The sequence below is a fragment of the Pteronotus mesoamericanus genome, unplaced genomic scaffold (assembly GCF_021234165.1).
Source record: "Pteronotus mesoamericanus isolate MK-2021 breed Mesoamerican mustached bat unplaced genomic scaffold, CSHL_Meso_final contig_25, whole genome shotgun sequence".
NCBI lineage: Eukaryota > Metazoa > Chordata > Mammalia > Chiroptera > Mormoopidae > Pteronotus > Pteronotus mesoamericanus.
Window position 1 is genome coordinate 11,859,445 of NW_026555105.1, and position 994,850 is coordinate 12,854,294.

The 994,850-nt window shown below is 44.9% G+C and overlaps 1 protein-coding gene, 1 long non-coding RNA gene and 1 pseudogene across 2 annotated transcripts; 1 reads left to right on the top strand and 2 right to left on the bottom strand.

Moving 5' to 3' along the window:
* The first annotated feature begins 19,929 nt into the window (after positions 1–19,929).
* Positions 19,930–688,598, top strand: PTPRT (protein tyrosine phosphatase receptor type T). The gene is made up of 33 exons (XM_054574063.1): positions 19,930–19,963; positions 31,185–31,310; positions 95,030–95,301; positions 107,476–107,557; positions 114,905–115,020; positions 129,392–129,566; positions 201,178–201,471; positions 355,599–355,895; positions 373,405–373,514; positions 456,454–456,655; positions 457,919–458,021; positions 494,358–494,631; positions 521,496–521,532; positions 534,922–534,978; positions 551,549–551,684; positions 558,960–558,989; positions 583,001–583,149; positions 615,495–615,685; positions 633,322–633,409; positions 645,718–645,794; positions 652,552–652,588; positions 653,907–654,004; positions 656,278–656,337; positions 657,041–657,157; positions 661,432–661,586; positions 665,264–665,399; positions 667,495–667,644; positions 669,109–669,282; positions 672,825–672,956; positions 683,461–683,586; positions 684,469–684,632; positions 687,441–687,576; positions 688,301–688,598. The coding sequence occupies exons 1-33, from the start codon at positions 19,930–19,932 to the stop codon at positions 688,352–688,354; spliced, it is 4,389 nt and encodes a 1,462-aa protein (XP_054430038.1). The 3' UTR covers positions 688,355–688,598.
* On the bottom strand, positions 399,753–400,149 carry LOC129070690 (60S ribosomal protein L31-like; annotated as a pseudogene).
* LOC129070691 (uncharacterized) lies at positions 674,788–677,927 on the bottom strand. Its single transcript, XR_008529146.1, has 3 exons — positions 677,694–677,927; positions 676,026–676,169; positions 674,788–675,739 (listed from the first exon to the last, which is right to left on the bottom strand). It is a non-coding gene; the product is annotated as an uncharacterized LOC129070691 (long non-coding RNA).
* Positions 688,599–994,850: the final 306,252 nt, after the last annotated feature.

Consider the following 994,850-nt stretch of genomic DNA (forward strand, 5'->3'; position numbering starts at 1 on the left):
GAGCCAGACTGTATGGGTTCAGATACTGGTTCTGTCCTTTATTGGCTGTGTGACCTTGAGCAGGTTACTTAACTTTCCTGTAGAAAGTGAGAATTGCTAGCTTTTGTCGTAGATGGTTTGAGGGTCAAGTGAAATAATGCACAGAGGCTAGAGCACCGAGTAAGTGCCTAATATTATTAGAATTTCATTTAAAGCCCCTGATATCTCGGTTCCCCCTGTCTTTCTCCGTGTACAGAAGAGGAAATGGAGCCTGTGGCCGTAAAGTTGTGTATGTGAGCATGTGGCGAGTGGGGCTGTGGGCTTTGAGCGCTGGCCTGCCTGACTGCAGGCATCTGTCCGTCACTGCTCGTGCCTGGCTGTCGCTCCCTCTTCTTCCTCGGCCATCTTTGCTCCTTTTGTTCCTTTTCTCAACTTGGGAGCAGTGGCCTCAGCTCTGGGAATTGCCATACCCTCTCCGATTCCTGGGGGCAAGGGGGAAGTCCTGGATGAACAGGGTTTCTTCATGCTTTGTTAGACCTCAGGTTTTCCAACTGTCTCTCATCGCAGACACTCAGACATTTCAACAGCAACTTTAGAAGCATCATGATGATCCATGTTTTACCTTCCAGGGCCAGTGGGACCTTGATAGAGTTGGTGTATGCTGCAGACAGACAGGTGCACACATGTGCATGCATCAGCAGGGAAACGTCCTTTCTCTGGCATTCACGGTCTCTGGCCTGGGGCAGGAGTTGAAATAACTGCCAATTAGAGTGGTTGTTCCGTCAATAGTAATAGTGGTAGTGTTGCCAGCCACTGTCCTCCTTTCCTAAGAACCACTCTAAGCCTGGCTTGCCACCCTGCTGGGGCTTCACATGCATTATTTAATTCCATTCCCACCATAATCCTGCAGGTAGGTATGATTTTCTCTGTATTGCATATGAAGAAATGAGACATGAAGGTGTTTGGAAACTGGCCCCAGGACACACTTACAGGACGTACGTGTGAGGCTGGAGTTGGAACCCTGCTGTGCAGACCCTGCAGGCCACGACCACTGCCTGGCTTCTGATGCACCTGGTGAATTCTCAGCTCAAGGATGTCAGCCCACTGAGTGCGTAGCCAGGGTCTGGACCCAAGGTTCCCTGGGAAGTGCTTCCATGGGGACATCTCTCTCCCCTGTGAAACGTGTGTTCTTTGAGCCCTTCTTTGATGCTATAAGCTCTTAGAGGGGTGTCTAACTCACCGCCTGTGGGCTGCATGCAGCCCAGGATGGCTATGAATGCAGCCCAATAAAAAATCATAAATTTTCTTAAAATCATGTTTTTGCTCATCAGTTTTCGTTAGTGTTCGTATATTTAATATGTGCCCCAAGACAACTCTTCTTCCAGTCTGGCTCAGAGACGCCAAAAGGTTGAACACCCCTGTAGGTACCAGGTGCAGTGGAATGAATTGCAGTAAGAGTGGCTTTAAAAAATGTTTGTTCTTGTGGTGGAAGACAAATACCATGTGATCTCACCTATAAGTGGAACCTAATCAACGAAACAAACAAGCAAGCAAAATATAAGTAGAGACATTGAAATAAAGAACAAGTTGACAGTAACCAGAGGGGAGGACGGAGCGGGTAATGGGGGGAAAAAGGGGAAGGGTTGTCAAAAAACACATATAAAGGACCCATGGATGAAGCCAAAGAGGGGTAGGATTAAGGGTGGGAGGTGGAGGTGGGTGGGGCAGGGAAACATAGTGGTGGGAAAATGGAGACAACTGTACTTAGCAACAATAAAGAGTGTTTTTATTCTTTGCTACCTGAACCTAATCATTACTGGAAAGGAGCCAGGAATGGGGACCAGCCTAACATAGTCCATTGCTGGGCTCTGTGACCTGGGAAAACAGTGTCAGGGTTCCAGCAGGTCCCGGAAGTGCGGAGACTCCCACGTGGGATCAGGGAGCTCTTCAATGTCTGGACACAGCTCCGGCTTGATTGGGGAGGGAGGGCAGGCTGGACATGGTGTGTCGGCAGGTGCAGAGGTTGTATCAGCCGTATCACAGAAACAGCAGGGTCTGAAGGAGGCGCCTGGCCCTCTGATGTCAAGCCCACAGGCTGGGCCAATCTACCGTGCAGCCCCAGAGGTCACTGGGCCATGTGGTAAGCCGTACGTCCCGACCCCTAACCCCCAACCCCTAGGAGTTCCCATGGGAGGAGATTGCCTGTTGAAAAGCCCCAGCTGGTGGGCTCGAACCCCTCTTAGAGGAGGCTTCTGGACGAATACTGGAGTTAAGTGATTGAAGGCCTTGCTGGAGCTGGTGGGGCTTTGGGTACTAGGCTGTCTGATGTGGGGAATCTACCCTAGAAATGATGAGCACCTGGTCCTCACATGCAGTTGACAACCCTTCATGGATCTTCGGATTGGCCTTCCTTTCCTCAACTGTTCTGTGTTCCTTGGGCCCGTGGTCCTCTGAGGGTGGTCCCTGGAGCAGTGGCAGCATCGGCCCCTGGGAACTTGTTGGAAATTCAGATTCTCAGGCCCTGCCCCAGACCTGCCGAATCAGAAACCCAAGCATCTGTATGATTCTCCAGTGATTCTGAAGCACCCTCAAATCAGAAAACCACTGCCTTAGGCCGATGGCCTAAGAAATATGGCAGGTGACCATTGGTGGTTCACGGCATTTTAGGAGGTGCGTGGACAGGGCATTGAAGAGCATTGAATTACATCGAGAAAACTCTTCTATTTTTCTTTCTTTTCCTATCCCTCCTCTGCAAGGAGAACCTCTGAGTTTTGGGGTGTCTCTAACACCCTGCCCTTGTCACACTTATTAATGCCCATTTTTATCTGGGAGAAAGCAGGGCTCAGGGTCAGAACCCGAGGTGAGCAAGAGCATCTAGCCGATATTTACTTACTTCTTTGTTATTAATTTTACTTTTAGCCTCATGATGTGTTTAGGGCAGATGAGAATGGGTTTCCTTTTTTGGAAGCGATATGGAGTTTCCTTTTAAAGCAAGTTAATAAAAAGCAAATCATTTAACAAAACAGTAACTTAATATTAGTGCAGGTGGTGCTAGGATTTGTCAGGGCTTGTGCTGGCAGCGTGGGAGCTTTTAGGAGGAATTCTCAGAAGTCGGCATTGCTGTGGGGACCGGGCTTAGAGACCCGGGAGCGCTCTTGGGGCTTGAGTCTAATCACTTGAGGTGTTCTGTCTATCTTGGAGGGTACTTATCTCTCCTGAAAGGCGGTGCCATATGGCCATGGTGACTCTCATATTATGGACAAGGAACCATCTGCGAGGCTCTTTAACAACATGAATGCTAGATCCCACCCCTGAACTATTGAATGAGAATCTTGGAGCACAGCCCATGAACCTGCATTTAACAAGCTCCCAGGAGATTCTTGTGACCAAGAGAGTTTAAGAACCCTAGGTGAGGTAGTGAGAACACATATTTGTAAATCCTGTGGTCTCTGTGTTCAAATCTCCACTCAGCCTCACTGACTCACCTAATCTCTGGGACCCCCTTTCTTTATCTGTAAAGTTGAGTTTAGTAGCAATTTTTTGGAGGGGAGGGGATTGACATGAAGCTCAGGCAGTTTACTACCTGCGATGTTCTTTGGTCATATTAGATGTTTTGCATGAGCTCAGCTTTCTTCACTTGGAAGATGTAATTGAAAGCTATTTTACTTACACCTCACCGTCATGGTGAAGAGGTTGAGATGGGGTTTAGAACCCGATCTAGGGCCGTAGTCCAGGTTGGTATGGAGTTTGGGACAAGTTTGGGCTCCTTCCGCCAATTTTGCTTCTTGTAAGTCTACTTTGGACAAGTATTTTTTCCCCTAAGTGTGGCCTCAGAGGCTCGTGAATGCTGCACAGCTGGTGCATTGGACTATGCCTTCTTCCACCTCCAGAAGGGAAGGCTGTTTTACACGCAAATGCCATGGCCTTCCTCAGTGAGCTGGGTGCTATTTTAACCCTAGAATTCTTTGCAACACAGGCTGTCACCGAAAAAAATGGAAAGGTTAAAGGCAGGATTACAGTGATGTTATTGGAAATTCTTGTGCGAGTCCATAGCATGAATCTGAACGCACCGTCTAGCTTGAAATGGGCTGGATTTTGATGACTTTGGACACTGGCAGCCCAAGGAAATCTGGATGCTCCTCAGTCTGTGAAGTGTCCCCTGGCCCAGCAACATGCAAGGGTACAGGGGATTGGTGCTAGGGCTTCTGGATCTTTGAAGTCCTTATTGTGTGACCTTGTTAAATAATCTACCTTCTCTAGGCTTCAGTTTTCACAGAGGCAAAATGGGGACAATAATGAACTTGCCCCTTGGGGCAATTATGAGGATGGACGGAGAAGAGACATGTGAAAAGTGTGTTGTCACCTAGATGGTGATGCGTTGTCTGTCACTTGGAAAGTTGTGTGCATGCATTTTCTGTCCACCAGGGAGCCTTAATTCAACTTTAATCCCCTTGGTAGTGCACATTTAGGGACTTCGTATATCATTTGGCTTAGAAATCTCAAATTCATGGACCGTGAGTCCAGCCCGATACACAGGCATGAATTCTCTTGAGTACACGGTGTTCTTTAAAAATCGCTTTGGGATGCCTTTAGATAGGATCTGTTTTCTTCGGTTTGTTGAACATCCTACTCCTCTGTATCACCCAGTCTTTAGCTTCGCTTGTTTATAGTACAATTGGACTGAGAAATTCCTGAAAGTGACCTCTAAGTTCTTGCTCTCCAGATGTGGTTCCCCAGGTATAATGGACGAATGTGCTGCATGTATGACTGGCCATCCTGCAGCCATGATTTGGCAGCAGTAGAGTGGTGATGGGGTGGAGGAGGAGTATTATTGAACGTGACCTGTCTGCCAACATCAGGTGTAGGGCCCTTCCCCAAATAACCATGTTGGGGACCATGGGGTGAGACACCAGCCCAGCCGTGGGTAGAAGGGGCAGTCAGGGAAGGCTTCCCTCAGAGCCTTGACGCGTGCAGGACGTTTCCAAGGGCGAGGAGGCAGCGAAGGAAGGGTGGCCTGGGCTTCATCTGTGTGCCGCGATGAAGGCATGAAGGCATGGAGTGCTACCACGTGTTTGAGTGACTCTCAGTGAAGCTGGGCTGAGACTGGGTCATGAGACTAGTGGTGGCAGGGGAGGGGCCTCCTCTCTCCACGGCTGTCTTCCTAGATGCGTGAGTCAGCATTGCTGCAGGAGAACGGAATTCTGCTCTGGAGAGTGTGACTGAGGAGCATTTCATGAAGCACTTCTGGAGGCGTAGGCAGGCCTGAGAGGAGCCTACTGGGGCTGCTGAGGCACCTGGGCGGGGCTCAGAAGAACAGGATTGGAAGGTGGTCCTGTAGACTTGACATGTCTTTTGGATATTCTTGTGGATATGTCAGTTAGGCACTTAGATACGGAAGTCTGTAAGTCCAGGGGATAGGTCTGGAATCAAGATGGAAACATTTTCATTGTATAGATGCCATTTAAAATCGTGGGCTTGGATCTAGATCTTCGAGGAAGTACAGAGAAGAGAAGAAATGCAAGGACTGAGCCCTGAGCATTCCAACATCTGCAGATCAAGAGGAGGGACAGTGGCCAGCCAGCAAATGAAAAGAAGGAGGTGGGATAGCGAGAGAGAACAGCATCTGGAATCCAGGTGACCCTCAGTCATAACCACACTCCTGACCAGGCCAGTGGGATGAGGTCTGAACAGTGACCTTTGGATTCAGCAACATGGAGGTCACAGGTGACCTGGGGGAGTGCAGTTTCACTGTCCTGGTGGCAGCAAAAGCCTTACTGGAGCGGGTGCCCAAAACAATGACTTGAGATCCACACAATGGCCTTAGAGAACTCTTTCAGAGACAGTGAGCATGTATGCCCTACATGCCTCCAAGAGTTGTTTTTGTTTTTTGGTTTTTTTTGGAAAGGAAGTAAGTAATAAATAAAATTTGGGAAATGGAGAAGAGGAAAATGATACCCTAGACCCACTTCTTCTGCACCATCACTCATAGTATATATTTTAATTTCATCTCCCAGTGCCCTCCATGCTTATATGTGTGTTTTTAACTATTTGTAATGTTAGTGTAGGGTCATTTTTAATCTTGCTTTTCTTAACATTTCATCAGGAGCCTTTTTTTTTTTTTTTTCCCCTCTCCTTGCTCTCTGCCACAGTAACCTCTGTAGTAAAATTTGCACTATCTCATTAGGGCCTCTCCCCAACCTCCATATTTCCTGCCGAGTCTGCAACTAATGAAGGGGATGAAGAAAATGTCTGTAAATATTTTGTTGTTTTGCAAACACAAGCACTCTTAAATCCAGTTTAATGATTGCTCAGTTTAATTAAACACTCTTGGTCTTATTCGTTACCCACTTCTCTGCACTGATTACTGCCCTGATATGAGAGCAAAGATTCACGTGTGTTTTCTTTCTTCTTTCTCTCTCTCCTTTCACAAATGGGAGAGGAGCAATCTGAAGGGAAGACGGATTCCGCTTTGTGGCTTCTACTGACCCACATTGCCTAAGAGTCTTTTGTTTGGGGTAAAGTTCTCTAATCTTTTCATGTGTGTGAGCAGGGCTTCCTTCCCTCTCTCTTGTTAAAAATGGATTAGGGTGTTACTTCCAGACTGTGAAGTTGAAGTCACAGTGCAGTCAGTTTTGGTCATTGTATGCGGTCATGTAGCTGCCATCCCATCAAGGCACAGAGTCATTCCTTCGCCCTAAATGTCCCCTCCCTTCCTTCCTCACTCTTTGCTTCCTGTCACCTCCCCTTAACTCCTTGCCCCAGACAACCAGTTACCTGCGTTTTGATACTAAACTTTTTTTTTCTGTTGTTTCTACAATTTTATGTAAAGGGATACGATGCCTTATAGTTGTTTGAAGCTGACTTTCTGCTGTTTGTGAGATTCATCTTGTTGCATACAGTAGTAACATTCCATGCTGAGTAGCCTTCCATCCTACGACCATTTGTTAATTCATTCGGTAACTTTTTGTTTCCTGTCTTGCCCAACTCACTCACTTTATTCATCCTAAAATTGCAAGTGACAGAAACAGCTGGAGAGCTTCTTTTAATGTTTTTGGTCACGTAGGACGATCAAAATGCTGAGTGATCCGCCTGTACCTGTGCTCCTCACACTCCCCTTACACGATGATCACAAATCCTAACCCAGGGACTGGGGTCCCAGGTGGGGTTGGATTCTGAAGTCAACAGTCAGTCACCCTTGGAACACCCCTTAAGGCACCCAGGGTGAAGTCTGTTTGCTTGAAACATGCACACTGCAGTTTCAGATCCTTTGAACTGGACTCAAGGAAAGAACAAAAAGAAAGTAACTATGCAGATGGGAGGAGACAGGAAGGCATTTCTGCATTTCTAAGGCCTTCCTGCCCTATTTTAGTGTTAAGCCTCTGTAACTTTAAATGGTTTTATTTATCTACTCATTTTTTTGATAGGGGAGATTTAATGAGATAGTATTAGCAAAGAACACTCAGCCCAGGGTTGGGCACAGAGTGAACTCCGCAAGTGTTTCAGGGTTTGAATCTACCTCTTGCCACATCAGAAGCTCATATAACTCTTGGTTTTTGAAAAGTTGTTCAGCACTTGGGCATCTGATCTTGGTCTTTCGCAGCCGCTGATCTCTGGTGCAGCCCCACCAACCAGCCATTAATTATTCTCGTGCCATTGAATATTGGTCTCTTAATCCCCTTGTCCTTTGTGTCAGTGTTCAGTCTTCAAAGGGATCGCAGATGGAGGGGTCCTGCCACCCTCAGTCACAGAAGGGGAGGGAGGCACATTTGCTCTGCTGCTGCCTAAAGCCCCTGGGCCACTGTTTCTTTAGACATGTGCTGTTTAAATTCCCAGCTGCTTGGCCAAATCAGAAGATGTCCTTTGATGTCGTCTTGGGGGGCTCTACTAGTGCCGAAGGGGCTGGAGAGATGGTGGGTGCCCTACGGCTTACAGAGAACAGTTCTCCAGAAGGGTTCTGTGTTTTACTTGTGGGAAAGGCTTCAGCTTTCATGTGTCTCCTTTGTCTCCTGGGGTCAGCCCTCTCTGCTGTGAGAAGTGGGAGCCAGCAGCTGCCATCCTTGGTCTTGTGAAATCTCTTTCACTGTGTAGGGAGTTACAGGAGTGGTGTGCTGTGAGCTGAGAGGGCTTCTCCTGGTGCTGAGCAGTGGGCAGAGGCTAGGAGAGGGAGACAGGTAGAGTTTGGGTGTGTAGGGAACCAAGATTGTCCTGGCCCACCTCCCTCTCAGAAGCCGCACTAAGGGAGCACATACACCCACCTGGAGGCAGGACCAGCCCTCCTATCCGGAGCAGGCACTCTCTAACCCCGACTGTGGCATGCCTGCCCGAGAAACGGGGTTCATGTCTCAAGTCAAAGTGAAATTTCAGCTCCCTTCCTCCAGAAGACAGTAAAAAGTGCAAGTTGGACAATAGTAAGGAAAGCTTTTATAATTGGGTTGATTGGAGCAGTGGCAGGAAGACTTGCAGTGGGGAGAGCAGGCTGTGCTGGGGGGCGGAGGCGGGTAGCAGGGGCCTGATCCAGGGACAGAGCGGGAAGTGTTTTCCTTTGTGTTCCGTTCAGTCCTTGGAAGGCAGCTCCTGTGGGGAGGACAGAAGCCTCACGTTGGTTAAGTCAAGTTAGATGGGTTAGCAAGAGAAAGCCATTTCAGCTAATCATTTCTGAGACAAAGAATGTGCATTTGGGAGGATATGCGTCTAGCTTCGTCATAGGTAAACAAATGGATACCCGAAGTCTTGTCCAAGCCAGGTGGGGAAGGGTGGCCACAGAAGGGCGGGCATTTCTTAACCCTCACTCTTTTCTGGGAACACAGGGCTCAGTGAGGTTCAACATCATCACCAGCAAGTTCTGTCCTGACTCACTTCTCACCCTATTACTCAGCAAGGACTCCCTGCCCAGTGCCCGTATAAGCCAATACTATGGCGCCGGCTTTGAGAAAAGAAAACGCTTTATTGCAAAGCTGGCCGGTAAGGAGACAGGAGGCAAAGCTCAAATCTGTCTCCCTGATGATGGAGGATTTGGGTGGAATTTAAGGGGTTTCTGCCAGAACTTCCTGGACAGCGACCCTTTGCTTCTGAAAGGGTTTCGGTGGCATTTAGGTTCTGGTCCTGTCCTGGATTGATAGGAAGGCAGGAATCAGTGTGATTTCACTGCCTATTTGTTCGAACTTTTTTGAGATCTCCTTTGAGTAATAAGTCAGCCCTAGTGAGAGAAATGGCCTTTAAAAACAATAGCAATTTATCTGTCTCGTGCAGTAAAGGCTACAGGCACATTGGGAGCAGTATTCTAAGACAGCCGCCTCCACTGCTAAAATATCATAGCGGTTCACTAACACATCAACACCTTGGCACTGCATGGAGCAGAGAGCATGGACGAACTTGGTCCCCACCCCGTGGATGTTCTGCATCACCTGGCTGGGCTGTGAAGCAGCAGTCAGCTCTTGGGCATGAAGCCTTCATGCAGACAGAAGGCAGCTTGCAGCTGGCTCTCCAGCTCAGAGGTGGGCTGACGGGAAAGAGACCTGCGAGCCTTGAACCTCCAGCCTGGCCAGGCCTGAGATGGTGTTCCGAGAGGCTGAGTGCATCCTGCTGTGGAGGCCTCCAGCTGGGCCATAAACTTTTTAATAGAAGCTCGGAATTCGAAGCACATTGTACATTGCAGTTGGACTCTCAGAGAGACCCTAAAATGGCATAGGCTGTAATCCAGGGAGCAATTTTCTCTTTGTTCTGACTACACAACATTAACAAAGACATTAGCGGGGCCATTTCCCTGGGATGGGCCAAAGTTTGGGCTGCCTCCGTTTCCTTAATTGCATCTCTCTTTTTTCCTCTTTATCTCTTGGTTTATTAAGTCGCTGGCTGGCACAGTCGCGAAAGAGGCCGTCTTGGGAGGAGTAAGGGTTTGGATAATTGGAGTCGGAAAGGTTGCCCTAAAGCCATGTTTTCCAGGCTCCTGCCTCACACAGATTTGCTGCTATGGATTTGTTTTTTAACTGTACATTTTTAAAGATCCCAAACACGTAGTAAAGAAGGACATAGGGTAGTGTAATGAGCCCTCATCACCCAGCCTCAATAATTATCACCTCATGGTCAATTTTGTCTTACCCCGTAGCCCCATCTACTTACCCCTATGTTACTATTAATCTATTTTTCTATTATTGCCCAAATTCTCTCATGCTGCCCCTTTGTTGTCAAATCCTTCCCTCATCCTCAACTTCTAGTAGCCACTGATCTGTTTGCGCTTCTTATAGTTCTGACTTCTCCAGAATGTGAGATAAATGCAATCATATATAACTGTGTGAATCTAGCCTCTTTCAGTTAACGTAAAGCATTTGATATTTGTTTATGTTATTGGTATATCCGTGCTTTGTTCCTTGAACTGGATTCAAACTATCCAAGGGCCCGTGGAGATGGCTGGCATTGCCTTTATAGGTGATTTATCCAAGGATGTGCAATGGGCCAGACTTCTGAGGGGATCTGAGCTCAGATAGCTGATCCCCCTGCCTTTCCTGAAATGAACTGATGTGACAAAGAGATGGGCTGGGAACTGGAAAAGGTGCTGTCCTTCAGCTTCACACTCGAGTAGCTTCTAGGAGACACAGTGATGGGATTAGATTGAAGAGGTTCACCAAGGGTTGATCCACAAATCCCTTTCCTGAGAAGGCAGAAACAATCCTGGCCAGGCTGTGAATTTGTCAAGGGAAAATATAGGATGTTTTCACAAATGAAGATGGATACAACTATCAAAACAAAACAACAAAACAAACACTCGCAAATCTCCCCCAGTAGTATGTTAAAGGAATAATGTAGCACTATACAACAAGATTTATCCTAGAAATGTAGGGAAAAGTCAACACTGGGAAATTAAATAACATGTCACATTGATATATTAAAATAGAACAATCATATGATTAGTTCAGTAGTCTTAAAAAGGCTTTTGATAAAATCCAACACCCATTCTGGTTTAAAAAATAAGAAGGAACCTAACACACCAAATGGTTCAGTCAACTAGAAATTGACAGAAGAGTCCTTGTGATCCTAAGAACAAAAACAAAACAAAACCTCCCCCCAGAAACCCAAAGCCCTATTCTAAATCTAAAACTAATGTCATCACACTTACTGTGAAAGATTAGAAACAGTGACATTGAAGCCAGTATTAAGACTGAGTTGTCTGACAGCATCATCATAATCAATAGTGGCTGCTATGGGTTGAATTGTGTTCTCAAAAAGAATGTTTGTTGAAGTTCTAACCCTCAGTACCTCAGAATTTACCTTATTTGAAAATAGGGTCTTTGGAGATTTAACTGATTGAACAGAATTTACCTTATTTCAAAATAGGGTCTTTGGAGATTTAACTGATTGAACATGAGGTCATTAGGGTGGGCCCTAATCCATTAGGACTGGTGTCCTTATAAAAAGGGGACGTTTCCATGCAGAGACAAACATGCACAGAGAGAAGACAATGTGAAGAGACAGGGAAGGCCATGTGAAGATGAGGCAGAGATTGGAGTAATGCATCTACAAGCCAAGGAACACCAAGGGTTCCCAGTGAACCACCAGAATTTGGAGAGAGGCATGGGGCAGATTCTTCCTCACAGCCCTTGGAAGGAACCAACCTGACCAACCCATCGATTTCTGACTACCAGCTGCCAGAACTGGGAGACAAACATTTCTGTTGTTTAAGCCACCAGTTTGTGGTACTCTGTTATAGCAGCTGCAGGGAACAGAGTACGTGCTCAGTGTGTGTCAGGCGTTGTTCTAAGCACTTTATAGCTATGAGCTCATTTTAATTTTTACAACAATTTTATGAGGAAGAGATGATGATTATTGATGTTTTATGAATGAAGAAACTAAGGCACAGAGGCATGAGCAAACTATCCCAAAGTCATCTAGTGAGTAAGAGATAGGACAATGATTTTAAACTCAGTCTATTTCCTGAACTAATCCCTAACATTACCACTAACAGTGGCATATTCAGATCCATAATAATTACAGCATGTTGGTTCTGACAAATTTAGGCACATAGGTCAATAGAAGAGATAGAAAGCTCAGAAATAGATGGTGTATATGTAAGTATTTAACATATGTAGTTGCCAAGGAGTAGATGGATTATTTAGTGATGCTATAACAATAATGAGAGTACTTTAAAATGTAAAATACACTTATATTTATATGTCACGTCATACATTAAAATTACTTCTACATGAATTAAAGATATAAATGTATTCATGATTTAACAAGAGAATCAAAAGCCACTACAGGTGAATATTTATTTCTTATGTAGCACCAAATACCAGAGTATCTGCTATTCTTGGTAGGCAAATTCTGCCAGACTGGGAAAGGATTCACAGATTTTACTTTATACTTAGCAATGTCCAAATGGCAAAAATAATTCAGAGGTTAAAGTAAACTAGAGAACTCTTTATAACGGAAAATATAGAAAACAGGCTAATGTCTTTAACGTCTTAAAGAGCACTTACGAGTTAGAAAGGATAAATAGCCCAATGACCAAGTGAGTGAAGGGCATGAACAGGCAGTTTACAAATGGAGAAATGCCAGTGGTCGGTGGAACTTGTGAAAAGCATTCAGCCTCAGCTAGTGTTCAAATAACTGAAAGTTAAAACAATGGGCCCCTGCATTTTACCAATTAAATTGAAAAAGATGAAAAACAGTGATACTTAGTACTGGTGAGGATGCAAAGGAAGTGAACAATCTTACACATTTCAGAAAGCAGTGTTAACTTGGGACAACTGTCCTGGAAGGCAGGGTGACTATATGTTGACATAAAATTATGCATGTCCTTTAATGCTGGAAATTTAACTTACAGAAAATTGTCCTAGGGAAATAAATGTAGATATGTCCTAAGGTTTATCTGCTTCCTTTATAAATAATAATTATGAAAATGACAAAAATAAGAAAAGGGTTTGGTTTAGTAAATTATGGGCATTTAGAGTAGTAATCATTACAATTAGGTTTTAGGAGAACGGTTACTGAAAAATTTACCTGATATAAGCAGTTAGAAGCATGTTGCAAAGCTTTATAGTTCACTCTGGTTCCAATTTATTTTTAGAAAATAAATTTATATATATATTAGTGGGAAAAAAGTCTCAGAAATCCATATGAACAGCAGTGACTCTTGGAGAGGTAAGATTAGAGGGGATTGTGTTCTTTTTCCCAAAATTATTTGCCGTAAAAGTGTATTATTTTTGCAATTAGAATAAACCTAATAAATCCGATTAGGTTTATATATAAATACAGATAGGGTGCTCCAGTATAGTGTACATGCCTGTTGTCAGATGTGTTGGTGCTAGTGAGAATTTTGAATATTGGGACTTTAGGTTAACCAGAATAGTCACTAGTTAATGTGTATCAGCATTGTAACTTCTTAAAATGTGTGTTGTTAATTTATGAATACACTGTATTGGCATTCTACTCCTATTAACAATCATAGCTAACAGATACTTTGCTCTTAAAAGGTGCCAGATTTTCTTTCTGGGTTCTACATGTTTATAGTCTCTTTTAATTCCCCTAAGAAATTTTGTGAGAAGAGTGTGTACACCACAAGTCACAGAGTACATAAGATAAACATGTTAGATTTTTTGGGAGGGAGCACCATGATTTAAGAAAGTGTTTTTTGTGAGTAATTTTAAAGAAGATTTTGTGTTCTGTTATTCCCCTCCACCTCAATTGCACTCTTACTTTGTGTGGCAGACTCTGTGATGCCCTTGTGGGTACCAGGGCTCACCTGAGTGATGGGAGTTCTCCCCAGGGTCAGAGCAGCGTGCAGACTCAGCACGTTGCCCTCAGTGATGTCTGGTTTCATCCTGCAGCAAGTTGTAGACTCCCTGGGAAGTAGATGGAATGAACTCCCTTTAAAGCTCCATTCTCCAGCAACATCATTTCTCCTACCTAAGTTTTCAGTAAGAACCAGACAACAGAGTTTCCCTGTCTTAGATAATCTTTGTTCTTTCCCAAATAACTAGGAAATGGTAAAGGAGAATGTGAAAACTGCCATTAATTCTACCATTGAACCAGGGTGCTGCTTCCCCACAAATTCCTGGTGCCCGGATGTTGCCAAGCAGGGGCATAGCTCTGTTTCTTAAGGCATGCCTGTCCCCGGGCTATTAGAAGCTGCTGAAAGAAATGTACGTGAAAGCTCAGAGGAGATCAGGGTAATTCTAGTGAGTCTGAATCAAAACAGTTTCAGACTCTCAAGTGATGCGGCAGTACCGGAGGCAATCCTTGGAGATGGAGATGGAGGGCTGGGGTGTGTCACGTGATGTGGCCTCGGGCTTCTTGTGAAAAATACCTTCTGCCAAACAACCTGCAGGCATCGGAGGGGATGAAGTAACAAGCTTTCTGGGATCAGCGTGAAGGTTCAGAGGTGTGGTTGAGGCAGGGAAGCAGCTGCAGGGGAGGAGAGGAGAGGAGAGGAATGGCAAAATTAACAGGGGTCTGAAATAACAATTGGCCTCAGCATGTTTTAGCAAAGCAGGCCAATGTGTGAATTACAGCATTTTGCTCTAGCTGGCGACAATAGTGGTTTTTTTTAGCACAGCCATTGAATGTTTTTCTCCCCACGGTAAAATCCGGAATGTTTTTATGGAAGTACCTGAGCGATGGTGAACGTTACCTTGCCCACCCCCTTCCCACGGCCTGTCCCATCTCCTGCCTGAGGTCTGGCGTTAAGTTAGAAGGTGAGGCGTGCAGCTGCCCAGGTGCAGCACAGGTTTGTCAGCGCCGGGCAGGGGGCAGAGGCCTCCATCGGAACCGGGACCCGGCCGGAGGGAAGGATACCCGCCACTCCTGGAGCCAGCGCCGTGCCACGCCCCCTTCCAGCATTCTGTGCCCCCTGTCCTGTCACCCTTCCCAGGCCCTGGGAGGGGCCTGGCAACATGTTCAGAGAGTCATGTATTTTATTAAGTTATCAAAAGTAAGACAGCTTAAATCACAGTTGGTTAAGACTGGTGTGTGATTCCCCCCCGCATTCCCTTTATCATACTTTCCTTTTGGTTGGGGTGGGGGTTCAGGTGGGGCTTTTGGAGTGGACAGGACATTTTAGGATCTAGATTAAGCGGAAGCGGACATTTAGCTTGGGTTAATGGGACATGTATATAGTATACACAGGGTCCGGCAGAAGTAACGCCTGCTTGAGTGTGGTTGGTAGGGTAAATAATATGTGTGTAATAATTTACACTTTTAATTTGAATATTTCATCTAAAATGTCATAGGGTGTGCTTGAGCATTATATTGTTTTGTTACAGAATTACTTATGATTTTGTAATAAAAGATTTTGTAATAAAAAGGGTATTATTTGTGGGTACCAGGGCTCAGCCCTTTATATACACATAGTGTATTTCACGTATAGTATATGTGGATATATTTATAGTGTGTATAATATAGGTAAATACTATATATACTCTGCATATACGTACTGTATATAGACATATATACTTTGCATACATGAATATATAGTATATATAATTTAGATCCCCCTATAAACGTATTTTATGTCTGTTCTTTCTCGAGTACAGTGAAACCATCATTAACTGCCCCGGCGTGTGTGCGAGTGACTTGTAGGAACACGAGCCATCAGAATCAAAGGTGATTTATGACACTGAGCACATGGAAACGTGTGCAGTGCCCTGAAGTATTGCAGGCTGTACCTAAAAGACATTCGATAGTGGTTTCCCCAAGTTTGACCACCATCCTAAAGTTTACATGACATTACAGAGATAATGACTGGTGAGCTTGCAGGAAACTTTAAAAAATTATTATTGATAATAAATACTTTTCAACCAACTTGCTAGAGGGATATTGGAATTTTTAGTGTGCCTATAAAGGACTCATAGATACGGACAACAGTGTGGTGATTGTGGGGGAGCGAGTGGTATAAGGGGTCAATGATAATGGAAAATAGACAATAAGAAATAAAAAAAATGACACTGCAAAAGTATTGGTACAAAGAGGTAATATAGAGAATGCAGCCAGAACGGGGAAAATATTGCCAGGAAGATAGTTAATACAAGTTATTTTTCTGGATTGCACAATGTTTGTGTTACTTGCAGGCTGTTAGAAATTTGTTATTTGTAGTTATTTTGTTTTCCACTTCAAATAAATAGTCTTTCTTCTCAGTTTGTATTCTTTTTCCCCGAAGAATGTTTAAGCTCGAGGCTCCACACCTCTCAGTCAGCCCTGTTTCTGGGAGGGTAATGTTATTATTACCTTCTTACTAACATTACTTACTAATATGGGTGCCCACTTCCCATCTGTGGTTGCCTCTGTCTTGGTGACATTTACCCACAGTGTCAAGACTTGAGGAAATTGAAACTCCAAGAGGTTAAGTGGCTTGTCCCAGGTCACATGGCCATGGTCTGGGCTCCAAGATGCTCATCACCCAAACCTTGTGCTGCCTTCCCAGTGGCTTGTGATTGGGGTGTGTTTTTGCTTCTCTCTGCATTAGTGGAGGCGAGGCTGCTGATGGTCAGAGCCCTGGAGGACATCAGAGGTTCTCTGTCCTCTGCTCTTCACAGTCTTTTAGGCTGTTGCTTCTTCTGGAAGCGTTCCTTTGCTTCCTGGTGGTACAGGAGAGCTCCTGCACCTGGCTTCAGGTGAGTCTGCTCCTGGGGAAAAGTTGTACAAGCCTGCCTGTGGCTGGTCCTCACCTGAAAAACCAGGTTGCCATTTGTCACTGCTTTCACTCTGCCCCACCCCCCAGCCCTTACCTAGCAGTTTGGGGCTCTCCCAGATGAGAGAAGGTCTCAGGGATTCTGGGGAGGGTGGATTAGAGAAGAAGAAACAGCAGCAAGCTGATATGACCTTACAATGCAGTTGATGGGAAAGAGGGCGCCCAAGTCACGCCTCCTTCATCTGTTCACAGCTTTTCCCTCCAACAGCCCCTGACATGCCAACTGGCAGTTACTGCCGGGGTTTCCAGAATTTCATCCACATCTTCTCACACTGTGAAGGCCTCTCAAGAATGAGTGGCGTGGTATATAAACTCCTGGCATTTGGGGGGGGTTCCCAAATTGTCTCACATCTATCCTCTAAGTTACTGAGAAAAGAATATGGCCGTGTAACCTCCATGCTTGCTACTTTTGCTTTGTTTTATTTCAGTCATTATTAAAGGGAGAAGGTTTGAAAAATCTACACTTATACACTATCCACTATCTTTGCTGGTTTTGATTCTGATTTTTGCATCTTTACTCTCTCTGAAATCCCTCATTAACCCACAGATCTGACATGCTAACTTGTTGTCTTTGCATCTTATATTAGTTTCTCTTTGTAGCTTTCTCTTCTTGTTTCACAGAGGGCTTTGTGTCCTTTTGAGGATGCTGAATGTTTTTTAAAGTGTTCTTCAGGTTCCTGTAGTAGATAGTTTTAGAGGTCTTCTGTTTAAGGTTACATGATTATTTCTTTTCTGTTCATTTTTTTAAACTTATAATAATTTTTATTTTTTTCCTGAATATTTCATTTTTGACTGCAAGCAGGAGATGGCAAGGATGAGATGCTCTCAGTGTCTAAAACAGGTCTTACTATTTTAGAAGCTAGTGACACAGTTTTCTACTCGTTAGACACTATTTCAGGCTTTGGGGGTTGACATTGTAGAAGGAACACACCTGGACGACCAATTTCAGGCAGTTCACCAACTCTTTTTCTCCAGGTTAGAAGGGCATACAAGGGCAGTCTGTCATTTGCATTTTTAAATCCGTTTCCGTTTTCTCCAGGTGCTAGCGATAGTTTTATTGTGAACACTTGTTTCCATTTCTGTTGGAAGTTTTCGCATTTTCCAGGGTTTTCACAGGCATGGCAGTGAGTTTCTGAGAGAGAAACTCAGGAGCTTCCGGCCACACGCGTTTCAGGGGGAACGGGAGTTGGCCAAGGTCACGTGGCCAGCTGGTGGCAGAGCCGAGTCTGATGCAGGATTCCTTTCTCCCAGGCAGATCCTCAATCTTCAAGACCACCTGCTGCTCTTGTCCTGTCAGGGCCTGAGCTGTGATGTGATTTAGCAAGTGGTGGCTCTGTTAGAAGTTCATTTCCGTTCCAAAAAGCTTTGGCCTGAGGTAGAGTCGGGCTGGCAGCGGCTGCCCTCCCAGGTTCCTATGCCGGGCCTTCGCACATTAAAAGAAATGTGCGTAGAGCTAAAAGTTGCAGAGCGCTTGCCCCATAGAAGAGAAACAAGCTTATGTGTCCTGGCCATGAATTCCCAGGCATCGGGGAGTAAGAGGGCGGTGAGGCCGCTTGGAGGTCCCACGTCTGTTTTTTGTGCTTAGGAATCTTTGTGACTATCCCACTCTCTCTTTTTGAAACGTTCGTCAAAGACTACTTCCTTATTTATCAGGATGGTGCCCACTTCCCATCTGTGTGTGCCTCTGTCTTGGTGACATTTACCCACAGTGTCAACACTTGAGGGAAAGAATGGAAAGACTTAATGACTGAACAGGGCGACTTGCTAGCAAGGCTCTAATTGCAGTTATTCAAGGCACCGCCACCATCCCCGTGACCTGAAAAACATGCCAATCCACCATTCCTTTTGCACGGACCCAATCCTGGCACCCTGGCCATTGGAGCTGTAGCTTAGTTGAGGCTCCTTTATGCTCTGTCCTTAAAAAGCCTTCATCCCCCATTTAATGCACGTATAACGGGCCATGGTAGATGAAGCCCGGCTGGCCACCACAGACAGATTTGCCAAAGCGTAACTGTTCTGAGGGAGCTTCTCACACCAGCTGTACTGAGGATATTACTCAGACCCCAGTAAATATTTTATCTACCCAATTACCACCTTGATGATTTATATAACGTCGGATGCTATTATGGAATTTAATTGACTCTTTGGAACCCTGGTTTTTACTTTATGTAATTAAGTGTTAATATACTTATCAGCACTGAGTCCATAAACCTGTATCTGTTAACCAGTCTTAAAAGTTTCTGAAGCTTCTGTCTGTACCGTATGCAGTGGAGAGGTGATGACCTTTGAAGAAAGGGGACAGATTCAAAGTCCAGACATCTAGGGAACTTGGACCGAAGTCTTCTCTCCTTGGAGTCTCAGTGTCTTCATCTTTAAAACCAGAATGAGTGATCCCTGGGCCCTGGTGGTGGTTATGGGTAAGTGAGATTACGTGGAGTGGTAGGATTTAAGGGGGGCGAGGAATAGCTGCTCAGTAAGATCGCTTTCTGTGTTCGCCTTACGGATTGGTTGATGGAGCCCCCAGCACATTGTGCTGAGCCAGGGCGGGTACCTAACCTGCTCTGCTTCTCTCCGTGTTCCCATTGTCGGGTCCCCACACTAGAACGTGAGTGCCAGGAAGGAAGAGGGCACAGCTGCTGTTAATCCCTGCTCCATCTCTGGTGCCTAGAAAACGTCTGGCTCACAGGAGATACTCAATGTTAGATTAATGAATGACATTCAAGCAGGGGTTGAATTAGTTCAGAGAGGATAATGAGGAGGGAGAATGGCCAAACTGGAGGAGTTTACTGGTTTTTCAGGCAACAGACATTCTGATACAGTTGAGAGGGCTTGTGCTTTGGGGTCAGACTGAAAGTGATTCTGTTCCCGTCTCTGCCCTTTATAAGCTGTGTCACCTTGAGGAAGTTATTTAACTCCTCTGAGGCTCAGGTTCCAACCTTGCAAAGTCGTACAGTGACCCCCAGAGGGCAGCAAACAGGGCTGCTCTAAGGGAAAACGAGGCAGTGCTTGCAAAGTGCTCGGACCGCTCAGAGTTAAGGAGTGGGCACTGATGGCTGATTTTTCCCTTGGTGGGACTCAAGGAAGCTTCAGTCACTCTGCTGATATTCTCTCCCAGGGGTTTCTGATGATTCAAAGTGATGATTACAGGGGTCCACTTCTCGCTGGGCCAGGGGGGAATACCTGGCTGTGGTCTCTCCCAAGGCTCCTGAAGCTGGGTCACTCATGGTGCTGAGGTTTGGGGTGGGGTCAGAGGAAGCCATCTATGGACCATGGTACCGCACCTGACCTTGAGCCACCAGGACAGTGAGTGGAGATGCAGGAAGCTGACCTTGTTGGCCTCAGTTGTCAACTGAGGCTCAGGACATGTGGCTACTTTTCTGCTGAAAAAAATATTTTATGTTAAAAATAAGTCACTTTCAGAAAAAGAGGATTTTGGAAAGCCAGGTATTCCTGTAGCAGTAGCAACATTACCGGTCGCTTAGACAGTATGTCCCAGGGATTAAGCGTGTGGTGTTTGGAGTAGGACAGCTTTGGTTCAAGTCCCAATCCTGCCAACTCCTAGCTGTGAGATTTGGGGCATGTCATTTAACCGGTTCTCAGGTTCATCTTGCATGAAGGGTGGATAGTAATAGTACCCACCTCAGGGGGCTCCTTGAGAGTTAAATGAGATAATCCATGGAAATGGCTGAGTGTAGGGCACAGCACGTTGTAAGCCCTCAGTAGTAAATGCTGGCTGCTGTTATTATTGTTCCCCCTGTACAGGCGAGGAAACAGAGCCTCAGAGGTTTCTCTGATCCACCTGAGACCCCAGAGAAAGTGCCAGAACTAGACCTGTGCGCTACCCCCTGATGCCAAGCCTGCCCCCCTGACACTGAACCACACTCCGTTCAGGAGGCATTTATTGAGCTTCGCTTTAGCTCTCAAGCATCAGAGTGCCAGGCTCTTCGTTAAGTCCTGAGGACTCAGTGGCAGAGAAAACAGACACATCCTTCCCGCTCCTGTGGTCGGAGTACCTAAGGGGTCTCCCCAACAGCGCCATGGGGCAGAAGCAGCGGGCGGGGTGACAGAATTGGAGAAGGGAAGAGGCTGATTCCCACGCAATGCTCAGAGGCTTCTTTGAGAAGGCGGCCCTTGGTTTCTGATGCGGCAGGTGGCCAAAGCCAGCCGCATGAAGCCACAGGAAACCTGGGTGCAAGACCACTCCAGGCACAGGGACTGGCGGTGCAGAGACCCTGAGGCCATCCAGGCCTGGCCTTGGACCTCGGGACCTTCCGAAGATGACAGCTCCTGCCAGAAATCAGGATAGACCCATTCCTGTGTGTAGAGGAAGCCTTTGCTCACCTTTTCCCAACAGATCTGAAGTTTCCCTGACACGGGGTATGACCCGTGGCCATCTCTTTCTTTCATTGCTCCCTCCAAAATAAAAATAAAAAAGCCATTGCTGTTGTCTGAGCAAAGATGAAAGATGCTATTCTGGGTTCTGAGTGGGCAGAGCTCTGGCCCGGGGCCAGGGGAGCTGGGTTCTGTCCCAGCGCTGCACCCCTTCTTTGCAGCCTTGTTCTTTTTATGCCTGTTTCCCCACCTGTACAGTTGGGAGCTGTGCCAGATGACCCCTTCCCTCTTCAAACGTGGGGCTGCAGCAGAGTCCCTGAATCTGCTCCTGGAATGTTTTTTGGGACAAAAGATTCTGTTGGGTGGGGCTGCTTTTCAGGCCGGTGGGCTCTCCAGCGAGACTCCAGATTGAGCCGTCTGCCCTTCTAACCAAAGGTGAATGCTCTCTCCTCTGTCCTGCATCCTCTCCTTGGCAAGATGAGGCTGACCCCCTCATGGCCTCCTCCTTTGCTCCCGTTCTGGTCACAGTGCGTGGCAGCTTCTGTGAGGCTGCCTGGGGCAGGGAAGCGTGCCCTCCTCCAAACCTCTGCTCTGGGGTCTGCACGCAAAGCAATGCCTGGGAGATATGGGACTGGCGAGAAGACAGAAACCTGCCTGCCACACCCTGCTGTGCTCTCTTCCTGCACGACGTCCAGATGTAACCTGGTGAAGGACACAGTCGCTGCCTCACAGGGTGTCAGAAATCAAAGTGCCCTTTGAGAGGTTTTAAGTGACTACCTTCTGTTAGTCATGTGGGGAAACCTCTGGCCTGAGTGGTTAGGTGACTTACCCAAGGTCACCTGGCAGTAAGTGGTGATTAGAGTTGGGATTTATAGTACAGATCGGTAGCTTGTCACAGTAGGCACCAGTGATCCACCTAGGAAGTGATGGATCAACTCAGAGTTTCTTTAAAATCTGTTGTTTTTGAAATCATGTAACCTGAACACATACAGCATAGCTGTCTTTTCCACTTATAATTTATACCTTGGGATTTAATATTAATTGAACAAAACTTATTTGGCACCTACTATGTGCCAGGAACTATTATTCTAAGGCTTTACAAATGTTAAATTTACCCAATCTTTATAACATCCCCAAAGGATGAGCACTATTATTATCCTCATTTTACATATGGGGAAACTGAGGCATGTAGAGGTTAAAGAACTTAACCAAGGTCACACAGTTAAAAAAAATAGTACAGCTGGAGTTGACTCTACAGAAAGTCCACACTTCAACCCCTACCAATACTGCATCTCTGGGCAAAAGTCTTCCACCATCCAAGGTGGCCATGTCCAAGGACAGTCCCTTGTTGAACTTTCTAGTTTGCACATGGGAAAGCTGGAGCCCGGAAAGAGCATGAGAACGTTGGATCAGATTCCAGAACGTTGCTATTTCTGTTAGTCCTGACTTTTCCCCGCTCCACGCACTGCCTTGGACATTGGGGACACGTCTCTGGTCTGGAAGACACCCAGTGGCAAGTTCATTATTCTCCCTTGAAGCCCTGCTGCTATCTTTCCCCTTTGTTGTTTTCATTCCTGGATGTGTTATCATGGGCTAAATTAACCGCGGTTGCCACCCAGAGTCTCTGGGAGAAAGAACAGACACTGTCTCTCTGGTCCTTCGGCAATGTCCAAGCCATCAGAGAGACATCACCTTATTTACAATAAATTCACTGTTCAAAGAGATTGAAAACATTTTTTTTTTCCTATTAGGGCTATTGTTTCTATCTGTTGAGTCCACGAGTGTTTGACATTGGATGACTTTATAAAACATTCTACTAATTGGATTTGTTAAAGCAAATAAATCAAACACTAATTGGAACGTGCCCTGCCATTCTTTTTGCTTACTGAATTAGATATAATGGCGTGAAGGCCTTCTTATCATATTTGTGCACTTATTTAAATACCCCCCTGGCATACACTTCTGCAAATTCAATTAGATATTCAAAAAAGGAATTCAATTTATGCAAGGCTGGTTTTCATTCATTCAGGGGGCAAGATGTGCCTACCCACGACAGGCTGCTCACAATTAATAAGCCCCACTTAGAGATGGCCCTGCCTTCCAAGTATTCATTGGCACGAGGGTGGAATCTCGATGATTTGGGGGTTGGAGGACTATATTGCGAGAATGTATGTGTCCACAGAGCAGGGCTGGCCCTACAGGTGTGTGGCTTGTACAGTCACACAGGGCCTGGCACCCAGAAAGGCCCCTTGCTTAGTTTTATACTCTGCTTGCTATAGACCATCTTAATTTTTTCATTTTTTTTTTTAAGCAAGAGGCTCTGCATTTTAGTGTTGCACTGGGCTCCACAAATTTTGTAATTGAGGTCCGCCCTGGTTTCTCTGACCTTCTGCATCTAGGAAGAAGTCCCTGATTTGACATGTGGTGTTGAGTATGTCCTTCACTGCAGCTTTGGTTTCCTCATCTGTTAAATGGGAAGACTACTGAAGAACAACTCCTCACTGAAAAGAACACACTCTATAATGTAGGTGATGTAGTTATTCAAATGCAGGGAGCCACTGTGCTTCTCTCACTCCTTTATCCTACCTGCCAGGAGTGTAGCTTCAGACGTCATCCCGGGGTGGCGGGGGCATGCTCCCTTCCACTTCCCAGAGGAAGGAAGAAACATTCTACAACTGAGAAACGCGAAGGAGCTGTCGAAAGTACAACACTCAAATGGTGAAACAAGATGCTTTTCTGTGACTGTGTTAAAGTTGGAAATTTTCACAGCATCAAAGCCAAGGTCAGCAAATTGCAACTTGCAGGTCAGTTCTGCATCTTCACTGGTTTTTACTCAGCACATAAAGGAAGAATGGTTTCTCCGTGTCTAAATGGTTAGACAAATCACAAGAAGAATGCTATTTTGTGACGTGAGCATCACATGCAATTCAAAGTGCAGTGTCAATAAATCGAGCTCTATTAAACACAACTCTGCCATTTCTTCTGTATTATTTATGGCTGCCTCTGTGCTTCACTGGCATTGCGGAGTAGTAGTGACAAAGACTGAGTGGCCTACTGAGGTGGGCAGAATTCTAAGTTGGCCCCCAGGATTCCCGGCCCTTGCGGTTTATGTCCTGTGTCATTCCCACCCCTCGGGTGAGACTGTGAATAGGGTAGAAGAGTTCACTCCTGTGATCAGGCTCCGTGAGTGACAAAGGTGAAGGAGTTTTGCAGATGTAATTAAGGTCCCTCATCAGTTGACTTTAGTTAATTCATGAGGAGATAAGCTTGGCTGGGCCTGACTGAATCAGATGAGCCCTTTAAAAGGACCACGTCCTGTCCAAAGGAATAGGTTTGAGACCCGAGAGGGCTCAGGTCAGGGACTGTGGGCAGCTGCTAGGTGCCGAGAGAGGCCTGTGAATGACAGCCAGCCAGAGAGCAGGGACCTCAAGCCTATAACTGCAAGGAATGAATTCTATCAAATACCACATGAACTTGAACGAGGACCTGTGCTCCAGAAAGGACTACAGTTCCCCCTATGCCCTTGGCTTCAGCCTTGGGAGGCCCTGCGGAGAGAACCCAGCCCAGCCTTGCCTGGAGTTCTGACCTGCAGAAACCACGAGATGAGAAGTCGGCATTGCTTTAAGCCCCGGAGTTTGTGATAATGTATTGGGTAACAATAGAAAACCAGTACAGCCACAAGGTGGAAATCTGTACTGTCTTCTTATGTAAAATGTTTGCCCACCTGTGCATAAAAACAATACAAGCCACTTCTACGACGTTTCCCTTTTTCAGGCACCTGAACCATTCAGTCCTGCTAGGTCTTGAATCTGTCTCACTAGTTCCCAAGCGTCAGCTCCCTACACATCGGGTCACCATGTGAGGACTGACCTCCCTGACATTGGTTAAAAACTTATATAAATTTCAAGTATACTGCTTTATAACAACCGCTTTTCTGTATATTGTGTGCTCACCGCCTGAAGCCTAGTCCCCTTCTGTCATCATAGATTTGACCCCCTTTACCCCCTTCATCCTCCCCCAGCTCCCTTCCCTCCTAGTAACTACTGTTCTGTTGTCTGTGTCTATAAGTTTGGGTTTTTTTTTTGTCTGCTTGTTTTGTTTGTATGTGTCAAATCATAAAGTTCTTGTCTTTTTTCATCTGACTTCTATCTCTTAGTGTAATGCTCTCAAGATACATCCATGTTGTTGCAGATAGCAACATTTCATCTTTTTTTATGGCTGAGAGGTGTCATTATTTTTATTGCTGAGGGTAATCTCTCTCTTTCCCTGAGATCTCTGGCTGGGCATGTCTCTTAGTAGCTCTGATGACAAGTTTCCATGTGTAAAATGGAGAGAGCAATGCTTGTCTCCTAGAGTAGGCGTTAGCAAACTGCAGCCCCTGTGTAAAATCTGGCCCACTGCCTGTTTTTATAAATAAAGTTTTATTAGCACACAGCCTCATCCATTTGTTTACCTATTGTCTCTGACTGCTTTTGTGCTATAATGGCAGAGTTGAGTAGCTGTGAGAGAGACTGTGTGGCTGCAAGGCCAAAAATATTTAGCATCTGGCTCTTTACACAAAAAATATGTTGACCCCTGTCTTCGAGAGTGGTGGTGGTTGGACTTACCTTAATTTATGTATACACACATATAAATATACACATACATAGCTCAAGTACAGTGCCTGGTAGACAGCAGAAGCCCAACACATCTTTAGTTCCTCTTTTGCACTCAGTCCTGTTCAAGAATACACAGGATCATATCAGAAATGCAAAGGCAGACACATTTATATTTTTATTGAATTCTATTCCTCCCTCATTTTCAAAAGAAGGGTTCATGTTTAAAAAAATTCCAATTGGCACTATAAACCTTATTTATACTTTAATGTATCCTAAAGTATGTATCCTGCACTATTTTTACTTCTCTTATAGATACCGATTTGCTATATATTACCAAATCCAAATGGATTTTCAAAATCCAATTTCCTTGCTATAATTTTCCATTTTTCTGTTGACTTTTTACGCTTGGCTCACATCAGAGCACCTGGGGCCTGTGGCACATTTTCACTTCAACCTGTCCAGATAAATAGCTCCTCTGCCCAGGCGCAAGGAGGCAGTGCTGGGTTCTTGGCCTGCGGCTACATTGCCATCTCCCCTCAATAAGGCGGGTCTTCCCCACACAAGGACCCGTGCTCTAGCGGCTGAGCCCAATTCCTGGGGTAGGGGGTAGGTTTAGGAGGGTTTTGATATCTCCCGAAATGATTGTGATGGGGTTGACATCAGTTCAGTGGGGCTGCTTACTCCTTAAGACTGAATGAGGTGAGCAACCGTACCAGTGTCTTTTGGGGAATCTCTCCCACCACAAGTCTTCTGCAAGTCGTCTGCCACAAACATCTGCGGCCACGGCCAGGTGTTCATGGCAGGCTACTTTCTGTCCGGTGTTTGGGCCCCAAGGAATTTCACTAAGACAGATAAACATAATTTTTGAAAGAGCAAGGAGAGCTGCAATGAGACTCAAGATCATGGGTTTGAATATTTCATGCTCTGGGTCTGGGGAGGCAGCTAGTCTTTTCTTTCTCTTGTTCCTGTGATTCTCAGTAGCTGGTCCTTGGGCTGGTGACATGGCTCTGCATCGCCGTGGCTACTGCAAGTTCCCAGTCCTTTTTAAGTCTCTGGAATCCTTCACCTTCACCAGCCCCTTGCCTTGTACACCAGAAAAATGAAGGCCCCAAAATGGGGAAAAGATGTCAGCAAATGGGGCTGTATGTACCCAGCTGGCAGGGTAGGTTGCTGTCAGGGTATAGGATCTGGAGCTCATAGACACTCTATTTCTCCATCTGTTGGTTGAGAAGAAGAAAATTCAAGGAGGATTACTTCAGATATACTTATTAAATATATTTTCTCTCCTGGACAATTTTTAAAACTTATCTCTGGGTCAAGCCAGACCAACAGGAAGCAGATTTCTAGACTGTATCGCATTCGTCCCCAGCAAGTTGATTTTCCTGAATTGTATGTTTGGGTGGCGCTATCAGTTTATACTGAGAACAATTATGAGAAATCATCTCATGAAATTGGCCATGTGCCCCTTGTTGGATGTTGTTTCTGATAGTGTTCATAATGGCATATGGGATTGCTGCTACCAGTGCTCCTGGGGAGAAGTTCTCGTGTTATCTAAACACCTGGAATGGTTGCAATGTTTCTGAGCAGTATGGCTTTTAGTGTATGAACACAGAGTGTCCAGTATCTGACCAGATTTTCCTCTTTCTCCTCCTTCTCCTTCTCCTCCCCCTCCCCTTCCTCCTCTTCCTCTTCCTTGTTCTTCTTGCCAACAGAAGCTCAGATCAAAATATGTAAATGCCTCTTAGGTGGACATTAAGAGAGTTGCAGAACATACTTGCAGCTCTTTCCTTCTGTCCTGCTTTGCTTTCTTTTCCTGGTCTCAGTTTGCTTTTTGCCATCATGCTGTGTTTCCTGCTTCTGTGTTTATCAGGCCACCTTGCCCGGACTGGCATTGCTAATGGGTAGACCAGTTCGACAGCATCTTTTGAATGGAGTCTATGTTCTTCCTGTACGTAAAGCATAGGGATACTTCCCCGATCATTTGGACCTATCTTGCTTTTCTGGGAGCCCTGGAATTCCATGGAAAAGTCATGAACCCTGAGTTACCCCTGGGTTTAGACATACATATGTGATAACTTGCAGGATGGGGGACTGTTTCTAGATATTCTTCTGTAGGGAGGGACACCGTGGTCCCCTAAGGGATAGAAAATTCTGAAAGAGTGGGGTAGAACCCACACGTGGACCTGACTGTTCACAAGAAAAAATAGCTCACAATACAGGCACAAATAACCACCCCTCCCACCCCGCTTTTTAAATAACAAAATCATAAGCATGTAATTCTGTATTGTAACTATCACACTCAAGCACAGGATATGACATTTTAGGTGAAATGTTCAAATCACTGTCCATCTCGTGCGAGACATTCACATACCTTCCAACCACACTCAATGGCATTGCTTCTGCTGGACCTGTGAGGGAGAGGCTGCTTTTGACTCCACTGTAAGCCAGCTCCTTGTAGGAGAAAAAAGAGGACTGTGGTCTGAAAATAAGAGCTGGGTCACTGGGTCCTATGCCCCCTTCTGTGGGACCCCAGTATCAAAGAGCAGATGGTTAGAAGGGAGAGGCATTTGCTCACTGGCTGAAGGTGGGCGTGACCATCAGAGCTCTGCAGGTGGCAGCATCAAGGTGCCCAGGGAGTGACTGTGAAAAGGGGCTGTGATAGGTCCCCTTAGAGTGCTGGGACCTATCAGCTCTCAGCTTGGGTAGCTGAGCAAGCCACCTGCCATTGGTGGAGAGTGGGAGGTAAGGAGTGGACAACTGATCTGGTAGACTAGGGACAAATTGTTAATGTGACCTTGTTTGGGATCCATGAGCTGGGAGGCCCAAAGGTATAACTGTGAGCCCTCCAAAATCTTGTCTAGAAGAAGGCAGAGAATTGGTTTAATTAGACCATTAATTAAAATTTATCAGTAACTTCTCTGAGCTTTGGCTCATCTCTGTGAAAGTGTTTTCTGCATTGTACCTTAAGTATATGCTGGTGTGGTTGTCTTTCCCAATACTTCATGAGGGTAAGGATCATATCTGTTCATTCTGTGCTCCTGTGGAGAACCCATAAAAAAGATCTTTATTAACTGTTTCTAGAATGAGCAAGGGAATGGATTCAAATGGGAGAGACTCAGCCATCTTGGAAGTTCTTTATCTTTCTGCTCTCCTCTCATCACCTTCTAAGTGAAAGGTTGTGTCCTTGGTTTGGGGGAGTACATTCTCTCTCCGGTCTATTAGAAAAAGCACAGATTCCGTGGTTAAGTTATGATGGACTTACACCTGGCTCTAACATTTCTTTTCTGTGTGACCTGAACAGGTCACTCAACCCTTCAATGCCTCAATTACTTATTTAAAGTAGGGATAATAATCTACTTCACAAGGTTGTGATAATTAAGTGAGAGCAAATGAGATGGCATAGGCAGTCAGTGCCTGGTGTATTCCTAGCATGGAGGAATTGCACGTTTCTTACATTAGTCAGGATGGGCAGGGCTCTACTGTGGTAACAGCTAACCCTAAGGTGTCAGTGGTGTAGGCCAAGAAAGGCTGGTGTTTTGCTCTTGAAATGTGGAATGCCAGTATTACTGCTTCCGTGACTTTCTGGGTGGCTGTCATCCATTGAGTGTCCCAGGGACCTAGATATCTTTCTTCCTTTGATGTCAGCACCTTCAGCAACAGCTTTGAAGCTCCTCACAGCTTGGACAGATGCTTGTAGGCCTCTATTTTTATGGGCTAGTCCTGCAAATGGTGGATACCACTTTTTTACGTATTTCCAGGGTTTATCACATGGTCTTCTCCAAACACAAGGTGGCCTGGACACATGGTGTTTTTGTGTGCACAAGAGAGAAGACCCGAACAGTGTGCTCTACACATAGCACTGTCTTGGCCATACTTTTCCTCTCTAGCCCTGGAGGCTGGTCTCGGCTGAGGATTGATTCTCAGTCAGCAGTTCCGAGGAACACTGGAGAGGCTGCAGGCGACCTTTGCTGATCTATTCCAGTGCATCAGGATCTCTTGTCAATGTTGTTGACCTGATTCATTTGTCTCCCACGGGCTGGCCTCCAGCGGGGTGATGGCAATTTAGGGAAAGGAGGTTGACCCTCTTAGAGCCTCTGCAGCTGCTGCTGCTAGGGTTTTAAAATTTTAAATGCAGTATGTTGCGTTTTCATATCTGGGGCATTTGCTCTGCTGTTCTGATCAGAGAAGGTTTACAGAAGTGATCTGGGAGAATCATTTAGAATTTGTCAGGCAGGCAATGTGGAGATGCAGCTTTCTGGGTACAGGTGGCAAATCGGAGTCTTGGAAGAGCAGGTTGCACTGGGGGACTGGTATGGGGTCGCAGTTCCTTGCATATAGCCGGCCTGTATCAGACATCCCATTAGCACTGACTAGCTCATTCATTCAATATTTATTTATTTATTTTAATGATTTTATTTATTTATTGTTAGAAAGGGGAAGGGACGGAGAAAGAGAGGGAGAGAAACATCAGTGTGTGGTTGCCTCTCACGCACTCCCTACTGGGGACCTGGCCCACAACCCAGGCATGTGCCCTGACTGGGAATTGAACCAGTGACCCTTTGGTTCGCAGGCTGGTGGTCAATCCACTGAGCCACAGCAGCCAGGGCCATGCAATATTTATTAAGCCCCTACTATGTTCCAGAACTGTTTCCACTTGACATCTAGTGGAAGCTGGTTGATTGCCTCCCCTCTTGGCTTTCAAAGATCATCCTTTTCTGGCCCTGACTGGTGTGGTTCAGTTGGTTGGTGTCAACGTGCAAGCAAAAAATTGCTTGTTTGATTCCCAGTTGGGGCACATGCCTGGGCTGCAGGGTTGGGGAGGCAGCCAATTGAGTTTTCTTTCCCTCTCTCCCTCCCTTTACCTCTCTCTAAAATAAAAAATCAAATTAACAAAATTTTTTTAAAAGGTCCTCCCTCCCCGCTGTATCCGGGGCCTCGTCTTCTCTGTCGCCTGCTCCTAACCTTTCCTCTGGTCTCCTGGAAGATCCTCGCCTGTTAACCCATGTTAATCCACATTGGTCATTGCCCTTCTCTCAGTTCCCCAAAGTACCAGTAACGTGTGCCTATTGTGTGCAGCCAGATAATCTTCATGGTATTTCTGTCAGGTGGATCTTTCACTCTCTATTACAGGAGAAGAAACTGAGACCCAGACTTTATAGATGGCTGAGCCTCTGGACCAAGCTGACCCAGCTTTGCGAAGCTGAGATTCGTGGCTAGTTTTGCTGGGCTCTGAAGCTGGTGCTCTCTGTTGCCTGGCGGCGCCTTTCCCTGTTGCAGGAAGCAGTCACAGAGGCATGCCCTGGCGTTCATTGCTTCCTACTTAGAATGAGTCGTTGCTGTTTACTTTCTCAGGAAGGAAGATTGAAATCAATGTAACTAGCCTTATTAACTTTTTAAAATGGGGGGACTTGCAGATGCCAGCGCCTTTCCTGCGAGCGCCAAAGCAAATATAAAAATCCAATTTGCTTGCTTTTTACAAAAATCTTCTCCAGAGTTTAAAATTCAAAGCTGTAAATGAAGAGCCGATGAGACAGGGGTAACGAACCCAGTCCCAGACACGAGGATGTATTTACCCATCTTTCTTCTGTTTGCAGGTGGCTGTTCCTTTGATGAGCACTACAGCAACTGTGGTTATAGTGTGGCCCTGGGGACCAATGGGTTTACCTGGGAGCAGATTAACACGTGGGAGAAACCAGTGCTGGATCCAGCTCTGCCCACAGGTAGGTGACCCACCGTGTTTGGAGCTGTGATGCGATGTTATATGACGTCTGAGAGGGTAATACACAACTTTGTTGGTAGTCAATTCCCCATCCCCAGAGGCATGTGAAGCAAGGCTGAGCGAATTCTTAAGAATGTGGTGAGAGTCACATGTTACTTGGATTCAGGAACCTTTGCGATTTCATTTAGCTTTGAGAGTCTAAGCTTTAGCTCCAAATAGGGCATCACTGGATTTTGCTTGGGAGCCTGGTAATAGTGGGATTTCTGGGGAAGGAGGGAGCTTCTGAAGAATTTGAGGTCATTTTTTTCCTTTTCAGGTCTTTATATATGTAGGGAAACTTGCACAGTGAGAACATTACTCATAAAGTAAATGTCCAGACATCCTGAAAACCAGGCTTATCTTTAACCCACGGGGCTGAAGCCATAATGTGCATTCCTGATGGCTACCTGCAAGAGGCAGGCCAATGAGGTGTGTGCGAGGCGAGGAGGTGTGCTCGGGCAGAACACATGCGGAGGGGGTGCGGTAGACCTGGGTGAGCTGACGCTGTAAGACAGGAAGAATTGGAACTCTGAGAACGTCAAGATCACATCTTTGTGAAAATGTGATCAGTTGTCAGGACAAGTGACCCTCTGTGGTTCCTCCCTGGCCTCCCAGGGGCTCTCTCTACCCCACGCACTGTCTTGGCTTTTTACCAACCCTCTTAGTACTCTCAGGCTCCTTTGTCCACTCACTCTGGCCATTAAATGTGGGAGTTCTTCAGGCTCCTTCTGTACTCTTTGCGTGTGTTGTAGGTTTTAGAGAGAAACAGAACCAACAGGCTATAGAGAGAGATACAGACGAGAAGAGATTTGTTACAGGAATTGGCTCACATGTTATGGAGAAGCCCTGGGAGAAGTCCTGTGACCTGCCCTCTGCAAGCCCGAGAGTCAGGAAGGCTGGTGCTGGCATTCAGTCTGGAGGCCAGAGAACTGGCGGGGGGCTGATGGTGTGAGCCCCAGTCTGAGTCTGAAAGCCCAAGAACCGAAAGCACCAGCATTCGAGGGCAGAAGAAGGTAGACATCTCAGCTCAAGCAGAGAAAGAGCGAATTCACCCTGCCTCAGCCTTTCTGTTCTGTTTGGGGCCCCCGGGGATTGGACGATGTCCTCCCACAGTGGGGAGGGTTATCTGCTTTGCTGAATTCACCTGTTCAATGCTAATCTCTTCTGGAAATACTGTCACAAACACACTCAGGAATAAGGTTCTACCAGCTGTTTGGGCATCATATAGTCAACCGTCACACCATGGAGGACCTCAGTCATGCCTGTGGCTTCAGATGCCATCAGACACCTGTTTTGAACTCTTGACCTACACGACTCACTGTGCCATGTCTTCTCAGCTGGTTCTGGGGAGAGGGATTTTCCAGATGTCACTAAACTAAAGACAGGGAAGATGCCGAGAGATGTCTAGGGGAGGTTATGGTCTTTGTGGCCTCATTGACTCTTAAGTTTGGCTCCAGAGCAACAAGCTATGGGATGGTGCTGTGTAGTTTCTATTAAGGGCATAAATTGTTTGGATAGGTTTCTCCTGAGTGCAGACATGAGCCGCAGATATAACAAAGATGTGCTTTGGTACAAAATTGAGTTTTTCAGATCTGGTAGGATCTTCCTTTGCATGAGCAGAGTCACCAGCAAAGACAGATTGCTCATTAGTAAGGTGACCATGGGACAACCTCTGTGCCTGTTGCCTCATTATAATTTGTTCTCTCAGAAGTGTCTTGGTTTAAACGACAGAATCAGTCAGCCCGTTAGGGACCCCAAGAATCCAGGGAACCTGTGCTGAGACACACCATATCTGCCCTGCTCTATGTGGCTGTCTTTGATGTTGGCAGATAAATCCAGGTGTTAGAGTGTGTATGTGCATGTGTGCGCACATGCACGCACACATGTGTTTACGTGTTTACATGCTCCTTCTGCTCCTGGGTAGCCCGCCTACAGCCCCATAGGCTCTTGCAGGCTTTCCATACTCAACATCTCCAAAATTAAACTCTTGCTTCATCCATTCTCCTTCTCTGTCTACTCACTCTCTAGTTCCTTGTCTCAGGAAAGGCCACTTTGTCCACTCTGGTGCTGATTCAGAAATCCAGGGGTCATACTCTTCTCTTCCCTCTCTTCCTATCGATTGTTTGGTTCTGCCACTTTGTCTCCTGAGCACCTCTCTTCCTCTCTGCCACCGCCGTCCTGGTGCACATTACCATCGGCTCTTGCCTGGGTAACTGGAAGGTTTTCTAACAGGCTTCTTGGCTTCTTCTTTTGACTTTTATCTTCTCCCCACACAGAAGCCAAAGAGATTGTTCTAGAATATGGACCTGTTCATATTACCTCTTCCCTTTACTGTCCCCACTTCGTTTTGCTTAGAATCTTTCTGAGGCTTCCTATGGCCCTGAGAAAACTCCAAAGCTCTGCTTGCGGCCTCCAAGATCCTGCAATGGCTGGTCCTGCCCATACCTCCAGCTGCACCATGTCCCAGTCCCCTCCTGTGCTCGTGCCACGCTGACTTCTGTCAGTTTCTAGAATACTCCACACCCCTTTCTCCCTCAGAAACTCACATAAGATCAGCACTCTTCTTGGAGCCTTTTTCCCCAACCCATTCTCTTGTACTTCCCTTCATGTCTTAGCTTAAATTTCACTTCCTCATGGCAGTTCTCCCTAAATACCCCGATCTGGGTCAGCTCTCCGTATGTTTCCATTGCACCCTGCACTTTTCCTTAGTAACATGCACCGCAGCTAATGCTATTTGTTCGATGTATGTTTTGCCTCCAGATGAGAAGTTCCATGTAAACAGGGTCCCTGACAATCTTGTTCCCAGCTTTATCTCCAATGCTTAATACAGTGCATCATATGTAGGATGTGCTACATAACATTTTTGTTGGATGGATGCATCTAGATGGGTAAATAGTCTTTGTCATATATTTTTAAATGAAGGAATGGATGATAAACAACATCCTAACCCTTTAGCTCTCTATTAGCCAATCACACATTTCTCGTCTTGGCCTCCATCCTTCCCTTTTACAGATTGGAAAGCCAAGGTTCTGAGAAGCTGGGTGACGTTGCTGCCTTTTCTGCCATGTCACTGTCTCTCCCCAAAGGAACAGCTGTGGCTTCTAATCTTAATTTTTTCATCTCCTCATTATGGCAGAGTGTCATTTCATAAATATTGGATTGTGCGAATACAATCTTCCGAGCTTTTCTAAATAGAGGCATTTGATAATGATCACTGAAATTATTGTCAGGACGCGCCTGTGGATTTCGGCGGCTCTGCGTGCTTCTTAGGCAGAGAGGCATGAAAGTGAATTTGGATTAGGCGAAATTGTTTGTTCTTCTCATGGGCAAAGGCTGAAATCTTACTTTTCCTTCTGTAAAGCCAGCAGTTCCCCTCCCTTTGAAAACTGAGTTGGAGTCTATTTATTCACATGTCCCACAACCTTTTACTGACCTGCTTGTGTGTGACAAGCTGTGTATTAGACTCTGGGTAAATCAGACCATATCATTTTGGCATGGACCCCTCTGGGGGCTTCCCTGGGCACATAGGATGAAGTCTGAACTCCATGCTGTGGCCTGCACGGTCCTGTGTGACCCATTGTCTTCTCTGAGTCCCCTTTCTTCTCTCTGAAAAGGCTCCAGACACACTGGTTGTTTTTCAGTTCCTTGAACATGTCTTTCTCTTTTGGCTCAGGTCCTTTGCATGTGCTCTTCCTTCTCACTGGGATTTTCCTCCACTCTTAACTTGGCTGACTTCTTGAGATCTCAGCTCCAGGGACTCCTCCTCGAGGAGGTCGTCCCTCACTGGTCTATTTAAAGAAAGACTAGCTCATTGATCTCACTCACAGCACCCTGTTCTTTGCTTTCAGAGTCCTCATTGTCGACACGTTTACAGGCCAGCCTGTTCCAGTCCTCTGCCGGAGCCCAGCGACTCTGGGGCCTTAATCCCTCTGCCTCAGTTTCCTCATCCTTGTGATGGGAACCAGTGTAAGAGTGAACAGGGACATTGCCTATGTGGGTGTCAAGCGTCCGCACATAATAGGGTATAATCAATGCTGGTTCGCCTACATTCTGTTCTGGTTCTTAAGTCCAAGTCTAACCCAGAACCTTGGCCCATCCTATTGCTTTGCCCAGGTGAACCTTCCAGCAGCAGATCCCTGAGGGGCCCAGAGAGACTTTTCCATCGCCAGGACACATGCACCCTACAGGCTTGAGCACCCCCCCAACCTTGGCTTTAGTTAATTCAGTGCTCCTCACATACCACTGTCATATTCTTCTCTGCATCTCTGTCTGCAGGCAAAGTCCTGGGCTAGCAGTCCAGGCCTCGGACCTAGTTCTCCCTGACACCTCGTCTTTATTGGGGCTGTCACAGAGGAATGGGGATTGTTACACCCCAGACCTTCTCTCCTGGCCCCTCCCTTTTCCACGGAGCCACCTGCAGCACCACTGGTGCCCAGCTCTGCCCTCCCCAGCCTCGGCGTGGGTTTCCGCACCTTCATCCCGAGGTACAGCCCAGGGCACTACCGGCAGGTCTCCGGGAGGCTGGACGGAGGGGCAAGTGCTGTAAGTGTCATTTTAAAAGGGCTGAAGTCAGAGGTAATGAAGCTTGGAGGTTTCCTTCTAATGCTTCTACTGTTTCTTTCTATTCCCTTCTAATGCTTGCAGGACATTATTTTAAGTGTTGGAATGAATTTGAATTGAACCTCAGGCTAGAAGCCAGGTGCACAAGAAATACTGCATTTACATCAACTGGAATCTGACCCTGAACCTCTGCGGAGTCAGATCTTTTCAGTCATTATGCCCCACCCCGCTTCTCCATGGGCCTTCCAATGTCCTGGGCACTTGAACAGGCCATTGCGGTTTCCTCTGAGAAGCTCACTGTCACACTCCCTGTGGTTCCTTTGGGTCTCATAATTCTGCTGCCTCTTTCCCAGGCTTGGAGCCCGTGTCCTAAGTCTAGCCAGCCCAGGTGCATCACCCAGCAGCCCTTCTGGCTCCTGTCTCCTCAAGTACGGTCACCAGGCAGTGGGGGGCCATTAGATCCGTCTCTTCCCCACTCTCCACGCTCTTTCTCAGGTCTTTAAGACACACCTGCCTTGGTCCAGCTTCTCTGGGCCCCGCAGCGTCATCTATTCAGTAAATTTAAACTTCGAAAATACCAGGCAGCTTCTTGTCTCCAGCAAAAATTTCTAGAGCAGAGAAATAGCATCTTAATTGGTTACTTGGTTGGAAGGAGCAGATATTGGGAAGAGTCCAGGGAAAACAAACACACAGGCAGGAATATTTCAATCCATCAGCCTGCCATGGAAGCAGACACAGGCTCCAGGAGGGTCCTGGGCTTTTCCTTCCTGCCACGCGCCCATGGCTGTGTGTTCTTGCTTTGCTCTAACTGCTGATATTTATAGCATGGGGTCTGTTATGGGTGGTATTGTGTTCCCCAAAGAGGTAAGTTGGAGTCTTAACCCTGGCACCTCTGCGTGTGACCTCATTTGGAAATAATTGTTTACAGATGTAATCAAGTTGTGATGAGGTCACGTTGGCCGTACTGGGCTCTCACTCAGTATGACAGGTGAAGGAGGAGAGATGCACATACACACAGGTAGGTCATGCACACCCAGAGGCAGAGATTGGGGCGATGCATCTTTATGCAAAGAATGCCAAGGATTGCCGACAGACACCAGAAGCCAGAAGGTGCAAGGAAGGATTCTTGCCAGAGCCTTTGGAAGGAGCATGTCCCTGCCAACACCCGGATTTCAGACTCCAAGACTCTAGAACTGTGAAAGAATGCGTTTCTGCTGCCTTAAGCCACCCAGTTGGTGGTAATCTGCTACGGCGGCCCTAGGAAGCTATTACTGACTCAGTCACACATCAGCACCCCGGCCACGCCACCTTTTCTACGTTAGCACTCACTCCAGAGCGCTGTGCGTATTGGGGCCTGTGCTTTCTTTTAAGAGATCGGGCATGCACCATGTGTTCACTCTCACCAAGAATTGGGTTTGGCATTTTCCTGTACATTTCATCTAATGTGCCACTGTCCTGGGAGTTCAGAGATGCTGTCTCCTCTTTTGAGATCAGGAGGAAGATTATTATCCCGCATGTCAAACGTGGAATCCTGGAGAGTTGCCCATGAGTTGATGTTGGGAAAATGCTTTGTGAATTCTCAACACAAGTCAGGAACCAGCGATGGCTGCGAGTGCGCTGCGCTGTAGCTCTTTCCACACTGGATGGAGACCTTCTGGAGATTAGCAGGAATCGTGTTAGAAATAGTAACCACCCAGAGCAGTCCAAGCACTGGCCAGTCAAGACGGACATCAAGTATAAAAAGCAGAATGGGCTTTCCAGTGCTTACTGGATGGATAACCAGCCTCTTCGTAATGTGTGTGCTGAACTAGGTTCTGTTTTTCTTATAGGCGGAGGCACCGTTTCATTTGTATCCATAGCCTCCAGTCCCTGGGACTTAAAGGTAGCAGTGAATGCGTGTTAAATGAATTGCCCTTATTAATAATTGAACTTCCTCATGATACAGTCTCAGCATCTGTCCCCAGCGTCAGCCCCCTTTTCTGCTCTGTCCCCCTCTCTTTCCCTTTCCACGTAATCAGTGAGAGAGGCCTTTGTGCTTTTGTTTTGGGACCCTAGCCTTCAACCCTGCTACCCGGTTTTGGGACTCTCCCATTGCGTCTGATGGTGGTGGAATGTGGAGCTCCGTGGAAGGGGAAGGGGCCAGAAATTCACCAGCCCCGACAGTCTGGGTGTGACTGCACTTGTTACCTGGGTGAAGCCAGTTGGACCCTCCTGCACGGCACCGCCCATCTGGACAGGATGAGCCAGCAGCCAGAGGCCAATGCAGCGGGGTGCGCAGCGGAGGGGTGGCGTCTGGGCCACACGACGTTGTACGAACAGAGGTTGCTCTCTGCTCCTTGGTTCCCCACACATGCCTTAGTTGCTGCTTGGGTTTGAAGCCTGATCCTCCGGCTTCCAGTTCATGATAGACCTCCCAATCTTCTTCCGGAACATTGCTATTTTTGACAAAGATAGTGCTGGTTGATTTCTCTTGTTTTTACCCTCAAAGCCTGCAGGTCATGCTGTCATGCTTTGCACTTGCTGACCCCCTTTTTCTTATGCCAGCACCCTGTCCAGATGCACCTACTCCAGCAGGACTTCCCTAGCTCTTCCCCGTGGCGCTTGCCTCTCCTCTGCGCTTCTGTGGCTGAGTTTACTACATGTTTTCTCTGATTCTCCACTGGGGCTAGGCTCTACTCAAGGGCATGGGCCCCCTCGTTGCTGAATTCCATGCACCCTGCATAGGGCTTAGAACAGGGCAGGCGGTCCATATATGGACTGCATTTTCATTAGGCTTATTCATGTTAGGTAGTCAAGAAGAAAATGATGTTAGTAAGTTGTGGGGAGAACCTTGGAGAGGCTGCCGCTTTCTTTGGGATTTTCACTCTACCTGGGGCACTTATGGCTTTCATGTGCCCAGCATCTTCTCTGAGCCTGACGGCTCTGTGCTCTGGAGGAGCCATGTGGTCCCAGGGCTGGCTGCTCAGGGCTCTTCTGCTCTGCAGTTGATCTCTGGGGCAAATAAAGGGACATTGAGGGTTACCCCTGACTTTTCTCTGCGGACTGGCACACTCTCACAAGTATAGATCTGCTCATGACCTATGCAAGAGGCTCCCCATAAGAAAAATGTGTCATATCCAAAATCTGACCTACTGTTTCTGCAATGTAATGCTTACACTAAATTGGTCTGGACATACGGGCCTTTAAGCACATTTAATCAGGACTTATATTATTATTAATTGGTTGAAAGCTATAAACTCTTAGGTTTTCATTGAACCACTGTTGAGTCAATACATTTTTTCTTCCCCTTTTAATGATAAAAATATGTATTTATTCTTAAGGGAATGCTGAGTTTGTACATGGAGGTCAACTTTCTCCAGCCCCATCTCAGTTTCCTCAAGTATTACTGTTAAGACACTGCTGTATATTGAGAGAGAGAGAGAGGGAGAGGGAGAAGGGGAAAGAGTAGGGGAGGGGGCGGAGGAAAGGGGGAAGAGAGGGTGGAGGGGGCGGAGACAAAGTATATATGTATGTGATAATAGTAGCAGTAATCTTAAGGAAGTGATGTTTATTTGGTGTCTGTTAGGTAGCAGGTACTCTCCTAAGCACTTTAAATAACATGAACTTATTTAATCCTTACAATAGTACTCTGATACATAGTTACCTGCATTTTACAAATTGGGGAAATGGAGGCACAAAAAGCTTGAATAACTTGCTCAAGGTCATAGTTAGCACATGAGGGAGCCAGGATTTGCCTGCAGGAAGCCTGGGTCCAGACCGCCACTGTGCAGTGCCTCCTAAGAATTCAGTCGATGACAGACTTGTGTCACTGGTCTCTCTTCATGCCACTGTGTCTGGATCTGGTGCTCACCTTCCTGGGCCGCATGGTTCTCCACTGGATGGATGCACCGTGGTTTATTTAACTAACATCCAACAAATGGCAGTGGGAGAAGAAACAATAAAAATCAAACCGTACCCCAGAGGTCCAAATAAAAAGCAAGATTTTTGTCTCTAAACAGCTATCGGCAATCTTCTTCCAAAACATCTCGTATAATGGGAAGGTCTCTTGTACACTTTGAACTACAAAATTAATTGAGGAAACTGCATTAGCCTGCAATGACCCCAGTCAATGTCAGTTTGGGATGTTTATGGCAAGAACAGAATTGACAGGAAACAAAAGGCAAGAAATTGAAGACATGTTTAGTAGTGTTCTGGAGGATATGTTCAGGTAGTGGTGAGTGATCGATATGGCTTGGAAAGGCAACAGAGGATCTTTGTGGTCAGATCAGAACATACCTGTCAGATAAGTGGGAAAATGTGTGTGTTCTGATACACACACTTATGCTTGCCTGGATGATCAGTTTTCTGTGACATCAAACCTGGATTCAAAAACTGTTATATAGTTATGTAGTTATATAGTTATATAGTTTTTTAACCTACCACGTGTGTGCTGCTTACTGGATGGTGTTGTAGGGGCTTTACATGTTTTTAGCTCATTTACTACTTCAGCAGCTCTCAGCAGTGTTAATGACCCCCATTTTACAGATGAGGAAACTGAGGCCCAGAATGTTAAGTAACTTACCAAAAATTAGTAATAAAAATTAGTAGCTAAGTCTTTAGATTTTGCAATATGGAAAGCAATAATAGAAAGGTGATTTTCTCAAATTGAAAGAGCATTTTTCTGCATTTGAAGTGAAACTTTAATAACCCCTGTCTTTGATTCTCTGCATGATTGAGTTTAGGAACGTCTATGTATGCAAACAAATTTATGCACATTTTGGCACAGAGGACCTTGAGCAAAGCTACGTAATTTCTCTATGGCTCAGGGTATTCTTTAACCTATAAAATGAAGGTAATATGACTGGAGAATGTGGGAATGAAATGAGGTTACGTATGAAAACATAGGACAAAATGCTTGGCATGCGGGCACATGGGCACATGGTGGGTCCTGTCTGCCCACGTGCCTCCTTACCACCCTGTCTCAGCTAGGACTCACCGTGGGGAGGCTGAGTTAACCTATCTTTGCTAAGTGAAAACCCAAGGAATTGTCAGGCCCAAACTAACTCTCAATCTCTCTCCACCCCCCTCATGTGTGTGTGTGTGGTATGGGGAAGACAAGATGGTATGACTGAGACCCTAGTCACCCCCCCACCCCCAACTGGCCTTCTTTGAAGCCCACAGTGGCTCTTAGAAGTCCCTTGTCCCAGCATGCTTGTGGAAGCTCCATCATAGGTCCCTAAGTGGCCAGTCCTGACCACTTTATCCCTGGCCTAGGGCAAGAGAGCCTGCATGAAGTATCTCACTTGCCAATGTCAGGATTTGGGAAGGGGTCCTGACTCTTCAGGGAAAGGACAGGAACAGGGGTGATAGGAGGTGTCTGCTGCAGACTTGAGCACCTTGGCCGCATGGTTGAGGAGACTTTCTGAATCCACTTTGGCTCCCAACTCTTCAGATTCCGCAGTGACTTTGAGCTCCTTCTCCACTGTAGAGAGAGCTGGAGAGATGGGGCTGGACACCAAGGGAGGCCACAGTACAACGAAGCCCCTGTGACTCAGATCTGAGGTTCACACGGCCTCCCGTACCCCACTCAGACCCTTGCAGGGGTGTCCAACCCAGGATGGCTATGAGTGTGGCCCAACACAAAAATCATAAATTTACTTAAAACGTTATGAGATTTTTTTGTGTGTGTGATTATGTGTCGCAATGTATTTAATGTGTGGCCCAAGACAACTCTTCTTCTTCCTGTGCGGCCCAGAGATGCCAAAAGGTTGGACACTCCTGCTTAGGGCAAAGCCTGCTCTTTGAGCCACTCTCTGCCCACAGCCCGTATATTATAATTAGAGGTGCGGGAGGAGGTGAGGGTCTCGCCACCACTGGCACATCCACTGCTTTCATCTTACTTAGGAAATACGTTTAACACACTTGCAAACATTTAGGGCTAGGTCCTGTTGATCAGTCATAAAGTTATTTGTTAACTCATGAATTTGTGACCTAAAGTCTGACATCACTGGGGGCTTGGCTTCTGTTTTCAAGGGGAAGTAAACATTGTGGAGAGGGACCCCCAAACACAAGGCTAGATCATGATTCCCCGCTCTCATTTCTAGATAATCACAAGCAGAACTGTACTTGGGTGTACCCGTCAGCAAGGGTGCGAACCCTGCAAGTCACCATGGGTCTGCAGGGTTGACTCAGGGAAGTAGGCCGCCCCAGGAGTCCTAGCTGCTGTAAGCCCTTTGGGTTTACAAACTTTTAAGATCCTGCCTGCTTCTTTTCTGACAATGCCATAGCAGGATCTCGGGCTTTGCCAGGGCTTAAGTACTGACACATGGCACTATGGGCAAAGCACAAGATTTCCTATCCCACGTATCCATGTTTGAGCCCTGGCTCTGATGTTCACCAGTCTGTCACCTTGTATGATTGAGAGCCTCTCTGAACCTCAGTCTCTTCTTCTGTGAAATGGGAATGGGAGTGCATGTCTACCTCACCCTATTGCTGTAAAAAGCAGTTTAGATCCTGGAGGTGAACCTGTTGAGGGGTCAGTGTCTCTGTATGGGTTAGTTGTTGCCACTATTATTGTGATCTTCATGAGTAGCTGGGCCCAAGCTTTCTGTTGCAAAGAAATGTATTGCTTTCAGCGAAAAAGACCAACCCCCTCTACTTCCCCACCCATTCCCTCTGAGGGCAGATTAGAAGTGTTGTGGCTGTAAACCCAGCCGATACAGGCTGTAATGTACTAAATTATTACTTGTTTTGCAGTCTTGACGAGAAAAATAAATGCAATTACACTCATGAATGTTGAAAAATGAAGCAAAGCGATGCAGATCGGCACATTTGAGGTGCTTTTCCAAATGTAAAGCTGTGCACAATGAATGCTAATGGCTTCCCTTCCTCCTGCTCCCTGGCATGTTGTGCAATGTGCTCTTCCTGAATTACGGGAGCAGCTGGTCCAACTGCCCCAGGCACGGGAGAGGCGGCTCTGAATGGCCCCCACAGTAGGAGACCCAGCAGGCAGACCCTGATTTCCTCTCTTGGCTGAGGACCCAGAACAGACTCAGTTTCCTAAAGCAGGTAACTGAGTGATCTCAATGACGCTTCTCTGCTGTGGACCCTGGCGTCTAGTCTGCAGGTCTTCTGTCATCCTGCCCAGCAAACATTCACTGAGCACCTACTGTGTGCCATGCATGGTGCTGGTAGCAGTAGAGATGAATCTCACATGTCCTGCGCCTCCCAGCCCATCTTCACCGTCCCTAAGGCCTGATGGGCATGATGCAGTCAGGTGCCTGCCCATATCATGGCCACCAACCTAAGAGGACTATTGCGCACTTAGAGTGTAGCCAGTCCACATTCCAAGTGCTCAACACAGAGATGTGCTTTAAATATAAAATACATACCACATCTCAAAAACTTTGTGTTTATATATATAATCTTATTATATATGTTATACATACATATATAATCTTATATACATTTTATATAAAATATCATGTTATTAAAATGTTGAAAAGATAAATTGGGTTAAATAAAATACATTCAAATAAATTTCACTTATTTCTTTTTACTTTTTAAAATATGGCTGCTAGAAAATATAAAACTACACAAGTGTGGCTTGTCCTATCTTTCTATTGGACATCATTGATCTAGCCGCTGCCTACCAGCTTCTTCCTGTCTTCCATCCACCACCACCACCACCCCTTGTTGGTGGCCCTTCTGTCGGTCTTTCAACCATACCAGGCTCTTTCATGCCTCAGGGCCTTTGCACGTGCTGTTCTCCTTTCCCAAAGGGCTCTTCCCCAGCGCTTTTTAACATAAATGTCATCTTCTGTGAGAACTCTTCTCTGACCTTTCTATCTAAATACACCTGTCCTGTCATTCTTCATCAAAACACTCTACTGTAACTATCATGATATTTAGGTATTTTATTTAGTTGCTTGTATGTCTGTTTCTTCTAAAAGAATATCAGGCAGGGAGCTTGTCTGGGTATTTCTTTTTTTCCTGTTCTAATCTCGTTGCCTACCACAGCAACTAGCACAAAATAGATGCCCAATTTTTTTTTCTTAAAGGAATGAATACATATTTAAATGTCGCAGAGGAGAAAACTGTTGTGATCATTTTGAGGTGTTTACAGGATATCTGAAAACACGGAAGTTCTGGGTGAGAGGCATGTGGTATGTGGAAGGCTTAAATGGAAAGAATTAGGTGAAATAGAGGTGGGACCAAGATGAAGGGATCTAACAATGGAGAGCTGTCCCCGCCCCTGAGACTAAAGGACCATGGGAGGGAATGGGTAACAGGGCTGCCTGCCATGCTCTTGAGGGTCCCAGCCACTGCCAAACCTCATCCCTCCCAGCCTCTGGCATTCTGGCAGGACCTGCCAGTGGTCAACCTCAGCCAGAGCAGAGGGTGAGGGAGGCTGGCAGATGCCAACCACAGAGGTCAGACCCTCAGAGGACAGAGCAGGGTGGGGACGGGTCTGGATTCGAGAGGCCATTCACCGAAAATGTCATTGTGGAAAAGGCCTGGAAAGCTATTTTCTCAATGTGCTAGAACACGTCTACTCCAAGCCACCATCCAATATTCTAAAAACATAAGGATGCTCATGATCACTAAAATTATTTGACATTCACTCAGGGATTTCTAGTAACAGAATTAGATGGATAATTATGGGAAAGGAAGAGATAAAGTTATTATTTGCAGAAAATGTTATCTACCAAAACTCCAAGAGAAATAAGTGAAAAACTATTAGAAGCCATTAAAAGAGTCCATAAGGTGATTAGTTGTGGAATGAACATACAAAATCAACAATTTCTAAATCTTAGCAATAACCAGTTAGAAATATAATATAAAAAGATTCATTTTATAAAAGCAAGGAAAATATAAAAGGCTGAGGAATCAACGCAAGAGGCAAGATGAAAGACTTTTAGAAGGAAGCTATAAAGCAAAACTGTGGAAACAAATAACGGGATGTATCTTTTTCCTGAATGGGAAGACTGTATTTTTAAAGCTTGTCAACTTAATTTAAAATATATAATGTGCATTATAATAGAAATTTGTAATCATTGTTCCAAAATGATTTTGAAGTTTATCTGGAAAAATAGGTGGTCACAAATTATGAAGCAAATGCTGAAAGGAAATAATGGGGGAAGACTTCTACTTGTAAACTTTAGATATATGTCCTGGAATTAAAAGAGTCCAAACAGCATATACCAATCCAATAAGAGACAGAGAGCTCGAAAGAACAAAGGATATCCCTGAAAGTGATATGTGTGTAGGTGTTAAACTTAACGTTTCCAATTGGTGAGATGAGTCAGGATGAAATTGTAATGATAACCCACCAAGAAGGGTGTGGGCCAGTGAAGTCCTTCATACTTACATCAAAATATATTTTAAATGAATGTAATACATTCTAGTTAAATGTAAAACTCTGAAAGCATGTAAAATATGTAATGCATGCATAAACATTTAAATTATCCTCAGGACTAGGGCCATTTTCTGATATTGCCGTTAAAGGTAGAAGCAATAGAGAAACAGAACTTGTATGTTTGTCTCTACCATCAGCAAGATGAAAAGATCCACTGTAAACTGAGCTCTCATATTTACAATACAAAACAAATGATTGATATCATTGACAGGAAAAGAGTTCTTACTGATGATAATAAGAGAAACACAAAGGATCCGTAGGACGCATGTTCGGTGTTGGTCAGACTTTTGAGAAACGGGCAGCCGCGTACTGCTGGCAGGTGTGCCAGTTGGTACAGTGTTTAGGGAGGACAACTTAATATCTGGCAGAGACATCAAGTGTGCATAGCTTTCATCAGAGATTTTATTTTTGGAACTGTATTTCGAGGAAATAATCAGAGATAAATGCAATGTGAAAAATTTGGGGGGTGTGGCCCACGCCATGCCACCTGACCTGCCAAAGTGCCCATTTCTCCATGCGTAGTGCAGGAAGATAAGGGAACGTGCCTTGCAGGGTGGCTCTGAGGGTTGGCCTGGGCAAGCACTGGAGCTGTGAAGTGCTGGGGAAGTGGTGTGTGCTCTCGGTTAACTGGTCTGTTGGTTTTCCCTGTACACCCAGCCCCTTGGACACCATTTACCAATCCTTCTCTTTTTCCTGCTATTTCAGGTCAAGAAGGAACAAAGAAGAGAGAGCTTTGGACCTTTGGTCCAGTTAAGCAGGGCCACTCTGAGGACAGAAGCTCAGTTGGGCTCAGCAAGCATTTAGTGAGCACCAAGTGCATACAGTGCCAGACCTTGGGGCAACTAAGACTCTGTCCTTGACCAAATGTCAGTTAGATCCCTCAGGTCCCTCTTCTCAGCTAGGCCTTAACCTTGCCCCCCTAAACCCCCATCCTGCCTGTGGCCTGCCTAACTCAGTTTTAGCAAGTACCCTGCCTAGTCAGAATAGCGAGAATCCCCTTACCCTTGATATCTGGCCACCCAGGCTTGCCTTTGGCAAGACTCTTACTAAGGCAGTTCAGCAAGATTGCCCCCATCCTTTTAGTAATTTTCCGTCCACTGACCCTCTTACTCTGCTCCTTGGCTGTAAATCCCCAGCTGTCTTTCCTGTGTTCACAATTGAGCCTGATCTCTCTTCCCATTGCAATACCTCTGTTGCAATAGTCTTGAGTAAATTTTTCCTCGCCATTGAAACAAGCATCAGAGTAATTTTTCTTTAACAGTGGTTACCATGGCAAGTAAATCTCAGCGTGCCCAAAGGGAGCTTTGGGTTTCATGGGTAGTCAGATAGGCAGATGCATGATCAGCTATATAAAAGCGGAGCTCATTCATTCATTAATTCAACAAGCATGTGTCAGGGACCTGTAATATATCAGGCATTAGGGGTGCAGCTGTGAACGAGATACTCCAGCTCCTGCCTTTATGAAGCCCACAGTCTGATGAGGCAGGTGATAAAAGCAAACATAAACAGGAAAAGCATAGAAGGGGCCTGTTCCTCATCCCTGGGGTTGGTGGGGAAAGTGGTGGTGGGGGCAGGGGTCCCAGGTGAATAAGAAAGCTTCCAGATAAAGGTGACATCTGAGCTGGGTCTCCTGTGAGTGTAACTGTTGTCTGTAGGTGGCAAGTGTCCCCAGGTTCTGAGCCTTATAGCCATATTTGTGAATCAGGACGATGTTGCGTGAATGAGGAGCTAGCCTATGACATACAGACTGTGGGAAAGAAGGTGGCTGAGGTTTCCGGAGGCAGCCCAGCTGAGAGGGGACACAGACAGGGAGATTATCCTAATAGGATTTCACAAAGACCACTTAACCATGGCTGAGCTCCAGGGAAAAGTAGTTATGAGCTGAGGGTGGAGAAATAGCCAAGAATCTAGCAACTCTGCAAAAGCTTGGTGAGAAAAGCTGACAGCCAACAGACCGAATGAGATGATGCTTGCAAAAAGGTTAAAAGAATAGACGAGGAAAAAAAGGACACTAAGAGATACAGATGGAAATGGAAGTGCATCAGTATAACTTGGGAACGCGCATTAAGATCATTTTAGCTCTAAGAAGAAGCGGGGCCAGGACTTATTTGTTACAGTACTTCACGCTGTCAGGGAACCCCTGGAATGAGGTGCGGGCAGTGGCTGGTCAGAATCAGCTGGAAAGAAAGCGCGTGCGGGAATGAAACGCCAGCGGCTGAAATGGGCTAACTAGTCCTAACCCCTCCTCTTTAGAGATGGGCCAAATGAGACCCAGAGAAATGACGTGACTTGATTCAAAGTCGCACACCGTAGAAAGTGCCGGAGCTAAGAAACTGGAATTGCTGGTGGGAATGCAAAGCGGTACCACTGCTGTGGAAGACAGTTCGGTGGTGCCTCAAAAAACAGCATACAGTTCCTACTACACGACCCAGCAATTCCACTCCTAGGCATGCTCCCAAAAGAACTGAAAACCAGTACCCAGATTTGATCATGCTGGGTCTTCTGGCTAGTAGTGCAGTGCTCTTTTTATTGCCCTCTTCTCCCCAGCTGCTGCTTCTCTTTTCCATTCTCTTCCTCTCTTCCGCTCTCCTTCTTCCCCTCCCTCCTCTTTCCCACTTAGATGTAATAAATATATGACCTTACTAAATGCGTGACCTTGGTCCCCCTGTCTGGTCATTCATGGGGACTAGATGAAGGCCCTTTCAGTCCTGACGGTGTGTACATTGGCACACACTTGGCCAGCATATGTTCAGCAAGTGTGGATCTGGCATGGATGAGGGGACAGTCCCCTCTGGAACATGCAGACTTGGGGGGCTGTCCAGAAGCTGCTGCAGTCCCAGTCTTGAAACAATCATCATGTCATCTCACGTGTCAGTTGCTTATTTCAGGAGTCCTTAGCCTCTTTAATTTCCCCAAGATTACAAAGCAGATGTCTGCTTATGTTTCCTGGAGCACCTCTTCTTCCAGAATGAGGTTGTTTTTTTTTTTTTTTTTTTTTTTTTTTTAAATAAACTGTCTTTGCGTGTCAAATCTACCTGAGGTCCAATACGATGTTCATTTAAGATTTAAGTCTTAGGCCGGTTTTAATTTTTTTTCCACTTAAATACATATATGGTGTCAGTTATGTGATGTTATTTGATCCGAATAGTGAATGCTGAATTTTCTTTTGCTACTCTTCCTGTTTATTTGGGCACAGTTTGACTCCTCCCCTGATGGGAGAGGAAATTACTAGAGACTTCCCAAAAGCCACTGGGAGCCTCGTCTCTAATCTCTAAATTTATCCAGAGTCCTACCCTAAGCCTATTTCTACTGAGTCCCCTAAAGTTTCTGTTTGTGAGCCAGTCACTTTTATGAGAGGTCATTCTGCTTCACGAGTTTTGTTTTTGTTTTTCTAGGCTCATCCTTTGTCTTTCTTTGCCCCTCTGAGCCCTTGTGTGATACCAACTGCCCAGTAGGCAGTTCTGGGGAGGGATTAGGGACGGATGTAAATCTGCAGTGAAGAAGACAAGCCCCCTTTGGGAGGGTGTATGGCTGTCGCATGCTTTGGCAGTGCTTTCTGATTCATTCCTTTCAGTTTGGAAGCTATCACCGAGCTCTCCTGTTTACCCAACATATTTTCCCTCCACCAGCACGGCCCCACTTAGAAATGGAAGATGGACATGGATAGTCTCCTTTCATTTTGGTCCAAGACGACACTTAAAATTTATAGCATGAAGTTAGAGTTTCTGTGTTTCAGCATTCATAGAAAAAGTACTTTTTCACTTCTTTTTTGTTCATTTTAGTCTACTTTGGAGATGGAGGTTCTGTGAAATGGTACTCAAACCACCATATTTTCTGGAAGACCTGGCATTCTCTCCACTCTACCATGCTGTGTGATTATAAATACACTCTTGCACAGCCAGTATGACATACTCTTATTGGAAAAGGTTTTCAATGACCATATTCACTGAAATGGCCTATTTATGTGTCAGGTACATTATTGGATATGTTTCTGAAAGAGTGGAACAAACAAGAGACCCGGGTCCAAGCTGCCAAAAAGTACCGCAGCACCTCCCCTGGTCCCTTCTGGGAGTGTTCGTGTGGAGTTGCCACAGAAGGTCTCAATGGTGAGCGCCCTGTAACTGGGCAGTGGGATTAGGTTTTCAGAAGATAATTTCCTTGTTTTCTTTGGAAGATCTTAATTTTATTGAAGGTGCTGCTGCTGTTGTTTGGACTGGAAAAGCTGATCTAATTTAATTTAATTTGCTTCTTTGTAAGGAAGGCGCTCTCCAGCCCAGCTGCTGCTCTGGGCAGAGAGGGAGCAAGCGGGCTTGGAGGTAAGCTCTGAACTTTATCAGCCCTCTCTGGGGTTTATGCTAATGAGCAGTGCTTAGAGATTTCAGAAACTTTCCCTGTGATTGCTTTAACTGCCATGCCACTTCCTCAGCATCAAGAGTCTCTGTCTGAGGCGCTACGAGGAAGGAGAAGGATGGAGCGGAGGTGGGATCGTTTCTTCTGGCTGGTCTGTGGCATGGCTCCCAGGTGTCATGCCTGTGATGCGTTGAGGCTCATGTTAGGTGGTAGTGTTAGGAAGGGTCTCCTCTGTCCCTTCTGCCACTGTGTGCCATGGTAAACTTTGTGGTGTGAATTCTGAGGGGTGGCAGGATTGGGAGGGTTAGGTGGTCCTGGGTGAAACCCTGGCTGTACTCGACTACTTTGCTTCCTTGGCCGAGTTGTCCGAGCTTACTGGGTCTTGATTTCTGTATGCCATGTGTGAAGAGGGTGCCTCGAGGATAGAGGGTGTCTCATTCTTGTCTGTATTCTTATTATCTAGCAGGGCACCTGCCAGAGAGGACGCTTGGTACGCATTTGCCAAGTGAATGAATAAATGAATGTATGAATGAATGAAAGGAAGCACGTGGAAGGGTAGATGGAATGTCGCCATTGTGTCCCAGACACGACTCACTCTCCTGACAAACACTATTCAGGTACAGAGGGTTCAAAATCATGATGTGACCAAGGGACTGTGAGCAGCGATGGAGCAGCAGGCCTGCCCAGTTCGATTCCCAATGCTTTGATTTGGCAGGTCAGAAAGGCTTTGCTGTCACTTACCTATCCATACATGTACATGATTGAGAAAAGGAGGTACAGAATAATCCCATTTTCCCACCTACTGCTGCCCAGAGGCCCTCAGCCACAGGTTCATTCTATTCAGGATCAGGACTCAGCTGTGTTTTAGGAGACTGTCCCTTGTGATGGTGGGAATTAAGTCAGCCTGCTGGCCAATCCTGGCTTGTACTCCTGGGCAAAGCCTGAACTGTAACCTCCCTTAATACAAAAGTGTTTCACCAGGTCCTTACATGAGAATTCTGCTTTGGTTTCCTCAACTAATAATAGGTCTGTGGTTTCTGGATAGGACCAAAGACTCATAGCCAAGCCACATGGATCAGGAGACACTGTTAATACTGAACTCATCTTGATATGTAAGACCAAAGCACACTTGAGATTTAAGTTCCCTTGTTCTTATACTGAAATGCAGCAAAGCTGTTGCTTTTCCTCTATCATCCAGGGTCTGGCTCTTAGCAACCCCTCTTCTCATGCCTTGACTTAAACACCTATGCTGTCCTGCTCTGCCACCAGCTTAGACTCTTCAAGTATCCCGGAAACCTGGGTGGAATCTGCACTTGTTATATTCTCTTGATGAGTCAGGTTAGACATGTGCCCATGGCCTGGGTAGATCCAGTCTTCCCAGGGGGCTTCCCCATGCCACCGACTTCCCAGTCTTTCTTCCTCACCCAGTTGTGTTGTACTAGGATGAATCTCATCCGAGCCTCACAAACTAGAAGACTGTAGATGCTGGGCCACATGTTGACAGGTCAGGTAAGAGGTTATGTGAAATAGGGGAGGCAGTTTGTGGTGGGAATGGAGTCCCTGGCTGAAGGATATACTTCCAGAATAAGTCAATGGAATAAAAAACACTTTAACAAGGGAAAACTGCTGTGGCTCTAAAAATCAAAGCACACAGCCCTCTGAACAAGTGTGATTAGTATTCTAAAAAATGGCAAGAGCATCAAAGAAAAAAAACCATTGGCATTAGCAAGAGGCTTCAGGGACAGATACAAAATGAATTTCAAAAAATTTTTAGCTTCTTTATAGGAGCAATTTTTGAGTTGTAATATATAGAACAAAGAAACCCCCAATCATAATAGGACAGAATATTTTTAAAAGCTTGGGACTCAGGATGATGATAAAAAAATGCAGGACCTCCATGAAGACATAAAACATGGAAGCACATCAAAGAAGGTATAATCGTTTGGAAAAGTACCATGTTTCTGAATGGAAAAGTTTAATTGTGTAAATATGTCAGTTCTCCCCCAAATTGATTACACATTTTTGTTATTTCAGTCAAAATCCTTAAGGAATTGCTGTTTAGAACTTGAAAAAAATTATTCTAAGGTAATAAAAGGGAGATTTACATGGTAAAAAGTTATAAAGGGTTATAAAAATAATTTAACAATACAAACAATTTAGTTTAGTGGCTGGTGAAATGAAATATAATTGGAACAGAACTGAAAGTAAAATAATAAGATTTGAGCATATGTAAATATTTATTATGTGATAATGGTGGATTTCAGATCAGTAGGGGAAAGAATAGATTATTTAATTAATGCTGCTAGGAAAATTGGCTGTTTAGGGGAAAGTTAGATCATTAACTCAGTTCATATGAAAAGAGATTGCTAGTGTGTTAATGTAGAAAAGAAAACATTGTGTTTGAATTTTGTATAATGTTTGAGAGAAAATATTTCAAAGGACAAAAATCAAAGATGGAAATTATAATGAATGGTTGGCATATATGTCAATATTATATTGATATTATATATGTGAAAATGAATGTTAAAGAGATCATAAATGAAAATAAAATACTCCACTTTTCTATTCCCATCTCATCAAAGCTGCCCCAGGGGACTCGTATCCTCACTGCCTCTGATTTTGCTCAGCTCAGTCTCTGCTGATCCTCTGCTGAAGCCACTCCCCTTCCGCTGCCACCCGTCTGTCAGAACCGCTGGTCCAAGTCTTCATTGACCTCCATATTGCTCAATACCGCGGTTTTCATGCTGCTCACTGTAGGCAGCGTTCAGCCCAGTCGCTCCCTTCTTAAAACTCATTTACCATCTGGCTTCTAAATCACCGTATTCTCTTAGTGGTCCACTATGGCATTACTTTTTCTTATTCTCCTTGGCTTGTTTCTGGTCCTTTTTGAGTGGAGTGATCCCCAGATGTCTTTTCTTGTCTTGTGACATAGACTCCTTCAGTGATCTCATCCAGGTCTCTGGCTTAAAGACCACCTGTAGGCTGATGACTCCTAATTTTTTATCTCCAGTTCAGGCGTTTCTCACTCTTGCTTGGTGTATCCAGCTGTCAACATGATATGCTCATTTGGTTGTCTGGTTGGCTTCTCCAAATTAGGCAAGTACCGCACCAACCTCATCATCTTCCTACATTCCTGCCCTCAGCCTGTGCCTCCCATGGTCTTCATAAAGCGAGGGAATATATCAATATCACTGCAAATAATACAAATACAAATTAAGTAGCATTTTCTTCTATCACAGGAGTCAGCACACGATGGCCTACAGCGCAAATCTGGTTCTTGGCCTGTTTGTGTAAATACAGTTTATTGAAACACAGCCACACCTATTTAATTGCCTATTGTCTGTGGCTGCTTTTACATCCTATTCATGTAAATAAAGTTCATTGAAATATAGCCACACCCATTTAAATACCTATTGTCTGGGCTGCTTTTGCAGAGTGATAGAGTTGAGTAGGTGGAGTGACAGTGGGATGTATAAAACCAAAAGTACGTCCCATTTGTCTCTGTATAGGAAATGTTTGCTGATTCCTGCTTTGTCCCATGGACAACAAGAACTTGAGATCAAGCAATGGCAGACAAACAGAAAGCATCTTGTTTTCTATGGTTGAGTGGCCATGCAGTTCATTGTTCCAACTGGGACACCTTGGAAAGGGATGCCCAAAGCAGGTGGTGAGATATTATAAGTATAGTGACTTATAATGGATCTTCGGAAATTAGATTGGAAAGGGATAAATGCAAGACAGTAATGATTTAGAGTTGGGTAAGATTAGTTAATAAAGTTAGGTAAGAATAATAGAAATTAGCACAAAGTCTTCTCACAGCAGGGTGGAGCTTTCTGACTCTTACTGTATTTGATATTTTTGATAGAAAATAGTCAAGCACTTATTATTCCCAGTCCCATACCAGACGGCATGCTATTTATTATGCAATGTAATGTCAGAGACAAAAACTCAAGTACTTCTTAAACTGTGCAGGGGACAGAATAGAAGATGTAAGACAGGAACAAAATGTTCATCTCTTAACGAGTGGATAAGAAGAATGTTAGAAGACTGGTAACTTAGATGTTTGAGATCGTGGAGAATAGCTGACAGGAAGGAACAGCTATAATTAAGGGCACATCTAAGGAAGTGGCATAAAACAGTGCTTTGCAAGTGTGACTTAGCAGCGAACCAGCTACCGAGTGCTCTAATGATGACCAGAGTGAAGGTGCTTATGGGAAATGAGATACAGTGATCAGCTTGTTTTTTCCCATTTGTGAGCTTTCCATGTGATGAAAAGAAAGGGTGTTGGAAGGGAGATTGGCCCCGGGGGTGCTCTGTGAGGACATATAGTTTCAGATTCCTTCTTCGCACTTGGGGTTGGGGGATGCTCCGAGGCGAGCTGGAGAACAGCTTTGCAGATGAGCACCTGTGATTCTGAGCATCCTCCCTGCCACATGGGGAGTAAGGACTAGGCCATGTGCTGCGGGTTAAATCCACAGCTGGTCTCATGAAGGAATGTGTAAGTGTAGGTCCTTCAGGGGTGACACCACAGGGCAGTGGGTGTCTAGCAATTGAACATAAAGGACTTTGGCTTCCTGCTGCCAGGGAGACACCAAAAGGTTTGCCAGGGGTAGATAAATTCACAACACTGGATGGTGGCACTCGGCTTCCTGACAGAAGCACAGTACCTCCATCCCTGTGGGTCCAGATCTTGCTAGATGAGCCACACAGTATCTGATGTTAGCAAATGCCTTCAGGTTGGACCTGATCATCCATAGTTATCCTAGCTAGGATCTTAGAATGATGGACTTGGTTGGGGGCTTCTTAGGAACCAACTGGTCCACTGTTTTTTAACTTGAGGACCTGTTAACTTGGGGATCTGGGAACAAATGGTAGCTCTTGAATCACTTTTTGTACCTCAAGATGCTTGTGTGACAATGTGCCTAAGCTACACAGGTTAAAGAAATCTCAAGTTCTTTGGGTTAGGGTTCAAGTAGATGCATCCCAGTGAATAAGGCTGGTGATTTCATGCTGCTCAGGAGCCCTGAGGGGGACAGTCATGTGCGGCTTTGATGAAGAGAAAATGGAGGAAGAAGTAATTTTTACTCTGGAAATTCCGTTTGTGTAGTTGACAAGTTTTATAAAACGTGGGGTTCAGGGAGAAGTATACTTATAGAGGAGGTTGAGAACCACTTGTCTAGTCCATTGTGTAGCCTGCATCCCTTTGTTCTGTTGATGATGAATCTTAGACCCAGAAAGAAATGGGACAGATGACACAGCCCAAGTTGCAGGAAACAGAAACAGCAGGACTTGCCAGCTCTGAGTCTTTGAAGACATGGGAACAGTAACCAAGACACCTGGGTACTTGGGTACCTGGAGCTGCCTGTAGGGCTGAAGTGCCAAGATTCATTGAGGACCTACTGTGTACTGTTCTTGGTGATTCACATACTTCATCTCATTTAATCCTCAGAGCCACCCTGTGAGTTAGGGATTATTCCCTGAAAGATTCAGGTGAGGAAAACAGGGCTCAGGGGCACTAAGTGATGTGCCCAAGTTTATATAATAAGTTACTAATTGAGCTAGTTTGGATGGAGGGGATTGTGGCCCCACAGCTGGTGTTCTGCCTACTGCTCTGTTTTACTTTGGACAATGTGCCTCCCCTGTTTGGGCTCACCTAGGGACATGCGATGGAAGGTTTACAAGAGGGTCTTCTTGGAGAAGAGGAACCAACTGACTACCTGCACCTGCACCCGACTCGCTATAAATGTTGGGCAAATTGATTTGATTTATGGGATTGTCATGCCAAGGAGCTCTTTTGTGGAAGAGAGAGTTTCATTGTTCTGTGGACCTCTGAACTCAAACTTAGAGCAAGTGGTGGAAACTTAGAAGGGGGCTGGCTGTGATTTAAGAGAAGGTGGGACTCTTAATTAGAAGGATGGACTTCTTCCATTTACTTAACAAGTTCTACTCACCCAGGAAAAGGCAAGAGTCATTTTGACTGTCAGAAGGACCTCTGTTTTCTAAGCGATGGAAACATCCCTTGCCTCTTGTCCCAAGCCATGAGTCCAAAGCCTACAAATTCTCAAGGTGAACTTGGTAGGTCAACTTGGTTGTCTAGGGAGGGGCTGGAGGAGCTGTACCAACTGGAGGTGGCCCTCCCATCACCCAGATGCAGCTATAGGCCTGCAAGAGACATTGATGGCTATGGCATCTGCCTCCAAATCCCCATCTAGTCTGGTGACCAGGGCTGGACCCATGTACCCTAGGAAATGGTAATGGGTAGAACAACATTTCATGTGTACTGATGCGTGCTCCCTGAGCACTTACGGGACCCTCTGATCCATTCTGCACCCTTTTCTGCCCTGATCTCTGCCCTGGAAGGCTGACCTGTAGGCACCATATGCTAGAGTTCATATGGCCAGAGACTGGAAGGAGGGACAGAGGAGAGTGTGGTCTGGGTACTTAGTCCCTGGACACTTCTTACACAGCCACCTGAGGCCCACTGTATCCCTTGGCTGAAGGTCACTGTTCTTTCCAAGGGGGCCTCTCACCACTGTTCTCTCTTGGTAGGTCCCAGTGACCACCCCCTCTCCTAACCCCTCCTACCCACAGGGGTGATGACAGTTCTCCAGCTCTTGCCCTGCCTGTACCCTCATAATAGTTTCTTTATCATCTCCTATATTCTCATGTGAACATGCCAAGTGTGACCCTGGTTGACACTGATGTAATATCTAATTTGGTCATTATAAAAAGTAGAAGATGTGCTGGCCAGGTGGCTAGGTTGGTGGGAGTGTCATCCCATACATACACCACAAGGCTGCAGGTTTGATCCCCGGGTGGGGCGCACACGGCAGCAACTGATGGATGTTTCTCACATTGATGTTTCTCGCTTTCTCTCCTTTCTCCTCTCTCTAGAATCAATCCAAATATATTGTCTGGTGAGAATTAATTAAAAAAAAAAACACATGGGGACTATTATTATCATCACCCTTCTTTTTAAGTGAGAAAACGGTAGCACAGAACGGTCTTGTCATTTTCTCCAACTGTTTGCATTGTTTGGAAGGGGTAGAGACAGTTTGCATCCTGCCTGTCCATATTTTTCACCACTGCGTGAAGATACCTAGTTCCACGGCCTCTTTTCTACGCAGACTTAAGACACAGGAGAAAAGGGAAACAAACAATAAAAGGAGAGGCAGGCTGTGTAGCCTTCTAGGAACCTGTCACCCAATCCACATCCTTATTTTCATTCTCAGGGCTCACAGAGGGTAGGAATGATCCAGCCACATGGGGGCTCAGAGGTCATTTCCCAGAGTCCTGAGTTTTTAACCCCTTTAGTTAAACTAAAACTTTATCCCTGTCGCATTTGAAGTTCAACAAATGTCTGTTGCTCTCACTTCCTGCTTCATGTCAAGCCAGAGTGGTGCCTCTTGCGCCCCCTGGAGGCCAAGAGATGTGAGGCGGTTGCTGGGCTTATGTTGACTGCGAAACAAGGAGAGGAGCCGCAGCACCACACAGACTTGGGGAACATCTGGAGAGGATGCGGCCAGCCCCAGTCCCTCCCTGCATGGCCTTGTGTTTTGGAAGCATTTGCCCCAAGCCTGACATCTGCTTCTGTGATGCATTTTGCTAAGCTCTCCTCGGAGGGGGTGGTCACCGCAAGGTGTTTCATTAGGTGCCTTAATAAGCCTTGTAACTGCTCCCTGGCCCCCTCTCCCCTGTGGAGCTGCGTTCTGCATGAGGCAGGGAAGGGTGGATGGTTCAGACATAATTATCATTGGCAGTAGAGTATTATTTTTGCATAATAACGCACGGTGGGTGACCTTATCAGGAATGGGAGAAGGGAGCAGGAGGCAAGCGAGTCCTGGTTCTGGGTGACATACAGAGGCTGGTGTGCCTGCAGGTGACGGGAAGGTGTTAACTTCAGGTGCGCACCTCCCTGTAGAACCCGAAAAGGTCTGTGTGTATAGAGAGGCACACCCTGGGCGCAGTAGGCACGGCTGTCGCATGTCTGAGGACGAGGGTTGAGTGTGCTATTTGGGGGCATCCCTGGCTTGAACCCTGAGCTCTGGCCCAGCTGGAGGTTTGATTCTTCTCCTGCCCTGTCCTTCCCTGTCCTTGTTACTCAGAGGTATGGGGCTGCCCCTGATTTCCAGAGATGTTCTGGGATAATCCGGCCTGCCCTTGAGCATGCACTACATTCTTGGCTGTTTCCCTGGACCAGGCTGCAGAGTTGTGTTCAGACTTGCCTTGGATTCCTGCTTTCAGATCATACCTTGGGAGCATCCTGACATGTCCTTCACCCAGGGTTTGGTCGATCCTCATGCAGCAAATGGCTTGTGTGGCCTGAAAAGGTGTCCCTGCCCCCAAAACCCACCACAGGGGCTGTTCGTTCCTGACAAGGAGAGTCTGGGATTATAGACTTTTAAAAGCAATCTAGCGGTGGTATTCAGCTGGAACCCCAGAGCTTTTACAGGACACACACACATGTACTTGCTCTTCAATTTATGACAGGATGGGAAATAGATTTATACAAAGTCATAAACCATCAGACATGGAAAGGACAACCTTGGACAACCAACTAGTACAATCCTTACGTCTTACGGAAGAAGCAGCGCAGATCCAGAGGGGAAGTGACTTGGCCGGTGCCGCATACCGTGTTAGCCTTTGCACTTTCCCCAGGCTGGACTTCTTTCCACTAAAGGGATCACAGGAGGCAGGGGGACAGATCAAACAGGAACAACATGTGACTTGGGTAAGGTACTAGTTCGACAGCTGTGATGATCCTGAGAACATTCACAGGCTCAGGTGAGGGAGGGGTTGGGCTTCTTGCTGAGCAGCCTCCAGGCCCTTTGTCCTTAGGCATTTTACCTCTCTCTGAGAGAGACATCTCCATCCTGTCCTGCATTTTAATAGGGGATAGGAACTTAATGGGATGGCCCAAGTTCAAGAAAAGCACCTATTTCCAGAGCGCTGGATCTCAGAAACCCCAAACTCAACACTTGATTGACACGCTAGGAGAAAATACTTGCAGGAAGTACCTGGACAGGAGGCTGAATAGAGAGCTGTGGATGGGCAGGCATGGACCATGAGATCATCTTCAGTGGAGAGCTTGCCAAGTCCCTGTACTCCTATCCCCTAGCGCGGGGTCTGACCCAAAGCAGGGGCTCATACTGATGGGAGGATGGATGAATGAATGACCGCCAGCGTGATATTACGCTGGCTCTGGACATGGTGGAGGTACCCAACGACAATTTATTTTGGCGGTTTGGGCAAGGGCAGAAGGGGGAGGAAGGGAAGTGTTAGCAGCCCCGCATGCCTGTTGTCAAATGATGGATGTCTTCCAGGGGTCCCAACCAGGGCGCCCTGTGCCAAGTTGGTGTTCTCACAGAGGATGTCTGGGCCACGAGGAAAAAGTAAGCCGGTGGCATTTCTGAACTCACTCGTCCTGGAAGCACTCTGTACACCCAGAAGTCATCTTGTAGAAAGGACCTTTTAATTCAAATGGTAGAGTGGGACCCTTGGTGGCAGGAACACCCCATCAGGCTTACCTGGGAAGATGAGTTTATAAGAGTTCTCATTTTCCCCTTGATGCTGTTTGAATTTTACAGACTTCCTATTAAGAACCTAAGTTAATTTTTTTCATCACAGAACTAAAAAAAAAACTGAGGGTGTTTCTCCTATTATTACTGCTGCATAACTGCCAATGCTACTCTTTGTGTTTCTTATGAGAGTAAAGTGGAATAATGAGTTCAGAGTGCTGAGCACAGAGCCCGGGACACAGCCAGCCTTCGGAAAAAGGCCGGCCCCTCTCGCTGGCTCCCTGGAGTACGTGTTGTCCCCAGCGTGTGTTTTGGACTTGATTGTTTTGATGTTCAGTGTTTTTCCTCATTATCGTCTCTCATTCTGACAAATTTTAGGAAGGTTATTGATATTGCAGTTGTCTTGGCCGAGTTTCTCAGATTTTTACACACCTACACTCACACACATTTTCTTCCCCTAACCAGCTACTGAATTCCCTTCCTAAGAAAGAAAATATACTCTATGATGTCACCATATACGATGATAGGGGGCGAAGTCTTTACCCCTTACTTGCCTCTGATAAGAATGGGACATCTATTAGAATTAAGCACAGAGATGACCTCAGTCCAATTCAGGAGCCCCCTAGCCCCCACCGTGCTTACTTCCCTGCTGAGAACCAGTTCTGCCACCACGGGCCCCCTTTCTCTGCACAGCTCAGCAAGCTCTCCGTCCCCGATCCGCCCCTCTCCCCTTCAAGTACTCATTACACCTGCCGCATCCTTTATATTTCTCGTCTTTGGATTCAGGCCACCAGAGGTTGTCACCCTTGCCAGCTTTCTTTGGAGAAATGACAACTTGAGATGCTACCATCTGCCACGTTTACCTGAAATACCTCCAATTCTGGAGCTTCTGCTTCCAAAAAGAAATAATTCCTTGGGTTGATTTCTGACAGGCCCCTGGTTGCGGCAGCTGCTCCAGCAGAGGCTATGATGGGAGCGGCCAGTCCGGGGGGGGGGGGTGGGGGGGGGGGGGGGCGTGACAAGCAGAGTCCCTGAGGTTGCTGTGGAGCTGTTACTGATCCCGTGATTCGTCAGCACACTAAGGCAGCACGTCAGGCGCAATGTGCACTCTGTAATTGCTTATTTACCTCCCGCCTGCGATTGTCTGTCGGAAGCTATCAATAGCTGCAGTTTATTTTCCAAATCTCCTTAGGGAACTAAAGTTTATCTCACACGGGAAAAGTCCTTTAATCTTGGAATTTTTAAGCCAGAAGCTCCTATGGGGAAAATGTAATCCACATGCCTAGCAGGTGGAGAATTTGAGATCCAGGAAGCGAATTCGCTTACCCAAAGTCACACTAGGTCAAACTAGATGGGGCTTCTGCCCTAACTCTGGCCCTCTGGGATTTAGCTCCTTAGCTGTCTTAGAGAGGCGATCTGTGTTTTGCAGACACTGGGCTCTTTTCCCATTTGAGTGTCTTCTGGAGTTTGGGGAATGTTCTCAGTGCAGCCTCTGTGGTACCCTCTTACGACACGAGTGGGGAGACCCGGGAACCCACGTCTGGCCACCTTTCGTGAGTCCAGGGTGCTGTCAGAGAATATGGGAGTTTTCTAATTCTGAGTATTTTTCTAAGAGTGGGCCTTGTTCTAACAGTGATTTGTGCCAAGTCTTAGGAGATGTGGAATTGAGCTAATTAAAAAAAAATCCGCTGTGATGATTAGCCTGAATGTGGCGTCTGTAACATGCTGAGACCTCGGCGTGGGGCTGATGATCAAATAGGGAGCAGGGGGGTGCTGGGACACGGAGCCACTTATCATGTGGAAGTCGAGGCCTTGAGGCCAAATGACAGTGTTTTGAGGAGGGTGGCAAACTTTGATTTGAGCTGGATTAAAGTTTTCTTTCCTTCCGAGTTTCCCGAGTATTTAATTACTCTGAAGTAACCATTCTGCAGGGAGCAGCACATATATTCACTTTCATAATAGTTACCACAAGCTCACAGGCTAGATTCAGGCCAAATTCTCTACACATACTCCAGAAATCCATGAAACTATGAAAGTGGAAAGCTATTTTTTTTAAGTTCAACCCTAAATTCATTTGGCTGCCAAATCTGACCCAAGCTGATGTGAAGCTATTTATAGTCTTTATTTATTTCACCTTGGATGAAGTTTCATTTGCTTCCTTGTGGAAATATTGACTATATTGCCCCAGATCTCACTGGGGAGGTTTTGTGTGGCTACATTGCGTTTCCAAAAATCTGAATCATTCTGAATTCTGAAGTAGCTCATGTCTTTGGGATCAGGGATGAGGGCATGGAGGACAATCTGCATTTTAAAGTTAGGGAAACAGAGCTTCAGAGAGGTTAAGTGATTTGCCCAGGGACACTCAGCTCGTGAATGGCCCGACTAGATCCAAAAGCCATGGCTTTCAGAGGGGCTTTCACTCATTACTGTGGGAGTTCCTGCTCTGAGCCTCGGTGCTACCCAGCAAGGGGCAGGAGCCGGGCTCGCAGCAGGTGGGATGTCTGCTTTGAGGTTAGGCCCCCGCTGGCAGTGCGATTTGCGGGGATGGGTACAGTATACTCTTATGGAGAGAGGGCTTGGGAGCATGCTCTCAGGTGTCAGGATAGGAGGGCAAACCTGTGGAGTGTGGCCGAGGGTGGCGGGGCCCAGACCGTTGCTTTTCCTATGGGAGACATTGCGCATGTAAGAACCAGGCAGGGAACTGCATCAACCGAGGTCATGAGCAGTCTGAGCCTGGGCACGCTCCTCGCGGCTCCTGGGGGCTCCTCTGGGTGTATCTTTGTGGGTTCCACTCTCTGGTGGCATGAGGAACGAATGGGAACGAATCCCAGTGCTCTCCCAGCCCCTGTGTGACTGTGGAGACAGCCACTTCTTGCTCGAGGCTTGGCCTCCCCATCTACAACTTGGGCAGGGGAGAGCAGGCTGGCGACCATCCACCCTCAAGAGGTGCATCTTTGTAGAAATTGCAAGGCACTATGGGTGGACTGGCCTCAGACTGCCTGGGTTCAAATCCCCACTTTAATACTTGTTGCATGGCATGGGACAAGTTGCTTTGTCTTTCTGTGCCTCATATTTTTAATATGAGGAAGTAATACTTCTTGATACTTAATTATTGAGGATTAACATAAATGGACACAAAAATGCCTGGCACAGTGCCACAGACATAGCAAGTGCTAAAGGAACATTAGCTATTGTCATGTAATCCTCTGCTAGTCATTTTACATATAAAGTGGGCCTTCTAAAATAAAAATTAAAAAATTAAATTGACAATAAAATTGTCCCAGTTTTAGAGGTGAGAAATCTGCCAACAGGTATCAAAATTAGTGCCAGGAAGTAAGTGGCTGATTAGGGAATCAAACCTGGGTTGTTTTGTTCCACAGTTGGCTCATCACTTTGTGTTTTGTTGCTTTTCCTGACTTGTGAGCCAGATGCTGGCCCAAGCCCAGGTCTTCCAGCTCAAGGACTTGAGTTCCCTAAAGGCTTGGTCTTTCTTTTCCTGCTTAAATGCTCTGCTTGGCTCTGAGTTGCCCAGCTTGCAAAGAGCCATGAGGGTTGGCCTCTGATCTGGGAGAGCTTTGCAGGAAAGGGGAATGTCCAGGGGTTGCCTTTTATTTAACAGCTGGGAGTGCACAGAGCAGGCAGGGACATGGAGGTCCCAGGGACCGTTTATAGTTGATTTGGGGCACCCGTGTCCCGGGAGGTGGGCCACCGAGAGGAGACGTAAAGCTTTAGGAACGGCTTGCTGTGGCTGCAGTGCCTGGCGTGGGGGCATGCACTGGCAGTGGGAAGAAGAGGGCTCCTTGCCTCCGGTCTGAGCAGAGCGAGGCTAGGCGGAAAGCTGCTTAGAGTCAAATTCTAGAGCTAGAGACAGCTGGCCGACCCCAAGCCTTCATCTTAGGGTACCGATGGGAGAACGAGCCCAGGCGCCACGTGGAGAGGTTCTTGCCATCCGAACCCTGTTGTGTGCAAGGCGCTGTGACCGCCCCTTCCCAGCGTGCTGGCTGGGAGACCTTTACCCTGCCCCCGCAATGCCCAGTTTCTAAAGTGCACAATTCCTTCTTAATAAGACATGGATTTTCATTATGTCTTGACTGAAGGAGAAGGAAGAACTATTTGCCGCTCTTGAACACACTTTCTTATATTCTCTGTCTGTGTCTCCCTGTCTGTCTGCCTATTTCTGTTTCTTTCTGTCTCTCTGTCTCTCTCTCGCTACCCTCTTCTGATTAAGATAGAAGATTTGGGAAATTCAGGAGATCATTAAGAAGAAAACGATAATTACCTATAAATCCAATAACCAGAGATAATTATTGTTAATAATTTTGGCATCATTCCTTCTAGTTATCTCTTTTCTTTTTTAATTAAAGACCATGCTCTTGTTTAGAACTGTTGTAAAAATCATATAGTCTACAAGGCTTACAGTAGAAAGCAGCAGCCTCCTCTGCCTTGATTCTTTCTCCCCCAAGGCAACCAGTTTCTCCTCTTTTAGCTGTTGTTTCCTCCTTGTGTTTCACAGGGCATTTCTAAGTAACAGATCAGTTTTGCTATTTCTTGTTTGTTTCATTGGCATGTTATCGATTGACTTGTCTGACAACTTCTTCAAACCTTCTCCCCACTATATTCCCGTGTGCTTCCCTTTTCAACCTTCCTAATACCATAACATCATCAGGTAGAGGGAACTCAGTTTTCAGGGTTGGCCTCATTTTAAGTTTATTGATATAATTTATTTTCCAGGTGATGTAACATATTGTGATTACATTCTTATTTCTCTTGTAAGAGTTAATAATTGCCTTTTACAGTTGATTATTTAGCTTACTTTTAATTGACCACTTCTCCCAGAAGAGCTAATCTTATCTTGTTATACTCAAACTCATCAGGTTATCTATTGGCCTGCTTGCAGGTCTGGAGCCTTCTAACTTCCTACTTTTATAGGACCTGCTTATGAACGTTGACACAGTGATTTTCCTGGGATTTTCTGCTCTCTCTCTCCTTTTTCCAGGTTCCATGAGTTCCTCATTTTTTTTAGAGCACAGTATCTAGGAGCTTCCTTAGAAAGGCTTCATGGAAAGTGAAATTAAAATAAATAAATATAGCTGGCTGGCAGTCATTTTATTCTATCTTTACATTTGATTTATAGTTTGGCTGCATATAGAATTCTAGTAGGGTATAATTTTCCCTCAGAATTAATATTTTTAAAATGATATACAGTAAAATCCAGTCTTTTTGAAATATAGTTCTATGGGTTTTGACAAATGCAGAGAATCATGTATCCATTCACCCTAGTACATAGAGAACTGACCCATCCCTCCCCAAAACTTATCTCATATTGACTTTTTGTTGTCAACCTCTTCCTTTCCTATTCCCTGCCCCTGGCGACCATTGGTATCTTTTCTGTTCCTGTGGTTGTCATATGTCACCTAGCTTTTTGAGCCTGACTTCTTTCACTTAGCATGATGTACGTGGGAGTCATCCATATTGTGGTGTGTATCACTAGTTCATTCTTTTACTGCTGAATAATATTCCATTGCTTGGACTTAACGACAATTTGTATATTTATCACTTGGAAAATATTTGCACTTTTTCTAGTTTTTGGTAATTTGAATAAAACTGTTACATTATCACACAAATATTAATGATCAATGTAAGTTTTTGTTTCTTTTAGGTGAATAGTAGGAATGGGATCGCGAGGTTGTATGATAAGTATTCATTTAACTTTATAGGAAATTGTCAGTCTGTTTTCCAATGACTGTAACATTTTGCATACTCACAAGCAATGAGTGAGGGTTTAGTTTGTACCACGTCCTCACCAGCATTTGGTATTACCTTTTTTAAAAAATTAATTTTAGCCATTCTCACTAGAATGAGTGAGTGTGTAGTAATATCCCATTGTGGTTTTAATTTGCACTCCCCTACTAAGTAATAATGTTGAGCACCTTTTTATATGCTTATTTGCTTTCCATATATCATCTTTTGTGATGTGTTTTTTTAAATCTTTTGCCCATTTAAAAAAAAGTGGGTTGTTTGGTATATTACTGATCTTTGAGAGTTTTATATATATTATGAACATAAGCATTTTGTCAGATATGTGATTTTTAAATATTTTCTTCTACCGTGGCTTCTCTTTTCATTCTCTTACTAATATCTATTTCAAAGCAAAAGATTTTTAGTTTTGATGAAGTCCAACTTTATCAAAATTTTTTCTTTATAGATGGTGTTTTGGTGTCACATTTAAGATTTCCTAGCCTAACTCAAGTTCATAAAGATTTTCTCCTCTTTTATGGTTTTACATTTTATGATTGAGTTTATGTTCCATTTTGAGTTAACTTTTTTATCTGATGAGATGTATGGATCAAGGTTCTTTTTTTTTTTTAGCTTATGAATGTCCAAATGTTCCATTATTGTTTGTTGAAAGGACTCCCCTTTCTCTATTGAACATTGGATTATCTTTGTACTTTGTCAATCTCTCAGAATTTTTTTCTCTCTGTAAACCTTCAGAGTCTTTGTTTAAACCCCAGTGTTTTGAGGATTTCATAATGCCTTGGAGTAGATATTTTTTTAGTCTGTAGCTCAGGGCTATTGGGTTTCAATTCCAATCTACAATCTTATTATCTTCATTTCTAGGAATTTTTTTTTGATAGCATTTCTTTGATATTATACTTTGAGTTTTCTTTTGTCTTTTTTTTTTTTTTTTTTTTTTGGACAAATCCTATTAGTCAGTTTTTGGACCTTGAAGGCTAATCCTCTAATTTCCTTATCTTTTTTTCTTCTCTTTTCTTTTGTTCTACTTCTTGACAATTTCCTCAACTCCATCTTCTAAGCCATCTTTTGTAATTTCTATTTCAGCTTTTATATTTTTAACATCTGAAAGCTCTCTTTTGGTTCTCTGCTCCTTTTCTTATGACTTTCTATTTTTGGATGAAATATCTGCTCTGTAAGTTTCTTAAAATGCTTTTTGAATTGTCTTTTGTTTTATATCTGTCCTTTTCCCTCCTCTGTTTTCCTTTTATTCTGCTCATGTCAGAGCTCTCCTGGTTTGCTGGTGAATATTCGCTGTCCTTGTATATTTAGGAGAGCGGGGCCTAAATTGTTGAGCATATATATTGGGTAGGAAAGGCAGTGAACTGGTTTATTCACTGGTTACTCTTGGAATGTTGACACATAAAATCTTTTCTTCTTCATCGGATTGGTTTTCCCAAAGATAAACCTTCTGCTCTTCTGAAGGGATGGGCAGTGCATATAAAGCTGACTGCTACTTTTCTCAGAGTTAAGTGGGAGATGCTTTCTCCTCTCAGTGCATTGGTTTTCCTGGAAACCCTGGTTTTGTATGGCACATTACCTGTCCTCAGCAGGTCATGAAATCCTTTGTGCTTGATCACTTACCATTAGTCCAACTGTTGTGCTTCCATATGTTGACGTCTCTCAATTACTGTCATTTCCTTTCCCATTCTTTTGGTACTTGTAGGTTTATGTCCTTTTAATTCCTACACTTTTTAGTGAGCACTGGGGAGAAAAGGGAGGTTAATGCTTGTGTTTAATCTATTATGTTAATCATAAATTCTCCTGAAGTCATTTTTTTTTCTGTAGATAGTGATTATCAAACAGACATACAAACACACATACACACGTTTGCTCAATATGTAAATTTTATTTTACAAAACCTGGACATAAGCCATTAGTACTATTAGCTTTTTTCCCTCACTTAAAATTATATCACTGATAATTTTTTGTGCTATCAAATAATCTTTAATGACAGAAATTATGCATTAATTAAATTCTATCATATTGTCATATTATTATTTATTTTATCACATCCTCACTCTTGGGCATTGAAGTTGCTTCTAATTTTTCACTACTTTAAATAGTACTGTTGTGACATTTGTCATATATATCTTAGGACTTCTAATTATTCTTCTAGATTGGGACTGTCCATTTAGTGACATGCACATTTGAATATGACATGTGATTTATATTTTGGTATGTGATTCATAAAGTGATAATTTGACTAATATTTTCAGATTGTCCTTCAGAAAAATCTTTGTGCCAACTTTAGTCCAAGCAGCAAGTGATTACTAACTAAACCTTTGGTTATATTTAGGAATTATGACTGTTTTTAAACCTCTGTTAATTTGATGAGAGGAAATGATGCTGCACTTATTAATTAGGACTTTCTTTCTAACGTCTGCAGCTGAACATGTTTTATGTTTTGCCCTCTGTGTGTTACCTGTTCATGAACATTTTTATATTTTTCACATATGTTTATAGGATCTTTTATGGAATAGGTTTACCTGCTACTTATATGAAAATATATATTCCCCACTTTTTATTTGCTTTCAGAATACTTGATGTCCGGAAGAGCAGTTTTACTTTTTATTTGTCAATTATAGAAAACTTTATATCTTCTTTTGCTTTGGGGCTTCAAAAGTTATTCTCCTATCCCAAAATTCAGTAAATACTCTCATATATTTTGTCTAGGTTAAATGATTTGATTTCTTCCTTTTTTAATATTCAACTCTTCTTTATATATTAATTAACTAATGAATGAATTATCTTTTGGTTCATTATATGTATAGGAGTCTAAGTCTGTTGTTTTCCTATTAGTTAACCCGTTTCCCAGGATTATGGATTTATGGTCTAGACTTTTTCCACTGATTTGAAATAGAAATTTTCTTTATCAAAGACAATTTTTTTATAGACTCTATTGTCGATGTTGTTAGTTTATCTGTTTTTATGTCAGGACAACACTCTTAATTATTGTAGCTTTATCAGGTACTTTATTTGATGGGACATCCCCTTGTCTTTACACTTTACTAAAAGAAATGGGGCCTTTTGTGTTTCCATTCATTCCATTCATTCATTTCCTCACACTGGGACATTTTTTTTTTTTTTTCATTGCTTTTAGAGAGAGAGGGAAACATCGATGTGAGAGAGAAACATTGATTGGTTGCCTCCTTCACATGCCTGGACTGAGGATTTTACACACCTGGACCAGAGATTGAATCTACAACCTAGGCATGTGCCCTGACCAGGAATTGAACCTGCAATCCTTGGGTTATAGGACAATGCTCCAAACAGCTGAGCCACACCAGGCAGGGCTTTGTGTTTTCTTTTAGATGATCTTCAGAATTACTTGATCAAATTCCAAAAAAACTCTTGGGTCTTATTAGAATTGCAAATATTGTACAAATTCTTTTTGTGAGAATTTTCACTTTGACTTTATTATTCAGATTTGGAATCATGACATGTATCTTCTCTTTTTCATGGTTCTTTTATATCCCTCAGTAAAGTTTTATGGGTTTCTTCATCTGGCCCTGCACATTTCTGTTTAAGTTGATTCTTAGGTTTTTGCTACTATTATGATTTAATTTATTTCCTGTTAGAGATTCCAAGTGATTTTGCTGCTGTATAAGAAACCTTTGTGTTTTATCTATTTTTTAACCACTCACTTTACTGAACTTTTAAACAGTCCTGAAGATTTTTTGAGTTGTTGCTTTGGGTTTTCCGGATATTCAGTCTTCTCATCCTGGAAAATAATGCTAACTTGATCTCCTACTTTTTATTATATATTCCTTTCTTCTCTCCTCACTTCCTCCTTCTTTCCTTTCCTTTTGAATTTCATTCCTTTGAACTTGCAAATTAATGTTGAATAATATTGGTATAATCTTGTTTCGTTCCTGAATTTAATGGAAATAACTTTAGTGTTTGACATTATGTGTGATGTTGTCTTTTAGTTTGAGATGGGCACTCTCTTATTATAAGGAAGTAGTTTTCCACATCTAGAATACTGACTTTTAAAAAGCCAAACCCAGTGAAAAGATTTTACTCAGAGCTCCTTTAGCAGCATTAGATAGATTGAAGATTGTTTTTCTCACCTTCATTCTGCTAAAATGATAACATATAAATGCATTTTCAATCTTTCCATTACTGTAATAAACTTATTAACCCTGAATATGCATATATTTCTTTTCTTTGTATAATGACTAAATATAGTTAATTCACAGAGCAATTTCTATGTACATATTTATAGGTGAGACTGCTCCATGGCTTTTACATTTTCAGAACATTTAGAAAGTTTTGTTAAACCAAAAAATATATAAATAAATAAACATGATTTAGGTACCAAGTCTCTGGGAAGGGCTCATATTGAAAAGCCACCATACGCTGTCCCGTGCCTTTTCTTCCCAGAACCCACTTCCACAGGCATCCGTTTCTACTTACATTTCTTCTGCTAGTTACGTCTGCATGTGTAAAGGCTCTAGTGGCTTCCTCTTAGAAGAAATCAGGATTTGCCATCTTAAATCACCCTCTGCTTTCTGTTTTAGTTAGACCTTACTTTTCATGGCTTTCACTGGTAATCTTTGCCAATTCGGCTAACATGCCGAAGCCTCGCTTCCTGTCCCAGCTCCATCCGCGGCAGGTCCTGGGTAAGGTGCGGAGGCCATCGGTGCTCTCCCCTTTCCTCACGCAGCTCCCTCTTTTCCATCTCTCAGCCTTGCCTTTACTCTTTTGTGGCCAAGGTGGGTAATTTTTAAACTTTTCTCTGTAACTGTTCTTGCCTTTCATGATTAAATAGTTGCATGATTATAAAAATTGAAAACCCATAAATAACACTTTTGCTATGAGCGTGCAAATTGTTTCCCTGCCAAGCCAGTGTGCTAGGATCTAGTTTGTTTTCTAGGAGCCTCAGGAACATCTCCTGCACCTCCTAAAGGAGAATGCTCCTAGCCGGAAGGTTGAATAGATTCTCTCTTGTGTTCACGTTCCACCATTTACTTTTACCATGCCATCCAAACTGTTAACCCCTCATCTTCTGTGAGAGACCTCACTCATTTCCCCAGCCCTCTGTCCTACTGTTCACAGATATTCTTCATTGCAGATACTCTTTATGGCTGTCATCTGAGTTGTCTTTTTGCAGTTTATATCCATGGCTTCAACCCAACATGGAAAGTTTATTTTCTCCCAGCCCTCAGCTTGGAAGTTTATTTGCTTCCAAACACACTTCAGGAGCCTCACAGAAGCCTGGTATTAAAATGAAATGAAAGAGAACACACAAACTAAATATTTTCAGTCCAAATAAGGCTACATTCTCACATAACTTCCAAAGAAAGAATATGTGGGAAGTGAAATTTTTGAGGCCTTATATGACTCAAATGTTTGGGTGAGATTCAATTGATAGTTTTGCTGGGTATGCAATTTTTGGCTGAAAACACTTTTTCCCTCAAAATGTAAAGCCATTGTGACATTTTTTTTTTTCTAGAATCCAAAGTGGTTGATAAGAAGTCCTCTTGACTAAGGCCCCCTCTTGTCATTGTGGTTTTTAAGCTTAAAGACTTGTTAAAAGATCCATTTATCATTTCAGAGAAGCTCTAGGATATAACTGTCAATGGTTAGTTTCCTAGTTGGGTCTGAAAATATTTATTAAATTTTATGCTCTCTTTCATTTGGTCTTAATAGCAAGTATATGTAAACCTCCTAGAAAATGCTGGACAACACCTTTTATATTTAGGACTGGCAGAAAAACTCTCTCTTGGTGCAAACTTAACTTGCTGCCTGATTTGCTCTGCCGCATATCAAAGTCTCTGGTTTCCATCATGGCTTGGGCTTTGCTTTCTCTCTTGGTCTTGGCAGTTCCTTTAGCTTTTGGTTAAAACTCATCTTTTCATTCAGTCACCTGACAAACCCTATCCCTCCAAGGCCAGTTCTCTACCCGATTCTGCCCTGTGCTCCAGCACTGTGTTTGGATAGAGGAAGACACAGCTGACCAACGTATATAATCAAGTGGGCTCCACATTCCTTAACATCTGTAAATGGATGTGGTGTGTCTGCTCCTTCTTTACTCAGATGAGTGGCAAGCCTTCCAAAGAATCTACTACATAAACATCAGTGAGTAGCATAGATTTTATCAGTATTCCTTATGTGAGAATGAGAGAGTGTACACTTCAGAGGAAATAACTGAAAATTAGTATCAAACTTTCATTTTTCTGTCTCCATTCTCATCTGTACTTTTACTGATTTTATTTAACGCTTCCTTTCTCTTACTCAACATTTGGCCTAGTTTGTGTGATTTCTTTTCTCTCTTCCATTATATTTCATCTGCCTTCCATTCTGGAAAGCCTTTGAGCTTTGTGTGCATCTCTTGTCCACAGGCTTGCATACCTAAACCCATCGTGGTGTTGAGCAAAACAAGGGAGCCTGGGAAGGAGAGGACCTTCCTCTTAAGAAAAAAGTAAAAATATTTCTTCTCGCTCATGGGGGTTATTCTCAAGAAAAATTCTCGTGAATAACACGTTTCCCATCAGATTATGGACAGTAGAATTCTTACACCACTCACCTCTTGATGAAACAGGGTCCTGAAGATGACAGCTTGGCTTTTGCTTCCATCTACATAAGATCATGGGCTACACGATTCCTAAGACTCCTTTACGTGCCAACATTTTATCATCCTGTGAATTAGATAACTAAAGTCATTTTCATAGAGTAGTAACAACAGCTCATTCATTCACAAATACATTTATTGAAAGCTTACTCTTCATATAAAATTTGAGAGCTTGCAAAGCAATTTACATATATTATCTAATTTAGTACTCCTAAAAAAAATCCATGAGTTCTCAACTTATATGTGGAAAACGTGACTCAGATGTTAAGATAATTGACGGAAATTGTATTACAGCATTCCTCTTGCCCAGTACCTAGTGAACTGAGCAAACCAAGGTAAAAGAAAATAAAAATAAAATTCGCCACAACATCTAAACAAAGTAAAGGGAATAATCAAATGCAATAAATTTTAAAAACTGGCAAACAAGGAAAGAAAGAGGTAATACTGTTGTGATGTAGAGAGCTAGAGCTGGACTTCTCTTTCCCACTTGTTAAAGAGCATACCCTGAGATTTCTCACTAAGGCCCAAACCTTTGGAGGAAAACAAATAGGATGGGTTACATGATCATTTCCCTGTTTGACTGAAGAGTAAGAAAAATAGCCTGGGATGGGGGTGGGGGAAGTAAAGGGAGAAAGGTTGAAAGGTTATGGATGTGGTTCACTGTCTGGTGGTAACAAAGGCTTCAGGGCCACTGTCTGGATTGGAGAAATAATGGAAAAGGAGAGAATACCTCATCCTAAGAAGAATAAATACCTACAAACAGATGGAGTGCATCTTATTATAGGATATTTCTCAAACTCTAGGTAGAAGGAATAGATCTCTAGTATTCTAACGATGACTGTCCCCTTAGCCGAGCTCTCTCCTTCCTGTCACTATTCGTTAGGTTACAGAAATCTGGCAAAAAAAACTAAAAAACAAAAAACCCCCTCAATCTTAAACTTCAGTTTCAAGGGGAAAACAAACTGTTCCCTTTCACGGTGGGAAAAGAGTCAGGTGTCACCTATGCTATATATCACAGCAAATGGAATGTCAGGACAGAGCCACCCAAGCAGAGCAGGGAGAGAAATGGCATGGCAACATCAGGGCATCAAAAAACAAAACCAAACCAAACCCCCAAAACAAGCAAGCAGGGGCTGTAGAATGCAAAAGCATTATTTTCCACCCAGAAAGAAGTATAAATTAAGGAGCAGAACTGAATTATTCACAATTACTTTGCAGAACAACTTGATATGAAGTCAATAAGGTAAGAAACAGCTCAAAGATGAGGTGGTAAATTTACAGAATGAGGTTAATAGGGACAAACAGAAACAAGCTGAGGCCCCAAATGGTATTCACAGGATTAAAGAGCCCTTCGGTAAATTAGGAGCGGCAGGAATGAAACAAACCAGAAGCCAAATGGAAAATATACTGCAGGAAATAAAGTCTTCATCAACACATGAATGCAGGTGAAAAATTGATGCAGGTAGTCAAGGTAAGATTAATAAAAAGAAAGCTAAAAGGGAAAAGAAGATTTATTCAACATAAATATAGATATGTAGGTATATGTATATATATGAAACATGATTCATTCAAATATTTAACATAATACAGCTTAACTTAATATAGCATACAAAGAACAAATGCTTTCAAATTGGCTATACATGAGGGTTTTTTTTTAAAAAAAGAGGTTTATATGTAATTAATTCTTTACAACAAGAGTATGATGTCAACACTTAGTTTCCAATTTATAGGTGAGGAAATGAAGACATAATTAGTAACTTGCCCAAGTTTACACCCTTAGTATCTATAGCAGAATTGTGATTCAAAAGAGCAGGATTATGCTATACTGCCTCTGAATAGAAAAAGTTCCTGAAGTGAATAAAGAATTAAATTTGCAGTTAAAAAGACAATGTGTTGCAAGTAGGGGCACCGCTTACCCTCCCACCAGCAATGTATGAGGGTTTCAGTTTCTCCACATCTTTCCAACACTTATTATTTTTTGGATTCCCCCCCTTTTTTTTGATTATAGGGTTCTACTTGTAAGATATGTATAATAGGCAAGTTTATAGAGACAGAAAGAAGATTAGAAATTACCAGATTAGAGGATGGGAGAATGGGGTATTGTTGCCTTAGTGGTTATGTTAATGGCAAACAGCACCAGATGTTAGACCTTGGTCCCTGAGTTTTGGCTAAGAAAGGATTTAGAGAGAAGACTCAAAGACAAGCAGAAGTTTATTTAGAGAGTCACAGAGGTGGAAGAGGTGAGCCAGCTAGGCTGTGTACACTCAAGAAACAAGTTACAGAAACAAAGATAAGGGCCCTTGGGACTTAGGGGAAAGAAAGCAAAGGTACACTGTGCCTCAAGGGAAGAGAGGGGGAGGAAGGGTGTGGGTGAGAGAGAGAGAGAGACCGAGAGAGTGCGTGAGTGAGCACGAGTGAGCACACGCTGGGTTCTCCATCATAAGGGCTTTTATCTGGAGGTCTCAAGGAAGGATATCAGTAGAATGTTCATCAGCTTTGCAGGTGTGTCCTTTCAGGGTTGTGATCTCTACTGATTGGTTGGTGCCAGAATAGGGAGTCATTAGTCATCGTAGCTTGTCCTGATGTCAGCCATTGTGTTGCCCCACTTGACCTTGGTTCTTTCCTGGGCCTGGAGCTGAAACACAACTGATGACTGTATGCTATCTCTGAGGCGTGATGCTTAAGGGAGTGCTCCTGCAAGGGCTTATATGGGAGTCATATGAGGCTATTCTCCGGCCCCCTTGTTATTCCTCTAAGGGGGTTACCACATGATGAGCCACATGCCAGGGGAGGAGAGGTCAGGGAAGGGTCCGAACTGCATGACCAGTGATATGAAGGGTTAGGGGATCTAAACTGTATGACCAGCAATATGCTTGGATAGGGGAGGTCATCCTGGGGTGACCTCACAGTTGTCCCTTGCTAGGTACCTGGGGCTTTCTGCCCTGGTGACCTTCCGTACCTGGCTTATTGTTCCTACTCTCCTCGTGTCTGTTTCACTGCCTACTGCAGTGACAGGATTTCCTTTTGGGGTGGTGACAAGTTTTGGAAATGGATGATGGTGATGGTTGTACAATATTGTGATTGTAATTAACAGCGCTGGATTGTATACTTAAAAGTAGATTAAAAATGGCAAATTTTATGTTTTATATTTTACCACAATAAAAATAATAAAAAGTGATACTATATTCCAGGAAAATTTGGTATAGAATGCAGAACACCAAAACATATTCTAGTTAAGCTTTTCAACCTTCAGATAAAAAAAAAAAAAAAAAACAAAAAACTAGGCAGTTTCCAGACACAGGAACATCCTCCACAAGGAGAAGAAAAAATACCAGGCTGGCTTCCAACTTCTGTACAGCAACATTTGGTTTGGGAAGACAATGGAATAATGTCTAATAGAGTTGATGGAAGGAAAGCATAGTCCAAGAATATCATGCATTTAGAGCTAACAAGCAATTGTCCTCAAGAATAAATGTACTCAGAATATATATAACTTCCATGAGCTCTTGAAAAAATACTAAATCACAAAACCCATCTAATTAAGAGTGAATAAAACTAAAAGATTTATGAATGCAGAATTCATGGTATAAGGATTGATGATGAGTAGTGACTCCATATAAATAGAGAACTAACAATAAACAACTTGGGCAATTACTGTTATAGATCAGGATGTGAAGGTTATTCACTAGGCAGCAACACAACAGTTCACACCAACAATTATAGCTGAGAAATTGGGGGATGGGGAGGTGGGGAGGTGAGAGGAAGTCTGAGAGTACAAATGCCATCTCTCACAGCATGGAGTCATTAAAGAGTGTTTACAATTCAAACAAATAGTTAAAAAACAACATAATGACTCCAGATTCTTTATGGATTTTTTCCCCCACAATCTATTCTTAACCTCAAAGGGATCTTTTGGCAAATATCTCATGGCATGTAAACATCTGAAGGTCTAGATCTCCTACAATTTTATTTTAATTTCCTTCTTCTGCTGAATGCAAGTAAGAATAAATATGACATGTAAAAATTTAAAGGAGCATATAATATTTTATCCCACATTTGCTAGTATTTATTTCTACCTATTACCCTGACCATCCAATCGTTCATTGCCCATCCTTTTGTCTTTGTATATATCAAGGTATACAACGATGTTGGTCCTGTGTTGATGACAGCTATTTCTGGGTGGTGAGACTTGGGATATTTTTAAAACTTGGGTCTTTGTACTTTTTTCATTTCTTGAATTCTTCAAAATGAATATGTATCATTTTCATGATAACAGTAAGGTGATCTTTCTTTAAAAATAAAAAGGCAAAGCAAATATGTCAAAATGTTAAAAATGCTTAATCCCAGATAACAGAGCTATGGATGTTTGTTCTTTGTAGGTTTCTCTTTTTTCTGATACTTTTATTAAAATATAAGTAACATTAAAAAATATATGTGCAAAGGGTGTGTCTTATGTTACATAGCTAGCACATAGCAGAGCCTCGAGTCAAGCTTAGATGCTGGAGCACAGGGAGAGTGGTGGACTGCGACATGAGCAAAAGCCGGAAGCAGCCTTGGAAAATCTCTGTGGGTAGGAGTGATCACTGTTGGATATGACTGTCCCCTGTGGGTGGCGGGTCCTATTTCAGCTGTTGAGTTAGTAATTTGGCAGGAATCTAATGCCCAAGCTTTTAGAGAGATCCTAACACCGTAGGCTGTGAGAGCTGGAAGGAATCTGGAAATCAGTCCCTCTACCTGCACGTTGAATGGGTGAGGGTCTGTGAGGACCAGATGCTATTTCATACAGCTAGAAACTTCAGAACCGGAAAATACTTTTGAGGTGATCTAGTGCAATCCTGAATGTGAACGGAGCTTCCTGCTTTGCGTCAGCCCCGCATGAGCTGAGTTGGCCCTGACCAGTGCAGGGAGAACACTCTGTGGCCACGGGGCCGGTGCCTGATTCAGATCTAACCGATATTGAATTCATCCTTTCCCTGTGCCTGGAAGTGTGTTAGTGAGAGATCTAGCGGGGCAGAGAGCTGGGAAGCCACAAGTCCCCAGCAGCTAGGAGCATGTGTAGGGATGTCCGCCCTCGGCAGACTGAGGGTTGTGCCTGTGTTTGTTGAGCACCGGACTGTGGGGCTATAGGAGCCAGAACTATAGGCACTAGGTTTCCTGTGATTCCTATACTTAGGAATTTCTTAAAGAGAATTTTCCTGATTTCCATTCCCCAGCCTTCTGATGGCTGTGCAAAGGTCTGAGTCATAAGAAAACTCTACCTCCTTGAAATATCCAGAGTGGATTTGGTTTTTCTCATGGAGCCTTGATAGGAACATGATCTTTGTGAAATGAATAGTTTATCATCTCTCAGTTTTTCTTAAACATATTCACCAGACCCCAGTGGATGGTCAACCCCATTATTTGAGCATCAAGGACTTGGCTTTGTCCTTGACCCTGGCTCACATGTCCCTCCATGCCAATCAGACGAGGATATCAAAGGATTCTAGAACTTGGCTGTGGGACACCTGCCAGGTCTTTTCTCATTCTGTTTCCTGGCCCAAAATGATTATTCCCTTCATCTACCTGGAAAGGCCCTACATGACATTTTAAGAACCATTGCAAATATCACCTCCAAACCTCCTAGATAGTGATTTGGTCCTCTTTTGTGTCCCAAGACCCACTGTGGAGTTCCCTGGGAGGCAGAATCCGAGATGGAGTTTGTTAGGATGTTTATTAGGAAGTGCTCCTGGGCCTAGAAGCTGTGGTAGGAGGGAGAGGCAGAGCGAGAAATTCAGTCAACCCCAAGAGAACTTGGGAGCTAGAGTGGCCCATCCTAGTCTGCAGGAGGCAGGACCAGTGGGGGCTCTACTCTCCTGCCTCCATTTGTCATTGGATGCATGGTGCCCTGGAAGGGCAGGCCTTGGGCTAGGCTCTTTCTGCAGCTGAAACAACCCATGGAGGGCTGATGGATGTAGGCTGTAAGCCCGTGTCCCAGCAGCTCAAGCAACAAGACCTTCCTTAAAGAGGGAGCTGGGCAGTGGACACCAGGCCCACACTACCTGTCTGCGCCATGAAGTCCTCAAGGGAACGCCGTGCTTCTTATTTAGCTCTGCATCCCTGGTACCATGTACATCATGCTCACTTAGTGTTAGTTTCTGATGGACACAGAAGGAGTGAGTCAATGAATGACTATAAGCGTATGGATGGGATTGAAGCCCAAACTGTAATAGAACCACTGGGGTCTATTGCTCTGGGTTCTATTTCCCGCTGCCAAGAAGAACTGTGACTCCCAATGCCAGAGTCTTGTGAAAAGGAAAGGCACTATTTATTCAAAAGTTATACAGATTTAGAATAATGGCAGAATTCCGCCCTTAAATCTCACTCCCTTTAGAAACAAATAAAACACCACATACGCACACACACAGTCCTGCCTCTCCTTGTCACATGAGGCCAGTCAAAGATACTGTCCTCAGGGAAAGAAATAGAAGTCTGTAGCTTAGCTGGGCAGATTCTCTTCTGTATTCTGGCTTCTTCCAGTTGTCCATGCTTGGCTAGCTAGGCTCCTGCTCTTAACCCAAAACTGCATCATCCTTATGATGGGCTGGTGCTTGGTCCTTCTGCATCCTTTCAAACCACGTGGCCAAGACCACATTGCTACCCTGCACCTGAGTTTAAATCCCGGCGCGGCTCTTCCTCTGTAACCCCATTTCTGACTCTTCCCACACTGGGTGCACAGCGCAGCAAGCCCCTCCGGCTACATTGCATCATGGGTTAGAGTCATGCCCATGGCCCTGGCCCCGAGCAGGCACAGCTATTTAATATTACTAAAACCCTGGCCAAGTACTTTCAAAATGCAAAGTAACTCTCAATGGCCCTGCTCCGCTTTCCCCTTCCCCCAAGTGATAGCTGTGGAGGTTTCTGTTTTGGGGGACCTCTAGCTCAGCACCCCATTACAAAACAAGTCAAAGTTCCTTAAAGGAGCTAAGAAGACTGGCCCATACCTGTCATCTGTGCTTTTGGCTCTCAGTCCTAATATATCACTTTTGGTGAAGATGGGAAAAGCAAGGCATAACTTACCCCTTGGTGTATGTGGTGAAGGACAAACTCCGAAACTACCGAGAAGTGGATAAAGAATGGGATCCCCATGTTTGGGGTGGGACAGTGGGCACCACAGGGAGGGCGGGGCTCAGGAACCTTGCCGTGGATGCTGAAGATCCAGGGTGGAAATAAACCTTCAGGTCCTTTGGGAATCCAGCCTCTTGGAACTTCCATAAGAATTCCCAGGAGGACAGCACCAAAGGCAAAGGCCATAGCAGTGAAATAGGCAACTCTGACAAAATCTGGGAGAAATGTCTCCCACCTCTAAAATGAATTGGGATGGTAAAAAAAAAAAGTTAAGTCAGCTACCTATGCTGTGCCCCCTTGCCTCTCAAAAGTGGGATGTGGCTTTAATTCTTTCCCATTCCTCTAGCAGAAGATCAAGGTATGTAACAACGTCTAAGATGGGACAGACATCCCTTTATAGGGTGAACAGGGTTTTCCGAAGCATTCACAGTTCTATTGTTTTCCTTCCACCCTTTCTTTTTACATCTTGCTGGAAGCCGAAACTCACAAACACACGGCAAAAATTAACGGGGAAATGGTGGCAGCACATTGCATCTTGGAAGGTGTAGTTTTCACAAGTAGAGTGTCATAGGTGGGCTGAGAGGAAGGTTTCTGTGGATGCTGGTTTTTCATGTACACCATCTGTTCATCATGTCAGAGAACCAGACCATAAGAATAGGAGACGATCCAGCCACCATCCTTCTGAGCCTCATCATAGTTAATAAGACAAGTTAACATTTATTGAAGGCCTAGTATTTGCTGGTACTCTTCCAAATCAGGGGTCTGCAAACTACAGCCCATGGGCCGTCCCTCCCTCCTGTTTCAGTCAAGTTTTATTGGAACACAGCCTCGTTCATTCGTTCATCTTGCGTCCATGGCTGCTGTCACGCTCCAACAGTATAGTCGAATAATCACAATGAAGGCAGTATGACCTACAAAGCCTGAAGTGTCATTAAATGACCCTTGATGGGAAAAGTTTGTCAGCCTCTGTTCTGAGCCATTACTTATTTTAACTCAGTTCATCTTCACAGCGATCCTGTGAGGCTGGTATTCTTATTATCCCAATTTTTCAGATTGGGAAACAAAGACATGGAGGATCTAAGTCGTTTGTCTGACGATGCTGTGGTGGGAGTGGAAGAACTGGAATGTGACTTTGAGCAGTCAGATTCCAGAGTCTGCGTCTTCATCGCTGCATTTACATTCTCACGTACAAACCCGCATGATAAAAGAATCGTCTGTATGTTCAGAATGAGCATGTGAGCTGTGCCTGTCTACCTGCTTGCCAGGTGTGATTCCAAGAAGACGACCTGCCAGGCAGGGGAGCAGACTGCTCTCCTTGTCCTACTGGCAAAGTGAGAAGCGTGGGCCTATGGTAGTTAGAAGGGCATAGGTTGACACTCAGGAGACTTGGTTGCAGTCTCATGGTTTACACTATAAAAATGATGCAGTGTCAGAAATGCATGGGCTCAGAAAATATATACCATTCACAGAATCTTCCTGGAGGAGGAATCACTGAGAAAGTACTTCAGAGCATCAAAAGATTAGCTGCAAAATCAAGAACTCAAAATGAGGAAACGATGGGATAAGAAGGCCCATGACCGCCCCCAGGGGCCATCTACAGAAACCTATTCAACTTGCTTCAAAGCTCTCGTGAAGAATTTTCATCTCAGCAAACTGTCTCTGATTAAGTAGCATGACTGTTTTGTTCCCAGCTGTCATTCCGGGGCCTCCAGCAGCGCCTGGCGCGTAACAGACACTCAGTGTACATTTGCTGTGGAACCAAGTGGCCACGTCAGTGGACCGGTAACCCTGCCCACAGGGAGGGACCTTCACATCTTGCCCACAGGCACCCTGTGTAGCTTCAAAGCAAACAAGTTCACTATAAATTGTAAACCCTCATTAAGCCTCCTCTTCAGGAGAAGTTTACCAACTGCATTTAAAGGCCCGATTAAATGCCACAACTTCGTAGAAAGCACCAACCCATGCCAGGACATGTGTCTCTAAGGAAATACCTCAAGATGTTCATGTGGTTGTCTTTCTATGGTGGGTGGTTTTCTCCCCTCCCTTCCACACTTCTGTTTTTCCCCAGGTATCACTTTGTAATGAAAACCAATGAATACTACACCTCATCGCCAAGTTTGATGTTTAGTCATCTCTACAGAAGTCCTCCTAAGCGACTGCCTAGGACACCTCTTTGGGTGAGCAGAGCAGTGCTCTAGGAAACTTGTTATGAGTTGAATAGTATCTGCCCCTCAAATTCATATGTTGGTGTCCTAACCCCCAGTACCTTAGAAGGTGACCTTCTTCGGAAATGGGGCCATTGTAGAGATGAATTGGATAAGATGAGTCATACTGTATGTAGTAGGTGGGCACCTAACCTAATATGGCTGGTGTCTCTATAAAAAGGGGAAATTTGGAGACAGATACACATGTAGGGAGAATGCCATGCGAATTTAAAAGCAGTGATCGGGGTGCTATACAAGCCAAGGAATGCCAAGAAGAGCCGGCAAACCACCAGAAGCTGGAGGACAGAACGGAACAGATCGTCCCTCACAGCCCTCGGAGGGAACCTGCCCTGCTCACACCGTGGTTTCAGACAATATGTGAGACAATACATTTCTGCTGTTTGAGCCACTCTGTTTGTAGCACTTTGTTCCAGCAGCCCTAGCAAATGGATACATAACTCATTGTCTACCTGACAGTTTCCAGTCCATAGCTCCCTTCATGTCATTGCTCCATCCCCTTCTGCTCTGTCTTTCCATCCATGTCCCGGTCTGCTGTGGAGCAGAGTGGAACAGACAGGGTCATTTTCTTGGACGGCGTGGAGTATAGAGTCCACGGCTGGATGGGGGTGGGCAGCTGCAGGGGGAAGGGTGGCAATCGGGGTGGAGGGTGGGGAGTTTGCCTTATGGTCAAGGAGACCAAAGTCCAAAGTGCATTTTGGTTGAAGAGGTGAGACAAGGGAAGGAGACTGGGGCTTCCATTGGGAGAAATGTAAGAAATTGGGAATCAGATCTTCAGTGGACAGGATTAGAAATGGGTGAAGTAAAGGACGAGAGGGGAAGGGTGAGCTGATTGGGATGAAGGCCATGAAGATGGTCAGGGGGTTCAGGGACTTGATTTCAAGAGGCCCCAGTTGAGGGCCATGAGGCATTCTGGTGGCTCAAAGGACTCCAGTAGGATGGGGAGGCTCTGCCTGTTTCTTGCCAAGCACCTTCCTCTTCCTGCCTGTGACAGGCAGAGGCAGCTGTGGTCACCTCCTCTGGTCACAAACGGCCCTCCCGTGTAGGCCCACAGGGTGGGTACTTGGAGGCCTTCCTGGTAGTGGAAGTGGGAAGGCCGTTTCATGGGAGATGGTGTAGGGCAGCGGTCAAGAGTGCAGGCTCCGGACTGGTGATGCGGTGTTGTGACCCCCGGTGACCTGCCCCTTCTGGAAAAGTGTGGGGGCCACCCAATGGACAGGAGCTGGCCTATGTCCCCTGGGCTTTCACGGTCCACCCAAATATCTGAGGCCCTGGGAACCTGTCTGCAAGGAAAGAGGTTTGCAAACCTGAGTGTGCGTCAGCGCCACCTGGAGGGCTTGTGGAGGCACGGGGTGGGGGGGCTGGGCCCCACACCGGAGTTTCTGATTCAGTAGAATTTGGTTTTCTACGAAGTTCCCAGGCGGTGCCGATGAAGCTGGTTTGGGGGACCATATTTGGAGGACCCCCCAAAAGAGGTGCCCCATGGCATTAATTGGGGGAGAGCCATGGCTTCCTGATACCTCCTGGGGTCATTGCAAGTGGAAGGTGACACCAGGATGTGCCTCATCCTGTTGATTTGTAGGGCCAACCATCTCCCTCTCACTGCTGTAGTCAGAGACCCACGAGAGGGCTCAGCGATGCTGCTGCCACTGATACTGAACCGTGACAGCTGCCACTTACATAGTTCTTGCGATGTGTCAGGCCCTATCCTAAGCATTTAACATATATAAACACATTTCATTGTCCCAACTAACCCATTAGGCAGGTTTTGTTACCATCATCTTACTTTACAGATGAAGAAACTGCTTCAGAGAGGTTAAGGAACTTGCCTAAGGCCACACAGCTGGTAGGTGACAGGGCTGGGATTTGATCTGGCGGCCCGAATCCAGAGTCTGTGTTCTTACCCCACGTTATTCCACTGACCCTGCAGTGGAAGGGAGGCAAGAGATGCCCCTGGTGATGTTGGCCAAGGTATCTGGCCTCCTTTCGCCTTCCTTCTCACCTCAAAAAGGAAATAGCTTTTCCCATCTTAGATGAAAGAAATGCCTTTATATTAAAAAAAAAAATGTTGCCAGGTTTAATTGGATAACAGCTGTCAAATTCTTGTAGTTCCTTAGAGGATGGTAAAGAGGAGGAATAATTATTGTGCTATTTTCTGTGCAGACCCTCGTACATTTGGGGGAGTCAATAAGTGTCTCATGATATGCCTGGTAATTGGCAGTGATTGAAGGAGGACTCATTCTGTCAGAGGGGCCTTGTGGAGAGAGTTCACGGCTGACGGTCACTGGCCGGAGCTCTACTGCCCCTGAGTGCGGTGTGCAGGGTGTGGCTCAGGGTGGGAGGGCGCCTCCTCAGGAGGTTAGTTGACATCCTTCCTGGCCCTGGAGGGAGAGGGACAGGGGCACCCCTTGTTCATTTCCTCCGGAGTTTATAGAACCCCCCTCCCGGGCCAGTCAGGGTTGGCAGGTAGACACCAGCTAGCCCCATGGATCTCAGAGTATGGCCCACAGACCGGCTGCATCAGCTTCACTTAGAAACTTGTTAGAGGGGCCAATTCTTAGGCCCCACCCCAAACCGACGGGGGAGGGGGTGGGGGAGACCCAGCAACCTGTCTGCAAGCCTTCCAAGTGACTATGAGGCATGCCACCATGGGGAAGCCTCTGTTTTAGACAGAGACAGCACTGACTCTGGAGTCAGACACCCTGCCGTGGACTCCTGGTGCTGCCACCGTCTGCTGTGTGACGTGGGGCCGCACTGCTCTGTATATCAAGTTCTCGTCTATAAAATGCGGGTGGTATGAATTGAGGGTGGGAGGTCAGAGGAGTGGTATTGGCTTCAGTCCCTCCTCATGATAGAGCCTGTTTTTCTTCTTGGCTTTGAAACAGGATATTTTATTGACTATCTGCCGGGAACATTCTTTCTGCTTCCTCTTTACCTGTCTGACCCCCAAATAGCCCTAGGCCCCAGTGTGGAGTTTATGTGCTCCAGTGTTGTTTTTTCTTTCTTTTTCTACCACCACCCGCCAGCCAGTCTGGGTTGGATTCCTCTCCCTGTATGCGGCCCACTCTAGAAATTCCCACATCCTCGTACCTGCCTTTTGCTTGTCTGCACCCTCCGCAAGGGCAAAACCTCTTGTGCTGACTGCTGCTTCTCCAGTGTCAGACACGCAGTAGGTGTGCAAGTAATCCTTGATGTTAGAACCAATTTCATTCAAGTTATGAAATGCTTGGTTCTAGTGGATTTGGGGAACAAACCAGTAGACGGCTTAGCCCTTCCTGCATGGAGCCACATGGGGAAACTGAGGCACAGAGGTGCTGGCTGACTTAGGGATGTAGTGGCTGGGAGAACAAGTAGAGAGCGTTAATTCCCAGGGGATGAGGATTTAAGGGGAGGGGGCTGTGGAATTGGAGTACGGACAACTTTTAGCACATTCCCATGATGCAGAGGGGCCCATCTGATTGATAGTGGCCGCTTTAGTGGGTGTGGGGTCAGGTTGCTTTCAGAGTTGGGCTCCATCATAATGGGGGAGATAAAGGTGTCAGGTGAGGGGAAGGTAGACTTCAATACTTTCTGTCGCTCCAAGCCCTGGTCTTTTAAAGCCTGGGATATAATAGCAGTGACCCAATTTGGTAATGCGAAGGCAAGACAGCGCCATTTTCACAGGCTTAGTCATCTCTTTGTTTTGCTTTTCTCCCCCCATTTCCAGTTGTGTCTTTTTCCATTGCAAATGTGCGAGGTAATAATCCAGCATTTTCCATGGAGCATGGCAAACACGCTATCTATAAGACACAGTTGAACATTCTGCGAGTGTAATTGGAGCATAAATGTAACTAATCAAAATATTATCATGCCAGCAGATGTGTGAAGTTTGCAGATTTAAAAAATATATATATTTTTTAGTTCCGTGTCATTTCAATTTAGAGATTTGGAGCTGCAGAAGCAAAGGGCTCAGCCCAATGACTGTCAAGAACAATTTGGGGTCTGAAAATGTTCCTGACAAGCCTGTTGGTCTCTTTGTTCTTAATATGGAAGCAGCTTGACAACTGATTTCATTTTTGTTCTTTCCTCCCCCTTTTTGCCCCTCTTCCTACCTGCACCGGTTCCCCAGGGCAAGGCCAGCCGACCCCAGGGAATGTGTGATCACTCCTTGCCATCAAATATAACACGTCCACTTGTGATGTGGAGCCTGGGAGCAAAATGATGATTAGACTTCCCCGGGTTTGAATTTTGGCTCTGCCGCCATTAGCTGTGTGGCCTTGGGAAAGTTACCTAACCTCTCTGTGTCTCAGGTTGTAAGAGAAGGATGACAACAGTGACTACGTTATAGGGTTACTATTAGAATTAAATGAATGACTATTAGTCAGATGTGATAGTATGTGTTTGCCATGGGTGCTGTTATTAATGTGCAAGTGAGACAAGCACAGGAAAGGCATTCTGTGGGAACACAAAAATTATGATGTTTCTCCAGGAACGAGACCCAGGGAAAAAGGTCTCTCCTCCCTCACCCCTTCTCCAGAAGGCATCTAGGTAGGAAATCAAGCCAACCCTGGCATCTGACGCACCACTAACGGGTAACGTGACTGCGGCCTTGGATCCGCAGACTTCTCTAGCTGGAAGGAACTTCAGAAACTCCACCTGCACAGCGATTTTACAGATGAAGAAATGGAGAGAGAATTCCTTGCTCTCAGAGGCACCATGTGAGTAACAGCAGGTGCCCAGGAGGGGGCCAGAGAGTAAAGGGAGAGTGGCATGATCCGCCCTTCAATTCTACCTTGACCTTGTCAACGTTGTTGGGATATTTCCCACCTCAAAGAGCAATGCAGACAAGGCCTTATGTTTCACCACTTAGGCAGCTGAGTTCTCAGTCTGACCTGTGTTGGGTTCCATTGTTTTTCCTTCAATAACATTTATTTTCCCTCCCGGGATGCTGAGAGATTACACAGCGAAGTTGGGAGAGTTGAGTTATGAAGTTATAAACAGGGAGAACTCCGGTCCTGCTGGGCCCCACAACATTTTACCTGGGTCTGTTTTCATCACAAGATTATTGTAAGTCCAAAAGGAGAATGTCATGTGAAAATGTTCGATTTTGATATTTTTTGGGGAGTGAAGGGGGTGAGAAGTAGTTCAGGGGTGGAACATGGTTTAGATTGTATTCTGTTTTGTCTCCATCTTTCTCCTCTCCGCTTCTTCCTCACCTGTAGTGTATTGCCCCAGCTTCACCACCTCCCTTTTCCCTTCTCCCTGCTTCTTCTCCTTCCGTTCTCTCTCCTTTCATCCCTCCTCTTCCTTTGTGTTTACTCTTGTTTTCTCCTCTCCTTCCTCCTCTTTCTCCTCCCTCCCTTTCTTCTCTTTTATCACTCCCTCTCTCCCTCTCTCTTTCGCTTTCACCTCTTCACGGATGGGGAGGAGTGTAGGTGCCCTAGCTTTCCCCGTCTTTAGGGGGAAATGCCCACGTTCATGGCCTTTTCCAGCAGTGCCTTCCCATCCAATCACCTGGGTCAATTCCATCTTTAAACTACATTATCGACACCCACACGGATTCTCAGATAGCTGTGTCTTGGAGAATTGCCTAACAGATTTGCATATGAAATGCTCAAACCCCAACTTTTGGTCTGAATGAGTGATTACAGAAATACTTCCTGCTTGTTCACATAAACTGACTCTGACACGATGTTCACAGTGTTTAGTTCCTTTGAAACTTCAGGATGTTTTCCTTGTTGTAAATAAATATTATGTATCCATTAAACTGTAATTAGTCCTTCCTTTCCTGCCTCCCTCACCATTTTCAAGTCTATGAGAAAAGAAACAAGTTTCTTTGCTTTTTTTTTGACACATGATAATTAGATTGCTTATATTGATAATATGGATAATGTGGAATGATATGTTTGTTACTCTGGCTGTTGGTGCATTATGTTTATGATTAGCTGAATAACTATTAGTTTTCATGATGCTAGTGGTAGAACTCTGTACTTCTCTTCCACGTCTTTTCTTACTTTATGGTGCATTGTATTTTTTGACATTTTTGTGTCCCTTGCTCCTTTCTGTGACCAGACAGTTAAACTTTATCATTCTGGGCTTTTAAATCAGGTCTTGTCCAGAATAGCTATAATAGAGGTATGTATGGGGTAAGCGATGGAGAAATAACTGTTCTGTGGGCATTACTGAAAATCACCTGGAGTAAGCGGTGAAGGACTGTGCCTGGGCGGGGCAGCGTGGATTTCGGGAACACCATCACCTGAGCAAAATACCTAAAGCAGGGAAGTCTGGAGAAGTTGTTAGTTTCCCATGGCTGCTATAACATAGTACCACAAATTTAGTGGCGGAAAGTAGCATATGTTGTTTAGTCTTATTCTGGAGGTCAGAAGTCCTAAATAGGCTGCCCTGGGCTAACTTCAAGGTGTTGGAAGCACTGTGTTCCTTTCTCCAAGCTCTATGGGAGAATCAGGTTTCCTGCCTTTTCTGGTTTCGAGACACCACTTGATTTCTTGGTTCATGGCTCCTGTGCCCATTTCCAAGGCCAGCACCTTAGCGTCATCACATCTCGCTCGGATTCTGCCTCTCCTGCCTCTCTCGATGAGAATCATCCCCCCATCTCAAGTCATCTGATTATCAACCTTAATTCCATCTGAAGCCCTAATTCCTCTTTGCCATGCAGGTGACATATTCACAGGTTCTGCAGATTAGGACGTGACATCTTTAAGCTACTATTCTGTCCACTGTGGAGTGTATGAGGGCTGTGTAGGCAAGAGGCTTTACCTCTCTCTTCTTCAGTGTTCCTTGCTTTAGAACAGGGGTAGCATGTGGTACCGTCTCACTGGGATGAGAAAAGGTACTTAGACCAATGCCTGGCATGTATTAAGTTTTCAATAAACATTAATAACATTAAACACATGGTAAATTGCATTGGGTCCACTGTTGTCTGCTGCTGCCTGTTTATTATGAAATTAACATTTATTGAGTCAAGCCCAGTGTTTCATTTAACAGTCACTGAAAACCGACAGACAAAACAGCTTTGACGTGTAGCTGTCATCATCCCATTTTGTAGATGAGGACATTGAGGTCCAGGAATTTTTACAGACTTGCTCCAAGTCAGACAATTAAGAAATGACAGGAAAGGGACGGAAACCCAGTTTTCTTGACTGCAGATTGAGGGCTTGCTCCATTCCGCCCCCGCTGCCTTGGCTTCGGGCAGCATTTGGGTCTCTGCCGCCACCCGCCCGCTGCTCTCTTCACGTAGGTGCTGGCACTGGGAGCTGGCGGGGCCACCTGTCTGCAGGGATGGCTCTGAGCCTCAGAGCGCCGGGCGCTCAGCTGCCAGTCGCCTGAGCACACTCGTGTAATCTTAATGAACAATGTGCAGAGCCATTAAAAACTCAATTTGGGCTTTCTCTTTACTGCCAATGTGAGGAAATGCAGTCTTGAGGTGCTCATGTGTAAACACAATAGCCGCCATCTGCTCTGGAGAAGCGTTTCTCCTCCAAAAAGGGGATCTAGGTTGCAGACGCATCAATATCGGGGTGCTTATCAAGGCGTGATTATGCACGAAGGGGGGAAAATGCAAAATTTATGGCCAGCCAGAGAGCACTTCCTGGTTTAATTTCACAATTTTCGGTGCTGTGTATAATAACTATGAGGGAACTAATGCTGTTTTATGTGCCTTATCACGTCAGTGGAGTTTTGAGAGAGGGGAAAAAAAAGAGAGAGAGAGAAGGAAAAAGAATGTATTTACAGTCTTCCTCTTTCTTGTTGCTGACTGATTTCTGCATAATGACCGGCTCATTTTTGATCTCCGGGAAACTGACCGCCCTAGGATGGTATTAATTAAGCCAACCTGTTGATGAGAGAGGGCCTCACTGAGCTGCTGATACGTGAGGACTTCACTCCGGAACGATCTCTAAACCAGCAGGCCTGTGCTCAACTCAAGAAATGCGGCTTCCTTCCTTTTGGGAGGATGTGGCCAGAGCTCTGTAAGCCAGGTCTGCTGTGGAGGAGGGCAGAGATAGCTGGATCCCAGCCTCCCCTTAGACTCTACGCTAACACTCCTGGATGCTATGACTTCCTGCCTCTGTGCCTTTGCACATGCTGTTCCCTCTATTTGAAATGCCCTCCCATGTTACCAGCAGGCACACTTCCATGGAAGGGATCCCGGGGCAGAGGACAGGGCCGCACATTCTGATGTGTGGGGTTTAGCTCTGTACCCCCTAGTATCTATTTATAATTGCTCGTTGTACTAACCTGACGTGGCTGAAGATGTTCCTGGGGCAGGAGCTTTAGGAGAGAAAAATTTGGGCCCTCTGCAGTTAGGGTATGAGATGCTCATGTGTCCGGCAGACTGGAGGGGGTCCGATGCAGGGCGTGGCTGCAGGGCTGTGGGTAGAGGGGAAAATCCATCCCAAGGTATGATGCCAAGTAGAAGTAAGAGCTGAACGGCAGGGGGCAGCAGTGCTGGGTGAGCCTGCATCCTGACGGAGGAGGGGAAAAAGCCATGGGAGTGTGCGGAAAGAAGTGTCTCTTGAACCTTGTTGACTTTGGTACCAAAGCAGTTCTGTTGTGTGTGCCCTGAGTGTGTTCCAGAGGAAAAGACACTAACAAGGTCCTGCCCAATCATGGAGACAACCGCGCATCATGTCCAGGGCCTGTGCTTTGAAGGGCAGTGGGGACAAGGGGATTGCCATCGTTACCTAAGGTGCCCTGGGGACTTTTGGGAATATATAGGGAGCGTGGCTAGGAGCTGGAGTCCCAACAGGGACAGGTGGGGGGCTCCAAGCTGGTAAGATGCCACTGTCAGCGTTCATAGCATGCTCCCTGGCTGGTGAGGTTTTACAGTTGTTCCTTCTTTGAATTCCAGCTCAGCTTAGCCCAGTCCTGGAAGATGTCGGCCCACCCGGCTGAGTTAGCCACCCCCGCCTCTCTGTCAGGGTTGGATTTCCAGCCCCGTCCACTGTGGTCGCTGCCTCTGCAACTGGGAGGCATCTTCCTCCCCTGCCGCTGTCCCCTCGACAGAGTCTGTGGTTCACTGAGCCCTGGGCTCACGTAGTTACTAGCTTCCGGTTCAGACACTGGGGTTGGGTGCACCTGCTTGGTGCAGCCCAACTCGTGTGCCCGAGTCTTAGCTCCAGTAGAGGCTGGGAAAGTGGGCGTCTGGCTGTTTTCTTTTAGATGGAGGAAGATAGGCCCTGTGTAAAAAGTTGGGGAGATTCCCCACACACAGGAAGGGAGTTCACATAGCGAGCGGTCAAACCACAGGGCACATTTCGACTTCAGAGCATCACTTTTGTTACCTTGGAGGGTGGCCTGAGAACAGCCACCTGTGATGGGTGGGGTCTGAGGAGCGATGGGGACCGCGGTGGCTACGCGGGGCGGCAGCCCGGATGAGCTTTCGCTATGGAAGGTGGACCTACTCTAGGCCTACCCCCAAACCTTTTCTTTCTGTCTAGATTGGGAGTGAAATGATCTGACACCACATTTGGCTTTTTATATCATGTTCTCCCACTAAGACTTTGGTGAGGACAGGTCTGATACTACAAGGAGCCTTCTATACTCACATAAGAACATTCAAATATTCTGAAATTCCTGCTGTGTAGACCGTGTATCTGCTGGCTACCGAATGGGTCTGTCTTCCTTTTACCTCTGGTTCACTAGTTTGGGATACCTATGTGGTCATATTATCAGAAATACCTGCGATGACAGAATGTCCATGGAACCTGTGCATATGTCACCTTATACGGCAAAAGGGACTTGGCAGATGTGATTGAATTAAGGGTATTGCAGTGGGGAGATTATGCTGGATTGTCTGGGTGGGCCCAAAGTATGGGATCCTTATAAGGGGGAGGCAGGAGGGTCAACGTCAGAAGGAGTTGTGCTGAAGGAAATGGAGGTTGGAGCCATGTCCTTTGGAGACGGAGGAAGGGGCCATGTGCCAAGGAATGCAGGCAGCCACCATAGGCCAGACAAGGCAGGGAAATGGTTTATCTCCTAAAGCCTCCAGAAGGAAAGCAGCCTTCCCAACATGGTAAGTGTGGACTTCTGACCTCCAGAACTGTAAGAGAATACATTTGCGTTGTATTAAGCCACTGGGTTTGTGGTAATTTGTTGTAACAGTCATAGGACACTAATCCAGGGTCTGAGTCTTGTGTCCCCAAAACATCCATGAACAGGATACTGTGAGCTGTAACCTTCTGGCTTGTACCCTTTTCTCCTTTGGGGATAGGCTGTGTGGGTAGCCATCATTTTCTTTTACTTTTCCTTTTCTCTGAGCCTAGCACCAAAACACATACCTTTCTGTCTAGTCTGAGGGCCAGTGCATGCATAACATGTTACACAAATGGACATCACAGGCCAAGGTGGTGGTGGCAGGGAACATGGTATGTGACCCTGACCCAACCCCGCTCTGGCCCGCCTAAGACACAGATGATCTTGAGGAAGGTCCAGGCTGTTCCTTTTCTTCTCCAGGATTCATTCTTGCAGTCCATGCATCCCATTCTCTTCGTTCTGCTTTGTACTCAGGCATGCTGCTCCTGACAGTGTGCCTATTGGGGGCGTCTTGCAGCTTTGCTTGGTTGCTGTCATTCCTCACCTTATCTCCCTAAATAAAGGGACTTGGAGGAAGTAGGGGTTCTGTGGGGGTGCCAAGACAATAATAAGAATGCTGGGTGTGGAAATAAACTACAGAATCTGAATGGCTTAATGACCCAATGATAGTTTATTTCTTGGATACAAAAGGTCTGAAATGAGAGTTTCTAATGGGTGGGTGGCCTTTCTCATGGCCATGGCCATTCAGGCAACCAGGCTCCTTTTGTTGTGGCTCTCCTGTCACTTAGGCTCTTGGAATCCTGTGCTTGCAGCTGGTGGGTGGGAAGGAAAAACGAATCAGCGATTCTCACACTTTACTGTGCTTCCTATTGTACAGACCAGCTGAGGGTCTCGAGAAGTGCAGATTTGGAATCCGTAGGTCTGGGGTGGGGCCTGAGGTTTTGCTTTCTTATATGCTCCCTGGAGATGCTGAGGCTGCTGGTCCAAGGACCATCCTTTGAGAGACAAGATTAGGGAGAATGGAGCAGGGGTAGGGGGTTGAGGTGTTTGGAGGTGGGCAGCTTTTAGGGACTAGGCCTAGAAATGGCACATGTCATATTTAAACCTCACTGGCTAGAACGCAGTTGCATGGCCCACCTCTGTATAAAGGGAGGCTGGGGAATGCAGTCCAACTATGTGCCCAGAATGAAGAGGACAGGTTTGCAAATCAACATGCAATTTCTGCTGCATGGAGAGTCCACGGAGGGCCAAGCCCTTTCACCAGCTCCATCTTCAGGGAAGGGCAGCACCTTCTCCCGCAACCCTAAGGCTGCACGATGGGCGTGGATGGACGTCACATGGCACCACCTCTCAGTGACGCACCTCAGCACTAGAGCTGGGATGAGAAGAAGTGGGAACCTGGGCTGGTGGGAGGGACACCTGCTCGACTCTCTTCGCTGTGGCCTGTAGGACAGAGCTTGGTGGAATCGGCAGGAGGATGGGAGCTGAGTTGTCCGTGGGGCGTCATGAGATTCCAGGTGGACAGAGCCAGACGCCCTTTGCTTCCCAGGCCTCATCCCCGACCTGTGGGTGTGCCGCTCCTTCGCAGCAGGGGCAGCCACCCCGCCTTGGGGGGCTTGTGGGCCATCACTCCTCCTTCCCAGGGAGACCTCCTGGAACCCTGTGGGGAGTCGGTCAGCAGACAGCTGTTGGCATGGATGCTAGCCTCAGTTTACCCCTGCAGCGGTTCCTTTCCTGCTGCCTCACTGGGAGGCTCTGATCATTAGCAATAACATCCGACAAGGGACATCTCTCCACTTACCCTGTTCTGCTTCGCAGCCATGAACGAGGAGACTTGGCTCTCTCAGAAACGCGGGGGAGATACAGCCTTCGCCCACTTTTAGTGGTTCCTTCCCCGGGAGGCGGGTGAGCTTTCTGATTGGTGGGATGGGGAAAGTCTGCTAGCCATGGGTTCAAGGTTCTATCCTTGCTGCCTTCCTCGTTGGTTTATTTTGGAGAGGAGCCCGCCCGGCAGCCCTCTGTGGTCAGCCCTTGAGCGTGGCACTGGCACTTGGGATCGGGGTGGACTTGGAAGGACGGAACCCTCGGTCCTCCTGGTGCTCTGTGTGTTCTTCATGAAAGAAAATGCAGGAAGCCTGCTTTAGCCTCAAGTCCAGGTTACTTTCTCGAATCCAGCTTTGGGAATAATGAAGTGGAGGTTTTGAACTTTACCTCTCTGCTCTGTCTATTTTTAAATTCATTCAGATCCCAGAGGAGGCGGGCTATGAATGACTGGTACCCTCTGGAACCCCAACAAGATATGGATTGCTGAGCACTTACTAGCTGGCAGCTGTTAGTATTTTTGGAATTAGGGTGAAAGAATGAGGCTACTTACAGCAATAGTGGCTCATTGAGGTTGAGGGTAAGTAGTCGTAAGGTTTCATTCTGCATTGAATATTATAGTGGTTAGAGTCGGTGGTTTTTCTAGGTGAGCATATTCATCCAGAATTGCCTGAGTTTATCTACTAGGTTTTATGGTGCAATTTATGTCACAGAATCATAGGGTTTGCAGCTACACAGTGCAGCCCTCAGAGTGATCAGGAAGTTTGCTCAGACATCTCAATTTTCCCAGGCCCTGTGTCACCGGCAGTGACGGGGAGCTCACTCTGTCTCCGGCAGTCTATCTACTTTGCATCAGTCCTAATTGTTAGACAGCGCTTTGCACTGAAATGTGCCTCTTGGTGGTTTCTCCCCTAGGTCTGCCCTGTCATATCCCTTTGTCAGTTAGTGGTTGCCATGGTAACGCCACCTAAGCTGCTGGGAGGGGACCCAGTGCCACACCGCACAGTGGTAAGCACCGACTCACACTCACAGTCCTAGCGTCGAGTGTGGTTCTGCTGCTACAGGTTGGGCTTGTGGGCCACGTGGCTGTGCTTCTCACTGTGTGGGTGGCATGCCTTGGCTCCTCACTCTCGGTTCTGCTCAGGACTCCTCCACGTCAGTCTGACCTCCATCCTGAACTGAAAGGGGCCACGGCTCCCTGGGGTGCATTCTTCTCATGAAACGTGACATCAGAGCAAGAGGACAAGCCCAGCGAGGCCCATGCTGTAGGCCGCTGCTTGAACTGTTTTGTTAGCATCCTGTTGGCCAAAGCAAGTGCAGTCCAAAGTCACAGGATGGGGACATGCCCACCACCCCTTCCGCAAAACCAGAGGCCAAGGACACAGATCCAGGGAGAGGAGGAGAACTAGAAACAACCCTTTAACCTGTCAGAGCAACTCCAGTGGGGCTCACATCCTTCTGAGGAAACAGCCTTTTAAATGCTGGAAAGGGGTAGTCATGTTTCCTGCAAACAGTAATAATAGCATCAGCTTTGAGGTTGGAGAGAATCTGGATCTCATCTCTCTCTGTCTGAGTGGTCCAGGGCAAGACACTCTGTCTTTAAATGCAATGAAAATCCTGTCTCCCAGGGTCATTCTGAAGGTTAAATTGAATAGTACATAAACAAGGCATCTAGCACCAGCCTGGTACTTCTTTAAGTGCTTAGTGTTACGTACCCTCCATTCCAGGCTGAACATCTTCCAGTTGGTTCTCATGTTTCTTGAGGCTCTTCCTTGCCGAGTTGAATATATTGTACATTAAAAAAAAAAATGCCCTCCTCTGATATATTCTCTGTACTGAATGCAAGGCTCCAGGTGGAATACATTGGAACAATGTCGCCTCCCTTATTGTCAAGGTTCTGTTTCCACTGAGACAGCCCAGACTTGTATGAGGTTATATTTCATTTCATTTTACCAGTGGAGGTTGCCATTAGCTGAATCCCAGGGTTTTTATTCCACGCCTCCTTCAGGAGCTGCTGAAAAAGTCTCTTCTATAAATGTTTACAAAGTGTCTACTTTGTAGAAACACAGTGTACATGTTACTCTCTCTTCAATCTTAAAACCAGCTTGTTGAATAGGGTTTTCCGTTCCCAGTTACAGAGGAGGATGCTCAGGTTGAGCAGGGTGATGTGGTTTCCTTGGGCTCACCCAGTCCCTCCCGGGGTGGTGACCTGATTTCTGGCCACTGTGCGGATGGGTGCAGCTGGTTTTCAGGAGGATTTTTCTTTCTCTCTCCTTGTCTACTTCCCGCCCCTCTGTGGGTCTCCAGGGTCCTTCATGATGGTGAATAGCTCCGGGAGGGCCTCTGGCCAGAAGGCCCACCTCCTCCTGCCAACGCTGAAGGAGAACGACACGCACTGCATCGATTTCCACTACTACTTCTCCAGCCGCGACCGGTCCAGCCCGGGCGCCTTGAATGTCTACGTGAAGGTGAACGGCGGGCCCCAGGGAAACCCCGTCTGGAACGTGTCCGGCGTCGTCACGGAGGGCTGGGTCAAGGCAGAGCTGGCCATCAGCACCTTCTGGCCACATTTCTACCAGGTATGGTGTTTTATCATGGTTTGACTTTTTAAAAAAGTAATCATTGACCTATATCCCTCTTGCCTGCCTAGAGTTGGTAAGTTGAGAAAGGACTGCATTTAATTGCTCTCATGTCTGTTCAACACCTGTTGACCAAGCCTCTCCTTCCAGCCAGGCCCTGCCTCCCTGGGGCTCAAGGTCTGGAGGAGGAGTCTAATGTATTAAGTAATGACAATGTAGCAGGTGCATTGGGCTCCCTAGCATGCTGGGGGAACGTAGGCATTGAAGCCTTTTGAAAAATAGTTGATGAGGGAGGGGCTATTATCTAATAGGAAGATGCCGTGATTCTCCTGTATAATAGGGGAGCAAGTGGGGGTTCAGATGGAGGGGCTAACTAATCAAAGTTCACCCCTGGAAACGAGGGGGTTTGGGGTGAAGGCAGTGAGGATGGCTTCTAAGAGGAGATGACAGCTAAGCTGAGTCTTGAAGGGCGAATAAGTAATTATGGGAAAAGGAAGAGAAAGGCATTTGAGTTGTCAGGGATCGGGCTGGCCACGGGCTTGTGGAGTGAGGGAAAGGTTTTGGCAGAGCTTGAAAACGCTAAGTCAGTAAAGGAGACATACAGGGAGCGGGGCCTACAGGGGCGACTCAGGCAGGAGGGCACTGGGTGCCAGGCTGCAGAGATTCAGTTTATTCTCCAGCCTGGAGCAGTGCTACTTAAACTATCTGTGGCGAAGGACCAGCTCCTTCCTCAACTCGTTGTGGGCTTACACTTTTTAGAGTCTTTTATTTATTGATTTTAGTTGAAAGAGAGAGAGAGGAAATGGGGGGAGAGAGAAAGAGACAGAGAGAGAGAGGGAGAGAAACGTCGATTCATTGTTCCACTTAGTGATACATTCATTGGTTACTTCTTGTATGTGCTCTGATAAGGGATCGAACCCACAATCTTGGTTTGTTGGGGTGACATTTATTGGTGTATTTGGTTAGACAGATGAACTAACTGGTCGGGGCTCAAAGACTTACACTTTTATAAATGGCAATAAAGATGTCACAGCAATGCCAAATTGCTGTGACGGTTTCTGAACAGCTCTCTCGCTTTTTCCTGCTCATCTCATTGTGGACTGGGGACAGTGCACAAGCTGCTGCCAGCCCATGAGCTCCAGGTCGTCTTGGCCTGGGACTGTTGAAAGATTGTTTTTCTTTTCCAAACAGCACTATCAAGGTACAATTTACATGTTATAGAATCCACTTATTTTAAGTGTGCAATCTAGCAGTTTTTAAATGAAGCTATTGAGTTGTGCAGTTATCACCGTAAACCAGTTTTAGAACATTTCATCACCCCCATACGTTCCCTTGTGCCTATTTCCAGTTAATCCCCATGCCCGCTGTTGAAAGTTTTAAAGTAAGAAGGTGACATAGTCAGATCTGCATTTGGGGGACATTTCTCTAGAGTCCGGAGCAGCAGATGGACCCGAGGGTGGTGGGATTAGTGGCCGGGAGCTTCTCAGACACTCCTCAGGTCACCACACGTGGTGTAATGCTTTCAGCTGTGTCATGAAAGCAGCCACAGACAATTTGTAAATGAGCGGATGCAGCTGTGTTCCAATAAAACTTTATGGACAAAAACAAATAGTGGGCCAGATTTGACCTCCAGGCTATAGTTTCCTGAACCTTGATGTAGGTGGTAGAGCCGAGGTTCACAGATGGACCACGAAGTCCAGGAGCCCCCAGTAAATCACTGGCGAAGCTGGTGTCTAGATGCCCCAGTTCCAAGACTCTCCCCCTAGACGGCTGAGTATAAATGCCAGGTCTTTCTGTGAGCCCATGGAGACCTTCAGGTCCCGATGAGAAGCCTGCTACCTAGGATCTGATGAAATGGGTACAGGTTGGGGCTGCAGGTGCAACTGTAATGAACAGGAAAAGCGACCCAGCAGAGGGACGGTCCCACTGTTGCCCATGCTCTTTGATGGGTGGGGAGGGCGTTTCTTGGACATCTCCACATCCCAGCTCCGTGGTGAGCATATTGCCTCTCACTTGTCCGTTAGGAAGTCCTGTGTTAGGTAGCAGCCCTCCCTGTGCTCCAGAATAGGGGATATTATCGGTAAACTGAGGTGCAGGCCCTGTGGCCCCAAGTTCCTTTTGCCACCTTGGGGGAAATAGCCTGCCCGTCCTGAGAACCTTCCCCTCCCCAGCGGTGCAGTGTTGGATGCATCTCACTGTCGCTCTGAATCACGGTGGTTTCGTGTGTCAGACGGCGAGGGTAACGGGCCCAAGGAGGGGTCTTCTGTGGGCCGCGCGGCAGGCCTGTACGTACCGCATGCCAGGCTGTCAGCCGCCTCGGCAGTTGTTGGAAGGCACAGGGAGGAAATGGAAGGGAGGGAAGGACAGAAAAGGAGGAAGAAGGCAGGAAGGAGACCCTTTTAAAAGAAATACTGCCTGTGGTTGAGCTGTCTCTTGGTAAACTCCAAGCCAGCCCTGTGTAAAGCAGCCTTATCTGGGAGAATTTTCTGATTTCTGACTTGTTGGACACTGTAGCAACATTACATTGCATTCATTTCCTCTGCTCCGAGCTTGGTGGGAAAAAGCCACTAATGCACTGAGAGCAGCAGTTTAGAAAAGACGTGTGTCAGACACACAAACACCTATACTACAGGCAGTAGCAGATAGTCCCCACGGGCGTACACACAGGGGCTCACACTCCTGCACACACACATGGGAGCACACGGGATCACACACCTGCACACACATGGGAGCACACGGGCTCGCACACCTGCACACACACGGGAGCACACGGGCTCACACACCTGCACACACACAGGAGCACATGGGCTCACACACCTGCACACACATGGGAGCACACAGGCTCACACACCTGCACACACACGGGAGCACACGGGCTCACACCTGCACACACACGGGAGCACACAGGGCTCACATGCTGGCACACACACACGGGAGCACATGGGCTTGCACACCTGCACACACACGGGAGCACACGGGCTCACACACCTGCACGCACACACGGGAGCACACAGGGCTCACATGCTGGCACACACACACACAGGAGCACACGGGGCTCACATGCTGGCACACACACGGGAGCACACGGGCTCGCACACCTGCACACGGGAGCACACGGGGCTCACATGCCGGCATGCTCCCAGCATCGCCACACACTGTGGCGCACCCACACTCTCATAGGTCTTGGGGATAGAAGATGGGCCCTATCAGGAGATTCAAAGACCCCTCAAAAATGGATGTTAAATTTCACTAGACCCCAAGCTCTGGCCCTGCATGGATGAATCTGTGGACTAAACGCAACTTTAGTTTGCAGCAGTGCTGGTCTTCACGTGCTAATGGCTTAGGCATTTACTTATTAAAGTTGCATTTCACAGTCCTAAAATAGACTCTTAGCTCCATAATAAAAAGGGAAACTTTATATTTCTTATTAGTGGCTTTCCGACACGAGGTTCAGCAGGGCCTGGGATGAGAATGTCCCTCTGCCATCCGCCCTCCCCCCACCTGCTGCCTCTCAGGTGGGCGGGGCTCATCCAATGCCACGGAAGCCCTGCTTCCAGAGCCTGCCCCGTTCCAGGTGATATTCATTCTGTTTCATGTTTTTAATGATTCTGAACTTTTCCATCTGAAGATTCTAAAAAATAAAAGAACTCTTCATTAATTTTGCCATCACTGGTTCCCGCTGGTCTCCGTCCCCGCCCAGGTGGAATTACCTTTCATTTGGCACGTGTGAGTGCTCCGTAGACCTCTGACATTTAGGACTCATCCTGACTTGAGTTCAGCTGGACTCGAAGCCCTTGCTCAGGAATCCCTCTGGCGCCTGGCACTCTGTAGGGTTAGTAACTTCATGCACAGTTCAGGAGGGCGCATGCCAGGGACAGAGCCACTGTCCCTGCTTGGGACTCCACCCCATCTCCTCTCATCCACCCACCCCTCTCCGCTAAGCAGCACACCCCGCTCCTTGTCTGTGCAGGCCTCCTGATTTCACCTGAAGCTATCCTTCCCCACGAAAATGCATGCGGGCCACTTCCTAGGAGGAGCCCTAGTTAGCCAGCAGTTTTCTCTTACCTTTGGAGAAAATATTTGCAGCCCCCTGTAATGTGTGCAGTATGAATTCTATGCTGGAGACTGCAACAGATGAGGATAAAACACCAAATCTTTTAAACTATGTCCTGACCTACCACACCCTCCCCCATGCATGCATACAGCCTGCTTTTTGGAAGGGTCGAGGGAGACTCATCCCTGAGCCTGCCTTACGGAGTTTCTTCCTGACTTTACCCAGCAACTCATGTCCAGGGAGAGGTTTGCCTCTTTCTGTGCAAGTCCCATTCCCCCACCATCAGGATGTCCCTGAGGTTCTAGGGGCTGGGGCATCTGCAGTCGGCAGTAGATCGACATGGCAGCCTTGGCATTGAAGAATGGCCCGCAGAGAAGCTGGGATCCCCAGCCTAGGCCTTCCGCCTCAGTCCCTGCCCCTCAGGGTCCCTGCCTCCGTATGCTGGCATGGAGCGTCACTGGGTGTTGGCAAGGCTCACTTCTGTCCCACTCCCTCCAGCCTGACCCCCCGGAAACAGACAGCACTATCCTTTACTTCCCTGATTCTTCTCCTACTCCTGGCTTTCATTCCTCAAGGAGTTTGGAGTTTCCTAGAGGGTCCTGGCATCCCATTGTCCCCTTGTGCGACCTGTCCCCAGCAAATGGACCTGGCCGGGTGTGGGATGGGGTCTTTCTGACCAGGGCCCCCACACCAGAAGCATGCTAATGGGGTGATCATCTCCATCTACGGCCTCAGCTGTCTTCTGACCTGAAGACAGGACTCTGATGATCCACAGGCCCAGACGTTTGTTGCCCAGGAGCCTGGCCTGAGGGGGGGGGGGTCATGCTGCAGCTATTTCTACCGCTTTGCCTGAACATACTAGAAGAAGCTCCCTTCTGCCATTCCTGTTTATTTGGGTGGTCTCCCGTCTTTGTCATCAACAGTGAGAATCCCGGGGGCCCCTCACATCTCCTGATGTCTGCACATCTCTGGCAGTGCTGCCTATGTGTGAGCTGCGCCTGCAGCGTCTTGCTGCAGCTAAACCTGATTTCTCCATTTGTGTTCCATAGCACTCTGCCCCATGGCCTCTTACAGAAGCTTCTCAAGGTCTAGCTCACATCTGGAGGTCTAATTGCATGGTCAGAAACTTGACCATGAACCTGGCAATGACTCATATTGCCAGATTCCCATTCAGAACTGTTAAGCATTCAATATGGCCAAGGTGATGTTTGGCGCTTTGAGGCTATGTGTGATTTCTAAAGGGTGACCCTGCCAGCTTTCTCCCAGCACCACGGCCTCTCCATGGCTGAGGGCTGCCATCCCATAAAACTTAGCGGCACATTCTGGCCACCATTTGAGGTCTCCCTCTCCATTGCCTGGAGCTGTGCTCGCCAGGGCTAGCCCTCACTTCTGGAAACAGGCAGCTGGCCCAGGAGCTTGGGTGCAAGCTGGCGGACTAGCCCCACTGCAGGAGTTCAGAGTTCAGGGCACTTGCCTCAGCAGCTGAGCCCAGGTGGGCCCTTGAGGGCCCAAGCCCATCCAGCGTGGACCTCCCTTCTTTTTTTTTTCTTTCCGGGGAAGAATGGTCCACTTCCACCACTGTCCCTGAGACACCGTCTTGTATCTGTGCCATTGACCCTCCACCCCCCAGGCATTGGGGAGTCTAACTCACGGCAGCTGGCATGATTTTTTTAGAAAAAAATCTAGTTCTGGAGTGGCCTGCTAAGGACAGGACCCTCCTGGCTCTGGCAGATTTTGTAAGTATGCTACTCTGAGCAGCCTGGCGGTGATGGGGAGGTGCTGCCCAGTTCTGTTCTGCGAGGTGCTTTATTCTCAGTTCCATTCAGGGCCTGCCTGTGGGTGTTAAAGTCCAGTAGATCCTAATGCTAATGTCTTGTGAGTCTTGAGCCTTCATCAAGGCTGTCGTGGGCTGTTGTGGTCCTCTCCTCCACGCTTCTGTACTCTCTTCCCCATTACCTTGCCCAGCTGCCTTGGCCACTGCAAGAATAGGTGCCTCTTTATTTCTACAGGCCTCCACGTGGGCCCAAAGTCCGGCCTCGACCAGTTTCTACAGTCATGACCCGCATCAGTGTCTGTTGCGTGTAGGAACTTTAGTGAAAGTTTGGGGTGGGGGTTCCAGGGGATGGTCATGTGGACAGTCCTTTACTTTCTCTCTCCCCCAAGATCTACCACCATTCCCTGCTTTTCCCTCTCATTTCCATTCCTGTCTTCAGCCAAGAGAAATGGTTTAAGTAACACTTATCAGTGTCTTACCATGTGTATTGTAAGCTCTGTAGAATTATGAACTTGTTTAATGGGAAACCAGGACTTTTTTCTTTGTTTCTTACAGAATATCATTTTTCCACATTTGAGAAACCTGAATCTTATCTACCCCAGTGCTTTACAGGAACTGTCCCAAGAGGAATTCTGATGAATAAAAGATCCTCTGTCTTGTTATAGAATTCTTATTCTTGCAAAGGGAAGGAGAGAGAACAGTGAACCAATGTATGTTTCACTATCACACATCCATTCTCCTGTGACAAGCCTTGTGTTCGTTCATGGAATATTTATTAATAATTATGATATAGGTTAAATACTGGGTGATAATATAAGAAACAGAGGGTTGGAAGAATTTAATTAAGTTCAACTTTGATTCACTGGGATAAAAGTCAGAATTCTGCTTAACCTGGTGTTTTGGTTAAATGAGAGTTGGCAAGCTTCTCACCGAAGTTTAGTAATGAGTATGGCCGTGTGCTGTGAACTGGGAGACCTGAACCTCCGTCCTCAGACCATCTCTGGCTTCCTTTCTGAGCTTGGTATTTCAACTGGTCTCACTTATTAGGGCTGTTGAGAGGCTAGATCAAGACCATGTAATAGTCAATATTGCAGACCTTTATTATTGTGATTATATTCTCTGATTTTATTATTTTTATTATCATTCAGCTTTAGTGGATGAGGTACCCTTTCTGGTCAATACCAATTCCTCCCCTGGTATCCTGACCCCATTTGACTCCTGTGCCTTCTAGAATCTTGTTTCCTCTGCCCTTCACGCCATTAAATTCTATGCTACCTCCATGATTCGTTTCTCTCTACTTAAAATCATGTTCCAATCTCTACCATCCTAAAAAATAAATTCCCTATTAGGCTTCTAGCCCTTGGCTTTGGGCCTGAGCCCTCTTCTTTGAACTATCTACTCTGACTTTCAAGGTGACCTCATCTAGTTCTATAACTTTAAATGACATTCAGATGCCAAAGCTACCACATTTGTAACTCTGGTTCCTAAATTACCCTTAAGCTTCAGAAATGTAACATCAGGTTCCTGCTCAACATATCCATTAAGATACTTAATTGCCATTGCAACTTAACATGGCCAAAAGGAAATCTGGACATAGCCGTGCCTGTGTGCCTGTGCACGCACGTTCATTGTGTCATTTTCCCTTTGTCAATGAATGACACGAGAATTAGCCTAGAAGCTCAAGCTCCAAATTGAAGAGTGCTCTTTGAGTCTTCTCTTCCCTTCACTCTTCTGCTATTTATCTAACAGCATTTTTTTTTGTCTCTACTTTCGAAATATCTCTCAAACCATCAGCTGTTATTCTCCATAGCCACCAGCCATCAAAGCTATCCTCATCTTTTGATTGGATGACTACAATAGCCAAGTGATAGGTCTATTTGTTTCATTCTTTCCCAGCTGCCCACCTCCTTGTCAGTCATTTTCCACAGATTGGTCAGAATGATCCTTCCAGAATGTAAATGAGAGCATGCCACTTCCCTGCTTTAAATCTTTCAGTGACTTAGAAGAAAATTCAAGCTCCCTAGTAAGCCTTATAAGACCCCATGTCATTAAAAAAATTCTTGCATTCGTAGATTATCATCATTCTGACTTCATCTTTTGTTAATTGCCTCCTGAGGTCATTTGCCAATTTTTCCTTTGGAGAGTTTATTCTGTTGAGTCTCAAGAATTCTTTACACAAAACAGGTTGTTAACCTTTTTGCTGGCACATATATTACAGATATTTTTTTTCAACTTGCCATTTAAGTTTTAATTTTGTTTCAGATTTTGTTAACATACAAAACATACTTTGACATCACAGTTTTAAAGAAGGTATTCTATATTTAAGAAATGCATAATATTTTGATGTTAAGAAATTGATTTTTAAGCATTTATCATCAATTTCTAAGTTTAGTGAAATTGGTTAGAAAATGTACAGACCCAAACCTATATGGTTTCTTCTTTAACAGATTGATTGAAGTTATACTTTAGCCTGTAAATAACCCATGAACATTTGAACAGAAATTTCATTCTCTGTATTCATTAACATTTGTTTAGCAAATGCATTATTATATTATATACATACTTGATAGATGTATTTTTTCCCCTAGTTGGGTGCCCAGGATCTAAAACATGGGTTAAGTAAATATAAATGGATTTTATTTAAAATATAACTATTTGTTTTTTTCATCATTTTCTCCTTTTAAATCTAATAACTCATGAATTCTTTCAAATGACCATTTCAATCCACTTAATGGTTTTTATTTTTCTTTTGGTTTAAATTCTACTTTGATGCTTTTACATTGTTTTTGCAACAGCTGTTTTCTGTTTATTTGTGTTTCCCTATTATTTTCCTTGTTCAACTTGTTATTCTTAAGGTTACTGAGTCATTCTGTTTAGGTGTTTATCTTAGAGCATACAATTAGACTTCATCTATTTAGACAGTCTGAGAGTTTGTCTCTATTTTAACCTATTTATATTTCTTGTCACAAATATCTTCTGTTAACTTTTGTCATTTTTTATTATACAGTTTGAATGCTCTTATACTATTTCTTTATAAATATATTTTCTGTATTTGCTCTTTTACTGTTTTCCCTTAGGACTTTCCTTTTGGTTTGCTTTGAATTATTAAAAATATAACTAGATATATGGTCATTGATGGAAAGGCCTTCTGCTGCCTTCCTCCTCCATGGGACAAGGCAGCTTTCCCACTTTGATTTCTGCAAACTCTTCCCCGTGCTTCCTGCACAATTTTCTTTGTTAACTCTCTCTGAAGGGCCCTGGCAGCTCTGCAGCGTGGTTGTCATGCTGGTGCCAGCTGCGTTATGTTTGGTGTGACTCTTATTTCCAAGTCACTTTACATAGGTTGACTTAGAGAAAGCCGCCTCTTCACAGCCGTCACCCCCTCTACCCCAGTCCCCTGCTCACCGGTTACACCCCACGGGGACCACTGACCTCTGAGTCCACGAACCTGGAGTTGACTGCGTGGACCACAGAACATTCTGCATGGAGGTGGCGTTCCTGTTGGTCTCATCACCCACCTTACATTCCACCTACAGGCTTGAACTGCGGAGTCAAAGACAGGAGGGAGAGGCTCCGTTCCGTAGGCAGGTGAGGTGCTAGAGATGAGAGGCAGTGAAGATTTGATCCAGAGCAGTGGCGCTGATGTCCGAATGGTGTGGCCTGCAAAATAGTTGCTCCATATGGTTCATCTTAGTAGCAGAGATGGAAAGATGTGGGCAGATTTTAGAAATACTGAGAAGACAGAATCAGAAGAGAAAATGAATGTGAGGAGCGAGGCTGAAGGAGAAGCCCAGGCAGGTTCCCAAATCCCAATCTTCAGTGACGTGGCGGGTCATAGTACAAGCCACCGAGGTCTGTATTCCAGGAAGGATGGCCCCCTCGGCAATGAGGGAGAGTTTGAAAAGAAGGCTCTTCAGATCAGTGGCGGTTTGAGTTTGAGAATCTAGGGGACCTCGAGGTGGAAATACAAATCTGTGAGTTGGATAAGTGAGACAGATGTTTAGGTTTTTAAAAGATCTGGAGCGGAGAGCTAGGCATGGATGGGTATTATCAGTGATTTGCAGCCATTGAAGGAAGAGTGTGTGCAGTAATAAAAAAAAGAAAAAGAAAGGAATGAAAAAAATGAGTAGAGGAGGCCCACATTTGAAGGCTGAATGTAGGAGAAGTACTTAAAAGAAAACTATGGTAGAATGGTCCTAGATTTATGAGAAAACTTATGAGAATGGAGTATCACCAGAGCCTAAATAGAGACAGACCCAGAAAGGGAGAAGCTGTGATCATTGACAGTTGTAGAAAAATGGTCAATTATTAATAATTACAGCAAATATTTATTGAGAACCTACCATGTGCACACATTGTTCTAAGTAGTGTATTAACTCCTTTCATCTGAAAACTTACCCAGTAAGGTAGACACTATAATTACAGATGAGGGAACTGAGGCACAGAGCAGTAAGGTAACTTGCCCAAGGTTACACACTACTCAGTGGTGTAGCCTGCACTGGAGCCCAGGCATTCTGATCTGGAGTCTGAGAACTACACTGTCTTCCTTCTTACAGTAAGATAAAGATTGAAATATATCTGTTGGCTTTAGCAATTAAGAGGTTATAAAACTGCTATGAGAGCAGTTTTAGGGGAGTGCTGGGCACAGAGTCCAGATGCCAGTAGGCTGAAGTTTTACGGTGGGAAGTAAGGAAGTGATGAGAGTCAATGAAGATAAAACTAAGGAGAATTTTAAATATGATTGATACACAACTGGATTAAACCAGAGAAGAACCCACTGTGAAACGGTAGCATTTAAAGAGTAAGAGAAACCCAAGCATTTACATAAGTCAAGGTCAAGGATAGGACAGGTTTGGCGATGTAGGATTAGAATAGAGAGCGCCAAGAAGAAGCAAGAAATGCCCAGAACACCTAGCACAGAGGAGGCAGTGGGTGGCGTTTAGGAACCTGACTTGTGTGTAATCTAAACTATGTTGATTAGACTGATGGGTAAGAAGTTAGGAGTCAGCCCCTCTCTTGTCCTCTTGCCTCTTGAAGATGTGGTGTGGGTACCTGCTGGGACTGATTGGGTGATATTGAAAGGGGAACGTCTGTGTGGGACACAGGAGTGGAGAAGGCAGTAAGGCAATAGGCTTGCCAAAGTCATAATGAGGGTACTAAGGAACTGGGGCTCTAGGTGAGACCGGTATGGGTGATTATCCAATATGGTGGGGGTGCCCTGTGCTTGCTGATAACAGAAGGAGGTCCAGGCAGGCCTATGGACTCTAGGAAAGTTGAGTTTCAGGGTACCATGTGAGCCTGAGGGGAGGGTTTGAGAGGAGTGAGCTGGGAGAGGGGCAGGGGGTAGGAGGCTGTGCCAAAATACAGGAAGTTGGAATTTCCAGTTTCTGGCTGGAGGACAAGTCTGAGCCTGTGGCTGATGCTGAGTGGAAGACAAGGCCATTGGAATGAGGGAGATCAGGAGTTGGGCAGGTGGTCCCCGCAGGTAGTCACAGCTCCTCGATGAAGGTAGAGGTCAGATGACAAAGAAAGCTGTTAACTGAGCCGTAAAACTGTTATTGAAATAAGCAGTTTGGGTGGGAGTCAGAATGGAGAATTAAAAAAAAAAAAATGTTTCCCCTTGGATTCCCAGATACCAGCAGTTGTGCATAGGGCTTATTTTTGAAAGGTGTTATTAAGAAATTCCAATGGGGCCCTGGCTGGTGTGGCTCAGTGGATTAAGCGCCGGCCTGCCAACCAAAGGGTAGCTGGTTTGATTCCTAGTCAGGGTACATGCCTGGGTTGTGGGCCAATTCCCCAGTAGGGGGCACTTGAGAGGCAACCACACATTGATATTTCCCTCTCTTTCTCCCTCCCTTCCCTGTTTCTAAAAATAAATAAATACAATCTTAAAAAACAAATTAAGATGTACTATGTTCCTTGGGGATATGGAATCAAATCAGGACAAGCCCTCTTTTCCTTATGGTAGCTTCCAAGGTAAGCTCCTCCCCTACCATTTGTAAGAAGATGGGGTATTGAAACAAGGAGAAAGCTGCAGATTGGGGTCTCCAGGCCATAGTTTGGTTGTTTTCCTGCATCCAAGCGTTATTTCTGAAATCCATTAAAAATGTTCCATGTGGCTGATTCTTCTTTTGCTAGTCATCAGAGTGTGGCCTTTCTACCTTGTTTTGAAGATCTAAGTCAGTTGCTGGGATAGCGTCGTAGGCCCCTTTCTAGCGTATAAGGCCTCTTTAGGTGGTTCTGATGGGAAGCAGAATCATAAAGGGATTTGGGGCTGAGAAGATTCCTGTGACCACTGCCTACAACCACCTCTGTGAAATTGACTCCCGCCCTGTGTGTGTTGCAGGTGATATTTGAATCCGTCTCTTTGAAAGGTCATCCTGGCTACATCGCTGTGGACGAGGTCCGGGTCCTCGCTCATCCATGCAGTAAGTCCGTTCCCCCACTCCGAGCACAGCTAGGCTGGGTAGCTTGGAGGCTGCACCCCCGACCCCATTCATTCAGCTCACAAACATCTCTCACTCCCTCTGTTTTTTAATTCTTCAGAAGTGCTTATGTACTCAATGCAATCAGTCCTGAATAAATCCGTAATTTTGCCAGCCTGTTCAACAGGCAGCACCTACAGGAATTTGCAGAGACTGGCAAAACATGTTCGTTTGAATCTTTCTCCATTATTAAGGCAGTCTACAGTTCTGATTGTTTATTAGTGGGATTCAGACCACTGAAGTGGAAGAATTAGAGGGCTTTGGATAGAATTGTGTGCAATTGTCTTAAAAAAAGAATACCACCAAAACACTGAGCAAATTAGCACACTGTTCACTCACAGGGAAAAGTACCCCAAAGCTATTAATTTTTTAAAAGTAATTTTAAATACACTCATCAGCTCTGTGTAGGCGTAGAGAAAGATTTCTCACAGTGTTTAGTACTTATGGTACAGTGTCAAGAGTCCTCAAGGGCAAACCACTCCTCCGTGCCCATCAAGTTTCCCCTTGAACTTCTCTCTCTTTGCTACATTATTGTAAGATATTTGAGTGTGTTTGAGCAAGGAGCTGTGGTTCCTGGATTCATTAAATCCCAGCGGGAACAAATCCTGGGTGTAGGAAGTTGAGATGACATCATATCGCATTTGGTGGGGGAAAGAGCTGTAATCAAAGGGTTGTGCGTGGGGATTAGGGCAGCCCCAGGAGGGCTGGTTGGGATGCCAGCCCCATTAGTTTGTTAGTGTTCTGCACGCTGGAGATTCTCATCAGTTTCTCAGCAGCCATCTGGTTCCAGGCAGCTCTTAGTAGGGCTCTTTACATGCCCTCCTTCTTGCCGTGAGTTATGCTGTTGGCTCCAGCAATTTGCTGTGCCCTTGAGAGACGTCACCGGCCCTGTCCCTATGTGACTTTCAGCCCTTCCGTGTTGGGGCTGTTCTCACTTCAGCCCCGTCCATGCTGCTTTACTCAAAATGACTCTTCCTACTTTGGCTGCAATGAATTTGTCAGAGCCTTGAACGTCCCTAGAATGCCACTGTTGGTCTCACTTTCTTCGAGCACCTTCTCTGGTGGAAATTGGGTCAAGTTCCAAGGGGCTGGAGTGAGACAGTATTTGAGTTTGGTGTCACGCAAGGCACCCTTCCTTCCCAGAAATCGGCTGCATCTCAGAAATGCTGAGGTCCTGCGCACTCTCCACTACTCTCTCTGGCTTACCGTCCCTCCTACCCTCGGAGTTACTTCCTGAGTGTTTGGAAGTTTCTCAGATGGGTCTGTCCATTCAGTCATGCCTGGCAAACGCCTCTGCTGAACCAGGCCTTCTTGTGAAAAGGGTCCCAGAAGTCCCCCAACCCTCACTATGCAGGGTTCACCTACTGGGTATGCAGATGAGTCCCCTTTACCAGGATTGGCCATCCCCTCCTCCAATCCCTGAATCAGCGTCAGCAGCCCCTTGGAGAATGAGCTTCGACCTCAGTCTAGGCAGCCGCATCGGGAGATGTCGCTCAGCCTGTTGTCCACCTCACCTGACACACGCAGCCCTGTACAGCCATCCGTTCTGAGGCCGTCTCTCTGTCATAAGGCTTGGTCTTCCCCAGCCCCGCCCACATCTCCCCCTCAGAGAGGACACCCACCTGTGGTGCACCCAGCTGCGCTCCTGCTGCTCACCCTGCGCCTGACGCGTGCCCTTGCTCGTCCTAGCAGGCGGTGTTAGCCTCTTCCCAGGAGAACCTGGCCTGGCGCTCTCTCCCCGCGCCCAGAGCTCTGTGCTCTGATGAGAACTTTTACCAGCCCCACAAGGCCCAGCCGTACACCTCTCTCTTGCCTCAGCCTCAGCTACCTTTTGGGGCAGATGGTAAAGCTCTGCCTTGACTCCAAGCACTGTTCATGGTTTGTGATTGCAGCCGAATGTTTCCTTCTCTTGGAGGAATCTCCCTGGGAGAGGGTTCCTGGGAGGGCACGCGGATGCCTTTCCAGCCCCGCAGTCTCCTGGCTCCTCTCGGAGCCCTCCTGTCGCCGGGGCTGCTCCTGAATTTAGGGTTCTCCTGGCAGCCTCACAGTCCTCCTGCCGAGGGGTGCGTATTGCATGGTTACGGAATGCCCGAGCGCCAGTTACCCAGCAAATGGGCTGTAACTCAGGAAGACGTGACCCTGGCTGTGTCCCTGCATGATGTGCTCCAGCTGAGTTCAACCTCGACGGCTTAAGCGGCTGAAACTTAAACTTCCCCGGAATTAAAATGATTTTTGAGGGCCCTGTGACAGTGGCTGGAATTGGGCAAATTCCATTGAACTATATGGACAGATGCTGGCAGTGCATGCAGTCCTCGGAGATCTGGTCCCTGCTCATGAGTCACGTGGAATCAAGCAGGGCCTAGCAAAGGCCCCTTCCCAAGGACCCATGCTCAGTCCGAGCCCAGTCCAGGTGTCTGCCCCTTCTTTCTTTCAGCAGGTGAAGTGTTGAGCATTAGCTATGTGTCAGGAACTTCGGCTGGACACAGGGGATACTTAAGTGATCAAGATAGATTAGGTCCTTGTTTCCACAGTGTGTACTTAGCAGAGGGAGGAAAGACACTAAATAAATAATACTTAATAAGTCACTAATGTAGTTTCATGTTGTGATAAGCGCTACGGCTATAATAAATGTGAGTGACTGGGATAGGGGAGGCTCTGGGTGGCTCAGGGGCCATGTGGCCAGGGGCCATGTCTTGGAAGATGTAATGTGGGCTGAGCCCCGAGTCTTAAGAAGGAATTCACTGCATAACGACTCAGGGAGGGGCCTTCTGGATGGAAAAAACAGTAAGTGCAGAGGCCTTGCTGTGGGGAGTCAGCTCGACGAGGTGAGTAAGCATCCTGGGCATTGTGAGCACAGGGACAGTGGTCGGAGCGAACACTGGGGGGCGACGCTGGGCCTGCCCAGGCAGAGCCCTGAGTCATCAGGACCAGTTTCCGTTCCAATCTAAGTGCAGGGAGTGTGACTGGGGAATAGGGTATAAGTTAGGAGATGCATTAGAAAGTTCTGGCGTCATGCAAGAGATCATGGCGGCCTGGGCCAGGGGAGTGGAGAGGCATCCAGCTTGTCATTCGACAAGTGTCTACGGAGCAGGAACTCTCGGCCCAACACTAGTCTGGGTTTATGGGAGGAAGGCAGAGTCATTCTCTGCCCTCAGGGTTTTCCCTTGAGTGAAAGGGACTGGAATATAAACAAATAATCAGGAAATTATATGACCTCTAACGGATGCTGTATGAGTTTGCTAAGGCTGCCATAACAAAATACATGCCATGGTCTGGGGGCTTAAACAGAAATCATGTCCCCCCAGTCCTGGAGGCCAGAAGTCCAAGATGAAGACGGCAGGCTTGGTTTCTCCCATGGGCGCTCGTATGCTGCCTCGTTTGCTTGTGGACAGCTGCTTTCTCACTCTGCCTTCACGTGTGTGTCTGTGCGCGTCCAGATTCCCTCCTCTTATGGGGACACCCATCGGGGGATCAGGGCCTACGTTAACAGCCTCATTTTGCTTTAATCAGTTCATTAAAGACTCTGTCACCAAATGTAGTCCCAGGATGCAGCATTGGGGCCTCAACAGGAATCTGGGGGTACACAAGTCAGCTCATAGCAGATGGTAAGCCATGCTATGAAGAAACATAAAACACAGAGACAGAGGGAGGTGGACCAGTGAGAGATACGTTTAAGAGGCAAAGCCAACTGGTTCTATGTGTCCGGTTAGATTGGGAGCTAGAGGCATCAGAACTGGTGCATCCCCCTTGTGGCTTAAGCTACTGGTGTGAATCGGGAGAACTGAGTTCTGCCTTCCGAAGCAGTGACCGTGCATGCATCCTAGGGCTGCTCACAGGGTGACACATCATGCGGCCTGCTAGTGGTTTCCCAGCTGTCCACTGGACGGATAATTCTTTTTCTCCAACTCCAGCCTTAATATTAATGCATTTATAACTTTAGTGAGATGGTGAAAAATTTCACTAGATTGAGAAGCGTGCATCCTCCTTATGTCAGGCTTTTAAAATCTCCACTTCCATCCTCCGAAACCCTATTTCTCTGACCATGTGGCCTGTGTTTATCAATAAGTATTCCAAAAGTTCCAGGGGGGTTAGTACCCAATTTGTAATTGTGTCCTTGATTGATTTAAGCTGAAGTTAGGGTTTTAAATGCTTGTCTCACAGCTTCCAAAACAGTGACTGATAGGCATAACACTCAAAGGAAATTATTTTCTCTTACAAACTGAAACCTCTTGTCTGTATTTTATAGCCCATTTAACATTTTTGTGTTATTTGAAAATTATTTCAGCCATTGTCGTTTCTCGGTGCTAGCCAGTGGCAAGGCCACTGTAGTTATAACTGCACGAGAAATGTCAGTCCAATTTTCCACTCAGTTTCCAAGTTTCTAGCTCCTAAGTTGACTTTTAGAATTTTTTAAACTTTTATTTTCCATACCAACCTTGCGGGACAATGTCACTGAACCCGTGGAGCGTCGGCACCACATTTCTAATGTATGTACTGAGCTTTCTCCTCAATTGTGTGGCTTCCTACTGAGCGCTGTCAGGTTTAAAGAGCGAGATAAAGGGCACAATAATATGTCTTCAGGTGCTGCAATGACATCTGTGGGAGTTTAAATGTCACCAACATCAAGGTATTTTGCCCCAAACGCATGGCTGTTTTCTGTTAACCCCATTCAGCGGGATTCCATTTTCAGGGTGCTGGTACTCAGTGGGGAGTGAGTGTGAAATGCTTAAAACCATAAGCTGGTGGCAGTCTGGGTCCTAAGGTCACCTGTATTTGGTCGAAGGTCGGTGAGTTGAAGCTGGCGGAATAATTTTTTCTCCCTGAGCTGTAGATGCTGGGCAAAATAACAGTTGAGAGAGAAGAGGGCTCGGGAGTGAACAGGAGGCTGGGGATCAGGATAGGAGGAGGATCGGAGAGACCAGGAGCTCAGAGAAGTGGACCAAACAGGTTCCCTATAGAAGGAGAATATCCAGAGAGAGAGAAATCTGTCATAACCTGGGGATGAGACCAGGGCTCAAAGATCGGAGATCATCATTGTTTCATAGTGATGAATATTAAGGGAGTGCCACTAAGCCTCTAAATTCTTTACCAGTGAACCTAGAAGTGGGAGAAGAAGACGGATGGAAAATGAAAGAATTAAGGCCAAAGGTCTGCTGCCTCAAAGGAGAAAGGGGAGTGAGAAGAAAGCAGGGGCACTGATCCAGAGAAGAGCCATTTCTAGTTGCACAAATCCCAGAGGCTGATCCATTTGCTCAATGTCCCCCACGAGTAAGGAGAGGCATCCCTTTATAAAACCCAACACGAAGCCTCCCAACATTATTGCGAAGACTCTGAGCTTCCTCCCTTAATGGATTAGATGTTCCCTTTCCTCTTTAGACCCCTGGCATAAACAGGCTTTGGGTTCACAGTATTTCCACACGAAGAATTGAGTTGAACTGATAATTCCAAAAATAACTTTACAAATTATATAGGTGAGTGGAAAGGAAACAATTTCAGACAATCAAAGCAGCATGACATTCGTCAGGTTGACTAGATGCAAGGAATCTTCAGCTCTGAGAAGCCCACAAGGAGAGGTCCTCCTTGGGCCTTAGAGTATTGACTCCACTTTAACTTGTCGGGTCCCAGAAGTACCAGGAGAGGTATCTAAGCTGTTGTTATTTGTTTAAAAACCTGAGCAGGAGGTAAATGCTTTTGCATCATGAGTCTGTCTGATCTCATCAAGGTTGTTGGTTTTGCTGAGCTCTACAGGCGGTGACAGAGTTTGGTAGACCAGACAGTTTAGAGGGTGAAGCCCATGGGTAGAAATGGCAAGGAAAGGATCGTTTGTGATAAAATATTTGGGTGCGATGACAGGAGCCTGGGGAGTCAGCACAGTCTTGCCTATGAGCCCTTTCTTTGGACTCTGGGGCCGAGGTGGCACCACTGACCTTCCGTTGCCCAGGAAGCAAGCAAATGTGCTCGTTAAGTGCTGATTTGGGCGCTAAAAATGGATCTGGTCTGAATTCTGTTTCTGTCATTAATGCTGTGTAGCCTTGGCATATTAAACTTAGCTTTGGTTTCTGCTTCTCTAAAAGGGAAATAATATTAGTGTTTGCTTTACAGGAATGTTATGAAGTTAAATTAGATAAAATATCTAAAGCATTTATCACAGTACCTGGTATTGTGGGAGCTTTGAGTAAATGCCATTATCATTATTATTTGTCTCTCTGGATATTTGACTCGCTGTGGAAAGATGGCCAAAGGCCCTTGTTGAACCTCCCCAATCCTCTTAACAACCCTCCATTGACTCTCGCTCTGAGGGTAGTTGATGTGATAGGGTCCATGGCATTTTTGCACCTCAATGAAGAAACTGATTCTTCTAGGTGTAGGTTATCCACCCACTCATCTATGAAGAACCCGCATAGGTGAGGACTTGTCTCCCCAAACAAGGAAAGAGGTGAACCCAAGTTACCCAACACAAAATATATGTTTAATTCTAGAACTCCTTGCTTGTGGACACCGAGTTTTGTTTGAACGTCACCACTTCTGCTATGCCAAGTCCCCGGAGTGAATGTCCTGCCTCCCTCCCGTCTTTAGGAGACACTATAGTTAGAGGGAAGAATGTAGGCTCTGAATGTTTCTTGAAGTTTCTGTGCCATAGTTCACGTACTGTGAAATAGAGATAATACCACCACCAGCTGCATTGGTTTAAATGAGTTACAGTGTAGATACACACAGGCCGCACTAAGTGAATGAAAGCTACTGGCAATCTCTTCCCTTCTCAGCATCTTCCTCATCAGCGTCTTCACCAAGGCCAGGTGTGGAGGTCTGTGGCCCAGAGGCGCTTTCTTCTTTCTGCTCACCCAGGCAGCAAGGAGGAATCTTCTGTGCTGAGCCCCTTCCCCGAACTTCTTCTTCCCCACATGATGGTATTGCCCAGCAGTTAATAATATGGATTTAACGTTCTCTGAGACCTGCATTCATGTCTCGGCTCCCCCACTACCTGACTGTCCGACTGTGCCAAACTAGGTAACTTCTCTGAGCCTTAATTTTCTGACCTGTGAAATGGAAATACTGCCCACCTTATGGCTTTTTGTGAGATTTTAGGCAAGAGGATGCATGTAGAGCTCTTAGGACATGCCTGGTTCATCGTAAGTGATCAGTCAACAGTGGCTCTTCACTGAGCCAGGCCACTGCCCAGGAACAAATTCCCCCCGGCCTGGTGTCTCTCCTGAGCTGCCGTGTGCTTGCAGAGAAGGCGGTTCAGGCTGTCGAATTCTGTCCTCACGTGTTCTTTGGTTTCTCTCTTAGGAAAAGCACCTCACTTTCTGCGGCTCCAAAATGTTGAGGTGAATGTGGGGCAGAACGCCACGTTTCAGTGCATTGCTGGCGGGAAGTGGTCTCAGCATGACAAACTGTGGCTCCAGGTAAGGATGGGAGAGGCCCCGCCTCACACCTGCTCACCTGTTTGCAAGGGACAGACGTGTGTGCTGTGATGAGGGGCTTGGTAGGGAAGAGGGTGGGATGTATTTTGAGTACCTTGGCTCCTTGGATGATATTTAGCATCCATGAGCCTGTTGAATATTAACTCCAGTTTTGTTGTGTAAGCATCAATATACCTCTTTTATAGGTGGAGAACCTGAGGCCACACACATAGGAGTGCCAGAAGTAGACCTTTCCAAATTGCCATCTAACAAACTTTGTCCCTTAAGCCCTGATTCCCAGGGCTAAGGCAAACTAATATTTTAGATTCTGGGTACATTTCCATTTCTATGTGACTTTTAGAATCACTTTGTCAATTTCTACAAAAAGGCTTATGGGATTTTGATGGGGACTGATTGCAGCAAATCTATTGCTCACTTAGGGGAAAACTGACATCTTAGCAGTAACAAGTATTCTGACCATGAACGTGGTATATATCTTCACTTATTTAAGATCTGTGATTTTACTTAGTAAGGCTTTGTAATTTTCGCTGTACACATCTTACGCATCTTTTGTCAAGACTTATCCCTAAGCACCTCATATTTTTGATGCTAGTGTAAAAGGCATTTAAAAAGTTTTAATTTCATATATTTTATTTCTAGTACATAGATATCCAGTTGACTGTCATGTATTGATCTTATATCCTGCAACCTGTTAGATTTACCGTGGCAATTTAAATTCAAATTTATAAAATAAACTTCAGATGTCAGGTGCCCAGCTGCACTAGCCACACTTCAGGCGCGCTGTAGCCACAATGTTGGTCAAGTGCAAGTTCAAGAGCATTTTTGACATTGTAGAAACGCCTTATTGGAGAGCATAGCTCTAGAAAGATACCACTTCTGATTCAAGGAAACAGGAGTATTGCTTGAAAGAAGCTGACTCCAGTTACCTCCAACTTCATGTATTAAGAGACCTCTATCATTTCCTCTGATGGGTACAGTTGGGATATCGGTCCCTAACTCATGCCCAGCACAGTTCGATGGGAATTTGTAGTGTCGCATCTCCTCTTGTATTTGAGCACATCTCCTGCGGTTGGAAAATCCCTGGGCACGGAGCACATCTAGGGGCTAGCAGTTCTTCCTTGCCCATGAAAATCACAGTAATGCATGCCCATCTTGCTTCCCCAGGCTGCCTACAGACCACAGGAGAGCAAAGCGCGCTTCCCTGTGCCGCTCAAGTGTTAAGTAGTGTTACTCTTTTCATTATAATTAGTACTAAAATGCATCAGACTCCCAAGCAGCTTTGTCATTTTAATGGCATTGCCTGAGTTGAGTCATCAGAATGAGATGGGACAATATTTGGGCACCTTTGTGTGGGTTTCCTAATTATTTGAGGATCGTTATTGCTGTGCTTGTGAGTTTCACGCCCCAAACCTTGAGTCTATCAGCGGAAGGATGTTAAATCAGGATGCAGTTAAAGTTTTGAAGGAAGTAGGTGGGAACACACAGTGTGGAGCTCTTGCACATCTTATTTATCTACTTTTCAGTGTAAACCAAATCCTGTTTCACAGAATACTTTTCAGGTGGCTTACAGTGAGACATAGAACATGACAAGATAGCAGAAATTAAAAGCGAGGCAGCACGAGATAGAAGGGAAAGAATACACCAGAGCTGGAAAGAATGCTGAAACGGTGTTTCTCCACGTCTGCTGCTTGCGTGGGCCACAGCAGCCCAGCTGCCAACGGAACCAAGGCAACTTGTCAGAAACACAGTTCACAATGTCGACGAGATAAACACAAACCAATTGCTTGGGAAAATTCTAACCGTTGTTCACATGGGCCAGACAGGAATTGTTCCCAGGAGTCCTCATAAGGAAACAGCCTGTGATGTAAGGAGCAACATTCCCCGCTGCAGTCTTATTGAGGGCACAAGAATGAGTTTCACGGGTCTGTGGTGCATAATGATGCTCGGTGTAAAAGCAATTTGGGGATGTGGCTGGAGAGGTGGGGGGGTGGGCAATACGATTTGACAGAGGTCCCTAGCTCTATGCCAATCCATCTGCACCCTGGGATACTTTAAGTGTATCTGGTGAGTGAACTGATTCAACATTTCCTCAAGGAAACCTCTGAAAATATTATCTCCCTCATCTTTATTTCGGGGACTGTTGGGAGGTAGACAGATTACATGTGGTCTCTGGCAAATGCCTGCTTGGCCAGTTAAGTCCAGACTGAGATCCAACAGTGTGGTTGGAAATAAGTTAGCATGTTTCTACAAAATACGAGGTGCCTGTCATGGCTTCTGCTACCCAAGAGATGGCTGCAGCCCGGATCAGAGACAGGCTAAGGCAGTGGTGGGTTTCTTACGCGCTGTTGCTTTGGGTCTGTTCCCACACCGAGAGGGGCAGCCTACGGACTCCCCAAGTTCTGTTCCATTTAACAGGGACGGGGTGACCCAACCTGCGAATTTCCAAAGGAATTGAAATAGACACATTGTGACTAAGAGGCTCCACAAGACAGCTTCAGCAGGTCTAACTTTCAACAATGCTATTTCCTGCTGTCATTAGGAAGATAAGCTGAGGAATCACTGAGTCAGCAAAGGGAGAAACTTTTTTGTCTACCAGTTTTAAGTCAGGGAAATGAAGACAGTGACTTTGTTTCCAGAATTGTACGTCAGTGGCTCTTTCTTTATGGCTATGGCTGGGGAGTAGCTGGTGAGCTCATAGTTTGAGAAAAATTCCATTGCCTGTGTTGTCGAGACTGCTTGCCTTCATTTCTACGGGGCGGGACTCTATAGCCTGCTCATCCTTAAATGGGTTCAGATCATAAATTACTACATTAAAAAGGAAGACCAGCCTGTATTCCTGCTTTACACCCTCCTGAAAACTCAGTGCGCTCTTTAACTTTTTTTTTTAAGATTTTATTTATTCGTAGGGAGAAGTTAAGGAAGGGAGGAAGCGAGGGAGAAAAACATTGAATGGTTGTCTCTTGTGCCCCAGCTGGGGACCCAGCCCGCAACCCAGACATGTGCCCTGACCTGGAATCAAACCAGGGACCTTATGCTTTGTGGGGCTAAGCTTAACCCAGTGAGCCACACTGGTCAGGGCCTGGACACTTAGTCTGCTCGTGGGAAGAGCCCATCTACTGGTGCCGGTTTTCGTAGAATGAGAGTCCTCCATAAGAATGAATGGACAGAACTGTGCACTTGAGCCTGGAACAATTCTAATCCTTCAGGGTAAAGGTTGGTAAAGGCCTAATACAAGTTACAGACAAGATCGTCTCCTTCTGGGATGACTTCTTCTCGAGGTGAAGCGCACATACGTTGTGGGGCAGAAGGTCTCTGGCCTCATGCCTAACTTGCTTCCTTCTTACATGATACATTGGCCTCAAGAACCCAACTTCGCAATTTTTCAAAGATGATTTTTTCAAATAAGTAGGCGGTGTGCATTCTGAGTAGAATGTCTAGTCTAAGGTTTGGGGAGCCTGGTACTGAAGGAAAAAAGAACGCCATGCAGGGTGCAGGTAGTTGTCAGTGCACTGGCAGGACCAGCCGCACAGCGCCGAGCTGTGCATGGGCGTGTCTCCTAGACGATAATGTGGCCAGAGAGAGGCCGTAAAGAGCTTCTGCTATTGAGAAGATATGTGTGTGTGAAAACCCGTGGGATATGCAGAGCTCAATACTGTTCACAGCTTCAGGCACCCTCTGGGGCCTTGGAACTCATCCCCCATGATCTGCAGGGGAACTACTGTTGTACACATACATACCCACACATTTATAAACACAAACATGCACATGCCTGTATATGTACACACATATAACACTATGAAACTCATATAAAGGCATTTATTAATTGTAAAGTTAGATTATATGTGCTTTTTATATTCATCTCTGTTCTGTTTCACCTAAATACACTAAAATGAAGGTAGGTATTTACTGTCAACAGAAAAAAAATGCTAGTAAAATGAGAAAATGGTCAGGAGTAATCTAAGGATGGTAGGAAGCCTTGGCAGGGCTTTGGGGCAGCTGATTCCTCAGTAGGGTCCACAGAGCCCCCTCCCCACCCATTGAGGCTACAGATAAATTACCCTTGGGCTTCCCCCACCCCCACATCATCATCATCAGCTAGTCTTCATCCATGAGGGGGTTTAGCAATATTCTACATGTCACCTGGTCTTTATGGAAGGCTGTGGCCCATGGGGGCCATGTGCAACTTCTCAGGGGCTCCAGAGCAGGTTCTGTCAGCCGAACTGCAGGGCTGACTTCTAGGCATCCCTGCAAAAGCTTTGCTGCACCAGGGGCTTCTGCGACAAGTAACACTTGAGGAATCTCAGAAATAAGGCCATGTGTCCAAATGCTCTGAGGCACAGATCTCAGCAGGGACAGCGTATGTGTTTAGACAAATCACAGGCATTGAGCAGCGAGCAGACCCTAATCTGGCAGGAAAAGGCGCCTGCCCCGTGAGCACATCAGCTCGACAGCAGCCACACCGGGGCTGAGCAGATAAGCAGACACATCAGTCCTTGCTGCAGCCGATTCTTCCAGTAAACCTGTTTTCTCGCTCCCCGCAGGGCTAGCGCTGGCTCCCGGGGCTGTGAGTGTTCTGGAAGCAGCTCCTCCTCTTGCACCTGCATCAGGCATCTCTTGCATGTGCAACTTCTGTTATCATTATTGTTTAGCCATGCCGTAGCTAAACAATAATGGTAAATTAGTAACACTCATTATAGCTGATGTTTATTGGGTGGCTACCCGTACGATGCATTTAATTCTCATAACGAGTCTTTCAGGTAGATCGTCTTTCCAGCTCATCTTATGGATGAGGGGGCTGAGCCTCAGGGGGTAAATGAGCGGCACAGGTCGGAGTCACACTGGTCGTGAGTGGTGCAGGCAGCATTTGAGCTTCAGTCTGTGTCATATTCTTAAGTCCTGGGCTTGTCCTTCCATGCCCACCTCTTGGGCCTGTCACCTTGGGTCACCGTCCAGTTTCTTTTTTCCATACAGATGGCTTTCTATTAAAAAAAATCATCCATTTAGCACATATTTACATGCCTCTAATTTGCATTGTACTAGATACTGAAATAGATCTGAGTTTCTGAAATTTACAAAGTCAATGAAATAAAAATACCCTCAGAATATTTTTCAAGTTCTCCCCTCTAGCGGCCTTTTTATCTCCCTTCTCCCCTCTTAGCCACACTTAAGATGAATTAAATGTGGCTGCACTTGCCGTGAGGCTTTCTGCAGTTCCCACCTCTTCCCAGAAGCGACCCCCACAAAGGTCACTAGTGTTTTTGTTGTTGCTGAAGCCAAGGATACTTATTATCATTATATCATTATTAGTCCTTGTATTTGAGTCTTTTAGAGTTTGGTGACGCTCCCCCCCCGCCCTCCTTGAAAATCTCCCTGCCCTCTTGGTTCAGTGAAATCATTTGTCAACAACTATGAAGGGGCCTGAGATTTTCCCTTATTTTCAAGCTAGTGAATTAGGCTACCAGCTTCATGGATGTTGGCAGGAGATGTGAGTCTCCTGGGTCAGAGACAATGCGCTTTATTGCTCACCACACTGCAGGCGGTGGGTGCTTCATGTTTGTGACAGTTTTTCTTGTCCCCGCCCAAGTTCTGTGGAGATGATGTGGGGGTGGATCTAAGTGGGGTCTGCATACCATAGGTCTGTGTCATAGCTGAGGGACCCCATGTTTAGGAAGCCCCAATCTTTTGTTAATATCTTTATTGCAATATAATTTACAAGCCATCAAGTTCAGGAAGTCTACAGCTTGCTATTTTTTCAGTGGACTTACAAAGCCATGGTGTCATCGTCCCATGCCTGTCTCTCCTCCGTTTCACCTGTAGGTTCCCCAGATGAACAAGCAGTTCCTGGAGAACAGCCCAGGGCAGGAGAGTCTGGCTAGGCTCTGGATGGGGGGATGTTGCGTTCTCGCAGACTCATCTGCTCCTGGGGCCTCCTCCTTCCCCACTCGATGCCCTCTCATCTTTGAGGACCCTGGCCAGCTCTGGCCTGGAAATTTCCCCTCTTCCACTCATTCTTTCCTCCTTTACTTTCTCATACCTTTTCATCAGGGTCTTCTGTCCGCCCATCCTCAGTGTACATGCTTCAGGTTTTGATTCTAGCTCTCCCTGGCCCCTGCACCCAGGAGCTTGGAGAAAGGGTGTTGGGCAAGGCTGATCTGCTTCTTGCTCTCAGAGAGTTTACCTTCCAGCAGGGGAGGCAAGCATTAAGCCACTAACCACAGAGTTAAATATTTCATTACAAACGTGGCCAGGCTACGAGGGGAAAAGGGGGCTGCCGAGGAGGGAGTAGGGAGAGTGGGGAGGATTATGGGTATCAGATAAGTGCTCTAGGAGGATGTGGCCCTTGAGCAGAATTCTGCGAGGTGCACGGGAAATAGTCAAAGGGAGACTGCCACACTGGGAGACGGCACATGAGCAGGCCCTTCGCCGCCTGCTTGTCCCCTTTCCTCAGGGCGGTGGCTCGGCTCCCTGCGGGGCTGACGCCAAACCCTTCTGACTCTGCTGGAGCTCTGAAGCCAGAAATCAAGCCCAAATGAGCAGTCCGCCAAGCACTCCAGCATGGCTAATCAAAAATGATTTATGTCCACTTATATTTCCTTTAACTTTTAATGAAGAATAATCAAAAGCTATTCTTTGGGGACTGCTAAAGAGGTGCAAATAGAACCTTAAGAGAATCAATGGGCCAGACTTGAGCAAGTTTCCAAATGTCATGCCATTGAAACAATATGACTGGAAGTGAAAAGAATATTCATTGCAAATGAATTATGGGAATTTCACCTAAATATTTTCCAGCCAGGAGATTTCTTGCGCCATTAGAACAATTTTCAGCCTCAAACGCTGGACCTTATTTTACTTTAACTGCCCACCCCCCCTTTTTTCCTTAAATGCCAGAAGTTCAAACCAGCACATGGAAGACTTCCAGGGCCCCGTATTAGAATATCTCCTGTCAAACAGGCCTAATGTCTGTTGCACACAGTTCCCTCTTATTAAAACCGTGATGCTTCCACTTCTGCCGATTGTAAATCAATTACAAGCCTGCATGCACTCTCTGAAATAATGACAGCCTTTCTTGCAGACAGTGTCTTATCTCCTTGTGAGGGGAGTAATGTCATGACACCAAAGAGCAGAGAGGATGGTGGATGGCAAAGTGGTGAGGCCACTGTAGATGCTTTGATAGCTCGTCAGATACCATGAAAACAGCGGGCTCTCCAAGGCCCCAGTTGCTCCTCTTGTTTTCCTCTCTAGGTGGTTCCTGAAGATAGAGAGGTCTGGCCAGTGGGGGTTGGCGGGAGAGGTGATGGGAACATGCGCAAGTGTGCTAGGGTCGGAAATACTTAAGTGTGGGAATTTGTGACCCCTGCTCTTGCTGAGAGTGTGAGCTTTCAAACCAAGACAATTGATTCCACATAAAACAGAACAAAGGGAAGGTGGAATCGAGTTGTTTTAAAAAGAGAGAAACAAACAGATTCAAGAGGAGAGAGGAAAAAAAGAGATTTCAAAGGGAACTGTTGAACTGATGAGAAATACGTGATAATAAAATGGATTCAGCAGGACCACTGATTCAGCTACAAAATGCCTTTTTTTGTGTGCCCCTCAGATGATGAATTGGGAGGAGGGTCACCTTCTGGGCAGATTCAGCCCCATGGGCATATAGCGCGACAAGCAGACAGCCATTGAGCAAAGAAAACGGATCGTCTTCCCTTGACCTCTCTGCCTCAGTTTCTTCACTTATAGGATCAGAGTATTAATAGGACCTATCTCAGGCTTTGTCATGCATCAGAATCACCAAGAGGCTCCACACCTTGAGTTCCTGATTTTTGAATCAGGGGATTGGGCCTGGGAACCTGCATGTCTACTGAGTTCCAGGGCTGCCAGTGCGGCGGGTCTGGGGACCACACTTTGAGGACCACTGCTCTAGATCATTCTAAGGGCATTGCTCTTTCCACGCCAACCTTGTTCTCGTCCATGAAGTCTGGTATTTCAATACTTGACTTTATGTTTATGTTTTACTCTTTACGTTCTTTTGTGGGAATCTTAACCCAGGCTGTAAATTCCTCTGGGAAGAAATTACACTTTCTACACTCCACGCTCTCTCATTTTCTGTTTTATAAAATGATGAGTACCTTTTTAGTGTGACCAACAATAGAATAAGGAAAGGGGAAGAAAACCTCAGACTGCTAATCCTAATAAACAACATCTACCAGTGGTTATCAGCCCAGGAATTCTCTTAAAAGTTTGCATTCCTAACACGTTCCCACATGATACTGGTGCTGCTGGCCCAGGAAGCACCCTTTGCAAAGCACGTTCAGAGGGATTTTTAAAGAGATAAAGTGAATTCTACCATGTAAGCCAGTGAACACAGTGCCTAGCACAGGCTAAGCACTCGAAATTGTTAGTTAATGTGACTTTTACTACATAAATGCCCAGACAAACCTCATTAAGTTAAACGAAACATTTATCAAGCTCACTTAGTTATGAGACTCCGTGTTCGTGGGAGACAGAGTGCCTTCTCAGAAGAAGCAGCGGGTTGTTTCCGGGGTGCTTGAGCTTTTGCGCATTGTCAGTGCTCTGTGGGGGTCAGGTCCAGCCCCACCCTTAAAACATGGATTTCGGAGCAGAATGCCAGCACATAAGGCAGTGGTTCATGGGATTTCGGGAGACCCCATTTATAATGTACTGTAGGAAGAGGCAGAGAGAGGGCAGTGCTGGGTAGGATGGATGCAATCAGGGTTTTTGATAGGATTCTTTGTTACTCAGTGCCCCTAAACCCTGGCCACTGTGCCTCTTGGCTGCTAAAGGCTCACAGCTTCTCTTTCCCCAGAGAGTGCCCTGGGTGCTCCCCCACTTGGTAGCCGTGACCAATGTCTGACTGACATGGGGTTCAAATGCTGGCTCCTCGCCCCAGGGAGGGACCAGCTCTTGGTTCACTTCATGCCTCAGGGCTCCCGGGGGATCAGGCTGGAGCCCGACTCTGGTTTCGACCACATCCTTCCTCAGCTCTTTGCCTCACCCTAAACCCCATGTCCTGTCTCCTGAGAGCACTCAGGAAGCTGCCACATCTCTGGCTCTGCCTCCGGGAGCCTGACCTAAGCCACTGTTATGGGTGCTGGCTGGGGAATTTATTCAGTTGGCTCATGGACTCAGAGGGCCTAGAAGATGATTGCAACTTAGAACAGCAGGCGTAGGTCTGAAAGACTTGCCACAAGGGAAAAGGAAGTGAGCCCCGAAATTTCAGACCTAAGGTATACGTGTGTCTGAAAAAGATTACAGGAGCCAGAAGGAAGTTTCCAACAAACCAGAGGAGAGCCTTCCTTTCGCTGTATCCGCATCACGCTTTTCTCTGGCTTTTCCCAGGACTTTGACCTTCCCTTCACAGCCCTGCCCCTCTTTCCCAGCGTCCCTGCATTCACATCTCTGTGCATTGATGTGACGCTTGACAGCCTCGTTGGGAAGGAGACAAGGTCCCCACCTTGCTTCTGGGCTGTGGTCCACTTCAGCTCCTGGAATAGCCCCTGCTCTCCCCCTCGCTCTGTCCTCTCAAACCTACGGGCCTTGATTTCTGAGTTCTTTGCTGCTTAATGATCTCTCCCCTTGCATTTTCCCCTCTGCTTCTATCTGGGGCTGAGACCGTGGCTGGGACCTGTGCCTCTTACCCGTTCACTCTGCCTAGATCCGCCTCCACGCTGCCACAGCATTCTGCATCTTAGCCTCTTGCCATCACTGATCTCCCAGAATCCCTCCTGAACTCTATCTCTTTCTGGGTTCCTGGGCTACTGTGCATCTGCCTTGACCTTCAGCACCGGCCTGCCCTTCAGGGCAGGCTCATCTTTCTGAACTTAACCTTCACTTCTCCTTACCCACTGTCCATCACAACGCTATTTCCTCTCGTGACTCTGGGCCCGCCTGCTCGTCCCTGTCCTGCTGCTGCCTGCTCCCAATATGACAAGTGTGATTATCAAAAGTCTTCTTTCCCAGAGGTTCTATAAGACAACCTGCAATTTCCTGTCCTTCTATGGGAGAAAGCCTGGTGGTTTGGGAGTTAAACAGAAAAATATGAATCGTTCAGGGGGGAGCGCCTGACCCCCTTCAGTTCTGCTGGGTCTGGCATCATTAAGAAGAAAAGTAAATAATACTGGAGGAGACATCAAAATAAAATTTAAACAAAATGTGGAAAGTGAATGTTTTGCGCTTAATCAGACCTTTTGCTCTTTGTGTTAGCTTCTTATTGCTGATGTAACAAATCACACAAACTTAGTGGCTGAAAACAATGTGAATCTGTTACCTTACAGTAGCAGAGGTCAGAAGTCTGAAATGGGTCTCACTGGGCTGAAGTCAAGGTGTTGGCTGAGCTGTGCTCCTTCTGGAGGCTCAGAGTGAGAACCCCTTCCCTTTCCTTTCCTACCTTCTGGCAATGGCCTGAATTCCTTGGCTCGTGGCTCCTTCCTCCATCTTCAAGCCATCAAGCATGTCACTCTGACCTCTGCTCTTGTCACCATATCTTTCTGACTGTCCCCTCTGCCTCCCTCTTTCACACATAAGGTCCCCTGTGATTACACTGGACCCGCCTGGATAACCCAGGCTAACCTTGAGATCCTTAACTTAATCACACCTTCGAAGTCCCTCTTGCCACGGAAGGTGACATATCCGCAGGTTCTAGGGATTAGGATGTGGACATCTTTGCGGGGCCGGGGGGCATCGTCCTGCTTATGTCACTTTTCATGGCTAATTTCATGGTTTGTTTAGAGAGCTCTGCTAACGCTAGGATACGCCTTCAGGTGCGAAGGGTTTCACGCGCTTTCTCATTTAGTCGTCATAATAGCTCGTAAAGTGGACACAGGATCAAATCCATTGTATATATGAGGCAGCCGAAGCTCCGCGAAATAAACCACCTGCTCAGGTTCGCACAAATTGAAGATTCGATTGCATATTTTACTGTTATTCCCTGTCCTCTCTTTCCCTAGTTCCATCCCTGTCTTCTTACAAGTATCTCTGTAACTATAGCCTCCCGGGAGCTCACCTGTGACCACTGGGGGCCAGCCACATCCTTGGCTTTGCAAACAATCGCAGATGAGGAGTTTTAACCCAGATTGGCTTGTGTATCAATTCTGGCACAGTCTTTCTTGGTCTGGATTTTTATATACTTTCTTATCCTTACGGGTATTTTTATGGACATATACCTCAGTTATAATGGTTTTCATAAGTTTTAATCAAGTAGACGGTGGGTCATTTCAAGCTGAAAGTTCAGATTCTATTTTAGTACAGGAAAGTGACCTATTATTTCTTGGGATATGATTTGTGTTCCTTTCATTCATCTCTCTTCCTTAGGATACCAATTACGTACATGGTAGTTGCCTGGTCTCCGTTTTCTTCATCTCTCCAGTTCCTTTCATCTTTGCTTTTTGGCTCTCTGGATTTTTGGTCCTTCTTTTCAAGCCTGTCCTTCAGGTCCCTGATATTCTGCAGTGTTACTCCTGGGATTAATCAACTTTTAATGCTGTTTTGAATTCTGCAGATGGCATTATTTGCTTCTTATAATTCTTCTCTTAGCGTCGCTAGGTTTATTTACTTATTTTTTTGTACATTTCCTTATCCACTCATCTCTTAGTGCCTGTTTCTTAGAGCCCTTGTGCTGGTATTACCCTTGGTCTGTCCTTGCTTATCCCCTGAATTTCTTGGCCGTTCAAGGCCTGGGATGTCTGAGCTGTCGGTTTGGTTGGGGCATATGTGTTTTTACCTATTACCTCCCACCTTCTACGTAACATCCTTCCCCTCCACCCCATCATTGTGCTTTGCTTTTGTTTTTTCTTTTTTGATCCTCAGCTGAGAAATTGGTAACAAAATGGGTGGATCCTGGTCACACCCATTACTCACACTCTCCCATGTTTGGGAATGAGGGTGCGTTGCAGCTACACAGGCGGTGTTTGCAGGACAGGCTCTGCGGCTGGATGCTCTGCATTCAAATCCCAGCTTCCTCATTCATATAGTACATATACTGTGTGCCCACTGTATGGATTTTTGGAGGAATCAATGAGAAGGCATGTGAAACACTTAGCCCATGTTAGGGAGTAGTCACTACTAGCTTAACAAAGGAAAGGAGTGTTTATGCTGCTCCAAGGAAAGCAGGTTAGAAGACACCCACCCATCTCTCATCAGTCGTCACTCACTCACTCCCTCATGTCCTCCACACCGGCCTTGCAGGACTTTGCTCAGCATTGGGGAAAATGGGCTTCTTTGGCAACTCCTTCTCTTCCCAGGCCCTCCGGTACATTCAGCCAGCTCTCCCTCAAATCGGGGCACTTTCCTGCAATTTTCCAGAATGTACTCTCCTTCTTCTTTGCACTGTTTTGGGAAGGTGAGATGTGTTTGGAGTCCGGTCGGTTCTCATGGTTTGATTCTAGCTGTACCCCGAGGCAGGTAGTTGGCAGTTCAAGCCCCAGTGACCTTTCTTCCTCCTTGCATTTCCTTGTGGTGGTGTTTTTTTTAACTGGTCATGTTGCTCACTTTCTGGTAGGAGAGGGGTTGTGACTACCTCTCATACTGCCATAGCTTGTTAAATGACCAATTATTTGATTATTTTCAAGTATGAAAGCAATACATGTTTGAGGCAGAAAGTCCAGAGAATGCCAGAAAAGTAAAAGGAAGAAGAAGCCTCCCTGACAGGTGTGGCTCAGTGGGTTGGGTGTCGTTCTGCAGACCAAAGGTCACTGGTTTGATTCCTGGTCAGGGCAGGTGCCTGGGTTGTGGGCCAGGTTCCCGTTTGGGGGCGTGCAAGAGGCAACCGATCAATGTTTCTCTCGCATGTCCATGTTTCTCTCCCTCTCTCTCTCTCTCTTTCTCTCTTCCCCTCTTTCTAAAAATAAATGAAAAAAATCTTTAAACAAATACAAGAGGAAGAAGGAGAAACTCATCATGTGCTATCTCCCTGTCCAAGCTAGAGCAGGTCCCATGGAGGCCTTGGCTCCCTACCCACTGCCGACCTCTGTTGTCCCACCTCATTTGCTTCATACAGTCCTGACATATCACCGATGGGGGTGATGGAAGATGATGTGGGTGACAGTAGGTCACCATGTGGTGGAATTATTTACTTGGTGCAGGAAATGATGAAGAGTGCATCTTGGGAGACTTGGGACATGAGGAAACTTATAAATCACAAGGCTTCCCTAAATCTAACCAGACAATGAAAACATTCAATTTTACTTTTGGAGAAAAAAATTTGAATTGAGGTAGGCAGTGATGAGAAGGTCTTAGTGAAAAGAATGCTTGGCTTGAAGTTGGAAAAGCTGGATAAGAGACTTATGTGCTCTACGTATTTATACAACCTCGCTGACAGGCGAGTTCTTCGGCTGTGAGGATTAAAAAGGAGATCCAGGATCTGGCACATGGTAGGTACTTAATAAATATCCATACAAACTGCATCCTTGTGCCTGCGCCTTACCAGGTGTCATAACCAGCTGCTGTGAAAGGGTCTTACTCAAACTCAAAATACCAGCCCTAAGGTTCAGGATGATAAAGACAAAAATGCTTGTGCACTCACTCACCTTGATTCTGGAAATGTTCATCATGCCACAAGGCGTCCGGGCACGGTGCTGGAGACCAAAAGAGCAAAGTCCTGCTCCTGGGGAGTCACAGTCTACAGTGGCAAACACTTGTAAGCAAAAGTGCATCAGAAGTTGGCACCGTCTGTGGAGAGTGAATAGCAGCTTCCAGAAGGAGGTGTGATGGTTGGGGGAGCTTATCGGCGATGGTGATGAGCTGAACTAGGTTTTAAGGAGAGGGAGTACCCCTAGGGACTCAGGAGATTCCAGGCAGAGGAAAGAGCATGTGCCAAGGAGGGGAGGTGCTGAAAAACCCCCATCCCCACTCTACCCTGGGGGCAGGTTGGTTGTTGGTGGGGTGGGACTCAGAGCCTGCGCTTGGGGCGCCAGGACACTAGCGTAGGATCAGAGGCTGGGCTGTTTGTGATCACTCCATGGATTGGGTTTTCACTAATGTGTATGAGTCTGTCTTTGAGGGAACTCTGTTGGTTCTGCTTAATAGATGAAGGAAAATGGGAGGAAGTCTAGGGGCAAAGTGCCACCCCCCAAATGCAGGCTGAGCAAGGAACCAAGGTGCTTCCAAGGGGCCAGGGCCCTCTCTTCTTACCACCAGGCATCTGCGCTCTTGAATCAGCTCACCAGCAAAGTTTATTATTAAATCAGATCACTCCCAAAAGCCAGCCGTGGAAACTCCGTACCCTGGAACGGCAGCCCCTCCGCCCCGCCTCCAGGTGGGGATGGGTGGGGCCTCCGTGCTCATGGTCACCAGGGAGCACAGGATGATTTGATTTCTCTTCTCCCTCCCTTCCTCTGTCCTGCAGCAATGGAATGGCAGGGACACAGCCCTCATGGTCACCCGCGTGGTCAACCACAGGCGCTTCTCGGCCACGGTCAGCGTGGCGGACACTGCCCAGCGGAGTGTGAGCAAATACCGCTGCGTCATCCGCTCTGATGGTGGCTCTGGAGTGTCCAACTACGCAGAGCTGATCGTGAAAGGTGAGTGCCGCCAAGCCTGCGTCTCCTCACCTGGTTGATATAAGGGGACTTCTTGACTCTACCCTTGCAAAGGGTGGGAGGGGTGAGAGGCGTTTGCTCATCTGCTGCTCCTCCCAGTCAGGAGTGTAAGACAACTTCCTATTCCCCATTCCACTCCAAAAAGAGAGACATTATTGTACAGTCATGCAGTATTGCACTGTTATTCAAAGTTGGGTCTTATGAGTAGGGTCCATATGTGAAAGCCTGTGGGATATACTCATATAACATAGGAGATATCTCCAAATTCATCTCTATTTTGCATTTAGAGTTAGAATCAACCCATGTCCTTGTGTTTCGGTGGTGGTCTGTTGAAGCATTCAAAGAGTGCAGTCATTTCTGAGGGATTTTTTAAAGTTAAAAACACAATATAATGATAATATTTTGGAAGGATGTTTGAAATAAATAACCCCTCCCTGCACTGGCCTTGATTTAATTCTTTTCATTTATCTTGTTCACCTTGAAGTATTGTTGATATGCCTTCCATTAAAATATACACCTTGTTTTCTTTCTGCTTCTTTCAAGGAGCTGGGTGCCCCCTCTATATAATCTTTGTTATAATGCTTAATGGATATATACTGTTTCGTCAAGTGAATCACCCAGTATTTTAAAATATCTGTGTTTGTAGTTGTTTCAGTAATTCTAGGGTTTTTTTGTTGTTGTTGTTTTATCTTTCCTTTGTGCATGCAACAATTAACACCTCAATGGCATTCTCCAAAGAGAACATTTTTATTCTATTGAACCAGATTATTCCCTTGGATGAATTCCCTAGGGGTAGAGTTGGAAGGCCAAAGAATACGAGCATCATTATGGATTTTTCTTTGTTTTGCAGTATTGCGTTTTTTTTAAAAAAACAAAACTAGTTTGACAGGTTACATTGGCAACAGCAGCATATGAATATACTCACTTTCCAGTGTTATGTTCACCGATTAAAATTTTAATGTAGCATAATTTAGTAGATGAAATAATGAAGCAGTTCCTCTTTCACTAGCTGCTGAACGGTACCCCTGGGCCAGTGTTGAAGGTAAAATTGATACCCACTCCCCACAGAAGGCTCCTGAGTGGGTTTCCTTGGTCCAAGTGTGGGTTGGTATGAAACCCCTGACCTCTATTTGCTGGCCCCCATGGAACTGGCAGCCTGGTCTGGACCAGGCTGGGGTTTGCAGTCTGGGCCTCTCTCTCCAGGGCTGTCCTGACTCTCGCCGGATATGTACGCGGCTGGCCATTGTCTCAGCTCCAGCATCGTCATGTCATCCTCTGGGAGATAATTTCCCTGACTCCCCCAGCCATTGATTGTCCTTTCTGGTGATTGCTTTCTCTCACAACACCCTGTCTCTTTTTCTGCACTACCACAGTTCAGAATTATAATTTTCCTTTGTTTACTTGGTAATTTCCTATCTCGCCCTTTGGGATATAAGCTCTGTGAAAAGAGGGGCATCTTCCCTTTGATTCATGGTTCGCAGTGAGTCCCTGGAGCTTAGCGGAGCGCCGGGCCCAAGTGCTGAGCACGCTGAACCTTGTGAAATCACATGTTCGACTGTTTAAACTTGCGCAATCCTTCACTTCATAAGGCTCAACCTTAAAATATTTGTAGAATGATGGATGAGTGAATGGATTATTGGCCTCAGCAGGAATCTATTTTATCACCATAGTGCCACAAACATTTAGGCTGAAGATCAACAAATTAGACAGTCGTGAACAAAACAACCAAGAGAAAAGAAGCCATCATGTTGATTGCATTAGGCTTTTCTTTCTTTTTTTTTTTTGGTGCCAATAGATTGTTTTGTATGACAAGTACCCCTTGCAGGCCTCTTAGGTACTCAGTGAATATGTAATTTCCTGAGCTGTCCCCTCTGGACCGCTCATTATACCTTTTGTGCGGTGGCCTCCCATGCTGGAAAAGAAGTCCCAAGGGACAATGGACTGTGTGGTCTCATGCTCTCCATGGTCTCACCAGCACCTTGCACGTTCCTGGCACAGGGTTGCTGATGAGAATAAGGCGAATGGCTCTGGGAGCTAGTGTAGCATTCTGGACTTCTCACATCAGACAAATGGAACCAGAAAACATGGTTTTCTTTCCTTATGTCCTCAGTTGTGGGGGAGGAGGCCTGAAGGCTACATGCAGAGGCCTTTGGGACAGGATCCAAGTTTCATGGTAAAGCATTGTCACCTTTCCCTGGAGGGGTGGCGGGGTTATGGGGACAGGGACTGACCCTTTGCTGGCTGTGCAGCCTGGCCAGAGTTCAGCCCAGAGGGGGCTGTGCACGGCCAGGTTTCTGAATGTGATCCAGCAGCTGCTGCCGCTCTGCATTCCCGCATGTTAGCCCTCTCTGCTATTTTAAGGGAAGTGCGGGGTGGCCTTGTTCAGTCTCCTTCCCAGTGGCTGATGGCAGGTTGGTGTTCCCTGCGACTGGGTCCTGTTTTAGTATATCTTGGGAATCCTTTATGGCAGGGGTCCCCAACCCACAGGCCGTGGACCTTTATTGTTCTGTGGCCTGTTAGGAACTGGCCCAAAGCAGGAGGTGCGAGGCAGGCTAGCGAGTGAAGCCTTGCTTGCAGGATGGCCTGAGCTCCACCTGCTGTGTTCCCCCTGCCCCCACCCAGTCCCCGGAAAAATGTCTTCCGTGAAACTGGTCCCTGGTGCCACTGCTGCTTTATGGGATATCACTTTTATTTAGTGACCATTTTTTTCCCCATTGCATTTTTTTTTCCTTTGCACATTCATTTGGTGGTAAGGCAGAAGCTAGGCCCTTGAGTGTAGAAGCTCCTTCGCATACTAGACCTCAGTGAGTCCTGAGTGTGTCTCTGCCCCTTGGTCTTATTTTAACTCATTTTATGGCTGGGAGAACAGCTGGTGGAGGAGCAGAGGGTGCCCTGAGGGGTGGTCCCATTTTGGCTGCAGCTGGAGGGCCTGAGGATTGTGGCCTTGTTGGCACCTAGTATCACGCCTTCCTGAGCCGTGTGGAAAGGGTGTGGGCTGGAGACAACAGGCCAGGAGGATAATGAAGGGTGCCCCTGGGCCAGTTGCTAACTTGCCTTTTTAAACTTTTGCTCCCCACCTCTCTAGAATAAAGTAGGAACTTGCAGGTTTCTGGGGAAATAAATACACACACAAACACATGCATGCACGCATGCTAGTAGTACCCAAACCAAACAAGAAACTGAAAGGCAGGGGACATCCAGAAGTGCCAGGAGCCCGTTCGAAGGCAGCAAACCAGAGCACCTCGGGCAAAGTGTCTCGTGAAGAATGACTCACTTGCTTCTCTGAGCCCCGAGCTGTGGCTGAGCCAGGATGCTTCTGTCCTTTAATAATGAAGTATTTGCATTTGTTTAAAAAACAAAACAAGAAAACAAATATAAATCTTCCTTCTGTCAAGAATGGGAGGAAATATGAGAAACAAAACAAAACAAAAATATTCTCAAGTGCACCTCCAGGGGAGGGGGCTGCTCCCTGAACTGAGTTTCCTTTTCCTGGTTTACACACCGCGCAGGCAACGGTGCGGGCTGAGGGGCAGGATGCTGGCGCTGGGGCGCCATCCCTGGGCAGCCGTTCCTCTGGAGTTGCTGCATTCAGTTCCCACTCAGAGACAGGAGAGAGCTCTGGAGCCCGGGTGCCCAGGTTTGAACCCTGGTCCCATCTGGTCCCAGCGCTGTGACCTTGACCATCCGCCTCTCCCCGCTCATCTGGGCATGAGGATATAGGGTCACCTCTGTCAGAGGGTGTGTGCGCTGAGGACTAATTGAGACAGTGGAGGTAGGAGTTCCTAGAATAGGGCCTGGCCTGCCGCCCTACAAGTGTTTGCTCAGTAAGATAACTTGCCTGGGTGGGTGCGTAGCGACAGGACACCTGACGCTGGTGCTGACTGAATTGCTATCTGTGTGGCCTTGATGAAATCATGTGAGGCCTCTCCTGCAAAGTGGGGACTGGAGTGTTCTCCCCACGCAGTCGTGTGCTGAGCATAAGGAAAGGGAGGGAAGAAACAGAAAAAGGGGGCTGACATGTGGGCTTGGGAACATATGGGCCATGGAGTCCATGCTAGGCCATACTCCCCGGGTCGGCTTCTGGATGTGCACTGATGAACCAGAAATCTGGGGACAAAGGACAAGTAGCTGGTCCTGCCTGTGCTCAGCCATCTGACCACATGGTCCCCACTCCACCTGGCATCATCCATTCATGACCTGGGCAACGTTGAAGTTGTCATTGTGCCCCTCAGTGCCCGAGACAGCCAGCAGCTGGAGATCCCTTCACGGTGCTCCCAGCAGGTTCTGGTGCCAGGTCAAGCAGCAGAGGCCCAGTGTGGGTCTCTGTCGTCACCCCCTAAACAGGAGGGTTAATAGCTGGCTCGCTCACAGCTAACGGGCTACCCTGGGACGGAGCATCAGCGCTTCAGAAGACGCCGCCTAATTTGAGTGCAGGTAATATCAAATTCTCGCGGCGACACACAGATCCAAATGAAAGCAAATTGGAATTACTTAGCTCTAAAGAGCTGTTTATTGAGTTGTGGTAACGTGCCTGGGTGTACATTAGATTACTCGGTAATTGAGGTTTTGCTCAATTGACAGTCTGGCGGCTTGACCTACCTGTTCCAGACCGGCGCTCATAAATGCCCTGATTCTCTCCCCGTTTCTGGGTTTCCAACCGTCTTTGATTTGAAGGTGTCTTAGCTCATCCCAAGGACGTAGGTCTCTTCATCCAAAGTTACACAGATGTGGTCCTGGTGAAAGTTCTCTAACGGAAAAAAGAACTTGTCATTGATAGTGATTTTTAAATCTGTCTTCCAGCTCCATGTAACAACCTACAATGGGCCCAGAACCCTCTTACCAGTAGGCGGATTCGTGCCTGGGAGAAACAGAATACCGGTGCGGGGAGAGGAAGATGTTCCGATTTAGGTGATGAGGAGACTTCCAGGGCAGCTTGGCCATTTCGAGAGTAGGGATTTTGGGTGTAACCTTACCAGACTTTCAGTTTCAGTCCTGGTCCTAGCCGTCTGTGTGACTTCAGGCAAATCATATATACGCTCCGGGCCTCAGTTTCCTCGTCTGTTCAATGGGGGCGAACATATCTCATTGGATCCTCATGAGACAGAGCATTGTGTGTGAAGATCCTAGCACCAAGCGGACACGCAGGCGGTTACACCTGTAACTATCAATAATCACATCTTACTCTCATGTTAAGCGGTGGACGTCGAGTGCACTGTCCATTCTTCCTTGTCCTGCTTAAAGGAATGAAAAGTGGCACTGCAGAGATTGAAACTTAGTCCTCTTCAGTCCTCCTCTTCTCCACTGAAATGGGGTTAATCTCATCAAATGCAGCCTATTGGTCAAAAGCAGTTTCAGAAATGCTTTATTTGTCACACTGTCACTTTTTAAAACCTTTTGTTCCAATATTTAAACCCCTCTTGAAATCCTGTCGGGTTTGGCCACGTGGAGCCTGCATTCTGGGACCGTGGCGGCAGGCAGGTGTGGCTGCTCCATCCTGGGGCGCCCGTTTCACACTTGATCACTGCCCCCACGTGGCTCTTTTTGCTCACCTAACTGGTCCAGTTGCTTCAGCCATTTGAGTTCATAGCCTCTGGTTTAGAGATTGCATAGCCTGGGTAGTTTACTGAGTTTAGTTACTGTAGTTTACTGAGCCCCAGCTATGTGTGCGGCAGTGGGATAAGCTCATTGTGTAGCAGAAAGAATTCTATAAACCTATAGTGCATGGCCAGCGGTCTGGTTCGTGTCAGGCGCCTGCTGCACTCTTTTACTAATCCTATCAACAACGCTTTGTGCTGTTAGCATCTCCCTCGTACAGATGGAGGCATGGTGGCTCAGAGAGGTTAGGTAACTTTCCTGAGGTCACACAGCTCATCTGTGGCAGAGGATTTTAGCCCAGACCTGCTTGGGCCTCAGGTCTTGCTCTTTCTTATCCCACATTTCTTGTAAAATCCAAGCTGGGAGGTCCTGTAATTGGGTGTGAGCTGAGGAGATCCCGAGGGTGGAACAACTAAGGCAGTTTGGGAAAGTCTCGGAAGGCTCGGAAGCAGTCCCATCCAAGCTGGACAGCCTGGGTCACAGTTTTGAGACATGAGTGTGTGACGTGTTAGAGGCTGGGAATGTAGGCAGGGGGACATTTGCAGAGTAGAATTGGACCTTTATTCTGTGGAAGTCAGGGGCTTTGAGGGACTCCCCCCATCCCTAGTCTATGGCTGTATTGTGCACACTCTCAGGCTGGACCTCTGCCTCCATGCCTTCTCTTCCCTGGCCCTTCCTGTGCCCGGAGAAAAGTCATTGTCAGGCCAGGGGTTGTGGCGGAAGGGTCCGCTCCTGGGGGCGTTCATTTCCTGGCCCTTCTGGCTGGCCTCGTGGGGCACAGAGGGGAACTCCTGGGCTTTGGAGGAAGCCCGCGGTCATTGAGGCTCTGACAGGACAGTTGAAAGTTGGCCTGTGCTCCCTGAAACAATGAGGCCTGAGAGATGGAAGTGGGGAACAACAGTGTCTGCTACCGGAACCCGGCAGCACCTGAAGCCTGGCCGGCTGGACCAAGGCTGCTGGCCGCTGCCTCCTCTGTGGGAGCAGCTGAGGAGGGCAATGCTCAGAGGAGAGGCAAAGCCAGCAGCCACTTTGAGCCTTTGCTTGGGCAGCCCTGGAGCGCTGCACAGCTGCCTGCAGAACTGGACGCGGCGCATCCCTCCGGTCCTGTTCTCTGCTGGCCCTCCCAGGGGAGAGAAGCTGATGGCTGTTTTGCTCAGCAGGCAGGAGCAGGCCCTGGGTGAAAGAGCCTGGGCTGGAATCTGGCCTCAGCCCCAGGAACCCCACTTCCTAAGTCCGTCTAGAACCCTGTCACCCTCCACCACTTCTGCTGGCCAGGGGTTGGCAAACCTCTCCTGTTCAGGGGGCAAGAGTCAATATTTTCAGCTTTGTGTTCCAATGGCTCAACTCTGCTGCTGTAGTCAACACAGCCATAGAAAATATATAAATGAATGAGTGTGAGGGCGTGCCAGTAAAACTTTATTTGCACAGCAGGCAGAGGGCTGTGTCTGGTTCTCTGGCCAGGCTGGTTTGCTGATCGCTACCTGGGAACTGCCACCACCCAATTCAGTGCCGTTTTCAACTGGACGACCTTCCCAGCTTCTTCCCCACTCCGCTCTTATGCCCCTGAGGTTAATTCTCCATGCAGCCGCCTGAGGGATAATTTGAAAGCAAGTCAAATAATGGTATTTCCTTGCTCAAAACCCTCCAATAGCTCCTATCACACTCAGAATAAAATACAAACTTCTTAACACGGCCTCTAGGTCTGGCTCCTCTCTGTCCCTTTAATTCCTATCACCCCACTCCCACATTTGCCCTTTCGTTCTCTTTCCTAGCTACGCTGGTCAATTTCTTCTTCCTTGAACCACATCAACATTGTTCTGACCTCAGGACCTTTGTACTTGCTGTTCTCTCTTGGCCTGCAATGCTTTTCTTTTAGATAATTATGTGGCTCATTTGTTGTGTTCACTGGGGTCCCGGCTCAGACATTAGCTTCTCAGAGAGTCTCCCCTGACCACGTTAACTAAAATAGCTCCTGTCCCTACCTCTTGTAACTCGGTACCCTGGTACTGTGCTGTGGTTTCCTTCCTAGCTCTCAGCATTGCCTGGCATTGTCATCTAGATCTGTATATGACACAGCCTCCTGCAGGAAGTCACTCTGGAGTCTGGCTTTCTCTGGGACCCACAAGAGCTGGGACAAGGTTGGCAGAGGGAAAGGGGCCTAGACGTTCGGTATAGCCAATGGAGAGTTCTCAAATGATCACTTCACAGCATGCAGTGGCATGTCAGCCTCCTCACTCACCGGGCCTTCATTTTTCTAAGCTCCTCGTTATTGTTTGAACTCAGGGTTCTCCTACCTTGAAGCAAGTTCCATCCCCTTTATGGGTGCCTCTCCATCTTTTCCTTTGTGTTTTTTCTTCATTATTTTCTTCCTAATGATGGAAGCTCTGAGCTCTTTAATTCCCTGTGTCCCTCTCTGGCTTTACATGTCCTGCTTTGGTTGCAGTTCTGGGGTCTCGTCTGACCTGCCGTCACTGTGCTACTTACCCAGCCTCCCATGTCGTGAGGCTGATGGTCGTACCCAAACCTCAGGGCTCTGTTTCATGCCTCAGGGGATGGCTGCCCTTGTGGTGAGCCCTCCCTGAGCCCGGCCGGCTGGAGTGCACCTGCCTCAGCCTGCGTCTAAAAGCCTAACACCTTTTTGTGTCAGACCCAGTCCCCCTCCTACCCCCACCCCCTGCCTGACCTTGGCTTTCCAGACAGACACTATTTCAGAGAAACCTCAGTGTCTTCATCTTCTCTTCAGGCTTCATTTTCTGTAGAAGAATATCCTGATGATCAGGGTCTTACTTTTTATCTTTCTTTAGTTATAACTATCATTAATAGATTGCATTTTTTTTTTTTTTAACCATGACTGCCCTTGGCAGGCCCACATAGATTGCGAATCAGAGGGCTCAGGTTCAAATCCCTGTCCTTCTCTGGATTAGCTATGTGAATTGGGAACATCATTTCATGACTGCCTTGTTATAGGATGGAATGACAATGCAGCTCTAGATTTGGAACGGGGGCCATGGCTATGTCCATCCTCTGTAAACAAAGTGCTGTCCATAGGTTGATGCTTGTCCTCAGCAGTCTCTGCCATCCCCCGATTTGCTAGCTGCCAGTCTTAACCCGTGACTCCTGACTCTTGGATAATGTCACTGTTAGCTTCTCATGGGAAGAGAAGAATGACAGATGGGAGGAAAGTGGGAAACTTAACTGGAACATATGTGTGTGGGGATGGGGGAGGCGAACCACGAGATGTGTATGTGTATTGTATTCTACATGGGCACAAAGACCAGCTTATTTTTGGAAAAGCGTAAATGTGGATAAATAAAACCTGACAAGTATTGGTTTCCTTGAATTATTTTGACTACTTCATCAGCTGCATGCTGACGTGTTGCATTAACACTTTTAACGCATTTGGAAATTAAATCAAGTGGCAATTGCACTAAATCCTCATTCACTTGGAACATTACCTTCCCACGTCCAAATGGAAGACTTAGCTGGGCTATGGGATGAGCTTTAAGATCTCTAGTTAGCTAACACTTGGGGGCCATTTGTTGCATGCCAGACACTGCCTGGGATATTTCATATGAGACTGTGTTTAATCCTCACATGCTCCCTTGTTTCTGATGAGGCCTGGTTACCCAGCTTCCTTAGAGTCTCATTGCCAAGGTCTGTTCTCTTCTGCATAATTGAGACTACTTTCTGGTCCTCCTAATGCTAATTTTCCATCATGTTCTATTCTGTAGCATATACACACTGAATATTGCTTCAGAAGACCTAAGTTTCGGGCTCGGTTAAACTCAGGGAAGCTGTGGGCCCCAGATTTGGAAGGATGCTCCAGGTCATTGCCTCCGTCCCCCCATGGGAACCTAATTCACTCTGAAATACTACAGCCTCTGCCTACCCCAGGGGTCCTTACATGAGGGTGATTTCTTCCCCCAGGGGTCATTGGGCAATGTCTGGAGGCATTTTTAATGGTCACAGCTAGAAGGGAAGTGCTGGCATCCTAGGAGCGGAGGGCAGAGATGCTGCTGACCTTCCTCCAAAGCACGGGACGGGCTCCACCGTAGATGATCGCCCAGCCCCTAAGGCCAGAGGTGGAGAAACCCTGACCCGGAGATCTTCCCATGGGAGGTGCCTTTATTTCTGATGCTCTGCTGTTCGTCTGCAGTCCTGTGGGCTTCTGGGCAGGTGGGTTGTGACATGTGGGAGAAAGAAGATAGAGCTAGTTATGTGGCTATGAAGAAATGACTCAGCTCTGAGCCCCAGTCTCTCTGGAAAATTGACATTTGACTTCTGATTTATGCTGACTTGCGGCTCTGGGCCTCCTCTCTCCTATTTTTTTACTCAATACCCATGGGGACTCAGTAAAAGGAAAGTGCAGCCCTGGGAAAGTGGGATGCTCCTGCTAACTCTCAGGCTGAAAAGCCGCTCTGTGTGTACCAGACACATGAGCCTCCTCTTCTACTAAGTGGAATTGTGATTCAGAAGCAGCGTTCTAACCAAGGACTACATATTTCAACCAGCCTTGTTCTCAGTGGAACCATGTGATTCCTTCCCGTTGAAGGAAGGTGAGCAGAAGTATTGCAAGTCTTTTCAGAGCCAAAGTGCTTAAAGAATAGGTAGGCATTCTCCACATTCTCTTTTCTCTCTTTGGTCAGATAGGTGTAGACAACTCTAAGCCCATAGAAGGTGAGAGAGTCAAAATATCAAACAGTTCTGGGTTCCTGAGTCACTTTGTGGAGAAAAGTTGCCTGGGAAGCGGGCCTATTATTTAAACAATAATAAACTATTATTCTCTTAAGCTACTATGCCTTGGGGTATGTTACAGCAGCTAGCTTTATACTAATTAATACAAGTTGATGAAGCAAATTCATTAGCAAGCTTTCCTGGCTTAGCCTCATTGAATGAAGGCTTTCTAACCTACCTTGAAAGAGATGAGAAAATATTGTACTTCTTCCCTCATCCACTGATATTGGGCTCAAAATCCCAAGTTGTGTACAACCCCCAAATTGGAAAACTACTGATTTTTGGCAGGCATTGCTTTTTTAAAAGATGAAAGTGTCTCTTCATAGCCATTATTAATTGATGTAGAATCTACAAATCCCAGAACAATATGTGAGGGCAGAAATTGTGTTTATGGTAAGGGAAGGGGCTGGGGTGGCCTTGGCCATGGTCTGTGAGGCTCAGTACCTGTGGGAGCTCAGGTAGAGTCTGTCCAGATGTGACAACTTGGAAGCCCAATCCAGAAGCATGGGTCTTACATTAGGAGCCCAAGGACAGGGGATACCTCTGTCAGGTGTATCAGGGTTCAGGACACCCGTCACATGGGAGGGAACGTGAGGGCAGAATATCTGGGCAGGGGCTGGTCTGGGGCCTGGTCCCAGGAGCGCCTGATCCATGAGGCGGACGGATGTCCAGGTGAACAGTCCGAGGCAGCCCGGCTGGCCTGGACCCGTCCTCATGCCCAGGCTCCTCCAACACTGCTTGAATTCAGGTCGTTATGCCTACCAGTGGAGCCCAGTGACTGCAACTGGGGATGGGTCGGATGGGGAGAGAGAGTAGAGTAACGCATTTTGCATTTCAAAAACAAGTACCACCAATCCTTCAGCTGTGACCCTCCTGAAGAAATCATGGCAACACATTTAAACAGAAAAGCTGGAGCAAATAGCAGGAGGCAGATGCTAAGAAAACATCATCTCAGTACTTGGGAGGTGGGCGCAGTGGGTTCCTGGGGCAATCAGCGGGGCTCATGTGGTCACGTTGTGCTGTGCTTAAACTCCGCACACGTGTTCCCTGCCCAGGATGTGCTTCCACCCTGATCCAGGGGACGCAGAGCCAGTGCTCAGGGGAGGTTTGGCTTAGAGTGGGGGTAGCCTCCACTTGGCTCCTAATGAACTATGGATGACCACTTCTCTGGGCCTCAACTCCCCCATTTGTCAAATGCGGGGGCTGTATTGTCCAAGTGGGTTCCAAACTTATCCCCCTTAGATGACAGAGTACCTTCCTAAAACAGGACAAGCAAATGACTCAGCTCTGCAGACTCACAGGGCTTTTAAAATAGTATAAAACCTCTGCTTCCCCGCCACCTGGGCAGGTGCGTTTCCTTGCTGCTTTAAAGGTTTGGTTTGGTTTTGTTTTTCCCTTAATGCATATGATCCTCCTTTTTCATTCTTCTCTGGGGCCTGGTAGAAAACGAGGCTGGGATTTGGTCTCTTTTATTTACTTAGCTCTTTATCTCTATTGAATTTATTGGTATCACATTGGTTTGCAAAACCATACAGGTTTCAAGTGTACAAGTCAATAAAACATCATCCGCACACTGTGTCTTGTGCCCATTGCCCTGAGCAAAGTCTCTTTCTGTCCCCAGTTTCTCCTCCTTTGCCCACCTCCACCTATCCTTCTCCCTTTCCCTCTGGCTATCACCACACTGTCGTCTGTGTCTATGCGTTATGAATATATGGGTCTCTTTTCTTTTAAATGAAGTATGCTTGCACCCACTTTTCATTAATAAAGGAGCAGTAGACGTGTATCCAGTAGGCAGACAGGACTCCTGACTCACTCCAGCCGAACGAATGGGACTCATACCTATGGTGGGGAGCAGGCAGCTACTGGCAGAGCCGCTGCTCGTATATTCTTACTGAGGGAGAGCCTCCTGTTCGAGGTGAGGCCTGTGATTTGCTGTGTCTTAGCAAGCAGCTGAAAATGCTCTTTCTTAGGGAAGGCCAGGAGGCTGCACTTGAGAAGCAGGTAGGGCTGGGTCTGGTTTCTGTCTCTGCCCACTTTTTGCTGTTGAATTAAACTCTACAGGTGACCAAGTCTCAGTTTCTCCATTGTAAAAGGTAGAGAATGATGTTACTTGCCTCTCATTTTCTGAATGAAATAACGTATGGAAATTATAGAGTGAGGGACCTACTTCGTACTAGTTGGGGAAGTTCAGAGATTCCTCTGACAAGGTTAGTTGGTCTCTGTACCACTTACTTTTACTCCTGGGTAGGCAGGATGTTCCATTTCCCAGACTCCTGCATCCAGGTGGGGCCAGAGGAATGTGTGCCAAAGTGTCCCATGCACAAGCCCCTTGTCTTTTCCCACCCCCATGTGTTGAGGCAGGCCGCCTCTCCAAATAGAAGTCCGAGCCCTTTGACTGATGCGTGGAGCCCAGCACCGCCCCAGCCCACCTGTAACCTCATTGGGCTGTGACATGAATGTGGACCCACCATGATTACTCCCGACTCCTGCGGGCGGGGCAGGCGGGACTGCGGGGGAGGCTGTGTCCATGACCGTGGCCCTTCCTGCCTTGGTGACTTGCAGACCTCATTCTAAGGTTTCCATCTGTGTGGTGGACAGACATACGTAGCATCAGGACAGTGTTACAGTTCCGACTTGGCATTTTGTGGGAACCCAACAGGGATCAGAAGGGGGTTTTTGAGCCTGGCAGCCTCATCACGTGGGGAGTTAGCAGAGTCCTTCTGACCGGTGCCATGGGGTGAATTCATCCGAAGGCAACTAACTGCTGCTTCTCCCCGGGCATCGCTACCACAGATGCATCTGCAGTTACCCCACCCCCATGACTTCTCCTTTGGGGGCGCTGCGCTGACCGCCTCTTCTGCCCTTCATCTTTTTTTCCTAATTAAACTAATGCAGTCCCCAAAGTGACCAAGCAAGCTTGTGGGCTTAGGGACAAGGGTGACTCTTCTAAGTATCTTTGCATGTCTGCTGAATCCGAGGCTCTGTTGAGCTTATTCCCGACTTCTGTGATAAGCAGAGAGGAAAGAGGCTGCAGGGTGCCCTTCTCCCAGGCCTTGACCCAGAAGTTTGCTGAGCATGGATTTGGTTCTATTGCCTATGCTTGGGGGGCCCACCTTCATGGCCCCAACCCCAAGCTAACAGTCTTCCCACCGCCCTTATCCAGCCATGACTACAGGGCTCCTGATTAGCTCCTGGTCCCTGATGCCATCGGGAACTGTCCTACCATTTCCAGAAGCAGCGCATAAATACGCCTGTTACTGTCTTTGAACACAAGGGCCCACGCCGGCGTTCCTGGGAGTGGATCAGAGAAGGGCTCCCTTCGTCCCAAATTTATCTGCAACCAGGACACCATCAGCCGTTATCCTGCCCTGGGAGATTTGGGTGGAATGAACTGCCTTTCAAGTTTCTGCACATTCCCAGGGCCTCATCTGATGGTCACTTCTGATTTTATCTGGTTTCCACTCCTGCTGGCTTTCGGTCTCAAGTTATCGCCCACTCATAGGTTCTCTCTGCTCTACACTGTCCAAATTTGGAACTTAGTCCCCTTTCCTTAGTTTTTTTTTATCCTTTCCCCAATGTGCACGCACACATGTGTACACACACACCACACTCTTTGTGGTATAGCAGACTTTTGAAGATTCAGGGCGAGGGAAGAATTTTGCAGCACAGCAACACAAATGCCCCCAAAGGGGATATGAGGTTATTATGAGGTGATGAGGTGCTCGCGCCCTGGCAAGCACTCACCACCCCCTCAGGAAGTTCTTGGTGGCTGCTGCCCCCTCTGAAGTCTCTGCCCTCCTGCCACATGCCCCCAGCTCCTCCCCTCTCTTGCTTCCTTAGAAGACCTGAGACAGCACAGCCTGGCCACAGCTAGTTGCCTTGGGACCTGTTTGCGCAGCTTTTTCTGCCTGCCCTGCTGGCTTTGGATCAATTCCCTCTGGCAATTGTATGACTCTCCCTCGCTTTCCTTTTGAATCCAGGAAGTGGGTTGCATTTCACGGCCAAGGTGGATCCCACCCTCGCCTCAGTCCTTGACTCTTAGCTGGGTCCGAAGATCTCTGCAGCCCACAGCCTGCCCGCACCTCGACTCTTGTCCTGCCGGGGCTGTGTGGTTACTGACACAGTCCAGGGCAGGAGGGCTCAGTGGGGGCTGCTGTGAGTGTGAGGATGACGGTCGGGAGCCTTCCCCGGCTGGCCACCTTCAGTCGTGAGTGGCAGCAAGCCAACTCTAACTGGGTACAGCTGCAGAGGGTGGTTGTTGGCACGTGCCCCTGGGAGGCCCAGACATGGAGCCCTGTGCCGCGTCCCGTCCCATCCCGAGGCTCAAGTGGTGGACCCAGGGCTCTGTCTCCTCCCCGCATTTGCTTTTATGCTGTTTCCTCTTGGCATTACTCTCATGCCTGCTCATGGGGAATGTTGGAGGCACGTCAGGGACTGAGAGCTCCAGGTGCACACCTTCCAGTTTGACAGCCTCAAAGGGAAGAGTTCACCTCTCTCTGTATCTGAATGTCGGTTCCAGGGAAGGCATCTGAGGATCCCTGCCTGAGTCGATAACCAATGCGAGACCAAGCCATCTGGCCAGACGCACGTGGAAGGCCCCGGTCAGACTCACGTGCCTGACTCTGTGGCCAGCAGGCAGGGGGAGAGGGCCCAGGCCGTCGGGGAGATGCAGGGTGGCGCGGCAGCCTTCTCCTCGCGGGGATTCTGGGCCGGCAGAAATTGGACAGGTGCAGGTGGGGTTTCCCTGGCTTATGCCCCCGCAGCCGGGGCCCTTAATAGTGGCAACCGGAGGGGGTCAACCACAGCAACATTAAGGATCCACTGGGAGGTTGTGGACGGCATCGGGGTCCCCTGGTTTCAGACTTAAATAACAATGGTGTCTTTTATTTATTTATTTGTTTGTTTATTTTAATGAATTTCACAAAGATGCAAGGCCATTTTAAAGTCAGCTGTGTTCAGTACTAAGTCATATATCTGTCTGTCCTGCTCAGAGTCTCTGTCTTGGTGTCATTCTCTGCTTCCTGGCTTCCTTTCTGTGTCCTCTGGGCAGACAGTTCCTCCTGAAAAATGTAGCTCCTGTTTTCCTTCCCCATCCCCTCTTCCCCCACTGCTGTTCTCCCTCCCTCTCACTCCATACTCTCTGTCTCTCCCTTTCCTTTCTTACTAATGCCTTGTGACACACCGGCGTTGGGGTGACAGCCCAGTGGAGTTGTGGACAGTGCTTCCCTGGTTCTGATACCAGGGTTCACTAGATGGGGCTGCCTATGCGCGTGGTATTAGCAACTTCCCGTGAGCCTCCTCTGATCAAGGACAACAAGCAGTTAACACCATTGTTAATTGCTTTGTTAAACCAGTATAAAAACATATACCTGGGCAGTGCTGTCTCACTCTGCCTGTTAATTGCCCCTATTAATTGATTCATCAATGAAACTACTGTTTATTACACACATTCTGTGTCCCAGGAATCTTCTACACATGAGGGATGCACCAGAGAGTCCTTTGGGGACAGGGCTTCTGCTGTCTTGAAGTGTACATTCTGGTGGAGGACAAAAGAAGGAAATGAGTTAACAAGTGAAATCATTTCAGGGATGATCAGATATGGTTCTCAGTTCTGTAAAAAGCAAGTGCTTTGTGGTCCGGGGCTGCTTGTCTATATCTCTGGGGCTCCACAGCAAGCCACAGGGTGACTTGTATCAAACCCCAGCTCTGGCTCTGTCAGCTCTGTGACTCGGATGTGGCCCTGGGATGCCGCAAGCCTGTTGTCCCAGCTGCAACGTGAGCACAAAGAGGTTGTGCCCAGGTTGGTTGTGAGGAGTGAATGGGGTGGCAGTTGGCCGCCCCTGCCCCAGGGCTGGCAGCAGCCGCCTCCCGGCCCCATCCCGCATGGCGGGCTGAATGAAGTTGTTGGCGTTCTGCCACTTGCCCCGGTGCCGCTACCCAGTCCCCATTCAATCTCCTACTGTATTAGTTTCTTAGGGTCGCTATAACAGAAAGTCACAGGTTGGGTGGCTTACAATAGCAGGAATGTATTCTCTCATAGTTCTGGAGGCCAGAAGTCCAAAATCAAAGTCTCAGCAGGGCCGGCCCCTCCTGAAGGCTGCGGTGGAGAATCTGTTCCATGCGTCTTCTCTGGTGGTTGCCAGAGAGGCTGGGTGTTCTTGGCTTTAGACGCACTCCAGTCTCTACCTCTGTCGTCCCACGGCCTCCTTCTCTCTGCATGTGTCTCTGTGCCTAAATGTCCCTCTTCTGCCTATCCAGCCCTTGGATGAGGATCCACCTTAAGCCAATATGACCTCCTCATAGCTTGATCACATCTGCAAAGACCCTATTTCCAACTAAGGCCACGTGCCTGTGTACCTGGGGGTTAGGACTTGAACATATTTTTCTGGAGGGCACAATGGAACTCACAACACCTCTGTATGTTTTATAGATGTGAAATCTCCCCTCCAGCTCCTCCTGAATTATTCATGTGTCTGCTTCTGCAGAATTCAGATACCGCCTTTGATGATGAAACAGAGGTGTGTGTCTTCCCGCGTGTGAGCAGTGGCTACAGCTGGGAGGTTGGAGCTGGTTCATTAATCTCCCTTCCTTCATCTCTCAGGGTTTGTCCCCTCCTCTTTCACATCCTTTCTGTGTCCTACCATCAGGTCCAAGCCGCCCCCGCCGCCTCCAGTGGCCCCACTGCCGACAGAAGGAGGGCCCCTTCATAAATTGGACCCTGTGCCTCTCCAGCCACAGCTTTTGTGAACCCTGGCTATGGGCCACCTTCCAGAACTACACCACAGATTTTAGTCCCCCTACGGGCTAGTCCCATCACTACTCATATGACCTGGCTTCTTGCCCCCTCATTTCCCTTTGCCCACCATGTCATCTGAGGTGATCTCTCCAAACTAATTGCACGTCTTTTAGCAAATATGTCAAGTTCATTAGACAATGGCCTCCTTGAGGCGCGGAGTCTGTGCTTTCTTTATCCTGTGACCCTAGTGCTTGGCACACTGTAGGCACTCAGTGGACGCTTGTCGTATAACCGCCCCAATTATATGACCTCAGCAGCTCTCTATTTCTTACAGCCTCTTTGGGAGGATGGGAAAGGCTCTTTGAAATCTCTTTTCTTCCAGACCTGTACAGTGCACCCAGCCCAAAGAGTTAGCTAGACTCTGTGCTTTTGCACATGCTGTTCCCTTTTCCTGAATATCCTTCCCTACTTTCTCAACTATTTCATTGCTCAGCCCAAGCATTTCCCCTCCCAGGAAGCCTTCCCACGTGACCTTCCACAGCACTGAAAGTTATTTTAGGTGCCCCCAAATCTCTAGCCACGTAGCAGAAACTCCTGTTAGACTGTAATGTCTTTGAAGGTAAGGGTTGTGTTCAGCTGATCTCTTTATTCCCAGGATCATTGTTTACAAGAGGAATTCTGTTAGTAGCTGCTAGCATGACATTAAGTAGATTTTTAAATGGATACAAAATGATGGAGATGTCCCAAATAGCTGATAATTCTTATGATTTCCTTTTTCTAGCTGAGGAATCCAAGACTCAGAGAGGCTCAGTGACCTGGCCAAGGACACACAGCTAGAGTGGAATTGGTGGGCTGAGCGGCCCCCAGTTCTGTTGGGGGAAGCTCAGACTCAGGAACACAGGAGAGCAATGCTAGGGTGTGGGGGCCCATGCAGAGACACAGGAAGCTCCGGGGGAGGCCTGGCTCCTGGTCGTGTCCTCGGGGAGACTGTGGACACCAGGAACTGCGGCCACTGTCCTCAGCACGATGCTCAGTTGCCTTCTATTCTCATTGCTCTTTTCAAGTGTCATTTTTGCAGTTCACTGTGTGGGGGGACATAGTGTTTGTCGCAACTGCTAATGACAGGGCTACTGAAAAAGACTGTCTATTTTTGGAGTTAAACTTCAGCCTAAAAGAAATAAAAATAAACATTGAGAGTGTTTTTATTTAAAAGAAAAATATGTAGAAAAAAATCAATTCCATCAGCCTACTCTCCCTCTAGTGAGGGTAGAATGGGAGTGTGTAATCTAGAACTGGAGGGCAGTGGCCTGGGCCTCAGCCCTGGCCCTGCCACGAGCCCACTTTTCCATGCAGTATCACCTTTTCCTATTCTGCGGGTACCAAGGAGAGCTGCGATGTCAGAGCCAGCCTGGCTGCAGCCTCCTTCCTCTCCTCTTGGCACCGCTGACCCCATCACAGCTCTTTGAGCCAGTCTGGCCTGGGCATGAGGGGTTCAGCTCCCCAGATTCTGCCTTATCAACCTTCTCTGGGCACCAGTGAATCATCAGCAAAATGCCACTACTAGTAATGGTAATTATATGCATGTTGGTCATACCTATCATATTTTGAGAGATTACTATGTGCTGAGCCCTTGTTAAGCACCTCTGGAAGATTGAGTTCTGCAAATGTTTGCTCTTCCTGATTTTGCCCCATGGGCAGAAGGTATTTCCTGATGGACTTTGGCAGACCGTATTGACTTTGAGCTTGGCCATTTGACTTGCTCTGATGGTAGAAGGTGGGCAGAAGGAACAGTGTACCAGTTCCAAGAAGAGGTAGCCTGTGTTTCTGCCTCGCTGCTTTCCCGTTGCCATCCATCATTAGAACCTACTTCAGGCAGCAGCTGCTCCTTCAGCCTTGTTCTTGGACTGAGAGGCACAGGGAACAGATTTAAATCCAACTGGGAGCCAAGCCACACTGACCCTAGACCTGAGAGTAAGAAATATGCATCTGCCCCCATCTTTAAGATTCAGGGATGTTTGTTACTGCAGCAAAATCGGACACATACCACACATTTAAAGGATGGTCTTAGATAACTCTCACAGCGAATCCTCTGACGTAGGTATAGTATCTCACTTCATGTGACATGGGGGGTTGGGCTAGATTCTTTTCTTCTAGGATCCTACCAAGCTCTGATTTTCTATAAACGTAAGTCTTGGGATCTGGCAGCATCAGCTCTCTGTTCAGGTGTGGTCAGTGGGCCTTGAAGAACAGAGTCACTTTATTTGGCCATGGATATTAAGAGTCTGCTGAGGGACAATCTGAAGCCAAGAAAGAGCTCCATCTCTTGGATTCTTACTGATGTTTGGGAGGGCTGAGAGCAGTCCTTTGCCCTCTGCAGAGGCTTCTGGGAGGCTGCCCTGCAGAATTGGAGCCAGTGGTGTTCCAGGACTTACTGTGCAGAGGTCCTTGAGGATCTCATTTCCATAGTCCTGAGCTGGAGTTACAGCCTGCCAGAGGCATGGGACTTGCTGGGCTGTATGTAGAGCTAAGATTCGCCTGGACTCTGGTGGTGATTTGCAGGACAGCAAAAAACTGGTTTTGGCAGCAAAGATTGTAATTAGATTTCAGATACATGTTCTTGAGCTTTACATATGAGTGGGAGACCTGGCTTCAGGGTCTGATTCCTTGTTGGGTCTGCTGAGCTACCTCTGGAGCTACTGCAGGACCTTCCCACGCAACACCTGTTGTCACTAGGGCCTTCTGCCCACATTTCCTCAGCACCTGGCTGAGGCCTGCATCCCCACTCCCAGCACACCCCTGCGGGTGCTTCTCCCAGATCGGGGCCTTGCTGAGTTTAGAGCTTAGAGGACCATCGTGCAAAGGGTAGAATGTCGTTTCCTGTGAAGTGAAGCTGTGTGTGTTGATAAGCCCAAACAGTCCTCTAGTGGCTGTGAGGGCAATGGATGGAGCGACTGCAAAAGCATTACGCTGATTGCAAGAACTAACTAAAGTGCGAGTTCAGAAGACCTTCTGGAAGGCAGGCAGCTCTCAGCTCCAGAGAGGTGCTAATGAGCTCCCCAGCCAGCTACACATCGACCTGCAACTTCCCAGCAAAAGACCCAGGGCTGTCATGGAAGAAGGCACCAACGAGAGTGGGTGATGAGGTGATTGATGCTGGGCAGCCTCGTGGGCTCGTGCCAGCTCCTCTCCCTAAGTCTGCTTCTTTTTCCTTTCATTTCCACAATGAAAGCAAAGCAAAGAACCAGGCATGCTTGGGGATTTCTCCTTCTATCACATTCTGATATTTATATTAATATTTGCTTGTATTAATGAGCCACTCTTTCAAAAGACAGTGAACCCTCCTCCTGTAAAGGGGCCGCGAGCCCAAGAATTTGCCTTGTTCCTGCCCCTGTGATCCTAGTCACCCTCCTGGCTGGCTTCCTTCCAGGCCAGGTTGAATCACCGTCTTCCCATGGGATGTCATGATGTGCATGTCCTCTGGACAGAAGGAGACTAAACCTTGTACCTGGGGGAAGGGAGTTGTTTGAAAGCAGATGTGTGCCATCATATTGAACGGGCAGCTTTCCTTCTGCATGGGGCTGCATCATTGTGTTGTCAAGCCCAGAAGGCTTCTCCAGAGGCCAGATTTCCTATTTGTCCACCCTAAGATCAGTTCCCTGTCTCCTGTGCCAGCTGAGTGTGCTGCCAGCTGCAGACCAGGAAAAGGATACGGGGGATATGAGGGATCTGTTACTGCTTATTAAAATGTGAGCGTCAGCATTCCTTTTTTTCACCTTGGATTTTAAAAAAATCACTCTATTTTTCTGGCTTTTCAATGATATGCTTCACTAGCATATGTTTCAGTTCTGGACCCTGAAGCAAATATCTCAGCTGTGAGCCCTCGAGCATCAATAAGATTTACAAGGAAAGGAAACCTGAGTTCTAATCTCAGTTCTCGCAACATCAAGAAACTTGCCAACTCCCTGAACATTTAACTGCACGATCTTCCATCCTTCAGTGCCTTTCCTTCTGCCATTCTCTCTGCCCCTTCACCTTCTTCTCACACGGTCATCTTTCAAAGCTCAGTTTAAATGTCACCTTCTCTATGAAGACTTCTTCAATCTCCCCAGTCAGATACACATATTTCCTCTTCTTAGCTCTTTTGAACTACCTCCATTTAAAATATTTGTTGTTGGTTCGGTAATTTATCTACTCAAATATTTGCCGAGGGGCACTATACGCCCAGGCACTGTTGTAGAACCAGGGATACTGGGGTTGATCAAACGGACAACGCATACGTCGTAGACTGACACTGCCCGGTACAACTTCCTGTGATGGTGGAAATCTAAATCTGTGTTGTCTGCTGTCTGTGACTCTATAGCCACGTGAGGCTGTCAAGTCCTTGAAATGTGGCTGTTGCCATACAGGAATTGAATTTTAAATTTTATCTGATTTTTAATTTAAATAGCCACACATAGCTAGTGGCCACCATATGGGAGAGCAGGATTCTCCAGAGATGAACGTTGAAAGAGTTAATAAAGCCATATATTATCACAAATGGTGATTAGAGGCGTGGTGGAGTCAAATAGAACCTACTGGAAGGAAATAAGTGGGGAGACCTATTTTGGTTAGAGAACAAGAAAGATTTCTTGGAAGAAGTGACATTTTGATCTGTGACCTGGAGGATGAGAAGATGTTACCATTTAAAGAGTAGGAAGACTTTTCCAGGGGCAGGCACCTGGAGTCGGACACACTAGAGGTAGGGATGAACGTGGCATGCTGAGGAACTGGGGGTGGTCAGTGTGGCTGGAGTGGGTTGGGCAAGTTGTGGCAGTGGAGGCTGGCGAGATAGCCAGAGGTCAGATCATTCAAGGTGTTTGAGGCAATGGGAGGGGACGGGGCTTGTTAGAAGTGTGAGGAAGAGCAAGGCATCAAGCCCACGCCTCCCCTGTTAGCGCAGCCCTTGTCCCGCACCATTCCGCCCAGGCAGTGCGGGCCCCCACCCTTCACGTGCCGTGCCTGCTGGTATTGAGCCTCATCTGCATTCTGTTTCCATCCCTGTCCCCAGCCTGAGTTATTTAGGCCTGTCTAATTTATGTGGCTGCTGTACATGGGTAGCGCATGTCGGGCTTGGGGGCCTGTCCGTTCTTGTCTCTGTGAGAGAGAAATACTACCGTCTCCACTGGAGCCATTTTTTCTGATCATGCCTGCTTGGTAGTTAAGATTCTGGGAGCATTTAGCACAAGGAGGAATTGCTGTAATGACAAGTGGATCCTTCTGTAACCTCTGCTTAATTGGATGAAGTGACAGCCCCAGCGAAGACTCAAATAAAATTTGGTGCAATTAGACTCTGCTGAACGTCTGGTGCCAGAACCACTGTGGAAATCTTGCAGCTTGTTCATGGAACCACGGAGGGATCTGGCCGGACAGGAGGAGCCTGTGCTCGGGGGCCAGGTGGAGGTGTCTACTGCACCTGCTCATCCTTCTACCCTCCCCCGGATTCTGCAAAACTTCCCTCTAGGGTCTAGGCGGGGATCCAACCTTTTGGCGTCTCTGGGCCAAAAGGTTGGATCCCTAGAAGAAGAGTTGTCTTGGGCCACACATTAAATACACAAACACTAATGAAAACTGATGAGCAAAAAAAAAAAAAGGTTTTAAGTAAATTTACAATTTTGCATTGGGCCGCGTTCATAGCCATCCTGCACCGCATGTGGCCCCCGGGCTGCAAGTTGGACACCCCCGGCAGAGGTTTACTTGAAGGAAGTGGTGGGAGGCACTGAGACAAAGGGAGTGCCTTAGGTCGGGTTTGCTAGAAATAAAATCTGAGACAAATAAAGTCGGGGAAGTTCTACTGGGGTGCACCTGTAGGGAAGGGAGGAAGGCAGGGCTACGATGTGGTCACAACTGAAGGTCTGGGCTTAGGCAGCGGGAGAGCCCTGTAGCTTGGATTGCCCTTCAGAGTTGTCCCAAATTGAGGCCAGAGGGCCAGGCCTTTGTATTCCCACATCACCCAGTCATTGGCCGTGTCCTCTTACCCCCAGCAAACATAACCTTGGGTAGGATGGTTCCCAGAAGGGATGGAGCTGTGAGCAATCAGCAGTGGACATTCCCAGGCCCTGGAAGGGCGCCCCTGCCTCCTTGTCGGCAGGTTACTACAGCATCCCCAGTGAGGTCAGCCAGAACCGACAGCCTGTGGCCCCTGGGAATTCCTGATCTGCCTCAGTGTGGACTTCAAGCAACTCCCACCTGCTCAACTGCCCTGCTCCTCCTCTCTCCCAGTTCTCTTTCCTTTTTTCTCCATCTGCCCTGGGTGACATGGAGCAAGTCCTCTGACTACCCGGCATCCAGTTTCCCCTCTTTGCTCTCTTCTCCTTGCATCTAACACCTTCACTGGCCTCCAGGGCCCCTATTTCCTGGCTTTCTGCTCTTGTTCCCTGTGACCAGTCAGCTGCGCCTGAAGGTAGCTGTGCCGAGCACTTCTCCCTCCCACCAGGGTTCTTCCCTTTGGGTGGTCTCATTGCCTGCAGGGAGCTTGGATGCTCAGCTGTCACTGTCATCAGAGCACCCGGGGCAGTGGTGAGGTGTGGGCTCCAGGTCACAGGGACCAGAACTAGGATCCCCGCCCCTTTCTAGATGAGTGATCCTGGGGAAGTCAGGTTCTCTCTTTGTTGACACTGGGGACACACACTTGGATTTATATGTTTTGTGTCATAGTTTTATCATTTTGAATCTTCTGCATCTGTAAAATTGGAATATATCTACCTGCATCGTAGAGCTGTTGTGAGGACGAGGTGTTGCAGAACAGGCCCACAGCACAGCACAGCACCTGCCACAGGTAGCGGTTGTCATTCTTGTTGCCTTCATCGAGCTAGCCTAGCCCAGAGAGGTCCAGGCCAAATTTCAGAGTCAAGGTAGAACCCAGACACTTGAATGAAGTCCCGAGGACGGGAGACGGTCCCGAGAGGAGGTGACTGTAGTGAAAGAGGTTGTCCATAGTTCGGTTGTAGGGCCTTCGGCCACACCTGAGCCCCCTCCCCAAGAGATCTGAGCGAATGGACACTGTGAGGGCTACGCCCGAGTGCAGCCTGCCATCTCACAGCCAAATGCCAAATGGCATTCACTCCCTGGTCACTCCCCTCCTCCGCCTGTACATCCTCCCACCCAGCTCCCTCCTCTTGTAGCCACAGCCTCTGTGCGTGGGTGAGGGAGCTGTGAGAGGCATGTCTCCCCAGTCCTGTAACTCTGGCTCCCTGTGGGCGTCTTTCTGCGTTGCCAGCAGTGGGAGCCGATGTGGAGTCCCTGTCTCTGTCCTACCCCCCTTCCACTGTCGGACACACAGCAGGGCTCCACAGGCAGACGGAAAAGAAGAGGCTTGATCACTGTTTATTTTCCTTAATTTTCATTGTGCCTCGTTTATTTTTACCCTTGATTACAAGCAACAGAAAAGTTCCTCTCTGTCCCCCACCTTGCAGCTGTTAGTTTGAATAGCAGCTGCTAGACCGACCCCCACCCCCCTCCCCCTCTCCCCAAGGCTCAGAAAGGAGAGAAATTAGCTAAGAGGGAGACAAGAGAAGCATTTTTAGTTCAGGGTGGGAACCTCACTTTGCCTGACCTATAGTCTTTCGCTTGGCTCTAGAGCCTTCTTTGAATGCCTGCCCACAGCTTCTGGAGACAGAGTGTTTTTTGTTGTGGTCATTGTTATTTGGCTTCATTGTTGTTGTTTCTTTTTAAGATTTTATTTATTTATTTTTAGAGAAAGAGAGGGAGAGAAACAGCAATGTGTGAAACATCAATGGGTTGCCTCTCACATGCCCCCAGCTGGGGACCTGGCCCACAACCCAGGCATGTGCCCTGACTGGGAATCAAACTGGCGACTTTTGGTTCACAGGCTGGCACTCAGTCCAGTGAGCCACGCCAGCCAGGGCCATTGTTTTTTACTTGAAGACTACTAACTGGCATCCTCGGAGCCCCTGTGTGGATAGGTCTGTGACCTGGTCATCCATTTACAGGGAGACGCAATCCACTTGTTAAATGGTTCAGATTTCAGTTGTTTTTATGTCCTTTATTTATTCCTTTAGTTTTGTATATTTATTCATTCATCAAATGCATTTATATACCTGCGGATTGTCTGCACTTTGCCAGTGTCTGGCAGGCAAAGTTGAATCAGACAGTTTCCCTGACCTCAAAGACTCTCACAGTCTGGCCAGGGAGACTTGCGTTAAAGGATCATTGCAACGTCACATTTAGAAAAGGGTCATTGTTAATGCACGGGTTTGCTGTCACTGACTCTTGGCCCAGGTGTCCATTTTAGCAAATACTGCCTGTGTCATCTAGGGTAGGTTACCCTCTCTGTGTCTGTTTCCTTGTCAGTTATAATGTGCGAATTGATAGACTTTACCTCAGGAGGTTATGAGGATTAAATGAGAGAATGTATAAGTCACGCTTGGCGAAGTACCCAGTGTGGGGTGAACTGTTAGTATCTGCTGGCTGCTGTCCCTGCTCAAAGCTCAGGCTGTGCCTCCAGATATTGGGGTTCAAAATTCAGCCTCATTGTTGCATCATTTAACCTGTGGCAAGTCACCTAACTTCCCTTCCCTTGCAAAATGATAATATAATTTTACTCACAAGTAAGGCAGTGCTGCTCGAAGTGGGGTCCTGGACCAGCAACGTCAGCATGACTGGAAGCTTATGAGAAACGTAAATTCTCAGGCCCCGCCCCAGATCTGTAGACTCAGAACCTGGTGTACAGTGTATGTTTTAGAAATCCTGCAGAGGCACTGGCAGGTGTGGCTCAGTTGATTGAGTGCCGGCCTGCAAACCAAAGTGTCACTGGTTCGATTCCCAGTCAGGGCATATGCCTCAGTTGTGGGCCAGGCTCCCAGCAGGCGGCATGTGAGAGGCAACCACACACTGACGTATCTCTCCTTCTCTTTCCCCCTCCATTCCCCTGTCTCTGAAAGTAAATAAATAAAATCTTAAAAAAAAAACAAGTCCTCCAGAGGATTGAGTGTGATGTGTGCTAAAATCTGAGAAGCACTGGGTTAGAGATAAAGTGTGAAAGTTGTCCAGCACACAACCTGCCCAGGTATCGGTGATTGATAAAGGCATTAATAGTTGTTATTGCAGTGAGAGCAAAAATTACAGGTGGTGAGAAAGGGCGCAGAATTCTTCTCCGGAAGGTTTAATTCGAACCAGCTCTAGGAAGATGATTGGAGATTTTTGAGAAGGAAGGTCATTTCTAGAAGGAGGCACAGTGTGAGCAAAGGCACAGTGGTATGTGGAGGATGGTGCAAAGTTTGGTGCTGCTCAGGCAGAAGATTCAAGGAGAGGGGTGACTGAAGACACGGCTTGCTAGAGCCAGAGTACAAGGGTGTGGCTTTACCAAGTCAAGGACGTTGAGCTTGATCCTAGGACAATCTGGCTATAAACACAGAAGAGCCAAGACAAAGTCTGTGTAAGATGAGCCCTGGAGCCTGCAGGATGGCAGCGGGAACACCCAGGGGTCCGAACAAGCAGTGGTCCCCAGAGTCTTCAGAAGAAATGTTCTACTGAAATTGAACATGGACTGGCAGACCAGTTGTCCTTTTTTCATTTGTTCTTCCATCTGGCTTCTGGTGAACATTCACTGAATGCCTGCAATGGGTCTAGGCATTCAGGGATACACACATAGACAAGTGATGTGACATCCTTACCCATAGCCCCCTGAGAAACACGATGAGGATGACTATTAGACACTGATGAGGAAAGGAAGGCAACCTTTATGGAACACCCAGCACACTGTAGATGCTCTTGTTGACATGATTCCTGCTAGTTACGAATCCCTGGCAACGTTCTTGGGTATCTCAAGCGTAGTCTCACTTAGTTCTCACAGTGACCCATTTTATAGCTGGAGACAACTCACTCAGAAGAGTCACATGTATCAGGACTTAAAAAGGAATAGATATCAAAGAGGACATCAGGTTTGGGGATGACTCCCCCCGCCACCCCCACCCCCGGAACACGAAGGTTGCAAGACAAAGCTGGAAGGGCACTTGGGTGCTCAAGAGACAAGCACAAGGCTTTCTGAGGTTCGAGACCAGGGAGGCCTCATTTGTCCTGTCAGCAGCAGAGCAGCTTTTAAAAGATGCTAAAAAGGTGGTTTGACATGATCAGAGCCATTCGGATAGATGCTTTGACATCTCAGAATATTTGCTGGCAAAAAATGAGGTCTTAGGAGGTGACACTTCGTGAGTGGCCTTTATTCATAGCATTTCTCCTTCATTGCCTAATTCTCCTAAGACCTGTGTCTGTGTCAAAATTTTAGCAGGATGAGTGAGGCGCTGAAGCTCTTCTATTCTCCACCCCCCACCCCTGGAAAAATCCCATTAGTAACAGCTCCTCAGTCCCCAAAGCGTAGTGAGGGACTGAACGTGGGCTGCACTTGCGTGTCCTGAGAAGGGAAGGCAGGAAGGGGCCAAGAGGGGACGTGGGGGTTGGGGAGCCCTACTCTGTGTGGGTTCTTGACATGCACCCGCTCATGTAGTCCTCTCAACATGCGGAACAGGCATCGCTCCTCTTTTACAAAAAGCAAAGTGAAGCTCAGTGAAGTGCAGTGCCTCGGTCAGGGTCACACAGCTGCCAGTTGGCTGGACCAGCCTCTTTTGGTGAAAGGGCCTTGGAATCCTGGTTTTGTGTGTTGCTCTGTATAGGTGACATTGTTTCTGGTAACAGCTTGGCGGTGAGTCAGTCTTTGCAATGGGCAAACTTCCAGCCACAGGAAGGCCTTTGGGCCCTGTGGTATGCAGAATAATGGCCACCCCCACCCCCAAGATGCCTATATTCTAATCCCTAGAACATGTGAATCTATTACCTAACAGGGCTAAACGGGCCTTGCAGATGTCATTAAATTAGGTGTTTTGAGATGGGGAGATTATGCTGAGTTTTCTGGGCCTGATATAATCATAAGGCTCCTTATAAGAACAAGGTAGGGTGAGGTCATAGAGAGTATATGACCATGAAACCAGAGCGGGGGGAGGGAGGGAGGGAGGAAAGAGAGGAGAGAGAGAGAGACAGGGGTAGGGGGTGGGATGGAGCGGGGAGAGAGAGGGAGAGGGGGAGAGAGAGACTGGAAAATGGTGTGCCAGTGGCTTGAAGATGGAGGATGGGGCCACAAGCCAAGGAATTAAGGTTGTCTCTAGAATAAAGAAAGCAAGGGAACAGCTTCTCCCCTGGAGCCCTCAGAAGAGATGCAGTCCTGCTGACACCTTGATTTTAGTACTGCTCACATCCGGAACTGTAGGGTAAGACACTCATTTTGTTTTAAGTCACTAGGTTTGTGGTCATTTGTTACAGCAGCGACAAGAGAGTAGCATAGGCTCCCATGACTTGTCAGGCAGGCATCACTGCACCCTACTTTGTGCATACATAGGCAAGACTGAATATGTATAACCTCAGCCACTCTTCTCTTCGCCTCAATTTTCTCATCTGTCAAAAGGAGGAGAGGTTCCTCTTCATTATGCAGGTTTGTGGTTACCTCCTACTCATTGGCAGCTGGAGGGCAAGGGAGCTGAGAGAGAGAGTGGGTAAGGGTAGGTCTTCAGGTGCATAGAACAGAGATTGGATTTGGGGGCAAATGGAATAATCACCGCAAACATCCACAAATATGCAGCTCATGTTAATTCATTTTAACTGCTGTGTAATATTCCATCTCAGTGGCTCCCTGGCTGGGTGGCTTGGTTGGTCGGAGTGCTGTCCCATGCAGCAAAAGGTTGCGGGTTCAGTACCTAGTCAGGGTACACACGTAGGTTGCAGGCTTGATCCCTGGTTGGGATGTGAACTGGAGACAGGTGATCAATATTTTTCTCTCATACTGATGTTTTTCTCTCTCTCTCCCTCCCTCTCTAAAATCAATAAGCATATCCTTGGGTGAGGATTAAAAAAATAAAAAAAAATTATCTCAGTGGTAACATTACACTTACTGTGAGATGATTAGATGAAAGTGAGCTTTCTTAAGGCAGGAATTTTATTGCTTTGTCTGTCATAGCCTCCTCAGGGACAGAAAACACAGTACGTGTCCCACAAATGTTTGTTGAATGAATAAATGAAGGTACATCTGTGAAATTACTTTGAAACTCCCCAATTGCTCTGTACATGTTTAATGATTGAGACCAGTTTAAGAGAGGCTGAGTGATTTTCCTAAGGTCAAACAGGTAATAAGTGCCAGATTTTAACCTCAAGTCTCCTGTGTCCATATCCAGTGCTTGTCTCACCCCAGCTCCTTGGGCAGCTGGCTCCCTGTGATGTTTCATGCCGTGAGATGCTTGCTACCTGGGCTGGGGTGCCTTCTGCAAGGAAGCCCAATCAGAACATGTCAAGAGGCAGGTGGCATCTTGCTGGGGGCCACTCTGGGTTTGGAAGCGCATAGCTTGGCTACATTGTGTGAAGAGGGAAGTGTGTCCCTGTATGGTAGAACCAAAGAAGGGGGTTACTCCATGCTCTGAGGACCTAGAAAGGTGGGGTACGAATCCTTGCCAGACCCCTGGGGGTAGAGCACAGGCCATAGCTACAGTGAAATGGCAGACACCCTATTGCAGCATCTGAACCACCAACTACCTCTCGAGATGTGGAAATAGTGACCTCTGAGAGAACTGTCCCCGCTGCCTCCCAGGTTCCTCAAACGCTACAGTCCCCAGGGAAGGCTGCCCAGGGGGTGGGCACTGCAGCCACTGACAGGGCATCCCGCCCCAGCTGGCCTGCAGTCTGCTCTGGAGCTGGGTGGGACCAGGTTCGAATCCCGGTTACCCCTTTTCTTCTCTGCACCGCAGTGTCCTCATGTAAAACAGAGACAGGAAGACAGTAATCTCTTCTTTGCAAAACTGCTGCAAGGATTTAATAATAAAAATAGTAACAGGAAGGTAGCATTGATTGAGCACTTATGTATAAGGCATTGACCGTAGTTCATTGTATGTTTTTATTCATTTAATGCTCATAGCAATTCTATGAGATAAGTGTTACTAGTCATCTTTGATGTACATATAAAGACACTGAGGCTCTGAGAAGCTGTGACTTGTGAAGGTCACTCATGGAGCAAGCATCAGAGGCAGGATTTGAACTCAGGCCATCTGAGTCTGACAGGCATGCTTTCCGTCCACTAATATTTACTGTTTTCTATGATAGCTTTGCAAAATTGTTAAAATTTTCCGTAGGCCCGAAGACCATCTGGCGTGTGTTGAGACTGTCTCTAATGTATTAGTTCCTAGATATCTGTGTTATCCAGCATGGCAACCACTGGCCCTATGTGGCTCTTCAAATTCAACTTTCAATTCATTAAAATTAAATAAAAATAAAAATTTCAGTTTGTTGGTCACATGAGCTGCATGTGCTTAGTGGCAACCCTATATAATACTGTGGATGTAGAACATCTCTGTCATTCCAGAAAGTTCTATTAGACAGCACTGCTGTGGATGATGGGACAGCTCTGAATTTGTCCAGAGGGCGGACAGGCTGACCCAGATTCTTAGTACCCTGAGATTCTTAGAACGGACAGTGAGAAGGATTCCAGCTCCAAGCTAGGATGAAGAAAATGGGCTTCACCAGTGTTTCTTTTGGGAGGGAGTTCCTTGAGCAGCTGACTTGGAGTAGAAGCAAAAGTCTCCAGGAGTCTTGATGTCATGTCAAAGACAATGCAAGAGGCCATGTAAGGGAGTGGAAGGGTCAAATGTTCGAGTCTGTAGCATTTAGCAATCTGGAGGCCACTGGTGAACTAAGCCAGTTGTCCTGGTGTGGTGACGGGTGGCGGAGGCTGTGCTGGAGTGGGATGTGTGGCCATGGAGACAGCCCCTTTAGATGGTGCTTGTTTGAGACCAGCCCTGTTGGCATCCTTTGGGAGTCTGTTCGCAATGCAGGATGTTGGGCTCCACTATCAGACCTACTGAGTTGGAATCTGTATTTTACAAGGCCATCAGGTGATTCATAGACACAATGACCATAGAGAAGCACCGGTCTAGTGGATGTTTGGGTGTTCCCAGGCAGGTGACAAAGACAAAGGGAATCACAGACTGGCGATGAGGTTGGACAGAGGACCATGGATTCTGAGTGGGAAAGGAGGAATGTGCATGGGGAAGGGTGACAACTTGCAGGAAGTAAAGAGGTGGGTAAGCAGGGCCCTGGTCCTAATGAGGCTGAGCCGTATCAGAGGCTGTAAGGATGGGAAAGGGCATAGATTAAAAGGAGACCTTTTGGCGGGTGACATGGGGACACTGGTGACCTTCTGAAAATCTGGACATCAAGACAGACACAAGACTGTGGGGCCCTCTGAGGGGAGTGGCAGCAACCACTGAAGAGACAGGCACCAGGTAGGTGCTCACCAAATGGCTCTTTATTGACTGACCAAAATAGTTTGGCCTGATGGATGGATGGTGGGAGGTGTCTGTGAAATTAGGGGATTGGAGGTGAGGGATGCATCTGTGTGTGTGAAGGTGGGTGTGTGTGTGTGTGTGTGTGTGTGTGTGTGTGTGTCTGTACATACATAGGTGTGTAGATAAGCAGGAGTCTCCTGGGAGCGCCAAATCCCCAACTATAATTGGCTCATGAAAGGAGTGAGATGGGAACCCCGCAGCTCCGGTGTCAGTCCCAGGATCCCATAGAGCCCGCAGATCCCATGGGCCTTCCACCCTCACATCCCTATCTGAACCACCTGACTGTTCTCCAGCCTTCTTCCTTGTCTGTGTCCCTCTCTGAGCATCCCTGTCCACCTGCTCATTCAGCCAGGAACCTGAGGGCCAGGCCAACTGCTCCCTCCGGCCACCCATGCCTGGTCAGTCACCTGATCGCACCAGCTCCCTTTCCCAAGCGTTTCTGCACCGACATCCACCACACTGCTGAGGCCCAAGTTATATCTACATACTCCTGCCATTCAAGTCACCTAAGTTACCCTCAATTCCACCTCTCACTGGTCTATCTCAGCTCCAGCCCACAGCACACACTTCTGTTGACATTTCCTGGGTCCCTGTGTTTATGGGGCTTCCTGTTGCCTTTAAAATAAATTTCAGACTCCCGAGTCAAACTTCAAACATCCATTTTTGACTCGTTTCCAAGCACCCTGTTGCTGCACAGGCCTGGATAACTTGTTCTTGAAATTGCTCTGAAGATGCAGACTTCCCACCTTTGTCCATGCTGCTCCTGCTCTGTTCATGTCTCTTTGGAGGAGTGCTGTCCATTTAGAGGTAACACTTAGTTCTGTCCCCACAGTCCTCTCTTTTGACATCTGCCACAATTTGTCAGCTGTGTGTTTACTTGGGTGTCCTCTCACTCAGACAGGCTGTGAGCTTAGAACAGCGAGGATAGGGCTTGACATCACAAAAGCCTCTCGAGCTTGCTCATTTCATCAGGGTTACCCAACCCCAGCTCTGGTAGGCAGGGACATAAGCAGTTAGTTAGAGACAGTGATTCTCAAAGTGGACTCTGGGCCACAGCATCAGCATCACTTGGGGACATGTTAGGAACTCACATTGTTGACCCTCACCCTGGTCTACTGAATCAGAGCGTTTGAGGATGGGCTTAGGAATCTAGAGCAGGTGTCCCCAACCTCTGGGCTTGGGACCGGTACCAGTCTGGGCCTGTTAGGAACTGGGCTGCACTGAAGGAGGTAAGCTTGAATATGTGCTTAAATCATCCCGAAATCATCCCTTGCATCCCAGTCCATGGAAAAATTGCCTTCCACAAAACTCATTCCGGGTGCCAACAAGGTTGGGGACTCCTGATCTAGTGTTAACCAGCCCTCCAGGAGATTCTAATGCACCCTACCCTGGAGACTCACTGACTTAAGGTAGCTGCCATACACATTCCAAAATAGCGTCTAATGATTAAAACGGGAGAGGTCTACACTTTATTCATGACATGTCTAAAACGGAGGCCCTCCTCTCCTCCAAGTGGTGACTCAGAGACCCAGGCTTTTTTTGTCTTTTGTCAGCTATATTTACCATGTGGCTTTTAAGGTCACCCTACTCTTCTGCCTCTGATGTTTGAAGAGAAAAGTTTATGTCTTATTGTTATGGGGTATTTGTTTTGATGGACCTGGTCTGAAGGTGCACATATTTGCAGTTACTTTCCATTGGCTGGAACTCAGCTGCATGGTCACAACTAGCTGCAAGGGAGGCCAGGCATGTCAGCCATCTTGTACCAAGGAAGAAAGGGACATAGGCTTGTGAATTGTGAGATGGTCTTTACCAAGTGAGGTAGTCCTCATTTATTTGCCAAAGGACAGCTGAGCCCCTATGTGGTACAAGGCCTAGGGCTCATCTGTGGCAGTGTGATAGTGGAGACCCCTTGTCACTGGGTTAAATCACATACTGCAGACATCACAGTTGAGAGAGATCCCTATAAAGTGTGAGTATAATCCAGACAGGTGAATAAAAACACATTACCCATTTGAACTCATTAGCAATTTATGGGTCAGTTGTAGTAGGATTAGGGTGAGGAAGAGTTCTCCTCCTTATGTATGGTTCTTTTGGAACAACACCATATTATGGTATTTTTAACATCACATAAGGACTTATGGATGAGGGAAGCATTGCTCAGGGAGGTTAAGTGTGTTGTCCAGGGTGTACAGCTTGTTAGCTGGAAGGAGAAGTTGTATAGAAGGCTTATTACCCTAAAGCACTTGGGTTTTCATCTGCATACCTTGATATCATTATCAGAGTGCATTCTTCTAAGAGGCTTCTCCTCCAGACCAGCCTGAGGACCACAGAACTCATAGCTGGAAGGAGGTCCTAAGGCCATTTTGCCCAAGCCTCCATCAAAAGATTTGCACATTCTACTTCAGAACTCTACTTTTACCTTCAGAAAGTCTGCCTTACAGAAGAAATCATGGACATCATTGCCTCGGCAGCATCCAGATGTCAGCCTCCCTCTGGGGTCTCTTCTTGCCCCGGGAGATGCTCTCAGCTCTCTCCAGGGTGCCAGGCATTCTGCATCTACCACTCCAGCTCCAAGGCCCCTTCTCCTGCTGTGCTTTGAATGCGTGCAGATTTAAGCGGCATGAGCTCAAGTCTGCACAAGGGCTCCTCCACCTCCAGATGCGGTTTTCAATGGTCAGTTGCAGTGGATCTGTGGAGGCCTCCGAGACACCAGACAAATCACCCACAGATGCTCTCCTTTCATTAACACATGCATCTGAGAGCTATGTAAGTGCTAAATCAATCCTGGTCCAAGTTGCATTGGGAAGAATACTTCATTTTGGTTAAAATTAGATTAAAGAGAATTTTTAAAAGTAAGGCTGTAGTGTGTGAAGATGCTCTTTTTCATGGAAAACAGTTTTCTCCTAAATGGAAAAAATAATAAATAAATGAAATCTTTTCTTGATCATTTTTGTTAAAAAAAAATAAGAGTTTAAAATATTTCTGCCATCTGTTCCCTATTATTTGTGTTCCCTGAAACTTTGTGTTGAGTATCTGGGGGGTGGGAGAGACTCAAATGGCCATCAGAATTGTTTTAAGTAATTAAAACTGATAAAATGTGTAACTTTTTACCTAATCTCTGGGTGATTTGAGTGGAGTCAACCAGATGTAAAAATGCCTGCAACAAATTATTCTGTGCTTATATGACATGCGATTTTGACAAAATATCTTGAAAACAGCTGCTAAGTATGCGATCTGGGGATTTGACAGTGCAGAAGGACAATTCTGTGTACTGAGAAAAGCTTGGAGAAAATCCAGCATAACTTCGGTCATAGGAATGAATTGTGCTTATTCGAGAAGGAACTATATTTTGATAATGAGGCAGATCTACAGATAAGTTCCCTTTCTCTGTGGGGAGTAGGCTATGGGCACATATGTTCTGGTAACATTTGTGCATTAGTCAACCTTTTCTCCCTTTTGATCTCTTTTCTTTTGTGAAAGCTCTTATTTCAAGACCTAACGCATTGAACTCTCTAATTTCTACAGCAGTTGGCATATTTGTGTACCCATCTCATCATACTGCACAATAATTACTTGCATATATATGTAAATTATTCTGTGCCTATATGACGTGCCATATATATGTAATGCAATATGGTGATAAAGATATCATAGATCTTTCTCTATTTACAACCATGTGACCTTGGATTAATCACCTAATTTTTCAAGCCTCAGTGTCCACAAATATAAAATGCAAATAGTGAATTTTTAGCTCCCAGTCCTGCTAAAAGATAAACACATTTATCATGCATGGAAAGCCCATAGCTTGGTACACAGGAAATGTCCAATACATGTGAACTCCCCTTTCCTTCCTTAGTGGGCATCCTTGATGAGTATAATCTCCTCAGGGGTAAGAACTATTTCTTATTCCCATAAGTCCCATAGTAGGCATTTGGTATGTGTTTATTAAATGTGAGCAAATGAAAGAATGGTAAGCGAAGCTTGTCATTTTCTGCCGTATCTCTAATACCTGCACAGATTGTCCCAAAGATGGGGGTCCTGCCCAAAGGCATTTAAATTTACTGCGGAAGCCTTGAAAGAGGTAGGAATGACCTCTTTCATTGCAGGGTTTACCACGTCTTCACCAGATGTGTCTTTCTCCACATCTGTTCCTACCTATGGCAGGGCACCAGGTGCATTCACCTGCGATGCTGGGGCCTCTTTTTTCAGCTTCTTCTCATGTATCCAGTGAATGTCTCTGTTGGGCTCCTTCTGCTGGGCTTATAAACCTGTCCCTATCTCCTCCATCCTGAAAAATAATACCTTGCTTGATTTGCACATGCAAGGATCATGGCAGTTACAGGCAATGGCGTCTCACCTTTGCTAACCACTTTATATGCAATCTCATTTATTTCTCACAACACCCTTAATGCAGGTACTATAATATTTCCCCCTTTAGAACTGAAGAAGCTGAGGCACAGGGAGGAGGCATCAATTGCCCAAGGACCACAGCTACAAAGCTAAAATCCTGCCTTCCAGCCAAGCTTTTCGAGAGAGCTAACTTCATTGGTTGCACTTTTTTGCATCCCTTTAGGACTGGGCTTCCAGGACTGATGTCTCTTGGTTTCCTTCCTATTTCTACAGCCGAGTCTCTTCTGTCATGGCCATGAGTCCTGGCTCCATGCCATTCCCTTAAATGTGTTTTATAGTGTGCTGCTCACCTACCTGCTCGCACCCCATGTTCTCCCCGTGAGTGATTTCATCCAGGCTCATTATTTTAATTATGACCAGGGCTGTTGATGACTCCCACACCCATATCTGTTGCTTGGACAGTTCTCCTGAACGTCCAATTAACAGGCTGCCGGAGATAGTCCTGTGGATCGCCACAGGCACCTTAAGTTCAAGATGTCCTTCCTAAAGTTTCGATTTTTGCTAATGGTCCCACTGTTCATTTCATCATTGATGCCAGAGAGAGACTTGAGACTCATGATAGAGCCTCACCTTTCCCTCAGTCCTTCCCCCTCCCCACCCACATATCTAATCAATCAAAAGGAGCCTTTTCAGTTTATCCCCTGAATATTTCTTGACTGTGTCTTTCCTACCATCATTATCACCACTGCATCAACTTTTACCAGTTCTCAACTAGACCCTGGCAGTGCCTTTCGCACGAGCAGGAGAGGTAAACCTCTTATTTTGGAGCGTAGCATAATACAGAAAAGGCACAGACAGTAACGGAATATACTAAGAACATATTGATCCAGATACAGAATGTATCAGCAGCGCAAAACCCCCCTTTGTAACCCCTCTGGGCCATCAGTTCTTTATCCTAACCCGTTCTAGCTACCAGAGAAGTTTTTCCTGCTTTTGAATTTTATATAAATAGAATTATAGTATTCTTTTGTCTCATTTCTTCCATTTGAAATTATACTTGTGAGTCTCATCTGTGTGTGTATAGCCAGAATTCATTTTTTCATTCTCAGATAGCATTTTCTCATATGAATTTACCCAAAGTGTATCTATGCTCTTGCTGAAAGACATCTGGGCCGTAATGAAGCATGGTACCGTGGCTGTTCTGTATGTGATTTTGGGAGTGTTGGGCTCCGTGTCCCTTGGAGGCACAAGTAGGAGAGGAGTTGTTTTCTTGCATTAAATCCATACTGCCAGACAGGATTCTAATGTGACAAATGGATGTAGTCAGTCTTTTAATATTAGCCATTCTGGCAGATACATGGTGATAGCTCATTGTGATTCTGCATTTTTCTGATGACTGATGAGAACCTTTACACAAAGGTGAGCACTAATGAAGCACCTTTATATATATATTTTTTGCCATTTAGATAACCTCTTTTAGAATTTGCCTGTTCAAGTATTTTCTCTTATTTTTCTTTTTTCTTTTAAATTGAGTTGTGTCTTATGGATTTGGAAAAGTTCTTTATATCTATTGGGTATGGGTCCTTGTCTCTCTCTCACACACACACACACACACACACACACACACACACACATACTCTCTCTGTCTCCCCCCCCCCCCCATTCTATGGTTTTCCTTTTTATGTAATTAACGGTGTGTGTTGATAAATAAAAAAGGTTTTAATTTTAATAAAATCCAATTATCAATCCTTTCATTGGTTTAATTCTTTCCATATTTAAGAAATACTTGTATTCCACATACAAAAATCACTCTCCTATGTTATCATTTAGAAGCTATATTAGTTATATGTGTGTCCATGTAAACTGATTTTTGTTTAAGGTATCATGTAGAGATTAGGGTTCATTATATCTGTATGGATGAATTGACCCAGCATTGTTATTAAAAAAATCATTTCCACCCAATTAACTGCATTTGAGCCTTTGTAATTTATCAGGTGTCTATAAATGTATGGCTTCATTTTTGGAATCTCTGTCCTTTTATGTTGATCTATTTGTTCATTCTTATTTAGATATCTCATTACCCTGATTGCTATAGCTTTATCATAAGTCTTGAAATTATTCCTACAACTCTGCTTTTTATATTAAAAAAAACCCAACAGCACATTTTTATTTTCTCACTTGTCTGTGGGCTAGATAGAGGTCAGGTGAGCCAGGCCAGGCTTATCAGAACAGCTCTATTAAGCCGTGAGTCTGAACAGCTCAGGTCTCTGCCCTGTTTTCATTCTGAGACCCAGAGTGGGAAGAGCATCTATCCAACTAGAAGGTTCTTAGGACAATGACAGAAAGGCAGAAGAAAAGCCCCATTGCACAAGCACTTAAAAAAGAAGTTATTTTTTAGAGCAGTTTTAGGTTCATAGCAAAATTGAATGGGAAGAACCAGGGTTCCCATGCACCCTCCTCCCACTCACGTGCTCCTGTCTGTCACGATTGTTTTAACTGTTCTGGGCTCTGTGCATTCCATATGGATCTTAGCATTGTACATGAATTAAAAAAAAAAGCCTTTTGGGGTTTTGACCAAAATTTACATTGACTCTCTATAGCAATTTGGGGAGAATTTACCGTTTAGTCAAGTTGAATCTTCCAATCTGTGAATATGGAATATCTCTTGATTCATTAAGGTTTTTTTTTTTTTTTAAATTACTCAGCAATGCTAAGATGCTTGCTTTATTTCTGGTTTTGACTTTGTGACATTATTACATTATTTCTTTAAGTACTTTTTATGCCCATTCTCTAAGTTCTATCTCTCTGAAATATCAAAGACACATGTTACACCACTTGATACTATCTGACAGGTTACCAAATTTCTTTATTTCTTAATCATTTTTTCTGTATTGTTCAGATTTCTGTTTATCCATTTTCATGTTCAATGATTCTTTCTTCCACAGTGTTGAACTGTTGCTAAGCCTAAAGTATACTTTTCATTTTAAATGTAGCACTTTTCAGACAGAGAATTTAAATAAATTTACTTTCTGTTCCTCTGTTATGATATCTTATTTCTTCTCCCATTCTACCCGTTTTTTAAAAAACCTTCAGTACATTTATAATAGTTACTTTAAAGTTCTCATCTGCAGATTTTAATATTCAAATCATCTCGTGGCCTGTTCTTTTGACTGTGTGTGTGTGTGTGTGTTTCCTCCTTCTTCACAGAAGAACTGTGGCTAATATGCTGTAGGTAGTCTGGATTGTGTCAGTTTGCTTGGAAAGATACTGAATTTTATCCTGTCAGGCAGTTATGTTCCTGGCACATCCCTCTGAAGCCGTCCAGATTGTTTATTCTTTGCAAGAGAGGATCTCTTTTGCCTTTGTCAGTCATCTTAGCATGAGCTCCTGACTTTAAGATGTGATACTCAACACTGTGACTGGTTCGTTCTGGGGTGGTAACTGAATCTCCACCACAGCCAGACCAGTCCCAATGTTCCCCAGCCTTGTACAACCTCTGGGGTTGCTGTTTAGCTCTCAGGCCTGTAGCTCCTACTCCCTTTTAGACCTTACAGAGGTCAGCCTTGCATATATGCAGGCCAGCAGTCATCCAAAGACTGGCAGCGGGTTCCCAGCTGTCCTCTCTGGAGCCCTGCCTTACAAATTCCAACCACTTTAGCAGCCTGCAGACTCTAGTTCTGCCTCTTCAATTCAGACAGACTATTGCACTCTGCTTGGACTTCACCTCCCTGTGCCGGGGTCTACGAACCACCCTCAGGACACTCATTGGTCTGTCTGGGATGCTGTCAGATGACAGTAATAAGATGATACATGTTAGGTAACAGATCCAAGACTCCCCCTCGGACATGGTCTTGCCTTTGCTCTATCCCATGTGATTCTTAGAGCTCTGGAACGATCAAGCTGGGAGGATGGTGACCTGGGGCATCACCTACCTCTCCCTTGACCCTTGTTGAACCAGTGGAGAAACTGAGGACTTGAGAAGGCAACTGGCTTGCCCAACAGCCTCATGGGGAATTAGATCTCTTTTCTAGAACCTTGTATTGCTTAATCCTTGCCATAGTTCCTTTCTCTTAAACTTAAATACATTTTTTTTTCAAAAGTGAAAAGAAAATGTTAAAGGAATCTAAGAGTTGCATTTTAGGTGTGTGGAGAAATTTCTCAGGAGTAGGGGGTGATAGCAAGGCAGATGGTACAATGTATATTGGGAAGAAAGAAGACAGATTTTTTTCCCGTGAGAAGCCTTTGGGTGCTGGGCTCAAGGAAGAAGGTACATGAGATCCTTCAGAATCCTCAGAATGTGCTCACAAGCATTTTCTCAATTCTCATTCAACCCTTGGCTGGCAGAGTTTTTGAAAAATTGTAATGTTATTTTTTATTTATTTTTTGGGAGTAATATATTTAAGGGGTTCAAAAATCAAAAGATGGAAAAGAATATACAGCTGACCCTTAAGCAGAGGGGTTTAAACTGTGCAGATCCACTTATACGTGGGCTTTTCTCAATAAATCCTGTAATGTATTTTCTCTTCCTTACGGTTTTCTTAATAACATTTTCTTTTCTCTTTGTTGTAAGAGTGGGGCAAAGGTAGGTTTACAGTTGTGAGTACATGAAACAGTTTATTATATTATTATATATTAATTATTGTATTGTTTTCCATATGAACAACTGTAAACCTCCTTTTGCCCCACCCTATATAATACATATGACATACAAAATAGTGTGTTAATTGACCCTGTGTTATTGGCAAGCCTTCCAATCAAAAGTAGGCTATTAGTAATAAAGGTTTTGGGGAGTCAAAAATTGTAAGCAGATTGACTTCATGAACATTGGCACCTCTAACCTCTGTGTTGTTCATGGGTTAACTGTACACTGAAAATTTGTCCTCTGCTCCTTAGTCCAGCCACACATTTCTCTTCCCTAGAGATTATCATTGTTACTGTTTTCTTGTGTATCCTCCAGAGGTGTTTTATGTGCTTTATGTGTAGATTTATCACATTCCCATTCAACTGTCTTCTTTCTTTTTTTCTATATAAGTTGTAATATAATACACAAATTCTTTTAAGTCTTACTTTTTCTTCCACTTAATGTATCTTGGATATCCTCTGTATTTGGACTGATTGAGCTTCATCTTCTTTCTAATAGCTTCAGGGTGTTCCACTGTGTGGATGAACCACCATTTATTTAACTGGTTCTATGGATGAGCATTTGGATTGCTTGCAATCTTTTGCCATCAAACAATACTGCAATGAATAACTTTGTGCAAAAGTCACTTCACTGTGCTAGCATATCTTTAGTACAATTTCCTAGGCCTGGGGTTGCTGAACATTTTTAACGTTGATAGATATTGCCAAAATATTCTACACAAGGATTGAACGAATTTACATGTCTACTAGCAAAGTGTGTGAGTTGGCATCAGTTCTGATTGTTTTGGCTTCAAGCTGGAGATCACCTTATGTGTCACCTTTTCCGTTTTCCTTGTGCTACGGACTCAGAGACAGAACCGAGATCATGCTGATTGTGAGCCGCACGATCCTGACTGCAAGGGTCTGCAGCACCTGGGACACTCGGACGTTCCCTGTCGCCGGCAGCACGTGTCCTCGCACCTTACATCCTTAGCTCATCAGAGAAGTACACAGAACCTGCCTCAGCATCCAAAACTCTCTGTAGGGGCCTTTTTTTCTGGGCTGCATTGTGATGTTTGCTTCTCTTAAAAATAAGAGTTAGTATCCCCACTGGTAAGCCAGCTGTGGCCTGAGAAAAACTAAGCTGCATCCAGGCTGGGCAGCGCCTCTCTATTAGATCCTGCAAGACTTAGTGAGAGGGATCACATTGGCACCTGGGAACAGAAGCTTCTTCAGGGGACAAAAGGAAGGTCAAATGAGATTCTTTACCTAATAACATCTCTATTTCAGTCAAAATGTCCTTGTACTTGGTGTCTTGCACATTGCCTCTGACTCATTAGTCCAGGAAAAGAGAGGCACATGATGCTCCTTGTTTTGAAGTGGGACTTGTCGAGGTCCCTGCTGCCACTTGAACACCGTATCACATCATTCAAGCACCAAGGAACAGAGGAAAGTCTTCCCAATGGATGAGTCATGGGTTCTAGGGTGAGGCCACCTGAACTTGAGGCTCAGTCCTTTCATTAGGACTTAGTCATTATGTGAATGTGAGCCAACTGTTTAATCCCTCAGCCTCCGTATCCCCACTTGTAAAGGGGGAGGAACGTTGAGCCTGCTGGCTAGGATGCACTAGGTAATGTTGTGTAACAGGCAAACAACAACTTGGTTCTCATTACTTGGCCATTAGCTGTTGGACAGGGCCTTATTCTATACTTGCCCTTTTTTTCTGAGCCCCAAGGTGGTAGAGCAGCTGCCATCTACAATTTTGTAGGTGACAATGACAAAGAGAAAAAGGGGATATGGAGATCCTGTCCACTGCCTCTTAATGTTTCTATCCAAAGGGCAGAAGAGCCATCTCACTCATTTTAACAATGAAAGCAAGCCCAACATTCTGCCGAATTTACATGGGCCCCATGGTCTTAGGCCTGATACCTACCTGGGGCAGCTGCCTGTCTCCACACCTCCTCCCAGTGGTCTGAACTGGCATTGCTGCCTGTTCTCTGCTTCTGTGAATGGAATTTGGTCTCCTCTCTGGGGCTCTGACCATGGACAGAGCCGTTCTTGTTAATGCCAATCCTGCCAACATCCCTATGGAGGTAGGTGTGGGTAATTCCAACCCACATGATTCAGGTTATAAAACTGAAACTCTGAGAGATTAAATGTCTTCCTCAAAGCACACAGAAAATACATAGGAAAGCAGAGAAGTATTATGTATTGCGCAATTATTTTCCTGATGTCTTCATTCTGATGGGAAACTGAGGCCACAGGACATTAAGCAACTGGTTCAAGGACACATAGGAGGGAAGCGATGGAGAGATATTAAGGTCAAACAGAGAGAAAGAGTGAGTCAGAACCCCAAAGGGAAAAGGAACTTGTAAATGTGGGAAGTGTAGCAGGACAGCCACCTTTGGCCCTTGGCACAGTGTGAAGTTTTAGCTACAAGGGCCCTAGGGCAGGGAAGGGGGTCGGCTGCAGGGGGTGGGTGGGCTTGTGTGGGCATTTCAGAGAAAATGGTCATTTGTGATGTGATGGCCTATTAATCTAAGAAATTACCTCCCTCTGATGGAATTTTATGAGTCCTTGGCTTGTATGTGGCCATCTTTTTCAAGTAGCCTGAAATCTTGGGAGACCGTGCTCACTCGAAGACTTTCTATTGGTCTGTTCAGCGTGGGCTGAAGGCACACACCAAAAAATCTTGTTATTTTACAATTTTTAAAATAAATGATACCAGAAGACTGAAACCACCTTTGAACCCACAGGCTTGTCACCCTAGCACATCCAAAGTCTCTTTGCTTTTTTTATTTGTCCACATACGTATGCGTTTGGCAAAGGTGCCATTGGAAGAAAGTATCATTTTTATTTCACATATTTTTAAGTTAATGTTCTGTTGCATGTATTTTGTATGTCATTTTTATGGCCTCTGCCATATTGATATTTAACAGTTTTAGACAGTGAATGAACCTGCCTGGATTGGTTTTCTGTTTCTGTATTCAGCAAAGCTAACGCGTGACTGTCTTCGAGTTCTGCAGGTCGGCAGCCCAGGCACGGTGTGGCTGGGCCTTCTGTTCAGGGGCTCACAAGGCTGAAATCCAGGTGCTAGCCAGGCTGAATTCTCATCTCTGGGCACCGGGGGAGAATCTGTTTTCACATTCATTCTTCTTCTTGGCCAAATTCTGTTCCCTGTGATGATTGGCCTGAAGTCCCCATCTTTGCTACTCTCAGATTCTAGAGGCCAGCCACATTCTCTGTCATGCAGACTCTTCCATCTTCAAAGACAACCATGGAGAATTGCCCTGGTGGCATTCAACCTCCTTCACTAGAAGAGTCCCATCTCTTTCATAGGTTTACCCGTTTAGGTCAGGTCTACTCATGATAATCTCCCCTTCTGAGTCAGATGTTCTATCTCACGTAACCTACTCACAGGATACACAGGGCAAGAGTGCGAGGAACTGTGAGTGCAGAGTGGTATTTTAGAGTCCTGCCTACCATACTACCTTTTGCTACAACATATTTGCGTCCTTGGGCCGCTGCAACTAAGTACCAGAGACTGGGTATGATAAAACCTGTGTTCTCTTACAGTTCTGGAGGGGTTGGTGAACACCTGTGTAGGAATAAATTCTCCATTGCCTCTTCCTGGCTTCTGGTGGTGTGCCAGCGATCTTTGCAATTCCTTGGCGTGTAGATGCATCTGCCTAGTCCTCCACCTTCACATGGTATTCTCCCTGTGGCAGTGCATGTGTCTTCACGTGGCTGTCTTCCGAGAGAGACACCAGTCCTGTGGGATTAGGGTCCACATCTTGTCTTAACTAGTTACACCTGAAAGGACCCTATTTCCAACATTCTGAGGTACTAGGGGTTAGTGCTTCAAAATATCCTTTTTCAGGGAACACAATTCAACCCGTAACAACAATATTCTTTAATCGTATTTTTAGCCTGTTTCAAGATTGTGTCTGGTAGATAATCTTATAATGATCATTGTTGACTGTAAAATAGTTTCATTCTTTATTGTTTCCTAAAGGTAGAGTTCTTGGAGCAAGATCTCTGCACAGAAATTCTTTCCAATAAAGGAAGAAGGAACCCAATTTCTTAAAATGACCACTCCGGTATCAGGTGCCGAGGTGGATTTCCCACATGTTTCTCTTTGTATCTTCAGAACAAACTTTCAAAATATCAGCAACATTTCATAGAGGAAGAAATTCTAGTGCAGAAAGAAAGCATTTGCTCAAATGTACATACCAGGCATACCTGTCCATCAGGACCCAGCAAGGAAGGCACAAACTCTAGATATTTCAAACAAAAGGAGTTTAATGTATAGGGAGCTGGTTACAAGGATGTGCCGCCTCAGAGATTAACAATGACCAGAAGCTACTGCCACCCCTAGGCTGGATGGCCCAAAGATGGAGACTGTGTTACTGAAGTCCAGGGTTCTGAGTCCTATTAGGAAGATGCTAAAACTGTGATGGAAATTTGAACAGGAGCCCCTGCCTGAATCAGAGACAGAAGTACACGCATATGTATCTCTCCCTCCCTTCTCCGCTTCTCTCAGTGCATCTAGCTGGTCACGTCAGAAGCCGGTTGACAGCAGGACCTTGGGAGACCTGTTTCTCCCTTTCCACCCCACCTACCCAACCTCTGCACCATTAAGCAGAGCAGAGCAAGGACAAGGAATCCATGGCCCTGATAGCAAACGGCATGGGATCAGCCTAGCTAATAATAGTAAGAGTAATGTTGATAACATAATCGTAGTAATAGCTCAAATTTTCTGCATGTTTATTATTACTGTGTGCCAGGCACCAGTCAGATTAGACCTCGTCTTAGCGCATTATGTCAGGAATTCCCCTAATTACACCTGAAATTCTCAACTTACAGTTTGTCATTTAGTCCTCAAACAGCTCCACAAAGCAGGTACTACCACAACTCCTGTTGTTCATTTGGGTAAGCTGAGGCTGAGAGAGGTTCAATATTTTGCTCAAAGTCGTACCGCTGATAAGTGGAGCCTGGACTCATGTCCAGTTCTATCTGGTTTCTCAACCATTGTTCAAACACTAGTGACATTGAATTAAAATATTTATATCTGTATTCTAATATGGAACTGGATAGACAGAAGACAAATAGAAGGTGAGATTGTAAGTACCAGACTTGATTTGCCGCAGATCTTTGGGCAATGACCCCCTGGGCTGCCTAGGCCTCCTGTGACACTGACACCACCACCTGTCACTAATTCACTGCAGCCCCGGTTTATTCCCTGGTTGTGTCCCAGCTCTGAGCCTTCTAAGTGTCTGAGCAGCTTGGGGGAGTGGGTAGACCTGCCAGAAGCCAGGGTTGCCATGAGGATTGCACTGAACGAGGTAAGATGATGAGGAAGTGCTTTGTAAGTCACAGAGCACCCTGCAGATGGCAAGTGGCACTTTTACAACAGACCAAAGCCTGCGTGTTCAGAGGGGCTTGGATCTGCACATTATTATTTTGACTTTCCTTTGGAATATGATTTGAAATATGGCAGTAATTGAACAGGAAAGACGTTTGGTTTGGTGCAGGAAAAATCTGAACAGCCAGCGTATGGCGCCTCTCTTTGGTGTCAGCGTTGCACGTCTCTTCCTTTCAAAGAGCTTTGTGATCTGGTAGGGAGGGTGACAGAGGGGCAAACACAATTACAGTTTGGTGGGACGTGTGCCACCGTAAGCAGTGTATGTGCGGCGTAGGGAAGTGAGGGAGCGGAGGGAGCCTGAAGACTTCCCAAACGCCTACTCCAGGCGGATCAGAGCCCAGTGGCTTTCCAAGTGATGGGATCTGCAAGCCGAAGGTACGAAGGTCTGCGATGGTGTGTAGGGCACCGTGGCACAAGGCAGGATGAAGGACGTGGAGGCGGACTCAGCCACAGGGCTGGGTCATGGAGGACATTCTGTATCCAGCTAAGGAAGGAGGATGTTTTTTGGAGGTATTGGTGCCCTCCAGCTGAAGACCACCAGGAACATACCTGTGGTTGAACAAGCCAGATTTATGACTCGTTGCTGTGAGAGAAGAAGGGTATTACTGCGCCAGGGCTTATTTGGAAGATTTGGGGAGGGGCCAAGGAAGTGGGGATTTGCTCTAGACTGAAAACTCTCAGGAAGTGGGGACAATTCTGTGATGGGCTATTTGAATAAATTGAATCCAGATGGAGGTAATGCTAGAGCAAGACTACAGCTGTAACTGGTGGAAGCATAACAGCCACTCCTGTGAGCCAGGAGAGGGGGCTGTATGGTGTTTCGTGGTTTGCACAGTGACCTGGTTTTTTTCTTCCTTGAAAAAATTACGGAGTGATCTTGTTCTGCCTTACTTCATCCTGGTCACTCAGAGACCTGGTTTGACCTTGGTGATCTGTGAGACATGAAGACTCTCAAGACAGCTCAAAAGATATCATTATCAGAGCAAGCCCTCAGTATCCAGTCACCAGTGTGAGGAGCAAAGAGGCTCTATTCAAAGTCGAGCAAGCCTCAGAGAGAGGGTGGGAGTGTCGTGGCGTGGGTGGAACTGGCTGTGATTGGCGGGTGCAGGCTGCGATGGACAGGTGTGGGAGAGCTGAGTCTAAGCACAGGTGACAGCTGTGAGGTGGTTAAACAGGAAGTTCCGGGATGAGAGGCAGGTTGGGGTTGGGGTTGGGGTTAACCTCAGTGAAGTGAGGCTGAGCACTCACTCATGTTCCCCCTTTGCCACTTGATGGTGGCCTTCGGCGTCTCTCTCAGAATCTCGTGCCCATACCTGTAAAATGCAGAGAAAATATAATTCTGGCTTTAGTTGTCTCACAGGGTCTTTGTGTGCTTAAATATGTCCAGAGATGGTCATCCACATGCCTCTGGCCTGGGCCCCTCAATTCCTCTCCTGTGGACATTCTTTGGTCTTGGCACATCTGGCCTCTGCAAGACCCTTCATGTATTACTGTGCCTTGATCTTTCTTTATTCAGCTTCAGAGCCTGAGTTCACCCTGGCCAGTCCCGGGGGTGGCTGTGGAACTTGAGATTCTATACCCAAAGCCCAGATCCACTCGTTCCCTCCGGGGAATCACTTCTGCCTGCTGGCTTTGTTTACTGAGCTCTGCGAGGGTCGGTGAGTCCTGAAGCACCGTGAAGGGGAGGCAGTCTCCATGCCTGTTCTCTGGACTGAAAGGGCCCCTCCAATTACATGCACCGTGACATTTTTTGAGTAACATCATTATACATCCCTCAGTAGCATCCATCATTACTGACTAATCCGACTTTGTGTGGGTTACTAACGCCTACTGTTACATCAGTACCCTCTCTCCGGTTCAGGTTTGGGTAATTTACCTGGTAACTCCAGGATTTTCTCCAGAATGAGCCGGGATGACTCACATTATTGCCCTAAAACCCCACGGAAAATGTATCGCCGCGCTCTTCCTTCCCAGTGTGATAAATCTGATTATAACTTGCGGACGGCCACTCATGGCTTTGAGCGGTTTAAAATGCACTGAAAGATTCGTTCAGCTCAACCGAAGTTGTCAGGTGGACTGCCGGAGGGAATTCCTGTCGCAGGCACAGGTTGTGTTCTGTCTGCTGTAGCCTTGTGGCGGCTTTCAGGTCGCTGCTGGGAGCCAGATCTATTAATCAGCGTGGACTGCCCTGCACTCACGGCTCAGCCCGGGCCCCTTGTGGGCACAGTGTGTGTCTCGGTCCCTCACCTGCCTCGCAGTGTCTGGCATACTATGCCCTTAATAATTGATTCCTTTTTTTTTATGTTTTTGTTTTAATACTGTTTTTTTAAAAAGAATCACAGATAGAAACGACCTCAGAGAGCACTCTGTCCGGCCCCTTGATGAGGGTCCTGAGGCCCAGAGAGGGACAGTGATACCCGCCAGGTCACCCAGCGAGAGTCGGCCAGAGATTTGGCCGTGAACACTGGCACCTGCCTCCCACTCAGGGCTCCCAGTCTCCTTTGTGCTTTCCTTGGCAGTTCCCGCCCATCAAGGATGGGACAAATTCCACTTGGGCTTCATGCTACTGTTTTACAGTCTCTTCTGAGTAATAAGGTTGGCTTGTTTAATAAGTTCAGCAGCGTCAAAGTAGGTCAGGGATTTTATTTCTGTGCACGGGCCATTAGCATTCTTAAGTGAGAACACATTTTTTTTTTTAACTGAGAAAATACCCGCTGTGTGGATGGGATCCTCCGCGTCTACCCATTTCCTCAGCTGTGTCAGATCCTTTGCCGCCACAAAGCCTCGGCGAGTGGGCCTCGCAGCCTGCAGGCCTCTCAGCGGGCTCTGGGGCGACACCGGGCAGGCCAGGCGCTCTGCAGGGACCCCAGGGGCTGCAGCACGCGTGCAGCCAGGGCCAGAAGGGCGCAGTGACTTCGGCGCCTTCGCAAGCTGGTGGTCACATTGAAACGAGGTTTGTGTTACATTTCGTCAAAGCTAATTCTATGAAAAACCCCAAATGCTAGTTTCAAGCGGGATGAACACTCTGTCAAGACATCTCTCAAATCTCTTGTGACTTAAGTGCCTTCCAGGATCTGTCATTCAGTGGCCAAGCTGGTGGGGACGGAGGCGGGGCCTGGCCCTGCTGTTGCTTGTCAGGGGGAGCGACCAGGACGTGGCAGGAGGAGCAGGGCGACATGACACCTCATCTATTTAGGGCTGCTCCTGACGATACTATCAATTTTATATTTTTAGCAACCACCTGAATTGTTTCATAGGCTCACTCCTTTTTCACTTGCCTTTAATCTAAATGGGGCTGGTAACGTAATAAAATAATGGCCTCTATTCAAAACTCCTGTGTAAGGCACCGTGCTTGGCTCAGTGAGGGGTGCAAGCATACTTGGCTTCTGTCCCCACCATGGCTGCGGCTGCGGTGGGGGAGGGGCACGCGGGTGTCAGTGAGCGCCACCATACAGACTCTAACAAGGCAGTCATGTGCTGCAGAGGCCTCTGGCAGAGTTTTTTGCTCATCAGTCTTTTCTGTGCCCCCTTCAGGGTCCCTTTTCCTTATCTATTCTCTTATTTGTTTAATACTTTTGCTTTTAAAAGGGCACACGCTTTCCTTGATCTTCCAGATGAGAATTCCTATTATTACATTCACTGTGATGAAAGGGAGTGTGATAGGCTTCCATTACAAGCTAAAGTGCATCTTCAGCTATTAGGAGACTTTGTAGGTAAGTGCCTGCTGGTGTGCACCCAACTGAACCCCGTGTGTCCCACAGCTGGTACTGTATTCGGGAGCCTGTCAGCAAGGCAGGGGAGGTGTTAGCAGGGCCTTGAAGGAAAGAACTGTTTGAGCAAGTGCAGGATGACTATGAATATTTCACACATAATTCGGTGCAAATATGTGCGGGTGTCGCAGTGCACAAGGACTTTGCGGGCGTGCAGAGTAGGAGGTGATGCTCTGACCCCTCGGGACTGTGCTTCGTACCGCTCTTTGGGTTGGTTGCCAAGAACACCTCATGAGACTGGATTTCTTCACCGTCGCTTGCCTTCACTGCCTGGCCTCCTGGGCAGCGCCACAAGTTAGCGTGACCATTCGTGGGTCATCTACACAGGGCTCTCTGCAAACACTAGAAGTCCTTCCCACATCCCTGAGCCAGGAGGAGACAGACAGATGAGGAAGGCCATTCATTCGTCCATTCCGCCGTTCATTCCTGCGCTCATCCACTGCGGCCTCAGTGCTGGGATGAGAGACAGACACATACAGCGTGACTAACAAAAGCGCCTGGTGGCTGGGAGTTACCCACAGGCCATACGTGTGGGAGGTTCTCAAACTTGGCTGCACATTGAGATTGAGAAAAAATGGGGTGTTTAAAAAAAGACTCACTTGAGGTCTCACCCCAGGGATGTTTATTAAGTTTGTAAGGGTTAAGAACTCAACATCAGGAGCTTTATCACCTCTCTGTGTGATCTCAACGAAGTTTGAGCCTCTGTGCAACCAGGAAGGATTGTTTTAACGAGTGGAATGGCTTCACACAGAGGGCCTTTAGTAGAAGCTGTGCTTGGCACGGCGTGGGGAACGGACCCCGGGTGGGAGTCCAGCTCAGCTCTCTCTCTCGAGGGGCTCCCGGGAGCGTCTAGCCCGCAGAGTTCCCACAGCAACCCTCCCATTTCTTACAGGACTCTGCTTTTGCTTCTTGTCTGCAAAGGCACTGCTTGCTTTTGAGTTGTCCCTGAGAGCCTGGCATGTTCCCACACAGCCTTCCGGGCAGAACAGGGATAATCTGGGGTCAGTCTTGAGTGCATCCCAACCTCATTGGGGATTCCTGTGAGGAACACATAGTCCAAGTAACATTTCCTTTCCTTTAGGGGAATCAAAGGTAGGAGAGGAAATTCATGGGGCTATTTGAAGAGGCCGTAAAGGCCTCCACGCTGTGAAGAGCTGGGTAGGAACGATGCCCTTAGAGATCAATTCCTTTAAAAAATGTTAATGCCTTGGGAAAATTGCTGCATTAAACCTGTTTGTCCTGTGGTATATGTGGCTTTAATCAGATTGCTTTCTGGATTAAGGTCTAGATGAGGTTTGAGGCAAGATTTTTTAAAACTTTGTTATTACTTATGTGTGTTTTTCCTCAATGAGGAATGATAGCAATTTCACTGAGACCATCCGTGCGCCTCTGAAGCAAGGCAAGCTTTCACATTCACTTCTCCTTTTATTGCATATATGACTACAAAGCAGAGTTTTAAACATTTTTCTCTATTTTATACCACCCTGTCAAGAAATAAAGAGGCAGATGGTAGGGCTCGCTTTTATTACTAAATAATACTCTACCCGCTAGGACGTTTGACTGCGTAGTACCTTGGTGTACGCCCCTCTGTTCTGCCCTGCAATTGTGTCTGTCTTACATTCAGTCCCATCCGTGCAAATGTCCATCCAGATCTTGCTGACAGTTTCTTCATCAGTTATTTTCATTTGAAGTATTTTGCAAAAGTAGTGCCTTCATACATATGGCTATTCATGTAATATACAGAAGAAATATATAAAATGGCCAGATGTTAATTCCCTTGTTTGCTTACCACTGCAAAATGAAACTCGGGGGTCACCAAGGTTCAAGTACAGTTTTAAGTGCATTAAAATGCCTCCTTTGAGGGTGTCCTTCAATGAGTAGAATGCTTCCTTTTATTTTTATCTCAAATAGATTCAGCCATACCTTCTGCGGTCTTTTGCCTTGTTGTGAGCTTCACCTTCAAAGGTGACTCTGAAACTGATCTGAAAGGAAACTTCAAGCATTGAGTGTGCGTGTGTGTATGTGTATGTGTGCATGTGCACATTTGCTTGGGCCTCTATACGTTAACTTTTAGCCAAGACTTTTCTCTTTTTAGTTACAAAAAAGTCTGGTGATACACCTTCAAAATTTCAGTTATATATGGAATGTGTGTAATGTATTAGTCATCTACGATGATGTAAAAATGATCCACAAATGTAGTGGCTTAAACCAGTGGCCCCCAACCTTTTTGGCACCAGGGACCGGTTTCGTGGAAGGCAGTTTTTCCATGGACTGGCTGTGGGGGGCGGGGGCAGGGAGGTTTCAGGATGATTCAAATGCGTTACATTCAGGCTCACTTCCTGCTGTTCAGCCTGTTCCCTAACAGGCCCTGACTGGTACTGGTCAGTGGCCTGGAGTTGGGGACCCCTGGCTTAAACCAACAGGCATTTATGATCTCCTAGGTGAGGGTTAGGAACCTGGTGCAGCATGACTAGAGGTTCTGGCTGGGGGTCTGTCACAGGCTGCTGTCATCTTGAAGCTTGACTGAGGGAGGATCTGCTCCTGAGTTCACTCACATGGCTATTGGCATCAAGGCCTCTTCTTAGCTGTTGGCTCAAGGTAGGACTTCGTTGCAATGTGTGCCTCTCCTTAAGACTCCTCACGACAAGGCAGAGAGAAAAGGAGCAGACGAAGAGAGGAGGGAGGGAGGGAGGGAGGGAAGAGAGAGAGAACAGGGAGGGGGGAGGGGGAGAGGAAGAGAGAGGGAGAAGGAGTGTCAGGAAGGGGGAGGGGGAAGGGAGGGGGAGAGCAGGAGAGAAGGGGGAGAAGGGGAGAAGGAATGGGGAAAAGAAGAGACGAAGAGGGATGGACAGAAAAACAGGCGAGAGGGAGAGGGAGACAAGGAAGATGGTCATCTTTTTGCAACTACCCTCAGAAGGCACATCACCACTCCACTTTTGCCGTACTGTGCTAGACGGGAGTCAGGCGCTCTAGCCCACTCTCAAAGGGCCAGGGTACACAAGAGTGTGGATACCAGGAGCCCCGAGTTACTGGGGGCCATTGTAGAGGCTGGCTGCCCCCAGCGGATGGTCATTTGTAGAGACTGTTCAGGATTTTCGTGTGCAAGAGATGTTGAGTTTTAGCTCTTTGGAGCTCTGCAGTGATAAAAGTCACATATCAAATACATATCTAAGTAGAGCTTATGCTTTCCAGACGGACCACCGCTTAATAATGACTCACTGACCGATGCTGGATAACTCGCTCATCGTCTCTGTCAAGTTCAGTGAGGGGACTCGGAAGGGCAGTGCTGTGCTGGATACAGGCTGTAGGTCATTCTGGATTTTACTATCTTAAGTCTTTTTAATAGTTTTGAGCATATACTTCCTATTTCCTATCTTAAAGCAACTGATTGAAAACATAATTTAAAAAATACTGTAGTTCTAAAAAATAAATGAAGAGTGCCACTAAAACCTGCAGAACAAAATGGATTTTTTGTTTCAGCTTTTCTGTGTTATTGAGAAACTATGGCTGGACACAAAATCAAGTATAGTTGTATGTTTGTCACCTTAATGTTTGATTGAACACACTTTTGTCAGGAGTCTAAACTGATTTGTGAGCACTGATGAATTTAAGCAGAGACAAAAGGAAAAAAATTAACACAGACTTGACGTCAAAAGCATGATTTATAACTGGAAAAATGGATAAATTGAACTAATTAAAACAAAACTTTTGCTCTGCGAAAGCTCATATGAAGAAATGGCAAGCCAGAGTGAGAGAAAATATTTGCAAACCACAGACATGACAAAGGACTAGTACATAGAATAAATAGAGAATTCTTAAAACTCCACGACAAAAATTAATACAAAAACAAGCAAACAGAGACTAACAATTCAATTAGAAAATGGGCAAAAGTTATGAGCAGACAGTTCACTGAAGAAGATACACAGATGGCAAATAAGCCCATGAGAAGACGTGCGGTATCATTAGTCATTAGGGCAGTAGGAATTAAAATCGCAATGATATATCACTACATACTTTTTAGAATGGCTAAAAAAATGATAGCACCAGATGCTGGCAAAGAGGCAGAGGACCTGGATTAGTCTCACATTGGTGGAGGGAATGTATCAATAAAATGGCATAGCAACTCTGGAAGGCAGTTCCAAATTCCTTATGCCCTAGCACTGTCAGTCCTGAATATTTATTCCAGAGCAAGAAAAGCATATTTTTACACAAAAGCCTGTACCATCATGATTGTTCTTAGTGGCTTTATTTGAAATAGCTGAAAGCTGGAAACAGCCTGGACGTCCTGCAGCAGGTGAACGGGCAAACAAACTGGAGGACACGGGTAGCCTGGAATGCCACTCAGCGGTGAAAAGGGACCTCTGCAGATGTGCTCCACAACCAGGTTTTATATTTAGGGATAATGCTGAGTGGAAAAAGTCAATCCCAGGAGATGATATATTGTCATTTTTTAAATGTCAAAATTTTTAAAATATGCTGTGCACCTTAAACTTACGCAGTGATGTATGTCAATTATTTCTCAATAAAACTGGAAAAATATAAAAAAATAGGAATAAGAGACTGGATTGGTGGTTCCCAGCTGTTCACGCTGGGGCGGAGGCATGAGGAGGTGGATGCGGTTCTACAGCAGCAGCACGAGGGGTCCATGTGGTGGTTGAGGTCCCGTGTCTTGACTGTCCCGAGGTCAGTATCCTGGTTGGGCTAATTGTATGAAAAAAGCTTTGCACAAAGTTATCATTGGGGAGGCTATGTGAAGGATGCACAGGATCCCTGTATTATTGTGTACAACTAGTGTAAATTTATAATTTATCTCAAAATAAAAGGTTTAATGAAAAAGAATGAGCACTGCTATTTAAAGTGATGCACTGAGTCCTCAGCCGCACCTAGTGGGCCATTTCTGCTTGACACCTCTCATACTGCGGGGTTTCCTAGTGACATCCCATTACCAGTTGTTGCAGCCCCTCTCTATTCATTACACTATCCATCACTCCAAAGCTTTAAGGAAAAAGTCAGATTGGCTGACAGCAGAACAGAATTCTTCCGACTTTGCTTTGACTTAATTCATTCAGCAAATATTTACGAAGCATTTTTATGTGCCAAGGACCAAGGCGGGTGCCATGAATAAGATGGTGAGGAGTGAAGTGGCCACTGCCCTCATGGAGTTTCAAGTCTAGTGGGGAAGACCAGCATGAACAGTCACACTAAACATAAGTGCTCTGAAGAAGAATGTCTGGGAACATGGGGGAAGTCTGGGTGGGCTTCCTTGAGGAAGTGAGGTTGGAGCTGAGATACGAAGAATGAACCAGGAGAAGAGGGAGAACGAAGAAACAGTTTGTGCAAAGGCCCATGGGTGCAAAGTAACACATTAGGGATATTTACAAAGAAACTTGCATGTCTGAAGCCTGAGCTGTGAGGGACAAATGCAGGAGACGACGCTGAACTGGTGGCCAGGGACCACATCGCTCATGGTGTCGGAGGCTGTAGGATGGAACAAAGTTGTTATTTTAGGAGGACTGGTTGGGGTATAGGGTAGAAAATGGATCTGAAGAAGGCAGAAGTAGAAGCAAGGTTAGAAAATTTATACATATGGTACAGATGGATGACTTAGAACTCTTTCTGTTAATTGAAATCTAACGTGTAATACAGTAAAGTACATCGGCTTTAATATATTCATTTTTTTAATTTTCATCATAATTTGAGATTCTGTGGGATTTTTCTCCATACACAACCAGGCAGTCCATGAATAATGAAAGCTTTCTTACTTTCTTACCAATCCTTGTATCTTTCCTTTCTTTTTCTTGCTATATTGCACTGGCTACGACACCCAGTAGAACTGGGGAAATCAAGGGAAATCATTCAGTATTTTGCCAGTAATTAGGATGTTAAACTCATGTGTTAGACACCTGTTACCAGACCAAAGAACTTGCCTTGTGTTTCTAGCTTGCTAATGGTTTTATCATGAATAGATACTGACTTTCATCAAGTGCTTCCTTGAAATCTCTTGAGACTATTACATGATTTTTATCTTTTAGTCTGTCAATATGATGAGTTATACTGATTAATTTTCTAAAAGTAAACTGATCTTGTAGTCCTGGAAGAAAGCCAAGTTGGCCATGATCAATTATTCATTTCATATTTCACCAGGTTTGGTTTGCTAATATAATGCGTAGGGTACTTATCTCCATGTTTATGAGAGAAATGGGCCCAGAAGTTTCTTTTCCTGTGTTACCTTTGTAAGGTCTTGGTGTGACTGCTACCTTGGGCTTGTAAAGGGAGTTTGGAAGTGTGTCTTCTCTTGTAGCCTATGAAATGATTTGTGTAAACGTGGTGTTTCCTCGAAATATTTTATGCACGTAAAAACTCAAGCTTATTTCACCTTATATTTTCTAGTAGCATTCTTTCCAAAGGAAGATGTTTTATCTAAAACTGTCATATTGTGGATTCTTTTGGAAGTCGCTATGTATTTCTTTGGGTTCCCCTCTGCCTAAAGTACAGGAGTAAGATTTTAGAAATAGCTAAGATAGTGCCTGAAATGGGATAACCCCTCAATAAATTTGCTTCCTCCTGTCTCTCCTATTCTCCACCTGCCACGGAAGTACCAGCTTCAGGGGTCTGTAGTGGGCACTGCCCCGAAGCCATCAATGCTAGTGCCAGAGCCCGGTGCACACCTGCCCCAGTCAGAGTTGTGGCCGTGGGGGGTGGGGAAAATGGTCTCGGCCTAGGAGACCTTGCAGCTTTCTGTGGTTTCAGACTCCTTTCCCAAAGAGCTGCTACCGGTTTCTTAACTCTTCGTGCTGAATGCCGCAGAGCCGGGAGGCAACCCCAGGGGAACCGGGGGCATGGGGAAGAGGCTCACTTCTTAGTGTCCTCACCTAAAGGGGGCAGTCATTTCTCACACTCTTCCCACAAACTGACCAGGCTCTTGTGGGCGAGCCCCTGAATTCACTGGACACCCTTTCTTGACACTTCAGAGCAGTAGATACTTCTTGTCACTTCCAGCCATTTCAGCAGCTTAGAGACTAATTATGCAGTTCCCCCCTGCACTAGGGATATGCCAGGAGAGAAATCTGCAAAATAACAATATCTCTAAAGCCCCAGCCCCCTTCATTCTCTCTTTCACTGGCTGGTAGCATAGCAACTGATGAAGCTGCCCGGACTCAGGTCAACCTGAATTGCATATTTCTTCCCTCCCTCCCACCAACCCTCCCCCTCCCCCCACCCCACTGTTTTTCCTCTACTCTTGCTTCTCTCAGACGTGCTCTGTTAAGATGGCTGCCATGTTTCCCCCCTCGTGCTTGTTGAGTGTGAGTTAACCATCCCACTGGGAGACTGGCGGCTTCCTAACGCATAACGCCGAAATTGATTTCATCACAGTTGCTACAGGAGCCCAAGGTGCTGAGAGTAGAGATCACAGGAGGCTTGAGAAGCTGGGTTGAGCGGCCCATTCATGGATAGGGCGATGGGGTGGGGAGAAGGGAGTAATACATTTATACAGGGCCTGTCAAGTCCCAGGCATTTACATTTGGGCTTCACAAGGACCCTGTGAGGTATGGTCCATCAGCCTGGCTTTATACATGGGGAAACTGAGGCTTAGAAATCATGTAACTTGCCCAAAGCCACGCAATTCAGTGATAGAGGTTACAAACCCAACTCTATCCATCGGGCCCAGTGATTGTGTACTTTCAAAACACCTCACAGCCCTTCGTGAGTGAAAATGAATGTGAACATGCAAGAGCTGGAGTGCAGAGGATCAGGCGTGGCATGGAGAAGCCAGTACAGTGTCCCGGGATGCGAGGCAAGGAAGTGGAAGTGGACACCCACTTATGTGGACTGGGTGAGCCCGGGGGGGGGGGTCAAAGGAAGACTGGGGCCCCGCAGGCATGCACATGTGGGGATTCACCCAGCCTGCTGAATCCTGGCTTCCTACTTATACTGGTCCCATGGCTCTGCTGCTTAAATCCCATCAAGGACCAAGTCCTGGCCAGTCTCCTAGTCCTGTGTCTAGTCCCTCTCCAGCCCCATGGTCATTACCCTGGTCCAGACCTCCGTCATCTCTCCCTTTCAGTAATGGATGTGTCTCCCCCTGACTCTAGTCTCTCTCCTTCCCACCCATTCTCCAGCCTGCACCCCGAGGAGGTGGCCGGAAAGGACATGTGCCACGTCTGCTTACAAAGCCTCACGGTGCCCCTCAGACAGACTCTGCTGATCTGGTCCCTGGTAACCTCTCTGTTGGCTCTTTTGCTGTTTTTCCCACTCCCATCTGTGTTTCAGCAGCGTGTGCCATTCCGGAATGAGCCAGTGTGTTCTCATCTCTGAAGGCTCCCTCCTCGCCAGGTGCCTGGTGGACTCTGCTCGCATTTCATCACTTTATATTTGATTTCCCCAGGAAACCCTTCCTCATCTCCTCCTTCTGATCACCTCCTTGTATTCGTTTCCGAAGGCTGCTGCAACGACCCCAAACAGGGGCTTAAAACAGCACAAATTTATTATCTTACAAATATGGAAGTCAGAGTCGAAAACGGGTTGGCAGGGCTGCGTCTCTTCTGGCCCTAGGGGACCATCTGTTCCCTTGCCCTTTACAGTTTTCTAGAGGCTGCCCGCATTTCTCGCTCATCGCCCGTTTGTCCATGTTCAAGGGCAGCAGCACCGCATCTCTCAACCCCCCTCTGACTGCAGTCTCTCTGCCTCCCTCCTGCGCTTACAGGGACCCTTGTGATTCCATCGGGCCCGCGTGGATACTCCAGGATCCTCTCACCACCCGAGATCACTGATCATATTTTCAAAGTGTCTTTTGCCACACAAAGTTCTGGAGAGTAGGACTTGGACATCTTTGGGGGCCATTAGTCTGTGGACCACACTCTGTGTGTCCGCAAGCTCCTGCTACTGCCACGGTCCAGCCTTTTTTAGTCTGGAGATTATTAATTTCTGCATCTATTTCATTCCCTGGTCTCGTAGGTTCCTCCAGGGTAAAGACAGTTGCTCACTTTGACTCACTATCCTCAGAACAAAGAATCAGCCCTCAGTACTGATTTGTTGAACAAAAGACCGTATCTCTCTGGCTGCCCTTTACCTGCCTCACTCTCTGGCTGGCTGGACACTCGGGAACATCAGGGCAGTTCAGAGCATCACTTAAAATCACAGACTAGGGCAAGACTGCTGGGTACCCAGCGTCACCCTGTCCTAGCTATGTGACCTTGGGCAAGTTACTCAACTTCTGTGCCTTAGTTTCCTCCCATGCAAAATGAAGATCATTATAATATTCTCCTGTATCAGTCAGGGTCCAGGAAGGAAACCCCAAAGAAACTTGCATACGAGGTATTTCAAGCAAAGAGCTTTTGTTGAAGGGAATTACACAAATGTCAACAGGTTGCCGGGGCAGACGTGGGGCACTAAAGTAGCAGGCACTGCAGGAAGCACCCGCTACACCTGGGGCCAGGGTAACACATGGGAAGAGGGGTCTGGAGGAAGGGCCTGTAGGGCTGATGCTGGGCGTCTGCAGTGGGAGGCCCTGCCTCCGTAAGGGGGCCTGGCCTAGCTGCTGTTAGTACCCCTGGGGAGATGCTGAGTGAAGGATCCTATGAGGACCAGGAGAAACTAGAGCCTGAAGCACAGCCCTCTCTGTTGCTGGAGTGATGCTGAAAGGACCTCACAGCAGGAAGAGGGCATCTTCTTCCATCCTCCAGCTTCCAGTCTCCATGTAGAGCCCCGCGTTGGCAGGACTGAACCGAAGCCGGCAAAGGGAGCCCAGGAGTTCCAGCCCAGAATCATACCAAACCTACAAGATGTGGAGGAAATAACTGGCACACTCTTTTAGTTTCCTTGACTGTAAAATGGAAACTTTAGTAGTATGAGATGAGGAATAAATGAGTTCACGTCTGTAAGTCGCAGAGGAGAGCCAGGCCCTTAGCTGGCCCTTGCCCCGTGGCAGTGCCAACAGCTCTCCCCATCATGTGGGTACACAGATTTGGGTGTCTCTGAACTCAGAGATCCAGCCTGGCTGAGTCACGGGCTCCTTCTACGCAATTCTTTGTAGCCAGACTGCTGGACCCAGGTGCCGCCAGGGAGGCTGGGGGTCCTGACCCTGGGCCTGTGCTGTTCTGGAGCAAGAAGCTCCCGCGTGGCCTCTGATTCTGAAGGTTTAGAATCCTGGCTCTCCAGGGCCCCTCTCTGGGGGAGATAAACTATCAACTCAGACTTTCTTAGGACTCTTGATTAGCCCGTAAGGAAAGAAAGGCTCTTCTAGAGTGATCACTCCTCTCTTAATTCTGCGAAGTGCCCTAAGTGAAGAGTGATCTTAAAAATGTTGAGGTGCAGGGGGAGAAAGAGGAACCAGGAGCCGACAGAGTGTTGCAGATCACATGATCTCGCCTGGTGCTCAGTCGTCATTGAATTGTGGTTGCAACGTGACTGTGCTAAGTAGACTCATGCTGAGCACTTAAACGTATTTGCTTGTGAGTCCACAAGCAAATGTGGAGCTGGCAGGAGTCCATACTGATATTGCTGTGGCCCCTTGTTATCCTGACACAGGAAGGGGGATGCTTCTAATGGGATCTTTGTGTCTCTCTGTGACGACCCAAAACGTGGGCCCTGCTAGGTATGCCACTGACTGCTGCATGGTCCAGCGGCTGCTGGTTGGAAGGAAGGGTGAAGGTAACAGTAGCTAGCATGGTGCACTTGTTTCATGGTAGGACTCTTCTTGGTTGTTGAGCATAATACCTTATTTAAGCTTCGTTGCCACCCCCATTTACAGATAAGGAAACTGAAACAACTTTCCCTGGCTTGCATGATATCTTGGTTTGGCTTTCTCCTAAACAGACCCTGAGACAAGGGTATGCAGGGACATTACTGGGAAATTGAAGGGAACACTGGTGGAGATACGAGGGCAGTAATGACCTGGCAGCCCTGGTGGTACCGGATGCTCAGTCCCCCTGGAGATCCTCCCAAAGACCGAACAAACCAAGCCCATTGCCTCACCGGCAGCCAAGAGAACTGAGTATACAATCACCAACCCTCAACCTTTATTGGGAAAGAATTGTTCCTGGGGGTGGTAACACCCTGGCGTGGCCAGCCTGCCCTACACTGGGGCCCTCACACTCTGATGGTGACAGAAAGCCACCAGGCAAGGATGTGTATGTGTTGAGGGTAGAAAGTCATCAGCACATGGAGATACCAACCACCAAAACTACCAGGTACCTCCAGGCTAGGTCAAGGGAGTATGGGCTGGTGGCGGCGGCCTCTGCAGCGTACGGCTAAAAGGTGGCTGAGCTGGAATTCACATTCGAACTTGAACTACTACTATTCTTTGTATGGGGAAGATTAAAATACGATGAGGATGGTAGAGGAACAGATGCCATGCTGCAGAATGAAATTACCTAGAATCCTATGAACTAGCAATATTTATGCCAGAAAAGAGAAGAATACAAGTGGTCACAGCCTTGTCCTTAAGGGTGCTAGCACTGGCACCGTGGGGAGGGAAGGCTTCCTGGAGTGCTGTGACTTCACCAGCAAAGCCCCCCATGCTAGGATCTGGGGCCACTGGCAAAAATGGCTTGTTTGTGTCCTTGGGACAAACCCACCTTAAGGTGACCTACGTATAAAGTGCAAGTTCTGTGATGAATGTGTGCTCAGGGTGCACCGAGGAGGGTGCTACCCACTACAGGGGACACTGTCGGTCCCTGGTCCAAGTCCCTTTTACCAGGCTGGTGTATGCAACCCCTCGTTGCCATGACTGTTGGCTGCTAAAGGCTCCTCATAGCTTCTGCTTGTACTGAGTTGAATACTCTTTCCCCCCAGCCATGCACATTCCTCCCGGACCCCCAGAACATGACTCTATTTGGAAACAGGCAGGGTCTCTGCAGACGTGATTTATGTTAAAATGGAATAAGATGGGCAATAATCCAGTGTGATCGGAGCCCTTCTAAGAAGAGGGAAATTTAAACAAAGAGACACAGACACACAGGGGAGAAGGCCATGTGAAGGCAGAGGCAGAGACTGGAGCGATGCATCTATAAGCCAGGAAAGACAGAGGACCCCCATGAACCCCAGAAGCCACAAGAGGCAAGGGAAGATTCTTCCCTAGAGCCTTTGGAGGGAACATGGTGCAGGTGACACCTTGGTTTCAGATTTCTTGCCTGTAGAACTGTGAGACAATAACTTTTGGTTGCTCTAAGCCATCCCATTCGTAGTGGTTAGCTACAGAAGTCCTAGGAAACGGAATAAGGGGCAATGTCTGTACCCCTAGAGCAGCCCACATCCAACTAATGACACAGAGATACAAATGGCCGACCTTTTACCCCAATGGGGGACCACAAGGTGGTGCATTTTGGGCTCCAGAACACCTGTGGGAACAGCCTGACCCTAGTCTACAGCCAAAACCACCCCCTTGTTTGGCTTCTTGACCCTCCCCCTATCCCGCCTCCTTCTACGAACTCTTCTTCAGTTGCCACTTGCACAGAATCCTTGTCTCATGCTCTGTTTCTCGGAACCCCGGGCGAGGACACTCACAGAGCACAGAGGCACGACCTTGAGGCGAGAGCACCCAGAGGAGAGCCAACTCTTGAAAGACAGGAAAGGGGAGTCCCCTGCAGGAGGGGGAGAAGGATCTGGCAGAGAGAACAGCACAAGCAGGCGTGCCTGCCCTACTTGTGCATCACTTGTGTGTCAAGTTGTGAGTGAGGAAAGCTTAGCAACCAGGGGGCCTGCACAGGTGGAGAGAGGCCAGCTCTTGGGGGTATGGTGACACCCTGGTGAACAGCAGGTGGAGGGAGACCTCTGGTCTACATCTCAAAGTACTTTATTGAAACCCTTCACCAATTGTGTGGACAACAGTGAGTGTGCCCCTTATCTTTGGAGGTCTTCTGGCTCAGTCACAGCTACATGTCGGGAATCTCTGCACTGGGCAGGTAGAGCTCAGTGACGTCCCTCTATCTGCCACATGTAATTCTATGACTGCTGGCTACTGTCACTGCTGCTGGGTTAACAAACTACAGTTTATCTGGTCTGGCTTCTCCTGCCGACCTAGACCACTCCTCTGTGACCTTGTATGAATCACTTGGTCTTCCTCAACCGTGGGAATATTATTAGCATGTGATAGTATGAGCTCGTGATTACGAGAACTGCTCTGGAATCTTCCTAAATCGAATCCTTGTTCCATCTCTTACTAGCTTTATAACTGTGAGCCATCAACTTCTTTAAGCTTCTGGGACTTTAAATTAACTTATGAAATGAGACTGATAATAGCACCTGCCTGGAAAGAGTTTGCCGGGATTAAATAAGCTAATGCCTGTGGAGCCCTTAGGTCAGTGCCTGGTGCTCTGCTAACCCCCTGGTGATCCTGCCATCTTCACAGGCCATGGAGCTGAAATGCAAGCCTTCTTTTCACGCTAATACCTGCAGCATAAAAAGGGTCAGTGTAGTACTGAGGAAACAGTGCCAACTTTGAGAATAACCTGGGTTTGAGCCTACCTACTGACTAGCGAGGTGAGATTAGGCAGGCTACCTGAAACAGCCGAGCCTTGGTGTCCTCGTCTGTGAAATGGGAATAATATCATCTGCTTTGTTGGGGTCCCTGCAGGGGAGATTGCTATAAAATATCAGTGGCTACGATGAGAGGGCTATTGGAAGTCAGGTCGCCACTTGTGGTGAATGGCTTGGAGCAGTGCCAGAGCAGCCAGGACCCCTCTGTCCTTGTTAGGGAGCCGTGGTAGGGTACTGGCTGGGCTCATGGACACCGGTGTGGTTCGTGGTTCCTGCTACCTGGTGCCAGAGACCTGGGCAGATGAGAGGGCGAGTGAGCTGTTAAACACTGCTGGTGACTGGGGTCACAGAACGCCCATAGAGGTCCCCCCAGTTGCAAAAGCTCAAAATACAGGCAACTCTTACTTATTTAAAATGCTTCCTGTCTAATGAACAAGGAATGTGGGCTTATTAGAGAACATTTGTAGAAAAACAGAGAAGAAAAGGAAGGAAAAAAAAGAAAATAGCACTCATTCACTCACAGCTCTAAGGAAAGCATGGACGTTTTGGTGCGTTTATGGCTAGGTGTTTTAACAGGCATGAGTAGGTGGGATTTTTGTCATTTATTTTGATTGAGTTAACATTGAACTTCTGTACCTATGGAGATTCTTATGTGAGGGAGAGACTCTTCCATGGAATGATTTCACGTCTATTTTCAAAATGATTGCCAAAGCAAGGGTTAAGCATTCGTAATGAAATTGCTTGTTATTAAGCATACTCTAAATTCCATTGGGAAGAGAGGCATGAAGTTCTGTTTTTACAGCTTGGGTTATGTCTCCAGTTCAGTCTGGCAGGAGGTGATGCTCTCTTGTCTAGACTCTCACCCAGGAAAGAGGGGTCTTGCGGTAGTAATCTTCCCACAGGGCCGACCCATTTAATATCTCAATTCCTCCGCCCTAGACAGAGGTTGCGATTTGGAGTCATGCCAGGGCAGACTGGGGTATATCTTAATGTAATTTTTCTGTAAAGGAAGGGTAAGTAGATGGTACGTCTTCTACATTCTTCAGAGTCTGAAAGTGCCTTTCATTGACATTGCAAATGCACCACAGCTTAGTGGCTGTAAAATCCAGGGGACGTGAGACACCCTCTTAAAACCTGGTGTGTGTGCTGTGACATTGTGCTTGGAAGTTCAGACCCCTGGGAAAGCCACCTTGGCCCCAATCCTGGCTCTGTGATTTCCTCATTGACACTGGGCAAGTTACTTAATCCATATCTTTCCTATTTTCAAAAACATGTGAGTCATAACAGCTTCTAGCCCCAGAGTTTCTGTGAAGATTAAATGAGTTAATATTTTAAGGCAGAAGAAGAGTGACAAGTATATAAAAAATGTGCAGTGTTTGTCAGTTTCCTTGTTGTCATTGTGTTATTACAGTTACCATCCTCACCCCCCTGTCCTGGGTTTCAGATTGCGACGATGGAATCCGAGGACTAATTTCTCAGTCTTTTTGTTTTGATGGAGAGCTGTTTTTGTCTAGATTCTCGTGGGATTTTTCCTTGAATCTTGTATTTCAAAATATTGCCAGTGTGTGCTTAAGTTGGAGTCTCCTCATTGATTTTGTCTGGAACTCTCTGTGCTCTTCGTCTACAAACTCAGAACTTCATTTACTTCAAAGACATTTTTTTAGCTGTGTCTGATTACTGTTCTGTTCCAGTTGTTTGAGATCTCCTCCCCAAACACTTCTAATTCTCAGCGTGGATGTCCATTTACTATTCTCTATAACATTATCCTTCTTTCTTTTGTTCATTTCTTTATTGCCAACCCAACATCTTATTTTGGGAAAACCTTTCAAATATTTTCTCTACCTATTTAATATAAAACATCAAATATTTATTGAACATTAACTGTGTGTTAGGCTAGGACACAAAGGCTAATTCTGGTAGGCACCTACTGGTCGGTTGGATGCTGTACCGCCAGTCCTCTGTATTTACAGGTTTCCTATCAGTGGGTTCAACCAACCAGTCAACCAACCAAAAAAGAAGTTACATTGTTGCTGTCATGTACCATGTAGTTAGGCCAACAATGGTTCTATGTGTACTAAATATGTCCAGGCTTTCTTGTCATTATTCTCTAAACAGTAGAGTGTAACATAGCATTCACTTCGTATTAGATATTATAAATAATCCAGGGATGATTTAAAGTATACGGGAGGGTGTGCAGAGGTTAAATGCAAATACCACACCATTTTACATGAGGTACTTGAACATCCAGAGACTTGGTGTCCATGGGGGTCCTGGAATCAACCCCTCGCAGACACCAAGGGACGAGCGTATCTACTCATTTTGTATTCTGCTCAGGGACCTCGTGGGCCCATGTCAGAGAGGAAAGAGAAGGTGGAGTCTACGGCCAATAGCTTGCATCAGGGTAGACAGTGAGAATATTCACATAGAATCCCTATGGTCTCTGGCAAAACATTTAGTCGCCTTTAAAATTTAAGTTATGAAACAATCTTTCATTCTAAAGATGAAAAAGTTGAGAACCACAAAGGTGGAGCGTTCTGTCCAGGGTCGCCCAGCTGGCTTGTGGGGAACTCAGACCCCAGCCCCAAGCCAGTGCCCTTCCTGCCTTTTGATCCTCAGTTTGTAACTTCATGAATCAGTGTCACATGCCAACCAGTAGAGTATCTAATCAGCACAATGCTTTTGAACAGCTACTGTGTGCTGTGTCCTCACACAAATGAGTAGTTATGAAATGAAATTGGTGGAGGGGGAGGTAGGAAAGGGCTTAGTTTGATTAAAAGTGAAAGGAAAGACATTCCAGTTGGGAGAAATGGCATGTGCAAGAGTCTGGCAGTGGGAATGATAAAATAGTGTGTGGGTATGTGTGTACGTTGGCATGGGGGTGGGGTGGGGGTCTTCCTGCAGACCCTTGTGGGTCATTAAATAGCAGTGCAGTTAGAAAGGTGATCAGGTAGGGCGAGGAGGCTGGTGGGCAGTATGGGAGGCCAGGTTATATCCTCCTTAAACATGTCAAGGCTCACTTTTCATCTTTGTAACATTCTGTTGTTCTCAAAATGTTTGATTTCTGTCTGGAGCAGACAATGCCTAGGCGCCAAGCTTGTTCTCTGGCTATTTGAAGCACTTTTGCTCTCTGTAGGAAATTCTGGGGAGTCAAACTGTTACAAGAGCTCACAGCAGGGAAAAGAGAGACAGAATTGGTCTGGAGATTGCTGCCCGAGGACAAGGCAGAATTACATTAAAGGGTCAACTCGCCACCTCCTTGTTGAAGGAGAGCCTTGGCGGGGGGTAGGGGGTGTTGCTCCCCAGGCCTCGTGGATGGCTCACGGAGCCTTGTCCTCGAACGTCTTTGATGGTGGGCTGGAGGGGGCCAGAGTCATCTCTCAACGTGCATCTCAGCACCCTGGAGGCCAGGCTTCCTGCCTCTTGATTTGGTTCCAAAATTTGTGAGCAGAGAGTGCCATCAAATGTCAAACAATTATTCCTGGCTTTGTACAGTTTAGAGGTATGATAGAGAATTAAAGGCTCATTTTCCCAAATACTCTGCAGTTTAGTTCCCAGTAAGGTGTAGTGGCATCTTTCCTACCTGCTAGGTCATCCTTTTGTGTGTTTCTTCTCCTTAGTCTTTTTTTAGGTGTCATTTACACAAAGCAAAATACCTCTATTTTAAATGTACGGTTTGAGAAGTCTTACACAACTCTAATCAAGATACAGAAATTTTTAACACCACAAACGCTTTTCGCACACCCCTGTCCAGGCAGTCACTCCACCAGAGGTAACACTTTTCTGATTATTATTAATATTTTATCACCCAAATCATTATGTAGTATATTCCAATACCCTAGAGAGTTCTCTCATGCCTCAACTTAGTACCTGTTCCCATAAGTAACTGTAATTACAACTTTTATCGCCATAGATCAACTTTGCTTGATCTTGAACTTTTCGTGTGAATGGAACCATCCATTCTTCTTTTTATATACTATAATTTTCTTTTGATCTCCACCCATGTCATGTATGAGTAGTTTGGTCCTTTTTCCTTGTTGCGTAATATTCTGTTGCATGGCTATGCATCAGTTGGTTGATTCATAGGTGCCCCCCCTAGGCCTGGCTTGTTCTCTGATTTCCTTATCTTCAGCAGCTTTGGAATCAACTTAGTTTCCCCCTTACACATCTGTCTCTCAGTGAAGTGAGAGACAGAGGTGCCCTCAAAGTGAAAGCTAGAATTTGAGTTCCTGGCAACCAACACTGTGTCTGTTTTGTTCACTGCTGTATCTGCAGTGCCTAGGGAAGAATGACATATAGCAGGTACTCCATGTTTGTATAATGAATGAATGAGCAAATGTTCAGACACTTAGTTTTCCTTGTTTCCTATTCTGGCCCTGTGCACTTTCCCAAGCAAATCAGAACTACAGGATCCTCAGGACAATCTCTTTGCCCACAGATGTAGATGAATTCCTGGGCCCACAGGTCATACTTAAGCATTCTCTAGAAGAGCTTTCCTAGCCTGTAGACTAGATCAGGTTCCTTTACAGGCCTCATACCTGGTCTCTGTCACCTCTGTCGTGACCCTCGTTGCACTTTATTGTCATTGCTGCTCTAATTGGCTGCCTTACCCTCTGATTCCATAGGTACAAACGGTCTATATATTTTTTCACCGCTAAGTTCCACACTCTGCACTCCAGCACATGAGCAGCACAGAGTACACACCAGATAGGATTTCCTTCACAGGGAGTTGCTCTCTGCCAGAATGCTCATCTCAAGGCCCCAGCAATTGGACAGAGTCCTTTATGAAGAGAGGCGTGGATTTGAAAACATGATCACTGCGAAGGATGGAATGTTGGTGTCCCTTCCTTCCCCCCAATTGATCTGTTGAAGTTCTAACCAACGCCCCCACCCCCAACAGCCCCGCCATGTGATTGTATTAGGAGCTGGTACCTTTGGAAGGTGAGTAGGTAATAGATGAATGTCCTCATACGAAGAGGAAGAGACTGGAGAGCTCTTTCTTTCCTCCAGAACTATGAGAAATGTCTATTATTTAGTCCGTCCAGCCTGTGGTGTTTTGTACTGTTGACCCAGGCTACTAAGACATCCTCTGCGGAAGATTTCTACTTAGATTGTAGCATTTCATGGGCAGGGTGTTGTCTGTATCCTTTAACTATTTTATCCCAAATATTAAATCTGTGAATGTATTTAGTGAGTCACGGTCATCGGAAGCTAGGCATTGACTTGGAGTTGTCCTATGGAAATCCTTTTATGTTCATTTTCACCCAAATGTTTGGGAACCTGGGAGCCGGGAAGTACCAGACCTGTGACCTCTACATCAAGTTCCATCTGCTTACCTGATTGTACTCCCGACCTCCCGCCCCTACAGCAAAGGGTGGATTCCAGAGAAGTGTAAGCTACTATGGGCATGTGGTCTGTCTTCCTTTATTTTCAACATAGACTCCTCAGGGCATCATGCATGGGCTTTACAAGGGTTTGTGGGTTCCTGAAATGCTGCACAAAACTCTAGGGAATGTGCTTATGTGCATTTTCCTGGGAAGAGAGTCTAGAATATGTCACCAGGTTTTCATAAGGACCCATGCATCCCCAAAAGCACTAAACTACTGGTGTCAAGCTCCTTTAATGATCCTTCCAGTTAATCCCTGGAATATCTCAAGTCCAAGTGTAGAAAGGGTGGGTAGCGATGCCGTCTGAGCCCTGAGTTCTAATGTCCCACCCCCACCTTCCTCTGGCTGTACAGGTCATGAGCCCTCCTCGGGCCTCAGTTTCCTTTCTAATGACTCTGGTGGTTGCATTTGATGGCTTCATAGGTTTCTTGCACTGTCTGGTTGGACAGTTCACCGCAGATAGAGAGGAGAGCTGACACAAATCGACATGGTCTCTCTGTGCATTTTATAAAAAGGTGGTGCCTACCGAAAAACAAAAACAAAAACAGAAAAACCCCAAAACTGTGTGTCTTACCCCAGCTTCTGTCTCTTTGAGCCACTAGTACATGTGCCTTCTAAAGAATGTCAATGATAATCAATGGAATACAGAAAAAAAAAAAAGAGAAGAAAAGCCAAAACAATAATCTCATAGCTTTTTGGTGCCAGGTACAGAAAATACTGATGTTCTCTTGATATATATTTTTGAGGGGTCAGAGGGAGAGATGGCTGCATTGGCTCATGTGCATGTGGACATGTGAACCAGTAAGTCATCTGAGATGGAGACATTTATATACTTGTGGGAACATTTGCAACTATATTTGTACCGACCATCAGAAATACCCAAAAAGAGACTCAACATTTGGAAAGACGAATACTTTATTTTCTTTCTGGTGGTCAGCAATTGACTGCTAATGCTTGAAACAGGAGAACAAAAACCGTGGTGGAAAGTTGATGGAAGAGAGTTTAATGTGGCCCCTTGCTCCAGCCCCAAAGCCTTGAAGTCAGCTGCTCTAAATTCTGTCCAGGGCCAGTCTGTGAATAATTAGATTAAGGAATCGGGCAGGGTCATCAGAGAGCTACAAATACCACCCTTGGGGCCTCATCGGAGACTGATGGGAACTCTGGAGAGTTGATAATGGTGATCAAAGGCTCTGTATATTTAAAATGCACAAAGGATGAGCCCAGAAATAATCTGCCTGCCAACTTAACTTCTCTACCTGGAACAAATTATCCAAAAATCAATTTGCAAACACCTTTGAGATAACAAGGCCTTGAGTAATAACCTCCATGGCTTTGTAAAGAAGAGCATCTAGCTTGACTAATCTGTTTAATTTCCTTCTCTGACCAAATGGCAGACTGTAATAGAGGCAATCTGAAGCTGTCCCTTAAGATTTGCTCTGAGTCACACTGAAAAAATATTGTCCACCTCTATTTCAGAGCAATTATTGTGTTTGTGGAGAATCTTTGTTGCTAGGTAATTAATTAGAAAGAAAACACTGAGTTTATCTACCCGGAAGCTCACACCTGAGTTCCAAACTGAAACTCGTACCTTTCTCAGCCACCTGAATAATGCAGAGGTTCTCCAAAAGTTCTGGACCACGTCTATATTGTACTCCATCTCTAGTACCTCCCCCACCCTACACTTCCTCATTCTGCTCACAGAATCATTAACTTGCTCGTGCCCCATTACACATAATCCCACTCCTGGAAGTTGATCCTAAGAAAATATGAGATGAGCAGGACTGGAGTCATTTGCACAAAGATGTTTATTGTAACAGTATTTACCCTAGTAGAACTTGGACCAATGCATGTGTGTAACAATTGGAAAGTAGTTAGTGTGATTACCTGATGGGTTATTCTGTAGCTATAAAAGACAGTGATGGTAAGATCCATGTAGTATATAAGCAAAGCTCTTAGAATATAATAACTAAAGGAAAAACAAATGTATCTTGTATCTGTGTGCTGCTGGAGCCCCATGGAAAAAGTTAGCGTATGTGAATAGGAATTGGAATGGAACACGGAGAAGTAAAAAAGGCTGTTATGTTAGGTGATAGGGAAAGGAACATATTTCCTCTTGCTTCTCACTTTCATTATTGTTGCTCCAGTATAGTTTTTTTTTTTTTTTTTTGCAACAAATAAACAATATATCCACTTTGGTTTTTACAAAACGGGCATTAGGAGGTAAACAGCCTCCCAAGGGGAGAGAGCTGGTCTCGGGAGGCGTGCAGCTGTGGGTTCTGTCCTGCCTGAATCCATGACCTGGGGAAGGTGTCCTCATCACCTGAGTTCTCAGGGTTTCTTCCCATCAAAACAGAGGTGATGATATCCTAAGAACTACATAAGTAATGAATGTATGTGAGATTTCGTGGCAAAAGAAGGTACAAAATACACATAGATTTCTGCAGCTTTGTCAGTGGGAGGTGACCATAAATGTTTGTTGAAAGCCTGGTCGATTTAGCTGAAGATAGAGAACTTAGTGGAAGAGGGGTTGCAACAGGTAACCAATGCAGTATAACTTGGCATGACTTGACCTTTGACCCTTGACTTCCACTGGGGGTGCTATGGCCAGTGACGCTGCCCCTGCTGGAGGAACCTGCTAGAGGATGAAGCGGAATTCTTCCTGGTGCCATCATCCTTTGGCTACTTTGGCTCCAGTCACTCTTTGGGAGAACTTCCGCTGGCAGTCTACCTATTCCTATCAAAGAACTGTTTGTAAACGTCGGGCTCCCCTGGCGTTTGAACCAAACTGCACTCCAGTAAAGACAGGTTCTCATTTGAGGACGGAAAGCAGAATATTAACTCAGACAGCTTTGCTGGGTTCTGGATAAACCATTTTCTCACAATTGCCTTCTCTCTTCCCTTTAAATGAAAGGGATACAGTAGTATTAAATATAGTTACTGAAGAAATCCTGATTTGGGCTCTTAATGTGCAAAAAGGTGAAAATTACAGTAAGACATGAACGGGGTTAAAATGGGATTCGGGCTGTTTTGTTATGGCTCTGTCTGGAATCCTGTCCCTTTTCCTCACGTGCTTAGATTCTGCTCTGTGAACCACGTGTGCCTTACATTTGTCTCTGTCTGTCTTTCAGAGCCTCCTACCCCCATCGCGCCCCCAGAGCTGCTGGCCGTGGGGGCCACATACCTGTGGATCAAGCCCAATGCCAACTCCATCATCGGGGACGGCCCCATCATCCTGAAGGAGGTGGAATACCGCACCACCACCGGCACCTGGGCCGAGACCCACATAGTTGACTCTCCCAACTATAAGCTGTGGCACTTGGACCCTGACGTGGAGTATGAGATACGGGTTCTACTCACAAGGCCAGGAGAGGGGGGCACAGGACCACCTGGGCCTCCGCTCACCACCAGGACCAAGTGCGCAGGTAAGAGCCTCCTTCCTGACCGTATTTGCAGAGTCTGGCCATCACCGTGAGTGATCCTCCTTTTGGCTTTCCGTGACAAGTGTTTCTCAAGGTTCTTGATATGAATGTGTGTCCTGTTGTGCAGGAAAACAACCAGGGATCTGGTCCTGGCCTGAGAGGACCTTCTGGCTTTGGTGGCATCTTTGCAGACCTCCTGGATCTGACTGTGTGCCCTGAAGGTCTCACTAGGACTTGACCTCTGAATGCTTCTGGTTTCTGTTCTGTATCTAAGGTTTCTGACTTTAGCTATGTCCTTGAGGATCCCTGCATTGGGCCGAGGGCCCTCATGAGTTCTTGGCTTTGACAGTTTCCCCCAAGGGTTCCTGGTTCCAGTTTTGTCTTTGAGGGGCTCCTGGCTCTGAAAGTGTCTCTCAGTGGATTCTGGAGCTGTTTCGTCACAAGAGCCTCCTGGGTCCCTGTCCCTTGGGGGCTCCTGGCTACTACCTAAGAGCCTGGGTTGGGACTGACCCTCTGAGGGTCCTCTGGATTCCCTGTCCCTACTACCTCCTGGATCAGTGTTCCCTGGGCATCCTTGGCTCCTGCTGTTTCTCTGTGGTTCTGCATGCTGCGTACGACTTTGCTGGCTGGGACTGGGGCTGGGAGGGCTATTTGGACCCAGCTATGTCCCTGAGGGCTCCAGGTCTCTCTGGAGTTGCTAATTAGGGGTGTTGGCTGAGAGTATGTCTCTAACTATGTCCCTGAGATGTTCCAGCTCTGAATGCAGCTCAAGAAATTAAAAGAACTCAGTGTTCTTTTTTTTTTCCAAATCACATTATTTGTTATCTCATGTTTCCCCTCTGTGTAACCTTTCAGTATAAGTATTTCGATCTCATATACATAAGTGAATGGAGACTCATTATTTTTAAATGTTTTGTCTAAAGTCGTAACGTTGGCCGATGGCACAGTCAGGACTTGTACCTGACTCGCATGTCCTTGCTCATTGGTCACACTGGGATGAGCAGACAGAGGGGTGTGTGCCCCCTGCAGCGGGGGGTGTCTCACTGGGGGATCAGGGAAGCCATGGCAGGGAAAGGGTGGGGACAGGAAGACCCATCAGCACAGTGACCACCGTGGAACAAAAAGCAAAGTAAAATAGAGTCAGTTCCACTATAATATGACAAATGTGTTCCGAAGAGTCACTGCACTAGGAAAAGTTATGCAATAAAACCCCTGGGCTCATGAGGCACAACACTCGTACTTCATCAGTGACACATAAGAGAAAAGAAAAAGAGAGAAACCTAGTAACAATGGTAGCACAGTCTTAACATATGTTAATGCCCAAGATGTGTATAAAAATGGCAATACATATGGTGTGTTACCTTAAAAAGTCCTGACGTTTGCCTGTGGACGTGGGCATCAGGAAGGTTGCAGCCTGTAAGGTGCTATGAAATAGTGAAGGGGGGCTGTCTGACAGTGGGGGAGAGTCACAGCACCGGGCGTGCAGGGGTGTGGCTCGTAACAGATGCGGTGAACAGAGGGAGCAGGTAGCTACTGGGGGTGGGTGCTCTGTGTGTCTTCAGTGTGGCTCAGTTCAACTGGGCGCAGTTTTCTGCCTCACTTGTACAAAACCACACTGCAAGTGTGAAATCTGTGTCATGCTCAGAGCGTTTCCTAATATGCCGATCATGATGGAATGCATTCATGTTGCCAAGACAAGAGTCTAGAGAAATTGACAATAACCATTCTAAAGTATCTCAGTAGTGTATCTTGGCACCATGTGACCCAAAGTTAGTATTTCCATTGCTCGGGAATATTCCTTTGAAAGTTATTGAAACACTATGATAGAGAGAGATGCCGTTTTCTTGATTATTTTCAAAACTGGGGCCTTTGGTAAAATTCCTCATTGAAACCTGATTATGAAACTTACCACTTTAAAAGGACATAAGATATGTTATTAAATCAAGTACTACCTTATCTCAGCTTTGCAATTCTATATCCATCCATAAAAATAATTGATTCGATCCTGCTGATGAGACTTTCCTCTTTCCACGGGGTAAATCTAAGAGTTTCCAGGGTTTTTGATCTTTATGAATGATATTCAGAGTACTGTATGAGCCCCCATGGACTTATTGCTGATGATCCTATAATGCATTTTGAAATTCAATCGCAAGATGATCATCTCAATAAAAATTTACGATCTATTGAAAATTGTTGCCATGACCGTGTAATGGATTTTACATGTTGAAAACACAATTGTCTGACTATCACTATAAAAATTATGAGTTGAAATGCTGTTTGTGGTTTTATATTTAAGAAAATGTTGATGTTTAAGTTTTGACTAAAATCTTCAATAACCCACATTTTATAAAATGTATCATCAAGAAGGTAATCTTTCCCACATTACCACTGATAATAGAATGTTCTTTGCCTTGTAATTAACTTCTAAGAGAATTCCAAAGTTGATAGTCATTTGTGGATGCTGTTTATTGGGGTTGGTAGTCGGAGTCCTCCCACCCTTTCCCTATTCATTATTAATTGCACTGAAAATGTACTCATTATTTTACAAAACAGAAAATGAGAGAGCGTGGAGTATGCAAGGTTTAATTTCTGCCCAGAGGAATTTACAGGCTGGGTTAAGATTCCCACAAAACAGCATGAAGAGTAACACATAAACATAAAGTCGAGTATTGAAGCACCAGACTTCATGGAGGAGAACAGGGCTGGTGTGGGAAGAGCAATGTTCTTAGAATGACCTAGAGCGGTGGTTCTCAAAATGTGGTCCCCAGACCCGCTGCACTGGCACCCCTGGGAACACATTAGAAATGCAGACTCTCAGGCCTCCCCCTGACCCAATGATTCAGAAGTTCTTGGATTGGGGCCCAGAGATCTATGGTTTAATAATCCCCTGGGGGATGCTGATGCACACCCATATTCCACAGCCACCAGTGACCCACCAACACGCCGCTCTGGGAATGCCCATTCTATTGTTTGGCCCTTGAGGCAACTCTGAGAGGTAGGTGGGAGGAAAACTAAGGTTCAGAATCATCAAACCAAGGTTACAAGACAATTAAATGCTTAGAGCTAAGCCTTTTGGCCTAAGGGACTCCCCAGTATATGGGCTAATGGAGTTTCCCCGGCAAGTATCCACCTGAGTGTGGGGTTGGGTGATAGGGAGATTGGTCACCGTGGAGACCAGCTGAGAATGAATGGCTGCCTTGCACTGCAACAACAGCCTTTTCCACCAGACACCCACTGAATCACTTCCATGAGCCAGACTCTCTGTTAGGCACAGGTGGCAGTGGCTGGCTGAGGAAGGACATGCTAAAAGTAGGCAGGGGCTTGCAGCAAAAAGCTACTAGTTCAGATTTAGCCCAGAAAGTTGCCAGAGGGAGGCCAGTTCAGGAAGGGCAGTTGGGGTTGGGGATGCGTTATGGCTTTTCCCGGTCACCATCAGGGCACTGGCAAGGTCCAACCCTTAAGGGTAGACGTCATCAATAAGAGTTTGGCAGCATCCCAGACCAACGATCTGGAGTTCAGAGCCAGACTTTGAGCCAAAGTCAGAGCCTGGACAGACTGTCAGGTGGGAATCTGGGAAGGTGCGGATGGGAGAAGAGAGGCAAAGCGGAGACTCCCAGGCTTCTGGTTGGGAATGACTGAGCGATGAGTGTAGAGCCATTTTCTGGGGTGGGAAACACAAAAGATGATCTAGGGGCAAGGGAGTGCATTTAGGTCTGCATCCGTTCTGCGTGAGGCGAAGCTGTGCGGCCGGCGATGGTACATGTGAACGTGGAGAGCAGGTGAGACCAACAGATTACCTGTCCCTCTGCTGTGAGAATTATCTGATTGCACCTGGATTTCAGAATCAGAGAGACTTCCTGGTGCTGATGAAAGCAATTTAATTCTCTTTATGATGTTCTCTCTAGATGCTCCATTCATTTACTTTTTCCATTCATCATTTTGTTCCTTTTGCTCCATTTAATCATTCACCATCCTTCCTGAGACACAGGCCCAGGGAGCAAATGCGATGATGTACATCAAAGTGCTTCGGAAAGCTCAAAATGCTCTTTAGATGCTTATAATGAAACAAATCATTATTATTTGTTGCTGCTGTTGTTACTCTTGTTACAATTATGAATCATCATATCAAAGCAGGAAGTCTATCTTGTCCGTTTCTCTGGGCTGACTGGCATCTGAAAAGGCGGGCCATATTCTTTAGTTGTTCTTCATCATCGAATGGGAAATCCCATTTCAGAACATGATGATCATGGGGCAGTACGGACTCTCAGCAGTTTTCTTGTCTAGGACAGTGGGTGGTTTCCTCTGGCACACCCCCCAGGGCAGATACCCAGTGATAGGAGTTGGGCCTAGGAGGGCTGTCTGGTGCCCCCCCACCCCAGCCTCACCTTGGATGCTGCTCCTGATGGGAAGCTCACTCTCCAGGCTATTTCACTGCTGGGGATCCTGGGAGTTTACTATTACTGTCTACCTAGCGTTGGCCTGATTATCATCCAACTCTTGATGGGGTCCTTTGTAGAAGCAGAGAGCATCCATTAGGTGTAAAAGAGTTGGGGCAGCAGACAGGCCGCTCGCATCAACTATGTGAAGTCCCCAAGGAGAACCAAGGGCAATGACATTGAGAATAGGCACCAAGGTCAGTAAGGAGGGAAGGCAGATAAAATAAGAGGGGCAGATACAGCACTGATTGACCCTGTATCTCTTCTGCAGGCACCACTTTGAATGTCCTGGGCACTTGCTTGTTGATGTCTTAAACTATCACCCAGCATCAGACAGAGAAACTCTCCTTCATTGTAACCTGAATCTGTCTCCATGCAACACTCACTTATGGATCCTGGTCTTACTCTCAGGGGATATATTCCTTCTTATCTCCAAAACAGGCCTTCAGCCATCTCAAGTTGTCTTTCTTAACTTCTGGAAAGTTCTTTCCTTCATTCCTGTAGAGCCCTACTTGAGCCAGACTCTGGACAGCAATCTTTCCATCACGGTATGGAATCACCAGTCAACAACCCAGCAATCAAGTGATCATACAATCCGCCCCCATGTGCTTGCTTGCTCCTGGGAATGACAGGCCCTCTGCTAGGCCACCCACTTCATTGTGATCTCCCAGAGCTCAGGCTCTCCATGTGAAAAGCGACTATGTGCAGCCAGAAACAGGGCAGATGCTGCAGATTTGGACGGCTCTCTTCCTGTTCCTTCCACCTGCAGGGCGATTGCACAGTATATGTTATTCATCCATTGGTGGACTTCCACTTGAACTGATGTGTCTACCGCTATCTTGTCTCCAGAGTGATGAAAAAGGTTCAATGAAGCGATAATAGGTCCTTAGAATGGAGTGAAAAGAATAGGAGCTTTAGAACCAAAATGAACCTGGTTTTCATTTGAAGCTGCAATTTGCTAGCTGGAGAAGAGTGCGCCTGTCTGTGCCTCAGTTTCTTTTTTCAGTTTATGGGATATTACAATACACTGTTTTGTTGTGAAGCTTCAGTGGGATGGGTTACATTGCCTATCAGAGAACCCAGCCCATGGAAGCCCCTTCATGAACTTTATTTAGAAATGAAGCTCAGGCCTGGAGAGAGGGCATCACAACCTAAGCTGACCTTCCTCACTGTGGCTTGATGGACACTGTGGTAAAGGATTTTTCTAGTTGCTTCTCCCCTTTCTCAGGCAGTGGTGGATTTGCTGAGTGCTGCAGCGAGGTTGGGAAAGGCGTGGTGGTCGTGTAGGTGGTGTGGAGTACTTGACATGGGGCTATGGGGCTCAGAGGTGGCTGCAATAGCACCTGACAAGGGAAGGAATGGGGATTGTCTTTCTTCGGATTTTTGTCTCCAGTCCCAAGTTAGAGAGACACCTACTTTCCAGACCCTTCTTTCTTATGGGAGGTCAAGGCGAGTGAGGATGAGGCCTTGCAGGCAGGGTGGAGAAGTGAGTCCTGACCCTCTGCAATGAGACCCTCAGGTAGGCGCTGAGTTTCCGGTCTAGCTTGCAGTTCTAGGGCAGAGTGGGGACATAGAAAGAGGGCACGAAGAACCGAGTGTCTAGAAAGTAGAAAAAAAGCCATGTAGGTAGCCTTGGGAGGCCTTTTTTCCCGTTTCCCTAAGCCTCAGCTTCACTCTCTGTACAATGGGGCTAGCGTAACCTGGATTAACTCTTAGGGCTCTGAATTAGGAGTAAACGCAACTCTCTTCTGGGCAGGATGGTGGTATGAGCACAGACGTCTAACTGCCCTGCCATAATCCTGGCGAGATCATCCACAAGTCTTGGGGAAACACATGAAGATTAGCCAACAGAAGTCTAATCACCATCCCACCCAGAATCAAAGCAAAATCTAAAGACCAAAGGAGAAATCTGCAACATTGTGGAAAAAAGGGAAGGGGGAGTGAGTCTTCCTTGCAGGCCACATCGTGCTCAAGGGACATAGTTTCCAGCATGGTGCCAGTGAGCCCAGATTGAAGGCTGCCGCTGAAGATGGAGTATGACCACCACTTACTCAAAAATGTGGATTCGGGATGACAGCCATTCTCGCACTTCCCTTCCATCTGGTTTTCTGTGTGGTCTCTGCCCTTCCTTCCTCCCCTGGTGGGCAGGCCCAGGAGGAGACATGAGGGATGAAAAAGGGGAAGAGTCTGCTCTCACCACACTCAGTTCTAGAGCTGCTGTGTGAGCCAAGAAGTGTCTGCAGAGGAGACAGCATCTTGCAAGGGCATGAGATGTCAGCTCCTCTTCTCACAGATTCCTCCCTGCCCCCTCCCACTGAACACAGTGTCTGGAAGTGGTACTTGGAGCCCCCCTCACCTGGCTTATGGAAGGGAAGGGGGAAAGATACAGCCTTTCCCCCTTACACCTCCAATACACAACCTCAGCATCTCAGCTCACACAGCCTCCTTATTGTATGGGCTGAGGGTGGTGTTGGAGTGATCCTTACTCTTCAGTAAATGTCCAGTTGGCACCTCTTGGCACTTGCTACAAGGGACATCTTGAAGTGCTTTATCTGTCTTCTGTATGACTGTATCTGTTGGCAGTATTTACTGCTTTACTCTTCTTGATTTTCTAGTCTTGGATGAAATCTCAAAGCAACAAGAAAAGCCCTGGTAAACATTTTGTTGCTCTTAGATTATTCTGCAACCCCATGATCCCTAGAGTACTAGGACCACCTGGAAGGCGAGGCGATTCAACAAACATGCCCTGGTAAACACTCCCACAAGCCCTCCTAACTCTGGAGGCTGAGGTGTGAAGAAAAAGTGAGCCACAGAGAGAGGTATTGGTAACGACGAAAGCTAACTGTGTTTGTTTATCAAGCTAGCTGGCTTTAAAAGAAATAGCTCCAAACTATACTAAAATTACAGGTCAATCATTGCTATAGCTTTGGAAATCTTGAGGCAACAACACAAGGAAAATGGATGATTGGAGTGATGGAAGCAGCGGCTACCCAATTTGAGCATCTATAGCCCCATAGTGTTGGGGTTGTTTGGAGTATTTTACTTGTAATTCCTGCAGCAACCTAGTGGGGTGAGTATAATTCTCTCCACTGACTGTGTGGATGGTAAATGATTTACCCAACACCATATAGCAGCCCAAGTGGCTCAGCTGGGAATTGAATCTTTAATTATACAGCAACAAAGCTAAAGCTTTTTCTAGCGTGACCCCAGAATCCAGCATCATTATGAAAGCATAAGGCTCCATGACCAAGTTGGGTTCATTCCAGAAATACACTGATGAAAAATGTTGAATATTAGAAAAACCATTGGTATAATGCCTCATCTCAGTAGGTCACAAGATAAAAACCATCTGATCCTCTCGAGAGAGGCTGAAAAGTAATTTGAAAAAACTCAGCCTTCATTACTGATCAGAATTCTTACTAAGCAAAGAATAGAAGGGCACTTTCTTATTTCTAGCAGAAAATGTTCTTATAGCTTCAAAGTCTTAAGAGAATAAACTAAAGCAAAAAAAAAAAAAAGCTTATTAGAACTACTAAGAGATTTCAGTATTATGGTCTGACTGAAAGCAAATAGACAGAAATCAATAGCCATATGCCAGTAATAACCATTAAAAATATAATAAAATGCATCCTATTCTCAAATGCAATTAAAATATAAATACTTAGGAGTAAACCAAGACATGTGCAGAATCCATATGAAAACACACACACCTACAAAACTTACACTGAGGATGATAAAACAAGACCTGAATACATAGAGAGATACAGTATGTAGTTGGGTTAGCGAATTTATATTGGGAAGATATTAGTTCTCCCCAAATTAATTTATGGGTTTAATACAATTGCAATTGAAATCCTAATGGGAGTCTTTTGCGGGGGGAGCTTAAAAAAGTGATTTCAAAATTGATGTGAAAGAATAGGCAGGAGAAGGTAGTGACGGACATTGTGAACAGCAATGGGGGCGGTGGCCGGGACTCCATTGTGAAATACCAGCCTTTGTCATGGCTATAATACTGAAGCACAGAGACAATCCGGTATGCAGTGAGACTGGCCTTTACAATTTATGTGAATGGGGAATTGCTTCACAAATTGTTTATTTGTAATTGGGGAGAAAATAGAATCCACTGCCTACCTGTCATGATACGCTAAATAAATATTGGACCTATTAAGAACTGAACTTTAAAAGCTGAAAAAAGCAAGAACCAACATAAAAGAAAATTTTGTTCTTGTAATAGGAGGGACTTTCAGGTATTTAAATGCAAACAAATATACCATAGAATCAGAGTTTGCAAATTTTACTATATAAAAAGGGAAAAAGAAGAAGAAAAATCTACCATATTAACAAATTTCAGACGGCAAGTGGGTCAATTGGGTGTAGGGAAATATTTGACAGAATTGAGAAAAAAGAAATAAACTTACGTATCAAAGAGCGCTAACAAGTCAAAAACAAATGTTACTGTTCTGATACCAGAAAAACAAAAAAAGGCTAAAAGGTATAAACATGCAATTGACAAACAAAATATGAATGGTAAAAAAATAATTTGGTGAAAAACAAAATATCCAGTGTCAAAGATAATCAAACAAATGCATTTCTAACGTATAACATTACCGAAATATATATATTTTTAATTGAAAATGATCAGCACTGGCAAGGAGCAATGAAGCAGGCTCGTACAGGCATTTCTGCATGTGGGTTAGCTGGCATAGCATGCATACTTAGAGGGCACTTTACTAATTATTTTTCTAATGAAATAATCAGAGCTGTTTAAAAAGAGTTGTATTCATAGAGGTCATCACTGCATTATTTATAAGGGCAAAAACTTGGAAATCACTTAAATGCACCAATACCAGGAGAGTAGTTAAATAAATTTTGTGCATGCACACAGTGGAAGTCTATGCTGGTATGGCAAACCACATTTTTATAGAATGTCTGGCGGCATGGATCAGTGTCTGTGCTACAATAAGTTTAAAAAAATCAGGTTACAAAGCTGCAAATGTCATTATGTCTCAAATTTTTGAAATATAAATATGCAGCCCATATATCGACTGGGGCCAACTTAGCTGCTAGAGTTGTAAAGATTGGACATGAGTCCCCCATTCCAGATCCTGCCTCATGACCTCTGGAGATTCCCAGGGGAGCGCATGTGGCCCCCGTTCACTGCCTGCCCTGCATTCTGGAACATCACTGTGGCTCTGTGCTGTCCGAACTGGACCAAATGTGGCCTTGCCCCTCCCGGCCACTCCCCAACGCTGCAGGGACACAAGGTGGTTTCTTCCCTTGGTGTTCCATGGGACACAGGCAAAGGGCTGCATTTTCAGGCTACTCAGCAAACAATTGAAAATCCTTCCGCAGACTTAAAAGTCCTTTCAGCGGACAGATTTTTCACTGTTCCCTTCCCCACGCTCCTCCCCGCAGATCATCCACAGGTGCTACAGAGTGTTTGCATTACCAGAGCAGTTCATCTTTTCCTGTGGCAGTTTTAAGCTTCAGGTGCAGGCCGCTCTTTGCACATCTTTTGCATTGAGGTGAAGAAAAAGGGGGGCCCGGGGAGGGTGGCTGATGCTGAGATCAAAGCTCTTATCTTAACGGGAACATGGCTCCCTTAAAAATATTTTTTTCAATTTATCTGCATCCATGTGCGTGCACAGCCCCCACGCCCTAAAGACGGTGCAGCTGCGTGTGCGTGTGTGTGATGAGAACGATGGGCCGCTGTCCGTGCTTGTGTTGTTTGGCTGTGCTGTGTAAAATCTATACAACTTAAAAGTCAGTTGGTTTCCCCCTTAGAATCAAATGTGACCATGAAAGATTGTTATAATTTTAAAGTGCTCTGTATAAATGTGTAAGTGTGGGCGGTTATTTTTGATCATAGTTAGTGAGTCACTGACATTCTTGCAAAGTACAGGAGTCGTTGCACATTTGCTGAGTCCTGGGCTGCAAACCAAGCATTAGACTGTGTTCACATGGAGCAAGGGTCGGTCAGATGAGGGGTTTGCCTTTAGCCCCATGAGAGCGTGAACCTGAGGTCAGTCATTAAGATGCTGGATAACTTTGGGAAATCTGCTGACCTTCTCTGAACCAGTTTTCTCGTCTGTCAAAGAAGGGTGATTAATATTAATGATGGCTATACTTTAATTAAAGAGCTTGACATTCCAGAATGTGGGGGAAAGAAAAAAGAATGCGCCGACTCTGCTTGCAATCCCACGAGGAAGGTATGTCCCGTCATTGCTGTCACTACCAGGGCTTAGAGAGGTTAAATGTTTTGTTCCAAGTCCCGAAGCCTAGGCAGTGGCTGAGCACAAAGCCTATGGAGTCTTTCTGATTCTGGTGTCTGCCTTCTGGTCCGCCCTGAACCCACCTGGTGGTGTAACTGAAGTTCCCTGCACAATGCCCGGAACTTTATAGGTGCTTAATAAATGGGAGCTTTTGGCGAGTTAACACCCTAGAGCCTCAATTTTCTCTCCCCCTACCCAGGTCCTCCTGACCAGGAAACCCTCAGGCCTGCACTGCAGTGGGTCAGGGGGGGAACGGGGAGCCAGTTACTGTGTTTCCAAAGGGATCCGGGAGGGCCCATAATTTCAGGAGCTTGGCGTGCAGCCTCAGCCAAAAGTATGTCAGAGCCAGAAGCATCCCAGGGTAGCTTGCCTGTCGCTGGCCATTTGGGGATGCAGGGGTCCCGCGGCACCGGGGAGAGTGGGAGAGTTGCACAAAGCAGCAAGCACAATCCTGGCATGAGGCAGAGAGGAGCTAACTGTGCAAGCCAGGCATCAGGGCAACCTGAGTGTTCGTTGCAGTTCTAAATCACACCCAGTGTTGGCTGGGCTCAAGGTCGCTCTAAGATTCTTGAGGGATGCTGTGGCAGAAGCAGGGGAGCCATAGAGATACAGCAGGGAGGGCATGTCCACTCATCATGGCGTTATAGACTTGCCGAGCTGGGGATGTCTTGAATCATTAGGAGCTTGTAACCCTTCCAACCAGCCCTCTTCCCAGCTGGGCCTAGGGCTGAAAGGAGGTGCAGCTGCTACAGCTACCATGGGGACTGGGCTATTGTCTCCTCCTTCTCCTCTTCATCCTCCTACTTGAGGAAAAGAGAGTGATCTCAACACCAAAGGAAAATTTTAAAAATAAAAAATATCTACATCCTGTATACCAATTGCTATTTTTTTTGCTAGTGCCTATTCCATTTCAATTATTGACCTCATTCTTATGTAATTACGTTTCATGTGTCATTTATAGTCCCCACCTGTCACTCAGTACCAAGAAGTATTTTGCAGATTATTATACAGTTTTCAACATTGTTTTAATGGCCCCTTAGTGTCCCCTTGGGTCTAATTACAATGATTTACTGAATGATTCCTGTATTGTTGGGTATTTGAGTGTTCTCCAGAATGTTGCCATCATCCTGCCTGTAGCCTTTTGTTTGAATTATTTTCTTAGACTAAATTTTAAGGAATGAGGTATTAAAAGGTCAAGGTAACCTTATGGCTTTTGCAACAATTCACAGATTGTTTCCAATGAAATAATTATGCTATTTTATAATGATATGCGCACTTTCAGTGTAACCTTGACAGAATGTTGTTCTATCATTTTCAGTTGAATTTATTGGGGTGACATTAGTTAATAAAATGATACAGGTTCCAGGTATACAATTCTGCAGTATGTCATCTCTATGTCATATTGTGTGTGTAGTGCTCCAAGTCAAGTCTCCTTCATATCATTTTTTAAATTTTCCCTTATCATAGGCATGATGGGCTATTTCGAGTCTACTTTAATTCATGCCTATCTCTGACCTCCACTTTTGCATTCTCCTCTGCCTTGCTCCCGTGTTCACATGTGCCAACCCTTCTAGTCTTTCTTCTGTTCCTCAAAACCACCATGGCCAGGATTTGTTCTCCCCAGGGCTCTCTTCCCGTTCATACCCTTCCCCAGTTAACTCATCATCATCCTTTACATGTCCCTTTAAAAGTCACGTGACAGAGAGACCGTGCTTGACACCCTGTTCTAAATTAGTCTCCTTCCCACTCCCTTTTTTGAGCACTTTTAACACTCTTGGTAGAACTTCCCTAATTTGTGATCAGCTAATTATTTGTGTGCTTGTTTGTTCACTGCATGTCTCTTCCACTAGACGTTGTACTCCCTGAGGACGGTGGCCTCCTCTGTCCCGGTCACTAGTGCCTGGTGTCATGCCTGGCACATAGCAGACATTGAATAAATAGGTGCTGATTGCATGTGTGTGGTGAAGATACATGTGTGCACCAAAGAAAATGTGGAAAGTCAGAAAAAATACAGTGACAAAAATTTAAATGACCCAGCGCAGCATCATTCGGTGATAACAACTGTCACCTAGTTGGTTTTTAAAAATAGTTTCATGTTTCATATTGAACTCATTAATTAATACGGGGTTCATTTTGGTCTTTGGCAAATGGTGAGGTTTCACACATTGAGACATTGGGGAGGAAGAGTGGGGATTCTTTATGGAGAGAGAAGGGAAGGAAGTTGGGAGCTGGACCCCAAGGAGCTTCACAAAAGAAAGGCTCTCAGAGCGAGGGTCCCAGGTGTGAATGCCCTGGCCTGTCATAGTGGCAGGCCAGACACCCAGGCCACAGCTAGGGAAACTCATCTCAGGAGGAGAGCTCCACCCCGTCCAAGTGGCCCGTGTCACCGGCATTCACCCATCCTTTACAGCACGGTCTTTCAAATGCCTTTTGTAAATATTATCTCTATTTAAACTCGCCTTGACTCTGCGGCTACTTTGATGAATCACCCCCATTTTCCACTGGAGGACCCTGAAACTCTCGGGAGTTAAGTGAACTTCCCTAATTTTCAGATTCTGCCATAGATGTGAAATAACACCTGACCTCAAGCTCTTCTGGTTCCTGCTCTCTGGCCACTGTAGGAGGTTTATAGGTGCTGTGAACCCTGGCCTTACCAGATGGTTCGGAGGAAGGAGGGCGGGGGACATGAGGCAAAGAAGCTAGGAGTTCTGATTAATTGTATGTTTCTTTTTATTTGAAGGTTAAGCAACAAATCCATTTAGACTTGGCCCAGACTATTTTATATAGGATGGTATGTGAACTAAACAGAGTAAAATTGAGCCCAGAGGAATATCTCCGAGAAGAAAGAAGTCAGTAGTAAGAACCTTAATTGCCTTTACACTCAGTACATGCACTTGACTACTGTACTCACTCCAAAGCCTTTGATCAAAGCCATGGCAGCTTAGATATTTAAAGGCCTCTCTTAGGCAGCAAAGGGCCATCCCACTGTGTTGAGCTGTACTAGGCTTTAAACTCTCTGAGTACAGACCCTTGGGCATCTCACCTGTGTCTGCCTGGCATATCCAAAGGACCAAAGAATGGGATGAGTTCGCATCCTCAATTAGGCATGGTTATCAAAGTGACAATATTCTGTATTATGAGGAGGTTAGGATTCAGAATGAGTGGGCAGTGTGACACCTCAGATATGCCACACAAAATATCCCAAGTCCATGACACTTAATTCTGGCCACACAGTCACCAAGACACAGAGTGAAAGATTTTACCTAGGAGAGTGCTGGCGTGATGGGAATGAGCTCTGAAACCTGTCATATGAGCAGGCTGGAGATGCTGACTGAGATGTTTGCTTGCAAATTAGAGACTGGTGCCCAGAGTACATGGTGAGAAAGATAATGCTGGTTTTCACATTTTAATTAAATTTTGTCGAGATGATAAAAGAAATATGTTTCTATTATTTATATGTTGGAAGATACAGGAAAACACTAAACAATGTAAAAATCACCGATAAATCACCATTCTAATTTTGGTATAACTAACTCTTCCTGTTGTGGTTTTATTTTTTTTAATTTTAATGCAGACATATACAGCCCCTTACACAAATTGGAGCCAACACGTACATGTTGTTCTGTAACCACTTTCCTTAATAGTGTATAAGGAATGTATTTCCATGTAGTTATACATTTTTTACTTTAATAAATACAAATATGTCTTGAGTAACTCCATATACCAGGTGTGGAACTTGATATTAAGTATGTAGCATGGTGAATTAAATAGGTGTGCCCTTGGTTTTTATGAATCCTGAAGACTGACAGGAGAGACATGCGTTACATTGAATGTGAATACAGAAATACAGTCCATCCTCATTATTTGCAGGATTCATATTGCAAAATCATCTACTCGCTAAAATGTATTTGTAACAGCAAAAATCACTGCTCACGAATGCCAGTCATTCACAGACATGCGCGGAAGGGTGGAAAATTGAAGTTGCCTAATACATGCATTCCCATATGAGGTCAGACAAGGTGATGCTCTACCTTTTTGTTTCAGGTCTTCTACCGTACACAAATGTCCTTTTCATGGTCTCTTTAGTGCCACATTTCCCCCATTTTGTGATTTTTCTTGGCAATTTTGCTGTTTAAAATGGTCCCCAAAGGTAGTGCTGAAAGGCTGCTTAGGGTTCCTAAGTGCAAGAAAGCTGTGATGTGCCTTTTGGAGAAAATGCATGTGTTAGGTGGACTTGGTTCAGGCTGAGCTGTAGTGCTTTTGGCTGTGAGTTCAGTGTTGCCCCACACAATTTATGCCTTTCTACAATAGGCCACTCTGCTAAGAAAGGGAGCCAAAGCAGCTCTACCTAATACACAGAAACAAACACGGAGAAGCTGCCAAGTTGAGGAGACAATGGCCCAAATGGAAGAAGAGAATAAAACCACAGAAAAAGAACTAAACAAAATGGAGATAACCAACCTATCAGGTGCAGAGTTCAAAACACTGGCGCTCAGGACGCTCAAAGGACTCATTGAATATGGCAACAACATAAAAAAGATCAGGAAGAAATGAAGGTTACACTAAGTGAAATAAAGAAAAATCTATAGGGAACCAAGAGTGGAGGGGAGGAAACTGGGATTCAAATCAACAATTTGGAACATAAGGAAGAAATAAGCATCTAACCAGAACAGCAAGAAGAAAAAAGAATTTAAAAAAAAAAGAAGATAGTGTTAGGAGCCTCTGGGACATCTCCAAATGTACCAATATCTGAACCATAGTGGTACCCGAAGGAGAAGAGGAAGAGCAAGAAATTAAAAACTTATTTGAAAAAATAATGAAAGAAAATGTCCATAATTTGATGAAGGGAATAGACCTGCAAGTCTAGGAAGCACAGAGAATCCCAAGCAAGTTGGACCCAAAGAGGACCACACCAAGACAAGTCATAATTAAACTGTCAAAGGTTAAAGATACAGAGAGAATTCTAAAAGCAACAAGAGAAAATTAGGGAGTTACCTAGAAAGGAGTTCCCCATAAGACTGTCAGCTGATTTCTCAAAAGAAACTTTGCAGGCTAGGAGGGACTGGCAAGAAGTATTCAAAGTGATGAAAAGCAAGGACCTACAGCCTAGATTACTCTATCTAGCAAAGCTACCATTTAGAATGGAAGGGCAGATAAAGTGCTTCCCAGATATGAGGTAAAGCTAAACGAGTTCATCATCACCAAGCCATTATTGTATGAAATATTAAAGGGACTTATTTATGAAAAGAAGAAGATCAAAAGCATGAACATTAAAATGACAACAAACTCACAACTATCAACAACTGAACCTAAAAAAACCCCCAAAAACTAAGCCAACAACTTGAACAAGAACAGAATCATAGATATGGAGATCATTTAGAGGGTTATCAGCTGGGAAAGGGAAGGGGGAGAAGGGGCAAAAGGTACAGGGATTAAGAAGCATAACAGGTAGGTACAAGATAGATGGGGGGCAGGGGAGTTAAGAATAGTATAAGAAGTGGAGAAGCCAAAGAACTTACATGCCTGGTCCATGGACATGAACTAAGAGGGGGATTGCTGGAGGGAATGGGGGTACTGGGTGGAGGGGGGCAAGGGAGAAAAATTGGGACAACTGTAATAGCATAATCAAATATATTTTTAGAAAAACAATGTAAGGTAATTGTCTTAAAACAAAAACACGTAAGACAAAGTTATGCATTGACTGATTGATAACAGTGTTTTATCAGAGCCTCCCAGGAACCTAAGCTCATACTTCCTCTAGGAGCTCTGGATTAGTATTTGCTAAATCCATGCAGCTTTGTAGAACGTAACTATCGCAAATAGTGAGGACCAGGTATACGAATATACAAATGAGTAAGATGGGAGGTGGTCAGGGATAAAGACATACATTTGGGTTCTTTGGCTTTAGATAACACTTAACACTCTTAAAAGATCATTTTCATGAAAAGGTAAAATCATGGTTTTCCAATAGATGTAAAAATGAACATGGTTTTACTTAATTCATTTATGAGGAAACTGCTGAGGTGTCACAACCAGTACAGAGGAAAATCCAAAAATCAAAGACATTTATAGATCAGGAATATTGACTTGAATATGGAAATGGAGGCAAAAAGGCTTTGTTTTCCTATGGGAGGGGGGAGATTGTCCCACCCTCAGACAGAACCATTTTCATGTCGGTAGACAAAAATTATTCTGCTTTGCTATCTGCTCTCTATAACTTGCCAAGTTGTAAAATAGCTCCCACAGAATCAGCATCAGATAAAGCAAATTTGTGCCATAGACAATGCATAGCTTCCCCGACAAAGGCACAGTAATAAATGTGATCAATCTAGAGAGAACGTGGAGAGAAGAGAATCAAGCCCCGGTGGAAGGCCACCGCCATGAAGTGAACTTGCAAAGGCAGAGCCTGCAAGGGAGAGCGTGAGGGAACAGCTGAGAGACACAGAATGAAAATGTGGTGGCCTCAGGCCAACAGCAAGACTGAGGGCAGAGAAAGTTGTTGCCTCTCTGAAGGCTGAGTAAGACATATTCTACCTAACAGGATCCTCTTGGTACGGATTGGCAGAAGCCAGAGTGGCATGGGATAGGTGAAGTGTGTGACAACGTGGGAATGTTGTTTTGATAAAAAGTCTTAATAGCTTTTATATGGGCGTACCATTGATTTCACCCTAACTTCGATTTCTGGATATTTAGGTCTTTTTAGATTTTTTAAAAATTGTAATTAATATCCTCATAGATATAAATCTGTGTGCACATATCTACCATTTTTCCTATGCAAGTTTCTGTATGTGTCATCGCTGGGTCAGTGAAGGATTTCAATGGAGTCAGTTTGTACCCTACCTTCCACAGTGGACGAGCAGCTTTGTTTATTTGGACGCACTCATCTGTAGCAATTATGAGTCTACATGCTCTCTTTATTCTTCTCCATTTCCCTGAGACAATAACTCTGCAAACAAGTGGTATGGTGTTTGGAGCTGATAATCAATGGCTTTTATTTCTCATTACTTCAAGTCGCAGCCCCCTCTCTGGAGCAGACTCATTCTCTCCCTTGTTGGCACTAACACATGTCAAATATTTGCAGGTTCCTATCTTTCTTTCTTTATGCTTGGCTTAGGCGGGCTCTGAGTTTTTAGCATCTGACGCTTTCCCTCCAGTAGCCATTCCTCTATTTTCCCCCAGGGCATTCCTGTCCGGCCTCAGCTTTCCACCCTGGCCAGGCCTCAGTATCCTAAAAAATCCCAATCTACCTGCACGGTAGCAGGAATTTCCACCTTTGCCTCCCCCAAGGGCGGTGTTGTCAGCTGTGTTTTTCACATAAAAACTCTCTTCTGCTCATGTGCACTGAGGACTCGCTTCTAGCCTCATACGCCCACTGTTTGTCACCTCTGACTTCCATACTCATCAGCATTTCTTTGGGCATGTCCTCGGCCTAATTCTCTGTCCATGACACATTACACTCCCCAGCTGTCTTACCAGTTCCATGGCTTCAACGAGATATAGACACATTTTCCTGTCTTCTGAACTGTAGGTCTACACACTGAACTGACTTTTCTACCTGTCTTATACCTGCCTCAACCAAAACCAGCCTGCATCTATTTGATAAACAGCAGCTGCCTACCAGGATCCTACCTGAAGTCAACTAGGATCCTTCCCGCTCTCGTGCTCTCTCATGCCCAAACAGACTCAAAACTATTTTCCCGGCTTAGCCCTGGGATCTTCCCCCTTCATCTGCGGTTCAACTCCCCACCCACATCCGTGACCTGAGGACTTTTTGCTGCCACAATTTATTGAAGTCTTACATTTGATTTTTACACCCATTACCAATCTTTGTTTTATTAGGTCTATGAGACCTTGTAAATTCTAAGGCTATTTCTAAGATTATTGTTTTCTTTTTCTTTTCTGGTAGACTATGTTCCATTTCAAAATGCAATTTCATTTTGCTATTTCTGTATCATTTGATGTTTGGTCTCTATCAGTGGCCCCTCTCAGGGTGAGAGGGGCATCTACAGACCTTGTAGCCACTAGGATAGATCAAATATAAGGTGACATGACTGGATCCATTCAGTTGTCTTTGGTGGAGCAATAGTCTCATGGTGACTAAACACGTAAATGAATTTAAATGTATAGGATATTGGTGCAATAAGAAGTTGTCTGTAAGTCTTTTTTTTAGTGCAAGTGATCGTGACTTTTTTGCCCTGATGTTGGGCTTTTGAAAGCGACAGTGTTGTGGGGAGAGTGTGACTTCCCAAATTTTAACTCCTATCTCACTACTTACTACCTGTATGTGACCTTAGGCAAGTTTACTAAACTTCTCTGCAACTTCATTTCTTCCTCTATAAATTCAGAATAGCAGTGTTCATCTTCCTGGGCTGTTGTGAATCTAGGATGAACAGATATGTGTAAAGAGTCACCAAGAGTGCCCAGAATATAATAGGCACCTGGGAGAAGATATTTGCAGGGCAGGGGCCAGGGAGCTGGCGTTGACTGGCTATGTGGAACCAGTGCAGTCTGTAAAGATATACTGTTTTGTGCCCAGACTCCGTCTCTGTAGAAACCCTCTGGTCTGAGTGACTTCAGGCCCTCAGTCGGCATGTTCCAGGCTGGAGAACAGTCCTGGGTGTCAGGTGTGGAGTGGTCTCACTTGTGGCCAGAGCCGCTTCCTTGTTCCAGCACGGCTTTCAGAGCTGCCTGCCCTGCCTCCCCTGCCTCCCCTGCCTCCCCACCTGCCTGGACCGTGTTCGTCTTCTCCGTCCTTCCACGCGCTGGGCTGGGAAGGGCCCCCTCACAGCTCTCCTGGACCTGTCTACCAGGCTTCTTCCTGAACAGCGCTGCTTACAGTCCTGCCTGCCCCCCCCCCACTAGCATCCCCACCACCACGCATCCCGTGGGTCAACCAGGCCACCATTTCAGCGCCAATCGGGCCCTGCCTCGTCCTGCTTTACATCACTCCTGGGGCCCCTACTGCGCTTACAGTGGTGGCCATCCCCTCCCCCTGGCCATTCAAGGCCCATCAGGAGCCTCTCTAGCCTCCCCTGTCCTGCCCTCCTCCCCACCCAGGCTCTTCATCACAAATACTGTGCTCAGAAGATGTCAGGCTTAAGAGAAATCTTTGGAGACCTGGAAAGGCAATTTACTGCTGCAAAAATATGAAAAGAGAACCATATTGAACCTCATCAGCATTTAATTCTATATCTAGGAAATATATCTGCATGCCTGTTTTATACATACATATTTTTCAAATTTCTGTTCAAAATTTCATTACATTTAACAATAAATTATAGGCTTGCTTTTCTCAATAGATCAAGAATTCCCAAAGGAACCAAGTGATTGGAGAAACCATGGGCAATGATAAATTATTAAGTTACTTGGAGCCAAACATTATTGAAAGCGAAATTATTTTTTAAACTGTTCAAACTAATTTTATGACAAAAATATTACACTTAATGTTAGAGGTAGACTGTAGATGCATCTTAATAGGCAGAGGGAAAACTTCAAGACCAGACTGGCCTGTGAAGATCATATATAGCTTGAGGTTTCCCTTTACCTTGACCTCTAGCCCATCACACCTTTACTGCCTCCTGCTATGTATTGCACCCGCTGATTCTAGGACCATCGTCCTTTATCTTTGTCCTGTCACTCAGTCCTCTGGTATAGGATGCCACCTCCAATAGGCTGAAAGCCCAGCGAGGCTGAGACTGTTTGCCTTGTTACCTGCTGGGTCCAAGCATGGAGTATAGGACTGTACACACAGTGCAGGCCGTCAGTGCTGTTAATTGGGGGAGCGCTGGAGGAACTGCTGGAGGAATTTGACTTTTATGGGGTGCTCAGGGCCCGGCCCGGGTGTTGCCAGACCTGTCCAGGCCATGCCGTCACAGGCACCCCATGCACACAGAAGGCCGCGCTGCTCAGAAACTCTGCACTAAGTGATGCCACACACAGATGAGGGAGGTGGCACACAGGTGGGTGACCACTGTGGGAAGAGAGCAGGCCCTTGACTGTGCCCGCTATCAGGGGCTGCACCGGCGTCAGAGCTCCTGCGGGCCCCCACCGCAGAGAGGAGGGCGTCTGGGGGCAGAGTTGGTGCTAAGGCCACAGAGGGTAGGTTCCTGGGGAGTTGTGTACGGAGGGGACAGTTAAGGTTCCAAGGGAGGAGCAGGAAATCCGCCCAAAGGCAGGTGGGGCACGGTGCTCATCACCAGACACAGGCTGTAAATCGCGCACCACACCCGTTCCCCGCACCGCCCTTCTGCAGAGTCCTCAAGGGCAGGCACCACAGTGCCTTCTAAGCTCTGGTCCCCTAGTGCCCAGCACAGCCTGGCACTGTGCTTAGGGGAGATCCCTCGGATTGATGAGGGGCGAAGGGGGCTCCCCGTGCAAAGGGCAGTGTGGATTCAGAGCAGATGACTCCCGTGAGGGAGCCTCTCCAAGGGTTCCGATTCCCACAGGAATATCTCATGGGCCATTTTTGTTGAGAAATAGAATTAGACGAGAAACAGACCATATGGTGGTCATTTTGCCTAATTCTCTAATTAAACCTCGTTAGCAATTGGAGAGGTAGTGTCGTGTTGTTAAAGGTGAGGCAGGAGCCCTGCAAAGAAAGTCACTTGCCCGTTCACGAGCTGTTGGGTGCTAGACCCAAACTCTGAACCCTGGGTGAAGCCCCTGCTTTGCAGTGTCCCCTCGCTTGAATGTCATCACTAATACCATGGGAAAGAGACTGCTCCTTGGAGCAGGGAAACCTCACTGGGCTTGCAGTCACAACAAGCGCTCCCAGACTTGTTTCTGCCTCTGTCCCTTAATGACCGTGGCTTGATCTCTTAGAGCCTCAACTTTCTCATCTGTAAAGTAGGAATAAAGCATGACTACCTCATAGGCTTGGAATAAGGACTAAATGGTTATCATTTGTGAAAATAAGTCACACAGTTGTTGGCACAAAGAAGATAAATAAGTGTCAATTGATTCTGGTGTTATAAATCAGTTTATAGTAGGCCCGTATTTCCTTAATCTCACTTGGGCAAACAGTGAGGTTTGAGTATGTTCTTTTTCCTGTTTGATCCAGTTGAATATTCCCCTGTTGTCACATGCAATGTCACCGCTCAGACCCCCTCTCTGTAAAGACATTAACCCCGATTCTCCCATAGCAATATACACCAAGCCCACTTCTCTTATTAAAATGCTTTTTGCTTGTAGAACCCTTTATATTCTAATATAAATGTTCAGATGTAAGAGCCATTTAGCTGCACACATGAAAGGACCCATTTGAAAAGTAAGAGAGTAAAATAGCCTTTATTTTTCTGGGGGCCTCTCTCGGGAGCTTCACCGGAGAAACAGAGGATGGCACACTTTCTCAAGAAAGCTGGTGTCACTGGGGTTTCTTAATGGTGTTTTCTCACTGCACGTGAGGCCCAATTTCATTTGCTTTGTAGCCTTGTCATTCGTTACCACCATGGCAGAGATGAATATTTTCTACACTGTCGTTGTTTTCCTAAGAAGCTAAAAATGTTGGGAGGAAATTGGTTTTTCTCTTCTGCCTTATCTTTGCTTAAGTATTCTCAGGGATCTCCAAGCAGCATGGGAGACGACCTCGGCTTTATTGCTGCTGCAGAGCCCAGACAGAAAGGCGGGCAGCGGAGAGTCGCAGTGGCCCCGGCCCTGCGGCTGCGTCCCCTACCGCTGTCCAGGTGACGGTTGGAATGAATCCACTGGTCAATTCCAATTGAGTCCCAACCCTGATGTGACACGGCTCCCCCTCTTGCCGCCGATTGACTGATTGTTTTTCATGATTGATGGGGGTGACAGATTTATTTTTGAAACTGAGACTGATTTTCATGATCTTGATGAGCATGGAGTGGGTGTGTGTGTCTGTGTGTGTGAGAGAGAGAGATGGGGAGAGAGAGAAGTGAGGGGAGGTTGGAGAAGGGAGGGAAAGCAGTACACTGATAATGGCTTCTGGCAGTGACTTCTGGCACACCTTCTGTGGAAGCCTCAGCTGCTCGGAAGGTGTGCTGCTGGGGAAGCAGTGAGCAGGGAATTGGGTGGGAAGATCTGGATTCCTCGTCCTGGTTTTACTGTTTGCTTTGGCAAATTTCTTTACCTCTTCTGTGCTTCTTTATCCCCTTTAAAAAAAATGAGCCAGGTGGAAGGGACTGCGGGTTGCCTAACCAATATTTATTTAACTTTCTTTCCTATTGAGATTGGATTTTATTCGGGCAGTGATATGACCAGGTAAAAGACTCCATTTCCCAGCCGCTCTTGCAGCTGGGGGTTGGGGGGGGGGAGGGGCGTGGGACCGCATTCTGACCGGTGAGACATAAGTGGAGTTGTGGGCCGGACTTATGGGAGAGCTCTTTTTAAGGTCAAAGGCTGGGGAGGGCTCTTGCCTGCCCTCTGTCTGTCCCCCCTGCCTGGGTAATGTAGACCTGAGGGATAGGCATTGCAGGTATCCAGCAGCTGGGACAAGGCTCCGATTAGCTCTGTTCTGTAGACTCTGGAGGGCTGTGCAAGTGCAAGGAGGTTCTCTAACTGCAGCTGGATTGCATCTCCCAACTTCAGAGAGAAGCGGGAGTCTACACTCAAGGAACAAGCACTTATTGCTGTAAATGAAGCTCAAACCCATGGACTCATCAAAGACCTTCGTATAATCCAAAGAGTCCAGGGAGTGTTTACCTCGACCAGTAATTGTACCTTTATATACCATGGGACTAGTGCTTCTTTAAAAGAGGCTCCAAGAGCTTGCTTGCCCCTTCTTCCACTGAGTGAGGACCCCAGAAGAAGTCAGCAGCCACAACCCAGAAGACTCGCACTAGAACCACGTCAGCACTGTGATCTTGGGCTGCCAGTCTCCAGGCTGTGAGAAATAAGCAGTGGCTGTTTATAAGCCACCCATCTATGGAATTTAGTTACAGAAGCCTAGGTAGATGAAGGCGGTAGGACATGGTGAACATATAAAGTGAGTTACAGGCAAACAAAGGGAGATGAGCGTTCCATTTGGCCAGCGAGGTATGTGTCCTCATGGAGGGCTGTGGCCTCGCCCCGTTCTAGGACTTCCCTGTGCATGGTGTGCCCTGGAGTCCCAGGACATGTGGCCCTAGACACTCAGGGGACCTCTGCACAGGTACAAGATTGGGGCTGCAGGGACCTTCCTAAGATGCCCGTTAGTCCCTTCAGGGGCACAGGGCAATGCTTCACATGGGCACGTTCTCACCTAGTGACAGAACCTGCCGTTTCTCCTCGCCTTAGCGGCTGCCTCCTGTCATAGCTATGGTGATTAAACAAATGTTTTGATGAGAGACAAAATAGGGCTGAGGCTGACGGCAGTCCTGCGAGGGCCTCTCTCTCGGCGAGGCTTGGCCAGCGGGGGGACTAAAGGGTCCTTGGAGGGGTGGAAGGGGATGTAGGACAAGGACACACTGCCCCAGCACCCCCTTTTCTATGAATGAAGGACCCATAGCTTAGCTCTTATTCTGCCATCTGTCCCTGGAAGCTTTGTTCTCAGTATGGCTGCAGACAGCCCAGCACAGTACGCAGCACGCCATAGGCCTGTGGGTCAAACGCAGGGGCTCTGGAGGAGCCCTGTAAAACCCCAGCAAACCTTAGGGTGGGCCCCTTGCACCGAGCATCGGGGAGAGTATTCTCAGCTAGACTCGGAGAAAAGCACTATTACAAGGTCACATCCAAGCTGCTGCCCCCAAGTGTCCTTGGATGCCACGTTGAGCGGGGCCAGCGAGCTCCTGCAAAGCTTGTCTCAGGGGAGAAATCCCTACCTTTGTTATTCCTTAAGGATTTATTTTTCCTCTGGCCACTTCAGATGTGATTTGCAGTGTCCTGTGATGAAACCAGGAGTCTAGATCGTCAGGCTTTTTTTTCCTGATCCTGAAATCAGAGAGGAACTGGCCACAAGAGCCTTAGTTTAATGAGCATTGACCAGTCTCACAGGCACCGTCCTTGTTAGCAGCTTCAGGAAGATGCAGACAGTCTCCATTCTCAGGTCTCCCGCTCCTGCCTCTCAGGGGTATCTTCAGAGGTGGGGTCCTGGGGTCGAGTGCTAAGATCTAGGTGTGGAGCATCCTGGAGGTCTGGCTTATTCCACAGCCCAGACCTAGGGGAACTTGAAAATTGAATAGTTTTGTCTATTAGCTGTCACAGCTGGACTCCTGGGCAAGGCTGAATGGCTGAGATACTGAGCCTGAATTCCACAGCAGGAACAGACTAAGAGGAACTATGAGCTATCGGCTGGGCGTCTGGTCTACAGCATGTGAGGAAGCCATTTATCTACCTCATTCATTCATTCATTCATTCATTCATTCATTCATTCATCTATCCATCCATCCATCCATATTTATTGAAAGACTTCTCTGTGACAGGCACTCTGCTGTGGACTGGAGATTTAGGGGGAAACCTGTCATTCTCCTCTGTGACTTAGTAGCTCATATTCTTTGACAGAAGAGGCAAAGATGAGGACCTGTGGATGCCCTACAAAAATATAAATAACCGTCTTAGGTTGGGCTCTCTAGAAGCAGTGTCTGAAATAGGGGAAGAGGTACAGGCGATTGCTTAAAGGAGGGGCCTGTGAAGGAGGAAGGGAAAAGGGCTCAGAAGGGAAAGGGGCAGAGTAAGGATGTGATCAGGGAGCGACCAGCCTCAACCTGATCCACGGGCTAAAGGTGCTGGAGCAGCACCATGCCGCTGAACTTCCGAGACAGTCAATGGGAACGTCCCGTGTCTGTGCTTTCCAACAACACAGCCACCAGCCACTGTGGCTGCTGAGCACTTGAAATGCAGTGGGTGTGGCTGAGGAACTGAATATTAATTGTATTTAATTTTGATTAATTTAAATGTCACTACTCACACATGACTCATGGCTGCCCTACTGGATGGCCATAGAGTGGCTTCTTCTGCAAAGGGCCAGTAAGTAAACACCTGAGATTTGGGGGACCATACAGCCTGCCTTGCAACTCCTCAGCTGCTGTTGCAGCAAAAACCAAGGGAATGGGTGTTAGCCATGTGCCAGTCACTATTTACAAAAGCAAGTGGCAAGCTGGATTTGGTCTGTGGACCATAAAGCAAATTGCAGAGTTGCCCCTTCCCTGACACCCAGAAGGGGCCAACGTGGCCTAGCCTGGGCCAGTCTGCCATGGGAGCAGGCCCCCAGGGGGAGGGTGGCACTTCCTGGGCAAGGCATCTCCATTGGCTCAGGGCATCTCCTGGAGCGGGGTAAGCGGGGGGGCTGTGACCCCTCAGACACCTGCCCTCCTGGCCATCAGGGATGGGGCGGCTACCAGGGAAGGAGAACTGAGGAGTCATGGTACAGTGTCTGCTATACTAATTAACAATTTTTATTGCGTGTTCACTATGCGCCAGGCGCAGTGTTAGGTATGTCACATGGAGTCTATTTAGTTCTCAAAAGAGCCGTATAGTGAATGTCATGCAAGTATCTTAGGGCATTCCTGTGAAATGCACTGATTTTAATCACTTATAATTTTGTTTGCTCAGTTACCAGTTACCTCCAAGATGTTCCCTCTCTTTCTCTCTCTGTTTCTCTCTTTCTCACACATACACTTCATCTGAAGTGTAGGTATGATGTCACCAGGTGTCAGTCATATACAGTTTTTCTGCCAGGTAGCCTTGCTCTGCTCCCAGAGACCCTGATGACCTGATATATTTTTCAGCCCAGATTTCCTATTTGATAGGAAGCCCATCCATTCCTGTCTCATGTAGGTTTCCCTTAAAAACAGATCCCGATGTGGGTGCAGGTAGTTTCTTCGGGAAGTGATCTCAGAAAACATGGGGGAATAGAAAAGGAGGGGGATAAATGCAATATATGGTGTTTAATGGGCGAGTTACTGGGTGAATTGTTACTGTGGCCAATTGAGGTTTATTCCCACGGGAGGCCCAGCTGGACACACACCTCAGGAAGAGAATATTTATTCACCCATTCCTCCCACAGTGGATCAGGGTAACTCCTGGAGGGGTAACTTCCCAACACTTTACACGGCCCAGAGTCCAGGGTATTTGTTCCCTCAGAGCGGAGCCCCTCCCTTCGGGCAGAGAAACCCAAGAAGCAGGCTGCCTGTAACCTCTGGGCTTCTGGCATCATTGTCTTGCTCACCTTTCTTGCTTTACTAGCAGTGCTCATTTTGTTGAGGGTTTCCTTTGATGCACAGAAGGTTTTCAGTTTGATGGAGTCCCCCTTGTTTATTTTACCTTTTGTTGCCTTTGCTTTTGGGGTCAGACTTGAAAATCATCACCAACACCGATGTCCAGGAGCTTTCTGCCTGTGTTTTCTTCTAGGAGTTTTATGGTTCTAAGTCTTATATTCAAATCTGTAATTAACTTTGAGTTAATTTTTGTGTATGGTATAAAATAGTGGTCTAGCTTCATTCATTTGCATGCAGCTGTTGAGTTTTTCCAACATCACTTATTAAAGAGACCTTTCCTTCCTCATTATATATTCTTTCCTCCTTTGTCATAAATACATTAACCATATATACATGGGTTTATTTCTGGGCTCTTTATTTCTGTTCCATTGATCTCCTTTTATGCCAATACCATGCTGTTTTGATTACTATTAGTGTACTCCAGTTTGGACTGTTTCAGTTTAAGGGATTTGTTGCCAGTTTCTACAGTGCAGTACATTCTGCTTGACAGTTTGCATGCGCGGGGGAGAAGTTACAGGCTTTCACTTGGGGTGAGACATGAAGAAAGCACTGCCGGAGCCTTGGGTCCTACTTCTGATTGAACCAGCAAGGCTCCGAACTCCCGTAGGTCTCAGGTGCCCACTCTGTGTAATGGGAGGGATGGCAAGGCTTTTGCTGTACTTCAAATGAGGTAATGGATGAGCTCATACTTAGTAATCTGGAAGCATATAGGGAGGTGAGTTATTGATTAAGAACTAAGTGTGTGATTAAGGCCGTGTCAATGAACTAGTCATCATTATTCTAGGTCTTTATTTTCATGGGCGTGCAGCTGGAGCTCCCCGTTTAGCCTGCCTCCCCGCCAGCTCTCAGGGCCAGACTTGGGGGGTACAATGAAGACCACCGTGATGAGTCTCTGAACTCAGGGGACTCATGGCCAGAGAGGATGCAGATCCGGGACCGTGCCTCTTCCTTCCTGCAAGACAGCTTCATTCACACAGTCCCACAGCCCCTGTGCCGGTACCTGTACCCAGATACACCCAGCATGGGTAAGGGTGTGGCCTGGTCTACAGCGACTGGTCTAAAGCGGAGAGGAGGGCAGGAACCATGACGCAGGGAGAACCTGTGCTGTCTTCTGAGAACAAGTGACCGGTGCCCTAAGTCTCAGAGGGTGTCCCGGCAAATGGGTAGGGGATCTGAGTGCTGTGTTCAGGAGTTTCACCTCAAGGACTCATTGCAGGGTTTAAGCAGAGCGTGACAAGTTCCCAAGTGCATTCAGGGAAGATTCCCTGGACTGAGGTGTGTAGGGGGCGGTGCGTGGATTAGAAAGGCTGCAGGACCCCAGGAGAGGCTGTCCCACGGTGACAGGTCTGGGTGCGCACAGGGCTGCCCGTCCTTTTAACGTGCTCATGCAGCTGCAGTCTTAGTCGTGGATTCCTGGAGCTTCCCTGGGCGGTGGCAGGAATAGCGTCAGGGCCCAGCTGGTTTCTGTGGGCCTCCTCAGACACCTCACACGGCCCAGGTTTTAAGAGCACTGCAGCGTGAAGGGCACTCGCCACTCTCCACTGCTCTGTCCTTTCATCTTTGGTGAAGGCCTTCCTTTCCTGGGCATGTTTCCCAGCCCCAGAGGACCTTGTAAAGAAGGAGGCGGAGCCTTCTGCTCAGAGAGGAGGGCAGGCAGCCCCTTGGCTGACAGTCCCCGTCCTGGCAAAGGGACCCACCCTTCTGTGTGTTCCGCAAAAGGCTTCATAAAATGCAGGGTTTTAGTTAGAGCCAAGGGCAGAAAATGCTCTGGGGAGTAGAGAGAGAGCCCAGTGGGGACGGGGACAGGGGCTGGCAGAGCATCTGAGGCCCAGGGCTCCTGATGCAGACTGCAAGTCCCCACTTTACCCCCTGGGAGACTGAATGACCAGGGGTCACACTTCAGCCCACACCGACACCGGTGCCAAAAGAAATCAGAGGCCTAAGCTTAGGCTCTAACCAGCGAATACCAGTGCCCTTCGTTTAATTACTTTGTGCTCGGTTTTAAAAAGTGTAAGTGCCATGGTCGGGCTGGTACAGAACCTTCTGAAAGAGGATGAGGTTGTAGTGTGACTGAACACCAGCTCTTTGTAGAAATAAAGCGAGAATTTGGGCATTTTTCTGAACTCATTGGAATTCAAAGGTCACCTTGTCGTCCCGTGGAAGACAGTAATGGCTAAAAGAAACAATTGGGAAGGTAATTTAACATTCCCACATTTGAGTCATAAAAAAATCTGTCTGAAGCCTTATAATTAAGGTGCTGTGGCAATTTTTGTTACAAGTGATTTATTTTTCTGGCCTTTCTTTAAATATCCGGTATTTAAATCAGCTCTGCCATTTTAATTTTTTAATAATTTGTGGGTATTTCTTATATATATCATTTCTAGTGTATGAGAAAACAATTTGTAAACAGAGTAGAAAACTTAAATCCAACTATGTATTATGGATTCCTTAATTGACAAGAAAATGTGACTGAAATTTAAGCAAATAAATGTTTAGACAAAAAACCCTTATAACCACCCACAGTAAAATAGGTTTAACTGATACTTATTCCATTCTGTCATGTGTGGCCTTGAGTGTGTATTTTATTTTTTTGCTCTCTGCTGGGGTTTGTATTATTTTGTAGCTTGCCTTTAAAAAAGTCACGTAGTTGTACATGAGAGGGAGATTTATTGACTTATGCAATTGAAAATCCACTGGTGGTCCTGCCTTTAGAGTTGATCAGCATGACCCTAACCCTTCTATTCCGCAGCTGGACCAGGAATGGGACCAGTTCCCCCGCAGCACACGTGGGGCAGGAGGAGGTGTGGATATCAGGCAAAAAAAGCACGTGTCCCCACATGCACTCATTTTAGGCGTGGGCCGCTCTGGCAGAGGAGATGTTTAGCTCTAATGGATGAACACCCCAGAGCAGGATTTGGACGAACTGTCCAAGTCTATGCCTATTTATTCCACCGATATGCCTCTTTTTCTCGTCCTTCAACTGGTAGCCAGCTCATCTGATGACAGGTCCGTGGGCTTGGCTATCAGGCTGAGCACTGGAATGTATTTCTCTATGGGCCAGTGGTGCGCTGATAAACAGGCTGTCTGGTGGAGGGAGTTGGGGGGGCCCTTGATTTGCAGTGTTTGCCAATTTCTGTGGTGTAAACCTTCCTACCAGAGCTGATTTTAAACTATTTCAGTGTAAAGTCACCAAACGTGGGTCTGCCAAGAGATGTGCACAATTGACTCTTGTGAGTGGATACAATTCAACCTACCTTCTGCCTCACAACTTCTATTATTAATAGATTGTTTTCCTAGACCCAGGGCTGGTTTTGAAACCTTATGCCTTTACCCCACTGTCTTTTTCACCATGGAGGCTGGCTTCTTTGTAGCTATTCTTTCTTCAGTCCACTTACTCAATCATTTGTCCTTTCGTTTAATAAATATGCATTCAGTGCCTGTTATATATCAGCCACTAGCCTGTGCACTGGGAACCTAGCAATGTACCAAACAGAGTCCATGTTCTTAGAGGAGACAGACTGTCACCAAGTATTGTTTATCCAGGTGGAAGTGATGTGAAAAAATTAAACCAAGGATGGGGTGGAAAGTGAGGAGGAGGGGACTGCAGATGGAGAAGGGGCGATTTTAAATAGGTTGTTTCTGGAAGGCCTCTCTGAATGCTGTGCGCTAGCAAGCCACTTAAAGATTTGGTAGGAAGAGCATTTGAGTTAAGGGGGGACAGCACTGCAAGGGGTGAGAGGGGAGAACCAGCCGGGCAGGTTTAAGGGACGGCTGGAGGCCTGCGAGCCTGGAGTGGGACCCGCAACAGGGAGAGTGGCAGGAGGTGATGCCAGGAAGGTCGCGGGATTCAGGTCCTGGAGAGCCTTGCAGGCCATTTTAGGACCTCTGAGTTTTAAGCCCGAAGAGAAGGGAACCGGAATAGATCACTCTGGCTTCTGAGTGGAGCAGCTAGACCAGGGATTCTCAAAGGGTAGCCCTCAGTCCAGCAGACCACCTGGAACTTGCTAAAAATGCAAATTCTTAGGCCCCACCCCAAACCTCCGCACTCAGAAGCCCGGGGGGTGGGATCCAGCCATCTGTGCTTACACCACCCCCTCCACGTGCTGCTGACGCATGCTGGAGTTTGGGGCCACCGTCTTCCCTGAAGGCTCCTGCGTTACTCTTCATCCATCCTGCATGTCTGTACTGTTCGGTTCCTGGAAGAATATGAGATAGGCCCCACAGTGACATTTTCACAGGCCGTCGGCGGTGCCTGGGCTGGGACCAACACTCCTCACCACAGTTCTCATCATGAATCTGCCTTACAAATTTGTTGTTACGAAATAGTCACAGGGATTTAAAGTATAGCATAGGGACTATAGTCAATAGTATTCTAATGACTGTGTATGGTGTGAGATGGGTACGAGATTTAGCAGGATGATATATATTTAACGTCTAATCACTGGGGTGTGTACCTGAAGCTAAAATAATAGTGGATATCAACTGTAATTGAAGAATAAAAAATGATTTTAAAAAATCCTACCTGTGCATTCTTAAAGCCAAAGGTAATTGCATCTTCTCTTCACCAAACATTTGCTTCTCCCTCAAACAGTTTTATGGAGTATACCCCCATGTTGGTCATTTTTTTTCTGTAAGACGTTTCTTTCCATCTGTTTGAAGTGTAGCAGAAAGCACAGTTTGCTACACAGCAGAAAGGTTATATAATTTATATGTAACTGGTATGAATCGTTTCATGATACTAAATCTAAATCGTCTTAACTAAGACTCCGTCCTTAGCCACCTGAGACTTTTGCCACCCTTTGAGATGATAAAAGAATTCCAGGGCGTGGGCAGCCTCCGTGTGGCCACAATGCGCCGAAGAGCCACAGCCCTTCCCCAGGGTTTCTGGATCTGGATCGTATCTAATGGTAACCAAATACGGGTTGATGTGGCCTAATGTTATTCAAATTGTCGCTCAACTCTGTTATTTTCACAAGTACCAATTTTTAGAGACATGTTCAACATTAACTCAAGGACTTCCCTTAAAAGGCGGAGGAGGAATCCTTGAAGACTGGTAGTTAATAATTAGTTTTTGTGAGTAATGGCATAGCTGAATTGTCTGAAAGTCCTTAAGAATTCAATGTGGACACTCAGCCTGCAGGATTCTTGGTGATGATCTTAGGCCGACAGTTCACAGGTATTATTCAGCAGGTGCTTGGAGCTCTTCTTGAATCTCGTTCTAGCAAGTAGGTCTGGAATTCAGTATCCATTGTCTGAAAGCTGGATTTTTACCTGGTCTTTAAACCAAGAAACAAAACCAAACCCAAGACTTCCAGATAGAGAGGTATTGAATTTGATGTGTAATTTCAAAATCCTGGCATTTCCAAAAATAAGAATTATTACTATGATGTTTGTTCAGACACAATCGACCAGGCACATTTCTAAACATATCTGTTATTCTTATTACAAGCAATTCTAGCAACAAAAATAATAACACTTTTTCAAGGATTATAAGTTTGTATAATTGCACATCAAAGGAAAATATGGATCTCGAGTCTCTTAAATGTTGAGATACAGCACAGTGTTGCCTATTTTATTTTTCAATTTCTTGTTCATGCATTTCAGCTTAAAATATATCCATTTTCTCATAACTTTGCCCTTTTATTCATAGATTTCAGGAATGAAACTAACCATGACATGGAATTTAAAGCATTTCTTGATACTTAAATTCTCTACACCATAAAGTGGTTATTTCAAATTTTATTTACATAGTTATCATCTCTCATCTGGGGACACACACATCCATCTATTTTTAACATATATAAAAGTGTAACTTTCTCAAGTTTATTATCATCCATTCATTCAGACTGAGGGATTTTCTTGTTCTGTAAAGGTTCCCTGGGTGATCTCCTCACTCCATCATGACTAAGTTAAGGAGGCCCAGGGGACAAGATCATTTCCATGGTATCAGTCACCATGGTAGCCCAAACTTCAGTCACTCAGAGAGGATCTGCGGTGTTGGGCTCCGCACCTGGTTGTTTCCATAGTCCTAAGGTCACTGACACTGATCCATGGACGCTTCTGAGAGCCACCACATTGTGAGCTCACTCAGGGCTGCACGGCAAATGCTTCTCAACCTCTAATACCTTTTGTTTCCCTGCCACATGCCCAACAGGTATTTCTGTTTCTTTCCCTGTATGTGGATGCTTACAAAAAGATTTGTGGGTAAATAATGTCGGATTTCAAAATAAAGTTCATGGGATGAATTAAGTTTTGAAAACGAAGGGGTTTTTCTGTCTTTACATGCTGAATCAAGCAACACCAGAGCTGAGATTTAGTGAACAGGTTACTAGCATGCTGGCCTGGAACCCATTCCGCTCCTTGCTGAGGACCTAAAGCCACACCTAGATGGTGTTTTGCTCTTTCCCCTCCACTCCCCCTGGTCTTGGGTGCTGTGTTAGTTTCTCAGTGCTGCTGTAATAAATCACCACCAATGAGTGGCTTTAAACAACATACATTTATTATCTTATGATTACAAATTGATCATCTTCTGACCTTCCAAATGTCAGAAGGCTGCAATAGAATTTATTGGGCTAATTGAGGCGTTGATCAGGCGGCCCTCCTTGTAGAGATTCTAGGGGAGAATTCATTGCCCTGCCTTCTCCAGTTTCTGGAGGTCATCTGCATTCCTTGGCTCATGGCCGCTTCCTCCATTGGCATAGCCAGCAGTGGGGCACCTTCAAGTCTCAGTGAGAAGAACCCTTACGATGATGCTGGGCCCACCCAGCTTATCGAGGGTAATATATTCATCTAAAGATCCTTATCACATATGCAAAGTTGTTTTTTCCCCCCATGTGAGGTGATATATTCACTGGTTCTGGGGATTAGGATGCAGACATCTTTGGAAGTGGCCTTTATTATGCATATCAACTGGGACTCTGTATGGGCTGTGAAAGCCAATGACAACCGCACCTTTCCCACCCACCCCAGGAGTGCAGGTGCTCGACAATGGCTGTTTTCAGTCATGCCTGGTTCCCTGTGTCCTTTAGATCCTTGGTCTATGGCCAGGCCGGTTACCTTACCACTTCTCCCTCCCCTAGCCTCTCCCTATTCTTTATGGCCAATGCACCAACTTTAAGTCGCTGCTTGCTTATTAAGCTGCTTGCTTGGTACAAAAGGTACGTTTGCATTCACAGCACAGAGCGTATTATCCCAGAGCCCTGGAAAAATCATGCTGTACCCGAGGAACACATAGAACATACACCTCACATCAGGCAACATTCAAAAACACTTTAAACTAAGCAATTATTAGGGCATCATGATAGCAAAAGTGGTTTGACAATAGATCCATTGTGTGGAAACGTCCATTTTTACTCAGCTGCATCTTCCCCTGTTTTCTTCTGGCTCACAAGGTTGGGTGTGCACCAGATTTTTTTGTAGTATCTCTCCTTCCAACATCACAATTGCTTTAATGTCTATCCTACCTAGCATACTATAAGTGCAGGCAACTGATCTATGCCTTCTTTGACAACTATAGTTTTATTTCCTTTATTTAGAAACAAATGTAATTAGTTAAACTGGAAAAGACAGAACTACTTTTGCAGCAAAGTCAAAACATGTATCAACATTCATCTCTTTAATTACTTCACCAGGGGGGAAAAAAAAAGTTTCATTGGCTTTTATCATTAAGGAAGAGGGTCCTCAACAGTGGTTGGCACTTACTAAGTTATGTAAGTCTGTTCTGCTCTCATGACTGTAAAACCGCCTGGCCAGCTCACCCTAGGTGGTCTTGGAGTCATGCAGACAAAGCTCAGACACCTCCTCCTGCATGGCCCAGGACTGAAGAATGCAGCAGATGGATCAGGGTTTAAATCTTTAACTCTGCTACTTCCCTGCTGAGTGTTACTGGGCAAGATCAGGGGCTAAGAAACTTTTTGTGTAAACAGCCAGATAGTAAGTATTTTAGGCTTTGTGGATCACACAGTCTCTGTTGTAACTACTCAACTCTGTTAAAGTTTTAGCATGAGTAAACAGTAGGCATGGTTGTGTTCCAGTTAAATTTTATTTACAAAAATATGTTGGATTTGGCTCATGGGCCATAGTTTGCTGACTCTTGGGCAAGATACTCACCTCTTAAACTTTTGATATTAATAATGAATATTGTAAGCTGGCATCTGGGCATTGTTAATTTTTAATGAGATAATGTATAACAAGTGCTTAGAATAATACCTGGGACAAAATAGATGGTCAATATATATCTGGATGGATGGATGGATAGATAGATGGATGGATGAGGATGGAGAGAGAGGGACAGGAAGGAAGAAATAACAAGAGGGGAGGAACAGCCACAATGAAACTAAATATATTGCACAATAATTTGCCAATTTCTGGGAGAGCGTTCTCCCTAACTGTAGGGATAATAGACTGAATGGAGCTAATTAAGCAGGTGACTCATGTCTTATCTCATGGAGCACAGCAACGGTGCTAGACAGGTAAGCTACAGAGGCTGGGCCACCATCGTTAAGAAAGTAGTAGTCTTTTTTCTACTGTCATCTTCCCTGTCCCACCTAGGAACTATTTTCTGTGAGAATTAGAGCCACCCACCTTCCCTCAGCTCCTACATAACTTCCCTCCATGAGTTCAGGAAGGGTATTAAAGTCCGGCCCCCTTGCGCTCGCATCTCCCTTCCTTCTCCGGGCTGGGCATCCTGCTGATATGCAGACAGTTTGGGGCTGTGTTAAAAGGCTGGGTCTTAGGGCTTTTAGGTCTCTCTGGAGATGGCTGACCCGCTCTCTCCTAGTCCCCTTGGGCAGCCCAGTGGATAGAACCTCACTTCTGTAGTGTGCACGTGCTCCAGAAAAGACAAACCTTTACAACATTTGAGCCAATGGCAAAGATGTCCCCCCTTAGTTACTAATCATCCCTGAAAACAGATCAAAGAAACTCAGGCTGGAACTTCTGACTTTAGTCTTTTGTCTTTGAAACAAAGTGCCCCGGCTTCCAACTAACGTGTTTGTGAAGACATTTACAAAAAGGCAAAAGACAGAAGAGTAAAAATACCTGAAAAGTGGAGCTTTCTTCCAACAATAGGGGGTGAGATTATTTTAGTGAAGTCTGAGTAACTGTAGATCCAGATATAAGTAAAATGATCCTTTGCCTTGTCCTACTGTCTAGTTATTAATTCAGAAACCCATGACCTATTCAAATGAGAAAATTGAGTCTGTCTACCATGAGTGCTGCTTTTTATGATAAACACACAATTGAACACTCTCACAATGGATCCAGAATGTCCTGAGAATTTGAGCATGAAAAAAACTATATTAAAATTTGAGGCTTAATCTTGCAAAATCTCCTAGATGTCTCAGGTCACCCCGGCCTTTGGTTCAAGCAGTAGGTTTATCTCTCAGACAAAAAAAAAGATGAAAAAGATACAGAGGATGGTGGTACTTGGATGGAGTGTGTGAATGTTCAGAAGGAACACAGAGCGGAGGCTTCTCACCCAAGCCCGAAGGTGAGGAGAATGGTTTGAAAAGTGAGGGCATCTCCCGCAAGATTTGTTAATGCAGTGACCATATGACCCAGAATGTCCCAGACAGCTCCAACTTTCCATAATTTTTTCTCTTAAAATAGGTGACTCCCAAAATGTGCTCAAATAATTTAATTTTAATTTTTAAACCATAGTGAATTTTTTTTAAATATTTGGCTTAGAAAACATAGTCAGTGGGAATAAGATGGTCCAGTAGTGGGACTCATGCAGTGAGCTGAAGTCCAGTAGTGTTTAGTGCCAAGAGAGCCAGTATTGCCCTTCCTACAAAACAGAACTTTTCATCAAGGTCAAAATAGATTAGGTAGTGAGTATTTGTGAGGGAGTGCTCAGGGTAGAGGTTATCTGACATAAGTTGACATGTGTTACTATAAGATGGTTCTTCCTCATAAACAATCAATGATTATCAGTCAATACTCAACTCGTTCCCAAATTGACTCTCCCTGTTCCCCACATTGTGGTAGTTGGTCATGTGCCCATTACTGCTCACTGCTTCTCATAATGCTCCGACAGCTGTAGACTGACCCTTCCTTGGGTTTCTGCGCTGCTTTTCACACTAGCATTCTGAAACTGAGATGCAGCTACAGCTGCCTGCGAGGGAGAAGGGAGAAGGGAGAAGGGAGAAGGGGAGGGGGAGAGGGTAGGAGAAGCAAGAGAGAGGCTGAGACAGCCACCAGATGAACAAGCTGCCCTACTCTCACGACCAGGTTTATTTGCAGGAAGGATGAAAGCCAAAAAAGAAAATGATCCTGGGAAAAGATCTAGCATGTTTCAAGTGCCAAGAACTCACCTACTTTATCATTCTTTATTCTCTCTCTGTCTTTCTCCCCCTCTAACACATGCCTTAGCAAATTAAAAAGTACATATTTTAAAATCTTTAGTTTGTGAATAGCAAGAATGTGCGTCAGAGAAAGAGTTAAGGATCTTCTCCAGAGCTGTTCAGAGTTCAGCTAGACCTCTGAACAGTAAGAACCTTCAGCTCCAGAACTTAAGTCCTTTTCCATGTAGCCTGGTCCCTTACATCTTCCCGCAATTTAATGGGCCTCCCATTTTTGTAGTTATCTCTGGGACCACTGTGTCAGTGGGACCATTTTACCCTCTTATGAAAGAAAAATGCATAACAGTCCTTGTTAAGGAGAATTCTGTAACTGACTCTCCTTTTCACTGGGGCTTGGCCAGGCAGCTTCCAGTGAAATTGGACTTTGACTGTATCACGTGTGGAGAACCTTATGGTCCGACAGGCCTGGCCTTCTTGCCATGGTAGTCATAGCAGTGTCCTTCGGCTGCTCCTGATTCTTCACTCTTATTTTACCTTTTGCCTTCCTACTTCCACGGTCTTTCTGTGGTCTGTCTCAAATCCTTTGTGGAATTTGGTGGTGAATGAATGAATGAGCAACTAACGGAGTACGAAGCATGTTCTGCACACGCCACTGATGATTATTAACTCACTCTGATTTGCGACTCTGGTCACATTTTTCTCCCCTCTGAAACCTGAGTTTCTGAACATCCGTGACTTTTCTCCTTTGTCTACTTTTCTCAGGACTGAGTGAGTTGGGGATGAAAATTTTGAATAGTTTGTGCTTTTTACACAGCTCTCTCAAAGTGCTGCTTGGTCCTAGCCTTTTTACTGGATATGGCTTTTTAAAATCATTAGTTTTTTTTCTCAAGAGTTTAAGCACCTTGATGAATGCATTGGGCTACTTGCAATATTAATAACTCATGTGTTCTGACCTTATGTTCCTGATAAAGGAATTCTCTGCTGTGTAAAGCTCTGGGATGAATAATGGCTGAGTGTTTCTATTGTCCTCTTAAAATGGAGATTACTATATGTTGAATCACAACAGAACTACTTTTTTATAGGCTGTGAATAGCATAGGGGCCCATCATGTTATTCCAGGCAGGGCCGAGTGAAAGGATAGTGGCAAGCCAATTATTATAAATAATGCCTTATTTCCTTTTGGCCCCTGTGCAAATTTCACAGAGCAGGATTCTATTAAAGGCTGGGGGATTAAATTAAAGGAGAAAGTGCTAATACTGGCACCAAACACAGTGCCTGGCACAAGTCACAGTGGAATCGACATCTGAGCTCTGCAGGCGTTTTGGGTTTTGCTTTGTTGGTTTTTTCCTTCACTCTTCCTTGACTGTGATAAGGGTTGCAGACAACCATGGTTTGTCATTTGTGTCCATCCATAGAGTGGGGACAAGCTGGGCAGGGGCCTGAGCTCCGGGCACTTTGCAGAGCTCCTGGGAGCCCAGCTGGGTGAGCACAACGCTGCTTGGTGAATCTGGTGGTGGCGGAAGCAAAGGAGGAAGGAGACAGACAGGAAGATTCTAGCAGAACGGGTGGGGCTCAGGTTGGTCTGAGAGAAGAGGCAAGGCTGGGTACAGGCATTCGGAATCCAGGAGTATCAGGGCCTGCTGCACTGTGGCTGTGCAGTTGGCTGGGAAGAGGGCTTCTGAAAGAACCACACGGGCGAGGTGAGTATGCCGGAGGTCCCGCCGGAGGCCCTAACAGAACGAAGCCATGTTTTCCAGGCCTCTCATGTGCTCATGGAAAAAGCGCTAAATTCTTTCCCTCCATCCTCCCATGCCATAGAGTTTAACTCTGAGAAAGTTAAACCATTCTCCTCTGTGCTCCTCAGTATCCATGTTTGTAAACTGAGAGTGCTGGACTACATGCTCTCTAAGATTTGTGGCTTTGTTCATATGTTTGTTTTATTAATAATGATATGAGGCAGTGTCATGTAAATGCAGTTTTTGCTTTCCCAGACTAACATATGTCTGGGAGCCATGGAGCTTTTATGTTGCTAGTCTTGTTTTTTATTTTGACATCTATTGTTCTATACTGACTTCTTTTAAATTCCCAGCTCCTAGTGATTGTAATTCCATCCAGCAATGGAGTCAAGGACCAAGCTGAGTTGGCAGTGGAAAGCATAATTTAATATGAATGGAATGCAACACTTAAAAATGTACATCTACAAAGAAAAAGGGATAATCATTCCAAAGCTAATATTATGCAATTTAATGAGATGTCCATGATTTTCAGTGGACAGTGTCCATATGCCAGAGTATGGAAAAAGAATATATTTTCTAGGGTAGAAGCATATTCAAATTTAACACATGTCAAGGAGGCTCCTTCCCTTTTAGATATAAGCATGCAGAAAGAATAGCAAGGAATTAAGGAAATTTGGAGAGTACTTTGCAAAGACATATCAAGTTATTTAGTTAACTGTCCGTTAGCCCACACTTCACCTCACTTTTCTTTTCTTTTTTTTATAATCCTCATCCAAGGATATATTTATTGATTTTAGAGAGAGAGGAAGGGAAAGAGGGAGAGAGTGAGAAATAGAGAAAGGGTGAGAAACATTGATGTGAGAGAGAAACATGGATTGGTTGTATGTGCCCTGACTGGGGATTGAATCTGCAACCTAGGTATTTGCCCTGACTGAGAATAGAACCCACAGACTTATGGTGTATGGGATGATGCTCCAACCAACTGAGCAACTTGGCCAGAGCATCCCCTCTGCTTCACTTTGCCAAGAGGATCTTTGCCTTCCTGAATCCATATCGACCCATTACTCTGTCTACCACCTGCTTACTATCCTCTTTCATAACCATCCTTGCATGTGGATCATCCAAGGCAGGATATCATAGGAGGGAGGAATATGGACATCTGAAATTCAGGAGAAGGAAGTAGCAGGAAGTGTAGACTTGAGAATCACCAGTATATACCTGTATTTTGCTGTATTTAATGTGTACTTTTTGCCCAAATTGTTGAGGTGGGGGAAGGATGTGTATTATATGTGGGTATAATGATTACATACCATGGGTATAACAATCCCTTGTATAATACACACAAAAACATGGGTGCACATTATACATGGCAAAATATGGTAGGTTATAATTTAGTTCATAGTAATAGATGAGATCAGAAGATGAGGCAAAAGATCTAGTACACAATGCCAATATAAAAATTGAACATATGTGCAGGGGATGAGGAGCCAGCAAAGTAAACCAAGAAAAAGACCCGGGCAGTTATAGGATAACTCAGAAGCCAGGGAATTGTGTATGGAAAGTAGAGAGTGGCTGATGGCTTTCTCAGTTGCTGAATGGTCCATGAGAAAATAACTAAATGAAATCCTTAGTTTACCCACAAGGGGTCCATGGCAGAAAACTTTCCAATATACAGGTGAGGGCAGAAGCCAGATGTTAACAAGTTGGAGACAAGAAAAGTGGAGATCACCTTACTTCATTCTTTCAATAAATGTGCCTAATGAGGTGGAGGGGAGTGTGTGGACCATACCCTGAGATACTGAGATAAGAGATACGGTGGTTATAGGAGATTTGGCTCTCAATGGCAGGAAAGATTTGGGCACGTTTCAGTGCTGATCAGCAGAAGCCAGTGGACAGAGGGAGGTTGAAGATAGCAGCAAGAGGATAGTAGGCATCATCAAGGACCTGGAGGAGGCTGGCGGGCAGGAGACCCAGTGCCCGGGAGTGGAATGCCCTTTGCTGTGTGGCAGAGCAGATGGAGAAGGAAAGAGGCAAGGGAGCGCTTCACAGCAGGGTGGTCAGAACATTCCTTTACAGTGGCCTCTTTTTGCTTCTATGAAGGAGGAAGTGAGATCATTCCTTAAAGTTGGGGCAATAAAGATTTAGGAGCATGATGGAAGTTTGTAAAAGCAGCAGTGGAAAACTGCGGGGAGGTGCCCAGGGAGATGGGTAAGGAGCCTTTCCGCTGACATCGGACGCCAGCCACCAGTCCGGGAGGTGTGTAGTTTTGTGGAGCAGAGGGGGCATGGTTGGTTGGCTGAAATAATGTGTCGTGGGCTGAATTGTGTATCAGATTCATATATTAAAATCTAACCCTCAGGATATCAGAATGTGACCTTATCTGGAAATACCGTCTTTGTGGATGTAGTTAAGCGGCGATCATTAGGGCTCTAATCTAATGTGACTAGTGTCCTTTTAAAAAAGGAACATTTAGACACATGCACACAAAGAGAATACCTTGTGAAGATAAAGGCAGTGATGAGGTGATGCTTCTTCAAGTCAAAGAATGCCCAAGAGTACCGGCAAAGCACCCGCAGCTCGGGGCGGGGTGTGGAACGGGTTTTCTTGCTCAGCACTCAGAAGGAACCAGCTCTGCAGATGCCTTGATGTTGGTCTTCTGACCTCCAGAACAGACAGTGCATTGCTGTTGTTTAAGGCAGTCTGTAGCTCTTTGTCATGGCAGCCCAACAAACTAATACATGAGGGATAGGGTCATTTATTTCTTTTCTTTTCTTTCTTCCCTCAAGGGGTTGTGAGGGACTTAAGGCCAACATTTTGGGAGCACATTCTAAAAATATTATTAAAGAGTTAGCTCAAGGAGTCCCAGGTGGTAGGGAAAGAGGATAAAAACAGAAGAGGACAAATAGAAAAAAGGGAAAGGCTAAGGGATCTGGTGTTGAAATGTTCTTTTCAGCTCCTACAGGTGCAATTTTGAGCAGCTCATAGGATCTCAGTTTCTTGGAAAATCTCAATCCTATTAAGAATTTCCCTGTAAAAGTTAATCTTAGCCTCTGGGTTCTCGCTCAAGTGAGCACTGTGTTACTCCTCAAATTAGAACTGCGACTTAGATCCTAGCCAAGGTATTTGCAAAGAATCATTTCTTGCCAGGCACTGGCTTACATTTACATATGATAACCACAGATCCAGTATGTTCTCAGATGGATTTTCCGGGCATCCAAGCTGTGTGAGTCTTCAAAGGACTGCATGACCAGCGTGGATTTAATGGGCTATTTGCCCCCGTGACTCAGCATTTCCTAGGTTCCAACGCTCAGAGAATTTGCTCATTAGCTTCGAGAGACAGCTTTTTAATGGATTAAAATAAGGGGGAATAAGGGTTGTGGTTTCCAAAGCTGCTGTGATTAAAATCGTATGGACAGCTGCTGTTCAGTCTGGTGTCACCCAGTGTGAATGAAAAAGTGCTCCCTGTCAGGAAGCCACTGGGCTGTAAATTCTGTTTACTGTACAACTGGCCGCTTTCTGCCAGGTTGGAAGTTTTAGGAAGAGCCTGTGAATAGACCACATTGAACAAAATCAATTTTTTTTTAAAAAAATCTTACTTTGAAAAATAAATTCTTCTTTCATTGCAGACAATTGGGAAACATATGAAAATAAATGTATTTGCAAAAAAGCAGATAATCTCTTCCATTTTAACATTTAGGGTGTCTATCCATCTGGCCTATTTTCCCCTATGCAAGTATATATATGCATGTATTTACTACCTGGGACTCATACTGTAATACAGTTTTGAACCTTGCTCTAGTTACCATTACCTCTTGACCACATTTCCATGCCCCAGAGACTTAGTTCAGTGACTCTCCAGGTTCCATGATCATAACTTATTTAACTAATCCCTTCTCTCGGGACATTTAGGTTGATTCCCGATGTTTACTGTTATGGACGATTCAGTGTCCATTTTTCAATAATGTACATGTTGTTTTAAAGCTCAAGGCTTCTAGGGATTGCATTAGAATCTGCTGAAGGTCAGCCAGGGCCACAGAGGCCTTTGGCCCCCAAGGCTCCCCAGCTGACTCCTTTGAGCTCTAAATTCAGGGTCCCTCGGGAGGAGGACCCAGTCTGATTTTCACTTGCACAGCACGGGGAGGGACTTGACACAGACAGCAAGGGACTCGGGGACGGCTGCGCGGAAAGTGGGCTTGTGTGCAAAGTACGAGGATGTCTGTAATCAAACGGGGGGCCCTGAAGCGGGCATGGCTGCCCCTCTGCGGAGTTCGGGCTGTGACTCACCGGAGAGGCAGGCTGTGCTGGGGCGGTTTTTCTCTTTATTTTTCCTCCGTCCTCTCGGATTCCTCACGATGGAAAATTCATAAACTGTTCTCGGTGACAGTTGTGCAAAATGAAAAGCTCTGTGAATGTGTTGAGAATAGATTACCCTGACTGCTGTTAAGCGTTTGACAAATTGGGAGTTTTGTCATACATCAGAAAACAATGGAGGGAGAATAAGGAGCGGTGGCATCGCATAAATACAGCACACCTGACGGCTCCTGGCCTCATTTGTCTTCCTGGGCGGTGGGGCGGGGGGCAGGCCACAGGCTTCCGGGAGGCCGTGTGCTGCATCCCACCCACAAGGTCCTGCTCGAGTGGGTGTTTTAAAGTCATGCTCACTATAATTTCTTGAACTAAAGAAAGATTCTCCGTGAGTTCGATGTGGGGGTCCCTGATGCCACCAATGTAATGGGCCACACAAGAGTCCCGTGTGCTCCAGTAGGTGGGTGACAAGGCTGCTGAGCTGCCGGCAGCCCAGGGGAGCTGGAGCTGGAAGTCCACCAAGTGTTAACACCTGGCAGGGCTGGGACAGAGAGGCACGTTGGTTTCTACCCACCGTCAACAGAAGGATGCGGACGGTCAGAAGGGGGTGGGCAGACTCAGGGCTCCCGTGAGGGAGGATGATGTGGAGAGAATGTTCAGTTGCTGGCGTTCCTGAATATCTTAGCAATGAGTCACAAAGAGCAACCTGCAGGGTGGGCTGGGCTCCAGGGCAGAGGAGAAGCATCAGGCAGACCTGGCAGCACTTAGCCTTCACTCCCCTTTACCACGGTGTGACCTTTGGCAGATATGTGGGTTGGCTTCTCTGAGCCCCGGGTTTGCAGTCTGTGAAATGGGATGGCGGTACCTGCTCCTGTGGTAAGGTCGTGAAGATTAAATGAGATAATCTAAGAAACGTGCCTGCGCAGCTACTAGGATGGCTCTGATCAAAGAGACAGATCGTAACAAGTGTTGGTGAGGATGTGGAGAGATGAGATCCATATATAGCGCTGGTGTGAATTTCATGGGGCAGCTACTTTGGAAAACAGTTTGGGGGTTCCTGAAAAACTTAAATGTAGAGTTACCACGAGACCCACCAATTCCACTCATAAATATATACCCAAGAGAAATGAAAACACATATCCAAGAAGAATTTGTACATGAATTTTCATAGCAGCATTATTCACACTAGGCCAGAAGTGGAAACAACCCGTATGTCCATCAGTTGATGGGCATATGAATAAAATATGGTATGTCTATACAAGGGACTATTATTTGACAAGAAGGAGTGAAATTCTGACACATGCTATAACATGGATGAACCCTGAAAACCTTGAAAACATGCTAAGTGAAAAGAGTAGGTCACAAAAGACCTTATTGTATGATTCCATTTATATGAAATATCCAGAATAGGCAAATCCATAGAGAGAGAAAGTTGATTAGTGTTTGCCTGGGGCTGGGGAAGTAGTGGGGGTTGGGAAGGTGATCGTTAATGTGTATGGAGTTTCTTTTCTGCATGAAGAAAATGTTTTAAAAGTGATAGAGAATATGCTCAAATTCATTGAATTGTACACTTCAGTGGTGAATTGTATGGTATGTTAATTACATCTCAGTAAATGTGTTATTCCTCCCCCACTCCCGCCCCCCGCAAAAAAAGAAGCAGAAGGAGCAAAGCGCCTGATGCCCAGCAGGTAACTTACTTAAACAACAGTAAGCTCCCTCCTGACTTGCAGATTAGTGTGTGAAAGGTTTGCAAGGCCTCTGTTCTCATGTTTTCAAGTTGAAGTCTTCATAGTCTACTCCCTGAACTGTCCGCTCTTCAAGAAACACTGAGCCTTCCAGTGAGTCAAAGTGCTCACCAGGGCCATGCCCTGTTGGGAATCTCTATGTTCTAGAAAATCGGAGGGTGTGAGCTAAAATCCCAGTTTTCTTCCACTGGATTCTTTTCTCACACCTCCAAAGAGCACTGTTGTTTATCGGCATCTCTATTGAGTCTGCAGTACCACGTTGCGGAAGAACCTATTGAAAAAAGCTGTTGTTCTGGAGAAAGAAAGAAGTTCTTCCCGCTGTCTGACTCGGGTCTTCCTGCTGTAATTGAAGTCAGCTGCCCACGGCCCGTCTGGATCCTGGCATCTGTTGCAGCTTGGATGCCTGGCATCAAATGGAATAAGTGCCTCTTTGGAGAGCAGCTCCTGGAGGCCACTGCACATTTGTCACATGTCAGTGGGATCTGCATATGGATGTGAAATGTATATTTAAAAATGTGCACACACTTGGCTGCACACACATCCTGCTCCCAATATGTTTATCCAATTGCCCATCACAGACCCGCCCTGGCGGGGCGCGCTGACCCGCTCACCTTTGCCTGCCAGCCCACAGCCCCCGCCAACCTGCATCATCCCCTGGCCACCCTCTTCTTTCCCATCTCCCCAGAGGGAGGGCACCTGGACGGTTCTGCTTCCAGTCTACAGACAGATTCCTTACCGCGACGGGAAGCAGTGGGCAGCTCTAGTTCCTGGAGCAGCCCGCAGCCAAGGAGCAGAGTGAGCACTGGACTGGGAGTCAGTTTTGGAACGCCAGCTGTGTCACTTAGCAGCCGTGTGACACGGGATATAGCAAGCGACCTCTCTTGGCCTCGGTTTCTTCATAGATAAAATAAAGGCATGCGTCTAGGTCCTTTAAGGACCCCTTTTTCGCCTCTTGGGAGTAAGAAAAGCATAATTCAGAGTGCCGGAGTATGCTGAATTGCCACCCCCATGTGGACTCGGGGACGGCGCCTGGGACCATGGTACACAAACCCAATGCTAAAGCCCCACAGCAAACTGACATCTTCTCCTGTTAAGGTTTGAAAACATGGCCTCAAATTCTTAGGCATTTCTCCCATTGAGAGGGAGCGCTTCCTCCCTTGGAATCTGAGCTGACCTGTTACTGTTCCTTCCCCTGGAAAAAAGCAGGCATGATGTGACCTCTGAGTGTGGTCTCTTGGGATACTGTTCTTCCAGCGATGCTGTTTCTTAGAACTGGCTTTCTCTGCAGCGAGAAGCCCAGATCACATAGAAAGGCCATGTATCGGCATTCCAACTGACAGTCATGGCCTGGCCAGCCCAGAGCAGCCTGGGCTTCAGACATGTGATTGAAGAAGTCTATTTGGAAATGCGTTCCTTCGGCTCCACCTGCTCCAGCCCATAGCCATCCAAGTCCCCCTGGATTGTTCCAGTCTTGCCAGGTGAGGTCCCAGACCTGGTAAAGCAGAGCAGGCCATCTCTGCTGGGCCCTGCCCAAATTTCTGATGCGCAGAATCCATGAGCATAACATTACATTGTTTGTTGTTTTTGGCCACCGTGTTTTGGAATGTTTGCTATTGTTAGGAACTGAAGATTTGTTTCTCCCCCAAATTCCTATGTTAAAGCTCTCCACCCCCCACCGCGTGTGTTGGTGTCTGGAAGCCTGGCCTTTGGGAAGTAATTAGGTTTAGATAAAGTCAGGAGGGTAGGACTCTCATGCTGGGATTAGTGCCCTTAGAAGAAGAGGAAGAGATACCAGAGCTTGTTAGTTCTCTCTCCCTCTCCTTCTCCCTCTCCCTCTCTCTCTTCCTGTCTCCCTCCCTCTCTTCCTCACTGTCCCTCTCTCTCCCTGAGAACCTGCCCTGAAGAAAGGCCATGTCTGAAAGCCAGGGACAGAGCCCTCACCAGAACCTCACATGCTGACACCCTGATCTTAGACTTCCAGCCTGCAAAACAATGAGAAAATAGACGTCTATCTTTTAAGCCACCCAGCCTGTGATCCTATGCTACAGCAGCCCGAGTTTACTCAGACAGCCATGCAGCAGTAGAAAACTGGAATATTCCTAGACTGAGCCCTGCATGTGCTTCCTGGTCCCTTGGTCACCACAAGTGTAACCTACAAAGTGCGAACTGGTCACTGCAAATACCCCCCTAGAGAGCAACCTTAGTTTCACACACACGTCTGCTTGTCAATGTGAGTTATCTTTGTTCTCTTCACAAGAGGTCACTATGAGGTGCCTTTTCTAGGACAAGAGTTGGACTAAGTAAATGAGTGTGTGTGCATGGGTGCACACGTGTGTGTATGCACATCACACGTGTGTGGCTGTGTCCAGCAGGGCTGGGGTGGGGAGGAGCTCGGGGGAAAGACACAGAGCTCCCTGGGGAGACCCAAGCCCCAGCCCCCTTCTCCCTTCCCCAGCCTGTGCTGCGGGAACAACCCAGCGTTGTTTACCCGCAGACAGTCTCCTTCCTCCTGTCCGGCACCAAATCGAAGCTATTATCCAAGGACAATGAGGGGACTATGGTCCTTTTCATTCTGCAACAGCAAGGCAAAGCTGACAACAAGGGTATTTATCTCACACTCTGGCTTTCCAGAGGCCTCATATTCATTAACGAATTCATCCTTCCTAACAACAGCCCCTTTATTAGGGTGGCATCTTAATGTGTGTTCATCAGAAAAAGGGACTGAGGCAGCAGCCAGGGCTGCTGGTGACGTATGGGACACTCCAGCTGGGGCCGTCGAGGGCTCGCTCATCCCAGGGGGCAGATGAGGGCATGAGGTGCCAAACACAGACTCCGGGACTTGGAGCTGGGGGTCTGGATGTGAGTCTACCCCACAGGCATGCCTTGGACAGGCAGCTCTACTGCTCCGAGTCTCAGTCTCTCCATCTGTCAAATGGGTGGAGATACTAATCCCACCAGGACATAGAGTTTTCACAATGAGAGGGTGGTATGTATAGATGCTCTCTATGCTGTGACGCATCACGCTCATGTTCATTGTCATTGCTTTTGGGTCTGAGTGAAGATGCTGCAATTACTTAAACTGGCCAGAAGGACCAGCAGTTGCACCAAGGAAGAGGGTCAGCAGAGCAGAGTGGGGACCCCTCAGATACCCAGGATTATAATGGCGATGAAGGCCCTGCAGCAAAAGCAGGCACCCACACAGATCCTGCCCCTCAGCTCGAGGTCCCCTCGCCCTGCACTCCCAGCCCTATGGAATCTACTCTCCCCCCAGTGCCCCCACCCCCAACCCCTCCTCATGCTCATCGCCCTCATGTGCTGGTGCTCTCAGTCATTCAGGTTTTATTTTATGTTTTCTTTTTGTGTGTTCAGGGAGTGTTTCATTGTAGCTCCAGGTGTTAGAGTTATCACTGGTGAGTGGGCGATAAAAAATCCACGCTTAAGGTGACCTCCCGCGTAGGAGCCCTGCTGAGCTCCTGTATCTTGGTTCCGGCAGACATAACAATATATTTCTGTCCAGCCTGGACAGTTGTCCCGCCCATGGCTGGTGGCTCAGTCATAACTTCCAATTTCAAGATCTGGCTTTTGTATAAATGTTGCTTGGAACTCCTTTATTTCCTTTCAATTTTTAAAAATTGTGATAAAATACACATAACATAAAATTTACTATATTAACCATTTTTAAATGTGCCGTTCAGTAGAGGTAAGTAAACTTACGTTGTTGTGCATCCACCTCCAAAACTCTTTTCATCTTGCAAAACGGAAGCTCTGTACCCGTCAAACACCACCTCCCTACTCCCTCCCCCCGCCGGCCCTGGCAACCACCATTCTACTTTCAGTCTCTGTGGACTTCTCTTTGCACCTCATATAAGTGGAATCATATAATATCTGTCGTTCTGTGACTGGTTATTTCACTTAAAAAATGTCCTCAAGGTTAACAAAATGTCCTCAAATGGATGAACCTTGAGACATTTTTGTTGAACCAGCCCAGACACCACAGGGGATCATCCTCTCCTGAGTTGCTTTAACTTTCTTTATAACAAAATCAACACCAATCTATAAGTGTTGCCATTCTCCCTTTAACTGCCTTCTGCTTCCCCATCACCGTATCGACCCAGGATCTCAGCATCTCAAACCGGACAGAGCTGGTGGGGATTCTGGAAGGAATGCTATTTCTTAACTTGGAAAAGTTATTTCCTTTCTTTTCACCTCAGTTTCTTCCCTTGTAAAATGGGCATTGTGCTTTCTGTATCACAGGCTTGTTGCTGCACGTGCAGATCAATGAGAAAGTGCACATATTTTGTCATTCAAAAGGCATTATGTGAATGGCATCCGTCATTCCCCCAGGGTCTGGCACAGAGCAGGTGGTTGAATTAGTGAATGTTGTTTTCTTTGCTGAAATCTGTAAGCAGGCAGCAAGCATGCAGCCTCTGGATTTTTTTTCAGTCCTGGATCTCTTGCCTTCCGATTGGTTGTGCTGAGATCCCCGCTTTGCAGGGGCCACATCCCTGCCACGTCAGCCCTGGTAGTTGGATGTGTGTGCACCTGTCTCCCTTGAAGGTCGGGTCCAGGACAGCAGTTGTATTTACCGTATCACTGGGTGGAAGAAGAGACTCAGGGAAAATCGGGCACCAAAGAAGGCCCCAGGGCCCTCGGTGCGGTCTACATCAGCGCTTCTCAAACTTCAGTGTGCACAGGAATCCCTGAGGAGCCTGTGAAATGCAGACTCTCATTCTGTAGGTCTGGGGTGGAGCCTGAAATTCTTCATGTCTAGTAAGTTCTCTGGTGATGCTGTAGGTGACAGTGTGCCAACCACACTTTGCACAGGAAGGGTCTCAGGACCCACCTCCATTAGGCTCATTGGAAATCTTGGTCACGTGGAGAGTCTGGAGTCTCGGATGACACCTACAGAATTCGAACCTGCCCGATGAACACATTTAGTGGATGATTCTGATGCACCCTAGAACCTGAGAACCACTGATCTGTGGACTGAGGTGGGAGGTTCTGAGCTCCTATGGGAGGGGAGACCTCTTCCCAGGTATTTATACACCTCTCCAGAGCAGCACCCCAGGGATACGTGTGCCAAGAAGCCAGTCTTTGCTCACACTGTCCTTTACGCCAGTTTCAGAAAGCCTCAACTCTTTAAATCAATCTTTCCCAAACTTTGCCAGGAACAACCTGAGCATATTTGGATAAGATAGCGAGACATTTGCAAAATTTGAGGTTGAGAATTGATGGCTGGGTTCGAGGTGTTAGCTCAGCCATGATTACTCATCTAGCCCTTGACCTTTCTGCGGAAATGTCTGAGGAATGAATAAAGTAACGGCAGCGGGGAGTGGCAAAGGCCTGTGGACACACAGCTTCCCTTCCGCAGATGCCGATGAGCAGCACTGGGCCTGGGGGGTCAATGGCACTGGCTTCCCCGTGGATTTTGAATCCCTTTGCCTGTCCCCAAGGAAAGTCAAAGAGCCCCCTACTGCGGGCTGTGTCTAGAGGGTCATTCCAGGCCTGAGACGGACAGTGGCCAGAGCCCATGAGGGAGACGGATTCAGCCCTTGGGCCTGTCTCCGACCGTGTAGCCTCTCTGCATAGGCTCTAGGGCAAGTGTTAATGGTTCTTTTTTCTTTTTTTTAAGGTTTATTGAGGCATAATTAACAAATAAAATTGTAATACATATAAAGTGAGGCAATGTAAAAAATATAAAATAAAATGTGCAATGTGATGATTTGATATGTATACATTGTGAAAGATTTCCTCCATTGACTTAATACATCTTAATAAATCAGATCATCACACTCCCCTACATAAAATCTCCTAGGAGCTTTCCTGTTGGACTCAGGATAAAATTCAAATTCCTTGCTTACTGTGGCCTGCAAGGCCCAGCGTGATCTAGCTGTGCCTACCTCTCAAAACTCGCCTCCTTCTCTATTCCCTGCTGTGCACTGTCTCCAGCCACGCTGGCCTTATTTCCTTTCCTGGAAATCGTCAAGGTTTTCCTGCTTTTATGCATTTGTTACTTTTCTCTGTCTGGAATCTTCTCCCTGCTCCAGGTCGTCACTTGGCTGGCTGATGCTTCTCACTTTGGTCTCAGCTCAAATACCATCTTCCAGACCCATCTAAACATTCTCTCCCTTCCCCCTTCCCCGTTACTATCTGTCTCGTATGTCCTGTTTAATTTCTTCCTTACCCTGATCTCTCCCTCTGAAATTGTGTGTCATTTGTGCATTTGCCTCTTAGCCTTCTGCCATCTGTCATGAGTCAGTCAGCACCATGAGAACAGGGACTTCTCCAGCACCCTGCGCAATGCAGGGCCCATGGTTGGTGCTCCGTAAAGAATTGTTGGGCAAGTGAATACTCAATGAACAACAAAGGAAGGGTCAGCTGTCCCCCAGCTCCACTTTGGGAACTTCCAAATTTAGAGCATGCAGGACAGTTATTGTCGTTGTGTCTTAAATATTTGCTAAGACACCAGGCATTGTGTATCATTCCCATTTTACACATTAAGAAGTTAAGGCTTGAAGAGGTTGGTTATTTGATCTACCCACAATTGCACATGTAATCTGGGGACAGCCAGGAATGGAGACAAGCCATAGCTGATTTCAAAGTTGCTTGCTCTGTCACCATCTAATATTTGGTGGTGTTTAGGGAGTGGCCAGGAAGGCTGCTTAGAAGAGGAGCATAAATAATTCTAGAAGAAAAGAAGAATAACAGAGTGGAAAAAATATGTACTCTCGGGCCACAGTGCCTGGGGTCCAAGCCTGGCTCTTTTTCAACTATGGGACCTGCCAAATTTCTTAACCTCTCTGTGCCTCCATCTGGAAAATGGACGTATTAGTATCACCATTCTCACAGAGTTCTAATGAGGGTTAAATGAAAGAACATATGTAAAGCCTTTGACCTATGCCTGGCACAGGTAAGCATTATATATTAAGTGTTTACCATTCTTATTACTATTATCATCCTACAGCTCACCTTGCATGGTGCTGAATCTTCCTGGGGATCCTGCTGGCACATCGGTCTCTTTGTAAACCCCTAGTTTGTCTGTCTGTCTGTCTCTCTCTCTCTTTCTGTCTATTTCTCTCTCTCTCTCTCTACCTGCAGAAGCTTTTAGAAGGATTTCTCTGTTGCATGTGACTTTGGAGAAAGTGTTAGGTGTAACCTGTTGTGCAGCAAAGAACAGAAACTTTAAAAGCAGAGAAGGAAAATGGATGTGTTAGTGACACGGAGTTGTGGGAAAAGCCACCCACTAAATTACATTTCTGAACAGAACTGCAGGCAAATTGGGAGTGAATGATGCAGGGATGGCAAAGACATCAAGAAGCGGAGCCAATACAAGGCATGGAGCCCCCTGTTATTTCTAGCATTGAGCAGGTGTGGTTTTTATTATTCTTTTCACAAATGGTCTCAGTTTACTTTCTTGTGTTGTTTCTTATTCACAACTGGTACAGCTGATGCTCTTGGACCCAGCATGCACCTTGGCCCAACAGCTGGTCTGGTGGCTGGAAATCTCTAGTTATAGAAAGGGAGTCCAGAGAGGTCCTTGGGAACCATTTCACCTAAACCTGCTCCTTTGCAGATGAGAACACTACAGCCATGATGGAAAGGGGCAGTTATTTATTCATTAATTCAGCGATGATTTATTGAGCAAGTTTGCAAGGACCCAAGTTAGGTACTGGAGAAAATCAAGAAGGTTCCCACTTTCAGCCTAAAACACACACAATTAACTCTTACAAAAGACTATTTGATGGAGGTAACATGCAAAGATCTCAGGCCTGAGAATTACAAGTCTTGAGTTCCAATCTAAATGGCTGCTTTGTATCTGAACTGGAGTGATGTACAGAGCTTCCATCCCTCCTCCGTACTATGGGGAAGTGGTATCTGGCCTGTGAATGGCACTAGGGTTTTATGAGCACCCAGATAATCGTAACACGTGCTGCTGCTCGATGGCCTATAAAGCAATTTGTAGATGATGCTTTTGTTACTGGTAGGATGATAATTTGCAGCCAGGGAATTGCAGCCACTAGAATAATTTGATGGAAAATGAAAGGGGCCATTAAGAGGGTTGAGGGCAGATTGTATGTTGGGGGTGGAGCAGAGAAGAACCAGAGGTGGCCCCAAGCTGTTATTTTAAGGGGTTGTCCTTTGTGCTGTTTGGAACAAATGGAAGAGGATTCCATTATGGAGAAGAGCTCATTCAACCAGGCGGCAGCAACTGCTCGCTAGTATCTAACTGCGTGATACATGTGCGGGTGGAAGGTCCTGCGCTCAGGCAAGGCCATGGACAAGCTCAGAGTTTGGCAGGAGGCACAGAGTCACAAAGAGAGAGCTAACAGTGTAGTGTCTTGACAGGGCCCGGGACAGAGGAACCCAAACCCACCTTGTGAGAGATGGGCTGAAGGATTCCCAGGAGAGCCGATAACTCACCAGAGTCTTGAAGACTGCAGAGGGCCTGACCAGCCAGGTCATGCTGGGAAGGGAGTCCAGGCCGAGACAACAGCACAAAGACAGAACGTGCTGTGGCCTGTTAAAGAAACTGGCTGTGTCGCCAAGGAGAGACCTGAAATGCAGGTGGGCATGGTGATAGGAACCATTTTGTAAGTAACTTGAGTATCAGGCAGGCAGAACCTGATCTGGGAGAGGGGATGGTGTCTGTGGGAGCCATCTCACTCTGAGAGCCTGCTGACATCTGATTAGGACCCTTCGGTTACAAATGTAATTCACAGTCAGAATGAGTCTTCTCCCATGACAGCTGGTCTTGGAAGTCACCCACGGTTTTGGGAAATGTGCACCCAATTCTGCATGAAAGGTTTTCAAAGTGGGGATGCAGGCAGCACCTACCATCATGGGAAGGCAGGTGGAAAACACACAGACACCAGAGGGGAGCCATGAATATGGGAACCTTCCCAGGGATTGGAATAGCAGGGCCTGGGATCCACAGGACGTCGCTGAGCTCATTCAGTTCCCAATGTTACACCCAACCCTTCCATCGCCCCACCATCTCTCCAAGCTCCAGGAAGTAATGGAAGCCTAAGGCAGTGAGCATTTCATTTCTAAGGAGGAAGGGAGGGATTTTACTCATAAGGCGTGCATCTGTTAAGCTCCTGTGGTTTGCAGTATCAGCCACGTGCATGTGACAGCTGGCAGAGTCCCAGAAGAGACCTAGTGGCACCTTGGGGATGTCTCCACCTGGCTGTCACTCATGGATCTCAGACCCAGTGTGCCGAAATTTGAACGTGTCATTTATTTCTCTCTCTCTCTCAAAAAACAAACAAAACAAAACAAAACAAAACAAAACAAAAAAAACAAGAAAAGAAAAAGCTTGCCCCTTATTGGGGTAAACATCAGCACCAGTTACTCAAGTCAGGCTGTGGGAGGTGCCCTCAACAGTTCCCTGCCTTGAAGCCCCAGCCCCACATTCCCCAAATTCTGCCCAATCTCCATCCCCTCTGCTGCCCTAGCTGGGCCCTTGATGCCCCACACCTGACACACGGCTGCGCCATCTGGTCTCCCTGCCTCCGTCCAGGTTTGCTCCCGCGACTCCATCCTCCACCACCTGGACCTGCTTCACAAGCTGGGGCAGCCCCTTTGCCTGCCAGGATTTTCCTCATTTATTAAAGCAGCAGCCGTGGAGGGCCTTCTGCCTGCAGGTCCTGTGCTGGGCACTGGGAGGAGAGCGGCAAACGAGACAGGGCACTGCCAGAGGTGCGCGCACAGCCTGATGGGGGAGGCAGCGTAGGGGGAGGCAGCGTAATACAGGGCTGCGTGGGCCCACTCGGGGAGGTCTGTGTCCTCTGCTGCAGAGCTCAGAAGGCAGAGGCAAGCCCTGGCCAGGGGACGGAGGAGAAGGGACGGGGCCTTTTGGCTTATTCTTTCCCCTGCCTGTAGTCTCTTTCCTACATTAAAAAAAAAAAAAAATGCCAGGGGCTTACTTGAAAATAATGTTTGTACTATATTGGAAATGCAGAAATCAGAGCCAAACAGAAGCTTGCGATTCCCCATCACCTCAGCCTCTGTCTGGCTAGTATTAAAATTTTCTGTCTTCCTGAACAAATTTTCTTATGCACATTTCTAGTTTACCAAACTGGAGGTGCCTTTGGGTATCCTGGTTTCTACATGGCTCTTTTTACTAACAGGCACCACAGCATTTAAAAAACAGCTCTGTTGTTCTTTCTTGTTATACAAGGTATATGCAGCTAACCTAGTTTTCTACTTACTATAGAGGGTGGGGCAAAAGTAGATTTACCGTTGTTCATATGGAAAACAAAACAATAATTAACAAATGATAATACAAGCACAAACTTTGTGTTTTGCATACTCACAACTGTAAACCTACTTTTGCCCCACTCTGTATTATAGCTTTTTTTAAATATAGTGATCACTTGTATTCTTTTTGTTAATATCTATAAGATATATGATATAACATCGATAGGACTTTAAGTTAATCAAAAGGGAGGTTACCTTGAGGGATATTCCATATCATAAATTATATAACTAATCTCATATTTATGGATAGTTAAGTTGACTCTATATTTTCATTTCAGATAGCAGAATGATGAAAAGGCTTGTATGAGCATACATTTAGTTCCTTGGGATAAAGTGTTAGAAGTGAAATTGCTGTGACAAAAATGATAAACATTTTGTTTGTGTCCATATATGTGGTTGGCAGAATTATCAGATGACCTTGGCTGATGACCTCTGTCTTTGTATAATTACCGTATTTTGCTGTGTATGATGTGCACCCACATTTTTGGCCCAAACTTTCAGGGGAAAAAATCTTTAATTTTTATTTTTTAATTCAATTTTTAAAATTTATATTTAGAAACAAAACTGATGACCATATTCTAGGGTATTGTTTTGCATACGTTTTGCTTCCTAGAGTTACACTTTTAAAAAAGATTTTATTTATTTACATTTAGAGAGAGAGGAAAGGAGGGAGAAAGAGAGGGAGAGAAACATCAATGTATGTGCCTCTTGCTGCCTCTCATGCGCCCCCAACTGGGGACCTGGCCTACATTCAGGAATGTGCCCCTCCTGGGAATCGAACCAGCAACCTTTTGGTTTGCAGGCCAATGCTCAATCCACAGAGCCACACCAGCCAGGGCTAGAGTTACACTGTTAACGAATAAGCATAAATAAAGGAATTAAAAACATTTATATAGATAAGGAATTAGTACTACCCATGTATAACGTGCATCCTTATTTTTCCCTTAAAAATTTGGGCAGAAGAGTGTGTAGTGTCCCCCTGAGTGTGGGCGGGACCTGTAATTGCTTCTAACCAATAGATTTTGGCAAAGCTGATGGGAATGTCACTCCCATGACTGTCACATTATATAGCAAAAGTGAGGGGATTTTGCAGAGGTAATTAAGATCTCTAATCAGTTGACTTTAAGTTAATCAAAAGGCAGATTTCTCTTACGGAGCCTGACCCAATCAGGTGAGCTCTTTAAAAAAGGTGTGGAAATCAGAGACTACCTGGCCACCATGAGGCTATAGTTGCAATGATATGAATTCTGCCAATCATCTCAGGAGCTTGGAAGAGGACCTCAAGCCTCAGAAGAGACCCCAGCCCTGGCTGATACCTTCACTGCAGCCTCAAGGAGACACTGGGCAGAGAACCTAGCTCAGCCCCACCAGGATTCCTGACCTGCAGACACTGTGAGATAATACACGAACGCTATTTTAAGCTGATGCATTTTTGGTGATTTATTATAGAGCAATAAAAAGCTGTTACACGGTAGGAAAACTGCCTCTGATAAATTAGACACAAAAGTACATGTCTAACCAATAAGAGAGCTCCCATCCTTATGAGTTTTTGCCAACATTGGCTGTTGCCAACCTTTTAAATCTTTGCCAGTCCAAGAGGCTATAAAAACCTAATTTCTGGCCCTCAGTTACAAGAAAGATTGCACATCTTTTATATTTTTATTTCCCTCTTAAAACTCATTTGGAGTCTATCCTATCCTCAGTGATATATTTTAGTAATTATAGCCTTTGTCTGCTTTTGAATTTTTTTATTAGTTTGTGAGAACTTTTTACATATGTGGAGGGCAGGAAAGTGGCAGAAATATAAAGATCCTTTTATCTGTTGCAAATGTTGCAGTTACGTTATATTTCTCCAGCTTGACAAATTTTTTTATTTCATATATTTATGGTATTTGGTGAGGATAGATATGGACTTTTTTCATTCTGTTGAGTTTTAGAAAGGACACTCTGGTAGGCCATGTGGAAGATGGGTCAACGGTAAGAGCAGTGAAGACACAGCTGCATGAGACCAGATGAAGCCTGAACTCCATGAGGTATTGCAGGGTTGGAAAATAAGGGTCTGAACCTAGAGACACCTTAGCAATGGAATTGGCAAAGCTCCGTATTCGTTACTAGATGGGAAATGAAGGCCATAGAGGCAAAGTACGTGGTACATAGTCCCGCCTGCATCAGCAGGTACTAAGTTCCCTGAGGAAGTTCCTCCCTCCTGGAGCTACACCACCAGAACAGCACCTCACAAATCCCCTGAGACCAGGAAGACCATGCTTCCTGCAATCACAGCCCTGCCTTTATTTTTAGCGGGTAAATGAACAAATCATTCCTGGAGGCTCTTCTCATATGTATAGCAAAGCACACATTAACTTCAGTGTTCATATTAGAAGTGTTTGGAGGTTTTTATTTAGAAGTTTGGTGGTTGTCGTGGTGACCAGAAATATGCTTATGGAACTTAACTCTTGTTTGTATCCATTAGCCTGTAGTCCAGTCGGGTTCTTTATATGTCATTTCATCGCTTTGCTTGAAGTCTCAGTTTCCAAGAACCTATCGACAACATTAAGTGAGGACTTACTAGGTACATCTATTAAGAATTTTTTGAAAGATTGGCTCCTGATAGAATAAGGTTTTCCTTTCTCCTTTTTCTTTTTTATTGAATTTATTGGGGTGACATTGGCTAATAAAATTATGTAGGTTTCAAGTGTATAATTCTATAAGACATCATCCGTACATCATGTCGTTTGTTTACCGCCCCAAGTCAAGCATCCTTCCTTCCTTTCTTTTTTTAATGTTTCTTGATATTTGCAGCCTTCCCTTCTGTCCCCAGAGATAGTGAGAGAACAAACAAACATTACAAAGAAGAATAATTGGCCCTAAATTGTCACTCATAAGGGATATAAATCAACGCCTGTGTTCTGCTTCCATGAACCAGGTTTAAGAAGGAAATGCGTGTCTCTCTCTCTCTCTCTCTCTCTCTGTCTCTGTCCGTCTCTCTCTCTCTCTCTCTCTTTCTCTCTCTCTCTCTCTCTCTCGACTGTTTCTCAGAAATAGTTTCTGGGGGACAGAATCTGGAGCAACTACATCAAGTGGGATTTGCATGGAAGTAGCAATCCTGAGAGGCTGCTCATCCTCACCACTCTTTGGTTTTCAATTGTAAATTGCCTTTTTAAATTTCATTTTAACTGAGTTTTGTGGGATGACATTGGTTAACCAAACCGTACACGTTTCAAGTGTGCAAGTCGACAAAACACCTGCACGCTGCATCGTGCGCCCGTCGCCCCCAGCAACGTCCCTTTCTGCCCCCGCTTACCCTCCCTACGCCCGCCTCCACCCACCCCAGCCCATTTCCTTCGGGCTAGCACCATACTGTTGTCTATGTCTGTGTGGTTTTTATATATAAATTATTTTGCTCATTCGATGCCACGTATAAGCGAGATCATATGGTATTTGTCTTTCTCTGACTGGCTTATTTCACTTTGCATAATATTCCCCAGGTCCATCTGTGCTGTTGTAAAAGGTAAGAGTGTCTTCTTTTTTTTACAGCTGAGAGGTATTTCCTTGTGTAAATGTACCCCAGTGCTTTTAGCCACTCGCCTACTGATGGGCACTTGGGCTGTTTCTAGATCTTAGCTATTGTAAATAATGCTGCAATGAACACAGCTGTACGCATAATAGTCTTAGTATTGAAATCACTGGGTCAAAAGACAGTTCTGTTTTTAATTTTTTGAGGAAACTTCATACTGTTTTCCACAACGACATCCTTGTCTTTCTGCATTCCACTTGGCAGGAGCTGCCTTTTGTCCCTCATGCCCCTCCACCTGCAGACACTCCTGCTGTGGTGGTTTTGAGAGCTCCTCTGTTGGCTTGTTCTCTGGGAGCCCCTCTCCCCTTCCACTGACCTCTTGTCTCTATTACGTCAATTTCATTAATTCCCAAGGTCTCGACCAGCTGACTCCACAGATAACTAAATCCACATCTCCAGCTTCAATCTCTCCTTGAGCCTAAGACCTGCAGGCCAGTGAGATGAAAGCGCATTTATAAGGCTTAACTTGTTTCCTGCCACTATTTTCTATTTCTAGCAAAGGAGCCATTCCCTATCCGCCAGTGTGAAAAATGCAAAGTGGTGCTTGACTTATCTTACCCCCCATGGATTAGGAAACTATCTCAGAATAGCTTACAATATGACCCTTCCTTGTACTGCTAAGGAGGTTACTGGAGCCATCATGCAATCAGTGTCACCATTATGAACAGGAGAGTTGTCATCTATCATCATTATTATCTTAACGTGATTCTGAGCAGCAACTTCCCACTGCTCTATGAAAGCTTAAGTGTGTCTGCAAACGTGGAAATGGCACCTTCCTCCAAATCTCGTTTTCACAGGTTAGATAAACAAGCTCTCCCGCTTTGCTTAAATGGCAGTAAGTGACATCACGGTTGTGTAACTCCAGTGTGTGGCACAGCACCTAACCCGGCTATTAAGAAGACGACGTGACATATTAGACAGTGACAGGGAGGGTGGACAGGGCAGGCTTCTCTGCAGAGGTGACATGGACATTGGTGTTTGAATGGTGATCATAAATAATCAGAGGAGAGTGTCACCTGGAAGTCATCAGCATCTGGGTGACCACCTGGTGAGGAAGGTGTGCAGGGGATTTTGCTCTCCAATAGGGACCAGGTCGGCAACTTTTTAGGACCTCATTTTGATGATTCTGACATCCCGTGATGTGCCTTCGCTGAGACCTGGGTTGGCAGAGATTCATGAACTATTAATAGAAGCCGCAGTGCCGTTTCTGCCTCCGCTTTGCATGCATTCACTGCTTTCAGACTTAGTCGAAGACTCCCCAGCTCGTTGGTATGACCCATTAATGACCTAATTGACCCCATAGTCTTCTAATGGCTGAGTTTTTCACATGCAGGAAATTCACCGACCATTGCCCTCCAGTGGAAATGGAGGAAACATTTGGGGTGTCCTTTGATGTCATTTTTATTCCCAAAGATCCAGAAAATGCCTCAAAGCTGCCTTTCAAATCCTTGATTTCAAGTGGCAAGTGCTGAAGGCGTGCTTAGGTGGAGCCCTCAGCGGCCTCCCGGTGGGAACCAGGGAGCCCGCGCCGACTGGCAGGCACCCCAGACAAGCCCTTTAAGGTCTGCGCAGAAGGCAGACTCCAGGGAGGCGCTTTCGAAGCGTGAGTCACCTGCACGTCTTTTTTTCTCCACCTTGTTCTGAAAATGCCCAATCCACTTAATGCCTCACCGGCTTTGCTGGATTAAGGGAGGAGTGAGACACTCATGCCCGGCTTTAATGGCTTCTTGTTTCTCGGCCTGAAATCATAGGAGTGTGGCCAGTGACCAGATATCTTGAGCTGCTCCGTGTGCCCTGGTGTGCACTTGCATGGTGTTCCCTTGCATCTTTGGTAACACCTTCTATTCATCTATGCGATGTGGCTTCCAGGCAGGAGACACAGAGCAGGGGGCAATGGCCTCTCCTATGGGCAGAAACAGGCAAGTGGAGCTCGCATAGGAGCCTGGTGAGGGCCTGGCCTGCATGCCCGCCCTGATGGAATCCTAGCAAGGCAACCACAACGGTAGCTGTGGTGGCTTCAGAGACTAAATTGGCAGCTTGTGCCGTGTCCTCTGTGCCCTGTCCTTGACTTTGTGTGGGCATTACTCTCATGGAAGCCCTCAGACCCTCTCGGGAAGCAGTCGTCATTGTCCCCATTTTGCTGATGAGAAAACGAAGGTTCAGCGAGATGTAGCCAGATTCTGAATGTTGGAGAAATGAGCCCAGGGTTAGTGGAGCAAGATGGAACCCATGAAACAGTCTCATATTTGAGCTGTTTTCCTGCTTCTTCGGCTGCTTTAATGCTGCGTCAGTGACTTTGCATGGCGATCTTGGTGACTTTGATGTCATTCCATTACCTTAAAAACAGTCATAGGGATTTTCCAGGGCTGAGGTAGGGGAGTGGGGAAGCAATGGACTGTCTGCTTCCTCCAATTCAAGGAGGGCGCATGACCGCGCACACCCTCCTCCGCCCCCCGCCCCCGCCCCGGTTTGTTTATGTCCTAGGTCACAAGCTGAGTCAGAACCAAATCAGAACCACTTTCTTAGTCCAGACCTCTATAAACTGCCTTATCCAGTGTGTCTTATCAAACAGCTGCTCTGTCCCGGGCCCTGTGACAGGTACAGGAGGCCACAAATACCTTAGGATCGCTAAGGAGAGGCTGCTGTTTTCAGGCTGACACTGTACTATCGTCAACCTTGATAGAAGTCCTTGTTTTTAAACTTACCTTCATACGCTCCCTCGCTCTCTGCTTTTCTCTCTCCCTCTCTTTCTCTTTTGACACCATATAACATTTTTTAAGCAGTTGGATTTATTGATCTTTTTCTTAGGGTTTCTGGATTTTGTGTAAAGAAACAGAAAGGCTTTAGGTATCCCAAAGTTTTAAAGAAACACGTGCGTATTTTCTAGGATTTTGGTGTATTCATTTTTGCACTTAAATTTTGATTGTTTCCATCTTAGTATGTGTACAGTATGAAATATGATGCATTTCTAGAAAGGTCCATCTTTGGAAGGCCCTCTATTAGTATATACTAAATCCCTGTGCATTTGGATGTTTCTAGACTTTCTGGTGTTCCATTGATTATTGCTCTGTTGATGTGACACTTTTTGAGGTATTAATTCTGAGGCTTTATAATGTATGTAAAAATTGGGAAGTATTTCCCATCATTTTATCCTATCTATTCTTGCTATTCTATTTCCCCTAAACCCTTTAGAATGAATTAAAAGCTCTGTCTCCTTTATCTAATTGATACTGACTCATTCTCAAGATTGTGCTAAAAATATCCTTTCCTCTGGGCAGCCTTCCCTGATGTCCTCAGACTTTATCATGTTGCCCAACCCTGGTTTGTGCCCAGAGCCCCCAGCAGGCCTCTCTGTCACCTGCTCACATGGAGCAAGCATGCTATTGGCTACTTTCCTATATCCCTCCCCCAGGCTATACTTTTCTTGAGGACAACACACAGACAGCTTCACTCTTGCATCTTTTAGCAGAGAGCACAGTGCCTAACACATAGTAGGGACTTGCGCCAATGACCTATTGCTGCATAACAAACTACCTGAAACTCAGGACATAAGACAATGCTTTATTTTCTCTCTCTCATGCGCTGAACTATGACTGGGTTTAGGTAGGTGGCTCCACCTTGGGGGGGGGGGTCCCTCCAGTTTTGGGTTCCTCATCTGATTGCTCCAGACAGTGGCTGGAGTTGGAGCCATGTGTAAAGCTTGTCCCCTTACGAGTCTGTTGGTTCGTGCTGGCTGGCCCCTGGGGGTCTCAGTTGGTGCTCTTGGCAAGAACACCTGACTATGGCCTCCTCGTATTGCCTGGGCTGCCTCACAGCATGGCAGCCGGGGCTCCCACAGCAGGAGAGCCTGGCGGAAGCTGCATTGTCTCTTATGGCTCAGCTTTAGAAATCACGGAGACGCACGTCCATCGAATTTTCCAGATTGAGGCAGTCTCAAATGTCCACATAGTTTCAAGAGGAGAGGATGTAAACCGTATTCCTTAATGGGCAGTGGCAAAGTCAAATTGTAGTTGTGCAATTAGTAGTATAGTGATGGCCATCCTTGGAAAATATAATCTGCTACAGTGCCCCATACATATTTGTCAAATATCTGTAAACACATGTTTCAAGATCACCAGGATGGTTACACTCTGGGGCCAGACTTGAACCAGGACTTCTGACCGATCAGCAGAACAGCAGGTGCCTGAGATGGATGTGCTCCCTGCCCACCCCAGTGTGGGTGGGAGGCCAAGTTGCTGGGCTCCTGGGAGAGTTCTCCCACTTAGGGGCGGTGCCAGCAACTGACGAGGGTTTGTGTAGCCATGTCGGCAAAGCATTTTGAGTTTTTGATCATAAACTTCCTCTCTCCCATTCAAACTACTGGGTTATTAGAGTTTGTTTTTCCCTTCTCCAGTTTCTGAAGTAGGTGCCTTGCACAAGATGGATGTAGCAGAAATGATGCATCAGTTTTTTTCTGCCAAAACACGGGGCTTCTGCTCAAATGCGAAGTGCTGGGTTTATGCCTGGCACACAAAGGGAAGAACTGAACTTGCTTTTTGAACAATCGAGTTTATCATTTTTGCTCTCAGATGGGCCTCTCTCTGGTGGAGAATGCTGAGAGGGTTTGAGGAATTGTCCTTTTGGGTTCTGCCAGGTAACCCAGGCAGTGTGTGAGAAATGCAGGAGATCAAGTGAGAGAGCTCCCACCCCTGCTGGGTGTTGATCCGTCTGTCGGACAGCGAGACACCTGCCACTGGGGCGGGGCGCAGGGGAGGGTACCCCTGCTGCTCATGCCTGAAGGACAGCATTTCACTGTCCAGTACAAGTTCCTGCCCTGTGAGGTGAACCATTTGTAGGAAGGCAGCCTACCTGAGGCTGAGACCACCTTTAATGAACGTGGCAGTTCTCACAGGATATAGGCTCTGGATCCACGTTCTGGGCTAACGTCCTCGTTCTGCATTTTCTGGTGCCATGGCCTGAAGCATGTTGTTTCACTCCCAGTGCCTCCCAGCTTAGTAACAGGGATAATAGCAGCACCAACTGTTAGATGTTGTTGTGAGGATTTAAGTGAAGGGTTGAGTACAGCGCCCAGTATATAATAAGTACTCAGTAAATGTGAACTCTTATTTTCACTGTTGCTGTTAATGTTTTTATTGTCACTGTTACTCATACACGGCCTCCCCCAAACCCCTAGACCCATAGCCCATATATATAACTCTAAAGTTTCTAGTAGCCACATTAAAAAAGGGAAATGAGTGAAGTTAGTTTCAGTAATATATTTAATTGAACCCAGTATTTCCAAATAGTGTCAATTCAAAATGATCCATATATTTTACATTTCTTTTTTTATACTAGGCCTTTGGTCCTTGAAATATGGCGTGTTCCTTAAGCACATCTTGGTCCGGGCCAGCCACATTTCAGGGGCTTGAGAGCCCTGCATGGCTGGCAACCTCTACAAGTTCAGCTATAGCTGACAAGATACCTGTGAGGGCAGAGATGAGTTTTATTGAGCAGCTACTATGCGCCAGGCACTTTGCATGTGCCCTGTCAGATAATCCTTACAACTGTCTTGCCAGCAGCTATTTCACCCCCTTTTTACAGGTGCATTTCTCAGGGGCAGAGGATTCGTTTAGCCAAAGTCATGCAGCTGGACACAGGCAGGGCTTGAAATCAAGTATGAGACTAAGGCTCCTTCCCCGGGGGGAGGCAGTAACTAGAGGCTGGATTTTACTGGTAACAGGGGCACGAGTGTTGTCCAGAGCATCGCAGAGCCAAGCGCACACGTGTCGCAAGACTTTTTTGTGACCACCCCTGAAGGGAGCTGGCTGGGCTCAGCCACAACCAGGCCGAAGGCTGAGTCTGAGCCCAAGGTCGGTGCTCAGGGTAAATTCGGGGCTCGGGGCTGTGTCTGTGACCTGGATCATGACTTGGTGTGAAGCTGGGATCCGGGTCCAGTCTATGCAGGGGTCTGATTTGAGTGTACATCCAGGGTCAGGATTCATTGTGTGGCTGGGTCCAAGTTGGGTATTAGATCTGAGGCAGAGGTCAGGGCTCTGCTTTGACTCAAGGTCTAGCGTCAAGGAGCAGAGGGGTGGCAACCTCAGAGTCCACACCTTGAAGGTTGACCCTGTGGAGCTGACCACATGCCTGGTAATGCCTTTGAAAATGCCAGGACATTGTTCTTCCTCTGCCTTTTTGTGGAAGCAAGTGATCAGGGCCACCTGGGAGCCATGTGCGTGCTGGTTCGGGGGCGCAGCTGCAGGGAGGGCGAGGGATTTGGTGGGAGTGGTATCTTCTCCGAGGAATGTTCGGAGCACACAGCAGCCCGGCTTCCCCACCATGCCCACCCTAGATGGAATCAGGATCTAGGAGACTGGGTTCCAGCCGCCTTGTCACACAGGCGGAGTGGTCACAGTGAGCCCCGGGCTGAAAGGGACTCAGCAGTGTGGCCGGACCATGGGGTGCGCAGGGACATTTGGGGAGCCCAGGACTGCGCATGCCTCTCACTCCTAAGGATGGAGTTGAGCTGGGGGGCACCACCAGCGGGAGTCTGGAAGGTTCTGTTTGTTAGAACAAGCCCTGTGTTAGGTAGTGGGCCAGAGGGGGTCACCTCTGGCACAGGTTAAATAAGCGATGGTACAGCCATCTAGTGAAATATTAGTCAGCTATAGAAATGAATGAAGAACAACTTTCAAGTAAATTTTTAGGACAAAAGCAAGGTAGGAACAGGATGGGTAGTGTGGTCTTTTTTGTATAAGAAAACGTGGAAATAAAACTATAAATGTGAATGCCAAAGTATGTATGGCATGCTAATAAAAGGAGTTTTCATTTTATAGAGGTTATCGTGGAGCAGACCGCTGTCCAGGGACCAAAGGATGGGGTCTTAGATAGCTTCTAGAACTCCAAGAATGGGGGGCAAGATGCTTCAATGCCACCAGCCACATCTCGAAGTCCACACCCTAGTCTGAGCCTGGCAGGGAGTGGGAAGCGGAGAGTCAAGTGGTAGAGCCGCACCTTTGGGAGACAAGCGACCTGCTAGAAGTAATTGCCTTGTGGTTTCTTCCCCACCCACGGCAGGATAGGAATGTGCTTTGTGAAACTGACCATAAACAGCTTGCTTATTAGTTTGAACTGAACTCAAAATGATTTTGCAAGAAAAGTAAAGCAGTGAAAAGCGATAGAACTAAACATCCCTGCATTGTCAATATTCCCTCTGGGCTAGAAGAGACTTGTTGGTGTTGTGGCTGCCAAAGGTCTGAAGCAAACTGTTTTGAAAACCGATTGTGCATTCATAATGCAGTTTAGGAGCGTTTATGTTTTTGTTTGACAGGTACATATTTCATGAGAACAACATTGAACGTGTATTTAATCAGGATTTGTAGGAAATCACTCGTAATCCTTTTATGTTTCTTCTTTATATTTCTAGATTATAAATTTGCTTCACTGCACATACTACAAAATGATTAAACAACTAAAAAGATTGGCAGTGCAATTGAACTGAGTATCAGCAAACACTATGTATGTGTGTGGTTGTGAGTGTTCAGGTGTATGGTGTATGTGTGTATTACAATATGTTGAAGATATGTCTTTTTAAATTTTTATTGATTTTTAGAGGGAGGAGAGGGGGAAGAGAGAGAGGGAGGGAGAGAGAAAGGGAGAGAGCAGGGAGAGAATCATCGATTTGTTGTTCTACTTATTTATGCATTCACTGGTGGCTTCTTGTATGTGCCCTGACTAGGGATTGAAACTGCATCTTGGCCTATCGGGACGACATTCTAACCAACTGAGCCACCTGGCCAGGAAAAGATATGTTAAAGATTCTAATTTTAATTCAGTGGAAGAGAGATAAATTATTCAATAAACACTTTTGGGGGACTTGGCAATTATTTGGGGAAAAATAATTATGTCCTCACTTATAACAAACTCCAAAAGAAACCCACACAACCCTCCACGCATTACTGTCACTTAATAGTAATCACAAATATTAAAACAAATCCTAAAGCAACCTGAACAATGTATAGGTAAATTTACGTAAATAGTCTTGTATAGGAAATTATTTCATACCTCCCTGTCTTAGTTTCTTTATCTGTACAATGAGATAATAATAGTGTCTATTTTATAGGGTTTCTGTGAGGATTAAATGAGTAATATATGTGAAATCTTTAGAAAAGTTCCTGGCATGTGGTTAAGTGCTACATAAGTGTTAACTATTATGACTGTTTCTAAATGTGGTATCAAATAGAGGAACTAAAATAAAATGATAGATGTGACTACATAAAATTTCAGAATTTCTGAACATCAAAAAATAGCATACACAAAACAGAATGCAAATGACACATTGAAATTCAACCTAGAAGACAAAAAAAGGGTAAATCTTCTGTATGTGTAGTTATTTCAAGTCAGTAAGAGAAAAGAGACTTCTTAAAGGAACCGTGGACCAAAACTTCAATAGGCCACTCATAAAAGAAGGCATTCGTAATGATGCATTCTTTCACCAAGTGTTCACCATGTGCCTGCCATACCCTGGACACCCCAGGACACTGGGGTACAGAACAGGGCAGAACGAAGCCCCTGCTTTCAAGGAACTTACATCACAGTGGCCATGAACCACATGAACAAGAGCGCAGTTCATAAGGAAGCAAAGAGAGGCACAGTCTAACAAAGAGCAACCTTATTTTCATGTACTGAAATAGCAAATATTTTTGAGTGATTTTATCCTTTATCAGCGCAAAGAAATTAGCATTCTTACAGCAAATATCGGTTCAGTGCAGTCTACAGGGAGTTTTGTCAGTAAGTGCTAGAAGATTGTAAATAGTGTGATCCCTGCAACTCAACAATTTAACTTACAAGAAGTCACTTTGAGGAATAATCAGAAAAGCCTAGAAAGATGTCTATACACGAAATGTATTCAGAGATGTTTACAAGAAATGAATGTATTCATTGGTTGATTCGTTCATTTATAAATATTTATTGATCATTACTACAAGCTGGGTGCAGTTCCAGATCTTGGGGAAACAGCAGTGATAAAAGCAGAGGAAGTTCCTCTTCTTGGGGGGTTTACATCCTAGTAGGTATATTTTTGTAGGAAGGAGATGGGGTGCAGACAGACAACCAACCCCCCCTGACACTGAGCCAGTTCAAAGCTATGTATATAAAGTCAAACTGTGAAATATATGCAGGGGTGAGCAAAAGTAAGTTTACAGTTATAATACAAATAAATAAAACAGTAATTAATAAATAATAACTTTTGCGTTCTCACAACTGGAAACCTGCTGTAGCCCACCCCTGTACGTCAGATTTTGATAGTGCGATGAAGAAAAACAAAGCGGTGAGGTATGTGTCCTAGTTTCCCAAGGATGCGAAAGTGGAGGGGAAAAATAAAATCCTATTTTAGATATGGTATCATAACAGTTCTCTCTGATTAATTGATATTTGTGCAAAGACCTATAGGAAACAAAGGGCCACCTCATGCCGACATCGGGGGAGGGGCATCCTCACAGAGAGGATGGTGAGTGCAAATGTCCTGAGGTGGAAGGAGCAAGTTCACCTCAGGTTTGGGGAGGAATGGGAGGCCAGTGTGGCTGGAGCAGGCTGAGCTGGGGAAGATCAAAGATTAGATCAGACAGGAAGATCCCAGAGCGATTCCTGGGTCATTGTGGCGATTGTGAGAGCATCAGAGAGACTGATCAGAGCTTAAAACAATAAGCATTTATTTCCTGTTTCATGATTTTGTGGGTCGGGAGTGTGGGCAGGGCGCTGCTGGGAGACCGCTCTGCACCAGGCAGCACTGACGGACAGAGGCGACTCAGGTCTCCAGCTGGAAGACAGGCTGGTCTTCAGGGTCCAAGGTGGTTTCACTTGCTTCGGTACCTTGGCAGGGATGGCTACAAGGCAGGGCTCAGCTGGACCAGTCAACCACGGCTCCTGCATATGAACGTCCAGCATGGTTGTCTCTGAATAGTTGGACTTGATAAATGCTAGCTGAGGGCTCCCAGAGAGTATTTCAAAAGGCAGAACATGGAAACGGAAGTCCCTTATAGAAGTTGGCACCGGCTCGCTTCTCCTGAGTTCTGATGACACATAGTCATAGAGCCAGACTGGATTGAGCCGATGAGGAACACACCTCACCTGTCAATGAGAGAAGCAGAATTAGAGCCACATTTAATCTACCGCATAAAAGAAGACAGAAAGGAGTCAAAGGGCCAGGTTTATTTTAGTGTTATTTAAAGCTGTGGCAATATGGGAATATCCAAATTTTCCAAGTGACAAAGGTGGCAAAATATATTTTACATATATTTACATTCACAGGATGGAGTATTTGTCAACCAATAAAATTGTATTTTCAGAGAATATCGACAGATGAGGGAAGGTGATGCAGGCTTGTGCCTGTATGTGGCGGGGGGAGAGTGCATGTGTGTGCTTGTGTGCCCACTTTTTGAAAAGTACGCACTCTTTGAAAAGCTCTCCGGCAGAGATGGGTCATCGTTCAGCCACGACAGGCCGGTCTTTCACCAGCCTGTCTCAGTTGTGATCGGAGAATCTCCAGGCCCTCTTGTATGGCTGTTTACTTTTTCTATTTTTAAGATTTTATTTATTTATTTTTAGAGAGAGGGGAAAGGAGGGAAAAAGAGAGGGAGAGAAACATCAATTATGCTTTATTATGCTTTATTATTATGGCTCCCGGGCTAATCTAATACCAGCTCACTGGCCCCCTTGACCTATGGCTTCGTGCATTTCACAGCCATGGGTGGCAGTCCAGGTGCCCTGGGTCCTTCTTGTCATTTTTTGTGACTTGTTCTGATACTGTTTCTGTTCATGCGAACTCTAGAGTCGTGGCCCAGCCTGTGATCCCACCTCTAGTCTGGAGGCTCCATCTGGCTGGCACTGGGTTTGACGCTATTCTCTGTTTTGACCATGGGAGTCTTCAGCCCCCCACACCCAGCCTGCAAGAGCCCCTCTGCACCCCAACAAGGGGGCCCTCTGCCTCACCTCTCTTCTCTCTACCAAACTGACTGCATTTTGATGCATCTTTGAGGCTGGAGCAGGAGGGCTGAGTGGACATTCTCCCAGCAAAGCCACTGTTATTATGATCACTTAGTTCTTCACAAGTAACCGGGAGCGCTGGGTTCACTTGGGAGAACCAAAGCCGGGATCCCAGTCCCTTTGTTGTGTTCCTGCACTGTCGTGCATTCATTTCAGTTATCCTTTTAGAGCAGAATTTAAGTCGTCTTGGGCTGTAAATAGCCCAGTAATGCTCCAGGCAGGAGCCCACATAGCAGAGAATTCGCCTGCCCCAGCAGTACCCCCACAACCTCTGAGTTACTTCCAGGTGCAGTGATGGTGTCTTAAATGTCATTGCTCTGAGACATCCTTTCTTTTTTCCATTTAGAGACAATACAATTTGCCCTTCCCCAGAGTTCCTTTCACATTCTCATTTCAAGTTGGATTTCCTTCTCTAGGCAAACTCCTTTGTTAAGGTCACGCATTCGGCCCCACCTATGGAGAATTGGGGCTGGGGTAGTGAGCAAATAGGGCTCTGTGATGTGGCAATATTGCCTGGCCTGCAACCTTAGGCCTTTTTCTTCTGCAGTCACCAATCAGAGAAACCATCCAATTCAATAAATATTTACCGATCTCCCACCCAATAGGTGTCAGCTGGTGACCTAGGTGATTGGGATAACATTGGTAAACGAAACAGACAAATCCCTGCCTTCACGGTGCTTAAGATCTCAAGAAATGGAAAATAAGTAATGAGTATAATAAGTGAGTGAAGTTTATGGTAGGCTAGAAGGTATAAGTACTTGAGGAAAACGTGCTGCAGAGTAAGAGATTGAGGATGCTTGCAGTAGAAGCGAGTGGCTCTCCTCAGCCTCATTGAGGGTCACATTGATATACTTAAAGGAGGTGAGAAAGGTTTAGACAAAAGGATCTTGAAGGGTATGGAAGAAGGGAAGACTTTCTAGCAGAGCAGACAGCCTGTGCAACATCCCTGAGGCAGGAGCCTGTGACCTCTTTTCAAAGGGTGGCAAGGGGGCCGGGAGCCTGGAGCTAAATGTGGGGGGGGGAGTTTAAGGGGAGGAAGGCAGGGAGGTACCTGGAGACTGGATCTCGCAGGACCTCAAAGACCACTGGAAGGATCTGGGCTTTTGCTGTGAGTGAAATGGAAGCTGTTGAAGGATTTTGAACAGAAGAGTAAGATGGTTTGCTTGCGTGGAAAAAGGATCGCTCAGGCCACAGAGCTGAGAATAGACTGGCGAAGACCATTGCAAATCCCGGATAGAGAAGATGGTAACATCTATAAGGGAAGAACTGGTGAAAATGATTGGATTTTGGACGTATTTTGAAAATCCAGCCAACAGATTTGCTGGTGGGTGAGTGGTGGAAGTGAGAGAAAGAAGAGAGAAAAACAAGAGGCGAGCTGAGGTGGGAGAGAATGTGGACGGAGCGCGTTCCGTGGGAGATCAAAAGTTCAGTTTTGGACATGTGAACTGTGGAATGTCCCCTGGGTATCTGTTAGGCAACTGAGGATGTGGAATTGATGGCTTTGAAGTCAAGTAGGCCTTCATTGACATCACATCTCCTCCACTGGTTTCTTCTGTGGTCTTGAGAAAAGTACAAATACCTATAGCCGAGGCTCCGGTTTTGTACTCCTAAAACGTAGGCAGCCCTCTCCCTGTACATTGCCTGGAGGTGGGGAGGAGCGTGGAAGGATAGAGCTGGTGTGTCATGGAAGCAAGGGGAGCTGTAGAGGCGAGTTCCTGCTTATGCTTCCAGAAAGGCCAGGGATCCAGTCCGGTCCTACCTCATGCACGTCTTCTCCAGTAAGTCCCTTCCTCCATTCGGGGCCTCAGTTTTCTCATCTCTAAAGTAAGAGTTGACATGAATAACTCTTCAGGTCTGTTTTGGCATTAAAGTTGCATGGGTGTGAGTACCTCAGGACGGGAGGGGCTCTGCCTTTCAGCTTGCTAGTGTCCCGCCTCTTCCTCTCCCTGGGAATTGATGCGTGTGTGCATGACTGTGTGCACACACACAGCCCAGCTCTGTGGGTTTTCTCGTGTTTGGGCAGATCCCATGTTCCTGCACCTCCAGCGGCTGCCTCTGGCCAATCCCCTTTTACATCTGAGCTGCGGCGCTCTGTGCTGTTGACCTCGTTCCTCTCTGGCCCATAGTCTGGCAGGCTGGCCCCGCCTGGTGGCCACACCAGACAGAAGGAGCAGTGTAGGCCTCTTCGCAGCAGTTCAATCAGAGGAGGTAAACATCACAAAACTGCAACACCATTTTGTTTACACCGAAAGGTGCCCAATCTGGAAAGAAACAACATATTTGCATTGCTTCCTGTGTCCTCAGACCTACTGTGCTTGACTCTCCCTCCCATCCCCTCCCCGCCAGGGCGCCTGCACCACCACCTGGGGGTCCCTCCGGGCTGCCTCCTTCTGGGAATCCCATTAGCCTTGTTCATTCACCTCCTCTTAGGAGGTGATCATGATTGGCACCCACATGGGCTTTTGTGGGACCGAATCACTAGAAAGTTATTTGATTTCCTTGCAAACCACACCATGCTTCTGTGGTCTCATTTTGCAGAGGGCCTGATGTTTCCTTTCAGTTCTGTTCTAACAGCCATTGGTGTTAAAGTGACTTATCTGCTTTATTGTTTTAACTGTCTCTATATTGGTTATTGGTGCTTTTTAAATTTTTTTTCTGTTTTTGGCCTTCCTTCCTGATGCTGACCTGTTTTTCTTCAGACTACTCTTTTCTAAAATACTACTTGACCCATGCATTCTTTATTGTCAATGTTATTCTTCCTTATTTTACTCCCTAGCATCGTTCCTGAGCATCCATTTATCACAGCATTTATTGCACTCTGTCAGAATGGCTGGTTTCCCCAACCAGGTGGTTAAGGAAGAACTGGGTTCGGCCCTGTCTGTGGGTCCAGTGGCCAGTCCAGGGGCAGAAATCCACAGAAGCTCGAGGAACATTTGTAGAATGAATGGATGAATGAATTAATAAATTAATCATCATACAGAGGAAAAGATCATGAATTCACTTACACTCCTACCCAGAAAAACATGTAAATATATTTGTGTCTCTCCAAACCTTAGTCCATCTTATAAAAGGACGGAAAGTCCTAGAAGCCAGGTTATTTTCCTGACTGGGATGCTCTTTGGCTCAGAAAAGCACACCAGATCACATCAGGAAGGCACAAAGCAATCCTGACCAGGGCATGCTGAGTGGCGGGAACCCATGCTGCCACGCCTTCATGTCCCTGGACAAGGATGGCTAATTGGATGTGCTCTGACTTCCATTCTCCTATCCTAAGAGAGCTCATTGATTGACTCACTGATGCACCGAGTCAGTCGGCAGATGCTTACTGAGCTCGGGTCAGGGATACAAGGCGCGGCTGCATCACTGCGCAGGAGCGGATCTCCCTTCCAGATGCTGACTTTGCAGACACACAGAGGGTCCAGAGGAGGCCCTCAGCACCGACTCAGGCCATGGGGAAGGCTGCCCAGAGGAAATGATATCTAAAGTGGGAGCAGTCAAAGTGAGGACAAAAAGAGGCACAGCATGGTGGAGAGACACGCGGTCCCTACCAGGCCCGAGGGGAGATCATCTAAGGCCCCAAAGGCTCGCACTGGCTGGGTCACAGCATGTGAGTGGGCGCTGACTTCTAGAGGGGCTGGTTGGACACTTAGGAGTGTAGATTTCACTGTGAAAGTAACAGGGGCCCTGCAGAGAATTAAGCAGAAAAGGGACGTGATCAGAACTGCATCTTAGGCTGCTCATTCTGCGGCTGTATCGGACAAATGCAAATCAGCGTTCATGGGGGTGGCCGTGTGGTTGTCCAGGCAAGAGAGGACGTGGCCGCACTCGCAGGGCTGGGAGGGGGATGGAAACAGTGGGCAGACTTGAGAGATTTTTGAAGGTAAAATGGACAGGCCTTGCAATTTTCTAGGGAAGGGTTGGCGAATAATAGCCTATGGACAAAAGTCTGGACCATCAGAACATGTTCACACAGTGGCAGAGTTAAGTAGTTGTGACCGAGACCCTCTGGCCTACAAAGCCTAAGAGGTTTACTCTCTGGTTCTTTACAGAAAATGTTTTTCAATGCCTGAATTCGATGCGAGGCACTGGGGGAGGTGGGGAGCGGAAGGGTCTGAGGGTGACGCCAGGTTTGGTGTGTTGGTGTCTGTGGTGCAGAGGGAAACCCAGGAAGTGGGAACGGGGCAGTTTAGTCTTTGCAGCCATGCTTCAGCCTTGCTTCTTAGCAGGGTCCTGACCTGGCCTGGCTCTTCCCAGCCTCCTCCCCAGGAAAACTGGGCTCTATCTTCCCTTCTCTTCTCTAGCTGGCCCTCAGCTGGGATTTGGCAGTTCTTCCAAAGCCATGACCTTGGTTTTACCTGACCACAGGATAACCTGCTGCCCCCATCCCCCTGGGCCAATGCCCGCATATCTGGGATTTTCACACACTTTTAACCCCCATCTGGGACCAGAACTGGATCCACCCCCACCTGTGCAGCCGAAGTCCCAGCAGCCTACCTCTCCCCCTGTGCCAGTGAGTCAGGAGTCACCTGGGGCGGCGCTATCCGTGTCCGCTCCCTTGGCTCCAGCAATGGCAACCTGCAAGGACATAGGCTGTGACTGTCTTTCTCTGAGGCAGATCATCTTTGGTGGGTGTGTAAATCCACTTTTCTACTTGCAGAGTGACATTTCCATGATGCCCCACGTTATTAAGTGGCATCTTTGTGGACACCCACTTTTGAACCAAAGAGGAATAGGCTGGAAAATGTCAGTAGTGATAATGCACAATTATGTGCCCAGTACCCTTTTGATTGAACACATGATGGAAATGGTGACCTGCAGAGCCCTTCACAAGGCATTGCTAGTTAAAGAATTTGTTCAGAAGAACCCGTTTTTCCCCATGAGCTCTCAGTGCCTTCAACAAAATACCGGCTGGCACAGACCCCCAACTGATGAGGTAATGTCAAAGGCTCGGCCTGGGAGGCTCGGATGGTCCCAGCGCCCCCAGCCCTCCGCAGGCTCAGGGATTCCCCACTGTGACACCCAGACGGCCCTCAGCCAGAGGAATGGAGGACTGTGTCCGTCTGCTCTGAGACCACCCCCACCCCATGCAGGAGGGTCTGCCCTGTTAACTGAGGAGACAGGTTTGAATGGAAGGACAGGACAGAAAGAAGGAAACAGGGTCTAGTGAAGTCAGAACTTGGATCATGGTGTCGTCATCTGGTAAATGCCCCCAGGTCTGCACTGGGCTACAGGCTAGAATTTCCCCCTGAGTCTGAGACAGACAGATTCTGACTGAATTCCTGCCACTGTGCTGTCACGTGCCCCCTCTTTATTGAGGTGCCTCGCTGGGGCCTGACCGCTCACAGAGAAGCCCCTTCCCGCCGGGGAAGGACATTGCATTCAGACCACCATGCGCAGGGCAGCTAGGGGCACTCAGCCCACCCGTGGAGAGAGCCCCTAGTGGCCCAGTGCTTGCCTGGCCCAGGACAGGCTGGGATTGCACGGCCAGGCCATCCCCCTCATCTTGCCACCGCTACACCCTCACTGAAGCCCTTCACTGTGTAGGGTGTACCTTCACGTCTCTCCCCCGCAGTGTAGACAGCCCAGTCAGCTCCAGTGTGGCCCGAGGCCCCTGTCTTCTCCTTTGAACGTGTTTCATCCAGCAGGATAGCACATTGTTTCTTATTTCTATTTTCTTGTGGACACCTTGCTCGAGGAGCCTCCTACACTCTGTTGCCCAGCTTCTACAATGTTCATTGGTTGTTAATTAAACAATTCATTCTTAACTTTGGCAAATATTTGTTGAGCAAAGATGCTGGGCGCTGGGGACATGCTGGCAAACAAGACACACGTGGGCCCTGCCCTCATAACGCTTATATTCTAATGAGAGAGAGGTGTTTAAAATGACTAAGTACAGATTTTGTTCACGTAAAAACTAATCTCTGTATTATAGGTAGACATTAGTTTTTGGTGGGTGAGGTTAGTGCTTACTGACTGGAAGGGAAATGGGCAGATGCCCTAGAATGCAGAGAATGTTCTGTTCCTGGACCTCGGTGCCATTGACACAGGAGTATTTAGTTTGTGAAAATTCATAGCAATTATATTATGTGTATGTTTTTGTATGGATATTAAACTTTGATCAAAAGTTAAATAACTAATTAAAAATTAGTTAAAATCATGGCAAGTGCTATGAAGGAAGAGAGCAGGGTGTGGGGAGTTGACCTTGTCTGGTTGTCAAGCCAGGGCTTTTCCGGAAAAGCAGCAATTTATGTGAACTCTGAAGGACAGGGAGGTGTTATTTAGGATCAAAGAGGAAAGTGGGGAGAACATTCCAGCAGAGGAGCCAGCCTGTGCCAAAACCCTGAGGTATGGGCAGGAGAAGGGCCCATTAACAGACCCTGGGGAAAGACCTGCTTGGACACAGCAGAGAAAGCAAGGGGTGAGGGCAGCCTGAAGAGGCAGGGCCAGGGAGCCAAGGCAGGGATTGTTGCCATTATGCTAAACACAATGGAAGTCATTGAAAGGGAGCAACTAGCACTCTAATTCATATTCTAATGAGATCCCTCCCATTCCTGTGGCTGCCAAAAAGAAAGGCATGCGAGCTGCAAAGGAACCGGGCTTTCTTCTTTAGAGGGGAGAGGAGAGAAGAACAGGGTGGCCTGGACAAGCATGTTGGCAGCTAAAATGGAAAGAAGTGGGCAACTTACACAGGGGTTAGGGGTCTCTTTCTGAAGCATCTACCCAGGATGCCTTGCAGTCACTAGGGAAGCAGTTTGGCAACATCCATGGAGAGTTTTCTAAGCAGTCATATTCTCTGACCCAGAAATTCTCACTTCTGGAAATCTGTCCTAAGAGAAATCTGAATTCTATGAACCATTTCATTTACAACGATGTTTCTAAAAGTTATCTATTGCTGCTGTAACAAATTACCACAAAGTTAGTGGCTTAAAATAACACAGATTTATTACCTTGTAGTTCTGGAGGTCAGAAGTTTTAAAAGTATTTTACTGGGATAAAATCAAGGTTTCTGCAGAGATGCATTCCTTTAGGTAGCTCTAGAGGAGAATCAGTTTCTTTGCCCTTTTCCAGCTCTTGCATTCCTTGGCTTGTGGCCCCATCCTCAAAGCCAACAGTGTAGCATCATTCTCTCCCTCTCCCTTTCCTCCTTCTCCTTTTCCTTTCCTCTCCCTCCCCTCCCCTTCTTCTCCCCCTCTTCCTCATTATTACTTTTTCCGTCTGCTCCTCCTTCTTTAGCTTCTCCCCCCTTCCCTCATGATTACATTTGGTCTACCTATAAGATCCAGACTAATCTCCCCATCTGAATGTCCTTAATCTAATCACTTAAATAACTTAATTAATTGGCTTAAATGCAAACTCCCTTTGGTAGTATAAGGTAACTAACTAGTATTTATAGGATTCTGGGGATTCAGACATGGGTGTGGACACTGTCGTGGGGTTGGGGAAACACTGTTTGCCACAATATTAATCACAGCATTGCTATAATTATATAATTCCTTCTATGGGACAACTTAAGTGTTCCATGAAGACAATTCAGTACTATCTTTCCCCTCATCCCTTCTGCCACTATTGAAATGTTTATGAAGAACTGCTTCTAACATGGACCCTGTTAATGCTGTAACATTCAGTAGAAATTGCAAAGTTGAATTAAAGTATTATGTGTTAGACAAAAAAAGAAAAAGAAAAAAATCGCTTCCATGGTTGAAAGTCTTTTTAAAAGAAAGGGTTCATTAGACTATGGCTAACAAAAACAAAAATAAAAACAAAAACAAAAAACAGCCTTGGGCATGGATCTAGTCTAAATTACCAGCCTGGCTAGGTAGCAAAGATAACGTGTTCATTGCCCTGGAGTTTTGCAAGCATTTTTATACATCAGATTGGGGCAGGGGAGAATGAAGCAGGCTGTCCTGAAAGGAGTTACATTAGCTGTAGACAAAAGGGGTGGAAATGTGTGAAACGGGCAGGTTCTGGGACAGGCGCCACAGAGTCTGCCTGCAACAAGTGTCTGCGCCTGTGGCTATTGGCTGCGGGCGGCTGATTGGAAAGTTCATGTGCACAGAAGAAGCTGAGGCTCCTGGCTCTTCTCTCTTTTGGATAGTCCTGGAAATTAATCTTAAATCTCAAAAGACACACAGGACTATTAGCAGTCTTTCGTCAGAAATGGTCCACAACAATTAACAGGCTATTTGTCCCTTTCTCTCACTCTCTGGCTGCTGGAATTTTAATTTCGAACATCTCAATTTTTTTTTTGTCATATGTTTTGCCTGATGTGTAAAAAAGTTGACGAATTATTAACAAATAGAATTGCCAGGAAATAATGGTTCGCATTCATTATACCTGGTGGTTGAATCATGTGCATTTGTTAGTTTCTAACTTTCTACCTGTCCTTTATTTTTTTATAAGAATCACACTGATTTAAAAAAAAAAAAACCCTGTCAGCCTTGGCTAAATAAACAAACAAACAAACAAATAAATAAAAAGAAAGCAAGCAAGTCATCCTGGAGTGGGCAGGGATTGGAAAGAATTTGGAAAGTTCCTCAAGACTCTGAAACCAAATCGATTGTTGACCCAATGCTCTAATGGGTTTTAATTGCCATTCCCCTGCTGCCGTCAGGGTGATAGGCATCCGTCACTGGGTGGGGGTGAGGATGAACGTAAAATAATAAACAAAGGACATTGTCTGGCATGCTCCCTACTGAAGATGACATTCCTTAGTTGTGTGATCAAATGTCTACCCAAAACTAACAGTGTTTGTCCAGGTGTGGTCTGAGACCTTCAGTAGGCTCCCTGGTGACAGGCTGTATACCCACCCAGCGCATACGACGTCCCTTAGTGGTTCCGAGCAACCGTGGCTGGGCAGTAGGTGCAAAGGGACATGCTTAGACCTGCGCGTCGTTAGTATACAGTAACTCAGTTCCATTAATGTTCATTTCTACATGCAATTAAAGCTACTTATTTAGTAACTCACATAGTCACTTGATTTGTAAGGGAAATGAAAATTTGTGTTCTTGAACTAAAATTAGTTCATTAGCAGAGTTTTCTGAGGCTCTGTTCATTATTGTGCTAAAACCGTTGGTTGCCTTGCTGACACCAGTGCTCACACATCCTTAAGAAAGTACAAGTGGACTTGCATAATTACAAGTTGTGGCACTCTCCCCCAATTTCTCTAAAGGACCTTTTGTTAAACATCCTAAGTGTGGCCTTGAATTAGTTGTAATTTTCCATAACTCTTTCTCTTGCATTAACATAACTTTATGGGTAGGTTTTATTTTTGTTCTTTGTCATTGCTGCATTGTTACAATTTTGATCATTCTGTCCACATCAGCTTTTAATACATCACCAAGTTCATTGCCAGTTAGAAAGTGAGGCAGGGAAGAATAGATAAGCTGTGAGGTCTTTTGCCTTGCCTGTTCAAGTGAGCTGCAGGCAGAAAAGTTTGGGAACCATCAAGATAGGTGACTGACGCAGGCAGTAGGAGGTGCAGAGTAAGATGACAATGTGAATAATGTGAAATTCCCTTGGAAAATCTTTGGTGACATTTCCTGGAAATATCTAAATGTCGGAATAAATGGTGTATTAATTACGAGGCTCTCACCTTGGTAATTAAGCAATAAAAGCCCATCAGGCAGTGAATTTGTGGGTGATTAGAGCTGTATTTGGTGGAGTCAGAGACTTGCAGCTGAAGATGAAGTGGTTTTCACCACCTGAGAGATGCATTAATCACCTGGAGCTTCCCTACCTGGTAGATTTGGTTGCTTATTTGGAATGGCATTTGCACATTAAAGTGAAGAATATCTGTACGTGCTGAGAGAGTCAAAGATAGTTCCTCAGCAAGGACAAGCGGGGTTTCTAGGTGTAATATTATGACTAAGTATAGCACCTGCCCAACTATCACCTTTGTGCTACTTTTGGGAGCTATAGATGGAAGAGATGCCCCAAACACAGATGACACCATGCTGGATGTCCTGCCAGGAGCACATGAGCCTTTCAAAGGATACAGGACACATCAGTTTAGAGACAGACAGCTCTGAATTTAAATATTAGCATCTGCCCTTACTGTGAAATGTTGGGCAAGTTGCTTAATCTTACTGATCTTCAGTTTTCTCTTCGGCAATATGGGCTTGTTAACTATTAGTCAACTATTCCTATGTGAGAAGTCAAGCACAAAATAGCAATGGCATATAACTATGAGCAATTGTTATTGGATTTTATTTTTCAATTACAGTTGACATACAATACTGTATTAGTTTCAAGTGTAAGCCTAGGGACTATAGTCAATAATATTATGATAACTATGTAAGGTGTCAGATGGGTACTAGACTTACTGGGGTAATCATTTCGGAAGGTGTATAAATGTCTAATCGCCATGAGCATTTATTTAGCTCATGTATGTGCAGGTTGGATGATCCCAGCAGAGCGTGTCTACAAATGTACAGGTTGACTGGGGGCCAGCTGGCCTAGATGGGTGGGCTGGCTGTTTTTATTTTATTTTTTTGAGGTTCTCTGTTGATCTGCATCTACTCTCCTGTCTTCCTTTCTCCTCTCTGGACCAGTGAGCTAGTCAGGGCTTATTTTCTCATGAAAGCAGATGCCTAGAGGGTGAGTGGAAACATCCAATGCCTCTGAAGACTAGTCAAAACTGACATGCCATCACTTCTGCCTTTTTCTATCAGTGAAGTCCAGTCCCAAGGCCCAGCCCAAAGGCCATGCCCTCCCTTGAATGGGAAGAGCTGGAAAGTCATTAGGCAAAGGGTCCCAATAAAGGGAGGGTGAAATCTTAAGCCAATAGTGTAGTCTATTACATACTTCTTTTTCATTTTCATGGAGAGGGGCATGCTTTATGTGTGCTGGACAGGGCACTTTTATGCAGTTTAGAGATTAGTGAGCATGTTAGACATTAAGCGGATAATCAGGTACATGCGCAACAATTAATGAATGGCAACTGTCATCAATATTACAAAGGGAGTGGAAGGGATGCTCATAGGGACTTACAATAAAGGGCTCTAAGGCAAAGTCCTGCGCAGAGTACCTGGCACATGGCAGCATTCAGGGAAGCCAGGCCCCTGAGGACAGCTGCACAGGATCTGTGTTGCAGAAAGACTCCCAGGCGCGGTGGGCATTGAGCGGATGCCCTGCTCATGGAGCTTGCTTGCTGGTGTGGGGCTGGGAGGCAGCCCTGCCATGAAGACTGGGGTTCTTCCTCCCCAGCCCCGGACATCTCACCAAGTTTGTGGTGCATCATTTATAGAAAGCTCACAGTGGGCAGATACTGTGTCTCATAATAGTCTAAACTAGAATTCAGAATCTGAATGGTCTGCTGAACTGGTCATCTTGTGCCGCGCTGTCCCAGGCATCTGATGTCAGGAGGTGATATACACAGGGGCAAGGGGTCCTGCAAGGGGAAGAAGAAGGGGGACCGTCTGTGAGGGACACAGAGTTGCTCTGGGTAATGGCATCTGTATCATGGTGACTGTCTTCAAAGGGGACCTGTGGGATCTTGAGTCAAGTCCCCCTTGGGGCCAAGTAATAAGGTGTGAAAGGACATTGGCAGGTCTAAAGAGAACCTACCACCATTTGGCATCACAGGGGTCTGTCTCCTGGGGGCTCTGCGAGAGCACAGCAGCCTGTGAGGCCCCGTGGAGGGGAGCAGGCAGAGGGGCTTGGTAGGTGGGATGCAAGCTTAGGCATTTTGCTGATATTCGTGTGACAGCCTAAATCAATAGGTGTTTCATTTAGGGCCTTTCTCAGATGTTATTGTTCCCCATATTTCCTGTGACCTTGATCATTTCATATGATCAACAACTGTTTATTCAACAACTGTTTATTGATCACTTATTGTATGCAGCAGTGTAATACAAAGATGACCAAGGCAGGGGCTCTCCCTGCCCTTAAGTGGCTTGTAATCTATTGGGAAAAAAAGGCATTGGATATGTAATTGCTGTGAATAAACAACTTATTTATTTATTCTCAGTAATCGTTACGTCGCATACCTGAGACTCACTTTTCTCATCTCCTCCCAAGGTTGTCGTAAAGGTTTGATGAGCCATGCACTGACATATTCCTATTCCCAGATCATTGCAGGACACTTGAAGGATCCTGGGTTTAGCAGCTCAGATACCGCTCTGTGAGCCAGGTGGAGCACCTTTCACCCTAAGACCCAGTTTCAACGACTGGACTTCAGTTTACAGCAATTTGTTTGAGTTCTGGCATTCGGCTTTATTTGAGGTCCAACCCAGAGGGGCATGGAAGAAATTGGATTTATTTTTATGACAGATCTTAGTGGAGACAGATGATCAATCTTATGTCAAGGAGCTATTTCTAAAAGAAGTGGATTTTAGGCGGGCTTTGGAGCCGAGCTCCACATAGAGTGAGCCGTGGTAAGCACATCACTTATTCTCTCTGCCCCTCAATTTCCTCACCTGTAAAGTGGAGGACAACACCAACCTCTGAGGGTTCTGCTGGGATTATGAAAAAACAGGAGTGAGGGCGCCCAACACGTGCTTGCCTGACTCCCAGCAGACACTCAGGGAACAGGAGCACCTACCTTACTGCCTTCGGGTGTTCCATGGAAGGTATCAAATTGACTGTTTAAGCCATTTTGCCACATAGATACTAATTAAGACAATCACAATAATGAGACCAAGTACCATGCATCAATGCAGACTCTGTAAGCCCCCAGAAAAATATATCACAACCGTAAAGCAGACTTGGTGTTCAGTAACTGCTATGAAACTAATTAATCATCCACTACATCTGTGCAGTACCTCGGAGTTAATGAAGCAGTTTCACTCTGGTTGGTGCAGTAAATGTTCACAGCAAATAGGCAAGGTTGGCATTAACTCTTTGGACAGCTATCCCTGAGCACCGTGAGGAATGTTGTAGCTATGACAGGGACAAGGTTCCCGGCTCAAAGAAGCCTCATGCTGGTTTGGGTGATGGGCAGGTCTCTTAGTTGCCTCTATTGAGTGTGATAGAAGAAGGGCGCATACAGTGGAGGGTGCCTCCCCCTAACCCCAGGGATCCCAGAAAGCTGCTTAGTGGAGAAAATGTCAAATCTAAGTCTTGAAATGTGGGTTAGCCGTTGTATAGGTAAAGAGGACTGAGTTGGGTAGTGCAGGCTAGACTGCAGTAAGAAATGTACTCAAACTTACAATGGCTTAATGCATTTGAAGGGGCTTTTAAAGTTACTTTTAATAAACTTTTAATTTTAAAACATTTTTGGTTTATAGAAAGTTGCAAAGACGGTGTAGACCAGCAGGTGTGTCCAACCTTTTGGCATCTCTGGGCCACACTGGAAGAAAAAGAGTTGTCTTGGGCCACACATTAAATACACAAACACTAATTAAAACAGATGAGCCAAAAAAAAAAAAGAAAAGGTTCTAAGTATATTTACAGTTTTGTGTTGGGCCACATTCATAGCCATCGTGGGCCACATGCAGCCCCCAGACCATGGGTTGGACTTCCCTGGCTGCGGAGAGTTCTCTCATCGACTGTCCACCCAATTTTCTCTAATGTTAGTATTTCACATTTTCATGATACATTTGCCAAAACTAAGACATTAACATTGGTAAGTTACTATTAACTGAACACCAGATTTTGTTTGGATTTCCCCAGTTGTTTCTTCTTATGTGCTTCTTTGGTTCCAGGATCCAATCCAGGATGCCACATTGCATTTGGTCATGTTTCTTTTTGCTCACTCTGGACGGGTAGACAGGATGCACAGTCCTCTGCTTGGTCACTCGGGGACCTAGGTAGACAGAGGCCCTGAGATCCGCAGCACATGGCTTCATAGGTTTGTCCTGGTCATCTCCACCCCAGCCGGGGGGGAAGAGAGTGCCTGTTAGGTGCTTGACAGCTTAGCAACTTCCTGTTCATATCTTTTGCTCACACCTCATTGGTGAAAATTAGTCTTGAGGTTCTGTACCTTCTGCTCAGTTTTGCTGTAACCCTGAAACTATTCTGAAACTTTTTCTTAAAAAAAAAAAAGGGACTAGTTTTGAGGTCACTCACAGCCAAAATGGAGGCTGGGAAATACTTTCTCTAGCTGAGTAGCGGGCTCCCAGCCACAGTTCTATGCCATGGCAGGGAGAATGAACGTGGTGGAGAGCCCACTGTCTGTGCCACAGGAGGGCACAGGGGAGTACCTGAAGTAGAAGCAATTGCATTCATGAAAGAGGGAAAGGGCAGGTGCTCTCATTGCCATTTTACAGGCGGGAAAGTCATAGGACTGAGCCCACTTGGCCTAGCAGTTAAGCAAGGCTGCCGGAACTCAGCCCTGGGTCTGCCTGGGCACCCCAGACCACCCTGTGCTCATTCCCTTTCCAAAAGGTTCATAGGCCAATGAGCACAGAGACACGTTTCTACCTCATGTGTTTCTGTAAGGACATTTTATCTGAAATTTTACAGCTGTTCCATGGAGGAGGGCGACTTCCCCCCAGATTCCTTCATTCTCCCTGAAAAGAGCAAGTGATGAGAGCGGATACGAGAGGCACTCAGTAGTCCCAAATAGATGCATTAGCGATGGTATGTCTGCCCGTCATCATGTGATGCCGGTGTCTGTTTATTTCTGGCTGGATGGAACATAATTGCTCCTAGGGCTGACAGTGACAAATGGTGGTGTGCGGGGGACACTCCTCTGAGTGATGGTTTGGGCTTGTGCACCTGACAAAAACAAGCACTGGCAGAAAGCAACAGGGGCTTCGCTTCTCAGCCTGAGGTCTCACAGGCGTGGGGACAGTTCCAGGAGGGTGGGCTCTGAGCCGCTTCAGGAGCCGATGTCTGTCTTGAGACTGAGGGACAGCCGAGGGATGTTCCAGGTACTGGCCACAGCCAGCCCTGACACGAGAGCCCCGGGACACACTCTGGAGCTCGATCCACATTGGAGGATTTTGCTTAATTCCGCTCTGTGGCATCAAAACGGAAATGGCTTTGTAGGACTTTTCCTCTCTTATTTTAAAAATAATCCACGTCCTTTGGGAAAATTCAGGCGCTGCAGAAGAGAAATCAGAAAGCGAAGTTGACCGTAGATGCCTCCAGCCAGGCCTAACCGCTTTGGAATTTTTTCCGTTTCCGTATGTGGAAGAGGCCGGCTAGGTGGTGGGCCACAGCCCAACCGCACTTTGCAGCCCACTTGCAGATGGGGGCGGGCATGTGCTTGAGTTTTAGCTTGTGGTGTGTGGGCAGAAATGAGCGCACCACCTCCAGACTCGGCCCTTAGAACGCTCTGCATCCATGTCTCTTCCCTCTTCTGATGGCCAGGTACAGAGGGCCCAATGGAGGGCTTCAGGGCTCTGGCGGACCGTGGAGCCAGCGACAGCAGCAGCTGCGGCTCTTCCATTGATCCAGTGAAGCAGGGCCTCCCTTCAGCCCTGAATTTGATTGTGATAGGAAAAATAAATAAATCTTCCTTATGTTCCTTCTTCAGGTTACAGATATCAGCACACCCTGGACAAAACACCTTCCTAACACTAGCTGTGGGCCCCTTCATGCGTATGCACACACACACGCATGGAATAATGAAGTTCTGTCTTTAAATATGTTTTTGCAACCGGTTTTGGTCTCTCAAATACAGTGTGAACACCTATGGCTGATAAAGACAGATTTACCCAATCACTTTAATGTCAGCCTATTATCCCACTATAGGTGTACAGCGTAATTGATTTAACTACTTCCCTGTTCCTCGACACTTAGGTTGTTCCCAACTTTTAAATTTTATAAGCACTTCTACTATGAACAGGCTGGTACATGTTTTTACTCATGTTTCCAACTATTTCCTTAGGACATATTCCTAGAAATTCTATTACTTGACTATATTTAAATGGTTTTTGCTCATCACAGAAATAGCTTCTTGGAAAAGAGGCATTGATTTATAACTCCATCAGGAGTATAGGAGATCTCATTTCCCCAAATTGTCAACTGCCTGAATACTAAGCTGATAAGTGAAAAATAATAGCTTGTTTTAACATGTTGTCCTTTATTGATAGTTTTGAGCAACTTTTTCATATTTATTAGACTTTTATTTTACCAATTGCTTCTTCTTTATGCATTTTTTTTTCCTGTTGTGGCTTTACACAATTCTTATTATTGTAAGAGCCCTTTGCCTATTAGGGATAACATATCATTATGTCTTTCAGTTGTAGTTAGTTTTAAACATATTTACGTTCTTTATATTCTTTCTACAGAGGCATTTTAAATTGTAATTTCACTTTTTCTTCCTTGTTTTTAGCGTTATCATACTTTTGGGGAACTAGCGTCAGCATACGAAAACAGTTCATAGATTTTCTAGCATTTTTATGATTTCCTTTTTGCCTCGCAATCTTGAATCTTCCTAGAATGCATTTCCATATAGAGGTGATGTAGCCACCTGGCTCCAGTCTACTCTGAAGGCCAGGCAGGGAGCTAGAACCAGGTCTGTGCAACGCACTGAAAGAAGTAGGGCTGCCTGGCCCGAACACTGAGGCTGCCGCATCATCAGGGCCAGGTTGTATGGGTGCTGGACCCAGTGTGCAGCATACTGGTCCCGGTACCCATGTGACACCCATCTGTGCTGGTGGGGAACAGGGGTGTGGGATGAAGTGAGTGGTCAAATCTCTGAGACTGAACCTTGGAACAGACTCAAGAGAAATGAGCGCATGAGAAAAGAGCACACAAACCCTCCTGCATAAGAATGTTCAGAATAGCTTTATTCACAATAGCCCCAAACTGGAAACAGCCCAGATGGCCATCAACAGGAGAATGGATACATAAATTGTGGTGTTATATCTAATGCTACTTAGCAATAGAAAGGGATAAATTATTGGACACTCAATAATGTGGATTAATCTCGAAGCCTTTATGTTGAACAAAGCTAGGCACAAAAGAGTGCATACTATAGGATTACAGGTATATGACTTCTAAGAATAGGCAAAACTACTTGAATGACGATAAAGGTCAGAATAGTTACCCATTGGGGTGTATTATTACCCAGAATGGAGAACAAGGGTACTTCTGGCATGATGGCAATAAATATTTTCTCTATCAGTTTGGGTGGCACTTATGTGGACGTAGACATATATAGAAATTCAAGAAGTTGCCCACTTAAGACTTGTATATTTTACTGAATATAAATTATTATAACTCAAGAGAAAAAAAATTCCCAGGAATGGATAAACACGTTCAACCTCACTTTAGACGCAAAGTACTACAGCTCAGAGAGGTGATGTGATTTGCTGTGAGCTGGTGCTTCATGATGGGGCTGCCTGATCTCAAGGCTGGAGCCACGTGGTGATAAAATTGTGATTTCCTTGAGCAGACACAGGATGGAGGGGCAGTCTCATGGGGGAGAGTGTCCCGAAGGGGACCACAGCCAATACCAGCACCTCAATCAATGAGGCTGCAGTCCCCGCAGAATCTGAAGTGATAAGTGGGGAAACTGAGGCATGAGGGCATGTTGGCATGAGCTGTAAGCACCCACACACTGGAATCATAGGCATATCCTAGGGGCAGAGTTTGCCTGACCCTCCTACTCCCGCGGCACGTGGAGCTTGGCAGAAGCGGCAGCACGATGAAGTGTGAAGACAGGCATTCCAGCTTCACCCCCTAAGGCCATGAGAAAACACACCTTGGCAGGAAGCAGGCAGCAGTGCACGCAGTTCCAGGACCTCAGCCATGTGAGTGTCTAAATATACTCCAGAGAAATTGACACCTGGCTTCCCTGCTACACACCTGTGGGATCATTCGTGGCAGTTTTTGTCTTCAGATGTCCCCGTGGCATGCATGGAACACTGACGGTGACACTAGGACAGCCTTGTTGAATCTAAATACCCACCGATGACACTTGCACTCCCAAAGCAAAGCGCACCAAACGCCCCTTCCTGCCGCCAGCTGGGGTTCCAGCCCAGCCTCCGGCCCTCAGCCCGAGCCCTTCGAAGGGACTCAGGCACGCCGGGCCGGCGGTGACTGCAGGCCAGTGCTCTCCTCTTGAGTTCGCAGGAAGGGGCCGGTACTGCGTCACAGAACTTGCCAAGGAAACTAGCACACGCGCTTACTGATGCAGGAGCAGTTCATCTCGAAGGTTATATTTCCGAGGAAGGAAAAGCAATTGTTGTAGCCCTTAAATGAAGGCAAAGGCAGACCTCATTTAGAAGTGATTGCTGCATCCTGGGGACCAGCAGCATTTGCTACCAGCTACAGGTTAACCACAGGGTACTTGTGCCAATTTGGAAGCCTGCTAGACCTTGGGCTGTCCAGGAGGAAATTGCCCACAATCGTGAAGAGTCGTTATGAAAACAAGCTGCAAGGCGGGTGGGGCAGTGTGCCTGTGTTCCGCAGAGGAGAAAGCTGCTTTCCCTAAGGCCCCTGGGATTCCAGTTAGACACCTAGAAGCACTCCTAGGTGGTGGTGTCCCAAATGGGAGCACTCCGGTCCCTGCCCTCTGGAAGCGCAGAGTCTGCTGGGAGACACAGCATATCCTCAGTTGCTCACAGGGAGTCCAGATTGAGGTGCACATACTCAGATATGCATGCATCCCGGGGGCCCAGGTACATGCAGATGGCATGCTCAGTGGGTCAGCAAAGGGAGTCCAATGAAGGGCTCTCTGCCAAGATGAAAGCAGTGATTCTCAACACAGAATCTCCTGATTCTCAGGTTTGCCTCCCAGGGGACCCTGGCAGTGTCTGTAGATGTTTTCAGTCACAACTTGGGGATGGTGCAACTGTCATCTAGTGAATAAAAACCAGGCATGCTGTGAAATATCCAGCCACGTACCAGGCAACCCTGCACTCCAAGAAATTATTCATCCCAAACGCCAGTGGAACTGAAGTCGAGGAAACCCTGCGGTAGGAAAAGGAAGTCACTGTCCAGACCTTGAAGAAGCAGGGAGAGAATGATTGCTCTACCCTCCCCTTTGCCCTGTCTCTCATCTCCTACTGGTGTCTCCTATTGGCTGGTCTCAGTGAAAACCTAGTGGGGAAATCTGTAGGAATTATGTTCCCTAACACTGGTTGTTGATGCCAATATCTATTATTAGGGCAAGAAGGCCAACATTATAAGGCAAGGGGATTGGACTCAACCCTTAGTTACAGCGGAGCCCTGGACCTCTTCAGATAGCAGGACAGGTTCTCAGCATCCCTGTGCTGTCTTTTTTTTTGGTCTTTGCTGATGCTCTTTTAATGTTTGCTTTCAAGAATGAGGACAGGCCTTGGGGGTGGGAGCTTTATCTGGATTTGGGGAAGAGAGAGCGCAGGATGGTGGGAATGAGCTCCGAAATGCTGCTCAGCGTCTCATGTGGATTTTCATACAGTTCAAAAACTTCTCACCTCCCACCCGGCTTGGATGAGAAAGTAAGAATTAAGGAGCTGCCACATTTTTCTAGCACAATGAACTTTAAAAATGGAATTGCTGTGTGAAGCAATGACTGATATTTCAGTAAACAGGCTAAGTACAATTGCATTATGGTTATTTCAGCGTTGACATTTCTTTGCATTTGGAATAGCATCAGCAGGGATGTTTAGAGACCAAGTTGTTCTCTGTCCTCAGCACCCAGTTTCTTCAAGTCAAGGGTCAAAGAACGTCCATAAAAGGGGCTGCGATGTCAGGCCATGCCCTCCAGCCCCCCCAGTACCATTCCATTCTCTTCCTGGTTACGTGCTGCATGCCTTTAGGTACCATGAGGCTGAAAATAAGGATATTGTGGCAATCTGTTAAATGAATGTATTTTTTTTTTTAAAAAGATTGACGTGGGGACAAGGAAAACACAGACTTGTTGCTCAGTTACTGGGTGCCAGGCACACCGCTGAGTGCTACACAGATTGTCTCCGTTGCCAGAATCAGAAGCTTCCTCCAAATACCGTCCCTTCCCTGTCTGTGGGGCCCGCAGGGTCACAAAAAAGAAAGGTGGTCAAGACAACATCCCAGGTGGCTTGCAGAGTCTCAGGGGACTTACAGAGCTTGGAATCCCTGCACCCATCACAAAGCCGGCAATGTGGCATGAAACGTGAAGTCCCCCTCAAAAGGCATACTTTTGCAAAGATTTTATGTAGATTAAGTTCTCTTCCCTACTCCAAAACTTTTCCCAACCCCTCTGACTTTCTGTCCCGAAACCGGCAACTTCTGCATCAGCCACAGAGTAGCACTGAAGAGCCATTAAGGAAAAGGGACCTGTCGGACTGTAGGTGGGGATATGAAGTCATAATTCCTGAGGAGAGCCTCTCCCATCAAGTAATCGGAAGGGAGCCAGCAAATCGAGGGCAGTGAGGTGGGTTTCACAGTAGTAGACCTCCAGCCCCCCTGCAGACTCACTGACCGTGTCAGCTGTCACTGCCTGCGGCTGGCCTTCTTCCCAGGAGCTGTGCAGTGGATCCTAGTCCCCCCGCCTCTGTGCCATAGGAGCCCCTGTCCCTCTTCATGGGTTTGTCAAACACCAACAGAGACAGTTTTCAATTAAAGTCATGATCCATTCAGCTGAAAGCATATCCTATCTGTAATTTCTGAATGTGCTGGCGGTGGGCAAGGCCTTGTGGGTCAGATGAAGGCCTGCCCCAGCCTTCGTGAGCACCTCTTGCTAGACATCCCAGGCTCTGAGCTGGTCCCTGGGGCTTATCCAGGGAGAGGAAAGGCAGTGAGGCTGACATTTCTAGTCCATTTTAGCAGTTCAGCCATTTTCTTTATATGACTTCTTTTTTAAAACAATTTTATACAGCCAAAAATGACTCCTCAGAATAACCCTCCTATGCCCTGGCAATTGATGGCCTGGATCCACTGGCTCTTCCATTCACAGACACCGAACGGTGAGATTGGCTAATGGTTTGACCTCCGGGAGCAGGGTTGCCTGAGGCTGGCTGTGTTATGGGAGCGGGGGTTATGCATTCCGGGCAGAGCGATGGAGGCTCTAGGGGAATAGTGCATCCCTACCACGTCTGTCGCTGTGATATCTCCCTGCACTCTGGTGGACTGTTTTGCTGGTTGCAGAGGTCCTCTTTCCAGAGCAAAAGATAAGGGCCATTTATTTTTCTTTCAAAATGAAACAGTTCTGAGGATTTGTGGGTATTTGTTGAGAGAGCAGGGGCTGACTGCTTGTTCATTGCTGTGTACCCACAGTCCAGCGTAATAGCTGATACATAGTGGGAACTCAGTATACAGTCGAAGACACAAATAATCAAAACAATGAATGAATTCTGGGGAGGATATTCCAACAAGCCTCTGAAGTCATTGTATACAACCGTACGGCTTCTCCATGGAGGAGCTGAGCTTCCAACCTTGTCTGTCACCCCGCGTTGCCACCTCTGTCTGCAGGATGCTTGTCTCTCCCAATTGGGAAAAGGTTCAGCAGAGCAGAAGTTCAGGGAAGAGAGACACACATTCATTGCCACATGACTTGCGGTGGTCTCAGGTCCTGGTGGGGATAGTTCTACATGAAGGAAGACACAATATGACATGTGGTTTCTTCGTACATATTCAGTCTATCCAGCCTTTGCCTGGGCATCAGCAGCTTCTTTCCCTGTCACCAAGTTAGGGACAAATTGATTAAGCAATAATGTTCGTTGAGCTTCTTTAAACTAATCACAATGAACAACACATTTGGTAGCCAACAGCCATTGGTCTGCGTCTTTTTAGAAGCCTATTTAGTGAGCAGGCTTCATGCTGCGCACAGGTTCTGGGGTGAGGATAATATTTGGGTCTAATCTTTTTCTTCTAACTTGTGAGCCCATCTGAGAGTTACTTCATATCTCTGAGCTTCAATTCCCTCATCTACATAATAGGAATAACAAACCAACTCATATCGTTGTAATGAGGCTTAAATAATCAAATGTATAAAAATTCTAGCAATGAGGTGATATTCCTAGATTTAGAAAAGCAGGGTTTACACCATCAACATTCACTTCCTGCATGATTTTAAGGAAATTACTAAGCTCTAAGCCTTAGCTTTCCCATCTGTAAATGGGAGGTGATGCTACTTATTCACTATCCTTTTGCATCTCTCAGGCTATTGCAAGGTTTGAGGGAGGTGGAAATGAGGAAGAGGAGATGGGAGAACTCAGCTGCAGACTCGGTGACACTTGCCACCTGTTGTAGGAGAGGCCCATGTGCCTCAAGTAACTTGAGGCTGTTTGGGTTGCTGTAGGCCTGTTGCTTTAGGATCCCAGAGAAAGAGAAAGGATATACAACTGTCTGGGATGGAGGAACAGTGTGACAATGTGACCTCTGTGATCTGAGCTAGGCAGGGCCCTACCTGAGAGGATAGTGGGAACAAACCAAGATGGAAGGGTTCCCAATACATGTTTTACCCCTTGCTAGATGTGTGACCTCAGGGAGTGATATCATTCCTCTGAGCTTGAGTTTTATCATCTTTTCTCCTTTTGGTCTTTGCTTCAATGGCACCTTTTCAAAGGGTTTTCTTTTTGTATATTAATCAGTTTTATTATGGTAACAAAAAATATTGGTGTATACCACAAATATTTTTTTTCTTGCTTACATTCCGCATTGATGTGACCCACTGGAGGCTGTGGCTCTGCCGTGCCTGTTTTCTCATTCTGGAATCCAGGTGGAAGGCCAGCCCTAACCTGGGACATTCCGTTTTTATGGCAGAAGTTAAGACGAAGAAACTGAGCTAAGCACGCAAGTGCATTTAGAGTTTCCTCTTGGGTGTGGTATATGTCAGACGTGCTCATTTTTCACTGGCCAAAGCAGGTCACATGACAGACCTCATGTCTTGTGCCAGAGAGGTATTGCCATCAGCAGGGAAGGAATACAGGTCACATGGCAGGAGCAGGACGTATAATCGCCTTGGGAGTTGGAGGGAAGAAGTAATAGATTCTGAACAACAGCACAACATACCTCAACCTCCTCAACTACCCTATTTAAAGGTGCAGTTGTCCCCAACACCAACATGCTTACCCTGATCCATTTGATTTTTATGTTTTATTATGCTCGATCATCATTTAATATAATTTATTTAGGTTTTTTAAAAGATTTTATTTGCTTACTTTTAGAGAGGGGAAGGGAGGGAGAGAAGGAGAGAAACATCAGTGTGTAGTTGCCTCTAGCATACCCCCTATCAGAGATCTGGCCGGCAACCCAGGCATGTGCCCTGACTGGGAATTGAACCGGTGACCCCTTGATTCACAGGCCTGAGCTCAGCCCACTGAGCCACACCAGCCAGGGGTATAATTTATTTAGTTTTCTGATTGCCTCTCTGTCTGTATCTGAGCACCCTAGAATGTCAGCTCCCTGAGGGCATGAGTTTTTATCTGTTTCCCCAGCTGTGTCCTCAGAGTCTGGGACAGTCACATACATACTTTGAACTGATTAATTAATCTGTTGTGTGAAGATGACAAAGGATGATTGTAGCAAGGGCCTCTTTGAGCATTAAGTCCTCCCTTCCAGGCATCTGTCCCCAGGTGCTCTAATAGCAGTACCCAGGCGAAGGTCACACCTGGGGGCTTGTCTGTCACTCAGCCCCCACAATCTTGTCTGCTGGCAAGTCCTTCCCTCCCTCTATAGATGAAATATCAGGGTAAGCAACTAGGACAGACAGTCCTCGCCTACCCATCCCCCACCCAGGAAACACTAGGAGCTTCAGAGGCAAATGTGCAGTTAAAATAGTGGGTATTTTTCTTTTTCTGGGAGGAAAGTGAAGAGGCCTGTTTCAATAAACCCAAAAATAATAATAATAATCCTCCAGCTACCCTCGCCTTTAACATAAAACCTTCCACGTTCTATTTCTTGCTTTTAATATATTTTTAATTTCATTCTTTTCATTGACAATTGTGTGCAAATTCGACCCGTTTAAGTCCCACACACATCCAGTTGAAGCTAAAAATTTACCACTTTTGATGCTGCTTAATGATTCTCGTCATTGCCTGGGGTTGAGGGAACCGCGCTTCTCATCACGAATAAAAGTCCTTCCATAATTTCATTCCAGTTTTCTCCCTTCACGGAATAATAATGAATGACAACATCGAAAAGAGATTTCAAATATTCATTTATTGCAAATCTATTTCCTGCATACCTACTAAGTGGTTTTCACTCTCCTTAGTCGTTGGGACCTGGCGGTGAACAGTGAGAACAACCTCCCTGTCCTGGTGGAGCCTGCAAGCCCTTTGGAGTCATACATGTTGCATCAATAATATTGTGCAAAGGAGTGATGCAGCCAGCGCTTAACTGGTAGATGGCAAACGTCATTATGTAATAGCTCTCTCTCTCTCTCTCTCTCTCTCTCTCTTTCATCTGTCAGTGCACAAAGCTTAAGTTTGCAGAAAAAAAGTTTCTGAAGGATGTCCCTGAAGAGTACACCAGAGGGAGAATTATTCAAAGTTGAACAAATAAAACTCAAGGACCTTCAGTGTGTAATTATGAATTCTTTTCTGTTCTTCCAAGAGCCTTTTATGTCTAAAAATGCCACAAGTCTTTTTTTACCCTAAGTGACCCCAGAATCAAGGAATGCCCACACCCAGTTCTTCTACCACTTCCTATGGCCCTTGGTGGCATTTTCTATTCTGTTGCCCCAGCCAGAAACCTTGACATTATGCTAAATTCTGCCCTCCACTCAGCTCATGTGAATATAGTTACTCAGGCCTGGTAATTCTATCCAAAAGATCTCCTATATCCACTCCAGTTTCCCCTCCAGCCCACGGCCACATATGCTTAGTGGAAAGAACTCAGCTCCATCCAGGAACATTGCAGCGACTTCTCTGCATGAGGTCTCAACCCAGTCCTAGCTTCCAGGCTGTTCTGCCAAACTCTGATCTATAGTCCCTTCCCTCTGCTTCAAATTCTGAGAGTCAGAGAGGGAGAGTGCGTGGATAGGGAGGGGAAAATGAAAAGTGTGTAGGAAAGTAAAAGTAAAAGTTTGTGACAGACAAAAGGAAAGCACGTGTGAGGGGAGAGAGAAAGGAAAAGATCGTTTGAGAGAGAGAGTGAAGTCACAGGAGAGAAAGCAAGAGGGTGAGAGAAAAAGAAACTAAAAGGGAGGGAGTGAAAGCAAAGTGCATGTGAGGAAGTGAAAGTAAGAGAAAGAAAACGTGCATGTGGGATAGAGAACAAGAAAGAAAAATCGAGTGTAAGAGAGAGAAGTGCTCAGGAGAAAGAAAATAAATTGGGTGGAGAGGCAGAAAAGGTGTGTGGGGGTGAGAGCGAAAGGAAAATTGAGTGGAGGGAGAGAGAAAAAGTAAAAGGGAGTGGGGGAGACGCAGAGAAAGCAAAAAGCTGGGAGACCTTGCAGCTAGAAAGACAAGAAAGAGTGAGGCAGAATGGCTGAAAAAGAGAGAAAATGAGAAAGACAGGCTCACATGACCTACCAGCACACATGTGCCTGGAGCTCTTCCCATGGGTTTGGCAAAGGCAGCAGGTCTCCTTTTCGGCTTAACCTGGTTTCTTTCCAGGTTTCTCTGTCTAGGAATTAGGAGACCTGATGCTCCAGGTATCGCAAAGAAAGAAGTCGTGTGAGCACCTGCAGTAATGTAATACGGAGGCTCTTGGCAGGTCAGATTTAAAGCCTGTACAGCTGAGCACTTGGGGACGGAGGTGAGGGGCATCGTTTAGAGATGAGTTATTTCTAGGAGCTTTTCCCACTGTCAGGACCCCAGTTCCTCTGTAAGGCAATGCAAGTTGTTGGAAGGTACCAAGATGGGTTATCCTAGGGGAAAGCAGGGGAAAGGGTCCCAGCCAAATCACCTTTGACTTTCAACCCTCCTCTTCCTAATCCGGAGACACCAGTTAGGTGTCTGTTTCACCCCGGCCCCTATTTAGCTTCACGGGCCCATAGAATTGATGGTTGGCGTCTGGGCATGAGCACAGGGGACCGTGGCATGAGCAGAAATGCTAAATAATCACATAAACAGCTTGCTTTTCGACAGGTGATTTTACTTTTGCTGGTCTTCCATTGCTATTGATTGGCTTAAGACAGAAGGCAGAATGGGAGGGAAAGTCATTCTTTAGAGACAAGTATAAATGTCAAAGCAAAAGTGCAGTACTTAAACGTATGCCACAGAAAGAAACCATGTTAAACTGCGTTTGCAAATGAATGCCCAAATAGAATGCATTACATAAATCTAATGCACAATTTTCTTTAAGAAAAATGTTGCGTTTTTCAAAATAGCTGGATTGCCTTGGCCAGGTGGCTCAGTTCGTTGGAGCATTGTCCCCTACACCAGAAAGTTGTAGGTTCGATCCCTGGTCAGGGCACATACATAGATTGTAGGTTCGATCCCCTGTCAGGGCGCATACAGGAGGGAACTGATCGATGTTTCTCTCTCTCTCTCTCTCTCATCAATAAACATATCCTCGGGTAAGGATTAACAGAATAATAGTAAAAATTTTAAAAAATAAAAAAGGCTAAATTGAATGCAAAAAAGTTTGTGGTCTTACATGGAGGAGTTCCTATAATTAGAATAGAATGGTTCTCTGTGATTTATCATTGGCTTGGGCATGGTAGTGTTTAACCAATTTCAAATTGTTTTCAAGTCAGGAGTTTTCCCAGTGTGTCATTTCTCCCTTTGACAAACACTTTCTAGGGACCTACTATCCAGCAGCTGAGTGCTGGGCACAGGGAAAACAGACATAATTAGTATACATGGTCCCTGCTCTTGTGCATGTACACGCCAGTGAGAGATTATGAAATATCACTGAGTATTCTGAAAGTACTTACACATCCCTTGACTGTCTCCACAAGCCAGGGATCATCCTACATTCTGGAGTTTAGGTCTTAATTCTAGTTCATTGAAACCGTGACAGGCAGAGACATCTTACTGGAGATGTGTCCAGTGAGTTGTCCCCTACATTCTTGGATTCCCCCTGAAATCTCTTGGGCTCCTCCCTCCATCGGCACGGACTCCATCCCTTCCACCCATTCCACCTGCCACTTCGTTGCCCACCCTTTAGATGCAGGCTCCTAACACACTTTACTCCTCTACTCTCAAAGCTTCTGACCCATCTTTTCTGTTCTGTAGACAGAATATAGTTCCCTCTTGATTTACAAAAGTAAGGCATTTTCTGTGGAACCTTGGGAAAGGTTCGAAGAAGCAAAACTAATAAGAAATTCCAGCATTCAGGGTTAATTATACTTCTAATATATGTTTTTTCTACAGTGTATATATTCCCCTCTAAAATTGATATCATGGTGTGTAAAGTTATCAGTGCACTGTTTTTATAGTTAAAATGGATAAAAATAGATCTTTATATTGTGACTCTTCTTCCGAACCATCATATTTAGTGGGGAGTGGAATAGTATTCTTTTTTTTTATGGATAAGCCTATAATTTACTTAATTAATTCCCAAATATTTTTTATGATTTCCCAACATTTTTACTCCTGTTAAATATATGATCAAAGGCACCTGTCTTACAGCATTAATATATTATTTAGAATAAAGTCCAAGACACCGGATTATTGAGTCAAATTATTTGGAATCAAGTTGCCACTGGATTTTATCTTTTTGTTCAGCTTGGCTAATAACAAGAACAATATGGATCCTTTGTTTATAGTTTTTCTTTCCTAGTTAATAGTCATACAGCTCATAAGCCATCAGTCATCTTAGTGTCTTTTCTAAATGTACACAATCTGTTTACATCCTTTTCCCATTTTTAAAGACTTCCCTGATTGTCTTTTTTTGGGTAGCTATTATTTTTATTGTTGTTTTTAGAGAATTTTTAATTAAAAAAATTTTTATTGTTATTGAATTACAGTTGTCCCCATTTCCCCCCATTGCTCTCCCCTGCCCCGCCCACCCCCACCTTCCATCTCGGTCCTCCCCTACCATTGTCCTCGTCCATGGGTCCTTTATACATGTTCCTTGACTTGACCTTTCTTCTTTCCCCTTCTTTCCCCTGTTGTCCCCCGTCCTCCTCCCTTCTGGTTACTGTCAGTTTGTTTTTTATTTCTATGTCTCTGGTTCTGTTTTGCTCACTTGTTTGTTTTGTTGATTAGGTTCCACTTGTAGGTAAGATCATATGGTATTTGTCTTTCACTGTTTGGCCTATTTCACTTAGCATAACACTTTCCAGTTCCATTAATGCTATCACAAAAAACAGGAATTCCTTCTTCATGCTGCATAGTATTCCATTGTGTAAATGTACCAGTTTTTTTTATCTACTCATTTACTGATGGGCACGTAAGCTGTTTCCAGTATTTGGCTATTATAAATAAAGCTGCTATGAATACTGGGGTGCATAGGTCCTTCTGAATTGGTGTTTCAAGATTCTTAGGATATAACCCCAGCAGTGGAATTGCTGGGTCAAAAGGCAGTTCCATTTTTAGTTTTTTGAGGAAATTCCATACTGTTTTCCACAGTGGCTGTACCATTCTGCATTCCCACCAACAGCATACTAGGGTTCCCTTTTCTCCACAACCTCGCCAGCACTTGTTGTTTGTTGATTTATGATGACCATTCTGACCAGGGAGAAGTGGTATCTCATTGTAGAGACCTTTACATATAAAATAGAAACATGTCGTGTCATATGTTGTAAATATTATTTCTACTTTTTATCTTTCTTTTACTTTTACTGCATTTTAGATATGCAGAGGAATTTAATCGTAATGTTTATTACTAAATATTCTAATTACAAAAGTAAATACATATTCAAGCCAGAAAATTTATAAAGAAATAGAAATGCAGAAAGGCAGAAAAACCAACCAGAACTAAGCAATTTTGTCTTTATATTCAATATTTTTTTTGTATTATGTAAGCATGGTATTATACTGTATGTTCATTTCTGTAGCTTTATGTGTATATTTCATAATAATCACAAATACTCTGATACAGTAATTTTTATAAGGATATTCTATATAGATCTTCATTTCACAAACATAATAGCTCACTAATTGGCAAGCACTGTGCTTGCTACTGGGGATGCAGCTTAGAACAAAATCAGCATATTCTCTGTGGTCTGACAAGGAGGTACAGAAAAGCTGGGTGTTACAAAGAATTACAGACTGAGGAGTAGATGTATAAAAAGGCCAACTGACATCATCTTGGGAGCCATGGAAAGCTATGAAGGAGATGTGTTCGTCAGTGTTCTCCAGAGAAACATAACCAGCAGTGGTTATATAGTTATAGATATAGACAGAGATACAGAGAGATACAGACATAGATCTAGAAAGAGGTAGCTATAGATAGATACAGAGACAGAGCTAAAGAAGAGATAGAGACTGATAAATATCAAGGTTTGCAGTCAGCAAGTTGGAACCAGAAAAGCTGATGATATAGTTCTAGTAGGAAGACCCACAGGTTTGAAGCCAAGGAAGAGCTGATGTTTCAGTTCCAGTCCAAAAGTAGGGTAAACCCAATGTTCTACCTTGAATCCAGTCATGCAGGAGAAATTCCTTTCGTTCAGAGCAAGATCAGCTTTTTATTCCTTTCAGAGCTTCAACTGGTTGGATAAGGCCCATCCACACTAAGGAGTGCAATCCGATTTACATAGTCTATCGATTTAAATGTTAATCTGTTCCCCAAACAACCTTACAGACACACCCAGTATGATGCTTCTAGAGTATTTTAAGCAGGGAAGTGACAGGACAAGACTTTCATGTTTGAAAAATCACTCTGACTGTTGTGGGGCGAATGGATTGGCAAAGATGAGCAGAGTCAAGGTGGGAGGCCGGCGAAGAGGCTTGTGCAGAGATGGCAGGGAATTGTCATTGGCGAGCTAGGACTGCAGGTGAACACGTCCTTGATGGATCCAGAGATTTTTAGGACTTGGGGTTCGGTTACCTGATGCAGGTAAGCTGGAAGACACAATCAGAGGAAGCCCTGGAGTTTGTGCCTTGAGAAACTGAGAACTTGAAGGTGGTCAGGGCTGAGATGGAAGCATTAGAGGTATACAATTTGGGAAGAAGCTGGGGAGTTCGTTTTGGGACATGTGCCTGTGGAACACCAAAGTAGAGATGGCCAACAGGCAATGAGGCCATAGGGGAGAAGCTCACAGGAAAGGTCTGGCCTAAAGACGTTTCCTTCTGAGTGACCATGGCTGTGTTAATGGTCACACAGTAACCCAGGACCTTAACAGGGATGCTCTCTCTTTTCCTCCCCACATCAAGCCTGGGAGGTAGGCATAGTTATTGCTTCATTTCATGGGTGAAGATGCTGCGGCACAGAGAGGTCCAGTCATCAGTGGAAGCCCCCAGTAAGTGTGGAGGAGGTTATTGAACCCAGGTAGCCTGTTTCCAGTGTCCTTGCATGCTGTCATTATGCTGACCTGACTCTTCTCACTAGCAAAGAATGACTGAATACAGTGGGTCTCAAACAGGAACGGGCATCATCGTCTTCTGGATGTCTTGTTAAAATACAGATTTCTGGGCTCAACCCCCGGAGTTTCTGATCCAGTCCATCTGAAGTGGGGCCCAAGAATTTGCATTTCTAACAAATTTCCAGGTAATGCTGATGATGCTGGACCAGGGACCTCACGTTTAGAAGTGCTGCTGTACAGAAAGAATAGGAAAAGGTCTGAGGAAGGCCAACATTAATGAGAAGTTAAAGGAGAAGTAACAAGGAAAGGGTACTGGCAGTAAGTGGCTTGGAAACCAGAATGCTTAAGGAGAGAAGGGGCCAAGTATATAGAATGTGGCTGGGGTTACGGGTGAGCTGGGGACCAAAGACTGAACCTTGGATTTAATGACAGGGGCCACTGGTGACTTGGTGAGTTCATTAGAATTTAGGGATTCAGTACAGATTGGTATGGGTGGGGGACAGAATGAGAGGTGGTGACGAAGTGGAAATAAGTTTAAGTAACTTCAGGGGGAAGAGATTTTGTTTGAGCTAGCCTGCCATTGAATTTTTATTTCCAATTTCCATGATTATACCATTTCAGAGAGCATTATTATACATGCGTCAATGCAGACACACATGATTTTCTCAGATAAATTCCTAGAAATAGAGTTTCTGGGTGAAAAATGATTCACATTTTTGAGGCTTTAGCTACAGCTACGGACAATAGAGGGGCAATCTGACCTCTAAAATCAACTGCACCATTGGGCAAGGGAGGTCTTTGTTACCCTGCCCCCTCACCATTACCTGGCATTATTTTTCGTTTTAATCTAGGAAAGTATCATATATCAAAAATATTATTGTTTTAATTTTTAATTCTTCGATACTTGGGGTGGAACAGTTTTTCATGTTTGGTGGCTGCCTGCATTTCTTCTGAGTTACAAACTCAACTCCGTCACACACATCTTTGGAAACATTCCCTTTTTTCTTATTGATTCATAAGAACACTTTATGTATTAACAGCATTAATCTTGGTCCTGTGTATGGCAAATATTTCCACATTTGAATATGTACTTTTGAATGTGCTAATGGTTTTTGATAATGAGAAAATATTACCTTTTATGTGATTAAATTTATCCATTTTTAATAGTTTTATCTTTGCAAGCTTCCTGCACAAATTTCATAAATACTTATCTAAATTGTGCTGCCTTTTTTTGTTTGCTTTCATATTACACTGAGAGTTTTATTCCATCTGGCATTTATTTGGGGGCAAAGTTGGATATTTTCATATATTTAACCAATTATGCCAATAGTATTGAATAATTCAGTGTTAGTCTGCTGCTTTGAAATGCCACCTTTAGATTCTGAATTTTTATCTATATTTGTGTTTGCTTCTAGAAGTTCTGTTCTACTTTATATGTGCTTCTTCTGTAGCTACAACCGTCACCCTCCCCATTAGGGTTAAGGAGGTACTGTTTTCCTCTGTCTGATTTCTAGGGTATCTAAAATTTCTCAAAAAGCTGGCTTGGAAGTTACCATTTTTTTCTCTCTTTTTTCATTATGGCCTCGTCTTCATTAGAAATCCAGCAAGAAACCTTGGTGTCTTTATGTCCTTGCGGGCTTCCCCATGTTTATTTCCTTAATCATTTCCATGAGGCAAAGAGACGCTATTGAAAAGAACATTATTAGAAAAGAGTTATGCACAGCAGTGCTGGGGCTATAGATTAACACTGATACATGAGGGGCAGGCCCTCATGAACAGGTGGTAATGAAGGTTTGAGACGAGTCGGATAACTCGGGAATGGCATACAGCCAAGCGATAGAAGAGGATTAAGGACGGGACCTTGGGAAACCCAACGAGTCCTTATTGGAAGGGCCAGAAAAACAAAAAGGGCTCGAAAATATGGGTATAGATGTCAGACCAATGTTCACCTCAGAAAGCCCAGGTAAGAGAGGGATTCCCGAAGGCAGACCTAAACAACCAGATTTCTGTTCTCCAAGAAAGGCAATGGAAGGTTTCCTCAGAGAGTTCCAGAAGCAGGCTGTAGGTCCATGTCAGAGAAGGCCAGTGCGCCGTGTGTCCTCAGAGGGATTCAACTTTCTTTATGTCACAGATGCAGAGCCCATCAAAAGTTAGTTTATTATACTGGATGAACATTGACTAACACATTTTGCATAAGGGGAAAATGCACTTAGTCAAACAAACAAACAAAAATCTCTGTTTAGCCATCCATTTCAAATTTTTATAGAAAATTGTGTAGGCAGCATCAATTATGCTTGGGCAAATTTAGACTAATTAATGGGTTGACTAAGATAATTATTGAAATTTGTCTGTGGATGAAAAGAGGAAAGATGAACCATTTAAATTGCTTTTTGTGTGTGCCTGATGACTATCTCTAAAAGAATGAGCCCGCTGGGAAGTGTATGGAATGGGAGTGGCTCAGCTCTTTGCACGGCGAGATGATAGAGTAACAAGGCAGATGTTTTAATCAACACACCAAGGCTAATGCCTTGAAATGTCTAATATGCATAAATACATATAACATATACCTTACACAGAGAGATGTATAATTTATTGGGGGTCAGCAATGTGCAAGAATTCCTCCAGGTGTTTTATGAATGTTATTACCTTTTTCATCCATAAAAAATAATCCCACGAAGAAAGTATCGCCATCCCCAATTTACAGACGAGGCTCCTGAAATCTGGAGACATGTTGAAAAGGTTACCCACTTACATACCCAGTAAGGGAGAAACGGAGTCCAATTCCAGCACACACACCCCGTGAGCACTGTCTCTTCAAAGAAGCCCCCCTGGGGGTAATTCACTTGCTGCATTGAGGAGGCCATCACTCAAACCAGCCTTGGACTCACTGAGAAACGCCTTCAAAACCCAGAGTTTGACTTAAACACTGTGTCATTCTTATTTCCTTCCAGGCACATCAACTTTTTGAAAACTATTTTCTGGCTTCTCTTTTTCATTCCACCGACCTAAACTTGGGGAATTTCTAAAAACTTGGTGAAGCTCAGTTCCATGTGAAAGCAGCTCCAAGGTGGATTGTCCAACATGCGGGTGTTGAGGTGGCCCCTTTGAGCCAGTCTGAGGTTGTACCTAGACAGGAGTGTTTTGGCTTTGTATCAGAAAGACACCTGGCTCTGCCGTTTCCTGGCTGTGTGATTGGGGACAGGCCATCTGTTCTTTTGATTTAGCTGATAGAAACCCAACTCAAAAAACTTGAGCCAAAGCCATCACTTTGTGGCTCACCTAATGAGAAAGTTTAGGGGTGTGACTTGCCTGAGCTCTCTCCTGTTTTTCTCCCTCCACCTTCTGCCCTTCCCATTCTCACTTACACTGTTACTTTTCTTTTTATCTTCATTTGTCAGGGCACTCCCTTCAAGAATTTGGAAGGATGGTCAGGAGATCCCTCCAGTCTTCCATGGCAGACTTTTGTTGCCCTTGCTGAGGTCACATACTGACCCCTGTGTCGAGAGAGTTGGGGAGGTGATTCAAACAGCCGATCAGGAGAACACAGAGAAGGAGAGTTACAATTCACAAAAGCAACGGGCTTACCAAAGACATAACAGTAGATAATTATTTACTGCGGAACCGTCACTTCATCATCTACACAATGGGCTTGAGATTTATCTTGTAAGCTGGGTTGTAAGTGTGCAGGATAATCAATGGGGAGGGCTTGTCACATAGTAATTATTTAGTAAATGGCTCCTGTGATTTCTGACGTTTGAGCCAGCCTACAGTACCCCCAGCGTTGCAGAATCTCAAAACATTCACAGTTTATGCCCATTTTTTAATCTGAAGCCATCTGGGCTTTGTTTAAGTTCTTTTGGCTAAGTCAAAGATTATTCATTTAATGAATTATTGAGGTGGGTCCTTGAGATAGAAACGAACAGGACCTCTGCCCTTGAGCAGTTCTAAACCTAAAACCACAACTTTTCCCAGGGGTGTTGAGGTAGCCCAGGTAGATCCGGTAAATGGCGGGAAGGCCGTGGGTCATGGCTAGCTATTGGAAATAGTGCGTAACATGAACTACAACCTTTCCACAGCTCTGGTGAGGGGCTGTTATGAGGAAAATGTCTTTACACAGGGTTCCAGGCAGATGAATAAGTGGGTGTCTTTTCACACGGATAGTTTTACAATGTTAGTTCAATATTTATTTTGTAGAGGTAAGATGAAACTGATGTCCCTTTTGACCTCTGGTGTAGGTATCGCGTTAATGGTTTACCTTCATTTATAACATCTTACCACATTGGTCTGCAAAAGTCCCCTCTCTCATTTCATTTATTTAGTCACTCTCCTATATCCCTGTTCTCCTCTTCCGTTCCCCCATCCCCACCTCTACTGTCTTTATAATGCATTTAATTTACATTTGTTTACGTTCTGGAAAAATGTGCTCTATTATTTTGAGTATTTTAAATTTACACAAGTGAATCATTTATAACTCACTCTTTTTCACTGTCTTTTTTCATTTAGCACCATCTTTTTTTAAGTTTCATCTAGGTTAGTAAATATTTCACCTCTTATTTCTAATCTTTGCATTATATTCTACACTTTTCTTATCTATTCCCCCAGAATGGGGGCCTCGATTGTCACCCAATCACCCTCGCCATTATGACAGCCTGACACACTTTCACTCATGAAACTCTGTGAGCAGTTCTTTGGACCATAAATCGGGATTTGGGGTTCTGGATCCTAGATTATACTATTGGACAAAGTAACTGAAGATCTGCTTTTCAAAATCGCTGTACCAGTCTCTACTTCCAGAGTTGAGGCTGAGTGTTCCTATATCCCCACAACTCTGCCTGTCTAACACTCTCTAGCTTTCTTATATGTTTTTTGTTAGCCTATTGATAAGTGCTTGGCAAGGACGCAGAAGAACTCTCAGGGTGGGACATTGGTGTGGTAAGAGCTCCCAAGGAAAGGACAATAAGATGGCAGACTCAAACACTGAAAGATCCAAGCAAACTCAGCTTACCTGGTTTCTTCCTATGGCCTTTACCATCACTGGCCTGAAGGGAGGGAATGCAGACCCCTGTCTGCCTACCGTCGGTTTCTCAGGTGGGTCTGGCCCACTTTCTTCCCTCCTGTGCGCCCGCCTCAGGGAACTGTGTCTTCCATTAGAGCTCTCTGCGGATCTCTCTGAGAACTGCGCACGTGGCCAGAGAGGCAGCCAGCTAGGAGCGTCCGCAGGGCCGGCAGCGTGCGTCAGAGGGCAGCCAAGCCCTCAGCGTTTGCTCAGAGGAGAGGAAGACAGCTGTGATCATGAGACATCTCAGTGCTATGGCCTGTGCACTTTCACTTTGTTCACCCGCTGCAAAGCCACTGTCCTCAGTTTACAGACAGAATTGAGGCTGACAGAGGAGGACATGTGCCTGCCCACATATAGGCAGGAAATCTGGGACAATGAAAGCAAACACATATAGAGCGGGGTCCATCACCCAGACAGTCTTCAGGCATCTGATACAGAGTAAGGCATTCATTCTTCATAATAACCCCTGGAGGTGGGTGCTGTTATAATCATCCCCATTTTATAGATGAGGTAACAGGCAGCTTGCCCAAGGTCACACAGTTAGGAACAATGGAGCCAGAATACCACCCAGACTTTGTTCTCTTAATTGTGATGCCTGCCTGTATACCAGGCAGTGCACACCCAAAGCCAGACACACTGCCTCACGCCCCAGCCCCGGGTGATGCCTGGTTCACAGGGAGGTAACTGACCAAAAGGCAGCAGGTGCTTCATCCACTCCGTACGTGGCTTTGACAAAGCAGATCCAAGGTTGAGAGCCGGCAGTACACCCGCGTTTGATTACCCAGTCCTGCAAAGGAACACTGAGTTTACGGAACAGGCCAGCCTGAATTCCTCTGCTTGATTTTCTGGAATCAAATTAGGCTGGTGAATAGGCCAGTGGCGTTTTCATCAATTTCTCAGCCTTCCCTTGGAACCAAGCCGATTTCCTTGGCCTCCCGCAAAGCTGCCTGCTGTTTACTGAGCAAACCAGCAGCCAGAACCAAGCCCACTTTAGTAATGCAGCAGGGCAATGTGGTGGAGGGAAGATTACAGGTATTAGAGGCCATTTAAGATCATTTAGAATCGAGCTGTTTTCTGAGCAGGCAATTAATCCAGTTGCATTAAAGAGAGCTTCTGGGCTCCCATGCCTCTCCTGGATTAAGAGGGGGGATTTGGGAGGCTTCTGGTAATGACTTTGTAGCTAGCCCTGGGGCTCAGTGGGGCTTCTTTTTATGTGGGGAGGGTGTTAGGGGCCTCTCCCCTGCCAGAGCTATAGATCTGCTTTCAGAAGGAGAAGTCTGTGTTGAAAGGCTTGGGTTTGTACCTGAAGACTATGGCTGGCACCTTCCATGGTCTCACGACAGAAGTGGGAGGCATGATATCAGGTCTGAGGAGATGGCCTGGGACCCAAAGCAGCAAATACACTTTCTCGAGGCCTTCTCCTTCGTTTAAGATGGAACTGGATGCAACTGGCCGTAGTCCTTTTCTAGAAGGATGTGACTGAGTCTTTGAAGGACTCAAGAGCTATGCTATTGACCGAAAGCCTACCGTGGGCTGAGCACTTGCGCACCATTGTATCAGTCTCCAAAGCGATCCTATCAGGTAGGGACTGCAGAAAGGAAGCTGAGGCTGAATGGACTTAATGAACTGGAGGCTCAAACCCATGAACCCATGGTGGTTGACCCTGTACCCCAAGCTATACTTAGATCCATGGGTCTATACCCAGAAGGTTTCATTCCCCTCCCAAGCATGAAGCAGGCAAAGAGTGGCACAGCATGGTCTCCTCTCTTTCCTGCAGCCTTGCCTGTCCCCAAACCTGTAGGACTGTTGGAAGATGGCCAACATCTATCCAAAGTGAAAACTGTCTCGTCCTAGAGTAAGTGTGTACTCTGCCCAGGGTGCTGGGAATCCTTACTTCTGCAGTTTCTCTCTTGCATGTGGCATTATTCTTGAGCACCTACCCATAGTCAGTTCCACTGGCAGCTGCTTGTTCTCATGGTTGGCTATCCTCCAGCATGAAAGTGCCAGGAGCAGGAATCAAGAGGGCCTGATAGCTGAGAGGCATGTGATGTGTATTTACTGAATTAGTGCCTGACAGTGGCTCTTAACATCCTTATTAATGCCCCCTACAGTGAGTCAGACACATCGACTATTCCAAAGTAAAAACAATCATCAGTAAGATGGTAATCAATTTATAGAGGCCTCCCTTCTTTCCCCATGTCTGGTGATGCCCTTTTGACTATTTATAATCCTTTTTATCAAAGTGGATAGACTGTCCTTTATTAACCCTCACCCATGGGTCAATTTTCAATTTTCTATTATCTTTGTGCACTAATTGCAAAATGCTAATAACATTTCAGAACATTGTAGCTTAGCTTAAACAGAGTAAGCTTAACCCCAGAAGACAACCACTGTGGGTTACTTCAGTATATATTAGTGCCTCCCTAACTTTCCGATTTTAAGTCACCAACTTTCTTCCTAGATTCCAAAATGGTACTTCCAAAACAAAGGCAGGTCAAATCTATGTGCCACCAACAGGTGGTGGTAGGAGCTTTACTTGGTCATTTTAGTCTTAGGGATTAAGTCCTTTGCTGCTCTGCCAAGTGTTTCCTGTGTTTTGTGTTAGGTTTGAAGGGGTGGGGCACTGTGCCGGGCACTGTGTCATAGGGAAGATTCTAGGGCCGAGTTTCTCCAGGTGTGTTCCAGGGATCATGGGTATCTAATTGACCTTGTGTTTTAGTTGAAAAAGCAAGAACTTGGGCCCCACCCCAGCCCTACCGAATGAGAAGTGATGTCTCTGGGTGCCAGACTTGTGTCACTGCGAATGTGAATGACGGAGTCCCGTCTTCCATTCCCCATCCAGTTGGCCTCCATTGATAGACTGGGGTGGCGACTGGAGAAGCCAGTGGGTCAGAAAGCAGCCTTGGTCCCCAGAGCACTGATCTGCTGGGAGAGCACAGGCTTCCTCGCAAACATGAAGGGGAAACTGAAAAGCACACTGTGCTCAGGGCTTCCCTTTCCCTGTAATTGGCCTGGTCAGCTCCTCTTCTCCCCATAAATCTGGTCCCAAAAGTCACCTTCTCTTCAAGCCTTCCTCGAGATCTCCAGACTAAGCTAACTGCTCCCTCTTCAATGCTCGCACAGCAGTTTATACCTCCCTCAACAGGACACTTAACATATTACATGTGATTGCCTGTGTCTGTCTCTCCCACCAACTCCACACTCCTTATGGATGGGAGCCATGTAGCATTAGTGTCTGGCTTGCAGCAAGCACGTGGCCTCTCAGGAATGGATGGGTGGCAGGCTGAGTGAGAGAGGGTCCTGGGGTGCTTGGTTGGCCCTCAGGTTCTGTTAAAGAAGGTAGTCCTAAAACATGTGCTCTTCCTCCAGAATTATTTATCTGAATTTGCTTTAGTGAACCATTTCTATTTTTTCATTGACTCTGTGAAAACTACATCAGCCCATGTGCAAGCCTGTTCTTTCCTCAAGATATATGGAATTAATTAATAGCTAGAAGGAGCAAACAGCAAGTCCACAGCCTTATAAACTCATCCAGTATCAACGTAGCTCAAATCGAACAAATAGCCTTGGTTTACTTGAGGACCATGAAGACTTCTAGCCAATATCAGGAGAAGAAATGGAGGGACCAAAATAGCCCAGAGCCAAGGTGGGGCAGGGAGGGCAAATCAGCCATTTCACAGTAGTTCAGGTACTAATATTTCAATAAAATCGTCCATTCCTTGCCCAAATGACAAACCCATTAAAATCAACTTTTGGCCCTAAAAAGTTGCTCAGGAGTGAAAGTGATTTTTTTCAAGATTTTAAATTTTACTTTGAGCTGGGCACCTAGAGGGTGTTTCCAAACTTCATGATACGCACTATCAACAACAGGCTCTACCTTCTGCCGCCCTTCCGCCACAGTTCTGGGCGTGCTTGTTTGACAGCCTCAGACGGCTCACCTGACACCGGCAATGTCAGGGCGCATGCTTCCATTTTATTGCTCAGGTGTTTTAGCCTCACGATGCCCTTTCTTACCTTGGCCAGACAGGCCCTTTCACTACCATTTTTGGGGGGAGTTCTTCTCTTCTTTTTTTCTTAAATCAGCAATTATAATCCATTAGCCTTTACTGAGGACCTACAAAGTGCCGTGCCCTATGCTAGACGCTGTCTAACTCCTCTGAGACGGAAGGAAAATGGATCAGAGTCATATGAGCTAACTGGAGCAAGCAAATTTAGAATAAAAAAGGTCAGTCTTTTCCACTGATTGGATTATAAACTTGTCTAACTTCTTTCTACAGGAGCTAGGCCTGGCAGGAAGCATACAAGATTTCAAAAAGACAGTTGTTACAAAATGATGAGTGACAGCACCATAAATGGATAGTAGCCAGGTTTTATTTTTTTAAAACAATTAGGGCACAAGGCCGACAGGTGAGATGTACTAAGTGTAAGAGCTCAATTGTTTACAAAATGAGATCATCCCAGAAAATCCCATAATATCTAGCTTCAGCTCTATAACATTGAAGTAGAGACATCTAAGACTATACAACCATAAAATGCAATTGATTTTTATATCTGTGTGTTTCTATTTTAGGAATTTTTGACTGTGGTCTTATGAGACATCAGATTGTAAACTGGTTTTAGCAACTATACAGAGTTTGCATGTAGTTGTAAGAAGGGCTGCTTATAGCATTGGTCATCATGAGGATTAAACTTGGAGTTACATGTAGCAGGCAAATGATTCATCTGAGATGCAGAGCCAAGATATCCAGGCCTGGGGCATCAGAAGTAGTAATGGATACATATGCATCCCTGGTTCCAAGAAAGTGGGTTTGAGGTTAAGAGCTCTTCCCTTTGACACAAAATATTTAGTCATCCATTTGTTGATTCGCCTAACACATACCTACTGAATGTCTGCTATGTGCCAGACATTGTGATGGTGTTGGGCATATAGCAGTAAACATTAATAAAGACAGCTTGATGCTTTTAGAATGTATACAGCAGAGTTACTTGGTCTATTTTGAGATCTATGAATGGTACCCAAACAAATGAAATTTGGGTTGAGTTCTGAGGGGGAGTAGGCATTAAAAGGCAAAATGTGGTGGAAAGATATTTTAGGGAAAAGGAACTAAATATGCATAGGCTCCAGGGCAGGAAGAAGCATGACGCATTCCAGAAACAATATAGCAAGACCAGTTTGAGTAATGGTTCCAAATCGGAGGGGCCAGCAGAGCCAGATCATGGACCTGCTCTATGAGGTTAAGAATTTTGTTTCTAACCTAAGAATGAAGGGAAATCACTGAATGATTTTAAGCAGGAGAGGGACATAGTTTTATATATCAAAATATGCTGTATTCTACTAGCTAGAACTTGCAATTCATTTTTCCATAGAAATAACTTAATACATTGTAGTTCTGTGAAGCCAGAATAATGCTATTAGCACAATATATCCAACTAAACAGTCTATTGAAAAGCTGGCCTTCACTTCCAACTACCATTTATAACTTAGTTTCTACAAGAAAATGCATTCCAGATTCCAGACAACCTAATTACAAATGACATTTTGGGGGACAGCCTATAATCTACTTTAGACTTGTGAAAAACCTCCAACGTTTTTCATATCAAAGGTTGTTCAGAAAGGTGAGTAACAGACTTTTGATTTTGAGATGGCAAAACAAAGATTCTCTGCCCTGTTCTGCTCTCAGAAATTAACCCTCCATAAAAAAAGAAATATCAGAAGAAAAGGAAATGCAAGTGCTATAGTAAAAACAAGGGCGAGTGTGTCATGCTGGGCAATAACTACGAGGAAGGAAGGACTGCAGTGTGCACATCAGGGGTGTGGTCACGTGCTGAGAGAAGACGTCTGTGGCTGCAGATCTCAAATGATGTCAGCAGAACAGCTTATGAAGTTGGTAGTAGTGTAACCTAAGAATTAAAACCGCTAATCCCTCTGGTGTCAGTGCTAGGAATTAGAGTACAGAGGGATGGGATAATCCCTGGATACAAGTTGGTGCCCCAGAGAAGCAATGAAAGAACCAAGAAGGCAGCCTGCTGGTGCATCAGGGTAGCAGAGACTGAACTTTGAGACATTGATCTTTGCTAGGTAAAATAATTAATGTATGTACCCAACACTTGGCACCATAAGGAATTTTACTGTGAATTAGGGAGAATTCCTACTAGTTTAGAACATGGCTCTACCTTACGTCCAAGAGAACCTTCTACAAATAGCTAATGCAAGTAAAACTCAACTCAAAGATTGGTAATAATAATTATTTTAAAAGGAACCAGTACAGATTCTGTACAAAGATAATACAATAAAACTGAGGAAAGGAATGGGGAGAATGCAAGTAAACACACACACACACACACACACACATACAGTTAGAAAGCATATTACTACAGATAACATGAAAATTAGGACCAAATGCACAGTAATTTAAAAAGAAAATTAAGCAATTACCTCTTTATACCAAAACTCAGTACAAAGGAAGATCAAGCAGGGGATAAAGCATGATCTTGCTTACATTGGGAATGAGATGGCAGAACAGAATAAAAGCATTACAGAAATGAAGGAGCCCTATTTGAAGCATTAAGAAGGAAAACGAGCAGTCCTAAAAATAGTAAAGAGCATGAATAACAGTGAAGGAAACAAAATGGAAATCAGTGAAACATTGAAAAGCATTAGAGGGAAAACAATAAACATGGAAGAGAAAGGAGATCCAATATACAGATAATCGGTGGCACCAAGGGAGCAAACTGAAGAAATAATAATAGAAAAAAAATTAAAGACAGAAAAGAAGAATATGGTCCAGGAATTACAGAAAACTCAAATCTAAAGAACGAAAGATCCCTCTATGTTCTAGGAAAACATTATCCAGACTATTCAAAACAAAAACATATCAAGGTAAAACCAATGGATTTAAATTCTGAACAAAGGGCCATTTGTTGGTACCGGCAAAGATTTCAAGTGGCCTCTTAAAAAAAAAGGGCTTTTCCATTGAATCATTAAATGCTAAATTACAATAAGATAACTTCTTTAAATGTTTCAGAGGAATATAGGTTGATCCTCAAAATCTATAACCAGCCAAACTTCCATTTACATATAAATGCAAGAGACAGGACAATATTGAACACACGATTCCAGGAGCACAGACTCCATTAACATTTCTTATTAAATTATTAGAAGATAAACTGCAGCAAACAACAGATAACTGGATTCCGTGTTCTCTGCCTAACCTTTTTGCTGTAACTTTTTCATGCAAAACAACAACAACAACAACAACCCTGAACTCATGCAATTAAAGTTATAGAAATGGAAATGTGGTAATTACCCTACTGACTTACACAATGGCCAATATTGAAAATAAGGTATTCTTAAAATGTCATCCCATAACAATTACCTATTTGCTAGAAAACCACAAGTGTGCTTTTAAGTGAATAATTATGCTATGTAATTAAAGGAAATATTCAGGGACAAAGTGAAGAGAGAGCCAAGAACAGAGTAATAAGTAAATGTAAAGCACTGCTTGCCCTATGGGAATTTCTCAGTTAAAAAAACAAAACAAACAAAAAAAAGGAACCAACCACCTAGAGCCTGAATTTTAATAGCCACAGGAAGAGTTAGAAATATGGCTCCACCTTCAAAAAAGCTAACATACTTGAAATGGTATACCCTCAGCAAACTGCCAAACAGAGGGGAAAAAATATTTAAAGCATTTAAAAAAAATAAAAGATGGGATAATGGATCAAGAAAGCACCAAATGTTGATGAGGCATAGCATGAAAAGAACCAAATATAATTTCGATATGAAATTACAAAATCAATGGACATGTAATGAAGGAAATGAGACATACATGAGAGGTGAATCAATGACTCAAAAGATAGAAATAAATAGACTACCCAAAATGTACCCAGGAAAACAAAAACGGCAAATGTGAAAGAGGGGCGAAGGCACGTGATGAGAGAGTCTCACATCTGTATTCTGTAACTGGATCTGGGGAAAGGCAGTGTTCAAAGAGAAATGGGAAGGGCTTTCTAGAACTGATGGAAGATGATGCTCAGTTTCAAGAAGCCCTGTTAATCCTAAGCAGGATAAATTTTAAAAACAGAATACAAAGACATCTAGCTTTATGACAGAAAATTTTAGAGAACGATTGAGTAAGATCTCCAAATGAAATGGGAAAAATAAAAAGGTCACTGTATTATAGAATGACCAATCAAAAGCAGCTGGCAGTGGACACCAAAACAGAGAAAAATCTGCGAAGTTCAGAGGGAGGGAGGAAAAAAAGAAACCTTTATTTGCATATATGAAAAAAACTCAGTATAGGGAAGTCAAAAGCTTTTTTAGGTCAGGAAAATCAATCTACCCTATAATAAAGGATTAATAGGTAAGAAAGAAAGGCGAGCAAAGACTTTGGTAACTAGAACAGAAAACCTAAATAAAAATGAAAATATAAATGAAAAGATAATAATGTTCAATTTTGTGTGTGCATGTGTTAAAAACATGATACAACTAAACTGTCAGATAATAATATGCAAACTGGGAGGAAGTTAATTGCTATAAGGTGTCTGACATCCTTGGATTATCTGGAACTGGGGTCTTGATACTGTTTAGATGTTATATAAAATAAGCATAACAAAAATTTTAACCAAATATAGAGATAAATATCCAAAACAGTAGAAAGATAAGTGAATTAAAGAGAGAGGATAAAAAAATTGCCTAGAAGTTTCAGGACAAAGTAAAATACAAAACATGATAAAGAATTGATAACATTTATCAGTAATCATAATAAATGTCTATGTTATTATACTAAACTCATCAATTAGGAGAGAAATTGTTGATTAAGTTGTTTAGAAAAGAAAAGAAAGGACAACATGCTAGAAAATGACACTGGTGACTTAGTTTTTGAATTTTCCCAAATCCCTCAAACAGACAAAGAAATTTAAACAAAATAAAAACCCGTGGATAATATTTACAAGATACCTAGGTGATGAGCGATTCTTATCCATTACAAATTATGAGTAAGGAGGATCAAACCACTGACAAACAGGATATAAGCAAATAAACCTTCTAGACTTTAAAAGCAAAAATAAATTCTTGTGCTTCCAGGCAAAAAGAAAACTAAATCACTTGTAAAGGAAAGGCGGTCAGATTATTATCAGACCAACAACTGCAAAACCTGCGTGGTATCAGGAGAGGAAGGAGAAGAAAGCAGTGAGGAATTTATGGATTTCAAAATCAAAAATAGCCAACAGGTACCCACTGGAAAGATTGAAAATCAAATTGAGAGTAGTAGCTGAACACAGAGAGCGATCTCACACACTCCAGTAGTGGATGAAAATAAAGGTCGACAGTAAAGTGTGAAGTGTCTGAAGCAGATTGGACCCATGAACTCTTGAAAGTAACCAGCCCAAGCTCCCTCCCCTAAATAGGTACTAGAATTAAGAATCTAAATGGAGCGGCACAGAGACAATAGTGACATGAAATTGAAGGTCTGGATAAAAGAATCTGAGAAAAGCAGAGCTGGAGAATCTCAGAAAGTAAGGCATCCAACTTGAACACAATAAAAACACAGCAAAAAGGAGAGCTCTGTGGAGTTAGGACTCAAACTGCACCCTTGTTTAAATGTTCAGGAAAACTAATTTCACATCAAAGAGAGGACTGAAAATGATTGCAGTTGGAACACATGTGAAGTAGTCTTGAGAAAAAGAATAGCAGCCACCAAAACAATAAAAGCGTGCCAGACAGTGTGGCTACAAGTCAAATGAAAACAATAATACACTGCTTCAGAAAGTGCTAAAGACACTAAGAAAATGACATGAGGCATGAAAGAACAGTAAAAATCTGAATTAGGAAAGCCAAGAATGAGGTCATAGGACTCAGGAAATAATTGGAAATGTAAGAAAACATATTTCAGAAGTGAGGACCGAACTAGAAGTGACCCAAGAGTAAATCAACACAACCAATAGTCCTGGAGAAAAATAAGTTAAAGGGGGACGCTTTTACAAAAGAAAGAAATAGTGGATTAGAGAGAAAATGAAAAAGTTAGAGCACAGAAGGAGATCATCATAGCTACAGTAGAGTCCCCAAAAAAGAAACCCAAATATCAAAAATTACAATTCAAAGGAAACTTTCTGAAATAACAGAACAACTAAAAACTACGTACTGGAATGCCCAGCACTGAGGTATATTTTGGTAATTATTTTTTTAATTTGAAATAAAAAATAATCTCACGTGCTTCCAGGCAAAATGACTAAGACATATATAAAGAAAAGAAAATCAGGATATTATCAGACTTTTTGATAGCAGCGTTTTGTACCAGAAAAAAATGGAATGATATATTTATGATATTCAAGTAAAGAAAATGTAAACGTGAGCCATGCACTTTATGTGCACCAGGGCTGACCTTCAAGCATAAAGACTACAGACAAATTGCTATCAACATGCAAGAATTAAGAAATACTGTTTTTTGGGGTTGTTCCTGAAGAATCGACTCAAGAACAAGTTTAAGTCAACCAGTATGATTAAAGAGACATCAACATAAGGGTTAATGGTGAACATTAAATAAACATTTACTTTAATGGAGAAAGTGAAATATCAAATGGTTATATGTTCTATGTACATTCAGTATAATTGTTTCAGATGCAGAGATATAAGAAGAGGATGGATAAGAAAATTGTAGTGCTTTCATAATAAAATTAGTGGAGTTAGCACTAGCATCATAATGTTATCCTGAGAGTGTTAAGTATACGATATGGAAAAAGGCACATGAGAAGTGATATGATATCCTAGTTCTATTTTACTTTTGTCTCCTTGAGAACAGGGATTCTTGGTGAAGAAGGCAATACAGGTGTAAGATAGGAGAGACAAAGTAAAAACCTTGTAGTCCTAAATTTGAATCATAAGTGTTATTGTGAGTTCAAGAGACAGTTTATCTCAACTTCATATGAAGTGGCCAGAATCGGTAAGGCAAGAATGAACACAGTAGGATTGGGATTGGAGGTCTCAAGATGAATTGATAGACTAGATAGATAGAGAGATACGTGTGTAGGCATGGGTTAGTATCACACATGTATTTCCAAGTTCTGTCTGCTGAGAAGACCTAGATGCAGTGACAACTAGTTGATTTCAAAACTGGAGGAGAGAAATTATAAGGTGAAATCAGAACAACGACCCCGGTGTTTTAACAGATGACGTGCACTGGAAAAAAAGGGTATGGTGGACATAGTTGGGGAACTCCGGATCAGAAGAGACTGAAGGTGTATCTTTTAATACAAGTAAACAAACAAAAACACACTGAACTGTGGTGCTTGGGGATGAATGAAATCAGAGATTGATGATCATAAAAGTCAGGATACTGGTTACATTTTTGAGAAAAGGAAGAGGGTTTGTGACTGGACAGGGCTTCTGGGGTGACTGGCAAGTTTTATTCGTTGACCCATGTGTTGATGTCAAGGATATTTGCTTTATAAGCATTTGTTTTGCTCAATATTTGTTTTATTCAGTTATTTATTTGTAATACATTTTATGAGAAAAACATTTGTTATTCTTTAAGCTACATTTTCTTTAAGAAACACCTGCCAAATATAAGGAAAATAGACTGGAAGTAGAGATGAGAAAATGGACACAGTTTTTTTTTTAATAAAATAAGATATCATAGACAAATATTAGCCAAAAGGAAGCCAATGTAGTTATAGTAAATCAGACAAAACAGACCTTAGGCAGAAAAAAAAAAGCAAAGCATCATTAAAAAAAGATGGCAACTATGTGATGACAAAAGAACAAATTCACCATTTACCAGGAAAATGATTCACCAAGTCAGTTTACATAAAACATATGAAACAAAATTTGACTATACTAGAAAGAAAATGTTTGAATGTACCACCAGAGTGGGAGGTTTTATACACATCTCAGTAATTGATAAATCAAGCATGTAAACCATTGCCGAAGATTTAAAAGCTTTAAATAACAAAATTAATAAGATCTAACAGAAATATAAAGAATCTGACATTCTTTGCAAGCACACATGGAAAATGTGTAAAACTGATCAAATAAGAATGTAACAAATTTTAAAACCTAATGCAAACCCACATATTTAGAGATGAGAGAGAAGTCAACAACATAGACTATAACCCTATATAAATGTAGACACATAAATATTTTTTGAAATTCCAAATAACCATTTGTGGTTTAACAATGAAACTGTATTAAAATATCCTCACCTGCTATAAATAAAAACTGCTGTAAACATTTGTATACAGATTTTTGAGTAAATAGTGTTCATGCAGAAACTTGCATAGGAATGTTATTACAGCTTTACTCTTAATAGCCAAACACTGGAAACGACCTTCAATGGGTAAACGGTTGAATAAATTGTGGTACCTGCATTCCGTGGAACACTATTCAGCGATAAGAGAGAATGAACTACTGATACATAGAACAACCTGGATGATCTCCAGAGAATCAGGCTAAGTGAAAAAAAAGTCCAATCCCCAAAGGTTACATATTCTATGATTCCATTTATATAACATGCTACAAAAGGTAAAATTTTTAAAACGGAGAACAGGTTAGTGGCTGCCAAGATTAAGAAGGGGTTGGGATGAGAGGGGAGTGAGTGTTGCTCTCAAAAAGCAGCCTGGGATGTCCTTTCTAGTGGTGATGGAGTTGTCCTGTATTGTGGCTGTATCCATGTCAAAAACCTGGTGTGGTTTTACATGAAAATTTTGCATGATGTTAAATGGGGACAGGGCTAGATAAAGGGTACCTGGTATCTGCCTGTATTATTTCTTAAATTGCATGTAAATCTACCATTATCTCAAAATTTAAACGTTGAATAGGAACTGCATTTAACAGTATCGATCAGCGATTTTTAACTGGTGTGCCACAAGGATTTTTAAAACATGGCAATACCTGACTATTTAGTCAGAGGCATTGACCTCTTTTCCTTACATTCTCAAATAAAAAATGACAGCAGCCAATACAACAATAGCCATCTGGTGTGAAGGAATCAAAATTATACCTTCTTTTTTTTTTTTTTTTTTGGTCAGATCATCAAAAAATATAAGATATTTTTGATATGCTACAGAATTTTAGTAATTAGTTTATATGTGCCATGAGATGGAAAAGGTTGAACATTGCTGCTGTAGATTAAAGCATGCAGGGTGCAGTGAAAGCAAGACTTTTAGTCTTTAATCCTTATTTTTAAAAGGGCTGAAAATTAGTAAGATGGACATTCAAACTAATGAGCAAGAAAAATAAACTATTAAACAAATTCAAAGGAAAAAAACAGAGATAATTAACATAACGATAGAAATTAATGAAACAGAAAAAGAATACCACAAAGAAGATGAACAAAGTCAAAAGAAAAAAAAAAGGAGGCTCACACAGAGAATATGTTAAAGGAAACAATGTTTAATCTACAGATTTGGGAGAATTTAAAATAATAGGATATTATGGATTACCTTATTCAAACAGATTTTAAGACTTAGATGAAACGGACAATTTCCAAGAGAAATAAAACACGAAGACTCACTCAAAAAAGAAGTACCTATACTGTACTGATCGTGATCATTAAAGAAATCCAGGCTTAGAAAACACAAACCAAAATAGTAGCAATATATCCAGAACAGGGTATAAAATTATCCAGGAGAAACCTACTTTTCCAATTAAATTTCTCTTTTTAATCCAGTTGTATACTGTTTAGAGGAATCGCAATTTAAAACAACGATTATGAAAAGAAAGAAGACAAATATGTGGAAGAGGGTGTATCAGGAAACACTACTTAAAAGAAAGCTTTATATTACCAGCGATAAATATAACCATTATATACTGACAAATATTTATTTTATCTTAAAGACATAGCCCATTCTAACTGAGTGTACCATTACCGATGTGGCTTTAGAAATGTAAAGCAAATGTTGGAGCTACAAGGAGGACATGACAAATACACCCCCATTGTGGGCAATGTCAGGAAGTGATATTTTAATCTGAATGAAAGTGCTAGTATGAGGATTTGAACAACACAATGACTAAGTACTATAAATAGAGTCTATATATTTTTTCAAGAATTCCTACAAATTTGTTTAAAAAATAACCATATATTGGGCATGAGTCAATTCTCAACACAATCTGTATCAAATAGACTGCATTCTTTAAGAATAAAGTAAGTAACATAAAATCAATAAAAAGAAACTTTATAATTGTCTATATAGGAACTTAAATTGCCAATAAATTACTCAGGAGTCAAAGAAGAAATCACAATGAAAATTGGAAAGTAGGACCGTATGATAATAAAAATACTATATATCATACTGCATGAAATGCAGTTAAAGCAGTATGCAGGGAAAGATTTAAGCAATAAAATGTTTATGTTAGCAAAAACTTAAAGGTGAAATTTAATAGGCTAAGCATCCCACTTCAAAGTTAGAATAATCAAAGTATATAGAAGGGAGGAAATGATTAGAAGAGTCAAAGCAGAAATTAGTTAAATGGAGTACAAATGTACAATAAAAAAGATTGACAGAGGGAAAGTTAATTTTTTAATAAAAGCTGAAGTAATTGATAAACCTCTGCCAAGATTAAGTGAGGAAAAAATAGGAGACACAAATAAGCCATATTACATGTGAAAAAGAAGACAATGTAAACACATCACTTACATAAAAGATAAACTTACAACCTTTAAGCCAGTTAATCTGAAATATTAGGTGAAATAGACACATTTTTTAAAAATATAAAAACTGAAGAAAACAGAATCTAGATAGTTCTGAAAATCTGAAATAAATAATTTACTCTACATTCAGTAGTTAACAATCTTCTCATAAAGCAAGTGGGTCCAAATGGTTTAATAGGCAAGTTTTACCAAACATTTACAGAATAGGAATTTCTGACCTTAAAGAAATAGCAGAAACTGTTCCCAATTGATTTTACATGGCAATTATAAACTTTATGCCTAAAGTAGATATAGACATGAGAAAAGAAATTACATCTTAATTAGTTTACATTTAGAAACCAAAAATGTATTAGCACAAATTTGTTAGAGCCAGTCATATACAAAAATAATATGATGGCCGAGGTACATTCATTTTCCTAATAGTAGCTTATTATGGAGAAAATGCTAAAGTAAATATAAGAATTTGCCAAAGTTGCTGTAAATAAATATTAAAATGCTAAGAATAGGTTGTATTCTGACCAGAACTCTTACATACTACAAATGGATTGTAAATTGCTACAAGCGCTTTGGAAAACCAAACTCATATGGCAGGCTCTTCTCAAGCTAGACATACACTTAACCAGCAAATCCACTCCTGGGAAGAAACTGACAGAAACGCGGGTATAAATACACAGAAAGCTATACTCAGAAATGTTCTTGGCAGCCATATTTCCCAAACTGGAAACTATTTAAAAACCTAGGAACATTAGGGTACACGAATTGTAGTCTATTTATATACTGTGCATCTATACATAAAAGAAAATTAGCAAACTCTAACCACACTCAATATGATGTATCTCACAAAAACATAATATTGAGAAAAACAATTGCTAGACATAAAAGACGTTCTGTGTGATCTCATGAGCATCAGAAAGATGTAGTACGGATTTATAGTAAAAGGGGTCAGCATGGTGGTGATCTTTATACAAAACAGTCGCTAGTTGGGGGGCAGGCCACATGTCATAGCAATGTTTTGATTCTTGATCTGGGTGCTAATTGCATGAGTGTCTGCTTTTTGAAAATTCATAAAGCTATATACCTATGACTTGTGTACTTTTTTGTACAATACACTTCAATAAAAGGCTTATAAAATCAGTTTCATTTCTATACCCCAGATTCAAACAGAAAAGGTATTTAAAATGATAATACAATACAATAAATTAATAACTGTCTAGGACTGAACAACATTTGTACATGATCCTTATGAAAAAAATCATAGCATTGTATTGAAAGACATTAAATATAACCTAAGTAAATAGAGATATGTAATTAGATAGAAAGACTCAATATGTTTAAGATGTCAGTTCTTCCCAAACTAGTCTATGGTTTCAGTGACAATTAAAATAAAAATCCCAATGCAACTTGAAAAGTGCATTCTCTAATATATACAAAAGAAGATATCCAAGAGAAGAAAGCTGTGGAGCTTGTTGCCCTGGCAGTAGTGAAGGTATACTACACATTATAGAAATTGGAGTGATATTGATACAAGGAAAGATAAATGGAAATGGATACAAAGTCCAGAAATAAGCCCATGTACATAGGGAACTCCTTTATAAAGTGGTAGTGAAAAATCCATTATCTAGCAGTGGGATAATTGATTATCCACATGGAAAAATTGATTTGAATATTATCTTTCACCATGCACAGAATCAATTCCTGATGAGGTAAGAATTCATACAGATAAAGGAAATCTTTATATTTTAAGAAAATTATAGAGAAAATACTTTATGACAGTGGGTTAGAGAAAGATTTATGAAAGATTATACAAATAGTAATGTTGAGAAATTCAAATCTATTAAAATGTTGAATTCTTGTTTCTCAAAAAGGCACCCCAAATGAATTAAAAAGCTGAGCTGCTCACTCAGAGAAAATGTTTGCAATGTACAAAGCCAACAAAAAATTAGTATATAGACTGTAATGGATCTCAATGAATCAATAAAATATAAAGGCATTTTAAAAAAAAGAATGAACAAAGAATAGACATATCATAACACAAGAATAACCACAAAGAATTGAAAAAGTGCTCAATTTTATTAAAATCATAGAAAAAGATATTAAAAGTACTGTGTGATGTGATGTCGCATCTGACATGTAAAAAACATGTTACAAAACCTGGTTCTGAACATGAGCAAGCATGTAGAGGGAGGGATGCACTTATAAAACCACCTGACCTGAGAATGGGCATTGTATTATAAAGCTAAAGGTGGATATGTCCTGCATCCTAGCCCTTCCATTCTGAACTGGCTAAATGAGACAAATTCTCATTCATGTACACCACGGATTATGCACATGTTATTTTTAGCAAATTAGATTGCAAAAGCCAAAAACTGGAAACAATCCAAATGGTCCGTCAGTAGTAAAATGAATAAATCATTTGTGATACTTACAACTCAATAGGATATTATACAGCAGTGAAATTGAACAAATGATGAAAGCTACAAATATCGACATGGGTGAGCTCCAAAGAGTGTTGAGAGGCAAATGCAGATCACAGTAGAATGCATTCATTGGGATTCCATTGACAAAAAGGTAAAAAACCATTGTGCATATGTATGCGTAAAGTAATTTTAAAGGATTAGTACAAAATTCAGAAGAGTGTTTGCCTCTAGTTTTAAAAATAAAGATATAAATCAGGGGAGGAAAACAAAAAAGAAGCCTTCTGAAGTGTTGATACTGTTCTGTTTCTCAAATTGATAATGGGTTTTCTTTCCATTATCACTATTTAAACTTTATATATACCAGATATGTCCGACTCTTGGAAATTTAAAAAGTAATAATAATGATGAGAGAATCCTCTCACATGCTTCTCAGGTAAAAGAAGAAATCAATACTAGAATTATGGAACACCTAGAAAATTACAATAAAAACAATATATTAACAGAACTGATGGGATATAGCTAGCAGGCACTCATGGATTTAATTTATATTCTTTCACACTTAATGTGTGTGAATTAAGGACCTAACTCAAGAAATCATGATTTTTCAACATAATAAACCAAAGGAAGTAAAACAAATATTCAGAAATTAATAAAATAAAAATAAATTGGCATCTTCAAGGGTCTAAGGAGTAATTGGCACAATGACTGATTTTATACCTAGGAAACACACCAAAAAATCAATAGAAAACAATAACAGCAACAACAAAACAGCATAATTAAAAGAATAAGATAGATCTGAGTGTATTGACACAGCAAAAAAATCAAAATGCAGAACAAAGTATAAAATCAGCTTCCATTTCTGTTAAAAAATGAAAATTTAAAAATACATAAATATAGTTTGTCAGTTTCTGAATAAATAAGGCATATTCCTCCATATGACCCAGTAGCCCAACTCCTCAGTATTTGTCCTAGAAAACACAAAAAGTTACATATACACAAATGTTTATAGCAACTCTTTTCATAATTACCCAAAACTGGTTGCATACAACAGGTCATTGGATGAACAAACTGTTGTACATCCACATATTGGAATAGTATTCATCAATAAAGAGGAATAAACTATTGGCACACTCAACAACTGGATGAATTTCCAAGGCATTATACTGAGTGAAAGAAGCCAGTGTCACAGGGTTATATATTGTATAATTTTATTTCTGAGTCTTTCTCGAAAAGACAAAGCTACAGTGACAATAAGTGAACAGTGGCTGCCAGAGGTTAAGGGTTTGGGGATAGGATTGACGGCAATATTATGACTATGAAGGGAGAGCACAGGAAATTTTGGGGGATGATGAATTTGTTCTGTATCCTGATAGTGGTAGTGGGTACATGAAATATATATATATAACATATACATATATATATTTATATATATGAGACATAACACACATATATTCATAGAATTGTAACCCACCAAAAGAAATATTTTTGTATGATAATTTTAAATATTATATGTGTAAAATCCATATATATGCCTAAGTACAGGCTATCTTTGGAAGGTTGCCTCCCCCCACCCGCCATGCCCCCACCAACAAAATGCTAAGAGTAGCTGCCCCCAGGGAGAGAAACATAGCTGCTAGCTCAGCTCAGGGAGAGAGGAGGGGTAGAGCCTTTTCCTGTTTACCCTTTGTACCTTCTGAATAGTGTGTCTCGTTCAGCATGCTCTGCACACTTTGAGTGGTGATGTACACACTGTATGAAATTATATTTTGTTCTAAGTTAGAGGATGGAGGTCACTGCGGAATGGAGGTGCTTTCCTGTCATTGGTAGGAACTTGGCCTTGGTTTTCAAAACCAGAGGCAGACCTGCAAAGTCAATGGATACAGAACTTCTAGACAGAAATATACCTCACTAAGACATTGGTCTCTAAAAAATAGGCTCTTTAGCAGTTTCTGACCATTTGTCACCCGAATCGTGGCAGTTATAGTCAAATTGGGAGTATCTAATCCTGATCTCCAGGTATATTTTAGCGGTCCCCAGTTAGGGGGCTGCTCCAGGAATTATGGTGGCAGATTATCAACTGAGAACTAATATAATTTTTACTCTCAACTTGTTGATCATCAGTATGTCATTAAAACTGTAAATGATAAGCTCTGTCTGAATAAGACATAAGTCTCTGTCGCAACACCATTTTAATTCCTCTTCCACTTGAATGTCACGTTCGGTTTCCTTCCGGGATGATTCTGTTGTGTAAAATCCTTTATAATTTGCAGAACAGGGAAGGTCTTTATTGATGCTTTTGCTCACGAATTATTTTAAAGTCTTTATTTTTACCAGTGCTCTAGCGAGGAACGGGGCTTTCCTCCGATTCATTCTGCAGACGGAATAGAAGAATACGGCAACCCCCACCGGTCTGCAGGGCCGGCAGCTCTGGTCCTTGCAGTCTCAGAGGTTTCTCTTTATTCTCTTGCTGGCTGCCTCTGCGTTCTGCCCTCCTGTCTTGATTTCTTGCCCAAGGTGATAATGGGAAAGGCTGTTTTACTCCATCCTTTTGGGCTCGAAAAATAAGTTTCCTTTGCGGCATCTGAGCTCCCACATGCTCAACATAGAACTCTTGCATGGCCAGTAAGTACCCCTCCTCCCTCTGTATGTCCCTGTCCTGGGAGTTCCTTTCTTTGTTACTGTTTTTTTGTTTTGTTTTGTTAACAGTTTTTAGGGTATAAATTCTTGCATGTGTAATGTAAAAATGCAGGTGAATTTTAACCCAACAATGTCTCAGGTATACATTTAAAAAAAAAATCCCAATTATTCAAGAAGAACATAGGTTACAAGCTCCATCCCTAGGAAGGAAGGGCCCAGGAAGCAGCCAGGTCAGGGAGCGGGTGTTGGAACTGGACAATGTGATCCTAGACTTTTGCACCCAGCACATGTGCCTTGAAGGTCCTTGTCTGTTGGACATGATAAAATCTAACTAGAAACAGACTACCTCCCTATTTTTCCCTGCTCCACGCCTAGCATGGCATTGTAATTTTCACATTCTCAAATTCTTGGTCTTTTAGGGCAACCCCGTTTTAGAGAGGGGGCTCAAAGGCGAGGCAACATGTCCTGCTGTAATAGGGAAGCTAGATTTCTTACTCCACAGCCTGTCTTCATCCTTTGCTCAGGGAGGTACCTGTAATGGGAGGGGCCTGGAGCCGCGGTGTCAGGATGGATTAAAACTACCAAGACCATCCGCACCCCCACCCCCGGGAAGGAGTACGGAAAGCCACAGGTGGACAATGCTGGGTGTCCTCAGAGAGACTTCTCTTAGTGGATGCTCAATATGTACTTGCTAAATAAACCAGAGCTGATCATGCTTTTCTATCCCTTCAGTTTATACAAAGGCAGGTACAGCCTCATTTTGCAAAGAAGGCTGTGAAGGTTCACAGTAATTTGCCTTCAACAATATAATTAGAAAAACTGGACTTATTTTTTTTTAATCCTGAACTGTTTGGCAGAGGAAGATAGAGTGAATATATATAAAGGTCAGTTCCTATATCAGACACTGAGAAATGAGTGTATGGAACAACTTACATACCACAAGGCAGTTCGACTAGAAATGTATGTTAAGGCAAAGAGAGTTTGGCTAACATGTGAGGAGCAGGTGTTAAACATGTAATGGCCCAAGTGTCCAGTCCAGAAGCCAAGTCTGATAAGTAAAAATGGGCATCCGGAACCTATAACAGCAGCAGTAACAGCTCGCTTGTTTAAAGCATGGACCCTAGAGGCAAACTGCCTGGGTTCTAATTCCAGCTCTGCTACTTCCTAGCTGTGGGCCTGACTTAGTTTACTCATCCATAAACGAGGCATAGTCAGAGTACCTATGTTGATATGGTGGCACTGAGAATTAAATTAATTAATATTTTAAATCATTTAGAATAGTTCCTGGTACATAGTAAGGGCTGTTTCAGTGCTTGTTAAATAAATTACTTTTTAAGCATCTTCCTGTTTCTTCCCAACATTTATGAGGGATTTCGTATGCCATTTTACAGATTTAGAATTTAGTGCGGGGGTGGGGGGTCATGTGGTTAGTCCCTGTCATATGGCTGGGACAAACCCGGTTGGAACCCAGGCCTGACTCTACCGCCTTCCCTCAGTCATTCCTACGTGACCCCTTAGAATCCACACCCTAGACTGTACCTTTCCTTCCAATACTCAGGTACTATGAAAACAAAACCAAACAAAAATGGTATTTTGAGTGTTCTACCTTAGTCTTTTTTTTTTATGTACCTAAAAGCCAAAATTAAAAGGGAAACAGAAAGATACAACACACACACACACACACACACACACACACACACACACACACACACACAAAGGGTAATTACTGATTTTATTAAAAACATCTATCACAGAACCACATAACCATGGTTATTTCAGGCCTGGGAATACAATGCACGCTATTAAGCCATTTGATGATTAAAGATAAAAAGCATGATTAAATATGTTAATGAAAGTGCCAGGCTGCATCCAGATGCACACCACGCACTGGCCTCTCAGAGGTCGGCCTACCTGTGTGACCCCTTTGTGAACTTTCTCTTCACTGGATTTTCTAGAAGGTAGTTATTTTGTGCTTAAAAAAAAAATCCTCTGGGTAATGAAATTCTGTCTGGTCCCGGGGGCCCGGCTGGCTACCCTGGCCTCCTGCCCTTGGGCTGCTGTCGCGGCCCATTTTCATTTGTTCCTGAGTGGAAAATTGGAAACCAGGCCCCCGGCATCCTCCTACCAATTTTCTCCATTCTCCCGTCTGGAGGGAAGAGGACAAAATGAAGGAAGGAGGAAAATAATATTTGTTAAGGCTCACTCTTGGCCAAACACTGCGCTGGGCACATCTTGGATTGAGACATTAGTTCTCATTTATCTGAGCTTTATCCTTATTGCTATCTCATTTTAACAGAGAAAACCAGGCTCAGAGACGTTAAATAAGTTGGTGGGGTGATCACTAGTGAGGTTCTCAGATATTTTTTGTTCTCCTCCTGGGCATCTGATAGGATTGTGCTTCTGTGCCATCTTGGGGGAGGTGTGTCCACATGAGCATAGGAGACATGTCTCATCTTGGTGGAGGCTTAAAGAGCTAGGTTATGAACCAACACACACTCTTCCTCCGGACCCTTCTTCAGTCTGGGCCCACATAAAATGAGGATGAGCACGGCCCACTGCTAATCTGCCCATACATAGATAATAGCATGAGTGAGAAATGAATGCTTGTGGTCCTAAACACACTAAGACAAGGGGCTTCTTTTTCCTAGAGCCTCGCCTGGCTTAATTAATATACACAGTCAAGGTCTCACAGCTTGGGTGGATCTGGGGCCGGGGATGTGAGTGTGCTTCTATCTTCTTTCAGAGACCTTGCTCCTTCTACTGCCCCAGTCGTCCCCTCGCATCCAGAGACCGGGATCCTCCTAAAATCATTTAATCTCAGTTTTTATGTATATATTAGAAATAATACCACCAATTATTCCAAGACCCTGGCCCCTAGGGAGTCCTGATACTCCCTGAAAAAGAGATTCTCCTTTTATCTTGAGTCAGGAAAGATATATTCAGGGATCATACAAGATAATGTGCAGCATTGTTCACTACCTTGTACAGCAAAGTATTCTGGAAATACCTGGAACTGAGTGGCAATAATCTGGGTCTTGGACAAAAAGAGTAGGGAGGAAAAGAAGGTAGGAAGAAAGGATTCAATTGAAGGCGTCAATAAATAAAGCCCCAGATATGAGCGGGGATGTATGGCTGCGAGGGTCCACAGGGCTGTGCTTGCAGAATGGTGTGGACAGGCAATTGACCTTCCAGATCTGTCCCGCAAACCAGTGGACTGATATTTTTAAATGGCAAATCTCATCAGCGAAATACTTCTGAGCTCACTCTCCCCGTAAGTGCATATACTTACAGATAAATGCACATATGTGTTACTAGAGTAATGTAATATGTGCCTTATGTATATACATTTATGTACAAAAAACATACACCAAAGGGAAATGTGAAAAGGAGGAGTCAGTAATAGAAAGGGGTGGTCTAATGTTTTTCCCACACTGTCCAACGGATCATTAAGCATCAGTTAGGCTGTAGATAACCTCTACTGAGTCAAAGGCTTTATATCTTCCTGGAAGTGACTTTGTTGCCACCAGTTATACCCTCCATAGGGAAGGAACACAGGGAAGCTTTTCAACTTCTTGTTTTGACTCAACCTTTCACTGAGCTGAATGTTTTCAGAAGGACAATGAACAAAGTAAAATATTCTTTAATCACATTCCAGTGAAAAACACAGACAGCGCAAATATAACTCGTATTTCCTCCTTCCAATGTCACAGAGGACTGTGGGCCAACTGTGCCCCTTGGAGACCACGCAGAGGGTGGGCGCCTCTTGTTGGTATGCAGACAAGTATTCTTTTACACATTTAGAACAGTAGTTCATGTTTCTTATGTCAAACTCACTCTCCACCTAGGACCTAAAAAAATCTGTCTTCTCAACAAATAACAGAAGAATCCAATTTGTCACATAGCCACTTAAAGGTAATGAAGTTATGAACTCTATCGAGCATATTTCTGAAGCTTAAGAACCCCTTGATATACAGAACAGTATGTTTGATGACTGAGCTGTTTGGTTGGAGGTACAATGGGGAGAGAAAAATGGAAGAGTCACCTTCAATAGGAAAGTGAAAGGGACTTCCTTGTTGGGGCAGTTGCTATTTGAATTCTGTGTGTGCTCCCTGCCCAGCTTCCAGAATGTAGGACATGTTAAATGGATGCTATGTGAATGTATAAATATCACAGATATGTCTAAAGCAAGGCAGCATAAGATGGTACAATAATTCTTAACAATATTCTCAACAAATGTAAATGAACTTACCTCTCTAGACATGAAATTGTTGCATTTGATTAGAAAATAAAATCCAAATTATACAGTTTTAAAAGAGACAGACTTAAAACATAAAGATACAGAGAAATTAAAAGTCAAATGTGGAAAAAATATATCAAAAAACAATAATAGAAAAAAGCTGGCAAAACTATATTTAGATCAGATAAAATAGACTGAAAGTAAAATAATTTTTTTTATGTTAAAAGAGGATTTGACTTTCTTCCCAGCTACAAAATCTTTGTTTATTCTGGGAGTTGCAATGACTCTAAATTTGCATGCACATCATAACATGGCCTCAAAATACGTAAAGTCACACTTTTAAAAATTGCAAAGAGAAAATTTCAGATCTGTCCGTAGGAGATTTTTAACAGCCATCTACTCATTAAACAAATGTTTGCTGAACGTCTATTTTACTTCAGGCTTCCTTTTAACTGCTGAGGAAATAACAATGAATACATCAGAATTTCAGCCAGTTTTCAAGCACACATTCTCCTGGATGGAAAAAATAATGAAAAAATGTATTTAATGTGTCAGCTCTTGATAAGTGCTCAGAAGGAAAGAATAAATGAGGGTAAGGGGATGGAATATGATGGGACAAGGGAATTTGTTGTTTCGATTGTGATGAAGGTAGTCCTCCCTTGTGAGGTAACCTGAATAAAGTGCAAGAGAAAGCCAGAGGCATAGACTGGTAAGAGCATTCCAAATGGCAGAATCCACAAGTGTCCTGGGCCCTAGGAGGCGGGGTCCTTGGCCTGACCTAAGAACAGCCAGGAGGCTGATGTGTAGAGCGCCTGGAGGTGATGTCAGGCTCACACCTCTCTGAAACTAACAGACCAAGCCGTCAAAGAGTAAAGACAGAAAATATTTGCGTGACACAGTAAGACCGGTCCCATTGGAAAATATAAAATGCTGCAACTAAAGAGAGGAGAGTATGCATTCTTCTCTAGAACACATGAAGTAGTCATAAAAATTGATAATCAGTCAATAAAACAGGTCTCAAAACCCTAGTCAGTTTCTCACAAATTACATCTCCTGACCACAGTGAAATTAAGTTAGGAGTGAAAAGCAAAGATATCACTTCATAAAACTCTATATAGTTGGAATATAAACCACTCTTACAAATTATATAGATCAATGAAGACAGAATAAAGGAAATTGTGTAAACTACTTAGAATTGAATGATTGTGAAAATAATACAAATAACATTCATGGGCTTTGGCTATATCCATGCCTTGAGGGAATTTTATATCTGTAAAGAATATTTCAATATTTAATGATTTCGGCATCCATTTCAAGAAGGTAAGAAAAGAGTAGATTAAACCTAGGGGTAATGGAAGGAAATTAATAATAAATATTAGAGTAGACATTAATTAAACAAGGAGGAAAAGCTACAACAGAGTATATCAACAAAGCCAAAACTCTAAAAACATGTAAAAAAAAGCAAAACAAAGTCCACTGTTTTCTCTCAAGAAAATAATTGGCATAAATACACAATATTATATAGAAAAATATTAGGAATAAAAGAGGATACCTAAAAAAGTACAGCTGATATTAAAATAAGAAGTACACTTATAAGATTGGCAATAATCAAATAGCCTGAATTACCAAGTATTAGAAACCATTTAGAGCAACAGCACCTTTTTAACACTTCTCATGAGAATATACTTCGCTGCAACCACTTTGATAAACAATTTGCCATTGTCTATTAAATTGAAGCTGTGCATAACATAATACCTAGTCATCTCACTCACAGACTATAGCCTAGACTAGAGCAACTCTTGCACGTGCACCCTTAGGAGATACATGAACATTCAGGGCAGCTTTGCCCACAAGAGCTGAAAGCTGTGGCAGCAACAAACATATCAATGTCCATGGCAGGAGACGTAATGAGTAAATTGTAGTTTATATCCACTTGTATAGTCTCATCTTATAGAACACTAAAAATGAGTGAACAAACACCAGAATGAATCACCCAATATGAATGTGGATGACTGTCACGAACGCAATGTTTGAGTGAAAATGTAAGGTAGAAAGGAATACATACACACACACACACAAAATATTTTTCTTGTTATATATATTTCAAAAACATGTTAAACTAAACATCTGGTTTGGGGATATATGTATGCATATATAACTAACTTACTTCCTCCCTCTCTTCCTTTTTTTCTCCTTTTCTTTTGGCAAACTGTCACAGAGAATGGAAAATATAGGACTATCACCTCATTCATTTCATAGGGGAAGGATACCTTTCTACCAAAGACACCCTGGAAAAAAAAAAGAAAAGAAAGAAAATCAAAGGGAAATTACAGCCTAATGTTCCTAAGTGGAAATAAAATTCAGCTACATGTGTTAAAAAATGGTTGTGTAAGTTGGTACAACCACTTTAAAAAACTTATAGTACAGTTGGCACTTGCTATCTGTGAATTCTGCACTGGAGTGTTTGACCAGTCACACATACTGTGTAGTAATTAGGCCTAAGATGGTTGCCTTTGCACTGAATGTGTACAGGTTTTTGTTTTTTTTTACTTGTCATTATTCTCTAAACAATACTATATAAAAACTATTTATATAACATTTATATTATATTAGGTATTATTAGTAATCTAGAAATTATAAGTAATCTAGGGATGTGCATAGGTGATATGCAAATACTAAACCATTCTATATAAAGGACTTGAACATCCACAGATTCTGGTATATAGCAATTAAAAGTTTAAATTAGAAAAGTAGAAAGAATGAAATAGATGAAAGCAAAGTTGGGTTCATTGAGAAAATGCAAGGGCTGTCTAACATTCAAAAATATGTTAATGTAATTACCACATTAATTATTCTAAGTAGAAGACTCAAAGCTGAATAGATGCATAAAATCATTTGGTAAAATTAAAAACCCATGGATAATAAACTTTTAAAAAGTCTCATAAATCTAGGAATAGAAAATAATTTTCTTAATTTGATAAGGAGCAGCTTTAAAAATCAGACAATAAGCATCATAATAAATGATGAGATTTCAAAACAATGCCTTTAAAACCAAGAGAAGCTAAGAAAGGAAGGCCCCAACACTATTTCCTCTTGACATGGTTTTAGAGGCTGCCAGTATGGTCAGAGAATGTGCTGTCTTAATTTTTAAAGAAATTAAAAGAAGCCAAAAACAAACAAAAAAAACCCACACTGACATATAACATGATTATAAAGAAAAAATATTACAATATAAAACAACAAATTCCTAACTATAGGAAATTATAAGTAACAAAATATTGTATCAAAGTTGTTAGATATGAGACCAATATAAAAGTTACTTACAGTTTCGATAACAATGAGAAAACTTAAAATATCATTTTGTAGGAGTCAGAACAGTGGTTGATAGTGCGCGGAAGGACACAGAGAGGCCTTCGTGATCCTGGTAATGTGTCCGGGTCTGACTGTATGAGTGCGCGTTTGGGAAAATTCAATGTACTTAAGTAGTTTATATTTAAAGTTTTAAAATACCTTTTACAGTGACAACAAAAAAACCCCAGAAAGGTACAACAAAACAACTAAGAAATGGGCAAGACTTAGAACATTATAAAATTTATGTTGACATTTTAAAAGGCACGCTGGTGGATGAAGACTCAAATCACAATCATAACTAAAAACCAATAAATTTAATAGAGTAATGAACAAATATTAATAGGGTAATGAAAAAACTGTAGTACAGTCATAAAGTGGAAAACTATGTAGCAGTGAAAATGAATAGACTCAGGCTCAATGCATTGACATGAATAAATCTAACTAAAATGATAGAAGCCAAAGGATACATATAGAATATCCATAATATTTAACCTGCAAACGAATACTTTGTAATTCTTGGATGCATGTATCTGGAAGGGGAGCATGAACACCCGCATTGAATACTAAACCCTAAGTTCAGTGTTTGTGATGTTAGGTTTTGGAGGGTTCATTATATTTCTTTTGTCCTTTCCCCTATTTCTTACGCATCACATATTAAAGTTCTTTGAGAGCTAACCTACCTCTTCCCAATGGCAAAGCCTAGCGAGGTTCTTCACTTACTTATCAGAAAAGCACTGTGGATGGTCTCGGTGCCTTTTGACAGTTTTCAGAAAATGGTTTCATTTTCCCTTCTTCTTGTTGATTCTTTGGCCCTAAAGGGTAGGACGCCACATGCAAGGACATGCAAAATAAGGAGAAAAGATCTCAGTGTAGCTTTTCAAATTGCCTTCTCTTTCTGCTCTTTCCAGAAGCTGAGCAGATGCCCAGAAGTAGGAAATGGAAGTGTGCAAATAAATGCAGAAGGCACTGCCCTATAACCCAGACGACAGCAGTGAGAGGTCTGGGTTCCTGGCAAAAAGTGCTGGACCTCCTGCAGACTTATCCAGTGACAAAGGATGATTTGAACAACAACAATAACAATAAAAGTGGCGTGGAGAATGTAGCATTCCAGGGTTATCTTTTGCTGTTGAGTTTGAATAGGTCATACCTCTGAGTGTCATTGCTCTCATCTATAACAGGAGAAGTTAGACCTGAGAAGTTAAGTTCTTTCCTGCTCTAGGAGTTTATGAGGCTGACACTCTGGGGCCTTAGATTCCAGTGGGGAAAGCAAGAGATGCACACAAATAATTAGACTATTTGAACGACAAAGCCCAGCATCCAATGAGAAGCACAAGCACTCTAGGGAGAGCAGAAAAAGAAGACCCACTTGTCCCTAAGGAAGTTTTCTAGGTAGAAATGATGCTAAATTCAATCTATTTTTTTTCCTAATTAAAGAGTGATTTTTTTTCTCATTACAAGAGATTTAGAAATCACAGAAGATTAAAGACAGAGAAAAACACTTATTCCGCATATCCATTCATCCATTTATCTGTCCACCCATCCATCTAGTCATCCAAATATTTGACCACCTATTATATGCCAAGTATTATTCTAGGTACAGGGGAAATAGCAGAAAAACAAAACATCTGAAGTTCTTGCCTTTTTGCATTTTTCAGGCTAGGGTAGAGGAAATCTGAGAAGCAAATTCTATAAGTAAATGAATGAGATAATTTCTGCACGTGACAAGTGCCAAGAAAATAAAGAGGATTGATGTGCTAGTGACATGGTGATGGGGAGGTAGTAGTTCTGGCTGAGGACAGGGAAGGCCTGTTGGATGCCACGTCACTCATGAGCCCGCCCCTCAGAGTGAACCTTGAGTACCTGGCAGGTTTCCCTCTCTATGTATTTCCTTTCTTTTTTTTAAGATTTTATTTATCTACTTTTTTTTTGGGGGGGGGAGGGAGGAAGAAAGAGGGAGAGAAACATCAATGTTGGAGAGACACATAGTTGCCTCTCACACATGCCCCCAACTGGGGACCCGGCCCCCAACCCAGGCATGTGCCCTGACTAGGAATCAAACTGGCGACCTTCAGCACTCAGTCTACTGAGCCACACCAGCCAGAGCAAATACATATTTTCTTTTGTAGGTACTTGCTCGCGCGCCACCATCCCTCCACCCCTGCCTTATGACAAGCCTTTTTGGGGGCCCCAGCTTCATTACTCTCTGTAACGAGGGCCTCCCTGTGCGCTGTCACAACATGTACAGTAAAACTTGTTTCCCTAATTTTGAAAGAGATCGATAAAAACAAATTAAAATAGAAGATTAGAGGTGCCTTTTTGCAACATTATTTTTTCTAAGAACAAAAGATGCAGTGATCTCATTGTTATTTCTCCAGAGGTCTCTCACCGTAATGTAAAGCCATTTAGTGAAGCTTAACATGGTAATAACTCACTGCTTCTCTCTCATTACTCCAGGGAACCACGGGGAAGGAGAAAAAGCAGGTAGATAAAAGGGTTGGGATGAGTGAGAAAAGCCCACATCTCTACCCAGGGAAGATACTGCGAGTTGTATCTGGTTTAGGGGTCTATTTTAGTGGGGGGTGCTTTTCAAGTAGAAAACGAGAGGATCAGTCGTATGAAGGAGTGCGTGAACCCCAGGAGGAGAGGGAGAGTTGAGATGACGGGTCGGTGAGGAGGCAGAAAGGAGGTAACAGTGTGAAAGCCCCAGGGACCAGGGCTCAGTGCTCAATTTCGAAGCCGGCTAGCACTTTTGGAGAATTACAGGGGGGTGGATGCTGTGCTTCGCATTCCATGCAGTTGGAAGAGACAATGACATCATGTAAGAGAAACAGAGGACTTCTTTCAGGAGCCCCCATGGACAGCCAGAGGACTCCCAGGTGGCTGTGTCCAGGAAGCACAAGACTTCCTCCCTCTAATGACTCTTGTGGGGCTACCTGAAATGCGTATGAAACCTCTAGATCAGTGTGGAAGACCAAGGTGTAGCATTTGGATCGGGAACATATTACCGCGGAGTTCATGTCCCAGCAGGGAACCCTCTCTGATGCTGTTTCCGGATTTAAGATCATACACATACATGCTTAGTGCAGAACCTAGAACTTCTATAGCAAGAGCTCAACAAATGTTAACTCAGATGACAATAATGGAGAATTTCTTAGCCTAAAAATGAAACTTCGAAGTCCTCCAAACCCCCTCCTTGTGCAAATGAATAAACTGAGTCCTAAAAGCATGAACTTAGTAGAAAAATCTGCATTTAAATGTCAGCTTTGCCATTTCCTCGGTACATGATGCGATCGCTTTACTTCTAGAGCCTTAGTTTCCTCATCTGTAAAATGGGGACATTGAGATGCATAATTATGAGGAGTAAATGTGATAAAAGCTAAGTGCTTAGCCAAGCACCTGACACGTGGAATATAAAACTTCACATGAAATGGATAAGTGTTCACAAATTATGGTTGTTGTTTTGATCGTTTGAGTAGAAGCAAGTTAATGACCAAATTAGGATATCAATCTATTTAAACAGAATATCAAGAAGACAAAAATAAACAGATATTAAAGATTTGAAAAATATAATTAAAAGACTCAAGCTTCTTAATATACTGAAAAATTAATATTAAATGATTTTAATTTATAGAACTCACCTAGAGAAAACACTTTTTTTGAGCAAACATACAAGTCCCAATAACAGAACAGGTGTTACACCTTAAAAGAAGCCCAATTAAATTCTAACGACTCCACATCACACAGACCATGCATCCCAACTGTTAGACAATAAAATGAGAATTTAATAACTAAAGGGCAGCCTTAAAAACCTCATGAATTTGACAAATAGTATATTACTAAATAACACTTGGATTAAAAAGGAAGTCTTAAAGAAATCATGAGGTGGGTGATAACAAAAAACAGAGCATGTATCTTGTAGAACAGAGCTGAGACAGTACTTAAAGGAAAATCTGGAACTTTAAATTCATTTACTAGGAAACCAAAGTAGAAAACAAATGAGCTGGATATACAGATGGCAAAAAGCACATGAAAAGATGTTCAACATCATTAGCCATTAGGGATATGCAAATTACAAACAGGAGACATCGCTACACACCTACCTGAATGGCAATATAAAAAATAGTGAATGCACCAAATGCTGGTGAGGAAGAAACTGGATCTCTCATACACCACTCGTGGGAATATAAAATGGTCCAGTCCCCCTGGGAAATAGTTGGTCAGTTACCTCAGAACCAAAGGTGAGCTGACGTATGACCAGCAATCACACTGTCAGACATGTATTTCAGAGAGAGGAAGACTTACGTTCACTCAGAAACTTGTACATGAATGATCATAGCAGATGTCTTCATAATAACTCTTGTGATGTTTGATTTATAATAAGGAATACGGATTTGGTTTTTGTCCCTGTTTCTGGCACAGAGCTCCTAAAATCCTTGGAATTTCTGAAGTAATACAAGTGATAAAGGTGTCTTCTGTTATGTGAATGAGGTAACCCCCCCCCGGGGTGGGGGCTTTTTGCCCTGTGATTAGAGTGTTCAAACTTCCAATCCCACCCCTCAATCACCTCTGGAGAGGGGATTGGGATGGAGATAGAGATCAATCACCAATGGACAGTGATTTAATCAATCCTCCATACAAACCCCCAAAGGAGAGGGTTTAGAGAGCTTCCACGTGGGCGAACGCATGGAGGAACCGGGAGAGGGGTGCCGCTGGACAGCGTGTGGGGGCTCCGAGCCCTTTCCCGTGCCACGCCCTGTGCCTCAGCTCCACCTGGCTCTTCCTGAGTTCTGTCCTCCTTGAAATAATTTACTATATTAATAAGCTAAGGAATAAAATCAAATGATTATCTCAATCAGTGAGACAAGGCATTTGATACAGTTTGCCATTAATTTTTGATGATTGGCAAATGTCTTACAGAAATAGAAGAAAATTTTCAAAAATGTATCGAGGTAACATTGGTTGATAACATCATGTAAGTCTGAGGTATACAGTCCTCATCTGTCTATTGTGTGCTCACCACCCAAAGTCTAGTCTCTGACCCTTATGATAAGCTGACCCCCTTCATCCTCTTTATCCCTTCCCTCCCCTCCTTCACCTTTGGTAACCCACATACTGGTTATATGTGTCTATGAGTTTGTTTTGCTTGTTTGTTGCTTTCTGTTTTATATCAAACATATGAGTGAAATCATATGTTTTTTGTTCTTTTCCAAAAGTTGACTTATTTCACTTAGCATGATACTCTCACAATTATCCATGTTGTCTCAAATGACACAATTTCATTTTTTATGGCTGAGTAGTATTCCATTGCATATGTCTACCACAGCTTCTTTATCCAGTCATTCACAGAGTGACACTTAGGTTGTTTCTATGTCTTGGAGACTATGAATGATGCTGCAATGAACATAGGGGTACATATATCTTTATGAATAAATGTTTTCAATTTGGGGGGATAGATACCTAGAAAAGGGAATGCAGGGTCACATGGTAGCTGTGTTCTTAATTTTTTGAGGAACCTCCATACTGTTTTCCATAGTGGCTAGCTACCTCAGTTTACATTCCCACCTGCAGTGTACAGGATTTCTTTTGAGAGAAACTTTTTTAAATTGCCAGAGATTATAAAACAAAATCCTACAGCAAACATTCGACTTAATCTAGAAAATGTCTGTGCATTCCCTTTCAAGTCAGGCAGCCCAGAATGTCCTCTGCCACAGTGGCTTATAACAATGCTGGAGTTTCGGGCCCACGCTTTAAGGAAAGAAAAAGAGAAGGACATGTACGGATTGGAAAGGAAGAAATAAAAGTCATTTTTTGTAGATGCTATGATTGTCCTCTTAGAAAAAATTGTAAAACTATGAGAAGTAATATGAAAGTTAAACAAGGTTACCAAAGATAAGATCAACTTACACAAATCAATGCCAGCAATAATGAACTAGAAAATCTCATTTAAAACCATTTTAATACAAATTTTAAAATATTTAGGATTTAACTAGCCTAATAATACGTGAAATCTCATTAGAGAAAACTTTGCAACTAATAAAAGACTTGAAAGAAGATGTGTATAAATGGAGATGTGTATAAAAAATAATATCATACTCGTGGACGGGATGATATTATTACACATATGAAATTCTCCCCAATTTGATCTATAAACTTTATGCAATATCAACAAAACTCCCATTGGATATTTAAGGAACTTGATAAACTTTCTCTAAAATGTACACAGAGGAATAAAAATCAATAGTTAGCAGTCAAGTTTGAGGGGGGATTTAAAAAAAGAGGAATTATCTTAACAGACATGCATATATTATATATCTTCTAAACTCAAGCCTAATTGTAAAAGAAGTTTGGTATTCATGTTATCATAGGCAAATGAACCAATAGAACCCCCGCCTATACAGGAGCCTCGGGTATGGTAAAGGAGGTTCTACAAATCAGCTGCCCCAACTATTTTGTAAATGTTTTTAAGGAGAGCTTTTTCACCATGTGGAAGAAAATAAAACTGAATTCTAATACCTCCTACCAAGGTAGTTGACTCCAGAAGATGTAGGATGTCAATGTGAAGGATGCATCAATAAAATCAGGAACAAATATTGAAGAGTAACTTTGTAAGCCAGTGTTGGGCAAGGACTTCCTAAACAAAAGTGTATGTGTGCCTGTCACTGGGAAAAGGCGAGGGAAATGATGGTGGCTCGCCCTTGAGTAGCGTACAGCAGTAAGCAGCAACGGAGCTCAGTGCATGGCGGGAAACATAGTAGTGAGTGAAGAAAGTGAAAAACAGAAAGACGTAATACCATTTATCTAAATAAAAATACACATATAACAGTATATATTTTCTAAGGACACGAAACAAACATTTTAGAATGGCTGCCTATGATAGAGAGTAGGGAATGGGAGAGAAAGGAATAAAGAAACGAATAAGTCAGGATGTAGGATAGGTTAGGTATGTTCATTCAACTGACAAACAGCCCCCAAACCTCTACTGCTTATGCACAACAGACGTTTCTCCCTCTCGTGCTATGGGACCACAAGGGTAGACAGGGTGACTCTGCTTCCTCAAAATTTCAGGGACCCAAACTTAGGCCTGCTTCAGTGCAGTAGATGCTTTGCAGGCTTTGGGGCAAGCCAGTCACACACAGGCTTGAAAACTATCCTGGAATTAATAGTCAACGATCTCTTCTTACATACTATTGGGCAAAGCAGGTCTCATGGCCATAGCTAATTTCAAAGGATCTAAAAAGTACAACCTGACCACGTGTCTGGAATGAGGAGGAATTTGCAAATGGATGTCATGCCTACTATTTAGGAGAAATTTTTTATCTCCTTAAACAATCACTTAAAAATGTGGTTGATTCCACTGAGCCAAAAACGAAGGATTATTTATCACCGATTACCATGAACAGAATTAACAGAAAAAAAAATCGAGACCATACCAAACATTCCTACAAATGAGTGGATAATTGAACAAAAAATATGAACTAGGAGTTTACAAAGATGAAAACCCAAAAGGGAAATGAATGTATGAAGAAATTATTGAATTCATTAGTATTAGAGAAATGTACGTTAAAATTCTAATGGGAAAAATACCTTGCAGGTTGACAAAAATTCTAAAAATTGGATAATGCTAATTGTTGCCATAGACTGAGTCCACAGCAACGTTCACACACAGCTAAGAGTTTGGGTGCAACTATTGTAGAAGCAACCTGGGCGTACTTTGTGGAATTAAGTTTACATACACCCGATAAGTCAGTTGGTTCTTCTGTCCCTAGGATTATACTCCCCAAAGAAAGTCACACAAATCTAGAAGGGGGCATCCCTGAGGAGGTCTGTTACAGCACCATTTCTGACTGTGATGAGTTGGAGATGGCTTATCCCTCAACGGGTCATATATGGGTACATCAGGGAGGACGTTCACCTTGGAACACTGTGCAATGATTGGGAGTAATGGACGCAGGTGCACAGCAGCATGGGTGGATGCCAAGAGCAGACTGCTGGGTGACGAAAAGGTGAAAGACATTCCCATCTCCATAATCATATGCATGCATACTAAACAATGCCATGCATTTTACAAGAATTCATTCAAGCAAAGGAACACATGTGACATACAATGTGTGTCTATTAAGGAAAGACAATGAGAGTGAAGAGTGTGGATAAAAAATAGAGAAATAAGCAGAACAATAATGGAGGGTTATATTAGTTTTCTATTGTTGCTGTAACAAATCAACACTAACACAGAGGGTTAAAGCAACACAAACTTATTACTCTGGAGGTCAGAAGTCTCAGATAGATCTACAGGGCTGTATTTCTTCCAGAGGCTCCAGGGGAGAATCTGTTCCCCTGCCTTTTCCAGCTTCTAGAGGCTGCCAGTATTCCTTGGCTCATGGCCCCTTCCTCCATCTTCAAAGCCAACAGTGTAGCATTATCCTTCCTTCTCTCTGACCTCCTGCTTCTCTCTTACAGGGACCCTGTGAGTTCCTCAAGCACTCCCAGATAATCCAGGATAGTCTTCCTTAAAATTTAATTTCAAGATCCTTAATTTAATCATGTCCATGGTGTTTCTTTTCCCTCATAAGGTAACATATTCACACGTTCTGGACAGTAAGACGTGGGCATCTTTGGGGAGCATTACTTTGCCTGTCACAGGAGTGTTGGTTTGAAGCAGAGGGTGCCAGCACATGGGCAAGGCTGTGGTCTGAGCCAGCATTTGAGAGGTGAGGGCAGGAGGGACTTACCTGACCAGTTGGACTGTGGATCAGAAAGTTCCTATTGAAATTGAGAAGGATTTCAAATGCCGTGGTGCTTTTTCCAGGTCTACTAGACTTCTGCCCCTCTGTCATAGGGTCCCATTACATAGTAGCCCAAATGGCAGCAGGTTGGGAAACTGCCTACACCTGGTGGTTACAGCTGATTCTTCTGCCTCCCCTGAGACCTGACTCAAAGTCAAATGTTCCTCCCTACAGGGGACCAAGTCTGTGCTATGTGAAAAAGTGCTGGCTTGTCCCGTTAACCATACCGGAAACTCATGTTGATCTGTGACGGTTGGGTTATCATGAATCACACAGTCACCGCCCCCACTCCTACTTCACCGCCAGGGGAGAGGTGGCCCCATTGAGGTTGGGTTTGCTCAGATGACTTGCTTTGACCGATAAGTTATTAGCAGACATGGCAGAGGGAGACCTTAAGAGCTCTTGCACTGGTTAGCTTAGCTCTGGTGACTCCTTGATAGGAAGAACATGGCCTTGCAGGTGGGCTCTGCAGCAAATACACATGGGGCAGACTGACCCATCCTCAGCCTGGAGCCCGGCCTGGCTGAGCTCATCCTTGATGAGACAGGTGCATGAGCTCAAGAACCAAAGCCTCTTCTTGTAAACTGCTGACTTTGGGGTGATGTGGTGCACAGCAGTATCCCACTAGTAAAGGAGCATACATATTGCATTCCCACCTCACGTGAATCATATGAGGTAGGTATCATTAACTCCACTTTCCATATCATGAACCTGGGGCTCAGAAAGTGTAAAATGATTCATTCAAGGTCACATAGTTCATCCATAAGTTTTGATGGTCAGGAGGGGAAGAACGTGTGAAAATATCAGGCATATGAGCAGCACTACTTGCAGATGAAGAGTAGGAGGGGCCTTGCAACTGGCAACACTGAAGGGAAAACCCACGTTTTTCAGGGGCAGCTTTAGAAGGGGAAGCCAAAAGTCAAAGTCATGGAGAAGGAGTCTGATTTCGTCACAATTCTGAAGGGTTATTTGGGGGCTTATATCCAGATCTGTGCTAGGATTGCGTCTCACAATGTCATGGCGAGGGGCTGCCACCCTTTATTTAACGGGTCAGCCAGGAAGCATGATGAGCTCTTTAGCCCATCACTTTGGCGGAGGGGTGCTCAGCAAGGCCAGAGGGCGCATCACTAGTGAGTAAGGCAGACGATCACAGGGTAGGTGGGTCCTCTGTCTGTTTCCCTGTCCCTCTGTTCCATTGGGGCCCTCTTCTTGTTCTTTTGCCCCTAGAGTGACCGAAATAGTTGGCTTTCACTTTGTCACATGTCCTTTCTCGTTGCCTAGCTAAATCCCCAATGAGAATCGACGGAGAATAAGCCTCCTTTAACAGACAGTGGTTTTTGTTTGAAATTTTCCCTTCAATTTAATGATACTCTTGTACATTTCAAAGAATAAAGCTTTGGACATTATTTAAAAAAAAAAAAAAAAAAAGCTTGGTCGGCATTTCTGGGGCTGCTGACGCAGCAGGGCTTGTCAAGGTCCAACAGTCCTGAACAGTGCTGGTAGATTAATGTGATTCCTTGGGAGATCAAGGATGTCCTGGGGTGCGGGGTTCTCGCTTGTGAGCAGCCTCAGCTTTGAAAGGCCGCAGATCTGAATAAAATGCCCAACTCTCCAACTGAAAGGGGAGGGCGTAGTTCTGAGAGAGGGGCTATCAGAGTCCAATCAGGAGATACTATTTCTGGTTTGTTGTTTGTTTTACATATTCTAGAAATAATTTGATTTACACATGGCTTCTCATCAGCCTCACAGTGATGGCAAATTAGCTACACCGAAGGCTGTTCTTAATTCCAGTGTCCATACTGTTCACAGCTGGTTTTTCCCAAGGAGAAGTGAAGTGCTTCGAAGGTTAAATACCTCACCTGGGCCTGGCATAGGTGGCTTTTGACCATCAGAGAGATTTCAGGTTTTATTCTTTCTCTAGTCCTTTTTTTTTTTTAATAGCTAGTAGACTTGCCTTGAATTGAAGCCCAGAAGATGTTATATGCTCACCTTCTCTTCCCCTCCCCATCCCCCACCCTAAAAGGCTTTTCCTTTAGCTAGAAACTGAAATCATGTAGTTTAGAAATTGCTTCTCTCATTCCAACCTGACTTCCTCTGCTGCAAAAGTAATTTTTAAACATTCTAAAGCTTTTATTTCCAGCTGCAGTCTTGTGCCTGGCCCATCTAATTCTTCCCGACATCTGCGCGCTGAGTGGTTGACATGGTAGGAGGTGGCCTAGCTCAGCTGCGGTCCGGGCGGATGCTTCTGGACAGGTGGAGAGGGAAGACCCACGTCTGAGTCAGAGCTGGGATGCAGAGTGTGGCCAGCGGGGCCACCAGATCTATGGGCAGGAGGTGCCAGGCGGCATGGTCATGCATCTCAGACCCTGGGGTCCTGCAGGAGTCAAGGTCTAGTTCGGAGACAAATCACACCACTTACTTTAACAGAGTGGAGTGCCTATGAAAAATTGTTAACAGTCATGGTTCTCAGACTGTCGAGGCAACATGATATGATGTTTCAAACATGATGAACTCACAAAGGCATCACGTGAGGGCGTTAAGATTTTTAACTTTAAATTATTGTGACACGCAGAGTGGCACCTGTCAGATGGTCCATGGTTTCAGCCTTAGGTTGGGCTACATTCCTTTCGGTGACATTCCATCTCTGCAGAGCTTGGCTCCTGGTGGTTGCTGTGATGAAAAGCCAGGATTGCACAAAGATCAATGTGGAACAGGCAGTGAGACGCTACGTCTAATCTGAGTCCAGTTTGAGAAGTTGTTCGGTGGTCAAAAGATACATGCGTCCCACTAGTAAGTGTGCTTATTTAAGAATGAGAGTAAACTGTTTTTCCTTTGATTGGTGTGTACTGTTTTCTCAAACATACAGTTGTTAAGCTATAAATATTTAAGTTGTCTGGTCTAACTAATAAGTGAAACTGTTGGTATTTCTTTGGTTAGGAACCTACAAAAAAAATTACCAAAATACCAAGGGCACCATGAACAGAGTGAGTCTGGAAACCTCTGGTGAACTGCCAACTTGTACTTTTTAATCACTTCACCTTTTTCACCCAGCCCTCCAGCCCCTTCCCATCTGGCAACCATCAGTTACAACTATATTTAACACTATATCCCTTATACCCTGCCTACCACGCCAGAGGTGCTCCATAAATATTTCAAACTAAACAGTGTTCCAGAAAAGAGTAAGAACTTTAATGCGAATAGAGAGGAGAGCTCAGGAAAGATCAAGGAGTTGGTAGCAGGACCTGAAATTAAAAGATGAAACACTTTAGGCACAAGCTCCTCTGAGCCCCACTTCTCTGTTTGACTTTTTCCTACATCGCTTACAGCCCTCTGACATGCTGAATAATCTTCTGAATTGTTTTATTGCCCCTCCCCACTAGGACATAGTCCCTGAAGGGCAGAGAGGGTTTTTGTCTGGTCTACTTCTACATCTCATATAGTCCTATAACATGGCAGGAACTCAAAAGTGTTTATTATAAAGATTGGGTTTTTCCAGTGCCTTACCTTTGGCAGAAAATGCTCATATCCCACCATTACCACTGCCTAAGCTGCTACCCTCACGTGCTCCTTAGGATCGGTGGGAGGATCGGTGAGGGACTGGCCTCACCCGGCACTGAGCAGGGGTGTTTGTGTGGTGGAAGGTGGGCATTGCTTCTCCAGTGGCCTGTCCACTCCTGCATCAGAATCTTGATGGGCATTTGCTCCTTGACTCTTGTCTCTTGGTCTTGAAATGTGCTGCCTTCTCTGTCCGGGGTTTAACCTTCCAACTGCCTACTGTCCCTGCTCCACTGCTCCATATGTTGTACCTTCACCTGGTTAAGTCCTATCCATCCTTCATCCTCCTCCAGGACAGCCTTCCTGGTCCCTATATGCCACGTCGCATTGCTGGTGATTTACTCCCAAATATTTAACAGTGGGATGTGATGGTCAATTTGTAGCGTAAGCTTTTATGACCCAGTGCTGCCAGCCTTCCATTGAAAGCACACTAATTAGGGAAGACCCTGGATGTTCCAGTCAAAGCCCACACTCCGCAGGCAACTCTACACTGTCTAGCTGCTTCCAACACTGTACCTTGGTCAACAACCTTTATTGTGCACTGGGAATGTCAGAAATTTGTTGTTGTGGTTGAAATCAGGCACCTGCTGCTCAGCATAATAAGCATCATATATGGACTCTAATCAATAGAGATTGAAGGTTTTTATAAAATTGATAAAACTGAAGGAACATGTTTTAAGACACTCTCCAGACATACACAAAGAAGAGGAACCCAGGAAGACTTCTGGCCTTTAACCTCAGCGATGGTGTCCAAGCCATGATTCCTAAACAGTCCTGTGTCATCCCTTGGGTGAGGGGGGGTTCCTGATTGTCTGATGTGACAATACAGTCATTGATTTTGTCCCTACAACAAACTAGGCAACCTACACTCTGTGGCCTGGGCTACCTGTTTTGCACATAAACTCTTACTGAAGAACTGCCTCACCGATTTGTGTACATATTGCCTACGTCTGCCTTTGTATCAACAGCCAAGATGAGTAGTTGCAACAGAGCCTGCCCAGCCCACAAAGCTTACACTATTTAGTACATGGCCTTTTACAAAAAATTATCCACTCCTACCTGAAAATACTGTCATAACTGCCGTAAATGACCTTTCCATGCAAGATAGTAACCAGATCACCTAACAGGACAGATTGCTGGAACTTCATTGATCTTTATGGAGTGAATTGTTTGATCTGTTTTCTATCTGCTTACCAATAAACGGCCGGCCGTGTAATAGATGCTCATTTGTGTAGGAGAATTTGCCCTGAGACTTGCTTTTATTATAACCTAATAATGCTGTTGTTGGAGGATCATTAACCTTAACTCACCTCAGATTTCTTTGGTGGCTTCTGGTTTCTGTGAAAAAGAACAGAGGGGCCGTGCACGAGTCATGATTAGATCAGTGCAGATGAGTTTCCAGAGTGAGGCTGCGTCTTTCTGTCATGGGCCGCCTGGAAGCCCAGCGCTTCCCCCGCAAGAGACTCATCGGGAGTCAGCAGGCCATCCTTCCCAGTTGCTGTGCTTGCATCCCGCCCTAGGGCATGAGTCTCAGGGAGGCAAGGAAGTGTCTGTCTCATCCACCTGTTGCCCAGTGCCTGTCCCATCTCGGAGATCCCGGACAGGTTTACAGAAAGGAAGGAATAGATACGGCAGTATCTGAACATGCATTCGCGGAAGCTTTGCCAACTCCCTGCTGCAGTTGGTTTAAAGAATACACCCAGCAGTCAGCTAGATGGAGAGCCAGGCCAGGGGGTCCCAGTAACCTACAGGACTCCTGTTCTTTCTCATTGGCTCCCCTGCCTCCCTCCCTTCTGGAGGTGGGAGCTGTATTTGAGGGAATATACGTGTAGCTGTGTCAAGGGACTTGGTGAACACTGTCTCTTTAATTCAACTCGTAGCCCTGAAAGGCAGAGAGTATTAGTCACGTGAAACATGAGGCACAGACAGAGATGGGATAAGTGCTTTAGGTCCAGGCGATGACAGGGCCGATGTTCTTTTCAGCAAGTCATGATGCCTCAGTGCTTAAGGGTCTGTTTTCATTAGTGAGTAAGCCAATGGACAGGTGAGGGAATTAGCATATTTTTGCCTTTTGCCGTGTATAATGTGCTCCTGTGTATACTGCGCACTCACGTTTTTGGGCCAAACTTTCAGGGAAAAAAATCTTTTGTTTTAGTTTCTTTAATGCAATTTTTTCATTTATTTATATTTAGAAACAAAACCAGTGATCGTATTCCAGGGTATTATTTTGCATACAGATATCGTTATTGCTTTCTAGAACTACACTTTTTAAGGCATAAGCATAAGTAAAAGAATTTAAAACATATATATATATATATATATGGAATTAGTACTACCCATGTATAATGCACATCCTTATTTTTCCCCTCAAAAATTTGGGCAAAAAAACGTGCAATATACATGGCAAAGTACAGTATCTTCTCTATGGCATTGCTACAAGAGGTCACCTTCCCACAAGGTAATATGTTCCGGCTTCAGGTGGTTCTAGTTGTCGGGGTTGGTAGGACCCAGGGACCCTGGACTGGGAAAGTCCCAGCATCCCCAGAGGAAGCCTGTGATTCCCTGTCCTTGCCTACCTTCCCTAGATGTTTGCAGCAATAGTCAACAAATTCCTGTCCACCCAACATCTGAAATAAATTAGAGGGGGTGTTGGCAAGTAAGCAAGTGAGTGGGTTTGGATGATGCTGAAAAGAAGATGGATTTTAATTTTGTTTCTTTTCCCTCTTTTTTCCCCTCCATGTATCATTTCCATGCCGAAATTGCAAATTAATGGTCACATTGAACTATCTGTCAATGTATTACCGCTCTTGGAGTATCAAATTATGTTGGCAATAATGTTTCCAGCTGCCTAGGACTCCATTGCAATTTAATTTGAAAGGAACTCAAATTGCATCTCCAAATGGATAAAAAAATTAATTTTACATACAAGCTATCCACCTCCACATTTTCAGCCCCATGCCCCAAATTATCTCAATTTAGGTTCAACTTTGAACAGTACATATGTTACAGCCAACTCCACATGCAAAGATGAATACATAGAAAATTCATGAATTGGAAATCTGCTTTGCTGTTCTTTTTAAATAAGATGTTCTGCCTTGATTAAGGTCATTAGGAAATTCTACAGCTATTGCCTTTGACAGCAGGGATGGAGACTGGGTCCACATGGAAAAAAAGCTTGAATTCTGACTTAACCGCATGGTTCCCCTTAACAACTAGAATGTAAAGAGAACCCTGATTATCACCACTCCCCCCCGACCCCTGCCCCGCCATTCACTTACTGCTTTTCCCCTGCGGCATATTAAGTCCTCAGTTCTGGTTTGGTCTCTAGTCACCCCCTACTTTGTATACTTACTTATTCTTAAATTTATTTATTAAGCAGCTGTATGTTCCAGTCATAAAAGTGAAGAGTTCCAGGGGCTCCCAAGTTAGCAGGGGAGGTGAATATCAACTAAACATATAAACCTGCGATTTGATTGGGAAGAGCAGTGGAAGAAGTGTCCTAATGTGTTAAAGGAAAGAGATGATAGACACATTGATTCTGCCTGGGCAAGGAAGTCTTTCGGAGAAAGTTACAAGGAAGGGGTGGCATTGGAGCTGGGTCTTGAATTCACTGAACAGGGATTCGCCCAGCAGCATCTCAAGCGCAGGGAAGGACATGGGCCCAGGTGTGGAGGTGAGAAAGGACTCAGGATGCAACTCTTGGCTTTAGGAATGTACGATTCAGAGTGAGCCGTGGAAATGAGCAAGGGGGTTGGGAGGTTGGAGGGGGCGAGTTGGGTTCAGGTATTAGGTTGAAAACTGTGCTTTAGGAGGAAGTGGTGCTTCAGCAAGATCTGACCTGGAAAGGGGGAACTTGATCAGAGGTTAGGGGGCCCACCTGCCTTCAGGGACAGCTGCACAAGTGAAGAAGCTTCTGAAAACATGAGTCATTCGATCAGACACAGACACAGACAAAGACACAGGCACACACACATTCCTGTCCCCAACAGGTGCAAGGAGCCAAGAATGCAAACACCGGCCCGTGGCCCCTTCCCTCTCCTTTCACCTGACCCCATCCCTCCCCCCCCCACACACAGGGCCTCATGTACATGCGTCTGGAGACCATAGTCCTCACATCCACGCTTTGTCTGTTCCCCCCAACAGCCGCCCTGTGGCCACCCAGTGGGCCTCAGGGCGCACACATATGGGGTACGGTCTGATCCTGGAAGGGCAGACCAAGGGAAGAGATTTGAACAAATCTTGGAGGTGAATTTGAAGCCACGGGGGCAGGGAATTCTAGGGGGTCAGGTACCTAAAGCCTGCCCAGAAAGGGAAGCACAGGGGCCAGATGGACACATTGGACCACCGATTCCTGTCCAGGGAGGGTCAGAGCCTTCTTCCTAACTCTCTGGGCTCAGGACAGGGCCCCTGTCACCAAGTGTAAGGGCACAGAGAGGGTGCACTCAGAGGGTGAGCCAATTTGATTTTCCATCAGAGGACAATTGTCTAGCTTCTCAGACAAGGCACCCTCTCTTCCCACCATCTGCCATCTCGGTGGCCTGCAGGGTCATATGGATGGGGCCTTATCTGGAGGCAGAAACCATGGGCTGCAGACTTGGACATATTTACACGGGGAAAGTAAATTCAATGAAACCAATCTCCACTGCCCGCACAGGCTTTGTCAGCAATTTCCAACTTGTTTGCACCAACCCCAACGTGAGCCTGAGCATCTCTGCTGCAGGCAATTACTGGAGCAGAAGCTGAGTTTGGCGGCTGAGGTTTTGGGGGGTCAGATTGAAAGCATGAATGCCTCCATCCCACTAGTTCTGAAAACTAGTTTTCATTGTCTAGGATTTCAGGACATTTCTCTTGCTTGGATGCAAAAATAGATATGTTCCCCTTAAAGACTCGCTGACATGCTGGAGGGGACGGAACAGGGACCGCAGAGTCAGGAGGTCGGAGCTCAGTGCCCAAGAACAGATCACCATCTGTTCCTCTTGTTTTTAGCAAACACGAGCTAGCCCCTCGACAGACCCTGCACCATGTGCTGGGGTTGCTGGACAAACAGAATATGGTCCCTTGCAACCTGCGAGGGGTGATGAATAAATAAACAAGCAGTTCCTAGAAAGCGTGACAAATGCTGAATGGGCTAGACAGCTGTGCAAAGGCCGTGGGAGGCTGGGCACTCGGCTCTGTGGCCCTAGGTAAATCACTGCCCTCAGTTCCCTGGGCCAGAGCCTGTCTGTGCCTGCAAGTGCTTCGCCCAGGGTTGCTGCTTCATAAATAACCACTATCTTTCCCTTTCTGAACGGGCATTCTTGAACTTACAAAACACCCTCTGATGCATGGGTCGAACCCACAGGTCCACCAGAGACCTTCTTGCCTCTTGCATGTAACCTTTTAATTTCCACAGTGAGGAGAACCCTCCAAATTGTCTCTCAGGGAGCTGATTACACGGGGACATCTTTTCCAAGTCCCCTTGCCTCTGGCCACTGTGTTCTCACGCGGTATCTTCTTGGGCCTGAGTGAGTCGGGCAAACCTCGGCCCTTTCTAGAAACCACAGGAAGTCTTAAGGCATTCCTCCAAGAAAGGCCATTGTCTCTAAGAGGAATGCCCCCGCTTAGGCGGAGGCGATTTCTCTCTCTGCAGTTCATTGGATACTCATTAACGGCGCTCCGAAATTAGTGCAATAATTTTTACTGGGTAGGTGAGGGAGTGGAGGCTCAGAGATGAAGTGTCCTTGCCCAAGGTCACACAGCTTGTGAGCGCCCGAGGCTGGCGGCAAGCCGTGCTCTGTCCGGCTCCACTGTCCCTTTGGCCTGACTGAGGACAGTCAGTCACAGGTGCTTCGGAGGGAACAAGTGACTTTTCCTTTGCCCCGACTTTCCAGCTCTGGGAGGAAGTCTCTGTACTCTGTGGCAGGCTTGCGGCATCTCTTGCCCTCTTTGAAAAGGTACCCCTGCCTAATCCTTCCTTTTAGAGAAGCGGAAAGGTGTTTGTGTGCACCCCTGCCCAGGTGAGCTATGGGAAGAATTCTGTAGTAGCCTGAGACCAGGTGGGAAGACAGGCCAGTGGTCATCTTACCAGTACATCTGATTAAGTTCCTGCATTGCCCACGGCAGTGACCTCAGGCTTCTGCATGTCAAGCCACTTTTGCCTGACTGTTCTGTGCCTTCTCTCAACATTCTGCCTGGGCCTTCCCAGGTCCTGATGACTGTGACATGCCTTATGTTTATGTCCTTTCCCTGGTCTCAGTCCCTCGTGGTGTCACGGTGCAGAGCAAACACAGAAGCCCGGGGCCCTCAGATATCAAATCTCACTGTGTGGCTCCGAGCCCCTTATTCATCCCACGGAACGTTGATTTCCTCTCCGCTGAGGCTAGGACAAGGCTTTCCCCACAGCTTAGCGTGAGTCTTACAATACAGGACGCCCATTCAGCTGACAGTTGCTAAGGTCCCCCTCTGCAGGTCTCACGGCTGGGCCTGGTTGTGGCGGGGTAGGGGAGGGGGAGATCACCCTGCTCTAGGAATTGCAGAGGCAATTTCTAGAAAGCTGTCACAGTATACAGCGATTAACACAGAAGGGAAGAGTTAATGATGGGAGAACGCAATGGCCACCGGTCTCTGCCCAGGGGCACAGAGGGGAGGTCTTCACAGCAGAGACAGAGTGAAGGGGTCTGAAAGCAGGAGAGGGACTGCGCAACACCAGCCAGAGGAGACAGGCAGCCAGCAGGGCTGGGGTGGGAGGCCGGGGGGGCGGGGGCGCGGCGAGGGTGCGGATCCCCATATGCAGGTGCGCACACAGCGCCCGCCCACTATCTTTTCAGGCCCCTCTGGTCAAGCACGTCTTCTTTGTATACTAGGTGTGGAGTCAGACAGTCACAAGTTCAAAACCCCACTTTGCCACTTGCTATTCTCACTACTGTACAAGTATCTGGATCTCTCTGGCCTCAGTTTACTCATCTGTAGAATGAAGTTGGCAGTCCCTCCCTTAGGAGGTCACAAGATGATGTGAGTGACAGAACCCAGCATAGTGGCTACTGGCCATCAGAGGCGTTGTTGTTTTGTTTTGTTTGTGCTTTAAGGACTCACCCAGAGGAGGAGTGTCCGATGAGGTCCTGAGCAGGGACAGGTGGCCTCCCCACCAGGACAGTCTGGCATCTGGGTGAACAGAAAGGCTCCAGCTGGGCAGGGCTGGGGGCCGTGCTCAGGACTTCCCAGGCAGGCAGCCTCCCGTTGTCCCTGTGCTTGCACATTTCTCCCCTTGTCATCGTGGTTGTCAAACCAAGCAGCAGCAGCCACCACCCCAGATCATAACCCCCCAGCTTTGGGGAAGATGCTTTTCACCTTCTGTTCCACGTGGACTCAGCACAACAGACGTTGAGCAATGCCTCATTCAATGTCAGTTTCAAAGTCACCCATTTGCTTTGGGGATGCCGGCTGTCCTTTACCCAGAGGACCTGTGAGCATGAATAATTGGGCTGTAAGAGTGACCGTGAACTCCTCAGTTGGTCTGGGGCCAGGCTGCCCCCTGTCCCCAGCAGAGCGCAAGCACGTCTGAACTGGCTGGCCGGGCTCCCTGCCATTTCTGGGCATCCTTCTCAAAAGGCGAGTGCTGTGAAGTGGTTTTGGGAAGGCTTTGATACAAGTTGCAGGGCTTTTAAGGACAGATTGGGATGTTTAAGGGAACTCAGAGGCATCAGAACCCACCCTCCCCCTTCCTGCTGCTGTGCTGGTGCAGAGGCAGGCTGACCCCTGCGCTCTCCGGGGGCCCAAGAGATGACAGAATCTATCATTTTGCATAAGGATGCTGCTACCCAGCACTGTGACTTATAAGACGTTCAGAAGAGATACAGCATTTGAAACCTTATTATTTTTATTACTATTCTTATTGCTGCAAAAGAAAAACTACTGTGTATGGAGGGCTTATTAAGTTCCAGGTGCAATTCTAACTGCTTTGCAAAGAGCGTCTCACTTAACTCCCCCTTTTTCCTCTGCATGAAATTGGCTGCTATTATTATCACCATTTTACAAATGGAATAAAATATGGGCCCAAAGAGGTGACCTGACTTGGTAAAGTCCTATAGGTAGCATAGAAGAACATATACTGATTTAATCTGTAGCCAGTGCTTAGCTACTCCCAAGTGAGAGAAACTGACACAGGAACTTATGAGGATGCTGATTACAAAAAAAGTTATGCTTCTACCATAACGAATGCCTAATCCGGGGTGTCCAACCCGCGGCCCAGGGTGGCTATGAATGCAGCCCAACACAAAATCATAAATTTACTTAAAACATTATGAGATTTTTATGGTACTACATTTTGCAATGTATTCAATGGTGTGGCCCAAGACAGCTCTTCTTCTTCCACTGTGGCCCAGAGATGCCAAACAGTTGGACACCTCTGGGCCCTAAACCTTTATAAAACGAGCTTTACATGTGGGGATTGAAAAAAAATACATTCATTTGTTATCATCTGTTTTGTATAAAAAAAAAATCCATTTTGTTTGTATAGATTAGAAACAGAATATTCACAATAAGATATAGCCAAGGGCATGGGAGCACGATCGGGGGAGGGGGGGAGGCAGACTTACGATACGAACGCGTGGTCAGATCTGCTCTCCGGACGATGTCCCTGGAGGAGCCTGTTTGGAAAAAAAGCAGAGAGGAGAGAAAGAAGGGTTGAAGGCTAGGGAATAGTGACTTGTGTTATGAATGAAAGGAGGGGACATTCCAGGGTGTTGTCACTGGACCACGTGACCATGTGGGTAGACGGGGGCTGTGTGTTTAGGATGATGCCCTGCCTCCAGCCCGTGTACCTCAGAGCGGTTAACTAAAGATGGGGGCTGATTTCCCGAGGGGAGAGGACGTGGCCTGGTTACAGCATGTCAGAGCTCTAGCAGCCTTCTCAGTTAGCATGTCCCCAAGGTATTGTGTGTGCTGCTGGTGCTACCCAAGGTGGGTTTCCATGGTACCCTGATGAACCCTTAAGAATTTAACAATTTTGCGCTGGTCAGGTGGCTCAGGTGGTTGGAGTGTTGTCCTATACACCAAAAGGTTGTGAGTTTGATTCCCAGTCAGAGCACATACCTAGGGTGTGGGTTCGATCCCCAGCTGGGATGTGCATGGGAGGGAGGCAACGTGTAGATGTTTCTCTCTCCACCCCCCACCCTTTCTCTCTTTTAAAAATCAATAGGAATATCCTTGGGTGAGGATTAAAGAAAAACAGTTTAATAATTTTGCATTTATTTTTATGGTTAACATTTATTTATGGTAGGTTTTTCAAGATTCCCCTTTTTATATAGTTACTTTTAGATGCATGCATTTAAGTAAGAAAAAGGAGCCTGATTTATAGAAACCTGTTAAGTTAGGCACCGTGTGGTGAAACCCACGGAGCAGTGGCTGAACAGCTGAGAGAGGTTGGAAGAGCTGCTCCCGCTGCTCTGCGGGACGCCCACTCCACCTCCCTGACAGTCTCCTCTGTGTCTTGTGCTTCCGTCTGCAGACCCCGTGCACGGCCCGCAGAATGTAGAGATTGTGGACATCCGAGCCCGGCAGCTGACCCTCCAGTGGGAGCCCTTCGGCTACACGGTGACCCGCTGCCACAGCTACAACCTCACGGTGCAGTACCAGTACGTGTTCAACCAGCAGCAGTACGAGGCCGAGGAGGTCATTCAGACCTCCTCCCACTACACCCTGCGAGGCCTGCGGCCCTTCATGACCATCCGGCTGCGGCTCCTGCTGTCCAACCCTGAGGGCCGGATGGAGAGCGAGGAGCTGGTGGTGCAAACAGAGGAGGATGGTGAGTCGAGGAAATGCGCTTACTTGGGAGCGGGGCATGTTGGACCTGCTACAGGGCCATGCCTGTCAGTTACAAGGTTTTTATTTTTCCTGCTTCTCTCATCTCCCCCTCTGCATGGGCCTTTTTCCAAGGTCTTCAGTGCAGACTGTGCATTGCACAACTCCAGGGGGCACTGTTCCCATAGACACAGCAGCTCTTCCACAGCCGTGCACTCAACTTTGACCGTTCTACACCCCCATCCTTCTTCTCACTTTATACCACATACTGTGCCCTATGCTTAACCACAGTGATGCTTCCTGAAGCACAGACTATGTGTCATATTGTTCAAGCATGTTGAGTTTGGGAGTCAGACAATTCTGGATTCTCTAAGAGTTAAAATCAGAAAATACTTGTAAAGAGGTTATTCGCACGCACATTGACAGCACCCCGAACTGAATACTCACCTGGATGTCCTACAGGCATCTCGGACCCAAAGTCCCCCCAAATGAACTACCCTTCTCTTCTGTACTTCTATGACGTCTCTCTCTGTGGGTCTCATCTCAATGGGCTGCATCCACTAAGCCCAAATGAAGACCTGAAGTCAGCCTGCGTGCCTCCATTTCTCCCCGCCCCTCGCCTCTCCACTCCCCCAAGGTTCTGATGAGTCTGCTTCCTGTCCCTTACCTTCTGACATGCCTCTTAACTAGAGACTCAAGGAACAGAGAGCCACGTGTCGTTCCTAGAGCTCCTCACTTCCCCACCCCTCTGACCTTGCCCATGCCATTTCTCCTGCATGAAACAACCTCTCTCTCCATGTTTGCAGGACAAGCTCTCTTAAACTTCCATGTCTTCATTCACATGCTCCTTCCTCCAGGAAGCTTTCCCTGACTGCCTGAGCTGACACGGGTGTTCCTTCCCATGCTGCCATTGCATTTTGCCGCTAACTATATCTCAGTACCTATTTTATTTATGGGAGGACAGAACTTCCTCATGCTATCACTTATCTAGAGAACATTCTCTATGGCCTTGTTCCAGTTTTCCCCCAGCCAGGCTGCCTCTGGCCTTGTGGGATATCTTCAGTTAGTTCCCTGGCATCAGACTCTAAGATGTAGCTTTTTAAATTTTTTAAATTTAATTTTTTATGGAATTTATTGAGGTGACATTGGTTAATAAAATTGTGTAGGTTTCAGGTGTCGTTTTGTGTGCAAGCGATGGATTAAGGAAGGCTTCCCAGGAGAGATTGGGAAGGGAGGGGGACGCAGGACAGCGAAGGGGAAGGAGGCTACGGTGCGGCTTCAGGCCAGCAAAGGGGGCTGTGGCCGGGCCTGCAGGATAACGCTGCCGTTCATGCATCGCTCTTCTTCGCATCCAGGATCAGAGCGGCCCGCCAGTGGTTAGGATGGGGGGGAGGGACTTTTGGCTTCCTGCCCGTGCAGGCAAAAGGATGAGGGGCACAAAGCAGGGGTGTCCAAACTTTTGGCACCTCTACTCCACACTGGAAGAAGCCTGGACCACACATTAAATACATTGTGACACGTAATCACACACACAAAATAATCGCATAATGTTTTAAGTAAATTTAGGATTTTGTGTTGAGCCACCTTCGCAGCCACGCTGGGCCGGGTGTGGCCCGCGAGCCACAGGTTGGATACCCCTGTAAGTTACCAGAAAGGGTCTGGGCAGAGAACGGTTACTGTCAGCCCCATGAGGCAAATGCCCGCCTTGGACTTCCATTCTCTTTAGGTTCTCAAGGCAGAACCTTTCTACGAAGGCAGCCCTGTCTAGCATTCTTGTTTCATAAAAGCAAGTCCCTGGGCCCCTGATGGTGGCCCACGATGGGATCCAGACCACATCCTCAGACACAAAGTCCCATAAGGAGATAGAGGGAAAAGTGCCATCCTCTTCTCACCCTGTCCCCTGCATCCGTTTCCTCCAAGTCCCATCCTAAAACTGGAAGTTGTAAACAACCCACCTTCATGACAGACCCTTCTTGACCCCCCCGGAAATTCCACCTTGCAGCCCCCGCAGACTGTACTTCGAGGTGGCAGGAGCAGCAGTGGGGACAAAAGCCTCCGTCACCTTGGCCCTCACCTTCCTTCCTGCTTGCAGTGAACCTCAGTCTCGTGGGTACAGCTCTCCCTGGATCAGCCATCCCAGGCGACCTGAGTGCCCTGCTTCCTGTAAACCCATTCCCACCCAGCCTCCAACACAGCGGGGTGGTCATATCATCTTAGCTTCATTCTACAGCCCAGGAGCTGTGCCGCTGCGTTTGGCTTCTGATGGAGCTTCCAGACCTTTCCCTGGACCTGCTTCCATTGTTTCAAAAATGTGCAACTTCTGCCCTGGCCGGCATGGCTCAGTTGGATGGAGCATTGTTCCATAACCGAAACACTGAGAGTTCGATTCCTGATCAGAGCACATGCTTGGGTTGCAGGTTCAATTCCCAGTCCAGGTGCATAATGGAGCCAACTGATCAATGATTCTCTCTCATATCAATGTTTTTTCCTCTCTCTTCCTTTCTCTCTAAAAGCAATGAAGAATATATCCTCAGATGAGGATTTAAAAAAAAAAAGTGCAGCCTCTCCCACCAGTAGGTAGAATAATGGAGTATTTGAGAAGGTGGACTCTGGAGGTAGATATACCTGGGACAAGTTGCTTAATCTCTTATTGCCTCGGTTTCTGCACCAACAAAATGGAGGTAAAAATACCTCCAGTGCCGTATAGGCTGATGTGCTCATTAAATGGGATGGTATATAAAGGAATTGCAATAATGCCCAGCAGAATGTATATTTTCACTAAACGCAGCTGCCACATTTATACTCAGTCACAGGGAAAAAAATATTTATTGACAAAGGATCTTCGAGCCCAAGCAACTTAGAAACCACACACCTGCCTAGGAAACCTCGCCAGAGTTCTAGACATCCATCCGTTCCAACGGTTGTGGAAAATATGGCACAGATGCCCAAGGAATGGCAGTGGGGTCAGTGCCTGAGCTGAGAGGCAGAGTCAGGGCACGAAGGATGGTGTAGCAACTAGTGGTCGGTTGTCAGACAGGGAAGAGCCCATGCTGAGGCCCAGCACAGCAACTCAGGACTCAGAAGGTGAACGGCAGCAGCGTTTGGCCCAGAAGCAGCCCAGGTGTTTGGTTTCCTTCCAGGTGCCCTGCCCGCCTTGGGCTGCTTTTTGAGGCTGCCCCACAGGTGCAGCAGCAAATCCCAAGTCCTATCTTTAAGCCATGCCTTGCCCTCTCCCCTTCTCCTTCTGGTCACCAGGGGGGGAAAATCACAAAGCCTTTATCAAAACAATGTGAGAACAGCAGTGCTTTTAAATTAAATTTTAATTAGGCAGCATTAATAAAACATTGATTCCTATGCTGCGGAGATGTGTGGACATCACCATATTAAAAGCACCAGCCCACAAGTCCCCAGTCCCCAGTCCCCAGTCCCCAGTCTTACCTCGGGAGCCGCTGGGCTGAAGGAGGGCCTTGGGCGTGCGCGCCCTCTGTGCGCCAGGACCAGGTTCCGTTCTGCCGGAGCAGGGGTGGCGCCATTTCTGTCTGCTGGGCACTCATTCATCTCAGGAGAAGCTGAGGCTGGAGCAGGGCTCTAGTCCCTCAACAGAAACCCCCTCAGGAAGCCAAAGAGCAGCCTCTCCAAAGGAGCTGACTGGGCACATGCTGCATTCATCTGCACGGCAAGTGGTCTTCTGGGCAACTCACAGGACTTGTCACTTCAGCACCCCAGTGACTCTGAGGGCCTGTGAAGGAACCCACCGCTGCCCAGAGAAGCTCGCGGTGCTGAGCCCCGTTGCTTCATCTGAGAAGCAGCTGTTGATAGGAGACTAAGCAGGTTCTTTACTTTTCCCTTTTCCACCAAAGTCTCAGACAAAACCATGGCCCACGTATTTAGTGGTTACTTCTCCACCTTTCACCAGACCACAGCTGAGACTGTGAAGTTAGAACACGTGAGTCCCTGAGCAACGTAAATAGTGTTGATGGTGGGTTCACCCAGCTGCCATTTCCTGAGCGCATGCACTGCACCAGGCTCTAATGAGCATGTTATGTACAATGACTCATACCCAGGATTTCATTTTGAAATGTTTCAAAGTGATAAAAAAAAAAAAATTGAAGCAATGGCACAAAGACCTGTAAACCCTTCACCTAGATTCAACGTTTGTTAACATGTTACTACATTTTCTTATTCATACACACACACACACACACACACACACACACACACACACACACACATAAATGATACATAAGATAGGGAAATCGCATTTACAAAAATACATATAATATTTTTAATTATTCAAAAAGAAATGGCAGAATTCATGACACCTGACCTCTAAACTCTTAAGGTACATGACTAAGGATGAGGACATTCTCTACATTCCCACAACATCGTACAACAGCAAAGAAATTTAGCACTAATTTAAAAATAATGGAATAGATCATCCAAGTTCACATTTCCAGTAATGTTAACCTGATTCTATGTGAAAAACCAGGATATGAGAAATTATTTGTTAAAAATGCCACACTGGTAATACATTTGGTCACTTAAATAAGATGGGGACCACCCAGCCCCCTCGCCTGTAAATGCAGTCCCCTGTCCCCTTGTAAATCAGCTAATCAGTGCAGTGATATTTGAGGTCCTGTGAATTCTCTTCCTCTAGAACTTTTCACCCAGTGATTTTAGCACTCCTTGATAATCCTCACCCGAACCGCTTATTGCATTGGTATTCACAAAAGGATGCATTTCAATCTATCTTTCCCTCTATGTGTATGAATTAACATTCTTCTTCACAGAGAGTTCTTCTCTCTTCATCCTCTTCCCCATATTTATCATCCATATTGACTCTTGGAACATGTTTTGACTCAATGTATTAAAATCCAGTGCTATTTATAATTCTCTTCAAATACCAAATTGTCTCATACATGGCTAGTGGGAGCCCCTTCGAGTTGGCTCCTAGGTCCTTCTGCCATGTTCTCATGAGCCTTCCTCACTTCTGGCACAACAAAGTATTCTAAACTGCCCTAGTAATATCTCGGCCCTAGACCTGAAGACTTACCTAAGGATTTCTGGTTGCTTTCAGTGCCGAGTGGTATTTTTGCACTAAAGTACACAAGCTAGGTGTGCTCTGCTCAGTGGGGTGTGATTGCCTCAAGACTCTTCACGTAGGTGGAGCTGGGGGATGTGATTTGTCTTTTTTAAATCACGAGCTCATACTGCTTCACATCCAACCTCAAGAGTCTTTTGCACTTGCCATCATTCCTTTCGTGCCCCCGCCCCCACAGGGAGAACCCTGAATCCCAGCTTCATGGATATTTTCCATTTGCTCCATCCTGCTGTATGTGGAAGTGTCAGAACTACGATACCAGTCCTTCTAACAAACAAGAAAGCTACTAAGTTAGGTTAAAGATTTTCTCTTCAGTTTTTCTCTTCTCCTTAGGCAGTCAAAACAGTGTGTTCAAAAGTTCGGTCTTTTCTCGATATGGTTGTATTATCAATGCGGTACTCAATTAGGTTTGTTTGTTTCAGTTTTGAGATTTACTCCCTCACCCCATACTTTGGTATTTAGTTTCATTATTTTAATGTCAAAACAACAGCATTGTTCAAAAGTCAAAACTGTAGCCCTGGCCAGGTACCTCAGTTGGTTAGAGCATTGCCCCTATATGCCACGGTTGTGCAGTATGTAAAATCTGGAGGAGAGAAAAGTGAGAGGTATAAAAGGCACCAACAAGACAATGTGTAATGCAGGGCAGTCATTCAGTGGAAGGGAAAAAGCTATACACGCGTTGGCAAGTCCTGAAGGCATCACTTGATTAGAGCTTAGTATGTTTTTGATGTTTATAAAGATGATCTTGAAATATTATAAACAGTAAGAAGAAATGCAGTTATGGTTTCTGAATGCTCACTGTGTGCTAAGCATCGTGCTGATATTCTTCATTTGTGCAGTTGCCAAACTTTGCGATGTGGGTGCTATTAATTGAGTTGTGTGGAAGAGGAATCTGAGGCCCAGAGAGTTTGAGAACCTTGTTCAAGGTTGCCAAGTAATAAATGGAAGGGCCCATAAGTAGATCCTCAAATCTTAATCACGATTTTTCCCCTATCTAATACACAATCCTTTGCCTGACCAAAACCTCCCTAACATCTCTCTACTTTATCTATGTGTATATGTTGTCTACATATGTGAGTGTGTGTGTTTAGTTTCTGCCTGACACATAGTAGGTGCTCATAAACTGTTTGTTGAGTGAGTGACTATCGGACATCAAATTCCATGCCTCTTCCATGATAGCACAGGGCCCTATTTACATGCACTGCTTAAGAAGGTGAGGCAATGTATAATATATTTTCTCTATTCATACTGGCTTGCTAGAGCTGATCAACTAGCCTCTCTTCCCACCTCAGTTCCATGATATCACATCCATTGCTTGAAATTGGCCATGATGGGGATATTTACACCATGTAAATCAGCAAACATATTGGTGTTTTGTTTTTCCCGGGAAGCTCATTGTAAGACATTTACTAACTCACCGCTGTATAGATCCATTAAGAAGATATATTTGAAAGTTTAAGATGTAAGAATTTATCCAGAAAATTATCTTCCCTTCAACAAGCCTGGAAAATACAAGTAGATTGAAATGGTCTAAATCTGTCTTGTCTCCAGAAGACTCACTCACAGTCTTCCGTAACAGTGGCCTCACAACCGTCTTCAAGTTATTTAGATTTTTCTTAAGTTAGTTCAGATTCTCTTTATAATGAACCAACAAACAGGGAACCTATAATAGCGAGGCAAAAAAAAAAAAAAGAGCTAAACAAGATAAGCAGGAAGGGAAACTTCTGTTGATCATGCAGGACTGTGCTTTTACATAAGCTGCTTTGTTATTTCCCACCACTGCCCTCAAGTTTGCCATCATTAGCACCAATTTTCAAAAATGAACATGGAAGAGGGGAGGGGAGGGGAGGGAGGAGTGTAGGAGGGGAGAGGCAGGGAGGGGAGGGGAGGGGAGGGGAGAGGAGAGGAGGAAACTTCCCTTGAGTACCCTCTGTCTTTCTTTATGTTGAAGTGAAAAATTCCCTTAAATTACCGCCTGACTTTTAGGTACAAGAAAACATCTGGTTTAATTGCAGTGAATTTACATGAACCTACTGACAAGAAGCACAGTTAAAATTAGCAATTTTAGCGTGTTTTTTTTTATAAAGAGAATGAAATTATAAAGTAATTAACCTTTGTTGTAGAACTGTGTCAAAAGGATGGAAAGTTCCATGCTGTTAGATAGAAGAAGAAATGAAATTGTGGAAAGAGGATATGTGGATTCATTAAAAAATTATAGAGGGAAAAAAAAGAGTAATGCAACACAGAATTTAGAAGATAAGGCAAAGAAAGAATTTTTCCCCAAGAAGTCATTTTTTTTTTCTTACAATGAGAAAGGGGGAGAGAGAGAGAGACCCAGTTGAATTAAAAGAAAATAAACCTTCCTACTTGAAAAGGACATCTTGACCTGTAGTGGGTGGGTGTGGCAAAGGAGCCTTGGCCTAGGGCTGGGACGTCCTGGCTTTGCTGCTGGCAGGTGGTGTGACTGCCTTTCTGCCTTTCTGAACCCACGTGTCTATCAGGTGATGGGAGAAAGGGGTGATTCAGAAAAATACTTTGGAAACAAAAGGATCTTAGCTACATCCAGGTTCCATTAACTACTTTGTTATGCAACCTTGTTTAAATCAGTTGCGTCTATATACTTTATTGCCTTCATTGGCAAATTGGGGATGGCAATACCAGCAGCCTCTGTAAGGTGTACTGCATGAAAGTACATGCGTAAACCACTTGACTTACTCTCTGTATTAAGTGGTGCATGATCAGTATCGGACATGGCGAGACAGCTTTTTAATCACAGATAAACACGTGTAACTAGGGAAAGCCAAACCAGTGGCCTTGGCAAAATTTGTGTTCATCATGGGCAAAGAACCATTTAAAAATAAACTATAATACCTCTGCAATCTCAATTTCAAATAGAAATGAATGGGTGTGGCCATGTTCCAATAGAATTTTATTTACCAAACAAGCAGCTGGTTGCCTTTGGCTGCAGGCATAGTTTGCTATCCCATGATCTACACTCATGCCCCCTAATTATTTCTTCCCATCCTGGGGCTTTAAAATACCCATATGCTAATGATTTCCTGAATTGATATCTCCAGGCTAGACCTCTCCCCTGCCCTCCAGAGTCATTTATTTAACTGGCTGTCCAACCGAACCACCTGGGTTGCTAATCGGCCTCTGGAGTTAAATCATGTCCAGAGATGGCTGCCACCTCCAAACTCACCCTTCCCCCAGTCTTCTGCATTTCACTTAATGGCTACTCCATTTTATTAGTGGCTCGAGTCAAAAACCTTGATTCCTCACTCTTATTACATCCGTGGCCCCATCTCACAGCCATCTCATGACTCCGGAGAGCACCCTTCACCCTGTATGCGCAATGATTGGCGCCCCCTTGCGGTGCGCGAAGCAGCAGCCACCATTACTCCCCACACCCCATCCACCAGCGCCTTCTCTTGGTTCATCCTTCGCTGTATAGCAAAGCCTTGAACATTTCTCACAGCCTCTGCTGCTAGCTTTTTGGTCCTAGCCCCTGTGATTTCCAACCTGGATTCTTGTCATTTCTCCGAACTGGGCTTTTGGCTTCAGGCCTGGCCCCTGTTCTCTTCTCAAATCAGCAGCCAGATGTTCTGGTTAAACGGTGAGGCAAATCACACCATTGCCCCTGGCAGTCGCAAATGGGGAAGAAAAGGACTGAGCTGTGACCCCTCCCTCCGCCCCCAGGGTACAAGAAGGAAATCCTTCCAAACCCGACTGTTTTAATGCCCCCTAACTCTGACCGAGCAGGGCTGGAGGTGAGGGGGCCATAGAACTGGTGGATGGGAGGACCTCTCAATGTGGGCACCTTTTAAACAATTTTAAGTTATATAGGTGCCATTCAGTATTTTAGTAGTTTCAGGTGTACTGCATAGTGATTAGACATTTGTATGACTTAAGAAGTGCTCCCGCCCTCTTCAGAAATCTAGTGCCCACCTAGCACCAAATGTAGCTGTTACAGTATTATTGACTGTTCTTCCTCTGCTGTACTCTTCATCCCTGTGACTGTTTCGTAACTGCCAATTTGTGCTTCTAATTTCCTTCATTGTTTTTACTCAGGCCTGTATCAAACTCTGTATCTGAGTTTGTTTCTATTGGTTTTTCATTTATTTTCTTTTTTAGATTCCACATATAAGTGAAATTATATGGTATTTGTTTTTCTCTGTCTGACTTATTTTACATAATATAATAACCTCTCGGTCCATCTATGCCATTGTGAATGGTTAAAATTTTATTCTTTTTTATGGTCAAGTAATATACACACACACACACACACACACACCACATTTTCTTTATTTAAACATAAATAAATGTTTATGTTTAAACATTTATGTCTGTCGATGGACACTTAGGTTGCTTCGATATCTTAGCTATTGTAAACAATGCTGTAGTGAACATAGGGATGCGTATGTCTTTTCAATTTAGTGTTTTGGATTTCTTTGGATATATACCCAGATACTGTGCTCATGGATAGGAAGAATTAACATTGTTAAAATTTCCATACTGCCCAAAGCATTCTATAGGCTCAATGCAATACTTATCAAAATGCCAATGGCATATTTCATAGAACTAAAACTAATAACCTTAAAATATATATGGACCCACAAAAGACACTGAATAACCAGTACAAGCTGTGGGCATCTTTATGAGCCTGTCCACAGAGCAGAGGGTGGCGGCTTTCACTCCAGTCCAAGCCTGCCTATGAACAAATAAGGAAGGAAAGAAAAGAGATTTAACAAAAGGTTTCCTTTGAGAAGAGACACTGCAGTTAAAGGCAGGAGCAGTGATCCAGGTACCTTCAGGCTGTCCCCCAAAATAAAAACAAACAAGCAAACAAATAAAAACACTCTCTCCAAAATGAGGCTGCCTGTTGCCTGTTTTCTTTCCTTCCCTAACCTCCTCCACCCCCTCCCGGCACCCCCAGGCATGCAGACCCCTCATCTGGCCCAGTAAGGGATGAGTATATCTAAAGTCTTTCTTTTCCCTTGGGATTAGAAATATTTAAATCAGGGTATCACATAAGCACTAGCAGAACACCTTGATCCACCAGACTAGACTGTCCACTACCACCTCTTTAAAAGGTTATGTAAAGAGAGTTTACTGGATGCTGGACAAATGAAAACATACTTTTACTCTTATTAAAGGGGATTTTAATCTGATAATGCACAGCAAATATCCCCTAATAATTACAGCAAGAAACACGTTTTAAAACAAAGCAAAACAGTACTCCACACTCTCAACAGAACAGATAAAGAAATGCTGGGAGAGAACATCTTCATGGAGTAGAAGTTAATGTAAAGAGGTTCATTCTCCCAGACAGATCTTTGCAAAAGAGTTTAGCACTATTTATTATATTTATTATGTTTATTTAATAACAAACCCTGCAGTGCTTAGGGATATATGTTTAAGGAATAAAAATTATAATGAAGAGCAAGGTAATGATTATTGGGAAGGTAAGAAAGTGGTTACCTTTTGAGGGTATGAAGTTGACTATTAATAAATTAATGAGGTGCGTATTTGTTTTATATACCTGTGGAGTGGTTATTTCACAATAAAAAGATAAAATGAGAATACTAAATATCCTTTAATACCAATAAATTTGACATTTATGGGGTATGGAAAAATACCTAGCAAACCATAAATTTAAAACCTTGACTACAGGAAAAATGTATATAGTTCTGCAACAAATAGAGAAAAAGAATCAGGAGTTTAAGCTCTTGCAACAAAGAAAACACCGGTCCCAGATGGCCTTACAAGTGTAGTCAGACAGCGCTCAGGGCGCCGGCAACCCCAGCCTCCCCTCTGCACACTCAGAGAGCAGGAGAGGAAAGAACCCCCCCCCCCCGCAGCTAGGGACAACAGTGTAACCTTGAAATGTAAATCAGACAAGTTTATTATGATAAAAAGAGCAGATAGATGCAAATGCCCCAAACAAAGTATTAGGGAACATTTCAGCCCTGTATACAACCAGGAAAAAATGGGTTTATTTCAGGAGACCCATATTAGTTCAACATTAATAAATCCATTAATGTAATCCACTACATTAACAAACTAAGAGAGGAACAGAAGTATATAATTACTACAGCAGACACAGAAAAAGTATTAGTTGAAACTCAGCATGATTGAGCAAGAAAATATTCTTGTACACTGGGAATATGAAGGACCTATATACTGTGATAAAGAATAACTATAAGAAACCTACAAACACCATACTTGAGGAGGAAATAATAAAATCACCTTCTTTAACATCAGAAAACCAGATTTTATTATTTATTTATTTATTTGCATTTCTTTGGATATATACACAGATACTGTGCTTATTGTATTTATTATCGTATCATACAAATACTGTATTGGTGGCTTTGGTTGGAGACAAGAAAATTAAAGAGTTAAAAGATTGGAAAAGAACAAAACTGTTATTAACCACAGATGCTTTGATTATTTACATAGATAGCCCAAAGTACTTTGGCCACAAATTATTAGAATTAACAAGAGAATATAACATGTTTGACACAGAAGTCACCGTTAAAAATGTCAATTGCATTTCCATTTAGCTAACAAGTATGTGGTATTTTTAAAGATACTATTTAGAATAGCAATAAAAACATATGGTATTTAGGAAAAAATCCAACAAAGGCTGTTATATGTATAGTACATATAAATGCAAAAAGCACTGAAAGACATTAAAGACCTAAATAAGGGTATACCATGTTTATGGATGGGAAAACTCAATCTTACAAAGACATAATATATAAAGAAATAAGTTATCTCGCAACTGATGTATAATTTCTGCAATTTCAATACAAAAACCAGATACTTTTGGAAATTTACAAACTCATTCTAAAATGCACATGCATGAAGAAAAGGCAAGAATAGCTAAGGCAGTCCTAAACGAGAAGTACCAAGTTACAGCCTTGCTTTACCAGCTATTGACTTACAAATCGTTCTTAATTGAGAAGATATGGTAACAACACAAGGATAGTCTAATAGAACAATTGAACAAAATAGAGAGAACCTAGAAATAGACCCATACATGGAAATGTGATGGAAGGCAAAGGCAGCGTGGCCGAATAATTAAGTAAATAACAATTTGTTTTCATTACGTGGTCGTAGGATAGGGAAGAAAAATTGAAATTGGATCCCTGTCTCACACTATACATGAAAACACCATTGCAGACAGGCTGGAGACACTTTATAAAATGCATAACTTTAAAAATGAAGAAAATGTAAGAAATTATCCTTGTGTCCTCAGCATAGAGAAAATATTTTTATGTAAGACTTGTTTAGGTTTATTATTTTTGTTTGGATTTAGCTGGCCCTGAGAGATGGGTTGTAATGCGGTTTACTTAGGAGCTGGTCTGGGGCACACCAGTAAGGAAGAAAGGGACTGAATCGGACGAGAGAAGTCAATACGAGGTGTGTTATCAGGAAAATTACCACGTGTGAACAACCGGGGTCCAGGACAGTGACAGTCCAAGTGTGGTCCAGGGACCGGCGCTGACTCATGAACTCTTTCTGGGCCACGGCAAGGTAGTTGCATAAATAGAGGTTAAGTTGTTTTTTTTTTAAAGAAAAGCAGAAGCTTGCATCTTCCATGCTTTTAAATTTCACTTTTACTCTTTAATTTCACTTTCCTATTCATTCTGTGTGTGTGTGTGTGTGTGTGTGTGTGTGTGTGTGTGTGTATTTTGTGATAGTATCAGTCCATAGAGGGTTGAATACAACAGAAATACGAACAAGCAGCACTGGGGTTTCAGTACTGAGAGAGTTTAAGGAGGATTCAGAGAACATGTCTCAGAGTTAACCCAGCTGAGATGTGAGAACACTGGGATACTCATCCATCAACTTCCTGTCTTTCATTGCTTAAAGGATGTTTTGGGGGCATTAATTCCCTGGCGCTTCTTGCTTGCCCTGTGTGGAGACCAAGTTTGCTTTCTCAGCCTTCGGGAAGAGAGCCAGGGTTTCTTAATACACATTAGCTTGTGGGCAGGGCACCAATGGCATCCCCTACTAAGGCGGCCTTTTGTCCTCCAGATTTCTTTAGGTATAATTGATACATAAAAGTGTATATATTTAAGATGTACAATGTGATGATTTAATATACCTATGCCCTGCAAAATAATTACCACAGTCAGGTTACAAAGTCTATCTTTCTCTTCCTTCTCCCATACCAAAAAGAAAAAGAAAAACTTTGGTGAATTGATCTTCCTCCAAAGGTGGTAACATAATGAGAAAGGGAAGACACAAACAAGAGAAGATTTTTATAACACGGATAGACTATGTAAAGACCCTCAAATCAGTAGAAAAGGGCTGTGCAGATTAATAGACAGAAACCTCATTTAAGTTGGAGTTGGGGGTCTTTTGGTGGAGCTGTCATGCTCTGGGAAGACGGTGGATCCCAACAGGAAGAACTCTTGGTTTATAATAGCTCTCCCAACTTCCTCTTCTCTACAAAAGAGTTTCCTCTCCTTTGTTTGTCAGGACTTGCCTATGGTTCGCCATTAGATTGCACGTCCTGAATTACGATTCTTCATTGTTTCCGGCTAAACCCAATGTGCTGGAGAAATATTTGGCTGGCTGTGTGCTTAGGGTCAACAGATTCCAGATAGATTACAGTTTAAGATTTAAAAAGAAAATGATAGGAATAAATCATAAAGTAAACAGAAGAAAATACAGATGACTTTTGATCTCGCCTGGGGTAAAAATGAGAATTGCTTTAAACTGGAATGAAAGGCGGGGTGGGGAAGGGGAGGACCCAGCGGCCTCAGGATACAGGTTGGTACCTGTAGTCACAAACTCTATCAGATAGGTTCTTCTTAATGGGTAGTATCTGCATCTCTCCATTCAGATCACTTTCCACCTCTCCAAGATTCTCCAAATTCCTAACGAAACTCTTTCTCCAATGCACTTCTCGTAGATGTTTTCACCCTCTCTTTTCAAGGAAATGGGGCCCTTAGAACACCTCCCCTCCCCCTCCTCAAAGTGTCTGCACATTCTCTTCCTTTTATCTCCCTGAGGGGAGGTGCTTTCTTTCCACCCACCCCTGCTCCTCCTGCCTTTTCAGGACCCTACCAATGCCAGCTCCTTCCTCTCTCTTTCCCACCCTCTCCTCTTTCTAACATTTTGGATTTTGGAGGGGTTGCCATTAATTATGCCATCACCTCGCCCGTCCTTGGAAGGGCCACTGTTTGGCTCCATCCCTGCCACTTCTCGCAGTCTCCTCCCGTTCACAGCTGAAGTAGTTTACGTGTCTCAGCACAGCCCTTCCCTTCCACTCTCCTCTCCACCCACTGCAGGGTGGCCTGGGACGCCCACTTTCTTCCTAAATTACTCATGTTTGGTCCCAAGGAACCTTGAAGACACCAAATTCAATGGGAAAACATGAGGTCACAGCCTACTTGACTACTCAGCCACATCTGTCATTCTTAACCAGTCCCTTCTGGACCCTCCCTTGGCTGCTGTGTGGCAGCTCACTCTCCTGGCTTCCCTCTTGCCTCCCTGAACACAGCCTTGGTTTCTCAGTTTCTCTTCTCTCCTCCTAGTTGTTCGTATTGCAGTTCTTCATGGCTTAGTCCTAGACCCACTTTTCTTCGTTCCCCTCTGCACTCTTGCTACATTATCTATTCTCTGCCCTTGGTTTTCATTTCTAAGCATTGTTCTCAGTCCCATATAGCCAACACTGCTACTCAACATTGCCACGTGGGTGTCCTACACCACCTCAAATGAAGCATAGCACAAGCTTCCTTTCCAAAACTAACTGTCCTCTAGGCTTTCTCTTGAGGAACAACACTCCGATCCACCCCAGCCGTATAAATGCGGCAGAGCTGGGGTCTTCCTTGACCCCTTTCTCCATTTCTCTGCCTTTACCCACCACCGCCAAATCACAGTACACAGTTTGCTTCTCTCCTGCATACCATCCCCCTGGTCCGAGCTACCATCCATTGCCCTTGGATGGTTTTTCTCTTTCTACTTTTGCCCTCCCAAAGGTTTCCACCATACTCGGCACCCACCCTCCCCACCTTTGCCCTAGTAACTTCTGTTTAACTGTTGACTTTAACTTATTTTCCACTTATTATCCTGACTTGCCAGACGGGTTTTTCTCTGCTTGTTATAATTCTCCCATCACCTGTGCTTTATTTCCTGATAACAACTTAAAAAATTTACTTAGGAGTATAATTATTTATTTAATGTCTGCCGCCCTTTCCGGAATACAAGCTTTATCAAGGGTTTGATTATATCCTTCTTTGCCACTGACGCTTCCTGAGTGACCACCGCCATCCCTCGGTCGTATTAAATAGTTAATTAATATTTGTGGAAAGGATGACTGGATAAGGAAAAGCAATAAGAGATCCAACTATTTAGAAGCTTCTACATTCCTAAAAGATTTAAAATGCAAATGAAAAACTGACAAAAAATATTTGTAACTTATGCAAAAAAAGTTTATGTTCTTAAAAACAGATTATAATTACAAGCTCATAAAACAATGATGAACAAAAATGAAGAACCATACAGGGAAATGAACGCAGGGTCTAGAGAGCATGTTCATAAACGAATCAATGCAAATGGCCAATTAAACTGAAAAACAAGCCTGCACTCTTCAGTGTTCTAAAAAAAGATACTTATTTAAAAAAAATAGTCAGTAGTGGCAAGGATTGGAAATAGGCATCTTCTTCTGTTGGGGGTCCCACAATGGTAGCAAACTATCAGGAAGGTGCTCTGGTGATGTGTGTCAAATGCTGTAAAAATAAAATAGTTCCACTCAATGAGTCGATTTCCAAAAATTTATCATAGGGACATCAGTAGAGGTTCATGCAGATACGTATCCATAAGAATGCTTATTAAAGTGTTACTTGTAATCATAAAAAACTTAAGCCAAATTTAATGCCCAATAATAAAGGATTGGTGTCTATAATGGGGCATATCCTTCTCTAAGCAACCATTAAAATACACGGCTCCAAAGGACATTTAAGAATTTTTTTTTAAATTTCTGACTTGTTTAGCTATCAAAGGAGACCACAACACAAAATGCACAGTAAGAATTTAATTTTTAAAAAGAAAAAATATATGTGCATGGACATAAAGAGATCTCCCATTATGGGGATTATGAGTGATGTTGTTCTTTTCTTTATTTTAATCTTTTCGTATATTCTTGATATTCAACAAACTCTGTGTATCATGTCCGTAATGAGAAAAACTAAATATATTTTAATTTAACAATAGGGAACTGATTGCAACATATGGCCGAGGCTCTGTCTAGAGAGGCATAGCATGACGATTGAGAGTATATGCTTTGAAGCTCACAGACAGGTGTTTAGTTCCCTCTTTACAACTTAAGAGCCATATGACCTTGGGCAAGTTATTTAATTCTCTTCACCTCAGTTCCCTTATCAACACAAGAGAGATAATACCTACTGGGCAGAGCTGTTTTGTGGCTTAAAAGAAAGAATGTATGTAAAAATTCTGATCAAAGAGTAAGCACTGAGTAAAAGTACCTGCTTTTATAAGGCCAAAATATAAATAGAGCTGGTATTGATTTACATGAATTCATGATTCTCTAGGGGGTTATAACTAGAAGTTTGGGGAATTGTTATGTTATGGTTCAGCATCTTCCAAACTGTCCTAATGATGGTGGAATCCAGCAGGAGGATGCTGGCAGGAAGACGGGCCTGCAACACAAGCAGCCCAAGACAGGTTTTGCTCATTAGGGCAATATGCTGGCATAGGTCATTTATTCACCTATTCATCCAACCAGCAAATGGTTATTAAGCATCTACTGTGTTCCAGACATTGGAGACTCAGCAGCGAGACAAACTAGCTGCCTTTTTGGAGTGAGGCAAGCTTCTTCTAATTGGACTGAGGCTTCAGGGCACACATTTCCCATTGGATTCAAGTGAGGAAGCACTTCCTATAGCTGGAGAAAATTTGGCAGGGTTTGGAAAGTGAAGTTTTCATTGCATCCTGCAAATACCAATCCTAAGGCAAGATTCTAATTCAAGAATCCCACATGTTGGCATGGCTAGGGGACCTACGGGGGTCCTCCCTCCCCTGGTCAGGCTTAGCTGAAGATGAGACTTGCTCAGGTTGTGGGTGAAGAGCCATCGGCCTTCCAGGAGAGGGATGAGCAAACTATGGGCCAAAGGTCAACTGCAGCCATTGCCTGTTTTTAGAAATAAAGTTGGATTGACATGCAGCCATGCCCATTCATTAATGGATTGTCCAAGGCTGTTTTATGCTACAAGTACAAAGTAGAGTAGTTGCCCCAAGGACTGTATGGCTCACAAATATTTATTATTTGACCCTTTACAAGGAAACTTTGCCAGCCTTCTGTTCAGCCGGGTCAGTGGGGTTGGGGACATGAAATGGAAGATGACATCAAGTTCCTAACTTTTTCTTTATATAGTTCCAGGAGCTGTTCCTCTAGAGTCCATCCAAGGAGGGCCCTTTGAAGAGAAGATCTACATCCAATGGAAACCTCCCAATGAGACCAACGGGGTCATCACGCTTTACGAGGTAAGGAAGCCCCTCTTGTCATATCACTTGTCATGGCGTCAGTCCGTTGACTTCAGCCAGAGGTTGGCGAACACCTACTGTGTGCAGAGCTCCACTGAGGGCGTGAAGGTGAGTGAGACACAACTTCCCAACATGGGGGAAGAAAACACAAGGACATACAGTTGAGCTGTCTCAGTGGCCCCAATAACAAAGATTAATGGACATCCTCTGCATCGAAGTGATCCTCGATCTCTTCAGCAAAGGCTTCGGGAGAGTCAGGTCATCCTGGTATAGCCCAGAAGGCCCAGGCCTGGCAAACAGTAGTTATGATTCATCTAGAAAACCACAATACAAACACACGCGCCATCCTACCCACAGCAGTCCCTGGCTTCCCGAAGAATCCCAATGTCATTCTCTCCCTGGGAGGGACATGATTCTTGAGCTTTACCATTGCTCTGTGGCCAAGGCATATTTTATTGTCATCCAGGTGATGGTGTCCCAGGCTTAGCAGGACCGTATCCTATCAGAGATGGAGCAGAAATGACTCATAAGCCAACACAATGTGGCTTCCTGATTACTTTCAAAATTAGAATGAACTGTATAGAAGTCCACTGCAAAACAAAAACAAACACCCAAAAACTTAGGCTGACATGGCTGAATTCTAGTGTAGGAGTATGGCCAAGATTGCCTCTGCCCCAGGCCTTGTGTTCCGAGGTAGCGGACTGTGATGCGGGGGGCAGTGGAAAAACCCAGCGATGCAGAGGGACTCCATGGCAGCCAGCCAGAGGGGAAGATGGAGCCCAGTATCCTGGTAGCTCAGCTCTGGTCTCAGGTGCCTTTTGGCAAGTTCTTCCTCTCTCCCAGCTTCCGTTCCTCATCTGTAAAACGGGGGTGGTAGCTCCCACCTCAGGGTTCCTCTAGGGAGTCTGAAGGGGAAGGAAGGCACAAGCATCCCCAGGCTGAAATGCATTGCAGGCCCATGGAGGGACTTAGGCACTCAGCAGTCATGCAGAAAGGGACATGTATTGAGACTGTGCTCGGGGAAGGGTATTCCCACCGCCAGGGACAGTGAGCTCTGGGGAGGGAAGCCAAGGAGTAGTCAATGAGGGAGACATACTCAGGATGAACCTGATGGACACATGCTGTCTAGAGAGACCATATGGGCCTTAGAGCTCATGGAAGCGAACACTATCCATTAGGTACAAGGTGCTCAAGAAAACACATTCAGAAAGCACTTTATCTCACATAATGCAGGGGTCCTCAGAAGGTGAGCTGTTTACATCCCAATCCTGGGCCACATGATCAAAAGCTTCCTTCCTGGGGATGCTGCTGGTAGGGGGTGGCTCAAATCGAAACACTTTGCCTAGGGTGGGTCCAATACCTCATCAGGGAAGAGTGGGGCTGGAAGCTCAGCTGAAACAAAGCCCAGTCATTCCATAGCTACATGCTGTTCTTTGTAAAGCAGAAGCCAAACTTACACACATGCGTGTGCGCACATGCGAACTAGAGAGCTATTGTGTATGGCAACCTGCTCTTTGTAAAGCAGGGGCAGAGGACCTGGGACGTGGAGAGCTGAGTTGCTTAGTACTGTTATATAAAAGACTGTCTGTGCCAGGTGCTCAAGATTTTTGGAATTCGCAGGCCGTTAACATTTCCAAAGGTTTGGGGGACCAACTTGGATTGCTTTACCATATTTTAGCATCATTTTGTAAAAGACATGATTTTAAAAATATAGAGAGGACATAATTTCAGAATAAAAGGCAGTCCTTCCCATTGAATAAGTTTAGATCATCATGAATAATGCCAATCTTCTTATTTTCTCTCATTTTGCTTTAAATTGAGGACAACTTCGCCATTAAAAGGCCCTGATCCTTGTATCTACCTTCACTTGGGAACCACTGGTCTAGGCAGGTGGAGTCGTATCTCGGCACAGCCCGCTGTCTGTGATAGGATTATGCACCAGGTGGGGCTAGGAAAACCCGTGATTGCTATTCCAGAATGAGCAGAAAGAAACAGATGGAGCGGGAACAAGAGTGCAAACCCAACTGTGAGTTAGACACCCTGTTTGAGCCATTGCTCCCCGAAGTTGAGGCTTCGTTAGATGGTACACCCTCTTGAGCTCTGGGCACAAAGGTGGGCAGACCTTGGGACAATGCACCCTGCCTCTCACTTTGATGTGAACCCAGTGCCTTGAGGATTTTCAAAGGCTGGTTGCTGGGGTTGGCACTCCTGCGATGTGCTCTACTGGACACAGCTATGGTGAGACACTGTCAAGTAGCCCTTTGGGTGCTACTGAGACCAGAGCTTGAAGGCTGCAGCTGTCTGACTTGTTTAAGAGCATGGGAGATTACCTGTGGGGAATATGCCTGAGTTCTTGGATGATGCTGTGAAGAGAGCTAAGGAAGTCGTGGGCTTGGGTCCCTGTATTTCGAGCATAAACATGGCTCTGACCATGTGTGTTACAAGTGAGTGAAGCCACAAGTGAGTGAAGCCTTAGAAAGCAAGAATGCTGACCCTTGAAACATAAATATATGCTTAGTACTGTGTTTGGCATTTAGAAGTATTCTTAGTAACTGTTAGCTCTTATTATTACATAAAAAGGAGAAAATTGAGACTCAGAGAGGTGAAAAGACAAGACCAAGGCCATACAGCTGAGATGGCAAATTCATAGGTCCTGAATTCAAGTGCAGGTGTCCTGCACCGTAGTCAGTGTGGTTCATGGACCAGTAGCATCAGCAACACATGAGAGCTGGTTAGAAACCCAGCATCTGAGGCTGCTTCGCCAGACCTTCTGAATCAGAGCTTCCATGTCAGCAGGCTGCCTGGGTAATTCACGTGGTACTAACATTTGAGAAGCACCACTCTAGACCACATAACTCTTGAGAAAGTTTTGACACCAGATAAAAGAGTGTGTCCTCTTCGGTAGGGAGGTGGGGAGTGCCCTCCCTGCAGGCCTCATCCCAGTCCTGCTCCAGAAAGTGAGCAGACCCTGCTTCTAAAGACATTTATAACAGAGTGTACGTTCATGAGGCAATTCCCAAATTTAATAAGATGAAACCAATTTGATTTTTAACATTAGCTGCTGGTTGTAATTCTAGAGAGAAATTCGTAAATTATAAATCATCCTCTCCGGCCTCAAAGAGTATATATTGTGACAAAGAAAAATAGACTCACACAAATGGAAGAGAAATTCGATTGTCTGTAGCTTCCTGTGTACAGCCTCGAACTAAGCAAAGTCAAAATCCAAAAGGGGAGAGGGGTGTAGGCAGGTTATAACTGTCTAGTATTGTGACTTAGTTAAGCAGTGCAGGTACAGGTAGTATATAATCTGTTAAGATTAAATTTTCTTCCCTGTGAGTCCAAATCATAGCCTGTGGGTTCGTCCTTGAACAGTTTTACCCCCAAAATCTGAGTGACTTTCATTATGTCTCATTCTGTCTCTGGGCTTTCATCCTCTTTTTGTAACCTGAACATGTCAGATTGTTCCAGGCTCCAGCTGGGTAAGAATCAAGAGAAAAAGAAATTTTTGTCAAACCTACAAAATCAGAGGTTTATACCTCATTTTGGAATTGCTCTGATGTTAAAACCTCACCTGTGGCCAGAGTCTTCGAAGGCAAAGCAGCGATGACACGTGAAGAAAAACAGCTAGTGCAAAGGCCCTGGGGTAGGAATGACTTCAATGTGTTTGACAGGTAGGAGGTGAGGGTGATTGAAACTTTGTGAGTGGGGAGGACCATGCTAAGACCATGGGTTGGCAGGGTCTGGGGGCTTATAGAGTTTGTGCTTTATCTTGAGAGGAATAGAGCACCCTAGGATTTTAAGCAGAAAAATGAAGGAGTCAAATTTTATATTCTTAAAAGATCACCTGGCTGTTGTGTGGCTAACAAAGCATCTCGGGGACATCTGAAAAATGTACCAGGAGGTAGGGACATTTCCATCATCTATGATATGGCATTGAGAGCTGCACTTTTTATTGAGGACCTTGTACCCATGTGTAGAGGGGAAATCTTGGTCCCATCTGCCTCCTTCTGTACTTTAGTGGGAGATGCAGAATGCTCTTCTGCAATGGCAGAGTGACAGGTAGTGCAGAGTTAGGTCATGTCGAAGGTCCACGAAGCAGTGGATCGACCTCAGACATGCAGTCTCAGGCCCTGGCCCACACACACTGAATCCAACTGTTTGAAGAAGATTTCCATATGATTCATGTGCACATTCAAATGTGAGAAGCACTGGTCTCGGAGACATTGTAAATAAAGCTTGGCCTGGTGAAAACATTGCAGTCCTTGGATGAATGATGTGGCCATTGAATGAACTGAGTGATGTCCCTGCTCAAATGAGGTCCAAAGAGCTGAGTATTTTCACTAGGAATGTGAAATCGGGCTGTTCTTAGAGACCCTTCCAGAGCCCTTCCTGGGCTGGAATGAGATAGCGGGGTTCCCCAGTCAGGGCTGGTGTGTGAAGAGGGTTGGTGTGGCCTTCCCCATTCTGAGTGTGCTCTTGTGAACAACACAGCTCACCAAAAATAGACTCTCAGCACTACAGACAGGCGCCGGCGGCCCAAATGAGGTCACAGGGAAAAAGTCCAGCCAAACGGTTGTTTGAAAACTCCTCGATAAAATCATTCGCAGGCAAGCTGTTCAGAGTTCATGAAAAACAGTAATCAATATGTGTCTCAATTCAATTCATTGTTCTCGTCTCTGTCCCAAAATAAAAATCACGCAGTGAGAAGGAATTGGGCCAGAAGATGTTACACCAGCAACGGGGTTAACGAAGTGTGAAAATATTTAAAATTCAGACATGTAAAGCTTCCCTGTAAGCTTTTCTGTTTAGCAGTCAAAATCACCAAGTTTCTAATTACAGTGTATAAATCTGAGGCGCTTAAAGGGAATGAGAGGGCCTTAATGAGTCAGGAATGGGTGTCTTGATTATGCTAGAGTTGATTGACATTTATCTCACAAGCTATTCTGGGCGCCTGGCGTTCAGAGTTGAATAAAACACGCACTTTGCCTCAGTAAAATAAGGCGGCATTCCTGTGTGGGGGTGCCTTTAAAAGGTACGATGGGGTCGGAGGGTTGTCAATGTTTTTCCAGCAAGCAGATGGTGTGTGAGTGTATCGGAAGTGCATTTCGGGAGCGCGGGGCGTGTGTGCTCAGACGGAATAGTTCTCTGCAGGACTGGAGCAGTCACTGGCTGCCTTCGGAGAGAGAGGCCAACCCTATGTTGAGCTCGAGAGCAAGCTCGCCGGGAGATAGGCCTGTAGGAGGTGCTGGCTCAGCTGGGATGTTCTGGCACACCTTCTTGTGGCTGTCCCTTGACTCAGCCACTACAGCCACTCAGAGCTCACTGACATCCCAGACACGCTGGCGGCTCTGGCCCACAGAGGAGCAGTGGGCGTGGTGGGGAGGAAGGGGCCCTGCTGGGCAGGAGGTGGTGGAGGCAGAAAACGACTAATACCTGCCAAAGTGAGAATTTGCATAAATAAAACTGGATCTACATTAATGAGAATACACAATTTGCATAATGCAGGCTGCTTTTGGGTGTAACTTGAGCCAGGCTGGTAACTAGGATAAAAGCTCTTGTTCCTTTTCAGTTGTTTAAGCCAGAAGTGGGGGAATCGTCCAATCCCTTTGCCACCTGCCACAGACCTAATGCTTTAGAAAGTTCGATTTTCTTCTCCTACCAAAATAGACAGAGGTTAGGCCACATGGCCCCATCTGAGCACTCATCTGATGCCTGGACATTTCAGGACCTCTCTGCCCTTCCCCCATTGACACCTCCCTCATTCTACTTCTCCCTGCTGCAGCCTGACCTAACATCCTAAGGGCAAAATCTAATGGCATCACTTCCCAGGCTTCAACCTGACCCCTGCCTGCCTCTTTCACTTCCTCTCCTGCCCTTCTTCCCATTGCTTTCTGTGTACCCACCCCCCTGGTCTTCTAGCATTTTCTCAAGCTCATCCAGTACTCATGTGACTTTGTGAATGTTGTTTCTTCTGCCTGTAAGAGTTTTCACTTTACACTTCTCATGGCTGGCTCTCTCCTACTCCGTACCTCCAGGACGCTTTATCTCCATACTCTCCACCTTATCCAGCACTTTCTTACCATTTTTACCCTCCGCACTTATTTGGTTGCTGTGCTTTGGTATTATCCAGTTTCCTACTGGACTTTTAGCCCATAAGGGCATGGGCCGTGTGACGATCATTTTATGTTGTCGACTTAGCTGGGCCATGGTACCCAGAAATGAGGCTAAACATCATTCTGAATGTTCCTGTAATGGCATTTTTGGATGAGATTAACATTTAAGTGGACTCTGAGTGAAGCAGATTAACCTTCATAATGTGAGTGGGCCTTATCCAATCAGTTGAAGGTCTGAACAGAACTGAAGACTGAGCTCTTCTGAGCAAGAGGGAAACCCTGCCTGCAGATGGGCTTCAGACCTAAACTGTGACCCTAGCTCTTCCCTGTTTCCCCAGTCTGATGACCTTTGAGCTTGAACTTCGTACTGGCCTCTGTGGTTTTTCCTTTTTAGTGGTATACCTGGGGATGTAAGAGAGTAGTTTACACATGTGCTCAGTAAATATTCCTCTGCTGACTCCGTGGATTCATGCTTTATCTGAACAAAAAGTGATGGTGAAAGTTGTGTTCCAACAAATTTAGTGGTCCTGAAGCCTGGCTGAAGATTGGAGTCATACCTTGAGAACTCCCAAAATATAGATAAATAAATGAGTACATACATATATGGATGGATGGATGGATGGATGGATGGACGGAAGGATGCCTGGGCCTCATGGCGTTCCAAATGACTCTGAATCGCTGGGGGAGAGCTTCTCTTCTGTGGGGTTTGTTAAGTTCCTTGGGGAATTGCAATGCACATCCAGAAGTAGGAAAGAAGTAGAGTGTCAACTGAATTCACTCAGTCTGTTTTGCTCTGCGATCCTACCCACACCCCCCTCATTAAACAGCCTTGACCCTGTCTTCCTTCTCACTCTGCCAGAATGCAACTCTGTCTGATGTTGCACTATAGACGTCTCACTGAGGCGCACGTGGGTGCTGGGTGCTGATTTTTTAAGGTCCAAATATAAAGAGCATTGGCCTTTCCCCCCTCAAAGCTGCTAAACAAAGTTTGTGGAATAACAGAAGACACACAGGGCCCTTTCCTTCTGTCAGTTTCCCGTTGCATTTTGCTAGGCATTTTGCAACTCCAGTGCTGAGCCCAGTACCAGCCTTACCTTATAAATCTTCTCCTCTGTCCTGTATAGGAGAAATTAGTTCTGTTGTTTATTGGTGAGATTAAAAACGGCATAGGCACACACAAAACTTCATGGATTTGCCCAGAGGCCGTCCCTAAATCTTACGAGTTCAGGCCCTGGGTTATCTGGGAGCCTTTTTTTCCTAACCCTCAGCCTATCCCTCTGCCCCTATAGGATGTTTCTTTTCAAGAGGCCTGAAAAATGCAGGCGTCCCCGGGTAGATGCACAGACAGGTCTGCTGGCTCTCCGGTCGGCTGACAGGTGTTTCAGTAGAAATGGCTCGAGGTTGAAAAGAATGATTTCTGGCACTCAGAGTCTAGACGGACGGGAAGTTGTCTTCCAAGGGGGTGAGTTGCATTTATGTAAGTGGGACCATAAGAGCTGCCTGTCACCCACTGGGGGCATTATCCTCAGTGCCTATTCATTGGCCTCCGGGTGTTTTTTTAATTGTTGTTGTTGTTTTTGGTTTTTTGCTATTATAACTTATTTGTGATGGAGCCAGGTAACGTGACAGGAGAAATCAACAGATGCCCAGCGCTTGTTGCCTCAACAGCAGCAAATCACGTTCTCCTGGCAATGGAAGTTTTTTGCACTAAGCATTAATCATTCGGTTCAGCTGTAGAAGAAAAGCAGCGGTTGCTGCATGGCAAATACTCCTGCAGAGTGCACATGTGGACAAGTAGGTTTGTCTTTATGTGTGTGGTATGTAAATATGTATGTTTGTGAGTTTAGGCAGCTGTACACTGGCTATGTACACTTCTATGCACAAGTGGATTTATGTGTTTGTCAGTGTGTGTGTGAAGCCTTCTCCCTTGGGCTGTACCCACTTTGTCATTGTGTCCTCAGAGCTGCTCTCTTTCTTTGAAGAGTTAACTATAGGAGATACCAGAGGCAGGGGGTTGTGTCTGTTTTCTCCCGGACTGGAGGGAACAGCTCACCTCATAGCCATAACATAGATCCAGACATCAACTCCCTGTTACTTCAACAGGCTCTCACCTTTTTCTTGTGAACTTCAGCCATGATTCCTCTCTAGAACTTTTGCAAAAGGAAGATTTCGCTTTAAAAACAATCTGCGGGCTAAATTTAATCCTGGGCATGTACATTTGTCCTCTCTGAGAAGAGGGAAGGGAATGATAAAGTAGTTGTGCATTCGGCACAGCATGGGCTCTGCTTCCCGTTCCTTACGCGGGAGGGAAGCTGGACGTGGATGCGCTGCGCACCCAGCGGACTTTGCAGAGGAACGGCTCCTCCACCAGAAGGAACCCTCTCTTTGACTGCGTGTGGGCCTTTCAATCAGCTGTGCCCAGAGGCCGTGTGTAAGCTGCCAAGTATCTCTTTAAACATCGTAAGTTGTTCCCCTTTCATCTCCAATGTTTTACCTGAGTAACATACTACTGGCGGAATTCCACCAGGACTGGGCAAGGCAGCACGGATCTGCCACCATTAGCTGGCTGGCTCCTCTGTGCGTGTTTTTGTCACAGCAGCTCTGGGTCTGAGACCCAAATGAAGGGTGAGTGTGAGTGTTCGTCTGTCATCAGGATGTGAGGAGCCTTCACTGTAAAGTCTCTGGAGACTGGAATTCAAATGTGTAATTCCGAGATTATGCTTTCACTGGACTCAGGAGATAGCAGGTGGCTTTCCTCCCTCACCCTCAGCCAACGATCCTTTCCTTTGCCTAAATTTACACCCAAGTACAGGGTGTTGACCTACATAATTATGGACTCAGTGCATATGTAAATACCTATGCATGCATAAACATACATACATACATACCCAGTCTTCTCCAGAGCCCTTGCTTCCTCAGTCTCCCTTTTATTTTATGCATATTTTTAGTACACATATGTCATTACAAGTCAAATAGCGAATTCTGCAATTAGGAAATTTATTACTGATTTTTAGCTTGCCATAGCCAAGTAATGTATTTGAGTGAATCCTTTTCCCACCTGGGCCTTGTTTTATACTTCTGTGACCTGAAAGAATTGGACCAGGCCAATTTAAAAGGTCCTTCCTGCTCTGACCTACCGCTTAGGTGCCCAGCATTGAATTAATCTTACTCCTAGTTTCATGAAACATTTTCGTCATTGATTTTTCCGTGACCCTCTTCTGTATTTATTTATTATTTCATATTTTTAAATAACACAGCAACTACCAGGACAACCGTGAGGACTTTGACAATATCGTATATCTGCTTACGAGCTCCTCCCATCCCAATGTCCTGATTCCTCCTGCTATCCAGAATCTTGTATGTAATTCTTTTTCATATAAAACATGTAGTTTTTTATATAAAACATGCACTTTTACTACCTACATGCATTCCTTAGGGGTGTATTACTTTGTTTTATTCATCTTTTAACTTTAATAAAAGATTTTGAGTTGTATATAATCTTTGGGAACATTCTAATTCCATATTATGTGCTAGCAGCCATTTCTATCAATGAGTGCAGGTATAGTACATTTATCTTGACTGCTGTATAATATGCTGGTGTGAAAATATTATAACACATTTGTCTATTAGTCTTTGATAGGCATTTGGGGTTGTTCTCAATATGTTGCCTTGGAACAGCGATGACATCGCACCCTTGGACATATCTTCTATTTCGTATGTACAAGATCTTTTCTTGAGTTTATATCCACAAACTAGGTCATAGGGTAAGTGAATGTTTAACTTTACCAAAAAAAAAAGAGCCGAGCTATGTTCCAAACTAGTCTCACCAATTTACTCTCACACCAGCAAAGCATAAGAGCTTCTATGGTTCCAAATCCTCTCTAGTATTCAGCATTGTGGGTGTTCTTAATTATGACTAACTTACATAAGTATGAAGTGGCATTTCACTGTCTTTGTATTCCCTCAGTCATTAACAAAGTTGACTATATTGTAATATATCGCTTCCTTATTTGTATTTCCTTTTCTGTGGTATGTCTATTCATGTCATTTGCCCATTTTTCTATGGGATTATCTGTCTTCCTCTTATTGGTATGTAGTAGTTCTTTATATATTTTTGATACTGTTTTGGCAGTTACAAATGTAACTTGCCATTTTTACTTCCTTTAAGATATCTTTTGATGACTAAAGCCCTCAGTTGTAATACGGTCAATTTTATCAGCCTTTGCTTATATAGTTAGCACAGTCTGTGTCCTTAAGAAGGTCTTCCCTAAACCAAGGTAAGAAAGATAATTTCCTATAGTTCTAAAAAGTGTGTAGTTTTGCTCTTCAGATTTAAGTCCTTGACTTATCGGCAGTTAATTTATGTGGATGGTATGAGACGGGGTGCAAAATTCCTATATGGATAAAAACCTTTCCCAGATACTTTTTAGAATAGCTCCTCATTTTCCTTGGCCCCCCAGGCCATATTTGACATGTTCCCGGATTCCGTATATGCGTTCATTTGTTTCTGAGCTCCACATCCCGCCATATGTCACAGCCACACACAGCCATAATTATTGTAGTTCCCACTTACTCCCGATCTCTAACAGAGCAGACCCCTCCTCCTCATCCTTCTTCAGAAACATCTCGGTGATTCTTGCCCTTGGCTCTTTCATTTTAGAATCCACTTATCAAATTTAATGAAAATCCCGGTTGTAGTTTTGATTAGAATTGTGTTGAATGCATAGAAGTATTGGGGGAGGTAGGTAAACTGTTTATACTGTTAAGTCTCACTCTATTTATTTAACTGTTTTTTAATGTTGCCCAAAGTTTTAGTACCTTGCTTACAGACTACTGCATTTCACATAAAATCGAAACTGCTCATTTAGGTCCAAAAGACCTTGTGGCTTGCATTCCCTTTTCCCCTCTAATCTCAATGACCTTCTTTTATATTCTTCAATATGCCAGCTTCCCTCCTGTCTCAGGCTTATTGCACATGGAGTTCTTAGGTCTCTGAAAGCTCTTCCACCTCCTCTCCCATGACCAACTCATTCCCATACTTCAGGTACCAGCAGGCATGCTCCCTCCTCAGAAAGGCCCTCCCTAACAGTCACAAAGCGTGACTCCACCCACCCGCCATTATTCTCTATCACTGCTTCCATTTCCTGAATAATATGCATCACAAATATGAATTTTATATGCAGGGTGGGCAAAAGTGGGTTTACACATGTGAGTAAGCAAAACACTGAGTTTACTCTTCTATTATTATTTATTAACTATTGTATTATCAATTATCATTATTATTAACCTACTTTTCCCTACCTTGTATTTATTTACAAGTGTGTCTCCCTATATTGTAGGTGCCCTGAGAGCAGGACCCACATATATATTACTCACCATTGGAGAATGCAGTGCCTTACCCAGTGTCTGGAAAATAGGCTCAATTTTTTTTTTTAATGAATGAAGATTGGAGGAGTTCTCTTTGATGGCTGAGGTACAATGATCATCAGGAATAACTCTTAGCTTCAGTTAGTCCACAGATATTGTCTGAATACAACCATATAAATTTGTATAATTATGTCCTAAATCCTAGGATAGACTACATGAGGTTCCAATGACCAATGATTTTACCTTTAATTCATAGAATCCAACTGCTAATCTGCCATCTCATACCATCCACATAAACTGATCAAGGTTAGGGATCTTTCTTTTCCAAGTACCTAAAACAGTACCTGGCATAAACGATGTGCTCAGTACAAATTTGCTTAATGAATAAGACTGGATTGCAAACTAGAATCAATGGTAAGGCAATAGCCAAAGTAGTTATTTAAATATCTACTTTCTTATGATCACCTGATTTTTAAAAAAAAATAATTTATTCTCTGTTACTGTTAGTGACATTACAACATAGATGGTGCCGGGAAGATGGGGCGTGGAAAGAAACCCCTGCCTCGCTCCCTCACACATCAGCCACTCCTTAGGGGTTTTTTTTCCCTAGTCCCTGTGCAGTGACAACATCTTTTGCATGGTTATGACCACATTGCACAATTTGAGTTTTCACTGTGTTGAACATTTTCCCATTTCTATGTGATCTACTTAACTATCCCATTTAATGGCTTTCTGGTCCCCAGGCACATAGGCCATAATTTACTTTCCAATCATTCTGTGTCGGAGCGTGTTGATTGATTTTCCTAGATGTGAGACAGAATTTTAGGGTATGATAATAGCGACCTGGATCTCTCTAAATAGCTAGTTAGCAAAGTTTGGATTTCTGCTTCCTCTTCCTTCTCAACAGATTTGTCAATAGCAAGCAAAGGCATTCGCATGCCTTTCATTGATCATAGAAAGGCACTCAGAATAATAGCTCTCTCTGTTCCACGGGAACTGATCCAAGGGAGGGGAGTAGGAAAACATGGCCAAATTTAGATGGAATCCTATAAACCCAAAACTAGGGGCGGTGGTCATATTTTCCTCCCTCGTTTTAAAGTTTAAGTCTCAGTATGCTTATTTGCTAATAAATGAAGATGAATATGGAGCATGTGTGTACTCCCACACCTCCAGAACACCAGTCCCATGGCAGATCAATAATCAATCAGGACACATTCTCCCATTGAACTCTGACATGGCCTCAGAATGCCTCGCGTAGCCTGTTGGGTGGTCATTTCCAGTTGAATGGAATGGGGATAACACTCGAGAGGAAGCCTAACTGCTTTCCCCCACAAGTTTCCAGAATGCTGAAATGGGGACAGGTGAAGCTCTATGCTCACTCTTCAGTTTGTCCTACAGAAGCTGTCTTTACAGTACTTCCTTGATATTTTTTTTGCTGTACTCTGAGCATGTTTCAGTTTCAGATCTTCCTTGCAATAGTTACAGTCTTGACAAATTCTGTTGCAATGCCCACAGGGACCTCAGCATGATGGGCCAATAAGAAGATAAAACAGCTGGTCTCAGATTCTGGGGCAGCTTCCTGCATACTCTAGTCCCTCTGGGCAGCTGAGCATCCAGTTGCCAGTAGATTAAAGCAGGCTTCAGACATGTCCGTGTCCCACTTGCTCCCATCTCATGGCTAGACTCAACATGGCAAGTCAAGGAGATTAGGGATGTTAGGAGTTAAGACAGTCAGCAGGCTTAGTTTCCTAAGGGTCAGCCTATTTCCAGCAACACCCTCAGCAGCATGTGCAGGTGCAGAGAAAATGTCACAGCCCTACGTAAGGAGGCTGGGTTCAGCAGCCTTCCAGGAAGGACTGTGGTAGACACACTGGTGGCTGTGACTTGCCCCAGGCTCCTGAGTATCGAGACCTCACTAGCTGAAGCAGTCGCTGCACCCTTGGCATTGGTGAAATTGGGACTGTGGAGGACCTGTGGAGATTGCATCAAGGCAGGTGTGGGGAAAGCGAGAACTGGGAATAGCCTTGGCAATTCGCTTCTCTTCAGTTGTTTTGTCTCTTAACAAAATGCACTTGTGCTCTCCCTGGAGTCCTCAGGAACTGGTCCCATGAGCCATAGTATGGGACTTTCGTCCTTCCATTCCCAACACCGGTGATGCTTAACTACTCTCTGTCTTTCCTCACTTTCTGTGGAAATGTGCTACCTGCAATTCTGGAAGGCAGTTTTTTTTGCTTGTTTTGTTTTGTTTTTAAATGTCTGCTGCTATTTGGAATAAGGGACCATTACTGTGGAGGCCTTCCTGTGGGAGGTGCCAGAGGTGAGAAAGTCTACTCTAGAGTCACTTGTTGAGAGAGTTATCATGATTGTGACTAAAACACAGAGCCACAGAACACAGAGCATGTGTAGAGATTCCAAGACAGTGTTGGAACGTCCCTTAGGGAGCTCGTACGTACCACCAGCTCTGTACACTTTCCACCAATACACGCGTTCTGTAACTTTAGACTTCCCCAGCCATTTCTTACAACAACAGTACAGAAACTCTGGATATAAGAGAACAGCATCACCTATAATCTCTTCCCCTAGTACAACAATTATTCTGCCTTGTATTTTATCTTTGTTAATATGCATACATCTTTTACCTAACTAATTACAATTACATAAAATTTGCTACTGTAATTTTTCATTAAGCATTTTATCACAATCATGAAGCTTTTATAGCACCATGGAAACAGCTTATCTTTTTTAATGATGGCATAATTTTTCATTGAGTGTATATATACTCTAATTTACTTATCCATGTCTCCATTGTTTTTCCATATTTCTGATAATACTGGAATGAACCTTATGCATGTGGTAGCATTACATCTTAGGCAAAGGAACATAGCCTTCAGGTCAGATTGGCCTGGATTCAAATCCCAGTTCTAACATTAACTGATGGAAAACTTTTGGGCAAGTTAACTACTCTAAAATTGAGTTAATCTTATATGCTTATATTTTTTAAAATTTATACAGGAGAATCAATATTCAAGCCTACAATTTAGGAATATTGTAAAAATTAGGTGTACAGTAAGTCTTCACTTAACATCATTGATAAATTCTACAACTTTAAGTGAAATGAATTTTACAAGACCAATTTTACCATGGGCTAATTGATATAAACAAGGGTTCAGTTCCTATAACATCTCACCAATATTATAACAACATGACATTGAGCAAAATGATGTTATGTGAAGACCTGCTATATGTTGCAGTCATAGCTATCTAGTAGCCATTCAATGTTGTGGTGGTTTTAGTTTCTCCTCTATTTGGTGCATTTGGTATATTCCTATTTTAGACATTCCCCAACATGAATTACAGGGTTGACTTGAGTGAACACTTTTGTGACTCTTGTTATCTATTGACAAATTGTTCTCCAAATGATTGCACCAGTGTGAGCTTGTGCTTTGAGTCCTGTGTTAAGTTTTTATGCCAATCACTATGTCTGGGAAGCAGGCCTTTGGCAGCCCACCAGAGATTTATGTCAGCTTTCATGATACCCTCAGAGTGGGTGGATGTGTGAAACGAAGAGCTCATCACACACTGGCAGATCTGTTTACACTCCCCAAGGACAGGCCAGAAACACACTTGCCTCGGCAACTTGTTGTTCAGTTCCTCTCCCCTTTGGCCGTAAGTAGCAAGTGGCATGCCTGGCCTGCAACACTCTCCCAGAAGGTCCTGGGGATCCCATGAGAACCCTGAACTGGAGGACTCAAAGCAAGGCTCCTAGAGGCTCTGCCACCAACTTACTCTGATACATCACCAGTCATCCCTCAGAGCTCACCTATAAAAGAGAAGGTTGAGGCAGTAGGTCTCTAAAGCCAAACTATTCAAAGTGTGTTCTTCTGGCATCAGCATCACCAGGGAGCTCCTTAGAAATGTGCCATTCCGGGTTCCACCCCAGATCTGCTGAGTCAGGCTCCGTGTTGTTACAAGATCCCCGGGTGATCCCTATGCACATTAAAGATTGACAGGTACAGCTCAAAATGATCTGCAGGCCAAGATTTTCTGTCGTGCTGGGATCGTGTGCTGGGAGCCCCGGTTTTAGAACCATGCTGTCCCTGTACCATGTCAGGATTTCCCTTCCCTGCAGTGAGGTTCATCCCCTTCCCTGTTACATCTGTGGACCTACATACCACTTCCTATGGGTCAGGGTCATAGCCAACACCTTCCTCCCAGAGGTTTTGCTGAAACACAAAAGATCTGAGTAGTCACTTTGCTCTTTAAGATCCAGCCCCAGATCCTGTGTCTACCAAGATAGAATCTAAATCCTCTGTAAGTTTACCAGCAGGTTCCTCAGTGAACGGTCCAGCCCTCGCTGGCCTCCCCAGCATCCTCTCCTTGTTTTGACAGCCACCTCCCCAAATTCACAGACTTTACTTGACATACACACCACACGTGCCTTGTTCTCGTCTTCCCTCTATCTAGGATGCTCTTTCCCAATGCCTCCTGTCTTACATTAAGGTCTGTGCATCCCTCAACGTCTGAAGGGCTCAAGGATCCTTTCAGGGACACTGTGTCTCTGAACCACCTGGAGTAGAGTTCCCTTCTTGTTATGTTACAACAACACTTACTGCCCTAGACTGTGATTGCTTATATTCTACAACCAAGCTCAGAATTCTTGGACTTCCAAGAACATATTCCATCCCCCCGGCCTGGGTCCTCCATGAACGGCAGTGGTGCAGGCCACCTCCTTCCATCCTTCAGGTCCTCCATCCCTCTCCCCCTGCTCTCTGGCTCAGGAGACTGAACCTCAGACATCACGGAGCTGCCTCTCAACTTCTCAACTGAAGGAGTTTGGAGCAGCAGATGGAACGTGGGGAGGAGACGGAAGGAAGGGTCATTACTACTCTGCTCCCTTGGGCAAGGTCCCAGCTCATCTCTAGAGGACCTTCCGACTTCTGGAACCTACTCCCTGCTCCACCCACCTCTCCTTTCCTCAGTCTCCACCCCTTCCAACTGCGCCTCCCTTCCCTCATCCTGCCTACAGGGTAAATAGTTCCTTTATTTAACTCTCCTTGAATTATCCATCTGTTTCCTGCTAGGACCCATTGAGGCCCCTGTGATCATAGCCACGTACTATTCAGAGTGCTTATCATCACGTAGTTTATCTCAAGCCTCGCAACCCTGCAAAGTGAGAATCATTATCCCCATTTAATACAGAGGCTTAGAGAGGGGATGTAACTTGCCTAAGATTACCCAGGTAATAAGTAAAATGTGGGTTTCTACCATGTTAGATTATAAAACCTATCCACTTAACCAGTCAGCCACAGTGCCTTCTCCACAGGCACTCAATACATGATCATGGAGTTGATCTGAATTTCCCAGCCACGATCAGTCCGCCTGCCCGGGATGGTCTTGAGCTCACAGATGGGGACTAAAGATACAGCCATGAGACAGCGAGGGAGATGAGGTCTGGAACCAGCCTCTTCCAGGCCATGTTATGTCTTCCCAGCTTGAACTGACAAATCCATCCGTGAGGAGTGCCATTGAGCCAGGACAAGGATTGGTGCAGGGAGAGAACAGGTGGGGACAGATGCGGGGGAGGAGGCTTCAAGATCCTCAGCAGAGGTGGCTCCGTCATTAAGGTTCTATTTGCCGGTCTCATTCAACCTGAGTATTTCCGCAGCTGAGCAGAGGCATCCAAAGTGCTGTCACTTCCCCTTCTGCAGCTGAAGGGCGTGCGTGACCTGATGGCTCTGGGAGGCTTCTGACAAGAATTTCTGACACAAGTATGCGCTGTCTGGCATGTCTGCATCAAAGGAAAATTGCAGAAGACACATTGGGACAATATTTCTCAATACCGGTAAAAAGTGTCCTATTTCAAATCAATATTTTTTTAAAAAGCCCTTCGCAAACATCTACACGGCCATGTCCAAATGGGCAGGGCTCCCTGTAAACAGCCATGGCAGTTTATGAAGTGTCATTTTTAAGTCAATTATTACCTTTGAATAAAAGAAACCTGTCCTGGGCCACCAAATGATGTGGCTTTTATCACCAAAATGCGGACAGGAACGCCCGGTGACTGTGTTCAGTGTGCCGCTGCAACCCCAGGAGAGCGAGTCCAGCCCTAAGGCGTCGTTCATTGCCCTCAAGGCACCGGTGTCTCCCGCCAGAGTTGCTGGAATCCTGCAGCCTGGGTGTCCACACAGTTATGCTTGGGGGTGTCCGCGTGTTTCAGCTGGAGAAACACTGCAAGGATGAAAAGCCTTTTCCTTTTTCTTTAGTCCTTGACTTCCATGGTACTTCCTTAACCTTAATGAATTCTTGCTACGTATCACGTGCTTAATAGATGGTTCTAGACAGACAGTGCGGGGAAGGGGAGGACAAGAGGGAGAGCACACTTGACTGTCCAAACCAGCTGCTTTTCCAACCTCGCTGAGCTCCCAAGCCGCGGGGTTCTGCGGAGAAGGGGAGGGCGGAGTCCTCGGGAACCGGAGCGTCAGGGCCTCGGCCAGGCAGCACTTACACTGCAGCCCAGAGGGGCCCCTCCTGCGGCCGGACTTAGGAGTCACTGTGGGGCTCTCCCTCTGAACTGCCCCCACCACCCTCGTTGGCCCTGATTGGGGTCTCAATTTCTCTAAGACTCCTGCTCCCAGCACCTGCTAGATCTGCCGGTGCTCAGTCATGTTTCTCCAAGGTCCACCCTCCACATCAACCGCGAGTGTTAACTTACTAAGCACCCAGGCCAGCCAGCAAATGCAGGCAGCCTTTCCCCAGCAGAGGATACTGTGAGCTCTTCGCTCAGTGGAGTGGGGCCCCGGGGTGCTCCCCGACCCCCACGGCCTCCTCAGTCTCCTTCCCGGGCATCTCTGGCTTCCATGTCTGTGTCTCAGCAGCACCGAACTGCTCATTGGAAACTCCTTGCAGAAGCTGCTCTTTACCTGTGTGTCTTGCCTGTGTTGACACTTCACCTTCGAGGCCTTCTCCCTCACCCACTTCCTGTTTGCTGGGCCAATGCCTGCCTCTCAGTCATCTCAGTTATTTCCTCTTCTCAGGAATTTTCTCTCTCCTCCTCCAGCTGGTGTATGGCCTCACCCATGCAATATTCCGTGATGTATTGTCACTGCAATATACTGATGGGTATATGTGTGTGCGCGTGTGTGACCACACCTCAAGGCAAGGACTTTGTCTTATTAACCAAAGCTTCCCCAGCATCTAAAACAGTGCCTGGCCCATGGTGAATGCTCAGTGGCTGACTTTATTTGGCCTTTCTCCCTGCCCATCAGCCCCAAATTGACCTGTCCAATTTTAGCTGGAGCATTAAGCTTCTTAATGTCAGAGAAACGTGGAAAGGGAAAACTTTCACATTTTCTTTTGCCAAGTTCTTTTCTAGTCCTTGGCTGTTCACCTAGATCCATCCTCTTTCTGTGTGTCTCACAGACATGTGCCTCTCTGTCACTTGGGATTCTTACTAGAACCATCTCTCCGTGTGGTATCTTGATGCCAGCCCAGATTTCCTCCTGCGTTCTTGTCTTGCGAATAAAGATGCTGCTACGGATTTTTTTATGTTTTTGTCTTCACTGGGAAAACATAACCCCTGGCTTCGCTGACCCAAGTCTATTTTGCCATGCTCACGAGCGCTGCATTTGCTATGATTGCGCTGTACCTGGTGTGGTCTGATGGCTGCCACATTGTCCCCATAGACATGAACCCAGTGACACTGGTTAATCATGCTAGAACGTCAATCACATACGTAAATGAGAATGTCACCCCCCATTCAGGCCCCGAGTAGGTGGTCTTGCTTGCTGGTTGAGGCTGTTGAGATGCAGAACTCCCCCTCTCCCACCCTGCAAATTCCATCAGACCGGGACCACTCAGGTGAAGAGTGAGGGGGCGGTGTCAGCTGTCCATCACTGACTCTGGTGTTTTCCGCCAGGAGCTGAGGAATCCATCAGTGGGGAATCACATATCCTGACCTGTAGGAGCCCTAGGGTGGCAATGCCCTTGGCATAACCTTGAAAGCTGCGGTTCTGGCTCTTAGTTTCTATCAAGTAAATTCAGAGTATTTGTTTGCACAGAGAAAGTGCACCTGTGACTTTGGATTCCAGCTGAGGAAAGCAAGGTTTTCTTTGTTGCGGTTGGGAAAAGCCTGAGTGTCCACAGTCACTGATATGGCAGGAACAAATACGTTTTCTGGGGAAAAAGCCACTTTAAGATTGGTCCCCTCTGCATTTCAATAACATTTGGGGAGTTCAGTCAATGCCAAATGAATAGAGGCCCATAGGGGGCTAAGTTGGAGTTTAGCACACACTTTATATTTGTTACGAAAAGTTAGTTGTTCATATTTATAAAACGTAATAATAGTCACAGAAAAAGAAAACAATTTTAATTACTCAGAATCTCACATTTTTCTTTTTCCATGTTTTCTTCTAGTTCCTGTCTCTATGCATGTGAAATTTTGATATAGCTGTAATTATTACATCTCTATAATTTTAAAGCTTTTCCCTTACTTAAAAAGTATTTCTTAGTTATAGCACTACTAGCATTTTAATGACTGCATAATGTCCCACCAAGTGACACTACCATGATATATTTAACCACCCCATGTGGCATTCACAGTCCCGAGTATTTCTCTGTTAAAAATGAGCCTTCAATGAACACCTTTATGCATTTGCTTTTTTTCAATCTTTACATTATTTCCTTTAGATAACTTTCCAGAATTATAATTAGGATGTCAAATAACAAAGCCGCTTGGCATTTTCTGGGTTTATACTGTCCCCTTAAGTGGTGCTTTGAATCAACCCACGCTCTGGTCAAAAGTGCTGTGAGCACAGAGGCTCAGCTTGGAGGCTGCGGCCAGCGCCAGGTTAGAACGGACTTGGTGGACTTGGGTCATGGCAGAAGGGACAGTGGACAATGAACCACATGAGAAAGGGATCCAGTCTGACTTTGCCACCAGTCCTGGGGTGGTGTTGCATGAGTCGTTCTTTGGGGCCCTATATCTTGTCTGTAAGTGGGGAGAATAAAGATGGCTCTGGCCAGTTAGTAACCAAGTCGTTGCCTGTGCTGGAGCGAGGAAGAACCTGATAACACTTGGCATGGACTGGGCTCATCTCTGATCCCCTTCACTCTCCGCTTCTCGCCCCCGAACATGCGCCATCAGCGGTCTTCAAAGTGCTGCCTCCAACATGTGCCTGAAATCTGCCTACTTCTCTGCCTCAGTCTTATTACCCTGGTTGTTAGCTCTAGCATCTCTTGTCCCAGCTCCATAATGTCCCAGCTGTTCTCCTTGATTCCATGCTTGGCCCATACTCACTACAGTCCATGCATCATGGAGTGATCAGAGTGGTGTTTTAAATGACAGTTTGCTGATGTCACTGCCCTTTCCTGAAACCCATCAAAGGAAATGACAGCAGTATCAGTAAGCCCTCCAACACCTCCCCACCAGCACACATGTAACTTATCTGTAGCCTTATTGAAAACACACCATCAGCAACTTGACCAAACCCGGGTGACCCTGGACAACACCCAAGGGCTTCTGCCCCTTCTTTGTGAACACAGTGGGGTAGAGCGCCCATGAACTTGAATCAAGTTCTTGTTTGCAAGGCACCTCCTGGACATGAGATGTGGGTTCCCCTTTGGGGACAACTGCCTTGCCCCCCGACCTCCCTTCCTGCCCACATACCCTGCAGTCAGCACACCTGCAGTGGCTGCCTCCCCGACAGTGACACACGGGCTGAGGAGAGCCCCGCCCATTGGGGAGATGGTTGTGATGACATTTTGTACAGCTACACACAGGTTTGCATGGCCAGCTACCCTTTAAACCTCACACTTTTCCTGTCTGCAGCCTGCAGGGAAGCAGCCAGTTTCCAGCTCCATCCTGAGCAAGCACCCCTTGGCATGCGACAAAGAAAATAGTAGGTCTTTGCCAACATGCCCACCTGTCGCATCTTAGATCCCACCCCACCTCTCACCCCTCTGCTCTGCTGGTTCTCAGCTGACCCTCCACTTCCGGAAGAGAAACCAGAGGGAGAGGCGGCTGGGTCTGTGGCTAGGGGGGCCTGGCGGAGGGGGAGATGAAGGAGAGAGACAAGCGTCCACAGAGTGCCGGGTTCTGAGATGGGGTAAGGCCAGGTTCTGTGAGGGGGGGGAGGGTCAAAAGCAGAGATGCTGAAGTAGCAGGAACTATTTTTTCTACCAAAAATTCTGGCCTTTCCTTCTGTCTTGTAGGAAAGGGAGCTCCTCCCTCATCCACTCATTGCTGAGTTTTTCAGGCACATTATGCCCATGTGTAGCTGGGCTCGGGCTTGATTGCGGCCCTGGCGAGCCAGGCTTGCCCTCTGGCTTTGTCCCACATCGGGCGGTTGTAATGCTGGAACATAGGAAGGAGTGGACCTATCCGCAATAGGCGCGCACACAACATCACACACACATGCAGTCACAGTGACGACCAGCCTCGCTGGGGCCATCATGGACTCTCCCTATAGGCACTGCCCCATGGGAAGCCGAGTTCATTCGTCATTCACTCCTTCACTTGTTCAGTATTCACTGAGCACTTACTATGTGCTGGGAGCTGTTCTAGACAGCTGGGATACATCAGTGGAAAATAGACACAACTCTCTCTCCTTCTGGAGCAGATGTTTTAGTTATAATAGGAAGCAGCCCTTATGAAGGCTTGGTAAGCCTTTGTCAAAGGCAAGAAGCACAGATTAGGATTTTTAATGGCTTCTGCCTCTGTCTACCCCAGGGCCACGTGGAATCTATCCTCCAGCCAGGACAGTGTCTCCTGTGGGCGGGGCTGTGTCACATGCTGCGGCAGGGACTTTCATGGCTTGGCCTGTCCCAGGCGTCCCTGGCTGGCAGACTCCCCACCCCATCTGATCATCAGGTTTGTTCTTTCCACGCGGAGCACTCCTGATACTCGGGTCCCTGTTCCCCATCCGGGCAGTTTACATCTGCTTTTCTTCTGATCCAGTTTGGATGGGTTCTGAGGGCACTCTGCTGGGCACATCCCCTTTCATTTATCAGCCGCACATCACACTAAGGGTTGCTGGCTAGGTGACCCGCCCCCACGCCCCTGTGTATCTGTTCACCATTTCCACATTACTTCTGAACCGCAGTGTTTTCTAACCTGTGGTCTTCACTGCAGAGGCAGGGACCTGAGAGGAAGCACTGGCCTCTTGGGGGGTCCTAGTCCTGGGTCTGGTCCAGCCTCTTGTACTTCTCAGCTGTCACTTTACAGCAACGCTTTTCAATTTACAAAGAAAAAAATGTGAGCCATGGGTGCGATGTACAATTTTCCAGTAGCTGCATTTTAAAAACTAAAAAGAAACAGTAAATGGAGTCAACCCTGTATACCCAAAATAGCATCATTTTAACATGTAAGTAATATAAAAATACTGAGATATTATACTTTTTTTTCGTTCTCAGACTTTGAGATACAGTGCGCCTTTCCCACTCACAGCACGTTTCACAATCCTTACTAACTGCGTTTCGAGTGCTCAGTAGCCAAATTTCAGTTTCCTCATTTGTGCAATGGGAACATAAGTGCCTGTTCCATATTGCCATGAGGACGAAATGAATGTGTGTGTGAGAACTCCTGGAACATAGCAGGGGATTAATAAATGTCAGGCTTTTCTCATCTTCATATAATGCACCCATTTCGAGTGTGGTCGGCAGGAGTTAATATTTGCCTCAAAATAGAAACGAGCTTTTAAAACATAATAGACATTCGCTTACCCATTATTTTATCCTATTTTGTTATTCTTCTCCAGTTGTGATTTTTTTTATTTTATCCCTAAAATATGTCCAGAAAGATTACTCTCTGTATTGGGTGAAAGTGCATCTCCCCACACCTCCCCCCCCCCAAAAAGAGAGAAACTCAAGCCCTAACCTTCAGTATTTATGAATGTGACTTTATTTGAAAATGGGGCCTTTGCAGGTGTAATTAAGCTAAGATGAGATCATACTGGATTAGGATGGACCTACCCCAATGACTTGTCCTTACAAGGAGAGGGAAATCTGGACACAGAGACAGACACGGGGAGAAGGCCGTATGACAATGGATTGAAGTATCTACAAGGCTGGTTGACAACCATCAGAAGGATCCTCCCCTAGAGCCTTCAGAGAAAGCATGGCCCTGCCCACATCTTGATTTCCGAGCTCTAGTGCCCAGAATTGTCAAAAAATATTTATTTTTTTTGTGGAAATAATACACTCTCAACTTTTTCCACTTCTCCTCCCTCCCATCCATTCTCAACCCATTGCATTTGGACTTTTACCTCCATCACTCATTAATACTGTTCTGCCAGAGTTCACCCTGACCTTGACATTCACAGCCTAGATCAATACTGGAGATGCACGACCAGGGAAGCTGGTCAGTCTTCAATATTCTGAGCTCCATGTGGCCTCCTAGGACAAGGTGCATCTCTAGAACTCAGTGTCCTCACCTGAGTAAGACAAAGCTTTCTTCTGGAAGCGCACCAGAGGGATCAGCCTTGCCAGGGAAATCCCCAAACACTTTAGGGATGAGTTTGCAGCCAAGCTGAGCCTCGAAGAATGACCAGGTGGTTTGTTTGTTCAGAAGCTGGAAAAGGGAGAAAGAGACAGCCCTGTTTTGTGTTTTGAAGGAAGAACACAGCAAGGGATGTACAGGAAATAAGGAGGAATCTTCACAAAGAGCAGCCAGGCATTTAGGAGGGGCATGGGGGAGTTAGATATGCGAAGGCAGATCCTAGAAGGCTTTGTGTCATATCTTGTGCTTGGTAATATTACTAGGAAATTGCTGAAAGAACTTGAACTTCATTCAAAAAACACAAGACTCCATACTGTAATGTGAGATCCCCAATTCCCCTTCAGGACGAAGTTCGGTAGAGCTTCTAGATGCGGCCCTTTGCTTGGTGATATTTTGCCACCATTTACTCCTCCTGGGCTAAACTGTAGGCTTCAGTGGCCTTTTTGTTTCCTGTTTTACTATAGCGCAAACACCATTACATCCCTAAGACTCTAAATGAAAGAAGGAAGAAACACACCCACAATCCCAGGGCCCCCAAAATCAAACTGCTTAAGTCCTTGCCCACATCTAGGAAGAATTTTTTTCATAGTTATTATATTGCAGATATGATCTGATAGCATACTTTCTTCCACTTAGTGTTATGTCAAAAACTTTTTTTTCCCCTTGTTGCCAGTCTTTATCATTATCTTATTCAGTGACTGTGTAATATTTCATCATGTTGATGGATCCTAATTTACTTACCCATTCCCCTATTATTGGACAGTATTGCTCTAATACAGATAACACTATTATCTCTATAACCAGCGCGTCAAAAGCTGACAAAGCAGATACAGCCAGACTCGGCCATGAATTATGCATAGGGTCAGGTTACAAGCAATTTCTTCTCTCTAACTTAGGGGCAGCAAATAGAAGGCAAGTGGATCCAGGGGTCAGGGTGGGGAGAGGGGCTGAAGGATGCAATGAGTGAGAGGGGATTTTTCCAAGATAAATACTGGGATTTGACCTGGTTGGGCAGTATATTGGTTTTCTATGCCTTCTGTGACAAAATACCCCAAATTTGATGAGTTAAAACCAGAAATTTATTCTCTCACAGTTCTGGAGCCCAGAATTTCAAAATCAATGTATTGACGATGCTAGTTCTTTCTGGAGGTTCTGAGGGAGAACCTGCCCCATGCCTTTCTCTAGCTTCCACCCGTGATCCTTGCCGTTCCTTCACCTGTTGCTGCGCGACTTCAATCCTGGACTCCACTCTCTCATGACCTTCTGTGTGTGTCTTCTACATTGCTCTTCTTCTGTAAGGATGCTTGTCATTGGGTTTGGAGCCCACTCTGATCTAGGATGACCTTGTCTTGAAATTCTTAACTTAGTAACATCCACGAAGACTCTATTTCTGAACAAGGGCACACACCTTCCACCTCCCTGGTGAAATGTTATCTTTTAGGGGCACCATTCAACCCGTTATAGGAAAAGAAGACATTTAAGTTCATGAACACAATTATTCATTGCAGGCTCATGTTACATACAGGTCAGACTCTAATTTCTTGTGTGACTCAGCAATACATTAGGAATATTTTTTTTTTCCCATTAGTGTATTTCATGGAGTTCTCCTAAGTTTATTTTCATTAGATGCTGAGTACTGCATAGCATACAGTTCACTATATGGACACTTAACACCTTTTTCTTAATCATGTGAATTAATAATGTTTTATCATTATAAATAATGGTGAAGATGAACATCCTCATGCGTACATCACAACCACTGGTGCAGTGTGCCCAAGATATCTCATTAGTTATCTTAACTCCATTAATCAAATATATACATGCCATTTATATATACATATAGTTATTTTAAGTTTGTAGAATTGTCTGTTGTTTTGTTCTGCACTATCATTGGATGGTTTTAACTTTGTACCTTTACGACACATTACTAATATCTGATGGACCTATTCCCCTTCTCTTTTTCAAAAACATCCTGGATATTTTTACCTATGTATTTTTCCAGATAAGTAGTAGAGAATTTTGTTAACTTGCAATATAAAACCTATTGGTTTTACCTTGTACCTCCTTCAAGTTATTCATTAATTTAGGGAGAATTGATACCCTTACACTATTGAATTTCTTTTTTCTTTTTTCTTTTTTTTTTAGCTTTCCAAACGATTCTTTAATTGGCAAGTACTTTCAGATATACAGACACATTACATTGCCACTAGAAACAGGAAACCAAACCTCAAATGCAGTTTTATAACTTTATTTGACAATCAGCAGTTAGTTCTCATCCACATTAACTGTTTGTAGATTTTTGAAAGTGGTGACAGGTACATAGCTGACCAACGTATAGAGCTTGTTTGGTGAATCTTCATCCTCATTTCATTTTCTGGACAACCTCACCCGGATACGGTATGGGACATTCCTTAGTCCTTTGGCCCAGACGGCTTTGTTGAGCCTGGTGTCAAGGCGCACATCTGGAGTTCCCTTCTCCTTCATGGCAAATTTCCGGATCTCTTTGAGTGCCCGGGGGGCACGCTCCTTGCAGCCCACTCCATGGATGCGCTTATGGATGTTGATGGTGTGCTCTCTGGTCACTACCTTGCTGATGGCAGAACGGCCCTTCTTCTTCTCTCCACCCTTCTTTGCAGGAGCCATTATGCCGGGCCCAAGCTGGAAACTGAATTTCTTATCTAACACCTAATTATGGCTCCATAAAATCTTCTCTATTTCTGAACAGAATTTCATAGCTCTATTCATGTAGGTATTTCATATTTCTAGTTAAGCTTGTTTCTAGATTCTTTCCCTGAGAACTTTTATGTTTGCGACTTTGCTAGCATTACATTTTCAAACTCATCATTCCTTCCCCTACCACTTTCGATTTGTGTACACTGTAAAGCTATCGGCTCTTTCACATTAATTTTGTAACCAGCCACCTTAGTACATTTTTCAATTTTTCCCTAATATGTTTTTCATTTGGTTTGCTGAGACTGACTTGCAAGTAATAATAATTTTTTCCTCCATTTTAACAACAGGCATACCTTTCAACCTGTTGTTTAATTACCTTGGCAATAGAGGACACCCTCATTTTGTTCTGAATCTAATGGAAAAGCTCAGATTATTTTCACATTAAACATGAAGCAGGATTTGGATTTGAAATACTTTCCTCTTTCAGCATGTTAAAATGTAGTGATGTATTTCCATTTTACCAAGCCTTTTATCGGGAATGTATGCTTAATTTCTTTAAAAGCCTTGCAGGTAGCTATTGACATTCATGCAACACGTATTTATTGAGTAGTGCCAGGCGCTGCTGGAGGCGATAAACATAGTCCTCTCGCCCTCACATGGACTGAGGGTGGCTGAAGGGGAAGTGGGATTTCAATGGATATAGTCCTGGAAAGCTACTCTGAAGAGGGGCCATTTCGGGGGTTCTGAATTCAGGGTGGGGTGAGCTGTGTGAGGTATGGGCAGAGAGATCAAACGGTGGTTTCAGAAGTGATGAGGCAATCTCCTCTCTGACCTTTTAATGTTATAATGAATGAAGGCACATGAGCCTAATATTGAATCATCTTGTGCAGCCAAAATCAATTTCATTTCATCACATGGTAAAGTTATTTCAATGGGCTGCTAAATTGACAGTATTGAATTTAGGATTTTTGCATCCATATTCATAAGTTTGGTCTGGAGAGTTTTTAAGCCTACCTTTGTAAAATTGTGTTTTGCCTGTTAGGCTGGTTTAAAAGCAGGAATTTATTTAAAGTTGCCTTCCTTTTATCTATGGCCTAGTACCATTTAATTGATGTAGGAATTATCTGTTTTTCTTAAAAGACTGAAAATATTCTCTCATAAAACTAGGTGTCCTGGTGCTTCGGGGAAGGAAAAGAAGGAGGACACAGGTCATTTGGACATTCTCATGTGACTTAGTTTAGTTTATGTTTATTGAGTTATTTAGAGTTTCCTTTGTTTTCAGTCAAATTTGTTAGTTTCTGATTACTTGGAAATCCATCTAGGCTTTCAAATCAGATAGTGGTAGGGTTGAGAAAAATATTGTGCCCTCTTATTTTAATATCGTCTTTGCCGATGATTATTTGATTATAGATAATTTTGTGTGTATTCGTTAAAGTTTTTTAAAAACATTATATATAATACAAGTTACCGTTTTTTAGCAGGAAATGTAATGACTTTTCACAAATACATATAGATGTCTAACCACTACAACTATTGACATGTAAAATGTATCCGTTACCCCAAGAGGTTTCCCCAAGTCCCATTTCCTCTCCCTTCCCAGGCCTAGAAAGCTTTGTTCCTATGGTTTTGCTATTTCCAGAATGTCTAATAAGTAGAATCACACTGGTTTTTAAAGTCTGATTTATTTCATTTTGCATAATACATTCAAGGTTTACCCACATTATTGTATGTATCAGTAGTTTGGTTTTTTTATCATTTTCAGTTTTATTAAGATATAATTGTATGACACTATTATTAGTTTTAGGTATCCCACATAATGATTTGATATATGTATATATCAAAAAATGATTACTACAGTAAGTTAACATCTATCACATTTGTTTCCTAGTTCCTGAGTGATACTCCTTTGTATGAATATACCGCAATTTATTCATTCAATGATAGCAATTTATGTTGTTTCCAATGTTGTCTACTATGAATAAAACTGCTATGAATATTTTTGTACAAGTCTTTCAGGAGACATATATTTTTATTTCTTTGGGTAAATATCCAGGATTGTGTGTAATGGGTCATATGTAAACTATATATATATATAACTTCAGCAGAAGCCACAACTATGTTTTCCAAAGGGGCTGTACCATTTTATATACCCAGAAGCTGTATGTAAGCGTCTCACCTGTCAGGACTTTGCATAGTCTTCTCTCCCCACTTCCTTGGCCATACAAGTAGGTGAAAGAGGACTCATTTCTCATCGTGGTTTTAATTTGGGTTTCCCTGACTAATGGTGTTGAATATTTCTCGTCTGTTATTGCTTTCCAGATACCTTCTTTGATTAAGTGTTCAAATAATTTCCCCATTTAAAAATTTGGATCACCTTTGTAATATTAAGTTTCAATAGCTCTTTATCGTATATTCTGGATACAAGTTCTCATCTAGTATGTGTTTTGCACAGTATTGTGTACCTCTCTCTGACACCTCTTTTAATTTCCTGGACAGTGCCCTTTGAAGAGCAGATGGTTTTGATGTTGATGAACTCCAACAAATTAAACATTTTTGGCTTTGTTTTGTCTTTATGTCATATCTAAAAAATATTCACCTAACCGAAGGTCACAAAATGTCTCTTCTGTTTGGTTTTGAGTTGATTATTATATATGGTGTGAGGTATGGGTCAAGGTTCATTATTTCCATATGGATGTCTATTCCAGCATCAGTTATTTAAAATACTACCTTTTCTCTTGTATTATATTTGTTTCTAACATTTTTGGTAGAATTCTCCATTGAAAACATTTGGGTCTGGATTTTTCTCAGTGAAAAGGTCTTTAAATTACATATTCAAGTTATTGAAGAGACATGAGGATAATTGGGTTATCTAAATTTTTTGAGTTTGGCAGTTTGTGTCTTTCAATCAATTTAATCTGTGTTATCAAATTTATTGGCATAGTATAATGCTCTCCAGTTCCATCATGCTAGGTGAAATAAGCCAGGTGATGAAAGACAAATACCATGTGATCTCACCTATAAGTGGAACCTAATCAACAAAACAAACAAGTAAGCAAAATATAACCAGAGACATTGAAATAAAGAACAAACTGACAGTAGCCAGAGGGGAGAGGGGAGAGTGATAACGGGGGAAAGAAGGGGAAGGGTCATCAGGGAACATGTGTAAATGACCCATGGACAAAGTCAAAGGAGAGCTAGGATTGAGGGTGGGAGATGGGAGTGGGTGGGGCGGGGAGAGTGGTGGGGAGAAAATGGAGACGACTGTACTTGAACAACAATAAAGAAAGAAAAAAAAGAAAAAAAATATTGGCATAGAGTTATTCATAATATTTCCCTTTTTCCTTTTAGTGTCTCAAAGACCTGTACTGATGTCTCCTCTCTCATTATTGACATTAATGATTTGTATTTTTTTTCTTTTCTCTTATGATTATGCTAGGTAGAGGTTTGTCAGTTTCATTGATTTTTTTTTTCCAAAAAAATTAATTTTTTATTTCATCACTTGATTGGTTTTCTGATTTCACTAATTTCTGGCCTTTATTATTTCCTCTCTTCTGTTCCTTTATATTTAATTTGCCCTTCCTCGTTTAGTTTCTTAATGTGCATCTTAAATTATTAACATGAGAACTTTTGTATTTTTTAGTACAGGCATTTTAATGCTGTAAATTTTTAAATACTGTTTTAGCTGTCTCCCTTAGTTCAACATACTATGTTTTCATTTTTAATCAATTTAATTAATTTCCCTCATGATGTATTATTTGACCTATGGATTATTTTAAAGTATTTTGTGTGATTTACAAATATAGAGAGACTTTCAGATACTTTTCTATTAATGATTTTTAGTTTAAACCTACAGAAAATGAACAGAAAACACATTTTCTATAATTGCAGGTCTTTTGTATTTGCTGAGTTTTGTTTTATAGCCCAATATATAGTTTATTGTAAATGTGTCAGGTGCGCATGAAAATAATATATATATTTTCTATTAGGTGTTGTATGTTACAAATGCTAATTACATCAGGTTGGTTTATAGTTTAACTCAGCTTCTATTCTCTAGTCTTAATAATTTTCTCTCTACCAAGTACTGGGAGAGGTGTATTGAAATTTTCAGCAATCGTTGTGGATTTGTATATTTCTCTTTCCAGCTCTACAAACTTGGTTTATGTATTTTTATGTTGGGTATATTGTGTTTTGTTTTATATAGCTCTGTTGTTAGGTGCCTTTTAATGTTCTTATTTTCCTTTTCTTACTGATTTTATTAGCTGTTGGTTTATCTATTTTATTATCGGTTTACTTTTAAATCTTAAATATATCTTTCAAATCTACTTTTTTCTTACTTTTTACTTTATTAATTCCTTCTTCTCCTTACCTCAGATATTCATGTTGTGGGTTTTTTTTTTAATTAAATGCCTTCAATAATTTACTCTCACTGTTTCTGCTTGTAATGAAACCATGAAATACGGAGTTTTGGCAGCATTCCCTAAAAGTCCATATGATGCATAATAGTTATTGCTCTTTTCTAAAGTTTCTGCAAAAACTGTGGTTTTGACTTTTTTAATTTGAATTAAATTTTGATTAGATTTTTTTTTGAAAATTTCCAAATGGTTTGGGGTTTTCTTTCTTTGTCCCTACTTTTGTAATGTCTTTCTAAATTTATTGAATTGCCAGAGACCACACATAGGCTCTGTTGTTAGAAAAACAAGTTGTTTTTCTTTTAATCCACGGAAGTGGCATGAAAACGATCAGAGACAACAGATAACAAACAAGTGTGGCTACGGTCCCATGGCACTTTATTTACAAAACAGAAGAAGGCTGGGTCTTGCCCGTGGACTGGGCCAGGCCTGTCCTGATGGGACTATCACAACACTAACTTGCATTATCTTAGTTTTCTTATATTTTCTTTAACATTTTCTTTTGAAACTAAGTCAGAAAACAGTACAGTCACAAATTATATGAGGCTGCTGCTTCTTTCAAATATTTTGCTTTCTAATAACTTATTGGTACTTTGATAACACAAGAAATCATTAATTCACCAACTTGTACAAATGCTACATTTCATTTGATATTGTTCCTGTTCCTGATTTTGTTTCAGACACTTTTTTGTAATATTGTAACTCCCACTTTAGGACAATAACAATTTATTTATCATGGATCTATCAGTTAATCATCTTTTTTCCTATACTTTCATTATTGTATTGGAAGATAAGTTATCTATGATCAGACTTAACTCTATGGTCACCCACGTATATGCATCATATAGTTTTCTCTTTAAAAATTCAGGCTGGGTATAACAAAAAGGGTCCAGTTTCTTAGCTAAGGGAGGAATTAATTCTTATGGAGCAGCAGTCATTCTTGATATGCATTGCTAAACCTATAATTGTATTTCCCAATTTTGTTGCCAGTAGAATAGTTAGTTTTTTCTTAAGTTTATCAAGAAAACATCATCTTGCATGATCACCAAACATCTCCAAGTAAAATACATTTATATGTTTCACTGAATTAAAAGTCAACCTTTCTCCCTTATTATGTATTCATGTAAAGTTTGATCCACTCTGGAAACCCTATTCTGTTCCACCGAATTATTCTTTCTTTCTGGGGCAATAATACACTATTTTATTTGTGGTGACTTTACTAAAAGCTTAAAAATGGAAATAGTGGTTTTTCCTTCTTTATATAGTTGTTGTTATTTTAAATTGATACCATGGAGTATTTTACTTTCTCTTTGGCTTATTTCACTTAGCATAATTTTTAATCAAGTTTTTTGTTGTTGTTGAGTTGTATGAGTTCTTTATATATTTTGGATAATAATCCCATGTCAGAAATATCATTCACAGATATCTTCTTCCATTCCAGTTGTTTGTTCTTGAAGTATGTAATAAATAACTTTTATTATTATTAAAATTTTATTTTTCACTTACAGTTTACATTTAATATTATTTTATATTAATTTCAGGTGTGCAGCGTAGTGGTTATTCCCTTTGTGGTGCTTTACATCCCTGTGACTATTTTGTAACTATTAATTTGTATTTCTTAATTCCTTCACCTTTTTCATCCAGCCCCCCAACCTCCCACCGCCTACCCCCTGGCAACCATATATCTGTTTTCCGTGTCTGAATCTGTTTCTATTTTGTTTGTCCATTTATTTTGTTCTTTAGATTCCACATGGAAGTGAAATTATATGGTGTTTGTCATTCTCTGACTTATTTAACTTAGTTAAAACTCTCTAGTTTCATCCATGCTGTCACAAATGATAAGATTTCTTATTTTTTTATGGCTGAATACTACATTGTATATATGTACCACAATTTTTTTTATCCACTCATCTATTGATGGGCACTTGGGTTGCTTCCATATTTTGGCTACTGTAAATAACACTGCAGTGCACATAGGGTGCATATATTCTTTTGAATTAGTGTTTTATGTCTCCAGATATGAGGGGGACTCAAAAAAAGGAATTTATTTTTAAAAACTTGTGTATTTATTCTTACATGTTTAAACTTCATTCACCTTCAAAGTGCTCTCCATTTGCTGTGATATACCTGTTGAGATGTTTTTTCCACTGCTTAGAACAGTTTTTGAACTTGTCAATTTTGATACCTTGTAGTGCTTCTGCCATTTTTTCTTCACCTCTTCCACATTCCCCTTTGAGGGCTTTTTTCATCTGGGGAAAGAAAAATAGTCGCTTGGGGCCAGATGATTAAGAAGGGTCGGGGGGGCTACCATTTTTGGTCAAAAACTGCTGAACATTCAGGGTAGTGTGGGCAGGTATCTTGTAAATCACCCATCGTGAAATGGGCAAAACTGTTCAGTCTTCAAAAAAATTCACTGACGCTGAATGCAGCCTCTCACAACAACACCTGCTGGTACATTGATACAGATGGGTTCCTAGAACACTCGCCTACCAGGGGAAGCCAATACTACAAGGGGCCCAACCTCCAGGAGATACTACGTTTTTTTAGGGGCGTCCCCCTATATACCCAGAAGTGGAATTGCTGAGTCATAAGGCAGTTCCATTGTTAATTTTTTGAGGACTCTTTATACCGTTTTTTTGTAGTGGCTGTATCAATCTACATTCCCACCAACAGTGCAAGAGGATTCTTTTTCTCCACATCCTCATCAACACTTGATGGCCTTTTGGTTTTGTTGGTGGAGTCCTTTGCTGAATAGAAGCTTTTTAGTTTAATGTAGACCCATTTGCTCATTTTTCTTTTTGTCTCTTTAGCCTTTGGAGTCAAATTTACAAAAACATCTCTAAGACCCATGTCAAGAAGCTTAGCGCCTGTATTTTCTTCCATGTATTTTATTATTTCAGGTCTTATAAGTCTCTTATCCATTTTGAGTTAATTTTTGTGTGTCATATATGACAGTGGCCTAGTTTCATTCTTTTGTACATGACTGTTTAGTTTTCCCAATATGATTTACTGAAGAGACTTTTCTTTCTCCATTGTATTTTTTTTTTGGCTTGGCTCTTTATAAATTGATTGTCCATATATATGTGGGTTTACTTCTGGGTTCTCAGTTTTGTTTCATTGGTCTGTGTGTGTTTTTCTGCCAGTGCCACACTGTTTTGATTACTATAGCTTTGTAGTATTGTTTGAAATCAGGGAGTATGATACCTCCAGTTTTGTTCCTCTTTCTCAGTATTGCTTTGGCTATTTGGGGTCTTTCTGGTTCCATACAAATCTGAGGGGGTTTTTTTGTTCTATTTCTGTGAAAAATGTCATTCGGATTTTGATAGGGATTGCAATGTCTCTAGATTATGTCAGGTGATATGGATGTTTTAACAATGTTAATTCTTCCACTACGTGAGCATGGACTATCTTTCTATTTCTTTATGTTTCCAATTTCTTTCAACAGTGTTTTGTAGTTTTCAGTGTACAGGTCCTTCACCTCCTTTGTTAAGTTTATTTGTAGGTATTTATTCTTTTTGTTGTTATTGTAAATGGATTGTATTCTTCATTTCTTTTTCTGGTAGTTTATTATTAGTGAATGGAAACAACATATTTTGTGTATTGATTTTATATCCTGCAACCTTACTATATTCACTTATTATTTCTAATACTTTTTTGGTAATATCTTAAGGGTGTTGTGTAATAAAACCTGCAGTAGTTTGTTTTACTTCCTTTCCAAGCTAGATGCCTTTTATTTATTTTTCTTACCTGTTCTAAGAATTCCAATATTTTCTTGAATAAAATTGTTCGGAGTGGAAATCCTTGTCTTGTTCCTGATCTTAGAGGAAAAGCTTTCAGTTTTTTACTGTTGAGTATGGTATTAGCTGCGGGTTTGTATGCTGAGGTACTTTCCTCCTATACTCATTTTATTGAGAGGTTTTTTAAATCATCAATGGGTGTTATCAGTTTAAGTATCTCTTTAATTTCTGATTTTATTTGAATCTTCCCTTTTTTTACTTTGTCTACTAAAAGCTTGTCAATTTTATCTTTTAAAAAAACATGTTTTAGTTTCATTGATTATTTTTCTAATATACTTTTCTGGTCTCTATTTTTTTATTTCTTAGATGTATAGTCTTCCAAATAAACTGTAATAATAATTTGGGAGTTAATTTTACAAATTAAAAAGTCAAAAAATTCCGAATGATACATTCCATTAACGTATTATTTTTGAAAGAACTGACACATTTAGTATATTGAGTTTGCTTGTTGATACATATGGTATTTCTATCTGTTCAGAACATTTTTGTCTGAGGGGGAGGATGCCTATGGATGTCATCACCTGCTATAATTTAGAGGTTTTAGACGGGACAAAACCATGGGCCTGCGAGAACAGTGCTTGGACAAGTGGTGGGAGCAGGAGTGGAGGCGCACCTTGGCCTGCCCGTGGGTGGCCAGTCCAGATGGCATTGCCAAGAGGAAATCATAGAATTCGGGATCCTCCCCGTAAGGGAGAGGTAACACTGGTAAAAAAAAAAAAAAAAAGATGTTTTTATGTCTTCAGTAAACAATTATAGTATGTAATTGCTTCTTTAAAAATAAAAGTCTAGAACTATTCCTGACAACTGTATTCTTACTTGTCTCATTAGTTTAGTCTATTATGAATAGGGTTTTTTCTAATTATTGCCATTGATATTTATTTAGATCAGTTCTAGCCCCAAATTAGCAATTTCTGTATGAATTCCAATAGTTTTCAAAATAGTCTCTGGAGTTTTCTAAGTTTACTGTCACAGCATCTACAGATAAATCAATTCTGTTCTTTTTTCTGTATTTTTCCTGAGTATTTCATTCTTTGACTAAGTGCATTGGATTAAACAACCAAAACAATATTAAATAGAAATGGAGATGGTGAGCATGCTTGTCATGTTCTTGATTTTAAGGGAAATGGCTTCAGTCTTTTACCCTTTAATATGAGGTTTACTGAGGTTTTAAAAAAAGCCTTTATTATATTTCAGTGGTACCCATCAGTTCCTATTTTAGTTAAAGTTTTCCTTAGTACGTCTACTGGATTTTATCAAATGTATCTTGACATATATATCAACAAGCATTCACTCTGTGTCAAAATGCCAGGAAATCTCAGCTCAACTTTGCTTAGTCAAGAAATGAATGCACTGGCTTATATAAGTGAAAATGCCTACGATAAAGCTGACTTGAAGCCAGCCTGATATCATGGCTCAAACGGTGCTACCGAGATCTGGTGTCTCTTACAGACTCTCCTCTGTGGCCACTTAGCGGCTATAGCAACGTAAAACCCATGTACTTAGTTGCAAATCCAGTGATAGAAGAAATGTAGGTATTCTTAGGATTTCAGAAAATATCTTGCTCTATCTCCCTCGCTTTGGGAGGGCCATAGACTTGTCCCTCAATCAGAGAACCATGATAACCAGGGAAATGCAATGTGCTGATTGGCTCAGATGTAGGGCGCAAGGTTCACCCTTGAACCGGAAGAGTCCCATCCAGTCCCCATTCGCTGAGAGGAGAGGAGCAGGTGCACGCCCTGGGGAAAGTTTGAGTTTGAGTTGTCAGAATAAGAGAAAACAAATACTGGGCGACACAGCAACAGATGTCACTTCAGCATTGATCGATTCATCCATATGGCTTTTCCCATTATATTTCTGGTTATAATACATGGTTTTGCCATAATAGTTGATATCAGCCATTCTTGGAATAATTCTTGCTTAGTCATGATTTTGAGGCACTGATTAATTCCATTTGTTTAAAACTTTCCGTCTGTCACTGGAATTATCTTTTTTAAAGGCTAGGATGAATAAGCTGGAAAAAGGATTGAGACTTGATAAGATTTTTATAACAGATGTTTAAGTAACTTTCTTAAACTCTCCTATAGTTTTCGACTCCTTGCCTGAGTTTAATTTTTTTTTCAAAAAATATCATCACTCTAGATTTTAAAATTTATTGCTTTAGAGTTATGCATAATAATTTAAGACTATAAATGCATTTAATCTCTCCTATTTATGATTATATCACCTTTCTTTTTTCTATTATTTTATATTATACTTTATTTCTTCCACCAAAATGTGCACGTTTTTCAAAGTGACAGCTTTGGGTTTTTCTTATATATATATTTTTCTTTTTTGTGTTATTTTTCAGCCCTCATATTCTTCTAATTTCATTTCACTTATTTTGTTACTGTTTTCTAGTTTGTCAAGTCAAAATTCTTGGATCACTTTACACTGTATATAAGTGTATTAGCTGCTGCTACACATTTTGACACGAAATATCTCCTATCCTTTTTTTGTATTCATTTTCTACAGAGTTCACAATATCTATATGGGTCTCCGATAGCTGAGCTCAAGGCTTCTCCTCCTGTTCTGCGGATCAGGATGAAGTTCCAAATGGACTTTGGAAATCTGAGATTTTTTTGGAACCTGGGCAAGATCCACAGGGATCTAGAAGGGTGAGAGGATGGACTCCCATGCAAAGGCGACAAAAGAGACCAGTATTTCCTTAGGTACCAACAGATCAGGATAAGCCTCTACACCGCCGATTGTGAGAGTAGGTCACCTGTCCCAAACAGGCCAATTTGCACAGGGCCTCGCCCGAGGTTAAAGGCGGTGGCCCTGTGAGGGAGTAGGGTGCGGGAGGGGCACTGTGAGTTTGCAGTGATGGAGGGAGGGCTGAGACAGATAGGCGCCTAGCTTCACACACTTTTCTGTAGGACTTTGCCAGTGGATCCAGTCACTGAATAGGGTAATCTTGTCCCAAGATACCACTTAAGATGTTTGCATATTAAAGGAAGCAATTGAAGATTGAAAGTCTTCAGGGCAAAAAGGAATTAATCTCTCTGAAATTAAAATTTAACTCCAGGTCAATTCTTTTTCATTCCACAGGCCCTACAAACCTTGTCACCTATCATTCACATGTTGTTAGTAAAAGTAACCATCTGTGAAGCACATGACATATTCACCACTACAAGTCCAGAATAGGCTTAAAAAAATAACTGTGCTAACAAAATTAATCATTGTGGTATCATTTGTAATTGTGAGAAACAGACTACTGAAAAATGAAATTCTAGAAATAGTTTTTTTAGGTAAATGATGGTACTTGCCATGATGGAATATTATAGAGTCATAAAAAATGTTTATTAGGAGGTTCAACAGTAAAGGATGCAGGGTTATATAATAAAAGTCACAAAAGCAGAATGCAAAGTTGCATATGCAGAATAACTGAAGCTATGTAAAAATGAATAGGAAAAAAGAAATATGTAGGGGGAGATGCATGAAAATTTTTAGAATGCTATTTTGGATAATAGGACCAAGGCCTTTTTTTTTTCTTCTTTTATGTATTTTCCGAATAGTACAAGTATTGCGTTTTGAATAACGAAACAGGCATTTTTAAAATTGTGTCATTGTTGAAGCTGCTGATTTTAGCTATTCATAGAGTCAAATGTTATTGCAATACCCAGATATTCATGCATGAGCACATGTAAACATGGGCACACATACCAGGCCACACACACGCTCACCACAATATACCACAGCCCTCCTGAGAGAATCAAGACCCAAGGCAGCATGAGTAGCAGCAGATACTCTTGCAAACTCTGCACGTTCCTCAAGATTAAATGCCTTCTAACCCACACTGGGCATTATTATCTCTTTTGCTTTGTTGAAAACTGGAGTGTAGAGTCTCCTTCCCTCTTGTGTTCTCTCTCTCTCCTCCTGCCCCTCTCTCCTTCTCTCCCTCTCTTCCCCCCTAATGGCTGGATATCATTGGATATAGGTCACTGGGTCATACGCAATCCCATTCAGAACTTGCGCAATACTGTTGCTGGCCTTTCCCTTTTCCACTGCTCTATCTTCCATAGGCAAATAGGGCATCTTTCTGAGAATGAGTATGTAAATTTCTTTGTATTTTTCATAAACATGTTGGTTGTGTGCTTGCCTCCAGCCTCTTGGGCCCAATTATCTGAATATAGACCCTCATCTGTTTTATCCTCGGCTTCGTTGGTTGCAAATAACAGAAACCTCCTCCACCTGGTTTAATCAAGAGAGGAAGATTGGCTGGGAAGGTGCAGGGATAACTCACAAATCTCAGGTCACTGAAGCTTTGGGGAATGGAAACCCTCAGCGGAAACTGAGGCAGCAGCTGGCTCTCTCTCCACCTTTCTCTCCTTCTCTTCATAGCCCCCCTGTTTTCCCTGCAAACCTGCCTCGTTCTGTTAATCACCTTCCTCTGTTTGCCCCCCACCACTGCTCCTTCACAAGGCAGAATGTGCCATTCTAGTCTCTTATTACAGTTCTTAGCTTGATTAGAACAACAGGGACCTCATTCCAAATTCTCAGGACACAGGATCTGATCGATAGGCCGGGTATCCGCGCACTGTGACCAGTGGCGTGGATAGCAGGCTCTGGATAGCAAAGACACCCCTGCTGCCCAGCCAGTCAAGAGCAACCATTCGGAAATATTTTTCACATGATCTTAAAAAGGAAGACGGAGATAGTTTCATGGGCTTTGGGCGTGGTCCAGTGATCTGCCTCCACTTTCAGGCTGACTGTGAGCGATGGTGCCTGGGATTTGAACATCCTTTGGTTAAGCCGGTGTGGGCACATCAATGAGGGCATGCGATCCTTATCATACTACCGACCCCATTCCACAGGGTCAGGCTGGGGCTTTGAGAGAATGATGATGCATCCAGGTTCACCCTTGTGCATCATCTGCAGAGATAGTGTTTGAATCCAGCTCTGACTCAGTCCAGTCTTCTTTCAGCACTTCATGGCTGCCTTTGTGCTCTTTCATGTGTGTGAGTATGTGTGTGTGTGTGTTTCCTCATCTGTAAGATAGTGGTTAAAAATAATACTTGCATTTTCCTTAAAAGCTTGTTATTATAGTGAGATGGATTGAGCAGAAACATTTGGAGAACTACAAAATACGATATAAATATTATTATGATCACTTTCATTGCTTGCCCAGCTCCTCCCTACCAGCCTGCTGAGGTTTACGTTGAGCACCAGCTTGATTTGGCAGGACTTTTCTTGAGTGTTGTTTTGTTAGGAGATATTCAAACAGATAGTAGGCAGACTGGGGGCAGTGGGGAATGGACTAAATCAATAAGCTTCTGAGACATTAAGACTATAAAACATTAAGGTGTCAACACTGATAGAGGTTTTTTTTAAGATTGTTATTTTTAAAAAACCATCTTCATATTTTTAGTTATTCCAAGTTGAAATCTGAGTTAACAAAACTGCTTCTGCTTGTGTATTTCCATCCTGGTAAAAAGTAGACTCACTATCCATAAGCCAAACACCTGGGGGCATCTTGACCTCCACCATCTTCCTCAAACCTCACATCCGACTGGCCACTGAATACCTCGTCCTTCAGTGTTGCCTCAGCAGTGAAAAACTGACCATCCCTTGTCTCACTTACAGACGTCGCCCTGCACAGTGGTGTTGCCTTCCTCAACTCATCCTCAAAGTTGCTACCATCACTCTCAGACACGCATTTATCCGTGTTGTTCCACAGCTTAAAACTCTCAGAAGTTACTGCTTGTAGAGCCGAGCAGGGTCCTTTCTTTCTCTTTGCGTCAGAGGTGCGTAGCATGCCCCACATGCGCTGTGAGCTTCCAGTCCTGGCCGTTACAAAAGCAACTCTTCCTGCAATGGTGCTCCTTCACCCGCTCTGCACCATTCAGATTTCCTTATCAAGCAAGTCCTGGCTCCCTGCAGGTATCTTTCCTGACCCACTTAGAGGGGGATTGTCCCATCCTCATCTGGGCTCCTCTGGGTTCCCCCAGTGTTGCAGATATCTTTATGTTGCCTTTTCTTACACCACACAACAGTGGTTTAAGTGTCATTTCCTTTCCAGACTGAGCTCCTAGAGGGCAGAAATTATAATAGCTATACTTGTATCCTCAGGACCTATCACAGGACCTGGCAAAAGATGAACTATCATACAAAAAAATTTGAATAAATCAATCAGTCAATCAACAGTGCCCATCTAGAGTCATTCTGTAGAGGAGAAGGCGCCATAGGGGAGCCCCCTATGATTCTAACAATGATGGTCCTGAATCAGACACTAAAAGGGTTTTGCCTTCAAAGTCAACAATCAGTTTTACTCCACATTGCTGTCTCTGTAATAAAGAGAAATACATAATCAACCCTTCCTTTCTTTTTTCATCAGAGTGCATAATCCAGCCTTAGTGATACTGTGAATGAGGTTAAAGACAACATGAGGTATCTTAGGACCATGTCAGATACTGATGTGGACAGTACTGACGGGTATATTACGGAGGGGGCTGAGGCTATTTCTTGTCTTCCTGGAATGACCATCTGGATTCACACATTAATGTTCAATCTAATTTGTTGCTAAGGCAACCAAGTTACAGGCCATCTTCCATTTACAAAAGGTGATACTGCCAAAGTCATTTTGTAAGTCAGATGTTTGAAAAATACATGACTTTTTCCACAGTGAAAGGTGGTGTCGATGGTGGCTAGGACCTACAGGATTGTATTTGACCCGTGTCGTTGCCATCCTTGTGCTTTCGTTCTGGGGGTGATGACCCCTGAGGCTACTGTGGTTTCTCTTGCCGACAGATAGCCTCGGGTATCCTTGGGTACCCTTGGAAGGCACTGACACTAAACTAATCACGGTGTCTGGACAAGCACTGCTGAGGCAACATTGTCAATAGCACAGGAATCCATTAAAAAAAAAAAACGAAACTAAAACAGCACTCTTTCTCCACTATCCTAGGACTCAGGGATGAGTCTGTGGGACAATGTAAATGGAAGACACTGTATCATACTCTGTACAACTCCACCCCAGGCACTAATCCATGTTCATGGATATCACATTATTGTTGTGACTATCTTGCTCCTATAGGGTACAACAATGAACCTGCTGTGCCTTGTGTGTATAACAAAGCCCTGGTGGACCCACCTCACCAGTCCCCAGAAAGACCCAGACAACTAAATTCAAAGGCAAGTCTAAATTGGGTTCAAGAGAGGGCCCTGAAAAGGCCTATTGATTTTGGAGGAAATTGGATAATTTGTTATAGTTCATCTCTTAAATTGCTTAATAATGATTCCCAATAAGTCACACCCCCCTGTGCCCCTTTGTAATGTGGCATTGCCACATCAGGAACAGCAAGAAGTAGACTCTAATTTTTCCACCTCCTGTAACCTGTGCTTTTGTGGATTGCTTAACCAACAACATATGGTACAAGTGAAAGCTAGGTCTTCAAAGGACTTGACTTGAAATGTCCCTTCTTACCCTCTTGGCCCCTGAGGTCACTGTTCTGTGAAGAACCCCAGTCTGGTCTTCTGGAAAATGATAAATGAAATGAGAACCAAAGTGTCCTAACCAGTAGTCAGCACAAACAAGTGTGGGGCTATCTTGGAACCTCCAGCCCCAACTGAGATTTCAGATGACTGACTGAGGACAACAACCACGTGAGTGATCCAAAGCTAGTCAGGCAGAAAAACAGCCCGGATTACTAACTCACAGCATTGTTACAAATAATAAGTCATTGCTGTTCTAAGCCACTAAACATTGGGGTACCAATAGATATCTAATTCAGTACTATGTATATGAAAATGCCAATAATCAACAAGCAATTTAATTTATAGTGTACTAGATGGTGATAAATTAAAAATTATCATTCATAATATCTCTTTGCAGAGGTAATTGTTATTAAAATTTACATCCTTCCAGAATTTTAATGTACAAAGTGTTTTTGTTCTTGTTGATGCATTATTGGAAGACCACTAAACGTGATATTTTGTAACTTTCATTTTTCATATAATAATGCACTCATCATTTTCATAACCCATAGCTAATCTTTTATATCATTTTAATGATTACATAATACTCCACCTTTAAGATGTGCAATAATATATTTAACCTGCTCTTGTTATTGGATATTTTTTTACTGTTATAATCAATTTTCTGATGGAAATACTTGCACATAAATCTTTCCATAGATAAACCTTCCCACACATAAATGATCATTTTGTTAGAAAATTGTATTGTTGCTTAATTATTTTTGCTAATATAATAAAAAAGAAAGCCTATCTCACTATTTTAATTTTCTTCCATTTTATTAACCATGATGTTAATCAGGTTGTATGTGTCTGCTGGCTGTTTCTGTTTATCTATTGTTATATGAAGCAATGGGCCTTTCATATTTGCAAACATTGTTTCACAATATCTTGTGTTACACACACACACACCTGGAGGCAGCAGAACATGGGCCTTCACACGAAAGCAGGGTGCTACTACTTTGGTTCTCTCTACTTACCTAACGCCCAGAGTAAGTTAACTGCATTTTCCAAGCCTCGGTTTCCTCATATATAAAATGGAGATACTAGTGATTTTGGTGAGGTATGAAAGTGCTCAACAACATGGCTGGTACAAAGTGTTTGGTCAGTATTAGCTTTCAAGTAGACTTGATTTACAATATCAGGACCATAGATTTAATTTTTTATGATCAATTTTGTGCTTAAATTAATACATTTTCATTCATTCCACTAATACTTAAGTATTTGCTGTGGGTCCAGCATTGTCCAAGTCGCTAAAATAACAGTGGAAAAAAACAGAGTTCCAGCACTTGTGGCACTTAATGTTCTCATGGAGAGAAGCCCATTATCAACAAGCAATTGTACTTCTAGAATACTGGGTGGGGATAGGCAATACAGCAGGTAAAGAGGATACAGTATACCAGGTTTGTATAGGAGGACCTTGTTATTCTAAATGTGGTCAGGGAAGGTCTGGTTGAAAGGTGGCATTTGAGCAGAGGCCAGTTGGAAGGCACATGCCTATCAGGAGAGTAGACTCTTCCAGGCAGAGGACCAGCAAGTGTAAAGGGTCCCTTGGGTGGGCATGGCTCTTACATTCCAAGAATAATGACTAGTACAGTTAGAACAAGTGAGTGAGGGAAAGGGGGGAAGAAGACTTTGTTTTTATGTTTTGTCTGCTTTGCTGAGAATAGACTAAAGAAGAACAAAGGTAGAAATCGGAATGCTGCTTGGGAGGCAATTGCAGTAATATAGGTGGAAGATGATGGCGTCTTGGCCACGATAGGATGGGAATTGGTTGAATTCCAGATCTATTTTGAAGGTAGAACTGGTAGAATTTGGTAACAAATTAGAGTTGGGATGTGGAAGAAAGAAAGGAAACAGATACGACTCCAGGTTTTTGGACTGAAGAAACACAAGGATGGAGTTGGCGTTAACTGAGATGAGACGGGCAGTGCAAGGAGCAGGTTTCAGGGAAAAGATTTGGATTTAGATTTTAGATATGTTAAGTTTCAGATCCGTGTTAGATGTTTTGGGTAATATGTCAAGTGAGTAGTTGGATATACTAGTCCGAAGTCCAGGGAAGTCCAGAAAATGTCAGACTATTGATGGAATTCACACCCGTGAAACTGGAGGAGATCATAGGGTATTTGTGTAGAGAGGCTGGAGAGATCTTGGGACCGAGCTTCGGGATTTTGGAGGTGTAGAATTCAAGGCAGAATGATTAGATGAGCTTGAGATGATCTGCTGATGAGGTAGGAGATCCAAGAGAGATCAGGGTCCAGGAAGTCAAGGGAAAAGTTATTTTAAGGAGAGAACGATGAACTGTGTGAAATGCTGTTGATAGTTCAGGTAAAATAAGGACTGAGAATCAGCCTTTGGATCCTGGAGGTCATTGGTGACATTTTATGAGTAGTTTCTACAGAATGGTAGGTACTGAGACGTGATTACAGGGAGTTCCCAGGAAAACAAAAGGAAATGAATAATGGGATGGAATGAATGCAGAGGGAGACAGAAATGTGAGGCCATAGCTAGAGATGCTCTCTGGTCAAAAGGGGAGAGTTCTGTGTATTTTTTAAAATGGAAGAAATATTAGAGCTGATGAGAATGATCCAATGGAATAGGGAATTAATCAGGAAGAGCTGGACACTGCTGTTGGAATTTCTTTTGGCAAGTGAGAGAGCATGGAATCTCACACATGTGGAGATGGCCTTAGATAGGGCATGAACTGTTCTCTAACGGGGGCAGGAGGAGAGTGTGTGGATGGAGGTGACGCAGTTGACATAGGCCACATTTATAGCCATGAAGATTCCATTGTCTCAGTGACATAGGAAGCAGAGTTATTAGCTAAGAGTGAGGAGTGAGTGGAGGTGCTGGAAGTTTGAAGAGACTCTATAAATTAGAAAATGGTTTGGGAATCTTAAGAAAGTGACTGGAATAGGGAAATGTCAAAGCATCACCAGGAAATACTAAAGGATCGCGAGATGTTAGTGGACAGGAATTATAATGACACTGGCTGGCATGCATCAGTGTTTTTCTTACAGCTGTTCAGCAGGCTCAGAGGAGGTGAGAAGTTGGACTTCATCAGAATTAATGTTTTGACAAGTGACCTTAAGGAAGGAAAAGGAGACAAGAACATTTTGAACATTTTCCACTCTCAGTACCTTTATATCAGCATAATTCTAATGGTTTCAGGGGATTCTATAAAATGGACTCAACCTATATTAGCCAATTGCCTAATCTTGGACATTAATTTTTTGTAGTTATTCATTATTCTAAATAATAGTTCAATGAAGACCCTTTTATATCAACATTTACTCATGTCTTTCCATTCTTTCTTTTGAAAATAGTATTGCTAAACAAACAGGATAATAATCAGGATACTTTTGTCTGTAAGTAGCAGAAGTCAACTCAAAGTATCTTAAATAGGATGGAAAATACATTGCATCCTATTATAAAACATCTATGATACCCTTTGGAATTGCTTGAGTCATCATTTTAAAGACATCATCATGGAGATTTCCACTCTGTTAGCTCTAGTGGGCCAGCTTTGACCCCTGGGTGGGCTGTCCTCGTGATCAGAAAACAGCTTCTGTGATCTCACGAATCCCATGTGGACATGATAACAGCCCTTCCTAATAGTCTCATTTTATAGGTGAGCAAGTGTTCCCAGAGGCTCAGTGTGAACTTCTCACATCTCATTGCCCAGAACTTGGTCATGAGCCCGCACATAAACCAATCACTGGCAAGGGAGTTAGAGTCATCAAGATTGGCTGAAATTGTTCAGTGTTTATCCCTGGATGGGCACCGTATCCCTTTTGCTGAGTTAATGGCCTTCATAGAGGAGGGCAGATAGCCAACCAAATCAGGCTTTGCAGGGCGGAAGAAGAGAGGGCAGAGAAGGAGATGGATGCTACACACACAAAAGTATGTCTTTTACTAAGAGATACGCATCTTTGCGGGCTTTGAAAGCATGTTACCAATTTTCTGCCAGCCTCATACCTACTTTTTTGGTGCTCATTCCAACTTTGACGAGTTTAATTTTTTAAAAATGGCTTGTAACATCTTCATAGATTTGGTGCATTTTTACACTCCTGTTTATTCATTTGGGGCTGTATTCACAGCTCTAGTCTTCCCCAACTCTTTGCTGGGTTTCTGTTGATATCTTCCTCCCTTTACTCACCTGGCACTTGGGAATACAGTCAGTTCTGATGTAATACAGGATGGGACAAAAGTAGGGTTACAGTTCTTTGTATGAAAAATAATACAATAATTACTAAATAATAATAGAATAAACTCTGTGTTTCGTGTACTCACAACTATGATCCTACTTTTGCCCACCCCTGTATAATGTGACTTATGCATTCCTAAAAATCACTACACAATGCAAAATGCACACTAAACAAAACATGGGCATTACAAGAAAATTGGAGTTAAGGACATAACACTCAAAAACTTCGTCAGTCACAGGAAAAATAGGAACTTTGTAAAAATGGTAACATCATGGTGAATGTTTATAAAATATACAAACCTTTCTTACAGAAGACGCTTAACCTTGTGAAAGTCTTGAAATTCACATGCAGAAGTGGCCATCAGGTTGCTGTTTGTGAGTTACTGGGAAGCAGTGAAAGGAAGGTTGTGTAAAATCGGGGGCGAGGGGAGCGGGGAGTTGGAATATGGGTGTGGCTGGTAACCTACAGGGAACTAGGAAGCAGACAGGTGTGGGAGGCCCGTGTGAGTGTTTTGTGTCTTCCCGTGTGATTGGACTCCATCGGACGCAGTTTTCTTCACCACCTCATGTTTCACTTTTACGAAATGACATGTAGTCAAAGACTCGGTTATGTTCAAGTTATTCCCTACTGTACGAGTCTGCAGTTTTAAAAGAAGCATGACTTCACTGAGTTTTCCATCTGTGTCCCTTTCAGTCAGGCTCCATCTGCATCCCACCTCGTGAAAGTCCTTCAAAGTTCTTGCATATGGACCCCCTCCAAGTTCCCAGGGCTTTTCCTGGAACTGTATCGTGAAGCCCCAAATCTCTGGGGAGATGGGGGAGAGCTAAGCAGCTGTGATTGTGTTTTCTAGAAACCAACCCCAGTTCTATCCAACTCTGCAGCCCCTCACTTCCTCCTATGCTAAGTAAGCCAAGTGAACTGTGGGTCACTGCAAGATAGCAGTTATTTTTTTGAAAGGCAAAGGCGTGGGTTAAGGTAAGAAAAATAAAGTGGATTTATTTTTGAGAAAGCATCAGAAAAAAAGGTTTGTAAACACCCGCCACCAGAAGAAAATGTCAGCCTTTATTTTCTTATGAAAAACATGGTTCTTGGTATATGCTAACAGCCCTCTTACCTTTCAGATCCCTAGTTGACTCACAGCTAGAACAGAGGGCAGGAATAAAGACATTTCAGGCAAGGTCTGAGAAAAGGTAGAGGAAAAAATGTTTGTGTCAGGGCTGAATGCATTTAAGTAAGATTGTCCCTGTTGGAATTAGCTGAAATGGAAGCAAGACATGGGGGAGTGTGTAGAGCCTGTTAACCATGAGGATGGAGAGGTGGTACCAGGTATAAGAGTGGGATAGAACCACACAGGAGCTACTGGGAAGCAAGACCAGGCATGGGGCAGGTGGGATGAGCAGGACAGTGTAGTGGCGAAGGCAGTGTGTCCTACCCTGGTCATCCCTCATCATGGCAGGAAGAGAAATCTCCCAGTGAAGTCCTTGGCACGTGTAGGACATCAGATAGTTAGAAGCTCTTCTGTTGAGGAGAGCCTAGACTATATGATCAGTGATTAGCGTACTTGGGCTCAGCATCTGAGAAGAAAAAGAAGTCCAATGATATTTCTGTGACAGGGCATTTAAATCTCTTTTTGACATGTATGATTTGTTCAGTGATACCCAGGAATGAGACATATTAATTTCCTTCTACTTTACCAAATTGAACAAAATGTCTCAACTCCCACCAGCGTGGTTGACAACACATCCATCCCCAATTACCGTTCCATTCCGCTCCTTCCATTATTTAGGATCTCATAAGAACCATAGGCTGACCTGCTTACTCCAGGGCCTCTGGTCTTTGGTCCCTCTGGGATGCCTTTGAGATGTGAGTTGTTTAGGCCCAAGCCGCCCTGGAACCTTTGCTCGTGGTGCCTACTCCCACCTCACCAAGCTCAGCAACCAGGACATTGACCAGGGCTTCAATTCCTGAGGCTGCGGAGCCTGGTACTCAACTGCCTCTTTCCTAACATTAGGAGATTATGTCTCTGTCTTTGCAACTCCGGTAATGCTGCCTCGACCTCCTAGGTATCTGCCCTTGTGCTCAGGGTCAAGGCACGGCCCTCTCCTGTTTCTGCTGTAGCACCCAAGTCTCCTCTCTGCAAAGTGCAGTTAAGGGCATTAAACAGAAACTTTTAATTTTTCCCTAGGTCGAGGGATCTTAGAACTAGTAACCCTCTTCTCTTTTCTCTCCAAAAAACCCCAAATACCTCTTAATCTATCCATAACATGCCCCATTACATATTCTATAATTTGTTTCTAATTGTGACCCTTAAAAGTGAGGTGTTATTTAAAAACAATGGCAAGAGCTAAGACCAATTGTAATGCAGCAGTAAATCTGAATGAGTTTTCAAACTCCAAGTTGACTCTGCAGCACAACTTTTTACCCCTACACGGCAATCTCCTGCTCAGTGTTTGAGACAGCCCCTACTCTCAGTTAATTGCTTTACTCCATGAAAAAACAGCAAGTATGTATCATCTCATAGTTTATGAGGTTCAGGAACCTGAAAGCACCTAAGCTGAGTAGGTCTGGCTCAGGGTCTCATGAGGTTGCAGTTAGAAGTGATTGGGGGCGGTATCATCTGAAGGCCTGGCTGAGGCTGGAAGGTCTTATTTGAAGATGGTGCGTTCACACAGCTGTTGGCAGGTGGCCTCAGCACCATGGCAGGTGGCTTCCACCAGAGTGAGTGATACGAGAGAGAGGGAGAAATCACGATATGTTTTATGCCCCAGCCTCGGAGGTGGGAAGTCACTAATCATGGGTGCGCAAACCAGGAGATAGGGATCGCTGGGGGCCAACTTGGAAGCTCGCTGTGGTGAAATTTAGTACCACATGTATCTGCAGCACCAGGGGGAAAAATGGGTCGTAGTTTATACTTTTTAAATTAATTAATCACTTAATCAACCCATTTATATTTTCCATTAATTTTTCCAGCTGAAGTGGTAAGAGAGATGTGGATGATTTCAGAGGCACAAGCCGCCAATTAATTGCATTCCATCTTTCATGATGCGTTGGTTCATTCATCAGCTCTTTATTGCTGGGCACTGTACTGGCTGCCGGAATAAAGTGAGAGGGAAAACAGGCTTTGTCCCCACCCTTGTAGAGTTGTTGGTTGAACAGTCACACAATTGATACATCACCACAGCAGGTGATGACTGCTGTGAAATAGGAGTTTAAGTTGCTATGAGAACGTGTATCATGTGGATCTAATTGACTTCGAAAATCAGGGAAAGCCCTATAGCAGGGTTTCTCAACCTCAGAACTACTGACATTTTGGGCTGATAATTGCTCGTTGTGAGGGAGGCCCTATGCATTGTAGGATGTTAGCAGCATCCCTGGCCTCACCTAGATGCCCTCCACCCCTCCTTAAATTGTGACAACCAAAATGTCTTTGGATGGTACCAAATGTTCCCTGGGGCAAAATCTCCCCCAGTTAAAAACTGCAGCCCTGCAAGAAGTTTTGAAATGGAAAGTATAGAAAGGAGGGGCATTTCAGGAAGAAAAGGAAAGAGGATGTTAGTGAGATTTTTGTTGACAGATAATTCCAAATAAAGTACCCTCCCCCCCAAAAAAAATCATAAAAAACAAACAAACAAAAACCCTGGTTCTCTAACTCTAGTTCTCGAGCTTAAATTCAAATCAAACTCTTGCCTACATGACTTGTTGGTGCCCTTTTAAGCAGAAATTCACACTCTGCAGCCAGTCTGCTTGTGCTGAATAAGGTGTCACCATATAATTGCCAAGGAAAAAACATGTCTGGCCCGAAGCTGTCTTCCAAAACGTATTTTAACTTATTGGATCTCTGGGCTGGCTAAAGTTATTTGGCCTCCAGCCTGCTGGTTTATATCACTGGCAAAAGCAGGGTCTTATCACTCAGAAATACATGGCCTCACTTTTATTGGAAAGATATTTATAGGTACTGCTTATATGCTATATGAATTATATGCTATATATGAATATATTTAATGTGGAAAGAGTATATAACCAGGCTGGGCATAAAGTTGGAGACCAAGACTTGCCCTATTTCAGTTTTGAACAGATAGGAATAAGGCAGTGTGCTTGGAATCCTGAACACTTAAGTGAAAAGGGAACTTAGAGGCTCTTATGGGGAAATCGTGGTTTTTGGAATGTAGATTCTTCTGGATCAAATTTGGCCTCAGTTTTATGATCTTGGACACATATAATAGTTTCAGTTTGCTCATGTGTAATGAAGATAATAATTCTTACCTTGCAGGGTTGTTAGGAAGATATGTAAGATCATAGCGATGTCTGGCGCCCAGTAGACGTCCAATAAATGAAATGTCCCTCTTGCCTTTAGGTTATCCAGTTAACTCCTCTCAAGCATCCCTAAGAGACGTTTTTCCAGGAAATCTGGGAGCTAGCCTATCCTCAGCTCTTCTCTCTCCCTCTGCGTCCAGGTCTTCAGATTCTCTCAACTTCACCTCCATGTTTTAGCTGGACCAGTACAATTTCTTTTGTGGACTCTTGCAATGCTTTTCTGATTAGACAACTGTAGCCACAGATAAAATCTAACCATGTCACCCCCTGACTACCACCTTTTATTAGCCCCACAGGTTCCAAAATGGGATCCTGGCTTATCTCTCCAGCCTCATTAAGCAATGCCAAACTTCTGACAGAGCCCTACATGCTGTTCCACATCCTTGTGCTGCTTTAGATGTTGTTTCCTTGGATAGAGATTCATTTATTTCTCTACTACGCTGATTTACCCATCAGACCTAAAGGAGTGACCCACCAGAGCATCTTCTGACTCCCTCCTTGCCTCCTCCTCACTCCGTCACCTCTTTGCTTTGACGCAACCTTGTACACATTTCTACTCTGATGAATGCCACTCCTCATTGATTTAGTATTTGTTTATGGGCCTGTCATCTCCACTGGAGAGTGGATTACTAGAAAGTAAGAACCATATCTTATTAATCATTGTGTTCTCAGCTATTATCACTGACCCTGTACCAGTCCACATCCCATAAGCATTTGATGAATGAATCCATGTTTATCCTGAATCCCCACAGGGATGGGAACCCACAGCATTGCAAGGCAGCAAGCTGACATGCCCCATGTCAACCCCAGATTGATAAATCTTCCATCTTTATTGTCATATCTACCTCTCCACCCCCTCCATACACTAATCCCTCTTACAAAGAATACATAAACTGCCCCCAACATGGCCACAATTGGATTGCTAGAATACAACCAACATCATGCATCAACCACATTTTCTCTTCTTGGAAAATTCTTCTAATCATTCCTAGAGTGACATGATATCCTGATCTCCCTGGTTATGATCGGTTGTGGGTCCAGTGCCATGTCTATAACTAAACCCAAGATGCATGATGGATCCCGACAGCACAGGGGGCTTTTGTCCTGAACACGACATTCATGTAAGAAGAAGATAAAATATGCTTGCATTTATTCCTATATTTTTTATAATAGGAATAATAATAGCTAATATTATTGAGTTCTTACCACATACCAGACACTGTAGGAACAATGGTCTGAGACTGGTTATTCTGTCCGTAGCCCGTGAACTCAACTATTTCACCATCCCTCTGACCTCCCAGATATACCAGAAGTTCCCTGTTAGGTGTGGCTCCAAGACGATCAGCCAGGGCGGTCCAAACAAAAGGGTTGGCTTTTGTCTGTCTTTGCTTAGCAAAGTCCGATGGCCAGCCTGGCAGGAAGAAAATCACATGATCCCAGGGTGCTCCCAGTCACTTGTGCTACAGATGATAGCATCTAGTCGAGGCACCAAGGAAGCCAGAATGTGCAGCCTGAAAATGTGCAGCTGAATGCATCATTCAAGGATCACTAGGATTGGCGACCGCATATTCCACTGGTCCGTGGGTGCTCCTTTGCTGTTCAGCATGGCTCCAGTTTCAGATGCCCGGCTCCCTCTGAATTGCTAGCATTCTCAACCCCCACTTACGTGATTGATTATACTTGTAATCGCCCACATGTATTGAGTACATTTTAGATACAGGAAATTGCATTCAGCTCTTCATATGTGTAACCTTGCCCAGTCCTCCCAACAGCCCAACAGATACATTTTTCAGTTGAGGAAACTGGTTCAGAAAGCTTAACTGACTAGGCCCAAAATGCAGAATGGTTATTTAGTGGAAGAGTTGGGATTTGAACCCAGGCATAACTCCAGTGCCCAAACTCTTACACCTCACCCCGTATTGACTGCTGACTCAGTTTATTCTTGTACTAAAGGGATAGGTGTCGGGGGGCGGGGACAGCCCATGAGCAGTGTGCACCTGGAAGCTAGGACCAAGGGAAACCTTCAAGAACACCTGTGGGTGGGACCATTTATGCACAGCGCGACTGCGGACAAGACAACTGGAATAGCAGGTATTGTCCTATAGGGTTTTTTCTGGCCATCATGCCAGCACCCTCTGGCACCTCTTATACCCACCCCGATATCCCAGTTGTCCCTGCAACCCATGTTGCTCTTTTTTTGCATAGTTGATTACTGTTATGTGTGGGCATTTTATTGTTGTTGTTGTTGTGGCTAATGCCCTTTTGGCAACTGCTTCCCAAGGTCTAGAAGCATCAGTTTGCCCAAGCACTTTGTCCTCTCACCTTTAATCCTAGACATACTCAAATCCCTTCTTTCCCTGGACAGACCTGGCACCCACCTCCGTGGCCCTCTTGCCCTAGCCCAGGAGATCTGTTCTTCTGAAGCCCGTTCCTTATATCCCAGTCCAAAGACTGCTCCATCTTGTCCACAAGGACTCACGAGATTGCCAAGTGTTGTGCAAGGACCCAGAAGTAGTCTGTGCCAGTGCTGTACCCAGACAGGGGACCCTGGAGTCAGAAACATTTGGATGCTTCAAAACAATCTCTAGTACAAGGAAACAGAAGAGCTGTTTCACCTAATCAGGAAGTCTCTCTGAACCCAGCCTCCAGCAAAGGCCAGCTCAGCTCCAAAGTCCATCAGAAGTTCAATTTTATCACAGTACCCTCTATAGATGCCATTTTATGTGCTATTAAACAGAACAATGCTGCTCACCAGAAAATCATCTGCAATAACAGCCCATTAAAAGCTCTCCTTAATATGGAACTTTCTAATTAATGTAAATGGGGTGCAAAGCTTGGAAAGCCAAGTTGATTCTAATGTTCAGAGAGTAGGTAAAATAGGAAAGGGTCTTATTTTTCATTAGCAATCTATTAGGGAAGCTAATGAAATCGTTATGGCTTGGATATATTACCAAAATGTTACAATTGCTTTGTTTCCTGCCTCATTTCTCTGCCACCTTTCTCTATAAATATTGCTATGCTATGCATTCTATTTGGGAAGATAGAACTGTGCATGGATCTTGTGTCAGAGCACTCCCAGGTTCTCCGGGGGTTGGCGATGAAGCGGGGCACAATAGACCATCCTTAGTTCTCAATTGTCTCAGTTGGAGACTGAGCTCCAAAGAGAGTCGAAGACTAGTGTAGGCATTTACTTCTTAATGCATCTACCTGGATACAACGGGTCATTTCTACTCACTTTTCATTGCCCCAACTACGTCATTTGGCCATGCCTAACTTTAAAGGGGTTACAGAAGTATTATCCTATATTGAATCCCAAAGGCCCCTCCCATGAGTCAACTAGTATAAAAATCTAGGATAGCACAGTGAATGAAAAACATACCCTGCTCTCATGGAGCTCAGGGTCTGAGGGAGAGCCAGAAAACTAAGAAACTCAGAACGTGGTACATTGCGTGTGGGCTATTTCAAGAGCCCTAGAGCTAAGTGGGCTCATTCTCTCTCCGCTTTGCCCTCCTGGGGCCTTGGAGCAGCCTGTTGTATAGCCACCTTCCTCTTTTCTGTTGGGGTCGGGGAGGGAAACCTTTGCACTGATCCAGTGCCCCTGGTACCTGCCTACAGTTTCACAGACACTCCACCCATGGGCTTATGAGACCAACCAGCCCAGGCGGGCCTGGGGCTCAGGTAAGCGGGGATCCCAAGGAGGGAAGGCCCAGGCTCCATGGCAGTGTGGCGAGTGTGAGCTAAACCTGACCGCTTCATAGCCTACTGGTCAGGGCCTGTCGCATCTCAGTACCAGGAAGTCAGTCCTTCCTGAGGACAGGACCCTGTCCCCTGGAGGAGGTGGCAGAGCTATTTATTCAGGGATCCAGAAACCACAGGGATCTAGAGAGTGGGATGAGGAAACTGAGGCAGAAGTCCATCAGAGGGCAACACTGAAGTCTACGGTTTTCCTCAACCAGGCTGCAGTAGCGGTATGGCCCCAAAACTATCTGCTGCAGCTGAACTCAATTTTCTAGAGAACCACCCACCATTCACACGCTCCCTACAGGCCCTGGGCAAGATTGGCTCTGGAACTCAGGGGAGCAGAGGATTAAAGCTCTGGAAGCGAAGTGAGTCCTTGCTTTGGTGGGCGTGCTGGGAAGAGCCAGATATCAGACAATTGACGTGCCGTGGCAACCGGCCTTTTTGGAGCCCAGATAGAGCACCGGCTGGCTTCGTGATTGTGTTCCCATCAGCTTTCCAGAATTGTGAAATTGATTATCCTGCTGGTCTCACACAGGCTCTGGAGCCAGGCAAAGGGGCACCTTCATTCTTTGTTGAGTTCTACGGCACTGATTTGAGGAGACTTCAGCTTTTCCATGCATCCCCAAGAGGAAGAGAGTTCAATTTACCTTGTAATTACAATTTCAGGGCTCCAAGCCTTGACCAGTGTGTTTCATTTTCCTGGTCATTCGGCCAGGGCCACGGCCGAGAGAGGAGGTACCTGGCATTTTAACGCCCCTTCAGGAACTTGAAGAAGAGATGGAGTGCAAGCGTGAGCTCCAGGTGCCCAGGCAGGCTCAGGCTGCCCTAGGAATGGCAGGGTGAGGGCCTGGGAAGCATGGCTGTGCGCACTTTGAACTTGGGCCTGGTAGTTCCAGACCTCCTTACAAGATGGTCATTGGGGTATCATCATAAGTTGAGTTATTATACCAAAGTACTCCCACCAGCTTTCCCTTGTTTTCATGTTCTGTCTTAATGAAATATTTGGGAATTTTATATTTCTGCAGGGATGTAAGTAGAACCTTGTCATGTGTTTCAGCAGCTAGGCAATAAGGGAAATTTTCCTGCAATGAAGGGGCTTGACTTGGGTCTTGAACAGTGACCAGGTGTTAGTCCGTTGGAGAAAACTGGGGATTCCATTACAGATAAATGGGGTATCGCATAGTGAGGCCCAGAGGCACTTTTCTAGCAAGTGGCATAAGGGAGGGAGCGGTAGCCCTGAGCCCAGGGAGGCCTGACATGCTAAAGAGATTAGAGTCTAAACGCAGAGGCAGAGGCAAGGACATAAAAAATGAAAGGTGGGATTCCAAGTGGAAAGACAGAGGTGTGGGTGGCACAGCGGAGGCACGAAGTGTGGAATGGTCACCGTGGAGACTTGCCAGAGCAGGTTCGTTTAATGTCACATCTATCAACTCACGTCTGGAATTCACAAGAAATTTATTTTTTTCTCTAAATTACTTAGGTAATTATTTAAGTGATGGCGGGCCTATTAGAGTGGCTGGTGAGTAGTGAATGCTTCTTATATGTCAGGACCGCTCTAATAGTTCTGCAGGAGTTACTTCATCTTTTCACAGTCTTATGAGGTGAATACCATTAGTATCCCCATCGGACAGATGAGGAAACTAAGCTTCAAGGAGTCTGTCAATCCCCAGAAGGTCACCGAGCCTGACCTCTTCCCCTGCACCTGGACCTCTCCTTTATATACGCTAATTCTTTTATCTTCACAACCAAACTAGAAGTTAGGTGCCCTTATACAGACAAAGGAACTGGGGCACAGAAGCATGAAACAACCTTCCCGAGGTGGCACAGCTAGTCAGGAGAAGGCTTGGTGTTTCCATGCAGAGAGCGAGGCGGAGTCTGGGCTCTTCAGCAGTGCGATGGCTGCATCTTCCCTTCTGCTGTCCTGCCCCCGTCGCGGTGGCTGACAGCATCAGTGCCTTCTGTCAGCGGGACCCCGAGGACTTGGGTGTCGTTAGTTCTGATGATGCTATTTTCATGGCCACTACAGTTCTGACGCTGCTGCAGGATTTGTAATAGGATCATTGCTGGGTCTGCCTGTATTGTTATTGCAAACAGTACGGCACCCACTTCACGCGGCTTTCCTCTTTCTCCTCTCCCATTTCGCCCTCCTTCTCCAAAGCCCCCAATATTTATTGCCCTCTTCCTAGACCTTCTGCCATGCCTTCCACAGGCATTCCTGACAGATGGGGAATTGAGGCTTGGAGCTAGGAAATGCCTCATCTATAGTCATGAGGCTGACAAGTGGCAGCACGGGATTTGGGGCCTGGGTTATTTATTCCAAGTCCAGTGGTGCTTCCAAAGTGATGGAAAGAACTGGCAACAGAGCCAAATAGTATTTAGAACTTCTCTGGGCCAGAGTCTGCTTTGGTTGCAAAGTGCTGTGACCTTTAATCCTTACAACCCTATAGGAAATAGAGTAGATGATGCTATTCCCACCTGGGTTGGCCACGTGGTTCAGAACCATGAGTGTGAACCCAGAACCATGAGTGTGAATGGCAAGTTAGCTCAGTGACTCCCTTTTTGTGGGGGTCAAAATACGTTATCAGAGGCAACGGTCCAAAGGGAGTCATGTGGAGTCGGCCAGACATGTCACAGGTGAATTTGGATTTGTAGCCTTTGCACTTGAACTTATGGAAGAATGTTTGTTGACATTATAAATAACTTGGTTGGGGGTAAGTGTGCATGTGTGACATACATTCATGTGTACAAGTGTATGTGTGCATGTAGATAGATAGATAGATATGTATAGATAGATAGATATGTATAGATAGATATGCGCGCATGTGTGTGTTGGGGAGCACAGTGCAAGACAGTAGACCAGCACCTGCCCAGAGGGACTGTGGCTTGTGCAGGTCTTCCCCTTAGGAACACTGGATTTTAATTCCATGGCGGGCCCCCCCCTCCGAGGATTTCTGGCATTAGCACACACTCCGAGCCCAGGTGCACCAGGAGCCCACCTGGACTCACACAGATCTTGGCTTTCGACTCCTCTGCATGCAACTCCGCCCTGCGCCTGACTGCCATCGCCTGTGAGTGTTTCTGGTGACACTGTTGAAGCACAGGCGGGGGATGTTCACTATTAGTGCCCTTGGGAGCTCTCTCCCCGGCCTCACGCACAGGGAGACGCGGGACTTTGCCAAGAAGGAAACAGTGGGAAGAATGGCATTCATCCAAGTTACCGAAGGAAGACGGTGATTACAAAAGGAACTCAGAGCCGAGCAGCTGACAGCCTTGCTCCTCTCTTGCTATGTATCTTCTCTTTGCATAAATTCAAACTATCACCATTGTGTTCTTTCTCTGAATAAGAAAATAAGATAATGTTCCTCTCTGGTTTAATTCCGGAGTTGGCTTCCTGCTGTTTCTGTCATCGAGCCTGAACCCTCCATCAAGTCCTGCAGGGCCCTGTGCTGTCAGCCGGCCCGGCGGCTCGTCTCCCTCACCGAGCACGCCGCCGCCCAGAGTCCGAGCATCCTCCGAACTCACCGGGCTTTGCGACTTGGGCTCTTCCCTCAGGCTGCTCTTCTGTCTGGAATTCTTTGCCTCCACCTGCCCAGAATCTTCTTCCTCCCATTTCATGTCATGAGCAATGCCCGTGTCTGTCCAACACAAAAGTCTGGGCTCTTACCTGCTGAAACTTTGCTTCCAGAAAGGGTGAGGGTAAGGGTTCGGTGTTAACATGGGGAGGCCACCAGGTTTGTGACCCGGAGCACTGGGTGTGTGTGTCCCCGACAGGCAGCTAGACTGTCACATGGATGTGGATGAAATGGAGCAAACAGCAAATCTGCCCGATGGAGCCATCGATCACTGTCACAACATGCAGCCAGCTGTGGCCTGGAAAGGACACATTTTGGAGAAGTCCTCCTGGGGAAAGAGTATTTGGTGATATGGGGCTCTTAAGAGTAAGATGAGAGTCAGTGTGAGGGAAATTCTTTCCTGATGACATTTTGGAAGCAGTTTTGCACTGAATCAACTTAAAATGTCTCTCCGTCTGCTCTTGGAACTGGGGATTGCTATTTCTCCCCTGCAGGGGGCGGGGAGCGGTTCCATCTTCCACACGGCAACCTCCTGCGTCTTCAGCCCCGTTCATCACCGCTCCCTCGGGTGGCTGGGGCGGGGGCCAGTTGTCCCTATCCATTGGGATCGCTTCTGTAGACACAATCCAGTCTTTGGGTGCCTGGAACTGTTTTAATTTGTAACTCTTTCACATTTTTTCTCCAAAGAATTTTGCAAAAATCTTTACACCCTCCTGTCCTGCTCTTTGTTTGCTTTTGTTTGTTTGTTTCTGTGTTTAATTCTAAGTGCCAGCATCTTGACAGCAATGCTAAAGGTAGTGGTTAGAGCAAGCCCCTCCCTCCTGGTGTCTGACTTCATGGGTCTGTCCTGGCTCTTTCTCCGTGAGATGTGAAGCTGACTGTTAACCACTCTCTAAGCCCTCATCCTGATTTTCTTTATAGCACCTATCATTTACTTCTTTTAAACATTTTTTGTTTATCTACTTACTTGGTTATCACCTGTCTACCCCCTACCCCACTAGAATGTAACTTTCATGTGTCAAAGACTCTGTCTTGCTCTCCATTATAACCCCTGACACATGGCAGGTACTCAGTAAATGTGGATACAAAATATGATGTTTCCTTCCCATTAAGAAAGGCTTCTTTTTTCTTGGATTACAAATACACTCCTTCTTCATTATAAATTGATATTGAATTTATGTCTAATACACTTCGACGTCTTTGGGGATGAACTTCAACCTATGGATAAGAATAATCATATTAGGGGACTCTTACCTATAATAATCTTTGAATTTCTGGAATAGACTCTTCTTGGTAGTATATTCGTCTTTAAAAATTGATACCCTGGCCTGCAGTTTTGGTTTTGGTTTTGGTTTTGGTTATTTGTTTTGCTGTGGTTCTGCTCTCCGTATCGGCCTCTAGTGGTGGTCACCTCCTGCAGGGGGGCTCCAGCTAGGAGAATAACCCCGCAAAGCGACTGGCAGTCCCACCAGCAATGCACTAAACTGCCACTTACTTTCGTGCTGGCCAAGTTTTGTATTATTATTTTAAATTATCTCTACTACTTAGAAAAGCAAACCTAGATATCTAATTTGACATTGATTTTTAGAGAGGTGAAATCTTCTCTCTCCCCACTGATGACATATATCTTTGTGAATTTCCTGTTAATTTCACTTATAATTTCTCCATTTACATGCTCATTCTTGTTATTCATTTGTAAGACCATTTTCTATATGAAGGACATGGACTTTTTCTCCTCTCTATATTTACATATTTCCTATTTTGTGGTTCTCCATTTAATAGCACTCAATAGCATTGTTGGTAGATTGTAATGTCTTTAAAACCTGATTTTAAACTCCATCACTCTGTTTCATAAGGTACATTTTCTCTCTCCATTTGCAGGATTTAAAAGTTTAGACCAGAGATCTAACTAGCCATCTTTATTTACCGTTAATGACTTCATGATTTCATGCATTTTACATTTGGCTACTCTGTTGAGCGAGGTTTCCTCTTGCCGCAGACCACGCCCAGACTTCTCCTTCAGCCTCCGAGGGCAGCCGCCCCTGCCTCTCTCTGTCAGGTTTGTGGGGGGAATAAACAGGTGCAGAGAGTGAGACAGAGGGGCAGTGCTATTGCCCGGATGCTCTCTACTCAGGGAAGCATCAGGAGTCCCTGGCGCCGGACAGGCATTTGAATCCCTCCCACCCTGAGGCGCTGCATTCCTGCTCAGGCGTGAGGGACTCGGTGAGGCTAGTGAGATGCCCGGGGCCCAGAACTTAAAGAGATGCTCACTCTTGGGTGCGGACTTACAAGACCCTTCAGTTTTACTCCTTGGGCTGCTGCTTGCCCCCCTGTACCTGCCTTAGGAGAGGGCAGCTCCTCAGACAGGGTCATCGGTCCCTGCCACCTACCCCTAAGGTACCCACCCCTCCAGTCTCAGCTCAGAGATCCTCCTGGGTCCTGCTCGACTCATGCTGGACCCCCCCGCCCCCGCAGTTTGTCCTCCCTGTTGTCCTTGCCCCGCAGTTCCCTCTGTCATGAGTTTCATGAAGGGTAGGGTGGTGCGCTGAGCGTTGGACTTGGAATCCCGTGGTGTGCCTGTGAGATCAGAGGGCTCACCTCCGGGCTGCGGCACACCCGTGGCTTCCTTCTCCTCTCCGCCCTCTGTAATATGACACCGCACCTGTCCTATGCACCAGCCGAGACTTCCAGTCAGGGGCAAGTTGGGTCTGTACTTTGCCAGTGGCAAAGCTCTCTCTGTTCCCATGGCTTCTGTTATTGCTGCTGCAAATTAATATTTGCATCACTGGGCTCCTTTAATGTCTGAGGCCGCTGCTGCTGGCCAATGTGGTTAGAAGCAATGACACAGCAGGGGGGTCACAAGGGATGTGACAGCCAAAAAGGAGTGAATTCTGTCTCTTCTGAGAGTTCCTGTCACTGGCAGGATCCCATCAGTTTATAAATGAAAATCTAAATACTTAGAAACCCTAAGCCCCTGCCTGATAGTAAGGGTTAACAATGAGCATTTATGGACTGATAGCTTTGCGATTCTGTCCTCAGATGCTTCATTTGGTGACATACACAAGACTGCTGTTGCCTGCGCTTTGGACAGGAGTCAGAGCCCAGCCTGGCAGTGTGCTGCTACCTCTGTGACCTACGGGAAGTCCCTCACCCTCTCTGAGCCTGTTTCCTTAACAGTAAATTGAAAGAGTAATACTGATCTCCCAGGGATACCACGTGAACTGAATAGAACAGTGCACACTGGGGAGACTAGCCGCGCACCAGGCACACAGTAAGGGCGCAAACCGTGGGAGTGTCCTTTGTCTCCATATGCCCTGCCTTGGCTGTGATCTCTTGTCATATTTTTCTTGCCAGAATGTGGCTAAAGTATGTGTTTGGGTTTTTTTCCCCCCAATGTTTTTTATTGTGATAAAATACACGTAACATTGAACCTGGTATCGTAACCGTTTTTAAATGAACAGTTCCGTGGTTAACACATTCATAATGTTGTGTAACCGTCAGCGCCATCCATCTCCAGACCTCTTTCCATCCTGTAAAACTGAAACTTCGTACCCGTGAGATGGTAACACCCCATTCCCCTACCCACTCGGTCCCTGGCACCCACCTGGCTGCTTTCTGTCTCGGTGCGTTTGACCACCATAGGCACCTTACACAAGTGGAGGAACACAGAATTTGTCGTTTTGTGACTGGCTGATTTTACCCAGCCTGATGTCTTCAAGGTTCATTCATGTTGTAGCACGTGTCAGAACTTCATTCCTTCTTAAGGCAGGATTATGTTCCACTGTATATATGCATCACATTTTGTTTATCCATTCAACCACTGATGGACACTTGGGTGTCTTCTACATAAGCCTCAATGTTTTCTATGCTCTATTTAGGTATCTTCTAAAACGAATTAAGGCCTCATTGCCAAAATTGAGCATACCTTGTCTTCTTTTTACAGTCTAGTATTCCTATGTCCCTCCAATCCAAAATCCTCATTTCCTGACTGTCTTGCTGATCTGTCTTTAATCGCCCTTCAATCGGGAGCCAAGGTCTAAAGGAGCATCTCATCTTTGGATGTTGCACTATTCCTTTATTACATCTTGAATTCATAGGGAAGCGAAGGACCTTTGGAGCCTCCTGGCTGGTATGGGGGTCTCTCAACTATCTTCCCCTCCCCCAACAACTTAAAGACTAACAAAATCCCAGGAGTAGGGGAGCCTTGCCAAAAATGCTCATGGCCTGGCCACATTCTGGACCACCTTACCCCGATCCCCGGCCTCCACCCATTTCTCCTCTGATCCTTCCAAGGTGACCCCAGGCTTGCCCCCCGGCTCAGGTAGGCAGGAGAAGGAAGGCCTCTACCCAGCAGCTTCCCTGGATACAGCTGTCAGTGCCTCCCTGGGTGAACGGACTGACTCCTGAACTTACCAGCCAGTGTGGCTGAGGCTCCTAACTCTCCTTCCTTTTTGAACCAGGAATTGGGCTGGAATTTCAGGCACTGGTCTTGGCATTCTGGGGCTGGGAGACAACCCAACCCTGAGCACTGAAACTGAAGGACACTGCCAGACACATGGCAGATGTGGCCCCTGTTTGCATATTACTTCGTCTGGTTGGAGTGGCAGGTATTCGTCACAGAGGCAAACAAATAAATTGCACATATGAGATGGGCTCTGCAGATCTGCTTCCAAGGCAGCTGAGGGGGAGAATTTGAAGGAGCAAATCAGTTGCTTTTTCTTTGTTTACTCTCTGCAAGTGGTACCTTAGCTACAGATATTAAGACTATAGTGGAGGAGTGGTAGAAGAAGCCATGTGAGGCATAAGACTAAGGCATCCGTGCTTAGACTCTGAGTCACAAAGAAAATACTGGCAAATGCTTGTTACTTATTTATTATCCAACGATGCAGACCCTGTTTTACACCCCCATCTGCCCTTCCCAACCTCTGACTCAACCCCCTGACCTCAGGGCTGCTACTCTGTACAAGTCTAGGGGGCAGCACCCATGTGGATACAACCTGAACAATGTTCCCTAGAGCTGTGCCAAACAGTCCTGGTCTTTCCAGGGCCAATCACGGCACATTGGACTTGGACTGGGAAGGCTTGCCTGAGGAAGTGACAGTAGAGTGGAGAGCTGAAGGAAGAGAAGACATTAACCGAACCAAGAAGGGTTGGAAGAGCATGCTGTGCAGAGGGAACAGCACGGCCACAAGCCCCGTGGTGGGAGATGCGGGGCCAGTACCAGGCACAGGTAGAAGGCTAGTGTGGTCTGAGTTCAAGATCAAGGGGACATGGGTCATGGGGATGACAACAGGGGTCAGACCATGCAGAATCTGCGAGCCAGAGTAGATAGTTGTTTTATTGTAAAAGCAAAGAAACGCCATTGAAGGACTTGAATGTTTTCACAGTAATAATGGCAGATACGTTTGTTGAGTGCTTCCTGTGTCCCAGGCACTGCTCTAAGGGCTCCGCAAGTATTATCTCAATCATTTCCTTGCTCGCACCTGTGAGATAGGGACTTCATTATCCCTATTTGACAGATGAGGAAATTGAGGTACTAACAATCTAAGCAACTTGTCCCTGGTCTCACAGCTAGTATGTGGCAGAGTACAGGGTCTTAACCACTGTAGAAAACTATCTCTTGGTTTTGAGAAGGGATGAGCAGGGGCTAGTATTGTTTTAGGTCCAGCAGGGAAAAACCAGCCCTTCTCCTGAGTGATGGCCGTGGTCCTGTCCAGGTGGGGTGGCATGGTGTCCTGTGTGTACATGTGGCTCAAGGGAGAGACTTGACACCTGACACTTGCTGGCTCTTATCTGGAGGTTGTGCCCAAGGACTCTGACAAGGCAGAGCAGCCCTTATCAGCCCACACAGCTGCTTCCTGGGCTGTTTCCCCCGGGGAGTTACATGGCAGTGAAATGAAGGCATCACCATTCAGCTCTGCTTCCTGGACAAGCTGTGCTGCCTTAGGGAGCGCCAGGTGCCTGTTTCAACGAATGTGGTTAGGAGCCTGCACTTTGGGTGAACCCATGGCTCTTAGCAGGCAGGGCGCCGGGCTTGGGATGGGGAGGAATGGACCATGGACACAGAATAAGGGGGGACACAGAGGCAGCTACTGAGCTAGGAAAGCCACTATCGTCTGTGTGTTTGCTGAGGAAGGAGCAAGGAATGGATTGAAGATCCAAGTGGGCTAATGATGTAGATGAGATGTTCTCAACAGGGAAATAGACTTTAAAGAAACAAAAGCCCCTCACAAAAGCACAGATTGGCTTGACAGGCAAACCTGGACAGTGGGTGAAAAATGATTTGGTGTCATGGACAGATAATCAGAAACTCGAATACCCAGATTTCTCTCGTTCTTGCTCTTGCTGTTGCTTCCTTTGGTTCATCTGCCCCATCCTCCTCTGTGCACACTGACTTTCCTCTTGGCGTGGCTCCTGGTTTCCCTGCCACCTGCTTCAAAGCGTGTGTGGAGAGCCTGCAGTGGGACTCACCCTGGCCTCCACCACCTCTGGGCCCTTGAGCTCCAGCCCACCCCTTCGGCTTAGCACAGTTTCTATCCTCTGAGCAATGGAAGGCATGTTGGCAGGTGTGTCGTTGGCACCATGGATTCCATTGATGCAGAAGTGGAAACTGTATTTCAGGGAATGGGGAAGGGAGCTTTCAACACACAGATTTCAGGATGGAGAGGATGTTGGACACCACTAAAGCTCTCCGGGGGTGCTCAGATTTGGGGACATGGGTGCACCCCTCCCCTAAGGGTCCCATTTGTCGTTGGAGCACTCTCATGGTTCCAGAATTCTTTCTCTTTTTTTCTTTGCACATGCTCACATTTATCGGAAAAAACTAAATTTGAAAAGGAATAAATTCACAAATCAAGACAAAAATAGTTATGTAGTTTTTGGGTCATGGTTGCATAAGATTTTTGAAGAGCACACATATCCTTTTTTATTGTATTTTTTTTACATTACCATTTCTCGCCTTTATACCCTTTCCACCTCCACCCACCCCTTTTCCCCTGCAGTCACCACACTGTTGTCCATGTCCTTGAGTCCTTTTCTTTTCAGCCCAGGCAGTGTGGTTGAGCCACTGCATCCCCCATCCCAGGCTTACCATGAATCCATAGCACAGTGATAAGACAAGAAGCCATTCTAGACAGGTCTCCATGTGAGAATGTCTATATTTATATTCAGAGCACTTCAAAGTGCATTTAAATTGCTACTACTTTAGCAAATGTCTTTCATGCAAATTTTGATATTTTTCAATGGAGAAGCCTTCATCTGAATCAATGGGATGATTCTTTCCACCTCCCACGTGAAACCCCCCGTGCCTTTTAGTAGCATGCCTTGTACATGCTAAAGAGAAGGTCTCTGGGTTGCTTTCTTCACCTTGGAGGGATTCTTGAGTTCTGCATCCTGATGGTAGGTTGGAATTCTAGGAGTGGATCTCATCAAGAGCTAGGGTTCTTTTACATAGTAGCCTAGCAGTATGTCTCGTCTCTGAGGCTCTGTTGGGCCCCCAGCGCAATTCCCTCTACTTGAAGAGCGATGGGTTGGAAAATCTTGGGCTTCAGGGAAGGGTAAAATGAAAGGCTACCCCTGCCAAAGCTTGGAGTCATCTCCTTCAGGAGCTTTTGATGTCTTCAAATCAGCTCCACACTCCTGAGGTTTGGCTTGGGGACAGCCATGCTGAGTAGGTCAAGGCCATCTTCCTAAACATTTCCTGAACATCCTGGATTTGTGTTCATTTTACCTGCCCAAGGTCTGGTCTCCTGTTCTCCCCCAATTCACCCAGCAGGGGCCCTCCAAGGAAGCCTGGTTGGGGGGTTGTTGCACTGGGCAGTTGACAAGGAAGCAGGATCCAAAGTCTGGGCCCTGCAGCACCCTGTGGACTCAGAGCACTTGGAGGTGGCCCCTATGTACCAACCTGTCCTGCCAGGTGCCCAGCGCCCAGAGCCTTGGCGGAGGGGTCCCAGGAGGTCATGGGCTGCTGCATCTGTGGCCTGAGCTGGAGCAGTCAGTCCTGTATCACCTTTAAGGACAAAGAGTTGAGTTCTCCCAGCCAGTCCTTACAACCAGGCCTGTCTCAGGCGCTGATTCCCAGTCTGATGCTGCTCATGACTTGAAGTTGCCCCCATTCCACCCAGGCCAGAAGCCTAAGTCTTCCAAGGACTCACATGGGTCAGACAAAACCCCTTCACCCATCTCATCCCTTCTCCCACTCTTCCATCCTTTGCTCACTGGCTTCCAGCCACACTGGCCTCCTTGCTATTCCTCAGATAAACCAGACATGACCCCAGCTGGGGGCCTGTTTGCCTGCAAAGCTCTTCTCTTAGATACCCCCTTAGCTCGCTCCCTCTCGTCTGTGTGTCCTTGCTCACATCTCACGTTCTCAGTCCGGCCTGCCCAGCCCGGCTAACATTGCAGCCTGCCTCTCTGTCCCCCAGCAATCCTGTACCCATCACTCTGCTCTGTTTTCTTTCTTTCTTTTCTGTGGCACTTACCGTCTCCTAATATCCTAAATAATTGACATTATGTTTTCTATAATTGCCCCCCCCCCCCGCCATTACCCTGGCAACTACAAGGCAAACTCCAAGAGGGCAGGGATTTCTGTTGTTTTTTTCCCCTGACATATCTCAAGCGCCTAAAATAATGGCTAGTTTATATTCATGCTCAATAAATAATCTGTTGACTCCAGTTGAATAAGTCTGTGGTTTACCCAGAATATTCTGAGACCCTTTCTAACAGTGCAAATTCAGGTCTGCTGACCTACTTGATAGCCTACTAATTTCTAGGCATTTCCAAGGGTTCTTATACACATGGACACATTTCAACCTCATAACAAGCCTCTTCTCTTGGTGGCGAGACTGACTCTTGTCAGTCTCCCAGCTGCTAAGGAGCCTGGCTGAAAACCAGCCCCCCTCCCCCGCCTCCCAAGATCATATCCCCACTGATAGCTCTTTTAGAATTCAAAGTTCATCCTTTTGTTCTTGTTGAATCTTTACTGATAACATTCAAAAACGTTTTCTTTCATTTTGAACCTTCTCCCAAGTCAAAGGTAGGGGAAGGTTATATCTATAAAGAAACACAAGAATCTGAGCAGTGCACTTTAACTGGGATGCCGAAAGGGAAAGGCAAGCAGGCAGGAAAGCAGGAAGGGAGGGAGGGAGGGAGGGAGGGCGGAGAGGGACAGAGAAGAAGGGCGAAATCCCAAAGCCAACTTCTTGCCACTTTGCAGCCGAGCTTCTCCCTGCATGGGCACCTAACAGGGCTGGGCTCTGGCAGACCAGGCAATCAAACTGTTCTTCACTGTGTCCTGGATTTTATGGTGCCATCCCCAGCCTAGGACACCAAGTCATTCCTTTGCGATAAGCCCCTCTCACATGCGCTATGTAGAGTAGATGGAATTGTGGGAAGAGCTGAGCATGGAAGCTGAGTATGAGTCCAGCATCCATGTGCTTGCAGCACTGCCCAGAGGCAGAATCCCAGAGGTCCCTGTCTCCAGAGAGGTTCTGGATGATTCCCCAGTGACCCCTGGCATTGACTATAGGAGCATGTCTCACTCGGGGACAGGAGGAGGAACTAGATAGAGATGGCAAAGTTGTCCATGACAAGTTAGGGCTGCTTGAGAGCTGCAGGTGCAGAGATGGATCCTACTGGCCACTATGAAGTGGGATGGGAAGGGAAGAAGGTACAAGGATCTCTGATGATCTGGGACAGCAAATCTGTATCTTTTTTAAAAACATTTTTTATTTTTTTATTGTTGTGCAATTACAGTTGTCCCCATTTTCCCGCATTACTCTCCCCTGCCTTACCCACCCCCCTACCTCCCACATTCAAGCCTCCCCCCCTCATTATCTTTGTCCATTGGTCCTTTATTCATGTTCCTTGATTTGACCTTTTCCCTTTTTTCCCTCGTTACCCCCTGCCCCCTTCCCCTCGGATCACTCTCAGTTTGTTCATTTCCATGTCTGTGGTTCTATTTTGCTTGCTTGTTTATTTTGTTTATTAGGTTCCACTTATAGGTGAGATCATATGGTATTGGTCTTCTACTGCCTGGCTTATTTCACTTATCATAATGCTCTCCAGTGCCATCCATGCTGCTGTGAGGAGGCTAGTAGCTCCTTCTTTCTTTCTGCTGTGTAATATTCCATTGTGTAAACGTACCACAGCTTTTTGATCCACTCACTTACTGATGGGCGCTTAGGTGGTTTCCAGTACTTGGCTATTGTAAATAACGCTGCTATGGACATTGGGGTCCCTAGGTTCTTTTGAATTGGTGTTTCGGGATTCTTAGGTTATAATCCCAGCAGTGGATTGCTGGATCAAAAGTCAATTCCATTTTTAGTTTTTTGAGGAAATTCCATAGTTTTCTGTAGTAGCCAGCAGTCTGCATTCTCACCCACAGTGTACTAGGGTTCCCTTTTCTCCACAACCTCACCAGCATTTATTTGTTGATTTGTTGATTTGATCTGACCAGTGTGAAGTGGTATCTCATTGTGATTTCAATTTGCATCTGTCTGGTGGCTAGTGATGCTGAGCATCCTTTCATATGTCTCTGGGCCCTGTATGTCTTCCTTGGAGAAGTGTCTGTTCAGGTCCTTTGCCCATTTTTTGATTGGATTGTGTGTCCTCCTGGAGTGGAGTCATGTGAGTTCTTTATATATTTTGGAGATCAAGCCCTTGTCGGAGGTATCATTGGGAAATATATTTTCCCATACAGTTGGTTCCCTTTTCATTTTGCTGATGTTTTCTTTAGCCTTGCAGAAGCTTTTTAATTTAATGTAGTCCCATTTGTTTATTCTTCCCTTTATGTGCCTTGCTCTAGGGGACATATCGGTGAAAATATTGCTTCTTGGAATATCTGAGATTTTTCTGCCTGTGTTCTCCTCTAGGACTTTTATGGTGTCATGACATATATTTAAGTCTTTTATCCATCTTGAATTTATTTTTCCGTATGGTGTAAGTCAGTGGTCAAGTTTCATTTTTTTGCATGTAGATGTCCAGATCTCCCTAATCTGTATCTTTATCCACAAAGAGTGTGGGATTTTAAAAAGGAGAGAAATTACCTTGGTCCACAGTGTGCAGTCTCAATTCTGGAGTACACTGTGTGGGGGGGTTGAGGGGTTGGGACATGTGACATTTAGCTCTGCACAGATAAGAAGCCTGGCACCACCCCTCTGCCAGAGAGCGTCCAGGGGTGGGAAGAAAAGCCTGGTCTGGGTGTCAGGAAACCTGGGCTGCCTTTCAAGGGTACCCCCTAGCTTCTCAGCCTCAATTCAGTGTCCAGTAGAGGAGGAAGGCATTGAAGCTGAGTCCAAATTATCCTGCTGCCGTTGGCCACGCTGTGGTCAGGCTGAAGCTCAGCACCCCTGGTCTCTCCCTGTAAGGGCTTGGTCAGGTCCTCTGAAGCAGGAGGGAGGACGTGGGCAAACAGCACATACCCCAGAACTACTCTCAGGCAGAGGAGGGAGCCCAACTGCAGGGCACTGCCCACAGTGTGGGGGGAACGTGTGTTGGAAGCACCAGCTCTACCCACTTACTAGCATCAGTGCCACACTCTGCAGCGCTAGATGCTGTTCCACTCACCAGTCCTCATTTAATAGATAAGAAGGGAGAGTTTGGGGCTGTTACTGCTTGTTCTGCTCCATGCATTGCTGGTGCTGTCGCCCACAAGAGGTGAAAATTGGTTCTTGAAGGGAGGGGATGGGTGAAAAAAATCATCCTCTCCTTATGCATATGCATGATAGTCATGAAAAGCACATAAACAGCTATGCAGGTGTGTGCAGAAGCCATATACAGCTATACAGCATACCTGTAGAATTAAAATTTCATGGGGGAAATTAAGGGAAAGAAACATCTTAACAAGTTTCTTAGGAAGTGATTAAAAAAAAAAAGGAAACCCTGATCTAGTTGACCACTTAAAACGTGGCTAGTGTGAATCAGAATGTGTAGGAAGCATACAGCACATACTGGATTGCAAACGCGTGGTAGGAAAAACAGTGTAAAATATCTCATTAATTATTTTGTGTTGATTATATGTTGAGATAATAGCATAGCAGGTGTCTTGAGTCAAATGAAATATATTGTTAAAATGAATTTCACCTGTTTCTCTTAGTTTTTTTTTTTTAATGTGGCTCCTAGAAAATTAGAAGGTACCCATGTGGCTCACATTTTATTTCTAGTGGGCAGGCCTGCTCCAGACAATTAATGATCTGCTAATCAAGATTCGGACCGGAGATTTCCAGCTCCTTCCCAGGCTGCTTTTCTCCTTAGAGAAGACCTGCCTGACCGCGTGACCTCAGGCATGCCTCTTGACCTCTCTGAGCCTTAGTTTCTCCCAGATTCCCTACCCAGCTGAGAGCCTGAGGTCACTGCAGACAGGAGGCTGTAGGCTTCCTGATGAACTGTTTCACCAGAAGTGACAATTCCCTAAATAGTACTGTCACCTGCTGCGTGTCTGCTTCTGGGGAAATGCCACATGTGCAAGGTTAGAAAAAAGAGACCTGCCTGAGACCAGCAGTAGAGAGTGTTAGGGGAAAAAATGCCCATTTTAACCAAGAAGGGAGAGAAACAAAAGCTTTCATGTATTGTGGGGAGGAGGAGATAGAATGAAAAAAACGGGCTTTCCCAGAATCTTTCCCTAATAACAGGGGCTAATACAACATCTTGCAAATGTGCTCTGCTGGTTTGAATTGATGCACGGATCTCCAATAGGCCCATCTTTTATTCCTTTCCTAATGCCTAATTTAAGCGGGGCAGGGGGTGGTGGAGAAAATCAATTCTATTTTAATTTCATGAGAAAAATGCTGAATGAAGAGAAAATAATGTAACAGTGGAACTTCAGGCTTCAGCTCTGGCTGACCCTGAGTGTGTGATTATGTGATCAATGGCTTTCTCCCTTGAAAGGTCTCCGGAATCTGCCCCCTGCCTCAGCCTTCTGAGAAGGAGGCAGAAACCCCAGGCCGGCAGGAGAGACCTTCGGGGGCTGGGCTGGGGAGCTTGGGGACCCCTCATCTCCCTCTACTCTCCAAATTTACTTCCACCCAGTTCTCCTTCCCTGCGGTTTGTGTAACCCCAAGCCTCTCACCAGCAGCTGTCCCCATTCCTCCCCACTCCAGGCATGTCCTCTCGCCCCAGCTATCTCTTTAACAAACGAGTTCTCACAGCAGAGTTTCTAGTCTCGCAGCCCCTGGAAACCACGCCGCAGGATGAGAGCAGAGCGCTGAGGCTGAGCAGGCGGGCTCTGGATTCACAACACCTGGGTGCCAAGCCGGCCTCTGCCTCTACTAGCTGTGAGGACCCTGGAAAGTTACTTCTTCTTGCTAAGCCTCAGTTTCCTCATCTGTAAAATGGGGATAAAATGTTAGTAACCCCATCAATGTGTGATGATGAAGTGAGTGATGCACAGACTGTGCTTGGCATGGCTCTCGCTTGGCAAACATTAAGTGGCAATCAGTATTAACTCATAATTGTAGTGAATCTCTACAAGGTGGTCGGATGGGGAGAGTCGAGACTTTGGCTTGGTTCCGCAATTCCAGGTTAGTCAGTCAGTGTGGGTTAGCACACATTTTTTTTTTTTTTGTCCTCCTTTAAAAAAATACTTAGTTGAAAAATATTTTTGACTTACACAGAGTTTTCATATACCTGTTACCCAGCTTCCCCTACATGACCATAGTAAAACGATTAAAACTAGGAGGTAGTCGTGATTAATATTATAAACTACAATATGATGACTACTATCATTTACAGGCCTTATTTCAGTTTCACTTGTTTTCCCACCGATGTCCTTTTCTCCATTCATAATTCAGTCCAGGTTTTTACAGCGCACTCATTTGTTCTTATTCCTCTGTCTCCCCTAATTTGGGTCACCTCCTCAGTCTGTCTTTGCCTTTTAAGTCCTTGGCACTGTTGAAGAGTACTGGTCTCTTCTCGTCTATTTTGTAGACTTTAATTTAGGTCATGCATTTTTTGGCAAAAATACCACACACAAGTGATAGGCCTTCCTCAGAGCATCTTACCAGGAGGTGCCTGATTGTCCGTATTCCTCACTACTGCATTAACTTCGATCACTTGATTAAGAAGGCATACTATGTATTTATTAAGCATCTACTGTGTTTCCTCTTTGGGATACGAAAGTGGATAAAATGGTATCCGTGCTCTCAAGAAGCTCTCAAGTGTCATGGACAAATGGTGCTCTCGTCATCATTGCTGTGTAACCCACCGCTCCAAAATTTAGTGGCACAAAGCATCCGTTTCACTACGCAGATTCTGGGGGCCAGGAATTCGAAAGGACATGGCCAGGATAGCTTGGTTCAGCCTCACGATGTCTAGGGACTCAGGCAAGGAATCTCAAATGGCCGGGAGTGACTCGACAGCTGAGAACCAGCATGGTCTGGAGGATTGTTCGCTTAGCTGCACAGGCATGACTCGGAGACTGGGCGCACCGGGGACTGTCACCCAGAGCGTCTCCGTGGCCTCTTCCTGTGCCCTGTGCTTCCTCACAGTGTGGCGGCCCAGCGGTCACACTTCTCATACTACCGCTTAGAGGCCGTCCTGCCGTGGACGGGTCGGAAGCTGCGTTGCTTTTCGTGGCCCAGTCTCAGCAGGCACACAGCATCATCTTCTCCACATTCTTTTCCTCAAAGCAGTCACAAGTCCTCCTAGACTCAGGTAGGGGACATAGCTTCATCCCTTGATAGGAGGAAAGTCAAAGGATTTGTGGCCATTTTTTAAAAACCACCAAAAATGGGAAAGCACTGAAGGGTCTTTCTACTTTTACAGGGTTGGAATCTCAGACCCGAGAGGACAAGAGCTTCACCAGCTGGGGCTTCATTAATTATTAAATACAGAATTTAATTGAGTGCCAACTGTGTACCAGACAGGCATGGATTCAGCTGCCAGAGATGCTTCCCAAGTCTGTTCTGGGGGTGGCAGGCCCAGACAGAGCCGCTGCAAACCTCGCGTTCTGACCGTTGCAGGCACCCGCCGCCAAGCCTCCCCGCCCCCCACCCTGGCAACTGGTCACACATGGACATGCACAAGGGGCAGGTGACAGGGCAGGGTAGAAACTGCTGGACTTTTGCATCAGAATGACTTCGTTGCAGACCCAGCTGTGTGACATTCTGAGTTTGTTACATTTTCATTCCTAATCCTCATTTGTTCAGTAAACCTCATTGACTTCTACTCTGTGCCAAGCTTGGAAGCTGGCAGTTATAGCGATGAATAAATAGAATCCAGGCCTTGCCCTCAGTGGAGGATTTCCCCCAGGCTCTCTCTGCCAGAAAGGCGACCGCCGGGGCTACAGGGTGCCAGGGAGCAGGGTCAAGGGATTATTCAGCTCCTCTCACATCCCCATGCCCAAAGCCAACTGGAGAGGAATTGGTCACGCAACTTAGCAATTTAACCAGGTTAAACTCAGCAGATCAGAAATCAGCTGAGTGTGAAGTTGGAAGGCGAGCCGCTTACATTTAAAAACCCAAGAAATATTGCAATGCAGACGAAAAGCAATTGGGAATATCACTAGACAGACTCATTAAGCAAGAAAGTTTCTGTGAAAATAACAAAATCATAGCACCCTGGACACCCCATCATGAGATTAAAAGCCAAAAGGAGGTTTAAGCTTCATATTATTGAACTGCATGATGACAGTTTAGCGAGAGGCAGCTTAGAGCCATCAGAGTTGATGGTGGCCCTGTTATGGGACTCTGACTGTGTCTTTGAAATTCAGAGCAGTTTGGAAGAGGGAAACTGTCTGTCGGAATATCCCTCCCCTGTGGCTCAGTGGAGGGGAGAGGAGGAGGCTGAGAAGCAGCCCAGTGGCAAGGACTGGAGGGGCTGAGATGCTGCTTGGGGAGCACATATTAAGAGGGGGACCCTCCCCTGCAGTCTGCAGGGCAGCTGGGGCGGGGTGGTGATTCAGGGAGCAGAGTGGGTGTGTGATAAGCCTTCAATATATGTTAATTCTTGTTATTATCACCTACTGGCCAACCTTGAAGTTTTGATTGCTAGATGGTGAATACTAATGACCCTAGGCCAGCTGCATTATGAGCCTGAGCGTTCTTTCTGCTAGTGTTTGATCCCAAAGCCACCAGGAAACCAGATGAAGTCAGAGAACAGGATAGTGACTGGAAATGAGCAAAAGCCACGGTGGGCAAAACAAGTCCGCTTCCCTTCTGTGATGCCTCTGATTCCTGGCCACCCAAGATCAGGATCAGCTCCCTGCAGGGAGGTAGCAGGGCTCTCATGCTGGATAAATGGCAGGCGTTGTCCCTCTTGCTGGCAGCCCTGGGAAGCAGCGCAGCTCAGGCAGCCCTAGCACAGCAAGCCACTGTCTGGGTCTGACCCTGGAGCTCAGCTTTGGAAACCAAGAAGCCTGGCAGGCCCTGCCCTGGGGTTTGTTGTTCCATCCAGTTGTTCGTAGAGCATGTTGGCTGGTGAAATTACCAAAATATTTCCTCATCACTCATCTCTTGGGAAAGCGGTGGATCTGGGGCTTCAACATGAGTTCTGCAAGGCTGAAATCCAGCGGTCTTCCCTCCCCAACCCTTCTCATTCCCAAATTCCAGCAGCATCAGAAGGACCAGGCTAGTGGACACTCGCAGATCTCCCCCAATAGTCTTCCGCCTGGAAGGCTCACCTGCCCTTATCCCTGGTGCCATGTGTTGGCTCTAGCTTATTCTCTCATTTCTAAGGACCTCATCCCTCACTAGCCAGGGCTCAATGGCTCTCAAATCCACTTCCTTCTCTCCATCCCCTCACCTGGTCCAAGCCAGGCCTTCTTTTTACCTGCCTCCTGGGTGAGAGCCTGGCCCTCCAAAGGGAACTGTTCCTTTGGGCAGTTCAATCCCTCGTCCTCTTGCCAGAGAACGTGCATATCCAAGTTTGACATGCCTGAGCATCACCTACAGAACTTGTTAAAACACTGATCCTGGCCCCCAGCCCCAGACATTTTGATCTGTTGGTCTGGGATGGGCCCTTGAATCTGCATCTCTAACAAGCCCCCAGGCAATGCTGATGCTCTGTTTCTACAGACCACAATTTCAGGAGCACTGCCCTTAAATTCAGGCATGACCCTGAGCCTGTCTGGGTAGCCCACCTTCTCCTTTAATGGTTCTGTATTACCCTGAAGATAAAATTTAAGCACTTGAGTACTCACAGAAGGCTTTCATGACCTGACCTCAAAGTAGGGCTGCCACGTGCCTAGGTTGTGCACTGCACAAAGACACAGCAGCAAAGGGGTGGCGCTCACTGAGCACTGGGCTGCCTCCAGCAGGAGGAATAGAATGCGGCATGAGACAGACATGCCTTTCTGTTCTCACAAAGGTGCTGGCAGCTCACTGAAGTGTAGGGACAGGCTTCAGCGGGGACTGTATGTGCCCGGAGAGGTGCCTTTTCTAATTTGTACAAAAGCATCACAGAAGCCAGAAGTCATCCTGCCCGAGAGCATCTCTCAGGCTTCCTCCTCCTTCCCCCTCCTCTGTCTCCCATCACTCCCTCCCACCTTTCTCCCACGTCCTTCCTCTGGTTAACACCTTTACCCTCCAGGGGAAGCCTTCTGGCCCCAGAAGACTTCTCTATTAGATGCTCCCGGGAACCACTCTCCCATCCTTCAAGGCAGTAGTCCTAGTGTGCCCTTACCACTCATGCCTGCGGTCCACCCCCTCCTGGTACTGGAAGTGTCCATAGGCTCTGCAGTGCTTAGCACAGGGCCAAGCCCGCAGCTCAGTGTTTGCTACAAATTTTATTCTCTAGCCACCATGACCTCACAAGTGCCAAAAGCCCAGCACTCCACTTCTTCTTGTTGTTTCTTAAATGTTTTATTTTGCAATAACTCCGAATTTACAGAACAGTTGCAAAGATAATACAGAGAGTTCTCTGCCCTTCACACAACTTTGCTGAGTGCTCACATCTTACATAGTTATGGTCTATTTGTCAAAATGGAGAAGTCAAGTCTGTGCAGTACAATGGGCTAAAACTCCAGAGGTTTTTTGTTTTTGTTTTTTCCTTCAGATTTTAAGTTTTCCTGCTGGTGTTCTATTCTCCTTTCTAGGGTCCTGCGTAGCATTTAGGTGTCATGTCTTCTAATTCTCTCACAGTCTATGACAGTTTCTCAGTCTTTCCTTGTTTTCACGGCCTTGACAATTTCTGAGTGGTTAGAGAGTTTATCTGATGTTTTCTTATTAATGGGATGAGATTCTGGAGAAAAAGACCACAGAGCATATATACCCTTGACCTCAATGTGACTTGTCATTGACAATGTTGACCTTGACCACTTGGTTAAGGTGGTATCTGCCAGGTCCCTCCACTCTAAAGCTACTACTTCTCCCTGTTCATTCAAAGTGAGTCACTAGGTCCAGCCCACGCTCAAGGAAAGAGGAATTAAGATGTATCCTTTGGGGGGCGGTGTCAAAGAATTTGTGGTTTTTACCGTGGAACCACAACAGTAGGTAGGAAATCTGTGGGAGGTAAGCTATGGGAATATTCTCTTTCACCCCCCAACTTGAGCATTCATCAGCAAATCCTGCCTACAGCCATTATGATTGAACGGTGAGTTTCTAGTTCCTTCCAGCATGCCGCTTTCAGGAGAGCGTTCCTTCGCACATGCCACATTTTGTAGTTCCGCTCACTCCCCTTCATGCCATGGGGCCCGGCTCCAGCATTCTCAGCCTTGGCTGCCCAATTGAATCTCCTGGAGAACTTTAAAAATGTACCAAGGCCCAGGCATCTGTATCCACAGTATTTGGTTCAATTCGTCTGCAGCGGGGTCAGGCATCAGTACCTTTTAAAAAGTCCCTGGGCATTCTGTGCTCCAGAGTCCAGTCTGAGGACATCTGGCCCAGCCCAGCCCTCTGGCAGTGTCTTTGGGAAGCTGTCCTTGCCCTCTCTGGCAGAACCAGTTACTCCCAAAAGACTTCATTCCCTGCGACATCCATCAGTCTTTTGTTTGTCCCCAAAGTGAAGAACTAGGATTTCTCCATCAGTGTTTCCTCAGAGCCCAATCTAACACAGCGTGGCTTCTCAGGGAGCATTTGTTGATTGAGAAAATGAGTCCATCTCAATAGAAGCAAAAGCATTAGCTGTCTGCACAGAGTGACAGGTCCCTGCACTCTCTGGCTGGCTCAGCAGCATTGAGAACACCAGGCACACAGTACACGTGTCAGTCATAGTCCTTTTTTCTGCTGCTAGTACAGTCCTCAGCTCTCTAGGGACAAGGGCCCAATGGCCAGGAAGTCACTGGCATGGTGGCCATCTGTGTGTTCTCACTGTTCTTCAAAAGGAATGTGTTGCCACGCTATCTTTAACTTGCTAGGAAACCAGAGTCAACACTATACCTCTAACAGGAGCAGATTACCTTGAACTGATCTCCTTGGAGGTCACCGAGATGACAAAGACCATGCCTGTACTGTGAGTCAAAAAAAGGTAGTAAATATTTTAACCAGCTGTTTTGAGTTTATGGAGAAGTAAAATGAATTGAACTCTTTATTTAATGAACTGGCCATGTTGGACTATTTTTACCTGTAGTCTTATTAACACTCTGCTATATCAAGACCTCCAGAATATGAGTTGGATGCCATTTGGAGAAAGTTGGGAGCAGATGGGGTGTATAACTTAGGGTGCTGACTCCCCTCTCCCCCAAAGAGTTTAGGATGAAGAAACCATGGGTATAGTAGAAGCTATAGAGGACACTTCTGGAATGTCAAGTTTGCCAGGGAGGGGGCAGGTTGTGACCCCGTTTCTGCTATCTCTACTGACAATTGATGTTGTTGTGGTTTTCCTCCATATGGGGCCAATCTATTTGGGAGTGGGCCCTTTGAACAGCCCCCTGGTCCTTGCAAGGCACCTCGGAGGATTCAAATAGACTGATCCAAGTTCTTGTCACACCATGGCAGCCCCCATGGTGACGCTGAGGCAGCAGAGAACACTTCATGAACTGTGGGTTTCCCTGCCCTTCCAGCACGCTGCCCGATCACACACATAGCCGCCCTCAGCCTTGCTCACACGTTGATCACATCTCCTTTGGCTCAGTTTGCTCAGCTGGGGAATGGGAATAATCATAAAGAACCCATAGCATTTTCTGAGGCTTAAGCAAGGTGATTTTTATGAGAATCCCCTCTCACAGTGCCTGGCACATAGCCAGTGCTCCTGATGGTGATTTTGTCTTGGTTGCATCTTCCAATGGAACCCAGCATGGCTCAATCTATGCATGTGCAAGAAACAAGTCCTTTCTGGTGGGGTTCTCCAAGGGAAATTATTTCCTTCTGTTTCTCTCTGCCTCTCTTGCTTCTTCCTCTTCCATTCAAGATAGAAAGGCTGTTGTTGTTTGCTCCATTGCAGTGGGAGCCTTGAAGCAAAGGCTGAAGTCATTCCTAGCCTCCCAGGATCCTTACTCCTGAACAAAAGGGCTGCCCTCCAGGAGTAAGGAAGCTGGAGGTCACTCTGCAACATAAATTGAAACAGAAACTGACATTAAAATTATTTCTGAGCTCTCAAAGAGCCCAAGGCTCAGAGAGGTTAAGCAAATTGCTCAAACCACACAGCTTATTTGATCGCTTCCTTATACATAAAGGGAAAATGTGGGGCAAACACCAGATAAGATCCTTGCCCTCTTGGAACTAGTAGTAGACGGGTCAGCCACCTCTTTCTCCACAGGGCTAGAGAGAAAGTACTTAAGATGGTGTGGGCCATCGAGTCTCTGTCACAACTACTTAACTCTGCCATTGCAGTGTATAAGTAACCCTAGACAATAAATACATCATTGAATGGTGTGGCTGTGCTCCAATACAGTTTAAAAGCAGATGAGGGGCTGAATTTGGCTTTAAGGCTTTACTTTTCCAACCCTTGGGATAGTGGAAAGGGGGCTCATAATGAAATAATTGCATGACTAAAGGTAAAATTTGTGGTTCCAAGAGGAGAGATGTGATGTGATTCTGGGAACATAAAGATGGAGGATGTGGGCGTCAGGGAAGGTGCTCATGAGAAGCATCATTTTAAGTGAGCAGAGTCATTAACTAGGTGAAACGGAGGCATGGGAAGGAAAAAAGGGTTTTGAGCTGACAGAATAGCTTGTGCAAAGGTCCTGTGGCAAAAAGGACCATGGCCCTTTCTAGATGCTGTCATGAGGTCTTGATTGCAAGAGGGAGCCCAAGAGAGGCCGAGTCATGGAGGAAGCTGGTGAAGACCTTAGGATGAGAGCTATGGGATTCTAAGAGGCAATGTGTTTGGATTCCCGTTTTGAAATCCTCACCCCGGCTCCCGGGTAGAGAGTCCACTGGAAGACCAAAGAGACTGGGTGGCCTCAATCACCTTGTTGCAGCCGGAGCCCAGGACCTGGAGCCAGGGCTGACGTGCACCTCAGGACCCTTACCCCCGCTGATTCAGCATTTTATATTCACTGTCCGCACAAAGCGTCCAAACCAAGATTCACGCTTCACTAAGCATTCGATGGCCGCAGCTCCCTCCCATTCCATTTTCTCACCTTCTTCCTTTCCCTCCCCAGCCTGACTCACCCCCCGCCCCCGCCAGGTTGCAGGTTCATAAAACTTGCAAGTTAAATATTTCAAAGACTGTTTCTGACAAAGCAGTGGGGATTAGACTTGGTGAAGCCCTTCATCAAAAATTGAAGACACACTATATTAACATACATTGATTTATTCATAGTGTTTCATTACAAGTAAGTGAGGATCCTGTAATACCAGGAAAGGTTAGAAGAGCAGGGGAACACGGTATATTATATTGACAGCTTGGTGGAAATTGAGTTGCTTCTGGAATTTGGAGCCCAGAAAAGGAATTGGCTAGTTTAAAAAAAAAAGGCATTCGTTTTACCTCCCAGCACCTGTATATCAATTCAAAAGGGTGCAAATGCACGCCCCCTCCACCGGAGGGCTGGGGTTAGCTGTCACGCCTCAGAACGTGTTCCTTGTCCTGCCACAGGGAGGCCTGGAATCCAGCTGCGCTCGCTCTCAGCTCCCCCGTCTGCTCACCACTCTCCAGTCTCACTGGGCGTTGCTCAGTTCCCAGGCGCCTTCTGCCACCCCAGGCCTTGGCACACGCAGCTCCCTCTACCTGGAACCTGGAATGCTCTCTCCTCTGCTCTGAATCCCTATCACCCTCGTGCATCAGTTCAGTTCCCCCCCTGAGACACCTCCTTGAGCACTTTGTTTTCGTTTGATGTTTCTCAGAAGCAGACCCCTGAGACAAAGATTGGAAGAGCAGCATTATCGGGAAGTTTAGGAAACACTAGGGAGTGGGGAAGAGGAAGGGAGGTAGCCAATGATGGGGATACTTTCGGGGCAGCTGCCTTTGGAGGCCAGCGGAGCAGCATCGCCCAGGGAAATGCCGTAGGGTACCGCAGGGTGAGAGGGGCCTGAGAAAGGCATGCACCAGCCCCCACCAGTCCAGTGGGTGTTAATTACCCAGCTCTTCGCCAGCGTTCAAGCAAAAAGCCCCCGAGCAAAGAGAGGCCGCTGTTTGTAGCTTAGCTGGAAAGGGCTGGAGTGGGCAGGGGTGACCAGAGAGAACACTGCGACCAGGCCTACCAGGGACCTGGCCGGGCTCTGCCTGTAACATGCCCAAGTCCTTCAGCTCTGGCCATTTCTCCCACTGGGCTCATGCTACTCCAGGAAAAGCCTGGCCTCTCTCCTAGACATGCGGCATCAGGGGAGAAAAGTTACCTTTCTCCAAAACCATGTGGTGTCCTTGCCAGAAACAACAGGCCGCTGATTTTTGAAGTCAAAGTCAGGGTGTCCCCCTTTCTGCTTGGGTTTGGCCTTCCTGTCAAGCATGGGACATTTGTGATGGAAGACAAAGGGATGTAAGGTGCCATGTAGTTGACTTACCTCTCTCTAGAAGAGAATGTAAGTTAACCCCGATGGTGTTTAACTTGTATGCATCTGGAGGCCCCAGAAGCACACAGCGCAGGCCCTAGAAAACGGGGGTGTGCAGGGGACATTTGTGAAGTGGCAGTAAGTGAATGAATGGCTGTGTTCAGTGTGTGCCCAGGCTGGCAAGGTGGGGAGAAGAAAGAGCTGAGGTTTTACAGCATAAGGGACCTGGACTCAGTCCTGCCTCGAGTGCATGGTCTGCAGCTACACGTGACAACCTGCGTGAGTCTCACAAGCATAATGTTGAGCGAAGAGCACACCTTGTATGACTTCATGTGTATACAGTTCAAAACCATGCAAAACTGCCCTCCTTTGTTAGAAGTCAGGATAGAAAGTATCCTTGCCACGGGAGGCGGGGAAGGATTGAAGGGGCGCAAGAGGAAAATCTTGGGTCTGGTAATGTTCTTTCTCTTAATTGGGTGCTGATTGGCATGGTGCCCAGTTAGTTAGTGAAAATTCATTGAGCTGCATAGTTTTCTGCTTGTGTTTTATACTCCCATAGTAAATTTTAGTAGAACAAACCAGATAAAACAAACAAAAAACATCCTGTTTGCCACTTGAGCAAACGTTTAATTTAGAAACGTGGTATTCAGAGTTGATCCACGGGGCCAGTGCCAGGAAGCCCCCGTTTTGTTTGTTTCACAGAAGGGTAAGTGCAGGAGTTGAGAGCGAGCACCTAGAAACGTCTATGGGGCCTTGACATTGCTGTGGCACCCAAGCCACACTCAGGCACTCAGGGTCCGTGGACACGTCCTCTTGCACAGAGTGTAGCCCAGTGTGGTTATTGCCAGACTCACGTGACAGGTCACGTGTGATGTTGTGTTCGGATTATTACAGATCTGCAGTGGATGAAGGAGCTCAAAACTGGGCCTTCGCCATAGATATTTTGAGTGCTGATTTAATGCAAGTCGTTTTCCATTTGAGCCTCAGTTTCTCCCTCATTTAAGTAAGAATAAATATCCGCATGCCCCAAGGTGGTGGGAAGACAAACAATATAATGCCTGAGAAGGCAGCAGGCAGCACCCTGTGGAGTAGAGGGCTGTGAGCTACAATTTTTTTCTTTATTTTATTGTTGACACAATTTATAGCAGACGTCCCCATTTTCTCCCCTTTGCCCGGTTCCGCCCAGTCCCGGCTGCTCTTTCCCTCTAGCCATCGCCAGTGTTGTCTGTGTCCATATATGTCCTTTGGTTAGTCCTTCCCCCTTCTTTCACCCAGTCCCCGCTCCCCTCTCCTCCCTGACAGCTGTCAGTTTCTTCCACGTGACCATGCCTCTGTTTCTATTTTGCGTTTTTAACTGGCTTCCCAAATAACTTATTAGGAAGACACTTCTTTTGAATACTGCTCTACAGCTGCACTGTCCAAGGCGGTGGCCCTTAGGCCACATGGGCCACTGCTAGACTTTGAAATGTGGCTAGTCCTGATGGAGACACGCCATAAGGGCAAACTGCATGCTAGATGTCTAAGACTTCCTGTGAATAAATATAAATGATGTTTATTTATGTTATAAAATATGAATATAGAATATCTCATTAACTGTCTATGTTGATTACAGGTTGAAATGATAATATTTTTGCATATATTAATTAGGTTTGACAAAATATATGATTTGATTTAATTTTACATTCTTTCTCTTTCAACATGACCACTAGGAAATGGCAAAGCGTGTCTGTGGCTTTCATTGTATTTCTGTTGGACAGTGACTCCCTTTGAGCGTCAGCAGTGGCGATTGCGGAGGCTGGGTGATCTGTAAGGTGGACAGCAGCATCGGAATGCGCTGACCAAGCTCATTCCTCCCCCCGCCACCCCGTGTCCCCCCATGTGCGCTCTGTCCAGCATCCCTAGTGAGGTGTTGATTGGTTTGTTTGCTGGCTTGTTGTGCAGATCAACTACAAGGCCGTGGGCTCCCTCGACCCGAGTGCTGACCTCTCCAGCCAGAGGGGGAAAGTGTTCAAGCTCCGGAATGAAACCCACCACCTGTTTGTGGGTCTGTATCCAGGGACCACCTACTCCTTCACCATCAAGGCCAGCACAGCAAAGGGCTTCGGGCCCCCCGTCACCACAAGGATCGCCACCAAAATTTCAGGTATCTCTCTCAGAACGCTGCTGTTGCTTTGTTTTTCCCCATTCCTGATTTTCCTGGGAGTGAAAAAGGCTAGGGCCAGAGTCACCATGTGGTATGAAAACCCAACCCACAAACTTCCTGAAGCGTAAGAAACGTATTGATTAGACCAGAGGGGGTGCTGAGTGACTCACCGAGAGATGTACCATGCAGTTGTATTAAATAATCCTTTTTTTCATACACAATGGCTTTTTTAAAATGTGATTTATTTTCAGGGATGTTTATTTTGGCAGAGCAGGGCACAGCAGAGAGTCTCATGAAATGTCTGATGAATGAATGAATGAATGTCACAAAGCCAGGGTGGTCCAAGATTTCACCTGCCGCCTCCAGCAGGGCCCCCCTCCATCATCAGACAGCATCAAGCAGAATTATCTCAGAGCCTTTTCTCCAATTTATATTTTCCTAGAATACCTGTGCCCTTCTGGTCCACATGCATACATGTTTTGCATATCGGACCCATGGTGTTTTTTGTAGCTTAATGTTTCCACTTATGTTTATACCATAAGCATTTTCAACGTTGCTACATTGCTTTCCTTATAATGTTCTGTCAAGTGTTTGGACATAATTTAATTAAACATTCCCCTGTGGTTGGATATATTTGGTGCTTCCATGATTTTATAAAATACCACTTCAATAAACAGTTACAGAATAAACTTCAATTCGTTGCTTTGGATTATAACTTTGGGATTAAATTCCAGAAATTGAAATACTGAATTAAAAGGGATGTAGACTTTAATAGCTCTTAATACAAATGGCTAAATTACCTTCCCAAGGGATTAGATTCAGTGGCACTCCTATGGGTTGGGGATGAGAGAGGGAGGGTCTCATGAAGAAAAAAAAAAAAGATAAGAAGAATTACTTCATTACTGCTGAAATGTGCATTTTAAATGCGCTGAACAAGGTTGACTACGTTCACATCTTTATCAAGTACTTATTTTTGCTGCATCAATCTGTGTATTTGGTGTGGGGCTTTTTGATTCATGAGGGTTCCTGGCCATGCTGCTGCCACCCTTCCCCAGACTCTTCTGCACCTTGAAGGAGCCCTCAGGCAGGTTGGAGGTCAGGACCGCCTTTGCTGAAAGCCTGGGATGCCACACGATTCTCGTCTCAGCCTTTCCCAAACGTCCGCCTGCCAGTCATCCTGAGCATCCTTAGGGAAGGAGGGCAGGTGGTGAGTGGGGTCTGGGACCTGTGCAGAGCTCTACACTCTCTCTTTTCTCCGCCCAGCTCCGTCCATGCCTGAGTATGACACAGACACGCCGCTGAACGAAACAGACACAACCATCACGGTGATGCTGAAGCCTGCTCAGTCCAGGGGAGCCCCTGTCAGGTGAGGAGGCTGCTACACCAAGCGTTCACGCTGTTCCTTCTCTGTACCATGTCCGCCTCCCACTGCATCATGTGCCCGCCAGCGCCCATGGGCAGGGCTGGCCAGGAGCAGGGCTTCCCGGAGGAAGAGGGTCAGCAGCCTGAGCCCAGGGGCCTCTCTGTGCACAGTGGGGTATTGGAACTGATTCAGAGGGTGCATGGTGACGGGGACCTGTGGAGGGCTGGGTCACCTCTACGGTAAATATATTTAGTGGGTGGGAAGCCTGGAAACGCAGTCGCCTTTCTGTGTCTGACTGATGTTAACAGACAAGTGGACAGACACACTCAATTCTAAAAACAGCCTGCTCGGAGACTGTGAATGGAGCCAGACCTCCAGGCTGGCCCAGGGTAGGGCCTTAGCGTGCTGGAGTCCCCCAGAGGGACTTGAAGTCAGAGCCGTATTGCTGATTTTCACAAGACGCCGCTGGAGCTCAGGAGCATACTTATGGCTCAGGCAATAAAAGCATCTCAGTAACTAAGCTGTTTCAGGGCAAGGTCATGGCTCATGGCTATCAGGAAGGTGAGCATCTCTTTTAAACCAGCTACACTTTGCACAAGGACAGCGGCTCCTATGTTGACTGCTGGTTTGCTCAGCGATCGAAGGACTACAGGCTCTTGAAATCAAGCAGAATATTGGGTCAAATGGCTTTCAACCTGGCTCAGTCCAGTTTAACAAGTGTACATTGCATCTCTTAGATGCCCAGAATGGGGAGGGGCACAAGGCACAAAAAATCATTCATTCATGTATTCATTCAACTATTTGTTGAGCATCACGCTGTGCCAGGGACTGTTTAACTGCTTAGGATACAGTAGTGAATTAGCCCTGAGTAATTATCGTCAACAGAAAGCCAAACTCAAGTTGGGGTGATGGAAACACAATTATAATACAGTGCATGCTTATGGAGATGTGCATAGATTGTTCTGAAAGTTCAGAGGATAGAATTCCCAGTGAAGGTGACGCTGAGCTGGATCTTAATTATTGTGAAAGCAGTAAGAGGGTCCAGCCCGAGCAAAGGCGCAGCGGAGAGAAGCAGCCTGCTGTCCTGGGAGCAGCCGGGAGTGGTTAAGTTTGCTTTAGCATAAAGGTTAAGGCAAGGGGGTGGAGTGATGATGGGAGCCATATCTGAGCTGCTCGGGCTGGTGTGAGGGCCCATGGGGAGCCACTGGATAGCCACATGCGGTGTCACTTCTGTGATACCCGGCGTCTGGGAGACCAGCCAGGAAGGAAGCTTTCGAGATGGCCTAGTTATCTGTTTTCCAACCTGGATCCAACTCTACCCAGAGATGATAGGCCTTGCAGCAGATAGAATCAATTGGCAGCAATTTGGAAGTTCCCCTCAGTTCCATGGACTTTGGACAATGTTCTCTCCACAGTCAGGTGAATCTTCAGACCTTGCATCAGGTTTGTGTAGCATGTATGCAGCACCTGAACTAAAAACTTTTGCCTTGTATTCTACAGATAGGTTGTTCCAGGTCTCTCCTGGCCATAACAAGCCAAAGCTCATGGTGACTCTTACATTGAATAATCACTGAGTTACTTGCTTCTTATCTCTGTTACTTTCATGCAACATTGTCATTTAATTATGCCTATACACTGAGATACCATTATCCTTTTCAGAGGAAGAAACTGAAGCTCAGAAATTCCCGCATGCACACAGGCAATAGGTAGGAAAGCTGAGATTGAATGCAGGTCCTCCAGGTGCCAGGTCACATGTTCCATTTTGGCCACCCATGCCCTCTACCCTTTCACAGCTCTTACCTCTTTCACAGCAGCATTGGTCATGTTTCAAAACCTTAGCAAGCTTTCCAGGTGGCCCACTAAGGCCTAGAAAAGAGAAACAGTGTATCTGATGTTGCTGGTAAGTTAGCCGCTGACCCCAAACCGTGACCTCTATGTAGTAGACCCAGGCAGCCCCTTTCATTCCACAAGCCCACAGACCTATCAGCGAAGGGACATCAGCTGGCACCATGGTGGCTCCTGATACATGCGGATTCAGGCCAGCTCCCCACAGTCTCCTGGCTGCTGCATGGGGTAGTTGAAAGGAGGTGAGCTTAGTGGCAGGGAACCTGGGTTCGGATCCTGCTCTAACACTGACACTGCTGTGTGACCTTGGACAAGAGAGTCAGTATGTCTGAACCTGCGTTTTCCTCATCTGGAAAGTAGCGAGGGTGGTTATTTCATGGAGGCTGGCTAAAATATAGAACCCAAAGCAAGGCTGGCTCTCAGAGAGTTAGTTCCTGTGTGAGCGTTGCTTCTTCTCTTTGGAACTTAGGAAGTTCTGTCCAAAATGGTTTTTGAAAAACCTATCCCATTACAAGGTCACAGCGTTGCCTGCTCCCTTTCTATTCAAATTTCCAAAGCTTTTTTGAGAACCTTATTCTGTGGTGGGGAGGGAAGGACTTTGCTTTTTCCTGAAGATCACCTAACTTTTTTCTAGCACAAAGTTTCTGAAACACTTTTTTTTTTTAAATTGTACTAAGAAATAAGCAATCTGGATTCTGCCCAGTGGCTGCATAAAGTTAAATTTCATACAGAAGATTAGGGTCTCATCCTCAGGGCAAATCAGATTAAATGTCTATGAGCCTCTGAAAACTGATCAAAGTAATTAGCACTGCGTTTTATTGGGCAACTACTGCAGTCCAAGACCTTGACTAGCCTATGAGTAGTACCTTTCTGTTAGAAATGAGGAAACTGAAGCTCAGTCTCAGAGCCTGTACGTGATGAAGCCAGGACTAATACCCAGGCCTGCCTGACTGCAGAGACCAGCAAAGGGGTCCTCTGAGCAGCCCAAACCAATGTTCCTGGGAAAGCTCTTCCAGTTCCCACCAAGAGGAGCCCCTTACACGGTCCCTCGGAGCCTATATCCTCTTAGAATGCCCATCTGTTGAATCTCATGCATCCTAAGACTACAGTAAAGTAGGAGGAGGGAATGGAAATGCCCTCGTAGCAGTGACAAGTGACAGTTGGCAGGGAGCAGAAAGTAGGAAAACTCTATAAAACTGACACAGAAACAAGGAGGTCTGCATGCTGCAGCTCCCCACAGCCACGATTGTTCACTCGTTGTTCCTGGCTCACCCCAAAATTGTAGCATTAGAGTCCATGTCTTCAAGTAAAAACAACCTGCTAGCTTTCATCTAACACGCAAGGACTTGCTGTGTGCCTGTCACTGTAAACTACCTGCACGCTCACAACATTGCAACAATAGTCTCCCCGTTTTGCAGATGCAGAAACTGAGACAGACAAACACTGAGTGAGTTGCCCCAGACCACAGAATAAGCACATGGTGTAGGAAAAACTGAAGCCCAGCCCAGCTGACCCTAAGCCAAAACTCATTCCGCTCTACAATACCACGTCCCTAGGAGAAAGTTGTGCATGATGTATTTTGGTGACATTTCCATGGGAAAAAAATTAAAATAAATGTCACTGCTCAAAGGGGCAATGCTTGGTGTCTGGAAATGTCTGGCTGATTTTCTTCCCAAGTTTCTGGATCATTGAGGGTGGGTACACTCCATTTCTGGAATTATTTTCAGACTATTGCTTGAGCATTTGCAAGGAAAGGATAAGAGACTAACCAATGCCACTTGGCAAGACTTTCAGGACAACTTGCAATATCAGCAATGGCAATATTACAATAGATTTCAGTTAACCCTTTTTCACCTTAAACTCAGGGCACTAGGATGCCCCTATGGGAAGCAGTTGACCCATAAGTTAGTCAACATTTATGGAGCACATGCTATGCCCCAGGAACAGGAGATAGGCAGGCAATGGCAGGAAACAAGATAGGCACACACCTGTCGTCTTCAGGCTTAGCATCCTGAAACTGCCTGTGAATGGGGCCAGGAGGTGGGGCATTACACAAAGAAGCAAATGAGTTCCTGAAACTGTCCCAGCACGAGAATATGAGGCCAGTGAGGACAGGGACTACATTGGCTGAGAGAAGACTGGCTGGAGAGATGAGCACCAGTGGCCAGTGTGGAGCCCTGCAGGTTGGGGGAAGCAGGAGCATTGAGAAAACATCAAAGGCTGCAACCATTGGGCACAAAGAGTTCACTGGATGCATTGGACCAAGGATGCCCGGAATCACATTTTGTAGTTGATAGGTCCTTTCATTCCCTTGTATCATGTGATGGCTATGTACACAGTAAGCTGGGTTGGAAATACCAACTCCATTTCAGAGAATGAAGCTGAGTTCTAAGATGTTAAATGATTGGTCCAAGGTCACCACGCTTGTTACATGTACAGCCAAAACCCAGACCTTGCTTCTTGCCTTTGAGTTCATTGCTCCCCCCAAAAGGTGGTGAGGTTCCCATGCCCAGGATCTCAAGTGATGTCTCGCTAGCCTTTCGGTGGGAATGCTGTGGAGTGAACCTCCATCAGCTAGGAAGTGAAGGGGAGGCAAGAGGACTTCTCAGGGGCCCTTCAGTGCTGGGTTGCGAGGACCTAGCCTGTAACTTGGGAACCTCAGCACGTCTCTCTGAGTTGAGGGTCTGCCTGTCCTCAAACAGATGCACAGCTTAGCCCCAGCCACCAAGCCTTGCCCAGGTCGGCTGTTCCTCCTCCTCTTGCCAGCAGTGCCCTGGCCCTGGCCCAGCCGCCCTCCAGCCCCTGCTCTGCCGCTGGCTTCCCGTTCGCAGCCCCCGGGGCCTGACTCCTTCTCACAGGACTGAGCGTGCTGGGAGGCAAGGAAGGGAGGAAGGGAAGATTGCGGTGTGGGGCTCCCACACCCTCATCTCTCCAGCCAAACCACGTCGGCTGCTTGGCCTATATTTCTAATACTCCGCAATAGAGATTTATTGCTTTTGCATTGCTTTCCCCAGGCCTTCAAAGATTTATTGGTTTTTAAGTGACAGAATCCCAGAATTGCTTAAAAGATCAATCAAATAGTGACTAGAATCTAATATTCAGCTCTGACTTAAACACGCTGAGCCTTCTTCCTCCGCACCCCGCCTGTCATGCTGATGTATCTGTAGTAACCTTCATAAGAAAGTAACTTGGCCATAAATTAATCACCCTTAATGCAGTCCCTGAAGCAAGGCCGGGGGCAGAGCCTGGATTCTGTAGCAGACCCTCCTCTGGGTCCCCAGCTGGCTTCCTCAGAGATGCCCTTTTCTCCCCTGCTCCCTCCTTCTCATCCAGTCAGGAAGGGGGGCCCGTCCACTTACCATCAGTCTCAGCCCTGGGATTAGCTCTGTCTTCTCTCCTCCGCCTTTCCCCCCCCACCGCCCCCCTCCTAACCTACCAGGGTGGCTGCCTGGTCTGCCTCCCATGCGTTTCTCTTCCTCATCCACCTCCCACTGAGATGCTGGAATAGTCCTTCAGAAGCACAAATTGGATCAAGTTAACTTTCCTGCTTAAAATTCGTCAATGGATCGCTGGCTTCCCACCACATTTATGTTCAGGCTTCTTAGCATGGAATTTAAGGCCCATCAGAATCTGGTCCTAACCCGTTTCTGGTTTTTTCTCCTTTCACTCTGCCCCCTCCCCAGATTTTACCCAAGTGCCCTGTGTGCTTTCTTCCTCATTCCTTCCTGAGCATTTCACTGTGGCATGCATTTGTTGGCTTTCCTCCTGTTTTGTTTCCTGCATGCTCTTTACTAGACTGTGAACTCCAAGAAATCGAGAGTATTGACACTAATAGGTTCCCCTTCCTGGGGACAGTGCCTGGCAATTAGTAAATACTAAAAAAAAAAAAAAAAAAAGTAAGTAAAAAGTAAATGGGAAGGTCTGTTTTGCACACCTGGTTGATGCCTGGAACTGTGGAGGTGCCCCCCACAGGCCCTGCCCTCAGCTGGCCCCTGGTCTATGAGAGTGCTGTCCTGCCAAGGTGAAAATGCCCTATCTCTGTGCTGTCCAGATAGCCACTACTAACTACATGTGGCTATTGAGCCCTTAAAATATGACGAGTGTTTTCAAGGAATTGATTTTTTAAAAGTTATGGATAGTAGCTCCCAATTTAGATGGTGCGGGTGTATAGGAAGAGCATTCAGAAAAAGAAAACAAAATGCTGATGATCCTGTGTACTTGGTCAGAGGTTGCTTTGAGAGCTCAGTTGTAAAGGCATCCATTGGTCACCTGGTGCAGGGAGAGCTTCTTGGATGAGGGGGAATTTGCTTAGCAGCAAAGGGATGGTGTGACCCAGGAGGAAGCAGTGTATGCAGGAGCCAAGGCAGAGAAGGTGGACAATATGCACAGGGAACCACAGAGGGCAGCGGCAGAGAGGCAAAGAAGCAGGCAGGTGCCAGGTAAAAAAGCCTTCACTTGGGGTTTGGACTTAGTCCTGATAGGTGCGGGGAACTTTTGGTAGGCACATGCAGGACCATTTCCCATCCTTCAGTGGGATGCATCAGCTCCTCCGCAGCTCCCACTCTGTCCTGGCCACTCCTCTGCCAGGGACTTGCGTTTCAATCCCTACCAGCCTGTGACGCCCTCGTGTGGCTCCTGCCTCAGACCTTTGATCTCTTATACTCTTCCTGCCACAGCTGACTCCCCACTTGGGTACCTTGGAACAGCAAAGGCTCCTGGAATCAGATCCAACCTTATGCATTTGTCTCACTGGATACCCTTGAGCCAGTTACCTCACTTCTCTGATCTTCAGGCTGCTTCTTGGTAAAATGGGAATACCCAGGCCACAGATTGTTTTGAAGGTCAAAGAAGCTAAAATGTGTAAAGTACAACTGGCTGTCATTCAACTTGCCCCGTGGCTTGGCTAAACCGTTGGGATGGGACTGGCTGCCTGCCCCGGCCGCTATGGGGTGGAGTCCTCTCCAAGCACCTGTTTGCTGGGTTTCCTCTAACACCATTGAAGGTGCTGGGAAGCATATGACATATCAGGGGATGTGCAGTTATTTCCAACGGTGTCCTCAAATCCTCGAAACGATCTTACCTTACAAATGGATCCCCAGGTTTGAGCACATTTCACAAACACCAGATCGAGCAGATAAGTCCCGGGTGTCTCAGCTGCTGAAGGGCCAGAGAGCTGAGGTCAGCAGTGCCCTCAGGCTGGAGGAGATGCACCTTTATGGTGTGAAATCAAAGCAAAGCAGATCCAAAGCCCCCTCAGGAAGGGGCATGGGGACCCACGTGGTCTCCCTTAACTGAGGCCTTATAAACACTGGGACCAGAGTGAGTAGACAGTCAAACCAAGCAGGAAAAGTGAGATCAGATCCTAGGAGATGAGTCACATTTATCTGTTCACTTGTTCACGTGTTTATCAATTCATTTACTAATTAAGTCAGTAAATACCTAATTTGAATTTAAGCAAACATCCATGTATATGCCAGACACTGCTGAGCACCGAAGATCCAGAAATAAGCAAAACAGGCTGCATGCAGCTGAAATACTAATGGCAGAGATGGCTCTGTACAAACAGTGCCACGGACACTAATGATGGACTTATTAGTTGCAACCAATTCTTAGTGGAACCATGTCACGTCACCATCTCCTCTCTGATTTCAGCAGTAGCCGTGCTGGACAGCTCCACGGGTAGTTGCAGATTCCCGCCTTTTTTCTGCTTTGCTTCAGTTCTTTCTCGAAAACCCCATGGATCTTGCTTAGGCTGAGCTGGCAGGTCAGAAACCTTTAACTCCGCAGAGGCAGCCTTCAGCCAGTGGGGATGGGGGTCTAGGCATCCTATACTGTTCCTCACACATCCCCACCAGAACTGAGCCTCTATGTCCCAAATGTGAGCCAGCTTGGCAGTGCACACTCTGCTGGGGTTTTCTCCTTCCTTCCATGTCTCACTCTCCTGTGAGAGAAGGCTCAGACACAGACTAGGGAGTCCAGAGATGAAGTTAGAAAAACTGAAAGGAGGCCAGTAGAACAGCAGCGAGAAGATGCAGGGAGAGAGGCGCATGGTGAGATTGGATGAGAGAGCCAGGTAACACAGGCTTTGTTATTATCAGAGTCAGGAGTTTTACTCTAAGATCAATGAGGAGTAAAAAATTAGAAAAAGGATTTTAAGCAAGTAAACAATATGGTCCATCTTTTTTATTTCTATTTTTTTAAAAAAGGACTTTCCAGCGTCGGTGTGGAGAACTGATGGGAGAGGACAAGAGTGGTTCAGAGAGACCAGCTGGAAGACAGTTACGGGTGTCTGGGTGAGGCAGGAAGGTGAACTGAGTGAGAGTAGCTGTGGCGATGGAGAGCAAACTTGGAGGAGGTAAAATGGACGAGCCTTGGTGATGACTCCTCTGCGGGGCCCATGGTGGGTGTAAAGGAAAAGCCATTGGCCAGGGCGACTCCCAGGTTTCTGGGTTAGTTAATGGGGTGGATAACGGTGCCATTCTCTGAGCTAAGGACACTGAGAGGGGGAGGGGAGGGTCCAGAAAGACCCTATATCCAGGAGAGGCCAACGATGGTGAAGGTGGTCTGGAAACCAAATGAAAGAGTTAGGAACCAACTGGACATGGACAGGCTGGCACTTGATGTGTGGTCCAGAGGAGCAATAGGGGCCTCTGAGGGACCTTCTCCAAGTCAGTCAGGATGTGTGGATTGCTTTCACGGACTTCCTGAGGCTTGGCACACAGAGGGTGCTGCTCCAGCTTGGAGGACAAGGCATATGACAGACCACATACTAGAAGACCAGGTTACATGGCAAATGGCTTCTAAGGTCATTGCCAGTTATCACTCCCTAATGAGAATCCACGAGCCCTTTGCCTTTGACAGGTGCAGCTAGTTAATACCATAGACACTTAAATACACAATGATTAGCTACAGTACAGATTCGTGATCCAGCCATGTTTTAAAGAAATAAGAAACATCATTGGGAAGACAAAGAAATGACTGCCAAATATCCTTCGGGGTTCCTTTAATAGCTGTGAAGCCCAGAGGGAGAGCGCATGAAACAACCACAGGAGGGTTTGCTGGTCAGTGAAGCTGCAGTAAGCAAAACTGGCATCATTACCATCTGATTCTCAGACACCAGCCTACGATGGTGTCCAATTAGGACAAGGACGTGAAAATCTAGAGGACTTACCAACATGGGGCAGCCTGAGGAGTACCTGAATCCCTGTCCATGAGGGCAGAGATGAGAAACTGAGATTTCATTTAGACGCTCTTTCTCTAAACATCACTGGTTTTGTTTAGTTCCCAGCTCTCTGGGCCACCTCTAGGTCTGAAGATGAGGAGTATAATGCATCCCACTTTGGGGTGGGGGGTGGACAAGAGGCATTCCCACATTAATCGCAAGGAGACTTAGCTCTGCAAGTCATAGCACTTGCAGCCAAGCCTAAAAGCACGCTGGGACTTCATCACACCAGGCTGAAAAAGAGGAGAAGCCAGATACACGAAGAAACAACCACAAATAAGGAATAAGGAGATAAATGCTGCTCCAGAGCTATTCCCTGTGGTGCTGTCTCACGGTGTGTATACAGTGACTGAGGGGACATGTACCTATGATTAATGAAACATGCAAGTACCACCAGTGGGATCAGCCAAGGAGATAGGGTCAGTCTGGTGAGGGGGACACCGAGCTGCAATCAGAAAGATCATCCAGGAAAACAAAGGGAAAGTAGGGTGATGCCCGCATAATTTAGGTGGGTTTGCATCTACTTCCATTCATCCTAATTGCATTACGGGTTTCCTTTGATCAGCACCCCAAACAACCCAGCTTACCAAGCATTAGCGCTGAAGTTAAAGGAGTCTGGATTACACTCCTTAGGCTCAAACCAAGGAAGAAAAACAGGTGTTTCAGGGAGAATATTTTAAAAGGCGCAGGAGCAGTTGCTGGAACATGAGGGAGGAAAGAGTGTTCTATTTTGGACCGCCTACCATCTGGAAGGATGAGCTGAGACGGTTACAGGCATGAGGGAAAGCAGAGAGTGGTCGTCATGTTCACCTCCTACCGCAGGCGCTATTTAAATTCCACAGGGCTGGAGTGGCAGAGGCATCGAGCAGGGGTTTTAGAGCCAGGCTTCACATTCAGGTGGTGTTTGAAGCCTGGGAGGAGTAAGTGACCTTGTCCAGGGAGAATGTGTACAAGGCGAGGTGAGGAGTAAGACAGAGCTCCATGAACTCCAAGGAATCACAGAGATCGAGAAGGATGGGCCAGAGAGGTAGAAGAAGAACCAGAGTTAAAGCAAGAGAGCCAAGGCAGAATTGTTTTAAAAAAGAAAGATGATCAACATTTTGCAGAATAATCTTCTCTAAGAACTCTGAGGAGGTCTTATAGTAGAAGACAGATGCGTGAGTTGATAGGGGACCGTAGGAAAACCAAGACGATGAGACCAACAGAAGTGCTTGAAAATGGACCATATAGTCCAGACTTGATTTAAAAGCTTGTGAAGGTAGATGTGCAGATAACAGAGATATTGAGAACCAGACAACCCCGGCGCTGTTTAAGACTCTTACAGAGGATACAAAGCAGGGAGAGGCTGGACAGACAGGAAGTGGTATTCAGGGAGTAAGATGATCAAAGGTAAGGCTTCAGTGATGGAACCCTGCCGTGGGATAATATGGCTCTGGGTGTGACTCTGTCGGCAGTATGGTGGATGGATGGTCATGGGTTCAAGGTGAAGGTCTCTGAAGCCCAGTATTTCAAGGAAAGCAGAGGCCAGCCTATGGATAGAAAGACAGTCTAAAAAGAGTTCTTGTAATGCTAATCCTCTCACCCTGGGGAACTGCTTGAGGTATAGCACACAGAGGGTGCTGTGTCAGCTTGGAGAACAAGGACTATGAGGGAATAAATGCTAGAAGACAGTGTAACACGGCAAATGGCTTCTAAGGTCATTGCAAGAGCAACAGTACCTTCTCCTGGGTCTCACTTTTTCTCCCAGTTGCTCCTGCTTTTACTTCTCACACTGTTCTCGGCCCTGTGACAGTTTGCTTCACTGCTTTGTCTCAGATCTTGCCTAGTGGATAGTGGATGACTCAGTCTCTGTGTTTGCAGCCACCCAAAGGTCAGACTTGCAAGTCGGCCTCCATCAAGTGCATTTCTATAGGCTGATCTGTTGATGTTCTTCTGAGCTAGTGCATGGATTTGTGCCATGTTAGAATCCAAGGAGGTTTGCTCTCATCCAGAGAACATTCTGCACAGGGCTGGCCCCCGTTCCTGCGGCTGCTCGGGGGGCTGCCTCCTCTTGGCAGCACTGAGAGAGGTGATCCTGAAAGCCCTGGCTTTTTAGTAGGAAATGAACAACTTAAAGTTTAAAGTCTCAACCACTAGGCAGAAGAAACAGGTGCTTAACCCACTTGTACCACACAACCTATTTTTTTCCCTAAGTACATTTCTACTTGGTTGTAGGCTCACTAAGCAATTTATAAAGATTATAAAGGTAAAAAAGAAATAAGTATTTATGGGGAGGGCAAGGGGTGGCAACCTAGTAACACAAGAAGTCTTCAAGGGGAAGACTTTAAATCTACACTGTCCAATACTGTAGCCAGAGCTACATGGGACACTTAAATTTAAATTAATTGAAACTGAATTAAATTAAAACTTGTTCATTGGTTGTATTGTCCACATTTCAAGTACTCAGTAGCCACATGTGGCCAGTGGCTACCATATTGAATAGCATTCCTACCCTCGCAGAAGATTCAATATTAGTATCCTGCTCGAGACCCCAGGAGCGCTGGTGAGAAAAGGTGAAGGCCCACGTTTGGTGTCAAAGAGACTACAACGTAGGCTTTTGAGGCCACAGGTAAAAAGCCAGGAATCCTGTCAGGAGAAATAAGAAATATAATGGAGGCTTAGAGAGAGGCATAAAATGTAAGTCCTCAAAGCCAGAGAGGGACCTGTGGCTGGGCTGACTTGCGGCAGAGATGCTCACCTCCTGAACCAGACTTCCCAAATTCCACTACACCACCCTCGCCGGGGATAAAATCTGGAAAATGGTTTAGCCCGAGTTTTCAAACCTTAGTGAACATCAGAATCACTTGGAGAGCTAGGAAATAGATTCCTACCCATCCTGGGGATAAAGGGAATAGGCCTGAGAATCTGCATTTTGCACACACTCCCAGATGTTGGTGACCCTTCTGGTCTTCAACCACAACGTGAGCACTACTGGTTTATTCTGTAGGTGGCCTCAGGGACTGAGAAGGGGACTGTCCAGGGGACAAAGTATTTCCTTCCATGGTGCCAGTATCTGGGCATTCTCGCAACATGGGGGAGCCATTGTTTTGCATTTTATTGTCAAGTCGCCCCTGTTGGTTTTACAGCATTTGATATGTCTTTTGTGGTGCATGTTTCAGCGGGAGGATAATCCGTTTTAACTCCTACAAGCTGAACTAGGATCTCTGCCAGCCTACTTCTCTACCCCTGTTCATGTGCGGGCTGAAAACACGCCCCTATTTTCTTATGGTGCTGACCGTGACTTGCATCTGAAGTAATCCGTGTTGTGTTCTTGCATGCCGATATCACTTCTATGCAGATACGGGGCTTAGGGAGATGATAGATGTTTGGGGAGGCTGATCATCAGGATCCAAAAGGGATCTGTATTCTTTTGTGGAAGGCCAGCACAGCATGGGAGAAATAATCCATTTCCAACTTTCACGCCATAAGAAGTCCCATATTTTCTTAGATCAGACAAAATACACTGAGTGCCAAATGCTGCTGCTATATGGGCATGTCACTCAGCTGGTTTGGAATCTGTATGCACTGTCCCCCCGGGCCAGTTTTGATTATGTTCTTTTTCCTTTTATTGCAGTCAGCAAATTTGAATTTGCTATTGTGGGTAGAGCAGGAAGACGAGGGGAAAAGAATGAAGGTTTTTAACCTTTAGAAAGTTCAGAGGTTCAGTCTGAATAAGCACAAAAACTTTCAGTGTGCCTCTGAATTCATTGAATTTGCAGAACTGCTCAGAATCCCAAGAGAACTACCTTGCTCGTAGGATTCAGGGTCTGCTTTGTAGCTAAAAAGCAGAGCAGAAATTATGAGAAAGGAGCAGAATTAGAGTAAGTGGGAAGAGGAATCAATGTAAAAAAAAAAGGGGGGAGTTTGGTTCCAATCCAGGCTAAGTTTCAGCCTATTGTTCACTTTCTTCACTTCAAAGCCATCTGCTCCCAGATAATGTCTCCCCTGCTAGGACACCCTGTTCCTGCCTAATTGAAATTAGTTTCCAAGAATAGTTGTCTAAAGCAGTTTCCAATGGTGGGAATGTTTTGAAAGTCACAATAGGAGTTGAAGCTCTGGGATGCAGATTCGACGCATGAGCCAGATGTTCAAAGGCATCACACGGTCTACAACAGCCTTCACGTTTCCAAAGCCAGGAGCCCTCTCATTGGCCTCTGCAACTCACAAATGGCTCCTTTGAAACCGGCACCATCTCTCCATCAGGGAACCGTGGTACCACAAGTGTGACAGGAAACAATCACTTCCATTCAGGCTTAGAGCAGTGTGTTTCCCAGGCTTAATTATACCACAGGTATATAAATTACAGAAACATGTTAATGCTCCCATGATTAAAATTATAGAGTGCCTAATTGAAAAAGCATAAACTGAATTGAAGAATTCCTAATTATAGTTTGCTTTGAGGTGTTAATTTCCTCCATAATGAATGCATAATTTCTTGGAACCTACAGAGGTGGCCTCTTGCATCGGCACGTAGGTTGCAGGAAGATTGGAGAAGGTTGTTACCTTTCAGTTCAGGAAGTTAACAAGAAAGCCTTGGTTCAGTGGGATAGCCCACTGGGGAAGGAAGCCTGGGGAGGAGGTGTCAGTGGTACAGATGCCAAACCAAGCTTCCGCCTAGTGGGCACTGGGACAGCGGACAGATGGGGGACCCTCAGAAGACTTTCCCCTTGCCTTTTTCTCCCCTCTTCAAAGTCTCAACTTTCATCCCAGTTGGTTTTGGTAAATTTTGTGCCTGTAACACAAGGGTTTCCAAAGTTTGGTCCTGAACCAATAGTATTACCTGGGACTTTGTTAGAAGTGTAAATGCTTAGGCCCCACCCCCGACCCTCAGAGTCCGGAACTCTGGGGCTTGGCAACCTGTGTTTTAACAAGGCCTCAGGGAGATCCAAAGAAAAGTGAGAAGTGGGTGATAGATACCCAGAGTCACAGCCAGAGATTCAAGAGGCTGCTTGCCCAACTCATATCGCCTTTGAGAGCTGTAGGTCTTGTCTGTAGGTTCTGATGAAGACTCAAACACATAAGCTTGCACATTTCTTTTATTGTTGTCGTATAGTTTTCATCCATGTCTTTGCCGGCAATGGGTTTTCTAAGCATTACAGAACAGGAAGCTGAGCCACCACTGAGAGCGCCTTCCGGGTGAGTCATGACTTTGCTAATGCTAAGTCTGGCTGTAGAGTGAGAGAGGGGACTCCTACATGTCTGAAATAATTACTGTTAATGACATAGATCGTTCGTCTGTATTCTCCTGAACAGTGACATGAATTCTAAGTATAAAAGGCCATAGCTCATAAAAAAAATAGCCTCCCCTTCCATAGTGACCCAAGCATCCATGAGCCCCTCATTAGGGACTCTGGGGGCGAGAGGAAGTTGCCCTAAGACACACTATATCTGCCTCTCTGTTCAGATGCCTTGGTTTTCTCAGGTTCCTGTTTCCTAGTCTGAACACATCAGAAACTGTGTGTGTGTGTGTGTGTGTGTGTGTGTGTGTGTGTGTGTGGTAGGTTATAGCCAATTCATAGCCGTCTGGAACAATAAACTTATGTTCTTGGTTTATAGCATTTCATCAAGTTTTTGCATAATTCTTAACCATTCCCATATGGCTGAAAATTTGGGTCATTTCCAGTTATTTGTTGTTATGAATAACCCAGCAATAAACATATTTATTCATGTTTTTCCTTTGGTATTGTATCTTTAAATAGGAAAAAATCCCCAGGAGTAGAATTACTGAAATGAATAAAATGGAACTAAAATGTATTGAGTGCCTACTCTTATATGCCAAGCACTGACAGCCAATTCATATATATTAACCTTTTTCATTCTTTAATTAAAAAATCTCAAAGTAACCAGTGCATGTAGTTGAGAAATCAAGTAGTCAAATCATTTCTTGCTTCACCTTCTTCAACGCCCCCCCCCCCACCGCCCAGTCCTGTGCCCCAGGGACAACTGCATTTTAATTCTTTCCCATTTCTTCTGGGAATTGGCAATGTCACTATATAATGTGTTTTTTTAAAGTTATTGATTACAGACATTATCTATTTACTTCCCGCTATTATAGATGAGAATTTGGTTGTCTTAAATCATCCAATTCCTCCCTTCCAGCTTCCTAATGTAGTTATACCCCTATTTTTAGTTAAATAAATACACAGTTGCTAATTTTGTAATGCTATAAAAGCAGGTCACTTCAGTACCAAGTGGTATGCTGCTTTTTTAACAGTATTGTATAATTAACTTAAAGCTTACTATGTACTAGACACTATTTTAAGTCCTTTACATATATTAACTCAGTTAATTCTTATCAAAACCCTGTAAGGTAAGCCTTGGCCAGGTGGCGCAATTACTTGGCGCGTCATCCCATACACCAGAAGGTCGCGGGTTTGATTCTCGGTCAGGGCACACACCTAGGTTGCAGGTTCAATCCCCAGTCAGAGTGTGTATGGGAGGCAACCGATCAGTGTTTCTCTGCCACATTGATTATTCTCCCTCTCACCCCCGCTCTAAAATCAAGAAACATATCCTCAGGTAAGGATTAAAAAAAAACCCTATAAAGTTAAAACAAGTCTTATCCCTATTTTAAGATGAAAAACCAAGTAACCAAAAGGATAAATATCGTATTTGGCCATGTATAATGTGCCCTCACATTTTTGGCCCAAACTTTCAGGAAAAAAAGTCTTTCGTTTTAATTTTTAATTCAATTTTTTATTTATTTATATTTAGAAACTTGTTTTTTGTATTATAAAGGAATTTTAGCATTTATTTTTGAACATATATGGTACAAGGAATTATATGTAACAAACAATTACAAAACACCAGATCAGATACAAGGTATTTCAGGTACTGCCCATGTATAATGCACATCCTTATTTTTCCACTCAAAAATTTGAGCAAAAAGTGCACATAATACACAGCAAAATACTGCAACTTACCTGAGGTCCTTCAGCTTGTAGCAGTTGATGTGGAGTTTGCACGTCGCAGCCTGCCTCCACAGTCTGAATTCTTAACCACAGTGCTATCCTCTCATCTTGTTGAGTTGTGTTTTCTTTAAATTCATCATTGAATTTAAAATTATTCTATTTTATTCAGGCAATATTTTTATTATACTATTCATACATTTTTCTACCTACAGAGTTCTCTCATTTCAGTTTTACTATTAAATTCTCTTTTTTCTTTCCATTTTCTTTCTGTTCTTTCGGTCTTTTCATCTTGTTTTCTAGACAAATACCAACCCTTGTCTAGCATTTGTTTAAAATTTTAGCAATCATAATTTTTCCTTTTCAAAGCTATTTACTGTTCTGTAAATGTTTTTTTATTTCCTCATGACATCACTTCTTGTTTATTGAAGCAATCATTTCTTAAACTTTTCTGAGGATACTGTTTTGATCTGGAGAGAGAGAAGAGGGAGGAAGGGAGAGGAGAAGAAAGAGAGAGACTTTTCTGACTCTCGTATTATCTCTATTTCCTCTGGAGTCATTTTATTGCATTTGAAGTGACTACTCTATTTCATGTTGGAGCATTTTTCACCTAACCAGGAATCCTCAGTAATCAATATTTAAAAGTAAGGTGTTGTAAAAGTTAACTAGAGGTGCTGTGTTTTGGAATATGAAGGCATCCCAGCTCTCCAAAGATGACTTCCTATCTCTTGCCTGAGGTATAGCAGATATGTAGAGTCCCATGTTTAAGACTTTGATTTTTCATGTACAGACTTTTGCTCAAAACTCCTGTTTGCAGCCCTACAGTTCACTTGTACACTCTCCACACTTTATTGCTCCAAGATCCATTGGGCAAATCAACTCCTATTACTCACATCACCTTGCAGTTGGGCTTTCTTTATCTTGCTAAGCCAGACCCTCTCCTCTGACCATTTTTAGTCGTCCAGAATTTTTTTTTGAATCCTCTCACCACTAATGGCCTAATGGCCTTTTTCATGTTCTCTTTTTTTCGTACGGATTTTTATGCTTTTTAAAAAATCTTTTACTGTCATTTTAGTAGGATCTCAGTAGAGACAGGAGATAAATGGAGTGCATTAAATCTTCCACTTTTAACTAGATGTTCAGACAGTAATCATTTATGGAGACATTATTATTGTCTTCAGATTTTCAAATGTCCTTTAAATATTTAAAGGAAGGTCCCACAGCTAGTAAGTTTCAGAGCCAAAATTCAAATTTAATGCAGATTTTAGAATCTGTGCTCTTTGTGTTCCTGGGTCATAAAGATGTTTATGAACCTTGAAGAGCCATTGCAAATTATTTCCCCAATTTGATGAATCCATTTACTGGGCTGCTGGAATTATATGATCCTACCAGTTTCACCACAACTTCACAGAGATGGCCTGTTATAATTTACATTTGCTTTGATAATTTAATGAGTTTTAAATGGAAGCATATTATCATTTTGGTTTGCATTTCTCGGCTTACTTTTGAAATTTCTTTTTTGCAAGTTGTCTTTTTAACATCCTTTTCCCATTTACCAATGGTACTTGTTCTCAACCATAATTCATTTTTCCCCAGAGGCACTGTTTGGAGGTCTTTTTGGTTATTACGAATTAGAAATGGGGCTACTACTGGCATCTAGTTAGTGAATAGAAGCCAGGGATCCTGCTAACATCCTACAATGTGTATAGGACCGCCTCCACAACAAAGAGTATCCAGCCAAAATGCCAGTAGTGCCAAGATTGAGAAGCCCTAGCTTCTCAATCCTGATAGCCTTTTCTATTCTTTAAATTTTTTTGTTTTTTTCCTATTGTTTATTTTTTCTTTTGATTTAATCTTTACTGTATTTTTCATTACTATTTAGTCCCCTTATACCTCCCTCCCCCCGGCAATCACCACACGGTTGTCCATGTGCATGAGTCCTTTTTCCTTTTTGCTCAATCCCTCCACCCCCACCACTAGCTGTCATCTGCTCTCCATCTATGAGTCTGTCTCTGTTTTGCCTGTTAGTTCAGTTTGTTCATTAGATTCCACATGTGTGTGAAATCATACGGTATTTGTCTTCCTCTAACTGGCTTATTTCACTTAGCAGAATGTTTTCTCCAGTCCATGCATACTGTTGCCAAGGGTAAAATTTTCTTCTTTTTTACAGCTGAGTAGAATTCCATTGTGTAATGAATGATTAAATTAAAAGTTCTTCATCTTTTTGGTCACAAGACCCCTTGAGAGTATAAAAAAATAATGAAGATCCCAAAGAGCTTTTTTTGTTCATGGGGGTTTTGTCCTATCAATATTTACAGTATTAGAAATACTGCAACTCATTTAAATATAATAGTAAATCCATTACATATTAATAGAAATAGCATGCTCTTGTCTTACAAAACAATAAAATTAGGGAGAACAGGTGCATTATTTCACATTTTTGCAAATATTTTTAATGTTTGGCTTAGTAGAAGATAATTGGATTTTCATATATTTTTGCATTTAATTTGTTGTCATGATCACACAGGTATGTAATTGGAAAAAAAAGAAATATTTTAATATAAGGCATTAAGGGTAATTGTAGCTATTCTCCTTTGATATTACACCAAAACTCAGAGAGTAGTAGTTTCCTAAAATTTAGTTACAATGAAACCATATTAGGGAACTTTTCACATTCTGTTACATTAAAATATATCAGTTTTGTGGCCCTTTGAATGGATATTTTATCCTTGATATTGATCCTTGATTTTGTATCATTATGCATTCCTTACTTCACTGAAAAAATTCACTGAATTACAAAAATCTTTGAAACGTTGACAGATTTTATGACATAATATCAAAATACCACATTTGCTAATTTCACCATCAGTATATCAATAAAGTTGTTAAATATTGGGAAACTGTCAAATTTACAGTGACAGATAAGTTTCTCAAATTTTAATTTTCTCTCGAAAGCTCTATTACAAACAAACACTTTCAGTTTCCATAGAGCAACAGATAAACTTTATTTACTTTAGAGGAAATGTTTACCAAATGTCCAATGTGAATAACTACAATGTGTCAGTCATTCTTTTTTTAAAAAATGGTCCTTCATTAAAAACGTGACTAGTTTAGCATGCAACTCAATCACAGGAAAGTTTTTCCTTAAGAAATCCTAGCACTTCAGTAACAGGAGATATGATTTATGCATGCTTCCCATTGTGTCACATGAATATTAAAAAGGCATGTACTCAAGTGTTGAAATTAACACTTTTTACTGCCTCATCAGGGACATTCTTAAGGTTTTTTTTATAGCAAGTTTTTATGTGCTGGTGAGGATACAATGACAAGTGCAGCCGGGTTGGGCACCACTGCCTTGATTCATGCTAAAGCACCAGCAGTTTTACCTGCTGTTGCATTTGCATTCAGTGCAAATATCAACACAGCGGAAAAAAAGAGAACTAAAGTCTTGGCACATTATTAAAATCGGTTTGATGTTCCAGAGTTACTAAAAGGGTCTTGGGGACCCCCAGGGGTTCATGGACCACACTTTGAGAACTGCTACATTAGGTGATGATACTGTATCCAGTGGTCTCACATTCACATCACAAATTCAGGGTGAAGCTTCCACAGGAGTGTCTCTGAAATGTGGTGGATGTACAGATACCTAGGTGAGCTTATTCAAATTCTTATTTCCAAGCCCCACATTCAGAGAGTCAGTGGGGCTCTGGAATTCACAGGTGATGCTGTTGTCACGTGGAGACCTGGCTCCTTCAGTTCTCTACACATAGGTGGTAAATTTCAGCTCAACACATTCCTACAGATAACCTCATCTTGAGTTACTGGTTCCCACAGGAAAAATGTTTTAATGAGTGTTATAACTCTTCTATTGCATTTATTTGCCCTATCTGGGACTATTATGCCAGTTATTGTGGTTAATTTAATGGTTAATTAATAATCGCTCCTTTTACCTTTTGAGAGCTTAGAAGGGCTTTTTGAGGATAATTGGTTTCAGATAGTCTTACAAAAAAGTGCTTGAGGATTTCACCTGGACACTTTCTTTTCCTTGTGCAAATGTCTTTGTGGCTTGTGGGGACATCCGAGGCACCCTATTGATTACTCTTTTAAAAACAGCCACTGTAGCATCTTCCTCTGTAGAAGCATCACTGTGAGTTTTCATTGTGAAGCTTGGAGCATGAATCCCTACTGAAGCTAGCCTTGTTCAACTTTATTTCTTTTTCTTTCCTTCCTTTCACAATATAAGGTGACTTTAGAAAACAACAATGACATTTCAGCGGAGAACTTGGCAGGAGGGTAAAGGAGTTGCTTCCCAGGACATCCGAGGAAGAAGGTAGCCATGGGAGGCCTGGGGTGAAGGAGACAGACTGGCTCTGCGCTGAGGGACATAGAGTGCTCCTGAACGTTTACTAAAAAACAGAACAGAACAAAACAAAAGGAAGATTTTCAGTTCCCTCAAGTGTTCTCTTTCACTTAATTCCTTTTCAAAATGTAATTCCTAAATGAATGAACCTGAGATCTTTTAAAATACAGGTTCAGCAGGAGATTTGGGATGGGGCCTGAGGGTCTGCATTAGCAGCACTTTCCTTGGTGATGAGGATGCTGCTGGCTCATGGACCACTGAGGAACAGGGTCCTGCAGCGTTCTGCTTCTCCCGGCTGGGGTCGATGGCCACTGCTGGCACCGAACACTCCTTATTACTTAAGTCTACATAATCTGTTTTAACGTTATTGTTTAAATGAGCTATCAACATTAGCTAATAAGAGCTGTTGGTCAGTGGTCACTGTAAACTGAGTCAACCCTCCTTCATATATTACTGGGTCCTGGATCGATGGAAGTGGCACTGCTGTTCAACATGAACCTAGAAAATCACCCTTCTGGAGTTAGGCCGGGAGGCGGTGTTCAGAAGTCAACATTACTCAATAAGCTAAAAGTGTATTAGGCATGAACTTTGACATGTCACCTATGTGCAGAAAGTCAGCCACCAATTAGAAATACGATACAACGGCTAGTTGTAACATATATTACACAATCATTTTTAACTCTTCACATTCCTGATTATCATTGATCCTCATTAAAATACTGAGGTGATTATAAGTATCACTTTATTTTATCATTTTATTTTAAATAAAATTGAATTTAGATTCATCATAAAAATAATATGTAGAATAATAATATAATAATAAAATAATAATAATAATAGAAATTATAGAATAAAAGAGGAAAATGTCATCTATAAAGCCACCACAAAATAGTAACACTTGGGGTAGGTTTTTATTTTATTTTTCACTAAATTAAAAAAACAGGCTGTACATCATATTTTGTCAAATACAGTTGACATTCAATATTACTTTAGATTAGTTTCAGGTATACAGCACAGTGAATAGACATATATACATACAATGTACGAAGTGATCGCCCCGATAAGTCTAGTACCCACCCGGCACCACACATAGTTACTATAACATTACTGACTGTATTTCCTGTGCTGTACTTTACATCCCTGTGCCTATTTTGTAACTGCCAGTTTGCACTTTTTAATCCTTTCCTCTTTTTTAGCCAGCCCCCCAACTCCCCTCCCCTCTGGCAACCACCAGTCTGTTCTCTGTATTTATGAGTGTGTTTCTGTTTTGTTTGTTTATTTCATTTTTAGATCCCACATATTAGTGAAATCACATGGTATTTGTCTTTGTCTGTCTGACTTATTCATATAGCATAACATCCTCTAAGTCCATCCATGCCACAAATGGTAAGATTTTATTCTTTTTATGGCTGAGTAATGTTCCATTTTATGTATGTACCACATCTTTGTCTAATCGTCTATTGATGGACACTTAGGTTGCTCCCAATATCTTGAGTGCTGGCAGGGATACGGAGAAAGGGTTGTACATAATTTTGATCCTCCCTTGCAAAGTTGCATTCTACAATACTTTTGCCACAGATCATATTAGCTATTATCATTTTAATGATGTTTATTGTGTACTTATTCTTTAAATAGCTAGATTTTTCTCCATACCATTTACTGGATACTCCTTGCAGTCTCACCGACAAGCGATGTTGCCTAAGCGTGTCTTTGCATGTATGCATTTCTGTGTATCCCTCTATATTCTCAGTTTACCTTTAATGTTCCATTAGATCTGCCTCTCTGTCAGTCACTGTGTCTACACCACCCATTTGTATTACAGGTTTACAAAACATTTTACTATCTAGTCCTCTTAATGATTCTTGTGTTCCAACAGTTCTTAGCTATTTTCACTCACTTGTGTTGCCCTGAGAATTTTAAAATCACTTTATCATGTTATCATAAATAATCCCCAATGGAGTTGGTTTAAATTGTATTAAAACTCTTAATCTCACATGGTTACTTTAATAAGAGCTTTCCCACAATGAAAGAAGCAAGCCTACTTGTTCATTTGAATCTACGATTTCTCAGAAAAACTGTGCAGATTTTTTCACATAGATGACAACCATAGCTACCTCGTTAAAATTGTATCTTGCTAGTATGAAGCTTGTGCTATCTTGTGCCGTCTTTTTCCCATTATGTTTGCTAACTGGATTTTGCTGGTATTTAGAGAAACTGTGTTGTCTGTGCGTATGCATGTGCGCGTGCATATTTTATCCATTTGATTTGCTGAAACCTCTTGTGAGTTTCTTTAATTAAATTTTAATAATCACATCATCTGTGAATAATGATAATTTTGTGTACTCCTTTCCAGTTGCAACAGCTCTTGTTTTGGTTTTATGTTCTGTTGCGTTTGGTAGAGCTTTCTGGGCAATGTTGCCAGATAAGGTTGACAGTTGACCAGTTTGTGATATTCCCAACGTCAAAGGCTAGGCCTCCATTAAATTTCTCCTATGTGCGATGTTAGTTATAGGTTTGAAATAGGTATTTTAAAACATGATAAGAAAAAATATCTCTAGTCTACCGTTTATCTTTGTGACTCTTAAAATCAGAAGCAGGTATTAAATTTTAGCAAATGCCTTTTCAGCATCTATTTATATGATCATACTGTTTTCTACTTGGACTTATTTATGTTTTGTCTCCCCAGGTTTTCTGTACCTAAATCTGTCTTGTGTACCTGAGGTAAATGGCCTGCTTATGGGGAAACAATCTAATAGTATATTAGAGGAACAAATTGCAACAATTTGAGATGCCTTTCCTCTTTTTCTCTTATCTAATTATTTATATAGCATGGGAATTATCAATTGTTGAAAGATTGAAAGAACTCATTGGAAAAGCCATCTGGCTCCAGTGTTGTTTATTCCAATTTTCTTTTTATTGAATGCTTAATTAATTTATTGTCATTCTTTTTTGTTTAATAACAAAGGCTTCTCATATTCTGAAAACAGGTTTGGTCCTATCCCATAAGCATTAAACATCGTCGTTCTTGTCAAAGTAGTTTCTAAAGAGAATGAAATTGTGGCTTTGATTTCCTATTTGATATGAGAGTTAATTGGGAAAATTCTTATCTTCCCCAGTTGGGAGTTTTTATTTGTTTAGAATTTTGGTTTAGTAATTTGTAGTTCTAACTCATTATGCAGAGATAATATAGAATATAGCTTTACTTATACAGAGGCATTATTGATTTTGGTGTAGGCCCCTTATAATTTTTATCCTCTATATCAAATGCGAGCCCTTACACATCAAAATATTGTTTCCTTCTTGTCATATTTTCTGGGAGTAGCTTTTCTAATTTGTTGTTTTGTATTTTCTATTCTTGCAGTCAGACATTTCAAATTTATACGTAGATACATCTGTTTTTTTTATCCCTTGTGAGTTGTTCTATTGTTGAAGCTTAAAATGATTATTTCCACTCAATATTTCTTTTTATTTCACACCTACAGGATGTTGCAAGAATGGTACAATAGACATCCACATCCTCTTCCCCTGGATTCACTAGTTGTAAACATTTTTGTCACGTTTGCTTTTTTTCTCTTATCTCTCAAATGGTTGCTAGGTTAGTTGTGGTCATCGTGTCTCTTTAAAACCTCTAGTCTTTATCGTGTATGATAAAGGTCAGTCTTCCAGGTAGCCACAGTGCAATCAGCACACTCAGGAAATTTAGAATTGGTATAATGCTAGTATCTAATATATAGCTCACATTCAAATTTCTACAGTTGCTCCAGTTAATTTGTCCTCGAAGGCTCTTTAAAATTCAATCCAGGATTATTTATTAATAAAACTTGTCTCTTTTCCATTGATTTGTGTTGTTTCTATTTCTATATGTAAAATCATAGACACACACACACACTTATCCCATAGTTTTTAAATCATACTACGGTCTCAATGGTATAATTATTCTAACTTCATAATATGCTTTAATATCGAGGAGTAGTTTTTAACCCTCATTCCTTTGTTTTAGAAAAAAGTTCTTAATCATATCTTCTTTTTTAAGCAAACAAATGAAAAAAAATCCCATTGAAATTATTGGAAATTTTAAATTAAAGTCATTCAAACCTTTAAGGCTCCCAAATGTCCCTTTACTGGCCTCATATTTTATACAATTTTCTTTTTCTTAAAGAAAACACATCATCTTTGGGAAGAATTGACATCTTTACAATATGTGATGCTCTCACCCAGGATGTCAGCATTTCTGTCCATTTATTCATCTTCAGTTCAACACATTATTTAACACCCACTCTGCCAAGCCCTGTACAAGAAGCTGGAGATATTCTTTTGTATGACTCAGTAGAGGATTTTTTCTTCCCATGTCAGTACTGTACATTTCTTATTTGTGTTTTCCTTAGCTATTTTTAAAGGACTCTGTTCTAACAGGATTTTCCCATTATATTCTCTAGCTTGTTTTTCATGGCATACAGTTTATTTATCTCTATCTTCTGTCAAACCGGTTTACTGAATTCTTTTACTAATTTTAAAAGTCCTTCAGTTGGTTCTCTACAATATATTAGGTCACAGTCATGTTATCTACAAATGGTGATAAATTGCTTTTCTTTCTAAAATGTATATCTCTTCTGTTTTGTGTCTTATTGCATCGGCCAGAATTATCCCATTTTAGAAGCAAGTCCTAGAGGTAAAGTGACTTGCTCAGCATGTCAGAGCTACTGAGTGGTAAAGCCAGAAATAAAACCTCAACCTTGTCTTTCATTTCAGAGCTGCGTTAGAAAAGGTCACCAAATCAGGGTCATCTATCCAAATATCAACCAACTGGCCTCATATCTGTCCATCTATCTAGTTGCTTTTTCCCGAAGAAAGGTTGACATTTGCAGTGTTTACTCTTTTAAAATGACTTAACCGCCCTGGCCAGTGTGGTTCAGTTGGTTAGAGCAATGTCCCATAACCAAAGGTCTGTGGTTCGATTCCCAGTCAGGGAACATACCTGGGTGACATGTTTGATCCCCAGTCCAGTCCAGTCACGTACGATCCCTGGTCTGGGTGCGTACAGGAGGCAAGATTTCTCTCTTGCATTGATGTTTCTCTCTCTAAAAAATAAAACAATGAGAAAATGTCCTCAAGTGAGGGTAAAAAAAAAATGACTTAAACTCTTAGGTGCATGTACGCGCGCACGTGCGCGCGCACACACACACACACACAGAGTGCAGGTGGTGATGATAAATGATGTGGAGAAAACTAAAGCAGGGACATGTAATAGGCTATGTTGGGGCTGGGGTTGCTATTTTAAACAGAGTGGTCAGGTAACACATTACTGGCAGATGTGAAGAAGCAAGCCTTTCAAAGGCTATATATGTATGAGGCAAAGCATCCCAGGCCTAGAGGATAACAAATGCAAAGGTCTTGAGATGGAAGCATGTCTACAGGGTTCAAGGAACAGCAATATGGAGAATTAGAAGAGGTGAGGTTGGATAGTTCATAAGAAAGGGCCTAGAAGACATTATAAAGATGTTGCCTTTTACTCCAAGTAAAGTGGGAGCGATAGGAAGGCTTTGAGCACAAGGCATTCAGGAACTGAGTCATGTTTTTGAAGTGTCACTCTAGCCACTGTTTTGAGAATAGAATGTTGAAAGTAAGAGTGGAAGCAGGGAGACCATCTATAGCAGGGAGGCTATTTGCAATAAACTAATTAAGAGATGATGAGGGCTTTGTGCCAGGGTGATAGTTATGGAGATGATCGTAGTCAGATTCTGGATATATATTGAAATTAGAACCACATGAAGACCCATCGTGGAAAGAAAACGTGTCAGGGCAAAAGCCAGGTCTTCTGTATTTTTATTTCAAATATATCTCAACTTCCAGTCAAGATGGTGGTGTTGGCAGATATGGCTTACCTATTTGCACAACCACATCAAAATTATAACTAAAAGATAGAACAACCATCACTCAGAGCCATCAGGAATCAAGCTGAATGGAAGTCTGACACCTATGGAATCAAAGAAACCACATCCATCTAGACTAGTAGGAGCAGTACGGACACGGAAGGCTGGTCTCATACCCATGTGTGGTGGATAAAATTCAGGAGGGGTATCTTAGGATCGAGGCATTCCAGTCCCACACCAGGGGTTCCAGTGCCAGGGAGATAAGTCCCCACAACTTCTGGTTGCAAAAACCAGTGGGGATTGAGTCAGTAGAAGAAACTCCTGGAGCCTCAAGCAGTTCCTCTTAAAGACCCACATATGGACTCACCTACTCGACTTACTTCCTCGGAGCTCCAGCATCAGGGTAGCAGCTTGAGAGACACCGGTGGCATATTGGGAAAAAACTGAAGTGTCTGCCATCACGGTGAGCAGAGGCCATTGTCCCTTTTCTAAACCCTCCCCCACAGAGCCAGCAAGCTGGTACCATATCTAAGACTCCATCAACCTGGCTAACACCATTTGACCTGCCTTGGAGATTCCCCAGAGACTTTGCCCCACCCACTTTACGGGCCCACCCAAGCTGCTTTTCCATATGAATGGCTAGTCGTGGCTCATACTGCACAACTTCCTAAGTCCTTTCAAAAAAGCTACAGCTGGCCTCAGTGAGCCCCCTGCCCAGCACTAGCAGTAGTCAGCCGAGATTCACACTTTGGCTTCATCTGGGAATTTCCAAGCCCAATGCAAGCAGCAGCCATCTCAGATTGCTTTACAGCTCAGGCAGGGTGGTCCTGGGCAAAACACAGGTGGGGAATTACCTTGGCCTACACCTCCCAAGAAACCTCAGGGCCAGTGCACCTAGTGGGCAGCTACAGACCACATCAGAGAACTACCACCCTGCCTCTCCATGGAGGGTAGAGATGGGCGGTAAGTGGTCATAGCCAGTCCTTGCAGCTGACTGGCCTGGATAAATCCCTTCCATGATCTGCTAACAACAACCAAGGCTCCACTGCAAGAGGAAGGTATACTCAGCCCACATGATGGGCACACCTTGAGTACCCAGCTTGGGTGATAGGGGAGGCTGTGCCACTGGACCCTATAGGACACCTACTACATTAAGCCATGCTACCAAAACATGAAGTTAAAGCAATTCTACCTAATACATAGAAACAAACACAGGGAAGCAGCCAAAATGAGGAAACAAAGAAATATGGCCCAAATGAAAGGACATGTCAAAACTCCAGAAAAAGAGCTAAATGATATGGAGATAAGCAATCTATCAGATGCAGAGTTTGAAACACTTGTTATGAGGATGCTCAAGGAACTTAGTGAGGACCTCAGCAGCATAACAGAGATCCAGTCAGAAACAAAGGATTCACTAATTGAAATAAAGGACAATTTATAAGTAAACAACAGTACAGTGGATGAACCCAAGAATCAAAGCAATGATCTGGAACATAAGGGAAAAAAAACAACCAATCAGAACAACAGGAAGAAAAAAGAATACAAAAAATAAAAAAATTAGGATAGTATAAGCAGACTCTGGGCCAACTTTAAGAGATCCAACCTTCACATCATAGGAATCCAGAAGGAAAAAAGAAAGAGCAAGCAATTGGAAATCTATTTGAAAAAATAATGAAAGAGAACTTCCCTAGTTTGGTGAAGGAAGTAGACCTGCATGTCCAGCAAGTGAAGCGGCCCAAACAAGATGGATTCCAAGAGGCCCACTACAAGACACATCATAATTAAAATGCCAAAGGTTAAAGATAAGAAGAGAATATTAAAAGCAGCAAAACCAAAGAAGTTAATTACCTACAAGGGAGTTCCCATAAGACCGTCAGCTGATTTCTCAAAAGAAACTTTGCAAGCTAGGGATTGGTAGAAATATCAGTCATTAAAAGCAGGGACCTACGGCCAGGATGGTTTTACCCAGCAAAGCTATCATTTAGAATCGAAGGGCAGATAAAGACCTTCCCAGACAAGAAAAAACTAAATGAATTCATCATCACCAAACGACTGTTATACAAAATGTTAAAGGGACTATTTAAGAAAAAGATCAAAACTATGAACAATAAAATGGCAAAAATACATACCTATCAGCAATTGAAACTGAAAAACCAACTAAACAAGAGGAACAGAGACAGAATCATGGACAGGGGAGTGCTTGGATGGTTGCCAAGTGGGAGGGAGTTGTGAGGGAGGGAATGGATAAAGGGCTGAAGGGATTAAGGAGTACAAATAGGTAGTTACAGAATAGCCTTGGGGATGTAAAGTACAGCCTAGGAAGTGGAGTAGCCAAAGAACTTCTCGAACCCTGGACACAAACACGGTGTGAAGATTGCCTGAGGGAGTGGGGGGTGCTGGGTGGAGGGGAACAGAGGGGGGAAAATCAGGACAACTGCAATGGCATAGTCAATAAAATATAATTAAAATAAATAAATAAAATATATCTCGACCCAAGGACAAGCTCAACTAAAGCTAGTTAAACTTCTTTGAAACATTGAAAAAGAGGAGCTAAAGCGCTAGCCATCATCACGTGGTTGTCTGGTTTCTCCTTACAAGGTTTCTTTAGCTCTCGTTTGAAAATAAGTAAGACTTAATTTGAACTCTTCCGTTGAATTGTTATGGTTCCTTTACACAATATATATTTCTTCCTCTAAATTTCTACTGAAAATCTACTTGTGTGAAATTTGTCAAGTGCAATTCGATAACAAGAGAAGCATCCAAATGGAAAACAAGACAGATCATTGTTGCCTAATTTGATAACACTGTAATAGCAATGCACGCAGCAGTTTTGTTGGCTCCAGCCAACTTTTATAGACGCTTTACTCTATAGAAAGCACTTAAACACACTATCTCCTTTAGTCCACACACTGTGCTGTAAGGACCCTCTTCTCACTGGCCAAATTCCTTGCCCTGCCCTCATCTCGCTGGATTGTGGAGAACAGTTAACATCTGTCTTCCCCATCTCAGTTCTGAGCCCCTGGTGCCAGAGGCCACGTTACATTCAAATTTGCACCTGCTACACTATAATCACTCAATAAATATCTGATGAATAAATGAATAAGTACATGAAAGACCAAGAGAGGGGGCAATAGGTCACACAGCTAGTCAGAGGCCAAGCAAAGAAATACATGTAGCCTCTGACTAAATTAAACTGCAAATGTGTACCTCTCCCCACTTCCTCACTCTTCTGAGGGCAATTGTGAGTAGGCAAATAGTGACTAAAAACAGGAATTCCCAGAGCCTTGGACTGAAGGTTGGCTAACTAAGACATACCATTGTAAATTTCAGCTCCATAGTTCCAGGTGACCTTTAGTGCAGGGAATGTAATTGCAAAGCTAGGTTCTGTTGGGGATTACAAAGCTCACACTTGATTCTTAGCCCTCTTGTACAGTAATGCCAAAGTTTTATCATAGCATTTTGTATTAAAATGTGTGCACGGTTGAACGCTAAAGCACAGACTTTTGAAGGGAGAAAGAACACCCGAGATTATTCAGTCCATTTCCTTCCCTTCTTTAACAGCTTTATTGAGATATAATTTACATACCATAAAGTTCACCTATTTTAAGTGTACAATTAAATAATATTTTTATGTTTTATAATGTTTATCTATTTTTTAAGAAACTTTCTTACAACTTTTATTTGGTAAAACAATGTTTTCATGTTTCTCAACACTAAAGATATATCAGCATTATTTGAGTTTTAGAATGTCCCTCCTCAGTGGTGTGTAAACACAGCCTCATATATCTCGAAGTCTGCCCAAACATAGTCGGATTTTATCCATGTTCTTAACTTTTTTATTGAGTATTCTATTGCAGTTGTCCCAATTTCAATTCAATAATTTTTAGTAAAATTGTAGGGTTGTGTTACTATCACCACCATGCCACATTTCCATTTTAGAACATTTCCATCACATCCTAAAACACCCTTGTCCGAGTGTGGTTGATTCCTGTTCCCACCTCCAGTCCTAGGCAATCACTAATCTGATTTTTGCTTCTATGAAATTGTGGGTTTTTTTTGACATTTCATCTGAATGAAATCATACAACAGGGAGTTTTGGCATCTAGATTCTCTCACTTAGCATAATTTTGTTGAGCTTCATCCATGTTGTAGACTGTATCAGTACTTTGTTTCTTTTATTGCTGAATAATATTTCATTATATGGATATAGAACATATTGTTTATTTGCTCACCGGTTGATGGACGTATAGATTGTTTTAATATTTTTGCTATTATGAATAATGCTGCTATTAACATGTGTATACAAGTTTTTAGGTAAACATACTTTTTCATTTCTCTTGGGTAGAAATCTAGGAATACAATGGCTGGGTGACAGGTAGATTTATGTTTACCTTTATAAGGAACTACTGGACTATTTTCCAGAGTGACTGAGCCATTTCATCTCCCCACAGCGTTTCAGTTTTCCCATGTCCTTGTCAACACTTGCTATTGTCTGTCTTTTTACTGATAGCCATTCTAGTGGTTGTGTGTGGTGGTTTCTCATTGTGGTTTTAATTTACATTTCCCTAATAACTAGTGAGGTTGACCATCTTTTCATGAGCTTATTAGTCACTTGTATTTTATCCTTAGAACTGCCCAGTCATATCTTTTGCCTATTTTTTAATTGGGTTGTTTGTCTTGTTATTATTGATTTGTAATTATATATATTGGGTGTGAATCTTATACATACATATGATTTGCAAATATTTTCTCTCAATGCATATCTTTTCTTTTTATTTGCTTAATAGTGTATTTTGAAGCCCAGTTTTTTAAAAAGTCTAATGACATCCAATTTATCTGTTTTTCTCGCATTAATGGCTCATGCTTTTGGTGTTGCATCTGCTTACCCTTTTTAAGATCAAAGGTCATGAAGATTTTCTCCTAGAAGTTTTATAGTTTTAGCTCTTACATTTAGGAATGCAATCCTAAATGTTTTCTTACGGTATGATATATTAGATCTGTTATTTCTTGTGTAGTGTAAATTTAAATATGTATTTTTTCATGTATTTAATTAACTCAGCATCATTTACTTAAAAGATTATTCTTTTACCATGAAATTGTCTTAGCATCTTGTCAAGAATCAATCAATCACAAATATAGTGGTTTATGTCTAGACTCTCGATTCTCTTTCATTGATCTATGAGTCTATTCTACACCTATCAACTGTATTGAATTCCATGAATTATCATATTAGGAACTGTAAGCCTTCCAACTTTGTGATTACTTTTAATTGTTTTTTTCTCTTACGGATCCTTGCATTTCCATATTCATTTTAGTATCATCTTGTTAGTTTTTTGAAAAAGTATCTTGGGATGCTGATAGAGATTGCCTTAAATATGTAGATAAATTTGTTGAAAATTTCCATCTTCATAACATTGACTGTTCCACACCATAAACAGAACATGTCTCCATTTACTTAGACCTTCTTCCACTTTTTTCAGCAATGTTTTGAACTTTGTAACATACATGTCCTTTAATTCTTTTGTTTAAATTTATTTCTAAGTATTTTTTGATACCATTGTGAATGAAATTGCTTACTTAATTTCATTTTCAGATTGCTCTTTGCTAATGATAAAAGTATAATTGAATTTCATACATTGATCTTCTGTCCTATGACCTTGCTGAAATTGAAAGTGCAGTATGTAGAAACAATAGATTATTATTAAGACTTAGAAAAGAAGGAAATCCTGCCATTTGTAACAACATGGATGGATGATGACTCTGAAGGATATTATAATTAGTGAAATAAGTCAGACACAGAAAAACGACTATCGCATGATCTCACTTATATGTGGAATCTAAAATAGTCAAATTCATAGGAGCAGAGAGCAGAGTGGTGTTTGTCAGAGGCCGGAGGGTAAAGGAAATGGGCAGGCGTTGGTCCAGGAGTTACACAGGATGAGTAAGTTCTGGTGGGCTATGTAACACTATATTTCATACTTGAAATTTGCTAAGAGAATAGATCTTGTGTTCTCACCATACACAGTGGTAACTGTGTGAGGTGATGAATGTGTTAATTAGCTCAGCTGCGGTCATCACTTGTACAATGTGTACATCTGTCAAAGCCTCACAGTGTATATCTTACATATGCATAATTTTTATTTGTTAAGTATACCTCAATTATACTGGAAAACCCAACTCATAGAAAATGGACTCATAGAAACAGAAAGCTGATTGGTCAATTGGTAGGTAGTCAAAGGGCACAAACAAACTTTTAAAGACCTTAAGTTTAATTTATGTGAGTTATATCTAATGTCATATATAAATTTGCCATAGTAGAAAATGCAACTGAGAAATATTTTACTCATCACTAATTTAACAAGACTTTAAATAAAAATCATCTTTTAAATTAATAGTAGTAAGCCCATTACATGTTAACATAAACAAAAAATGTTTATGAAGACAATTGTTTTCTAAAACAAAAGTGATTTAGTGAGAAGTGTAATATTGTTTAACATTTTTACTAATCTCTAACGTTGGGCGCACTAGACGGCTGCTAAATACCATATCTGCTTCTGCATTGAAACTGTTGCATTATGTCGCTTGATTGAAGTAAATGAAGAGAATTCAGTCTCATACGGTTATGAAGTCCTATGGTTATAGAGGAACTGCACAGTACACTTGTGAGACACTAATTTGCACAAGGCAAACAATATCTCACTGTTATTTTGAAACTAGTTTTGACCTTGCAGATCACCTGAATTGGTGCCGGGGACACTGGGTGGGTGTCTGCTCCTCACACTGGGCCATCCTGGCTTCCCCCACCCCACACAGATGCCTGCCTGGCGCTGCCCTGTCTCATGGCTTAGGACTGAATAGTTTAGGAAGGAACTGGAGCAGGGCAGGGCAGGAATCGTGAACTTCATTGATAAGTACTAGATGGGCTGTGGCATTGATGAGTTAATTCTGATGATTTTGTGTGTATTGTGTGAGAGTTTATGAGTAAAAATGTTGATGTTGAAAATGAGGGTTCTCAGTGGAGGAAAAAGGAAAAACCAATGAGGAATGGGGGAGGTGAGGAAGACTATTGTGTTTATGGATTTGAATTGGCGATATCAGTTGGAATAATCAGTATAAATGTTTGATGTCTAGACAGTTTAACTCTGGCCGGGTGGCTCAGTTAGTTGGAGCGTCATCCTGTATACAGAATGTCCACCCTGTTTGATCTCTGGTGAGGGCACATGCCTAGACTGCCGGTTTGGTCCCTGGTCAGGGAGTGTACGAGAGACAACTCATCAGTGTTTCTCTCTCACATCAGTGTTTCTCTCCCTCTTTCCCCCTCCCTTCCCTTTTCTAGAATCAATAAGCATGTCCTCAGGTGAGGATTAGAGAGTGTGTGTGTGTGTGTGTGTGTGTGTGTGTGTGTGTGTGTGTGTGTTTCTCCAGTCTCTCTAATACACGGACATAGAAACAACAGAATCACTGAGCAATGAGCTCACTGGGTACCCAGATCGTGCCTTCTAAATTTCTTCTTTGGAGAAATGCCTGATTGCAATCTTGGTAAGGAGGGCACAGGGAAGCCTCGAACACCTTCTGGTGCCAGCAAGCTAAGATCTCTTGATGACCAGTGGGAGCCCAAAAGTTGTGGATGCTGCCCAGAGGGACTCCTCCTGGACTGAAACTATTTTCTTTTCAAAATAACTTAAATATTTTATATTTGTGTATATTTATTAACTCCTTGTGTCTGGCCCCTATACAGCTATAACAGTAAAACAAATTTACAGATAAACAAATAGCATCATAAAGGAACATAATCAGTGGTAGAAAAGTCACTGGGACTGATGGGATGTCACCATGTGCTTCATCTGAGCGGGGCTGCAAACAAAGGTTGAAAAGCACCCTGTCCAGCTGGATCTCTGCTCCTGTGCCAGTCTCATGAGTGCCCTGTAGGGGACACTGTTGGGGTCAACCCAGGTCCCCTCATCGCCCTTTTTCTGCGGTGTGTCCATCCACCAGCTTCTATGTGCTTTGATGCAAACGGCTCTCCATCGTGTCCTTCTTCCAAAGTTTGCCGTTAGAGTGCCACAGCCACCTTATCTGCCCCACACACTGAGCTGGGGGTGCCTGGGACTGTATGTCTCTGCAGTGGGGCACACAACCAATAACTGATTATGTGGGAGGCTCCAAAGTGCTTGGCTTGAGATGAGATTAACTCTTGGGTACAGGTTATATTCTGGAGCTCCCCGTGAGGATCGGGCTGAGGCTGGAACTTTGCCAGAAGTTGCACTCTTGCTTGGTTCCCTCCCTTCTTCTCTCCCAGATTCCATTACTGGTTTCTCCTGGGTCCACTTCCCTAACGACATATCAATGGCATTGAAACCTTGGTGTAGGGTTCTGTTTCTGGAAGAACTTGAACTAAAACAAGCCTATTTCTGGGAGAACATGAGCCCAAATGTGCCCTTCTGGAGTCAGGGAGCCTTCAACTTTGAGCTGCAGTATATTCTCTATCCATCATTGGATGTCAGTGTTCTGAATGCATACAGCCTCTGGCTGGAGACATCTTCGCTAAATATAGAAAGGGGACACAAGATATGTTATTGGTGGATGGATGGCTCTAATGGGTCCCTGGCCTCTCTCAGAGAAGCAGGAGTCATCACCTAAACCACTAGTTCAAGACTAGAGGAAGCCTGCAGAGGAATTCCCGCAGGCTTTGCTCTCAAAGGTGTGTGAGGCAACTGCCCTCTAGGGGTTGGACAGCGGGAGGGTCTTGTGATTTGGGACGAGCGTAGAGTGTTCTTGCCTCAGAAGACACAGAAACTACAGGATGGAAGTTGCTGGTAAGCCTGGACCTGAAAAGCTGGGGAAAAGACGGATGGGGGTCACTGTAGCAAAGAGGATGAGCAATGGACATCGAAGGTGATCTGCAAGCAAGGACACCAAAGCCAGGGAGGTGACAGAAAGTACAAACTCTCCTTGAGCTTATGCATTGAGGTGGGACTGCAGGATAGCTTTCAGGGACCTGCAAGAAAAGATCCTCACATTAAGTTCTGCAGAAAATATAGTCATAAAGGCCTGTCTTATTGGGAGGAATAGAGAAGGTGTCACGGGAGGGGAAAATGTGTGAGTAAATGCTCTATGTTGTGAGGTGAGCATTTTAAGTTATTCTCTCATACTATCAGGACTTTCTTATTACAGAAAAAAGTCTTGTTATTTACAAATATCCCTAAATAGTTCATTGCAACCACTTCTTTTGTACTAGAGTAGGACTTTGGGGGGTTATTCTCATTTAGATGTGATTTTATGATTACCAGCAAGCTGAAAAGAGTTTAAATAAATGTATTTTCAAGACAATGATGATGAGATGAAGATACCACAATAAACAAAAACAGTATCCACTTTCTCTTTCTTTTTTCCCATACCCCATCCTAAAGTGTAAGCATCAGGGCAAGGAAACTTGCACAAGTTACATGTGGTGTTTCTTTTCTTCTCTTTAATCAGACTTCTGAACGGTGGACTGGAAGGCAGGCTCAAAGTGTCCCAAATGCCAGGATGGGAAATTTTGATTCTGTCATTCAAATAGTGAAGAGCCTATGAAAGTGTTTGAAGAGGGTCAGTTCTATATGATTAAGAAAATCAATGGATTGACTGGTTAGGTGATCAAATAAATTAAAAGCGAAGAGACCAGGTGTGTCCAGGTAAGAGGTAGGGAATTGCCTATCCTCAACATTATGAGTGGGAGGAGGAAAAGGTGGAAGAGCAGGTGCAGACTGATGATGTCAAGGCAATAGGGCTGATTGATTAGAGGTGCACAGTGAGATCCAAGGAAGTAGGAATTGAGAATGAGCCCCAAGTGCAAGATCTGGCTGCTCAATAGACAGCACTACCCTCACTAAGGAAGAAATGTAGAAGGAGCAGGCAGGTTTGCAAGGGTTGGGACCAAGTTGCATTTAGGACACATCCAACGTGAACTGGCTTTGGGAGGCAGATTTCTACAAAGCAGTGGTTTACAAGTCTGAAGCCCAGGAGGGAGGTTTAGCTGTAGACGGAGTGATGATAATGACTAACAAGTTCATCCCTCCAGGTAGCCTTCATTTGCTTCTTCTCTATCCTGTACAGTGTTTACCAGCTGGTTGTCAAGGAGGAGAGACTTCAGAAGTCACGGAGAGCAGCTGACATCATCGAGTGCTTTTCGGTGCCTGTGAGCTACAGGAACGCCTCCAGCCTTGATTCTCTGCACTACTTTGCTGCTGAATTGAAGCCCGCCAACCTGCCTGTCACTCAGCCCTTTACAGTGGGTGACAACAAGACATACAATGGCTACTGGAACCCCCCACTTTCCCCTCTGAAAAGCTACAGTATCTACTTCCAAGCACTCAGCAAAGCCAATGGCGTAAGTATGGCCACATGGAGGCTTTTGCTTGTCTTGTTTGTATTCCCCCCTTTCTCAAATGAGAAGGTAGAGCAGCTTTAGAGCAGAGGTTGACACATAATGTCCATGGACCAAATCTAGCCCCATACCTTTTTTATGGCAAATAAGGTGTTTAATTTTTGTTCTTTTATTGATTTGAGAGAGAGAGAGATTGAGATTGATTTGTTGTTCCACTTGTTTGTTTATTCCTTGGTTGCTTCCTGTATGTGCCCTGACCAGGAATCGAACCCACAACCTTGGTGTATTGAGCCAACACTCTAACCAACTGACCTACCTGGGCAGGGCTATTTTGTTTTTACTACAGCAATACCTTTTCGTTTATATAGTCTATGGCTGTTTTGATGCTGCAATAGTACAGCTGAGTAGTTGCCACAGACATTATGCCCCATGAAGCCTAAAATATTTACCATATGAACCTTTACAGAAAAATTCTGCAGATCTCTTCATTAGAAGATTTTAAAAAAGATGTTTCACTTGGGCACTTCACATGGCCTGAGTTTTAATTTCCTCATCTATAAAATACCTATTAATTTTATATCTATGAATATACTAAGCATATTGTAGTTAATCAGTAAATACTAGATTTTTTATGATTACCGTTAGTCACATTAGAAAATATTTTTTCTCCCAGAGACAAGGTAAGCTTTTTTTGTATCAAGTATTTTGTCGGTTAGGACATGTCTTTTATGTAGCTTCTATGCATTGCTCTTGGATTATACTCTTAGGGACCAGTAGAACCAATGCAAGCACCTTCTCAGGTGGTACTCTTTCTGTTACAGAAGATCTTTCTACCATCCACTTCCCCTCTTCACAAACACACCCATCTAGTCTCAGTTTCTGCAAGCTAAATATCTTTAGTTCCTCTTATGACACAGGTTTATCTTTCTCATCTTCTGTGTTTTTGTGGGCATGCTGCAAGTGAATATATTTCATTCAACAAATACATAACGAAAAACTGATGCACGGTAGGCCTCTACAGCTCACATTAAGATTAGTTGTATGCAGTCTTATGGAAACACAAGGGAGTGGAGAGTGTGCCATGCTCCACAGCATAGTTGGGAAGTGAGGAGGTCCCTGGAGAAGGAAAAGCTGAGACAAAAGCAAGATTCGGCGAAGTGTGCGGAGAATGTCCTCGCAGGCTCTGGTGGAAAACAGAGAGTTTAGTCTGTCAGTGCTAGTCATTACCTTGTGAGAAACCTGGTTTGAGGAACTCATTAACATTTAAAATGTCCACAGACCCATTTAAATTCCACACTGGTATTTCGGCTCTGCATTTATTACTGGTTCAAGCAGCACTCCTCACAGAGACCATAAAATTACAAAGAGAAGCAGCCAGACTGCCTTCCACCTGTCCATCTGGCCTTCCCTCTGCACGAACACTGACGTGTTGAGGAGGAAGACATAAAGATGGGCAGAAGCATCTCGGGGCCTCTCTTGTTCCTGATTCTCTGCATCCCATACCAGCCAGGTTCTTGGTTCATCACAACTCTGGCAAGGTATGGCTTTCCCTGCTCTTGGAAACACGTCAAGAGATGCTGTTGGATGTGCATGTTATGAAGAGGAGTAACAGCTGTACTCAGTTCACATTCTGTTACATTCCTACAAAGAGTCCCATAAAAACCCAGCCAGATGCCAAGTCTATAGAACCAAAAAAAAAAAAATGGCAAATGGAGTCCAGAAGGAGCATGGTTGGCCCTGAGCAGAAGAACTGATCAGGCAGAAGGACTTCTGGGGGCTTTATTCCCCAAACATCACACAACAGATCCCATTCTCAAGGCATGGGGTTTTTCCATGGCAAATACAGCCACGCACTCTGAAGCTACCTCATCGAGGAAACAATGTCTCCTGTTACTTCCAAGATGAGCAAGGCAAGGCCTTGCTCACTCATAAGCAGTAGTTACTTCTGCTTTCAGGCCCATGCCTTGTGCCCTCCCCGTTTGGATCTAAGATCTGCAGTAATGAAAACTCAAGCAGGAATGGAACTGGAAGGGTCCTTAGGCCAGTTGTCTTGAGGGTATAGTTGGCCTCACAAGAACAGAGAGGAAAAGCGGTGGGAGCTATTGTATTTTCAGAGTGTTGTATGTTTCTGGCCAGAGACAGACTAGACCCTGCTTCAAATTACTGTATTTAGTATTAAGTTTTACTGAACAGGGTTGGGTGAAAGGGTCGCAGGAGGAGAAAAGCTATTCTCAGTCTGAGACGTCTTGGCTTGGCCCTTCTCAGATTTCTTCACACCGAAAAGCAAGCAGACAATGCAGCTAAGCCTGGAGGATTTTTGAAGAGAAAATGTTATAACCCTCAAACTCCTTATCAGCCAAGTTGTTGTTCTTGTGCAAATACATCAGAAAGACATTTTCAGTATCCACAGGCTCCCACATGCCCTGCTTCTAATAAATCATTCAAAGAGCAATTGGCTGAGCAATGAATCAAAATGAAGAAATCAAGAATAGAGAAATATGGGATAAAATGACCAATAGTGAGTAGAGAAACTAATTATACATGGCGTTAATGCTAAATATTTGCTGTAAATATGTTACAAAAGAGGTTAATATAAAAACTATTTAAAGAGAGGATATATAGTGTAAAATATTAACAATTGTGATCTAGGTCTATAATTCACTATTATGTCAATAAAAACTGAGAAAGAGAGGATTTTATGAGGGTAAATAAGAATCTGCTAATTTTCTCACTTTAGACAGGATGGAATAAATACTACTATTTTGATACTGAGAATTTTTAAAAATATAGTTTTTAAACATAAAAGCAGCCTTCTAAACTATCATTTAAAAGCCTGAAAAAAAACCCTACAAAGAAAAGAGGGAGAAACAAAGGAAATTATAAGTAAACATAAAAATCAGCAACTATAAAGCAAGACAAAAGCACTAAATTTTTTAAGTGGTGTTTATCTTGCCTCGTAAAAGGGGAAAAAGATCTCTTGGATCAAGTAAAAACCAGAATTCAGCAAATGCATGTTACCAAGTGGTTAAAAACAAAGGATGAACCAAAATTATATTAAACTAAAACAAGTTGTAGGAAAGTATAATGGCCACCTGTCGCAGGCCAGTCAGGGGGCTGGTTTGATTAATTCTCTGTCCATCAGCCTCATTACTCCCAACTTTACTGCAAGTTTCAGTCAAAGCCGGGTAAGAGAATTTTACGGCCCAGTATCTTTATTCTATGGATATGATGGATTTGTTTTAGCTTAGCAGAGTGGCTAAACATTCAGCCTTTACAAATCACACTGCCTACACACAAAACCCTATTATCTGTGCCACTTTAAGAAAGCTGTTAAGAGAGTTAGATATTGTTGATTAATTAATTACATAAACATCTAGCAAGCACATAATATATGTAAAAATAAAATGTGTACTTCTTCTAAGTGCCAGGAATAAAGCAGCAAGCCAAACAAAGAACTCCCTGTCCTCAGAACGTTTACACTCTAGAAGAGGAGAAACCAAAAATAATTAATTAATTAATTAATTAATTAATTAATGGAATAGTATGCCAAATAATTGGTCCTTAGGTTTAGGAACATGTGAAGGTCACTCGTTAAATGTTGACAGTTATTAGGATGAGGATAAAAACCCTCTGTAGACTCTACAACGATCTGTATAAATGTGGAGTATTTTAAGTCCAGCTGTATAGACACTGATGGAGAATCCAAGTATGATGTGCCTTGTGAGGCATGGTGCTCAGAGTCCTTGCAGACATTTTCATAGTGTGAGCTGTTCACGGGCACTTGTGTTCGGAATTCGATTAGATCAGTGATACCACACTTATGCATGGATGCTTTCTTTTTTAAATTTTAAAAAAGTTGTTGTTATTCTGTTACAGTTGTTCCCATTTTCCCCCATTGCCCTCCTCTTTGTACCCCTCCCCCTTTCCCATGGGCAATTCCCACACCGTTGTCCATGTCAGTGGGTCATTCATACATGTTTTTGTGACTGATCTTTTCCCTTCTTCCCACCATTATTCCCCTCCCCCTTCCCTCTGGCAGCTGTCAGTCTGTTCCACGTTTCCATGTCTCTGATTCTATCTTGCGCATTAGTTTATTTTGTTCATTAAATTCCTCCTGTAAGTGAGGTCATATGGTGTTTGTTTTGGCTTCTTTCACTTAGCATAATAGTCTCCAGTTCCGACCATGCTGTTGTAAAAGAGAGGAGCTCCTTCTTTCTTTCTGCTGTGGAGTATTCCACTGTGTAAATGTACCACAGCTTTTTGATCCACTCCTCCTCTGATGGGCACTTAAGCTGTTTCCAGTACTTGGCTGTTATAAATAGCCCTGCTATGACCATAGGGTGCATAAGTTCTTTTGAATTGGTAATTTGGGATTCTTAGGGTATATGCCAAGCAGTGGAATTGCTGGGTCAAAAAGCAGTTCCATTTTGCATTTTTTTTTTAGGAAATTCCATACTCTTTCCCACAGTGGCTACACCAGTCTGCATTTCTACCAACAGTGCACTAGGGTTCCCTTTTCTCTACATCCTCACCAGCACTTATTATTTGTTGATTTATTAATATTGTTTGTTATTAATGATCACCATTCTGACAGATGTGAGGTCTTAATTTGTATCTCTCTGTTGGCTAGTGATGTTGGGAGAACATATTTGCCAATGATACATCAGACAAGTGTTTAATCTCCAAAATATATGAAGAACTTATACAACTAACACCAGGAAGACAAACAATCCAATTAAAAAATGGGTGAAGGACCTGAATAGACACTTCTCCAAGGAAGACATACAGATGGCCCATATGAAAAAATGCTCCACGCCATGGTGCTCTCTTAATAAATACAAGAGCAGTCCCAGCTTTTGAAGCACCTGTCTTTCTTGTGACTTGGGCCACATTGTAACCATTTGTTTTGAATAGCTCATACAAATATCTTACAAATTTACAGCATTTTAGAGGTGGATAGATTTTGAAGTGTCATCTAGACTAGACACTGAGCCAACAAGATATCTCTAATAAAGCATTCTTGGCAGGTCATTACATAGCCTCAACTTGACCACTGCAATTCTCTAGAAGGAAAGAGAGTTGGTTTTGAGGGGAGCAGGCAAAATTATCGATACTTTTCCTCCTTCTGTAAAGCCAAATTCTGTCTCTGTAACTCTCTCCTCTCAAGCACTTGTATTGATTTGAACAAATCAAATCTTCCTTCCCATGGAGAAAATATGGAAGTACCAACTACCATCCCCGGCTGCGCAGGCTATTTCTCATTGATATTTAACATGTAATTACTTCTGTTGCTCACATGGCATGATTTCTGTATCTCTTTCATCCTGTGTATTCTATCCTCTCATAGACAGACTGCTTTGTCTCCATGCCCTCCTTAAAAAGAAGTGCCCAAAACCTAGCATTGTGCTTCACATATAGTTACGACAGCTACATTTTAACTACCCTTCTTCTCTTGATCATTTTCTAAGACACTATTTCTCCAACACTCCAAGATACTTTTCTCTCACTTCAGGACTTTCACACAAGCTGTTATTTTACTTGAACCTCTCTTTTATTTATTCTTTGCAGAATTAATACCTTCTTATTTTTCAGACCTCATCATTTTTTACATGTCCTTTATTATGTTTTGTTATCCATGCTGTTACAGTTGTTTCAACTATCACCCCCTCCGCCCAGCCTGCCCCCCACTTCCATAGTCAATCCCCACCCCATTGTCCATGTCCGTGGGTCCTTCATATATGTTCCCTGTCTAATCCCTTCACCTTCTTTCAAACATATCACATCCTCTGTGAACTCCCCACCTACATTATATATCTAAGATTGTCCACACTAGCACTCACTTGCTTGTTAACCTATTCATTTTCTTTATATTACTGGGCATGTTTTTAATTGCATTTGTTTTTGTATAGTGCATGCCTTTCTCATTAGACTGAGCTCTGAAAAGTGGGAACTTTGTTTTGTTTGCTTCTGTATCTCCCATACTGAGTACAATATCTAACACATAGTAGATACTCAGTAATCATTTTATGAATGAATGGATGAGTTACAAACTGTTTCTTGTTGTCTCTGAGTCTCAGTTTTCTCACTTATAAAATTAAAATAGTAATACTTTACGTACTTATTTTGAGAGTTAATTGAGAAAAGATCTCAAATACTAAAAGACACCCAATAAGTGTAAGTAGAGTCTGAATTTCCATTCAGCATAGCATGAGAGATGTGGTCTAAAGACAGACAGATAGACAGATGAGGCCTAAAGGACTTTCTTTCAATCATAGTAGTAAAACTTTTCCCCAGCTGTCTCATTTCCAAAGCTCCAGGCTCCTGGGCAGCCTCGATTTCCTCCAAATCCTCCAAATGGTACCCTGAGTAGCTGTCTCAGTTGTAAACAGTGGGTGGGTGCAGTTTTGTATTGTTTCTTTCCCACTCTTCACAGAATGAGGTCTGCTGAATCTACTGTTCTCTGCTTCCTACCACCATTAGCCATGATTGTGAAGTTGAAAGGACCATAATTAACGGTTGAATGCGAAACGAGTGTGCCAAATTCATGCACATATCTATCAGAAGCCACCTCTTATGGGGTAATGTGGTTGTGCATGCTCTATTTATGCAGAGAGAAAACTCTTTCCTTGCCATATCCTTTCTATCATGTGGGGACACATTTCACCTGGTTGACGCCTCTGCCAAATGGTGAGCTAAATAAGTGAAGCAGGAAGGAGAAGGGGGATTGTTCTCTTTCTCTCGCTGCCTCTTCCAGATCCTGAATTCAATTGCCTCTTGAGAGCAGTTGGAAGCCAGATGCTATTTTGAATGGGTCATCATGTTTGTAGTGTAATCACATTATAATAGTTGGGATAATCTAGGTAGAGCTGGGTTAGGGAAAAAAAAATCTGTGTCTGTGAATGAATTGAAAGAAACTATATTTAGAGAAACTATATTTAGTTGTGTTGAAGAACTGTTAAAAGAATGTTTGCACATGGACAGTGAGATGGAAAGAATGGAGATTTGGCTGTCAAACACACTTGGCTTTGAATCACAGCTGTTATTAACTGTGTGAACTTAAGCTGGTTACTTAACATCTCAGGATGTATAATGGGATTAATGATCTACCTTCCCCAATTTGGGGGAGGTTAAATGAGACAATGTATATAAGGCATCTGTCACAGTTATTATAATATTTGTACTCTTCCCTTTTGCTGGGAAGGGGAGGGGAAATTGGAGCATCCTCATCTGGCATATCCCAGTTTGTCCAGTAGATTCTACATGATACCTTCCTAACTCTGGAGGACCTCCTGCACCACGTCAGCAGCTGTTGACTGTCTTGACTCACCCATGACTCAATTTGCTTAAAACCCCACCGCAGGCTTTCTTCTTCTAAGTTTACTTTTTGTACAGGGTTTAAAGCCTGACATCTGTTCCTGTTGAATCTACTAACATAACTGATGTTGTCTCTTGGGTATGATCTTGCCCCTCCCAACCCATTTCCTTATTCTCTTTTTAGTTTAGTGACTGTTCACATGTCACATGAGAAAAGCTCAGGTGAACCATGGAATGAGGAGATGTGGGAGACTCAAGGGCAAATGGGGTAGAGCTAAGACCACACAGGATGTCTCGTGGCTTCAGTCTTAGACATTTCACCAGGGAGTTTGTTAGAAAACTCCTATATCAGTTAGGATAAAGTCAGTTATGCTGTAGTAGCAAACAAGCATGATGTCTCAGTGTATTACCAGAAAAATATTTTTCACTACGTCTACCTGTCCAAAATGAGTCAGCAGAAGGTCTCTGTTTATCGCTGTCACTCAGGAACTCAGGCTAATGGAAAGTCCATTTTGACACATGCTTTTGTAATCATCAAGGCAGAGCAAGAGATACGTGACAAGTAGGTACTGGTGCTGAAAAATTCCTACATAAAATGATACACAGCGCTTTCACATCCTATTGGCCAAGGCTTCCCATGTGGCCATGCTTAACTTAAAAGAAAAATGAGGTAGTGCATTCCAGCTATGTGCCTACAGGGGGAGCAGGGATATGTGAGAACGCCCTAGTGACCGCCACACTCCCCCATTATGCCCTGAGCTTTCCTTTCAAGTTCTCCTAATACCCAGACTCCCTCTTGAAGTACCTATGTAGTTCCTATCACAGGTCCTGAGAACTTTCTGTTGTTGAGCACATGCTGAATCCCAGACACTATGCAAAGTGATTTCACCTACACTGCTTCCTGATTGGTCTCCCAGGCAAAGTGACTCCAATTAAATCAGTGGCTAGATGGACTATCAGCAGTGCCCTGGGATTGCATAGAGCCTCCGTTACACCATGCTGAAGGATGACTTTTAGTAACAGCTTTCTCTGTTTATGTCTATGGAGACATGGGAAAGGATTGTCTCATTCTCCCTGTGCTACTGTTCTACCTTGAAAGACAATGGTTGAGAGGCTTTAGAAAACCTCAGATCTCTCCCACCCATCAGTGGCTGAGCCAAGGTAACAGGAAACTGTAACCAAAGGCCCACACGTATCCTTTTTCTGACTGGCTACCATAGTCCTGTTAGGATCATATTCCTGCATTTTTTATTAGTTCTCTAGCAGCCTCAGGGATTGGAGAAGAGTATGGAGATGGACATTTGGAATCAAGGGTTATCATCACAACCTTTATATAACCACTTCTGAAAGCCTTGGCCTGGTATTAAATGCCCCCTCCCAGCTTTTGTCTGTCAATAGAGCCTACATGTTACGTCCCATTAGCTGCCTAGGCTGCTTTTTAGTCCTCAGTGGATTCTGTCTCCTGGGGACCACCTAGCCCCTCCAGGCCTCTGTTCTACCATTTGAGACTTATCACCTGCTCTTGAAAGCTCTGAACTTCTGTTGAAGCCCTGTTGGGTCTCAGACTTCTCTTTCCAGGTGAGCAAGAAATTCCCTCAGTGTTATCTTGTACAAATACCAAGATGAGCTCTCCCAGGTTGTTAATTTATTTTCCCATTCACATACAGTGCCTACAGATTTTATTATCACAGTATGAGACCTGAGAGGCCAAGAACATTTTCCTTTCAATGCAAATATACTTGAAACTCATTTGGAGTAGGAAATGAAGGTTACACAAATGTTGACAGCTGATTGTCTTGTCAGCCTGGGTCTTGAGGCATCAGTGCCCCAGACTCTGTCCCCAAAATGCTCACAGAAATGGCAGCCTACCTTTCCTTATGCAGGGTTCTGCCTCCATCCTGCCCCTTCCAAACTGAGGGTCTCTGTGAAGTTCAGCCCAATTGGTCTCTCTGATTTTGGAAACTGGATCCATGAGTTTAAGTACTGGCTCTGCCGTTTTTCTGCTACACAAACTGAATACTGGCCTAAAACTGCAGTTTCCACCTCATTCAAATGGCGATGAGATATCCTCCCAAGCTCTCTGGCGTCTTTGTGAGGAGTAAACACTAGGGGTGAATACTCTTTGCTTATTCCTAAGCACTTTTCAAATGAAGGTGTTCCAACCATAATTATGTGTGTGTGCAAATCCAGCATATGTGTACACACACACACACATATACATACACATAAATATTTCAGTGTGTGTATGCATATATATGTACATGTATATGTGAATGTGTATCTAGTCACACTCAAGTTCAAATAAAATTTTAAATTAGCTCAAGAACCTTAATGGAAGAAAGGTTATCATTGCGCCGAAGTCCTTGGGTAGTTAATGAAATAGAATGTTATCTAGTCCTCTTGAGCTTCCTGTAAGCCAAGGCAAAAAGAGGCATATAACAGGTTAGCATTGCTTCTCTGACTGGATAGAAAGAAGCTTACATATATTTCCTGAGAGATCTTCAAAGGGGAATTTATCCTATATATGATAAATATATAAACACACACACACACACACACACACACACAAGGGACCCTGAAGAGAAATCAGTATCATAATATCTTGTTTGCTCAAACACCCTATTAGCCTTTTCTACATCAGTATTGTAATACAATACTAAATTGGAATTGAAATGGAGCCCTTTGCACTAATCTGTTTCTTATGCTATATCATGGCCTTAATGCTATTAATTAATGCCACTTAATAAGATTAATGGATTTCCAGTTTCTTTCCCCTTTGCATTTTAATGAATACACTTAGTATGGGGTCTTTCCTGTTGCATAGGTTGGCACTGACTCTGTGTGACCTTCCGCAAGAGAATTTGACTCCATTGAGTCTCATTCTCATTTGGAAAATTTTGATGTCCATGGTGTCAACTTTATAAAAATGTTGGCAAATATGAAAGGGGAGGATGCATGAAGAAATGCTTATCACGATGCTTAGTAGGGAATAAATCATGTTAGCTATCATTATTAGAATATCACAGGTGGTATATATAAGACAGGGTGTGGAGGCAAATGAAGGAAAGAATAAGCAAAATCTATGGGTGCACAGAGATTTTTAACCCATCAATCAGATTTGGATAGACTGTGGACACGATGCAGGGGGAGGGAATTCAGGGAGGAGAAACAAAATCAGCGAAGTCCAGAGTACAGAGAGACACGAGTTGACACCCTAGGTCCATTTTGGAGAGAAAAGATTTCACAGGAAGGTTGGGAGTGTTGTACTTATAGAAAGATAAGTGGAGACGTAAGACAGTTCTTTCACAGGCCCTTTCCAGAGGCTGAATTTTGGTCAAGTTCCCAACTTTGTAGCCGCCAACTTTGCAAGCTCAACTCAATTTGTCAGGATACAGAGTTGAGAGGAGAGACCGAGGGAAATAGTAGGCGATGATCTTTTTCAATCAGTTCTTCCCTCCAGAAACATCCCTAAGCCTTTCCTATCTCAGAAGTATGGGTTGGTCAAGACACTTCACCTTCTATAGCCAATTGTCACCAAGTTCTACTGGTTCTACACTAAATTTCTCTCTATCCACGTATTTTTCTTATCTCCAGTGCTACCATCCTAGTTCTGAACATCAATTTCTTGCCTGGGAAACCCCAGCAGCCTCTTAATTGGTCTTAACAAATCCATTCTTACTGGTCTCAAACCCATTCTCCAACAAGGAGTGCAAATCAAAGTTATATGTATCTTCATGTAAAAGACGAACAAGCCACAACTTAGAGAGGCCATAATTTACTGGAACGTTTTCCAGAAGCAAGAGACTGAGCTGGGTTTGAACCTGTGCGTGTAAAAATGCTGCCAAGCAGTCCTGTGCACTCTGTGCCATGCTTCGTGCTGAGTCATAGGCCCCCATACTTGAATCTGGCTTAACTGAAACCAGTGGGAGTCCCTGGAAGACCCCCAACCCCCCATGCATCACATCTCTCTCTCTCTCTCTCACACACCAGACGTGGCCAGCCTCCATCCCCCTCTTAATCTTGGAACACCTGCTGGCCCCTCCATTAACATCAACAAATAATGAGGAGCTGTACTAATAACAATTATCATAATAAATTGGCCTTTGATTACATCTGTCACCTGAGAATTTCAAAAACTTTACAAACATCAATTAGTAATTACAGCGCAAAGGATCACTCACAGAGAGCAAGGATCATTAAGGTCGGAGGAGAGCTGTGCGGGGAGGCAGGAAGGGCCGCCCTGGCTGAGGCCGGTTTGGAGCGGGGAGTCGCCAGTCCCTGGTGCAAGGCCGAAGCTCCCACCTCCTGCACCGTGAGGTTCAGAAGAACCACACGTCTGACATCCCAATTAGGGGATAATTTGTACAGCAGTTCTAGCGCCTCAAAGTCCTGGTGCTGTGGAATGGGAAGCAGAAAATGTAGTTTTGAAAGGGAGCTTATAGATTGTGCAGTTTCCTTCTATTCGCAGAAAAAGAAACTCAAGTTCAGAGTGGGTAAGTGCCAAAGACGACAACGACGACGACGACGATGATGATGATGATGGTGGCGACAACGACGACAATGATGATAAAATCCAACAATCATTTATTAAAGTCTTGCTCTGAGTCAGTCGGGGGGATATACAGTCACATAAGATATAGTTCCTGCTCTCAGGGAACCCAGAGTCCAGTGGAAAAGACAGTATGAGAACAAATATGTACAATAAACCCTAAGGGGAATCACACTGGGGAAACGCCCAGTGTACGGCTGGAAGCCCCAGAGGTGGATGGGGTGAGGCGGGGCTTAGCAGAAGTCTCATAGAAACAGTAACATTCCAGCTGAACATTGAAAAATAAGTGGATGTTTCCCATGCAGACAGCAGGACAGAGGACATGGCATGTCCTGCAAAGGGAGCACCTGGGTAGAACCCAAAGGTTGGGGACCCCACAGTACCTTTGGGAAGAAGAGGTTTGGTTCCAGGATACAGAGAGAAGGCCAGACAGAGAGAGAGACCAGGCAGAGAAGGGAGGCCTGGTGTGCCATGCAGGAGAGCTGGGGATTTGTTCTGTTGAAGATAGAAAAGGATTTGTCAAAAATCCTAATATCTATTTATTACAATAATAAAACCATTCAGGTATAATCTTTGCATCTTTCAGGCACTTGTTTACTCAGAGTTTTGTTCAACCCAGCGAGATGTGCAGAAGGTATTGCTACTATTCTGTAAATGAGGACTCTAAATTTTAATTATTTTTTACAAAATTAACAGATGCATGAATATTCACCCTTCTTCTAATAGAAAAGATGACATACTATAGACACCTGGAAATCACCTTTAATTAGTTTGTAGAGGTCTTCCTTGCTTTTTATAGCTACATAGTATTCTATTATGTAAATATATCTTCATCACTCTCACATGTGGGTATGTAAATTGTTTAAAATGTTCTTCAATCGCAAACATTTCTGCAATAAGGGAATGTAGATATATGTATTTTCATATTGTTGGGGGTGTGAGAGAGTACATTCCAACAAGATGGAGGGCTGGATCAAAAGGTAGACAAATAGGCAGCTTTCAAAGATATTTCTAAATTCCCTTTCTTAGGGGTTGAGTTAATTTACATTTCCTTCAGTAATATTTCACACTGTTTCTCTACAACCTCACCAACAGTTTGTGTGGTCTAACTTTAGTTTCTAGCAAGGTTACACATAAGAAATTGTATCTCAATGTAATTTTAATTCCCTGTCTCTTAATAAAGTGAAGTCAATGTTTTTCCATATATTTAGTTTTTTATATAACTTGAGTTATTTTTGTATGTCTTTTGCTCGACTTTCTATCGGGATTTTTACCTCTTTCCCCTCAATTTTTAAAAGCTATTTATATATCAGGGATATTAATTCTTTATCTGTGAAATATGTTGCAATTATTTCAGACTTTGCTTGTAGTGTTTTTGCCACACCAAAAAAAAAAAAAAAAAGGAGTCAAATTCTTCCATTTTTTTCCTTTATTGCATTCAGACTTTGAGTCACAGTGGAAAAGCCTTTTTAAGGTTATAAAGGAATTTACCCATGTTCGTCTAGAACTTTAATTTTTTACATTTAGTGTTCTGATGTTTGGTATTTATTTTTGTATGTGATATAAAATATGCACCTTTTCCCAAATGTCCATTCAAGTTGCTAATATTTATTAGAAAGTTCACCTTTGCCCCCAAAATTTGAGATGCCACTTTTCTATGCCAAGTTTTTGTGTGCTCTTGGATCTTTTTCTAGATTTTGCATTCTATGCCAGCAGCCTATTTGCCTCTTTACTCACCAGCCACCCCACTGTTGTAATTACAGAGCCTCCATGCCTCAGCATCTGATGGGGCAAGTCCCCCACCTGGATTTTGTCTTTCATGATTCCATCGTTCTTGTGTGTTCATTTTTCATATAAGCTTTAGTGTCAACTTAGCCAGTCCCATACAAAGCCTGGGATTGTATTAAATTTATACATTAATTAGGGTGAACTGACATCTTTAAGATGCTGAATTACCTGGCGACAGAAGATGTCTCTTTACCATTTGTTCGAGCCTCCATCTGTGCCTTTCAGCGGGGTTGTAAAGTTTTCTTCTATAGGTTTCAAGTTTATTACCAAGCATTTAATCTTTGTGGCCATTGTAAATGAGATTTGCTGTCATGATGTCCTCTGACTGATTATATGGATACTAATCACTTTGTATATTAATTTTATATCCTGCTACCTTGCATTAGTGACTCTCCAAGGATTTTCAGATATACTGTTATACCATCTGCAAACAGAGGTAGTGTTAGTTTATTTTCCAATGTGTATGCCTCTGATTGATTTCTTTTATCCAATTGCACTGGCTTATCCTCCCAGTACAATATAAAGTAGTAGAGGACAAAAAGGACATCCTACTCCTTTTCTTGATCTTAGTGGCAATGCCTGTACTAGAGCCCCACTACATAAGATGCTGGTTTTAGGACTAAGATATATTTTTACCATGTTATGAAAGTGTTCATCAATTCCTATTTTCTTGACTTTTGTTGAAAACCAGGCATGAGTGTTAAATTGCGTCAAGTGCTTTTTCTGCATGAATAGTAATAACATAATTTTCACCTTTGATCTATTAATAGGGTATGAGTGGATTTCTTTTTTTTTTTCCACTTAGCAATTTTCCTGTATTTTTTCATTACTATTTAGCCCCTTTATGCCCCCCTCCCCCTGCACTCACCACACCGTTGTCCATGTCCATGAGTCCTTTTTCCTTTCTGCTCATTCCCTCCACCCCCGCCCTCTCCCCGACTTAGCTGTCATCCTTCACAAACTGAACTAACACACAAAATAGAGACAGACGCAGCAGTGGCAGTATAAAATGGATTTCATAACATCACACCAACCTTCCATTTCTATAACACAGTCCACTAAATTAAGACATTTTATTTTTCTTAATGCAGCATTGGATTCTGTTCACTAATATGTTATCAATATTTAACCATTTTACACATTCAGAAGTAAAATCGATTTATACTCCCCCCCCTCTTTCTCAAATTGTCTTTAGGTGTGTTTAGGTGTCGATGTTATGCTGGTTTCATTAAAAAATGAGAAAGTTTGTCTTCATTTTCCATGCTGCAGAACAATTTCTATTACTACTATCTTGTCTGTAAAGGTCTACTAGAAATTCCCTGTGAAGACATCTGGGCATGGTTTTGTTTGTTTGTTTGTTTGTTTGTTTGTTTAGGGGATAGTTCCTTAATATCCTTCTCTATTTCTTGTATGGAATTAGAACCGTTTAAGTTTATATTCCTAATAGAATCCATTTTTCTAAGATATATTGTCCTAGAAATTTATAAATTCCATTTACCTTTTAAAAATTATTTCCATAGATCTGAAAAGTAGTCTAATTTTTTTTAAAAAAATATTCCTTTTCAACAAATAGCTTTTCCCCCCTTGCTCCTTGTCATTTCTTAGTTTGTATACTGGTGCTTCCTCTCTTTTTCCTTTTTTCTACTGTTTTTATCTTATCCACTTCAGTAATTTCTGCTTTTGCCTCTATTATTTGCTGTAGTGTGTTTTGTGGGGGAATCATTTATTTCTGTTCCTTTTCTATATTTTCATGCTGGAAATTATGTTAATTTGTTTAATTTTTCATTTTACTAGTGTACTTTCATCTAGTCACTGCTTTAAATGTTTTTCATAGATGCTGATATGTAGTTTTTATTATATTTTATTTTAAAATATTAAAATTTTTGTTCAAAACTTCTCCTTTCACCTACAAATTGGTCAAACGTTATTTTATACATTTCTAAGTGGAAGGATCTGTTTGGTTTTTAAAATCTTAATAATTTCTCATTTTATTGCCTTATAATTATAGAATGTTACTTATAATATTTTTACTTTATGGGACATAACAATGCTTTCTTAATTAGCTAATCTATGGTCAATTTTTGTGAATGTTTCATAAGCTCATAAGAAAAAGGTTTTCCTCGGTTATCGGGCTATAGGGTTTGATGCATATCTACAAGATCTGCTTAATTCTTTTAGCTCTTCTACACCCTTGCCTATTTTTTGCCACTTAATGCAAATTATGCTGACAGTCATTTTCTTATTATCTTGCATCTCCTGTAGTTTCTACTTCATAAAGGGGATTATTGTGGGTTTTGGCTCATATATATTCATGGATGTTATATTTCTTAGTAATTGTGGGTTCCAGCATTAAAATGTGTCCTCTGTTGTGTTTAATGCTTTTTAAATGGTATTTTACTCTGTCTGATACCTGGATCACTACTGCTGCTTTTTTTTTTCCATTTGCCATTTTTTGTTTCTCTCATTCCCTTATTGTTGCCTTTCTGAATTACTTTGTTTTAGGTGTGACCTTTATAGATAGCAGAAAGTTACGTCTTGCTTTATGAGACAATTTGAAATCTTTTTCATTGAATTATATAAGTTAAACCCATTAACATTTGTTGATATGACTGATATATTTGGTCCTAATTCTGTCATATGTTCTTTATATCATAATTTACTATACTAATTTCATAATACATGCTGGGGTATCTTTCTTACTCTTTTTTTTTTTAAGATTTTATTTTATTTACTTATTTTTAGAGAGAGGGGAAGGGAGGAAGAAAGAGAGGGAGAGAAACATCAATGTGTGGTTGCCTCTCACACGCCCCCCACTGGGGACCTGGTCCACAACCCAGGCAAATGCCCTAGACTGGGATTCGAACCAGCGACCTTTTGCCTCTCAGTCAGGTACTCAATCCACTGAGCCACACTAGCCAGGGCTCTTTTATTTTAAAATTTCTTTTGATATTTAGGAAGTTTTGCATTTTTGTTCTAGCAGTCATCTTTCTGTTCATACTTTTTAATACTTTTAATCCTCTCTTATTTAATCTTATCCTATCTGGTTTGTCAGAATTTTCCCCAGCATTACTGAGGTATAATTAATTAATAAATAAAATTATATATATTGAAGGTGTACAATATGATGTTTTGATATACATGTACATTGTGAAAGGATTACCACAACCCAGTGAATTTACATTTGTCACTTCACATGGCTGGCAGAGTATGTGGCAAGAATACTTAAGATCTATTCTCTTAGCAACTTTCAAGAATAAAATACAAAATTATACAGGTCTCCAGAACTACTTCCTCCTGCGTAACTCTTGGACCAACATCTTCTTATCTTCTCAACCCTCCAACCTCTGACAACCACCGTAAAATGGAGTAAAACCACTTTTATGAGTTTGACTCTTTCAGATTCCACATAAAAGTGAGACTGTGCAGAATTTGTTTTTCTGTATCTGACCCACTTGATTTAGTATAGTGTTCTCCAAGTTCGCCCATGTTTTTGCACATAGCAAGGTATTCTTCACACTTTCTTTTCACTTCTCCTTGCTACCACCAGACTATTTAGCCCTGCTGATCCCACCAGTGTTCTGGTTGGGACAAGAAAAAACATGGTCCTCTCAGTCACCTCCCTGCAGAGCTGGGGAAGCGAGGCACTCACTATGTGCTCACATTCCCCCATGGAAGAAACCTTGGGCCGACGGGGTCTCTCTGGGCACTGAGCTGTGCCCCATGAGGGACAGGTGACATGGGTAAATTGAAACTGTCTTTCCTACCTTCTTCAATGTATCTAGTCTCAGATTTATTGCTCCAGTGGGGTGCTGGGACCTCTCTGCCAGAAGCTTCTACAGAGGTACTCTCACTCATGGGAGGTTGTCAAAATTATGTTTCTGGGGGAAGATGAGCACTGAAAACTCTCATTCTGCCACTTTGCTGACATCACTGGCTTGTCAGTTTTTGAGGATATCTATTGATTTTTACCTGTTGCCTACACAACAATTAATGGATTTATTCTGTTCACCTCTTTCCCTATTTCTTCTCCTTTCACTTTTTAACTTGCATTATTTCTACAGAATCAGAAAATATAACATTTATTTATTCTGCTTTCAACGGTGTCCCTACCTTAATTTAGTCTTAGATTTACAATTAAGTATATTAAATACTTATAGTTGGTCTTTTTTTATTTATTTCTTTATTTTTTTATTGCTGTTCAAGGACAGTTGTCCCTATGTTCCTGCCACCACTTTTCCCCGCCTCACCCACCCCCACCGCCCACACTCAATCCCGCCCCACTTGGGCTTTGTCCGTGGGTCCTTTATACACGTTCCTTGATGACCCTTCCCCTTCTTTTCCACATTATCCACCTACCCCCTGCATTCTGGTTGTCTCTTCACTGAAATTTCCTGTTATTTCTTTGTTGAATAAAGCTTACCTTTTGGGATGTTCCTCAAGAAAGGTTTGTAAGTGCAGTATCCTCTGAGTTATTGAATATTGATAGATATTTTTCCATAGCCTTGATATTTGAAAGACACTTGGCTAGCTATAAAATATTTGGTTCATAATTTCTTTCTTTGAGTTTCTTAGAAATGCTAACATATTACCAGGCCTTGTGTGTTGCTTTGGAGACATCTCATGACAGGCCAATTCTCTTACTCTTGTGAATTATTTGACCATTTTGCCTGGAGTCCTTGAGAACTTTATTTTTTCATTTAGTTTTGCCAGGATCTTGGAATTTATCTTTCAAGTCTTTGGGTCCTTTCAATATGTAGGCTGAGGTTGTCTTGTAACTCCAGAAAGTTTTCTTAAATTATTGTTATAAATCATTGCCTATCCAATTGTTTAATTTGTAGTCTCAGGGATTTAAATTATACTTATATTGGATCTTCTTCATCTTCATTGTAAGTCACTTTTTTATTGGCCCTTGTTAGATTTTGGGTTGATTTTCTTCAACTCCCCTTATTAAACTTTCCTTTGGATATCTTGTAATTTCATCTTCATTACTCAAGTGACTCTTTTTTCTTTCCTTCTTTTCATAGTTCAACCAACTCTATTCTTTTTACTGATTTTGCATATTGCAGTTATTAATCTTTGCATTTCTAATTCAAAGTTGTTTGAGAAAATTTAATTGAGTTTGGAGTGTTGTGTTACACTTTTCTTCTTTTTGTAATTTTTTTTCAGGCATGGATTTTATTAGTTGGGATGTTTTTGTTTTATTTTTTGTTTTCTTCATATAGTTCCTATTTGTCTTATTTAGCTTGTATAAATTTAGTATGACTTATAAGATTCCTGGGTCAAAAACACACTATTCTAATAGAGTAGAGAAGTATGATTTTTTAATGAAAGACGGAGATTTTTGTATCATGAGTGATGGGTTGTTGTGTGTCCTCTGATTGTTGCTGTAGTTGTTGTTTGAGTTTTTTTTACTTATAAGGTCTTAAAATCCCCCCTTTTGCCTCTTTTCCCTTTCACCATCTAATCTCCCAAGAGATACCTATTGAAGATTTACCATCTTGAATTATGTGGGCTTCCAGGTCCTTTCCACATACCCATCGACTTAATCACCAGAATTTTTTTCCCAGATTTTTCACCCATATGAACTTTGTCTTTCATCAACCTTACACCCTATCCTGGGTTATCTCTTTTTATGGTTTTATATATGTAGCCCTTGTTTTCCATCCACAAAGGCTTATGTTGAGAGCCTTAGAAATATTTCATTTGGCTACAGTAGTTTTGTTTTTGTTTTTTTTACTTACATGGACTGTACAGTTTTAAGGTTTCTCTGTATTTTAATTATGTTGACATTGTGGATTTTGGAAGAGACTCAAAGGGAACAGGCATACAAGGAGGCTAGCTTAGGGACCCAATAGGTGTCAATACCAGAAGTACAGACCCATCCGTAAGCATGAGGTGGGGTGGTGGGAAGTCTCTGGGGTCAAGCAAAGCCAAAATATGCTTTCCAAAGTAAGGGAGGTTGAGGCAAGATCTCTGCAGTCACTATCCTGATCCAGACCACCCCCATCTCTCAGCTACACTCTACCACCACACTCTTACCACCAGCTGGTTTCTCTGACATCATGTTTACTCTCTGTACAACAACCTCTACGTGTAAACATGTAAATCTGAAATTTTTATTCTTCTGACCCATAACTCTCTGATGGCTTCCTGTTCTTCTTAAAATACAGACCAATATCCTACAGTCTAAAGGGTATGTCTCTAGCCTCCTCTCACATCATTCTCCAGGTACTTCATTATGGTATAACCATACCAGACCTCTTTACATCTTTGACTGCACCATGCATTTTCCCACTTCCAGGCCTCTCCATACCCATTCCAATGTCTGCAACGCCCTCTCTTGATACTTTCTATATCTAACTCCTACTTACCTTCCAGGTCTCAGGTTAAATGGTTCTTGCTCAAGGCAGTTAACAATCTTCCTTCTCTCCACACTGTATGTCATCTCCTCTACACATTTATCACACCTATTACTTCTCCCTCATAGAGTTTATTGCAACTTGTAATTAGATATTTATTTATGAGATGTTTATCTACTCATTGTCACAAATATTAGAAAATAATATTTGCATGCTCCATGAGGATCATGTTTATATCACTCATTCTTGTAACACCAGTACCCAGCACAATAGCAGGCACATATTGATCATTCAGTCATAATTAATATGATCAATAAAGATTATATCAATAAATATCTATTGATTTCCTAATTAAATAAATACAGAGTTAAGTGTGGCGGTAGGGGGGAGGTTTCTAGCCCAGTCTTACAGGAAAATTAAAGCATAAGCCAAAGCAATTGGGAAGACTGTGGGATCAGGGCTAAATCCCCTATTTACTGGAGCAGCTCAGTCTTAGGGAAGACAAAGGCATGAATTAGGGTAACTGGAAACTATGAGATCAGGGATAAGTCCCCAACCTATTAAGTAGGGCAGTGAAGTAACCATTGTATGAATTACACAGGTACCTAGGAATTCTTGATCAGGTTGGCAACAAAACTTAACCTAAGTCCTATAGCTGCTGGATAATAAATAGCAGCTACTGTTAAGACTTACAATTAGAGAGACATCCTATAATTTCAGTAAATTCATTCAGCTATGGTAATAGTCAAAGGGTGGGTAGGTGGATGGATGGATGGATGGATGGATGGATGGATGGATCAGACTTGGCCTATTCTCAAAATGGGGGTATAAGTAGGTAAGGAGGTATAGGTTGCAAGACAGTATGAAAAAAAATAAAATAGCTTACTTAAAAAGAAAGCTATTTTTTGTGGGGTGGAGTGATATGTAGTGAGAATAGTTATCTAATGTTTGTCATAAATATTAGAAAAATAAGGCTTGCATGCTGCATGAGAACAGAGTACTGAAAAACCAGGTGTACTGATAGTAGCTGAAACGAGCAGCTGAACATTGTAGAACCTGAAGCAACCTCAACATTGGAAAATTTGAAGCAACCTTATTCTGCCTCTTCTGCCTAAGTGGTCTTCTCCATTCCTTTCCGTCACTTGATTGACTGGGAACTCGAGCCACAGAGAGGGGCAGTGACTTGCTCAGTATTTCCCAGCACTGACAAGGCCTTGAACAGAATCAGAGCTCAACAAAAGCACAATAACGAAGACATTATATTCTACCCCAAGGTGATATATACCTGTGTGCAGATTTCCAAGTCTAGAGTGAGAAGTGGGATATGAGAGAGGTTAAAATGATGGAGAGCTGAAATTGTATTGTACTGCAGAGATAGAACAGAAAATACAAAACAGTTCTCCTCTTTCCAAAGCCTTACACAATCTAAACACCAAAAAAAGTACTAATTTCTTATTCATTAAACTGATTGGGGACTTTCGGCATATGCACAGTGACCAGACTTTGCATACAATAGGATGAAAAATTTCCAGCGTGTTCCTGACTTGCTAGCTAACAATTTAGTCACCCAGAGGGTCAATAGAGTGACGCATGGCTTTGTTATTCTGTACCTGTTTCTAACAAACAAAGGTAAATTGGTTATGGAATTAAAGGTGTCAGGAACTTGGAAAAAAGAGTACATGCCAGTGTCATGTTTGTGAGAGCCAGGGAGAATTAAGCACAATCAGACATGCACTCTAGATTATAGAAAACAGACTTTAACAGATGTGGGGTAGAGGACGGGGTGATGGGAAATGCCCAAGTTCATGTATCAGCTGTAGAAGGGGAGATGATTCTAATGAGAATAAAAAAGTTCTTGCAAATGATCCAATGGGGAAGAGAAGGTAGTAAGAATAAACTATCGCAGCTACACAGGATTTCCTTTGCTATGACACATCTTAAAGAGGACATTCCCACAGAAAGCAGGTTAGTGTTCACCTTTGCAGTGATGAAGCTACCCAGACAGTATGAACTAGACTTCTGAGATGCTGGCAATGCTGCATGTTTAGATCTGGGTGCTGATCATCGATGGGTGTTTACTTGTGAAAATTTCAGCCAACCATGTTTAAGATCATTAGACTTGTCTACATACATGTTATACTTCAAGTTAATTGTGTAATGGTTTTTAAGATTTAGTATATTTCCTTTAGGACTTTTTTTTTAATTGTTGTTCATGTACAGTTGTCTCCATTATCCTGCCACCATTTCCCCCACCCTACCCCCCCTGACCTGCCACCCTCAATCCTAACCATGGGTCCTTTCTACAGGTTCCTTGATGAATCTTCCTCTTCTTTCCCCGTTACTCCCTTCCCTCCACCTCTCTGGCTACTGTCGGTTTGTTCTTTATTTCAGTGTCTCTGGTTCTGTTTTGTTTGCTTGTTTGTTTTGTTGATTAGGTTCCACTTATAGATGACATCATACACTATTGGTCTTCCACTGCCTGGCTTATTTCACTTATCATAATGCTCTCCAATTCCATCCATGCTGTCTTGAGGAGAGTAGAGTTCCTCCTTTCTTTCTGCTGCGTAGCATTCCATTGCGTAAATGTACCATCATTTTTTGACCCACTCATTTACTGATGGGCACTTAGGTTGCTTCCAGCACTTGGCTATTGTAAATTGTGTTGCTATGACCATTGGGGTGCATAGGTTCTTTTGAATTGGTGTTTCAGGATTCTCAGGGTAGTTCCATTTTTAGATTTTTGAAGAAATTCCATACTGTTTTCCACAGTGGCTGCACCAGTCTGCATTCCCACCAGCAGTTTACTAGGGTTCCCTTTTCTCCACATCCAGCAGTTTGTTGATTCTGACTGGTGTGAAGTGGTATCTCATTGTGGTTTTAATTTGCATCTCTCTGATGGCTAGTGATGCTGAGCGTCCTTTCATACGTCTCTGGGCCCTCTGTATGTCCTCCTTGGAGAAGGTCCTTTGCCCACTTTTTAAATGGATCGTTTGTCTTCCTGGAGTGGAGGCATGTGAGTTCTTTATATATTTCAGACCCTTTTCCGAGGTATCATTGGCAAATATATTTTCCCATATGGTTGGTTCGCTTTTTCATTTTGCTGATGTTTTCTTTAGCCATGCAGAAGCTTTTTATTTGGATGAAGTCCTATTTGTTTTTTTCTTTTCTTTATGTTCCTTGCTCTAGGGGACATATCAGTGAAAATATTGCTGTGGGGAATATCTGAGATTTTCCTGCCTATGTTCTCCTCTAGGACTTTTATGGTGTCACGACTTATATTTAAGTCTTTTATCCATCTTGAGTTTATTTTTGTGTATAGTGTAAGTTGGTGGTCAAGTTTAATTTTTTTGCATGTAGCTGTCCAGTCTCCCAACACCATTTGTTGAAGAGGCTATATTTACTCCATTTTATGCTTCTGCCCCTGTTGTCAAATATTAATTGACCATAGAGACATGGGTTTATTTCTGGGCTTTCTAGTCTATTTCATTGGTCTATGTGTCTGTTCTTATTTTTAAAATGCTTATATTTGCATGTTAGTTGTAATAGAAATTGTACTTTCTTTATTTTCTTATGCTTACTATTCCATGTAATTCCATAGTCCTGTAATCATTATTGTTAACAGCTTTGTAATATACAATTGTGTGGATAGACCATAACCCTTTTTTTAATCATGTCTGTAGGGCTAGGCGGACGTAGTGCTCTTCATTGTCACATTTATAAAAACACAAGGACCCACATCTTTGAATATAAAGATTCTTCTGCATTTAAGGTGATTCACTGAAAATAGATTCTTAGAGGTAAAGAAATTAGATTGATTATCTTTAAAACCTAGATACACAGTTACAAATTACCTCCAACAGTATTGGCCTCATCAAACCCTTGCCCACAGCTGTATTCGACAATCGTGCACAGAATTGGCAAGTTTTCTAATACAGCATTTGCAAAATCTTTTTCCTTTGTAGTAATATAAAGTGGGAGGTCCTTCTGCCCCTTTGTAGTCTCTTGGCACCTCGCCCACTTGACACAATTTCTCAGTGAATATCATTGTGACACTGCATGACCATTTGCAGGTTTTTATCAGTCCTCTCTTTAACTATCTTGGGCTTCAGTTCACTGTTCTTAAACCAAAGAACAAAAATGGAAGCCAAGAGGATTTGAAGAAATTTGCTCTTTCTCCAAACATGAAAACAAATGAACAAAAAAAACTGATTTGGTCACTTTTTTCATCTTTTTAAAGTTCTAATTCATTTATGACATAAGCTTTTTTGGCATTGCATTTAGAGAGTTCTACTTTATTTTTATATTTTTTCAGTCATTTTTCCTTCTTTCCACTTTCTGAATATTCTTTAAAAACACCTTTTTCTGAAAACATAGCATACTTCAAATATCATATGAATACCTCAAATGAATATTTTATCTATTTGAACTAATGTGTCATATTCTTTTCACAATTCTACATTTTCCATTGTATAAAATAAAACAGTTACTTATTTTATGAAGAAATACTTTCAGCATAAAAAAATAGAGAGGAAATGAAACACTTGTTCCAAAGAACAAATCATGTCAACTCAACCTTCTTCAGAGAGTTCTTGGGCTGATAGATTCCAGAAATGCAGTAGACAGAGTATCACGGTCTGGAGTAAATTTGATCCTATTCTCAAGCTATTTTGTGGAAAAATACAGCATCAGCATCTGAGTGAAATGAGAAGTTGGGGAGATGAGTAACTAGTTAGATAACTAACCAAAGTTTCTGGCAAAACAGATGAATGCCAGCCTGGAAGAAGGATTCTATTCTAGGTCATGCCACAGAGCTGTACCACTGCATTTTCCATGTTACTACTTGTATTAATAATCTGAAAGAAGTTTAAGAAAAATTATGTTCAGAAACTTGCAGATAATGGAGAATATGGTGATAGGTACTGTAATACTCAGATGAGTCAAAGAAGATGGAAGTCAATAGTATACATGACTCTGTACTTGAGTTTCAGAAATACAACCACATTTATATATGTAGAAATAGGCAGACTTTTTTTTTTTTTTTTTTTGGTTGGGGGCTTGAAGGTTGATGGTACATTCACTGAAATCAATTAAAAACTGGGATGTTGGCAATGCTAATAGAAGCCCAGTATAAGTAAGAAAGGTAGAAAATAGTTACTATCTTGGTAATTATGTATTGACAAGACCACATGTAGACTGTTGCTTCTAGTCCTTTCTCACTAAGAGGGACAAACTGAAGGATGTCCTAGGGTGAGTAGCTAGGATGATTCAAAAGCCTTGAACTCTTATTATATGAGAAGTTGTTGAAGAGTAAGAATGTTAATGAACTGAAAATTATCTTCAATATCCAGACATATTTTCTATGCAAGCAAAGGCAGACTTTCTGTGATTTGGGGAACAGAATCAAGACCATTGAGGAATCAAACTTGGGTTTAATAGAAGTGACAATTTCTAGCATTCAGAGCTATGTGTATATAACATAGAGTCTGCTGAGTCTGCTGCAGACATTACCATTTCTTCTCTACTTCCGGGCACATAGAGGACTCCACTAACCTCACTGAAGTTAGGCATGGCCACATGACTGTATCTAGCCAATGAAACCTGAGTCAAAGCAAAAGTGTTGCTTCTGATACAAGGTGTTGCATATAAATTAAGACTCTTCAGCATTCTCTTCTGCCTCAGTGAACACTGAAGTCTGTGTTAAAGTGGAGGTACCAGCCTTGGTCTCTGAGTGACTACAATGATGAGAATCTCCTACAACCATCATACTATGTTCCCCCAGACCCAGCCACACACCTACCTTGGACATGTAGTTTGAATGGAAAAGAAGCCTTTACTGTTTCTAGCCACTGAAGTCCATGGGTTTTATTATATTTGCATAAGCTTTTCTATCCTAACACAAGTACCTTCAAGAGGCAATGGTTTCTTATGAATGAGCATGAGCAAGACAAGCATTGTGTTCCTGAGGCTCACACACATTGCCTTCTTTGTCTTTGTCCTTGTCTTTGTTTTGTTTTTTTTTAATTGCTACACTACATTCAGACTATTGCTGGGGGCATAACTTAGCTGGAATTTTCAACTTGTTCCAGGACTTCCTGAAAGATGACCATAATGAAATAGGCTAATGTAATTATCTTCTGAAACTCCACTTCATGCCCAGCAACATCACAAATTCATGGATCCCATCCACAAGGGAAGAACCAACTATGACTAGACAGTTCATTCTGCAAAGATTCTATTGCCACACAAACACACACACACCACTATGAGGTCCACCAGAGATCTCAGGATCAAAGTGACTTTTTGAACATGACCTTCAGTTTGATTGTTACACATTCACATCAGTAGGGCTATTGCCAAGTGACTGTTTCAGTCTATGCATATAGATGCATTATTTACCCATAACAAAGTTTCCCAAGGGTGCCCTTGGTACCATCTACTAACCCATGAGTTAACCTATGCTCTTGGTACCATCTACTAACCCAGGGGTTCTCTCAGGAACCCGTGCAACCAAATGAAGCTCACTCCATGCCACAGCGTACCCACTTAGTGTTATTGTTAAAGCTATTCTCTGCTGGACAGACTCTGATATGTTTAAAAGGTGGTTTTGTCTGGGGAAGAAGCTTATGAGGTAATGGGAGCCAGGAAGTGAAAGGAGTAAAGATGTACCTAGCCTGAAAAGAAATGAAGAAACAGTATTAAAAGGTGATTCCAATGGGGCAGAATGGAAAGAACAAATTTAAAATTATAATTAAAAACATATTAATGCATATGTATGGAAGTATCTATGTATTTTTTTCTTTATATATCAAACCAAATTCACAACTAATTAATTAGAGTCTCACTTTTGTTGTTCACAGGAAACGAAAATCAACTGTGTTCGTCTGGCTACAAAAGGTATGTTGGCATGCTCTTGTCTGTCTTCAGCCAGTCTTCAGTCATTTCAGTAGTTCTCCCTCAAACCACACAGGGAGAGTCTAGGCAACAGTAACCAAAAATAACAAGAAAGAGTCCTTATTTTTATTGGAGTCATTTTCATGTAGGCATTAATATATACCTGATTGTGTATATATTAATAACACAGTGCCTGAAGCATAGTAAGAGCTCAAAACATATTTGTTGAATCCATGGATGGATGGATAGATGTATGGACTGGTACGTTAATCAGTGGTGACTATAAATTCACACAAATATTCTCCTGCTATATATTTTTTATATTTGTTTATGTTGGAATTTTTAAGCATGTTTATGCAACTTATCTTCTGGGTTTTGTACTTTATTCATTTACACATGGCTTTCAAAGATGAGGTGATTACTGTTGGTGCCTTTAATAACAAGAAAAGAAACGCTGCTTAGTTTTGTAGTTGGCATTTTCAACACTTACCCCCAAAACTAGGGCAACAGTGTTCAGGCTCATCACTTTTTGTTTTCCTAATTATAATTGAATTGTCTGGCTCTTTCAACTGGTATATGTTTCTGTTTATTACTCTTTTTTTAAAAAAATCAATGAATGGTTTGTTATTTAACCTATTACAAGGTTGAATAGTTAGAAATCAGGTTTATCTTTTTGTTATAGAATTGATATTTTTAATAGCTGTCCTTTCCATATAAACACACCAAAATTGGGCAATTCTGTTTTGCTCCCTGCATTTATTGATAGCATATATAGTTTTATAGATTGCTTCCATGGAGATGACAATTATAAACATGAGTATAAATATAGTCACAAATATAAAGTATAGATAAAAACAATGGCCCAAATATGTATCTATACATATGCATACACATATAGAGGAAAACGTACACATATATGGGGGGTGGGGAAGAGACAGTGACACAGATAAGGGGGTGGGGGGGGAGAGAGAATTATCTATGGTTATTTGGCAAAACACGCACCAAGACCTATCATGCACAGCCTTTACAACTTTGAAGAAAATCAAATCAATGTGGAGGCAGAACAGCGAAGATGCAGGAGGAAGGAGAAAACAGAAGCATTAAGGGCTCATTATGATAAGAACTCACCCTGATGTCACATTAAGTCCTGAGAGGTCGGCATGTCCCTAACTTCTTCCCTCTTGGGAGCTCAAGCTACTGGACAGAAAGAAATAAAATACCTTTCATGAGGAGGCCAGGAGAATTGATGGCCTGCAAACAAAAGTGACACAAATCACAGGAGCGGGCATAGAAAGCCTCTCGAGATGGTGCTCCATGGAGCTGCTCTCATCTTGGACCTCTAGACCAGGGAGGGGTTGATGTGCTTGTTCTGCCTTCCATGGGGTGTGTGGGATTCTAAGGACATCCTCTGAGATATAAGCCCCCTAACAGGTAGTTGGTTGGGTCCTGTCTTCTGAACTTAGAATAGGGAACATGTGATGGACAGGCAGTAGCTATATGTGGGGACTTGGAGAGAGTGTTTAACAGTGAACTTTCCTGGGACGTTCAGGAGCCACTGTGCTTGCATGCTTCTCTGGAGTTGCCTTGCTGACCTAGGAGAAGTGAGTGGGGTTTAGGGAACTACTCAGAAGAGCTAACTCTCCTTAGAAACCCTTAGGATTTCTCATCTAGTTTGACCTTTAAGTCTTTGTTATTGGAATGTGTGTATCTGTAAGGTGTGGAGGGATAGGAACTCATGAGCGAAATGATAGGATACAGGCTGGCCCAGCCCTGGGAGTTGGGAGTCAGGAGTGGCTCTGAGCAGCCACACCCTGGTTATCCAGTTCACTGAGGGCCCACACTGCAGCCCAGAGAAGCAGGGTTGTAGCAGCACTTGAGCATGGGGCAGGGAGCTGGTTGGGGCAGAATGCCCGTCCACAGCTCAGGGCATGATCCCTACTCAGTACCCATCAGATAAGAGGGCACGTGGAGACTGCAGAGCACAGGCAAGGGAAGGGAGCCTGGGTTTGGTTCATGTCTGCTCTATGTCTGGCCTGACGGTACGAGCATCCAGGGTCAACTAAAGGCAGATCCCATCTAAATCCATGCACCGCCTGTGGGGACTTTGTATCAGGATCTGAGGCCTGGAATCGATATTTGACCTATGCCTTTCCTGAATCAAATTTCCCCCTTAGTGGGCTTGCTGAAAACACTGTTCTTTTTAATGAAGGAAAATACAATACTGGGAACCCCGCAGGCATCGGGGGATGTAATGTCCCAGTGGCAGATTCCACAGGCTATCTGCTTCCTCCAAGCTCCTGCACCTCTCTGTCACTGTGGCACCTTCCTCCTGGGTCCTCCAGCAGGCATGCACCCCTGGAATGGGATCACGCCTGCAGGCTTGAGGCCAGTGCTCTGGTGATGAAGCAACTTGCTTATGTTCTGTCCTCGACCGTGGTGACACCAGACAGTGTCTGTAGTCAGCTGTGTGAGTCTCATAGAACTGGAGGACTGCCACTCAGGACGAAACAGCTCTGAACACTCATTTGGAGTCATTCTGACCTGACCCCCAGCCCAGTGCTTCTTCTGTTAGATACCACACCTGCCCCCAGGGTGGGGCTCTAGCCTGTGCCTGTCTGTAATGTCACTGTTGGTCACTCAAGCTCTAGTGTAGTGCTGCCCAGTTTGGGGGGTTGTGAAGGAAGGAACCTGTATAAATTTTCCGTGGCTGTTGTACCAAAGCAGCACAGATTGAGTGGCTCCAACAACAACATTTAATGTCTCACAGTTCTGGAGGCTAGAAGTCTGACAGGAAGGGCTCGCCCGGGTTAGTTCCTCTTTGGGGCTGGGATGGCAGGACCTGGTCTAGGTGTCTCCCTTGGCTTCCGGTGGTTTGTGGCATCTTTGGGTTCTTTGGCTAATAGAAGGATCACCCCGATCTGTGCTTTCATCTTCACTGTGCTTTCATCATCAGAGATGCCATCTCCCTCTGTGCGTCTCTGTGTCCAAAGTCTGCTGTTTATAAGGACACTCGTCATATTGGATTAGGGCCCACCCTACTCCAGTTTGTCCTCATCCTAACTAATTACATCTGCAAGGGTCCTGTTACCAAATAAGGTCACATTCTGAGGTCCTGGAGGTTCGGACTTCAACATATAAACCAGAGGTGGGGGCTTACTATTCAACCCATGGCAGGAACCATGGAACCAGGCAGGTAGGGGCAGTGTCCGTGTGGCTCCCATCAGAGCCTCTGACTGTTCCCCATTCACAGTGTCATCCCAGCATCTTCGAAGGCCCTGCCAGAGTGGGGCCCAAAGGTGGGCTGAGGTCCAGCTTTGGCTCCTGTTTCCTCCAGAAATGGGTGGGGCTGCCTCTGGCAGAGGAGCCGGGTCTGTGGCAGCCGGACCCTTCTCAGACCCCACCTGATGGTGGAGCGGCAGGTCCTGATCCAGGCAAGGTTCTGGGGCCGGAACAGGCTGGGCTTCCTGGGGAAGGAGCCCGCACTTCCCTGTGAGGGGAGCTCTGATGAAGGTGGCTCAGTCTAACCACTAATTTGCCAATCCCATGCTGCCATGGCAGGAGGTCCCTGGCACATAGTTGGCTGAAACGAGTAAATGCGTTGGAGTCAGCGTCTCACACAGCCGGGCTCAGGGACCTTGAGGGTCTCACTTGATCTTCCCGAAACTCAGAAGCATCATATTTAAAGTGATCCCCATCTACCCATTCAAAGAACCTTCTGAACATATCTACGGCCAGTGGTTTGCCGATAAACATGTTCTTTGTTTAAAAAAAAAAAAAAAATCCCTTACTTGTTTTCTTTGTTGACCTCCTGGTATAAATATCCCCACCAGGTCCAATTTCAAGTTACCAATGGTTTAACAACTGGCTGACAAAAGAAAGAGAGAGAAAAGGAAGGAAGGGAGAGAGGGAGGGAGGAAGAAGGAAGGAAGATCCTGAACGTGTAACGACCAGCTCTAGCCAGCTGGAGCAAGCCAGCCCCAGAACACCAAGACCTCTATTACCCAGTTCGTTATGAGGCTCAAATGATGGAAACATAAAAGTGTTTTACTTACTGCAAAGTGTTTGGGAAAATATTTTTATTATTATGCCTGTCTATTCTTGCCTACACATAGTCAGCTCACTGGTGGAGGGTACGTGAGCCAGGCTTCTTGAAGAAAACTGAGGATTTCCTGGTCCCTGTCCTCAAGGGGCTCACAGTCTAGGCTGGAAACAGACACCACACAGACCACTTTAACAGACAGGGGTGCAGTTATATTTGTGATCAGTGCTTCTGAAGAACCTGGGGACTGAAGGAGTCCTGTGTAGCCCTGCCCTATGTGTTCCGGGCCACCATGTAGAGCTCTGCTCTCCCGGAACTTTTGCCTCCCTGTCCCCTCAGCCCACCCTCCCACTGGCACTGGGGATTGGGTAGAACCCGGAGCAAGGGTGGGATCTGGGAGGCCAGCGGACTCAGAACCTCAAACTGCGGGAGGAGCCCTACTCGTGGCCTAAGTCCCAGAGGAAGGGCCAAGTGCCCTGTGTTTAGAGAGGATCTAGCTGGTAGACTCACACATCACCAGGTCACGAGGGCAGTATTTGTTTACAGAGGCAGATGAGAACATCACATGGAGACACAGCTAAGGGACTGTGGAGTGGGAGTTGGCATTTGTTAATAGAAGGGTCCACTCTAGGATGGGCCCAGGCTCGTCTTAAATGCCCCAGATTCACATTCTCTACCTGGTTCCTCAGCCAGGGGTCTGCTGTTATTATTATCTCTGACTGGAGATTTAGAGGAATCAGAATGTGAGATCAACCATAGTGGGGAAGTGGAGTTTATCAAAGAGCAGGTAAAGAGGGATGGAGCAGTTTCCAGACAGATTCCCTAGAAGCAGTGCCTGAGGCAGGGATTTGGTGCCTGTGATGTATTGAGGGAGGGCTCTTGGAAGAAATCTAAGTGAAAGAGGGAAGGGAGGTAGGGAATGAGAAAACACTGAGCAAGAATCTATTCTCAGATAAAGTGAAGTCTAGGGTGGAAAGAACATTTCTCCAAAGTTGTTTTGTTTTGAGACAAGAAGGCCATGATTTCTACCTCCTTCCCTGTAACAGCCGGTCCTTGGCACTCCCACCTTCCCCTACCCTTCTCCCTCCCCTGAATCTCTCAGGTGGCTCCGGGGATAAATGGCACCCTGAGGCCTTGCACAAGTCTCCAGAGAAAGTCTCAGGTGCAAGCCCATAGCCTCAGCACTCACAGCAGCTGGGAGATGGCACGCTGACCTGAAGAGCAGGTCTGGGTAGCACCGGGCTCCATTATACAGAGGATGAATTTCATCATTCGGTTGAGGAATAGCAACAAGCTAATGGCATGGCCTCAAATTCAAGAGCTAAAAAAGTATTTTAAAAGCCCTTCTCTTGGCATACTCTGGCTCTGGGCATCTGCCCAGAGCTGTAGAGCAAAAACTGCAGACTGTGGGTAACAAACATTGTTTTGGTTTGGAAACAGAAAACTATTATTCAGACTTTGAAGGGGGAGGGGGAATAGAAAGTCAGGGGGCAAAAAAAAAAAAGTCAATTTTAAAAGTAGGCTTTGTTCTTGTAGTTAAAACAGGAACTGTGAGAAAGGGCAAGGAAGAGGGAGAGAGATGCCCTTGGACCCATTCAGTAATGTTTACATTTGGAAGATGAGGCAGGGGCCAGTTTAGGAACCAGGCTGACCATGTAAGCTGAGCATGCTCAAAGGAGACCCTTGGAAGACAGATAGTCATGTGAAAATTTGGGGTGGGATACTTAGACTTCCGAGGTGCGAAGCTCTAGTGGGAGATAATTCACCCTTCCCCATGGCAGATGATGGTCCCATCTGGTGGAAGATGCTCCAGGCTGCAGCTGCTTAAGGGGGCACCCAGTTAACTCAGTTCATGCCCTCTGGCTCAGACAGAGCAGGATCGGGAAAATGGGTTCTGATCTAGTGCCTCAGCTCCAAAGCCGTACCTGTCAGTTCCTCTTCTGGAAACTGATATCTAGTTCCATCCAAGTCCCTTGACCCACTGATTCTCTATTTGTCCAATTCTTCCCCGTGCCTCCCTCCATACATGCACCCCTTCACTTTGCTACCTTCTATTCCCACGGGCCCTGCATGGTCTATCTGGCCACTTCCTACCCTTCAGCCTCATCCAGGCTCTGTGCTCTTATTTACTATGCTCCAGCACACTGGTCTTCTTTCAGTTCTTCAAAACACATCAAGCTCCTTCTGGCCACAGGACCTTTGCCCATCCTGCTCCCTCTTCCTGAAATTATCTGGCCACCGTATGTGTATCTGCTTAACAGACATATGTCTTTCTGACTGTGACTTAAACTTCACCTCCTCATAAAGGTATCCTGACCTCCAATTTAATACACATGCCCAGCATTGTCCACTCATTATACCCTGTTCTTTTTTTCTGTAGCATTCATCATGACTTGCAAAAAAAGAGAGCATATGTGCATGTGTGTGTGTGTGTCTGTATGTGTGTTACTTACATGTTTAATATCTGTCTCCCAGCTGGATTCTAAGTGTAGTGAAAGGATTGTGCCTATTTTCAGCACTGTTGTGTCCTCAGGTCCTAGCATAGATTGGTGCTCAGTAAACTATGCTGAATGAACAAATGGATAAATTAATTGATTGATCAGTTGATTAATCAGGCAGTCAGTCAATGTGTAGATGCATGGATGGATGGAATGCTAACATGTCATTCATTTTTTTTCAAATATATGCTATTTGTCAGAACCGTTCTCTTGGAAGGAGGGAGTAAAAGCAATAGAGGTAGGGATTAACTATGTGGATTGCCATCCCCAACAAAAAGACCATCCAGGCTCTGCGTGGCTACCTGCTGTGACAGACGCCTCTCTACTCCCCAGGGAGCTCCCTCCGCCACCGGACACTTCACTTTAGAGGGATCCTCAATGTCCTGAGTCCAAATCAGCTCCCTATTATTTCTGCCGTTCAGTCTTTGAGGCCACATAGGTCCTGCCTGCCTTTTCTGCTTCCAGAAAATAAAATTCACCTCCACAACCTGCTCCCCCAGCCCCGCTTAGAGCAAGCAGGTACTTGCTTGTCTGCTGCCTCCCCTATGGAACCCCTCTGGCCATGAGCAAGCAGCGGCAGCCCCATCTCCAGCGCCAGCCATCAAGGGAACACAGCTGGCTCTGCGGATTCCTGCTGGGTGCACCCAAGTGGCAGTTAGGAAAATCAGCTTTGATTTGATTTGCCAACTGAGCCAAGTCACTGAGACAAAATAAATCCGGAAACCCATAGAGCCATTTGCAGTTATTTTGCAGAAGACAGCCACAGTTTTAATCTAGTAAACACTCTCTAAAGATCCCATTAAAACAACCCCTCGGAGTAGGTGCTAAAAGCCGAACTCCAGAATAATGAAGCGTGAGGTAAGGGGCCGGTGTCAGCAGTAGTCCCGTGCTGCCCGGTGGCAGTGATGGGCTAAACCCATGGTCTCAGTTGCAACGGTCAGGAGGCATGGGTGATGGTCTATTGTAAAGGTGCCTTTTTTTATAATGGCTGAGCCTGAAGTAGAGCATTTCACCCAGAATTTTCCCTCTGCTCTCCGTGTGGACAGTCACCCCTGCAGGGACTGGCAGGGACAGTAGTGAATAGCCATTTTCCAGTGAGATGCCCTCATTTTGCAGATGCTAAGACTGGGGCAGAGAAGGGGAATGATGACGTGTGCATGGCTTCCTTATCCACAGGAATAACATGCACAGGTGGTGTGAGAAGCCAGAGATGTAGGCATGGCCTGCTGTAGGGTAGGAAATGCCTGCCCTTCCCTCCCGCATTGAGCCAGTGCTATATGGAAGGTTCCATGTTATATGTATAAAGCTCCCTTAAGTCATTGCATGGAATAATGGGGAATCAGAGACACCTGTATTGAAATCCTGTCTCTAAAACTTAACTATCTGATCTCGGACAAGTCACAGCCTATGAGTCTGTCACTTCACTTTTAAGCCTGAGATTGTTAGTTCTTTCTCCTGATTACTTGAGATAATGCACATGAAAGATCAAGAACATGATAGATGACAAACAACTTGAGTTCTATTCTTCCTTTTCTCCTTCAGACCTTCTCCGCTGTAAGACCTGGAGACCCAGGTTTACTAAGCACATGGCCTGTCTCTGCTGTTCTCTAAAGAAGAAAGGAAAAGACTAGACTCTTATCACTTCTCACACAGTTGTACAAATTGGGCTTTTATTAAATAGACTGAAGCTAGGCTCAAAGTGCAGAAACTGAAAGGCGGTAGCAATGGTGCTGGTCTCAGCTGTTAGCATTTAACCTTTTCATCTGTAGGTCACTGTATTTAGATGAGAGCCTATAGCAAGTATAGATAATTATTGACTGAATATAGGATCTTGCTCGTCCACTTGGTAACCTTTGACAATGACACTTTTCCTTTTCTCATCATCTGCCCAGAAATTTCGGGAGGGACTCAGGACCAGAGGATGCCCAAATCTTCCCATGGCAACTGGAATCATAATAAAGGACTATTTGTACGAGGCAAGACTATAGTGACCAGTCTATTGGAAAACTCTTGGTTGTTGTTCAGTCCTTAGAAATCCCAGACTTTCAGAGGGGAAAGCCCAGGATGTGAGTTTGGGGGCTAGGTAGGGTAGTGCTGTTCTTCCCTAGCCACAGCCAATGAGATGAATTTTGAATGCTGAGGCTCTCAGAATTACTTGAGTGTAACAATGCAATGATAGAAGTAAAGCCTGGCACATACTATGCACTAAATAAAGAGTGATCATCATTATTGCCCTTACTCGAAAACTGAAGCCATAGAGGCTCAAAAGGGTTAAATAAAGAATGATCTGAAGGTCCCTCAGAATTGTAGCTGAGATCTAATGCCAAAGCTCAGGGCATTTCTAGGCTACCACTTTCAATCTTGTCAATACCACGGTCTGGGTGAGATTCCGTGGACCCCTGTCAGGGTCCCCTGTGTCCTATTAGTTAACTCTTTGTCATGCTCCTTTTCCAGGAGTGGTTGATAATAGAATCTGGAGGGTATGATAGGCCATTGGCCTGTCTTCAGTGGTATCCATGCCAAGTCCTGGGCTCTGGAGCAGAAACCTCAAGGAGTCCTCAGCTGTCTTTACTTCTACAACATATTGAAGCTAATAAACCAAGAAATTAGTTTGTCTTCGAGGTTATCTGCTCCAGTACCTTCTTTGGCCTATCAGCATCTCTTTGCATTTAACATTCATTGCTTTAGAAGGGAAAAATATCAGAATGGAAGTCTGAGGTACTCAGCATTCTGACCTCCCTTTTTTCTGCGCGGTCTCAATGTTTTCATCAATGGCTGACATATATCTGTCAGAGCAGGGCCTGAAAACTGCAAAGGGAGAGGGGTCATGAATCCCCCAGTAAAAAGGCATGTGATGGGGGACCAGGTAAAAGCATAAGATCTCCACCTTTTCTCTCACTGGATTAGTCAGGAGAGGCTAGGTTTTGCTACAACAACAAAGTGATACCCAAATCCCAGTAGCTGAATACCACAGAGGTTTATTTGTTGTTATGTCACACAGAATAGATATGGCCTCAAAGGACCTTATAGCGGGGACAAGGGAAGTATAGAGTTGGTAACCTGGACCTTAAATACCTCTCATGGAAATGACGCATGTCACTTCTACTTCTGTGGCCTTGATGAAACGTGGATTCTTCCATACACCTGAAAAGGAGAGATGATGGATCAGTCACTGGTAAACACTAGTAACCCCTTGCACAATGTTTATGAGTCCTTTTCCTATTTCTCTTTCCCTTTGCATCCTGTGAGACCCATGATCCATCACGTATCTGCTGCTACTCTACCCACTAGGAAAACCTCTCCCCATCCCAGCACTTGTCCGGCTTCACCTCTGTTCCTATCCATCATAGCTGAGCACTCCCGCTAAGCGGAGCTGTAGCCTTAGATGGTAGGGTGGGGAAGCTGCTCTGGGCCTGCCAACTGAACTAAGGCTTTGACTGTTTTCCATTTAATCTGTTTTTTTTTTTTAACTTTTATTTATTGATTTGAGAGAGGGAGAGAGAGGGAAGGAGAGAGAAAGAGAGAGAAACATCATTTTGTTGTTCCACTTATTTATGCATTCATTGATTCCTGCATGTGCCCTGACTGGGGATCAAACTTGCAACCTCGGTGTATCAGGATGATGTTCTAAACAACTGACCTACCTGGCCAGGGCTCATTTAATCTTTTAAAAAACTTCATGAGATACTTGTTATCACTGTTCTGTAGGTAGAGAAATTGAAATTTAAATATACATAATTTTCCAAGGGACAAAGTAAGTGAAAAATACTAAACCAGAATTTCACTTCTTCATTTAGTTTTCAATAAACATTTATTGAGCGCAACTTCATATTGATTTGTCGTCCCTTATCCCCTAGAGGTTTAAGAACTTTGTCACTGGATTTGGACAGTCTTTGATTCTAGGCTGGGAAGATACTTAACTGCTCTGTGTCTCAGTTTCTCCAAATATAAAGCAATGACAATTACCACATATATTATGGGGCTAATGCATATAAAATGCTTAGTCTAATGGCTGGCTTATGATAAGCACTCAACAAGCAGTAGATAATGGGAAATCACCAAACAGATATATTGTATCAGTACATTCTGATAAGGGCTATGATGAAAGTAGATAAATTCAGGATGCCACGTGAGCACAGAGAAGGGAAACATAAATCTATTTAAGGTGTGCCTTCTCGGGTAAGGTGTGCAAAACTCGAGACAAGTTTTGAAAGAAAAGTAGCAATTATATAGAACGTAGTTGGAGGGCAAAGAGGACTTCCAAGCCGAGGAAACAGTAGGTGCAAATCACTGGAGGCAAGAGAGCAGGCCGCTGAACTTGAATGGGACAAGGCAAAGGAACAATGGCTGGAATGGCAGTGTAACCAGCGGAGGCTAGATCTGATGAGCGGCGAGGCTGAAGTGGCGAGTCAGACCAGGGCACCAAGGACTCTGTGTAGCCCCTTAGCATCCATATGAACATAATGGTCCTGAGACAGTGGAAGGCCTTGGAGGTGCTGAAGCAGACTGCCTTTGTCAACGAGGCCGCCCTCTTTACAGCTCAGAAAATGGATCAGAAACGGGGTTCTAAGGCCACGATAAGGCTGGAGCATGGGAGAGCAGAGGGGACGCTGCTGAAACGGGCCAGGTGGGAACACAATGAGCCATCTCCTCTCAAGGCTTCTGGTTCTTCTTCTGACAGGCAAGCCTAATGGTTCTTGTCTGCCTACCTCAAAAGGTTGGGAGGAAAATCAATAAAAATAGCGACTTAGAACAGGGGTTGCAAACTTTTCTGTAAAGGGCCAGACAGTGAATATTTTTCAGCTTTGCAGACCATATGGTCTCTGTCAAAACACTTCAATTTGGTCATTAAAGCACAAAAGCCGCCATAGATAATACATAGAAAGTAAGTATGGCTGTGTGCCAATAACATTCATTAGGGACATTGAATTTTGAATTTTATGTAAATTTTATCCGTCAAAAAATGTTTCTCTTCTTTTAATTTTTTCCCAACCATTTAAAAAAGTAGAAACCAGCTCATGGCCACACAGAAAAAAGCGGGTGGGAGGTCAGACCTGGCTCAGGAGCTGACAGGTGCTGACCCTCCAAGAATGAGCTTTCAAAGTGGCGACATTCCCCGCCTCTGACGAGGAGTATTGTGATTATGGTTGACCAAATTTTATTGCTGGATATGTTTTATAGATTTCATGGCTGTTAGTCAAGCTTGCCCTGTGTATGAATTTCTGCAATTATGTATTTCCTGTTTATCAGTTGGTCTGGAATGCCCTACCTCTCCCTCTGTTTTGCATAAGAATGTTCCATAATTTTGTTGATGAATCGCTAGAGAAACAAGCAGCCCTTGGACAGCACAGGACACCCATGTGTCTTTTGTATCATTTTCTTTGGAGAGGCAAGTGCTGGGTTTGAAGGGGCAGGAATATTGGTCAGACAAAACAGGGTTTGAGTCTGGCCCCTGCCCATTATTACTTCTGTGACATTGAGCGAGTTATATCAGTTCTCTAACTCATCATTTCTTCATTTGTTCATTCATTTATTCAAGAAATATTCAATTAGTACCTGCTAGGTACCAGGTACAGTGCAAGGCCACAGAAGTTCATGAGTTTATGAGGAACCATGGTTGCCTTCAAGGAGATTATGGAAATGAGGGGAAGGCAGCCACTTATAAAAGGTGAGACAACTAGCGTGTTGCTCTGGCTGGTGTGGCTCAGTGGATGGAGTGCTGGCCTGCAAACCAAAGGGTCGCTGGTTCAAATCCCAGTCAGGGGCACATGCCTGGGTTGCAGGCCAAGTCCCCAGTAGGGGCCACAAGAGGCAACCACACATTGATGTTTCTCTCCCTCTCTCCCTGCTTTCCCCTCTCTCTAAAAATAAATAAAATTAAAACAAAAGACTAAGGTGTTACGGGAAGATAGAGGACAGCATCTGTCCCACAGGTAGCCAGACACTAAAGATTCCCCAGAGAGAAAGAGCTGTAAACTGACACCTGAAGAATGAGCAGTTGTTGGCCAGGTGCAGAGGCAGGAAGCAGGTGTGTCCCACACAAAGTGACAAGCCTACCTAAGGCCTACAGACAAGAAGGGAGGGGGCTGGAGATGATGGAAAGGAGTTTGTGCTTAGGGCAGAACACAGAGTGTGGCAGTGGAGGCGGACAGAGGGGGAGGGGCGGGCAGAGGCCTCATTGAGGGCCTGTGAGCTGGGTGACGGGCTCTAAAGTTGACCTTGACAACAATAGGGCCATTGATGCATTTCATCTGAAGGGCGGAAGCGGATGGGAGGGAGGCAAGACTAGAGGCAGGAAGACCAGCTGGAGGCTGCTTCAGTAATGCAAGTGAAACATGAGGGTGGCTTGAACTAGGCTGGAAATGAAATTGGAAAGAAGGAAGCTTCAGGAGTTTTCCTGGGGTAGAAGTGATAAGGCATGCTGAGAAAAAAAGAGGGGGAAAGAATGACCCCCAGGTTTCTAGACTGAGCAGCTGCATGGATGGAGGCACCACTGACTGAGAAAGGGAGAATTGAGAGAGGAGACATTTGGGTGGAAAGGTGATGGGCTGATTTATAATAATACTGATTTCTCTGGGTCGTCCTAAGTCCTACAAACGTTGTATGTGAGGTACCTGGCAGAGTACCTGGCATGTTGTGGGTGCTTGATAAATGGTGACTCTTATTCGTGTTCCATTTTAAAAATTTATTTTAGGCCTTGTTTGGTTAGAGCATGATATTCTTTTGCTGTGTAGTGTGAGCTCTTCAGAGCCACAAGAACTGCAGTTTTGTTTGCTATACCGCACGTTTTCATGTGTGTTTCTTTCTCTCCTTCTCTTCTGCATGCTGCCTGGGGACTGGCTTCCTTGTGGTCAGCACCAATGGGCAGCGCCCAGGTGACCCCGGGGACTCCACTCTGCCTCCTCACCACAGGTGATCACCAGAGCCCTGGGCGGGTGGGAGGGGAGTGAGAGTGACCCACGCTCAGCAGGTCCTCCAGGCCAGGTGCACCATAGAGGAACTGGCAGCCCCTCCACTCCACCCACGCACCCATCCCTCCAGCCATTCGCCCACTCATCCCTCGGTCCACCCATCAGTCCATCCATCCACCTGTTCTTCCACCCACCCATCCATTCACCCACTCACCCCTCCATCTCTCCAGCCCTCCATCCATCCAGTCCATCTATCCATCCATCCAATCTACTGACACTTACAAAGTACCTACTATGTGCCAGGCACTGTTCTAGGCACCAAGGAATAAAACGATGACCAAAAGAAGACATGTTCCTATGCCTTTCTGGGAAGGGAAAGAGCCATTAGTCAAAAAACTACACAAGTAAGGGTACAACTCCAGCTGTGAGTGGCGCTACACAGGAGAGGTGTGTGGTGTTCAAAACAAACAAACATACTAGGGAGGTAACGGAGTGCTTCCCAGGCAAGTTGCAGCTGCGCTGCGGTCTAAGGTTAGAAAATTTGACCTAGCATGTCTGCCTATGTTTAGGAAATGATTAGACCTGTCTCTGACCCCAGGTCTACCATTTGTCCTAGACGAGTCCTTTAAATGTGATGATTCCCACTTCTCTCATCCGTTGTAGGAATAATAATACCTAACTCTTTACGAAGTGCTTACACATTCTGCACATGCAGAGTCTCCTGGAGTTGTATTCTGAGATGAAACAAGACAATGGATGTGCAAAAATGGCGGGGTGGGAGCGCCCAGCCTAGAATAGGTATTTGTTTGAAGGAACTACCCGGCCCTTCCCTTGAACACGTAGTTTGATCTCATTTCACATAAACATCTGCCACTCTTCAAGGTTGGAATGCGGAACCCGTCTGAGACCGATGCCCGTTGTGACCCTTGTAACAAACAGCCCCTGCTGACCTAGAATCTCCCCTGCAGAGATTCTGTTGACTGTTGCCTCTCTCAAAGTTGTTGCTCAGACAGTGGCTTCCTCCGTACTGGTCCCTACCTGGTCTGTTTCTCATGGTGGGAAAGGGGGTGCAGCAGGCAGGGGTGACACGAGTCCAGCCAATTAGTACCTTCACTGTCCACTTCTGTCCACCCCCTTTCCCAGGCTCAGAAACATTGCTGTTAGTGGGTGTCTTAGGTGGGGTTCCCTAGACACAGAGTCTGAGATGGGGATTCTTGCACAAATTATGCACTGAGGAGCATTCTCAGGAGAAAAAAGTAAGGGGGTCAGGATGGGGGAGGGGAGAAGCTGGGGGATGGGGAGCCCTGAGTCAGCCGAGCCCACAAGGGCCTCTGGAGGGTGAATTGTATTGCAGATTTGCTTCCACCTTGAGGCAAGGGGACGGGCATGAGTCCTAACAAGTACACAAACCAGTGTCAGCAGCCACTGACTGAGGGCTGCCATGGGAGTGCACAGCCTCCTGGGGAGGTGACACCCCTTGGTCTGATGGCACTTCTGCAGGGACAGAGGGGGTCTGTGAGCTGTTTGCAGCCAGCACAGCAGCTGGAGATTAGATGCAGCAGCCCAGGCAGGGAGATCTGGTCACTGCCCCAGCAGTGTTCACTGCAGCCACGTCGTGTCCCTGCATCGACTCCCATAGCCCAGCGTGTCACTACCGACACCCCAGGAATGTCATCTTAACCCCTTTCGAGTTCTGTGACCTTAAGCAAGTTGCATAGCCTTATTTCACCTGCACTTAATTGTCACACTTGCTCCAGAGTCGTATTAAAGGTCACATTAGGTACTCGGAGTTGAAGGTTACCAGCTTACTCTCAAAGAGTCAAAGAGAAAGAAAAAAAGATTGCATTAGGTGACCCTCAGGAGTGCCCTACTCAGGAGCAGCATATAGTAGGCCTTCACCAAATGCCAGTCCCCTGGCCTGTGCTATCACGGGCCCACCAGCATCACCCTCACCCTGAGGGAAGCAGGAGTTTCAGGTGGGTGCATGGGGACAGTGACAGGAAAGTGACTCTCACCCCTGGGCTCACACTGCATTTACAGAGAAAACCGGGCCGCTCCAGCGTGTGTGAGCTGCTCCGTCTTGCTAGGTCATTGTTCTCTGGACTCTATTCAAGTCGAGCAGTCTGATAATGTTTTCTTTAAATAGAGCCAATCCCATATCAGGCACATTTGTTCTCACCTCTTGCCTGCCGAGGCGTCTGAATGTTTCTCGTCTGACAGGTTTATTTCACTGGGTTCCATTTATTTCCCCGCGCTCCTCGGCGTTGCTTGATGGGTGAGGTGCCCGCGAGTGTTTCTCTTGGAGCTGGCCGTCCCTCCAAAGTGTGTTTTGTTAACACTCATCCCCTGGTAGCAGTAATGGCTGATTTAAATTATAACTGCCCACATCTGAGGGATGGCGATATCAGACTGTAAACACAATCAGCACCAACCCGGAGAACCACGAGGGACTGGCTGGCATTTGGTGTGAGCTGAGGCTGAGTTCAACTCTCAGCTCTGCCACTTTCTGCCTGGTGATCCTGGGCAAGTTATTCCTCTTCTCTGAGCTTCACCCCCCTCCATCTGGAGAAGTGGGAGCAAAATACCCATAGTCATAGTTAATCATGAGAACAAAGTATGATAACAACTTTGACTTCTTAGCTCGCTCCAACTAGCTCTTCAGGCCTCTCTGACCTGCAGCGTTTCTAATGACATTTGGGGACAGATAATTCTTTGTGTGGGGCTGTCCTGTACATTGTAGGATGTTTAGCAGCCTTGTTGGCCTCTACCCATTAGATGCCAGTAGCACTTTTTCACCCGACTGTCACAACCAAGTAGATCTCCAGACATGTCCAAATGTTCCTTGAGGGACAAAAGCGCCCCCTGTTGAAAACCTCCAGAGCTGCACTGTTCAACAGAAATAGGATCTCAGCCATGAATATAGTTTTAAGTTTTTTAGAGTCACATTAGAAAAGTAAAAAGCAACAGGTGAAATTAACCTAAACATGGTTTATTTAACCCAATGTATACAAAACACTATCATTTTAATATATACTCAGTATTTCCAAATTGCTAATGAGACATTTTACATTCTTTTTTTGCACTAAGTCTTTGAAATCTGGTGTTAATTTTACACATACAGCATTTCTCAATTCAGACGCTAAATTTTAAACAGTTAAAATGAGACATAATCCTCAAAAGATCAACACTGTGTTTACAATTAAGCATACTTTACACTGCTTCCGTTTTAAATTTAAACTAAATAAACATTAACATTTAGTTCCTCAGTCACAGTAGCCACATTTCAAGTGTTCAGAAACCACGTGTGGCATTATGGACAGTTCAGATCCAAAGGCATAAAAAAAAGTCTTGACCATCTTTGTGTCTAGTTGCTGAATGGAAGCGAATATGCATGGAGTAGAGGCTCAGTAAATGTTCAGTTCCCTTCATTCCATTCCACCTGCCAAGCCTCCTGGAGACTGAATCTTCAGAGCCTTGAATGAGGCTCCACCAGGTCTGCAGGTCCATCCTCGCCGAACCCAAGGCCCAGCCCGGGCATCACAGGGGAGACCTCTCCCAGAACTCTGAGTGAGCAAGAATCGATGCTACAGACTCTAGATCGTGGCTTCTGCCTCTTTCATCTCCTTCTCAGACAAGAGCTGCTTTTCCACCCACTCTTTGGGGCGGGGGATAGATCACTTGTTAGTACAGAACACAGGGATTTGGTTTTTCTGCTTCGAAAACCAAGGGGCAAAGGCTAGGACAAAGAAAACATGTTTGTGGTGGATTTGGCTGGAATCTCAACAATCAATGCGTTCCTGCTGCTGGTTTTATTACCCTCGCTCAGTTTCATTGCACTAATCTGAATTCCGTGCTGCGTGTTTACTGGCTGTTCTCTCTGATCCCACTCATGTTCCCCTAATCCTTCCTATAGATTTCTTGCTCCCTCCTGTGCACCTCTCTCCTTTTCAGGCACTCCAATGCCTGCTGCAAGCTGTGTGTTCCAGAGGCAAGATCTGGACAAAACTGCCCCAGCGGGGCAGATCTTTACCTCTGCTCCCCCTTCCTGTCCCATTGGGTCAAGCAATGCTGTCACATGTTGGGGCATCAGTTGGGCCAGAGTTGGCTGGAAAGAATTGAATTAGGTTTCTGAGTAAGAGCCTTAGGGACTCCTTAGCCCTGGTACACCCTGCTGCCCTGTGCAGACAAACAAAGCCAGGACATGTTGTCCTTCCACAAACCTCCTGTTCCACTGAGTCTGTAACCAGGCAGGAGTCTACATGCCCCTTCCCACTGTTTTCCATTTGGCCCTGACTCCTATGAGCGTCTGACTTGACTCAATGAAATGGGAAGACCTCCCTCCCATTTGCAGCCCGTTCCCAGGCTGCTTGGATCATGACCCAGCTGAACCTGGTATTGTGGGTGGAGTTGTGTCTCCCAGACGAGATATGTTGCATGTCTAACCCCTAGTTCCTGTGAATGCGATCTTATTAAAAAGAGGGTCTTTGCAGATGTAATTAGTGACGATGAAGCCATGAGGGTGGGCTTTAATCTAATATGGCCAGTGTCCTTATCAGAAGGGAAAAACATCACATAAAGACACAGACACACAAGGAGAACACTATGAGGTGACAGAGGCAGAGATTGGAATGAGCCATCAAGGAATGCCAAGGATACACCTGCAGCTAGGCAGAGGCGTGGAAGGCTTCCGCCCCGTCTCAGAGGGTGCCCTGCTGACACCTTGATTTCAAACCTTGAGTCTCCAAATTCAGTTGTTTTGGGCCACCCAGTTTGTGACCATTTGTTGCAATAGCCTAAGAAACTAATACACTTGGAAATGCAGCCGTCTTGAGCACTGGGCAATGGACGGCGTCCACTCTCAAGAGCTGTTCCTCGACAAACCTCCCGGAGGCTGAGGCCAAGGGCTGCCATCTCATGGATCTCTTCGGCCCACCTGTCTCCCTGTGGGGCTTCCATGGCTGTATTCTGCGTTTGGCTCTGCACTGGTTTCCACTCTGTGGCTCTGATGTCCCTCTTCCAGTTCTGCCTCCTGTCTTTGAATAGTCTTGGCATCCTTGTTGGTCACACGCTGGCCTTGACCTCTGCCTCACCAACCAGTCTGTCATAGCCCGTTCTCAGTGTCCTGGCATTGTTTGTTACTCCTAGACCATCCCTGGTTGGCTTTTGTGCTTCTGTCCACACTGCCTGCTCCTGAGAAGGCTTCCCCTGTTCCACAGCTGCCCCAGGGCTGCTCTGACTCCACCGGAAGAATGACAGTCTCTTCAGTGTGACCATGTGTTCTATCATGCTGGGAAAGTGTAAAGGGACTGCCACTTTGACGCAAGGTGTCCAAAAGAGTGTGTTTCTTCTCCTACATCTGCTCTTCAGACTGAATCCTTAATCCCCAGCGCAGGCCGTGGGTGCTCCTTCCAGTTGCAGTTAAGCACCTTTGACACCCTTGGGCTCCTGGCTCAACACACAGATTTCTTCAAGGAGGGAGCCAGGACTGCCGGGGCTGTGCTACCTCAGCCTCCTCATCCTCATCAGCAGGGTAGACCTCATCTGGACCCCAGGGAGCCTAGTAGGGACTGGTGGGAGGTGGCTGCTGGCTAGTCTCAGGGGTGGCCGTGGCCCCTCCCACACTACCAATGGCCTGTGGAAATACAGCATGTAGTCCAGTTCTGCCTAAGCAGCATCGTGCATGCCCTTCTCTGTACATACCTCTTTGTCAGCACCTATCACACTGAGGTTGCTGCTCAGCTTGCACATCTCTCTCTCCCAGTAGGTAGTGAGCTCCCAGACAGCAAGTTTGTCTCTTAGTTACCTCACCTGCAGTATCCACTACCATCATCATCATCCTAGCACCACTCTCATCAGGCAATGTCCAGGACTTTTCCTCTGTGGCCAAGGGCTGAGTTGGTGTTCATGTTGCCAGTCTATGGGCCTACTCCATTTGCAGGCCACTTAGTTTTGTCTGGTTTCATGGCCCTGGGCGTAAGTTGATCCTTACCATGGATACAGATTGACCAGCAGAACACTCCTGAACTCTAGCCACTGGCTGCCTCCTGATTCCTCCTTCAGGTTTGACCCCTATCCCAGCCACATCCTGGTCCTTAACTTTAACTGTGGCTTGATGCCTAAATCAGTCAACAAAGTGCACCCATCTCTGTCTGGTTTTTTAGCCAGTGTCTCACCCAGCTCTACCCATAGCTTGCAGCCCTCGTCTGGTCATGGACCAGGGTCCTGGCACACACACTGAAGGCCTTCACTGGGCACAAGAGGGAGCAGCTGAGACCATGGGGAAATAAAAGGATTCTCAACCCACAACTGATGCAGCCCTTGAAAGGATATACCTTTCAATATATGTCAGTAATGACAGTTCCTGGCATCAGTCGGTCATAATTGGCCTTAAATAAGTCTATTGTGCTGAATTCCAAATACATCTTTTTTTAAATTTAGAATCAAGGAGTTTTCTTGCACAGAGAAGCAATTCATCATCAGGGTCTTTTATAGCCATCTCTACTCTTGTATGTAATATGACTGAACTAGAATTTGACCTACACAGAGCATTTGCTGTGCAAAACAAGATCCACCTGGAAACACAGACTTGGAAGATACATGGGACCAAGCAGAATCAGCACTTGAGAAACAATTTATTTGTGTAGCCAGAGTGCTTTCAACCAATCAATTGAAGCTATTCCTATCTCATGGGGTGCTGACCTCCATTAAAAGTCTGGAAAAGAGGGCCACCTCTGTCAGCAATATTTAGCAGTTTTAGTTGTATAGTCTGGGATTCCCGCCTCTCAGGACTGGATGGGTAATATTGTGGGAGCCTGGGATAGTATAAATCTCTATCTTCTTTATACTTAACTCAGTATGTATTAAATGGCTTTCCACACCAAGGGTGGAGCTGTCTTTGCAAAACCTGTGTCTCTGTAGTGTTTTCCAGCTACTTGACATTGACTCCAAGTTAAATCTTGGCTAAAAGCAATTACTGTCATATGATGAATTGAGGCAATTTATTTATTACTTGAGAAGCATCCTAGGTGATGTCACTTAGAAGAATGATGGAATAATCCCTCTCATGCACTCTATTATCAACCCGATCTGGTGATGGAAGCACATTCCGAGATGTGGGGGAGGTAACCAGCAATTTGCAAAATTAGTCATCGTGCCATCAAAGAACAGGTATTGGATATAAAGCAGAAAATAGTTGCCTAAACTCAAGTAAGACTTGTGTCCCTATGAAATTATATGGGGTGCTTTGGTTGCTAAATATCAAGATGGGTATTATAGAGAAAGCCCAGAGATTAATAATAAAGCTAAATGCAATATATTAAGGGCTTGGAGAGGGTGGCTGATATACAAGGAAAGTGAAAAGGATGAGAGAATTTAAGTTTAAAAGGTCAAGTGTAAATATCATTTGAGCAAAGTCTGTATAATTTGGCCCATATAACAAGATTCATATGACATGTTCATCAATCCCTTAGATATTAGAATATGTTGGTGAGAGGGCATGAGAGGAGATGAGATAATTTTCAAGAAAAGCAGGTATAAATGAAACTGCATGATACAGCAGGTGGCACACTGAGCAGGGACAGGACCAAATACAAAGGTGTCTTAATCTGGCTGGTCAAAATCAGATTCTTGATTCCCTAAATGCCAGTCTGCTTCTTTCTTCCTGATATTTGAGGAAAGACAACCAGTTTCTTCGCTTTGAAATCTCTTCCCCCATTTATGGGAAAGGTGGTAGAATGGTAGAATGGTTTAAAGAGAATAAACACTACTGGACCACCAGGGTTCAAATCCCATCTCTACCACCTGCTACTGTTACTTAGTCTCATTTCAGGGATGGGAGCCTCAGTTTTCCCATCCCTGAAATGGGTATAATGAAAGGACCCACTCTATAGTGTTGTAGTGAGGATTAAAAGCGGTAGTATATGTGAAGGCCTTAAAACAGCATCTTGACTTGTAGTAAAAACTCCCAATGTATATTAACTCTTTATTATGAATAATATTACTGTTTCACCTCTGGTCAGGTATCCTGACTCTTCTAGATATGACCCAGTTTGACATCTGGCTGTCCTGAAAGCCAGTCACAATGTCTTTATCTTGGCCATGACTTGGCTCAAGTTAAGACTCCATACTTGACATTCATCCCAATCTACAAGTCCAGACACCTGTCAAAAGTGACATCGAGTCAAACCTAGCATCACTTGTTCATAAAAAGCCCGTGCTGGCCCTTGGCCCGTTTGGCCTCACATCTGTCCCTTGCTCCCTGCCTGCTGTGCTGGGACACGAAGGTGACCCCTGCAGGCTGTGTTTTCTGGGCTTGGTGTCAACTGGTGTCCGGGTTTGGCCAACAGGAGACGTGAATTGTGGAGCAAGAGGAAGGAGAAGGCTTCCCCCTTGGCCTCGAGCCCCTCCATGGCTCCCGTTCTCCAGGTGTCACTTCTGTCGGGTGACCCTGACCTCTGGGCTCTGAGGAGCCCCACCGCTGCCCTTTGTCTCTCCAGAATGGGCCACATGATAGCTCACTACGTTACCCTGTGGGTTGCCTCACCATCCCCTCCTGAATCCTGGGTGCCAGTTCTCTAGTAAATTTGCTCTAGTTTAAGTGTCTGGAGCAGTTTCCCTTTTCCTGGTTGGATGCTGACAGATGTGAAGCCTGTGCTGGTTTCCAGTGATTATTCCCTCCTTTAGTAAATGGTAATGAAAAAAAATTCTGATTGCACCATTCAGTCTATATATTTTTTCTGTATCAACATCACACTCATGTCAAATATTTGGAATCCACATTTTTCCATCAAAAAAAAAAAAGTCGGCAACGGCATTTGTTTCTCCCCAGGCTTCTCGCACCCCTCCTGCTCGCCTCCATCTCCATCCGCAAAGACTGCCAGAGTCGTTCACAATCACAATTACAGATGCGCTCGATGCCTTGGGATGCAATTTGTAAAGTCTGGAGCCTTTAATCTAATGAAGGGCCCAGATGCTTTCCTACCAACTCTTCTATCTGGACTTCAGTTTCATCTTAAAAATAGACGACCATTCTGAGAATTCACTTCCGGCAAGATCAAGAAGGGATTTGGTGTACACCTGACTTTACCAGGAAGTTGTCCAGCTTCCTCATCTTTTGCCAGTTGCCACCTCTTGGCAACCGTTTCCCCCCCCACCCCCATAACCGGAGAAGCCCATGATGCTTAAAGCTTTCACTGGCGCAGAGGCAGCAGCTCAGATACAGGCTTTCCAAGGTTCTCTCTGCTGCGGCTCAGATGCTTGCAGAGCCAGGGTAAAGGCAGAGAATCTCTCCAACAAAAGAAATAATTAAGTAGATGGGGTGAACTGCCAACGCGGTAAGATTTGGGGATAATATGCCCTTGGATAGCTAAAAGGCGACCGTGTGTTTTCAAGACTTCAGCTTTTAGGAGTTGTGTCCCCGAGAGCCCACTTGCTTTCCTTACCGTCAGCCAGGATCACCAGCGTGGGTTATGCTTCCACTGGGATTCCTTGGTTTTATCAATTGCAATTAGATGTTCTTTATCTGCAACTTCTATTTTTGCTCCATATCTTTACAGGGGAAATTCTCCAAAGTAAAGCTATAGAATTGGGCCTGGAGCCAGCGAGGGCACTTTGAGAATGAATCATTAATCCCTTGTTGCCGGATTATGTTATTGCTGCCATTAAGTCATCCAGATGTGAGCCTGATACAGCCTTGGCCTATGGGAGGAAAGTTAAATGAATCATTCTGGAGGCTCCACCTGCTTTCATGCTAAGGATTGGATGAACTCAGGCAGCAGCTTGCAAGGGAGCCTCGTCCCAGCACCCACTGTGCACCCACAGTTTATTGACACAAACACACATACAAAAAACCCCCGCTGTCCCTCTGGGACCAGTTCCAAGGTCATACTGTCATTAGGACACATGAGTGGGCAGTTCCTCAGAGTTCATCAAGCATTTCTACCTCCATTGTTACATTTGATCCTTAGCAAATCTCTGTGAACTTGGCATTTACTGCCTCTTTTACAAATGAGGGTATCAAATCACATTGTGGTTAACAGCTTTGATCAAGGTCACACAGTGAGTTAGTGATGGAGTCTAGATGCAGGCTCATGTATTTCTAATTTTAAACCCATTGCTTTTGACCAATCTCATAAAAACCATAGCATTGCAAACCTCAAAAAGGGTATAAGAAGCCAGGTAGTCTCTTCTGCTTGATGCAAAGCATGCTGAGTGCCGAGGCTGTGCCCTTCATTATTGGTGACACATTTTTCTGCCTTTGTGGGTGACTTGGGAGTCTGGGGGTAGATCTTATGGAAGTCTCATGGCTCTAAGGATGACAGGGAGATTGTCTCTCACCCGGAGTATGGGTGTCACTGGAGTCGAGGTTGAGATAGGAGATGGGGTCAGTAGCATCCAAGAAGCCTAGGAGGTGAGTCCAGGTAGAGACTGAGTAGGCAGGTAAAGGAAGGGCTAACTCTGAAACGGACTTGGGAACTATGACTGTTTTATGCTCCTCTCTATATCACAATACCATGGTGAAAGGGTCCAGGCTGGGCCACAGAGGATAGCACTTCCACACGAAATCCTTTACTTATGTTGGGCCCAAATCTATCCTTGTCGCTCCTACCCATTAGCATTAACTCTGACCTTTAAAATTAAAGGGACCAAATCGACTCCATCTTTCACAATGGTCCTTTGACTTTTTGAAGGCTAGAATTAAGACTCATGTGAATCTCCCCTTCTCCAGGCTGCAAAGTTTTGATTCTGTCTTCCATTCCTCCAAAGTCATTGATCTCTGGATTTTAATGTGCAAAAGAATCACCTAGAGACGTTGTTAAAGTAGACTCAATAGATGTGGGGTGGGGCCTGAGATTCTGTGTTTGTAGTAAGTTCCCGAGTGATGCTGATGCTTCTGGTCATTGCACCACACTTTGAGTGGCAAGACTCTTGGCCTGTCTTTACCCTGGAGGTCCTTCTCAGACACTGGGGTCCACAACTAGAGGAGCCTCATCACAGGGGTCCAACCAATGCAGAGCAGAGCTGAGCAACATTGCCCTTGTTGGGTCCCAGAAGTTTGGCGGGGAATATAAACCATCATGTTGTCTGGTAAAATGGAAGGAGGCAGTAGGGGAAGCAGAACATGGGGCCTGGGTCCTAGGTATGGTGTGAATATTGAAACAGGGGTACAGACTTCAAGGGACCAAGAGCCATGCCTTGAACACCAGGTTTCCGTGTGCAAGAATGGATAAGTAGCATGTTGAAAGACAGATGTAGACTCTGAGCTGGAGCTAGGAGGAGACTAGATTCTGTGCCACAATAGCTTTTGTGGAAAGGGTCAAGAACAGGGGACAGAAACTGCTCTTCTGAGAGGACTGGCTCAGCCTTTGGGGTGCTCAGAGCTCGGAGGGCCCAGTTGGCGGCGGGAGGAGGTCAGGCTTGCAGTCTCATGTTAGAGACAGGAGTCCTCTGCCAGTGCGGGCTGAATTCACAAAACTGTTTTTGATGACTACATCACACAAGGGACTCAAGTACAGCCTTGAAGCTACTCCGGTTGGATAAATCTACCACCTGGCACCTCGTTGCCAATTCTGATTTACTTGGACTATTCTCCGGTTGGTTCCCAGTGGACAGCAGAGATGAAGAGGACACATTCAGATGCCCCGCCTGCTCTCAGAGATGAGACTTCCCCTTCCTGCTTATTAGACAGAAGTCACCCAGGGCCAGGGATAGAACTTTTCAGGGACTGAGGCCTGGTGCTAAGTTTGTTATGAAAAGAATGGGCTTAGGGCAAAAGTAATGCAGCTTCCATATTCCTGAACAGGTTCTGATTTGCCTCTCTGGAGAGTTCCCTCAGATTTCAGGTCAGTGAGTCAGATGGCTGACCTTCTGTGTGAGCCCAGTGTTGCCGTTTCCTTAGCTACATTTCCATCGCTACATTTCCATCGAGGACAGTTCATTGTAATGATAAGGAGTTGAGTCCTGCACACAGAATCCCAGCTCCAAAACTCATTAGTTAGATGCCTGGGACAAGTCACTTTACCATATTGTGGACGCTTCTGATCTGTATAAAAGGGAAACTAACTCCAGCTCCTTCCGAGTCAAGTTTATAAAGATTAAATGACTTATTATATGAAAAGTGCTTAGCACATTGCTTGGCCCCCAGTAATGGATCAGTACTTTTAAGCTAAATTTTTAGGAAGTAGTGATTGAGCTTCTGTTTGATAAGGAGCTCAGTGCCTGCCTGAGACAGGCAATCACGTTACCCAGAGTCTCTGTCATTAGCCAACCTCATGTGCTTCCCTATGCCCTAGCACAGGTGCTCACCTGCTCATGGGGCATTTATGATGTGAGCCCCATGCACACATCCCGGACTGCAACAAGACCAGGACTGGCTTATCCTCTATCCCTGTCCCTCTTATTTTCTTCTCTAATATAGGAGCCACATGTGAATCCTCCTTGGCCTTTGCTCCCAGAGCCATTCCCTCTATACCTCTATCCCCTTGAACACTGTCGGCACGCTTCCTCTATGAACCGGGACACAAACCCCCTGCATCTAGAGAAAATGCCCTTAAGAGGGTGCTGAAGCAGAGGTTGGATGTGCCATGTCCCAGGGAATGTTCACAACCCTGTACCTGGAGTCTAGTTAGCCAGCCAAGCCCGGCTTCTCCTAATTACCTTGCTGTATAGAATCTGTGGTGTCAGCTCTGATGCCTGTTTGCTGAACTCATCAAATTTGTCTCAACCACTAGGCTGTCGACTTTGAGATGGCCTGTTGGAATGTCTTGGATGCTCCTCTGTGACCCTGAAGTACGTCCCATTGCTGGTTCACGATCACCGCTGAAGGTGCTTCTGTTTCGGGACATCTTAGGATTTAATTGCAAAAAGTTTTTCAAATACTCATCTATGATCTCCACTTTCCTCTCAGTGTGGAGCTTGGTTCTATCCTGGGAGTAGTGTTTGACACAGTCAATTTCTCCTTCCTTCTTGAAACATTTTTCTGTTGGCTCTGGGACACAATACTCTCCCGGTTGTTTTTCTTAACCACCTGGCCATTTCTTCTCTATCTCCTGTGCCACACACCCTCAAGTCTCTATCTAAGCCTGCTTCTCCTTTCACACTTTATTCTCCCAGGTGACGCCGCCAACCCCAAGCTACAAGTACCATCTACATCCATGTGATTCAGACATTTTTACCTCCAACTCTGACCTCTTTTTAGAGCTCGTACTTTTCTAGAATATCTCTCAAGCTCAAATTGCCCCAAACACACACATCTTTACTCTAAAGCTATTCTTTTTCAATTGTTTCTTGAACCCATAAACAGCACCATCATCCACTTTGTTAGGAAAACCGAAGACCTGTGATCCTCTTCGACAGTTCTCTCTCCCTTACTCCCATGTCCAGTCCTTCAGCAGGTTTTATTTATATCTATTTCAGGTCATTTGTCTGTCTTATTGCATCTTTCTGTCTCCATCGCCATTACCGGAGTCCAGCAGCTGTCATCTCCCACCCACATGCCTGCAAAATTCATCTCTCCAATCCTCTTCGGCTTCACAATGAAGCTGGAATGATGTGTTGGAAATACAGATCACACCACATCATTGCCTGATGGATAATACTCAGTGGCTTTCTGTGTTTCTCGGGGTAAAGAACAAAAACTCTCATCGCGACCTATCATGTCCTGTGTGCAGTGGCCTGTGCTGCCCTCTCCAGCGCCTCTCTCGCCCTCATCACACTACGTTTCTTTCATTTCCCGAGTGCACTGGGCTCCTTGGCTCATCACACAGCCTTGGCCAGTGCTGTTTCTTCTGCTGCTCCCCTGTGACTATCTCACTCTCTCCTCCTCCAGTCACAACCCATCCTCCCTTGGAGCTCATCCCACTGGCCACTTCCTCCTGGAAGTTACTCATTTCCCCATTACAACTTCCCAAGTGGCGTGCGCCTCTCAGTTCTGATCCTTGATAGAGTTGGAAACCTACTATTATTAATTCTTGGTTTATGAATCCTGTCTCCTGAGCCCCACCCAACACTCACTGTAGGCTCTTTGAGGGCAGGGGCTCTGTCTGTTTTGCTCACCAGTCTGTCACCAAATGCCTGGCAGGTAGTGGGTGCTGGTGATTATTCACTGAAGGAATGAAGTGTGAACCTCATTAAACCAAGCCAATAACAGTGTTCTTGAAGAATTAGGATCCTCTCCAGGGCTTTTTTGCCTTTGTACCCTTAGTCTCTAGAAGAGGATCTCAAAACAGGCATTAAGTTCAGCGACACCAATGAGTGAATGTTCCAGAGCCAATACTTAACCTCAATTCCAAATAAAAAGACTCTGGCAGCATGAAGGAAACCGGTCTGAGGTACTCAGCCTCCTTTGCGCTTGGTCACGTCCTATGTCTCAGGGTCTAGACAGATCGCAGAGATCTTGTCTCCACACTGGGAAGGCGGAGCTCAGTGGGGCTACTGGGAACCACCCCCCACTCTGGAATGTGAGCCCAGCCCTGCCAAAGGGGCTGGTGGCTAACTCCTCCAGGAATTATCTGGGCTCTAGATAAGTAGAGCCTGCCGGGGTGGTCTTGGGATTTGGTGCTCTGGTTTTGCCTTTCGTGGATGAATAAAATCCCTCATCCATAAGTCCTCCCAGAAGAAGCCTCTCTGACCCCACGGAGAGCGTGGGTTGGTGCTCAGCCCCTGGGTACTCAGGAGCCCATTGATGAATGAAGCAAATAACTGTGGTTCACTTGCCTTTATGTCATTCGATAATCATCTGTTAACCAACAATTACGAGGGCAGAGGCCTGGGCTAGAGACTGGCATTACAGAGCTGGCTAGGACTCACTCACTGTTCCTGAAGACTTGCTGTTCTCACCAGGGAGACTTGGCTTGACCAGGGAGACTTAGACAGCTTGTCTAAGTTACAAGAGAGTCTGGGGGAGGTGCTCTGATGAAATAAACACTGGATGCTCTTAAGGAAGAAGAGGGGATACATCATTGTTCCAGCGGGCTGTTCTTAACCATCAGTGAATTTGGGGGAATCAGAATCATAGCTTCTGGGCATTAATGTCCCTTCCCCTCAGCTGAGTTCTGTGAACATGTGGCTGAAAAAGGATAAACTCAGTTCGGTTCCATGAGAACAAATGTGTGTGTGGGCAGCGATGTCACCCCTTCAGCTCCACGTTGAACAGCACAAACATTAAGGGAACACCTATTATGAGCCAGGCTCTGGTCTAACATGAGGAAGCAAGGACAGAGGAGGCATAACCTTGCATTCCCCCCCAAGGAGCCTGGAGACCACTGGAGGAAACAGATGGGGAAAGAACGAATAATACATTAAGGCATGTGCAAAGTGAAACAGAGTTATCAGACTGAGAGAAAGGAGAGGGACTCCCCCAGGGGTCCAGGCAACCAGAGAAGATGTTGTCACTGATGAAGGATGACCTGGTGCTGAGGTAGCAGGAAAGTAGGGATGGGCCAGGAAGAAGGTTCTCTGGATTTAAGCAGACTCACACAACCACGGCGCCACTGGGAGCAGGAGGAGCAGCAGGAGGCACTGAGGCGGGGTGCGGGACTGCTCCCCAGCAGGGTCCACTCAGATATCTGGAGGGAGTAGTTGCTTCTGGTCCCTGGCACCATGCATGAAGAGGTGGCACTTAGGCATTTTTTTGTCTGCGTACAGTTGCTGTGGCATTAACAAATCATTGCTTTGGGATAGGGGATTGAGGGACCAGGGGACCTGAAAGTTGAATGCAAGGTTTCTGACTATTGAGGCCTAGACTGAGGGTCAGAAAGGCTATGGAATCCTGACTCTGACCTATAGCAGCCATGTGACCTTCAGCAAGTTCCTTTGGTTTTCTCATCTACAAAATGGGAAACTCATGTCTAGTTTTTGGAGTGTTTGTGAGGACTGACCAAGGTGGGCCCATGAAATGTTCCAGCACAGAGCAGAGGACAGAGTTGGTGCTCAGCTCCCTGGAATTGAGTCAGTGAGTTGCCAGCTAGCAGAGTGGCTCCAAAAATGGAGTCAGTCAGATGTGTTTTTCTGAACGTAAGGCAGTTCTCTTTAAAACACTGAATTTCTACGCCACCACATTTTTTTCATACAAGACACAAAACAGAACCTTTGTTTTTATCTTTGTAAATCCAGTGATTTTAATTGTGTTACCGTAACATAAAGCTGTTGTTTTCACCATTTACCTGAAAGGATGAAGTAGGGTTTGGAATAATTTCATGAACCCAAGAATCGAACTGTAATTCCATGGTCTGATCCTGGAGATAAAGCCGCATGAGGAATAAAATCCTCCAACTGAGGATAAGGGCGATCAGTAAGGATGCCCCAACACAGCAGTTGTGTAACCTTCAGAGACTCAATTTCCCGGAACCTCCCATTTTACATTTGCAAACCAGAAAAGGACATAAGAATAACCCCAACATCATAAAGGATTAATCCCTAGAAGGATAAAAACAGGACAATATGTGTGATACCTTCAGCAGAGTGCCTGGCACATAGTTAGCTCTCAGTAAAGATAAGCTGTTGTCATTACCATTATTGTCTAGCCACATGCAGGAGCCTTCTCAACATCTCCCTCACCTCCTTTCTTCTCCAAGGTGCCTCCACTCAGAATTCCAACACCGTGGAGCCAGAGAAGCAGGTGGACAACACCGTGAAGATGGCCGGCGTGATAGCGGGCCTCCTCATGTTCATCATCATTCTCTTGGGCGTGATGCTCACCATCAAAAGGAGGTGAGTCTGGGTTGCTGCCCTGCTGATTATGGCAACTCCCGCCCCCATTCCCCCCCCCCGCCCGCCACTGCTGCGTGGCCAGGTTGTTGCTGTGTTGATTGCTCTCGAGCAAGGACGTACTGCTGTGATTGTCAAGACCCTGGAATATTTGGACCAACTTGGTTAATTTTGTTGGTGACTGACGGGCACATGCTCCCTGTTTGGTGGGTGGCCCTGAGACAGTCAATTTCTTATGCGCTAATGATCCCTCTGGTTCGACCACCTGGATGTACCCTGGGATGCTTTGTATCATGAAATGAGCCTTCTCTGATTTAACTGCTCTGTGGTGATCGGTCATGTCATCAAGATAACCAGGCAGCCCCAGGGACACAGATGAGCCCAGAAATACAGATGCAGGAAAGTGATGCTTCAGCCTCCTCATCTCCTCTCAGGCCTGACTTCCCTTTGGTCCAGGAGCAGCCGTCCAGGCTGCCCTCTCCATGGCAGGGAGAAAGCTTCCAATGGAGCAGTCATCTCAAGGGAGAGTGTCCCACAACACCTTCCCAGCTGGATCGGTGCTGCCGGTCGCCTCTCAACAGGATGTCTTCCTGGGCACCTCTGATCAGCTAACCCAGTTTTCTCATATAGCGTGTTTCCTCTAGATCATGTGCTCATGAAAGCCAGGGTGCAGATTCCTCGCTTCTCCCCAGGATTCACTGCACAGCCGTCTTGTTTATCCGATGCTCACAAGGCTTGAGGATAACACAGGGGAGTTGCAGAGAGGGAAAGCTGATGAACATCAGCCATCACTGTCCCTACACTACACTGGTTTTTCCTCTAAACAGAGGGTCCTCCTACCCACCTCTGCTTAGCCCCTGGCCTGGCACCAGGTTTCCATGCCTACCACTCACCTCCATGACTTCTCAATTCCCACACCAGGGTCCCAACCTTGGCCTCCACCTTCCCACCTCCCCCAGTCTGCCAGAGCAAAAACACTTATTTATCTACATTGTAATAATATATAATATGTGCAGCATTGTGCCCTGCCCCCCATTTAAAGAGACTTTTACATTATTAAACAAACTGCTTAACCCATCCATCCGAAGCTCTGGGTTTGGTTACTTACAAAGTTCAAGGTAAGCCCAGTAACAAGGACCAGGGACTTGCTTCCATCTGTAGAATAAAAAAGTGCTCCTGAAATTTGTTCCCCATCAAACAAAGGGACGGAATGCCCCCAAAACTACGCCCAGTTTCTACCTAAGGGGTCATGTGAATATATAAATACAGAAAGTTAAACAAAGATAATAGTAAAATCCCCATTTTCAGCCATCAGTGAATCAGAAATACACTATTGTTCCCACTACACACACAGTGAGACTTCTCGTAGCCATTTTGGCATCAGAATGTCCCTGTGTTTCTGATGGTCTGTTCTGAGTCAACCAGTGCCCCCTATGGCCAGGGCATCTTATTGGTAGGACATTATCGTTTCTTGAAACCCTTTGTCTAACAGGACCATGGTCTTCCTCAGGCTCCCAAGCAGAGTGACTAAAGAGTTAAAGTTCTCATCCAGCTGCTGATTTTGAGGTCAGAGAGGTTTGGGGGAAGGGAAGGCATTATGTTAATATTGGGGAGCGAGAACCCCCAAAGGGTTAAGAACTATACTGCATTGTCATATTACTACCATCACCAATAAAATGTGGCCATATTGAATGTCTCAGTGATAAGTCAGCTGCTATTAGATGAGGCTGAACATGAGGTTTTGATTTCTCTAGGGGCAGTAAGCACATTGCACATATGAGATCATTCTCGTGTGTCTTAGAGTCACGGACACATTGGAGGCAGAGGTGAGTTTGCAATTGTCTACCTGGAAAGAGTACCCAGTTTGATAGAATTGCATCCCCAGTTGATGGACCTGTTCTCATTCTTTGCCACTGATTTGTAAATCAGATAGACTCTTCCAGTTTTGCTCTTTCTAAAACCCAGCTCAACCAATGTCACCATGGCTTGTGAGCCTGTGGAAAAACTTCACTTCCTTCTCAACAGCTATTTCTGAAATGTGTGACTTTTCAGGAGGGAGGAACAAGCTTTCTTTTCCAAGAGTGAGAACAAGTATAAAGGGAGTCCTTTGTGCAGTTTTAACCTCTTCTGCATATCTTCATCTCTCACCTCTATCAAAGTTATTCATCAGACCCCACCAACAGGTGTCACACGGTCACCATGTCTCCCTGAGAGGCAAATCTCAGGGGTTGCACAGTGGGCAGAGAGGTCAGGAGTTTGCCAGTCGGTTGTTGACATATACAGTATCTTTTGGAGAAAACACAACATTTTGCTGAATTATTTGAAAATAATGTACATATAGGTATGGGGGAAGGAAAAGGGAAGAGAGGAGAGGAGAGGGCAAAGCTAAAAGGGGGAAAACAGAGGAATTAAGCCTAGGCCTGTCCTCTGTACATTGACCACAATGTCTTCTCATGTCTGGAGATGACATTGAGATGACATCTGCTGCTCCCCCTGCGCTGGCCTGATCCGGGCCTTCTCCCCAACCTCCGTGCACATGGGCACGGTGCTGCCTGTTTTCTCCGCTCCTAGTGGAACCAACTGGTTCAAAGTCTTCACTAAAGGCAGGTGAAGTGCTTGGTGGCCTCCTTTACCTCTTAGGGGGAAAACTTCATTGTTCAGTTGAGTCTGTCACTAACTTACTGCTGGCCAGAACACTGTCTGCAGGTACCTAAAGGAAGTGTTATTAAAGGAAAAGAAACCCCCAAATAATAGGCAAATTATCACAACTCAGGATTCTGTATCAACACTTTTTCAATACCGTCTGACCCACAGTTAGTTCTGGGTCCGGGAGCTCTCAGAAGTCGAACTCCTGCTGCACCCCCTGCGCTGGCCTGATCAGGGCCTTCTCCCCAACCTCCATGCACATGGGCACAGTGCTGCCTGTTTTCTCTGCTCCTAATGGAACCAGCTTGTTCAAAGTCTTCACTAAAGCTGCAGCCAAATGTTTCCAGGACACATAAGACTCCCCTAGCTTCTTCCCATGAAACGTTCATCCTCATTGGCCTTAGGGCTTCATTGTCACTCTCCAAAGAGAGTTTTTCTCTTGCTAGTGTTTTGTTTTGTGATACTGAACTAGAAAACCAGCAGAGAGTGGGGTAGAGGTACAGAGGACTAAAGCAAGGACTCAGTGAAAGAAGCTAAATCAATTTATCTTCAAAGTATAAGGAGAAAAAGAGGAGAGAAACGAGAGGTATGTTCTGTTGTTGGCTGGTTGGTTTATAATGGGTGGAGGGGAACTTGAGAAATGAAAGGTTGCAGAAAGGGATATGAGATGGTGGGCGAATCAAACAGGATTCCCTTACAGTTTACAAAAGATGCAAGTTAACGTTTACAATTCTTTTTGTAGTACCTTTGGTTGTTTGGACCCTCTTTTCAAGAGGGACTATGCAGAATCAGGGCTACATGGAGATACACCGGATGAGTGTCTCTATGTGGATGAATGTGTGGATTTATGGGCTAGATGGATAGGCAGATGGATAAATTGTTTAGTGGGTGGATAAATAGATGTTTGGAGGGAGGAAGGGAGGGATGGACAGATGGGTGAATGGACAGACAGATGGGCGGACGGCTGGATGGCTTTATGTGCTAGATGGATTGGTGGATGGTCAACTGGATAGTTAAATAGACAACTTAGTCTTATTTAAATAGTATGGAACAAAAAAGAGAATCTGTGTCTCAAGTTGATCTTGCAAGCCAGCTGAAAATAAGATTGTGCAGTGTGTGATTTATTAAGTTTGGGGTTTTTTTGCTTTTGTTTTCTAAGCATAGCTGTCTTCCTGCTCAGGATTTTTAGTCTCAGGCTGTTACTCGCAATATCACTGTATCCTTATAAATTTAGACCTTCAGTAAATCTTCTTCAAGCCTTAGAGAAAACATATATGTATTCTGTGTATTGGCCACAGAATAAAGAACTATAATCCCTGACCCAGAAGGCCTTGCAATTTAATTGGGAAAATGTATTCAATTAATAAAAGCTTGTCAGTTGTTGTCCTTCTGGAGTTGCCTTAAAGCTAGGTCAGGACAGCACTGGCTTTTGGTAACAAACAGGATAACTCAGAAAAGCTACTTGGAAGTGGTGATTGGAAGGTTAAGTAAACATGCTTTCTCACCAGGAGGTAGCCCAGGCAGCAGTGGATCCTGAAGGCTGACAGCATAAAAGCCGTAGGGTCCAGAATGTTGGGTGCAGCTGGGGCTGCTGACAGTGTTGAGATCCTGGCTCAGGATAGAGGTCTTGCAGCTGATCCAAAAATCACAGAGCCATAGACCTGGTAAACAGTGATCTCTCAGAGTCTGAGATTCCTCCAATAAAGATGAGAGTAATGCTCCATGGGATTGTGTGTAGGATTAGAAGAGATAAATATGTGGCATCTCAATGCCTGACTCACTGTGTTGTTCAACACACATCTGTTTTCTTCCCTTCCCAAAGGCAGTACAGGCCAGTGGTCAAGAACTATCAAATCCAGTTACTGACTGAGTGGTCTTGGGCAAGATATTTTACCTTCTTTGCCTCAGTTTTCTCATCTGTACAGTGGGGCAGTAATAATACTTATATGTCAGGCTGGTTGTGAGGAATACATAAGTTGTTGTGTCATTAACAGCCAGGAGCAATTCCTAACTATGTACTAGTAGTACTACATAAGTACTTGTTCTTATCTTATTACTATTTTAATATTTCTAAAGAGGTGCACACTGTGTTCTAGGTCACCAGAATGAGCAACAGCAAACCGTATGTTTTGTGGATGAGGTAGGGGCATAAAATCCTCTTTACTGAACCCTGCTACTTTTTAGTTCAGATTAATATAACCTAATATTACTTTAGATTAATATAACCTGCTCATAATACTTTATATACCATACATAATTTGAATATTATTTAGAGTAATTTGACCTAACGTTAATGCCCACAATGACTCTTGGTAATAGGGAATTATTGCTCCTAACCTTGAGATGGAGAAACTAAGACTTAGTTCTTTAGTGGCTTGTTCATTGTCATCAGTTAGCAAGTGGTGGTACTGGGATGCTAAGGCCTACCACATTTCTGCTCCTCAAAGCAGCTTATGCTGGTAGTTATCCATGCCACTCGCCTGTACGTGGATCAGGAAACAGAGGTCCATGAGAAAGAATTGACTTGTCCCACATGTCACAGTGAGCAAGTTAAAGAGCTGGGATCAGAACCCTGGCCTCTCGATGTTCAGCCCAGTGTTTGACACTATGGAGAACACAGGTGTCCATTAGTCTTCATTAAGTGGGTCCTGAGTTTTCTGCCCTTGAAGAATCACATTTCCAGGTACTGGACCACAGAGCCAGCAATGAAGAAGAGGAATGGTCTTATAGTCCCAAACTGTATGGCTGGTGAGGGAGATTTGATGACTTGCAAGGACTCTTCCAATCCCTTCCCATCACAGTTAAGAATTCTTCACCCCTTTCATCATCATCCAGGGCCACTGTTTATTGACCAGTTTTATGAGTGACCAGATCTTGCTTCACTGTGGCTCATTCTCCCCAGCTCGGTGTCCCAAGGAGGCACAGGGCTTTCTTTCTGCCATGGCTTCTTGGCTCTGAGCCATTTTCCTTCTGAAGCTATAAAGCTGGGCTCTCTTGATAAGTGAGAGAAAGCCTAGAAGTGGCCTTGCCTTGGGATCTTTGGCCATCTCCTACTTGAGAGGGGGAAATATGAGGCTCTGAGGATGCATTTCCACTTTGCCGATAAAAACACTGTATCTTCCTGTGCCAAACAAACTGGAAGATGTTTGCAATTAACCAAATAACTCAAGAGGGAAGGAAACTGTTCTTGCCTACTCAGATGGATATTTGAGAGCCTGAATTATTCAGCAATTTTTCTCTATCCGCAAATTTAACAGTTATTGTCAGTGTAACTAAGTCTGCAAAATAAAAGCATGCTTACTTACTTCCCTATAAAATACAAAGTTTAACAAAGGGAATATTGTGGACTTATTTGAGTTCTTGTTCAGAAGTCAGGAGCTAGAAGGGTCATCAGAAGGAGATTACAAACATTGATTTTTTTAAAAATTCTTAGTCATGTGAATTCCTAAATGAAACTCTAATTTATAAAATAGGTAAAGTGGAGGATCTCTGGGCTTGGCAGAGAGTGGAGACCGGCAGCCCTACCTGCTCAGTATCCCCCTCCCCTATTACCATGAGACTTCCGCAGAACTGCTGGGTTCCTGGAAACGCAGTTTGGAAACCACTGATCTAGTTCAACTCACCTAAGGATCAGATGAGGGAATGAAGGCACAGAGAGTTTATTCAAGCTGTAGTCTCTTCAGACTAAAGACTGGAATTCCTCTCTGTTAGTGCAGTGCTCTTTCATGAAGTTTGAATTTTGCTCTGGTTATCTACTGATATGTAACAAACTACTCCCTGAAATGTAATGGCTTAAAAATAAGCTGGGGGCTAGCTGGATAGCTCTTTGTCTTCATGCAGTCTCAGCACCTTTTAATGTAGTCTCTCCACGTGACCTCTCCAGCATGACAACTTCAGGATACTTGGACTTCTTACAGGGAGACTCGGGGTTCAAAGTGAGATTTGCAAAGACCTGGGCAGAGCTGTAAGACTTCTTCTTGACCTATTCTAAAATGTCCCAAAGTGTAATGCCTATTCCATTCCATTGGTCGGATGGGGACAGTCCTGATTCAGTGTGGGAGTACTCTACACGTAGGCATAAGTACTGGGAAGTGTGGATCACTGTGGAGCCATGGTGGATGCTGGCTACACAATCCCCTTGTTCTGGTATGATCTACTCAATAGAGACTGATGTGATCTGACCTGAAACAGAGAAGACAGAAGTCATTATGGTTTTTCTAGATCATAAGAACACTGTCATGTGGAAGAGTGACAGACTCTCTCTGGAAGGCCACAGAAATCTGATCCAAGACCAAAAAAATCATAATTAATGATGCTAGTTTTAGTTGACTCTAAGAAAGAACCTTTACACAACTAACACAGTCAACTGCGATGTGCTTTCCTTTGTGTGAGTAGTGAGTTTCTCCATCATAGGAGAGGTCTCTCTCATTTTTTTCTACGAATGAAAGTATCTGATTCTCAGCAACAATGACTTAGTAGAGAAACATGCATCTCCTTGAGCTTTGGGATGCTGAAATACTATGTGCATTTCTAACAATCAAGATTTCATATAAATCTAATTCTTCTTTATTTGTCTTTTCTTTTTCCCCCTTTTTGGACATTTCCTTCATCTGACTGCCCACCAATATATAGAAGAAATGCTTATTCCTACTCCTATTACTTGTAAGTATCGACCCGGGGTTAACTTTGCTTCGTGCCCTGTAAGGGGACCTGTGGCATGCATTTCCTGCACCAGCCAAGTGTCTGTTGGTTTCTCATACTCCCGTCTAAGTCATCTGTAGTCTCAGCTTTTATTTTGTGCAGATGTTTTCCATTTGAAAATGCACTCTCATTGTTTGTGTCCGTTATGTTTCTGCCACCTTAGGTTTTTTTACCCTCTGTTTTCGGAGATGTGAAGGGCTGTTTCTCCTCTGTCATTGTAATTTTCTACTTAGAAATCCCCATATTCCAGCAGGAGGTCAACCAAATCCTCCTGCAAGACTTACACACATTGAACAGAACCTCAGATCTCAGCAACCTCAGAGTCCATATGTGTCTATTTAGGAAATGGGTAGCCCTAGGGGCTTAAAGGTTAGAAACAGATTCATCGACTGTTCCCATTATTTCAGGAAGTCTACAGGCCATCATGACTTTTTCTAGAAACAGCTTCACAGGTGACACCCAGGGTCGTTGCTTTGCGCTGGAAGTATCTCTGTTTGATGTTAGCATTAGTGATCTCATACCATCGATGCATTTTGTTGGCTAATTGCCTGTCAACTTTTTATTGAACTTTCTAAATAAATATGATGCTTCATCTCATAATTAAACCAGGCATTTTCAAAACATGAGAGTAAAGGAGAACAATTCCATAAATAGGTCCTTGGTAATGTAAAGTTGGAAAACCACTGAGTTGGTTTCAAACTCCTAATACGCATTTTCCATACTTTAAAATTGAGTTCAAGAGAGGCATGTGAAGTCACACATTCAGTCATCAAAAGCGTAGGATTAAAATTCAGAATGTCTGGCTCCTGGTAAAGTATAATATATTGCCTAACATTCCATGGTGTCCTCCAACCCACACTTGTGAGAGAGGCCATGTCTGGCAGCAATCACCTGCCGAAGCCTTCGCAGATGGAAACACAGCCAGTCAAAGACTCTTCCATCCACTCTGCTCAGATCTTATTCCACAGGTCAATAGACCTAGGCACAGAACAGATAAGATTCTGATACCATTACCCTTGTGTTATATAGAAATCAATGGAACACCACCAACAACACTGGAAGTACCAGAGAATTTGCTTCATTTGTTCATTCATTTGACCAGTAGACATTGAACATGCACATTCTGTTCCAGACACTGGTTGGAGAGATGACCAGGACTTAGAGCCTCACCCTAACAGTGCCTAAACCTATCTGAGAGACCAGCATAAAATCAAATACTTGAAATGTCAGCTCTGAGAGGTGTCTACATGGGCTGCGGTATAAGAGCACTTAATTGGGCAACTCCTTTTTTAATGCAGAGAGGGATACTTATCAGTGTTGTTAGAGACAGACTTACCAATACTGAAGAAATAAGAATTCTGAGCAGAGGGAACAGCGTCTGCAAAGGTGTAGAGGTATGAAACTGTACAGGGTGGTCTTGGTGTGGTGGAAAGAGAATGAGCTTTAGGAATCACAAAGCTCTGGGTTCAAGTCTATGTCTATCACTCCCCAGTTATGCAGCTTTGAACAAATTTTGTGAACTCTTTCAGCTTCCTTCCTCTTAGCTCTGAAGTAGGGTCAATAGGCCTACCTCACCATTACCTTGAAGAGGGAATGAGATGATTTAGTAAAGTGCTGATCACAAAGTTGCCACTCATGAAATGCTACTTCTCTTTCTTTCCTCTTCCAGAAACCATAGGAGTCAGGGCACTCATGTTGGCCCCTGGGAGCTCCTTGGTCTTTTAGGGGTTCTCATGGCCTCAACTTTCCAGAGTCTGTGTGGGCATGAAGTGACCCATCACAACCTCTGGGTACCTTACCCCTTCAGTCTTTCAGCCAGTGTACATGGGTTTTTTCTGGGTGCCCACTTTATATCATGCAATGATTGTACTGGGCACCCTGATGACATCAAAGGTGAACAGTGTGGGAATGTAGGAGACAGGTATACAGGTCCCTGTAGTTCACGGTACAGGGATTAAAAAAAGGCCTTTCCACTGGTGCAGACTTGAAGTCACAGAGCCTAGAATGTGAAACGCATACCAGCCCAAGAACTGACTGTGGTTAAATATCCAAAAGAAGGGAAGACCTAGAAAAGGAGACCAAAAAGCAGAAGGAGAGATCTAAGAACCCCCAAAGAGAAGGCCATTGCTGGGGAGAAACTGGCACTGGCAGAGTTGTTGCAGACAGATGGGAGTGGAAGGCATGGACATGGCCCTGACATTGGCCATCAGTAGTGACTTGTGCAGGTCAGGGGGTACAATTGGGAAAGGAAGCCAACCTGTCTGGGGCCCGTGAAGAAAAAAAGTTATTTTTAACCATTGGGCCCTAAAGTAGTGAAGAAACATGAGATTAGCCACTGAAAGGATCAGATAGTCCTGGGCACCTGTGTAGGTAAAGTCGAGGAGCCTGTGCAGAAGATGCTGGAAGTGGGGTGGCTATAGAAGGGATGGTCTGGGGGCACAGTGTTTGGGGACAGGGAGCAGCCTTGGAGGGGAGGAGTGACAGGCCTTTAAGAACATGGGATTTAGAGATGAATGGAGATGGAGAAGAGAGAACAGAAAGGAAATAATGACATCCGTGAGCTCCAAATTCAACACCCTACTCTGCCAAGTCTCAGGCATAGACCCTGAGCATGTGCTTTAATCCCTCTCCACTCAAAGTGTGGTCCATAGACCAGCAGCATTAACATCACGAAGGGGCTTCTTGGAGCACCTGGGGTCCCTCCTCGGACCTCCTGAGTCTGAATCCCCAGTTCAGAAGATTCCCAGTGACTCATGTGCATGTTCAAGTTTGGGAAGCACTGATTCAACCAGAGTCTTAGTTTTCTCATCTATTAAATAAAAAATAATAATAATACTCTTCTCCTAGGGACCAGGAGTCCACCTGGCCCCCTAGAAATCCCAAAGTCGTCCATGAAAGAGAAAGCCCTTAACACACTTTGGTTGAATAATTTTGTTCATAAAACCCATGTTTATTCATTCAACAAATACCTGTGGGGTGCCCATTTATGTGCCAGGACTGGTCAAGTTTCCAGGATATAAAAGCAAAACAAACAAAAATTCCTGCCCATGTCGAGCTTTCTAGTGGTGTTGATAGAAAATATAAAAGATATATAAGGAAAGTAAGTAACACAGACGTTATGTGATGGCCGGGAGAGCTAAGGATAAAATAGATAAATCAAAGAAGATATGAATTGTGGGTGGGAGAGAAGCCAGGAAAAAATTTATTCAAACAGAGAGACTCTCATAGGTTCCCCCATTGAAAGATCCCATACACAAGACTAGAGGACCCCAAACTTTTTCTGCAAGTAAGAGTTTTTTGGCTTTGTGGGCTCAAACTTTCTCCATTGCATTTACTCAACTCTGACATTGTAATGCAAAGTGGCCATAAACAATATGTAAATTAATTAGCATGGATTTATTCCAATAAAATTTATTTTTAAAAAATCAGTGGGCCATAGTTTGCCAATTCCAGTCCTAGACTTTAAGATACAGAGAAGATGAAATTCAAGGTTTCATTGAACTCTACTGTGAGCTGCACCCTGTGTTTGCTATGCAGATGAAAAGGTAAACAAAGCACACCTGAACCAGCCTGGAAAGGGGCAGAAATTGAAAAGAATTCCCCATTGGTAGCTACCATGTGCCATGTTCGTGTAACACTTACAAGCCCTTTGATATACATACTGTTGTGCTGAGTTTATTTAGACATCAAGATTGAGGTTTGAGGACTTGTCTACATCCCACAGCCGGGGTGTGACCAGGCTAGGGTCTGAACCCAGGACCACATACCCACAAGTCATACTCATCCTTTTCACCAACCCCTGTTCTTCAAAGGATGGGGGACTCCGCCTGGGCCATGTGCTTGGAGAGCCCTTGGCCAGGCTGCAGGAGAGCCAGGATTCAAATGCAAGTCTGTCTGCATGTAGAGCTTCAGTTCTGTGCATGGACATTGGCACCTTGCTAGGGGCCAGAAGTGGTGGGTGTTCCTGGCTAGGGGCAATCCTGTCTTTGCTTTCCTTGCAATTTGCCACATGGTCAGAACTGGAAACATCAGGCAGCCAGATCAGAGGTAGCCGAGAGGTTAGAGTGAGGGGTGACCACAAGAGCTCTAATGAACAGGATAAAAAGAGTTACAGTTAGAAGGATCTGGGGACTCAGTGACACAAAAGAGTCTAGAATGGGATTCTTCACTGTCCAGTGCATGCACAAGAAAATGAGAATAATGTGGGTTTTGGCATCAGCCCTCCATCACACTTGTAGATCAGCCTCTTCTGTCAATCTTGGAATAATCATGACCTTGAACAATGGGACCACTCTGAACCACAGTTTCTTCATTTACACAATGGTGGTGGCAGTAGTGACTTTCCAGCACTTTTGTGAGGGGTGGTAAGAGAGTATACATGTAGTGTGGCCAATATAGAGTAGGCATTTTATGAATAGCAGCTATTATTCCTCACATTCCAAGCTGACAGAAATACTTCTCTAGAAATTTTTTGCCTTTTTATAATAAAGCAGACCCAACAACTTCAGTGCCTGCGTTTTAAAAGGATATTAAGAGTTGATGCATGTTCACAGATTAATTTACTTCAAGATGTGTGATGGGCACAGTAATTGTTTTGAACAGAGACATTTTAGTGGAGTAGTTCTTGTAAAAGCACTAAGATGTTTACCAAACGTTCTGCTGGAGAGAGCATGCAACTGTCTCACTTAGCCTTGGACAAATGCCTTGTGCCAGTGCACAGAGACAGCGATCTGGGCTGGTCCCCGACTGCAGACACTGCAACTCTTCGGCTTTTCCCATACTCGTCCTACCCCTCCCCATTCAACATATTCAAATCTAACATCTGTTCTTCAAGGTCCAGATCAAACCCTGGCCCCTACAGGAAGTCTTCCCTGATTCTCTCCACCTGTGAGAATGGCCTTTTCTCCAAACTCTTGCTGTAGTTTCTTTGTTATCAAGGGCGGGTGTAAATAGGTCTTAAAAATATTCCCTGATCATTGGGGTGTTCCCCATGGTGGCCCTAACACACACAGTGAACTCCTGGTAAACGTGTAGGGGTGAATGGAAGAACAAGATGAAATTAAAATATATAACAGCTTCAGTCAATAGGAAGGTGATCTGTCTCACTTAGCCTTCTATGTTAAAAAGAAAACATAGCAACAATTTTTAGACCACTCCAGACATTGTACTTCCCTTGTAGAAGTGGCTTTCAGGAAACCTTTGCTCCTGTTCAGCATCTGTGACCTGGACAAGCCACTCAATCTATTTTAAGTCTCAGGTTCCTAATATATAAAGTGGAAATATAAATGCATAGCTCATAGAGAGCTTGCAAGGATTCAATGGAAAATGTCTAGCACATAGTAGGTCCTCAACCAAAGTAAGAAACTAGAAATCGCCTTCTTTTCTCAAATGCACACACGTTTGCACATCCTAGGCTGTTGCAAGTCAAATGTCATTACCTCAATACATTCAAAGAGGAATTTAAAATAATTATATCAAGAGCTTCTCAAAAAGCATTTTATGTAATTTATCAGTCACTTCAAATAAAAATGAAGAAAAAATAGAAACAAAAGGAAACCATTTAAAAAGTGATAAATATCAATTACCAGAGGCTCACAGCAAACATATTGACAAGTGAAAATCTAAGGCATTACCATGAAGGCAAGTCAGGAATGCCTGTCACGCTACCACTGTTCAGCTGAGGGGGAGACCTCGGTGAGAATTCTAATTCCTGGGCCCCACCCTTTTGGGTTTGTGGCCTAGGGATCCGCATTTTAACCCACATCTCAGATGATTACTTCGCACGCTGACATCCTCACGCCACCCTGATGTAACTATCCCCTCCTCAGTGTGGTGCCTTTGCGCATGCAGTGCCCTCTTTCTGGCACAGCTGTCCAACTTCTATGCCTGGAAAAATTTCAAGATCTTTAAAAAGGGAAAACGGTAATTCTCCTATTCAGGTGGCCACCCCCAACTCCCACAGACACAATCCGTAGTCCTGGGCTCACATTTCTGTTCCTTCGCCTTTCATTCATTTTCCCACTGACTGATTCATTCATGAACTGTCCTTGGTTTGTCACTGCCCTTGGTGTGTTTGCATGCCTATCTCCTTGCCGATGAGGGCTGTGTATTCCTCATCTTTCATTTCCCACCGCCTAGCTTGGTGCCCAGGACAAATCAGGCATCATAAGGTTGTATTGGTTACACAAACGAGTATACACACAGATGGGTGTACATGTGAGGTTTGCTGCCCCCCTATTTTGTTCTATCTCCCATGGAGTTATATTACTCCATTCTCTAGAAGTTAGTTTGTATCCATTTTCATTTATTTTGGCATAGGGTGGTGGCGGGGCTTTCAGATCACCTATTTGGTCATTTTAAGTTGTTTAGGTTTCAAAATGCTGTGCTCTTGTGCCACAATTATAAATGTGTAAAATTAATGAGTACTCCTGCACAAGATTGATACAAATGCACTGGGTACATCATGTATACAGATAGATTTGGAGGGGGGTTGTGACTGAACGGGTGCTTTATTGTTTACTCTATTGAATTAGAGTCTAAACACATCTGTCATGAATACCAAATAGAGCAGATCTATAAGTCAGAATCCGTCCCCTTAACCAGGGAAAATACAAATGAGTGTTTCCCCTCCAAAGGTGGTGAAAGATGTTTATACTTCCTTTAAGTCTATACTTTAAGTTTTAATATGAACCAGGTATTAAGGAGGTCTTGAGGCTTAGAAAGGTCTGTCTGTGATTCTAAATGCTCCTGTTCTGTAAACGTGTTCAAACCTTGTAAAGAAGGTGTGAAACAGAGCGTGGGGCGGGGGGCATCTCTGTTGACAGAGACAGGTGACCAACTGAGGTGTGTTTGGAAAGAGCAGTTCCTGGGGAGGACGCTGCGATGTGCTCCTCAGATCCCCCTTGAAGAACGAAGGTTACTCCCTGCCACCGTACCCGACCCACATTGCCAGAATCGGTGCTGGCAGACAAGTCTTGGCTAACAGCCCCCTTCTGGACCTCTTGCCCTTCAGAGCTGCCTCCCCCAAAGTCACCCATATAATCAGTCAACACAGAGGTGGAAATGTCACCCCAGCTTCAGAAGTTCCAATGGGTTTGGCTCGAATCACTGCAGCAACTACATCACCATTTAGTTTCCTTTTTTGCCCACTTTTTTTTCCCTTCCCTTCCCTTCCCTTCCCTTCCTTTCCCCTCCCCTCACCTTCCGTTTCCTTCCCTTCCATCAATGTTGACCCCAGAAGCTCCTCCTAATTGATCTCCTGGCTATCAGTCTTTGTCTCAGCATCTGATTCTCAGGGAACACACCTGTGATACTGCCTTTGGCTTTTGTTCACTTTGGCCCGGAGACAAGTGGAACTGAGCATGTGCTATGCCCCTCCCTGACCGTGCACACCTCATTTGCCTGTGGACACACTTGTATACCAGCTAATGGGAGTCACCACTTTGTGGCCCGCAGATGATACTCTGAAAAGCCCTCCCTTGGGCAGCTGTTCATTCACGGCCATTTGTTTCTCACCTGTGCCTGTGCACGCCTTCATGCATAGCTCCTGCCTGGGAGAGCTCCTGTAGTAAGATCTTTTCGCTGAACCATCCAGAGGAAAGAACCAGGTTTCCAAGGGCCCAGACACAGTATCCCTTGTCAGTGTGTCATCGGGGCAGGAATGGATTCAATTCTACAAGCACCTGCCTTCAGCAAGCACTCCCAAGTGGGAATGACTCTTGCAGCTAGGGCTGTGGCAAAGAGAGGATTCTGAGCTACACAAACTGGAAAACACCTAGGTGCTCAGCATAGTGCTTTCAATGGAAGGACGTGCTTTAGTTAAGCTCTACAATGATGATGATGATGATAATGATTACATCTTGTGTGTGTGCGTGCGCTGCTTTATCTCTTCCAAAGCGATTTCCCACCTATCGCCTAGTTGGGCCTGGAGGTACTTAGCAAGATATTATTACATAGATGAGTGCGCCGCATGGGAAGGAGCCCTGGGCATTCTGGCCCCACAGTTGTAGTTCAGTTGCTTAACTCCATTTCAGCGTCAGTTTCTTATATGTAAAATGGGGATAATAACACTGCATTCCAGAACAGCTGTGATGTTTCAATGATACAGCTTTTCATTCATAAGCGTTTACTGAGCAATTTCTTTGTGCTGCACACCGAGCCTGGTGTTAAGTATCTAGGAAGAAATACCCTTCTCTCAAGGAGCTCAGGGCTGAAAAGGCACCTTGGACATGTAAACAAATAGCTATAAAATAATGTTATAAATATGTGAAGGAGGCGCAGTGACATCCCACCATAGGGAGGAAGTCGCCGGTTCTGTGTCTAAGAAAGATCCCATGGCTAAAGATCCTGAGAGGTGCCTGGTGTAGGCCCAATGCAAGATGCTTCCCTAAAGAAATGACATATTCACCTCCTTTTCTTTCTGGCTTAGCTATCTGAATATACACACACATATACACACTTATGCATGCATACTCCCAGCGGGGATGGGGAGGCTGGGTTCTGATTCCCACTTGTCCTGCCTAACAGCTACGACTCCTAAGCTCTCCGAGTTTCCATATCCTACCTATAAAATGAGAATGGTAGTCATCGATGCATGGCCTTATCGAAAGAAGTTGAATAATACGATGCACGTGCCAGGGGAAATTGTTGTCGTTCACTCAACTGTGGAGCAGAACTAGAACATAGCTGTGGTTGGGTGTGTCAGAGGAGATGGGTGATAGAGGTTGTGGCAACCAAACTAAATGACGTGGAAGAATTTGCCAAATAGAATGAAGTAAGACAATTAAGACGGTGGTTCTTAAACTTCACGTATTTTCTTCTTTGAGCAATCGGATAGGACACCCTTCCTCCTGGCATCCATGCCTGCTGACATCAACGAGAGGGGTCAAGGGGAGTGAGTTAATGGTTCAGGCCAGAACCACAAGGGGAGTCAATGTCATTTTCACACAAGAAGACTTTGCAGACCAGTAAATAGAAAGGAAGGCGGGAGTTGAAGATAGAAGGGCTGCCATGGTTATTCCTAAATGCAGGGGATAGGAGACCAGCTTGTTTTTTGTAATGCCGCTGCCAAGAGCAGCGTTAAAAGAGACATGAACCTCAGGACGCAGAAGGGGCCCTGTGTTCTGCACAGGCCCAGGGGGAGTCATGCCTTCCCCCTTCCTGGGGGCGGAGCTCAGAGGAGATGCTGTATGTTTGCGGAGGGCAGCCAGGGAAAGAGGGAGTCACAAGCCACAGCCTGTGAAGAAAGACTGCAGGATGGATTGCATTGGGCTTAACGGAAGCCTAGACACGTTAAGTTTCCCCAGGTTATTCTGATCAGAAATGCTGATTGAGAATCACCCATCTGGGGCAGCTTGAGAGGCCAGAGTCACAGAATATAGGCATTTGGAAGATGAGCGCAAGGCCTCGGTCTGGCCACAGAACCCTCAGTTAAGAATTTGGTCTCATGGGGCCATCAGACAGCTACGGCTTTGGTTATGATAATGGAACCTGAGTTTGGAGGGCAGGGTCCGTAGAAGACAGAATGCCATCGGACGGCACTGTTTCCTTCCTTTAAATATTGAAGTGGACAATTCTTATGCTGTTCATAAATGTGTAGAGGCCATTTAATGAATAGCAAAAATGCCCAGGCTCATTTTTAAAGAGTAGTTAATTTCTCATACAATCACTCCCCACAGTGGGGTTGGTGCACTGCGAGAACCAAGACCGCTCAGCCACGGTCAGTCTTTTGAGAAAGAGCTGTTGACAAGCGTTATTATCGAGGAGCCCTCGAGGAGCCCAGTGCTTCTGTTTATGAGGTCTCCTTCTAAGCAGAATGAAAGAACAGTGGCTGAGCTTCTTCCTGGAGCACTTTTTCATTCCAGTGGCTTTGAACCACTGTGCTGGGTATCCTAAGAGGGTGGAAATTGGTGTATGTTACAACCACCCACGTTAAGCTGAAGGACTGAAAGATAAGCATGGTCATTTTCCTGTTTTTAATAGGAGACTTGATTTTTGTTAAGAGTGAAAATATGATTTCATTAATGTTATAAACAAAATTGAGCCTCAACACAAAGGAAGGCTTGTTTTTTTTTCTGAAAAATGGATGCTTTAAATTTATTGTTGACACTATTCCAAATGTCCCCATTCCCCAATCCTTGCCTGCCTCCACCCATCCCTCACTCCCCCTTCAAATAGCATAGCAACAATGCACTTTTTTGGAAAGGGAGAAAAGCTCAGGTAATCTGTATTTTACCTTATTCTTTCTTTCTTGTGTCATTTATAGTTTGGACATCTACCACCAAGGAGACAACCTCTGATGAAAAATCTAAGCTCAAATGTGGTTGATAAGGGATTTTACACTATGCTTTTGTCTTTGCTTTATTCAGCAACACTACCATGAAAATGTGGTGTCTAAGGTTTTTCCAGGGATCCGTGGCTGATTCCAAGTGTATGCTTCCATTATATCACTGTGCCAGGGGTTTTTCAGCCTTCTAGGCTGGGTGCAATTTGCTCAGTAAATTATACTTCAGTAATCTCACCTCCCACTCCTTAATGGCATTAAAGTGTGCTTTTGCCTTGGCTCTGAATGGTGAGGAAAACAATACTTAGTACCTAGAAGCAGTATTGGAGTAAACAAAAGTGCGGACAACTGAATTTGGGTTTGAATCCTGAACTCTGCTCTTTCTAACCTAGCTTCTCTGAGCTTCTGCTTCCTCTGTAAAGGAGGGACAGTCATACCAGATTTGGAGGGTTGCTGTGGGATTTGCCAGGGTTACGTAAGATAATGTGATGCATGTCTGATGTCTGGCTCTATGTCTGACATGCACACAGTAGGTGTACCATACATTGTAGTTATTATTGTGCTTTATGGTTTATAGTACTATGTCTACTTGTGTTTTGTGGTTTATCAAGTACTTTCTTATACATACTTCATGAAATCTGCAAGTCGATCCAATACGGAAGTATTTTAAATGGAAGGAAATAAAGGCTCATCAAATTGACCAGGGACATAGGCTATATGAAGAAAGATCCATGGAACAGGAAGTTGCCAGTTACTGGGGCTGTGTTCTTATCATGCACTGGGATGTGAGCGTGATAAGGATTCTGAAGGAGGTTACTTTACATGGTAGCAAAACTGATAATGATCACATCCTTTGAGACCAGGTAGGCCATGTGATGAATAGGCTCAAGGTTGGTCTCTACTAGAAAGTTTTAACCAAATTATAATAGGCCAGGGAAAAAAACCTGTACCAACCAGTTTATTCCTTTAGATAGACTCACTGCAGAATTAGAACAAGAATCAAACAAGAACAAAGATCATTTATCTTTTTACAATTTTATGAAATTTTATAATCTTTGTTAGAGAAACACAAACAAAGATTAAAGGGAGGTTCGGGTTGGGGTTGTTTTGTAAACAGGCCCCTTGAGTCACACTTTTAATTTTCTAAAGTAAACTTTGTCCCTTACCATGTTTTTGTTTGTAGTGTCTTGGAAATAATCATGTGCCATGAGGGCGACATTATTCAAATTCAGCCACAGCAGATACAAATAGCTATTAAAATGCACCCAGGTAATGATGATGATTAACATGACTACAGGTGTCAGCTTTCATTATCTGGACAGTTGAGGTTTGAAGCCTTGGCCCCACCGCCTCTCTTTCAAATAAATGTGCAATGGCATTTTAGAATCAGCTTGTTGGTATCTGCGAGAAACCCTGCTAGGCTTTGACTGGGCTTGCACGGAATTTGGTGAGAATCGATGCCTTTATGTTGAGTCTTCCAGCCTCGGAGCATGGTATGTCTGTTCTTTCGCATGAGTCTGCCTTGATTCCTTTCAGCATCCTCTTCTAGTTTCCTACATGCAGGTCCTGTCCATGTTTTGGTAGATTTATACCTGAATGATTCAGGTTTTTTCATGCTATTGTAAATGGTCCTTTTTTTCATATTCTGATGGTACATTGTTAATATACAGAAATGACACTGATTTTGTATATTAAAAAATAAATGTACATGAAACCAAAAAAATAACAATAAGGTGAGAAAAGAGAGGCCTCAGATGGAGGAAAAGGTCTGTTGCATGACAAGCGGATTAGGTTTGCTAACAACCTAAGTGCTTAGCCAGGTGCTTAGCAAAGTGTCCAATATGAGCTCAAAATGTTAATTCCCATGTCTTGTCTTCTTGTTTTTTGTGGCACTTTAAAAGCCACGCTCTGTTGCCTGAGTGGAGGTTATGGAACTTAGAACTGTGTGGTAGTTAAAATGTTAAGACTTGGTTTTAGGCAGGCCCACATTTGGATCTTAGCTCTGCCATAAGTATATGGTGGTCCTGAGCTGTGTGTTCCTGAGCATATCTCTCACTCTCTAGTCTTCAGTTTCCTGCACTGTAAAGTGGAGATGGTACCTGATAAGCCTATAGCTTGACCATGTCCCAGTGCCTGGCACCTAGCAAACACTCACTGAGCAGTAGCTATTCTTGTTGTTGCTGTTGTTGATAAGTTACAAGGAGGAAGGTTCAAGGGAAGCATAAAGAAGGACTTTATAACAATGCTCGTTTTACAATAGAACAAATTGAATGTGAGGTAGTGAGCCTCCCACCACAGGAGAATGGGCGACCCTTATCTAGGATGCCATGGGGGGGAGGGGGGTCAGGCTTCCCTAAGAGCTGCACCTTGCATTTAGGTACTATAATTTCCCCCCATGACATTAGAAGCAAGTGGCAGCCATCCCAGGTCTCCCTAGTCACCTAAGACACTTGACCTACAGACGCAAAGAGCTTGAAGCAGTAGACAGAAATGGTATCCATGAAAAAACAAACGCAGCCCCGACTCATCTTTCCATCAGCTGCAGTTTATGATTGCACATTAAATGCAATTGCTTTCTTTAGGAGGCTGGTGTTGAGACCCGTCATCTCTAGCCCAGTGCCATCCATTCTAGCTTTCCCCAGGAGTGCAGACAGACCAGCCGCCTTCCTAGTGTACACTAATTAATTTATCTCATGCTTGTGATTTTACGGCGCTTAAGTGCTGGAGCATTTCTGTTTATTCTTCTGCCTGCAAAGCACCTCACGTAGCATAAAGACCATGAATCTCCATTGCAGACGCCGTCTGTCTTGGGCTAGGGAACAGCCCGCCAGCTGCCTGTTGTCTTGCTGGCACGGCCTCTTCCAGCCAAAGTAACACATCCATTAATTTATCCTTAATGACATTTTGACATTCCAATCAGTTCATCAGATGTTCCTTATGCACGACTTCTCCCGCACGGCAGGGCCAGGGTGCCAGGCCACTCTTGATGCATAATGCATGAGACCAGTGCCCCACTCAGTACCCTGTGACAGACAGACGCATCTGCTAGTCACAGACTGTGTGTTCCTAACAGCCCTGCTCCCCAGTGATCCACACCGATGCCTTCAGAGACGTTTTCTTCTGTGCTTCCAGCCTGCTGTGCCTGGGGGAAGCTGGTCAGTGCTAGGGGAGATGGCCTAATTCAGAAACATACATGCAACCGTGTTATTTGGGGGTTAAAGTAAGAGTGTATTAAGCCTGTGCCACGCGCAAAGGATTTTAAAAAGCTTTAATTCCACTAATTCAGGTGGAAGAAGGACCTATGGCAAATCTAACATCTTGAATTTCATTACTCTGCTACTACTTAAAAATAATGATCACAAAAACATTCTGATAACAATGGATATCAAAGAAGAAAAGAAAATTATCCTTAATACCTTCAATCTAACGCATCAGCTCAGACATAGTTTCTCATAGTGGTAATCACATTTTAAACAGTTTTTATTTGCTCGGTTTTTTTTAACTTAATGTAATCCAGTTAGCATTTTTTCCATGTTGTTACATAGTTTTCATGTTTAATGGCACTCCATCATTTTAATAGCTGCATAATATTCCATCCAGGGGATGCACCATAATTTACTGAACCGGTCCCCTATTGTTAGACATTTATGAGGCTGTAAGTGATCGTTTGCTCTTCAGGAAAAGGAGCAAAGCAGACTGAGGGAGAGAGCAGGGCTCTGCAGGCTGAAGAACAGGAGCTCAAATCCCACCTTGTCCCTTCATCTGTTTTATGAGTTTCACATGAACCCTTCTAGGCCTCGATCTCTCACTTATAAAACAAAAGAAATTGTCACCACCTTAGAGTGTTGCTGTGAGGATTACAAATGTGTTCAAGGTACCAAACACATGCTAGAATCTGCTAAATGTTAATCATACATTCATATATATTTACCAGTGGTTCTCAGCCTGAGGCAATCTGCCCCCTACTCCCACCCAGGGACGTTTGGCAATGTCTGGGGATATTTTTCATTGTCACAACTAGGAGTGAGGGGAGCTACTGGCATCTGGGGGTAGAGGTCAGGGATGCTGCCAACCATCCTGCAATACACAAGACAGCCCCATACAATAAAGGATTATCCCATCTAAAGTGTCAACGTGCCAAGGTTGAGAAGGCCCTGGAATAAATGAAGCTGTGTTTTCCAGTGTTATCTACATAATATATGCATATTTCCCTTTTTAATAGTATTGCATTAGAATAAAGTCCCGAGAAATTGGAAATTCTGGATTAAAGGGCATATCATGCCCATTGGCATTTTTAGGGGTGGGGTGGGGTGGGAGATGGGAATAAGGTTTAAAGTGACTGATGGAGACAAGTCAGCAGGTAAATGGTACTGTTCCCCAAGGGGATGGGAGATGACATTCTCCCATAGACCAGCAGTTCTCAGAGTTTAGTCCCAGCATCTCCTGGGAACTTGGAAATGCAAATTTACAGGCCCTGCTTCAGATGCACTCAGTCAGGAACTCTGAGGGCAGAACCCAACAATCCCTGTTTTAACACTCTCTCCTGGGGATTCCGATGCCACCTCAAGTCTCAGACTCACTGCTGTGCACCACCTGCAGAAAAAGGCCACCTTTCAGGATGGGAGTTAGAACTCATTCAAGTATGGGCAGTACATGCAGAGATAAAGTGTCAGGTGTAAATCATGGGGATGCTAAAACCTGAGACAGAGCAACAGTAAAGGAATTATGTGTCAGTCTGTAAACATATTTGAAGTTTTTACAATATTGCGCCAAGCGTTAAACTAAATGCTAGAGAAAATACAAATAGATATATTATGTAAATAATTATAATGAAGGGTAGGGTGATAAGAGGGGCAGGCAAATCACTAGGATGCAGAAACAGGAGAAATTAACATTTATTATTTCTAGTCCTCATAGTAACTCTGTGAACCAGGGCTTACCAAACACCAGTCTACAGATGCGGAAACTGAGTCTTCGTCTCATAGAGATGGAGACACGATTGTAATTACACAGCTGATTAGAAGCAGGGGCCAAAGTCCGCGGTATGTCCACAAGGAACATAGGAACAGAGCACAAGGAACAGAGGGCCATTTGCCTAGCCCAGAGGTTCAGAGCTCAGTGGCCTGAGAGCATTCAGGGCAGTTCCCACTGTCTGAATCATAGACTCTGTCCTCCCCTTCCCAGAAGGCATGCGTTCCCTTCTCATTGCCTGTTATTCAACAAACACTTACATAGAGAGCTTATTGGGTAGGAGACAGGTTCTGTTGTAAGAACTTTAATATTTATAAATCCCTGTCTACTGCAAATGGCTGTGGGAATTCACTACAATTATTTCTATTTTACAGATGAGGACACTGAATTATAAAGAGGCTAAGTAATTAGCCACATAGCTAGTGAATGGTGGAGCCAAGATTTGAACCCAGGCAGTCTGGCCCCGGAGCCCATGCTGTTCCCACTGAGTTCTGCTTCATGATCTAAGGGGTAGTATGGACATAGGCCCAGAGGGAGGACAGCCTTGTGTCTGTCTGGGAGCATCTCCTGTGCTGGTTCCCCAACCAGCTCCCAAAATGGTCAGCCTGGGCCTGACTCAGCCCTTAGAGGAAGGAGCGTGATGTGTAGGAGAGCCCATTCTGGCAGGGAAGACAGAGAGGCAGGAACAGGCAAGAAGGCAGTGGCAGAGACAGACAGGTAGAGGCACAGACTCGGAGAGCAAGACAGCAGAGAGGTGGAGGTGACGGAGGCAGTGGCCGGGGTCCCTTGGCCTTTCAAGTCATAGTGAGATCTGCTGCTATTGCTTCTATAACTTCGCCCTCCTAGAGGAAACACAGAGAAACCTCAAGGGAGAGTGATGGGGGTAGGAAAGGAGGGACCACCAGTTATGTTCTGGAATTGGTGCCCAGTGGAGGTAATGGCAGACAGAATGTGCATCACCTGAGGGATGTGAATGGGAGGGAATGTGAACTTTCTGGCTCCCTGTGTCTGTACATGTGCATGCTTGTGTGTGTGAGTATGTGTTTGCCTAGAGAGGAAGGGAGCCAGCTGAGAAAGCCAGAGACAAGGATAGATAAGTATAGGTCCTTGGCTAAACATGACATAACAAGGCACCTTAGAGGACAGTCAGAAGCCTGGCTCCCTGAGTTGGAATCCGAGCTCCATCTCTTGAAGCTTCTGGTGGATTATTTCCACTCCCTCTGCCTCACTCTTTGACCTCATCGAGTTGGGATTTTGTTCCAACCTCATAAAGGTATTAGGAGAATTAAAGAAGGTAATACACTGCATTTGGAAAAGCCTTGAAGAGCACTTGGCATGGAATAAGTGCTGTATAAAAGTTTATTAGGTAAACGAAATAAATTTAGGATTTACTGTTTCGTGGTCATTGTAATCATTTCCTAAGGCTGCCATAACAAAGTACCGCAACCTGGATGGTGTAAAACAACAAAATTTCTCCTCCTACAGTGCTGGAGGGCAGATGTCTGAAACCGAGGTGTCAGCAGGGCCATGCCCCTCTGAGACTCTGGGCAGAACCCTTCTTTGCCTCTTCCTAGTTTCTGGTGGTGGCCAGCAGTCCTTCCTATTCCCTGTCTTGTGGCTGCATCACCCCAATCTCTGTCTCTGCCATCACACGTCACTGTCCCTGTGTGTGTCTGTCCAAATTACCCTCTTCCTGTAAAGACATCAGACATATTGGATTAGGGTCCCTCCTAATGACCTCAGTTTAACTTGGTTACATCTGTAAAGACTCTATTTCTAAATAATGTCACATTCACAGGTACCAGAGGTTAGGACATCAACATGTATTTTAGGGAGACACAATTAAGCCAACAACTGTCATTTAAAAAGCATCAGTTCTTTCCATGATTCTTGGATGCCAACTCACCTCTGTAGTAAGATCAACACCCAGAGAGGTAAAAGGGTGTGTCCATGGTAACCCACTGGGATCTCCAGCCTCCCGATCCTCCGTTCTCTGATGAAACAGGATAAGGATTCTTCGCTCATTCAGGCCTGCGGAAGGGCGGGTTCTCAGCATGAGGGTTCTCAAACTTCACATGCATAAGAGTCACCACCTGCAGTTTCAGATTCCATAGGTCAGGGGAGTGGGGCCAAGGCAATTGCATCTCTAATATGTTTATAGGTGAGGCCACTGCCGCTGGTGCCTAGAGCACGCCTGGGGAACCACTGTGCTCCATCGGTGGTGCTCAGGCCTGGTGGCCCAGTAGGACCCCCTGGAGAGCTTCTGCAAACCCAGAGGCCCAGGCCGCACCCAGACCAGTTACCTTTGTGTCTCTTCAGTAATTTTTAAAGCTTCCTATATGATTTGTACAGCTGAGGTTGAGAAACATGGCTCTGAAAGACATCAAAGATCGTTTTTAGAGAACAACCATTTTTCAGGGTCTCTGCTTCAGAGGATTCATGTTTAATACATAATGAAGTCATTTAAATTAACATGGCTGTTTCCTGTATTTAAAAGATTATCATGCCAGAGAGCACTTATTGAGTGCTTACTATGTACCACGGACCAGGGAAAATGCTTTGCTAGTCACTTACCATTTAATCTTCACGGCTGTCTCCCGGGGAGCGCTGCTGTTACCTGCGTTCTACAGACGGGGCAAGTGACATGCTGAGGGACGAGTCCCTTGTACGAGTGCTCAGAGCTAGTCTGAGACGGAGCCAGGTTTGGATGCCAGGCTGTCTGGCACCAAAGCCAGTGTGTTAACGGCTACATCACCCTGCTTCCCGACACAAGAGAGCAGTGGGCTCTCCTCTAAAGCCAGCATGCTGCCATACTGTCATCGTTTACCTATTGACTCTGATGAGGCACAGCCCAGCGGCTGCCTCAGTTGTAGTAATTCTAAATGGGGTTTGGTCTAATGAGATTTCTCTGCATTCATAAGGGAATAGGATCCTGTGTGCTGAATTTGCATTTACGACGTCATCCCGAAAGGGGAGGTGGAGGGAAGTTGGAACAGGTGTCCTGAGCTGGCAGGCAGAAAGCAGGGACGGGTCCTGATGTCTCCACCCAACTTGGTCTGGGCCTCAGTTTCTTTTGTCAGTGAGCAGATGGCCAAGCTTCCCTCCAGGTCTGAGGCGTAACTTTAACTGGAGATCCAGCCCTGTCAGCACAGCAGCATCCTGGCTTCAGAGAGCGTTGTGCCCACTTGTCACAGGCGTCGATTCTCCGTTGTGTGTTTTCTTGTCTGCCTCCTAGTGGCTGAGATAGCTCTCTGGGTTCCAGCCTTTGTGTTATCCTAGTCTGTCCAGAGATGCAACTGGAAGGGGACTCGGGGGGGAAGAGCCCCACAGGGCGGGGAAAGAGTGCCTGATCAGTGTCTCCCTGGGAGGCTTCACTGCTCTTCACGCCCAGGGAAGGACTGTGGCTTGATCCCCAAGACTCTTCCCCCAGGGTACCTGGGCCTCCTGTTTTCAGCCCAGGACAGATTCAGGGGTTTTGCAGAATCTGGTCGCTGGAATTCCCTAGTTCCTCTCGCCCAGGTGGTCTCTCAGTCTCTACTTGAACTCCCCCAGTGAGGGAGCGCTCATTTCCTCCGAAAGCCTCTACAGGGCCGGTGTTGTGTCTGGCTTTTCCCCTCCTGGTCATCTTCTGTCTAACAGCCACCAGTACAAAGTAGGTGCTCAGTAAATATTTTTTTCAACAACTTGCCTAAAGAGGAAGAAACTGATAATGTTGGGAAGCAGACAATGAAATCTCAAAATTGGAACCATTTGAGTTGGGCCTTAAAAAGGGGAGAGAAGGTTGCCAAAGGACAAAAATAAGGAAGGGCAATTTAGGCATTGGGCACTTCCAAAAGACACCCACATAGTTCCACTTTGCTAGAAGTGCCATCTTTTTGTCAAGCCAGTCTGGTTCTGATGCTGCACCCTGGGGCCACCCAGAGCCAGAAGTCAGATGTGTAAAGAGAGCATTTCTGAGAATTCCCCCTCCGTAAGACATATGCGTGTTTGTTTCAGCCCCTCCTCCTCTCATAGCAGGGTTTCAGAGCTCTTCACAGCCCTGCAGCCCCCGCCCGCAAGCCTTCCCCCCGCCACTGCCCCCTATACAGAGTGGGGCTCGGAATAAACGCAGGCCTCGTGGGCCATCACAGGCACCTCCCCGCCACCTGCCCTCACTCAGCTACCAAGCAAAGGTCAGAGAGACCTCAGAGTGATCTGTTAGAAGACAGACTATCAAGAGCTGCAGCCACATCATACTGTCCCCGCCTGTCAGGAGCAGTAAACTTCGGATTACTACGTCTTAAAGCATTCTTCAGCTCTGGAAATGAACCTGCAGAGGAATATACAGGCTTGTGCACGCTCTCTTTTTACAGCTTTTGGTACCCCCTGCTGGTGAAATTGTGCGACCCAACTGGCAAGAATCTCAGAACAAGGAGAAAAGGAAAATTCCAAGTTTGTGAAGTCAGAAGCACTTGAGTCTTCAAGGATCTGAGGATTCTAGAAGTTATATGACTATTGCATCCTGTTACTATTTTATGAGGGGTTTTTAAAAAATGTATAGCTATGGCTATTCTGTGGGCTCTGAGGGGGAAAACCTCTGACTTTTGTGAATATTCCATTACTTCTTCAATCATCCCAAGAGGCTTGAGACCACCATGGGGAGGAAATGCTAAGTTGTTACCCAAAAATATTATAAGTGTAAATATTACAGGTCAAAGAATAATTTCATGCAGGTTTTTCTTCCTCTTCCCTTGCATGTATCTTTTTTTTAAGTGGTTGTAATTTGCAGTCAGAGTAGGATGACAATCTTTCTGCACTTCAAATTGTAGAATTTTAAATATAAATTTGTACAACAAATTTATTGACACCGGCTATGTGCCAGACACTCAGCAAGAAATTGGAGTAGGTGCAAGAAGTCAAAAGCCCTTCATTCAAGAGGTTCTTGCCCCAGTGGGCGGGAGTGTTGTATCACTGCGTTTGGGCCAGTGAAGTGCTTAGCTAACATGGCAATGAGGCCTTCTCTGATCTCCTAACAGGACGCAAACCAGCTATTAGCTCTCTCACAGCTTCGTGTGTTTCTCCTCCTCAGCTGTTAAAACCTTTGTGATTTTGTATTTGTTCTGTGTTGTCTGTGTAGTGCTTGTCTTTGCCATTAGACTCCGTGTTTTATGCAGGTCAAGGTTACATTTAGTGATCTGTCACTATGACCTTCTTTCATCTCACAGAGATTGGCACGTGTAGGTGCTTGACAAATATTTGTTCAAAGCGGGAGTCAACCAAGCAGAGAAAACCGCAAATGTGTCTAGAGGAAACCCCAAGAAGATATGACCTTGGAGTTCCACTGAGCCTTGAAGGAGACGTGGCCAGTGGAGAAGAATGGGGACACATTAAAAAACAAGAATATTGAGGAATGGTTGCAGGAGGGAAAGGAGTAGTTGGTGTTTCCTAAAAGGAGCAAGGTGTGGAAGATGAGGCTGGATTGAAGCTTGGAGTCATAGTCTCAGGGTCTCATGTGCTCTGTGCACTGCTTTGGATGTTCCCCTCTCTAAAAAGGGACGAGAATCAATTAAACTCTATGGCAATATGTATAAGAATATTTTTCCTTATACTTAAATTTTGAATTCTGATAAGGACAGGTCCCCAAACTGCGGTTTTATGCTTTATTGCCTTCTATTCCCACCATTTCAACTTTGTAGCATATTAATCGGAAATACCTGTCTATATTTTTTAAAATTATTATATAGCATCATCGTCGGCAGGAACATGCAGCGCCAACCATGGGATAAGGTCTAGGGGTGTCACAGGTCAGTTTTTACAACTCAGCTAGTTGCCCAGTTTTTAAATACATCTTGGAAAGGATCAAATTTTTGTATTTTTATCCAGGTGTTCAGAGCTACCCCAACACGTCTGTAAAATTCCATTTTTCATAGACGCAGTGAGGCCATTTTTTATTAACATGATCCCTTTGGAAAGCAGTGATTTGTGCCAAAGACAACTCTCTCCATATTATTTTACCCTGAATGGAATGAGATTGGTTAGGAGTTCCGCCCCCAAGGAAATATCAAAGACTCCAATACATACTCATTTATAGTTTTAGAGTTTACTCTCTTATCAGATTTCCTTTTATTTCCTGCTGGGGCAATGTGAGCAAAGCTCCGAGAGAGGCAAAGGATCTGCCATATATCTTCAAATTTATGATTAAGAAGGTCACATATACATTTTTAAACATATTCCTTTTTGATCATAAATGAAGAATAAAACTTTGAAATGTCATCAATAGCGGAGTTTCTCATTTTCCCCTCCTTGTGCCCCCCCCATTCCCTGTCTGATTGCCTGTGGATGGTGAGAAAAGCCACAGCTGGTCCAATGCTTCATTTCTTGTTTTTCTCTCTGCCTGTAACAGGTTTACTCATGGAACTGTATACCTGGGGACATAGCCTCGCATCCCTCTGCCCAAGTGTCACCCTTTCCCAGGTCAATGGGGCAGATGCATAAATAAATGATGAAGAATTCCATTTTAGCCTGAGTTTGTATACAAATTGTGGCCAAAGGAGGGAGGTAATATCTCTTGTCTCCTTGGCATGGATTTCCAGAATCCGGATACACTCCGCATGCCCCGGCCCTGTGCTCTCTGCTTTCAGAGCTAGATCTATGCAGATCCCAGGCCACTGGCTCCCAGCAGGTCCAGCTAATGAGAGCCACTGTAGGAGGTCAGAGGGAGAGAGGAGCATGTAAGTTCCCCTCTCCCACTGATGCCTCTGGCTTCCTCCTTGGGAAGTCACCCAGGATTGGCTGGCTCCTTTCAGGAAAGGCCACTTTTATGCAGGTGGCCTCCCCTTCACAACTCTCTCCTTTTGGGTTTTGGTTACTGCTTTCTCTGCTTTCCTTCAGGACATGCAAGTGACCAACATCTCTCCGGTCACAGAGTCTTTTCTCACCTTTGTTGGTGGTCCTTCCATACATAAACTGTTCTCAAATTACCCTCATTTAAGAGTGTCGTCGGTCCTTCTTCTGTGCAATCTACACCCAGAACAAGGGACCCACACAAAGGAGGCTACTATCACACTGTCAGACTACAACTGATCCTGGATGAACTCCTCCAAAATACTTCTAAGTCCAGGTTTATCCTTTTGTTTAATACCTCTTCTGACAGGAAGATCATTACCTATTGAAACTGCCTATTTCATAATCAGGAGGGCTCAACTTTAGAAAAATATTCCTTTTATGGCACTGAATTTGACCTCCCTGGGGCATCTGTTCTTTTCATATTGAGAGAGAGAAGTGACTGAGATTGAATTTGAAAGCAAGTTCTGTGAAAAATGGAGGAAGAGACCTGGAAGAATTTACACTCAAGATATTTAATGTGTAACCCATTGCCTTTCGTATCATAGGAACATAGTAACCATGTTTAAATGCGTAAATGTTGGGAAAACTCAGAGGGACCAATGTTGTCTTTTCGAAATATTTGAAGAACTGTCATATGCAAGAGGGCTTAGTCATAGTTCTTTATCTCTGATGATAGATCTAAGACAAATCAGTTAAAAAGGGAAGTAGATTTCAAATCCATACGGATAAGAACTTTTTAACCCTTTAGCTGCCTGGTGAGGTATCAAAGTCTCCCTCACTTGATACAGCTCAGGGATTTCACAGTGGGGTTGTTGAAGGGGTGTTCAGACATTGGAATGTCTGATATAAAAACAAGAATAGCAGCTGCCACGTGTTGAATGTTCACTATGTGCTGCCACTGTACTGTATGTGTTTCACACATTGTCTCTCTTAATTCTCACAACCCTTGGACATTGGTCCTGTTATTTGCCATGGTATACAGAGGAAGAGTGCAGAGCTTAAGGAGGTTAAAGAACTTGCCCTGAGTCATGCAGCTGGCAGGTGGTAGAGGTAGGATATGAACCCAGGTCTGCCTGATGCCAAAACTGATGGCTTTAACCTTCACTGGACAGTGCCAGAATGGCCTGGGGAACTTGGTGGACATGCATAGGTCCAGGCACTGTCCTACCCCTGTGATCCAGGGCCTGTGTGTGTGTGTGTGTGTGTGTGTGTGTGTGTGTGTTTCAGCTCCCCAAATGATTCCAGTTTACATCCGAGTTTGAAAACACCGCTGTCAACTAGTATAATTAGATACTAATTGAGATGTCCATTATAGATGCCCACCTGGGTCTAAGACTCTATTATTCCTATGGAGGAAGCTATACATCAGGTTTGGCTTCTACTTTTCTCCTTTTGAGCTACAAGACTAAGTAAACTCCACCGTTACCCACTGCCAACCTTCAACCCCTACTTCAATCTACCATATTTTTCTGGGTTATTTCCTGAGCTCAGTCCCTGAGAAAGTCCAGGCTCCATTTAAATCTCATTCAGAGCCATTGGACTAGGAAGATCCATCTGGCCTCTCCCTCCTTTTAACAGGAGAGAAAGGGAAGCATCATGAAAGTCTCACTGAATTCTTGTTCTAAGCTCAGTCTAAAGAACACACCCATAGATGGGGATGAGGTAGGATGTATATTATATTTCTGAGCAAATAGAAGTCATTAATGGTTTTAGGAGGATTTAGGTTTATTCCACCTTGACATTGGAGGATCCACTTTGACTCTGTTTCTAGAGATGTAACCTGGTTTGGGGTTGAGGGTGATGGGCAGGGAAGGAGAGCAATCTGATCTTCTCGGTGCTGTCATGCAACTGGCATCATCTGACCGTGACTTTTCCCCTTGCACATGTCCCAAAGGAAGCTGGCCAAGAAGCAGAAGGAGACACAGAGTGGAGCCCAGAGGGAGATGGGGCCTGTGGCCTCGACCGACAAACCTACCACCAAGCTCACCACCAGCCGCAACGATGAAGGCTTCTCCTCCAGCTCTCAGGATGTTAATGGATTCAGTAAGTTGAGCCGACTTGGGGGAAGGGAACATCTATGGTCCGGCTCAACCCTGGCACCTCTGCTGTGGACCCCTTACTGTGGTCAGGTGCTGTTGGGCATGGGGTCGGGATGTTTCCCTGGGGTGGTCCAGGATGACAGTTCTCCCTGGAGAAAGTTGGGGCCACTCATCCTGTATGAAACTTGTGAAAAGAAGAATTTAAGAATGTGCCTTAAAATGGGGGCAACCAATTTAATGGCTTGTGGACACGAATACAGACAGCTTAAAACTAGTAATAGTAGAAAAGGAGGGGGAGGACATGGTTATACACTTAAGGAGAAAAAGGTGCCATATTGAATTGAGTATCTTAGGGTTTCCAAAACAGTGTTTCACATAAACCATGTAAAGTAGATGAGTCCTGGGTTATTACTGTCTCCGTGTTAGATGCCTAGGAATCTGAGGCTCAGAAAAGCTGACTTTGGTTCTTACCTTTCTGTCAGCCAGTTCTTTTCGTGGGTTTATAGGAAGGCTAGTTTCCCTAGCCTCTGCCCCACATTGGGGAAGGCAGGAAACCTAAAGTCATGTGAGCCCGGACAGATGACCTACACAAACTGGGCCAATGGCAAATGGAAGGACCATATTTTTAAAAAATCACTTTAGATATGATCAGTTCGGTATGATGTGGGGATCTATGAGAAGAGGGAGAAATAAAACAAGCAAAATATGTATTGACCTCCATTCTCCTCACCACAGCCAGTGTTATTGTTCCCACCTTATAGATAAGGTCCCCAAGGCTCAGTGTGTTTTGCCAACCCTCCAAGAGTTCCACAGCTAGTTCCTAATGGATCCAGGGTCTGCGAGTAACACAGACCCGCTGTCCTGAACCTCCTGCGCAGCACAGAACCAACCCAGTTTACAAAATACACATATCTGGGCCCCACACCTTTCCCACTGTGTTGAAATCTCCTGAAGGCAGAGGGGATGAGGGGCAGGGAGGAACTTGGGTTTTGTAAAAGCCACTCAAGGGGTTCTTATGGGCACCCTGGTTAAGAACACTAAACTTCAAGGGAGGAAATGGCTTTTTCAAATATCGATGTGTTGCCTTGGGAAAGAGAGATTAGTTTTAAACCTGTAAAATAGTTGGGGGGAAAACAGTAAAATGAATACTCTTATAGCTTTCATCTTGATCCACCAGTTGCTCTTATTTGTGATATTCTTGTGTGCTCTCTCTTCACCTATATATATGATATATATATATGTCATATATATATGATATACATATTATTTCTAAATGGTTCATAATTATATATATATGTGTGTGTGTGTATATATATATACACATATATATACACATATATATATACACATATATATACACATATATATACACATATATTCAACCATTTAGAAATAAGTTGCAGACACCATGGCGCTCTATTTCCAGAGAATTCAGCATGTGTTTCCTAAGAACTAGGACAGCTCTTCAACGTAACCACAATAAACTTATCTTAACCAAGATATGTAACCTTATTTCAACATGTAATATACCAGCCCATAGTTGAATTTCCTCGATGGCCCTCAAATATTTTTTATTATTTTAATCCAGGATCCAAGCAAAGTGTTCCCATTATATTTGGTCATCATGTCTCTTCATCCTCTTTCATCTAGAATAGCCCTCCCATCTTTATTTTATCTTTCAGGATGCTGACATTCTTTAAAACCATAGACCAGTTGTCCCACAGAGTGTTCCACGATCCAGATTTATCAAATTTTTTTATCATGATTACATTCAGGTTAAACATGTTGGCACAGATACGACATGGATGATGTTGTGTGCTTCCCTTTGCATCCTATCAATAGACAGATGCTGTCACTTTGGCCATTATTGATGAAGTCTGAGCCCTTCTTCTGGCTGAGTAATGGCTTTTAAAGACTAAGCCTAATGGCACATACTGATTATTTCATGAGCAAATACTTAACTTCCATTTCTCTCAGAGTACAAAGCAAGTTTGTAGTCTGTTACACCACTAAGCCAGTCCTTTCTCCATTCTCAACCAAGGTGAATTGCTGAGACTCACACATTCCTTAGGGACCAGGACAAGGGGATGTTGACATAGGCCAGGAGAGGCAGAAATGGAGGGAGCAAGGAAGCAGGCTTGATATGTACTTACTGAGCCCCCCAGCCTCTGGCTATATGAACTTGTCACCAACTCCCCTACTTTTGGCCGCGGGGCAAGTCTAACTGATGGAACATACTGACCAAATGTTACCCACTCACCCCAAACCCTTTCCTGTACAGGCCAGTCTCTTGTGCACACTTTTGTCCATCTGTAAGGATGTCATTGGAGGACTCCACGTGCCAAAAAGATAATGGTCAAAGATATATGATGTAGGTATATGATTGTAAGATTTCTGATCTGAAGTAAAATTCTGGGTAACACCAATGTCTTAGATTCCAAGGGGAAACATCACCACTATTTTCCCCATGGGCTAAAACTTAGACTCTTAAGAGGAAAGCACCTAGGACTGAAGTTGATTAGCCAGCCAGAGAGGACAGAAAGCATGCTGTATAGAATCTCTTAAAAGTCTTAAAGTCCAGAGACAGTATTTCCATGATTGATATATGTGTGTGTTATACATATATATGCAACACACATAGACATATGTGTATAAACATATTCATTCTAATGACATTGCTTTTTTAAAAGACAGAAAGAACAAATTTCAATTGACATTATATTCAATTATTAAGAAATTTTGCATTTGCTTAAATCAATCAACATTTTAGGATTCCATCTATGCATCTAGGTCCTCAGGCCACAGCCACAAACGTGCTCTGGGGATTCTTCTGAATGCTGTGGAATGCATCAGGTACCTTTTAAAATGCCTTGTGGGACCTCTGGAATAAGATTTGAGGGAGAAAAAAATGTAAGTAATGCTTACTCTGGAGATGTAGAAATTGCTTCTGAAATCAGCCTGATGTATGTAAAATTGAATCTATTTTTGAAGCATTAGGGAAGTGACTGTCTGGCTTCTGCATCAGTGTCATTAAGAGGCCCTGAGATTATTTGCAAATGTTGAGGAAGCATTGAGAGAGGCAGAGCACAAGAATAGATGTCACATTGGAAAAAATTACAGAAGAACATGCTGTGAGCAATTATTTTATTATTGAACAGGTGGGCCCTGGCCTAATTCAAACTGTTTTCCTGCATAGCTCTATTTTCTGGGGTTTTCTATTCCATTTCATCGCTATGTTTGGTTATTCAACATTCATTCAATCAAGCCTCCCAGTTTTGCATTAGGAACAACGATCTCCCCGTGGCAAGGGTGATGGGGCTTTGTCAGGTCTGGGCCATTGCTTTGACATTCTTGAAAAAAGGACTGCATGTCCCAATTCAAGGACAAACAATGTGCATTGTTTTCAGTTTAAAGAAATACTGGCTTTAAGTAATCTGATTTAGACTTTTTGCCCTGGGTACCTGACTTTTTTTTCTGAGATCTTTCACTCAGGAGGATCAGTTTCTAGGTCTTTCTTCCAGTGTTTTCTTCTTATATCCGTGCTTAAATCATCGTCTTTATATCTTCTATTCATGGTGTCATCTTCTTGTTTATTTTTGGTCCAAGTCAAAATGCTTCAAAACAAATCGCTGTTGAATTCCTATGTGATGGGCTTTGGTTGCCTGTCTTTCCCATGTGACAGGCTCACTTACCTATTGGGCACAGATAGTTCACTCTGTAAACTTATTACTCTCATTCTACAGATGAGGAAACTGAGGTTCAGAGAGACTCCATGCCCCAAATCACACAGGCATTTGCACAGTCAAGTTAAAGGACCCAGTTCTCCTGATATCAGTTAGGTTCTGTCCGCCTGGTTCCGCAAAGAACTTGAGAAAAATATCCATTTAAAGTACCTACAATAAATAGCTGTAAGAGAAATAAATAATCAGGATCGGGAAAACATAAGTGAAGACAGGAAGGTCAAGGACAGTTTATATTAAAGTGTCATTATATTATGTTAAAAGTTAATCTGAATATACAGGCTGATAACTCTCAAATTCTCATTTGGCTCTGAGCTTCCTAGTGGCAAAAGCCCAAAGAGGAAGATAACTTTTATTGGTACCTACTATGTGCTAGGTCTTATGCTTTATATAAATCCCACTTTTAAGCCTTTTAGAAACCCCATACAGTAGATAGTACTCCAGTTTTGTAAGGGAGGAAACTTAATGTCAGAGAACTAAAGTAAGTAAGCCCAGAGTTGCACAGTGAAGAGTAGGGATGGGACTGGATTAAGGTTCTCTGACTCCAGACCCCGAGTTTCTTCCCAGCACCATCAGTGGCAGCCCAGAGGCGGGGAGAGAGGCGAGCTCCACTCCGCTCTTGCTGGTCAGCCAGCTTTTCTTCCACGTGGACAGAAGCTGCTGGTACAGCTGTGTCCTACATGGAGGCCTGGGACTGGGCATTGGCATGGAGCCAATCAGCTTCTGACAAGGTGCCAGGCTCTGTGATAAGTATGTTCATATATGGCATCTTAGTCCATTTCACAGTGACCTTGTACTGTTGGTATGTTTATTATTAAACCCATTTTGCAGTTGAGGAAGTTGGTGCCCTGAGACATTAAAGTATCTTCCGTAAGTCACATGATGAATAGATAGTAAGGTCTGTACCCCAAAGCAGGTGTTTTACTTTCAAAACCAAGTGCCTTTGTCTTTCCTCTAACCTTTAGCTGTCTCTCCACCACAAAGGAGAGAAAGGAGACGAAGGTGAATAACCTTGCTGGCTGGGAGGACAGTGCCTCATCTCACATCCTCCATCCATTTCAGAGCCTGGAACTCCTGTGACAGTGGATACTCTCACAGGCAGAATCATTGTTGCACCAGCTTCTTAAGAAGCTGGGACTGTAGACCTATGGTCCCATCCTCAGACATTCCTGAGCATGAACAAGCCCTGGATAGATAGAGAGCTGAGCATGAGACGGCCCCTATCCACAGAGAGATCGCAGCCTAGTGGGGCAGGTAGATGGTCCGGCAATGAGCACCTTTACACGGCCCAACTGGGGCTGCAGTAGCAGGCTGCGAAAAGAGCCACCAGACCCTTCCCCTGACTTCGTACTTCCAATGTGCCCAAAAATATATCTGGTAGGCAGCACGCAGCAGCCTTAGGAGATAGTTGCTGCTGCTGAAGAGGGCGAGCCCTGAAGCCTGATGCCTCTATCCTTCAGCCCATAGACCACATAAAAGTGTGGCAGTGTTCACGTTTCATATCCCATGGGCTGGTTTAGCAAAGATGGAGCAGGCAGGGGGAAGCACCAGGCAGAATTTTAACCTGGTTATTTTAGTTACATGTTGTATAACTAAAGCCATTCTAATGGGGAAGACAGACCATGACTTTTACATTGTAGTAGGGATTGGCTGGGGTTATGGTAAACCCTGAGGAAGATTCCTCAGCCCTTTCAGGAGGAGGATGAATCAGCTGCAGAAATTGGTCTCTGGAAAAATTGCTCCGACCAGAGGGTAACTATCGACTTGATAACATGTGATGTTAAGGATTGCTAATGATACCTTCCTTCTGATCAGGAGCTTCTCTAAGGCAGTCATTTTGCTAGGTGCTGATCACATATTATCTGTAATTTTCAAAACATTACTACCAGGTAGGAATTACTATCCTGATGTCGTAAATAAGGAAACCGAAGCTCAGTGAAGTTAAATACATCTCTGCTATCCTATCTTTGTAATACCCTAACTTGACCTTCTCCTCTTTTGCTTAAAACCCTTCAGTGGCTCTTTGTTGCCCCTGAGGTAAATAAAGGCTAAAACCCTCAGAATGAATTGCTAGGCACTGCATGTTGCTGACCGGTACATTTGCTGACCGTTGCCCAACCATCTGGCCTATCTCCACCTCATTGGGATTTGTATGAATGTATGTATGTATGTATGTATGTATGTATGTATGAATGAATGAATGAGGGAACTGGAATTCAAACTAAGATTTTCTAGCTCCAAGCTCATAACTTGTTCCTACTCTTCTGGTGATAAATTCTGTCTTCTTTAAGCTGAAATCTGCTCTCGTGACTTCCATCCATTCATTCCTGGTTTTGCACACAAGTGTGTATTGGTCAACAACAACTTGCTGGCCCTGGTCTCCCCTCTGGTGTCACACAGGGAAATGAATGTCAATCTTTCTCTTCCTGCCTCTCCCAGCCCACCCCCAGCTGTTGGTCTGGGACACCTGTGTGCCCTCAGGCTAAGCTGTCCCCACATTAGCCATCAGCCTTCTTCAGGATACATTTCTCTTTTTCATTCTGCTCAAAATCTTGATTGGCACCTCTGTCTCCACTTAGTCCATGTCCATGTCCAAGACACGTATGACCCTCTACACGGGACTTCATTGCTGGAAGTTCACAGAGCTGCCATTACCCTCGTGCTGGAGTCCAAACCTTGGTTCAGAATGCAAGGCCCATGTTTGAATTAACCTCCAAATGTCTATCACATATCTCTGCCTACTGCAAAGCTCGTAGCTTCCAAATACAGCTGCCTCATTTAGCCCAAGTGAAGATGAATTTTGGTTCCCAAGTAAAGGACTTTATATTTCATCCAAGCAGTGTCTTTTTGCTAAATGTGACCCTGTTATCCCAGTGTACTGACATATTTTTGATTTCTGATTATTCCCGCCAGTGAGCTCACTAAATTCTCCCAGTTTGGGGCCTCAGAATGTAATAATTATTAATATTCATAATACCAATTGTCATCTATTGAGCATTAATTATGGGCTCATTTCCAGTGGAGAGTTTTATGTGTATTATCTTATCTCCTTGGTATGTTGGGAGGATTAAATAAGTGTTATGATTACCCCTGATGATTTATAGGTGAGGAAACTGAAGTTTTAAAAGAAACTTGCCCAAGGCTTCATAGCTTTAAATAGCTGAGCTGGAACTTACACCCAGATCTGTCTGACACCCCTAAGCTCTCAGCCAAGACCACTCCACTACACAGCCCTCTGTAAGGTAGATGCTATTATTCCCATTTTATAGAGAAGAAACGGGGTCCATAGACATTGAGTCATCTGCTCAAAGCCATCATTCTCAAAACGGGAGTCCCTGGATGAGCAGCATCAGCATCACCTGGGGACTTTTTGGTGGTAAATTTTTGGGCCTCACCCCAAACCCACGAAACCGAAAACTCACTGTTTCTAACAAGCCTTCCAGGTGATGCTGACACATGTTCAAGTTTGAGAATCGCTAGCATATCACATGGCAAGGCCCAGGGCTGTGAGGCTCCAAAGCCCTTGTTCTTCACGTGCAAAGTTGTCTCTCATGAAAGTACAGGTACAGGCTCACTGGGAGAGAAAAGCCCTAACCCCCCCTTTCTCAGGGTGGATTCACTGCGAAGACATTGCCACTTAGGGAGCCTGAAGGCTGCTAAAGCCAGTATATTGCTGTGAGGGTCCCGAAGCTCAGAGGCCCCCCTCCCAACCATCTCTGGAACTTTCTTTCCTTTTGGCTGAACAGCAAACATCCTAAGAATCAGAATGGAAGGAGTGGAAATTTACAAGGAAAAACAATCATGAGTCACGCAGTGAAACCAAGAGCTCAACATCATGAAGATGAATATTTTTGTAATGCACAAAATTCTGTTTGCAGGGACAATTATATTTTCTGGTTGCTCCAGGATTAAATTGAATCTAGAAAAAGAATTGAATGTTACAAGCTTGCTACCTCCAGTTTTATTGAATATTTTACAGGGATTATTGAATATTTTGCAAACATCCACTTGGCTTACAGATTAAAGGACACACTTATTAAGTTCCTGGCAACCCAAAGTTGAATGGAATTGTTTATTCCTTGGAAATGAAAAGTGGAACTTTAAGTGGCCTTAAGAAAGTAGACAAGATTGTCCATCACAAACACTAAGAGGTTAAAGAAAAGACAAGTTCCAGAGAAGGATATTAGACTCAAAATGGGATATAATAGGTCATCAAAACCAAGAAGCTTCATTAGACATCGTCTGATCCAAATTCTCACCTTAAAGATGAAGAACTGAGTCCCAGAGAGTTTTCCCAGGTCATCCATTGAGTCACTAGCCGAACCTGAGCTAGAATTGAGAGCTGTGACCACTCTAGTCCTTGCCCCATAGTCCTCTTCAGAGGAATAAACTTTGGTCAATAATTTGTCTTCTAATATTTTCTGTAGGCACCCTCCCCAATCTGATTTCTACATGAATAGATCCTTCTATGATTGAATAAATTCCCATCTCCTGGTTATGGGAGTAGCTGAAGTGTTCCTTTAAATATTCATTGAATGCCCAGTATATGCTGCTGTGGTATAGGGATTGTAAAGATAAATAAGTTGTGGTATCTGCCTTCAGGGACCTTACTATCTTCCAAGAGGAGATTTGGAAGTGGGTTGGCTTCAGTAAATGTGATAAGTGATAGAGAAAAGGCATGTATAGTGCCCAAGAAACGCTGATCAGAGGCTCAGCAAGTGATTCATCCTGCCTGAGTTAGACAATACTATGCAAGGAAATGGATTTTGATTTGAAGGATGTACAAGAAGAAGACCATCCTGGACAGAAGTGACAAAGGCTTAGAGCTGTAAGGAGCATAATGGGCTCAGAGAAGGGGATTTGGGGTACAAGGTGATCTATTTTGAACTCATATGGCCAGAGATGTGGAAACCTGCCTTTGGGACGTAACATTTGTAGCCTCATTAAATTCACTTTCCAGGAACGGCAACCTATTTGAAAATGAGAATGATCCTAGTGTGAGGTGCCTTTGCATGTTGTTGGAACCCGGCCTCATAGTCTCTTTGATTTGTACAAATTTCAGCTTTGCATAGTAGATACCTAGGTACAGCATTTTATCAGCTACAGACCTTTGCTTTGGGAGCTGGCCCAGGCATGCCTTCTCAATCCCCTTCCAAAGAGGCTTCAGTAAAGCTGCAAGGCTGAGGTTGCCTTTGACAATTTATGCCAGGCCACTATATCTTGAGAAGAAAATAGAATTGTTCTGTACACCTCACAGGTGGTCCTGAATTACAACAGGGTGCTTATAAAGTGCTTGCTCAAGTAATCAGGGATAAAGAAGTGATGTTGAAAATGTAAATACACAGTTGCTAGGAAGCAGAATAAACCGAGCTTAGAGACCATTTATTTCCCCTTAGCTCAAAGCTGCAGCCTTGATAAGTTGAAAACATAGATAATAATAACACTAGCTAACATTTTGTGAGTAATTACTGGACAAAGCACTTTACATGCATCATTTCACTTCATATTCTCAACAACTCTTTGAGGCAGGTCAGAAAAACTGAGACTCAGAGAACTTAAGTAAATTGCTCGAGAGCACACAGCTATCAAGAAACCCAACCCGGGTTTGCACCTGCGTTTTTATGGTTGGCTTACCAGCAGCCATCCTGCTCAAAACACTTTCTTTCCTTGGCTTCTACTCTCCTGGTGTTTTTCCTTCCTCCTCGGCCATTTCTTAAGCTCTTTCTATTAGTTTCTCCTCTGGTTTCCAATCTCTAGCTATTGAAGCATCTCAAGTTTTAGTCCAGAGTCTTCCCCTTTCTGCTTATACTCAGTCTAAGTGTGTGCTGATGACATTAATTTAGATAATGAGCACAGGAAAAGGCTGGTTGTGGAGTGGAAGAGGGGGTAATTTGAGGTGTTATTGAGTCATTGAAGAGGAAGTGAAGTAGACAGTTCAAGCTGTGGACCTGGAGCTCAGCAGAGGAGTCTGGCCTGGAGAAATAAATGTTTATTACATTGTGTATTCAAGATGATTGAAGACTTTGCTGTGAATAAGGAAACTGAGGCACGTGGAGAGAAAACACATTGTCTAGGGTCACTCAGCAAGTAAGTGAAAGAGCTAGAACATTGAACAGAATTTACATGTTAGGAGTACCTATAGAAAGCACCAACTGAAGCTGAAGGACCATAACAGGGGACCATAAAAGGTGCTGTGTGGATGTGGTCCAAGTGCAGAAACTCTGGTCCTCCATCTGGACCCTGGGCTGGAACTCAGTGTGTGAAGGAGTCAATAGATTAGGGGGCCTCATGGTGGTCTACTCAGCTTGGATTATGATAGGACCTCAGCATTTAAAGCAGCATTTCCTGGTTCAAAGTAGAAATTTCAAAGAGCCTGGAGTCTGATGTTTATGTTAGTCGTTGGGTGTGGATCTACCTTCCTTAGAAAATTAGTGAAAGAGCCCGAGGGTTGATTCCACCACACAGACTGAGGAGCCCTCCTAAAGCTCTCGCCCAGGAGGAAGTTTGTCCCATTGCCCACAGAGGGGGGAAGTAGGTAGAGGACAGAAATTAGAATTTTGGAAAAGGGATATCTTTAAAAAGTAGCATTTGAGGAAGTAGAAGAAAGGATCTCAGGGCCAAGGACAGGCATAATCCCTCTGTCCCCTGCCTTACCATCATCCTTTGGATGGTCTCCTGCACATTTCAAAAGGAGGGTGTCCTGAGATTTACTTACTCAGGCTGACTTTCAGTGGGATGCTCTTGACTATATTGTGAGAACTGCCCACATCCCTTCTAGTACATCTCTAACCCAAACCTACCTTTATAATGGGCTTATGTGAACTGAGGAGATCCTCCCACCAAAATACTGTTGATAACACAAACAAGAAAAAAGCAGTTCTACCCTCAAAAACCCATGATGTGATAGTGAACACAGACAACAGTGATATGACATAATATAGCAGAGAAATAGTAGTTTCTGGTGAGAGGAAGCTGTCCTGGCCCATTAACCATGTGATTCATCTCCCTTCAGGTGATTTACTTTTCACCTCGCTACCCATGTGAGTTGACTTCTTAATTTTATGGAGGCTGGAAATGAAAATAAAAATTCAACTTCATGGCACTAAAACCAGAGGAGATGTGTTAGACGCAATAGTAAAGACCCATTCAGCAGAGATACACTATAGATTAATCTTGACATGTTCCTTTGCCTTACCCTCTATATCCAACTCAACACCAAGTTTGATTATTCTACATCTTCAATATATCCAGAACCCATCCACATCCATAGCCTTCATCCTGTCAAAGTTGCCATTATCTCTTACCTCAATAACATCCATAGCCTCTAAGTCAGTGATTTTCAACCTTTTTCCTCTCTTGGCACACATAAACTAATTACTAAAATTCTGCAGTACACCATAAAATGTATTTTTCCTGGTATGACAAAATAATAGGTATAATTTTGATTCATTCTCACTAGATGACTATTGTTGTGTTAGCTATTATCATTTTTTATTTGACGATCTAAAGGAAAAGAGGTCAGTGCCCCTAACTAAATAGTCAGGTATTGCATTTTTAAAAAATTCTTGCAGCACACCAGTTGAAAATCACTGCTCTGAATAATCCTCATACTCATTCTTGCCATTCTCTCGTCCAGGTTGCTGTTAACATCTATGGAGATCTATCCAAAATGAATCTAAACACATTGCCTCATCCCTCCCTCCCTTAAAACAATCATGTGGCTTCTGGTTGTTCTTAAACAACAAACCAAAGTCCTCATCCTGGCCTTACTTATAAGCCTTGCCCTGCCATCCCTCCCAGGTTCTCACGTCTCACTGCCCCTTTCTCTGTGAGCTCCTGGAGTCACACCACCTTCTTGTCTCAGTGCTTCACCTTTTCCATACCCCACCTACCACAGGGCCTTTGTTCATGCTGTTGCTGTATCAGCAGGGTGGGAAAACTCCAGCCCATAGGCCAGACACAGCCCACTCTCTGTTTTTGTAAGTAAAGGTTTATTGGAACACAACATTCCCTATTTTGAAAAAGAATAGTCTACATATAGCTGCTTTTGTGCTATATCGGTAGATCTAATTCCTACAGGGACCCTCTAGCTCACAAAGCCTAAAGTATTTACTCTCTGATCCCTAACAAAAATGTTTTCCAGTTCCTCATCTAGAGCACTGGCTACACCCACACTCTTTCCCTAATTGACTTCATTAGATCTCAACTCATGGTTTTCTTCCATCCTTGACTCCTTTTCTCCCCAGGATGAGTGGTCAGAATTTGTCAAGGAAGAGAGAGAGAAACATGTTATTGGTCTTTGTTTTGTTATGACACACCATGTCAGCACTTAATGGTGTAAAACAACAACCCCTGTATTCTGCTCACACTTTTGTAGGCTAGGAGTTTGGGCAGAGAACACCAGGGATATCTTGTGTCTGTATGAAAATGAGGAGACTCGGCTGGAATGACTTGAATGGCTGGAAATAAATGGGACAGCTCTCCAAGGCTGTGTATCTGGGGCTTCAGTTCTTCCTCAAGTGGCATCTGCTGAGGGTAGAATGCCCAAATGGCTCTTTTATTTGCATGTCAGACCCCTGGTTTGAAATGACTAGAACATCTGGAGCTGGCTGGCATTGCCCTCTTCCTGTAGCATGGCAGGCTCATGGTAATCACACTTCTTGCATGATGGCTGGCTTTCCCTAGAATAAGTGTTCCAAGAAAACCAGAAGGAAAGCCTATCTTCCTAAAAACTTGGTCCAGAGCTGGCCAGCATCACTTCACCTGAACATAATTATTAAAAGCAGTCACAGCTCAGCCTCAGAGAGTGAAGAAACAACCTCTGCCTCTCAATGTGTGAAATGTTGTATGCCTACACAAGGAGGAGAAATCAGTCATATCATCTTGGAGAAACAACTACACTGCTCTAAAAGAAGAGGATACATGTACAAGGGCACAGAGGTGTGAGAAAATCTGCTTGGCTGATATAACCAAGAGCAGGACTATTTTTCAAATCTCCAGTTTCCATTTTGGTTAGAATGATAACATTTCTATTATTAGCACATGGTTCACCAGGGTCTCTGAAGATTTTCAGAATCTGGAAAGAGCTTTTGCTCACTTGTAAAATTTCCTGTGAGTGTAGATGTATTTTCTAAAATACTGAGTCTAAAAGGCATCAATAATGTTAACTTCTCCCTACTGCTTGAAGGAGACTATTAAGGGCAGATGGCCAGGTCTCTGTCCAAGGTTCTGATCCTCCTTGAGGTCAGACTGACCCCGACCCTTTTCTCAGGAAGTCCTTTCCTTTGGACTTGTAATTATGGGTGCTTTGATCTCCCTGGAATGTTTGGAGTATTACCTCCATTGGTTTAAGTGGTGGGAGGTGAACCTAGGAAGAAATTAATGACTGTGTCTTAAAAGGTCTCTAAAACTAGAGTTAGAAATATATTGTTTTCTGCAAAGGGCTAACACAGATTTTAAGTGGAGGGGCAGGATTGAGTCTAACTTGAGAAAGATCATTCTAGGAACAGTGAGGATTTACTGGAGTGGGAGTTAATAAGACTAATAAAAATTAAGCATTGTTTCATATTCAAAAAAAGTAACAGCACAAAATATTGGTGCACATGGAAATTTTATTTTATACACACATCCACATTCACACTCCCACTCACACATACACACATATCTGGTTGCAGAATTAACACTCACTGCAAACCAGTTGGTATGCCCAATTCTGTGATGAAGCAGGTGATAGAAAAAAAAAAGATACTCTACAGCATTCCATTTTGGGGGCTATTGTTAAGTTCCCAAGTATTGACTCAATCTCCCTGCTTTCTCCATAGTTCCTTGGTAAGTCAGTATCTCGATGGTTTTGTGTCCGAAAATATTTTGGACATGTTTGATTTTTGAAATGACTGTCCTTATTCAGTTAATGTCTCATTGGGCCAGTTCAGTTTTTCCAAGGTAAAACCCCTTTTCATCTTCAGGGACTTTGATCTAAGTGAGATGAAATTCCCTCTGATCTACAGATGTGGCAGAAGCTCAAAAAGTGAGAGAGTCATTCCAAACTAGCAATCACTCCTGCTTCTGCGGCATTGTAGACCCATATGGTCCTCCACTGAGTCTTCAGCCAGCTGTGCCCTAGCAAATATCTGCACTTGCAAAGCTGGCCCCTGGGCACTCTCTTATTAGTACCTCTTCTCATCCTGTCCCATCACTCTCCTTTCAAACTTATCCATCAGCAGAGGTTTACCTAATAATTCAATGTCATTTTCATGCTCTACTTATAAACACCTACTTGCCTAGTCTTCTCTGCAATTTTAAAATGCAAATCTCACTATGCCACTGCCCGACTAAAAGCCTGCCACTGGCTCACCGTTGCCCTCAGAGTGAAGTTAAACTTTGTTTCATGACCTCTACAGCTTAGAATTATGTGATTCCTAGCTACATCTTTGGTCTCATCTCTGGCCACTCTCTGGACTGCCCAATACAGTCATTCATATTGACTTTCTATTCTTTGAAAACACTAAGTATTTTCCAACATCATGGCTTCCGTAATTCTATTTCCTCTTCCTAGAACATTCTTCCTCTCTATCATTTATTGTTTATACTCTACCCTTCATATCTATGATTAACTGTCACTTTTGAGGGCTTCCCAATCTCCAATCTAAATAGTGACCATTTCTTTTCTAATAGCATTCTGTTTTAGTCCCTCCCAACCTGAGTCACAAGTGTCATGCGTGCAAATGTGTATTCACTTGAGTTTTTTGTTTAATGTCTGCCTTCTTCACTATACTGTAAGCTCCAATGTGCAGAGGTCACTTCTGTTGGCTACCACTGTATCCCTGGAGACTAATATGGTGCTCGGGATATAATAGATGTCTGATCAGTGTTTGTTGAATGAATCATTATGTTAATTGTGTGATCAGGATAGAGCACAATGATTCCCTTTTAATTATTCTATATCCAACCAACTGTTCTTGTGTATTGCTGGAAAAAGTGAAGACCTGTCACTATGGATTTGACTAAGGTTGCTCTCAGGGTCTGATCCCATAGTGGAGGTGAAGAGACCACTGTACTAGTCTTAGAGTGATATATGGGCTGTACTTTGTTACTCCGTGTCTTAGTAGGTCTTGATTTTGGTATCTTTGACCTAATCATTAATTCTAAAGGCCTCATAATCAAATACTGGCTTTCTTAGGCTCCATCATTCAGTGCAGACCTGGAAAAGAGAAGGAACACTCTTTAGAACCACTCTGTGGTCCCTGCTGCCCCTACACTCATGACCACACCTTTTCCTCCAGAGAGCTCTATGCTTCCAAATTCTTGATCCTTTCCACTCCCACCCCATTCATTGCTTTGCCTTCTCCAACTTTATTTCCTTGTGGATTTTCCCAAAGTCTTGGAAAATATGGAAAGTCAACTTACCCTGTATATTAAAGGATATGCCTCATTGTCTTTAAAGAGGAAAGCAGAATAAATTAACATTCATTGAGCCCTGACTATGTATCAGGGACTACATAGGATGTTGCACATATGTTACATCCTTTAATCCTCACAGCCTGTGAAGTAACAATTATTATTGGTACCAGGCTTCTTTCACAAGTACAAAGATTGAAGCTTAGACATATTAAGTAACTTTTCAAGGTCAAATAGCTAGTAAGTGATAGATCTTGGATCAATCCTAATCTTTTTCTTGCATATTATCCTACTACTATAACCTACCCCTTCCAAATAACATGAGATATGCAGACACTTCTAAGGGCTCCTGGAGGGTGGCATGATTTGATAGCGATGTCTTCAAAGCCCAGAATATAGGCTGTTTCTTAGTCCATGTATTTCCAATATTGCAGTACTCTCTGTAATGGTTAGAGAATAACAAGCTTCAGAACCCTGCTGCCAGTTACTCAATCAGTAATGTTTGTTCAGCACCAATATGTGCTAAATATGTAATAGGCTCTCATTCTACATCAGTGAATAGAGCAGCAAAAACTCCCTGTCTTCATAGAGCTTGCGTGATAGTGGTAGTAGGGAAGTGGAAAGAGAGATGGGAAATAAGCAATGGACAATAATAAAAGATTAAATATGTATATGTGGTATTATAGAAGGCAATACGTGCTGTGAAAAAGTGGAGCAAGATAAGTGAGACTGGGAGTCATCTGTGGGGGAGGATCCAATACATTTACCCCATGCAGACCTATGACTGGGTCTCTGCTTGGTCAGGAACCTGGTGTAACATTGTTAGGATGCTAGCTGACAAAGTCACTTCTGTTGTTTTTCCTAAAAGCAGTGTTGCTTTTTCAGCTGATCATAGACCTGGTGAGTGTTTAGTCACCATTACAAGCCATTTATTTAGCATGAAAATTTATTAGTTTGTCCATTGTCTAGCAAATGCACCACATTGCACTTTTTACTTAGCAGAATCACTTAATTAGTGTTTTATTACTGGAATTGACTGTCAATTATGTGGCTAATTCATTTACTTAGGGAATGAATTTTTTATCTGGGTAAAGTCATTCAAAGTGCATTGTTAACTCTTTAGTGATTAAAGATTATTGTCAATAGCGATTCATGTTATAAGGAAAATTAAACCATGTATTTCCATTGAAGTATCAGATGTTGGGGAAGTGTTTAGGGAAGTGTAGAGAGAGTACTTTAGAACCTTATATGAATTAGAGAATTTCCATTAACTGAATGGTTCAGAACACTTAGCAAAGCTAAGTAAAAGTACCTGGAGGGTTTTGATCAGACCACTTGGAATAAATTATCATAATATAATTTTATATGTGCATATTGCTATGTCTATACTTGCTCTTTTGTTGACATTATTTCTTTGGGTTCTCACAAAAAACATTGTAGAGTGGCATTGGGGTTTGTGGTTGGCAACCTCTAACACGGCCCAAATTATCCCTGCCTCCTATTCTACATCCTTGTGTAATCCTGTCCTTGAATGCAGGCTGGATCTAGTCGCTGACTTCCAATAAATAGGATGTCACCAAGTGTTGGGATGTAACTTTCAATACTCGTCTATAAAACGACCGTGGCTTTCATCTCCTCTCAGCTCCTCTGATGCTCTCAGTTACTTGCTCTGTGGGAAGCTCTTGGCAGAGGTTACTGATGGCGAGGTCCACTGGGCAAGGAACTGAGGGAGGTCTCCAGCCAACAGCCAGCAAGGAACTGAGGCCCTTGCTCCAATAACCCATGAGAAAATTAACCTGCCAACAACTGTGTGAGAGAACTTGGAATCAGTTTCTCCTCCAGTTGAATCTGCAGATTCAGACATAACCACAGCTGAGAGTTTGAAGGAAACCTCATGAAAGATCTTGAGCCATGAAAGCTACACTCTGATTTCTCCCCAGCAGAAACTGTGAGATAGGAGATGGTTGTTATTCTAAGTTGCTGAGTTTTGGGGTTTCTTATGTAGCAATTAATGTATTGTTTAACAAATGAGATGTTATAATAATTTGCCAAAAGCCTTTTGGTTAATAAATAGTAGAGCCAGAATTTAGCCTTGGTTCTTCTGATGCATTTCAATAGACAAACTTCGACGGGTCCTTAAAGCTTTGACATCTCACAAGTGCTACTACTATTCAGTGTCTATTTCTTTATGACAGCGATTCCCTTGTGACCTGCACCCCTTCATTATCATGAAAAAACAAGCCAATGGGATTCTGGGGAAGCTGGTGAACAGGTTTGTAGGTTCATCTTTACCATGTTTTTATCAGAAACTGAGTCAGCCCTGGCTAGCGTGGCTCATTTGGTTGGAGCATCATCCCATAAACTGAAAGGCTGCAGTTTCGATTCCCGATCAGAGCACATGCCTAAATTGCAGGTTCAGTCCTCAGTGAGGTGCCTGTGAGAGGCAACCAATCAATCTTTCTCTCTCACATTAATGCTTCCCTTCCTCTCTCTGTCCCTCCCTTGCTCTCTCTCTAAAATCAGTAAGCATGTCCTCAGGTGAGAATTTAAAAAAAAGAAGAAAAAGAAAATGAGTCAAAATTCCTTTTCCAGCCCCCAGTCCCTTCCCTATCCCCCATTTAAATGGTTATAACAATAGTTTCCAAAAATGACTGGCCTCAAACTAAAACTTCTAAATCCTGAGGTCGAGAGTGTGGAGCCAAGGAGTCTATATTTCAAATGCTCCCTGAGTTATTCTTCTATAAGACCAGGATTTAGGGGCCACTATAGTAAACAAAGCAGGTTGCCACTTCAACAGTCAGCTTCTATAGTTCAGTCTCTGAGGGTCTGCCAGACCGTATCTTGATGGGCACATGCTGCATTATTAGTTCTTATGAGAGTGTTAGGGATCTGTCCTTTGCAGAATAAAGGCCATCAGCTTTGGTTTCTTGCAATTTTTTGTTTGGCTGTTTTGGGACAGTGCTAAGCTTTACTACCTCATTCACCCAGTAAGAGCATAAAGGACAGTGTTTGCTTTTTCATGAGCAATGCTAGGACTGCTAATGAGCACATTGTATTTCTGAACTGGAAGTTCCCTTAGAGACCATGCACTGCTACTCAAAGTGCAGGTTCAATTGACCACCAGCACCAGCATCACCTGGGAGCTTGTCACAAATGCCAATTATCAGGCCACTTTCTAGACCCACTGAATTAGAATCTGTATTTTAAACTCTCCCTGGATGATGCATAGAAAAGTTTGAGAAGCCTTGGTCTAACCCAACTCCATAATTTCAAAGTTAAGTTCCACAAAAGTGAAAGTAATTGGGTCAGACAATTTCATGGCAAAAGCAGAATGAGAACTCAGGATGAAAACTCCAGAACTGGGTTATTTCCTGTCTGTTAAATTCTGTTGTTTTTGTGGTTTATTATATCCACAAACTCCACTTAAGTACATAGGGCATAATTTGAAATGGGGAAGTCAGGCTTCTGTCTGCCCAGTACAATAGCAAACTCCTTCAGACAGCTGTTGCATATTTAAATGTCCTCTCCCAGACAAGTTTAGTCATTCCATTTGTTCTTCCTTACACATCAATAAAAGAAAAAGTCACCTGTCAGGCTGAAGGTTGTATAACCTGTCAAAATGAAATTTTTCTAGTTTAGCTAAGTATTACTCTGCAGCTATCTTGTATACCTTTGCCTTACTGCAATTTTGATGAATGAGAGACAAGACAAGCCCATGTTTTCAGTGTGAGGCATTATTTTTTTTTCCTTCTATCATGCATCGCCCTGTAAAGATGTAGGCCTTGGAGTGCAGTGTTACACCCACCACGCAAGATGCTTGACTGGTTGTACAATATTTAGTGTGGGCATGGCCCCGAAGCCAGTGAGGAACTCTAAATCCTGTCCAGCCTAAGCTGGAATCGCAGGAAGCTCATTGGTTCTGGGCGTCACTGATATCACAAGAAGCCCATCTGGGGAAGAAATACATTTTCAGTAGATGTGGCTTCTTGATCCCTAAACCTGCCAAGGTTTATGGAACTGAAGCAAGAAATGAAGAGCTTGCTGCTGTCACCATAGAAACAAAAAGACATGAGAGATGAACCCTGAAAACAGACAGAAGTCATGCCTCTCAGCAAGTTGGAGGATGGGTTTTGGTGGGGCCAGGTTCCTGACCAAACAAGTATTTACCGAGCAGCCACTAAATCCTGGAAAGGCAGCAGTAAACCACAGAGACAGGACACCTGCCTTCATGGAGCTTACAGTCTAGTGAAGGATGCAGACATTAAATAAGTTCACTGTTGATTTTTCATTCACTGTTGTAATTATGGAGATTATATGCAGGTCCAGAAAGCTGCATTATGATTCCTGAAGGTGATATTGTTAGTATCTAACATGGTTCTCTCAGATGGGGCCACGGGCAGACAGGAATGTTTTCCTTGATATTCTCAAGCATTCAGAAAAATTAATAGATTTTTTTTTGGGGGGGGAACTCCCATCTACTCACCACCTAGATTCTACATTAACATTTTATGATGCTTAATTTATCACTTATTTCCCATCTATCCCTTCCTCAATCCATCTTGATTTTTTTTGTGCATTGCAAAGGAAATTTCAGACATCGGTACACTTCCCTCTCCCTCAGTGCTGCACTATGCATATCAATAATGCAGGCTCAATGTTGTATTTTTCCCTTTGAGGTAAAATTTACATACAAATAAATGCACAAATCTTAGCTTTCCATTCCATGAGTTCAACAATTGCATACACTTGTGTAACCCAAAGCTCTAATAATATACAGAAAGGCCAAGACAATCCCTCACGCCATTTCCAGACAAACCCTGCCCCCACTCCAACCAGTCAGTAAGTTCTGACTTTTTTTTTTCAGCCATAGATCAGTTTGTCTATTCTAGAAAAGGAAGTGACTTTTGAGCTGAGTTCTGAGGCATGATGAGTCGGAGTCCACTTGGAATTGGAAGGTCAGGGGAAAGCTACCCATTCCAGAGAAGAGCACACATAGGTAGGTCCTCAGGTGGCCAAGGACTACAGCGTAGTGAGCAAAGGACAGAGACACAAATTGAGACCAGCGAGTGAGGTGGGAGCCAGACCAGTCACAGCCTCGTAGTCCTATTAAAGATCAGGAACATAGCCAAAGGGCAGTGGCAGCTAATAAATGGCCTCAGTGAGGAGGTACCATGCTTAGCTTTGAACTTCTAAAAAAATCCTCATGCCTCTCTGTGGAGAACAGAACATGAAGAAGCAAGAGGCAATTCAGGGAGATATGAGAATGCTGTTTCAGCCATTGTGGGGAAAGAGAGGGGCAGCCACGTATGAGGGCCCCGGCCATGGAGATAAGGGACCACTTCTTCTTCCCTGTTGTATTGACCTCTGGTGTGTGGCACATCTGACAATTACATATCACAGTGTTCCATTTTCCCATTCTCTCTTCATCTTCCAGGGATACCGGTCATAAACCCTTTGTGGAAACTGTGATTCAGAGAAGTTAAGTAACTTGCCCAAAGTCACACAGCCAGTAAGTGGCAGTATCAGGAGTTTTTGTTCACGTCAATTTACTTTTCCTTATTATTTCTGCTTCAAATAACTTACTGGCCAGGGCACCTTCTCTTAAGTTCCTTTGAATATTCTATTTATATTAACATGTACAGCCATATAGAGAGAACTTTTACTAATAATATTTAACAACTTCAAATAATATTAATCTTTCCAACACTGAATAGCCTCACAGTTTCTTCTTACTTTAATATACTTCACTGTCATCTGATAAATAATGCACTCCCCAGGAATCCCTTTCTTCCTAGACAATATTTGTGCCATACTTTATCATTAGTTTACACAACTGTTTAGACACCTAGCTCATTGTCTACGTATGGAATATTTTTCTACTCATCAAAGCTCAGATGCATGCCTCTGAGAGTACACATGAATGGCAAATAAGCCATAATTAAACTTTAGACTTAGGTGTTACAAGAAAGGGCTGTGTTTCGGTGAGCTAAAACATGTTAAAAGTCCAGAACTATATCTCTTCTCCTTTGTGGTTCAACAACATATTTTGCGGACCTCATGCATAGCCCTCCGCTTTATACTCGCCCTTCCTCCTTCGATCGCTAAGTGGTTAAGACCGTAGAGCACCCTGTTGCTGCTACAGGCCTATTGCTTCTGACACACACAATGAGCTTCATTTCTGTTCAATTGAATGAGGGTTATAAAACCTATGCTGTGGAACACCGGTATCAGCACTTTTGCTGTCTTGTTTTCCCACTGATTTTCATAAAATTGGGGGCCCCCTCCAAAAAAAATAAAAATCAATGGTTTTTCAAAGGTGGTTTTTAATAGTAAAATTCTTTCTTCAAAAACAATCATACCTAAAAGTCTATTTTATAAAGCAGAGGTTAAGAAAACCACTTAGCTCTGCTTGGCGCAGAGGTGATGGAAAACCCACGTATTTCCCAGGCCATCCACACACACATGCACAGAACCCGTCATGGGAATCTAATTCTCAGCCACAGAAGAGACTTGGAACAGGGGTCTCCCTTCCCGACTCAGTCTTGGCTCTTAGGACAGTAAGTCCACAGACTAAGTGTTTGCTTATTCCTTCCCCTTTAGACTACACAGTGAGCCATTCACTTTATGATTTATGAAAAATGAAAATAATGACCCAACCACTAGTCTCTTAGGTAAAGACTGACGGCTTTTAACTAACAGGACGTGAGTCAAAGAGCAAGGCCATTACATGAATGGTACCCTCTAACACTGAGCAGTGTACAGTGCGCACAGCCACACACGGTGACTCTGTGGGACGCTGGAGCAGAGGAGCATCAGGGAGGACGGGGCCCCAGTTTGTGGGGCTATGGCAGGCTTCAGGGCTACACTGAGAGATGCTGTTTTTTTTCATTACTGCTACAGTCGCCCAGGGTCCAGTAACCAGCCCTCAGTCGAGAGACAAGAGAAAAACTCAAAAGCTAATGTCCTGCTGAGTGAAGAGTCCTTGTGCCAAAACTGCTTCTGCACTTTGGCTGTGGCAGAGGTCACAGGAATCTATATACATGATTAAATTCCATAAAACGAAACACACACATGCGCGCGCGCGCACACACACAAGTGCATGTAAAACTCTTGTGATTGGAATAAGGTCAGTGGGATGTATTGATGTCAGTTTCCTGATTGTGACGTCGTGCTTCAGTTATGCAAGATGGTCACACGGGGCGAAGAGTAGATGGGACCTCTCTTTGTTACTTATGACTGTCTGTGAACCTACAATTAATTCAGAAAAGGACTTCTTCGTTGGGGGGAAAACAAAAAGCTAGTGCACTACTGATGGGCCAATCAGATCTGTAACTTCTGCCCCTGCCACATTCAAGAATCTTCACGTGTTTCCTGGTTTTCTCGGTCATTTCCTCACTTGCCATTCTAAGCATGTGATAAACATGTTCTACCAATTTCCTATAATTGTGAAATGGTTTGTTTGTGTCTTTTTTTCCTTGTCACTTTTAGCAGAGGTTTGTCTAATTTATTGGTGTTTTCAAAGGAAAGAGCCAACTTTTACTTTTCTTCAGCTTCGTTATTATATCTTTAACTTCTATCATGTCCCATTAACATCTGTTCTTATATTTATTTACTTACTTTCTGCTTTCAATGACTATATTTTTCCTCTCTAGAAGTTAAATTTGTATTTTTCCAATCCACCCATCCTTTTTCCATGATGTGTTGCATTATTGCTATAGTTCTTGGGCCTTCCATTTTCTCTTCAATCAATCAAAATATATCTATTTTATAGTCTCTGTGATTGCTTTATTATTTTCAGTTCTTGGGAGGCATATTTCTCTGTGTAGTATGTCTCCCGACTCCCCTCTCACGGGGATAAGCGTCCTCCCATGGCTTGTCATTCTTTATATTTTATTTTTCTACTATGAGTTCATCTTTAGTGGAGGCAGTTTGGTTTTTTGGGGAATAATGTGTCTTGGATTTTGAAAATACCTCTCTGGGGTGGTTTTTCACTTACTTGTCAGAACATGAGGATTGTCAGTAGTGTTACACAGGTTTTGTACATTAGCGTCTATACTTGCGGTTTGTCTATCATACCTGTAGCATGAATGTGGACCCCAGACCCACATAGGATAAAGGTCCAGGGTTTCTCTGCCTCTTTTTGAAAGCTGTACACCCTGGTTTTTCTTACTAATTGATATCTTTCACTTAGATACACACACACACACACACACACACACACTTACAGACATGTGTACGTACATGCTGTAATTAGACCCTTTAATTAAGAACAAGATTAAGATATAGTGACTGTCTATTATGAAAAGTGAAGGTATACTTTTAAATTTTTTTAATTTTTCAATTACAGTTGACATTAGTTTCAGATGTACAGCATAATGATAAGAATGTACATAAATTATGAAGTGATCACATCCGTAAGTCTAGTACCCATTTGACATCATAGGTATTACAGTATTACTAACTATATTCCCTGTGCTTTACTTTACATCCCCATGACTGGTTTTTAACGGGCAATTTGCATATCTTCATCCTTCTTCCCTTTTCACTCATCGCCCCCATCCCCTCCCCTCTGGCCACCAGAGTTTGATGTACTTTTATATTTAGTGATGCATCAGCCACCCACTTCCTGGCTTTTGCAGGTAAAATTTCATAGGTTAGCCAAGAATTTTTATATTAGTTTTTCTATAGTTTCTCTATAAGAATTATTTTATAGTTTATTCTGTTTTTATTGATATTTGCTTTGATTTTTATACTCATATCTATGTTAAATTGATTTTAGGGTTTAACAAATCAGTTCTCTCATACAATGATTACCTCCAATCTTGTGGAGTTTTGGTTTTTTCTGTTTCTCCACCTCTCCAAACCTCTGGAAAAGAATCAGAGCCAGCCTCGATCTTTGTGTGTCAGAGAATGTCTTTCTGTAGCCCCACTAAGGAAAACCAACTTATATGAGTGGATCTTTTGGGGATCATTTTCCTCTCAAAAATTGTGTTCCATTGCCCTCTGGCATTTAAATTTGGGCAACAGAATATATGGTTAGCCTTGTTTCTTTTATAGATAATCATTTTTCTAGCCTAGTTGCTTATCTGAGTGTTTCAGCATCAATAATATTTAAATAATTATATCATGAGATCTGTTCTATTTTTAAGTTGTACATGGGGAACTCTTTATTGAAGACTTAGGTTTTTATTCTGCCAAAGAGCTGTTTTTACATTGTACTTCTTATTATTTCTTCTGTTCCATTTATTCAGTTCTCTTCTTTAGTAACACCAATTATCTGGCTTTTATGTCTGTTTTCTTTTCTCTGAGGCTGTCTTTTGGTGCCTTTGCACATGAACACACATGAGCAGATGATAGATACGGAGGAAATAGAAGTCTCATTGTTATACCCTTGCTTTTTTCATTATGAGGTTCTCAAACTAATTCTCTATGAGTTTCTGCCTGTTGCTTATTCTCACTACAGATTCCAACATCCATTTTAACTCGGCTGTCACATCTTGGTTTCCTCACCATCTTCCCTTGCCTCATTCAGTGAGGGTTTTTCTCATTGCTTCTTAACTTGATCCATATTTTGAAAAACTCTGTTGTCTTGTTATTTAATCTTTCACTACCTTTATTCTTCCATGTTTTCTAAAAACACATTTCTATTTTCTATCCTAGACGTTAAGATGCCAGTAACATAAAAAGAAAATCAAATTTGCCTAAACAACAAGTTAATGTATTATCTCATAGAATCGGAAGTCAAGAGTTAGATCAGTTTCCATAGTTGGTTGAATGAGATGCCCAAGAATGTTGTTAAGGACCCGTGTTCTTTCCAGCTCTGCACTTGGCCATTTCTGTATGCCTTGTCCTCCGCCTTGCCTCATGGATGCAGATGGCTTTAGCTGTTGCAGGCTTTCTACCCACATACAGCAATTCCCAGTGGGAGAGCAGGGGGCCAATGGAATATTCCTCCTAGAAGTAAGGACACCTTTCCTAGAAGCTTCTTGCTAGAGCTCCCCTCCAATCTCATTGAAAACTTTTGAAAACTTGGCAAAGGGGGTAGAAATGCCTGATAGGCTTCAGGAAGTCGGGGATTGCCCCTAGACCTAGAAATAGGGTCATTCCCCCCCCCCCCACCGAGCCACATGAGGGAAATGTGAGCACCCAAGCTAATTCGAGGGCCCTGCCAGCAAAGAAGGAGGTAGCAGATGGTGGCTGGGTGAACAGTCAATGCTGACTGCTTTGTTTCTTTTGACTATTGTAATTTTCTCAGCATCCATGAGTGTCCTTTTCCTTATTTTTTAGTGTGGTGGATTTTTCTAAGACCCACGTTGTTTTCTTTCTGTTTACATAACATTAGAGGAGGAGGAGATATCTCTCCACTACTGGTGTTTGCCTTAAACAGAGCAGGCAGATACTCATTGCTGCCCTCGCTGACTGACTGCATGGAATCCTCTTCCTGTGGCTTGTGCGATTTTCACAACCCCCTTCCTCCGTAGCATGTCTAACACCATCCTCCTATCTGATGTGGGTGCTGCGGAGGGGGGAGTCATGCTCTCTGCACAAAGAGGAGGGTTGATTCTTCACCAGAAGGAGTAAATGAATCCAGAAGTCACTTTCCCTGTGAATTGTTCCCATCACAAATTTTTCCTAATACTGAATCTGCATTCTGGACACAAAGGTCTTTATCCACTGCCCTTGTCTCTGCCACGGCAAAGACCAGTGAAAGGGAGGGAGAGGAAAGAACTTAGCAATAAAGGGGACAGAGCTTGGTCACTAGGGCCTTTGATTCTGAGCCCGGGAAAGGAAATAGGAAAAGAATAAACATTATGTTCTATCCTCCAAGCCACTGTTACATCAAATAACAAAGTATATCAGTGTCAACTGCCAATTATATAATGTCCATTTCAACTTCATAAAATGCGGCACAATGGGGTAGCATTGTACTTGCTATTAGTTTTACCAGTTCAACCCTCCGCACGTGTGCAGACTTGAGGGAAGGTAAATTCATCTGCCCTTGCACTGAGTGAGAGCACAACCCCTAGTGGATGTGAGGTGGGAGGTATGAATTTGGTGTTTCTCAGGGGTCACCAATCTACATACCTATCCTCGTTTAAGTCTAGAATTCAGAAATATAGAACAAATTTTTCTAACAACATGACACCTAAACATAAGCCAACTACTGCATCAGATGCTTCACCAGAGAAATTACAATCTCTTCCAACTCTAGAAGGGGAACTGCCATGCTCAATCAGGTGAAAAATGATGTTATACCCTTTCAGAAATTTTTAAGAAATCCTGGCAAAATGAAGTCTTTATCTTCATGCACATATCAAGTGTGATAATGATATAATTAATGGATATTCCTCTTAAATTCTGATACTAGGTTAGTTGACAGACTTACATTTCAATGCTATTACAAGTTTATTTTATTGAGGCTTTATTGGTATTTGCTGAGGGAGGCTGCTTCCAATGGAGTCCCATTTCATCCTTGCAGCAAACTCCTAATCATCCTCACCATCGTCATCATCATTGTCATCATCAACATCTCTATTGCCAATCACAAATAAAGGTTTTAGGTCCAAAGCAACTTACCTGACGTCCCATAGCTAGAAAGTCATGAAGTTCACATGTGAATCCAAGTTTTGTCTTCAGATTCTGCGCTTGGACCCTGAGCCTGCTGTCACCACGGCCCCCACTGTGTTTGTTCCAGTCACATCTCCATTCTGAGCAAGTGACCAGCCTCCTCCCACCTAAACCTCCTCTCATCTCTCAGGCTCTTCCCTAAGAGTAGGCAGCCTCTACATATTTACCCATCCACTCCTCATGCTCTTCTGCCCTAAAGGGTGCGTGGATTTGAGAGGAATTGTTATAGAGGAAATAAATAATACATACTGCTACCAGAAGCTACAGGAATTGGGTTGGCTAGTTAAGGAATTTTGTGTTGACTCTGTGAAGGCTTTTGCTCAGAACAACTTGATCCAAGCTGTATAAAAAGAACTGTGAAAATGGGCCAGCCGTTAGGAACCCGATGGAATAGTCCCGTCCTGGGGACCTGAACTCGGGCAACAGCAGCAGGAATGGAGTAAAATCGATGACTATGGAGTATCATGGAGGAAAGAAGAGAGGAGCCCTAAAAGACTCCCCAGGTGCCCTCGCCAGTCTGTGAATTCTCATGTGCCCAACAGCACACCTTGTACGACATCAGAATGACTGTTGTTTCTTCACTGCTTACCAGATACCAGGCATTGCATAACATGACCATGCGTTATCTCTTTTGAGTCCTCACGGTGCTCCTTTTCCTTGTATTAGAGGTGAAGAAACTGAGGCTGAGAAATAGTAGTCATTTGGCCAAGGTCACACAAGCTCATAACTGGTTGATTAAGGATACCCGCCCCATTCTGTCCAATTCTGGGACCCAGACTCAGAGCATTTCTCGGGGTGTGGATTGTGTTCCCTCTCATACATGGGCAGGCCTTTTCTTAAACAGTCAGGTAAACATTTCAGTGAGCAGTAAAATGAAACTAGCATATCACACCCATGACTTTGTTTCACTACCATTCATAATGAGATAAAGGAAAAAAATGATTGAAAGTCGATTTAAATCAACACTTTTTAAAAGATTTTATTTACTTTTTTTTTTTTTTAGAGAAAGTGAGGGAGAAAGAGAGGAAGAGAAACATCAGTGTGTGGGTGCTTCTCAAGTGCCCCCTACTGGGGACCTGGCCTGCAACCCAGGCATGTGCCCGGACTGCGAATTGAACAGAGGACCCTTTGATTCGCAGTCCAGTGCTCAATCCACTGAGCCACGCCACTTAAGGCTGAAAGTTGACTTAAAAAAAAAGAAATTGAAGGCATAATTGTGTAGACCTGCACATTTCAATCCACTAGCCACATGTGGCAATTTACACTTAAATTAATTGAAATTAAATTAAAGTAAAAATCTGGTTCCTCCATCCACATTTCGAACGCTCAGTAGCCACATGTGGGTAGTGGCTGCCATAGTGAACAGTGCAGATATAGAACTCTGTCAGCCGTACACAGTCCTTTCGGGCAGTGCTGTGCTAAAGCTGTCTTGCACTAGATCAATGTCTTTTTAGAGTCTGTGCTAGCTCTAAATCAGCTCTCTGTAGAACTTGATCTGGCTCTGGATAAGTCTGTGTACACCTGTGCTGTACAATATGGTAGTCACTAATCACCTGTGGTTAGTCTGAATTGAAATGCTCTATAAATATAAAATACACGTTGGATTTCAAAGCCTTAGTATGAATAAAGAATGTAAAATGCATCGTTAATAATTTTATACTGACTATGTTGAAATAGCATTTTGATGTATTGGGTTAAATAAAATGTATTCTTGAAATTTAATGTTGCCATGAGAAAATTTTCAGGGACGTAGGTGGCCTGCGGTGTATTTCTACCGACCTCTTTGCCCTGTGACGTAACTCCAGAGCACTCGCTTCCCTGGCTCTCTCTTTCTCTAGATCTGTGCTGCCCGATACAGTAACCATAAGCCACATGTGGGTATTTACATTTACATTAATTAAAATGAAACAGTTTAAAATTCAGTTCCTCAGTCCCATCAGTCACCGTCCACATGCTCAGGGGCCACGTGTGGTTAGCGCTACCCTATTGCACAGCACAGATACGGACCTTTTCTATCACTGTGGAAAGGTCAATTGGACAGAGGTGATATATTAGGTTACATATTGTTATGGTCAAACCCACGGACGTGGGGCATGAACGCCTAAAGCATGGGAGGCGTTTCCATGGTGCCTAACTCTGCAGGCCATCATCCTGCCATCCACCTTCCAGACACCGGTCCCTCCCCACCTTCCTTAGACGTGTTTCCCCGCACCTTATCTCTCCTTCCCTCCTGCGAGGGCTGTGGCCTGCTTATCTCCCTCTGAACACACTTCCCTCCACCCTCCGGTATATACACGGTATCTAACACCGTGCTTTGTACAATGTAGGTATTCAGTAAATATTTGTCCACCAGCTGTAGTGGCAAGTCCTAGCAAGGCGTTTGAAATACGGGGCTGACGCTAGAGGGGGATCCACAGTGGCTGGTAGCCGGGGGAAGAAAAAGAGAGACGGTCAGAGCCAGGTTCCTGAGGAAGAAGGAAGAGGACCTGGTAGAAAGAGAGAAAGGAGGACCATGGTGACCAGGGATCTTACTCACGTCACCAAAACCCCTGTGCCCACCCCAGCAGCCCCTCACGGGCAGCGACAAGAGTTATAACAAAGGAATTCCCAGGCTGAGGCAACAGCTGAGAAAAAGTGCAGACGAAACCCAAAATATTATGTGATAAATAAACACGCAAGACCCATAAACAAGAGGTTGAAATGGCACGAAAATTAAGGGTCTGGTGGGGAGAAAAATGAAAAACGTTGTCTCCCTGGGCCAGCTGGTTTGAGTTACATTTTATGAGCGGCATGTGAGTTACCAGCACCCTTGTTGAATTAGCAGCAGAATCACACATTAGTTTTAAGGCTCCCTCTCGCATAGGAACATCATAACGCTTTTTAATTGGGGCTGATAAAAACGTAGCATTACTTGTAGGTTCCTGAGAGAAGTGAGATGTGAAATTGGGTTTTCATTAAACCTAATGATGGAAAATTAAGTATAGTGCGTATGGTGAAATGGGGTGTGATAAAAGGCATCACTTCTGCATTATCAGAGGTTAATAAGGGAATAGGTGAGGTGAGATATGTCAGAAAAAAAGAGTCCAACTAGTTGAATTAATAAACCTTGAAAATCCCTTGGTTCCGAGTCTTCACAGCATCATTAGCACCAGCATTGACATTATTACAAATGTTACAGCAATACACGTCGCTTGGTTCCAAACGCATTTATTTTCCATTCCAGTGTTGGTTTTGCTGACACCGAGTTTACAGTCTGTCTAGCCATGTGTTTAGGGAAAATATCCATATTGGTAGCTCTTTGGTTGTGGAAACACTTGGCGTCTCACACAAATTGCCAGGTGCCCATTCCTAAGAGGCCTGTTTCTGCCAGACAGCTGGTCTCCCAGGCAGCCCATGCCTCAAGTCCTTGGGGAGACCATGGATCTTTGAAGACATCTGTCCCCATAGGTGATGGTGGCTTAGGTGGGAGACACTCACAGGGCTCTAGCTCCTCCTCTCCTGGAAGTCGTGCAGTGCAGAATCTAGAGGAGCGAACTCAAGTGCCCCTTTCTCCTCCACCCCTGACCCCACCGCACCCTCCATCACAGCAGTGACATTCACAGGAAGGACATCTCATGTCCATGGCAGCTGACAGAACAGCATGACACCTACAAGAAATAGGGAGTCTTTGAAGAAAGGGATTCTTCTTAAACCCTGCGATAGCTTCCCACTGGCTTGAAGACGCAGACTCACGGCCTTCCTAGACCAACCTCACACCATCTGTTACAGTCCTGCCCCCATCACATTTTTGCCGGCTCCTCAATCCCTGTGAACGTCCTTGTTTTCACCTAAAAGCACTTGGCCTTTCCAGCAGCTCCTCTTCTTGTCCGTTTTCCTACTAGACCACCAGGCTTGAGGGTGGAGTCTGCGTTGCTCTGTGCACCGCCAGTGCCTTCCAGAGTCCCTGGCACAGAGTGGGTTTTCGGTAAAGCTAACTCCTGACCACAGGGGTGCGACGGAGAAGGGAAACAGCCCCCACATTTGCCAAGGGCTATGTTTAAGCCATGCCGGTGACGACAATGTGTCCCCTATTACCGAAAATCCCAGGAGACAACGTAACCAGTGTTTTTATGGGCAGTCAGGAAGGTTGCGTCTCAACAGGGTCCTTCTTCCTAGTGCATAAAGCTCAGAACTCTAGATCTTTCTGTTGGCAGTTCTTTCCCTCCTGGGGACAGTGTTTCTCATGCTGTCACACAGGAGGGATGTTCACCTTCACATACAGCATCCACGTCTGATGCATTGTTGTGACTGAGAGACAATCAAGCTGAAGGAGATGTGGATTTTGAAAAGACAGGTTGCAGAAAATCAGGAATACATGGTTAAGCCTCCCAGGGGATGGGTGTGGCATAGGCCTAGAGGGGTCCTATAGGGGTGCCTGGCTGTGCCTGAATACATCTGGGTGAGACACATCAAATCTAACGTTCTCATTTCACACATGCCGCAGACAGAAGGTCCAGGGCAAGCATTATCCACATCTTTGGGAGGACGTTGGGCAGACCAACCCCAGAGGTTCTGGGGAAGACACCCCGGCCCTTAAAGACCAGCAGGGAAAGCCTAGCAGGGAGCGGATGGGACAAGGAAGAGGTTTTACTGGTTCAGGGGAAAAAGAGGAACTCAAATCCAACCTCAGCAGGTACTAGTTTCCAGGGTGGCCAAACTAAGAGGGCACAGTTAAAGCAACTCAGTAGTATAAAGCTTAGTATCAGGGGGAACATTGCTTTTGCATCCGGGAGGGATGTTATGAAAGAGATGAGGCGTAGGACCCAGGCCTGGGAGAAGTAACTGGCAGAACTGCAGGAGGAAGTTCAGGCTCCCCTACCTGCAAGGTGGGCTCAGTAAAGCTCCTGGATCAAGAGTGTTAAGTGGCGGGGAAGCTGGACAATGGGCAGAAGGTGGTCGCTGCTGTGGAGCCCCTAGCTGGAGAGAGCAACTGAGAGGTCAGGGTCCCTGCTATTGCTGGGACCTCAGTTCCTTCCGTCCAGCGTACAACCCAACAGGAACAGAGTAGTGCAGACACCGGGTTGCAGGGATGCAAGCAATTGGACCAGAAGCACACACACATCTACATGGCCCTGACCTCCAGGACCCTGAGGCTCTCCTCCTCTGCAGGCAGGCACCCAATTCTTCCAGGCACCCTACTTCCTAAACAGGAGAGCGCCCCCCACATCTAGCCTGTCTGGCTTCTCAGTGGTTCTGCTAATGGCGGCATTAGCCCAGACCACCCTGATGAGCCTCAAGGGAGGACTGAGATAGGGAGAGGGCGACAGCCAACCTGGACTTAGTCTTTGCTCCGTCCGTAGACACCCTCGCAATAGAGCTAAGCGAGGGTTATGTGTTCATGGACTTGTTTGTTGTTTCAGTGTTTAAATCTCCCACCACAGCCAGGCCAAGGAAGCGGCGTGTGTCTCTTCTTTCTGTGGCTTCCTTGGCAGTTGAATCCTGAGTTAGTGCCCTCTGCCCTGCTCAGGCCAAGCTGGGGAAGGCACGGGGGACAGAGGACAAACTCCCTTAGGTGATGGTCTGTTCTGCCTCCTTCTCTGTGAAGCAGATGGCAGCCGCGGAGAGCTGGCCCAGCCCACCCTCACGATCCAGACTCACCCCTACCGGGCCTGCGACCCGATGGAGATGAGCTATCCCCGGGACCAGTTCCAGCCCGCCATCCGGGTGGCCGACCTGCTGCAGCACATCACGCAGATGAAGAGAGGCCAGGGCTACGGCTTCAAGGAGGAATATGAGGTAAGGGACCAGCCTCCATAGAAACTTCCTGATGGGGGCAGGGGCTTCTGGGTGCTAAAGCTTTACTACTCAAAGTACAGTCCCCGGACCAGCAGCGTCAGCGTCACCTGTTGAAAATGCACCAGCCTCCAGCCCCACCCAGACCTACTGAATCAGTTACCCACATTGTAACCAGACTGAGGTGACTTGTATACCCTTTAAATTTGAGAAGCAGCATCTAAAAGATTCTGATACTTCCTTCTCCCTCTCCCTGCTTCCCTGCTGTCTCTCTCCCTTTCATCACTCCACTATCACTGAAGTTTCCACACTGTGGAGTCACAGCCTCCCTCCGCAGGAAGCTAGAATGGCTGAAGCCACCACCCCACAGGTTGTAGGAAAGCCAGCAAATCTCACCGGCCAGGGCTTCTGGGCAGCTTGCTTGCTCCTGGTCCCTCTTGCCTCATTACTGTATATCTGTTGTGTTCTCAGTCCCCTACAAATCAATACCACATCTCCAGTGACTGCTGTCCCCTCTCTCTGCACTGTCTCCCCACCTCTGCATTGGATGCCCCTTTCTTTATCCACACAGTATCTCTAACCCAAAGGATTTGTGAATAGCAGTTGCTCATGAGGCTTGTGGGATAATGGGAGGGAGGCTCGCAGCGCAGCGCAGTCCGAGCCTGAGTACAAGCGGCCCTCGCACGTCTCCATGCCCGCTGCCCTTCCCCGAGGTTCTTTTCAGTGTCCTCAAAACTTTTTAGTGTCCTTTTTTTTTTTTTTCCTTTATCCAGCAGCCAGGAAAAGGCCTCCCACACTCCCTTTCCCAGGCATAATAAATTCGCTTTCTTTGTTTCAAACCTTGCCTGATAGGGTCACCTTTTGCAAACGAAAAGTGAAATAAAATTGAAGGGAAAACTCATTAAGACATTTCCATGAACTAAAGAGCACCTTGCTTCCCTGCCACCCTCGCCTGCTGCTCGGAGTCCAGCTGCAGCCAGCTTTGAAAATGTTCTTTTATTCACTTTCCCTTTCCTCTCTCCCTCTCCTCCTTCCTTCCTAAAATATTTTTGGAGCATCTACTGTGTGCCAGGCTCTGAGTTTTATGAACTAGTTTTTTGGTGTCTTTTTTCCCCCCACACACGGCATGTGCCCCAAATATGCTAGATGCAGCTTCGTTGTGTGCAGTGCAAAGGCCTGGACTCAGACCCTACCCATCTGGGAGTCTCGATAATGCAGACTAAGTTCATCTCTCACACTATATTTGGAGGAGAAGCCTACGAAGCAATGATTTCAGAAGCTCTGTGAGGCCGTGAAATTGTACTACACTCGGCGTCCTGACAGCTGGGCTGCAAGACAGCGAACTGTGTGGTCTGAGCGTATCATTTTGTTACCTGAGTTTTAAAATTCTGTTTTCCATTGAATGGATAGTTTGGATAAGGTGATTTCTAAGGGCCTGTCTGGTCTTAAAACTTTATGAGGGTGTAAAACACGGTGGCAAGGGGCGTGTTTGACACATTTATGAGAGCAAAAGCGTTTATGTCAATGGATGTGAGTAATTACTTGCTCAGGAGAACCAGCAGTTAATTTCGAATAATGGTCTAAGTAAAAATAGCATTTTCATATGCTCAATCTACAGAGTTTTTGGAGGATGCTAGGAAAAGAGTTGAAGGAGAAGGTCTCGTTGCATCCCATGCCTGGGCCTTATTTCCTAGGGAGTCGGCTGAATGGTCCCAACCCTTGGAGTGTGGGAGATGGGGTGCGTGTGTGTGTGTGTGTGTGTGTGTGTCTGTGCGCGCGCGCTTAGCCCACCCACACAGATCTGTTTGTTGAGTGAATGTCAGGAGAGGGTATGTTGTTTGTAATATTCAATATCATGATGGTTTAACATGTCAGTCATGATACTTAGTCTGCTTTAAAGTTTCAAATAGCATTAAGGGAGACATGTGACTTATCAAAAAGGGTGACAAGTAGTCAAAGCCTGAGAAATACTGTTCTAAGAACTTGCAATCTAAAATTTGAAAACAAAAACACAAATACATTTGACTACTCTGGTGCATTTCCTTCCAGACTGATATCTCTTAAAAGTATCCATCCCTGTGTGGTTGATTAAAAAAATAAATAAATAAAAGTACCTTTTTGCATTCTCCAAACTTTTTTTTCCTAATACACAACAGAAAATATATTTCTCATAGTACTAGAGGCAGGGAGTTCCAAGGTCAAGGTGTCAGCAGATTCAGTGTCTGGTGAGAACCCCCTTTCCGGTTCATAGATGCCATAGGTCACTTACATAAAGGGCACTCTTCCCATTCATGAGGGCCCCACCCTCATGACCTATGCACCTTCCAAGGGCCCTACCAGCTAATACCATCAACATGAGGAATTAAGTTTCAACATACTAATTTTAGGGGGACGCAATCATATAGACAAATATTCGTACTATAGTACTCTTCCATAACCACAATTCAGTGATAAAGGTGAAGAAATTTAACATCGATGCAATGTTTGTTTGCTTTTCCCAAACTTTCTGGCGTGGAAATGAACTGCTTTTATAATGAGAAAGAAAACAATACGTGTTGTTTCATCATTTGGGAATATCACTAACTAGACTAGCCTTGACCTCAATTAGTTCAAATGATATTAATCAGTTAGCTGGAATGCTTAATTTCTAGTTACCAGCATTTTCTGATTAATGGGGGGTTAATTGGAAAGCATTACTCAAGGGGAGTCTTTCCACAATGGGCTCAGTTTCCTAGATCGTAGCGGGGCGTTGCTCCTGTGATGTCTGGAGCCCCCATTCTGAGCACAGAGACTGCCTGTCCTATCAGGCAGGGCACCTCTGGGGCAGGGTCTCCAGCCGTACTTCCAAACCAGCACACCGTGCGCTCTGTCTGTGGCCTGTCACTGCCCTACCCTGCTCAGTTTTTATTTTCTTTCATACAAATGAGTGGGTTGGACAAGTTGATATATAACAAGCTGTGTCTTCTAAAATTCAATTCAGCTGTACAGTCACGTACAGATTCATTCATTAAATTTTTACAGAATATTTCCTTCTCCCAAGGACTGTTCTAGATATTTTAGATATGACAGGGAACAAAACAAAGATCCATGCCCTCATGAAGCTTGTGTTCTATCAGGGGAAACAAGAAATAAACAATAGACTTAAAAATAAGTTATTTTACAATCATGTAATGTGATATGTTAGTAAATAATGTCAGTGTGCTAGTGAAAAATACTCTTTGCTGTGTTATAATCTACCCCAAATCTTAGTGACATAAAACAACCAATTTATTGTTCTTGCTGATTCTGAGTCAGGACTGTGGACAGGGCACAGCAGGAAGAGCTGGAAATGTTAACAAATGACATTTGTTAAGGGAGAGCTGCTTCATGACGTCTGAAGCCTTGACTTGGAAGGCTCTAAGGCTGAGGGTCGAAAGCCTCTGAATGTGTCTTCGCTCACGTATCTAGTGATGGATGCAAGCTGGCAGCTGGAGTCTCAGCTGGGATTGTCAGCTAGAGCAATGACACACAGCCCCTTCAAGGGCACTGGCTTCCTCAAGGCATGGTGGCCTCAGGAACGTTGGACTTACTACATAGTAGCTCATGGCTCCAAAGGTGAGGATAGAAAGTACATCACCCTATGTGACCTAGACTTGGACATCACAGCATCACTCCTACCACATGCTGTTGGTTATAAGCCAGTAATAACCACCTGTGTTCCGGGGAAGGGGAATTAGTCTTCCTCTTGATGGAGAGTGGAATCATTGCAAGATTCTAAGAGAGAGTGCAGGACTGGAGGTGTTGGAAAATACAATCTTTGGATGATGCAGTCTTATACAAGTATGTAGTGGGGGGCGGGGGGGAAGAGTACAGCAAGGAAGGGAGATGGTATATTCCAGGGGCATAGGGTGAAGGAGCAGCCTGCAATATCAAATAGGGGAGAAGCGTAGTTCTTAACTAGAAGATGACTTTAGAGCAGAGACCTGATGGAATATGTTTGATGGAAGAGAGTTCCAGATCAAGGCCAAGGTTGTCATGAGTAAATGAACAAAGAGTGAAACTAATAGAAGATGCTGTTGGAGAAATAAAGGGGAGCTGATGATAAAGAGGAGCCATCTAACCCATTATAAGGACTTTGGCTTTTACTCTGAATGAAATGGGCAGCCACTATAGAGTTTTGAGAAGACAGCTGATAATTATCTGACATTGGTTTGAAAGACTCATTTAGCTACTATGTTGAGAATAGATATAGGGAGACAAGAATAAAAGCAGGAGCACCAGCTGAGAGGCTACAGCCAAAACCCAGGTGAGATACAGCAGTGACACAAGCCAGGGTGTGACAGTGGAGGTGGTGAGAAGTGGTTGGATTCTAAATATATTTCCAACCTAGAGCCATTGCAATTTTCTAACACATTACATGCGGCATGTGAGAGGGAGAGGGGAATCAAGGGTGACTCTAAGGTTATTGTTACCTGAGCCCCTGGAAAGACGGAGTTTCCACCGATGGAGATGGGGAAGCTGCTGGTCGAGAAGACATGTGGGCAGTGGAGCAATTGTTAGTTTCATTTTGAACTGAGTTTAATCTACTAGGCATCTTCACAGAGGTAGAAAGTAAATATTTGGGCCTGTGAGTCTGGAATTTGGGAAAGAAGCCTGGGATGGGGAGAAAACTTCAGGGGTTTTTGACATAGAGGTTATAGTAAAGCCACAAGGCTGTTCAAGGCCACCAAGCAAGTGAGCAGAGAAAAAGGCAGGGACCAAGGGCTGAACTTTGAGGAATTTCAGCTTTCAGATGTCTGAGCACTTTCCATAGACCAGACATTGTACTAGGTGCTACGAACTGCAGAGGTGAGATAGAGCCCTTGCATTCTGAGGACCTGAGAGCCTGTTTTTACAGACAGGCCTATAAACTGATCATTTCTACATCTTGGCAGAATGTCACAATGGAAGTATGCCCTTGGGGGTGGGACGCCTTAAGCCTAGCCTGATGGTCAATGGCCATCGGCTTTCTGGGAGACAAAAAGCTGAAACCAAAGCTGGAGAAGGAGGAATAACTAAGTGAGAGCAGGGGAGGGACTAGAACAAACAAGCTATGGCATGGAGGTGTGCACAGCAGGTTGAGTTATTAGAACTGGAAGCAGCTTGATGCATATAATCTATGGGAGGAAACACGGAGGGAGATGGGGTGGAAGTTGTCAGGAGGGGTAGGCATGGGGTAGGGGCAAGGGGATATTTGTCAGGCCAAGGAGTTTGGATTTTATTCCAGGGACCATGGGGAGATGTTGAAGGGAGCAGCACTTTTAAGCTGGATTTGCATTTTGGATGTAACTTATCTGGCCTGGATCAGAGCAGGGAGAACAGAGGCAGGTAGGTGGCCGGGACAATAATTCAGGGAAAAGATGGAATTGCTTGAAGTAGGAGACTGGGCCCAGAGCCCAGACAAACCCACACACATTTCTCAAGTAGAGCCATAAAATCAGCTCGTTCGCTTTGGCCTAAAAACCTGAGTCTCTCGATATATATTTCAAGTCCAATGGCTTGAAGTAATGTATGAATCATCCCAAATTGATAGTCAAAATGCCTGGATTCAAGTCCTGTCTCATTAAGTATCTGGGTGACCTTGAGCAGGTCACCCCGCCTCTCTGAGCCTGCATTTACATATTTATGCAATGAGGGCGAGGGTGTTGGACTTCCGTCCATGATATTTTGAGAGTCTATGTAGGAACCAATTGCACAGGCCAGCTAGCTCTCCTCCTACTGATAGTCCCACTGGACCCCACTCTCTGGGACTACCACCCCCGTAGTTATGTCTCAAGTCCTAGCAACCATGAGTGACCAGGGGCCTTGGGTTCCTAAGAACTCAAGGAGGCCTGTGGCAAATTAACTGTACCTGCCCTACAGATTTGAGTCTTGGAGGTATTCAGTCTTGGCTGCCTATTCAGATTACCTGAGGAAATTTTAAAAACACCAACACCCAGGCTATCTTTCAACCAATTAAATCAGACGTCCTGGGGGTGGGACCCAGAAATCCCTATTTTCTAAGATCTCCAGATGACTATAAAATGCCTTTAGGCAACTTAAAGGTTGAGAGACACTGATCCTGAAAGATCCAGAGTCCCCAGTGCATGCCCTGCTCATGCCCAAGACCCGTCGCTTCGCCAGCTCTACTTGCTGCTGTCATATGTGAAGCCCACAGAGGTAGGCGATGACTGCACAAAGCTACCCTGCCTTTGGCACACAGCCACGTTACAGTCAAGGGGTTTCTGCATGTCGCTGTGGTTTTTCCAGGTTTCCCTCCTCCTCACCTTACTTCCCCAGCCCAAATTCTCCCACCTTCCCCAAAACAAACAAACAAAAAAACCCTACATGCGCAAGCAAATGCGAACAGAACCTGGCTAGAGGGTGAGGTTGTCTGTGAGCCCTGTACCCCCAGCCGCCGTGATGAGAAGAGCAGCGGTTTTGGGGAAGATGAGAGACAACAGGAACAGGTGACTTTGTGATGGAGAGAAGAGGAGGAAGCATGTCAGTGCAGGCAGTCTGTCATCCTAATGAACGGAACACGTCCAGTAGGGTGACCAGAAGGTATCGGGTTATTACAACTCCATTAAGACTATTTAAGCAGCAAGGAACAGCTGTGTGAAGTGTGATGCAGCCTAATCAAGAACAAACATTTGTTCAGTTTCCAGCTCAGGGCAGACATGCCATGTACGGACACACCATGTGCATGGCTTTGCAGGGAGAGGCCAGTGCTGCCGCCTCCCTTAGTCTGCAGCCTCCTGATGGGATGTAACCATAGAGATGGACCCTTCAGGTCACCCCAGGTGCCTCCTTCTCGGCTCAGAGACACCTAAACAGAGACAGAGCAGACCTTCTGCCTCTCCCACAACAGTCACAGAACAGCGCCCCCTGCAGGAGGACCCTGGGAAATTCTTGTCCAGCTTTTCTATCTGCATATGAGAGTGACTCCGGGTAGAGGCATGGGGACTTCACAGCAGATGCCCAAATCATAGGAGGGAAGACGTGGTTGTTCTACAACTCTGGGAACTCTTAATGACCCAAATAGGGACACTTGGACTCCACCTGCTCATTTCACTCCATTCCCCATGGATTAAAATAAGGAGAAAATGGGCCATTTCAGGAAGGTGGCCAAAAGACATCAGAACCCCATGTGGTTTCAGACTTGGAAGCTTTTCTAGCAGAAGGGATCTCATGGTAGAGACTGTTAACTCACTCTGTTCCTTTGGGCTTATTTTTATTTTGCCACTTAATTCTATTTGTAACCCAGCAAACAGTATTTTTCTGAGTCTAATATAGGAACCCTCCCCAACCAAGTGAGTGATTTTCGGGTGGTACCACAGAAAAGTCCCATGGCCAAGAGTCAAGTCCTGGTTCTTGGTCTACACCTACATGCTGGATGGCCTTGGACCTGACTCTTCCACCTCTGGGTCCCCATTTCATCTTCTGTGAAAGGTCTGACTACATAGCATGGATTCCTGAAGCCTGATCGTATGGGCGTCTACTTCATTTGGCCAGAAATATTTATTGAGTACCTACTGCGTACCTTGCACGGTTTGGGGCATTGGAGATAGTTACAAAGCTAAATAAAAATACTCTCCTTTAAAGGAAGTGCTTACCACACCATGTAATTACACAACAGAATCCTGGTTGAAAATGCATTGTAAACATATGAGTAAGGGCAGTCTAGGGTGAACACAGGGGTTGGTAGTGGTGTTTATTTTTGCTTTTTGTCCGTTGTCACTGCCATGATCAATCAGGAGCTTCACAAAAGACGAGACACTGAGTTGAAAAGAGGAGAAGCAGGCTGGGTCCAGGCCGAGCATGTGTGACAGAGGGAAGCACATGTTCAGAGGCTTGGAGACATGCAGGAATTGAGATGTTGCAAGCCAGCTCTTAGAAGGGAAGCCAAGATGCCTGCCTGTGGGAAGAGAAATGAAAATTAAACTAGTTGTGGGGATAAATAGGAACTTTACACATGGTTTTCCTAAACGAAACTAATAAGGTGATATTTATGGCCTTTTGACAGTCTACCTCTTAACTCTAGCTGACTTCAAGGTGAAGGAAGAGCTGTGGAACCAGAGATAGCCACCCAGAGACTCTTGCATGCAGATGGAGACAATGTGTGGAGGGGACCGGAGGTCTGTGGCCTGGAATTGCATGCAGGGCTTCCCCAGATCACAGCCTCAGGGCTGAGAGGAATAGAGGAACCCCAGTGTGAAATAGTAACTGAATTGCAAAGTGCCGGTGAAAGACTTTGTGATTAAGATAGTGCCATTTGAGGTGGAGGTGGGAGGGATGGTATTTCTTTTACAAAGGCACCAGCACAGAAAAACTCCCCCAACTGTGGGCAAGCTATTGAGGCACACCAAGGGTCTGCCTGTACATGTTAGGTGAGTCTTCCTCAGGACTTCGCTGTTTTTATCTACCTTACTGCCCAAGACAGTGCTTCTCAAACTATGATGCGCATCAGAATCAAACTGGAGAATTAGTAAAGAAAATTAAGTCATGAGCTTATTGACCTGGAACAGGACCCAGCCTCTGCATTTTACCAAATTTCCCTAGAAGTTCAGCTCCCTACCAAACTCTGGGATCCACTGGCCTAAAATTTGTCATTTAAAATTTTGCAGTTTTTGGCCCTAGCTAGGTAGTTCAGTCATCCCAATACACCAAAGTTGCAGGTTCGGGCCCAGTCCAGTCACATACAGGAACCACCAATGAAAGCAATAATGCAAAAATAAATGGAACAACAAATCAATCTCTCTCTCTCTCTCTCCTAAAATTAATACATTTTTTAAAAAACATTGTAGATTTTAATGGGGCCTTTTAAAGGGTGCTTAGTGACTACACGCAGACGCACACCCGCCTTGATCAAAGCTCCTGCCTCAGATAAATACCCCCGTCTTGCTGCAATCTGATTTTCTACTAAGCTTCCCCAGCAGAACTCATAAATTACCTTCTATTTAGTGACATGGTGCGCAATAATGTTTGCTCTCCTGATGCCACTCTGAGCAGGTGTCATTACTCATCCTTCGCTGTCTTCTCTGTCCACATTTATAATCCCTAGGACATGTGCTTTTCAGCACGGCAGGAGGCGTTTGTTGAAAGGTTGGCCTCTGCCAGGGCCACGACGAGCTCACACAGCACTTTAAAGGGAAAGAGCAAAAGGTACATCTGTCTCAAGATAATGGACTGTCGTCACCTTCCAGAACACGTTCATAATACATACAGAAATCTATCACATCTACCAGACCGTGGCTCTTGCTAAGATATGGTGCTCCTGTATTGTACACAACCTGCACAGCCATCATTGGTGGTCCTGGCCATCCACCAGCGAGCCATGGACGCCAGTAAACATGGGCATTTGCTAAACCCATGGACCACAGTGAAGACCAGACCTTAGGCTTCCAACAGTCTATGAAACTCTTTCTTGCTCCCTAAATACTATGTCTTACCTGAACTTAGAGTGAGCAACTTGTCCCAGTTTTCCCAGAATGGTACTGGTTTTATTTATTTATTTTAATTAAATTTATCGGTGTGGCATTGGTTTATAAGATTATATAGGTTTCAGGTGTCCAAGACTGTAATACATCATCTGTATATTGCATTGCGTGCCCACTACCCAAAGTCAGATCTTCTTTCATCACGATATATTTGACTTCCTTTACCCTTTACTACTCCATCTGCACTTGGGTAACCACCATTCTGTTGTCTGTGTCTATGAGTCTTTGTTTGTTTGTTTTTCTTTTTTGTTCATTTGTTGCTTTCAGTTTCATATCCCACATATGAGTCAAATCATATGGTCCTACATTCCAGGAACCCCTTGGGTCCAAGACAAAATAGGATGGATATTGCCAGGAGCCCCCATCTTTGTTCTTACGACAATAAACTGGATGTTTCTGGTCAAAGGAAGGCGGAGAGTGATTCTAGGGGTGGGCCAAGCGGGCCCAGTAGCATATTCTTGGGAAGTAGTGGAAAGGAAGAAACTCTAAACACTGTTGGCCAGGCATTGTGCTAGGTGCTTAAAGGTATTTTCTCTAGTAATCACTGATCATTACAAAATTCCATGGTGTATTTTTTTTTTCACTTACATAGTGTAAAATTCATTTGGGGGATGGAAGTGTACATATATGTAAGTTTTAACAAATTATAGAGTCATGCAAACACCAACTTGATCAGGATACACAAGAGTTCCATCAGCAAAAAAATCCCCCCATGCTGCCCCTTTGTAGTCAGATCCTTCCCCAACTCCTAAACTGAAGGGCCTATTACCGACTTCATTGTCAGAAAAGTTAATAGAGACTTGGAGCAGTTCAGTGATTTGCAGAAAAATGTTCAGCCTGCCTGCCTTTGGCAAAGCCCTGCCTTCTCCCTGACTCATACACACAGCTAGTGGGCAAGAGGTATTTCTTGACAAGATATATGAATGAAAGACATCTCCTTGGTGAAGACTGAAATCTTCCCTACTCCAGGAGAATGCAGTGGTGGGTGGGACCACAGGAAAATCCTGGCAGCCCGGACTGGTCATGGGGGAAGCAGGCCCTCTGCTGTGCCCTGAAGCATCAGCTGAGAACTGCCTGGTCATCATTCCCTGGGCCTGGGTCTGGTTTTGCTGTACCCCAGGGCATATCATATCCAATGATCTCCAGGGATACAGTCAAGCCAAAGAAGGCATCAAAGCTGATAGAATCTGCTGCGGATAGCTGGTGAGCAGGTAAATCAAATGGCCCAGAATGCTCTCAGCCTTGGATTGGAGGTGAGCTGCTCTTGGAGCTCTGGGTTCTGTCAAGACATCTCACTATTTGGAGCATAACTCAAAGAGGCTTACATTCAAAGAGAGCATCCAAAGAAGGATGGCAAGCTTCAGAAAGGACCTGTTGTATCTCAGCAGGGCCAAGTCAACAGGTAGGAGAAAGAACCGACCCAGCAGGCATCAGGGACAGTTCTCAGGTCTAGCAGGAAATTAAAGTATTAAGTGGGGAAACTGAGGTTGGTTGCACAGTCCTGTGGGCTGACTTGGCACAACAGGACATAAGCCAGTGATGGTGGTCCTGTGGTCTGAGCCCTCCCTGGCTCCAGGGGGCCCCAGCTCTCTGGTTGGATGGATGGATGAGTGGATGGGTCAATGGGTTGGTTGAAACCACAGGAAGAGTTAGTCTGGGGTAGGAACCAGATGACAGTTCTATCCTAATGAAGCCTGTCAACAAGGATGAAGGAAGGTTTCTAGAGACAGTTGCTCTTTGCCAATTGTCATGATGCTAGACTGGCTCAGTCTTCCCACTGAAACATGTTCAAAGCATCCCCATTGACTTAGACTAAAACTCATATTCTTGCCTGTGGTCCACAAGATCTCCATTGAACACCATTCCCTTCCCACTCATATTATGTCACTCTCCCACTCCTGTTCTTTCTGCTCTGGAGGACCTATCTTGAAGTTCTAGAACACGCCAGCTCATTCCAGTTCAGGGCCTCAGCACTCGCTGTCCCTCAGCCTAGAACATTCTTGCCCCAGCTCTTTCCATGGCTGGCTTCTGCTTACCATTTAGTTTGCAACTCAAATGTGTTGACGAGAGACCAGTGAGAACACACCTGGAGTTGAACCATCTGGGTTAGGACCTAAGGGGCTCAGGAAAAGGATGTTAGAAAAGGCCCACAGGGTGTAGGTGGGCAGTTTTAGGTGACTTAAGGCTTTGTTCTGGACTGGATAGTAGTAACAAGTGGTATGATTGGACACCCTAATAAATCCTACCTATATGGGGGGAACATGAGATCAAGGCTAAAGCTGTAAATATCAAAGCAGCAGCAGTCACCCATATTATCCAGGACAGGAGGATGTTTGCTCATTTATTTTTGGCTTGGACAATATTCCTGTTTTGCCTGTGTTTAGATATGATTGCAGGGTGGTCATGTTTTTGTCTAGCTCCATCCTGGTCTCAGAATAGCCTTGTCTGATGTTGGCGTTCTATGAAATTGCTTACGTTCAACCGGAAAACACCAAGATCCAGCTGTGAGTGCTATGCCAGCTCCCAGGAGCCAGGGGCTGCTTTTCTTCTCAAATGTCTTCCTTTCAAAGAGTCCTGCCCGATGGGCCCTAGCTACAGTAGTTCTTTGTCCCTAATCACTGTCTATTCCAGTGATTAATTGCCTTTATAGCATTTACTATAAACAATTATCTTGTGTGTTTGTTTATTGTCTGCACCTTCCCACAACTAAAATGGAAAATTCATGAGATCATCTCCCAGGCATATTGCTCTTATTTCAGGGATGCAGCACCCAGGGGGTCACTGTGGAAGGAAGGGAGGGAAGGAGAAGATGCAAACTCATTCAGTATATACTATTCAGCAAGTCATTTCTGGACCTCACTTTACTGATCTGTAAAATGAGGCAATCGTTGTTGTTTTTTTTCAACAGATCCTTCCAGATCTGACTTTCAAGGATTCTACGAATACTTCAACTTAGACCTCCAGGAATGAGGGCAACCCTACATGCCTCTTTGAGGACTAAAAGGAAAAATGATCACCTTAGAAAAGCAGCAGGGTTGAAGAGTAGGAAACATTTTCACACTCAGACAGGAGTGTGAAAATAGAGCTCAACACTCCAAAGGGAAGAGAATGAGAAAAGGGAAACGGAGATTGATAATGGATGGGTATAATGAGATGGCAATTTTGGTTTCAAAAGAATGTGATTAGCTCCTAATGACTGCCACAATTCCCTGGTCAATCTACTGTAACCAGCTGCTAATGTAAAAATAATGCCCCTCGCCTGGCTCACTTCGAAGATGGAGATGAGTCTCTCTTTCATACTTTTTTGCCCCCTCGTATTTTTTTCCTCCAAGAGATTATCCCCTGTTAGATTGCAGCTCCCTAAAAAGGAAAATGGATGTGTGATCAAAGTCTGCCGATTAGGGGGGTCATTCAGGGTCATTACGGCTCACTCCTGGGTGCGCGGCTCTGTTAGACCTTCCTCTCCTGCCTTTGTCACCATTGTCACAGCTCCCAGCCTCCAAACTGTCCCCCAGCCCCTGCTGGGGCTGTGACAGCATCCTGAATGTCTTCCCGTGGAGAAGGCCATTCATCACAGGTGTTTTGTTTAGGATTTTTCAAAAAGCTATCTGCATGCTGGGTGCATCCTGAAAAGCATGACCTGGATGCTGAGAGGACTTCCAATTCTGTCATTTAAGGACTCTGGGGGTGGACAGGGACCTTCAGCAAATCTCTGCAGTGTCGCTGGACAGAAAGTGCATGCTTATTCTGTGGGCCCCATGGAGGAGGGCAAAGGCAAATTATGTGGAGACAGAGTGAACAAATCAATGTCCAGTGGGTCTGTTTAAATGTGAGACAGGAAGCTTTATGAGGTAGTGAGCTCTCTGTCACTGAGGGTATCCAAGTGGCAGGTACTATAGATCAGCTTACCAGCTGCCTAGAAGGCAGTTGTAGATGGGAACACAACCAGATGATTTTCAAAGTCACTTATGCCTCTGAGATCCCAGGATCTTTGCCTTCTGAATGGACAGAAGCCACCTCACCCATTGATTTTTGCATCCATCCATCCATTTACTTATTCAAAAGCAGTGATTCAAGCACAGATGGAGTACAAAGCCAGAGTTGGGTTCTGGAGGTACAGACATGAATAAGGTGTCCTTTTCCTGGAGTAATCCATCACCAAGCTGGGAGACAAGACATTCACATTATTAGATGTTGAAGAGTCCATCTAACACTAGAGGAAGTGACTGACTAGCTGGGGGTGCACCGAGGTAGTAGGAGGGTGAATGGGGAAGCCTTCACAAAGAAGAAGATTCTTGAACTGGGTTTTGAAGGATATGCAGAAATTTACCAGGTAGGCTCAGGTGGAAGAGAATTTCAGGCAGAGAGAACAGCTGGTATAAAATTAGTCTCAGAAATCTGAAACACCTGAAATTGTCCATAGCATTGCATTTTGTTCCTTATCATTGGAACATTAATATAAAGGCAAAAAATGAGGCTGCAGAGGCATGTGGGGTGAAGCAATGAAGGATCTTACATTCAAGACTTTGGAATTTATCCTGAAGACAAAGGCAAGGGGAGTAACTGGGTCCTATTCACATTTTAGAAAGATCTCTCTGATAACAGTGGAGAATGGATTGGAGGGGAGAAATCCAAAGCAAGAGAAACCAGTGAGGAGACTCGTGGGAAAGTATTTCTCCAGGTAAATTCACTAGTTGCAAGAACCGTAGCTGCACATTAGAATCACCCACAGAGCTTTGAACACAACCAACACCTGTGTCTCATTGCCAGCGAGACTGATTAACTTGGTCGGAGGTAGTAGGGCCATGGCTTTGGGAGTTTTACAGCTTCCCCAGAGGATTCTAAAGTGCAGCCATAGCAAAACCTTAAGTGAACTCTGTAACCCCAACCCTGGCACATAGTAGGTACTCAACAGATTCTTTCCCCTAGAAAATTAGTATGAAAACATCCAGAGTGTCCTCTTCTTGTCTTCACACCACTTTGGGGTGGATATGATTGGATGAACAGTTGGCTTTTATCCCAGAGTGCTTCAGGCAGAAAATCCACCCCCCAGAATATCAACTTAAATGTTGAGAAGTCCAGTGCTGCCACTGAGACAGACATACCCGCCCTTGCAGAGACCCAGGAGTGGGTATGTCATCCTGGTTACTTGCCCAAAACAGCTGGCACTACCTGCCTGTGGCAGGAGAACGAGACCAAGCACTGGAATCCGACTTCTAAGAGTTACATGCAAAAGCAGGAACCACTTGCAGTCTTGAGATGACCTCTGCTGGTGGCGGGAGGGATGCAGGGTGATGGTCATTGATAGGAGCAAGAAGAGGAGGAGGGAAAGGAGAAGGAGAAGGGAGACAAGCCCTCCACTTGTAAAATAAGCATTTCTTATCTCCACAGCATTTGGTCACACTGAGATTTAAGGCAGGGATTGGTGCCCAGGGCCTAACTACTCTTTTGCTTCTCCTCCAGGATGCCTGTCTAAAGGGCTTCTGCCACACACAAAATTCTGACCTACTGATAGCTGGGAAGATACTCTATTACCCCAACCGAAAACCCTGGGGAAGCTAAGTCGGAGAACATGGGTTAGTCAGGAAACCCAGGCAAGGACCTCCCACCCTATCTCCATTCCACCTGGAATGGGCATTAATTCTACCTGCCCAACTACTGCATAGTTGAGGATCATGGTCATGCTTCTAGAACAAAGGCCAGCCAAGTACAGCCATAGGCTAAATCCAACACCTGGTTTTGTAAATTAAAGTTTTATTGGAACACAGCCATTCCCATTTGTTTGCATTTCATCTGCGACTGCTTTTACTCTGCAGCAGTGGAGTTGAGTAGAAGCAGTTACAACAGAGATTGTATGGCTTACAAAGCCCAAATCACCTACTATCTGGCCCATTATAGAAAAAGTTGGCCAACCTCTGCTCTAGAAAAGGACCCATCCAGGTTGGCTTAGCACATGGGAGACTGGAAGCAAGAAAGAGGGCATGGTGCATGGGCTGGGTTTTAATAGACAGTGGTCCTGCCTGCCTGTCAAATGTGACCTGCCGAATGGCTAAATTTCTGACCAATCGGGTTACAGATTCCTCCTTGCTTAGGATGGACCTAGCAAGGAATGGGCAAAGGCAAGGCTGGCATATTAAGATGAGTGGCCACTCTTTCCCCTGCACTGCTGACAGGGACCTGTGTAGACTGAAGATGTTGCAAATTCTGTCCCAGAAGCAGTGCAAGGGCCACAAGCAGGGCATTCAGCCTTTTCTACCAGACGCAGGGTGGGAACAGAAGTCAAAATGTGGCCTGACCTTCATACTTCTGAAGCTTCCCTAAAGCAGTCCCCGCTCTCTTGATTGCTCAGCACCCTTCTCTTTAAGATAACTCACTATACCCACCCGTGTGTTTCCATAACACTTGGATCATAACTCTAAATCATTCCATGTGTTTGCTCACTTGTCTGTCTCCTCTGAAACTAATGACTCCCCATCTTTTCCTTTCCCCAAACTCTGACTCTGAGCCTCTTTGTCCAACTTCCTACTCAACATCTCAGCTTGGATGTCAAATAGTCTCAAACATGCTGCTGCTGCTACTGATATTGTTTTGTATGTGTTAGGAAGCACATAGTACTCAACAAGTGCTAGGCACTGTTCTAAGTACTTGATGTACCCAAAACACAACACGTAATTCCTGCCTCCCCAATGCTGTTTCTCCCCATCCTGTTTCTTCTCCATCTCAGTAAATGACGTGACTCTTCACTCAGTCCTTCAAGCCAGCAATCTGGGTGTCAGCCTTCATCCCTCTCTTTCATTCATAGTCCATGTTTACAGTAGATGTGTTGTGACCTGCCCCTATGTCCCCTCTACACTCATTGTTCCCAGTGCATGCCTCCTGGAAGCACCTGTGGCTTTTTGCCTGAGCACTTCCTCAACACAAAAGAATGTGCACAGCTTGCCTACAGAGCATGACAGTGTTCAGAGTGTTCCTAAGAGTTGTCCTCAACTACTGATAGATGGAAATTGGTGGATAAACACCCCAGCTCCCTTCTCCCTCTGGTGGGGCATGAAATGGGCCATGGGATTGAGCCCCAGCTACACACATGGGTAACCTGCTTGCTGATTTACCCTATGTTGACTTTCTTCCCTTGATTGTCTCACTTCCCCAACTTTCAAACCCATACTTCTTAGGATTGTTGCCCAAATACAGTCTCATATTTAGATCCTTGTTTTTTTCTAAAGCAGTGAGCCTACTTTAGAGAGAACCAAAATCTACAATATTCAACTGAAAATAATCGTTTCTCACCACATCCACTGCCACCATCCTGGTACAAGGGTCCAAGGTACCATCCTCTCTTTCCTGGACTATTGATCTCCCCACCTCCTTTCTAGGCCTCCTAGAGCCTGTATTTTAAACATGAGCCAGAATGTACATTGTAAAACGTAAGTCAGATCAGGTGACTCCCCTGCTCACAATCCCCTGATGGTTTCCAGTCACCATTAGAATTAACACCCAACTGGTTACCAGGGGCCTCAATGCCCCCTCTAATCTGAACTCCCTCAGCCTCTCCAGGTGCTTGTCACTGCCCTCCCCTGCCTCACCCTTGACTGTGGTCATTTGGTTGCCACCATTGCATCTGCTGTTCCCTCTGTCTAGAAAGTGCCTCCTGCATTGCTTGGGATGAGTAGCTTATTCACACCATTAAGGAATTAGCTTAAATTTTACGTTCTCAGAGAAGGCCTCCCAGACTGTATAATCTGAAATAATCCTAGCCCTCCATCACTATCCCTTCATCCTCTCCCTGTTGATTCGAAGCTCAAGGGGCACTTTGTTTATTTCTCTGCGTCCTGAGTACATAGAATGGTGCCAAACACATATTAGGGACCCGATAAATGTCTGTTGAATGAATGAATGACTCCCCTACTGGACCAGATCTGGGCTCATGGCACACAGAAGACATCAATAGCATCTGAGTTAAGGAAGGACTGAATAAGGCCATGGAGGGGCCTGGTCTGTGTTCTCCCCAGGCCCCATCCAAGACCACGCTCCTCTATGCTGAGTAACCCATCACAGCGGGTGTCATTTCCCCTGCTGACTCACCTTTACCTGGCTAGAGCTCCTGTCTCGGGCCATTCTAACCACCCTGTCCTTTCTTTGTAGGCTTTACCGGAGGGGCAGACAGCTTCGTGGGACACAGCCAAAGAAGATGAAAATCGCAATAAGAATCGATACGGAAACATCATATCCTGTAAGTGCCCTTCTGAGAGGTTTTGAGGACACAGGGAAACCAAAACTATTACTATTATTTACCAAGAATGTATTATCCTATAATCCTTGATGTCTCTACCTTTGGGTCAACATGCTAGGCCAAGAGCTGTAGTTCAGCCTCCCTGTCGTACCTGGCCTGGGTGACAGAGCATGGCTGACCTCTGCCACAGGAGGCAGGTGGGAAGCTGGGTCCCAGCGGAGAAGATCTGGGACATTTCTGAAAGCTGGGCCTTTGCCTGGCCTTGCCCGCAGTACAAGAATTTTTCAGGTTGAGGAGGAAACCCGGCCAAAAGGAATTCTTTATGGTCCTAATAGTTCCTCTGAAATAGAGAACTTCTGGAGAAGTGACTCAGGATAGGGAGCAAGGTCCAGCCCATGAGGGAGAGGCCAAGAACACCCAGGCAAGAGCACACAGTGACTCTAAGAAGGCAGAGTCCGAGGCAAGGATGGATGCCCAGAAGGCATCCAGAAGGAGCCAGAACTCTGAGGGTTGGCAGCAGCCAGCTCAGGGCTCCAAGGAGCCCAAAGCTACTCCAGTCACAGCAGAGGCAGGGTCGAGGGCATCACAGCTTCTGTCAGACCCCACTGCTCATGGAGCAGGGGCTCTCAGGAGCGTGCCTGCCACTCAAGACTGCATGGGCACAGGCACTGGGTGGTCCTGAGCCTGCAGGAGGAAAGCCCATTGTGTGCGGAGCTAGGCGAGGTAGGGAGGGGCACTGCCTTTTGCTCAACAGTGAGCTTTAGGCCCCCCTGACGTGATGTGACAAAGGCAGTGGTGCAGAGTAGTTACAGCCCCCTGTAGTCAAACTGCCTGGGCATCTGTCCCACCTTGGGGACCCCTAGCAGGTTACCTGACCTCTCCAAGCCTCACTTCATCACCTTCAAAATGATGAAACTAATACAGATAGGTTCTTTGAAAGAAGGTACATAAAACCCAGTATCTGACATCATTGTACTCACAGCCATGGAGTCAACCTTCTTGAACAATTCTGATCATTCTATCATATTTCAACTGGAATTCACTCAATACCCATGTGGGGTCATGGAATAAGCCAGGTTGGGGGGCATGATCAGATGTCCATTTCGGAAAAACCTATAGGGTAACTGATTGGGAGGGTGGGTTAGATTGGGAGAGGCTGGAGGCAGCAGGACCAGTCAAGAGGTTACTGCCATGGTCCCAGCAGGAGACGATGAGGCCTGAACAAAGCCAGTGACAATACTTGTGTGTAACTGTATGTGATACTGAGTTCCCATGGAAGAGGAAGAGAGACAGACCGCCATAGAACTATATATCAGGTCCCATACAAGTATTGTCACTGCCAAATATTGGTGTGTACAGTCTTCAAAGCACCATGATATGGAGAGGACAAAGTTATCTCATACAAGATGCAGAGTACATATTCTCAAAATAACAGGAGTCTGCCATAGCCTTTGTCTGCCTCGGCGTAGCCAACCTGGACCTTCCGACATCTCACCAGTTGGGTGCCCAGCATTCCCTGGTCTTGGCTCTCAGAGTAAACCAATTGAACCTCCCCCCGCCCCCCGAAAAAAAGATCATGAATAACAAATTATTTCTAGCACAGCTCAGTGTTTTGTTTTGTTTCACTGTCTAGACGTTGCCTAAGAACAGTCTTGGAGGAAGAAGGCGTAAGATACCAGGCAGCTTGTAGAGGAACGAGGCAGAAGTTTTAGCTTAGCTGTTTCCTGTGCTGATTTAGGAATGGGCTATGAGTGGTAGAACTAATCAGGAAACATTTGTAATTTGTCTCGTGGAAGAGAGTAATGCAGACAGCAAGATTTCTTGTGAGGAAAGCGTTGGAAAGAGATGTCCAAACAATCGGAAACTGTGTGTTAAGACCTATGGCGTGTGGGTATCCTCTGAGCCAGACCCTGTGTTGGGCACTGGGACACTCATGTCTCTCCTCCCGGGAAGCTCCCATTCTGAGCACAGGTGGCCACTCACTCTGGTCATCCTCAGCTCGAGGACCGTGCCCTAAAATATCTAGTCAGTTGTCTCTTCCCCCTATCAGACTGTGAATCCAGATAGGGTCACTGAATTATAGGCTCTGAGACCTTGCGTGATCACTCTAAGCTTTAGTCTTCAGTCTATAAAATGGGTACAGTGATGTCTTCCTCACAGGGGTGTTGTGCAGAGAAGAAAAGAATAAATGACTCAAGCACAGTGAAGAGCCCTTCCTTCCAGAAAGACAGGGACAGCCAGGCTGGGTCAGGCATCAGGGCCAAAGCCTGTGGAGGCCAAGGGTGAGAAGCCAAGCCAAGCTGCACGTCTCTCCAGACCCCACTGGTCACCTTCTGCTCTCAGCACCTTTGCCCACTCCATCACCTGTGCTCACTGGTGTCTGCCAGGCTCCTTCCTGGTTGCTCGACATCCACCTCCCCCCCCGAACTTTCTACCTCTGATCTCTGACAGAAGCTGGAGAGACTTGAATTGGATCATGTCATCCTACTGGAAACCCTTCCAATGGTTGCCCTTTGCTCATGAATACTCCATATCCAAAGTCTCTTAGCCGCCTCTCCGTCTCATGTCCCACTGTGTTGTCTCTATAATGGTCTCCTCAAGGAAGCCGCACTGACTTTCCTTCAGGCCCTGGAGCTTTCCATGCTCACCTGCACCACAGGGCCTTTGCATGTTCTGTTCTTTCTATCAAAGTGTCCTTCCCTCCTGTCTTAGTTCTACTAATTCCACTTTTTTCTTTCAGTCTTAGCTCAGTCACCACTTCTTTAGGGAATTCTTCTGACCTTTTGAATTTGCTCATGGCCCCATTGTTCACTCCTAGAGCACAGGTGTGCCTTCTCCTTAGCCCTTATCATTGTTGCGACTTGGACGGCTACCTGTTGACTGCCTGACTCCCTCACAAAAACAGATGCTCTGTGACAACAGAACCATGACTGTCTTGCACTTCTGTGTCCCCAAACCTGCGATATGGTTGGTGCTCGGTGAATAGGAATTGGATATTGGAAAGTACAGATTCTCTGCAAGGCCCCAAAGGCCTTGAGCCATGAATCTCTCCCTTCTGGCTTCCCAAATAATATAAAGAACATCCAAAAAAGGATGGATGGAGGAAGGCCGGATCAAGATGACTTAGAACCATTCCAAGTACGTCTTCCAGTCAGGAAGAAGGTACTGAACCTGAATGAACAGAACAGAGGCCGGATCCCAGGCTGCAGGAAGAACAGTGAAGGGGGTTAGAGTTCCATCACTGGGGGAGCAGAAGGTGCTGCCAGCATCCCACCCACACCCCATGGCCTCACCGCCTCACTATGCAAGGACACCAGCTGGCGGTACCAGCACCCAGGGCCAGGATGAGGGTAAGGCGAGCGAGACACCTAGCCTGCAGCATGCAAGGAGGCGCCTCCCTGTCAGCTGTTGACGCTGCAGCTGCTCAACCCAGAGAGCAAGCTCCTCTGGAGAGTGACCAAGGTGACTCACTTGTTGCACCCTTGTCCTGGCCTGTCTGCGTCTCTTTGCCTGAGGACTTTCCCCAAAGCTGGGCAGGATGTCCCCTCCACGGACAAGGCGGTCTCTGCCTGGACCATGGAACAGCCCAGCTCCTGACCCTCCACCTAGGTGCTGTGTTTCACACCTTTTCCAGAATGGCCCGGGGAGTAGGTCACAGTTGCCCACAGTAGTAATGGCCTTGAAACTGGCCTTTCTGTGCTGCCTTCTCTTGGCTGTCTCCTTTGCCCTTTTTCCCCCTGGTGACCCTTCTCCTCCTATGTAAACTACTCACATTGGAATCCCTGTCTTACATTTTCTTCTGGGGAAACCCGGAGGGAGGCAGAGGGAATTCAAACACCTAAGGACACCACCTTGATGGGCTTAAATAAACCTGAATCTCCCTTCTAGTTTAAGAGTCAATAATTGTGCAATAAATCGGGGTGGAAGCAGGCCTATTCTGTGTATGGAGACACTGCCAAGGTAACCAGTGGATTCCAATGCTGCGCGGGACATACAGGGGAACCAAGAAAGAAAAACAAGAAGTCCTGGAACTGAAATGAGAAGGTGAAAGATAAACAACCCTGAGGAACAGGAAGTGTTCCTGCCCTTGTAGGTGTCTTTCCCAAAGGCAAGTCTGTCCTGGCTTGATAAATAGAAATATTCTTGGCACAAGAAGAAAACCGGATGTGATCAGCATCTTAAGGGACCCAGAGAGGCTAGAGTGGAGGACAAAGGCGCAGGCCAGGGAGAACCAAAAGATCAGAGGGAAGGAGGAGGCAGGGTACAGCCTGCAACTGAAACGTGAGAGAAAAACCTTGCCTACAGGAGCCCTTTCTTCCAAATGATTCTGTTTAGAATTTAGTAATAGAGACAGCGGGGTTTCCCTGGGACTGGAAATGGAAAGGAAGTGAAAGGGAAGGAAATGAATGGGGAAAACAGAACAAAGAGCTCTTTGCTTTTAAGTAGCCCTGGGCAGGGACTGTGGACAAGGGGACATTTCAAGAATACCAAAGCATTCCCCATGTGGAAGTTCTAGAGGGGGCTTCCTGGACCAGCCCCAGGAAATTACACCCAGGAGAGGAAGTGAACTCAGGGGCTGCAAATTTTACAAAATGAGGCTTCCCTTTGGAATCAGGCAGGGTCCCAGCAGGAAACAGATGGGTCCCTCAAATAGGGGCATCGAGGAGAATCCAATCATGTGAGTTTGTATCAAGGTGTGAGCCAGGTGTAGGGAGACCGCAGGGACAGTGCAGCACCCTGACGTGAAGTATACCAGCCCCAAGCCACAGAGGATTCGGTAGGGGGAGGTTGCCAGGACTTGGAGAAAGATGACCTGACCGGAGATGGGACATTTAGTGGTGTCCATGGGAGCAGAAGGAGGGAGAACTTTGATTGCACTCTCTTCTCTTCATCCAGTCTTCTGCCTGTGCTTTCTGTTGGCGAAACCCAGAGGAAGCCAGAGGACAAGGGAATGTGTAGACCCAGCCCAGTAGTTCTCAAAGTGTGGTCCCTGGGGCAGTGGCACCAGCATCACCTGGGAACTTGTTGGAAATGCCCACCTTTGGACCCCCTTCCTGGGCCCCATCCCCAACCTACTGAATCAAACTCTGGGTGAGCCCAGTCATCTGTGTTTTTCGGAGCTCTTCAGGCAACAGTGGTACACAGTGGTACAGGTACACGGTCTGAGAGCCTCCAATCTTGTCCACAGAGATCAGCCCCCAGGTTAAAGAACCAGGTGCAGAAGGCTGGAGGGTGGGTCTGAAGGGCAGACAGGAGATCTGGAACATTTCCTGTGGCTTCTTTTCCCCTAAGACAAGCCGCAGGGCTCGGGTGTACTGGAGTATTGGACATAGGTGAGGCAGACCCGAAGCTAGTCTCAGTTCTGCTCTTGACCTCATTTATGATCTTCAGCAAGGTCACGTCATCTCTTTGACCTTCAGTGTCTCACCTCTTAATGGAAAGAGGGCAAACTGAGATGAGTGAGCACTGAATCTGAATCTGGTGTGCAGACTTGGAAACCTACATGAAACTTAGTTGAGGTTCTTTGAGTTCACAGGCAAAGAGCAATGGCCCAGAGACCTAGAACCCTGCCCAAGGTCACACAGAGGGTCTGTAGGACAGCCATGGCCAGACCTCTGGGTTCTTGCTGCCTGGACACCACGTGCTGCCTTCCTAGGGGTCGCTCTGCATCAAGGCGCATCATGCTCTTGGGGTGAGGCAGGGACGTGAGAAGGGTTCCGACCTCAGAACAGACAGGAGACTGGGATGAGCTCTTCAGAGAGGTGGTTCTCACTTCCAGGGGGACACTCAGGTTCAAAACCAACCCAGAGGCTTTTTCTCACAGTAGATTTCTCTGCTGATTTCTGGGGAAATGGAGCTGGGGTGACAGAATGGATGCCTCATTCAATGCTCCCAGCTCTTGGCCTCCATTTTGGTGTGTATTCGGTTTTTGCGGTCTCTGAGGGTGGCCCGGGCCTGAACCCTACAGAACCTGGTGCAGACCTCTCCAGTGTCCTTGTCCATCAGAGGACATGCTCTGCCCTTGGAGTCCCCCCTGTCTGCTTGCAGGGCAGGCTGGAACTGCCGGGAAATTCAATGTCCCCAGGATCAGCCCCCAGACGGTTACTGACGGGAGAGGTGTACAGCCACCCCAGGTCCCTCTCCCCTGAGGCAGAGCACCCTGCAGGTTTGGGTTCTCCACTGTGTTCCAGGGTTCCCTAAAAGGATTAAACCCAGTTGTCCACAGTGGTAACTCGCTGGATGACACACCCGCATGGGACACCTTCCCCTCTCCATCCCCCGTCCCGTTCTCCCAATGATTCCTTGGCTAACCTCCCAAATCCACTCCTTGCACTCAAACCCTTGTCTCTGATTCTGCCTCTGAAGGAGTTCACATAAGAAGCCTCTTTCTTGAAAGTTCCCTTCGTGGGCTGTGGGCTAAGCAGCCTGCCTAGGAGGAAACAATACATCCATCCAGCGCCCCCCTCCCTCTGACTGCTGTCAGTGCTCAGTCCCAAGGCTTCAGCTGTTGGAGGGCCCCTTCTCAGGGCGCTGCAGAGGGGAGCCGCCCAGCCTCCGCCACCCACCGCAGAATTGCCGAACAGGGAGGCACGCAGGATGTCGGCTGCCTCCCGCTCCTGCCCGGACCGCCCTCTCTCTTGATGATGGTATTTCAATCAAGATTGAATGTGCAGACCTTTTGCTTCAATGAGGTACCCGGGCAGCCTCGGCAGAATCCCCTGCCTCCTCCCACTCCACTCATGCAAGACGATGGCATTAACATTTCCAATTCTTCTAGAAGATGGTTTTTCACCACCACAATTCATTGTAATGAGTCAAATCTCTTCTCTCTGAAAAATTGCACCTTTCCTTTACCCTCCTCAGTGCCCAGAAGACAGTAAGAGAGAGCATCACGTGTCCAAATCATCGTCTCTCCCAGCCCCACCTCTCTGAAGTGATCCTTTCTTTAAGTGGATGTGACTCGAGAAGAGCCACTCCTTGAGTTACCTTTGGTGATGGGGGAGGGAAGTAGAGTGTGACTTGTTTTGCGAGGTAGTACTGTGCCAGGGCCGAAACTGAGCCGTGTCCTCTGGGTGGCCATGGGAACACAATGGGATGGGACAGTGTTGGGGTGAGAACTGGCCTGGAAGAGGTGTGGAGGCAGTGGGTCTGGGGTTCTAGGAGAGGTAGGGACCCCCACTCTACAAGGAAGCTCTCAGCCTTCTACCTTCTACTGAGTCATCAAACTTCTTGGAGCCTTGAATTTCTCATCCGTAAAGCAGGGTGACAATATATACCTCACAGCACAGGCTTACTCTGACAACCTAATGGCGTAGCATCTGTAAGGCTTCTAGAATAGTACCTGGAGTACCTTACACACTCCACACAGGTAAATAAATTTCTGCGCCTCACCAACTAACACAAGGTAGTTCTTTAGTCTCATGGCCCCGTTCCAGTACAACCTTTCGGGTTTTCCCAAGATAAATGAAATAGCCAGAGCACCTCTGAACAATAACTGAACATTGGTCTAAACATTCAGACCTGAGTGTGATCAGAATCTCCTAGAGGGCTCCTGAAAATACCAATTGCTGAGCCCCACCTTGGAGTTTCTGATTCAGCGGGCCTGGGCTGGGACTCAAGAATGTGCATTTCTACCAGTTTCCAGATGTTGCCGATGCTATTGGTCAAAGGACTATATTTTGAAAACCACTGGTCTAGAGTAATAATAAAACTGAACTTTTACATTTATGTTGATGTCTTATAACACTCCAGGTGCTTTTATACCTTCCCTCTTTTAATCTTTGCAATAGCCTGCTAAGGTAGGTATGATTTTGATGTTATAGTTGGGTAAACTGAGGCTCAGAGAAGGTAAGTAACTTGCCCTGGGTGATACGGTTAGTGTGCGACAGACCTCAGATCTGCCTCCAGAGCCTGCCCAACCTATTACCTGTCCTACTGAATGTGAGAATTGGCTGCCACTTTGGGGGCAGGACAGGCTGGGTCTTAAAGTGGGGTGAGGAGTCCACCATGGGGAAAGGAAGAACGGAGGCACAGGATCCAGGCACACTCTGCCAGCTGTGTGTACAGGAAAGAGCCTAGGGTCCCAGGCCAGGTGACCGAAAATCAGCTGTATGTCTGCAAGCGGGGGTCTGCCCCTTTCTCATTCTCAGCCTTTCAGACACCAATACGACTTCCTTGACTGAGTAGGTACTTACTGAGCACCTGCTATGTGCCCCACGGTATAGAGGAGTTCAGTAAATAGGGCGCCCTTCCTTAAGTAGGGGGTAAAGAGGGGCCCCTGGTTAATCTGTCACAGAAATACAACGGCTCGAAGAGCAGGGAAGAAAAGTACAGGGAGCTGTTCGAGCCTGGGGTGCAGAAATCACAGGAGGCTTCCTGACGAAGGGACCCTGAGATGAGAGCAGAGGAATGAGATGTTGCCTGTCTTACGGGGTTGGGAGTGTCCTGACGTCAGAGCAGGCACCATGCATTCGAGCAGCTAAAAGAAGGGCACGGTTACCAGAGTTGTGCATAGGGAGCAGCGCGTGAGGCTGCCCAGGGAAGTAGGTCCCAAACCGTCAGATGAGGCAAGGCGTGTGGGGGCTAGTAGGGCTTTCTTCTCTCTCCGTGGCATCCTGGAGCTGATTCATGCCCGCTTGCAGCAACAGGTTGTTAAATATTCGGGAATTTTGTGAGCTAGTGGGCGCCGTGTTGTACCTTGAGGTCGGTCATGGTGGGAGTGTTCCTGTCACAGAAGTCAGCGGATGTGGGAGGTCAGGGCCTTTCCCCTGCCCCGGGAGATGTTTGATAAACATTTGCCAACACACCACTGACCTTTGTCCTTAAACTACAAGGAGCAGACTGACTCCAGAGGGATCCTGTTTCTGTCCCCCTGGGTTTGTGTTTGGGGCGGGGGCCCTTTGGATCTCCAAGTCTTAGCAGTTACATCTCCCCTTGATTAGCTGCCGGCAGCTGTCTCCTCCCCTCAAGCTGGTTCTTGCCCATCTTGCTCCTCAGCCGAGAGCGAGGTGGGTGCAGGCTGCCGCACCTTCCTCTCACCATTGAGGAGTTTGCTTCTCCTCTATGTGACTCTCCTTAATTCTTCTTGAATATCAAACAAGGAGCACCAACTTAAGCTGTTTTTCAAGCTTGCAAAATGTAGATAGAACATAACGAATGTCCGGGGCTGCTTGTAAATTACCTTGTATGAACTCCCCCACACTGCCCACTGCCCCACCTCTCTCCATGTGCGTGGGGAGAAACACAATTTTTTATCCTTCTAATTACATAAAGTGAGACGAGGAAGGGGACACAGAATAATATTAGCGTCCCCCAGAAGGAATACATAAACCATGAGGACACCGCTACTCCTCGCAATGCCTTTCTGCAGACTGGCGTCTGCATTCTAACCTTTAACAAGCACACACATAGCTCTCGGCCTCTGCACAGAGGCGGATTTACCTTTGGGACAAGGGGCAGACAGGAGCACCAAGTTACTAAGTTCTCTGTCATCAGTACATCACCTGCCTCACATCCAGTCAGCAACCACCATTTATTAAGCACCTGCTGTGTGCCCAGCACTGTCCTAACACTCTTTAGAGCAGTTTTAGATTTGCAGAAAAATTGAGCAGCATGCAGAGTCTCCCCGTATTCATCTTTAAGAATATCGAACTAAAAGAAAGGTTTGCTTCCTTTTGTTTGCTTTTTAATAATTTGTGCTTTCAGATTTTAAATTCCATTGTATGTTAAAGTAAATTACCTTTCAACATTTTACACCAGAGTCTCCGTCCCCAGTGCTATAGACCCCTGGAGCAGGCATAACTCAATAAACAAAGCAGCTTTTTGAATCGATAAGTCATTAGTGAGACCAATGAGTGAAAACACAATATGCATTTTCACTTGTTTAAGGCTTACAGTTTTTGTAACTTCTGGTGACAAGGTTTAACAGCCAGAGCTCAGAATAGGCTTCTGGGACTTCTGTGAGCTCCTGCTGGGAGGGTTGTCCCCCAGGAAACCCACTCGCTGGGGCTAGAACTTCCCGGAGCTGGAGACCAGCCATTTGCACAGGCTCCAGGAGTAGGACCTGTGAGATGCGAGACGCCCAGGGGCAGCCTGTGTGTGGACAGAACGGGGGTCCAGAGTCAGACAGGCTCGAGACAGGATCCTGGCCCTGCTACTTGCAGGCTGTGTAACGTGGGAAACTTGCTTAGCCTCCCTGAGCCCATTTCTTCATCTGTGAAATGGGAAGAAGAAGAAGTATACATCATCATGGTATTAATAATATAATAATCTATAGAGCGTTTGGGGGGAATAAATGATGGAGTAAGACCGTGTATGTAAACTCTCGGGCACCTGTTGTGAACTCTGTAAAGGTTAGTTTCAGACTTCTTCGCACCCCACTCCCCAACCCAGCGAAAGAGATGACTCAGACCTCCCACCTACTCCTTGAGTTGCTTCCACTGAAACTCTTCCCTATGATGAGTGAAAAAGGTGGCGTGCAGGGTATCTCAACGTCTAGCACAGCGTCAGGCACACGGCAGATGCTCCATGAATAATTTTTGAATTAATTCGTTGATCAATTCATAGACACGGGGAGGTGCGCTGCCAGTCCTGCACCTGTCTGTTCATCCTGGGACCCAGTCCTCCCCTTCCCCTGCTCACAGGGAACCAGCCCCTGCAGGTTGCATTTCTCAGTCTCTCGGCAGCTGGCTTCTGCCTGGTTTTGCTCAAAGACAGACACTGGTGGGATTTGGGAGGCGGGAGAAAAGAAGAGGCAGGGGTCTTTCTCCCCCTCTGTCCCAACCACAGGCCCCTCCTTTCCTCCAGTTTCCACCAAAGAAGCCCCCTGCAGCAGCTCCACTTCCCGCAGGTGGCCCCAGCTCCTCTCTCTGTCCCAGCGTCCCTGGGGAGGCCATGTCTAAGAAAACAGCATGCTCATCTCTGACTTACTTCATTCTCTTCTCTTTGGCTTCTCAGCTTGTCCATCACCCAGGTAACCACTTCTCTGTTGTCGGTTCCTTCCACTGTGGACACCTGAAGTGGTTTCTAATGTCCACTTAGGCCCCTCTTTGGAAGCAGGAGTATCTGGACCCAGAGTTAAGAGGAGCCCGCTCTTGAAGCTCCACCATCCATTGGCCATGGCCAGTCAGTCCCTGTGAGCCTCCATTTCCTCCTTTGTAACAAGCACCCATCCTGCTTCTTCCCCAGGGCCATTGTGTGAGTCAGTGAGGCAGTCCATTCCTCCATTCACCGAGTACCTCTGAGTACCTGCCACGTGCTGAGGTGCAGAGGGTGGAACAGGGAACAGAACAGCCAGCGTCCCTGTTCCCAGGGGCTTCCAGTTCGTAGTAGTAAATGTGCTGATAAACTGCAAAGTGCTATATAAGTCTAACAGAATAAGCAGACCTGACCTTGACCCCCAGGGACCCTTGGGGATGCTCAAAGCTCTCCAGCCCACTTGCTGGGAACCCCCACCATGCCCTAGAGTAGGGGGACTGGCCAGCGACATGCACAGTAACCTGGACAGCAAGTGGAGCCCCTCCTCCCAACCAGACCCAACTAGAGAGTCCTGATTGCATGTGTCTGTTTATGGATTGCAGCTCACTTTAATTAATCGTAAAGGATTAGCCTGATTCTTCTGCTGTACTAGTTTTGTTGTTGTTTTTTTTCTAATGGCTGTTATGTGGTGTTATTTGAAGGCAGCGTGCCATCGACCAAAGCCTGCAAATCTTGTTTATGCCTAGATTGTGTTTGAAATGGTATTCTCCGTAACACGATTTTTAGTTATTGATGACCTCTTTTATAATGATTTAGTCAGCTCCGCTTGAATGATAGTATTGATAACAATATGTGGCCGACAATCTATTTGCAGCAATACTCCAAGAGGCAAAAGAAAAGCAATTTGTGCCCATGTAGAAAATAGGTAAATTTGCCGTTTTTAAGCAAGCATGAAAATGGAGCTTATTAATCCTGATCCAACACCTCTTGCTTCTCCGGTGCTTTCATACAGTCTCTCTTGCATTGTCCTATGGAGAAGGTATTTCCATCCCCACTTTAATCACTAAGACTCACCCAGGCAGGCAAAGGCAAAGCCAGAATCAGAAGGGCCTGTGGGGAAAAGAGAAGATACAGGTCCTTTTGAAGGCATCGTATTCTCCCCGGGCCTCAGCTTCCTCATCTGTAAATGGGGATGTGAACAGCGGGCGGTGCTGGGGGTTCAATGGGAGGGCTCTGCGAAAGTCGCAAGTCGCCTGGTGCCGGGTGTGCAGTAATTGATAAATGGTGCCTCTAACGGAGGACAGGGCTGTTCTCTCTCTCTCTCTCTGCAGATGACCATTCCCGGGTGAGGCTGCTGGTGCTGGATGGCGACCCGCACTCTGACTACATCAACGCCAACTACATTGATGTGAGGGTCTTCACGGGGCTGGGCAGCTGGGGGCTGGGGTTGCTCACGGCAGGCTCAAAAATCTGTGGCTGTCCCCCTGACTCTCCCTGAGAAGGTGGCCTTCCCAGACCATGGCCAGATGGCTCCTCCCTGATTTGTGTAATTAGTGTGTCCCAAGATATTTATCCATCCCGAGCTGCCTACCCTTTCAGGCTGGCTGGAGGGGCCAGCTCTGTGGGGCACAGGACAACTGCCAGTCTTGCTTATTCACCCACAGGTTCTCTTGTATATGCGTCTGTTTATCCAGTCATTCATTCATTTGAAGGTATAGCCATTTAGACAATAAGAATTTAACAAGGCCTCCTGTATAGTGGATGCTCTGGGAACCATAAAGCTAAAAATGCCATGGTCCTACCTTCTAAAACCTTAGTGGGAAGATAAGCTATGCCCATCAATAATTGCAGGGCAAACTAGAAAGTGGTGAGAGTCTTAAGTTCAGACAAAATACTACAGGGGCTCAGAGATGGGAGAGAAAAAAAATTGCTTCTTCCATCAGGAATGCAAAGTGCTTTGCGAATCAAAGCTTCAAGCACAGGTAGACTTGAAAATCAAAGAGGGGGAAGGTGGGCCTCTGGTTAGAGAGAACAGCACAGCCAAGATGTAGCAGCTGGAAGCAAAGATAAGCAGCGGCTCAGTTTGAGAGGAGCAGAGACTACATCATGGGAATAGGGGAAAATAAGGTTGGAGGTAGATCGTAGGTGGTTTGTGATCAGGAAAGGAAGTCCGACTTTATCCAGTAAACAAGAAGAAGCTATTGAAAGACTTGATCAAGAAAGTGACCAATTCAGAGCTGAGCTTCGGGATGACTTACCCATCACCAGGGGCAAGAGAGACACTGCAGGGAGGACAGTCTGGGATTAGGACACTGGAATATTGACCTAGAAGGGACTCAAGTCTGATGAGGGAGCCAGATTAGAAAAGAAACCCTCACAGAGCAGGACCTGTGGAGGCATAAAGGAAAATCAAAGCCTAGAGGTTAAGGGGGTGGGTCATCAGGGAAGACTTCCTGGAGGAGGAGACACAGTACTGCCTTAGTCAGCAAGAGTCAGCCAGGCAGGAAGGGTTGATAGCAACCTAAGAATTATCACCTCTTATGTATCAGCATTACCTTAACTAGTACCACAACCTCACAAAATAAGTGCTGTTACTACCCATTTCCAGGTGAGTAGGCTGAGGCCTTCTAGCTCATGTAACTTCCCCAGGATCACACTGCTAGGAGCTGAGGGAGTAGGAGTCAGAATCAGGGGTGCCTCCCCCACCAGGCACTATGGGCTTTAATAACAACAAAGCAATGACAAGAGCCGGTGACTCCAAATGAGTCGCTCTTGAGCCCTATGATGGCAGTTTTAAATGAGCCAGTTTATAGGAACCTCTCAGTAGCCCTCCAAGGTAGCCATCGCCCCCATTCTCCAGATAGAGAATCTGAGATTGCCAAGCTTGTCTCAGGCAAGGTGGCTGGTCAGTGGCAGAGCCAGGCAAGGAAGCAGACTCGGATGCTCTCTGGACTAGATGCCCTCCTGCACGTGCTGAACCAGACTGAGTTCATTCCTTCCATTTCCCCTGGACCTTGTCTGTACTGGAATGTACATGGTAGCCTTGAGGGCCATCGCCCACCTGGGGTCTGCTGGCCCAAGTTGCAACATCTGGCATTTGTCATCTGAGTGGTAACCTGCAGAAGAAATCATTTTTCTAGGCAGACACTCAGTCCAAAGTTCAGTGAGCATCTGACTACAGTCAGAGCCCAGATGCGCTTTGGTACATTATGGGCAACAAATGAAATTGCTGTGAATGCGAGTGAATCTCTGTAGCATCCACAGTAGTAACACCTCCCACTTCTACCAGGTCCTATCATTACACTGCGTTCTGCAAGCCCACAGGAAAAGGGGTCAAGGGTGAGAGTCTTGCTCAAGGTCACACAGCTAAATCCAGTTCTCTGCTCCCCACAGCCTTCTCTCTCTCTCTCTCTAAGGAGTAGATTGTGCAGACCAACCAGACAACCTCTGCCAGGTGCTGCCTTAATATGCCGGGCTCTGTGCTGGTTCTCATGGTTAAAGTCAAGGGCTCACAAGACCCAAGTGATGAATTCAGTCCTTGTGGGGCCTCTTGAATCCAGGCAGTTCTGCTTACTAGCTTTATGATCTTGGGTAAATTATATACTTGTTCTGATATCTGTAAAATGGGATGGTAATGCCACCCCACAAGAATGTGCTACCTGATGTAAGGTGTCTTATCTATCAGGGTTCCACTGGAATACAAAGGCTCATTCAGAGGAATTAACCCAGGAGAGGTGAATATGGGTGGAACAGGATTGAGGGAAACCAACAGGGTGTGGTATAGTGTCCCCAGGGTGGAGAACAGCAGGGTGCTCCAGGCCTAGAGAGAGAAGAGAGAAGCTGCAAGGAGATGGCCCCCAATAGGAGCTGCAGCATTTGATAGAGAGGCAAAGCCAGCCCATGGTGACCTGGTAGGGAGAGCACTGAAAAAACATACATCCCCAAGCTCCCCGTGGCCTCTGAACTCCTCTCTGCTCTTCAGTGACCAAACCCAACCCAAACCAGAAGGCATGGAAGCTGATGGTCTGGTTTATGGAGGTCAACCTCACACAGCACAGAGCAGAGTGCAAGGGAAGAAAGAAATGGTTGAACAGAGAGAACACCAAGCACAAGTGCCTCCCAGCACAGTGTTACCAACATGGGCCACAGGGTGGGGGAATACCACTAATTGTCAACCTACTGTGGGCAGTCCAGCAAGAATACTCTAGACACCCATCTAGTACGCCTGGTCTTCACCCCGGCCAAAGGCTTCCTAGCTCTCCAAAGACCTTAATGCCTGCGCTAGAATCATTTATCCACAATCGGATCTTGATGATCCATTAAAACACCTCCATTTGGATAATGAGCTGAGTGGGGCCAGCTCACTCGGTGTCTCCGGAGGCTATGGTTCTGCCACTGCCTGAACCACCTGCTGGCGGGGTTGTTCATGCACCTGAGAATGTATTGGCCACTTGAATCTGTTATAAATTACCAGTCTGGAAATAAACACCGTATCTGGGTCCCCAGTAAGTAACAGATGCATGAGTGCAGAGTGAGATGAATGTATTTTGGACGCAAGCCTCCTTCCCATTGCTCACGGACAGATGCAGGCAGGCCCGCTGCTGGTTGGCAGCCCATCTGCGTGCTGCTTAGGTGGGACTCAAATGAACTCAGAGTTCTTTTAAGGTTAGAAAGTTTTCTGCACCAGCTCGTAGCAAGTCCCTGGAGGAACCCCAATTAAGCAGTTCATTTCCTATTACCAACGCTGCTGAGGAGTCTTGCTCGTGGTTAGAATATTTTCTCTTTGGGGACTGTATGGGTTCTTAGAGGCCAGGCAGCATCTCTTCACTCGGACGCAGCATCAGAACAGGCGCACAGCATGCATGAATGCATGTGTGTAAACAAAGACCATTATGCCCTTTGGTGATTAGTGCTCTGAAGAAAAATAAATAAATAACCCAGAGAAAGCAGAAAGAGTCTGACAGGATGGTCAGGGAAGGATTCTCTGGGGAGGTGACTAACACCCAGTTAGTCCCCTAAACTATGAAACCACCCAGTATTTGGGGACAGACTTAGCAGGCACTGGGAATGGCCATGGCTGAGGCCTCTAGACAGAAACGTGATTGTTTCTGAAGAACGGCAAGACAGCCAGTGCGCCATAGGGAGGGTGGCAGGAAAACTGAGACTCGTACCGAAGGGGCGAAAGGGGAATAACAGCAATGTCGAGATGCCCAAGCTCTGCTTACGGGGCCAGTCCAACTGCCACCACCTCAGAGAATACATTTCTGGCCCCGTTGGCTGAGTCAGCTCCCCGTGGGGACCCCACAGAGCCCGCATCCATCTGGCTCACTTTGGTATTTCCAGTGCCTTGTACATAGTAGTAGGTGCTGGACTAATTCCTCTTAATTGAATATTGAATGACTGAGAGAACAAACGAATGGACAAACTAGTGAGCCCAAACCGTCTAATCCCACAATTGAAATGTGAATTTCTTACTCAGAATTCAGTCCCATTGACTTTCAGGCACATTAAAATCTTCAAAATTAGTTTCCTCCAGAGGGTCTTTTGTCTTCTGTGCTTTAGGGAGTGGCCCAACCTCACCTTGAAGACATATTCATGCCCATATGCCACCAACCAGCCTTTGCTGAAAACTGCACCTGGACCTGGGTGACCTGTCTCGTGGCCTGGAGGGAGCAAAGCACAAAAAAACATAGTGCAGTGCATGTTGTAAATGTGCTGATACAAAGCCCTGCAGGACCACTCAGGAGAACGGAGGTCCCATTTGAAGTGCAGTATGGGAAGCTGGGACACAGGCACTTGGGGCTGTGGAAGGGGACAGAGAGGGACAACTGGAAATGAGGCTGGGGACAAGGATGGAGAGGGATTATTGGCCCCAGGTTAAGCATTCAGACATCACTATGCAGGCAGTGGGAAGCCATTGCAGTTTTTATGCGGGGAAGTAATGTAATCCGATGTGCGCTGGGAAGTTCCCTCTGGCTGGAAGCAGATGAGCTATGGGACCAGACTGGAGGCGGGGAGGCCAGCAAGAGGCTGGTGCCATGGCCCGCGTCAGGGAGGATGGGGACTGTAGGAAGTGAGGATGGGATGACACAAGAGTGGGCTTGAGAACCCACATCTTTCCCTGCTCGCAGGTACTATGTTTTGTTCCCAAACCCGCTCAGGAAAACTCCTAGAGTCTAGAGTTGAGCCTGGGAAACCCTGTCCATCTTGACTTGGAGGGGCAGATAGCTCTTCATGCCTCTCACCTGCCTCTCTACTTCTCATGTCTCAGAGAAGGGCTCAGTTACTGCAGTGTTAGAGCAGGAGAACAGGGAGGGAAGGGCCGCCACCATCTCAGGACCTTCCAGGTGGCCAGCACAGACTTCTGGTGGTGACAGGCACTCAATAAATGTTTGCCAGATATACAATAAAATGGCAGCAATAACAAAGACATATGTTAAATCATAGAATAGTGCCTGGCATATAGGAACTATTGTACATGAAGTCATTTAATGGGAACAGCAACATTATAATGTAAATAGTAGTATCCCATTTAACAGCAAAAAATCAACTGAGGCACAAGGAAGTTAAGTAATTTGCCTCAGACCACGCATCCTGTAAGGGACACAGGCAAGATTCAAACCCAGGCAGCCAGGTCCCACGTCGGTGCACATAACCATCATACTTTGCTGTCTTTCTAATTGGCCTGGCAATAGCTTGTTCATTGGCCGTTGCTCTGAGTTTCACACTGTACTGGGCTCCCTGTAAAACATTTTTAAAACTTAAGAGGCAGCAGTTGTCCTCAAGAAGCTGATAACTTCACTAAGAGGCTAGAATCATGCAGAGTTTGGATGGAGCTGTGGATTTCTAGTGGTTAGTCCAACATTTTGGGGCATGACATTGGTCTTGGGTCGGTACTGACAGTCAACCCAAACATGACCAGTAACTAGAAGGTATCAGGTAAATATTTATGGAACCAAGTGGAAGACAGTCAGAGAAATGCAGAGCACTCAGAAACTAGACTTTGAATCAGAAAGCAGATCCAGGACTTCAAAGATGCCATGTCTATTTTACCATAAACCATACAGATGGTGAGTCTGGCTCAGTTTCTAAAGAAGGGGGCCTTGAAGCCGCTCATCCACCTCAGTGGGAGAGAAAGGCTGATCACCAACAATTGAGACAGAAATAGGTGTTCATCAAACTGTAGGGCTTATTTTCTCCTGAGGTGGTGAATCATAAGGGTGAACCATCAACAACCTCTCCACCAACAGACTCCATAATCAGCATCTGTATTTTTTTTAATGTATTCATTCACTCATTTATTCATTCAGTGATTGCTAAGTAAGTTCAATGTTACATACTAAAGGCCCGTCTGGCTCCAGAACTTGAACTTCTACCCGATGTGATACACTTCCTCTCTGTAGTAAGAGAGGGGGCCCTCCATGTGTGCCATGTCCAGGCAGAAGAGAAAGTCATCTTCACCCTCTTCCCCAACTCTAAGGATTGTGGGGCACCAGGGAACCCCGCAGCAGAGCACAGCAGGGTCTGCTGAAACGCTCTGTGACGTACAGGGAAATCAGAACCTGGCTGATTCTCGGAATTAGAAAGTGGCTTTATCCATCTTGAGGTCACACCTATGCGGGGTCCACCCCAATGAACAGGTCATCAGTTCCAAGCCCAGCCATGTCGCACAGAGAGGCAGTGGAACGTCCATCCCAAAGTTCTTTTCCAAGCTGTCACTAATGCAAGAAGCCAACAACGCAATTATTTCCTTCTCTCAGGTGCCCCACAGGGCCTTTTACAGTGCTCTGCATATAATCATGGCTTAGGAATGAATTTTTGGTGGTTGATGCCCCACAGAAACCCAAAAATTTCTTTCCTACCTTTTTCTGGGTGCATGGATGCAAGTGATGCCCACTCAATTTTTGCTGCTTTTCCGCTGGCTCCAAGGCAAGCCCATGTGGGTACCTCTCAAATATAGTAATAGAGTGATAGCTAACATTTAGTGATTTACTAAGCACTTTGTATGCATTACCTTATTTAATCTTTGACACTTCTAGAAATGTCCCAGGTTATTCCCATTTTGCCTATGAGGAAGCCATGTCTTAGAAAGGATAATCATTGGTCTTATGCTGTTTGCATGCTTTGACAAGAGGCCTTTCACTGTGCTTTTCTCTGTTATCCAGGGATACCATCGACCTCGGCACTACATTGCAACTCAAGGTAAGTGCCCTCCTTTCCCTCTAAAGGGCCCTTGCCCTTCACTGGAGAAGAGAGATGAGCTTCTGCCCTCAAAAAAGTCATGTAGGAGTCTCGCTGGGGCACCTCCAGAGGTCTTGAGATTGCTCATTGTTTTTTGGGGGAAGTAAGGGGGTTAGAAGTTCAGCTACAATAGGGAGGGACATGAGTAAGAGAGGGAGGAGTTGTGACTAGGAAATGGTCAGGCAGGACAGACCTAAGCAGCAGCCTCAGGCGTGTGCCCCCAGAATCCACCGTCCCGAAGTGGAACTGATGGTGCCTTATCTCCCTGGCGCATGTGTGCCAAGACGAGAGCAGCAGCCAGGTGTCTTAGAGAGCAACCTGGCAGTATGTAATCAGAAGGCTGAAAAATGACCATTCCTCTCAAGCCCTTCTGGGAGGAAATCCTGTGGATAATTATATGTGTGGATAGTGACATATATAAATGACACTCTTCACAGTGTTATCTACAATAGGAAAAAGAAGTGAAAAATCTTAAGTGCCCAACAACTGGTAGATCGGTTAACATGTGATATTTCCCTATTATGGAAAATTATGCAGCTATGAAAAATATCATGCTTGGAAAGAATTTTTAAGGGCATACAATAGATACAATGCTCTTATAGTAAATACATATACAGATACATGTATATGTGTATATATAGAAAAATGACATTCAAATTTTTATATCAAATACACATATTACTCTTGTAATTTTAAAAATGATAAAGGTCCGAGATGTCGAAAGAGGGATTTCTAAGAAAATTGCTTTGAATTCTCAGGTCCCATCTCCCCTCATTTCTTGTCTACTTTGTTCCCCTGTCTGCCTGAGCTCTAGACAAATGCTCAAATTTGGGTGTCTTCTCTCTGTGCGCTCAGCGTTGGGCCCCTGGCAGCTCTCTGACCTCCCGCCCTCCATACCCCAATTTCCTTCCTGTCTCATTGAGGTTCTGGAGCCCCAAACTTATAAAATCTCCCCTAAGCTGTATTATTAACCCATACCACAGTCTAGATAAGGGGGGGGTTTGGGGGAAAGCGGCTGGTAGGAAGGGTTGAGCAGGAGGATGAGCGAGGGAAGAGGAGAGAAGCTGGCGAGTTTGGAATGTGACTCTTCTTACCCACACTCTGACCTCCCAGGCCTCAGGCCTCCGTCGCAGCTACTTGGATGTCCCAGCAAGGATCCCCCATCCTCGCTGTCACTCAGCTATGTGAAGCTGGGACGGAGCAGCCACACAGGATGGCCTCCTGGCTGCTTGCTGACACGTGCAGTCTTTGACCCTGCCGTCTCCATCTCTGTTGGCAGGTCCAATGCAGGAGACCGTAAAGGACTTTTGGAGAATGATCTGGCAGGAGAACTCGGCCAGCATCGTCATGGTCACCAACCTCGTGGAAGTGGGCAGGGTAAGCCCCTCCTGCGGTTACCTGGATAGAGGATGCAGGTGTCCCACACCTGAGCATGTCTCTGTTCACGTATTGTACCAAGGGCTTCCTGTCCAGTATTTCACCCTCACAGCCACCTATGAGGGAGAAATCCTCACTTCTGTTTCATATTCAAGGGATGTCCTCTCCTTTCAGACCCCCCCATTCCTTTCTCCACCCCCACTCTCTGTTGATGACGTCATCTCATATAGCTGGAGGAAATGTAAGCCATCAGACGTGAACTACCACATCTTCACGCCACAAAGCTTGTATCTACTTGTGTCTATAACCATCTCATTCTTCCCCTCTGTTATCAAGCTGAACCATAAAAATAACTGTTTCCATTGACCCAAGTGGTAGAATATTGGCTGATTCTTTGACTCAGCCTAATACGATAGAAGAAGTGACTCTTGTCCTTTCAAAGGCAACCTCAGAGCCTTGAATCATGGATTCTGCTCAAGAATTCTCTCATGTCCCCCTCGCTTGAAAAATAATTCTCTTTCTGATTGCTAGATGTTTGCAAGCAAACATCTTGAGTACCTTCCTCCTTAAAAATACAAGACAGGTGAACAAAAATGATTCTCTTGTCTCTACTTTTCTGCCAAACTCTAAAGACCTGCATGCAGGCTCTGTTTCTGGTTCTCTTCCGCCCACTACAGCGTAGCTCCTCCCACCATCCCACCACAGTGATGATGTCAATATCGCCAACATCCTCCATGTGGACAAATCCAGCAGCCACTTTCTCTTCTCATTGTACTCGACCACTCAGCAGCATTCAACCCTTTGTCCCCTGACCTCTAAAACCTCCGCCTTCTTCAGGGTTCAGACCGTGGTCTGCCATTCTGGTCTATCTCAAGTTTTTCTTGGGTGGTCCTCAGCTCCTCCTAGGGCTTAGAAATGGGAGTGCTATGCCCAGCTTGCTGTTGCCTACTTAGTAAACTGTGGCACGTGCGTGGGTGGGCTGCTGGGGTCACAGGCAGGGTGCGCGCACACTAGAATGAAGAGGGACTCTCTTCTTATGGGCTAACTAGAGTGGGCAGATAAGTTTTTGCTCTGGCTAGAACCAGATAATTCATTAAAATAGAATCCTGGCCTCTGAGATCATGGGAAAGGGAGATCTCGGCTGTGAGTCATAATCCAGTAAAGGGCTGTGGACATTTCATGTCCTCATAGGAATTCAGAGCCAGAAGAGACTTGACCCTTGAACCCACTCTTGTCCAGTCCATTCCCCAGTTTTACAGATGAAGAAACAGATCCAAAGAGGTAGAGTAACTACCCTGAAGTCACCCACCCAGAACCCGTTCAGGGCCTACAACTCTCAGGTCTCATTCGAGTGCCCGTGGGGTCTCCACCCAGGACTGCTCCCCAGGGACTGAGGCCCAGACTATGGTTACTGTGGACAAAAAGCCATCCCAGGATTTAAGAATCCAGAGGCAAATTCCAGCCTGTTCTGTAATGTATCCCACATCAAAGACCAGTTCCCTGGATGGGTAGACCATGAATCCAATTTGAATTTGGGAAGGGGACAGAAGAGCCATCTCTTAATGGGACTCCTGCTTGGAGCCAAGCACTGCACCAGGCCCTATCATGCATTAACTTTATTTCTTCTCACAATTGTACAAGACAGTGTTCCTGGTAATTATTCAGATGCCCTGGCTTTGCATCCTGGCTTCACCCCTTCCTGTTGACCTTAGGCCATTTTCTTAGCTTCCCGGTACTTCTGATTACTCATCTGTAAAATGGGGATAATAATATCTACATGGTTCTAGTAATAAGTAGTTAAAATAATACATGTAAAGTATTTGTAGGAGACAGTGTTAGACATAGTAAGCACTCCATAAGTATAGCGGTCATCATTAATAGGAGCTGAGGCTCAAAGAGGTTTCAGCACTTTCTGGAAGCTGCACAGCTGCTGAGTGTTTGAGTCATGCAGTCCACCCATGTGCCTCCAAAGCCTGTTGCACTCCACCAGCGTTTCCCTAAGTGGGTTCCACGGGATGCTAGTCTGCAGGATGCTTAGTGAGAAGAGGGTTCCATGGTTAAATACGTTTGGGAAATGCTGTGTACTCTTTGCCCCTTTTGGAAAGTCAAAAAGAAAACAAAACAAAACATTAGCAGTAGCACATTAAGCCAGCTGAGTAGTCCTGTAGTAAAACAACCTGTTTAACTTTGTTTAATCCAGCATTTCCCAAACTCATTTGACCACAAAGCCTTTTTTGTTTTTGTTTTCTTGTTCTTTACCTAACACCTATTAGCACCCAGCGGAACACACTGTGGGAAATGCCACTCTAGGCCGCGCGGCGTCCCCCGGAATGGTAATGCTTTTGTTCTTTTAAGGGGAAAACCATGATCTCTTGTTCCTCCTGTGGAGTGTGACTGAGAGTCAAATGGGGGAATGGCTTGTTTAGAGCGTCAGCACCTGCTGCCCGGTCAGAGAACAGCGGCAGAGTCTTCCCCTTGAGCCCGGCACTTTCCATACTTTCCCCAACTGAGAGCCTTCTCCTTCTCTCCTTCCAGCCCCCAATGACCAGATCTTAACACTAATGCCCCCCTCCCCACCACTTCCGCTTTCCCCTCCTCACCGTTTCCCACCTTTTATTCTCATCTCTGCACTGCTGATATCAGCTGCCCCAGCCTGATATACCACTCAGCCAAAGGTAGAAAACCGGCCACATGACCTTGGAGAAGCCACCAAACCCTCCAAACTTGAGCATTATTTTCATCTGTAATATGGGGAGACCACCACCCACCTATCTCACCTAGATCTATTATTTGATAATGGATTTGAAAATTTTAAGGAGCTCCGCAAAAGAAGGTACTACCATTACTCCTAATGGCTCCAACTCCTGGGAGTGAGCTGGGCCTGCGCACTTTCTGATCCCTGGCCAGCTGAGAACCCCTTGGACTGAAATGCCACCAAAGTCACCCTTGGGTTTATTTGAACGGGAAACCCAGATGATGCAGCTGCTCACACTCAGCCACCTGCTCATGTGTCCTTGTTTCTGTCCTTTCTTACAGGTGAAGTGTGTGCGATACTGGCCAGACGACACAGAGGTCTACGGAGACATTAAAGTCACCCTGATTGAAACAGAGCCCCTGGCAGAATACGTCATACGCACCTTCACAGTCCAGAAGGTAAGCGTCACTGTGGCTGTGGGCAGCCTCTCCACTCAGCAAGCCAGGCGGTCTGTCCATTCAGGACACACAGCGAGCAAGGTCCACTTTGTTGCCCGTCCTGTGACTGACAGATCAGCAATCAAGTTAGATGTGGCTCCTTCTCCAAAGGATCTCATCTCCAACAAAAGGGATGAACAGAATTCAACAAATACATGGAATAATACACATGGTGATAAAAGCCACGAAAGAAACATGCCCCTAGTGAAGACAGAGGTGGTCAGGGAGGGCATCCTGGAGGAGGAGGCATCTAGACAAACAATGAGGGGCAAATTTTTCAGCATGTTCTAGGCCTGTGGTTCTCAACTTGGGGTGATTTTGTCCCACAGGAGACCTTTGGCAATTTTTAGTTGTCAAAACGGATGAAGGAGAGGTGCTACTGGCATCTCTCTGGTAAAGGGCAGAGGTGCTGATAAACATCCTACAATGCATAGGACAGCCTGGCCCGAAACAACAGGAAACTATCCAGCCCAAAATGTCAGCAGTGTTGGGACTGAGAAATGCTGGTCCAAGCACGGAAAGGAGGCCAGGTGGCAGGAGCCTGAGATCAAGAAAGAGATTTGCAAATGATTATCCTCATATTTATAATTCAATTATTACAGAACCATTGTTATTATATCATTACTATTGTATTATAATGATAGCTAATATTTACTGAGCATTTACTAAACCAGGTGCTTTTCTAACTGCTTTACATAAATTAACTCATTTAATCCTCCTAACAACCCCCTGAGGTAGGTACAATTATTACTTTCATTCTATAGATGAAAAATTAGGCACAGAGCATTTAAGTTAGTTATCCAAAGCCGCCCAGCTGCAAGGTGGCTGGACCAGGATTCACATGTGGTGAGCCCCTGACTTGAAGTTCATTATCACATCCACTCCACCCTAGTTGCCACTTTCTACCAGCAGCAGTGTTCATGGACGGAGTGGCCACAGGCCTGAGGACGTAGAGCACTTAAGTGTTTTGAGAACTGTGACCTTGGGGTTTGGCAAGTCCTCGTGAGGCCCTAAGCGGGCCCTTGCACAGTGCCGGTCCTGTGTGCACAGTTGAGCGCTGGACATACCGTTTGCTCCCTGCAGCGCCCCCACCGGAGGGAGGACCTCAGCTACATCAATGTGGTCTTAGATCAGGTTCCTTAGAAGCAGAGCCGGAGACAAGGATTCAGATGCACATGGTTTATCAAGGGACCATTCTAGAGAGAAACTTGGAAAAGAGGAAGGGAAGCAGAAGAGAGAAAGGGAAGCCTGGCCTTGGCCTGATTCACAGGGGCCTCAGAACATAAACCACGCCATAGAGTTGGCCCCTTGCCTCAGTCATGCGCTGAGGGGTAACCTTCAGGGTGAGCCGGCTCCTGTCAGCTAAGGGTACTTCCCCAGAAAGGGGGGCACCTGTGAATCACTAGCCGCCAACATTCCTCAGCTGAGCCTGGAGCACAGCCCACAGAGAGGATCCAGGTGGCACGCCCATCTCGTCTACCGCACGGTAACTGGGATGTGATGGCCCATCTTGGCACCAGGCCCTAGTCAGGGGGACCTCAGGGAATTGCAGGCGCCCCAGCAGGTGGAGTCCTTCCTTGGGCTGTGTTTTGGTTTTTCTTTCAATCACAAGGGACGATATTATCCCTAGGAAGACCCAGGTCTCAGAGGAGTGAGTCAGCCAGGCCCTCCGCTGTACTCAGGCAGGCACTCAGCTCAGCGAGCACTGCCTGGGTGATTAGCTCAAAATCGGTTCCTGACCTGGGGACCCAGAAATCAAGAGGACATGGTGCCTGCCCTTAAAGAGTACACAGTCCCATCAAGGAGAGAGAAATAGTCACAGCACAGGTTGGCAAGGGCTCCAACAAGGGCTTCCCGGGGCTGAGCTGATTCAGAGGATGGAGCGGAAAACTCCAAGTGTTCCTGAAGCTGCTTCCTCTTCGCCTGCTTCAGCTCCGCCAGTGGTGCCGTAACTCTGGCCTTTGTTCGCTCCTGCCTGGGCCCTCCTGGGCCCCGCAGCAGCCTCCTGACAAGGCTCTCTGCCCCTAGCCTTGCCCCATCTCGGTTTGAGTTTCCAAGAAATGGAGCCTGAGACCAGGATTTGGGTCCTCTTGATGTGTCAAGGAAGAACTCGAGGAGAAGGGGACAGAAGGATGCAGAACAGGACAGAGCAGGGCAGGAGAAGGAGCTGAGCAAGGGTGTTGGTCTCAGCTGGGACCAGCCTCAGCCTGGTCCTATGGGGAGCTCCAGGGCACAAATTATACCATAGAGTTCATCCCACCTTGAGGCAAGAGGCCTTTTGTACCCCATTAGGGTAACCCATCATCCTGGTTTTCCCAGGACCCTCCTGAATTTAGCACTGAAAGTGCCACTTCCTGGGAAACCCCTCAGTCCTGGGCAGACTGACAAAGTCAACTGGTCACTCTAAGTCTCAGTTACTGACTGTCAGCTGCCCGCTCCCAGCCCAGGAAAGGGGGCTCCTTTGGGGCTGAGAGCAATTCTCTGAAAGAGGGGGAACTCTGAGCTGTCTGCCGCCAACAGTCAGAGTAGCTTGGGCCGGGAAGGCAAGGGACCCTGGCCCAGGAAAACGGACCTGGGTAGCCATGTACGCAGCCACCTAACACACTCAGCCAAATCCCTCCTCCACACAGTAGCCGGCGCGACCCTCCTAAAACGCAAACCTGATGCACTGCCCTTGCCGTGCAGCCATCTGGGCAACCTCCCTGTAGGCCCCCAGTCAGTGCCTCTGGGACAAAGTCCAAAGGCCTGACAGTGGAATTCCAGGCTTTCCAGGATCCAGCAACCGCCCAGCTGCCCACCCTCCAGTCCTGACATCTGCCCTTGCCTGTCTTCCACTTCATTCTGAAGTTGCCCTAGGCTATTTGTGATTCTGCGTATGTAGGGTACAAAGTCCTGTCCCCAAGCTCTGCCTGCACTGCCTCCCTGCCTAGGAAGCCCTCCCTCTCTTCAACTGGGGAACACTCGGGCAGCGGTGTATGATGATGCTTAGGAATTCAGGCTGTGGAGCCAGCAGCCAAGGTTCAGGTTGTAACTTCACAACTTGCTAGTTGTTTGACCTTGGGCCCGTAACTTAACATTGCTTAGTGTCAATTTCTTCATCCATAAAAAGGAGAGAACAGTACGAGGATTGGTATGACAATTCAATGAATTAATACATTGAAGTATTCAGAGAGTGGCGGACACATAGGCTATGATTAATAATATTAGCCATTATTTTCACTATTAATATGTTTCAAGACACTGGTCAGGCATCACCTCCTCCAGGAAGCCTTCTCTGATTTCTCCTTTCTCCAGAAGGGGTTAGCTCCTTTATGTACTTTATGTACTTTAATAGAATTATCCACTTAGGAGTCTACCTCCCCAACTAGACCATAAGCTGTTCCAGGGACAGAGGCTTTTATTTCAACCTTCCTAGTGCCTAACATGTAGCTGGGCACAGGTAACCCTTGGTGAATATTCTTTAATGGAAAGAATGAATAATCAAACATGCTTCCTATTCAGTGCCACCTAGTATCTCCAGAAGACCGCTAAGTGGAAAAAGTAGGAAGGGACATTGCATAGGCAAAGGCTCAGGGGGACCTGACCCTAGAATAGTCATAGAACTGTCACTTGGACTGGAGGGTGTCTGTGCGAGGCATGGTAAGAAGAGAAGGGAAACCAATCGGAGGTCTAGACCCCACTGTCCCATCAGTCAGAGAAGCTACACTATTATTTATTCCCTATCTTATAATGCTAAATAAGAATCTAATTAATAAAAGAGCCTGGTAATTTTTTAAAGCCAAGGAAACTATCAGAGACAGAACCCCAGACCTTAATCATTGGAAGACCTCATATTCCACTAGAAATGATTTGAAGGTAGTGTTTAAAGCCAACGTTTCTCTGAATCTGTTCTACTGAATATAAGTTTCGTGAAACGCTTGTCCCAAGAAGGTCCCTTGGGCAAACCTAGGGGTGTTAGAGCGTCCCCCGGGGGATCCAGATGTGACTTAGCACACTAAAGGCTCGGACAAGTCCCGCAGTCATACAATCACTTTCACTGTGTCTACTTCCCAAGTTCCCAGATGTAACAGATCACAGAATCCCTCTGTGCAGGAGCACCTATGAACCCTTTGAGGGCCTGTCCTCCCCGGCAGCAGGGAGACTGGGCCCTCAGCACAGCAGCCGTGGCTCCCCAGGGGTGCTGAGCAGGGGTGTGGGCCAGCAGCTGGAGGAACAGAGGCCTGTTCTCTCCTCAGAAAGGCTACCATGAGATCCGGGAGCTCCGCCTCTTCCACTTCACCAGCTGGCCCGACCACGGCGTCCCCTGCTATGCCACTGGCCTCCTGGGCTTTGTCCGCCAGGTCAAGTTCCTCAACCCTCCCGAAGCCGGGCCCATCGTGGTCCACTGCAGGTAAGTGAAAGCCCCCTCACCCCCCTGCCAGCTGAAAAAAGGGAGCCTCTGCAGCTGTGCTCTCTCAGGGAGAGAGATACTGTCTCATCCAGTGGCCTTTATTCTTTGCCCTAAAGATTTTCCGTCTGTGTGTGCTGTGCCCAGTGCTTTCCGATGAGGTCTAACAAGAACGATAGGAGTGGCCTTAGCTGCATTGTCGTCTCTGTTGTCCTGGAAGAGTAACCCTGCACCCGGCCCCCAGGGTGAGGGCTTGGCCCTGACAGCATCTGCTGCATGTGCCCCTTACGCACATTATTTCATTTACTTCTCACCAGCCCTGAGAAGTGGGCATCATCGTCATTCCCATTTCACAGATAAGAACACTGAGGTGCTCAGCAGATAGACACCTCACTCGCATCACACAGGTGTGCAGCGGCAGAGCGGGGATATCTAATGTGCTTCCCTCCGGATGCTCACCCTCAGCTCCTTGACATGGGAGCAGAGTGCCTCAGTGGAAGGCGCTTCTCTTCATTTCTATTATTTTAAAATCAGTTGCTGGTCCTGGCTGGTGTGGCTCAGTAGATTGAGTGCCAGCCTGCAAACCAAAGGTTCGCTGGTTCAATTCCCAGTCAGGGCACATGCCTGGGTTGCAGGCCAGGTCCCCAGTATGGGGCACATGAGAGGCAACCACACATTGATGTTTCTCTCCCTCTCCTTCTCCCTCCCTTCCCCTATCTCTAAAAATAAATAAATAAAATCTTTTTTAACAAATAAGTTGCTGGCCTGCAGGGTCCCTAGTAGAGAATAAATGGACAGCATCAGGTTTCACCTCACTGTGGAGAACAGATACTTTCAGTCCTGACCTGGAAAGTCACATTGGGAATGACAAGCACAGCTTTGAATTGTCCTAAATGGAGATGAAGTGCCATGTCAAGGGCAAGAAGAATTGGAGGACAGTGGACGTCCAGACCTGAAGGCCAGCCAGCCTGTGCCACTGCTCCCCGCCCCCCGCCACTGACTCTCTATTCCAATGTGACTGGGCAAGCCCATCTTTCAGACCCCGCATGCGGGCGCTCTCATCCCTGCCCTGGCAGAGCCACGTCAGTCAAGGTCTTGAGTCAAGTCAAGGAGGGGCCCCATAAACTGGTGCAGTCTCAGAGCCGCCCCTTTCTTTCACGGCCTCTACTTCCCCTCCCCACAATGCAGAGGCAAGAATTAGAAATCCCATTTCACAGACTGCGAGGAGACTGAGGATTAGGAGCCTATGCTCCTTGTACCCCCTGGGCTCTCTGAGAGTTTTCCATCTATTCTCTGCTTTCCATCTCTTTACAATCTGAGGACAACAGAATGTTAGCCTCTAAGTCATATGTCCCAAAGAGCAGCCAGAGAAGGGGGAAGGGGGACAGGAAGACCATGGTAAACAGTTGTCAGGCCCTCCTTGCACGATGCCTCCCTGTCTTATCCTTGTAGCGGGTCACCTCAGTGCATCTGAGCAGAGTGGCACCTGCTGCTGAGATGCTTCTAAAGATCAAATGGGTTGGCTAACGTATACTAGATGCCCAGGAGGATTCTGGGCATATAGTTAGCACTTCAAAATATCACAATACTCTGCCTCTTAACTCTGTCCCCCACTCCAGACCGCCCCCCCTTCAGGACAGGAACCGGGCCTCACTCGTCTTCATAGTCCCAGTCCCAGCCCCAGCATCCAGTGCCTAAGAGGAGCTCAATAAATATTTGTTGAATATCAGTAGCAACCGTTTATTGAGAAATTGCTATGTAGCCAGGCACAGGGCAAAGCAATTTACATGCATTATGCTTTTTGAACATAATTTCATGCAGTTTACATGTATTGTGCTATTAATGCTACATGGTGGGTCTACTTATGATTATCAGCCTCATTTTAGGGGGGAGGGTAATGAAACCCAGAGTGGCTGAGTCGTTTACCCAAGGAGGTCACGTAGCCAGTAAGTGGTAAGACGAGAATTTGATCCCAGATGGATGATCCCAGAGGGTACGAGGGAGGGTGCGAGAGGTCTGACCCCAAATAGCTTGAGCTTAATTGGTATGGAATGCTGAAATAAACAGCTCAGTCCTCACGAGAACCAGGAGGGAGGTGTGTTACATGTGGCAGAAAGCCAAGGCTCCTGAACACCAGGCGAGGGATCCAAGACTAAAACTTCCATCAAGTCCGTTCTTTTCCCTAACGCAGGTCAAGAATGAGACTTAGGAGAAGACACGAATGGGGCAGCTCTTAAGCCCGAGGCCCCAGCCTGCTGAGTCCCCTCTGGGGGGTGTGGATTGATGGGGATGAAGTAGTCTAGGGCAAATACCACTCAGACATCACTCGAATCACAAAACCTTGCCACACACGAAGGCTCTGCCTCCCACGGGTACTTTCCAGATCATCGGGGATGGGTTTGCTTCCCAGATCCTTGTCGGCGACGGTCCCCACTGGCCTGTCTTCCTTGGATTATGGTCAGCCAGTATGGCTTTCCCTATGATTCCATCACTCTTCCTCCTTGCATTCCCTTCATTTCCACGCTGTAAGTCAAAGACGCTCGTCTCTGTGAGGGAAACAAGACAAAAGCCGAGGCGGGCCTCCCTGACAGTCAGGCCTTCACTCCCAGAACTGCACTCATTTAAGGAAAACGTTGTAGTGTCCCCCAGCTATGGAGCCCAGCACTGATGTGGGGAGGTCCATGGGGTCTCCTTGAGGTGTTCGTTTGTTTATGTTTCTGCCATTTTGTACATGGTCTGAGGTTCTCCCAAAGGAAGCCCCTGGCCGTCAGAATCGAGTCTGGATCAGGAGATTTGATACCGGTCGAAGGCCCAGTTCATGGGTGCTCCTGCGTCACGATCCTGGGGAAGCTGGTGCAGGTGGAACCAAACCCAGGGTTGGGACTTGGGACTTGGGACTCCCGTTCTGCCTTTGGGACAGCTCAGAAGAGCTGGTTTCTGCCCTGTCACTCATCTGCTGCCTGATTTCTCGTCTCTCCTTCCTTGCTTCCATGCTTCCATTTGCTGAAAAAGACAAAAAAAAGAGCGATAGGGAGGGCGGGAAGTGAGGTGACATGTTTTTAGGCATCTCTGGTGGGCTAGGTACCTTTCAGACGAGCTACCTTTAGTCCTTAGATGATGGGACCGCATGCACGCATGTTGTATAAGCATGTGTGTGTGCAACAACGATTATTAAGACCAGGAGTGTAAGGGCACAGACTCCGGAGCCAGCCTACCTGGGGTAAAGGCCCAGCTGCACCATTTGCCAGCTGTGTGCCCTTGTGCAAGGGAAGTGCCCTGTGCCTCAGTCTTCTCACCTGTGAAATGGGCTGAGAAACTTCCTAACAACCTCATAAGAGAATTAATAGTGAACACTGGTGCAGCACTTAGAACAATGTCAGGCACTTTGTAAGTGCCAAGTGAGTGTTTGGTAAATGCATACAACAAAAATAAGCCAAACCTGATCAAAGAGCCCGAAAGGCAAATAGTACTGTCCCATTTTACAAAAGAGAGAACTGGGCTCTACGTTTAGCCATTTGCTCAGGAACTCCCGGTAACGTAGATGTTCAGATGGTTCTGTCTGACCTCTACAGTGTATAACCTCTCTGCACGGTCCCTGGGGGCAGGGCTGAGTGCCAGAGGCCTCTCCAGGGATGGTCCCACCCAGGGTCCCTAACTCAAACCACCATCCTTTCTTCCAGTGCTGGAGCCGGGAGGACCGGCTGCTTCATCGCCATCGACACCATGCTTGACATGGCCGAGAACGAAGGTGTGGTGGACATCTTCAACTGCGTGCGCGAGCTCCGGGCCCAGAGGGTCAACCTGGTGCAGACAGAGGTGGGTCCTGGGGGACAGAGCTGGCCAACCACCTGCAGTCCTGGCCTAGGAGAAGCCTGGTAGAGCAGAAAGACCCATGGGTGGTGGCATCCTCTAGAAAAGGATCTGGGTGTGGAAGAAATGGCAGCGAGCAAGACATCGTAGAAGCTAGGACGCCCCTACCAACTCCGCGGTGCCACAACTCAGGGACTTTCGCCAGTGAGGGAAGGTGGTGAGTTCCCCATCCCAGAGGGCATCCAAGCAGGGACTGAATGACCATGCTCAGGTGTGCTTTGAATGGTACCCCAGCCTTGGGTGAAGGAGAAGAGAGCTAGGGAAGGACTGGCATTTATTGAATGCCTGCTCCGTGCCCAGCATTGCTTCAGTCACTGCTTAATCAGGGAAGTTACTGAGTTCTAGAACTAGGTGCTGGAGATTCCAGGGAAGAGGACACACAGCCCCTGCCTGTGAGGGAGAAGTAGACCTTCAGCACCCCTCTGCCCAGCCAGAGAGCCCAGGACCTGAAGGAACGGGGAGGCTTTCACTGTTATTGCTGAGCACCTACTATGTGCAGGGCATCATGCTAGGTTCTTTGCATTCATGGGATTGTTTCTACTCCCTACAACAACCCTATGGGGTAAACCCTACTAGTACCCCACTTTACAGATGAAGAAACTGAGCACCTGTGTCCCCCGAGCCTCCCGTAGCCAGGTAATGGTAGCACTCAGATCCGCATGAGCTCAGGGGCCGGGCTCCTGCCCCTGAACCGTGCTCTCTCACCAGGCAGCCTCTCTGCCTGCCCTACCCTTGAGGCCAGGTGTGTCATTCCTGTAGCCAGCCCATCGTCTGGTTCCGGTGCAGGCTTTGGGTGCCGGGACAGCCAGGGCTGGGGCACGTCACCAACCCTGCCAAGGGAAACTGCCGTGGCTCTGGGCATGGCTGGTCACTCGCAGGCTTGGACGCATAGGACCCTGCTGCGGCCATGCACCAGCTCCCACAGGCTGCTCTGCAGGCTTCTTGGGAGCCGCTAACGCTGGGAGGCCGCTCCCTCTGTTCCCAGGGGTGTGCATGCGGGAGGCAGGCTCGCGGGCTCACGTTAGACACATTGCGGTCCTTGCTGTCTCATGGGAGAGACAGACATTCAAGCACATCATTGGTATGCGATGCGTCTAAATAAACATTTTATATAAAGAGATGGGCCAAGTTCTGCAGAAAACAGTCACTCAAGAAACCTTTGTTAAGGGCCTGGAAGTTACAGCACCAACTTCCTCGTGGTGAATTTAGAGAAGACTTTCCAGAGCAAATGAGACATTGAAGGCATGGAAAAGGGGGAATGGTGTCCAGGAGAAGAGAGCAGCGAGGTGCAAAGAACTGAGATGACCAAGAGGGTGCTGTCGCATGTTTTGGGAGCAGCCTGAGATAAGCAGTAGAGGGCAAGTGGTTTATACGGGAGGGGAATCCCAGGACACTGGCTGGTGGGAGCGAAGGGAAGGAGACCAAGCTTTCTTACCCTGTTAAAGTGTTTTACAAGCTGTTGGACACTGTGGACGCCTGGACCCCACCCTGGGAGCTCTGAGATAGTGTGGAACATGCTCTCCCAAGTGTCCCGCCTGGGAGGCAGGGTACTTAGGTCTGTGTCCTCCACCTCTTCACCTGGCGTTGCTGGTGGGTCCTATCTGGGGCACGAGCTCCTTGGCCCTGCTGGCTCGCCCTGCACACGGCTCAAGTGTGCCCTGGGACCACGGAAAAGCCCTCAGCGTGAATCCCAGGTATTTGCAATAAGCAGCCTTCAACCAGTCAAAGTGACAGCTGAGGGGACATGGGCAGGACACCTAGAGCACCTGCTGCAACAGGTCCACAAGTTGCTAATTTTTACCTGTGACTGTGCTGTTCAGTCTTACACAAGGGTCAAAACTCACCATAGCCCAGACCGTCACTAAAAAAAAAAAAAAAAAAAAAAAAAAAACTTGGAAACTTGGTCCTTCAGGTTATAGGATAGAAAGTAGTGATTGTGCAACATAAGTCACACCCATCCTTCATGGCCACAGGATGTGGACACCAAAGTCCAGGCCGCCATCCTAACCCGGTGCCCTGTTCCTCTGCCTTGGCACTGTAGGAGCAGTACGTGTTCGTGCACGATGCCATCCTGGAAGCGTGCCTCTGCGGCAACACGGCCATCCCCGTGTGCGAGTTCCGCTCTCTCTACTACAACATCAGCAGGCTGGACCCCCAGACCAACTCCAGCCAAATCAAAGACGAGTTTCAGGTAGGAACACATCCCAGGCTTGGTGACACAGCCAACTTCAGGGGCACGGAGCACCCTCGTGGGGTTTTCTTTGTGAGAACTGATATGTCCACGTGCTCCCGGAGTCTGCAGCCCTAGAGGCTGTAGAGCAAATTCCAGAACATAAAATGCACAACCACGAGCCACTCCGGACCCATCACTCAGGGATGCTGACGCTTGTGTTAACTATGACTGTGTTTCTGAACTGAGGGCATATTTAGTTCTTGGTCAGGCTGTCTGTGGAGACAAGCAAATATACACAGGTAGGTGTAAATTTCATGCTCCTCCGTCCCTGAAGAGAGTCAGCTTTTCTCACTATCCCTGTACAACTAGCGTGTACCCTCGATCCTCACTACTCAAAGTGGTGGAGTCTGGAGACCTGCAGCATCGGCTTCCCCTGGGAGCTTTAGGAATGCAGGATCTGGGGCCCCACCCACACCCACTGAACAGGCACCTGCAATTTAACAAGATCAGGGTGATTTATGTGCACGTTAAACTTTGAGAAGCACCCCCCTGGAGCGCAGCTCAGGCATGGCAACTCCGCACCTTGGAGCCCATGTGGTCAGAACGTTGGGAGCTTTGGCCCGGAGGCCTGCATGTGAATCACTGAGGTGCTTGACAGCCAGAGTCCAGCCCACTGTCCCCAGGTCAGTGCCAAGGTTAGAGCGGCCAACAGGGGCTGAGAGCAGGCAGGAGGAAGCAAGGAAGCTCCAGGACATGAGGGGCAAATACTGGGTCCATATGCTTCAGTGCCCTTTAAACCCGTAGATGTTGTTGATTCAGAGTAGAGACCGAATTTTGAAGTGAGGGGAGGGTGGAGGACACAGTCCCCTGGTGGTTGCACATAGCCTGTGGTGGAGTGTCTGGGCAGCTCAGTGCGGGCCCCCTAGTTGCAAGACTTACTCTGCAGAAGACATGCCCTAAAATTTTCCGACATATGAGAGCTTGGCCCCTGGGGTCTCTCTCCCATCCTAAGAAGCTCCTCCAAGCATCTTTCCATTCTCAGCTTTCTCTGAGAGGCACGCTGGTAAAACTCATTCCCCTCATTTGATCACAATTTAACACTCATCAGGGATTCCCTACCTCTGCCCCTGACCTTACTGCTTCCTGGCTAGGCCTCCCTTTAATGTAGGCTGGCTGAGATGAGCAGCTCAGCTCAAAGGGTTGGCAGGTGTTGGGAGCCTGTGTGGGCGCCTGCGTCCCCTGCAGCGTTGGCATCGGAGCGGTGTCACACAGGCCTTAGAAGAGGCTCTCAGCTCGCAGGGCCCAGAGAAGCGAGCAGATGATGACAGAACAGCACCGGAGAAGAGGAACAGCCCCGGTAAAGGCACCGGAGGGCCGGGCTTGGAGGATAGAGAAGTGGGATTAGGCTGAGTTTGAACATCACTGTCCTGTTCCGGGCAAGCATCCGAGCTGGGTCCATCTGTCCATCTTTGCGCCCCCCAGACCCTCAACATTGTGACACCCCACGTCCGACCTGAGGACTGCAGCATCGGGCTCCTGCCTCGGAACCACGATAAGAATCGGAGCATGGATGTCCTGCCTCTGGACCGCTGCCTGCCCTTCCTCATCTCAGTGGATGGAGAATCCAGCAACTACATCAATGCAGCGCTGATGGACGTAAGCTGAGCCCCGCCAGGGAACGCTCCTGCTGGCTTTGCATGGAGAAGCTTCCTTCCAGGGTGGAGGTGGCTAGACCCCAGGACCCTGACCACCTCCCCCAGGCAGTCTCTCCTCGCTTTCGATCTTGCTGCCCCCAAGGACCTTTGCTCCCCCTGAAGGCCTTTGTCCAAACCTATATATAAGGTGTGTTCTTGACTCATCTGCTCCCAAAAAGTCTTGAAAGAATTGACCAAAACCTTCAAGTAGCATCCACAACAGTTCAGCCTACCTAGTCCCTGCCCCTGCTGCCCACAGAGCTAACGCTCAGCCTTGAGTTCAGTGCAGGAAACATTCTACATACCAGGCCTTGGTTGGGCCCTGGGAACACAGGGTAGTGAAGATGTAGGTTCTGCCCTCCAGGAGCTCCCAGGCAGGTTCCCAGACAACTTCTGTGCAGAGGCAAGAATGAGGATGGCACCTAGGAGGTGCTCAGTAAATGCGGTGGGGGACAGCAAAGGGAGCGTGGAGGGAACGTGACTGTTCTGTTAGGGACACTTTCCCGGCATCGGGTACCCAACCCGACCTGGTTTGGGATTAGGGGTTTAGGTCCCTGCCCCAATGGGTTCACAACCCCGACTTGTATGGTTCTCCCCTGGGTCCCCCCGCTCCTTCCAGTTCTTGTCCCTGCACCTCTGGGATGTAGAGATGTTTGCATCAGGAAAGAACCAGAATTGTCTAGTTTCCTCCTTGTACTTTGCAGCACAGGAAATTGAGGCCATAGAAGGAAGGAGGCTTGCTGAAGGTCACCCAGAGACCTAGTAGAAACACCAGAACCCAGAACCCTGGCTCACACTCCGGAGTTCATTCACTGAGCCTCCCCATAGTTTACTCAGTCCTGTGGGGCTCAGGCATCTTGCCTCCCGATGCTCAGGATTGAGAACACTGTCGCTTGATTGAGGATGAGCCCTTCCAGGTCCCCTTCCCGACCACGTCTGAGGTCACCTCCATCCAGCCCATGAGAACCTCCAATCCCATCCAGAACAGGCAGAAACATGGGGTACTCTCTCCTGGGGTCAAGATCAACTATTTCTCTGACCTCTGAGCCTCCTGAAACTTTCTTTCCAAGAGTCTGAAGTGTTGGAGGCAGGGAGATGACAAGAGGCTTATCTCTGCTCTGTAGGGACCTGCCCTGACCTCTGCCCAGAGGGTACCCAAGTCTTCCATGGAAACCCTGGGTCCTCCAGCAGGGAGTCTGGTCAGAACAAATAGCTGGAAGTGGAGGGCAGACCTCTGGCTTTAGGTTAGAGTGTTCCAAGGTCAGGGCATGTAGATATGTATGTGTGCCTGTGTGCTTGTAGGTGTGTTTGTATGCATGTGTTTGTGTGTGTGTGGAGCCTGAGGGTGCACCCACACTTGCAGGTTCCTCCTAGCTTTGTCTTCCACTCCTCACAGCTCCCTCTCCCTGCCTCCCTCATCAGGGCAAGGATCAAACACGCTCCTGGCCTCCCACTTAGTAGGTTAGCTGCTGCCTGAAGTCAAATGCCTTCTGCCTAGCTCCGAGGCTGAGAGGACCCTTTTTGTCCACAGGGCATTTCTCCTGCGAGCCATCATTGGGGCCTTTGCCTTTCTTACAAACAACAAAAAAAAAATCCTTATCTGTATTCCAGCTCAGTCTGTGCATTATCTGGTAACCATGGCAGCTTTGCTCCCAGCAGAAAAATATGAAGTCCTCTGGGTTAATTTTTAATGTTTCCCTGGTAAAGGATGATGTTATCCATGAAATGGATTGCTAGCTGATCCCTGAAACCCGGCAGGAGCCACGGATCTCGAACATATTTTCAGATAAGGCTTTGTCAGGCATGCTGGCCTAATAGGGCATTTATCACAGGACAGGGAAACGGGAAGAAAACGAACACTATCTGAGTGCTGGGCACCATGGTGGGCCCAGGACTTATACTGCCTAGTTCCACATTTGGCTGTATTATTATCCCCATTTGGGGGATAACTACTGAGGGCCAGGGTATTTCCATCACTGCCTCTGTGTCAACTAGCTGAGAAACAATGGCATCAAGGGTCTGAACCCCAAGTTTTTGACTCTGAAAGCCTGGATTCTTTACCATAGAGGGATGTGGCCGAAAGACCTGCTGTTGGCAGCTAGAGTTTGGCTTTGGGGAAAGCTGTTTTGTCCTCCATTCCACTGGCCAGGGAAAGACCCTTAGAAGAAAGAAGGCCCTAGGGCATAGGTGGCATCCACAACTACTAGGCTTTCCCCACCTCCCCCACGACTGCACTGAGAGCCCACAGAACAGACGTGCTCTAGGTAATGTCTTTGGCAGGGTCTTTTCCAGGGTCTTCATCTGGTTTGGGTGGGTGAGCTCCTCTCCTCTCCCCATCTTCCTGCTGACTTGCGACTCCACCAGAAACAGCAGGGACCCCAACAGGAACCATCTCCCAAGAAAACGTGTTGCAAATACGGACTGTTTTCTCAGGTTTCACAAACCACCACTGAAGCAGAGAAGCTCCCCGGTCTTTCTAAACCTCCTCAGAGGGGACTGTGATACTTAGGTCCCCGTCGAAGCTTCAGATGTAGTCTGACATACATAGGCCATTTTCTCTGGACCTCAGTTTCCCCATCTAAGTACAGGACCGGATTTGTTTGTGTGCTAGACGTCTTCTGGGCGTCAAGGGTGCCAGCCACCATGCCTGCGCCAAGGATGAAGAACCAAGCCAGGGGTCCATCTGCCCTGACAGTGGACGCACAGCTTGGTTCCTGCTTGCAGATCTCATTCCATTGTCTCTTTGGAGTTACAGTTCCCATTTTCCAGATCAAGAACCTGAGATCTGGAGAAATCTAATAACTTGCTAGTGCTTAGCACCAGGAACAAAAAAAAATTCCCTTTTCAAATGGTGCTTGAACGAATGGATGGATGGGTGCATGAATGACTGGCTGGAGGATGGGCTTATGTAGAAGTGGGAAAGCTGGGTTTGAACCCAGGACTGCCTGACTCTAAAACCAGGGCACCTTTCATGGCCCCGCTGGCTCACAGGGCACATTGTCCTTCTTCCACTGGGTCAGCTCAGCCCTCACCCAGCCTTGGGGCAGGAGTGAGCCTCCTGCAACATAAGGCCCATCAGGAGGCGCTCCCTGCCTCGGGCTGAGCCGGCCCCTCCTGCAGCTTTGTGGGCAAAGGAACACAAGATACCCCTTTTTATCCCAGGAGGAACCTTGGCCAGCAGAGTGGCAAATCTGCATCCAGAATCTTTCATTTCATATTGTAATGATGATTATTTGCTGAGCTCCAAGACACAAATAATTTATTTGGATAATCCCTGTCTGAGTGACACTTTCCTAATGAAATGTCTTAGTTTGGAGGAGAATGAGTTCATTATGAGACGGTCCCCTTTGCTGCCAGGGCACCCAGAGATAACAGAACGGCCAGGTGCTTTGTGTAATCTATTTGGCAGGCTCGGGGGCCGCTGGCAGCCACCCGGGCTGCATCAGCATCAGAACCTCGCTGATGGATGTACATTTTACGAAGCCTGTGTCGTTCCTTTGTCAGAGCCACAAGCAGCCTGCCGCCTTCGTGGTCACGCAGCACCCGCTACCCAACACCGTGGCGGACTTCTGGAGGCTGGTGTTTGATTATAACTGCTCCTCCGTGGTGATGCTGAATGAGCTGGACACAGCCCAGGTAGGTGGAGGCCCGGCCGCTGCCCTTGGCGGTCAGGTGCGTTAGGGCAGCTGTGCCGACAGTTGGCGGGAGAGCCCTGAGACCCAGCAGAGCGCCGCCCCTGCCCAACCAAGTGGCTGTCTGATGGGCCCTGAGGCTGTGGGCCCCAAGCGGGCCCATGGAGCTTCTGGCAAAGGCCGGGCATCTCCCAGCAGGCCCCGCCCCTGCAGGGCCCTCCCTATCCCAGCGTGGACTCACCCTTGCGATGGGCTTTGCCTGCCCAGCTCCAGATTCGTGGTCAAAACCATGCAGAGCTCACAGATGAGACTGCGGCCCCAGCCCCACAGACCATCCTGGTGCCTGGCCACCCCCACCCACCTGGCTCCCTCCACGGTGCAACCTGTGCGGACAGAGCCGGGGGCTTGAACCTTGGACCCTCTGTCCACAGACCAGCAAACCGAGCCCTGGCTTCGTCACAGGTGACCCCCAAGTCCAGCAGGCTTCATGCCTTAGCCCCTCTAGGTCTGACAGCTCCAAGCACCATGTGCTTACAACACATTCCTGTGCTCACAACACAGGACACATGTCATGGGACAGCTCCTGGAACCCACGTCCCCATGGCAGGGCAGCCATGCCTGGGTAGAGGAGGTGAGAAGGGCCTTCCAGGTTTTTGAAAAGCAGTCCTTTCACTGCCTTGGAGGAAACTCAGATAGCGCAGCGCACTCCTGTGTGAGCGTGGGCCTTGCGTGGGGATAGCATAAAAGTGGATCTGAGCTCTAGTCTCAGCCCTCCAGGAGCTCCCAGTCTGGCTGCGGAGACAGATGAGCAAACTGTCTCCACCGTGGGCGGCACTGTAATAGAGGTCAGCCGCCAAGCGCTGTGCGGGCAGGGAACAGGGAGCAATTAATTCTGGCCACAGGGCGAGGGGAGGCTTCACAAAGAAGGTGACTTTGGCCTTGAAGAAGGCAGCAGGGATTTGGTGGGGGGTGTGGGGGGGGGGGGGGTGCAGTAGCTGGGAAAGGCCGTTCCAGGCAGAGGGAACAGCAGGGCAGACACAGGGCGGGCTGAGTGCGTGCAGCTTGTCTGCAGAACAGCTGGGTGCAGCGAGGCTGGGCCCGGCCTGTGTCGGCAGGAGGAGTGGTGACGAAGCCTGCGGAGGGCTGCCCGTGCCGGGCTAAGGAGCATGGTAAGTCAGTTGGTTTGTTTTTTAAGACGTTTATTTTGTACACAACAGAACCCTCTTTTCAAATAAAAGTTTTTACATAAGCCCAATATACGAAGGAGGTATGACTGAGACCTGCTAGCCTTGAAGTTGGGGGGACAGATCTAGCACTTCATTCACCTGGACTCTTGGGTCCTCCTGGTGCCTCTCGGAGAGTCACCTATGCTGGGTGCCTTGATGGAACCCCTCGGGTTCCTAGGAGCACAGCTCAAAAACACTACAGGGAGGAGAGATATTGAAGAGGTTGCTCAGGGGTGTGACAGAGTTCCTGTCAGAAAGCTGAGCTAGGGGCCCATGAGGAGAAAAAGCTGGACGAAGAACCTGGAAACTGGGGGACTGGGGTGGAGAGTGTTGCAAATGTGCAGAAAGTACAGGGATGATCTGACTGAGGAGCTGACCAGGACACAGGAGGTTCGGGGTTGGATGTGAAAATGCTGCCAGAGTTAAAGTCCCCGGGGTTAGGGACCTGCCGGATGTAGAAGGTGAATGAGAAAGGGAAGTCCTGGACGGTGGCAGGGGTTCCGTCGGGGGCAATCAGGCACATGGGGCCTCCGCCAGCCCAGATGGGGTAGCGGGGAGAAGGGGCCGCCCGGAGAGGGACCAGGAGGGCTGGGGAGGCCGGAAGAGGAGCAGGTTACAGAAGGCGAAACCAAGTGCAACATGGGTTGGGTATGCATGTGAGAGACGTTCCGGACAGATTCCGCCTGTTCAGCCTCGCTTGCTGAGTAGATGTTTTTCGCCAGAAACTGTTCTAGGTGCTGGAAGGTATCAGTCGACAAGCAGGGAAAGCAAACAGAAAACGCCCATCTCCCATGCAACTTCTATTCTAAGGCGGGGAGACAACAAACACCACACACTCTAGTGTCCTAAGTTGCATGTTAGCAGGTGACAAGTGCATGGGAGAAGAAAAATAAGGGGACGGCGTGATGAAGATCGGAAAGCCGGTCTGGGGAACGGGATGCAGCTGGTCAAGGCAGGTCCAATTGAGGTCGCATCTGAGCGCAGGCTTGGAGGACGCGAGAAAACCGGCCACGTGAGCATCTCAGGGAAGGCATCCCAGGCTGAGGGGCCAGCCCACACCAAGGCCTTGTGGTGGCACGGCCTGGCCCATTTGAGGGACAGCTTGGAGGCCACGGAGTGGAGCGGGGTGAGTGTGGCGACAGCAGCACCAGAACCAGGTCCTGGAGGGCCTTGGTGGGAGGTTAGGGGAGTTATAGGAGGAACTTCAGCTTTTGCTTGGAGAGAAACAAGGAGCCGTTGGCAGGTTTTGAAAAGAGGAGTAACTTGAAAAAGTAATTCAACTCTTTTTAAAAAGCACTCCTCTAGCTTCTGCGTTAAGAATAGACTGTTGGTGTGGGGAGGAGGAGGGTGGTTGCTAAGAGGGGAAGCAGAGAGGACAGAAGCAGGGCTTTGGCAGTAATGCAGGTGACAGAAGACGGTGGCCTGAACCCAGGCAGTAGCAACGGAGTGGATTCTGGGTCTATAAAGTGACCCAACAACATATCTTGGCTGGTTAAATATGGAAAGTGAGAAAAGAAAGGAAGACTTCAAGCGCTGGGCTCAAACAACAGATGGTCGAAATCTGAAATAAACATGAAATTAAGTGGCTTTCCATAAAACAAAGACCCTTGCAGAGCTGTCAGAAGGCATCGCTGCCCTGTTTCCCTGGCTGGGGAAGTAAAACAGTGAGCAAACGCTGCCCCGTGAGCCCTTGAGCAAAGCAGAGCCAATGAAAGCTGCTTTGCTGTTCCCTGCTTCCAACATCCCTCTTTTGCAAAACCAGAGCTCAGGCACAGAGGAGGCTTTTCAAAGAGTCTCCTCTTTGGGACACAGAAAAACAAAGGTCAAGGTCATTGTCTGTAGCTTACCCTTTCAGGGTGGGTCCTGGGAGAATGAAGATCTTTCAGCCCCAGATGTTGGTATAGCCTTTGAGAGTTGATTCTCTAAATGCAAAAACATCAGGCTCAGACGTTCCCCAAGGTTGGCTGTCATGTGCAGCTGGCAAGCATCCCCTGAAATCGGCAGATGAATAGAGCGCTTACTGATATAAATATCATCCCCACAACAGCTGGGCACCTTGTGAAAATAAACAATGGCACAGCGCAAGCATCCGAAAAGCCGCCCTCAGCACCTGGAGGGGTGGTTCTTTAAAGCGGCATCTGCATTTGTCTGCCAGGGTGCCCATGCCAAGGCAGCCACAGCTTCAGCCAGCGCGGCGACACCACGGGTCAGCCCCAGGTCCCAAGCTCATTCAGTTGCTCCCAAGAGGACCAATGCCACATCCTGAGGTTTGACTGGGGACTATAAGGGCTCATGTTGGTGGCGTGGCTGGGCTACCTATAAGGTGCAATAAATAAGGCTGTACTGCTGGCCATATCTGTCTGCCTCTGCATAGAATCCTATACTGTTTCATTCAATCAGCTGTCCCCAGCCACAGATATTCTTCCATTCTCCACAGTGGCTGCCATCCAAAATAATCATGAGCAGTGGGGGCTCAAAATAAAGACTCCCAAAGCAACCACATGCAGCCTTAGAGACTTTTCTAGCTCTATGCGAAACCAAAGGCCTGCAGCCAGATTAATGGGGCAAGCTCCTAGAACCACAGCATTCTGCCAACCACACTATGGTTTCTGATAGGCACACCAGAAGGAACCTTAGCTTTAGCAAGACCTTGCCCATCTTGGTGGGCTCTATGTTGAGACCAGAGTCTGGAGGTAGGAGGATAGAAAGTAAAAGGAAGCCCTCATCATGGTTGTGCCATACCCACCACGTTGTTTAGAAAGCTCAGGAGACCCTCGATGGCCCCCAAAGATGTCCACTTCCTAACCCCTAAACCTATGACTGTGTTACCTGATGTGGTAAAAGGGGCTCTGCAGATGTGACAAAGTCAAGCATCTTGAAGTGTGTAGATTGTCCTGGGTTATGCAGGTGAGCCCGTTATCTGGGTATTAGGGTCCTTCAAAGAGGAAGGGAGGAGACTCAGTGTCAGCGGGAGGCCATGTGACAACAGAAGCAAAAACTGGAGTGTTCTCCAAACACCGTCACTATTTCCCATCTTCCCTCCATGGGCCTGCTATTTTGAAAGTTTTGTTTTCCAAACTGTGTTCACCAATTAATATTAGTGTTCTCGAACGTTTTCCATATACATAACGGCCCCAGTGAACTTCTGATCTGCAGATTGTGTGCAGAGCTAATAAATACAATGAGATACTCTAGTTGTAGCCCAGAGCCAGACACTCGGTGTCCTCTGCTCCAGGAGCAGGATCCCCTTTTAAAGATTTTGGAGATAGCCCATTGGCTCCTCCTGCCAACTTTACAGACCCCACTTTGGAAACCACTGATCAGACCCCAGTCCACTTGCCCGGTTGGAGATCAGGAGGCTGAGGCCCAGGCAGCGGGAAGGATCTGTCCAAAGTCCCATGGCCCACCACTGACTGAGCCCGGGTCTCCTGCCAGGGATGGTGGGGACTTCTGCTGCCACTTAAACAGCAGGAACTCCGGAGTCCAGTGCCCAATAAACACTGACTTGCTGGTACCTGGGTATATGGAGCAGGGAGGACTGTTCCTTAGTTTACAAGCTGAGTTGCCCAGTTCTGAGGCTCCCGCCATGGGAAGTGGAAAAGTTCGGGGGATGCGAAGCCGGTAGAAAGGTGAGGGGCCGGGGGCAGAACCAAGAAAGATGCATTCCCACGTTGTTGCTGGAAGTGAGAGAAGCAAGCTCGTCATCCTCCTAGGAGAAAAGCGAGGGTGATATATCAGAGGTGCCTTTTCCTGTCATTGTGCCTGCAGGGCGAATAGTGACATCTATATCCCCATTTTTATCTCGCTTTGTGAAAGCACAGCCTACTGTGCTGGCAAGACACACAGACGCCTCAGGTCTGACTCTGCAGGGGCCTGCGTTTCTGTCTCTGCCCACCCTGAGACAGGAGACGTAATAGTGGCATAAAAAGTCTGGAGCTGAGAGATCTGGGTTCAGGTTCTAGCCTTGCCCCCTACTTGCTCTGTTGTCTTAGGCATTTCTTGTCCAATTCTCACTGTTATCATCTATAAATCCAAGTAACCATGATGCCAGCCAAGTTCACTCTGTCTCTGAAGATTTAAATAAAATGGACTCTTTCTCCTGTGTCCCACCCTGTGGGGACACTCATGGCCCACCCCCAAGATTTCCCAGGAGTCCTGTTTTCACATTCACTTCCGAGTTCCAGCTCAGGCTTTACTGGGGACAACGCAAAGTGCCACATCCCAGAAATGTTCTCAGACTTCACCGGAGGGTGACAGCATGTCCACCCGCCCTCCCGCCCAGACCACTTTCTTCCTCTCCCTCTACTTTTTCTGCCACCCCACCCTTCTTAGGTCTTTCTCCTCCTCCCCCCAATTGTTCCTTTCTTAAGTTGCATAATTCAGCCATCTCTTCCATACCTGCTTCTAAAACCCACTCTGAGCCTATGCCTTCCACCCACCCTACCTTCCCCTGTGGATATTCTCCTAAACTCCCAGCCGTCCTTCTGGGAAACGCACCGGGACGCAGCTGTCATAAGTCCGTCCCCGCCCCTTCATGGAGATGGCATTGCTCACCCTGTGAGGCTACGGAGAGCTGGGCGGAGGAGAGGCGCGCGAATTGCCTCTCTCTGTCCCTGGCTTTGTGCCCACGGCTTCACCTGCCATCTGTCTTCCTTAACTGGCCGCAGCAGTAAAGCCAATTATATGTTTTGTGCTCTTTATTGAATATATTTAAAGGAATCTTATAACCACTGACCTGAAATTTAAAACCAATTCAGGTGGCTCTTTCCTATTTTTCTCTTAAAAATACCAATTCACTTCATCTTTGGGTGGCTTGGGATTGCTCCTCCGCCCCACTCTGTGAGTCAGACCTTCACAAGTAGAGTCCTTCATTTCTGCAGCTGTACTGTTCCTTAGCTTTTCCGTTTATCAAAGGATTATTTACTTAACAAAAGGCATAACTAAGGTGCATGGAAATGCACTTTAAAATTGTTTACTCCCCAAACAGGCCATATGCTAGTCTTCATTCAGCACATCAGAGCATGTTTATTACAGCGACTAACAAGCTTTCTGATTCCATCAGGGGAAAAAAAATGGTTAACAACGGAGCTAAGGAACTTGCCCCTTTCACAGCAAAACAGCTATGGAGACCACTTGGTGTAACAATGTAAGACAGCTGTTCTGGACTGTCCGCATGGGCTTCACGACTTCCACTTGGTTTAACTTGTTCTAACAACAAATAACAAAGGCCACTATTCTTCTCTGGAAGAAGCATGGCCATTTCTAAGTGGGCAGCTGCAACTGGACCACCCCCGACCCTGCATGGCCCTCAGCACTGCCTCTGTGTATGTGCAGCCAGAGAGCCGCTGGGACAGGCGCCGCCCCTCCTCAGGCTGTGGGGTAGGAAGGTAGAGTGCTGGGCCGTGAGGTGGGAGAAGGCTGTTGGCTCAGGCTCGGGCTCAAGGATTTGCCTCAGTTCTTACAGAGAGCCGTCTCAACAGTTTCCCATCTAAGGCAGAAAATACCAAAGTTGTGTTGAGGGTATGTGTGGCCCCACATCAGCTGGGACCTCCTGGTCTTAGAGAGTCAAGTGGGCTTGTTTGAAAACCCCATTTTCAGGGTTTAAGAAACTAAGTCCCCAACCCCAAGATTTCTGTAAAGCGCGTGGCCCCGATCACGTGTCCCTGGTCTGGCCCCTCAGACTGCATATGTCACCTCTGCTCTGTTTCTATATCACCCAGGGAGCAAAGCGCAGTTCCTCGCTGGCTTCCACAAGAAATCCATGCAAACTGAGCACTGGGCACATTTTTATAAATTTACTGAATATTTAGTGGGGGGATCACATGATAGATTGATTCACTTCTGACCATTTTACTGGTTCTATCAACAGATTGATTTCACTTTTGACCATTTCACTGGTTCTGCCACATCCCAACCTCCCTCTCCCATCTCCTGGGTACCCCCAAAACAACCCACAGGTGTTTCTCCTTTGACATGCAGAACAGTGTCCCACTGATTCCCCAAGCCGGCTGATCAGGAATTTTCACAGCAAGGGCAGTCCTTTCAGTATTATCCTAAAGGGAAATTATCATAAGAGCTCCTAAGTGCAGAGGAAAAAAATACTTCATTTTATCCATCTTGCCTGAGTGACCCTATCCCACATTGCCTAATTATAGCTCACATTTACTGAGTGTTCATTACTTATGGATCCCTGTGCTAAGCAGACACATTAAGACTCACAGCCATTCATAACTCAGAGAAGCTAAAAGATTTGGCCAAGTCACTCAGCTAGAAAGTGACAGGGCTGGGATTTGAACCCAGAGCACTTCAAGTAGGAGCCCTTTTCCTACACTGCATACACAGGCAAAATGGTGGCGCCCATCAAGGCACAGCAGTGCCTGGACACCAGCGCACAGCCTTCAACTAAATTATAGAGGACATTTCCTATTGATGAGAATCCTTTCTAAGTGCCACAGGCTCACTGGGAACACTTGGCTCCCGCCTTCCTCTGCCTGTTCCCCATGACTTGGATTGTGTGTGATGTCCTGAGCTGTGGGGAAGACCCTGATGATCCTGAGGCAGCTCACACACCACATATGCCCACACGTCATCTGGCTGAATGTCGCCCACACTGTTGCTAATGTGAGCTCACAAATTAGGAAACTTGGTGAAAGGGTGGCTCTGACTTAGGATTGGAAGGGCACTGCAAACTTCCCCAACCCTCTGGGCATTACGGGAGAGTGAGCTGGAAAATCAAAGGCAGAGAAGTATCCCAAAGATGGGAGTCTTGTTTGAGGCATAGTGGAACCTGTTAGCTTGAGAAATTGGTCTGGAAATCTTATTAAAAGAGACAAGTCATCCCACATTCTCTCCAGGCTGAAAATACCAGGAGCGATAGACTTTCCTTGGTGCCTTGGACCTCTGTACCTGACATCAGGATCACATCCAACCTCTGGCAAAGCTAAATCCAATGCAAGTGATAAAGGCAATTTTTTTTTTTTAATGGGCAGTTCTGATAATTCCGATTTCTCTTGCCAGCGCAGACTTATCAGTCCCAGGCCCTCATTACTAGAAGGTGTATAAGGCAGAAGGGCCAATGGCAAAGAGAAATGAAGTTCAAATTGTGGATTTGTCATTACTGCACAGCTCAGCAGATGACTGCCCAGCCACAGCCCCTTTGACCAGCCAGCCAGCCAGCCCCCCCACCACACACACACTAGTATGCTCAATTAAGCCCCTAAGGAGGTGCCAAGAAAGCAAGCACCATTGCATTATGAAACTTAACCGTGCACATCTTTCCTATTTGAGGTGAGTGACAAAGAGAACCTTTCAACTTCAGATGTTAGGTATTATCATAATTGTTTTTATTTTGGTTGAGCTCTGAGAGGTTCAATAATACTATGAATCACTGGGATTTAGTGGCACTGTGCTAAGGACTTTGTTCACATGCATCATGCCCTTTATCCCCAGAACAAGCCAATAATGCAGGAGCCAGCCAATCTCCTCTGCGAAGGACAAGATAGGAAATATTTTAGGTTTTGCAGGTTACGTGGTCTCTGTCGCAACTACTCAGCTCTGTTGTTGTAGTTTGAAAGCAACCACAGACAATACATACATGGATTAGTACAGTGGTGTGTCGATAACACCTTACTTACAGAATCAGGTGCTGGCCAGGTTTGGCCTGTGGGCCATAGTGTGTGCAGTGTTATCCCTAAGCCAGAACATGGGTTCCACAGCTAGGAAGGCGGCAGATATGTGCTCTTCTCTCTCCTACAGCCTCTCTCCTGGATTTTCCACCCTGGCTCTAGTTCTAGAGGAAGGATAGAATAAAAGACACTTGCATGTGACTGCCTAGGGTGAGCTAGCTGCTCGCTCTCAACAAAAGGGACCCCGATCACTTTCATGAAAATCCTGTATCCATGGCGGCCATGAGGAGACCTCTGAATTTCCATGACTCACCTTTGACAATCTAACTCCTTGTCTCCAAGCTCAGTGTAGGCTGTGGCAGACCCCGCCAACGAAGGAATCGATCCCCAGCTGACCTCAGAGGCCTCAGTGGGTCTTGTGAATCTCATCTCCACCCTCTGGAGGGTCTTCCTACCTCGTGGCCTTTGCGTCCATGCTGGTGGTCCCCAACAAGCTTGCAGCCCCCATCTTACTTAGTTCTCTTCCGTGCCTCAGTGCTGAGGCCTGCAGACCTGGACAGGGTGCATCTCCATGCCCCTTGGGGACCAGGAATTCGAGGAAGCACGTTGGCCCTCCTTTGAGCCATAATCCCCGCCAACTGCCTCAATGGTCTTTCTCCAACTCAAGTCATCTAGTGGCTCAGCAAATACAGGAGAATAAAGTGTCTCTCTCTCTCTTTCTTGATGAGACTATAAACCTAAGGAACAATTCATGATATTAGGCCATGGTTTCTCAGTCTTTGCACTACTGATATTTGGGGCCAGATTACTGGGGTGGAGGCAAGGATGCTCGTGGTGGAGGATATTTAGCAGCATCCTGGCCTCTACTCACTAGATACCCATAGCAACCACCAGGTATGACAATCAAAGATGTCTCCAGACTGCGAAATGTCTCCAGATGACAAAAGAGCCTCTGGCTGAGACATTGTCTTAGGTTGAGGGGCAATCATTGCTTTTGCTCACAGCTGTAGGATCTAATTTGCAATTCCAGGAAAATAGGAAAGATTACAGGCAAGATCTCTCAATACCATGTTACAGCACCTTTTGGTGCAAGGTAAGCACAATGATCCCCATTGTACATGTGAGGAAATAGGGGCCCAGGTCACACACATAGTAAGGAGCTGGATTTGGACCCTAGCCTATCTGATGCCAAAGTGTATAAATGTTTACTCTAAAACTGTCTATGATCTGATCGTGAAATGAACATTGTGAAGGTTTTCCTGGAATGGGGAAGAGTTTGCCAGGATCCACATTAGTGAAAAAAAAATTGAGATTTTACCTGCCCTTCCCTCAGAGTGTTCTATCTAATCCTGTCAGCAGCGCTTCAAGATAAATAGTATTCTCCCCATTTTACAGATGAGGACAGAGAGGCTCAGCAAGGCTAACAAATGCTGTGAAGTCAGCATAGCCAAGTGTCTCTGTATTCAGAGTTTTGACTTTTCAACAACTCCCCCAAAATGGAGGGGCTGTTCCCCAGGAGGGAAGTGGAGTCTAATCCCCTACATGCTACCCTATATGTCTAACCAGTGTGTTCTGCAGACAATAGAAAAGGCTCACTGATAAGAGACTAATGCCCTTCCCACCCCGTCCTTGGCTCTCCCGGTGCCCTCCTTCCCAGCTCTGCATGCAGTACTGGCCTGAGAAGACCTCGGGGTGCTACGGGCCCATCCAGGTGGAGTTCGTCTCTGCAGACATCGACGAGGACATCATCCACAGGATATTCCGCATCTGCAACATGGCTCGGGTAAGTGGACGGCCGTCACTGCTTCCAATGCGCCAACTCCCTCCCCTCCCCCAAACAGATGGAGGCTGCCGGGAGAGGAGGCTTCCCGCCAGCCAGGAGCCTGTGCTGAGCTCTCCCGTCATCTCCTCCTCGGGATAGCGATGCTGCTGCCGATTACGGCTCCGGATCCAGCCACGGCTCCGACACGCAGACGCACGGGGCGACATCCCGCCTGCCATCTGCCTGTTTCCTGACACACTTGCTGCCGTGTAGACAAAACTTCTGAGAAATTAGCGCTTTCCCACTGTGTCACGCTGTTTTGGCATGAGTCGATGCAGCCTTTGATTGGCTTCAGCAAGCTTTGGGCTAGACCCTGGGAACCACACCAAAATGAAAAATTGTTGCTTCCAAGAGGAAATTCACTGGCTGGGTGGAGGAATATTGAGGGGGAAGGAGCAGATTAGTGAGCTATGAAATGATGGCTGTTTAAAGTGCCTTTGGTCTTGACTGTGGCCCAGGGTGAACAGAACTCAGTCCCTGATCTCAGAATTCACTATCTAATGAGAAGGTGACACACATTCTGGCACATGAACCTCAGGGAGAGAGATGAATTCTGCCTGGTAGAGTTAGGGAAAGCTTTTCCTAAAGAATGGGACATTTGAATTGGGTTTTGGAAACTAAGTAGGAGTTTTCCAGGTTGAGAGGGGGCACCGGACAGTTATGGCAGGAGAATCAGTGTGCCCAAAGGTATAGAGGTGAGTAAGGAGAGTGTCTGTGACTCGCCCGTGATAACATGGCTTAGACCTCATTTAATGTGCCTTCCACTGCAATATTGCCACCCCCAAGAGGGCTGGTGTGCCCAGATCCCCAGCAAAACAGCCCTAACGGACCCTCTGTTCTCAGCCACAGGATGGGTATCGTATAGTCCAGCACCTTCAGTACATTGGCTGGCCTGCCTACCGGGACACGCCCCCCTCCAAGCGCTCTCTGCTCAAGGTGGTCCGGCGGCTGGAGAAGTGGCAGGAGCAGTACGACGGGCGGGAGGGACGCACGGTGGTCCACTGCCTGTGAGTACTGCACCCTGGAGGGGTCTCCGGGGACACAGGGCGATGGGTGGCCTAGGCCTGCCTGGCTGTACCACATCTCAACATCTCTTACAGCCCGATGGGGGTGTATTCAAGGAATTACACTCCTTTAATGGACTGGGGATGCCAGTGTGTTGCCCTGAACTAATGTTATATGATATATTCATTGACGCAAAACCTGGTGGCCTTTCCACAAACAGGGTAGGCAGACCACACCGCGATGCTCCCAAGAAGGAGATAAGCCCCATCCTCCAACAGGAGACACGATGTTTCCTGCCAGCCACAAGAAAGCTCAGGAACATGAGGGCCACTAAGCAGATCCTCCTCTATTATTTCCTGAAGGAGAAAAAGAAAAAAGGGGAGAGGGTTAATGAAGGGAGCTTAATGCCAAGCAATTAAAACAAATCACCTCATTCCATCTATGAGGTAGATTTTATTGTGTTACTGTGAGGAAATTGGGGCACAGACAGGATAAGGCATCAAGCAGTTGAGAGAGGAGCTTTGACTAGAATCCGCTGGCCCCACAGTTAACGTACTGTCCATTAACCCACACTGCCTCTTGGCCACCCAAGGGGCTCGTCGCCCGAGTCCAGGACACTTCTTCCCAGGGCACAGTGGGCTCGGGTCAGCCGCGTTTATACTTCCATTACAGGGCGAAATGGAACCTTCACCTCCTGTCTTAGGACAGGCAGAACTGGGCACGGGGATTCCCAGCCAAACAGACCCTAATGTCATTACACAGGGTGACAGTCAGGACCCTCAGAGGACTGTGGCTGACAAGCTATCACCAAGGAAATCACTCAGTTTTGTGAGTCTCAGTTTCCTCAGCTGTCCAATGGGCATGTTGAATTAGGTCATCTTAAGACCCTGTGGTGCTTCGAAATATTTAGAAAATATACACAATTTATCTACCAACATACACATCTATGATATCATGGTAGCAAATATGCAAATGTTCTAAATGTAGTTGCTCCAAAGAGCTTCTGTCAGAGTCCCTCATAGGAGTATAAAGTGATCTCAGAGAAGGATCCTACAGAGACCTCAGAGCCATAACAGCTGGGTGTGGAACATTTGATTGGCTGTCATTCAATCTGCCTCTTGGACATTAAAATCTTTTGGGGAGACATGACTGAGAGGGCCTGCCTCTTTTAAAATGTTATGTTGAAGGCAGATTGGACCAGTGTCTTCCCTTCTCCAAAATAAGTATTTGTGGAGCTAGTGGAGGCATTACCACCACCTAGTAACCTCAGAACCGAGTTGTCTTTTCAAAACCAGCTTACTGTTCTCTTCTTTCAAAAAGGTGGTACACACACGTCAGAAAAATCAGAAAGCTTAAAGGGAAGTTAAACACACATGCATAAGAGCCAACATCTGTAGCGATACCTTTCCCAAAGGGTGCAGACTGCAGACTGGAACCCGGAAAGATGTCGTGATGGGTCTCATGTCACATTGGTGGGTGACATCAGCCAAGCTGAGCTGGCTCTGCCCCCATCCCGGAAACTGGCAGCTGGTTCACCTGCCACACACTCAGGTGGCCTCCCCTTTACCACAGAGCCACACTGGCCCTGTCAGGGTCTCGCTCCACTGGGCCTGATGCACCTGTGTCTACCTACCTCTTCCTTTTGGACTCTGCTCTTCTTGCTCCAGAAAATATTAGACTCCTTGCTGGGGGTCCCTTCCTACTCTTTGCCATGTGGTTGGTTTTCAGCCTGCTCTTTGGCAGGCATACCTTTTATCCATGTCTCCCACAGCCAAGGTGACCAGCAGTTTGAACCAAAGGAAAGCACAGGGACATCCTTCTATCAACAGGGACCTTGGCATCCCTGGGGGCCAGGGACACCAAAGCAGACACTGAAGTACAGGTGCTGGCCAGTGGCTGAAGGGCAACCATCTTTACTGGAAACATCTGGTTATTGGATGTCCTGTAGAGAAAACATCTGGGAGATTGACTGAATACCTTAGTTTCTGCCCAGATGTTCTTTCGACACAGACCATTACGTGAAATCATTAGTTTCTCTTGGCAACACACCCAGGAGTTCCAAATCCGGCAGACTCCAAAGGGGACTTTCTATACAGTTGGACGGTGCTTCCACAAAGATGACTGTGGGGCACCAGAAAGAAGGAGTGACGGGGAGGTGACCCTGCCAGGAGCCCTCCATCTCTCCTCCCCACATCTGCGGGGTCTTGCTGAAACCAGGGTATACAAATAGGGTCTTGTCATTTCAGGACACAATATCCCAGGCCCACCTAAGCCACGCCCCCCCAACAAAAAAAAGCCTAGGCCAGCTGACACTAGGCTAAGAGATATGTCTCTGGTATTACTTAGTGGGTGGGAAAAACTCAGAGGAAAATCACATGCAACCTTCCATTGTCTTCACTGGATGTGTAGGTGGACACAGAGCATCATTTTGGACAAGGATGCAGGCATGTATATAAAGACACTGTCTGGCCTGAAGGCTCGGGTCAGTGTGCCATGGGTGACTATAACATGCTCATAGGAGCAAGGAAGCATCAAACTCATTGAACTCTCAAAGGTCATCTAGTCCAACCCCTCCATTATATGAATGGGAAAACTTGGGGCTCAGACCCAGAGAGTGACTTACCCAAGGTCAAAGCAGGTGCGTGGCACAGATGGGACTCAAACCATGACACGTGGCTCAGGTGGAGGCTTTCGCCATTGCCTCGCCTTGCCAACTGCCAGACAGCCACTCCCCACCACTGCTGATGTGGCTTTAGGATCAGCTGGTGGGGTTCCCAGGACTCCAGCTCACCTCTTCGCTCTGTGTTTAGAAACGGGGGAGGCCGCAGCGGAACCTTCTGTGCCATCTGCAGTGTGTGTGAGATGATCCAGCAGCAAAACATCATCGACGTGTTCCATATCGTGAAAACACTGCGTAACAACAAGTCCAACATGGTGGAGACCCTGGTGAGTGTTCCGAGAACTATCTGCCAACAGTCTGGGAAAGACCCTCGTTCCCTTGACCTGAGGGGAATAGCATCAAATAGCAAAGACGCTCAATGACCGGACGCTGACTGAGCACCCATGATCCACATCCTTGGCACACACTGCGGTCTGCTGCTCCCCTCCCTCCCAGCCTCACCAACTCCTCTCGCCTGCAGGGCAGTCCAAATACTAACCCTGGTCCACCCTACTTTGTTTTCTGCACATTCTTTAGAAAAATATCACTAATTCGGGCTGAGCAGAAAGAGTTCTGGATTAGGAGAGTGTGGATTATGTTTTCAATTCAGTCCGATCCTACTCTAATGACCTTATGCTGATTTTTACAGTGTCGAGCATTGGGGTAGGACACTGGAGAAAGGGATGGAAAGAGGCTGGGCAGGCAGAGCCCCTGATGATAAGACCTGGTAGAGACCGTACCTAGGAACCTGAGTACGAGTCTCTGAACCTACCCTGAGGGCGGCCCTTCTCAGAGGCCGGCCTGCAGACCGGCAGCGTCGGCAGCCCGTGGGAGCTGGCTAGAAATGCAGCCCCGGGAGCCCCACCCAGATCTACTGAGCCAGAACCTGCATGGAGCATTCTGAGGTGACTGTTGGCACAGATATAGATGAAGTTTCCTCCAAAATCTGTGCCTCTAAACGCATTTTTCCCTCCCCCTCCCCTTCTCCCTGTCTGCCTGTTCTCCTCTCAGGAACAGTATAAGTTTGTATACGAGGTGGCACTGGAATATTTAAGCTCCTTTTAGCCTGATGCGACGGGGAACCTGCCGGAGTCCAGAGGCCGCTGCCTTCACGCTCCCTTTCCTGTGACAGCAGCACCTGGGCTCAGGGGCTGAGAGGCGGCGCCCCGCCCAACGCAAGGAGGAGACTGGCGGGCCCATGTTCCGTGGTGGGCTCTGCACCTTCGCGGGGGTCTCCTGCAGCTGTGGCAGATGCGGCTCTGAGAGGCCCGGGCTTCCCTTGCACACCCTACCAGCCACAGACACGGACCCACACAGCGGTGTCCCCATAACAAGGCCCCGGATTTCCTGGCTCCCTGACCTCCTGCTTTTGCTCTTTCCAAGTGTGTGAACCTCATGGCAAGCCGACCCGCAGGTGCTGGGAGAGGCAGGCTCGGCAGCACCTCCCCGGCCCTGCTTCTCCTTGGGAGGGGACGTAGCTCCTCCTCCACACTGTCATGGAGATGACTGGGCTCTGGGGGCCCCTGCCCTGCTGCCCTCTGCGGTCTCCTTCGGGGCCCGCCAGCATCAGACATGTGGATCATGCGACCTGGGGATGTCCCGAGACCACAGCGGAGGCCCCCAGCCTGCCACCTAACCTGCATGGAGCTTGGCCCACTAGCATTCTGTACCCCTCCCCCAGCCGGGGCCTTGACCGTCTGTCACTCACTGGCCAGCCTGCTGGGTCCGCAGCACTCTTGGATAAAGGTTTTCTTTGCTTTTCTGTGGTCGGTGGGAGGGGGTGGAACGGCAGGGAACTTGGCTACTCCTCCTTGTCTTCGTGCAAAGGGACCGCCGCTCTGGGGCAGGGCACTTATAGACCCTTGGGTGGCAGCTCCTTTGGGAGGGACGACAGGATAAGATTTGATTATTTTCCAAAGTGTATATTAAAAGAAACTTTCTTTGGGGGGATGTAAAATCTAAGTCTCTTATGTCAAAAAAAAAAAAAAAAAAGTGGGGAAGGAGGTTTGGATGTGTAGCTATAAGATCTCTCAGGCCTGTAATCAGGCAGTGTCCTTGAAAGGTCCCACACTGGGACAGCACAGCCACTGAGCAGAGGAGGACTGGGCTAGGCTGAAGAGAGCTCCTTTGGTTTCTGGGGCAGATCGAGTACCAGCTTTCAGCATGATCTTGGATAGCCAATTTGAGCTGCTTCCTAGGAAATCCAGGCCAAGAATAGCGACTTCTGCTTTGGTTTAAAATGGGCCAAGGGGATTACGCCTGGGAAACTAGGGTCTTGCCCAGAGCAATGGGTGGCAGGGAACCAACGTTTGCTAGACACCTACTGTATGCCGGGCATGACACCCTCCATGGCGTCTTACCCAACCTTAGAAGCCCCACAGGTGAGCCAGTGGCCTTCCAGTGTCCCCACGTTACAACTGAGGAAACAGAGGCGTCTTCCTTGCTGATGAGGTTCTGGGTTCCAAAAAGGCAGATAACGGCGATAAGACTCAATTTCCCTTGTTTCCTGCATCCTTTCTCAGCCAAGTAATCATTTTATGGAAGGAAAACAAGGCCAGAAACTTCTGAGCAGAGAACTCCACAAATGGAAATGTAATTCATTCTTTCTGATGCCAGGTCTTCTGGGAGGCCCAGAATTTCAGATAGATTTTAGTACCTCATTCCCGGCTCCCCAGGAAAACTAGTCTCATCTAATAATTTCTTAGCCAATGAAAACAATCCCTTGTCCCCTCAGGCAATGAAGTCTGCCAGCCAGAGACCACTCTTTCTACCTTGGCCTCTTACAGGCGCTTTAAGCTCTGCATCTGACAGCCTCGGATGGCCTGGGACGGGGACAGCTCCAACTTGGAGGCTGGTCTGACCCCAGACAGGGCACAAGGAGCACAGAACTCAACAGGCACAGTGTCCTCCCTCACTGTGTCCTGGGGAAATGGAACCACAGTGCAGCATGAGAGTCTTACAGGAGTGGAGGAGCAACGGAGACTCCGCCCAGGGCTTCCTGGAGCGTGTGACATCTCCCCCGCCTCCAAAAAAAGGAAGGAAAGGGATTTCAGACCAAGGAAGCAGCACAGGCAGTGGCGAGGAGGTATGACAATCCCAGGGGTGGGGGCAGTATGGTGGAGGTCTCAGCGCACCTGGAAGATGGGAGAGGCAACAGGGTCGGGGAGCCGAATGTTCCGCCAACAGTGCAGGCTTTGCCCCGTGGGCCCCTGGGAGCTTTGGAGGGATGCGCTCAGCTCAGTGCTGGAGAAGGCACCGGGGCCGCGGGGCTGCCTCTTTCCTCTTCACCAGACACTGTGAAAACATTCCCTCCAGCACGTACTCTTTAATATCACAGCTATTTGTCTGTCTGCTCATTATTTTGTTGCTGGAACAAAATACGCAGTGAATCGTGAGATTCTGCTTCTGTGAGAGACTCGGGGTCTCTGCTCTGCCACTGAGCAGAGTGACCCAGCCAGAGCCCATGAGAGGGGACATGAAAGGAGCCCACAGAAACTGCTCCCATCGGCACCGGCTCTGGGGCTGTCTGGAAGTCCAGGGACACCAGACTTGATCAAGGAAGCGCTGTCGCTTTGGAGGTTCAAAAGGAAGCATCTCAAAGCAAAAGAAGGCAAAAGAGCCCCGCGACAAACTCACTCCTCTCCTTTCGTGGGCCCCTTCCCTGGTGAGGCTGAGCAGGTCCCCGGGCTCGGCCCCCACTGGCTCCACCGGCTCCCCCTGGCTCCCGTCCCCTGCTCCAGCCGGCGTTCCCCGGCCTTCAAAGGGCCTGCGGCAGAGCGAGTCCTCCTGTTGTCTGCCCTGTTCTCAGATCCTGGCTCAACCATACGGAACCAGGCGGTGAGGCTACCTGACACAAATCCTGGGATGTATTCTGCTCAGGAAGGGGTAAAATAGCTTGCAGCTAAAAAAAAAAAAAAGATAACATTGGCTTCTATCCTTTCAAATGGTAGGAATTTAAAATGTGATGTCAGAGAGAAGGGACATTGTAGCAACTCGGGCCACGGCGGGGTAACCCAGGGGCCAGTGACGGTTCTTGCGGCTTGTCCCCTCATTTCCTCACAGCGCAACCACCTTCCAAGACAGCAGGGCGGTGAACAGGTCTCAGGCCAGTTTACAAGGAAGAAATCGAGGCTCCGGGGGTGGGGGTGGGGTGGGGGGGAATGCCTTCCCTGAGATCCCACAGGGCAAGTACGTGGCAGGGCTTGGATGAGATGGGACACTGGTACCCAAAAATCTGAATTTGATCAAGCGCCACCTCCCCCAGGGTCTCTCCCCACCCCATCCCCCACTCCCCCACACTTTCAGGGGAGGCTCACCTTTCTCGATGCAGAGGAAAATAAACCAAATGCTCTCTGGGTCTCACAGCTGGGACTAGCCCCTTGTTTCTAGAGGGGCAAAGAGCGTGCCGTCACCCAACAGAGAGCCTCATGGTTCTCACCTCCTAGTTAGGGACCCTCTTTGGAGAAGAGGTGAGGCATGAATGCGATGCCAGGACTCTCCCCACCTGCGTGTGTTTATGGCGTTGATAGCTTCAGGATGTACCTTCGCTGTGCCCGAACACTGTGTCCTCTCTTTCCGGGAAGATCCTGGGTCGCCCAGAGGCCTCAGGGCCCCTAGAGGCCACAGCGCGCCTCCCTTTGTGGAAACAGCAGGGATAAGCTGGCTTTAGGCCACCCCTCTCTCTCGGTGTGACCTGAGCAATGGCCTGCCAGATGTCAGCCGTCAAATGCAACCAGCAGACCCTGTGCTGGAGACTTCCGCACATGAGCTCAGTGAATTCTTTCCACGTTCCTAAGATGTGTTTGTGACTGTCACCAGAGGAGAGAAGTCACTTGGCCACAGTTCCACAGCTAGTAAAGGGAGAGCCAGGGTATAAACTGGTTCTTACTTTCCCGTCATTGGGTCTCAGATTTTCCCATAACCGGGAAGATTAGAATGAAACAGATAATCCAGTGGATCTTGGAAAGCCCAAACCAGGCAAGGGCAAACTTAAAGCTCTCTCATCGTTCCATGTTTTTACATTAACAATTCACACAATATTTGCATTCCACTCTAATTCAGCCTGACCTGTTTTAGTATGACTAAATATTTTTAACCACGCACCCTGTCCCTCATGTGGCTTTGGTCCCCTCAACTCGCTACAACGAACCCTGGGGGATTGTAACCCCCATGCGAGAGGCACAGTGTCTGGCCAGTCCACTCCCTTCTGAGGCTCATCCCAGGCCCACACTCAAGTCCAGCTCACCTTCCCCTCAGCGGATCCTTTGGGCGGGGGGCGGGGGGGGCGGTACCTGACCTCACTGTTCATGGGTTGGTCGCAGTTCCTAAGTCTCCTCTGGTTGGATGTTGGAAAGCGCTCATTGACATATACTAGCATGAGGAAGAACATGCCAGTTTGGTTTGGTGAAAGGAGCCCATAAAACCCCAAAAGGGAAAGGGGATGGACACAGCCGTACTCAGCAGATTCCTGAATGCTGGGCCTCCTGCAAGGCAGTGCCCTTTGTCCAGACAGAGCCAAGCATGGTTGCTAATGTGGGCAAATCAGGGCACTTCTGCACATGAGCATCTGCAGTCTGGGAGGTGCCTCACTGTGCTTCAACCACACATGTTTCTTGGGTTCCTGTGACACCCAGGGCCCTCGCTGGAGGGGGCGCTCTCAGGAAGCACAGGTTACTGTGGCACAGTTTGTCCACTGGTGAGGCGTGGGGCTGCAGTGCAAAGAGCTCAGTCTTCAGTGCTAATCCCAGCCCGGCCATTTCCTGGCTGTGGAATATTGGGCCAACCAGCTAATGGGAAAAGATGTGAAAAGAAGAGCCTTGGCCCAGTAGGAGAGAGAGGTTTGGAAAGCTTCAGACAGGAAAACGGGAAGGCAAGGCCAAGAAGCTGGAACCCAAAAGGAATTCTCAGAACCAAGGGTGCATAGGGACAACTGGGCGAAGTGGTCACTTCTCTGACACAACAGGACAGGGGATGGGGGAGGACTGGTCAGAAGCACCTAGAGCAAGGATGTTGCTCTATGATAAGTCTCGGTGTCTTAGAGCAAAGGCAATAATTTTTCCTTCTGTCCAATCATGTTCATGCATCATCTGTTCCCCGTTGCTAAGCTAGCTCGTGCTGCATGTCCTCACCAGCGTCCATATTCCACCAGCTCTGGGTGAGCGCCTGCTGTGTGCCTAGGGGTGTCAGCCCAACAAGGCTGCCGCAGGCAGCAGAAGTGAGGCCCGGGGTGGAGCAGCCGGCGCATCTCATGTCATCTCCAGCAGTAACTGCCCGGCCCCGATCGACAGACGCTGGAGGAGACTGAGAAGTCTACGCCTCACTGCCTTAGAACAGAGAGAGGAAAGCCACACCCCCCTTAGCTGCGCCTGGCCACTCCCGGGCTGGACACACAGGCCATCAGCACCAAGATGAGTCAGAAGTAATGGCATGGAAAACACGGGAGATTCCCAGGGTAAAATGAGCAGGGTGCTAATCCTCAGCCGTGAGGCTGACAGATTGTATTGGGCCAACATCCTTAGGAGCAAAGGGCAACCCAAGTGGCAAGGCAGTTCAGAAGATGAGACGTGATGGCCATTTCATCTCAAAGCCCTGGCTTGCCTTCCTCACCATCTAACTAGTCTGAGCTCCTCAGCCCATGATGCCAGCTCCGAATGGCAGCCAAGTAAAACGGGGAAACAGGCAAAGTGACTCCAACAAGAGGGGACCAGCTGAGATTCAGCCTTTTCCTGATTCCCGTTCAAGGGTTCCATGATGGAGGGGTTTTTCTGCGGGGGAGGGGGTCTATACTTACCTAAATGTGATAGAATTCAGGGCCTTGCCTTCACCTACCAGACATCTGCCTTTGAGGTCATAGACTGAGCAGAAGGGAAAGAGGTCAGTGGCAGAGAGTGGAGGGGGCTCCAGTTTCCTCTGACACAGATTTCAGGGTCATGGACACAACCCTCAGAAGCACAGCAGAGATGTCCAAGTCACAGTCATGCACACGAGCAGACTCCCTTGTGGTTTATCCGTACCCAGAGGTCTTTCGCAGGGCATTGGCTGACTGTATGGCTGTCTCGTAGAGACCAAGATCATCTCTTGCATTCCTCCTGCCCAGCTCCAGAAGAGGCATGAAGAGGTCATCAAAGGGACCACACTTACCTCCTGGAAGCTATTCCATGAATGTTAGGTCCCCAAGAAGAGCAGTCAGTACCCATAATGGTAGACCCCAGGCCTGGCATCCTGGTTATATAGCGGTCAGGGGTAGCCCATTGGGCCTGATACAAGGGATGTGGGGGACTCGGGGTGGCAGAGGGTCCATAGGGAAGAGGTATTGGGGCTGGATTACCATGGAAGGTCCCGCTGGATCTGAGAGCTGCTGTGGGGGGTGGGAATTGAACCCTGATCCTTGGTTGGAATGTTCAAAGAATGAGGATCTGGGAGCCTTACAGTGTTAGAAAGAAAAGTATTGGTATAAGAGGCTGGAGCTCAGGGTAATTAATATAATTCATGTCCCATTGGTGAGTGGGACTCAGATTTGAGGGAGGAGGAGGCTGTGAAGTAACCTGTCAAAACTACAACACTGAGTCCCTGTACACGCTCCTCAGTGCCTTTGGGCTTGTGAGTACAAATCAGTGGACCGCGCATGTGATGGTTCAACAAACTCTCAGTGCCTACCACACCCGCCTCTCCCATGCAAGATTAGTAATATAAAGTGTTCTTTGTGTCAAAGCCACCAGGGCAGGCTGGAGGTTCAGAGGGCAAGGTGGTGTCATCCCAGGTCAAATCAGTCTTCTGAAGGGTCAGACACAATACTAGTGCCCGTGTCCTCCCTCAGTCTGTAGGTCGTTGGAAAACTCAAGCACTGTTTGCTAGTCCCAGGCCACTCCCTTGAGTGGTGCTAGGATCAATGGGTGAAACTTAATAGCTACAAGGACGAACTCACTGTCTGCCAGGGAGGATGAACAGCCCGCCCCAGCAGCAGTCCAGCAGAAGCCTGACTCTCTTTAAAGGGAAGCAGGAGCATTGCTGAAATGGCCTTTAAGTTGCTTCCCCTGTACGTGGGTGAGAACTTATGGAGCTGGGATCATGTTTGAACTCTCTCATTCCTGCAGAGCACAAAGCCAAGCAGGTTGTGCTTGGTTTATGCAGGTGGAAGCTCCTTGCTCTCCTGCCCGAGTCTCCTCACCACACAGACCCAGATGCTGCTCCAGCTACATACCCAGGGCTCTTCTATGCTGGGTTCCACCAAACAGAGAGAATGGCCACTTTTGCCTAAAGCCAATGCCACCAAGATCTCTGATTAGACCAACCATAATTCAGACCCACTGGCCAACAAGGCCGTCAGTGATAGCAGAACCAACAAAGGTCCAAGAAGGACCCAGAGCAGGACTTTGCTTACCATATCCATTATCTCCAGAGGTTTGTTCTACCCCCACTCCCCACTCGAGACCTGTTGGAGGAAATTGCAAAGCAAAAGCACAGTGATGCTGTTGACACATAACTATAATCATCCCCACTATTATCCATTTCATTGCCAGGTGGATCCAGACTAACCCATATTGGCAATCAGACTCAAAAGCACTTTTCCCCCTTCTCTTTCCAACCTACATCCTACTCCCCAATGAAAAGCAAAGGGTCGGGGGTCATTTCTAATTGCCTTGACTGCTGGACACCATCATAGCCCTCGAGGGCCATCATGGGGTCCCACTCAGCTCCACGGAGACTGATATTTTCACGTCCACTAGGCATGTGCCACTGTGTGAGACTCAAGTCTCCACACTGTCTGCGGCCTCCTCCATGAACCCCAACGGCCTGCATTGTACAGTTTGGGTGTTGGATAGATAAAGCACGTTTGAGAAGAAAAAACAAAATAAATCAGCTTTTTAAAAAAGCCAGCACTGTGCTGTCAATGTTCTTCTTCTTTTTTGTTTTCCTTTTCCTTTCTAATTCTAGCTTAAAAAAGCAGAAGGTAAATAATGTCAGGTCAATGAATATCAGATATATTTTTTGACTGTACATTACAGTGAAGTGTAATGTTTTTACGCCCACAAGTCCATCTTATTTATTCTTGTAAATGTCCCCCTGACAATGTTTGTAATATGGCTGTGTTGAAAATCTATACAATAAAGCTGTGACCCTGAGATTCTTGTTTTCCTAAGATACCCGCACTGGTGTCTTCCTGAGGTTGGCTGGGCATGAGGTCGAGATAAGTTGAAGAAGAAAGAGGAGGAAAACATATTATCAACAAGGTGTCTTTACGTGTATGTTCATTTAATCCTCACATCTACGACACAGGAAATATCCTCTCTTTGCAGATGAGAGTTGAGATTCATACATCATAAGGGATTTTCCATGATTACACATTGCACTAGTAAAAGGGCTGGGTCTAAATCAGTTTGTTTCAAGTGTGGTCCATACAGCACTGGCCTCACAATACTCGGGAAGCTGGTTAAACACATATTTTTAAGCCCCGACAGAATCACAGTTTCAGGATCTGCATATTAACAAACTATATCAGTTTGCTACTGCTGCATAGCATACCGCCCCAAAACTCAGTGGCTTGAAACCATAGTCCTGTAGGGAGGCTTGCTGGGGCTTGACCAGCCTTGACTGAGCTCAGTTAATCTCGTCTGGCCCACTCATGTGTCAGCTACAGGCTCTGTCTGCTTCTGGGCCGGGCTTCCCTGGGATACCTGGGGGTTCATCTTCCGGGGCCAGCAACATAGCTTAGGCAAACGCTTCTCATGGTCACAGCGGGAGGAGCATGAGAGGGAATGTCCAATCATATAAACTATTTTGAGTCATGTCTGCAACACCCCATTGGACAAAGCTAGTTGCATGGCATACTCAGAATCACAGGGTAGGGAAATAAACCCCACCTCCTCACATAGAGACCCTGCTTCTCAACATTCTGATAAATGCTGAGATTAGGTACCAAACCAATGGTGGCAGATGTAGGCTTTGACCCTCTCATCTTAGAATGCGGTCCATAGATTACCTATATGAATTCATCGGGGAAACTTCTAAATATGCCAAGTCTGATTCAGTAAGTCTAGGATGGGTCCCAGGAACCTGCAAGCTTACCAAGTGCCCCAGATGATGGTAATACATGCTGAAGTTAGGCAAGCGTTGTTTGAAATGCTATTGCTGTTTGTTATAAAGAGGCAGATAGGGCCTGAGGTGACAACGAGACAAACCAGTTCCCAAACTAAGGTATGAGGCTGCCCATCTCTGAATTGGATGCACATGCTCTCTACTTTCCAAGTGAGCAGAACAAACAGCTGGAACCAGCTCCTTACTAAGCAGGGGTGTCCAACCTTTTGGTGTCTCTGGGCCACACTGGAAGAAGAAGAGTTGTCTTGGGCCACACATTAAATACACAAACACTAATGAAAACTGATGAGCAAAAAAAATGTTTTAAATAAATGTATGATTTTGTGTTGGGCCACATTCATAGCCATCCTGGGCCACACGCGGCCTGTGGGCTGCAGGTTGGACACCCCTGCCCCTGGTTCCTGAGCTCTAAATATGAGCTGGGAGCGTGAGCCAAAGGGCTGGAGCCCAGGGTTCACTTTGTTCTTCTACCTCAACCTTAGGAACATTGGCAGGGTTCTTCAATCTAACAGACCTAAATGTGTACCCACCAGACCCTCCCTACCCCCGTAAGCCACAGAGCCTAGGTACATGTGCTTACCAGCTTGGATCCTAAGTGGGGAGACTGGTGGCCAGCCAGCTAGTAATCCTTGTCCCTTTGTCCCTGGTTTTATTAATCTCACTTAATCTGCCTGCTATATTTATTCTTTTGCCACAAATGTAATAGTCGACATTGGGAAAATAGAAAAAAAGGGAAACATTTCACACATCTCCTAATAACAAATTTACTTTGGGACCTATCATTTTCCCCCAAAATGAAAATGTCTTTTAAAGAGTTATTATAAAAGCAGCATATGCTCACTTGAAAAAACTCAATTCAAAAGTGTTTGAAGCATAAGATGAAAGTAAATACTTCTCAAAGGTACTTGTCAATATTTTTATGCCATTCCAGACCTTTCTGTGACCATATATATGTGACCTGGCTTGGGTACATCAAGACTCAGGAGCGCTCACAGAGATGTCTTTGGGCCTGCGCTCACAGTGAGGGTCACCCCTCCTGTGTGCCCCACCACTGGAGGCTAATCAGAGTGGCACAATTCTCTTTACATGTCAGACCTGAGCCAGGTGAAGGTTTGCAGAATCTGGGATGTTTTTCAGCCTAAGCATTACATTGCTCTGTGCTCTGAATGCCTGCGAGCTACAGTCTGTTATCCCGGACCATTACTGGCTAAGCTGAAGGTTGAATTTGGAGCCTGGCTTTAAGAGGTACCTGAGCTAGGAAGATGATTACCATCTCCTTTTGAATGATGAGGACCCTGACAGCTCCCTGTGCCTAGAGAGGTGAAGTCATTTCTCTGTGGCGTGGACAGGGCAGGACCAAGAAGCCATCCGCATGATCATGACTGGATCAGGGATGCAGGCCCGCAAAGTCGGGAGCCTACAGCAACACTAACTCTCAGCTTGCCCTTGGCAGGACATGACTCCTGATGAACTGTGTAGGCAGCGGGCTCCTAAGGGAGAAATGAGCCGGGAGAGGATGGGGGAGCAGGGTTCCAGCCAACGCTAATGACAGATACAAACCTCTTCAAGGCTGACCTAGCTCCCTGTGCTGAGGGCCCCAGCGCTAGCCAAGCCCCCTACCCCCACAGGCTGTTGGATTTCTGAACTGGCAGAGAAAAATAACACTAAATCTCAGCTTCTTTCCCCTTCCCTCTTCTTCCCTCCACGGGGCTCTCTAGCAGCTCCCAACTCTGAGCAAGCTCAGAATGTCCCTTATAGGGAAGAACAAACAGGAAAACATCACCAGACACAGGAGAAGATGCAGGAATTCAAAGCAGAGGTTCCCTTTGAGGAGTCAGGGAAAGTGACTGCCTATGAAATCGAGTCCCTGCCAGGAAAAGGAAGACATGGTACAACAAACACACATGCAGAAAAACACTAGATTTGATAACTGAATCCAAGAACTGTTTGTTGCTGTTGTATTCAACAAAACAAATTACTGACAGCTCTCATCAAGATAAAACACAAATAACTCAAAATCAGGAAATGGAAAAGAGATATAATCGTGGTGGAGGAAATTGCACAGCATTCTAAAAGGATGTTATGAATAACTCTGGCTAGTACATTTTAAAATCTTGATAAAGTGGGTGATTTTGGAAATATAGGACTATTACCAAAATTGTCTAAAAAATAGAAAGCCTAAGTAGACCAATTTATCAGAGAAAGATTAAGTTGTTAATTCTCTCCTAAAAGATACAAGAATAGTTTTATGAGTGAATTTGATCAAAGTTCCAAAAAAACAAAAAAAAAGTTCTTATTCTGTATGTGCTATTCCAGAACAATGCAAATAAGGAAAAACTTCCCAATTCATATTATGAATAATATGATGCTAAAATAGCACAGATACCAAATCTGAAAGAGTGAACACGCATGCGCACACACGCACACCTCTAAATCCTCTAGGCCAGTCACATTTATAACTGCAACAAAAATTTTTACTAAATATTTGTTATTATTACCTTAAGCTGTTTTTTTAAAAACAATATACCATGTCCAAGGAGTCTACATGGCAGAATTCAATAATAATATCAGGCAGTCTAGAGGTAAAAGAATAAAGACTAACAATCATCTTAATAATAATTGGTGATGGAAAAAGCCTTGACTTGGGGTGGTAAACACACAGTACAATAAACAGATGATGTACTGTAGAATTGTATACCTGAAACCTATGTAATTTTATTAACCAATGTCACCCTAACAGAGTCAATTAAAAAAATTTTTTTAAAAATCATCTCAGTAAGTACTGAAAAAAGACTTGACAAAATTTAATATCAATTTCAGATTAAATATAATAGTACTGGCAAGCTAGTAATTGCAAAATACTGTATTAGCATAAGAGTTAAATAATGAGTAGTAGGCATTACCATCTATTTCTCTGTCCCATCCAGGCATAAAGGGGTTGTGTGACAAGTACTGGCTGATAAGCTAGAGCAGAAAAGGTATGTATAGCCCTATGCCAAGGTATTTAATTGCTGCATATTTAAATGCTGGAACCCTACAGCATTTTCTTTTCCATCTCATCAGTCAAGGAGGTCTGTGTTTCAGATGGTACAGCCACAGAATGGGGAAGCCTCCATCAGCCTGAAGCACTGAACACTGAGAACAGTTGCTCCTGGGAGTTACCTGGACCTACATAACTTTGTTGTACTTAGTCACTGAGCGTTTGACATTCTATATTACTAAAAAATGTCTACTATATCTAGCCAATGTATTAAATAATAAAGAAAAACTAGTGTATTTCCACTGATGTCATGAATGCCTACATCATTGCTATTATTTAATGTTTTGGGCTAATGCCAATCCAGCTAATGCAATTAGGCAAGAAAAAAAAAAGAGAGAGAGAGATTACTGTTATGGTTACCACTGCTGTGTAACAGATTAGCCCCAAATGACCATTTTAATTTTGTCCATGACTTTATGCATCAGGAATTCAAGGAGGGGTCACCTGGCCAGTTCTGGCTCAGGGTCTGTCCTGTGGTGACAAGCAGGTGGAGACTTAGGTCGCAGTCATCTTTAAGCCCTCCCTGGGTCAGATGTCCCTGATGCCTCACACATATGGCTGCTGTTGATGCTGGCTATTTGCTGGGAGGACAGCTGGGCTGTCATCAAAGGTGCCTACATGTGACCCCTCCACCATGGCGGTCTCAGGGGAGCCAGACTCATTACCTGGCCCCTGCGTTTGCCCAGGGTGAGCGTCCTAAGAGATTCAGATGGAAACTGAGTGGCCTTTTCTGACCTGGCCTTCTAAGTTCTAAGGGATCATTTCTGTTGGAGTCTACTGGTTGTAAGAGGTTCACTGAGATCACCCCTGATTCAAGGGAAGAGGACATAGACTCAACCTCAGTGAAAAGAGCATCAAAGAATCTGTAGACCTGTTTTTAAATTGCCACCACTACTTTGTAAATGAAGATTCGAAATCATCACAACCAATGATATATGCCTAGTACACACAAACTTATTAAGAGTAATAAGGATATCTAGTAATTGTAGAGGTTATAAAATAACTAAGCAAAATAAATGGTTTCCCTATTCATATTTGTAGAATGAACTAAATGAATTAATTCATTCATGAATATAGCACCAATTATATGTTAGAAAACATAATGAGAAAGAAAGATTGTATTCATAATAGCTGCACAAAATATTAAAAACCGAGGAATAAACTTAAGAAATGTTCAGGACCCACATAAAGGAAACCACAGACCTTTATCTTAGGACCCAAACAAGACAAGAATAAAGAAAGAGATGTGGCAAATGGGAAGAATAACCATAGTTAAAATGTCAATTCTAGCAAAATTTAAAGGATAAATTTAATTCCACTTCAATCCATATCAATTTTTTAGTAGGTAACTTAAAGAGACTCATATGAAAGTTCATCTGAAAAAAAAACCACTCAATAATAACCAAACAACTTTCAAATGAGCTACAGTAATTAAAAGTATGTGGTGCCAATTCAGGAACACAACCTGGTCAATTCCTTGGGATTTCTTATCACACTAGATATGAGGAAGACAAGTTTCACATCTGTCAAGATATAATTTGAATAAAACTGGTTTGATATTATCAAGTATCCACTGATCAAAGGCAAGAGAAAATGAGAGAGACAACTTCTTTCTTATAAGTCACCAAAGCAGAGGTTTAGTTCAATTCAATTCATTTTATTGTACCCAGTACGTTCATTTATGTTAGTGTCTAAGACCCAAAGTATTCATATTATTCCTTGGTTTAATTTTTAACTACACAAATAATACATAAATACATTCTCCTGGTAAAATGATCAGAATATTACTGATATTATTAGACCCTCTGACCGCCAACCCTAACCCCCAACCCTTCCCAAAAGAAATTGAAAAGTCTTTGGTCCAACTTATTACTCTGGCTCCTCTCACTTCTCTAGGCAACCGTGAGGGCAAATGGGCTCCAAGCCACTACTCCAAGGTTTAAAATATAGGAAAAGAAATGGCTTTACCTGGCTGAGAGCATCCCACCTGAAGAAGTAGGCAGAGAAGGACCAACTCGAACAGGTTGACCCCAGCCTGAAATGGTGGACAAAGCTGCTCCCCACCCCCTCACCCCCGGGATTTATGCCATATTCCACCTTTCAGCTCCAGTAGATTCTGTGCAAAAATAAGAAGCTAAGTGATGAATTTTCCTGGGAGGGAGGTGAGCCCATCTGTCTCTTTGAGAGTGGCCCAGGAGAGCAACCAGCCATCACTAATGGCTCCAAGTAGGGCCCCCAGGGACAGCCAGGTGGCTCTGGCATCCGGTTCCCCAGAGATGACGAACGCTGCCCAGGAGCTGCGGGATGAGTGCCAGCTAAAGACCCTCAGAGAGGCACCATATGTCCACCCAGACTGCGGGTGCCTTCACAGGGAAGACGTGCTGAGGCAGCTCATGTCCTGCTCGGCACAACCAGGAAGGCAAAGTGTCCTGGTCCCAAGAGCTAAAGACGGACGCATGATATATACATTAAAAAAAAAAAAAAATGGAGAAAAAAAGAGATCTGAAGCTATGAGGTGAGATAAGTGTTCTAAATTCCAGATCTCTTGAAAACAAAAATCTTGAAAACCTACATTTTAAGCCAATGAATCAGGATGTATAATCCCACCCAGATAAATCCAGGAAAAGTGCCTTGTCAGTGAGGAGAACACTCTAGGTTGCTCACAGGTTCCGAAGAAGCAGGCCTTGTTACTATAAAAGTCATGACTCGCAGAGAAGCAGTTCACCTTGACTCTCGTGAGCCCAGCTGAACCCATGCAACAAGACACACATGGCTTAGCAGGTCTGGAAGCAGCTTAAGGAGGTTGTAGATTTCTTAACGCTGGAGTCAGGATTGCTGCAGACTCAGACAAGCAGAGAAACTTCCCAGAAGCAGTGGTGTAGACCACAGGCAAGAGGGGGGCCTATGAGTCCAGGCACCCCTTCAAGAAAAGGATGCAGGGGAGAGACCCCTATCTGGGGCTCAGCAAGAGATCAGTGCAGTTGCAGGACCTGGGCGGAGACGTGTGTGTAAAAGAAATGTCATTCCTAGAGGTCACTGAGGACAGGGGGTGGATCGAATCGGCGTGATGCTATAGGCACCCTGTCATTACGGTTTCAACTCTGTAAGTTGATGAAATCTCTCTGCAGAGACACCCCCACACCCCTGAAGGCTGCATCTATCAGAGCAGAGACAGATCTGGAGTGGAGACTCCCAGCCCTGATCTTTCCTGACGCCCAAAATCTTCCCCAGGACCTGGACCCCTCCTCTGCAGGGGGAAAGCATCCATTCCTTTCAGATTTCAGAATTCTCAGCCAGCCCACATGGCTGTCTATGTTCTGACAGGCAGTTGAACTCCCAGCTGACTCTATTCAAAAACTCAGGGAGCATGCTCCTCTTTGCAGGCCTTGTGCTTAACGCTCCCCACGAAGGGCAAGGAGTAAAGGGCTCACCCCCAAGGAGCTCCCCCAGGCCCACCAGGTGGGAGTGACTGACTCAGGAGGAGGCTTGGGGGCTGGGCAGTGCCGCCCACCTTCGGGCACTAGCAGGAAAGGTGGGCCCCATCTGGCTCTTCCCTGGCCCTGGGCTGGGGTACCTCCCTGAGTAGGCCCTTTGTGAGCCCCCACCCCGCCCTGGCTTGTGGCTTGCTGTTGGCCTGATTTGTCTTCAGAAGGCAAAGTGACAAGTGTCAGAGAGGATAAATTTAAAAACTTACAGTGCCTTGCATCAGGCCTGGAGGAAATAGCAGGGGTAACACCTTTCCAACAACTCCAACATGCAGCTAGAGGCGGAGATCAAAGCCCTGGGGAGGCCAAACCATGGACCCCACATGCAACCCGGACGAGGTTTCTGAATGAGCCGGACGACTCGTCCAGGAAGTGGCTGTCTCTTCACTTCCTGGACATCGGTAGGGTTTCTCCCTCCTACGGTCTCTGCCAAACTCCTTCCTATGGGTAGTGATCAAGACAAAGTAAAATTAATAGAAAACATAAACAAATAAGTACTGATAACATTTTTAATTGAGAGTATAGTGAGAAACAATAAACAGGAATAAAATACAAGATTCCAGTAAAAAGATTAAACTATCGACATAAAAATAAGGCTTCTTGAAAAATAACATTGATTTTTAGATTTCACAAAACTTATATATCCTGGCAGAGATGGTGGCATTCACAAAATAATCCAGCATTTCAGGGGAGATGACACACGTTTTTGCCAGGATGGGCTGTTGAAGAGATTCCGGAAACCACATGTTAAGAGATTTCATAAGACCAAGGGAATCTGGACGTCTGGGTGTCACCGGGGCCTGGAGCGTTACCCAACCCCCATCAGACTGAGCATGAGTGAAACACAAATCTTTGTTGGGTTAAGCCAATGAGATTTGGTGTTTATTTCTTGCTACGGCGTATCTTGATAATACAAATGCTTATAATTATTTAATCTTCCCTATAATCTTATAATGTAAGCAACCACTATTATCCCTCCCCATTAAGAGGAAGAAGCAAAGAAAAGTTTAGTGATGTTTTTCAGGTCTCACATTTGGTAAGTGGCCTGCCTAGGATTCGAATCTAGGCCACTTGTATTCTTCACCACTCTGCCAGGCTGGCTCTCACAACTAGAGGCACCTTCAAGGAAAATGCAAGGAACTGCACAGCCTGTACCTTCCTCTACAAAAGATCTGGGACTTTGAAACAGGGCAGATTAGGGGAGTAAGAAAGCAGGGCAGCCCTAGAAAGGCAAGCTAGGTGTTAACTCCTCTCTTCCCATCCTCATGGGATAAACCCACTACACATCATCTGAAAAAATAGAGAGAGCTTGGACCCATAGAGATCACTTCTAAACTCCAGCCTTTCCAATGTGGGCCGTCCCTTTGTGAACTTGCAGCCCCATCTAGCAGAAAAACCCTCATGCTTTTGAGTCAAGAAATCTGAATTATGGTTCCAAATCTACTAGTAAAACATACTATGACTTGAACAATTGCCGAAGGTCTCCTTGGGCCTTGGTTGCTGCAGCTGAATAATTATTCCTGTCTCATCAGGTGGTGGAAAGTTCAAATCATTTAATGCATGCGATGATGCTTTGGGAAGCTGCAAATGCTTTGCAAATGTAAATTATTGCTGCTATTGGGCTGTCAGAATTAAGGAGGCAGGAAGGGCCCTCCAGGGGAAAGCTGACATCTCAGCGATTTGTCCAAGAATTAGAAGAATTACTGGAATTATGGATGTTATGTAATTAAATAACAACAATAATAGTAACAATGTGTAAGTGGAAAAAACAAGGACTAGGACCCCTTCAGCTATCCAGCTGTCACTTTCCTCCTGGTTATGGTTTGGAAGTGTCCAGGTCCTTTCTTCATGTGGCCCGGTTGCGGCTCTGAGGCCAGGGCAGCAGAGAGAAGAGGCAGCGCAGTGCAGCGGCAGAGAGACGCTGAATCAGACACACCCAAGTCCAGACCTGAACCTGTGGCAGCCAGCTGGTCGATGGGTCTCCCTTTTCTCGTCACCTCCCTACTGCTGCTGGAATGATGATGTCTGATCATATAGATTTGTCATTTCTGTAGGTCAGAAATGCCCAGGTACCACAACTTCATATGATTCAACCTCAAAAAAACATGGTGTTACATGTCAGGTACCCGCATGCTTCTCCCCATCCTTGGACCTGAGCCTGGTGCTTGGGCCATCTTCATACATCTCACACTCTTTTTCCCTTAGGGTGACCATTTCCCATGAGGCTTCTTGGTCTTCATGCAAAAAGCTCCTACTGGGAATTCTCCAGACCTGCTTAAACACACATCAGCAGCATCAGACCCCAGGCCCTTAGGCAGAACATCTTGATATCTTCCCTTCATCTTATTGCACCTGCTCACAGCCCTGTGAGGAAGTCAGAACAGGGAGCACTTGAGTAGAGGAAAGGCCCAGCACGTCAGGCATCCGGGGCTCTGCCATTGCCTTGCTACGGTATCTCCTTCTCTGGTCCTCAGCATCCTCCCCCAGAAACGAGGCTATTAAACAAGATCAGCAGCTCCTACTGCTCCCTGGGCAGCAGTCACCGGGGCAGCTTTTACAAAGTGCAGGTGCCCAGGCCCCCTGTGATGATTCATTTTTAGCAGGTCTACGCATCAGTACCCTTGAAATCCTCGCCAGGTGAGCATCATGTGTCGCTGGGTGAACACCACTTGACCGGATGATCCAAAGGCCTCCTGACAGCCCCAGGTCCTGACTCTCTGAAGAGGTATGTGAGTCCATGTGACGCTCCAGGACTAAGGAAGACAAAGGGACAGGATCTCTCAGAAATGGGTCCGAGGTCCCATTAGACATTGGGCGTGGGTCTGCCGAGCCCCAGCTTCCCGCCCCTCACTGGCAGATGGATGCCTGGGCTCTATCAGAACCCAGGTGGAAGGCCGTTTGGTTTGGAGAAAGATTTCCTCTGGGTGACTCTTGAAAGCCTCCTTCGCTGATCTGGGGAACGGAGGCTTTTCATTTTAATTAGCAAATGCTTGTCGCTGCTGCTAGAAACAAGCCTCTGTTCCCATTTCCTATACAGACTCTGCCAGGTGAGATGGTGAGGGAGGATGGTTGGAAGGTGACATGGGAGCTGTTACCTGTTGCAATTTCTGGACTGGTGCGGGGCTCAGAAGATGGGAGAGCGGCTGACATTGCCGCTCAAATCATACACTTAAGGAAATGGCTGCATGGCTCCAGGGCACGGGGTCTCAGGTCAGGGCTTCTTTGTGGGACTCACACGCACATGCTCTGGGGAAAATGAAGTGCTCTCAGGACCCAGGCTCCTGGATGGATATGTCACATCTTGAATTAAGAGAAGCTTATTAAGGAGAAAACATACATACATGCACTTTTAACAAAATACCTATAGATGGAAAGAAATGAAAGATGGCATTTGTCTGATATGTGTTTTTTAAGCCTGTGAACCCTCTGAGCTAGAAAGATGTTCATTGGTCAGTCATCCAGTTAGTTGGTACCCGATGCATTGGAGAGAGGTGGCCTTGCTGAGGTGCCCCAGACCATAGGAAGCCCCTGTCCCCAATGCTCAGCAGCAGGTAGAAGCTGTCTATATGGTATCTGGTGTAAGCAGCCTGTTTTCTAGAACTGACCCTCATGTCTCTTTCATGAGTTTCCCAAGTTGTTCAACTCATCCAAAACTGAGAGAAATCTTAACCAGATGAAGACTATTAAAAGGTAGGGGCAATTAGGAGAAGTGTCCTTAAACAATTAGCCAGATCAGGAAAAGGAAAGAGCATCTACAGATGTCTTAGAGGTCATTTAATCAAATCCGACTCAGGGACCGGAAGGTGAGGCAGCTGGTAGACCAGGGTCCACACTGTGGCTCGCAAACCCCACAAGATGTGGCCTCCCCTCTCCACAATCCCTGTCCCAACCCTGGGATCAGCCACATTAAGTTATGCGCATCTCCAACATGGACCATCCTGACACCACATCTCATGCCCACCCAGCTCTCCGCCAGGACCCTCTGATTGGAGGTGTCTCCCTGTCCTCTCCTTCTTCCTTCACGTGCCCTGTTGCCTGGCCAAGCAGGACAGTATTTCAAGGCTCCGCTCACTCACCCTTCCAGTATTTATTCAATACACATACATGGTAAACAAAATGGCCATGGATGGCCCCATCTTTGTGGTGTGAGGGAGGCAGACCTACAATGAAATGGTTGAACAGATGCATGTAAAACCTTCTCAGGACAAGGGTTTGGAAAGAGACACCTATGGGGCTAGGAGAGCATATGGAGAGGAGTGGGTCTGGTGGACAGGTCAAGGAAGACTTTCTAGAGGAAGGGATGGCAGACTGAGACCTTACTAACTGGAGGGAGCTGAGGAAGGATGGGGGAAGGTCATGTGGAGGATCCGGAAGGAACTTTATAACGGAGTCTCTTCCCTGTGCCAGGCATTATGTAGGGTGACCACATGTCTTCGTTTTGCCTAGGACAGTCCCAGCATATACATGTTGTCCAGGATTTAGCATGTATCTCAGGGGTATCCCAATCTGGATGATAAATTGTATGGTCACCCTATGAGCGATGCTCTTATCACACTTTGTCACTGCCTCCATGTCATCTGCCATACAAAGGCGCAAGAGGCGCACACACACACCACATACACTCACAGCACACGGGACGGTGCATCATTCTTGTGACACAGAATCTGGGCCTTAGTCATCCTTTCATGGCCCACGTGCAGCTCAGCGCCTGCGCACTGGGATTTGCATACGGTATTTGGTGAATGTTTCTAAATAAGTGAATAAACAATGTGGGCAGAAAAAAAACCTCCAAAGAACCTCAGACTCCTCAAGCCTCCCATCTCACCTCAATTGTCTGTTTTTTATGCCTCATGATGCTCCAAAGCACATTCGGTGCATATTTTGAGTTTGTCCAAGGGCCAAGGGATCTGAAATATATTTTTTCCAATGCCTAACTTGGCCTCAGAAGTTGACAAAAGCATCCTCTCATTAGAGGCTATTTGAATAGAAATTACAGACTTGTTCTCTGAGTGTGGACTCAAGAACACTTCATAAGACAATTACTGCTAAATATCTAAAGAGAAACACCCTCATTGGCTTCAAAAAACCCATCTCAGGTCAAAACAACCTAAATCCCTCTCAATACAATTAGAATTCCAATAAGGATGAGAACAACAAGCTTCCAAGAACACCAAGACCTCAAAGGGACAATAGATAGCACAGTTGGAGGACTGGCAGGGGAGGGGTTCCGGGGGACAGAATATTCTGGAAGCCAGCATAAAGCATATGGAGCACACACCCACCCACACTTTGACCAAGAACAGTGAGCTCCCCTCCCATACAGGAGAGTAAACATGGGCAAACGTGGATCAAAACTTACTCTCCCACTTCCCTGCACTTTCTGTTTCTACCAGGGACTGAGAAGAGATGTGCTCCGGTCCACTTTGAGCTTCCGGGCCTTTACAAACAGTTCCTGCAGCTTCAATTGCTCTTTTCTCCTTTCTGCACCTCTTTCTCTCTTATTCCTCTATGATGACTTCCCATTTCCCCCAGCCCCCAGGGGTCTTCCCTTTCTCTAAGCCCTGGCACTGTATCCAGGAGTCGTGCAAGGAACACACCCACGGTCAGGGTAACACAGGGGGCGCCACTCACATTGTGGTTTATGTAAATGGTGCGCTCAGGGATCAGACCTCAAAACTTGCTATTCAAACCACAAATACTCTGCTGCCCTGGCTGCCTGTGCTCTGGCAACTCTGTCCCTTCTCTCTCTTGCCCCCTCCCCTTGACTGAGAATCTTAAACAGGTCCCAGCCCTTGACACAGTGAAAGACTAAGTCATCAAAAGAATGAATAAATGTAAAATAAAAGTGGGAAAAGGTGATAAACCAAGTTCTTGATCCGACCTGAAGGAAGGAGTTAGCACAAAAATTAGGAGAACAATTTCCAAGGTTTTAAGTGCTATTTAGGTTTGTTGTTTTTTTTTTAATTTGTTTCACGGGAAAAAAAAATAATAAGAGGTGAGCAGAAGGTGGTAATGCTGGAGTCTTGCCTATACATCCACCTAAGCACAGCTTCTCCTTGAAATACTCAGAAAAAGCAATGGAACGCCTGTGGAGAAAATCTTTAAAACAAGTCCTCTTCCACAGTGTAGGTCTCTGGGAAATTGGAGAGGGAGAGACACCATTTCCCCAGGTGACAGGTCTCTGCCGTCCATGCCCCTCACTGCCCAGTGGTCCACAAGAAAGATGATAGGGCCACTGTCTCAAAGGGCACCTCTTCTGTGTATCTCTTACCCTCCTCTTCTCAGGTACATGCACCTGGACGTGGGTGAAGAGTCAAGTAGGTCTTCTCTGAATGGGCACAAACGCCTATTCCCCAGGGAGAGAGGGAATGTGGGTGGAAGTGGGAAGCTGGGGTGGAAGGTGGGGCACGGAAAGTGAAGTCCTGCACTCTTCTTCTAACTACCCAGTTGCCTTAGACCAGACAAGGGACTCCCTTACGCCCCGGCCCCAGCATCTCCACAGGTACCATCTGGGAAATGGAGGAGTCAGAGAGCACAGTTTAAAGACTACTTACCCAACAACCCCTGAGGCCCCTCCAGCTCTGGCATTCTGAGAGTTTAACAGGGAAAAATATTCTGCTACAACTGCTGCATGGTTAGGCAATGCATTAAAAATTCCCTTTTATGACATTACTGTCTCTCTAAAGTGCAAAACATCTTTCTGCTTTGGAACTCTGATTCATTCTTAAGATGGGCTGATTTTTAAATCTTCCAGTGGCTCTCACCCCAAAACCAGTCCCACAGAAAAATGTCTTTCTGACCAGACTCTGCACCCCTGCCATCACCCCAATAGTAGAGAATACTGTAATGAGAAGATAAGGGGATACTCTAAACTCCTACTAAGCCCCTTTCCCCACTTTGTTTGCGGTCATAGGGCCCTGGTACCTGGGAATGGATCTATCATGATTGAAATTAATGCTGCAGATCATGAGAAAGACCACCCAGGATGGCGACCCTTAGTCAAGGCCTCTTGTGGCAACAAATCTCAAGGAAATAGATCTGTGTGGGTTAGTGACCTTCACCGTGTTTCTCCACAAGAGACAGACCCCTGACCCCGGGCTCCAGACTGACCGCTGATGCAGCCCAGCATCCTGCCACACACTGAGGCCTAACTCTGATAAAAGACTGGCCCCTCTTTCTGTTGGGCACATGAATCACAGTAAAGTGAAGGCAAAGATACTATCTGACTCAGCTTTATATCCTGGATGCCAGAATGGGAGCTGGCTCCAAACAGGTACTCGAGAAACGCTAATTGAATACATGAAGGAAAAATTAAATGAATGAATGAGAGAGCGAGTGGGTTCAAGCTGAAAATGGCTCAGTCTAGTCTTCTAATAGATTGATTTTTCAAAGACATAGAGCCAAGGATATGGGTCTGTCTTCAAGGTATCCATCTCTAATGCCCACCGTGGGGAGCTCCAAGCTCTCCTTTATGTGACTTATTAATATCCCTGCCACTGGACTTAACTGTGCAGTGGGCAGTTCTTCCTGAGCTAAACGGCAGACAATTGAAAACTAATGATGTGAGAAATGCTCCCATTGTCTGAGCCCATTGATGCCCGAAGCTGAGCTCATCACACCTCTGGTATTCTAGGAAGGGTCCCAGAAGTCCTCAAATGAACAAGTAGAAACGAGGGACCCTGGTCTGGGAGGAAGACTCGACTTCTGCCCCCAGCTACGCCTCTGATCCATCTGTGTTACTGCCATTGTCCCGGCAGTAAGAGGAGAAGACTCATGCTGCACTTCCAGCTGCACTTCTTAAGTACCCATGAAGCTTTCGCAAATACACATGTAGGGGTCCCACCCCAGAGCCGCTGACGCAGACACCCTGGATATGGGACCTGGAATCTGGATTTTTGGCATAGGCACTCAGTAGAAGATTGCAACCAACATAATTATTCTCAGGGCCCAAGCTCTCATTTGGAGGTGAGCAAGCAGTGGTGGGCAAGCCAAATCCAGTCTACTGCTTATTTTGGTAAATAAAGTTTTATTGGAACATAGCCATGCCCTGTCAATTACACATTGTCTGTGGCTGCTTTCGAGCTACATGGCAGAGTTGAGCAGTTGCCACGGAATCCACGTGACCCACAAAGCTTAAAATATTTACTCTCTGACCCTTTCCAGAAAAAGTTCGCCAACTGCTGCTGTAATTCACAGGTGCTCCCAGCAAGGAACCAGGGTGAGGTTTCTGACACTGGCCCAGGTTCCTCAGTAGCGAAGAGCCTGTTATTCCTGGGCACTGTGTGAGAAGAAAGCAGGAAACGCCAGGCTGCAGGAGCCCTGGGGCTGCCTCGCATGGGGAGTGCCTTGGTGTGTGATGTGGTACTGCCGGGTGCGAGGGGGAACCAGAGGCCCAGATGAGTCTGCCGCCCATCTGAGAACCAAGCTTCAGGTCTCGTCGACCTGCGTCCTGGTGAGGTAGGTGCAGAGGGTGTACTCAGAGATGAGTGTCGCTCTTTGGTTTTAAGTTCTTACACCGCCTGCCTCTCTATTCAAGGCTCATCCAATGGACTGAAGAAGGAGTGGCAGGGGAGAGAGGAGACAGAGAAGCGGATGGGGGGGGCAGCTCTTCAGAACTCCAAATTCTCCAAACACAAAAATAAGCAGGGAGAGTAACTGAACTTGGGACCACGGCTGGGATCCACACGATGCCCACAGGGAAAGAGGCCACCTGGGCCCGCTGTGGCCCTGGCCGTCTGCCTCGACAATCACTCTCCGGAGTCTAGGAAAGCAGGTCTAACATGTGTCTGCCCTCTGCCCAGAAGCAGTTGGGGCCCAGCAGAGTCCACTGAGAGCACAGGGGTCCCCAGGCCTCATGGGTCCCGGAGCACCTGGCTGGGCATGCACAAGCCCAGAGCTGTGCCAGGTCTCAGGCTTCCCTGGTGAAACTGTGCCAGGCCTGGCCCCTGCTCGTCCTTTCATGCCCACCGGCCCGGGTATGCCACCCCAGATGTCAGGAAGCAAACTGCAGTCAGTGCTGGGAGTTTAAGCAGATTTGCGTTACTTTAAAAAGACTTGGAGCATGCACACACACACACATCAATTAGTGTAATCTGTTCAGCTGGCAAACAGAACAAGGAGTCAGCAAAATTCCTGATCAAACAGATCCAACAGGAGCCAAACAATCAGGAAGTTGTGTGTGGAAATAGCTGCTTGTGCCAGAAAGTTTGGAAAATGTGGTCTCCCACAAATGGAAGACACCAAGTCACTTAGACTAGAAAGCAACTCTGCAATTTTGCACTACTCCCAGGGAAAACTGTGACTTAATTTTGATGTGGCATCAAGATATATTTTATTTTTATTTGTACATAAGCACAAAGGACAAGCCTAGATGGAAATCCAGAATGCAATCTCAGTATTTAGTGCAACTTCACTTCTTGCTTACCTCTCCTCTGCTCCCCAAAATTAGAAAAAGATTTATCACCAGTCCCCATAAAGACCTGACACCCACTCTGACTGCGGGTCTCAGCCTGTCTCTTGGCCCTCAGCACTCGCCCTGGGGGGACCCTCTAATAGGGGTCTATTGTCACAATGACCCTCTGATGGAGGCTTGGGCCATGGTAGCTGAAGACCAGACAAAGCACGATAGGAGTAATCGCTCATAATTCTCTTCCTTCCCTGTCTTGCTTCCTTATTTCCCTATAGCTCTTTCTGGGAACACCATCCAAATAAACTACCGCACTCATTGCGTGTCTGATGCCCATTTCCAAGGACACCCGGCTGAGACAGTGGACCATGTCCTCCTCCCACTCCTGCCCCGGGTACAGACCACCAAAGTGAGCCTGCTGACACCATCTGCTGCTTTTAGGGCTTGGGGAAGAATTTGGCCCACTTTTTGGTACACTGGCCAGAGCGAGTGAGAGGCCAAGTTTCAGACCACGGGCCCAAGCCCCTCCCAGGCGGTGCTGAGGCAGGATGGATCAGAGCGCCTCTCATCACCCTAGAGCCTGCCCGTCTTAGAGCCTCTCCTGTGCAACGCTTTACAGCAGCTGCAGGAGCTACCTTTCCCCCACTTAGCTCTCAGCAGGTGGCCCTGGTGCAGCTTTTCCCTTTCTGGCTGAGCGGCTGTTTCTCCACAGGGAGTGCTATTTTCACACATTTGTGTTTTTGGATCACACACAGTTCTTGGCCCTATTTTTGACGTGTCAGCAATAGCCAGTGGGTCCCTCTTGGGGGCACAGTGGCTGGATCGGGGGCACAGCGGCCCTGCCTCCGCTCCTCTGGCTTTGCTCGGGGGGCAGCATCCTCCTCTGGGCTGCGCTCTCCTCCACGACTCAGAACGTGAGCAGCCCCCGCTCCAGACAGTGTTCCCGCGGCTGCACGTAGAAGGTCCCAGTGGAATTAAAGCTTCTCACACCGCGACCACTGGCTCCTGGGCTGTTGTGTGTGTGTGTGTGAGGCTCTGTGTGACGTGTTCAGGACACAGAAGAGTTTGCTGAGGCAAATGTCCCTGGGATCCCATGCTTTGATGGGAGAGGCGGCCCACACCGAAAGTGCAGGGCTCAGCACTCAGAGGGACAGGGTGCTTGAGAGCGGGCTCAGAGCCAGACTTACTGAGTTCAAAGCCAGGCTCTGCCTCTGACAACCTTGGCAACCCTGCACAAGATACTTAACTTCTCTGAGCCTCAGAGAATCTAAAAATTTCTGAGCCTTTGAATCTAAAAATGGGGGTATTCACGTAAAGTGCTTAAAACAGTGCTTGGCCAATAACAAACAGTCAATCGCAGACTTACGTGTCCTTTGGAGGAGGTCAAGTGCCCGAGACAAAGGGAATGATCTGAGGCTGCAGTTCTGCTTATATGCAAAAAAATCACATTCTCCAGAGACCAGCAAAGGGGAGACTGCCTTTGCTCAAAGGGCAGTTGCTAAATTCAGCAACTGCAAAGGCACCTCGCTGAGGTCCCCAAATTAGTAGTGAGGAGAAGGTATTCGGGCTGCATGTGCCAGCTCCCCTGGAGTTGTCAGAAGCATCTTGGGAGGGGCCCTGCGAGAATCTGGAATGCCCGCTCAGTGTGTGGATGGGGGTGGGGGGCGGGGGCAGTGGCTCAGAGCTGCTCCTCCTGGGAGGAGCTGTCAGGAGGCTGCCTGGCTGCAGGCTGGTGGAGGGGCGCTGAGGAGTCTCTGAGTTACAACGGTGAACCAGAGGAAGCACGATTTAATAAAAGGGGGATGGGAAGTTTCTAAATAGATATTTCGCTCAGTTTTTTGTTTTTTTTTAAATCTTGTATTTCTGGACCATGGGGGAAAAAAAAAAAGGCTTACTCCATGTTGAGGGTCTAGAAATCTGCATTTCCAGCAAGTTCCCCATGGAGCTCCATTGCAGTTTGAGAGCCGCTGCCTTAGGAACGGGGGACTTGGTCAGTTTTGCTTCTGAGGCTGCAGTTAGGCCCTGGTGGCTGTTTTGTTGTTTTTTAAGTTTTATTTCTCAGAAGTCGCTTCAGATTCCCTCTAAGAGGTCTGTGTATGAAACTTGCCATCGGAGTGGCAGAAGTTATAAAGGTGCTCACGGGTTTTTATGATTTTAATTAGAAGCAGGCAGCAGAGCCCACACTTGCCTTTTGACTTGGCAATAAAGGCCCAAACTCCCCAAAGGAGGCCAGGAGACAAGGGAAGGGCCTTCTAGAAGGGCCCGGAGCTATGCTTGCCGGGCGCCTACTGCATCCCAGCAGCTTCACGGTACATTGTCACATTCAGCCCCTGTGAGGTGGGTCTCATCATCTTGCACTTGGTTCAAATAAGTTAAGAACCTAATTCCCAGCCACAGAACTAGCAACAGCTCCAGCTATATTTTGCTGCATAAAAACTACCCTAAAACTTAATGGCTTAAGACAACTGTTTTATTTTGCTCATATACTCTGTGGGTCAGGCATGACGCAGGGCAGGGCAGGGCAGCTTGTCTGTGTTCTTCCATATCTGGCTGGGGCTTTAGCTAGAGACACTCAAAGGCTCGGGGTTTGGCGGGGGGTGACTCAGTGGCCAGTGGCTGTCATCATCTGAAGGCATCTTATTCACATGTCTGGCAGTTGGCACTAGCTCTTGGTTGGCATCCCAGAAGGGCAGTCAGCCAGCACACCTATATGTGGCCTCTCTGTGTGTCCTGTACTTTGTCACGATATGGTAGCTTTTGCATTCTTATGTGGTGACTGGGGGCACAAAACGTGAGTATCCCAAGAGAACCAGGAAGAAACTTATGACGAAACCTTAGAAGCCACAGAGCATCACTTGTGTCCTCCTCTATTGGTCATCAAGTCACTAATGGGAACCCAGATCCATGGGGAGGGGGCACACAACCCGCTCTCAGGGGCAGGACCAGCAGAGGATCTGCACGCAGAATCTGAGCCTTCCTCTAGCGCCCTCCCCAGATTCATGCCTCATGGTGTTTTGTTATGCTCTGTAGTAGGTGGGGGTTCATCCTGGGTCTTTTCTCACCTCCCTCAGGCTCTGGAAGAAAGGCTCTGAAGGCCCAGCCCAGCCTCTGAGCTGTTCCTTGGAGAGAGGAGCTAGGAATCAGACAGAACTCTGCACCTCAACCTGGGACACCCATGAGCAGACCAGAGAGCCCCGCTCCTGTGGTTTTCCTCCCTGTGCCAGGACGGGGGAGTCTTAAAGCCCTCACCCCCACCTCCAGCTCCACCGTGCCTTCTCCAGGGCAGAGCATGAGCTACTGAATGCCTGCACTGGGACACCAAGGCCAGAAAGGTGACCCTGGGGACCAGGGACAGCACTGGGTACAGAGTCCGCAAGTCCAGCTTCCCTCAATACCCCAAAGCTAACAGCCAGGGGTTTCTGGAGGGACTACAAGGACACAGTGTTACTCAGAAAGGTGGTTGGCAAATTTCCTAGGAGAATTCATGAAGTGTAGCTGTTTACTTTTTGTCTCAAATTTCAGGATCTTGTCCTTGTCCAGAACAAATGGGTGTGACCATCCCTTGGGATTAGGTTCACGCTCGAAGCTTACCAGAGCTGATGTACACACCGAATGCCAACATTTAAATTCACATGTGCCACACGATGGCACAATCAGCCATTATCTATCCATAGAGAATCTACACTGGAGGCCAATTATTACCCGACAGTTGTCATGTTGACCGTGGACTCAATGCAAGCGGAGCTAGTTATGTGATCAAGATGTGTGACAGGCTGGAGAGGGAGGGTCAGATGGTCTGTTTCCCAAGGAGGCGCTTATCTCAAGGGCAGGCAGGCTGTCTGGCAGCACAGGCAGCCATCCCTCTGGGGGTGGCTGGGGGGAGGAGCACGTCTTCAGCCAGCTTAGCCTCCAGGGCCCCCTGTTCACGAGGATGGGGGCTTATCCCAGCCCCCTCACCCACCCAATTAATGACAGTTTTCATTAGACATGGCAGTGTCATCCGTTGGACTATACCAAAGACCTTGTCCCACTTCTGGTCTGTATGACGTTACATATTTAAGACAACCTCACAAACAGTTGCGCGGCTGCCTGGACCAGGGCAGGTTACTTTTTCACAATCAGCCTCTCTTTTTCCACCAAAAAAATTTGGCAGGGCTGATGCAGGAATTAGGTCACATGCACAGCTCAGTGCCTGGTTCACAGAAGGTCACTCACGGTAAATGGCAGCTGGCAATGTTATGTGATCCTTGAGTGACAGTATCAGATATCCCAGCTCATCTCGGGGAAGGACGGGTCCCACCTGTCATGGTGACCCCAGAGGAAATCAGTTCCTTAGGCACGTTCTATGGCTGCAGGCAGAGCCAGGAATCCTGGGTGTTCTACCACCCCCAACACACCCACCCACTTTCAAGTGACAGACAACCTTTTCAATGTGTGCACATAACCAGCAGTGTTCCTCCTTGGCCTAACAAAACAAATTGATCAAGAGTCAATACAGGTCCTAATTACAGGCTCTGCCCTGGAAGATTGATGGTGGGAGATGAAAAGGGAAGAGCAGCCCCTTGATGGGTGCCTGTAATGAGGTGTCACTGGTCCCCACTGTAAGTCGTTTATAAACATGGCCTCATGTCTGCGGCTGTCAGCATCCCCGCCAGAGCTTAATGAGCTGCTCCTTCCTGCCCTGAGGTTAATGTCAGAAGATGATCATGTTTTCAGCGCGAGAGGCACTGTCTGATGGTTGGTGAGCTTCATCTGCAAATGTCTCCGTTCATTCAAGAATTGCACCTTTCCAAAACCCCTGGCAGGGCTATGCATTGATTTCCCCATCTGACCTCTTGACCTCCAGGGAGTGCCATGGCTAACATCCCTATGGCAGCCTCTTCTCTTGGCTTGGGTGGATACAGGTGACGGCCAGCCAGGCCGGGAGTTTGGGTCTTGGAATGAGTGGTTAAGAAGGGAGACTTGGCATCCGACTATTCAGGTTTGAATCCTGGATCTACTATTTGCAAGCTATGTGACTTCTCTAAGTTTCAGTTTCCTCATCTGTTAATTGGGAGCAATAATAAATAAAAGAGTGCCTTACACCTGGAGCAGTACTGAATGCTGTGTTTCACCATGCTGACTCTAATCAGCCAAAGCTGATAAACGGCTACAGACTTGGAATGGCCCAGGACAGGACACCCTCCATAGAGCTAAGTGAAGACTCATTCTTGACCAATATACAATGAGACTAACTTAACCAGCCATGTATGCACCAATGGATTCATTTCATGGACTCCAGGATGCCAGCTACAATTCTTAATTAGTATAATCACAATGAACCTTCCTTTCCTAACGCATAAAATTCCTTGACATTGTCCCTTCAGGGAGCCATTTGGTGGATTTACTCCCCAGCATGTCTTTCCTTGGCTAGTAAATAAGTAAACTCGGTGATCACTCTTTCAATCACCATGGTGGTCTTTGCCTTTCCTTTAATCATACCTCTTCTCCTAACAATGTTCTCTCTAGTAGGTGGAATAATGCTGGCCCACCCCAAAGATGTCTGTGTCCTATTCCTCAGGGTCTGTGAATATGTCAAGCTACCTAGCAAAGGGGAATTAAGGTTGCAGAAGGAGGTAAGCTTGCTCATCAGCTGACCTTGAGATAAACAGAGTATCCTGGATAATCCAGGTGGACCCAATGCAATCTGGACATCTTGAAAAGGATCAGAGGGAGGCAGGAGAGAACCAGAGCAATGGCAGCAGGAAGACTCAGCCAACACTGTTGGCTTTGAAGATGAAAGGGGCCATGAGTCTAGAAATGTAAGTGACTGTTAGAAGTTTAAAAAACAAGGACATGGATTCCCTCCTAGAGCTTCCAGAAAAGAGGACAGCCCTCCTGACACCTTGATTTAGTCCAGTGAGGTCCAGGCCTGACTTCTGGCCTCCAGAGTTGGAGAATAATACGTCGGTGTTCTTTTAACCTGCCATGTTTGAGGTAGTTTATCACAGCAGCCAGAGGAGAGGAGCACAAGTACCTCCCTCATTGGGTTTTTGGTGAGTTCTTGCAGGTCTGACCATGCCTGTCAGGTCATAAGTATTCAACTACTATTATTACAATTATTATAATGTCATCAATTTCTTCATTATAGAGCATCTTGCATCCTTTGTCTCTTTGACCATTCCCACAACTCAATGCCAGCTGACAGAGTCTGAGGAAGGAGAAAAATTTGACCTCTCCTAAGCACTTCCTATGACCAGGAATTGTGCTGGGCACTGTGCCCAGCACTTGGCACATGCCCTTTCAACAGCTGAGTGTCTGAAACTACCATCTCTAGAAAACAAGACCAAGTCTACGCTGAAAGGACTGCAAGATCCCAGTTACAAATCATCAGCCATTTGGGGCATTTGAACAATTGTCATCAGTCACCATCACCCAACCTTCTTCATGAGGCACCCCTCTGGCTGGCATTTTCACCTCACCATCTGCCAGGGGAGCTGAGCTGTCCTCAGAGCCAAGGTGAGCAGCCTCTGCCTCATTCAGGCTCCTGAGCTCTTGGCCTGTCCTCTGCTCTCAGAACCAACCACATTCTGTTGCCCTTACTGGCCTGCCTCCTCAAGAAATGGGACAGTGCCTAGTTCTCGCGTGTGGGTCTCAGAAAGTCTTTGTTGCACGAAGGAGGGGTGAGATGACGAATCATTCTTATTTGCTCCTTTAAAAAGCCAGGGCTTGCCACAACAATGCTTAGATTAATAGGTTGGGCCTCTTCCAATGCCAGGGTCAGGACAGGCTGATGCTAGAGAAGCACCTAGAGTGCAGAATTTAAGGAGGCACTTGCTCTCCGAGGCTGGCCCTGTATTTGCACAAACCGATGGTGAGCACCTCCTTAAATTTCACACTGTTGGTGTTCTAGCCCGGTCCAATCAAGTCAGATATTGTTTCAGCACCAACTCTTACTGGAGCTTAAAGCAAATCTCATTAAATTTCTTAATGTTAAATAAATCAATTGTTCAACATTCACTGAAAGATGATGAATTTAGCTTGTGTATTGGTGAGGGTAATGCTGGCTATGCGGTGATAACAAATTAATCCTGAAATTTCAGGGGCTTAACATAGCAGATGTTTATTTCTCACTCACATTCCTTGTCCGCAGTGGCTCAGCGAGGGGGCTCTGCTCCACATGGCCACTCAGGGAGCCAGGGTGACGGAGGCTCTGCCATCTTGTAGCTGCACCATCCTCATCTCAGGATGAGGAGGGAACACAGAAAGAGAAAGAGAACCACAGAAAGAGAAGGGAAGAACACAGAGAACTCACCCCTGCCCTTCTCTAGTTTTGCTTAGAAGTAAAACGATTTATTTCTACTTATCGCCCATTAGCTACACATCATTACATGTCTCACCTAACTGCAAGGAAATTGGGAGAGGGACTCTCCCCATGTGTTCAGCGGGAGGGAGAGGGGGACCAAGATTGTCTTCTTGAAAAATATAATTAAGATCCTTGCCTTAATGAAGCTTATGACCTAGGGCTGTGTTTCTCAAATTTTATGAAGCAAAAGCAGTCATGGGGCCTTTGACAAAAATTCAGATTCTTCATCCCTACCTCCCAAGGCTCTGATTTGGAAGGCCTTGGGAAAGCCCAGACATTTACATTTTCTGCACATTCCCCAGGTAATTTAGATGCAGCTGGTAAGTAGAGCACAGCCTGAGAAGCTGGATCCAACGAGGCAATCACTGGGCCCTGCCCGTGCCACTGATGGTCTGACCCCAGAGCACTTGCTGAGGTCACGTGCCTTCACAGGGATCGCCAAATGGCTGCAAGCTTTGCTAACCTTGCTGAAGGCACAGACTTGGATAGACTGGTCTTAAGAAGGGGAGCAGGCTGTCACTGCAGGATATTCTCAATGGGTAGGCATGGCCTGAGGCATGGAATATCTGTTACAGAGACAAAGGCAGCCATGGCGGTCGCCCAGCCCCAGGGGGGCGCCTGGTACCACACCTTGGGCATTCCTTTAAGTCAGAGGGCTGTGGCACTAGACAGGAAATTCTGCAGCTCAAGCTCATGTGCCTTGGAAAAGAATCCAGAATTGAGTAGAGCTGAGAACGCTGACTATAGAGCTGATCAGTGAAGGGAGCCGTATTGTGTGCAACATCTGGAGAGACGTTTAACTTCTCAGCAGCTGGTATGAGAATTCATTCACAGGGAGGGGTCTTCTATGCTGAAAAAGCAACTTGGGGGTTGGGTGAGGCAAGAGACCAGGTGTCAGGGATGGATGGATAGATAGATAGATAGATAGATAGATAGATAGATAGATAGATAGAAGATATGATTCTGAATAATAAAGAAAAAAAAGGAAGAGGAAGGCAGAGCGGGACTGAGGGATGCCTGAGGGAGGGGTGGATGGGACAAGAATCCTAGCAGCTGAAAAAAGCATGTATTAGGTTTTTTGCTGCCTGGTGTGCAGCGAAACCATATCCGCTGTCTCCTCTCCAGTAAAATCTCCATTGCTCACTAGCATGTGGCAGGGTGGGCTTTCTTCAGGGAGGGAGGTGAAATGGCAGGAGGGCTGAGTCCTATGTCAAGACTGCAAAGCTAAGGGCAGAGGGCCACCCTCCCTGCTTCACTCTGGGTCACTCTGTGGTGCAGAGGCTCTGCCCCACCCACTATGGTCTTGTGAGAACTGCTGCCCCTGCAGGAGCAGAGGAAGAGGCAGTAACGCCCAGAGAGGCCACGAGGCAGCTGAGTGCCTGGCAGGACGGAGAGCGAGGGCGATGACTGGCAGGAGACTGCGCCTGTGAAGACAGCGAGCTACCCAGGAAGTGGGCCTGACGCTAAATGCAGGTGAGACGGCAGCTGGGAGCTCTTCAAGTACTTGCAGCAGCAGCATGTACTTACAGAGCTTGGAGCTAGTACACATACAGGAAGGAGCTGGGAGCCAGGGCAACCTGGGTGATGTCACTAAGCGAAACAGCGGGCCATGAGAGGAAACATAGTAGTAGTAATCATAGCAATAACACTAAAAATAACAGTAGCTAACACTTATATAGACCTACTATGTGCAGGACTTATTTAGTAACTCATCTATCCCCACAACTCATAACTTAAGTATCTTGTTGCCCCCAGTTTATGAGAAAACTGTGTCCAGGAAGAGGGAGTGGGTCAAGGTTACAGAGCCTGCAATAACTGAGCCATGACTTGACTTTAGGCAACGTGGCTCCAAAGTATATTCTAAACCACTGCCCCCTAACATATGTAAAAGTGCTTTAATAAATAAATGTTAAGGTGCTGAACAATGCAATATATCACTAGATTCCTGGATGTCTAGACAAGCAACATGAAAACAGAAGAAAGCAAAACCAACGCAAGAACTAAGGACTTCCTGGGAAGTAAAGAAAATGGCATCGTAAAGGTACTCCCACTTAACCTGTGACCTTCCCCTGGAGGGCACGAATGTTGACCTTGCCCAACACCTCAGCCTTGTTCCATGATAATGACGGTTCACTTCTCTTTAGCATATCAAAAACAATCAAGACTTACGAACTGCTATGAACCAAATCAAACATCACCTGCACCCAGAAAGTCAGAGAGGTGGTCAGAGAAGACAAAACAGGAGCACAGGTCAGTGCTGGGCGGGGCTTCTTCAGCACCCAGATTCAGTGAACAAGCACATGGTCTCACTACAGGGGGAAACTCAGCACAGATCGACACAGAGGTCACCAGGAGATGCAAAAAGGTCTCAGGATTGAGTATTAGAGGCTGGGCACAGCCAGGGACATGCGAACCAGCCCCAGAGAGTCAGACCAAATCTGCAGAACCCCATCCCCTGGAAGCCCCTAACCCAGGCAGGAAGGCTTTGCCCAGCTGCTGGAACATGTCATTGAAAACACCTCCAGGTGGCTCCAGGCCCAAAGATCAGAGCAACTTAGGCTTTACAGGCACCACAGGGAAGAGAAGGCTCCTTGGAGGCCATAAAAAATGTGTCCCAACAACTCTGCCACTCACAATGGTGTGGGGACATCCCCCGCAGTGTGTGAAGGCTTTCCTGATTTCTGGGTCTGCATTTTGTCGTTTATTGATGAATATATGTCAGATCTTGATCATCACACCTTCCTACAATTTAGCCTGTTTTCCTTCCCAACATGCTAAATACATGTTATTGCTAAGAAACTGAGTTCTCAGTTTACCCTGTTTTGCACTCATTTCTTAAAATATCTTGCAGAGGTTTCAATGTGAACCACAACGGTAGCCCTGTGGTTCTGAGCTGTTCTGTGAGGGAAAGAAGCGGGGTTCCTAGGAGCATCCTCAAGAGATGCTTAGCTCCCTGCAGCTGTCTCCCGGACAGGGGCTGCTTTGTGGTCACTAAATGTGAGGAGCCCAGAGGGGTCTCTGTTCAACTTTACACAAATTCAGGCAAGCAGAAACGAGCCAGCCCACCCCAACTGGGAAAGACCCTGGCAGCCCCCGCACCCTCCGCATACCTGAGGTCCAGGACAAAGGCGTCCCGGGGACCTCCCAAGGCAGAGGCTGCACCAGCCCACAAACTTGTCTGTGACCTAGTTTGAAGAGGGCTCTTGTGTCATCTTCTCCTTTAAGAATGAAGTGCTTTGAATTTGACTGGGGCAGCAAGGAATCTCCCTGAGACTGTGCCCTGAGAAGCCAAGGAAACCACTAGGCAGACTGACCCCAGGTAAACTATGTCTCTGCAGTTTGACAACCCTCCAAGTCATCTTAGCACACCCCCAAACACACAGGACTTGTTATCGGGGTGAGGGAATGAGGATGAGGAGGACCAGGCAGGCGTCTGCTCTGGAAGAGCTAGCACACACCCAGAGAGCCATGGATGTGCTGCCCGAATGCCCTGCTGTGGCTCCCTCAGCCCTCCCCACCAAGCCCTCTACCCTTTCCACCACGGAGGGGGCTGCTGAGGCGCCCTCCCCAGCCCTGGAAGCTCTCCACTTGCTCAGCTTGCTGTCCCACTTGTCTAATTCACCTGCCTCCGTGCATTTGCCCTCACACAGATGCCCTTCCATGCCTGTTCCACTGTATCCACGCTTCCAGGCCCCACTCACATCCTATCTTCTCCACAGTTCCCTCCCATGTCCCCCAAGTTGGACTCGCTGTTGCCTTTCTACACCATACCTGGTACTCCTGTTGGGAGTCTTAAAAATCTGGGGTATAACTTGAACTCATTTCCTTTTCATATGCTTGTGAGAGCACCCTGTATCCCAATCCAGGTTCCCCCACCATGTGAGCTATGTGGCCTGGGGAAAGTCACTGCACTGCTGAGCCTGTCTCCCTATTTATAAAATGAAGACTAGACTGTCTACCTTCCAGACTGTAGGGGAGAAGAAAGCAGATCACACTTACTACTCACCTATCACAGGGCCTGGCACACAAAAGCCACTCACGGGGTGTCAGCAAAGTACTATCCTACAGGGTGTAAGAGGATGGGTTCGGGGTTAGATTTTCTTGTTCTGTAACTTTCGACTTGTGCGATCTTGGACAAGCTATGCATCCTTTCTGTGCCTGAGTTCTCTGCTCTTAAAATGAGAATAACAATAGCGCCAGTGGGCTAGAGCGCCAGTCCGCTTCCCCTCCCCGCCCCCCCCAAATAGCAACTTGTCCTGTTAGCCCTTCCCACTTAAGCTACTTGCACCCAAACCCTGGTCCCAAGGTCTATTTTGTGGGGAGGGGGACAAACTAAGACAGGAGGCAAATGAGTGCGCTGTCACCGAAGCCAGTGCGGTTAGTGGGTTAGTGCCGTGGTGGAGTGTGGAATGAAGGGCGGGCATCACTCCAACTGAAGGGCCGCGTAAATGCAACCAGTCCTGGGAGCTCCCACAGGGGAATGGCTGCAGCCATCACCCAGGCCTCATCAATTTTTACTGAGTGCCTGTTTGGTACCAGGCACGCTGCCAGGTGCTAACAATATCACTCAGCTCCTACCCTCCAGAACTCACCAACCTGGGGAAAGCGGTAAATACAACTGCAGGTGCTCAGTGCAGCCGCAGGGATCTGCTCCAGGGCTGAGGCACGAGGGCCGTGTCGGAGACAGGACTGGCAAGCTGAGGCCTGGGGGTGGGGAGCCCTGGCTGGGCTGTGGCAGGGGAGGGTGCTAGACTGGGCTCTCTGTGTTCTCATCTGATAGAGCTGTCCCCAGGGATGGCAAATGTCGATGCTACCACCCCGTAATGAGGATTGGTCAGTTCTGGCTTTGGGGCTTGTACTGAACTATCCTTTTGGAAACAGCCTAACATTTGGATTATAGCGGGCCTGAATCCCAGCCCTGGCTCAGCCTCTTGCTGCCTAAGTCACCGCATCTCTCTGGACCTCAGTTCCATCATACTTCGGAACCTGGAGTCAACAATATATACCTCTCCATAGACACAGACAACAGTATGGCTGTTACCAGAGGGGAAGGGGGTGGGAGAGAATGAAGAGGGTAAAGATTGTCAAATATATGGTGATAGAAGGAGACTAGACTGTGTGGTGAGCACACAATGCAATACACAGGTGATGCATTATAGAACTGTACACTTGATAGATACCTATATAATGTTATCAGCCAGTATAGACCTTTCCTGCTGTTATGCAGATGAGGTTAAATAAACCCTGTCAGTGCACCGGGACTGGGGTACAGTGGTTAGTTGAAGGGCACACCTGAGACAGTAGTGGGCTCTGGGGGGAAATGCTGAGTAAAAACTTGAATGTGGACCTAGCTGATCTCTCGTATCCCAGACAAAACACAGGCTTCCTGAGATATGAATTTGGATGGAATGAATGCCTGATGTGACCTCTGGACACTGCGGATGCCACTTGCTCTCTAAGCCCTGTCTTGGAATCCAAGGTCACTCCCTCTCAGTGAACCTCCACCCCGAGTCAGTTCCAGAAAACCCCCATCAGAGTCCTAAAGCTCTGGCTGGGCTGGGATCAGAAACCAACGATGGCTAAGTGGCATGTGGCCACAGATTCTGAATGGAGAGAAGGTTTGGGGTCAAGGCCCCAGAAGGTCTAAAACCTACCATGAGCCCCATTACATTCACGCCACAGTTCTGATATAAGTGGAAACCAACCAGAAGTAGCTTTATCAAATAAATTAAACTTCTCATAAAATTTTTTAACATAACAAAACCATCTAATTTATCTACAGTAATCTTCCCTATTACAACATACATCATTGGGCAGGGGTGAGGAGAAGTTGGGTGTTGGGGTAGAAGGTCATGGTGCTTAACCCCTGGATAGGTGCTGAGATAGTCTCCTTCCTTGGCAGCCCACTAAGCCATCACTGTGGAGAGACCCCTTCAAGAGGAGTCTTGTCACAATGAGGTCCAGAGCTTCTCACTCAAACTTCAAATATTAGGAGAGCAAGAGAGAGCATGGACTCTCACCGTAGGAGCAAGCGTCATTGAGCTGTGAGCTTTTCTCCTCAAAAACTCCTAGCATGTTGGTATTAGTGTGAATGCCAACTTTGCTCCTACCCATCTGGCTGTAGGATCTACATATGTGCAAAGTCCCCTTAGGCACTCTAGTGTGGTAGGCCACTTCTGACATAACCCCAGCGATCTCTGGTATTCATTCTCTGGTATTTATTTCCTTGGGGAATGTCTTCCCCTTGACTGTGGGCTGGATTTCATAGCTTGCTCTTAATGAATGAAATATGACAAAGTGGTGGAATGTCACTTCTGAGATCAGGTTACAAAAGACCCTGACTTCCTTCTCGTTGGCACTCTTATTCTGGTGCTTGTATGCTGGCTCTGACGAAATAAGCTAGAGGTGTCCACATGGCAAGGACTGGGAATGGACTCCAGCCAACAGCCAGCAAGGAATGGAGGCCATCAGCCCAATGGGATTCAAAGGAGTGAATGTGCCAACAACAATGTGAGCTGGGAAGCAGGCAGTGGTCATAACCCAGTCAATCCTTCAGATGAGACTTCAGCCTCAGCCAACACTTGGCTGCAGCCTGGGAGGGGCCCTAAAGCAAAGGACCCTGTCGGACTGTGCCCAGATTCCTCACCCACAGAAACTACAAGATAAGATGTGTTGTTTTAAGCTGCTAGGGTTGGGGGTAAATGGTTGTGCATCAATGGATAACTAGAACACTTAGTATATTGATTCTAATGCCTACGTAGACATAGATAGCTCTTTTGGTTGCTCCTGAAAATGTGCTGGGACTATAATTAGGACTTAGAGTCAGGATTAATATACATAATTATTCTACAGTCAGCAACGGGGGAAAGGCAAGACAAAGAAAATGAATCCAAATGGGAAATAACCTTCTGAGGCATCACAAATAACAGTAACCAACATTCCTGGTAAGTGCTTTCTGCGCATAGATGCTCCCCAGTCATGTTATCTTGTTTAATACCCACCACAACCTGTGATGTTGGCACTGCTTCAATTCCTGCTTTAGAAATGAATAAATTGAGACTCAGAAAGGTTAAGTCATTTATCTAAGACCACACAGTGCTGAAAACCATGATTTTAACCCAGGCCTCTTTGACTTCAGACCTTCCTTCCTAACCACTGCTTTATAGCCCTCGCTAGGGTAATTAGGGTAGGAGGTATTAGTCAAATACATGGTGATAGAAGGCTTTTACAGTCTGAGGGTGAGGACAAAGGTCCAGCCCAGACTGCATTTCCACATGTGTGACATGAAGCATGGCAGTCCCCAGGGAGCCCTCCAGCTCTTTGTCTGAGGGGGTGAGTGGAGCACAATGTCAGTGAGTCTTCAGCGAGCCCCATAACCATGCAATAGCGATATGTATTGCATTTTATTTTAACATTAATGACAATAAAGAATGATTATAGGAGGAATAAAATAAAATCCCCTGAGGCAAAGAGAACTGTAGCCTAGAAATCAATGGCAGTGAAGGCTGCTGAATTTATAGTCTTCCAAGGATTTTTTTCAGATTCTTGGCCTTCCTGTACTTCTTCACTCAGCTAACCCAACGATATCTCTGGAGAGTGATTCTATAGAGGGAATCTGATTTTGTAATCAAAATTCCTTATCCCATTTTATACACTTACCCACTTCTCTGGCTTCATCTCCCACTGAGGCCCCATCCACACCTACAGGTACCCTCTGTTTTCTAACCAGATCAAACTTTGACTACTTCCTCTGGCCCCTATGACTGTTGTACTGTCTGGAATACCCCTCTGCACTTGGCAAACATCCGTTATTTTAAATATCAGTTTCACTGTAACTTCCTCTCTAAAGCTATTCTGGAAAACCTTTTGTGCTATCATGTATTTGTTATCTATTGCTGTGTAACAAACTACACTAAATACAGCAGCTTAAAATAACAAGTTTTTATTATCTCACAGTCGCTGGGAGCAGCTTAACTGGGTGCTTCTGGCTAAAAGTCTTTCTGGAGGTTATAGTCAAGGTGTCAGTAAGGTCTGCTGTCATCTCAAGGCTCAACTAGGACAGAAAGATCCACTTCCAGGCTCACTCATGTGGCTGAGAAGAGGCTTCATTTCTTCATGGGCCACTAAAGGGTGGACCTCAGTTCCTCACTGCTCCTTGAGGGCACCAGACTGCTCATGATGTGGGAGCTCATCTCCCTCAATGCAAGATAGACAGACAGACAGACAGACAGATGCGGGGGGGGGGGGGTGTCACATGTCACAGCCCTTTTATAACCCTGCCTCAGAAGTGGCATCCTATCACTAACTACTGCTATATTCTATTCATTAGAAGCAAGTGTGTAAATCCAACCCATTCTTAGAAAGAGGGGGTCACACAAGGGTGTGAATACCAGGAGATGGGGAAATCACTGGAAGCAACCTTAGAGTTTGCCTAGGACATAATCAGTTCTCATAATTAAGACATTATACTTTATTTATCCATCTTCCTCCCCCTTTCCGCCCTACAGATCGTGAGTACCTTAATGGCAGGGTTATGTCTTTTTATATACTGTCCCAATTCTGACACCTGCTAGGAGCTGGACTGGAGTACATAGCCCTGTCCCTTTCCTGCATATTGAGCTGCTCTCCTGGGACCTGCACCAGCATGGGGCTCTACGACCTGTCAACCATCACAGGAACAATGGTCTCCCTAACGCTAAGTGTCTCTCCTTGGAGTAAGTTTGTTTGCCCAAGAACTCCCTCCTCTGCCTGTCCTCTTCCAGGTGACTGAATAGGGGACAGGTGGTCTTCCTGAAGAAAGCTCCACTTCCACATGTGTTTAGGGTCGCCTTCCTGGCCAGATTGCTTGCCCCCACCTATGAAGAATCTATCCCTCCTTGTACCTTTCTCTTAACTTCTCTCTCTCTCTCTCTCTCTCCCCCCACTTTTTCTCTCTCTCTCCTCAGATCTACTTTGCTGAGTCAAATGTGCAGTTTGAAGCCAGAACATCCTGTCCCTGAGTGTAGTGGTGATATATGTGGACGATGGAAGCAGATTGCTTGGGTTAGAATCCCAGATCTGCAGATGTGTGACCTTGGGCAAGTTATTTAATTTCCCTGTTTCTCATTTTCCTCGTCTGTAAAATCATGATAATAAGAGTGTTCATATCTCATAATGTTTTATAAAGATGCTTGCTAAATGAATAAATGATCCTGTCAAAGGACGTGCCCGAATAAAATTACTATTATTAATAATCACTATCTCTTATCCTCAAATAGTGCCAAATTATTTACAAAATGCTTTCATACAGAGACTCACCCTTCTTTGTGACAACAATGCATGAGGTGGTATTTATTATTATCCAATTTTGCAGATAACTGAAGCATAAAGAGGTTAAATGTCTTGCCCGATGCCACACAGAGCATTAGTGACAGTGGGGGGTAGACCCAGGCTCCCAGACCCCAATTACTCTCCGCCACGCAGGAAGGCCCACAGTCCTCCAAGCTCAGGCCTGGTGTCATTCTTAAGTCACTGACTTTCTCATTCCCTCGTGAGGGTAAATCAACAATGAAATGAGCCGCATGCGGTCCCTGTTGATAGAGTCGGCTCCCAGTTAATATCTGAAAACCAGCATGCTGATGAGTCCCAGGAACCTTGAGCAGCCGGGGAGAGCTGGGCGGGTGCGCAGGCGACTCTCAGCGTCCATGAATGGGCTCGGACGTGGAGCCCAGGAGGTGCTGCACAGGTTCAGACTGGATCCATATCTGCCTGTCCCAAAGAAATCCTTTGCTGTCGTTGTATATTAACTCCCTGTGTTTTCCTTTTCATGACAGCTCTCCTGGGAAATGTTGTCAAATCAGTTTGTCATCTGTAAAATGAGGAGTTGGACCTTGTTCCCACCTTGAGGGAAGTGATTTTTTTAATGGTTTTCTTAAATTCATTTTTTTACAAACATAACATGAGAAAGGTGTTAAAACTGGCATAATAGCTAATAGAATAAGTATTCCAGACCAGAGTCCCCCCTGCAACTTGATCCTAGTGGATTAATGAGGGGCTCTGTGGATATGGTTGGTCAATGACACCAGCCTGATGGATTTTTCTTCCTGCACCAAGTCCAATTGAGTTGTCTGGTCCCCTTGGCTGATGAAGAACCACTAGGCGACGAGCGCTGGCACCATCCAGGGTGATGTTCTTCAAGCGACTGACCAGCCTATCAGACTGTGGAGTTGCCACAGCCTTGGGCCCTTGCAGACTCGCCAAACATCACAGGCGCTGCCCTTGCCAAGGCGCTGATTAGGAATCGCTGAGAATCCCACCTCATCTCCTGCCTGTATCTCAATGCCAACCAAAATCGTTTCCTGTCTTACCCCGAATCCCCAACCCCTGACTAGTGCCTGGTGATGATGGGTTTTAAGGTCTCCTGATGAATGATCTTTGAAGTCTCACCCTGCTCCAGAATTTAAAAACACTGACAACAAAGACAGACAGAAAAATAAAACTATTTTTAAAGAAAACACAATAACTCAATGAGTACAGCTACCTGCGGCCACTCATACAAGGTTAAGCAGGCTTACGTATCTCAGCAGATTCTGAGGGTACAGGGAGTTCTGTACTTAGTCAGCCAACGTCCATGTGATGATCCTGAGTCACGGAGAGATGGTTCAGTCTTATTGAAGGAGGCATTGCTGGTGTTGCATGATTAACCACGTTAACTAGAGAACCCCTGTGCTGAAGAGATGATCTGTTGAAGACTATTATCTGGTAACAAATAAAATCACAATAAATTGAACTCCACTGACATTGTTTGCTATCTATTGTGAATCAGATACTGCGTGAGTTCTGATTCTCTGAGAAGCAGACACCAAGATGGGATTTGACTTGCAGAGCATTCCTGAGGAAAAAGGCCTATGAAAGATTCAGGGAGCAAGAGCAGTTGGGGAGAGCCCTCCTACAGAGATGCAAGTCTGACACCCATGGCACAGGGAAGGCAGGATTGGGAAGGAAGAGCTCAGATCACATGCACTTTTGAGACAGTGTCAGCCAGGACAATGGAAAGCACCCAGGCAAAGGTTGCCCCTTGGAGGAGCTCCCTGTTGAGCAAGAACGGCGTGGCTCTAGCACCCCTGGACTGTTTAATCTTGGGCTGGAAGCAGTGCAGGCGAAGCTTGGCCTCAGCCTGAGGGCCAGGAAGAATCTGAAGGCACAGTGAGGAGGCTGCCAGTCACCCTGCAACAGGTTCCCTTGAAGAGAGTAGCACGTGCCCATGGTGGCCACAGAGGAAGGACCTGCATAAGATCCAGTGCTTTCCTTTGAAGAACTTTCTTTCCCTTAAAAGAAGATCATGAAGAGGGAAAAATATATGAGAAGGGATACTCATAGCAGAAAAGAATGAGACATTCACTTATTTCAGCAAAGGATGGTGACTCAGAGAAGCTATGAGACAGGCCATGACCACGGCCAAAGTGTCGAGGCAGCATGGCTGGAAGGCGGTGGCAGGAGCCGGATGGCTGGGTGGGCTGTCCTAGGGGGAAGAACAGGTTTTAAGAGTCAAACTGCATCAATCTGGGATGAGAGAGCCTCAAAGGGGTCCTAAAGTCAAAGTGCACAGATTCATAAGGGGGGAACAGAAGGTGGAAATGCATTTCTTCCTCAAGTCCCTCAACCAAGGAACAAGGACAGAGTTATTACAGAGCAGATGGGAGGTGGGGGGGCTACTCTACACTGAGGGTTGTCACCTTTTATAGCCCCGGGCAGCTGTCCCTTCCAGGAGAGGAATTTTTCCAGGCATGTAACATTTCCATAGGACAGGGAAGGATATACTTTTAAGGAAAACTAAAAAAAAAAAAAAAGTTGGAGAAAACTTTCTAAAATGAATGGACTAATACCCTGCCTTCTTAAGCACCATTTAAATTCTTCCAGGTAAGTCGGATGAGCGTGCTATGAGCGTGAATGACTATGCTCAGATTCATCCAATAAAGTGCGAAGAACTATTTGCTCCTACACCAAATGGCTCCAAATATTTCATTTCTGAAATTGCCTTGTCACCTTTTCCCTCTGCTATCAAGTAATCGGCGAACTCCTGTGACTGCTTTCAAAGAATTTGCTTATAGGAAATTTAGACACACTATTCCTTACAACTCCTCTGGGGTGGAAAAGCGGACGGCCATTCTCACCGGAATTGTATTTAATATGAGAGTAAGAATGCTCCAAATGAAGAGCTGAGTTCTCTTCTATCAGCCAGTTGATTGAGCCATTAGGAGTCCATGAATTCAATGACATCAATTTGTTGCCACAAACATGAGTTTGTATGTGTGTTTTGAGGATGAGGGGAGGGGTGCTGTTTATTTTTTTTCCTTGGTTCTGAGATATATTCTAGGTAACTGAGGTTGCTGACCAAGTAACTGCTGGGTAAGTGAGGCCCTAGAGGGCCTCATCAGGATGGACAGTTAAGGGAAATTAGGATGCTCGGAACTTTGCTGTCCCACGAATATTCCTGGGCCCCCAATTTGCAACAGAATAACTGGCATATAGATTTGAGGGCAACTTTGCAATGCTTATACTCACGAGTTTTTCTCCCTTGAGCGAAGAGTGTGTATGTGTAACTAATATTATTTCTTATGTCTGTTCTAACCATGTTCAGAAAGTGAAAGGTAAAACCTGGCTTTGTTTCTACTCATAGTTTGTGTTCAGTCAACCCTTGCAGAAAAGAGTTCAGTGGAACGGGGAACACTGGTGGTGTGGGCCAGAATTCCTGCCGGGGGGCTCATTAGCAAGCTCACTGCTGCCACCCTGCCAGGGACATCAGCGTCTGGGAATGGGTGAACGAGCAAGGATTGCTCAAGGGCCACCAGCATGTCAGGCACCGGGTTAGGTGTTTCAACACCCATTACTTTCTTTTAAAGATGAGTATCCAGAAGCTCGGAGAAATCGGTGCAATTGCCCAAAGCCACGGGCTGAAGCTAGGATCCCCATTTCCTGTTTCAAGTCTGATGCCCTTTCCTTTACACGTAAGTCCCTGAGGAGCCTGGACATCCCATCCGCCCACGGAGGCAGGCCAGCTGGGGGAGGGTACAGCAGCTCCACTGCCACTGTCTCCCAGGCCAGACACTGGACTTCATCCGTCACTGCACCCCCAGTGGCCAGCTCTGGGTCCTGCTCCCCGCCAGCCTCCTGGCCCCAGCTCCCCACACTTGTTCTGTCAGAAGAGCATCTCGGGTCCCCCTATAATTTAACAACTCAAAACCAGACCCTCTCCACTTGGGCTTTCTCATTTTCCCCCATCATTCCCAGCTCACTCTTTCTGACCCATCCAAGAAAACTTCCTCCCAGCCCTTCCGAGGGCTTGGACTTCTGCTTCTTTCTACACGTTTCCTGTGGGCATGCATCTGAGAGGGAGAATACGTGTCTCCCTCTCCTCCGTCCATCTGGGCTCCTCTCCTCCCTCAAATCCCTCCTCAAACTCATCTTCTCTAGGAGTAACTGGTTAAACTCAACTAACTTCCTAGCTCCTTAGCACATAGAAAAAAATAGATGCCAAAGTCAGGAAGAACTGCGTTCTAGGCCAAACGTGACCAACAACTAGCTGTCTGAGAGGTGAGTCGCTTTTTTTAACCTTTTTTTCCTTTTCCCTTAGCTGTAAAGCCAAGGTTCAAACATCCGCACCTTGCCCAACCACGCCAGAGGCAACGCAGTGCGGTCTGGTTGAGTGCTTGCCCTTGGGGGCCACATGGCAAGAGCTGAACCCCGGAGATATCCCTTTGAGCCAACTATGGAGTCTCTCTGAAGCCTCAAACTGCTCGTCTGTGAAGTGGGCTGACAGTTGTACCTACAGAGTTGTGAGGATGGCAGACCCCTAGCAGAGCATCTACATGTTGTAATTGCTCAACAAACATTAGTTGTTAGCAGTATTATTGTCGCCTACCTTGCCAGGTGAACGTGAAAACAAAATAAGAAATGAGGAAGCTGAAGCTGGCTTCTATTGGCTTGTGAGACTCTGTCATTTAATGTTAGGAGCTTTGAAACAGTTTGATAGCAAGTTAGCAGCTTGACATCAACCATGATGTGAGTGTGTGTGTGTGTGTGTGTGTGTGTGTGTGTATTTCAAAACAGCAATCAACAAACGCCACGGATGGGGGTGGGTAGTTTTAGGGTTTTCTTGTTTTTTCTTTTTCTCGGAGGAAAAAATATTTACTGGTACACCATGGCCTTGACCTCTGCCTGAGACACTGTTGGGTGGGGGGAGGGGAGCAGGAAGAAATAGAGATAAAGTTAGAGACAGGGGAGGGGGATGAGGAGGGAGGGAAGAGGAAGGAGAAGGGGAAGGGGAAGAAGAAAGAAAGAGAGAGAAAGATAAAGAGGGGGAGAGTTGCTTTCTCTCACTTGAATTACACTAAGAATCTTAGTATATATTTCAGGTCCCAGCCTTCTGCACTGCAATTCCTGCCGTAATCTCTTCCTTCCCCAAGTTCCCACCTGGGGTGAAGCAGCCCAGCCTCCAGTGCACCTCTCTAATGGGGGGGTGCCATCTAGTGACAGAAATAGTAATACAGTTTCTTGCCTTCACTGCAGCAGGGACCATCAGTACCAACTCCCATCTGGAGGCCAAAGCTGGCCTTTTGCCTGATTTTGTAAATAAAGTTTTATTGGAACACAGCCACACCCATTCACTTACAAATTGTCTATGGCTATTTTCCCATTACAACAGCACAGTTGAGTAGCTGTGACAGAGGCCGTATTGGCCTGCAAAGTCTCGAATATTTACTATCCGGTCCTTTACAGAGAAAGTTTGCTGACCGTGACCTGCCCAGTGCAGGTGTGGCAGCCTCTTCCTCCACCTTCACCCCTGGGTTCAGAGACCTCCGTCCTCCGGTGCCTGGCCCCACGGCATCTTTTGGCCTACAGCTGTGCACAAGATCATTTTCAGCATCCCTATTCTAAACAGCACTGTGCTGAATCGGCTGTCATTTCATCATGAAAAATGTTGAGGTGTCCCTAAGCTGAAGAGCTCTCTCTGCCACCAGAAGGAAAACACTCACAGATTCTCTTCTGTCCCCTTCCTGTGGGATTGGAGGCCAAGCACTTAAGGCTTCCTGACCTCAGCTCCTTCGTCTCTTAAGTGGGACTAACAGTATTATTTGCCTCCTTGGTTTGTTGTGGGGAGCAAATGAGGTCACTTATTAGTTGGCCTTTCACAAACTACAAAAACAACTTCAGTTGGTTTTATTACCTATATAGCCAAGGGAGGAATATATGATATTTCTCATTAATCATCTAGGACTCTGTGGAGAACACACATTCTTATTTCGAGTGTGCTTCTGGAGGTATTTCCAACACCCCTGGTCTGATCGCTGGAACCCATATGTTCCGCTGAAATGTGAGCTCTCCCAGGCTCCGATCGTGGGTGAGAGGCAAAGGGTATGCCTGGGGGCGGTGGGGGTGGAGCAGGAAGGTGTACGCGGGCGGTTCGGGACAGCTATGGAACAGGAGGTCTTTGGCCCCACAGTGTATTTGGGGCTGGGGCTGAGCCTGAGAAGAGAGGTCTCACTGCTAGAAGGAAGCAGAACTGGGGGCTCCCTCCTCAGCCTTACAGAGGAGAGGCCTCCCAAGAATGCCCCCAGGAGGAGAGCTGAGAAGCAATGTCCACACCCATGAAGGTGGGAACAGCACACTTGGAATACGCCTGCTCTTCTGGCCCACAGAGAGCCCCCACCCACCAGCGGCTCCCTAGCGCCGCCTCCAGGGAGGGTGTCCCCCAAAGCGGGGATTCCTTCTCCTCTCTGCCACTGTCTTTGATGTCTCTGCCTTCCTTTGTCCTGCTACCCTCTTCCCAGTACCATACCTGGCTTACAGATGGGGTATCGAATGCCACTGCAGCAGACACCGTAAGTGCCGCCAATGCTCCCGTCGGTACTGCCCGCTGCAGGGCACGCAAACCCTGAAGACCGCCGGCTGAAACGCCTGAGACGCTGTCTGCCTGGCCCTTGGGGAGGGCTGGGTGTGAGAGCGCATGCTCCCACCCCCAGGGCCAGCCTTCACCCGTGACTGAAGGCACAAACACCCCAGCTCCTCTGCCCCTCTGTTACAATAACTGGGGAATGTCGGGCACGCCCTCCCAGAAGCTTCCTAAAGAAGAGAGCCCCCGCGGCTCACAGCAGTAGCCTGTTCCGTGTCCTGCCTTTACTGGCTCTTTTCTTCCCTTTCCCCAACTCATGAGTGGGTGCTTCCTGGGATCACCGCCCAAACTACTAGCACTCGCTTTCTTATCTCAACATCTTTTTCTAGGGCATCCAATCCAGGACACCCAGTTATAGCCACGTACTTCGTGCCAAACGCTGCCAAGCAACTAGGAATACAAAGAGGGAAGACCCCTTCCTGATGGTGGGCCAAGCCAGCATGGCCTGGCTCCTGCCTACCTTTCTCATGTCGCCTCCAGCCATTCCCCCACTCACTTGCTCACTTTTCCTCAGCCACATGAGCGCCTCTGTAGTTCCCCCAATGTGCTGGGCTCTTTCTAGCCACAGGCCCTTTGCACATGCTATTTTCTCTGCTTGGAACACCCTATCCTATCTCTTTGCCCCGATGACTTTTCAGCCTTTGGCTCTTATCTTATCTTTCAAATTTTTCAGAGAAGGCTTTTCTAATCACCTTACTCAGGCAACTAACCCTATTACTCCATCTTAATTTTTATTTACTTGCTGATTTAACCGAATTCATCAAAATTGATAATTATGAGCTTCATGGCCAATTTACTTCTCTAATAACTATCTTCCTTTCTAGATTGGGCAGGGAAGATACCTTCCTTATTCACTCTTATATCACTAGTGTCAATCAGAGGGCCTAGAACCTAGTAAGTATTTGATGTATGCTTGTTGGATCAATGAAGGGGTGAAGCTCGCAGACAATACTTTGTATCTTCCATCATCCCTGCCTGTGTCCTCCCCTACCTTGCCCTCACCAAATACTCACATGCATGACTGCCATCTTCTTAGGTGTATTACCAGGTGTTTTCCTCTCTGTGTCCCCAAAGAACTGTATATCAATTAATCAAAATCTATTTGTTGAGAGGACAAATGGAAGGAGGAAGATGAATAGTTCAGAAGTCCACAGCCCTGCATCTTCCTTTAGTCTCATTCTGTGACCACGGAATAGGAAATATCTCCTGATGTGCAGTTTCATCATCTGTACAATGAGCACAATAATTCTGCCTCGATACCACACAGCAAATAGTGTGCGTAAAAGGGGCTTAGAAACTGCAGCACCATACAAAAGTCTTACTGAATTCCCCTGTGAGGTGTTGTGAATTGCCACACTAATCCCTTGCTTTCAACGTGGCAAATAGCGAAATGTTTTAATTCCTGAGAGTTTGCTTACAGCAACTAACAGTTCCCCGTGTATTTCACATTCCCAAGTGCACTTGAGGCAGAAAGCCAGAACAGAAGCTTCCTGAACCAAAGGGGGCTTGCCAAACAGGAGTCTAATTGCCTACAGCTGGAGTCACTAAGCCAGGTTCGTGGCGGGTTGTTTCAGGACACTGGGCAGCTCCAGGCCCCACAGCAGAGCCTGGAAGGGGCCCCGGAGAGGCACCACCATCCACAGAGAGAGATCCAGGGGAGGCTTGCTAGATGGGATCTGTCAGTGGGAGGTATTTAGAGTGATGGCAGGGGTAGTAGAGACGGTAGTTGACCTTGGGTTTGTATGCAATGAGTCCAGGGAAGGTCAAGGTTTGAATTAAGTGGAAAGGGTGGTAGGTCTCAATAGGTACATGAATCTTAAGTTTTGTGAACTTCTCACTCATCTGAGAGACAAATTCTAAGATACAGGAGCACATGGGTTGGTTGGTGTCAGAGAGGGTTTAATGGCCTCCTGAAGGTAGGATTCAGAGAATTTTCTTTAACAATCAGAACCAAGAGGAAAAGCCTGCTGGGTTTGAATCTCACCTTCACATCTTACTAGCTGTGTGGCTGGGGAAATTGGTTTGACCTCTTTGAACTCAGATTCCCCAACTACACACTAAAGGTAGTAGTACTTGCATTATTGAATCACTGTCCTCAGTTCAACTCCTTTTCTTGCATTTATACCTTGACCATCACCTCATTATGGGTGGAGTGCACTTCCCTGCCCTTTACTTTTATATTGATCATGTGACTTTTTGGCCAATGATATATGGATGGAAGTGCCATCAACATGGGATGAACATGGTCTCTCTAGCTGACTTATAACAGCAGGAGAATAGGTGTATATGGACCAGAGCTACACCAGCCAACCCCACAGACTTGCAATGAGAAGCAAAGCTATCCAAGCCAAGTTCAGCTTCAACAAGTCAATTCACAGACATGTAAGGGGTAGCAAACTATTGTTTTAAGACATTGAGTTGTGGGGTGGTTTGTTACACAGTAATAGCTAATAGACAAAACAGCCAATAATACCTACCTTTCAAGTTTGTCATACAAATTGCATTAGACAATACCTGTAAGTTTCTAGTACAGTGTCTGAAACAAATGACAAGCCCAGTGAATGGAGGCTTTCTCTTCCTCTACTTTTAATGTGAAGTTTGTCTGGTGGATGCTGCTGGCATCTACATTATCCTGATGTTCCCAACTTCTGCTCCTGAGACATCCCCAATGACTTTAAGGAGAAGAATATTTTCCTTCCCTATTTCATTTGCCTGGTGCCAATTAAATCAAATGTATGGAATTGCCTCTGGTTGGTAGTTACCCTGGAAAATTTATTTCAGACTGCTTAAAAAGCCAACTTTACCCTCTGTCTTCACCTCCCCAAATTTGCTGGCTTTGGGGCAGAATTATGACTGTCAAATCTCAATTGCAAGGGAAATAAGCTACTGTATTATTTATTTCTTTGTATTTGTATTTATCAAGACAGGTAAGGGATTTCAGGATATGCAAGTCTCTTATTAGAGTGGAGGAAAGTGCCAAAGATTTGGTCTCTCAGGCTGTGATAACTTCACTATGACCAAGTTCAAACTGAAGTTAATTATATCACTAAGCCCTGAGTGATCCCTACAAGGCTACATGGCTCATTAGTTTATTTTTTATGTATTTATTCTTTCATTTTTCTCTGCTGTAGGAGATAGTGGTAACACACATGAGCTCTGGAGGAAGAATGCCTGGACTCAAAAACTGTCTCTGCCAATTGCCAGACGTATGATCTTGGGTAAGGTACTTAATCCCCATGAGACTCGGTTTCTTTGTCTATGAAATGAGAATAATAATAACAGTCACCTCACACAGTTATGAAGTCCAGATGAGATAGGGCACGTAAAGATGTAAAGTGTCCAACACAGCACCAGGCTTACTAAAGGCTTACTCCATGTTCCTGGAGGGCTTCCAGTGGGCTCTGCTCTGCCCTGGGGCTACAGGAACGAGCAAGATATTACCCATGCCTAGGAGAAGGCACAGCCATGTGACAAGCACAGAAAAGTGAATCAGGCTAAGGACAGAATGCTGTGGAGGCAAAGACAGCCCCCAACCCAGCTTGGGAAGTAAGAAGTCAGGACGGCTTCCTGGAAGAGATGACATTTAAACGGAGTTTTGCAGGATGGTCTGGTTTCAGTCTTTTTTATTTGTCCTGACCCCTTCCCAGGATCTCACGAGTCCCCAGAGCTCCCAAGTGCTTCCACATGTCCCAGATGGAATGAGAGAAGCAAAAAAGGGCCTAGAAAGACAAATTAACTCACCTTCATTAAGCCCCTAAGATGTGTCATACATTTTCATAGACCTTTCCTTACTTGATCCTCACAAACCTGGAAAGTAGTTTATCAATTTCATTCCACATATCAGAAAATTGAGCCTCAGAGAGGTTGACTTACCCAGAATCAGAAAATGATCCAGGGTTCAAGCCCAAATTCCTCAACTCTCCACTAAGTTCTGTCTTTGTTGTGTCCCGTAGAATATTCTAGAAGGAAAAGAGAACCAGTTTTTGGGTCACTAAAGAAGAAAAGAACAGATTCCCCCAATGCATTTCCTCTTGCTTATGTTTTCTGCAATGCAGTTAATATATAATCATTAAATTAATTGACATCTAAAATCAGAATTAAAACTTTAACATTCCCAGAGATTATAACAATTCCCTTTATCAAGAATCCCTGATTCCTCACCTCTGAAAAGAAAAAAGAAAAAAAGAACCTTCTGGAATCCCATATGGAATTTAGGGCTGTTATTGCTTGGGGTCTAATTTCTTTGAAACTCTGAGAGGATGAAATTATAAACTCTTCATTTCCTCTGCCTTTAAGTTCAGAACTGAAAACACAAAATACAGCAAAGAGGTAAATGTATCTAGATTTCAAATTATGAAGAGTTAAGGTAGAGGAGAGGAAAGGAAAGAAGCGAAACAGGAAGGAAAATGTGTGGAGCGAAAAAGAAAAAGTGAGGAAGAGGGTGAGAGAGAGGAGAAAACAAACAGGCAAGCAGGCTGGCCCTGGGTGAAAAAGAAGGGACCCAGAGAGATGGGAGAGAGAGAAATGTAAGAAAAAAAGTGGGAGGGTTACAGAAGGGAGGAAGGGTGGTGAGAAAGAAAGAAGGAGACAGAAAACTCCAGATGAGGAGAGAGAGGCTCAGCAAGTTGTGATCCAAGTTCAAGTATGAAGTTGCTCTTAGCTATGGTTTTCAAAATGTTTTCCTCTGTCCACTCCTCCTTTGACACATGGATCGCCAAGTAGCAGTATTTCAGGTCTTACCCCTCTGTTCTTTAAAGGACCTCTACATACCAGTACATCCTACAGGAAAGAAAATTATTCTTGGGACAAATGTAAACACATTCTGAAAACAGAGTGGCATAAAACATAGGGCCAGCGCTTCCCTTGTTTGATAATTTAGGGGATTATTAGAAAATCGTTTCACCACGTATTGGCGATACTTCCAGGAAGACCGAGTCAATGACCCATGACCCTGGAGGCCCTATTAAGCCTTATGACATTGAACAACTTCCACAATATCAGTTTTTAGGTCAAAAAAGAGAGAGAAGTGAAGCAGAGCAGACTTCAATTGATTTTTCTGAGATGCAGCAGGTTTTCCTGGTGAACAGAGAAAACCGGTCATACTGGCTGATAGGACTGCAGCTCGATTCTCAGTGCGTCTCTGTGATAGAAGCAGAAGCAACTGCTGGGGACCAGGGACAATAAACAAATCTGGCCTGACACCTCACACTGTGGTCTGCGTGGCTGCTGGGGCTCGATTGGCCAGAACCAGATCTGGATCTTTTGGACTTAAAGGGCCAGGGTGTGAGAGCTTGAGAGAAGTTTCCTTGTCCTTCCAAGCCCCTCTGAGCCCACCCCCAAAGCTGAGTCAGGCAATGAAGGCCAGTCTGGGTCACCAAGGAGAAAGGATCGGAAGTGGCAAAGGCTTGTGAACTTCCTTGCTGTGCGGAGACCCTCCCTGACCTGGGTAAGGCAAGTGTGCGTTCAGTTCCCACTTTGAACCCCATGACCACCAACAGCCGGGCTATGGTCAAAGCTGGGAGAATCCTTGGGTCATGTCCCTTCATTTTGTTACCGAAAGAAATAAACAAAATGAAGCAGCAATATATTAATACAGTATCATAAAAACAAACACCATGCCAAAATGCATAAAATAAAAAGTGAAAGTCCCCCTATTATCCACCACTCCCATCCATTTCTTCTCCCCAGAAGTCCTGACCTTTTTTATAGTGCATATGTCCATGAACATATGAAGAGTTTCAGGATAATTTTATGGAGGTAAAGGACTATGCTCTATATACAATCCTGTTGCTTGTTTTTGGCATTCAACATTGTATCTTTCCACATTTTCTCATATTTTCATGTTAGTACATAGAGTTCCCCTTCATTATCTTTATTTGCTATACTAGTTTGATAGATAATTAGATGCATTCCAATTTCTCGCTATTACGAGCAATGTTGCAATAAACACTCCTAGCACATACATCTCTGCACAAGCACGTCTGTATTTCTTCAGGATAAACAGATATCTTGAAGGGGAATTGCAGTGGCAATTTTCCATATGCAGAAACTGAGGCCCACGGAGGGGAAGAGGTTCTTGAGGTTACACAGAACATCAGTAGTCAGCGGAACCAAGAGGCGACATTAGGGCCCCAAGGGCCTGGCCAGGTTCCCCCGTGACACCGTCCTCATTGCAACTGTGAACTTGGACATAGCTAATCCACTCCCCAAGACTGTGGGATTTCAGAGTCCACACCAAGCAGACAGGAACACAAGTTCAAAGGCGAAGGACAGGGTGGCATCATTCCCTGTGGGGTGGCCAGAAGGCAGCCAGCATAGGGCGACGGAAGGAGCACCAAGCTCAGAATGTAAATCCTTCAGCTCCCATCCTGGCTCCACCTGGGGCATTTCATATGACTGAGCCTCGGTTTCCTCCCCCACAAAATAGACTTTATTTCCACCTTCCCAGTCTCCTGGAAGGGTGGAGTGAGGTGCTCTCCTGGTACAATGTTAACGGTTCCTATCACTTGAGCTCTCGCCATGTGCTGGGGATTCCAAGTCCTTGGCCTGAATCATGTTATTTGACCTTCATAACAAACTCTATAGGTTGGCCCCATTTAACAAATGGGGAAACTGAAGCACAAACAGTAATTCCTTGCCCAAGGTCCCCAGCTACCAAATGACAGTTCCGTGAGCTGATGCCAGGCAGCCTGGCTCCACACCTTAAATTCATGGCCCTGAGAAAGGCACACGAAGTGTCTGGGAGCCCCAACATGGACATGAAGTCCCCCAGACCAGGCAGGACGTGGCTCTGAAGTCACAAGGCCTCAGTAGGGACCAAGCCAAACAAGCCCCAGCTGGAATGTGCTAGGCCAGGACCACTGCCGAGTGCTGATGCTCTGAGGTTCTGCAGCCCAGGCCCGCTGCCACGGGCCTCTCCTCGTTGCTGGTCCACACCATAATTAAGCTGCCCCACTGGGGCCTGCAGTACCTGAGGCTGGCAGGACCCTGATGGAAACGCGCGGACCGTAATTGCCTCCATCCATCACCCCGGCCCATGGAAGGGGACAGAGTCTGGCTGGAGACCTAAACAAGCTGTTTCTCTGCAGAAACAAGGGCCAGGGACATAGACTGCTTGCTAGGCATTTGAACAGGCCATGAGGACCAAAGGGCCAGGCAAGCTTTCCAGTCACAGAAGAAGGAGAGCGACAAGGATAGAGTGGAGGAGGGAGAGAAGCAAAGGGGGGAGAGAGAGAAAGACAAGGAGAACAGAGAAACAGAAAGATGGTGAGCTTGGTGGAGAAGAGAGACAGGCGATGTGCCAGGATAGTGTTTCTCAAAATGAACTTCCTGCACCCCATTGAGGATACAGAGAGAGAAAGAGAGAGAGAGAAGAGAAAGAGAGAAGAGAGAGATCAGAGAGAGAGAGACAAAGCTAGGGATTGAGACGGAGACAGAGATAAAGATGTGTGTGTGTTATGCATATTTGTATATATAAAGATACATTATATATGTATTTATATATTTTGATTTTGATGATACCTTTAAAAATAAATATGATCAAATTCAGGATTTTTCAGCCAACGTTTGAGCAAAGTACTGCCACCCAATTTAACTGCCCCACCTCCCCCAACCCCCCACCGTGTGGAATAAGGATTACAACACTTTCTCTTCCAGGTTAATATGAAAACCAAGACAGGTAATGTTGATAAAGTACAGAGCACATGCTCATTAAATAGTACCCATTATTACTATTCCTATTTGCCAAATACTCATACAGAGTGGTTACCAGTGCAGGTTTGGGAAAGTGCATTTAGAGAAAGTGACATCTGGGCTGGGCTTTGAAGAACAAGGAGAAGTCCCCAGGTCAACAAGGAAGGGAGTCAGCTTCCCAAGAAGAAGGGGGGGAGGTCCTTGGAACAGGAGCAGCCCACGGGGCTCAGAAAGGGCTGGCATATTGCGAGTAAGAGGAGACCGGTGGGAAGTGAGGCCAAGGAGGTCAGCTAGGGCCAGAACCAGGAGCTCCAGCTTTGTTCCCAGGCCCAGAAAGCTCTCCGAGCAAGCAGGGGGATTTCCATGGCGGACCAGAAGAAAGGCATTGAGGGGTCGCAGTGTTTCTTTTGGAAGTTTCTGTCAATGTAGGGAGGAGCCAAGTTGTACAATCTTTATTTTATCCAGAACACATGGGCATCCTCCCGCCCTAGCGCCACACACAGCCTGCCCCACACCTGTGCGCAGCCACGGACATCGGATGAGCAAGTCACTTAAGCTGTATTTACTGTATTTACAGACAAAAGGTGTTTGGCTGAGCATCGCGCAGAAACAAAAGTGAGGAAGGCACCACTGCATTTCACCAAGACCCATGTTTCCCTCTTCTTCCTGGGGCTACAACTAGACTGCATTTCTCAGCTCCCCTTGTAGCTAAGCACGGCCACGTGTAGTAGACAGGATCCGCACTTGGCCCAATCCCCTTGGCTTCCATGTATGATTTCTGCATGTCCGCCCGCTTGTTCTAGAGAACTCTGATTCCAAGAGCTGCCCTGCAGCTTTCTTTCAAGCCTGTCCTCGGCTAAAGGGGCCCTGTACTTGCAGAGAGCCAGAAATGGCTGGGCGTTCATGTGCCCCTGGGCAGCCCTTTGCCTGACTTTGAAAGCCAAGAGTGCTTGGCTGAGGTGAGACCTACTCTAAGGTGTAATTTATGCCCCAGAGCTCCCTACAGGAGCTCTGCCAACCATGGGGACTCTGTCTAAAATTACCCCAGCACTGGCCCTCTTTCCTTTCCCAGCCCTGCCTGCTTCTTTACCGCTTTCTCCTGGGAGCACCTCCTAAATAAATCACCGGCACAACAGTCCTTGCCTTTGCCCCAGCTTCTGCGGGGCCCAGCCCAAGACACCACGTGACTGAGTTCGAGCCGGCCAAACGTGAAAAGTGCCGCTTCCTGGCCTCGCAGGGCAGCCCGCCGGGGCCCTCCACGCTCTTGTCCCTCCATGCTAATCAGAACAGAAATGACCCAGAGGGTCACCTTGGAGGACATTTATTGATGATGGCAGAGCCTCCAACAGCCTGGATCCTGAATGACTGCAGGGAAGAAAAATACATGCCAACCGGGAACATGACACTGGACGGCGCGGGGAGGCGGAAGGTTTGACTGCGCTGAGCCACCGAAATATTTGTGTTTATCTGTAATGGCAGCTAGTGTTTCCACACTAAGAGAGAAAGTGACTGCCCTCTGGCCCTCTTTGAAGTCTAGGCTGCACGAAAGAAGGAAACGGTTTATACCCCCCAGGTTCTGTCCTCAGGGAGCCCCTGCAAGCTGGGCGTGGGGCGCAGGGGCACCTGCTGCAAAATGACAGGACTTAAGGCCTCTTCCATCAGGACCAGAAATCCCAGAAGTCGGCTCTGCGTTAATTCCCAAGGACCTGAGATTCTGTTTGAAAACGGCCCTTCACAGAGCCATGCGCACGGTGCCCCTATAACACGGACAAAATGTAGTATGAATATGTAATTATTCACAAGTGTCCATTCCTCCTGTGGATGCCAGGGAAAAACGAGCCTTGCTTTAGAGGAAAGTCTCTAGGATCACGTTTGTTGAAGAGACTCTGGATAACTGACCACCAAGAAAAAATATTAATAGAAGTCAGAGAGGGTAAAATAATACACATTAAAACACACACACACACACACAAGACCGTTTGGCTAGAATGTCAGGAAGACAAACAGAAAAGCCACGTGAGCTGGGTAAGAGTGAGAAATTAAGAGTCGAATATAAGGGTAAGAGAGAAGGCTTAGCAGGAGCAGTGGCCCTCCAGGTAGCAGATGATGGTAAAGGCAATGATCAGGAGAAAGGAATATTTATGATGTTTTTCTCTGCAATAAGGATGAACTCCATCTTTGGCATTTCCTTCAGAGACTAACTAGAGACTTAAATTCTCACAAATTTTGGTTCCTCGGCTGTTCCTGAACATGGGGATGGAGAGTAAACATTACTAGAGATGATCTATGTGAACTCCCTACCCTATGTAGGGAAGTAGCATAGAGTGGGAGCGACAAGAATCCTTGTCCCCTTCCTGGCTGATGGCACATGCATACATAGAGACAGAAAACAGAAAAACCTTCTAACATTTTCTGGATGATGCACAAAGGAAACAGCTATAGGTCTTTCGTGTCAAGCTCATATACAAAAAGCACAGGCCTGTACACAAACTCAAGGACCAAACCTAAGTGTCCTTGGTAGCTCACTCCTTCACGAGTTAATGTCAAGACATAGTGTTGACAAGGAGAGAGGGTAGGAGATCAATTCTTTTATGCTGTAACCCTGATTATCTCTTCAGACAAGGATGAAATGATAGTTTGTCCATTTATCTTAATTGGACACTTTACAATTGCAACTCAATCTATAAGAGAACAGAAACACACCATTTCTATTTTTCTAAGGGACTGGCGGAAGGTATTTACATAGTGGGTGAAGGCCAATGGTGGAATCCCTTTTATGAGAACAGGCAAAGGACCAGACTTCATTTTTGGAAATTTCTTTCCAACTGAGGTGTTGCTCGCAATGCTGAAAAACTTCCAGATTTAAAATGACCTGCTCCCTGGGTGCTACCTAATCACATTGTCCAAACACTATGGCAACCATACTCAGGTGCTCTTAAGCCGGAATCAAGAATATAATTGTTACTCTAAAAAATATTTGGTGTATTAAAATTATGTGGTATGTCAAACTATATTATTCTCTCGATATTTAAAATTTCATGGGTTTTTACTCTTTCTGAATAATTAAATAGTTTAACTATGAGACCAAACTGCTTAAAAAGGCAAGTTTACACAGAGTGTTTATAGCCTTTCTGTAGACGCACATTTAAAGGTCTGAATTTTCTTTCAGAAACTCCTTGTTTATATTTTTTTAAAAAGAGAAGAACCTGCATCAATAATGTAGATGGTTTTAATTCAAAATTACTCTTTAATTAAATTTTTTGGATATTTCTGAGGGAAAATAATCCTGGGAAATCATGATCTGGATAATTATCTTCAGTGTGTAAGTTATTCTGCTACCCCTGGCTCAAATTACTGGTCTTTGAGAACTTTTGAAGGAGACATTTCAGAAAATCAGAACACTCAAAATATTTAACAATATTTTTCCTACTGGAATCACAGGCCCACATGATGGAAAAGGTCAATGACTTATTTAGATAACCAAAAATATCTTAGGCCTGGAAGAAACTTCATGCTCACCATTTCTACGGAACCTTACAACTTACAACAAAATATGCACAAAAACATTTTATCTTTTTAAACATTTTATTATTTATTTTTAGAGAGAGGAAGGGAGGGAGAAAGAGAGGGAGAGAAACATCACTGTGTGGCTGCCTCTAATGCACCCCCTACTGAGGACACGGACTGCAACCCAGGCATGTGCCCTAGACTGGTAATGAACCGACGACCCTTTGATTCGCAGACCAGCACTCAATCCACTGAACCAAACCAGCCAGGGCAAACGTTTTATCTTTTGATCCGAACAATCCCTGTGTGAAGCACGGACCATAATCTCCATGTTTACAGAAGAGAAAAAAGATACTCAGAGAGGGAAACGTTTTGTTCATGATCACACCACAAATAAGGGACAAACTGGGGCTGGACCACACATGTTCCGACTCCATGCCCACAGCTATTCTCACCACACCATGGCTAACTCTAGGTGTGGCTAAGGTTTGGGGTAAGGACCAATGGGCACAGGGGGCACAAGCAATCCTCTCGTTGGTGTGGTTTTTTCATTTTGTCTTGGCATTTAGTGTCCGGGCATTGCCAAGAGTCAAGAACCCTGGACAAGACATGAGTTTAGCATGTAGTCATGTCTCTAACGTGGGCAAAATCTGTATAAGCCTGGACTTCAGTTTCCTTATTTTACACACTTAGTCACTTATTTCTCTCCTTCTCTCTTTAACTTAATGGTTTCTAAGTTCTAACTTTTACAGTTTGAGCACCTACGATGTGTTGTGGGTGATGCAGGGGAACAAAGAGATACTTATATGACCTAACAGCCTGTGACATAAAATGAAGCAAAGGCTAAATAGATGGTGGCGAGCATGACAATGGAAAAGGAAGGCAGCTCTCTAAGGGCTGGAGGAGAAAGATGAGCAGGACTCAGTGAGCAGTGGGTATTCCAGGCGAAGGAAATGATATTAGCAGTCATCTTAGCAACACACCCTGGATGAGTAGGGGTCCCAAGAACGCAACTCAAACCAGCTCCAAGAAAAAAAATAAATAAGGGGTGGGCGGGGCTTTACTGTAAGGATAGCTGCTGAGACACAGGCTTGAAGACACAGGACAGAGCCGGAAATGGGAACCTGGCTATCAGAATGTTTTGCCTCTGCTTCCTTTTTTTGGATGTGCTTCATTCAGAAATGCTTTCCCCATGGAATAGGTAGGACATCTTCTGGAAGGGCCTGCATCAGAGTCTCAAGACCTGCGATCTAAGGAAAAGAGAATGAAATTGCTCTCCAACTTGAAAAAATACGGAGCGAAGTCCTGAAGGCGGGATCATCTGAGTCTAGGTAACGCATCCACCACTGTAGGCATGGGGATGGGGGCCTGGGGGGCTGCTGCAATTCCCGTCAGAGCCTCATGGATTAAGACAGGCACAGTTCTCCATGGCAAGCAGGAGATGCCCCATCAAGAAATCTAGGCAGATAAATAGTATCTAAGAGAATGCTTCCATCTCTGAAGCCCATTTTACTGATGAGAAGGCTGAGGCTCATGCTAAGTAGCCTGCCCAAGGTCACAGGTTAGAGTGGCAAGGCCAAACCTGAACCCAGATCCATGTGGCCAAGTCACCTGCCCAGAACTGTTGTCATTCTCTTCTGTGATTCAAAAAGCAATGCATGCACATTTTTTTTTTTCAGAAAGTGGACAGCATTTTAAAGAATAAGAACAAAATAAAAATTACCATCACTTAGAAATAATCACTGTCAAAATGTTGGGGCATTTTGTTCCAGGCTCTGTTTCTATGTTACCTGTGGTAGATATTTGGCATGTGCCATTTTATCATTCATGGTCTTGACCAATCCACAAAATCTGTCCCAGGGCCCTGAATGCAGTAAGATCTGCCCAGAGCCTCTTTACAGACCAGGCTGCCCAGCCCCTAGCTGCTGCTAAGGGCTCACAGTCACCCCCAGCTGAGATGCTTGGGAGATTTTACCCACTCTCGGAACCCCAAGAGCCAAAGATAGACTACAACAGAGCTATAAAAGCTCAGCTCCCCTCCCAGGGAAGAAAATAGAGTCCCACTTATGCTCAAGCTTCCTGTGAAATCAGGTAGAACCTATACTTCAGTTGAAAGGTCATCTTTGACTTCTCTCTCCTGTCCTGCTTTTATCACATCCTTAGAAATGTCCTTCAACTTATCATTTGCACAAAAATTCTCATCTCAGGCTCTGCTTGTAAAGAGCCCAAGGTAATGGCTGGGAAAGTCTCAACTGTGCTAAGGCGTTGGTTCTAATCACCTGCTCCTTAAAGATGGATGAGCCATTTAACTGCTGGCCACGCCCAGCTGACCACCAGCATTCACATATCAACACGCTTTTTTCAATTTTTCTTTTCCTTTCTATCCTTGCAATAACTCTTAATGAAGTGCTAAGAGCTGTGTTTCCTGGTTTTAAAAGCCAATTACTCTATGCATTTCTATAGTCATGTATTTATAGAATCATTAAGGCTCTGAAGAAAAACATGCATTATTCAGTTAAATTTTAATGCACTTTATGGGAGGAAAGTATATGCTAGAGTAGGAGTCTTAATTTAAGGATTCATGGAGATTTGGGAGTTATTGATTACCATATTCCCTCCATTCTAAGATATAAAATTTAATGTGTGTAAAAGTCTTAGAATCAATGAATACATTTAGTGCATGTTTTTTTCTCCCATCCCATTCCCCTGAATACTTATTAAATGTTTCCTTTTGTTTATTTCCATGAATTCCAGCATCACCTTATTGAATTTTGAGACATTACCCCCAAATGAAATTTATAACAACGTTAGCCCAAACCTATAGATTAATATGAGAAAAAAATGACATCTTTGTAACACTGTGTGTTCTCAACCAGTAATATGATATCCCTCCCCGTTTAGATCAAGTCTTCATTATTTCTCTCAGTTGATCACTGTTGTTTTCTCCATGTATATCCTGTACAATTTTTTAAGTTAGTATTTTATATTTGCATTGCTAATAGAAATCCGAGTTGTTTTCCATTATATTTCCTAAATGGCAGTGTTAGTATATGTAAAAGCTATTTTTAATATTTCTTAAACATTTGATTACCTTTTAGATCTGTCTTATTAGTACTATTAGCATTTCAATTGATCATTTGGGATAAGCTGTTCAGATAAATGTATCCCTTGCAAATAAAGATGCCTCTTTTTCCCATTGTAATACATTTTATTTCTGATGTATGTCTTACAACACTGACTAGAACTTATATAAAAATTTTAAATGGAGATAAAAAGGAAATAATTGGAAATGACTGTATTTCATCACTAAGCATGAAATTGAGTGCTTAATATAGATATTTTTCAACATGTTATATAAAATGTGCCTACCCTAAGTAATTAAAGAATTTTCCTCAATAATGAGATTGAATATTATCAAATAAAACATTAGGTATTTATTAAATCAGACTCAGGATAATGTGCAGATGCTACTTTCACACTTCAGAGTAAGTTGTGCTTAGAGCTGAATGTCAGCTCTAGTGCTGATCCTGATTTGACCAATTTATCTAACCTCTCTCTGCTTCAGTTTCTTTAGCTATAAAATGATAATAATCATAACTCATAATGTTCTGTGATCACTAATTAATCTAGTTCGAATGGAGTGTCTAACACACTGATGATCCCATGATAGATGTTCAATTATCTGGCATTTCCAAAGTCAGTCCTACTTGGTCATGGCATATCATTCACTTAATACACGAATAGATTCAATTTGCCGTCATTTTATTTAGAACTGTTACATCCATCTTTGTCACTGTGTGCCAAATGGAAACATTATATTTTCTCTTTGTAGCACTTGGAAGATAGCTATGCCTTGAAAGTTAGAAGGGACACACTTAAATTATTTTTATATTGACATGTAACATGCATGCAGAAAATTGCATGAAGGAGTGCATTCATAAATCCATTAAGACCCAAAGTGTATGATGGCTTATTTCCAATTTCTGCACAATGCCATTGGCCATTATGTTTTAGACATTTGCAATGGGCCAACACTGTGCTAAACATTTCATATGTACCATTTAATGGGAGGGTCGCAAAATCACAAGGAGGGGAAATTAGTCTCATTTTATGGATGAGGAGAAGGAGGCTGAAAGTGATGAGTATGGTGTCCAGGGTTACATAGTAACTGTTAAAACAAGATAAGGTTGAATCTAAAATAAATCCCCTTACACACTAAGCAGTGGTACCTTCACTGAAATGAAGAAATCTCAGTTGGTCTAATTCTTTGTTCATTTTTGGTAATTCATATTTGCTCTCAAATTCATGCAATTCTTAGAAAATTTCAAATATATTAGAGTCAAGTTGTTCACAATATTTTCTTAGGCTAGATCATCTCTCCACTATCTACTGAATTCCTTTTATAGTTCAGTCCTAGTTTTGCACATTTGGGCTCTTTTTCTAATTTATGATTGCCAGAAGTGTATTTATTCCATTGTCATTTTTAAAAGCCAACTGTCGGGTTTATTTATCGATTTTTTTCCTGTTCTCTAATTAATTTATGACTTTATCATTGCTATTTCTTCCTCCATAAATTGAATTAGTTTTGCATTTCTTTATTTTAACACTTTATTCCTTTTAAATTCTATCTGGTTTAAACAGAAACTATTGATATATAACGTTCCTTTAAACATATATTTTGTCATTTTCCATAAGTTTTTAAATACAGGGTTCTCATTTTCCTAATTTTCAAATAATATACAATTATAGTTTTGATGTTTTCTTGGACTTAAAAGATATGGAAGGTACTTTTTCAAGGGTTTGCAATTTTTCATTGACATTTTATACTATTTTAATTTTATTTCATTCTTATCTAAGAATATAATCAAAACCATTTCTGATATTCCGATTGTCGCGCACGCATATGGGTTTTTCCTATCCATTTTCAGAATGCAAAATTTATTCCAAATCCATGAAATCAAAAATAATATTATTAATCATCTTTTTTTTTTTTTTTTTTTTTTTTTTTTGCCAAAGACCATGTGATGGGTTTTTTTTTTTTAATTGTGGTTTTGAGTTTTGGGTTTGGGTTTTGGTTTGTTGTGTTTGTTTGTTAGTTTGTTGGTTGGTTGATCTGTTTGTTCATTGCCCCAACATCTGAAGGATACAATATATGCCCATCAACAGTGATTCTGAATCATGTAGAAACAAGCCTACCCGGCAGTCTCTGAATATCAGGGTTGTGTATGCGTGTGAGGTATAAAAAGCCATCTTAAAGTCTCTGGTGTGATCTTTTGGACATTTTATACCATTCTTGTTGAGAATCCCTGACATAAATTTAGTGTGATAGCATTCTTGTGGATTTTACTTTTTATCAATTTAAAATGACTTACTGTATCTTAATTGCATTTGTCTTGTACTATATGTTTCCTGACATTAATACTATCACTCCTAGTCTCTGTTTTATTTTTAACATTTTTTTCTCTCTCTTCTAGGTGAAGCTTTGACAAATAGTTCTAACTGGCTTCTGGTGCATTTTGAACCAAATCTGAGATGCATCGTCTTTTACTAGGGAAACTTACCCTTGTCCCAATCATTGTCCTCGCTCGCGGTTGGCCTTCAGCTGTTGATGCTTGGACACCTACACTAATCAGCATGCAACCGTCTCATGCGTCTGTCCCTATTCCTTCGTCCTCTTGGCTTCACAGTCTGGCACACAAAGACCCACTCCTGGTCTCTTCTACCATGACCCCTTCCCTTTTTTTAATTTCTGGGAAACTAGTATCATGGTGGGGAAATACATAAAGGTGATAATAGAGAGTGTCGGAGGTTAAATGGCCTCAGAACCAAGTTCTATTAAGCGGGGGTTTCCCGCCTTTTGTTCAGAGAATACCCTGCATCTTTAAGGTATGAAGTACACAGAAGCACAAATTGAAAAATCTCCTCTCATATGCCTCCTACTCTTCTACCCAAGAGTGTTTAATCCTTGCTCTACTAAGCAAAAATTCCCCCAAAGTCTAGATTCCATGTTATTGAAAAGTGACCGCATTTTCTAAGTTCTCATGCATATTTTCATGGAAGGCGGTGGAGGGAAAAGGCAAAGCAAGCACCAGGGCTAGAAGCGGTCTGGATCTGGAAGTCCCATCCATGTTCCTTGAAAAACCATTTCCTTCTCCTTCTCCAGGTTTTTTGTTTGACCCAAAGAAAGTGTCAAGACGTTATCCAGTGTACCGCTTCCCTCCTCCAAGGTGAGTCCTGAACTGCCCAGGTCTGCAGGTCTCATGCCACCTTTTTGCCCACTCCCCAGTGTGCCAGCCTCGCCCTTTATTCACTTAAAAGTGCAGGAGGCCGCCCAAGCCCACTACCCACAGCAATAAACTACTGTTCCCACCACGCGTCACTTGTACTTATGAAGTTGTTTGCTCAATTCAGCATTCTATGATGCTGATGCAGATCTGGATAAACATTAAAGAAAAACATTAAAACAACATTCCCATTTCAGCTAATTCACTTGTCAGGAACTAAGATTCCATGCGCTAACAGAAATAGAGGAATTGCATGTGAGGAGAAAACTTGCAATTTAGTATGACCTAAGGAACAGCACATTATTTTTTTTATTCCTTTACCCCACAATCTCCTATAACTGCTATACATACTTTACTCCAGAACAGAGTTAATTATGGCCTATTTTTCAGTTACCTGGTGTGTATCCCTCTTCTATCTACGCTCCATGTTTATGCAAGACAACAATGGTGTCTTTGTTGTCTTTATATCTATAGTATTGACCATTCAATACTGAAGGAAAAACTAGGAGCAAAACTGATTAGATGGGTGGAGTCAGGATTAGCAGGTGTATCTCTAAACTGGAGAGTGGGTGTCCCTAAATAGTATGGGGTGGGGGTAGGGCAAAAGAAGAATTGGATTGGGCAGGACCAGGGGTAATAGGAGAAGGGAGGCTAAGTATAGTTGTCAAAGCCAGAATGAGGATCTTAGAGCAGATATTATGGACTAGAATGTAAACCAAGACACCTAAGAACGAAGAAGAAAAAGCAGCAGAAACCGGAGAACAGAACTATTGTTTCTGTGTATCACAAAATGTGAACGGACAGCTATATTTTAAGAACAGAGCCAGGTGGATGTGATCCTTGACAAATGTTTGTTAAATTTACAGAACCAGAATAAATTATGGAAAGTAACATAAACTTTAATCCTCTCATCCCTCTGACAGAAAGCTCTCACGCCAAAAAAAGAAAAAAAAAGTTACATAAAAGTTATTCTCTACACAACTGCAAAACAGAAAAAAAAAACACATACACAAATAAAACTTGATGTGTAGGATTTAAAATTGCAGAGATATGTCACTTCAAGACCCAGCCAGCACCTGTCTATGATCTTGGACCACTCCCCTGTCTGGGCTCAGCTTCCTTAGCTGTAAGATGAGAAGAATAACACCTATGTCATGGGGCCTTATGCGGGACTGAATCACATATTAACTATCTGGCACACCAGAATCATTCGGTAAATGTTTGTCTTCCTCCTGCACCTGGCAGCCTCGTGAGCTTAATGAGAGTGAAGGAGCGACGCTTACTTAACAATCTGGAGGAAAGCAGCTCTGGTGAGCTGACGTGCATTCTTGATTTCATTATGTGCCAGAAGATGAAAATGAACAGTCCTGCGGATTGCGCCCCGGCCCCCGCAGCTGCCTCCCTGCTGAGGGATTCGCGTTCTGTGTGATTAGGCCTGAAATGGACAGGAAGCTTTATTGTGCTAGGCTGGCAGGATGTGGAGGAGCAAATTGATAAAGACACCTGGGTCAGTGGCAAGCTGGGTGGTTCCTGATTTATAGAAACATATCGAGTTCCATTACTCAGCCCCTTTCTTCCTGCTTCCATCACCACTCCACTCCTACTAGGCCCTTCTCGGCCCCTTCTTGCCAACCGGTGACTTATTTATGGGGGATTTACTGATAAAGATGAGGCATCAGCCAAGCCCACAGCAAGTAAATTCCCAGAGAAGCAACATCTGGTCATTTGACTCAATACAGCAAACACCTGCTGAACTCTCTGCCAGCTGCTGGGATGTTAGTGCCGTGGGGGCTACATAGGTTTGATCCAGTGCCAGCAACTTGGGCACTAACCCCTCGGAGCCTCAGTGACCTCCTTGGAGAACAATGGGGATAATACTAGTTCTTGTCTCACAGATAGTAAATGCTTAATGAAAAGTAGCAATTATTATCAGTGTTATTCACCCAGGTTCCCAGACTCCAAATTTTGGCATGTTCCTTGAGAAACCTGACCCCGCTAAGGCTCAGCATGCCAGATTTGCAGAAAATATCCAGCCCCTCTCGGGACAACTGTGCTAGTTCGGGTCTTCTCGAGACTTATGCTTAGGGAAGGAAGGGGAGGTGGGAGGGAGAGGAAGGACTCTCACCTTCATGAGAAACTCCTCTGGGTCAGGCAGGAGGGTAGTCATTTCAGATGACTCCACTGAGCAGCCTCCTAGTTGGCCCCTGCCTTCAGTCTCACCCTTCCCTTCAGTCCTCCACATGGGCCAACATGTATTTCTCAAACGCAAGTCTGATCTTATTGGGGCCGGAATTAAAATCTTCAAGAGCTTCTTATGAGATGCCATATGAAGATCATAATCCTTGGTCCGGCAGCTAAGAGTCTCTGTGATCTGGCCCCAGGTGAAGGTCTAGCCTCTCCTACTACCAACTCCACAGTCCACCTGGACTTGCCAAGCAACAACTTTCACATCCTCCACGCTTCTGTTCATGCGGATTTTCCGGGCTATTGCCATGAGTGTACATGTTAATTTGGCAAGGATGGACATCTTTAAGCTATTGACTCTCCCCATCCAGGACTGCAAAATGTTTTTCCATTGACTCTGGCCATTCTTCATGGCCTTCAGTAAAGCTTCATAATTGCCTTCATATAAATCTGGCATATTTCTAGCTAATCCCAGAGAGTTTCTCTCTTTTGTCACCACTGGTATTATGAATGGGGTCCTTTTATACATTACATTTTCTAATTATGTGCTTCTGATCAATGCGCTATTTTCCCCTCATGTTCATCTTGTGTCCAGTTACCTTATTGAACTCCCCTTTTAGCATCAACTGCTTTTAGCTGAATCTCTTGAACATTCTTTAAAAACCCAGCCATGTCATCTAAAATCATGACTTTTTTTAGTTTAAACAATTACTGTAAATTTATCATAAGGATATTGAGGCATTAACAAAACCCAGGGGCTCATGAACAAGTAGATTCAGAGTCTCGCATGCCATGCGAATTCTGTCTCTCCATCTGTTCCTATGAACCTAAATCCAGCACTTTTATGTTAATTAATGTTTGTATGGATTAAAGTACGGAATCCTTTCCTTGTTTGTTTATGTCAAGTAGTTTATACATCAGTTCAAAAGATCTTTATGTTATAAAAACAAATATATGCATATTTAGCTAAGGATTACTTTTTAAATACGCTTTTCAAATGAGTCTGAAAGTTCAAGCAATACAAAACAAATTTGTTTTTTCACTCAAAACTATGAGATGGATAGATGATGATATATGTAACTGTAGTCTATTTATTCTTTCATTTTTAAAAGTAACAGACAGAAAAATTGGATCTTTCTTTTGTGTACACTTCCAGGAGATCCAACACGTGTAGATTTGCATAAACACCACCGCAGTTAGGCTACAGAGCAATTTCAAACGACTTTTTTGTGTTGCCCCTTTTTAGTCAATGCCTCCTCCCACCCCCAACCCCTGGTAACCCCTGACCTGTTCTCAGTCGCTATAATTTTACCTTTTCCAAAATGTCATACAAATGGATTCATACAAATCATGTCATTTTGGATCTTCCTGTCCAGTATCTGTGGTTTGTTTTGTTTTGTTTTGTTTTGTCTTACTGCTTTGGCTAGGATGCCATAGGATTCTGTCAGCTTATTTGCACCTCTTCACCTAGACTTTGAGGTTCTAAAGGGTGGCAATGGGAGCCTCCTTCAGCACCCAACCCAATTCTTGGTCAACGCGGGTGATCACTTCGAGTATGTGGAATAATTAAAAGCATTACTGTCAATGCACGGGCTTCCTATGGGGCTGCCATGCCAGCTTCCCACACACTGAAAATACTTGCCCAAGAAAGGGGTAACTTCTGGAGCCTAACTCATAGGCCTGGAGAGAAGTCCCCAGTTCCATTTTCATTCATGAACTTGTCAAGACACAAAGGGAAAATTCCACCTATTACATGCTCACTGTTCCACACAGAACTGTCAGACTCTAATTAGAATTAATTAGCTAACGTGGGTTTCAAATTTGGAAGACAAGCTCTTCCTGTGTCCTCATTTGGTGTTAATTATCATGGAAACCTGTTTCAACCCAGAGACTAGCTCAAAGCACTGAGGGTCCTTCCCACGTGGGCTCCGGGAGGTAACCAGTATGATGCTGGCTGACAATCAATAGGGCTCTCTTGTTACATCAAGATTGGGGGGGAAGAGAAGTCATGGCTCTCCAAGGAGTTTTATTAAGGGTTCCCTCAGAAGAAGACTTCTGTGAAGAATTTAGGATATCCTGGCTATCCCAGAACAGAGGTTCCAAGTTCAAGAAGCGAATGGAAATAAAATTAGAAGGCGCTGGGTCTGGAACCTGATGCCCCCATTAAGTGGGGCAACAGGAAGGACACCCCAACCACTGCCCAATGGAGGGCTCTCTACCTAAGACACAGGCCCCTCTCTTAGGCTGTGTGAAATGACTGCTTCTTGTACTTGCCACAAAATTTAAAAAAAAAAAAAAAGCCAACCTTCTTGTCTTGAGAGAGATTTTTTACATTTCACATGGGAGGATGTACTATGAGAGCATGTTACTCGGACTTCATCTCCTGCTCCGCATGCTCATCTGATGCTGACCTCCCATCCTGTGTGTTTCTTCCCCATTGCATAGCCATGAATGAACCTGGATCTGCCCCCCTGCGCAGGCCATGGTCTGGTGCTGGTGGGGGGAGGCAGCACACAGATCTAATTTCTACAGCTGTGACAAGTCCCACTTCATCATTCCTGTGAAATGCCCCCTGCCTCTTGCTCATCAGTTAGTCAGGGCCGGTAATGCAGCTATGTTTATATAATTAACGAATATGGTGAGGGCCAATGATTGATGGCCACAATTTCAAAATTAGGGATTCACTTCTACCCTAAACTCAGCACCACAGAAAAATAATAGGATGTTAAAAAGATAAATACATTTTTTAAAATAATTTTTAGAAGTCAGGTCCTCTATTGATCAGACTTAGATAAAAGTGAACTGATCAATTAAACGGTTTGGGGAGGGGGGCTCATTGTTTTTCTTCTCCCTCACAGCAAATCTATTTTTTTCCCCTGGTCTGGGCCCTTCCTAAGATGGATTGATTCAAATTGGAGCTAAACCAAAGATACAGGGCCCTGGGGAAGAGTAAAGCATCCAGATTAACATGCATTGAAATCACCTGGATGTGGTGTGCGTCTGCGGATCCAGATCTGGTAGGTCTGGGGTGCAGTCTGAACTTGTTTCTATAGAGCTCTGAGGGGACCGCAATGCCATAAACCACACTTTGAGTAGTTTTCTCTTGGTGCTGTAATAAATTACCACAAATTTAGTGACTTAAACAATATGAATTTATTCTCCTACATTTATTGGAGGTCGGAAGTCTGTAAATGGGTCTTACGGGTCTAAAAGCAAGGTGTTAGCCAGGCTCTGTTCCTTGTTGAGGCTCCAGGAAGAGAATCTGTCCTGGCCTTTCCCATCACCTAGAGGCTGCCCCCCACCTCGCCGCATTCCTCGGGCAGCACACCAACATCAGCTTCCATCATCAGACCGCCTTCTCTGAGTCTGATCCTCTTCCCTCCCTCTTACAAGATGCCTGTGATTACATTGGCCGCATGTGGACAATCCAGGGTAATTTTCTCATTGATAGATCTTTAACCTAATCACATCTGCACAGATTCTGGGGATTAGACAGACCACAGACATCTTGGTGAGGGGGTGTCATTATTCTGTCCTCCACACAAGGGATTAGTCACCCTGGAGAAAATGGGAAAGGATATGGGTGGTGATCCAGACAGATAGATAGCGTTTGGAGTTGGGTTGGGTTCACATATGACTAGGAGCCGCAAAAAGGCAATACAACGGGTACCTCGGTACTCATCGGCTTCAGAACTCATCAAACCTGGAACTCATCACATTTCGACAAGAAAAAATGCTTCATCACTTATCGCTTGCTCACCACTCATTGGAACAAATTGATGAGTACTGAGGTAGGCTGTATTTGGAGTTTCTATTATTTGGGCACATGGTGATGCAGGCTACCATAGCTGTCGGGGAGTCTAGCAGGAGGCACTGGGGTTCTGGGCTGAAATTAGGGCACGACTGCAGGGACAGTAAGAGCCCTCAGGCAGGGGCCCAGAACGGACCAACTCTAGAAGTCATGGGAGGCTCAACTTGTCTGCTCCAAGTCTCATTTGACTGAGGACAGAGAATCAAAAAAATTCTTGGCTTCCCTCCCTCCCTAACTCCCAGAGAGACCTGCCTCTCTGGACCTAATTATGACCAGCAAAGATGAACTGGCTGGCAAAGCATAAGTGACAGGAGCCTTGGGGGAAAGTGACCGTATCAGCTCAGAGTTCCTAATGACCAAGAAAAGATTGGACACACACCCTGAAACTTTAAAAAGTTTTCAAAAAGTCCGGATAAAGATTGGCATGGGCTGTGACAGAGAAGATGGGCAACTCCCAAAGCCCCAATTCTGACCTTGTGTGGCCCCGGGGAGAAAGGTCGAGCCATGCATAGGGATCTCTCCGGGGGACTTGAGTTTTTCAAGGTCAGGCAAAGATGGAAACTTGACATATCACCAAGGGGTGCTGGCTATGAGCTAGATGCTGACTGCTAAAAATGGATGGGGAAGCTAAAGTCCCAAAGAGCTGGGGCCTCAAAAAACTGTTTAAAACAAGAAAGGATCTCATGGTTTGGCTTCGAAGACCAAGGAGCTCAAGCAAGTTGGGAGGTCTGAATTTGGGTCTTGTGCTAAATGTGTCCCCCTAATCATCCCTGCCCCCAACCCTCTCCCCTTCTGCAATGAATCCCCAGAGAATGACTCCTGTGGACTCTATCACAAACCTCTTGGGCTCTCTGGTTTTGGGCTGGGCCTGGCCAATGGGAGACACAGGGAGGATATAGAGGGGTGCGAGTAGAGAAAAGTCAGGTGTTTACTTTCCAGCTCCTCCCTGCTGGACCAGAGTGGGCTAGGCTACAGCTCCTGTTCTCTCCTAAAATCACAGCTCTCTCTTGGGTACCAGTAACCACGCCCACTCCCTACCCTTCTAATCTAGGAATAATAACAGCTTCCCACTGTGGCTAAAGACTTTTGCTGCTTCACCATCTCCTGTTACTTTATGCTAACTTGGCCTATCCCTTCCTTAAACTCTCCTCAATGACCTCTCTGAGGGTGCCCCTCCCTCCGCACCCCAGCACAACACTTCTAACTGGTCTTGTTTCCCACCCATTAGTCTGTGCTCTCCTCACCCTATGACCACCTCACATTCTCCTCCTCCTCAGGGTTCGCCCCCTCTGCTTGATGCCCACCCCCACCGTTCATGCAGCCACTTCTCCAGATGCCATATTCCTGCATTACTATGTCTACAAACTAGGACTCACTAAAAAGGAAACAGGTTCTAGTCAAAGCTTGAAAAATTCCCCCAACTGGACAAGTTAGCAAAGACTAACTTCTTTTGGAAACTATTTGGCTTGAGAAAGATTCAATCCTTATCATCTTGGGTGGGGGGGGTGAAGAAGCTCTGGTCTGGGGTGGGGGATGAAAGGGAGGCTCAGATACCTGACCTATGTCCTCGATAAGGTATCTACATGGCCTTCCCTAAGTCACCTCCCCTCTCTGTGCCTCAGTGTCCTCAACTATGGAATGAAGGGGATGGATTAAGAGATCACCCAAAGTTCTGCCGATTTTATCATTCCATCTTGCTTTTTTTATGTTCTGTTTGGGTCTCTGGTGCACAATTAACTCCAATTATCTACAAAGGGGATTATCTTAAGAAAGTGCTGGAACCCAACAGTCATGTCAATTCCCGGAATGAAGGCTCTGTCTCCACATATCTACCCCATCGTTTTTGCCCCCAAACCAGCTCTCCCTTCTGTATCCATCTAGATCGCCTCTATCCACCCAGGTGCCTGAATCAGAAACCTGGGGGTCACCTAGATGCTCAGAGTCCTCACTCTACCTTAGCCCCCACAGCTGATGAATCACCAAGTCCTGTTCAGCCTTAAAATCTCTCATGTCTTAACCTTCTTCTCTAGCCCACTGCCTCTGCCCACTTCAGGCCCTGATTAGAGCTTCTCTTAGATTTTTGGAACTGCCTCCTGCCTAATTTCTTGACCCTGATTGCTATACATACTCCCTCCACTACCAGCTACCACAGTTAAAATCTCCAAAACACAAAACTTTATCTCAACACCCTCAACCTTCTCAAAAACCTTCACTGGCTACCTGCTGTCCAGAAAAAAAGATCCAAACTTGAAACTGCCCTGCAAGGCTCTTTTGATCTGAAACCCTGCCTATGTATCTGTCAGAGATTCAGCATTGATTAATGATGGTAATACTACATCAAACCGCTGGCTTAGGAGCTAGGCTCTGGGCCAGAACATCACAAGGAATATCTCAGGTCTCAGCTCAGTGACCTCATCCTGGCTGCCGGTGTGTCCACCCACCCCTTGAGTTCCAGAAAGTTGGGCATCTTGAATTTTGCTGTCTCCTCTCAATTCCATCATCCATGCATCCCCAAACTCAAATTAAAGATGTTACTTAATTAGCAGAGAAAATCCAGGCCCCTTTCAAAAGGATCAAGAGAATGCAGAATAATGTGGGGGGAGCTATCCTAAGGCAATTAGCTAAGAACACACAATCATTTAGCCTCACGCAGATTGCAGTCAAGATACCCAGAACTAGGAGTGGGAATTGAATGAAATTTTTTTTTTCTGCCTCGTCTCCCAGTTCATTCTAATTGTCTTCAAAAATTAGGCTTCCATATGGTTAATATTAGGTCTCTGCAGCATGAAGAATCTGCAGCCTTAGCCCGTCAATACTCACGAACAGGAAAGACTTATAAGAATAACCCTTTACAGGTGTGGCCCTCTATGGTTTTAAAGTGATGTCCTAGGCATTATCTCATGTAATTGCCTTTAATCTGTGGGACACAGGATCCAGCTAGAGGAGCTCGTTGATGAGGAGAGGAAAATCCCCAGTCAGAGATCGTGGGACACAACGAGAAGATCAAGGGGTGCCTGAGATGTAATGAGCAGATGAGGGGGCTGAATCACTTAAGTGGAAGCCTCTGAGTTATAAAATACCTTTAAAAAGAAATGCTGATACTCCTTGTAAGAAAAAGGAACAGAACAGATTTGAGAGAGGGCTGCCTACACAGATCTGGCTTTAAGGAGCAGATAAGAGTTCATTTACAATGAGCACATTAGAGTGTGACCCATCAAAGACTGGACTTGGTTTCATTTGTAGTAATGAATGTGCTTGAAAAACCATGCATTCACTGGATAGATAATATCACTCTGGCCCTTCGTTGGCCTTTATTTTACCCATAAGCCAAGAGTGATGTTCCCACTTGTGCAGCTTGGACACCCACACTCACACACGTGTGGTAGGATATAATGAGGAGGTTAAATGTATTAGCTCTGGAATCGCAATGACATGCTCAGCAACTTTGAAACCCCTTCTGTTTGCAAGTCACACTGGCTCTCTAAGCTTGAGCTGCCTCATTGGTAAAAATACTCCTCCTCCTCCTTACTTCATAATGTAGCTGTGAAAAATTAAGTCAAATAATCCAAATGGTGATCTGACAGACAGTTTTACTGTTATTACTTAAATCCCCAGAGATTCCTGTGTGCTTGCTGGGGCCCCCTGAGGCACAGGGACCAGAGCTGATCACTGTATCTGTCTGGTAGTCCATGTGGGACACCCCCCACAACACTGCCGCCAGGGGTTGGGTGGGTCCATCGCAGTCCCCTCACATAGCAGGTAAGCAATCATACTGTTGGCTCTTATTCTTGTGCTCAGTTAAGTTAGTGTGTGGCCCTGAGTATTTTTCTAAACTCATGAGAAATGCTCCTTCATGTATATTTGGGGAGGTCCACAGACGTTCCTGCACTAGACAACAGCCGGTCTGGAGAGGGGGCTCCCCAGCTGGCCCTGCCTCCGCCCTGCTGTGTAACCCCAGGCAGCTCACTGGGCTCTTCTTGGGTCTTGAGCCTGCCAGCTTTCAGCTGGGTAGTCAGGGACTTGTTATGTTGCGTATGTGTTTATGATGTGCTTCTTGGCACCCAGTAGGTATTGAGGGAATGTGAGCTCCCTTCTCCCTGCCAATCCCATTGCTGCCCCAAGGCCAAGAATTAAATGGTTCTTGATGATGACACTCTTGGGCAGTGGCCTTTCAAACCTGTCACATCTGATCTGTACTCCCTGGGGCCCAAGATGCTTGACATTCCTAAAGCAGAGGTTCCTTTCACCATCTTTCTGTGTCTCCCCAAGGGACAGAGTCCATGTACCTCTCGCCTTCGCTGTCACCATCCCCCGCCTGGCCCTTAAAACTATAGCTGCGCATATCTCTCAATGCTATATCTCATCTTAAACATCTTTTGGACAAATACATTGACATATGAAAAATCCCAGGCTCAGAGAGGTCAAGATGCCCCAGATCTCACCACTACCTTAAATCCAAGGCCACACAGTTGAGTACAAGACTCTTGCAATTTTCAGGTTTCCATGATATCTGAACTTGTTTTTAACTTGAGTAAGACATCTGATTTATTTGTATTAATTCTGCTTCTCTCAAGCAAAAATCTACCATCTGCAAATTGACTCAAACGGCTTCTGCATTTGTCAAGGTCATTCCCTATCTGTTCAAGGCGGGAGCTCTGCCCAGGCGCCATTGTGTGTGGATGCTACTGTGGGGGAAGTGTCTCCTGGGGCACAATGGACTTCAGGGGTCAAGGCTGCTCTTCCTGGTTTTGCAGTGCCTCTTGTTAATGCACTAACTGATGCTGAAAGAGAAAGCTCCCGTCAAAGTGGTTGATATTACATTATGCTCTTGAGAACTAGAAAGCAATTCACAATGGCAGAGGGGGAAAAAAACCAAAGAGATGATGTTAGGAAACCAGTGGAGCAGCTCCATCCCTCATGTTTTCAATTGAGTTTCCTAGGCAGGGGTAAACAATACGGCCTTTCTCCCTTCCCACCCCTCTGGTGTCTCCACCCACTCTGAAGCTGATCTGGGCCATCAGATACACAGCACCATTAAAGCCAGCACCACCCTCCTAAGACTTGTTGGGCTCTCCTGATTCCAGAAATAATTGCGTGTCCCTGGTAACAGGTCTCTATTTCCTAAAACCTTTCATTAAACAAGAAGACAACGCCTCCTATTCAGGTCTCAGGGTTCAATCTTAACAGCATTCAGCCAAAGCTGCAGTTCATAACTGGGAGACAGGGACGGAGTGCTTGCTTATTAATAATGCCCCCGCTGTAATTACCGGCTGCCACAAGATCAGCACGCTCACCTCGCCACTTTGCTCTCTACCATACACTGCTTTTCATCCTGAAGCTGCACAGATGAATTTGCAAAGGTCTAGGCAGTCTTCCTGAAACATTAAGCAAGCCATCTACAGAGTCACACACTAACTTAATGCAGTGATTACATATGTGTGTGGTTATTTGATTAAAGTTCATCTTCCCCACTAGGCTGTGAACTGCATGAGAACAGGGCTGGTACCTGTTTTGTTTGCATTTGCTTCATGGGAGACACTCAATATTTATAGCATGAAAAGTGAATGAAAGATGCACAGGTTAAGAGCAGAACTTCCTTCCAACCTGCCTCTCGTTTTCTGCCATTCGGCCACAGGCACGCGGGAAGCCAGTGGGGAGGAAGGGGGAAGACTGAGTCTTGGGGAGCTCAAACAACCATAATGATCTGACCCCTGTGAAGGCTGGCAGCCTGAATCATATATGGTCTGAACGGGGCAGTGAATCTTCTCTTGCTCAGGGTCTGAGTTGACGGTCACAGAGTAAGTAGATCTGTTTCATGGCGACAATGGCTGGGATCAAGTAGTTCAATAGTCAAGGAGGGAGGCTGTGTGGATATTGACCACATAGTCTCTTGAGTTATCATTGTCCATTGCCACAAGTACAACCTGCCTTTGCCCAAGTGAATGAATCCCATCCATTTCCTGGGTCCAGCAAGTAGAGTTCCATCCATGTGAATCATCCTAAACCTCATTTGACCCAGAGCAGGAGCCAGTCAATGCTTGACTTGTAACACCTTTTTGTACCAGGGACTCTCCATTCCCAGACAGCAACCTGCGCAACTGCAAAGAGGAATTGAAATCAGAACAGAAGGAGGGCTTGGGAGTTCCAGGCAGAAGGAAGGTCTAGCCTGTGTTGCTGGGTGCCTTCCTCACACCCCCTCACCCCACACCACACCAGTGCTGGACTTCCTACTGCTATCAATCTACAGTTCTTTGCCTGGGGGCTTTCTCCTGCTGCCAGCGCTCACTTTTGCCCCTCTAAGTGGGAGGCCATGAGGTGCAAGGAAATTAACACCTCCTCACCCTCCTGTCCCATGCTGCCCCCAAAATAGCTCTCAACTAACAACTGATGGGGGTCGATGTGTAAACACCCCAGCGCTCTCATCCTTCAGGGGCTCTCTACTGACTCTGGAAACTGTCAGGAGTTCAAGGCCTTCACCACAGGTTTGACAACATACCTGTTGGCTGCCTTCCCTCCCAGCCTCACTTTCCAACACTCCCTCCAGGGCTTCATGGGGTCCCTGGTTGAAGCTTGCCCAGAATTGAACCTGCAACTTTGCAGTTACAGGATGACACTCCAACCAACTGAGCCAAATGGCCAGGGCCATGCCCATTTGTTTGTTTATGAGTGGTCTGTCTGTTTTCACACTATAACAGTGAAGTCAAGTGGTTATGACTGAGACTGCATGGCCCATAAAACTGGAAATGCTGACTATCTGTTCCTCAACAGAAAACATTTCCTGACCCCCATCCTAGAGTGCCTACTAGGATGCCAAACACTGAAGATACAGCAACAAAGAGGCAAAGTCCCTGCTCTCAGACCTTGTGTTCTAGAAGCCCAACTATGCACCAGGTAACGTCTGAGACAGGGAGGATGCTGCAGCGAGCAGTCACAGAATTGTCCCTCATGCAGGACTCTAGAGAGCCTGCCCTGTGCCCAAATCTCTTCTTGGCACTGGTACCAAGGAAAACCAGACTTAACTTCTTGCCCCAAGCTCTTGCCAATCTAGTTGGGATAAGGTAGTACACATATAGGGACACAGTTTCCGATGATAACATGCCATGGAAACAGTAAACAGGAGCTGGGATTCCCTGGCGTAGACCAGCCACGGTGCATTCCCCTATCTTCTCCTTGTGCGGTTGTTTTGGGTACAGATGGAGACCCTAATATAGAGGTAATCCAGTTGAATTCCATCTAGCTGGGCTGGCCCTTTAGTCTCAAGCTGTTGCGATGTGAAGGGGGACAAAGCCAAAGCGGTGGTCTCATCAACCACTTGGGCAATGGCCACCCAGGGACCAGCCTGACCCCAAGCCCCAGGGAGGTGGTGCCCCCAGAGGCACGACACTCCCTGTGCATCGCCTCCTCTCCTCCTTTCAAAAGGGGAAAGGCGAGATGGGTGTGTGCGTCTAACACTTTAAAGCAATCTTCATTGCTTCATTTAACCAAAGTCTTTTTCCACACAAGTTCTCCTGCTCAAGCATTCCTTCTAATTACCATTTTCCTTTTACAGTGTGTGGTGTAGAGCTCACAGGAGTAAGCTCATGGTGAGCAAGAGCCCCAGGGTGGCAGGGAAAATAAGGCCTGGCTATTAGGGGGCTCAGTGAAGCGGCAGGTTCTATATCTTCCCAGTAGGGGGGAGAAACGGCCTAGAAACTGCTCGCACCAGGCCAGACGCAGCGCCTGTAGGACCTGGCTCCAAGACAGTTTCATAAGGTTAGAAAAACCATCAACTTTCAAGGGGGATGTGGAAGCTCTATCCAGAAGTCTGGAAGTTACCAGAAAGTTTCAGTTACTCAGTGGATGGAGGCACATGCCGCTGCTCTGCCAGGACCTGGTTTTCTCACGCACATTTTCAGTTCCTTCTACAAATATGCAGTGAGTGCCAACTATGGGAACTGGAGGAGCTGATCTATGTCAAGCAGTCAGAAAGGTGTCTGGAACATAGTATGTACTGAACCAGTGCTTTGTTGCTATGATTATTATGATATTGAGAAACAAGCCTTCCTTTATTTATTCAGGCAGAGTAGTTACTGGAAGCCTTTAGTGTACCCAGGAATGCTCTGCAGGGAACCTTCAGGGCTACATGATGGAATGTGTGTGGGGTGTCCATGGCATCTCCGGCAGTGACTGTGTGCAATACTTGGGGACTAGAACAAAGCATCCTTCTGGAAGATCTCCTTGTGTGACTCAAATCTACAAAATTAACAGGAACTGGATCAAAAGAACTGAGCAGAGGCATGTGAGAAGAACGAGCCTGCTCCTCGACCGGTGGTGGTGGGGGTGGGGGGTCAGGGCTGTAATCCGATCAGGCGTGTTAAGGTCGCTAAAGAAGCAGGTGTGGAGTGGAAGCGGGGTGGTCCACTGCAGGAGCTCAGACCAAGTTGTCCCAGAAGCAGGTGGGATGGGCTCTGTCGCTCCCTATCCAGGGAAAGGGGTCCGTGATCAGTGGATTGTGAGGACCTCCAGGTGCACTGGCCAGACCAGCCTTGCTTTAAGGTGAGCATATTTCAGCATGGTGACCTTAAACATCAAGGATGGTCTCCCTGGTCTGAGAGCAGACTCTTCCAGTACCTTCCTACATGAATCTGGTCCCAGAGAAGAAACACCTATGATGGTGGTTTTTAAATACCAGGGTCACAGCTCAGAATCCTAATCTTGGTTAAGGTCAGTCTGCCCACGCCATGGCCCCGCTCTTCACCCTGAAGTAAACAGGTGTCCAGCCCTGCATGACCCAACTCCCAATCCCGAACTAGTGCTTATTCTGAATGGCCTCACAGAGCCCAGCCCTCCAGCTGTCCCTAGGCAACACCCCAGATTCAAACAAGCCTGGTCATGTCTTTATTCTATTTCCATTTCTGCAGTAAGCAGTGTGAGGCACTTCCAAGAGTAGGTGGCCAGGGACCAGGCGATTGTTCTCAGTAACAGTCATAAGCCCCAGCCACTCTTTTTTTGCTGAACATTCTCCATGACTGTGTATGCATATCTGAATGTTTATGCATGTACCTATCTTTATGCATATGTGTTTGTGTGAATATGTGTGTAGAAACAGCAAATATGAGCTCTGCAGTCACATACCAGGCACTGCCATTTACTAGTTCTGGGCTCTTGAGCAAGTCATTAGTAGCCCGCCCAAGACCAGTTTCCTCATTTGTAAGATGGGTATACCAGTAGTACCAATCTCACCAAATGGTTTAGGGGGATAAAATGAGATAGTGCTGGTAAGGAGTTTGGCATAAGCCTGAGTGAGGTTCAGTCAATGCTAGCACCTGACACTTCAGGTTATCATTTAAGGTGATTGTGTGCGTATGCGTGTATACTGAGGCCCTTCAAGATTCCAATGAAAATGACCTTTTTATGACTTTCGCTCTGTATCATGTTGTGGCCGCCAATGAGGTGGGTCAAGGGGAAGTCTAGCAAATGACCACAAAACCAGCAGGATGTAATCTGCGGGAATGGTTACCAGACACCAGTAGAAGGAAAACCCAAGAGGATCCAGAATGTCCAGAATGGTGGATGGAGGAATGACCAAGTCAGGGAAAGGGGTGCCCCCTGGCTTCAGTGCACGGAACAACATGAATCAGCCTATGATGCCAAATCCTCTTTCACACAGTATCGCCAGACAGACCAGGAGCTTTGGGCCAGCGATGTTCATGGGCACAAAATCTCAGCCTCTGAGGGAACATAGATTAATTCTTTATACTGGACTACAGCTGAAAGGTAACAAGCCACCCACCCACCCCCATCCAAACACATCTAGAAAAAGAGATTTCAGAAAGACATCCCTGCCTTTTACCACACAGGGGGCTCTGCATTTGGCTGCTTATCTCCAGCCTCAGGGCCTAAGATGATTATTCTGATAAACTGAAATGAATCTTGCAGCAGAAGGGGAGCTAGCAATAGCCCTGCTGATTTATCACCCTTTTCAACCCAGTTGGGTTCCAAGAGAATAAATCTTGCTTGCCTCTGGCTAGGTACCCGCCATCATGCCACGGACCATGACTTTCATATCCCATTAACTCTGAATTACTCAGTCTGGGGCAGAGCTGAGAGGTAATTTAAAATGGCAAAAGGGGAAAAATGTTCTGATTTAGATCTGATAGAGACTGGATTAAGTCCTCCCATTTTTCAGGGTTTAAATGTGAGCTTTGTGGAGGGGAGCACCTGCGGGTTGGATTGGATTCCTGCAAAGGACTTGAGCCTCAGATTAAGTGAAAGAACTTAAGTCAAAAACCATGTTCCAAAGGTCTGGAGGCTCCACCTTGTACCTGACCACAAAGCAGGTGCTGAGTTTCTCAGGGGAACCAGTCCATTAAAAATCCTCCTTCTCCGGAGTGTAAATTATCACATGCCTTTAGGATAACAACTTGGCAGCCCCTATAAGTTGAAAAAAAGACTCATACCCTCTGACTCAAACATTTCACTACAAAACACTTGGCTGTTCAAGAAGGTGTGTACAAGGGTATTCATCAATGCTTTATTTGTAATGCTTAGAAATCAGAGACAAACAATATGGTCCACCAGGAGTGAGATACCTTAAGCTTGCTTAAGGATGGTACACGGTTCTATGAGAGAAGCATCCATGAAAGAGACTGAGGTGGAAAGGGGCTCATGACATATTATAAAGTAAAAAAATTAAAAATAAAAAAGCAAAGTGAAAAATAGTTTCACATAAAGTGTGTTCCTGTTTAAAAAAAAAAAAAACAACTATTGAAGACTAAATCAAAAACACTGTTTTGTTGGGGGGGGGGGGTTTCTTCCTGGTCTAGAATCAGTTGTTTGGTTTTTCTTAATAAATTGAATTTATTGGGATTACAGTAGTTCATAAAATTATATAGGTTTAAGTTGTTCGGTTCTATAATACATCATCTGTATATTATATAGTGTGTTCATTACCCCAAGTCGTGTCTCTTTCCATCACCATTTATCGCCCCCTTTACCGTCTCCCGCCTTCTTCAATCCTCATTGTTTTGATACATAAGTCATGCTCCTTTATCAGCAATCATATAGTGTTTGCTGTCTGAGGCATTTTCAACATCCCACAATAAAATTCACATCCAGCCCGATCTGATATTTTAGCCTCTGATCAGGCTTTTTCTCCTGGACCGCTTCTGGTGTCCAGCTAACATGCTTGCACTGCCGCCAAGACCACTGGGTCTGGGAAAAGGAGAGAAGGCACTTCTCAGCAGGAATCTCTCTGATTCTCATCTTTCAAGTGGACATACGGAGCCAAACTCCCGTGACATTAAATCACCTGCCACAGTTGCCTGGTATAAGCTCTGAGGCTTTCTTATACCCATAGACCTACACTAGATGAGTATGTGGGAGTGAAGAGACATGGGACAAAACTTCCTGGTGGTTTTTATTGCTCTTTAAGGGCAGAAAGCCCTTAACCTGACATTCAAGGCCCCTGACACTCTGGTCCTGTATTACTCAAAATAGAACAAGATAATAACATAAAAACACCAAAATCTCAGTGGCTTAATATAACAGTTGTCACCCACAAAAAGTCTGGTGCTGATTAGGTGGCCCTCTTCCATGCAGTGACTCAGAGATCCAGGCTGTTATACCCTGTGGCTCTCACACGCCACCATGTAGCTTTCAGTGTGACTGCATCAGGAGAAAGGAGAACTGGGGGAGGCATATGTGTTCCCAACTGTCCATTGGTCAGAACTGTCTCATGGCCCCAAGCTAATCCTAAGGGAAGCTGGAAAATAGAGCCCTCTTGTGTCACAGGAAAAAGACACTGTGTACTTATCACCTTGTCTCCACTCCAGGTCCCAACATACCCTCCCAACACACACCTCCCTTTGTGCTTTTGCTAGTTGTGCTATTCATTTGCTCATCCATTCATTAAAAACAAAAACATTTATTGTCCATTGATATTATCCAAGCACTATGCTAAGTCCTGAGTTAACAGCAGTGAGCAAGAAAGATACACAGTCTCAACTCTCATGAAACTTAAGCCCAGGGGCCCATTCCTACCACCTCTGCCTCCTAAACCCCACTGGGCCCTGCACAGCTACCATCCTCCCTCTCCTCCTCTCTAGCACGCGGGGAGGATTAGCAGAGCTAACGCATGGAAAGGTCATGACCCAGCCTGGCACAAGGCCAATAATCAACAAGTATGAGTTGTCAGTAATGGCAGCCACCTTTTTTCAACGGGAACCCTGAGAGGTTGCTCTGTACACTCCAGAGCCTATTAGTCCCATTGTACCCCTCCCCTTGGGCTGAACTGCCAACCTCTTCCGCACTTACTAGTAGTAGAGGATCCAGTCAGTAAACTTAGCATAAGGCGGCTAACAGATATAACAGGGGTTAAAGTTGCTCACGCAGTTCTTGAAATTTCTTCCTTTGGGCCTTGGGAGAAAACTGGTCTTTTTTCATATTAGGAGAGCTGAGGTTCCTTGAGGGGGTTCAGGGACCTTATACCAAATACATTGACACAACACATCAGGAATGAAGAATAAGTGTTACAAAACCTTGCGGACTCACTTCCTGTAGGTCCCTGCTCAGATGCCACTCCCTAGAAGGACCTTCCCAGACCACCCTGTATAAAAACACATCTCCCTCATTCTCTGTTCCCTCACCCTGTGTTATCACTCCGTAAGTCATTTATCACAGTAATAAACAAGGTCTCAGAGCCCCTCAGCCTGGTGAATGGCACATTGTCCTATCACAGAGGGCACCGATTGGCTCCAAATCTGTGCAGTACATTTCTGGAAGACAGACCATCGGTGGGGTTAGCCTTTGCATCCTCTCTGGAGCCTTGCCCAGAGTCTGGGAATATACAGGCTCCCTAAAAAAATGCTGATTGATTGAATGGATTTTTACAAAGCAGGACGAGAGGGAGTTCATTTAGAAGTATGCCTCTGTACCTTAAGTTTTAAAATCATATCCAATTCCAGGGTTTCTCCAGTCACTCGTTTATAAATAAAATTTTTTATTACTCATGCCTTTATTTTTTGCCTTTTTTTCATCTTTACTGTGTATTTTTTACATTACCTCTTAGTCCCCTTACACCTCAATACCCACCCCCGCACTCACCACACGGTTGTCCGTGTCCTTGAGTCCTTTTTCCTTTTTGCTCAATCCCTCCACCCTCTAACATCTCCCCCCCACTAGCTATCAGCCTGCCCTCCATCCATGAGTCTGTCCCCATTTTCCTTGTTAGTTCAATTTGTTCATTAGATTCCACATATGAGTGAAATCATACGATAGTTGTCTTTCTCTGACTGGCTTATTTCACTTAATATAATTTTCTCCAGGTCCATCTATACTGTTGCGAAGGGTAAAATTTTCTCCTTTTCTTTTCTTTTCTTTTTTTTTTGGCCGAGTAGTATTTCATTGTGTAAATGTCCCATAGTTGTTTTATCCACTCATCTATTGATGGACACTTCCTTATCTTGGCAATTGTTAAGTAACACTGCAATGAACATAGGGTGCTTATGTTCTTTCAAATTAGTATTTTGGGTTTCTTCAGATACATTCCCAGAAGTGGAATTGCTGCGTCAAAATGCAGATCCAGCTTTAATTTTTGAGGTAACTCCACACTCCTTTCCGCAGTGGCTACACCAGTCTGCATTCCCACCAACAGTGTAAAAGGGTTCCCCTTTCTTCACATCCTTGTCAGCACTTGTTATTTGCTGATTTATTGATGGCAGCCATTCTGACAGCTGTGGGATTGTATCTCATTGTGGTTTTAATTTCCTTTTCTCTGATGATTAGTAACATTGAACATCTTTTCATTTGTCTATTGGCCATCTCTATGTTCTCTTTGGAGACCCATTTTGCTCATTTGCCCATTTTTTTCCATTGGGTTGTTTTGTTTTTTTGGTGTTGAGTTTTGTAAGTACTTTATAAATTTTGGATATTAACCCCTTGTCAGATGTATCAGCGAATATGTTTTCCCATTCTGTGGGTTGTCTTTTTATTTTGTTGATGATTTCCTTTGCTTTGGAAAAACTTTTTAGTTTGATGTAGTCCCATTTGTTTATTTTTCTTTTGTTTCCCTTGCCTCAAGAGATATAGCTGATAAAAAATTCCTATGAGTAATGTCCTAGATTTTGCTACTTATGTTTTCTTCTAGGATTTTTATGGTTTCAGGTCTAACTTTTAAGTCTTTGATCCATTTTGAATTTATTCTCTTGTGTGATATAAGAAGGTGACCTAGTTTCATTTTTCTGCACGTATCTGTCCAATTTCCTCAACACTATTTATTGAAAAAACTGTCTTTAGCCCATTATATGTGCTTGCTTCCTCTGTCAAATATTAATTGACTATAAAGTTGTGGGTTTATTTCTGGGTTCTCTAATTTCTGTCTCATTGATCTATGTGTCTGTTTGTTTTTTAACCAGTACCATGCTGTCTTTATTACCTACAGTTTGGCTTGATATTAGGTAGTGTGATTCCTCCAACTTTGTTGTTCTTTCTCAGGATCGCTGTTGCTATGTGGGGCCTTTTGTGGTTCCATATAAATTTTTGAAATATTTGTTCTAGTTCTGTGACATAAGTCATTGGAATCTTGATAGAACTGTGTTGAATCTATAGACTGCTTTGGGTAGTACGGATGTTTTAAAGATGTTAATTCTTCCTATCTATGAACACAGTATGTGTTTCCACTTATTTGTATCTTCTTCAATTTCTTTCTTCAGTGTCTTATAATTTTCTGAGTACAGGCCTTTTACATCCTTGGTTAGGTTTATTCCTAGGTATTTTATTCTTTTTAAAGCAATTGTGAATGGGATTTCTTCCTTAATTTCCCTTTCTGTTAGTTTGTTATTGGCATATAAAAATGCAACTGACTTCTGGATATTAATTTTGTATTCTGTTATTTTGTTGAATTCTTTTATCAGTTCTTATAGTTTCTTGGTGGAATCTTTGGGGCTCTCTATGAACAATATCATGTCATCTGTGAGTAAACAGTTTTACTACTTCCTTTCCAAATTGGATGCCTTTTATTTCTCCTTCTTCTCTGACTGCTGTGGCTAGGGCTTCCAGTACTATGTTGAATAAGAAAGGTGAAAGTAGACATCCCTGTCTTGTTCCCCATCTTAAGGGGAATGCTTGTAGTTTTTTCCCATTGAGTGGATTGTTGGCAGTGGGTTTGTCATATATGGCCTTTATTATGTTTTAGTATGTTCCCTCTATCCCCACTTTGCTGAGAGTTTTTATCATAAATGGGTGCTGTTGTTACCAAACACTTTTACTGCATTGATTGATATGATCACGTGGTTTTTATCTTTCATTTTGTTTATGTGGAGAATTACATTTATTGATTTGCAAATGTTGTACCAGCCTTGCATTCCTGGAATGAATCCTATGTGATCATGGTACATGATCTTCTTGATGCATTGCTGTATTCAGTTCGCTAATATTTTGTTGAGGATTTCAGCATCTATGGGTATTAGAGATAGTGGCCTATAATTTCCTTTTTTTGTAGTGTCTTTATCTGGTATTGGAATTAGGGTAATGTCAGCCTCATAAAATGAGTTTGGGAGCCCTCCCTCCTCTTGAATTTTATGAAATAGTTGAGAAGCAAAGATGTTAGTTCTCCTCGGAATGTTTGGTAAATTTCCCCTGTGAAGGATCTGATCCAGGGCTTTTGTTTTTGGGAATTTTTTTTATTACTGCTCCAATTTCACTAGGTATAATCTGTTAATTCAGATTCTGTGATTTAGTTTTGGAAGATTGTTGCTAGGAATTTATCCATTTCATCCAGTTTTTTCTGGCATATAATTGTTCATAATATTTTCCTACAATCCTTTATATTTCTTTGGTTCTCCTCTTTCATTTTTTATTTATTTACTTGGGTTCTTTCTCTTTTTTTCTTGATGAGTCTGGTTAAAATTTCTCAATCTTGTTTATCTTTTCAAAGAAGCAGCTCTTGGATCCATCGATCTTTTATATTGCTCTTTTAGACTTTATTTCATTTATTTCTGCTCTGATCTTTATGATTTCCTTCCTTCTACTTACTTTGGGCTTTGTTTGTTCTTTTTCAAGTTCCTTTAAGTGTAAAGTTAGTATTTATTTAATCATTTTCTTGTTTTTTGAGATAGACCTGGAACGCTATGAATTTCCCTTTTAGGACTACTTTCCCAGTGTCCCACAGATTTTGGATATTTGTGTCCTCATTTATGTTTGTTTCAAGGTATCTTTTTATTTCTTCCTTAATCTTGTTGTTGACCTAAACTTTTTGTTTAATAACATGTTATTTAGCTTCCATGTCTTTGTATGTTTTTCAGTGCTCTTCTTGTGATTGATTTCTAGTTTCATAGCATTGTGATCAGAGAAGATGCTTGACATGATTTCAATCTTCTTAAATTTATTGAGACCTATTTTGTGTTCTAACATGTGGTCTATCCTAGAAAATGTTCCGTTTGCACTTGAAAAGTATGTAAATCTTGCATTTGTGAAATGCTCTGAAGATATCAATTAAATCCATTTGATCTACTGAGTCATTTAAGGCCTCTGTCTCCTTGTTGATCTTCTGCCTGGAAGAATTATCCATTGAAGTCAATGGTGTGTTAAAATCCCTGACTATGGCTGTATCTCTGTCAGTCTCTCCCCTTTATGTCCATCAAGATTTGCTTTACATATTTAGGTGCTCCTATGTTGGGTGTGTAAATGTTATCTTCCTGTTGGATTGTTCCCTTTATCATTATGTAGTGTCCTTCTCTGTCTCTTAATATAGCCTTGGTTTTAAAGTCTATTTTGTCAAATATAAGTACTGCTACCCCAGCTTTTCTTTTTCTATCCATTTGCATAAAATATATTTTTTGTCCCTTTACTTTTAGTCTGTGTGTATCTTTTGATCTGAGATGGGTACCTTGGAGGCAGTGTATATATGGGTCTTGTTTGCTTATCCATTCAGCCACCCTATGTCTTTTGGTTGGACCAGTTAAGCCATTCACATTTAAGATGATTGTTTAGAACTATGTATGTAGTGCCATTTTATTGTTAGACTGTTTTCCTCTGGGGTTTTTTTGTTTGTTTGTTTTGTTTTGTTTTGTTTTCTTTCTCTTTTCCTTCTTCTTCTTCTAAAAGCAAGACCTTTAACATGTGTTGTAGTACTGGTTTGGTGTTAACAAATTCCTTTAGCTTTTTCTTGTCTGGGAAGCTCCTTATTTCTCCTCTGATTTTAAATTATAGCCTTGCTGGGTAAAGTAGCCTCAGTTGTAAGTCCTTGCTTATCATCACCTTGAATATTTCACACCACTCCCTTCTGGCCTGAAATGTTTCTGTTGAGCAATCAGATGACAGTCTAACTGGTGCTCCCTTGTAGGCAACTACCTGCTTTTCTCCTGTGGCTTTTGGGATTCTCTTCTTGTCCTTAACCCTTGTCATCTTAAATATGATGTGTCTCAGTATATGTTTCTTTGGGTCCAACTTGTTTGGGACTCTCTGAGCTTCCTGCACTTGTGTGTCTTTTTTTCTTCACCAGATTAGGGAGATCTTTAGTCATTATTTCTTCAAATACATCCTCAATCCCTTGTTCCCTCTATTCTCTTTCTGCTATTCCCATAATGCGGATATTTTTCTACTTCATGTTGTCCAAAATGTTTCTTAAGCTCTCCTCATTTTTTTCAATTCTTTTTTCTCTTTGTTGCTCTGCCTGGGTGTTTTTTTCTACCTTGTCTTCAAAATCACTGATTTGATCCTATTTCACCTAACCTACTGTTTATTCTTTCCAGTGTATTATTTATTTCAGATATTGCATTCTTTATTTCTGAATGGTCCTCTTTTATGGTTTCTGTCTTTTTTCATACTTTCAAGTATCCTCATGATCATTACTCTAAATTCTCTATCTGATAAATTGCTTGCCTCCATTTCATCTAGTTCTTCTGGACAATTCTCTTGTTCTTTCATTTGGGGTCTGTTCCTTTGTCTTTCCATTTTGGCTGCTGCTTTCTATTTTCTACCTTAGTTGTTAAACTAATCAGCTGTTTAGCTGATCAGCGGTTAAACTAATCAGGCTGTAATCAGTAGCCCATCTTATATACCCAGAGGGTGGGGCAGAGTAATTCCTGCAGGCAGGGCCCTTGTTTCCCCTCGGGCTGATGCCCTTTGGAGAGGAGTGTTCAGCCTGAGAAAGATGACTTCTGCAGTCTGGGGAATAACTCAGCACAGGGATCCTGGTGGCTGCTCCTTTAGTTCTCTACCTAGAGCCACCAACCCCAGATTCTCCTCAAGTGTCTTAAGTCTACTTTGCCTTCCCTCAACTAGAGCTCAGGGTAAGTGGCTACAAACGAAATATTGTGCATTGGCCCTTTAAGCAACTCTCCAGCCATCTCTTCCTGGGAAACAGAAACCCTGCTGCTTTTCACAGCTGGATGTTATCTGGGTTCCTTTCCAGCTCTGGTGCTATAGGCTGGGGAGCCCAGCTTGGGGTTTAAACCTCACACTTCTCAGGGTGAGCCCCCCAACTACTGAAATATCCCCCCAGATCTTCATCTGCCACCTAGAGGAGCCCAGCCAGCCCTCTTGCATCTCTGCACTCCCTACCAGTCACATTGTGGTAAAGTGGTTTCTTCTGTCTGTGGTTATAAGGCTTCTCTCCAGCTCATTATAAATAAAATTAGATTCAACAAAAACTGAGTTATTCTTCATGGTCATTTAGCTATTACAGGGAATTTAAAAAGCCCTTATTTGGATAATATCCAGGTCATTTGGAGTCAGCATCTTCTAAAAGTTGGACCCATTAGAGATAAACACCCATGCTGGGCTCCAGGCACAAAAAAAGGAAGAATATGCTTCATTGCCTAGAACATCTGATGAAAAGACAACTCTTTCCCCCACCCCCTAAATATAGCCTTTCTCTAAACAAAATATTCAGTACATAGCGTGAGATTACATTTGTGTCCCAACATGGGTTTCTGTTAACATACCTCATGCTGCTTTTAAAAATCAGATAGATTGGTTAAATGCTTTTAAGAAAATTAGGCAAGCAAATGCCATTAGTTCTAGAAACCCATCACATACACAATAAAAGCATAGTAGTTATTTTTAAGGCCACTTTTTTTTTTTTCCAAATGCTTGTTATTTCTGGGTATTAGCTTAAAAAGCCAGAACTTGGACCCTATTTAGGAGCTGCCCTGAGAATCAAAGATAATATAACTTATCACAAAATTTGTTGGTCTTTTTTTTAATCTTCCATTCAATTCACTTGTCAGTTATATATAGGGTGACCATATAATTTCCTGCCCAGAGAAGACACTTTAAAGAGTGAAAAGGACTCGATTACTATGAATAATGATGCCAGCCCAACAGTGTGGGCATGCAGTCGTCCTAGGCTTATATTTGATGAGCTTCACTTATGAGCGAGGTACTGAGCCAGATTCTACAGGGAAAGCGTGCTGAGGTCCTGGGAGTTAATCATGGAAACAAAGTTGGCACTAGCTCAGGGGTTGGTAAACTTTTTCTTAAAGGGCCAGATAGTAAATATTTAAGCTTTACAAACAAGAGGCCAAAATGAGGCTATAATGTTAATGGTTATATAACTATTTACAATGTAACAATTTAAAAATGTAAAAACTACTCTTGGCTGTTGGCTGGATTTGGCCGTGGACTGAAGTTTGCCAACTTTTGAGCTGGAGCATTAGAGACATTAAGTACTGAGCTAAGTAGTTTGTATTTAATTCTGTGCCCAGGAGTTTCCAGAAGTATTTTTATTTTAGGAGCAGAAACATGTCCTCAAATGAAAGCATATAGGGAAGCCCAATATATATGCAAAATAGATAAAAATGACTCTGCTGTGTTTGAAATGGGGATGAGAAGCAGCAAGACAACCTCTCTCAGCCTCAGCAGCAAGCCCGGAGCCCAGAGGGGTCCTGCTGATCACGATTTAAAAACCACAGCCCCAGTCAGTGGGGTGCTATTAGAGACTTCTGGGCTAGGGGGAAAGGATCTCAGCTGTGTTTCTCAATAATCCCTCTGGGCGCAGGATGATTGGGGGGCGGAGATCCCAGGACAGAGACCAGCGAGGAGGGCCTAGCCTAGGAAAGCTCGGGTGAAGGGGTGTTTCTGAAGCAGACATTAGGGACACGGATGTGGGTCTGAGGGGGACCAAAGCACCCAGGCAGGGCCAGCTCCGTGAGCGTGCAGCCGGTGCAGTCTCATAGGCTCCTGCGCTCAGAAGAGACCCACACCTGCTTTAATGTTCTGCTGTCACTGTCTTGAAACTCTTAATGTTTTTTAAACCAAGGTCTGCATTTTCGTTTGCACAAATGATGTAGCAGACTGCACAGTGAGGGATGACTCGTGGGAGCCCGAGCACACACACCTGCACCTGTGCCCCACTGCCCTGGCCAGGGGCACTCTGCATAATCCCTGGTGTCAGAAGCTTCCCGAGCACTCAGGTGTGCCCACCCATCTTCCCTGCGCATCCCGGAAACACCAAGCACAGCCGATTAGCCTCCACTCCAAATCTCTCAGGTAACAACTGCAGTCAAGCATGCCGCCTGGGGCACTGGAGGAACGCCCTTGACCCGCTGCTGCCCCCTGCTAACCTGCAGGGCTGTCCGTAGACACGAAATCCTCAGGTCACCTAGGGGGAAGGGCTCCATCAGGAGCAGACACTCGCACAAGGACTCGGGTATGGGCAGTTTATTTGGGGTATGATCGCAGGAAGCCCCAGGAGGCAGTGGGGAGATGAGACGGAGATGAGACAGAGATGAGGAGAAGCCAATAACGGGTGAGGGTTACTGCTCGGGGCAACTGGGCGACCCTCTGGAGACTATGCCTGCACCCCAGGAGTTTCCCCGTGGCTGGTGAGCAGGCTGGAGTATTTATCACCAATACCCACCCCTCATTGGCTGAGTTGCCCCTGGGGTCCCCAGGAATTCTGGCTGGTCTACATGCAGGCCAAACACCCTCTGAGGCCAGAGATCACTCTTAGGCAGAGACGACGCTGTCACCATCTGTCAGACCTGTCTGAGGTGGCATCCGGGGTGGGCTGGCAGGATCTGAGTGTGCTATCAATGAAGCTTGGTCCACCCTCGGAGCTGCTGGAAAGGAGCACCACAGATCCGGGAAGACAGACTTTGGGGAGCTCCAAGTATGAGAGCTTATCTGCCATGACTATTTTAGCAGGTCATTCAGAAATTATTCCCTGAACCCCTGGCCAAAGTTCTACATGTATGTACAGTGCTGTTTCCATGTTATAGGAAAAGGTCACAGACAGGACCTACCACCAGGTGTTGTGTAGAAGGAACAGAGAGCAGACAAAAAACAGAAGTGCTCATCCATCAGAGCCCAGGACCCCTCGCCCTCGTGTCTTAACACACCCAAGTCGCAGCTTTCCTTTTACACCTGAGCATGCCCAAGACTCCTCCCAAGGCTTTAGGGGTCAGCAGGGGGTGGGGCCTGAGACACACAGAGAAGAGAAAAGAGGGCTGTGAGCCAGAACCTTCGAAAAGGCTTTAGGAGTAACAGTAATAACGGTGTAAGGGTAATAGCAGGGGCCGTGAGACCACAGAGGCCCTGTGACAGCAACAATGAAAGGTGCCAGTGGCCTGGAGAGTCAGTTGTAGAAATGAAGAAAATCAGACGGATTTGAAATGGAATTTAAAAGTAAAGTTAACAAGAAAAAAAAAAAAGGTTTTTAAGGAGGCACAGAAGATATGCGTTAAACAACATTAGGATCTCTTTTGTTACTTGAGGTTTTTAACGTTACAATTTGAGAGCAAAATGCAATTGGAAATGTAGACATTCTCATTTTTCAATTTTCCTTTCTAATGAGTTCACCCTTCTTTAACCAAATAAGAAAATAATGTTTAAAAATAGGGTGCTGTATTGAAAAAAGGAAATGGAAATCAAACAAAAAATTCTGGAAAAAATAAATAAAACATGATCTTCATATACTGGCGGAGGAATTATAAAATAGTGCAACCATTTTTGTAAACAATGTGGAAAAGATTAAACATAGAGTTACCATATGAGCCAGCAATTCCACTCCTTGTAGTACATTCCAGAGAATGGAGAACACATGTCCACACAAAAACATAATTTATAATTTATAATAGCTAAAAAGTGGAAACAACACAAATGTTTATCTAATACTGATTGAATAAATCAAGCATGGTATTTCCATACAATGCACTATTTGGCAATAAAAAAGAATGAAGTGCTGACACATGCTACAATATACATGAACCTCGAACACATGCTAAGCAAAAGAAGCCAATCACAAAAAAACACATCCTGTACGATTCCGCTGATGTGAAGGGCCCAAATAGGCTGACCTATAAAGTGGTTGCCTCAAGCCGGGGAGCAACAGTCAGGGGAAATGGGGAGCAACTGATAAACAAGGCAGGGTTTCGTTTTGGGGTGGTGCAATGCCCTCAAATTTATTGTGATGATGGATCCACAACTTTAAAAACCTCCTAAAAAACAGTAAATTGTATTCTCTTGTTTATTTATTTTTGAATTTATTGGGTTACATTGGTCGATAAAATTATATAGGCTTCAAGTGTACAGCTCTACAACACATCGTCAGCACAACGCAGCGTGCGCTCACCATCCAAAGTCGTCTCCTTCCGTCACCATTTAGCCCTTGTTTACCCTCTTCCACCTGCCCCCTCTCCCCCTTCTCTCTGGTAATCACCATGCTGTTGTCTGCATCTATGAGGGTTTGTTTTTTATTTTGTTTGTTTGGGTTGGGTTTTTTTTCTTAATCACCTATTTTACCAAGGGAACAAGTTCAAAGGAAGGGTGACAAGGCCAGCCCTTCAGGGGTGAGTGAGAGTGGAGCCTCTGGCTGCTCAGATCACATGCGCAGCTCCAAAGAGAAGCATTGTGATTTGGTGAGATAAATAAGAGCTTATTTCTCCTCCCTTTAGTTTCTCATCCAGCTGGAGAGCAGGGCTCTCGTCACTTTCCCCTGAGCAGAAGGGACCAGGTGGCCCAAGCCCACTCAGCGAAAGGAGGGGGGTCCACCAGGGGGATTTGCAGCCTCCAGCCCCAAAACAAGAATGAGAAGTTGGGAAGCAGCAGACGGATGGGAAACTGCAACTTCACCATCGAATAACCCAGCATGTTTGTGATTTTCAGGTTCCAATTTTTGTATCGCCATCGTCAATTACAGGTCACAACTGATTTCCAACGGGGGCTGCCCAGGGATGCAGTTGTGCATATCCGCTTCCACAGCCTTCGGACTCCTGACTGCTCAGAGCACACGGAGCTGGAGTGAGGGGGAGGGGACCCCCAGGTGGGGGAATGAAATGGAACCAGCCTGGGGCCCACCCGGTGTTTCCGCGCCAACTCTGCTGTGTACCTACTGTGTGTTCTTGGCCCCGTCACCTCACCTCTCTGAGCCTTTTCCTTATGGACAGCACTGGACTCGACTTACCCGCCTCACAGGGATGCTGCGCGGCTCCCCATCCAAAGGGGCGGTGGACACACCGTATATAATAAAACTCAACCACGAACTTGTCCCGAGCAAGCCCTTCATGCCTTTCAACAGCTTTACTGAGCTATAATTTACATATCATAAAACGCACTCGTTCTAAGTGTACAATTTAATGATTTTTAGTGAATTTATGGAGTTGTACAACCATCTCCACCATCAAAGATATCTCCAGAACAATGCTTTGAGGTTAGTGTTCCATACATAACAACATTAATGCCATATAAAACCCAAAGAGAAAAATAGTAATTTATTAGGTTGAATAACATGAAGTCATTTTTATAGGTTAAAAATGTCCAAATATAGACAATCACACCCAGTTATACCTTGTTTCACAAAAAGAATATTTACAAACAGTACTATAAACTACAGTTTGCATATTAACTCATGTATTCCATGTGACTGCCTATGAATCACCTGTTATGAATTTATATACTATGTTATACAGAAAACTATATATATTAGACTTTGTGGGTAACATAAGAGATTTAGGATTTTTCAAGGGAGAAATTTTGACTATACTCAGTTTTGACCTTTGGCACTGCATTTAGAAATGAATCTTCACAGGGATTGCCAACTCTTGAACCAGCTCAAGCTAGAATCTTCCATTTTAAGTTGAGAAAAATGAAGCTTAGAAAGCTTAAGTAACCTATCCATACACTCTCAACGGCACCATACTGTTTCAAGAAATGTGGATAAAACTTTGTTAATGGAAACACCTTGTATCTCTAGCACAATAGAACTACGGTTTGTACTTTATTTTTTATTATTTTGCATGCTTACACTTTCAGGGGTGGGGATAGGGATCCTCCATATCCTGTTTCACATCTATCTCCCCAGGACTTAGCTGTACAGCTCGCAATATAGTACATGCTCAATAAATAGTAAATAAACGAAATAAACTTGATGCGGAGGAAAGACCCTGATTTATATATGTAAGTACTCCAAGCGAGGGAGAGGTAGAGAGAGAGAGAGAGAGAGAGGAGAGAGAGAGAAAGAGAGAGAGAGAGAGAGAGCACACCTTGGCTCACTGTAGCCACTAAAAGATACTTTGCAAGGAATAACTGCATGAACAAGTCCAAAAGCTTTTACGTCAACACATGCAGACCCAGTCTGAGCCAGCTCAAGCAGGCCCTCCCAAATGGCTGAGGTGCTTTCTCTCTTGAGGAGACCGCAGGACAGTCTGCCTTCCAGCACCAGAGTCCAAAGCATCCAATCCCAAACCTGAGAAGGAAAATGAAGGCCAAGAGAAGAGGCAGTGCAAAAAGGACTGCACCTCGCTCGGCATCTGCAGCCTTTAAGGGGTGAGGGGCCAGACCCTGGCCGCGAGGAAAACTGCCCAGAGAAGCAGGGGATTGGGTGCTGGAGCTGGTGCAAATGCTCCCTGCTGGGCTCCCTTGGGTTTGCAGGCAAGAGCGCGCTTCCTGCGGATGCAGGAAGGGGAGCTGGGTGCGGGAGTAGGGGCAGGGCTGCTCCTCATGGATCCGGCTTGGTTTTACAATCCCACAGGGAGATGCTACAAGCCCCTCCAACCTCTTCCCTAACTGCCCTAAAGGGTAGAGGTGCCAGCAGTCTAACTGTTCAAAATCTAAGACACTGATTGAACAAGGATGCTAGTGGACAGGGCCACTGTGGTAAAACGTGTGTGGTGTGGGGCTCTTTGCTTCTTGCTTCCAAGTGGGGGTCAGGCACAGCGGCAGCTGGACGTCTGCATTAGTAGGTGCTAGTCACTGTCTCCACTAATAAAGCAGTTTTGCCTCTCCCATTGGGTGTCTGCTTCTAGCATGTAACCCCCCCAGGAAGCCCATCAGGCAGGAGAAGAGATTGGCGTTCCTAGGTTCATCATTCTATACGATGGTTTCAAAATCCTGGCAGACTCTCTAGCCTGGCTAAAACGTCCAACTGTTTGTTCCCAGAAAAATGTAAAAAGAAACTTAGAAATCCCTCTTGAGTCTAGAGGAAGATCTGGAATAATGCACTCTGTGGCGAAGTGTAATCACCTCTGGAAGGTGGGATGTGTGAGAGGAATTGGTGAAGGGGCTTCCACTCTTCACATGAACTTTTGTACTGATTCAATTTTTTTTACAATGAGCATAAGACACTTTATAGTTAAAAATAGTAATAAGAGGTTGGAATTGGCATACAATAATATAAATCCAACTTACAAGTCAGCGACACATCTTCTGAAGGGAACCTTAAAGTAAACTGTGGACTTTGGGTGATAATGATGCATTAATATAGATTGAAAATTGTAAGAAAAGTACCACTCAAGTGGCAGGTGTTAATCATACAGAAGTCTATGCATGTGGGGACAGGGTATAAGGGAAGTCTCCATTCCTTCCTCCCAATTAAAGTTGCTTTTTAAAAATATCTTTTTTTAAAAATATAATCATGAAAAAAATTGGTAACCAGCACTGTGTCTGAAATAACTGCATCATAATTATGAAAATAATATGCATCCACCTATTTGAAAAAACAAGTTTATGAAGTTCCTACTTGCTGCTGTTATATATATCCTATATATAATATCAAGTTACATATATCCCATATAATTTGGATTTACTGGCAATTAACTGCCCCAGGCCTCAGTCTTCTCATCTGTCAAATGGACGTAATGTCTGCCTCACAGATTTGCGACCCTCCATGTGACAATGTATAGCACAGTGTCCCTAAGACTTAGAATCATACAAGGATGTCTTCATGGTGAGCATTTCTAGGAAAGGGGCTGGTTTAAATCAGCTGGTCTGTTTTTAAAAACAATATAGCCATTAGCAAGGACTATTTATTAAACAAATGAAGGGCTTCCATGCCCTTCCTACAGTGACAATGGAAGATACCCGTCGTGTTATGCTTGGTGTCCAGCCCACAGTACAGCTTTGCAGAGATAGTGCTCAGTACATATTTGTTGAATAAGCAACCCTACTAGAGAGGGGACATCTTTTCACAGATAAGAAAACTGAGGCTCAAAGAGAAAATAGGAAAACAGCCTTGCTGATGTCAAAGCCATGTTCCACCACTCTGCCCTGTTTCTACTGGTTAAAGGAGAAATAGGACGGAGGGAAGACAGGAGGACAGATGGGGAAGAGGGGGTAAAGGAAAGCAGCGGCTACAGAATCCAAGTGATGAGCTCGCACTTGGATAAAGCTGAAGAAGGAAATGCCGTTTTGATGAATACATACATGTGCTGCCCATTGTCAAGAAGTGGACACCACGTCCTTTTTTGTTTCTATATCTGCCATGGCAACCAGAAAGCTCAGAATTCAATTTATTGCTTGAGTAACAACCAGCCAATCAGCCCCAGAGCAGCACCTACTTCTCCTTCCCTCCCAGGGAAGCTGTGTCCTCATTTATGTTTCTCTTTGCAACCCCGGGAAACGCCCAACCCTGCCCTAAACCTGAAGCAGCCTAGAGGAGCTTTCACACAGTGTGTTAATTGTCCTGTTCTTTGATTCCTTATATTTCACTAGCCCTACACTGATCATGGGAATAATATCAACTGTAATTAGGTATCGTAAGGATAATGATTTCATTAAAGCTCTTTTAATGGGTTTGGACATGTATAAGGAAAGGTGTTATACAACACAGTCGAACACTTTATCACCTTGTGATAATTGGAGTTGCTGAATTATAGCAACAGAGCAACCGAAGGTAATTTCCTATTTGGCCAAAGCCGTCTGGCCTCCCCCAGGCCTCCAATTATCATATTTCTTCTTGGAATCAGGTCTCCCTTCCACTCAGAAGCTGCTGCGAGCTCCAAGCTATTACAGTGGACTCTGAGCCTGCACAGGAGCTGTGAAGTTCTAATTTTCTCATTACACAACCTCATCTGTCAGCTATTTACTGGCGAGCCAGCCCTGTTCTTTAGTTCAGGTGATAAATAGGCATGAACAGCTTAGCGAGCAGAGAAGCAAATAAACATTTGAAAATGATCAGGCCCTGAGAATCTTCTATCAGACGGTGTTATGGGTCATAGAAAACTTGAGCAAGCCACGGAATGAAACATGAAGAAAAGGCTAAACCAATCTTGCTCCCTTTCACTCAGAATCGCAATGATGGCAACGGGTAATTTCTTCTGCTATGCTGAGAGTCTCAGCTGGTTCTTTACACAGGACTGGCAAACCCAGGTAAGTGGATCACGTAACAAGGGCTACCATTACTGAGCTCCTAGTAGGTATGCCAGAGTGTGGGCAGGCCTTGAAATGCACTGACCCATCTGAAATCAGGAAAACAATTTATACTATGCACATTCACTCCTTCATTCTTTCTCATCATTGAAATTATAATGTGCCTGGCAGGTTACAAGCCCCAAAGAAGTATTAGCTATCAGCTTCTACTCATTCATAGGAATGGCTCAATGCCTACTTTGAGCCAAAGCCGCCAACATATAAACATCAAAGGTGCTACTGTGATGAGGTAGACACAATCATTACCCTCAAGTTGCTTACTGTTAGGGACTGAATGTTTGTGTCCCCTCCCCCAAATTCATATGTTGAAGCCTATTTTCCCATGTGATGGTATTTGAAAGTGGAGCCTTGGGGTGATTAGGTCATGAGGGTGGAGCTTTCATGAAAGGGATTAGTGCCCTTATCAAAGAGACTCCTGAGAGATTACCCCCACCCTTCCACCTTGTGAGGACACAATGAGAAAATGGCCATCTATGAATCAGGAAGTGGGCCTTCATCAGACACCAAATCTTCCAGCACCTTGATCTTGGACTTCCCAGCCTCCAGAACTGGAAAAATAACTGTCTGTTGTTTCAGCCATCCAGTCGACGATTATTTTTATTTTAGTGACCTGAATGGACTAAGATTCTTCCAGTCTAGTACAGATACTATATAGATCATCCCACAAACATTGTCGTTATTGCCACTGCAATGAATGTAATGAAGAAAAAGTACAGGTGCCATAAGAAGATAGAACTAGGGACCTGACCTAGGCTGTTGTAGGAGGAGGGGTCAGCAAAGGTCTCCCCAAGGAAGTGGCCTTTAGATTAAGAATTAGAAGTTACCTCGGTGAAGGGGTAAGAGAAAGAATATTTCAGAAACAGGGGAGGGGTTGTATGGAGGATCTTGTGCAGGTAGGAGCTTGCTGTAATAAACAATAAAGACATGGTTTGGCTAGATCTTAGTGAGCTCTGCTGGGGAGGTGATGAACACGAGATCATATGGCACCTTGCAGAGCCAGGGAAGGCTGTGAATTTTATCCTCTCAGTGACAGGGAACCATTGAAGAACTTAAAGTGGGACTGGCTCTGACCGTGTGACTTGTATGATTTCTGGATGATTGACCAATAGCCAATTCACCCAGAAATGTTTATTTAGAAACTACTACATGAAAATACTTATGTTATAATGGGGAAAGCATAAGAAATCTCTCAGCATTTTCTGAATTATTTTAAGAGAAGAGTTTGGCCGGAGCATAAGGTTCAGCAGAGAACTGGAGGAGGAGGTTGGAAGGTTTGCAACTTAAAATGCTAAGACGAAGGACCTAGGCTTTTTTTTTTCTTTTTTTCTTTTTTCTTTTTTTTCTGTTAGGAGAAAAGAGAGGCAGCAGACAGGGAGAAACTGACCTTCATTGATCGTCTCTCATCTGCCCCGCATTGGGCTGGGAATTTTATCCACAGATGATCTCATTTGATAATCAAAACTGTCAGAAATGAATTTAATTTAAACTTCTCTGCTCAATCACCCTCCCGTAATCAAACTTTTCCATTTGGACCACTGAGGCTTAGAAATATTCAAGAAATTGTCCAAACTGAGCTCAAGATGCTAAGCTTTGCCTTCTTCTAAGACATTCTGGCCCTGCCTACATCCTTGCTACCACATAGACATCCCCGCCCACACACCTCTCCAGCCACAACTGCTCACCCCTAGGCCCCTGGCTAGGGGATCGAGTGCCACAGGTAGAATAGGTGATCAGGCCCCCCTATTGAGAATCTGAACTAGATGAACCAGAGTATGGGTCAGTTAAGAAATGATAGGAGTTCAAAACCCAAACCTGGGCCACATAGGTCAAAGCTGAAGTTGAGGGGGCAGAAGAACACTATGCGACAGAAAGCCCACCTGCAGAGAAGTGCAGGCAGGCAGGGCCCAGATGTGCAGAGACAAAAGGGAGTGCAGCCTCATCAGAGACACAGAGGGTGCACTCAGATTTTTAACTGGTTTACAGGCTAAATTTTATGCTATGTATATTTTACCACTTTTAAACATAAAATATTTTTAAAGAGTAGATCCTACTCACCTATTCATATATTCATTCTTTGCTAGGTCACAAATGCCTAAAACACTGCCTGGAACATAACAGGCATTCAATGAATGCCCATTTGTTAAATGAATATGTGCCAGAAACTTCCATGGCATTTTCAGAGGTACCAACTGGGTAAAACCAGATTGAAGGCAAAGAGTTTGAAATGATCTCCCCAAGCAAAGAGCAGTCCATCTGGGGAGAGAGTGGATGAGGCTCTGAAAACATATTAGGACCCCAAAGCCAAAGGAAGTAAAAGCAAAAATAAATGAATAGGATTATATCAAACTAAAAAGCTCCTGCACATCAATTACACAAAAAAGCAACTAACCAAATGGGAAAGGATATTCACAAATACCTCCAATAAGGGGCTAATATCAAAAATATATTTTTAAATTACAACCAAAAAAATCCTATCAAAAAAATGGGCAGAGGACCTGAATAGACACTTTTCCCAAGAAGACAAACAAATGGCCAACAGACATATAAAGAGGCTCAACTTCATTAGCTATAAGCAAATGTAAATCAAAACCACCATGAGATACCACCCCACACTTGTTAGAATGGCTATTATCAATAAGACAAGAAATAATGAGTGTTAGAGAGGATGTGGAAAAAAAGGAACCCTCGTACACAGCTGGTAGAAATGTAACTGGTACAGCCACTATGGAAAACTGTATGGAAATTCTTCAAAAACATTAAGAATAGAGCTACCATATGACCCTGCAATGCCTCTTCTTGGTATCTACCCCCAAAATTTGAAAACATTTATTTGTAAAGATATAGGTGCCCCTATGTTCATTGCAGCTTTATTCGTGGTAGCCAAGACATGAAAACAAGCCGATGATGGATGATTAGCTGAAGAAGGTGCGGTATACAATAGAACACTACTCAGCTGTTAAGTAAGGATGAAATACTGCCACTTGCTACATGAATAGATCTTGAGAATATCATACTAACTGAAATAAGTCAGGTGGAAAAGGACAAGAACCATATGATTTCACTCACATGTGGGATGTAAAACAGAAAGCAACAAACTCATAGACACAGACAACAGTATGGTGGTTACCAGAGAAGGGGGAAGAGAAGGATGCAGAGGGGAAAGGGAGTCAATTGAAGGGTGACAGAGAAGACTAGACTTTGGATGGTGAGTGAACAATGCAATTTTCAAATGATGCATTTTAGAAATGTACACTGGAAACTTACATAATGCTATTAACCAATGTTATCCCAATAAATTTAATAAACATATATTTATTAAAACATTTTTTGAAAGACTTTAGGAGGCACCCTACTCCTGGCTCATTTTAAACAATGTAGCTTTTTCCTGGCACAGGCAAGCAAAAAAATATTACAAATATGAGCAAAGAAAACATAAAAATGCAATAAAATTTTTAATTCTTGGAGGAAAAAAGACAAAATCTCTAGTGAAAAAAATACACTCACAAACAGATTATTAAAAATACTAGAAACTTTCCCAAGATTCAGGGGGGAAAAGACAATAATAAAAATTATAAAAAAGAAGATAATAAAAATGGAGGACAGAAAACGGCAATGTAATATAGAGATAATTTATTTCCAACAGAGACCGTAACAGAACCAAAGCAATAATAATAATTTTTTTTAAAAAAGGTGAATGCTTTCCCAAACTAGGTAAATCAGAAGATTATAAAGATACATACATTTCAGATATCTGACTTCAAACATCAGTTGAGATGAATACCTAGACACAATTACAAAAGGTTTGTGACCCAGGAATTTTAGATCCAGAAAAGCTGTCCTTTTTCAGTACAGAGACAATAAAAGAACATTCTGGACAAAGGACTTAGAAAACCCTTCTGGAATTAAAAAACAACTTGAAATGAACATGAACTAGTCAAAATATGGGTACAAAGTTAACAGCTCATCTTTGAGGAAATCAAAGTACAAAAGGACAATGGTGAGTTTTGCAACCAGTTAAAAAGGGAAACCTCGAAATGATACTTGCATATCTATTTATCAAATAATATATATGTCACAAATTATTCTTTTAAAAGAGTGACCTGATGCAAGATACTAGATTGTGTTCATAAAAGCCAAGAAGTTGAGGATAAGAGAATAAAAACATGTTCACACTGTGTATGAAGTAGAAAACACTCAAAAAAATTATTAAAAATACAATTAGAAAATCATCAGTTAAAAAATGCTTTTGAAAACTTAATAAAAAATACAACTCTAATTAAAATACATCTTCCAAAATAACATTTTAAATATGTAAAGTAAATATAGTTCTGCAGTAAATGATAATATAAAGAGAAACAGCAATGGGGCATAAAAATTAAAAACATAAAACAAAGCTAAAGAAGTAATGTCAAATGGTTTGAACAATAAATGCCAATGTGTTAAATTCCACTATTAAAAGAAAAAAATCCCAAATTAAGTCAAAGACAAAATCCAATTATAGAGTTTTCAAGAGACACAAATGAAGTGTCTTTTTATATTAAACATTAAAAAAAGGCAAATGTGTATTAGGCAAATGCAAATTTTAAAAGCGTAAGTACAACATTCATATCAGATAAAGTAAATTAAAGGCACAAAAACATATTAAGCGGGACAGTAAAGATTGTCACATATTGATGAAGTCTAGGCTTCCTAATGAGATCCCACTGTCATGTCTTAGCCTGTGTTCTCCCAAAAGAACGAGACAAAGTCTTAATACAAGGGCACGGAGAATGTTCTTTACAAAAATTGACCACATCCTAGACTAAGCAGGAATTAGCAAATTTCGAAGGATTTTAATATGCAAAATAGGGTCTCTGACTATAGTGGAATTAAAGTTAAAATCAGTAATAAATAATAGCAAGGAAATTCCCATACATTTAAAAATTTAAAAATAGAAATACACTTCTAAACAACCCTAGAGTCATAGAAGGCATCACTAAGAAGATGAGAAAACATTTTTATTTAAACCATAATAAAAATACAGCCAAATCTGAGGGATATAACTAAAGCCATGCAGATATTAGGAAAAAATACAAGCTAAAAATCAATGAGCAAAGAATTCAACCTCAAAAATTTGGAAAAGGAGTAGCAAATTAAACCTGATAAAAAGTGCAAGGAAAAAACAAAGTTGTGAGCAAAAATTAGTGAAACTGAAAAGTAGAATGGAATCATGTCTCAATGTAGAGAAAGTTCTCTTAAGCCATACACAGAAACTATGAATGAAATAGGAAAAGGAATAGTTAGTTGGACTACACTCTAATTAAGAATTATATGTATTAAAAAGTACCATTAAGATCATGAAAAAGGGAAGTCCAAAGAAGTTATAAACATAAAACCAACAAAGAGCTCCAGCCCAGAATATTTAAAGAAATCCTATAAGTTAATAAAGAGAGTCAACCCAACAGAAAAATGTACAGGAGGCTTGAATGGGTACTATCCAAAAAAAGAAAATCAAAATGCCCCTCCCTGCAAAAAAAAAAAAAAAAAGGAAAATGATAATCTTATTCATCATCATAGAATGCATATTCAAACAAGATACTACTATAAACTTTTGAAATCAAAAGTTTGGCCAAGCCAAGGTACTAGCAAGCATGCTGCCCTGGAAACCTTCCTTCTCTTTTGTCCGAAGTGTGTATGGGTATGGCCTCTATGAAAATTTGGCAGTAAAGTTAAAGTCAGACACTCTTACCCAGCAATGTCACTGCTAGCAATTCACGGTGACATGCAGCAAGAAACATATATAATAATGTGTACAACAGCACTATTCACAAAAGACAAAAATGGGAAACAAACCATTTAACACCATTTCATCACTTATCCATTATCAGCTTATTAACTGGAAAGCTGGAGAGACCCATTAACCAAAACAACCCATTAGTAGTCAAATGAACAAATAAATGATGGTATATTCATGTAATAGAAAAAACAAATAAATTGCAGTATATTCATACAATGAAATAAACAGAAATTGGAATGAGTGAACTATAGCTACACATCATAAATAAATATCACAAAGATAATAGGAAGCCAAATAAGCCAGACAAATAGGAATAAATTTCATTATTCTATTTATATAAAGTTCGAACAACAGGAAAAATCAAACTATACTGTTTAGGTACATATGTGTAGGTAGGAATATTAAAAGAAAAAGCAAGAAAGTAATTGTCATGAAAATCAGGATAGCAGTTATTGTTAGGAGACAAAAAGATGTAGCAATTGGACAGAGGTACAAAGGAAATTCTGGAGTGCCCTGTGCAGTTCTGAGCCTAGGCTTCAGGATACCTTACACACTTCCTGTTATTCTCTCAAAGCCTTTCCACCATCATGTGAGCAAGCCAAAGCCAGCCTTCTAGGAAATAAGAGAGCATATGGAGCAGAGATAAATCATCCTAGCTGAGGTCACCCCTTGATTAACCAGTCCACCCAGATGGCCTGGCAGCTGACCACTCATCCAAGACCAGAAGAACCTCTCAGCTGAACCTAGGCCCAATTGTCAAACCAAAAAATCACGATGATTTTTTAAATGCACTACAGTTTTTTAATCCTCATCCTAGGATATTTTTTCTTTGCTTTTAGAGAGAGAGGGAGAGGGGAGGGAGAACCGGGATGGGGTGGGGGACATCAATCGGTTGCCTCCCATATGTTCCAGGACCAGGAATCGAACTTGCAACCTACATACATGGTCTAACTAGGAATCACACCTGCAACCTATTGGTGTACAGGATGGTGCTCAAACTGACCAAGCCGCACTGGCCAGGGCTTTAAGGCATTACATTTTGAAGTGGTTTGTTATGCGGCAAAAACTAACAAATCCACATTATGAGAACAAATATTGGTTCAAAATTAGACAAGCTGTAGCCTGAAAATAGGAAACCCCAGTAGCCCTGTTTGAGTGGTTGAATATTATCATAGAAATGTATGGGTTGAGTTGATGTTTCTCCCATAAACATCAAGAAAATTAAGCAGTATATTTTCAAAGCAATGCTGGGGGATAGATTTCACCTTAGTAGTTGTTACTCTCATCTTTTTGGTGATGAAAATGTAACCTCCAGTAGTGAAATAGGGTCTATAATAAATGCAAAAATTATTAGATTGAATCTACCAGAAACTGATCACTCCCAAATCTTGTCTAATTTATATATCAGTTCAGGTGTGGCATGAAACCGTTTGCTACAACCAGCTTTTGCTATATCACATGTATGACCAAACCTGTTTGAAATAAAACTTTTCTCATTTTCATAATTAAAAAAAAAATTTAGTGCTTAATTGTCTTGAACTTCATTCAAAACAGTTTTGTTAGATGGTATTGTGACAGCTGTCATATCAGCATGCACTTAAAAATTATCAAAATTGGTGAATTTCTGTGTAGCCATTTTAATATTGAAGATGGAAGAAAATACACAACTTTTAGGCATGTTATGCTTTATTATTTCAAGAAAGGTAAAAATGAAACACAAAAAAAGATTTGTGCAGTATATGGAGAAGGTGCTATGACTGATTGAATATGTCAAAAGTGGTTTGCAAAGTTTCATGCTGGAGATTTCTCACTGGACGATGCTCCATGGTCAGGTAGACCAGTTGGAAGTTGATAGCGATCAAATCAAGACATTGAGAACAATCAACATTATAGCATGCAGGAGATAGCTTACATACTCAAAATATCCAAATCAATACAGCTCTTGGTGAAAATTAAAAATGTATCTTTTATTTTATAGAAAAAAAACATATGGACTTTTTGACCAACCCAATATATGTTCATTTGTCTTCATATCCTATGGTTTTATTGTTGGCTCTTGCAAGCTGTGCAGCAAGCTAAAGTGTGAGGTCAAGTCCAAAGGTGACTCAAGGAGAATGGGAGGCTCCTACTTGTACAAATTTAAGGTGAAAATAAGGAGACATTAGCTTTGTTTCCGTAAGTATTGATAAATCAATTTTTCATTTTTAGTTTGCAATAAAATATACCTGCAGAAATAAAAATAAGTGAACCTCTATTATTGACATTTCTGTAAGAAAAATTGCTTATTGTGGGTCTGAAACCAACTCCTTCTTTTATCACATTGAAACCATTTTTTTCATAACACAATCTTTGAAATGCAGTGTTTCTAATACTATGATGGTTTTATACCAGAAAAAATTATTTAAAAAAATAGGGGAAAATATATGTGATCTTTCACAATAACGGGTACATTCTTTTTTTATAATCCTTACCCATGGATATGTTTATTGATGTTTTTACAGAGGGGCAGGGGGGTGGAGGAGAAACATCAATGTGAAAGAGAAACATCAATGGGTTACCCCACACATACGTCCAGACTAGGGACTGAACCTTTAACCCAGGTGTGTGCCCTGACTGGGGACTGAACCTGCAACCTTCTGATGTACATGATCATACTCCAACTAATGGAGCTACAGGGCCAGGGCAGGTACAATCTTTTTTACTTAATTTAAAAAAAAGTATTATGTATCATTCTATGCTAATACATTTGAAATCCTGAACAAAGTAAATTTGGGTAATTTATATTTTCCTAAAGAATATTTGAGAAGTTGGAAAACCCCAGCAAACCATTAATTACGTAAAAAATATTTTGAAGACAGAGTACCTATAGTCTTATGCATAAAAGTATAATAAATCCCACTCAAACTCACCTTGACAAAAAGGGATGTATTGAGAGGATAATAGGGCATCCCTTGTAACTATAGGAATGAGAAACACTCCCTAGAGCTGAGTGTCAGGAACAGCTGGAACCAGATACTGAGTCATCAGAACTCTCTGGGTCATTTTCATTGTTTTTTTTTTTTCAGAGTATTCAGTTCATTCTGTCCTTTACGTGGCAAAGATCCAGGTTAGCTGTAATTCCTGATTCCTCATCCCAGGCCCCCTCAATCAAAAAGGGATTTCCCCTGGACTACGTCAAAATAAAAATCTTCTGAACAGCAAAGGATACCATCTACAAGACAAAAAGGCAATCTACTTAATGGGGGAAGATACTTGCAAATAATGTATCTGATAAAGTGTCAATATCCAAAATACATAAAGAACTCATCAACTCAACGTCAAAAAAACAAGCAATCCAATTAAAAGTGGGCAGAGGATCTAAACAGACAGTTCTCCAAAGAGGGCCTACAGATGGCCAACAGACACATGAAAAAATGCTCAATATCACTAATTATCAAGGAAATACAAACCAAAACTGCAATAAAAATATTTCCTCACACCTCTCAGAATGGCTATTTTCAAAAAGGCAACAAATAACAAATGTTGGCAAGAATACTGATAAAAGGAAATCTTCAGGCACTGTTGGTGGGATTGTAAACTGGTACAGCCACTACGGAAATTCCTCAAAAAATTAAAAATAGAATTACTGTATAATCCAGCACTTCCACTTCTGGTATTTATTTTAAGAAAATTAAAATAATAATTCAAAAAGATACATGCACCCCTATGATCACTGCAGCATTATTTATAATAACCAGGATACAGAAGCAATCCAGATGTCCATCAATAGATGAGTGGATGAAGAAGATGTGGGGCCTATATACAACAGACTATTACTCAGGCATAAAAAAGAATAAAATCTTGCCATTTCCAACAACACAGATGGACCTAGAGGGTTTTATGCTAAGTGAAATAAGTTAGACAGCGAAAGACAAATACTGTATGATTTCACTTATAAGTGGAATCTAAAAAGCAAAACTATGAACAAAGAAAACAGGAAGAGATTCATAGATGCAGAGAACAAACTGATGGCTGCCACAGAGGAGGGGAAGGGGAGATGTGTGGAAAAAGAGAAAGGGATTAAGAAGTACAAACTTCCAGTTATAAAATAAGTCACAGGGATGTAATGTACAGCATAGGGAATATAGTCAATAATACAGGGATAAACGATTACTAAACTTATTTTGGTGATCAGTTCATAAGGTATATAAATATTGAATCGCTATGTTGTACATCTGAAACTAATATATCATATGTCCACTATAATTAAAAATGTTTTTAAAAATATGAAAAAAATAAAATTAGAAGCAATCACAGAAAAAAAGAAGAGGGGAAGAGGAACCTGACTTCCAAAAGTCCTAGACAAGACTCAGTCAGCTATAACCAGAGGAGCAGACTCCCATAAACACGGGCAGACACTGGGAACCCACCAGTGCATACTGGAATCACTCCAGGAAAAGGAGAAGGTACTATACAGTTAAGGTGAATTATGATGAATGTTAACTAAACTTACCGTGGTAATCATTTCACAACATATGAAAGTCAAGTCATTACTCTGTGCACCTCAAATGTATACAGTGCTATATGTCCATTATATCTCAGTAAAACTGGGGAGGAAAAGAATGAAATACCCTCATGAAATGAGCAAAATCCAAGCAGTTTTACAGATAGGTCTTCTAAATTTTCTAGTATCAGCTGTTTATCATAATAAATAAACTCTTCCAGAGTTCAGAAAAAAAATAAAGCAAAAGACCACCTCCTATATTGTATCAGGTTAGCAGAACTGAATACCAAGAAGAGAAGGAAAAATGAAAGCCTTGGGTCAATTTCACATATTAATATAGTTGCAAAATAACTAATGAAATATTATCAAATATAATTTAAATTAAAATAGGTGAGAAACATGAGAGACATTTGTATTCAGGAACAATAAAGGTGCCCATTATTATTTAACACTGGCCTAGAAGTGCCAGTAATGGAAGGGAAAAAAGAAAGAAAAGGTAAGGGGAGAAACAAGAGGAGGCAGGAGAAATGAAAAAAGAAAGAATAATATAAAAAATACGCAAAATTATAGTTATTGCAGACAATGCCAGTTTCTACTTAGAAAACCGAAGAGAATCAACTTTCAATTATCAGAACTAATAAAACAGTTCATTAAATTTGGTAGTTACAAAACAAATACAAAAAAACTGGTAGTTTCCCATAAATAAGCAATAACTCATAAGAAAATAGAGAGAAAGTAATCACATTCACAACTGCAACAAAATCATGAAATATCTAAGAATAAATTTAATTAGCAACACATAAGACTTTCGTGAAGAAAATGTCAAAACTTTTCTGAAGCCACGGTGGGAAGTGGGAAACCCTCCCCACAACAGAAGAGAGAATGATAGAATGTTCCTGATGTAAAATTCAGTCACATAAAAATATAAATGATCTCAAATCAATTATAAATTTCAAGCAATTGATAAAATTCTAAGAAGTATTCTAAAGACTAACTGCTGGATGACACATCTGAAAAAAGCCCAAATATTTTGGAAAAAGAGAAAATACTGGTTGGAAGACTGGGAGACAGGAGAAATTGCCAAAAGGTAAAACAGTATAGAGAGTTTCAATTATAAAACCATTTTGGTGGAGTACAAGATTAAACAGACAGATGAATGAACCAAATAAAAAGCCTTAGATATAAATATTTAGTGTACGAAAATGGCAGTATTTTAAATCAATAGGAAAAACTGTATTTAATATATAAAAGTTGCTCGAATTATTTAACTACTTAAAAAGGAAAAAAAAAAAGTACTATCTGTACCATCCACATGCCAAAATAAATCCCAGATGTATTGAAGACTTTAAATGTACATATGAAACTACTTAGGTGTTAAATAATATATATGTAGAGATTTATATAAGCTTGAGTTCTAAGTAAGCAACCTTAGGAAGGAAAAACATCAGTGAAAACTTGATTGATCTAACTATATAAAAATGTCATATTTCAATATGTCAAGAAACTGCATGAAGAAAATTGGAAGCCAAATGACAAATGAGAAAAATAACTGCAATGTGCATGCCAGACAAAGGGTTAATATGCTTAATATTTAAAGACCTTTTATAAATTAGCATGAAGAAGAAGAATGGGGCAGTATAAAATTGAATGCAGTATGTGACTAGAAAATGCATGAAACAAGACAAATTACCACTAAATATATGGGAAAAAAGTTTGACTTCCCTAGGATTCAAATCAATAAAAATTAAAACAACAATTTGACATTGGTACAGACTTCCCGTCAAGATGGAGGTTTAGGTAAACGCAGCTTGCCTCCTCACACAACCACAGCAAAAAATTACAACTAAACTGCAAAACTTCTATCACCCGGAATCATAGAAAATCAAGCTATATGGAAGTCTGACAACCAAGGAATTAAAAGAGTCACACTCATTCAGATGCGTAGGAGGGCAGAGACACAGAGATGAAGAGATGTGGAGATGCAGACGTGGCAGTCTCACACCTATGAGTGATGGATAAAAATCAAGAGGGATTTCTCGAGTGAAGGATCCCAGCCCAGGGTTCCAGTGCCAGGACGATAAATCCCCATAACTTCTGGCTGTAAAAACCAGTAGGGGTTGGGGTAGTGGAAGAAACTGTGGGATTCTCAGGTGTCTCCTCTTCAAGGGTCTGTAACAGACTTACAACTTATGCAAACTTACTCCTTCTAGGCTCCAGCACCAAGGTAGAAGCTTGAAGGGCACCAGTGGCAAACAGAGAGAAACTGAAGTGTCTGGCATTAGGGCAAGTAGCAGGGGGACAGCTTCCTCCAAGACAAAACTCGATAGGCCAGGCAGCAGCCATTGTCCATTTTCTGAGCCCTCCTCCACACAGAGCCAGAGTGGCAACACCATACTGGAGACTCCATCAACCTGGTTCACACAGGTTGCCCCACCCAGGCGATTACCTAAGGCTTCACCCCATCCAACTTACAGGTATACTTTTCTATATTAGGTGACTCCACTAAGACAGGGATCAAAGCATGACACTAATGACACAGAAACAAACACAGGGAGGCTACCAAAATAAGGAGACAAAGAAACATGGCCCAAATAAAAAAAAAACAGAACAAAATTCCAGAAAAAGAACTAAACAAAATGGAGATAAGCAATCTATGAGGTGCAGAGTTCAAAACACTGGTTATTAGGATGCTCAAGGAACTCACTGGGTACTTCAGCAGCAATAAAAAGACCCAGGCAGAAATGAAGGTTACGCTAAGTGAAATAAAGAAAAATCTACAGGGAACCAACAGTGGAGTGGATGAAACTAGAATCAAATCAATTATTTGGAAGACAAGGAAGAAAAAAACTCAATCAGAACAGCAAGAAGAGAAAAGAATCCACAAAAATGAGGAGAGGGTAAGAGCCTCCGGGGCAACTTCAAATGTACTAACATTCAAATCATAGCGGGGCCAAGAAGGAGAAGGGAAAGAGCAAGATATTGAAAACTTATTTGAAAAAATAGTGAAAGAAAACTTCCCTAATTTGGTGAAGGAAAGAGAGATATAAGTTCAGGAAGCACAAAGAGTCCCAAACAAGTTGGACCCAAAGAGGACCACACCAAGACACATCATAATTAAAATGCCCAAGTTTAAAGATAAGGAGAGAATCTTAAAAGCTGCAAGAGAAAAGCAGAGAGGTAACTACAAAGGAGTTACGTAAGACTTTCAGCTGATTTCTCAAAAGAAATTTTACAGGCAAGAAGGGACTGGCAAAAAGTATCCAAAGTGGTAAAAGCAAGGACCTACAACCTATATTACTCTATCCAGCAAAGCTACGATTTAGAATTGAAAGGCAGATAAAATGCTTCCCTGACAAGATAAATCTAAAGGAGTTTATCATCACCAAGTCATTATTATATGAAATGTTAAAAGGGCTTATTTAAGAAAAAGAAGAAAATCAAAACTACGAACATAAAAATGGCAATAAGTTCACAACTATCAACAACTAAATCTAAATTCACAACTATCAACAGTCTAGAAAAACAAACTAAGCAAACAAGCAGAACAGAAACAGAATCATAGATACGGAGATCATTAGGATGGTTACCAGTTGGGAGGAGGAAGGGTGAGAATGGGAGAAAAGGCGCAGGGATTAAGAAGTACAAACTGGCAGGTACACAATGAGCAGGGGGATGTTAAGCACCATATCAGAACTGGAGCAGCCAAAGAACGTGGACACATGACCCATGGGCATGAACTAAGGGGGGGATTGCCAGGGGGCAAAATTGGGACAACTGTAATACGATAATGGTTAAAATATTTTAAAAAATAAAGTCATACACCTGACATTTAAAATAATAATAATAATAATCTGACACCATTCCTCATTCAGCAAATTAACAAAAAAAAAAATTAATGTCCGGCATTACACGCAGAATGTCGGGAGAGGGACATTCTCACACACGGCTGATGGGGTGCGAACTGATACTCTCCAGAAGGCACTTTACGGTAGTGCACTTTAGAAGCTTTTAAAATCTTCATACGCTAGTCTCTCAGCTTTTGTACTATCTTTGAAACGTCATGAAAAATATTTTTTAAAGTTTATATTTTACCTCTCGAAATTATCCAACAAACACAATGAAGGACGCACAGAAAGATTTACGAGAAGATTATAGGCGGTGATGGCGATGGTGGTGGGTGGTAACGATGATAAAGATTTGAGATGAGATGCACATTTTTGTTTCAAATGAAAGGAATTTCTTTGGCTTCTTATACACACACAATCTGTGACCCCAGATGACAGATGGAAAATGAAAAGTCCTCTCCAATCAGCAGAGGCCCCTAACGTTTCCAACGCTAACAGAGTTCCAGGTTCCATTTGCATACTAAAATCAGTATTTCAAGTATTCATTCTCCTTTAACCTCTTGGAAATTTCTTCTAAACTTTAGCATCACAGAAAAATGAGATTTTTTTCCTTTGGGATGATGGTAATGATCGAGGGAAGCCTTCCTCGCCTCCATCCTTCTCCCAGTACATGTGTCTTGCCTTTTTACAGTCCCAGGGAGTGAGGGGTGGGGAAACAGAAGAAAAAGAAAACTATCACATGGGATAGATCTTTCTGTCTTACCGACGAGCTGGAGCCGAATGCCAGACTCTGTGGTTCTGGTTTAATGTAACAGATACTTAAGCTGTAGACATTCACCTTATTTACATTTATCCACATTTCTTACTGAGAAAAACACTGGAGATTAACTAATAGCCCTGAGCATATGGGCTCATACACAGCAAAGAAAATTTGCTTATTCAAAATGGCAAAGGAGGCCTCTGAAACAGAATGAAGGTTCACCAACCATAAAATAAAACATGGTCAGTTCAGCCACACTGAGGCACAGTTGGTCTTAGCCAAGTGGAAACTTAGAAGTATTAAACATCATGTGCTATCTGGAGAAGGCTTTGTTCTTTTAGAAACAGGTCAGAATTAGAGGAAATCCTTATCTTCTGAGAATCCTTTATCTGAGAAAACCTGTCCTGAAAGAACCCTGTCTTTCCTTTTCTGGGCTCTCTCTACCTTGGCTCTCCTCCAGGAGCTTGGAAAGACGGTTCTGGCATAGCCTTTATGAACCCAGGTCTAGCCACTGTGCAGAGAGTTCTGGGGGCAGACTCTGGGTATTCAGGTGCAGCCACCTTGCACCTTTAAACCAGCTAGCTGACTTGCTTCCATTATGAACAACCAGACCTGGCCTTCTGCAGGGGCGAAGGGAAAATGTGGGTTTTAAGCAGCCCTGGGAGGGGTGTCGTACTGGGGTCATTTCAGAATTCTCCCAACAATGCCTGGAGCGGGGATGAGACCCCAACAAAAGGGGTGGAATACCAGATGGCCGGCCAGCCAGAAGGAAGAAAGATTCAGTCAATGAGAGCAAGATTCAGCTTTGAACACCAAGCCTGCCCCATAGGCTGAGATCGCCAACAGTGACCCGCAGGGAGCAGTAACACCAGGTGATGAGAGTACCACCCAAGTAAGGCCTTGCCTGTTCTACACCATCTACCTCCCCTCTCCCTCAATGATGGCCCTGGAAAAGCGAGGGGTAGCTTTGGGGGCATGGGAGGAAAACGGAAGAAGCCAGCCATGGACAACCTCCTTGTCTGAGGCAGGTTTCTAGCCTGAAACAGGAATAAGCAGGGAGAGGAGAGGAGCTTGAAATTCTCCCCTGCCTTCCTGCAACTAGGATGCTGTATGTGCCCTAGTATCAGCCTGAAGATGCTCTTCCCTGGGATTCTGCACCCTGAGGGGGTGAGGCAAAGATGCAGACCAGCTGAAAATGCATCCACAGCACCAGGGGCTCATGAGGAGCCCAGCGCAGCAGGAACCAGCAGCCAAGTCCTAACCAGAATGTTCCTGGGGGCCGCTCTGCCTGGCTGCCTGCCTGCTCCTCAGCCTTCCAAATTCTGTCTGTGAAGGTACCCGCTATCCCTCCAATAAATTTCTTTCCTGCTTAAATTAGCCACCATTGTTTCTTATTTCTTGCAGATGAAACCACCTCCCTCACATACCAACTACACTATTTTTCTCTTACCAACCCCTGCCTCCCAGGTACCACAGTCTTCCTTGCAGACGCAGACCAACTTGAGACTGTAGAGCCAGGCTCCAGCACAGCAATAGACACACTCGTGCTGGATAATTAAGAGGAGGGTTGAATAAAGGGAGCATTTACCTAGGTGTGGGCAGGTTGTAGGAAAGCTACAAAGGACAGTGCACTATCCCCAAATTATTAACAGTGTGGTTGTTACCCTTTCTAGGCTCAAAATGATGACAGAACAGGTATCAGAAGTGGATGGAGAGTCCTGGGAGAAGAGGCCACCTAGAGAGGAACACTGACCTTCAGCTGAGAGGCACAGTCAGCCTGAGGCAAGTCTCCGGGAGGGACCTTATCCTGACCTGTCTCCTCCCTCCCTATTGATGGGAGACACCTGGCTGAAGCCGGGCAGGCAGAGGAACCTGCTGATCAGACCCTTTGGAGCCAGCCTCCAGGGCAAAGAGCCAGAGGAAGAATGAAGAGGAAATCTGAGGGGCAGGGCGGCACTTGGAAGGCATTTAGCATAAACACCTAAGATAAGAGCTGCAGGAGACCCCCATATGCCCACATATTTACCCAAACTGGGTTCCATTACCCAGGTGCTCTCTCCCAGTCAACTCCAAGTCCAAACTGTATCAAGACACAAGCACACACTTCCAAGGCGCTCAGGTGCTCTGCCTCCGCTTCCGCTTGCTTCCTCTATCCCAGCACTGGTTCGCAAAGTACCTGCTTCTGCTTTGTCATCTCTGTGACTTCTATCTTTCCCAACTATTGCATTTCCATTATTTCTACTACAGCTTGAAGACACCTGCCCTGAGAGTAGAGAATTCTTTAGCTGAGGACAAATCTCGCAGTTATTGTTTCTGCCCAAAATCCAGGGGCTGTCAAACCTCAGTGGGACTTGGAGACAGCCAAGAGACATAACGCTCAGATCACAGGACACCTAGATCCAAGAAACAAAACAGCAATAAACCACAGGAGCCAAGTGCCATTTCTGCCAGCAACTGTCAGTAGGCATTTTGCTAAGAATATTAGAGGAATGCACGATCCCTTTAAAACGTATTTCAAAGAAAATCTGTACTTGAAAATATGAAGACTGGAAGCAACTGCAGATGGAGAATTCTTTGAAACTACTGCAGTGTGAAAGGCATTGATACAAGGACACAACGCTTATCACATAGGGCATCGTGACATGCACAAGCAGAGCTATGACACCCAATGACCCAAGATTTATTTATTCAACTTTCCACCAATATTTTTCAAGCACTTGCTGTGTTCTCGGCACTGGGCTAGGATCACGAGGCCAAAAGAGCCAAAACAGAACGTTTGCCCTTAGCTATATCTAAGTAAGCCTTTTACAATTTCCCTGGAGAAGGGGGATTGGAGAAACAACAATAGCTACCATTTAACGAGAATCTACAAATGCCAGTAATATACAGAGCAATTCTTTTTATACCTCTCTGCAGCTCTATTAGGTAGACGAATACTATTCTTATCCCCACTTTACAGATTGGGCACAGAAGTCCAGTAACGTGCAACAAGTCACACAGAAAGAGATGAGGCAGAAAAATAATACCAGGACCACAAGGTATAGCATTTCACTGGATGTATAACACTTTACATAAGAAGTATGTATGGGTTGCTATGGGGACGTGGCTTGGGAGGAAAATTGGGGAAGGAGACACCTGCTTCCCATGGATACTCTTTCAAGGGGTTCAGCTAAAATCTGTCTCACTGATTCCCCCTCTGCAGTTATTCTCCGCATTAACGGGTCCTCTGCCATGAGACAGTACATAGGCAACGTTTTGTCAGGGAATATTGATGTGTGGACATCTGAATCCATTAATGCGTCCTTTTCAATCACTTCATCATCTGTCAGGAACACCAAGTTCTCTTGCCAAAGTAAGTCCTGATGCAGGGAGAGTGTAGGAAGAAGAGTGTGTTTGGAGAAGTATGTATGAGGAAAGGAGAGGGGTATTTATAACTTGTCAAGATAAAATGATGGATTATACAATTTTTTTACCAAAAAAAGAGAGCCAATCAGGGAAACACCATAGGGGCTCAGAATTCATTCAGCCCGCCTGGGCCTTCATCGCAGCTCCCAGCAGTGCAACATTGAGAACAGACCTTAAGCTTTCTAAATCTCACAGAGAGAAAATAACATGGGGTTAAGAGCTCAACTCTTTGCCATTGTACCGTCATTCTGTTTCCTATATAAAACATGCTGATAGGGACCCACAGCATAGGATCTTCAGGGCTAGTATGCTACTCGGTGACAGTGGGTCTGGGTGTGGCCTGAGAGGTTGCCTTGGTAACAGTCTCCCAGTGGCTGCTAATGCTGCTGCCCTTGGGTCCACACTTTGAGCATTCAAGAACCTGGAATGTACCTAATTCTCAAACTTGACCTTGCATCAGAATCACCTGGAGGGCCTGTTCAAACAAATTCCTGGATTAAAATCTCAAGGGTTTCTGATTCAATAGGCCTGGTTGGGACCTAAGAATTTGTAGGTCTAACAAGTTCTCAGGTGATTCTACTGATGTTGGTCCAGAGACCACACTTTGAGAATTAATGTCTGATGCCTAAGCACTCTTACAACGTGAGGCAAAGACTAGAAATAGTACTTGACCATTTCAAGCCAAGCAAAGTGCTGTTGTCGGGTTATAGAATGAGGAGACCATCTCTAAGGCAAGCTCTCAACTTTCCTGCTCACCAGGAGTCGCATCTGGAGTCAGAAGGAGAGGGTTACAAATCCTCGCTCTCACCATCCCTATGAACTCACTTCATCTCTGGACTGCACTGTCCCCCTCAGTCAATGGGACTCTTTTTCTGCTTCCTTTTCCCTTCTTACCCTTTCCTTCCCTTACTCATCAAGAAGTCCATGTGCCCTGACCGGGATGGCTCCATTGGCTTGGCATTGTCCCACAGACTGAAAGGTCACCAGCTTCAATCCCGGTCAGGGCACATGCCTGGGTTGCAGGTTCGGTCCCCCCTACAGCATGCATACAAGAAGCAACCGATTAATGTGTCTCTCTCACATCAATGTTTCTTTCCCTCTCTTTCTTCATCCCTATCCCCTCTCTAAAAACAAATAAATAAAATCTTTAAAAAGAAGAAGAAGCCCATCAGAAAATCTTGGCTGTGGGTGAGAACAGAACTTCAACTCTCATCCTAGTGCCTTGACAAGCTCAAATGCAAACATCACTTAACGTGACAGGCGACTCATGGGTGCAGTGCAAAACACTGCTAGTCAGGTAAGGAGATAATGTGCACAGAACATGCTGAGCAAATAACAGCCCTTCATGAATCAGCATTAGCATAATCACTGAACATCAGTAATTGCTGAAATTATGTTCACTAGGATCGTTTTTTTAATTCTAAGTAAGAGACCTCTTCCACCTATTCCCTCAGCAGGGAGGTGGAGGTGGCCTACCAGCTAGTGTTGAGCACACAGAGAAACACTAGCCACCTCCCAAAGGACGTCCCAAGCATAGACTTTGGATGAACTGTCAGCATCAGAGGGGCGCCCAAACTCTGCCTGAAACTTCCTGCCTCCACCCCTTTATTCCTGCTGTGCCTCTCCTGTAGAACTTCATCTCCTCTTGGTTGGATGCATCCAGCATTGCCCTGGTCAGCAAGACATGGCCATCTAGTAAAATGTAGAAGTAAGTGTTTTGATTATGCCATATGGGAAGTGCAGTGGAAGCTGGATCACCTGTTCAGGTGGGACCTTTTGAAGGCCAGATGCAACCAGGAAGCTGCTGCAGGCTACTAATGCAGGGAAGGAGATGAGGCACCTCCCCTCCCGCCATGGCCTCAAAGGAGCATGCAGGTGAATTGATCATAAGCAGCCCCTGAAGAGTCCACCACCACCACAGGACCTGCGTCATGGATGGAGCTGTACAAGCTGAGTGGAGAGACTCTGGAAGAGTAGCCTTGCAGCACTGGGAACACAGACATTGAGAAGCCTCTCCCTTCAGTCCCATTCAACCCTGGTACTAGGATGTAGATGGTGGATGATAACAGTGGGATAGAGAATGCATGAGCCAGCCAGAAAAGGCTCCGGACCCTCATGAAGGCGAAGAGGAACTGAAGTAGTCAGGACAAGCCAAACACCTTAGCAGCTTCTGAGACTAAGGGCCTGCAAACCCCGTCACGGAGCAAATAGCTGCACACCATCCCCTCGGGCAGAAAACCATCCTCCTGACTCCTCTCCTTCCCCTGCATTCACCCCCCACCAGCACTGATGCCAGACAAGCACATTTTTGCCCATTCTGTGTGCTGCTATATCCACAGAGCCTAAAACAGTTGAATTAATGAACTGAATGAAAAAACCAGCATCCGGACAGCCCTGCCACCGCAGAAGACCTCGCAGCTGTCCCCATTTCTCCATGGCCACAGCCGTCATCCTCGCTCGAGTCCTTGCCATTTTGGACCAACTGTATAAGCCCCTGCCTTGTGTTCTGGCCTCAGCCATTTCTTAAAAGACTTTCTTTATTTTTAGAGAAAGGAAACAGGAGGGAGAAAGAAAGGGGGAGAAAGATTGATGTGAGAGAGAAACATCGTTTGGTTGCTTCTCATACATGCCCCAACTGGGGAACAAACCCACAACCCAGGCATGTGCCCTGACAGGGGATCAAACCGGCGACCTTTCACATTGCAGGATAATGCCCAACCATTTGAACCAACTGATCCACACCGGTCAGGACTGGCCTCAACCTTTGCCCCTTTGAAGCCATGCTCTTTGCAGAAGCCAAGGAGTTACTAACCCCCAGATCAGGAGACACGCCTGACTGTAAGAGTCCATATGCTTGCCCTCTGTTTGCTGCGAGTCAGGCCCCGTATGCGCAGGGGTCCTCTTTGGAATTTCCAAAGCCTACTCCCTCACAAAGCCGGTCCAATCTCATCCTTTCTGGTGGGTCTTTTATGACAGGCCCTGCCAAAAATGTCTCTTGACATGGAACCTTTCTCTGTCCCACACATTTAGCATTTCGCATTTACTACTCGTACCACAGAATGACCTTATCATGGGTATCATAAAATGATTAACCCATGCCCTGTGCATTTCTAGTCTCAAAGTGGATGTGTAACTAGGAACACCTAACAAGCTTGCTTTTCAATCACTGGGATTTAGCTCCATGTTACAGATGAAACCAAGTTCCGGGGAAATTGATCAAAGTCAGGGCCTAATGAGTGAGCACAGAGATTCAAACCCAGGACTTCAAACTCCAGCCTCTGCCATCTTTCCATGTATCAATTGCGCCCCTTGCCTTGTGTACGCCTTGTCTCCTCTAGGTAGCCTTATTTATAGCCTTCAATTCCTAGTCAAATGGCATATGAATAACAAATAGTGATTAATGTTTATCATGATCTCATAATGTTCTCCACATTTTATAAGTGGCTTACATGGGTTATTACTTAATTCTCACAACTCTTTGACATATATCCTCTTATTATAATCCTAAGGTACAATATGAGACCTTTGCAGCTCAGAGAAGTTAAATAACTTTCCCAAGGTGACATAGCCATTAAATAATAGGGCCAGGATTTAAACCCAGGCAGTCTGGTCCTGAGCCTACACATCTCGCCCCCAGGTCCCCTTCCTAATAGGCCCCCCGAGGATGGATATTTGTGGGTTGACTGGTGACACGACATTGCCAGAGCCAGGAGTAGGGCCTTGGTGGGATCAAACATTTACACTATCCATAAAATATCTGTCTTGGAGTGACAGCTGGCAGTTGATAAGGTTTGACATTTTCAAATCAATTTCTATCGATTTCTTTCTCCTAAAGAAAGGACTCGAGTTTGACGGATAAAGCTAGAGCTCGGTGAGCTTGGGCACAGCGGGGAAAGGAGGCCAGGAGCGAGCTGTGCAGAGGATGGCGGGGCAGCGGTGGCAGCTGCGTGCTGTTGGTGAGAAAAACCCTTTCTTGGCAGCATCCTGCTCCAGGGCGTCCCAACACGGTGTCAAGTAAATAACACAGGCTCCATTTTGTTGTCATGTGATGTTTTCTGCTGACAGAGGGGCAGGGAAGCAGAAGAAAATGTTACGTGCTTGGGCATGGCCATGGAGTTATGAATATTTATGTGATCAACACATAAAATCCCATTTTAACAGATACCATTTTGATGGATTTAACAAGTTAATCTCAGCCATTTCCACATCCTGGTGGATGCCTGCAAGAGATGAACGGGTGGTATTTCTGTAAAGTCTGTTGCGTGAGGAAACCTCTGAAACAGATGGGTGCATAAGCCCTTGCTCGTTTGGTGAGCATACCAATTTGTGGTTCGGCGCTGTCGACGTGCACTGAGCCTGCGCTGCGTGTCCAGCCCACGTGGTGCTGGGGCCTCCAAATGCTACTCCTCACAACTGTGCTGTGAGGTCTTCTCCCCGCTGAACATGTGGGTCTGGGTGACAGCAGGACCTGAAACAGGGAAAGGGACCTGAAAGGGGCTGAGCCCAGAGGAGTGTGTGCAGACATGGAACCCGGGGCTGAGCCCCAGCCTGGCTGGGGAAGGAGAGCTTGACACCCGGGCAGGCCAGCTGGAGTTCGAGGCGAGGCTCCTCCATCCTGTAGCCAGGTCCTCTCTCACCTTCTCCACCTGCTGACCACCAAGGACAGCTGCTCACTTTAGCTCCTTCCCCAACTTGGGCTCTTGACACACGTCTCCCACTGTAACCTGCTCGATCACTATTGATCCTCTCAATAAGTAATCATACTTTTGTCTCCATTTCAAAGCTGAGGCAAATGAAGCTCTGAGAGTTTTAGGGGGGTTAATCACAACCACATGGTTAAAAAGTTCCAGTCTGGTCGAGGATATGAATACAGGTCTTTTCATTCCAAACCATGTGCTATTGCTCCTACTGTGCGGAGTGTTTTATTCCCCGACGTGGAGGTAGACTGCACTGCTATCTCCCACCCTGCCCTCCCTCCCTGTAGTAGAATCGCACCCCCAAGCCTTCTGCCATTCCTGCCATGTGGAAGCAGAGTGTATTTCCTCATTCCATTGACGATGGGCGCTCCTCCCAAAGGCTCTAGGGGAGAATTCTTCTTGCCTCTTCTAGTTTCTTGGCTTACAGATGCTTCACTCCAATCTTGGCTTCCATCTTCGCATTGTCTTCTCCTCTGTGTCTCTGTGTATCCTTCTCTGTCTCTTACAAGGACACTTTCATTGGACCTAGGGCCCAGTATGATCTCTTCTTGATCCTTATCTTAATTGCATCTAAAAAGACCCTATTTTCAAATAAGGTCGCATTCTGAGGTTCTAGGCGGACATGCATTTGGGGAACACTTTTCAGTCCCACCACAGTTTGCCTTGTATTTCCCAAAATTCACATTCATCCCACAAGCAAAATACCTTCATCCCAACCCAACATTCCCAAAAGTCTTAACTCATTCCAGCAAACAACTCTAAATCCAAAATCTCATCTAAATATCATCAACTCAAGAAGTTGAGACAAAAAGTCCCAAATGTCACCATCTAAATCAGGTATCAGTGGGAGTCTGGATACGGTCCATCGTGGGGCAAAACTCCTCTCCATCTGTGGGCCTGTGAAACTAAATCCACGTGTTATCTTCTTTCAAAGTACAATGTGGAGACAAGCATGGGCTAGACATTCCCACAGGGAAAAAATGAAAGGCGGAAAAGAGTCACTGGTAATGCTCCATCTTCTGCTTCCACGGCAATGGCCCTATGCTGTTCAATTCACCGTGCCGATCCATTCTTCTGGAGCCAAGCCTATCTGACCTGCAGACCTACACATGATAAAATAAATTGTTGTTACCAGCCACTGAGATTTTTGAGGTTAGTTGTTATGCAGCAAAAACTCATGGATACACCACAAAACAGTGACAGAAAGGCCTTCAGATGATGTGCCCAGATATCCTCTACCGAAGAAATCCCCATCTCTTCTCCATAAAGACAACAGTTTTTTGCAAAGACGGACTCTGCACCAAACTTCTGTAACATTAATTTTGCCTCATCGGGTAGTATATTTTGCAATTACTTTACTCTAACAAATCTCAACACATCACCTTGATTGAATATATGTTAAACATGAAAGAGAACAGACAGAGGAAGAAATCTGATGCTGTCCTCACAAGTTCACAGTCTAATGATGGAGATGGACATAAACATGAGTAAGAGTAACCACAGGCCTCGAGAAATAAATCCTGTAATGGGGAACAAAGCAGCATCTGGCAGCAGGCCTTACAAACTCAGCATGGTACAGATGATGCTTGCCGTGGGCCTTAAATGTCAGGTGGGATGTTCCAAAGGCCACGATGGGAGAATAGGAGGAAAAGACCAGAAAGCCATGTTTTGAAATACCTCTTTGCACAACTGGTCAACGGTATCCAAACGGAGTGCCGGGAGATGCAATGCTATCATGGAGAGCCTTTGATGCCGGACGGCGGGATGTGCACAAGACTTGATGGGCAATGGGGAGCCTTGGAAGGGATGAGCGTGAGGGAGCGCTGCGAGGGGGTTGTGCCTTAGGAAATCATTATGGCTGAATGCTGGATGGAAGGATTGAGAGGGCTTTAGGCTGGAGCTGAGGATACCACGTAGCCTGTTGCAACTGTCAAGTAACAGGAATTAAGACCACCAGGCACATTAGCAAAGACTTGGTGTCTGACTCAGCACCGCGGGCAGGGCTGCAGCAGGAATGTCCTGGTCACTCTGACATATGCCCACGCCATTTCACCTCTCAGTTCCTCCAGGTCCCTGAGCTATCCCTGTTCCTATTTTTCTGGGGATCCTGCGGGGCTATTCCTGCCACACATGCTGTCACTCTAGCAAAGCATTAGCAAAAGCCATCCATCCATCTGCTGACTCCACAGAAATCAGTGAGCACCAGATCCAGGGACACAGGAGGAGGGAGGAAGGGAGGGGACACTCTCCTGATTACAATATTTTATCCTCAAGCGTTTGCCACCATTCATCACTTCCGCTAACACAGCAAAAATTCAGGCTCTTGTCTCCCAAATGACCTGCTAAAGCTCCCCCAGAAGTCTGGGATTTGATGGTGGGCTGAATATCAGGATTACAGGGGCTGGAGGAACTGGATTTAGCGGCCAGGTCTCTGGGGCGCAGTGGGGAAGAGGGGTGGGAAGGAGGTTGGGAAGCTAGCAGAACCAGGAGGGAGTTCCAGCTTCACTTTCTCTAACAACCACACAAATATACACTATGTTTTTTAAAGCAGGAGAGTTAGCAGAAACCACAGGCAGCCTTGTCCTTCTAGCTAGCCCACGTCCTCACTCCAGGCAGAGGGCAGCCTCTGCTCAGTGTGCCCCACCCCAGTCCCAGGAGCACCTACTTCTCCCTCGCGCCTTTCCCCTCCGGTGCTCGTTCCTCCTTGCCTTTCCCCATCCCTCTGCCACCCTAGCATCTCAGTCCTCATATTTGTTTTCTGTGAGCCAGGAACCACATCTGATATGTCTAAGCATCTTCAGCACCTTAAGCAGGGCATGCCACTGGGTGAATGCTAATAACTTTGTCCCTGACAACCACAGGAGGCACGCACCACCTCATTCCCTTCCCAGAGGCTGCCCAGCAAGCAGCGGACCCAGCCTGCACAGCTACGAGAAGGCAGGTGCCAGCACCCACTACCCGCTCTGTTGCCTGGCCATGTCTCAACAGCCTCTTGCTCTCTTGCCTGACCTCGCACTATGGCTTTGCCTGGAGTTTCAGGCTCCATGCAGCTCCTCGACCACAGGTCTTGACTCACATGCGTCCTTCAGGCCATTTCCTGCTCAAGCCACTCTGAGCAGCCCCTGAGGACTCTGGGGTCCTCCCTGGACCTCAGGCCCCCACACACACCACACACATGTATATGTACCATGTGTTCCCCTCAGACACACCCCACACAACTATATGCATACCATGTATACTTACACACACCATAAATGTGCACACACACAAACTATACATGCCACATACATATATATATAATATACATACCATATACACATACATCAGTTTACACACATATACATACCATGGTTGCTTCGCATAGATATATCACATGTGTGTATGAACACACAGGTGCATGTCATGAATGTGTATATTTATGCACCGTATACACCACACACATACCACACATATATACACCTCATTACACTCTATACATCCATGTCACACATATGTATGTGTGGAAGGCCTCTTCCTTGGAAGGCCTCTAGAAATCTAGTTTCTAACTACTGTGGCTCTTTTTAAAAATTTTTTAACTAAATTTATTGAGGTAACATTGGTTAATAGGATCATACAGGTTTTGAGTGCACACTTCCATGACACAAGATCTGTACACTGCACCACGCACCCACCACCCAAAGTCAAACCATCTTTTTAAAATAAAACCCAAGGTTTTTCTTTCAGTTCTATTGATATATAATTGACAAGTAAAATAATAATATTTAAATATATAGCATGATGATTTGACATGCATATACACTGTGAAATAATTACCACAATCAAGTTAATTAATATATCCATCCCCTCACATAGATACCTTTTGTGTGTGTGTGAGAACATTCTCCCAGCAAACTTCGGGAACACAATGCGGTATTAACTCTAGTCACCATGCTGTACACTAGATCCTCAGAACTTACTCGTCTTGTAGCTGAAAGTTTATGTCCTTGGACTAACATCTCCCCATCCCCCACCCCAGCCCCTGGCAACAACCACCAGTCTCCTCTCTGTTTCTATGACTTTGACTTTTCTTATTCCACATAGAAGTGATAGATACTACACTGTATTTACCTTTCTCTCTGCAGCTGGCTTCACTTAGTATGATGTCCTCCTGGTTTATCCACGTTGCCTCAAATGGAAAGATTCCCTTTTTATGACTGAATAATATTCCATATATATATATATATATATATATATATATATACACACACACATATATATATATATCTCACATCTTCTTTATTCATTTGTCAACAGACACACAGGTTGTTTTTTCCATGTCTTGGCTACTGTAAACAATAATTCAATGACCATGGGAGTACAGCTACCTCTTCAAGACAGTGATTTCTTCTTCTTCCTTTGGATATGTACCCAGAGGTACAATATCTGCATAATAAGGCAGTTCTATTTTAAAGGGTTTTTTTTTAATTTATTTTACATTTGAGGAACCTCTGTACTGTTTTTCATAGCAGCTACACCAATTTACATTCCCACTAACAGTGCACAAGAGTTCCTCTTTCTTTACATTCTTGCCAACACTTGTTATCTCTTGCCCTTTTGATGATAAACAGGATTCTAACAGATGTGAGATGGTATCTTGTTGTAGTTCTGATTTGCATTTCCCTGATGATTAACGATATGGAACATTTTTCCACATACCTATTGGACATTTGCATGACTTCTTTGGAAAAATGTTGTTTTTATGTCTTTTGCACATAAGTAGGTTATTTGGTTTGCTGATACTGAGTTGTAAGATAACTCCTTACCAAGTAGTTAAATTGTGTCAAACATGGTTTGAAAATTTTTTGCCATTCCACAGGTTGCCTTTATACTTTGTTAATGATCACATTTGATGTGCATACATTTTTTATTTGCTATCATCCAACTTACTCATTTTTGCTTTTTTTGCCTTTACTTTTGGCATCAGATCCAAAAATCAAATTTTTTCCCGTGTTTTCTTCTAGCAATTTTACAGTTTTATATCTTATGTTAAGGTCTTTAATCTATTTTAAGTTGATTTTTTTTTTTAATGTTGTAAGATAGGATCCAATTTCATTCTTTTGCATGTGGATATCCACTTTTCCCAGCACCATTTATTGAAGAGACTGCCACTGCGTATTCTTGGCACCTTTATCAAAAATTGTATACATGGGTTTATTGTTCTAAGTGTCTGTTGTTAATGCGAAAATCATACCGCAAAACCCAAGACTTGTATAAATGTGGGGCTTTTCAACTCTCAAATAAAGACAAGCATCCTGGCCAGGCAGCCCAGTTCATTGGAGCATCATCCCAATGCACCAAGGTTGTGGGTTCCTTCCTCTGTCAGTGCACATAAAAGAATCAACCATAAGCCCTGACCAGTGTGGCTCAATGGGTTGGGTGTCATCCCACAAAGGCAAAGGTCGCCGGTTCGATTCCTGGTAAGGGCATATGCCCGGGCTGTGGGCCTAGTCCCTGGTTGGGGCAAGAGGCTCGCTCTCTCTCTCTCTCTCTCTCTCCCTCCCTTACCCTTTTTCTACAGATACATAAATAAAATCTTTTTTTTTTAAGTCCTCCAATGAATGCTTGGGTAAGTGGAACAATAAATCAATGTTTCTCTCTCTCTGTCTCTCTCTCTCTCAAAACAATAAATTCTTTGGGAAAAAAAGAGGAGGCCAACTCTGACATCTAAGGTGGTGGTGGGTACGGCAGGAGCAGCAGCCTGAGCTGGACGGCGTGCTGAGGAGAGGCCCTGGGCCACCAGCCACTACAAATGTGCATGGTCCCCTTCTCACGAAGGCTGGGGCTGAGCTGTCCGGGGACCTCCCAAGAAGCCCAAACAGGTGACAGCTTCCACAGTGCTAATGCCAGAACTGGACTCAAGATAATGGTGAGCACTGGGACCAGAGGGCAGACCAAGCCCATGGACACCGTAATCCAAGGTCTAAATGCCAAGCAATATAGAAAGTCCAGGATCAGGGCCCAAGGCAGGCCACAGGTCCTTGTCCCAGAGATGGACCAGAGCCCAACAAGTTCTGCGCCAAATAAAGAGAGGGACACTGGGGTGGCCAGAGACTGGGGCTCACTTCCCTGGACCAGCAAGGATATGGGATGGAGAACAAACTGATTGAAAGGATTAGGGAGTGGTAGACGGAAAGCAGCTGTGAAAAAGAGGCACTTAGCAGTTTTTAGAGTGGTCATTCATTCATTCAACAAATACTTCTTGAGCTGCTACTACATTCCAGGCACGAATGAGACAATGGCAATAGACAAGTTATTGTCTATAGACAAATTCCATTATGGAATTTACCAATTTATTATACTTAAAAACTGAGAGAAGAGCTATAAAGGAGAGTTTAATTCTATCAAGTGGCCTCCCTGGCAAGAGTTAATTCCTGAACCTGAGGGCCCTCTGACTTTAACTTCCCATGGCACTCCCCGCGTTCCCCCTCACATACACGCCCTCTCAGACTCCTGCCTCCTCTCACAGCATGCCAATCTTGTTCCTAATTTAGCCCTTAGAGTAAGCCAGGTTGTCAGTTTGCGATTCCCTAATCCCATCTCAGCACAGCAATTGAAACTGATGATTGCAATATTGCTGAGTTCCTTGTTCCACAATCTATTGTGCTCAGAGTGGGGGTAATCACTGTCACAGGCGGCTTGTGGGAGCTCACAGCGCCGGCGCCAAGTAAACAACAGCCCCCTGTCGCTGCCCTGCGCTAGGCCGTCTCAACAGCACCTTTGGCGTCCTTGCGGTAGAATAGAATCGGCTTCTGACCCCCAGGGACTCCGAGTTCATTGGAAAGACAGACCTGGTGGGGGGGTTTAAATAGTACTGAAGAAGGCCATCTAAAGTGGGTGGGACATAGGGGGCAAGCGAGGGGGATCTTCCTGGAGGAGAGGCTGCCTGAATTTAATCTTGAAGAAAGAGCAGGAGGAAGTGAGTGCCTACAGATGTGGGACGAGGAATCCCGTGAGCACTGGTAGGGGAGTGGAGAGGGAGGGACGGGGCGGGGGCGCGGGCAACAGCACTGGGAGCCTAGAGACTCCACACAGGTGGGAGCTGCTGGAATTCAGGCCAAGTCAGGCCGGGGGTGAGACTGGGACAGACCCTGGGGCCAGCCTCGGAGGACCTTGTCAGCCAAGCTGAAAAGCCTGAGTCGAATGAGGAGCCGATGGAAAGTCGCTGAGGAATGTTTTGCAGAGAAGGAGGTCCAGCCACCGCTGAGGGAGGGCGGGCCTTAACCGGGCCACCAGATGCAAGAGTTGGGCTCCTCCTAGGACACGCCCAATCAGGACAGCATGCCCCGCAAACACCCTTTACTTTAAGCTGCGCCTGCTCTTAAGATCCACTGAACAGGAATTAACAACCACTTTAAAGATGCCAGTCAATGTACCACTTGGCTTATGATGCAGGACTTTATTCATGCCTCTATCCAGCTTATGTACACTCTTAAGAAAACCCTTAAAAGAGAACCATCCAAGACTGAAATCTCAGGCAGTGTGGCCAAGCACGTACCTTTATAGCAAAGGCTTGTTTCCTGTTCAGCCTCAGCACAGGGATTACTGCTGCTCTGTGATATGCAGTCCCACCAAATGGGAGGTAGTGCCTTAATTTGCAATCTCGGGGATGGAGCCTGAGTGACAGAGAGGAAAAAACCAGGGAATTGGCATTTTGGGGAGCACTATGTTTCTGATACTGCAGGAGAGTCTACAAAACTTCCTCCCATTCTCACAGCATCCCCGTTGGCAGGCATTAATGCTCCTATTTTACAAATGGGGGGTGGGGGGCCCTTCAGCTCACCAGGCACTTCCTCGGATGTGAGTTCATGTGGTTCTCACAACAACCTTGCATGGGAAATCGGGTAGAAATTTTGTGCCCACTGATAGATGGGGAAACGGAATGTCACACAAGTTAAACAGCACAGTGGGGAACATCCGTTTCTACAACCCTTCATGTTTCTGCCCAGGCCCTAAAAAAGGAAACTGCTACCTACACTCCAGCTCCCAAGGGAGGAGCACTGGCTTGTGGGATGGATGGTGGGGGGTGTGACTTGGACTGGGCCACGTCTCACTGGTGGCTGATGCGACATGTGCCCTCCCTGGGCCAAGGTGTTCGTTCTCTCAGTAGAGTTATAGGTTGGTTTGGTGAAAACGAACTCAGGTTTTAAGGAAAAGTGACGAAGAAACCCAGGGAAGCCCAGTGCCTGAGGAACCTTCTCCATCTGCATTTCTCCCCGAGGACTTCCAATTAAAATTCCAAGCATTTGTTCAATCTTCTTTAAAACTGGGACTTTGTTTCTCATCTAGCGACTGATCCTTGGCCAGAGGACCCAGGACCAGGGCAAGAGGGACGAGTGGTGACAGGCAGGCCTAACCGTGGGACCCCGCCAAGCCACTAACAGCCTGGATGACTCAGCTGCCAAGTAGGACTTGAACCCGTGGAAACCACTTTTCTCTGCTCCTCAGAACTGCACTCGGCAACCACACCCGGTAGGAACTCAATCAATTCTTGTTCACGCTCCCACCCCAGACAAGCAGCTTTGAAAAAAGCTGTTTTAGGCAACACGATCAGCCTTTTGCTGTTGTTCATTAAGGGTTTAGCAGCTCAGTATTGATTTTTCTCACAGCTGCCTCTGAACTTTAATTCCTGCAGCAGAAAAAACAAGGCTTTGTCTGCGACATTTCCTGTCCAAGTGGCGGGTAACAACCATTCCTAGGTTGCTGATTTCCCCAGCCTGTGCTGGGAACCGCAGGGTGTCTGCAACATGTCTTTTGTCTATTCCAAAGAGTGATTTCTGTAGCCGCAGGAGGTCCCTTCAAATGTGAGCTGCAATTCCACCCCCACCCTAAGCCAGCACTGCCTTCAAACTCCTACCTGGGGACATCCAGCAACTGCCCCCTTTTCCTCGCACTGACTTGCAGCCGCAGGCTTTAAGAAGGTGCTGTCTTGTATTTATATCATGTTTGTTGCATCCAGGTTTCTCTTATATGTTAATTCCTAGCAATCGGAAAGGACCTTAATCTTCCCTTGCAAGAACCTCACTGATATTTTTATCTCCTCTACAACATCCCCACCAAGTGGCCATTCTGGCTTTGCTTGAACACCTCTGAGGATAGGAAACTCACCCTCCGTAGGAAAGCTGCTGCCTCTCAGGAAAGCTCTGAGAGGAGCGAAACTTCATCGTGTGAAGTTAAAACTGGCCCTCCTGAAATGTCTTCCTTTCAACTAGACCCTCAGCACCTAAACTACTCCAGCACCTACGAAGGGCAGTGATCTCTTTACCCACCACGGAACATCGCCACGTTATCTGGCACATAGTAGGTGCTCAATGTTCTTTAAATGCATGAACAAATTCAGTCAACAGTTACTGAGTACCTAGCCAGGGCCATGCATCGGCACCCTCAGATAGGAACAAGTCCTTCCTTCGATACAGAATCTGGCAAGACAACAGCCTGCGTGGTTGTGCTCAGTCTGAGTTCAGACTCAATGCTACGATTCTACATAATATTTGATTCTACGTAACAAATGACCCACCTTGTCCTGGAAGGCCCAGAGGGGCTGTTTGATGCTGTAAAGACAACAGAGGTCATACTGAGCATCCACCCCTCAAGGTGGGATAAGCGCGGAACAGAGGTCGTGTCGTTGATCTGTAGTGGTGCAGCAGCTAACGCAGACTCTGGCATCACTTAGGAGCCGAGCGACGGTAAGTTCCTCAACACCTCTGGATTTTTGGTTCCCCATGTGTAATGCAGGGTGAGAACGATGATTCCTACCTCCCAGTGTTGCTGTGAGGAATGAGTTAAGAACGGTCCTTGGAATATCAGCTGTTATTACCTTCACACATGAAGACACCTGTCGCTCCTGAGACACCTGTGAAGAAGAGCCCGTGGCTTTCCCTGCCAGATTCTGCTCCCATCCCTGAACACCTGGACCAGACCCACAACACCAGTGTGGGCGACCAAACCACCCCCACGATGGGCACCTCCGGAGGCCCCCATGTGCTCTCTGTACTTCTCATCCCACACAACTTGGTTCAAGTTCCTACCATGGGACAGACAGGCATTATGCTGTAAGTGTCTGGATATTTTCTCGTATGTATTTCATATTTATTACGTAAGCCTTGCTATCCCCATTTTACACACCAAGAAACTGAGGCTCAGAGAGGCTAAGACTATGCAACTAATCTGTAACAGAACGGAGATCCTGTCTTGGAGTTACCTGCTCCAGAGCCTGCATTTCCTCCACTTTTCTGTGCTTCCTAAGAAATGGGGCAGGCCTTTACATTGGGAAGGGAGAGTTGGATCTGGCAGGACGTGTCCCACCAAAAAAGCAAATTTCTCATAGCTGTGAAGGAGGCCACGGGGCAGAAGGCACATACTTTCTGTCTCTGCATTTAGGAAATACGGAGATCGAAGCCAAGAGCTCATGAGGCTGGAAGGAATTAAGTGGTCACTCAGTGGCCCCTGACATCCTGCCTGGACGTAGGACCAAGGTGACAACTGGTACCCAGTCCTGGTTCCAGGCCACAGTCCCATGAATGGGATTCTGAGCCTGGAACTTGGGGACCCACTGTCACCGGCTTAAATCCCTCACCTGTCCCCAAGCAGCCACACACCACCATCGCCATTTCTTGCTTCATCCACAAGGTCAAAACCAGGACATGGATGGGAGAAGAAAGAGGCAGGAAAGCCAGCTGGGGGACTTTTGCAAGTGTCCAGGGGAAAGATGAGATGACCCAGAAAAGGGGCCATGGAGCTGGAAAGGCGGGAAGAGCAAAGAGAGTATGACTGTGGGAATAGCATGCAGTGACCAACAGCTTGTAGGTCACAGCAGTTGTTGCGACATTGCTGCAGGCAGCTTCTTAAAGATGCTCACAATGATCCTAGCAGCCTGGTGACCATGCGTTTTGTATTCATGCAATACCCCCACCTGAATGTGGGCTGGACCTACGACTCGTTTCTAACAAGTAAAATACAGCACAAGTTTTGGGCTATCATTTTCAAGACTAGGTGATAGAACCCCTCCTCCATCTTCCTTGACTTCTCTTTGTTTCTCACACACCCTGAAGGAAAACAACGTATTAGCTGCCCTGATAGGGAGGCCCACATGGCAAGGAATGGGGAAAGGCCTTTGGTCAGTACTCAGCAAGGAACTGAATCCTAGCAACAACCACGTGAGCGAACTTGGAAGTGGATTTTCCTCCAGTTGAGTCTAGAGCTACCTGCAGCTGCCGCTGACACTTTGAAGTATTGTCAGAGATACTGAGCCAGGGGACCCAGCTAATCTGCTCCTGGAACCGCCTCCCAAAGAAACTGAGCTAATAAATGTTTGTTGTTTTAAGCGGCTAAGTTTTATTATATAGCCATAGAGAACTGATACAGAGAAATGAACAAGCTATGGCTTTTCAATACACCAGGAGATTGAGTGACCAATCAATTAGAGGCCCCAGGTGAAGGAGAGAGGGGACTCCATGGCGGTGCCCACGTTCTTATCACAAGAAATTACATCGATGTCCCTCCCACTTACTGAGTCTGGGAGCCCAAATGGTGGAACGAGTGTTGCAGAAAAGAAACTAAAATGAGCTTTGGCCATGTTAAGTGTGAAATGCCTCTGGGACATGCAAATGGATGAGTCCATAACATAGTTAAATTTACGACACTGGAGCGCAGAAGGAAAATCTTGGCAGGAGATAACCATTTGAGAGTCATCAAGCTCCTCCCTCTGGAGCCATTTGGAATAAGTTTATTTCCTCACTCACGTGACAGTTTCTGAAATATTTCAGAAGAATCCTCTTGTCTCCTGTGAGTCTAACTTCTCTCACTTTTTCTCAGGTAAGTTGGTTCTGAGTGCCCGGCCTGCTCTGAACATCTCAGATGTGAATTTTATTTCATCTGCTCTATGTATCATTGAATGACTCCAGGCAAGTTCCTTAATTTCTGGTTTCCTGTAAACTTCCTTAATTTTCTGTAGAAAGGAGCCCCTGGGGAGGGCGGCCTTACTACGTACACACTCGTGGACAGGATGGAGCACTGGAACCTCCAGTCACGGGCGCAACCCGACAGAGGAGATCTGGAAGGTACGTTTGCATGGCCAACCACTGTCTTCTGTTTTTTTTTAAATTAACAAAAGATAATAATCATAACCCCTTCCTTTTGCAGCTCCTGAAGAAAGCTGCAGAAATGTATTGATAAAAGAAAACCCTTACAAAGCTGGTAGAAGTGAATGAGGAAATCCTGCCTGACTCTGAAATGGCTAGGACACCTCGCTGTGTCTGAGCAGCTGTGGCAGATGACCTTTGACACAGGCAATCACAGGTAAACGAAGCCACCCCCCCCCCAAAAAAAAGGGCAGGAATTGAAAGATTTCAGAGATCAATAAAGCACACATCAAATGCTGGAGTTGTTCCCCAATCACACGCTGGTATTGACATTGGACATCACACCAGCCAGACATTAGCAGTTTCCAGGCAAGGGGGGGCCAGCTGGCAGTGGTCCCCTGAGTGCCAGATCTTGGTGATCCCAGGAGCTAACATGGTATCAGAGAGACACACAGAACATTTGCCAAGAAGGTCCCCTGGTGCAGTAGAAAGGACAAAATCCTGCGGTCACAGTCTTGAGTGTGAATCTCCACCCTGATGCCAGGTTGCCATGTGATCTTTTAGCGACTTACACTCCCTCCCTCTCTCCCCGCCCCCCCCCCACAAGATGGAACAGTGATACGTACCTCACACTGGTTGTCATGAGGGTAGAATGGATCTGTGAAAGCAAGGGACATATAGTGGGTACCTAAATGTCTGACTGTCAGGAAGCAGGTACAAAACTGGGCAGAATGTGACTAAGACATAAAAGGGGAGAGAGAGACAAAGAAGACATAGCCGTGATCCGACAGTCCACTCCTGTGGTAGCCAGCTCCCCAGAGCTCCCCCACCCCCGCACTGATCCCCCGCCCTCGCACACTTACCAGGGTTGAGAAGAACAGCTGGAATGAGGGTGTGCTACTTCTGAGATGGGGCTGTGAAAAGCTGTGTTTTGTGCTTTGGGTTCTCTCTCCCCCTTGGATCACTTGCTCTGGGGGAAGCCAGCTGCTCTGTATGAAGATGATCAGGCAGCCTATGGACAACTCTGCATGGTGAGGAACTAACGCCCCTGCCAGGAACCACCATGTGAGTATGTTTAGAAGACGGGTCTCCAGCCCTAACCCAGGCTCAGCCCTAGTCCAGCCTCAAGATAATTGCAGACTCTTGGGAGACTCTGAGCCAAAACCACTAAGCCACTCCCCGATTCCTGCCCCACAGAACTGTGAATGGGGCAAAGGCCCAGTCAGGAAGAGAGGGGAACAACAATGAAAGGCCGCAAAATATAGTACACGCTGAGTACCAACCTTGATTCTAACGCCCACCACCAGCCAAGTGACCTGAAGGCCCAGAATTACTCTCTGCAAAAACATAAGTAACCCATCTTGCATACATAACAAGAGCCACGAAAATATTTTTATAGTTTTACTCAAAAATACTGATTGTGAAATTCTAAGATAAGAAACTGAAATGTGTGAAAACCATTATGCACAAAGATGTTCATCACATCATTGTCTAATTGTTTAAAAAATGAAATAACCTGCCCTGACCAAGTGGCTCAGTTGGAGCATCATTTCTTACACCAAAAGGTTGCGGGTTCGATCCCTAGTTGGGGTTTGTACAGGAGATAATTGATAATGTTTCTTTCTCTCTCCCCTCCCCTCCCCTTCCCTCTCTCTAAAGTCAATGAACACATCCTCAGGTGAGGATTTTTAATGAAATAACCTGATTGTCCTACAATAGATAAATAATTAATATAGCATCTTGAATTGCAGACATATTAGACACTATATTTTACTTAATCACAACAATAGCCACTGTATCCCCATGGTAGAGATGAGGAATTGGGACTAAAAGAAGTCATTTGCCCTAGACTGCATAACTCTTGACAGTAAATCAAATTATAATTATTACTATTAGACTTCACACTTACATAGTGTGTGCTAGACACTGTTCCAAGTGCTTTGCATGTAATAAGTCCCTTAAATCCTGATTTGCCTGACTCCCCAGTGCTCAAAATTGCATTAAAAACAACTCTGTGGGTCAAGTACTGTGAACGTGGACTTTTGCTGCAATGCCTTATTTATTTCTGACAACCCTATAAGGTGTGTACTATTATATCAGATCTATTTTATGGGTGAGGCAACTGCAGTTCAGAGAGTAAGGTGGGCATTATATTATTTTACTTCATTGAAGAAAAGCTCTGAATACAATATACTCTCATGTCATAGGAAGAGGAGAGCACAGAGCTAGTGAACAGAAAAAAACGCATATTTATTAAACATGAACTAATGAGCTAGGTACCACTCTACTAATTGCTGTGGGCACTTAGACAAAACTCTTGGTCTAATGACATAGGATTCAGAGTCTAGCAAAAGCATGAGTAATAAACAAACATACGTATACATATAAGCACCACACACACCCCCCCCCACACCCTGTCCAGAAAGTATCAAGCCACGTACTATGAAAAATAGAGGCATTTACTGAAGAAGATACAAGGTACAACTGGGTCTTTGTTTCCGGATCATAGCCATAGACTCACCATTCACCTCTGGTTATGACCTTCTTGAGGAAACTTGGTCCACTGACAGTGGTTTGAACCAAGTCATTAGCAACTGCAACACCATGTTCCTTCTGCTCTGGTAGCAGAAACCACGGAATGAATTTTGCCACAACACGTCTCATGACACGATCCTTGGTCAAAATCTTGGACACAGTAGTTTTTGGAATCCCCAGATCAGCTTCTAGTTCTCTCACTGTCAGTTGCTGATCTTTGTTGACAGCAGCCTGTACACATTGAACTTTCTCAGGTGTTCTGCCTGTTGCAGGCCTTCCAGAATGTGGGTCACTTTCAACAGATTTTCGATCATCTTTGAAGCATTTGTGCCACACTTTTATTTGTGCTGCACTCATTGTATTGTCCCCAAAAGCCTTCTGAATCATCTAATAGTTTCCACAGAGGAATGTTCAAGCTTAACACAAAATCTGATGCAGATTCATTGTTCTACTCGCTCAGTCATTTTGAATGTGATGGCCACACAGTACACATGCTCACTCAATGGCATCTACCGCCCCCAACTGACTAGTACAGTGAAGTCATCATTACTCACATGCTTGTTCCAATCCACTCTCCTTGGCTGCCAGGTTACATCAATGTCACGCAATACATTCTCATTATATTAACAATGGCTGGACTTTTTCCAGACAGACCTCATATATATTTATAGTCAGCAGGTGGTCAGTACAATAAGAGAAAGACAAACAGAAAGGAAAGCACCTGCTAGACATGGGACAGACTTGCCATAGTACACAGGGTGATCAGGGATGGCTTCTTTGATTGGCTGACATTGGAGCAAAGATCCAAAGGAAGTGAGGGAGTGAGCCTTGCAAACCAAAACAAGAGCACTCCAGGCAGAGGGAAACAGCAAATGCTGAGGCCCTCAGTTAGGAGTGTGCAAGTGTATTTGAGGAACAACAAGAATGCTAGTAGCACTAAAATGAAGTGACCTAGAAGGAGAACAACAGGGGATGAGGTCAGTGGCCCAAACTGCATAGGCTCTTTTAGGCCACAGTAAGGTTTTGGCTTTTACTGTGAATGATATGAGAGCCAAATGGAAAGTTTGGGGGAGAGAAGTGACCTGACTGTGACTTGAATTGTTTAAAAAGAAAAAAAAAATCACTCTGGCTGCCATGTTAAGACTAGACTGAAAGGGAACAAGGGCTGATGCAGGGAGATCAGTGAAGAGACTATTTCAGTAATCCAGTGACAGATGCTAGTGGCTTAGATTGGGATAACAACAGTAGAAGTAGTGAGAAGCGGTAGGATTCAGGACATAGTTTGAAAGGGAGACAACAGGATCTGTTGATTAGACGCAGAATAAAGAAGAAAGACAGTCCAGGTAACTCCAAGGTTTTTAGCCAAAGCAATTGAGAGAATAGACTGAAATGAGGAAAACTGTGGGAGGAGCAGAGTGGGGAGGAAGAAAAAATGAGTTGGGTTTTGATCCAAGTAATGTTTAAGATGCCTATTAGACGTCTATATGGGTCATGGCAGAGACAGGGATCCTGTGTGGCCCTTCGTAGGAAAGGTCCCAGGAATTCACAAGGAACCAGCAGAGTGGGGTTTGGGCTGTGCCGGAGCGGAAATGTGTCAACTCTAACTATGGCAACTCCCCCGACTCATGGATTTGACCCAAGAAATGGGTGTACACATGGGAAAATGTGGCTAATTTAACTTATAGAAGAAAAGTCAGTATCATGGTACATGTGGCATTATATAAATAAAATAAAATTTCAGGAATAAAGACACCAATGAAACATAGCAGAATGTAAAACAATGCCAGCATTAAAGCAGCTGAATCACAAGTGAGTTCTTATTTTCTCTAGTTTGAAATTTGTAGTAAAGTACTTAGATAGCTTTTATAATACAAAAAAAAAATTAAGGGGATAATAATCCAAGCCTTTCTCTAAGAGTTGTTTTTGAAGATTATAATAATGACTAATATTTGAATAGCTCACAAAGTGCTTTTCACACATGTAATCTCTTTTAATCTTAATAACCAACATGCCTTCTCTTGGCACTTTGCAAAAGCTTTTATTATTGCACTTAGCAAACTGTGTTGCAATGATCTGTTTATATATCTTTTTCCTACCCTAGACTAAATTACCCCAAAGATAAAAATCGTATCTTTTCATCCTTCTCTCTGACAACACAGGACAGGGTATATGATAGAAATTCAATAAATGTTTGGAAATGTGTGGATAATGGCTGGAAGAAAGGATGGATGGATGGATGGTTAGATGAGTGGATAGATAGGTATCAAGGGATCAATAGATCACTACTTTAGACGTGAGCACTTGACTGTCCCCAAATCGCATAGGTACCCTTAATGCCTACAGACTGAGCCAGCCACCACTCTTTCCCCCAAAATAAATACTTTTGAAGCCTCATGTCTAGTTAGCCCTCTCCCTATCTCACATTTCTGGCAATCTTGGTCAGTCTTTCCCCTTAGCTGTCTTCTCCCATTCATATATTCCTCCACTGCTCTGTGCTTCCACTTCCCCGCCCTGATCCCACATTGTTCTCACCCTACCCAAACCTTCCCACCCAACAACTCAGAGCCCTCTGAATCATGAGAAACGCAGCCACATCCTCAAACTCTACTGTTCTGTGCTAAAGTGAGCCTAACCCTCACCTGCGGCCCCGCTTTCCCTTCTCTGGGGAGCTTCCACTTCCCCCCCATCTCTAGGGCATCTCTGCAGGACACCTCTGGGTTAGGTATTCCTCTATGCGCCGTCATCATCTTGTGGACTGGATTTGCCAGTGTATCTATTTTAGCAGTTACCTTCACGTTATACAGAAGCCGTACACACAAAGCCAGATTTTCTATGTAGATGCTTCAGTCTCAGTCACAGATCTGGGAAGATTTTTACATTTAAATGTTTGCAAGAAACATGACACACTCAGCATATGCATCAGGACAATTTAAATTGCAAGTGACAGAAAGCCAGCTCAAACTGGCTTAAGTTGAAAGAAAGGGAATACATGTATGGGCTCATGAAACTCCGGAAGCCCAGCAGTGGTTCGGGGATGAGGTCGTCCGGGCTTTGCCTTCTTCCTCAGGCAGGCTCTTCCTTCCTGGTGGTAAAGATGGCCACTGACAACCGCAACTTATTTACCCCTTTGGTCTACAGCCTAAAAGGAAGAGGTTCTCTTCTCCCAGTGTTCATCTCTCGGTCATACAGAAAAGCTCTCACTGACACGGGATTGCATCACATTTCTGAGGTCAAGAGGAACGTGGTATTGTGACTGACGGCACCAAAGGGGGCGTATAAGTTTGGAACAGCGGTGGTAGGAATATGGATCCCCCAAGATAAAACAGTATGCACACGACATTTAATCTGGGTCTACATTACCTCAAAAACAAGTCAACCGTGGACTGGCTACCCACACACCAAAGAGCTGATCCTTCGACATTTATATCTGCATCAATTTCCAGCTTGCCAAGAATTCACAGCATCTAAATGGAACCTGACAAGAAAGGGAGATTTGTCCTGTGACCGGAAATTTACATATAAAATTATTGGCCATGGTTTCCTACAGGGAGAAAAGTGGGAGTTGGAGGGGTAGCGTTAGAAAGGAATTGGATTTTTCTTTTGTTCTTGTGTATATTTGTATGAACTGCTTGATGCTTTTACAAGGGGTGTGAAGGAACTGAAAATCTTCCCATACAGGGTAGAGAATGAGGATGCAGGAGCTTGGTTCTAAGAGAGGCCGGAAAAAGCAGAGGAAGACATGAAGTTTCCTGGGAGACCCGCTCGGAGCTGCAGGGCCTCGCCCCACGCCCCTTGTTCTTGGGGAGGCAAACTCAGCAGGGGGCAGAGAGTGGCGACATCTGCAGAGCCTTCCCAGAGCTGAAGAGCTGGCATGGAGCTGAGGGAAATTGTTGTTTTTATTAGTGCTGTGTTTGCCTACTGTTTAAATCCATACTCTGGCGTTATCAAGAATTAATTCAAACGTGGAAATTATATTCATTTCCTTGGAACAGTATGCTGATAAATTGAACGTTAAATTGGGTCTAAAATCTGTTCTATCTTTAAAAAAACAAAAAACAAAAAACAGACACAGACAGATTTCAGAAAAACAGGCCAGCATTAAAACAGGAAAACACCAAGCTGGGAATTAATTTTCCCTCCAAATTTAATAATTATTGAATTACCATGATGTAAGTTCCAGTGAAATGACCAACCTTGTCTAGACAGAATGAGATGATAAAAAACAAAAAAATGGGCTACAAGTCAAGATGGGTGAGTGATGGTATATAATGTTGGTATATTTTGGAAGGGGGGACATTAATTGATATATTTGAGTGTCATTAAAGCTGTCATGGGTGAGAAATGAAGTCACTAAATCTGAGAGTGTGCTCATGACTTGGGAGCCGAATCGCCACAGAATGTAAAATGGAGAGGCACAGCACACCTCATCTGCATGTGGGATCAAGTCAGTTTCACCCAGAGAACACAGTGGCATTTGCTGAGAATGGCTATGTTTAAAGATCATCAATATTGTATATTTGAGGATCACATTTAGTTGGAAGAGTATAGATAAATTGAGGGAACAGAGTTTTGAGACCACCTGACGTTGAAGAATTTTACACTTATCTGAGTGGATTTGATTTCCTAAAGCAGAGTATTTGTTCTTGTCTCAATCCCCCGTGGATATGGGAACAGAAAGACAGATAAACAAGTGTTTAACATTCCTGACTAGACCAAACCTTTGTGCATTATTCAGGATGCAGCTGCTCCGAGGGAAAATTACAGACAACATCTTTCCACCCAAAGAGCAGGGACATGTGATCTTCTAGGGCAGATACACTCAGCGCGCCTCCCCTTTTTTATTTTGTTAACAATAAGTCTATCCAAAGAGTTTTTACACTGGATTTGTCCGAGGAACCAAGAACAGGCAACATCTCAGAATTAAAGGCAAAGAACAATGACATTAAATTGGTGACTGCAAACCAATTTAAGGTGTTTAAAATGAGCACTACTCTGACAGAGAAAGACAAATAGCATATGATTTCACTTACATGTGGAATCTAATGAACAAAATAAACAAACAAAATAGAAACAGGATCATAGATAACAGAGAACAAACAGCTGTCAGAGAGGAGGGGGATTGGGGGCTGGGTAAACAAAGGTGAAGGGATTAAGCAGTACAAATTGGCAGTTACAGAAGAGCCACGGGGATGTCGATGACAGCGTCAGGAATAGAGTCGATAATGTCAAGATAAATAGGTAGGGGGCCAGGCAGGCGCTTGAAGCAGCAGGGTGGGGTGGCGGGGAAGACCACTCTGTAAAGTACATGATTTTCTAACCACTTCACGGTATATCTGAAGCTAATACAAAATAATAGTGAATGTAAACTATAATTGAAAAATGTTTTTGTTATTGCTGTTGTTCGATGTTGTATCAACAGCCGTCTCCATTTTCCCCCACCACTCTCCCCCGCCCCTCCCCACCCCCACCTCCCACCCTCAATCTTAACCCCCTTAGGCTTTGTCCGTGGGCCTTTTATATGTGTTCCTTGACAACCCTTCCCCTTCTTTCCCCCACCACTTCCCCTCCCCCACCTGGTTACTGTCAGTTTGTTCTTTATTTCAATGTCTCTGGTTATATCTTGCTTGTTTGTTTTGTTGATTAAGTTCCACTTTATAGGTGAGAGCAATAAAAAAATTAAAACGAACCACTATTGGGCAGGACAAAAGTGCCATTTTTCCCAGCCCCCCCATCCCATTTCCAAATAACCTCAAACAGAATTTTGCATCATTATCTCCAACTGATTGGTTATATATCCATTCACAAAGCAAATGGACAAATGCGGATCATACGGTTTAGCCTTTTGTCTCATTACCAGGCCTCACCACCTGCAATGCACCACGAGTTAATCCTGTAATTAATTAGGTTGTGAAGAACATAATTATGTTTTATTCTTTGGGTGCTAACGTGTTAATATATTTAATATAATCCTCTTTTAAGATCTATAAATTCGTACCCTGTTTTAGCAGGTAGGCTTTTTGTTTGTTCACTTTTGTTTTGAGCCTTAAAATACAGAGAAAGTTAAAACAGAGTTCTGTTCTCTTTCCGTCTCTGAAAAGCCATGGTCAACAACTGAGATAACAGCTCAGACAGTTGATACAATAGAAAGAAGTGGGATGGATGAGAACAGGGAGCCGTGGGAACTGTAGCAGGTAAGCGCCTAGGCGGACACCCCACTGAGAAGGAACAGCGGCTGTTCGGCGCATGCTCAGTGCTGCCGTGTGGAAACGCAGGCCCAGGGCTACTAGACCTTCCAATATTTTCGAGAGAAACCACAAATCCAAATAGTCAATAAAATATCCCAGTATTTAAAGACTGGCTGAATTTTTTTATTACTGCACTCTTTATGCCAAACAAAACATATCTATCATCCGGAGTTAGCCTATGAATCGTTCGTACCCATGACACAGCTCAAAGTAAAAGTTCTAGTCGTGTGAGGCATTTAAAGGGCCAGGTGGTCACCCTGCAGAGACACATCAGGACACAGTCTGTGGGGCCCCGTGCAAGCGTGAGTAAGGCCCAGGCCCAGGGCGGGTGAGCTGGCCCCAGGCCTTCTTCTTCAGTGCAGATGTGCAGCTGCTGTTACTGGGATGCGTATGCTCTGCGCTAACTGTGGCTCATGCTATTTTAAACGTGTGAATGTTCCTGTTATAGGCCCCTCACAAACCATAGGACTTTGCCTTTTGGAAATCATAAACTTTTAATAAACTAATGTTATCCAAAGAAAGTAACAAGTATATTGTATATCATTTAACTATAGAAATTGTTCTTTATAAATTGAGATAAGTGGCGATATTGAACTCAAGAACCACAAAAAAACAAAATGCAAAACTGGCGCCTCAGAGGAATAATAACAGATAAAACTGTTGGGTATATCAATTTATTTATTTAACAAAATAAATAAAGGGCGAGAGGCAGAGACAAATGTATTTGAAAAAATAAATTAAAATAAAATTTTAAAAAAATTTTTAAAAAATATTTACTGGGCGACTAATATGTACACACACTGTGCTAAGAGGTACACATGCGTATGTTGTTTAATCTTTGCCACAACCATGTGTCTCAGTTTGGATTCTTGCAGAACCATAATCTGAGACAAAAATTTGAGTGCAAGTGTTTATGTGAGACGTGATTGCAAGAAACACTGGTAGGGGAAGCGACACAGAGAAAGGAAGGAAATCAGGACAGGTGTCTTATCAGAAGCAGTTGCCACCATGGGCAACTGGATCTCAATACCACCAGGGAGCTCTGAGATACTGTGTAGATTATGCACTTCCATTACCCATTCAAGGAGGGAAGGAGCGGGGACATTTCTACAACTCCCTTTAGTCCCTGCTCTCATTTCCAGCTGCCATGCTTGTGAGCAGTACAGTCTTTGGCAACATGAAGAGCCCCCAGGAAGAGAAATGCAGGTGCTGGCAATAAAAAGTTAAGTCAACACGCACAGAAATAGTAAGAGCCAAAGAGATATGGGGGGAGCAGAAAAAAGTATCTACTGCAGCTCTTACGGTAGATCCTACCCCGCTTTACAAATGAGGAGACGTGGGGTTCACTCTTCAAGTAGAAAACACGGCCTGGTATTGCCCCGTCGGAAGCATGCTGGTCAAGAACACGCAGACAAAACTCCTTCAAGAAACAGGGACATGGAGGACACAAATTGTCAGCCCCTTTGAAGCCAGAGGAGGGGGCACCGGGTTTAAGCATCAGTAATGCACCAGCAGGCATCAGCATCCAGAGCTTTGTTGCAGTGAGGTCTATGCAGTTTGGGCATCACTGGAGACGAGAGGCAGCACAATGAGCTGAGATGGGAAAGGATGAAAATGGCAAATACCAGTGCTAACCAAAAGGGCCACTGCGAAGGACAAGCCAAGCGAGCTAGCCCTGGAGACTTCCGGCACCACTTTGTGAAAAAGTTTATCTCCTGAGAGTGTAGCAACTTAGAGTAACTCAATTCTTATCTGTAAGTGACAGGAATTAAAACACTGAAGGTACACTGGGCTTCGGATATACTTTCCCTTCCTCCGTTGAAGGTTGCACCAACAATTTGAGATGACATTAGATCAATTACCAAACTATTAAATGTCAGTTAACATCTTTGGAAACTGAATACAAAATGAACCAACTAACGCTGTCTTGTTATAACCCCATTGTGTATAAGAATTAGGTTTAAATGCTTAATGAATGTATGAAAATATAATTACCACATTATTGCTCTCGTAAAGGTGATTAATAACCATATCATTGACTTTTCCACTGTGCCCTTAAGTTATTGAACCAGACTATTTCTGATGGGTTCTCTTCTCCATAGCTTTTTTTTATACTTTATAGTATTTGTGATTATTATCTATCTGCCTCCTTGTTAGGAACTGAATGTTTTTGTCCCCTGATTTTCATATATCAAAGCTGTAACCCCGAATATGATGGTATTTGGAGGTGGAGCCTTTGGAGGTGGTGGGTTTAGATAAGGTCATAGGGTAGCACCTGCCCCTCATGATGGATTTAGTGCCCTTATAAGAGGAGGAAGGGACAGGAGAGCTAGCCCTCCCTCCTCATCTGTCTGTCTGCCTATCTATGTATCTATCTATCTATTCACCTCTGTAAGCAGGCAGGCACCGAGGAAAATCCATGTGAGCACACAGGGAGAAGACAGCCATCCACAAGCCAGAGAGATCCCTCAAAAGGAACTAAATCTGCCAGCACCTTGATCTTGGACTTCCTGCCTCCAGAACCATGAAAAATAAATGTCTGTTGTTTAAGCTATGCAGACTACGGTACTTTGTTATAGCAACCTGAATGAATAAGACACTCCCTTGCTAGACTCTAAAATCCTTGGGAATTAGACCCTGCCATTATTCACTCTTTATTTCTAGCACTTAGCGAAGAGCCTGGCATGTACTAGGTGCTTACAAATGAATAAAGGAACCTACCTCTGTGGTTGAACACAATTTTTGTCTTTATTTTGGGATACAAAAATAGAACTGAATGATCATAATTCAGGAAAGATAAATGAGTTCAAATCTTGGACCTACCACTTATTAACTGAGCAACCAGGATCAAGTCGCTTGACCTCTCTGACTACCCCTGTTCTTAATTGTAAAATGATGGTTATCTTAGTTTGGGTTTTTCAAAGTGACCCTTGAGATAAGGACTTGAATGCAGGTGGTTCTCTGTGGCAGATGAGGAAATAGAGAAAGTGGCACAGACGAGTGTGTGTTGATGAGCAGGTGACTGCTGCGGGCCACCAGAGCACAACCCCACAAGGGGAGCTCTGAGAAATGGCATAAAATGCACCCACAGACCCTTCCCACAGGTCAGAGGCTGGGACAGTTACCTGCTGACTCCATTCTCTCAGCGGTTAAGGGCTACCCCTGAGGTCTTTAATTCTACTCTTAGATTCTATATAGATGGGGTAGAGCAAGTTTCCATGGTGCCAGGTAAAGCCCTCAGGCAGCTGAGCTAGGGCACTGTTATATGGGTAGGAATCACAACTGCAGGCAAATTCAGGTGGCTCAGGGTGAGACTAGGAGCGGCATCACCAGCATCTGCTGCCAGTGTAACACCTACACCATAGGACAACCTCACAGAGAAGTCGGGAGCATTAAATGAGAAAATGTACTTGTAGATAGAGCACCACTGACTGTGCCTGGTCCATGAAAAATCCCCTGTAAATTTTCGTGGTGGTGATTGCAGTGATTTTTCTTGTTAAGTATGGTGGTGAAAATTGCAACTCGTAGGGAGAAACTTGAATTTACAAGTCAGTGCTACAGTGCTGCTGTCTTTTCTGAATCAAGGTCTTTGGTAGGTCCCTGAATTACAGCAGTGAAGAAAATATGACCACTGTCCCCACAGAGCTTGCATCCTATGTGGGGCAGCCAGACACCAAAGCAAATTTGATACCCTACTCTGCCTCACTCCATCTCTTTGGCTGGACTTGATTTTTCTTATGGTATCCAGGTAAAAGGAAAGCTATCAACGCACACACAGTTTTTACTAACTCAACTAATATACAAACTACATCATCACCTCTACAAAATCTTGTACCACGTACAGGCCTTCTATGCAATAATCACTGTCCTTGCCTAGCTGTTTATTCTAACATGTTGCTTTTTCCTCATAAGCACTATCATCCATCAACAGTATCTCCATTCATGTCCCCACCGAAGCAGACACAGAGAGAATTCAAGGGCAAGGAGCTCATTGGGAAGGTGAACTCAGGAAACTCCAACAGGGAAGTCAAAAAATGAGACAAGGAAAAGATCATCAATGTAGGGTGTATTATCCACCAATTATCACTTAATCATACTGGAACTCTGAGTCGGTGGAGAACAGACACCTTAGAATTATCCCACCTGAGAGATGAGGAATCCTGAGTATTTAATACACAATTCCCATTAGGCACTGGTTGAGGGTTGCTTCCAAAGGGTGCTAGTTCTCCAGCTCTTCCGGCCTGCTGACCTGCACCAGCAGAGTGGGCCCTGGTTGCCAGGGAAAGCCTCAGGCATTTAGAAGTGGGGGCAAAAAGGAGGCTCAACTGGGAGGTCTTGAGGAAGCTCCTGCCACGAAGCCACAGAGGGAAGATTCACTCCACAATGTGAGGCCAGGGACTGTGCCTGTCTTTTTTTATCAGAGATTCCAGTTCCTAACACATTCCCTGGCATGTAGTAAGCATTCAATAAATACTTTGGGATGTATGGATGGATGCGTGCATGCATACATGGATGCATGTGTGGATGGATGGATGCATGTGTGGATGGATGATGTGTGCATGCATGTATTGATGCATGCATGCATGCATGGAAGTAAGGGTGGATGGGTGGCATTTGCACTGAGCCTTAAAGAATGAGTAGGAGTTCACTGGGCACTCCAGGATAAAGAAAGAGCTGGCTCAAAAGTATAACATTATGCAAAAACATGCTTCTGTGTTGGGAAAGCTCTCAGGGCAACCCACTACTTTGTATAAAATCTACAGCTACTAAGATCCACAGCTCCTTCTCTGGAGGCATAGCCTACCTTCCTGTAACTTGCCCTCTCTCATCCTACTTTTGCCCTTTAAAACAAAAAAAAATTCTAACTTCTCTTTCATATCACAATCCTTCAGGTACTTGATAACACGTCCCCTTTTCCCAAACGCACACAACTCTGGTTTCTTGTGAATGCCCCAGACTGAAGAGTTTCATCCAGGTCTTATTTGACCATGTGACATGAGATTTGGGGTCCTCAGATCAAGGGTATAGGATACAATATTCTGTAGACCCCAGGGTCCTCCAGGTCTGGGTTCAAACTTTGACACTACCAGTTGTGTGATCTGAGGTATGTAATTTCTTTTGCCTGAACCATACTATCTTCGGCTGTAAAATGAAAATCATAATGCTTATCTCACTAGAAGCTGCAGAGGGCATTTAATAAAGTTTATTCTCTTTCGTTGAACTTACTGACCTTTTCTCCACCATGGGGCTGCTGAGTCACATTCCTCTGCCCCACCCATCGCCCCAGCTCACCCCACCCCCAGAATTGTGAGCTTCAGTCTAGAACAAGGATGAGACCAGAAAGATACCCATAACACCCAGGCCACTGCACAGAGAATTTAGACCACTCTGGGCCTTCCTCCTTACCCTCCAGCAGCTCGGAGTTAAGCAGCCATGCTTGCTCCTACCAAACAGGAATAAGTACTGCTCACTTGTTCACCTGCTGAGCAAAGGGACTGATTACCCAAGAAAGGGAAGTGTCGCCCACAGAAATCAATACGGATGCGGCTTTGAAGAGGTTGGCTGGCTGCACAGGATTAGATATTGATCTCACTTGTTTTCCCGGTTATTGCTCTGTTCACCACCTGTGGAGGCCACTTCTAATCTCCCCCTAATACCAAACAAGACAAGGGAGCTCAGCCCGGAGCAGACTCAGGGCACGAAGACTGCAGAACATGACAGAGTTCCTGGTACTCGAGTCCAGAAAAACCATGAACACAGCGGAGAGCGATCCCCCAACACCGCAGGACAACACAGGGTTGAGTGGAAGATTAAGACCAAACCAGACACACAGACTGAAACTGGTGTAAAGCCCAATCTTCATACTTGCCCTACGGAATTCTGGGATGTCCAGAAAAAAAATCAGGAAGAGAAAAGGCATTTCCATAAATGTCTGTTGATCCTCTAGGAATCCTATGAATGGGAGTTTAGGGCATAAAAATAAGGGAAGGGCCTTGATTAAAACCTATACGGATATAGTAAGAAAGCAGTGAGAGAACATTGTTTTGCCTCACAAATTGGAAAAGGCTTCTTTAATGACAATATTTGGAATGATGGCAAGTGTTCAAGGAACTGAAAGGAGTGAATAACTTTTCTGGAGGGCAACTGACAATACATTTCAAAAGCTGTACAATTCATCATACTCTTTGCACCAGCTATTCTACTTCTAGAAATTGATCTGGAAAATGTAATTGAGAGTGTGCCACAAGGCTTGGCTACAAGTTAAAAGGCACATGCCCCATCCTGTCCCGACACAAACTGCGACAGAAGGAAGGCTGACTGTGAAGCTCAATGGGGTGGGGCATGGCAATGAACTGTCCCAGGACGCTGTGTCATGGAGGGTCCAGACCTGCTGCAGAGAAAACCATACCAGCGCCAAGAGATCGCAGGCTAGTCAATAGACACTGGTCACCACTGTATTAGGACTGCGGAGAAGACTGCATCCTGGCCCTGGAGATGTCACTTAATAAAAGGGGACACGGCAATGAAACAGAAGAGCGTGTAATTGGTTATAAGAGCAACACTATAAAATCAAGGTTGGTGGATGCAAAGAACAAGGGGATTAATTCCACATAGTAAGTCAGGAAGTCTCCATCAGGGTGCAACTCGTGAACTGAGTCTCGACCTTGAGCAGGATTTAGCAAAGAAGGCAAATAGGATAAGAACACTCAAAGGTATAAGAAAACATTCATGGAAGTGCATGCGGATAGCAATTGATTAGAGGCACCTCTGCAAAGCAGAATATCGTAAGATCATGAGGGTCCTTATGAGCCACAGTGAAGAGTAGATCACAATGACCCAGGGCGGGGATTCCAACATGAGGAGACATGAAAGCTGAAATAGTGGCTCATGTTTTCCTTTAAAAGCAAAGTCAAGTGCCTTGAACTTTTGACCCAGGTATTCTTTCTGCCTGTCCCCTCATGACATTCCTTCATAAAATAAACCTTCTTTAAAAGCTCAAACTCTGAAAAATACATGTGGGATATTTCTTGCTTCCAGAACCATTTGAGATTGCTCTAATTAGAAAATGCTAACTCTTACCAATCTTATTGACTCTTATTATCCTTATAGACCCTTCTCAGACAAATATTCCATATGAGCCCACTTATTCTATTGACTATTGTTATATACTCTAACATATTGTACAGAAATCTGATAAGATAACCTTTTAAAGAAACCTGGTAATATGACATATGACTGTTTGCAGTTTTCACTGCCCTTTCCTCTGTGGAAAGAATCAGTGATGGGCCCTGTAAGGGATTAGTATTCATTTCTGGTTATTTATGCTCATTTAGAATCAGTCCCTAATACCAATATGAGAGTCAGGGTCAATGGGAAGTATCTTGACAGGTTAAGATTACAATTTTCATTGTGGGACACAACAGGGTATGTTCTAGCCATCTTTCTTTTTAACTTGTATTTCAGTAATTCAAACCTGCCTTCAGTTGAGATAGAAATATCTACCAGCTACAGAGAGAAAAAAAGATAACATTCTCTTTTAAATTGATAACATGGTTTTGTTGTCACAAAAGAGTCTTTATTGTACAACTGTCCCTGTTAGGAAGTCACTGACAGAAGAAATAACTTAAGATCAGCTATTCCCAAGCCAAAGCATTTCTTTTGGTAGCTGCTTCACAATATTATCTACTAATAGGCATCCTCACTAAAGCAAGTGACCACAATTATCTCCCTCCCTGGGTCTATCCAAAAAAGAATAGCTAAAGGAAGTTCTACAAATAGAAATGAAATGATAGAAGAGGAAATCTTGAAACATCAGCAAAGGAGAAGTAATGTGGGCAGTTACAATGGACTCTCCTCCTCTTGGGTTCTCTAATTATGTTTGGTGGCTGATGGAACAATTATAACAAAACAAGAACAGGGTTTCAATGGCAAAAACTACAAACCCTTGATGAAGGGAATCAAAGGAGACCTAAATAAATGGAAATACATACCACGTTGGGTTGGAGGACTCTACACAGTAAAGATGTTAATCTCTCCAAATTGATATACAGGTTTAATGCAATTTCTATCAAAATCCCAGCAAGAATTTTTCATATATATAGACAAGATTATTCTAAAATGTATATGACAACACAGTGGCTTAATAACTAAAACAATTTGAAAAAGAAGACTCAAGTGGGATGAATCAGTGTACCCAATTATAAGACTTACAATGTAGTTATCAAGACTGTGGTATTGGCAAAGGGGCAGACAATATAGATCAAAGGACTGAACCAAGAACCCAAAGACATACCCCCATCAATATGACCAAATGATGTTTGATAAAGTGCAAAAGCAACTGAATGGAAGAATAATAGCCTTTCAACAAATTATTCTGGAGCAATTGGACATCCATAAATGAAAGAAAACTTAATCTTGACCTCATTCTCACAAGAAGAAAATTAACTTATGTGAAAATTAACTCTAACAGTTTTAAATATAAAACACATCACTATAAAACTTTTAGGAAAAAATAGAAGAAAATCTTCAGGATCCACAGCTAGGCAGTATTTAGACTTGACATCAAAAGCATAATCCATAAAAGCAAAAATTAATATGTTGGACTTCATTAAAATTAAAACCTTTTTCTCTGTGAAAGACCATGTGAAAAGGAAACACAGCAATAGGGTGAGAGAAAATATTTGCAAACCACATACCTGACAGAGGACTAGTCTCTAAAATATGTAAATTATTATTTAAAAAAACAGTAAAAAAATGCTATTAGAAAATGGGCAAAGGACATGGAGAGACAGTTCACTTACAGGATATATTATGATTATAAACCCGTAAGAATATGCTCAACATCAGTAGCCATTAGGAAAACACAAATTAAAATCGCAATAAGATCTTCTACACAGCTATTGGAATGGCTCAAAAAAAAAAAAAATGGAAATGATATCACCAAATTCTGGAAGGATGAAAAGAACCTGGATCACTCAAATACTGCTGGTGGCAGTGTAAAGTGATCCAGCCATTCTGGGAAACAATTTGACAGTCTCTTTAAAAAAAAGAAAACTAAATATGCAGTTGCTAAACAACCCAGCAATTATATTCTTGTGCAATTATTCAAGAGAAATGAAAACTTACATTCACATAAATATCAATATGCAAATATTTATAGAGGTTTTAGTCATAATAGCCAAAAATTAGAATCAACACAGATGTCCTTCAATGGGTCAATACTTATACAAATTGCAATATATCCATAGCCTAGAATACTGCTCAGCAATAACAAAGAACAAAATTTAATTCATGCAAAAACCTAGATGAATCTTCAGGGAATTATGCTGAGTGGAGAAAGAAAAAAAAAGCCAGTCCCAAAGGTTACATAATTTACAGTTGCATTCTTAAACTGGCAGAAACTATAGAAATGAAGAACAGATGAGTGGTTATCAGTGATTAAGATGGGGGTAAGGAAAAGAGAAAAGTGGATGCAGTTATAAAATAGATGGATCTTTGCAGTGATGCACATGTTCTATATGTTGGCTATATCAACATCAGTATCCCGGTTGCAGTATTAAATCACAGTTTTGTAAGAAGATATTACCATTGGAGGAAATTGGTACACAGGATCTCTGTATTATTCCTTGCAAATGTATATGAATCTACAATGATCTCAAGTAAAATTTTTAATAATTAAAGTAAAATAAAAGAAGGTGGTAGAAGTGATGTTGTACCAATATCAAGCCAAGATCTCAAGAAATCTTCATAGCTCCTTATTTGGAATCCTACCTGGGACACCAGGCGAACAAGCCTCCCTTAGCCTGCTGGAGCGTGAGGGGCCATGTAAAACACGACAACCCATCCCAGCTGAAGCAATCCTAGACCACCCAGCTCCCAAACAACCTGGCAGTGAAATGCAGACACACGACTGAGCCCAGCAGAGACTAGAAGAAATGCCCAATTGGGCCCTGCACACCTGCAAACTGTGAGCTAAGGAAAAGGTGGATGGTTTTAGACACCTGAAGTGTTAGGTTTGTTGCTCAGTAAAAGCTAACTGATACAAGCCAATATGTTTACATAGTTTGAAACAAATTTATCTTAGAAGCTTTCCCAAGCAGTTATTTTGCTTAAAGTTAGATGTTTTGCAGTCTTTTAGGTTTGAGTTTGACATTTGATACAGATCATTATTTAAATCATCTAGGCTAAAATTCTAAGGGCAGCCTAAGACCTTTGGTCCTGCTCATAGGTACGTGCTAGGCTCTCCTTATTAGGGAGGTGGGACAGCCTTGCATTCGGGCACAGGTCCTCGATAAGATCCTCCACATTCATCAGAGGTCATGTGTGTAGCCCAGGCCCAGCAGACACTCAAAAGAACACAGCTCTGCCTTTAATGAGCTTCATAGAAGAGCTGCTTCCTGGATAATTGACCTCTAGCTCACTGCCACTCTGTCCTTTTCAAGAGCTCAATATTTGCAGAGGAGTGTCTGAAAGCCACAGCACCCTTCTGTCCCTCCAGGTTCTCTAAGTGCTGTCCTTGAGGTAGGCCACATCATCAGAGAACAAAAGGACTACATGATTTTGGCCCTCTTGGAATTGCTTTTATTGAACCGCGCTTTGGCATTCAGCCACTCCCCTGTATTATGGGACTTAAGAAAAAGCTCCATGAAACCCAATATTGTCTTTACTCTGATGATAGGGCTAAGATTCTTATCCACCATGATGCCTGTAGGAGAACTCTGAGTGTGCGTGTGTGTGTGTGTGTTTTGATTATCAGAACAAGCGGTGTAACTCTCCTAAGCAGCCAGTTGATATATCCAACATGGCCCCTGTAAATCATGTCACTGACAGGCCTACCCACTCATCGGGGCAGCTCGGAGCCAAACTGAGCAGTTGCGGCTCTTGTAGAACAGTCTGTGGCTCAGATCTAGGCATCGTCAGACTCCGGGAGGGGCCCTTCTCTCCTGCAGCTTTGCTGCCTGCCCCGCATCCCAGGTCTGAGCTGATAGCCTGGACCAGGGGATCTTCCCATTTGCCCTGGGGCCTGGTCGAGTTATGAGTTATCGCATGGGTATAAGTTTATAAATTCAGCCTCGTTCAACAGGCAAGTTCACCACCAAGCAACTCCGCCACGACCTTCCAGGCAAGGAGGACAGGGAGAGGGGAAGAGAAACAGGCATGCGTCTAGCCCTCCATGTGACAGGATCTATGTATATGCTATTTATCCTCAAGACAACTGAGAGGTGGAAATTATTATGTGCATTATCCAGATGAGGAAAAAGAGGGTTAGAGACACAGCAACTCATCTAGAACTCATGCCACTGAGCAGCAGCCCAGCCAGGAGGCAAACTTGAGTCTAACTCTGAAGTCCATGTTCCTTCCTGTAGACAAGAGTGGATGAACTGTTATGACCCATGGACCCAATCCGGCCTGCCACCTCTTTTTAAATAAAGTTTTATTGGATCTCAGCCATCGTGTTGGTTTACATATTGTCTGTGGCCCCTTTCACACTACAACAGCAGACTTGAGAAGTGGAAACAGAGACCACATGGCCCACAAAGCTTAAATCTTTACTCTCTGCTCCTTTACAGAGAACATTTGCCAACCCTGCTCTAGCCAAAGAGGAAAAAAGCTCTAGAGAAATAAGCCCTCTGTCTTAAAGAGGGGCCATCAGAATCACCTGCAGGAGAAGGCGAGGGCTTCTCAGAAAGGCAGATTTCCAGGCAGCCGTTTGCCTACCAAGTTAGTCTTCTGAGTTGGAGGCCTGAATCTGCACTTTTACACACTCTGCATTACCATCAAGTGCTCCTGACAGTCACTGAGGTTTATAAACACAGCCCAGCCCAGGGATTTAATGTCCCCAACAGCCCTCAGCCTGACTGTTGGTTTGCAATCTGGGGAGGCAGAGGCAGGCCACTCCAAACTGGTAGGCGGCAAGTTTCATAAGCAAGGGAACTCACATATGAGGCTTGTCTTGGGTAGTCACAAGGCAAGTAGATCTCCGCACCCACCTACCAGGACCTTAAATGTTCATACAGAGGGCTTTACTGGGTTCAGTCATGTACACTGTCCAGATGGCCTCCACAGCGCCTTACTCACTCAAGGCCACATCCTTAAAGCAGCTCTGGCTACAGGAATGGGGGGCAGGGGGTGGGGAAGAGGGCAGAGCATATATTCCAAGGGCAGGGGAACAGGGAGGGGCCTCCAATTGCCTGGGGCCACCTCACAGGTCAACCAGCAGTCGCATCTTCTCCCTGACCTCCTCCAACAACACAGAATCTTCACCTGCCCACAACTGTTCTGTCAGCAAAAAAAGTAAGAGAAACATCTAATAGTACCAGAAATGGGGCCTGGGGTCAGGGTGAGTGCTCGCTTGACCTGCACAACCACGGAGATATTGGGGTCTGGGCCCACAGTGCCTGTGAAACTGCGGGGGGCAGGGGCGGAGGAGCTTGTCTGGCAAGGCCAGAGTGAAATGGGGAGGATCGGCCCCCCATGCATAACAAGAGGCTGACACGCGTGCAGGGGACAAGGCAAAGGAGCCAGGCTGCATGATCAGGAGGTTGGTTACATACAGAACTGAGGAAGGAAGTACTGGATTGTGCCCAGCGGAAGCCAGCTCTCTCGCCATCGGAGAGGGAGATGTAATATGGAAGGAGGGAGGCTGGAGCTGGAGACATCGGTGTGAACATACACTCTTTAATATACACAAATGAATGTATAACCAGAGTTTCATCATTGAGAAACATCAGAGAAATGAGAAGATCTGAGAAACATTCCAAATGTATCAGGCATGCACTCCTCAAAAATGCCCAAGTTGTGAAAGAATGGAAAACCTAAGGGACCATTCCAGATGGGCGAGGATTAAAGCGATAATGACAACCAAATGCAGTGCAGAATACTGGAGAAATCCTGGCCCAGAAAAAGAAGGGTGCTTATAAAGAATGTTTACTGAGGTAATTGGCAAAATTTGAATGATCCGTGGATTGAATAGTATTACTGTACCAATGTTAATGTCTTTACTTTTATGGTCGTACTGATGTTACATAAGAGTCTCTGTTTGGGAAAATACACACTGAACTATTTAGAAGCAATTAGCCATGCTGCAGCTTACTCTCAAATGATTCAGAAAAAAGAGAGAAAAAAAATAAGGCAAATATGATTTAGAATGTTAACAGTTGGAGAATCTGAGCTAAGAGTATGTGGGAATCCTTCTTTCAATTCTTACAATTTTTCTATAAATTTAAAATTATATAAAAATTTTTAATGGCATTCTATTGTGTTTCATTGCATATTTGATTCTCTTTGTAACTGCAGCCTAGTCTACCCTAATATAGTATGTAACTATTTTTTGCCAAGTTAGAGCTAGAATGTATCGTGAATATAACAAATATTTATTGCGAGCAGGTGTGTGTGCCAGGCACCATGCTAGGGATCTAAGACTAAAGAAGAGAGGCATGATCCCTGCTCTTGTGGAGCTTCCAGTGAGATATGATAGCTATTAAACAAATTATATAAATTTTTATTACAATTATGGTAAGTGCTAGAGGGGGAGTCTTTATAGCAAGGTAATCTAATCTCACCTCCTCTGGGAGGACTAGGGAGGGTTTCTCCAGAGAAACGGTATTTAACAGTTAAAGTTATCCCAGGTAAAAGACAGAGATCGCAACCAAAATGGAAGTGCTGAAGTGGTCAATGTCCTATCGTGATATTTTCAAGGTCCCGGACCTCCCCTAAGTAAACGATTATCTTTTTGTGAAGATGTTAAGGAATTATCAGTGTGTGGATGAGTCCACCCAAGGATTGCTATTGATTTTTGACTAATTTTAAATTCCCTGATTCTATCCTTAATACATTATAACATTATTTCTATAGAACAGAGAATTCTTTTAAAAACATTGGCAAGATCATACCGCTCTCTGCTTAAACCCCTCCCATCTGTATCTGTTAGTTATTGCCTCACTAATGCTGGATAGCAAACAGCCACACAACCCCAGTGGCATATAAACACCAGTACGTGGGCTTCTGCTGATTGGCCTGGCTCCGCTGATCTTGGTTGGGCTCTCTCCATGTACCGGGGGCCAGTCTCACACTGTATGACCTAGGATGGCCTCCACTGCAATGACCGGATGGCCTCAGCCCTTCGCCATACTCTCCCTGCAGCAGGCTAGCCCAGGCAAGTTGCCACAGCCAAGTCGGGGGAGCAAGAGTGAGTAAGCCCAACTATGCAAGGGTTTCGTGAGCATCCATTTGAATCCTGTTTGCTGGCATCCTGTTGGTCAAAGCAAGTAACATGGCCAAGCCCAGAATGGGATACAAAGGCAGTGCTGCATTACATGGCAAAGGTCATGTGTATAAGGAGTGAAGAATTGGAGTAACTAATACAATCAACCAACCACAACATCCGACACAGAATAAAATCCAAACGCCTCACCACAGCTTACACAGTCTGGCCCTGCTGACCTCTGAATGCCATCTCACTGTGTAGGTCGCTCACTGTCAGGGCTTAGCATGGGGCCTAGCACAGAGGAAGTGCTCAACAAATATTTCTTCACTCAATTAGTAAATGAATGTAACATTGTCTTCTTCCTTTGGTATGTACTTAATAATTGGGAGGTAATTTGTCTCTAAAAAATTCAACATGGTTGTTGTTTAACTTCTTTTCCGTTTCCGTATATGTTAGAGATGCCTCCATACCTCCCCCATGCCGTCTAGAAACTTTAAAAATGTTTAAGCCACAGTAGCAGCAAATATCATTAGGAATTAGGCTTTATCTTAAGATATTAATTCGACATCTGCCCCATGAAGCTCCTGGAAAGGAAAGAGCAAGGTGGTGTCTGCTTGAAATAAATACCGAGGGTCCGAGAGGAAAGGAGACTCGGGCTGCAGCCAAACAGGGAAAGGAGAGGTCCAAGCCCCTACACAGCGACCTCTGGCGGGAGAGTGGGTAGCTTCCCTTTTGGGGTGTTCCGGGCCTATGGCGTGAATGAGGGGTCCTTGCACGGCTGGGCGGGCTAGGGGATCCCTGTACTGCAGCGTGTCGCTCCCGGGAGCACGTTAAAGAGTTACTGCGGATCTGAAAGGGCCAGGCTGTTACTTCCACACCGGTGTTTATTAACTCACAGGCCCTAAACCTCTGCAGAGTGAACGCGTACAGGTACATCCAGGTACAGTGACTAAGGACAATGAGAGTGGAGAGAATAGGAAAACTGACAGAAGCGCAATGCCAGAACTTGAGAACCGACTTCAGTCTGGGACAGAGGTGGGCAATGAAGAAGCCACGGGGCTTCCAGGTTCTCTGGAGTCTGAGGGGCCCCACAGCCACATGGGCGGCCTTCTTCAGGGGGCAGGGAGGGGCCGCCAAGTCCCATCAATGCTCTGGCCATAACTCCCAGATCCCCTGACCATTTCCGTCCCCCCAGCGCCACTTCCAGGGGCCACCTCTGTACCTCCGTCAGAGGCCTGCCTGCAGGCTTGGCCGCTGTACCTGTACCCACCTGGTGCCTGAAAGTGAACGTCCCCTCCTATAGGGTATAACTATCCCAGCTCCCTCACCCTTCCAGATAAATCTGAGGGGTGTGTTTGGGGGGGGGGGTCTCTCAAAGTTTCCCCCCATGGGATAAACCAGCAGTTGCCCACTGTGGTCGTCAGATTAATGATTCGTTCTTTATTTGCTGCCTTTCCTTCCTTAAAGTGCCTCCCTCCTCATTCACTCACATTCCTTGAGTCTCCCAATAAAATGCTTGCACTTGAACCCTTGGCTCAGAGTCGATGCTGGGGGTGGGCGGGGCGGGGGCGGGGGAGTGGTCCTCACACTAAGACAGGTGGGTTGTAAGCAAAGCCGCCCTGAGACAAGAACTATGCTCCAGCAAGACCCATCTCGCAACCCACACCGAGTGGAGGGCCCCCCGCAGCCCTCTTCCCAGAGTAACCGGTGTCTCCCTTTCCCGCTCACCCGGGCCTCCGCTCTCGAGGTTCCAAAGTGCCCCAAATGCGCAGTTTCGCTATTTTTTTCACAGGATGCAGAATCCGTTTTTGTTTTATCTCTTTGTAGACAGTCGGCTTGTTTTAATGGACTGCTCTTCCGTCTGTGCATAATTCTTCTCTAAATTAAAATCTCTTCTCAACCCCGCATAATACACACTGGGCTATCAGCTCATTACTTTTACATCCTCCCTTGTTCTGTTTATGCAAAGGTTTAATTAACTATGAATTGCTGCGTATGCAACAGAAAAGTCCCCCCCCACCACCACCACCACCACGTGGCTGTATCAACCCTGTGAAGAAAGAGAAGCGACAGAGCACTGTGGGGAAGGGCAGGAGGTGAGGCGAGAGCACAGCGGTCTCGATCCTCTCACCTCCACTTCCCACGCGATCCATTTATTCACGAAACATTTACTAAGTTGCTGCCGGGTGCTTGGCATTGTTCTAGGTGTGGGAAGGAGAGCCATGAGCTCTGCCCTCGCAGACCAGCAGCATCTCAGCTACCTCTTGCTGAATGACAAATGACCCAACCTTGGCTTCAAACAACAATAGACATTCTCTCTCATGATTTGTAACTCCAGTTTCTCAAACGGGATCAAAAGGGACGCAGGAGTGGCTGGACCAGGCAGTTCTGTCAAGAGGTCTCTTGCGTGACTGCAGCTAGTCACGCAGGCTGCTGTCACCTGAAGACTCGGTCGGGCCAATGGACCCACTTCCAAGGTGTCTCATGCGCAGAACTGGCCAGGAGGAGTTCGTGTGGGCCTCTCGGGGGGAGGCTGGAGTGTCCTATGGCAAAATAGCTGGCTTTCCTAAAGAGGGTGGAGCTGGACCTCTTATGAGCTGGCCTTGAAAGTGATATATCATCATTTCTGCTATACTCAGACCAGCATGATTCAAAATTTTAAGAGATTACCCAAAGATGTGAACACTGGAAGGTAAGGATCATTGGGTGCCATCTTAGAGACTGTCTAACACAATAAGCAAACAAATAAAGAAGGCAATAATTATGCACTTTGACCAGTAATGTTAAGAAAAAGTAAATGTTGCCCTGGCTCGTGTGGCTCAGTGAACTGAGGGCACCTGCAAACAGAAAGGCCGCCAGTTCTATTCCCAGTCAGGGCACATGCCCGGGTTACAGGCCAGGTCCCCAGTTGGGAGGCTGTGAGAGGCAACCTATCACCATATATCTCACACATAGATATTTCTCTCCTTCTCTTTCTCCCTCCCTTCCCCTCTCTCTCAAAATAAATAAATAAAATCGTTAAAAAAAGAAAAAGAAAAAGGAAAGAGTAAATGTTGATAGCAACTGGCAGGGGACAGCAGGTTACGCAGTGAAGGTGATCATGGAAGGCCTCTTTCTAATTGTGTGAGCCAGAGGAGTCAGCCTGCCTTTTCTAACCCTCATCTATAAAAGGGCAAGCAATCATCGTTCTCACCTCACAGGCTGGTGCAAGCCTCAGACAGATCAGGCGTATAAAAGTTCCATTGTTATTTTGGTTTCTGCATTCAAATGGCTACATCTGTTTGCTTCCAAGGGACCCATAACCCTAACAGAGATAGGTGGGAGGCCCCAGTGCTCCAGCTTCTGAAGGGAAGTCCTAAAAACATGCAGGCAGAGACCAGAGCTACCAGGACCCAGCTGAGCTCCACAGGAATGTGATTGTTCTCCAGCTTCCAGCTAAGAGAATGCCCTTGGCTGAAGGAACATCAAGCTCTGTGTCCTGGATAAGGCACAAGTACTGGCAGGCCTGACCTGTCCCTTAGGAGAAGGACATCTCCTTCACACAATTTCAGCCCAGTTGGTGAGTGGGCAGAGTAAAAGAATTCTCGATTTCACAGCTGGATTTTGTCATTCTTCCCACCTCTCTCCTGGGCAGGACCCATGCCTGGAGCACCCTCTGCCTTGTTTTGAAAACTGCTGTACGTCTCTGAGCTTCTCACTCCTCATCAGCAAAGGGAAGCAGCTGGACCATCGGCAAAGATAAAAATACTATATACAATGCTCAGAAAGGGACAGAAATGGGCTATGTTCTATGGGACTGAAGAGAACAAACTGGCAAATGCACAAAATCATGGCTATAATTTATAAGCCTTTTTAAAAATCATATCCTTTGAAGGACCAATCCCACACAAGGAATTTATCCTGATAAAACTAGTTAAGGATGTGTATCATCATATGTATTTACATAGAAATATTTCCATAATACACTGTTATATTTTTAAAAACATTTACCAGATAATATATATAATATAATCCTACTTTTTTTGGAAAATGACATAGACTTTTGGTCAACACGGTGGTGAGAGTTCATATTTTTTAAACTTGCATCAGACAATAGAGACTATATTCTTTTTGGCACACATCAAAAACTTACAAAAATTGATCATTTCATGGGTCACAAAGACGATCTTAATTTCAAAGAATTATATGTCTATATTATGTAAGAGTAATAGAATTAAACTGGAAATCAACAAACTGCCTACTGAAAAGGAAAACATTTTGTGATTTAAAGAACACTCTTACATGACCCATGAGATAGAGAGAAAATCACAAGGGAAATTCCACAATATTTAGAACTGAGAAGCAATGAAAATACTGCATACCAACTCTAAGGATAGAGCTAAAACAGGACATCAAAAAAATGTACAGCCTTAATAAATTATCAAAGAAAGAGGTGCCGCTTAGACTAGCAACTCCACCTCATTATTTCCTCTCCCTCTTCTCTGTAGTAATAAAACCTGTGATTTCTGGGCAGGCACATGGCTGCTAAGAATGAAGACCACATTTCCCAGCCTCTCGTACAGTGGAAATGGCCAGTATTGAAGTTCTGGCCAATGGTCTGTGAACAGAAGTATTACGTGCAGTTTTCTGATCATGTTCTCAAAGTGACTTCTTGTCACTTTTCACCTTCGGGCTGACAGAAATATAGATGTGGTGGCAGTGGTTGACTGTAGTATAATAAATAATTTGTCTGGTCTTCTTCCCAGGTCCCTGGCACAGAGCTTCAAAAACCCTAGGAATGTCCTGAGCGATAAGAGCGCCTCTATTAGGCTAACAAAGTGACTCGTGGCGGGACCCTAGATAACTTCAGGATGGGGGCTGGTCACCAGAAAGACCATGTGTGTGATTAGAGGGCTAAGACTTTCAATTGCCCAACCTCCGGGGAGAAAAGGGAGAGTTGATATGGAGTTTTTTTCATGGGGCCATGATTTAACCCATCATGCCTATTTAATGCCTATTTAAACAGCAGAAAAACACTGGACACCGAAGTTTAGAGGAGCTTCCCCATTGGCGCCCACACTGATGAACTGAGTGGGTGACGCACTCTGACTCCACAGCCAGAGGGCATGGAAGCGCTGCATCGGGAACCCTCCGAGGTCCCTCTCTGCATGTGCGCTTTATTATAAAACAGGAGCACTATCAGCTGAGTTTTGTGGATCATTTTAGTGAAGTATCAAACCTAAAGGTGATGTGGGAACCTCCTAGATTGGGAGCCAATTGGTCAGAAATTCAAGTGGCCTGGGGACCCCACTTGCAACTGGTGTCTGAAGTGGGGACAGGCAGTCATGAGAAAGAATGAGCCCTTAACTTTGTGGGATCTGATGCTCATTCTGGGCGGTTAGCATCAGAATTGTTTAGCAGGGCACACAACCAGGGTGGAAGGAAAGTAGTGAACACCCAGATTGCCCAGACATGGGACTTCCAGTGCTAAAACCAGACCAAATCACCCTGTGGGGACATAGAGTCATAGGGAAACCCCTTAAGGACTGGCGGAGCAAAAAGACAGGAAGGTCCTCAGTCTCTAAGGATTTCAGGGGGCAGAACCTCCTCCTCACAGGCCTGGACTCCCTACCTCCACTATTTTGTATTAAAAAAAAATAACATTTATGGTGTTAAAGCCACTGTTTCCATTAAACACAAAGATGCCTAATTTGGGCATCTGCAAGTGGAGTGACAGACAAGCATTTAAATAGCATTTGAATATTTGGCTGGGTCATGGGCAGTGCTGACTCAGACATTGCAGGTTGGAAAGTTAGTAATCTTTGTTACGCAGAGACTAAATATTTGGCAAGATAGTAATTCTCTGCTTTGGAAGAGAGATTACATGTTCACCAAGGCTGGGGTAATATATATACATACAGTGACCCTCAATGCTGGAGCCAGTGGCACCGACTCACGTACAGTAAAAAGATCTGCATATAACTTTTGACTCCCCAAAAAACTACAGTAGTCCCTCGGTATCCATGGAGAATTGGTTCCAGGACCCCCACTCACTTGGGTACCAAAATCTGTGGATGCTCAAGTCCGTGATATACAATGGCATGGAACAATATATACAGCCGGCCTTCCACCTCCATGGATCAAAAATATGTTTTCAATCTGCGATTGGTTGAATCCATAGATCCAAAACATGGAGATATGAAGGGCTAACCATATATTTATTGAAAAAAAAGATCTGTGTATGAGTAGACCCACTTGGTTTAAATCCATGTTGCTCAGAAGTCAACTATATAATATACAAAGAATGTTGGTCTGAGTTACGGCTTCTGTGGTTTTCAACAAAATCCTAAAGAAGAGATATAAATCCAAAATAGAGCCAGCCAGTGTGCTAACAGAAATGGAAGAAAAGAGCAATGAAGCACTCTCTGCCTGTCGTTTGCAGTCTAAGTTGAACAGGAGTCTGGGCATTCAGGGCTCTTCAGAGCTGAAAATTTCTCCTATACCCCCAAGATGCAGCTATTAAGAGTGATAGCTCTGGAGCCCTGGCTGGTGTGGTTCAGTGGATTGAGCACCAGCCTGCAATCTGAAATGTCCCCAGTTCAATTCCCAGTCAGGGCACATGCCTGGGTTGCGGGCCCTAGTTGGGGGCGTGTGGGAGGCAACTAAACTGATTAATGTATCTCTCAACATTGATGTTTCTCTCCCTCTCTTTCTCTCTCCTTTCCCCTTTCTCTAAAAATCAATAAATATTTAAAAAAAAAAAAAAGCGATAGCTCTGTAGTGCCAGACTTAGCAGGAGATAATACCAGAACCCCAAAGGTTTATCAACACCTTCTTTTAAAAAATATTTTTTGCCAGAAAACTTCTGGCAGCTTGGAGGAAACAGATTAATAGAGTTGTCTTTCCCACCCAAATTTTCACATGCAATTAGTCAGCTGCCACCCAGTTGAGAGACAAAGCAATGAGCAAGGCACAGAAGCAAATTTTTAAAAGTAACACAAGAGTCCTCAGGCTTAAAAATCTATTTCTGAACAAGAGAGCTGGCTATGGATGTTTGACAAGAACTGGCTTGGCATGGACCAGCAAGAAGTGGGCTCCAAAAACATTTTAGTCCACAAAAAGAACCTGCTGTGTCAGGCCCACCTCAGATGTGGCCAGGAAGAAGGATAACAGACCAGAAAAAAAAATCTAAAAAAGTGCTGCTAGGAGATATAAAGAATGATGAAATAGAGAGAATCAGAGATGCTAGACAGGCAGTGGGGAGCATTTTCTGTTGTGTGTTTCACCTTCTCTGTGCACATGAGATTTTTTATTGTTTTCCAGCTCCTACTTCATCATTGCATATTGACTACATGCAGGCAGATAATTTATCTTGTAGTTTTTAAGTTACTGCACCATGAGGAACCACATTTAGGCCTGATGGATAGGACTGGGCATTACCCAGAGACCCTAGATTTTGAGTTGAATTCAATAACAAGGAGCTTTGGCGTGGTCTCTTTTGGTATGGGGAGGGTTGGGTAACAAAGGGAAGGCCTGGGGCAGAGATGGCTTTGTTCCCAGTATTGATTATCCTTTCTTCCCATAGTAATTGATCCCTTGATTTTTAGCTGGACATGTGGCTTCTCAGAATAAAAACCAAATTTGCAAGCCTTTCTTGTGCAGCCATAAGGCTGAGTTTTAGCCAGGTCTTATCTTTGAAGGAGGAAATCCTTTCTTACTGCCTTCCCCCCTCATGCTAGTTAGAACAGGGGCACAGAGATAAATTATCTTGCATAAGGTAGATAAGAGCAAGGCTCTGCAAACAGCAAAACAGGAGGATCCTGCGTCCCAAAGGCTTTGGCAAAGCACAATTACCGTGCCAGCCCTGGATTTTCTACCTTCTAAATTTTCATGTGTCAGAAAATATACTTTCATCCTATTCAAGCTACTGTTATTTTCAGTCTCTGCTATGCACAGCCAACTCTTATAATGCTAAATAATATAAGAAATATTGGGAATAAATAAATTATGCATTCACTTTTAAAGCTAGAACAAAAACTCAGGAAAATAGAAGGAAGTAAAAATAACAGCAGAAATAACTGAAATAGGAAAAAGTAGAAATTCTGACAAGAAGTTTTTGAGAAAACTTAAGAAGTTTTGACAAAGAACAGGCTGGTACTTTGAAAATGCTAATTATATAGATAAACTTACTATAAATTTGATCATTAGATCATAATTAAAATACAGCAAAAGTTTGTTTTTTCATAAGAAATTGTTATAAACAGCTTCAGGTTGGTATAAAGCATAGATACAGATTTTGCCAGGTAGCTCTCAGTTGGTTGGAGCATTGTCTCCTACACCAAATTGCTGGTGGTTCAATTCCCTGTCAGGATGTATACCTGGTTTGCAGGTTCAATCCCCCGTCAGGGTGAGTATATGAGGCAACCAATCGATGTTTCTCTCTCACATCAATGTTTCTCTCTCCCTTCCTCTCTCTCTAAAATCAATAAACATGTTTTTTAAAACACAGATACAAAAAAGAATTTTTTATAAAATTAGAAATTACCACAATTAACACAGGAAAAAGATATAAATCCTGAATAAAGAAAAAAAATATTTTTTAAATTGAATCATTTGTCAAAATTCTTCTACACCAAAAAATATATACCAGACCCAAACAGCTTTATATTCAAATTTTGCCAAACACTTAAAGAACATAACATTTCTGTTATGTCATTTCTTTCATGGAAGAGAAAAAAAAGGTACCAGCCCATTCTGTGGGGCTAGATTAACCTTGATTCAAAAATCAGATGTAGTTTGAATTCATTAGTCAGCTTTACTGTGGTGGCAACCCAACAAATCTCTGTGGCTTACAAAAACAAAGATTCACTCCTCACGTATATTACACGGGGCTGCAGGTCAGTGGAGGCCATGCCCCAGGCTGCGTCTCTGCTCCGCCGCAGCCCTGCCACGTTTTTGCATGCAGGAGCCCAGGCGACAGAAACAGCCTGTATGTGGAACAGGTCCATTTTGGGGGTGAGCGGCAGAAAGAGCCAGAGAGGTAGTGGAACAGTCGTAATGCCTCTTAAAATCTCTTAGCCTGGGACTGACCCAGAGACACTTCTACACACATTGGTCCAGGCCTGTCACATGATCAAAGTTGACAAGGCGATGGGAGCGCACTGCAGCTGCAGGGATGCAATGCCTGTCATTCTCGTACTGACAACATATAAATCTCTTACAGGCAAAGTTAAAATCAACAGTTGTTAACAATAGTCCTCCACAGATAATATAAGAAAAGCGTAGGCCAATTTCACTTGTAAATATTAATGTGAATATCCTAAGCAAAATAGTCAACTGAATCCAATTTTTTAAAAATTATAAAATACGGTCACAAAGAATTTATGCCATGAATTTATACAAGGATGGTTAGAAGTCAGAAAATTTGGCAATGTGATGCGCCACACTGGCATATTAAAAGATAAAATCATTTTATCTCAATAGTCGCAGGAAAAAGTATTCAATAAAACTCAAAATCATTTCTTTTTTAATTTAAATACTTTATTTTTTATTTCATTCTTTGGTCTAATCTTTATTGTATTTTTTCCATTACCATTTAGTCCTCTTGTACTCCCTCCCCCGCCAACTCACCACACTTGTCCATGTCGGTAAGTGCTTTTCCTTTTTGTTCAGTCCCTCCACCCTTCACCTCTCCCACCCCCAGCTGCCGTCTGCCCTCCATCTGAGTGTGTCCCCATTTCCTTGTTAGTTCAGTTTGTTCATTAGATTCTACGCATGAGTGAAATTATATGATATTTGTCTTTCTCTGACTGGCTTATTTTACTTAGGATAATGTTCTCCAGATCCATCCATACTGTTGCAAATGGTAAAATTTTTATCTTTTTTACGGCCAACTAGTATTCCATCATGTAACTGTGCCATAATTGTTTTATCGACTCATCTACTTATAGACACTTGGGCTGCTTCCATATCTGGGTGATTGTAAATAACGCCACAAAGAACATAGGGGTGCTTATGTTCTTTCAAATTAGTGTTTTAGATTCCTTCAGATATAGTCCCAGAAGTGGGATCACTGGGTCAAAAGGCAGATCCATTTTTAATTTTTTGAGGAACCTCCATACTGCTTTCCACAGTCGCTGTACCAATCTGCATTCCCACCAACAGTACAAAAGCCTTCTCCTTTCTCCACATCCTCACTAGCACTTGTTTGTTGATTTATTGATGATAGCCATTCTGACAGGTGTGAGATGGTATCTCATTGTGGTTTTAATTTGCATTTCTCTGATGATTAATGACTTGAGCATCTTTTCATATGTCTATTAGCCATCTGTATGTCCTCTTTGGAGAAGTGTCTGTTCAGGTCCTTTGCCCATTTTTTAATTGACTTGTTTGTTCCAAGTAATTTCTGAAATTTTAGCAATGAGAAATAGGTTTTTTAACCTAAAAAAAAGTATCTAAAATAATAATAATAAACATAATACTTCTGGTTAAATTTCAAGAGAATGTTCATTAAAATTTAAAACAACACACAAACACCTGTTATTTCCCCTTCTGTTCTTCTGAAGGTCTTAGTCAATTCAATCAGCATAAAAGAAGAAGAATAAATACAAGGATTAGCATGAGGCACAGAAAAGCAAAAGGCAAAATTGTCATTATTTGCCTACAATTTGATTGCTACCCTGAAAATCCAAGAATCTAAAAACAACTAGAACAAGTGAGATATTTTGGTTCACATCCTTAATTTAAGTTCAAAATTTTTTAAATCCAACAGTTATTTTATATACCAAATACAGCCAATTAAAAATATAGAGAGAACTTGAAAGGGAACAGTATTCACATTAGTCAAAAATAAGTGGGAATAACTCTAACTCTAAAAAGTGTGAGACTTTATGGAGAAAATTACAAAACATATTAAAACAGTTTTTGAAGGCCTGAATAAATGGCAAGTTTTATGTATAGGAAGAAAAACATAAGGATGCCAATTTCCTACAAATTAATTAAAAATCCCATATGATTCTAATCAAAATCCAAATAGAGCTTTTCATGGGACTTGTGCGAATGCCAAAATCCATATGTAAAAGTGGAAATCCAAGTACAGCCAAGGCAATTCAGAAAAAGAACAAGTGATAGGATTGGTTTACCTTAAAAGAAAGGAAAGGTAGGATTAAGCTGTAGTCACTGGGACAGTAAGGCATTGGTGCAAGAATGCAACCACCGTGTCCTGGGATGGAAGAGAGAGCGTGAAAGATCTACCTGTATGAATGAAGGACGTATATGAGAGCATTGTATATCTCTATAGCCATTCCATAGTTTGGCAATTTGACTTCTGTGTGAAGTGCTTTATGCTACATCTAATTTTTAAAATTGCAGAGGGATAAAGACCTACATGTAAAAATAATTTTTAGAAGAAAATGTACACTTCCTTTGTAAACTCATGGTTGGGAAATGGTCTTAAAAAAGAGAGAAAAAGCACAAATCATAAAGATTGACAAATTAAAACCTTCTCTATAAAAAAGGATACTATAAAGAAAGTGAAAAGACTGGACAAATTGGGTACAGCTGTTTATAATGCATATCGACAACCAAGAATTAATTCCCAGAGCATGTAAAGAACACATACAAATCAATAAGAAAATATAGAGGCTTCAAATTTGATCCCTAACTCAAAAGTTACAATAGCAGGTGTCCAAAATTGCCAGTGCTAATTTTTGACCAAGCTATTTCTTACTCCCGCACCTTTATACTCTAGCACAATGAAGCTCAATTTGCTGGAAGGTGATAAATGCCCACATCAATCAGAAGTGGACAGAGGTTTGTGATAAGATTTGAAATGGAGTAATTTGGTATTGCTGGAGGACAGAGTGAGATAGAACAAGCAGATATGTGAAACAAGAAAGTAGTAAGGAAGGCCCGGTTAAAATAAACAAACAAACAAGGAAACCCAGACTCCAGGGAAAGACGAGAGTGGCCTTATTGACAGAGGCACCTGAGAATCAATAAGTTCATTAGGGGCATCTCTAGCCAAAGCCAGGATGGGGAAACTGGCTTAGCAGCAGTGCCATAAGAAGAAATTCCAGAGTTTGAGTTCGCGGTGAAGTCAACATGAACCAGAAGTGGGATATTACTCTCAAACAGGCTAAAACCACTTTGAACCACATTATTAGGAGACGCATATCCATAGGAAAGAAGTCAGAGCTATTACCTCTCCTCACTAATCTGACTACACTTGGAAATATGTTCTCTTCCAGGACTCCCACCATGGGGAGGGTACACAGGAAAATTGACTTTCCCATCAACAAAAGATTAAAAGCCATTCCCACTGAATGAATATGTATTATAAACCTACTGTTTGTTTATCAAACAATGATGATCAAGACACGTGCAGTTTCCACCCCTACAGGCTGGGGTGTAGTAAAAGAGGGCAAATGGGGAGATAGTTAACGCTTCATTGGAATGTGTGCCTTTTTATGACAGAAGAATTTATAAGGGGCTGTGGGAGCAGAAGGAGAGGCATTGTATCAGTCAGATTAGACTAAATTTTGCTATAGTAACAAAAATCCCTAGATTCCATTTGCTTATAATCACAACTGTTTACTCCTCGCTCTTATTAATGTTCATTATGGGTCACCTGCGGCTCTGCTCCACCTGCTCTCTATTCTAGGACCCAGAATGGAGGACGAGGCTCTATGCCAATCTCATGTCAGAGTGAAAAGCACAGCAGCAGAACCGTGCAATGGTTCTTAAAGCTTCTGATCAGAAGTGACATACTCTGTTCCTATCACATTTCATTGGACAAAGCAGGTCAAGAGGGCAGCTCTTGCAGGAATTGGGTGGAAAGTAAAGTCTTCTTGCAAGGATGGGCCCAACAGGGAAAAGCTCAGGAAAAAAAGAGGCAGCAAATAATTTGGAAAAGAAATCCATCAGTACATATATTCTTATATGCAGTATAAGAAAAAATAAATGCACATGTTCAGCAAAAGACTCTAATGTTCATGGCAGCATCGTACATAATAGACGAAAACTGGAAACAGCTGAAATGCCCATCGGGAGTAGAATGATAAAAAATAATGACATATTCATTCATGCAACGGGCCATACAATGGAATCACACACAGGAAATAAAAAACAGTGAGCTATGCCACCTGGGACAACGCAGATGAGTGCAAGGAGCCAAATACAAGATGAGAGTACAGCCTTTATATGAAGTTTAGAAGAAGGCAACATTAATTAGTCTATAGTGATAGGGATCAGAATAGCAGTTACTTCTGAGAAGTATCTACTAAAGGAAATCTGAGGGAGCCTTTGGGGTGCTGGAGATGTTTTGTATCTTTGCTTGAGTGGCTGTGTACTTAAAATGGGTCTGCTTAAGTGTATATAAATTATTTTCACTTAAAAGGAAAAAACCCATACCACCCAGAGAGCCCTAAGCAGGAGAGGTGGATGCTCTCAGCCATGGCTTGCCAGAGGGAGTTGCTTAAAAACTCCAACCTGAAAAATGAGCAGAAGTGTTCCAGAGAATCAGAGGGACACACTGCAGGATGAGGGACACACCTCTGTGAATACTGGGGAACCGCAGGTGTCATGGCACAATCGAGATGTTAAAGCACTTTCTGGAAGGCACGTCCCCTGCCAAGGAAAGTGCGAGAGCTGTCATTGGACCAGACGTTGCAAATCTTAAGGGGCGTATTTAGAATTTCTGTCCTTTAGGTGAAGACCATGGGGAATCCATGGGATGGCTTCAGAGAAAGGCATAGTCATGTTTTCATTTTAGAAGAATCGCTCTGCCTACAGTAAAACTGAAGTTGAAAAGGCAAACTGGAAGACAGATGGCCAGCGAGCAGATTGCTGCATTCATCTAAACCAGAGACACAGGAGGTCCACAACCGAGTGAATTATATTAATGACCACATCGCTTTCTGTCTCATTTTCTATGCTAATTAATTATGGAGGTAAAGAGAAGGAACCAGATTCAAGAGATATTTAGGAGGAAGAATTGCTAGAACTGCAGGATGTTATTTGAGGCACAGCTAAAGAAACCAGGCTTCATTCTTTCTGGAGGGGAATATGTGAGGCCAACCCAGAGCAGAAATGATTGGGTAAAACCAGAGTCGATGGGCAAAGTCGCAGAGAAGTACTTTCTCCTGTTTGTTCTTCCCAGTCAGGAGACAGACCGTCACCAGAAGCAGCACTAGGATGTGCCAAACTGACATTGGATGATTATCTTGCAAGGATCCTGTGAAGAGGAGCGAGTAAAGGCTGGACCAGCTGACATTCAAGGTCCTACCCTGCTAACAGTTCTATGAACAACAGGCAATTCATTTGTCTCCTCTGAGACTAACTCTTGCAACACTTTAAGTCTGGCCGCTAACTCTGCCTGCCGTAACTTGGTATCATGACCTGGGCTCTGCGCCTAAAATAGGTCCATCACCCCAACCTGTCTTAATCCCTATATTTCCATGAACTAGTCAGGGTATATTTTAAGTATCTTTTTCTGTGTTCATCAACCCCTTTGAGGCTGTGAATGACTACACTATATCAGGGATCATGCCTGACTCATTTTTATTTCCAAGAACCTATCACTTGACCAGGTGCTATTGAGTGAATGAGCCAACTAACCCATTTGGTTAAGTTGCATAATGTTCTATTTTATGAATGTACCAACATGGAGCCATATATCCCAGCAGTTCTGAAATCAGGTAGGCTGAGGGGATGTAGCAGAGAGCATAGCAAGAGCCCCTTTGTTTACCATTTCTTTCTCTCTTTTTTTTTTTTTTTTTTTTTGGTGAAAGATTTCTATCAAAAAAGACCATAATATGTCTTTTAAATGACTCCTAGAAATTAATATACATTTATAAACATAAACTGAGAACGTCCTTCCTCAAAAAAAAAAAAAAAAAAAACAAATCTGAAGCAGGACTGAGCTCTTGGTAGATAATGTACGTTTTTAATATTCAACACCTCAGTGGGAGATGCAGGTTTCAGTCCCTCTGACTGACAGCTCCTAATAACAGTAATAAACCAAGGTGCCCCCATAGGCCAAACAGATGTTCTAAGTTGAAAAAGCGGGACCAAACTCTGTCCTCGTTGTTATCACTTCTGGGTTTTCTAATTGCTAAACCCTGTTTAAAGGCATGAGCTATAATACACACGTGCTTCATCATCAAAGAAATGAATGTACAGACAACAGGAACATGGAGCCCAATAAAATCCAGAAGAGAATATTATCAACGCACAGATGAAGGCAGCTAGGAGTTCTGACTGCTTGACTAAAATACTTCAAAGCAAGTTCAGAATGAGCTGGAGTGAAGGGAAGTAGTGAGCAAAAAGAGAGAGGGATGTAGTAATTAAAGTTAATTACTCTTGTTACTATGGTAGCAACCCAGAACAAGCCAAGTTAGACAGACATTCAAGATGAATCCCAAACAGGGTCATGGGCTTTCCTTTGCCAAGTAGCTGGGAGAAGACAACTATTTAACAGAATTAAATTCCATTGTTAACCCACTTACCCCAAAGACAACTTTCCTCTTTAATCAGTTCTGGACTGTAACAGAACAAATGTTATCCGAATCCTAAAATTGGTTACCCGTGTATGCACTGGACATTCGTCCAGGAAGGCTGATTAGGTGGGATGTTGGTTGGGGACCCCCAGAAGCTGACCCTGAGGTAAGGATTCAAGTGCAAGTAGCTTATTCAGAGAGGGCGGAGGGAGGGACCCCAGGAAGTATCAACAGGGGAGTGAAGAAGTAAAGCAGAAAAGGGAGCTAATAAAGGGTATGTCTTGAAGCAAGTTTTCACTCTAATGCACAGTCCCACTGGGAAACCCTGGGAGCTGGTTTAGAACATGTGCTTCGGAGTTATTCTGCCCAAGGTGAGAGGGAACTGGGTATTTATCTACCAAATATCAGTCATGGCTGAAGGCTGCCGCTGGGAGGCGTTCATTCCCCGGCACTTCGACACGCGCATTCCAGCCAATGAAATGGGAGCAGGAGCGCTACGCTTCGCTTCCGTCCGCGGCGCTTGGGACCCTCGCATGCCCCGCTCTCCACGCACGTTTCTCTTTCTGGATGACTGCAGTGGGGGTGACTCTGGGTGGCCACAGAAGCCGGGAGCTGAAGAAGGGGCCAAGATGAACCATCTTTGGGAGAACTCCGCATCATTCGGGAAGGCCCCTGCGGGACTTTGTGAAAGAGAACTCAAAGTAGTTTCTGAGCCAGTGTAAATTTTCAGTGTGTTTGTTATAGTGAGTAGAATCCTTTAATTAATACATGATTCTTTTAATATTTGCCAGTCAGAATGCAAACATCGCACTCTTGCTTCAACTTGAATCTCGCTGATGATTATATACAGTTATATATAATAATTTTATAATAAAATAATAATTTTATTATATATAATTATATATATAAAAATAATCCTAGGGCCCTATCTGGCCCTCCCCTATGACTCTGAGCTAGGTGGCTGACCTGGACATCCCTCAGGTCACATAGGACCTGCTGCTGATGCTACTCTGGACTTTCTTGATATCTGGGGGCTCATGTGTGTGCCTCATTCTCCTGCCAACAGGGAAGCCCCTTCCCTTCCTTTCTTCCCTCTTCGAGCAGAGGTATCTCACAGCAGAGTAGGCTGAGCTCCGAAGGTTTACGTTCTTAAACAACACACAAAGCCCCCTCCTCTTCTAGAAAACATACATGGTCATAGAATGATTGGATGAGGAGAGGGGACAGCTTATGTTGTACCTGGACCCCTGCTCCCCAGTCCTATGGCAGAAACTAACAAATTGGTTACGCCTTCTTTTCCTGTGAGGAATCCTCTCCCAGCCATCCAGATGCTCTTGTGCTAAAACCTCTAGCTTCACCTGAGTCTGCCTAGGGATCATTGTATGTATTTAACCCTCAATGTGAACCATGTTCAATTTCTTTCGCAGGAGACTAACACCTATGAAATCAGTGGATGGGAATACAAAGAAGTTGAGGGGAGCAATAGTCTTATTTGCCTGTGTCTGCAAGCCAAGTATGTTTCAGCCCCAGTTCAGACCCAGCTGAGACCACAGTCACCCAAAGTGTATGGATCCCATGAGGTTGTTTTTCTATAAATAGCTGTCTATCAAACAGAGCATTTTTCTCCAGGCTAGAGTCCTCCTGACCTTCATCTTGCCACCCCAGCTTCCTTCTGGTCTCTGGGAAATGAGGGTCTTTCCTCTCTGGGTTTCAAGTCCAGCCCTTGGTCAAATGGCTGGCTTGGGCTTAGGTTTCTGAGTCCCGAACATGAGCTACTGTATTTTGCAGTGTATAACGAGCACTTTTTTGCCCAAATGTTTTGGGGAGAATAAGGATGCACATTTTACATGGTTATAGTGATTACATACTATGGGTATAATAATGGGTATAATAATCCCATGTAAAATGTGAACAAAAACCTGGGTGCACATTATACACAGAAAAATACAGTAATCAGGGCACTGCCCACCACTTACTACATGGAAGTGCCAGTCCTGGGCAAGCACTTGCCCCTAGGCTTCCCTGAGTACACCAGGCAGGAAGGGAAATCCAGGTAACTCATCTCCATTTCTAAGGCTGAGACTTTAGGATGTCCCCTGCTCAGGATGTTCCCAGGACAAAACGCCTAAGAAACAACAATGTCAGTGACCCCGGCTGGGGCAGTAGGGTGTACCAACTGGGGTCTCAACAGGAAATGAATCACTCCAGATGGTTCAAATGAAGGGACCTTGATAGACTCCTGACATCAGTACTCCATTCATCGTTATGGCTGAATAATATTCTATTGTACGGATATATCATAATCCCCTTAGTTCTTTGCTTTGTCAGCAGGTGGTTCTCACAATGTGGTCTCCAACCAGCAGCTGCAGCAATCCTGGGAACTTGGAAATGCAAGTTCCCAGGCCCACACTCCCCATCAGGAACGCCCAGCAAGCTCGTGTTTAACTAGTCCTCTGGGTGATTCTGATATTGCTTAAGTTTAAGGCGCCTTAGATGAACCCTGAAAACACTATGCTAAAGGAAAGACATTAGCTACAAAAGGATACATATTGTATAATTCCTTTTATATGAACTATCCAGAATAGGAAAATCCACAGAAATAGAAAGCAGATTAGTGGTTGCCAGAAGATGGGGAAAGGCTAAATGGGCAGTGAATACTTCATAGGCAAAAGGTGTTCTTCTGGGGTGATGAAAAATTTAGAAACTAGAAAGAGGTGATGTTTGTCCAACATTCTGAATGCACTCAACGTCCGTGAACTCTACACTTTAAAATGGTTAATTGTATCTTGTATAGATTTTGCCTCGATTAAAAAAGAAAAAGTTTAGGAGGGGCAAAAAGACTGGAAAGACACTCAGGAACTAGCAATAAGAGGACCTGTGGCTGCCCTGGGCCTGGAGAACAAGGGGAGGGGACAGGTGTAGTAACAGTCACGCCCAGAATAAAATGGAACCATGGAGGTGGAAGACCTAGCCAGCAGCAGACATGGACGGGCTCAGGCCAGAACATGGCACCCACGCATGGAGGGACAGAGTGGGGAACAAAGCCCCCAGTCCCTCCCTTCCTTCCTCTGATCTCCTCTCATTAGCCAAACCCAAGCAGAAGCCACAGGGTAAGGGAACCCGGTAGTACAATTTACAGACGTCCACCTGACGTGGCCCAAAGCAAAATGGAAATGCGTGCAAAATGGATCTGGGGGGAGAGGGGAGCCGCACTCAGGATAACCAGAGCACCCAGCCTGGCTGCTAGGGCTGGGACAGTCTAACTGAATTTTAGCCAGCTTCCTTCAAAGGCTGCCTAAATCCCCCTTTCAAAGTGTGTGAAGGAAGACGTGCTTCCAAGGAAGCATTTCTCAAATGCAGCCGAGACTGAGACTCCTAAGAAGTTAGAGGACAGAATTCTCAGAAGCTGACCTCTTAGGCACAGCAACCAAGCAGAGGGCGCTTTAATTAAGAGCCGACCCCCACGCTGCTGCCCCGCTTCAGTCCTTTGGTCTCTGGCTGCCTCCCTGCACCACAGGATACTTTCCAACCACAGAGAAACAAAGCACAGCCGCTGCCACCTGGTCCATCACCCCTTAATAATCCCAGGTGCATTTATCATTTTCCCCTGACCTTGACCTTCTAATTTCACCCTGGAGACCTCTTTAAAATAGGACCCTGTCCACACATGTTTGCAAAAGCAGCCCCAGTTTGATACAGGGCAATCTTGGCCTGTCTGTTCCACAACCCTGAGGCCACACAGCCTCCCATGATGTAGGAAGGCACAGGTGGAGGTGATAGCAGGCTGCCGTGGCTGCTGCCACTGCTGCTGTTTAAAAGCCACCTCCCTGGGTGCCAACAATAATGAGTTGTTCTGTTCCACTGAGGACCTATCAAAAGGCACTGCAGGGGGTGGCTTCCCAGATCACCACTTCTCATTGGTTCTGCATTACCAGGAAAACACAGAAAATCACATTAATCAAGGAAAGGGAACTTTGGACTGAAATCTTGAGGAGTCACTGCAAAGCAGACCCCAGGGAAAAGCCTCCCCCACCCCAGCAAATGAAATGGAACCATGTGTAGCCCAAAGCTAAATGCCATCCCTTTCACTGTGTTTTCAATCCCAGGTTTAAGAGATTTGATTTATTAAAGTTTTTAAACTTTAACCTCATAGATGAATTTCTCCACCAACACTGATGAATTTCACCCATCCATCATTTTGCTTTAATGTGACGTGGTGCTTACAAAGCACTCATGTTCCAACTTGGTTCAGAAATAAGTTGAAAGAAATGAAGAGGAAATCCTCAGAATTTTGTTATCTCAGAGCCTAAACACAAAACACACACACACAACTAACATCCTGTAAGTCCAGGCCAACTGTTATGAGGGGTCAAGGGGAGGGGGACTATAACAAAATTATAGAAATGCCTTTGTATTTCCCTTGTTTCCCTTGAAAAACTCTTATTTACCCTTCAAAACCCAATTCATTAACCACCTTTTCTTTGCGCTCTTCCCTAACCATTGTGATCCCAAGTCTGTTGTAACTTTTATTCACATCTCTGTCTTCTAAACTCTGTAGTCTCTGAGTTTGTCACCCTGCACCCCCAGAACCTAGCTTGATACCTGGCAGATAGTAGGTGCTAAATAAAAGCTTGTTGAATCAAATTGAATCAGGTGGCTTGGATTCTAATTCCAGCTCTTTAGCCTAATATAGCTTCACCTCCTGACATCTCAGCTTCCTTGGGTATAAGACAAGAGCAACCATTTTCTGCCCTGCTGTCTTAGCTCAAGCTAGCCCTGCCATAGACTTCATGCCTTAAACACACTTATTTCTCACAGCTCTGCAGGCTGGGAAGTCCAAGGTTAAAGGAGCCAGCACGTTCGGTTCCCGGTGAGAGGTCTCTTCTGAGCCTGCAGTTGGCCATCTTCTCGCCGTGGGCTCACATCTCCTTTCCCTAGAGCATGCGCACGGAGAAGGCAAGATCTGCCTCCCTTTTCCTATAAGGGCACCAATCCCACGATGAGGGCACCATCCTGATGCCCTCCTCTCAATCCAATCACTTGCCAAAGGCCCCACTTCCAAATACCATGACCCTCGGAGTTAAGGCTTCACAATATGGATTTTGAGAGCACACAAGCATTCAGCCCTTAACATCTGCTTACTTCCTAAGGCTGTTGTTAAGATCAAAGAAGGTGAGTTGGAGTAAATGGGACTGTGAACTTTGGCTCTCTGGTCAGGCATGAGGAATGATGTAAGAATAATTGCCAAGCAACGTCAACACCAATGTGTAACCTGGTCTCCCACCACCTTGCCTCCCCCTTGACCTCCAAGGCTGGCAATTAGTAGCATCAGTCAAGTCATACTATGCCACTTCATCTGTCCTGCTACCCGCAAAGTCAAGTGACCTTTATTTGTTTGGTGAGGAAGAGAGAACTTAATTTTTCTCCTAAAAAGTTTTCAGTGACTCATTCCCTAGAATTCCGTAGTTTGATGGGCTGCTGATCATGACATTGTCATTTTGGAGTAGGGTGTCCCATGGAAAAAATAATAGGGTGGCCCATGAAAAAAATAGTCACAGTAGATTGATTTGCAGTACAAAAGGATTGGAAAACAGTGGGTGAAACAAAAGCCAATGAGTTTCTTTCCTGCAGGACTTCTCAGAACCTTTATTATTCAGATATTCATTGCTAATCTTCAACAGCAGAACTAGATTATACTTTCTTAGAAAACTGGCCAAGAATGTCCAATCTGGGATCCTGGTTATGTCTACTTCCATCAATAAGAGATGAGAGTAAATACTGAATTGGGCAATGAAGTGAGCAATGGATCTTGAAAAATTCATTCTAATCCTAGGTATCATTTCCTGAGCCACTACTATGCACAATGTTAGACATCTCACAAGCATCACCTATTTAATCTTCCCACCAGCCCTGTGGGGTAGGGAGTATTCACTCTTCCACGCCCCCTACCCCTACCTCCTTTCTGCCGAGCTGCAAACACATGGTCTTGTCAATCATTTCTACAGTAAGTGAAATGTACCTTTTCCTGCCTGTGACTAACAAAAACTCTCTTGAAGAGCCACAGTGGTGGTGTCAGAACAAACTGATTTCGTTATAAATTACACTGAAATTACTGGAGCATTTGCTTGCAGCCATGGCTGAAGAATCACACGACTGTAGCTCCTCAGCCTCCATGAGCCTCTTGAAGGTAGGATGAATGCAGTGTACCTACTGACATGTATCATCCATTATAAAACCAAGATGAACATTGTGATTTTGATGGATTGTCTATTGATTTAACTTCATATGATTATTTTTCTTACTCTTTGGTACAGACAAGTGAATTTTCCTTAATCTCATATGCACTGTGATTAAACACACCTTTAGAAAACTTTGGTGCTTTTCTTTGAGCTATACATATAAGGAAACTGAAAACGGAGAGTTTGCAGTGTAAACACGACTCCAAGAAGAGCCCACTAACCAGTCCCCCACCCCCGCTCCAGCCATTATTCCCACAGAATTCACCCCTATGCAAATTTTACATAGCAGTTCTACAGCTATGGCTATCCTTTAGCCCGTGAAAACTGAGACTGTCTAGTTGAACAACTCACCCAGGGTCACGCAGTCAGCAAATGGCTGCACTTGAGCTCTTCTCCTTCCTCTATGCAGCTCTGCTTCTCAGGAACGAGGCAGATGCACCATTATCAGAACTCAAATGTAAAAGCGAGGCCAGCGAGGCCAGCGAGGCCATGATAGGCTTTGGAGCTGATACCCTGAGGATGGGGCTCAAGTTGCCTCTCTCTGCCCCCGTCCACCTCAGTGGGACCTTGCTGAAGGACCCCAATGTGAAAAATGTCATTGACATTTTTATTCAGGATGCTATAATCACTTTAATTTTATGAAGGTAAAATGTATTCACAGGAGCTTTCATAAGCAAGCACCTACTGGACTCTTAATTGGGCATTTGGCCACCAAAATAAATATCATGGTTCCTAGCCTCCTTGGTAGCTTGATGTAGTCATACAATTCAGATTGTTAAATTCTGGGCAATAATATGTGAGCAGAAGTGATGTGTGCACCTCCAGTTCCTGTCCTTTAAAGGAAGAGGCAAGCTATGCTCCTTCCTTTCTCTCTCTCTTCCTACAGCACAGGTTTGTGGGGGTGGAGGGGCAGAGCTGTCGGATCACATGGGGAGACATAACGTCCTAGGCATGCAGGAGCAGCAAGTACTGAAGCAGGCTGAGTCCCTGAGTGCCAGCAAAGGACAGAGCGGCCACACCATCTTTGGACTTTTATGTGAGAATGAAATAGGCTTTGTCTTTATTAAGTCACCTCTATTAAGTCACCTCTTAGAGCCACTGAAACTCTATCCCAACTAATACAATTTCAAATACATTTTCATTTAGCTTTTGACTCCACAGCCCCACCACTACGGGGAACAAAGAGGGTCCTTTCTACCCCATTCACCTCTTCCAATAGAATACCAGCGAGTACCCAGGCGAGGTAAGCCCTGGCTTTCAATCAGTGAAGCTAAAAATTATAAAAATGCCTGTAGAACTATATGCCAAAGACCTCTATTATTACCGTATCGCTATGTCAAAATTGAAAGGCATGGGAGATTTCTCTAGAGATGCCATCCATAATGCATTGCAGAGCTGTGTAGGTGTTATATGAAATGTGTGTTTTATTCAAGCTAGGATATACAACACTAACATTATTGAAAGAAATTGAGGATCTGTTTGTCTCATTTTAATATGTTCATTATTCATGTTACAGTCCTTTAACAAAAAAACGTAAAGCCATATACATATTCAATGTAATTTAAAATTTTATTTTACCTGCTATTCATCTTGGGTGTCCAATGAAGAAGAAATATTCCCTTATTATTCTTATATTAGTTCCTGACAGTTCAATTTCTCTGACTGCTACGCCTCAGACAACCTCCACTGAAAAAGCATATAGGTAATTGCTTTGATCAAAATTTCATGCCAAATATTTTAGATTCCATGTAGACCAAAGTCTCTGAAAAGAACCACATGGAATTCTGATTTCACAAGCCCATGGAACCAAGCTTGAGAAAAGTTTCTCCATCCAAAATATGGCTGCACATTGGGAATCACCTGGGAGCTTTAAAATCTACTGATGCCCAGGTCCCGCTCCAGAGCTTCCAATGTAACTGATCAGGGATGCTGGGCCTGGGATGGGAGCCACTAACCTAACAGCTTGATGGAGAGTGGTAAAAGGGGTGCAGGACCTAGACAGGGGGTCCCTTGTTTGGACCATTCTCTGCCACATAGTTAGTTCTTTTTCTATTGTTGTTGTTATGTTCACAGTTTTGTTGAGAGGAGTTGGGAAAACTTGATCAAGACATGAAAGATATAGCAATGATGAGGAAAATTTCTTCAAACTTTAAGGTCACTATACCCCTTCAGAGATGGAAACCTGGGCTTAGTGGCATATGGATCCATCCCAAGGAGGGAATTTTTCACCTTTATATTCCCTGGGCTCAGTGAGGGGAGAGAGGTCTGACAGAGGTTAGTGGTGATCATGGTCTCCTGACTCTATGACCCACCTCATAGCTAGTCAGAGCTCCTTGTGGCAAGGAGGTGTTCAGAAATTCAGATAGACCTCTATAGAGAAGCCCAAGGGAAGAATGTCTCTGGCATAGAAGATGGTCCAACAATCTGTTACACCAGAACTTCTCAAACTTTAAAGTGCATATGCATCAAATGGGAGCTATTACAATGCAAATTCTGATTCATTAGGGCTGGGTGGAGCTCAAGATCTTCCTTTTTTAACAAGCTCCCCAGTGATACTCATGCTACTAATTCAAAAACCTTGCTTTTGAGGATTAAGATATTAGACCCTCCTTGTTTTTTGTTTTTTTATTCTACTCAAAGAAGAAAAGACTCAGCTGTGGAAGTTCTAGGACGAGAAAAGGTAGGGACAGATTTAAAGAGAAACAGAAGTTGGCTGGGGCCCTGATATTTGCTCTGGAACCAATAATGTTATTAACCATAGTAGTGAAAGGCATACCCCTCCCTTCATATCCAAAACCATGAAATCTTAAATATTTGGCTAAATATGTAAAATGCACTAAGATGTACCAATTTCAATATATTTGTTATGATACTGTACTATAGTTTTACAAGATGATACCACAGTATTACTCTTATAACTTTCTCTCTCTGTATTATTTCTTATATCTGAATGTGAATCTATAATTATCTCAAAATTAAAAGTTTAAATTTAAAAATCTACAATAAAAAAGTAAATGATTATAATGAGACAGTAACCAATCCTTTGGTAAGTCACAGTTTCCAATTCTGTGCTTTCAACAAAATTGAAAGAGCACTTAATGGAGTTGTTGATTAGCAGATTATTAAAAGTAGTTTTGGGTGATTAAAAATATACTGGGAATAAAAATTTATTTAAATTTAAACAAGTAAAAATCAACCTTAGGCATAGGGGGAAGGAATAGGTTTGCTGTTTAAATATTTAGACTTAAAAATATGTCCATCTCACTTTACAATCAGAAACACAAAATCTGGTGTATCACCATAACAAATACATTTGTTTCTAAATTTCATAACATGATCATTGAAAAAATGAGCTGAAGAGAAGGGAAAAGGTCAGAAAGGAAGGATTAAAGAAAGTGGAGAAGGAAATGGTATGACAAACACCCACAGAAACATAAAAAGATAAAATGAATGAGAGGGGCTTAGGGTGTCTGAGGTGAGGTCTCACTGCCCTTTGAAACTTTGGTTCACAGAAATGAAATGATAGTTTCAGAGTCTTTTAACACTGAAAGGCCTCTCAAACAGTGTTAAATGCTTAACAACCTGCCTGGGGAGGAGGTGAGTGGGAAGGCCTGATTCATAGCATTTGCCAGTTTCCATGGTGTAAATATTCCCCCTGAGGCCAATTTCAGGCTAATAACATGATATCTGAACACAGAGTTAAGAAGACACAATCATTTCTCATGAGTCAGTACAAACCAGTTCCAGGACACCATTACCATCAGAAATCATTTTCACTAACCTCATTGAGGTGATACAATTAAAGCCAAAGAGGAAAGGTGTCTTATTCACATTTGAAAAGCCTGCAAGTGGCAGAGCTGAAATCAAAATCCAGGAAATAAAAACTTCAAGTCCTTAGGCTAAGGCTTTTCCAACAATTCACCCTTTTTGTCCTTACTAATAACCTTGATTTTAAAATACATTTCACATTTCCAGACTCCCTTGCAGCTAGGGGGTGGCCATGTAGACCCTGTTTTAGGCAATAAGAGGGAATCATTATTTTTCTAATCAAAAGAACTATAATTAGCTTGCACACAGCATTAGCTTTTCCCCATCTTTTTGACATCTTGTGACCCAGAGGATAAAAATTTTGTAACGGAGATGGTGGACAAAGCAGTTAGATTGGTGTTTGGATTCCTGGTAATCTCTTCAAAGAGCTGCACCAGCTCTGAGCTTATTATTATGTGAAAGAAATCAACTCTGGCTTGGTTAAACCACTGTAGACAGGTTTCTGCTACATGCAACCAACTGCAATCCCAGCTGCTATACAACCCATAAATTGTCAGGTGGACAACAATTTACAAACATCTGAGTTTTATGGCTAAGACAAATATTTGTTTCCCCATGGAATTCTATAGTTTTGTTTGTGTGTAAGGAAGTGATTTACATTTCAGCAACTCACATTGGGATTTTAGAAGCATCAGTTCCTTTGGCAGTCAGCAGCTGTCTGATTGCCTTATATTCATTCTTTGAGAGCTTGGACCTACTATATTTAGTTGAAATCAGTGTTATTCTGTATCTTTTGCAAAAATAATAAAAGAATCAGATTCTAGTCTAGAGAATCCAGTCTTAAGAATTCAAAAACTTTCCAAGCTTATTCTATTACAAATACAAAAAGTGATACCTGTTTTGAGTAAAATTGACCAGATATTTTAGAGTATCTTAGACAAGATGCATCTTTCAAGTTACTTCCTCAAAACCCCTAGGATCTAGGGCATAAGTTTGAAATACATATCATTGCAAATTGCATACATAATTTAAGTGTTCGTTTTCTGAAGCTCCCACGGCCTTTTTTTCCTTTAAAGAAATAAATTTTATTAAAATAGAAGCCTCAAATAATAAAAATATTGTATAATGATTAAAGTGGAAAAACCAAATACATATTTAAAGCAATAATTTTAAACTAGGCATTTAGCCTCTGCTTTTTGAAATATATAAGTTGTACACTTAAAATGGCACAATTTTTCTGAAGTGCTATTTGGAAACAAATATCAAAAGTTTCACCTACCCATTGCCCTCAGCAATTGTTTTTAGGACTTTCTCATGAATGAGCACAGTTACAAGAGAGAAAGCAACCTAAATGCCCAACAATAGGGGATTAATTAAATTGTAGTACACTCATATGATGGGGGTATTAAAAATAGTCTTGTAGGTGATTGCTTAACAATATGGGAAGTATTCATACTAAGTGAAAAAGCAAAAGATAATATGTGAACTCATTGGATAAATGTGTTATGAAAGGACATGCACAAAAATGACTTTTTATATAAAATTATGTTCTTTGTTTTAAATTAGTATATATGACTTCTGAAAGAAGGAGCTTTTTTTAATAGCTGTTGCTACTGCTGCCACCTCTTGCTATGAGGAAATTATTTTTAATGGCCTTTCCTATTTCATCAGAGAGGCTGGTGGGAAGGAAACTCAGCAAATGAGAGGATGGAAAGTTGCTGGGAGGGACAGCAGACACGTAGGATGGCAGAGAATGATGACCAGAACAGACAAAATCAAATTTAACAGGTCTAAGGACGAAGGCTGGGACAGGCTCAGCTTCAAAGCTTCATGGATAAGAGAAAATCTCCCCCCAACCCAGGCTGCATTTAGAGAAATTACATCAATGGCATTTTAAGAGGGACACAAACAAGCTGGAGTATGTCCTTAAAAAAGGGGCGGGGCAGCCAGGAGCCAGAGACAGCTTGAAGGCAAGTCATGAGAGAGACAGCAGAAGGAAGCGGAAGTGTTTAACCCAGAGAGGAGATGACTGACAAGTGGGGGGTGACGTAGGGAACACGGGAGTTACCCTCAAGCACAGGGAGGGCTGTCATTCAGAAGACATTTTATCAGAGTGCAGAACGAGATCCAATAGGTAGAACTTTCAGGCGAGGTGACCAATTTTCGTTGAAAATAAGGTGGATTTCTGTTTAAATTAAAACTACCCACCAACAGGACAGGATGCCTTATAATGCAGTGAGTGCTTCATCACTGAAGACACTTGAGCAAAGAATGAGTAACTAGTAAAGTATTTCATTAGGAATTTCTGGATTCTAGGGAAATTAAACTAGAAAACCTGTTTCCTCCCAGCTTAAAAACGTTATAATTCTAGGGTTGGCAGCCCCCCAAGGGACGGCAGCAAGTCCCCACTCACCAGTGCTTGCCAAAAACTGCCTAATTCCTTTGGCTTCATCTTCTTTTTGATATTAAAATACCATCTGAGATTTTTTTTTTTAACTCTACTTTAAACTGTGACCAGTTATGTTGACCACCATGTGAATAACTCTATAAGGTCCTTTCCCAAAAATAGGTTGCCATGTTGGTTGACAAGAGTGATAATGTGGTCCTGACCTAGAAACACAGCCATATTTGGGAGTCACTAAGAAGGAGTTAAAAAAGGATGTCCCAAGGACCAAGTTCACAGTCTTGTATATCAGCACTCCAACGCAGGTCTTGAAACTCCTTTTTAATTTCCACCCCATGGTCCAGCGCATGTGCCAATTACTCTCACTGTTTCTTTAGTCCCAGGGTGGTTAATGAGCACCAGACCAGGCTCCCTTCAACTACACATGAGAGTGCCCACTCCACAATTGCCAGCCAGCTGTGCCGTTGAAATTAACTTGCTCAGCTGGCCCTCCAAATAAAGCCATTTAAAGAGCGCAATGTACCATAGAAAGCAATTTGTTTCCTTAAGATTTAGTACCCCACGTGAAGATTGATTTTGATTTGAAAGACAGAAGCTACTGCAAGGTGAATAATTTTAAGTTTAACATATTCCTCCTCTTAGGAGCCAAGTGCATTAAAATTAGGTGCGAAGTGCTTCTAATTTGTCAATCACTCCTTGGATAATTCTGTTGTTGCATTGTCAGGAAAATTGCCCAAGAGACCTGATTTTCAGTTCCTTTTATCTCCACTATTCTTTTCACTTGATCAGGGCTGCAGTATGCAAATGTGGCTCTGCTAGGGGTTGGGTGGGGAGGGATCTAGGATAAAGACAGCCTCAAACCTACTTTAAATTCGTTAGGTCAGAGGGGTGGCAGGCCTCCTAAGCTTTGTCACACGTCAAGTTGTAGGACAGGGCACTCAATGAAACAGCTGACACAGAGGGGGCTCCTCCTCCATCCAGGGACCTCACTGGAAAGTGGGCACCAGGGGTCTGTTCTCTACAAGACCTGTGCTCAGCCCCTGGGCACACAGATGACCAAGGAAAGATCCTGCCCTTGAGGAATTCAACATCAGAGATACAAGACAACCGCAACTACTCCAACAAGAGAGGTGCTGGGTTGGAAGTAAGAATAGAACACTCTGAGACCAGTGTGGAAGGAACCTCTCCCAGCCTGAGAGGGTCATGCAAGGCCTCTGGGGTGGGCGGCAATGATCTTGAAGAAACAGCAGTGAGCCAGACTATCCAGTTGGCGTAGGACACTTCCAGAGGAAGGTCATGTATAAACAGCATGTGGAGTCACACCAGTCATTTCTTGGGCACTCCTAGCATTCCACCCACTATGCTGAGCACTTCACAAGTACTACCTCATTCAAAACTCACAATGACACCGTGCTCTATTACAAGGTAGGGACTATCATACCCCCTACCACACAGATGAGGAGACGAGGTTAAAGAACATGCCTGAGGTAACCCAGCTTCTACGTGGAAAAGTTAGTATTCAAACCCACTAAGTTGATTACAAAGTCTGTGTAAATGTGTTGTTTTCCTAAACCATGGGTTGCTGGCAGGACTTAAGGCTGGAGAGGAGGTAAGTGGTTCCATGAGGTCGTCAAAGCAGAGGCAGACCTGTAGGTGGTATAGCTGAGATAATGTATGTAGAGCTCCCAGCACAGGACTCAACACGTAATAAGTGCTCAATAAATTTTAGCAATGATGTGGAGGAGGAGGGCATATGGGAAAGTGCAGGGAGATAGAGCCAAATACATCGGCAACTCACGGTGGGTCTCATGAGTCTGGCAATGTCTGGACAGGACCCTGAAGGTAGCGAGGATTCATTCTTGGTGAGGAAGTGACCTCTTCAGGTTTGAGCATAGAAAGGTGACTGCAGGGGAGGTAGATTTGCAAGAGAAAAGCAGAAGCCGGATCTTGGAGGCAGGGCCCCAGGGAAGAAACACTAGAGCCAAGAAGGCAGGAGATGGCTTTCAAAAGATATTTAGGAGAGAAACAGAGAGATCACAAGAAGTAAGGAAGGGATTAGGTGAATGGTCATGCCATTCCCAGAACTGGAAATGTGAGGAAGGAAATAATGGATTCTATGGGATTTGGGGATATAAGATTGAAGTGCAACGGGATATGCATATGGGTATATCCAGCAGATCTTTGGAAACATACAGAATGGAACCCAACTGGTTGGCATGGAATTGAATGCGAGTGCCCATCCCTACATGGCTCCAATAACCCAGACTCCTGCCCAGAGTGTGAAGGGAAGCCTCCAACACACCTTGGCCCCCTTCACTGCATCAGTACTGACTACTTGTCCTGACCGCACGTGCACATCACAGCACAACCTGCTCTCAATTCTGCCAACTTCCAACCACCTTCTCTGCACCCCGTCTCCCAGACACAGGCTCTGCTTACTCTCTGGGTAACCTTCAAATACCTCCTCTGGCCCCCCCACCTTAGGAATCTCCTGAAAAAGCCCCACAGCCTTCCAGCCCAGCACCAGTGCCTCTAAGAGTCCTGACCTGGTACTTGCAAAAGAGCATGAACAGGGATAGAGTGAGATGGAGTGGAGCTGGGTGGGAGGCCATCAGACTCCTTACTTGGGATCAACAAGCCCCAAAATGGTACACCCATGCCCAGAGCACGGTCCAGTGCCACGTATTCCATAAAGCCAATCTCTTCAATCTCTTGGGATGATCCTGGCCCAAGCTTGAGCATCATTCTTGCTGGACACAGATTTGGAAATTGTCATGGTTTCTGGAGAAAGTAAACTGATCTTTGCCAATTGTTCCACTTGTAGCCTTTGCTGGGAACAAGGAAAGCTGGAGCTACCAAGAGTGTGAGCCCACCCCCTCCTCAGGCTGCTCTAGTCTCATACCCGCCTCTTGTTCTCAGGCATCCTTCCACCCTTCATCCTGTCCATATCCTAGCACCTTGAATATCTCACAGTGGATCTGGCACATGGGACTAAGGCTACCATGCTGGCTATGACTTATTGAGTGCCTACTATGTTAAGCACTATAGTAGTACCCTACTTAGTACCACAGTGTCCAGTCCAAGCCAGGGCTGGCACTCGATTGCTTCTTGTGAGTTAGGCTCAGACAGTATTCCATCCTGTCCAAGACTCTACTTGACCAAGTTCCTTGCATAGTGGCTTTGTTTTGACTGAAGGGAAGAGTTCTGTTTAGTTGGGGCAAAGGAAGAGATGGGCAAAGGTGGGTCGGTGATGGGCCAGAAGCCCTGTGGAGAGAAGGATCAAGGCCAGAAGACAAAAGAGATGCTCCTGTCAAAGACATTGTGAGACTGGGCGTGGGCGGTACATTTCTGAGACCCAGACAACAGAGCACAGCACAGCTGTGGGAAGAGGGTTATTTTCCTTACTTCCTACACACAACACAGCACTTCAAGGCCATTATGGGGAGGGCAGGGTAGAGATCCTACTTCACCTGCTCCAATGCACAGAGACAAAGTTCCAGCTTTGCTGGCCCTGATTGGGTATAATCTGTGGACATTTTACAATCCCAGGAGGATTCTACAAGGAACTGTGTTCCTGCAATGGACAAGATGAAACTGGAGATGTGGTTGCAAATACAGTCAATATCCAAAGGATAAAGGAAAGAATGAATTCCATTTTATGTTTGATATTCAGACTTTTTGACTATTGATATAGGTTCCTCTCAAAAGGTCATGAGTGTTCCTGTCTTGGAGACATGCAATCAGACATAGGATGGGCAAACAAAGCTGATACAGAGCCGATGGGTGACAGCAGATGGGCTGCCCCCTCTCTATGAATGTGTCCTTCTCTGACTTGTCCAAGGTTGAAAGGCTAGAAAATGGCAGAGCAGGGTCTGGAACCCAGGTGTCCTCCAGCCAGCCCAGCGCCCTGGTATCTTCATGACCGGGAATAGATTACTGCCTAGATAGAGTTATTCATTGACATCAGCCCCAAGAAGGAACAGCTATGCACAGCCAGCACCCTGCAGCACATAAGGTTTAACTCCTATCCTGTATAACCGATAACCATTCTATCTTGGGCACCTGATCCACCAATATTAACTCCAGGGGAGCCCTCTACTGTTTTTGTTCCAGAAATACTGCAAATTATTGTAGGTTGGTGAAGAAGTGGAAACTGGTCAAAGGGAACAGGCTAATCAGCCACTCCTTACTCTCCATATGAAAGAAAAAGCTATTAAGAACAAGGAACGTGGGCCCATCAGCCCTGTGAGTGCTAGGCGAGCCTACAAATGGATCCAGCTAGCACTTTGTCAGAGACAGTTGGCACATGGGCACCCCTGTTTCAGGAACAAAGCACCTGCCAGCAACCAAGGCTCTCATCCTGCCCCACAGCCAAGGCTGTGAATGCTTTGTACCCACATGGAGCTCTTGTCTCCAAACTGCTGAATCATTCTTGAATTTGTATAGTAATAGGCTGTCAGTGGGTCATCCTCCCAGCTTTCTGTTCCAAGTGGTGGCTTTGTAAGAAAAGATTTGATCATTTCTCGCAGCAAAGTCGGTGCTCCAAGCAAAGTGTGAAATGACAAACAGGAACATTTGCAGCAAAAACTCCTGGGTGGATTCACTGGCACCAGTCATGCTCAAGCACATCCCCTGATAAAAATCTTATCTTCCTTGTACCACCCATAAAACAGCACCTTTAAAATCAGGGAGGCTCATTAGAGAGGTAGTTGGAGGGGACATGAGAGGGACTGTCTCAGCTCTCAGCTGTACTTGAGCTGAAGCCTGTGACTGAGGCAGCGGCTCTGCAAAGTGTCATAAAGAGGTGTTTATAATCACCCTGCCCTGGTTTATAAAGAGACTAGGCTGGGAAGGTCCGGAAGCAGAGATGAAGAACAGAGAGGGTAGGAAGAGTAGGCCAGATTGGGGTCTGTTCCCAAAGAGGTCAAGTCCTCCAGATAGTGTGTGCAAGCTAGTGGTTGCTAAGGTACCCCCTTCCAGGGCTGGAATTGGTGGCTGGCATCTCTAACAGAAAAAAAGACTCGTGGTCAAATAGGAACAAGCAGGATATCCATGAAGCACTGACCAGGAATGAAGCCCAGCAAATGACTGGACGGAGAGACACAAAGACCCTCCCCAGGAAGGGGCACTTGCAGGGGTTGAGTATCTGAGCCCAACCATGTAGACACCCAGATCCAGCAAAGAACTACAATGCAGAAGGGAAACTGAGGCAGGCACCCAATGCTATAGATGAGGGAAGACTGCAGTTCAGGAGATACCAGTGTCTGGCATAAAACAAGTCATTAACAATGTTGCTGAAGTGGTAATCTGTCATGTGTTTTTTTTTACATTTTTATTAAGATATAACACACATGAAGGGCACAAATCTTAAGGGCCAATGAATTTTTACCTGTGTGTACACCCACATAATCACCACTCAGATCAAAATATAGTACATTTCTAGATACAGTATCATACTCCAGAAGGTTTCTTGTGCCTATTCCCAATCACAAAGGAACCACTCTACTGACTTCTACACCACAGACTAATTTTCCCTCCTTGTTTTTGAACCTCACATAAACAGCCTCATTTAGTATGTGCACTTCAGCACTAGATTTTTTCATTCAACACAGCATCTGATATCCATCCATGTCATTGCATATAACAGTAGTTCATTCGTTTTCCTTGCTCTGCAGATTCCAAAGCATGAGTACTCTATAGTCTATATATCCACTCTCGCTTGGGTTGTTTTCTAGTTTCTGGCTATTGAGAATAATACTGAAATGAACATACTCATACTTGACTTTGCCATTGGTGTGTGGTGGATCTATGCACTTCTTTCTCTCAGGTAGGTACCCCGGACTTTGTTGGCTCGTAGGGTAGGCACATGGTTAGCCTTAGTAAATACAGTTTTGCTGTTGTGCTTTCTGTCTTTACAGCCATGCAGATAGAATGTGACTGTGCCCTCTGCTACGTGTTCTCAGTGTGTTCTTTTATCATTCTCTAATGTCTCCCTCTGTCTCAGGTAATTTTCTGTATCCTGAAGTCTAATTTATCTGATATTAATATAGCATTTATCAACCTGGAAAAAAAAATCAAATTGTCATTGATAACAATTATGAGGAAAGGGCTCTCTCACACACTGTGGTGAAGATATATGATAATAAAACTTTTTAGATGACAACCTGATAGTATCTGCTGAAAAATGTATATACTGGCCCATTGATCCAGTGATTTTAATTATAGGAATCTATCCGTCAAAAAAAAAATAATAATCATACACATGCAAAAAAATACTGAATACGCAAGGATGCTGATTGCAGCACTGTTCATAACAATGAAAAGTTAGAAACAACCTAAATGGCCATCAAGAGGGAAACGACTCAATAGTCTATGTTGTATTCATACTAAGGAGGAGCAATGCCCCAGCAAGAAACATGAGGCCAGGCTTTGTACATGACCATGACAGATATCCAAGCCCTTAGAGAGGAAAACACTGTCAAGGGATGAGAAGCATGGTAACACTATTTATATTTTTAAACCACGAAACAGTATTACACTTTCAATATAACATGTGTGTTTGTGTACGTAGTGGCTGCGAGTACATGTAGAAAATCCGTGAAGGGTGGATACCAGAGTAAAGAGCTTGAGTAAGGGCCCTGAGATTAGGATCGAAGGTCAAAGAGAACTTTAACCTCATCTATGCTGTTTTATTTTTATACGAAGGTTTTTTAATGCATTACTGGTATAATGAAAAATTAATTAATATACCAATGTTGATGTCTCATGTACCATGGTAACAGTAAGATGTTAACATTAGGGAAAACTGGGTGACAAGTATACAGGAACTCCCCATACTTGCCTTGTAACTCCTCTGTAAACATAAAATTATGCCAAAATAAAGTTTATTTAGAAAAAATAATGGAGGTAATTGACTGGAATACAGGGGAAAAAAGAAAGCATATGTAAATTACAAGATATTTTTATTGTAGATTACTATGTAGACACAAAATATAAATAAAATAATATTCCTGTGGAATAATCCCCAAGACATGTAATCAAGAAGAAAAAAGTCAAGTCTCAGAATAATGCACATAGTACAATCTCAGTTAGGTGCAAAATTAAATAGAGTCTATGAACATGCCTAATATAAAGATGGACAGAGGAATGAAGAGTCCATATTCTAAACCAGGGGTCAGCAAAGTTCTGTAAGGGTCAGATAGCAACTATTTTCAGCTTTATGGACATCCAGTCTTTGTTACAACTCTGCCATGTAGCAGAATAGCTGTCATAGACAATATGTAACTGAAAGGGCATAGCTGTGTTTCACTAAAATTTTATTTGCAAAAACAATCTGCAGGATAGATTTGGCCCACAGGTCACAGTTTGCCAACTCTTCTTCTAAACTGTTAGCATAGTAGTGAACTGTTTATTGTTAAAATAGTCTACAAAAAAAAACCCTTAATATTATTTTTATTAAAAATTAGTATTTTTGTATTAAAAATAATAGTAGTGGATACAGTGCCCTAATCCAGCGTCCAGCGTAAAGAACAGTTCGATAAACATTGTGTCCTACCCTCTTCTCTGTCCCCCACCACATGCAGCTGAAATCACTCCCTGCCTCCGGGTCTAACCTGCCAGGCTGTTACAATGACTTGACCCATGCCATCCTGGGCACCATGCAGTTTTGAGATTATGAACCAGCCACCCATGTAGGGAAACAAGAATACAGCAGGTACCACAGCTTGGCATCAAAATGAGCTCTGACTCCCTATTTGCTTCCTTTCCCACAGAGGCTTCTTGGGAGGCCCAACCAGGTACAGGAATCTTCCAGAAATCTCCAGGCTCTCTCAGGGAGAACGGCTGAGTGACAGTTATGTTCAGGAATGATTTGCAAATTGCATTCTCCTGGAGATTATTAGGGGACTCATTAACAATACAACAGTACATTACTTTCTGAAATTCTGATCTAAGCAGAAAATTAAAATTATTTGCCAAATGACCTAATAAAATTGAATAAAATGTGCTGAGAAAAATGAAAACTGCCATAGATCATCTTGCAGAATTTGGCTAAAAATAGTATCTATATTCCGTCTCTGAGAAGAAGCGCTGTGCCCTTGTGCAGACCTGGATGGACCTAGCGCATGAGCCTCAATGATCCCACCTGCAAAAAGACCCACTAGGCAAAGGGGACTACGCTGGCTGCCAGCAGGAGGCTGGTGACTCGCAGCCCATAGTCCAAGCTGAAAGCCCAGCACGGACTGCTGCCTCCCACTTGCCCACCCCCCGACACCCACCTAGTTCAGGCCTCACCTGTCGTCTGCTTACCTACTTCCGCTACCATCTTACTGACCTCATTGTCCCCTGACTCCAACACAGTCCCCGTGATTTCTGTCAGCATGCTCCTTCCAACGGGCAAGTCTGATTTTGTCACACTCCTTAGAATCTTTGCATACAATCTCTGTTGCTCAAAGGTCCAAACTCTGTAGCAGTGACTCTCAAAATGTGGCCCCCAGACCAGTAGCATCCCCAGGGCACTTGTTAGAAATGTAATTTGCGGGGCTCCACCGAGACCTCCTGAATCAGAAACTCAAGGAGGGGTGGGGGCAGGGCAGCCCTCTGCATTTTAACAGCATTCTAGGTGATTCTCGTCCATGCTCAAGTGTGCAAACCGCGGCAACAAAAATAATGTTGCGGTCCAGCCTTAATCTTCCTGATTTCCTACCCCCAACTCCGACCCACCTCACCTTCCCTCTGCCCCCAACCACACAGCCTTTTCATCCATCCAAAGAAACTGCGGGTTTGCTCCTGCTGCTCCCTCTGCTGGGAAGGCTCATCCTTTTGCTTGGTGAGCACCACACCCTTCAAAGATCCATCATTAAAACCTCAATTTACACAGCGCCCTCGGTGGTCCCCCAGATCTGTCTCCTGCTTCAATGGTGTTTGGACAGAATTCGGCTCTGTCCCTCCAGGGACACCCCTTCCTCCAGCCACTGACCACACTCCAACCTCTTTCCCGGTCTCCACCTTCAGAACCACCTCGGCCATCCTCAGCCTCCAAGACCAGCCAACACCTTTTTTTTTTTTACTTTAATTCCTTATTGCTGAGCAACCGTGAGCTCCCAAATTCATCAGAATTATTCCACCCAGGTGGAGGCCCCGTCGACCGCCTGGCCACCCTGCACCTGCGGGCCTCCTGCACCTACCTCTCTCTGGGCTCCTACTTCTACCACGACGCTGTGGCTCTGGAAGGTGTGGGCCGCTCCCGAGTTGGCCAAGAAAAAGTGGGAGGGCACCAAATGTCTCTTAAAGATGCAAAACCAGGGCGGTGGCCACATTCTCTTCCAGAATGTGCTGAAGCCTTCCCAAGGTGAGTTGGGTGACACTCAGGACGCCATGGAGACTGCCATGGCCTTAGAGAAGGATCTGAACCGGCCCTTGTGAATCCGCATGACCTGGATTCTACCTGCACAGGCCCTCAGCTCTGTGACTTCCTGAACAACCACTTCCTGGGAGAGCGAGGGAAACAAATCAAGAAGATGGTTGACACCTGACTAACCTGTGCAGGCTGGACGGCCCCCAGGCTGGGCGAGTTACCTCTTCAGGAGGCTCACCCTCAAGCATGACTAGAAGCGTTTGGAGCCCAGAGGCCTTTGAGGGGCCCCTCCACACCCCCCTGGTATCTGGCTTTTGCCCGAGCCTTCCCTTGAAACCACTAGACATCCTTTTAACCACCTGGGGCCCTCCTCCGTGATTGGACCAAACGCAAACAATAAAGCTTTTTGCAGGGTGGAAAAAAAAAAGTAACCATTTTTTCCATTTGAAAGGCCTACCCTAGACCTTGTTTGAGTTGTTCTCCAAGTTAGCCATTCAGCTGATCTCAAAAGCAGCCCTTCCTGAAAGCCCGAGAGGTCATTTTCTTCCTTATCTGTCCCTACTTAGCTCTCTGTGCTTCCTTTAATGTCCGTCTAGAGACTAGAAGCCCTGCTCAATTGTGAGGAACTGGGGGCCAAAAGGATCTTCTCAGGACCTCACATGGGGCCTGGGAGGGCATTAGTGCTTAGAAAACACTTGCACAGAAAAGAATCGTATCATCTTGAGCATAAGGGGAAAGCCTCTAAAAATAAGTCCAATTCACAAACACATTTGATTTTACCTGTCCCCAAAGAGACAAAGTTATTCAAAACGGCAATGCCCCCTCCCCAACAACAAAGGGGAGCAGTTCTGTTCCAGGCGTTGTATGCAAATGATCGAGCTCACACGTGTTTTAGCATAAGTTAACAGTTCACTCAGCTGGAAAAGACCTGGGTATAGAGGTGCCAGCAAGCCGTAGAGGTGTCGCAGCTGCTTGCAGGAGCCCAAATGTTCAGCAGCCGTCCCTTCGGGGCACGTGAGGCACAGGTGATACATTACTTGATAACCTAAGAGCACATCTGCACTCTGTCAGCTTAGTGATTGTCAAAATCAAGTAACCAGAAACATCTAAGCCCACTTAGTTCATTAACCTCTTGAAAACCAACGGCTCTGCTAGAGAACATGCCTGGGCCATGAACCCTAAAATCCAAGAATCAGAACCGGCCCCAAACTCTCAATTGTGGGCCCCCTGAGATGACTTGTGAGAGGCCATGGGGACCTGAAACCGCAGTCTGAGAACCGAGGAAGAGGCTTTGGAAGCCATCCACTCAAGCTTCCCATTGGTGCCTGAAAACTCCCTGGTTGTATCCACAGCCGTGGGCCAACCAGAGGCGCCCAGGCTCAGCACCTTCCCAAAAGGTAACTGGAGGTTCGGCATTGTGTCCCGAATATCCGAGAATGTCACATCTTTGAGCTATGAGGAGAAACCCTAAATATCACTTAATTCAGTGGCTATGGACCTAAAGATCCCTGAGCTACTCTCCAAGAATTGTCGTCTTTGGTCAAAAAGACTGAAGAAAGTCAGATATTTGCCCAAAATGAGGCTAACCAGGCTGTTGTTTAATTACACATTATATTTCTAAGTGGAAAATAATCTCTCAAAACATGGCGACCACAAAAAAAGGAAAGCTGACTGAAAAGATGAAGGCCAACGGCCTAGTTTAACTTGTCTCTTTTTAGGGATAAGGAAGCAAGGCCCAGAGAGAGTAAGTTGCTTGCCCAAAGAGTCACAGCTAGATGGAGCAGCAAGTGGAAAGAACTCAGGCCTCCTATCTCGTAGCCTGATATTTTTTCAACAATACACCAGTTATTCATAAAGTTACTGAACCCATACAGAGCAGTTCTCAAAGTGTGGTTTCTGGACCAGCAGGATCAGCAGCCCCTGGGTACTTGGACCCATCCCAGACTTGCTGAATCCGAAACAGTGAGCACGTGGCCCAATCATTTGTTTTAGCAAACCCTCCAGGTGATTCTGACACACCTAACAGCTTGAGAACCACGGCCATAAGGAAACAATACCTTTACTACCTGATGTTCTTCTCCATCCAACTTAAAAAAACTTAAAAGAAAGTTCTATCCTGAGACTTGGACATTATTGATGAGTTTGCAAAAGGCCTCTGTGTTGTGATTTTGTGATATAAGAATGTAAGCAGCTCAGGGAGCTCAGGGTTCCCTGTGGGCATAGTTTGAGAACAACCGGCACAGTGTGGCTGTGCCAGGCCAGTGTTGCAGGTTGAGCTCTGTAGGACATAGGACCTTGGCAGGTCCTTCCCTGTCGCTGGTCCACAGTTCATATCCACTGCCAGTTCCTGTCCCCACCGCTCACTCTACCCACAGGCTGTGGTAATCACTCCCTCTCTCCCTTCTCTCCCAGCTCCCCTACCCGCCTCCCCATTACTAACCCCAGAATATTGCCTTTTCCTTGTGATTTCTCTATACCCTGCCCACACCTTTGGAAAGGATTCTTTTCCTAGACTCTCTTCAAATTATCCAGTTTGAGAGTGTCCTTGGTTTCTCACTAGGACCTGACGAATATGTAACAGAGACATTCCCAAACTTTTTGATTACAGAATTCTTAGTGACTCCATAAGGTTTTCATGGAAGTACCAGGCCAACAGAAATACCTAACAATTACGTTTACTGAGCAGTTAAGTCCAAATAATTTAGTAACCACTTAGGACCATAGCGGCTGGTTTTTAAAATAATGCACATAAATTGAAAGAAAAAAATAACATTTTTATTTCACTCTCAAATAACCATAATTACTTAGTAATGGGGTACATGTGCCCGTTGGGCACTGCACAACTTCTCAAACCATGGAACCAGATTGGACACCAGCACCGTCACTGCCTGCTCCTCACTGAGTTACAGACCCTACCTGACTTCTATCACAGCGATGACTGAAAGCCAGCTTTGCAAAGTATGACATCATCACAAGGAATGTACCATGATCTAATGCTGAAACTGTGAATGACCTTGAGCTAGTAATTAGCACCACGTCCAAAGGATATCGAGTTCCCTCCAAAGATTTAAAATATCCCAAGGGGTCCTGACCAGTATAGCTGAGTTGGTTGGGCGTTCCACAAAGCAGGAAGTCACCGGTTTGATTCCAGGTCAGGCACACGTCTGGCCTGCGTGTTTGGGCCCCATTTGGGCACTAATGAGAAACAACTGATTGATGTTTCTCACTCACATCCATGTTTCTCTCCCTCTCTTTCTCCCTTCCTTCTTCTTGCTCTAAAAATAAATATAAATAAAATCTTTTTAAAATAAATAAATTAATAAAATACCCTAAGGGGTTCCCTCTGAGTTAGCTGTGGTGCTCTGTGGCATCTTGACATATAGTTTGGGAACCATGGACATAGTATCATTCTCACTCTATTGGGTTCAGGTATGCATTTTTGAGCAGAAAAAAAAGAGGAAGAGTTGTGGCTGGCTTCCCAAGAACTGAATCAGGGAATGCATCTCAGCAAGGGGAAGGAAAAAAGGCCGCAAAGGGTCATCAGTAGAAAGGAGCTATCCCACGGCTGCTTGACCTCTTGCATTGAATTCAGCTTTAGGTAAGGCTCCTGCATCTGACCTTGGCTCCCAGTCCTGGGAGTAACCCCTCCTTCATATCTGGGACCAGTAAAGCCCTCTCCTCTCTCTGCAGAGAAGCCTGAAATGGCTGCATCACGTCCTTCCTCAGTATGTCTCTTGTACAAGAAATGCCAAGCAACAATTTGGCTCTCATATTCACTGTTCCAAACCTTATTTTTTTCTTTGTCTCTTATCGCCTCTGTTCAAAGCCAGTGTCTATTGCCACTTTGCAAGCAACATGGCCAAAGATGAAAGATTCTGTCATTATTTTCCCTATATAACAAATCACAAAGCTGCTTTATCCCATTCCTTGATTGCCTCTGTTTCAAGACATGTTGTTTCTAACTATTGGAGGCACATATGAATTTCCTCTTTATGCCTTTTCTCTTCCATTCCCTGCAAACACTTAGCCATTTATTCATTTTTATCAACACAAACATTGGTAACACTTCGGAATAATCGGCTCCACTATGATAGCTCATTTATTATTCATTGCAATAACCTTCAACTCACTCGACATCAATAAAGCAGAGTGGGAACCAGCTCAGCCCTCCCACGAGTGAGCTGGGTGTGGGCTCAGGGCTGCCACGGGAGGCCTCTGCCCCCAGCCCCGGCAGGGCCTGCACCCTGCCTTGGATCGCACACCAAAGCAGCTGAAGTCAATCAAGCGATCTGGGGTCATGCCAAACCTCCCCATGGGTTCCCCACTGTTTCCAACAACATGAGGCTGAAAGAGAGGGGCCCTCTGTGTCGGACAGGCTGAGTTTGAATCCCAACTCTGCTGCTGTTCACTATCCAGTGACTATGAGCAAGCGGCAAGCTCTCTGAGTCTTAGTTTTTTCACCTGCAACGCAAGGCTATTTCTACCTTGCTCTGAGCCTGGGAGTAATGATTAAACGAACTATGTGAACTGCATGATGATGGCACATAGTAGGTGCATTGCTTTCATTAGAGCCCATGGGTCCATCACACGCTGAATCCAGCTCACAGGTTTCATAGCAACAGGTAGAGGCAGCCAAGCAGCTGCACACGTGGACTTTCGAGCCCGATTCTGGGTTTACTGGGACAGTTCCTCACTCCCTGGGTCAGTGGCCTTGTACAAGTTGCTTAAGCCTCTCTAAGCCTCCGTAAAAGAGGCTGATAACAACCCTCCCCGTAGACTTGTTATGAGGATTAGAAGTCTTAGTGCATGAGAAACAGTAACACATTGCCTGGGGCATGCTAAGTACACAGCAAATGTTCAGTGAGCTGTTTTTACAACCATTATTCACATTTGCTTCAATTCCAGGCCACACCAGTCTGGGAGTAAAAATGGGAAACAATCTCACCACCTGGGATATTTCTCTTGCTCTGACTCTACGCACCGCTGAAGGATGTTTCAACCCTCCCAGTTGCCTCTGTGCTGGAGGTATCCCTGGAAATCACACCAAGTCGTTCAGCTACCTCCTCCCTCCCCTCTGTCTCTAGCTGCAGGATGGGGTCTGCCGTACAGGCTTCCAGGGCTGGCAGAGGCCCTGACACTGACGGCTGCCTTTGGCTCAGAAGCCACGCTGTGTCAGAGCCTGGGTATGGAAGGTGCTCCTCAGGACTAAAGTCACCAGCATAGCACTTCCCACAGATGGGGAGACTCCTGTACCCTAACCACTGGACCACATGCCAACACACAGACCCTCGAGGCCCCGTCTCTTACTCCCCATGTCTCCCAGGGCTGAGGGGGCGCGGCCTTTGGGCCATTGACCCAAGATCTGTTTACTCCTCCATGCCAGCCTCTGGTAGGTTCTCCTCACTCCCTGCCAGTGTGGCGCCCCATGGAGATATGGGTCTCCGTGTCAGCAGCACCACCCGCCAGGGGGCGGTGCTGTGAAGCGTGAAGGAGAGGAGAGCTGGAGGCGGGACTAACGCGGATCACCACCAAAGGTCAAGTATTGACTCCCTCCCCAGGTGCCCTCCACCCCGGCTCTGGCCGGACTTGAGGGGCAAGGCAGAAGACCCCCCAAAGCCTCACAGGCTGCTCCCACGATCAGGTTGCCCAAACCTAAAAGGTGTTTAGAAAAAAACACACTTCAGCTTCCTCAGTCCCATTAGGAGGTTTAAAAGAAAGCATGTATATTCATTATCTATTACTGCATAACAAATTACCCTAACACCTAGCATCTCAAAATAACAAAACCTTATTATCAGACAGGCCTTGTGAGTCAGGAATATAGACCAGGCTTAGCAGGGTGCCCTTCTCCCATCCCCTCACAAGGCTGCCATCACACAATCCACCGGTCATGGTCTCATCCGAAGACTCAAGCGGAGGAGGGCCCACCTCCAAGCTTGCTCACGTGGACAATGGCAGGATTCAGCTCCTTTCTGGCTGCCGGCTGAAGGCCTTCCTCAGTTCCTTGAACCTGGACTTCTCCATAAGCCAGGACATGGTAACTGGCTTTTCTCAGAGCACGCAGGAGAGAGCGAGCACCCAAGACAAGCCGCAGTCTTTTTATTTTTAACATGTACAATTTAATGGACTTTTTCTTTTACTGTCCACACATGCAATAGATGGTAATACTACCTAGTCCACAGAGTTGGGTGTGAGAAATAAACAAGGTAACTTAAATGAAGGGCTTAGCATTTCATAGGTGCTTAATAAGTGTTAACGCAATTCCCTCTTTCCTAGGCACAAGAGGTATGGCCAGGAAGTGCCACTCTAGGAAAAATAGCTGGACACTGTCAACCCTAAAGCCATCAATTTCCCTACAGCACAGTCTTCTTATAACCTAATATCAGAAGATACAATCATTGCTTTAGCCATATTCTATTTGTTAGAAGCAAGTCAGTAGGTCAGTAAGTCCAGCCCACCCTCAAAGGGAGAGCATTATCTGGGCTTGAATAGCAGGAGGCAAAGATCCTCAGGGTCCATTTTAAAGGCTGTACCCCCCCCCCCCCCACACACACACAAGGGTGGTCTACAAAGAGACCAGAAAATTAGAGCCAATAGGAGGCTTTCTCTAGGTAGCCTCCTGAAAGAAAAGCAAAGTCACACACACAGGACATGGGAGTTTAGTGGGGGGCAGGGCAAACCTCTCAGACTTCTAAAGTTTGGGTTGCATAGCTCCTGATCGGCCAGGGCCCTAGCCTCAGACAAGGCTGGGTTCTAACACCAGCCCTTCCACTCCCTAACTGTGTGCTCTCGGGCATGTTACTTAACCTGTCGAAGCTTTAACTTCCTCTTTCACAAAACGGGGCTCTAAACAGAGCCTACCTTGTTGGACTACTATTAAGATGAAATAGACAATGCTCATGAAGGGCTGGCACAGCGGCTCACACAGAGAAAAAAACACTTGATGAACAATTACTAACTGGCAACACAAGCAAGAAATTGATCATTTTGCCTCCCAGATACACTCTGCCACAAGAGGGCATCGTGAATGAAGTATCTGGGGGTCCTGGCTGCTGGAAACAATTTTCATCAACCAAAATTTAATCCGGTGGCCCCTGGCACTGAAATGAGCCTTTTAGGAGACTGACTCACCTGCCCACAGGGAGATAAACAAAGGTGGGTGTATTAGTCTGCCAGGGCTGCCGTAAGGAAGTGCCAAAGACTGAAAGGCTTAAACAAAAAAAGTTATTTTCGACCAGCTGTGGATACCAGAAGTCTGGGATCGAGGTGTTGGCAGGTTTGATTTCTTCTGAGGTCTCTCTCCCTGGCTTGTGGGCACATCTTCCCATGGTCTTCCCTCTGTGCGAGTCTGTGTCTTAATCTTTTCTTATAAAGACACACCAGGCACTGGATTGGGGCCCATCCTCATGAACCCCATTTTAACTTCATCTCCTCTTTAAAGGCCCTGTCTCCAAATACAGGCACATCCTGAGGTCCTGGGGGTCAAGACTTCAGCAAAGGAACTTGGAGGAGACACAATCCGGCCCCAAACAATGGGCGAAGCGCTTCAAGGTACAGGGCCCTGGAGATCACAGCACTGGCTGCCAAACACTGTGAAATGCTGGCAGGCTGGCTTCTGTCACATGAGCGCAGAACATGCTCACCCTGCCACAGGGATCTCACCTCCACGCCGCCTCTGAGGGAGCTCCCCCCCCCACCCCCGTCAACAGCCCTGTCTCGGCTCCTACTGTCACAGTCAGCACTCGCATCGGAAGCAGCAGGAGAAGCGCCTAAAGAGAACCACAGAAGGATGCAGAGAAAACTGTCACCCCCTGACTGATGTGACACGTGTCTACATTCCTTGGCGCAGGCTCACCTGGGCCAAGAGGGCGCTCCAGGGCCCGGCAGGTTTAGGACAGAGGTGGTTTGCACAGAGGAGGCATCCCTGAGGGGGCGGGGCAAGCACGCGCCATGACCACCGCCACCCCTAGGGGGTGCAGCCGCACTGTCCCCAGGGTGGAGAGGTGGGACAGACAGGCCTCACAGATCTGAGCCTCTTAGGCCAGTGACAAGGCTCTCACACTCCTCAGCAGGGGGCTAAGAAGTTGGACATGATTGCAGAAGTGATTATAATTATAATGACCTTTGGAGAGAGAGCTGGAAAAGGACTTTATAATAAAGCGTTGATGAGGCTGAATAAGGAGTGAAGGGCAGGGAGAGAGGCTCGGAGAGGGTGGGCAGGAGAGTACGCGTCTGGGAGGTGGCATTCGTGGATCTGCTTCTTGCCCAAGGACAGTGCTCCTGCAGAGCCAGCCCTTCAAACAACAGGGGTAGGAGCTCGGAGGGAGATGTAGCAGCCTGGAGCCATGTGGCACTCCCTGACAAGAAATAGGATGCTCAGCCTGGTGAGAGATCCTGGGACTGTCAGCCTCGCCTCGGGGCCAGACTGAAGGGTAAGAAAAACACGGACATCATTCTTACCATGTAGCAGGTGCTATTGTGCTGTAACACACTCCACTCATTTTGATCCTCGTAACAACCCATGTTGTAGGTATGAGCCCACTGTACAGGTAGGACACTGAAGCACAGAGAGGTTGGGTTACTTGCCCAAAGCTATACCATTAGTAAGAGGCAGTGTAGCTTTGACAGTCCACTGTCCTCGCCTATACTGTCTTCCCTGAGAAACAAGAATGAGTTAGGTATCATGGCATGTGGAGGTCAGGAAACCAGGTACTGGGTCCCATGCTCAGTGAGAGGCCCACAAGGCCACCAGGGCCACAGGTGGGACCTAGAGCAGGACTGCGTATTGCCAGAGGTGGCAGCTGCTAGAGAAGAGAGGCTGAGGAGGCTTGAAGGGTGAGCTTGAGTAAGGACCCCACGGAGGCCCCCCAATATCTCCCCTTGGCCCATGTACAGTGCTTCTGTCTTCAAGTATATCCCCCTTCACCCACTCTGCCTTGGCCCTGGCTTAGCCAGACTTACCTCCGCTACTGTCAGGGCAGGGCTACTGTTGACAGCCCCGTAGCCTATGCTCCGCTCAACTCCAGGGGGCACCACTCACAGTCATGATTTATATTGTGCCGGTCGGCCCTCCTCAGAAGAAAAAAGGAGAGGATGCACAATTGGAGGGGACCCTGGGAGAGGCCTATTAGCTTTTGCATCAGGGATTCATTTTACCAGTTCTACCGCTGGATAAAAAACAGACAAATCATGGGACTCAGTTGACACTCTCAAATGTTGTATAAAAATAGCATTCATTCATGTATTCATTCAGCCAACACATTTATCAAGCACCTACTTTGTGCCAAGATACAACAGAGAAAGAAACAGGACAGTTCTTGCCCTCGTGGAGCTTGCTGTCTAGCAAGTGAGACTGACATCCAACAATCACATGAATAAATGCAGAATCATCACTGGAGTTAGGGGCAAAGATGGAGGGTTACACAATAAAATGAGAACCTGTTAGAGGGAGCTCTAATCTAGTCAGAGGAGTAAGGGAAGACCTCTCAAAAGCAGTGACACTTATGTCAAGGTGTAAAGAAAAAAAGGGGGGCCAGAGGAAAAAAATCTCACCAGGCAGAAGGAAAGCATGCTCAGAAGCTCTGTGGCCAGAAGGAGTGTATTAGTCAGCTACTACTGTGTAACAAACCACCCCAAAACACAAAAGAAAGCATAAGCATTGATATGCTCACAGGTCTATGGGTCAGTTGGACTTGCACAAGTGTCTGCTGTCGGCTGTGAGTCTTGTAGGTGGTTCTTCTGATCTTGATTGGACCCTCCAACAAGTGCGGGGTCAGCTGGCTGTAGACTGGTTTAGGGTGACCTCAGCTGGGACAATGAGGGTCTCTTCTGGATGGGCCTCACATCCTGCAGCAAGCCAGCCCAGATCCAGCAGGACCAGAATTAGAGTGAGGCAAGTGGGTAAGACAAGTGCAGGGTTAGATTCCATTTTTGTTTTAAAATTTGATGTTCTGTTCAACATAAATTTATTATATTCATTCTGAGTCTTTCAAATATTCAAATATTCTCTACCTGGACTACTGAATTTTTGACACCCCCTTAAATTTTACCCCTGAAGCAAGTGCCTCACACCCCCTACCCTAGTGCCAGCCCTGAAATAGGAGCACTGCCCAGTCTCCCCAAGGAGGAAGGCAACTATCTCTACCTGATTAGGCCCAGGAACTTGATAGGGACAGCAAAGCTCGAGGTGGTCCCTGAGAGGTCAGTAGGAAATGGGCAAGTGGACAAGGCAAGGCTCAGCACACTGGGCAGAGGGAACAGCATGGGCGCAGGCTCACAGATATGGAACAGCTGAGTCATAAAACGTGGCCTGGAAAGTCACTGAGAGACTGATTTTGAAAAGAAAGGCAGAGCCAGTTACCCAGGGTCCCTGGTGCCAGACTGGCCAGCTCAGACTCTTCCCTGGAGGTGGTTGGGAGGGATAAAGTCTTTGAAGTAAAGAAGATATACCATTTTCAGATTCAGTTTATTTAACAAATCCCGTAAGCAGTCTGTGCCAGGCGGTGCTCTAAGCACACGACAGGTGCTAACTCATTTAATCATTGTAGCAACCCTATGAGGTAGGTCCATCTAGCAGATGAGGAAACGGAGGCACAGAGGCAGTAAGTAGCTTGCCCAAGTTCCCATCGTTAATAGTGGCAGATACAGGATTTAAACCCAGACAGCCGGTCTCTAGAGTCCCCATTCTTAATCACTATGCTTTGCTATTTCTCTGCCCACTCATATATGAAAGAGGCTGCTTTGGCCAAAGTATATACGAACAGGAAGGCATAAATCGGGTTGGGGCAGGGTGGGTAATGGAGGAGACTGTTAAAGAGTCTGTTGTAGTTGTCCTGGAGGGAGATGTGGGTGGCCTGAACTAGACCAGGGCATCAGTACAAGAACTTTAGGTGCAGAATACATGATGGCTCAGGGAGGGAAGTCAGGCAGGGAGACAGCCTTAGGTGGATGGAGCTCGGAGACGGCCGGTTGCGGGGAGGGAGGATGGTTAAAGGAGGATGAGGAAAGGGGGTGGCAGAGTGCTGTGGACAGGGTTTCAAAGCAACGAGGGCATTTTGTGTAGGATGGGAGAGCCTGGTTTGCAGGTGGCAGTGGAAAACAAACAAATCATCGATGCTGCCTCCTTGTGACCATTCTAAGCACGGTCTACTGGAGAAAGAGCACCCTCCGCTCAGGCAGCCAGCAAGAGCTGCAGCACGGGGCGGTTGGGGGCGGGGGCAGAGCCAGGGTTGTAAAGGGCAAGGGACAGGCAGAGCCTCCTGCAAAGTGAAGAGGGGAGAGATGGGTCATGACGCTTCATAGGAGGGTGCGGGGGAAATGCAAGTGCTTATTAGTCCCACTCTCAGCCAGATTATGGACATGTAGGTCCACTGCCAAGCAGCACTGTTGGCATGGGTGATAAAAAGCAGAAGAGTCCTTAAAGCTTTTCTAGTCAAGCTTTACTAGTCAAACTCCCGGATAGACCGGGACCCCAGCTTGCCAAGGATGCTTGTTGCAAACTCTGCCAGGGGCTTTTTTCTGGCTGCCGGTGACTCAACGTCCCCAGAAATAGCCCTCGCCCAATGATGGCCTGGGAGCTGGGGCACAGATACCCCAGCTTCCTCAGCCCTCAGGTGAGATAACTCAGGGGCGTATCCCCCAGAGTTTCTCAGCAGAAGTGTGCCCCAGTGGCTCTGAGTGTGGCCAGTTTGAGAACATACATTTTATCGACTTCCTTCCTTTCCCTGTCTTACTTGCCCAGTCCTTACAGGAAAGTTCCTGGACACACATCCCACATAAACTACTTTCATTCAAATCTTTGTCTCGGGGTCTGCTTCTAGGGGTATCACTACCTAAGATGGGGACACTGGGGCCCAGAGACAGGAAGGAATTTGCCCTTAGTCACACAGCTTCTCAGCGCAGAAACACAACCCAAACTCAGGTCTTCCAACTCCAAATCCATGACGGCAGAGAGTAAAAGCACAAAATAAATAGTCACAAAGATCTGGATTCAAATATCTGCATGGATTTTACGGTTGATCCTTGAACAACATGGTTTTAAACTGTGCAGGTCCACTTATACACAAATATTTTTTCAATAAATATTGTAAATGTATTGTTTTCTTTATGATTTTCTTAATAAAATTTTGTTTTCTCTAGCTTACTTTATTGTAAGAATACTGCATATAATGCATATAGCATACAAAGTATGTGTTCATCAACGGCTTATGTTATCGGTAAGGCTTCCAGTCAACAATGGGTTATTAGTAATTTGGAGGGAGTCAAAAGTCACACACAGATTTTCACTGTGCAGGGGATGAGTGCCCCTGTGTCGTTCAAGGGTCAACTGTATTATTACTTTCCATTTTTTGCCCTCCCTATAAGAAAATTAAATAACTTTTCCTATTGTTATTAATTACAGTTATTCCCTGTGGGAAGAGTACACTGCCTCACCCCGTTGAAAGAAGGCTTGGCCATGTGACCTCCTTTGGCCAATGAAATGTGAGCAGAAGTGATAACTGACAATACTGAGCAGAAACCTTAACAGCCGCAGGGGCTTTACCAGTCTTCTCTCTTCGCTTTTCTTCCACCATGATAATAGCATGTCCCAATAAGGGTACCCTTGCAGCCTAGATGCCAGAATAAAGACAGATAGTGTAGGACCGCGAAGTCATGAGTGGCCTAAGGCAGGAGTGAAAAAAACCTTAATTATTTTAAACCACTGCAATTTCAGACTCATTTGTTACTACAACATAACAAAAGGTAACTAATACACTCACCACGTATTGGCTATATTACCTAAAGCAAGGAACTAAGCCTCTGTGAGCCTTGGTTTCTTTCCCTATAAAAATAGGACTAATAATAATAGTATCTACTTAATGGGATTTTTATGGGAAGTACCTAAGCTAATGCGTGAGAAGACTTAGTACAGTGTCTGGCACAGAGTAAGTACCCAATAAATGTTAGCTGTTATTATTATTATGGTTTTCTCTACCCCACGAAGAGACTTCCTCAAAGAAAGAGTTCTCCAGAGAAAATATATTGCTCCTGCAGGGCTCACCGCGTCTTGTTTGCTAAAGGTACTTACTCTCCCCTCCTAATGGCCCCCCTCGGAAGTGCCCCAGTGCCGAGAGAAGTGCCAAGTGAGGTGCCCACGTCCCAGCAGGCCTGCGTGCGGGAAACTCATAGCAGTTAATGAATCCCCACGGAGAGGTCCAGATTAGCCCTGGTTTAATACCCCGAAATGGCAGGGAGTCATTTATCCATGAGCTATGGCCTCTCCCTGGTGCCTGGGCATTACGAGTTATTTATGAGGCAATTTGCACAGTTTCACACTGGCTGGCCATTATGCTGCTGTCTGCTAACCACTGCTGAACCCAGAGACAAAACGGTCCTCTCCCTCCCTCGGCTTTGCCAGCAACAATGAGCCGGTGATGCTCCCCCAGTGCAACACGTTTGCTCCTCGGGAAAGAGAGCAGGGCCCGAGGCAGGGGAACAGAACTCCATCTCCAGCCCAGCAACTCAGAATGCTCCTGGGGGCTGGTGATGAAAGTCCAGGCCCTGGCACTAACTGCTGGGAAAACCACTGGTTGAAAGGGAGCTTATTTTTATGCGCACTGTGGAAGGAGGGTAGGCAGGCTGCTGTGGCCGAGACACCGCCTTTGACTATTGCGACAGGGCAATGTGAAGTGTTTTGCACATGGCTTGGCACAGAGAAAAATCTCTATAAAGGTTCCCTATGGTTATCACGGTTCTGACCTGCATCCTAGCTGGTTCCCATCATCTTGGACATCCTGCTCGAGTACACTGGTCAGTTTGCTACTCACGCATCAGCAACTGTACAGATTCTTCTACAAACAAGCTGGGAGCTGAAAGACAGCTTGAGAGGCCACGTGTTCATACCGGCACAAAGCGACGCTGCACACACAAGGCTGTCTGCTGCTGACAAACTGTTATCTTTGAAGTTCAGCTTCATATCCTTGAAGTTCTTGAGTAGTTTCCATGCTCCAATCACTAGTGCAAAGTCTGTCCCTAATTTCCATGGTGGCTCCATGCAACACAGAAGATCCTAGAGATGAGAGGGTGTTCTGTAAGGGGACTACACTCCCTGTCAGCAGAAGGATGTTTCCAGATCTCCATGTCTTAGGTGGAAAAAAGAATATATTTGCATTGGATATGGCCTGACTCCAATGTGCTTTCTTCCATGGCTACTTCCTGTCTGCCATTCTCAAAACACCCCCCTTTCTGCCAGGACTGGCCCCAAAGGCTTTTTTTATTAATTATTTTATTTTATATCCCATAGCTCCTAAATGCCACCTTGGGTCACTTTTTCTTGTCCCTTTCCCCCCATATCATCTTCTATGTCTGAATGTTCCCCATTCCATTTCAGCGGAATAAGTATACTAGTTATTAGTAAAAAATAGCTAAAATCTATTGAATGTCTGCCTCGTGCCAGGTAGCCTGTAAGTGTCCTGCATGCCTTATCTCTTTAATCTTCACAGTCACCTGGTAAGTTTTGTACTATCGTATTTCTTACCCAACAGCTAAGACTTGAGAGATTCAGTAACTTGCCCAAGATCACAAAGCAAATAGGAAGGAGAATCTGAGCTCTGCATCCAGGTAGTATGATCCCAGAGCCGGAACCTGTAGCTGATTGCATAGATACCCAACCCATGTCTCCTCGTGCCTCCCCCTTACAGGGCGCACCAGCAAGCTTCTATCTGTACGGTCTGCCAGCAGAGCAAACTACAAGTGCCAAGCCTCTACTAGTGGCTGCTGGCAGTTGGTGCATAAGTGCCCCAGCTCCCTCATCCTTTGAGGGACATAATTCAGAAGTTTGTGTACTGTTCTGACTCCCCGAGTTTCCCAATGGAATTAATCCCCAGTTGCCTACCATGGTAATCCTCTTGAGAACACATCCCGTACAGCTTCCCTTCCCTTCTCTGTCTCACTTTCCAGTGTTCCCTGGGATCCAATCCCAGATAGAGCACTTGCTTTCCAATCTGTTCCTCGGTGATGGCTTCCAGGAAAACACAGACCAAGACGATGACTTTTCCCCCAATCAATTCAATTCATTTCCCTTCTGGAACCAAAATTCTTTCCTCATTGAAGCTATAAAACTCCTGAGTAGTTTTCAGGAATTCTGTTCATTCTGTCAATAACTGTCCACATAGGTAAGGGGCAGCTGACAGGTTGAAGTGGCTTCGTCTGCCCAGAGCAAGCAGAGTGGCCATTCCACATCTTCTTGCATGACAGAATACCGAGTGCCATAGGTAGGAAAGTTTTCAAACATGCTGCCTGTCTTGTGTGTAGCTCAGACTCACTCAAATGGGCCCAAACTACAAGTGATTCCCATAATTATGACTCCCAAGTGTTCGCCTTTCTGAGGCAGCTCATCTTTGTTTTACTGATGCACAGCAACAAGATGGTGATGGGTTTGCTGACAATTCCAGTCACTAGGTAATGCAGGGGGAACCGAAAAGAATAGAATGGGATCTGATTCAGCCACGGAATTTCCACCAAGGCGGAGAAGCTGAGAGGAAGCCATCATCACTACCTTGAGTGGAAAACCAGACCCAAAGACCACAGATCTTCCCAGCGGGACAGCATTGCCCTCCACAGCCCTTGGCCCCTCGTGCCTGTCCGGAGCCCAAGAGTGGCTACTGTCATAGGCAGCCAAGCCCTGACTAAGTTACTTTACTTCTCTGAGGTTCAGTTTCCTCACCTGAGAAATGGGAATAACAATACCTACTTCTTTCCTTCAACTGACTTCTGAACGTCTGCCATGTGCGGGACACAGGTTAGGATCAAAAGAGATAATGTCTGTCCACACATACTTGGCACATAGTAAGCACTCAATAACCTTCAACTAAAAGCATTCATTTTCATTGTTACTTTATTTGATCTTCAAAACAAAACTATACTGTGGATGTTCTTGTCTCCATTTTACGGATGAATAAACCAAAGCTAGGAGAGGATGGATGTCTTCACTAGGGTTTAACGGCCAGAATTTGTTCCCAAATCTTCTGATTTTAAGAGCGGGTATATTTCCATTCCTCAGTGTCTTGGGGTTCCTAGACCATAAAACAGAACACTCCCTAAGGGGGTAGAGTGCAGTCCGGGGGTCAGCAAATGTTTGTTGTAGAAGTCCAGGTAGCAAATAGTTTAGGCTTTGCAAGCCCAACGGTCTCAGACCCACTCAGCTGGGTCACTGCGGCACACAAACAGCCATAATGTAAATTAAATGATGAACACGGCTGTGATCTCATAAAACTTTATTGAAAAAACAGGCAGTGAGCAGTATTTCACCTGTAGTTTGCCTACCTCTGGTGTGGATGAAAAAGGCTGACCTGCGGAGCCAGACAATCCAAGGTCCAAATCCCAGCTCAGACAATACTGTGTCCTCGGGCCATGTAAACTTCCTAAGTCTACGAATTTCCCTCATAACAAAGTTCCTTGTTAATCAAATGAGAATCATTACATTTACTGTGTGGGATTTGCCAGGGGTTCAGGGTGGGGCTTTGGTGTTGAAACCTACCACTTGTTCCTCTTTACCCCTTGGGTTTCTGCTGAGGAACCAGTCACTTGTGGATCCACAGACAGATTAGAAACAGAGCCCTGGCTTTATTCATGGCCAGCACATGTACGATATCTAAATGCAAAGGCTCCTAGGAAAAGGGACATTGGAGTGCACCCACAAGTCTAGAGGTCTAAGTGCGGCCTACTGCCCGCACCCCAAAATCTAAATGTTGAGATGGGCATGCTCACCTATGGGAAGAAAGCCATGGAACCAGGTCTTCCGAGCAAACTCGGAGCCCACGGACCCCACCAGCCACGTGGACCATGATGGCCAGTCCCTGCCTCCCAGAGGCAGGCACAGTAGAGCCTGGCTCACTGACATGCAGTGACTTTGCTCACTGGCAAGACGTGGCCCAGTTAACATTAAGCTCTGGCCGATTGGGCTGTCAGCCATCAAGGGGTTCAGAGAAGTCTTGACGTCTCTCCTGTGACCAGGGAAGCAGGGTGGGGTGTTCCCTCCTCGGGGCTTGGTCGTGAGGACCTGCCATGGCACGTGGCAGAGAGAATGTGTCTCAGGGTGAGTTCCCTGGAAGAAGAGCCTAAAACAAAGACTCAGATGCACATATATGATGCACTGAGGGAATGCTCTCAGGAGGAACCTGCAAGGGAGGGAGGGAAGAAGACGGAAGGAAAAGAGCCCAGCAAGGATGAGGTTTGGGAGGAAGCCTAGCCCTGATCTGAGCCACAGGGGGTTCTGGAGTACAAACTACACCGCAGCATTGACCTGCCTTAGGGCAAAGGGCTGACATTTTGTATACCTGGGACCTTTAACAGACAGGTGTTCTCACCAAATGGGAGATCTCTTCTCTTGCTCCCCACCTTCCTGCAACAGGTTCCCCAGGGAATGATAACAAAATGACCTTTATCATAAACAGAAGAGATTTCTCAAATATGGTCAAATCTTCACCCATGCATCACTGGCTGCCAGCCTGACAACAGTGTGACAAAGGGAGATCAATGTCTGGGCCTTCAGGGATGCAAACTCGTCTCATCCTACCCTTACCCCAAACCCTCATGGTCCCCCTTAGAGAGGACCTGATCGTCAACCTGAGGGGGTCCTGGCAGGCTCACCAGGAGCTAGAGAGGATGTGTTTTGCCAACAGGTCAGGGGGTGGGGAGTATGAAAGAAGGAGGGAAAGGAAAGCGAAGGCAGGGGAGGGGAGGGGAGGGATTCAGCCTCTGTCTGAGAAAGGTACATATTTATGTAACACTAACTGAAATTGGTTCAGTCACCACATGCCCATGGTTAAAGGGGCTGGTGTTCTAGACACTGAGACGAAACAAAAGCCATTTGCAAAACATGATTCATTATGCAGGCTCCTGACGGGACCAAATAATAATTTCTGGTGGTTTTATATTCAAATTAAGTCCACAAATATTTGGTGTGCCCAGCACTGTGCATGTCTAGAATACAAAAACAAGTGAATGAGGTCGCAGGCTGCTGGGGGAAATTGATGCATAAAAAAGCAAACAGAGTACAGCACAGCTGGCTGTCGCTGAGACGGGCACACAGGTCGAAGGGAGCAGTGCTTTCTGCCTGAGGAGTCCGTCCCCCTGGGGCTGCCGATGAGGAGCTGGGTCTACAAGGAGGCAGGTACTCCAGTAACATCCGGCAGCAAAGCGCATGGTCTAGAAGGGCGAGTAGTTTGCTGTGGCTGAAGCATCCCCAATATAGGAAGATAGGAAGGTGATGATTTTCATCAGCCGGGCCCAGCTCGAATGCCACACCTCCTCAAATAGGCCTTTTCTGACCATCTTACCAAAATATTGTCATTTCCTATCACCTCACCCTGTTTTGCTTTCTTCGTAGTAGTACTTAACATTCTCTGAGGTTACCTTAATTATCAGTTTTTTTGTTTCCATTCTCTCCAACTAAAATATAAATTCCTTATAAGAGCAGGGCCCTTGACATGTATCTGCAGCTCTTAGAACAGGTACTCAATAAATATTTGTTTTTAAAATTGAACAGATGAAGGAAGCAAGGAATGGAAGATTTGCAGCCTAGATTTGAAATCAGCACACCATTTCACATATGATGGCTTTATTAGTTAGAACAACACCAGCTGCTGTAACAAAAAAAAACCCCAGCCTTTTCTCTACCTTTACCCAATAGAAATGTATTGCTCACTCACTTAAATGACCAACTCAAGTGTTTCTAGTTGACAGTGGTTTTCTTCTGTGTGTTGATTAGGGACCCAGTACCTTCCATTTTGTGGTCCCACCATCCCCCTGGGCCTTTGTTTCCAGCCAAAGGAAACAGAAGGAGAGCCTGGGGAAACCCCACCAGCTTCTTGACTGCCTCAGCTCAGAAGTGACACATATCACTGCCACTCACATCCCTTTGGAGAGAACTAGTCCTATGGCCCCATTTCAATGCCCAGGCAGCTAGATAAGAAATGTCTGGCCACACAGGCACCTCTCAATGACAACACCACACTGGGGCTGGGGGGAGGAGGATGAGTTCGTGGTGGACAAACAGCTGTCTCAGCCACAACAGCCCCGGGCTCAGAAAGGTTAAGCCATTTACCCAAGAACATGCCACTCACAAATGTTGCAACTGTCCCTTCACTTTAAGAAGTGGTCAAGTACTTCCCCTCCCCTTCTCTCATTTATTCTCATTTTCCAAGCACTACGGTCAGAAGGTGATGTTTTCTAACCTTGTCCAAGATTCTAAAGAACTTTACTATCGGAATCCTGTAGCCCCTATAAGCAGAGGTTCACTTGCTCTGCTCTTAGAGGGAATGCAAGCTAAGTTTTGGAACTGAGGGGCTAAGAGAAGATGTGCTAGAATTTTACCATGAATGGAGAGAGGGAGCCAGCAAACGCAGAAGACAGGATGCCAGAGGACAATGGGGCAGAGCAACACAACCAGCGAGGGCCTAATGAGTTGCTTCCTCCCACAGTGACCCTCCAATAATAATAGCAAGAATGAGAACTAACATTTATTTAGCATTTACCGTCGGTCAGGCACTGAGCCAATGCATTGTAACCATTCTCTCACCTAATCTCAGACAACCTGGTACCATAGTTTCTGTTAGCCCTGTTGCTACAAATAAAGAAACAGACTCAGAGAGGCTAACGCAGCTAAGGCGGGGTGACCCAGCCAGTCCATGGAAGAGATGGGACTTGAGGAGTTTGGTGCCGGAGCCAAAACTTTTCAGCATCATAGTTGGTGGTCTCTGCATGGAGCAGGGCTGGTGGCCAGGCTTGAAGGTAGACGATGTAAGGGCTGTGGTCCAGCAGAGGTTGTCATGATCACTGATGGCCTAGGGTCTTGTCTGCAGAAGGCCACCAACTGGGGACGGGGCACTCTGTCAGCTCTAAGGAGTCAGCGGGCCTTCTTTGTTCTACCAGGAGAACAGGTATCTTCAAGACTTGGGGTGCCTTCTGGACCACAGAACGGTTTGCCCACGTGCCTTAATGTTTACACCTTGCATGGACACATGAGCATTTTTTTCTTTGTCCTTCTTGCAACAAACTGCTGTACTTCTAAACCAAATAGTGTGACGTACAGTCAAATTACAGTCCTCACTTATGATTATTCAGGCCTCTTAAGTAACCAATCATCACGACTTTGAAGGAGTTTAATTGTCAGGGTACTTCAGTGCATAAATAACCATGTGCACCCTGTTAGCCAGGCTGACAGCTCTAATTGAATCCAGCAGTCTGGTCTCATCTGGTAGAAACCACTGGAACTTGGTCCTGGCACTTCATACTGGGTTTGTCAGGGTGATTGGAAGGGTCAGCTCAATGGAGCTGCAAACCCCCATGGCTGTATCCTTTTTGCAAAGACTCAAGTCTCTTCTCTTCAAAAGGCAACTTGACTCAGGAGCATAAAAAGATGGATAAATTTTTTTTAAAAAATTGTTTGAATGACAGCACCCATTTTCAGAGCACTTTCAGACACAGCATCTCATTTAATCCACTTAAAGACTGTAGCAGTATTATTCTCCTGCTCAGCATTTGGACCTTAATCAATAGTGGTTGCATATTCAGAGATGAGGAAACAGCGGCTCAGAAGTTCCACAGCTGGTCCAAGCTGATGCAGTTCGTCCAAGGCAAAGCCTGGCTCTCGATCTCAGATCTGCCAACCTAATTACCAGATAGAGAATCTGGGGCCAATGAGGGAGCCAGCATCCCTGCCTTAGATCATCCTCCCAGACCCAGGTTTACCACCCTGGAACAACAGCTCCTGGGGCTCAGGGCCTTCCAGGTCCATCTTTTGCCCTGGGGGCCAGGGCAAACCTAAGGACCACCCAGGAACAGACTGCAGCAGCACTGGCTGGGCAAGAGTCCAGACACATGGGTCCTAGCACCTCCCAGAATACCCTCTAGTTTTCTCTTTGACCAAACCCTTCCCCTAGGCTCACAGGGTGAGAGTCTTCCCAGCGATCTCTCCCCTCCCACACCATCTCACCCAGAGTTTCTTGACTTTTTTGCCCAAAGGCTCCTTTGGCAATTTGTTGAAGCCTATAAATTGCTTCTCAGAAGATTTTTAAATGCATAAAATAAAACACAATGGACTACAAAGGAGACCAAAGATAATAAAACAGTTATCAAAATTCTTTCAGTGTGATATAGAAATATATGTGCTTCTTTATGAATGCATAAAACAATGAGACCTATCAAAGGGTTTAATAACTTCCACAATTTCATAGTAGTGATGAGCAGGGGTGCTGTCTGAGATATCTGTAATGCTGCAATAGGAAAGAAAATGAAAGTAATGGTGATTTTTATTGGCAACAAAGTCACAGGTACTGCAAACACTACTACAGTCTGTTGCCTACGTTCAATAATGGAAGGGAATGGCAAATTTCAATTAGATGTTAATGAAACTAAAAATATAATATTTTCCCATTTAAGTTCATAGACTCCCAGAATTCTACCTAAGCCCCTCAGTGGACCCTAAGTTAAGAACCTGCTCTGATCCTTGATTGAACCTGAACCCAATCCCTTCTGGGCTTGAAGAAGAGAGAAACGCAGAGCTTCCTGCCTTGATTGGTGTGGCTCAGTTGGTTGGGTGTTGTCCCACAAAGCAAAATGTCACCAGTTTGATTCCCAGTCAGGACACAGGTCTGGGTTGCTGGTCCTTGCCCCATCATAAGGGCCCTTATGAGAGTCAACCGCTTAATGTTTCTCTCTTGCATTGATGTTTCTCTCCCTCTCTTTCTCTATCTCTCCCCATCTCTGTAAAAATAAATAAATAAAATCTTAAAAAAAAAAAAAAAGAGCTTCCTAAGTCAGCATCCTTGACCCAGGCTGCCTCTGAGCTCATCATCCGAGTACCCCGACCCCACTTGAAAATAGCCCCCTAGCCTAGTTTCTAGAACCTTGGCTTCCTACTTGCCATGGGTTTTACTCTTTCTTGTGTCATTTCCCTTTTACCAACTTTTCTATTTATTTGTGCACAAACTGCATCCCACATGCCTTTCCAGCCTCCAGCTCACACCACACCTCTTCACAGCATCTTCACTTAGGGACTCGTAGTATGTATTAGACTTTACACAATCACAACACACTGGCAAGAGAATGCCAGCCCCCATCATTTACAAGAGGCACCTCCAGGTCCAGGCTGGGGCAGGCTCTCCTGCACAATCCCCACCGGCTCCTGCCAGGCTGGGGGACGCCCGCTTCCTGCCTTGGAATTGCCCTGTAACTACCACGAGGCCCCGCGCCTTCTCCCTGAGATGCCTTACTCTACAGTGAGAAGCATGGACTCTGTATCACTGTCAGTGTGACATTAATATGGACTGTGACAGATTCAGCTCTTTAAGGTAGAAATTATATATTCACGCACTGATTTAGGAACACTTACAAATGAAAGGAAGCCAATAGGAAGTGTTGGAGAATTGATTATTAAACAGTCAAGAAGTCAAGTGTGTGCAAAAGAGAACACAGAGACACCTCTAATCCGTAAAGACATACCTTCCCCCAAACCATCCCTGGAAAGGTACTTACTCTCCTGCCCAAACTCTGTTATCTAGAATTGAGACTGCAAACCAATTTGGGAGATTATCTGAGTACGTGCTTGAGGGCTTTCAACCCATTTCCGTTCTCAGCATTCAGGATTGAGCAAGGAGTGGTGTTGACTGGATCTGTTCCTGAGTTCTCCTGGCCTTTGCAATTTGTAGTCAAAGAAACAGCGCTGATCCACATCTCTTGTTCCCAGTATTTCCAGATGGGCATGAGGAATAGCCAGAGTCTGTTGTTGTTGCTGTTTGTTTGTTTGTTTGTTTGTTTGTTTTGTGGGTATTCAAAGTTGTACAACTGTTGATTTTTAATTAGGGAACTCTGAACCATCAAAACTTCATAGCAACGGGCAGGAGGAAGACAGGAGCTCACAGTGCTGTGTGCATTATGTCCAGAACCACATAATAAAATCAGCTAACACGTCATGGGCAGGCAGTGTTCTAGGGCCTCACACATAGTTTCTGCCATCTTCCTCAGTCAACACTGTGAGATGACGCTCTTTTGTCCTGATTTGACAGATAAGGAAATGAAGCTCAGGAAAGAGAAGTAATGTAAGTTCAATGCAGCTGGTGAGCAGCAGTACTTGGCTATGAACCCAGCCGCTCTTGTTCTAGGATGTGTGCTCATGACCACAAAGATGTATAACATGGTAGAAGAAACCCTTGATTTAGGATTTAAGGCACCCATCTGTTTGTCCCGGCTCTGACAGGGGTTTAAACACCTAAACTGTATTCCTGGCTCTGCCACACACTTCCATGTGGCCGTGGGTAAGTCACTTCCCCTCTTGGGCGTCACCCAACTGACTGTATTGAAGAGTATAATGCCCCTGTGGTCTGAGGCAGGGAGGTGGTGCCATCAGGCTGTGTGAGCCTTGCTGGAGGTCAGGAAGGATGCGGGGGGAAGAAGAGGATCCTGGGATCTGCAGCATTGCAAGAGGCACGAAAAAAAAAAACTGATATGAAAAGGAAATTGAAAGCAGGGTGCTGACAACTCTCTGAAAATTACCCAATGAAATACAAGTGACCCCTAGCCTCACCTCATCTTGATGCAAATGGAGAGGAAGCAGGATGCTGATGGCCGCCTTGGCACTTGCTCAATGAACCCCAAGTGCGCTAGAGGGTTCACAGAGTCTTCTACCCAAGCAGGGAGCTGGGGGAGGGACAGCTTCTAGAGCATGTCAGTCTGCACCTGGGTGGGTCCTCAGGTCCCAGGATGCAGGAAGGAGCACCCAGAAATGAGCTGAAGCCGCAGCCATCACATGACCAAGATGCAGGAAAAGGTGAAGGAAACCATCCTCCCTGGATCTCTCCAACTAACTAGTCCTTCGGGGAGGGGGGGCGGGGGAGAAGATAGAGCTGGATGCCTATCTCACTCCTTACACCAAAACAGAATCCAGGCCAATCACAGGTGGAAACATAAAAAGGGTATGCAGAAGAATACCATGAGGACATCTAAGTGAACAATTTTATAATTTCAGGATGCTGAAGGTATTTTTTCAAACATCAAGTCAAGAAGAGAAGCCAAACAGGAAAGACTGGCAGATTGTACTATAGAAAAAAAGGAAGTCTTCTGTGTGACCCATAAATAAACCTAGAAAAACATTTTCAACATGTGTTAGAGACGAAAGATTACCATTATTCATACAAACAGAAGACTGTTAACAAAGAAGTAAAAAAAAAAAAAAAATTGAACTCCATCAAAAGAAAAAGAAGTTACCCTATGACCTAGCAATTCCATTCTTAGGTATGCATCCAAGAGAAATGAAAACATATGTCCATGTAAAAACTTGCACATGGATGTTCTAGCGCAGGGGTCCCTAGCCCCCGGGCCATGGACAGTTAGGAACCAGGTCTCACAGCAGGAGGTAAGCGATGGACAGGCTAGTGAGGCTTCATCTGAACTTTCAGCCGCTCCCCAGCACTCACATCATCGCCTGAGCTCTGCCTCCTGTCAGATCAGTGGCGGCAGCAGATTCTCATAGGAACGTGAATCCTACTGTGAACTGCACATGCGAGGGATCTAGGCTGCGTGCTCCCAAAGAGAACCTAATGCCTGAGGGTCTGAGGTGGAGCTGAGGCGGTGATGCTACCACTGGCGAGCAGCTACAAGTACACACTATCATTAGCAGAGAAGTTTGACTGCATCATAAATCAACTGCTTACAAACTCATATCAAAACTCAATCAGTGAGTGGCAAGTGGCAATTAAGCTGCATCTGGTGGCAGGCTTTATAGTGGCAAGTGAGTTGATGTACTTCAACTGTTCAGCTGCATCTGGTGGCCGGCTTTAAGTCAGAATCCAACACTTATTTTAGTCTGTGTGTGGCCCGCCCATTATTTTATTTACCACTTCCATCCACACCTCTTTCCTGCACGATGCACTTGTCTCAGTCACGGTTCTGGTAAGCCCACATGCTAACCCTAGCCAAAATGAGTAAAAAACAAATGTTGCTGGACAGCTTCTTTGAAAATGTGGAAAAAGACCCAATGATGAGACAGCAGAAGACACTAACACTGCCAACAAAAAGAAAGCTGCATTTAAAAAAAAAATACCAAGAGTCCTACTTAAATTGCGGGTGCATTGCAAGAGGTGATTCACATTCTCCAAGCCCACTTTGTATAATATGTGGCAACCAGGTATGCAAAGAAGCCACGAAACCTTCAAAACCTCTCCGCCTCATGGAGACCAAGCACCCTACATTGAAAGACAAGCCTTTGGAGTTATTAAAACAAAAAACAAAAAATGCAAACACGAAGAACAGAAGCAATTATTGAAGGCCATCACTTCTTCAAATGTGTCTGCACTGAGAGCATCATTCTTAGTGGCGAGCCGCATTGCTAAACCTAAGAAGTCCTTTACTATGAGTGAAGAGTTGATCTTGCCTGATGCTAAGGACATTTGTCAAAAGGTGGCACATACTCCTCTTTCAGCTAGCACCAGAGCTAGACGAACTGATAAAATAGCAGAGGATATTAAGGCACAGTTGTTAGGATTAACAAGTCACCGTGGTACGCAATCCAGGTTGAGAAGTCTACCAATGTTGACAACAAGGCCACAATGCTTGTTTTTGCGCTGTATTTTTCAGGAAGCTGTGCATGAGGATATATTATGTGCACTTTCGTTGCCAACCAACACCACAGTTGCAGAACTATTCAAGTCTTTGAATGGTTACATATCAGGAAAACTGAATCAGTTATTTGGTGTCAGTATATGCAACAGGCCAGAGCAGCTGCCATAACTGGAGGGCTTTTTGGTTTCACCATCCGGGTCAAAGAGATCACTTACGAATATGAGTCTACACAATACGTCATCCATAGAGAAATGCTGACGAGCCAAAAAATGTCACCTAAACTTAACAACATTTGCAGGATGCGATTAAAATTATCAACCACATCAAAGTACATGCCCTTAACTCAACGTCTATTCATGCAGCTCTGCAAGGAGATGGATGTGGAACGCACACATTATACACAGAAGTGAGAAGGCTTTCTAAAGGCAGATCACTGGCCAGACTTTTTAAGTTACGAGAACCGCTGCAGGGATTTCTTTTAGAAAAACAGTCACCACTGGCAGTACATGTCAGCGACACAGAATGGGTCACAAAATTTCCTTACTTGTGGGACATATTCAACCTGCTAAACGAACTCAATCTGTCACTTCAGGGGAGTATGACAACTGTGTTCAAGTTGGCAGATAAAGTGGCTGCATTCACAGCCAAACTGGAATTATGGGGGTGACAGATAAACATTGGGACTTTTGACATGTTTCAAGCATTAGCAGAGATTTTGAAAGAGGCTGAGCCAGGGCCTTCTTTCTCCCAGCTGGTGCATGATCCTCTATGTCAGCTTTCAAAAGAGTTGGAGCATTACTTCCCCACCACAGAAGATCCCCAAAACCGGGAAGGAACGGATCCGCGTCCCATTTGAGAACAAGCCAGGTGAATCAGCTTTGTCCTTGCTAGAAGAGGACCAACTGCCTGAGATCGCAAATGATGGCAGCCTTAAAAGTATTAATCAGGTATATACGTTTGTCTCTAGAATGTTCTTTAGATTTCATTGATCTACTTGATTATTTCTGTGCTGCTGTCATGTTGAATTGCTGAGACTTTATAATGGTTTTAAATTTTTTTTAAATATTTTATAATTAACTTTGATTAAAAAAATAAATAAAATCAATCTGCATTTAAGAAAGAAAGAAAGAGAGAGAGATGGAACTCCTACCTTTTGCGATAACATGGGTGGAAGTAGAGGATATTAAACTAAGTGAAATAAGCCAGTTGATGAAAAACATTTACCATATGATCTCACCTATAAGTGGACTCTATTCAACAAAATAAACTAATGAACAAAATAAACCATAGGCATGGAAACATGGAGCAGATTGAAGGTGACCAGAGGGGAGGGGGAAAGAGGACAATGGTGGAAAGAAGGGGGAGGGATTAGACAAAGAACATGTATGAATGACCCATGGACATGGACAACAGAGAGAGAATTGATTGTGGGAGTGGGGGGTGGGATGGGTGGAGGGGGGGAAAGGGGAAAAAATTGAGACAACTGTAATAGAATAAACATGATTTATAAATTTTAAAAAATAAATGAAAAAAACATATTAAAAAGTACGCTTGAGACCACTTCGTACCTCCAGACATTCGGGATTAAAGTCAAGAAGGAATACCCTGAGGCTGCGACAAAAGCACCGAAAAGCCTGCTTCCATTTCCAACATCCCATATTTGTGAATCTGGGTTTTCTGCAGTGACAGCAACGAAAACGAGATTACAGAGTAGGCTGGGCGTAAGCCACACACTTCGGCTGTCACTGTCTCCCGTCACCCCCCGATGGGACATCTAGTTGAAGGTAAACAATCTCGGGGCTACCGCTGATTCTGCATTATGGTGAGTTGTATAATTATTTCATTATGTATTACAATGTAATAATTACAGAAATAAAGTGCACAGTAAATGTAATGGGCTTGAATCATCCTGAAAAGATCCCCTACCCTGGTCTGTGGAAAAACTGTCGTTCACAGAACTGGCCCCTGGAACCAAAAAGGTTGGGGACCGCTACTCTAGCAGGAGTATTTATAATAGTCCAAAAGTGGAAATAAACCAAACTAAAGGGCAATGAAATATTGTTTGGCAGTAAAATGGAATAAAGTACTGTTCCTTATTGGGACAACATGAATGAACCTTGAAAACATACTAAGTAGAAGAAGCCAATCACAAAAGACCACATCTGTATCATTCCATTTATATAAAATTCCCAGAATCAGCAAATCTACAGAGACAAAGTAGATTAGTGATAGCATAAGGCTCAGAAAACAAAGAGTGACTCCTAATTAGGGTACAGGGTTTGTTTGGAGAGTAATGAAAACATTCTAAAATTGAATGTGGTGATGGTTACACAATCCAAATATACCAAAACCCATCAAACCGTATACTCTAATTTGGTGGATCGTATGGTACATGAATTAAATCTCAATAAAGCTGTTATATGAAAACCCAATGTTCTTGATAAGATCAAAATTTTATTCAAAGTAAAAGAATATTAAACTGGAAGAATGGAACTAATTATAATGAGAGTTTTATTCCACAGTGAAAATGCAGACACCTTGAACCTTTAAGGACTAAGGAGCATGTGTCATTAAAATATGTAATACAAAAACTATTGTAAATACAAGGAAAACCTCTTAGAGAGAGTGTTTAGCCTATAACAAGTTAAGGGAACTAAAAATAAGCAGGACTATAGAGAACCCGATTAATAAAATTGATAATATAAATCAAATAGATAAGTTTGAAACTCTACTCCCTCCAAAAAAAAGTATATTCTTTTAGGTAGCCATGGAGCATTTATAGAAGTTAACTCTAAAGAAAACCTTAGTAAATTCACAAAAATAGAAACACAGAACATTTTTCAAACACAATACAATGGAATCTAATAATAAAAACCTAACAGAAAATTTGACACAGACAAAAAAAAAAAAAAGACAGCCAAAATTACCAAGAAACAAACTACACTTGAAGAAATCAAAACTAAATTTGTGCTAGACAATGTGCTCCATAAATTCTAAGACCTGATTGCTGCTTTCAAGTGTTTTGCAAACAATACTTTTCCACAGAAGCATAAAACTAGATATAGATGCCAGATTTCTTTACCATTTTATGTTGCTGGCTCCAGTTGCTGTTAAAACTAACCTGTGTCCTTTTAATTTGTCCTTGTACATCTAATTCTGCTCTTTTATTACTTCTTATTTATTCACATTTATTCCTAAACTAGTGTGGAAACCTACTTGTTATATTTTATTTATGTATCTAGAAGTTGTTTTCATTCTTTCTGTTTAGTAATTTTAGTATTAGAGGTAATGAATTTTCCACCAATAATAGCTCTGGCTACATCCCAAAAGACAAACATCTAAAACTTTTTTTCTGATTATAAAAGTAGCATATTATTTTTGTGAATGAAAAAGTAAACATTCACTAATGTGCGACTTAGATGAGAAAGTCCTCTGTTTTCTGTAAATCAACCCCCTACCACACCTCCACCTCCCTTAACTAATGTTGCAGTTTGCGTATTCCTTCAAAATATTTCTAGGCTGCAAGCAAGAGTATACAAGGGGCACCCCAAAAAAACTGGAATTAGCTTCCAGAGGGCGAGTCCCTTTTAGTACAAGCTTCCCTCATCAGGTGGGTGCTCTAGGAACCCATCTGTATCAGTGCACCAGCAGGAGTTGTTGTGAGAGGCTGCGTTAGCTTCAATGAATTTTTTTTTTTTTTGAAAACTCTTTCAACACATTTGCCCAGTCCCTGATGCATGATTTATGAGCGTACCTGCCCACACCACACTGAGTGTTCAGCAGTTTTTGACCAAAACTGGCATGACCCCCATGCCCCGCCCTCCCTATTCACCTGATCTCGCCCTTACTGACTTTTTTTTTGTTTCCTGGGATGACAAAAGCCCTCAGAGGGAAACATTTTACTGATGTGGAAGAGGTGAAACAAAAACTGGCAGAAGCACTAAAAGACATCAAAATTGACGAGTTCAAAAACTGTTTTGAGCAGTGGAAAAAAACATCTCAATAGGTGTATTGCTCAAATAGTGCTTTGAAGGTGGCTTAATTTTAAACATGTAAGAATACATGCACAATTTTTTATAATAAATGCTAGGGTTTTTTGGGTTCCCCCTATATATGTATATAATAATCTTTTTTTAACTGAAATAGAATCATATTTTCATACTTTACATAAAATTTATGATTTTCACTTAACCATAAATGGTAACTTTCCACATTAGTATATATAGGCTTCTCTCAATGATTACGTCATGTTCATTTTTGCTGGTATAATCATATGTATTTAACAAGTCCGCTGTTGATTGACGTTTCTGTTGTTTGGATATTACAGATATTGCTACAAGGAACATTCTTCCTCATGCTTCCCTGCACATTTGTACAAGTATTACTGCTGTAGGATTTGTAGTTTTCTCATTATTATCTATCCCGCAGGTACCAAACAAGGTTGCCTAGGACCACAGATCCCATTTTAAAACAGCATGATTGGAGAAACCACAAGAGGTGGCTGCCTAACACGATTCCAGGCTAGAAACCTTCCCTATGGGAGATACAAAAAGGGATCTGCACGGAGGGAGGAAATTAGAGGATTTCAGATTTTGTAAATGTATGAAACCCAGTTCATAGGTTTCAAAACTTTGGGGGCATTACAGGCTGACTTCTTCCCACAGACCCTCGGCAGTCAACGCAGATAAACATTCACAGGCACACTGACCGCCCTGGCTGCTCTGCCATTGATGTGGCGGATGTGACCGTGCACCGAAGATGCGAATGCTAAGATAAAACACGCAAAGAAGACTCCTGCTCAGAAGTTCTTCCCACGCTCACTGTTGCCAACGGAGACCGAGCCCACCTGGAGTGGGGGGCAGAACAGGGAGCCAACACAGCCAAGAAATCCCAGCAAGAGAGGACAAGAGGAATAACTATGGATAACAGGAATCAATTCATTTGAAAACAGAAAGGAGCCCTGGCTGGCGTGGCTCAGTGGATTGAGTGCAGGCCTGTGAACCAAAGGGTCACTGGTCCAGTTCCCAGTCAGAGCACATGCCTGGGTTGCGGGGCCAGGTCCCTGGCAGGGAGGGGGGTGCACGAGATGCAACCACACATTGATGTTTCTTCCCTCTCTTTCTCCCTCCCTTCCCCTCTCTTTTTTTCTTAATTAATTTATTTATTTTTTTCAAATGCATTTGTCTCTGCCTTCTCCCCACCACTTTCCCTTCCTCTAAAAATAAATAAATAAAACCTTTAAAAAAAGAAAACAGAAAGGAGCTGAACTTAGTTTCTTGTTTAACAGCTCATTTCTCAAAAAAACATTTATAGCCCTGACCAGTGTGGCTCTCAGTTGGTTGGCGACCTACAAAGGTCACCAGTTTGATTCCTGGTCTGGGCACATGCCTGGATTGCAGGCCGGGTCCCGGCTTGGGACACTTACAAGAGGAAACTGCTCAATGGTTCTCTCACAGCAGTGTTTCTCTCCCTCTCTCCCTTCCTTCCTCTGTCTCTTAATAATAATAATAATAATAATAATAATGAAATAGATAAGCCAGGATCCCATCAGGCCACGCAGAGTCTACCCTGGCAGAGAAGAAATGCGAGCAGGGTGCGAGGCCAGATGGATGAAACTAACGCTGGAAAGGCAGGCGGGGGCCAGGCCGCAGAGAGGCTGGGTATCACCCGAAAGGAAATGGACTGTTCCCAGGGGGCATCGGGCCAAGAGGAATATTCAAACTGCAACATTGGTTGCGGGAGTTGGAGGTGTGGGAAGGGGTGCAACCCCAGAGAAGAGAGGACTTTCTCACCTACGTCTTACATTCCTTTCTCTGCAGTGGCTCAGCATGATACACTTTCCTCTTAGAGTAATTGCTGGGGACATCAGGACCGACGGAGGGGACTAGGAGGCCCAGGAAACCGAGACTGTGCCGCTGCTGCAAATGGCAGGCAGGGACAGACAGCAGCAGTGGGGTGGGGGTCTGATTCTTAGAGAAGAAGAGGGAGGAGTACACGATCACACCCACTTTTACAGCTGGGAAAATGTTTCTCATCAAGAGGATAATAACGAATCAGCTTATTGTAAAGATGCTACAAGTGGGTTGGCTTTAAAGTTAACTTATACTCCATCTTTGTTCCAGAAAAGACTTAATGCTGCTTAAATTAAGGCAACAGATGTGGAAACGCTGTGAAAAGCCCCACAAATGTGAGACATTACCATTTATTACTGGCACTGACACCTTCAGGAACACCTGTGCGTTCGGAGACTGAGTTCGCGGAGAGGCACAGGGCGGGCAGAGGGACAGCTGGCCTAGCAGGTGACTGCAAGTGTGACCTTGAATCCTGAAAGGAAGGCCAAGGTTTATGAAACAAACACAGGAGTTGTGAGCACAGTAGGTCTGAAATTAAGGCGCTCACTGTGAGCCAGACACTGTGCCAGGCCTGTTTATCTCATGTAATCCCCTGAGCAAACTTGCAAGGAAATTGTTTTGGTTTTTTTTTTAAGACTTTGCAGATGAGAAAACGTGAGGCTTTCAGAGGTTAATTAGCCACCTCGGTGGGAATCCGAGGGACCCCCGCTGACTTTCTGTCCTTCCCAGTGATGCATAACACTCTGTGTCTGCAAGGGCAGAGCTGTGGTTCAACGGAAATGTGTCTGCAGCGGCTCACCCAGGCGGCCTGGCTGGCTGGTGGCACTTCTGGGTAAAGAGCAAGCCCTGCCTCCGCTCTTTGCGGTTCTTCATTCTCTTTCCTTCAACAGCAAGCGGCCCCTGGATCCCCCCATCCCCCTGGCAGAACCCTGATGGCATTTCTCATGCTGTCTGTCCTTGGTGACTGCCCCTGATCTCGCGCCAAGGCAATGCTGCCCCTGCTATCCCTGCCAGGGCCTCACTCAGCTGCCGCACCATAGCTGTGTAGCCGCAGTGGGACCGCTCCTCGCTGAGGCCACAGCCCTCCCGTCGGCCGCAGAGGAAGGGCTCAGGCACGTCTTCAGAGTCCGCACCATCACGGGGCCTCCAGCAGCACGGCCAAAGAAAAGGATACTGTTGGACCAATAAAACATTTGACAAAATTCCCCAGTATCACGTTTAATAAGTCTCGCTTTTGACAGACAGTCCCCTCTCTGATTCCCAACTTGGCTTCACCCCAAACTTGGGGTTCATGGCTGCCCCGGGAGGGCTCCATCCCCCAACCCCCGCTCCCGGCTCACCCTGCGCTGACTCATCGGTCAGGAAGAGCTGGGCTCCACACCACAACCCCTCATACCAACCTGGCCCAGCCTTGGTTCCGTTTCTAGCGACTCTTGCAGTGGCCCCCTCAGCCCCCCCACTCCCTACACATACACACACCCCACACATGAGACTAGCTGTCCTGGAGACCACCAGCCATTTCAGGATCCAGCCATTTCTCTTCCTCTGACGGGAGGCCCAGGCAAACATAGGAAGCCTTTCCCTGAGGCCTCCTCCAAAAGTCTTCATTGTGAGGTAGTCTCCATCATTAGCCAAAATTCAAGGCCGGTCAAGAAGGGTTTTCGTTAGGCAATCACTTCTAATTTGCAGAGCAGTTTTTACAGTAATGATTGCAGCCGCTGTTTGCCGAGTCCCTGCGGTCAGGCCTGGGAAGCAGCAGCAGCGCCATCTTGTGGCGTCATTGAGAACATCATGGGGCAGTTTCAACCCCTTCACCTGTCTGGGTGTGAACAACATACACTTGCTGAGAAGTCACAGCTTTGGATATCTTAACAAGGACATTTGCCCTGCTATTTAACAACCTGATCCACTGATAACCCTTTATAAGCATTTAAAAGCATAAAATCGGTCCCCAAATCAGTCTGGATTCAAGAGCATGGAACCTTTGTATTTTCAGAAAACTCAGTGCTTCCCTACAATAAATCCCCATTTGCTGAGCTAACTGGTATGCGATACCTGAGTGCAAATTAGAGGAAGACTACACTTCCCAAGTCGTCCACTGTCTACCTGTGGATACAACACCTTTCTTGCTCACAGAAGGAAACATGGTAGTTGTCCGCACGGTGCTAGGATGTCAGGCATCGAGTCAAAGAATCACTGAAACCACAGCGTCCTGGGGAGAGTCTCAGGAGGGACGGCACAGAGGCCGTGAGCCAGTGTGATGGGGCCGGCAGTGGGATGAAGTCCAGGAGGTCAAATAAGGCTTTGCCTGCGACACCAAAGAGTAAAAAGTCTGAACTGTCTTCCAGGAAATTCAGAGAGGACATGAGCTTTCAGCGCCTTTAAGCTACAGCCTAATGGGAGATGGTTGCTGGGAACGCTGGGATTTAAATAGACCCCCAGTGGTGGGGTGTTTTGTCTGGCTCCAATTCGCTACCCCCAACACCTCCACACAACACACTCACATATGCATGCACCTGCACTCATGTGCACACATATTCACGCATACACACGCACGATTGATTTCTCACCTCTTAATGATGAGCAGGAATTAAATTACCTGTGGATGAGAAGTGCAGTCAGATGGAGTCATGCTCAGGTGGGAAAGGGCCGAAAGGGTCTTTACAAGAAAACCTGATCTCCAAGGTTCAGGGTGAGCCTGTAGAACAGCGGCTGAGGCTGCCCCGGGGCCAGCAGTCCCCAGCCTGAGTGCCCCACGGAAGAGAAGATGAGGTTCCTCTTAACACAGTTGGGAGGCTTCATGGGCACAGAAACTCAGGGACCTTCAAGCTTACCTCCTTCTGATGTTTGAAGGAGGATGGTGGGATGCGTGAGAGTCTTGGAATCAGGCAGACGTGGACTCTAACCCCAGCCCCACAGGATTTATCGAATTAACCTCTCTGAGCCATTTTGTCATCTATGAAAGGAAACTTGGGATCCCTGTGCTGCAGGAGGCTCAGGCTGTGCTCTGGCCCCCAAGGCTGGACTCCTACCCCCGAAAGCCCCTGCTCTCTCTTGCCCGGTGTGATTGGGAATTGTTTTGCCAAATAGTTTTGGTTCTTTCTTTCTGAAAAAAAAAATCAAAATTCAAAATTTTTAATTTGTACTGACATTGTAAAGAATCTATTTTTAAACATCTTTATTGTCCATGCTGGCATAAATAAATCATTGAATAGGTCAGAGGAAAGAGACAGCTCTTCCTTACAAAAGAATACCAGTTAATAAGTGTAGAAGAAAGGATGGACATAGAAAGCACCAGGAGACCAACTCCATGGTAATCACTGTCACAAGCAAATACCAGTGAAAGTGCAGTGAGAAACGGGATATTTGCATAACCTCCAACTATCTCCCCTGTAAGATACTTGTTAAATCCAAACAGAAAAATCATACATTTACAGTGAAGAAACGTAACAGGCACATGTTAGTGTCACAAGTGGTAAGACAGGTCAACATGGGTGATATGACGCCCCAAGAAGGGCAGCAAGTCACTTCTCTGCTATTCTTGCCAAAAATGCATCACCTCTCTTGAATCACCCGACAAACTCAAATTAAGGGTCTTTCTACAAAATAATTGGCCAGTGCTCTTTAAAAGTATCAAGGTTATGAAAGACAAAAAGGAAAAAGAAACACTGAGAAACTTTTATAGATGAGATTTTAAGAAAACATGACAACTAAATGCAATGTGGAATCCTAGATTGGATCCTGGACATCCCGCCCCCCCCCCAAAAAAAAGGAAAAACTGATGAAATTCAAATAAGGACTATAGAGTATTGAGCTCTTTAGTTATGAAAGAAAGTAGAAATAATTTAAACACAGGAGAGCATAGGGTTGAAATGCCTCTCCCTAAGTCCTACCCCTGACAAGATAACCACTGTTAAAAGTTTGGTGGGGGGAGAGGGGAGGGCAGGTTGTTTAGATAAAACAACAAAAATAAATACATATATTTACATGTTTTATGTACATATACATAAAATAGAATCAAATTTCTACAGCATGCTATATTCATTCAACAATAGATCTTGGACTATATATCTATTATTTTTAATGGATTTTTAATGGCTGTATAATATTCCATTATAATGATAAATATTTATTTAACTAATCTCAGATTTTTCTCCTATTTTTTCTATTATAAATGATACTACTAAAACAACTTGTTTCTGAGTGTATGTGAATACAGAATACAGATAATATAACATTCAGTAGAGCCTCAGAAGGAGGATGATTGAGTCAAAATGTAAGGAAAATTTAAATTTTGACCATACTTTCACCAACAGCAAATGAAAGTGACCATTTCCCCATAACCTGAAAAATAATAATTGTCAGCATTTTTCCATTTTTTTCCAATACATGAGGAAAACCTGAAATCACGGAATCATTAGCCCATCAGAACGTCCCTCCCAGGTTCCTACCCGTCCTCCAAAGGAGCTGTGGGTGCCTTGCGTGGAGTCCAGTCTCTGTTTGATGGCCCAGTGACTTGAACTCTCTGTGACAGCCAGGCTCCAGGGCGACCCCCAACGCTCCCTGTCTATTGGCATGCATGTCCTTGTGGAGTCCCCTTCCTTATTATATCCTAGTTTTCCTGTGTGGTCAATAGAACATGGCAGAAGTAAGGACACTGGTTTCTGAGTCCAGTTCATAAGAAGGCGTGTGGCTTCCCCTCTCTCCCTTTGTTTCCTAGCCCTGGTGGAGACCAGCTGCGGTACTCAACTGACACTCAGGCCCCCTACGGACACCCCCTCAGCGCCGTGTGATGAGGAACTTGGGCCTCCCAACAACAGCCACGGGAGCATCCGGAAAGCACAATACCCAGCGCTCGTCGAGCATTCAGATGATGGCAGCCCAGCCAACATCCTGACTGCAACCTTATGAGGGACCCTAAGTCAGAACCACCCAACTAAGCCCCGCAGAAATTGCACGAGGAAACAAATGCTTGTTATTTTAAGCCACGAAGTTCTGGAGTACTTTGTTTTGCAGCAATAGATAACTAATACACTCTTTGGGCCTCACTTTCCTCATCTGGGAGATAGGAATGCTCATCACAATGCCCACTTCACAGAGAGGTACTAGACGAAGCGCCCGCCAGCCGCCTGGCCCAGGGGCGCTGGTGTCTGTCTCCTCTCTCACTGGGAGGCCCCTGTCACGGCTGTCAGGCCTGACTCCACAGAGAGGAGTGTTTTGAGTTGCAATGCTTTTGACCTTTTCACTGAGGATCCTTGTCAAATCAGCTTCTAATTCATTTCTAGACACCTCATTCTGAAAATAAAGCAGGGTGTGAACTTTGTTGCAATATATTCCTTACCCTTTTATTTGATGAAATTACAAAAGCAAACAGTCAAGTTTGCTTTGGTCTTCGGAGAGCTGCAGAGAGGGATCGGAGAGCGGCTGCTTGGGCCTCCGCCAATGACAACCCTGGGCAGCAGGCTGAGGAGGCACTGCCAGGCCTGCAGGTGTCAGCCAGTGCAGAAGGCGCACCTTTGTGTCCAGGGAGTGTGGACACACATACACAGATGGTAAATTGCTCCTCCATTCTCATCTGATGGAAGTTCCCAGTCAGCGGGGGACGGAGCAGGGGGAGATGGTTGCAGAGGAATGTCAAAAACCATGAAATCCCCCAGTCCAGTGAACTGAGGCCATTGCCTGAGCTAGCGCCGTAGGAACCAATGACTGCTCCTCTCCCCTTGAGCAGGTCACGCTCTGCCAGGCCTGGCCAGCTTGGTGCTTCGGAGGAGCATCCTTGGAAACCCTGGAAACCCAAGTACCTGCTGCTTCCCTCCCGCAGATCAAGTTCCACCCAAGCTGTGATTAGCGCTGCTGTCCACTCTGCCACCTGGTGGCTACAGTCAGCAATTGCCGCTTTCCCACGACAAGTTACCTTCAGGGGGATGGGGACGTCATCTTCGACCTACGTTAGCAACTATTCATCCCTGCCCGAAGGAGTGATCAGGCTCTCCCTGTTTAGTCCTCTATGCCAAAGGACTTGGGTGGGTTGCCAGGAAAGAAGTGAGAATGTGTTAAATAGACACCATTCTGAGTCCTTCACAAAACTATTCCTCAGCCCAGCTGCCAACCAGAGCCCAGGTTGGAACCTTTGTCTTGCCTCCAGCCAAGCCCCCTACACGCCCAGGATACTTTGCCTGGAGTGAACGCTGTCCTTGTTTGTGTCCCTTTGTTAAGGCCAGTGTCCCCCAACAGCCTCTCCATCCCCGGGAGACCCCCAGCTCAAATTCTCCAGGTGAACATGAAGACTCAGCTGACCACATACCTCGCCAATGCGGTGCCCAGGTAGAGCCTGGTGGGAGACAGAATCATGGTCCCCACAGAGATGCCCACATCCTGATCCCCAACAGCTGTGAAAGTGCCCCACGGGGCATGAGGCAGATCCCAGTGTATCGCTCATTTTATAGAAAATGAAACTGAAATAGAGAGCAAGTGACTTGCCCAAGGTCATGCAGCTGGAAACTCCATCATTTGCTGAAAGCCAGCCCTGGAAATGGCCTATCCTTATATCAGGAAGGAGGAGGAGGAGGCAGGGCCCCAGGGGGGAGGGGCAGGGGGATGAGAGGAGAAGAGAGACACTCCAGTTTGAGATGGAAGAAGCATTCTCATTAAGGAATCTGGAGCCCATGCTGTCTTTAGGGTCTGGGGTCTGGGATTCTGGCTGTCACTCAACTGTATCCCATGTGTGACCGCGGGTGATGGACCTCCCCTTCTGAGACCCTTTCACTGAAGATCAGGAAGACAAAGTAACAAGCCTGAGCACCTCCAAGTAGTCAGTGCTGGAATCAGGGCTTAAATCCAGATCAACCAGCTCAGCTCGCTGGCGAAGACCTGGCCCCTGAATCCCAGGGCCTGGGGAGGAGGTTGTTAGAATGCACTGAGACATGGACCTAAGCCACCACCTACACTGGAACAAAGAAGGTAGTCACCGGCTGAATACCTGACCACGAGCTTCCCCACATCAGAAACCACTGAGGCTTAGCCGCTGGCATCCTGCCGGAAACCCGTTGAATCCTCACTGCCCACAGCCCTCTCCCTCCAGCTTTCTACAGTCAGCCCTCCCAGATCAGATACCCAGGGCACCGGGGAGAGATGAGCAGGGTGACTCCCCTCCCCTAGGGTCTGCCGCACACTGTGAAAGCCCTTCCACACTTGCCTTCGGGGCTGCTGTCATTCAGACCCGGCTGCCTGATCGCAGCCGTGTCCCGCCTCGAATAAAAGCCCTTAATTGGACTTTTCTGGCTCCAGGTCCTTTCTTAGCCACCTCAGCTACCTAACAGAGGTGGGGGGTGGGGAGCCACTGGGGGAAGCTGTGTACATGGCCTGCGCAGAGGCCAAGAAGGCACGTCCTGGAGAGGACCTGGGGAGGCCAAGCCCAGCATCAGATAACCAGCTGAAATTTGGGATGGGCGTGGAACTAAAATGAGAATGTAGAGACTGAGGGTGCCTAAAACTGAGGACCAGGGAGAGCATCGGGCAAATGAGTGCATCCTGGAGGAATCTGGAGGCATCTGCAGGCAGCGTGAATTGGGAGCAGCTGTTGTTTACACAGCCTAGCTAAGAGGAGCCGCCCTTTCTACCCCACAGGGAACACGTCAACCCTCAGCAAACGCTGCCTGTCCCGCACACAGGAAGCCACAGAAAGACAGGAAACTGTCCCGTGGCTCCAAGACCCGGGAACCCCTCATTCCTCCCTTCCTTCATTCCTTGGGTCACTTTATTTTTTAGGACAGCTACGCAGAGGCCTTGCGTTGGACACTGGGGCGCCGAAAAGGCTGCAGAAAGCTCAGATGTCATGCCCCAAGGCAGGCAAGGAGGAAAGTGCCCTGGGGCCCGCAGGGGGCGCAGCGACGCCCAGCTGGGGCTCTCCTGAGCTCCTCAGCCACTGTTGTCCTGGGATTAGCCCAGCGGATGCGGGTCTGTGATGTGGAATGGAACAGCAGGCACTGCGCTCGCCCTGCTGGGGCTTTTGGAACCACACAATATGCTACACTGAAAAGCTCTTCTAGAAGCTTAATTTTTTAACATTAAAGAATTAAATCAATAATGTCCCCATTTTAGCTTCTCTGTGTGATTATGTGCTTTGTGTCCTGTGTGCTATTTAGTAACAAGCTTTCCAAAAATTACAATCCATGCCATCTGTACCAAAAGAAATCAGGCAACGTGGCAAGAGGAAGACAAAAGAAATTAACATAAGATGAACCCCTACTATGTGCCAGACAGTGTTCTAGGGGCAGTCCATCTATTATCCTAGGTCACCCTCACGATGACCCCAAAAGAATTTGTGGCTATAATTCTCCTTTTATGAATTAGGAATCTGAAACTCGGCAAGGTAAAGAGACTTGTCCAGGATCACACAAAAGAGCAGGGCCTGGATTGGAACCCTCGGGCTGTTAGGTTCCAAACCCACCCTCCCCATGGCCTTGCTTGTTGGTTTTTTCCACCCAGAGCCCCCACCCAATAACAGGACCACCTGTGCCACGGACCCTCCTGTGGCAGGCAGCGCCCCTGTTTTCAGGCAAGTTCACGGAGCCCAGGGGAGGCCCTTCTGGGCCCCCTGCCGGGCCCCTCAAGTGGTGCGGGGCCTGCTGAATGGCCCCGGTGACAGGAGGCGGAGCCCCCAACATGCTGTCCACAGAGGTCAGGGCGTTAGCCTAAGAAGCAGAATTTTCTTAAGGAGCAGGGTCCCCAATTTGGGACCAGGAGTGGGGTGTCTGTGAGAGTTTCAGTCCTGGCTTCCGGGTGCACCTTTGCTGCCCTCCTGCAGGAGGCTTTAGATGAGCCTCTTTCCTTTTCTGAGCCGGTTTCCTCATCAATGAGAGGAGGCCGGCATTACCTTCCAGGTGGGTTGCAGTGATTTTATAAGAGGTTGTACAGAAAGGTTTCTGTAGTTTTTTCTGCATGGTGTCCACAGAAGGGACCCATGTTGTCATGCCCTCTGATGGGGTACTGGCCGGCGCAGGGGGAGCACAGAGGAGCTCGTCAGTATCCTGGGTGAGGTGTTGCTGTGTCCCGTATCAAGATATGTGCTTGAATCATAGCTCGATCACTGTGGGGCTCAGGGCCAGAAAGCACCCTCACCGTGTGCTGATGACTCTCTCCGGTCGGAGTCAGGCTTCTGTTCCATCATCTTCCCATGGACCATTCATCAGTGTCAGCCCATGAGGATCAGCCTCAAGGCTGTTTGAGTGTCAGGTCACACACACACACACACACACACACACCCCCTGATCACACCCAAGGCACCTGCAGGCGCTGTGGCCCTTGTAGACACTGAAGGGATGATGCTGTTCTCAAGTTCTGTGCGTGGAGGGCGGTGCTCAGGCTTACAGACCCCACTGGGCAACCTCAGGCGAATCCTTCACTCCTCTTTTATTCAACCACTCACTCAAGGGATAAACTTCTACGGAGACCACCCTGTCCGGCCCCTGGAGACATGCAGGAAGCAGGTAGGCCTGGTCCCTTCCTACCTTGTGTGCCAGCCTCATCTCACTTTTGTTCCCCCATCCCTAATCTGAGAATCGGGCTGCCTGCCTTGCAGTGTTGTGGTGAGAATTGGGAGATAATGTGTGTAGAGGTGGCTTATAAACTTAAAATGTCCACAAATGTTCATGGCAGTTTTAACCGCGAGAGCCCAAAACTGGAAACAACCCAAATGTCCATCCACAAGTGAATGGATAAAAAGTGTTAGCAACTATTTCTCTACATCCCTTTAAGGAATACTGCTCAGCAATAAAAAGAAACAAATGATTAATACCCACAGCATGGATGAATCTTGTAATAATTATGCTGAGTGAAAGAACTTAGGAAAAAAAAGACATGTGTGATTCCATTTATATAAAATTCTAGGGAAGATGCAAACTAATCTAATGTGACAGAAAATAAATCAGAGGTTGTCTGGGGATGGGGGAGAATGGGAAGGGAAGGCAGGATTGCAGAGTCAACAGGAAAATTTCGGAAGCGATAGACTGTTATGAGCTCAATTGTATCACCCCCAAAAGTTCACACGCTGAAGTCCTAACCCCAGCACCTCAGCATGCGGCTGTGTTTAAACCCTGTTGTTGAAGCCCCCCAGCCTGTGGCACTTACGTACACAGACACCCTCTTTATCTGGAAGGTGGTGACGGTTTCGCAGGTGTGTGCATGTGTCAAAACTCATCAAATTATATGTTTTAAATATATACAGTTGATTGTCAATATGCCTCAGTAAAGCTGTTTTTAAAACCCAGTATTAAGGTATTGTTTTAGTTTTTTTGGTTTGGTTTCTTTGTTTCTTTGTTTGTTTAGAGAAAGGGGAAGGGAGGGAGAAAGAGAGGAAGAGAAATATCAGTGTGTGGTTGTCTCTTACATGGTCCCAGCTAGGGACCTGGCCTGCAACCCAGGCATGTGCCCTGACTGGGAATCAAACCAGTGACCTCTTGGTTCACAGGCTGGCACTCAGTCCACTGAGCCACACCAGCCACGACGATACTGTTTAGGTTTAATTAATTAAGCATCCGCGCAGGTTCCAGGCCAACTGCTGTCTCTGGCTGTGCCTCAGCAGGAAGGACCCGCGGCTAGAGGCCCAAAGAGGGGAAGGGACTCACCCACCCCCATGCAGTGAACCACCAGCAGAGACATAACCATACGGAGGCCTGGCACCTCCAGCCCAGGCCCGAGCCTCTCGACCTTGCCTGCATCTCTGAATCTCCTGGGAAGTTTGTAAATGCCCCCTGCCCACCCTGCCCCTTAGCAAGGAGATGGGAATACTTGGGCAGGACCCAGGCATGAGCATTTTTTAAAGCTCCCCAGGCGATTGCAAAGTGTGTCCTAAGCTAAGCAGTGGCTGCTTCACACCCTCCCCAAGAAGCCTTCCTCAGAGAAACAGGCTCCTTCCAGCACCTAGCTGGGCCCAGTCAGGCACAAGAATGCGCTCGCCTACACTGATTGGGAAACCTAATTAATTGCCTTAAGGTTCTGTGCAGAGCCAGCCTGGGCTTAATCATTCCACTCACATCAAAATATTTATTCCACATAGTCATTTCCACCTGGAAGGGGCTTGCAAGTAGCTAGGGAAGAGGGGGTGGGGGAGGCCCAGAGTTCAGTGCACCCCGTACAGGAGGCAGGCTGCTGTGGGCAGAGGCGGCTGTCCTCATCATCCAATGCTCAGCTATCCCTCCCCACCCCTGCAAGAGATTTCATAAGTGTTTGCACTTTAATGCTCCAAGGCCTGAATCATCTGATTCTGCCTGGTGCAGGTGCTGGGGCTCAGGAACAGACGGTCGATGATTTGCATAAAGTGAGTGGTTTGCATGGAATGGAAAATTTGCGTGCAGTATATAACTAAGGGGAGGATAAAACAATGGCCCAGAAATGGCCTAAATAATGTGTTAATGTGTAGCCCCGTGTGATCTGAATGCTTCTCTGGAAAGTAAGCATGTGCCGAGAGAGAGAGAGAGAGAGAGAGAGAGAGAGAGACAGAGAGAGAACCAGCTACCCAGTTCCGGGCAATCACTACCCAAAGGGGAGAGGACTGGAGCTGGGCACACTGCCGCCTAAACAAAACCAAGATTCTGTTAGCCGAGAAGAATCGGAGGAAGTGTGTCGGTGGAAAACCAACAATATCAACCAGTGGCAATAAATGTCTGTTCATGGAGAGATGGAGCAGCTATTTATAGGACCTAAGTGGGATCTTCTCTCTCCCCCTAAGCCCAAATCCAAATATCAAGATCTTATCGCTACATGATTCAGGTACGCAACTCAGTACGAAGGATGACAAAGCAAGCACGAGGAAGGAAAGCTTGGAGGGCTGAGTTCCATTACTTACCCATCAGGAGCATGGGAGTCAGGAAATAGAGAAATTCAATCAGGAGACAGTGCAAATCCATTCGAGCATGAAGAGCATTGACATTAGCCAAGATAAGCGTGATAACGTTGACAATTAACATTTACAGAGCATTTACCATGCGGCAAGCACTTCTTCTAGACCATCAATTTTCTATTTTAGTTTTTCGAGTTGTCTTTAATTCTTTTTCTAGACTTTAGTAGATTCCCTTTCAAACTACCAAAGCAATTCTGGTCATTATGTCAAGGCAATTCCTATAGAGGTGTATAAATAAATAACCAACAATATCCCTCTCCCCATCAAAATAACCAATGTGAACAGTTTAGCGGATAAGTGAAAATGTCCTCTCTGCTTTTGAGGGCTATGTCTCTATAGTCAGGTTATCTGTAGTCATCTACCAGAACCTTGGGAGAACTCAACATTCTTGCAGAAGACCCACCCAACACTCCAGGTACTTCTTGATTTCAACATTGGCCCATGTGCCTCTTTGTCACTGCATTCCTTGTTCCCATGATAGCATTTCTTTGACCTCATTGAAACTCCTTGGCCTCTGGCCACATCCTACCTTTCTTCAAGTCATTACGACCAAATTACCACTTCACCTTCTTCCCTATTCAGTCAGGACCCAATGGAGTATCTCTTCCTCCATTCTTGCCAACGCTTCAACAACCCTCACTTTGTTCTTCTACCCAACCTGTCCCCAACCTTTGATTAATTCAGCTCTCATCTTTCTCCACTCATTCCCTCAGGCAGCCAAGTGCAAATGAAAGAAATGATATATCCTTCAGCTTGGTGCCACCAAGAACCAGATTCCCAACATCCCTGGGGCCCTTGGCATCACCCTCGCTACCATAACAGGTAAGGCTGGAGACATGCGCACTGCCAACACACTGCCAAGGCTGGGCCCTGACTTACATAACAACAAAAGTTATTTTCAGATAACTAAGACATTAAAGTAATTGGTAATTTGCATACCTACTGATTAAGTGACCATTAGTAACTCCTCATTTACTATGCGGCAAAAATAAGATGTAAGTGAATTATGCACAAAAAAAGTCAGAATTCCTATAGGAACTCCACCTGTTTCCTGTCCCTCTTATAAAAACAGGATAGGATCAAGTGAGCAAGACATAGAAATAATCATGAGTCTGCTCTAATTTAAGTAAATCATCTAATACATTGATATTGTTAATATGCTTCATCAAGCCAGTGTCACATCAAAAGACATCCCAAGGCATCAAAAGACAAATGAATCTTTCCTGAAGGTTTCTTAGAGAAATGTAGGTGGGAGTTTTACTCACATTGCACAGAAAAGCTTCTTTAAATTCCCTGTTTTGCTGTTGAAGGTGGGTGGCATATTTGCATATGTGACAAATTTAATACTCACCACACCATTTCCTCTTCCTGGACATGAGGCGAGGCTATTTCTCAGTCCCTCCTTTGCAGTTAGGTTAAGACCATATGACTGGTTTTAGTCAATGAAATGTGAGCAGCTGTGACCTGTGTCATTTCCAAGCCCATACAAGTAAGAGTTGGGGTGCCTCCTACACACCTCTCAGCTTCTTTCCCTGCTACAGGGCATTGAAAATCACATATTTTGAGAGGGGAGGAACTCAGACAGGATCCCCGAATCTCCAGAAGGAGGCATGCACCCACAGGCTCCACCAGACTATGTAAGAGCAAGAAATAAAAAACTTTCATCTTGTTATACCACTCAGATTTGAGGATTGATTTGTTACAGCAGCATGACCTAGCCTATCCTGATTAATACAGTTGTAGATGCAGCTTCTCATATGATCCTGAGCCAAGAAGCTAGAACCCTTTCCAATATCAAGAAGTCTAGAGTCCTTAGAAGACTCAGGTTCTCTATACCCTCTGCATCTCCACAGTGCTCAGCAGAGCTAATTGTAATCCAGTCTCCACCATAATTTGTCAGACCGGTTACATAGCCTCCCCGTATTTCTGTTTCCCTGTATATGAAATGGAAATAATAACAGCGCCAGCTTCATAGGATTGCTGTGAGGACTAAAGAGATAAGACCTAGCAATTTTACTTTTAGCAGTGTATTCCACAGATAAACTCATGCCAGTATGCAAAGAAATACGAGTACATAGAAGGATTTTCACTGCCCTGTTTGTTATAAGAGCAAGGGACTGGGAACAACCTAAAGGTCCCTCAATAGGAAAATGGTTTAGTAAGTTATGACACATCTGTAAAATGGAATAGAATAAATACCATGTAGATGTAAAAATAAATACATAAAATAGATCTTCTTGTGCTAAAATGGGAAAAGTGCCAAGATATATTGTTACATGTAAAAATAAAGGAGCAGTACAGATGTATTAAATGCAACCATTCGGCTTTTTTTAAAGAACATGCCCATATGTGGTGGCTCGTGGATTTAAAAATTTTTAGAAGGATATGAAATAAACAATATTTGCTTCTAAAGAGGGAAACTGGGAGCCTGGGGTAGGAAAGGGGCATATTTTACAGCATTATCTTCTTAAACTCTTTCAATTTTACACCTATTATTTTTAAGACAATAATAATGTAAATAGCCCTGGCTGGGTAGCTCAGTTGGGTGGAGTGTCATCCCGTGTACCAAAAGGTCGCGGGTTCAATCCCAGGTCAGGCGTATACCTAGGTTTCAGGTTCGATCCCCAACTGGGGTGCATACATGAGGCAACCAATTGATGTTTCTCTCACATCAACGTTTCTCTCTCTCTCTCTCCTCCACCCCCCACTTCCTCTCTCTAAAATCAATAAACATATCCTCAGGTAAGGATTTAAAAAAAAATGATAATGTAAATAAAGCGCTCAGCAGTCCATGCCAATGAGTGTTCAATAGTGTATTGTTGACAATGTTACTGTAATGGATTGACACCAGTTTCTTTTGGCTGACATGGCATTTCAGGGGCCCCTGCCTCTAGCTCCCTTACAAGGCCTGTCTCCTGCCTCCTTGCCATCTCCCCTTTTCTTGAAGGAAAATGAGACACAGAAGACCATGGAGAGTGAATTACTATTTTTGGTCTTCTCTGGAAGGAACAATTCCATCCGGGCACATCCGCACGCCAGCACAGTCCTGGCTGCTTCTCCTGAGGTGTGCGAGGTTTGGCTGGAGGCGCTACAACAGGACGAGACTGTCCCCGCGGACAGACCCCTGCTGCCGCACCCCGGAAGAGGGCTCTCCGCGAAAGGCCATCCTTGAACAGGAGCCCTGACTTCAAAGTTTACAGTCGAAGGCGACAGCCATCGCTGCAACTGTATGTTCTGCCGCCTGGGACTGGCACAAAGCGGAGCAGTTGGGTAAGAATATTTCCTCCCCAGTGGGGCCACCTGGCCAGGATCCAGTGTTCTGGGTGTGTCCTCGAGGGCAGGCGGCCCTCCCCAGTGCCGGTGGGCCTCATCCAATCAGCGGAAGGCCTGGCCAGAACAAAAGCCTGACCCTCCGCCAAGAGAGAATTGTTCCTGCCTGACTGCCTTCCATGGAGACTCTGTGTTTGTCCTGCCTTCAGGCTCCCAGGGAAACATCAGCTCTTCATGAGTCTCCAGCCTTCTGGCCTGCAGGCTGGAACTCTTTCATCAGCTGTCCTGAGTCTCTCTTGCTGATACACCCTGCCGGTCTTGGAACTTCTCAGCCTCCATAATCATGGGATCCAATTCCTTATAATTTATTGATTAATACATTAATCAACCTCCCCTATTGGATCTGTTTCTCTGGGGAACCTGGTCCAATACAGTGCCCTATAAATGTCTGTGGAATGAATGAATGTACAAGCCACTGCCAGGTCCTCTGTCTGAGGCTAAGTCTATGGTAAACAACCAAGCTCAAAAACCACAATGTGGGCCCCAAGAGGGTTTCCTGAGTCACTGCCGGGAGCCTGCATGTGGTCTTCAGGTTTCTGGGTAAAGGACAAAGGGTGGTCCCTCCTGTGAAAGAAGGACTAGCTACTAGTCATAACTTAAGCCTGAACTCCTCTGTCTAACTTCTCTCCACTCTGCTCTATCAGGAATAGTTCTCCTCAGCAGCCCAGCACTTCCCACCATGACTGGACTATGATGGGCCTCCTCTGAGTCATCCTTGTGCGAGATGACAATTGCTCCCTGGCCCCGGAGTCGGCCGGACCTGGATCTGAGAGCCCACTCAGCCAGGATACTGATAAAACGTCAAAAGCTGGCTTGTAAAGGCTGTCCCTTTCATATTTTTCTTTGAACATTATTTACAAGATTGCAAAAGCACAACCCTGACCCACCTTGTTTTTTTCTTTTAAGGTTTTATTTTTTAGAGAAGGGAGAAAAAAACGTCGATGTTCAATCTATTGCCCACTGTACGCCCCCAACTGGGACCTGGCCCGCAACACAGGCATGTGCCCTGACTGACTGGGACTCAAACCAGTGACCTTTTGGATCATAGGCCGGCACCCAGCCCACTGAGCCACACCAGCCAGGGCCCGACCCACCTTCTTGAGCTACCGTCTCCATGAAGCCGATTGTCACAACATATTCCCTAAGCAACAATCCCCACATGGCATCCTCATCAGTGTCCCCTCACAACGTCCTATGTATTGTCCTGACCCCGTGTCGCCATGCAGTGTCCCCAGGCAGTGTCCTCCCAGGGACATGCAGTGACTCATGCAGCATCCCCACCCAACATCTCTATGTCTTGTCCCCACTCAGTGTTCCCATAAACAGCCCCTGTTCTAACTTACTTAAAAGTTAATAATAACTCCCTTTTCTTGTTACTGCTACAGGCCAGTGACCAAGACTCTCTCCTTGACCAAGCTCTAGACCAAGCTCCTCTGTGCCCTCTGGACTATGCCCCAAACTTGGCCTAGAAATACTTGAACCAACACAAACACGGTTTTTAACAGCTCGAGGCCACATCCCTAGGATGACCGTAGCCCCTTTAAAGTGCCCGCCTGAGAAAACGCAAGGCTGCTAAAAGAACTGTGTGTTCCAGCCAACCCCTGAGGACGGAGCCCAGCTTCTGGTGGGGCTGGGGGGTGGGAGGGGATGGAGAGGAGCTCAGCTTTGATATGTGCCAGTCAGCAGGCCTGATGTGTTTCACGTGGACCAACACCCTCTTCCTGCTTTTGTAATTTTTCACTTTTCTGACTCTACTGAACACCCCCACTCCCCTCTCTATCCCTCCATTCTCCCCTTAAAACACCCAGTCACCTCTGTACAAATCACATTTGAGTTCCATTCACTCCAGACTCTTTTCCCGATTGCAGTAGTATGTTACTGATTAAACTCCGTCCTTTCCACTTTAACGGGTGTCCGGCTTTGTATACCTCTGATACCAGGCACCAAGCTAAGTGTTTCCCATTGCAGTACCTCATTTGATCCTTACAAGACCCCTCTGAGAGGGGTCCTATTATCAGAGATGGGGAAACTGAGCGTTAGAGAGGTCACTTCCTCAAGACCACGGAGCTGGTGCGCACTGGAGCCTGCAGTCCTACCCCCGCATACTTCCTACCATGGATGGTCCTGTTACAGAGAAGAAAGGGATCATCCGAATCAGAGAACCAACATTCTAATCCCAAAGACTACGTGCCACTGGTTCAAAGCAGAGATCGGAGCTGTCCACAGGCGTGGGAGCCACTGGCCCACATCCATCAGCAGCAGTAGGAGAGGCATTGGCCACCAGGGCCAAGGCTTGCAGGGAGCAGGGCTCTGGGCTTCAGCAGTCACATCCCATTTTCCTGAGGCCATCACAGAAGCTCCACTACTCCCGAGTCATCCATGCTGACCCTGGCATCCAGCCCCACCCCCACCCCCAAGTGATTTTAGGGCAGCTTGGAGCTTTTGTGTGAAACCAGGTTTAGTGGCGGGACAAAGGGCTCCCCACCCTCTTGCTGGAAATCGAGCTGCTCTGCCTCTTTTCTGTAAGATTAGAGATCCATTCCAAAGCTCCTGTGAAATCTGGTAGGCAAAGGGTAGGCATGAGCGGTGTTGGCAGCTCTAGCCTCTACTCCAAAAGGCACCACAACCCTTTGGAGGGTGTGACGGGGTAAGAACACCCTCCAAAGAAGAAGCGTTGAGAAAGGACCCCTGCCCTTGAAAACTGAAGACCTGGGCTTGGATCTTGAATATACCACATGATTGCTCTGGGTCTCATTGAGTTTTCATAACTCAAACATGGTAGCAATATCTCCAGCAGCACCTACCTTAACTGCTTGCCACAAGGAAACTACATGTCTCAAGGAAACCAGTGGTCAGTCCCAGGTCAAGAGTGCCCAGCCTTAACAACCCAGATAACCTAATTGTTGAAGGACAGCTAGCGCTCTTCCCAAAAAATAGTAACATGTTATATTGAAAGGGTTTTTTTTTTTTAAGTAATAGCAGTTTAATTTCTATGCATTTTAGCTTTGGACAATAATTTCAAGTTTGGGAGATTGTTCTTTTTAATGCAAATTGGCTTTGATTTGTAAAGAATTGTGACAGAGTTCTGGGGTGGGGCTTCCAATCTTAATGGCCACATTTGCATATCAATGGCCTCTCACGTCATTTGCTGCCTTGGCCACCCTCCGAGCTTAGTTGGCTCAAGACTGAATGGAAAGAGGGGGGAAATGCTGGTTGTTCTTCCTTTTTAAAAAGTTTAAATATAGGAACTGCTTTGAAATAAGTTTCCCCATGGACTTTTGAAGTTAGACTGAGAAGATAAAATAGATAATATTTTATCAAACTTACCAAGACAGTAAGAACTTTGAGATGAAAATAAGGACCAGGTTCAGGGAGAAGGCCTGGGCTGGAGGTGGACAGTGAGAGCCTCTAAGCCTTGGGTGGGGCTTGTATGGGATGATGCCAAAGAGCACGAAGACAAGGGGCTGTGGGCAACGCTGGCACCCTACTCTGTCAAATTCCCTCCACCACACTCTTTGGCCATTGGTCCCAGCAGTTCATTGACATGCCATGTACCTTCATGCCACCTCGCTGTCGATGTACTTTTTCCCCTTTTCCAATCCAACCCTTTCATGAACACATCATCTACATACTTTGTATTCTTGCCAAGGATATATAATCTGAATCTAATCATGAGGGACCAACCAGACAAATCCAGATCATGGGACAATATACAAGACAAGTAGCCTGGCCCCTTCAAAGGTGTCACACCATAAATGACAAAAAAATAAAATAAACCGTTCAAGGGAACGGTTCCAGAATCTAGATTAAAGGAGATGAGAAAACATGACAATGAAAGGCAATGAGCAACCCTGGATTAGAGTGTAGAGGATATTTTGAGAACAATAGGGAAAACTTAAATATGGCACATTAGAGAATACTTATTGAATCAGTGCTAAATGTCGTAAGTGTGATCAAGATATTGGAGTTATATAGGAGAACGTCCTGTTTCTCAGGAAGTAAATGCTGATGTGTTTAAAGATAATATGTCTGCAAAGTTCAACTGGTTCAGGAAAAAAAAAAATTTTTTAATGCATAAAAACAGGGAGGAATAAAGCAAATACTGAAATATGTTAACAAACTGTAGACTCTAAGTGAATATGAGTATTCATTGTGCTACTTTTGTAAATTTTCTTTAAGTTTAAAATTTCTCAAAATAAATAGTAAAATTGCAATGAGACCAACCTTTTTTTTCTTTTCTTTTTTTTTTTTTTTGAGAACTAATTTCTGTGAACAACTACCCAGAGTTGGACCAAACTTCACAAGTTAAGGGTACAACCCTCCATAAGACTGCCTTTACTTCAACCACTAGCCACAACTTTGGGGGTCTTCAGGCCACCCCCATGTCTTACCAGCTGACTACAAATTCAAGAATTTCCACTACCCCCTCAGGTTCCATAATTCACTAGAATGACTTGCAGAACTCAGGAAAACACTGTACTTACGATTACAGTTTTATATAACAGAAGAACACAAATCAGAACCAGCCGAAGAGACAAACACTCCAAGCCAAGTCTGAGGAGGTCCCAAAGGCAAAACTTTCACTTTTCTCTCCACATCTAGTCAGAACGTGTTACCCTCTCATCATGCTGACGTGTGACAATACGGAGTACTGAAACCAGAGAGGTTCATCCAAGCTTGGGGTCTATAGCTTTTACTGGGGACTCGGTACATAGGTAGTTGGTTGAGCTATTGGCCATGCCCATACTATTTTCCCCAGAGGTCAAGTTGGTATCATGTGACTCGCAGCCCCAACCCTCCCACCATACCGTGGGTCTTTCTCAGAGTGGCCAGTCTCCATCCTGAGCCAGCTCAGTAGCATAAACTCTCAAGGTCCACCATGAATAACAAAGACACTCATGTCACTCAGAATATGGCAAGGATTTACAAGTTACCTCCCAGGAACCAGGGACCAAAGCCAGCCACATTCTTTATGACACAGGAATAAGATAAAATACATTTTCAAACAGAAATTTTTTTTAAAACACTTTCATCAAGAACCATAGTAGGTAGACCTACAGCAATTGAGTCAAAAACTAGCAGACTCCAGCGACACTGTCTCAACTCCATGCAGCCTCCATCAGTACAGTCTGTTTGCATCCTGAGTACAAAGAGGCCACTTAGATCCCTCAACAGTTCCCATTTCAAAGGCATTAGGATAAGTCATTGCACTTTTCTGCAGCAGGTCACCAGCAACCAGTAAATATGCAGTTGTGGAGGAGTGAATAGAAGAAAATAACTTACATCTGTTGTCCAATACTTCCCAATTCAACTTAATATGCCAAATTCTTACGATAATCACAGCCTACATTACTTCAATCAAATCAGATCCTTCTAAGTCTCCAACTCAAACAGGGAGGAAGCCAGGCTTCCACGAGCAGTGCGAAAAATCACTGAATAATTATACATTAGAACCGTAATCTACGCTCTGGCCCCTGGGCCTTCTCCCTCACTAGGCTGTGAACCAAGATGACTTACTGTGAACTTATCTACAGAAGAGCTCCAGGCACAGGACAGAGAGACGCCTCGTTCACAGACCTACCTGAGAGAATAGGGGGAAGAAATGTTCACGAAAAATAAAAAGCATGAGGCTTGTTAGGCAGTATTGTTATGCAGTATCTGGAAGCATCAGTATTCTCTCAGCAACTAGTTTGTTTTTAAATATGAAAGTAATACATGCAAGTAGTAAAAAAAATATGTTCAACAGTAAAAATGTATAACAGGAGTTATACTTCACATAGTAAACAACTCTGTCAAGAAGGGCACAGACCAGCCAGAACAGACTCCAGACTGCGCTGGGGAGGACCCACTCTAGATACTCAACAGAAAAAAAGAGGATTCTCACCCCAAACTTCCTGCTGCACACCCCAGAGGTAACCACTTCGAATTTCTTAGGACTTGGTCTAGAAATATTTTATGCATCTACCAGCCTATCTGTGTATTTATGTATCCTTTTTATATAGACCTGTTTTTGAAAACATCATACCGTTATAGGACATACTTTTTAAACAATGTATCTTAGACATCTTTCTGCATCAGCACATGCAGAGTTACCTCATTTTCGTGAAGCTGGAGCTCTGTTACTCAAAAATGTGATCTGTGTACCAGTGCTAGTCCAGGAACTGACTCAAGCTCCTTATCTATTCCTAGCACACTGATAACAACTTGCAGTCTACTTTGAGCAGCACCGCAGTGGCGTATGCACAACCTAAGTTATTTAACCAATCCCCTCTTGATGTGCACTGAGGTTCCTACAGGTGAGCATTCTGGTAGGCATCCATTTTTACGGGCTTGGGAGAGTATTTCTATAGGAGAGATTCCCAGGAGTGGAACCAAGAGCTGTGCAGTTGATGGGAAAGCTGATCGTGACAGTGATACCGGAGAGAACCAGTCCAACTCTTGCAGTTCCTTTTTGAGAAAAGTGAACCTGGGAAGGGAAGGGCAAGGACCAAAGTCAAACAGGTCCATGACAGAAGTAGGAATGGCCCCACGTCCCCGAAAAGGCACTGGGTGTCAGTGAAACAACAACCTGACAAGAGGCCTTAGAGTCTAAGCCAAGGGGATGGATGCATACACTCACCACACAGAATGGCTTTATCAGTATCAGGATAACTTAGAACAATTAAGGGTAGCCCAGGGTCACCTTGGGGCCTGAGCTGCAGGAAATCCAGTCCTGTTTTCACGGTATTGTTCCGCCTCCTGGAAAGGCAGTGAAGGAGGCTGAGGAGCCCCCTGCCGGGGCCTGATCTAAGCCATCCCATGGAGGGAGGGAGGAAAAGGTTGCCTTAGATCAGGATATCCTGAGAAGGTGGATCACTCACCTCGAACTTGGAAGAGTTAAATGATAGTGAGCTCTGATCAGAGTAAGAAAAGGAAAGTGAAAAGGAATCAGAGGCAAATGAAGGGTTAAAAGGGCAAAGAACAGAACTGAGTAAAACAAGGACAGAGGCAGAGTTTTAGCAGAAACTACAGGAAGTGATCAGAGTTAGGAGACACAGAGCAGCGGAGGCTCGGAAGCCGACAGAAGAAAGATCCAAGAAGGAAGGAGTAGACCGCAGGATCAAATGCTGCAGAGGGCTCAAACGAGAAGAGCATTCTAAAGTATCCTTTCGATGTAGCAACATGGAAGCCACTGGTGACCTCACTGAGTCACTTCGGTAAAACAGCAAGAGCAGAGTCCAGATTGCAGCGAGCTGAGAAAGGAATAGGGAGTGAGAAAATGGAGCCACTGAGTGATTGCTAGGCCGACTGGTTGAGAAGGAGAGAGAGAGGGGAGGTGGCATATGGGGCGGGACGGTGGGGGGTAGGGAGGACACACAAAGAAGCAGGTCCTAAACTGTTACTCTAATTCAGCACAGGCAGTTCACTCACTCTCAAGGTCAGAAGTAGCTGGCGAAAGGAAAGGAGAGTCCCAGCTTCCAGGACCAGCCTTTGCTGAATCATGGTTCCTGGGGATTTGTATAAATTATCCATAGTAACGGAACTCTGTGCCCATACTCTTTGCAAGATGTATGCACGGGGTATGATAATAACAATAGCCACCATTTACCGAGAGCTTACTTATGCAAAGCTAAGAGCTTTACATAAATTATCTCATTTAATCCTCACAACAATTCTGTAAGGTAGGCCTTATTATTTTCTTCAATTGGAAAATGATGAAACCCAAAACACAGGGAGCTTAATTAGCCTGTTACAGGTCATCCAGCCAATAAATGGCAACATCAGGATTCAAACTCAGCCTCACCCCCCCTCCAACACTGGTCCTCCTGCTAAGCCAGAGTCGCTCAAGCTGGACTTTATGAATCACAGGCCTCAGGATCATCTGGACAGCATTTGAAAAATGCAAATCGCCAGGTTCCTCAAAAGATCTACTGATGCTGAATCTATGAAAGTAGATCCCAGCATCCGTACTTACCAAGCAAGCCCCTCAAATGATTCCTAAGTTCACAGAAGTCTTCTGTGAAATATTTACCTCCTGACCTGTCCGCATCCGCACTGGGAGCCTGGACTGCTTGTTGGAGACAAAGTAGCATCTCAGTCCTTCACATGGGCCCCTTCAAGGAGGATTTCCAGGGGCAGGTTTGGCAATCTGCACACTGAGCAAGCCCCTCCGGCAATTCCTGTCTTCAGACAGTGTTCGGTGATTCACAGCTGCAAGTGTCCTTAGCCCTACCTTGGGCTCGAGTGTAGGTTCTAACTCTTAACCATTCCTCATCTATAAAACGGGTATAAATATGCCTGCCTGCTAGGGCCAACTTCAAGATCAGTACCATACCAATTAGGATTAGATTTACCTGCTTATCACAAAAACAAAGTAACAATGGCTTAAACAAAAGGGTTTACTTTTCTCTCTGATTAAAGTATGGAACTAGGTAATCAGAGCTGGTATGAAGTCCCCAATCATTAGTGCTAAGACTCTTGCTCTCTGCCTGTCTGAGGCTGCAGCCATTTTGCCTATAAGCCCGTCATAGGAAAGGGAGTCTTATGAACCTCGCAGCAGAGTTGGAAACCCTTCCTGGGCATATCTGGTAGGTCCTCATTACACTGCATGACCAGAACTCAGTCACAGAGCCATACCTAGTTACAAGGAAGGCTGAGAACTGAAATCTTTCAGTTCGGCATCAGGCCTTTGCCACTCCAAATAAATGAGACTTCTGTTACTCAACAAGAAAGGGTTGAGTATTGAAGCCACAAAAAAAAAAAAAAAATGTGCTTCTGCAGCCTCCCTACTGCAGGGAGGTGAGGCCCCCAGCTGCTGTGCTTTGAAGTCCATTGCTCAGGCCTCCCATGGGAGGCACCCCACCAATGATTGAGTGTGGTGGGGTACAAAGTCAGACCCAGTCCTGAGAGGCAAGGCACTCCTTTGTTGACTAACTTTGTCTCAAGGACTCCCTGACAAGGCCAAACCTTTGTTGGACTGAATCTTCTTCAACTGCAGAGCCCTATGGGACACACGCACCCAACCTCTCCCTCTCTCCTTCACTGGGGATCTGATGGCCCTCTAGCTTCTTCCCTCCTTCCCTAGCTCCCTCCCTATTTCCTTTCCCACTGGTATTTCCCTCCATAAAATCCTTGCACCTCCCACCTTGGTGTCTGCTTCTCAAAGGACCTGGATTGACAAAATGGGCTAGAGAGTTCAGTCCCTGGCACAGATTTAATAATCTATGTAACACTTGCATGACTCAGGGGCAGGCATGTCGTAAGCACTCAATAAACTAGTTGTATGGTGGTGAGGATGGTGGAGGAGGAGCCGGAGGAGGAGCAGAAGGAGGGGGAGGAAGGCGTGCAGAGCCAGCCACAGAGAGAGGAGGGCTCAGAGATTGAGGGGACACAGGGTCCGAGGCAGATCACTCTGTTTGATTCTCCTTCACCCCCAGAATATTTCTATGACAGTAAAGCCTGGTTAAAACCAGCACCAAAGTCACTGTGATAGGGGGGAAATAGACTCTGGTCATCATCACAAGGAAATTGAACAGTTATTATTTAGCTCTAGCCATTTCAAGTCATTTTCAACAAAAAGAAAGAAAAAAAATAAAAAGAAATAGGGCAGGCCTGGGACAAAATTGCACAAAATCAACCCAATGTCCTGAACAACTCTGGTTCTCATATTGTAAAAAACAGCCACCAGGGATTACTTCTCACTATGACCTAAGAACACTATTCCCATGAGAAAGTGTTCAGTACGGATGTTAAAGCACATGCAAATCTCTAGAAAAATAATAAAAACAAGTTCCAAGGAGAAAACACAGTGAGGGAAGGCTCTATGACCGTAAAAGGTAGATATAATCGGTATGACACAGAAGTTCCGTGGAACTTCAACATCGTGTGTTTGGCACATGTTTGGGGCTTAATGAATAATGGTCACCCAGGTGACTGAATGGCTCTCTCAAGGCTGTACCTCACCATTCATTCATTCATTCATCCATCCAAGAAAGATTTGCAGAAAGCCTACGATGCGCCAGGCCCTGCGCTAGGCACTGAGGGTAACAAGACAGCTGAGGTTCTTGCCCTCACCACCCTCCACTGCAGACATTTTATGTGGGCCTAACTCCATTTTTCCACAGACACAACCTGTGAACATCAACTTTAAAGCCCCAACACTGCTTCTGAAATATTTCACTGGTGTCTAATACCAAGTTGATTCACTCAAGTAAACTTATCCTTGATGTAACCTTGCATTTCCGTTCGCCTCTGTATTCATTATCTACTGCAGCACAGCGAACTCAGCAGTTTAAGACAGCAAACGTTTACTGTCTCACAGAGCTAAGGAGTGGCCTGGCTGGATGGCCTAGCTCAGGGTCCCTCACCAGGTGTCAGTTGGGGTGACAGTTATCTGAAGGCTTGACTGGGCTGGCGGATCTGCTCCCAAGCTGGCTCACGTGCATGACTAGCAAGCTGACGCTGGCTGTTGCCAGGAGGCCTCAGTCCTTTGCTACGAGGGTCTCTCCATCATTGCCCCTCATGACTTGACAGCTTGCTTTCCCCAGAGCAAATGACCTGACAGAAGGAGAGAGACAGACAGACGGAGAGAGAAGCTGCGGTGTCCTTTATAACCTAATCTTGGAAGGGGCGCACCATCTCTTCCTCTGTATTCTGGTGGTCACACAGACCACCTCCTGGGACAGTGTGGGAGGCTCTCCACCGTGTGTGAAAACCAGGAGGCGGGGTTCACTGGGGCCATCTTGGAGGTCAGCCACCACAGCCTTCAAGGAGAGTTTACCTTCCCCAAACTCCACCCAAACCCCAAGGGGGGAAAGGAGACATGTACAAATTCCTCTATTTGAGAATACGGTAGTCCCTCTTATCTGCAGTTTTATGGTCTGCAATTTCAGTTACCCATGGCGAACAGTGGCCCAACAATACCACGTGGAAAATTCCAGAAATAAACAATTCATAGATTTTCAATTGTCCACCATTGTGAGCGACATGATGCAATCTTGCACCGCCCCGCCTGGGACATCAATCATCCCTTTGTCCAGCGCATCCCGCTGTGTGCGCCATCCAACTAGGTATTTTGAGAGACTGTTATAACTGTTCTTCTTTATTATTGTTGTTACTCTCTTGTCCTCCCTAATTTATAACTTAAACATTATCCCAGCTATGTAGGTATAGGACAAAACATAGCATATGTAGGATTTGGTACTATCTGCAGTTTCAGGCACCCACTGTGGGGGGTCTCGGGACGTACCTTCCGTGGATAAGAGGGAACAACTGTACAAAGACACATGGTCGTGAATTTAGTGTCCTAGAAACCCAGTGTTTGAGCCCCATGGAGCTACTTTCCCTCCATTGTACTTCAGCATCATGCCACAGGCCTGCATAGAAGGACATCAAAGAAACAGCTCCACTTAAGTCACCGGTATTTGTTTCACTGCTCACTGTCCTTTCCCCGAAGACCCACAAGAACAATCTCTCTCTGGTCTCAGGGTCAGGAGAAGTTGTGTTTCTCCTGAACAACTACTTTGTTTTTCTCATGTAAAACTTGGGATTTTATTACTGCTCATGTTTCCTTCTTTACTGAAGCTGTTTTTTTTTATTGATTTTTAGAGAGGAAGGGAAAGTGAAAAACATCAGTGTGTTTTTCTACTTGTTTACGCATTCACTGGCTGTTTCTTGTGTGTGCCCCGACCAGGGGTCAAACCCACAACCTTGGGGTATTGGAACAACATTGTAACCAACTGAGCTACTCAGCCAGGGCTACTAAGGCTGGTTAGGAGCTCAGAGCCAACCAATGCTGGCATCCATCTCCTTGAGCTAACGTCATCCTGGAATTCCTTCTTCCACTTGTTCCCTATTTTTTCCAATTTCCCCAACTTTTAATTTTCTCCATTTGTGTATCTTGTGCTTTTATAATTCTTCTCAAAGCTTTTGTGTATCGGAGTACAAATACATAATAAAATTAAAGTTTTTGTCCCAAGATTGATGACTTGCACACATGTGCCATCTAGTGGTGAGAGTGGTACCTACCAGAATAGAAACCCTTGATTTTTCAGATTTGTTTTTGCAGGGAAGTGGAGAGTGGGGATAGAAGAGGGAGACCAGGACCTCTCTCTGTGTTTTGTCAGGGAGCGGAGACTTCTGGGAGTTAAGGAGACTCCAGGCAGGGCATATGAACAGGTGATTTGATTGCTAGACTCTAGCATGATTTATTGGAATATGAAGAAGGAGCCCAAAAATCCTAAAGAACTTGCAAAGGAGGGAGACACTGGCAGTGGAAGAGTTAAGGGAAAGGTGTTAGAAAAACCAGTGAAAATAGACCAGATCCAAACAAATGATCACTTGAAAGGTACTTACTGTGTTTTGATTGCAGATGTGACCAGCCTTTTTTTAAGCATTTACATTACCTTAGGTAGAAGCTTAGAGTCTAATGTTTCTGTTTTTCTCATGAGAAAACAGAGGCCCAAAGGCATTGCGCACCTTGTCCAAGGTCACATAGCCTGTTAGTCACAGGTTCAGGGTAACTCTGAGACCAGTCCTCTTTCCCAGAACCACACTGCCTCTAATCATATGTAGCAGATGCTCATTTTGGGCTCTCATTTTGCACACAGGGTTTCAAAATAAAAATCCGATTATCACATAAAAGTGCTGGATCCAGCATGTTTCCAAGGAGTTATTGCTCACTGGTTTTGCAGCTGTCCCTTGGCACACCCCCAAAGGGTCAGGATGGAGGAGGTGGTTATGAAGCATTAGTTTCATTACTCTCCATTGGATGACATAACCCATTAGTCCACAATGAAAAGGAGGAATTCCAGAAGCCAATCACAGTAGCCGAGGAAGTCAACGCCTGGGGAACAGAAGGTAAGTTCGTTCATCCACAGTGATAACCTAGCACCTGCTCTGGGCCAGGCTCCAGGCAGGATACTGGGCCAGCAAGCCCCAGAATGCACTAGTCACATCCAGGAGTCATACACATTCCATCTGTCTGCACCCTGATGTGTTTTGGGGCACAGCCTGCACTACAGCTTGGATCTGCAGGACCCAAAGACCTAGCCCAGGAACCTGTAGTCACAGGGTGAGCTGTCCCGGAAACAGCCTGTAACCAGGGACTCCTGGAGTGGATTGTGTGAGGCTACTGTCTAAGCAGAACTTGAGCTATTACCATATTGAACAGCACAGACATACAGGAACCATTTAATCACCTCAGAGAATTCTTGGACGGCTCTAACCAAGAGTACCCTTAGATTTTCTGCTTCTCTGAGTCTTCCAGGCCCTTCAAATGCTGATAAAAGCAGAGAGTGATGTGAGTCACTGGTTTCTGGAAGGAGCAGAGCTCCAGTATAATGGCTGGTCCAGCTCTGACGTACAGAGGTACAAATGACCTGTCTGAAATAGACAGCGTCTGGAGTTGAGTTTCTTAAACTTTTCAGGATTCTACACTTATAAAAGGTGCCAGGTTCAGTGCAAGGGGGGGCTGAGGAAGTGTTGGAGGCCTCAACATTTGAGGTGAGAAAGACCTAGGTTCCTATCCCAAGTTCCCCATTACTAGGGGGGTGATCTTTGCACGAGCTTCTGAGCAGCAGCTTTCTTGCCAGCAGAAAGAAGCTGAGGCCAACTGTTACGAGGATTAGGCGAGACAGTGCCTGGCTCATTGTACATGCAGATTCCTTATTCGTTTCTTCTTGCCTTTCTGGATGATGATCCCTACTCTGCTGTGGATAGAAGCCACAAGCCACCTCCTCATTGGATACAAGAGGAGGCTAGAGATGGCTAGGTGTTCCACTCATTTTCTCTATGGATATTTGTTATGAAAAGACCAACTGCCTGGCCTCACGTTCTGCAGTTCTGCATCATACAGAGCTGGAAAACAAAGCCCTGAGAGGAGGAGGAACTCACTGTCCAGTGGGAGAGATTAGTAGGCAAACCAATAATGATATAGCCAGGGAACCAGACGTTGAGAGTAATTGGGGGAAGAGCACAGAGGAGGAGGTAGTAAGGCCAAGGCAGGGCCCTGGCTGGTGTGGCTCAGTGGGTTGAGTGCAGGCCTGCAAACTAAAGGGTCGTTGGTTCACTTCCCAGGCAGAGCACATGCCTGAGTTGAGGACCAGGTCAGGTTCCCAGAAGGGGGCACAAAAGGCAACCACACATTGATGTTTCTCTTTCTCCTCCCTTCCCCTCTCTACAAATAAATAAAATCTTAAAAAAAAAAGAAAGAAAAAGAAAAAGAAGGCAGAGAGGGTGAATAAAATTTTGACTGCTTAGCAAGAACATGGGAGAGGGCAAACCAAGCAGGGGTAACAGCACATGGGAAAGGCGCACTGAGGGGTACTGGAAAGCAAGGGAAACCCAACTAACCCAACTAACCCAACTATGAAGGTCCTTGAGCACTGGGCCAAGGAGTTTGGCTTGTAGGCGACACAAAGCCTCCCAGAGGGAGTCAAGTCATTGTATTTGAGTTTTGAAAGTATTTCTCTATTGCCAATGTGGGATGGTTTAGAAGAGGCAAGACTAGAGAAAGGAAAGCCATTCTCAATTTGTTCCACCCCCTCCCAACCTCACTATGCTCCAGTCCCAAGGGACCTCTCAGTTCTCTGCAGGACATAGTACTCAGTTCTTACCAGCTGTCAGGCCTCTGCACTTGATGTTCCCTCTGCCTGGGTCACTCTGCTCTTTGCTGTTACAGAGCTTCCTTATTTTCAGCTTTCAGGTCAAGCATTTCTTCCTTTTCTTAATCTCCCAATCTAATGTATAACTACCTCCATTATTTCCTCTTGTAGCAGCGCCCTGACTTTTTCAGCTATTTACCACTGCTTAAATTTTTATTCTTGTGTGTATTATGGAATCGGTGTCCGTCCTCCCTATTAGATTATAAACTCCGGGAGGGTCCGGTCGTGTCTACCCCGTTCGACACCGCGTCCCCAGCACCCAGCACAACACCTGGCACTCGGCACGCTCTCAGTAAATACTGGACGGATGAAGCTGTTAGAATAGCCAAGATGTTCATGGCTTAAATTAGAGAAGTAGCAGCAAAACTGAGAAAAGGAAACTAACACCACAAGAAGTGGACAGGGCAGGTTTCAGACCATCAGAATTCGGTCCGATTGTGGAGTTCTGACGACACCCTTGTCGGTAGAACCCGAGCAGGTCAACACTCTTTATCCACCACACCCTCAGCGCCCACCCATCCCCGCCCTGTGACATGAGAACCACGCCAGTGCAACTGGGCAGAACAAATGTGCTCCAAGGCAGAAATAAGCCTTGGGCTGGGGCGTTGGGGCGTGCTGGCTCACTTGAGGCCAGTTACCCGACTGAGAACACCCGCAAAAACCCCTGGCGCAGCCTGGGGGAGGAAGTAACTGCCCGATGAAAGTCCTGACAGAAAATGGATCCCTCATACGCGCAGGGCTCCAGTTCTTTGTATCCGCAGAAAGCGTCCGACGAGCAGCAGAGCAGTGGGCTAATTTAGGGCCATTATCTTTTGTTTCTTTTAAAATGTTTCCCCTTTCTCAGCAGATCTCTCTAAAAAGTGGCTTAATCGAAATCTAAAGAATTCTCAGGAGTGTAGGATAGAAGGGAGATTCAAGCACAGGTTAAGCAGGAGGTAGACTGGTAGATGCTCACACGCAGCGCCACCTGGTGGGAAGGAGAAGCCAATGCCCTCCTCTTCGCCACTGGTCCCGCCCCACCCGCGACCCCCAGAACCGGGAGAACTGCGAGCGCCAGCTGGACCGGGAGACCCCCACGTTACTACAGTTCCCACAGGTCTCTGCGCAAAGGCAGGAGGTGAGCTGCGGCTCGCTTTCCCCGCCTCAGCAGTGCGGGACGCTTTACTCCTCACCAGCTGGTCAAATTCCCCACGGATGTGGGGCAACCTGACACCACCCCTATCTAATCAACCAGGAGGAAATAAGTGCCGCAAGACCCTCTGGGAAATGTAGTTTCCAAGAGGACTTCTGGGAAACAGAGGAAGGCAGGGAGCTTTTGCAGCCCACTAGAGGCGGGTTCGGAGACGGTCGTGGGGTTGGCCTTTGCCTGCGCTGCGGTGAGGAGGGGTTCCAATCTATGGGTAGTAGCTGCTGCCACCGCCTGGACTAGACTTCTGGACTGAGCTGCTTAGTCCCTGAATTGTCCCTGTTGGCCAGCGCTGACCATTTAGTTTGCATATACTGAAACTTAACGGCTTTTATGACCTCGAGTAAACTCTCGTAGGACCTCAACAATGTTCTTCCACTACCTTGGCCTGTGGAGCAGCCAAACCACTCGAATTGCTTCGAAGCTTTACTAAATAAGCCATTAATTAATTATTGAGACGCCTAATTTGGGGGAACCTTTCCATCTTCTGTTCACACTCCGCCACCTTCCTTACTAAGGAGGAGACCCAACTCTGTGTGTCCTCAGAAACTTAAGTCCCGGGACCTCTTTCCTTTCTATCAGCCACCTCCTGGTTTCATTTCTTCCCCGATCTAGCCTGGTTCCTAAGAATCCTGTCCTGCCTCACGTTCTTCTGTAACAACCCCAAAGCGTAGGTAAATACAGTTACCTGCTTTGGGTTTGCTAGGTGCTCCTGGAGGGGGAAAATACACCACCTAACTACACAAGTTGGTGCCGCTAGAATCAAAGTCTCAGAAGGGTAATAAATAGAGCCAGGGAGTCCGCTGCCGAGGCCTCTGGAAGGAATACAAGGCTTGGAAAGGGCTATCTTTGTTGCCTTGCACCCCATGTTTGTGCTTCTGTAAGGGCATGAGAATGAAATGTAGAGCAAAGCAAAATATTAGTTACGAGAATATCTTTGAACGGCATGTTGGTAAGAAGTAGAGAATCCTGTAAAGACTCAAGCTGAAATGTTAAGTGACATGTAAACAATGAAATGAGAAATAGCAAAAAAGCATAGCAAAGATGCTAAAGTGGTTTAAGTTAAAAGAGTTAAATGAACCTCGAGAGCAAATGATAAAGTCCTTTGAAAAGCGTTATGCTGGAAATAGATTGGGTGTTTCTGATGAAAAGCCGGGCATAGACAATGTTTTGTTAGCTTTCCAGAAAGATTAAAAGATTACACACACACACACACACACACACACAAATCCCTTGACAAGTGACAGGTGTAAGGGGACCCTGGAAATCAGTAACTAATCTAGCTTCAAAAAATATTTTTTTTTAGATTTTTTTGGCTCAAATAAACTTATAAAAATTTAAAAAATAATAATAATTTTTTAAAAATGGTCTTTCCTTGAGGAAAAAAAGAGATCTAAAACAGATAGTTTGGAGATGTTAAGAGTCACGAGGCAGACTCACATGTAGACTGGGCTCCTGCGGTCACACAGGCTGTCAAGCAAGCTCTGGGTCCCCAGGCGGAGGCCACACATGGCCTGGGACTTCTCAGGAACAGTGCTACTAAGCACTGGAGAAGAGGTTGGGTTCGATTTCGTCTTCTTCATAAAGATAATGCTTTATTAATTTATACATCTCATTCCTGTATAGCTTGAGGTCCATTTGTCATGCGAAATAAGTCCATGAAATACCTTGAAGCCTATCTTTATTGTTTTCTATCTGCAGTATTTTCATATACCATCTCATATTTTGTATAATTAAGAAAAGAAAAGAAAAGCACATTGTAATGGACAATGGTGTGGTGATTGCAGTGAGTAAGGGGGTATAAGAAGACTAAATAATAATGGAAAAAATACAATAAAAATTAATAAAAAGAAAAGAAATGATAAGAAGGAACCTGGAAAATGTATTTCTTTGAAAGCAATCCAATTTATTACACTTCTACATATCAACCTTACTACCTGATTCTAAATTTAAAGACTTGCTGTTTACTACCAAACAGGAAGTTATAGATACATTGACCTGTGTCTCTGGGGAAAATGAATGCAGAGAATAGCCACATCTTTGTATGCGAGGCAAATATCTGACACCAAATAAAACATTTCTGGAATCCCATCAAGGACATTAATATTTTAGGAGTAGAACACAAGATCCCCAATGAACAAGAATCATGAAGATACCAGTTTTCTTTAAGGAAGAGCAATGCATCTCAAACTATTTGTGCACAGTTTGTTTATCTGTTTGTTTTTAATTCACTGCACACCAGTACTTTTGTAAAATAAAAGTTTATTTCTAGGAAGAAATGAAATGACTGTATTTTGCCATGTATAATTGTGCACTTTTTGCCCAAATTTTTGAGAGAAAAATAAGGATGCCCATTATACATGGGTAGTGTCTGAAATACCTTGTATTTGTTCTTGTGTTTTGTAATTATTTGTTACATAAAATTTCTTGTACCATAATATGTTCAAAAATAAATGCTAAAATTCCTTTGTAATACAGAAACCAAGTATCTAAATCTAAATAAATAAATAATCAAATTAAAAAATTAAAACCAAAGACTTTTTGTCCTGAAAGTCTGGGCCAGTAATGTGGGTGTGCATTATACACAGCAAAGTATGGTATAATAAATTATAAAAATATACAAGATCATATTTTTTAAATTATTAGACTCAGCATATTATATAAAATCACTCTAAAATTTCTCTAAAAGTTCCCAAATACTTAGGTTCAATTCTTTATTTAGTTCATGGTGGACCAGACTGCCATATCCAAAGACCATATTTTGAGTAGCACTGAGATAAAATATCTAAAAATGGAGATCTCCCAGAAGCATGTCACATATTACTTCTTGGCTCAATCTTGCATTATTTTTATAACACTGACTTTTATTTAAGTTGTAATTTTGTATAATTTAAGGTCAGCCAGAAGAGCAAGGGTTTTGTTTGGCTAGTTGGTTGGTTTCTTTAATTTTTATTTATTGATTTTAGAAAGAGAGACAGAGAGAGAGAAATATCAATTTGTTGTTCCATTCTTGTACCAATTATTTATGCATTCATTGGTTACTTCTTGTATGTGTCCTAACTGGGGATCAAACCCTCAACCTTGGTGTATTAGGACGGTGCTCTAATCAACTAAGTTTCTTGGCCAGGTCCAGAAGTGCAAGGTTTTAAAAAAACAGGAGGTCTCTGCACCTTCCTTTACCACCCCACTCACTTTTTCCGTTCTTTCCTTTCAGTGTTTCTAAACAACAAGCATATAATGCTAAGTGACATATTTCATTCTAGAGTAAGGTAATAATAAATATCCACCACCCATCTTAAAAAATAAAGAGTTGCATGTATAGCTGAATCTCTATTAACCTCCCTAATTTCATTTCCCCTGCCAAAAATAAACCACATTTGGTAGTTATTGGTGTTTATTATTTCCATATATGTCTTTTTGTACTTTTACTAGACATGCCTGTATTCCCAAACCAAGTATGTATTGTTTTCCTGTTAAGTTTTAGAAAAATAGTATAATACTTTCTGAAACGCTTTTTTCCCTTAACATGATGTTTTTGAGAATTATCCACGATAATATCTGTAGTTGTGTTTCATTAATTTCCTCTGTTGTGCAGTATCTCATTATATGAATATATCACAATTTATTTACCCATTCTCTCTTGATGGACATTTGTATTGCTTCCCACTTTTTATTATTGCAACATTGTTTGTTATAATAAACAACATGTCCTCATGCACAACCGCAATAACCTAGGTCATATATACTTTTGTGATTCTGTGTGATTCATATATCCACGAGTGAAATTGCTGGGTTGAAAGGCATATGCACCTCATGCATCCTTACCTTGAGATATTGTCTACTTGGTCTCCAAAAGGCTTGAACCAATTTACACTTCAGCAGGGTAGAGAAGTGCCCATTTCTCCATAGAAGAAACAATTGTGAAATTTTCAAATTCTTTAATGTTCCCAAGCTGATGGATATAAAATGGTACCTCATTATGGTTTAGTTTGCATTTCCCTGATTAATAATGAGGTCAAGCATCTTTTCATACATTTATTATCCTTTCTGGCTTCTTATGCTGTGATTTACCTCTTTATTTTTTACTCATTTTTCTATTGTGCTTTTTTAAGTATTGATTTATGAATTATTTATGTATTCTGGATTTGAGTCCTTTGCCAATTCTGTATGTTGCAAATAGTTTCCCAGTCTGTAGTTTATCTTTTCACCTTTTTAATGATGTCTTTAGGATACTCGGGCATTTTTTATTTTAATGATGTTAACTTTATCAGCTTTTTCCCTTCTGGGTTGTGCTTTTTGTATTTTATTAAATCTTTGCTCTAACAAAAGATCATAAGACATGCTCTCATATTTTCTTCTAAAAGCTGTTTTTTCTTACTAGGTTCTTGAATTCCACTTAGATTTTTCTGTTTAGTCTGAGTAAGAGTTTCTATTTTATTTTATTTTTTTCCTAAAGAATAACAAGCTACTCATCATTTTTTAAAAAATCTATGCTTTCCCCACTGATCCACAATGCTTCTCTCTTACCTATATCAAATGCCCATGTATGGGTGTTTCTGGGCTCTGTATCCTGTTCTGGGGATCCAGTTATCCATCCTGGTTCCAATGCCACACTGCCTTAACTGGCATATGTTCTAATAAGCCTTGTTGTATGCTAGGGTGAAACTACCATCCTTTTCTTCTTCACGTATGTCTTACCTACTCTTGTACCTTTTCATGAACATTTTTGCATCAGCTTGTCCAGTTCCTAAACAAACACATCAGGATTTTCTGGAGGAAATGTATATATTCCTACAGAAAATTGACTCATTTATCATGTTAAGTTTTTCTGTCCATGTTCATAATGTGCTTTTCTCTTTATTTAGGTCATCTTTAAGATTCTTGTATCATTTTTTATGATTTTCTTTATAAAGTTTTTAAGTATCTTTTGTTAAATTTATTGTAAGTCACTTTATAATTTCTTCCTTAATGTTGCAAATGACATTTTTTTAACTTTATTTTTCAACTCTGTGTCTGAACTACAGGAAAGCAATGGAACTGCCTTGCTAAACTCTCTTAATGCCTGCTAAATTCTAGTGACCTGTTTGTAAATCATCTTAGCTCTTTCTGTGTAAATAATCATATAACCTATGAATGATTACATGGAAATGATAGGTAACAGGTTGAATAATGCCTCCCCTCAAAGGTGTACACATCCCAACCTCCAAAACCTGTGACTATGTTAACTTATACGACAAAATGAACTTTGTAGATATGACTTAGTTAAGGGTTTTGAGATGGGGAGATTTTCCTGGATTATCCAGATGGGCCCAACACAATCATTCACAAGGGTCCTTCTAAGAGAGAGGCAAAAGGGTCAGAGACAGTGAAAGTTATATGTTGGCAGTAGCACAGAGAGACGATGTGACCATGGAAGCAAAGATTTGAGTGCTGAGCTTTGATTACAGAAAAAGGGGCCATCAGCCAAGGATGGGGGCAGCCTCTAGAAGATGAAAAAGATGAAGCCTTCTCTCCCAGAGCCTCCGGGAGGAACACAGCTCTGCTGATACCTAGATTTTAGACCAACGGGCCAGCCTAATTTCAGACCTCCAGAATCATAGGAGAATAAATTTGTGGGATTTTTTGAGACACTAAATTTATGGTAATTTGTTATAGCAGCAATGAGAAACTAATACAGAGCACATGTAAGATAAACTTTTTGAGACCTATCTTATCTGAGCTTGACCTAATTCTGCTCTCTCACTTGCAAGTTTGGTGGTTCTAGAATTCCAGGTTGGAATCTTGTTCTCAGAACAAAGCAGGTATATATTTTTTTCCTTTCTTTACAATTTTTATATCATTTATTTATTTATTTTTCTTGTCTTACTATGCTGGCCAGACTCTCCACGTACAATGTTGAGAAGAAAAGTATTAAAGGATAGATACCCATGTCATCTTCCTGATTTTAAAGGGAATGTTGCTAACACTTCACCATTTGAGTGTTCTACTTGCTATAAATTGTTAGTAAAGAGTTTTCCTCAAGTTAAAGAAATTCCCTTATTCTCCTAGTCAGCTAAGCTTTTCTTTTTAACATAAATGAGCACTGATTTTTTTAATCAAATGTTTTTTTCTGTGCCTCTCAAGATAATCATGTAGATTTTTCCATTAATCTATTGTGATGATTTATATTAATACTTTTTTTAAATTGGTCAAATTTTACTGCAATATGACCAGCTTGGTTCCATTTCATTCCCCTTGCTAACATTTTAATCAAAACCTTCACAGAAATGCTTACAAGTGAAACTGACTCTAAGTCCCTGTCCTCTGCTGTCCTCATCTAGTTTTGATTCAGGTTCATATAGCCTCACAAACTGAGATGGGGACTGTTCCCTATCCTCCTATTTTGGCTGGTGCTTTTCATTTGAGAAATTAATCATTTACTTGGAGCTACAGAAGATGCAGATTCAAGTCTCTTAACTTCCCACACTGTGACTCACAAACACACTTCCACTGCCTTCATTCCCTTTATATAGCTATCTCATACTTTTTGGTTCAGTCAATATTCTGCATTATCAAGATTAAGTAAATATTATATACCAATGAGCTGTATAGTATATTACTCTACATATCCTTTTCTGTACAACTTTGGTTTTTCCCTGGAGTAAATGAGTGGCCTCTTTTTGTTGGGTTGATTGTTTTGACTTAGTTTTCTATGTGACAATCAGTAAATCTTCCCAATACTCTTGCACAGAACTGTAAGTCAATTCACTTAAATATTAGGCAACTGATATTGTGTTTTTTATGGAGAAATCTCTCCTGGAGTTCTCTTATTCTTTTGCTCCAGACTGGATTCTGCTGAGCCTGCTTCCTGCTATTTTGGGGTTATTTCTCTCAACACCTTTTATATTCCTTTTGTTTCTTTTCTGTATTGGAATCTGTGTCTTTGTTTCCAAGGTTGTCTCTTTCTTGATTTACTGGTTTACTTTGGTGGAGCACATTCTCTCATTTTGAGAAGAGGTGGTTGGAAGATAATATTTTTGAGGCCTAACTGCTTGGAGTTTGCCTTTATTCTGTCTTCTCGTTTGCTACTTTGATATGTCAGGAATTCTAGATAGCAATCCTGTTTTTTTCAGAATCTAAAGGTATGTTGTCTTCTCTTCCAGTATTGCCAGTGAGAGAGACCAATGTTGTTCTGATTCTGTTTTTTCCATGTGAGATAATTTTCCTCTCTTCTTCTTGTATAATATTCTTTTTATCTTTCATCTGTGATGTTCTGAAATTTCATAATGATGTATTTTGGAGTAGATTTTTTAACCCCTCATTGCACTGGACTTTTGATCCGGAAATGTATATCCCCAATTCATAGAAACTTTCTTATATTATTTCTGTGAGTTGTGTGTGTGTGTGTGTGTGTGTTTATAAGAGGGAGAGGGAGAGAGAAAGAGAGAGAGAGAGAGAGAGAGAGACATCTCATGTATATAAAAGAAATGAGTAATACAGGGTCCAGCAGAAGTAACGCCATTGAGTGTGGCTGGTAGGGTATGTGAATGTCTCCCATGAGACAGACAGCAATTTGAACATTTCACCTAAAATGTCGTATGGTGTGCTTGACCATGATATTGTTATATTACAGAATTACATGCTTATGATTTTGTAATAAAGGATTTGGTATAGATTACCAGCGCATAAAAATGTGGCATTATTTGTGCCAGACTCTGTATAAGTCATGAAACATAGTAGTAAAACAAACACCTATGAACCCACCACCCAACTTAGGAAATAGGATATTACCAGTACCTTGACCTTCCCTATATGCTCTCTCTGACCTCATTCCCTGCCTTCCCATGTTGACCCTCATACTTTTCCCCTCCACCACCCACGAGACCACTCTTCTGGCTTTTTTCCCAATTTTCTTGCTTTTTAAAAAAAAATTGTTTTATGACACATGCATGTGTTGCTAAATACACCTTGTTTACTTGTGCTTGATTTGAACATCATAAAAATAGCCTCAGATGAAGAAATGACATTCTTCTGTAGCTTGCATTTCATTTAACATTGTTCAGAAGAGTCATCTATGCACATAGCTGTAGTTCATTAACTTTTCATTGCAATATAGAATTCTGTTGTGTGAAGATGGTACAATTTCTTTATTCTCCCAGTAATAAGCATTAAGTTATTTCCTTTTCTTTTATCACGTCTACTAGTATGACCATTTCTTTCACTCATTTTCTCTCTTCTCTCTGAAACATATTAGTTGTTGGATCTTCTGGACTGGGCCTTTAATTTTCTTTCCTCTTCTCTCCTGCTTCCTGTTTCTTTGTACTTTTCTTCTACTGTCTCAGAGAATTCCTCAAATTATACTCTAATGCATATATTGAATTTTTATTTCTGCTATCATATTTTGAATTTTTAAAAGCTCTTAACCTGTTTGTTGCTTATTCTAACTGACTATTCTGTTTGCATTCTGTTTGTTTGTCAACAAAGTTGAGGATTTTCTTGCAACTTTATTTTGCTTTCTGCATTCTCTGCTTTCCCCTTGGATGGTTGGGTGGGTAGGTGGTGGATTTATGTCTCTGTCTTTCATGTTAGAAGCTCCCTTCTGATGTCAAGGGATGCTTAGCCACCTGCTCAGGTGTAATAACAAAGGCACCAAAATGCTGATTTTGAGCCCTGGGTGCGTGAGTGGGGCATGTCTGCCCGTGGGCTTCACAACAGGCTGACCGAGTGGAGACCAGCTCTTTCACTGGGGGAACCCCACATGCCAGTAGGCTTTCCTCTTGGCCTAGTCAGTTTCTCCAGAGAGGAGTCCTCCATTCTTCCTCCCAGAGGATATAAACTTGCCTACCCTCATCCTGACTGCTCTGAAGGAGGAGTGAGTGTGTGCAGCGGGGCGGGGGGAAGGTGTAGACTTTCACTTAACACCCTTCTTCAGTATAGTTCTCTCTGTTCTTACCTGGCTATGCAGGGTGGGAGTGGAGATCTGGGTGCCTCACTGCTGCTCAAACCCACAGCCAAGATGCACCTCCTCTTTTCAGCCCCACCCCCCCTCCCCTTCTCTAGCGGATATTTCAGTTAGAGTCCCTACAGGAAAGAATCCGCTTGCTCCTTATTGTACACCACCTTCCTTTTCAGGTTTCCACTTCAACGATCTCTGCTCTTCTAAATCAGTTACCCCTGGCTTTCTGGCTCCCAAAATTTCCCTGGACATCTGTCATCTGTTCCTGTATTCTCTCCAATTCACTCTGCCCTTGCCTTTTGTTGTTGTTGTTGTTGTTACCATTTCTCTCCTGTCACTGTGAGGCTATGGGAAGGAGATGGAAATAAATGCGTGTTTCCAAGGTCATTATCCCACAATGCAGAAACCTCAGAACGTGGACCAGCATCTGAGGGAGGAGCACTGGAAACTGCAGGAAGCGGCAGGGCCCTGCTTGGATGTCTGTGGCAGCTTCTGGTTTTCAGAGGCCTCTGTATGTTGGCCACTTCCTGGCACGGTATTCAGTTACGCAGCAAATAGAGAGGGATCCTCTGGGTATGTGTGGAGACCAGTGGTGCTTTTGCAAAGAGCAGCGGAGGAAAATGCTTTTGAACTGAGGAAAGAGAACCAGGCTCAGGTGTCACTGGGAAGGGCCCGGGCCCGGCGTGGGTCTCCTTCAGGCCGGCCTGTAGTATCTGGGTTCTTGACTTCGTGCAGGAAAGACTTCACAAGTCCAGGTGATTCTGAGATTGTATTGATTAAACCTGGGGACAGTGAAACAAGGGCTCAGGACAGAAGAAGCCACAGGAGAGAGCCTGGGCGGGGCTGCTTTGGCCCACTGGCAAGTCAGAGAAAAGGGGGCCTTGCAGGCAGGTTCAGGGGGTTAGCCTGGGACGAGCTGCCGTTGTCCATTGCTCCCCTGGTTGCAAGCCTTGTGGTGACCCTCAGAGTTTAGGAGAGGCGGGTCTATGGGGGAGGAAGGGGAAGGGAGAGACATAGGCCTGCTCTGGGGAGGGAGAGCATCACTAGGTCCTTTGTCTTGAGGGTTGTAGAGGCTGGAAGTTTAGGGGAGGTTTTAGGGAAGGATCACTATAGAATATTAATGAGCTTTTCTAGTTGGAGCTTCTTAGGGTCATGGTCTTTACTGATTGGCCGGCACCAGGGCAGGGGGTCGTTTGTCAGCGAAGCTGACCCTGGTGCTGCCCACTAGGTTTTGCTGCTTTTCTGGGCCTGGAGCTGAAATACACCTGAGACCTAGATGTTATCTCTAGAGAGGAAAGGTGGGAGAGGAACATCTAAGCCCACGATCAGCGATATGAAAGGTCAGAGGATCTAAACTGCATGACCAGCGAGTGATATGCTAGGGGAGGAAAGGCCACCCAGGGGTGAGGTCTGGCACCAGTTTTGCCCATTGCTACGCACCCAGGACTCCCCACCCTGGTGACCTTGTATGTCTGGCTGTAAATGGCTCTGCCCGTTTCTTCACCTGTCTGTTTCCCCATCCCCTTTGTCAAGGAATTTTCCTAGCTTCTTACTATCCTGCCTCAGTTGGAGCAAATGGAAGTCTGAGGAAGAGCATTGGTGGCCAAGATCTGGATGAATCTCACCCACCGCATCCTCCCTATTAGAAGGCCAGGCCTTCGTTCAGGGGGGAAGCAATATCGGGTGCTCTTACGGAGCAGCCCGGAGTGGCAGAGTTCACTAGCAGCCCCTGCTCAGATTCCAGGAATCCATATACATATGGGAAAAACAGATTTCTCACCCTCAGTCAGAAGCCCCTCTGCCCCTGCCCCACCTTCCCTAAAAAGACTAGGACTTGGATAACACCAGCTACCTTGCTTGCATTGTGGGCCAGATAACCACAAATAGGAGAGCCTGGTCTCACTCAGGATGCTAACCTCCCCCTCCCACGTAGCAAACCAAAGTCAGATGGGGAGTTTTGAAAGAGGTCAGTGCAGTCGCCACCTGTGCCTCCCGGGCTCTGGGACCTGGAGTGGGGCGGTGTCTCCCCGCAGCCTGAAACAAGCCCTGTTTGATTTCTGAGAGGCAGATGCAAGTATTGTAGATATAAGAAACATAAAAACTTGTAGATAATTTTTATGAGGTTATTTAAGCCAAAGCTGATGACAGTTGCTGGAAAGCAAGATCTAAAATGCTCCATAAAATAACAGTGTTGCAGTTTATTCTATGCATTTAAGATTAAGAAGGGAAAGTAAAGATTACCTAAAAGGGGGAGAAAGCAAAGCAGGGATTGGATTACACAATTCTGTGCTTTTCTAAGGGTGGTTACACAGTGGTGGGGTATTGCTTCTGGCATTTTTAAGGTGTGTTAACCTAGATGCGTAAGAACAATGGACAGGGCTGGCTTAAAAACATTTCACTAAAGAAGTTATAGGCCTGGGGCATGACTACCCACCATGACCTACCCTGTTAGGTATTTATGACTTATTGCAGCAACCCTTTTCCCGTCCACAGTGGTTAACCCCTTTCTCCTGATTGTGAGCACCCTGCAGTCATTCTAAGAAGCTAAGACAGGCCTGAGAGGAAGGGGGAAATGGGAGAAGGAAAGCTTCTCTGCCTTGGTGAGTAAGCAGGCTCTGGATTGTTTTCAACATCATCAAGCCATTCCCAGCAGACACTCTGACTGGAACAGGCTGCTCTGATACAATTTAACTCCAATCTGACACTATCTACCTCAAGACAGCAGCAGATCCCACAGGTTAAGGGCTCAGTCCCACAAAACTGTCCCATCCTAAATCTAGGTAGTCACCTGTGTTTCTCATCGATAGGCTGTAAATCGGAGGTTCCCAACAACTCCCCCCACCACACACACAAACACAAACACCAGATTCGATCATTTGTTAGAACAACTCACAAAGCAAAGGGAAATATTTACTTTTACCAGTTTGTTGTAAAGTTTATTATTATAAATGATCCATGAGGACAGCCAAATGAAGAGATACAAAGGGCAAGGTCAGGAAGGGTTCCTGAGCTCAGGATTTCTGAGCCCTGTGGATCTGGGGTGTGCCTCGCCCTCCTGGTACATGGATAACTTTTTTGTCCCAGAAGCTTATCAAATCTCCTTATTCAACAGGGGTTTGGGTTTTTTTCCCCTTTAAGGTTTTATTTATTTACTTTTAGAGAGAGGGGAAGGGAGGGAGAAAGAGAGGGAGAGAAACATCAGTGTGGGAGAGATACATGGATCGGTTGCCTCTCTCACACCCTCAACCGGGGACCTGGCTTGCAATCCAGGCATGTGCCCTGACTGGGAATCGAACCAGCAACCTTTTGGTTTGCAGGCCAGCACTTAATCCACTAAGCCACACCAGCTAGGGCTATTCAAGAGTTTTTTTAGAACTTAAGCTGCAGCACCCAAGCACCCACCCTCACTTTTCTTGGATCAGTGGATGGGGCTGAAAATTCCAATCCTATAATCACTTGGTCTTTCTGGGGTGACCAGACCCATCCTGAGACTATGTAGGGACATGACCCTGAGTCATCTCATGAGCATAAACTCAGGGGTGACTGAAAGGTCTTGTTATGAATAACAAAAGATACTCCTATCATTTAGGAAATTACATGGGTTTTAGAAGCTTGGTGCCAGGAACCAAATATATTTCTTATTATGCCACAGGTGCCAACAGCTGTCCTCAGTGACCGCTGCTCTTGCTTTCTCCGGGATGGCGATACTCACTCCGGTGAGGAAACTATCCTCCACACAGCTCCCTGCCCCTCACAGAGGGAGGACCGGGAATGGGGAAGGGAAGGCTGCAGTAGATGCTGCTGGTAGTTTGCCCATAGCCCCTAGCATCTCTGGACTGGTTTGTGTGCGCACTCACTCTCTGTGTGATTTCACTCCAAACAGCCTGTGCCTGCATCTCTTGAAAGAGTGTCTGGGAACGTATGTCTCCTTAGGGCCAGCCTTTGACCAAATAACTGACAAACATGAGGGTACAGCCCCCCAGCTCTCTTGCTCCCTGTTGGCGGCAATTGTAAGGGGTCTGCCGAGTTCCCACGAGGGATTGAGCCAGAGCTGCCCTCTTCAGGACTCCACTGGCCGTCATATCTTTGCTTGGCCCCTTTTTCCCCAGGCCCCACTTCCCTACCCAACCCCCAGCCATTTTTTTTTTTTTCTGGAAACACTCCATCAAAAAAGAAAATTTTTTTTTTTTTACATGATTCTCTTTTCCAAATCTGCTTCTGGAAACTCAGCCTAAGTCAGCCTCGTATTTCAGAGTCTTTGCTGGTTCTTTGCTCCTAAAGATGGAAAGACTGAATAGTCCTTTGTGTATAAGGCACAGCAAGGAAGCTGCAGGTGTGAAAAGAGTGACCCTGAGATGAGGAAAGAGTGGAGACTTAAATTGTTTCTTCAGATTAAAGGGAGAGAATTGGGCTTCTGGAGGAACCTGGAGTGGGAGGAAGAGGAGGAAGCTGGGGTTTTGGGGGGCAGGAGAGGCTAAGCAGCCTGGCAGGATGAAACCTCTCTAGGGCACCAAGCCTTCAGTAAAGGCTGCTACTCACACAAACATGTGTGGGTGTGATGTTTGGGGCGAGGGGGATCCAATGAAAAGGCTGCTTGGGATGCGATGCTGCAGTGCGGACGGGAAGACAAGGCGATCCTGGAGCTGAGCTCATGCAGTGGAAGCAGGAACTCTGAGCCAGGGAAGAGTAAGGAAAACATAATCCAGCATGCGTGCGCCACACACACAGACTCACACGCAAACCCACCCGGAGGCAGAAAAGGACACCATACCTCTTCTGAGATCTGAGTTGTACACAAAATGACAAACTAGAAACAATTGAAGGATAAATTCTAAAATCATCCCAAAGGAACCCAAAGGCATCTACAACATCAGAACAGCATTTCTCAATTAAAATCTGTAAGTTGACTCTCACAGTAAACAGGAGTTTGCTGGAAGGTGGGGGGGTACAATTAGAAAGGACACACTAAGGCTGTATCATCCAAACCCACAACGGGGGTCTTAGAACATGGCATTCCTCTCCCTGCCCTGCAGTGACCTCGGCCCTTGCCCTGCTCCTCCCAGCCCATGGCAGAGCCAGGGCAGCCCTGGGATTCCTTTGCCTGCCCAGTTCTGCCAAGGCTCTCGGCACAGGCTTTCTCCTACCCTTTCTTCCCTCCACCCTGCTGCCAGCCTCCTTCCCGTGTCCTTGGGTGCCAGGGTCCCCCCTGTGTGTGCCCCAGGGTGAGTGAGGTCTACTGCAGTCAGGGAGCGGGGGACCTGCCTCTGGATGCACCCCTCCCTCTGACTCTTTCTCCTTTCAAGTCTTTATTCCACAAACATTTATTCACCACATGCTACTCACCAGGAACTGATAGCTTTGTTCTGCCTCCATTCCTGTTTCTGTTTCTTTTTCTCTCCCTGACACCATTCCTGCCTCTTTCCTTCTCCTTTTCCCTCTTTCTCTCTCTTGACCCATCATCCTCTTCCTCTGTCTATCCCTTTTCCCAGCCCGGGTCTCTGAGTTGAATTGGCCTATATCTCTGAGGACAGATGACACAGCAAATTTGACAGTGCCCACAGAAACTGACACGTCACAAAGCAGTCTGTGCTACCAAGTTCATTATTTGTTGCTATTAAGAATAACCAGGTAATGAACACAATTTTTGATCTTTTTCTACCTCTGTGATTAATTACTTCAGAAGAGCTCCCTATGTAGAGTATTTTTAGGTCAAAGTGTATAGACATTTCTAAGGCTTGTGATATACTTGGAAAATTATTTTCACAGCAATGTTGTACATGTAACTAGACTCCTTTAGGTTCATACCAACCTCATATGTAAGGTGGGGTCATACATGATTTCCCAGGGCTCCTGAAGACACTCATGTCCTGGAATATCTCTGCAGATGGGTAGGTTTGTAGAGAACACCCCTAATCCCCTTTCTGAACACTTGTTTCTTGATTTGTCCAATACACACCTCTATCAAGCATGTGCCCAGTGCTAGTAATGACCCTGGACCAGACTCTGGTGATTTAGAGCCTTGCTAAAAATCACAGGTAACTCCTTCTTTCAGATTAGGGTCAATTTTGGCATTTGGTATTTTAAACATCAACAATAAGATGGGCATTCTCTCACAACAAGAGACAGAGTGCTATCAAAGGTCATTCTATTGCCCCTGCGTTCCCTATCCAGATAAGGGTCAACATCTTTCAGCTCCCACCACACTGCCTTCAGTCTCTGTTGACCGAGACACCTTTTTTCAAACATCTGAACAGCTTTGACGGCCTATAATTTTTAGTCACAGCTTGCTCTCCGGGGGTGTCTACCTGCGGCCCATGGGCTGCATGCGACCCAGGGTGGCTATGAATGCGGCCCAACACAAAAGTGTAAATTTACTTAAAACGTTGTGAGGTTTTTTTTGTGATTACATGTTGTAGCATATTTAATGTATGGCCCAAGACAACTCTTCTTCTTCCAGTGTAGCCCACAGACACCAAAATGTTGGGCACCCTTCCCTAGACTTAGTGCTTGTGTTCCTTCAAAATTCATATGCTGAAACCTAATCCCCAATGTGATAGTATTCGGAGGTGAGGTCTTTGGGATGTGATTAGGTCATGAAGGTGGAACCCTCATGAGTGTGATTAGTGATAAAAACACCCTAAAGTCCCCTCACCCCTTCTACCATGTGAGGATGCAGTGAAAAGAAGGTTGCCTATGAACCAAGAACCAGGTCCTCACCAGGCACCAAATCTGCCAGCACCTTGATCTTGGATTTCCCAGCGTCTATAAGTATGAGAAATAAACGTATGTTGTTTATAAGCTACCCAGTATATGGTAATTTGTTATGTCAGAGCAAACGGATTAAGACACTTCTTCAAAGGAGGGAGGTGTTTTAACCCCTTTTATTTCCTCCCCTATGGCAGAATTCCTGGGCCACTATGTATGCACATATTCTTTTCCCCGCTTTGAGGGTCCAATGGTCTTGTCTTTCTCTCTGTTACCCATCAGGTACATGAAAATACCAAACATTATATTTTCCACTTCTTATAATATATGCTCACAGATGTTGGTATAACATGTTCACTAATCACAATTTTTAACTGTTAGGTGAGTTTCAAGGGGTGATTTCAGGTCTTCAAAGAGGAATTTGACTAAAGGTCACCCAGAACTTTTAGGTAAACTTAAAAGCTCATGGTACATTTAATCAGATAATCACAATACAATATGATAAAGGCTTCTCTGAAGTTGTACTGTAGGGGAAGCAGGATTTGAGGGGATCCCAGAGGAAAAGCCATAATACAACAAACAAGGGCAAGAGATCTTATTAACTATGTATCAGTCAGCTATTGCTGCATAACAAACACTGAAATAATCTTAGTGTCAAACAACAATACATATTTGCAATTTTTTTACTCAGACGACTAGAAGTTTGCTGGGTGTTAACCTTGATTTTCTCTGGGCTTAGAGGGGCTTGGCTTCAGGCCATGAATTTGGTTCAAGTCCATTCCATGCATTTTGGACCTCCTTGCACCAGTGGCTACCTGGTTATCATGACAAGTCAGGCAAGCAAGAGACTAAGCCCAACATGCAAGCACATTTTAAGCCTCTGCTCATATCATGTGTATTAATATCTCATTGACCAAAGTACGTCATATGGCAAAGCCCAAAATCAAGGTGCAAGGAGGTATAGTAAGAATGAGTGAATATTTGTTGAATAATCATCTAATCCATCACAAGCTGGATCCTGGAGAACCAGACGATGTTGTTCTAGGGAGCAGTGGGAGGAATGACTGTTCCATAGAAGAACCACAGCAGGAAAGGCGGGGAGACACAGAATGTCTGGCATATATAGCAATTGTGGGTGGTTTGAAGTACAGAACCCCAGGACACTTGTGATAGGTGTTGAGTATATATAGGAAACTGAGTCAGCAGAGGGAGACAGGAGCCAGAATCTCAGAGTTGGAGGAAATCCAAAAGTCTGGATAGATTGGGGCAAGGCAAGAGGCCTGCCCTCCCTTTTGGATTTTCAGGGGACTCCTGCCCTGTTCTTGAAGTCTCTACTTCTTGGGGTGGGGGGGCTTCCATCAAACCCTCTGTGCTCTCTAGGCAATGAATATTACTCTTGCTTCACCATCCAAAGAAAGAACTGCAATTATATTTTCCTAATCAGGCTTACTTATTGAAAGAATGGCACAAAATGGTGACCATGAAAGATCCTCTGCCTGTGGGCAGAAATAACCAACCTTCACACTTTGATCAATAGCCTTCTAGATTATATGCAATGTAATTACGTAATGAGAACCATATTCTATTATATTGAACCGGCTTTTTGTATATCAACTCAACACATAAACCCATCACATCGTTTTTAATGGCTGCATTGTATTGTATTGTATGGCTATGTCATCATTTATTCATTCTCTTAATTTTCATCACTAGAAACAATACTCTGAAGAATAGCCTTTTAAATATATGTTTGCCTACTGGTCTAGTTATTTGTCTAAGAGTAAATTGATGGGAGTAGAACAGTTTTTTCCAATGCATACCCATTTAACCTTTCATACATATTATCAAATAGCCTGCCAGAATACTCCCGCTAGTGGTGTCTGAACATGACTTTTCCTCACACATTTGATGATACCAGGTATTTTACACGTTGCTAATATGAGCAATTTTATCTCATTGTTATAATGGAGCAATTATTTTTTTATATGTGAAAAAAATGTTTTAAACTAGAATTCTCACAGCAGAACTATCAACCAATGTGAAGAAAGAACACAGATATTATAGGAAAGGGCAGTTATTAAAGACAGAAGCAGAAATTAATAATTAGAAAATAAAAAATAAGTAGACCTGATAAATAAAACTGAGAGATTTTTCTTTTAAAAAGAAGGGGGGTGGGGGAGAAAGAAAAGAAAAAACTACTGTCAAGCACAAGCCAAAAAGTGGGGGAGGGGGTGGTTAAAACAAAAAACACAGTACCAGGTATAAGGAATATAATCTATACTCCAAATATAAAGAACTAAAAATTATTACAAAATTCTATGGTAATGTTTATGTTAATACACCTAAAATTTTATTTGAAATGGCTGGTTTCCCTTGAAAAATATAAGTTCCTAAAACTGACTCTCATAACCTATATACCAGAATATACCAAAATCCATTGGTAAAATGGAAAAGGTTGTAAATAATTTATACCCCCAAGTGACAGTGCCCCAGATGGTTTTATGAATGAGTTCTAGGAAATTTCATTTTAAAATACCACTTCTGTGTGTTATTTAAACTAGATATTTAAACTAGCATGGGAAAAGATGTAATTTATAATACAAAAATGCAATGCATTTTATAATACAAAAGTCTAACTAGGCATTTACAGATATGAAAGTCTTAAATAAAATATTAGTAAGTTATACCCAGCAGTATATTAAAAGAATTGTGCACCATGATCAAGTAGTGTTTATTCCGGGAAGAATGATTGGTTCAACATTAAGAAATCTGGGTTGAATCTAGCATTCAGTAATACATCAGATGGTAAAAGAAAAAAGCATACGATCATCTCAGTATATGCCAGAAATGAATTAATTAAAGCATAACATTTATTTCAGATAATGATGCTAGTGACAGTGATGACAACAAGGGTGATAAAAACATAAGGAAGTAAATAACAGAAAAGCCAAATATACTTTTTGTTTTTTTAAATCAGAAGCCACTAGCAGCAAATTTGGTGTTAAAACATTAAACATTGGGAGTGTTTCCACTAAATAAGATGCTCACTATTATTCTTATCAATCAAAATGTTTCTGAAGTCTCAGAACAATGCCATTAGTTAAGAAAAGGAAATAAAAAGGGAATGATGTGAAAAGAAGTAGCAAGTTATCTTTATTACCTGACTATATTATTTTCTTCCTAGAAAATCCATGAAAACCAACGGAAAATATTATTGAAACTATTAAGAGAGGTCAATGAAGTGGTTCAATATAAGAAATACATAAACAAATCTATGACTTTCTTATATACTAGCAATAAGCAGTTAGTAAATGTAATGAAAAAGAGGAGAGTTCATTCATAATTGCAACAACTCTAGAATACCTGTATATGACTGACCAAAAATATATGACTTATATGAAGATAACTATAAAATATTTCTAAAGAAAATTTTAAAAAGTTGGAGATACCATATTTCATGGTATAAAGATATTTGTTTTCCCTGAATTATTTTATGAATTCAATACAGTTCTAATCGAAATCCCTATGGGATTATTTTTGGAACTTGAAAGATTGGTTCTAAAGTGGTCCAGAAGAAAGTACACACAAAGCCAAGAAATTTTGGATGGACTCATAGTCTCACAGAACGAAGGCTACATTTCCCATGCTTTCTTGCAGCTAGACGTGTTCATGTGACTAAGTTTTGACCATTGTAAGTGTTTTGTTGCTGTAACTAGAAATCTTTTTTAAGAAACAACTTAAATGCATCATTCCTCCTTCTCTCACCCCTTTATCCTGCTGTGTGGAACATGAACTCTGAGAATAAGGATGTGTAGGCTGGACTTGAAGGAAGAAGGTGACATTCTAGCTCTGGCAGAGCGAAAAGCTGGAAGAAGCCTGATTTCCAATTAATCAATATCTGGTTTCATGAAAGAGAGAAACCACATCAGCTCCAGATTGCCTACACCTGGACCGCAACAGGAGGCAGAACAGAACTATCGTATTTAAGCCACAGATATTTTAGGTTTTCCTCATCCGTAGGTGAATGTAATCCTATTATAATAACCTTTCTTATTTTCCCAGTGCTTATATAGATATATTCAGACCTCCGTGCACGCACGGGCGCGCACACGTTTTACATAGGTTTCGGTCACTGAGAGAGAAAAAAAAAACTATCATCTTGTTTTCCTCAGTGCATACAACCTTGTGAAATGTTACCCATGTCAATTGGGATAGCTCTACCTCATTTTGCTATTCAAATTATAAGAGAAAATTCATTTAGAAAGTTACAGAGGTGGTAGAAGTGAGCCAGCTGGGCGCTCAGGTTTCAGGAAAAAAAGTTACAGAAGCAAAAGAAGGCCCCTCGGAACTTAGGAGAGAGAAAGGCAAAGGTCTCACCGGAGGGAAGGAGAAGAGGGGAAGGAAAGGGGCCGGCAGGCTCCCAAGAGAGTGAGCGTACTACTTCATGTTTTTTGACAGCTTTAAAAAAAGGACCAAAATTTACTCCTCCATCTTCCCATTATTGGGCATTTGCTTTGTTCCCAATTTTTCTCTCACAATTAGCAGTGAAGTAATAAACATATGTCCTTGTGTACTGGTGCTCTTGTTTCTAAGGGACAGAATCCTAGGAATAAGCTAGCTGGGTGAAGAGTGTATGTGTTTTAAATTGCAGTAGTTACTAGATTGCTTCCCAGAGAGCCTGCAACACTCACATTTCCAGCAGCAGTGTATGAGAGCATCATTTCTCCATCCCCACCGGCAACAGCTCCTCTTTATTTTTTCAGCTGTCTACTGGATGCAAAGTGTTACCTCAAGTTGCTTTTCCCAGACTGTTAATCAATACCTGGTAATATAAGACTCCTATCTCTTCTTTTCATAGTTAGTTTTCAGGCATTTGTTCTTTCATACAAGATCACTTTATTCAATTCAAACGACACCTGATGGGATTCTAAATGGAATTACAATAAATTCATACATAAATTTTGAGGAAATTAAAATTTTTATATTAAGCCTTCCCACCCAAGAACATGGTAAACTTTTTATTGGTTCAGTTCTTTTATGCCTTTCAATAAACTTTATTTTTTATATAGTTTTTTTATGCCTTTCTTGTTAAATTTACTCTTAAATATTCTGTAGTTTTTGAAGCTATTATAAATAAATATTTTCCCATTTCCATTTCTAGGTATTTATTAGTAATATAGAGAAACTATGGATTTTTGTATATTTATTTTATAACAAAACACCTTATCGAATTATCTTATAAATATAATCTTTTTTTACGGGAACTATTTGCATTTTCTTGTTTAATAATACCATCAGAAAAAAAGAGATAGTTTTAGCTCTTTATTTCCTGTGCTTTGGGGGGGTTTTGGTGGTGGAGGGTGGGAGAATTTATGAGCACCTCCAAGACTATGATTAATAATAGCAGGCCAAATTTCTTCATTTTTAAATTCCTCTTCTTCAATTGCTAGTGTTCCTCCACTTCTAACCTTGGTTGTACCCCTTAACATCTTACGTGAGGGTAAGAATAATGTCTGATTTTTCCCAACACTCTATCCCCTAGTACCCAGAATAAGGCCAAACACATACTATACTAATGAAAATACACACACACACACACATTTATTTATTTCAAAAAGGAGGAAGTTGAGATCCTCCTTTTTGAATGTTGAGCTCACTAAGATCAAATAAGAATTCAAAATGTACTTTAGATTTAACAGCAGGAAGGTTATTGATAAATTTAGTGACAGTATTTTAATGTTGAGAACAGTTGCCACAGGAGAGACATTTTGGAAATAAGGCAAGAAGGAACTCCGTACACACACTGGGGGTCTGAGCTCCCCCAGTGCTTATGGGACACTGAAAACATCTCAGGAAAGCAGAGCTGTGGTGCACATGGAGACCTAAGAGATGAGCAAGAGGAATGCTGAGGACTTCGAAGGCTGTGCTTCAGCTCGGGGGCTGTGGGTAGCTGTGGAAGAACTTTAAAGAGTCGTAACATCAGACTTGCTTTTTAGAAAGATCACTCTTTCAAAAGAAAATGGAGTACTATTTTTTTTTAAGTCACCCATTTCTCTTCTTTACTTGCATAGCCTTTTCTGGGATCACCCTCCCCACCCCTCCCCACATGTGGATTGCTGCCACAACTACCTGGTCTCTTTCCACTTATTCTTGCTCCTCATCAATTCATTCTTCACACCAGCTTCCAAGGGAACCCTTTTGTTTTGGTTTTCAGGGTAATCTTTTCTAGATTACAAATTTAATCATCCCATACTTCTACTTAAAATACATCATTAGGAATTGTAAAGCACCGCCTTGGTTTCTGTGGGATCCAGCCTTCCCAGGTGAGCTCCTGAGAGCATCAACATCCATCCTTTGGTTGGTAGAATCTTTATCTGGGGAATGACCTATTCTTGGGGCTCCTACAGAGAAAGTCAGTTAGTTTCCACTCTAGGGAAACAAAACTCAGTGTGGATCTAATGACCACCCTTTGAGGTATGGAGTTGCAGATTTCTTCAAATCTTTTTATTCTACCACCGTAGAGCCAGTTCAAATTGTGCTTAAAGCTCAGATTATCCCATTCTTCTGCTGACTATTGCCTGCAGGAAATCCTGATTCTCTTTTGTCTGCTGAGATGGGAGACTGAGTTCTCTAGAAACAGTCTGCTCTGTAGATCTGTGCAGGAGGGGAGAACCGCGAGGATTAGGATGGGATCTGGGGAAAAGTTCTTCTTGGAAGACTTCACAAGGATGGGATCTGGGGAAAAGTTCTTGGAAGACTTCACATTCAAACCAATTCAACACTGGGATTCAGTAATAATAATGGTGATGATAATGTGGCATCTCCTGAGGCCAGATAGTAGGATAATGAGACTTGGTCAATTCTCAATGTATCATGAAGATAGAGCTGATGGGATTTGCTGATAAACTGAATATAAGTGCAAGAAAAAGAGACAGATCAAAGACGAAAATCTTTTTTTAAAAAAATGACTCCAAGGTTTTTTGCCTGGGCAATTGGAAACATGGAGTTGCTACCTATTGACATGGAGGAAATTGTAAGATTAAAAAGTTTTGAAGAGGTCTGGAATTTAAGTCTCGACATGTTATATTTGAGATGCTATTAGATAACTAAAGGAGGCTATCAAGCAGGTAATTGAATATACGAGCCAAGAGTTTTAGGAGAAGCCTAGATTGGAGATATAAATTTGGGAGTGTTTAAAGCCATCAGACTGCATGAGGTCACCAAGAAGCAAGTGGAAATAGAGAGGATTAAGGACTGAGACTGGGGAAATCCAACATTTAGATGGGGGAAGGAGGAAGAACCAACGAAAAGACTAAGAAAGAGCAGTCACTGAAGTAGAAGGAAAACTAGGAGAATGTAATGTCATGGAAGCTAAGCACTGAAAGTGTTTCCAGGAGCACAGAATCATCAACTGTGCCAAATGCTGCAGATAGATTCTATTAGTCCCGGTAGAACTAGCTGCTGCAAGAAACATCCCAGTATATCAGTGGCATAGGCAATATAAGTTCATTTCTCACTCACGTAAAGTATATTCGGCAGCAGAGAGAAAGGATGAAAGGAGGCAAGAAACAGTTCACTACTTCATGGTGATAATCAGGGTCTCACACTGACAGAAGCTGAGTCATTTCCAACGTGTGGCTTCCAAGGTTGCTCAGGGTATCACTTTCCCCTCCAGTAAATGGGAGTGGGGATGTAAGGATGATTCACAGGAAATGTACTGGTAAGAGCCTGGCAAGAAATAGCACAGTCAAGCTGGGCAATTTGAGAAAGATTAACAAAGAGATTATCTATATAAATATGGGCAGGGGCAGGAAAACTATCAAGGGAGTTCAATACCCTTGAGATTGTTGATAGTAAAAGCTGTTACCATCCCGGATCTGAAGGGACAAGAGAAAGAAATGGTTAGTAGAATTGGGAGAGAGAAAGAACTGTGTGGGGAGGCATGCCTGGGTGAGTCTTTGGACAAGGAAAACACCCCACTCAAAGCAACCTCACAGGAGGGAGCCAGGGAAATACATACCCTGACCTGACTCTTATCCCTCCCTCCAGTCTCTTGCAGGTGTCTCCCATGGACTCAACCCAACCAGAATCCGGAAGTTTCACTGATGAGGTTCCTAATAGTTAGGCTCCCAAGGCACAGAGCAGGGTAGAGAAAGGTGAGGAGTGGGTCTGAAGAAGCAGATATCTAGCACAACACATTTCTGTGAATCAGGCTGGGAAGTTGCGTACATCCCTTACGCTCACATTCCATTGGCCAGACCTCAGTTATATGGTCACATCTAAGTACAGATAAATTTGGGGAACATGGTCCAGCTGGTGCCCAGGTGGGAGAAGAAGTGAACAGCCAATATCCCTCTCTACCTCATGGTCAAGCAAGATGATAACTGAGAATTGACATTGGATTTAGCAATACAGAAGCCAATGACAATCGTGATAATCCAGTCTTGGTAGAGTGGTGGATATGAAAGCCTTATTGGAGTGAATTCAAGAGAAAATGGGAGGAGGATAATTGGAGCAATTGTTAACAATAAGAACTTTCCATAAAGCTGCTGTAAAGGGAAGACAAGCTAAAAAGCAGGAGCTGGAAGTTTGTGAGATCCAATGGGTTTTGCTCTGTGTTTTTTACAATGAAGAACTACAAGCATGTTTTTATGCTGATGGGAATGTTCCAGTGGAAAGGAAAAACTGATGATGCAGGAAAGAGTGGGAATGTTGCTGGAGCAATGTCCTTGAGTAAGCGACAAAGGGTGGAATCTAGCAATAAGCAAAAGGGTTGGCCTTGGAAAAGAATACAGGCAGTTCATCTATATAGTAACAGTGAGGAAAGCAGAATCTATGGGCAGGGTCCTAGTAGGGAATAAATTTAGTGGAGGGAGCTTTTTGAAGCTGTTTTCAATTGCCTGTAGTTTCTCAGTGAAACGAGAAGCAAGATTATCAGCTCACAGTGAGTCTGGAGGAGGAACTAGGGGTTTCAGCAGACATGAGACAGTATGATATAGTTACCTAAGAGAACTTGAGAAATTATACCGAGAAGATAGCCATCCCAATGGAGATGGTCCAATCGTCTCTTGAGATGTTCTACTCTGCGTTCACACGCAGGTGAAATCCTCTGGCCCTACCTTCCTCCACTCTACCTGCAGACCTCTCCTTGTCCTAATCCAGTATTGGAACGGGTTAACAGGAATAGACAGCACTTTTTGAGCACTTACAAGGTCCAAGCACTGCTCCAAACACATGTATTTAGTCATAATAACTCTAAGTAGATACTACTTTATTTTATTTATTTTTATTAAATTTATTGGGATATTGGGCTAATATCAGTCAAATTTCATAGGTTTCGAGTGTACAATTCTACAATCCGTCATCTGTATATTGCATTGTGTGCCCACCACCCAAATTCAAACCACCTTCTGTCATCACAAGTAGGTACCACTATCATCAACCCCATTTTATAATGAGGAAACCGAAGCACAAGGTAGTTAATGTAGCAGATATATGAACTGAATTCAAACTCAGGCAGTTTGGCTCCAAGACGGTTGCTCTTGACTTCTCCGTATCTATCTGTACATATTAGAAGTGTCAGAGTGAGAAATACTAGCAGGGTCTGGGCTTGGGGAAGTAAAGGAACTTGTAAAAGATCAAGGGGCTGTGGCTGTATAGGTGAGAATGACGTGCTGCGCTTTAGGGGAGGGTCGGTAGGAACTTCCTGCTGAGAGATGGGTAGCCGCGTGGTAACTCCGAGAACCTAGGACCCAAAGGCAGAGCCAGTGGCAGGAGCCCAGGGCCAAGCTGAGTAGGCTGGAGTAGACTCTGGGGTCCTCCTGTCCTAGGAAGGCTCTGCATCAATCACCATATAATGCTTGATTTAATCTTGATTTAACATGCCGCTGGCTCCCGTGCGTGTTTCACTGGCTGACAGAATCGCTTCTGTTTCCTCGATAGGGATGTGGTGCTGCGAGGGTAGCAGCAATAATGATGACATGGTAAAATAGCTCCCATCAATGACCACTTCATCAGGGAACAGTGAACTTCATGAAGAACTTTATCAATGAAAAATCCATCAACAAGCAAAGAAGCAAGCATTTATTGACATGTTATCATTCAACGCCTTTAATACCCCTGGGACAGACATACCATTACTTCCAATTTCAGATGAGGAGGCTCTCAGAGAGGTTGTATCACATGTTCAAGGTCACTAGGTAGCAGGTTGTGGAGCCAGGGCCTGAGCCCCAGCCTGTGAGAGTCGTCACAAGCCTGCACTCCCTACGCCATACCAGCTGCCTTGGTTTTAGGATGAAGCACCAGGAACACTAAGGAACCCTGCAGGGCCCCTGGGTGAGAGGGACTCCCTTTAATGAAGGCAATTGAGAAACAATCCTCCTCTTTATTTGCTTATAACAGGGGCTCAGAAAAGCTAATTATCTTCCTGCAAACCAGTTGACTATTCAATTTTCTCCATTTGGGTAATTAATTATCAGAGTCAAATGCAGGATCCAGCTAATTTTAGAAAGATGCAGCTGTAGGGTCATCTGGGGAACAAGCTCAGCTGAGAAAGCGGAAGCACAGGCACTGGTCTCTGTGGTGGCCTGGAGGGAGTGGGGAGAGTTGAGGGGCCTCTCAGGCTGGCTGGAGTGGAGGGCAGGGGGTGGGGGGCAGCAGAAGGCAGGTTGGGTGGGATTCCCTCAGCGCCCCAGGGCAGGGTGTCAGAATCCTGGGCCCCGGAGGGCAAAGCTGCCATTGTGGTTGCCAGCACCACTTGAAGGTAGAGACAGGGACATTTCAACCACCAGCTGCTTTAGCTGCCTGTTCCCACCCTCTAAGGAATCAGTGGGAATCTGCCATCTCCTTGGTCCTGACTCTGGCTATCAACACATATTAACATCGCTAACATTTATCAAAAGCCAGGCATATCGCATATCAAGGCAGTTAAGTACTGTCACTTTTCTGTGCTACAGGTGAGAAAAATTGAGGCTCAGGGAGGTGATGTAACTGATTCAAAATCTCATTAATTGGATGTGGAGGAAGCTGCGATTTGAACTCAGCTCCTGAATCCATGTTCTCGCTGCCTCTTAAAGTGACACGCTGCCTGTGCAATTATCTGGGTGGCACCAAGGTGAAGCATTGGACTATTTGGGGCAACAAAGGTTGGAAGAGAACTTGACTGGTCAAGGATATTCAAACTCTCAACAAGCTCCTCAGGGGAAGGGAACGTGTTCCTTCCATCTGCAAACACAGAAGGTCTCGGAAGGATTCTTGGCCGCTGTCTGCTCCCATGTGCTCTCAGGACATCAAGACAGCTTGGAGAAGACCTGAGCATACAGTCTGTCTTCTGGGCCAGTTGCTGGGGTTAAGGACTGGGCAGAGGTTGTGATGAAGATGGTTTTGCTGAGCGCTTACTATATGCCAGGAAGTATGACAATCACTTTCACATGGGTTAACTCATTTAATCCTTACAATGACCTATGAGGTAGTCATTCACATCATTCTTACTGAACAGGTAAACAGAAACACAAATTTTAGTCCCTTGCCCTTGGGTAAGGAAACTGAATTCAAATCCCAGTAATTTGACCCCGATGCTTACCTCCCTGTCACCTGGGCCCTGGCAGAGGTTCAGAGAGAGCTGGTGGGGAAGCCACCCAAAATCATGGACAGCAGTTTCCAGAGGCTGGTTTGTTGTATCTCCTGACCACTACCAATGTCCACCTATTGTGAAGAGCTTGGCTCTCTTGCAGAGAGGAATTCTCCTTGGATGGACTCCCAGAGACCAGATGCTCTGACTTGATTCAAGTCCTGAGAGTTCCTGTGGAGCTGGGTCCTACGCCAGGACCCTTCTCTGAAGACCCTCCTCCGGAGACCCATCTCTCTGAACTCTAGTACAGCCCTGCTCTTCCTCCATCGGCCGTTACTTCTTACATCCCATTACTTTGGGCCCTGCAAAAGCCTGGGGCCCTAATTGGACATGCCCAAATTAGGCCTTCCTCTTTTTGCCAGCCCTGTTGGGGGTTTCCAAGTTCAAAGCCAGGCTTCCTGGCCCAAGCAGCGGGCCCAGAGCCCCAGCAGGTGCAGCATAGTTGCTAAGCAACATCTCCAGATCTCTGTGTGTTCCTGTCACATGATTATTGTTGCTAAGGAAACAAGTCCCCTGGCATCCCAGGACACAGCAACGCCTAGGCAGTGGTGTGTTACCTGAGACCTAACAAAAACCTTCCTGTCCCATGCTCCTGATGAGTTGTGAGTCCTTAGCTGCTAAAAGGGATCATCAAGTTTGTCCTTGTCTTTTACCCCGGCACTGGCTCTTAGCAGGGCGTGCCTATCCTGGCATCTTGGTCACTCACTGGGCATTCCTGGAGACTAGTTCTTTTGGGGCAGTCAGTAGTAAGAGTGGCTACGGAAGGATCTTTTAATATGCCAGCGTTCAGAAGATAACCTTACGTTCCCCAGTTCCTCCACTCTTTATCCATAGACTCAGCTGTAGAGTCAGGATGGAAAATATTTGGATTGGAGGGTAGAAAAACTGATGAGGGGCTGTGGACAAGGGGCTTGTAGCAGAGTCCCAGTATTATACCAGCAAGAGAGCCAAACAGGGATTTGCCCCCAATACCACCTCTTTCACCTCGAGCTCAAATATTGCAGGAGGAGGGATGCTACCTCAGGGGATGGTCGCCTCCCCGGAGGGCTGGCCTCCTTGGATTTTCCAGGGCTCCCTACACAAGACTGGCCAGAAATGAGGTAAAGGGCAAAATGATAAAGAGATGGACAACAGGAGAAGAAATATGAGAGAATGTGAGCAGTAATTAGATGGAATGATTGAATAATATGAATTCCAAAAATAAAGAATGGAGAGAACAGATGGAAGTAAATTATCAAACAAATGACAAAAATACAATAAAAATAACTGAAATATCCCAGGAAAGATAAGCATGAGTTTCCAGCTTCAAAGATTCCAAAGAGTGGCCTAAACAAATACTGAAAAAATTTCTACCCTAAGTCATATCTTTGGGAAGTATCAGATCTTTGAGGATAATGAGGAGACCCCAAAAGCTTCCAGAGACTGGAAAGTTTTTTCAAAAATCATGTTGGCATTAGACTTTTCAAGAAGAAGATGGAAGTCCATGCAGCAATACCCTCTAAATATCCAAGGAAAATAACTTCATCCTGTCTATTATAGCTGCTTTCATTTCCAAGACTTTTTATTGATTTGATTGATCCCATTTTTATAACACTGTTATTTTTTGATGGGTGCATTATCTAATCTTCTCTCTATGTCATCTCAAATTCCTTCAAATTAGACCTGTTTGTGTCTCTATTTTTCACCACAGAGGCTTTCCTCAAATGTTTGAGGATGTTTAGTGGTAGTTTGGATATTTAGATTAGGTTTAGGGTTAGCAATTTTTTAAAAACGTATTTTATTGATTATGCTATTACAGTTGTCCCACTTTTTCCCCCTTTGCCACCCTCTGCCAGGTACCCCCTTTTCCTCCAGCAATCCTCCCCTTAGTTGATGTGCACGGATCATGCATCGAACTTCTTTGGCTCCTCCATTTCCACCTTGACATGCCCTGGTCTATTTTGAACCTACCAATTACGCTTCTTAATCCCTGAACCTTTTCCCCCATTCTCCCCTTTTCCTCTCTCAGCTGCTAACCCTCCAATGATCTCCATATCTATGATTCTGTTCCTGTTGTGGTGGTTTGCTTAGTTTGTTTTTTTTAGATTCATGTTGATAGTTGTGAATTTTTTGCTCTTTTAATGTTCATAGTTTTAATCCTCTCCTTTTTTTTTACAAAGAGTCTCTTTAACAATTCATGTAATAATGGCTTGGTGATGATAAACTCCTTTAGTTTTACCTTGTCTGGGAAGCGCTTTATCTGCCCTTCCATTCTAAATGATAGCTTTGCTGGATAGAGTAATATAGGTTGTAGGTCCTTGCTTTTCATCACTTTGAAAACTTCTTGCCAGTCCCTTCTTGCCTGCAAAGTTTCTTTTGAAAAATCAGCTGACAGTCTTATGGGTACTCTTCTGTGGGTAACTCTCTGCTTTTCTCTTGCTGCTTTTAAGATTCTCTCTTTATCTTTAACCTTTGGCATTTTAATTATCATGTGTCTTGGTGTGGTCCTCTTTTGGTTCAACTTGTTTGGGACTCTGTGCTTCCTGGACTTATATGTCTATTTCCTTTGCCAATTTACGGAAGTTTCCTTTCATTATTTTTGCAAATAAGTTTTCAATTTCTTTCTCTTCTTCTTCTCCTTCTGGCACTCCTATGATGTGGATGTTGGGACGTTTAAAGTTGTCCCAGAGGTTCCTAAGCCTATCCTCGTTTTTTTAAATTCTTTTTTTCTTCCTGGTGTTCTGATTGAATGCTTTGTTCTTCTTTGTGTTCCAAATCTTTGATTTGATTATCAGCTTCATCCTCTCTACCGTTGGTTCCCTGTAGATTTTTCTTTATTTCACTTAATGTAACCTTCATTTCTTCCCTTATGTTTTTGTTGTACTCGGTGAGTTCTTTAAGCATTCTGATTACCAGTGTTTTGAGCTCTGCATCTGATAGGTTGATATCTCCCTTTTGTTTAGTTCTTTTTCTGGGGTTTTGTTCTGTTCTGGGGTTGGGCCATATTTCTTTGTCTTCTCAATATGACAGCCTCCCTGTGTTTATTTCTGTGTGTTAAGTAGAGCTGCTTTGACTCCCTCTAAAAGGCACCTATCTGGATGAATGTGGCTTCTTTAAATCCTTAGTTGTTGGACTTCCATGCATATTGATTTTCTGATGGTTCTGTTTGTTATTTGTTTTGAGAGATAGCTGTAAGTCTCTCTGCAGTTGTGCAAGGAGTGAAATGTATCTGCCTATGCCTCCATCTTGACCAGAAGTCTAGGTTTAGAAATTTAGATTACCTGATCATACCTCAGAGCAAAACACCAAAAACTGATCAGAAGCTCTTTGCACGTGGGCATGGAGTTTGTGAATTTCACTATAAGGCGATCCCCCAGGATCCATTTGTCAGATTCTTCTTCTTTGGCTGCTTAGGTTCCCAGAGAAAAGTGTTGCCCATTTCCCCTGACTAGAGGAAATGATCTTGGCTACCAGCATTCTAGCAATGGTGAGAGAAGAAAATGGTTGGGGTTTCAACTTTCAGTATGCAAATTGACACCCAATTCCCCTATTTTCATCAGCTGTACCTGGCATCCTCCAATTCAGAAAGCCTTCTTTTACTTCCTCTGGAAAATAAGCCTGCAATCTTCTGCTGGTGTTGTGGAGAATTGGGGGGTAGGGGGTCTGCATCTTAGATTTGTGGACCCTGAGAAAGAAGATATCTACTATAAAAAGCTACCTGTGGCTAACTGGGGTCAAATAAACACACACACACACAGCCGAGCAGCTATTTCTACACAGGTGCCTCTCATGCAAACTGCACTTCAGGGAGAAGACTGCACTGAACTGCCTACCTGCACTATGTTTCTGCCATCTGATTCCTTATAAAGGATTTCCTGGAATCCTATTCAACCAATAGGACTGAGACTTTCCTCATCCAATCCGAGTGGGATAGCTATATCCTTATCAGCTTCTTCACCAACCAATCAAAGCAGCTCCACTCTGGGCAATCAGGACAGTGCCTTTTGGACCACTCAAACTTCAAGAATTTGGAGGCCTCATTTGCATGAGGATGGATCAATCAGGGACCAAGGGTGGGGACTTCTGTCTATGTAAGTCATCTTGCATCTGGCTCTGGGAGCATACTCTCTCTTTCCACCAAAGACTGCAAAACATGCTGGATTGGATCAGAGTTGTCTAGCCAGGGATGGAGCAGGGAAGCCTCACAAGCCATGCTGTTTTCACATCTATGACAATTGAGCCAGTTTGTACTGAATAAAGTTTCATTTTTAGCCACACCCCAATTTGGGGATTCCTGTCGGTATTAAATTGGCATCAACAACCGTACGTTGACAACTTTAAACCAATCTTCCTGTTTTAGCCGCATCCAAAGGTGCTACCAAACCCCGAGCTTTGAGGAGTTTCTGTTGTGAAAACAGGTTGCTGTTCTTGCCTTTTTCCACAGCCAGTCTAGGATTCAGCTTTCTGGATCTCCTAAGTCTGTCACCATTCATTCATCTGTCTTTCAGCTTCTGCTATTTTATTGCTGCTAGAGGATATTGTCTCCTCTTCCACCTTCGTCTTCACAGATTAAAACTTTTTAAAAATTACTATGCTATTATTTTCGTAGAACTTTGGGAAAAAAAGGTTGGTAATCGATTACACTTATTCTATCTTCCTTCTAGAGCTGGAAGTCTTCATGCTGATTAACAACCAGGACTGAAACGTGCAGCCAGACTGCCTGGTTTCCAATGCTGGCTTTAGCATCCTGGCCCGAACACATAGTAACTGCTTAACCATGGGTAAGAAACTCCTAATGCTTCAGTTTCCTCATCTTAAGTGGGGATAGTAGTACATACTTCACTTGACTACTGTGAGCTCTAAGAATAGTGCCTACCACATAATAAACCACTCTATCCAAGTTATTGTTATTATTATCATTATTATAATGTGTTTACTATATGTCAGCACCTGTGGCAAGAACAGTGGGGTCTGGTGAAAGCAAGAAGAACATTCCATGTGAATGTCTCCTCTTTCAGCCCCAAACTGGTATGACCAGTTTTCCTACTCTGGTCTATACCATGTAAATACAGTATGTGCCCTAAGTAAATTACAAGCAGATGAAAGTTCTAGTTGTGCAAATATAGCTGGTAACAATGTAAATAGAGTATTCAAATGAATTGGAGGCCAGCGACACAGAGCAGTTGTTTTCAAATACGGTTGAATTTCTTCTATTTAAGTATAATATTACAGGCATCATTTTCCAAATGACTGACTCACACATTTATTTCTGAGCATTCAAAGCATGTTGTCTGGTACTTGTTTTGCAGGGCAAATGACACCATCTGGACAATGGAAACAGCACATGCTTAGGGCAGTGTCCCCCTCCCACCCCAGTGGCTTCAGCAAAGTCTCCTCCCCTCTTTCAATGAGCTCCCCCTGCGTTTCCTTTCTTTGGGTCGGCCTGGCTTTTCATCTTCCTCCCTCCTTTCTCTGTCCCGCTGAGCAGGCAGCAAACCTGCAGGTTCTGTAATCCTGCTGCTCAGCTTTATAAACAAAAGAAAAGAAAAGAAAAAAAAAAAAAAAACTGTTGCCATTTGTGAACTTCCCCTCCTGGAAGGGATAAGCCATCAGCTTTTGTGAAAGTAGCTGCTTCAAGGTCTTGAAATTGGGGAGGAAAAGGTTGAACAAGGAAAGAGAGGCAGACGGACGGAGAGAAGCATAGAGAGAGGGAATGAGGGAGAGACACAAAGAGAGGGGAAGGCCAGCTAGCCCCCAGGTGGAACCCTGGACTCAGCCTTTAAGAAACAGGGCTTCTCTAACTTGAATTCATATACTAGCCAAAGAATTTCCACTGCAGATTCAGTACCAAGCTGAAGATGACTAGACATTTTTAAAGTGACAGCAGCTGGGCCAGTCCTTGAAGATGCAGTGATTCAGGTTATTATTGTCTCCATGCCTCCCACTCCCTCTGCTTGCAATGGCCTCCCAGCTTCATATACACAATTTCCACTTCCAAGGAAGGATCTCATTCCAGATCATTCAGGTGCCCAGGGGAGTCTTACATGAATCGACAAGCCTGGGAGGTTATCCTGAGAAATCCGCAGGCGTAGCCTTCTTTCGCTCCTGCCCCCCGCTGGACTGTTGGGCAACGCTCTCCTCTTGCAGACACTGCCACTGGTGCTGAGATGCACTCTCATGTGTGGGAACCGACAGAAGACCAACAGCTATACGGTGCTTGAGGACAGGGCTTTTCAAAGCCTCTAGTGTAGCAGCTAGGAAACATTTGCAGTGTGATTTCACTTTGCAGAGTTCAGTATTTCCCTCTCTCTTTCTCAGCCAGTGTCCCCAGCCAGTATCTCCAGCTATGGTCATCCTCAGGTTGACCTCCATATTGGTTCTGGTCAGTTTCTTGGCTGGTGAAGAAGATTCTCCTGTTTCCTTTTGGGACCACTTCTTTATGCCTTACTCATTATATTTACTGTGGACCCAGGGTGCAAATAACACAGCTTTCTACCTGCTCTCTCTTTAAGGGGAAGACTTCTCTGCCTGCATTGCATTTGGCCTTGGGGTCCTGTTGAGCACTTACGTCACACAGAGCCAATTGGATCCTTTCCCTCCCTCCCTGGATTTTGAATCTCGAACATGATGATTCAAAGACAAAGCTACTACATCCAAGTTTTTTAAAGGAATGGTTAATTTCTGCTCCCTAGACCCTGGAGCTACCCTTGTTCCTGATCTTTCCAAACGCGGGCTCTTCTGCTTCCTTTACAATTCTCTGACCTTTCCTAGTCTCCCACTAAACCCCTCTCTTCCTTACGTTAGCCCAAGTCTACATCTGTTGCTTGATTCCACAGGGATGGCCTTCTCTCCGTCACCCACTGTCGCTTGGGTGTCCTTGCCCTGAACCCATTCAATTGCAGGGTGGGGGAAGCCCAGGCTCATCCCCCAGCCACATGCCCACAACTGCCAGGCAAACCTCAGCTTCTGGTTCTTTGTTATCTTCTTTCAGGAAGGGGCCATGCTCAGTGTAAAAAACAAACAAACAAAAATGTTCCATCCATGATTCCTCTCCGTTAACATTACATTTATCAGGAAGTGCTCAACCAGGAAAACAGAACCATGCTAAGGATTTAAAGGAGAAGGGAGTCAACTCAGAGAGTTGGTTCTATATGAGGGAAGAACTGAGTAGCCAAATAGAGGATGAAGCAGCAACATAGAGCTTAGCAACTACAGGAAGGCACTACCACGCCTAAGCTGGACGGACTAAAGAAGGAGGTGGTCATGCTGGAGTGTGGTTTAGGGTCCATAGGGGAAACTGGGACCATGACTGGCATGTCTGATGAAAGCTGGAGTCGCAGAAAAGACAGCTGCTGCTGAAAATGCCGCCATGGCAGAGAGGGACAGAAACACCCTGGGTTCTCCTTTCCTCCTGCTCTCCAATCTCATGTCAGTGCGTCCCATGCTCAACCAGCTGCAGCCCAGCTGGCAGAGGAGCCTGAGAAAAGCACCTGCAGGGTCAGCCCCACCGTGACACACAGCAAAGCAGGGGAAGGACCGGGAAGGGGTCTGAGAGCAAACAGACCTTGGACAGCACGTGCTTCCATATTTGAATTACATTTGTTAGAGTATTATTTAATTTTTAGGAGTAAATTAATTTAGCATTTAAATAGCACTTAATAACTACATATCAATGTTCAAAATGTATGTACTATTTTAATTCCTTATTAAGTACAGTTATTATCACACAGAACAAGGAAGTCTTTTTTTTTTTAAAGGAAGACTTGGTATCGTTAGATGATAGCTCTCTCCAAATCGGTCTACAGATTCAATGCAATCCCAATCAAAATTTCAGCCTGAATTTTCGCATACATTGACAACCAAACTCTGAAATTTATACAGAAACACAAATGATCATACAAGGAAAGAGGAAAGTTTTTTCTACTAGAAAAAGCTCTGTATCTTGATTATGCTCCTGACACAATGGACAAACCTGTTCCTTTCTTTACTGTTCGTATTGACACTCTCTCTGACTCATTAGTCTATAGGGTAAAGGGGTGCAGTAAGCCCTCAGCAGCAGTGTCACTGGCAGAAGCAGCATCCCCGAGTCCCCACACCTCCAGGCCCTGGAGAAGCAGAGAACAGGGCAGTTACCTTTTGGCAACTTAATAACACAAATCACTGGGTTGCCCGCCACCCTCCCCTGCCTTCTCCACACTTATTTCTGGCCCCCAATGACTGCAAGACAGGTTGGCCTCCACATCGGAGCCCGCAGACATGGGAGTGGCACAATGACAAGACGGGATTTTATTTTTCCTATATACATAAGGAGTTGGTAAACTATGCATACATACACATTTTGATGGGTGATTTGTTTTAATTTAGTTTTCAATTTTAACTAGAAAAGCAATACAAACACTGTGTGATTTGAGCACTCTGTTTTCTCGGCCTGTGCTGGCCGGAATCGAGGCTCTGGCCTCCTGTAACAGCTTACATAACTCTGAGACAGAGGTTCCGGTGCAGTGTTTAGACTCAGTCTCCCTAAAAGCAGCACTGGCCTGCCTTCCTGCAGTTGTAACCAAACAGTGAACATGAGGCTGGGAGAGAGAAGGGAAGACATCAAGACAGGGCGCAAAGTAGGCCCTTAATGTTTATTACATACGTGTTTAATGGCAGAGACGGGGTCAGAGTCTAGGCCATGGGACTTTCCAGAGTCCCAGCAATCCAAGGCTCCGGTTTCCCAGCTGGCACAGACCCTAGCACTGCTCTCCAGAGGAAGTGCTAAATCTCCACCTGTAATCCATCTGGGTGGGGGTGGGTATCCGCAGAGACCTCTCTTGGAATGAACTTCCCAGTGGAAGTCTCCACCTGAATGTTCCTTAGGTGCCTAAGACAGTGTGTCGACACAAGAATGTGTTCATCTCTACCCCAGACCTATTCCTCTGGTGTTTCCTTTCTTAGGTGCTGGTACCCCTAGCCATTCATTTGTCTATGAAAGGAACCAGGACATTGTCCTTGATACGGTGTTCCCCCTGCCAGCTTCTCTACACCCCAAGCAGCATCTAATTTATTCTGTCACTCAAACATCCCATGAATCTGGCCACTTCTCTGCATCCCTACCGCTATCACTACAGTTGCGGTCACCTATCATTTAATATTTAGACTCTCTAGTCACCTGCTAACTGATGATTTTCCGCAGAGTGGTCATTCATTCATTCATGCATTTTATAATTGTTTACCAAGCACCTACTACGTGTTAGGTGTTGGTCATGTAGCGGTAAGCAAAACAAAGTCCTTGTCCTCATGTAGCTAACATTCTTGCAGCAGTCAGTTGTCCTTCCTAAAGGACAAATACTGTTGTGTCTGTCCTCGACTTAAAAATCTGTCAATGGCATCCCACTGCCCTCAGCATAAAATCCAGACCCTCTTCTCTATTCCTTCTTCCATAGCTCATCTCACCCTACCATCCCCTTTGCTTATCTTCTCAGCCATGTGGGATCAATTTCAGTTACTTAAACGCACCAGGGCATTGCACATCCTGGAATCAGCCTTTGTGCATTCCTCCCCCACCCCCTACTCACCCTTCAGGTCTCAGCTGACAGATCTCTTGGCCCGAATTGCCAACTGTAACGAGTTAAGTCATGCGGGGGATACCAGAATTTGGAGGAGGACCACGGTTTCCCAGTTTCCTGAGACCTGAGGCCATCCTGCCACAACCGCTGCTGCCCACCCCTTCTCCCCAAGTCTTTAAAAGAGAACAAGGCCAGGAATTCTTTCTCTGAGGTTGTGGCCTTTTGTTGTGCTGGAAGAACAATGTGAGGAATTCTTTCACCTGGGCTGGAGGGAGAACAGACTGACCTGAGAAGAGGACGTTTACCATTTTTGGCTGCTCAGCATCTGAGCGCCCATTCTGTGTGGAGAAAACCAGGGCCCAGCACAATGAAGGTATTTTTCCAGTGGCAGCAGCGCTGGCAGAAATGACCTAACTAGACTGTCCCTGTAGTAGGACCTTAGCTGGCTTTCCTGAGGCCAGTTTTCCAGCTTTGCTATCAGTTCCATGAGCTACTTATGATTCTTCCAATAAATCCTTTTCTCTTTAGGGTCACTGGCTATGGCTCTGTTGTTGGAAACCAGAGACCCCAAATGGTTCAATATCACTTTTTTCCTATTCCCACCATGGGCTCCATCCTCACTTGCCACTCCACTGGCGCAAAGTGGAAAGCGGAAGGACAAATATACTGAGCAGGATCGACATTTTAAGTTCCATAGCAGACCTTGACTTATCCGCCCGCCCCAAGCTTTCCTTGATAGGCTGGAAACACAGATCCTAAGTGGGAACAGACCCAGGCCATTTCCCTACTCAGCCACAGGAGAGGAAGAAAGGGCAAGTTTCAAAAATGAGCTCATCATAAAAGAGGGAGATTAATCCCTAGCCATGTGGCCCCTGTAGATCCTGGCCCTGGGCCCATCGTTTTTGGCACGCCCCCTGCTTGGAGGCGGAGTCAGGGGGGGCGGCGGTGCTGCACCCCTCCCTGGAGTCCCGCAGCTGTGGACAGATAGAAAATGTTTGTTTTCCAGGCATCCTGTAGCTCCCTGAGAAATGGGCACCATTTCTCTCTGCCTTTGCACTTTACCATGTACATGATTTCATGCCTTTCTCTATCTCCTTCTAGCTCACGGCTTCTCCTTCTGGTGGATGTATTGATTTCTCTTCCCTCTCTCAACCATTTCCTCTCACAGGGTCATAGCTTCTGGCAGGCTCCTGTCTGCCTCGTGGTCTCTTCAGCCTGGTGACTTTGCTGCCCCAGCTCTTCTGCTCTCTGCCTTTTCTCTGTGGTTCTCAAAACTTGAAGCAGCCCTGCCGTTTAAGTCACTCTCCTAGATCCCAACTTCTCAAAAGACGGTGAGATTAGATCTGTTGATCATGACTCCTGTAGAGAATGCTTCACGAGGCATAGGGTCTATGGCCACTTTGTTCAGAGAGGCTAAAGATGTGGCAAGCACACAGAGCTCAAGGATTCCACTCTAATCCAGCACTTTAGACTCCACTCAGACAAACCTAGCACATCATCTCCACTCCTAGGTGTGTTCCTGTACTCAGTGAATGTTCTGCTGTTTTGCTATAGAGATCGGGTCTTCAGAATGAAGCCCTCTCTGTAACCTACCTTTCCAGCTTCATCTCCCTTCACTACCTCTGTACCACAGCCTCCTGAACTTCTCAACAGGTTATTCTTAAAGTGAAGTCTGCATCGACCCTCTGGCTAATTCTCTCTCCTTTCAACCATACTCCGCACAAAGGACGTTTGTTTGGATTTCTTTGTCTCTACTTGTATTTTCTTTGCTCTACAGGAGCCTAATCTGGGATGCTTTAACATCCTCCTCTGCTGGACCATGAACCCTGCGGGGTGAGAATGATGTGGGGGGGGTCAGTGAGTATTTAAAGAGGAACTCAGTGATGATCCTCAAACATCCTTCCCATAGAGCTCAGAACACACATCTCTTATCTGGTCCAGCAGCTCATCTTGATAAGGTGTACAAAAATGAGTGTCCAGGAGACAGCCCGGGGTGGGGGTATCTTCTGGTCCTCCCCCTGTGCCAGAGACTGCCTGCGTGTGAATGAGCCTGTGGGATTGGGGCTGAGAGCACTTCTCTCCAAAGAGTGGCAACAGCTAAGAGGACACGGTTGTGATCTAGGTGGTCCTTTGCCTGGCCTTCCTGGGTCTTTAGGCTGCCTGGCTGCTCCAAGTGCCTCTTGGGGGAATGAGCTAATTTCCTCTTGCTCTGTTGATTTTGCTTATGATGCGATGCCACAGGAATCCCGGCCCAGGAGTGACTCAGCTGATTTGCCTTCTGACATGCTTGAAGTGGTGTAGGACAGGGGCAGAATGGCAGGGGGTCAAGTTGGAACCAAAGTTTGAGTCTCATGGTCATGAGGAGGCCTGGCCTTATTATGTTCATGGGACCAGGCAGATGGCCAGTGGGTTAGGACCTGGCCTTGGACTTACCCTGGACGTATGGCCGGGTTGGGGAAACTCCGCCAACCCAGGTGAGGTTTAAGTTGTGGCAGGGTTCTCAGTAAAGTCCAAGCTCTGAGACTCTCCCACCAAGCAGCCAGAATTGGCGGTGGGGATCCAGCTGGCAGGCAATGCAAAGCAAGAGTTTTGTATCAGGCCCTCTTAGCAAGATAGAGAAGGGAACCGATGTTCATAGAAAGTTGGAGAAGGAAACAAATTACTCAAGGAAATGAATCCAAGTGAGATCTAAAGCAGAACCCTGTGCTGGGCATTGGAGATGCAGAGGTGACTGAGTATGATTTCTGCCCTGGAGGGAACCCCTGTTTGAGTTTAGTGGGGAACCCAGGCATACAATTTAAGTGATCAAAAGCACTAAGGAGTGTTTCCCTTTATCACTTGGCAAAGAGGATAAAGTTTCATAATATACAGCATGGAAAAGGCTATCCGTAATATGAAATTGCTGGCTTGGGGTAGCATGGGCTGAAACAACTTTACATTTAGATCTTCTGAGTCTCACTGCTCTGACCCTAAGTTTTTTTATGTATCTTCCTGTGAAGACTTGGCTTCCCACATATGGGTGAACCCAGGAAGAAAAATGTGCTGATCACACAGATCAGAGAGAATTCTAATCCTTTCCAAAGCCCTATTTCTTATTGAAAATTAATTGCGATCTGATGTATACATTCTTCTAATGAGTTTGGTTAGTGTGAATCTGCCCTAGAGGTGAATCTGTTCTCAGTACTAACAAAATCAGGTTTCTGAGCTGTAAGTTTGAGAGCTGGACCCTGGGCTGTGTTCATTCATCCAGACCTATTTGAGAAATATCAATCTTATCCTCTTTTCTTAGAGAGAATCCCCAACATTTCCATGGCTGTGCAAGAAGTATCCTTCTCAATAGTGAGTAGTGGTGGTGACTATGCCAGAAAGCCCGTAACTAAAACTACTTAATAATTATACCTACCCCCTAATGAAGTATTTTTGGGAGGCAGAAACTGTTCTTAGCACATTTAATGGATTATTTAATAGACAATTTATATAATACAAACAATATTAGTTTCTAACTTACAGATGCAGAAAAGGAGGCCCAGAGAGATGGAATGACTCGGCCAAAGTTACGAAATCAAAATGTGTTGCTGCCAGTATTTGAACCCTGGACCATCTGCTTTCCTTTGTGTTTGTGTTTGTAATAGCTGATGATGACCCCATCTTGACATCTCTCTATAGTTTACAGATCTTCACTGTTAACTGACTGTTCCACCAACTATTCCAAAAATAAGTTGAAAGCCTCTTTCCCACTAATTTCTTCATTTCTTTCTCAACTTTCAGATCTTCAGCATGAAATTATGCACATGAGTATCCTGCGGGTAACTCACAGGGACCTCCAGCCAAATCTCTCTTCCCAGGAAATGTAGGCCTCCATTCTTCCACTAGCTTCAAGACTTCTGTGTGCAATTTAAAATATAAAGGGTTTCTTGTGCATTGTCCTATAGCCAGAGGCAGCAGCAATAGGCTGACACATCCACATAAGGCCTTCGGCCTCAAGGAAAATGTCTTTCCCTTACCTTTTTTCCAATGTGTTGATTTAGCTCTTTGTTTTCTAACTGTGAATGTAGGACTTTATTTACCAGTTTCAGATGGTTTAGTAATGCTCAAATAACTAAAATTGACCAGTCTATAATTGAACGGAGTTATTTGGAGGATATAAAAATACTGTGCAATCTTGTTTTAGGTAGTGCTATTTTTATGAGGGCTAGGGAGTGTTCTGTAGACAGAAAAGTGGAAAATATAAAGGGAGACTGCATTGTGTCTCAGGAAGAAACAAGAGAGAGAAACCTGGAAAGAAAGAAGGGAAATTAATAATTGATCATCATTTGCTGTTGCCAGTCATCATGCTAGATGCTTCATTTCTGTCGTCATGCTTAATTGCCACAACCACCCTGGGACATATACTTATTGCATCCGCTTCATGGATTAGAAAGCAGGCTCAGAAAGGTTAAATAACTTGAGCAAGGCACACAGATACTTCATGCAGAGCTGGGAGTTTGGGTGCAGCTCTCTCAGGTACAGAAAGGAAAAAATAGATCACCAAACTCCAGCTGAAGCCTGAGAAGGTCAAAGGGAAACTAACAGAAAAGATGAGAGAAAAGATGGATGATCAGAGTGACAGAAGAAGTTGAGGTAGGTGTTTATTAGAGGGGTGATCTCTGGATCTGTCAGCCTGGAGCAGGGCAGGGGCAGGTGGCTGCAGCTGGCACTCATGGGGGTCAGAGTAGGAGATATGCTGGTTCCAGGACCACTGAGTGAGGAGGATCTGAATTAAGGCAAAGAAATAGTTGACCTGGCTCAGAGACCAGGGCTCTGGTCCTCTCAAGGGCAGAGGGAGACTGGAACTCAGTGGATGGCTTCTCCCTTTAGGAGGAGCACTCTCCTGGTCAGTCTTCCATCAGGAAAGCCAGGCTTAGTGTCCAGGACATCAGCGATGCCCCAGCAACCCATCAAGACCTTTCTTGATGATTTGAATGGGAATGCCCCAGGCAGGTTCCAATCCATTAGAAAAAATACTTACACCCCCGCCCCCCCCCACACTTTCTATGTGCCAAGCCTGACTTAAGGGAAGGGGGTAAAATGGTATGTAAAAATACTTGGATCCCTGCCCTTGTGGAACTACCCTCCAGCAAATAGACATACAATAATCACATGATCATACAAATAAAGCAAAGTTAAAATTTTAACAAGTGCTCCAAAGGGAAGGTAGACAATAGTATAAGCACATTTTAAGTAAGGCTTCCTTGAGAAAGCAATGCTTGTGTTGCGATGCAGGGAATGAATAGAAGTTAATTACTTGAAAGAAGAGTCTTACATTCCAGATAGAGACATCATCCAGCTTTGTGCTCACTTTATAGTCTATTTTGATGTCTCCCTTTCTAACTGGAAACTTCCCTATTGGCCAACAGTCCACATTTCTAATCAAAGATAGTGTTTCTGTCTTTAAGAATAAGATGTCAGTCCATGTATGGGCTACCCACTCACCAGACAATCATTTATCTTTCCACACATCTATACATCTACCCACATTCTATCTCTCCATGTGTTTATATATCCACTTATCTGTCCATCCTCCACCCACTTATTTGTCTGTTCATTTACCCATCTATTAATTTATCTCTTCATGAATCCATTTATTCATTCACCTCTATGTGACATAATAAGAAATATGTTTGGTCCCTACCCCCACTTTTCTGGCACAGACCTCCAAAAACCCTTGTAATTTCCTCAGGTAAGGATTTACAAATAAGAGAGAGCTGGCAAATAGGTTTTACACTGCGAGCCATCCCTAGTTAGCCCTATCCAGTATAGGAAGGAAAATGTAAGGGTTTGAATCCCAGCACATCGAGATCATGGAGGCCTATCTCAGAAGACAGTTATCATGCTCTACCTTAGGAATAACATGGAAATTAGTTAATTAATTTTTAAAAACATAATGCTTTATTCCTAGAATGTAAAATAGCATTGCTTCTTTTCTTGTCAGTTTGCAGGTGGTAGTCCCTCTAAATTGTTCAGTAATGCTGATGTTAGGGTTACACATAAGGGAGCAGATGTCACAGCATTTTGAGACTTGGTGAAAAGCCTCAGCTTATGCAAGTTTTTATGGTTAGAATTGTCTAACTACTGCTGCAGGAAAGTACACTGCTGAGTGAGAATGAAGGATCCATGGAACTGTTACAGGGCAAGATAACCAGGGTTTAAAAAAAAAATCCTACTCAAGAACATTTGAGGTGTGACTTTCCATAAATCACAGTTACTGACAGTATCTCAGATTTTTAAAAATCAAAATTGTAGTAGTGTATACATGGATGGGAGAGCTCTGCAGCATTTTAAGAGTTAAATCAATCAGATTAATACATAAGGGATGGAGGCCATACATCAGTAGAAGTCACTCTAAAAGACAGGGCTCTCAGACTAAAGACAAGAAGGACAGAGATTGACTTCAGTCAAATTAAAGGAATCAATGTTTCAAAAAGAACAAGTCAACAAAAGGAAGAAGGCCTACACAGGACTTGGAGAAAGGGAGCCAGAGGAAAGGATGTAATAATAATGTAGTAATGAACAATTTGTTGAGCAGGTACCACATGCTAAGTAGTTTGTATGACTCATTTAATCCATACAAAGACCCTATTACGGGAATCAAGAAACTGCGTTAAATGACTTTCCTAAGGTCACTAGTGGTAGAGCTAGGATTTGAACCAGATTGCTCAGGTTCCAGAGCCTGTGGGTTTGACCATTCTTATAGAGTTTTGTCCCGGGGGAAGGGTGCTTTTGGCAGGCCACTGGCTACACACATTCATTTATTTATTCTTTGAGAGTTACCTCCATACATCATGGGTCACTGTTTTGAATCTTAGTGGCAAATCACAGACACATGATTTTTGAGCCGTAAGGAAGAATAGAGCTGATATTGTCCACTCTCCTTCTTTTACATCTATAAGTTTATTTTTGTGATCTGCCATGAACCCCTCTCTACCAGCTCTGGGGAATAAGGCCCATGATTGAGCAGAGGAATTCCATTTTTGGCATTAAGTGAGATGTGATTCAAAAGAGATGCATTTGATTTTTGGATGTGGCTTATTACATGAGTCATGATCTAATCAGAAAACAAAGCATTCTGAAAGGTTAAAACAGAAGGATTGAGGACAAATATGCCTGGGATCAGTACACCAATAAACTAGCTGAGAATTTTTTATGAAGACAGCATTATTGGAAATAAGTGTATGGCCTCATAAGACACTACCTTGAAGGACAAAAATTCATTGGGGTGATATGAACTCATATCATACTTGAGATCTCAGATCATGGGGCAGCTTTCCTGACCTCAGTGGCCAAGGCAGGTTCTCTCAGCACAGGCTCTCACAGAGCCATGTGCCCCTCCTTTATGACATTTACTGCCGTGATGTCTGTTACAGTTGTTTTTTTACGACACTTACTGCTGTGATGTTTGTTACAGTTGTTTCTTTACGACACTTACTGCTGTGATGTTTGTTAGAGTTGTTTGAGTGATTATTTGACTAATGCCTGTCTCCTCCAAAGACTGCTAAGTTCAGGCTGAGGTTGTACTGAATTTTATTCACCGGTATATTCCTAGCACCCTTGTCAGTCATAGACATTCCATAAAAATCCTTTCAATGAATATGTTCAATTTGAAACATCAGCTTCTTCAGGTATTTATCCAAGAGAAATGAAAACATATGCCCACACAAAGATGTGTATGTGAATGTTCATAGCAGCAATGTTCACAAAGCCCCAAAGTGGACATAATCCAAATGTCCAGCAGTTGTTGAGTGGATAAACAAAAGTGGCATATCCATAAAATGGAAGGACATTCAGCATTAAAAAAAGAATGAGCTAACAATATATTCTACAAGGATGAACCATAAAGATGTTATGTGAAACGAAATAATCCAGACACACATGATTACATATTACACTACAGCATATATATGAAATTTCTAGAAAAGGCAAGATCACAGAGAAGAAAGCAGGTCCATGGTTGCCTGAGCCTGGGGTGAAATGGGGACTTTCTGGGTGATGGAAATGTTCTAAAACTGGGTGATTGTTGCAAAACTGTATAAATTTACTGAGAATCATCAAACTGGACATTTGCAATAGGTAAATTGTATAGCATATGACATACCTCAATTAAGCTAAGATGTTTTAAAAAATGTCTTTACTATTTTATCCCAACTTATGTTTTGTGGAATACTGTTTCTGTGGAAAATTGTGCCAGAGACTGCTAGTTGAATCTTTCTACTCTTTAGTCACAGCACCTCAATTTTTAACTTAGCATGTAGCCAGTCAAAATGAAATAGCATATTTCCCAGCCTCCTTTGCAGCTTGGTGTGGCCATGTGACTGAGTTTTGGCTAATGAGACATAAGCAGAAGTGCCTGTGTAATATTTCCAGGAAGGTGGTTTAAGGGGCATGACTCAGCTCCACTTTTTCCATTTTTGCCTTTCTGTTTTTCCTTTCCAAGAACATGTGGACTGGTGTTTCAGCAGCCATCCTGGACCATGGAAAGGAAAGGTAAGGATGGCAGAGCAAAAAAATACTGAAGCTTGGATCGCTCACAATACCACAGAGCTGCCATACCACTCTTGAAACTACCTGCTTCCCGGTTTTCTTTAATGCAAGACAAAAATAGACTTCGATCTGATTATGCCCTTGTTTTTTTTCTTTGCTGTTCTCTGTAGGCAAATCTAATCCAAATACCAGTCTTAATAGATTTGGAGAACTATTGTGTTAACATTTAATAGATTTCATTGAGAACTATTATGTTAAAGTTTAATAGATTTCATTAATTCTCAGTTTTTAATATGCTACTGAGCAATAGGAAGGGGCTAGTTAGAGTATGTACAACTTACCAAACCAACTTGACTCCCAAATCTTTTTAATGGAGCATCTCATGGGATGATCTGGTACAAAGGGAAATGTTACTTTTAAAAATTCATGTTTTTGCTTCCTCCTTTTAAGTCCTTCTTCTAGGTTGCTAAAAAGATTTTTCTTAAACACAAATCTGACATCACATCCCTATTTAAAATCCCTGAATGAGTCCAGTAGGATACAGTTCAAACTCTTTCCTGTAATGAGTAATAACCTTTTGTGATCTGGCCCCTGTCTTCTCTCTAACCTCAGCCCCGCCATCTCCCTCTCACATCATCAATCATTTGCACTATTGAGAGCTATCTATGTCCTCCTCAGTCTCTCTGGTCTTCACATGTGATGCACCTCCGAATACACCACTTTCTGCCTGCCATCTTGCCTGACATCCTTCCTCTGATCCTTTAAGACCAGGCTCAAGTATCAGCTCATTCACAGCCGTTTATACTTTGAGCAATGCCTACTATGTGTCAGGCATCACACCAATACTTGGGTTACAAAGCCACATAAACTTGATCCCTCTTGCCCCTGAGGGACACAGAATCAAGTGAAGTTAGACAAGTACTGTATTAGTCAGTGTGCTAACAGCTGTGGGAAACAACCTTCATATTTCAGTGACTTGACACTATGATACTTTATCCCTCACAGCAAAGTCCACTGCAGGAAAGCACAGGGGGCCTGCTCCATGCAGACCGCCAGGGACCCAGGCTCACTCCACTGCCATTTTCTGGGGCCTCTAAGTATTCTACTGGGTATCTTTGCATCTGGCTGGCGGATAAGGAATGGAAGAGAGTTTGAGGATCACATAGGAGGTCTTAGGGGATGCCCAGAAATGGGATGTATCTATCAATTCTGTCCAAATTTCATTACCCAGAGCTCAGTTGCATGGGCCTATCTGATTACTAAGAAATGTAGTTTTGCTAGGAGCCTAGGAGGAAAATGAAATGGGCTGATGAAAATAGCCCTTTCTCTGCCACAGATAAATAAGTAAGAACATAAAGAAGCTCACTGTCTAATGGAGGACACAGACAAGCAAATGGAGGCAGGAAGGCAATTTTGTCAGGCAGAAGGCAACTTGTGTTTATGGTATTACCATCAGAATATTCTAGAACTGCTGGAAGCCCTTCTGTGTCTTCCCTTCAGAGCTCCTAAGGACTTGTTCTTTTGGGGTCTTTTGTAAGCATGGACATACTATATGGTACAGAAAGTTGTGCATCACTGGTCTCACCCCCCAGAGCTTCAGAGCCTCTTAGTGTTAACCATCTCTTGTTCCAGCAGTTAACTGTGGCATCCAGCTCTGCATGGGCTCCCACTGACACATAGCAGCACCCAGCTAAGGCTTTACTCATGGCCCTGAGTTTTGGGACACCACAGAACCTCACTTGGCACCTATGTGTGAACAACTGGAGTAAATCTTTAGCCAATGGGAAGATGAGCTGGTGGATACATTTCCTTCCCTTCTTTCTCTCACAAGCTATACACTGAGCCTCATTTTATGTGGCTTCTCAGAGGATAATCCCTTGAGGGAAACCATCAGCCATGCTAAGTAGAGGCCAGATGAGTAACTACCCTGCCTTAGTCCTTTTGCCTCTCAGGCCTGCCTGAGAGAATCAGGCTCTGCATTCTGGTGACTCCAGGCTAAGACATCTCCATGAATGGGTACAGCTAGAAGCCACTTGGCTGTTTCCGTTTCTCCTCCAGTACCGACCCACAGGAAGCCATGGAAGTGTGGAAGCCATGGAAGTATCTTAAGGAGCAGATTCCACTAACCCTGCTCAGTTCTGCAGACTTGACTCTTTGAAGGTCAAGCCTGCTGCTTCTCCCGAGTGCAGCTTCTGGATCTTTTTTTTTGCTTGTACCTGTTCCATTCATTTGAGAATCATGTACTCCTAATGATTTATTCAGTGACATAACATTTGTGTCTGTGTGTGTGTTTAACTTATTACATGCTCCTAACTTTTCTCAAGTTTAAGAACAGGAATTCTTGACAAGTCTACCTTCTCCTTCCCTCCTGCTGCCACACATCCTAATGCTGTTTCTTGCTTCCATGCGTGGCACACACATTGTGCTCCATATGTCTGGATCCCATTCTTCTCCAGCCAATTTATTTCATCTTTTATGGGCAAGGGACTTGATTGTGCAAAGGGAGGGCCAAGTAGGACTCCCATTTGGGACTCTATTTCTGATATAACCCTGCACCCAACCCCTTTCCAGAAACGAAAGTACACAGACCTAAGCCCCATGATCACTGGAGAATTTTAGTTCCCTTGATCCTGGTGTCAAACTGGAGAGGCTGTGGCTACCAGCTGCCTGGTCTTGCTTTAGCCCCCGTAGCAGCTGGTTCGGGAGGGCAAGTATGCTGTCCCTGGGAGGCAGGGAGGGACAGCAGCTCTCTCTGCAAACTGACTCACCAACTCACCAACAGCTTGGCAGGACTGGAGGTCCACAGGATCCATGTGTAAATCTCTATCTTGTCCTCAACTAGCTTAAGAGTTCCCTGAAGATAGGAATGTTGTCTGCCTTATTTAATGCTGTATCCCTTGTGTCTAGAACAATACCTGGAACACAGTGGGTGCTTACTAAATATTTAAGGAAGAAAGACGAGGAAGGAAGGACCATAAGCCATCTTGGCTGGCCCTGAGTCAAATGAGAGACAGACACGTGCATAGGTGAAGCAGACAGGTGGCAGGGGGCTGCTATCTTTGCATATGCAAACTGGCGAAATCTCTGGTACCTGTCAAGAAGAGAAGTGGTTCTTAGAAAAGAGTTAGGACCACAGGCTGAAAACCACAGGAACCCTGAGGTTTCAAAGACACTAAAAATATCCTCTCTCTGGGGGTGCAGTGAGGCTCTGCTAAAGCATTTACAGCTACCCCTGACAAAGGCAAATCATGTTCACCTTAAATGTATTTGACAAAGAGCTCTTGAAATCATCAGGACTCCGATCATTGCTATTTTAATTAAGATAAATTGAGACTCTACAGACGGAATCCAATCTTTTTTTTTTTTTTTAGTGGGTGCTAAGGAAGCACCGATGGTAGGGACAGACAAGAGTGAGGGGTTAGGTCTTAGAAGAGGGGTATTCACGGGATTCACAGTATTCGGCAAGGCAGGGCAAACTCCCATTCCCTCCCTGCCTCCATCTATTTTCTTTATAACATTTTTCACTGCCTGCCCCTTGTATTTATTTATTGTCTTTCTTTCTCATTAGCTCGCCTACTCCTTGCGGTCTTTGTTCTATTGACTGCTGTATCCCCTGTCTTAGATTAATGCCTGCCATTTAGTGGACACTCAAAAATAAGCTGCTAACGAAAGAATTAAAAAATGTTAAAACAATTAGTTGAATCTCTGCCATATGCTGGGCCCTGTCCTTGAGGATGCTACAAGGATGGTACGGGAAAGAGGCCTGAAAACAGACACCATAGCTCGACACCTGGTTTCACGGAGATATATCCAATGCGCTACAGGATCCCCGGGACTGGACAACTCCCGGAGTGTGCGAGGGCCTTAGAAGAAGCCGGTCGAATGCCTGGAGTGCCAGGGAGCCAGGCAGAGCGGCAGAAGATGCGGCTGGAGACAGAGTATAGGACTCCTTGGCTCTTGGCTTGGCTTCTGGACACCGTTTCTTGCTCTGAGGAACTCTCGTCTCTCCTCGATTCTGTCTGCGGG

Excerpts from the sequence above, each read along its gene's own strand:
- PTPRT (XM_054574063.1), top strand. The coding sequence starts at position 19,930 with ATGGTACCGCACCTGACCTTGAGCCACCAGGACA. Across the intron at positions 645,795-652,551 it reads TCAACGCCAACTACATTGAT|GGATACCATCGACCTCGGCA; the intron begins GTGAGGGTCTTC and ends TCTGTTATCCAG. Across the intron at positions 667,645-669,108 it reads AAATCAAAGACGAGTTTCAG|ACCCTCAACATTGTGACACC; the intron begins GTAGGAACACAT and ends TGCGCCCCCCAG.